The 990,860-nt window shown below is 39.3% G+C and overlaps 51 protein-coding genes, 2 long non-coding RNA genes and 1 other non-coding gene across 110 annotated transcripts; 32 read left to right on the top strand and 22 right to left on the bottom strand.

Moving 5' to 3' along the window:
• The first annotated feature begins 2,607 nt into the window (after positions 1 to 2,607).
• On the top strand, positions 2,608 to 13,353 carry Ncc69 (sodium chloride cotransporter 69). The gene is made up of 18 exons (XM_066738928.1): positions 2,608 to 3,137; positions 4,404 to 4,773; positions 8,578 to 8,737; positions 8,822 to 8,917; positions 9,091 to 9,282; positions 9,358 to 9,534; positions 9,607 to 9,746; positions 9,844 to 10,152; positions 10,229 to 10,454; positions 10,539 to 10,660; positions 10,741 to 10,876; positions 10,946 to 11,157; positions 11,219 to 11,460; positions 11,534 to 11,682; positions 11,762 to 12,089; positions 12,165 to 12,316; positions 12,406 to 12,514; positions 12,588 to 13,353. The coding sequence occupies exons 2-18, from the start codon at positions 4,501 to 4,503 to the stop codon at positions 12,721 to 12,723; spliced, it is 3,159 nt and encodes a 1,052-aa protein (XP_066595025.1). The 5' UTR covers positions 2,608 to 3,137; positions 4,404 to 4,500; the 3' UTR covers positions 12,724 to 13,353.
• A 69-nt stretch (positions 13,354 to 13,422) lies between these two features.
• On the bottom strand, positions 13,423 to 16,614 carry LOC136780515 (N(G),N(G)-dimethylarginine dimethylaminohydrolase 1). 2 transcript variants are annotated; one of them, XM_066738929.1, is made up of 6 exons: positions 16,177 to 16,614; positions 15,907 to 16,009; positions 15,739 to 15,836; positions 15,209 to 15,265; positions 14,647 to 14,742; positions 13,423 to 14,540 (listed from the first exon to the last, which is right to left on the bottom strand). In XM_066738929.1, exons 1-6 carry the CDS (start codon positions 16,432 to 16,434, stop codon positions 14,286 to 14,288), a joined length of 867 nt encoding a protein of 288 aa, XP_066595026.1. In that variant the 5' UTR covers positions 16,435 to 16,614; the 3' UTR covers positions 13,423 to 14,285. The 2 variants fall into 2 exon arrangements, with proteins under 2 accessions (XP_066595026.1, XP_066595027.1); XM_066738930.1 differs by lacking the exon at positions 15,209 to 15,265 and having other exon boundaries at positions 13,428 to 14,540.
• A 245-nt stretch (positions 16,615 to 16,859) lies between these two features.
• LOC136780537 (ribitol 5-phosphate transferase FKRP) lies at positions 16,860 to 19,323 on the top strand. Its single transcript, XM_066738965.1, has 3 exons — positions 16,860 to 17,681; positions 17,767 to 18,024; positions 18,157 to 19,323. The coding sequence occupies exons 1-3, from the start codon at positions 17,217 to 17,219 to the stop codon at positions 18,925 to 18,927; spliced, it is 1,494 nt and encodes a 497-aa protein (XP_066595062.1). The 5' UTR covers positions 16,860 to 17,216; the 3' UTR covers positions 18,928 to 19,323.
• A 900-nt stretch (positions 19,324 to 20,223) lies between these two features.
• Positions 20,224 to 23,753, bottom strand: LOC136780536 (dynein intermediate chain 2, ciliary). Of its 2 annotated transcripts, XM_066738963.1 has the most exons (14): positions 23,620 to 23,753; positions 23,430 to 23,543; positions 23,115 to 23,316; positions 22,945 to 23,022; positions 22,724 to 22,869; positions 22,570 to 22,653; positions 22,058 to 22,244; positions 21,804 to 21,965; positions 21,594 to 21,737; positions 21,394 to 21,500; positions 21,137 to 21,314; positions 20,832 to 21,063; positions 20,530 to 20,763; positions 20,224 to 20,449 (listed from the first exon to the last, which is right to left on the bottom strand). In XM_066738963.1, the coding sequence occupies exons 1-14, from the start codon at positions 23,665 to 23,667 to the stop codon at positions 20,272 to 20,274; spliced, it is 2,094 nt and encodes a 697-aa protein (XP_066595060.1). In that variant the 5' UTR covers positions 23,668 to 23,753; the 3' UTR covers positions 20,224 to 20,271. The 2 variants fall into 2 exon arrangements, with proteins under 2 accessions (XP_066595060.1, XP_066595061.1); XM_066738964.1 differs by lacking the exon at positions 23,620 to 23,753 and having other exon boundaries at positions 23,426 to 23,543.
• Positions 23,754 to 23,864: 111 nt separating this feature from the next.
• LOC136780538 (uncharacterized) lies at positions 23,865 to 25,915 on the top strand. 4 transcript variants are annotated; one of them, XM_066738966.1, is made up of 5 exons: positions 23,865 to 24,458; positions 24,543 to 24,864; positions 25,053 to 25,131; positions 25,216 to 25,402; positions 25,469 to 25,915. In XM_066738966.1, the coding sequence occupies exons 2-5, from the start codon at positions 24,796 to 24,798 to the stop codon at positions 25,671 to 25,673; spliced, it is 540 nt and encodes a 179-aa protein (XP_066595063.1). In that variant the 5' UTR covers positions 23,865 to 24,458; positions 24,543 to 24,795; the 3' UTR covers positions 25,674 to 25,915. The 4 variants fall into 4 exon arrangements, with proteins under 4 accessions (XP_066595063.1, XP_066595064.1, XP_066595066.1 ...); XM_066738967.1 differs by having other exon boundaries at positions 23,865 to 24,437; XM_066738968.1 differs by having other exon boundaries at positions 23,929 to 24,001.
• A 613-nt stretch (positions 25,916 to 26,528) lies between these two features.
• On the top strand, positions 26,529 to 188,268 carry LOC136780568 (uncharacterized). The gene is made up of 8 exons (XM_066739022.1): positions 26,529 to 27,107; positions 166,841 to 170,766; positions 173,762 to 173,887; positions 174,295 to 174,405; positions 174,845 to 175,031; positions 179,361 to 179,542; positions 185,014 to 185,254; positions 186,170 to 188,268. Exons 1-8 carry the CDS (start codon positions 26,888 to 26,890, stop codon positions 186,415 to 186,417), a joined length of 5,241 nt encoding a protein of 1,746 aa, XP_066595119.1. The 5' UTR covers positions 26,529 to 26,887; the 3' UTR covers positions 186,418 to 188,268.
• Positions 188,269 to 197,710: 9,442 nt separating this feature from the next.
• Positions 197,711 to 201,284, top strand: NT1 (Neurotrophin 1). Its single transcript, XM_066738849.1, has 11 exons — positions 197,711 to 197,764; positions 197,898 to 198,065; positions 198,133 to 198,171; positions 198,275 to 198,436; positions 199,143 to 199,248; positions 199,326 to 199,449; positions 199,580 to 199,765; positions 199,843 to 200,007; positions 200,102 to 200,427; positions 200,503 to 200,794; positions 200,885 to 201,284. Exons 1-11 carry the CDS (start codon positions 197,711 to 197,713, stop codon positions 201,117 to 201,119), a joined length of 1,857 nt encoding a protein of 618 aa, XP_066594946.1. The 3' UTR covers positions 201,120 to 201,284.
• Positions 201,285 to 210,757: 9,473 nt separating this feature from the next.
• Positions 210,758 to 212,650, top strand: LOC136780542 (uncharacterized). Its single transcript, XM_066738975.1, has 3 exons — positions 210,758 to 210,798; positions 211,544 to 211,640; positions 212,140 to 212,650. The coding sequence occupies exons 1-3, from the start codon at positions 210,784 to 210,786 to the stop codon at positions 212,379 to 212,381; spliced, it is 354 nt and encodes a 117-aa protein (XP_066595072.1). The 5' UTR covers positions 210,758 to 210,783; the 3' UTR covers positions 212,382 to 212,650.
• Positions 212,651 to 214,115: 1,465 nt separating this feature from the next.
• On the top strand, positions 214,116 to 216,766 carry LOC136780476 (AAC-rich mRNA clone AAC11 protein-like). Its single transcript, XM_066738850.1, has 4 exons — positions 214,116 to 214,122; positions 214,242 to 214,294; positions 214,623 to 214,689; positions 214,803 to 216,766. The coding sequence occupies exons 1-4, from the start codon at positions 214,116 to 214,118 to the stop codon at positions 216,764 to 216,766; spliced, it is 2,091 nt and encodes a 696-aa protein (XP_066594947.1).
• A 1,486-nt stretch (positions 216,767 to 218,252) lies between these two features.
• LOC136780492 (uncharacterized) lies at positions 218,253 to 219,901 on the top strand. Its single transcript, XM_066738877.1, has 3 exons — positions 218,253 to 218,370; positions 219,085 to 219,232; positions 219,478 to 219,901. Exons 1-3 carry the CDS (start codon positions 218,353 to 218,355, stop codon positions 219,537 to 219,539), a joined length of 228 nt encoding a protein of 75 aa, XP_066594974.1. The 5' UTR covers positions 218,253 to 218,352; the 3' UTR covers positions 219,540 to 219,901.
• Positions 219,902 to 229,373: 9,472 nt separating this feature from the next.
• LOC136780477 (basic proline-rich protein-like) lies at positions 229,374 to 233,393 on the top strand. The gene is made up of 6 exons (XM_066738851.1): positions 229,374 to 229,468; positions 229,561 to 229,678; positions 229,789 to 229,922; positions 230,036 to 230,045; positions 230,193 to 230,350; positions 230,444 to 233,393. Exons 1-6 carry the CDS (start codon positions 229,374 to 229,376, stop codon positions 233,388 to 233,390), a joined length of 3,462 nt encoding a protein of 1,153 aa, XP_066594948.1. The 3' UTR covers positions 233,391 to 233,393.
• Positions 233,394 to 234,432: 1,039 nt separating this feature from the next.
• LOC136780478 (uncharacterized) lies at positions 234,433 to 238,708 on the top strand. The gene is made up of 5 exons (XM_066738852.1): positions 234,433 to 234,579; positions 235,654 to 236,084; positions 236,201 to 236,608; positions 236,713 to 237,138; positions 238,261 to 238,708. The coding sequence occupies exons 1-5, from the start codon at positions 234,433 to 234,435 to the stop codon at positions 238,706 to 238,708; spliced, it is 1,860 nt and encodes a 619-aa protein (XP_066594949.1).
• A 1,046-nt stretch (positions 238,709 to 239,754) lies between these two features.
• On the bottom strand, positions 239,755 to 252,415 carry Cad74A (cadherin-74A). Its single transcript, XM_066738747.1, has 14 exons — positions 252,311 to 252,415; positions 247,935 to 248,238; positions 247,200 to 247,471; positions 246,962 to 247,126; positions 246,318 to 246,756; positions 245,981 to 246,222; positions 245,384 to 245,905; positions 244,946 to 245,298; positions 244,654 to 244,868; positions 244,012 to 244,571; positions 243,595 to 243,903; positions 243,213 to 243,507; positions 241,493 to 243,137; positions 239,755 to 241,003 (listed from the first exon to the last, which is right to left on the bottom strand). Exons 2-14 carry the CDS (start codon positions 248,230 to 248,232, stop codon positions 240,796 to 240,798), a joined length of 5,523 nt encoding a protein of 1,840 aa, XP_066594844.1. The 5' UTR covers positions 248,233 to 248,238; positions 252,311 to 252,415; the 3' UTR covers positions 239,755 to 240,795.
• Positions 252,416 to 258,023: 5,608 nt separating this feature from the next.
• Positions 258,024 to 259,470, top strand: tap (Basic helix-loop-helix neural transcription factor tap). Its single transcript, XM_066738970.1, has 3 exons — positions 258,024 to 258,092; positions 258,325 to 258,528; positions 258,927 to 259,470. Exons 2-3 carry the CDS (start codon positions 258,343 to 258,345, stop codon positions 259,443 to 259,445), a joined length of 705 nt encoding a protein of 234 aa, XP_066595067.1. The 5' UTR covers positions 258,024 to 258,092; positions 258,325 to 258,342; the 3' UTR covers positions 259,446 to 259,470.
• Positions 259,471 to 276,075: 16,605 nt separating this feature from the next.
• Positions 276,076 to 280,149, top strand: GC (gamma-glutamyl carboxylase). The gene is made up of 10 exons (XM_066738815.1): positions 276,076 to 276,415; positions 276,758 to 277,015; positions 277,102 to 277,423; positions 277,490 to 277,672; positions 277,759 to 277,922; positions 277,987 to 278,375; positions 278,449 to 278,649; positions 278,901 to 279,145; positions 279,213 to 279,527; positions 279,618 to 280,149. Exons 2-10 carry the CDS (start codon positions 276,760 to 276,762, stop codon positions 279,772 to 279,774), a joined length of 2,232 nt encoding a protein of 743 aa, XP_066594912.1. The 5' UTR covers positions 276,076 to 276,415; positions 276,758 to 276,759; the 3' UTR covers positions 279,775 to 280,149.
• A 421-nt stretch (positions 280,150 to 280,570) lies between these two features.
• On the top strand, positions 280,571 to 284,468 carry LOC136780446 (organic cation transporter protein). Its single transcript, XM_066738807.1, has 7 exons — positions 280,571 to 281,120; positions 281,196 to 281,435; positions 281,569 to 281,824; positions 281,945 to 282,113; positions 282,343 to 282,653; positions 282,755 to 283,038; positions 283,191 to 284,468. Exons 1-7 carry the CDS (start codon positions 280,944 to 280,946, stop codon positions 283,449 to 283,451), a joined length of 1,698 nt encoding a protein of 565 aa, XP_066594904.1. The 5' UTR covers positions 280,571 to 280,943; the 3' UTR covers positions 283,452 to 284,468.
• A 3,215-nt stretch (positions 284,469 to 287,683) lies between these two features.
• On the top strand, positions 287,684 to 291,723 carry LOC136780360 (scavenger receptor class B member 1-like). The gene is made up of 4 exons (XM_066738664.1): positions 287,684 to 288,578; positions 288,673 to 288,947; positions 289,225 to 289,468; positions 289,845 to 291,723. The coding sequence occupies exons 1-4, from the start codon at positions 287,892 to 287,894 to the stop codon at positions 290,187 to 290,189; spliced, it is 1,551 nt and encodes a 516-aa protein (XP_066594761.1). The 5' UTR covers positions 287,684 to 287,891; the 3' UTR covers positions 290,190 to 291,723.
• A 768-nt stretch (positions 291,724 to 292,491) lies between these two features.
• Positions 292,492 to 325,007, bottom strand: emp (epithelial membrane protein). 2 transcript variants are annotated; one of them, XM_066738875.1, is made up of 7 exons: positions 324,670 to 325,007; positions 324,054 to 324,521; positions 303,492 to 303,829; positions 300,894 to 301,391; positions 298,960 to 299,158; positions 297,400 to 297,608; positions 292,492 to 295,459 (listed from the first exon to the last, which is right to left on the bottom strand). In XM_066738875.1, the coding sequence occupies exons 2-7, from the start codon at positions 324,109 to 324,111 to the stop codon at positions 295,211 to 295,213; spliced, it is 1,551 nt and encodes a 516-aa protein (XP_066594972.1). In that variant the 5' UTR covers positions 324,112 to 324,521; positions 324,670 to 325,007; the 3' UTR covers positions 292,492 to 295,210. The 2 variants fall into 2 exon arrangements, with proteins under 2 accessions (XP_066594972.1, XP_066594971.1); XM_066738874.1 differs by having other exon boundaries at positions 324,054 to 325,007.
• Positions 325,008 to 330,817: 5,810 nt separating this feature from the next.
• Positions 330,818 to 333,074, bottom strand: LOC136780675 (NADH-ubiquinone oxidoreductase 49 kDa subunit-like). Its single transcript, XM_066739207.1, has 4 exons — positions 332,849 to 333,074; positions 332,230 to 332,708; positions 331,620 to 332,091; positions 330,818 to 331,517 (listed from the first exon to the last, which is right to left on the bottom strand). Exons 1-4 carry the CDS (start codon positions 332,956 to 332,958, stop codon positions 331,112 to 331,114), a joined length of 1,467 nt encoding a protein of 488 aa, XP_066595304.1. The 5' UTR covers positions 332,959 to 333,074; the 3' UTR covers positions 330,818 to 331,111.
• Positions 333,075 to 333,483: 409 nt separating this feature from the next.
• Positions 333,484 to 338,388, top strand: Uck (Uridine-cytidine kinase). 3 transcript variants are annotated; one of them, XM_066739222.1, is made up of 5 exons: positions 333,484 to 334,199; positions 334,642 to 334,898; positions 334,996 to 335,141; positions 335,206 to 335,352; positions 335,663 to 335,835. In XM_066739222.1, exons 1-5 carry the CDS (start codon positions 334,071 to 334,073, stop codon positions 335,683 to 335,685), a joined length of 702 nt encoding a protein of 233 aa, XP_066595319.1. In that variant the 5' UTR covers positions 333,484 to 334,070; the 3' UTR covers positions 335,686 to 335,835. The 3 variants fall into 3 exon arrangements, with proteins under 3 accessions (XP_066595319.1, XP_066595318.1, XP_066595321.1); XM_066739221.1 differs by lacking the exon at positions 335,663 to 335,835 and adding an exon at positions 336,768 to 338,388 and having other exon boundaries at positions 333,493 to 334,199; XM_066739224.1 differs by lacking the exon at positions 335,663 to 335,835 and adding an exon at positions 335,842 to 336,710 and having other exon boundaries at positions 334,065 to 334,199.
• Positions 338,389 to 338,689: 301 nt separating this feature from the next.
• Positions 338,690 to 342,060, top strand: LOC136780681 (mitochondrial glycine transporter-like). 2 transcript variants are annotated; one of them, XM_066739220.1, is made up of 7 exons: positions 338,690 to 340,084; positions 340,557 to 340,675; positions 340,749 to 340,830; positions 340,920 to 341,099; positions 341,185 to 341,356; positions 341,437 to 341,696; positions 341,772 to 342,060. In XM_066739220.1, exons 1-7 carry the CDS (start codon positions 340,067 to 340,069, stop codon positions 341,796 to 341,798), a joined length of 858 nt encoding a protein of 285 aa, XP_066595317.1. In that variant the 5' UTR covers positions 338,690 to 340,066; the 3' UTR covers positions 341,799 to 342,060. The 2 variants fall into 2 exon arrangements, with proteins under 2 accessions (XP_066595317.1, XP_066595316.1); XM_066739219.1 differs by having other exon boundaries at positions 338,690 to 339,921.
• A 41-nt stretch (positions 342,061 to 342,101) lies between these two features.
• Positions 342,102 to 346,701, bottom strand: LOC136780677 (luc7-like protein 3). Of its 7 annotated transcripts, none has more exons than XM_066739213.1 (8): positions 346,118 to 346,699; positions 345,735 to 345,983; positions 345,453 to 345,659; positions 345,218 to 345,379; positions 344,935 to 345,140; positions 344,746 to 344,837; positions 344,557 to 344,667; positions 342,102 to 344,442 (listed from the first exon to the last, which is right to left on the bottom strand). In XM_066739213.1, the coding sequence occupies exons 1-7, from the start codon at positions 346,220 to 346,222 to the stop codon at positions 344,594 to 344,596; spliced, it is 1,095 nt and encodes a 364-aa protein (XP_066595310.1). In that variant the 5' UTR covers positions 346,223 to 346,699; the 3' UTR covers positions 342,102 to 344,442; positions 344,557 to 344,593. The 7 variants fall into 7 exon arrangements, 5 of the variants coding, with proteins under 5 accessions (XP_066595310.1, XP_066595309.1, XP_066595311.1 ...); XR_010823786.1 differs by having other exon boundaries at positions 342,103 to 342,430; positions 344,257 to 344,667; positions 346,118 to 346,698; XR_010823785.1 differs by having other exon boundaries at positions 342,103 to 342,430; positions 343,986 to 344,667; positions 346,118 to 346,698.
• A 132-nt stretch (positions 346,702 to 346,833) lies between these two features.
• Positions 346,834 to 348,514, top strand: LOC136780684 (uncharacterized). 4 transcript variants are annotated; one of them, XM_066739227.1, is made up of 4 exons: positions 346,834 to 347,410; positions 347,530 to 347,671; positions 347,762 to 348,144; positions 348,207 to 348,514. In XM_066739227.1, exons 2-4 carry the CDS (start codon positions 347,560 to 347,562, stop codon positions 348,450 to 348,452), a joined length of 741 nt encoding a protein of 246 aa, XP_066595324.1. In that variant the 5' UTR covers positions 346,834 to 347,410; positions 347,530 to 347,559; the 3' UTR covers positions 348,453 to 348,514. The 4 variants fall into 4 exon arrangements, with proteins under 4 accessions (XP_066595324.1, XP_066595325.1, XP_066595326.1 ...); XM_066739228.1 differs by having other exon boundaries at positions 347,558 to 347,671; XM_066739229.1 differs by having other exon boundaries at positions 346,834 to 347,067; positions 347,558 to 347,671.
• LOC136780683 (transcription factor A, mitochondrial-like) lies at positions 348,391 to 351,147 on the bottom strand. Of its 9 annotated transcripts, none has more exons than XR_010823791.1 (7): positions 350,642 to 351,147; positions 350,403 to 350,537; positions 349,966 to 350,323; positions 349,775 to 349,879; positions 349,128 to 349,684; positions 348,617 to 348,651; positions 348,391 to 348,490 (listed from the first exon to the last, which is right to left on the bottom strand). XR_010823791.1 is itself a non-coding variant. In XM_066739225.1 (6 exons), exons 3-6 carry the CDS (start codon positions 350,453 to 350,455, stop codon positions 349,451 to 349,453), a joined length of 750 nt encoding a protein of 249 aa, XP_066595322.1. In that variant the 5' UTR covers positions 350,456 to 350,537; positions 350,642 to 350,807; positions 350,991 to 351,137; the 3' UTR covers positions 348,665 to 349,450. The 9 variants fall into 9 exon arrangements, 2 of the variants coding, with proteins under 2 accessions (XP_066595322.1, XP_066595323.1); XR_010823790.1 differs by having other exon boundaries at positions 348,393 to 348,490; positions 349,112 to 349,684; XR_010823792.1 differs by having other exon boundaries at positions 348,407 to 348,545; positions 349,306 to 349,684.
• Positions 351,148 to 351,500: 353 nt separating this feature from the next.
• LOC136780678 (E3 ubiquitin-protein ligase SIAH1B-like) lies at positions 351,501 to 354,113 on the top strand. 2 transcript variants are annotated; one of them, XM_066739215.1, is made up of 6 exons: positions 351,501 to 351,655; positions 351,795 to 351,924; positions 352,089 to 352,298; positions 352,363 to 352,656; positions 352,718 to 352,960; positions 353,057 to 354,113. In XM_066739215.1, exons 2-6 carry the CDS (start codon positions 351,901 to 351,903, stop codon positions 353,261 to 353,263), a joined length of 978 nt encoding a protein of 325 aa, XP_066595312.1. In that variant the 5' UTR covers positions 351,501 to 351,655; positions 351,795 to 351,900; the 3' UTR covers positions 353,264 to 354,113. The 2 variants fall into 2 exon arrangements, with proteins under 2 accessions (XP_066595312.1, XP_066595313.1); XM_066739216.1 differs by having other exon boundaries at positions 351,507 to 351,660.
• An 811-nt stretch (positions 354,114 to 354,924) lies between these two features.
• LOC136780671 (uncharacterized) lies at positions 354,925 to 361,084 on the bottom strand. Of its 2 annotated transcripts, XM_066739202.1 has the most exons (9): positions 360,991 to 361,008; positions 360,730 to 360,771; positions 360,470 to 360,543; positions 360,060 to 360,398; positions 359,238 to 359,977; positions 358,885 to 359,028; positions 358,426 to 358,818; positions 356,778 to 358,306; positions 354,925 to 356,585 (listed from the first exon to the last, which is right to left on the bottom strand). In XM_066739202.1, exons 3-9 carry the CDS (start codon positions 360,499 to 360,501, stop codon positions 356,376 to 356,378), a joined length of 3,387 nt encoding a protein of 1,128 aa, XP_066595299.1. In that variant the 5' UTR covers positions 360,502 to 360,543; positions 360,730 to 360,771; positions 360,991 to 361,008; the 3' UTR covers positions 354,925 to 356,375. The 2 variants fall into 2 exon arrangements, with proteins under 2 accessions (XP_066595299.1, XP_066595298.1); XM_066739201.1 differs by lacking the exon at positions 360,730 to 360,771 and having other exon boundaries at positions 354,926 to 356,585; positions 360,991 to 361,084.
• A 39-nt stretch (positions 361,085 to 361,123) lies between these two features.
• Positions 361,124 to 362,780, top strand: Nubpl (NUBP iron-sulfur cluster assembly factor, mitochondrial). Of its 2 annotated transcripts, none has more exons than XM_066739218.1 (4): positions 361,124 to 361,515; positions 361,587 to 361,918; positions 362,025 to 362,398; positions 362,483 to 362,780. In XM_066739218.1, exons 2-4 carry the CDS (start codon positions 361,653 to 361,655, stop codon positions 362,650 to 362,652), a joined length of 810 nt encoding a protein of 269 aa, XP_066595315.1. In that variant the 5' UTR covers positions 361,124 to 361,515; positions 361,587 to 361,652; the 3' UTR covers positions 362,653 to 362,780. The 2 variants fall into 2 exon arrangements, with proteins under 2 accessions (XP_066595315.1, XP_066595314.1); XM_066739217.1 differs by having other exon boundaries at positions 361,124 to 361,496.
• Positions 362,781 to 362,816: 36 nt separating this feature from the next.
• Positions 362,817 to 363,575, top strand: Srx (Sulfiredoxin). Its single transcript, XM_066739231.1, has 3 exons — positions 362,817 to 362,968; positions 363,068 to 363,271; positions 363,424 to 363,575. The coding sequence occupies exons 1-3, from the start codon at positions 362,908 to 362,910 to the stop codon at positions 363,570 to 363,572; spliced, it is 414 nt and encodes a 137-aa protein (XP_066595328.1). The 5' UTR covers positions 362,817 to 362,907; the 3' UTR covers positions 363,573 to 363,575.
• Positions 363,576 to 364,615: 1,040 nt separating this feature from the next.
• Positions 364,616 to 370,138, bottom strand: Atf6 (bZIP_ATF6 domain-containing protein ATf6). The gene is given in 8 exon segments (XM_066739203.1): positions 364,616 to 365,025; positions 365,106 to 365,701; positions 365,781 to 365,938; positions 366,008 to 366,617; positions 366,666 to 366,856; positions 366,939 to 367,096; positions 367,261 to 367,452; positions 369,358 to 370,138. Coding segments are annotated over 8 exon segments (2,397 nt in total). The 5' UTR covers positions 369,440 to 370,138.
• A 442-nt stretch (positions 370,139 to 370,580) lies between these two features.
• Positions 370,581 to 377,560, bottom strand: Mys45A (SDA1 domain containing protein Mys45A). Of its 3 annotated transcripts, none has more exons than XM_066739204.1 (10): positions 376,038 to 377,560; positions 375,056 to 375,151; positions 374,880 to 374,984; positions 373,017 to 373,115; positions 372,436 to 372,951; positions 372,120 to 372,354; positions 371,906 to 372,041; positions 371,502 to 371,820; positions 370,966 to 371,436; positions 370,581 to 370,909 (listed from the first exon to the last, which is right to left on the bottom strand). In XM_066739204.1, exons 2-10 carry the CDS (start codon positions 375,140 to 375,142, stop codon positions 370,709 to 370,711), a joined length of 2,169 nt encoding a protein of 722 aa, XP_066595301.1. In that variant the 5' UTR covers positions 375,143 to 375,151; positions 376,038 to 377,560; the 3' UTR covers positions 370,581 to 370,708. The 3 variants fall into 3 exon arrangements, with proteins under 3 accessions (XP_066595301.1, XP_066595302.1, XP_066595303.1); XM_066739205.1 differs by lacking the exon at positions 376,038 to 377,560 and adding an exon at positions 375,417 to 375,553; XM_066739206.1 differs by lacking the exon at positions 376,038 to 377,560 and adding an exon at positions 375,315 to 375,401.
• A 1,624-nt stretch (positions 377,561 to 379,184) lies between these two features.
• Positions 379,185 to 621,985, top strand: stet (stem cell tumor). Its single transcript, XM_066739208.1, has 10 exons — positions 379,185 to 379,297; positions 381,678 to 381,920; positions 382,008 to 382,031; positions 382,134 to 382,298; positions 540,579 to 540,691; positions 571,723 to 571,840; positions 603,959 to 604,116; positions 609,849 to 609,961; positions 618,526 to 618,681; positions 621,553 to 621,985. Exons 2-10 carry the CDS (start codon positions 381,738 to 381,740, stop codon positions 621,795 to 621,797), a joined length of 1,275 nt encoding a protein of 424 aa, XP_066595305.1. The 5' UTR covers positions 379,185 to 379,297; positions 381,678 to 381,737; the 3' UTR covers positions 621,798 to 621,985.
• Positions 621,986 to 630,018: 8,033 nt separating this feature from the next.
• LOC136780371 (uncharacterized) lies at positions 630,019 to 648,059 on the bottom strand. 2 transcript variants are annotated; one of them, XM_066738682.1, is made up of 6 exons: positions 647,730 to 648,059; positions 645,013 to 645,931; positions 641,468 to 641,868; positions 635,336 to 635,499; positions 631,640 to 631,824; positions 630,019 to 631,482 (listed from the first exon to the last, which is right to left on the bottom strand). In XM_066738682.1, the coding sequence occupies exons 2-6, from the start codon at positions 645,109 to 645,111 to the stop codon at positions 631,186 to 631,188; spliced, it is 1,146 nt and encodes a 381-aa protein (XP_066594779.1). In that variant the 5' UTR covers positions 645,112 to 645,931; positions 647,730 to 648,059; the 3' UTR covers positions 630,019 to 631,185. The 2 variants fall into 2 exon arrangements, with proteins under 2 accessions (XP_066594779.1, XP_066594778.1); XM_066738681.1 differs by having other exon boundaries at positions 641,468 to 641,871.
• A 3,087-nt stretch (positions 648,060 to 651,146) lies between these two features.
• ckn (CRK like proto-oncogene, adaptor protein) lies at positions 651,147 to 683,194 on the bottom strand. Of its 2 annotated transcripts, none has more exons than XM_066739005.1 (7): positions 682,678 to 683,194; positions 654,943 to 655,221; positions 654,539 to 654,862; positions 653,990 to 654,327; positions 653,473 to 653,898; positions 652,879 to 653,322; positions 651,147 to 652,796 (listed from the first exon to the last, which is right to left on the bottom strand). In XM_066739005.1, exons 1-7 carry the CDS (start codon positions 682,691 to 682,693, stop codon positions 652,536 to 652,538), a joined length of 2,088 nt encoding a protein of 695 aa, XP_066595102.1. In that variant the 5' UTR covers positions 682,694 to 683,194; the 3' UTR covers positions 651,147 to 652,535. The 2 variants fall into 2 exon arrangements, with proteins under 2 accessions (XP_066595102.1, XP_066595103.1); XM_066739006.1 differs by lacking the exon at positions 682,678 to 683,194 and adding an exon at positions 656,710 to 656,758.
• A 1,972-nt stretch (positions 683,195 to 685,166) lies between these two features.
• Positions 685,167 to 686,129, top strand: LOC136780375 (uncharacterized). Its single transcript, XR_010823752.1, has 3 exons — positions 685,167 to 685,227; positions 685,295 to 685,659; positions 685,998 to 686,129. It is a non-coding gene; the product is annotated as an uncharacterized lncRNA (long non-coding RNA).
• A 601-nt stretch (positions 686,130 to 686,730) lies between these two features.
• Positions 686,731 to 693,292, bottom strand: Sirt7 (sirtuin 7). Of its 4 annotated transcripts, none has more exons than XM_066738686.1 (6): positions 693,215 to 693,292; positions 692,444 to 692,520; positions 689,964 to 690,781; positions 689,727 to 689,824; positions 689,372 to 689,587; positions 686,731 to 689,292 (listed from the first exon to the last, which is right to left on the bottom strand). In XM_066738686.1, exons 3-6 carry the CDS (start codon positions 690,060 to 690,062, stop codon positions 687,990 to 687,992), a joined length of 1,716 nt encoding a protein of 571 aa, XP_066594783.1. In that variant the 5' UTR covers positions 690,063 to 690,781; positions 692,444 to 692,520; positions 693,215 to 693,292; the 3' UTR covers positions 686,731 to 687,989. The 4 variants fall into 4 exon arrangements, with proteins under 4 accessions (XP_066594783.1, XP_066594784.1, XP_066594782.1 ...); XM_066738687.1 differs by lacking the exon at positions 693,215 to 693,292 and adding an exon at positions 692,700 to 692,822; XM_066738685.1 differs by lacking the exon at positions 693,215 to 693,292 and adding an exon at positions 692,579 to 692,822.
• Nedd4 (E3 ubiquitin-protein ligase Nedd4) lies at positions 692,035 to 701,508 on the top strand. Its single transcript, XM_066738683.1, has 15 exons — positions 692,035 to 692,525; positions 694,049 to 694,249; positions 694,337 to 694,497; positions 694,767 to 694,932; positions 694,993 to 695,114; positions 695,184 to 695,307; positions 695,456 to 695,596; positions 695,999 to 696,049; positions 696,134 to 696,416; positions 696,498 to 696,556; positions 696,632 to 696,697; positions 696,762 to 696,991; positions 697,065 to 697,186; positions 697,265 to 697,904; positions 698,084 to 701,508. The coding sequence occupies exons 1-15, from the start codon at positions 692,373 to 692,375 to the stop codon at positions 698,184 to 698,186; spliced, it is 2,622 nt and encodes an 873-aa protein (XP_066594780.1). The 5' UTR covers positions 692,035 to 692,372; the 3' UTR covers positions 698,187 to 701,508.
• Positions 701,509 to 701,698: 190 nt separating this feature from the next.
• LOC136780441 (semaphorin-1A-like) lies at positions 701,699 to 832,647 on the top strand. Of its 3 annotated transcripts, none has more exons than XM_066738801.1 (10): positions 701,699 to 701,996; positions 732,077 to 733,773; positions 818,012 to 818,108; positions 819,668 to 820,077; positions 820,906 to 820,994; positions 821,080 to 821,221; positions 821,622 to 821,970; positions 822,098 to 822,714; positions 822,806 to 823,016; positions 823,097 to 832,647. In XM_066738801.1, the coding sequence occupies exons 2-10, from the start codon at positions 733,647 to 733,649 to the stop codon at positions 823,386 to 823,388; spliced, it is 2,334 nt and encodes a 777-aa protein (XP_066594898.1). In that variant the 5' UTR covers positions 701,699 to 701,996; positions 732,077 to 733,646; the 3' UTR covers positions 823,389 to 832,647. The 3 variants fall into 3 exon arrangements, with proteins under 3 accessions (XP_066594898.1, XP_066594900.1, XP_066594899.1); XM_066738803.1 differs by having other exon boundaries at positions 823,118 to 832,647; XM_066738802.1 differs by lacking the exon at positions 701,699 to 701,996 and adding an exon at positions 708,515 to 708,638.
• Positions 832,648 to 832,822: 175 nt separating this feature from the next.
• LOC136780382 (tyrosine-protein kinase-like otk) lies at positions 832,823 to 854,164 on the bottom strand. Of its 3 annotated transcripts, XR_010823754.1 has the most exons (10): positions 853,979 to 854,164; positions 849,352 to 849,651; positions 838,431 to 838,554; positions 837,906 to 838,339; positions 837,471 to 837,767; positions 836,814 to 837,386; positions 836,457 to 836,732; positions 836,195 to 836,380; positions 834,501 to 836,109; positions 832,823 to 834,301 (listed from the first exon to the last, which is right to left on the bottom strand). XR_010823754.1 is itself a non-coding variant. In XM_066738695.1 (9 exons), the coding sequence occupies exons 1-9, from the start codon at positions 854,079 to 854,081 to the stop codon at positions 835,061 to 835,063; spliced, it is 3,336 nt and encodes a 1,111-aa protein (XP_066594792.1). In that variant the 5' UTR covers positions 854,082 to 854,164; the 3' UTR covers positions 832,823 to 835,060. The 3 variants fall into 3 exon arrangements, 2 of the variants coding, with proteins under 2 accessions (XP_066594792.1, XP_066594791.1); XM_066738695.1 differs by having other exon boundaries at positions 832,823 to 836,109; positions 836,201 to 836,380; XM_066738694.1 differs by having other exon boundaries at positions 832,823 to 836,109.
• Positions 854,165 to 854,720: 556 nt separating this feature from the next.
• Positions 854,721 to 857,007, top strand: RfC3 (replication factor C subunit RfC3). The gene is made up of 8 exons (XM_066738817.1): positions 854,721 to 854,865; positions 854,952 to 855,016; positions 855,087 to 855,214; positions 855,282 to 855,444; positions 855,510 to 855,669; positions 855,727 to 855,938; positions 856,013 to 856,090; positions 856,163 to 857,007. Exons 1-8 carry the CDS (start codon positions 854,828 to 854,830, stop codon positions 856,309 to 856,311), a joined length of 993 nt encoding a protein of 330 aa, XP_066594914.1. The 5' UTR covers positions 854,721 to 854,827; the 3' UTR covers positions 856,312 to 857,007.
• Positions 857,008 to 864,052: 7,045 nt separating this feature from the next.
• LOC136780555 (uncharacterized) lies at positions 864,053 to 899,268 on the top strand. Of its 3 annotated transcripts, none has more exons than XM_066739002.1 (11): positions 864,053 to 864,508; positions 864,817 to 865,152; positions 891,841 to 892,143; positions 892,311 to 892,447; positions 893,029 to 893,229; positions 893,404 to 893,747; positions 894,574 to 894,793; positions 894,872 to 895,174; positions 895,369 to 895,941; positions 896,011 to 896,756; positions 896,829 to 899,268. In XM_066739002.1, the coding sequence occupies exons 3-11, from the start codon at positions 891,852 to 891,854 to the stop codon at positions 897,205 to 897,207; spliced, it is 3,195 nt and encodes a 1,064-aa protein (XP_066595099.1). In that variant the 5' UTR covers positions 864,053 to 864,508; positions 864,817 to 865,152; positions 891,841 to 891,851; the 3' UTR covers positions 897,208 to 899,268. The 3 variants fall into 3 exon arrangements, with proteins under 3 accessions (XP_066595099.1, XP_066595100.1, XP_066595101.1); XM_066739003.1 differs by having other exon boundaries at positions 864,053 to 864,418; positions 864,834 to 865,152; XM_066739004.1 differs by having other exon boundaries at positions 864,053 to 864,418; positions 864,921 to 865,152.
• Positions 893,945 to 894,017, bottom strand: TRNAR-UCG (transfer RNA arginine (anticodon UCG)). Its single transcript has one exon. It is a non-coding gene; the product is annotated as a tRNA-Arg (tRNA).
• Positions 899,269 to 902,014: 2,746 nt separating the features above from the next.
• On the bottom strand, positions 902,015 to 907,646 carry swi2 (Protein singed wings 2). 2 transcript variants are annotated; one of them, XR_010823766.1, is made up of 11 exons: positions 907,458 to 907,646; positions 905,924 to 906,094; positions 905,336 to 905,498; positions 905,081 to 905,237; positions 904,753 to 904,901; positions 903,967 to 904,155; positions 903,473 to 903,631; positions 902,688 to 902,798; positions 902,508 to 902,597; positions 902,170 to 902,449; positions 902,015 to 902,090 (listed from the first exon to the last, which is right to left on the bottom strand). XR_010823766.1 is itself a non-coding variant. In XM_066738876.1 (10 exons), the coding sequence occupies exons 1-10, from the start codon at positions 907,487 to 907,489 to the stop codon at positions 902,264 to 902,266; spliced, it is 1,407 nt and encodes a 468-aa protein (XP_066594973.1). In that variant the 5' UTR covers positions 907,490 to 907,646; the 3' UTR covers positions 902,021 to 902,263. The 2 variants fall into 2 exon arrangements, 1 of the variants encoding a protein (XP_066594973.1); XM_066738876.1 differs by having other exon boundaries at positions 902,021 to 902,449.
• A 610-nt stretch (positions 907,647 to 908,256) lies between these two features.
• On the top strand, positions 908,257 to 909,981 carry lwr (lesswright). The gene is made up of 4 exons (XM_066739108.1): positions 908,257 to 908,554; positions 908,849 to 908,932; positions 908,997 to 909,259; positions 909,330 to 909,981. The coding sequence occupies exons 1-4, from the start codon at positions 908,489 to 908,491 to the stop codon at positions 909,394 to 909,396; spliced, it is 480 nt and encodes a 159-aa protein (XP_066595205.1). The 5' UTR covers positions 908,257 to 908,488; the 3' UTR covers positions 909,397 to 909,981.
• A 497-nt stretch (positions 909,982 to 910,478) lies between these two features.
• On the top strand, positions 910,479 to 912,104 carry Vkor (Vitamin-K epoxide reductase). The gene is made up of 3 exons (XM_066739107.1): positions 910,479 to 910,789; positions 911,208 to 911,305; positions 911,384 to 912,104. Exons 1-3 carry the CDS (start codon positions 910,611 to 910,613, stop codon positions 911,599 to 911,601), a joined length of 495 nt encoding a protein of 164 aa, XP_066595204.1. The 5' UTR covers positions 910,479 to 910,610; the 3' UTR covers positions 911,602 to 912,104.
• On the bottom strand, positions 912,016 to 927,979 carry chas (chascon). 5 transcript variants are annotated; one of them, XM_066739105.1, is made up of 13 exons: positions 927,420 to 927,979; positions 924,324 to 924,465; positions 924,089 to 924,125; positions 923,593 to 923,762; positions 922,772 to 922,954; positions 917,531 to 917,746; positions 916,872 to 917,112; positions 916,272 to 916,598; positions 915,752 to 915,951; positions 914,882 to 915,125; positions 914,138 to 914,570; positions 913,406 to 913,869; positions 913,160 to 913,334 (listed from the first exon to the last, which is right to left on the bottom strand). In XM_066739105.1, the coding sequence occupies exons 2-13, from the start codon at positions 924,384 to 924,386 to the stop codon at positions 913,306 to 913,308; spliced, it is 2,607 nt and encodes an 868-aa protein (XP_066595202.1). In that variant the 5' UTR covers positions 924,387 to 924,465; positions 927,420 to 927,979; the 3' UTR covers positions 913,160 to 913,305. The 5 variants fall into 5 exon arrangements, with proteins under 5 accessions (XP_066595201.1, XP_066595198.1, XP_066595199.1 ...); XM_066739104.1 differs by having other exon boundaries at positions 912,016 to 913,869; positions 914,138 to 914,567; XM_066739101.1 differs by having other exon boundaries at positions 912,016 to 913,869.
• A 1,936-nt stretch (positions 927,980 to 929,915) lies between these two features.
• LOC136780610 (autism susceptibility gene 2 protein-like) lies at positions 929,916 to 954,923 on the top strand. Of its 5 annotated transcripts, none has more exons than XM_066739098.1 (16): positions 929,916 to 931,498; positions 946,899 to 947,081; positions 947,160 to 947,273; positions 947,360 to 947,395; positions 948,020 to 948,046; positions 948,130 to 948,190; positions 948,287 to 948,489; positions 948,615 to 948,986; positions 949,194 to 949,429; positions 949,579 to 949,692; positions 949,789 to 950,012; positions 950,091 to 950,335; positions 950,400 to 950,597; positions 950,738 to 951,017; positions 951,107 to 951,245; positions 951,330 to 954,923. In XM_066739098.1, exons 1-16 carry the CDS (start codon positions 931,133 to 931,135, stop codon positions 952,300 to 952,302), a joined length of 3,771 nt encoding a protein of 1,256 aa, XP_066595195.1. In that variant the 5' UTR covers positions 929,916 to 931,132; the 3' UTR covers positions 952,303 to 954,923. The 5 variants fall into 5 exon arrangements, with proteins under 5 accessions (XP_066595195.1, XP_066595193.1, XP_066595192.1 ...); XM_066739096.1 differs by having other exon boundaries at positions 929,917 to 931,498; positions 949,582 to 949,692; positions 950,085 to 950,335; XM_066739095.1 differs by having other exon boundaries at positions 929,918 to 931,498; positions 950,085 to 950,335.
• Positions 954,924 to 955,074: 151 nt separating this feature from the next.
• On the bottom strand, positions 955,075 to 957,454 carry LOC136780612 (RNA-binding protein with serine-rich domain 1-A-like). Its single transcript, XM_066739106.1, has 5 exons — positions 957,039 to 957,454; positions 956,816 to 956,953; positions 956,440 to 956,745; positions 956,120 to 956,367; positions 955,075 to 955,849 (listed from the first exon to the last, which is right to left on the bottom strand). Coding segments are annotated over exons 1-5 (984 nt in total). The 5' UTR covers positions 957,041 to 957,454; the 3' UTR covers positions 955,075 to 955,559.
• A 1,743-nt stretch (positions 957,455 to 959,197) lies between these two features.
• Positions 959,198 to 967,818, bottom strand: Zdhhc8 (zinc finger DHHC-type containing 8). 2 transcript variants are annotated; one of them, XM_066738950.1, is made up of 9 exons: positions 967,442 to 967,818; positions 967,128 to 967,249; positions 966,903 to 967,060; positions 966,624 to 966,796; positions 966,331 to 966,525; positions 966,005 to 966,149; positions 965,223 to 965,437; positions 964,544 to 964,738; positions 959,198 to 963,056 (listed from the first exon to the last, which is right to left on the bottom strand). In XM_066738950.1, exons 1-9 carry the CDS (start codon positions 967,531 to 967,533, stop codon positions 962,378 to 962,380), a joined length of 1,974 nt encoding a protein of 657 aa, XP_066595047.1. In that variant the 5' UTR covers positions 967,534 to 967,818; the 3' UTR covers positions 959,198 to 962,377. The 2 variants fall into 2 exon arrangements, with proteins under 2 accessions (XP_066595047.1, XP_066595048.1); XM_066738951.1 differs by having other exon boundaries at positions 959,202 to 963,056; positions 964,544 to 964,714; positions 967,442 to 967,817.
• A 2,043-nt stretch (positions 967,819 to 969,861) lies between these two features.
• LOC136780511 (uncharacterized) lies at positions 969,862 to 972,747 on the bottom strand. Its single transcript, XR_010823767.1, has 3 exons — positions 972,270 to 972,747; positions 971,754 to 972,152; positions 969,862 to 970,001 (listed from the first exon to the last, which is right to left on the bottom strand). It is a non-coding gene; the product is annotated as an uncharacterized lncRNA (long non-coding RNA).
• An 841-nt stretch (positions 972,748 to 973,588) lies between these two features.
• Positions 973,589 to 974,960, top strand: TpnC25D (Troponin C at 25D). 2 transcript variants are annotated; one of them, XM_066739194.1, is made up of 3 exons: positions 973,589 to 973,740; positions 974,033 to 974,453; positions 974,722 to 974,960. In XM_066739194.1, the coding sequence occupies exons 1-3, from the start codon at positions 973,738 to 973,740 to the stop codon at positions 974,748 to 974,750; spliced, it is 453 nt and encodes a 150-aa protein (XP_066595291.1). In that variant the 5' UTR covers positions 973,589 to 973,737; the 3' UTR covers positions 974,751 to 974,960. The 2 variants fall into 2 exon arrangements, with proteins under 2 accessions (XP_066595291.1, XP_066595292.1); XM_066739195.1 differs by lacking the exon at positions 973,589 to 973,740 and adding an exon at positions 973,764 to 973,948.
• Positions 974,961 to 975,074: 114 nt separating this feature from the next.
• LOC136780510 (hexamerin-like) lies at positions 975,075 to 978,498 on the bottom strand. Its single transcript, XM_066738920.1, has 4 exons — positions 978,417 to 978,498; positions 976,508 to 978,061; positions 976,018 to 976,428; positions 975,075 to 975,935 (listed from the first exon to the last, which is right to left on the bottom strand). The coding sequence occupies exons 1-4, from the start codon at positions 978,496 to 978,498 to the stop codon at positions 975,169 to 975,171; spliced, it is 2,814 nt and encodes a 937-aa protein (XP_066595017.1). The 3' UTR covers positions 975,075 to 975,168.
• A 1,897-nt stretch (positions 978,499 to 980,395) lies between these two features.
• LOC136780547 (mitochondrial Rho GTPase-like) lies at positions 980,396 to 985,575 on the top strand. 2 transcript variants are annotated; one of them, XM_066738983.1, is made up of 12 exons: positions 980,399 to 980,679; positions 981,337 to 981,536; positions 981,605 to 981,810; positions 981,875 to 981,925; positions 981,988 to 982,089; positions 982,167 to 982,374; positions 982,432 to 982,552; positions 982,620 to 982,812; positions 982,891 to 983,370; positions 983,467 to 983,663; positions 983,909 to 983,947; positions 984,654 to 985,575. In XM_066738983.1, exons 1-12 carry the CDS (start codon positions 980,609 to 980,611, stop codon positions 984,778 to 984,780), a joined length of 1,995 nt encoding a protein of 664 aa, XP_066595080.1. In that variant the 5' UTR covers positions 980,399 to 980,608; the 3' UTR covers positions 984,781 to 985,575. The 2 variants fall into 2 exon arrangements, with proteins under 2 accessions (XP_066595081.1, XP_066595080.1); XM_066738984.1 differs by lacking the exon at positions 983,909 to 983,947 and having other exon boundaries at positions 980,396 to 980,679.
• A 197-nt stretch (positions 985,576 to 985,772) lies between these two features.
• Positions 985,773 to 986,717, bottom strand: LOC136780548 (coiled-coil-helix-coiled-coil-helix domain-containing protein 10, mitochondrial-like). Its single transcript, XM_066738985.1, has 3 exons — positions 986,549 to 986,717; positions 985,930 to 986,327; positions 985,773 to 985,848 (listed from the first exon to the last, which is right to left on the bottom strand). The coding sequence occupies exons 1-3, from the start codon at positions 986,587 to 986,589 to the stop codon at positions 985,838 to 985,840; spliced, it is 450 nt and encodes a 149-aa protein (XP_066595082.1). The 5' UTR covers positions 986,590 to 986,717; the 3' UTR covers positions 985,773 to 985,837.
• Positions 986,718 to 987,765: 1,048 nt separating this feature from the next.
• Positions 987,766 to 988,968, top strand: LOC136780489 (mitochondrial import inner membrane translocase subunit Tim10-like). Of its 3 annotated transcripts, none has more exons than XM_066738872.1 (4): positions 987,794 to 987,824; positions 987,907 to 988,003; positions 988,073 to 988,205; positions 988,330 to 988,968. In XM_066738872.1, exon 4 carries the CDS (start codon positions 988,509 to 988,511, stop codon positions 988,794 to 988,796), a length of 288 nt encoding a protein of 95 aa, XP_066594969.1. In that variant the 5' UTR covers positions 987,794 to 987,824; positions 987,907 to 988,003; positions 988,073 to 988,205; positions 988,330 to 988,508; the 3' UTR covers positions 988,797 to 988,968. The 3 variants fall into 3 exon arrangements, with proteins under 3 accessions (XP_066594970.1, XP_066594969.1, XP_066594968.1); XM_066738871.1 differs by having other exon boundaries at positions 987,806 to 987,824; positions 987,907 to 988,007; XM_066738873.1 differs by having other exon boundaries at positions 987,766 to 988,007; positions 988,073 to 988,201.
• Positions 988,969 to 990,860: the final 1,892 nt, after the last annotated feature.

Here is a 990,860-nt window from a genome sequence, read left to right on the forward strand (position 1 = left end):
TACATAATATATGTAATTTTAGCAGTCTTAGCAGTCACTAATTCTGTACAATATCATAATAATATTAATAGAGTGATCAGAGTGTCTATATGGCGCATGAAAGCGCATGCGTCTTACATTACACTCTGATGACGATCTTCAGGTACGGCTCAATTTTTAGCGTTACCTTTTGCATTTTAATTCTTAGTCTCGGCTATTGTAATGACGCATGATAACTCGACACATTTTAAAATAATTATAAAATATAAAATAAATAATACCAATAAAAATTATAAATATATAAAACTCCGCTTCCAGAGGAACACTTCCTCACTCTTCAACTCAGTCAACCCAGTTTTCCAGACCGTCATTTTCGACAGCGTCATCTCTCGGAAAGATCGGTGATGTAACATGAAAACTTTTATTTTACATGGTAAACGCACATGGTAATATGTTTCCTGTACTACACTAAAAACGTATTATTTAATCTAATTCAAATAAAAGCATTTTGTAAAGGATTTAAACGTTTAATCAATTAATAAAAATAATTATAAAATATAAATCTAGTGAATGTGTGACAGATTTTATTATCCTTCCTCAAATTCAGTACATGTACCATCATAAATAAATAAAAAAAAAATCGTTAAGCGCACGGTGTTCTCCCTATGGTGAGCCCCATAGTTTTACTAACCGCGCCCACTGATGCTTAACTTCGGTATCGTAAACGATAACGTGTGAATCCATCAACAAGGACAGATCACACAAGGTTTATAATATTCAGTCAATTTAAGTGACATTTTATCCGTAGTAACCAAACTAATATCGCAATTTTAAAATGAACCGATTCGAGATTGATATTTATCCAATTGATAGGCGTTTAATAAATAAATGAAAATAATTATAAAATATAAATCTAGTGAATGTGTGACAGATTTTATTATCCTTCCTCAAATTCAGTACATGTACCATCATAAATAAATAAAAAAAAAATAGTTAAGCACACGGTATTCATCCTATGGTTACCCATGGTTTATACTAACCGCGCCCACTGATGCTTAACTTCGGTAGCAAAGCGGTAACAGTTGAATCCATCAAGCAAGGATGGATCACACAAGCTTTATAATATTCAGTCAACTTAAGTGACATTTTATCCGTAGTAACGAAACTAACGTCGCAATTTTAAAATGGACCGGTCCGAGACTGAAATTTATCCAACGTCATCCTTCATACAAAAATCATGAATCTTGAAAATAGTTGGACGGAAAGGTAGATTAAGGAGCGGAGCTTCAAGGCTCCGAGTTTTATAAAGATTTATATATGTATAATATATGAGGCAGAGATTTGGTCGTTCCTTCTTCGCCTAAGACATACATTGTCAAAATCCTGGATATTTCTACAGCTTTTTTTCGACAGTAGAGTATAGGAGTTGATTTCGCATATCTTATACTTGATTACAGCACTCAGTATTTTATATGTCGTTTACTTTAGTAATGAATATATATTGACCGAGATTAGTTAAAAGAAAATGACAGTTATATTGAGGTATATACATATAGGCTATTACATTAAAATGTAGGAAATCAGGAATTTCAGATTTTATTAAACGTGATAGCTAGTAGAAAGTACTTTAGTTAAATAACTCGAAGATTATATTTCGCAATTGAAAGAAACCCCTATACATATAGGTAAAGGCACGAGCACTCGATGGGCTAGTTATTGAGAATATTAAATATAAAAAATCCTTAATTTTTACTGTGCATCTTCTGATTAATATTTAAATTGGGCTTCTTTTTAAAAAAATTACTCGAATTCCTTTGTCGATTCCTATTCATATTATTTCTTTGTTTAGGGAGGTATTTGGGGGTAGGAAAACTTTTTCACGCACAGTGTGATCACAGTGCAAAAATTAAAGTCCCTCTCCGAGCCCCAATGTTTTCCTCGATGAGTTGGTAATTTTACACTATTATGTTAAATCTTACGAGTCCAAACATAAAATATTTACACACTTTAAGTGCTTTTTACCATTCAAAGAAACAGAACTATAGACATTAGCGAGTTAACACTTGCTGTACATCGGTATCTTACCGATAGTATAAAGTAGGGGTCGCTATCGAACGGTAGTATTTTTCCCAACCAAAATTCCGTTAGAAATTTGTCGTTGGTGCTAACTGGGAAATGTGGTCTGCTATACTGCATTACCAGGAGTACTCCGATTAAAATAAATTCAATTTTAACCAAACTCAAAGGTTTTTATTAATTTATAATCAAATAAATTGGAATAAAAAATCTACAAAAACTCCTGACATGACAATGGTTTCTAATTATTACAATTAATTCAACATTTAACATAGACGTGAAATAAATATTACAGTTAACAAATTTCTAATTAAAACTCTAATATAATTATACATGAAAATTGCAAAATTGAATAATTAACGTTTGACTGTTAAAATTTGGCACATGTTGAATTCTAAGCAGAATTTTTGTAAAATTTGTTTTTGACTTCTATATCGTATTTTGAAAAATAGTCTGCTAGGGTTAGTTCCGTTTACTTCAGCGAGCATCGTTGAGGTCGTACGCTTGTGCAGGAGACACCAGTTGGGTCATTGGGTAGCCCGGCTCCCCAGACCAGCTGAGCACGTGTCGATTTTCCAAACGGCTATGGTTGTGTGGTACAAAGCTACGGATTACGATACGCCACGCGTTATAAGTAAAGAAGAATTGTGTTGCGCGTCGTCAGTAGTAAGCGGATTTTTGCGAAGCTCGGTGCTCCGATGTTTTATGTTGTGTCATGCCGTCCCGTGTCGCGATTACCGGCGTGAATGTATTGACAAGAGTAACACGTGCTCGCAAACGCATCGTAGATTCTTCGTAATAATAAGCGAGCCGAATAACATCGAACCAACATATGTGAGAAAACTCTTTCCAAAAATAAAAAGTCAACGTAGAACAGTCTTGGGATGAAGACGTTCCGCAAAGGTTTTTCACAAAGGCTGGAAAATTGAGCCGGCGAGTTATACACATGTCAGCTGCGTACCTAGAATCCTGAAGACCCTTCAATTCCAAACCTCCCTTGATATTGGCGAGATTTTTTCCACTGCCTCATAAAAAGTTACGCCGTAGCATATTCGAAGCTTATACCTGATATAATCTGAAAGGTATTTTTTAGTACTTAAATTTATTTTTATTAGTGCTTTATTGATACCGAAGAATAAAATTATTGCTTATTGGACAGTTTTTCATTGTCGAATTTTATTGATGTTATACGTAAAGTGGATTACATAGGTAAAACATTAGTTACATCAGCACATTTTATGGTATTTTTAGTCGAAAGGATTATTAAATTTTTTCCAATATTTTCATTAATATTATGAGCTAATGTTTGCAGTGGCCATGCGAGTTATACCCTATATGGCGGCCCGATATCGACATAATATTCCTAGGCTCTACAAGTTTTTGCTAACCGCTCAGATCCTGCGGGCTTTACAGAGTAAACGCGTTAAAAATAATACAACGTTCCATGAAACTGGTCACAGCTACTTTCAATTTCAATAACTCAAATGGCGCTGTTTCTAATGCAAAGACTTGTGTAACGAGCAACAATCAAATTGGACAATTTTGTAAATATTTAGAATTAACCGCGTTTAGGGCTTATCTTTAAAACGATGAGAATAAATCTAAATTTCACTCAAATATATTTTGTCAAAGGTATTTAATTTCTTTTTTACTTAGTCATTCGTTAAAAATTTTTAATGACTAATTGTTTCTATCAGGATTGGACTTTGCGTAATTTCTAATCAATTTAATTAATATATATTTTATTTAGATAATTCAGATTTTTTTTAAACCGTCATTTTAAGAATTGAAGTCACGTGTTCGACACGTGGGAAGAACATTACCTAGAAATAAACCTACTCAAAATTGTAATAGACCTTTAAACTATTCGATATTTATTTATCGATTGGAGAATTGTGCGTCTTTAAAATCATACCTATATACAAAAATTTGACGAAATCAATTTTAAAATTAGATTTTCTCGAATTTATTGCTAATTCGAAGCGTGTAATTATAAGCATGGCGTTGTAAACAAGAGTAATTTCATAATTGAAAGCCCACGCAAATGTAATTAACTAATTGTAAGCACGAGCCAAGGGCAGTAAGCCCCAATTATAATGGAACAAAAAATTTCAATTGAAATTTCGACATCCTTCGTGTAATATTTATTATAACTTTAAAAATTTACCACTTTTTCTCGGTACCTTATCTGTAATATATTTGAGTCATATTTACTATTTAATCATATTACTCATTTTGTAGATAAGAGTAATGTAACTATTTAATGAGAAATCCGGTACAAATTACGATAATTCTAATTTAATTAAAAAAAATACAATCTCTCGATTTATGTTATTTGTTAATTGCAGATACTTCGCAGAGCCAGCGAGGAATCGGATCGACGGAGGAGCGTGGAAGAGAAATTTAAATTTCGAAAGAAGAAGCTGAGAAACATTTGGAGAAATTATGGCGCATGAAAACGGAATAAATAGGAACACCGAGGACGAATCCGAGACGGTGGAATTAAATGTTTTGAGAAGGACAAGGTTTCACGTTAATCGAGTGGACAGCATGGAAGGGAGACAGAGCCTTCTGGGCGAACAGGAGACTAGAAAGTCCCTCAGACACATGACTAGGGAGGCCCTTCCAAGGCTTGATAATTATAGAAATATAATGAGCATTCAGGCAGCACACAGACCTTCGCTTGACGAATTGCACAACCCTACTCTTCTCCATAAAGTAAGAAATATCGACATCTCTGTAGAACTATATAATTAATTAAGTTATTTTCTTTGTGAATATTACATAATTGTCATTCTCACGAATAAACTTTCAGTTTGCCTCAAGGATTATTGGAAATTGGCGCCATTCGATGGCACTCTTCCAATTGGTCTCGTGTACCATACGCGATAAGTTTTATGCATTTGTTTGTATTTTCCAAGGCATATCGTCGTCGTAGCGTCTCGCCAATAAATTATTTAATTATTGGCTGATTAGATTAAGCAGTCTTCATTTTTCTCTAGATTTATTTCTAAGTCTCTTCGATCTAACATGATGCATGTACTCGGTTGCGTGACTTTCACATATATTGTTAAACTAATGAGTAATTTTATCTCGTTTTTTGACTCCCTTTAAATATTTTATTATCTCGGCTGGTACACGAGGATGCTTAATATAAACGCGCGGATTAATTATCTCTTCTATTTCTCTCTAATCTCGTATCACCCGGAAATGATCAATGTTTGTATCGTTTGCAGTTGTAGATCTGTAGTTTTTCAATTAGCATAATTGCATTAGGTAGTTTAGTGTTAACAAGTTTATAGTTTATATTTTAAGTACATTCCTTAATCGTAAAGAATAAACATTCACAATATTTATTTACTTACGTCAAAGCTGAAAAAGCTTGAATTCAGAATGACTTACTCAGGAAGAAACTTTTTAAGATTTTAGTCTGTTTTAGTTAAGTGCCTCTCCCTCTCTCTCTCTCTCTCTCTCTCTCTTTAAGTATTTGACAAAAGATTAAGTTTCACTCAATGACTAAGAAATCGAATAGCCGCTGAGGTATTATTATGAATTTATCTCTTATTTAGGTATAACGTTTATTACTGACACTAAAACTTGAATATCAGGTCTTGTTTATTCAGCAGCACATCTTGCAAACATTTGCATTTTGCCGCGACTTTTTCACGAGAGTTCTCGACGGAAAATTTCATTGAATTTTCGAGGCCAATACATTGATAAGTTTTCTGATCAGTGTTAATAAGAAGCTTTTTGATACACGTCAAGTTTTTCATACAATTTGTTATTAATTTTAATTTAAGTATCACACAGATATTTTAAGACATTCTCGAGATCAATGTCGAAGTAATTGAAGGATAAATAGCTTTAGCGTCAGACGTTGTTTGGATAATCTTTCAACGCATATATAGAAATGAATTGTCGCATAGTGTTTGGGATTCGAATAAAGTGCGTTTGAACACATGGAACCTTTATCGCACAAGAACGTTTAATTAAAATCTATTAAAAGTCGTTGATTCGGAAGAATAAAGATTTAATATGGGCTTTGGGAGCATATATTCAAAAGCCTCACTGCTCTTCTCCTATTAGCTCTTTGGATATGGACTAAAAAAGGGTCGTTGAAACAACCATGGGCACCATTAATCATGATTGATGTAGATTTGTTTATACGCGAGAAAAGTGCAAAAGGGATATTTAAGGGACATTTTACTGGAGTGAGAAGGTCGATTAGAGAGACGAGCTATAAAATAAAAATGAGCTACCGAATGCCAATCACTTCGATAAATTAAAATTCAATTAGCGAATTGGAGATTTTATCGATGAATAGTGGCGGAATGCCAATAATCAAACTATTCTTTGCACGATTACCACGTAAACCCCAATTGAGCAATTTCTAATTTGCAATGAAATATCGACTCTTTAAAAAGATTCATTGACAAATCATTACAGTATTTTGTAGAAGCTGAAGAAAATGAGTTATTTCGCATCGTAAAAACGTACAATTTATAAGTATTGTTGAGTATTTTTGACAGGGTTGAAATTAACATTGGTAAGAAGTTAAGAGTTACGTTACGTCCAACAGCTTGAAAATGAAATGAAGGAGAAAAATAATAAATCTGACATGTCGTTATATTTAAATATATTTCTAAATAAGGTATCTGGCTAGTCCGTTTGACTTTTCGCTACTGTAAAATAAAAAAGTGGGTTATCTTTGTGCTACTACTGTGATCGCTCATAAAATTAAAAAAATCTATTGCTGACATACTTTTTTTTATTACAAGTCGCGAGAAGAGGCCACATTGGTAATTAACGACCCTCGTATATGATTCGTGATTCTCAGGTCAAAGAATAGACCCTCACGTTTGCCCGAATAATTAAAGCTTCATCTGGAACGATGACAAATTCACGACTATGTGTCATTCATTAAATGCTCGGGGCTGACGTTTGTAAAACTTCAATCCGACACGTAGTACATGTACACCTATTAATATATGCACAACTCGATTTGTTCGTTTCCTCTCTTTTTGATAAATCGAGAATTTTGTGGATTTTAAAAATTTTATTAAAAATGTCAATGTCACCTCTTAAAAAAAAATTGGTTAATGTCGTCCAACAAATGCTTACAAAAAAATATTGTTTATATGCTTGTTACACATTTTAGTCGAGATTAGCATTATTGACATTAAATAGATATAGATATAACTAATAATGAAGTTGTCAATTGAAAAGATTGCACATAAGGCAGTGAAAAATTTAAATATATCTCGTTGAATCAAACATACATATATCTTAATAGTGCTATCAGAAATAGCACAATGTTTGTCTTCTACCTATTAATTCAGTTGAGCGAGCTGTGTACACTGGCATATACACATCTTAATTTTCTCTCTTTTCCTTTTCATAGCACTATGAAGACACCTGAATTTCCATTGTATTGCTGATGTGTCATATCTATTATTATTAAAACTTATCTTTTCCCTTTAATTTCCATTTATAAGAATTAATTGCTTCAACGATTGTCTAGACAGAATGAGAAAATTTGGAGTTGTAATAATCTAGTCATTTTTAGAACATTAAAAAATACTTGTTTATCAGGATTTGTTTATTAAGTCTATCGGAAAACTGACTTGGGATAAACAAACATAAGAAATGCAGAATGATTTCTCCTTGACTGTAATAATAGAAACCCATCAATAACACAATAAAACGAACTTGATATATAATTTTTCTATATATACCATCGAGACTCAATTATTTAACTATAGTAATGATACATAACTATTTTTCTCCAAACATCGTGTTTCACAAATAACTTCATTCATTAATAAATTTGTCTGTTAAATTCCCTTCTGCATTATACATTCATAGCTATTTTATATTTTGTGCATTCAATGTAGCAGCTTCTGATATTAATTTACAATAAAAATAAGTATTTAAGCAACAGATACTGTTAATTTCTTATCGATTCTGAACCGGATATTTCGAAAGAGCTATACGTAAGGTCTGTAGTAATATCTAATAGCTATATAATATCAGACAGCTAATGGCCTGAAAAAATGATTATTGTCTATTTACTGTCGTAGAAAAAAAATTGCATCTTTGAAATCAATTATCCAATTTGTCATTAAAAATTAGTTGTTTGACGCTTAGAACTTTTGCAAAAGCGATATTTGGCTAGTGTTTTTATTGGACTGAGACAAAAATACCAAAAACATTGCAGAAATAATGACGTTTCTCATATTTGTCATATTATGTGTTAAATTCAACAAAAATAAAATAGATATATTTTGATAATCTTACTGTTAAAGATTATTTTCGAATGAATAGAATGTTATGTGATACACGAAGTTTTATTGTTACATAAATCGTTAGTTTTTATTACTTAACTAGGAAAAGAATTCAAATGAATTGCCTTCTATACCGATGACAGCCTCATAACTAATAGTTTTTATTTACCCAGCACTGAATTCAATCTCTTATAAATTTGTTGGATAACTTTACTAAAAAATTAATAAATTTTTGTAGAGCTCTGGATCGCACATTTTACCAATCTCCCACGTAAAGTCTGTAAGCTCAGCTTTTAAATTCGGATGGATTCAAGGGGTTTTAATGAGATGTCTTCTAAACATATGGGGTGTTATGCTATTCTTGCGCCTTTCATGGGTCGTGGCACAAGCTGGCATTGGTAATTTTGGAAGATTTATTTCAATATTTCTTGATGATCAAACAGTTGAAATAATTGAACTATGTTAATCGTATCTTTTTCCAGGACAATCAGTTTTCTTGATTCTCACGACAACAGTAGTAACTACTATCACAGCACTATCAATGTCAGCTATCAGCACTAATGGACTTATTAAGGGAGGTAAATATGAAATGTGTTTTACTATATTAATGAGACACATTTATTTGTGTAATAATGCTATTGTCCAGTTGCAATTTTTTACTACAATAAAAAAATTATATTACATGTAACGACTACCGACTACTTGACTACAAGAGTATTGAAGTAAATGGTCTTCACCTGTTTAATCGCAGGTGGAACATATTATATGATTTCTAGATCGTTGGGGCCTGAATTTGGAGGCTCGATAGGATTAATATTTTCATTGGCGAATGCGGTTGCCTGTTCAATGTATGTAATAGGATTCTGCGAAAGCGTTCGCGATTGTTTGAAGGCATATGAAATTTGTATCATCGATTGTGGAATCACGGATATTAGAATTATAGGTCAGTTGACGAATGGATTGATGAAAAGGACAAATAAATTGATTTGCTAAATAAATACTATCTATTTTCTGATAGGTTGCGTGACATTGGTTTTGCTTTTGTTGATTGTGGTCATTGGCTTAGAGTGGGAAGCGAAAGCACAAATAGGCCTTCTCATAATACTTCTGGTAGCAATTGCAGATTTTATGATAGGTACTTTTATAGGACCCAAAAGTGACGTTGAAAAAGCCAAAGGTTTTATAGGATACAGGAGTAAGAATATCTGTTTTTCCTTAATCTCTTATTCCATCGTTTATCAAATATTTATTAAGTTTCTTCCTCCAGGCAAATTATTTCAAGAGAATTTTTACTCGGACTACAGATACAGCGAAGGCGTAGAACACAATTTTTTTTCTGTTCTGGCAATTTTTTTCCCTGCAGCAACTGGAATTTTGGCAGGCGCGAATATATCTGGTGATTTAAAGGTGACTTACTATTCTTCAATAATTAAGTAATAAGACGTATTGGATTTTTTTGAAATATTTTTTCTACAAGTAGACATAATTTCCCTATTATTTTTAGGATCCGCAAACAGCTATTCCAAAAGGAACGCTATTGGCAATTTTTATCACGACAATGTCTTATCTTCTTATGGCTTTAATGGTCGGAAGTACTACCTTGAGGGATGCCACTGGCGACTTAAATGATTTAAGGACGACATTCAACAATGCTTCTGAAATTGCGTTATCCATTTTAAATATAAACAATGACACCGCGGAAGGAAATCTGACCGTTGCGAATAACTTCACTGAAAAAGTCTGGAGTCAATACGGTACCAGTTTTAACTGCACGACTGGAACGTGCAAATATGGAAGCCATAATAGTTTTCAGGTTGATCTTGCAGCATTATTTATCATAACATTCGTGGATTTGTGGAGACAATAATTATTTTAATATTACAATTTAGGTAATCGAGCTAGTCTCTGCCTTTGGCCCTTTCATATACGCTGGTTGTTTCGCAGCTACATTATCGAGTGCCTTAGCATCTTTGGTCTCTGCGCCAAAGGTATTTCAAGCGCTTTGTTTAGATAAATTGTACCCTGGTATTGCTTGGTTCAGTGGAAAACCCGACAAAGAGCCAATTCGTGGCTATTTTCTTACGTTTATTATCGCCATTGCCTTTATTTTAATTGGTAACTTTTCCAAAAAAACCTTTTTTTTATAAATCTTGTTTATACGTTTTCTACCTTGATAGACATTATTTTATTCTTTTGCAGGAGAATTGAACGCAATTGCACCGTTGATATCCAATTTCTTCTTAGCCGCTTACACTCTTATCAATTTTAGCACCTTCCACGCTTCTCTAGCGAAACCAATCGGCTGGCGACCAACCTTCAAGGTAAATCAATTTGTAACAGAATTTTCAATGTTGTTCTAAGGCCTCTTATATTTTGCTTTAAAATAAATTTTTTGCTACAGTATTACAATATGTGGCTCAGTCTTGCTGGGTCCATACTTTGCGTGTCTGTGATGTTTCTGATCTCATGGTGGACAGCTTTAATTACCTTAAGTGTAGTTTTAGGGCTCTATTTAATAGTCTCTTATAGAAAACCTGGTAAGTATGAAGATACAAAATTGGTAGTATAATAATTGAATCGGTAAAATCTGATAATTACATTTTTAGATGTTAATTGGGGCTCGACGACTCAAGCTCAATCGTACAAAAGTGCCCTTACAGCAGTGCAGCTCTTAGACAGAGTAGAGGAGCACGTTAAAAATTATCGGCCTCAACTTTTAGTGCTCACTGGATTGCCAATCGCTAGATCATCGCTTGTGGATTTTGCTCATATTATTACGAAAAATCAAAGCTTATTTATCTGTGGACACATTTTAGAAGTAAGCCTTATTTGCTCCTTTATTGACTCGCTAGTTAACTAATCACGATTCACAATTTCAGACGCCTATATCGTACAAAACACGAAATGGTATGATAGAAAAATGTACTTCCTGGTTTAGAACCAATAAAATCAAAGCTTTTTATTCTCTCGTGGACGGATCTAGCTTTCAAGACGGTGCTACGACACTCTTACAGGCTGCTGGTCTTGGTAAAATGAGACCGAATATTTTATTAATGGGATATAAGAGAGATTGGTCTAATTGTCCACGTGAAAACTTGAATATGTACTTTAACGTCATGCAGTAAGATTTATTATTTCTTATATATTGTATAATAATTTTATTTTAGTACGCGTCATTCGTATTGTTTTTGTAGCAAAGCGTTAGACATGCACATAGCTGTAGTGCTTTTACGCATTAGGGAGGGTTTGGACTATGGTACCATAATGGAAGATGCGGATGATTCAAAGCGACTCGCGCCATCTTCGATACCGGGAAATCAAAGCTCTTCTCAACTTAGTCAAGGTATCATTATAGCATACTTGTGTTGAATATACTTCTTTATTGTTGTGTCTTGATTTCTGAATGGAAGTATAACTTTTAGCCAGCAGTACGTCAGATATTTCTATTCCTGGAAGCCCCGCACCTAGACGATCCAAAATGATCAATGAATATCCGAACGCATCGTCCGAAGATCAACGTGAAAATCGACAAAATATTACACCCATAGCGGAAGATATATTTACCACAGTGACAAAGTTTCAAAGAAAGCAAAAAAATGGTACTATCGACGTATGGTGGTTGTATGATGATGGTGGCTTAACACTTTTATTACCATATATTGTAAGTACGAGACGTAATTGGTCTAACAGTAAACTGAGAGTGTTTGCCCTCGCCAATAAGCACTCGGAATTGGAATATGAGCAGCAGGGGTAAGTTTAATCTAATAAGCAATTAGTTGGGATAAGACTGTTATGCTCTCTTATTCCAATTTTTTTTTTTATTAGAATGGCAAGTCTCTTATCAAAGTTCCGTATTGACTATTCTGCATTAAAAGTCATCCCGGATATCTCAAAGGCTGCTCAACAATCTACAAAGAACTTTTTTGATTCACTCATTGTAGATTTTCGTGAAACGGAACAGAATAAAAATAACGAAGGTATTATTTTGTATCTCAAAATTTTTGTACTCTGTTTAATTTAATAATATATACAATAGTGTACGTAATTAATTATTTATTTTTTGCAGAAATAATTACAGATTCTGAGTTACTGGCAATGAAAGAAAAGACTAATAGACACTTACGTTTACGTGAATTGCTTCTTGAAAACTCCATGGAAGCAAATTTAGTTGTAATGTGAGTTTATTTTTATTTACTGCAATGTAGTTTTGAATGCAATAATTATTTTTCTTTTTCCATATAAATAAAGGACTCTACCTATGCCAAGGAAAGGTGCAGTTTCAGCGCCCCTTTATATGGCATGGCTGGAAACTCTCACGCGGGACATGCCGCCCTTCTTACTTGTTCGAGGAAATCATACGTCAGTTCTTACATTTTATTCTTAAAATCAAACTTTTAAAGAAAGGAGCTTGTTAAATTCAAATCAAATTTAACAGGGTATTTACAGATATTTACATTATTTTATAATATTATTTAATTATGCATACCATTCGTCGTATTTGCTTTTTAATTATAGGGACAATGTACAAATTAATAATTTAGCATTATAGTAGATTTTTGTAGACTCGATATAGTAAATATTAATAATGTAAGTTTTATCTAATAGACTCGACGACTTTAATCGATGCGAAGCGTTTTTATCCATTATAATATTGTTAGCGGAGAAGCCGGTGACTGTATAGAAAATAACATTTTTTAGACGAGATTTTTGAAATTTTTACAAAAATGATCTATGTGAAATAAAAAATTAACAGTATATTTTTAGAAGACTTTTAACCAATAAGTTTAAGTAGGCCTAATAATGATTCCATGTGTACATTTCAATAAATAATAACGAATAATAATGGAGCTTTTTGTAAACTGCGAAAAGGAGTTACCATATTTATAAAAACTACACTTATTAAATTTCCATGCATTATTAATAATAACCCAGATAAAATCGTATGTTTAAAAATTTTAATAATTGGTGAAAGTACAATATAAAATATAAAAACGGCAAGTTATTCGTATAAAACGATTATAAATTTCAAAAAATGTTATAGTAATTATTACAATATTTATAAAATAGTACAAAAAGAAATTACCTCAAAAAGTATGTCTCTTAAATATTACAAAATTTAAATACTTAAAACTAATAGTTTAACTAATCTGTCCATTATCTAATAAATTAAAATAATTGTAATTCAACTATTGACATTACATTATATACTGTTGAATATTATTATATATTACATTATCTTCTTTGCAGAGTTGAACTTTGCAAGCTTTGTGTTATATAATTTTTGTAAAGTTGGCAATAACTTTTAGCTATTAGCATTTTATGTTTTAATATACTAGTATAGTATTATAATTATTACATGATAATACTAATTGAATCTGTGAACACGTTTATAAGACTAGCAGCAAATGCATTAGAGGGATATTGACATATATACGTCATTATTGGAAATATTATGAACTTTGACAACTCTACTTTATAGAGATTATTTCTTATAATTTGGAAGTCTCAAATTGAATTGTGCTACATAATTTTAATAATAGTAATCGATAAACATTTTAATCCCTATTTTATATAAAAATCTGTGCGATGTTTATAACAGGGGACGACCTTTTTACATATACATCATAAATAAAAAATGCTACAATACTTGGAGATTAATGAATAGTGATTTGTGCGTAAAAATATATTTTTTTAAATAAATGGAAAAAAACATTAGGCAAGAATATTAAAAATTGCTTAACAAAACAAATTAATTCAAATTATTATTAAAAATGAAATATATTAAAAGTTTTTACTAATATGAGAAATCATAAAATATATTAATCAGCAATTATATAGTAATAATATTATACTTTAATATATAGTATATTTTTTAAAGCATTTTAAAATTTTTGCATAATTGGTTGCATAAACAAAATGTGAAATAATTAAATATATATTATTGATTTAAATGCTGCGAATATGCTTAGGTCGTCGAACTAACAGACAACACGATGATAAACCTGAGCTAACTTTTGCTAATTCAGATAAACAAAGTGACCTTGTGGGAAATTCAACCTTTTCAGCGAAAACTTTACTCGATAATGGAATTTCATCTTCATCACGATGAATTAGAGTACCATTAACATGCAGAACATTAGCAGCTACATCCTCTGGTACTGTAAGTGTCTGGTAATTGTATGTTGCTTCCCTTTCTATCCTCTGATAAAAAATCGACATTTTAAAATATATACTTCCTTAACTGTTTGTAGAATATATATTTAATATATATACAATAATAGATAGTACAAAAAAATAATAAGATTACCTTCAGAACTTCTTGACATTCCTTCCCTGCTCCAACACATATAACATCTGGACCAGCCATAGTGACTAATGCCTTTAAACGTTTTGATTCTGCAACCTAAAATGGTATATTATTCAGTTTTAGAAATAAATCTCATTAATTACTAGGACCAAAAACAAATTTTGCTTGTGAATAAAAATCTATTCCATTATTAAATAAAATGTACAAAAATGTAATGTAAGCTTCAAATTATAACTTATATATAATCCTAACACATAAATATGAAAGATGTGCATTAAATTGAAGATTGGCATATTTTTGCAAGTAATTAGCTTTTTTTTTCATGTGCAATAAAAATTAAGAATGCCTAATATAGGTAAATTTACTTGCTTTGGTATAATAAATGCATATATTGTAGTTTAAGTAAATGTATATATATATATATAAATCTTATTTCACTTATTGTTGTCCATTATTAAATACTAAATAATTTATTATTAATGTGCAAATATCTGTGATTATTACAGTGAAATATAATTTTTTAATAAATTATATTATCAAAATCAGTTGTATTGAATCAAACCTGAAGTGGAGCTGAAGTAAGATTTTCCACTATTAATTCTTCACCACCATCACCCACCTTAAATGGATATTCTCATATAAGTTAAATAATCTTCAATTTATTAAAATTTAAAGCCACAAAATTTGATCAGTCATAACTGTTAATGATTGTGTTAATAACTATTTGAACTTTTTACATATACACATTAATTAATGCTTTTTAATGATATTGTTCCTTTGGGATGAAACTCCAATTGTTTAGGTTTTTACAACTCAACCTTTACAATGCTGAAAACCCACTTCTTTATATTGATAAACATATATATTTTTAGTTAATATTTATTTAAAAAATACTTAATTTAATTATAAAAGAAATATTAAAACAAAAAAATTGAAATAAAAAACAAAATATGATATGAATGTATGTTGAAAATCACATAAAGTTTTTTTATATCATAAGTATATTATTTTTAACCAAATAGACATGTTTTAATGAAGAAAATTGTTTAAATTCTCAGGATATATATATTTAGTAAATTAATTTTAACAAACCTTGATTGGTACACATGGATATTCAGGGAATGCTGCTGCTACTGCACGTGCTCCTGCTTCATTAGTAAAGTGGGACAGTCCAACAAAAAATTCTCTTCCTGTAATAAAGTAGCTTATAAGCGTTAATGAAAAAAATAAACTATATGTTAGTTGGGTAATTTCTCTTACCAGTAAAAAGAACATCTCCCCCATCAAGTCTTGCATCTTTATCAGCAATCTCTATGAGAGGTATTTCTAATTCCTTTTTTATCACAGTTTTAATTGTATCGATCTGAAATAAATTACTTTTACAATTAAAACATAAATACTGTGCATCTAAATTCTTATATAATGCTCAATTGCCTTATGCTGGAGTAGGAGTCAATGATTAAACCAGATTAATTAATACAATTGCTGGCTTGAAAAAGGCGTGATTTGGTGAAACAATGGAAAATATACCTCCTTAAGACGAGATGGCTCGGTAGGCCGAGCAATAAGTGCAATACCATTGCACACCACTGCTAGGTCCTCAACAAAAACACAGAGAGGCGCATTTTCATCTGGTGGCATCTCGACTACATCAATATCTAGATCTCTTAAAAGCTGCGCTAAAGCCAAATGTTGCTTTCTAGCTTCGTCCAACGTGACCTCACCTCTAGTACGCAACGAAAGAGGAATTCTGCACAAAATTGCATGTGTATAACGATGTAACGGCATAGTGAATAAAACTTCTGTTTTTTTATTGCTTTTGGAAAAATATATACGATAATTATCATTCGCGCCCTTCAATACTAGCTTAATATTCCACTTTTGACATCTAGCAGCGCGATTTAACGGAACACAACAACACAACGAAATCAACGAATTGCCATTTGCCGCAGATGAATGACAGGGTAAGCATTGGATAGTTGATGTGTAGAGGGTACAGTACAGAGAGTAGAGTGCAGCGATGACTCGATTTCTTAGCATGGTTCTCAGTTAAACATATAGAGGTCTAGCTGGAGTAGCTAGTGGCCGGCCGAGTCAAGTAAAGGGTCGTTGCCCGCGTTGCCCGCCGCGCGGCGAGAGGTGCGTGTTGGTTTGTTTGGGATTGGGTAAATATTGGGTTGGGAGTTTGGGAGTATTTGGGAGTTGGGCAGTTGGGCACTTGGTTCTTCGGAAGGAGTTGGGGGTTATCTCCGTCTCTACTCTTTGTGTTACTTGTGGGTCACATTTTAGAGTTGAAACTTTCTATACTCGTAGGTTAAATGTCACGAATAGTATATTAATACACAGACATTATAACCCACGATATTCCTATAAAAAAATTAAAGATTTACTTTTGTTAGAACTTGTTGTTCTACAAACAATATTTTGCGAGCAATGGAGAGGATACGTTGGATCATTGTTGAATGAAAGAGCATTCACTTTTGGAGCAACGACGCTGATCTGTCGAATAATGGAGCTAAGATTTGTTTAATCTTTTAAAGTACAATGACATTGCAATACATAAAATAAAAATGCGCCTACGATTCATAAGGGCCCTGCTAGTGCTTGCATTATTAGGGAATATAATAGTTTGGCATAGGATATGGAAGCTTTTTGCAGCACAAAATTCTTCACACCTTTTGGTGTCAAATGTTGTAACATCGGATTCACCTCAAAAGCTTCATCGCAGAATTGCACGACTAGTTACAGTTGTCATTAGACAATTTGAAACTTTTGAAAATGATGTTGCTGCAACTGTAGAATCAGTATTAAATTCTTTTCCTACTATTCCAACTTTAGTAATATGTGATGGAATACCATACCCTCCATTAGAATTAGATTTTACTAATGATAGTATGAGAAATGTTAAACTAGTAAATGTGCAGCCAGAGTTTAACAAATCATATGATGAAAGAAATCCTCTATATTACATACGTACTAAATATGTATTGTTTCTTCCTGATGCTACTCGATTATCAACAAAACAGACTATGCAAGTATGTTTATGAATAATAGAAATGAAAGAATATTTTAATTTTATTTTACTCTTTTTTACTTTTTTTTATTTTCAAATACTTGTAGGAATCTATATCACAAGTGGCCAAATTAGGAATAGTATCAGTGCCAGTTGGTAAAGTAACTTTGACTTGCCTTAATTTGGGCTTGAAGATAAAAGAATGGAGTTTGCAATTTGTACAAGTAGAAGGCACAGAATGCGATAGTGTGACTGGGAAACATGTAACTATACTTGAAACCAAAATCTTAAAGAGATTATCAGATCCGTTTTTATTACCTTTTACAGAGGCACTATATATTCAGACAGCTGCAATAGGTACAAAGGTATGTAAATTTCGTTTTTTATTATTATAATCTACTATGCAGTAAATACTAAGCTAAAATTGATTTTAATGAAAATAAAAATATTTTATAAAATAAAAGCATTAGCTGTAAATAATAATTTTCTTATTTAAGGTTCATATATTAAAAAATTACCAATTCAATAAAGGCAAGCCTTTATTTAGGAGTCAACAAGCTCAGTGGAAAATTCAGCAATTGCACCAAGACAGAGAGCAAATTATGTTCAAAAAATTAGGCATTAAAAAAGTTATCAGAGCTTCTAGTTCGGTTGAGTGGTATGGTTGTTCCAGGGATACTGCTAGATGCTTTGGATCAGTTATAAATGGAATACCTTCGTATCTTTATTTGAAACGATATACTCCTCCATGCTGTTTAGCTGGTCTGAGAAAAGTTGCTCACTACGTTTTTGATAAGCTAGAAGAGGTTGGTATTCGCTTTTGGTTAGAAGGTGGTTCTCTCTTAGGTGCCATGAGAAGTGGTGATATATTACCATGGGATCATGATGTACAAATAGGAATAAATAGAGATGATCTTGAAAGATCACAGTGGCTGGTCAAAGCAAAACGTAAGTCTGTAACAGATAATTTGGGATTTGTGTGGGAAAAGGCAACAGAAGGAGAATTTTTTAAAGTGCAATATTCAAAAACAAATCATTTACATGTAACTTTGCTTCCATTTTATGCAAAAAATGGGTCTATGACTAAGGACTCTTGGTTCTTAAATAATTGTGATTTTCCAGAACAATTTCTGCATCCAATGTCTAGTATAGAATTTGCTGGTAGGCAAGTGCCCTGTCCAAATAACATAAGAGACTTTTTAGAATACAAATATTTTAAAGGAGTAATAGAGAACCCAGTAATACCTGGTAAACTTTCATTTGATTAGAGTTTTACATTCAATAACTTAAATTTTAATAACTTATTAATGCACCAATATATTAATAATACTTAGTAACTCTAACTACAATAAAAGTAATTGTCCTTTACTGCTTGACACATAAGCAAAGATACATTTGAAGACTGGTATAGTCAGTCATGTCCAATCTATTTATATAATGTTAAATTTTTATCTAATAATGTTAATAGTTGTAATTTTTTTTAGAATATATAACTAGAAAACTGACCATTATTCTTAGAGAACTTAATAGTTGAACTTATCAAGTTATTTTGTATTTAAGCTTTAAATGATCAAACTTGTCAATGTATTGATAATATATATTAATATATATATTATACTTATATTTTAATTTTTACATTTTTAAATTTTACGTCTTTAATTTACTGAGCAGTATTAATTTTTTATTTAATTTAAACAATCATATATATATATATATATATGTGTGATTAAATATCATATTTTAATTGAAATTAGTAAATGTTGTCCTTGTTAAGTTGTTACTTTAATACTAGAGGTAATTTTAAAACACTGTGATAGATAGTGATATATATGGTGCCAGATAATTTTAGTAAAAGTTTACAAACCCTTTATATATTATACATAAATTATTACTTATCATTATTTCTGAGTTTTTAAACAATACAAATATTAAAAAGAACGTCTTAAAAACCTAGCTTAAAGATGTTTTATTACATTGAACTGTTTACATATTTCAAATAACAGAACACACTTTAATAAACATTCAGAAAAGCATACATTTATGTAAGATTTAACCTATTATTTAAGTAACAGCATGTTAAAATAATTGTTATAATACTTAAGATAAAAATATTAATATTTATGCGCAAATTTAAATAGTAGAGAATTTCTCAAACATAAAGCTTATATCATAATATAATCTAAAAAAAAATATTTAAATATATATATATGCATATATATACACACATGATGGGACACTTAAGATGCCCCAGAGCATAGACATAAGAGTACGTTTATCTTCGTAACCATAATACATATCAATTTTTTTATAGGACCTTTTATAAATTCCTTTGTATCTGTATTTAGACATCCCTTATCAAAAAATTGATATTTCTTGTAATTATGGAGATAAATGAATTTTTTTTATTATAACTCTGGTGCGCTTAAATGCCTTACTCTATGTCTATGTATTTCCATATATAAATATGTTTTGTAGCGTTTTGTTAACAAGTGTATTAATAAACTATTGTTATTTCTTAAATACACATTTTATTTAATAACACATTAAATATTACGATATTTTATTAAATGGGTTGCTTTTATTCTTAATTAAATTTAAGATATTACAGAGGCTTAAGAAGATATTTTTATATCTTTCGGAGGTGTTAAAGTTGGTGGTTCTCTTATAAAACTTAGTAATTTGTCTAATTTCAAAATTTCGAGCTCCCTTTGGGACAGATGAATCTGTTTTTTTGTTGGTTTTACTTGTATTCTAAGATTTGGCGATAATTTTAAGGTATGGATGGTACCTCTGTAACAGTTATTAGAAAAATTATATTTGGCCTATTAAATAAAATGCAAAGTTTGTATCATATACAAAATTAAACGTACTTATCATCACCAGCAATGATAAAGGGCAAAACCTCATTGAACGCTAATCGTGTCAGCTTGCTTTTTCGTTTACTAACAATAAATTGGCTACATATTGGCTTGTATTTATTAACATTCAAATCAAAAACTGTAACTTTTCCATCATTTGATACACAAGCCAATACTGTTGAGCTATATGGAGCCCACTGAACATCTCCAATTGGTACTCCCAAATCAAAGATAAATAAAGGATCCCTGCTTGTACAATGAATAAATGTTAAATAATTGATCAAATTCTTTAGCATGACAGATAACAAACTTACGGCCTATCATCCTCCCATATTTTTATTCTCCAATCACCCGAGCAGCTTGCAAATATATTTGAGTTATATTTATTAAATACTATACGATAAATAGGCATATTATGGGCTTCATCGTACGTTTTCATATATATACTGCTATAAGCTGTATTACACTTATATATTGTTCCCTCTTCTGTCCCTACTAGAAAAATATGTTTGCTTTCTGGATAAAAAGCAAGACATGTTCCACATCCTATATTAGCACAAAAAGATTTAGAATATGAAATTACAGATTATGAAATAGTAGATTACATTTTTTTTGTTACCTTTAAGTGTAATCATTGTACCATCTGGTCCAGGTATAGGTGCCTGATTTAAATATAATGTCATTACCGTAGTAAGACCAAGATCATTTTGGTTTAATATCCAGTAATTTATTTTGCCATCAATGCTAACACTATAAAAAGCTAAATTCCCTTCTTCTGTATCAGGAGCCCATTGAACCTTTAAGAGAGAGAACTTATGATGCACAAAATATTCTTATTTTTATTTCTGCAATTGTTTTAATAATTATAAGACAAACCTCCCATACAGTTCCACCATGTTTTTGAGTAATGTCATTGCTTCTGTATTGAGGTTTTTTTGAAGATAACATGACATTGTGAACTTCGACTGATCCATCTGTTGTACCTTTATATTTTTTCAATTAATGTTAATCTAATAATTTTTAACAAGCATGGTTATGTTAAAATACAACGACTTCATACACAATCAATTGTCTACCTAATATTAAAAGATGAGGATGCTCTATATTAAAATCTACACACATGGCTGGAGATTCTGTGTGACATATCCATTCTGGGTAAGATGGATTTTTTAAAGTGAAAAGACACACTGCACCATTTGTCACAGAGGAATTGAATGACACTAAAATATTAAATCAAATAAATTGACAATAAAGCAAAAACCTGTTTTGAAATATTTTATACTTACTAGAACCAAATGATACAGCAAATAAATCATAATATCTTTTATTAAAACACATATCAGTTATATCATGCCTTTTAGTTTCTTCAAAATTAAACTTCCACAATGGTAGTAAAGATCCCTCTCCATCTTTAAATTCATCACTTGGATCATTCCAATACCTATAATCTATATATTACAATTGAATATTTGCTACAATAATTAAATATAATATAAAATATTACATTACATGCAAAGCCATACTTTTAATAAAAATATACCTTGTGATATTTCATCAAATATATTTTGGTTTACCATTCTCTCTAAAGTTTTTGCTGCTTGCAGCATTCTTTGTGTAATTTCAGATTCAACAATCTCTTTTTTTTTAATATCTTCTTTTTTGACTAATTGCGACGATGGTAGTTTTTTTTCTTTTTCTTTTTCTCTCTGTTGCTGTGCATAATCTTCCTACAACAATGCATTATAAAACTATGCAAAATGAATAAGAAAAGGTCGAGCCTCAGGATTTCTGGAAAAATAAAGCTTGCATTACTGTATTGACTGATTCAAATATTTAAAGTCACAACTACATCAGCAAACTGCTTAAACAAATAAAAGATTGTAATAAGTAGGTCCTTGAACAGCATATTCTAAATTGTTCAATTTTCGAGTTATCTAGAGGGTCTGACCTTTTTTATACAAAATAGATGTATAAAATATAGATACATATTAGTAACACAAAAATTTTTGTTGAACACTAGTATATATCTATTCAGTTAATATACATAAATACCTGGTAATCATCAAAAATAGCCCATTGAAAAACATGGGAAACAAATGTAGCAGTTGGAGGAGGTATGGTTTGTGTACTCATATCCTATTAAAAAGTATTATTCTACATTTAATGTAGTATTATTTTATAAGAGTAAAAGATGGGTTTTACTTACTCTCACAGGATATGTATATGTTAATGCTGCTCTTTCACAAAAATTAAATTGATTTGGTAACTTTTTTGATTTTGGTTTTTTAATTTCTTCTATATCTGGCTCTGGCTCCCCTTCTAGCTCTATATCCTGTTCTCCTTCATATTCACCTTTTTATGTTATTTTTTAAAATATTAAAATTTATTATACTAAAATAAAACTTTTATTATTATCTTTTTACTTACCCTCTCCTTGATCATCCAAATCAGCTTGTGGTTTATCAGAAATTGACGCATCTTCCACTTCAGCTTGAGTATCATCAACTAATCGACACAGAACATAAATATTAAGTTTACAATTTTCAAGTTTTACAAAATTAAGAATGTAAAATAGACTTCAATATTTTTTTTAGTACCTATTACTGGAGCAGCAAAATGGGGTTTGGTCTCTTCAATCTCCTTATACAGTACAGTACCCGAGATATCAAAAACTGTAATTAAATTAGGTGGTGGAGGTACTTTGATATACTCTCTTAATTTCCAAGACCATTCAACTAATGAATCTGGTAATCTTGTATTACATACTTTTAAAACCCTAGCAATTTCTTCTTGCAACTCCTATATCATATAAATAAAAAAATAATTCAATAATAAACAAAGTATAACCATAATTATAAAATTGAAATAGTATTTTTAAAAATGTAAGTATAAGGATAAGAGGACATACATACAACATCTGTTAATACTAGCTGATCATCCGGTTTTAATAATGTTTTTGCACGCATCCATTCTGCATCATTTGATATTAAATCAGAACGTGATACAGTACTTTTCATATTAAATAGCTAAATTTGTAATGTAAATTATACAAATAATTATTTTTGAAATTTTTTTAAATAAGGCTAATATATTAGAATTTACCTCATTTGATGTTTTCGAAGGCTGCTTTTTAGGTAATATTGGTGCCATAATTGATTTTCAAGAATAATTAAGTGATTTTGAAAAGGTTATATGGTATGGTAAACATGAAGAGTTTACATACGTTGCCATAGAAACACTAGCAATCAGAAATTTCTCCTCTTTCTCCCACTCTCTTCTCCATCTGTCACTTTTATCAATTTTCATATTTCACTTTTAGCAACACTTTCTACACTTTTCACGAAGACTGTAAGTTCTTTTGAAATAAAAGATAATTTTTTTTTAAGTGTAAAAAATACAGATAAAAAGATGGAAAGATAAAGAAATCCTTTATATACGTATCTCCCTTGTATGACACCTTAAAAAGTGTAAAAAGTGTAAAAAGGTAAACAGTGTAGCGAATCTATATGATACAATTTTTTGGAATAAAATTTGAATTATAGACAAAAATAATATTGAAGGTATCAATAAGGGTATAGGTTACAAATATATTACGTAAAAGACCACCCCAGTCTGGCATTTGTGCGTTGTTACTACTGCAGGTTATTACTGCTGTCACACACAGTGCTGTCTCCTCTCTTACCATACTTGCTAGTTGCTTTTGCTAAATAGTCTCATACTCATTTCATTCGTTTCTTCACTGTGTATATAGTATATATCCTTCGTATCAGTGTAAATTAAAAATATAGCACTATCCTTTTACTTGAAATGCTATAATTTAAAGTTAAAGAAGTTTCGTCATTATATTGAATATAAAATTCGTATTATAAAAGCCTGATTTAGCTGTGGATAAACGAGTTTCATCATTAATTGTACATATTGTAAATAATTTAATCATTTGTGTAAGATAGTGTAAAATATTTCTTAATAAGATGATTATGAAATTAGATAAAGTAGTTTTAAAATGCAACTATTATCTATTGTAGAAAATATTTTGTGGTTATTTCAAAAGACATGCAGTATTGTATGAGACAAAAAATCAATATTGTAGAGGACCATAATCAGAGTTCTTTCATTAAATAGACAAGTTTGTCAATTAAATTGAGTGATTTGTTTCTCTAATTTAGAAAATGAAGAAATATAATTTTATATTTCCTGAAAAATTGTCAAATGTTTTACAAAGTAATACAGTCTCATAGTAAAACTTTATTTATAAAGCTTTTTCAAAATTAAATTAAAATGGAAGACAGTGGAATTGATAGCGATCCCAAATTTAGCAGTCATGTTGATGAAGAAAGAGTATTTTTGGTAAGAATGAAAGATTTTTTTATCATTCTATTATTTATTCATTAGTTTCATTATGTTTTCTTATAATTTATAGGAGGGTTTAAAATTTTTATTTTGAGAAAATCATGTTAAGACATTATATGTTCAAGCAATTTTTATTTATTTTGTGCAAAAGAAAAAAATACCCAGAATGAATATAATTTCTTTAGGGCAGCGATAGTAGTTGTTCCAGCAATAATGTACAAATGTTACAATCACATTCCATTAGACAGTGCCAAAGAATATTAGGTATTTATACAAGAAATTATAATTGTGATGCCTATAATATTATATTTAATTATAGTATATTAATTGAATATCAATATTCAACAGATTCACATATTGAACAAGTTAAATGTGTTCAGCATAACAAGAAGTATATGAAGTTACCAAAATATGATAAAGAAAGTACCAACATCAGTAGTACAGCTGGATTAATTGCTATTCAAAGACTGCCGATCCCTCATAAAGCCAAAGAAAATGTTCCGCTTGTAGAGTATTGGCATAGCGAAAATGAAAGGTAAGGTAAAACTTTCTCTAAAAATTAAGGGATGAATGAAAAATACTATTATATATTTTTTTTTAGCGAGGATGAAACAACGCTTTTTCCTATATCAAATATTAGAGACTCTACCAAATATAAGCAGGATCTGACAGATACATTTAGCATCGAGGAGTTAAGCAATGAAAGTGAGGATTCTTTACACTTAGGAACCCCTCAGTACTCCCACCCTCTTATAGAAACTTATAAACCTACTGGTTGTTTTAGTTGCCAATGTCATATATTATAATATTAAACATAAGCAAAATATGTAAATACAACAAAAATATATTGTAATTACGTATGACCTGAGATTCATTGCATATTACATTAATTCCTTGTGTATTTATATGTTATAACATTATAAACTAGCAAAAGCCTCTTAAGTGTTTATTTTATATCTGATCCATGTTTAATTTGTAAAATATATAATATAAAAAATAAAAATATTTTAGCATTAGTTTAATAGAGCTATTGTTGGGTAAAGGATGTATAGATAAACGTCGGGTGTGTTGAGAAAGTGAAGGTGTACGACGCTTTGTAAGGTATACATGAATGAAATCTTTGCAGCTAGTATACTATCTAAAGAGAAGGAGAAACTACATTTCTAGGCAAGGAAAGAATTCACGAGCTGTTTCTTGGCTAGCTAGGTTGCTATTAGCTATAAGCCAAGCAAGTTGGCAGCTATAAGTGCTGTGTGCTGGTGCTGGAAGAGAAGCACGTGTGAAAGGTTTGCGCGCCGAAGGATTCAGTGATTGGACGGCAGGCGTCGCGATAGTCGTGTGGCGGCTGCTTGAAACACCTGACTATACTTGTAACAGTGCAGCATGGACTGGTGCGCCAAGCGCATACTTCTTTTAAAACAGGTAGCACGCGTAAGTTTTGGAAAAAGTTTCCTTAAGCAGTGTACCCTTCAATTCACACCCTGCAAATTCGAGAGAAGTGCGTCGATAAGTGCTCTACTTACCAGGAACTGTACACTTCCGATCTATCAGGGACCTCTCGCAGGATAGCTCACCACCATTACTCAACTTCCCAATTCTCTGCTTAATCCACATTGTTTGCATTGTTTCGCGGTTCTTACTAAGCACGTCTGAAATTTTCTTCCCACGTTTTCATTATTCCTCTGTGAACAAATAAGCAGCGTGTGTCGTTCGCCAAACCATTCGAAGCTGTCAACTTCCGGTCTGTCATCAGGACTTGGTCTCTCTCTCTCTCTTTCTCAGAGAGTTTTCCAATAAAGCTACCGCGCGTCGATCTCACGTTTTAGTGGAAATGTTGGCTTACAGATGACATTGTTAGACGACCGAATAGCAGAAATAACCTGAGTGTACGATGCGAGGTGAGAAACGGGAGCATCCGCAAAATTCAAAAATCCCGCGTGCCGAGAGCGTTTGATTATAATCGGTCCTGCGGCAAGGCGCAAATTGAACTCGGTTCATCGAGAAAATGTGATCGCACGGCATGTCGTCCGGTGCGCGACTACAATTCTTCGGTCGAATGCGAAAGTGGAGTTTAATCGTCAAAATGAGGATCCATCGACCGGTTGTGGTAGTGGTAACGATGTTGGTGATACTGGTGAACACTATGATCTTGCCCATCCACGCTGAGGGCGCCACGCCATTAAAACTCCAGGACTTCAGCCCTTCCACGATGGTCAGTTCTAAACAACACGACGATAAAGGTATAATTCTTGCATTTCTCCATTCTTATGCATAGAATCCTTCGTACTATTTAATATAATCCATAGGAGAGCCGGTTACACAAAAATATTTTATCCCTACAACGAAAGTTCACTGTTAATTGATATTGCAAACCACATTCATTTATGTCAGTAGCAAAATTATAATTGACACACGTCGCCTTCCAGCAGTATTCGTCTCGCAATGTTTGCATTCGTTAATTGTACTCCTCGACATAAGGCGCGCGTTTGTTTGATATTCTGCTCGCGCGAAAGCTACGTCAAGGTTGTAGAAAATTAACTATCGTCGTGTATTAAAATTGAGTGCCTATAACGCTTTATTAATAAGTTTGGGAAGGGCCACGAATTCCATTAGATTTCGGTGGGTTTTCCAGACTCTTATTTTTACCAAGCAAAGGAAAGTCTGTGCGACGACTGCGCACTCGGTTATAGAAATATTACAACGGTCGTTGGAGCTGGTGCCTGCCTGAACTTTGTTACTCGTCTCTCCTCTATAGCTTTCCGCTAAGAAGCAAGCGACCTTTGGTCCGATGCTTCTGTGAAAGTAACGTTGAACGAGGCCTTGCGTCTATTTGAAGTTTCTTCTACACGTTAAATTGATTGCGCTTCGTATATTTCCCTCCGACTTTTACATTAACGAATAATAATTTCTCGCGTTCAATTTTTGTCCTATCATTTTATCGAGACGATGCTGCTGTACCTCAGCTGCTAATTTCATCGATCTTCTGTTTTTTTTTTCAATACATTTTTTTCTATATTATAAAAATATATCTATATACAAAACTTTCGCGGAAAAGAGTCGAACGTCAAACTTGTTTGAAAATTAAACATTTTACAATTGCGCTCTTATAGGGTATGTAATTTCTGGATGTAACTGCAGAACGGTGCGTGATCAACGTTGGAGGAACTTTTATCCAACGATACGATATTTACGGTCCTCTAATGTTATTTACGAGTCGTAGCATAATCGCTAATGAATCACGCAAACCTAATTTGCCGCGGGTTCTCCACCATATTATACTTGGCTCCGGCATTCGTAAAATTTAACGACTACACCATAATTGCTTCTCTTCGTGATCAGTGAAGATCGCTGAACAAATCACGTCCTCTTAGAATTAGAAAATGATTAACGTTCCGGTAACGGTTGGATGATTTTTCCTCTAAAGCTGCAGCGATTCGTCGTCTAAATGGAAGATTTATCATTTTGGGAAAATCTACAAGATTTCTTGGCTTACATATATATATATATATATATATATATATTATCAGAATTGTATTTTTGAAAAGTTGGACAGTTTAGAAAGTAATAATTATTGGTCGCGCACTGCTATTATCTGGATGTGGTTTACGCAGCTCGTAGTTTAAGAGGCCATTCGAGTCGAATGATTGGTAAATCAGAATGCACTAGGTGGCTTATTCGACAGGAATTGGGCTAAAAAAATTCGGCGAGCAAAGTACTACGCCTGTGTTATTAGAATATAAGTTTGCTTACAAATAGGACTAGGAAAGCTTGTAGCCTAATAAGCCGTATAGAAGCATCTCGTACAAAGTTTTTATCAGCATGCTATAAACTGTCATCGTGTGCCAGTAATTATAGGGCTCTCACAACTCTCTACCTTATTGTATGCATTGCGCGCATACGATTATCGTGAGCAGAATCGTCTCATACTTCCCACCATATTAAACCTCCTATAGTGTATTTTTCTAGCTGCTTATAAAACGAAACGTTATGCGGGATCTCAGCTAAGACTTTCCAGACTCGAAATATTTTGCAAAACCATGAACGAGACAAAAAATAAATCAAAATGTCTATAAAACTATATATATACTTTAATTGTGATCATTAACAATTTATTTAAAAAACATATAAAAATACATGAACGAGAAGAGATTTGAAGCATCTGTTACTTTACGTTAAATATTTATAAAGTTGTTGACGTTTTAATGAAATACTACGAAAAACTGGTAGCTGCTCGTCTTTAAAATTTTCCATTCCTTTAGTAATTAGTCTGTGTGGCAAGAACTACATTTTCCAAAATGAATTGGTTAACTTGTATGATATACTGCCACTCGTGTTAGGTGGAAGCTTTGAATTCCATGGGTGAATTCCAAACCAAGCAAGTAATTCGTTAAACATTGTACGCGTGTGTGTATATATATATATATATATATATATATATAATAAAGAGGGGATGTAAGAAAAGAAAGAGAAATATTTTGCTAGTCCCACGACACGTTAGTCCTTCCGAAGGCGTAATACATACACTTATGTCTATTACGTGAGTTAGATCGCGGCATTCTTTTTTCGTGGCTCGGGTGGAGAAACTGGTTCCACGATTTCTTAGCGCAACGTCGAATTCTCTCAGCTAACGTAGAACACGCATTATCTCCTAGCGGCCGTTTCTTTTTCGTAATTCTTTTTTTTCGCCTCTCGCGCCATTCCTCGAGCTCCCGCTCCACTTGCTTATATATACATATACTATATATATAGGAATAGCACACGGATAATCACACCGACTACCATCTTCGTTCCTGCCCTGCGCTATAATAGCAAGCGCAGCTCACGTGCACCGAAATACTTCAACAAAATTTTCGCGCCATTCTTTCGCTCGATTTCTCTCAAAAAACATTCGAAGTTCTTCAAACTCATTCTCGCGTTTATATATAATTAATTATTTTGAGAAATTGTAATATTGTTAAAAAATCACGTCGATGTTCTAGCAAAGGTAAGAAGAAAAGAATAAAATAAGGGGGAAAGAGGGGTGGGTGGATTGGCACGAGCCGCAATCCAATCTAATCGAATTCTCGTATGGCAATGGTAGAATGAAGAGCGATCGGGAAATCGAAACCGCATTTTAGCTCGCAGCAGCAGGCCAATGCCTCATTCTCTCGTAATCGGTGCAAGTATCGGGCCAGCAATTTCCGGCCATTGATTGCCAGTGGTGCGGCCGCTCATAATAGGAGCCAGTTCCGAACAAGTTCTCGGCTGAGAGTGAAAAATTCTAGCGACACGATCTCAAGAACGCGACCCGAAGTTAACGCGAAAACTTGTCTTTTCTATATATCTCGACGGATCAACTGGTTCAGGCTCGAACGCGAGCAAATTGAAACTTAACCGATGGTGGTCGGGCAAATTTTCGCGACGGTGCAAAATATTTCATGTCGCACTTCTTATTATTTTTATTCATTGTCCAGAAATATGAAAGAAACATTATTCGCAATTTCGAGAATAGCCTTGCATATATATATATATATATATAGTATAATAGAGACGACAAACGTTGGCCTCGACAGTTGAATCCTTGGAACGAATGCAGCACACAAGCAAAAAGCAGAAAGTTGTCTAAATCGATCGCAGAACCGCAGCCTCTCACGCGGATCTTTCAATATTGCGATACGAAAAACCGCGAAAACACCTCGTGGAGGCCTTACCAGCTTACAGAATGCACTTTAAAAGGGTTGGGCTTATTAGCAAAACGAGATCTGCATTTTATGCGTTCACCAGTCACAATAATTTCGATCCTTGAAAAAGATTTACATAAACGCAGTTTCGTTTTCCAATCGTATCAGCCGCAGCAGCCCCCTTAGGAGAGCGAAAGCGCGCGAAAATAAAGAAGAATAAGTGGAGAAGGCTGAAGGAGATAAGTGTCAGCAGCAATGTGTTGTGTATATAGAATCGTTTTGGGATAGTTTCTATAGTAGAGCCGGAGGCGATGCTCGGCCTGACGTATATAATACAGTACGTTATAGATGAACAGATATATATATATATATATGTACACACTGTGTGGTACGCACGCACACATCGGCACCAAAATAGGTGAGTGCGGATGAGCGTGATGAGCATAGGTGAGCGCAACTCCGCCAATTAGAAAGTCCTATCCGTTTTCTTGCATCCTCGGAAGGAACGGTATATATATATTATACAGCAGACTATACTATAGACAATATAGTACGACTCGGCGTTTATTCGCGTATCTTCCATGCCTGAAACAATATTTCTTTTTTCGCGCCCATTTTATTGTTTTATCACGGAGTTTCGCGCCAATGCGGAACATGCCCCGCGTTCCCACGATGCTGCAGCTTTGGCGATCGGCAAAAATCGCCATTAAACGTTGGAACGCACCGCAATTTCGCGTTGTTTCACTTGTGAATATCCGCGCTAAAATTGCACCGGTTTCATTGCGATGCGTATCACCGTGCAATAATATATATATATATATATATATATATAGGAATAGAAATTTCCAGTTTATCACGCTGGTCAGATCCTTCCATTTGGCGGAAAGGGCATAAATCAAATCGTGTTAAGTGAAAGCAATGTCCGTTTTCGTAATTATTCCAGCATTGCCATAATTGGAGGCTTGCTGCAGTTGTGGATGAGTTTCTATTACAGCGGTTTTATCGCCGCTTCTTTCCCTTGATTTAGTGTACGACTTCATTTAGACTCCCCGCTGCTTTCGACCAATTTTTTAGTATTTACGAGCTTGTCTATATAAGTTATTACGCAAGGACTCTGCTATTATTGATTCTACCACGGGTTGAAAGTAGGGGGGGGGGGGGGGGATGGATCCTTTTGTTTTCTTGCGGCATCGCGCTCCCGATGGACTGTACCGCTCCGCTGTGATCTCGTTTCTCAACTTTTCGATACAACCTCTGTATCGGAGAAGCTCGTTTCGTCACCCCCGGGTCTCGCGCTAATGCAAGTTAAGCCTCGTGTTTGCTATTATTTCACGCGAGCCCCGCGAGTTTTTTCAGCGTGAAGTATTGCCAAGCAGCACGTACTGTTTACGAGCACTGTTGGAACGGGCTTAAAGTGAGCACAAAATGGCTATTTACGCAACGCGAAAATACTCCTGTAGCATCTTATTATCATTCTCAGCCGCAAAGACATTTAGGCGTCTTTATATAGACCTAGGCTCTCTGTTCTCTATGCACCGAGCATAGAAATCTTTCAATTTTTTCCCAGGTTCGTCTACGATTTATTCGTATTAAACTTTTCTATTGTTTACGCAAGTAACTTTGAAGTATTTACGTAATTGATAATCCACGCTCGTGTATTTTAATATTACGTCGGTAAAGTCTTTCCTTTTATTCGACGATTAATTTAACTGTCGCAGGTGTCACCTAAATTGTAACCGCAACCACCCATTTCAACCTCCATTTCACGAAAGTTATTTTGACAAAATATTCCTCCGACAAATTCTTGAAGCTACCAGACAAAACGACCATTCGATACAAATGATAAGCGCTACTACTGTATTCAGTTTCTCTGTAGTTGACGTATACTCGTAAAAATTCTATGCACGTGACGAAGATGTTATTTTATAACTTTCTCGTGTATAGATAACTTTAAAAATCCCAGACTTTGCCTAGGTTCACGTAATTCTTCGCAATAACACTGCAGCTTCTTCGAAATAGACAATATTGTAGAAATCCTATACGTACGTGACCGAGATGTTACGTTTTGAAATTTCTCCAGAAGAAATTGAAAAAGTAAACTTTACCCAGACTAACGTAATTTTTCTCATTGTCAGAGAAATAAAATATGCATGATTCATGGAGTTATCTCAGGATGCATCGTTTATTAAATAGCTTTTTTTCTCGAGTCAGGTTTAAGCGTAAGTGATAAAAGCTGTCTCTTTTGGCATTCGTACGATCGTCCTATTTTTGTATCGTTATTATCAATCTCTCTCACAGTTAAAAATATCATTGGACTTTTACAGTCGAGGAATTTACTGGTTTCGCTGAAAAAGCGACATATCCGGATAAACTTAATTCTGCCAGTTTGAAATCTATCAACGTTCAGCTCACGTAGGATCAGGATGGTAACATTGAAAGCATCGATGAAAGGACACAGGCTTCTTGCACGCAAAAACGTGTATAAGGCTATAGTATAAAAACTGAGTCTATCGAGTATTCATAGGTAATACTTGTTTCGCAGGATCGATGACCTGTAGTTGAAACGAATAAAGTTTTTGCAATTACTCGGTGACACTCGTTGGGCGTACGACCATGATTCCCTCGACTCGATTCATGGACAACAATAAGGAACGAGGAGTGTAACGATAGTCGAGCTAATAAAGCAAAAGACCGATTTGCCACAAGTCGTTGAAACCGTGTCACGTCACGCTTGGCACGTCGCCAGCCCCTTATAGGTTACCACCCCGTAACCTTTGGGAATGGCAATAACCCTTGCTGTAATTCGCATTAATAATCGATTGACTTTCTCACGATCATTCCTAGTTTCAGCCTGTGGGGAATCCGATAAAAAATGAAAAAAAAAACATTGTTCCACACTTCGACCTTGATAGTTTTAAATATTATAATTATGATTAAAATGATAATGAAAATTGGTGGATTGAAACTTTGATCAAAGTTATATATATATATATATATATAGGTTTCACGATTTATAAAGGCAGAGTTATTGTCGGAGATAGGGAGAAGATTGAAATAAGGGGAGGGATGAGAGGCCGGAAGAAGAAGAAGAAGAAAGAAGATGAAGCTTTGGGTGAGGGCAGCTGGCATCGAAATGGATGCACGGGTGTGCGTAGGTGGCTGGTGCATAATTACGTAAGGCCTATTAAACGAAATCGTTAATGGAAATCTAATAGAGGAAATGACCTCGCACCGGCGTGGCGGCATATCCACGTGGTGTATTGGCACAAGGCTCTCCTATATAGCGTGGGCTATCTCTTATTGCGAAATTAAATGGCATGGAACTGGCCGTTGCCGCTGCCAAGCTCTATCGCCGCTACCGTGCCGGTCCAGATGTCCGATACGGCCTTTGAAACGCTTATTACTCGCCTCGCGCTTAACTATTATACACTCCTTACTGGCTTGTTCAGCTTTATCTTAACGATTGCTTCCATCCTAAACTCCATTTCATCCGAGATAACAAACTCCTTTGCCAATTTTCACATTAAATCAACTCGCTCTTTGGCATTTTCCAAGCTTAATTGATTTTCTCGCAGCTCCAAAGTTCAAAGGGTGCTTTCAACGAACGATTAGAGCACCTTTAAGCATTTTTCTAGTCGCCTTTTAACCACGCTACAGTTAAATCAAGATCCAACGTTTATGTTAGAGGCTTTGATTGGCTTTGAAGGATATCGAAGCTTGCAAGATTCTTTCGTCATAGATTAGGCAAGTTGAATTCCTTCGGATAATAAACCAATAAATATAGGAGAATCTTAAATTACGTTGCGTTGTGCTGCTTGTGGGCGTCGTGCAGCCGTTACTCCACACTCGACTTGCACTTTACTGCCACGTGCTTCCTCCATCTTCGCCATCAGCAATTACCAGTGAAACCTCCCTGCTTGGAAATAAATCTCTCGAATACAGCTGGGAAAAGCGTTAAATGCGTGGACGTTATGAAAATATCCTGCTAACGAAACAAATACCTTCATCAAGTATCATTAAACAATCCTCAATTTTTGCGCCATTAAACACGCTGTGTATAGTTATATAGTCACCTGTGCGTAGATTGGTTGTCCAGCTGTACGGATCGTTGTCAAGAACATCCTGTCTCCTGCGGCTGTAAGTTTCAGCAATCCGAATGGGGGGAATTGTAATAAACTGCGATAGTAAATGTACTCACTAATAAAATCCTAATGAAACGGAAGTATTTGCTCTTACGTAAGAATTAGTTGTTTCGCATTGTGTTGTAATAACGACTATTATTATCATTCATGTAAAATAATAGTTGAAAGTCGTCCGACTTATTTTCGACATTACGCAGTAGGCTCGATTTTCCTTAAACAATTGTCCAACTTGTGCGGAATTTCAGGTAATTCTTTAAGGATTAGGCTAATAAGTGAAGATAATTTTATGGTGCCTTGCTGGTTTTTTATTATGAAATCACTCTATTGACTGACTACTTTGAGAGATTGTGTTTGAAATCTTCGATATACTTGTTTATCTTCCAATTGTCCAGTGCATCTTACGATAGTGGGCGTTTGGTTCTTGTTTATCCAGTCTCTCTCTTTCTCTCTATAAAAACGTGCTCTGTCGCCTGTTTCCTTATACAGATATCGTTAATGCAACCTCGTTCAATGGTCATCAGTCAATTGTATAATATTATCCTGAAAGACAGCATTATTAGTATAGTTGGATCTCGAGGAAACGTTTCTTTCAGAGAAGTCTAGAATCGTCGTCCCTCTTCGATACCTACGCATAATTCGCATATAAGCCTTCTAACTTAACGCAAAGTTTATTCGTGATTTATAACAAAACTACGATTAGCTTTCGTATGGATCGCTCTCTGCATTTCAAGAATTCTATCATTTTTACTTTATATGAATTTAATTTTATCAACATGTATAGAAGATGTGAGAATGGTTAATAATGCTGATTCAGCTATGCTGTATTGATCTTAAATTGTTTAATTGCGGTATTTTCACTGACAAATTTTCACATAAGTAATATCAAATATGAAGTTAAATGTACGTAGTTCATAAATTGTTGTTACTCATTCAGTGGATAGTATTAGATTGTTAACTCTATGATGATGAGCTGGGAAAAGTTGATTGACTATTTTCTGCAAAACACTTTTATACTGGCTTTCCGATTAAGTAATTATTATGCAAGTTTAAATAAATGAAGAAATTAAATCTAAATAGTATATCGAATATTAAAACTAATCAAGCACACTTTCGAACAAATTTAATTGCAGATGGTAATAAGAGGTGAAATGAAAGTTCGTTAGGTATATGGTCGTATATTTTTAAATAATACTATTTACAGTGTTAGAACATCATGTTTATTACCTTTACTCTAAAAATAAAAGATTATTTTTACACAGTCTTATTTTTATTACTTGGTGCGAAACTATCAGTCGAGTTTGCTGATTTTTTTTTAGTTTACAATTTCCTGTTTTCCATAATAAAGTCGTAATGATAAGATACTCTGCTGTATATATAAGGATCGCTACAATCATATGGGAAGTGACCAGAAAAACGAATACCAACTTGTTTTCCTTGTACGTCAAAAAATGGGCTGCAATGATCACTTTAAAATCGGATCAATTGCAAATATAATTTTACATTTGAAGCTGTCGTAAAAATATAAAAATAATGAATGCTGTGATGCTTACGTGACAAGCACACCTTTGCCTTGCTCTGTCACAGTACAAATGTAGCTTTTATTTATTGTTGAATGAGCTGCTATTATTGATATTCATTTATGTGGTACACGGAGTTTAGATACTTGCCAAAAGTGCAAAGTGCTAGTTCTGCAAAAAATGAAGTGGTTGATATTTACATATATTTTTCAACCAACCTCACACATCTGAATACTTCAGACTTATCTATCCGAACCTGAGGTTTTATCAGTATGAACAGAACCTTTATGTCATTATGATTTTGATAACATGAAAATGTGATAGCGTCCATTGATACGTGCATTTGCTTCGATTAAACGCATACGTTAAATACTATACTGCAATATTATTTTCTACTATCAGCCGGTTCCTCTTACTTGATACTTCGCGCGTGCTTTCGTCACAGTATCAATTATGTGGGATCTGGAGCACACTCTTACCACTGCTGCTCGAGGTGGGAGGCGGACTGAGAAAGATGAGAAAATTCTTCGGAAGTGTCTGGCGATTAAAAGAATGGAGATAAAGAGAAATCATGAGAACATCTGAAATGCCGGACAAAGAACGTAGCTCTTTGCACATCTAGCTGTAAAGTGCCATTCTCTCCCCCCCCCCCCCCCCCTTATTATTTATCTTCTCGTTTCTCTTCCTATCCCCCTCTAACCGCACCGCAAATCGATACTTATAAATCGAGCTTTGCTTCACGCAGGACTCGAAGCAAAAGTTAATTCGATTCAGAGCGAAACAAGAGTAACCCGAGACTGACTTACAATTAGACGTCCGTGAGCATCGGGTAACGCGTCGCTGGTAGACAGAAGGAAGAGGATTGGACGGGTTTGACCGTGCGAGCAGCAAGAACAGGGAACAGGGAAGGAGAAATTCCTAGGAGAGAAGAGATAAGATCTCGTTATAGACTAGCCTAGCCAGCTTGGATGCCTGTGATCCGCTGCTTCTTGCCAGCTCTTGCTCTACGCTTCGGATTGATCATCTATATACGTATGTACATACGCATGTTGCACGTACACGTCCTTTCAAGTTCGACGAAACGCGCTTCGTTCCCTTATATACACAGCGCTCTTTGCAAATTCGCCGCTTTCGTGGGAAAACCAAATACCTCGCGAGTAGCTCGTTGCGAAACGCTTCAGCGATTCGCCCGATAGGAGAACCAAGTTCTAATTTAGACTTCGTTCTTCATGCAGGGTTTGAAGAAGCACAAGTTTGTTTTGGCAAATTTTTTTCAGGATCCTCTTATTGTTCCGAAGATTCTTACTCGGTATAACTATATTTTTCTCACTAATATATATATATATAAGACTTTTGACGTCTCCTAGCAACGAGGGGAAAATTATCTAGTTTTTGGCGTTTAATTTCAAAGCTTCAGGAACGAGATTGAGCGTTCGGAATGCTCGGAGGCTTAACAGTGCAGACGGTACGCTGGTAGTTAATTAAGATCCGCAGGGAATTTATGACAGCACACGGCGTAAATCGGGCGGATGGATGAAGGGTGCGTTACGAAGGTGCATAGCACTGATTTATGGTCCAGTCTGGTAGAACACGAAATGGCGATGTAAGACACGGGGATGTCCAAATTACCGTTTCTTCTCCTGCTACCATCCTTCACCACGCTTGTAACCTCGGCGCCTCTTTGTCTCGTTATCCTGCGTTTACAATACTTGTAAAAAGTAACTTGTAAAATCTTTGGACTCTGAATCGATCGTCGTTATGTTCGTCTGGATGAGAGATACGTTGAATCCGCAATTTTAATTTGTACGCAGTTGTTCTTTGATCCTCTTTATGCACAGGGTTATACTTACTGCTGGTGTGGAAAAATTGTGCATTTGCTGAAATGAATTTTTGTGGAATATGTGTAAAAGTTCGACATGCTCAAAGAGTCAACGTGGTTATCGTTTCTAGGCCGTAAACTTGATAGTTTCGCGATGATTTAACGCTGTAGTGGTACGGACTACAACGTAGCGTTGCATTTCGAAATATGTATATCAGGGCTGCCGAGTGTAATGATGGATTGGTCGCGATGCCAATGATAGTTGGAAACTCTCCACGAGTTATTAGCATTCCGCTCCGCAAATTCCGGCCACCTGGCGATGATAACGTGAGATTTACATTGCCGCGTGATGTAAGACTCGCCACTGTTTCATTTATGACACAGACAAACGCCTACCGAAGCGCGTCGGTATCAAATACCTCAGCCATTAGACGCATTTCTAATGCAGTTTATTACACAGAAACCCTGTTACATACAAATTATGCGGTGCACTATGTTCGAACCGATTCCAACCTGGCTTCCTAGATCAGTAGGATTATAAGCCTTTATAAAAGACCATTTCTTGCACTATATGCATATAATGGGTGCTTGAAAATCATAACGATCCTTGACGCACTTTGGCTGAATACTAATCCGGGATACGGCGTTCGGTATTTAAAGTGATTTGTAAGTTGAGAATACATTTTAAACCTTTGCTTTATTTATTCCTACTGTGTCGTTTAAGAGTCTCGTGTCCGAGTAATAAAAAATACATTAATTCATAGAATTGTATAGAAATGACAAATGATTAATAAAAATTGCAATTTTGACACATGCTCTTCTGTATGATCAGGGGGGGGGGGGGGTAGTTGGATAATGGTCAAAGATGGAGCGTAGTTGTGTTTTATAGAAAATGTACGGGCAAAGTCGACGAGGGTCTTGGACAGTTTAGGCCAGAGTATACCGAAGGCTGTTCATCGAATCCAATTTACGGAACACAACGCACCGATTACATCGGTACACGTACCACTAGCCTTAGCCGGCTCTTGTTAAGGTTTGAGGTCACGGGTTATGTCTATCACATTGTTGTTCAAGCTTTGAGACTGTGGCTGTTGCATACTACTTGGACTGGCTTGAATGTAGATTGCGCCGCCGCGCCATCTACCAATAAAAACATTAAAAACACCGAGAGTACCGTGTCTACGTCTGGGACTCTTCTTCTCTTCTTCAAGATAACGCAACGCCGCACCGGCCGACCGACCGACCACCTATACCTAACCAAATAAAGGGTAGAGGCGTTGCGAGAAAAAGGAACAAATCTCATCCCTTCCGAGGGCATCTATTCCGAGGGCTCTTGCAATAATCAATTAATCTCTTTCTTCTCATCTCTCGACCTATCGACCCCCTTGGAAACGCCTTCCTCCGTCTCTGTTGAAATTATATAGAGTTAACAACGTCTACTTACGATGATGCATCTTATGTTTACCTCGCTTCGGAAGGGATTGAATTTCTTTTATTTTATTATCGATCGAAATACTGCAGATATTCCTACTGTTGTAAACCAGGCACTATGTCCCAACTAAAATTTGCACCCTCTGTAATCTGTGGTGTCGTCAACAACTGGAAAATACTGAAAAAGAGGTCAATTTTAATCCTTGCGTGCCATGCTATTCGAGTAAAACGTAAATGGCATACTTGGGTCTCTGTAGACTCTGATGAAAATAAGTAATCACCGAAGAAAAAATACAAAGTTGGACTCGTTGAATAAATTCTCGAGTACTTTTCAGAATATAAAATTAAGAGTGAAATAGTTGCTTCTTACAAAATTGAAAAACTTATCTCTTTCAGTACTTTTCCTAAGCTTGAACGAAACCTGAGATTAAAGGGGGTGCAAATTTTAGTTGGAATATACCGTACGTGCATTTGTGCCCGTTAAATTAGCGTCAAGGATCGAAAAGTGGCACGTGGTCGGTTAGAGGCCGAAAGTGAGCCGGGTCGAGGGGGAAAGCACGTGATTTTGAGACCGGAGAAAGCCGTTGACCCACGATTCTCAAGACGAGGTTCAAGTGCAACTCACGAGACCAGTCCGGAATGTCTCGATTGTCGAATTTCGACTCGGATTTCTAAAGCCCCGCAAATACAGGGAATGAGAAACGCGGTACGTGGCTTCACTCTTACGAAATCCTAACAAACCTTTTGCAATCGCGAGCGTCAATTAAGAACGCAACGGGACACTCCAATCAAGAAAAATATACTCGGAGTCTTCACTCATGCGTGGCTTAAAAATTATATATAATAATACTTGGCACGAGACTCTATCCAGCTGCTCGAATCTTAGCAAAATGCATTGAGACGATCACCTCTCGAATTTTGCTGAGTAAACTGATCGTCTGATGCAAAACAGCGCGTCCCACTCATTTTTACTAGAAAATTTATCACGATTAACATTACAAGTCATTGCGTGCTACTGGTGTAATTAAAAAACTCGCATGATGAAAATCTAACGGGACTCTTCTACCCGACCAGTATATGCAATAATTGACCACCACAATGCGAGTCTACATTAAGATTCTCTTCCTCACGCATTGACGCTATTCATTAACAGATTGGGATCTATTATTTCGCAAGTGGAGGCACGAACGCTGCAGCATTCTCCTATTATATTATAGCTGAGAAATTTTCAGCCGAAGGCAGAGAATCGAGGGATTATTTTTCATTCGGACAAGTTGTTTTAGTTATTACTCGCTAAAAATACCTGCTATTGCGGGAATGACAGAGATTCCGAGAAGAGGAGCTTCGCAGAAAAGTGTCTTTATAGAGTCTCTCGCGAGGAACAACAAGATCCACTCTAATGTAAGAAAAGCAACGTTCACAGGCAGCAATCATACCGAAGGTTACGTCCTTTTGCACCGAGAGAGTAGAAAAAGAGGATCGCGGCTGCGGAGAAGAAGCATCCGAAAGAGAGAAAGAGTCGAGGAGAGAAGAAAACATAGAGAGAGAGAGAGAGTGAGTGCGGTGAGGAGAGAGGATGGTGGGGGTAAGATTCTCTGTGAACTCAGCCATTCTCGAGTGCGATTCTTGGCAAAGCAGAACTGCCGCCGAGTATACTATCGAGCCTCATCACAAAACCCTAGCTAGCTAGCAGCGAGCTTGGTACGGCCGAACAGGTTGCAATCCAGCTTTTTGCAGGTGGCCTATAGTGCAACAACTGGACTCCCGGGACTTCTAGGTACGCACTATCTGACGATCTCCTCGGACGCTCTGGAAACGCGTTTCTCGCGGCGAGCTGCACAACGATCTACAGCCATAGCTTCCAGGTTTATCGTAATATCCTTGGGGAAACCATTACGATCAACCAACGCCTCTTTCTTATTACAACGGAAATTCTTCTATCATCGTTTGACCAAAGTCACGTGACGAGCGCCTTTGGTCCGATATAGCGTAGAAATAAACACACGAGCTCTCTCTCTCTCTCTTCTCTCTCTCTCTCTCTCTCTCTCTCTCTCTCTCTAAACAGTGTTGCTGATCGTGCATTGTAGTCCGAGTTTCTATGCACGAGACGAAAAATTGTAAAAGTGAAATTTTAACTACTTCTGAGAATTCAAAGTTGCTTTATAGCGAATTCACTCGTTGCTTGTAGCGTGTGGATAGACTAAAAATAACTTTGGTGCAGGATATAAGCGATTCTGCAGATTATCCTGGCTACTATATACCGCAGTATAGGTGTACGTTGATTAGATTCAAGTGACGTGTGGCGAGCGTAGTTTCCTGCTATGTTAAGTGCGAAGACGCAGCTCCTGCGAGCACCTGCGCCGTCAACCTCGGCCAATAAATGTCTTCCTGCGCAAATGCAACTGGGAATACACGCGCTTCCATACCAGCGACGCTATTTCTCCCAAGATCCTCCCAAGTGATTTCTTTGTCCCACCAAACGGAACCACTATTTCCCATTCTAGCCAGTCTAACGCATGTGTATATATATCGAATGACATAATTCTCCCTCGAATTTCGTCATTCTGGACTCATTAACCCAGCGACCAGCACTTGATTCTCCTTCGAATTGAAGCTTGGCAATAAATAATAATTTACTACTTCGTTTCCGAACACGCGTAATTTGAATTTAATTCGTTTCCTTTCCATGTTTCCCACTTTACTCCCGATAGTATATAGTATACGTATATATATATATATATACTATGGCCAACAGTCTTACGTTACGATTTTACTATCCAAGTAATTATCTTGAGCCTTGTTAAGAAACGATTTAAGGTGGAAGATTGTGTAAAATGGTTAATATCTTCTTTTGGCTACTGACCATTTGCATACTTCGTGTACGCGAACATCTAAAGAGATCAGGCCGTTTAACGAGGCTTTAATAGCCCTGTTGTGCGTGTTTACTATATATGTACATATAGGAACCGGCATAAAACCGTGAATAATGTTTAAGGGTGATTTCACATAGGTGCCGTATTATACAGAAACGCGCGAGAGAGCCGCACAATTATTGCAAACCCGGAAATTACACATGGAAAAGATGATTTGAAGAAAGTAACTTTCCTGTAAAATTATTAATTACAGCCCTTAATTAAAAACCCATAAACCATTGAAATTTTTCTATTAGCCAAGCAACGTCGGAATGAAAAATGTCATAATATTATTAACTTTTTGTAATACCATTTTTCTCTTATTCTTTTTATCTGAAATTTCCGGCTTGGCTATAAAACGCAATGACCACTATACAACACACTTCACTTTTTAACGAGAATATTTTCACCATGAGTTCAGAGTCTCTCGTAGCTAAATGAATTTGTTTGATTATCACGTACGATTTTAGTTAAGTATCGAATCAATCCATCGTGAATAAGCAAATTTAGCAAAAAATTCGAGTCGTGTGTATAGATCGAACTTGAAGACTCGGAGAGTACAGAGATGAAAAAAGGTAAAATCATGCGTAAGGGGGCTGATATGATACTAAAAGATTCCTTCGGCGTTTGCAAAAAATAGCACGCGGTTGGCCTAAGAAAATAAGGTCGATTGTTATATGTCCAAGTAAAATAATTCATGCCATAAAAGAGCAGAGGCTATTATGCCGGATAGCAGTAATTTGATGCGTAAAAAGGGAACAAGATAATGGAAGCTCGAAACACGAAAGGGCTCGCAGGAATTGGCTTGTCAGAATCCCTTTGGATGATTCCACTGCCGTTCCGGATACAGCGGATATCTCGTGGTCAGATCATTGCGCAAAGCCGGAGAACTAGATCCTGGGGCCGGATATCCTGCACATACAGGACACGTATGAGAGAAGATAATAGAGCCTGCAAATAGAAACAAGGTCGAAAATGGCTTGGCGAGTGAGTGCAGGACGATATCACTGCTGTACCATGCTGGAGAGAGGAGGAGGTCCTGAAGAGGAGAGAGAGTGGGCCTTGTTCAACCTGGAAGGACTAGATTCTTTGACCGGATATCCCGGCTAACCTAGTCGTAAAAACAAGGAAAAACGATATCGTCTAATCTAAAGCTATACTTTTTTCACCACTTCCTAGATCTTCTATGGGACAAATAGCCTAATGCGAATATTCTCCTGTAAACTTGAATCTCGTTTGCTTCAAATAAATAAATGCAAGTTGCAGGAAAGAGCCAATACGAAAAAGCTTAATTTATAATCCATGCTTTATTATAATTCTCTGTGTGAAATTGAAGATATTACAAAAATCAGCTGTTGATTTTGAGGGATGAATACTGTGGTCACGCATGAGATATTCCGGAACGGTGTATCAGCAAAGTTGCCGCATCGTTCCTGTAAGTTTTAATTCTTTTTTCGCACAAGTCTCATTGAGGTTACTTGCACAAGGAAACGAAGTACAACGGGTTTCGTTGAATTCCAGTAGGAGGCCAAGAAGAAACCAAATTCTGCGAAGCTGCGATATCGTTGCCTGTTTATGGCGATCTTCCCGAGTGCGTGGCTATCCCGGCTAAGGATCTAGACCCGGTAGTGGCTGTCCTCTCGGTACTCCGTGCAGGAATTTAGCCTTAATGAGTAAAATGTAGGTACTCCACCGCCCTTAGAGAATTTTTTTGCTTCTTCCAAGTACAAAAATTGGCTAATTACACCCAAGACTACACTTTTCCCTCTATATTTGCCTCTATTCGGCGTTATGATCATCGCGTGGCTGTTGACAAGAACCCATAGGCTTATACCATTGTTATTGGTACCAGTTTGGACTGGATGGTAAACTATGAGCCTCTTTCTTAGTCTAGTCGGAGAATTTATCCTTAATGAACTTTAAAGTCTTTGAGAAGGTTTAATGTTTCCGGTGCTCGGGTAGGTGTAAAAAGGAGCTTGAACAGGGCACAGCTAGCCTTTTCCTAGACTGAATAAGGATCCTTCGTTGTACCACAGTACGTGGTACGTTGTTCTTGCGCTTCTCGGAATTACGGTGCTGTCCAGAGCGTTAGTCCTGAGAACAGGAATAAGCGCTTAAGGCTTTAGGACTTCTAGCTTTTATTGCTCACATATGCTTATAGTTCCTGATTAATAGTTTCTTACGCTATCTTTGACCCTTCGCTCATCCCCGTGAAAAAATTTATATCCACAAAAATTCCCTTTTTCCAGACGTCTTATGCCCATCGAATTCAATATTCCGCCTTCGCTCCTTCGTTATTCAAAGAGGCCTTGAAATTGATTCGATACTAATCGTGGTTAAATTTTATACTATTATTGGCAATTCACGCTGAGTTATTACAAATCGAGATGGACTATCCATCAAGAGGCATCAGACTCATCCTTTCTCCGGATTGAAGACAGCTAGACAAATGTCTAAAGATCCTGCGAGTAGATTACGAACGCTTCTTTTTTGTCGATGCTCGGGTACTCGTGATTCTTTACGTTTGTGCCCGCAGTGACTCTTCACGCGCGTGAAAGTCGATTGGTAATCTCTCTATAGGTGAATGGTTTTAGTCGCATTTTTACCAGACACGCTATAGGCATATCTTATTAGTTCTGGAAGATAATTGAACGTGAAAAGTCATAAACGCTGCAGGAATATTTCACGAGTAGATTGGCTCTTTTGAAATAATATTTTTGCTCCATTCGTAGTTCTCACATCAGCATATTGTGCCTAATAAACTTTGCGCGTTGATCGAAGGATTTTAAGGCCTTCCGTTGAAAGGGATATCTATAAAACACTTATATTGCATATTCGAATAGAAATCATCCTATCGGGATAGCGCCAAGTGAAAGATGATTAATGCCAAGATGAATCATAACTTGTAATGAGCTTTTAAAGGATCTTAGGCAGCAAAGAGTAAGTGTCGTGGTCAATTTATGGCTTATACTATTAAATGGCGAGACATTTCATCCCGGAAAAGACTTTCTAGCCTTGTAGACTTTGGTGTCGAGCGCCCGTATGACGACTTTGTTCGATTTACAAGAAGAACCAACAAGTGAGAGAGAGAGAGAAAATATTTCAAGATGAATCAAGCTTACAACCCGTTTGACGTTTATCCCACGCGGAGCGTCAGCTCTGGTGAAAGTACAAGGTGCACTTGCCAAATTGCAGAAGGCAAAATGCAGCGATGAAACAGACAGGAAGAGAAATTTATAATTCCACTGTGTAAAAGTGGTTTTATATGTGGAAAATAATATTTCGATTTAATTATGTAGAGTTTGATAAAAATACACTTACATACACGTTTGTTTCATGGGCAAGGTCATTTACGTATGTGAATGTAATAAGGTTCGTTATAATTTTAAGATTATTATTACAGGATGACAAGGGAAAATTCTTGCGAATGTTGATTGCCATTGACTGTCACTGAAATATGTGAGAGGCGCGCATGGACGAGCCTGCGGAGCATGATAATCAAGCAGCTCGCCGATGCTGCACTTACTTTCTTCATACTTTCATTATTCGCTGGCACTGACCCGAGCTTTATAATCCGCACCGCAAGAAAATAAAAGAAATAATAGGACAGTCTTCATCCGTGACGCACGATACACGTTTTCCCGTGGCGTAGCGTGGCATGACGTGGTGACACGACTCTCCAACTAACTCGTCAGTGAAAGTATCCGATTCCTTAGCCTATTAGCGATCTGCATTACCCTTGCAGTCCATTTGCCTCCTGTTAATTACTTACTCGAGATAACTGACTTGCCTATGATCCTCTGATAAATGTATATACTTATAGTATATATTCCTTGGCTTATCTCACCGATTGCTTCCAATACTTTCATTCCTCCTGCTTATAATTATAAACAGTCGCTGAAATTCTACTTACTTTCATTTCTTAATGAAACGGAAAGTTTAGATCTGTCAAAATCAGACGTTCAGGAAGAGTATTTACGTTTTTTTGTTTCTAATCAAGCAAATTAATTTGTAATTTACATGCAAGGTTTCGTAGAAATTTATTGTTTTTTCTAACAATAAAATGCGGAAGATCTTTCCCGTAGTTTTTCATAGCACAGACGCGTGTATAGTCGTCGATGACTCAAAGTGTGCGAATAGTGCACGCGCAGGAAGCTGCTATTTCTACCAACTTAAATTCTCTGTGTATTTTTAGCTTGGGTTTCTTTGATAAAAGGTCAATTTACATTCTCAATTTCAGAGCACACATTGTTACGAGAACCTTTTTGTTCCGCTCTGCCGAAATTTCAACATTGAGTCGCAACCTTCTGGGGTCTATCTGTGCATCAGACTTGAATAATTTATTTCACAGACGATGAAAGGTGCTCGAGATGTATCTCTGCTCATTCAATTCGTTTATATGTGAATCATACATCGTTGCCTTCTTATGGATGGAAATGTAAATCCTCAGGATGCAGTGTGCGTTTCTGGCGAATAAAAATAATATAAAAAAAAAAAAACAAACAAAAAACAATAAAGAACCATTAATTCGTTTAAAATATTTCCTTGTGGCAAAACGACGTTCGATTATCTCTGTGTCGAATCGGTCGATTGAAATCGTGCGAGGGTAATAATAATATATGTTTGAGATGTATCAGAGAAATGGACAAATTAGTAAAAGAAATACAAGTCAATCATAAACTACGTCTCTCCTACGTGCACCAAGACAATTAAAATCTTTCGCTCTTGTATCAATTTTGTCGATCCACTCTAGCAAGTGAAAAATGAATATCTCTGCATCCATTAGGCTAGAAAAAATTAGGAGTCATTACAAGAGTTTGATTTTAAGACGGTATCATCGCGAATGTGTGGCATAAGCGATGAGTTCGGTTTCGTGTTAAAAAGATGCAGAGTGGTTTTAAAGGACTATAGCGTGGCAAAGTCTGGTGGAAGTTTTGATGGGTATGGCGAGTGCACTCGGGAATCTTATCTGACGGGTGGACTCGATTGCGACACTAGAGAGCAGGCTGCTCGATCCTCGACGGTCCCCGGCAGACTCGTTTTCCATCGGTCATTCACGTGGCCGGTTAATACACGTCGCTGGACCATTAATGTTGTTTCAAAACACGTGAGTGCGAACTGGTTTGGCGTCGGCCTGGGGGCCAGCAGCCGAGCCCTGACACTGACATCCTTCAAGGTTCTGGGATGCTGCTGCCCCCCGGGCTACGTGACATTGACTCCGAGATGGAAGCCTCGTGAATATGGTAATAAACCATCCACTCTCTTCCCGCGTTCCAGTCCTTCCTTCTGTCCCTGACTAGAGGATGCAACTATATAGAGGAAATCTAGTAGTATTTGCTAGCTTGTATCTGACAATGCTGATAATCTATTGCAACGTCCTATGACCCTGCACAAATTGTTCCCATCCTTCATTCTATTATATCCCATATTATAATACTATACACCTTTATTGATCTTGGTGATTCTACGAGCGATAAATGTAATATACCAATAATAGCTCGCTTATATCTTTATGTACACACTGTTATACAAAATTCTACAAACATCCTTATTATAAGAGTGCATGTATTTATACGGGTTATCCCAAAGTGTTCATTAATAACGTCCTCGTGATCCGTCGCTATATAACGCCAATGCTACCACCGTATCGCGTTATTTGGAAAATTTGCAGTAGCTAATCTGGTCAGCTCCCATTGGTCTCACCAAGCGTGATAGATGATGCAGTCTTCCAGGATCATTTTTATCGTTCTCACTTTCCAGCAGGCTCATCTATTCCAGCTGCAACTTTGGCTTTGACTCGGCTATGATTGGATCGGTAATATATAAAAACCACCACTGATTATCCAAGGACTGCACCCTCGTCTCTTTTCAATCCAGATGAAGACTAATAGCGGTAGACCTTTGAAAATTTGTCATTCTTTGTTTATAAAAAGGTATATAAGAGCGGAGATCGATTAATCATGACTGGTTTATATCCTTCAAACTATATATACGCGTTATCTTCGAGTCGCCTGTCAAGCACAACTGGTCCCGTAATTAAGCCTGGAGGAGTGGAGGACGCTTATGGGAACATTGGCGGCTCTCGTAGAACACATGTGCGTTACAAGGCGTGATTCCCAATTGACATTTGACCTATTAGCGATGTCGAATCGTGTCGCATAGGCTAGGTCGAGCTCTGCCAGGGTTTCGCTGTGCAAAAACTCGAATAAGCATCTCGTAGGGCTCGAGGAGAGGAAAAGGACGAGGCATCCTAGAAAATAAGCGACGTGCTACATGGGAGCTCGTTACCGCGAGAAAGACGCACATGCAGTCCACAAACCGCTTGCTTCCCCTTCCTCAATCTGCAACAGAATCCAGGATCACTCGCAAACCAGAATAAGGAACTGCCGCGAAAGCTGTTCTCCTCGATCCCACGTTTAGATTTATTGGCATGCTGAAAACCAATGGTAACGCTTCTCTAGAGTTCCTCTCTAGATCCTCTATATATATTCCGCGTTTCTATTTTATAAAAATTCTCCTTGCAGTATATACACCGATCTCGACCGTTAAACCGTAGCCTTAATTCTGCTTTCGAATAATACTCTTAATGAACAAACTTTTTAAATTATAAACATGTTATATTTTTGCATAATAAGAAGCTTCGTTCTCTGTATACTAAATTCAATCATCAATAATACAGTTTTCAAACTCTTTCTAAACTCCATAATTATAATTCTCAACGATTTTCCACGACTCGCACGATTCTCCCCTCAATATTTTTCCTCGAAGAGTAGAGTATTTCTAATCGCAAAGTGCATGTATAATTTCATTATCATTGAATTCCTTTGAAGATAATAATAAGAAGGCAAAGAGGCAGTTGAAAGTGGTTTGAAAGTTGGACGATCCTCTCACCGTTTCTTGCAGTTTGGTTGCAGGTTCTTTGAAATAATTAAGGATAATGGTGATGCCGGAGGGAAGGCACGAATGGGTGTTGCGTTGTTGCCGAGTGATGGAATATTATGAATGGCACTTCGGACAATTCCGCGCGTATATTATCGATGCCCGACAAACTGTTTCTAACGATAAGATCGCTAATATCCGAGGTTCTCCGGGAACCAATAGTTTCCCGCGAATTCCAGAGCAGCTAGAATACATTTTGATTGGCTTAATTTATTGCTGGCAATCGGAGGATACGATTTCCTCTTGGCGATGGAGGGAAATCGCGGGAATAACGCAATTCGTGCGCGGGACAATGGTGCGTCTAACGATCGGGCTCCATCCGCGCGCACTACCGCAACTTTCCGGGCTGCATGGCGCACGATTTATGAATTTGACAGCTGGGAGGAGGCAAGGAAGATGAAAATTGATTACGTGCGGTTAGAAACAATTACCTATTGCCACAGCGTGGGTGTCGGGCTTTCTCACGCAAATCGTTAGACTTACTTATCTGCTATTTGTGCACACGTTGTACTATAAATAATCGAATCGAGACATTACCGATAATTTATATCGCCAGCTAGCAATGCTGTTTGGTTAATACGTTTGTCGAATGGTTGCGCTCTAATCGCACAATTTCCACTGGATAGGTACAAATTGCGTAGTCCATTTAAGACGTTTACTTATTACCACTTGTTACAAAATATTATTCGCGGATTACCGCTGAATAGGTCAAGCATTCTTTGCTATGGAAACCGCTCCGAATCTTCGCAGCTTTGTGCAAATTTTTACATCGATCTCATATCAATCGTTGTCTAAATCTCTTGTACAGTTTTTCAGTTGCGCATGCAGGTATATCGAGTTTTCAAATAAATTATCACGTGTGTGCTGGGTTTGATTCGTGACGTAGTTTGAAATAATTCTGGCTGGGAGGAGGAGGTGGCACCCATATCCGGCCGAATGCTTTCATCGTTGTCCACAATGCATCCGAAAGCGTGCGTTAAAAGTGTGTAATCCATTGTGTCGCGTCCTCGTTTCGAAGAACACGCTCTTTCCGGTACCAACGCTCATATATATATATATATATATATATATATATATACATACATCGCTACGTTTCCGAATCACGGTAAGCGATTCGGTAAAGTTTCGCTCGTTAAAACTCGGCTCTTCGAGTTTAAAATGAAAAGGCGTATCGCGGCTACGAATATAGTATGGCAATTATGAAAATGGCTTTTTAATTGACCTGCACACGCCTTTGATTCCAGCAATTTTGGCTCCGAGCGAATTTTGCATGTACCATTAAACTTCTATTTTTGTGTTTTTTTTTATATAGTTGCTTAATTAATGATAACAGCTTTCTCATTGTGGAAATAATCGATTAAAAATAAAAATTGGAGTGTCTCTGGTCGAGGTATGACGACAAATGATCGGTAATACAGCGAACTGCATTATCTAGCATCTAAACGAGAGGCACACTTCGCAATGGTATTCAAAATTGCTCTAGGTAATCTCTTATAAATCATTTGTGCGCTGCTACACTTTGTCACGCAGTTACAGTTGGCGTACTCCACGCATTAAAGTCTCCGGAAAATCTATTGCCAGCGGGCTGCTATGCGGAAGAAATATGAAATAACAATTTATTTGATTTGTGACCGACTGAGTCTAATCGATTTTCCTATCAAACGAATGATATCACTCTATATTTATTTTTTCCCTTCTTTAAACGTCCAGAAATAGAAGAAATATGAAATGTCAACTTTTTATTAATATTATGTCTCCGTCCTGGAGTATTTATTAATAGGATTGCTATTGTTTATCAACGAGCAAATCTCATTTAAGCGTTGCATTATTAATCCGTGCTAATTCAATAACTGCTTCGTCTGAAAAAGATTGGAATGCTCTTTTGGATCGGTATTGATGTACTATTTTTATAACGTAACGGTATGACCTTGATGAAAAACATAATTAAAAAGTACCGTCGGTCGTTTAAAGAATCTATAGAATTCGAACAAGAAAATTAGACAGTAGTAGAAATTGTGACACTTTGGTGACTTTGCTGTTATGTCACAATGTTATGGTTTGTCGGCCGCAATGATGACCGAGTGTTTACAATCATTATTTATCTGTGACATCATCGATGCTTCAAAGTCTTTAATAAAAAATCTTATTGTTAAGCAACTATAAATTTCAGGATAATTCCACTGGATGAATTGTTTTTTATAAGATTACATAACCTTTTTACGATTAGATGAGTGCATGTTAAAGTATTGGTATGTTAAATATTTATCGGTACTATGCTGGCTGATGATGATTCTTTATGACCCTGAGTGAAACAGAATTATATCTGTGTTAAGTTTTTAAGATTCGACTCGATAATTTATAATTGATGAAGGATATAAAACGTTTCCTTGGCTCAATAAATGGTCCAACAAAAATCCATTCAAGTGCAATCTCGAATGAAAAATTACTTGAAAGCGTTAATAAAATATATGCATCTACAATGCAAATGTACGAGTCTAACAGGATCCTCGACAATTTCCAGGGAATACGTGACACTACGTAATAGGACAATTAAATGTGACATCACCCCTTCACCATGACAATGAGTAATTGTAAATGTGCACGGAACGAAGTTTTACAATGTACGTCTTGTTCAATTTTGATCTGGACATAAGAGAACAATATGTGGCGCGATAAACAGGCTGACCATACGAGCGAACAGGAGGGCTACATACGAGCATAAAAATATAATCAGCCATCGAAAGTATTTCTTCATGTATCCAGTTGCTGTACTTTTCTTTCTTGGAATAAATCGAATTGTAAAACAATTACGAATAGTTACAGCCGTTGGACAATGTAAGCCGATTGATTAACATCGCAGAGATTGTCATTAATGATGGTAATTCTAGTAATTCTGGATCGTTATCTCGCTGGCTGCTGGCACGAATAAGCCAAGCTAGCTATACAAGAAGAACAATAATAATCATCGTTTACCTTCAACATCCATGTTTGTAATTAATGGACCAGAAACAATTCAATTTGATTCAGCCCGATTGGCTCGGTTGATCAATGCTCCAACTCACCCAGAATGACCTGGGAATATAATTGTTAAAAGCAATTGAATTAACCTTGACCTCTCTTATAGCGAGCTTGCCCTTTAGAGTGAAGATATTGACAAAAATTCAAAATCATACATTTTAAATCGTTCTTATTAATTTATTGTGATTTTTCTCTCTCACAGGTATGTCTTACGATCTTTAAATCAGAAAAGCAAAGTGGAAAGAAGTAGCAGGGGTTTTACGCGATCTTTGTATGTGAGTAAAATTTATGCTTCAAACACTTTATATTGGCTATGCTTTATAGAGTTGGAATTTCCACCTTACACTCGTACCATGCGACCTTCCGACCTTAACACCTCTCTTAAACATTTCCACTTCGTTATCTACGCAATGTTATATTAAGCTACGATCTTTGTATTGGGAAACTTGTTCGTATCAAAATATTTTCCTGTTCTGTCTTTATTCGCTCCCTTTTCTTCTTTTATTAGAGCTCTATGCTTAGGAGAGTTCCACAGGCTTTTTTCGTAATAGCTTTGGGCAAGAATACGATTAAAACCTTGCGGAATTTTTGATTAATGATCCTGGGGTTGGATGAGTGCCATTATTCATTGTTTTTGATGCACCTTCGAAATGCCACAAAAATGTTGCGATTCACCGATTAAGCAAGTTTAATATATCTCATGGTCGAGCATTGGTGACCTCGCTCTCTGATTTTTTAATATTATTTACCTCGTTGCGTCGATAAAAAGTATTTACATAATAGGAAACTGAAAAATCCACAATAATTATGTTAATTAATAATGCATTCCTCCATTGCTCTTCTCTCATTCCATTTCGCAATATATATGCATTATATAGGAATTAAATTAACTTAAAATCATCGATTGTATAATGTTTTTTAGTTTATAAGAAATCATAGTTCAAATATTTGTAGTTTCATTCCGTTACTATCTAGCTTTATGATGCAGTCTGTTATAAGTGATAGATATCTTTTTTGCGTGACGTAAGCATTTTGATGAACAGTCCCTAATGCATGTTACAAATTTCAGATTAACCTTTTGAAGAATAGATTTATGCACTTTTTTTAGATTCTTAACGATACGCGCGAGTTCGGAGAAAGATACGGCGTTCACGATGACGTGCAAATAGCGGTGAGAAGATGATTGCTGAAATTCTGACGCAGGCCAAGTTTTTTCTCTCTTCCAATTAAATGGAGAAGGTATACAGGATGGAAAAGAAGTTTATTTAATTAAACAGATCGAGTCCCAGCTTAATCATCTCACATTCTGTATAACGTTTAAAGAGTTGCCGCATCAACTTTGTATTTAAACCGAAGAATTGCTTTTTACTTCTCCCCCTGTATTTTAGCAACGCACTAATTTCTTTTCATACAAATGCATGCTGTACGTTTTATACTGCTGCAAATTGTCAAATTAAGATGATCATCCCAAGGTTGGCAAACTAATTACAAGTTGGTCGCTTTACGAGAAATGAATTATTACATTCATGTGCATCTTTATATAGTTTTGCAAAGGTATAGGAGAATCCCCTCGACACAAATAAATTAAATATTTTTGTATACTCGATAACTCTAAACACAATTCTCTATAGCTTCTCCATTACATCGAAGAGAATTATTTTCTAATTAAATCAAATGTTCTCATAAATTAAAAAAATAATGTACAACATTTATCACTTATCGCAATTAGCGACATTGTTATATGTCCTTCGAACGTTTAATATCTTCGCCACGTATAGCTTCAGAATAAACTCCACAGCTTCTTGCTTATCTGAATATTTTTAGTATTGAAAATAATAGAAAAGATTGATTATTGTACAGCTTTGCATTGAAGATTTGTACTGGGAAACGTTATCGGTGAATCTTGATTCATTAGACAGATTAATTACTAGTACTGGGTGAAACTGTTATTAATAACTGAAGGTCACACCGAAGGATAGAATTTTACTTGTATATATTTGCAATGTAGCAATCACTGGGATTATCAGTATCTGAAGAATTCTTATCCGGAACCACGGTCCAGTACAGGACACGAGTCGTTGCACGGAGACGTTGCTCTTCAAGGTCCGCTAATTATCCTGACTTCGAACAATAGTCGAACGTCCGAAGAGAAACGACTGACTTCATCGAAGGTTAGGTCCAATAATCATATTTACTGATTATATTTCGTATAGATCCTCACGGAAAGCCTACTTATTGTCTAGTTCGGAACAGTCGATCCATAAATAGTCGTGTACTTGGTGGAACGTTCTATTCAAAAGATCCGCACAGGTGGGTTTTTGTCGTTCCACCTAATTGCCATTACAAATTGGATTGGTTAAGAAAGAACTTTGCTTTGACGAGTGATTACTTTGGCTCTCGTCTCACGTTATTCGACCTATCGCGCCAAATGAGATATGATAGAAACTTCGTCTTGAAGGCTACACTAATGCAATTGCAGAGGACTCAAGAGTGGTATTTCGCATTCGCTGCTTAAAGTATCCTACCAGTTAGAAGCAAGTACGGTAATGGACAGGTAACCACTTCAAGTGCAGGTCATTGCATTTCAGAGTTGGCTACGACCGATCTTCAAGTTTTTTTTTACAAAGCGTACAAGCTGGATGTGTATTTAAGTACTATATACATCTATGTGTACCTTTAAAATTCCCCGACTCAATGTTTTTCGACGTGTGATAATGTTCTAGCTGCGAAATAGCAGTTACGAGTCCCTGTTAATAATTCAAAGGAATGATTTTCCTTAACGCAACTCTATAGTTTAATATGGAGGATTTTAATTACAACTGAACGATTCGTTCTATAAATAGAAAATCTTTAAACGGAATCAATGGTAATAATATTTTGCAATTCGTCAAAATTTACATATACCTGGTGCATTGGTTTCATATAAAGAAAAAGGTCAATGACCTTTTCGGTACAAATGAGTTAGTCCAGAGATTTCGTGTCCGGCACAAAGTGGAAAAAGAAAGTTTTGACCGGAGCTAAAGTGCCCATCAATGTGAAACTAAATACTCTCGACGTTCAGCGCTTAGTTAGGATCTTTTGGTGGTTGATTTTCTTCGCGATCAACTAAAAGACAGCTTCCGTTCCAAGAGCTCCGATATCATTCGGTCGTTCGCTGAATGCTCGTATACTTACGTAGGATCATCCTCACTTTGCAACTATTTTTTCAATTTTCCATCGTGCTTGGTAAAAGACTACACTTTAGCCCTCCATTCCACGAGTCACTCAAGAGAAAAACCGAACAAAATGTATTCGAACATTGTGAAATGCGTATCAAAAGCTATTCGACTCGATGTCCAAAATTGTTTCGTTTAAACGCGTCTTCGAGCATGAAGAGCACTTGCACACTGTATACATATACACATAATGTGTATACAGGGTTCATCGACTTTCGATCAGATAATCTCGAGAACTCATTTGCAAGGTAGTAGCTCCGAGTTTCTTTGACACGTCGGATAAATCTCTTAAATTGTAGCACTATATATAAAACGAAGCTTATAATAATAATAATTAAAAGCAATTACAATTATTATCAATTAAATTTTATAATTACTGTTCTTTTATCCTTCTGCAAAATATATCGTACGAGTTTCTAGAAGAACGAACAGTGTATATTTTTGGTCAAGCGCGTGGTTTCGTTATTTTTGAAGATGCATACACGGTACCCATTAAGGAGCCGCGTCTTATCCCTATACGATTTTAACTCCTCGTACAACATGTGGATGTGAGTACGTACAGCAGGTCTCAGCAAGGAAGAAGCTCGTACAAATCGCTAAAGCTAAGCCAGGATTAATGTCCCCATCCAGCAGCCAGCATTGTGACGTTTAAGAAGAAGGTCCATGGGAATACCAGGAGAGCAGCGTGCTATGCATCACTCTCGATACAGGGTGTACGCGTGCATGTGCAATTGCACCTAACCGAACCCTAAGCCTCGGCAAAGTTATATTAATAGCGCCGCCATTAGTTTCTCTACGGGACACTTGTATACCCAGGCAAAAAGACTGTCTCTGGCCAGCCCCTCTTTACTCTCTCCTCTTCTTCTTCTTCTTCTTCCTGTTCGAGCTTTCTATTTATTTCTCGCTTTTTCACTCGGATCAAACCCATCCGGGAGAATTCTCCTCGCGCTCTCATTTATTAACTTCGAGAGGAACCACTTTCCTTCGTCCAGGTGAAAGAAGTTCGACCACTTTGCCGCCAAAGATCCAATCTTACACTGATACTCGTACATCTCGATCGACCGATGAGCTGGGCTGTGCCGGAAAGAATTTCACCCGACTCCAATCGTGAAAGTAATATCATCGTCAGTGGGCAATAGTTTTTAAAGTGATCATTAATGGTGGCCTGGAAATATGTGCTTATCGCGTGGCTGATTCTCTCTGAAATTGACGAAAACGCCCTCGGTGAAGGTAAAAGTCAAATTAAATCTAAAACTCGTCGTTATTGCGCTTGAAATAATATCATGGTTATAGGCCTTGTACAATCTTTTGGAGATTTCTCCGATACGAGATAGCGTTTTCTACACTATATATATATATATATATATGTACAATTAGAGCAATTATATAGCATTGGTGATTTTGCTTCCTTCTTTTTAAAAACACTGATAGTGTTCGAGTAATTAATGTTTATTGTTGACGGTGGATTAAGCAAAGATATAATTTAAACTATTGGTTCCGATAGTTTCAAAGTTATTATATATAGCTATATACACAGAGTGAAAATAAAGCAATTTTAAAAAGGAAAAGAGAGATTTCCTACGTTGGAGAAGCAAGCTTAAATTAAGTTTCACTTTAGATCTGGAAAAGATAAATCGTACTTTTCCCCATTGAGTTGGGTATTAAATTTAAAGAGACATATTTTTCTATTATAACGAATGACAAGACGACGTTTCTACTACTACCCTTATATGACTCTACGATAAACACAATTTCGTGCGGTATCTGAAATATTACACCGCGGTTGGTCGTGGAGATAAACCGAAGGAGTTGACATTTCACTCCGGTTGGCTGGCTCAACTTGAAAAATAATTGTGGTCTGCTATCTCTCGGACACCGTAATATTCCTCCGATTCTCCCAGAACAGGGTTCTTGCGTTAGAAATGAGATCTGGGCATTAGAAAACCAAATTACACGAAAGAGTGAAAAATCAATTTGGAAAACGTCCTCTCTCAGGGAAAAATGAGCGTTTTGGCGTAATTCGAGATTCGTGCTTGGTAAAGCAACCGTGTTGCGCGTTCGCCAGTCCTGTCGTAACGATTAATAAATGATTTTCGTTTGATGCAATACAAGTAGACGTTCCTCTTCGGGTTAGGATCTTGGCAAATAGCAGGTGTATCGCAGTTATTTCTAAATTATGGAGACAACTGAGCTATCGATACTTGAGCAATGTTTCATTATTACTGCTTACCGTTGATATTACAGCACTCGTATTATCCTTGGGAAGAAGTACCTTCGTTTAGAATATAGCAGGCGAATGCTCGGTGGAGTCATCGAGCTTCGGCAAAAGGAGAGTTTTAAAATTTCATACTCAAGGATCGAGATTCGCTCGTAGGTATTACCGTCGACGATGATCACCCATGGTGCCAGTAATCGTTAAAGTGAAATGCATGGAAGCGCCTTATTGTCGCGTCATCGGGGTAAACGATACTCGGCCACGATTATCTTGGTCTCGCCACTGAAATTTTAAGCAATCATTTGCCGCGAAGTTGTCACAATAAATTGCACTGAGATTTGCTCTAACTTGGTAAGCGAGTACCGCTTAAGGACTATTTTATCACGACTCTGTTCTCCTCCTCGTCATAGCTCTTAGTCGTGACTCAATCGAACACTGCATGCAGTGTTTGATCCTTGCCGATCGGTCCGATTTTTCATAGACGATCAACGCTGTTAAAATAATAAATAGGTCGTCCAATGTTCTAATCGAGTATCAACGGGTGGTCCAGCTTCCCTGAAGGGACCAGTGAAAACCTGGCGAAATCAATTCAGGCTCGAAAGACGCGTCAATCATTTTGACAAAGGACGCGGGTGGTACGTCGAGTGGTTGCGAGAGAAATGCTACTTAATGACGCGAAGGGATTCAAGATTGATGGTAATTTTGGATGTTTAATTCGAGAAGAGTTATTTCTGAGAAAATTAATAAAACACGAAGTAGCTGTAAAATCAGGCGAGATATTTATGACGTTGGTTGTCTGTTTGGCTTGGGGGTGATGTGGTGGTCCTTTGGTGAATCTGGTGTCTGTGTATTTTCGTAGTGTGTGTGCGTGCATCAACACGATTAAGAAGAATAGATTTTTCGGGGTACCACGAGGGTGTACAGTCACAACTCGCGAAACTGACAGCTCCTCCACGAGCTGGCCAATCTAATCTAACGCGCATTCCAGACGTCAGCGTATCTGGGAAGACTAGCCACCACCTAGGCACTCGACTCTCGTAATATGCAGATGAGAGTATAAATATGAAACATGAGATCACTGAGCCACCTACAAGCCAACAAGACTGTCGTGAGATTCCCCTAGCGCTGCATGCATCGATGCATTCAATATATGCGCGGGAAGTCTCTCATCTTTTTGTCCGTAAACGTGTCTTGAGAAGGGACTAAAATTTGTACAATTTCAAGTCCGAAAAGACAGTTTGCACGAATGATAAAGGAAAAACTGTGTACTCAGACATAAAATTATTCTAATTTCTCTGTTTTAATTTATTATTGATTATATCGATTCATATAGATAATAACAATCATGTTGAGGGATCACTGCAAGACCCAGATGAATATAAACATGCAGTGATGAGTGAAACGAGTATATTTCAATAAGCATCGAATGAAACTTAGCGAAAGATAAGTGGCGTATCTAGTAGTGAAAACATCGAGGTTTGCGCGTCTTATTCGATTTATAGTTGGCGATCTATCGGCATTACTATCGTTGTTGCTGTTGCCGTTCCATTGCCGTATCGTCGTTGCTACATCTTCGGGGAATCAATAGCGAGTATTAAATTCCGACGAGTGTGTTACGCGTACGAGGATGGCGAGTGCGAGCTTCACTAGTGAAACATAAGTCACGATCAGATTCTGCGAGTTAGCAAAGCTGCTCCGTATAAAAGATTTCGCATGGCATGAATTGTAACAGTATCTTCCTTCAACTTGAGTTTTTTGGATCGTAATAAAAATAAAATGGAAATTTAATCGAAGCTACCATATAATTGGTGAAGGAGAATGGTGATGAAAGATATGGTATTGCGTTATTAATGAGCTTTGATTAATGATCGAAGAGTGCTCGAGGAGATATTGCTGCTCATTGTTGTATTCTGATAATTGGAGCAGGTATGGTGAAAGAAAGAAATAGATAGAACGCGTATAGTTCTCATAAGCCTTCCCCTCCTCCTTTCTACTCGTCCTGCCGCTCCTTTTTTTAGTCCCCACAAGCTTTTAGCACACACGATCCACCCTCGCAGTGCAAAACGTGACGCAAGGGCATTCCTTGTTAAAAGCACCAGAGACGTTCATTATCATATGTAAATTTTATTATCTCTGTACTTGAGAAATGCGCAAATAACAATTATTCCTTTCCATGAAACATTCTACATGTTCGTCAAAGTTTGTCTACAAATTCGCATTATCTCGTAAAATTCTCATTTTGCTCTCTCTCTCTTTCTTAAAATTTTTCATTTTTCTCTGTATTCCAGAAAATAACGAAATTTGCTCAGTGCACTATATTGTGAAAAATTTACATATTAATTATGAAGAATAATACTTGAAGTTTGAATCATTAATTCAATTTGTTTAAAAAAAGGGAAGCTAATTCTAATTATTCTGACTAATTAAAAGAGGCACTCTATAGTCTGTCCTTAACATTGAACGCTAAAAGATCTGTCTGCAATCTGTACTCTGATCTGTAATATTTTGTACTAGTCTGTAAGCACTAATCTGTAATTTGCTTGTAATTTGAATAAAATGTTTAGAATTAAATAATCGATTGTATTTGAAATGTATTAAAAATTATGTGTATTCATTTGATTAAAAACAATAAATTTGTCTTTACAATATAGTACATATAACATAAGACACAAAGCATGTAAGGACTGTTTAGTCAATTCGTATTAAATCTCGGATACTGCAAAACGTGTTTATTTTTTAAATTATTGTCTTCCTCGCTATAAATGCATGTATAGTCATAGATGTAATTACGGTTTTTCGCGGGGCGAATCTATCATTGTTTCCTACATTGTAGCTTGTAGCGTACACGCATTTGCGTGAAGTAACCGTGCCAAAACGAGCTGAAGCGTTTCTAGTCTCACGGCTGCTGGTTCGTGTCATCTGTGAAGTAATTTAAGATTTTTTCGCTAGCAACACCACTTCGTGTGAAATCGTAAATTGCTTAAGCCGTGCACTTAGTTAACTTAAATTTCTTAGGCGAGGTTAGGTTAAGCAAAGAGACACTTTAATGTAGGTGGACAGGTGTCCTGGAAAGATTTTTCAACCAATTATAATGTCAGGTTGAAAACTTTAGAACGGTGACTCTATACGAGCCAAAAGGAATTATTTCGTCGCTATGTTATTTATACGGGGTGAAGTTTTTGCGCGTAGGAGTAAACGATATTTCAGAATAGTCGCGAGTCTTAAGCTGTTCGTGGTGAAAATGCAATATGTTTACACTAGTCTTCGTGTGCGCTTTAAGTAGGTGGACAGCCATAAAATAGAGACAGTGTTCGGTAAAGTTTTTGCTCTGACCTGAATGAACAATAATATCCAATTGAATAGATCGTTCAATTCTATTTAAATTACTGCGAATCGATGGAGAACCATCGAAAAATAGATAAGTCACACTATATCTGATTTGATTTCAATCAAGCCTTCGCGCAAATAATGCTTCAATTTATTTCAGTTAGATCCATGCACCGCGATACCTCACGTTGATGTATTTCTAAAAATTTATGTTTCCCTCTAAGACAGTTATAAAAATGAAAATTGAATTTTCCATCCGTTAGTATATAGTTGTCCATTTGCTGAAGAGAACGACGAAATCAAGTAGACCGCACTGCGGTCTCCACTGCATTACTTTCGATAATAATTGAATAAGATAAACAACTTCCTTAATTCAACTTTTTATTAATTCTATATTTCCGGCTTATTAGCCGTAACCACCGCAGATAATCGCTTTGAGAACGTTTCATCGAGTGAAATCAGCTGACATAATAAGCCCGATACTGTATAAATTTAACGAAGAGCATCAGTAATGGTTTTGAATCGGCGAAAGTCATTATTTTGATCCGCAGGTCATGATCGTACGATAATTCTGCCATTCACTCTAAAGAGCCTCTGATTGCTGAAAAAACAACCAGATTCTATCCGATTTGTAAAAATCTTTTTGCAAATGATTTTTTGCTGCATGAAAAATGAAAAAAGAGTATTATTAGAGGGGGGTTGGTATCGGTTGCAATCAGAGATTGCACGGCTTCGAGTGGCTCGAGGCGAGAGCGATTCTTCTTGCTGCGCATCGACGTCTCGCATGCAGACCGATTAATGCAAAAAAGGGAGTTTTGTATAGGAAAAAGAAGCAAAAAAAAAATTTGAGTGCAGTGCAAAAAGAACAAGATTAATGCGAGCGCGAGAAGTTGAAGAGTGCGTAACCTAAAAGAGATGCGAAGAAAGGACTATAAGTCCGGGAAAGAAAGGAAAGCGAAGATGACGTTTGTCACATGCAAGATTATGCATTCCCGTCCAAAGGTTTCCGGCTGCGATTGTGAATAGCGCCGTACGGCTGAAAGTTGGCCAAGTCGCCGTAGACTTTCGAGCCTTTCGAGTCTGCCCGGCTGCCATCTTATGAATATAATGTCGTCATGATTCCATGGCTGATTGTGAAACCGAGCGCGGCTCTGCCTGCACGCACTAAACAATGGCTGCCGTTTTCTTAACTATCACCCGTGCTACTCGCGTGCCGCTGCAAACAGTTCACAGCCTACCTGTGCGGCTGAGCCGCTTGTGCCGTGCTTGGAGAAACGTCAGAAAGGCCGTTCCACACTGACATCCACATACGCGTATACGCAAGCGCAAACACACGGATACGCGTAAAACAGTATAGATATTGCACGAAGCAGAGGTATTCAGACACCCACGCAACTTTTACAATTTTTCGCTAAAACTCACCGATGTTGCCGCAGCATTGCTAAATGCGCGTGTCGAAGTGTCAGCTCGATTGATTTAAGCCTCGCTATCCCTTATCTCCCTTGGAGACTTTGCACGAGCTCTCGCACGGTAGTGCAGAGACGATAATAAAATAGACGCTTCATTTGACGATAATTCAAAACGGTCGTCTGCCATTTTCCCCTTATAATAATAATAATGATATACAAAAATATGGAGAGAAAAAGGCATGAAATAGTTTGGAGTTTGCTCGATCGTCAGGAGGATTCTTAGGAACTCGAGGCTTCTCCAATCTTCTCACGCTTAAAGCTGTTTTTACGCGGTGGCGACAACGATCCTGGAACTAGTTTCGAGGTACGGTTGTTGTAAGGGATCAGGAAGAGCAGCGATGCATCGCTACTACCACGAAGAACAACGCCACCAGCACCAAACTCGTTGGAATGAAATTGAGAATCCTTGATGTATAATGTCTTCGTGCAGTGTGACACGCTCGGCGCATACAAATGTAGCGAATCTAGCATCTGGTAAGATCGTATACAATGCCAGGAAGACGCGGAGCGTTTATGCCCATGTTAGGTGCGGAGGGGAACGAACCCGGGCCTCTTCAACATCTGTGTGTCTCTCTGGCAGCTCTTACGATAAATTCTCCACGTTGCTTGATCCGTGGATGCAGAGACTGCGCTCTGCAGACCGCCTCGTGGTGGTACGTGTGTACACCAGACTGTGTTATTTGTCTATAGGCGGAATCGCCCGAACCATAAAATTATCCGAGGTGTACTACCTGCGCGTCGATGAACCTGACCGTCGATCCTTCCCTCGAACGTCCAAATAACAAGCTGCACTCTACTTTCTCTCTCTCTCTCTCTCTCTTTACTCTTTCTCTTTTACCTCGACGCACCGTCCGATACCTTCATTCGCCCCAACCCCTCGGCTCTCTCACCAAACCAATTCCACGTTTCGTCACGCCAGAATCTGCGTTTTAATATCGAGGGCTTTGTAAAAAAAGGTGTATCAGCCGATATACGAACAGATTGAAATTATTACTTGTTTTACAAAGTCACGCGTATATAATAAGTCTGTTGCAAGATTCGAGTTACTGATTTTTGTCGTTCCGGTAATGTTGAAGATATAGATGTTTAGTCTTGCGAAGATTCTCTGTCTACTAGGTGGGCTCGAAGGTCAAGAAAGATTTTTATCGAATACGTAATTATGGGTAATTGAATATTTTAATTGCACCAGATGTTAATTGAATATCCGAATGGAAACGAGGCGAATTGATTGTTCAGGTTGAGATTTTTTATCGACCCTGAAGAAGTTTAAATTGTTGCCTGTAATTACTTGCGTGCGGCAAGAGGTATTCGGGATGCGAGATTATGAGCAAACTCATTGATAGTCCTCGTTCGTTCTACCACCTTACATATGAACATGCGTCGACGAAACTTTCACGGACGTCGCTTCTGTATATGAAAAGAATAAAAAGCGACAGCAACGCCAGTTGCGTTCATCCGTACATGGTGTCGAATAACGCTTTACAGCAACACCTTATATTTTCTTATAATTACTGCTGCTACTGATTCGAATAATGATTTTTCTACGGGAGCTTTCATTTCGCGTCTTCTATTCTCTTCACTCATTTGATTTTTGTCTCGTTAAATATTTAACGTCCTTTCTAATATGTCGCGATAACATATTTTATTCATCGCGTAGTATCACTGACATTCCATTTAATGTAGCTATCAATAACTTTGATCAATGACGTTCTGTCAAAAAGAGGAATTCATCGATGACGAAATATATAAATTTTCTCTTTGAAGAAAGTGCCTCTAATATTACTCTCTTGCAGGGATTCTCTTCATTATGCAGTGGTATTTGGTATACGTGATTTAGGGGCACATCAAACAATCCTTTAAATTATAAATTGAACTTTGATCAGCATATGCCAGTCCACGATTCACTTTTCTCACGCTATAAGCACAAACTTTCCCGTAGTTATCTAATTTTCTTATTAACTGAATTTCTTCAGATATCTGTGAAATTTTCCTAGATTTCTTCTTCCCTTTTTACTTGCTCATAAATCATTATTGACAGCAGCATCGCGAATAGAATACACGTATCTGCGGTTCAATGACCCTTAATGAAATGCTTATAGCAATAATTACAAGAATATTATACTTACAAGGATGCATTTTTACGAGTGTTTTTATTACAACCTACCAGCTGACACTTGGCCATATAAATCGCGGCAGTTTTTGCGAGATTAATCGTCGGAGTATCTTTTTTCTTTTAGAGGGATAAGAAAAAACAGCAGGAATCCAGTTAGCAGCATGCATTCAATAAACGAAAAGTGCATCGCTACGTGCATCTCGGCTATTGGCCGTACTTTTTCTTTGTTGCGCTTTTGAATCACGAAAAGGATACACTAATTAATCGAGTCGAGGCACGCCGCGGCAGCTCGGGTACCGAGATCATCTTCATAGTCTCTTGGAAGCCATAATGAAGATTCGCACGACGTTTCTTCGAAACTCACCGACTGAAATATCGAGGCCTCGGAAGATTGCATTGGAAATGTCACAATATATACTCGTTTCGTCAGGTTCTCTCGGCATATTTTCCTAGCCCTCTTCTTCTTTCTCCTCATCCCCCTCCACCACGCTTGATTAAAGATATAATTAAGACGTGGCAGAGGTACGTAATATTTCAAGAACGCCCTTTTCGTGTATCTCCCTTTCACCGCTCAATCCCTTCCAATTACCTCCATTCCTGATCATGTAAAACTTTGAGCAAATAGAGAGAAAAGGGTTGGATGATCGAGCTTTCCCTTACCCGATATTTCGACTGGTGTGTTTCTGGGAGCCTCCCCGCAGGAACCTCTATAAATTCGACTAATAGGCCAGCCGAATCTTGCCACCTGATAAAAATTATGAGAGCGTCCCTAATAGCAAGAGAAGGAAGCAAGGCGATGAAGACGTGATATTCCCACTTGTTCCCTTTGCCATTGCGTTCCTCGTAGTATTTCTATACCTCGGGGGCGAGATCTTCATTCTGCCCGGCTATTAGTTTGCCGGACTAACGAATGAGGGATACCGAGAATTCGTTCGATTCATTAAACTGCCGCGAGACATATACCATTCGCTTTCCGACCCTGTAGCTTCTTTACGAAATAATTGCTTATTAGTTACGAACAGGGATTGAAGTAGTTTCGTCCCGAGTTGCTAGGTGAATGCTGTTATAGACAACTGCCTGTCGGCGCGAACAAGCTTTGTCATGCCTAACCGGAAAGTAGTCGGTTATTCTTTTTTCTCCGAGCGTCACGCGAATGTCTCTCTGCATACCGATATACTGGTTATAAGCGTAGATATTAAAATGAGATTGTTCGCGCGCAGCCTTGAGAGTCGCGCGTATAGTTTTATCCACGCAGCGAATAGAAAGGGTGCGTAAGAAGCAAATTCATTGGTTGGCTAAATATTCCTTAATGCCTCGTCTGAATCGCCAGCGTTAAAAACATTCGAATGCCATAATTGACGACGCAGTCAGGCATCGGATGCTTCAGCATCGTTAATGGCGTTTGCACTTTCGACCATCGAAATTACCCTCGCTATATGGTTTATCACGGGTAGCGGGTGATTTTGTTTCCAGTATATACTGTAATGTACATTAGACGCTTGTCACTTTAATGCCGACCATCATTTCCACACAATGACACTGCCTCCTTCCTCTCTCTTCGGGCATCCGTTTGGCTAATCTCCGGAAAGGAAATGTCATCGATGCATTTTTACGTAAGCTCCCGCATCGGCCAGTCGATAATTACACACACGAGGGTACATATACGTGCGACGTTTAATAAGCGAATTTTTAAACTTTCTCTGTCTTCTCCTCCGCTGCATCGCTCGCGTCCATCTCATTTTGGTATCGGTCGGTGTATATCTCGGAAGAGAAGTCGAAGAAAAAGTTGCGTGTTCGGGTTCCGGTCTTTCTAAAAGCTTTTTATCCTCTCTGTGTATGGCAGTGGTAGTGGTAGAAGATGAATATTTCTTTCTTTTCACGAAGAATTATTATCCTTACGAACGATGAAACGGAGAAGTCGCGTCTTTGTGAAGGTGGACTCTAATCTCAAGCGCGCTGCACGAGACCCATTTAAGGATCTTTCGGATGGGATAATACACGACAAATCGTTTTGATCTAATCATCTTGAACGTGTCAAATGTTGTCGTACATAAATCATGGCTATAGGGACACGAAGTTAATGACCTGAAGCAGTGACACACACGAGTGAACGGCCCACGCATTGGAAAGTACGCATTCCGTGGTTTTACTGTGCAGGGCCTCCCTTCGAGACAACTTGGCTCGCGCTAATTAAGCAGAGAAAGTTAGGTAACTGCTGCAACAATGACAATTGACATAACTTGTTTTTGTCATTGTTGTCGCTCCTGTCATCATCCCTCCAGACCAGACGTATTACTACACAACACATTCCCATGTTAATCTCAAGCTTCAAACTCACGCCAAGTTGTGACAGCCAAATTTCCAATCGACTAATGACTGTCAGTTTTTTCTTCTCGGCACACGTTCGACTCTCAACGAGAAATCTACGATTCCTAACGGTTGATCACTTCGATTGTGCTTACAGTGTACAAACCACATGAATTTTTAGCACGCAAACGTTCATTGACCTGTTACGTAGTATTTCGACGACACGTCGGAAGACTATTGTATATCTAGGCTGGCCACTTTCTAAATTTATACCGAAGACTAATTCGTTCGTCACAGCTGAATGCAACAAAGTTTGTCAGTTTTTGCCAACGAGAGAAAAGCTATCATCATAGGTTACACAGTATATGCATATATCTATGTGGAGAATTTATTGTTTCGTTCGGCTATATTACGACTCTGTTATATGATTTGTGGAATATTATTTTCTCGTTATTAACTTTATTAGTATATTAAAAAAAAAAAAAAAAAAAAAGATAGTTGGTCGATAATAGATATAGTTGGATTAGAAAACTTTAAAATATTTTTTACATCGTTTTAATCCATTGAGAAGCACAAATTGAGTGTTTGGCATAACAGTTAAATCCCCCTACTAGCGTTAATAAAGCGAGTTGGATGGTTATTCGGGTCACTTTAGCGGTACCTTGGACTAACCGAAGCCAATAGTCAAGTTTTTCCACAAATCACGAGCTCTCAACCGATTGACCGAATTATCCAATGTCAGCTCTATCCGTGAGCTCTTTGTGGTAACATCGTTGAGTTTTATGATTTGTTTAGACCATGACACACTGCGATACAACCTTCAAAGGATCTATAAATCACGAACCTGTTAACGTGGAAGCTACAAATTATATCTGCAAAGATGACAGAAATAAAAATCAGAAATGATCGTTTCCCTTTTCCAAGAATGTATCGTAGAATTTAACGTCCTACATTTCAAAGAAGTCGATCCTTCATTCTCCCGGTCGGCTCATCCGTCGTTGGAATAAATTTGGGTTTTACTTCTCCCGGGGCATTCAAAGAAACTATACTCCGATCGCTCGGTATAGTCTTTGGAAGGTCAAAACTCGTTTTGTGAGCAGGTTACCCAGATAAAAGTTTATAACCACTGCTATACATATCTTTCCACTATTTTGCCACGTAATTCTTTATCGTCTGCCAGATAGATCGAAGGTCTCGCTCGATCATCGTCGATCCTCTCGGGTCTCGTTTGAGTTTTTAACGATGGAGATAGCAGACCTTTGACAATTTTTGCAACCGAAGATGCCACTTTTGAGATTTTCATCGTCCTGATGATCGATCGAGTGCATCTCAGCTCGCTGGGAAAAAGTAAAACGCGCTCCCGCAGTTTCTAATGAGCGGTTCGAGCGAACGCGATGAGTCGTTTGATACTATATGCATGTCGGGAGAGGAGAACGGAAGTAGAAATTGGCGAATGGTAGTTTCCTGCTGGTCGAAGAGACGCCCCGCTCAAATACGGTCCACGCACACACGCATACGGACAGCAGGATCTACAGAAGGGCGAAACGAGTTTCTGGGACCGGGTTACCTACATTGGATTCGTGCTGTCCACCGTTGCAGCTACCTACTTATTCCGATTGCATATACACTGTCGTTCAGTGTATATACAGCCTGGCAAAGTCCGTTGCTCGTTCTGTCTCGTCCGGCTGCCGTTTCCTTTTCTTCCTCGTCTTGTCCTCTCACTTATTCCACCGCCTACAAACACGCAAATGAAGATATCCTCCGTATTTACACTCGTGCTCGCGAGGCCAACGTCTCGTAAGTATGTCGCCCAATGAAAAACGATTGGTCTCGTGCAGCGACCTTGCCGCCCGTTCTTCAACTTCGTCAAATCCACTCAGCTTCCCTCGCTACGCAAACAAACGCTAAACTCATTTACCATTTTCTCAGATTTTCTTTTCCCATCCTAACGTCACGAGTTCCATCTGGAATTTGTAATTGCCAGATATTTCTTAATGGATTTTCACTTTACTCGTAATAAGAATGGGGCAACCTTGGCGTTCGTTCTCCAAGCTTATCAGACTGATCCCTATTGTGCCTTCCACCACACGGTCACTGTGTTAATTGTCCAGATGCGCTGCGTTGCCGATGATTCACTAAGACAAATGCAAATAAGTGGACCGTGTATGTCGGTCACGTTGCTATACAGCTGTATATACATGCAGCCTTTTCGCCGCACTGTGCGAAAGGCGTGGGTGCCTCGCGAGAAATTATGTGTCACGTTTTGACTCTCTTGCTCCAACCAGTTATCATATTTTCCAGATTCTCAGACAGATTTACGATCCTTGCACTTTCTCCTCGATGACCTAGCGTCTCTAACGGTGAAAACTTTCAAACCTTCATTTATCATTAATAATATCTATTTATGTTTATACGTACGTTGAGAAAAAAATTTCATGAAATCAATGAAATATTTCTTTGGTCTGTCGCGAACAAAAAATTTGAAGGTTTAATTATACATTTCTTACAACAGGATTTGTTTAATTCTACCGAATCTTTATTTGCGACAGACCAAAGAAATATTTAATTGACTTCACGAAAGTTATGTGTCTCAGTGTAAAGAATAAAAAGTGTACTATGAAAAAAATTCTTCCTTTGGTCCAGATTTAAAACATCTATACCGTTGTATCTGTAAGAAATTAAAGTAAAATATCTATAGTTTGAGAAAAGTTGCGTGAGAAGGATATAGGTCGACGCAACATTAACAATTACCTGTAAACGTAACCTGCTGATTCTTTAGGAGCGATAAAGGCACTAGCTATGACATTTATGATTTTACATTTGAAGCGTTGCTTGCTTAGCCACGCCTTAAATATGGAATAGGATTCTGTAAAGTTTGCAAAATCATAGCGAAGGAAGAAAGAGAACCACTCCCCGTTGGAAACACTCACTTCCTGCGTGCAGAGACCAATCAGACGAGGCATTCCGCGAAAATCACTATGCAAACTGATGAACGCTAATTTCTACGCGTTCTCGCACTGAATAATTCAGCAAACGCTATGATTTCTACCATGTTTGCCCAGCGAGTCCTAGATATAATTCGCGAGAGGGAACAAAGCCCGGATAAAAATAGACGCATCGATCCTGTCCGGGAGAAGACGAAGCGTTTCCTGTTAGCCAGCAGGAATCAACAGGCATGCACCTGTTGGTCGTGAACAATGAGGACCATGGTGGCACGCGCGACAAATCTTTAATCATCCTCGCTTACCGAAGAATAAGGAACGGTCACGTTCCCAAGAACCTCCGGATTAAATCGTTCGCCGAATTTCAAATAGACTATATATAGCAAGAATGAGTTCCGCCAAGAGCTGTTGGCGTTATTTGCAGCAAGTTTAAGGCGATTGGGAGTCGGTTGGAAGCAACGTTCGTAATAGGACGGAAAGGGAAAAGGATATGTAGAGGAGACAAAGATAGCAGTATAGATCGGCGAGTTTCACAAATCACTCGAATCGTCGAGGTCTAACCATCCACCACCACGTTACGTAGATACGCGAATCTCTTTTGCATCCTGCCGTTCCTCTTGCTCTTGCCTTTCTTCTTTCGTTCCAGACGTTTTATCTCTTCTAGACGATTTATGAGCGGTGCTGCCCTCTCTAGCGCAGCGTCTCCTAGCACGAGTCCCCAAGTTGCGGTGGTCACGGCAATAACAACAACATAGCGACGTACCGCGCTGCGCGGCTTCTCAAAGCAACCGAATTCACCATCCTCGACACTTTACGAGCCGAACCTTCATGTTAGAATTATACTATATACAGGTATAACGCTCTTGCTCGTGTGCCTCCTCGACCTTGTCGTTTCCTCAAACTCTCGCAAAAGTCACTCATCCCTTTTATCAAGGTCATCTCTGATGTATCCAATCGAGGGAAAATATCGCTCGATTTAATATATATACATTGAAATTTATGGATCTCGAGAATAAAATCTGACAGTCGAAGTCGTTGAATATTTAACGCAAAGCGGTGGAATAGTTGTATACATGGATAAACCAATTTTAGTCGATGAGTCATCGGGAAATCTTTCTCGTCGATTAAAGTCCACACAGTTTCCTTATTAACTCATAATTAGGCTCCGTCGAGAGAGGGAAACAGGAAAACAGTGTAAAAAAAAGAGAATTGAATAAATTATGGTGACTGTGTAGCATAACGGTTGTATTTTAACGAGACCAATTGCCGGACTTATTTTTGGAATAGCGTGATGGTCGGATTGGAAATTATGGACGATCTTCGGTGCGCTATAAAATTACCACAATTTACAGTGTCTTTGCAGTTCTGTATATATTTTAGTAAACTTTTAACAAGGAGCTGAGGCTGGATCTCGTCGTTTGTGAAATAACGGGAACGACCGGTGTTTCTTCTCGCACCTTCTAATAGTCACGCGACAGTCATCGCAATGACCTTTATATATATCATTTGAATAAATTAAAGTCGCAGTCGCTATCGATCTTGCATGCTAGACAATTTATCCCATAGTCGACGGCTGATAACGACTTGCTTATACTTGGATTATATATATTCACGCTAGATCGGAGATCGCATACTTGGAAAAGTGCAAGGCTGCTACCGGGTAAAGTCAAGCGTGTATATCTATCATTAACGCCGATCTTAAGCATTACGCTTGCGCACGTCCGAAGGATCTCTCGATCGTGAGAACCGGATAATCTAAACCGATCGAGCTTTTATTTGGATCACCTGACTTCGGAAAGTCATAATACGTAATGCTACATCTATATATAAAATTCATATTTAACCAGGGTGCTATTTTCAGTCTTCCTTCGCGAAGTTCAATATTCACCCGGGAAGCTGTATTCTCGTTATACCGAGAAACAATATTTTGCGTCAGAAACTTCCCTTAACGATGCTTCGATGAAGTTCGAAATTTGTTATTTATCGAAGCAGTTTCTCAGTGTAGTTTCTAATAGGCACATTTATCGTCGAGGCTGCGACTGAAGAAACGATATACGTTGCTATCTGATCGATGGACCGATGCGTGGAAAAAAAGCAGCGACGGTGAGGTAGGCGTTTTACGATTGGCTGTGGCGAAGGGCATCTTTGACATCTATCCGAGATACGAGAGGATTTCTGTCGTTAATCAAAACGTGGCTGCCATTAAATTAACCTGCGATATTTCCGATGCCACCCCACGTGTGTCCACTTTCACTCTCATTCCTCTGCAAACTTCACTGTCCATATATATATATATATATATATATACGTTTCCAGGTGTCCATGATCAGTTTTTGCATTAATATTCCAAGTGTCTTTGGTCCGATCCAGCATCGACTATAGCTTCGCGCATCTGATACTCGCTGCTTATTTCAAGTACGAACCTAGACTGTTTTACGTGCGAGCATCAATTACTTTGCTTCGCAGTCTCTTAGTCGGCTCATTGCAGCTACGCTCAACCGCGGATCATCAATATTGTACTTATACATCGGTTTCTTTAAACTCTGCCTTCGCGTTACGAGGCACCACTTTATTAATATTCATAAATCAGAATATACTGTATTATATTGGACCTTTGACTGCTTCGTTCTATCAACATTTCATACGCTGCTCGATGCACGATTATAGAAGTATAAACAGTTTCATCCAAGATTAATGTTTATATTGAAGTTGCAGCAACTCTTTATGCAAAAGCTGTTGGAGTTGCGCTGCAGGACACGAATTACTTTGTTGCTTGGACTGGTAACCCGATATCTCAGGCCCAGACTTCTTGATTATTGACGCTTATAAAAAACTGACGCTTTAGAAGCGTATACATGGGCGAGACAGCAATATTGCGCTCGTAAAACGATTCTTGCAGGCCCTAAGCGCCTATTGGCTCGCTTCAATTACTTAGCTAGGCTCGTTACAGGATCTATTCTTTATCCTATTCCTTAACAACCTGTCTTGTATATACTATATCTTCGAATCCTTGAATTAAGCCTCGGCTCCACTCTAACTATAGAGACTAACAGCGACCACAGTTCACGCTTAATTTATTTTATTGTAATTATTAATAAAGTAATTAATATTTCTATTCTCTTTTGTTTCAGGTAAGAATTTCTCTACATTTTACCAGATTTCAATATAGTGCAAAATCGCTATCAATACACCACTCGTAAGTGCAATTTTTGAAAATTGTAAAAATTCTTTTTTTTTTACAAAATAAATAGAAGAGCTTCTACCTTACGTAGCTAAAAGCGTTTAGTCTGCATTTAGCAAGTATTGGCATTATGAATTCATAGGGACTTTCATTTACCGCTAAACGATCGTATAAACGAGTTGACCTCGTTGAATTTCGAGTTCACATTGAGCTACCTGCTGGCGCGTTGCGAGAAAGAAGAAAAAGCTGAGATATCATTAGCGCCTACCTGCTTACGCCCAACGTAACTTTACACGCAACGTAGCTGTGTAACAGCGCACGCTGGCCTACAATAATCATGTCCAAACAAGTCGCTGCGCCTCTCGAATACCGAAGGTTCAATTTCCAATAGCGGCAATCGATTTTTTTCAACAATTTTCAACCTAAGATTTTCCAGTTCTGCTCATCTTTTTCAGTAAGCCGGCGAATATTCGAATTTTAAACGCAGACAATTCGAAAATGCGACGAAAAAAAAAGTATTTTTCTTAAACCTTTTATTTATCTACTTAAAATTATTAATTACCATTTGCTACCAACAATGTTATAAAAATAACGTTGAAAATATTTGATTAATCACACAAAATTATTCGCAAAGCTATTTATAAATTTTAGCATATGACAACAATTATATTTCTCAAGTATATATTTACTGTAATCTTTTAAGATGCAATGAATCTTTCATTTTCGTTCGTTTAATCTTAAACCTGTACAAAGTTGCACTTGTGCTTTAATCTCCCTGCAATATTTTCCTTCTTATCTGGGATCCCGTGTTACGAGAATTTTTCTTGGCTTTAAAAGTGCATTCGCGTGGCTTTATCAATCCTCCGGAGGATCTAATTTCTCCGGATTTTTTCACAGGGCATATTTTCACTCTCCCTTTCTTTTCTGGCTTCTTTTTGCACGGTGCCGTATAAAGCTGCTGGCAAGGCTACGGGTCCGAGCGAATGACGACACGAGCCTTGTCACTTTTGCCTCGGAGAGCCGAAAATGGCCGTCATTTACGTCTTCGAAGGCGCGAAGCGCATTCGGGACGAGCAACTTTTCGCCATGTAGAGAAAATGGGAGACCTTGCGTAAATCGAATGGCCGATCGACCAGTGGTACCGGGATTTAACGAGATATTATCACGAATGGCTTATGATCGGGACCATCTTTGCGCCATTCGGTCATTATTGCTTTATGAATGACGAGGTCGGAGCTGCATGCTCATATTTCGTCTCGGTTCTCCAGCACGAAGATGCGAGGCTGTAACCTCTCTTTGTCCTCTTGTCCGAGACCGAATTTAATATTAATATTTGCCAATGTAAAACTCTGCCCGTAAGCTTGCAATAACGAGCTACCTTCATTTTCGTACGTCATGTACGGTTCGCATCTCCACTGAATCACGTTACTCCGGCGATTACCGATGATCGTTTCTCGCGGGACGACCTTAAATTCGATTGCTCATAACGCGATACGCTTGATTAGCATTCTGTGCAAACACCAATCTAGTTCGAGTCTCCTGGATTCTTACACGCAGCTCTCTCAAGGATCCTCGTTCTTCGAAGACGCGTAAAAGGTCAAACTGCGTGCTTTTGTAGGAGAATGTATTTATTTTATCGGATTTTCGTTTCGTCATCCCTTGTACGACATTTTTCTTTACGAGGCCCTCCAAGGAGTTACCGAGCTCTGGTACCACCTGTATAAAGTGTAATGTATGGAATTCCCTTAAGGATGAGTCCCTCTCTTCAAGCTCGTCCAACTCAAACGAGCACCTTGGCATGATTACTTTAGCAATCTGAGTTTCTAGCAAGCGTTAAAATGACCTGTAAACATATCGAGGTGCGAAGCTTGCGAGATACATCACTCGTGTGACATAATCCGACGACGAGCTGCATCCTAGAAACCCTAATGTCTTCCTTGCGACATATTCCATTAGATTTCTCACATCCTTGTTGAGTTTGATCAAGAATCCAGAAGAAACGCATTTTTATTCATTAAACTTGAAGCTTTGAAGCATTTATCCTCCTCTAAAAGTAATGCGGTGCATGAAAAAGATAATTCATTAAATTTTACTTGCGTGGAAGTCTTACATTTTTCAAGTGCGTTAATAATTGATGGTTAATTAAAATTTGATGGAGATGTATATGTACCAGAGGATTGTTCCTTTCTACGTCTCTTAATGTATAGCTTATCTGACGTAGCAAAGAAGTTTTCAGTCGAGGTCAACCGGGTCTTCTCAAACGAATGAAAAATCTTTAATATTCCCTAAAAAAAGTTTTAAGTAAAAATAATTGTTAGCAATTACGTTAGGTCTCAGCTGGCTTAAATCCATGTTTTTATTTCTAGCAAAGAGCAAAGTAATAACTCTTGGTGTACGCAGAATGTGTAGAATAAATTTTTTAGCACAACGCTTGCTCAATTTCGCATTCTAGTCCTATACGTGAAAGTGTTAAACTTTGTACAGCCATTAGTAATAATTTTTATTCCATGCATGACGTACCATTGGTAATTGAAATTTAATGAAGATAATGGACGCCTTTTGTTATCTCGGCTGATGAGTCGGAGGATTTTTTTTGTTCGGTAATCGACGACAAAGATTTGGCTAGCCAGATGTGATCTTTGGATTATGACATTGACGGTGGTACACCAAGCGAGAAATTTTATCTTCACATGACACGATGCATTTGCTATGGACTACGCCAGCTACAGACTCGTACATACCGTGACGACCTTGCGTGATTCGTGCTCCTTAGCGGTCGTCCATTTGTCTTTGCATTAATCTGCTCCCAACCTCTCCCCCCTCCTCCCCCCCCCCCCTAGTGCAACTCTATTTACCACAAAATCACTGAAAATATTCCACCAACTCCTCTTCCATAATGACATTTTTTACACATCCATCCTGCAAAAAAATACATTTCTTATTTGTATAGAATCAACTTCATTAAAGGAATGTATTCAATAAAAACTCGCTGAAAATATATCACGGATATTAAATCTTTTATTGTTGATATCGCGGGCATTAAGTCTTTTATCGCGAAGACGCATAATAGAATAAAAAGTTGGCGAGTGTTGCGAGGATTTATCGGAGCCCATTAATTCTCGTCAAACTTGCATTCGCTTTTAGAGTTCCGCTTATAAAATTCTGAAAAATAGGCCGTTTATTGATATAACGAAGGAATTAAGAGGAGGGAGAGATTATTCAAGCACATGATCCGCGAATAGGAATAGCAATTTTTGCAGGTGTCTGCATTGCACCTTGCCATGTTTCGCAAACGATATCCACACATTCATTGTAAATCTTAACGAGACACACGTTAGTCACGATTATATTCCTTAACAATTATGCACACGAGCAGCAACAATACTCCCCTTGTTTATAACCTCAGCGCGTGACTATTACACAAGCTATCGATAGTCAGGTCGATCATATCATGATTATCATCTGTACGGTCATCGCAATAATCATGATTTTTTACCAGCAGTCTTAAATGCTAAAGTTTTTATACTATCATCTTCTCCCATTCTAAATTTGCAGTAAAAGAGACGCTGTTACTTGTACGAATAATTCCTATTCGTTAATTTATAATTAAATCGATAAATTCTGACTTTATTCGCCGCAGTCTCGACATGATTTTGCAACGAGACTGTCAGTCCAGGGGAAGATGGATTTGATTTTGAGGTATCTATGTGGAACTTGCGTATCACGACTAGTAACGATGGTGACCTTGAAATACATGTATAGAGAGAGCGTCCCCTCGGTCAGGGTCAAAGAGCGCGTTATCCTGGTAACATGTTAATCTCGCACATGCGGTGCAGCAGCCATTTGCAAGGTGGTCAATCAGTCCGAGTGCCAAGAAATTGCACCTCCCATAGTTTACTACTTCCAGAGAGCGTAAATCTCTTTCTAACAATGAGTTCCCTGCAGCCCTTTGCTTGTCGCAACTCCTTCGCCTTGATGCTTCACTCCTCAACAGTCTTATACAAATTGTGCGCTCGGACAAATTTTACGACGTATCACGTCAAATGTATATTTGGAAAAATATTACATCGCAATTAAATGCTACGTTAAATATATTTACCTCGCGTATTGACTCATTAATACGTAATACAACGTTGCAGGAACAATTTACCTAGCTATTTTAGAAACGCTTATGATTTAATCGAGGTAAAAGTATCTATTAGACGTGAAAAGGCCAAATCAGATTTTTCATTAGATTGAACCTCGCGGAACGATGACGAAAGGTACGTATTTAATCTTTGGGAGGACAGTGGAGGTATAAATTAAATGAAATAATTATTGCCTTATAATGAGAGGTCGATAAACCTTTGGCTCTCAGCACAATAGGCTAACATCAGAGGCTCGCTTGAATCTTAAAGAGGCTCTGCGATTTTGCTGGGGCCTTGTAATAAGAGACCTTTTCAACTAATTTCATCTTTCTACTCGTAAGATTCTCCAAAGCTGTAACTAACCCCTTCTGTAATATCTAGTATAACCTTACCTCTAGTGCCTATATCTGCCTCTCCTTCCTTCTCTCTCCAACTTTCTTCCAATTAGATGTTTTCGTTCTTCGCTAATTTTGAACGCTATCAATTACAGCTGTGAAACCATAATTATCTTTTGTTTCGTCTGTTCAAGATAATTTTTTCCATTTGAAAATTGCCACGTTCGATTGTGTCTTCGACGGAGTACTGCGCGTAGAAAGCGCGTTTGTTCATAATTTTTTTCTTGGATCCATCTCGATGGCATAACTTTATAACGGGGCTGTTTGCGTTGTTTTGCTTTTTTTTTCATATGAAAGTGAAGGCGCTTAGTCCGTAGTTGTATGCTGGGCACGAAAGCCACATTCGAGTAAAAGGAGGTAGATTTAAATTGTTGTGAAGAACGAAAGATGTTCGTAGATATACTATATATGTAGAAAGCGAAAGAAGAGAGTGCATCGAGACAAGAGCCGCGGGCAGAGAGAGGCTACGACCTGCTTCTCCCATCGTAGAATTCACTTTCCTCCATCTAACTCAATTCTGCACAATTTTACTTTTTATTTTCCCAACACACTCCATTTTCGTTGCACTTGTGTGAATCAGCTGTCTCTGCCACATTAGACGAACGTTTTTATATACATGACAATTGTAATTATACTTTCTGATGTTTCATATTTTTATTTTCAATCGAATTTCCATAACTATTATAATAGAGTTACAAAAGTACCGTTTGATTGACGGTGGAAAGACAGGGCATAGGAAGTTGATTATTTAATAAAAGGTCAATGCTATCGATATCATCTATTACGAAAGCAGTTTTCGCGTTAAGATCTAACGCGAGTAATTGCTTCATTCGCTATACACGGCGTGCTTCATTTCTCAATTTCTCTAATTTCAGCTTAGAAGTTTCTTTCAATTCCAGTATAATAGTTCAACGTCTTTTTTACCATCCATCATTATATACTCTTCGCGAAAATTCAACAGGACGCAAAGTTCGTTGCACCTGTGCCCTTGAAACGTGTTTCTAAGGTACTAATGTTCCTCATTACACCCTTCGAAAAAACTATAAAAAGAGATTTTAGCTGTGGTTTTTACGTGGGGTATTTTTACACTGATAAAGAAAACATTTAAAAAAAGATATGAGCAGTCGTTAATGTGCTTTTATGAGATTCATCTTGGGCGTTTTTATCTTTATTAGAGAATCTTAGAATTGTAAAGCTTGATGGTATTCGGATTACTGTTCCATAAAAATTCCCTACTAAGAAAAGTTAACTAGCTTGAAAGTATATAAATTTAACAAGAAGGAAAATCGTTCAATTACACTTGCCCGGAGGATTACAAGCTGTCGTAAGAAATTGGATCTTTTCACAATTTGTTGCTTAACCGAGGGCACGATCGTAGCAGTGGTATAGGAGGCAAGGTTTCCCAGACTCCTGTCGTCGTCTCGTTGTTCGACGATGAACGATTATTCATTTATGATCGCGCTCAATCGGCGAAAACTGCAATCGCAGAAAGGATTCTCAAATGCTAGCCAAATAACCGTGCTTTGTCGATGTAAGCCAAAGATCGGATCACTTTGTATGCTAATGCGAAGACAGCCTATATATATAAGTACGCTTTGCGGATTCCTCCTGGATGGTACCATCCGATTATTCAAAAGCTCGCAATTATACTGGCTATATAGGTACACAACTCGAGCCAACCAGACCAAGACCTTCTCACGAAACTATATTAGTCACTCTTAATAGGCAAACTTCTTAACCTTTCGACCCGACAGAATTTAACGAAGCAGACAAATCATTTGGTACTTTTCTCCAACATTGCGAAGCTGCCTCGATTATTAATTACTCGTCGCCAGTCCTTTTCCATTGGTTTTACAGCAACGTTGAGCAACAAAGCTAACCAGCTGACTATAAAAGTAAACATAAAATGTATATTCCTGTCCAATCGTTTCATTCGGAGACTCGCATAATAACGGGGATGACTAATAATTCACCTTGCTAATTGTAACAAGAACACGAGCATCATGACGGAGGTCGCAATAAATATGCAGATAAATCTTGTATTCAACTAGTCGAGATTTTACGAAACAAGAGCAGTGTCAGTCCCACGAGCAACTAGATGGATTTAGTTATCCCTGGGGGGACGATGTCCAGGATCCAAGTGAGATGCGTGTCATTCGCATCGCTAATGACTGGAATTTGTTGCAGAAAGTCACGAGAGTACCCACGCACAGCCATTAGTCTAATAGAATCATCTCAAGCTGGCTATACCGTAACCGTGAGCGATTTTCTCACGGCCAATAAGCACGCTACCAATACACACACGCGAATTTAAACCAACTCTAATATACATAATACATCATACCATTCATATTATATACACGCTAACGAGTCGAATACCAGCACGCTATCGGATACGTTCATGCTGCGTACGCAATGCACACACACACACACACACACACACGTACATTTCGTAGCAAGCATTTTGCAACATATTTACGATATATGCATCACGTACACACGCGCAATATAAATCTGTAAGGAGCGTGCTGCTTGGAAAAACAGTCGGTGGTTCGCAGCTCGAGTAAAACGCTTACTTGGGAAAGTAAATCTATATCTATACCTACGTGTACTCGCATCACTGCTGCACCGTATATGTGACCAGCGCATGGTACACTCTGCACAGTACGTACTCTCTGTATATACCAGAAGAAGATCCATTGCGCCATCCTTTTTTACATAATGTTGCAACGTACGTTTCCATATACACGCACTTTATATACATATATGTATAAGAATCTAATCGACATTTTCCTATCGAAGCAGAATTACACGCGCTTTACCAAGTTCTTCTTACGCAATTCATCGATTTGTTCAGTTTCTCCGCTCTTTGCTGGAAACCTCCGTTGATCTCCCTCGGTATAATGCAGAAAGTCCATTGTCGTGGTACAAACGCAAATTGTTCGAGAATCGATGGAACAATATCTCTGTAAGAGAGTTTAGTCCTATCGTCGTTGTTAAGAGAAGCGATCGCCCCATACCATTAATTATGCTACGTTTGCTAATTCGTTCGAGGAAGAGAAATAATCAATAATATCGCAGTACTGTTCCCACAATCCGGTTGTAAAGCTTTCTCAAAGGCAGTTGGAGCGATTTTCCGCCCCCGATTTCTCAAAAGGAATATTCGCCGGGAATCTCTCGCCCATTAGTCTTACGTCGTGGATCATGCTTGTAAATTTGATGCTTACGTTTACGGCTCAATGATCCCGGCTGTATTAGTAGCGTACATCGTCAAGAAGCGGGGATTGCGTTTCGTATCGAGGCTTTCTCAGCGCCATCGGGCGATATCATTAAATCGCAGCTCGGAGCACATTCATCTACCGAGGCTATTATATCCTCTCCCATTGTGCGAAAGCAAACATCGCGAATCCGACTGAAAAAATCTTGTGTTTCCTTGCTCGGCTAACTCCACTCATTCGGCTCCACTCGGGATACGCGTTAATCATTCGAGCACCATGCGCTTGATATAGTACGGCGTGTGGTAATAACGGAGGGTGGTGTCCGAATTTATTTCACAATTGACAGTTTAATTGAACGAGGAGAACAATGAACGCGTATATACAGGAAATGATGATGTAGACGCGGATAACTCGTTATAATATCTTATTGTTTCCCGGTTTCTGCGCTGAACAATAATACAATTAATAGGTTAACGCGAGAGCATTCGGTGATATATATATATAGTTTTCTCGGTGAATGACAATTTCTGGGTGTTTATTGAAATTTTGTTGCAGAGGATAATTTCCAATAAAGAAATCTTCAAAGTTTGTCACGAGGAATAAGTTGAGCGCGGAGAAACATTTAAAGTGCAGAGCGTCGTAAACCTTGATTTCTCCGGCGAATGGTGAATGGAGCTACTAACTATTCCCGTTGGTCGGCAGGCAAGTGGAGCACGTCTATAAAATAAATAGCGTCGAACCTTGCTATAGCTGTAACGCTTGCTATTGAACTTTAAAAGCCTCCCGTGAGCCTTTTAGGCCTCCTCTTCGATTCCTTTCGCCGATCGTCGCGATCGCTCTCGTTGCCACACGATCGAATCGTCCTCTCTCGATAAAATACCGTTCCTCTTAAATTAATTATACGCTAACTTAACCAATGATTTGTGAGGGATAAATTTATACCGCTACCCAATTTCAATCAACCAGGTTTTTTTCATTCTTTATGTAAATTTCGTTCCCCTTTAATTATATTCTCTCTGGTATTTAATTTCTGTAATTATCTCTCTTCTCTAGTTTGTGGGTCTCCACTTCATAACTCAGTGAACCCTTTTCCAATAAAAAGAATCTAATGTTTTGCTCGTAATTCTATTATTACTGTATCAACGTTCGAAGATCGTTATCGAGTCGATAAGAAAGTTATTAGAATTTATTTTGCCCTGGCATTTTATGGAGAGTGCGAATAATTCTATCTCACGTAAACATCTGACATGAGTAACTGAAAGCGAAATCGTGACGTGGAATAATTCTATGAATTCGGCGTTATCTGGAATTTATCGTGTTTCTAATTGTGTTTGAAATTATCATTTCATCAGCATTTTATTTTAGTCCGAGGGTGCCTTAGGTGAACGAGAGATGGCGCTGCCTATTGTTGCTGTGCTTCAAAAATGCACGCGATCTGAATAATGCTTAAATTAAGGAGAAAATGTGTTTGGCATTCGATGCTAATTTTGAGAAACAGACCGCGAAGAAGTGCGTTAATACGAGAAAATGCTTGTATAAAATTTAATTGAGTTGTTAGGTACAGAAGAACATGAAGAACCGATAATTCTATTTCATATAATTTTTCATAAATTTATAAACAATTTAAGAGAGTACGTAGTGAATAAATGTAATCACTTATCGTTTCGCAACAAGATCAATTTATTATTATACATAAGGGAGGGTACTCGTTTTCTGCTTTACATTTTAATTAACGAGGACAAGCTCGTCTGATTAATAAAGCAAATACTGCAGCAAAATGAAAGAGATCGCGAGGATGCAGTGTACACACGAGGTGAGTTTTTTCACAAAGAAGTAAGAGTAAGTGCGGAGAGCAAGTGGTACGCAATCAAGGCCAAATCGTTTAATTAGATCGTGCATAATAATAATATCCGCGCTTCCACTGCTGACTCATCGTTTGAACTTCCTTTTTAGAATCTTGGTACATTGGGAAAGACGCGCGTGTATGTACTTAGGGGGATAAATAAAACCGTAGACGATACATTTTTGCGGTGTAAGCTAGAATTGATTATCTGCCAAAGACCATCCGTGAATCGTGGCGTTTACAGAAATTGGCTCGTTGCATGATCGATCGATCGGTAGATGGATCGATGGATCGATCGAAATCGCAAAGCCATTATCATACCATTGCGGTCAACCCACGGCAATTACTGCTGCACAGCTGGGCCGGCTCATTGCTGGCCTGCCACAGAGCTGTATTGTACTGCCCTCTACATACAAGGAGAATCGATTCTTTAACATTTTAATGAGTAATCAGTCGTGATCGTCGACCTCATCGTATACAGATTCAATTTTTTTATATACAGGGTGTACCATTGAAGGAGTATCGTATGTAAGAACTGAATTATCCCCGAAACTATAACACATATTGATTTTTGGCTAGATTTAATTTAAATTTAAAATAAAGGGAGGAATGAAAAAGGATATATTGAAAAATTTATAGCTACTATAGTTGCGAAAATAAATGGCGTTATCAATCCGAAATGCTTGATAGTTTAATTTATTATTCAAAGCAGAACTGAATTTATAGAGAAAATTGCTTAGACGCAATTTGTAGTTTTTAGCAAATGAAAATTCAAGCGTTTTCTCTGGTGATTTATGATTTTTAGAGTTCCTTGAAAAGAATGAGACTGCGCGATAAATAAATGTGAATGTGTATCGAGTTCGAGGAGACAGATGTGAAAAAGAATCGGGCCTTACGTTGCTACAAAAGCCGATAATCAAGAGCCATTTGTATGTATAACCACGAAGTACACACGAATATTTATGTGCTTACTCATACATTCCCAGACAATACTTAAATACACACATGCGTATATATCTGATCTCTTCACTTTTTGCTTTCTGATGCCATAGAAAGGGATTTCGACGCAGAGTTTTCAGCAACTTTTATCATTTTTATCATCGCTCGTGTTATTCGTTGATCGTACGTCGTATCATATTTTATTTCATTTACTTTCTTCTTTATGATTGGATAATATCTAATATAAGTGTTAGCCCCACGTGTAACGGGTATAACTCGTATTTATTTCGTTTGGTTAAAATTGAGTTTCAACCGTAGCAAGTTTAAAGAGAGAAAAGGAGACAGAGAGCCTTATCGAAGGGATTTTCGTCATATCTATAATGGAACGGCTTTTGATAATCGCGCTCCTTCGGTGTAAGCAAGGAGGTTCGAGGTTGGCTGTGTGATCTTAATTTAGCGAAAAGAAGGCTATAGGCCGCCCACACAGCCCGAGGGAGGGATTCTCTTTCATTGTCAGAGTGCAGAAAGCAGAGTGCGCGCACAAAGTCGATATATTTTCAACTCGCGTTGCCCCGAAGCTTGGCACGACGCGGAAAATATACTTGCCTCTTGCGGGAATATTGTACCGTATCTACGTAATTTACGATCGCGAAAAGAGGAATACGGTTCGATGGACATTTTTCACCAGCTCAGGATTATAATTACAGGTCGAGGTGTTGCTGAGAGAAAATGCACGTGAGGAATGTTTCTTCCTTCGTCGAGGAACGTATCGATAAGAGGATACATGAAATAGTAGTTGATTGTACGACTGGAGCTTTACAAATTAACTTTTCTACACGTCCTGAAATTTTATCGATAATCCTTGTTGTACCATCAGCCTCACCTCGATCGTCAATAAAACTCGCTTCTCATTTTAAATCGCACTAGAATCTTGCATGATTCTTGAATTACGTCGTCGTAAATTCTCTTAATCCTCCTGGTTAGCCGCTGCAACTTAGCTGTGTTAGTGGTATTCTCGCTCCAATTCAGATAAATAAATTTCGGGGCGACGGTACACGATATTAGCGAGGAGCCTTATCACTTACAGCGTGTCATTTGTATGCGCGAGTAGCTAATAAACACAAAAAACAAGCTTCGTCTGTGATAAAAGGCGGCAAGTACATAAATCGTCCAGCGTAAAAAGGGGAGAGGTGTGTCAATGGTAACGGAAGAATGATTGTTATAAAGGTAATACACAGCGCCATGCATAAGTATATTTAGTGACAAATATTTATAGATGACGCTGCATTACTTTTTTCACAATTCATTTCACTGCAACTATTCACACAAACGACCCCCTCCCCCCCAATTAAAGTAAAATAAAATATTTCAGTAATTCTTTCATCTGGAATATTTTATTTTATTATATTATTTACGCTAGACACGATTTATGTACTTGCTGCCTTTTTTATAGCTGGAGCTTGTTTTTGTGGATTTTTTAATTGTAAATGAAGAAAAGTGCGAATTCCAGCGAAAAACTGGAGGAAAAGTGGTGAAATAGCACTGGCGCGCGAAAAAAGCGAGAAAAACCCAAAAATCCGGTCACCCGCGGTTGAAGATTTCAAAAGGAAGAACGTCACGGCCGCCATGTTGGACGTCATCTTGAATTTTTCTATTTGGCCTTGACTTAACTTTAAAGTAAATATTTATATGCTGCCCGCGCGCGTTTCTAAATTTCAATACGAAACAAACCGTAATTTTCAAACTGAAATTACAGCTGATTAAAAAATAATATGAAAATTTTGACATTTTACAAAATTTAAACATTGATAAAATATAATGAGATAAAGAATAATAACATAATCTAAAGCAGTACACTTTAAAACAGTAGGTGCATATACGACAAAAAGGTTTGTCTATGTTTTCCATCACTTCCAGTAATCCAAAAAGAAGATAAAATTTATGTTGTTTTGTACCGAAACGGGTTAATTGGATAGTTTGTTAAGATTTAAAATAAAATCAATAAAATTTAAAGCCTATGAGAGTCCTTGACACTTTTGCCTTCGGCCGCTGTATGTTTACAAATACACAACACAAAAGAATGAATAAAGGGATTTTCCGCTAATAATAACATTCACTATAATTTTAATTGTCATATGAATTTTTACGAATATGAATGCTTTTTTTATTTCACCATACACTTGATTTATCGGGAACAACGTCCAGCAAAAGATCGTATTTTTTTATCTATATTTAGATAAGTTGCTATCATAAAGAGGGATTTATGGTTAGTATATAGCAAAAGCAGAGCCCATTGGTGAAGATATTTGGCATGAAAACTTTGCAAAGGAGTTTTAGAATGGGAAATGCATCGGCGTGAATCAATGAGGAGATTGCGCATCAGCAACCACGTGGTAGCCTTGAGCCGACCACCTGTTCTTGCAGAACGTTACGCTTGGTTTATCAGATCGTAATAACGGGACGACCACGCCAATCGACTACGAGCTTAATTGAAGTCACTCGTACATCTCTCCTCTCCTTGGCCTCTCATAAAATCCTACGCTAATACACAAACTCCCACGCGAATAAGGCAGATAATCCGTCATTAAAAATTCATCCTTTGTCTCGTTCAATTGCCATTTCTCCAGTTGTTCCAGTTGAATGGGCAATTTTTGCCAACATTTGAGAAATCGAAGCGATACTCAGGCTTTCACTACAAGAAGAAAGAATGGCAGCAATAGTTGAAGTAGGGATAACGATGCAACAAAGGATTACACCAATTTACATTGGAATTACATTGGACGATATGCTTGGGTGTAAATTTTTATGTCAGGAAATGGTCTTATTAAAGAGAAGTGGGCAAATAACGATGATTGAAAGCTCCTATTATAATTTCCAGGAGCATTAAACCACGTGTATATATGTATATATATACTAATAACAAGACCTGAAAAAGAGAACGATTTAGTAAGGACAACGCTGTCTGCAATTGGCTTTTTCTTCTGATCGAAATTACAGCACATCATTAACATTATTTACTGTCAAACCTAAAGGTGATCTATCGAACTTTTAGAGCTATATCAACTAGAATAGTAGACAGTTGCTTGACTCTTTTACTGCCATCTTGGAAACTGCAATTTGTCCCTATTTCCACGTGACGAGTAACGCATACGTATATACGGATATACGTGACAAATAAATCATTTGGAGTAATGGCTCAAAGTGATTATACATTTATGTTAGTACAGATACAATTTAAGAAACTTGTGATTTCTCCCCGATTACGAATACCACTTATTTCCTCCTTTAACTGCTACGCGTAATAAGCAACGTAAGAGATTTAAAAAGCCAAACATTTTTATAACGCAATATATTCATCACAATCTCCCATCTAGCTAAATTTACTGTTTCATTGAAACGAGCTACAAACTATGAATCATCTCTGTAATTGTTTCCAATGAAAATGAGATGCCTCGATTTATTAATTACGTAAATTTCATTGGCTTTTGAAAATGGATTCTTTCGCAGTACGTAGTGGTTAGCCTACATCGCGTGTCTATCGAATTTCTAGCTGAATTCTCGTAATCAATTTTGTTCAATTAGTATAGCATATATATGTTGTTTAGGATCGAAGCAGCATTTCTCCCACTGAATCACAAATATAGTTGAGAGTTGCGAGTATGTGAAATCAGCGTCTTACTTCCTTCGGTTTTTTCGAGAATCGTGCATAATATGCCATCTCCTGTCGTTGCATTATTAAGCAGTGTTATTATGGGCTCGTAAAAAAAATCCTTGTGACACGTTTGCCATTTTTGTTTCACCGAAGATTCAAACGGATACGGCATAAGAGATGCGTGATTATGAGTAATTGCAGGTCTCTATCGTATCTATCAGCCGGGGCCCATTGTCTCTTCGTGACATCTGCAGGAACTAGACGCGCGTTCAGCAGGAAAGCTGCAATTAACTCTACCTCTGACTCTACCCGCCACGAAGATGCGAAGGAAAGAATGACCCCGTGTGACTCCGCATTTTTTCCCTCCTCGTCGTCCTTTCGGTATCAGCGAAACAACAGCCGAGGAATAATACTACCTACTTCCGTTTTTATCGCAAATGGCAAAGCCACCGAGGAGACCTTCCATTGTTAATAATCATGAAATGCAAATGGCCCGTCTTAACGAACGGAACGAAAGGAAAGCGTTGCACTGTTAATTTTCTTAAAGGCCATTCAACAGAATTGTAAAAAAAGCACAATTGAATTTCAGTCTAAATTGGCTGTAACTCTCTGGTATGTGCTTTAATTATCATGAGTGTAATAATTATAACGATGAGGGTGTAGGTTGAGTTTGATTTGTTAAAATTAGATTTTATAATTACCAAAGACCACGATTCAAAGGTCCCTTGTAATTTGCTAGTGTTCACTGGCGAACGGGCAAGTCAGGCAGGCAGGCGGCAATTCAAAGCGATGGACAAACTACAGCCTGGAAGTTCTATTTCACTTTGCACCTTAGTCAATTTTCTTTCGGGCTTGAGAGATTAGCCTGGCTCGTGTGTCTATATATAAAGTATACAGCAGGCTGGGATTTAGGGCGTGCAACTATTTCCCTGGTAATTACCTAGTTACGGAGGATAATTAACATAGTATTAAGAGTTATCTCGGTAGATCCATCGGAATCCCTACGAAACGCCTCTTCGGCCAACCCGATATATTGGCCTAACGTAAATTACGAGCTTCTCTCACGCTACTTCTCGTTTCTGGCTTCTCGGATAAAAAAAGAACAGCATTTCGTTCAGGAAAGCACACACATGTCTCTTGAAATCCCTTAACTGACCTGACCAAATTTTGCTTCGCTTTATTCATTATAGCATTTGATATTGATAAGTTCGATTGCTGGCATAGTAAAATTAGCAATACTTTTTATACATTTAACGTTGGATATACACGAACTCGGAGAAATTATTGATGAGAAATCTTTGAATCGTACAAAGAAAAAGGTTAATTTATGAAAATCTGGTAATTTTATAGGATATGTTTCAATTCACAGTTTTTCCTGATTTGATTTAGTGTGCTGTTATTATAGAATAACGATCTTAATTCATTTGGAACAAGTTTAGTTGTGAACCAACCATGGGTGTTTTTACTATTCGCAACATAAATTACTTTCGTTATTTTGCAACTGGCACACTTTCCTGAATGCATCTATTACTTGCATAGTGTCAGGGATAATAAATCATCGGTCGAAAAGCGTAATAGGTGAGTGAGTGTCTTGAGTCTTTGAGTTTGCTTATCGCACTCTGGCCGCAAGGCGTAGTGCGGTTATTATAATATGAACGATTGTGACGATACAGCTCTTATCCCGTCAGATCATTATGCGAAGAAAATTGTTTACCGTGCACGATAAAAATCACGATGACACGTCTCACAGTGATACGATCCCCCACCAAAATAAGATTTCTCAAAACTCTCATCTTTTATGCAACCATTATATCTGCATGTTAGCAATTTTCTTAAAACTTACGCAAAGATCAATCTAAATTAAGATCAGCTTGAAAGACAATTGCAAAAAAACTTAAAAATCATTCGCGATTCTGGATGATAATACTTTCTCTCATCAAGTACTCACCACGAGTGTATATCAGCTATAAAAATATTTTCTCAAACGATATCTTTTTATGAATAAAAGTACACAACGCCTTTCTATTCGGTAAAAGGAGGAAGAGTTTACTGCTAAAAAAAAGCATCCAAGGTAAAAACTACGTAAAAACTTCCATGCTCGTAAACTCGTATCAAGACAAAAATGATCATAATCGTTCTTCGGTATATCGAGTTTCAACTGGCTCTCTTTGTGTTGGACAATGGTTGATGAAGTTAAAGATCACTCGCGAATTCAACAGGGATGAGTGGCCATAAAGTAACGGAAGACATTCGTGCTTTACAAGTACCTTATACTTATATATCATTGGTTACTTTTATTGACGATATTGCGTAGTTTCACAAGACTAAACTTATCGAACGAACGAGGGATAGGTTTTCATCCGGTAAATCCATCGTGTAAATTGCACTTACGCGTTGTCAATTGTCATCACGCACACCACTATATATACACCATATTTGCTCCCATCTTCCAACGATGGGTTCATCATCAATTACAGCGTCCCAGGCAGTACTTCAATCTCCTTTCCTCAGGGATTGGGTTACAAAATTTGTTAGTCTACCATGCGATTTATCCAAGCTCCTCATCGATCTCTGATAGGTTGGAATATCGAGAAATTATTTCATTGGAATTTCAGAGAGTTTGCAAGATGCTTACACATAGTACACACACGTGCAAGCAAAGCATACACAAGCGTAATGGATTAACGCTTCGTTCTACTGGAGCAAAATTTCCAAGTCCTCTCAAGACAGGTCTTACCAAGCTCCTCATCGACTACTAATAGGCTCGAGTATCGAGAAATTGTTTCGTCGGAATTTCAGAGTTGGCGAGATCCTTGCCCACACACACGTACACATATATAAAGGTACGAGCATGTACGAGTGTAATGGATTAACGCCTCGTAAGTGTATATTATACTATATATCGAAATCTACTTTTCTCTCATGGAATAGCAAATGCGTATTACACACATATACAGAATATCTCTCTCCTTCTCCGTAAGTCTGTCTTAGTGGACTCCCTCCTTCGAATTTCGTAAGCTCTTAAATCCCATCGAGGAAGCAATACAGGCACATTCATCTGCAGTGGTCAATTATTACCACTAGCTTCTTTGTTCCATTGTCGCGCATCATTGCTAATATTGCGAAATGGCGATTCTTCCGATCAGGAATTGTTTATTCAGTTATGTAAAAAGAAATTGGTTTACACGACACGCGGTAGCTGCAACATTGCCAAACGATTCGTGTAATTCCTCTTGTCCCAGCGAATTACCAATCATCATTTTCTTCGATCTTTATCAGCTCTCTTGCCAGTTTCGTCACAAATATTCCCTCCATTAGATCGACAATCTTCTTGCACAAAACTATATTATTGCAAATTCACGCAACGAAAATCAGTATCGAGATTCGTGGAATATCCCGGATAATACCGACACGACCAACCGTGCCGAACGAAACGTACAATTTTGACAGTCACGTAACATTATCGCACGTTTCCAGCTGAAATTGCAAGTTCGTGCATCCACGATTCCTATATTCGGTGTCGGGATAGCTTCGTTTTAAAAAACAAACGTACACCTTGCTTGGTGTATCATTTCCTTAATTTCTAAACGAGATTGCCATTAGGGACGAGATTGATGCATGTTATTAAACGAAGACTAAAATTTGGAAGGTTTGCAAGAGTTTTGAAAAAAATTATATATATATATACATATATTGCATATGTATTGGATGTGATGCGTGGATGCTGCACCTTGAAGAATTGCGAGATTGCGATATAGTGCATAAGGGGAGATGCCCCTGCGGTTGAATTTAGGCACGTTCGACAAGGCAGACGGATCGTCGGGGTCAAAGGTTCCTGATAGATGAACCAAGATAAGGGCGTCTATCTCGATTTCACCGTATCCCATTGCACTAGCTCCACGCTATGCGCACGCGCGGTACTATACTGCATTGAAATCTAATATTGTGTTGCACCCGGAAACCAGAAGATTCCTTTCCCGATGCCGCCACTCACTCCCGTTCAATAATCCGCTCTTTGATATTGATGAAATACGACACGACTGCTTTAAGGACGCTTTTAAACGTCATGAATTTTTTCCTACAGGAGATCGGAACACCAATCGACTATAAGATATCCTCCACGCGATGGAAAAGCTTTCTTACCCCTATCAGGTCCGTCGAGTTTTCTTTTCTTTTTCCTTCGAGTCGAAAGAAAGCAGCTGTGGAAAAGAATAAGGAAGAAACGCTGTAAGACTTAAAATCTCATTTCTAGGCATATAACGTTTACTATACACGATTCTAGAGATTCGTCTTTTGATACGGCATTATTTATCTTACGTAAGCAAAGCGAGAGGAATTTTTTAAAAGATCTGCCCCGAGCAGACGCTCTCGGTATCCATTACGATTGGGATAACAATTCGTCGAATAACGTTTCCTTGAGAGAGAAAAGCTCGATCCACCTAAGACAATTTACGATAGAAACAAAACGGCGGCATTTGGACCGTTTCCATCCGACGTAATGCCATGGTTCACGTATCTCTGCCACTTCCTCGAGAGTTACTCGCGTGCAAACGTTTCTCCTTATGCTTCGCGTACTTCTATATACACTATAAATTACGTTATAACATCGGCAATTCCATTCCCTCTTCGCACTCCCCTATATATGCGTACCCGCAGCTATGGAGTGGTCTGAACCTACGCCAATTCCCTCTTTTAAATTTCAAACGTTGCACCTTTCCCACGAATTTACCAATATATATGCAATTTTGTCAGAAAGTTCGGAAGTCATCCTATAATAATGATTATTTCATAGTTATATATAGGAATTCTATAAATTCGAGCTGCTTCTGTTCGTCCGTCACAAAGATCACTGGTATATCTTCCAGTAAGTGACTGCTGACAGTCGAGCACCAATTACCAGTCGTGTTCTTCTATAAGCAACCGAATGGCATTGTGCCAGAAAATGGGTCGAGAATCGGTGCTTGGGCGTCTAACTTCTAGCCAACAGACAGACGTTGAATCGTTGGTTTGCGTGAGAAAGTTCTATGCAAATAATTCAAGCTTCCGTTTTACGACCAATCACACAAGCACCAATGGAAAATCGTCTGTTAACACACAGGGAGAGAATAGGGTGACGCGTGAGAGTAATGTACCTCATGGATGCACCTGTAGATCGAACCAATGGTTTCCCATAGAATTTTTTAGCTAGTCCTTCATTCGGACATCTCGTTAACGGTTCCCCATTACTCACTTAACGTTCGACTCTTCACCCAATCTCTAATACTCCTCGGCCCTCGCATAATGCGCGTTCTGGAAGCTAAATATAATTAACGACTGTACAAGAGCGAAGAGACACGACGTTTGCTCGAAAATTCATAGCATCGTTCGACAATAGCAAAAATTCATCACGAATGACCTTTAATTATACCTACAGGTATATAACACCGAGCGGGGTGTGAAAGTACCGCTCCTTTCTACCAAGCCTTTCTCACCTTGATAAAAATCATATAGGATTATTGAAAAGAACGAGTCGGAACTCTTCGCGCGGTATAGTTGTAACTAATTGTTCTTAATAGTAAATACAGTTTAATTGAGGTGTAATTGGGGAGTACTAGACGGAAGGATCGAGGCTTCTCACGGCTTCTTGCAATTTATCATCCTGATTTACCGTAAAAGGTCTAAGGAACAGAGCGTGAAACATTAGAATTTGAAGCTGGGCATACCGATTTCTACAAGTGTAATAATCGTAACGTGTGTGTTATTCCTGTAATCATCATTGATGACTCCCTGCACACACATACACACACACACACACAAAGAAATTGAGTGACGCAGCAATTTGAGCATAGAAACAATATTACATTGGTATCGAATATTACCAATATCCATTTATGTGTGCGAAACATAACAATCGAATCAAAGCGAAACTGCATTTTGCACGTGTGAAAACACCTCGAAACATTGTGCCATTTATTATTACCTACGATTACTTCCAATTCTTCGCGTAAACTCACTCTTGATATTATTATACATACGCAGTTTGAGTGGCCTTTCAGCGCCTATCTCAGTGCGGTTGCAGAACTTGAATCAATATCAAATACCCTCAAATCTAGCCGAGTAGAAATAAGTCTGTCGTAACACCAACGAGATTCACCGATAGTGGATATCTATTGCACGGAATAACTGAAAATGATTATAGTTTATATATAGGAAGCTAATAAAGGAATTCTGTGCGTGTAATTATTATAACAAGGTGTTTAATTAATAATCACGAAATCCAATTAAAACGTAGTTAAGTTGCAACGATACACGAGTCAAGCGTCTCTCTATCTGCTTCAAATTGAAATTAGACTATTTCAATATTGCCAATTGACCATTGTCGAGAGATCCCAGAGAGAAAGTTTACATTAACTCGGAGAGTAATCTATTTTCCAATTTTAAATCAAGGCAACTGCATATATCGCTATATATACGCTATGATCGATTATTTCTATAAAGCCTAAATGAATTTAGTAGTTTTGCTACACGTACGAGCAATATATAATTAGTATCGATCACCATATCGCCATCTGATTTATCGTAGAGTTTGTTAATGTGCTTCAGCTCTGGGGTCGATCTCCTTTGGATACAATAAAATTTGCAAAGCGTTGCTTTAGGAGAGATTGGCAGGGAAACTTTGCAAACGAGCCGTATTAGGACTTCATCGAAGCGAGGATCGATTTAGGAAAGAAACGAACGATAATGAGAGCAAGACGTATAGTGTGATAATCTACTGTTAATCGACGAGAATTGCAGTCCCGACCTCCTTACTATAACTCTCCTCAGGATAGAAGCAAATGTCGGCTAATCGCTCGTTAGCAATGACTGAACTCGACTAGATATCCTTAACGAGCCTAGACTGAGATTTTTCACCGTCTCTACAGACCACCAGCCGTTTCGTCCAATCATAATCCTGAATGATTTTTTTATTCCCCACCTCCACCACTGAATCACTCAAGATTCGTACAAATTCTTGCGAAATTTGCCTCGTTGATTCAACGCCAACTTGGAAAATCTCTTATTTTTCCATGCACTCTTTCGAAAGCAAGCGCGATTTTGCGTGATTTCAGTGATTTCTGATACACACTGTGCGACCAGGGGGTACGCGTGGCAATTAAGTTTTTGCCAAGTCAAATTAAAAGGTAATTAAGCTGGAAATCTATTTGCTTGATTTCGTTAGGATGTTCGGCGTATGTATCGCTACTATTATTCTTGTGCAAGAGCCATTAGCGTCCTTATTAATCCGGGGTGTACGAACGCAAGCTTCGTAAGGAATGCATTTAAGATTATAGATAAAGCGGAATACTCACTGCGCACTTCTTGCTCGGAGCTGGCTCGCGACCAGATTGTGTCATAGAGGTAAAGAATGATCGGATTCTTTCCTCATAGGACCCGGACAAGCTCTCTATGAGCCAAGGATTTAGAGATACCACCTAGCGCAAGTTGTAGCCAAGGTTCAATGACCTCTCATAGAGCATATAATCCAATAGAATAGCGTTGAAAATATCGTTAATTCAGGGTGATCGTACCATTTATCACAATTATCGGTTAAAGCATCGCTAAATAGCTTCCCGTTACCTCCTTTGACCCTGAACGGAGGTCTTGCCAGCGGTCAATCTAAGATCAGACTGATAACTTAGTCGCAAATCCGATAAAGTCTCTGCTCGTCCTTTAAACTTTCTCGGCTATTAAGTTATTTTCGACCATTCAAAGTGCTTGATTGTCACTACTAATTTCACAAAATATCGCTTTGAAAATCTTATTGCGCCAACTGCCACCTTATTCTCTTGACACGCTGGATTACCCGAAACGCTTTTATAATTTATCTCATCATCGTCGATCAACTTGTTCTTCTTTTCAGGGAAAAATACTCATTCGTGTCGTAAAGCATATTTTTGACTTTTAATTGGCACGTTTCGTTATACTCTTTCATTTATATCTGACATCAGATAACATCTCGGTGAACCGTGACAAATTATTAACGACACAACTTTCCTAGAAGTCGAATCTACTTGGTACTAATAAAGATCCTTTGGGTTAAGTTTGATAATTACTTAGTTCAAATTTTTAATCTCTTTGACAGTATTATTTTTAACAAAATTGAGAAAAAGCGTAGATTTGTGAGATTGGGAGTTGGATGATCTATTGCTGTAAACGAGCAATAATCTAGCTATTATGTATACATCTCAACGTAACGTATATATTTCTCACTGGCTGCAAAAGTGGGAATACTCAAAAATATATAAATTTAAGTTAAACCTCTGTTTCAATCTTATATCATATATTCTACTGTTAAACAGCATCAATAATTGTTAAATTTGTCAGTATGTCAAAATATTGAAATCTTTGTTGTGTCATTATTGCAGTCAGTGAATGATGTAATAAGCTAATGAACTTTTTTAATTCCAAGATGAAGATGATAGCAAGGGAACAATATTGGTCATTCATGAGAGACTATTGGACAGCCACGAGATGTAAATTGGAAGCATCAAAGGATATACGATGTCTTGTAAGAATATAATTTTTTCCATTAATAGGAATTCTATAGGACGAGGTAACCATGACTGGTAGTTTTCACGAGATGTTGTTGTTGTGTGCGTTCTCGCAGCTGCGTTTTGCAAGAAATCTCGGAAAGCGAGAGAGGCTAGAAGAAGCATAACGCGCACGAATAATTCACTGCTCCTCCGGCCTGCGAGTGTATCTCGAGTCTCGCTTTCCTTCCACTTCCGTTAGACTTTCTGCCGCTGGTCACCAATAATTTACCAACTGACCATTTACAGCATACTTGCGCCAGTCATTGGACGAAAAAACTTCAAATCTTTCGCGTCTCGTGCCTCCTTCCACGGAGGAAAAAAATTCTAAATAATTGCCCAAGCCTTATGTCTGTATAGAAATCATGTTGCAATGCTTATTCATTGTACGTGGATAGAAAGAGAGAGCTGAGCTGACTTTTCAAAGTATATTCTATGCGTATATATACTCGAATAATATATGGAAATTGTTCGAATAACCTAGCAACATCCATCCATTATCTTTCCAACTGGCAATGCAATGATTTCCCAAAAAATCAAACTCAGTATTTCGAGCGTAAGAAAATCAATACTGACAATTTAATCATACTCTCATGCGCTTTGTCGCGTTTCAAGCAATTTTTCGACAACCCCTTTAGAAAAGTCTGGTGAAAAGTTTCTTTTGTCAAATGTCACATTGCTGAAGAAAGAATCGTTTAGACAAAAAAAAATTTTAAAACCCGGATGGACGTTTCTCAAGTGTTACAATGTAAGCAGAATTCCACGAAAAGTTCTTTTAACGAAAAATACAAGAATTCTTTTTATAAACAAAGCGAGAGCGATGTCGTAGCATGTATATGAGAAAGTTCCTGCATTTGATGTTACGTCGATTTACGAAGATTACACGGGATATGGACGATGCAGGTCGAGAGCATTGCACACTACGTCCTGAATATACCGAGACGCAACCGTGCATTCTATCTACTTTTGTAATTCTCGCACTTCTGAAATCCTTGATGATTTTTTTCTCCGTACTTTTCCAACCAAGCTAACGACCCGCGAGAATAATTGGCGTGTGCAAGCCCTTGCTGATCTTCATCGATAGAGCTGATTTATCGTCTTTCCTCGAAACGCGTGATTGTAAGGAGTCGTGGAAAATGTGGAAAAGAGTGGACTGATGAATCTTTGGATTTAATTTTTTGCGAAATTGTTTTTCTTGCCAATGAGCATCGGAAGATTTACGTCTACGCGTAAATCGAAATTATTGCTAAGCGCGTGGCTGGCAATTTATTTGAAAGCACCTCCGAGCAACGCTCTTTAGCCATAATTCTATCGCGACACCCGCGAGACATTGCACGAGGTCCGTAAGCAAGATTGAGGGAGAGAGAGAGAGAGAGAGAGAGAGAGAAACCGCGACTAGACGACTATATGGCAACACGTACGCAAATACACGCGGATATTAATGTAGAAGCGCACGTGCGTGTCTTAGGCGTACGTCCTTGCCACATGCGTCGATAATTTAACGCTAAATTTTTCCCTCATTTCACCTGGCCAAGTCGACTGCTCTGTGCACAATCTTCTGCTCGGGCTCAAAAACTAATAGCAGCGTTAATAAAGCAGGTGCACGCATATTTGCGTGTACACTCTTATAAACTGTGCGTCTGTGTGTGCGTTGGTTGGACGGTGACCAGCCAGCAATGGCTTCGTCGTTCTGCTTTAATGTACTATATGAATGATTACAGCAATCGTACAAGCTCGCGAACTCCGCTATATGCATTCAGCAGCGTCAACTTTTCGTATATGCAACCTGGATGCATGTTTCGTTCGTTAAGCTGGTTCACTCGCCCGAGGCTCTCATTGAAATCTCTTATCTAAAGAGATTTCAACATTTCGAGGTTGGTGCTCGTTTATCCATTATTCCGATTATATGGGAAACATAATAAAGTCTCGTGTTTTCTTATGGTCCATTTTTTTCGATCACTTTTCTTCGCACGAATCGAGCATTATTCTCTCACGTTATACAAACCTTTCGACGCGTGTGTTTCATGTTTGTTGAAAATAAAGAGCTCGCAGTAGGGTTTTCTCCTACCTGCAAACGTAAAAATCGTCAGGGATAAAAACTTAATGTAAAAGGTTCATGAAAGCATTTTAATTTTTTACGTCGTTTCTCGTCATGAGATAAGTTGGATTATTACAGTATATGTATATGTGTACGCGTGTGTTATAGTTTACGTGTAATAAAGGTGCATGAACTTTCTTGCTCTTCGACCATCTATTTATTTATAGCTCATGGCTATATTCTAATAGCCGTGAAAGTTGGAGCAAGTCTTTTTTTATTCGGTAATTATATATCCTTGGTATATATATAGGTATATGGACTTTCTTAATGAATCCCGAAGGCATCGCGAAATTTGCGCCTGTCCGTACTGGCTAATGCGTTGCTTGATAGTAATTCATTTCGTAAGCGTGAATTCCACGCGAACTCACGCGAATGGATTTTCACGGTGGAATTTTTTTGGTGGATATATTTTTTATTTCTCATCCGTACACTCTGATTGCTTCAATTTTTCCATCGCCACCCTGTAGAGGTCTGGTTTCGCCAAACGCGATAATATAACGCGCATTTAGTCACAGGGCACAATGATCGATATTGCTAAATTATTTTTGCAATTTTATTTGCCGTCATAAATCTTTTCTCCCGCATGCATGATTTGCAGCAACCCGTGCGTTTGATCGATATGCTAATTTTACACGCTTTGACAAAAGTATTACGCAGTGGATTTCGGTACTGAAATCTCATACGGGTAAGCATATGCCGAGCATAAAACTCGAAATATTATAGTCGTAAATCTGAAACGGGAGCTCGAGCCTCTCATTAAAACGACTTCGCGAGATGCCTAACAGCCACGAGATCTCCGTAATAAGTAATAAAGAATGGCCAATAAAAGTCGCACGAGTTTCTCGGAAGTGTCCTCGTCTTTTAGGCCCCATTCGATTTAAAAATCATGGCATTACCATGCAAATTGTTATCTCCACCAAACTGCTCCTGACCCACTGTTTCTTTTTTCGCGCATCAATTTCAGAAAAGATAACGAAAAAAATAAATAAATAAATAAAACGATTTCAATAAATTTCAATTTTGTAGGATCGAGTTTATGTCGAATTTACTCCGATTGTGTGTGGTTGGTGGTCTTGTCGATGCGAGAAACGAAGACTTGGATTAATTATCGGACAATGCTGAGATTATACAGATATTTCATTTGTTCTCAACAACCTTATTTTGTGCGAGGCAGGATTGCGTTGAAAGATCTCCGGTGGGCCATATCGATCAATGTTATTGAAAATACAATTGCAATCATTATTGATAGTTATTGTTTCGCTCAAACTCCTTTCACCTTTTCTAATCCTCTATACGTCTTGCAATTTCAATGTAAAAAAAATACTCATGTACGCGTCTTTCCAGGAAAGTCATTAGGGTCATATCAAGGATTTTTACAATTCTTTTCTCGATTATCTCGGTTTTAAGCATCGAGCATAAATACCACTGTGTCGATGACGATTCGTGTATGTAAGATGCCAATTACACGCATGTCCCTCATTAGATTGTAAGATCCCTATTGTGTCAGAGTTAAGACTGTATATGGTATCTATAACTATAGAAATGGTATTATACATATATATATATATAGTATCATGATCGTAAGTATGTACGCGTATATAGCGATATCGTCGCTATTAATAATAAATAACGAGTCAGAGAGCCTCGATCATTGATCCCAACGAGAGAAATTCAAGTGCTCGATATTTATAGTGATAATCACGAAGAGTGAGGGAATCTTTTGATTAAATCGATCCACGCAGGGACAGCGGTCGATTGCGATTACGATTGCTACGTGACTCATACTAGTGGTGCTTATTTACAATCATTTAATATCAAACGCCGAGATTAATCGTCGTAATCCACGCTAGGGTCAAACGCAGAACTGTTATTAGCGTCATTTAACTATCGAGCCCTCCCATCTGCGCTGATCTTTGCCCCTTCCCCACTTCATCCTCCATTTTCCAAATTTACCTCTGCGAGTGATTAGCATAATTGCCTGGGAAAGGCTTGCCTATCTACGCGCGTCTTTTATCTTTCATAATGCTCCTCAATTTGTATTTGAAGAGATTTGACAGAGATCCGCGGCTCTCGGGGTAATAATGAGTCACGCGAGTGAACGCCAGATGCAAATTTACGGCGTTGCGTCGCGTCTCTCTTCAATTTTCTTATCTCCCATCCGAAAAAGTACCGACTTATTCTTTGCCGGAAAAATTAGCCATTATAATCACGCGGCGATAAATTACAAAACAATTGAATGACTCGAGTGACTCTAAGAGGCAGAGATTTGTTAATTAATTTCGCGATAATTTCTCGTATTAAATTTTATGGACGAGCGTTTCTAGTGCGCGAAGAATATACATTAGTTGGTGTCGATGCGAGTAGTTTGGAACGTTGCGAGTGAGATTATTCTGGCTCGTGTCTATAAATTATTGTTTAACAGATTTTATTAAGGATCCTCCTCGCGGAAAGGGTTAATTCTGCTATCATCCGCAGAAGCGATCGAGTCTAGTACATAAAACGTTGGGAGTATAAAGTCGGAGATTATAAAGCTGAAAAGGGTGCATAAAAGTCGTCGTTAAATTAGAAAAGCGCGGGAATAGAAAGCGTAGCTAAGAGGAATCCGGAAAATTCATAGTACGATTACCATGCATGCAACTTTTATCGTATCATCTTAGGGGCATATCGGGACAAGAAAGGAGAAGGATTATAATAACTTATACTGTCTTTTACCGTTTCCGTCGTGCGTTTAGCATAAGAAAAAACACATTCATGCATGACCCATATGGCGCGTGCGTTTTCACATAAACGATCCGAGACGTAGCGTCTAAGCAACTCGAGCGATGGAAAAATGGCTTTAAAGTTCATGGTAAGTTTTCACATTTTTCAGTCACCAAAGGGCGTAGAGCTTGTACGATCTGGCTTATTTATCTCGCTGGGATAAAATAAAGAACGATCGACATAAATTATCCCTGTTACTTTCGATCGAAGGTGTGCACACTTGCATATACTATATCCGTCGCTGAATTGCGAGACAACATTTCGCCAATGGGATATAAAGGGAATCTCTGGCGAAAGCCCAGCTATTTCCTTGATTTTCTATGATGGAGCAGCGATTCCCTTTCACCGTGATCGTAAATATGTAAAAACTGACGAGATATCGTGGCGAGAGGTATAAAGAAAATCGTGTGCATGCCTTTTTCATTTTATTCAAGAAAGATTGCAATAAAAATAGACTCTATTGGCAAAATCTAATTTGCAATAATCTACGAGGCTCGTCTCACGTTCGAGTTTTATGCTAACGATAAACGTGACTAGCTTCGTGATACCACAATCACACTTTGCTATATGATAAATCTAACACAAGTGTCATAAATGGGACAGTGCACTAGCGAATTAAAAGGTTGGAGGAAACTACACTTGGTTCGATCGTTTACCATACACTCACGGCTAATTAATGTAAGAATGTATTTACTACCACATATATATTAGAGTAAGCATGGAGTGAAGTAAGATAGAAAAGGAGAAACAAAGGAATCGTTAATCGTAGAGTCAAAAAATTTGTTTAATCAATAAGCAACACGACGTCGAATTAGTTGTACATTCTTAAAAAATAATAAAGATTTCGTACATAAATTGTGTTTCATCTGCATTAAATATACACGTAACATTTGCCATTAAATTTCCATTATTACCCCGCGTTGCTTTTACTCTCGAGCCTTTTTAATTCTGCCTCGTTTATATTTATCGTTAATCGACAGAGATAGGAGAAAACGATAAGCGGACTGGTATTAGGCTGAGGGATTTGCTCGAAAGTAAATCTCGATGAGGACATTTGTGTCTAAAACAATCAGTAGCGGGCTAGCAGGTCTTGGAATTTCTCGTGTGTGTGTGTGATTTACAATTATCGCCAGGAGCGTTATCACTTGTACCATTCAGCCGTATCTGCTACTGCCTGCGTTTGTCCGTCTCTGGTAAAGCTGCATTTACAATGCGGCGCGATTACAAGTTGTAACCGGCTATCGAAAGTACGAGTGTATTCGCTTTCGTCTAGTATATGTATATTGCAGTGATATATACACTGCAGCCGCTCTAATCCTTTCTGCCCGCTGCGCTTAGCCACAATTGCGCTTCGCCCCTGAAATCCCAATCCGCCCACGTCATCCCCTTTCAGTACCACGGACTCTAGCCTTGTATATCCCCAACAACTACACTACCATCATTTCGGATCACTTGGAAAAGAAGTAAAACATTTTGTCAATCGTATATGGATTAAATCGGAGAGAGTGGGTAATATACGGTTATCGAGTATAAACTTACAAGGTGTAAAGATTTCACGCTTGGAGTGTATTCGCAAAAATCGGTGATGAGTTATCGATACTTTATACAGTGGTGCAGTAACATTGTAAAGTTTGTAACGCATGGTGGATCTACTGAGAATCGCGTCATGTAAAAATCGTTGTATTTTTGGTGTATTATTTTTATTGGTCGACTCGTTTACACTTTGCGCGTGCTTGCAAGCACACGTATGTGCGACGTGGTGTGAGGCGTGACTTGGTAAGTGCATGGTCGTGTACAGAAAATTGGATTTTGTAGAGCGGTGGAAAATGTGAATTTTAGGGAGGGCCTAGGCTAACGTGGTTTGCGAAGTAGTTAAATATAAAGTTGTAAAGGGAATTTCCAAAGAGCGTCATTGTACAGTTTACCAGTTTAAAATAATATAGAGTTTATTAATGAAATTTAGATTTCTCTGCAATTTTTCAGGTATGAGAATTGAGAATGATAAAACGATTTCTCGTAATGTGGATTCGGCCTAGACGTGTGCGACTATTCGATAGAGTCACGTAGAAATTTGTGATGTGCGGGATGAGGTCTATATAGTTAGTCTGGAGGCTTGTAGAATGGACGGAAGCTTGACAACTCGAGTGACCTTGAAGGTTAGGAGTTTAATTTTGTTAAAAAAATAGCTAAGCCATTGCTAGGATTAGGAATGACTCAAATCATCGAGTCTGGTGCGAAAATTAAAGAGAAAAAAGCTCTGATCTTAGGGAGGGGGGATTTAATATCGTGTTTTGCCAGAGTGTTTAGACTTGGTAAGCTTTGGGATGTGCTTGCAGGGACACTCTAAAGAAAAAGTGAAATAGAAGTGGAAATCTTCGAAAGCTGTGAATAGTTGTATATAGGAATTGGTAGAAATTTTCTTTCATTTGAAGCAATTTCGTTCAAGTTTTTACGGTGCAAAACGTCATGCAGTAAATCTTGCCTTGCAACAAAAATCCATATCACATTGCAAGGTGACTAGGTTTCAGCGTGCAATTCTAATTCCTTCTTAACTCTCTTGAACGAAAAAGCAGACTGACACGTTTACGAAGTCGCATGCCACAATCCGCCCACTAGAGATCGGCCCTCGTGCAACTTCTGTGAGGTCCGTAGTGTCCTTACTGATCGAGTTCTCTCGCGAGCAATTCATTAACTCCGCTCCCACCACTCCCCAGTTTCTCTTTCGACTAAAACCTGCTGATACAAATCCATTAGCACTAGAATCGGCAGGGACTACATAACTATTATTTATTACCTTTCCAATGAAATAAACAAAACAATGTTAACTCGTGCGAGTTCCATTTCCTTATAAAATGTTAAGCAAGACTCCTTGGTAAATCCATACAGCATCGATAATTTGCGTTTAAGTGGAACCATAAACCAAGAGAAAAATATGAAACGCTTGTGTTTATATGGTTTATAAATATGACTTGTCCGTATAAATAAATTCAATGTAAATAATGTATGCACACATTAAGACTATTAAGAATCATTGAAAGGTTGGCAGGTAGCCTTAAGGAGAATATAAATTTTATCGACAATTCAGATACGTTGGACGTTTGTCTCGTGTCATGAAATATATGTTATGCAGCTGAATCGAAGTTGTTGCGAACAAAAGTCGTTAAACGGTACCAAAGATAGGCAAGCGGGCTCGGGTTAAGGTAGCTCGAGAGAGAATCGCATTCGATGAGTCCTGGCGATATATGCTAGGTGAAAGTTGAGATGGGCAGTTCGCGGAAGCCCGTCAAGGCGGTAAAATGCTCCGTCGATTTCCCGGCAGTCGACTTTGAGTGGCTGAAAAATCCTTATGACGCAGTTGCAGGGTGAAGCTATAACGCACAGGTGCAGATAGGTACCACACCGACTCGACCACCGTTCACCATGTAACCACTCGTACTATCGCGATTCCTTAGATTCCTAACTGTTTTCGCATTCCTACTGCGGCAAATCTCGACCTGACGGATCCCTACCCTGGCATATAAGTCTCTACCTACACCCATTATTAACGATCCTTCCTCTCCACTCGCGGAGCTCACTTCCCAACGATAAAGCAGCGCGCAAGATTTTATGACCAATTTCTGGAACCCTTATCAGCCGCTGCTAAGATCATCGCGATAATTGAAAAATTCCTCTTCATTTAATGGTAAGGTAGCTGACGTCATTGATAAAATCAAAGATAACCCTTTGCAAGAATCGCTCTCGCCGAGGCGTCTCTCCCCGAGAATCGGCATAATTTTTCCTGCATTTCTCGATTTATATTCGCATAATTACACCGTCGCTCATGCGGGACCGCCGTATATGCGAGAACATTACAATTTCTTTCTCGCGTGAAAAAATTGGCTTTTCTCGTTAAATCATATGGGTGAACGATTTTGCATCCATAGAGCGAACCATCGTGGGATCGTAAAGGACGAGCAAAGTGCAGGCTATTTGCACTGACATTGCGAGCGCAAACGCACTCTTCCCAAGGATCTCTTCGTGGCTTTTAACACTCGGGATCGTGCTTCATCTTAATGTGGTATGCTCGTAAATATCGATGGGATCGGTGTGTTACACGTTTGCACCACGCCAGGTGTGTCCACTTATCTGTGAGAGAGTGCTCTATAATGACGATAGCGGCAAATTGTCCAGCGGAAAAAATGCTGAAGCTATAGATGTGCCCGAGTTGTTGAGGAGGACGAGCCAATATATACATATATACATGGGGTTTGATGAAACTGTTGAGTTTTATCTCTGGTAAAGAAGGTAGCCTTATTAGGTGTTCTCTGATTACAAAAGGGCTTCTAGTAATTGCGTGGCGTGTCTGTCGTAGCCAAATGGGGGGAGGGGGGAAGCCGCGCACGAGATGTGGAAGTCAGAGATCGAGGATGAGGTGGGCGAGGAGGTGGGGGGGGGGGGGGGTGAATAGGAGAGGGGTGGAAAGGGTCATATAACAAGCAGGTAGGTCGAAGAAATACGCGGTACATGCCGCAAACGGGATGCTGCGGTACTAACGCTGTAATCCATTTGCATGTGAGTTCTCGCATGCTGCGCTGCTGCTATTTTTTACTATTATTATAAAGTGCGCGTAGCCGGGCTCTGGCCTTGCGTGCGCCCTGGACAAGCCTTCCTATGGCCAGCCAGCCAGCCCTCTGTCTGTGCTTTATAAGCTCCCTTCTTACGTTTTATCGAAAACCGAGCGGTCTCCGCTCTTTACCTTTTCTGCATGCCTTCTTATTCGATGCTGCCGCTCGTAAATTTTATTGGCCGATCTCCCGTAACGTTTCGTTCGACGGACCAATCTCTCGCCAATTCTTACACGCAACCCATTAAGCTAATTTTATTTACTGTGCCACGCTGCTCGATCGCCAGCTAAATGTGATAAGTCGCCAGCGATATTCGACCCCCTTCTATATAGCAATCTATTATACTATACTTTCGTTGACTGGCTTTTAATTAACTTTACTTACCGACGTCGCGGATAAACACACTCCGTATACCAATATTTATAAGTGTTAAACGCGCGAATGGAACAGGTAAGGTTAAACAATAACGGATATTTATCGATGAAGGTCGCTCAGCAAACTTGCAATATCAAACGTGGTTGGGGAAGAATTTACTTATTTATCGTCCATTCGCACGAATTTAAGACTCGATTAATTTAACGCGTACGGAAAAAGTAGAGATTTTTGTTTTCCAGTCAAATCACTTGCAACGTGTGCAGTATGATTTTTGGATTCCTCATGCTCGCATTTTATATTTGTATTTGAGCGCGTACTATTTGTGTGTCAGCCAAAGTGTACAGTGCGTAAAAACCTTTATTTATGTTCATACGATTAAGTTTAATTGAAAATAAATGTTAAGGTAATTATATAAGGTGAAGTTGTTGCTCGCTGACCATGAATACTATCTTCCACGACGAAGTTCAGTATTAAAGGTTTCCAACCTCCATAATCGTAAGTAAGAGGAGAATATGTGTACGCGAAACTGAAATGATTATTAAATCTCTCTTGATTTCCTCAATAATGTTAACTTTAAACGAGTTTAGCATCGATTCGTGCAGACACCCGAGTTTAGGTGATTTATTTCTCTGCGATTCAACGTACGACTCGTTTTGCGTTTAATCATAAGTTTTCATACGCAGCGAGTAATGATGCTTATCGCTTATTAATCAAAGGCTCTTATTTCCGATGTTTATTGAATTTTCGTGCAAACATATTGCGAAGCTTCGGCATGTGGGACCAACGCCATCCTGCAGAGTTTTCTCACGAATTGTCGACTATATTTTTTTATAATTTATATATACAATATAACTCTCGCATTACCTTGCTAGATTGTACTGGGTGAAAGCTCTGTCACACCCACGTAAACTCTGCGCATTGGTGATGGTGTGTAATAATTAGCCTTCCTCATTCAATGCAAATACCAAATAATTTCACTGGAAGAAAGGAAAGTGGAAGCTAAAAAAATTGCAATGATAAACAATATGATTTCGGCTAATATGATATAATCATATAGTGAAAGATTCAAGTGCAATGACTTGGCAGTGAAGCTTTCTCCATTTGCATAGTCTAACTAGCAAGACCATTAAAAAATACCTAAAGTCCCGTTGAACGGTCGAACACAAGAGCGTACCGTTGCTCATCTACGATGTACAAGCGAAACGTGCTTTCAAATTTAGTTCAACAAGCCAGCCGTGTTGGATCACGCGCGAACCTATAGGCTAATGTTGCGTTAAAGAGCTGACCGGAAATGGATAGGAGGGGCCAGACTATATATATATATATATATATATATAAAGCTCCATAAAATATTTCTCTACATATGTATTGGAGATACAACGATAAAATCAACCAGTACCAAAGAAAAAAATTATACAAATAGTAACTTGTATCATTGTGGTAGTACGCGAAAAGTTCAAATGCCGAAGGCGTTTATACGCCCGGAAAATACGTAGCTTGGTCGCATAAAACCGGAGAGAAGTATTTTCAAAGGTAGTCAGAAACGTTTAATGAGGTGCTAGTAAATGTAACTGCATACAATAAGCGCAGTGAGTGAATGTAGTCGCACACGTGGAAGGAGGAGAGTCTATGGAGGTAGTCCCATCTCACACACACAAAGATGAAGCTTGCGAAGGTGGTCGCATGCGAAAGGAACACTCAGGCCAAGTAACTGTACTTGGAGTTCGCGACTGTAAGGCGTAGTCTAGAAGAGGAGCCAGCAAGTTCGTCTCTAAAACCTGCTTTTATCAGTTTTGCCGGAGTTTACGGTACAAGCAACGACGTCTGCACCAAAGTGGGTCGCCGGACCTGCGAGGTCGTCTCTTCCTTCACGAAGGTGGAATCTTATCTTTTACTGATGGAGAATACTTGTTTTGGTCTAACTCCTCGCTAAAGCACTATTTCCCCATTTTATCCCAACTTAGTTCCTTGTCCACTACACACCTATACATAGTTTAGTTAAATAAAAAGTCTATACATGCGCATATGGAGAATAACTAATATCAATCATGGACCAAGTTTCTAAATTTTGTCAAGCAGTGTCGTGCAAATGGTGGATTTCACCGATTTAAAAGGACTGCACGGTATCATAAAGCCTGGGATTTTCTCAGCGAGATCGAGTTATTTTGCAAGAATTCATTTGGCACAGGTCACACATGGAGCGTGCACGGAGTGTATAGCTGCGCGCATAAATCGCTTCCCTCGGTGTACACAGGCTGTAAACACGCGTGACAGAAGAGTATTGGCTAAAATACAAGCTACTCGGTAAAGTGGGTCGAGTTTGGTTTTGCTGAAACATCGTTTATGTCAACGAGAAAGGAAGTCTTGTTCCGTTATTGCTTATCCATAGAAATAGCTAATATATATAGTTGCGCGAAGCACTCCACTACCCATCGTAAAGTTACATCAGAGGTAACCTATACCGACTGCCTCCGTATCGACAACGTACGTTTCCACTGCGATTTGCGAAGCCAAATTGCAAACTGTAGATGCATTTGTCATAAATTTTAATCCCTGGGGCAGGGTATCGCCGGCAATTATAATCGAGACGTTTGACGCGTCGGTAGTTTATGCGATGGACTCTTCAAGCTTCTGCCAGGTGAAACTGCACGCCAACCAACCAATGCGTCACATCGTCCATTACGTGACGGAGGAATAGAAAGCGTGAGTTATATGTTTTGTTCTCCCGTTGTTCCTCGCCGAGTCTTTCTCGCTTTGACGAGTGGCATGGCGTGGTGTGGCGTGGCGTGGTCTGGTGCAGTGCGACGCTCAACGTTGTATTTGAACGAGAAGGAAGAAAATCGAATGGACGCGTGTATATATTTCTTCACTTCACGCCCACGTGGGTCTCACCCGATCAAAGACAAACTCGGTGGAAAGTCGAACGGTATCTTCATAAATCGTTCCAATGCTACGTTCTGTCATTCCCTTTTCATCCACTAATTAACGTCTGACAACAAGCAGCATCTCTCATCAGCTTCGATAAACTGATAACGTTGACCTCTTTTCAGTTTCGTCAAAAGTATAATATTTTCTTTTTATGTTTACTATCTCGAAAATATTTCATTTATTTCGTTCTAGATTTTTTTATTCTTTATTGCATGGTATATAGATTGATTTAATAGATAGATGAATAGTGCAAATGAAGAGAGATAAAGTGGGAAATATGAAAGGGGGGAGGGAGACGAGAAAGCACTTGAAAAATCAATCGAAGGCAGCTGCGGCAGTTCGTACAGCACCTACAATAATTATTATGTATCAACACGTGGGTAGATATTATTTCATAAATTCAATATTACGCTACTCAAACCGCCATTAATTTAAGCCATGCTTGAGGAAATGCAAATGTTTCTTCAGCATGATAGTCTCGTCCTCCTGATTACTTTTCATGTAGTATCAAAAAAAATAAAGTTGAAGGAAAAATAAAAGTAATCTTGGAAAGCAAGCAACCTTAATTCAGAGCCTGTTCGTAAAAGGTGGACACCGTTATCTTCATGCGACTGTAATGAAACGGGCTCGATTTTTCTTGTATTCTAATAGCGAAACAGCACAGCGCATTAGGATAACCACGAGCCTACTGAATTGCTGCTTTTAACGTTCGAATGTAAACGACGTATGGAAAGGAAAGTGGCGATAGTTTGTATCGATGTAGCGTAGCATTAACGCCCAATGCGTCGTTAAGCCTCTTACACTGCGGATTTGCTGAGACTCAGGATTTCCAAGATTTAAAGCTTCATACGTGGACGGTACAATGACCAGACGAAGAACTTGGATAACCTTCGCAGAAACAAATGTTCGAAAATTACAACAATTTTGAGAAATTAGTCATTCATAGTTCTGGCATGTAACCCCTGAAGCTTTTACATTATATATATATCTCAATTGGAAAGATTTTTATCCAATGAAACAAATACTATAATACCATCCAGCATTTAGTCGTTATTACTTGTAATTACGTAATAGCAAATATATCATAGCTTCATTTTCAGCAAGCTCAGATGAATGTGATCAATTAGGATTCGTGGTGAGAACTGTTGGAAAAATCAGCGTCTCAGTGGTCAGCGTGAAATGAGTTCGCTAGATTGCAATATTAATAATTGCAGCATTGAGGTCTTACAGAATACAGGTGCATCATGAAAGTTCACGACCCAGCAATGTTTTAGATTGAATGCTCGTGCAGGCAATTCGAGTTGAGAGAAATAAAAATTGACGATGTAAATGAACGGGAGAAATATATGTAACGAGTATCATAGATCACAGAGAATGGAGAAAGATGGCGATGAGAATTGTGGAAAATAAGAGAAGCCCTCCTGCATGGTACTGGGCTGCAAGAATTTATTTGCGATCGCGTATATAGATACACCGGGCCATTGCAATAGCACTTCTTCTAACAGGTTCCCCTGGCTTCGATAAAATCATCGCGACTCGCGTTATTCTTTTTGTAACGCCTTGCACACACCTGCGTGTCACGGCGCCTTCCCCAGGATACTCTTAATAATGCAATTGATGATTTCCAATATTAGACCACCTTTTCCATTTAATCAAAGACCACACTTTTGTCCCAATCTCAGAAAATACTAGAGAAACTCCTTAAATTATGAGTTACAGTGATTCCTGTAGCATATATATATATTGCTGAAAGTGTATGTGTTGCAGTGGTTTGTGCGTGCACCGGTATGTTCCATGGAGATTGGAGAACTATCAGCTTTCACTGATTACCGGTTGCACTGCAAATAATAGAAGTGAATAGTACGTTGCCAGTAAGCAAGGTATTCATCGTTAGGGAGGCAAAAGCGCTGCTTACGTAGCAAGGATAATTCTGGACCCAAAGAAGTTCAAGGTTACGGCACGTTGCTGCAAATTCCCATCCATTCCATGCAATCATTCTAGCCCACCTCCTGCTTCGGGTTAGACTTCGTTTCGCATCGGAACCTTTGATTCTTCGGAGGATCTTTTAACTCTTCTTCCTATCTCTTTCTCTCTCTCTACCTCCCTCACTCTACTCATCTTCCTCCTCCCTTCCACCTCATCTTTTTCTTCGAAGATCCTCGCTAAAGGTAATTTGCAATCGCGCTGTTCACCCCATTTTTTCGAGCCTCTTTGGATTCCCGACTTAGCCGTCCTTCGACGTGAGGCGACGTATAATTGCTATCTTCCCTTTTCACTTCACTTTAATCACTCAAGATATTCACGCAACCTTGCGAATACAGCTCGGAGAGAGATTCCCCGAATAAATCCTACTCACCCCGTCTCAGCATCTGCATTTAACTATAGATCCACTGGACAGCTTAAATATTTGAAGAAATCCTATTAGTGCTATATATGATTTCTTTTTTTTTTTACATTTTTAAACGTTGAAACACTAATTTGGTGCAAGCTGATGACTGATTCTTCAAAATTGGGGCATTCGTCTATAATGAATGCAACGAAATTTAAATTAATTTTATATTCCACTAAATTAAAAAGTATTGCATATTTATATTCTCAGCTCCTCCTGTTTCTTTGAAACAGCGGATGCTGCCATTCAAGGTGGTCGAGGTTCTGCTCAAACCACATGTTGATTTGGAAAGTAAATAAAGATATTATAGTCAAGGATTGATATAATTTTATTTCTCTGGAGCTATAAAATCGGCCCCCGCTTAATTATACTTAAAAACGATAATAAAATTAAGCCTACGAACATTGTCGTATATAGGGTGTGTCACATAAAACGTCCCAGGCTATTGAGTAAGAAAACGTTTATCTCCGTGACTATAAAAAACTTCTGTTTTTTGTATAAGATTTCCTTTCTTCCAATGAAATGAGTTTCAGGATGTTACTACGCAAAAAATGCGAATTTCCAATAGCTATACAGCAAAAACATTTTCTTTCGTTCATGCTCTACAGCTTTTATTAAAATGACGCACACTGTATATTATAATTACTTTGAAAGTTGAAAAAATAATATTTCATTGCCAGGCACTTTGGCATTAGCGAATTAGCAACCGATGAAAGCATTCAACAAAGCTGACTACGTAACTCTAATTAGCAGCACATTATCATTTTTTTCTTTCTGATTACCTGCCAATTAGACATCTGCAGATCCTATAATTATTCCCATTCATCCCACTAGCTGTTTTCTTTGGAAAAACAATTCTTGCTTACAATAAGTCTTTCCCGATGCAGTTCCGAAGTCTCCAAGTGCCGGAAAGTCATAGGCCAATTCCAGTCACATTGTCGTCTCAACTTTTATCGCGCGCACCATAATAATTATATCGATTGCTATCGAATGAAAGCATAGTTGACTTTTGTCTTCTGTAATACAGGAAAACGATCATTTGCAAAGGTCAAAGCAAAGGCCTCAGAAACTCTTACGTAAAAAATGTATAATATCCGATAAATAATAGCTGATAATTTCAATAAAAAAGACTAATCCATTTTTTATCCGGTTAACGTTTCAACGAGATTTATTATACGTTTATAATTCCATCCAGACACAGTTTATTATTCAACAATCTGAAAACTTTTTTAACTCTTTTCCAGATTTTCTTTCCTTTCGCTTCCTATTATTGTTATTATTATTATTAGATATTTTTCTCCCTATACCAACATTATCCGTGAAATCGATAAACACAAGGATCGTTATGCGAGAACCGTTGAAACGTGATAGGGTATCTATAAAGTGGGCGTGATCGTTGAATATCGTATGGTTAATTCTCTAAGCATGCTATATTTTAACGAAAATTTAGTATCCACTGCTGACACGCGCAAATAAATTTAACTTGGGCTACTTTAACATATTTCTCAGATGCATATATAGGTCCTCCGCGGCTCCTTTATGGTTGTCCAGATAATTTTAATTATATAGATCTAGTGAGCTGACCGGGAGATCTCAAGAATAATAAGAGTGGTCGACAGTGAAAAAAAGAAAAATCTCCCAGCCCGGAAGAGACGATTCCTCCAGATCACTCTTCGGTGTATATAGGCAAGCACAGCGTAATATATTGCTGGTTTTACACAGAACCTCGGCAAAATTTCTCGCGGTGCATCCATCGTAAAACGTTACGCGAGAAGAAACACCAAGGGGAAATTGTGAACTTAGTTGCCTTTCAAAGAAAGCTATATTTATATTTCGAATAAACATCCGGTTTGCCACGGTTACAAAACACGCGGATTTACTTCCGCCGTTTCTTCACGAACGGTGTTGTTCTAAATTCTAATAAGAGCTCGCGAGATATGATAATTTTGCTAATGATATCCATGGATTTGCGAAAGGAGGGAAAAATGAATCGTGCGTTGGACTACGATGTAGGATTATGTTGGAAATAAGTGAATGAATTTTTTTCTCGCTCAGCGAAGTCATGTGCAGAAGCACGTGTTGCCATACTGGTCAGTGCACGCGTGTCCACTACAGGCACGTGACTTTTCCGAGGCATGATAGAAATGCGTTCTGATCGCAAACGCGTGGATAAACCACATTGAATTTCTAGATTTTTGCTCAATCGAGTCTGTCTACATCAACGAGAAATCAATTAAGAGCGGAGATTGCAGATATTGCAATGACAATTGGTGATTGGCTAGTTTCCGAAAGATCCTGCCTACTTTATGGCATTTCAACGTGTGTAGCATATATTTCAATTAGGTTTACATTCGAAATAATACTGCAGAGCAAATTAAACATAGTTTTTGACTAATAAAATATTTATCGCTACGATAAATCTTCGTCGTGAATAGCTCGATGCTAACACAATGGGATGTGGTAAAGCTATTGATAGAAAATTCATAGCTGTTCAATCTTGAATGCAAAAAAGTTGGAAAATTAATTATCCTGTGTGTGTTTCTTCTTCTCCTTCTCAGCATTACAATTCGTGGTGAAGTATTGCGTTGCGTTGTTGAGAATGAGATACGTTTCCCTTGAAAATATTTGAACTCTTTCCTTCTTTTTTTTACTAATCTCTAAATGTTCAATGAATATTTCTTCATCCAAGAAAAAAGTATTTTTTACTATAAATACATTATTTGTTAATAAATAGTACGCAAAATTAAAACGCTATTATTTAACGTTAAATGCATTTTCAGTGCGTACAATAAAAGTAAAATGTAGAAAAAAGTATTTTTAACATTAATTCATAATTTAAATTCAGCCATAAATTTTACAATAAAATATAAAAAAAAGGGTACGGAAAAGATATTTGAACAATTTTATTTACGACTACATATAATTATTGTATATTGATGTAGTAACAATACTTTCATTGTGATTTTTAGTTATACGTACGTATACATACTGGAATTCGCAATCAAAGTTGATTAATAACTGTATTACCTTTGGGTATTAACTTTTAATGAATGATGCATTTGCGGTAAAGAAATCTTTCTCTCAGCGTATAATACCCAAAAGCGTGCTCTCTGTTTTAAGTCTCATAATATGAATTACGCAAAAAGAGTTTGACTCCTGCAAAAATCATTGCTCAATTTATTGAGAACTTTTGCTGTATATACATCTTTTAATTAAGCTGATTAATTATACACTATGATCGATCAATGTCTCGAACGGTACAAACACCGACGTGGGAAAGTTGAAAACAATTGTTGTTTAAAGATTGCTATGGCTAAAAATGGGCATTCCCAACTTAAGGTACGGTTGTTAATAAGCATTACGTAGCCCTATAGTGATTAATAGCCACTTATTCTTGTAATAATCGAGGCGTTATCTGAGGAAAAAATTATCTGGCTAAAGTCTTATCTGACTGAAAGGTTATCTGGAAATCCAATCCTATTACTTTCTTTTACTATATATATATATATAACTAAATGTGAAACGTAGTTTCAGAGATACTCCCAAGATGCACTACGCCTACACGACTCTTAAAGAAGCTTTTGCAATACAATAGTTTAGAGACCAGAACGTGGATCTTTTCATGGGACAATCGACTTTCATTTGATTTATAGCAAAGCAGAAGAAAGTTTAACCGCTCTAACCATCCTTTCTATCTATTCGCGTAATAGACCCGGATCCTTTCTCTCGATAAATGCAATATTATTTTTATAGTCCGTCGAATGATAAAATCACACAGTTTATCACAATATTTGTGCATTTTATTCGTTGCTAATTAAGAAACTATAAATCGTAAATTACTAAACTGGCAGAAAATATTTCTCTTTCGGCTCACGAAACTTGAGAGATATTTTTGTAATAATCGGCAAAACATTGGAAGAGCGGCCCCATATAGACGTTCCGACATAAGACGCACATAACCTGGTCTCTATTAAACGAGCGGGAGCGTAAAAGTACCAGACCGAAGAATCCGCTTGCCTCCGTGTTGCACCATAAAGGTACAGGAGGTCCGCAGTAAAATATATTCAAGTCAGCATCTCTGCGTACGCTGGAACTCATTTTCACTTCTTCTTCAAAAACAAATTATAAGAGATTAGCTATTCCCCGTAAGATACCGGCGTCTCCCAGAAAGCCTTGCAGCCAACAAAAGCTAATTGAGAAAAAAATGCTGCTGATGTATAACTCTTGAGAGAGGATTATAGGTGGTTCGAGAAGAAAACCAGTAGCGAATGAAAAGAAAAGGAGGACGGGGTACGATTAATATGACACGAGCGCCACTGAATGCTACTAGGAAATTAGAAGATGTATATATATACTTATCCAAACGATTCTAGCTTTTACTCGAGTGATTTTACATTGCACGGAACAAGAGGTCGGTGGTTGTAAGGAGCACCAGGAAGTTGCTGCCCGCCAGGGAGGCATAATCATTTTTTCGAGAAGAGCAAAAACCACAGGAGCAAGGATGATTCATGGCTGTTGAGTTTTGCGCATAGAGACGAAGTAGAGTTAGTGGTTGGTGGCGGTTTGGGGGAAGGGGAGTTAGCTAGCTAGGTGATGCGTAACGGAGGTCGTTCGCATCAACTATGTTAACTCCCAAAAAACATATTTTCTTTGTAAAAAATTGCAAGTGCATTGTTACCCTACTCAATCATATCTTAATAAAACATTATTTTAATCCTGTTAAAGTACATCCTACAAAAAATGTAATATTCATCTTACAAAATATATCCTATTAAAAACGTGGCCATTAAACCCTGTCGTATAAAAAATATTATCCTACTAAATATAGACTAAAAAAAATTCTTTCACAAAATAATTTAAGAATCATGTAATGTAACTGATTAAAGCATTTTAATTAAAAAAAGTAGTAAAATCAATATTTTAGACAAGCACCTTTAATGCTTATATAGATGGTAGAAAAAAATAATATGAATAAAAAAATATCTGAAATTCTTACTGGGAAGCAAACACTTCAAGTTATTCAAATAAAGAATGCTTCACAAAAATCTTATTAAACACGAAAAACGTTCAGCTACTTCAGCTGTAAATCTCACAGTTATTCTATGGTCGGTACTAGTTGGAGAACGAGAGGAGTAAGAAAGAGTAGAGGCAAATAGACTTGGCCTATACTGTCAACAATGCGTTAGAGTCGTGTAGCAATAGGACTGGAAGAATTTCGGTCGGAAAATAAATTGAGTGGAGAAACTTTTCACATAATGAAAATAGCGATTTTTACCACATATCTGAGAATTGCACAAACCAATTTGAATGTTTGTGGTCTCGTTCCAAATCTAATCCCAACGTATTACAATAAAAGATTTATTATACAGATTCTTAACCAATCCTAAAATACATCCATCGAGAACAAAATAATTATTTACAGATTAGTCACAAATTCTCATAAAATATTGCGCAAAGAATGCTGCAGTGTTACAGTTTTCAAAATCACTCGGCATTGAGACACTATACCATGTTTCTTGATACATAGTCATAGTTTTAGCTGAAAACTTTTGCTCTTCCTCAACTATATAGTGAAGAATAGCGGTAGTGCAAGTAGAAGAAGCCAAGAAGAAGAAGAAGAAGAAGAAGAAGACGAAGGAGCGAGCTTAATAGCCGTGCCCCTTCGGTATTATCGGGTCCAGTGGACCTTTATCGCGGGAATCGATCGAGGAGCAAGCGAGTTTCAGTTGCTAAACGTAGTTTCAGTTGCACGTGCGCACGATTCCGCAAGCAGCGAGCAGAGCGCGCTCCTTGCCGGAGGCCCCGGCAATTAGCTGCCTCCCCGGGACACGGTAATGAGTCCCGAGCATCGCCAACGATGGATCGGACCCGCTGATTTTAGGTACTTGTTAGCCCTCGCCGAACCTACCTGCCCATCGTCATTGAAAATTACACCGGTACTCACAATCACACACTTTGATCGATACTCGTTATTCCATCCGTCTCTTTTCTTCCACTGTATATTCTTACCACTGTCAAACTACCAGCAGGATTTCCATTTTTTCCTCTCGAATTACACGATTGTCCTTCTTTAGCCACCCATGAGAGTTTCTACACGAAAATAATTGAATAAAAATATTCTTAAGGGTCTATATATCGTTTGTTGGTTTTAACGATCGGAGGGCTGTTTCTTTATATATATATATATATATTTATCCAGATTGTATTGCATGCACATAACGAGGACACGACATTGCCAGCTATCGAATAGCTTCGATCTATCATGTCCGGCGTATACCAATTGTTCATATACTATGCATCGGGTTGTTTCGTGTGTGGCATGGTACGCGAAGAGGAAACGGCCATTCTTCATCCGAGAGTCGTCTCAAGCGACATTGGCGAGCTGTACGGTGGCCTTCGGCTCCGCTAACAAATCGGAGCATAGTTCTGTATATCGGGATGAGGCTGACAAAAATCCGCCAAGCCCATGACTCTTTAATCGTACCGCCTTATGCCCCCCGATTCTCAAACATGAACAATGCACGATCCATCATAATCAACGAAATATCGATCGATGGTAGGAAAATTCATTGTGTTGTACAGAGGGGTTCCTTCTTTTCGTTGCAGGGTCATTAACCTCCCTAATGTATATCTTATGTATATAAACGCTTGTCAATTGTTTCGTCAAGGTTTTTAAACTCGAAGGAGAATAGTCGACGAAACGGAGCAAAACAGGGCGTCACGGATCGGTGAAAAAAAGAATCTATGTGCTTGGCGGTATCCGCTCATCTTCTTAATCATGCTAAGGCCGGGGAGGCTGGATTCGCATTGCGAGAGAGAGAGAGAGAGAGAGAGAGGAGAGCCAAGTAAATAAGCTTGGTAAATCCCTGCACAATGCAACGCCATTTGTCTTCGCGGTTCCGTTTGTTTGGTGCTTATTAATTTCAACAACGAAGAAGCAGCCAGCGTGCATGATAAAGTGGCCCGTCCCCCGGAGAACCACCGCCCAAATTGCCACAAGAGCTTTTATAATATTTTTCACCTCCACCTCCACCTCCAGTCAACGATCACATTAATTTTTTTTATTTCTCCAATTGTAGTCTGTGTTCTTTTTATCGATTCCTCGATAAAGTCTCGATTTTTCCATCGATCACTGGAATTGAAATTTTCTGTAGAGATCCGAGAGAAAATATAGCCAAGAGAAATTTAAATCATCCGAAAAAGCCAGTGGGTTTTGTAATCTGTAATCCTGTAAAATTTTGTTATGTTTATTTTGACCCGTGTGTCCTTCATGTTTATTTCAGTGGATACTTATGTGCCGAGGCTTCGGACCCTCCACACCGGATAACTCGGTAGCCCGCTGCTGCTGTTTGCGTATATCTGCTGCAGGAGTCCGAATTATATGGTATATTCCCATTCAGCATTCTTTCATACGCAGGACCCACGCTTTGCTCGGATCGTAACAGGTTGCAGCGGACTGTAACAACGACGGGCACATCTTTTATACCTAATATTTGTGAACTTCTGCCCAGGCTACTTCTTTTCTCCCTCCTTTTATTTATCTGCAGAGATTCTTATACGCGACACCATTTTTCCACCCCAGCTAACGTCTCTCGCTATATTTCTGCTATTCACTCGCGCTACCAGAATAACCGTGTGATTTATACTCGACTGTCCAGCAAGAATGATTTGTAATTTGTATCATAGCAATGGATCTTATTCCTCGTTAATGCGATCGAGGCCTCCGAGCCTCAAACGAACGGATAAATTTACTGTTCCTCATTAGTCATTTTACTAAATATCCTGCCATTCGTTCCGATTCTCCCAAGACTCGAAGGCCAAGGTTATATGAATTCATCTTGTAGACTCCTGCAGCAATTATAATTAGGATTATTATAGTATTTAAAATTAATTATTTGCTTCGTTAAAGTATTTCGATCGAAGCAATTTCAACCTTAGTTTGATAAATTAACACGAGACAGAACTCGCGTTTCTATAGAAAAGTGTGATTATTATCTGGTGGCAACGAAGAGATCGATCACAGAAATATTTCTCTGGTGGAAAAAGAGTCAAGGTGAAGTTTACGCGGAACGAATGGCCAAACGTTTTCTGATCGATCTTGGAATCTTTTGAGCTTTTAATTGAGCCGCAAGAAAGGTAAGATTCGATCGTTTCTCTCGTTAAGATACCTTTGTGTAAAAGCAAGAGTTAACTGTGGCATTCTGGCGTAATTTAATTATACACGGGCTATAAAAATGCTAAAGGACCGTGTATAAGCTTGTCAAACGATTTACTTGATATACCGCGGAATAGAAAGGAGGCTCCCGAAAAAATCTGCTAAAAAATTGGCGACAAGATTTTAAGGACGAGTGAAACGTTAAGGAAACAGTCGTGGAAAGGGGGGAGTCTTTCGAGTGAATCACTGCGGCGTTAACAATAATATATTAAAAGCTTGCTGCAAGATATATATATATATATATATATAGTCGAGTTTTGTGAATATGTTCACATTATTGCACCTGTGGAACCGAGTAGGATTTAGAAGAGCGTTCTCGAGGTGGGAGGGTTGCCATAATCCATAAGGAACTGGCGTGGTGCCATTTTCACCTGCATTGACACATTCGCCCATTGAGTGGACAGGAAGACTGCTATATATGGCCCGTAATCCGCTGACGCATGGACGATCCTAGCTTGAATTCTACTCTCCTCGCAATATCCTTTTCCAGCTACTACTCCTCCTGCGAATCCTTCGGCCGAGCATTCGCGGTGCCGCAACAGCGGACACCGCGCACAAACTGTACATATATCACTGAATTATTCTCCATTTCCCTCGGGAACGAGGCGGTAAACTTTTATTGTTGCCACGCATGGCCGCGCGCAGCTATCCATTGCCAAGCGGCGTTATCGTGGATTATTATAATCCCTGCCGGCGCAGCAGATACCTCTCTAACGGCTTACATTGCACTTGCACTTGTGCATCCCCGAGCAATCACAAATCTCACAGCGTCTCTCTTTATACACCAGTCCCATTCGTTTGAGCAGTAGCGATGATTCTATAGACACACACATATATATATATATATATATATATACTATGTGGTACATTATATGGATTCAAGTTTCTATTTTATCTACAAAAAATATATATACAGTGTTCTTGTAAAATTTCGTAATTATAAAGTAGTCCTTGGCATATCGTTTAAATTGTACTCGATACACCAGTCGGATCTGTAAATCCTGACGAGTTGTTGTACCAATTAAGTGTAATGGGAGAAGGAGGAACATATGAATATTTATGAAAGTTTTTAGCGGAATATCGATAATGTAGGTCAATGTATCTAGATCGAAGGTGTAGGCGCCAGTTTTTACGCGTGCTCATTTGAAATTCGGTTGGCAAAAAACGGTACAACGAATAACGACCATAATGGCGAAGGAAAAGAAGGATCGCACTGAAAACCGGATACCGATCGTGAGCATGCAAATATCTTCGGACGACCGACTGTGTAACGGTTTGCCTTTCGCTTCTCGTGGATTTTTTTTCTTCCCATTCAGCTTCTCGCGCACCGATCGAGGGTCGCTGCTGCCGAGACGAATCGGTGCATTCAGCGAAAAGTATTTCTATAATTGCACCGCTTAAAATAGATTCCACACTGAGTCTAATAAAAGCCCTCGTTTTACTAATTCTGTAATACAGCTTATAAAGTTTGCAGGAATTTTTATACTCGATCATTTTCCTATTTCATGAATGATATAACGTTACGTCGAATTATTTCGCGAATGTCGTTCGTGGCTTTTGTCGAAAATAATTATATAGGAGCGTTTTAATTCAGCAAAGTGGGAAAATCGTTGGAATTCAGTGGTGGAATTTTTAGTTCGTGTTTCCGCGGTTGTACGTCACGGGAAAGTCGTGAAGCGAGCGTCTGGAGAAATGCAAGTAGCTGCTACATCTGGTACCGGGGAACAACGTCCAGTTTTATGAGGCTGTAATATTGGTATTTAAAGCCATGCAACGGATTGCAACGAGCGTTCAGATATCCGGATGACCTGGGTACGTGTAACGGTCCACGAAACTTCCCGGTTCTTCTTTTTCTCCTTTTAAATCTCGGAGACCTTGACTCCGGGTATGCCCCGATTATTCGGGACCGATCCAGAATCTCTTTCGAGCAAAAACTCGTCTCACTCGTGCACGCTTTATTCGTGTTGGATTACCGGCTATCGGAATGTCCCGCTGAACAACACGAGGTGCTTTTTGTTCAGCAATCCTATTTCGAGGAGAAAAACAAAGCAGCCTAAATTGTTGAGACCTACCTGTCGGTCTTCCTCTACAAAAGATCGAGCAAGGTATCGAAGCCGTTTCGAAGACTCGAAATTCATTTTACGATACCCACGTTTCTTTCAAAGTGCAAAACAGATACAAGAGAAGCACGCTTCTTTGTATACCGGGTGATTTAAAGGTAAAGGATTAAAAACAAAGGAGTGTGTTATGCACGTGAGAATATTGTTAACTTGTAGCGAGTTTCCTGCACGGTTTTGAATACTCACAAGTTTATAATTACATTGTAGTATCGTGAAAAGTATTTCTATATAATTATGACCTCTCGTTATTTTTATATTAATTGGACTTTGCTCGTTCCATAAATGTCACAATCTCATAAGATCTTTTGTGCGCAACTGGCAAATCGCGATACTTATCGAAGGCACGTGGATTTGTGTTACTGTCCTACGCTTGTTAGAGACTTTTTTTTCTTCGCGTTAGGAACAATTTATGGGCCTCGTGCGTGTCGAGAAAGCGAGTGTTAGATCGAGAATCTAATGCATGGCAATTCCTTCGTGAAATTGCTTCATATTGGAGGTTAATTGATTGTTTTCACGGCGAAACTAATAGTTATACCGCATAGTGCTGTGAATAATTGGCGCATTTAGCACTAATTATTTATTTCCTTAAACCAATTACTTTTAAAAAATCTATAAATATTATAATATGCAGGGCGAGGCACTTAACATGCCGTACAGCATAAAGGCGTAGACGTAAGAAAATGTTATCTCGCGTTAACATTATTACTCTAAGAAATGCAATTTTTTCATAGCACGTTTTCGAAGTTCCTTTCTATTTGCATTTAAAGAGATCTTACGCAAAAAATTAATACCTCTTGGAGGAACGAGGATAAATGAATTTTTACGTTCTATAGCTCTGGGGCGTCGTAATAATAAGGCCTTCACCTTATTGTACGATTCAACGTAAAGGTATTTGATTTAATTGTTCATTAATAAATGAATTTAATTATGCTGTGTGAGAGGAGGAACAAGAAATAGGCACGCGAGTTTTCGGAAAAAGTTGCGAACAATAGCAGCAGAGCTACGTTCTAGTTTTGTGAAAAGCACTGATTATTAAGATAATTGAGCAGCAATAGAATTAGCGGCAGCTTCTTTACTGTGCCATGCTTTTATTAGTTTCTAATCTCACGTTGCGTGAAAAACATGTAGGTGCTGTAATTTACTGTTTTAGTTCTTGAAATTCCGTGACGTGCCGCCTCATCGACGCGATAGTGGAAATCTGGCACGCCTTGTTCATTAATTCCTCGCTAATACACTTAACTGATTAATGAGCTGCTCTGTTTTCACCGAACGTTCGACGAAGAACATTTTCATGAGATTTGTTCCAGCATTGAAAATTGCTTTTTTTTTTGTCAATTTTACTATTAAAAAAAAATAATTTTTCAAATGAACTGAAAATGAAAATTGATTAACCACTGATAACATTTTTTTCTGTATAGAAAATATTAACTGCATATCAATTTAATTATTTGCCTAATTGACAAAATGTATAACTTCTTAATTTATTAGATACGCGGTAATCAATAGGGAGGAATAAACTACGCCGTAAGGGAATCAACATTTCAGCCATTAATAATGATATAGGGTAGATTGAACAACGAGACCGGTCGTCGACTGCCAAATTGTTTGAGATAGGTACAACTCCTCGCTGTTGGTTCTTAATCTTAAATCTTGGTGTATCAGAACATAATTGTAGGGTTGAAAAACGTGGCCCTTCATCCAAGGCGCGTGCATCCACTACAAAATTTTACCATCCAATAGGGAACATCCTATCATTATACTTCATTGCTGGGTGTATAGCAAAGTGGCACTCATAATGCAAATTTTCTTCTATCGTCTCCTATAGAGATTATCCTATCATATTTTACGGATTTGTTTTTACTTTGGTATATATTTTTCCAAAAAACGAGGAAGCGGAAGCTCTTCGATTGTTTATTAAGAATTTTTCCATTTTTCACGAGCACTTCAATCAAGAAGCAAATAAGTCTATTTTTTAGGAATTGTTACGTCCTGAGGGATAAACAGTTTCATTGGCTTCGGACACAACTTTGCTCGCGTAAAGATAACGGGGTCCCCTAAAAGAAAAGCGGCCATTCGATACTGTCAGTCATGTGTAGCCGGATGAAGTTAGAAAAATGCTGCTCGGAATCGCGCGTAAAAAGTTGTTCCACTGCAGACTAGATTACAGACAAGACACAAAATATCAGACTCATTGTACAGTTTTTTTTAGCACAAGCCTGTGACGTGCCATAAAGTTTAATATTCATCGTACGTTAGGAGTATATTGCTATCCACTGTATAATTACGTTAAGATATTGTCAAAGGGGAGTCGTTGTAACCGTGAAAAATATTAGCTGGATCTAAAGTGGCAATCTTCCGAGTGAATTTCGGGTTGATCGACCTAACGATTATTATCATTATAACCAGCCGGTAAATATATATACAGGGTGCATATATTACAGAGAGACTCATGCGGGTATTAAAGTAACTGAGAGCCTCGTTCAATTAAGTCAAATTAAGTCGCTCTCGTCTGGCGGTTTTTTGTATCGGGATTTTGGCTCGATTGTTTGAACCATCTCAAGCGTGACGTCTTCATTTCTTCCTATTTTATTTTCGTCTTCCTCTTGGTGCGCAAAGCCCTCGCAGACGTGCGTTGAACCTAGGAAGTTTCAAGTATCCTTGTTGAATTTAATTACCGTAAACGAATTGACGGAAATTATTATATCTGCACCCTGGTTCGAGATAATCAAGATTGTAATGTAACTCCGAGACCGATTATCTCGGGAGCTGATTTTTTTATTCTTAGCATTATTTTCGTACCTGTGTCAATATTGCATAAAAGTAAATGTTTTTCTTCAGCTGTATTCATTAAATCCTTATAAAATCCAGCGGTTTAATAATTCTGCGTTTTTTTCTTATCGCGTAACTTAATCGCGAATAGTTGTCTGGCGACCGAATAGGCAAAAATTTGCACGTTAGCCGATGGGTGGTCGAGACTGAGGAACTTGACTAACGCGCGGCTGGACTAAACTCTGGTGAGGACCGTTAAGTGGATTTGTCCGATCAGTTTGACGTCTTTCGACCAAATCCTGTACAGCCGTTATTCAGAATTAAAAACGCTTTACCACCTACTTTCTCAATTTCTCTAGATATCCTCGAATACGTTAATTTAACCACAGTGGAAAAAGTTGAAGAACGTAGGTGATTCTTGGAATTCCGTGAAAATCCCCGAAAAAAATCCGTTTTTACTTGGAACGTCAATTGCTTCCGTTCACGCAATCTTACCAAATCGATTATTTAACACTCGCAATATTTGCCTGCCTATTACGTGTCGAGGTAAGTTTCGTTGAAAATCCATGTGCGAAAGAGATTTCTTCTTTCATTTGCATAGCGCTGTGACGTAGTCGTATATATAACTGGTTCAGAATTATTCAATACCTCGGATACAGCAGTTCTCGTGACAATTGAGAATGTACAAATTATAATTAGTTGTGCACAGAGATTTTGTTATCAATGAAGCATAAAAGATGGTGGTTGTAACCGTTATCTAAACTTGTATACAACGAAAGTGTCGGATGACCATACCTCTTTGTGCGAAGAACAAACTTTAGAAGTAAGAGATTACTGTACATAAAAAAAAATAATGAGATAAAATAAATTTGTGTAATGTGAGGTAAAGAAAATGTTAAAATTATTTTTTGTATTTTGTAAGAATGAGAAACAGTAATAAAACAAAAGAAAATTGTACTTTAGCAGTGTTAAAGTATTAAATCCAGGAAACACGCGTGGATGTACTTTCCGTGTCCTTTAGGAAAGTGTTTCTTTGCCGACTGCTGTATTTACGAAGTGCCATTAACTCCACTACTAGCCATTGTCATTAGCGAGAAAGTCCCCTTCCGCTTTTAGAATTTACCGCTATTTTCCATTAATCGTCAAGCTCTGCGCCTTCATTAAAATTCTAAGTGATAAATTCATTTCCCCTTTCCTCGGGTCGTTACCAGACCATAGGCGCGCTATTAATTCCCATCCTCTAATGTTACATGTAACTGTGAATGACCATGGAAATACCGAAACTTCCGGATGAGTCTTGAAACGCGAGCTTCTCTAAGCATCGGTCCAATAACAACGACCCTAATAAAATATTGTCTTACATTTCCAGAGAAAAAATTACTATATGAATCTTTTAAACAAGGAACTTTAATTAGGAAAAAGTAAAAGTAGTTTTATAACAGTCATGGTCTACGTAAGAAATGCAAAAAAGAATAAGCGAATTAATTAATAAAACGTGTAAACTAATCATAATGCTAATTAATATGCATCGATTCCTGAATTAATGATTAATTAGCATATACGCAATATTGTTGTATAGTTACACGATTCATAATTGGACAAAGTTACAAGATGCGAAATTTATGTCACGGAGTGACACTGGCCTAAGGTCAGAACAACTTGCCATAGAAGGTACGTGTTTTATCGTTTCGCCCGTTTATTTCTCGCGGCTACACCAGGTTTAACTTTCACGCCCAGCTGCCAATGAGGGATATGAAAACTTCACTCTTAACCGATAAAAAATGAGTGGCCGCATGTACAGGATTAATAAAATCGCATTCCTTCCAATAAATAGACTATAAAAACATGTGCGTGCTACTTTGGCCACGAGAAAAATTGCTTTACCAATTATTACGCGCTTTATTGAGCTTACAGTAGTCGGTTAACGAGCCTAAGATTATAATTATAAATTTTATGAATTATTCGAATATTATTGTAATTTCACCGACAAGTTCAAGATTCGCTTATCAAAGCTGCATACACCGGTACAGATTATCATATACCGTATCGAATTTCATAGAATGGCAAAAGACTTATGAACGAGAGGCAAGTGCGAAAGCTTGCTTCGGATATTAATTCTAGTAAAAATTGAGTCAAGGTCTAACTTCTTATTTCCTGTACATATATCTTTATAATCTCCGAACAGTACTTTCTAATCAGTATAAATTTAACGCCTCGATTATAATATCTGGTAATAAATCCGTGGATTCCAGAAATATATTTGTTTCTTCCCTTTTTCTCGCTTCCCACCAAGTTCAAGCTGTACTCTCTTATCCGAGGAGAATTGCAGAGCGTTCTTTATCAAAGTCCTCGGTTTAACGAGTTTCTAATCGGAGCAAATTTTATTATTATATGCACAGGACGTATCTAAGAGGAGTGAAATAAATAGTCTGGTTTCTGGCTCGTTAGGGGTTCGGGTAGTATTTTTGCTTGGATCCGGTCTGGGGGCCTTTAGCAGCATTCGCATCAAGCCGAGAGCCGAGATACGCGCCGCTCGTAATCACGAAGCATGCACTGATTTTTATTCGAGTCAGCCTGGCAATCCACTCTCCCCGAGACAAGTCCTTTCATCTTTGCGAATTCACCGCGATCCTGCAGGCCAAGTGGAAAAAGCGCGGCAGCACGTGAAACACCGGTATGACAACTAGCTCTCCCGACCCGGGATCAGGCCTGAAAATCCTGCCACGCAAATGCACTTGCCATGCCTTGCCAGCAGTGCACATACACGATACACGCACTCGCGTTTGCTCCCCAGCTGCTACGCTCCACTAGAATGCTATGTAGATTGCGTAGCTCCGATTACAACATACCTTAAACTCATGGTAAAACTTATCCTTTGCTTTTTCTAAATATATATACTCTTTCAAACAGCAACACCATCTATTATTTTATCCTTCGTCTCACATTATTCTATATTTTCCATTTCGACCAGATGCTTCTTCGATTAAACTGAAAATTCCTGAATTTTATTATATTTTTTATATAGCTCTTTTCGAAGCTCTCCTATTTATTTCGCGACAAGAAATTTAATGAGGATAACGGAAATGACTGAAAAATTGAAACTCGTCATCCATGAACGTCTTAAGAGTGTCACTGAATTCATTGGCATGGTTCGTGAGTGATGTTGGCAGCGATCGCTTTTCGATTACCAGCAGCAGGCTAATTTCTCGGCGAGGAAAACCTGGCACATAACCGGCTTTGAGGAATTTGCATGATTAGTAGCTGATGCACACTCGGTGACGTAGCTAGTGCAACGCGAGTACCTTATAGCATTAAGTAACTTTGCACCGTTTGCGCACGTATTTCTGTAACTGGAGAACTCTCTGGTAACAAGCATATATAGCCAGAAGTTCTTTATCTCTCTGAACCACTCAACAATGGAAACTAGTCTGCTAGCAGAAATAACAAAAACAATTTACACTTTTTCTCAAAATCTAATTAAGAGGCATAAAATGCGTATATTTCTGGATTAGAGGTGGAGACTTTAAACTCTTACATTTAATGGGTTTTAAAGTGAAATATCTTTATGAGGAATATCGTGAAATATAAAGTTCTCCATAAATCACTTTTTTTCAATATTCTTATCAAAGCCAATGTTAATGAGGGGATTGAGGCCGCGATGTAAAGTTACGATGTTAAAGTAAGATCATAAATTAACGGGGCGCACGTAAAATACATATCTATGCTCCGGGATAAGTTTAATCCTTATACTCGCTAGAAGAGCATCCGTAATACGCTTTACTTTCGTAGAAAGATATAAAGATGTTGCTCGTAGCAAAGTTTTTTACGTTGTATTTGTAACTACAGGATTTTACTCTTGCATCTTGAACACGATCAACCGGGACGAGCTGTAATTATACGCAAAAGTTACCCTGCTCTAATTAATGCTTCTGTCTTTTCCTTTTTCAGGTAAGATAAGCAGAGCCAGTTTGCTGCGTGAGAATATCGAGCTTGGCCGGAAGTGCGGTATGAAGCATTTTATGATTATAATTTTAATTCATTTTTGCTCACCACACATTTTATCCTTAATCACGGTAAATCGCGCTAAAATATTTAATTATTCTCCTCATTTCTGCACTTCTCTCTTGCACTCTCATTTTTGAGTCAAGGAAAAAGGTTTTCGGAACAATCATTTTTTTCTCGGTAAATATTTTTTCTTATTCCTACAGTTAATTAGGCGCTTCAAGCATTGACAAGCTTTACAAATCATTCGGTTTCCATGGAAGTCATTATATTCTAATGTACATCGATTGAATCTTCGGAAGATTATAGGCCGCGAAGAAGATATTCATAATAGAGGCTTTATAATTATCTAGCAACATCTCGTATAATGGATTATAAGAGATCCAAGGTCACTAGAAGGATGTCTTTAGTTATGCAAATCAACTTTTTTCTCCGATTGCTCGTAGCAATCACAATGGAATAAAATAAAGGGAAAATCAAAGGTTCCGACCAAGGATAAACGTTCTTGTATTTGCTCGGCTAAAGTACCTTTAAAATTAGTATAAACTTTCTAATACCGTGATAATATTTGTAAAGCTTTGAAGCAAAACTGAATAAATCCATTTTTATGAAATTGAGCTGAAGTACATCGTATAACCTGAAGTAGTTTCGAGCAAAACGGTACACATAAAATTTAATTGTAATAAATAAAATACAATTATCAGTTTCACTCGAGAATACTATACGCACTTAATTATTCGTATAATGTATTATAGCACCAAGTAAAAATGAAGAAATTCATTTGCTCGAAAATCTGTGCCTTAATAAAAAAAGGAAGAAAAAATCTAATTACTTATCGCACCTTTGTGTAGCCTATAATTATAACGGACTACTTATGATGACTGTTGATATCGCAAAAATCTCCCGCTTAATGAAAATTACTATTCACTCTTAACCTCGATAGTCACTACGAAAAATCGCAATGTCCAGTAATGCAAAACCTGTTATGAAAACTATAATTGCAGAATCTTAAGGTTGTTCATTACGGAACTATTACCCCTTGTGACTTCTCGTTCCCCTAGTTTGATTGATACTTAATAAGTTATTTAAAAAAATGATCATCGTTCAATTTAAAATACACAGGAATGCTTACAAGAAAACATCTAATAATTATGATTTATGCTTCTAACTTCGTTAGCTTCCTTTCTTCTAGAGAAGCATGATGGAGAAGCTGGGCCACGTTGTTTTCTCGCGAAAGCATCGATGACGCCTGACAAATAAAAATACATAACTAGGTTATGAGATAGAAGCTGCGTAATGAAACTTCTGGGAATGAAAGAAAATTGCATGGCATTAGCACAATACCGTCAATTTTATTGCCCAAGTTATCCGCTGCTTTAGAGTCTAAGTGATATAGGAAACGAGAGCGGAAAAAATAAGGTTTAAAGTGGAATAATCGATAATTCATAATCGAAAGTGTTTTTATTTGAGCGAAAACTTCAGAATTCTCGGTACTGCACTATTCGTACAATTTCTCCGCGCTTTTCTCAGAGTTCTCGAGCTACACTCCCCTCCAGCCAGTTTGCGTTCGAACGTCGAAGCTTCTTCGTGGCTTTCACCAGTTCGCACAGGGTTCCTCCGTTAACTCTCGCATTACCACGAGCCGATGACGTATCAAAGGCCCGGAAATCTCGCAGGTTCACTCGCACGGAGTCAAACCTATCAAGTTAAACGATTTTACGCGAGGAGAATTTCAATTCCCATTGTGTCCAACTGGCTTTAACGAGTTGGACAATTTGATTCGGTAAATTACTGCTTTAAAATTATGACGTATATAGAGGGTTACAATAGGTTGAGAGCTCTCGAGGGATTATTCGCTTCGGGAATAGAAAAGTGAATAGCGAATGCATGTAATTTTTGCGGATAGATCGACAAGGATCGGATAAGGAAAGATGGATAGGCGTAAGGTGTGTGTGTGTGTGTGTGTGTGGTGTGAGAGATGGTCGGTGGTGAGAAAGAGTATGCAGGATGAGGAGGTGGAGATGCTGGAAGTAGGAGGAGGGGGAGGGGGGGGGGGAGGGTTCTGGGTGCTTTCACCGAGAATCGATGATGCATCGATACGCATCGAAAAAGAGACGCCTGCGGCGTTGTGACGCGGTGATCTTGCGGATACGTCGCACGTTCACATGCATTTTGTCCCGCGAACGTCCAATGCCCGGCCGGTTTAACGAACCGATCGAAGGTCGCTTGATTTTCACACGATCCCTATTCCAGCACCGATCATCCGGTCCTATCACCTCCCCCCTCTTGCATCCTTTGTCTTTGCTGCTGCTTATTCAAAAGACTTCCCCGCCTGCCACTCGACGTCTCCCACCTCCATAACGCCCATAGAAATTTTAATAGTCTATAAATTATATTCATCGCCGGAAGTCGGTCCACTATAATACTCGCTTACCCTAAGAAATTCCTGTTCTCCACGAAAATATCGCTTCCTTCCTTCGCCTCCACCCTATTATCTTGCACTGCAACCTTCAATCATTCCGCGCGCAACTGGCAGCTGTGCAAAAATTGGACTTTCGACGATTCACTCTCGATCGCTCCCACATTCTTATTTTTGCGTATTCTGTTTTCTTCTCCAAAACTATATCATTTATCGCTTTATACCCCAATGCTCCATCATAGTCCAGTAGCAATGATATCTATACACCGAGATCTGTTCTAGAGAGACGTAGGATCTGAATAAAATAAAAATTATGTTTTCTCATTACAAACCCATGAATTGACCATGAATTTCGAAGAAAATTTATACATATATACAGGGCGTTACGTTTCGCCAGCGCCAGGATCACCGTGACGCGTCGCATTCTCTTGGCAACTATCATTTATACTGTAAGGTTTACCGGAGAGGGGCGTCGAGATACCCTGAAAACTTTGCGATGAATGCAGATATAACGCCGAGAGTAGCGAGCCAGCACGCAAACGCCTAATAAAAGCATCTTCTCCACGACTACTCTCCCTTGCGCGCGCTCCCTCATCAGGATATCGGTAATGCGTTTATCGTCTCAATCCAAGAGATTAAATTTTTAACCTTTCTTACGGAAAAAGTTTTGCAAAAATACACGGGTAATTTACTCGCGATTTCACTGATGATAATAGCGGACTGTATCAAGTTTGGGTGCTTCGAATTTTTACAGAGAGAAGAATGCAAAGGTAGGACGAATTTGCGGGGAAATATTTTTTGGTTTTTATATATAGCGATGGTGGCGTGGTCTTGGCCAAATATTTATCTATTTGCATAGGTAGTTTCTCTGATGGGAGCGATCTAAGCAGCAGCGTCTCGAGAGAGGAGGAGATGGCAAAAGGAGGTAAGGAAGAGATAAGGGATGGTGAGGAGGGGGGTGGGGTGGGGTGGGATAAGGGGTGTGCGTTTGAACGCATAAACGGTGAGCATGGGTACGCAGATGCACTCGCGATAAAACGACCTGGAAAATATAGCTTTGTGGTGGTGCTTGGGCACCCCGAGGTTATCACCGTTTGATAACTCGCCCAAGGCGCGAACACACAAGCCTCTACACGAGAATCCGCAGCGGCTGCTTTCGAATCAGACCTTGTCGACAAAGCTTTGCTATCCGACTACATCACAACTCCCAAGACAAAGTTTCCTGCCTAGCTCGCCTGTCAGACTGCCTGCCAGCATGCTTACCTATACCTACCTGACTCTCCCAACCTCTCCACATTTTCCACTGCCCACATTTTATCCTGCCAGCTGTACACGGTAAAAATCGATTCCTCCATAATTACGTAAAAACATCTGGTTGTTGGGATAACAGCGGAGAAAGAAAAAAATTCAAGTTCGAACGAGAATCAGCTGGAGCATAGTTTTATTGATACACGAGGTCACTGATCGATTAAAATTAACTTTCGTCGCTATATCGAATTTTATCGAGATGTACGACGAATGAAAATGAGGGAAAACGAGTAAGACGGGGGTTGATTCGTCGATTCTCGCTCGGTTCACCGGTAACACCTTTATAGGTGAGGAAGGTTTTCTGCTCTCAAGGTCGCTCGATCTTCATGGATCATTGGCCGTAATCGGGAGCGTCGCTAAAATTGCCGTGCAAAAACTTCTCGTATTCCGCAGAAAGTTCTTGGCTCGCCTATATAGTTACCAAAGCATCTCGTGGCTCGATCGCAATGCGATCTTCGTGGATTTTTTGCGCTACGCATTCGCACATGGCAAAAACTCATCGGCGTCTTGAAAGAAATATCGCACTATCGGGTTATTCGCGCGCCGCGCCGTAACAGTCTCGTCCTCTCTAGCTACCAGTCATGTATAAGGCATAAGTCGCCTCTCCAGACGCAATGAATAAATGTAAATTCTGCCCCGTAATAATTGCTTTACGGGAGAGTACCACCACTGTAATCACTTTAATAGCCGCGTCTGTCATGGAGAGCAGAGGCCATCTAGTCTGCACGGCCTGACGAGCAAGCCGTTGCATTAATGCCGCATTTTACGAGAGAGTATGTGTATCCTTCCAGCCCCCCTCCCCCTCCACTCCATTTTTATCTCTTTTTCTCTCCATAGAAAAAATCAAATAGCGTGATCCCTCTAGGGAATATAGTCCGCGTTTTCTTGCCTCGCCTTTAATTTACTACCAGCTCCCACGTAAAAGTACCGAGACATCTCGAGCGAATCATATACGCTATTTTACGACAATCTCCAAGAAGGACTGTCTCCATTGTTGCGTACATCAAACTTCGGCCCATATTTCAAGGAAAATACCGATGACTCACTTTCCACATTTACCAATCCCGAAATGCATTAGCAAAGATTTTATTCGCGTTACGTATAGATTTTACTGCTAGCAAAGTGGCGACTTATATGTTCCTGCCGTAATCGCGTTGCTCCTTTTAAGATTCCTGCTTCTTTTTCGCTTTAGCGATTCGGTAGCCGCGTACGGAGAACCGGCGAGGATTTTCGGAGAAGGCGCAAAGGGGTAATAAAATTTCCAGCAAAATTGTTCTTGGGTAGGTGGAATCCGGCGAATCTTTTGTTGGTGCCAATTTGGCTAAATTTTTGCCGAGGTGGATCGCATGTAAGGGGCCATTCGTCTCGGGCGTCGCACTTACAATGAATCCTTAAATTATCCTCAACGGACGCGAAGAAAAGGAAGAAGGAAGGAGGGGAGAGGGAAGAAGGAGAGGAAGATGAAAGGAGGAGAAGACAGAAGAAGCTCGCGTCCTTGCTGCACGGCAGCCACGCGTACTATACTCAACTCCGCAAGATTCCAATTAAAATGAACGCGTCTGCCTCTTCTTTTCTTATTGTTTACCTATATATAGTATAACCTCCTCTCCTCATCTTTTTCTATCCAGCTTGTACATCCGATCATCCATATTTCTATTATCGCAAATTCGACCCATTTTCACGATCAATAACAATTTTCAAAAATTTACGTCCACCACGAATATGACAACGAAACTGATTTTACACTCCTGTAAATTTCCTCCTTCGTGACTCGTTTGCTGAAGCTATAAACATTACAGCATATTGTAATGGAATTATGTGTTTTGTAATGCGATATTAACCGCGATTTATGCTTGACGATACTGCGTAGCTGCGATATAAAGGGGATAAATCCTGTTAATCCGACGATGCAAAATAATAGAATCTTTGCGTAACCGCCATAGACGGATGTAGTGTAAACACGATGTAGGAATATTCGTGATAAAGCTGATTAGTCTTTCGCGCAGGATATGCTTTATTACACGATTGCACGTGGTAGATGGTTTTCTCTTCGAGATAGGAGAAGGCACGGAGTTTCTTCTAGTCTGTATGACTGTCTCTCACCAATACACAGAAATAATATACACATAGATAAGATCGATTAAAATTCCAAAAATCAAGTTGCGATTTTCCAACGACCGTTCCAGTTTCCTCGACCAGTCCCTCGCTTGTCTTTTTCAACTTCTTTCTACCAGATCCTCATTCTTCAATTTAGCCGGATGTTTTCCAGCCATTGGCCGGTAAACGTCTATTCTCTCTCGCACTAACCATTTACCTGCCGGTAGCCCATTATGCTTACTGAACTTTCTCATTAAACTCGCTTAGCATAATAAGCAACCAGATATCCACTGTCACGTAAGAATGCAGCCTAGCAACTACCCATGATTTACATTTGACATCTCAATTTCACTTTTATCGAACAATCCTGGATTGTTAATTCGACTCTTGGTTTCTTCGAATTTCTTGCAGCAGTCATTTTTGTCGTTTCTTTTATCGATTCTAGTATACAGGTACCATATAATATATAGATATCAGTAATTTGGAATTTCCTCGATAAGAACTTTTCTCATTGTGGTAGTACACGTATAATTGTGAATTATTCGTCGCTGCAATCGACACTGAGATAGCCGCAATTATACTTCATTAGCGAGGGTGGTTAAGGTTGGAATTGGTCCCCCTTATCTCCAACTTATCGTGTACAGGTCGAAGAATAAAAATAGTGTACAGTATCAGAGCCTCGTATTTCCAATGATTTATATCTTATAAGGACAGTTCCAAAGGTTTTCTCTCATCGATATGGTTACATCACCGCCGAAATAAAGCGCGACAATCGTTTCAGGATAATGGAGCTTTATGGTCGAGATACGTCATACGAGTTTTACGTAATTGAAAATTATTGTCCGGTTAAAGCTCGCAAGTGCGAGTTACTGTAAGTCTTCGTTAGCGTTGGTGAAAAAATATTGCGGATTCCTGCCGCGGAATTCTCGTTGACGGCTATCGTAGTTGGCTGAGCCGAGTGAATTCCAATTAAAATGAACGCGTTTGCCGCTTTTCTTGTCACGGTTCCAGGTTGCCGCGGCCAGTTCTCCTCGCTCGTTCGGGCGTCGTCCTCTGCTCCGGCACTCTTCCTTCTTCTTCGATAAATAAATTTTCTCCCTCTCTCGGCCTGTCTCTTCGAGCAACGCGCGTTCTTGCGCTAGTTAAGCGCCAGGATCATCTGTCCAGGTACCAAGCAAAATTCTCCACTCTTCCATCCTCGTCCCTTCTTTCTTCTTACGTCGTTTCTCTCTTAACATCTTTCTCCACGATTGATTTTTCTTCCCCTCCTATCTTCTTTACGAGTACAACAATCGACCCTTTCCTCTTATTAACATTTACTTTTTTTCCTGCTTCCACCCCTTCTCCTCCCATCTGTTTCTTCTTCTATATACCACAACTCCCTTCTCCCCCCCACCCTGTCTTCCCTCTTCCATCCGCAGCTCGTCATGGCACCATATGTCTCGGGCGCCTCAGGTGAACGACTCCCGTCCACTTCTTTCCTCGGCCATTCTAGAAACCGGTGCTGCAACCTCCTTAGATATCTTGACCTACGATACATTTTTATATTTGCGAATCCATTAGCACAATCCTTCCATGGAATGCTCCCTCGAATTGCTCCGTAAAACTAAAATATCTTAGCAGTGCTGAGGTGCTTGGAAATGAGAGTAAGAGTAATTTCTATATTTCGAATTAAAGTGAAAGGGAATGAGAGGAAAAAGGTAAGAAAGGTGCTTTTTCGTAACGTTCTTCTCTCGAAGCTGAGAAACCGCTCTGCACGTTATTATTTATCCTGTTCGTCTTGTTGCCTGGTGCGTGTCGACGGTGGTTACAGGGGTTAACGACTCGCAGAACCGAGTTCTGGCACCGCGAAACACGCCGAGCTGCTTCTGATCCACCATGACTGATCTAAAAGCCGACAATCGCAAAAAAAACTGCGCTACTGACCACTTCTGCACACACTAATCGAGCTTCGTCTCTACACAACACATTTTCCATTACCTTCGTCAACTTTACCCGTTAGATCCAGACACATCCCTGTATAATTTCAACCAGAGAACAAAGACTTGCTCGATGAAACCTCAGAAAAATTCATTCAAACAAAACAAAATCTACAATCTTCAATATTTCTTCAACTCGTTAAAAGTCAATCCCTGCTAGGAAAAATAGAACATCGTTGGAACGTTCCGAGGATATCCATAGGATGATGATTCAGGAGTAGTCGTGTCACGGTTGAGTCGTGATCCATAAGAGCAAAGCGAGGAAGATTTCCGTGAACCAGGGGTAAAAGTGCGATGACTACCGAAGATAAGTTGTTAAAGCTGAATAACGCGATCGCTTCATTAAAGTCCAGGGCAACAATTTGTAAAGTAATCACGACGCTTCAGCTGCGAAAACTTGTAGTTCAGGGAAGGCTGCGCGACGACTTCTAGCTGCTGCAGTCGTGTGTGCACCAGAGACGAGTCGAATTTCATGGAAATACTCGGGTACTAGCGCCTCTGAATGTTGATGACTCTTGCAACGACACATCTGGCCAAACGATATCAAGATACAGCGCACACATCCGCGGTAAATATTTGTCAAGCTTATGCCGGTGTAAAATACTGGTAAATGCGAGCAAAAGGAACATTGTTTCGAAAAAAGAGGTTGATATGAGAGATAAATGGCTCGAGTGTGAGGAATTGCGAACAGGTGGCAGTGTCCACGTGATTGGCACGTATTCAGGATCCACGAATCGAGTGGTCAAAAGAACTGTCGTTTAAATATACATGAACCTGAGTAAGAGATGGCCTTTACGGGTGTCACTATCACGATGGTCGTACAAATACTCGAATTAGGAAGATTCACCCTCCAAGCTTCCCTTCTCCTGAGAATTTCTTCATGTAGACTGTTAGTCCTCCTCCAGAAATAGGAAGGATGAGTAAAAATCCATGGAGGAAAGTTGTCGCGAGGGACACTACTTGAATGTTCAATCGAAGCATGAGGAGTTTTATTCAAAGTCGAGGATATAGGAATAGAAATGGAACGAGTATAACATTTTCAATTTTATTTCTTGCAAACACGCTATTGGCTATGATATGGTGCATCTTGATATAAATTGCTTGAACAAATGCACGATACTAAATTTTCAACGAAATAATAGGCAAACGTGATGAATAACCGGTTAAATATGCTTGTTTTTAGCGAATACATTTGGAAAAGACTAAAACACATCTCGATTTGCATAGATTTCGAAACGTGGAATAAATCGAGCGGCAGAGACCATTTGTGTCAAATTAACGTGAAAAATTGCGCACAAATTCGGCGTATCTTTAACAACCGGCGATGATTTATTCGTCAAAGTATAATATTTAAATTTTCGAGGGTTTTGCGCAAACCCCATCAAGTCAGTCATCCAAACAGGACTGATAAGATCATAAATAAAACGTCTGGCGAACAATCTGATATAAAAGTCAAGCACGAATCCTGATTGGCCGTCCGCTGGACAAAGCAACGCTGTTTAATCTGCAGTTTTGATAGCGCATAAATTTAAACGTCGCGCAAACCAGCAAAAAGGAAACGTCTAATTAAGAGTGTTTGATTGATGTTAGCTGTTGACACGAAAGTCGTGCTTAGCCCACTAATACTATCGTCGTAAAGCTGACCAAGAACCACCTTAGGGTAATATAAACACGCAGCTTTTGCGCAAGGTAAGCATCAGCCATGGTGAGATTCCTAGACGCAATGGCCTTGAATTAAGTGGATTTCGTCAGGATGCACGGTAGGGCGCTGGATGGAGGCAGCGGAAAACGTTACGGTGAATATGAAGGATCTAACTGGACAGGTTTCACTCGTTGGTAATTAGTGAGTCGTCGATTTTTCTTCCGAGGCGCAACTCGTGATCCGCGAGCATTTACTAGTCGAGTAGAGGCGAGCATAGGTCGTGAAAGAGACGAGGAGCTTTTTGATGGGCTCGCACCGCATGACGTATACGTACGAGCAACCGCGGCTAAGTACTGCATCACCGTAAGTCGACCGTTTACTTTTATTCTCCGCTTTATGGCAGGAAGTCATTACTGCATGCAGATTCGCATCGCAAGGCCGAAGGGCTGCCAGTAGGAAAAGGGCCTTGGTCTCTGACTGATGCACGCTACAAATATCGCACCGTGAAGGCCACGTGGGAAGCAACAGGACAAAGTAGATTCAATCTACTCCAGTAATGGAAAACTTGTTAAATAAACCTCGCAGTGCAATGGTGACCTTATGACCCGAGAACATCTGCGCAAAATGAACGTGAAAACGAATTTCGAAGGGTATGATTTGTAACTGAGAGGTTTTGGAATTTCTATTCGAAATTCTGTGATAAAACTGAATAACGATTGTACGGTGAGATGGAGGAAAGATTTTTCAGATGTATCAGTCAAGACTGAGGTATTCCAAAGAGAAGATGATAATATCATCATCCCTACACTGTATGTTATCCTATATAGTTACACTCTTACTCTTCCTTATCACAGAAGCTACTGATGCTAGAAGATTTCTAGGAAACGATGAGAAGCTCTAGATTTTATCAAAGATTATATTTAGATAGAATAATATTGTAAATATTCAGATAGCAGGAAGCTGGGAAAAGAGAAGGTTCAACGTGTAATTATTATTCGCTGAGAGTGGAACAAAGCTCACAGGCAAGGGCCGTTGCATTCTAGACAGTCCTTATACGATCGAAGCTACAGCGCGGCATTGTCTAAGAATTTTTCTAGCCAGGAGGAGCCTCCTCGCGTGCAAGTTATATAACAAAATGGCTGTTCACTTCTTTCGAAGTACAGAGTTGCTCCTGGCTGTATAGTTGTGTGCGTGCTGCTCCCCCTGAAAGTAAGGAAGAAGGGTTTTATGGTATTTTACGTTAGGCTAGGTTCAGCTCGCTGGTCTATAGGCGAGAGAATACCAGAGAACCAGGCAACCATGGAAACCAGTAGTGACTCAAATGAATCGTAGGTGAATCCATGCTATAATTCCAACAGTTTTACACTTTTCTTTTCGTGTCTCTTAGAACGTCCTGTCCAAAAGTAAAAGATCTTCGTTCTTCGAGTTAATTCAGATATTTTCCCATTTTTAAAACTAAATTTGTACCACTTTATAAAGGAAAATTGTATGTCATTAAAAATTGACTACTGCAACAATCATCGAATCCTCTGTTTGATTTTTTTAATTTTGAAGCAGCGAGGGTATTACTCTCGTCCTGAAAGATAAGGTCATAATTGTGCGGATAATAAAACTCTGATGAGAAGGTTTCAGCAGGTTTGCGAGAATAGCCGCAGGCTTTAAAAGCACCTGACTTCGTTTCAAAGAATCCGATCCTCTTCCTAACCGAGTCTTCCTGAAAGGAATCTCATTTCACACTAATTTTATCCAATAACAATATTCCAACTTTTTTATGCTCAGTTATATCACATTTTTAAGAACTTTTTTTCTCACAAAATCATACTTTACTATTATTAGAAAGAGTCTTGGACTTCCAAGCTAATAAAGTTTTGAAATATCGAATAGTTTCTTTCCTCCTGATGGTCACGTTCATTAAATCTTTGCTATTGTTCGGCAATAGACTTTCGAAGCTGTATAAAGACGTCTGGAAATAGTTATCGTGCAAGTTAATATCTCCACATCGGTGGATTTTCTAGAATAAACAATTGCCTTATTACTGTTGCTACAATGTAGCTTGCGGCAAATGATCTATTTTCTGATGGAACGTGCGTCGGCTATTATATAACTCAATCAACGCGTGACGTAAGAAACGCGAAGATGCAAATTGGCAAATGGTCTTGGACAATCTAAAAGTCATGAGGTGACGTTTTGCTTTCTTCGTACAGCAGCGAGTCTGGTGATTGCCTTTGGCAAAAGGATAAGTGCGATTAGCTCGTCGTATAGTCACTTGGTACAATTAAACGCAATTAGATTTGACTGAGCTCTATCTCGCTTGCGAATATGCAAACTATTAATGACCAAGTGCCCCTGCTTTCATGACTTAATTTTACCTTAATCTCGAGTTGATACTATTATTAAGCAACGTCAGAATTGCGTTAAATTTGGAACTACAATTTCTGCAGCCATTATATTAAAACGTACATTGCATCCGAGGCCAATCTGCCAAACTCATTACCAATAATATAATGAAAATGCACTATAAATTCTTAAACAATGTTTACAAGTTGAATATAATCATTCTCGTTGATTATCAGCTTTTATCCAAGTTTAATTTTGGATACGAAATTTTTCACGTGTGAATAAATGCTATATAGTACAAAGGTGAGAAGGATGGAAAGCAGACGAGGCGTGGGCTTAGCAATTTCCGAGAGTCACTTGTGTCGGAGAGCTCTCTCGTGGCAGAATTTCTCGAGCATCTCCTTCTTCTATACATCGTGCTGGCAAGCATTCGCTGCACGTCCGTCTATGATTCCTCAGCAACACATTCTTCCAGGCTGGCAATATTACCGTAGCGAGAGAGCGTTCGGAGCGTAGCAGCCGATGTTCTTAAGTGTGAGCAGCGAGCGTCGGGGTCTGTGTCGGTCGAAGCGAGAGAATCGGAAGGAAGAAGGGAAAGGGAGAAAAGGACGAGCTGTGTGCCTTTGGAGTAAGAAATAAACACTGACTTGGGTGGAGCTCTCGAGAAAGAGAGTCAAGAAAGGAAGGAGAAACGTAGGAAGATTAAGTGTAATAAGAAAGAAGATAATAAAAGAAGGAATACATGGAGTGGAAAAAATGCAAATGAGAAAATTATAGGAAAAACGAGAAAGGGTGAAGGAGAGGTTGAAGGTTTTGGTGGAAAGAAAAAAGTTTGCTACGGAGCGGAATGAAAAGCTTAATTATAAGAATTAGCAGATCAAGAATGATTCTGCATCTTTGCATCCTTTCTTGATTTTTCGCAATCCTTTCCCCCTCCTCGTCCAGTTCTCGTTCTCGTGCGTTCCTCGGACAGAACTCGCAGTAAATCATGCGAAGCGACGTTTTCCTGGTGGAACGTCGTAGCTTCCTCCTGTGATGTAGCGTGGCTGCAGTCTGTACCCCGTGATTTCCTGTCGTCGATTTTGATTTATTAGTTCCATAGATTATCCGTTATCTCGCGGAATCGCTACACCACGGATACCATTGATTGTTCTCTGCTTTCGTTCTCTATACAACCAGACCGCGCCATGGCCGAATGATTTACAAATTTTTCCAGTGCTATTCGCGTAAATCAAAGAAAACGTGATCGAACAAATGGTCTTTTCCAGCGTTTGTTTTACTTGGCATTGATCGGTAAAAATGACACGAGTTTGGATAGTACCACGAGCATTGTTCGAACGTAACCAGAAGTCCGTAGGCTTCCTCGTGCGCTGCGACGCGTGTGTCAAGTTAAGAGCGTTTCACCTGGCGAAGTCTGAAAGCTGACGGTGGATTTCTTTTAAGCCGGGACTGTTCAATTATGACCGTCCGCAAGCGTAGCGAGACCGCACCGTACATATTTTGCTATATGTATTCTAGCAAGGGTTTCTCTTCGTGCTTTTTCTTTTATACCTGAGCAGCCGCTGCCGCCACCACCGTTACAACCACCAATGGCATAAATCAAGTATCGCTGACACCTCAAGAGGACACTTTCTTGCGGTGCTTTCTGGGAGTTCTTGCTCTACGTTGCTGCAGAACTACGCACAGATCCCTTGTTCTCCCCCCGACTCCCCCTCGCTATCGACGAGTTTCAATTTGTTGTATCAGATAACAAAGGACATTTGTACAATACGTGAACAATGCTAAGCTTTCCCTCTGACATCTGCTTTATGCTTCTCGTAGGACAGCCAACTCGTGCTGACGCACTTTATTTATATTATTATATTATATATATTATATGAGTTATAGCGTTAAGAGTCGCGTTAAAACGTTTTTATCAATGGTAAGAATTGTACGATTATAAACAATCGTTTAAAGATCGTAACGTTTATCAAGTAGAAAGTTCGGAATGTATTGCAACAACGGATTATCATTGTGGGCAATGTTGCGGAACAACGGAGTAAGCTAGACGGTAAAAGGACACAAAGAAGAAACGATGCAACGTCGGGGATGTCCTCTGTGGTCTGGCCGGGCGTAGTGTGCAACACGCGCGATATTAACCGCAATATGCAGCAACAAAAGAGTCACGATGTCATGGAACGAATGAATGATTCAGACTCGACAGAAAGCAGTTCATCCCACTATGTCTGCTGCTTGCTAAATAATTCATATAAATCTCTTAAGATAAATCTTGTTCTCGTATGCAAAAAGCCTTGACTGACGGCGAAATGTTCAAACATAATAGCGTAATAAACCAATTTTATATTTGTTGTTACTTACAAAACCTACTAATAATAAGCCGTAAAATGATGGAGATTTATAACACCATGAATATCAGATTCACGTACATTGGACTGATAAAAAGATTTAACGTTCTTTATTAGTGTAAAAAGTATTTTATGTTAAAATTGGGAATTTTTTATATAAAAAACTTACAATGGCTGATGGAGTAACAAATTTGAAACCAGGATCACGTATCAAACACATTTCCTTTCTCATTCATCCACCCACCAGCTATTATTCTCTGCTCTTCTCCACCTGACCTTGATGGTTTGCTTCTATAGATTTCAGAGCATTTCCGAACTTCCCCACTCGTAAAAAGTCGTTTCCCCTTCTCTACTTCCGTTTAGATTTTATCCCCCCCCCCCCCTCCCCCACTTTACATAAAAACTTACATTAAATATTAAAACCACAAGGGAAGTGAATGAAACATTGCTGTTCCGCGGTTTCAACAGAAACATTCCTACGTCTGTGAAAAGAAAAAACTGAAGCCAGTGTTTACTAATGTATGAATCAGATGGAATAAAAGAAATCTTAATGGCATATCAAGCTCACATCTTTGTTTGGCACAATAATATTGTAATAGAATACTCATTCGTTGAGATTTACGTTACACTGAAATCATTATCCATGGTCTGCTTACTATAATACATACCAATAAGGTAAATATGGTTAGCAAATGTGAAAACTGCCACCTGTAGTTCAAAAGCTAGAACGCGATATCACGTGAATTAAGTATCATTAAAAAAGTTGGCTCGTCATGCACGACCAAGAAGAGACGTTGAAACTTGTAGACACGTTTGTTTATTAGAAAAACTATATATACGAAGAAGCGTCTGCTAAACTGGCCAAGGTAAGATTTCGAAAGAGAAAAATACTTAATATCGTATTTATATCACTTAGAAGCCACAAATAGAGTCTACACGTCCGATTTATACCGTTTATGAGAAACGATGTCTCAACCGTACAACGATTTCATGTAGATCTTATCTAATGTAAGCTGAATAATAATAGCGTAGAGCGAGGATTCAGTGTAGTTGAAAAATTGAGATAAATCGCTAAGTCATTGGGGAGAATCAACTGGTGCTTTAGAATTAGAATTAGAGATTTCCTGAGATGAGAGCGAAGCTTAATATAAATCTTGGATTTTCGTGAAATTGTGTAAAGAGAGCCAACGAGGGAAGAAAGCGTGGAAGTCAAGTGTCAAGAATGCTCATCAACCGAGATCATATATATGTGTATAAGCAGTTTAAATCAGCAAGGTCGAATGAAGAAATGTAACGCTACACTCTCGATAAGGAAGTTGAGGCACAAGCAAAGCGAGATCCGTACAATGCTGGTCTTACAAGGCTATCGACATCTGCTGATCAACTTGATCCACCGAACGTTGCGCAATCGTACATTTACCCCGTTCCTAGTCGCGTTATGAGTTCTGACGGACAACGCTCTCGACTTGACCAATCGAGATAATACTATTTAACATTTTCATTTTTTACACAAACCAAAGGTGTTAAAAGCACGGTAAATAGTTCCAATTGACAAATGTTTAATAAGCGTTAAAAAAAAAGATATTTACACGGATCTAATGGTATATGTTAGTGGAGACCAGAAAAAGGCTCCGTGGCCGGTGCTTATTTACATATTTTCAGAATTCTCAGAGATCGCGCGGGGCAAACGAAGAACTACCAGAGATGCCGGTTGAATTTATAGCTTCACCTAGGAATGCGGCTGTACGCGGAACGGGAGAAACTTATTGTTCCCCACGCTCGCTTTTTCCCCTTGTCCAATGTGCAGTCCGTTGTATATATATGTATATATATATTGCCAGGACTGCAGCAATTATTTATACTTTTCGAGATCTCGCCGAAAGATATAAACAATATTCTATTATACTATTATTATTCCTGTTTGCAATTTTGCAATTCTCCTTTAATTTTTCTAATTTGCGAGACGGAAAGCGTTAAGACGATATACTATATCTTGCACACTGTATCGCCAGCCAAGATAGATCCTTGTTATTAAATTTAGATAAGCACTTTTGTGAAATCGGTCGTTGCGTGCTCGCAGCAAGGACGAAGAAGACGGATATTCGGTAGTCGAGACAATCCTGTATACACGTTAGTTATAAAGTATTGATATTTTCTCGGTGCAACAAATTTTGTTAGTTCCGAAATTGTATCTTCATAACTCTTCTTAATCCCGGTACAATGAAAGTGGACAGCGTGTGGGCCGGAGATGTATACGAGTGCAGGAACGCGTGCACTTGGTCCATAGAAGGATGTTAACTCCATCCAAAATGTTCTGGAAAAAACGTGTCCCTGTAAATGCAAATTCGCGTACAACGATAATTTATTTTGGGCATGGGGAACTGGGAAGTGCGCTGGTCCTGATCCTTCCTGCCACGGCATAAAAACTGGCTGCGGAACAGAGCGTGCAAAAGGTGTGGGCCGAGCAAATGTACTTGGCTAAAAAACCTGAAGTGAAATTTTCTTCGGCGTCTTTTTTCATTTCTTCGTACCATCCGAATTTGCGAAGACGACAGCTTAACGGGGCTAATATATCACCCGATTCTCTCTAATGCACGTTATTAATACATACCTGGCCCGTAATACTCGCCCCGGCCAAAAAACACCAAACTCTTTTTTTCCTGCGAAAGAGCAAGAAACCGATTTATTAATGATGCACGGGCAAATGATATATACTGTTTGTTTGCATTCTTTCTAAAGTCAAGTAAGGCGTAATTTCTTTTTGATTAAGTGTATGCTGCACATAAATTACTCTGGGTTAAGCATTTCATTTTGGCAACACGGCTCTCGTTATAGTCTTTGTACTTATTATATTTCAAACGTCCATCTTTCGCGATCAGAGCAAATATCAACTCATCCAGCAATAATTCACTATTGCTTTCCTCGACGTGTTTTACTGATTCGTGCGAATTTTGAGGAAAAGTGGATTTTTCAAGTTAAAATATACTATTTATTAGTTAACCAGTCGTCCAGTCAAACATGATTTCAAACAATAGTGATTTAGCTGAACATAAAGTATGAAGGAAGAGTCGTGAAAACGTTAAGCAAGCAGTCGCTGGTAATAGTAATCGTGGGTTGTGTTTGAGTGTCTGGATAGCGGCTCGTTGGATCCTTTGAGCTTCCGCGCTCGCAGTAGATGGTTTTGACGTGGCGTTGCTGGAAAAGTCGAAATGGTGGATCGTTAAGACACGCAGTAGTTTACAAATACCTACATTATGATGTTATGCTTTATAATTCGCGATGGAATTAGCATGCAGCTGGCGGTGAATGACCAGTAGTATAAAGATTTGGGTAATTGCACTAATTAATATTTTTCTGATTCACTGACATAAGTAATAAATATTCCTTAGAGGAAAATACTTAGTGTAAGAATAAAACACAAACTTTGTAAAATATAAAGTCCTTGAGTATATAATGCTAGCTTTGTATTGGAAGCTTTTCAACAGTTACCCCTGGATGCATTAATTAAGTTCCCTGATATGGATATTCTGAGACTGAAGTATATCAGTCACGCCAGATTAAACAATATCATACAAGATAATAGACTAATTTCTAATATCTATAGGCCATGGGGAAACTTATATCTCATATACAAATCTTTAAAGAGGTGCGTTTATTAAATTTTATTAAACCTTCGACACCATCGATATATTTATGCATTTTATTTATCGAATAAAGATTAAAATTTATTATTACTTGAAAATTTATTTTAAGTATCTGATTTTTTTTTAATTCAAAAAAAAGATAATTCTGATAATATTGTAACAATAACAATATGACTTTAAAGCTTGGACATTTAATACAAAAGTAAACATACTGCTGATGTTTGCTACATCTTTATCGTACGTAGAATTTTAAGTCATTTGCATTTGGAAGAATGGCTTCGGGTTTCTGGCAGTAATTCAAATCGACAGTAGCATCCATTTGGCTAAAGAGAGCTTACCACGATACGAATCAGTGATTTATAACTAGCTGCCGGAATGCGTACGAACATTCCACTGTCTTCCACAGTATCGTCGATATTCGTTTAATCCGTTATTGAACTTTGCTTCGCTGCAACTATAGAAGCTACCGCGCGCGGTATCATTGACATCCGTTATGGAGCTTCCTCGAGTGTCCCGTGCGCCTCGTGAACCTGCTTAGTGATTCATGGGCTCGCTTCTCGAACTATGTACCCGAAGGTTCCTGCTTGGTCCTATATGCATATTTAAAAGAATATTATACTTATCAACTAATAATAACTGAAAGAAACTTACCCCAGTTTTCTATAAATATAATAACACTGTCTACAGTCACTTCATCTGATTTTTTAAGTAAATTTTCGAATTATAATTCTGAATTGATTCTTGTTTAAGATATTTACCACTCAACTATTCCGATTGAGTTTTTCACGTTAATAATAACGCACGACCTTGGATAAATTGCCACACCTGTTGCTCGGTACAAAGGACAAGCGCTATAAGGGCTTTGTGTATATATTTCCAGAGAGAGACTGGTGTAGACTGGCGAAGAAAAACATCAAACTTGGCATGACGTTAACGTCAGCTGTAAATCTACCAGTTCGCGTATGCAATAACTTGGCGGGGTGCATAGATAATAAAGTACCTAACGAGCTAATATCAGTTTACCCAGTGGCTAATTACGAAGGGATAAGGGGCTTTTTGTAGGCTGTCATTATCGACGATGAGACTCGCAGAAAATATTTTTCTAGAATAGCGAGAAAAACTCTGTGGTACATCGCAAGGAAAAATTTGAAGAGCGAAATATTTGAGAAACGTTCTGGCATCGCCTCGTCGATCTTTCGGACGCGTATACAATATTTAACGCAGTGTAGAAAATTGTTTTGTTTTTCGAGAAGTAGAAACTCGTTTCTGGGGATTCGTGGAAAAGAAAACACAATGGGAGGCGCGCGTGGACGCCTTTCGACGTCGCTTGTCCAGGTGCACAAAGCAAGTGCTGTTAATGCGCCGACGTACACATGTCGATGGCCCTACGAGTGCACGTGTACAGGATACATGCACAAGGCATCTATACATACAGAAACGGAACCACGCCACAACGGAACGATAACCGAGCACTCCGAGCGAGCAGTGGCCTCAGGCTTGTCCGGTCCCTCTTGTGACATCCGCTCGCTCGCCAGCTCGCTGCTTGACTCTCCGTTTCCTTGCTCCATGGAAAATCACGACCAAGAAAAACACATAAATAACCAAGGGGTTAATACACTCGGAAAGGATCAACGAAACTCTAAAACTTCTCTTCTTCGAGCCTCTGTTATGACATTTTCTTATTTATAGGAAAAGCGTCTTCTTCATGGAACTGTGGTATAAATTAGAAATTGTGATTGGAAATATTCATTTCGTTGGTTCGAGCGAATAATTAATTTATTCTAATTGAGAATTTTTGAAGGAAACATAACGGGAAGATATTGTACACGAGTGATGTATTCAAGCCGAACGTTCGGTGCATAAAAATTGTTAATATACCAACGTTACACATGTCGATGTTGCTAATGTATAATGCACTGGCACGCTTTTTACATATTTAATTTTAAGGCGAGTGTGGTAGTTTTGGGTCGTCTTGTCATCCTGCAGGTATTTCTTTATTCGATTGCATAAGCCGACTCTCCGGGCACACTGGCCCGGTCGGAATACAAACTTTGCTCTCGGAATTCATTAGCCAGACCCCTTGGAGCGTCTCGTTGGTAAGAAACGGAAGAACCTAAGAATCACATCGCTCAACTTTGTTCTTCGAATTATACTACTATGATTGTGATGAACATTTCAGCAAAAATCCTCATTAATCGTACAACGAAACTCGTTAACACCTGTTTACACCTTTCCAGGGCCTTCATTCTTGAAATGCCTATCATTTTTCTTAACACAAACGTTTCGTTTAATGTCAAATTGTCCAAAAACACTGGTGTCAGCTTGAAATTTAGCTTTAGCCAAGGAGCCAAGGATCTTCTTTGCCTTAAGGTTAATTACTCACGAGGTTACTCCTGACTTTATAAATGACGTACTGTTTCATACATTGCAGAGGCGTATTAGCATATTAGAAATTAAGGAGATATTCGAGATACACAAAGTATAAAGGAAGGTTCGTTGGTGAAGGTGAACCTTGGAGGTGAGAATGTGTACAAACGTTATTAGAAACGTTGTATTTTTCATTACTGTAAAAGAATTCGAGCGAAGCTTTATAATGTAAAATATCCATGATAGCTTTATCTAGATGCTTCGCAACATATGTGTGATGAAAAGAGCAGTTTTTTCAAGTAAGAAAGTTCTAGTCTAAGTCGATGACAAGCCTTAGCAAAGTCTTTGATTCCAATGATAAAACGTTCGTTGTTAGAGGATTCGTTGGATTGTTGGGGTCGTGAGAAGCTCCGATCGTTACGTAAAAATCTCGCGCCAAACAATATGACCAGTCACACCGCCTCGGCATCTTCAGCGTATCAATCTTTTGTAATACTGACAAATTGAAGGTGACGTACGTATTAATAAATCAAAGCGTTCCAACTCTCATCTTTAATTATCTTCTTCCAAAATGGAGGACTATGGTTTAAAGTCGAGTTTGGATCTCGTTGCTGAGATTAGTCAGGTGGAACATCGCTGGGTTTAAGCGATGAATGTTGTAAAAGGTGGTGGTTGTGTTCTTGAAGAGTGGTAGACAAGCTTTGAAAGACTTCGAGGGTAAAAGGAAAGAAAAGAAAAATCCTCGAAGTCTTTTAGACTTATATCATCATCACGTAGGTGAAATACAGACGCATGTTGAACTTCACGAGGGCCGTACTGCTTTTGTTTGGTCAGGCCAGTTTTCTAAGGACCTTTGGGTCGTTTCCACTTTGACCTTGGATAGTATCGCGGCCAAGCTCGCGGACCCTTTTCGTATCCACATCCACGTGCAGCTTGTTTATTCGTCCAAGAAGAAATTACTTTGTCGAAACCGCGAAACTGGTTACTTGAACTCTCTATAAAGCATGTCTTATCTATCCTTGACATTGACCGCACAACTAAGAAGCATTCCCACGTATAAATTTACACCACGGATTCAATTGCTGCACTCGTTGAATTCATAAGTAAATGATAGAAATAAAAAATTATGGTAGCCAATAAATGGCCTGTGCGTACAATATTAAAAAAGTATGCATTTTTTTGCTAATTATATATATGTCTGTTTACACGTTGTAATTTTTGGGCTGTAATTGGCTAGGCGTTGAATTTTTAAAATTAATGACCGACAAATTATAGTACGAGGAAGTTAAAGGCCACTTTTGGCTTAATCGATCAAGATACTTAAATTAAAAGGAAATTAATGTTCCAGCCACACCGTTGTTGGCGCAGAACTTAAATTGAATGGCGTACGGATATCTATAATCGTTGTTCATTTATGATCCATCAACAGCTAGAAAAGACGAGAGAATTATCACGCAGCTATCATCATAGTTATAGTGGTATCCTTTCATCGTAAATTGGGTCCTAAAACAGAGCCGAAAGGATTCGAGTCGTTCTACTCATTCTTCCCTACATAAATCCGGATGGCGAGAAAAAACGCTGAATCCATTAGCTGGAAACAGCGAATCCTTAGCATCGATCATGTCCCACCCTGCAAGATTGTTTATTGGCCCGTGAAAGGATACCTGCTATTGTCGAAGACATTAGGAATATAACAGAGATAAGAATTTCTGGGAGGTCCATTTTTTAAGAAGCGTCCCTTTCGCACTTTACGAGGGACACGATACAAGAATACATCTTCGAAAACTTATTCATAAACCTTCGTTTCTAAATTTTTATTTAGGCTCCGCGTGTCCCTAGCGGGTGCTTTTTATGTCGTAAGAAAGCTAGATAATCAGGTATAAAATACTGAACCAGGGAATGACATTTTTATGCTCGTTCCTCTGGTAGGTTTTTACTCGGCATCCTCGGCTGATCTTTCGCAAAATACAATATGCACAATGGGGACCAACACTGACCTTAGTCAATTTCCGAAGAAGGAAAGTGAATTCATCTGATTTGCATTCATAAATCACGATGAGGCTCCGTATGTATGAGTATGTGCGGGGCCAAACTAATTTTACCTCGGCGATCTTTCTCATAATGGTATAAATAAGGGACGAGTACTTGCTGGTAATTGTAGTGGTAGTAGCCGTGGTAGTAGTAGTAATAGACAGTAATAGTAGTAGAGAAACTAGTTCGTGGTTAAAGTCACGTCAAACGTGATGTTTGGCGTGGCGCTGTTGACCTCGCGATTTTCAAACTGACCCCAAAGGGCAACTCATAGCTTGTGCATTGTAACAATGCATCATCTTGTCGCGCTGGGAGGTTCGGTGCTTCAAGGTTGCTTAAGGTCTGCGCGACTCTGGCTCTGGAATACAATGGACGGTTCAGGCATCGCGTAGGGCTTCGATGCTTACATTATGGCCATCCCCGCAGCTTGGCACATGTAACGATACTTATCCCGATATTCTTACAGGCTTTGTCTCACATCCCCAGGAATCGCTGGTGCGATGTAACCGCTCGAAAAAATCCACTATCAGCACTACTTTGCTGCAGCTCATTTTTCCAGCTCACCCTATCTCCCCCAAACTTTTTCCATCCTTTCCATTCCATCTCCACAATTTTTCAAACATTTCGAGATAAATTTGAGATATTTCGTTTTGTATTTTGAGGATGCGATTATTCGATGTAGCTGCTCATAATTTTACAATCTCATCGTACGATGTTTTGACCGTCAATTCCAACACCCACACACACGTATACTTCTTTTTCAGAAACTCCACTCGACGTTGCGACAAAGTTAATTATTCATCCTACATTTTCACCGGATTAATATTGTAAATCTTCATGAACGTCTTAGGAGAACATATTCCTATATCTTCATATAAGCGTGCTATAGCTTCGGTTGTTATATAATCCTTTGCAATTATTCATGTTTATCGACGGATATAATCTTTTGAGGAATTTTCAAGAGACCCGACTAAGTGCAACATTATACCGAGCTACTGGCAATTACTTCATAGGTAATGCTAGGTAATGTCTTTGCAAAACAGCTTTAATCTGCATGAAAATTAAGGGGAGGAAAAGACACTTTTCTCTCTGCATACCAGACATATCACGGTACATCGCGATTAGTTTGTTATGAAGCAGTTTGTCGTGTAGGAAAGTGGAGTGCAAGAAGAGAGGACTTTGCCTTTTCGCCGAGAGAGAAAAAAGAGGATGATGTCGCAATTCGTTTGAACCCAATGACCCGGGGGAGAGGTGTATAGTTATCGGTGCAAAACATGAAAAGCAGCCCGGCAATGGGCTTCATTGTACTGTTACGTTCATCTTCCGAGGGGCGCGTGACTCGAAGATCGAGCAGCGCAGTATCCGTGTATCTTAAAGCGCATCCACGCCTTTATGTAACGCGCAGGACCGAGACACGTGAGCTCATTAGCCGTACTATTACACGCCGGAAGACGATTGCGTGTAAATTATCGGCGTACACTCGCCGATCTGTCCGCGATCGACTCTTCCTCTAAGATTCAATCTCTTTCGTGTCCCACAAGGCCTTTCCCATCTTCCCACTTGAAAATGCTTTCTATCGCCAAGCGAACTTGAGTCATCATCGATAAATAATTTGGCCGTATAATTTTCTCCATTGATGTGCGATTTAATATATGTAATCAAATGTGTTTGTTAAACGCGCAAATTCTTCAAGATTCGGTGAGGCTGATTTGCAAATGCATCGAGAGGCTGAAAGTATCGTTTGGTAACCGATGACGACTAGCTAGTATACGCGACGTGGCCGTGATCTTGAGAATGGCCTTGAACGCTTGTTTTAGCATATCCCATCGCGGCTTGGGGCAGAAAGTCATTCTTCCTTTCTCCCGTGCGATAGTAAACTATATCTATACGTTGTAGCAAGCTATAGCAACACATTTGTCTTAACGACTTATATCCAGAATTTATGCTTGAAAATGCATGCGTATCGAAAGGAGAATCTCGGATGCGTTTGGCTATACCGTATAGTGACTATTAATCCTTACTTTATGCCGTACACTTGTACTTGGACAGTTTTTCTCTGGATAATTGATGCGAGCATACAAATTAGACTGCCATACCTATATTGAGGCATTGATCAATTGTCCCTTATGTGCCTATAAATAATCTCCCCAGCCAATTGCTTATTCCAGGGAAATTAAGAACTATATGTGGCCCATCCGTCCGTGCTTCATTTGCATGTTTGGTAATACAGTATTTGTCTTACGAGAGATGCTTTGTTCGTGGCTAGAAGACCTTATCGAGCTAATGACCGGATGAGCTACGCGCGAATGTGAACTCGTTTGAACCAGGAAGACTATTATCTACTGTAATGGAACCTACTTATTCATGGGCATCTTGTTTGAATCAATATAACACTGGACTCTTGCATGCTTTTCGTGAATCTTCCAAGTGCACGTTCTTCTACACGAACTTTAACAAAAATTCTAACTAAATGCATACCAAAAATTGCATAATCGTTAGTCTCGTTAAAATTGTGTGTATATCACTGTAATATATGCAAATTCGAGATGTAATAATGAATTTAGAAAATTATAAAATAAAGCATAGAATTTGTATGTGTGTATGTGTATGGGAGAGAGAGAGAGTGTCCAGAGAGAGAGAGAGAGAGAGAGAGAGAGAGAGAGAGAGAGTCCCAATAGATGGAACAATGCTGGTCGAAATGCCAGCTGATTTTCTGAACTGGAGATTATTTCATCTGTGCAATAATCCGGCTCGCGGGTATAAAAAATATTGTCTCGCGCTGGAAAACAAATTCGATGCAGGGGAATCGTGACGTCGCGCAGATGCACGACTATGATAATATCGTCCTTTCTTCGTGTCTACGTGATATCCGGATGAAAGATCGTAGCGTCCGTACGGAGGCTTTGAGTGGATCGCTTTACATTCGTGAGAAGTCAATGATCTTGATCGTGATCCCAGGAACGCCCGTTCACGTCCTGCCAGAGAGCAATAGAGGAGAGAGTAGTTGAAGCGGTGGAGCAGGGGGAGGGGGGTGGATACCAGTTCACCGCATTGATACGCAAAAGTATATATGTCTTATAGACTGAATTCACTCACTCCTTCGGGGAATAAGACATGAAAGAGAAACCGCGGTTCAAAACAAACTATATCTTTCCCTTGCTATCCTTCCCTCAAACGCGGAAGTCCAGCCACTTTGCGGTTACTAGAATCCGTTCATTATTAATCGTCAGTTATACCATTGCGAATTTGTACATCAACGGATCCCATTTATATATATCTCCTATATATATCTGCTTCTTTTTTTCCATCAGAAATATTTCCTTAATCGATTACTGGCAATATTTGTATATATCCCATGATGAAAAATGTCTGAAGATTAATGATCGTTCGAGGTTAGGAAATGGATAAGATTTTTTGCATTTTCTCGTTTCGCTGTTTACGAGTCTTGGATCACTTGCGGCACACAGGAAGTGTTACGGATGAAGGATGCTACTGGCTTTTCAGGAACGTTGATCCGGTGGTTCGCGCGTGCCATTGTTCCAGAAGAATCTGCATACGATTCACTTGAATATCTGTAGCCCATTGTGCGTCTCCGATGCCTTATGTAACGGCCCACCATTGGTGATACCATCTTCGACACGTAATCGCACACGTAAGTTTATCGATGCAAACGGGAAACGGCCGGACGAACATCAATGGACTCACATTTTCTACTCGGGCATCCACTGTAAACCTGTTTTTTATACAATGTATGATTTCTCGATTATTCGTTCATTTCGTTCCTATTTCAACTCGCATTTCTTATCCACGTATTTCTTATAGCTGCTTTGTTTCGGTTAAAAAAAATCTTGAACAGGGCAAGTTGCTCTTCCAATCTTCGCTATTGTATCTGATTGCGTCTGTATAGAAGCTAGGAATCTAAATTAGATGTTTTTTTTCGAGTATTTCTTAAATGCGTGGTCAGTTGGTGTTAGATTTTCCATCGGGTCACATTATAACCATGACCCTTCTTTGAAAAGAGCTCGTCATTCGAAAAGAAATTATGAGCCAACATGAAAATTTTTATATACAAATACTCTTGACGGCTATGGACGGTTCTTTTGCGTCAATCAAACAAAGTTAGTCATGTAATTATTTTTCATGGCCATATCAATCGATTTTTAAGATACCAGCTCGATGACGATGATTTCGTCTCGGTAGGAAACCATATTAGGTAAACTATTTTTCTTCTAACAAAGAAAATTCAACATTATTAATTTAATGTAAACCATATCAATAAAGTAAATGTCATTATGCATATTAATAATAATTTTGTTTATCTACTGATCAAACCGTGGATGCCAATTAATCATAATATATACATTAACTTATCCCTCAACTACCTGCTCTCCATCGAGTAGTACACCATGAATAATGAAAAATTTATTTTGCAAATTCTGAAGGCTCGTGTATCCATTAATTCTAACAAATTTCCATTTCAATAGATTTAATCGAATTTAGTTTTTCCAAAATTATATAATTTTTGTTAATCTAATATAAATTGAATGAATCAATTTGTTACGATCAAATCCTCAATGATCTTAAATATGGATATTTCAATTAATTATCGAAAGTTCTGAAGATTATCATTGTCCTCAACAGTGCTATGGGTATAGAAATGACATTCCACCTTGTCTTTTGATTTATCTGTTTAATGCGAAGGAAAAGGCTGTGATTGTTAAGTGTTTGCAAAGTTTGCCAAGGCGTCTTCGCGCAAAACAGGTATCGATTCATTTGAATAATCCTTTCGCTTCATTAATATCCCACTGCCGTTCGTTATAAAAGGTCCACGTGCGACTTTCGATGACTTCTGACACTTCATCGATCAGCGATAAATGATTTATAGCGAAGAAGACCTTTTATAGATCGTGAAGCGAGCAGATCAAGCATAAAAAAGACCTCGTTATGCAAAGCTTTGATCCAATTATTCCACAAGCTAAGTGCAAAACCTCATTAGGCCGTCATCTTGGCCTAATTTCTACCCAAGAATATCCGATATCTATATACAAGAATATTAATGAGCGAAATTGCGAAAAGGTAATGACAAGTAATGGGAAATCGGGATTGTAGGATTGAAATATTCGCGCAGGCGCTTATCAACTAAGCTGCAATTGTATATATGAAAGTGGTATCAACTTAATTACGAGCTATAGCTGGAGTTCTGAAAGGATCGAGCTGATGCGTCAACGTGGCAATGACTAATGAGTAGCAAGTTATAATTTCAATTAATCTCCATTCCCTTGAAAAGTGGTGTCATTCTATTATCGTAGCTGCGAGGATGATCCAGTACGACTCTTTGTGTGCCATTCGCGAGGTTTGACGCATCGACGATGATACTCATCCCGAGTTGATCCGTCGAATGATTGGTACTCCCTTCACTTTATTAGAATCGCGCGCGAGACCGAGGCAAATCTCGACACTCGTACAATCATCGATGGAGCTTCGATGATGGATTTTTTTCTAGCAATACCGTTAAAATAAATTGTCCGATAGTAAAATAAAATTTCGCAAGCCCCTCTCTAAAGGCATCAGGTTCTGTGCGAGCCTGAGCAATGCGGATGTTGTGGAACGTGTTGGATGAAGTTTCGCACTTAGCATCGTGAAAGTCCACGGAAGTTTATAAAATAACAAATTGGCGCGGTGGATTGTGAGCATGCATGGCCAATGCGGTAACGGTAGCCAGCAAATTGTTCGACTGGATTCATGCGGAAATATAGCTTGGTGCGAATGAGCCACACCTTTTTTCCGTAGATTTCGAGCAATTGCGCAAAAAAATTATTTAAGCGAAAATCGTGGTTTTACGATCATCGCGTATTATCACCATAATGGTGTACCGCTAATGCATATGTATTACCAAACTAATGGCACTGACATGATTTTCTATTAACCGGTAATACTTCCTAACAGTTAATATTCACGTACGAACAATTACACTCTCCAATATTATATACCTGTTACTGACTCGAGCCTGTGGTTTATGTCATGGCTATAATTCTTTTTCACTATAGAAAATAAAATATGCTCCATAGAAACTTTATTAGTCATCCGGAGAACACCTATTTCTGTTCGTTCTGTTAAGATTTCTATCGTTTAAATAAAATGCTGTAATTCACGATAAGAAATCTTGTATTACACACTACAACAGGATAACCTTGATCGTTTTTAGTGATTTTATGCCTTTTAGCTATAGCTGTCTGTTAGATTGGAAATTAATGGTGCAAAATTAAAGCTTAATGGTGCAGAACTGCCTGAAGTTTACGAATGTTACTAAAATTTCAATGGCTTGCATAACTATCGCTAGATTACGTCTGCCCACTGACCGGAGTGTCCTCTGTGAGCCAGAACGGAAGCGGATGCACGCTTCGCAAAAGACCAACGCAATTGCATCGTTTTACACGTACACGCTCACAATCACCCAAGGGTTTGCGTCTGTCTGAGTGAGAGAGAATAGCCAGTCGTGGATCTCCTGGCTTTCCGAGCTACCGTGGTAACGCGAGACTCTCCACGGCCTTTGCTTTCTTCTCCAACTTCTTATTACGGATCTTATCGATTCACCCATAGAAAGTGAATTTACAATCAGGGAAGCTCGCGATCGATCGATCGATATTACTCTAGTACACCATACTCGTGTTTATAGTTTACCACTGACCCTAACCTATCCACAGGAAAATCACGATTACGTATACCGTGGAATAAAAAACATCAGATTGCTATATATAATAAAGGACTTTTTTTAAACAAATTTCTAAAAATATGATTTAATATTTAATAACATTTATACATATATAATTATTACAAAATATTAATGTAACAGCTTGCTTTATCAATACGTAAATTTATAAAACAGGGCCCACGAAATTTATTGTAATATCAAATCCTTACAATGATAAATTATTGCACATTTAAAGAAAGAAGCAACAAGATAAGGGTATCGCTTGCAACTGTTTTTCAGCCACTTGTAATAAAATTTCTACAATTGTCGAATCGATTGTGCAGCAGCAATTGTGTTTTTAGCACCATGAGAAAATTTCACGACTGAGTCGAAGAAAAGGGATCGAGGGTGCAATGAGGCGAGATGTGTCGAGGCATCAACCTGCCAGCAAAGATTACGCAAGGACGTTTGGATCGGATCAGTGGACAGATCGATGGCAGATATTGTTTACATTTTGAGCGTACCAATTACCACCCGGTTTACGAGGCTCATTACTCCTGTGCCGGCTGTGCTCGTACTGTTGCGGTGCAATTTGCAGTCGCGTACAAAGTATGCAGGAAGAGTTTCTCGACACGCCCGAAGCTCTCGCGGATCGAGCGATCGCCCGTGTAGATCGTCGATCAAGCAGGATTACAGGGATTTGTCGTCGTAGTAGCGGAAGCGTGGGCAGAGCATAGGATCCTTTTCACGAACTAAGTCGCCAACAGGATCCTCCGAGAAAACTACTTCCTTTGCTTTTCTCGCCAACAATTTGTATCTCGCACGATTATCATCGTGAATCAATTTATTCCTTACCACTTGTAGCATACCATTATATCAAAGGATAAATTTCTAATTTTATGAAGATTAGATAAATTCCTAAGGAACCTTGTTGCATGAAAAATTGACTGGTATAAACTAAAACTGTGTTGAATCTTATAAAAAGTTTTAGTTGAAAGATCCTTTTCAGGCACGAAAGTTCAGTTTGCGCACGTAGTATAAGTGGATTTGCAATTTAAAGCTGTCCCGTTTATCGGTATAATGCGGAACGATTAAACGGATGCTTGATTGTGACAAATTGCCGGAACGCTGATTCCACCGATTTACGCTTGCATAATTGTGCAGTGGGAAAATTCCTGCCTGACTCTGTTACTTCGATCTGACGTTTGAGCTTTGACAAAAATTTTACGATCCCGTCTCCCAGTCACTTTGTTTCGTGAATGCTTCGCGTGTTCCAATTTTTTACCGGTGCAACGTCTCGTTCTAATTATTTTACCGGTGAAAATATACGTGAGTGAGTCATCGCCGGTTTACCGATGAAACTCACCCAACTATTACAGTTTAGCGAATATTGTATTTCCTCATCATACTCGTACTTCCCCAAGTAAGATTGCCAAAACCATGAGTTATTTTTAGATTTAAAGAACCTATATTTCGCGTGAAAATTGCATAATGATAGCAATGTTAGTTATGAGAAAATTTCCTAAATAACGTAAGTCTGTATTTTTACCAAACTCAGAGAAAAGAGGGGTAGCTCGCTTGATATTTAAGATGTGTATACATACGCGTGGAATTTCAGAGGCTCAGGTGCACAATAATATTGAGCCATTGCACGATATCTTCGTCACATCGGGACCAGCATAGAGGCCAAGGTCCCAAGCATAAAACCTAAGATAATATTCATAGATACGACATAACCTGTAGGATTATCTTCAGCACGAAGGACTAGAACAATGCTAAAACTGTGTTGGTATAGAAAGAATCCAACTCGTAAGGGACTGCATAAATTACAAAACCGTGGACTGTCCCATTGTCGAGCTGGTAAACTCGAGGTCAGAAATTATCTAGATCGCTCTGTTTTGCCTCTGCGAAAAGGGACGAATACTTTTCTTATGTCGGACAAGCTTTAAAAATTTTATTACCAGCGCATTTGGGTCCTAATGAAATTACTGGAACTTCAGAGAGGACCAACGTGAAATAAACCTACACCACGTTTACATTTTATCAAATTAAGTGGCTCCGTCGTGCTACCAGAATTTTTCTACCGTACCGAGATGCAAAGATAACGATAAAACTTATTCAAAAATTAACTTTACAAATTTTCAGCGCAAGTATAACGTGTCCCAGTGGTAAGGTGTTAGCATAATGCATCCAGAACGTAATAAACGTGTAAATAACCTTGAACAATTGTTTAAACTTACAATTTTTCAACGTTTCAAACTCACATGAGAACCACCCACGACAGCCACGAAGTATCCTTTTCACCTCTGCGATCGACCAGAATTGTGTAATGGTAATTGGTCAATGCACAGTCTGGAGTTTCTATAACACAGTTGCAGCGTTAACTATTCCATCAAATCGATTAATAAAATTCGCTATCGGGGATAATGCAGATTGGGCGAAAAGGAGGACGAGTGTGTTAAAAAGAGATATAACGAAGACAATTCGGTAAAAATTACGAAAGTCTGGCAACAGTGACTTTAACGGAGTCGCATAAATTAATCCGTTGGATTTACGAGACCGCACGTTTAATTAACACTCGTGTAGCCGAGGACTCGGCGCAATTTGTACATTTGTCTGTAGTGCGCGACGAGGGCAGCAGCCGCTATCTCGCACGGATCTCGCGACTCATTTATAACTTGCGCGCGGCAACTTACGGTTACATATATATATGTATATATATATACATCTCGTGCAGCAAAGTACGAGGGCTCCGTCTACAGCATATATGTGCCAGCACGTGCTCACCCAGCCCAATGCCACAAAGTTCCTCCGAAATTCCACGGACATACCTCCGTACATCCCGTGTAAAGGGAACACAATCTCTAACGCCCGATCTCCAGTTTGGCCCAGTCTCTTCTACCCCAACTTAAATTGCTACGGACTACCCTTTGACTATCACTATCATGGTTTGCACTCCTCACATTACATAAACATTCTGCTCTCAGAATTGTACCGATAAATGTGTGTGTGATTATGATTAGACTAGAAAAAATAAGATCTATCTTTTAGCTGCCATTTTATTGTTGATTATGACTTTTTGTAGACATTTTTATACTCGTTTTTGTAACTTTCCCAAAAATACCCTTTCATTCTGGAAATCATTTAAGTGAAAGTATACTGGATTGGAAAAGGCATAAGTATTGCAAAGTGCTCGCTCAGACTTGTATAGATGAACGTATACAATTAGATTCGACGAACAATATATAAGATCAAAGATAAGACTCATCCTTCGTTTATCCTTCGTAGTTGCTAACGATAATTTTTTATAGGATTTTGCAGATATTTCGACTTAATTTTAGAGTATCGAGAAATCGGTAATAGGAGGACGACATGCTCCGAATCTAGGAAAGCACGTAATAATACCAGAGACTCATTAACCTTGTAGCAAACATGGTCAGGGAATCTTGAGAATAAGGTCGATTACGAATATAAAAAAAGTCGTAGCGCGTAGGTAATTGGTACAGGCATTAAGTTAACTTTATTAGTAGAATCTGGTTCAACGATAAGTCCGTTGTCCTTGCGGCGTGTAGTATGGTGTGTCTGGAGAAGACGCGCTCTGTTCAATTGCGCATTTTAGAGTCAAGGCACGCACCTTCCATTTGAGTCGACTCGTGCTGCTAACGTGCATGCTTGTCGCTGAACGAGCAAAGAGTAGGGGTGGCACTGACCTTCCTCATACGCGTGTTCGCATAAAATATTACGATCCTTTATGCGGTCACGCTGTACGCGATAAGCCAAGACTCGCAAACTCCGTTTCCACCCCCACCTAATTTCTCTTCCGTTGCCATCTCCTCGATCATGCCAGAAACATCCTTTTTCCCGTGACCCCCCCCCCCCCCCATCGTCCGACTAGAACTTGGTGAATTTCCCTGCAGGATTGAACACTTCAACCTGGGAAAGGTCAGATGATGACTCTTGATCCTGGACGAGGATAATAGGTGGTCTGCATTATTCATCAGGACCTCGCGCCAAGTGCAACGGTGTCAGTTTCGATCCAAGTTATCCTTGATCCTGTCTGTGCTAGACCCTAAGAATGACCTTTTCTGCTACTACATCCGAACCTTCATTTTCACAACGACAAATATTATCATCGATTATTCCGGAATCGATAAGAGGGTTCATAAAACGTAAGAAAAACGTTCTCCTCCGAGCAAGCTATAATTCATCACCGTTAATATTACCATACGTCGAGCCTAAAAACTCTGAAACCAATGATAGTAATTTTATTCCAAAGCTGACGTTTTTTAGGTTGTCGTTGAGCGAATGTTTAAAACGCTATTAGTGAGAGATTTGTAGGACTTTTGTAATTTGGGTACGCTTGAATTATCCTCGCGTTAGCGAAATTCCGAGTGTAAAAGGCAAAGCTGGTAGGTCGAACGACGGCGAGTCGTACATTACCAGAGGTCCCGCGAGAACAGAGAGCTCCGAGTAGGTATTAGAAGCCACCGAAAATACTTGTTATATGTGACACTGCATAGACGAGTTACACTCGCTTAACGAGTTGACAAGTGGAACTTTTATGCAGCTGTAAATTTTACTCGTTACAGCGAAATCGCTTCTATTTGCTCTTTTTCTCTACGTCCTCTTTTTATTTGCCTCACTCGGTTGCGTTGCGCGCGACTAATTTATGCCTAAGCATGCCGCATAAGTCAATATTCTCCAAACAGATTTTTTGCCGGTCCTCATCCTCGCGAGTCGAACGTGCCTTAAAACGGAGGAGAAACTCAGTAAACTCCGATAGAATTGCAGGGTCCAAAGGTTATATCGAGGAGATATGAAAGAGCAAAGTGGAGCACTTCGCAGATAGGGAAATACATATTGGTACCTGAAACGAAGAGGGTTGCGAGTGCGACCGGATTGGTGGACCGGTTATCCGCGAACGTGCAATCGTTCGTGCAAACGAGGCCCGATGATCCCCATGCACGGTGCCTCTAACCCACGGGTTCGTGTTGCCCGGGCGTCCCGTAGGTACGTGTACAACCTGGGAATCATTTTTCGAAGAGAAACAAAACAACGCACGCCCATTAACTGCACGATAGGGTGGAGGATAGGCGATGTTGGTGTAGCATCGCGTGTAAACCAGCCAGGAGGGTCATCCTTGAATCTCATTTTTTTTTCTGTGCCTGCCAATATGGCGTAGCGTTTGGCACTGACTCCTTTTTTCCAGACTTCTAAAACACTCAACGTATATACTTTCTCATAGCTGGAATTCTAAACATTCTATTCTTATAAGTGTATATATATACGAAGTGCTGCAACGATTTTCAACTTCCTCCTGTAATAAGAAAAATCTCTCATTCGTCGTAACATCCTTTTGCTTTTAAGCCACTGCCCCTGCAATGTTTATAAAGCATGTCCCAGTGATGTAAAAAATTTGTTTTACATTGGCGCAATGACCAGAAGAACATCGAACAGGAACGGTACAATATAGATAAGAGGAAGTTGCGTTAGCTATTTATTGATTACGTATCGTACATTACGTTTAAATGAAATGGATGAAAAAATCAACCTTCTCCCATTTACTGCCACTTCATCCTGCCCACGTTTCCTGCACCAAGCGTGCTTACCGCTCTCTGCGTAGGCTTACTACATTTTCGATATTACAACGTCGACGCGAACATCAACCAAATAGGTGGATCGTCGGTCAAAAATGACCTCGATAAACAATTCCTCGACAGCCCCTTATATCGTCGTGTCATCGACGTTATTGAACCTTTACGGTACAACATTATCACTTTCTTCGCCAACAACTCATCACCCGTTATACTCGCCACGCCTGCAGGTATGATCATACTGAAATAATATTTGCGATTGAATATTTCATAACCCCCTGAATGGGATACGATTCTTTACGATTTTAGCTTGAAATTCCAAGAATTAGAAATTTGTTAGTTTAATCCGATATGTTTACGATAGAGTGATGAGTATTAGAATTTCTTGCGAGCAATATCGACTTTACGCGTGTAGGTGGGAAATTTGGTAAGGTGTGGTGGTGTGGAAATGGACGTGCAAAGTGATTTTGGTTCATTCAGCTGTAAGGCGGATAATAGCGTCGCTAAATACTCGATTCGCCCCTGTCGAGGCTCTCGCGGACGATGATTTACAGAGGGAACGAGCAACGTGTCTGAGAGGCCGATGCCAGGTGTCCTAGACGCGTAACTTATGTTCGCATATGGAGACATAGGTGCGTACCTGACGCAGGTATTCCCACCTAAGTACATCCCCACAGTTAACGACCTAGCGGGAGACCACTGCTCGTTTCTTCCAACGCCTCTCCATTTCCACAACTCTTCCTTCTAACCCTCTCTCACTCCTATAAATAAATCCATCTCTGTTTCTCCCACTTTTCACACTCGATAAATAAACCTCCCTCCTTTTTTCTTCTTTAATACTCTTGATAGACCAATCAGTTTTCAACCTACCTTCTCTCTCGCATCTTCGTTCGATGACGACCAAGATTAATTTACTACCATCCGATCTTCAAAATTGCTTTCATAATAATATTTCAATGTCCAATATTCTACATTAAATTTCCCAGATACCTATTATAAATATAACAAAGTCGGATGATTTTCGAGGATCAGAAATTATAATCTAGTAAACATATACCTCTGATAGATGCGGAAATAGGAAATTTTTAAGTACCTCGTGCTAATTGAGTAGAAATAAATTATGCCAATAAAATCAAGCTTGTTTAGGTGGAGGGATGAATGGTTTATGTTTTTTCGTGGAAATTAAAAATTTTCCCACGAATACTGCGGGGCATGATGAACACGTATGTAAAAGAACTTATCTGTTGGCAATTACTGAGGCTAGCACGAAGAACTCGATATAGGTCCTTGATAGTCGACTGTGTCGAACGTGACTTAGGAATTTCTCGGACGGTGAGCAATTAAAGAGCCACATTGTCGAGCATCTGCAGCAAAGTTTTTCCTTTGAAGATGAAATCGACGTTTTCGTGCTCCCTCGACGCAATCGCGAGAGTTATATACACGGCATTGTTCGCTACGTAATATTTGCAATGTACATAGAGTATATTCGAGCTATGGCGTAATTAAATGAAGTAGTCGTACACAACACTCAACGATGTATTTTGCAGCAACGCTGATCGAAACAGGTATTATATTATTGTCCAGCAAGCTGCGTCGCAAAACTCTATAGGCGTGGCCAGAAATATTTATGCATACGTACCTTTACACCCAAGATGTGCACATGGAATCAGATAATTTAATTTATGACTCTGCCCTCGAGCCATCAGGTTAACCACCGTATCATTTTGATATTTTGAGAAAAGAACAGCTCACTGTGGAGATATTAATCATATAAAATCGTCAGATTTGTTGTTCATTTCAGCTCCGTTTAACCTGTACTGTACGTGTCAAATTTGGCCCCTCGCGAGACTAATTGATTTCTCTTGACGATTCCAGACATTAGCTATCTCTGAATGAATATTAATGAAGTCTCGTATAGACACGTAGACGCCAGGCCCAGTTGAATCCTATATTCACGCATATTTTCTACAATTTTTTTGCTCGCACACCGGAATTTTGGGAGTTAACGGAAAACTTGCGAGCAAATCCCGTAAATGTTATACAGCGGTATAGCAATACTAAACATACAGATGTATCATTAATTTCTCGTAATTCGTAAAGCTGCCACTCTTCGACGTAACGAGAAGCATGGTCCACTGGGAAAATACGCGTTGAAATCACACCGATAATTTTTCGTAAACATTTCCAAGCAAATATTATCGCACAACTCGTTAGGACTCGCGAAGTAACTGCACGTGTAACTTCTTTTCACAGCTGAAATAACCGTAGATAAAAAATAGACATGCAAATCTGATTTGAGAAGAGGCTGAAGAAAAAAGAAAATATTCAAGATGGTAAAGAATTTATTTAAAGGAAGCTGAGAAGAAGGCTGTACCATATTTAGACATTATCCATATTTATTGGACAACCAGAGTGAAGCGTGAATGAAAGAGGATATAGCGAGAATTCGACTTATTCTCGATGGGGATGTCGAGAGGAACGTGTTCAATGGGTTTTTGAATGCTTACAAGAAGAAAAGCAGTGCCGTGTAATTAGTCGGATACCGCTGGTGCATTATCGAGTTGGCAGATACGACAAAGGGGAAAGCACGAGCATGATAGAGATCTCCTCCTCTCTGTCTTTATAAAGTGGCTTGACCCAAGGCCTTGACACTCGGGTCGTACCTTTCCTCATTGATGCAGACCGTTACACTCGTAAACCTTCGAAAGGGCGGACATTGCTGCAGCGTGAGTATCGTTACATCCATAGGAATCTTCTTCTATTGATACAACGAGCCACGCTTGCCATATACCAAGCTCCTCGTGTAAAATTAAGATCTTAAAGCTGCTAGCTACAAATAATCCCAGCACCACAAAACCGTATTCACTAATTTGACAAACGTGAGTCTGCCTTAACCATATTTGGCCCGCAATGTATTGTACATTGTTCATTCGATAAATGTTTCAACGTCATTATAGTATGATATAAAAGGTGGGCCTATATCCGATTGACCGAAGGTTGCAAAAGACAAAAGTCGTTAGAAAAGATAAAGTGTCAAAGCCAATCGTAAAAGAATAATGAGGCAATTGTACCTAGTTTGGTACTGTCAGAATTGTATAGTCGGTATTTCCTTCAAAAATTTATACAGATGTTTTCTCACGACGAGGCACTATACAGGATGATCCATGAAATAATGTGGTATTGATTCGGGATCCATTGGTACATTGTCAGAGTAACCTCTCGAGCAGCAATTTGGCAGGTTTAATTACTCGCTTGTGTGGCTCTTATAACGGTCAAAGTTCTTGTATTTCAGAGAAGTGTTATGGGCCAGCGTGCAATGCCAAACCAATCGTGACCGCGAGCAATTTCTTCTGCGCCATGAAGAAACGTGAGAAACAAATGCCCATTGTGCACTTCGAACCGTGAATTAACGGTACCAGGTCGCTCGTGCCCCAAACTTGCCCAGCCATCCGCGACCCTGAAGACGCTTCCGTTGTCCCGAAGAAATTCTTCAACGTGACCTCTGCGTCACGCTTCTTTATACGGAAATGATCCTATTATTTTTTTTTTTGTGAAATTTATATATAACCCTTGCATTAAATTTCACTTCGTGATCCCAACTGGAATATCTTGATCTTTTCTTCCCCGGCGAGCCTCAAGTTGGATAATAACGCCATTTTCTACGATTCTCGATTGTTTACTTAAGTTTGACTTGGCAATTTTCTTCATGCACTATATGTAAAGCTTGTTAGACTTATGTAAATTATGCGCATAACTGATAGTAATCGCCCTATTGTCTCGCAAGGTATACTTTTCTAAAGTTCTTAGTGTGGACTATCGCGAATCAATATAGTATAAACTGATTTTGAATGAAAACTAGTCTGGAAATGCTGTTCGTTTGCCAGATCGATTTCTGCAATAGCCCTCAATGATGTCTATCGAGATTATCTCACATTGGTATCTGAAATGTCAGTTCGCACAAGCGTGTGGCACCATGTATAGCTGTCGTCCCTTTGATTTCTTGCTTGATAAAGCAATGCTGACTCCAAGGGAGCGGATCAATTGAACTTTTCTTTTCGTCGTCCGCGTCGCGTCTCGTCGTATCGGTGCCGCAGTGAAACCAAACCACGTGACGCGACAATTCTTCGACATTGCCGATGATCAAAGCTTTTGCAATCATGCCACCATTAAGGATCATTGAAAAACACGTATCCAATGTTGCGCTGTAATTCTGCAGCACTGTAAAAAAAAATAAAACTCTCAATACATATGTCTACTTTCCTGATTATATTCTGACTCTCTTTCAATATAGCAAATTGGGAATTAACGAATAAATATTGTCTTTTTCAGATGCCAGTGATCATCGTCAAGGTAGGACACTGCAAGCCGAGTTGCCATCTTTAAAGGCTAAGAGGGAGCAGACTCTGCGCAACATTCTCGCTGTAAGAAGACGCCAGGCACTGAACAAACGACCAACGCCAGCGATGCGTATTTGGTCCAATCACACGCTCCGGCCTCCAGATTTATCCACTGCAAAAGGAGACACCTCTGATATGTTGGAGGCTCAAGAAACTAGACAAGGAGCTTACGCGACAGCTCCCTCTGATTCGAGAACCGATGTTGCAGAAAAAGAACCTGACGATTCGCAGATCCAGGAAAAATTGATCGCTGAGGCGAAAAGCGAAGGAAAGAATGACGCGAAAGAAGAGGAATCATCGAAATTATCCGACAGCAAATTAATGGAACAGTCGCTAATAGGATTAGAGCCTAATACGACTAATTCTTTAACGAACGCGAATAAATCAAATACAAACACGACGAGAATTAACGCGATTAATCAGAAAAATCTGAGCTCGACGCCAGCGTCAATCGTGCCCAGCGTTCAAAAGACAGTCGAGACAGAAATTCGTAAAAAGAATACCGTAGTCATGCCAGTGTCGCTGTACAATCATTTCCAGCCAGTCGAAAGTAATATTCCAGTCGAAGATATGACCCAGTTTTTATATTTTGGACAAAAACTCCATCCGGAGGTTCAAAACACGACATCGAACAATTCTGTAGACGCTAGCTCAACGGTCTCCTCGAGCATGCTGAATTCCAGGAGGAGGTATTCCAGTAAGAGGTACAGCCCGACAGCGACCACAACAAAAATAACGACGACGAAAACATCAGGATCCGCTATTCTGGGATTGGAGGAGATCATGAACGAAGAGATGAACATTGCAGTGGAGCGGCAAACCGTGGAAAAGAACAGGGTTTCCAAGATCAAGAACATTTTCAGGAGCCCCGGGACGAGCATCTATTACAGGAAACCGAAACCGACGGACTCGACAATAGCGTCCAACGTTATACTAAGCGAAACCACCAGGAATTCCAGCAGCTCGGTGAAAAGCGAGACAGAGTCCAGAGAAGAAAAACCTCGCGTCTTTAACCAGTCCGCTCACGCTTCTGTCGAGGAGCAGCAGTTGCTGAACAGAGACGGAGGAAGTGCTGCCCACGTGACAACAACAGATGTAGCCAGGAATTCCAGCGAAATGACCCAGATACCCGTGACCGGAGCAACTTCTAGCAACACGAACTTCTCGAAAGATTCGAACCAGACAACGTCCACGTCCAGCGAGAAACTCGAGAAGGCAGAAACTGCAAAACCATCCAGGGAGGCGTACCAACGTAGCAAAAAGAACGACGACTCGTCCCCCTCGGTGGATTCCAATTCGCAGAAAAAAATGGATTCCGCCCCTGGCGTTATTTCTACCAGAGGATTGATTTCGTCTCGCGAGAGCAACAACATAGAGAGCTCGATGTCGCGCGAGAAAAGCCTGCAGGATTTCGCAACTCGGGTCACTTCGGTCGAGGAAACGTCAACCCTGAGGATAGTCGTGACGGAGGGGAATATCGAGCACGATTTTGCTATGGAATTAGCGTCGCGGGAAAGGAACACGGTGAAGCCGATGGATTATAAGGAGGAAAGTCCTCGTATAGTTTCGTTGAAGGATTTTAAGGGAAAATCGAGTTTGTCGGAGGATGGGTCCGGTGGTCAGGGATCGAGGGAGTATACCGAAGAGGGGGAAGAAGTTGAGGATGAGGAGGAGGGGGACGAGGAGGAACATCAGCAGCAACAACACGTGTACGCGTACACGATAACTAACGTGACGCGGCTATTGCGCAACTACACCGGACCTGGGCTAAGTAAAGAGGAGCAAGAAGGAGGTCCACGGAGTACCGGTGCCAGGGAGATAACGACCGAAGCGCCACTGTCCTCGGAGCTTCCTTCTGTTGCTGCTGGTGCTGGTGCTGCGGCTGCCGCTGCTGTTGGTGACGGTGATGACGTTGCCGTTGGTATTGGTAGTGGCGTTGGTAGTGCTGGTGGTGCTGGTAAAGCCGGTATAGAGGCCGAGCGGCCGCCAGCGAAACTCAGTACCGGCACGACCGTCCAACCAGACGCAGCAGCAGCTGGAGTGGCTGAGCTCAATTTGGTGGGGGAAAGACACGCTAAAGTCGCCACCGTCGAGCCGCACTCGCAACGTGCGATCGGCCGTGCGACCACGTCCACGATCTTATCCAGCGCCAGCAACAGAACTGTCTCGACTCGCAGCAGGCAGGAAGTCACCACCAGGGGATCCATACGTTGGAACCACTCGAAGAGCAAAAGCTTTGAACTCGATGGTGTCACCGAACGCAGACTTCTCCGAAAATCTGCCAGCGCCGTTTTGAACCAGAGATCCGGCCTGAGCGTGGACGAAGAGAGTGGTGGTAAAAGGCGAAGGATACCTTCGAGTCTCAGGAGAATAAAGGAGCAAATTCTCTTCAGGAACGAAGATCGATTCTCCAACGGCTCGACGAGTCTCAATGAGACTGCCAATAGTGAGAGGAATTCTGTGAGTGATAGGAGAACGGTGAACGAGAGCGTTTCTGCTCAAGTGAACAAGCCAGTCGTGATTGGTGCGAGTCAAACGGAATTGTCTGGGAATTTTAATAATTCCAGTATGGTTAGGAACACGAACGTCGTGGAACAAACGGCGAACGGTACCGAGCTACCGTCGATCTATGACACGACGGTGAAACAGATGGAACGCAAAGTCGATACCAAAGATGACGATTCCAGAGAATTAACTCCGTTGGAAGAAACTGATAGTAGTAACGGAGTGTCGACGGAAAGTGCCATGAATGCCGTCGTCCATTCCTCGGACCTGACAGTAACCGAGGCTGTAGCCACTGATTCCCCCGAAGAGAGAGCGGGGACCACGATGACAGCCGCCACACCATCCACGATCAAATCAATGACATCCACGTCGAGTCTCCCGAAAATAATGACGGAATCTAGCGAGGAGACTCTTACCTCGAATCCTACGAGAGAAACACCCAATCAGCCTACCGTAACCAAATCACCGGAAGAGAATCGACCCTTCGGCATGTCGGAGGACCTCGATCCATCGGAGATCCAAAAACTCTACAGGTCCAAGGACACTGCAAAAACCGAGTCTCCGATGGTGACAACGAGCGGCACGACAAAATTAACGACGAAGGATGGCAAGCAGCGTCCAACGGTCGATACGAGGACGCCACCGGAAGTAGCTGAGAAAGGGGATAGCGAGAGATCACCGGAAGTGAGGGGCAGGAATCTGTCGGACGAAACGAAGGACAAGGACGACGTTTTGCCCATAATGCAATTGTACAATACTTCGGAGATATTCAACGGAAGCAAGTCAACCGAGGGCAAGCCTAATATGGTTGGTGATCCTCGAGTGGAGCTTCCCGTGGAAGAGGATGAATCGGAGGCTTCGGGAACGAGCACGGGCGCGGGGACAGTGAACCCTGCGGGAAAAAAGTCAACGTCCACTTCTGATACGTCAAGTACGAGTCGATTGCCTTCTCTTCCCGAAGCCAAGGAACCTGTCAAGAAAGACAAGCACGTGGATAGGGAGGAATCGATCAGTGCTTCGACTCCTCCGAGGAGTTACAACGTATCGAGCGGTAGCTCGGTCAATAGAACCAGGCACAGGACTCCGTATCATCACGCGATCCTACCAGAGTTCAACAACTCCGTCTACCCTAGCGAAATGAACAGGACGTTCTTTGATAGCGGGATGATCGCTGTGAGTCCTCGTGAATCAGTGAACATCAGTGAAGTGATATCGAAGAGGCACGATGGAGATACGATAGCCTCGCAGGAGACTGTCGCGGTTGTCAGCTACATTCTGGCCACTCTGGTCGTTTTTCCTATTGCCGTTGGTGTTGGCCTTATACTCAGAAGACTGATCCTCAGGAATCGTAAGGTGGGTTCACGGGGGGAATCTGGGTTACTGTGCGAGAAAGTGAAAGAGCGCGACGGGAAAGGGCCCGGTGCTAGGGAAAGCTACCTACATCGGTTTCGTTCGCCTTTGTGCCTGACCCACTCAGCCTATATTTTCCTCCCCAAAAAAATCTACGATATGGAATAACGCGATTAAAATTTTAATCGAAACATTTGTATCGTACTTTTCCTATATACACAGATATGAGAAATAATAATAAGAATAATTATAAAATGACGGAAAGTAATCCAAGCTGAACGAGGTTAGCTAAGCAGAGCAAATCTGTTAAACCTTGAATCAGAGGTAAACTACTTGGTATTGAATTAAAAATCTGTTGATGGTATAAATTAGACTACACTGTACGGACGTGTGTCTGCTCCAACCGTGCGGAATAATTCCATTAATAAAGCAAAGAGGTTTACATTGATTTAATCGCGCAGGAAGTGGAGAGGTCTCTTGGAAAAAGATTGAATTATTAGTTTCCGGTGTGTGCAGTCTTATCAAGTGTAGTTGATGCGCGTAGATTGGTCGGGACACAAATCATCGTTCGCACGGTGGTACCACTTAAGTCCCGTTAGACTTGCTGAGAATTATCGCCAGGTGTGGTAAGGCAACGCGGCCATGTTCGCATTTATCATCTGTTCATTAACCGTGAAGAGTGGTATCGAGAGTGGAAAAAGAACTCTTCGGGTACACACACATACACACGAACGAGCGTTAACAATTCGCTAATTAAGCAAACTCCTGGCAAGGGGAAGGAAGCTCTAGCTCCGTGTAAAACCTATCGAATCCAGCAAAGTCACCGAGGATTCTTTTCGATCGCGTACACGAGAATTACAGAGTCCAGCATAATATCGGATGTACTCCGTCGTGCCTACGTGATCCCAGCAACGTATAATTAGGGACGATAAATTTGTTAAGGGTCTACGTACCGAGGAATTTTCTAATTAGATTTTATAGTTCGTAATTTGCCGCGTTCGATTCTAATGAAGGTATCTTAAAAATTGTCCATTGCAGCATCTTATATTGTAAAAAGAATATCGATGCTCCAGCTTTCAGCTGTTGCGCCAACTTTCAGGAATTCTATTAATCGTTAACAACAACTCATCGATTATGAGGGTTTCAAAATCTATTTCATAGAGTACCTCATCCCTTGTGTTCCATGAAATTATTTTGCAACGGTTCTTTCACACGAGAGCACATTGAGATTCAATTGCAATGTTTATTAATTCATTGATTCGACGTTTGGCCATGAACGCTGGCTCGGCGAATGAAAAACTAACGCGGTCGTCGTGGATCGAAGTTATTCTGCTGGCTGATCTACCAAAATACATGGATGATGATTCACCAGAAACGTTGGTTATCCATCGTGGCGCAATTAACACGATCGCCAAGTTCATTGTGCGGGTAATTACGCGCGGTCTCTGTATAGCATACATTTTCATAGTAAATAATTATCTATCGGATATTCCAGTAGTGGGATACGTGGCGAATAGACGAACGTGCATAAATAACGAGGGAAGAAGAAGCGAGTGTCTATTGGATAACGGAAGAATACCTCGTTTTATTCTTCGGGTTAAATATTTCTCAACGCGAGTGCTCATAAGCATTTAGCGGATACGTCAATCACGTAGAGTCAAGGACTCGCGATTATCACTGCTTACCTTCTCATAAGTATCGGCAATAAACTTTGCCACAAACATGCTCCTCCGTATTGTCAAAACAGTTATGTCATCGAAGAGAAAAAAAGAATACGCCCATATTTGAGACGGCAAAATTGGAATGAAGGTATAATGGATAAATTAAAAGGCAGCGCGAGGCTGAAATCGAGATAATTCTAGCTGCGTGCACCTGAGAATGTCTTGATTCGAAATTATGGTTTATCGGAATGGAAGTAAGGTAATGTTTCGCGTTGGAATTGGCCAATAACGTTCCTTGGGAAATGGCTAGATTGATAAAAACATATCGGTCTTTAGCGGCTGCAGGGTGAAAAAATATAATTTAGGGAGCGAAATAAGTGAAGCCCTTTGGTACGAAAGGAATACGATCGTAAAATGGCGGAGGGCATAAATTTAAATTTAACCGGACAGGCATGGGAATAAACGTGAATGGCGGAACAAAGGGCTGTGCAAGGATGTAAAAAAAAGGAAGGCGAGGGAGGTGGAAAATGAGAGTTAAAAAGATTCAGAGTAGCCAAATAAATAGGGTATAGGATGAAGGAGGGAGGAGGAAGGGGGGGGGGGGTGAGAAAGGTAAAGCAGTCAAAAGGATTGGTATACGTACGGTTGTCGCCAGGGGCAAATACGGTGTCCATTTCCGTTCGATTGAATCTTCACTGCTAAAAGACGCAACGATCGCATCTTAGTGACGTAAAATGAATTTCTATTACAGAGTCGCGGCTCTGTATTTATTATCTGACCAGGCAGAGAGGCAAGTTCGACTCGGTGAGCTGAATGCGTGAATACACCCGATCCAGTGGTAGACGCACCGCAGCATCCAATCCAGTCCTTCGACTCTCCTCACCCAATATCCCTTTCAACCAAACCGGAATTTGCCAAATTATGCAATTCCTTCCTGCCGTGCCCTCCCTTAATTGAACTATTCCACTATTCAATAGCTCCTCCTCTCCCTCTCAATGATAAACACCAATAATTCTATGGTTCTTTTTAATTCGCAAATCATCGGGTTGTACACATAATTACCGCACTGGCACAAAACGTCTATTGTCCTTGTATTGTCAGTGCAGTCGTGTAACTATATACAATTTAATAATATTTTCGCTACCACTCCGCTGTTACGAGAATGTGCAACGTCGAGTGTAGAAAAGGCTCCGGCGCTCCCTTTTTTCTTTCCAACGACGAATCGCAAATTGAATCTTCCTACGAAGCACGGTAACCCTAGAACACGGTTTGCACAGTAGGTGTAATCACACGCTACGTATAACATATCGCACATTGACGTTGATTTGCTTGCGCAGGTTCTCGAAGAATCGGACACGTCATCGGAGATAAGTTGCAGAAAAGACGCGCTCAATCTGGAAAACGGAGACTTCAAGACGTCAATCGAGAAGGCAATTACCAAGTTACCCAGGATACAGCATCTGGTAAGACCCTTTGTTGTTGGTGCATGCTTAAGAATTACGCAATTTTTTAGCCGATACCTATACCAAGCTGCTTGTACGGTAAATACTCGCTGTTTTCACATTCGTGCGAGGAATCATCGAGTAGCACTGTAACGGCGCAATGGAATGATAATGCTTCGAGTGAGCTCGGTAAAGATCGAATCTCTCATTTTTTCCATACTTTTCACTCTTCGTTATTTCATTATTAATCGTTCGAGTTGAGTAATCGATTCGTTTGTTTTGTTCGCGCATCGCGCTCTTTTGTGAATGGACAAACGATGTAGCCGGGGGATTGATGATCGTTTCTCTTCGAAATCTCGAAATTTATCTTCTCTATTGAAATTGTTGGATGCAACTTAATACCTATAGTGTTACTTTTTTGCGTGCAGTGTCACGAAGCAGAGAAGCCCCCACCTCCACCGGCGCAAGAATCCAGATGGGAGTTTCCTAGAGATAAGCTTAGGTTACAGACGGTCCTTGGCCAAGGAAACTTCGGCCAGGTAAGAAATCAATTTATCCCGCTCAAGGTGTACGATAATAAATCGCCGCCTGTATAACGTGGAATTTGCTACGCGGTCTACGATAAAAGCCGCCGGAACGTCACTGTACAATAAAATTCTACCGCAAACTCTTGCAAAATGAAAGAATTCCATCAGCGATACACAGGAATACACCTGATAAGCGTCACTTGGACGTACGTCTAATTAATTTCGACTCTTCGAGTTTTCCCGAATCCACGATACACCTCTCGTGCGATTCGTTGAAGAAGAGGAGAAAAATTCGCGTTTAAAATGAAATTGATGAGACGAGCGATGTTTGGCGCGTGTATACACAGTTTACGACGACTTTTATCGCGAGGCACGTAGCAATGCGAAGTTTAGCCGAATGACAAACCGGTCGATAAACGGTTTTTAATATTTCGGAATTTCGTTTTCTCAGGTCTGGAAAGCTGAAGCCGATGATCTAACCGGTCATCAAGGTACTACGCGGTTGGTAGCCGTTAAAACGGTGAAGGAAGGTGCTGCGGATCGGGAAAAAGAGGACTTGGTCCGTGAACTGGAGATAATGCAGCAACTGGGCAGTCATCCTAACGTTGTGACGCTTTTAGGCTGCTGTACGGAAGAAGGTAAATATACTTCACTGCGCAGCGACTCTTTTTTAGGAGCTCGACCTTCCGATCGAGTTCGTTAATAACGATAAAAAATCGACAAATAAAATTGAAAAATAGAAACAGTGGCTGATGAAGCTCGGTAAGTCGAAAGCTGGCGAGATAAGATTCGTCGAAGTTTCCATTTTAAGCTCGCAGTTGTAAATTAGCAATGGTAATTTCACTTTATATCGTTCCACTGCAACTCGAACTTCTTTCTCGACCGATGCGTTTCTGCATCAAGTTTCTCGATGCTGCACTTATCGTTGACCTTGTACGTTTCGATTGGAAGTCTGTCACCTGAAATTTATACCGTCGAATCAAATTCTGCTATCGAATCGATACGAGAATTATATTCATTCATAAATCACAATATTATCATCGTCCGATAACGTTTTATCGCCACACGCTCTCTCTCTCTCTCTCTCTCTCTCTCTGTTTTTCTTCCTCTGTTCCTCTTTCTCGCTTACGGATCGTCGTTGATAGATCAAAATAACGTTACTGTAGACGAATGAATTAAAAAACATGATACATCTGCAAAAACCAACAGAGAAGATACGGAATCTTCCAGCAAAATAACCTCAACCAAAACTATTGCACAAAACTCGTTTGACATATGAATAATTAATCGTTCAATGCGTGGAATTTATATGGAAATATCGATATTCATCATCCAGTCGTTCAGAATACTCGTTGAATTTTTAAAAGTGGAACAAGACGATAAAAATTGTTTTTAGAATTTTGCGAGCTGTGCGAATTCTGGTTGGGGATAAATCCTGCAGGGTTGATTATTCCACCGTTCGCGTGGCGAGGGATGAATTTATGCTTGAGTTGTCAAAATTGCTGGACCAAATCAAATGCAACACGGGAGAGTATAAGGGCATTGCGCGTTTCCTTCTACGCCGCGTATCGCCGCTCTCATCGGTCGTATAAATTTCCATATGTGTCGACGCAGCGGCCATCTCGAGCGGCACAATACGTCTATTAAGTCGGCATCCTCTCTCAAGGATCGTCCTTTCTGCAATGGAGAAAAACCTTCGCCATACCAAACAGGCCATTCGTCAGAACGCAGCGGATCCCGTTGCTCGAGAAACGACGTAAAAATTTCGCCAGCGCGGTATATAGCAGCTCATTATTACATAAATTCTCAAATCTCTGAAATTGTCCGCATATCTCCTTTTAGTGCATCGTGTTTTTCTTTATGCCGACTAAGCCAATTGATAGATATTTAAGCGCCGGCCTATAGCGTCGTGTGAAGAGTGATGGCCTATAAAAGGTAATTCTTAAGAGGACTGCGGTACTTGTGTTTTTGGCGTGATGGCTGCAATAAAAATGCTCACGAGCGGTAAGAATCTGCAGTCGGTGGCGCGTCTGCCTCTGCGGAGGCAATTTTTGGCGTTGCTTTGGGACCCTTAAGGGACCTTGGAAGTCCCAACACAATAGGCAGCCCTCGAGAGGAGGTTTCTGCTCACTCGCGAACCGCCGCATAAAATTTACGACATTTAAATTTCGGGTCCTCCGTATTTATCGTTTCGTCCCGGTGGGCGCTCTCGGATCCTTCTTAGGACCCTCTCTGCTCCTTTCATCCTTCCCCCACCCCTCCTCCTCTTTCTCCACATCACTTTTCCGTCTAGCCCCCTTCCGACGATTTGACGCGCGTCATATCCGTGCAGCTTCTGCAGACTTCTCCCTTCGGACCATTTCGCCTTCCTCGCAATAATGCAAACCAAATTTATCGATTTGCCCAACAACGAAAACATTTCCCGGAACCTAAATCTTAACAAATAAAAAACAGGTATTTCAAACTTGACGCGCGCTTCCGAGCTGAGAGATAAAATCCCTGGTAAATGATTCCGATGAAAATTTTACGGGCCTTGCTAAATTCTTTCACGTCGTAGAGTCAGCCACGCAGGTACCTTTTATTCCTAATTTTATTAAGTTCTATCCGAGATGTATCTTTGAATTACCAGTTTGGAATATTCAATAGGCACTTGTCGCGCTGCTCTTCGTTTTATATTTCGAATTGAACGAACGCAGTAGCATTCGTGTCTTTCTCGAGACTCATCGTGCATTCTTATCAATCGGTTTATCGCGAAAATTTCGACTGGGTCAAATTGAATGCTCGCGTGACAAGGTGAAATTAATAGCGATCATCGGCTTCTTGATATTTGCCGTGGCAAGTTTCGGCATCGGTCCATCGTTTTGCATTATGTCTGGGCCTTATTTGGGAAGTCCGAGATACCCCGTGATAAATTTCAGGGACCAGCTTTATCGTCTTAGTTCACGCGTCGCTCGATCAACAGGTTTTTATCAGACTTCTTTACTCCTTCCTTCTATTTTTTCTTTCGCCACATACACCTGCGGAGCTCGTTTGAAGTTTTACCACGGCACAATATGCCGTGAACTATAGCTGATATAGCTCTTAATCAATCCCAGGCATAAAGAAAACAACACGTTATATGGTTTTCTATATTTATACTCACCTCGGACTCGGATAAAAAGATACCTGAAAGTAATTCCACATTTTTAGTGGCCAAAATGTTATTGTAAAATGAATAATATTTCTAGCTAAAATATCAATACAAACAGCACGATACGTTATTTACGATGACTTTCGCATAGGGTGATGAGTCGTGAATTCGGCGAAACATTGTTTATCGAATCACGTAATTCTTAATAATAATGCAAACGATTTTTTTTAATCATTGAAACATGATTGATTTTCCGGGAAATTTGTTAAGCCCAGTCGCTTGTCGACACGTGTAACAACATTCGCTGCTTTAATGCGCAACAAACATATACGCGTATTGCACAATTATCACCGTGCACAGGTATATAAACTTGCATAATTGAAACATTGATATCGCTCAACCGATACAAATTTGTCACTATTTGGAGAGCTATAGGTATGATAATTTCTACGATTCATTGGCGACGACAAGTAGGTATGATAATCGAATAGTGTGCTCCATTACTAATGTATATATATATATATATATATATATATTGTTTTGCATCCACCGTGGCCATTGTTTCACGTCGTACGTGCCATATCGGAGAAACGGCGCGAGGAATTCTTCCTCGAGTGTGAGAAAAATTCAAGTCTTTTATCGACGAATTACACGACTTGAAACAAAAATGCAAAGACTTCTTGCATGACTAACTTCTCGTCATTCACTGATTTATATGCATCGTCCTTTTGAAAGAAATTAGAAGAAATAAATATTCGCTCTATTTCAACACAAATTTATCAAAAATAAACTTCTGGCAAAATCGAAACTTCGGCGTTTAGCTGCGTCATTTATTTATAAAATATCGGAATATTTTACAAAAGTATGTTGAAAATTGATTACTCGTAGAATCGCAATAAAAAGTTGTGTAGCTTCGCGGCAATCGCGTTTCGCTCGAAACATTATCATATACGGTCGGAGAATAAGCCTGCAGAGGAAAGACGACGGAAGTTCTTAAGAACCGGAAATTATTGTATGCCGGTAATATTGACCTAATGCGAAAGTTATGACAGTGAGGCGTCGAGAAAAGTAGATCCATAAGTTGCAATCAGCCGCAGTACTGCCCACGGGACCCCAAACAGTGCGCCGTTTAAATTATTTTAACTGCCAAGTTCTTGCACGTTCCAGTTTGCGCTACCTTGTGCCCCCTTGTCTTTCGCTCCCCTTCGGACTTTCACTTCTTTATCACGAGCCTTCCGCACGCAAATTCCCAACAAATCCACCATACGTTTTCCTCGCCCTTGCCGACTAAGCAAAACCAGTCGCACAACTTATGTATATAGAGCGTTATTAGTATTATACGAGCAACGATTTCAAATTTACTCGTCAAACTACTCCTCGCCGGAGGAAGTATTTAAATTCTAGCTTCGCGTCATAAGTTCTCCAGCTCTTTGTTTTCTTCCGGAAAAACTAAAACGCACTATAAACGATCATTGGTACCGTTTGGTTACTGACGCAAAAGAGACTCTTTAATATGGGCAATATTATTCCACGTGAAAACAGAAAAATGTTCAAGCTCCTTCTGTTGCTTGAATCTCGCTGCATTTATTTTATGTGTTCTAGAGGACAGGTGGAAAGAGAGCAGTTTCGATGAACGCTGTGTAATTCGATTCAATTAATTGGAATAAACGAGGATGTCGCGAGAAATCAGCGAAACGCTAAAACATTTTCGATAAAAGCATCGGTCGATAAAATTCTTTATGATATAGATATTTCACACATAAAACGATACGATATTCTGCTAAATCGCAAAATTTATGTGTATCATTCGTAACTCATATTACTGTTTTGCACACAGAGCCACATTATTTAATACTGGAGTACGTCATGTACGGAAAGCTGTTGGCATATCTACGCGATCATCGCACCAGGCAAGACTTTTATAACTTCAGCGAGGATTCTGCAGCACTCACGTCCAGGGATCTCACCGTTTTTGGATACTGCGTCGCCAGGGGAATGGAATATCTCGCCTCGAAGAAGGTATATTCTACAGAGTTTCTCATTCTACAATTTAGTCACTTTCAGTCATATCCAATTTTATTATTTCATATCTCTCTACCTTTACACGTGATTGTTTGATTTCTTTATTTCGTCATTTTACATTCCACTTTTACCTACCACAACAGTCATCTCAATAATGTAACGCTTCCCTCGGTACATTTGTATAAAGTGAAAACAGTAATTGCTTTTTTCGCATGACATTTATACATTAATTAATACATTATCTTCCCATCTGTAACAGTCATAGAATTAATGAATACTTCAAAATCTCTTTTAAAGAAGTCTTATATTTGAAGTCGTGGATCATGCAGGGAATAGTATATAAATATATCTTTGGAACGTTTCGAAGATATCCACACATTCAGTAGACATATTGAGGATGTCCCTTGAATATCGTGTGCTATCAGGAGTTCGTGAACAATAAATAAGGTGCCCATAAAATATTTTGGCCTACGTGATGTAGAATTTATCGTTAGTTGTTAGATAAAATGTTTTAAGTATTACTCGATATTAGTCATCATACGTGGTAGGTATTTAATAAAATTCGATGACAGAAACTTTCAGATAAAATGTTATATAGCTTAGGAATTTTTCGCTTAATACGTGATTTCGTTTCGTAAATGTCTGGCATAGCGAATTTGTTAATAAGGGTCAAGTAAAAAAATCGCGATAAATTTTGATACGATTCCTGAATGATCGATACTCTTGTTATGCATCTTCATTGCAAGTATTTCAGCAAAATGAAAAGCCTCGTGTAAGCAATTTATTCTCCTCGTCAGCAGCAGAACTTATATATGTTATCAAACATAAAAAAAATCGCTGCAAAATCGCTGTACAAAATTTTCTTTTAATTGCAAATCCGGTGAAAACTTCGATCAAAAGGTTTCAATATTGAACGCGTTTCTATTTTTCGCTCATTCCTCGAAGAAAAAAAGTTGAGCTCATCGGCAGAAAGCAAAAACTAGATTAACCTGTAGCTATATAGCTAGTCATTCAACGATTGGCAGACTTTCTTTTAATTAAATTCGCTCGATAAATTTCATCAGAGTATATCCCTTATTGGTTTCTTTTCTTCGCTCAAAATAGCTTTGTTTTTAATAAAGTGCTGTACTGGGAACTCGTTATGAGAAAATTATTAGCGAAAAATAGGACTCCCAGAAGCTGGTTCTTTCATCCCAGTTTACAAGGTGCTCTGACATGTGTGCATACCAATGATAAAAATGGTAATTGGATGCTGTAAACTAAAGACTGACTGAGATAGTATCTTTTAATTGACACGAAAGATTCCATAGGAATTCTTTCTATTATCGAAGCAAAAAAGCGTAGAATTCAGCAAACGAAAAGAGCATTGATACCACGTCTGTGTGCGGGATTATATATACAGTTGTAAAAGAGAAAATGAGAGAGTGGAAAAAACGAGAAAAGAAAAAATGGAAGTGGTTTTATTAGAAATATATAGTGGGACTATACGCATATAAGAAACAGGAATCGGTTGAAAAGGAAAGTTTGCGGCGTTTGCCAAAATCTGTGTCGAATTTTGTGGGTAACGAATCCATGCCGCAAAGCCGTGTCGAGAGCCAGGCAATACGCCCGAATTAGCATCGACGCGCTAAAATCCTTGTAAACTCGTAAAAATTTGCCCACGTAAAGTCGTAACGAAAGCAAAATAGCTGCCAATTATCACGCATCTTCCTTTCGAAAGTGCATTCCTCCCTGAAATAACGAAAAATATTGCTGAAGGGGAAAAACGTGAGTAGAAGGTAAACCAACGGATCGCGCAGCGTTGAAATGGACTTTATGCGAAAAATTCTGTCCTTGGTGGTTTTTCTCTCCGAGTTATTCCGGTTAGTATTTCTGCAGAAGTCTGACTTTGCCAATCTGTCGAGGAGTTTGAGTTCCTCAAATAAAGTTATAGAAGTATTTTCACTGCGAGTGGACGATGGTCATTTGGCGAAGGATTTCGCGGCGTTGCGTGTGTTTTACCTTGGCAGTTTGCAGTAAAGTCGGATACCGCAGGGATTTTCGCACGATATGGCCAGGGGGCGCTTACACACGTATATATATATATATATATATATATGCAAGAGTTCGTCAACCCGAAGCCTGTCAAGCGCGAAAAAGATGTGTGTCAGCGCGAGGAAATTCCGAGCTTCGGCGTTTCTCGCTCGTAGTTCTCAAGGTCGACCGTTGACGGCCCGGCGTAATGCTGCTGCAGACGCGCTACATGGGAATCTAGTATATCCAAGGGGAAAAAGCCTCGGGCTGATCGTAACGATGATGATTGCGCGTCCTCCACTGCACGAGACTCCCATTATCCTTGCAATGACCAAAGCCAGTCCCTCATTCCGATTAAAACGATTGAATCTTCATCTCTCCGGAATGCACCAGCCTCCCTTTTCCACCCTGCAATAATCGCGCGAGCAGTTCTCCAACGCATCGAGCGATTAATGCAAAGAGTACATGAGCGAAGATGAGAGTACCGGTGCAAAAAAAGCCTTTCACGTAGCAAGTAGAATAATTGGTTCCTTATACTCCAACGACTACAGAACCACTTTCATCGACGACTAGAGCTTTCACGGTTGATCGAGTCATTACACGATGACCGGCTGGCACTGAAAGTTTCGCAGAGACGCCAATTTATCCTGCAATAATTTTTGTCGCGAGACAAACGCGCCATTTTCTAAATTTTAATATAAATAGAGAGAGAGAGAGAGAGAGCATGAGATAAACGTTATTCCTATAACAGTTTCGCAAAATCATGATGGAAAGAACTTTTTTGTAATACAGTTGACAGGCGCGAGTATTATATCGTCATCGACACGCGTGCCAATTTCTTTTGTTTGCGGGACAATGCACGTTACGAGCTATGCATCGGCATCTCGACCTAAATAATTTAATTGGCTTGCAAACACAAGCATTGATGGGTAATTGGTAGCATTAGCGCTTCGCGTAATGTCCCTGCGCGTCCTTCTGTATTGCACGTTCATCTCCATAAATAGTTGACATCATTCGCGCACTTTTCGACTTTATCTCGCGTCTCTAATCGCTTATTTGAACGATAGGACGCTTGTGCTCGATTCTATGTCCCATTATAATACCTGTATATATAAGTACGACACGTGCATACTGGAATTCATCATCCTTCCAAGTTACCGCGTCATGGTATATACATAACAGTACAATATATTTATATTTATACTCAGATCCAAAGTCCACGTAAGATTACATCGATAGTTTTATTGCACGAGCGATTTACATCGGCACCGTTTAAGCTGAGAAGCCTCGGAGGGGTCTCAGTCAGCGGCATCCGATTAGAATCGTCCGATTGATTGTATTCAAATGCAGAAAATAATCTCCTTCGTTACGGGACAATATAGCGATGTATCCTAGCACGAATCTTCCGGCAAACAATCGGACCACCGGACGATTTCGATCATACCGATAGAGATCTCAATTAGAAACTTCCCTGCGTCATCCTCATCCTCATAATCCCAGCAGCGGGAGAAGTCGATCTCCTCTGACAATTTAGGACTTTTATCGCGAAATCTGATCCGTCACGAGCCTTCCGACATCCTTCGCCTTCCAACGGATATTTCGATTATCATCGAAACTCCGAGTCAAGGTTGAGACCAAAATTCACACTGGGGAGGATCGAAGCTCGCATGCATGGCGTTACAAGGAGCATAAAGGACCGAGAGATTCGATTATTGACAGGGAGATCGAAAGCTGGAGGATCCGCCGATTGAAGCGATTGTCCTCGCCATCCTTCCGAGGGTTTAGATGTGCACGAGACAACCGGAGGTCGTTGCTGCTGAAGATTATGCGAGCTCACGAATGCCACTGACTCTCACCTGCGCTTATACAGAGACACGTGCAGCCACGGAGGATATTATACGATTATATACCCGAATGCTTAGTGACTCAATTCTAATCTCCATCTTCTCGCGCAATTCCAGACGGATGTGTAATCTGATAGTTTTTGCCTTGGCCAACCAAGAAAATCTCACTCGACCAGTGTTGCTTCTTCTTTGCCGGTCATCCTCCCGCAGACGACTATACGATTTCTTGATGGAAAAATCGAGATTATGGATCATTAAAGTCTCCAGTATTACTTGGTTAATCTACGCGCGAAAGATTCTAATGTTCGCGTTAATCGCGTTTATTTATTACGACGTTTCGATTGTTCGCAGCCTCTTCTTTATAGTATCAGATTGCTCGGGGCTTTCGTCATTAAAACGTTTAACGTAATCGTGAATAGCTTTCGCTGGATATATATTTTTAATGAATGCAACACAGTTTCCACAAGTTTAATTAATTCGCGACACACTTTAGCGTTTTTGCGTGTCAGCAACGGGTGTAATAAGCGACCGTTTAATTGCTGTTAAAAGGAAGAAAACGTGGACTACGCGGCATTACGTTTGTCCAACCGGTATTTTAAAAGATGAGAGGTTTTCGGGGTAATGGATAGGACTTCTGCAAGACGCTGCATTGCTGCTAATTAACGAAATACCTAAAAAGTCTCATTCTAATTGCAAGGGTGCGTTTATTGGCACTTATTTTCACGTATATCTCTTATTGAAATAAAATCTTAAGACTTTCATTCCTAACAAACGATATTGCATGCCAAAGACGAAATTGCTTTTGACAATAATAATGAAACCTGCTGTATCGAGGAAAAACAGAATTTTCGCGGTGAATCAACCAAAATTGGACGTCATTTTTTTGTCAAGCTCAACGTCAACGGACATATTAGATGATTATTGCGTCTAGTTCTTTCGGGAGTCATGTAAAAGAAAAAATCAACATTCTTTGAAGAGGAAGATTTTGATTTAAAAATAGTTTGACTGTAAAATTGTGTACCCGTCGTTAAAAAGTTCACCTTCGGTCTACCATTGTGCCAGGACGTTAAGAGAGAATGATAAATGTCCATCGAGTCATCACTGGACTCTGCGTTACAAGGAATAATCGTGCCGTGAGACAATCGATTGATCATTCGCATATAAATATTTTAAAATGTTTTATATTCAAATTATTGGCAAGCCAAAAGCCTCTGGCATAATTTATACAGTAGCATTTGATTTGCTGAAATTTGAGAATAAACCTTTGCTCGAGGGCGATGCTCTTTGAGTAACAGGTACAACATACGTGTATTTGATAGAATATAGGTACATAAGTATGTATATACCTACACATCTACTTAGTTCATATTAACTTGGGCCGAGCTAACTCTCAAGATGAGATATATAGCTTGAAGACACAGAAGTGAGTGAATCACTGGTGTCCGTATAGAGACCGTTGTCAAGGACAAAGAGAGGTGAGAAAATAAGTTACGTCTCGAGCCAATTTCACACAAATGTCACGCACGTTGATTCATTACATAAGAGGACGTCCACCTATTTAATGGTTAATCTGTGGAATGGTGTCACTCACGTTTCGCTCATTTCTTGCAGATCATTCACAGGGACCTGGCTGCCAGGAACGTCTTGGTGGACCACAACAAACTCTGCAAGATTGCAGATTTCGGAATGTCGAGGTTCGCCAATTCGGATGGCGAGGTTATCGAGACTCGTCACGGTAGGAACGCTCTGCCAATCAGGTGGATGGCACCGGAGTCATTAATGTATTCCTTGTTCACCACCAAGACTGACGTTTGGAGCTTTGGCATTCTCATGTGGGAGATTGTAACCCTTGGTAAATGTTATTATTATTATTAGAATAATCATCCTGCACCATTTAATACACGAGAGAGCCTTGGCTCTCTTTACCAAATAAGACTACATGAATTCAGCTGATAGATTGCAGTTTTATCACGCGCTTATATGCAAATGAACGCGACGTTAAAGTATTATATGCAGATGAGAGTAATTATGCACGTGAAAGTTTAATGGTCCTTCTACACGCTTGAAATAATCTCGCCTGGTAATTGATCGATACGAATTAGAGGAAAGTTAAATGTCATATGGCGGCTCGGTGAAAGTTTTAACTGGAGACAATCGTTTTCGCGATCGACGGTAGCTCGTTAGACTTGTTTTGTCCTGGTGAGAAAAATTGCTCAACTTCCAAGGTGGCTACTTCCTTGAAATTAACGTGTAAAAAGCTATCCTAAAGTTGCGCGGGAATATTTTCCTAATTACACGTGTAATTGAGCGTACGATAATTCGCCAATATCCGCAGACGGGCAAGCTGTGTAAACTCAAGAGGCTGCGTACAGGCGGCTTTTCTTTCTCCTTTTTAATGGCGCCATTTGGCTTCAGCTTGTTTTTAACGCGAAACGCTGCTACGAGTATAGTCATGACGTTATCAGCCAATTCAAGTTACAATCGTAAACATTAAATCGACGCTCAATCAAACACAGTATTGACAGTCCAAAACAGTTTGAGCCGACAACGCTATAAGGGTCCGGTGCAATGATCATAAATACACCGATTGCCGTCAACGCGTTTCAACGGTTAAGGAGAAATCAAAATATTGAACTGTGCGAGAAAAAAAGTAAATCCTGCACGGATTAATTCGCAGTTTAATTGGCGTAATGGAAAATTGTTTCGCTGCTAATTTTTTGTCGATATTAATTTATTTCTTTGATAACGAGCTGGTTCTTTTGCTCAGGTTCAACACCGTACCCGGATATGACGGCTCGGGAAGTTATGCGGAACGTACAAAGTGGTTACAGACTGGAGAGGCCCTCGCACTGTCGAAGCGAGCTCTTCAGGGTGATAGCCAGATGCTGGCACGCTGATCCAGATCGCCGGCCAGAATTCCAGACGCTCAGGAGGGACCTGGCCCAATTACTCGAGGACAACATGAACGGGCACTACGTCGACCTTGAAAGCTTCGCTTCCGAGTGTACAGACTGACATCAGGAGGATTCCTCGACGTAATAACGCGTCGTGGAATATTCTCGAAATTTTCTGGAGGAAAATTCGCATCGGCGTCTTCCATCGTTATTCCCCTCGCTTGATCGTGGATGAGTGGGAGATGGGTGAGCTATACGATGCGAGGAGTGAGGGAAAGGTTGATATGCAAAGGCCCCTGGAAACACTTGGAGGGTTAATGCCCATAGAGTTTTCCAAAGGGCCTATTACGTTCGACTTTGCATCAACATAAATCGTCGGAGAGTCTCTCTGGCATTGAGAATGGCTTTTTGCTCAAGAATTGAGAAATTGCATGCGCGTGGGCGCGACAATGCGAATGGGAACCTGTTTGTAGGAAATCGAAAAGCGAAAGTGTACTTATCTCTGTAATTCTAGACTTTAGACGTTAAAATCGCAAAATGCACTACTAAATTAACGATTCTTCGCTTCGGTGCAATGAAATCGAAATGATTCTCGAGGCGCTCCAAGTATGGTAATAGAGTTGTGCAATTCCTCATTTTTATTATCACCGCAATCTCTCGAAACCTTACTGCTTCCAATATCCACCCGAGCCATTAAAAGTTCTTCCATGTACAAAGAATACTCGTCGACGAAGATAAATGTAAAAAAAACCAACTAAGATAAGAATAATTATTGTAAACATTCGGAATATTTATTTATTATGTTATTAATCTGTGTTTTATATGTATTAAGAAACAGTTAATGTCGACAATCGTTGAGACCTTTTAATGTAATTATGCCCCAATTCTAATGGCTGCTCGGTGCTTCCAACGATCGAGGTCAATTGAACGAGACAAAAAGTCCATAAAATTATACAAGTATTTTTCGTAGTATTATTATGTAATTATCGCTAGTGATATAAAACGCCATTCGACAAGCGCCGGTCATTTTCGCCGCTGTTAAATCATAATTTTTTTAAACGAAAAGATAAGAACCAGGAAAGTACAACGTTGACATTTGTAAGCACAACTGGTGGCTTCTACGAATCTACAGTATTGTATTGCGTTAGAACGAGGAACGTCGATTTGACCTGGCGCTTGGCCAATGCGAATTCAATTAGAGTGACCTTTTTTTCATTGTTCAAGCGAGCAAAAATTCCTTTTTTTCCCCCTCTTGCATTTTCGATTTCGCGAAACGCCAATAACAAGCGTGAATGCCCCACACGAAGCTTGTACATGTACATATACCGCAATTGCAATAATATATTATATATATTATACATAAATGTAGAAATTTATAAATACTATTTTATATATTTGCCGCCAATCAAAAAAAGTTCTTCATGAATCGCATTAATATTATTTTATTGTATTACATTATTAATAGTTATTCGTTGTTAATCATAGATACGCATAAGTTTTAATCGCATGCGTTTAATCTTAATCATTCTAGTCTCTTGACACAAATGAGGTGGCAATTGGGCGTTGTTAAAAGAAATTATTATCCGGGCGCAATGCATTAAATTATTTGACTTTAATTGTGATAATGCTCTTTTATGACAATTTTTTCGAGTCTCGAGAAACTGGAATTTTACCCTACTCAACGCTGAATTGATATCCCACTATTGTCAGTTGATACTTTTTAAGTCCCTCTCTTCTTAAATTAAACCATGTTATCAACACTTTCCGTTTTGATCTTCAAAACGATAAAATGAGTCACTGCATGAAGTTCTCAGGTAGTCGGCTCAAAGTCGTACTGACAGATTGAATTTCTTCCTTATTATCGTCCAAAAAACAAAATAAAAAAAAATATACGAACGTTGCATGTACTTATATAGACTCAACTATTGTATTAAGAACTTTTTTTGTCAGTAAACGTTATTTTACTTTTGAATTGTTTCAATGACGTTTTAATTACCCGCAGCTTTCAAGTATCATCCGATAAGCAGAAAATCGGTAAGACTTCACAAAATGTACGATACATCTTCATGCAACAGATGGCTTGAACGTTAACGCTTCGTTGTGTAGTGATATAAAAAAAATATAGTCAAACACTGATAGGTTCGAGAAAAAGGACAAAAAGTACCCACGAATGAGTAACGGAGACGGATTGATATGCGGTTAGGACTATGCAAATGTCGAATGTTTTATCAAAGGCTGCTCGAAAAAAAATTTATTCTCAAAGACCTCAAGGACAATCGGAATGGGAATTCTGGGCTCTGCTTGGAATGCCGAACGTGATTGCCATCTTTCTTTTTCTTTCTCTCTTTCCTCCTTCATTCTTTTTCCCCTCTTTATGAATGTGCAATGCCGCCAACGCTCGACCACTGCCTAACGTGTTAATTAAATTAATTAAAAAGGCACACATAGGCTCAACACTATAATTATGAAAACGTAGCAAAGTGCGTTTAAGCACCACCGCCTCGAACCTCTCCCGCGGTGCTTTCCTCATTTTATTATTCTTATTTACTCGCTATTTCACCAAATAATTTTAGCTTAATGAATCCATAATATTGCCTTTGCTACCTTGCAAATTGTTGTCCGTCTCGAAATCGCTCCTAATGACATTGTTAAGCTACCATTTTCACTTCGGTATTCGTTAGCTATGCTGTAGGTATAAAGTCTTGTTTTACCATTTAACGTTATACATATTTTGACACGGTTTTTTCAGACCTACCAATTACCACCACTTAAATAAACGATTATCTTGCTTTCGCAGTTTCAAAACCTGCACACGGTACCGAAAAATCCTATTTTTCTTCGTCTTATTCTCCAACATACAAGTATTTTATAGATTTCCTATCTCATTACTGATCGAAAGTGAGACTCCAATGGAATTTACGACAGGGAACCGTTACTTTACGATTTCGTTAAATCTAATTAATGTGGCACGTGTATAATTTGACAATACCCGTCTGTTTTTCTCGGAAAATATATTGGTCGCGTTTTCAAACGTAGGTGGAGATTGCGTATTGAATGACGATGACGCCGGGAACGAAAGTTTGAGTATTAGCTTCGGACTACGGATAATATATTAAGGATAATTCTGAAAAATACATCGACTTGATTAAACGCGATAGGAACATGGTCAATTTACGATTGGGATAGTACATAGGGAATGAGCTTGGCAGTAAAGCAGCGTGAGACCGTTGATATTAGTATGATAATATTTGATATATTTGTAACGATTACACATTGACATTTACTGCGACCATAAAAGATCCGGTACACTTACTTGATTGTTTACACGGACAGTCTAGGAAATATTTTTCTTTCTTCCCTTGCCATAAAAATACGAGCAGACTATCATCACTTCCAGGTGCCTATTCGCAAGGTTTAATAGAGAAGTGTGATAAGCACAGTATATATGTATATATATATATATAAATTCTTTATTATGAGATTCGTCGAATCTGTATAAGAATAAGCTACGCGATGAAATAGAAGTTAACACACGAAGAGGAGTCTGTAGGGACAACCTCGAGGCACACGGATAGACACGAGGCAGAATATACATACACACACATACGTGCTTCGTTAAAAATGGAAAAATCGATTTACCAGGCAACAAGAGAGGCTAGATGCACAACGGGCAGCGTGTGTCGGCCACGGATCGTTATCGTAAATTGGATCGCATTCCAGAAATCTGGAAATAACCGTAAAACCAGCGCTGACTCGGAATTATATCTGCTGCGGCTGGATGCGTTTGCACGCGTCGCATAACGAAACCGGAACGAATGGCATTAAAGCCATGCCGCAATTGCCGGCAAACGCAATTTCGCACTGGAGGCCGAATTCTCTTGCATTAGTCTTCCAAGAGTCTCGCAGTCGCAACCCTCCCTCTTGTATCTCCTCCACGTATGTACACTGCACGAGCGTTGTACAGCACCCTCCCCCCTCCAAATTCCTCCTCCCCCCTTCCCACTCGCTCTTTCTTCCTGCCAAATTATAGCCTGTTTACACGCGTAGGTGGGTAACATTAACACGCGCAATTCTCTCGTTCCAGATCTCTTACGCGGATGAAACTATCCGATAAGGAACCACTTAACTCAGCTCAATTAGCCCAAACCAACGCTTTTATCTTTTATCTCGACGAGTTACAGCATTAGCGATGCATTCGGCGTGTTTTTCGAGCAACGCGCGATAATCAATTTTATAAGAAAACGACACACTGTCCCACAAGCGTGTACAACAGTTGTATTTACAGGACGGATGAAAAGTGCAGATTTCAGGCACTTTGCGGTGCACTGCATCGGAGTATCGATCGTATCGGACCCGCAGACTGGGCGTGATCCAAGCGATTGTTATAATAACAAGGCATAACGTATGGAACGAGCTTTCCTTTAATATTTTGCGCCGGTGCGATAATCCTGCTTACTTTATGTTACGGATTTGCAGAACTCGATCTGTGCATTTCGACTGGTCGATTATCACGTTCGACGCTTTAGCGCGAGACCACCGAGATTATTCGCGAGCTACCCGATCAGGACCGGGAGAAGCCGAAAGACTTTTTTTATTTACACAGCGAAAGTCTTTCCGTCGAAATGACGCCGGGGCAATGATAGCGGTATCCTTTCTAACTCGTGGTCCACGCTCGAATATGCTTATAAAAATCCAGTTGTTCCACTTTCGTTGGCCGGGGGTGTGGAGGGGCAGCGGCCATTGGCGGGAGCCTATAGGACCCGACTGATTCTCACTTTTTTTTCATACTCGATTCGTGACCCAGATACTTCCGACACTCGGAGGAATTCTCCAACGGAACCACGTTTCACTCGTGACACGGACGATCGACCAGCTTGTGTATACACACGACCCGATGCGAACAGCACGTGCTCCTACAAGTTTAATCGAAAGTGACATTAATACACGAGTAAGAAACGCTCACTACCCCCCCCCCCCCCTCCTCCCTCCCATCACACCTTCAGTACACTTGCAACTTGACTTTAGAAAACACTCCGCGAGAGTTCAATTTCCACGCGTTAATTTCTACAAACACAGCTCTTAATTCATCGTGCTTCGCCATATTTTTCTAGCGTCATTTTTTCTCTTTTCTTCTCCCAATGATCCATCATTATGTTGAATTTTAAATTCCTACGCGACCACTTTCCACGGCTGCGCTACACCCTAGTGAGATGCTGGATGAAGTTATGGACTTCCAAACGAAAGTGAAGTCCGTGAATATGAATGATTAAATCCATAATCATGCGTATTACTGAAACTTGCATGCGTTCCTAGTTCACACGCTACTTTCACATAAATATATATGCATTTGATCAGACCTTCCATTAAATTTAACCTGTCGGTTTTAAAAGCGCTACAATATTCTAAATTGAATCATAAATCAAGATTGATTTACCAGTTTTCGATTCGATATCCCTCTGCAGCTACGAATTAAATTATTATAAAATAAATATGGAAATTTTGAGATAGCGCCGGGAATCGCTCTTTCTTTCGCTCTTCCGTGCAATTACCACTCGTATGAAGACATTAAATTAGCGACCGTTGTAATTCATCCGCTATATATTATTCCAAGTTTCATTATTCCTTTCTACGGTAGGCTAATTGATGCCTTGATACTCAGCCGTATAATCAGGACATTTCGTAAATGGATAAGAGTCAATAATGGGAGTCCCACGCGATTTAAAGCCCGTCCCCGATTAAGAGCGTAAACCTCTAAACTGTCATTAGACCTTTGAAAAAAAATCTCTGCTTCCAAAATATTAGTCGAAGCTTGTGGAGCATAGTTTTTTTTCTGATAAGGTAATGGATCCGTGAAATATTCTAATCGACCGTATTATGGTAGGACTTTTCAATTTGCATGTGTATACGTGTGTCACATCATTAGTTTATTGACCTTAGCTTAATCCAGTTCTTCACCATTACAAGTCCATTACTCTTGAACATGATAAAAATGTATAACTTGCAGCTGTGCGAAGATACTAAAAGATTTTTTTTCTGCTCAGCATGTCGATCGAGCGATCGAGCCTCATCAATCGTTACTCTTTCTATTTTACAGCCGCTGCTGCAAGCTGGCAGATATCGCGAGGAATCATTGCGTGTACCGTACGGCTAGTTGCGATCGTTAGTACTGACCGGAACACCTTGCGGCACATCCGCTCCGACTTTTTACTACAGCTGCAGATGTTGTATGTATAGTATATAAATACTTGTATGGGAAATACGATTTACAATGTCCAGTCGCCCTATCAGTACATCCCACTCTCCTGTTCAAAGTATAGCTATATATTATAATTCTAGCTGATACTGATGTAAATTACTCGCAATAATCTTCCATAACAGCGAATAATGCAGGGAGTATTTTTATTTTGCTATAGTTTAATAATTAATAGAGTTGAAACATTGCAAGGCTCATGTTTTTTTGTAACTTATTGGTATACAATATTCAATTGTTTCTTGCTTTTAGCCACAAGTGAAAACCATCATTTAAATCACATCTGAAATATTTAATTATCATAGATATATATGTAATCAAACAACGGAAATGTAGATCCGTTAATGTAAGTTTGTGGACAGTGAAATTTCGAGAGTTAATTAAAGAACTCTCGATGTCACGCCAAATATTGTTAATCCAAATAAATAATTGTTAAAAAATTTGTTTCCCATTCTATATCTAAGCATGCAATAAGTCCTTAGATCAAAGTTAATTGAAATAAGGAGAAGCAAGTATTCATAAATCTCGAAAGAATAATGATTAAAATATGATATTGTTGGCAGGTAAAAATAGACACAGGGAATTACTAGTGAGAATCGTTTAAGAATACTCTTTATTTCTGCTGCATATGAAAATCAATTATCTAGTCAACGCTGTCAAGAATAATTTTTTTCTATTTAAAAAGTGTCGAGATAGTAAAATGGATTTTTTTTAACAATGTTTCTGTCTCACTCGATTTTTATCTTCTCTGATAGTCAATAAGTGACTCGGCATGACGTACCGCAGGCTTGAGTTCCATAAGGCAGAGATAACGAGCTAGAAGAAAATCGAATAGGTCTCCGTTAGCTCCTAATGTACCGGACGCGTGAAAATCGTATATCAGAGTCGTTTCATTGGAATCCATTCCGACGTTACTGCTTTCACCCTCCGCTTCATCAGCCACCTGCCATTAGAAACCAAAGTACGGCACGAGAAAAGACTATATACTACGCTGGAGAAACGAAGACCGCCTTCGAGAATTCTGTGGACCCGTGATCTTCGCGAGAAGAAAGTTATACCACCTTAGAACGCGTTACGTCTTTCTTCAAGATAAAAAGCCGATCCAAGATAACGATGATTCAAGAGACACGAATGCAATTCTTTTATACTGCTGCTTTCGTTTTCCTTCAACGTCTCATTTTCCATTTTTAAGCCAATCGTGAAAACGTAGAAAGTCCCTCCGTATTTGGAATTTAACAATTGTCACTGATAACTTGACTGTCGTAAAAACTTTTATCTTCGAAAAAAAATTATAATTGCTTATAATTAAGATGAAATCGCATATAAGTATCCGTGCAGTGGATAGAAAGTATCGGTAAATTCATGTTAACATGGAGAGTTGAATCTAACTGACAAGGCATAATAGGCTCTAGTTAAAATTATAGTATATGTACACTAGTACCTACCATTCATTTTCTTTTTCGGAGAGTTCGGCTATTGGAGCAGAAAAGAAGATTATTATTCGCCTGGTGTTCCATTGACTCTCTTATAGGCTTCTTTAACAGATTTTAAGATAAAAAAACATGTACAATAAGTTAATCGAATCCGACTTTCAAATAAACAAAACTTTCTCTTATATAGAGGAAGAGTGATAAGTGGAGTTTATGATGTTGATATTGTAAATGGTAAACGATTGAAAGTACAATATTGTTAGGGTGATCGAGTGCTTTACTATTCAGTGGTGCTCACCTTGACAATGAGTACGATACGGCATTATTTAAAGTGATTTGTCAATCTAGCGAGGAATTAAAATTAGAAAGGAGGTTGCTAAAGGTTGTGTTGCCATACTGAAATGCCAGATAGTTTTCAATGGCAAAATCATTTAATACCGAATGTACTTGTTACATTTAAAATTATTCAATTCATCTAATCATTTGCTGCCAACAGCTTGACTATTATGAATAAATTGATATATTTATAATTCCATGTAATCTTTGCATAATTATTAATTACAAATTAATCAAAAATTTAGCGCCAAAGTGGAATTCGTATATGGAAAGTAGGAAAGCAATGGAAATCTAGAACAACAATCAGGCTGTAAACCATTCTAGTGTTGCTTCTTCGCACCGTTGTATTTTTTCACTTCGTCCAGTCATTAATATCTGTTTTAATCACATGCCAAATGTTTAATTGAATCGTCGAAAGTTTTCCACTATGAGAACGAAAATGGGGCATAACTAAATTATATGAAGTTTAAAGTAGTACAAGTTTATAAATTGCATTACAACCTTCATTATACACAGAGTTCACGTTACTTTTTCTGCTGAATTTTAACATTGTAGAAAGTAAAATAAAAAAGTCCATTTTTGAACAGAAGCTCTTAAAAGTTTCTAATAGCTGCTGATGAAATTTAACTTTTTCTTTCTTTTAATAAGAACTACGAGGTATCTTTATAAATGAGTATTCGTTTTTTGGTATGATGCTCAATGTTAATGTTTTTTTTTTTTGGAGAATAAAGACGCACTCTCACGGATAGATAGGAGAGAATCGGAGAGAAGAGTAGTGGCCGACTTCATCCTCCTCCAAACTCGCGCGCCCCGATTTCTCGGTCATGGCTACCTTCCTGCCTGGTTCCACGCCAAATCATACAATAAACGCCAACGACCTTACAATTATAGACCGACTAACTATTTCTATCTCCTCTATTTTTTTTTTTTTTTTTGCAGAATTAGTCTTTAATTACGTTAAACTGAACAATTTTGAAAAATAACCCTCGCAGTTAAGATAAACTCGTTAAAGATATTTTTCTCGTAAGTCAATTACGTCTGTACTCGAATAAATTGCTTTTGTGTATATGAGACGAAAAAAGACTCGCATAATGTTACGAGCTCTTGCACTGCCGGAATATTTATTAATGTATAAACACATCAATTTATGACTTATGCATTTACAAATTCAATTACACAGAGAAAGTCTCGTAATAATAAAAAAATCCTCTGGTCCCATAATTGAATGTTAAATGAACTTCCTTTTCCGGTAATGCAATAAGTTTCGTCGAAATTTCTCCGTAAGTGTTAATTGTTTATTAATTTAATTTTTGTGGGGGTAAATTAATACAGTTAAAGTCAGAAATGTATACGTACGAATCAGAGATTTCTATTTAGCTGTGTGGATAATTCAATTATTTTTTCTTGTCCCTTTTATACACAGAGTGCCCCCACTGCCTCGTGCAACGAAATGAAGACGATAGATGATCACTCTTTGGAGTCCGGATGATTTTTGACCTACAAAAAGCGAACGTCGGCGATCGGGACTGTCCTCGCAGAATCTTCCGCGAGAGAGCCGAGAATCGTTCTCTCGTTCGTTCATTCGTCTCTCCGGCAGGACTTTAACGCAGTCTGAACTTGCCACGCTCAACGGTAGCAAGGGGCCTTCTTAGTCTCTCTCGCGCTCGCTCCAATCGTCTCATTACGTATATTCCTTGCATCGAGCTCTCCGGTTACCGGTATACAAACACAAATTACAAAATAATACACTAAAACGAAAGAAAATATCTGGCAAGTTTATCGAAAAAGTTAAAAATTTTAATAGAGTGATTTAAAAAATCGATTAATCGGTATTGAAAAATTTAAAGTTTGGTAAAGTGATCGATATACGAAGGTAGACAAAATATTCCATAGTTTAAGAACAATTGACGTGTTTAAGGATAATAAAGCATTCGACAAAAGAATCCTTGAATTTTGGAGCTAAGGAATAGGCAATGATTGTGATTTTGGGGAATTAAACGTTTTCTCCTTTAAAATCCAAGTGAGACAAAACGAAGATGAGAGCTTCATTTTTTATTGTGCTGGTAAGAATTCGTTGTGAAGATTATAAACTAATAGTTTTGTGAAAAGGAATAAGATTTTTTTATGATTTCTTTTAGTGTGATAATTCAACAGTGAAATTTTATCTTTAATTATAAAAATATTACTCGTAGTAATATTCGAGAATTTATAGAGGTTCGAACGCTTGAATGAAACTATTTCAGTGGTTTTATTATTCGTGTAGTGAATGGTTGTAACACTGGTGATAGTTCGATCATTGTTATTAATATCAAAAATAATGTCTGAAAAATTATATTCAATTTATGGCACGATAAAAATTTATATAAGGGGGTTAAACGGTATTTTGTTAGGCTACTCATTTTTTCTTAAGCTTCCTGCTTGAAATTGATGGATGATACAACATTCGTCAACTTTGCGCACGACTTTCATCCGGTAAAGTGGAACGGTCTGCACCGTGGCCTTGATCTGTACGGAAGGAGGAAAAGTAACCAAACTCTTCTCTGAAGTCAGAATCTCGTGTTCGCTCTCTTCGTCAAGGAACTCGTGAAAGGTGTATTTGTACAGCAATACATCTATACAGTTTTACACGTCGATCGAATTAAGGCGTTCAGCATGATGCCTTTAATTAATGAATGAAATCGGTATAAAACTTGATTCAAACGTAGATAAAATTTAATTAGTTCTTTTAATTGATAGGACATTGAGCAAATACTAGAATAACATGTTTATAGTGTGTGAATCCTAGTGTAAAAATTTCTCTTCGAATAGTTGATTATTAGGTCAACGACGGTTTAAACATTATACGAGTAGGATAAGGCCACGTTATATAGATTTAAGTTTCCTCTTTCACGCTGGTTTCACGAATAGCGATTGGTTAGGACTGTTAGGAGTCACGTGCACAAAACATCATTTGCAATGTTCCTCTACGTTACACAACGATAATTAATCCCAACAATCGAGTTTCAAATCTGTTTTCTTTTATAATTAAAAAAGCTCATTTATGACGATCTTCTTTGTAATGTGATTTTCTGTTACTCCAAAAACTCATCAACCATACTACTATGCATTCGTGATTTGATTAATAAATTTGCATTCGATCAATTACTTTAAGAAAATAAATACCAAAATAAACATACAAATGTGATATTTAAGGGAACAGTGATACAATAGTTTTTTTTTTAATTGCGAAAAGATTTAACTCGTGATAAGTAGTGTTTGTTCTTAGTAAGTACAATGCAACGATACAGCTCCGCTTTCAATTGTTACGCACAGTTCTCGTTCAAAGATCTTAACTCACGTTTGCTTATCTTTCTCGTTCACTGTATCGCTGTAGAAACAATTTGTGGAAACTGAATGAAATGCATGCACTTGACGGATCAGAAACTGCACAGTTTTCCAAACACACCGGAAACGTAATGGGTTCCCACCTAATTAGCTACGAATGATAATAAATTAGAAATTTTAAGATTGTACGCATGATACATAAATGTTCAACCGACGTATTATTACAAGTGCCGTTAATTGCTTAAAACGCTTATTTATCAGGTGTTCGGATTACTATCCGCAATCGTTACCAATGGAGAGGAAGAGGACTTTGACGATCCGGACTATGAGGACAGCCAACGGTCCAACCCAAAGATCTCCACATCGTTGAAGATCGGAAGTAACGATACGAGGAATCGCACGGAGAAAGTACGAGAAGCCGTGCTACCTGTAAGCAACCGATCTTGTAGCTCGAAAACACTGTGTTTACTTTATTAACATTTTCTTGTATATTCAGTCGACGAGGAGTACGAACGTGCGAGATAAAGTCGAAGAGGTAATACCAATAATTCGTAATAATATTGTTACACTAGCTATATATCCGGTGCTTTAATGTCAAAGGATTATGAAATAATAAAAAAATTTATGCAACATTTGAGGAAGTACGATCGGTGTATGACCTGGAAAACCAGGGGAATGGAACTTCAGCAGAGTTGACACTGCCATTTGGCACGGATATCGCCAAAATCATTACGGATGACAGTGACTCGGGTGGGGAGGAAGATGACGAAAATGGAGAAGCCCCTGAAGAATTACCTGAGGTGATTTGATCATTTTCTATCTTATTTATTTATATAAGTTTCAGAGCTCTTGGGAAATATTTGCACTGTACCTAATACTAGATGACCAGACCATGATCAACACCAAAACTCCTGGCTTATGCCAGTAGCCCATTTTTTAAGGACAAAAGTGTCGTTCTCTCGAGATATGTGTTTAAAAAATTACTAGGAGACTTTACAGTAAATACCACTTAACAAAAAGGTTTTTCGAGGAAAAAAAGGCATTATTTGGCAATTTTGTGGTCATGGTCAGGCCTTCATTGGAATAACATATCAAACGAGTAGCGGCACAATTTTTCCTTTTGATGATTAAATTCTTTTCACTTGTTAGACCGACGAGTCTTTTCCTAGAAGAATCGTAGCACTTTTTAATTTACCAGTGACATTTATTCACTCTCATATCCCATCTGCTTGTAACACTCGACCTTTCTTATCCGAATCGCTTTCGCACATCTGTGCCGATCTCTCAGCTATAGCATTTTTTTCTCGATATTTGTAGGAAAGGAGACTTTCCAATTTTATCATTATAAACGCGTAATGAGCATTCGGTTGGAAAGGCTCGGGATTAATGCAGGATACTTGTAGTATGAGTTTATTGATTACAAAAATTCACGCGAGGTCTAACTAACTTAATACAATGCAAAGTTATATTAATTTATTAATTTTCATAAAATTGGTGTGATTTAAGGCACAAGAACTGCGTTTAGTCAGGACAGGCGCAAGAAGGCGACCTATTTATCGTCCACCCCCGAGAAGGCCACCAGTTTCTCTCAACAGGAGAAATGTTTATTCGGGTAAATTTGATAAAAATGCTGTTATCAATAGAATTTTTTCCACTCGAATTATATTAAAAATGTATTGTGTTCATCAGATGCTTCGAGAACACATTCAGCAAGACCCTCTAGACGACCAACGGATCATAAGAGGGGCCCTAGTGAAAAAGAATGTACTTTCTTCACCAAAACCGTCTGTCTTACTGCTGAAAATTATCCACAGTAAATTTACAAAGTTTTCCTTCATTTTAATATATTATTACAACACCACTAAATGTGCAATAGATTTTATATATAACTTATCTGCACTCGAATACTTATTAAGTGTGAATTTAATGATTTTCTATTAAAGAGAGGCAATAATGAGAAGTTTACGAAGCAATAAAGAAATGGTTGCAGCCTTATTAACTGACTATAAAGTACAGGATAGTCGAGGATTGGATGAAAAAATTCCACGTCCACTGCCATTAGAAAATCAATACGAGAATCATTATGAAAATTCGTACGAATCTCAATACGAAAGTAATGAAATTAGAAGGTAAGTTAAATTTTACTATCTTCTTTTTTTGAAGTATTTAGTTTACTTTGAGTTTGTTTTATTTCATGGTATATTAGGAGATCTGATATTAATTTTCCTTATGAAAATGTGGAAGAAGGATACACGTGTCCTTCCATAATCAAATATGCCAGACCACAATTGGCACGAGCAGCTTCTGGTAATTGGAAATATATTATCAATATTGGCGAACATACACAAACCTTACGTTTAGAAAAATGCTTGTAAGTAGAACGAAAAGTATAAGAAAAATTTATAAATCGTGTGAAAGAAATTTAGTGCACAATAATTAAACATATGAAAAAAATTTATTTAAAGGCACGCAGGTTCTTCATGTTCATTTATATCGGAGAACTACCGATCATCTTGCAGTCAACTTTATAATTATCATCGATTATTGTCATGGGATTCCAAGCTGGGTCTTCACATGGATATTTTTAAATTGCCAAGCTGCTGCAGCTGTCACGTGCATGGTTATTCCGACTTATTCCCACCACATCAAAAGGATCCACCTCCAAAACCAAAAGAGAATTTTCCAGGAGCAGATTTCGCTACTAGTGATCAAACAGAAGACTTTCAGGATTTGAACAGACCAAGCTACACTAACAACTATAAGCCAGCAACAAATTTCGACTCCAACCTTGGTACTATAATTGTAAATTACTCGATGCCTCCAATACACCCTTATGAATATGGTAAAACGGAGAATTTTTCCTCAGTATCCAGTAACAAGAATCCAGTTTTGGAAGTGGTGAGCCCAACTAGTAGGCCTCCGTTCGGGTTGCCTGGTAGAAATAGGCTGAAAAAACCTACGATCAATTCATCCTCCATACCAAGGCCATTTGACAAGTTGCCTCAACAACATGCACCCAATACTAGGGCCCCAGGTTACAAAGGTCCACTGAGTAGCAGACCCGGTAGACCAAATCGTCCACCATTCCGCAGGGAATCCACATCTTCAACCGAACAGGAATCCACAGAAAGCTCCAGCAATACATCCGGAGGAAAACGGTATATTTCAATACGTATATTATATCTGCAATTTATAACCAAGTTTTAATAATCTATGAAAGGTATTTAACTACTTATTGTATTTTACAGATACAATCAGCTTTACGATCAAGACGTGGATGCATCAAGCAGACTTCAAAACGGCGGATTCGATGATGAATACCAAGAGCCTCAAAGGAGGATAAATTATAATTATCATCCCATCATAGATTTTTTCAAACCAGAAGCATCTATGCTACAATCTTCCAATCCTCATTCAACGGCACAGATTAACTCTGCTCAAAGTGATTCTTCAAATTCGTGGAAACCTATGATATCTCCTTGAATCAAATTAGATTTTTTATCTGACGTACCTGACTTGTCCTCTTTTCGACGTTTAAGCCATTAGTACATGTTATTTTCAATCGTTAATCATTCATTCGTTTTAGTTAAATATCAATATTACAAAATTGTTGGATAAAAACTATAACCAACTGAATTGCAAAGTTTACTTCGCCCAACCTAACAAAAATTAGATTAAACATTGATGTAGTCTTTAGTCAGGATAGTACATTGTTAAAAAAAGTATTAATGGCCACAAAGGAGAGATGCAATTATTGATTTTTCAATTTGCGTTATTTTACGTATGATTTTTACAACGTTTTTTATATTTATTAATTATTTTTTATATTGCGATTATTTATAATAAATGACATGTAAGACAATGAACGCTTTCGGTACATTGTCAAAAATAAAGTTTCTGTTTAATTTGCAGTGATCCATGCAAATTATTACATGCATTTTTTTCAAAAAGATATGACGTTTCATTACTTCTATAATTAAGTATCTTCCTTTATCAATATTTCTTTAAAGTATAAACAGATTTTTATTTTTAAATATTTATTTTAATCAATCGTCTGTAAATATTTTTGTTGCTGCGTGTATTATTATACATTTCTAGTGTAATTGTGTGGAATCTTTCCGCATTGATTCACGAAGCGTGTCGACCGAGCTTTCTTGTCTCTTTTGCTCTACCTTACCTAAACAGAAGGAAATGCTTTTAGAATTCTGTTCCACAAGGTTTACAATCCGCACCTCGTAGTTACCAACAAGTCCGGTCTAAAAGACGGTAACTTTTTTAGCCGAATCTACTCCGCTTCATTTATCGAATATTGACGAGTGAAAGTATTTTTCGTATTTCAATAATGCATAATATATGGACAATACGATATATTCATAACCATTGTTACGTGTATGATGCAATTCGCTAGTTAAATTTAATAGTTTGATTTTAATAATACGCTCTGTCATTGTAAGCATTTTATAATAATTTTATCTGTTAACAACAAGTTAATGTTAACTTTATTAATGAGAGAAAAACATAATAATATTAATTACACGAGAAAAAAATGATTGAATAAAGAATGAAGAGTAATGAGAGCATAAAGAGCAGATTTATAATTAAAATTGTAGAGATTAAGAGTGTATTTTGAAATAATGGCTAGATTTATGTTAGAAAAAATCTTAATAATTCTCAGCTGCACTTCAGCAGAGCGAAACGATCAATTACAGCGTCAATTTAGAAGTGGTAGAGAGACAAGCATTACCGTGATTTGCACGCTTTACGGTATCTCCAGCCTGCCCCAATGTTTTTAACCCTACCTCCTCTTCCTTTCAAGTAGCTAGAAAATATAAATTAGGCCGGTACAACGGTACCGAAAGCAGTTTGTCGCAACTTCTCGATTGACAATGACTCTAAGGCACTGAGTTTCCAACAAAATTAGAAAACAGTTACTTCTTAAAATCGCCTCCCGTTGAAGCATAACGAATTTAGACCATCTGTGATTACCGTTGGAATATCATTTCGTTTAAAGTGTATTTTAGAGCAAATGTGTGTCCCAGAGAGTGATTGCTAATAGGTCCAATTAAAGCTTTGACGTAGAGACTTTCATTCGACATAATTGAGAATGTAAGAGTTATTATTAATTAGAGATGGATCGACAATTAAAGAATTTGCGTTTTCTGCTGATTCTGTTGATAAATCTAAAAATTTGTTATTGTACGTCATTACAGAATAAGATTTATGTAGTAAAATCACCGAGGTTTGTTAAGTCTGGTAGTAATTCTCAGAATGAATCTTTCGGTGCAGAACCAGATAGGTCTGACTCCTCGTATGCTGAAAGTCAATCGGTAGAAGATATAATTGCTCTCGATACGATCGTATACAATAGATTCGCTAAAAAGCCGAACAGCACAGAGGAGTCATCCAGTGAAGAACCGGAGGGTCCACCGGATCATTCTATCCCTTACACGGTACACGAGGAGGAGCCAGATATTTTTACGAAACCAAAGTATGTAGCCACAGGAGAATGGGCCAAACCATCACCGGAGAAAAATATTCCTTTGGATTTTGTACCAACAAAGGTTTATGCACAAGTAAGAGGAACGAACACCTTGCAGAGATTGCCTCAAGAGGAAGCTGTAAATAGTGCTGATACGTCAGAGGAAAAAGAAAATGCAGCCAGATTGAGGAAAGTAGTAAAAAATACAAAAGTCAACACTGTGTACACCGAAGAGGGTTATGAAGATTCCGCCTATGACCATGGGGGACAGATACGTGACGCAGATTTCCACGAGGGATATGCGAGAAAATTGCACGACCAGAAAATTGGAGAGAAATTCGGAAATTACAAGAATACGAAGAAAAACAGAGGGAGGAAACCAATGAAAATGTTTACTTCCGAGGAATTCAAAAATTTCAATGATGATTACAGTGATCACTTGAGAGAATCTGCCAGTGTGGACAACACTCAAAGACCTTTGAAATATACGAGTGTTGAACGTGACAAAGAAAAGAGCTCTGTTTATTCTAGCAAAGAAGACGATATAGATCCGAAACGACTTGCTGAAAAAGGGTTGAAGATTCTTCAGGAGGACTTGACCCGAGACGCTGAAGAAACGGAGAAAAGTTCAGATTCTGGTATGGAGCATCGATCAGAATCTAAGAATATTGATGATAATAATTCAGATTTATGGAAATTCGACCAGAGGAACTCAAACGAGCAGACAACGACAGTTGGAACAAAAAAAAGGAGAAAGTTGTGGCCCCGAATAAAAATTCCCACTGGAAGTTATAACAAGGATTCTGCGAGAAAGAAAACTAAATCATCCCAGACGTTGCAAGAAAGCGGAAAATACAGTGAGGAAAATCCTGAGACCACAACAATTTCTTTTAATCGTCAGAAGAGCAGTGAACGTGAAGCCTACCCTAATCAATTAACTCTATCTTCGAATAATAATCTAGCTACTCTGAATACCATTAAACCAGTATATCAATTGTCCCAAGAAGAAGGTGCAGATAACACTGACTATGGTCAGATATTTAGAGAGTTTTATAAAAATAATAAAAATGCTCCTACATCAGAGTCTATTCCTGTTCAGGGAACAGCCCCTACGAGTTATGAGGAAAACAGAACACCTGTTGCTCTAGCCACGTTCGACAATCGCGGTCCCTATCTACTGATGTCTAACGACCAAGTAACAACAACTTTACCTTCAACATTACTCGATTTACAGACATATTATCCTGAGACTGTAAATTTCGATTATTTCAAAAAAATAAACACTCCAATTAGCCCCACAGTCGCAAATGATCAATCTTGGACAACTCCACTTCACCCTACTTTGCTCACCGACGATATCCCCACTTCTTTAGATAGTATTAACATCGAGGACGATTCGAGATCGCTTAACGACTTAGCTGGCAAATCCGAATTCAAAAAGAATCCATTCCTCGGCCCTCTATTACAAAACTCTCCTTTGATCAAACCCCTCCGACCAAAATACAAAGTGATAGTGCGAGATCCATCAGATTTGCAATATTCTTCCGAAGAATCTAAGAATCCGCATGGTAAACATAACGCTTTGGAGAATATGGATCCAAAATATTTGAAAATGTTGGAGTACATTATACAGCAGCAAGGTCAACGATACCCGGGATATTCATCAAGTTTCGAGCAGATTGTTAATTCTGGTAGTGGCAGCAATGAAGGTTCCGTGGAAAATTTGTCTATTATGAGACCACCATTAATGCGACAGTCCGAGGAGGGCATGTATTCCGACTTTCTGCCTTATCATTCACGCGGTAAATTGGAGAATGCTGACTATTCGAGCGTGTCCACTGAAAGCGAATCGTCAGACGAGGATGGGGAGCAATTGGAACAGTATCAACCGCATAATAACGCGGTACCCGGAGGCAGGCCGTACGGACCTCCGCCATCCTATCATCCAGGTCGTCCAAATTTGCGTCCTCCACCAAACCAAAGAAAACCACCAAATCATTATCAGCAAAAACCTCGTGGGATGTCTAACTTTCCTTTCTCAAAGTTTCCTCCCTTTAGATTTGGCAAACCTCCACCTAAAAACAATTACAGACCGGTTATCCTGAAAATAAGGCAGAGCATCGACAACGATAGACGCAGAAGAAGATTCGTTGATAATGAAAGTAATGACAAACCGTCCAATAAACCAGCCAGAAGAAATTGGCATGGAAAATTTTTTGATGGTAGTTTAAAACGTAAGAGACATAAGTATGAGGCTCCATTGAAGAAAAAATATATTAATCTTTCAAGGTTAAAGAGAAGTGCCAAAAACCACGAAGAATTATTGGAGGAATCCCCAAAGATTAGTGGGGATGTTATTGACAAAGAAATCGATGCGCGTTTTAACAGTAACGAGGATGATAATGATACTAATGATAAATCTGTGGAGGCCGAGGTACCAGATTTTGATTATGTGGAAGAGTTTAACGATGGTAATGAAATCAAAATATTTTCAAAATCTGAACCGTCTTTAGACTACGAGAAATATCCTTATTATAATAATAGTCAGTTACCAAATATGTCAGTTTTAAGATATATCGTAGATCCTCGTAGAATTCCAAGAAAAACAGGAGGTAGAATGGTATTTTACGAATCAAGAGATGCTTATAAGAAATGCGAAGAAGTGGAGCCAAATCTCGATAAGGTTTTACCAGACAAGGAAGAACCAGATCCTGAACGAGGCCCCATTGGAGATTCGCCAAGGTTGAAAGGGCTAGGAGATAGGTTGGACTGCTTCAAGGCCAAATATTTCGATGAAAATCCCCTGGATAATCCTTTATTTTTGGAAAAAACGATAGAAACACCTAATATGCCGGTAGAAACATATGCGAAAGGTTTTTCCAAAAGGATATTAAGATTTCCGAAAGAGAAGGATGAATATATTGTACAGAAATCTTTGAGACTACCGGAAATACCGAAGAACAAAAGACGAGCGTATACCAAAAATTCTGAAGAGTCACCTAGACCACGAAAGCTTGTTATCGTGAGAAAACCATCTAGAAGAAGACCGAGCAAATTTGTACGGAGACCCAATCGTGGTTTAGGAGATAGACAAAAATACCGCAGAGGAAAGGGCCAAAAGACAAACTCTTTGAATAGTTCAAAAACCCAGTATACGGATGCCAATAATATGTATGCTACTCCTTATGAAAGACAAGTCTACGAAGATGTGATGGGCAACATTCAACTTTTAGCGAATGATCAGGAATTTTATGGGACTGCAACAACCACTTCAGTCGTGCGTAAACCAAAAGCAACACAAGTAGCTTCTGATGTTGAAAATAAAGATTCAGTTTCGAAATTTGAAAGGGAAAAGGACACTGGTTTCCCTATAGTACATATCACTGAAAATCCTGACAGTGTAGAAAGTATTCAAGAATTATCACCACCCCCTTATCCAACCACAAGATTGAAAAGAAGACCTTATTATAGGCAGCAGCATGTGCCAAAAGATAATAAACAGAGGCATCCGGCCAATAGCAGATTTGTCAGACATTATCGACCGATCCACTTGAACAAAAGAAGTGCGAGTAGACCTGTAACTCGAAATTCTATTTTTAAAAGCAAAATTGCTAGAGATAGACATATCTTGAGAAAACGTTCCTTAAGTATTGATAATGGACGAAGCTCAGCTCAAAGAAATACAGAAATTGAAAAAATGGCTGTAGTGACTGAGGCCACTGACCTATTAGCAGAAGAAACTAGACAAGATTTGATTAAAATAGCTCCTACAAAGTCCACAGACATAAATAACATGTTCGGACTGACAAATAATGTAACAAAGGTTAACGATCAAGGTCCTGCGCATACTTCCGAACAAATTATTTACACGATAAAAGATAGAATTAGACATTCTAAACCAAAGGACAGTGATGGGAAGATTGGAAAATTTTCTAACGATGAGGTAACGAGTAATACGAATAAAAGAAACGAACCCGGGTACAAACAGATTAGAAGAAGAAAGGCTCCTACTAAGGGAACAAATGAAACTCCAGCTTCGACGCAAAAACCGAGAAATCAGGAACAATTGTATGAAAATCAGCACATTCCATTTGCTTTAAAAACAAGTAGTAAGAAAGATTCTGGTGCTGAGGTAGAAAGCGTGAGTGTTACAACGGAACAGCCATACGAGCCAGTAACCTCGGCAGAGTATGCAAGAATAAAAACATTCCTTGCGTCAGATCCTCCAGGATATGCGGAAGCGTTTCCTGAAGAGACCAGAAAATCATCATCCGAGGTTGACGCAACGCCCCAAGAAACTTCCAAATCATTGGAACAAGAAGAAGAAGAAGAATCTCAAGAGGACAGTAGGTCATCCGAGTCTTTGGAAAAGAGAGACGAATTTTTCAATGATTCTGATAGACCTTATTCTCCACCCGAATATTACGAAGACCCGAAATATGCTGACCTGGGACCACGAGTCAATAAACCAGCATTTTATCATCCCCCATTTTCTCTTTCGGATCATAAACAATTGGAAGATAGATATTCTCACGGTGATTCCAACGAAAACGATTCTTCCGAAGATGAAGATGAGTTTGCTGAATCAACGCTTCATAGGCTTTCTTTGGACCGCTATGAATATCCTTGGGAGAAGAGAGAACGCTTGGAGAGAGAGCGTCGACAGAAAGAGAAGGAAAAAAAATACGATCGATTGAAGAGACTCTTTGAATCTCAGGAAGATGAGTACAGTTTGGAAGACGAAGAAGCTACCTCGTCAAATAGTAATGGAAAATATAAATATCCTTGGGAAAAATATAACGTACCATCGAAACGTTATACAAGGCAGAAGCATCCTGCTTGGGATCACAGTTTTCACGATAATGATGAAGAAGGTTCTGAAAATCATCCTGTTGCTAAGTATAGTAGTCAATACAAAAGTATAGAGTTGAAAAATCCATCCGGAGAAGAGTTATCCTCTTCTAAATCAGTAGAAGAAAACTCAAACGAGGACTCTATCAAAAGAAATCCAGTTGAAGGTGTGAAAAATCAGAAAAGACAAACTAACACAGTAAAATCTATGAAAATCCTGGCACCAACGAATGAGTTTAAGAAAGTTAAAAACAACCAAACAGGATCTCACTTGTTTGACACCAATTTGAGCCCAATGGGAAAATTAAATCAGAAAAACTTAAGCGCCCGAAACAAACGGAAAGAAATAAACGATTCGAGAAAAACGACTATTAACAGCTCGGAAAACCAAAGAACTCGATTTGTTCCGGTAAAAACGATCGATAGTGACCAAAGTACTGTTCGACCAAATAAATCTAACCTTGGCAGAAAGATACACAAAGATTTTAGAAATAATCATAGCTATAGCACCACTGAAAAGACAGTAACAAATTCTAATAAACGAAATACGCGCAGAAGAATGAAACCTGTCATAACGACCACTACAAATGCTCCTGTATTTTCATCAGCAATAAATACAAGAAGAAGAAAGGTTGATGATAAAGAAGTTTCCAGGAATGTCAAGATATCATCATCTTCAGAACGTGAAAGACTAAATTCAAAGCCTTCTACACAAGTCACTAACAACCGCTCTAATTTTAAAACATCGAGAGAAAGAATTAATACAAAGACTTCCTATCCTTCCAGTGAAAAATCTTCGTTTGAAGTTCAACAAAAAGATTTGGATAAGCAATCAGAAGAGTTCATGGTACCTGTTAGAATAATACATCAAAATACATCGCGTATAAATCAGTACAACGAATATGAAGATCTGAGTGAAGAGAATACCCAGCCAACAATTTCTACAGAGAACATCAAGGAGGATCTTCGAAATTTTCCAATGCTAGATGTAAGTGAATCAACTTAAATGTTATAATACATTTTTTTTTACTAAATTAAATATATGATTTTAGACACTCGTCCTAGCTGCAAAAATGCAAAGTTTAACAACTGCAGAATTAGATCAAAATAAAAGGAACAACCAGAAGAAAGAAAAGCAAGAAGAATTAGAAGGAGAGAGTCCTGAGGAAACAGCAGAAGAAAGAAAGAGAAAAAAGGATCTACTTGCTAAAGTAAAAGATCCCGGTAATCGATTATATTATTATATCGAAGATCGCCGTAAATAGTTTTTACAAATTTATAAATAATCTCATCATTTTATAATTATTTCATCACACGTTTCAGTATTTATATTATTGTATATAAAATATAGACACAATCTTGTTATAAATAAATGACAGTTATCAGTTCTCTGCACTATAAACATTTTCCGCATTAAAGCTTCGAGTAGCTTGAACAAAAATTAAATGCAAAAATATTTGGATCCGTCAACTTTCTTGACCAAGTCACCTATACATATAAATAACAAGCGTTATTAGCTTTAACTGTCGTTTAAGAAAGTCTATTACGGACGGAATATCTCCTCGTCACAGCTGATTAAAAATTAGTAACGAAGAAAGGGAAGGATATTCTATACATTTTGCGCGAAAAATTAAAATATAATGCTTTCGAAATCAGTCGTCACGCTTTTGCCTCATTAATCACAAGGAAGCTTACAGAACCTGCTAATGACGAAACATAACTAACTCACAATGTATACTAATTTTTAACGACTGTATTCACTGTATTAACTAAAGATTTTTGATAGTCAGATGCTCGTGCGTTTGATTGTGTATAATGTCGGACATATATATACGCCCGTATAGACCCGAACATGTAGTATCATGAACTATGTTGCGCAATTGCATTCTAGTTTGACAGGCAGATACCCTTGATCTATTTTTGGTAGAAGCCAACAATAATGAGCGCTGTACATTGTTCTATTAATAATTCTTAGGTAGCAGAAGTACACAGGAGCATTGTCATTGAGCGTCACTGCTTGAGAATCAGCATAGATAACTGGTTATCATCGGCGTGGCATCAGTGTGCAGCGAGCAATAAGCTGGTTGCTGTAAATAACCGGCAATTATATGTAAAATTCTCTTGATTATCGAAAGAGAGGCCGGAGAGCACGCGCGGCGCAGAATCGCACGATAAGCGTAATTAACGCTTTGTACTGGGCTCACGCGCGCACGTTCAAAGAAGCTCTAGCCGCAGAAGGAGGCAAGCGTAACTCGTTCCCGTCCAAGAAAGCTGATAGACGTCGTCGATTTACTTTTAAGGACCCCACGTGTTCATTTATCCAAAGAAAGGACCAGGAACCATTATTCACGCTTCCGGCTTAGGATTGCTTTGTTATCAATTTCGTTCCTTCGTCTTTGCTTAAGCTTCGTTTTAGAACGAAATTCTTTAATGGTCGTTACTAAAAAAAACTGTTAAGGGGACTGTTTCGAAAATAGGTTTTATTTTAGATTGGCAATACGAAGAATAGGATATGTTTAGAGCGTAAGAAGATGTAAGTATAGTTACAAGAGTCGAGCCTTGGTCAAGAAACGACGATGTGAGAGGCGGCAGCAGCAACTACCCCAAGGTTAAGGTGTCAGAAGGTAGAAGATATCCTACGCGTATATATTATGCGCTGATAAAATCCTAGAAACGATGAATAACGCCCGGTCTTGAAAGGGAATACGGGTATTTGATTGGCTGGCTGTAACGCCACACCGTCTCTATATAATTCGTTCTTTGCGTATACGCATTAGCTGTATCACTAGAGTACACGGTACCTCTCTAAACGTAACCATGTTTTCCTTCAGGGTAAGTCCTGTGTGCTATTTGCTTCGACAATTAGTCCAATTTTTCATTAATAATAAAGGGTTAACGACATCCACTTTTCGTAAGAATACTGTGCATATCGTGTAGTTTCGCTTACCAGTGTTTTATACAATAGTTTCCTTTGTCGAAGGAAATTTCAAACGTTTCGAATCTATATTCTTAACGCTTATTGAATATTTCTTATACGTAAATTCGTAATGTCATTGAACTACATTTTAATTATGCAATGGAATATTGAAATAATGCTTCACGGACTATAATACTACGAGAGCTAATTTTTTACTAACTTCAATTTTGTAATCGTCTAAAGTGTGAAATTTATAAAAATTCACGTTCTTTAATCGTATAAAGAACATTACATGCAAGTTCATGCATAGAAACTTTCTACTGTCAAATATTGCTTATTTTTATCATCTAAGCTCATTCTTGCAATTTTGTTCTAGAGTTTTCTCTTATGATTCACATTTCAGTGTTTCCCTTGCTAGCGGTTAATTAGATAGCGTTAGTGTTTGTATATTCAAATCAGCTTGCAATCATTAAAGTAGTTTAGAGCTATAACTAATAAATATGTAGTTATAAGATAAGTCTGAAGAAAAATATGTTTCAACTATATTTTTTTCCTTACTATGTAACGTGTGAACGTTACATGTATTTTATTGTGTACTTTTAATGGTATCCGGTATGCAATATAAAACTGAAATATTTAAACATTTTTACACTTATTTAGACCTTTGTTTTCGTTGGTTTACTTGGATTATTGAAGCTATCAACAGCAGCGCCCGATAGCGCTGGAATTGTGGAGATGAAAAATGGATTGGCTTATGGTAAGATAGTTCACTACTTTTATTTCTACAAATATATATTTTCGATAAATAAAAACAAATTAAATACTTTATATCGCTATATATATAACGTTAATTATTCTCTTTTGCATAGCAATGTTTTTTTAGTCAATAATTTTCGGTTGAATTATTGAAATAGTATAAGCTACAAAGTAGAAAAAGTTTCAAGATTATTCCCATAGAATGCAGCACATGTTCGAGTTGGACCATTCGGCACTCGCTTCTCTTACATTTGGTGTCAAACTAACTTTCACTTTCGTTTGTTGCTACCGAGTTTTAACAGAGTCTACATTTATATTAATAATTATATTATATTTAAATTAATATTTTTCCACGAATTTTTTTAATATAATTTCTGACACAGTTTTAACCAAAATTCAGTAATAAAATTTTCGATATTTAAAATCGTATAATTATTTTGCTATTAATATTAAAAGTGTTGTGTAAGAAATTATTCTTATAAAATGTATATTTAAAACAGGTGGTATTCCGTATGGAAGCGTAAGCGGCATGCTTACGAAATACCCAGGATTTACGTCTGACCAAGCGAATCCTTTCCAAGGTACGCAATGGCTACCTTCGCAAACTATTCGACCAATAGTCATCACGCCAAATTTTCGAGCAACCAGATTATTGGGTCGGGTACCACCGTTACAGATTCGCAATTCTCTAGGTGTAATTGCTCCAGGAGTAGTTGGTACAATAACACGCATCGGCTATTAAAAAATATTACTGATATTCCACTATCCACCATCACAAAAATCAACTTAAAAATTATGAAGAACAGCGTACAACACAAAGAGTTTATTTTCCTAGTAAATCACGAATTGATTATCCACATTGCTCATTTTCTGTAAAGTTTGTTTAAAATAAGTATCCGACTGTGTAATTTGTAATGATTCTGTATAGTACAATCATAATTTTAATTTATTTATCCTATAAGTAAGAATTCAAGACACCTGTCAAGAGTACGTGATCTGTATTATAATAAAAACTTATTTATACCCTCATTCTCAAAAAATCTCCTACGTTTATCCAAAAGGATATTGCAAAAAATGTTAATTTATTCGCATACTATAATGCGTTATTTTTCAAGGTAACAAGACATATCAAATCGCTTCTCCGCTTTCGAATTGTTTCTTTCGCCAAAATCCTTTTTCGTGCATCAAACAATCAGTCGCTTGTAAAAAATAAATCGACTCGATATAAGAGAGTAAGGATAAATAGGAGGACACAGATCGATAGGTTAAAAACAATTACAAGGACTCCCGCGCTAAGGTCAAAAGGATACCTACGCACGCGTTCTTATAGCAGCATGCGAATCTCTCGAAGGAGGGAAAAGGACGCGAATGTTAAATTAAAAATAGCATGCGCGCACAAGGACTCGCTCGGTTAATTGCGAGCGGTTCGATCTCTCGCGATCTTGAGGCGAGCGCCGAAAAATCTCATTACGTATATAGCCGTGTGTGCATCAAGCGAATTTTTCCTTGCTTGCTTTGGCACGATTGTGCAAGCAAAGTGCAGCGATCAATTTCAGGCGGAGTTCCAGCGTGAAGCTGCAATTTTCGTTTTCCTTGAGCGACAAAGCTGAGCTTCCTGCATGCACAGCCAGGTGCACGCCAGGAATTTTTCGACATATCGGAAAGTTGGATCAATTAGACTAGGACGAAGACGTTTATGGAGAGAAAGTATAAATGGCATCGAGGAGCTACGGAACCCCTTAGTTGTTTCGAGTCGCATGCACGATGCATTACGCTCTGCACGTGAGTATATGCATACACGACACGCACACACGCGTTCAAACCACGACTCGAGGTAACAATAAAATCTCGCGAGTGCGGCTATAAGATAGGCAAACTACCAGCCATTGCGACCCATGAGATATCTCAAATTCGTCGATAAATCGTATTTAATACCGATCGTTTAAAAATAATTTATCAACTCTGCCCTCGGTAGTTTTCAGCGATTCGGTCGTAAATTTTTGACCCCTCGATATTTTCCTCCCTCTTCGAGTATTACCTCAATTTTAAATCCTTTTTCGACATCTTAATCATCGTGCGTTCGTTGGTCAATAAATATACCGAGACGTTTTTTCCTCTTTACACTCGAATGCCGTGAAAAGAAGCATTTACGTAAACAATGTAGCGTATACATAAATTCTGTGGATACTCCACTTCATTCTATGTTTATTTCATGAAATCTGCTTTTAGGAAATACTGAAAAATAGATCGAATAAAAAGTTTGCATTACTCTTAATGGATTTCTATTATACTTTCGAACTTGAGTAGCTAAATAAAACATGAGCAGAAATAAAATTAGCATTGCAGAGGGAAAGAGAGAGTGTGAAATTCCGGTATTGTCCTGCGTATTAATGCAGTAACATGGACCATTTCTCTTGTTGTACATTTAATTACGGTTATTCAAAGTCGTCTGGATGAACATGACCCACATAGTGAAATGAATAGTTCGTGACTGAATTCAATAAAACACTAAGCCCATAATTTCAATCATCGAGATATTCGGTCCATAATAAATATTATGCATTGCTTGGTTTTAAAAATATTTGCATTCTTTGCTTCTCAGTGGTGTGTGCAAGAGTTGGTTGGTGCAACATAAAACTTGGTTATGTCTATAATGTCCGTGTCAAAGCGTTTGCTAAACAGAAGCTTTAATGCTTATAATCTTGAAATCTTGAATTTTTACAATCATTTAATCGAATGATGAATAAAAATAAAGGCTGTATGTAAAACAGACCGTTGATCCCAGTGTTTATGAGGATACGCACATCGCGTTACGCAATGGCAAATAAAACGTCACATTGAAGAAAATTGCCGGTCACGCTATCTCGAGAATTCTTTATACTTGCTGCGTATTACGCAGCCTCAGAATGAATCGAGAATTTTCTCTAAAAATACTTTGCGTTTTGCTAATATATATTCAGCTATTCATTATGTTCCGTTACAGATATTGCTGCACTGCTTTGCACTGTGGAGCACTATACACAATGGGCATGCAGCGAAAAATCTGAATAGTAGGTATCAAAGTGGTCCTCAGGTTAACAACTAGCTTAGCAGTAATATGATAATCCAGTTACCGATGTCTTTTCTTATTTTCAAGGGTAATTGTACTTCTTATAATTCACAGATCCAGCAGTATTGACCAATTTTGCCAAAGATATTGTATCAGCCCTAACACCTACTTTGTTGGACAATTTATCCAACACTCGAGTAAACAGATCCGTAAGAAATTTTGTATTACCAGTATCTGCAATCAAAGAGATCAACGATAATCAAATTTCATCATCCACAACCGTGAATGAGGACAGCGAAGCTAAGGCCCAGCAAAATTACGTTAATCAAGTTCAACCCTATCAGTTTCAACGGAGCATACAATACTCACTTTCACCGTATACCGAGCAAGGTGCTCCGGAATACTACAACGGACAAAACGAGCGAGAAACGCCACCCCAGATTTACGCGGACTACTATAATCCGCAAAATGTAAGAAGTCAATTTACAACAACGAATAATGGACTGGTTAGGATAAACGATCCAGCAAACACCGGTGATAATTTTGCTAATGGTGCTAATGCTGGTATAAATATCGCCAACGGCCCAAACAATAATGCACCTGTTCAACAGCAACAATATCCTGCGCGTCCGTTTGGTCAAGGTCAACCAGAAGTCTCACCATCTCCATTTGCACGACCCACTTTAAATGCTGACTTAAATCCTCAATACCAAAGATTCGCTAACAATGGTTATCAAAGAGTTAGGGATAACATACAAGTTCCTTTAAGCAATGCAAGAGATTACTACGGTCCACCTAATCTTCCTGGCCCTCTTGGATATAATCCAAACACTGCTTACCAAACACCTTATCAAAACGCAAATCAGCCTGGTTATTATTATCCTGATCCAAACGGACCCTATCCAAGAGGACAATCCTTTGGACCACCTGGAGGGATAGATAATCGACCAAATATAGACAATGGACCTTACCCAATTGGACAGCAATTTGATCAGTCTAATGGTGGAAATGGTCAGGCAAATCCAAATAGACCTCCACAAGGAAATGTGCCTCCCATAGCTAACGATCCATTTAATGGACCTAGAATAGAATCAACCAGTGGTCCATACGATGCACCTGGTATCAGTCCCAGTTACGGGCCTCCCATAATTAATGGTCCTTTTGAACATGGACCTGGTTTCGCGTACAATAACGAACCATTTGTAGAACCTGGTTATGGACCTCCATTGAATCATGGCACTTTCGATGCTGGTCCTTACAACAACGGACCCATCGATGGGCAAAATAACAGGCCCAACAATTCACCAAATAATGAACCTACTTCAGGTAACGGTGTCAATATTGGAGGTCAATCTAGTCAACCACCGTCACAACCAATAAATGGAAATCCTAAGCTAGAAAATAATTCACCAGACAGACCACCACTAAACGAGCCAAATAATAATCAGCAACCATTAGGAGAAAGACTGTCGAGTCCTCTAGTTGGATCTTTTCGTTTAGAAAGCTTTCCTCCATCCTCGTATCGTTTGATTCAATCTGATCAGCTCTCTAATATATTCGTTGAGAATTTTAATAACACTTCTTCCGCTAGCCGATCTGGTAATCTTCGTGGATCTGGTGCAAATACTTACCTGCCTCCTTCACAGTTAGGACCTTCTACTGGAACCTTTAGACCTTCTCCTGAAGCCAGGCCAGGATCAGCTTTACCCACAACTAGAAATGGACCAATACCTGAGACATCCTCACCATCAGCTGTACCAGAATCTGCTCCTACTCCAGAATCTGCGCCATTGAACAGTTATGGGACACCTGCTGCACCATCACCCTCGCCCTCACCTCCATCTGCACTCGAAGGTACAGCCAAAGGAAACAGCAATGTTGCATCTGGAGCTGCTGCTACAGATGGAGTCTCGCCTGTAAAAGACGAAGTAGAAACAGTTGCTCCAATTGATAATGATTCCTCTCGGGCATCTAGCACTTTGAAACTTAAGCTATTCCTCCCCTCTCGCGAATTCTACGAAAATAGTAAAAAAATTGTCGGAAGAATACTTCTTACTGGATCAACAGATAAAAACTGACAAACAAATCATTGCTAAACTTTCCTAAACCAGTAGAAATAATAAAACGTAAGAAACAAAATATTGAACTTTTATAAAAATAATTTGAACCAAAAATTATATAACGCACGCCAAATATTATCAGTATTATGACCACATTGTTACATGTATCATCAGATCAATAAATATTATAGTTTGTTAAACTTTCTTTTGTTTCATCGATTTTTTTCATTATCCCTTATTTGTTTTTCTGTAAGTTATTAGGGACACAAGGAGAACTTCGTGAAAAGAAACGAAAGAACTAAGGCGAGAGGCTCATCATTTGCAATTTAGTACGATAGGGAATCTAATTGTCACGCGTATTACAAGTTGACATTGGTAGCCATAACGGCATTTCCCATTATTGAAATAGCCAAAAAATTCTCATAGTTAGAAGAAAAACTAGCTTATCTCGCAATTATCTTCGATTCAACAATGCTTGCTTCGTACGGTCTGGTAATTTTTGCGACCTCTGTGGGATTTGCATATCCGTCAGATCTCTTAACGTAGATCAGCATGCACTAGAACGATTATGCAAACAGGGACACGCGATCGGTTTTAATCAAAGAAAAGTTTAACCTCTAGAAAATGCGTCGACGTTCCGCCACTCGTGTTTTTACCTATCTCTGGCAGAATGGCAAAAACCCTAAAAAAAAATTGTTCCATAGCTGTCAAGGAGTAATTGTATGTAGAGTCAGCGACATAAGAAGTACAAGGAAGTCAATTATGACGAAGGACTGAAGTTCGTATAGCAGAATCCTTGCGGAATGATCAATCCCCGCTCCTCAGGATGCATGATCCATGAATTGCATTATTATATGCGACGAGAGATAAAAGTTCTCACGAGTGATCGGATTATTCTCACGTATAGATTTTCCGTATGCAATTGCATTGAATTGAAAATGAATGAGTGGAGAGTGCTAGGTCAATCACGGGGGTTCGTGGGTAGGGGCGAGTAACTTGCTTCATTACAGAGGCAGAAATATCCCTATAATCTTTTGGTCCCCACGTTTTGTAACGGCAGAATGACCGTTTGCGTAAGTCAGCTGACTTCTTTCGGCTCTTTCTATTTCGATTACGATACTCGCTGCAACCTTTTGTCATTCTCGATTCGGAAGAGTGCGCATACATTGTCTTGCAAAGGAATCCCAGCAATTATGCGTAAGATTAACAGTATGACGAGCAACGGTAGCTTGTAATTTTCTTTATAATAAACTACTGTCAACCTGTGGGCAAGAAAATTTGGATGTCAAGGCACTCACGCTGTCAATCAGTACCTACTTTAGGTGTGTCCATGCGTCCCTGTGCTTCCATGTGACCTAGCATATGCGACACTGCATCATATTCTTTCATAATGTGACGCATAATGCGTCGCTAACTTTGCTATTAGCGTTAAGACTGGCCAATGGTGTTGCAGGAAAAATCTCCGTGGGGGACAACTGCGAACCCCGCCTTTCTTATAAAAGAAGTTTCGTTCACCGAACAATAGACAGTGCAATTTACGACGATATATGGAACCTAATTGTTCACCTGCCGAACCTTAATCTCATACGCAAATCTGCTTTACGATGGCTTACTCGAGAGTGGTAAGTATTGGCAATCCTAGATCCACGTGAAATTTTTCATTATTCATCCAATTCCAAATACTCATACACATAGAATTTTGTTTTATCGTTTTTCAAAAAAGTTCTCTTTAGGATAGATACATCTTCATAGATGATCAATTTTTTTCTTAAATGTAGAATCAGTCATTTTTTTCTGAATAGAAGGTTAAAAAGTGAGGGTTCCTTGGAACAAAATTTAACACGATTAATCGTTGCGAGTAACATGACTGTGAACCGATACGGCTCTCAACATTAGACAGCCAATAATAATAAAGGACTGTTAGAGCTTTTGCATAATACTTGTATCAGTATACTCGAAAATGATTCTCAAGCATCAAAGTCATTAAACTGATTAGTCCCGGGACGATATCTGTCTTAAAATCATTCACGCTCATAAATAATGTCATCGGGATGAAGCGAGAACATTAGATTGCTAATTATATGGCCACGAGCTAAGGTATTAGTTAACTTTACAAATTTAATAATGCGTATTATGTTAGATCTACGGAAGTATGTGGATGAATCATCCGACCAATAAATCTCGGGATTTATAATGGATCTATAAATTTTCCTTTCAATTAAACCCATGTCATTCAATATACTAATCCAGCTTGTAATTAATCAAATCAAAAACTTCTTTTAAAGCATCTCCTACGTTTGTACCAATATTGAATTAAGTATAATGTTTGTTCAAAGTTCACAGTCCTGCTGCTGGCTGTCATCATTTCCGTGGCTGTTGCAAAACCAGGTTACTTAGGCGGTTACAGATACGGTGGCTACTATCCATACTCTTATAGTATCGGCTATCCCTTCTACGGCTACGGGCACGGACATGGATTGTATGGTAAATAGTTATCTATACAATTTAATAATACACGCTTTGTTACTTTAGCAAAAATTTCGTCAAGAAGACAAATTACTCGAACATATTTTATGATGCCAGAAAATTAATCAGCCCTATAAAAAATTCATGTTTATTAATTTCTCCATTTAATTGAATTTTGAACACATCTGAGTATAAGAGAATAGTTTTTTGTTCTGAAATATCGATTAGCTTTATGCATTAACTAGCTACACGATTTTTTTAAGGCTATGGATATGGTCATGGTTTTGGACATGGATTAGGAGGATATTATGGACACTACTATTAACCAAGCTACACGATGACAACTTTCTGAAATATATTTGATTTCCGACTCCTGGGATCGTAAAAGGACCTTACTCCGAGTAATCCAAAAGTTTGTACATTTTCCAAGGATTTCTGTAAATTATCACGTTTAAACAAAGCTTTAAATGTAAAAGCAATATTTTGCTTTCGTAGTGAAGTAGTCTTTTATAGCTTCTCTTCTAAAGCAACAAAATGTTCTTGCGATAAAAACATACTCATTTTTCTACTATATCGATTGTAGCGACTGTACTTAAATAGATTAAAAGTTTAGGTGCTGATTGCTGTATTAATAAATTCTTTCACGACATCACACCAATAAATCATTAACATAGATAGAATTTCTGACTTTGGACCAAGACTCTTTCACAACTCGTATTACCTAGCTGGTAATCTAATCACCTTATATTATTAGGACGTTAATTCGATGAACACGAGTCTTAATTTTAACTACAGTAAATTGTCAAATATAGTATATTTCATTCTACGGAGAAGTTTATAATATCTGCGAAATGATTGCAGAGCAGCGTCGCATTACATAAGATTGAGATATGTATCATTAGAGAAAAATAGGAAAATAATCAAACGAATTCATTCAGGGTCGTTCTTTGTATTTAGCATATTTAGCAATTTTTTGCAATCTTAGCAGTTTTACCTATCAGTTTGAAAATTATTGATTTGCTCTGATAAGCTAATTAAATGACGAGGAATAGAACTTGATAAGTCCCTCCCTACATATCGAATAATGTTTAGATTTCGTTAACACATTATTTATCAGCTAGTAAAACAAACACGTGTTTTTCGCAATAATAGCTATTATAAATTAATTATTCCATGTAATGTGTCAATCATAAATATTATTAAAATAATAATCGAATTACACATATAATTCTCCATTACCGATAATGGCTTTTCAAGGTCCCTTAAGCCCGAGTCGAAAAGAAGTACTGATCAGCCAAAGATGATAAAAAGTTAAAATACTACTGTTAAAATAGCAGACCGTAGGAACATCTTTGATTTCACGACCCACATCAATGGCCTTCTATAAAGTGAATGTGGTTAAGGCATATTATTTTTAACGACCTTTTGATTCGGAGAAGTTTTCTCTGCGTCTATATAACAAGTGGTCACTATCAAAACTGCCATACCACACTAGCATCAATAAAAATGAAGATTTATCAAGGAAATCGAACAAACGTTTCCGGATAATATGGCTGAATTTCTTCAGGCAATATCCAAATACAGAAATTGCCCAGATTTATTTTCGCTACAGATTCTATCGTTAACGCAATCCAATTTTGTATTCCACGCACGACAAGAAATGATATATCCGAAATTCAATATTCGATAATAAATCTTGAAAACTGCTAAAGTAAACGACATGTACCCATCTCGATTATCACATAATTTTCCGGTGACAGAGAAATTAATCAAATAACCATATAATCGAAGCTTAAGTATTTGCATTAAACAATAAACCTTTCATAAACCAGTGATTTCCAAACGCATAAATCGGGTAGAAGCAGGTGGTAATTCTCGCTAATGCCGAACCTTCGATAAATATACAACTTACGAGTTTCAAAGGAAATGTTATTTTTAGTTTCTAAATCTACCTGAAAAGCCACCAGATTAATTATGCACGTTATAGAATCAACAAGAATCGATAAGTAATGGTGCTAAAATGTTATCTTATTTTCTATAATTTTATATTAGATTTGCAATTAATTAATATTTTCGACAACGAAACGATTTCATTATTAATCATAAGAAGATAAAAATTAATCATTAATGTTTTTAACATTGTATAGCAACACTATTCGATACTTCGTGCACGACAATTTAGAGCTATGCAGTTTCTTTTAGAAAGCATTTACTGCTTCTCCCGTGAGAAATACCTATATATTCATTCATTGTTTTACTAAGAAAGTAGAAGTGCTAAGTTTGAGTGCTATAACAGTCTCGAGCAAACATCGGTTGGATTCGAGTTGTGATAAAGATGGAAGTGAGAGGGGACCAATGGAAGATGCAACAGGGCAATCAGAAATTGGGCAACGTTTGCTTTGCAGAGATCAGCGGAGGTCAAATCAAGAAGTACAGGGGTCCCGATCGCCACCGTCGTGTCTTTTCAGGTCAAGTCTCGGAGACGAAGAAGAAGCTATATTCTGAATCACGTAAATTTTCACGCTATCACGCTTCTTCTACTCCTTTTTCCCCTCCAAATTAAAGAAACACGCACGATCAAAGGTGGCGTATAATTTTCCAGACAACCTTCGATGACCCTTTTCTATCAGGTATTTTAAACACGTACAATTGCACAAGTTCGATTTATTAGATGCCTGAGAATTTCTGGTGAAACTGGAAGACTGGCAAGTGTGATTAGAAACTGATGAAGAGTGTATTTAGGATCGTGTTCACCTTGGCTGGGCGGTCTTCATCTGGTCCGTGTATAGTCTCTACTAAAGTTCAAAGCAGATCTTACCCCAAGGTCGTGCACGTTTCATCATCAGTCACACATAATTACGCTATCAGTAAAATTCCCTTGTACCAGAATATGCCCAATCGTTCACTTGTTTCTCATTTACCGAAACAATTTTACGATGATAACTCATTTACCGTAAAAGACTCGAAAAAGTCGACTTTATTATTCAGCAAGAAAATTATATTCCAAAATGTACTGTTTTATAAGAATAATAACAAGGTTCGGTTTCAAAGAGTTTGTAGTAACGAAAAGATAATAAAATGTTAATGGTTATATCATTAAATTATTCGATTGACTTGGATACATCTTTTATGTCCAGCTGAAGATGTAAAGTTCGAACGTCATTCTGGCTGTGATTACGACCTTTACGGTTACCCCTTCATTCAGTGCAAGCTAGCGAGTGCCAATATCGCAAACGGCAAGAGAGAAAGGCTTGCATCAATATCTGCACGTGTTGGAAAAGTACTTCATTCATGAGCAATTAACATATTGTAGTAACGCATTGTAACCTTGAAGTACCGTGAATATAAAGTAGGGCATTCAAGAGTATATTTTAGACCGAGAAACATCTTTGGATATGAAACATTTGGTAACTACTATTAATGATACAGTTAAGGATCCCGAAGGACGAGCAAAGCATGATCTCGACCTTTCGCGCAGTCCTTAGACGCCCCTCCCCTGTAAGACTTATCACCTCTTATCCAGTATTATAACGGACCCGTCTGTCAAAGGCTAGAAAGAAAACGATTATTCCTTCACAACAGTCACTGTCACTAATCCATAATCCCCTTTATAATGCTACATAAAAATAGTTTGACTTTCAATTACAAAACCACGTTTACGATAGATTTTATAATTTAATAATGGTTATTTTCCTCATTTGTAAGACCAATGCGGGATCGATGACAAAAGTTAAATGGTTTACCAGCAATTGAGCAAACATTGTATTCTTATTTATCTACTATTAAAAAATTATTCAACATTTCATATTATTTATCATCATGAAATATTCTGAAAAAAAATGCTTCTATAATGACTGTCTACCAAGATTTGTAGAAACAAAAGTTAAATTTTAGAAATAAATAGGAAGAAAACATTTGTAAATCTGTTAAGTTAGCAATGCTTTATTGATACTAATTAGTTAGTGACGTAATGGACATAACATATCGTGTTTTATTGGAATTTACAGTAGCAAGCATTGGTAATCGAAAAATACAAGTGCAACGGTGATCTGATATGCATATGAGGGCAAATGGCAAATGTTACAAGCTCGTGTATGTTTGAACCATTGAGCATCACAAGAAAGCAATTTACCTTCTTTGTTTTATTTTATCGAGAAACTACATGGAAAATTCTGTAGGACAAGTGAAAGAATAAATTGATATGTTCATGTTTTATGAGTCGATACTTGTCAGGTTTGCCTGCTTTAAAGATTCCATAATTTGCAATGACAGGAATCTGCTTTCATCTATCTGCGCTGGCTAAATGTTACACAACATCCATTTGTCAATTAAGTTTACCTCCCTTGAATTCTACGCGTTTCTTGATCACGTGACTATCTCCCCATTTGACTAAATGAGCCTAATCACATTAACATAGAAATAGGTAAATATATATGATATCCAAATTATATCTGACCCACCAAATACCATGCAAATAAAGACAGTGATTTGATTGCAAATTTGTATCAAATTATATAATCCTTAGACATTTTAAAATTGTCAGGAGTTTTTGTTTTAAAACACAAAAAATGTGTCATACAAAGATAGATCAATTATTTCATTATCAATATTACAATAATAATCTTTATTGAGAAAATATTTCAGATTTACCAATTTAATTTTGTATGCATATACAAATTGGTTATCGATCAGTCAGCTCGTTGACCACTGATATTTAAATACCCCAATATATAAAATTCCTATCCACTTTAACCAAGAGGCTTCAATTTCACGTAGCACGATGCACTTTCTGGCGACCAAATTTAGTCCTGAACGAAATTCGTAATTTCTCCTATTTCTATAACATTATCTCTAGTCTGGTAGGTAGACGTTCTAAATGAGTAATGAGGGTAGTATTAAAAGAACGATTACTCATGTTGCATATTGAATTGGTTGATTTTCTGGAATCCTGTCTGATAAGAGCGGTGCACAAGAGGTTTTCTTCTCTCAGCACGGACCTTTTGAACAGAGTTCGCGGTATATCTGTGCGTCCTTCTCCGTCCACCCAGAGCTGGAGCGCTCACTCTCACTTTCTCGCTCTTATCCACCTTTCATTGGCATGCAAAACGCTCGCCGTTTGCCTCCCACTCACCCATAGAAGAGGATGAAGATGAAGAAGAAGAAGAAGAAGAAGAGGAATTACAGCATCCTCTCGGACGTCGTCGTTCGCAATAATCGCAATGACTGAACGAACGCTTCTCCCCCACCAACCGATCAGGTAAATCCTATAAATGCTCTCCCCGTTGCCCGAAGATGAAGAAGTCACCTCACGGGACGCGAGAGCTCCTGCGAGATATGTGTTCGTTTTAGAGTGTGCTCGTGTTGCTTCTCCTCCGACAACGTACTAAAGTAGCAAAAAAACTAGATTTAGTGAGAGGATGGTAAGTACCAGTGAACCGGAAATACCAACTTTTTAAAGTGACCACTAACATCCCTCATTCAACCTAGTGTTAAATTCAGCCAATTTCCCTCCATCCTAATTCACTCGGTTATAACCGATTTCAATTAAAGATACTATCATTTACTACAAATTCGTTATGATTTATTCGTGTTTGGATCATTGAAAGCAGTATCGTCTAATCAGAGTGAACGTCGGGGGTGAAAATTTAATAGTAGCGTGTGGCATAGTACAAAAGTGGACTTTGTAGTTTTTCTCCACTCTTTGCCAACAGAAATTCTTATGGCGTTACAAGTGTCGAAAATGTGTTCGTACGATTTTCAAAATTGACTATCAGTGCTAGATGTGAATTAAAAACGGGTGCTATTTGCTCCTCGTTAAGGAGAGAATCTTTTAAGCGCGATCTCGCTAAATGCCAACTGGTCGATGGCAATGGATGTAATTCTGTGAAAAACTTGGTGGATTTCATCGACTTGAATAAAGTTTTGTAACGGACACCCAACCTAGCCTTAAATCGATGACGAAATTGATTTGTGACCGATTTGCTGCTTATGTTAACATTTACCCCCGTGTGTACACGGGTTGATATTACGATCGTAATTAACAATCAGAGAAAAGCATCTGAATTACCGGCTGATCGTTCACGTGGACCAACTTTATGATTCTGCTTTTGCCGTGCAATTATCAACAAGATTTTCATTCTCGGAATCATCCACTTTCACATTCCGAATTTTCATATAGAATAACTTTTTCGTTTAGTACTTATAAATCGGAATATATTAATTTATAGCACGATTTCTCCAATTGTTAGCGAAAAAATATCAAAGGTCATCATGGTTTTGCTTACTTATAAAATTTTCCAGCGGCATTTAAAAAAAAATTGAAGGCGCTAAATATCAAAGATAACATAATTCTATGATATCCCTTCGATTGAAAATGTTAAGAAGTAACTTCATTTGCATTCGCTACTCTATTCTGCTTAATAGTGTAGAATGTTGAAAATATTTTTTATTAATGGAAACAAGCGATATCTGCACTATTCGTGCCAAGGCTTATGGGTGTACTAAAATTTTAATTAAAGATAGATCTATCGAAGAGATAAAATCCTACGTAACGCAAGATCTCGCTACATTGAAGAAATGTCATGAAATCATACTCGTCAATGTCTTTCTCTCTCTCTCTCTCTTTCTCTCCCTTATTATCATAAGAATTGATTCAAGTTGCCATTTGGGTTAATAAATGTTTATTTTAATATGGTTCAACATCTTTAATAAAATTATATCATTATTAAAGTAGCTAAAACTATTAAAGAGAGAAAAGTTTGATTAGTTAAAATATTTATGTAAAAAAAAATGTAAATTTTAAAATCACTTGATGGAGTAGATCCGTAGGACACTTGCATCCTTAAAACTTATCTAAGAATTAACCTATTCAGATTTTGCATGCTGAAGGTTCATAAAAGTTTGGTGCCACTAACTATTCAATACTAATTTTATGTGAAAATTGCATAATAATGTGTAAAGAGATCGTGACATAAGCAAATTATTAGTATAATATTAGCATTTGTTTTTTGACCAAATTATTCTAATCTAACTGGCTATACCAAACTAATGTATTATGTATTTCCATCTATCTGAATTTAAAGGGGAGAAGAAAAGTATTCGGTACAACAACTTCTTGCCAAGATTGCTTTATAATTGTTTAATTTTGTTCGATGTCCATTTTCACTTTTATCAGACGATTAATTGTGAACGACCAGTCCACCGACACCTATATTTATTAAGAGCGATGAACAATAACTTGCGGAAGATATTGCTTCGGCACTAATACATTTGACATTTCGCAGGGATCATTAGTGTATTTCAATGTTTATCCTCCATAAACAGCTGGAAATCTTGCTGCAATGTTTATTGTATATTTCTTGCTGTTCGTCGCAGAAGAATACCATAAGAGTAAAATAATCCTACATCGATTATACAAAGATCGAGATTTAAAATTTTCATGAAAAAAATGACTAAGTATAGTTAATGAGATATCCACGGTTTTATGTCTCACGAATCATATATTAAACACGGAATTTATATTATTTTTACCCCAATATTTTTTCTGAAAAAGTTAAAGTTTCGTTGGTTAGAAAAGGCAGACGCAATAAAATATACGAGAGATCTACGGTAATTCAGGTAACAAAATTCAATCTGGGCTTCCAACTGACATAATTATTGATTTCATTAAAATAAATTTTAATATCAATGATATAGTATATCTGCGAGGCAGCAATGACCGAAAGCATTATTACTGCTTATGACAGACATACGACTTTTTAAATAATTAATATTTATTCAAAATTCTAATTGACCTGAGATTTCACGTTGCACAGAACTGTTTGCATTTCGTTATTGCGTATAAAGAATAAATATTGGTCTTGCAATTTTTCTCGTTTGTTCTCGTAGCTCTATTACAACAGCAACGACTTAAAGTTTATTAACTTCTACAATATTTCAGTGGTTTGTGCATCTTTGTCAAGCTATAATGCAACCGTGCTGGTAAGAACTATGTGCTCGCGGCTTAAATTCCTGCCATTCTTTTTACCTGATCTTGACACGCCGTTTATTCAAAAGGTATTTTAATCCCCAAAAAAGTAACAAAAAATCGAATAATTAAATAGTAAGCAAGTTGCGAATGAATCAACGCAGAGATCTCGAGGAGACACCAAAATTAAGATATGCCTAAGGATGATGAGAGTGGACAATTATGAGGTGAATTCAATGAATTTAAAATTCAAGGTGACTGAGAATTTGGTGGAAAGGTATAACACGTGTGTGAATCACGATCGATCTAGCTAGAGGTAATCCCATTGACGTGAGCAGACTTCATAGTAAGCGCCATAGTCGAAATAGTATTGGTGAGAAATAATGGGAAATTAGCATCAAATATAAGCGTCGTCCGCAGCATTAAAATGATGCAACCAGTGAATCCGAATTGGTAAATTTCAGGATGACCCGCATCCTTTCGCAATAATGATAAATACCTGGCTGTCCTCCGGGTCTCGTCTACTCTTCTTCGTGTTGCTCCTCTCAGATCGCTTACGCAATTCTCGCGCCCCTTCACGAACTTTTGCCTTTCGGCAAAAAACCAGTCCCTCCTTTCCCTCTCTCACCCCCGTGACCGTCGTCTCTCTTAATTCGCCATATCGCGTGAAACTGACAAAATTTAAAAAAGGAGTAATCAACTCCCCTTTTTGCATTGCTTGTCCATGACTCGAATACAATTACAGGCACACATTTCATTGGAATAAACCTAAAGTAGCCCTTTCTCCTTCTCATTTTATGGATACCATTTGTTCTTCTCTACTCTCAAGGTCGAATTAAATTTTTAGGAAAATCCATGAGTAGATCAATTTTTCTATTTCATATAACATTAGATATATTGTACGAATAGATATTAAGTATTTTAAGGGCTTTCCTGTATTTTTATCGAGACCTTTATCAAATAAGATATTACTGCTGAAAGGCTATATACTTATTGCGAGAAAGTAAAGGAACAATACTGCTACTGGCATTAATTATTGAGTGATAAAACGCTAAGCGAATGGGGACCGTTCTCATGCATAATAGTAAAAGTGTCATCTATACATAGTCGGAGCAACGTACCATGCTATAGAAAATGTACGTGTGCCTTAGACCCGCTTCATTAACATATAGACGTGACATGTTATGCAGAAGCTAATTAAAAAGTGATGGAGCGCGATGAGCTGCTGACAATTTGGCTCAAAACTTTCTCCTTTTCGATACGGTGTCTTTTCGTCTGCACCGTATTTAATAAGTATTCGCGTCACTCTTTTCTCTATATTTATTTTTAATTTGACAAGGCTCTCATCGGCGAAACAAATCACCGTCACTTCTCGGTTATCGCACGCGTTATTTGACGGTCACGCGCAAAACAGTGCTTTCAATTAGACAGTATTACTTTTCGCAATAATCACTCATAAATATCATTGCCAGTATGAAGTAAGACAATTAGAAAGTACGCGTCGAAGATGCAACTTACCTGTTTTTTGCCTCGTTGCTTTATTAGTGCCAAACCTGTAATAAGTGACTGCTGCTCGCACTTTAATTATGCAAGACGTTATTTTTAGGACGTATACATTTTCTGTAGCATTTTCTCATGTATAATTTCAGAGAGGATGAGGAATCTCATGATTATTGATTATGCTTTAATTTATATATAATTCTGTAGGAATGTTGTGTAACATTTTTCACGCCTGTCAAAAAATGAGTGTATATATATTTGTACCCTAATTAGAGGAAAGAAGTTGTTTCGTTGAAAGAATCCAGCTAGTAGATCCAGTTCATAAACAGACTTTGACCTTAAATGTATGAAACGAATAGATCTTTTCTGTTTTGGTCATTAATCGGTGTCTTACGCGTTCATTAACTCTTTGTCTTCTCTCTTCCGCATTTCATCAGTGCAAAGTACGTAAAGTAAGATCTTCACTCTGGACCCTCTGACGCAAGATTGGATCCTTGTATGATCGCACTAACCACTGACCCATCAGATAAGAGCTACCGTCATATTGGCTAGCCATTATCGCAAAACTTGTGAAAGCTTTCCGTCACTTTCTCTAGATGCAAATACGATATTAAATGCAGTACACACTTTATCACGAAAAGGGTAACCATTAGTCAAAGAATTTGCTACGTAAACGATGATTCAATCCATAAAATGCCCCAAACATTTATTGACCATAAATTTTCTCTTATTATAAAACCATTGCCGAAAGTATATCAATCAATGCAACGAATTTATGCAGCAGACTTGTTCACGCACCGACGATAAGTACTGACAAACTTTTTATATGCTAAAGGTCACTGGACGACTCGTCAAGCTGGAATCATTATTCATTGTGCAGAATGTGGCAAAACACGTTGATTGCATTAAACTTTCAAGTAGAGACACCTGAAACAGGAAATATTTTTGAAAAATCCATCCTTGAAATTTTTTACAGCAACGAAATGTTGAAAAAAAGCGTAAACTTCTATTAAAGAAAATAGTTTCGTAACTACTAACAAAAATGATAAACTGAATAAATGAATAGATGAATAATGTGCTGCAATTAATAATTAATTTATTCAATTAGTGCGATTTCATCAATGAAAGCTCTGCTATATTTAGAGTTAGATTATACAGAGTAGACCTTTCACAAATACCAACGTATACATCAAACGACAGGATAGATGTATCCAGCATAGCAGTATTATGTAATTATAGTGGGTGAGGCATCAGATTATCCCACGAAGACGATATTTTATTACACTATATCAACGTACTTATGAGAAGAATTATTGCTTATCATAAATGTTACTGGTATACTAATTCTGATTCAGTAATTCCCTGGTGTGAGAAATAAGAACTTTCATAGATATATTGTAGAAAGAAGAACGTAATTATACATATAGGAGCAAGAATATTCCATGACGAAATTACCAAATTTTTTTAATTAATTTTGATGAAATTAATTTAATCTTTATTCAATTTTTGCAGAGAGGTCTGTTGCGGACCGCCACATTGGTGGCGGTGCTCGCCGTATGCTATGCACACGAGCGCAGCGAAAGGGCGATACAAGACAGTCCTAATTCAAACCAACCGTTCGATGGTTATATCTATGAGCCACCAAGCAAACCATTTACTTTCCCGCCTCCGTAAGTGATTTTTATCAACATACAAAGAATTTCAATAAACTCTATAAATACTATTCATAAAATTTATCGATAAATTTTTATTATTAATCGTAGACAACCTCAAACGAGACCACCACCAGTACAAACTGCTGTACCACCACGAACACCACTGCCAACGAGGAGGCCTCCACCAGTGCAAACTGCTGTAGTACCAAATCCAGTAACTCGGCCTCCTCGTCCACAACCACCAGTGCAAACTGCTGTACCACCACGGACTCCTCCGCCAACGCCGAGGCCTCCACCAGTACAAACAGCCGTACCACCAGGTCCAGTAACTCGGCCTCCCCGTCCGCGTCCACCAGTACAAACAGCTAGACCACCGACAAAGAGACCCGTGGTTACACAGCCACCATACGTGTATCCAACACCAGAAAAGCCTTTGATTGTGCCACCACGCACACCTCCACCACAACCTCAACCTCCAATAACTACAGCTGCTCCAGTCACAAGACGACCTGTAACTGGACGACCACCAGTGACACTAAATCCAAAAATCCCAGAGCCAGTCACCGGGTATGACTACACGAGACCAAAGAATCCGATAACTTTTCCGCCAACGACTAAATCTCCTTATGTACCCCCGCCAACAACTCGGCCTCCTATAATTACAGCTGCTCCAGTCACACGACCACCTGTAACTGGACGACCGCCAGTGACACCAAATCCAAAAATCCCAGAGCCAGTCACCGGGTATGACTACACGAGACCAAAGAATCCGATAACTTTTCCGCCAACGACTAAATCTCCTTATGTACCCCCGCCAACAACTCGGCCTCCAATAATTACAGCTGCTCCAGTCACACGACCACCTGTAACTGGACGACCACCAGTGACACCAAATCCAAAAATCCCAGAGCCAGTCACCGGATATGACTACACGAGACCAAAGAATCCGATAACTTTTCCGCCAACGACTAAATCTCCTTATGTACCCCCGCCAACAACTCGGCCTCCAATAATTACAGCTGCTCCAGTCACACGACCACCTGTAACTGGACGACCGCCAGTGACACCAAATCCAAAAATCCCAGAGCCAGTCACTGGATACGAATACTCGACACCAAAGATACCATTTCCTTTCCCACCTCCGTCTACCAGGGGCCCTTTGCCAATATCACCCGTAACTAAACCTCCATACGTACCTCCGCCACCGCCGGCAAGGCCTCCCTACGTTCCTCCATCACTACCACAGCCTCCAACTAGACCTCCTTATGTGCCTCCCCCACCTCCACCACCACCTACAAGGCCTCCTTACGTACCTCCACCACCGCCAACAAGACCACCATATGTACCTCCACCACAGCCACCTACAAGACCACCATACGTACCACCTCCCCCGCCAACAAGGCCTCCATACGTACCACCTCCTCCACCACAACCACCTACCAGACCACCCTATGTACCTCCGCCACCGCCAACGAGACCGCCATATGTACCGCCTCCACCTCCACAACCACCCACAAGGCCACCCTACGTGCCTCCGCCACCTCCAACCAAGCCTCCATATGTGCCTCCTCCCCCACCACAACCACCTACAAGACCACCCTATGTACCTCCGCCACCGCCAACAAGACCTCCATATGTACCGCCTCCACCTCCACAACCACCCACAAGACCACCCTACGTGCCTCCGCCACCTCCAACCAAACCTCCATATGTACCTCCTCCCCCACCACAGCCACCTACAAGACCACCCTATGTACCTCCGCCACCGCCAACGAGACCTCCATATGTACCGCCTCCACCTCCACAACCACCCACAAGACCACCCTACGTGCCTCCGCCACCTCCAACCAAACCTCCATATGTGCCTCCTCCCCCACCACAGCCACCTACAAGACCACCCTATGTACCTCCGCCACCGCCAACGAGACCTCCATATGTACCGCCTCCACCTCCACAACCACCCACAAGACCACCTTACGTACCGCCACCACCGCCAACAAGACCTCCCTACGTTCCACCTCCTCCGCCCCAACCTCAAACAAAAGCACCTTATGTGCCCCCGACAAGGCCTCCATACGTTCCACCAACACCTACACCTATAAGGCCAACAGCAAATGAACCTTACTTACCACCAAATCCACCAACTAGGCCTCCTTACGTCCCTCCGCCAACTCAGCCTCCATATGTGCCTCCAACTTATAGACCTTCCCCTAATAAAGTCACAAAACCACCTGGTCCTACTCCACCTCCAGTAAAAAAACCAACTCCAACTAGACCTACCTATCTTCCACCTCCAGAGCCAACTAAGCCACCAGTGAGGACACCACCACCACCTCCACCACCTACAAGGCCTCCGTATGTACCTCCTCCTCCTCCACAACCTCCTACAAAACCACCCTATGTACCTCCACCACCGCCAACAAGACCTCCATATGTACCTCCTCCTCCTCCACAACCTCCTACAAAACCACCCTATGTACCTCCACCACCGCCAACAAGACCTCCATATGTGCCTCCTCCACCACCACAGCCACCTACAAGGCCTCCCTATGTGCCTCCTCCCCCGCCAACAAGACCTCCATATGTACCTCCTCCTCCACCACAACCTCCTACAAAACCACCCTACGTGCCACCACCACCGCCAACAAGACCTCCATATGTACCTCCACCCCCACCGCAACCACCTACAAAGCCTCCATATTTACCACCACCACCTCCAGAAACACCAACCAGTCCACCCTATTTACCTCCTCCACCACAACCACCAACTGATGGACCACCAATTACTCCTAGTATTCCAACATTTCCACCTAATCCACCAATAACACGGCCTCCACCCTACTTGCCACCATCTTCTCCCAGGCCAACTTATATAACTGTAACGGCACCTCCTTATCCAACGCCACTGTACAGCATTACACCCAGTACAACGACAGAGCTACCACCAACAGGAAGACCAGCATCACCCCCCACTATTCCTCCTTCTACTGTGAGACCCAACATAGGCTACAATTATCCAATTCCTGAGATATCTTTTGATTTTCGTAAACGTTAAAAACAAATATTTTTAACTAATGACTCAGCTCGTAACTGCCCGTAAAGAGTATCTCTTGAGATTAAATGTGTTATAGCTCAATTATCATAATTTATATAATCGCGATAGATAGTAATTTTTGCTAATTCACCAGTCGAGCTATCAAAGTATAATTTTGAACTATTACAATTAGGAAAGTGAATCTAGAGTAACATTAAATATTGTAGTGTTTTTGTATAAGATATGCGAAAAACAAATAAAAGTTTTTCAAAAAATATAATAACATTGTTATAAATTATCTCCTTTTACCATTTTAGCAATTATTATTAAATTGATGGTAATTAATTTTGTAAGTGTTAAAGAAGATTAGTAAAAATTGAGGTTGAAGCTAAAGGAGAAAATTATAAGTGTAACAGGATAAATTGCTTGAAATGAAGTGATAAATAAGGATGCAATATTAATCCGAATAATGAAATCTCGGTAATGATAGAGCATTTAGTTGCTCAAGCAGCGAAACAATGAAGATTCAACGTTTTCTGCACGTATTCGTGCAGGTCTACTCGACTTTTGCTGTATGTGAGGTAAGTAGCCCATAACTGCCTAACTTCTCCTACCATAACGAGCCTCCCCCACGAAACAAGAAAATTTCTACGTTTCTCAGATAGAATCGCGAGTGAAAACTTTACGGCGAGAAATATGCAGTCGTTAGTCGCATGTAAAGCAGTGAAAGAATAGTACCAGCTAAAATTAAGAAAGCAGCTAGCTAGCTCAGTGACGAAAATCTCCTTCGAGCACGAGTCCTTTCTAAACGAACGAATCAATATTGGCATTGCATTTCTGCTTAAACCAAATAATCGTATAGTGATATTTTGTTAACGCGTGTATATATAGTAATATAATTAGTGCCTTTCTTAAGAGGATCACACACACACATACACCATTTGTTATGGAAATTACGGAACAGACAACGGTAAGCTGGTTAATTTATCGGTTTATTCAAGTATCCAAATATCGTCAATAAATAATCTTAAAGGAAACAAGCCAGCAGATTTCGCGGAAGGAAATGTTTGAAACTGGACGGAGATCTGCTATAAGTTCATCAGAGCTTGGATTATATTCTGATCGTACTGTTAGTTATCAAAGAAACAGATATAATCATATTATCAGAAAAACTGCAATTGGAGTGATGGTAATCGTAGCAATAGTTTTGGTAAGTCAATATGAAGTAATGCTTTCTTATATTTTAATTTTAATCTCACTACACTTGATTTTTCTTATAATAACTTCAGAAACCCGTCGCAATAACGAGAAGATCATTTCTAATTATAAATATGATAAAAAACATTAAAAAGTGATCCTATACAAATAACAAGAATCACGTAAATTTTTAAATATATATAGTTTAATTATACTTAACTAGCACACATCTTGAGAGAAGCCGAGCTAATTAATTCTTGATTAAGAAGGTGAACCACATTCGCTATTCTTGTTAATTCCGCTATCCAAGAGATGCCCCATATTCTACTGAGAAGGAATGCACAATATAAAGCCATCCTGGGAAATAAAAATTTATATAATAGTATTGCATTCTAGCATTATAATTAATGATGCATTACATGCACGATTTACTTTCGAAATAAGAACAATTTTCAGCGTTTATAAGTGTAGTAATAAAAAACAAAGTATTTCAGCAAGTTTTCTGGTTTATTTTCTCAACAGTTCACAGTTTATACTATAAAGTAAAAGTGATGAAGGTATGATTGATTAAATGCATGCAAGTAGATTAAAGAGGATATAAATATGTATCAGCAGACGAATCAGTCTACTGAGCGGTGTTAACACTGAAAAAATCTGCAACGATTACCGTGACGTACAATAAGCATAATTGCATCTTGCGCGTTTTCTCCGATTAATCTAAGAAGCTCTTCTGGAAAAAGATTACAATTTCTCCACAAATCTCAAAGTATCCCCTGCATGCATGGCTCGCCATGCGTCAAGCTGATTTCTGCATGCTTCACATATAGGGCGTTAACTGTGTTCTGACACGGACTAAAATTTACTTTGGATATCGAAACAAGGTTAACGATTTTTTAATTAATTTGATAATAGGTATATATCTCCATTTATGATTTTGAAATACAAGTCGGTTTACTTTCTTCGAAAGAAATCGGGATCTTCCTCCTTTACTTTCGTTACATTAAATAGTAAGGCTATAAAAAATTTCCTTTTGTACTGAGGTATAATAGCTTAATTCAATAAGAAACTTTTCTTATGTGATTTTCAGGTGGCAATATTCCTATATGACTTTACGTCAGCCACTTCAGCAAACAGTAAAATGAGCCAAGAAACAAAACACATTTATATTTTACAAAATGCATTGAAAAAGTCAAGCAACGGTCCGACGAAATTATTAAATTCTACAAGCTTTGCGGAAGCTCGCATAAACGGAAGTGGTAGTTCGATTTTTATGCAAGATCGATCAGATGATGAAAAGGAAACAGAATCAAGCTTATACATTAAACGCGAAGAGCGTGCAGAGGCACGTTCCGATACCATTTATCAAGAGCCCGAGACAAAGTCCCAAAATTTACATAATTTTAAGTTGCGGAAAAGAGTTCTTAAATCCATAGAAAATGTTAAAGATGAAGAGGAGGAAGTACCGGAAGGAAAGCAATTCCTTAATAATCATGCTATGGTATACAGGTTAAGGCAAAGGTAGAGATTTTAGATATTTTAGTCAAAATACCTAATATACTGTGCAAATAAAATATTATCAGTTAGCAACGTTAAAGAGTTGTACTTATAAAGGAATCATTTTATTGTTTTCTCAGGTACAAAAGGCCGGACTCCGAAGAGGACGCTGAAGATACCGAAGACGACCGTCCAACGCCTTTTCACTGGGAGTTTCAAACGCCCCATCCGACGTCCTTCAAGCGATACAAATATCCACAATTATCTCAATACCGATATCCGCATTCTTCCCGAAATATCCAAGACATCATAAAATATCTTACGCACAGCGTAGAGATGCCAAATAGAGGAATAAAATTCACTGGAGTCTACGTAAGCCCAAAGAAACACGATCTTTATCCAGAATTGGAAGAAATGATGTCAAACAGTGATAGGTCCGAAGAGGAGGAACAATCCCCTTATTCGATTGGTTTTGCCGGTGATCCATTTTACCAATACAAACCGCAACACCCCGCTGATGTGAATCTTTTAGCCACGTCAAATGTCAGGTATGCAAAATTAATAAGTGGAGCTTTTTTTATATTTGATAAATTTAAGATGATCATTCGGTTAAATCATATTTATTTCTGATTGATGAATCTCATTCTTACAGATTTTCCCCAACTGGCATCCACAGATACAATCCATATCATGATTCATTTTATAACCGACCGCCTATTCATCCAAATAACAAACCTTCAGCTTCGGAGACTTCATACGAAAGTCTGAATCCTTATGCAAGTCTTCAGAAGAAAAGGAAACCAAGACCTTTTAGCGTGATGCTTGACATATATCCAATAACCGATGTTGGTGAACCAACTAAGAGAGTTCCTAAACAAAAGCTTCCTGCTGCCCTAGAGGACTATGAATTAAGACGACCAATTTCTTTTAATAGGAATAACAAATACTACCATTCCTCAGCATCATCACCTCCGATCGTGTCTTTGCCGCATCAACAGCCTCTCACCGAAGAGGAAGAGAGACAGCAAATGATATTTCACTTAAATCTCTATCCCAGACGAAGAAATAAATTTACCAGGTAAGAAAATAGTAATCTTTAGCTTTTTTAAAGCGTAAATTTGAGTTTAAAAAACCTTTACGATATAATAACTTTTTGCTTGTTTTGACTGTATCCTAGACGAGAAAAACAGGATTGGAATAAACTGTCGTTATTAATTCAAGTTCAAACTTTATCGATCGCTCCTTCGTTTCAGCATTCAAATACCTATTAATTAATGAACTTTTTTATGTTATGTCGTTTATGGTAAAATACATTTGGCAAAGATTTGAAATCGACTAGGAATTTTGACTTATCAATTAGTTTGTTTCTTCTGCCGAAGAGAATGATTGTATGGGATTGCGTAAAAATGTTACTTTCTCGACTCAAACAATTTATCATTTTGCGATGAATTGCCTTCTGAAAGTTGCATCATAGGCAACTAATGTTAACGACAGGTCATTAAAGTAGAATATTCCGTGCGTTTCGGCTGTTACATCTCGAGAATAATTGTTAAGACTAGTAGCACTCTAGAGGAAAGAACTTTCACTCATATACTTATTTGCATCTTTTATGATTTATCTAAACTCCCCCTCCCTCTACTGCAAATATTAAAATACTATTTGAGTTACTCAAGCAGTAAACTCAAAGTAGATGGATTAAATCAATAAAAATTTAACAAGGTATTGGTTAAATCGTCAATTTGTAAAAAAAGAAATACTTTCCAGCATTATATTATATGTATTAAGTACAATTGAACAAAACACAACTGGTATCAATATTACAATTATACCAGATTAATTTGATTGATAAAATTATGTTATTAAGACATAGATTAGTATCCAGTGATGAATGAAAGAATGATATACGTTGAGAAGAGATGAATGTTACGTTTGAATCTTATGTCATATCTGAACAACATGTCAAAACAAATTGTAAGATTTAATTTCTCCATTTACTTTTGGAATAATAGCACCCGTCAATGTCAATGTAACTGAACTTTCACTGGCGAGCGAAAAAGTAAAAGTCAGGTCATGCTTTATGTCCCGATTTAGCAGATTAGAGAAAGACACGGTTCATTTACCATCCTTTAATTTCAATAATATTATGTCAGAAAAATGCTTTTAAATTCTGATGCTCTAAAACAAAATTTTCCAATTTCAGGAAGGATATCATACAGAAATCGGAAAATATGATGCCAGAAGAGCGCCAACAACTTATGGATAAAATCATGTCGCCGATTGACTCGATTGCAAAACACCTGAGAGACCAAGCAAACATAGAAGAGAGTAAACAGGATGAGCCAGAGACGAACACTGAAGCTCTTACTCGTTATCAAGAATCTCCTATTGACGAGAGAACAATTAAAACTGACACAAATAACTCTGAAGAAGCAATTGTACCGTTAAATCACAGACGCACCGACGAGGAATACAAACACGAGTCTCAAAAAATGACAACCGAAGAAAATTGTTTGGACTGTGACGAGCCCATAACAGCATCTAATGATTCCCAAATGAATATCAATGAAAAAACAAGTATCGATGCAAAAGACATCGACACCATCGAAGGCTTCGATAGATTCAGCGATAGTCTTCTAGCCACCGATTAGCTAATCGTTCACAAATGTATTTTACAGCGAAGCTAGGCAATATTGACACGTTAATTTTGAACCTTTTTCAGTATTTAACGATCAAATGTGTATAGTAGTAAAATGCTTTAACCAGTTTTACAACTTTCGCAAATGTTTACTTCTAATCCGAATGGTATAGTAGAAGAATAGTTTCCTTGTATCGGTATACCGGGTCTAAGATGAGCAGTTGGTGAATTTTGAAGTTTGGCGAGCCTTTAATTAGCGAGAGAAATTTTTTATTAGCGCGTTGTCAGTCTATTAGACGATCACAGCTCTAGAGTTCCTTGCCTTGACATTTCCGTCGAGGGCATTCGGAGTCTCTCGAGATCTTGCGTGTAATCCGAAGATTCGTTGGCTGCACGATTGCTTCATAGGCCACGAGGCTGCCGGCCGCTAAAGCGTTTCCCCTCTGACAGGCCTTATACGCTTCGAAGTTGTTGCTAATCTAAACCGAAAATCGCTCCAGCACCATCCTGTTGAGTTTCTGCGCGTTGACGCAGTATTGCTGAGAAAATAAACCGTATCCTGCACGACGATCAACCAGATGTAGCAATTATGCATCACCGACCGATTAATTAACACGTTATCACTTCATTATAACAATGTGCTACTGTATGATTATTATCTATCTTCTTATACACATATTATTATTTGAAACCATCATTAATTTATGGAAAGAATCATTTGCCACACCATTTCACCTTTAATTCACGTTACTCTCCCTTTATTAATTTTATGTACTTTGGTTAACAAATATTGAATTAATTGATTTCACTGCCAGGGTCATGCTTTAATAGAGTTAATGAAATAATTTATTTTTGTATAATTGGAAAGCTAGGAGGCAAGAAATAAATGGTATGATCATTTAGACTATTTAAATCGCATACGTGTAGGTGGGAAGACATTATAATGTTGAGCATTGAATATTATATTTTTATACGCTCACGATTTATTTAATTGACATTCAATATTTCTACAAATATATAATGAAATATACAAAATTTATTTTGTTTTTATTCCTTAAATATATTACAATAGAGTAGACGGTATCCAACGTCATTGTAAATTCTGTAAGTATAAAATGTGTACAACTTACAAACAAGGTAATATACAATATAATTCGTATGTACTTAAGAAGACGGAATAGACTTTAGAAAATTATATATTTTGGCACCCTTATTACAGCAACGCGCATTCAATTCATTAATCTCATAAAGCTGAGCTCTATATAGCACCATGGTCCTTTTCTGTATTATAGCATAGCATAAAAAACTGTTATCGCAAATATCAACAAAAAATATTTATAATATATTACAGTACCATTATTAAAGAATTTGTCGTGCTAATAACTATTGTTGTATTGCAAAAATACGAGTACCAGCTTAAAATCTAGTTCCCTCGTCTATAATGTATCCAATGGAGACGTCCATCTTTAATTAATAGTCAGCGTGTCCACGAGGAAGAAATGAACCATCCATAAGTAAAATATTATGGTGATACATGTAAACACTATGCCTCTCAAAGAATCTTCATTAATATTATTTGTAGTTTAACATAATCATAACATTTATATATCTTTTCTGTATTCTGTAAATGAATATCGGTTTGACCGTTTCATTCCAGTAAGTTGGATAATCTTCATCGCGATAATCTGTGAATTATAGAATCCTTACTAAATATATCAATCATTACTGGAGCTGCATTACAATTTATCTACGATCATAGATACGTCTCCAACAAATTGTAATCACCATAGTCTTATAAATAATCTCGAACTAGTTTATCAATGGCAATCTCAATCTTCTAAACGGAAGATGGGATCGTACAAATACATAATCGTAGATTTATCAATACGAACGGTTCCTTCGTTCACACTGATTCGACGGTATAAAAGGAAGGATCGACTTAAAGAATATCAATGCTTATGAACCTTGGACCTTGATAACGTAAAATGTTTCTGCATTTTACGCCCAAGAACCTTCGTTTAGTTCTAAGAACACAATGGTATCTAAGCTACCTTCGATGCTCACGATCCTTGACATTACTTTAATTAACTTTTAATAATTTTAGTGCCTCGATAATGTGCTAGGGTGGTAAAGCGTCGTGTCTGCTCCCCATTCGTAGGATCCTTCATGGGGCCCCAAGGATACCATGGTACCGGGACCGAGAGTAGTGTGGGAGGCAGTACTGATCATTCCCTGCCCAGAAGATACATAACTCAATGGAGGACGTGGCTGATCACGTAAACGAGCGTGCTTCACTTGCTTCTTATATCTGAAAATAATTATAGAAGAAAATGTATTCACGAAATTCATCATTCTCTTGCAATAACGTCTCTCGATTAATCCATAAATAACTTACGATATTCAACATTTCCCAAATTATCATTGAATGTTAATTTATAGAATCCGTGCGATACTGGTGCACCGTACAAAATGCTAATCGATAATATTTAGTTGAAACGTTTTGCAATCATGAATAAATCACTGAATATTATCATTGAACAAGCTATAAAACTTTGTATAAATTTAATTTTCTCAGAAATAAAAAAAGGCAGATAAAACGGAGATTTCTATAAAAACTGGTTCTCCAGACAGGTTTTTTGTTTCCTTACGAATGATAACTAGATTTACGAGCTGTTGATCTAATCTAACAGATTGAACAATCTAAATAATAATAATCTTTAGCTGCTAATGTCTTTTGCGAGGTAGGTTCTCAAAGGTGTCGATAATATGTCTTTCAACGATAATTAATTTGACTTACTTGGAATGCATGCAGCAAAGTGCGCAGCTGGAAGTTATTGCTGCTACACCCACCATGGCAGCTATCGCAAGAACCCACATTTGAGTCATCGAAGCATCGGCACGTGCCACTATTGCAGCGCAATGTTGAACTTTCTCTACGTGAAAAGCTTTGTAAACTTTCTTAAGCTCCTCATTCTTCGGATCTGTCAGCAATGATTTCATTTCATCAAGGTCGTAAACTTCCTTGCCGACCATTTGGAAACAAGAACTGGTGGAGGAAAAGTCTAAAGAGTTATCGTCTTTCGAATAAAACTGGGTGTCATAAACGTTGACACTGATTGGTAAGGACAAAGCAGATTGAACAGCTTTTTCAAAGTTCTCCAGAGTCTTCCTGACTTCTACTGGAGGTTTGGAAAAAACGAATTTCAGCATATCCCTGTCCCTCAGTAGAAATATCCTCAAAGTGGCATTTGTCTCTAAGCCAGAAATTGCAGAATTATTGGCTGTTATTGGTATTTCCAAGTACCCATCTGCATACCCTGCCATGGATCCAGTGGTTCTCAATTCACCAGTTTTCGGGTTTAATGAAAGCTGGGAAGGAATTTCTTGCTTAGACATGGATGGTTCGACTAATGAAACAAAAGACACATTTCCCATGATATAGTTGATGGGCAATGCATCCGAGTCAGCGTCGTAAGCCTCTAGGGTAATTAAACTGGTATCGATAGGTACATTCAATCGTACACCTAACGTAATATTTTCTTTACTAAATCTTGGTTTGTTATCATCAATATCCAGAACTGAAATTAAAAATTGTCTCTCCGAAGGATCTTGTCGATTATATGGTTTCGGAACTATATCGGGTTTCATCGGAGTGTACTTGAAACATTTTATGGTGAGTAAATGACGATCCAGCACTTCGCGATCCAATCTGGCAGCGGATTTAATGATTGCAGAGTTATTATCCAAACGTTCAACGGTGAATAATCCTGCCTCGTTTCCATATATGATTGCATAGTCTATTTTTCCATTCTCACTAATGTCTTCATCAATAGCCTCAATGATTCCCACTTTCGTACCAGCTGAAACTTCTTCAAAAACTCTTAATTCAATGGGAGGACTATCCAATCCTCTTTTAAAATGAGGCTTATGATCATCAATGTCATTTACAATTACTTGGAGAACCCTCGTGGCTTGCTGGGGTGGATTACCTAGATCCTGAGCAACCAAAATCAAAGTATAACTGTCTTTTGCTTCACGATCCAGTAGCTTTCTGGTGGTAATCAATCCTGTTTCACTGTTTATTCTAAACGCACTCGCATCCTTTCCAAAATTTCCATCTTCCAAGAATCTAAATGTTATCTTCCCATTGGGTAAGTTAGGATCGTCAGGGTCCGAAGCAACTACTTGAAAGACTGGACTGCCTATTGTTGAGTTTTCTGAGATATATGCCACTTCTTCGAGAGTTGGTCGAATAAATAATGGAACGCCATCGTTGCTAACCACATCTCCAATGTACAGAATTAATTCAACGTCGCTGTAGAGTACTGGGTCACCACTGTCCTGAGCTCTCACACGCATGTTGTACGGTTCGGTTCTTCCTTTTCCAGTTAGCGGACGAGCGGACAAAATTTCACCATTTGTATGATTGATCCTAAACAATCCTGCAAATAGAAACCTCACTTTGAAGACTAATCATATTTTTATAAAATTAAACCAAACTTATAGTTAATCCATACCATTAGCTTCTCCTTCATCGATGATATCAAAGTAGATCACTCCTCCCTTTCCTTCATCAGGGTCAGTAGCTGTCATATTGACCACACTGGTACCAGTTGGTGCATTTTCTGGAATAACAGCGGTGTACGATTCTTGTGGGAATGCTGGTGCGTTATCATTCACATCCAAAATATCGACAGTGACCAGTGCTCTAGTACTTCTTTGTTCAGCCCCACCTTGTGGCATGTCAGATGCCACAACGAAAAATCGTAGTACCGATTGTCTCTCTCTGTCCAGAGTGGTATTGGTAGCAATCTGTTCGTGAGAAGATACGTACTAGGTTATTAAAAGTAAACTAATCTTTTAATTCATTTTGTTTAGTAAAATCCATAAATTAATTACTTGTATATTTCCATTAATAGGATCGATCTCAAACAAATTAGCATTTTCTCCTGTCAACGAATATCGAACGTCGCCATATCCCCGCTTCATTTCTTGCTCCGTGGTTAAACTGTCCATATCGTTGGCCCTCACATTCAAAACAATTTTGGATGGTTTCGAGGATTCCATGACGGATATCTTGTAATCCTTCTTGTCGAAAATCGGTTCATTGTCATTCGTGTCTTGTACTTCAACAATCACGTTTGCCTCTGACATCCTGCGAGTAATCTCGTAGTCTCTAGCAAGTGCTCGTACTTTAAATCGAATGAACTGAAAAAATAATTCAAATGATATACTTCTTAGGATTCATTTTTGTTAAATTATTATAAATACAAAAAGAAATGAAATAGAAAATTTATTTCCTAGCTTAAACAATACCTTTTCATTCAAAGCTTCGTAATCCAATCGTTTACTGAGCACTACGTTTCCGCTTTGAACACCAACATTTACATATTCTTCTTCATTGTCCTCACGAACTAGTTCAAATCTCTGAACGGGATAACCAGTCATTGGTTCTTTCGCTGCTAGCATTATCAGAGTAGTTCCCAAGGGCTGCTCCTCAGGAATGGTAATTCGAATGGTCGGATTATTCGGGGACCAACCATAGTTCGTGAATGTTGGATTATCATCGCTATAGGCTTGAACGTAAATTGTCACTTCAGTTTGTGCAATTTGTTTTTCCTTGTCAACAACAGCGTTTAAATCTCGCACTTGAACTGTTAAAATAATAACTGCAGCCACTTGATAATCGAGTACCCGATTAACCGTTATCAAACCAGTTGTTGAATTAATTTTAAATGCCGATTTGAAGTCGTAGGATGCTGTGCTCTTTAGTGCTACACCAGTTTTGTCCACTGCCCTGATTGGCTCAATTATAGAATATTGTAGAGAAGCATCTGAATCAGTATCCTTTGCTGTCACTTTAAGTACAGCTTCACCTATGATTAAAAATAAAAGGGTATAGAATGTAATAGAAATGAATTATTTTTCATTACGTGAAATATTATCACGTTTCCTTACCAATATTGGCTCTTTCCGATACATAAACCAAGTGAGTAGAGTCCTCGAATACCGGGGGTTTATTATTAACGTCAATAATATTCACCGTGACAGTGGTACTTGCAGTTTCCCTAACTGGTGTTCCAGAATCTACTGCATAAACGATAACTTCGTATTTCTCATCTCCAGAGTCCAAATCTAAACGAGCATCTGGTGAAACTGTGATCACTCCGGAACTGTTTAAGTTCAGAACATTTAGAATTATTTATGACTATTATAGCGTTTTATTTTATATTTAAAAAATATTAATTACCTTGAATTTATGACAAAATTATCTTTGGCACCAGAGGCAATGTGATATTGGAGCAAATTATCTCTTCCATCAGGGTCATTAGCAATAACTCTTATTACTTCCGTTCCAGGAGCAGCATTTTCCAGGAGCCTCGCTCTGTAACTACTTGGTCCGGGTGTGCTCGATTTATAATTTCCTCGGAAAATTGGCTTTTGATTTCCCGGCACCCCAACTCGTACCGAAAGTCTTGCCTCCGAGTACAAAGGTGGCTTTCCTGCGTCCGTAGCACGAATAGTCAATTCGTAAATTCCCCTTTCCGTGTCGCCTGATCTCGTTGGCTTTAGCATCGTCACCTCGCCAGTTTCTTCGTTTACCTGCAAAGCCGTTTTCCATTTCAATTCAAAATACGTATAATTTGAATGTTTATTCTCTTTTTACCAAATATGTAAATTTAGCTACCTTGAATACGTTATCAGTCATACTATTATGGTGACTTATGGAATAAGTCACTTTTCCATTTCCTTGCATTGGGCCATCGATATCCGTAGCTCTGACAAACATTTGAGGATCGAAACTAGTCGCACCTTCTCGAACTGTTCTTGCGTATTCACTTTGCTCAAAAATTGGCTCATTGTCATTCACGTCTTCGAGTTCTATCAGAATGTTGACCGCAGTAACTCTACCTCCGCCATCCTTAGCCTCCATAGTAAGGGAATACGATTTCTGCACCTCGTAATCTAAGCTCTTCGCTACTGATACTCCGCCGTCCTTGAAATCAGTTTGAAATTTATCTGTTCCAAAACCACGCAAAGTGTAGCTTAACTCTCCGAAAGCTCCACTATCGTAATCGACCGCGAAAACTTCGAACCGAGCTCCCGGTTTGGCATCCTCGCGAATAAACAGCTTGTAAACTGATTGTGTGAATTCTGGACTATGATCATTAGCGTCCAATAATTTCACATGCACTCGAGATTTAGCTACCTGTGAAATATAATAATTTAAATATTCATCCCTATGATAAAAAATTATTACAATTATAAATAATTTTCAACCAACTATTCGGCTGTCAACAATGGCGACAACTTCAAACTCCAAGTCTCTCTTGGCTGGATCGTCCACGTCATAATCTAAAACGTCAACGTCTTTTGCTCTAATAACTACAGGCACCCTTCCTTGAGCCTCTACAGGGCTTACGGAGAAAGCTCGACTTATTCCTGGGTATTCACGAACATCCCTCAAAGCCAGTTTGTATTTCGCGTTATCACCCACGTCACCATCGCTAACGATCATATTTAGACCTTAGGAAAATAAAATAAAAATATCGATGGTTAAAGAATTAAAATTCACGTCATATATTATAAATGAATAAAAGCTTACAAGTTGGAATATTTACCTGGTAGTGGTGTATCAGGTTGAATATCTTCAGAAATTTTTATATCAAATCGTTCCTGATTGAATACAGGGATAAGATCATCCACATCTGTAACTACGATTGTTACTATTGAGATCGCAGTATCAGCCGGTATTTCATTGTTGATCAACTCAGTGGCTTTGACTTGGAACGAGTAAATTCCGCCATTCTGAAGAATCCTGGGGTTCTCTCGATCGAGAGAAACGTTCGTCGTCACGAGCTTTCCCAGTGTGACGTCACCATTGCGAAAAGTTTCCAATGTGAAGTGGTCGTAGTCCTCGTTTTCCAAGGTCAGTAGCAATGACCTTGACTGACCGGTATCACCGTCACGAGCTCTAATCGTCAGGACCGTGTGACTAGCTGCAGTGTTTTCTGGTAAAGCTGCACTGAACGGTGCATTAAGAAAAACGGGTGGCTGGTCCTGTCAGAGAACACGACCATTATAAAAATTTGCCTTTCTTATCTCTATAGAAATAAAAGACTAGAATAACGAAATAGTCTAGTTCTTGCAGTGAATAAGCTAACCATGAACATATTAAACCAGTAGATGCCTTATAGAACTTCCTGATATGATAGAAAAGCCTTAAAAATTAATATTCCCTCTAATGCGGTAGCATTCATGTTACCTGAACGTCAAGAACATCGACAGCGACTGTTGCCCTAGCTTGCAATCGCTTGGACGGTCCACTGGCACCGTCAGTTGCCAGGAGATTTATTAAATACGAATTTCTCCTTTCATAGTCCAATGATTTGATCAGAGTAATTTGAACGTCATACTTTCCTTCCGTCACCTAATCAAAGTAAGAATTGAGTAAGAGTACAAATTTACGAGGTAAATTGAGTGAAATTTCTTAAATGAAATACCTTTTCGGTGGTGACGTTGAATACTTCACAAACATCGTCATCTCTGGATGTTGGGACGCATTGTACATTAACATCTGCATTGACTCCACCGTCGCGATCAGTGACCGTGATCGTTCCAGTAGGAAGTAACAGCCCACCTACTTGTGCACTCTCCGGCACTCTTGCTGCATAAGGTCGACCATGATACACCGGACGATTATCGTTCTCATCGAGAACCGCTATCTCACGACGAAGGGACACTGTGTTCGGTTCTGACCCTGCGACACCTTCATCTGAAATTTTCATCTTATTACAGTACATCAAATATACCAACAAACATCAATTACGAGCAAAATATTTATATAGGTACACACAAATGTATTTTTAGAAGCTTGAATCTTCCCATGCCCCATGAGACAGATTAATTAAAGATCTATTTAGATTTATCGCCAATACTTATTTGTGTACAGCATAAACTTGAAGAAGATCTTGTACCAGTTTGCCATGAATGTTCCGTACATCATTCATGACCGCATTCAAGTTTCCCAGTTGAGAGTAGAATTACATCTAGTACCGTAGCACAGTTAAAAAGAAGTATTCTTTTCCGTTATAATACTGAGTGCTCGACCAGTAAGTCTCATATTCAACATTTCTTTTATTAACATTCTTACCAATAATTAAAAATCTATTTTTAAGATGATAATTCCATAAATTTGTAAAGAGATGTAAAATTTATAAAAGAAAAATCTTGTTTACCCGTTATATTGATGATTACTTCAATCAAGTCTTGTTCCTCCCTGTCCAAGGGTTTTCTAAGAATTACAACACCGGTCTCTCTGTCAACGGTGAAGTACTCTCCACTAATGGAGTAATGAAGTTTGGAGCCTTCAGGATCCTCTCCCTTCAGTGTGTAGACTGGTGCACCAGGTGGCGTCCCTTCGGAAACGGCCAACCTGGCCATGTCTCCTCCTTGCACAAAGTGTGGTGCCCTGTTGATCACTTGACCCCATGACGTTGTCCATGTAGTCAACAAGAGAAATAGTATAGGCCACATCGTCACCTAAAGTATTTAAATTCAGATTCAAATAACTTTCAGAAAACTTTAATAAGTTATTTATTCTTAAATGTGTGCTCTTGGGCTATCACATTTTATATAAGAGTTGATTTCAGAAGAAATTCAAGTATTCCTTAAGCTATTTTAAAGAAAAGGAAACTGACGAAACCTATTTTCCTTTGATTCATTACTTTCCATGTCGTTACAGCAGGATGAGTATTACGTGAAGTAGTATTATAATTGAAAAAAGGTAGGTACGTTTTCTGTTGCGTGACAAAGAACTTCTTCCTACTGTGCAGTCTGCCGAGAATCCGTTCACTTCCGGCCGACGAGACTGCGTGCATTTGAATGAAGAAGATGGAACAGAGTGTGATGAGTAAGTATAAGGAATTGCTTCTGTATAGTAAATCTATGCTTTCATAATTAGTTTCTGGCAAGTTCCTCTTCTTTATTTTTTATCACATATAAAATTTAACCTATTATTAGATATAAGTAACAACAAACAAATTAAAAAGCACAGCTTGAGCGAAAAAATGAGAATTTTTACAATTTTGATGATTACAACTACAGACTGTGGAACAGAAATCTCAAGTGTTCTGTGCGAGAATTTATTCTCTTCAGCTTTCACGTATATGCAATCTAGTAACCCAATGTTTTGCAGGGATGAAAAATGTTTGAGGTTAACCGCAACTGGTACCAATACAGAAACTATATTTGGTACTTAAATGAGCCATATTATGTACGTGTGGCAAATAAAACCTGTTACGAATCATATTCCATTTCTGGTTTCTGTGAAAATATTTGAAATTCACAAATTGGACGATTTAATATATTTTTCGGACGGTAAATCGAAAATTGTATCCGTAGTGGAGAAAATTATAGAACGCCGGCTTCACACGGGAGATTGCGAAGCAAAACACGGAAAGATTTCTTGCAGCATAAGTTGATGACGTTTCATAGTGATCTGCGTGGTAGCTTTCTAGTGAGAGGGCCTTCGAACGCAGTTGAGGAAATACGTTGCACAATTCCATTGTGGGGGATTAATATAAAATACGCTTATTGTTAGCAGAGACTGCATCTATCTAATATATGCAAAAGCCATTCAAAATTTAACAGGTCTAATATGCCAATAGTCTATCAAGTACTTGATTTCCTCCATAAAGTTTAAAACAAAATAAAATCAAGAGGAAACGATACCAAAAGTCATTGACGTTGAACCGTACAACGACTAAAAAGAGTTTCATTCTCATAAATATATTTAAATATATTTTACATTGTTGTTGTTTATTGGAAAAGGTTGATTATAATTATAACCTACTGTTTAAAAGTTCATTAAATGCGTTGAAAGTTATTTTAATGAGTGAAAATAAATTCTATTTCAAGTATCAATGTGACACATTTCCGCGTTCTAAAGACTTTTATCTTGAATAATTGCGGCTAAAACTGCAATGAAAAATGTCAATTGCAACTCTTCCCTATATTAAAAATCATTGAAGCAATTATAGTTTGTACAGTTGAGTGCAGTGAATGTTTCCCCTAGAAGTACCCCTACCTACACTGCTTTTGTAACCTTCTGTTTTTGCTAGACACATATACTCAAATAATTAACATATTTTTTAAATAAAATGTTTAATTTTTATTAAATAAAAGTATCAAAATATGTGTGTATAACAAATATGGAAAGGAAAACTGATGGCTATATGAAAATGGTGGGGGCATTTGTATGGGAAACATTCGCTGCGCCCGACTGTACATATCACACTGTTTATAATTAGGCCTTATTACACAAACAAAATTAATGATCTGAGTTTCTACAGGTAATCTTTAGAAATTGCTTACGTATAATAACAGTATCTAAAAAATAGTTACATCTTTTTCATCGTAATTATATAACCAGGATTGTAAATAGTTTTTAAATTATACAATAGAAAAATAATGAATTATTAAATTACTACATTAATTATATTTTTGATAAAAACTAAAGAATAATAATATGTTATACAAAATATTTCCCAAGTAAGGCCTCAGTCTGTTTAATATTAAATTGTAGAAAGAAATTAGGAAAAGTAAACGCCTGGCTAAAAGCAATTATGAATTATCGTAAAAACGCGTGCCTACGCTCTTAATGAAAATAATAATACAAAGCAAGCATTACTGAGTATATAATTAAATATATTTTCTTTTAGATTTATTTAGTACAAAAATGTGCAAGACATGAGAATAAAAAAAAGTTAAAAATAATAAACAGAACAAAAGGTAATAAGCACGTATAGTCGCAGACTACTAGATAAATCGTAGATAAACTATCCATTACGTTAAACGAAGACGATTTTAGTCATAAAATAATATCAGGAAATTAAATGATGAATTGAAGCGATGGCAATCAGATAGGTCTGGCTATTAATGCATTCTTGCATTGAAATACATTTCAAAAAACCAATCAAATAGAATATTCAAATCTTTTGGACAACCAATGTACCTATTTTAGCTGATGACCAATCCTAGACCTTTATGCGAAACGAAATTCCGTTAAGCGTGCGTGCTTTATCTGAAAGTGACATTAGTCCGTTTACTCAATTATAAATAAAATAAAATTCAGCTGATACTAATAAAGATTGTTGGAATAAAAGGAACATGAGAAGTCAATTCCTTTACTCATCTCTTTTTCCAATAGAAAAATATTTCTTCAATGACGACTGATAATCGAGTAAAAACGTTTAATAAAAGATACAGTATATGTTAGAATACAGATACAACATTTCAAGGAGAACGTAGTTAATATAGTAAGACTATATAATAAAAAATTCTCAAAATATCACACAGGATTACAAATTCGTCTTTGCTTTCAAAGATACACCTACGAATAACTGTTTCGTAGCGGAGGGTGTCCTAGACTCGTTAATCGAAACAAGTGAAAGAGTAAAGGAGATAGCGAAAAAAAACCGTTAGGATCGTTCTTTCTTGCCCCTCCGTTACGTTACGCACTTGGCATCCTGACACTGCATGACCAGGTAATGCTAAGATGAATGGCTAAGAAAGAGGCCATCTTACCGTACATTATCCTGAAACCTCTTCCTCCTATAACCATTATCCCTTTAAGTTTTAACCATTCATAAAATAGTATTATGTTGAAAAAAAAAACTAAGAATACACTTATACAGTCATATTTTCCAAATTATGCTTTCCATTCACGTATACAGGATGAGTTTCATTTCAGAAGTTAACCCTGCATGAAAAATCAGAAGCCACTCAATATCAGTCACCTTTTCCTGTTTTACGAACTTGACACCAGTTATCCGACACCCAGAACTTAACTTTGCCGTTAAACTGGTTTCCCTTAAATTTTACAAAAGGAATGCTACATACCAAGGGTCATGGAAAGATATAAATTTTTCCTGAGATTGATTTAAGCTTTGACTGAAGGAATCTGTAAATCGAGATAACTTAGTTTTATTAGAAATACTTAATCCACGTAGATTTACGTTCCATGTGACGTAATTCGATCAGGATATCCTGATAACACCTGACCTAAATTTTCATCAGCAAGAAGCCTTGCACATATTGTCGTTGACATTTTTCGAGTGGTCCAAAGTGGCACACGCTCCACTCCAAACTCTTCAAGACTCTCGTGTATTACGAAGACCAGATACGTGGGCGTCGTAACGAAAAAATTACTTACAGGTAATCGAATTGGTGGCATTCCAAGACAAACTTACCCTATACGAATCTTGATCGACAGATCGACTTTCATTTATCGTTAAACACGTACACTCACAAACATTGATTCATTTCACTGACAAATATGAAACACATATACTTCAGGAAGAAATGAAGAGAAAACGAGTTAAATAAATAGAAATTGGTCATTTTCAAGAACACATTGATGCATAAAACATAGCTGAGCAAAAATAGTGTAGATTTGATGGAGCACTAGAGGTGAAGGATTGGAGTGGAGCCCGGTAACTTTGGAGCGCACATGGTTGAGGTTGAAGCGTGGACGAAGAAATGTCGCAACACACACGTTGGGCTCCAATATGGAGGACAGCAAGTTTTTTGAGAGTGGTCTGGCGTTTCGTACCTCATAAACCGTTCGAAGATCCGTTTGCAGAAGAGTGAGACTGTTCACCTCATCGTCAAGAGAGCCACGTGGTTTTAATTTCCTTTGCTAAGAGATTGTTCGTAGGAGATATTGTAGTCATGCGAAGGATCCGCATGACTCAGAGGACGATTTCAAGTTGATGTCTGTTGTTGGCTCTTCTCTCGGTTTCATGAGTCCTCGACGTTTCGAAAAAGAACCGGTGTCTGCCAGCCAATGGACAGGCCTACACTGCATCCTAAGGAGGTATGCGGCCTCCGCAGTCCGCTTCGCTATGGGAGTGGAAGGAACGGAGAGAGAAAAAGAGAGGGAGATAGAGAGAGTGTGTGAGTGAGTGAGAGAGATAGAGAGAAAGAGAAAGAAAAGCGCAGCAGAATAAGGAGAGTCTATAGTCCGTGCCTGGTAACTACCTTCTGCTTGCTTGCCTGCAGGCACCTCTCTACCTACCTGAACCACCAATTTTTACCAACTCACCACCAGGTGACGACTCTTGAACCTCCATCTCCCCCCTTTACCAAATCATATTTTTCTACCCTTCATGTTCTTTCCCTTTTTGCATTTCAGCCTCACACTCTTCAAGTCCCTCCATACTGTTTATTTTTTCTCATTAAGTAAATATTTAGTGGAGGATGTGCTTGTAAAAAGAGTTATAATATTTCAGAAAACATTGGAAAAAAATACTTCCAAGGATTATACAGAATTTCTTGCATGGCATCTTTAGAGCTGAACATGAAAGAGTTAGAGTGCACATTTCATATTCGATTTGCTATAATATAATCTACGATTATCTCAAAGAAACAAGAGTATCTAAGATATTATAGTCTAAAGTGAACAATGCTATAAATAAATTTATTTATTCATCCATCAAATACTTGATATCCCTATCCCTCGTAGTGAGCTTCACAAAGTATGTATCTTTCTCTGTAGCAATTTTAAAGATTTTATGCGTTATTTGTATGATTATATTAAATTTTATGTTTTCTCAAATAACGATGTGATTGAGAAAATCACGTAGCGAAACGATACTCGGCAAAGGCTGTAATTGCATATCATTATTTTAAAAATAATCAGCGCCAATGAAATAAATGACAATTTCGAATTCTGCAAATACCTTGCTAGTTTCTAAAAAGTGGTACAGTTAGCTCATAAAAGATGGGAATTCTTGCTAATGAAACTGGAAAGAAAGTCGCTTCGACCAGTATTGAGATAAAAGAGAGTTGTTTTGAAAAAGAAAACACAACTTCATGAAAATTTAGATTTTTAAAACTTTTATTAAGTTAAGGTTAGTACTTTCTTTCAGTTTCAAGATAAAAAAAGGAACTTGTAACAAATAAGAGTAATTGCAATATATTTTTCCTTTGTCTTTATATTTTTAAACGAAATAACAAAGGTTGTTGTATGGATTCGAAGATTTAATGGTAAAGATCTAACAGCTTGGTGAAGCAGAATCGGTTCAAAAGGTCTCCAGTTGGCCTACCAATGCCGCGAAGGTGAGTACCAGTGAGTACTTCAGGTTTTAGCGTGCAAGGCGAGTAAACCGAACGTCCGCCGATGCTCTCCCTTATCCCCCTGCCTCCTACACAGCAGTCTTTATTTCTTTTCTCTGCCGGAGTGGGGATGAAAGACGCGGAAAAGGGGATCTGTAAATCGTGCTGGTAGATTCCAAGGAGGGGGGATAAGAGTCCGCGTACACAACGTACAACTACACAAGGGGGAGAGAGGCTGGGTACAGTTACCGAGGTTGAAGAGGCTCCACCTTTAATGGATACAGCAAATTTCAATTGATCCTATACTATGTAATATTGTTTCAATAATTTCAATATTATATATTGAAATATTACACGAGATTGCACGATCAACAATTAATAAGATAAAATATTACCTTTAATCAACAGTTCTCACTTTTTATTTTTAGAAAGCCACAATTATTTTCCAAGACTTCAAGTTTCTTGCCTGTAATAGAAATGACTTATTACTGAACGTTACTTCCGGTATTTATTTATTTTCATACATCCATAATATGTTTCGTATAAACATCCTATAGGTTCATCGTTGGTCTCGCGTGCCGTGTCAATTACTCCATCCTGCATTACCCGATGCAGCAGTATTATACGAAGTATGAAGCGTGAACGTCGATGCAGCAAACAAGAAATGCTACATCCTTGATAATTAGGTACAAAAATTCATATTGGCCTATAAAATCCTATATCAATTTTCGTTAATAACACACCGCACACGTGCTTATTATAGCTAATGTATTCCACGTCTATTAAACAAAACACACTGTAGCTTTAAACACGTGTGATTGCAAGTGCAAAAATTATAACGACTAAATCGTCTCTGTGTCATTTAATAACAATTAACTAAAAAAAATCTCCTGACTTACTACGCTAATTTATGAATTAAGATGATCGCGTGGTAATAATCACGTGGTGTTGAGGGATCATTGATCTCCGGGAACTTTCCGCATAGACACATTTTGCGTCATTGCCTGTCGTAATGATTATGGGAAAAATCTCGCACGTTCTCTACCAGTACATAATACTACAGTTTATTGTATGTGTACACAGGACATGAACCAAGCGAGTCGACTCACTGTCTGTTAGCCAACCCACTTCTCACGCTATGTGCATTTTATCCGGCAAGCGACCACCCGCACATTAACACTACATCGCAATCAAGTCAAGCAAACTTAATTAACACAGTTTCTCGTTGGACGCTGCTGCAAATTATGCCAAAGAACTTCCCTGTTAACGGAAGCTACTATACCGTTCCAGATTTCGTTTTCCTTCAATTCCCCACGTGTCCCTCGACTATGGCTGCTATTACTATAACTGCGCGATCCCCGGAAGACACTCGCATGCTTCGTAATTATTACTCCCCGAAGGAATAAAATTTCACAGGAATGTGGTAACTTCTAGTTTGCTACTCGCTGGAACACCACCCGTCAGTTTTCTCTGCTCGAAAATTGTTAAAATCTGTACAGCATTGGAAAAATTGGATTCGGTATGGAATTAATTCTCGGTGTTTCCGGTTGATTGAAAAAATCCGTGACACAAGCAGCTGATCATCTGTTAGAGTTCGGTTTATCGGTGTCGTCGATAAATTACCCAATTAGAGCGGGACTGCTTCGGCTCATTTTTTTATTCATGAATTCCAACCCTTTTCTGGAGGCGCGCCATTGTGCCGTGGAAAGAGCGCCCCTTTTTTATTTGATTTTCAATTCGGCACGCCTCGCAGGTCAAATCTTTCGTGTAACTAGCGATATTTCCGTATGGCGCTTTCCTTGCGCGGGACATGTGTCTGGAACGTTGTCGATTTCACGGAGACCTTTTATCGAAATGGCAAAATGGTACGAATTTTCGAAGTGTGAAAGGGGTCGTTAGGTAGCTCGTGCTATCGTTTTCAAGAGAGAAGTTAAATCGCGCGCTGCTATATATATACTAAAGTACAATGACAAACCCGATAATACTGCGAAGGGACCAATCCCACTCTCAAAACGACCAAAGCCTTCCACTAAAATATAGCAATCTTCTAAATGGAACTTTTCTATATATGTAATTGAATTCACCAACAGCTTCGAACATTTCATGGATAAATTTAAATCACCGCGAAAATACATTCGAAGAATATTTTTAAATTTTTGCATAATTGAAATTAGCAAAAGTTTCCTTTCGATACTTAATCATCCCTGTGCATTTTCTGATTAAAAAATTTACGATTAATAAAATAATGCATGATATAAGCTTTTTTAATATGGATGAGCACGAGCCATTCATTTTCACGAATGACGCGTGTATGCAAAACTGCATTATTCACGCCTTTCCTGTATCATCACACAAGTCCGATCGAATATAATGCATTATGCAAATGCTAAAGTATCCTCTCGATGCCTGAGGGTACCGATAAATAAATGCCATGGTGAATCTGATTTTTAAGAAAAGAATTGTAACAGGTATCGATATTTTTCCTATATATACGAAAGCTATATTTACAGAGAGTCCTATTATTCATTTCAGCTCTTTGCACATCCTACGTAAAGCGAAAATTTCTTTTACACTCTTTTTTTTGACATATATATACTCTGAATTGTAATAATCTTATCTGTATATTTTTTAAATTTGGCGAAAATACAGCAGGTGAGAAAATTCAAACTATAGGGGTAGAGCAATTTGCACACTGAATCAAATAGAGAAACCTGTTTGTTTTCATTGGACAAATTATTTACAGTACACTCAGAAAATATGAATACGTATCGATAGCAAATCGTTAAGCAAACATGCAACACGTGCTTTTCGTATTTTTATTCTCATGCATTTCCGCTGGTTTGATTTAACCTTCTCCATAGAGAATCCTGAGGCAAGACAAGGCAGGTAGCTGAAGAATACTGAACACCAATTATCGCGATCGCGTTATATTGCTATGAACTTTTTTTTATAAAATTTTACAAATAGCTTGAATGATATAACTGTTACTTTTCGCTCCTGGTTAGAAGATTAATTTTTATATCCACTAATTTATATTTTTCAATCAGATATATCATTGAATCAGCGATAAAGTGAGGACACCTTGATTATTGTTTAATTCAATTCCATTGTAAATAGTTGACAAAAAAAATTCTAATATAAATGCACGATAAGTATTGTACTGAAAAATTTTAGGTTTTGCTGCATTCTTCAGTGGAATAATGATATAATTTGTATAAAAATAGTAGAAGCTTCTCAATCTTATATACAGATACTATCACTGATTAATTATAGATAGAAAATCAAAAATTAAATGTGCAAATCCAAATTAGTTTCAAATTATAAGCTTCATCCCCAAGATTTTGTTAATTAAATTATTCGCACATAAATTAACAGTAATATAAAGAATCCAGATATGTGTTTTAAAGTAATTTTGTTCGTATGAGAGCTTAAATGAAATTAATAAAAGAAAAGATTCCTGTATTGTCATAGGTAAGCTTTAATATAGAATGAGCTCATTTCACCTGATTTCAAATATCTACAGGTTTCTATAGCAATATGCCATATATTATCAGTTGATTAGCAAAAGTGACATATGGGCAACGTTAGCTTTATTAGATTATCGTCCACTTATTTTCTATCATACCCAGTTCACCATTACGCTTTCAAAGCGAAATAAGGTCACTGGAAAAATCTTATTACTAGTAAGTAATCTACGTTTATAAAACTATTATCACTTATAAAAATTGCACAGTATAATTTCTTCTAAAATCTATACGTGGTTAGAATTTTCGTTTATTATTTAGAAATAAATTTAGAATAACTGGTTATTTAAAGGTATATACAGCATTAACTATAGCTAGTATGTAAAAATCCTAAAGCGGTGTAATCACCCTAAAAACCTCTAATCTTCTAACAAGACTACATTTCCATGGCACGCGTCTAATGCATACGGAGAGAAGGAGTGGGGGAAGCGGTTGGTGCCCCTTATAGTGGTGATTATGGGGTGCAGTCCTGGCATGGTGCCCCATAGACGGTGGTTGGTTAGAATGGAGGGGGCAAAATACCCCCGGGACGGTATATATGCTCTAAGAGCCCCTTCCTATATGCACAGTACCAAATTGTACCCAGCCTAGGCCAGTTGTTCAATTCTTATTTCTCCGCTTCCCTTCCTGGCTCTACTATGTTGTGAAAATTGTAAATTGATAAAAGCGTCGTTGTAATAAGCGAATTGGTGCAGTGGTGTATCTGTGACTTATTTCGTGTTGGATAATTATTCCTATTTCTATTCGCATCAGGTAAAATTAAATTCAAAACTTTGAAACTTCCCGTCGGTAGTTATCACGACTTCGTCAATCTTGTAATTTCTGAGGAACAAAATTGTTCCACGTTTTTTATTGTTCAATAAAAATTAATAAAAAGACTGATGACTTTGATTATATTTAAATAAGAATATTGCGTAGTTGGATAAACTATTTTAATTATATACACAGATTAATGTTTAATTTAAATGTTGGTTTCTTTTTTTAGAGAAGATATTCGTGAAGAATGTCATCGGATTACTCTTTCTGTAGCGAAGGAAATTTTGACGAGCTTTCGAGCTCTTCAGATTCCGGTTTCGACGTGAGCTACGAATCCCCGAAACACGAGCTACCGAGAGACACCCTCTTTCCACCGGTCAAAGAGGAGAAACGCAAAAAGACTAGAAACACCCGTTGCAAAAGCCCAACTCAGGTAAATACAAGCACTGATTTCTTTATCTCTTGAATTTCTCTTGCGTTTCTTGATATGAAAATCATATTTTAAACACGCGCACAAATCATGAAAGTATCCTATAAAAATTGATGGATCTGGTTAGCGAAGCTGTCGAGTGTAAGCTCTACCTGGCTAATCTCTGGGGAGAACAATTTTTAAGTGCTTTTCGATCTTATATTCATATAGTTTTTATACACGAGCAAAACATAACACTGCGTCCCGGGCGGTACTCCTGAGGGAGAGTAATGGGTATTGAAAGTTTTCCCGTGAACGCCTCCGCGGGATAAGAAAAGGCGCTTGCCCAGGACGGAAGTGTTCGGGATAAAGGCTTCGAGATCGAATTGGAGAAAATAAGATGAGCTCTTTATTGTACGCAGGTGCTTAGGCTGAAAAGGAATCGTCGTATAAAGGCTAACGACCGGGAACGACACAGGATGCACACTTTGAACGATGCCCTTGAGCGTCTGAGGATGGCCCTGCCCACCTTTCCGGAAGACACGAAGCTCACGAAGATCGAGACCTTGAGATTCGCACACAACTACATCTGGGCCCTCTCCCAGACATTGGGCAACGCTGAAAGTGGTGAAATCACGGTGAACGTTGGCAATGTGACTGTGAGCATTGGCGAGAATGGAAACATGATCACTTCATCTACGGGAAGCTGCGCGGTGGCTGCCCAGAAGAGGCTTGGTCCGGTTCACACGAATTTCCCTTATCCTCAGGAAAGATTCGTTCCAGAATGGCAGGAGTACGATTGCTACAGTGACCAAAGTATCAGTCCACCCATCCAATATCAGGCTTGTTACGATCAGAGAATTTATCCTCAGCATCAACATCAGCTTCAGCAACCGATTCATCATATGCCTCATCACAGCTCCATGTACCAGTGTCTTTAAAGATAGTTACTCGCGTAGAGTTTTAAGTCGAAGAAGCTAAATGAATAAATGTGTTATCTCGATCACGTTTTGAGTGTACCAGTGTCTTTTAAGGCGAATTTATATAGTTACGCGGACGTTGCGCAATTATACAACAGTCAATATTTTCATGACGTAATGCACTGTAAAATTCGCGAGCTCGATTAGAGTTTCCTCGAAAGACGATTTAGTGCCTGAGAAACGTATAAATTTTCCTGATAGCCTTGAACGGATAATATCAATTGCAGTGTAAGATTGTGCAGGTAACGCCTCAGTACAAAATCTAAACTATTTTCTTAAGCCTGGTTTTGCCAATTGTATAGTGCAGGATATACAGGGCAATATAATGTTTTATCGCGCTTCATCGAATTTGTAAAGACAAGCTAAAGATTTATATTTAATACTAAAAATGATCGTTATCTACTTTGTAAGGAAATATTCTATTTATAATTATTCGAGGTAATTACTAGGATAGAGATACATTACCAAATCCGTCTAGATGGTAACTTATTTTAATATGTGCCCTATTGTGACGTAAGAAGACTTATTATACTTAGAAAATTATTTTCTAAGTATTTTACTTGTGTATCAACAGCGTTCCTTTTATTCTAGTCACCGATGATTCGTTTCATCTCGAACGCTCGATCTCATCTTTGTTTCTAAAAAGTTTCATTTGTCTTTTCCTCTCTTTATAATCTAGGAAAAATATATCATCCAACAGTGCTCTTGCTGTAACTCGGTTTTACCGATTCAGGGAATAAATTGTACAGAATTTATACTTTATTAATAAAGCATATTTTACCTACTTTTCGTGTTTCTCATTCGTGTGTATACTGTCAAAAAGCACGCGCTAATTTATTCCCATAAAATCGAGTAATAAAAATGCACAAGCATTCTTATTCTTCGTCGATATGGTCTACTGGAGGTGCTGATAGAGGGCTGAATATTATAAAATGATGGAGAGACAGATGATTGGGAGAAACTTCTGGCGCGCGACTTCCGGAAATGGTACGTTAGCCACTTTGCAGGAATGAGAGAGGTTTGCTTAAGAATGAATAAGCACGTGCCAGGTCACGTGGCCTTTGTAGGAATCAGTATGGGGCAGATGTATCACAAATCGTGCTTAAAATTACACCTATCGTTCTAATCCTAAGGATTACGTCTGCGGCATGACTTTGACCACTGTCGGAATTTAAAAAAAAAATAAGAGCAGCTGAAAAAAACTACCATAGATAGCGTAATAAAATATTAAAATTATGAGAATGTAACCTGTAATCGAGGGAGAATAAGAGAGATAATTTGGTTGAAATTCGTAGATAGTATGGGATTCTCATGAAATACGTTCGATCAATCAATCGAATTCGTCATGTTTCGTGAACCTTGATCAATAATTTCGAATACAAGGCCTATTTGCAAACAACACGCAAGCTGCGTCGAATCCGTTAGCACGCTCGATCGTTTCCCTAAATCTTACCAATAATGGTAATGCTTCAATAGAACTATTATGTCGACAATATATCACTGTGTGCGTAGCATGGCAGACGGTCAGATTCATAAAGGTGTCGGATTTTGGGGGTTTCAATCAGTTTTTGCCACTGCTTGCACCCCGATGTCAATAAATTTTTCCTACCGAATGGAATACAGCAAAGTACAGAAATCCCTACTGCTTGTTCGACTTAAAAAAACGAAGAAAAAACTCGTTTTAAACCGCACTAGATACATACCTACTTCATATAAAGTTTACTAACCACGAAATCTTTGCTACAGTGTCTCTTCGAACTTTTAAAAGATAAATGTGCATTTGTCTATTCAAATTACAAACATTATTTCAATCCTTCTCTTTGTACATTTGTGAATAAATTACTATAAAAGATTTTCAATAGTGGAAGCTGAGTGTAGCAATTGAATATTGTTGTTGCGAGTGAAGAGGCTCTGAATACGAATGGGTAAATATTTTATAAAAATCAGCATAAAAATTATAGTGTAGAGAGGCGAGCACAGTGATTTCATTTTGATCGACCTTTCGCTGGGTCGTTTCTGTCGAGTGCACATATCGATCGTGTGCGCACTCTTTATTGTGTTGGGGTGCTGGTGTGTACGGTGACATACTGGTGACCGTTCCCCGTAGGACGTAGAACACACCGCTTTAGCAAGGGGATTCGACGAAATTCGAATTTGGAAAGGGGAGCCTTTTCCTAATTCAGGAAAATTCGTAAAATTACCTTGACCGGTCGCTGAGCACTTAATCGAAGATTAATGACCGTAGCTTGGAATCATCCGTCATCTCAACTAGAATTGTTCAACTTTATGCAGATGCAGCTCTCACACGTGTCTGCAAACTTCTCCATCCCCTACCCATAAGGAAATCTATTCGTGTAGAGTTAACACTTAACACCAAAAATGATTTTAAATAATTAGAGATCTATCGACCAATATAACAAAACATAAACGAGGAAATAATAATTCCAAGAAAATCGTGTTAAATATGAGCGAATTTGATTGGCATTAAATTTTAACGAGCAATCGTGTTGAGAATCAACATTTTCGTGGTTGAGTGTTTGGTGAAAAAGACTATGGGTATAACCGTCCAGCGTAAAAAGAAGATTCGACAAGCATCTTTTCGTATCATATTTCGGCATCTGTTTACATGTTGCTCCGAGTGCTTTGGGGTAGCAGCTTCTCATTGTAACTTGGCATTTGCAGGCTTTTGTGGTAAATACAGGACAATACTCGTTAGACCACTGAATCATTGTGCAAGGTTCCGGATCAATCAGAGCTCATCCTCCTTTAGTTTATTTCTCCCTTATTACTATCGAGAAAAAACGATGTAACGAGCTAATAATTATTTTACGGTTTATCAGAAGAAATAACAAGCCATGTCCATCACTGTATAATAGCGATTGCAATGTTTTAAAGGGGATAATTATGGAATTTTATTAAAACTCGAACGAAGAGGAAGCGATGCTCGTCAGAATGGAAAAAGGTGGAAGGAAAATTGATAGAGGACAAAGTCGCGCTGGCAGGAACTTGACAATGACTATATAGCGCTACCGGGGATACACGCATGGCAAGCATATACAGAAGTTTGACTCGCGCGGTGGAAGTATATGTAGGGGGACAGATGTCTACGGGGGGCAGGTGTAGCCCTCTGCGCGCGTGCCAACCAACCCCCCACTGCGTTGCCATTCAAGACTATAATTTACTTGAAGAATGCCCGCTCTAACCGGGTATTCAATCGGGATGACGTGGGTCCAGGGTGCAGTGAGTGAGTATTCCTCACTGGATCCAGGATTGCCAGTCATAAACGATAATGACAGAGTCGACGATAAAGCTCGATACGGAATTGCTCGAAATGCAATAAAACAACCTCCAGTCGAGGTTAGAAACATCGCACTCCTCTCCCTAAAACTATAAACATGAAACGTTAAAGTATAAACCGTCTCTCCCCTCTCCCTCCTCTCGCCCTCTTTATTTCTCTAACTGTAACCATCAACCCCCTCGGTCTTTCCGTGTTTTCGTTCGATTTACCCGTAGCAAAAACAATACTTCCATCATCCTAGATGAACATGAACCAAGTGTAGTGGAATATTTAAAAAACAAACACTGCATGTTATAATACACACGTGGAAACTCTTTTTACTAGTGTTTTTCTAGTATTTTCAATTATTACAAGGTCACGTGCATATAACTTAAATAATTAAATTTGGATAATATCCACGCTTCGACACTTTAAAATCACTCGTTAATCATACGTAGAATCGGGATTAAAGTCTGCTAGAAAGTTTGAGTGAACAAATCATTGATTTAACTGCAATGGCAGCGAACATTCGTAGTGGCTGGCACATTTTATTTGACCTGTAGGGGTGAGCTTAGGCAGGATTACATTCGCGCTCCTAGTATGGTAGTACAGTATTTGATCTCCAATGGCGTCCTGCGCTGGATTTATTCGAATTGAAAGGACTTACGGGGTAGTACATTTATTTCTCGATAAAAAATACCCCAAGCCTTGCCAAATGAAAATTAATCCCATACGATCGTATTTCTTGCTCCCTCAATAGACACCAAAGACGAGGCTAAATTAAAACGAATATATTCGTCAAGTTTATCAGTTTTTTTATCATTCAAATATATCGATTATAAAAATTCTGAAGAATTACTCTAGCGGCAACTCGTAGGCATAGTATAGAGAGAATTTTCTTCACGTTTAATTTCACTTCTGCCTATTGAAACACTATCCAATTCTGGGGATAACAGAGAGGATATAGAATTTCGCTCGTTATTATCATGCCATTACCGTCAGAATTTGTGCTTTTCCTAATTTCCAAAGTTAAAGTATATAAATAGAAATTCAATATAGCGATTAACTTGCTCGTTTCGCTATTGATAGATTAGCTATTAACGTAGTAACATAATATCATCTGTACTTTTTCTTCGAGTGGCTTCAATGGAAAAAGGCACACTTAAATCACAATAGCCTTATCCCAAGATGAGGGGGGGTCGATGGTCAGTGGTAGCGATCAGTTGCGCGGAAAATTTTCATGGTAAAGATGACGTGCCACGTTTTACGAAGAATAACCTGAACGGTTCTGATATTTTACGTGGAATATAATCCAAATTCAATGTTCCGAAGAAAATGGACGGAAAATTAAAGAAACCAACCAACAATATTGCAGCTATCTATTTCTTCGTTCGGAATTATCAAGCTGTGCTCACACTTGTTTTTCGTTGATTACTCTGCCCGAAACGAGATATTAGCAACATGTTTTATCCAGTTAATTAAAACTGTCTGATAACAAAAAACCAAAGCATTATCATGGATTTGATATTATGGCTGAATTAACTTTTACGACGAATCAGATTTGAAGAAAAAATCGTAAAACGTGGTTCAATCGGGTTTTCATATAAATTCACTGCACGCAATCGCTAATATAATAAGGAAACAGGTGTGCGTTGTTGGCTGCACGAATCTTCGTGGACAAACTCAAGCGGACTTTGAATATATATATGCAATGTTATTCGTACACTTTACACGGGTTCGCATGCAGTCAAGTGCTGGCACAGCTCGTGCCCCAGACATTTTCTGTCTTTGTCGCTCTTGGGCTTTCCACACCCCTCCCTTTTCTTTCAGCCGACTGACTGGCAGCTCATTAAACACCCACAGCACCCCTTGACCGTCCCTACCCTGATTTAACTATTGTTTACCACGCCTGTGTGCGTGGCCCTTCACAACTTCGAATCCACACACCCACACACACACGAAATTTTGTCCGATGGAGCTGACAGCTCATTGGTCGTTTTCAAAGAAGACTCGCGAGCCAACCAATAGCGTCCCAGCGAAACACGGCCTGTTTTGGCTGATCGAGGCGAATTCTTTTTCTCCCTCTGCACCTATACGTATATACAGTACACGCGAGCACGAGCCTGCGTGTGCGTGCACAAACGCAACGGGGACAAACAAAACAAGTACGGAGAAGTCGTGTGCACTCACACATACGAATTTATGGGGTTTGCACGTTTGCAGTATAAGCCCGAAGCGCCCTAGAGCCAGGCCATCTGTCCGTATTTTCGTCGACGTACGACTCGCAGTGGTTCTTACTTTGATGCACTTCAGCATCGATCTATCGCAGCAGTAGTTCATATCTACGGGCTTGTTACGGATTGGGAGGGTAAGGAAACGAGATTTGCCGCGGACTAACGCGGGCGGAAGCTCCTAACAAGCCTAACTTTCAATGAACTCTCTTGTCCATACAGCGAATAATCCTCGTGCTCGCCAATACAAACCTTTCGAGAGAGAAAAGTATTTTCGTATTCCCAGCAAATTCCATTATCTTCCATCGTTGCGGCTTTGATTAGAAAAATTCGAAAAGGGACGAAAGGGGAAGGTTTATTTGGCAGGAAGTATCGTGGAATACTCGCGGAACATTTTTCCTTTTTTACTTTCAACACCAGCGGAAGCGAAAAAAAGAAATGACGTGTCTCACCACGTATACGTACCGGCGACACCGATTTTGATTGTGATCTTTTTCAAGCCCTCCCCTCCCCCACTCGCTCTTTTACTTGCCTCGCACGAACCGACACTGCATTATTATTTCATAACAATCGTATCTCGCTTGGGGTAATACCGGCGTATAGACTCTCTCCATCCTCATATTTCTTCGTCAAACTATATAACGAAAGGTTGAACAAAAAAATTTATCCTACACCCCAGACAACCATTTTCACCCCTTCACCTTTCATAGAAAATATTCCAGGAACAAAGTACATAGTTTAGTGTTAAAAATGTTGAGAGATTTCTAACAATTAAACCACAAGTTTACACGCTTTCGTTGGTTTAATTGAAAGGAGAACCATGATTCAATTTTAATTTTTTTTTTAGTTGTAATTCGAGAAGATAGAGTTCTTTATTGAATCAACTGTTGGAAGCAAAGTGGTGAGAGCATTCGACCATCGATCATATAATTTTGAATTTATCTTTTCGTGATAGTGGTCCCGCTCCTCAGGGGTAAGTCTTTAGGATTGAATCACCGATAGTCATTATTCATTCTTGAATTTCTTGGATCGATGTAACCAGAGCCTCGCAGTTTCACTATTAGCTCGGCAATTTTCAGGAAAAAGCTGTATTTCTCACGTTGGCGTATCTTCAGGGTTCAGGGACCACCCTGAATTGCTTGTGAAGCGTGTGGCTGTTTCACGGTCACTTAGCGGCTGAGGCGGCCAGCCGGCTCCTTTGAAATCTGCCACGTCGCGGCAAACATCTGAGCCGGGCAAGGATTTTCGCGCTCTTGAACCCTTAAAGGGCCCACTCGAGGTGATCCTGCCTCTAGTAAAAATTCCAAACGATCCTTCCACAATCTATACCGAAAATGCTACTGTTAAGAAAACGATCCGCGGCTCCACAGCATTGATTTCTGCGTCCAACTTTAAGAAAGCTGCGGAAATTCGAGCGTATCCAACCTTTCATCCTAGCCGATTTGTTAATCTAACCGTAAGATTCTCGAGAATCTACTTCCTCATTTATATAATGTAATTTCTTGAATTTTTTCATAGTTCCTCATATCTTTTTTTTTTCATTCAGTAACCATCGGGCGTTTCTTCTTTTAAACGCCACAAGAAAAAACAATTTTTTTGAGGGAGAAGATTTCTAAAGAATAATAATAATGTAACTATATTCTAGGTATCAAGCTGTATTTTTTAATTAATTTTGCTGAATAAAAAACCGTTACATATTCAACGGAAGGAAATGGAAGCCGGGATTTTGATGGGTATGAAAAAATAAGATGAATATATAACTGTGTTTTTTGTTGGCATCGGTCCCTTGGTTCAGGTCGATCAGGGTGCAGATAATCGATTGAAGGCTCTTCTGAAAACTGGGACACCGGGCGGATATTCATATTTACCGTTTATAATATTACGGAAGCGATCCATGAAAATTGAAGAATATTCGAAGCGATTCATTTGCGGAAGTAATACCCATCAAAATTAAAAAATAATTTCCATGCATGGAATACGAGGAAAAGGAAATCGGAATTTGATAAAAAATAAAACTGGTAGATTTCATGCGGTAATTGAGCAGTAGCCGCCATTAGCTTTTCTCGTACCGTATATAGTAGCGTACTATAGGGGTGGGAAGAAAAAGCAAACAACCCAGTCCTCTCGGAAAGCCCGTGGCGAATCGATCTTCAGCCTGGATGGAACGCGGTTTTGGGGGTGCGTGCCACCTTTGTAAGCCGCCGATCCTCTAATTTCAAGGTATTTAACCCGATTAACGAGACACGCTCTCAAATTTCCCTTCCGAAAACTAGGAACAGTTTCAAGCTCATTAACAGATATTTATTGCTAATTTTCAAAATTATATCAAGTCAATTTATAATTCTTCAAACTGTACCACGTGCAAAAGCACAATTAAATCTTCAATAATGCTTTTCTTTAAAAAATACAAATTTTAAATAATTCTCAAGCGCAAAATTAGTGTAAAATTTACAGCTACGGCTTCAGAAACCTGCACAATCTTTAATGAGATAATAACTCCATTCAACCGCTTACCCCTTTAGCACGCGCGAAAACTTGAACCTCGTCATAAGCCAATTTGGTATGTTTAGGTTAAAATAAAAGTTTAATTAAATGATGCTATTGGATGAAAGTATTAAATACAAAAATATTATTATTAAAAATTTCCTCAACTATAGTTAAATCGTTAGATTATACGAGCTTCTTTTTCACGTTAAACCACTATTCGATAGTGAAAAAAAAATGAGATTGTAATACGACTATAAAAAGATTTTACGGAGTGGTGTTTTAATTGTGTGAAATTGGCACGGTTAATCGGCTTATAGCTATATCGCTTTCCAGACAATTACTCGGATGCGCAATCCAGCCATGGATTCCCAACTCGAACATTCGCCACGTGACCGGCACGTGACTCAAGGACATGCGTTTACGCTAAAGCGACCATCCTCCAAGCGTGACGCATGTGCACACTTGCGTGCAAGGTGGGTGTCAATTCGACGAAAGGTTACTCACGTACAGCCAACAATTATAATCATAAAAAATGCTTAAGTACGATCGAAATGGAATAATAGCACACCATCTTTTCCGGCGTCGCGTGCCACTTTGAGTAGCTTACGTTACCTTTGCACAATAAAGTGCCTAATGCATAGAATTTTCTCAAAGAGCTTTAGTTTAATATCATCTGTCGATTTCTCGACTGTATCGATTCAACCTTTTTAATTCGTCAAAAATTCACATTACACAATCGAGTATATCTATCTATCTATATATATATACAAATTAATAATACCCTACTTAATTACTGAAATATTTTCAATAATATTCACAGAGAAAATAAAACAGGCTACATAACAGTCAACATTTACATAGAGATGATAATTTCTGGGAAAACTTCCTGTCTGAAACAAGACATCACGCTTATCGAAGAGTCACAATGATGATTTTACGGTTAGCTTTTCCCACAGGCACCGTAATCTTTTGGCATCCTTCGCTTTTCTATCTTTTTAGGCCAGCGAGAATTAACGTATCACAGTAGGTCACGTGCAGAATTCGCGCTGCACGTGGCATCGGTGCTATCCTGCCCGAGGGTGCACGTGGCGCGAATCTACGTGCATACGTGAAATTGATAGTGGCCAACTTCACACCACCGCCACGTGGCATTGGTACTAGTGGTAGGCGTACGAGCACCCGTAATTGAGATATCATAGCCAGCTTCACGCCTGCCAGCCCAAACCAGGCTAATTCTCATTGTTTCCCATTGGATTCTGCACACGTGACTGCGGGTCATCCTGTTGTTACTCCTGCGACGCACCAGAAACGAATAGCTTCGCCCAACCAGAAAATTTGCAACTGCAAATATTATTCGTATCATTAATACGCGATTCTCACAATTTTTTCTCGTTCTGTCATACCATTCCCCACGTAATTCGTCATGCTACCGAATCCTTAAATTGTGGAAAAAAAGTTGTATCGTGCAATTAAATCAGGGTAGTATGTGAGAAATAGTGAATGTCTTCTGGATTGTTAAATAAAACCTGGATCTTTCAGTTTTTTATTTGTAAGAAATAATCTTGTTTGATTATATACACGTTAAAATTTGTAAGGAAAGCAAACGTAAAGGGTCACTCTGGACTGTTTTAAGCCTAGCCTGAAGTCGTTTGAGTTTGGCAAGTATAATGTAGAGTGTTTGCGCCACGTGAAACGCCCGTAGCCGTTTGCAGAACTTCTCAATTAAGACACGCTTTATTCGAAACCGTTTGCCCCAATTATTTACGGAAAGCCAAAGACAAATATGTACTGCTGTTAAACGATCTCTTTCAATTCGTTATTTACAGCTGTATACTTTACGTTACTATCAAACTTATTGCAAAAGTCGATTTAATTTGCAATGTTCAATTGGATATTCATATAAGATTCAATTAGATAAGGCCAAATCACCAGGTTGATTGGAGGTTTTTAGCATTGCAAATTTCTTCTTTGTAGAACGAACCTCTCAATCTGCTAATTTCAGCATCGATTTGTACCTACTCCCTGCATCCCTTGTGACCCTTGTACGGGCGATCACAGTCAGCCACACTTAAGTCTCATCCAGATAACGAATCTACCACCTAAATACAGGCTAGAGAGGGACTTTCAATAGGAAGCGGAATAATTTCTTGCTTTTCACGATCCTGACCCTCTCTACAAAATCGCAATATCCATCCTACATCAAACGACAACATTCGTTGGTCCTTCACAAATAAGCACGTGCACACCACGCAAAATGACTTTAGCACATCATTTTCTTTTTATTAAAACCATCGATACATTAAATTTAGCACCAAATTAAAATCAAAATACTTATTTTAAATAGTTATATATTGAAACATTAGAGGTTTCACCTAAAATCTGAAAATCAGATTTTCGTAAAATTGCTCGAACATTTTATTATATAAAATTTTTACTAGTAAATCTTAGACGTTATCGTGTTCACCAGATTTTATTCTGATACTTTAGCTTCGTGATGTTAAAGAACTGAAATTTATAACCTTTGAAAACTTACATTCGAGTGTGCATTCGAAGCTAGTGGGGGAAGAGAAACAAAGAGAGTACATTAAAATCTACTATAAGTCTCGTCGGAGTAGAAAAAATATCAGATAGGCTAGTGGCTGCCAGGTGAGGCAGTTGAAGCGAATAACGCCTTTTGACGTTAACGCCAAGCCTCTTGTATGTGCGTGCACCATAAACGCGATCGGCAACAATAAAACAGATCTTAATCTCCCTTTCTTCTCTCTCACTCTCTTCGTCCCTGCTTACCGAGGCCTATTACCATTATGTTTGTACTCGAGCTATCACTCCATTGTCTCACTTATCTTATATGGATTATCGGAAGAAGCGTCTGACGGTATACTTTCTCGACTAGAGCACACGGATTCACCACGATATACAGAATTGTTAATAAACTTCCTACAGCATCTTGAATTTTAAATTTCTTTCAACGCTGTTCAAAAATTTGACTAAAATCATAAATAAACTTTTGCTTTAAAAAATTGCACAATGGAGCGGGAATACCAATTAAAATTAGTTTCAGGGGATGATTTTTATTTTATTTTCTCAAATAGGGGAAGGATCGAATAAAGAGTGTAAAAGATGCTAATGTACTTAGACGATCTAGCAGTATCGAGTTGCTCTCGAATGAAATTGATAGAGAATTGAATTGGTAGTTGGAGATGAAGAATGGTAATGCGATTATCGTGAAAAGCTGGCCTCGAGATCTGGGCAGATTCTACGTACAGTACTTGGCGAATCGACGGTTCGCTTTAGATGAGTCCCTGAGCTGCGGCAGGAAAGATCCTTTGTTCCTAACACGGCAACATCCTAACTCCCGCGTCCCGAGGGATCATTTCGTATTATATTCCAGGTTACCCTTCGTAGAAACGATCGTTATCTCTTTGAAAAACTGGGACATAAAATGCGCTCCAAATAGCACAAGTATTATCCTTGTAATCAGACGGACCTCCCTAAACATTTTTGCATTCAACGATCGTTTCATTTATCTGAAATTGTATAATTACAAAGATACCAGATAATTATATATGCTGCATTTTGCACGTAATGGCGTAGAGATCCACAGATGTTTATCATACCCTGCTGGCCACTCGAGGAAGAAGTGGACCGATGTAGTAGCCCGGTAGTAACGGACAAGTAAAACAGTTGCTACTGCGGTAAAATAATATGGAGGAAGGAGTAAGCATGCGTCATTGCTTCCTCATGAACCCCATCAACCGAAGAAAAACTGCCAAAAGTGCTCTTGGCTAAAAAAATCCTTTCATCTAAATAAATAAATAGAAAAGTGTGTCTGTAATATTTTTATTTCGCTTTTTTTTTTATTACAGATGGATAATGCAAATGAGAATATCTTGATAGAGAATTATGGAATAAGCTTTAGCTTTGTATTTAGATTTTAATTCGTGAAAAACGATGTAAGATCGAATTTTTATATGCTTTGCTGCAAGGACATGGGTGTAAAATAGTAGCAAAATAAAATCCCTCGAGACTCGGAGGTTTCGATGGGGCGAGGGTAAAAATTGCAACATTTTTCGTGAAAACAAACTTGGATGCAGTTAGAAGGTACCAGTGACCCTTTTCGAAGTGCACCAGCACCCTCGGCCAATGACAATCGTTGCTTTTTTCTATTTCCAGCCGGGACGGTTGGGGTACCTGCCCCCAAAGCGTTGTCCCCTGAAAACGTCCTTCCATTTGAACGCGCGCGCAGAATGGATATCCGCTCGCACGTGAGGATGCTTCTCTGTCAATTCTCGAACTGTCAACTGTTGCCAAGATGAATGCTAATTGGATTATAATATGCAGAGCAATATCGCTCTAGGCTGTAATGAGCACAAAGCTGCTAATTCTTGTGTAATGAATCCACTTACACTACGAAAAGCAACATTTATCCTGCAATATTCCCCGTAATCAATTTTGATTCGTTTAATTTATGTACCGAACAGATACGAAGCAAACATGCAGACTGCGAAATTTCCACTCTAATAGTTGCGCCATAGAGAATTGTTTGCAAGCTCGAGTGTTGGTCAAAAATTGAAGCAATAGGAGGGCTACTTTGTTGCGTGATACCCGATCAATCTATCGGGCAAAAAAAAGTGTGAAAGTCCCCACTGCTATAGACCCAAGCGAAAACAGGCTAAAAAAATCTTTTCTCTTTATAAATGGGAAAAATTTAAGCACTTTCTAGGAGATTGTACTGGCAGCTGGACCAAGTCGAGTGGAAGTGCAGCTCGAGATTAGAGTCCAGTTTCTGGAAGACTGCTCTAAGTTATGGTAATTCCACGGAATATTGATCAGGTGTTTACCTCTTAACTCCAAATTGAGTTTCTGCCTTCCAATTGCTTCTCAACGTCTATACGCACGCCTATGCATTTTAATGAACCACTTAGGTCATTCGAGTCTTATGACTATAATTGCTACGAGTAAACTCGAATGAATAACGATGCTTTCTAATAGTCGTATCATGCATTCCCACCGCGGACTAAACCAACTGACCACCCGTTGCCGATTTTCGCTCGTTCTCCACGGGTTGTCACGGTTTTAGCGGATTACACGTCGATTACAAGGCTCAATTTAAAATTCTCTCCTTCTCTCTTTCTGGCACGAGGCACGGCAACCCTTTGTGGCCTACTCCATGGTTTTACAATCAGTCATCCGTGCTGTGACACGTCCAAGGGGGTTGCCAAGGGGTTGCCTCGTCCCGAAAAGCGGATTATGCACCTCTGCTTTTCTCTTTTCTTCATTTTGCATCCTAGTTGCCTGAAATGACAACGAGATCTACTTTGATCGATTATTCTCGCTCTAAACGATCGGCTTTCAACTCCGACCACGAGTATCGGGATTTCATCCAGAAGCACTTTCCATTCAACTTTATTTCCAAACGCAGCGATGCAGTTCTGCAAGTCACTGTTTAACATAAATGAAACACCTACTCTTCAATATTAGGCGGAGATATTCCATACTTCAAAAATGGTTGAATGCTTTCTTCCCAATTGGCCCACTTGCCAAAGAAGAGAAATTATTCTGAAAATGACCATTATCGTATACAATCTTTTTCACGCGAACTGTAATTTTTTAACTTTTATTTTCTCTTAGCAACTTTTACTTCCCATATAATGCTCTATGTATAGGATCGATTCTAACGACCCCAGCATCACTCTATTTTGTTTAAATATTTTATATTGATACAAATAAATATAGGACTGGTTTTTGTCAACATATCGTAAAAGGAGCGTGATTGTTCACTAATGTTATTATTCTCCGGCGTAAAAACTGCAAGAGAAGAATAGTTGATACAGAAACATGGATAAAAATATTAAGAAGTACTTGGTGCATTCTCGACGCGTACTTGGGATGCTGGTGAAAACCCCTCCAACGTACGGTAAAAAGGTGCCCCCAGGTTTTTTCCAGTATGAATGATGATGTATGGATGTTGGCTGTGAGCTAGGGGCTCGGTAAAGGGTTCCATTGTTGCACCCCCCCCCCCCCTCCCCCTGCAGAAGGAACCTACTCTCCCCGCAGGGGAGACCTTCGTGAAATATTACCACCAAGCAGCAAACTACATTCTGCACACTGTATACTGTTAATTTTATGCCCGATTTTTTATCCACTTCAACCCCCCTCGTACCCCCATCACTTTATAGCCTTCGAGATACGTCAACTTCTACGCTAGTGCCCCCTTCCAGTTTGTCTTTCTTCCATTCGTTTATTTTTTGCCTCAATTTACATATCGCTATTAACGTACATAATTCAACAAACAGGACGAAGCAATTTCCTCCACTTTTCCCCAATACTGCAGAGTAAACCTATATTGAGTTGAATAGTGAAATATTTAAATCAGGATTTTCTTAGTTAGGAACACAATGGTAGGGTACAATTAATAGTACTTGTAATCGAACTCCGGTACGCGATACAGCATGCAAATTCAACGGACACGGTTTTAGAAATTTGCCCTACTCGTCCGCCAACAATGCGTGACTCTGCCAACAATGAAAAATAATAAACCGTGATAAATAGCCGAGCAAATACGAATGAGGATCGACTACTATCCCCCTCCCCCTCTCTACGCTTTCTCTCTTTCTTCGCTTTTATCATTCGTGTCACTCGCTCGATGCTTTTTCTCTTTACTTTACGATCTCGTTTTAAAGCCACCCCTTCCGTCAACAATATTTCTGTCCTTGTTCATTCTTCATGCTCCCCCTTTATATCTTTCCATTTTTCCGACGAGTGTCATCTCGCTCCCCCCCCCCCCCTGTTTTCTCTCTCTCACTTTTCCAATCTCTTTCCTAAATTCACCCCTTTCCGATGGCTCCAGTCCGTCTAGCACTTTCCAGGTGTATCGCTTGAATTTCCGAATAAATAAGCTCGGCAAATAGCGAGGGCCTGACAAAGTCCCTTGCGCGAATAAACATTGCTATTATAGCATTAAACGAGCCGTTGCGTATTCAACTGGCATTAATTTGCTGGCAAAAGTGTTTACTGTGTTAAATGGTACGGTCCACTCCAGAAGATTTTATTCAAAAATATCATCATGATTGACGTATTCGTCGCAAATCAGTTTCACTATCACTCTCTTCGTGGTTTTACATTTGTTTCAAGGAAAGTCGATCCTTCATTGCAGTCTCAAGAAGGTATAGAATAACTCTGAGCGACTCTGCATCGAAATCCATCAAAAGGAGAAATCATTTCAGGGGGAGTGAATTTTGAAGAGGCAGCACTAATCAAAAGTGGTCCTCGGAGACAGATTGAGGGGCGTACAGAAATAAATCAGTCTTTTGTTTTACAGCCCTAAATCGGCCGTTGGGGGATTTTCAGCGCGAAGTGACGTGCATTCATTAGAACACCCCAGCTGCGATAACGAAAAGACCGAATAGGTGCATGGCTGCTTTAAAACCTATAATCGACGAGCAGTTTCAGATAAATTATTGAAAAATTATACCATTTACAAATCCAAAGTGCACAAATTATATTTCATTCAATTTTGTGAATCCTTATATGCAGAACGTATACAAATTGTGTATGCATCATTTTAAGCTTACATTTTTAATTTCTTCCAGATTTAAAGAAAATCATTAAAAATATAAAATTATATTCATAGGACACTATTATTATTTATTTTTTCCTTTATCAAATCTGATTAAAGAATAATATTATCATTTTATCGAATTTAATTATTCGACATTCTTAGAGAGAAAGGGATAAGGGTTAACCAGTGTATTCCAATGGAAATAATTCGAATTAATGAGTCTGGAGACAACAAGCTTTGTATTTTCGTATCCCCAAGGATTTTCTTGGCGAGAGGGAAGGATTTAACACGTCAGTCAGTGTTCTTCAGAGAGAGAGAGAGTGATTATGGTACCCCTAGCTTCACCTATATTCATCACGTGATGAGTAATTCAGTAAATTACTTTACCAGAATACTGATTTCTCTACCAGAATGACTTGAATTAATCGAATCGCGAAGCTTAAAAAAGTAACTCGATATTACTTCAAATATTGGCACCGATAATTTAGTTTATCTTATAAAAAGGCATAAAATGCAATTTCAAAATAAAATAGCAATTTAATTCCATTGCGCTTAATTCTAAAGCAGCGTTGGATGCTGCATATTCTCGATCCTCTGATTGGTTGATCGTTTAACTAAACCAACTTCATCATGGTCAATCGCTATAGTGTGCAGACACGAAACTGATCAAGTACCGCGCTCACACGATCACACGGAATTATACTCACACACACGCACGGTGTGTAGGATGCCACATACGCGTCTACTCGATTTCTCGAACGAAAAACGGCTCTTGCCATGTGAAAGCCAGATAGTCCATATCACCGTCCGTACCAGTCCTGAAATCAAGGAAAATAAGCTGCTAAAATTAGGTTTGCTCGCAAAAGCCATTAATCAATAATAATGCTGCCACCGCCAGACGCGATAATAGCTGGAAAGAAAGTTAACGCTCAATTAATAAAAGATTGCAACTATTCATACAACGCTATTATCAATTTAACGAGAAAATAGCTCCGAGAGAACGTGACGTGACGCGATGGTTTGGTCCACGAGTGTTAGTCACAATGTTTGGAACGAAGTATTTTTTGAAAATGAGAGACGAGAGGGTGGGAGGGGAGAGAAATTACTAATGATCCAGAGGATTTAGTTCCAAGTGAATTTTTAAAATACGAGGAGTAGAAGGGCATGCGCTGGAGGGATAAAATAATTATTGCGCTGGCGCGGGTCAATAGTTGCCACGTTGCCTGGCGACGGTATTCCTACTCGCACGAGCTTCGAGACTAACCGGCGCAAAGTCCTCTTCATCTTCCTCCGAGTTTACTCAGAACGTGGCCGGCCTTCACTACGTCACCATCAAGGCCGAGCATCTCCTCGAATCTCTGGTTGAAACCCTCAGGTAATTCTCATCCTCCCTCCTATTCTTCTGTCCTAAAACTCTACTTTGCTCACCTCTCTTTTAACATCAACTGTAATACCCGCGCTTCGAAATCAACTCCAGGAGTTCATTTTAATTGCCCGAGGAATTTCACTTCTCATTTGTCTCTCATACAAATAATGATTATTATAGTATTATGTTGCTTGTAGAATTGTACCATAATAGTTTCTTCTGTAATGCTTCAACTAAAATCAACGGATTGTTTCTAGCAAGCTTCTGTAGCAATTTAGTAACTGCGATCGTTATTCTTCGCGCTCTTTAAAATTTTGGCGGGAATAGACTCACGTGTGTGGAATGTTGCAGGAATGTTGAAGGACGGACAAAATATCGAAGCAACTGATAAAAAGTACGAGGGACAGGATAAAATTAAGAATGGAATTAGAGGACAAAATTTATTGGAGCGATGGAGATCGAGTTTACCCTCCAAAGAATCGATCGATCAGAAGATCGAAAGTACTTGTGGATTTAGGCTGGAGGATATATCAAGTTTTGAAAAAATTACCCAATTTCTCTATCGACCCACCGATCCAGCCAGTTTGGGTGTAGCTCGTGCTTTGTTTGGTAATAAAATGGAAACAGTGCTTGTTAGTAAAACTAAGAAAATTTATATGTAAATTAGGATTTAATAGATATGATCATATTTTAAGGGTTATGCATGGTGATCGATGTAGTGGAGGAAAGAGGATTCGCCGATATCGATATAAAATGGGGCGATCCTAACGAGTGCCACTTTCCTTTAATTCATGGAATGAAGCCACCCGCATTGCCGTGGATGATCGTCATCTACACAATTATGTGGTTTGGTGCCTTTGGAATTATGCTCGGCTATCGTCTCAAGCTAACTTGCGCCTGCTTCGTTATACCCTATTGGTACATCTTCCTACTTGACAAAAGTTACTGGAACAATCATACTTACCTCTATGGACTGGTCGCCACACTTTTCTGGGGCACACAAGCAGACAAATACTTGTAAGACCACTTTTACTTAATCAACATGAGAATTAAACTTCATTATTAATGATTTTATTCTTCCAGTGCTCTAAATTTAAACAGGACTGAAACAAAAGAACCCAGTGTTCCATTTTGGAATTATTTCATAATAAAATTTCAATTTTTTATATTGTATTTTTTGGCTGGTTTGAAAAAGTCGAGCAGAGAATGGTTGGAAGGCTACTCAATGACTAATTTATCCAAACACTGGGTCTTTGATCCCTTCAAGTAAGACTGTTTTGTTAAAAGATTATCTATTCATTATGATTTTTGGTTTGTCATTTTTTTAAACACACATAATTATGGGATTTCAGGATATTTCTAACCACCGAGCAAACAGATTTCTTTATTGTTCATTGGTTTGGTTTCATCTTCGATTTAACTGTTGGATTTTGGATGCTCTTTGATAAAACGAGAATCCCTGCTATGGTTTTTTGTACAGCCTTTCATTTAATGAACTCAAGACTATTTAGCATAGGTAACTTTTAATTTCTCACTTGTACAAACCGGTTCTGATGATTGATCAAATTTTATTTTTTCAGGAATGTTTCCATTTGTGTGCCTTGCAACGATGCCTCTATTTTGTCACGTAGATTGGCCACGAAACTTATTAAGATTCCTCACATCAAAATGTGTTAGAATTAATGAAAAGATTGCTGAACAAAGTTGTCCAGTAAAGGAAGAAACGTTAAAGAATCATGATGATTCAAAGAAAAGTGAAAAGTCCAATGATAAAGTTACCAATAGTGTGCCTAAAGAAAATTGTGGAGACCTTGTTGAAACATCGAGAGAATTGAATAAGAAAGAGAAACTGATGAAGGGACTAAAAAATACTTCCTCCACGACAAAAAAACAAAAATTCGTCGTGTCTCTATTATTCGTTCATGCATTTTTACAATTCTTTCTACCTTACTCACATTTCCTTACAAAGGTACTTTATAAAAACTAAATTCTCAATCTTATCGCCAGTCCCTTTGAAATTTTATCGATCATTTTTTTTACAGGGCTACAACAATTGGACACCAGGTTTGTATGGATATTCTTGGGATATGATGGTTTATGCCTGGGAAACTGTGCACGTTGTAATTAATGTTCGAGATAACGTTCACAATCGCGATAATTTCCTTGGGTCTGATGTTTGGGTGCAAACAGATCGGTGGATGAAGCACGGGGACATGGCTCGTCAGTATACTTTCTGCTTAAAGGTATTTCATTGATTTTTCAAAATACTAAGAGCCTTTTTAACAGTAAAAGTTCTAACTATTAAATCTTAATTAAAAATTATAATTAACGTGCATGATGTAATTTAAATTTTGCATTAATTGCTTTTCTTATCACTATAGTAAAATTTTTATTTAATACTATTTAATATTTTTTTACGAAACGTTCTGAATTAGCAGCAATTTTTAAACGTTTGTTTGTATAAAAAGTTCCTTATAGAAAATGTATAACCTAGGACAATTTAATGCGTGAAAAACATGAAGTATTATCCAGCAATGATGTCAGCAACAATGAGAAAATGGAATTTTATCGACAACTATCTACCAATATCAGTATTTACATGGATGTGTGGACTTCTCTTAACGGAAGATTTCAACAGAGATTATTTAATCCATACGTAGATATGCTGACAGTGGAATGGAGCCCTTTAAAACCAGTAACCTTTTTACTGCCATTACTAACTCAGTACAACTCTTACAGGTAATTTCATCATTTTTAACCAGATTAAACGAGTCAATTTATAAATCTAAAATGAATAATCTTTCAGATACAAACTTGAAGAGATTCAGCAACACGTTTACTCTTGGTCAAATTACACTGACGTTCTATTCATAGCTGATTTTCCTGGAATGCACCTGGAGAATTATATAATAGCGGATTTAACAAATGTCAGCTTAACAGTTTTAGAAGGAGACGTGGTGTACAGCGAAAAAGGACAATCTAACACAATAGCGTTATCTAAAGGGCAATCAGTGCCGGTAAAAACGGAAATCTTCCATACCATAAGTACAGTCAGCCTATATCCAGCTTGTTATATGTACACTTACACAAATCAAACAAGAGAGCAACAAAATACCAATGGGTTTGTACAGTTTTTGTTTAAGAAAAAAATATTTTTTTACTAAAGTCTTTTTCTCTAAGAAAATTTAATATCTAATATGTTATTTCCTAGAATTACTGAGATTCGTAAAGCAAAAGATCCTTTACCAATCATGAAAGAACTTAAGTACAAGGCAAAAGCTTGGATTCGAACTTTCAGCCACATAACGAACGCCTTTTTTAACTTAGTATATAATGTCCCAATGGTACGCCGAGTACGCGTCAACTAGCTGTAACCAATTCTTTTTTATTTAACTCTAGGTAACAAGTTTTATTTTATGCGTAAGATAGTATATCTAGTTACTTACTATAAAGATTATTTGACTGTGATTTTTAAAAATTATTTATATCTGAATTCTATCTTTCTCGTGATGAGAGTTAACAATTACAAAACAGTGTCTATTATTAATGTGTGATATACTTTAGAGAATAATACATGTAAATAATTAATTATGTATTGCATAAGGCAGCATCCTTGTCATATTAATGTGAAAACTGATTACTATCCTAGAGACTGAGATTGAACATAATACAATTTTAATAGATGTATTTTATGATATATTGTTAACATTTATTTATAATCGATCATTTATAAATATTATAAACTGAATTTATAAATTAAACTAAATGAATGGTGCAATTTACTGAAACCTTCGAGTTTATTCTACATCATCCAGAAATGCTACTTAGCAAAAACAAATTTGGATCATCAGATTGGCTCTCGTGCTCATCTAAGGCTACCAGGAAAAATGTAATGCAAAACTAAAGTCGAACCGAAGTTAAAAGGGTCGATACTAGGTCTAAAGGGTTGATGCTAAAGCTTGGTACACACATACAGTTCTCTGCGCAGAGGCACGCAGCTGCGTCCCCAAGCAGACTATTTGTCATATTGGGTTGGATGCTGCAGTTTCTCGTCGAGATTAATCTCGCTTCCATCGGCACTAGCCACACCGTGAAATTTGCACATGTGTACCAGACTTAAAGCACTGCGCATGGTCACTAACGTCGTCTACCCGAAACCAAAATACCGGCCGCTTTATTGGGCTCATCAGAAAACACTGTATAGCCTCGCAAGTTAGTTACACGTGATCATTTATATCCCTGCCAGCCACATCAGTCTTCTAATACATGATGATATGTGTAAAATAGTGTAATAGTGAATATGTTATTTAGACAAATGAATATTTATATATTCTTATTATAATCAATGGAATTGTTGCATATGTTCTGTTTGATAGACTACTGATACAAGAATAAATCGCTTTCTGTTGAATCACATTGATATGCAGTCATTAAAAAAAAATTGCGACTGCAGATAGTTGGAGAAAAATTGACAGAATAATAGTGAGTTAAGAGAATATTTCAAGGTGACAAGTTTTGATAGTCCTATCAATTAAACATGAAGAAGTTGGAAGGAACCAATGAAGAACTTGAAGAGAAGCCAAAGGACCATCTTCTGGAGGCTCTGCAGAAATTGGGAAAAGGATCTGGCTTCCTATACATGATATTCTTTTTTACCGTAACTCCATTGTTATTGAATGGAATGACCACAATGTCACAAATTTTTATCGCTGCGGTTAGTGAAGTTCGTCGAGTTTAAATTTCCGCAGAATTGTACAACAAATGTAAATCAATTTTCATTCATCAACAGGTTCCCGGTCACTGGTGCTCGGTACCGGAACTGAGGAAAGCGAACTGGACCGATGAGCAAATTAGAAACATTTCGTCCGTAGGATCTTGCTCAAAATACAATTACGACTACGAGTATTTAGCACGAATTGGTTTTGAGGCAGCAGTCGAGTTTAAGAGAACTCACGAATTACCAGCGACCTCCAATTGCCCCGTTCGGGATTTTGCCAATGACATTGATGGAACCTCGTACGTGAAAGAAGTAAGTCTTCATTCTTAAAAAGATCGAGCGTTTGATTTTCGCGAGAGAAACAAACCCCGTAATGATAAATATTTTTTACACGTGGTATGCTAGATAAAACATAAATTTAATATATGGAAATCTTGTGATACAGTGGGACCTTGTATGCGACAAAATCGCTTATCGTTCGAATGTCCAAATGGCTTTGTCATTGGGAAAGCTGATCGGTAGCTTTTTCGGAGCGTTCGGTGATAAATATGGTCGTAAGATAATGTATAGAATTGGTCTAGTATTATTGCTAGTTTCCGGGCCCACGAGCTCAATTGTACCTTGGTACTGGGGATTCATGCTGTTAAGACTAATCGCCGGTATTAGCTACATGGTCGTTGGATATTCAGCATTCACTATACGTGAGTAGAATTATTTAATAGCAAATCTAAATATAGCCAAAAGTGTATGGCATGAGGAGGTCTATAGAGCACATTCTCCGATTAATAAAATCTGATCATTATCCATGACTATGTTCACAGTTACCGAAGTAGCTGAAGAGAGATACAGACAATGGTTAGGAATCGCATTCAACGCAGGGTACGCTTTGGGCATTGCTATTTTGGGTGGAGTGGCGTACGCTCTAAGAGACTGGCGGTATATTGTAGCATCCACCACGGTACCAGCTGTATTCTTAATATTGAACGTATGGTAAGAACTTCCAAACATTCTTCGGCAAAAATAATGTTGAATGTACTTTAAATAAAGTCTGGAGGGGGAGGGGGGACTATTATACGCCGTTTAAAGTTATTCGTGACTGTTATAAATTATCTCGAAAGTCCATTTTGGTTCTAACATCTATCAACAAACATTGCTAACCAGCCGTGTTGTAAAAATTATGAAAGAAAATTTTATACATGATACAAATTTAATTATCCAGGTTGATGCCAGAGTCGCCACGTTGGCTCATATCTCAGAATCGTAGGAAGGAAGCTCGAAAAATTATCGAGCAATTTTATGGCCCAATTACCGAAGACGAAGTAGGCAAACAGCCGATATCGACCAATGGAGAATCAAATGCAGAGGGCCAATACGATTTATCTAAGAACAAAGAAATCGATCCTATAAAGAATAGGTTTCGTGAAAATTGGAAAAACTTTAAATCTCTCTACACTCATTCTGAGTTGTTCAAGAGGATTCTCATTGTATATTTCTTATGGATGACCACATCATTTTCCTACTATGCTTTAGGTACATTACAACACTATTTAGGGTTTATGATAAATCCTGGCAAAAATCTAGCAATAATACTTTAATCGCAAGCATTAAATACTTGCATTATCTATTTTTAGCTTTGAACGTTCAAAATTTCTCTACGAATCGTTATTACTACGTGGTGATAATGGGGCTCACTGAAATACCAGCATATCTCTTGGCAACACCACTGCTGATGGTAATGGGACGTCGGCAAGCTACCACGATGCTCTATTCGATCGGAGCTCTTTGCCTACTCGGTATTTTAGCCTTGCCATCGACAAAAACCCTTGCGATAGTGTCGATCTGTCTGATTGGGCGTTTTGCACTATCCATAGTATTTGGGATCATTATTTTGTACACTTCGGAACTATTTCCTACGGTACGTTGTTCACCATTTAATTAACTCAGTCGATAACCTAGCTCATCGGTATACCGAAGAGCAGATCTCTGAGACTCTAAAAATCATTCATCGATAAAGCATGATTTTCATTATTAGTTAAACTATTTTATCGACTTGTTCAATTATTATAGGTGGCCAGAAGTTCAGCAATAGGTACAAGTTCGTCGATAGCCCATACAGGAAGCATTCTTGCACCATACGTTGCCGATCTTTTGGGAGCCATTGCATGGTACAGCACAACCACCGTTTGTGGTATAATGGCCTTTCTCGCGGGTATTTTATGCCTCCTCTTACCGGAAACACGTGGCAGAGCTTTAGCCGATAGCATAGAAGAGGCAGTCACCAAAAAACGTGGGCGTGTCTCGCTGCGCAATTGCTATAGTTGCAATTAACACGATTAGGAAGATTTCTATGAAAATTCCATAATCTCTTATTGAAAAAAAAACACTCGAGATTAGTCTTTATCTCGACTAGACTCATTATTTTCTATACTTTTATTTTATAATCGAATAGACTAATAAAGCGCATACAATTAGTCAAGGACCAACCAATTAATTGAGATAACAGAACTGTTCTTCCAATTTTCTACAATCATTAATATTTTTTCATGATAATTGTATACTGAGAGGTATCCGTAAGATAACGATACTTCTAAGCCGTCATGTTTATAGAAGAAGGATGTTAAAAAACATTGCCCAAGCAATGACGCGACTAACAAATATTTATTATTAACAAAGGCAGGCGATTGATTGACACGAGGTAAAAAAAAATGTCTAAAGTGCCTGGATCATTTGATTAATAGTCTAGTAACGACTTGATATGGATACCTTTGAACGCTGATTTTCGAAAATATCAGCATTTTGTATAATTGGTCTTTATCAAATTTATGGTATGCAATTAAGATATCCCCCAGACACAGATAGATTTTTTATAAGCATATATAATATATAAGATTCATCCTGCCGTGGGAGTCGTGCTATAACTATAGCTTATACAGACACAGATATGTATACGTATATACATGTCCATCTTTAGGCGTTATATGTTTTTCTCTGTTTTTGTTTGCATAAAAATATAACTACGTGCACGACCCCATTGATAATTGCCAAGGCCTCACGCCACTTCAATTATCTCGAAACTATAAAATAAGAGAAAAAATCACATTCGCATGCATATCATTACTGACTATATGATTTTTTTTTATTTATTAACTTTTTTGTTTCAAATTAAACAATTAACAAAGAAACTTCATTATAAACTATCTCGTAATTTTTTTCTGTGTAATTTCGAGATTAATAAACTTTGGTAACCCTGTAAATTATAAATAATTGTATTAACAGTTTTCTTTTTTCAATGAGTTAGCATAGCTATATGTGTGTGTGAAAAGATATAAATAAATATAAATGACATTAAAAAACTATGCTTGCTTAGGTAATGTTGAAGCTAATTCCTTTTACTATCTGTCCTATATAATATATATATATATATATATATATAAACGCGAATATCACCGGAAACTTCTAGCTGCTTATAGATCCGACTTCTTTGAATATCAACGGTATCTCCTCTTTTAGCAGCATAGACAAAATATTTAGTGTAAGTATTGGCTACCGTAATTTTTAATGTCGTTTTAAATTTCTGATAAGATTTCTTCCAATTTCCTAGTGTCAATGACAATTTATGATTAGTGCACGTGAAGCACGTGGCCGTCATTTTCGTAATCAAAGGTCATTATCTCTCTTCTATCCGTCTATACATTTGCATCACTTTCCTCAAGACTTACAGATCTCCACATTTAACAATGTAAAGCTTGCAAAATATTGATCCAAGGGAGTGCAAAATGATTATATTTTTTTTCAGACTTATCTTAATGTGTCTCCAACTTTTTCGGGCAATTTCCCCATTACCACCAGGATATTGGATCGATTATAGTCTATCCCAATTAAGACTGACAATTTGCTACTCGTTGACCTTCTATTTTTTTCTCCCAAGATCACACGTGTAATTTACATATTATATAATTTACATATCTTTACGAGAGACTGCGTCCAAATAGCGCATAAATTATTCTGGATATTTTGGGCCAAGCCTCTTGATTCGTTCAAATCCGATATTGGCCAATCTCCAGTGATAGATAAATTTGCATCTGGCAAATTGTTGCAATGTTGTTCGTTGTTGGGCTTAGGAAGAGATTTTTGGTGGAATCGCATTATCTCTCTTTATCCGATGGATTTCTGCGGCAGAGTCAGGCGACTCGAAGGATTGCTTGCGTAAATGTACGGAGACTCGGCATTGGTTAAGATGCGTGTATTACACGTATCTTTATGACAGACATGCGTTCAAATGGATCATAAAAACATCGAAACACAGGGATGCGCGGGTGAAAAGGCCATCTGCCAGTCAAAACACTACAATACTTAATGATAGGGTGGATTTGCCACCATATTTCTTATTCGTATTATATATATGTATATATGTATGTATGTATAGGAAAACTATTGAATACAATTTAATCCCTTATCCAGATACTCCATTGTAAGTCATGCACGGTCCCTATATCATCCAGATAAGCATTAATTCCAATAAACTAATTGTCAAGGAAAATGATGCTTAAAAATCAAATTAACTCTTAAAAGTACTTGAAAAATTGAAAATATCGGTAAAGAATTTTGTTCAATCATTAAATTGGCATGTCAAAGAAAAATGTACATGCAGAATAACAAGGAACGAATCGATTTGGTGTTATTTTTCATTTTTGATTGCACCACCAATCAATAGGAATATTTGTCTCTTGGAAATGGTTGAAAAATAGCAGATAATATTTGTGCAGTCATAGCGAAAAATCACACGTTATACTATTTTAATAAAACGCGTGTTCCCACTTTAATTCACTGTAGAAACGCGTGACCACATTGCATAAATGAAGTGTCATATCATTATCAGGATTCGACGAGAATGTCAACCCGATCTATAATTGTCAGGCAATCTGAATATAGGAGCAGCTACATTATTTTTGCCGCCATCATTATTATCAGACACACGTATTTCTTCAATGCAACTTATCTTTAAACGTATGTCGTAAATCATCGAAAGGTTTACGTCTGATGTGCACAATCTCTGCATTGCTGTTACGCGCAAACAGATTCTATGACGCTAAAACAGATCGATATCATAGAATTTTTATGAAATTTAGTTTACAAAGTAGTCAATCAAACTTCCCTTAACGCGGAGATTTTGAATGAACTTCGCTAATGGGATTTTCTATTACGTTGTTTCACTTGTGTAAACAAATCTCCGTAGACTATACATGGACCGAACAAAAAATTGGGAGAAAAAACTCATACGTAAAATGTATAACGCGTGTAGAAATTTGGTGCGTCAGTTTGTTAAAAGAACAGATAAATTAGTTGTTTTTCTTTCGAGTGCCGAATGATTGCAACAAAACGTAATTAGACTTGGCATCGATTCTGTTTTCAGCTGATTGTACGTCATGCAAAACAATATAAATATTTTTTTGAACAATGTATTAAACATAACAAGAGAAACATATCTGAGTTTCTTGTTCGTACTGTTTCATTGTAGTATATGTACATATATAGTGCATTTATCTATTTAACTTGAAATTTTTGGGTTAGATAACTTTCTCGGCTCTTCGTTTATCTGTTACATGATTTGTCTGAGAAAAAAAACGTGGGAAGTCCGATTGTACGGAGACATGTAGCACGCTCTACGTTGACTGTATTGGTGTAGAACCGAACTATCAGAAGTCAGCCTTTTTCTCGTCTGCGATTGATAAGTTTCATTGCTCCAGCCAAACCTTTTACCAATGATATCGGATAAAACTTGCTGCTTGATCAAGTGTCGTGCAACATTAAAAACAACTTTTATCGTTTAACTATTATAGAAAAGGAGAATAGTCCGGTTCACAGATCCATCGTATCTCGTCGTTGATGATCGTTGCCAATGACCTTAATAATAAAAGAACCCACAATTAGTAATCTCATCCTTAGACTATTCTTCTTTCAATAATTGTCAACTTCCATTGGCGTAGGTTACCAGGGTCCACAGATTTATCTTCCATTTTCCATTTGAGAAAATAGAAGGTAGCATATATATATATATATAGAAATTAAAACTCGAATATGTTAATTTTCATTGATCGAGAATTTCGGTCGTGGCCTCTGATTCCAATTTGGAGAAGATTTTTGGTAAACAAGCACCCGCCTTAGCAGTGTTAGATAATTGCTCTTCCACTATCGTGGTAAAAGAGGGAGTGACAGCAGGAGATTACGAGGGGCTAGAAAATCAGGGACGGGAAAATTATACATGAATGAAAGTGTAGGACTCCCCTGTCTTTCACGGCGCCTGGAGATGCACTTTATTGATAAATCCGAGGCTTTAAGGATAAACAAGCTCGGCTGATGCCAGCACGTTGCCAGTAAATCCAATCCATCTCCTAAGACCATATCGGAGGTGTTAGCAGGCCGCCGCGGGTCATCATCGTTGAAAGGTTATCGAAAGATTATAAAAAAATTTTAAACTCTAGCAATTTTTGTTGGTCGCTAAGTTACTTAGCAGTCAGTCGAGCGGGAAACTTATTGAATGTTTCGTCTCCGTGGTTTTCGGTTCGGATACTTATTAAGCCACAACCGAAACCAACCCCCGTAGTGTTACTCGAGCAACTATCGAAGTCGACTCGTGCTGCTTCGCAAATCTCAATCATCTTGACTCAACATAAAGCCAAAGGCAGCGATCGTTGAATTTTCCGGTGAATTATAGACAGTTTCCATATACATAGAACCTCGTGTCCAGTGAAGAAAGTGAGAATCACCATGACCGGAAATCCTATAATGGGAGTAATGCAGGAGGTGCAGAAGGAGGTTTTGGAGAAGCGAGGAAAATTGAAATTTCCTCGCAATTGGTTCGTATATTCGTGCAGCGCGGTAGCTTTGTTGAGCGGCGTCGTGATGATCATATTTTGGTTCACGAATATTTTCCGAGACGCCATCCTGTCGGAGATGCAATTGATAAATGGAAGCTCTGCTTTCGCATGGTGGCAGCGACCACCCGTTAGAGTAATGTACAAGATGTATTTATTCAATTACACGAATGTGGACGAATTTAATAGTGGCGCGGCAAAGAAGTTGAAAGTCGAGGAACTGGGCCCTTACATCTACCGGGAGACGCTGAGTAAAACGAACGTTCAACTGAACGATGATAATACGGTCAGCTTTCGGGAGAAGAGGAGCTATCAGTGGGAAGGTGGAAGACCGGACGATGAAAACGTTGTAGTTCCTAACATCCCTCTCATAGCCGCCGTTGCATTTTCACGCGACATTAATTTTATGGCCCAGGTGGGCTTGACTGCTGTACTCACCACTCTACAAGCGAAAACATTCGTTAATCTGCCAGTTGGCCAATTTCTCTGGGGATACGACGATAATCTCTTCGAAATGGCCAAACCCTTTATGGACCTTCAGAAAAGGATTCCTTTCGACAAATTTGGACTGCTCGCCATTGTACGTAAAATTCTTTATTAATATTATTACCGTTTCAATTTAATAGATAGTCTCCTTTTTAACTGCTTCCTCATATCTTGAATATTTATTGCAGAAAAATGGTGTCTCTGGCGACGTAGTGACAATGGGTACCGGCGTAGGTAATCTGGAGGAGCTTGGCCTTATTAAACGGTTGAATGGTCGAGAAAGTAACAACGTATGGGGCGACGAACGATGCGATAAGTTGGAGGGAACCGATGGAACCATTTTTCCACCCAGCTGGATTCGAGATACCAACAAGACTATCCTTGTATACTCCAAAGAAATGTGCAGGTCTCTGCCTTTGAGGTATCAAGGTCACGGAGAGGCTCATGGAATACCTAGTCTCAGGTATGTAACACAGTTTTCTCAAACCTTACAGTTTCCAAAATAACATATTTGTAATATCACAAATATCATACAATCCCTAACTACAATACGATTTAACAAAATTTTCAATTATATCTATATATTATCACCGGAATTGCAATAAATATTGCAAACTATGATCAAGCAGAAACTAATCAAATTTAAAACGACGATCAGTCTGATATTCAGCCATTCGAAACCTAAGCACAAATCTAATCGGAAACTTCTGTAATTAATGAAATTTATTCTTCTATTCTAGATACACGCTACCAGATGACGCTTTTACTTCTACACCAACCAAAGATTCCTGTTTCTGCGCACGTTCCTCCAATGGTGTAGTTTGTCCTCCCAAAGGCCTTTACAACGTATCTCAATGTAACTTTGGTACCCCGACCTTGATCTCCTTCCCACATTTCTATGCCGCTGACGAGAGTCTTCTCGAAGAAATCGACGGATTGAAGCCACAAAAGGATTTGCATCAAAGTGTCGTACATTTTCATCAGGTGAGTTTTGAATCACAGAGATATAATTATAGAACGATGTTTAATGAATCCTCCAAAGAAGCATCAATCGCACGGTGACACGCGAACCTTTCATACCTACTCTAACGTGTCAAATGATAAGTGGTAGCAATAGAAAAATTGACAAATGACAAATCACGACGTTAAATATGTAGTATCGTGTATTGCAAGTATACATTACGGATGCTTGCATATTGGAGCTATCGAGGCTGAATGTCTATGAAAATGTTATCACTGTCTGTGACGTCATAGAACTTATCTCTATAAATATCAGAGAATATTCGTGAATACAGCGGAATATCAATTAGTACAATTAAGTGTGAAAAATGAAGATTGATTATAGGGATTAATTTTGCAGAAACTCGGAGTGCCATTCGGAGGAAGCACCAGGATACAGATTAATCTGGAAGTTAGAAAAGCAATTGGAGTTCCTTTCATAGGAAAACTCAAGGACGGAACGATTCTTCCATTGGTTTGGATCGAGACTGGCATCGACAAGCTTCCCGAACCATTCTTCAACGCTTTTTACCACGCGCATTTCACTGCCAATGCGGCTGAAGCCATCGCTCAATGGGGAAGCCTGATCCTGCTGATCCTCTCGACAGGCGCGCTCCTCTATATCTCCTGGAAAGATCGAAAACAGCAACACGCGCTTCTAAAACGAAACGCGTCAGGAGAAAATAGACTAATCAATGAGGTTTGATTGCTGGTAGCAATTAACAGAATGAAAAACTAAAAGTTATTAATTTTTCGACTGAACAACGTTCGGGTATTAATTTGCTGTTTCTGAAGAATTTCAAAGTATCTTTATAGAAAATGCGTCAGAGACGATATCGAGAGGTAGCATTTGTATGTATTATAGTATAACTGTCGTATTGTAGAAACTGATGTTGAATTTCTTCAGAAATGCAGATTGTACGGGTTTGAAGGCTGGACTCTTGTTGAAGAGGAAGAATCAGAAATTGTGCCAGGCACCGCGTTAATTCAGTCAATTTATCGAACTTAGGCAGAAGACAGCTAAGATTGTAACGAGAAATGCTAGTGTTTGTTCGAAGAGTGAGAGAGACATTGTTTTTATTAATATTTTTTGCTGTTTCTTTTTAAACGCGGAATTCAAGGAAAACCAGTTGCTCACTAGCATTAAGAGATTCATTAACAAAAACATAATGCCTTCTTGCCTAAAATTGCAGGAGACTGGCCTTTTTAGTGGGTTCAACAGCTTGTTTATTATGCGTAAAGAACACTGGGGTGATTCATAAGTAAATTATTCCGTTTAAAAAATTCATTTAGCAATTCATACCACAGCATCCCGCTACGAACCAAAGATGCTAGGCATTAGTACTAGTATTATTAGCAATTCTAATTCCTAAAGTATATATGGATCTTGAAAGTGAATTAAGATATTCCTTCTTTACTCATACTTAAATGGTTGAATCAAGAAGGTTATGTAATTCAATTGGTGATACAAGATAATGAAGAGTAATCATAATTGAGTTACATCTTATCCGTAAAATTACAAAAATGATTGCCTATTTATTAGAGTTCCATTGGAATTGATCTTTTCACGATGTGCGATAATGTAAAGTAACTTCAAGATCAAGCGATGCTGATATAGTATATCAATCTGAATAAGTGCATACGGTTAATCTATACGTAATTCATAAGACACTTCATACACGATCGTTAAGTTGAATGATAATTTTTGTACAAGTCACTGTAATCAAGCATAACCTAGCGCGTATTCCATGACTTAAGGATTTGAAGAAACAAACAATCCACTCTAACTAACTTTTGTGATTTTAGTCGCGTGAGGTTCAAAGAGTGTCGACTAATTAAACAGCGGTTCATCATTATCGTGATGTAAATTGTATGTTCAGAGGCATACCATTATTCTATATAAGCTTTGTTCGTTACCTCCAACTATACTCATTCGAAACGCAAATACCCATTGCAAGTAGAGTTAACTCAAGAGTAAACCAAACATTTTTGTTAATTAAGAATAAGGAATTGTCAAAAACTCATTATTTTAATAAGATTTCATAGTATTAGTGTTGGTTAAAATATTTGTTAGTTCCTGCCGGGGTATAGCATAAGAACTAGATATAATGGAGAAGATAAATAATTGACTCAAAGAAGTCCAATTAGCTGATCTCAATTAAGTTTTATATTCAAAGCGCTAACTTTGTAACTTTGTAAATATCAATGACGTATATACATAAATTAATTTTTAATAAGAAGTCTTATTTCATTAGTCCCAGAAAATCCATGTAATTCTAGTGGCATTCTACCTAAAATTCTAGTATAATAATGAAGTTTTTTTAATTGTAAATTCTATTTAAAAAAATGAAATATTTCTCATATTTATGAAAACGATGAAATTAGTAAACCCAATCGAGTTATTCATAGAGTTTATACATCTGGTTTATGTTTATTTTCAGAAGAATGTTAAAACTACAAGAATATAATTAAATTATAAAGTACTCATTTTGATGGAATATGCATATTACGTATTAACATTGCATTATGAATATTTAGTACAATTTTAGTTTATAGTTTAAGCACAAAAGAGTACTAGAATATTCAATTCATGCAGTTAAGTCACTGCTCAACCGTATAAAAATAATCCATTGCATCAGTTATCACATTCGTTAATACCAAGAACTGACAAAATCACAAACGTATGTATATTAAATATTTTTCGTTTAGTCCCACAGCTCGAGAAGATAACCTTTACTTTTTGAAGTGAAATCTTCCAAGAAATGAGATAAATTCATTTCATTTTTTATACTAAATTTGTTAGCGTCATGAAATTATGAAAATAAATGTGCATCTTAATGATCCAGACGACTGGTTTTCATGAAAGACAATTTGTTATTGATTTTTTTTTCAGATTGTGTGCAGAAACATTGTGTTAATTTGTGTCTAAATGATATAGTTTTCAAAAACAGATGATTTTACAAGGCGCAGACACAATATGGTGGTTTAAAAATTGAATGCAACTATAGTTCTGATTACCTTCAATTTATTTATATATTTTTTAGTGTTTTTATACTTGTTCATTTTGTTCTTTTTTTTCTTGATTACAATCATACCCGCATATACTCGTTGCTACTCTCATTCCCTCCCCCTCCCCATACACACGTATAAAACAAACACACAGCATACAAACATCATCATCATCTTGTGTCGACTTGGTTATCAAAAAACCAGTTGAACACGAAGTTTAGAGCCGCGTGTTATAGATAGCTATTTGGCATGTCTCGATATTATAAAAAAGACAGGAAATTTACTCAAAAACTAACGAGCTTAAATCTAAACAATATTATTAATAAAATAATTATATTAAAACATATACAAAGATATAGTGTGGATCGGTGTTTTTTCAATAATTACAATTAACGGACAATAGCATTAATCAAGTTTTATCAATACGAATAAACGATTTTAAACTCTGGAAGTTTTTAGATATTTAAAATTTGTACAGCTTTAGGCACTTTAATAAATGTGCTTCCATATCAATTGAGCTTCCCTGAAGAAATAATAAAGCAATACAATTGATACATTTAAAATTTCACTTATGATAATTCCTGGACGGATGGGTTTTATTGTTTTGTAAAAATATTAATCCCCGGGGTATTACAATAACACAGTATACATAGTGTAAAAGTATTTGCAGATTCATTTCATCCTAGTTTATAAAATTAAAATTTCCTTACCCCCTGATATATGTGAATTTTCGAGTCCTATTTCTAATTAATAATCATAAAACAGCGCCAAATTGCACATTTTTAAAAGTCAATAAGATGAATGCTAAAAAAAATAATAATAATACGTCATTCAATCATAAGTCAACGAATTTTCTCAAGTGTTACATTTACAAATCTAATCTATAGAATATACTTAACGCCACATCAAGAGATCTATGTACACCAAAATTCATTATTTCCGTTCGTAGCACACAGTATGCGCGAAATAATCTAATTACAAACGTCATTATAAACGCGTCGAGGGCTTAATATTCTCGTGTACTATATATCCATTTTAATATTCACTCCTCTAGCGCTCCCATTTCACATATCAAAATACAAAATCTGTCTTTTAAAACAGTGTGTATAGCATCAGGAGTACAAAAATTACAGAAAATATTAATTTCTTTTTCTCAACGAGTTGAGCATAAAAAACTATGCGTTTTATATAGAAAATATTTCAAGAGTACCGAAGTACTATGGCATATGTAAGTTTGGATTTTATGATAGCTCGTGCAACTAAAGGAAAAACCTTTCATCGCATAATAACTTAATAATCTTACATGATTCTTACATGATTTTGAATCAAGATTAGCTGTACTCTCGAAGCTTGCCGATCTATTTTTTACAAACAAAATCTATTTAGTCATGGATCGCAGTAGAGAACAGAAACAATCGACCGTTTGCGAGAGATTCGTTAATTGTTAAAAGCTTAAAAAAATAATAACTAACCACTAACAACAATGGAATAAGTAAAAGATCTAAAAGATGAAACAATTCCAATAACCTGCTCTTAAGTAGCTTGAATATTGCCAGGGACAGATGTGTACTACAGCGCGGTTGCACCAGCACCAAAAGTATGTCATATACACGTATATGTAATAGACTGGAAATGTGGGTGGAATAAATATCTCAAAAACCGGATGATGAAAATCTATCGATTTCGCGGACGGCCGTAATGAGGCTGTTCGATGACACCTGCGTGAAAAACTAAAAACACGAAGAAAAAAGAGAGTAGAAAAACAGAATTGGCGCGTTAGGTGCTTGAATCGCAATCGACGCTTTCACCGAGTCACCAGCGATTCTGGGGACGACCATCGAGTGAGTGAGTCGCGGCTGCAGATCCATCTCAGGTTGCAACGTGAATTTATGTTACGCGTAAAGACGTTGTCTAGCAGGAGCGGAAAGAGGATTTTCTACCGTCTTACGTTTAACTTCCTATAAACGACGTAAGGAGAGAGTAAACATTTCGTAATGCAGTAACAGAGTTGCCTCGCCTTAACGACCATTATACTCGAAGCATTCAATGCGAAACACATATTCAGTTATCGAACATCTCCCAATAGCCCAGTTTCTCTTCCATTGTCACTTTCGGGCTTCCATCCCTTAACGTCATCGTTCGTAATAGAAATAAATATCACGTCCTACGTCACATCTCGTTCCTTCCTTTCACTCCACGTCGTCGTCGTCTTTCGCTTCGAGTCTCGCCGTTACCGGCCAACATGGTTCTCTTTTCTTCATTAAATTCTACGATTTAACGATAAAAAAAGTCGGTCGATCGCTCGCTCACCAGCGATCGCTCTGGTGCGATCGCCGATCGTCGTTCGACAAACTCGCAGTTTCGCGTAATATTCCGAACTGCGGCGCTCGTAAAATGTGGATCGCAAGATATTTTAAAATTATGATAAAACAAAGAAACCTCGCAGGGTACACGATTGAACTAGCTCGGATATGATAAGCTTTACTTTTCCAGCTGCCAGGTTGATCTTTGGAAAAGCGCGAAGCTCTGGAAGCTACGGGATGCAGGAGTCTTGTAGGAAATTGATTGGAGAAATATTTACACGGACGATTGGCGCACAAAGCGCGTAGCTTCCGACTGGGAGAATATTCGATGCGAGGTTGGTCATTCGTGTTGGAGGCTGAGAGCGTCGAGCGCCGAGTGCCGGAAAATTGTCGCTAGAAAAATCGCGGATCCTTTTTACTTGGAGTGCTGAAACGCAGGATTGAGTTGGCCAGTTTTGCTGCTCGTGGCGCCAGGTGGTAATGGATTGCTCAGGTGGAGCTTCTCCTGACGTTTTGCGGCTCGTGCCAGACACATCAAAGCTCCCACCAGGATAATTGCACCGATCGCCGCCATCGCACCGGAAACCGCAGCTCGCGCCACAGGTGGCAGTTCCACGGCCATCTTCAGCAGTGATCTCATCTCCGGTGGCAGTGCGTCAACGCTCTACGAATAAAATTCAATGATTATAACAATGAGTCTCGCGTAGGTAGATATACGAATTTTTTTTTAGCAAATTGCATTTAGATTTTCTCGCCAACAACAAACAAATTTTTCAAGCCACCTTCTGTCATTGCAGCATGTATACCTACTACCTTCCGCATTTCTCTCTCTATCTCTCTATATTCACCGATAATTTTATTAGAAGTTTTTACAACATAAAAAAAACCGGTCATATTAATACTAGAGAATCGAGTCTTCTTAAACCGGTTTCAAATCTTGTTGTGTCTCTCTCTCTCTCTCTCTCTCTCTCTTGGAGCTCCAGTGAATGTTATAGCTTTTTACGAGTGATGCAAAATCATGTGGCAATTATCGTTAATGAATCGTTGTTTTAACAAAACGCGGTTGTTTCGAGAAAAATCCTTAATGTTCCTACATGCAAAAAGCAGACTAGTTTGTTCCGTTGGCATCTTCAAGGATCAATAGTATACAAGCTGCGATAAAAAAACTCGAAAGGGAGAAAGATGCAGACAGAATCCGCGTTTTCTGATTTATTAATATTTTTTTATTCTTTTTTAAAGATCGTCCATGCGAAGCTGCACTTCGTTTAATAAAAATTTCATTATAATTACACTGGTGTCCGCGTGTAAAAAGCCAAACCCGCATATTTATGTAAGTTTTGATTGATTGCCTCGCGCACGTGCAAGCAATTATTAGTATCGCTTCTACTAATTTTCCATACACACAAGATTGTGACAGGTTGATAAATAAAAAAGAGAGAACGGAATGCAAATATTTATCTCGATAAACAAACCTTTTGAGCATTTTGAAAAGGAAGAGACGATAAGAGAAAAACGAAAATTTCTTTTAATTAGCCAACACGCATTAGCATCGTGGAGAGGTTGGGATTCCATTAAAATGAATCAGGCGTTAATGCACAAGCTGCGTCGATGCACGAGACGCACACATCCTGAAGAATCATTCATAAGAGCAAGAAACATCGAGGTTCTTGAGACAAACCGAGAGAAGGAGACGAATAATCGTATACATATTAATTTTCAATGCGTCGTGACTCTGACGCAAAAACTCTGCCTAGAATTTGTATGCAGCTATTTTACCTGCGTATACCACATAAAAAATACACACAGACACACACACACGTATCACGAAGATAATGCAAATTTCTCTCACGCATCATTAGTGGGCCGGAGAAGAGCCTATTGACTTTATACAATAATTTCTTTCAAATTCACCGACAAAGAAAATGTGCACAGCATTTTTCTGGTGACACCAGACCAAAGAGAGAAAAAGAGGAACAAGTAGGAAAATGCAAATTTCACGTAGTGAGGCGTTATGGGTGTGGCATCCTCGATACAGCTCGCGACAGACCAAATGCTATTATCATCGAGACGACAGTTTTCGTGTGACACAAATGTGCCGTTACATCACGTTGAACGTGCAGATTTCATTATATTCCGATCAGATTATGGCCCTGTAACCTCGAGCCGCTTAAAGCTTCATATTATTTGAAATTAATCCACGGATAAACGAGTTCTGCCACGAGTGAAAGTTGATTATTTCCTCGAGTAAAGATCGGTGAGTTCCTCGATAATTTAATCTTCGTACTCGATGCGTGATACAAATCTGTGGACAGTTTGTCCTCGATCCGGTACCACTGCAACCTCGCATCGAGATGACTAAATTAAATCAATCGACACACCGGATGTCAACGATTTCGAGACCTTTATTTCACATCTTAATGAACCGAAGGAAGTGGATTAAATCTTCTTTAGCGAAGCGATGTTTGTATTAAGAAATATAGTGTCATTGATTATTTTTATAGGCTCGTTCGGTAAGAAGGAAATAATTATCATCGATCGAGGCTTTTTCGTCGTCGTTTAAAAAATAATCAGAGCTCGAAAATTGACAGAATGATAGATACTTACGTCTTCGAACCACATAATGGGGAAAACGATGTCGGGGAACGAGGCAACTTGCTTGATGTCTCGCACCTGGCTCACGGCGAGATTTATCTGAATCCTGGCTTTCGCCCTTAACGCAGTACCCATTTGTGGCTGCACATCGATGAAAAGTTGATGTTTCTCGGCTACAGGTGGAGATATTCCAGTCACGGCTTCTCTCAAAGCAGGATCGGCTGGATAAAATGAAACATTTTTTACTCAATTATCTAAATTACCTCCAAGTACAAAGTATAAGCTAAATATCCTCAAGAAATATTTTTATCTTTTTGTAAATAAATAGTCTGACGAGATAACAACGATGCACTTGCCATTCTCTTTCACGAGATGCTATCGAGAGCCTGTGGTAAAAATGCATAATCGTCAAGTTTGCATTCAGGTTTAATCCAAGTTGCGAATAGACGATAATGAAGGTGAAACATCAAAGGTTGCAGTAATTAAGAATGATGGAGAATAAATTTTTTATGCGATCATCAAGAGTCAAGAATTTTTAGATTTTTTACCGGTTTTAGAATTATTCCCATGTTTTATACATATAGCAATGACGAATTATATTCCACTTTAACGAATTAGCTGATGCTTTATGCTTCAAATGCGTAACATCGAGTGTCAAGTGTAAGCGGCTCTCGATGAGAAAGTAAAATGCTGAGTCGATGAATCAGACAACTTCATTGATAATTCTCCGACTTGCTCGGTTGTCCTTTAAATCTTCGAATATGCGTATATATATTATGCTAATAATATATTTACACTTTTCTTCGGCATAACTTGAATAAAATAAGTCATATACAATATTAGCAAGTTCGAGTGGATTGATCAAAAGGTTTGAAAAAATTGAAAATTACCAGTGAAACGTAATGATAAACAATCCATAAAAGCGATATGCTATAGTCGACCGAGTTTATATGCACGAGTGTATGCGTGTGAATGCCGACTACCACACAACTGGCGCATGTAGTAGTATAGTGGCGCGAGTGTAATAAGCCGATTTCTCCTACGTTGTCGGCCGTCGAGGGGACGAAAGTAAAAGCAACAAGTTATTCAAAGCTCGCAAAAAGTTCTCACAACAAATGCGGACCCCGTAATTCGTGAGAGAATCGTGCCCGCCGGCCAGAGCGAGAGATTGTTTGCAAAAATGGGTCCTTCCACGGAGGTTTCTCGTGGCGAACAACGGTGAATTCTCGCGGCAAAACCGGAAGTACGATGACACCGGCCTTACGAAATCGCGAGGAGCGAGCACGCCTTTTCTTTGTCGGAAGAAAATAGTTGATTGTCTAGTTTCACGAACTCCGAATCGAAATTTCTACCAGCGGCCATTTTCAACAGAATTAAATGATGCGAGGAAATCCAGCTGAACCGAAACAAGCGAATAAAATTCGGTTTGAACGAAAACGAAATTTTCTGGATCAGAGAGTGAACGAAATTTAAAATAATACAAATTGCTTTTGCTCGTTACAAATTTTTTGTTCGTGGGGGGTTGACTATATGAGGAAAAATAGAAATTCGTAGATATCAAGAAAAACTCACCGAGGTAGAAATGCGGGAAGCTGAGGAGAACCGGGGAATCGTACTGGCACGCAGACACGTTGAAAGTTCCCTCGGGTGCGCAAGGTGGTCCAGATGGACAATAACATTTGTTCGCCTCGTTCTTATCAATCGTCGAAAAAACGTCCAATGGAGGTGAAAATCTGTATCCAGGAATTCCGCCCTCTGTGGTTACCTCTTTCTACAAAATAACACAGAATGCAATTTTTTAGCTTTCCTTCGAATTGCGTAATCTACACGTACACGCATTAAAACTAATTAAACGACTTTTAAGCAATTTAATAAAAATACCAGTCAAATTAACCCGTTGGCTCCTTTTTTGCTATATAGTTGTCTGAATAATAAGCACGTTAATAACGAGGTACTTTTCTTATTTTACCAATAAAAAGACACACTATGACATTGAATAATACCGCAAGTACGTAATATTATAGCATCGATAATTTATTATGTAAGAGTTCGTGCGTTTATACACCTTATACGTACGTAACGCGTGACATTAAAATTACTTTAAGGATTAAACCATGCTCTAAAGTCATAACATCAAATATATGATATAATTACACGACCACTGAACCTCAGACATATAAGTATCCAAGCCTGAATTCGAAATAATAATACTAGACAATGATTGTTCGGATAACAGTTACTTTTAAAATTATTGTCTTATCTCCAAGAATTTTTAACAAGTCTAATAACCCTGACGATTTACAAAATATGTTTCTTGCCAGACGTTTACTAATGAACTATTAATTAAGCTTTGCTGATAGCACTTTTCTAAAACGGTAGATTACTGAAATTCTATCAAGATATAAGCTATAGAATTTTGTATGTAGAAGCTTGTGCAAGAAAAACTGCATATTATCATTAAATAGGAGTTCATTGCTGCAAGAAAAACGAAAGCATTGCACAATCGTTTATGATATAACGCTGGTACGAGAAAAATCCTTGAGATTCCTTTCTATGCAAAAATACACCATCAATTTTCTTCCCTCAAGAAAGTAGGTATAGTTGGTGCAGAAATAATAATATTTTATGCTAAATGAGTATCATTTCAGCACCTGAGGCCTTGAATCCTTGGCTGATCGAGGCAGTAGGACAAAATTTTCTAAACAAACGACCTTCACTGGTCTATATGCAGGTATATGTGAATATGAATGTATGTGTGTACAGTAAAAACAATCTAAAAGCAATATTACTTGTCGTCTATTTTTTAAATGAAACGTTGTAAGAGATTTTACGATTTAAACGAAAGAAAATTATGATTGGTGGATTAACATTAGGAAATTCGTGAAGCAAGAAGTTTAAGTGGAAAAGCAAAAGTTTGGGTGGTTTCTTGCGGTATTTCTACGGATTCTTCATAGCGAAACTTTGGAATTACCGCAAAGAGACTGACGCGACGCCCTGATTGCGTAATTGCTGTAAAATCCCAGTCTATGGATATGGAGCCTGTTATCTTGACCTCACTAATTAGAATAATAAAAACAAATTTCACGCCAGTTAATTAGATACCTGGAACAGGAAAATTATGCCCTTTCCATGATTAGTGCTAATGGTAAGGTGAGTGGATTACCAAGCATTATATACGAAACGTCTATTGCGAAAGTCAAAGGAACAAAGAATCTTGAGATGAATCTTAACGAAGTAGATAAAATACAGACAATGTTCGTTACGTGCACCATCAACTAGATAAAACTACGCGATGTTCGTAATCAAATCAATGTATATCCTCCTGTAGATCCTACAAACGACCAAATTTGGCTTGAGAACTCTTTGCAAAATAACATTTATATTATTCAGACAGACTTGTCTCGTTTTAGCAGAAAATATATTATCATCATAGCTAATCTGTGGAGATTAGTGAGTTCGTAATTGTACTTAGAATTACTTTTAAAAAATTAGGATATTGAGCTTACCTGGAAGACGAGAGGCAAAGTTCTGCAGAGATCCTTGTCGAAGATTTTCAGAACGGTTTCTTTGTTGATGTGGGGTGGGAAGATGCTACCATCACCACCCATGACACTGTCACATTCGGGTGTGGTCCAGTGACCCAGGCCTTTCTTTCCATTCCATTTATCCAGCATTCCATACTTGGTAATGTCACCAGCTCCTGTGAATATGGTGTACCAATCGGGCATCGTGCTATTCTTTCCATAGAGGAGACCAAACTGATCATAAGGAAGCTTCTGCTCCTTAGGAACTACATCCTTGGCTAATTTTAGCAAAGGATCCTCGTAACCCCAGAGCAGCTGCTCGATCGACACTTCGACGAATGGTTTAATCTTCAAGATGTCCATGATGGAAGCCATCGCCAGTCGTAAAAATCTTGCTGCGTGCTTCGATTGACTCGTTGCTGATAACATCGGCACGTTAGGAACTACCACCAGATCATCCACGGAACCAGACGATAATTCCTTTAAAAGAATCAATCTCGTATCAATATAACTCTCTTGATTTCCATGCTATCTTATAAATATGTTTATAATATGTGCATTGTACATATACGTAAATGCACATACTATATCTCGATCCAGTGTTTGAAAAGTGGAGTGCACAGGTGAGTCGTTCGAAAGGAGGCTTTAAAATTGCTTGCATAATGAATGTCAACCGTAGGAACTAATGATACAGAATTCAAGATTGACCCGACATATTTTGCTGTTTGACAGATCAAATGAAAATAGTTGTTTACGCTGTTCGCGACTTGCACGTCATATGTCAGATCCAGGACAAAGCAGACATCAGAGAGTGACTGTATCCTTAGTTGATTTGCGGAAATGACCAAAGTGGCTATTATTGTTCTAGATGTGCAATCAAATACGTAACATCGAATAAATATAAACTCAAATATCTTGCGGAAAAGTGAGATTGGATTAGGTAACTAGGTTCTTTCTTTGCAGAGAATTACGTCGCAGAGGAAAATCGTATGAGAATCAATCGAAACAAGATTTTTTCATTTGGAATATTGTTATAATTATAACTACAATTCCAGATCCCAGTTGAGACTGACACGTCGAGAGAAACGTCAGGATCACCGGGTTAACTATATTCTCGACCTTTACTTTTAATAGTCCTTCCTTTTTTTCAAACTACGATAAACTTAAAGACTACGCTATTAATTTTTGCATGATTGAATAATGTATCGAGTCGTGACTAGCTCGTAATAAATTATTTTCATTGATTCTAATGCTCTTTTTCGATTAAACTATTTTTTCATGGAACAAATGACTACTGTACCATTCATAGTTTAACTCTTCTTAATTAGCAGCTATTATTTTTTTTTCTAAACCAGTTCGTAATAATACATATTATTACCAATATTGATAAATGAAAAGTCTAGCGAGATTTAGACCACGCGTGTAGGTGAAAAAAGTTAACACGTGTAAGAAAATTGTATCTCACAAAAAGACAGCATCTCAATGCTCCAATAAATTTATATCTTTCCACGTGGAGAATTCTTCCTGATTCGATCACTAGTCCATTAGTTACTTTGCGACCTTTGGGCCTGAACTTTTATGATATGCCATATAATAATCAAGTAGAATATATTAACAGTCGCATAATGCGAATTAGACGGAAAGCGTCTAGCCGACAATAAATTTTTTCTCGCGAAAGAAATCAATGAAACTCGAGGATATCCACAAGCTAACGAATCCAAAAATAACGAAATGACAATTCAAAAATTTTTTCACATTCTCTACATTCGATGCGAATAAGGAAATTAAATTTTAACGACGAATTGCAAATGCTTAATAAGAGTTTTTCTTGTAGAAAGTCAAGGATATTAAACTGTTATGGATAATAATAGCATATTTTCTTGACAGAAAAAGTAATTGATTATTAAGAACCGTGAGCACAAGCCATATTTAATTTAATAACGATTGCTACCAAAGCCAGCAGATATTGCATAAATGTTCATTGTGCTTATGGAAAATGCAAAAATATGATTATTCTTGTCGATATACACGTAACATCCCGTGGGGAAAAATTGAAATCGATATGAATGCACAATGATCGAATAGCAAACAGATATAATCTTCTTAATGTAACAACGTGAGAATACAACTGGTACGTTGAGTAGCGTGCTAAGTAATCAAATATATAGAAAAAGGAGGCACGTCAAATAGGAATGACAGTATAGGTGAAGGTTTCTCATTAATATTTAATCTGGTGGACTTTCGGCTCTTGACTTGTAATACTTCTCAGGTCACATTACATAATACCAGAATTCGAGGTCTTCCAAAATTTAGCATTTGCTGATCTCAGTCTAAAAGAAAACTTCCACAACTCGCTCGTCTGAACATACAATTTAACATTTTCTTAATTACTATGAACTCGACTAATTTAATTATGCGACGGTAAAAAGAAACAGTTGAAGAATAAACTATATAGTTCTGGCATTGAATATTGCAAGAGGATTCTGACAATAAACGACAGTTAGTAATAAAAAATGAAGGCTAGAAATTGACCAATGTCGAAAACCTGAAATAGCTCGGTTTAACGATGCTTGATCTTACCGGAGTAAAGACAAACTCCTTCTTGACCCTGTAGCTAACAGTGTCATTGTCATTAAACTTTACATCAGCTTTGGACCAGCGTTGCGTGTAAACGTAAGGACCAAGCTCTTGCAGAGCTGGCTTCTCGCCATTGTTTAGGAATTCGTCGGCATTCGTAACGTTGTAGATGTAGATGTGCATTCTCGGTACCACCGGTGGTTCCCTCCACCATTTGTAAGTGCGTCCACCGTCCCTCAAAGCAACTTCTTTATCTACGATAAGGTTGATGAGTTGCGGGAACATGGCTGCCAAAATAGCAGCGAAGATGATCAGCAAAACTCCGGCCGCTACTGCTGCCCCTGTAACAACAACAACGCAACGTTAACAATTAATTATTATCAGTCGATATAAGCTTATCGAACAAACGATCATCAATCGCAAGCTACTCTTCCACATCATTTGTATACTTATCAACTGGAATTCTCATTCCTCCTATGCGCTCTTCAATTAACTTTTTTTGCACTTGGAGCTTGCGGAATGAATAATTGAGCAATCAAATTTACATGGGTAATGTTTATAGCTGTAGACTCGAGATATCGTTAGAAGAATATTATTAATTATTACTTTATACGGTAGTCTATTAAAAATAATTACAATAACAAGACGCAAATTTTGTCCGCAGTGTTATCCAATCTCAATTGGTCCGTGACGAGCGGAATTTAAGCGCAAACACCGAATCGAGTGGTGGTGGAGAGGACGAGAGAAAGGACAGGAAAGAAAAATCTCTACATAATATAGTAACACGAAGCGTGGAGTGGCTGATTGACCTTAAATAAAGCCCTGGCCCTCAGCCTCGATTCTTCGTTCGTAATTGATGAAGGATTATTTCTAAGTGAGTTTACGAGACGCGGAAGAACGTTAAAGCTTGATTAATCCTCTAGGTCATCGGACCTTCGTGCTCATTCGAGTTCCTCTAATCGACGAGGCAAAAGGCAATTACCATTCATGAAATGAAATAATCACGTTTGAAGTTCTTTTTAAAAGCAAGTGGGAGTTCGATATCAAAAGGAATATATTCGTGAAATCTCGGAGAAAAAAAAACACTGAAGATAATTAATCCCAGGTCGTTGTTCCCTCCAGCGAAGAGACAAAGTGACATAACGATCGTGACAGGGTACAGCGAAGAGGTCACGCGTGTAACATCACTGAAGTTTTAAGGTCAGTCCGAATTGCCCGGAGCTGCGAGTTAATCAAGGCGACACCAATGGAGTCTGGTGTGTGCCGCGGCTTTGGGCGAACCGGTCGTTTTCCCGAACAAGTTGCAATGCCAAGGTCGTTCACACGTGTTGGAGATACCAGTATGCGGCTTCCATTAGCATAATCTTCCAATTCCCGAGAAGTTTTGAATTCAACGATTTTCATCGATTCCTGCAACAACCGAGTGGAAAAAGGACATCGACGGGATGCGCGGTGAGCAAGGACATCCGGACAAGCTCGACTTGGACTTGGATTGGACGGATTTCTCGAAGGATTAATCTCTATAAAAATGCCGCTTCGATAATCAACCTTGCTCAACCATATTCCCCGATGCAGCGGCAAAACTCGCGTCTCCTTTCACCAGAAAATACCCTCGGAGCCTCGATTACGAGGATATCCCCATTTCGTTGCAATGCGGTATATCTTTTCTTCTCTTTTTCTCCGCAGTATAATTAACATCTGCCCCAAGCTGCCTCTACTACCAAGGTCGAAGTTGACCGACTGGTTTTCGTCGCTATCAACCAGCTCTTTCCTCCAAATGCATATAATATCATTTTCTTCGGTTACAACTATCGGCGTTGATCGAACATCTTGATTTTCCATTAATTAATCATTAATTAGCGAGCTTACGTTGCGCAGATTGGGGAAAATTGATCGTGAGATATGGAGGTCATTGTATAAAAATAGAAAAGTTTGGCCTTAAATTTATTTTTAAGGTAAACGAATGAGAATGAAAACAGTGGCAATGGCTGTATTGATAAATATCAAGGAAAACTGTATCGTATCCGGCGGCGGTGTTAAGTAAATGTTTCTTTATGCAGCCTTAAACCACCACGCACATCTCGAATAAATTCACATAATCTTAATTATGAGGAGGCAAGGATAACTGGTTTCACTTATTTTTCTTCTCTATACCACTTTTTACCAACTATATACTCTTTTTTCAAACTGACTAAATTGAGTGACATTTTTTATTAGTAATTTGCAGCACCATTGAGTTTTGCTTGATCGATACAACAAATTGTTTCTTTCGGAAAATACACCAGTGAAAACGAGCTGCGAGAACGTTTTATGTACTACTTACTGCACACGATTCTTATTGGCGATGGATAACTATACGTATTATCGTTTCCGCGTTTACTACTTGTAATCAAGCCGCGCGTAATGCATGTATGACGCTTTTTGCCGGAATTTCGATTGATTAAAAGAAAATAGACTCGAGCAATTATTGCTAAAGAAGTTTTTGAACGAATTCGCTGACACTGTGAACGGATTATGCAAGGAAATGCAAAGGGTTTGCAATTCAAACTAATTTTTATGACTTCGTCAATCAGCCGTGTGTAATTTTTCATGCAATTATGTTACTATACATGGGCACGTTATAAGAGAGAAATTATTGTGCAAACAAGAAGTCTAAAATTACCAACAATCATTAAGTAGTTTGTACAAATCATACTGAAATTGTTTAAGCGTACTACTAAAAATTTCACAACATTTCATTCAGGCATTTTGGCGCTTCCTGTTTGCTTTCGCTATGACGTCAAAAGTACTTGAAGTCATCGGATGACCCGATCGAAGAACTCAAGCATCACGCCCCCGAAAGACAGCATGCAAACGGAAGAGAAGTAAATTCTTATTTTCGATAAAAAGGCTTTCTTCCTACGGAAGGAAGTCTATCTCACCTTCTTTTCTTTCTCACCATTCTTACGAGACAAAGGCAAGAAACGTTGAAAATTATAGGTAACGATTTGTAGAAAGTCAAAAAGAGAGCAAAATACAATGAGTCGACGGAGAACTGACAAATTATATTGTTCAATTTTAAAGTGAAAAATTAATAGATAGTTTTTAATTATAAGGTCAGGATTGGGTCAGGATTACACCTGAATTTATTCTTTGATATTTTAATACAAGATTACAAAATATTAAAACAATTTCTTTAGTTTTAATAGCGAAAACGAGACTGAACACACTTTTACAATTACGGACAGATACAGATATATAAATAGACACAGATAAATTGATAAAACGAGAGAGAAAGGAAGCACGAACCGAGAGTATTCTCGCAATTCATAAACGCATAAGAAAGTTTTCGTTTCTACAAAGGTGTAGGTAAACTGGTGGAAACAATTTTTCCGGGGGGACCTGTATTTATTTCACGCTCTCATAGGGCCTGTGGTTTTTCATGCCGGAAACAAATTAGCAGCAGTGTGTTAGTAGAAATCTCGCCTAACGATCCACCGATGACCAGACGTAAAAGTAGGAAGAGCCATCGATTACGCTAAGGTAATAAAGCGTGCTCCAAGTAATTATAAGGTCTCGGCTTCGAGCACGAGTTACGTGAATTCGATTCTATGAGTCTCAACTATAGCCAGACTTCTCGCATTTATAATTGGCGGAAATTCCATTTCACCTCCCCATTCGATCAATTCACCGGAAGAATGAAATCTTACACACCGCTATTTCCGATCCAACCATTCAACTTTTGGCCCTCCCCCCCCCCCCCCCCCCAATTCCTCGCAATTTATCTGAGAAAATCAAAATTTTAATTCATCGAGATAACGCGAATCTGAAAATTATACTTTGATAAAAAGATACACAAGACTCGCAAAGAACTTTCATTTCACTATCCTCGTGGAATTTTCATTTACTTACTTATAATTGCATCTACTCATTAGCGTTAAACGTTAAATTTCAGAATTCCAGCGTCTACTTTTTATTTGTCGTTATTTTATTCCGCGCCATTGCGGTATACTTTGCTCACGCAATTCTCATCACCGCGTGTTTAACCGTAAAAACTAGTATATGATAAATAAAGTGGGACAAAATACATATCGTATACGTACAACGTGTATTTATGTACCGTCCATTGAAAATGCAATAATAAAATATGACTTAAAGAATAATTATAATTGTTACAATGTGTAATTAAACTTTGACATTTAGGTAATTACAAGAAACAATTGAACGTGCTAGTGTATATATACAGGTAAAGGAAATTGCCTACTGAATTGATAACAGTGACTAAACGATGTATATACCATTTTCTCGTTATAAAAAATGATATATTAGTGATACGACGAGATAAACAAAAAAATTGTATCGCATTGAGTGAAGTATGAGTATATAGATACTGAAAAGTAAAGAGGGAGGAGTTCGGATACCATCGGAAATGTTCGGTAGCAAAGTAAAGACCTGATTGAAACTCGAGACGAGTAAATCAAGAATACCATGGGATGAGTGAGAAAGAAAGAGTTTGCTTAGTTTAAGTAAGGTCTTGGTATTTACTCGGATTTCTACTGTATAAAGCAAACACATTTTCTTTTAAATAAATTAAAATTTTTAAACCACGAGTATACCGAGTATAAACACTAATATTTCTTATACGTATAATTTTAATTTTTAACATAAACGAAGCAAAATATATACGAGTTACAACAGTTGGTAGTATTAAATGTAGATAGAATTTTTCATAAAATCCAAGCACATTTTCAACGTTCAATAACGTCATATTCTTAAATATGTGCATTATGAAAGAGATTATTAATTGACTGGAAAATATTTATCCAACTAAGAAAACATTTCTCGTTGTAAGCTATATAGGTTAGACAAAATTTCGCGTACTTGACCTCCATTCTCCATGCTCTGCTAGCTTCTTCTTGACTTTTCAAATGGCATCGCACGTTCGCGCATATCTATGTGCGCTTCGTAGCCAAACACGAATCTCTCCGTTCAACTTGTGTAATATTTGTCAAGGCGGCATTGCAACACGTTTACTGTTACAGCTGCGCCACAATTTTGCCAGCCATGTGTAACTGTTTTTCTTTCACTTCTCTTGTTTACATAAAATGTTAATACTGATATTAATTACGCATCACAGCCATTGATCCAAAATCAGTTTAAATGAACCAAAATTTTATTAATTTCTTTAAATAGGTGAAAGAAAGCCATGGACTGAACCACTTTCAGGTTTATTTTATTCTGAAATTGGCGTATTAAAAATTGCAAGATCTATGCGGATCTTAGTGAGGGTATGCAGACACACTGGATAATAGTTTTTAATCGCGATGCATTTCTGACTTTCCATGTGGTAAGACTACTTGAGTTTTCTGTCACGTAGCTCAGGACTCTACCAGCCTTTCGATAAGACGACTAGAATATGTATATTTCATGAAAGAAACTATACTAACTATTATACTATAGGAATAGTGCAATTTTATACACGCATAGAGAATTTGATTTAGTTCAACTATATATAATAAGGATTATGACGAAAATTTTCATTTCCACGGTGCATGAGTAGAAGTTATCTAAAAGCGTTGATTAGATTTTTTCTCCAAGATAATTTAGCGCGGATATCAATACGTTAAAGATCATTCCAAAAGAGCGGAAAACCAACGAGCAAAGTTAATTACTTCTTGACAGAAGCAACCTCGCGAAGTTCCATATAGCATATATATAGAACATAATAACTCGCATAATGCTTCTCAATCATAACCACGTTTTTTTTTTACATACAGTCAATACACCAAACTGAAATAAAACAATATATTACCACGGATGAACGAGTCTTTGCTGTAAAGTTTTATTTAGGAAAAATTAAAAATATAAAAAAGTGTAGCAAAAAGTAATGTTGGCACTTAGGAAAATACTGTAAAAAATAGAATTACGATTGGCAACTTTGTAGTCTTCGTTAAACTGTTCAAAATACGCTCTCGTGGTTGTCTGTAATTACCATTTCCTTGTATCCTGCTTTCTACGCAAATACCATACAAGCTTAGATTATCCTAAGTGGATGAGAAACAACAAAAATCTACCACAACGAGCACGTAACTTTTTCTTCTAATTCAGGAAATACTATACCGGCAGAATGTTAAGTGTTAAGGGTGTCGTCTTGGTATGCATTAACACGCCAGTCTTGTGTTTTTAAAGTTGGCTGCGTTCTTTATAAACATTTTACTACCTTACCACTTTAAAGAGGCTGCATTTATTATTAAAATTATTCCTTTATTTACATTACAAACGAGATTTCACTAATCTCTATATTCTTAATATTCATGAATAAGTGTTTCTCTTTTTCAATTTTACAAACTTTAAGACTCAAATAGTTTGATCTTGACTTTTGTTTAAATTAGTAAGTTAGCAATCACATATTTTAGTCAAACAATCCCTAATGGTTTTTCAAAACTATTTTATTTGGATAGTCAGACCACGTGTGGTAAAAGATTATCGTATTACGTACAATAAACATTAGTGTACATCTTCAACGAGTTCGCGAAGCATGAAGCATGCAGAATTATTGTTGCTTAAAGCAATTTAACCAGGCGAAAACACGATTGTCTTTTTTTTTTAAGGAAACGGCAATGATCTTCAAACGCACGAGTTTTGCCTTAGAAAAACGATTAGAACACCGTTGCATTACCATTATTGTTTCGTAAAGCTTCTTTCTTAAGAACGGAGCTCACATTGATTATTATTTACCGATACACGGAAACCTTTCAATTAAATTCATGCGTTTGTACTTGTTAATCATTAACTAATTAATTATATTTTTTTCTTTTTTCGTACAATATTAACAAATTACATATTGCTTCAACAATAGTTTGAAACTATCGATCAATGAAATACTAATAGAGAAGACTCTTCGTGCATCCGAATATTGTAATAATGTTGGTATTGTAAAAGTTTTTTGGTAATTTATTGGTCAATCTATCAAATACAATTCCATCATTGATCACGAAAGGGAATAATAAATTGCAAACGGAAAGGATGTGTCGCAAAAGTTTTCAAGGATCCCATGCCAAAATTAGCGCGCAAGGAATGTGATGAATGAAAATGATATACTGTAACTAAATAGTTATTTCCTAAATAAATGGTAAAGCTATCGTGATTGAAACATTATACGCTATATAATAAACATTGTTGATTAAATAAAATTAGCTAATAAGGTTAACGAATCAACTAATATTTAGCTTTAATTAAAATGTAGGAGATTGAAAAATTTGCCAAAGTTATGAATTATACTTTCCGAGCAAAGGAAAAAATACTTCGACTCGATCCCTTTAACAAAAATGAATGGAAAAATGTACAAGACGTTTGGCTCAGGGATACGTAAGACTCTGTTCTTTCGTTCTTGCTTTACAGCTCATTGAACCACAGGCGATTTCAGGTTTTTCTCTTAACTTACTTTTTATCTGCAAGATTGAGCCGCTGTTACTCTCCAAGCTAAGCAGTGTTTCTCCCTATAGTTTTTTTTACAGTGTTTGGTACGCTGTGCATAACAGGCACCAAAATGCTACTAATTACTTAATCATTGACAGCAATTAATGCCGCAAACAGTTTAAACAATTATCATAAATATTTACCGCGTATTTTTCACACGAACCGAAGGATTAGAATTATTCGGAGAAAAATATCGTTTTACAAAGCGCAGTGAAATAACTTTCATCACGCGTATGCATTTATTGCATGCCATTACAAAAATACTTGAATATTTTGCACGCTTTGCGAAACACAGCTTCAACTCTTGCGAAATCTTTCCGAAATTTGGGCCAATGTGAATTGCTATTTCTCAATATATTTCGATGACTTTATTATCAGTCCATGACGACGTACAGTCTCGTAAGGCCATAATTAACCCGAGTGTAAGATAACAACACCCCCCCCCCCCAGACATCTCGATCAAATATAACCTTATATATACTTTAACATCCCAATTATACATATAGCATGAAATTGTGTTGAAAATAATAATAAAATTTACTTCAAGCGGTCAAGAAAAGGGGGAAAACAATGTGCAGTTACGTGAATAGAAGGCCAATGGCAAGAAACGCATATGCAGTCCATGTCGAGCACGTTTAACTCGAAAGGTCAAGGATTTTTATTGTCATTTTATGCTCGATGGAAAAATTTATTTTCTTTCGTATATTCCATGAATCGCGAGGGTTTTATCATTCGCGACAGAGGCGCAAACAAAGTGCAATGTACCTTTGCAAACTTTGAGGTACGATGAACTTTCACGAGGAAAGAAACGCGAAGGGGAGAAGCAAGCACCTCCTGCAAAATTCGTCATTCGCGCTTTCGAACTTTACGACTGCTGTCGGAACGGTCGAATCGAGAAAAGAAACAAAGGCTTTGGAGTATTCAATTGACGCGGATCTATCCCAGAATTTCCATTGAATTATCGCCAATTATCACGGTGAAAGGTGTTTAAAGTGTAAACATGCGTAAAATACTGTTAATTTTGCACTAATAATTCAAAATACAGTGCAAACATCGCGCTAATTTCATTCGGCGAGCTGCGATAAAATTTAGGGGAAGCTCGGAGCAAATTTCACAATGGCAGAGTGTACATTTTCGAAGCGCGGCGCTCAAGTATTCCATGTGGCGTAATCGCGAATTAATTATGCGAGGCACAAACGGGCTCTGAGCGTCACTCGACCTTACGAATTCCTCCGGACGACATTAAGACTTCGAAATATGGAAGCGTTAAATGATCGAACGTCGAACGCTAAAATCGACCTTGATGCTAAAAAGTCGCTGGCCCCGCAAAATCGTCGTCCCCGTTGAGAACGCATAGATTCAAGGAAAAATTCTATCAGTGTCACGGTCATAGCACTCCTTTTCGAAAATGTCCTCCTCCTCTAACATATTAATCACCCTCGTCCCAGATGTCAACACCCCAAATTATTCCCCTTCGCCGAAATTTCAACCTGATTTGCAATTTTTCAGGATCTTTATATCCCAGACTAGTCCAATCCTAGGTCAGTCCTTTTTTTTCTTCATTTCTATGCTTATAATGTATTATATTGTACCATATACAGTTTTAAACTATCTCATGATGCAATAATTAAATAATAAGACAGGTTATGCATTTACACGTAATTAAAACTGGGCTTCTGTGACAGTAGTAACTCTCGACAACGACCAGTTGGATAACGTTCTAGTTATGAATTTGTCTAAATGATGTAACGTATAAGACAGGTAATATACATGTAACATACGTCCTACGTAAACTAATATTGTACACGTAACAGTGGTAAGAGCTGTAACGTATACACTCTTGAAATTCCAGTCTTTTTTCCAGCAAGAAAAGATCAGTCCATTTCCAATGGACAAAATATTTTAGAGCGAGGTTGAAACTTTCTTGAATGAAGACTACCCACGGGCGTTAAATTTAAATAAAATCTGGAAGGTATAATTAATAAGCACGCGTGAGGGATTGGCCAAGCGTCATTATCTTCCGTTTAAAGCGCCGTCAGGGTAAATACGTTAGTCATGCGTAGCATGTGCAACCGCATGCGTATATAAACGGAGTTAAGAAAGCGCTGGGCTGAGAAAACTGCTTAATGAAGCATTTCGCCAATTTATCTATTCATCGATGTGTCGCGTATGAGAACACATGGACAATCATTCATCGTGCTGATTGTCAGCGCCGATCCTGAAGAGCGGAATAGGCATTGCACCGCTCGTGAAAGCTTCGACCCGTAGTATCGATCCGCTTCGGCTGGACTAGTTTTCTCCCCTTGTGAAAACCAAATATCAATTTAGAGGCAAACGACGCAGGTTACACGGAAAAACCGATGAAAAATTCTGAAAAAGCATAATAAAAATACGGAACATGGGAAATGTTCGAAGAACAAAAAGTCTGGTCTAAAGTGTGGTTTGATGAAGAATTCTATATATACGTAATTGCGAACTGTGTATTCATTAGATCGGCTTTATAATCATATCGCGAAGTTTGCATCAGTATAGCGTTACATCTATCGCGAATGCTAGATGGAAAGGCACTTTTCAGTCGCGATGTAACGATAATATTTAATTCGCACTGCAATGTGCTCGATGCGACGAAACTTTGTATCGTAGAATGGAAAATTTTCCACAACGTTAAAAATTAAACCTGCCAATCTAGAAGAATCATCAAAAGTGAATCGCGTATTATATCGAGAAGCGTTTTAATACAGGAGAAGATCCATTCTGATCGCAATTGTATAACTTCCTGTTGAACTTTGCAACCATGCGAAAAAATTACATTCGATAAAAGCCGCACACCTACTGCAGAATGTATATATGTATTATTTATTTAAATATTTCTATGATAAGAAATGCAACTTTTGATATGAAAACTTCGAGCCTTCAGAGGCAATTTTGGCGATCACTACAGCAAATTTCTAAAGTCTATTGCAAAATAGATCTTGCACACACCTGAAAAAGAGCGTGAACGCATTCCTTCTGTCTCGTACTCCCCTTTGACTAACGAAATGCCTCGAAGACGTCGAAAGACTAAAGCCGATCGTTCTCCACGCATGACTTATCACACTTTAAGCGAATTCAATCAGCTTATTCTAAATGGCAACGTTGCAAGCACCTCTATTGCCCAACGATATAGTAAATATTTAAATAAAAAAGAGCCTTCCTTATTCGATTAAAAATAAATCAAAATAAAAAAAGACTCGCAGACGACTAAAATGACTTATTAGCTGCATGAAACTTTAAGCAGATTCTTGTATTTTTTAAGCGATATTTAAAACTTATTTAAAGGTTCGTTTGATCAAAAACGTCTATGTAATGTTTGCTAAATATCATTTAAATTATAGTGTTATTTCGAATGTAGGTCATCCTCTGGTGAATGGGAAGATTTTTTCATTGCAAAAAGGATGAATATAAGAAACTATAAATGTGTGTATGTATGCGTTTGCCAGTTTACGAACAAGAGCTCTGTGCAGCGGAAATTGAGCATTGTTGTTTCTCGTCGTAAAGAAAACGCTAAATATCGTAAAACAATTATTACTGGTATGCTCTGTTCCATATATATATAGAGACGGGCGCGAGATCTCGATACCTCGTAGATAGAATCGGTGCGTTAACCCGATGCAAAGCGTCAATGAGAGAGCCAAGCAGTTTAAACAAATCTCCATAGCCACTGTGCGTTCTAGTCGTGAGAAAAGAATCCTATATATTCTATGACTATATACACTTATTACTCCATCGTGGTTACGCAATAGTTTCGCACTTGTCGAGCGTAAGAAAATATAAAGGCGTAATTAAGAAATACAAGTTTAATAATACAAATAATGTGCCTCTAAATTCGTTATGGGACTGTCCACTGTGCAGCACACAAATTTTTATTCTATAAAAACGAACAAAGCTTCGTTATAGGTTTTCTCCAACTTTCCCTATAAGAGGATATATATATATATGTATATATATATATATAGGTTTCGCGTTTTATTATTGCCTTGCATCTGTATCGATGCGAATCGAAATCTCTCCGTAAAATGTGATTACGTTCGATCGTACGATAATCCGTGTAATAAAGAAGCGTGTACGCATTGAATCCAGGCAAACCGCTGTTCGCCGTTCCCCCTTTTTCGAATATAAAAAACAGTGCTTTCGATGTTCCCATTCTCAGCGTGATAATCTATTCTCACGCGGGTTTCCGATATTATCATCGGATTTGACAATGTGAAAAATCTTACGTGGGATTTCGTAAAGAGTTCTTTGCTCTACGCAGTCGTTCCATGGATAAACGCTGGGTGGCACTTTCTAAAATGCTTTCCGGCACTGTTAGTAAGAAAATCCTACTGCCCAAATCACGTGGAAACAAATGACGACTCGGGGTTTCTCTCCCATCTAAAATGCACATTATCGAGAATTGAAAAACTGTTCTGTGTTTCACACTCGCGCTGTGGATAAGCGATGGTGGCACTTTCTACAGTACTTTCCGATAAAATAAGAAAATCGTGCTGTCCAAATCGCGTGGAAACGAATGACGATAGTCTTTTTCCATTTAAAGTGCATTTGACGAGAAACGAAATTTTAAGAAATAAATTCATGCATCGATTCTTTTTTTGTTCGCCAATACGTCAATTAATCAGACCACGTTCTATAGAAGGTATCTGATTTTTTATGGATTACATGAATTTGAATTCAATGATCCTGGAAAGGACCCTGATTTCATATCATAAAGAAAGGCGAGTAAATGGAAGAATAATTTTTTTGTAGGGTCACTGCTATTTTGATCACGCTTGAGCAGAACTGAGCGAAGCAAAGGTAGAATTGAGTAAAATGCTTGTTTTAAGCGAGTTGTTGCAGGTATGCGGAACAATGCAGTTGCCTTGAAAGTACGCAGGTAGAAAATCGTAGTGTGCAGTCAGGTTATTCGCGGAACTTGGCGACTCTTAGCGATCTAACGAAATAATTAGTATGTATCGAAGCTTCGATCCACGTTCAACACGATTTCCACGCGCTTATGCATTACCCTCTTCACGTACCATTTGAAAACACTTTGCGTGCGATCTGCTTAGGTGCAAAAAAACCGCAGCTTTCAGGCTAAATCAACCAAAATCAAGTTTATTTAAAAAAAAAATAATGAATGAATAAAATAAGGAAACTTTGGACGGGAAAGAAATGGTAATTTCGCTACGAATATAATATTAGTGAAATTTTATCGAATTTAAAAACAATCTTCCACATTGTTACATATAGGTAGACTTTAACTGGATTGCATATGAATTTTACTTTTACTTTTACTCGTTAACTTAATACAATAGCCGGACGACTATATACCGAATGTAAAAGTATTTGGACCGTTTGGTGAAAGTCTAATTTTATATATAGCATATACTATGGAAAGACAATCTATGATAATTTTGATTTATTTCCCCATAATGATGCTTTCAATGCCATCTTATTGTTACAATAATTCATTTCCAAAACATCAGCGTTACATAAATTTATTATATAAGAAGAAAGGCTATGTGAAAAATTATATTCCAATTTATACAAGATATACAAAATTGTTCAAGATATATCCGGTACGATATAGGACAATATGGGTTTTGATTTAGAAATCTCTCGAACATGTCTCTCAATATAGAGCTTGAAATTTTAAGGTATGCAGCTAACGTGTGGTACGTATAATTTACATATAATTTCAGACAAACGTTTTTCATGCTTAAGAAAAACCTGATTTCATATGTATGAACAATATGTGGCGAAGAATGAGTGAAAGGTTGCCTAGCAAAAAAAGAAAACCGGAATGCAGGGTTACTCAAATCGAGATGAATTATATTATGCATATCCTACGAAACCAGAGTTGTCAGTTTAGATTTAGTTAAGAGATCAAGAAATCTCGATACGCCTCTCATTTTTTAAATCAAATTTACAAAAGAAAAATGGAAAAAAAATGAAAAAAATTCTCACAAGTCATTTTTTCTCGTATTTTTTCTCTTCGTTACAATTTTCATAATGGTACACGTATATATATATATATATATATATATATATATATATATATATCGTATACGTTAGCACTTTTGGCGAAATTTTAACGGCCGTTTAGAAACGATCGTGTGTGAAAATGAACGTAATGTATTTGTGTAATGCGTTATAACACGGAGTCGAAGCTCACAGCTGAGATGGCAACACGACAATTCATCGTAAGGCTAATGCTCGTTACAAAAGCGGTCATTAAGGATAAAGCTAAGACCCAGTGACATCAAGAGAAAGTATACAAAAGTACTCTCTTCTCTCCCCTCGCGGAGCTTCGAATAACGTCGTGCAACAGTGACGTGGCATCTTCTACATTACTATTTTCATTCTACACACTCCCGTAAAAATTGATACAATTTTTCGCCGGTACTTAAAACACGCTCTCGTAATAACATTTCATTGAGTCACTTTGCAATTTCTCTCCACAAATTCAATGATATTGCAAATGGTCGATTAATGACAGCTCTCGAAAATAGTAGCTCTTAAGTAACTATAATATAAGATATTGCGTAACGCGAAACTTTAGTCATTCTCTCGAGTACTTAAACAAGGCGCTGATTAATAATCCAACGAGAAGCGTTAATAAGTTTCGTGTGTGCGTTATGAATCGATCCTTATATCGACGAAGCTCGAAACGATTAAAAAAACGTCCAAAAGAGTTCTCGCGATTGAAAAATTGATCGATAATGAAATTTCTGACACTGCGGTATTCGGCCAGATAATTATTTGATAAATGAAATTTGTTTTCAATTATCGCAACAACAAAAAAGTCCATAAACGTCGTTTTCCGATTTATTAAAATACATGGAATCGCTGACGAGTCACAATAGAACGCGATTAATTTCCTTGAATGCATTCGTGAATCACCATAGGTACGTATGAATAATAAATTTTGCAAATCAATACTAATCGTCTTCCATTGAGCCGTATAATTCCGATTATCTATTCTTGACTGCTAATAAGTGTTAAAATTCAAATTGAAACCTTAAAGAGTGTTAAAAATCAAATTCTAGTGTACGTTGGTATTACTGCTGGGTGATAAGGAAAAGGAGGGTAACCAGGTGTGCGGAAAGAATGAAAGAAATTACCACTGTGGAACAAAAGAGGTATAACTATTTAGCCGGTATAATGCGTGTACGTGTGTAAGAGAGAGAGAGAGAGAGAGAGAGAGAGAGAAGAGGAAAAAAGATTGATTGTACAAATATCACATGGAAGGTTCGGCAGAATAAAGCATATATATTATATTATAATTTTCGAGCGAAGCACTTTAACGTACAGTGTATAGCACACCGAGGACTTTTGTTCCATAAGACGGACTCGTCGTTCGCAATTCGACCGAACGGGTAACAGCGAGGAATCGGGATCGCTATTGGACAGTGCCACTTAGGTCGTCGACGTCGAATAACTGTGTGAGTGCCTGAGTCCAACACCGCCAGAGTGCTGCTCTCCGGCGACTCCAGTCCAACCCATGAGGAATGCTACATTCTCTCGATTCTCGATTCCTGAACGACTAGCTTGATCGGAAAACTTGCACCAGACGCCATCCAACCTTCTCCGCTTTTCAGTCCAGAATCATTTTTGTTAAACGTCACTTTCCTAACAGATCGCACACGGACACATAATTAACCAAGCTCATTAACCGCATTTCCTCGACATATTCAATGCAAACGACTCAATTGTTGCAAACGTCCACTCGAAACTTTAATTAAATGCGGTAAGTGTCTCGACACAATTCGCATTAATAGTCTGAAACACCGTCTTGTTATTACGCTCTTGATTCAGTCCAACTGTATGTATACACTATATACTTACATTTTTCTCCACCATCTTTCACAGAACACTATAGCTTCAGCTGTATATACTTAACGAGAGTCTACCTTAACGTTTAAAACGCAATTTAGGAATAAACGCGAGCCGCGTTGAAACGTTTAAGGGCTGAAGGGAAGCTTGATGCAATATTTTGTGTTTTTCACCGGAGAGTGTACCAAGCATAAAATAGACATAAGAATTCACATCGATTAACTTTATTGTAAATAAATTTCAAGTGTTTTATGGCGAAGAGATTTGTTTCACGATTCGCTGCTTGGGCTATTAAATATCGTTTTATGGAAAATCGGTGTGCGAATACGTAAGTTACTCGAGAGAGCTGCGCTGATGTGGAATTCTACAGTAGTAGAGGAGTATAAGGAGTGTATATAGTGTAGACTACTGTACTGCTGGAACGCGGTGAGATCTTAGCTAAACTACAAAGTCCAAGCGCGTACAGTAGTCATGTTATATGTATAGCTATACTGTAGCTGTGTCAAGTATACTTGAAACAGCCGCCACTCGCTGAAATTATATAACTTTGAACTTCCTACTATTTTACCGATCGCTTTACGGTAAGCAAATTCTAAGGAATTAGTTCTCAGCGCAGTACTTGTCCCTTGCAATGTGTTCCTACGCTCGAAAAATAATTACGAATTACTTTTATGCCGATTTCTCTTTATTGTGCGGAAAGAGAGTGAGCTCGTGCAGGTGGAAGATAGGTTTTCCAGTGTACAACGCGCTCTAACCAGTGTATTATGTTATATATATATATACTCGGCTATTGGACTCTGGTTAAAAGTATACCGAACATGCTACTCGTCAAGGCAACGGTACGTTTTAAAGAATTCTGATTTTATTTATTTATGTCAAGCTCCCCAATCGACGAACCTCGATATTCGCGAGAATACCTTGGCAAACGTTTCAAATTGAGTGAGGGGAGATTTGCAAGTTTGAGAAAGAAAGTCGATGTGACACTGTTGAACCAATCACGATTTTCAGTAAAATGTCAATTACAATGCGAGTCCGAGTATCGAGTAATCAGTTGGATATAAATGTATCATTGTCGATAGCAACGAAGAATTAAAAGAATGAAGAGTTTCAGGAAAAAGATTGGAGAAGAAAGATTTTCCTAACAATTATAGACGTGTCCTTGACCAAATGTCATTTAGATAAAATAAACAAAGCGAAAGACAAAGATTCTTTGAAATTCGATACAACTCATCTTGTAACAAGGTGCAACGTGATATCGAATCTGCAAGTAATTTCTACTAATACAAAAACAGTGAATACAAAACGTAGAATTCGAATAATTTGGACAAATTTTAATGTTCTAGGAAAGATAATAAATTCGAGGCTCCCCATTAGCCGAACATAATAGAATCTCTGATAACTTATTAATTATAAATTTCTATGCCTTACAATGAAAGTATTAGACCAATGAAAATTATTTTTCGTTCATACAGTTTTCGGTGCCTTTTCCACATGAAAAAAACACTAGATTCTTGGTAGCACAAAGTTGTAGGACAGCAATGGCGAAAAAGCAAGGTTGGATGGTTGAATTACGAGTTTACTCGCGACGTAGCGGGTTCTAGTATGACAGTAGACAATTTGCGATGGTTCTCTAAGGTTGGTTCGGTGTCTATCTAGGGAAACGAACGAGTGGCCAAGTGCTACCTGGCGAAAAAACACGCGTGTGCGTGACACCGCTCTGCAAGGTGAGCAGCCACGTTTACAGTTAGGCCTCCTTCGTTGTACGAATGTATTCGTCGAGCGTGTGTTTTGTGTGTGTGTGGGACCTTTCCACTCCCAACTCTCAACTCAACTGTTCCAACTCGTCGTTCCAATAACGGAGTTGAACGCAGTAACCGTCGTCCCAGGCAACGATATATCCCATGCACGAAACTCTCTCAATTCTCATTGTCAGCTGTTCCTTCGAACTTTCTTCCCCCCCCCCCCGCCCCCTTTCCTCGTGCTTTCCAATTCTTGTAAATTTGCATTTTAAAGCACGCGTTTAAAAGGATGCTTCCTGACAATAATTAAGCGTGCTCGCACATTATCGATGATACCCTTTGCTGTTTCTATCAAAACACATCTCTCACAGTCCCTTTCTCCTAGTTTTATACCACATTAGCATTAGCACGATTATAACCTTCTTGTAAATTGCTTTTCTACTATAACGAGGTCAATAATGCGATGGGAGCTCATCCACATTCACCGGAGCAATCCTACATTTCAAGCTTGAAGAAACTCATAACGAGGAATGCAATTTGATCGATCAACCACGTGGGGCCTGCATGTATTCTTCCAATAATCACTTTTCCCAGTGTTGTTTTGCCTTCGAGCTCCCGATTTCTGATTTCCAGAAACTATCGTCTTGCGAATAAATTGCTTTCCTGCGTAATAAGGCCAACTGTGTCTGTGTGCAAGAAAACAATTAATTTTGCAATAACAGTTTTTTTTTACAACAAAATGCCATTAAACGTTTAACGGGAAAGGCATTTTTAGCAACCGCAGATTTTCCATAAAGAAGAAAGTTCTCGGACTATTGAAAAGAAGTAAGAAACAATTAGTAGACATACGCCTCTTTTTCACCTTGAGTTTGAAGTTTAGAGGCAAGAGGATGAAGCAGCGCTAGTATTGCCAATAGAGGTCGACGTAGTTTCTTCAAATACTTATGGTTAGAACTTGGAATGACTATGAGGGGAAGAAAAATAAGATGATAATTCTTGGAAATTGTCGTAAGAATTTTTCGAGCGTTTATACTCTCGAATAATAAATGGAAAGAAGCCTGACTGATAAAAAAAAGTATGACGCTTTATAAGCGGGCCGATTCTTCTCAACGAACATCGCACTGAGCATTAGAGAAAGTAGGTACTAAATATGGAACCGTAACGAAGCTCGTTTTGGTCGACCGAGCCGCGAAGGCGCGAATAGTCAACGCAGCAACCAACTGTCAGCTTTGATATCACAAAAATTCATTCTTTTCTTCTTTACTCTTCAACCTTGTTACAATCCTGCGTATACTCATCAGGCGAGATCAATTAAACTCTTTTCTTGTGTAACTCTTGCCTATGTTGGGCCTGCATGCACAACATTGACATTTTCACGACGAGTAAGGACACGTGGTTGCAACAAATCATTACAAAAACAATGACCTATACTTATTTTAAGCTGTTAATACACCTGCCATAACCTTCGTATTTAATTTTCGCGACAAAAATAATTTTAACTTAACCTGCTGTTTAGCTCGTGACACTAACATTGGCAACAAAGCATTGTGTGATTATAAGTGTATAAAAAACTGAACATTTTAGAATCGTATAATCGATAAAGGAAAGTTAGAAGGATCAAATGTTTTGAAACAGTTTATTCGATAATAGTATACCTATAGATGCAAGAAATTTGGAGCATTTCTATAATTATCAACAACAAGCTTAAAAAATTTTATCGTCTCTTCTCTATACACATAAGAGTTTTCGTCTTGACACGAATTAAACGAACACCCTATACTTACATATTACTATAACATTTAACAGTCAAGATCCAACGTATTATTTAGTTCACGCATTGCTCGATGAGAGGAAATTTTTTCTGCACGAATAAATAAGTGACACGAGAGACCACTTATTCATTCTTGACGTCACTCCAAGTCTCCCATTATTCCTCTTCTTCTTCAAAAAAAGATTATAAAAAACTTGAAAGTGTAAAGTCTGTAGAGACAAAAGTGCGATGCAGTATCGAAAAAAGCAATCGATATTAGTGTATAAAAACGTGTACATCAGGAACCGTAACGAAGGTCGTTTCGCACTAGGGTACCTCGTGGTTATGACCCATGCGTATCCGGTGGATGTAAACAATTGTGAAACGAACGAGACGCGTGAAAAATCCACCTGGCAATGAAAATGCACTTTGATAGATCATCAAAAATTTAATAAGATTTTAAAAACTCGCTCTCTTCTGTACGTTTGCTTAACCAAACGCACAAGAGTCATTGGTCATCATCATCCTGTATCTGCAGTTGTCCTTGAAGAATTCATTCGAAGACCCTCGTGATCAAAGAGTACCAGCGGATTCAACTCTGGTGGCAAGACGGGAGCGAATCTTACACGAAGAAAACGAGTTTTCATGCTGCGTTCCGATGGAGACCCGGGGACCATCGGCGGGTGAAAGTGAGCGCGGGATTCTTGCGATTCTGCATTTTCGTCGCAAACGAATGTCACGGGACGAAAGAAAATTCTGCTGGCCGTTGATGATTCAGATGGTCATTCTAAGCGCACGCATGCAGAGTGACACACGTCGAGCCGCGATTAAATCGAATTACGTTCCGTCCGTTCGAGTCTGACCCCGTCACATTCCCCCTAACCCATACACTGACGAGCTAACGAACCACTGACGTACAAATACCATTAAATACTACTTCGTCTCTTCAACAGTCACTGAAAACGGTCTCGCTCGCTTCTTAGCATTATCGCGTATTATTCTTCCAACAAATATTTTAAACTTTATCAGTTTTACACGTGGAGATTCGATTAAAATTCCCAGGTATTCGAGACGGATCAACGAAACGCGGTAGTGTTTTGTGTCTTGAGAAAAGATCGACCGTTTCAAAAGACTCTGAATGAAAATAAATTAAACGCTTAATATAGGCAGTGGAGAAGAAATAACATAATTTGTCACGTGGCGTTAAGCTGCAAGAGAGCAGAACATACCCAAACGCAGGAAACTATATACAGCATGGTTGGAGCGAAGAAAACTGGCTCATAATAGAGAAGCATAAGATTTTTAGTAAGAATACATCATTATCACCTTGCTAATGATAAATATTAAACGAGACAAATTTCTCCGTTTCGTTTTATCCATATACTTATGATATTAAACTATCAGGATCTATTGTCCAAAAACGATTAATCATCGATGCTTTGTCATCTCTGTTGGAACAAAGCCTAGCAGATATTATCTAAAGAAACGTTATCTTTTTTAATCACTACAAATTTGACTCAGTCAGTTTAGATCAAAGGTGAGTAAGTGCTGGATAATTTTAAACACAGCTCGATCAGTTTTGTCCGTAACCTCCAGAGTCCCGTTAGGTCAAAATTTTCGTCGATCACCTACCGCTATAGTCTACAGTGTGTTGTGTTTTGACAAAAGCATACCCAGTAAATTAAACAGGAGTATAAACACAGTTCCAGAAGTTTTACGTAAAAAAAAAAACAAACATTGGAGTGAATTAAAAATATAAATACTCACACCACCGCCTGAGGAATCCTCCCTGCAGTTTTGCGCAGATTCCACGATGAACCCTCATTCTGACTCGGCACTTGTAAACCAAGAGGTAGATCTCCAAGAGTTTTGACGCTTAAATATCTCTGGACGAGTGGTGCACTTTGCGAAGACCCGAAAGAATCGAATCTCGACTTTGAAGTTTTCTTCGCGTTTCGAAGATTTTCGAGACGAGCCGGGTATTCGCGTGGTATCGTTGTGATTCACGATGGGAGGATAAAGGGGAGAAAGAGGAGGAGGAGATGGAGAAAGTCGTTGGGAGTTTTTCACTCCGTAGCGAAGCGACGCAAGTGTGCCGGCACTCGATGCAAACCAACACTGCAAATCTGTAGGACCTCCTCTTCTTCTCTTTTACGGTGAATCACTCGAAAATTTCTTCAGGTCCATCCCAGTCCCCTCGATCCTTTGAAAGACCTATGGACCAAGTCCTGTACTCTGTAGATCCACAAAAAGAGGCTTAAGAGATCTTCGTTAAGTCTTTAACGATTTACGAAAAGTCCACGAGATGAAGAACCCTCGATAAAAATTCACAAAGATTTATCGAGGATCTACGGTGGAAAATTAACTCCGGACGATCTTATACCTATGTAGATCCACGAGTTTCCTGAGTCGTCTGCTCCTGCTCAGCTTTCTCATCAACAGATTTTTCCTTCTATTATGATTTCTCTCTCTCTCTCTCTCTCTCTCTTATTCGTTCTCACTCCCTAGGAATCCAATTTGTGATTTTCTTTTTCAAGACCTTCGATGATAATTAAATGTCTTTAAGTAGCACAATTTAGCGCGCGATCTTGACACGCGTTGATTGAATTTGTCGTAAGGGAGCGACGAAGCGACCGCAACGATGTCGACCGGGACACTGCGAGACGGTGAAAGAACGAGCGCTACTTCTCTTCTCTCGTTCTCACTCGCGTCGCACTCGCGGGCCTACCATGCCATGCCATGCCGCTCAGGTGAACGATTTATTATTACCCCCACCACCTGGTCCCCTTCTATACTTACCTGACACTCGCAACTTTGCAACCTGCAACTTGTGCCCACTCGCTTCATCTCACGACAATCCCCCCCCCCCCCCCCTACTTTATCTCGTCACTCCCTGCAAAAATCTCTCTTATTTTTCCCAAATCGGCTTATTCTCCTTTTATCGAAAGGCCCATTCCATATGCTATCCTTCGTCCCTTCACCCATGCAGTAAATGATATCCCACGACCTTGCCTTTTAGCCTCAATATTTCTCCTCAGACTCTCTCGATTCCTTTGCTTTATTCTCTTTCCCTCATATTTTTTTTCTGCTGCACTTCCCCGTCAATCAACATCAAAAATGGTTGATTTCTTCTGTTTCTTTCTTCCCCTTATTGGCAGACTCTGTTACACTCGAGAAAAAGGATCAAGGCTCTCTTGAACGATAAAAAGCCAAATGACCATTAACATTTAATTAATCTTTAAAACTCTTAACGATTGATTTGCATATGGCAGTTGCGAGAATCTCCGGTGATATCGATGCGAGGTCAGAGCCATAAAAAAAGGTTCTTCTTTACACTATTTGCTTCTTTTGATCAGTCCATGGAACTGGCTGTGTAAAAATAACAGAATAAACATTTTTCACTTATCGCCAATAGAAAAATTCGACGAAATGCACTTGTGAATTTTACGGATTTATTGCGTGATTGGCAGCTCCTTCTGCGGCTATAGCCATCAAACCTCACTTTTATATCGCCTACCTGAAATCTTTTATCACTCGATTAAAATTTAATTTTTCCACGTTGAAAACTTCCACGTGTGTGTCTGATGTTTTATCGGTAATGGTTAATCGATAATGAAGATCCCTTATCTGATGTTTTTGTAGCGAGCACTCTTGATGCAAGGGTTGCTTTCAAGGTTGCGAATTGCAGAACTGCGACACAAATAATTTAAATATCGAAGCTTTAATATTTTACTCGTTTTCCAATGCTCGATGCTTTATAAGATGCCAGAGTGCTTTTGCATCGTGTAAAGTATCAAAGCTTAAGAATGAGATTTCGCGTAAAGTACTGGCGAGCTACTCGGATAAATTCGTTTAACTAGTCACATCCGCATTCGTAAAAGAGGTTCCTTGCATCACAATGATCCAACAGATCGTATCTGCAACAAAATGGAGTCATCGAGGACACCATCTTTTAATCTGGGTTACATACTTACAGAGGAATAAGAGCAACATATATATAAATAACAAGTAAGCAAACAGGAGTAAATCTTTTATTGGTAATTGTATAACTTAAAAATAACTCGTCTCTTACTATTTTGTAATTAGCACGAGCGAAATATATATCCTTTCTTACAAAATTTATAGGTATACTCAAAATTAAATTTAGATATTATCTTGTTAATAAAGTTTTCTTATTCTCAGCCATCTCTTATGAAGATTTAACTATTCAAATAACTGACTTGTAGTTTTATTTTACTCACATCTTTCCAGTAAAACTAGTTCGATGTTTAAGTGGAACAAACTCTTATAGTCAAAAAACAAAAATTTAATTTCTATCCAGTGTAAAGTGAGCAAAGTACCTACACCAGTAATAATTTGACTACTGTATTGACTGTATTAACTTTCAAGTGAAACATTTAATCGGATATTTCAGCACGAATGATCGTTCACGTCATGTAACTGTTAATAATTTATTTGTAGCAATTCGTAAATATTCGAAATTTCGTTTAAAATAAAAGAAATTTAACGTGGTGCAATTTAATACACCGTGTTAATACGCTACTGTAATTGCATAACACACATATTATATATATATATATATATATATATACAATATAAAACTGTACTTGCATAATACAGATGTATTATGAATTAAATTATCGTGGCCTACGATATGCATTTAAAACGAAGAGGTCTACGGTAAAGTCCGTCAAATAGAATATCATCAGCAAACATTACATATTTCTATTTCAAATATTATGGAAAATAGACAATAACAAAAAAAACAGATTTCAAGCAAAACGTGAAACTTGCAACGTAGCTCTGCGAGTACACGAGTATTATGATTATAAACATGCTATTTTCAAACTACTCGCACCTGCGGGTATCATCTTTTATGTATATAGCATATTTAAATGAAAAAGGCAATACAGCTTATAATTGGTTTTTGTCCATTTTACGCATACTTTGTTACGATCAGGATCAATTATTTACAAACTTTATACGAATTCTTCGGTGGGATCCAGCCTTGTCGTGAGCATATGACTGTCTCGGTCGACATTTATGTTATTACCTATTAACTTTCATCGGTGACGTAACTTCCGCATTATCCGCCTGAGAAAGACTCTCACCTCGCTCCACGCTCATCTTTAATCGTTTTCAAAGCAACAAACATTCGACCATTCGCGTGATATTGCAGGACAGAAGTTGCTCCAATATTGCGTCAATGCTGCTTCCGTTGCAATATTTCCATAAAATATTCTAGCAAGGATGAATCTTATGTAAGGAAGGAAAGAGATGGGAAATCTCGTTTCGTTGGTAGCTGAAAAAGAAACTGAACAACCTTCACCTTGCACCATGACTAACGTTATAAAATATCTTTACAAAAGTATATAACAATGGTATATGTAAGAAGTTTGGAGCAATCAGTGTTAGATTTTTGATTGGCACAGAAGTATGCGAAGTATAGCATTAACAGAGTGACCTTTGCACGCCTCTGATTACATCTCAGTGAGAAATAGCAAAGTAGACTGCACGAGGACCCCTTTTGCGTCATAGCTCTCGTATCCTTCCGACAACCTGCCGAGCAATGGAATACGGGAAAAGCTATTTATGGTAATTAACCGAGTACGTCAAAGTAAATACTTGGCCGGCAAATAAACAAAGAATCACGTACGATCCCGTCAAACGAGTCCCTCGGTCTCAAATTTTTACTTGGCTTTATCCAAAGCTGAACACGTGATACAAACTTTTACGGGTCAAGTAAACAATGTCACTATAATACAGGCTTCCTCGAATCAGCCTGAAAACATCTTTGCAGAGATCTTCAACGGAGTATCTCTGACTTCTTTTTCCCCTTATTTCTTCATCGCTCTTCAAAATGCCATAAACGAATTTTCCACGCGTATTTTTGAAAGCTGACCGCGGTCTTAATATTAATTCGCAAGAACGTTGGGCATTACGCTAACGGTATATGCTAATAAGTAGTGTATCTATATAGTTGATGCTTTTGAAGGGTTTTTCAAACGTTCAAAGCAAACCGATGGTCGCGACGATACTCGGACTCACCGAGTTGTCCTTGGTTAATTCTTACTCGAAGTAAAGAGTAGAATAGAAAGCCACAATTTTGACATTTCGTTGTGCTTCAAATAAATTTAACATGCTACGATTCCATCTATAATTTAAAGCAGAGCCGAAATTGAGGGATATTATTGGTGATAAGGCCTGAGTATTTTTAATACAGAGTTCCTGGAATTCTAACGCATAACAGCCAAGTATACACACGGTGTTTTCTACAAAAAATCCTCGTTCGACCATTTTCATCAAACTCGTTTGACAATCATCTACTTTTAACTCAAAATTTGCATTCAAAACTTCAGTTTTACGATATTTTCTAAAATATTTTGTCATAATATATTTATATTCTTTTTGAGATATATCTTTTTTTTATATTGAATAACTATAAAAAATTACAAAGATTTTACAGTATAAAATATTTAAGAACACGAGACTCGGCTAGAATGTGAATGATGCTCGATGCTTTTTTCAATGCATTCGATCGGTAGGCCTATGCATGAACCGGATTACTAAAATAAAGTGGCTTTATCGAGGCCGACCAGTATCCGGTGCCTTGCCGGTTTCCTCCGTAACTTTGCCATAGAGATATACGATATACTATACTTATAATATTTACACACACTGCTACGACCGACGACGGTTTATAATAATTAAACTAGAAAATTAGAAAAACTTTAATGGAACAACGAAATCAATGAAAGATTTCAATAATTCTGTTTTTCAGGAAAACTGAAGAAATCGATAGAGCAAACCTCCGTATACTTAGAATCTTTTATACTTGGCAATTTAAACAACTTCTTATCTCTTGCGTCATTATAAGAAACTTCCGGTTTTTGTTACGTACGTGAATAGTTCGGCAATATCAGCATATTCAAGCAATAGTAGAAAGCCTGTATGCACGGACTCTTCAAAGCTGTACGTACTACAAACGTAAAAACTGATTTTCTCACGATTGCAAATTGCTTATCATTTATTGATTCTTTTCAATATCGAGCAATAATATATTACGCAAATAATATTACCTTAAATCCTACTTTTTTTGAAGCTAAAGTTTCAAAACACTAATTTGGTTTCAGTAAAGAAAAAAAATGTAAACGAGAGATTATAGTTTTAATAGAGCTAAACGATAGTGAGTATAATATAATTATTTAAAAATTCTAATTCTATTGAAGGAGAATTATGTACGATACACATATAATGTACAACTTTACACAAATTCCGCACCTAATTAATTAAGCCAAGCAGACTTTTTTCCTTTTTATATTTAGCTTTAGAAAGTTAAGAAAAATTAAATAAATAAAAAGATATGATATTGTGTGCCTAAAGAAGTTGACATACATAAAACAAATAAATAAATAACTACTATCTTATACTGCCTGATCGTAAAAATGATAATGCGTTTAACTGGTTAAATCCTGCACGTGGATCTCAAAATTACGTCAGCATTCTCAGAGGCATGCGTCAAAACAAAAAAAATCATGAAATTATGGTTTACAAAAATTAAATTATTATAAAGAGCCAAAAATAGTGTAAATTAAATAAATTTTTCTATTTTGAGATAAGTATAATACGTATGTGTTATAAATTGTTTAAAAACTAAAATTATGGAGAGGGCTAAATTCGATGCATCTTTTTCACTCTTTTTACAATTTAAGCGATTATAAACCTATATAAAATGTATATATGTATATAGATAAGAAAAAGAATGTCAATTCTAAAATTAGTTTTTTTTTTTTGGTTTTTAATAGATAATAATATAGCTTCTGTGTATTCAATATTTATAGATATGAGATTATAATTTAAATTAGTCAGCGAGAGAGTTTACCCTTATCCATAGGGTAGGGTGATCCTTTTATAAGATTTCCTGTAAATTGATTACTACCAGGCATCTTTAACAATTTAAATTTGTCGACCACGTAGAAATGCAGAATTATATATAATCTTCCTTACATCCAGTTTTTGCTATGTTAAAATCTTTAATAGCGTCATTATGATGAGGTTTTCCTTAGAGGGATCATTTTACCTCATTCTTTCTACCTGTATATTTCACTAAAATTTAAAATGATGTTAAAACTTTTGTTGGTAATTGTAGCACTATATCAGAATGTCAATGTGTGTGTGATACAGTGAATAATAAGAAAATTTTATGATGCTGAACACGCCTAGTAAATTGACCAATGTCGTACGTACTTATTCTACGGTCACTCACTCTTGCTCAGGTGATGTGTACACTGATTTTATCATAAAAATAAAAAAAGAAGATATAAATCATTTGTTTAAAGGTTAGTCTGAAATTCTAAGCAAAGAAACTTTCACATAGCATTTTTATTGGTATAAAAACAATCGTCCATATACGACAGCATCAATAGGAATATTGCGGAGCTGCCCCTATATTAACTGTGTAATAGTATTATATATTATTATATTAATCCTCATATAAAGTAGAGAGAAAACTTGAATAACGATCATTGATGTTCTTGGCATAATTTTTATTGCAATCACCTACAAAAATCTCAAGAAACATATAAACAAAATGATTTATGACATTGAAGAAAAAAATTTATGAAATCAGGCGTTGATTTGTTATTTTATACAACAAGCAGTAATGTACAATTGTCTGACAATAGTATCTAATTTCAACTGAAATTTTGTCCAAATGTTTGAAAATAAGAAAAGATAGAATATTTTACAATTATTTATTGAATAAAGTTAGCAATAGCTTATAAATATAATACAATCTAGCTGCAATTACTAACTTGACGGTAAAATTAACGATCAATCTCACCGAAAACAACGTCTAACGTACCAATAATCGCTACAATATCGGCTAACATGTGGCCTGGTCCTATGTGCTTCAGCGAAGCCAAATGTGAAAAGCCAGGAGCCTTTATTTTGCATCTGTATGGTTTGCTGCTACCATCGCTTACAAGGTACACGCCAAATTCACCCTTTGGCGCCTCTACAGCTGTATAAGTAGCACCAGCTGGTACTTGGAAACCTTGGGAAAATAATTTGAAGTGATGAATCAATGCCTCCATACTCGTTTTCATATCTCTTCTGCTTGGTGGACATATCTTAGCATCATCAATCCGTACTTCTCCGTGCGGCATTTGATTCAGGCATTGTATTATTATTTTTAGAGACTGTCTCATTTCTTCTAAACGAAGGAGATATCTATTGAAAATATAATAAACAAATTAAATATTAATTCATTGGTACTTATATAAAGTCAAAAGCCTAAAAAATTATATTTTTATTAATTTAAACTTTTCTTACCTATCGTAACAATCTCCATTCATACCTATTGGTATGTCAAAATCAACTAAATCATAGGCATCATATGGCTCAACTTTCCTTAAATCCCATTTAATACCAGATCCTCTTAGCATGACTCCACTAAATCCTAGATCCAAAGCTGCGTCTGCCGAAACTTTACCGATATCAATCAAACGATGTTTCCAAATTGGGGTGTCTGTCAACATCTCCTCAACATCAGATAATACTCTTGGATAATTTTCTGACCATGCGTATATATCATCCATAAGACCAAGAGGTATATCCCATGCCACACCACCAGGGCGAACATATGCAGCATGCATACGAGCACCGCTCACTCGCTCATAAAATTCCATTAGCTTTTCTCTCTCCTCAAAAAGCCAGAAAAAAGGTGTCATTGCACCTACATCAAGTGCATGTGTTCCAATTCCCATAATATGATTTAAAATTCTTGTAATTTCAGCGAACAGAGCTGCAATAGAACAAAATTAAAATTACAGCTTGGGATAATCAGAATTAGTGTTTAAAAATTAAATTAGTACAAATATTTATAACCTGAATAAATTAATAGCATTAAGTAGTTTTTATATAATGGAAAAAATGTACTAACTTCTAATGTATTTTGCTCTTAAAGGTATATCAATGTTTAATAATTTTTCTATAGCAAGAGAAAAACACTGTTCGTTACACATCATTGAAACATAATCAAGACGATCAAAATATGGTAAGGCTTGCATATAAGTTTTATATTCAATAAGTTTTTCTGTTCCTCTGTGCAGTAAACCAATATGAGAATCTGCTTCAACACATTCTTCTCCTCTAAGCCTCAATATTAATCGTAAAACTCCATGGGCAGCAGGATGTTGAGGCCCAAAATTGACTTTTAAAGATGATACAAATGGAGCATATTCATGATGATCGTTAAGAAGAATTACTCTGTTCATTGTCTCTGGTTTAGAAGATCCCAAAGTATTAGTATAAGGAATCAAATATTTATATTTAGAATAATCAATTTTTGGATCAACTGGAAACTGCTCCTGGTGAGCCAAAACATCTGTCATTATTCCTTCGGTAAAATAATTTCGGGACCTATAATATAACAAGATTACTAGAAACATGAAAATATCATTCTCTCATATTGTATTTCTGACAAGATAAATAACATTTATTATGATTATATAACCTAATTGTTTCTAAAATGTATTTCTGAAAGTTAGCCAAATGCTTACCTATTTAAACTTAAGGAAGTAACACCCATAAAAGATTTTTCATTATTTAATCTGTATGCCTGTGGCAAAATTAATCTAAATTTTTCAGATAATGCTGCTTTTAACGCCATGACGTTTTCTTATAAATACAATGTTAAGTATTTTACTAATTTAACAAATTTTAGCTTTATACTACATAATCCTACTACAGCTGATTAAAAGCATTGAGTATGATGAAGTCTGATGACCTAGAGAAGAGAAAATATATGTAGGAGCGTAGATTGCCGTAGATAGCGTAGTGTATGTAGTCCGTCGTGCCCGGTCGTGCCGTGCAGTTCACACTTCACAGGACTGCACTGCACAGTGCAGTACTGTAGGACAGTAGGAAACTTATACATATGTCAAACAATAAAATATCCGAGATAATCCAAAAATTTGTCTCGTAAGCTAGTAATTACACATAAATATTTTCAAACTATAATTGTTTAACAAATTAGTTGACAAGAAACAATCATTTTTTTATTAATTATAGTTTAATTTACTTAGGCCCGGTTCCACAAGCCTTTTTTGATCTGGATTAAGTTAATTTTGCTATATTTTATGTCACATAGAATATAGCATAATTAACTTAATCCAGTTTAAACAAGGCTTATGGAACCGGTCCTTAATTATAGTTCCTCTGGTATGTAGTATACATATCTATTCTATTTCCCTTGCCTTCAGTGGTCAGGGTAGGAAACTTTACTATACCATCACACCTTTCATCATCTTCATCTTCCATTCCAACATTTCCGATATCTAATTTTCAACTATTCCAAGTTCCATAGATAGAATAGAACAACAATTGCGATTTGTGGCACAATACAATACTTACAGAATATCATAGAATAATAGAACCATAATGGAACAGAATAGAATAACAATTGCAGTATATAAATTATAATTCGTCATTGACGTTTGGCGGGATAACAATTAAGAAAAAAAAAAATATTCCCTAATAATATTTTTACATATGTTCTTTATATTATTAATATTAAATGTCACTGAAATAGCTTATGATTTTTATTGTAAGGGCAATTTTAACCTGACAATATTGTAACAAATAATCTTAATTCTAATCTCTCTTTAATCTAATTCTAACAATTCCAATCAGTTTTAATATATTACATGATCAGCTGATTGTATACTGTGTGTAAACGGCAATACTTTAGACTTTTTAGAGGATTGATTTGTTAATATTAAAATGGCAGATAGTACAATGAATTTGAGTACAACTCGTAAAATGTCATTTGGAATTAATGGAAAATTTAATGGTTTAGAGGGTAAAACACCTTTTCTAATTGGTGTTTCAGGAGGTACAGCAAGTGGCAAGGTAAATAACAATTTTTTTTAATTATTGCACATTTACAATAGAATTTCATAGTTAACTGTCAGCTACAGCACTATAATCCAGTTATGGTTTTGCTGCACAATATTTAGCCAGCTTAGCATTTTTAAATGCGTACATCTCTTAATGAAATCTATCAATTTTTAAGTCCTTTTTGTAATTTTCATACACTAGATTGTATAAAAAGAGAAAACATGAAAACTTTCTAATTTTATAGGTACTTGAAATACTTTAGTAAGAATTAAATTACAAAAATTCGAAGCCTTAATTTCTATAAACTTGCTGGATTATTCTAACTCAGTATTATAGCTGAAGGTTAATATTAAATGTTCTAATATTGAACATATATTGCTCTTTTTGTAAGAGTGAAATTAACATATAAAATATATGTTGAGCTTATTTGTATTTATATATATTGCTTTTTAAGTCCACGGTTTGTAAACGAATAATGGAGAAATTGGGACAAGTTGATATGGATCATATGCAAAGACAAGTAGTTTGCATATCACAAGACAGTTTTTACCGGGACTTAACACCAGCTGAAAAACTTAAAGCAGAAAAAGGCCAATATAATTTTGATCATCCAGATGCATTCGACAATGACTTAATTTTACAAACATTGCAGGATATCTTAGCTGGTATTAAATGTGAAATACCAGCTTATGATTATAGAACAAATAGCTTGTAATTGATTTTATTATTTATATGAAAGTTATCCTTGATGCTTGATATTATAGTAGTCATAGATTATAAAAATACTAATAAATTTTTAATTGCATAGGATGAAAAATCAAGTAACAACAATATATCCAGCAGATGTAGTTTTATTTGAAGGAATTCTTGTTTTTTATTTTCCTAAAATACGTGATCTTTTTCATATGAAACTATTTGTGGATACTGATTCAGATACCAGATTAGCACGAAGAGGTAACAAAAGTATATATTTTATAAAAATTTCTTAAGAAATGTTTCTAATTTTCTTTACTCTTAGTACCGAGAGATATCAAAGAGAAAGGTAGAGATTTAGACTATGTCCTAAATCAATATATGAACTTTGTAAAGCCTGCCTTTGAAGAATTTTGTTTACCTACAAAGAAATTTGCAGATGTAATTATACCTAGAGGAGCTGATAATACAGGTAAGTTTTAATTTAATCATTCTTTAATAAATGTTTTAAAGGTATTCTCATTCCAATAGTAACTTATGTTATTTTGGTTTTTAATGTTTTGCTAGAAATCTTATAGTTACTTAAAATTAGATATATTTTAATCTTAATAGGCTAAGACTAAAAGTGTATGTATATAAATGTATACATTACTATTTATTACATATTTAATCTGCATTTATCATTTTTAATCATAATATTTTACTAACAGAATAAGCTTTTTACTTTATTGTGGGCATTAATGTGAAACAAATTGAATAGCATTTTTCTTATTTGGGTGCAGATATACTTTTGGATGGCAGTTGAACTATACAGATTTTTAATAAAACACAGCTATTCTATGGTTGCTGCCTGGCAATAAAAACGAACGGTTACCCTTTATCTAAACAGTTAAATAATTTAACTTAGAAATTGAAGACAATTTCTAAAGACATACATGGTTTGGTTGTTGTATGTTTGCAGTGGCAATAGACCTTATAGTGCACCACATCTGGGACATTTTGCGTTTGAAAAAGGCTGAAAATGCATCCGGGCAGCATCCATATATCTACCACCGTAGATGTACTTCAGCTTCATCAGACTCTCTCAGCAGATGATCTAAACATATTTTGCATGGCTAAATCATTTATATATACTACATTTCAAAACCTTATACTTTGATGTGTCTGAATTCATTATAACCTAGCATTTTTTATTACTGCAAAATAGGATTTCTATATTTTTTAAAAATGTCTTGATATTTTAAAGATTTATTTAATCATAATATTTTTGAATAAAACATTTTACATTTGTTATTATTGCGCACGTATTATTCAACATACACCGCATATTTGCAAATTAAAATTCAAATAGGATGTACATAAGTAGCTGTAATTATTAAAACGTGGAAGAGTCAATTACCCAAAATAACAAATTTCTCGCACATCACAACTTAAGTAGCGTGAACAGAATCGTTGTGAAATTTACTAGTTAATTATATATTATTATAGTAAAGCTTACCATAATGAAGCATAATGTAAACCATAAGATGATAATTGCATAGTTACTTATAATTACCCCAATATACTGATTGAGTTTAAAACTGCATATTTTATTAAATTTCATAAAACATTGTGCAATTAACAAATACATTTTTGTCTTTTTTTGTTTTTAAGCATTCTGCGCAGTGAATAATTAAGAATCTGCTTTGTTCAATAAAACAAATTAATATCTGTACCTTCATTGATTAATTTTTTTTTATAAAACAATTAGTATCTACTTCTTATTTCTATTTTTAATGTATACTTCATCTGTAAAATGAAGTAACAATAAAGAATCTACAAGTGTGGGCTTAAAATTATTTTGTAAGATACCTTTGGCTACATATTAAATATCCTGCTTTGTTACAGTGGCAATTGATTTGATTGTGCAACACATAAGAGATTTCTTAAGCAACCGAGGTAAAATAAATGAAGAACCGGAATGTGCGATGGCAAGATCTAAAGGAATGTTTAAACGCCCACATTAATATTTTGTAGATATAGTTGCTTTTAAATAATACTTGATATATTCTTTATTAATACTCATTTATCGAAAAAATGATCATGCTATAATAATGGAAGAATAACATGAAGAGTAATCTAGAGTATTTAACTCACCCTGAAATTGTAATTTCTGCTTCTCTTTCTTATACATGCATCAAATATTTAAACAGGATATTGTATTCCTAATGTATAAAAAAATTAATTGTTTATAAGATTCTAGAAGAATCGTGTGAAAGGTTTTCAAACATAGTTTTTTATATCTTATATAGGTATAAAAATTTATTAGAAGAATTAAAAATAGACAAAACAGAATTGGTGGTATTCACAATAGCTTAACTCTAGAGTTATAATAACATAGTACATAGTTAGAAATATATTTCAATTTTAGATAATGCAATTTGCATTTGCTTTGTGATATCACTTTTAATGTAATTTAGTAATCTATACTCAATGAATAGAAAATGCAAATCTGCAGGCAGATAACAATAAGTTGAACTTTTAAAATTCATATAAATTAACTTAGATTAAATACTTATTAATGGTATTCTCCAAAAATGTTTAATAAGTTGAATGAAAAAACTTTTGTTCACAAATAGACACTGCATAGAGCTAGACAGTTAAAAAATAAAAATTTTGGTCTTTTTTATAATTTTGTATTTATAAGAGGAGCAACTGATTTATATAATTTTATATTTGAGATTTAAACTTATAAATTGTTAAAATTAAATTTTTATGAATTTATATTTATTTATAGTAAGGGGTTCACTAATTTTTATATAAAAGAAATGAATAGAATTTCATTGAATAAGATAATTGGGTTCTAGTAAAAAAATAAGTCTTTTCCATTGAATGGTATATTTCGAAAATATAAAAATTAATAATAATTCTAACATTTGAGATATACATTTTTAATTACATTCTAAAAAAGTATAATTAGTCACCTTATCCTTTAATTAAGTTTATTTAAAGTATTGAGCTTAAAAATCATTGAATAGAAATCAGTGTTAGAAATGTCTAGTGAAAAAATTTGTAACTTCATCAAATAGCACAATGAAACACAGTTTACAAATATTGAATTGGAAACATTGTAGCAAGAGTTTTTAAGAAATGATTTAATCATAAAATTGTAATGAATGTTGTGTGTTAACAAATTTTAAACCAATTATTAACATAAAATATTGTAACAATTAATTTTACTTTCAAAAGCATATGTAAATCTAGTAAACAGATTCAATGAATTTACTTAAAAAAATATGAGCTAATTGTAACTTAAGACACAGGAAAAGAATCGATTGATTTAATAATAATAAGCATTTTTTCAAAAGTGAAATCATTGAATCTTACAGCATACTTATTTCATTTGAGATAAAAAATCTGTAATCTGCAATAAAAAAGTAATTATTTTTAATATTTATTTTTAACTTTTATTTATTTTTTAAGTAAAATGACCATCCTCTTAATTAAGAAATAATAATTGTGCAACATATTACTGATAATAGAGCTCCAAATTCATTCCATCGTGTATTTCATCTAAAGTTTCAATATTAAAGAAAGTATTTGATTAAATGTTCACACTTATAGTAAAGTTAACTTCAATTTATAATAAAGGATACAATCTTGTAACTTTATGTGGTCTTTAAATATTGTATACCATTTTTTTAAAACAATTTTTTCCCAATGTGTTCCTGTTTGGGCCGCTATTAATTTTTTCAGGTCTCCTATTGTATCATCAGGATTACACTTCACTCTAACTTTTTTACCAAGCCTGTCATTGCACGTAATTTCTAGCATTTTTAATATTTATGCTGCGATATTTAACAAACGAGGTTAGTTTTGCTGTTCCAAACTTCCAATGGTCTCAAGACTCTCAAGTGAGACGAATGAGATGAGTTGAGACCGGAGACGTGCGTTGTGTTAAAAGTCTTGTAATGGTTGTTTGTATTTGTAATTGTGTAACATCTGTGAAATGTGAAATAATCTATGAACTGTTGTGAATGTCTAGTCTATTGAGTGATGAAGAGCGAAAAAGAACAACAAGGCGGGAAAAACAATAATTGAAAGAATCGTGTCTTTTTTAATCAATATATTTATTAACTTACGTCTGTGCTACGTAGCACAGTACATTGTAGATATAACAATAATAAATTAATTAATTGCATTAATTTAAAATATTTGACTTTCAGATATAAAAATAATTAATAATAATTAATGCTTGTAAGAGCGAGTTTTAAATATTCGAGTTTACGTTAATTGTAAAAGTATACATCCAATTGTGTACACAATATATATGTCATTCTTGTTTAAAGTTGCTATTATGCAAATATCTGCTAGTTAGATATTTTTATACATTTATAATTTCACAATTGAAATAGTGATCAATTAAGTACAAGAGTAAACAATGCGTCATCAGTCGAATAAATCACGCGAGCTTGAAATATATATATATATACATATACTCAGCTCAGCTGTAAAGATAACCTAATCAGTAATTTTCAACCTTCCTAATAACATAATTATAGAACGTTTTTTTCCTTTTTTTAATTTACCTATAAATTATATACAAAATGTATTCAAACTAGTTGAATTTTATCTTTAAAACTGTTGAAAGCTAAATAATTTTTGTGTATTTTACTCATTCTCCATATTTTTCTGAATAAAAAAAGTTTCTATTTATATACATGTATATGTGTGAATTTTACAAATTTAATATATAACTTGATAAATGATTTTGTAAGTTTTATAAATCTTTGAATGGCAAACTTAATAGAATTTACAAATTCAATATTTTTCTTGAAAAAGAAAAGATGTTTTATAATATTTAAATATATATATCAAGAAGAGGAGGTGTGCGTTTCATTATTAAGTTCCAATAAAGTTTATGAAAACGTGAAGCATCACGTTTAAATTAAGTCACGTTTAAATCACGTTTAGTTAGATAGTCTCCATTTTTTTTTCAATGTATGATACACAGGGTCACCTAAGCGACCCAGAAAGTGGAGAAACCAAGATAAATGGAGATGTAAGTACGAATAACACTTTAAATGTGTTCAGAGCCTCAGGCAAATTGAAAGGAGTACTCATTGTTGGTACCGATCCTTGTAGTTTCTTTAAATAATAAAATATCCAAAATAGTATATTTACTCTTACTGTGTAAAATTTCTATTATGGAAGTAGTAACAACGGTATGTAAATAAATTATATATTTGCTATCTTTAGTATTATTGGATCTTGACTTGAAAATTGATTTCCTTTGTTGTTTTACCACAACATAACTTATTCAAACATTTTTTATTTAATCTTTAGAAGAAGAGTTTCGTATACATGAATAATTTATAACTATTTCAATTAAAGTAAAGATTTTAATTTAAAAATTAATTTTACACATATAAAGGTATTATGACCTAAATAAGTATAATAATTCACGTGAGGAAACTCGTGCATGATATTTTATGTGAACTCATAAATTTATCTATTTTATCAGCCTGATTGTAATAGCTGAATTGACATATTTATCATTCATTCTTACACAATGATTTTCATCCAGTATATCAGTTTAATAACTAATGAGTTTCTTGCTATCAAGTTATTTTCTTTTTGTTATATTAAGAAGTAAAATTTCCACTAATATTTCATTGTCTATAATTAATCTCTTAGTATCCAATATTGAAGTCTTTCCTGGCTGGGTCATTTTCTGGTACATTTTCTACTATTTTATTTCAACCGTTAGACCTTGTAAAAACAAGACTTCAAAGTACAGTGAAAGCCAATGTTGGGTGAGTTGCTTAAGCTAGTTTATTTTATATATCATAAAATGCATGATAACAACTATTATTTGTTCTCTAATAGGTCAAGAAAGGGGATGTTTTCAACATTTGTATTTATTGTTCAAAAAGAAAATGTTTTTGGACTCTGGAAGGGCATGACCCCGGTAAATATATTAGATAAATTGTGCAATGTTAAATATGCAAAATATTATGCAGAAAATGAATATAAAAAGAACATTTATATTGTATACAGTCTATAACAAGAGTTATTCCTGGAGTTGGGCTTTATTTTTCATCTTTACATTGGCTGAGGCTTGCATGTCATCTTGAGGATCCACTTACGCCTATTCAAGCTATAACGTTAGGAGTAACCGCACGATCAATGTGCGGAGCCCTTTTAATACCAATAACTGTTGTAAAAACACGATATGAGGTAAACTATTATTACACTTTTGTATTTAATATATTTCTATTAAATTAATTTTTTTATCACCACCCCTATTTTTGTTTCTTTATAGAGTGGTGTTTATAAATATAACGGAATTAGTGATGCTTTAAAAATAATTTATAAACAAGAAGGGGTTAGAGGGCTTTCTAGTGGACTTTTGCCTACATTACTTCGGGATGCACCATTTAGTGGAATTTATCTTATGTTCTATACTCAATTAAAAATTGTAGCCAACCCACATGGTAATTTAAATTAAAACTTTATTTTGTAATATTATGTAAAATAGGTTTTATATTAATTATAAAAGTACTTTTTTGTTCAGAAATTCCATATAACAAATCATCGCCTACAATACACTTTATTTGCGGAATACTAGCTGGCATTCTCGCCTCAGTCGTAACCCAGCCTGCTGACGTTATCAAAACCAAAATGCAACTGTACCCAAGTGAATACAAACATTTCTACAATGCTACTCTTTTTATTTACAAAAAATATGGAATTTTCGGCTATTTTAAAGGCATTGTTCCAAGACTGTTAAGAAGAACTTTGATGACCACTATGGCATGGACTGTATATGAAGAGGTAAACATTTCAAACAAATTTATTTTTTCTATTCTTATAATAGATGAAATTTAACATATTTGTTTGGAACTTTAGCTTACAAGAAACATTGGACTCAAGTAAATTTTGATTTTGACGTATAAAAAAATGGACACTACTCACAGTATTAAAGAAGAATAAAACATCAAACGATGTATTATAACTGCTACTGTAGACATAAATCTATATTTATTTAATAAATAATATATTTTTACTTATATAGTCATATTATACATAGAATCATAAATACAATAATATTGTATACTGTTCTCATGTAAAAAATAGTTGATTGCAGAAGGGAGTGTTTGTAAATATCATTGTTACAATTGCCATACAATTTTAATAAATTATCGTTGTTTAAGATAATGTATTTTATTGCGGTATTGTTTTATTTATCTCAATTTAACAATTTTTTGTGTATTACAATAAAATTTATTAGCATGATTTATCATATATTCTGCCTAGAGTTACTGCAATTATTATAATTAAATTCATTATAGTAAAATAACATAGACCAGATAAATTAAATGTATAATAATTGATCATTACTCGAACTTTTGTTAAATTGCGGAATAAATTTCAAATATAACTTCCGTTTTTGTATAAAACTGACAATACTTTTTTAATTATCCAAAAATTTACCTTAACAATACATTAAGCAGTGTGCAATTGGGAGGCTTTCGCATCGGCTATATTCTCCGCTGCTTCTCTTGATTCTGAAAATAGACGATTAAAGTTTCAGATATTAAGAATTTACAAGTTTATTATTGATATCTCTTTTAAAGACTTTAAGAAAAGTCATTTAACATATTACTCATAGAGTATAATAATCTTGTCCAGTTACATTAAGTACACGTTCATGTTATCTCTGTCAATTGTATACACGTATCAAAATATTTACGAAAATATGACAAAAATTAAGTTTGACGTCTTCAGGAACAATATTTTGTTAGTCAAATATGGAATAATTTGACGTTGTAAACTTAATCATTCTTTTAACAACCCTATTTCTACGATCTAAAAACTGTTATATAAACGACTCTAAATGCGATTATTACACCATTAAAATTTTCTATCGATTAATTAAAATACTTTTGCCGATGTTGCTTACTTCAATCAGTTAGCTATTCAATAGAGTGTAGTCATAATGCGTATGCCTATATCGTATTAATATTATTTGACAAATGTTATTATTCCTTTAATTATATACTATGATAATGCATGAAAAACAGAGTTAGAGCTTAAGTATCGAGAACATCTTACTCTAATTATTACTGCAATTAATTATCTTAGATTATTAATAACTAGTATTCTGTTCACCATGCATCCCTTATTACTTTTTATGGTGTGTGCTAAAAAAAATGTTTATTTTATCAAATAAATAAAATATTCCTGTACCATTAATATCAATCCAAAATAGATATTTGCATTGTTATAATGGAAGTCGATAGTGGTAGAGAATAGAAAATGGACTGAAACAAAATTGTTTCCAGTACGACTTAAGTTTTCGCTTGCGAAATATCGTAATTTAACGCCATAGCAATTAAATTTTTTTATCTGGATAGTAAGAAGTCTATGAATTATAAACTGGTAAAAAGGAACAATTTTGAAATTGAATTTAATTGAATCCACACGTACACTATCAGTTTAATTTGTAATAGGGATCCCCATTTTTACCAACTCAGTTTAACAATTAAACGGTGTTTAAAGAACTAAACTGTCATACCGATAGTTTGAAGCTGTTTAAACTCAGAGTAATCTTGTTAAGACGGGTAGGTAGAACTAGGGTTTAACACTGTATAGTTTAAGCCGAGTAAAATAACTGAGAGTAAATGATCGCGTTTTCTGAATAAAACAACGGTATCATGCATTATTGAGAAAAAAAACATATAACAGGTTATTCTATTGACTGTAGAACAACTTTTCATCGAAAAGAGTAGTAGTAAATTATATTACTGTTATATTTATCTGCATTCTCCTTTCAATCGTTTCTTTCCTATATTTACTAAATTACCTATTATAGCTACAATTAATTCCAATTTATACAAAAAATCGAGGATATCTTAAATCGTTTTTAGATAATGAATAGTAAAGGCTATCTTTACTTATTTATCGGGTTTCTGCTAATGAAGAAATATGATATATAGGCGAGCATAGTTTTATCTTTATCAGTATTCAAGCGTTTCTTTCAAACATAAAGATCGCCAATTTGATAGCTCTTTTCCTCCTAATAAAGGCACAAGTTAGGTATTATCATTCCGATATAAATACCTCAGAAATGCGTAGTAGAAGCTAGGATTGTATAGTCACAGTCACGCAGGGCACTGACGTGGTAGGTCTACGGGAGTAGGCACTGTTTCCTTCACTAAATCACTAATTCATTTTCGACAAAAAAAAAAGAACTATGGCATCGTTGATATGACATAATTATTTACGGCATTTGACCTATGAAGACATTATACCGATCAAAGCAAGCATAGGTATACCTTCTCCTATCTTGCTCTGCAGACAATATCTATAGAGTACTACATGATAAAAATACCTTAAACTTTACTACTCCTCGCTCGATATTACCTCGATGCACCTTTCTCAGTAATACGTTAGATAGAGTAAGCTCGTCGCGTTGAAAAATAAATGATGTACAATCAGGTCCCGTATCAAATTTAGTACGAACATTTCTCCGAATAATAGGCAGGACCATAGACTGGCACGCTGTGACTATGCGACTCTTTAAAATCACAGATAATTATCATGTATATATAATGTGCATCTAATGAGAAACTCACCTGATGAAAACCTGTACAGTAACTGAGATGAATAAAATTTATTATCTAATGCATACCTGGCTTACTTGTCACTCACTAACCAATCAAGAGTAGTTACTTGTGACTTCGACTTCTAGATCTGTGACGGCGACGATTGTGATGACTGGAATTACGGTAATCGCGATTTCCTTAAAATTACAAAAGGAAAACAAACCTTTATATAGCTCTTCAAAGTACATTGACAATTTTTTATCATTTCTTCGTACCTTTATCTCTGTTATGACGACGATGATTGTCATCGTCCCTATGTCGGTCATATTTATCTCTTGACCTACTCCTACTCCTGTGTCCAGAATTTCTATAAACACGGATAATGATTAAAATTGTACCAAATTAAAGTACTAAAGCATTAGCACACAAGAAGGATGTTTTAAACAAATTTTATTTTGCATTACCTATGCCCTCCGGAATCATGTCTATTTTTATCGTCATCTGTGCGTCTACGTCGCTTATCTCTTTCCCTATCCCTATCCCTATCCCTATCTCTATCTCTGTCCCCATCTCTCCTTCGTCTCTCAATATCTTCATTTGCCCGTGCTCTTTGCTTTCTATCTTCCTCTCTCTTCTGTTCTTTTTCATCACGAGCTTTTTCCCTTTTATTCTATGAAAATAATCATAATGAATTAGGTCTATAGAATAAATATTATTATTATCACCAATGTAGAAATATTGACAAACCATAATCTCTTGGAGAGCACTTTTTAGTCTTGCATATCCAACATGCTGTTTCCCCATTAAATGATCATCAATTCGCTGCTGTGCATCCCCAACAATCAGAAATGCACCACAAACATCACAAACTTCCATTTGTTTCTCTTGAGCAGCAGCTAACTCTGCAGTCTAAGAAAAATAGATTTTTTTAATAAATAGCTGATTAAATTTCAATTATATTTTCTTGCAATATTATTGATACCTGATTATAATGGCTATTGTCATTAGATTTTCGCAGAGTTTCCCTTTCTTCTTTCAATTGATCGCAAAGACGCATCAGGCCTTGAGCTTGTTCAACATTTCCCTGTATTCCACTTTGCTCAGCTTCTTCAACTAGCTTATTGATTTTTTCTGTTAACAAAGCTATTTGCTCTTCATTTCTCTGTGTTTGTGCTGGCGTAAGTGTTGGCTAAATAAGATCAGTAATAACACAAAGTTAGACAATATCATTATTAAGTAAAATAAGAATCATTAATCTACTTACTGCTTCAGTTCTTCCTATGAGGGCTAATCTTTGCTTTCCTTTAATAATCTTTCGCTCTACTTCGTTTAACATACTTTGACAGAAACGAATAAATTCATCTTCATATTGCTGTTTCCGATATGAATATGGTGCTTTTTCAAATAATTCTCTAGCTTCGTCGTCGTGTACACGGGAGCAAGCTCCTAGATCTGCTCTAGTATTGACAAATAAGTCATGAGGACAGAATTTGACAAGGTACAATTTGCAAAACTGAAATAAAATATAAATTAGTATGAGTCACAATTAAATAGTATGTCTTGTTACATTGAAAACATGAACTCTCTAATTTTTTACGAATAATAGATTGCGGAAAGAATCAGAACAAAAAGTCACCCAATACCTACCTCTGGATCTTCCCAATTCAGTTCTTTAGGTTTCTCATTGGGAAGAACATTTCGATTTCTGCCCATTAATTCATCGAGCAAAGCAGCTGCAGCAGCAGCAGCCATGTTTTCTATTTAACTGGTTTGCACTTTGCTGGATAAGCTGAGGCTGATGCTGAACTCGTCAACTTTTCCACACTTTCACACAATTCAATAAAGCGGCCTTCAGGAAGAATCAGAGGTAAAATTAGCAAAAAAAAGACAAATGGCAGCCCTGTCAAGTTGTCGACTACCTGCTTCACAAAGCTACTTAGCGCTTACTAAGCGCTAAAACAAACTGACTGAATTGACCAATAATAATACGAAATTTACTCAGCGCTACTAAACGCTTGGTTGACAGAATGCTAATACTTATATTTAAATATCAATAATGCTAGAACAAATGAAGATTTTCCAAATTCCAATTGCATATATTACATTTATCGATGACACAGACAATGGGAGCTTTTCAGTAATTCCATTATTTCAGTTAGCTTAAGGGCCTGGACGGCCTGGACTAGCCTGGACCAGAGATGAAACGGGAGATTGCTCATGCGAGCCGATGGACGGGATGGATGGACCTGAGACGCGTTTGCCAACACCAGCGCCGCCTACCGGTAGGGATTGCCTCGGGACCTCGCAATTCGCATGAGCAATCTCCCGTTTCATCTCTGCCTGGACCAACTAAGGCCCGGTTCCACAAGCCTTGTTTAAACTGGATTAAGTTAATTTTGCTATATTTTATGTCACATAGAATATAGCATAATTAACTTAATCTAGTTTAAACAAGTCTTGTGGAATCGGGCCTAAATTCACTTCACTGGCCTTCCTTCTGTATTCACTGCCTTCAGTAGCTGTCAGGGCTGTCCAGCCCAGTCCAGCCGTCCAGGGCTGTCAAGTGTCAGTAGCTTGGGTTGAATTCTCGGCCAGCGGTCAGTCATTCGCGCTGTTTTTTTTTCGGTTAACTTAACTCTGATTTTTAATTTACATTTTAATTCTCAAAATTATTGATTAACAAACGATTTTATTAATGTAACAGAGTCTACAAACTACAGATACCTATCAAACTATTCCAATAATTTTTTTCCTATTATTCCATATTTGTTCGGCCGACTTGACAGGAAAACGTCATCTTATATTATTTAATAGTAGCTAGGGTTAATTATTTAATCGGCTAACAGGAATTTAAAATTATTCGAGGGATAGTATTGGGAGAGTACATTTTTATAGAGATAAATAGTATTTAGAACTGTGAAAGTGTCAAACGATTTAAAAGTAATAACCTCGTTAACATATGCTTAAAATTTTTGAATGTATTAAGTAAATATTAGATTTAAATCATAAATACAAGCACAATTAATGACTTACTTTTTTATGATTTTTTATAAAAAAAGAGATTTATAAAGACCTTTCACTCAATAGAAATGACTGACTTAGATGCTAGAAGACAATTAAGAAGGAACAGAATTTTGCAGAATTCTGAAAACCGTTTGAGAAAAATTCTTGGCAATGATAGTAATGATTGTACAAATGAAAGTAATTATCATGTAAAATATTACAATTATAGCTACATATATTTTGTTATGATTAATTCTTATGAGTAAACAATATAATTGTTAATTTTAGATAAATCCATTAAAAATTGGGAGAATCCTATAAACACTCAGAATGAGTTTAAAAATAACTTCTATGATATGACCTATGATAATGGTTTTCCATCAGAGCTTGAAGATGATAGGGATGTCAGTGATGAAAATGAGTTATTATCGTGCACACTTATTAGAAAAAAATCTCTTGAAAAGGAAAATAAAAATGAATGTAAGCTACAAACAATTCAGGATGATATTGCAAGATCAGACAATTATAATACAACTTATCAAAGTAAAGTTGATTCATCTCATCCATTAATGATGCCAGCTTGGCTCTTATCAAATCGTATAATTTTTATAATATTGGCTGCTATTGTAAATACATTGTTTGCTATAAATTATGAACATCTCTTGGGAAAGGTAAAATTATTGATGTATAACTTCATGTATGAAAACCTATATTTCATTATCTTTATTTTCAGACAATTATTATACCTTGCATAACAGTGACAATGTTACGCATATATTATTTCAAGATGCTACAAAAATCAGAGGAAAGCAGTTTTTTAATCACAGCTTGTTTTCTATGCAATATTAGGCCTGAACTAACTAGTAAAATTAAACTGTTAGTTCTGACCACTCTTATGATCTGTAATGACTTGGCTGTTTATATATTTTGTTTTACTTTAATGCATTATATTGGCTCTCTTTTCAAAACTCCAATTTAGTTTTAATTTACTGAGAATTCTTTAACTTTGTACAATTTCTATATAAAAATCATGAAAATACAGCCTTTAAAAATAATTTACTTTACAAATCACCTTAAATATATTATAGATATCAATTTTTGTTCAATTCAAAGTGAAACTAATCTGTAAACTTAAATGCTTACCTGTTTATATTTTCCCCACAATAGGTATAGGAATACTATAAAAGAAAAGTTTCTTTTATCAATTCTGGTGATTGTTACTAGTATACTTTATATTTTAAAAAAAACATGGAAATTATAATCTATTATTGAAATATTGAGTGCAAAAGTAGATTGATCTACAAATGTAGTAACTTGTTTGATGAAATAATTCAAGTATCAAAAATTACTGAAAATATTTCAGTTTAGATTTTCTGTTTTGAATGTTTGTCCACTTTTGCTCTCAGTTTCTTAATTAATATATCAATTATTATTAGCAGAAATAAAAATTTAAAAACTACTTATAAATGTATATGATATTATAGAATAATTATAAAGATCTAAAAAAAGGTATTTCACAACTTCTTAATAATTCAATGTAAATTAAAAATCCAGCAATTTTCTAAGTAAATTTTAACAAAAGCTCATTCAAAATAAAATCTTAGGTAACAAAAGATAAACTAATATTATAGGACATACTCCAATGGTTATGTACCGTCCAATTTGAAAAATATTCAATTTCTTGATTTTAATCCTATCATTACAAATGGGTGCTTCTTGATCAGCTAACTTATTAATTTCGAAAGAGTTATCATTGGGTTTTTCACTTCCTAATGATTTATTTTTAATCACATTTATTTTACTACCAGCATCTTTAAAGTTAGGGATTTTACCATCATTCAATATATCTTTGTTAGCTTTAAATGTAGTTTTAGAAATGGCAGCTTTTGAAACTTCTGTGCCCCAACCAATATATTCTTCTGAAGATTCCTTTGACAGATTAACTGTTTCATGTGATTGATTGGGACACTCATAATCCTATTCTTTTTTACTAATGTCTACATTATCCTTAGCCTTTAATTTTATGTTTTGTTTTGAAATTTTAGGCTGTTTTTCATCTGAAGCTGCTAATTTTGCTTCTGCATTTTTTTTATTCCATTGGTCAAGAGCCTTTTTATATTCAACTTGAGATTGATCAAATCGATTTCTATAAACTTTTACACTTTCTTCTGATAAATTTTTATATTCTTTACAAGTTTCGATAAGCCATTCCTGGAATATTAAAATTAAATATCAAGCTTATTCTATTGTTGTCAAGAAATTGACCACTATTTAATGATATAAATAATTTGTCTCACTCACTTTGTAAGGTTTAGATTTGTCTCGAGTTTTATTTTTCTCAGACAAAAATAAAATCATACTACTTGGGGGCTTAATTGGCTTTCCATCTAATTTTTTTTGTTTCTTCTACAAGAACATTAGTGTTACATTACATAATTTTATTTGGTGTCTTATTTATTAAAAATATGAAATTTTGAAATATATTTTCTTACCTTCTCTGCCAAAAGAGGCTTTAATTCTTTCTTCATCAACATAACATTATTTTCATTGATACAATTATTATATTTAGCTAATTCAATTTTAAAGTCTTCTGTTAAATCTTGATATTTTTTTTTAAACTGCTCCTTAATTGTACTATCAAGCGTTTTCCATTTTTGACCAATTTTCAATGATAATTCAGGTACTTTAAGATTTGGCTCTTCTTTTAAAATATTTTCTCTTTCACTTTCAGCAAATAACAAATATGGATTCTTAGGTCTCTTTGGCTTTTGAGGAATATTATACTTCTTTTCTAGTTTTTTCTTAAATGTATTTATTGTTATAGATTGTGATATATTAAATGATGCATTTCTATTTTTTAATAACAAATATTTCTTTTGTAATTGTGACAAATATTGTTAATAAACTTATTTAACATAAGCTATCTTACCCTGGATTAAGGATCCTTTTAGCTCCTATAAACAATAGCCCATTTATAGTCATTTTTAATTGAGAAATATTTTTTTTACCCTTATTGTTTTCGTTTATAGCGATTTTGTGTTTTTTGTAAAATTATAAAGAATTGCTAGAAATTTTTTAAATATTAAAGATGTTCTTTCAATACATTGTGATAAGACATTCAGATATAATTTTTATAATGTTAATATGTATTTTAGAATACAAACTTACCTTTCCCTGAAGACTTATAGTAATTAAAGTACGTATATTTTTATACTTATAAGAAAACATCCACGAATTTCATGAGGCATGGCATGTGCATCCACTTCCACTAATATCCACCTCGTTTGCACAGAGTTAAGAGTTAGATTTCACCTAACTTTGCTTTACCTTACCTCTAAGCCAAAGATATATGTATAGGGGGTATAGGGTAAGGTAAACAGTAAACTTGAGGTCTGTTCTCGTTGGCCTACACTTTTAACACTTTCTACACTTTCCGTATTTCTGTCTTTGTCCATTGTATAAGTTGACACCCTAAAAAGTGCATAAAGTGTAAAAAGTGTAGGCAACGAGAACAGACCTTTGTTACTATGTAATGATAAATTTACAACTTTTCGACCCTTTACACAACAAGCTGATATTCGTTTTTATAATTAAAGTACATGGGATATTATAAATGCACTTGAAAATCGAAAGTGGAATCTAGTGAAATTTCCGTATTCGCTGTCGCACGCAAAGGTCAGCGCCAACTGGTGGTGAATTCAGAACTGACTTAGAAAGGAAAACATTGAACAAATTTTTCACAGAAATTAATATTTAGTGTGTCGAACATATTGCAAAAGTAATTCCATTAATGGTGACCTAATAATTATATTTATTCTATTTTTTATAACTTGCACTATCTCTTTTTCTCTAGTGTTTTCCTTTTTAAGCGGCCATTTTTATCACGATTCGATGCGCCACCTAGTGAGTGTTGCAATGGCGAATTAGAATAGAAGATATATTTTTTTTTTTTTCAAAAATTTTTTTTATAAGGTGGTATTGGTGGTTGGTGATTTACCGTATTGTATGGTAATTGATGTCTCTTTTGTGCGGTTGAAATTTTAACTTCAAGTTTCAAGATTCAACGGCTCCGGACTCCGGGGCCCGGGCCGGGCTCACTAGTCACTACGCACAACTGCACAAGTCGCACAACCGGCACAACTACGCATTACGCACTTCTTAGGTTTAGGCGGCTCAGTCTCAGTACAGTAACTCACTTAACATTGTCAATTTATTTTATTCAAAAAACCAGGAAGAATTAACTGATTTGCTGATATATTACATCATGCACATAAGGCAAAATCATTGAATCAGTCCAAATTAATATATATATATATTACAGAGACAAAATATTTGGGGGCTAAGAAAGAGAAGTCCAGGATTAACTTAATTTAAATTATAAGTTCAATTAATTTTAAAAACTCATTGTGTGTGCATATTACACAAAAATGGTAGAAGAATTACGTTATAAGGTATAAGTATATATATGAATGTTTATCCACACAAAATTAATTAAAAGTATTATTTATGTATATATTTAATATATACAGTTATAAATCATCTTATTAGAGAAAATTTGTATAGCCTTTGTAAGTAATATTTTGCATAGTTTTCACTTTGCTTAAATATATTTTAGTGGTGTGATATAATAGAAGAGCTATTGCAATGTCCAGTATGTCTTGAACTACCACAAAATCAAAAAATTATTTTCCAATGCGTAAATGGACATCATGTATGCAATTTTTGTACACAAGAGCTTGAGAGATGTCCAATTTGTCAAGGGCAACTACTTTCAACACGAAATATTATTGCGGAACAATTATGCAGCAAATTTGAAGACATAAAAGTACTGAATGTGTTTGTAGGTATAATTTTATGAAGGAAATGCATTAATAAGTTTTTCTGCACAGGTTTCTTTGATGGAGCCATATCATAGAATAAACCGAAATGTGCTACAAAATAAAGTTAATGTTTCCATACAGACTGCTCCTACAGTTACTAGTAAGGATGCTAAAGGCACGCAAACAGAGCCCCAGACTAATTCCCTTATATCTAATAGTATAAGCATGTGTCAAACAAACACAAAGCCTCCAATAATTGGAAAAGGCAATTACCCCTGTAGAATAGGGTCATGTACAGCGGAGTTACCATATGGCAGAATTAAGAATCACTTACAACAAAATCATAAATTTGCATATGTGGAGGTAACAGACAATTATATCACTAAAAAAAATTATATAAATATTGTAAAATTTTAAATTTTAGTTTACAGATACAGTCTTAGGTTTATTTCAGCAGCACTGGAGTTTAAGCTATAATGTCCCAAAAAATTTAGATTTAGCATTTTTTGTTAAAAACTTGGGTTTATTCTTTTTGAATATTGTAATCCTTGAAACTGGTGATACTTATGCTGGTATACAAATAGTAAATAGTGCTACTGCTGCTAAGAGCTTTCTGTACTCTATAAAAATTGGAACAGAGCAAATTTACTCTGTTTTTTCAGGCAGTGTAAGAAGTTATATTATTTTAAATAATTTTTCATTTCATTTATGGCTTAACACATTTGTTTAAAGTCTCTAAGTGTAATTATATTTTTCAAAACAGCTAAGGTCATGTCGTATCACAAGAGATCATTTGTCAAAGGAGTGCCTTTATGTGCAGAGTAAAACCATGCAACAAATTACATGTAAAACTGGATCATTCGATTGCACTTTCTCGATAACTCTACTTCCAAAATTTGAAAAAAAAGTTTACCCGAAAATAGGTAAAAAGTTAGAACATACTAAACAACATCCAAAAGTGTCAAATTAAAGCTTTAAAGCCACTTTCAAATTTTATGTTTTTCAATAATTTCATCTGTTTAATATAATTCTGTTATTGTTATGATGTTATTGATAGTTTATGTTAACATTATAATTAGATGTATAAATTAAAAAAAATGGCATAAGCTTGCCATGCATTATTCATTTAAGAAATTTGCATATTGCTTCACACTTTATTTGTAACCTTGTCAAAAATATTTGAATACAAAATATAACTATTTGATTTATGTCCTATATTTTTTGATTTAGTATAGATATCTTGTGGGTGTGCCAAGCTTTTTCATGCATCTTAAATAAATTTAATGAAAAAAAAAAAAATAACTTTACTTACATTATATTCTAATAAGAATGTTCCATTGTAATGAATGATGTTCTTACTGTATAAATTCAGTACTTTAAGAGATAGACCAATGTCAATCTATAAAAAAATGTATTTTCTAATGTAACAATTAAGCATTTCCTAATAATCATAGAAAAATGTTAATTAGTGCCTAAATGTGTTAAAATACTAAGCTTTAATTAAGTTAGATGTAGTTTCATAAAAGAATAATCTATCAGTAATTAAGGGTTTAATTGTTTTAAGATTTTTAAACTCATGTATTCAAAAAAAAGGAATTTAATAACAAATATGTATCATATGTATTTCATTAGCATTATTTAAGTTAGACGTAGCTTCATAAAAAAGAACCAACTGGCAATTAAGGGTTTGTTCCTTTTAAGATTTTTAAAACCACGTATTTAAAAAGGAGGAATTTGATAACAAATATGTATCACATATATCTCGTTAAAATGATTGTACTTAGCAATTATCATACAAAAATAAAATATTTTTTATTCTACTCCATAATGTTTAATACTAATAAGACATTTTCATTAAATTAAGTATTAGTTTTGTTTGGTTATAGTTATGCTCAATTTAATCTTTTCACTATCCCAAATATGCATGTTTATTAATGCAATTATTCTGTGCTAAGTTATATTTGCAATTCATAAAAGAAGTTATTCCGAAATTTGCATTATTTACTTTTTCATTTCACGTATCAACATTTATAGTTTTATTATAGTAACAAACAGATCTGTGCACTTAATATACATAAAAGTTAAAACTCAATCTCGAGCAGTGATCATCTATGTCTTGTAAATTAGCAGTGAAATAGTTACAAATGTGATACATTATTTTTAATATGAATTTACATATGACAACAAAATAATATAAGTACAATAAAGCTTAATTTGCAAAGATAAAACTTGTAAATATTGTTACTAAATCAGAAGCTCTGTTACTATGACTGTTTTAAGAGACATTATATCAAAATGAACAAATAATTATAGATAACATGTCTGTTTCGAAAGTAGCTAACTTACTATGTAAATAGAATTTGATGCTATATCTTATTGAATGTATATTGTGCATTATTTAATCCTCCCAGCATGGATGTAATTTAATTACTATTCATAAATTAGACAGATTACTCTTTGATATAAGACCTGGGTTAATATAATAGAACAGGTTTAAAAAAAATATATGCAAAATATTAATACCACTAATAATTACAAACATAAACGTATTCTAACGCCCACGCAATATGTCGTGAACGTTTAAAGTAATGTCTCTTGTATAATTAAAAGAATATTAGAAATTAAAAAATTTTATTTTAGGAAGGTAAATTAAGACTATTTATATATTTATCTTCAATTTTAATAAGAATTTTTTTAATATTGTTAACCAAATATTCAAATCATTGATCAATACAGAATTAAATATAATGCTGATATTTCAAGGAATAAATTTCAATCGCAGCTATTTCAATAATTCACTACATAATTAATAAGTCAAAATCTGTAAAACCTATACTGGGACAACATATGATTAAATTATAAAACAATGGTGTCATGTTCCTACATTGTTAAAATAGTGTAGCTCATATTGCAACAGGAATGAAAGGACCGTGGGGCATAATCGATCCAAAATTTTAGTTATTAACTCGAAATATTTTAAATTTACAAAACGATAGACTTCATTTAGTTTATATTATATAATTGAGTACACGTGAAATGATGATGGTTTAATTACCAACATCCTAGATGCTTTATATATATCCTCATATCTGATCAAATAAGATACAAAAAATAATTAACGAAGCTTAAATATTTCGCCAAATTTTGTGCGACGGCAACAGATAGGTTTTCAATGATATTCCATAGAATATATCCCCTTTTAAATAATATTTATATTGTCAGCCAGATTGGTATAATCGTGTCAATAAATAAACGATCACAGTTACAAACCAAAATTATTTTACTATTAGTAATTTGTTGCTTAAAAAAAATAAGAGAAAACTAAATACAGAGCAAAAGTCAATGGACATTTTCTTCAACATTTTGTTCAGCGCCTTAATTTTGCTTCATTGCATTAAAATAAAATAGTTGTTATTCTTTAAGAATATTTCATAATTCATAATAGCACGTACTTCTGTCATTAATGACTATCAGCTTTAAAATAAAAACATGCTAATCTATAAATGTACTTGGGCTCTGTATAACGTTCTACAATTAGCAATATGTTGTGTGTTTGTGTATGTGTAAGTGTGTGTAGTTACATAAGTGTATTGTATTTTTTTTACTTTTCTATGTACTGATTAATATGCGATAACAATTCAAAAACTGATGTTTAGCTAACATCTTGGTGATTTGTTGCTTTCTCTAACGTTGATCAAAATCACTAATGCTCAACCCAAACGATACCTTCATAATAATTTGATTAGCTTTAATTTCCCACTTTTTTAAAATTTAACTCGCAGTGGATATTTTTTTGTTTGTCTTCTGAGCTTTCATACTCTATTCCAAACGCGTAATCCTTTCTTTATTTTTAAGGGAAAGAAATTTTTAATGCTTTGGACGTTTTCATTGCGTATAACTTTGTATTTTTTTTATATATATATATATATATATATATATATATATATTTCTTACGAATTTAACGCATTTTGTATTGAATAGTTAATAACTGTATCATAGTAACCAGTAGTTGCTGAGTTACTTAGCCTACACTTGTAGGACAAAATCCGGTTCCTCGTATATTTTTTCAAGAGCGTTTATTTTCAAGTACCTCCCTCTCGCAGTGACTTTTGTTGCTCCAATAGTCGTTCCAAAGGTGAGGGTCCAGGGCCTGACCACAGAGATTGTTGATTTAATCTTGTTTTTATATGATCTTGCGACGAGGAATTATTGTGTGCCCCTATTACCCATGTATTGCCACTAAATAAGGAATACGTGTTTGACACGTTGGGAGACTGTATAGGTTGTTGTTCCTGCAAACAAAGTAATGCCTTTTTATGAGTATGTTATAGTTTTTAATCTTAAAATCTCTTAAACAAAAAATATGTTTCGCAAAGATTGGATTTCAATTAATTTTGTTATATTTTATAATTTTTATATTACTAGATGAATTAATTTATATCAAGAAATTAAAACAGCCGATTCTTATACTTTAAAATATTTACCTCGAATGTTCCTGTTGTATCATCGAAATTGTTCCTTGTACACATCTGTCTGCCGGATACAGAGCTTTGTTGAAATTGATTTTCTGTAGTTAGTGACATTCCACCGTTCAGCATACTTCCCATATTCGGAGAATTCGGCCAATTTTGAAAAACATCCGAAGAAGCATCTTTGCTGGATGTCTGCACTCCTCCACTAGAAGAGCCCCACCAAGTTACGGGTGGTTGAGTATCTTTCCATAGACCAAACTCTGTTGTTTCATAATTATTGAATATTGGAAAGTTTATTGAGGACTGCTGTGGACTTTTAGCAGTATTAGTTTGTGCTGAAGGTGAAAAATCCACATTAGAGTTCTTATTATATAACGCTTTTGGGGACAATTGTTTCTGTGAAACTTGATTAAAAGCAGTTTGTTCCGAGCTCTGACTGAAGTTAAGTGGAAAGGTTGATATGGTGCTTGAGCTCAAAGAGGTGTTTGTAGCTTTGATTTGCTGCAGATTTTTTTGATAAGCAGTCATCGCCGGCAAGACAGTTGTAGTATTTACTATATTTGTTCCACTCACAATTTGACCTTGCATTGAGAGGCCATTTGTTCCAAGATTGCTTTGCACCATACCTTGTTGCTGTTGTATGTTTAAATTTTGGTGTAGCATTAAACTTCCTGGCTGGTGTAGGTTAACAGTTCCTGAAGAATTAGCAATTGAATGGCGATTTTGAAGAGGAGAGGATGCGGTGCCTAGATTTTGCGGATACATAGAATTCGGTTGCAGTGGCTGCCCGACTCCTCTTTGATGCAACATTCTACTTTGGTTTAGATTAGGTTGCGATAAAATATTTCCCGGCAAAGGGTGCGAAGCGTTATTGAATTGTGCGGGCATTTGATACTGGTGTAAATTTGGTAAATGACCGGTCATAAAATTCTTAGCAAATTGTGGGTTTTGCACATTAAAATTTTGATTTGAATAAACAATAGGTGTTACGTTTTCAGTTACTTGATTAAATTGAGTAATCTGTGAAGGTTTGTTAATATTTGAAATTAAATCTTTGGTCGTAGTCGATGTGACCTGTATGGATTGAGGTACAGCAGCGTTTAATATTTTAGGTTTTGTAGGTTCTTGAACGGCAGTAGATTGACTGGAAGTCGTAACTCCGATGTGTGGCATTAGTGGTGGGCGATTTTTAACAACAATTTGTGGCTTTTGACTCGTAACGCCGTTCGTATTTGATGCTTCTGCAACTACTGGCAAACTAGATTTAACAGCTGGAGCCTTAATAGGAGGCACAGATACAGCTTTTATTTTCTTATCATTTGACTCTTCCACTATTATGGGAGAAATATTTTTAAATGTAACTTGTTTCTGTTCATTTTCTGCCCTTCTCATAATAGCCTGCATGGCAATATTTTGCCTAGGTCTCCGGACTGATAGATGTGAGCCTGGTTCGATATTTGTATTTTCAATATTTGCGTTAACCGAATCTTTGCTTCGGTCCGAAGAAACTTGTGCTTTTAGTATACCAATCCTTTTGTCCACTATAACAAAAAATTATAGCACAATTATATGTTTTTTAGATATTCCTAAAGAAGTAGTTTGGAATTCTCTTTTTATACTTAGTATGGAAAATGAATTAGAATATAAAATATATACTCACAAGCCGTATCAGAAATGTCTGTTTCCATCGAACCTTTACTGCTAGTTGACTCAGATGGAACAGGACTAGTTGCAACTACTGGTTGCCGTTCTTTGTTTAAACTTAATTCTTCGAGCTCCTTCATTAGTTCGTTACTCAGGCCTGCACTTTCCCGAGTAGAAGAAAACTTAACACCTTTCATTTCTTCAGATGTTATGGAAATCAGCATTGATCCATTTATCTGATACTGCGCAAGACATCGACCCAAATTAAGAATACGTGCTGCGCGTAATTTGTTTAACGATGGGATGTCACCTTCGAGATCAGTATTCGTAAATCTTAAATTTTCAAACACCTTTTCTAAAGGTAAAAAACCTTGAAGATCACGGTCTTCAGGCAGTGGTACTTTACTATCTGCAACATCAGAAATATATCCAGTGAATATATTGTTGACTATTTAAAATACTTACTTTAACTTACATTGATCATGATTGAAATCAATAACATAATTCTGTAAAGCATTTAACAGTACACAGAGACTGGGCCAAATTTGAAGTCTGGTTGCAAAAGCAGTTTCTTCTAAAACTGCTGGTTTAATACAGATCCAGTCAAGGCACAGTTTTACTAAAGATAGAAGAAAAAAAGAATAAGGAATAATTACAAATAAAGATATTCTATTAAGTATTTCTTGCTTTTAACAGGCCAGGTCCAGTTTCTACATATAATATCTAATGCAATTATTAATAAAAGAATACAGGACTTCAAATCACCATATTCATAACAGTTCTAATAACCTGATCTGTTAAAAAAATATATATAAGATAGATACATACTAGAAGGCAAAGCAAAGTACTCAACAATAGAATTCTTGATTGTATAGACAGGTAACAACAATGCAGACAAGCTGCCTGCAATAAGGTCCAAAATGCAGTCACGAGCAATCCTTTCATCGGTACTTAGCTGTTCATTACTTAATAGTTCTGTAGATTCAGTTATAGCTCCTGCTACATGTTGTAAGGCATATAAATTGATCATCAACATTTGTACAAGTCTCCAAGAGTTGAAACTCTCTGTTGCTACTAATGCTGTTAGTGTCTCTGTTAATAACTTAACATATGAAGATGCTAATTTTAAATTTCCAAGATTATGTATGATTCCATGAAGTTTCAAGAAGACAACAAGGTATTCTTGAGATGTTAACTTGGTCTTTTCATCCAAATTGTATGAATTATCATTTAGAGCTGATGATAACGTTTTTGCAAGGTTTGCAGTTGCCACAGGAAATGGATGCTTTACAGCGACTGAACGCACATAATGGAATACTGTTCCTAATTTATCACCACGTGACGCTTCTAGGAGAGCAAGCTGATTATATGGCTGCCCACTACAAGGTGAAAGAGAAACTGCATGCCTATAAAATAATTCTGCCTGCTTATTTTCATTTCTGTATCTAGCAATATCTCCTAAATGTACAAGGCAATATTGGCATGCATAAAAACAAGATGACTTGTGAGGAACAGACAATCTTTCAATGGCTTTCCATGGTGAGGTACAGCCATATACGTAACCCTTCCTATAATAAATTACAGTATATAAATACATTTTTCAATGAGAATATCTATTATTTATTATTAATGTAATTTGCATTAGCTTACCTTCGAAAAGGTAAGTCTAGATCAAAAGCTGTACAAATTTCTTGCAGTAATGTCAAGTAAAACCCACTTGCTGCTTCCAAGCACCAGCTCAATAAAGCTTGAGATTCTCCCCGTTTTGGATTCTTCTTATCTTTTGCCTGAGATTGTAATGTAGCTATGTAATTCTTAAAACCCAAATTCCAAAGCTCTTGCTCCACTTTTCTGTCCAAAGCATATTCCAAGTCCAATATGAGTACTTGTTGGTAAATCTTTTGTAATTGTTGCTGGCATGCCCAAGCATCATTATCATTCAAAAGGTCCTTGCACTGTTGAACTTTATCCTTTAAAGGTTTAGCTTTCCTGTAAAATAAGAATTCAATTAATTTAATAAAATATTTTATTAAAAGAATAGTTAAATAGCAAATATTTACTTCAGAGCTTGGACTGCTGCTTTTAGTCCCATATTATGCGCACCCCACTCTTAGGTTTGATATGTTCCACCTGTCTTAGAATTTCAAAATTATTGTATATTATTAATGTATATTTTAAATGTATTGCTGAAAAAAGATTTTACTAAAAACATATTTAATTTATTTATAGGACGACTGATTTTTATTGAACTGAATCAGCAATAATACTTAATGTATAATTGTATGATATTCTATGCAAAATATTCAGTATAAATGCTAACCTTTTAAAATAGCGAATAAAATACTGTGATAATTTAAGGCAGCTGAACAGAATAAAATAAAAAATATGTAAAAATCTACAATATATTGCTATTAAAGTTTATTTATTATATTACAACATATTTAGGTTAGTTTGAAATGTGGTAGATTGGTGGAGCTGTAATAGAATAGGCAAATGTTTATGAAGCTAGACAAAAATTGTTACACTGGTAAAATAAAGGTAAAATGCAAAACGAACATTGAGAAATATGGAAATAACTTACTCTCACATATTTACTTCAAATTGAAATGTTACAAAATACACCAAATGACGGATGGCTGCTGCCCCGCAATGCCCCGCAATCTACTCTGCCGGTGCCCTCGCGTGGCAGACTTTTAAATTACTTAACAACAAGAAAAACAGAGAAAGAGAATTTCAAAAGTCGTAAAAGAGAGAGGTACAAAAGCGAGAAAATAAGTATCTAAATCCAATATATTTAATATCATATATTATTGGATACAGTATCATTTCTATAAATACAATAAGACCTACAAACAAATTTTCATATTTAATTTTTAACGAATTTAAATTTTCGTATGACAATTATGAATTCACGTTTTTTAAAGATCCAGTGGTTTAAAATTTAAGGTTAATAATGTGGCCTGTGGGCGCTGTGGACTGTGTGGTTGCCTAATTATTTACAGATATGTAAACATGATTTTTAAAACAACAATGTATGAAAGATCATTAAAATTAATTCAAAGAATAGGATTATCAAAAAATTTTATAGTAATGTCTAGAGTGACAAGTATCATAATCTTTTTCTTTAATAGTATATTGTAGCTTAAAAAATATTAATTTATATTAATAATATTTTAGTGCTTTCGTTTCTATAATAATAATGATGCAAAACAGAGAAATATAGAAGAAAAACGCCAAACTATAATGGCCCGTGGTCTTCCAAAAAAAAAACCAATCAAGGGGGTTAAGCAAATTGTTCTTGTGGCTTCAGGAAAAGGAGGTGTTGGCAAGTCTACAACTTCGGTCAATTTAGCTACAGCATTAAAATTGTTAGAGCCACAAAAACAAGTAGGATTATTAGATGCAGATGTATTTGGGCCTAGTATTCCTTTAATGATGAATTTAAATGAATCACCTATATTAAATGAAGAAAATCTAATGGAGCCTCTTATAAATTATGGTGTAAAATGGTAAATATAGATAAATAAGGTTTTAACTAGATTAATTTTGGTTGACAGTAGTTGGTAATAGTATCAGTGTTTTTATTATTATGTCATAAAAGTATCTAAAATATAGTATGTCCATGGGATTTTTAATTGATAAAAAATCACCAGTGATATGGAGAGGGTTGATGGTGATGAGTGCATTAGATAAATTACTGAGACAAGTAGCATGGGGACCATTAGATTATCTTATAGTGGATACTCCTCCTGGAACAGGAGACACGCATTTATCTCTAATACAAAATATTCCAATAACTGGAGCACTATTAGTAACAACACCACAAAAAGCATCTCTTGATGTTACCAGAAGAGGAGCCATTATGTTTAAAAAATTAGAAGTTCCAATTATTGGAATTTTAGAAAATATGAGTAGTATAACATGTCCAAAGTGTGATAATAATATATCAATTTTTGGTCATGATATAGATAAATTAGCAGAGGAATTAGGTAAATGCTATTATATGTCAGTATTTTTTTTCATGTATAGCTGATATAGATTTAGTAAATTTGATTTGTTCATTAATATTTCAGATATTCCAATATTACGAAAAATACCACTATATGAAGAAATAACAGAAAGTTCAAATTCTGGAAAACCATTGGTGCTGTCAGTATCTAAAAATCAGTACAGTGATATATATACAGAGTTGGCAAAAGATATTATAGTTTTTTTAACCAAACAACCAATTAATACTAATTAATACAAAAGAAGTAAAGCAAATGAACCATTTATGTTATTTATGTAATTTATATGTATTAGAATTTTGTTAATAAATTTAATAGTAATGAATGTTAAATAAGAATATCATATCCCCACTTTTTTCTTCCCTTTCTACTAGCTTCATATGTATATATGTAAAAGCATAGAGAGGGGATTGTGTTAATTGAAGAAAAGTTCTTGGACAGTTGTACACCACAAAGAGGCAAATGTTTTAAGGTTTAGCATCCCTCATGTAATGCTTTTCCATCAAATAGTGAAATACTGCAATCAGTGCAATCACACATTAACAAGATCTTGTAAGTATAATAAATTTTTAATTAAGTTTAGATAAGTCAAAAGTAAAGATTAAGATACTAAATTTGCTGTTTCTTAAATTTTATTTATATATGTGTCAGATTATAAAATGAAAGACAGCTTTACAAGTATACATTCAAGGTGTGATGCTGAAATATATGACATTCCTATAACAGTTATTATTCGTCCTTTGCCTCCAGAAGTGAATGAAGAAAAGGTGAAAAGTATTATGCATACTTTAGCTGATCCCCAAACAGAAGTATTAGTTCCACCAATTGATGTATTATGGATTAAAGGCAGCGAAGGTAATGTTTTACCTCTACATTTTGAATAGAAAATTCAAATCAATTTACATTAACTGCTTATTGTTATGTAATATAATAATTCTAATAAATTATATAATGTATTATTACACTTGATTTTAATAAGAAATTTGATCGAATTAACTTAAATATAGGTGGTGATTATTACTATTCCTTTGGCGGATGCCACCGTTTTACTGCTTATCAAAGACTTGGTAAAGAATTTATAAAAGCTAAATTGGTAAGATCAACAATAACTGATTTAAGGACATATTTAGGGAATTCTACACCTAATTTAAAATGATATTTAAGCAAATCTAAATCTGTTTTCTGTAATGTATGCAGTTACTCTAAATATAAACTGATTTAAAGCTGCATTAATAATTGAAAATGTTTATGTAAGCCAGTTGCAGCTTAAGTAGCTATACACAGCTACTACTTTGAATCAATTGTATGCAAATATGAATTGTTGTTCAAAACAAAAATATTCATTATTATAAAACTTTTTTGAATAGTATAATAATTGTATCAATATAAAAACTTTTATTATTATTACAATAATCTTTATAAATATATTTGATTATATCAAATTGATATCAAATTACTTATTATTATGCGCAAAGCCCTTTTAAACTAGTAATATTGCACCCAGACATTATGACTTATGCATTTCTCAAATTTAGGATAAATAATTATGTAAGTTAATAGAAATTATTTTATGAAAATATTTTGCTGCAGAAAACTAAATTATTATTGTAAATATAAGCTATTCAAATACTGAATTAATTAGTCAATTTATATGATTTGGGTAAAGATAAAATTAATTATATTATAATTTTATTTACAAAAATAAAATCGTCGCAAAGAATAATCGGTATTTATGCAAGAAAAAGATTACTATTAATATTTAGGCTATTTTACAATAAACATTGTGCATTACAATACTACAATTAAAAGATAAATCTTAGTCGAGTTAGATCTCCTGAAATAAAAAGATCCTACTGTGTATAAAGTAATGCACCGTTTTTGATTTTAATGAATGGTTATAACGCGTACTATATTCTATCCTTAAAAAGTATTTTGTATTTTGTACAGCCGAGTGCGAAAGGTAATAATAGTAAAGAATAATTTAGTTTGCCTTTTCTCCTTATCTTTACATCATTATACCTATTATTACTTCTGTAGACTCCAATAAAAATTCCAAAATTTAATTTAAATACAGGTGAAAACTTTAATTTTAAATGTTTCTTGGATTAATTTACTTGTTTTTAAAGCATTAACAGTGATCAACACGGATGTACCAATAGGAACTACAGTTACTATAATCATATTATAATTTTTAATATATCAGTGGGCGCTGATATTTAATCGGTTACTGGTATCGAGCCTTGCTCTATTTGTGTTTTTGATATTTTCTAAACGAGGTTCAGGTACCAATTTTTCTTTGACTTGATAAGTAGACATCTTATTAGAATAATGCTCGTTGTCCTTTACTCCATGAAATCCTTTGAAATTTTTGGTATTAATGGAGTTAATGTCGGTTTGTTTTATAAAATATGGTTTATAATTCCTTGTAGAATTAGCGGCAGTAGAATCTTCCACATCTTTATCCATTTGACTCCTTTCGTTCTTAGCACTATTACTGTTCCGCAAATGCTCTGGTATAACGGACTGTTGTAAGTGTAATAATTGCGTATTTGTTACTTCACAATCTATTTGCATCATTGTAATATGATTTGCAGGTGTTGAATACGTCCCTATAAGCACAATAATATTTTTCGATTAAATTTACTTAAAAAATTAGCAATACATTAATAATTGTCAGTAATCCATTTACCATTTAAAGGTAGAGCTGGAAAAACTAATGACATTTTCGGTCGTACAGTATTATTTTGTCTCATAGCAGATAAAAGCAAATGTTCCCCGCTAAACCATACAACATAAAAAGTATCATCACGTCGTCCTAAAGCTTCGAAAAGTGATGCATGCTCTCTTAGCATAGGAGAAAAAAGTTCAACTGCATTGGTATTTGCAGAAGGAACATAGCTTTGCTTTTGATTATTATCCTTTTCCGATACTTTAAATCGATTTTTTGTCTTTTTCCGTATCAGTGGTTTTGGTACTAAAAGTTCACCAAGCGATTTTATTTCAACTTTTGGCTTTGTTAAAGTGGTCCAGTTATCAGCATCCGAGTCGCTACCAATCCAGCGTCGTAACTCCGAATCCAAACGAATCGATTCACTTTGATTTATATACATTGGACACATGGCTTGGTGTACAGGTATTGTTTTGTTGAAATCATTATTATTAAGATCTTCCTCAGCATTGCCATCGGTTGCCCACAATAATGTTCTTCCATGCCTCGTATTTAAGGATGATTCTGAGATACCTACAGTAGGTAAAGATCCTAATTTTTTATTGTCCGATCCAAAGCTTTAAATAAAAATTAGAATCAATAAAAAATCATTTAAATAAGACAAATTGATGCGACATAAATGGGAATAATAATTACCCGAAATTTCCAATATTTAGAGATACCATAAAAACCATTGCTAGTAGAATGGCAGTATTTTTTCTATTCACATTGAGATTCAAATTACTAATTTTATTAGTGGTGCTGTTCGTCATATCCTCGAAAGCGGACAGTCTCTGCTTCAACATTGAATTTTCCTGTATAAATAGATTTTTATCAAAAGAGTGCTAAAGTTTACTAAAAAAGAAAAGAAATTTGAACCTTACATTTTTCAACTGCTGATTTTCTTCTTGCAATTCGGATACTTGCTTCTCTAACGATGTCACATACTCTTTTTTCTTTTTGCGCGATAAACAGGCTGATTCTCTATTCTTGATCATTCTCTGCTGTCGTTTCAACGCTTTTAATTCGCACTCTTGTTTACCAGAAAGTTTAAGTACTAATTCAGGTGCCTCTGACTTAATTACAATAGGAGTATGCGTAGTTTCTGCATTCGCTATAACTATAGACTCATTCTTAACAACGATAGACGCACAAGATGAAGTCTCATTTGGTAGGACAACGGGCATTTTAGGCACGTTGATAATAGACTCTGTTCCTGGTATCTGAACACTTGAAATTGGGCTGAAAAATTTTACTTGATTCTGTTGAGGGAACTGTATTCTGCTGCTACTGCTCTCTGTTTGTAAATGTCCCGGTCTTATGTTTATCGGATTTTGTATCGTGATCTGTCTGTTGACTGGTAAAGATTGAATTTTCACGGCATGCTGCATCTGATTTTGCTTCATTTTTTGCGTGAGAGCTGCAAAATCCTCTGCGCTTAAAACGATAGTTTTGCGCGGTTGTTCTGTGAAACAAACAGCGATTAAAGATCACCTTTCAAATTATTTACAAGGATTTTCATCCAATTGTTATTAAATATACAATTTACCCTTTGGTTGAATACATAGTCGCTTTGCCGGATTCCCATTAGGAGGGATTTGTATATTAGCATCATCCGAGCATGTCGATAAGAATTGAATTTGCGGTGGAGCTGCAGTAACTGAAATTGGTTGCGGTGATATTGGTGGCGATGCATTTTGTGGTGGTGAAATTGGAGGTGTGTCAAGAGTAAACTGAAAAGTAGAAATAATTGAATAAATATGTGTTTTCATTAAACAAACGATAAATATGCACACATGTGTAGACCATATGTACCTTGATATCCGTAGATAAGAAATTTGGAGTTTCTTGTTGCCACTCGGACCCGCTAGATTCGGAGTGGCTTGGACTAGGAGATAAGGGTAGGCGTGTACGTGGACTTGTCGGCTCTACTTTGATTATATCCGTTCTGATCTCATCTATTAATTCTGCCTCTAGAAATTTCGTTCCATAAGTTATAACATTAAGTCTTAAAAAGTATGTGGCAAACAAAGTTACAGTTCATACAGCCAAAACAAAAATAATAATATCAACAACGTAGTACTAATACTAACATAATCCATAACACTGAACATAAATATATTGGAGTAATACAAACCTGAATTTGTTCCTGTATGAAAATGAAAATCTTCGAAACTCGTTAAAGGTGATTTTAGCGCTGCTCCTTTAATTATTTCATCCGCCGTTTCATCATAAGCAGAAGAGACTTCGCCATCCAGTAGCAGTGGAATTTCTAATTCTGAGCTCAATGCTTGCAACAAATCGTCGGGCAGAAGTGAACAATCATTTTCTGAAAAAATAAGAAAAAACTATAAAAAACGTTTTTAACTCTATTATTTAAATCGTATATCAAACAAAATGTATAAATAGGAATATCGAAGTGAAAAAAAGAACCTATAAGCCGACCATCGTCGAAAAAATCGGCATGCAAATATCTCATATCCACTACGCAATCGCTTTGGTTAATTTTCATATTCGAAGAAACGCTCTCTTAAAAAAAACTACTTTATATATAAACTGCTTGAGTTTTACCGCAAAATGACAAAAACCATTTAAATAACGCGTAATTTTCGCTACACGACTAAAATCTGTCTGAATTGAAAATTGTTTGGGAACGCATATTTTAAAAAGAGGGTGGGAAAGAGCAGATTGCGTGTGACTCACACAAGGTATAATAAATAAATATGATATGGAGTACGACTAAGGTTTGAAAAGTGAGTAAAAATTGAATAATTCGGAATATAAGACAGTGAGATAGAACGTAGGAAAATATTGAAAGAGGAGGGAGGGGGAAAAAGGGATGAGTTAATTGAATATATATGACATATTTGGAATTTCGGTCGGTGGACTACTGATTCAGACTGATGATCGTGAGCATGGTGAATCGTGAGGTAAGACTGAAAGCCGGTAGGCGTTGTAGAGGTGGTTGGATTGAAACCTGTGCTGTGCCATAAGCCAATGACACCGGACGGAGCCGGCTGGTACGAGGATGGTGATTGGAGAAGAGAGAACTGAACAGACAGCAAAGGCATTTGTGAAGAGAAATAGAGAAGAAGGTAAACATGTAAGAGCGAGAGGTCTATATATATATATATATACATATATAGTGGGTAGAAGAGAGAGAGAGAGAGAGAGAGAGAGAGAGAGGAGGGTGGAGAATGAGGGTACCGTAAAAGACTGTACTACAGTGTGTTAAGTTGACCACTCGCCGTGAACTCGTCTCTCTACCTTCCAAAATTACGTCATAGGCAAGGTCAGAGAAGAGGTATCGTTATTATGGCGTCCTCCAAACGATAGCTGAAAATTATTATGCTGTAAAAGTATGCTGTATCGCTTTCGTTATCATTCACTTGTCGCCAAACACACTGTTTCCTCTGCATCGACTCTTTACGAGCAGAAATATTCAGAATATTATATATAATATTATGTCGAGGATGTTATGAATATCACACAACATTCTATTATCTTCATTTCTCTTTTTTTTCGGATTTCGCATCTTTTTGCTTTTATTTTCTCGCCAGATACGTGCATATCGTTAGTCGCTATTCAGTATTTTCACGTTTTTAAAGTTTCGCAACTTTGAAGGACAGCAAATTAGGATTTTTGTGTGTTATCCTTACGCTTGAAGAGTCGGCGAGAGGTCGGTGCCCTCCCAAACTCACAAATTGCTTATCCTTCACTCTCACCGGTTAAGTCTAGGTTACTAAACTGTTCAATATATTAATATAATCTTCCCTCTTTGGATTGTATTTTAATATAAATTGTAATGCATTAATTCTTGTGACTTCTAGAAATGAGCATTTTATCGAATTTGATGAAAAGAGACTGATAAGACTCTCTCTCTATAAAATATTTATTTTCTACGTTTTTTTTTATTTGTACTTTCGTTTATCTTCTATGAAACTTTCGATCGATAATCTGATTACCACAGATAAGAATACCGATTGAATTTTATAATAAGAGAGCATATTCCATGAACATACAAGTTTTTCAAGCATTTAATTCTAAAAATATTGAAGTCGAAAGATAAACAGAATTGTCGGGTCGAGTGTTTTTAACGATTAGACCACGCCAGCGATAATTTCTCATAGCAAGACTTTTTTTGTTGCTCACAAATAAATAATTGCGTGATAATAGGAGTAGATGTACAATATGAAAGATTGTGTAAATGCATATATATGCAAATGTCCCTTACCTAAATTATCGAGGTCTGCAAATATTTGACAGTCCGTTTCGGTTTTTGTTGTATTCCATAGTGAGTCTGGATCGATTAACATGCTGAGTTGCTATCCTTATAGTTTTTGAATGATATTTGTAAAAGAAGATGAAAAGTATGTTGGAAAACCAACCTACGCTAACACTGTGTACAAATTCCGGTATATTCACTATAACGTTAGTTATCCAGAAAATCAGTATTAGCTTATTCTTTTTCCGTTAATGACGTTGGTTATCTATCAGTTTCTTACTATATTATCGAAATACTTGGTTAATTTTATTACACCACATATGGGCTATTCAAACACATGTCAGTCGTTCAAACAATACCACGAGCACAACTCTTTTTAACATTTCCTCGTGCTTTAATCACACTTATGACTGACTGTTCTGTATTTGTTGGTTGAACGCTTGGGACGCATGCAAGATGTATTGAAATGTGTATTAATGCAATATACATACAGTACAGTATAGTGAGGTTGCGTGGGTGAGGCGAGTAGTGTCATGGACTATGCTGTGTAGAAGCAAAACTGAGAAGGGAAACCTTCTCGTACTTCCCTGTTCATTGACTACCGGTATGTATGTACCGTATGTACATACCACCGGTACCGGTTAAGCCAGTGGCGACGCACAGCATACGCTGGTGTGTTTCGTGTTGCTGCTCGATCGGCATGTTAGATTTGTTAGAATCCCAATAACTTTATGTCGTTTATTCCTATTCATACTTAATTTACACCTACATCCTGATTGAAGATTGCTCCAATTTATCAAGCGATCCGCGTATAGATTTAAATACGTATTTTAATTTGCAATATTGTAGCCTATTCGAGTCCTTGATGGATCAACCCCAATTTCAAAATCAAACCATGAGTTTACGACTTTTTCAGACTTTTCGTTTTTATACCAAGTGTCACAGACATTTAAAAAGAAGCTCTCAATAGATTTAAGGACTCATAAAAATGTATGCAATTTTAAGATTTTTTTTTAACAAAATAGGTTTTGCGATATTTGACCACTTTCCCGACTTTTTAGATATCTTTTATGATATATTTTCACTTTATAATTAATGTAATATATTTATTAATTACACCTAAATTTTCTATTGGAAAAAACAACAAATAATTCACGCAAACCAAAAGTTTTCGGTCAAAATAAATATCGGCCTTTGAATATTCACCGTTTACAATAATAGAATTATCGATATCAGTTTATCAATATTTTCATACAAATCCGATTGCAAACAACATATACATAGGTATATCTATGTAAATAAAATTGTAAAAATAAAGACTGTTTACAATAAAACTATACATTGCGCAAATTATCATAAATTACTTCATTTTTTTCTGTTTTAATAAGTGATTTCTCAGAGCAATTTGCTTATCCTTAAACGATCGTTTAACTTTCGTCTTTATTTTATGCTTCATCATCTGAAAAGCTTTTGTCTTCTTCTTTTCTCTATTCGTTTTACTGCATAATGGATTTTGACGACCATCCTTGTATCCAAATCTTTCTCTTCCTTCTTGACCTTTCTGCAAAAATTATTCTTCATTAACAGAAGAACACAACAAAAGTGAATAAAACTTACCTTGATACTTTCAATGCGAGCTTGTTTATCGTGTTTGCGTTTTTTATAAATATTTTCAATGTCGCCAAGTTTCACCAACTCACTTTTTTCTGAAGCTTCATCCCGGAGCCTTTTAATTCCTTTTTTTGCAAAAGTTACCTGCTGTTTAACTAGCGCCATGTCAATCTTTTTAAAGTCTTCATCCGTTAATATTCTATCGACAGAAACCAGAGAAGCAGCTTCTTTCTTCTCTGCAGTCAATTCTTCTTTTTTCTCAACTTTGGATTTCTCATGTGCTTTTATCTTATTTCGTTTCCTTTCAAGCTTTTTCAATCTATTGACCTTACTTCTCCGCAATCTATCTAAATTACTTAATTTACTATTTTTTAATTTTTTATCCTTGTCATCTGCCTGCTCATCTCCACTATTACACTCGTCACTATCCGAATCATCCGCACCGTCTGAATCAATATCGATCCATTCATCATCGTCCTAATGAAAATTAAAAAAGATGTTTAATTATCGTAGCTTGAAAATACCCTAATTGAATTTCTTACATCACTGAGATCACTATCTATTTCTACTGTGTCATCTTTATCCTCATGGTTGAGTAAAATTTCTGCACCCGGCACATATTCCTTAGCATTGATCTCTCCATATTTTGGAGCATCCAAAGCAATTGTAGCCTCGGTAGGTCTACCTCTATCCTTCTTATGGAGTAATTCTGGTGCTGTTTGTCGAAACAGTGAAATTAATGATCGTGCGGCCATCATTACACTTCGGTCTTTGTAATGCTTATATTGCGCTAAGTCCCGCAAAAGGTCCTCGTTCATAACTAATGGACATCGTGAGCAAATTTCTCTTATAGCGTTAAGCCTGAGAACAAAATAAATTATTTGTTAAAAAAAAAAGAAGCATACTCAATAACAATAAAAAAAATTTGAAAATATATTTTTTATACCCAATGGCCATGACATCTGCTGAATTTCGTTCGGTTACAAAATTATTAACCAAAGTTTTAAGTACAGGTTCCAAAGTTTCAGGCGGCACTAGCTCATGAGATGCCTGAGCTATAAACTGAAGAAGTTTTGTAACTTCTGCAAATTTGTAATTTTATATTAACGTTCATTTCAATAAAAATTTTAATGTAATTTTAACTTGAAAATATAGAATACCCCTTTGATGTGGCTGGAGAAATCTTTGGAGATATGGATAAAAATTTAAAAGAAACAAAGTATGTAATCCAATAAGTCTAGAAATGACATCCAAAGTCATCAATTTTATTTCAAATCTATCATTATTTTTTTCCAGCTGCTTGTATAATTTTTCTGCAAAATCTTGAGGATCATGAATAAGATGCAAAGCCGAAAAATTGTATTGGGGTGCTTTTGATTTCTTCTTCTTTGATTTCTAAAAAGCAGAATATACAATGGAAAATAATGATACTTCGAAAAGTGAAATTAAATTAAAACAATACAATATTTAACTTACGACGAGTAGCTGCTTTGCTTTTTTCAACTGTTTGTCCCGTTTTTTTGTTTTTTTATTAACTTTATTGGCCATTATAACATCTTTGATATTTGGTTCATCATCGGAGTCACTATCATCGCTCTCTTTTTCATCAGGATCCGATCCCAAAAAAAACTTTAAACTGGCGACAGCTACTTTAGTAATTTTTGAAAAACATCCTGTGGCAATAACATTTACTGTTTTTCCATCATTCCACACATTTTTATTATATAACTCTACCATAATATCTATTGACATTTTAGCAGCTCTAACATTTGTATCTTTTAACATTGAATACATAAAATTTTGCAACGCTGTATTAACTTTCATATTCTTATTTTTAGCATTCACATTTTTAATATCAGTAATAATATGTGTTTGCAAAAATTGTCTTAAAATTTTGTCTTGGCACCTTAAAAGTTCAAAGAATAAACGCAAAAGAGCAGTAGGTTCTAATAAGTTTTTATTACGTAGTTGAATAAGCGCTCGGCAAAAGGTCTAAGAAAAAAAGATGACGATAAATAGTAACCTTTTTATTATTAAATTTGCATAAATTAGCTTACCATACGCATTTCATTATCTAAAATTGTATTATGGGTCTGAAGAAGAGTAATAAGCTCTTCAGGAAAAGTATTTAAGACATCTGTATAGCAATGAGCAACCTATTTAAAAATAAACCATAAACATAATTATTATTCAAATCAAAATCATTAAACTTAAGTTTATACAATTTGAGAGCTTGTTAAAATGATAACAACTTTTGCTCTATTTATTTCACTAACTTAAGTTGTACAAAAATATTATCAAAGCTTATTTATATTACTGATGAAGCAAAATAATTAAATTAAATTTAACAAAGTTTTGTATAAATGATTATTAATTTAATATAAACAAGTTTATTGTTCCACAATTTCTTATCAATGCATGTGATCATACAAATATTCTTTTAAATTGAATCCAATCATTTTTGCAATTGTACAAGCAAACTCATAACTAATACAGCATTTTAATTTTGGTTCATCTAAATTATTTTCCCCAACAAAACTAAGCAGTCCAAGCTGGCACATTGTAGGAATTTGAGCTAATAGATTTGCATTTAAATCAACTTTCTCATCAACAATAAAGCAACATATAGCCAGCATTCTTGAAACAGGAAAGTTATGAAGCACATTTTGGGTTTTTGCAGTAGTTGTTTTCCTATTTATGGTAGCTCTCTTTTTTTGTTTACTACTTTGTTTCATAAAAAGACGTTTATCTTCCTTAGCTGGATTATATGAGGCAAGATAAGCAGCAATAAGCATGTATTTGGCATAAAATGGTAATTCAAAACTTGAAGCTAATTTTGTTGTTGATTCAATTTCATTTGATAGTGTAACTGATTGCTGAAAATTATCAGCAGATACTCTCAAATAAATGACTTCTAGATTAGACTTAAAAGTGCTAGATATATTTTTCCACAATTCAGTAACATTATCAGGCATTAAAATCAATGATTCTATTGGCTCTACATATTTAGCAAAGTTAATTTTAGCCATATAGCGAAGCTCATTCAAGTCCCTACAAAACAAGAAAAACACTGATAGAAATAGATTTAAGTAATTTTTGTAAAAAGCTTCGTCATAATCATCAGGTTTGTACAGCATTAATATTTGAGCCATTTCTTCTTTAGTATACTGTGGAAAAAATAGTTTAATAGGTTCATACATATTTATTTTTCCATTATACTTTTCCCACACTATATCACTAATAAAGATTGTACAAATTTTAATTCCAGTTAACTCTTTAAGTCTTAAAAATGCTGGTAAAAAATTTGCATCAATGTCTCTAAACCTATCGCACCTATCAAAAACTATAATTAATGGCCCTTTGTAATTTTTAGCAAAGCGTCTTAATTTTAAAACAAAATCTAGCATAGAATCACACTTATAAGAAACCTCTGGTTGTTCAGCAAAATTCTGTGACTTTGACATTAAGTCACTCAATATATATTCAAACACATGCTTACCACCAGGATGCTCTACACAATTAATTATACTAGATCTATATTTTAAATAATTTAGCAAATGATTAATGATTAATGTTTTTCCTGTTGCCACATGACCATACAGAAATATGGTCTCAGGCATTTCTTCCTCATCTGCACCAATTAAGGAGTACAATTGTGTTAATACTGCATCTCTACAAGGGATAGTATTTCTAACGCTTCTTAAATAATCCTCCATGGTTATTTTAAATGAAATTAATTATCAATTATTTAAAAATAAGTTATTTGATAATATTTTTCAGCAAAGCTTTTCATTTCTTTTAAGAAACCTGCAAGAGAAACGACCCCTGCATTATAGCCACCAAATAATAAAGACCATTTACATCTGAGACTCATAGTTTGATGAATGTAAGCATGCAAAGTAAATATTATTTTTTCTAACCTGTGCTAAAAATGTAATTAATTCATCAAGACTTTTACTGAATTTGTTGGGGGTAAGATGAAAAACTTCCAAGACTGACTTGTAGTGCTGATATTGTTGTAGAAACTGTAATGAAATAAAATCAAAAAACCCACTGAAAAGTATCCAGTTAACTTATTCAAAACAATGAACCTTACCTCTTCTTTGTATGACTCTGGGTCACGTTTAATGAGATTTTGTAGTTGAGGTAGATTTGTTGGTAGCTGATTATTATGCCTTACCATTTTTACAACCTGCAAAATTATAATTTATTCGTCATCGCAACACTCACTAGGTGGCGTATCGAATCGTGATAAAAATGGCTGCTTAAAAGGGAAAACATTAGAGAAAAAGAGATAGTGCAAGTTAGAAAAAATAGAATAAATTTAATTATTAAGTCACCATTAATGGAATTACTTTTGCAATATGTTCGACACACTAAATATTAATTTCTGTGAAAAATTTTTTCAATGTTTTCCTTTCTAAGTCAGTTCTGAATTCACCACCAGTTGTGCTGACCTTCGCGTGTGATAGCGAATAATAAAATATGCTTGCCGCCTAGCAGACCCTATAGAGAAGAGACCGTGCACACCAACATAATGATAGCGAAGTGTCAATGTATAACTGTATGTATACGTATAAATAAATTACACTCAAAAACTGCGAAAATTGACCGATAGTTTGCGCTGATAGTATGCATATACACCAATATACAGTCTTATCTCACTGTCATTGTATTAGTGTGCACGGTCTCTATATAGAATGGAGTACGAAGTACCTGGAGGGAGTACTTCGTGCTTCCAGTCCATGCTGCCGAAATACTACTGTACTGTATCTCGTGATGTATTCACCCCGCGCATACCAGTGCATTATATATGAATGTATGTATTATTATAATAAACAATGAAGTGGGAATGTGTAACTGTATATACGTACACGAAACAATCCATTCGAAATGACAAAATTATCAATAGAAAGTGTAACATATGCATATGCACTGCTACACATTTGCATCTAAATATCATGTGCTCGTATTCACATTGAGCAAATAGGTTATGTGAATCACATGTTGTACAGGATTGATATGAGTATGTTGCATGTATAAATTTTAATTATTAATTTAATAGAATTTATAAATACCGTATAATTTTCTAAGAAGTAGCTGCAATGACACTTATCATATTGTTTAACACAATTTATAAGAAAGAAATATTTAAAAGAGAAATAGAATCTGTGTACAATAGTCTGTCTGTTTGAGGCTTGAGCTTGAGCAGGCTTTGAAGTTTAAAATTGAAACCTAAACTAGTTGACTGTTGAGTTGACTTGAGATTGACGCAGCTTGAAAACAATTTATATATTTTTCGACTGTAGCGCCATCTAACTATCAGTGTCAGGAAAGATATGTTTATAATTACAATTACAAGAATCTTTAGGCTATTGTGTAGTTGGAAATTGCAAAAACAAAATTACAATCACATGTAATCTACAAATAGTCCAAATCTACTGTTACATGAAAATAGTATACACAATTTTAATTTTAATTTTTTAAATTTAAATTATTATCATTGAACAGCTCTTGTAATTGTAATTGTATTTACATTTTGCTCAACACTGCTAATTGTAATAGTCGAAACTACAACGTAATTTAATAATTTCTCAAATTCTACTTTGTTCGAAAAAAGAAGTAAAATCTTTAGTTTACCACTCTCGCTACTAGATGACACCACCATCGAAATTATTACGATGAATTAAGTTTTTACATTTTCGTTGGTGTCGTCAATTAGAAGTAAAAGGTATGAGCAATAAAATACTAATAATACGTTATTTATTTTATATATATTGTTATAATATAAATAAAACTTTTAATCGCGCGCGTGCGAAGTAAATAAATAAACAAAAGCCAAAAACGCATGTGGACTATATAGTGCGATTTGAAGATCAACTCAAATTTATTATAACAGTTAGTGACATAGCGAAGTGTTCTTTGTAGTAAAATTGTCAGATTTTCGAATAAATATTTTACAATAAATTTAATTATTTAAAAGTTATTTCTTGTTTTCTTTGAAAAATGTATTCTTACAATGAAGAACGACTCGTAACGTTATTAGAATGAAATAATGAGTTTGAAATTTGTTGTTAAATAACGCCGTACGTATATCATTGACACGTATTTTCTTTTTTGTTCCATAATATCACTGTATGTGATAGAGATTCCATTAAAGCCACATATATAAACAAATAATACAATAAAACTGAAATTTTAATATCTGATCGCTATACGTTGACATAAGTTGAAAGATCAAAAATACATGTGCTACAACAAAGAAGTATATAAATGAAATTTTAGAAATTGGTAGTTTTAAGTTGATTCAAAAAAAGCCATCTATAAGCAGCGTCACCAGAATTGAACTTTTATACAGCAAACAGAGGAGTGGACGGGATTGTATACACACGCCCGTTAAACACACGTCTTCAATGGATACGTGATTGTGTTTTGATTCACAAAAGCTCCATTGTAGTTGTAGCATCACAAACTTGTAATCGACGTTTGAGCAATGTAAATAACTTTAATAAACTAATTGCTAATTTATAAAAAAATATGAGGATTACTGCAAGAAAACTTAAATGCTACAAAAAGCACACATATCCGATTATACTACCAAAATTCTCTAATGAAAATTTGTAAAATAATATAAGTATAAAATAAGATTTTATACAATAAATACACATAGCAACTATTTTGTTTAAAAATGAATATCTCATATTGTGTGTGTTGTTTGATTTATTTTACATTACTCTTCTAATACACATTAGTTAAGTACGCTGTCAGGATTCCTTGAAAAAAAGTCATTACAAAAATTATAAGAAATGATCAAAATATCTTTCTTACTTGTATTCCAACAAACCTCTTAATTAATCTTTGTTTACGACTCGCGTTTAAAGAGCGAAGCTTTCACCAAGTATGCGTAAAAATGTATATTATAGGTAAACGCCAGCTTTTCGTATTCGTTTTCGTAACTCGCCCCTTTTTCCATCAGCTGAACTTACCCTCTCACTATTACATCAGCCCCCTATATTACTGACTCTCCTCAGCTTTTTCCCAATCCCAATTCTCTACACATGCTTCCACCCTAACTTGGATGCACGGGCTGCATGCTGTGTGAGTCAGAATCCTGCGGTCGTACAGTCAGTCAACAACCTCTCTACAAAAGCAAGAAATGGAAAACCTAAGGAGTTTATTTATTTATTTCTCAATAAGGACAACGAGCAAAAATCAATAAAAATAAAATCTTCCTATATAACTAAAATTAAAACTTTGAGAATCTGTTGAACGATTGATCGAAAGCTTCATCAGAGTTGTATTGATTACCGAGATGCAAAGTGGGGAAGTAGGTTTCCATTATTTATATTTGAATAAGGTCAGCGTGTGGTAAATATAAATAGCGCGTTATCGGCGCATAAAGTGGGTCGGCTTGAGAAATTTTAGCGATTCTAGTATAGAGCAATGCAACAGATATCCTTGTGTGGTGGGATCTGGAGTTGGGGTTGCACGAGGGTGTAGGGAGAAGGAAGAGAATCGGCGGTGGTGGCGGAGACGGGGAAAATGACGGGGTCGACGAAACCGTCGTCAGTCGCGTGACGCGTTTTATACCGTAGACTTCGCTTTATATTGTCTCTGCAGTTTTCAATCATTCGACTTACTTTTCGCGTTTTAACGCCTGATTAGCCATCAGGTTTTATTTAACTCGATCATCGTCTGCCGCCTCGGGGGGAGCCCCGTGGTAACCTGTATTATCGATCGGTCTACGGTCTACTGCAGTTAGCACGGCGCCACTACACTTTCCTGCCTGTTTCTCTTCCTTTGCTTCAAAATATTTCACTTACCCCATCGCACTCTCCCTCCCTCCTTTACTTTGCATTAGACGCATCGAATGTTCGACCAATCGAAATATTTCCGGAACAATTATCATCCTCTCTGAATCTCCAAGGTACCTGAAATTTTACGGTTCTCTCCAACGCGAGGTGGAACGAGTCAATAATTACCGCTGCAAAGTTTAAAATTCTCCCTCTGTATAAATCCGATATCTTTTTTAATTACCCGTACTCTGCATCCGCACGTTATTCTCTGCATAATAGTGTTTTCTCGTACATGTCGGTAACCGAAGACTTCCGTTTCCTGTAATAATACCGGTTTTCGCGCCAAAACCTTACGGGGTCACGTGTGTTTTGACGCCGTTACAACCAAAGTGTACGCTGGTGAACAACATCTATTATCTACTGAGAAATACAAGATACTAGAAGGCTTTACAAAAGTGGATAATAACAGTGGGATTCAACGCAAAAATAATAAACAAACCGGAACAGTTACCGTTTTGCTTCGAAAAACTGTATTTAGTCGAGTGAGTATACTTGTGATTCTTCTTATATATTATTAACTAGACGTGACAATATTCTGATACACGTCGAGTTTCAAGACCCTAGAATTTTAAAACAATTTATTTACATATAACTGTAAATAAACACGGAATAAAATTGGAAAGACTGGAGGAACGTCTGTATATTAGCGTTCAAGGTTATAGACCTTAAAGGGTGATAAAGGTGAACGAACCAGGTGTCTCAAGTTGACGAGAGGGAAGATAGTTGATGCAATGATTTGTGGATCAACGTAAAAACAGTACAGGTATTATAGGATAGACTGGGGCAGGTTTTTTGTTTGAACTATGAACTTTAGGGTAATTTTTGCAAGGTCAGAATTTTCAAGAGACTTCCGAGGGGACTGAGTCCGGTGAATAGGTCCAATGTGCATGGTGAAGTTAGAAACGAGGAAGGAAGAAGAAGAAGAAGGTTGGTTGGGCGATTGAAGCAGGGCTTAGGTGTCGTAGTCATGGTCGTGGTGTATATAGATAGGGATGCTGAAGGGAGGGAGCTTGATAAACAGAGATCGAGTGCTAGGAAGAGGAGGAGGAGGGGGGGGAGGGTGGATGCAGACTGCAGGCAGCGTGGCTGTGGCACCCGCAGTAAGCAAGCTCAGTTCCCACTTCCCGGTTGCTTCATTGGATGGCTCATGGCACACAGCCATTGCCAAAGTATTGCCATGGAAACAGCGCCGCGCGCGCCTATTACACCACGCTACTCTGCCGGCATGCCATTGACGTTATGCTACTTTCAAGGCCACTGTTCTATCATGCCTTAAGAACGATCAATATCTTTGCCACCCCGATGATTGCGCGATATACAACAATTCTATCATTCGGATCCAATCTCGCCATCTCTCTTCACCTTTCAACCTTCAACAACCAAATTTCCCCCTGTCAATCTTACCTGCTTCTACGACTCGAAATTCACATATATGTATAAATATACAGGGTGAAACAATTAAGATACACTAGAGCACAGAGGTAAGAGAATGTTTATCTCTGTAACTAAAATAGATAAACATCTTTTTGGATTTTTTGAAAACAAGTTTGTTTTTTTATTTAGAGAGGTCTTATAAAAAATAGTCTTTTTTATCTTTATATAAATGAAGTTTTGTATCGTGACTCTGGGATGTTTTAAGTGTTTCGCTCTATATACAGGGGGTGAGTTTTATGTCTTGGTAGGTAAAAGTATATTGAAAAGTAAACATTTTAGAGAAAAGATTTTCAGATGAAAGGTTTTTTAATCCAAAGGAGTGATGAAATTATTTTATTAGTTTGACCTTGAGAGGTTATATGAAGGTCGCACGAAGGTCATCTTGATATTTTTAAATCGAAGCCCTCATTTTTTATTACGTATTTGTGTTGTTTATACCACACACACGAGAACATTTCAAAATACCTTTACATAAAAAAAAATTCACCCTGTATACAAGAGTTTTCTAGTTAACTTATACTAAAATGATATATTCACGTAGATTAAATTATTTTAAAAATAAAATTCTTACATCAATTTCTTACGTAGCTCTTAGTTAAAATATTATAAGAAATTGCAAATCCTTATCACTAGAACTTTCAATCAGTCCTCGGATGACTTAATAAACATAACTGACCTATAAAACAAGATCATTAAATAACCTTCCCAATAAGAAGCCTAAGAAAAAAGAATTTTTAATCCTTCTTAACTTTTTAATTAAATACTACATAAAAATAGTATGAGAATTGTAATCTTAAAATTAATGACTAAACGAATTCATTGGCTCGTGACGAATGAACCGAAGACCTTGTATTATACAGCTTCATAAACGATAGTCCGTCTGGCAGGTCTTTGCATCATGTATGAGTAGACGAAAACCTTACGCATACGCCAGACAATTCTCACTTGTACGACTTCCATATACGTTTCTCTTGTAACTCACCGTCAAAACCGGGCTAATGTATCTTATCGATTATATCCACTGAATTCGCCGTTCTCTCTGCAGTGTTCCACAAAGGCGAGTACTTTTGCAAATTGCAGGATACGGGTTTCTGGCGAGAACCTCTCTCGCAAACGAAGCTTCGATCGTGAAACCATTTTCGGAAGCTATAGTTTATCGAGTAAACGAACGATTAGCCGCCAGTCAATATCGACTGCTGCGATGGCTTAAAGTAATTAAATACACTTGTGTGTTGTGGAAATCGATCAGTTGGGTGCATGCTGAGAGTTTGGCTTATCGGATAATGTTGCATATATATATACACATATTATACATATATATACACTGTATTTTAATAGGAAGCTATCCATAGACGAGTTTAATTTGCACTTACCAGCAGGCAGTGCATACCATCGGACGCTTTACAAGGTTAAAATGTTCTGTTTTAGTTAGCGAGCTGGTGGAAAGGATGAGGAGATTCGTACGGTGACCTCGTGGCACGCGCGGTAATGCTTCTAGCAAGCGTCGCCTCGATACCGACAATTGCCGGTGCGGTCCAGGAGGAGGACGATAAATATGCTCGTAGTGAGGCCAATAGCATACACTGCGATGGTTACGTCACTGATCATACCGATCTCGGATCCGAACTTGATTTTGATGAATCCGAGTACAGACGGGAACTCCTCAACGATGTAAGTAGATCAATCTAACTTTGAATGTCAGGAACCATTTTTTATCTTAATTCTTGATACAATTATTCGACTTTCCTATTCTTTTAGAAGTGGCGGATGCTCTTCGATAAGGTAAGACTTTTTTCTTGGAAATTTTCCAACCGGAGAGAGTATTTTTAACGTATGCAGTTTGTTAGCAGTCAACGTGGGACTTGATCTTGCGATTGGTTTTAGTTTGATCCCGAGGGATTCGGCGAGATACCGGTGGAGGATTTTTTGACTGCTTTGAAGAGCCCGGAATGGAGGGCGGAAATTCCAGCGAACAAGAGGGATATTCTTCTTACGAGGGTGAAGGAGCTACGAGTGGGCGCTGTAACGTTTCAGGACTTTGTTAACGTGGTAAGTTTATAGTTTGTAGAATTAGAGTTGTAGAAAAAAATTTATTGATTTACCACTGGCGCACTAAGGAAGAGGCCGAATCTCCTTTAACAAGTTTCTGGTCGATGGTATTGCAGCCAGCTGGCTAGCCGACCGCCGCTTTTATGTTGACTCTCTCTTTTCTCTTTCTTACTTTCTCGACAGAGCAGATCTGTAATGATTCTTTAACGTTTTAATAATGCATTGCGGTGAAAAACGTATATTATTCGCGTAATCGAACGATTTTAAAAGGTGTTTAAAAAAATTTATCAATTATAAAACTATAAGAATAAAACAGAAAGGAATTATAATCTTTCATTAATTTTGTGGTTTAACAAATCGGTGTAAAAATAGTTATAAAAAAATATGATCACGGTGGATATATTGTTAAAGAAGACATTGCAAAAGTTTAAATGATAAATTGTTGATGAATCGATAACAAGAAAATTGTAAAAATGATTAAATCGAGCGAATGGAATATGTTTAAATTAGCAGGTCGCAGGAGAAAAAGTTAAAATATTTTGAGAGGCAGTGCCTAATCCCTTTCTTCGAAACTATTGCAATGGCAACGGGGAACACAGAGGTCAGGGGACGTTCGGTATACACGCAGAAAAGCGCCGAGGATTGGTTTTCACCAAAGTGGAGTTATGAAAGAGCTTTGGCAAAGAACGAGAAGCGGTTTACGGTAGTTAAATAGACTTATTCTGCTCGGTAAACCGGCCTAGCGTTCTCTTATTGTGCATCTATTTGTCAACCTGAAAAATACCGTGTACAAGAAAATTCATCGGTAATGCGAACGACAATGGAGACCACAGCTAGGAAACTTCCAGATAAATATCAGCACAATAATAATCTTGCCGTTTAAAAGCACTGGTAGTAGTAGAGGGGGTCGAAAGAAGGAGGGGGGGGGGGGGTGGAAAAAATGCCGACGAAGTATCTTTGTTCACGCTTATACGCTCGCTGACAAGTTTTTAGGGTCTCCTCGACTGTATTCCAGCTGGATCTCCAAACAGGTAAGTAAGCGGGACTGACGTTGAGTGGCGGAAAATTGTCGAACCGATCGGAATCGCGAATGAAACGACGCGTAACGCGACTCTCCAAGCACGGAATTTCTCCGGCTGGTATACACACACGCTCAACAAGGACTTTATTTCCCATTATTGGCCTCTTCTTTGTGTTGACGTCAGTTTAGTCCGGACAGTGAGCCGCGCGACACGGAAGCCAAGATGAAAGCTCTCCTACAGCATTCATGTCAGTTTCCTATCGCTAATTCCACAGAAGCATTCGCGCTTGGCTGCAGATCCAAGTAGCTCATGCATTTTCCAACTGCTGCTAAGACCCAGGATGTCGACGATTAGCAAATCTGGCTTTGCAAAATTCACCGAGGTACCGTCGTCGGTGGCTGGTGGTTTGCTTTTGGATTTTGACGGTTCACTTAACGCGGTGACAAATTCCCCACTGGTCGAACTAGGTATGCACGTTCTATCGAGGCTTAAACTACAATCTAGATGAGATAAGACCAACCATGTATACGAGTCAGCAGCGTACGTGATTCCGCGTGTTTTTTTGTGAGAAGTTTGTTTTCGTTGAGCCTATAACTGTGCGTATACCCATCGAATGTTTACATTGGACGAAGAAAGGTTCGCGGAAAGAAATGGAATACTGTGTTTTGTACGACAGACTCAAAGTTGTCTTATATATATATATATATATATATATATCTTTTTCGCCTACCCACCGTAGTCTCGACTCGTCAAAGACTAATCCGTTTATGTGGTTTTTCCTGGTTCTTCGCGTGATCCACTTGATCCACTTGAAGATTACCTGCGAATCTCTGGTCTGAAAACTCTTTCACCCTAACGTCAGACTACTTTGCAGTGCTAAGAAATCCATTCAGCGAGCAAAAAGCGTGTAGCATTCGCTGCTGCCAAAGGTGGCTCCATTTTCCTTTGTTTCATTAAGAGGGGATGAGAGGGACTCCCCAGCCAATATTGAAAGAGAGAGAGAGAGGGGGGTGAGGGGGTTAGTGTGGTTATCATAGCGCCATCTATCAAAGGGACGGAGAGTTTTTCGTGGTGCGATTATCATCGAAGCAAATCTGTGAGGTAAAAAGTTTTTGGGATGGCTTGCGAGGTCAGGGTAATAGGATTAATTCCGCAGGTGGTTGAAGAGAGAGATGTAATTATTCAGTGGCGAGGAATTGCGAGTATTCTCTACGGAGGTAGACGTATGATTTACGGTTGGCACGCTTGAACAACGAGGCAGGATTTCTACGCGTTCCAACTTATAACATCTTCGTTATCCGCATACATATATACTTATTTTCTCTGTTCGTGTCCGATTAAAAGCAGTGCCAGTTGCCAGTAATCTCGTTCTTCGTAACCTCCCCCCCCCCCCCCTCCCTTCCTCCTTCGCGCGCGCGCTTACCTTTGCCAGTGGCGCCGGATCGCTAACTCTTGCACCGGCTAAAAAGTCACTGTGCAAAACGTTACTCTACATTCTGCAAATTTTTTTATTCATTGTTACGCTTCTAACCGTAGAAACCGAGCCCTGAAATTATATTCAACGTCAGTTATCCACGACTGGCGGTTACAATTTAAACTTTGTTAGCGGTCTACTGCATCAGACAATAAAGCGTGCATTAAATATTACGCTTAACTTAAAGTTATTCGCAACTTTTCGCTATTGTTCATCTCTTCGTTTTTAGCTTGTTTAAAAATACAACAGAATTTGTTTGTCAAAAGTGGCTCTTTTCAAACTGCAGCATCCTTTGATACTTGAGATCGTAATTAACAGTTTTGCTTTTCAAATTGAAATACGCTAAATTCGTTGGTGCGCGAGAAAAAAGTTGGCGGGGTGTGTATTTCATTTTGAGAAAAATTGAGTGAGAGAAATGGATTTTGATTACCGAGTGAAACGTGGCTCGTCCGGAACGGTTGCACCGCAGGTGGTTGGCACTTTGTATTTATCTCCGCTCCTGTTAATATCGTGGTCGGTGATACATGTTGTCCGGTGAGGAGAGCTGAACGCGTCAGAAGGAGATCCGTGCTAGAGCAGCGATTAGCAATTAGTACGGATGGAAAGTGGTTGCTGGATATTTGCACAGTAGCAAACCACGTTTGTCGGAACAACATGGAGAAGATCATCTTCCTCTCTCTCTCTCTCTCTCTCTCTCTCTCTTCATAACTTCCTCAGCAGCCCCGACGCTTTGGAGAATGCGAACCAAGCGAGCGGAGAGTATCAACGCCACACTCTTGGCATTATTTGGATGCGGAGAAAGAACGCCGGTCCCTCCAAGTAAACCTCGCAGTACCCCTGAAAAAAAGATACATATATAATCACTCGTTAGGCGTGTAATGGCAAAAAATGGGATTCGTGATGTTTGGACAAGGTCCAAGCTCGATTGTTGTTTGCCGAAGGATCGGTTTTTGGGGAGAGATGAAGAAGTCAGACGTAGGATAATCGGTGTGGCGCCCTATTAATCTGAGGGAAGCCGAAGGAGCTCGCCATGTGACGAATAAGCTAGATTCTATTGATGGGCCGGGCTGGAGGGTTTAGGTGGATGTAAGGAAGGAGATTTATGCGGATAAAAGTTTGGAGGTCGTGTATGCTATAGAGGACACCTCTGTATACGTGAATCGTTGCACACATGCGCGTCTTAGCGGGTGTCGGGAAGGCATACCACCGACTTAAGGATCGAGCCTGTGTGTATACGCATGTGTGTACCATCGGTGTGTCCGAAGGTTTGTTTTGTACACGTGTGGGTTTTTCTGGTTGGTGCTTAGGTGGGCTTTGCCGAGATTCGGCAAGGTAGTGATTCTCGCACGATCGCGGTGGTCCACGTCCTTTTTCGTGCCTGGCCTGGCTGTGCGGCTGTGCGCGCGAGCGAGGCAATTTTCCCTCTCCCTCTCGCTCTCCTCTCCTCTCGAGGGAGAGCCGACTGACTTCTTTGCTCTTCCCGGATATCAATTATGTCCCGTGGGCTGCACGTTGCGACGAGGACCACCGGTGTCTCACCTCCACGAAAGGGACCTCGCCTCGTTATCCCTCGCCGTGGGCGTCGAAATCCCTCTGTAAGGTCTCTCAGGAGCTACAAAGTGCAATTTAAGGAAATTCACCTCCCTGCGCCCGGGCTACGCCCGTCCTCCTCGTTACCCCCTACCCCCCTCCACCCCTGTGCACCTCTTTGCCTTTTCGTCATCAGCCGCGCCGCAGTCCCTCGTCTCCCCCCCCCCCCCCCACCCCTCTTATTGTAACCAGCCATCAGGCGCTGTCCGCGGTACCAATAAATCGCCGCTGATGCTACCTCGTCTACCAACGGTCCACTTTTTTGACCATACAAAATACCTCAGCGACACCTTGTACGTCCCCCCCCCCCCCTCGAGACGGTAGCTTTTATCCACTCGTTCCTCACTGAACGACTAATGGAATTTCCACAGTTTCGTTAACAAGATATAGCATGTATCGTGCATGGGGGAGAGGAGGGCCTTACATCGCGGGAATGATGCGAAATATTTGACGTACGATCCGTGGGTTTGTTCGTATTGGTATCTTTGCTCTCCTCGGGGTGTCGGCTCACGCGGCTGTCGGCTATGGGAGAAGTTGTAGGCAGTGCGCGCGCGAGGCGGTCCGACCTCCGACCCGATTATGCACGGGCCCGATCCGACAGGACTCGTGACGTGATTCATAATATTAGATTCGAGCCGGGCCGAATAATGTAAACGCCAGGTTGGGCCTTACACGTGCCCGTTCGAACAAGCGCAGGGGCGTCACACTGGCGGCGAATGCAACACCGACGCCGACGGCGACGCCATGCGCGCTCTTTCACACACCCACGCACATCGCGAGAAACCTCCCTCTTCGAATCTTCTCCGGTATAATGTCCCCGGACTATAAAAGTCCCTCGAGTTAGCCCCGGCATTTTTCAAATTTACTCCATTTTATTTTCATCGTACTAGTTTGTTCTCGGTTTGTACCGCCGAAGAAAATCAAGTTTCACCTACCTTCTGCAAAATCACTCTTCGCCATTCCACGAGGAATTATTGAGAGTTTCTGCTAATGGTATTTTATCAGAGGTTCCCACGTAGATGTTTGTTGACTGTCGGAAGCTATTTGAAGAATTTGAAATACTTACTGGAAGCGGAGGATGATGAGGACCGAATAATTAATTTGCTACAAAAGCCCTTTGTCAACGCAATCTTGGAAAGGGCCTTGGTGCGATAGGTCGTTCGGTGTTTCTAAGTTAAAAGTGTTGTCAAAGTTGGCGATACCGGCTGGTGGAGTGATTCATCGGCCGCCGGTGGTTCGGGTCGCTTATCGGCAGACCTGAGAATCGATTAAGTGTTTCAGCCGAGGAGGCTGCATATATTTTCCTAAGCAAACACGGAGGATCCTCTTATCGATCTCTCCCACACACACACACATACACACACACACGCTCGTGCCTGACTTTGCTTGAATATATAAAAATAAACAAATGGAGAGGAAAATAAATTCAACAATTTGAAATTTTTCTCCTTAATTATCAAATTCCCCAGTATAAGGAGAAAGTCATCAATGACAATAAAAGTTTTTGATCGAAGGAGTTGGTAGCTTTGCTTTTTATAAATTTATTAAGGAACAGTGACTAATTATCCATCAGAAACTAAGGTACGGGGCTTAAGTTGGGTTGAGACCGAGACCTGGGTAGAAATAACGACAAGGTTCTCCTATTAGAGGCAATTGACTGCGAGGGACCCACTAAAAGCATTTCTAAATACAGAGAGCGTTATCTATGTGGATCAGTGCTTGATTCCTGAGCATGGCTTTGGTCCCGCGTGGGGGTGGTCGATCTACCTTCCCCTTCCCCCTCCCTCTCTTTCACTCTGGGAAAGGGGAATTCAGCTCGCGTGCGCATCTCGTTCTGGGTACAGAGTCGAGCGGCTGCTAAGAAATTAAACGAGTCGAGTGGACACATCGTCGTCGTCGTCGTCGTCGTCGTGGCTCCACCTCTTCCCTATCGGCGTCTACATCTCGCTCGACCAGACCGATTCGTCGCTCGAACCCCGTTCTAAACGGCTTCTAATTAGGGAACAGTGGAAACAAAACATGCCCAATCTCCGAACACTTACGATAAGCTCGCATACCTTTAACCGAACAACCTCCGATCTTGCCAGGAACTCACTCCTTCACCATTTCGCCAGATAAAACCCTCAAAGCTCCTTTTATTTCGGTAGATAAACTCCTAAAATTTTATCAAACCCGTTTAGTTCGAGCGATTATAGCTGTGAATCTTCTCTCGTTTCTCAAATCGCCGCTGATTCAGTGAGAACGAGCCAAGTTGCCTATCGAGAAATTCAAGTTTCTCTTATATTTTCATAGATAAATTTACCGAATCTTATCGGACCCGTTAACACTGGTCGATTTTTTTATTTAGCGATTTGACATAACGCCTTTGTGTCCGTTCTTGACGTTTCACTGCTCGTTAAAGGATAACCGGGGATAAGATTCACCTTTCTACATTGACTCTGGGAGAAATTATTGGACAGCCTGATGGATTTTCGTACTCTTATCAACTTTCTTCAATGTTTTCGGCTGATGTTCGCATGTTGGTGAGGTTTTTTCTTGGAAGGGACTTCTTTGGGGATACATGGATAATTCCTCGACGATGAGAACGACGACGACGAGCGAGAGTCGTTGACGTCCGACTATCTCGGTCCCGCGATCTTCCAACACGATCCTTGCCGAACTACATCGTGCGGAGTAGACAGGTCGCTCGCTTAATTACTTTTGGATATATCGTTCGCTGTCCTTTTGCTCCTAACTTGCCGAAGATCGCTATTCCGTGTCTGTCGATTCGTCTTGGCTCGTGACCTGCATTCCAATCTAAAAAAAAACAACCTTTAAAATCGAATTTAATCCTAATTACTGCTACATTATTACGTGCTACGAAGTAAATTGTTTAATTAGATTACAGTTTATTGTTCTGAAGTTTTATGCACGGAAAGAGGCACTCCTACTCTGATGAGAGTCGCCATCTATCGTGGGGATGACAAGACGATGTCTACTGCACAGTGTCGCCAGCTGACGTCGCTCAGCAAACGTCGTTGAGCAGTCAGGTCCCCCCGACCTACTTTACGTCTCCCTCCCCGAAACCGCGCATCTCTTAACCTCCCATACTCCCGCTGCGCACGACTCCACAGGTGTTCCAGCCAAGGAGTACTTGTACGCTTTTTCGTACTGCAGTACTATAAATGTTAACCATAAACTACCATTACCTATTTGCCAAACTCGTTCTCTCTACACTCTACAAATTAACTTATCGATTTTCCTAATCCCGAACGTGCTACGCCGCATTCACAGAATTGTTAACCTTTTCGAAGAATTCATTTATATGGCTCTCTGCCAAATCCATCTCCTTTAATTTGAAGAGCGGTTTCCCAGTGTTAATATCAGGTTAGGTGAAGAACTTAGTCGACCTTCCTCTACGGCACGAATGTAACTTGGAGGTTAAAACGAGAAGGGAGAGAGCGAGACTCGTAACACGGCAATGTTTGGTATAGGTTATGTTGCTGAGACGCGCGAAACTTTATATTTTAGGGTGTAGATTGGGTAAGGTCATTGTGAGGAATTCAGTCGCAGTCTCAGGTATACGATAAGAATCAGGATGAATGTAGGAGCCCATTAGGGGCGTACGATGAGACCGGTGCCGATTTTGCACATCTGACAAAATTGAATAAGGTAGAGCGTAGAGCTGGCTGGGTTCACGTGACGAGATCCAGTAAGTGGCCAGGCCATCTGTCGTCGGCGAAGACTGCGACAAAACAAACAGCTTGCCAATTACGCTGGGTGATTTTGGGTCCGTTCGACATAATTTGGACCGCCGTGGTGGACAAAGGCGGCTCGTTTTCCGTGCGCCTACCGTCGGCGTAGTCGTTAAGCTTTGCCGGCTTGGCCGGCCTCCTAGTTCTTCTCTTTTGCTCAAATACAAACACAAACATACACACATTCTTGTCCAACTTCTTCAGCTCACCACACCTTCGCCTACAGTGCTTGGTTTGGTGTCTCTATTTACGCTCACGGCCGGCAGCTACTCTTTTGTTGGACCCGACACAGAACACACGCCTCGGGCGGGATATCCGAAAATCCTTCGAATTTGACGCGTGCCACACAGCCTCTCCTCTCATACCTTTCTTACCCACCGAGGATACCCCCCACGTAAGTCGACACTCTTCTAATTGGTCCACCAAGATGCCATCTATATTCCCCTAAAAATTTCCCCAACTTATCTCTCCCTCCATCGTCATCTCTCGACTCGTGACACAGCTAACTTCTGGGCTGTGAACAATTTTTCCCCAATTTCACTCTTCGCGCTACTATGGCTCCCTCTTTTTTTCCTCAATAGAGTCGCCTTTGTAAATCATTTTCTAAAGCCTGGCTTTTTCTTAGTTTTTCTCACTTTCTCTCTCTATCTCTCAACGGCAGATGAGTCGATGGGTATCCAGTATATGAAGACGATAGTTTTTTTACTAGTAGCTTGGCTCAGTGGTAACATACAAATTCGATACACAATCAACTCTGCAGATGAAGATAATACTCGCGATGCGATTAATTTTCTTTTGTGCGGTTGTGCGTGCTTTTTTCTGAAACTGGTGGAAAGTTAATTTGTCGGAGTTTAATAATACGCCGGGTAGGTTAGATTGGGAAATATCGAACGTGACGAATCGGTGCAAAAAAGCGAGGCAGCAGAAGGGCAGTGTATTTTGGTGGCGCTTGGATTTTGTAGAAAAGCGTATCGGTTATGCCTACTCACGCGTCTCGGCGTATTTTTCTTTTGAGGAAAAATTACCGAATCGATGAGACTCGGTATTCTAGGGTCCCGCCATATTCGCGGACATGAACCTGCTGGCGTAAATAACTGAATTTTCGAGTGGCGACCATCGTAAACTTGTATCCTACCTCCATATTTGGACCACAATACCAATCTGTCGGACTGAAGGAATTCCACGACGTGGGTGTAATATTGTAAAATGAACAAACAAAACACAGAATTATTCCAATATCGCGACATTCTCCGCAAAGAAAAGCTTGTAGCTTCGACGGAGCAATGTTGTTCGTTAAGATATTTTTATAGCGATTTAGTATTATACCTTCGCCACGGAATATAATATAGATGAAGCTTTGCACTGCAATTCGAAACCTTTTCGTAAACATGAAAATGTTTTCTCTGAATGTTAATCCTGAGAGGATTTTAAAAAGGAAGGAGAGTGAATAGGAATGAAAGAACTTTAGGTTTGTCGGAGTGTTATCGTAAATTGTGCTTTAGGGAGATTGCAGTTCTTAGTGGGTGTCTTGGTTGTCAATGTGCAACTTGGGGAAAGATTTAAAGCCTGTGACAGTGTCACAGTAGAGGCACCAGCAATGGACATTGTGCCAGTCCCGGTATTGGGGGTCTCATTGTCCTTCAGCCGGTGGCGCGGTCCCACTATAGACAAGAAGACTAGGCAAGGGCCTTAGGTGCGAAATCAGTTTAACTTATTCCAAATCACGAATCGACCATTATAGCTTTATAGGCGAGTCCGTCTACGTCGTTCAGGACAATCGTATTTGCGGGGGTTTGGTGTGTAAATTTATGTTTTTAGTAGCGGGGCCCCCAAGCGGCTTGGTACCTGCCAGCTTTAGGACCTATCCGATTTTCCATTCACCTGGCACGGACGATTCGTGGCCTAGGCTAATCTATCACTAGCTGCCCTATTACACGAGTACAACCGTAGGAAACACTTTAGGTTTCATTTTTTCGCATCGTGTCGATATACTCACCACGTTCGCCGGTGAAAGTGGGGAATTCCATTCTTATACTCTTTTCAAATCTTGCAACATAATATTTTTACTATTATTCGTACTACACGTGACACGAGCAAAACTTTATTTGTCATCCTTGCAATAATCTGTGTTACTGATAACGTGTGAATAACTGACAGACTAGTTATAAGTATTCTCATTAGGCTTGTCATGCCGCCGTCCTCTTTTTCCTGATTTATGTGGATTCTAAGAAAATTTAGTTTATACGTTTGTAATATTATAAAATATTTAATAAATTATACATTTTTTGTTATTAAATTCTTTTTAATATAATATTAATCTTTATTTAAATATACCTAAAACGTCCAGAATTTTGTATGTCAACTCTGACTCTGATAGATATTCTTTATTACTTTAAGAATCTTTAGAAAACTATTGAATACGCGATCACTTGTGTAAAGCAATATTAAGTAATTAGACTTATTAGTAAATTTGAACGTTCTATTCAAAATAACTCAGGAAGTCAGGTAAGATGGGAAAAAATTTTTTTTTGGGGATATTAAGTATTTTATTTAATATTTAAACACAGTTTTTTACATTTAATTTTATTTGCTTCTGTGACGTTCTAGTTTACAGGAATTTTGGTGCTTTTAAAAAGATACTGTGCAAAGATTTTCAGAGACTCTGCAATATAGGAACCACTGAAGAGTAAGTGTATACACTTGTCCTTTTGAATTTCTCTCGTCATCAGTTACTTATTCGTCACTTTCAACTAATATTTTTTTCTTTAGCGATAATGGATCTAGAACGGAATCGGTAGGAGGGAAAAAACATATACTAGTCCGGGAAAAAAGGAGCAGACGGAGGAGGAGGCTGCGAGTCGCTTTGTTTTCTGCGCGTTTTATTCTCTTGTCTCTTCGTCTCGTGTTTTTATTGGTCGATGAGTCGTAGACCGAAGATAAAGCGGACCGAGTCGAGTCGGAATGAAACGAGGCAGGAACGTCACTTATCCTTCGGTTTCTCTTGTTCGCCGCCAATTCCCCACCTCCCCCTTCGAGCCTCATTCCCTTCCCTCTCCCTCTTTTATCCTCTTACTTTCCCACACACCAAAAGCTGTTACCTCTTTCTCGTTAGATTTTTCTCATAAATACTCACTTCGCTCTCTCATTCTTTCTCTACCTCTTTCCTCTCTGGCCAGAGCTCACTTATTTTTCTGATATAGGAATTCCTATGGAATTTTCCTTAAACACTCGCAACTTCCATTTTCCCTCCTTTGATCTCCTCGACTGACCCAACTCGTACGAATTTCCATAAGCAAATTCTATTTCTAACTTTTGCACTGTGTCGAATTCAACGAGTTCCTTATATATACACATACATTTAGGAAGTAAATCACTCTCGAGCATTCTGGCACTTGTTTAATTTTTCTTACGAGAGTAATAGTCTTTTTTTTTTTTTGTAAAAGCTCGAGTCGACGGGCTTGTTGTTTTTTCGTCGGAGAGTGGAGTCTGTAATTTTTTCCTCGGCAATCGTAAAATTGGACGGGATAGATTGGAATGGAGTTAAAGAGGAAAGTGAGAGGAGAGCACCCGAAGGCAGGGGGAAGGTAGAGGTGGCGTAGCAGGTGGATGGAAGAAGGAAGAAGTGAAGCGACGAGGAAATCGTGAGAATTGCCAGAATGCCGTGCGTGCTCGTTGTCCGCTCCCGAGGATTACTCGGGTCGAGAGAGAGAGAGAGAGAGAGAGAGAGAGAGAGAGAGCCGAGCCTGCGGGGATTCTGCAATCCATATACGCGCTGCGCTAAGTGTAAACTGTGTAGGTACATCCACCGCCCACCTTGCTCTCTCTCTCTCTCTCTTACTCCCCCCCCCCCCACCACCCCACCCATATCCCTACATCGTTACTCTCTTCTTACCACCTTGCTAACCAGCTACTTCAATTTACGTCCTCGCGCTACCACCTCTCATCGCTCATCCCCTATCACCAAACTCTCCTCAATTTTTACCAACGAAAACCCCCCATTACTCCAATGAAATACGCCGAATCACCTCAACTAAAATTCACTGTCTCGACCCCCTCCCTAATATCGCATCCAACAGAGATAAATCAAGAAATCCTCCACTCGAGACACTTTTATCACTCAGGAAAGCAGCGAATGAATTGTGTGAACGATGCAGATATCGTCGTCTGGTGTGCGTCAGCGTTTCTAAAAGTTAAACGATCATCGGCCATAGATGGCTGAGTTTAACGGCATTGAAAAGTTGTAAAATCGACAATTGCGAGCCGACAATAAATTTCCTTTAATTGTTATGCCGGCGATAATTACTCGCTTTCGGAAATTTGATTGATTCCTACTCGATTTATTTTAATCGTTCCTCTTTGAAAATCTTCTTTTTACAATGTTCGATTGAAACGCGAATGGCGAGAGATCCGAGAGGTTGTCGACGTACGGATTGTTCCGTCGGTGAATAAAGTTCTCTCTGGCCATGTGCTCCTCCTGGCAGGACACGCGTTTCTAACCAACACAACACACCTGCTTGCGGCATTTGCACCAAAGCAACCGATTTACTCCGGTTGTTTCGCTCGCAATTCTCTCTTTGCCTGATCACGCCACCTGCTCGGATTAACCTCTAAAGTTAAACGTTTATCACGATCTACCAAATTTATACTGTATCAGATTTATATCAATATACTAAGTAAAATGTATAACATATCAGAATCTTCATTTTTTTATTACCTCGAATATTCATCGTATTTTAATTCAAATTTATTTTGGCGAAAATAGATATATCGAATATTATTTTTGCCACAAATTTTCGTAATTCATTAGAAAATCTCACGATGCGCGTAGTATTTTTTATATACATATTACAGAGTGGAATACTTAAATAGAAACTATTAATATCGTGAGGTTTATAGCACGGCATTATCGTGCAGATGCAGAAAAATAAACTAGTAAAATAAAAAACTGTATACTTTGTTGCAGCTTCAATGCCGCTGGAGATTGCGCGTAACTTGGGAGAATCAGGGGTTTTCGTAAATTTCGTCTTGTAAGTTCAGGAAAAGAAAAGTTTCGTAAGTTTCCGACAAACTGCAGTTTTACGCATCCGAAATATATGAATATATATCATATACATATATATATATATATATATGACGGTAGATTTGAAAATGTTGCAATGGGAGTCACCGATAAAGCAAATAAATTGAATTCTATTTACTCGAGTTCTCGCATATGGAACTGAGCAGGATTGGATAAGAATAATAGCTATGCGGAGAGAAAATTTAACGCATTTGTTATTAGTGTGCAATAGAATTAATAGTTACTTTAAATTATGTATAATATAATTATAACATAATAGTAATATTTTATTAACAACAAACAAGGTATCAAGCTTTCTCCCTAGAGGAGCTTTTATATATAAACACTTGTAATAATACAGTAAATATGATATATATTGAATTGTGGAATAGAACTAGTGTAACGAGTTTAAAATTTGCTTTTGTAATTGGACAAAAATGATTGTTTCGTGGAAATAGTTTTTTCCACGTTAATACGAGTATGGTTCGAAACAGAGGAAATCCTGGTAAGCGTCGCGCGTGCTTCCACGAAGGAAGAAAATAGGAGGCGAGTGGGTGTTGTTGTTTTTGAAGCTGAGGCAATTTTGCCGACTTTTGCAAAGTACGGGTTTGTTTATTCCACGAATAACTTGGGAATAAAGGGAGGGTGCGGGGGAAATTCGAAGGTGGAGGTAGAACGATCGTTTCCTTTTCGAGCCGCTCGTGCACCCTTCGATGAAATTGGCAGCTCGCTCCGAACCCTTTTGTCGAGGACGCGTGGTAAACAGCTGCGAGTGCCATTTCAATAACGACTAGCGGCTAGATAGGATTTTACTGCTGATTCGTTTCACTCCCACCTCTGTAACAACTATTTTGCTTCACCCGATTCCACGAATCCTTTGAATGAAATTCACGATTCATCTTGAACGTGGCCAAAATCAATTTTCCTCGTTTCTCCCATCCATATTTTCCTCACCGCCAAAACTCATTTTTCCCTCACCCTAATTTTTTAACAAAACTAAAACAATAGCAAGCACGCGTCCTAACGAGTGCCTGATTTCCAAAACCGTTTCCAGGATATTTGATCTCAACAACCCATTATAACCGCAATCCTATCACACTATTGTTATAATTGTAAGATAATACGGTTTTGAATAATTTTGCAAGATTTGCTTGATTTTTAACCACGAGTATTATCGCAATTTTTCCTATGATTTTTGAATAATAAAATAGTGGGGAGGGAGGGAGAATTTTATATGTTAATGCGAGTTATTAGTAGCTTTGTGTAGCGAGTACGTACCACGTCCAATGGAGCGATATATCCTGCGATATGAAGCTTTTGTTTCGCGTTCAATGGCCGTGAGGTATTTTAGATTTTTTTGCGTTTTCGACGAATCCTGGACTCTGTACGCGGGCAATTTTTGCCACGACGCGAAGCGGCGGAAAGGGCAGGAAAAACGCTGAAAACTGATGAAAGGGAGCATTGTGAGTGGTTGTGTATGGTGCCTGGTGCCCCTGGCATCACGAGGGGCACCGGGGAATCCCATCTGTCGGCACTTTTGTACCGACATTGTGCGCCTGTTTATATCGAGAGCGCAGCTTTATTGCAGTATCGGCATATTGGCCGAGGCTCAGCCAGAGCCTCCGTCGCCGATTTTCCCGTTTTTCTCTGCAGAAACAGAGCCCCGCGCTTTTCCGCGCTCTGCACTCCGCGCGATATTCGACAACATTGGTAAACAAAACTCTATAGCCTCCACTGTTTAAAATGTCTCGGAGTTTAGATTCAAAATAATGTGCGTATTTGAGTAACTATGAAAATTGTCCAATTGTTTTGTAAACTTTTTTCAACGTAAATGGTAAAACGTTTCAAAAAGGTCCCATGGAAAAATTTATTATCTTTTTTAGTTATGGAGAGATACATGTTTTTTTGCATCTATATAAATAAGCTCTATTTCTCAACTGGACCCTGTACAGTTTTCTTTTCTCTCAATCGGTCCATCTCGTCGCTTAAATAATGACCTCAATTTTCACTCTTTTAAATGCTAATTCGTTTCGCGCTTGCATGTTTATGTCAAGCACTCAACTTTCTTACAGCAACGACATTTAGTCAAAACTATGAGCATTCTCCTTGACTGATTTTCTTAATTTTTTTTTAAGAAATAGAACTCCCCACAATATTCAACTTTATTCAACTTCACGAAGTTTACCAACTACGGTAAACAAACTACAAATTGAGTTCATCGGATAAAAAGTGTCCCAGAGAGCATAGATATAAGAAAATAAGTGTATATCTACACACAGCTAGTAAAATTATCAAATTTTTTGATAAAACTTTTCTGAATATAAATGTATAGTAAAACGTTTCGAAAAGTGCCACAATGGAAAATGAAGAATATCTCTTATACTAACGGAGAGATACGCGTCTTCCTTGCTCGATCAGCCGCTCGTCACTCGTATATACAATTGCATGGCTAAATTTCACAATTTCTCCATAGAAGAGCAAAGCCCCGCACTCTCCGCACTCTCTGCACTCTGTGTGCACTCTGCACGAAATTCGACACGTGGAGCTTCGCCAACTACCATAAGCAGACTATAGTTTCCCTCGCTCATTTAGTCTCTCATCCCGCTTGAAAATTGCCTTAATTTTGCACTGCTCTTCTCACATTCGTTGTATTATCACGAGAAGAACGTTTGTTTTAGGGTGCTTGTATGAAGAAACATTTTTGCTGGCGTCTATACGAAGCTAGGAAAGAGAATCGCGTTATACGGAGCGTAATTCGTGCAAAGTTTTAATGACCTGTTGAAATGATTTATGATATGTTTATACGCAGGAATATATTTCTGCCGCTGAAGTTGAGCTACTTGAAAAATGAAATAGGACGTATTGTGCGAACAATGAATATAGTAAAAGTAGTTAATGTAGCATAGAGTTGGTAGAATTTATATTTGGTAGAGATGGTAATAACTGCAGGTGCATGGGGAAGTGGAGAGTTTCGCGAGAGGAAAACCGATGATGAGGAAGCAGAACTGCTGATAAGAATGGTATGCCGAGGGGTAACGAAGCGGGTTTGCCAGGACTGGCTATATGCTAGACACTGGTTTCCGCCACTGATCCGACTGAGATTAATGTCCTTTATGAATTTCTGGCCAGTTCAGCGCCGTCACTCGACTGGCAGACCGTTATTGGATATTTCACTGGAACGCGTCCAACGGACGACGACTCTCCCTGCCCGTCGATAAAGCGATTCGCTACATGGACCTCGTCTGATTATAGCTCCCAAATCGCCAACTCGGACTCTTCGCGAACCTCATGAAACTTCATAGACCCACTAGAAACATACTACTCGTACAAAACGAACTATTGCTAATAATAATACTGATCTTAATATCAAATCTCGGTGTATAACAAACCAGCAATTCCTTTTATAAAAAATATCAAAATTTCAAGGACAGTTAATTTATCCTGAAAGCGGTAGCTATAGCGAGCAATTATAGGAGATTCGATAAAGATCTCAACGAGATGAGTGGAGATTGCCGAGGTTTGCTATAGTTAAGATTAAGGAAAGTTAAATTTTCGCGAGGTAATTTTCCATTCCTGTGGGATATTGCGCGTGTTCCAAGTATAACTGGTGTAGTGGTAGCGGGGTTGTTGGACGAGGGGGCGATAATGCGTGGGATAAGAGGAGGGGGGAGGGGGAGGAGGAGGAGACAGGAAGGAGAGGGAGGAGCACGTCAGACAGGAAGCAGCTGGACGTCGCGTGCCCTACAGGAAGCGATCCTGCGAGGCCTCCTTGTGCTGGCAGAACGACGCGAAATTCGAGTGGATGCCGACGTGTGTCTGGAGGGCTTTTATTGCTCGGAGCGTGCCACGGACCCCGTATCTTCGTTAAACGTTTGCTAACCGGACCCTTAATAGCACGCGACATCCTCCAGGTGGTCCTTTTCCCCATCGGCACAAAATAAATCTCGATAAATATCCCGGTAATCATATAAGTTCTCTCGTCGAAACAATACAACTCGATAAATCGACACGCGGGTTCTTGTATACACACACACACACACACACATTTATATATATATATAGAGGTAAACCGTCAAACATTCGATGATTGTAACCTGATATTTAAAAGCATGAAATTCTTAATAACGAGGAAGGGCCTTAACGTGGTGTATATACCAAGCGTAGCGAAACAAATAACAGACCAAGTCGAAAGTTACGTGTCGTCCAGCAGTCGCAGTTAAGCGGAACTTAACGAAGCAGCTGTTGTCGAGTATATATATATATATATATGTATGTTCACGCTGAAACACCCAAAGAGTCGGGATTGCGGATAATGCAAATTGTAATAGAATACGCTATTTCTGCTCGATTTGTGCTTCTAGGGGGGGGGGGGGTGTTGTAAAGAAGCGGAGGGTATTTTTGCTAGAGAAAAGAGGCGAGGGTGTTCGTGGCTGTGGGAGGAAACGCGCACATGTCCGGGGTAGCTATACTCGGTGAAATAAGAGACCGGAAGCATCTGGGGGGAGCGGCATTGTTTGTTCGCTCTTTTATCCAGCGTCTACGGGCGCAATCTCGAATCTCGGAAGTGGCCGAAATTTTGTCACCGAGACAAAGTGAACTTTGTTCTACTCGGCTACGTGAAAAAAGGTCGATATAATCTCGTGACGAAAAACTAGCTTGCTTGCCTTGACATTGGCACTGGTGTTGGGAGGAAGTAAGAGAGGGAGGGGGTGGGAAGAAAGCAAAGGGCCACAATGGGTCTGAAAGGGTGATTGAAAAAGTTGGGTTTGCGAATCTGCTTGGAAAACTGCATGGGCTTTCGGAAATTCCGCTGCGCGGAGGAGGAAAGTGCAGATGGCCCGGCTCTATTCAACCCTTCGTATCTGGAAACGCATCTCTAATAGAGCTGAAAACAGTCCCCGATTTGACCCTTGTCAAGGGCACTGCTAGAGCTGGTCCAACCAGAACCTACGAATATTTTCGTTGCTCAGGTCAAAATGTGGCTACTAAGGTGTTTGTCGACAACCACCGATCAGCTGGCCTCCCTCGTTTGCTCCTTCGCAACTGTATTTGCGAGTTTGGACCTCCCAACATTCGAGGTATTCGATATTTGTGAAAAGTTCTGATTCAAGGTCACGCATCTTGATCATTAAGCTGGTATTCAAGAAGAGTCTAACGAATACTTTTAATTTTTTAGTAACAATTTCGATACTCGTTTGTCGACAACCACCCGATCAGCCGACCTTCCTCGTCTTCACCTTCGCAATTCTATTTGCGAGTTCAACCACTGCAACACTACTCAAAGCCTTGAAACTCGATTAACAACGCTAGCAAAGGTCAGGCTGATTATTAACGGTGGTCAGTCCGGCAATAGGATTTCATTGGAGAGTAAAACCTTTTTAGGGAATAATGAAGCGAGATAAGTGCACGATTAGCTGGGATAGATGCAGCATCTGACGTACGGAATATATAGATACTAAATGCGGTATTTCGATCCTTCTTGAAGCGTGACGAGTGGGAACATCTGGCACGGGTAGCAGAGAGGAGGCAGGTTGCGCTCAACCGGCCACGTTGCCTCTTGCTCTGCTCTTACCTCCCGCCTACAATTTTCTCCGCTCTACTCACTCTCCCGTTCTCTCCCTCTCCCTCTTCTTACCACCCCCGTATCTAGTTACCAATAAGAGCGAAAGCACCTGGACTACAAGGGTTACGCGCAAACCGAGCCCTAACCATACATCCTCATCCCCGCAAGGATTCAGTTTACAATATATTTGTTAAACTTGTATAACCTCTATTTATAACCAATCATCTGTCAATTTCCTATATATATATATATGTTATCATACATTCATTAAAGTTTTATGTCTTAACAAGCATCGACAAATTTTAATAATCCACGACCTTGAAGATCTATTCAAGAACAAAACTAAACTCGCGAAGATGTAGTGTCAAACAAATTGAATTTTGATCCAGAAGAGGGGTGGGGGGGGGGGGGGGGGTGAGAGTCGAGTAGAGTCATTGGAACCGGAAGGTGGCGACACGAGTCCAGCACGCGTCTACGAATCTTTCCCTCAGCTTCCTTCTTGACACGTTCCAAGCACATAGACAGTTTCCAGGCGATAGCTCACGGCGAGGATGTCCCGTTGACGCGCACGCGTGACTGCAGATTCGAGTGATATCGATTCTCGTAATTAACCCGTTCGAGCCGGACACGGCACATGGTGCGTGATTCCTCGGAGCTGCCATTTCCTCTTTCGCCGCGGACACGGTCCCTGCGACCACTCACGGATCGGATAGTGTGCTATAATCCTGCGGATTATGCAATTCTTCTCTGACGATCCTACCGTTCAATTAAATTGTCCCCTTAATGCGGAGCATCTATTACTTTATTTATATAGCAGAGGGAAGTGATTCGTTGGCTCGACGCGCGCCATTAGTTCCTCTCATCCGAGTCGAAGCTATACGTATATATATATATATATATATATATATGTATTCTAGCCGAAAACTTTGCTCATCGCTCTTTTTCTCAATCGAATAAATTATATCGTTTTGCTCCTCCTTCATTTATTTCCAATTCGAAGTTATCGTGATTTCTGTTTTTAGATCGACCGGGAGGTGTGTTCCGGAGTTCTTATAGGTGAAGAGCGTTGTAGCAATTGCAGAATGAACTTGGCGAAGATATCGAGTCACGCGAGCGAGCGAATGTCTCTCGCGTGTCCTCGGGGTATATGGCGATGGCAGCTTCGGTTCAGCAACGTTTCGAATATAAAAGAATAATAGGAGCTAGCTGCGACGTCCCGGCGTCTTCCTTCTCTTTGGCAGATGCGATGCAGTAGCAAGTTTGCCCTTCTCTCGCTGATGCCTCTCCGACGCTGCTGCATACTTTGCCCCACGGCGAACACCGACAGCGCATGGAAGCTAAACTCGAGCTTTTACACGATTGCGATATTTCCTCGGAAGTCAGGAAAGTAACGGCATCGCAAACTGTTCTCCTTTGCAGAATGAAGCTTCCGCGACAGTCACCACCTTGGATAAAAGCAATCCTCCCCTATTGCGCTTCTTTTCAACTTTGCACAACGATCAAACTATTATACACCCTCTCCTTCATATATGTACATATACATATATAGCAATCCCCAACTCCTACTCGGCTCAGTTTTATCATCTGGATAACGCAGTGAGCTTAATTTAGCTGATTCCGTGATCCGCTTTGCGTATTGTCCGTTTAATTTATTCATTAGACAGCTCCATGTAAATTTCACGTTTCATCCTCGTTTCACGTGCTCGTTGTGTTTATTCAACTTTCGTGATTAAGCCGTTCGTGTCATCCTATCATCAAAACAATATTCCATGTATTTTTAGGATGACAAACGGTGGTTCCACGCGGTTACTGGGAAATCTAGCGAGTTCTTGCTCGTCTAGTCACGAGATTTTTTCATAGACGAATTTATCGCTAATGGCCGCTGCCATTAATTCCCGACATTAATACTAGTAGCGTAGCACGGGAATAAAGGCTTTTCCTAGATCGTTCGTATTATGGATTATTATTTCGCCACGGCTAATTAAACGTACGGTTCTGCTTGTGCAGAGGGCTTAATGGGCCGATGTAACGCGAAGCCGAAAGCGAGCGCTGCTAATATACATTCCAGTCGATACCTCCGATGGCAGATGTAAAGTGACATCTGTCCGCTACAGTTTATTCGGGTTTTCTGCTCACGTACGGCGTCTACGAAATTTCGGGACACGTTCTGATCGTGTCCTTTATGGCACGCTACCTCCCCGTTAAAGCCTCCTTACAAAAGCGATCCGTTATTGAGACACGCGTTACCATAAATATTGATGTCATTTTCATCGCCTAACGAGACCCGCGCGTAAAACTCTATCGTCCACTCCATCTATACGAAATTACCATTTCGACTCGAAATTCCATTTCCACGCACCACGGCGCTAATTCGATGATAAAAAATCGACTCTCGTGACGCATCAATTATAAACCGGGCTTCTTTCGTACGATCAAATTTCAATGAAATTTTTCGTTTTGAAAGCACAACAGTTGTATTTGCTCAACTTTGCGATTTTTGGAATTATCTGGGCTGGCGTTTCTTGGCAAAATTTCCAATCAGAATTATACGCTACAGCCTGCGCCCTAATCCTTATATTTAGCTAATTTATATCTACATTACGGATCTGCCGAATGTTGCTGGTACGCTGTACTCGAATTGGAGTATTAACGCGAAATTCGCGTATAGTCCGCTACTTTTACATTATTCCTGAAATGGACGGGAGTGTAATTGCTCATGCATATACGAATCCGGTGCTTGTCTGCGGTTCCCTACGAAAGAGCGCTTGCTGCTATAATCAACATAGCCGCGGTGATATACGAAATATCAAAATGGAATAAAATAATAATCATCGTGCGTTGAGTGTTTAAAACAAATATTTTGGAAAATTGTTAATTATGAAATTATTGCGCAACGAGATAATTTTTCTTGAGTTTTTAGTAAACTTTTGCACCGTTCGTTCAAAGAAAATTAAAATATTACGTCGAACAGTTTATTCCTACATAGAGAATAGAAAATAAAACCGAGCAGAGTGCGAAAGCGTGGTGTGAGAAGTTTGAGTGGAGAGGTAAGAAGGTCGATGATCGAAAGGGCAAGTGGCTTCCAGTAGACATTGTAAACGTTGCAGGGCCTCGTTGCTGGGCGCGCCGCGTCCAGCATGTCGCGTGCAGGCACATGTTCCGTAATGTATAATCTGACCTGTGGCCGGAGGCACTCTGCAACCATGGTATAAATTCGAGACCAGCTGGAAGAAGAAGCAGGAGGGGGGGGGGGAGGCTTTCGCGAAACACGATAGAGAGAGAGAGAGAGAGAGAGAGAGAGAGAGAGAGAGAAAGATATCTCTGAGACGAGTACTCGTCCGAGAGATACGATCTACTTTCTCGATGGGTGTAATATGCTGGCGAGGCGAGACGAGGCGAGACGAAGGTGCAATAGTACCGATTCCGATTTACTCCCTTTCCATTTGGCTTCACTGACGACATTTTCCTGGTCAAGTGCCCCTGAAAACTCCCCGTTCAAATGTTTTTAGCTGGCCAGCTTCCTGTCCCTCCTGCACAACTTTACGATCAACTCGATATATACCGTGGGATATATGACCAAGAGAACTGGAGGCTCGACAAATTTCACCGTCTCATCAGCTTCGTACGCTTCAGCGTCTCGACGCTCGTGAAAAAATCAAAGATTTAATACGAGAGTCTCGTCCGGTTGAAATTACAAGACAGGATAATTGAATCCGTCCAATTGTTACGCGAGTCACCCGAAGAAATTCAAGCTGAGTCGACGATTTTTCTCATTTAAACAGAGGGCCATTCGGAGTAAGGAAGCCGCTTCAAAAATTACTCTATTTTTCCGATCCAGCTCGTAAGCGGCACAAGCTCGAATCAGGGAAAGCATCGGCGTATTCCGGAATACAAACAAGCAGATTGCCAGTGCGCAAAAGGGCTGCCACGTACGTGACACAGACTTTTCTCCGTCTTGGAATTGCTTTTCCCTTCTTTCTTTACCCCCCCCCCCCCCTCCTTCCCTATTTCTTCCTTCCTTCCTTGCCTTTCCGCTCCCCTACCCCCACCAAGAACGCAAGAATACACACGTACACAATCGCACGTAGCCTGTTCTGAATTACCGGCTATACGTATTCAAATGATCGGCCGTTTGCATTTTTACAAAGGCGTGAGCGGGCCCAGAGTCCATCCCCTCCACCAGAGTTGCAACGCTCTCGTTGGATCCTTCGATTGCCTTTTAAACATGCAACTACCCCTGCTCCCTTTGCCTAGATTCCTCCTTGTTTTCTAACGTCGTTTTATGCAAACGATACACACACACACCAATCGCAATATCGTACTATATATAGTCCAAAAACCACTTTGTCTCACTCTGCTATAGATACGGACACTCTCCAAATCTTTATATTTCTTTAGCTCGTATATGATAAACCCGTAAACTCTCGAAATTTTACCAAGCACCAAATTGGAGCGAATAAAATTCACGAAAATTCATTCTTGGCCTTATTTTTTTTTTCCAAGTATCTCTCAGTGTCTTAGTTTTATTTGCTTGTGAAAACCAAGCAAACTCGATTGAATACATATATAGTCATGAAAAATTTTATCGATCGCAAAATCGTTTTAAATAAAAATCCAAGCAACACTTGCTTGTCTCGCTAATCCAGGATACATGCGTTGATCCTCCAAATCTCGTTCTCGTTCAACTCATATAATAAATACGAAATTACACCGAGAGGAAAATATCAGAGATTATCCGTGACTGATGAGAATTCGATAAAATTCAGGGAAAATCATTCCTCCCTGTAAGTACGAATGAGCCTCGGTAGTGGCCATTGGGTTTTTTACCCTGGTTTTATCGCACTCTAATACGCTAGTGCGATCTTCCCATAACTTTCACGGGAGACTCCATATGTGAGGGAATGCGTAAAAGCTTCCCTTGTTCGTGTTATTTTTCTCTACGTGTCACTACGACACGCGAGACGGCCAGAGTTTTACACGTTTACGTGTTTTGCTCCGCGAACGTATATGCTCGGCACTTTTCCCAATTATTTACTGTTATTCCCGGGGCTCCATGAATCCGCTATAACCCTGCTGAAAATTGCGAATTTTATGGAGATGCCAGTGACGTTCTTGCGCCTTTCAATTTATGGGAGAAATTTCGCTGGACGAACGACTGCCAATCGTTTACCTTAGGCTTTTCGAGTGAATTTTAGAATCCCTCTAAATACAAATAGTCCATTTTATCGGAAATTCGTAAGAATTGTAGCTTCCTCTCGTATAATTTATTGGTTGAGTATATATTGTAATATTCGATGGATCCGAGAAGGTTTCACTAACTTTTATCTCACGACTTTATCACCTGTGCGCTTACCTGTAGCTTTTCGAAGCTTATTGTTAAACCCACCGCGTATCCCTCGAGATTTCCGGTGAGCTATGAAATGAGGAATGCATCTACATATTTTAAGATCGATGGATCTTCGTAGATCAGCTGCAGGGTTCCTCGGATCTCTCGATCCTGGCCGGTTCGATGACAGCTTCTGTGATTTGTGCGGATCGTGAAAGTCCTGCAAAACTCTCGGGACATACACGTATTATAACGCTACTACTGTATACATATATATATATATATATGTACAATATAGCTATTAAAAAATCTCTCGATGCAACAATAGATATTTCACATTTTAAAAACATGCTGGTCGGTTCGCGTTTATCGGAACGAGCAAATCGATTTAATTGCAAGATTAATTGGCGTTGAAAAAAAAAATTATTGCTCGAAATTATATTTACAAAGAGAATATAGCTTGTTTGAAAAATAAAAACAAAGGTTTTTGTTGGATTTATGGTCCGGTAGAAATTTATGCGATACGGGATTATTTTCGGAGATAATTGAGGAGCCGTGAAAAAAATATCTTATCGGTGGTGCTTTGTGAGGAAGATAGCGCCATCGAGATCGAAGGGGACGAGCTGATTCCTGGACGAACAGGTCTCCTCACTTCCAGGAACGGACGGGCACTCGTCTCGGTATCACGAAACCAGATTCCACCCAAAGTACCAGCGTAAATTCTTACTTTCCTTCGACCTTGCATTTTCGACGTTCTCAAAATATGTAATTAATTCTCGAGGCATTCGGGCTCCCTCGTCGGAATAGGCAAAGGGAATTCGCTAACAAGCTCACCTGCCAGCCGACCAAACGTGTACTTCCAAAGCCTCGCATAATTTTAATCTCCAATCGATTTCACTTTCTCCCAAATATATTGTATCGTTTGGGTCGAGAGCCTCCCTCAGGAGACATCGCGATAAAAATAATACCTTGGCACAGGGAATTTAATTAAAAACCTGCTAACGTGAAATTTTCCAAGGAAAATTCGGATCAGAAATATTTTCCTTACACACACGCGCAGTAGGCTCATCTACATCGAACAAGTGTTCCTCTTTTTATGTAAACAAAAAAAAGGGTACCTATAGGAAGGGTTAGTGACTGCTCGTCCCTTCCAGGCGATTAGATAAACAGTAGCGCATTTCATCCGCACGAATTAGCAGCTGTCAGCATACCTGAGTCCAAAGTGGTTCCTGTAACAAACGTTTAACTTTACGTGTCTCGCGTAAGAACCTTCTTGCAAATGAATTTTTTATCCCTGCCTTGCGTCACTCAACTAACCTGACTACACGATTTTTTGCATTGCTCGACACGTTTTTATCTCGGTCGCATTGAATTATTCCTAGCCGAGAATTTCCCTTTAGCGTCACGAAATGGTTTCCCTTACAGTTGAACAGATTTTCTTTCCGAGCTCTCACAAACTTTTTTCTCTCCTTGATTTCTCCGTGGAGCCTCTCCCCCCCCCCTCCTCTCTATCTTTCGAGACACTGCGAATCTAATTCGATCTTGCTAAGATTTCGTTGGGACTCGGCGTCCTCCTCCGAGATCCATTTATTCGTGACTCGTACCTCCCTGCAGCCCCGATTTCATTCTCTCGCGATGGGATTATCGCAGACACATCTTTGATGCCTATATCCCTATCGAGTAACCCCTATGAATACCTGCACCGATCGAACTTGCAGGGAAAATACGATTTTCGTTACATCCTCTCTTTCTCTTTAAGTAGAATCATAAATAAAGCTTCTACCCTATTATATATGCGTGTAAGCTAAAATAAAATAGTCAACTGTGTTTTCTCTCCTATCCATCTATATGTATATACAAGATCCCATAACCATATATGCATAATACGATATGTTTTAAATCCAAATATCTCCGAGTGCGTGTTTAATTAAATCGCAGCTTTATTTACTTAGGATAAGGGATCAAAGCAAGTTCGATCGAAGAGGCCAGGAGAAATTCTCGCATGTACATCTCTGGCCAACATCGGGAACGATAAAGAAGGACCATGGGAGGGTGTTAAGAGTGGCACTGAGAGGGAAGACGAGGGGGGGGGGGGGTGAGCGGTAAACAGACAGAATTGTCAGTACTGGATTTACTGGGACGTCTTAATTAAAACCGCAGTGGGAGATTACGACATCGGCGCCAGCAGGACGAGAACTGGAATTCCGGAAGAAACACCTCTCCCGTGGTATTTGCACACTCGTGTCCCGTGGTTTAGACCGATGACATTCCTTCGTTCCAAGGTATATACACCGTAGGCTCCGCTGGTGTACCATTGGCCAGCTTGTCGCAGGCCCTCCCGCTGTTCCACGGTCCAGATGCGAGGATGACGAGACGATCGCACATCGAGACCGCCATAACGCATTCTTCCATCTCCCCGCAGATTCCTTCAATTACACGTTTTTCCAATCGTCATCCCTGCCAAACCGAACTATAATTTTCAACGAGGTTGAACGCTGATGACGTTTCAAAGAAGAAGAAGAAAGAAATTGGAAAATTCTGTTTTTTTCGGTAGAGTTTTCCTATATATATATATATATATATATATATGGACACTCTTCATCGCCAGGGGAACTAATTTTCGATGAACGCAGGCGCAGCTGATATATATTTGAAAGAAGTGGTAGGGGGGAGAAGAAGAAGAAGAAGATGGCAGAGAAAATATGGTCTGGTGCGTTGACACACGCAGGGAAGGTATTCGAGCGTGCGGATAATGGTGGACCACCAAGCATATGGACGCGCGCTGGAATCGCGGGGAGGCACGAGCTGTAATTTGCATGCGCACAGCTGATGCCTGCCGGTGCTGATTCTTCTCTATCGCATTCGGTTCGGTAGAATGTGCCGCTAATACACGAGCGTTGTGCTCGGGCCGATCGCGGTAGCTGCCGAATTGGCAGCTCGTTGCAACATGTGCAGGACGAGAGCACGCGAACCACATCGGCCTCTGCTCTGCCTGCGCGAATTACTAGCATTAATGCAACTACTCGCCTCGGGCTGCGAATCTCCTAAGCGCTCTCTTACTGTGCGAACCGAAGGACGCCGGGACCTACCCATCGACCTACTTGCGCCAAGCAAAAAATCATCGACCAATTTCAAACGCGAATTCCTCGGCGAAACTATAACACCGGGTATGTCAGTCAAGAATATTGGTTTCTACAAGGGACACTTTGGGTTTTTCATATCTTCACAAAGTGGGATATAAAAAGATGGGGATTTTCTATATTTTTTTTAATCGTCCGATAATTATTCAAGAATATCAGCTTATCTTAAAGAATTCTAATAAAAACGAGACAAGAACTTTTGGAATTGTTCCATATATTTTCTTAAAATCATCCACCAATTTCAAATAAAAATTCCTCGAGAAAACTGCCACTCTAATAGTTCTAAAAACATGTCCTACAAACGTTCCAAGAATATCCACATGTCCCGTTGATATATCTAAGTTATACTTGGAATATTTTGTAACATTAGAGATAATGTGAGCATAAACAAAGAATATTAGGTATTTCTGAGCTACGGGATTCCGCGCATTACGAATATATGGAAAAGTGGGGCTAGAAAACCTGGAGGTTTTCTATTTTCAGCTATGCAGCTGCGACAGGTTCGCGTGATATGTGGGACACGATAATCCCGTAGCTGGAACTTGAGCCCGGTCCTGGAAAGATATACAAGGTCCGAGCTAGGTTCGTGTTATATATATTGATTGAGCAATCCTGCCAGAATAACAACTCGTATAGCATCATTAATCCGCCTGTAATTTCTTCTAGTGTGCGCAGGCTGTACAAGCTCCCCGCGTATATAGATCATCGGAGAGAAATCATCCGATTTTCCAGGCAATGGAATGCTCCGGCCCCTGGGCTTCCATCAGTGACACGTGAAACACGCGAGGTCACCCAAAGCCATTTTCGACTTGAGGGATTATCGATTGGTACACACAGGCTGATGCTACCATCCCGCTACCAGAATGCAAATAAGCTGCCACCTAATTTCACCAAAATTCATTATCAATCAATCGACGTTTCGCTAATGATGTCCTTATATTATAATTAATGAAAACTCTCGAGAGAAAAGTCTCCGTTTATAAATTGGACTGTTTCATATATATTGGATGGATTAAACTGATTTAATGAGATCTGGTAAAAAGTTTCTACGGTATTCTTAACGGAGCTTTGGCCATTACCTCGACGGACAGGGTCCCTTGGAAGGAACTAAAATTCATAAGCAAATTTCAATTTGCTCAAGTGAATAGAAACTTTGAGATTGAAATGTGAATTCTTCAAGGTGTCCGTAAATAAGTTTTGCATAAATCAAGTGGGTCCTCGGCTTTGTCATTCAACGAATCATAATGGAATATATTCTGCTTTCATTCCTTTTTTTCCTCGCTTTGTCGCAAGATAGTTAGCGATAGAGCGGTCCAGCGAGTTCCAATGACTCGGCCAGAAATTCTCATTCAAGCCACTCTGATAACTGAATCATTCCGGCTCGAGGAATATCGCACTCGTTCCGTGCATTCGTCTCATTAAATCGCGTGTATCATTATTTCTGCCATCGTGTTATCACGTTCGAATAATGTTACCGTGGAACTTGTCCAATTATTCGTTTGAAACTCGAGGGGAAAAACGTGAAATTCTTTCGCCAGTACACATATATAGCAAAAAGTACAAAGTTTCGAGCGAGGAACGTCTTGGTGTATATATATAGGGACTGGGGAAGAAAATGAAAAGTTCACTGTGCGGTATTTTATATTTGTCAAGGTGGTGGCAATCGGTTGATGAGATAACTGGAGCGGATAGATCTGCTTTACACATGCACGAGTTTGCCACGACTAATAGCCCGAAGGAAAATCAGGTAGAATCGGAGTTTGGTCTGTGCAGCGTTGTCTCGTCAAAGAACCGTATCTGGCATAATCATCGACTGACTGGGAGCTCGTAATTAACCTTGGTTGTTCGTGCCACTGACAAGGGAGCACGCAAACAACAGCCTCGTTGCATCCAAGCACCATACGCGTCGACTGGCGTGGACATTGCGTAGGCTAACTTGGCCTTTGGATATATAGCAAAACGTGCACGATCCTGCAGAATACTCGCTTAGGCATTTGCGTGCAGGATTCCTTTGCGTCCTTGGATGAAACTTTGCAACTTTTTTTTCGCCTTGCCCTCCTAAACTGGTTTCTTCATTTCACCCATTGTCCACGATATCGCTTCTTGCTCATTTTCCTCTTAGGTATATATGAGTTCGCCTAGAGATATTAATATATATATATATATATATATATATTCAATGAAATCTCAAATTATTTTCTACATATATATATATATATTCGTAATTACATTTCGCTGTGATTGTCACTGGTTGAGTTTAATTAAGGACTTTTTGAGCGAGTATAAAATGAGACTGAAGTAATAGGAGGTGGAGGAGGGGGAAGGGGGGTTTCTGGTATGAATAGCCATTTGGGTATTTCAATTACGTTCTCTTATGAATCGCAGTGGCTTCTGTCTGGCTGCGGGAGTGCTGCTGCTAGACTGCCAGCTAGCTGAATACTTCGCGTTAACCTGCTTGCTTGTCTACCTGCGTCTCTCTGCTTCACCTATTATTCACGCTGAAACCTTCTGTCCGTCACTGAATTAAGGGTCAAGCTGCGCTGCGATTGTTAGCGTTCATAGTAAACACATTCCCCAGTCAAGCTGCTGTGTTTACCTTACATTTGTTATGTATATAAACACTTTGTTACATTTCCCGAGCTAAATTACTCGTAGCCTTCTTACATACGCACTCTTCTCAGTTCTACTACTTCACAATTGCCATTTTTGTCAAACAAAAATTGCTCTTACACTTATACATGTAAAGTGTGAGTGGCAAAAGTTGACAAAATAAAGTGATTTTTAAAGTCGACCATTTTTTTGGTACATAGATCGTTATGGATCGTTTGCGCGAGGAAGGGACAGGATCGTTCAAGATTGATGAAGACGAACGAAAGTGTTTCAGAGATCTTTCGATACTTATCTTCAGTATCGATTGGAAGCCCTAGGTACCCGTGGGTTCCCAGGCGTGGGCGCGACTTTATTTTGCTGGTATTGTCCGGTTTAATAAGTGGTCCCTCCCCCCTCATCGGCTTCGTTTTCTTATCTAAGGAGCCTCGGGAAGGAGAGTGGGATTAAGGCTCGTGACCGCCGACCGTGCACGCGCCTCTCGTTCGCGTTAAGTGGACGTCCGATTTAACTTAATCCAACCCCATCTCCCTCTTTTATTTTTTTATCTTCCTCCTTTACCCCCCCCCCCCATTCTCCTCTCCTTCCGTTTCTTATCTCGAAGCCCGTTTTACCTCCACCCTTACACACGGACTCTCTATTTACCTCTGGAATTTTTCCGCTCGATTACGGGGATCTCCCGTAATCGGCCCGAATTTCTGCCAGATCCTAGCCGGGCACTGTAATAACCTCGGCGAAACTATTAGGGCCTAGCCTAATTCGATCGGATCTCTCCAAGCAGCTCACTCGAGTGTGCCCAAATTGCCGGTTACTTTTCGCTAAGATTCTTAATATTTATGGAAAAGGCGATGGAAATGTCAGACCGGTTTGAGAGTTTATCGAAAGAATCTCGATAGTCTCCGTTCGCCATTCCGCGTTTATGAGATATCTAAATTGGTTTGATTATATTAATAATAGAACGCAACGAGCTTCCAAGTGAATATATAAATGACAAAAGTACTGGGTCTTAATATTTTACACGCGTTACACAGCTGCTGGTTTTGAAAAAGATTTGGCCGTATCTCATAAAGGATATTGCTGGGCCGATATGCATAATGTATAACAATCTGGGGTAAGCGAGGAAGAGGGTCTCTGATGCTGCGTAGTAAAACGTGACGCTGTTGAATCCGGCATGGACCACCCTCGCAGGAAAATCCGGCAGTAGCATGGCAGCGCGAGAGAGAGAGAGAGAGAGAGAGAGAGAGAGAGAGAGAGAGAAAATAATCTTGGACACCTGGGCTACGTGATAGTCCGGGGTCCGTCGATCCAAGCTATCGCCTATTATCGAGCGCGCGCGACTCGCACACTGTGCACGTAGGTAGAACCCTAGCAAGGATAATAGTCGACACGGTGGTCTACTAACAAAGCTCGGTAAAATCCAAATTGCCAACGCGCGGCTCATTATATGCGCGTCAGCAGCCGTGCGTGAACGACGCTACTTGCTTAAGCGAGCCCAAACAACTCGTTGGAGAACCTGACGAATTCGCCCGGCTCTTTTCGCCTCTTCGCTTCGCTCCAAATAATCCCCCAGACACGATTGGCATGCTCGGTATTCCTTGCAAGGTCAATCTTTTCTAATATATTTACTATAGATGTATATAATAGTGAGTATATGCATGTATACTCAGGGCTATTGTGCTGTACAACAACAAGTATTCTATGTACACAGTTTGGAATTCAGATTGAAGCAAAAATCATTTATTTTTTGGTAAATAAATAGGAAAATCACACTGGTTATACTTTGTTTATTCATAGCACATTTTTTGTATTTGTTTTGTTAACTTTTTGAAAGATCCACGGTGGTATTACAAAGTTATTCGAAAGGAGTTTAGATGCATAGTCGAATATAACAAAAATATTATAAGTATATCGATCAAAAGGGTTAGAGTTTGTGAAAAATAAATTAGCAATGGAATGTTCTTTTAGCAGTGCAGCGGAAGAGAATCGGTACGTGTGAAATTTGGCTTCCGAGAAAACATTAAAAGCGCGAGGATGAAAGAAGTGGCTTTGGGTTTCCCAGGTGAACGTTATAAATGAGCTCCTTCACAGGGTGGCTGCATGGTGGGTTGTGTGTGCTTGGTTTGGGAATGGGGGAGAGGGGAGAAGGGGAAAGAGGGGGTGGGTGGGGGAAGGCACACCTATGAAGTCGCCAGAAGCCCAGGCATGTTGGGAAGTGAGAGAAAAAGAGAGAAAGGAAAACGAAGGATTATAGGGCCACCGCGCTGTTGGCCTATGAAAGCGAAATTTGCGACGAGCCAGACGATGCGATGCCCTCTTCTCGAAATAATCGACCGACACCTGGGCGAGAAACGAAAACACGCAACCTCCTCCAGCAATCTCCTTGCTTTTTCATTCCTCCGTTTCATCATCCCAAATCTGCCTCCTTAAACTTGCCACGAAACTCAGATTCATTCCCACTTCTCGCATTATAATTTCCTACTCTTATAATTACTTTCGCTATTTTTGCGAGTATCAAAACTCGTCATTTATAAATAAATTATTAATTTGTCATTATTATTATCAAATATTACTGTTTGTTACACTCGAACGCCAAAACGGCGATTGCATCAGGTTATATTAATTAACATCTGCAATTTTATCACTAAAGACGCACATTGCCATTTGTATAATTGAACAACAAAATTGCCGAGTGATTGAAAACTTTGAAAGACGAAATTCTTGCGTATATATCTGGTCAATAGTTTTACTTTCTTACGCAGATAATGCATTAATTATTTTTGACCTCGCAGAGTAGCGTAGACAGGCTTGAATAGGGACTCGCGGTTACGAAGCTCGATCGTATAATGAGAGGCTCAATCATATCGAATGAGAAATGGTTGGAAAGGCCATGCAGAAGCGAAACACGTTTTTTACGAGGAAAATTGGATAAGATGGATTGCGGGAATGGCGTAGAGCGCGCCGACAAATAGTTATCTATGGAGTCAATGGATTCGACGCGGTCGTTTTGATGGTCGACGTCGATTTATGACGAGTAGTCTCGTTTTCGCTGGAATTCGCACGGCTTTCCATTCGTTCCCGCTGATTCATGCCTCGCTCTCGACGATTTGCGGAAAGTCACATAAGAGCCGCTAGAAAATAAGCTGCCACGAAATAAGAAAACGGAAGCCATTGCGATTCCTCTCCGGTGCAGCTTCGATTTAAATACCAAAGTGGATGAGGGATGATAACTTTTTAGCCAGCATCTTTCGAATGCTCCAGCGTCTAAACGCGAGCTGCTGGACTCTAGCTGCTTATCTCCAGTGGTGTGTGGACCTTGGATCTCGCAGAGCGATAAATTTCAATGACGAGGACGATAAAACCTTATCTAATGAATCAGCTGGAGGCTGCAGGTGGAATCTTTAATCAGATAGAGAAAATCTAATGATAAGCTTGTAGGCAGTTTATCAAAGGTACCCACCGTGACGTATCGAGTGGAAGTGGGAAAAGGTGGGAAGTGGGGTAAGAAGAAGGTATACATATACATAGAAGGTAACGAGGAGAGGGGGGGGGGGGGGAGCAAGAGTGGGGGTAGTTTGCTCGGATCGAATATCTGGTTATTAATATGGGACAGCATTGTGGCAAACTTGGCTTATTACTAATGGCGGAGCACGTCGTTAGTAATACGGTCTCGAACGGTTTCCTCGAGGCTGGATACGATCAGGGATGTTACGAACTGGCTACTTCCATATCGGTCAAAGATCGAAGATCCAAAAAGCATCTTCTCGCAAGCGATTTACGTAATTTCCACGAAGTCCTCCTCGACGAGTTACGGCCTCTTCCTTGCTTTGCATACAACCACGAGGGACCCATCTTGATCTATTTGAATTTCTTCATCACCTCTCCCTACCTGCTACCTTTTTTCTTCCCTCTCCTTATCCTTGCTCCATCCAAACTCCCATTCTACCATATTTACATTTATTTGCTCCCCGACGCTTGTTTCTCTTTTTACTTCCCACTCGCGTTAGCCATGTTTATATATATATATTAAAAATAATGCAAAAAGCTGTATTTCACAGAATTATTAATTACTGTCAACTTTGCATTGTTAAAACTTGAAATTTCGTTCAAAGCATCCTCAAAGTTTCTTCTTATCAAAAACTATGTAACGAGTACAGATTGACAAAATCTCAATGTGTCTTATTCTTTCGAGCCTTGTTTATCGTTGGATCGATCCAATTAGAGTTGCAAAAGTTTTCTGTTTCTATGGACTCGGGACAAAAGTTTTGCCACGGTTCTTTCCATTCTTATTTTTATTTCATTCGAAGATGTTCTCGGTTATTCTTAGCACTGGAGGTACCTCCAGAGTTGTAGTAGGACCGTTTGTAAAATTTGCAGTGTGATCCAGCATACAGGGCCCCCCGTTTGATTATGATGCTACTGCGTGTGCGATAAAATCGATGTGGCATTAGCCGCGGCTTGCGCTGATTTCAGCCTCTGCTACGTATTAACGTTCCGCTTCTAGCCGCGGGAAATATGTGCTGCGCTAGTCGGGCATCAATTACCGTGCGTTGCGCTGCTGTTCTATAGTTACAGTATACTGTGCATCTCTGATCGCCTCATTGCGTATTTCACGTTACACACACACACACACACATGCATATACACTGATTAGGGATGCACTATCAAAAAATAACAAAAACATAGTCCGTGCATCCACAGGATTTTTCTCGTTGGCGAACATCGTTCGGTGGATTTAACTAAAATCTTTATTTCTACCAGCGCGTATAACGAGACCTTAAAAAACAGCAGAATTATCCATTCTTTAGCGCAACAACCTTCACTGTTCATTACGAGGATCATTCTCCCTTAACTAAGCCCGATCAACGTTACTTGTAATTAAACAAACTATATATAGAACATCTAACCCTGTATTCCATCTCAACGTCAAGTGTCAGTATCATTGAGCACTTGAAACGATATATACATTTATAATTACACCTGGCCATATTTGTCGTTAGGACTACAGTTGTAACCAGAACCGAAACCTGTCAGTGAGAAGTTTCGGAACAGTCCTACAGAAATCTATAACGAAATACCAGAGTCCCGTCCAATATTATCCATTAAAGAAGAACCAATGGAACATCAAGTGGCGCTGAAATTCCAATGTTAATATAAGAGAAATGACATTATATATTTCTTGTTTGAAGAAAAACTTTGAATAGCGACGGATGACGTAGCATGGTTGATTTTTCGAGATGTAGGTAGAGCGCCGTTTGGCACGAGCAGCCTCGGTAACTGTTACGAGCCACCGATTCTCAACTTCACGCTCGAGAAGGTCGCGTGTCTATCCGCGCGTTAAGCTCCAACTTCCCGTCGCGTTTAGCCCCGGCCAATCTCGGACGATCCTCCGTGGCTAGTCTGCTTTATCCGGTGTGTCTTCGCTTCACCTTTGACCCTTTCCCCTTTTTATCTCCCCTCCCGCAAGAGGCAGGAGTACTCCACTCGACTCTCGAGCACACACAATGCCCGATCCGATTTACCTAAGCAGCTGCACGAGTCGAGCCACCAGCAGCACACCTTCCAATAAACGTGATATATCGTCCTGCTGAAATATTTTCATGTAAATTCCATTCATTCCGCGCGCGGCTTTTATCAGGCCATGCATGAAAATATTAGCGCTGCTATACGGGCTGAACGTAACATAGGGGAGCGATAGTGGAAATGGCACAGGGCCGAGATTGTACTATCGCGGATTTTCTCCTGCACTCGCTCGGCTGACAGGTCTCAGCTGGTCGTTCTCCTTTCCTCTCCATTACGTCATTTCTCCCAATCGATAACGATGATCCATGGAAGATTGTCCTATATATAGCTCTGTGTTTTCTCGTATACCATTATTATTCTACCATTATTGGGATGATCCGTAAAATAAATAAGCAGGAGGGAAGTTGGTTAGATGATATCTTTTAATAAGCGAGTAAAAATTGATTGGCGATGTTATATATATATCGTATAGTGCGGCAGATGACGGGATGACGTAAGTTTTGTAACAGACAAAAGGCGAGGTAAAAGAGCAGCAGCAGACTCGTTTAGGGAATGCGTCGGGGGTGTAATATCAATGATGAGCATCTAAGGTTAGCGAAGATTGATCGAGATTAAGGTAATAGAAAAAAAGGTGAAAAAGTGAAGCGTAAGAGATCATTAGACCGGAAGTGGCTCGGTGTGGAATGGCGTGGCGTGGCGTGGCGTGGCGTGGCGTGGAGTGACGTTGCGCTGTTCGTGGAGTTGCTCGATCGGGCGTGGGTCGAAGATAAATTGGATTCGATGTTGAAGTGGATCCAGCCGCGAAAGCGAGCGTTGCTTCAAGGTAAACGTCGGCCACCTGTCGACGAGGCAGCACGTGCCACCAGCTGGAGTCTTGCTCGTGCACGAGCCGCAACGGTAAACCAGCCCGAAAGCACGATCCTTCCTACTTGCCTGGCTGCCGTTACGTGCCGATACCTTCACCAAAACTTAAATAACTTTATTACGAAACTGCAAGATCCCATACACTTCGCTCCTGTCGACCCTCGCTTATATCTTTGTCTTATTTCGCAAATCGCTTCAAAAATTAAATGTTTATCGTCAATTCCTTTTATTTAGGTGTATCTACTAGTATAGCATAATAGTTTTATAATTTACTTGTTTTATTTTAATTATTTAAGAAACGTGACAAAGAAGAATCTTTATCATTTAAAAATATATGGTTATAGGAATATATTTTAAACGTTGATATTTTTCCCACAAAAAATTGAGTTATCATTCTCCTTCGTTACAATAACGCGAAGAGTATCGGTTTACTTGACTCTCGTGTCAGATTTTCGCTCGAATGCCTTGCGCATCTTCGTCTTATTTTGCAAAGTATTAATCTCAAAGGTTAAGTATGTATTACAAGTTATGTAGATGAAGGATTTCACTCGCTTTATTTTAGTCTCTTGGCAGGTGGAATGAAAAACTGCAAGTCTCGTGGTAGCAGAGTCCTCTCGTTAAAAAAAATGCCAGACTTGGACTATATTTGGAAGTTTTAGTATCTTTTTTGCAAGAATAATTAATTTATTTCAATTCATGGTATCATTAACTTACAAAGTTGGTCGTACCAGATTTTCGCTCGAACGCGCAGTAGGAATTCGACAGGATATCCTTCATTGATTAAAGTGTATAAGAAAGAGAGAGAGAGAGAGAGAGAGAGAGAGAGAAGAGGGAGGGGGGGGGGATGAGACTATCACGACCTCCCACGCTGTCACACCTTCGTCGGCAGGTGTGCCGTTACCTTTTATATCACTCGACTCGCAAAAACTTGTTTCTTCCACGCTACTGCTTATTTTTTACCCCCCCCCCCCCTTCTCCCAACGTAAGCTTTTCAAGCAGTTTTTGTTTTTTCCACAGAAGGTTTTCGTACCTTCTTCTTTTTTCTAGAACGATACTGCTTTAGCCTCGGTTATTTGCGAAGCAAGTGTCAATGTTGCAGGCCGAAGAATTGACAAAGATCCGGAGTGTGGAGAACAGTTCCCACGATAAACGCTGGCGGCGACTTTTTTCGTGCCGCGTCAATGAAGATTCTCGCTCGAACGAACATCCTCGGCAAGTTAGACCGAGAGTTCGCGATGAGATTAAGCGACGTAATTAGCGTCCGATACTCCCGTTTCCGAGCGTGAAGCTTGCCCGACTTGTTCGGAGCTGGCTGCGATCGTCCGTTCCTTCGGCCACTCGCTGCGTTCCCAGGCGAGCTTCGTCATTTTATTCACCCCGATCGCTTTACGATCCTTCTGCTTCGTATTAAGAAAAACATCAACGGCCCGACATCGTGCTTCTTCGAGAAATACGATTTTTTTTTTTGCCAAAAACTACATTTATTTCACGTACGTATATCTATATATACACGTGTGAGAGGCGAGAGTGAAAAAATGCATTAATAAAGAACGATCGTGGTTGATGGTATGTTTTTCGGATAATGCTACATATATATATATATATATATACAGGAGGGTGAAGTGCGCGAATATAGAAATGATCGATAATAGCTGTTCCCGGTTCGAAAGGGATTTGGCCGAATTTCCATACGTCGTACGTTTGTATCGAGTGGAACGGGATAAATCGGGGGGCTACGCGTAGCTGCTGTATGCATGCGACATCAGCAACGCGCATTTTCTCCTGGCAGCCTATTTTTTAGCGACTTTTACCGGCGACAGAAATTTACGCGGTCGGACGATTCGCTGGCAATTTGTCGGCTGTACCGCGCACGTGATGCTGCAAAAATTTCCATGGCAAAAATTTCCAATGAGAGTACTGCGTCAATTTGAGCTACCGATCGATCTGAATTATATATACAGCGATAAATAATACATGCATGTATGTATATATATGGTATATGTATTAGGGAATTTAAAAAGAGAGCGTGGTACGTGTATATATATACATGTATGTATAGAAATGAGGGCTAGTCGTCGCATTTTCACGGGTGTCTCTCGCTAATGTTGCTTTCAGAGTGTTTGCGGTGTAGAGTTAGCGACGAAATTGTTTAATAACGGCTGGAACTTCCGGCGTCGTTTATACTATACCGGATGATCCGTTGTCACATTTCCGTGAAACGAGCGAACGAACGTTCGGTGCAATTCGCTCGAGCGCCGACATTGTGCGGAATATTATTGTTTGGACGCGGGACAAAAAAGGGGGAAGCGTTGCTCCGGCCGTTTCCGTCGGCAACGTCCAAGCGTTGATTATTATCTAAATATCCATTATCGACCGATGCTCCATATCTCCTCCCCCTCCCAACCACCCACCAACATTACCCCGCTACCTGCCATGCCCCACACTCTGCCTGCAGAGCAAATACTACGAACCACTCGCTCGCATCAAAGAGTATCCTAAGGGTATACAAAGTTTCGATATATTTTAGCCAATTTCCAATTTCACCCTTGGCAAACTCAAAAATTCACTTTGTTGTCTCGCCAAATGAATGAATTTGCGAAATTAAGTGTGCAAATAAATTACCCCTGGCGAACATGGATTACATCCGCTTTACGAATTATGAAAATAAACCGATTAAACCATTTATATCGGCTTATGTAATGAGCTATATCCATAATTAGGGATTAATTCAATACGATACTTCCGGGAGTAATTGTAGGGGCATTACAAATCCGATAGAAAAAGAGTTATTCGTCGAATAAATTTGTTGCTGGAAGATTAATGGTGGGGCAGCTTCTATATATAGGGGTGAAGTGTATTAATCGAAAGAAATACCATAGAGTTATAGCGTATATATATATATATATATAAATAAGATGAGCCCCGGTGATGGATAAAAAGCTTGAGAAAATCGAGGAGCATCAGGCTTTCCTTCAGGTAAGGCCAATTAAAGATGGCTGCGATATGGTTTTTCGCACGAGTAGTTCTTAATTCGGTGACTCAACGTCGGGATGGCTTGGTGTGAAACGAAAGATAATGCAGCAATTTCACTGGCTGGATAGAAATAACGTGTCCTACGCTCCATCTTTCGCTGTGTGAGTGACTAGCCCCATGCTGAAGAGGATCGTGACCGGAATCCACATCGAAAGACCTGTCGACGAACTTATATACCTTCCTTTCCTGCTCCGCGAGAGAACGTTTACATCCTTCGCTACAATCGCCATTATAGCCCCCTATTATGTTTCACTATCCTCCTATAATAAAATTGAACTATAAGCATCATTTTCCCCGAACTCAATATCCTCTTGCTTCGACATGAAATTCTTCTGTATATTTTCTCAATATCTTCCGTTTATTAAAGAAAAAAGCCGGTCGGAAACTAGAGCCCTGTAGCTAAAATACTCGATAATAAAAGAGCTGATAACATAATTTCATCGAGCACAACGCTTTTTTCACTTTTGCCGAGATCAATTCAAAGGGAAGCGATTACCATGAGGAGAAGGAGGGGGAGGAAGAGGAGTAGAGAAAAAAATCATATCGAACGAATTTTTACAAAAGAATTCGAGCAGCAGCAGGACTGATCTAATATCGACGCAGGAAATTGAACTTGGCGCCCAGCTCGCTCTCTCAGCTCCGAGTGTAGGAGGAACGACGCACAGTCGACCGCGTTCCACACTCGCCCTACATTTTCCTACATTTTTCATTCGAACCTCATCGAAGCCTAAAATATTCGCTTTTGTGCAGCATACTGGCAGATGCACTTTTCTCGCCATTTCATATCGACGCAACTTTACTCTTCCGTGTCGCTCTTCCGCCAACGTTTCAACGAAAAAATGCATTTTTATCCCATTATAATCCATTCCAGCACTTATATATATCGTCTTTCGCCTCGCCCCCTCTCACTCGCTAATAATTTCCCTCCGGACTTATTTCTATCAAAGTTTGTTGGAACACTGACACCGAATCGAACGAGCCCAGGGCGTTAATTTATTCGATAATTGCAATGTTTGGTTAAAGTTATGCTGAAAAGTGTGCACTGCAGCTACTCAATAATGGAGGATAAAGTATATAAGGATTAAATTCTACGAACATTAATTCTTGTCGGAAGAAATTTCTGGTGAAAGCTTAAAGTTACGGTGCGTTCCTGGAGCGAGGAGGGGAGGGGGGATCCTAAGATGCATGGAGGCAACTTGATAAGGATCTAAGGATTCCGCCAGGAAATTTCTAGATTTAGAATGCCAGAAAGTTTGCTGACGCGCAGGTGACGATGAGGGCGATGCCGAATATCGTTTTGAGGCGTTGCAGTGGCGCCTACAAATTGCCAATTACTGCTGACTAAACACAAAGCAGGCCCTTTTGTTGCGGCCATTCGAGGGTGGAGTCATCCCTCCGCTGCTCGCTCCACGCTCCTCCAAAAACATCATTTTCTCGCCTCCTTCAAAACTGACCTGGATCCTCCCATCTCTCTGTCAGATCACCGCAAAGCACCAGCATATTCCTATCAAATCTCTCATTCCACCCTCCATATATACCTACATTATACCTGCGCAGCACTAATTTTATCCCTGCCCAATAAGAAACGGTCAATCTTTTTTCTAATCGAGTTTCACACTTTCACCAATTTTCTGCCCACGTACTATACAATATAACACAGAAAATATAATATTACCCGGGTAATTTCAAACTTGTTACTTGCCCACTCAAATTATATTCTCAGTCGAATATAATTAATTAACAAATTTCTCTTCTCATAGTTTACGAGATAATTCTGTCGTTCGATAGGAAATGTTAAAAACGACGCTCTTCCGTCCTAACAGCGTTAGCCGGGCTATCAGTTACGGTTAATTAAAAATCGTGCATCTATAAACACGGTAAAGTGAGTTTAACGACGCTAGGAAATTTTAACGAGTCGAAATTATCTAATGAACGATCCAGAAAATCATCGAAGCCATGTAACGATGAGTTGGGTTATTGGCGAGACGCGGATGCGAATAAAAACGATCGACGCAGGGCCGGAAGCAAAATTTTGAACGAACGCGCGTTCCTGGGAATTTTTTCGTGTTACCGGCGCGCATTACTATTCGGAATGCGCGCCGGATGTCCGGTGTCCGCAAACAGGAAAACGCGTCTCGACGATCGGAAAAGGTAGCGGAGAGCCGCCATTCTGTATACTGTACTATATATGTATATATATATAAACCCACTCATCAGCTGGGTACCGATGTTGTTAAAAGTGTACAACGAACGACCGTTGCTCTACGCGATAAACCGACTCTGCACCGTGCGAAGAATTACTCTCGAGGACTGGAACCACGTTTCGTTACTTCGCAGCGATAATGGAATAAATGGAGTCAGCTGTTGAATGGTGTGGAATCGATGGACGAAATTAGAGACAAATAAGGAAATTGGAAGGTCGCGTGTACGTTGGTGAAAATCGTGAGAGAGGTAATTTCCGTGAGAGGATGAGGAGGAGGAGGAGGGAGGGGGGGGGGGGTGAGAAGGATTGAGTATTTATCGAAAAGGCATCGGTTCTTTCTCGGGGCCGGCGGCGTGGCTTATCGGGCAGCTGTCGTCGAAATGGAAACGCGATACCCTCGGATAGCCGGAGCCAAGCTGGACGGCTTCGATGGCTTCGACGGCTTCGACGCCTTCCGGGGGCCGCGTAAGTAACGAGAATGCTGCGGAGAAGACTAATCGGTTTGATCGTTCGACGAATGCTCCACGTATGTGGCTGGGATCGCGAGGATTTATTCGGTGATTCATTTCCTGAGTGGGCGGCCTCGCCTGGCGGAGGCGTGCGGCGGCCCAACGAGGGGGCCCAGGCCTCAATCAATGGGGCCCGGAAGTCGTCGCTAGACCAAATTTTTCTCTTCTGGTGTGTAATGTTATATATATAATGTACATAGTATATACCATGTCGTGTACATCGAGTCTATATACCCTCCTCGATACACCAACAATAAAAATGTCTCTCTCCTCTAAAAATACTACAATTACCATAACTAATGTTGGCACAAGTCTGAAAAAAAGTTTCCCTTTCGACTCGCATGACGAAGCACAATTATCGGCAATATTTCTGCCGAGTACACTATCGAGCTTCATTAATTTTAATTCGTATTCTTTGAAACGGGAACTTTGCCGGGATTTATTTTCAAGTCGAATAGAAAACGTCACGGAAGGAATGCGAAGTGACGCCGTTAAAGTAACGAGGCGTGCGTGTTATGAGTTGGCACACGCACCGGATAATTAGCCGAAGGAAAACGCTCGACAGGTTAACGGCTATATCGGAGCTACCACAACTTCGTGCCGCACACACCCGACCTCCTCGGGGATCGATTGGCCGAGTCGTCAAACTCGCCAGTCACGAGAGTTCCAACTTCCGGTTCCGACGCGACATCTCATCCGATCAGACCCTCTACTGAAATTTACCAAATTCGTTTGGTAATTACACGGTAGAATTTTTACGATAGATTTTATATTTTAATATTAATTTTTTCCCGCACTCGTGTGACTTCCCTCAAACCAATGACACTGCTTTGGTGGATTCTAGTTTATTCGCAATTTGCAAGAATTATTTTCCATTGATAGAAAAACGATGATTTAGTAATTCAGCACCGGGGGATGAATATTTGCAAAATTCATGGCTCGACTTTCTCAGGGATTGGGAGTTTTTGCAAAAGCGGAATACACGATGATTGGATGCGAAGAAGTGGTAGTAGCAGGGTGTAGACAGAAGGGTGCTACGAGTTTTATAGGGGCGGAACTCACCCTCGAGAGACGCACGGGGTGGCAGAGTGTGTGCGATTATTGTTTTACGACGGTTCGCTTCGTGCTCTGCATACGGATAAGCCCGAAACGCCAGAAATTTGTACAGTCAACCGCAAAACACTTGTATCGATGAGATAAAATTGGTAATATTCCTAAACAATAATAATAATAATACTCCGCTAGATCGATAAACTATTACATTTGGAACGTAGAGAGTTCAATAACGCATTATTGACTTCTTTCTAAATTTATTGGTCACGGATCAGCTATTTCTAGAGTAGGTCTTTTGATGATTTTTTTTTGGCAACTGTACGAAGGAGAGGAAACGACACCAGTAACCCTTGGCTGATTTATGTACTGCCGAGAAGGCAACTACTAGCCATTTAAAAGGTTCCATATCTCCTGGAATGCTGTGTTATTGCTGTAGGATTGCGTAAAGGGAGAAGGAATGTTCATATATTCAATATATGAATTGTAGGAAACTCCCCGATTGTTTCCATTTATCTTGCATCCAATTTCTCGGCATGTCTATCCTTTCATTCGGAACCTCGAATGGCAGGATTCTTTTATTAGTTGTAACCCTTGCAAAAATATAATAACGATGTAAGGATCCCAAAATAGCTTTGTCCTTTTCTTCGGCATAAAATAATTGTTGAAGAACTCGTAGATTTTTTTTTTTACAGACTCCAGAATTCCGCCGGATTAGGATCGGGAAGCTCGAAAGAGAGAAATTAGTGGAGATTCAAATGTAGAAAATTTTGCGACAGTTCAAAATCGTTTAGAGTTTCTTAAGGTCGTTGTGGAGCACGTTTCACCGGTCAATTCGACGATTTCTTTGCGGTAGACTCCAAGGATGATCCTGGAATGGTAGAAGAAAGTCTGGGAAATAATAAAGACTGTCAGGGATTGGCAGGTTGGGGGGGGGGGGGGGGTAGAAGCGAAAAGCTTGGGAGTTGTGCAGCGTACGTGGTTGGATAGTTAAAGGTGAGTAGATAGTTAAAGGGAGTTCTCTGGTGGGGATGGATTCCAGGGCGAATCGCCTAATTGCTCTCTTCTTTTGGGAAAGCGTGAGATTTCCCAGGGGCGATCGACTTCTTCGTCCCCGGGCGTAAAACTTGCTTGATAACTGTGCAGTTTGCCCAGTCGGACGCATTACAGACACCGAGGATCTCCCATCTTTCGATTTAACGTATTTACACGGAAGATAAACCTGTCCTGTTATGGACACGTGGATTGCGAATTTAAAACTCCCCAGCTACACGTCCCGGACGGATCTCGTCCACCAGCTCCCGTTCTTGCTCTCTCTCCCCCTTAAAAATTCCATTCAAGTTTCTCAGTGAAAAAACAGAAAACTACCTCTTAACATCAATGCTTTATCCTGTCATTAAATTCACTGTTCCATATGCGACGTTAAAAATGGAACGCTTTTCCCAGGAGCCCGTTTGAAAGAAAAATATTAAATACCTAACTAAGCATAATATTACCGTGATCTTACACGCAATCGGCGAAAAGCATAATTGTACGAACGGTAGGCTTTGTGCTCTAGAGTGATTATAGTCCCGCGTGAAAATCAATCTGCTAGTGCGACCAGAATCATCACGCTCTATCTCCGTGTATAATCCTATTAATAAGCTAGTTGAAAACCGCGAATTCCAACGCTGAATTACGATATTAACTAGAGCAGCTTGAATAAAGCTAAATTCAATGTACGGGACACAGATTTGACTGAATGAAATTAGTGAGGCAAACTGGTATAAGTGGTAAAAATTCAATATTGAAATGGGAGTTGAACGAACGAAGTTAAAGCGATTAAAGAAAATTAAATTAATTTCGGACGGTGGTGAGCGAGTTATGGGGTTCGGCCGGCGAAGCCGGGAATGCTCGTATGTGAGTAATATATGGTCAAGGGATGTGTCGAGAAGGGGTGAGTTTGTCGTTGGCTGGTGCGATGCTGCGCGTATTCCACATCCATCCGTTTGGAAGGCAATTTTGAGGGATTTGGGGAGGGGGTGTAGGTTAGGTTAGAGACCGACGTGATGTGTATGCCTGTACGTGAGCGTGGGTGTGTGTGTGTATAGGTTGGGTGGGGGAGAGGAGGGGGAGAATGGAGAAGGACACAAACGCAATCCATTGGGGGTTGGCAGTGATGGCACTATGGCACTGAGCGGCGAGCATAGCACAGCCCAACATTCTCTCGCCTAACGCGAATTCTGCATGCCCAGGCCCGCAAGCATTCGACGCATCTCTATCTTGAATTCTAATTACCAGTCCGCCCGTTAATTATCACCCACGCCCTTCCTCGTCCCAATTCATCCCCTCGCTCTTTACGCCGCCAACCCATCATTCAAAACTTGCTCATCCTGTTTTACACTTCGACCTAACGCAAACACGAATTTCACCATTAACCCCTCAATACCATATACCCTTTAATACCTGTATATATATATACTTGTGAATTATGATTATACAATTAAATAATTCACTCGTGCTTATTATTTTTCAATGATTTCTGTGGAAACGCAACTTCTCTATACAATCGTTTAACGCAAACTCTGCTATACCTGCAATTTCCAGTTTATTGTTTTAATTAAATGCAGTATTTACGACATTTTTACGAAACTGTTTGGATACACGGATATATATATATATATAGGTATATTTATATATACACGAAAGTACTTGAACGCGATGTGCCCGAATTAACGGATGCTTTGCAATCAATCCGATCAACATGAGCTAACTGTACGGCTGGTTAAAAACTAAATGCGGTAATATGTACCGAGTCACTGACGCAGAATATTGTTTTCAGCGATAAAATACTGTCGGGTGATTGAAATTCAGGTATAATTGATCGATGCACGCAAAAGAGGATTTTCCGTCCCGAGATATCCGCAAATCATGCGCTGAATTGCTACCGATTGATCCGCCGATAATTCGTATACGTTTCCGATAATAGGCGTTGTATGTATATATATATATATATATATGTGCAAAGAGTCGAAGAAAGAAAAATTGATGTCTGGTGGGAAAAATAAATCTGGAAAGTGTATTTGAAAAAAAGCAGACGCGCGCGCGTTAAATGACTTTTAAAGTACGTAAAATAACGAAGGCTTTAAAGCTTTTGCTAATTATTCTGGCTACCCCGCAGCTACACTATTAGGGGTTCTTAAACTTAAATACTCCACTTTTACTCGGATCTCATCCACCTACATACGTTTTTAGCTTATTCCGGGAACTTGGTGGAATGGACGAGGCACGCTTAAGCCCTTGACTGAATCACGAGAGGAAATTAATGCAGATTAAAAATTAAGCGCAACGGAACTTGCTAAAGAAGTACGCTCCATACGCTTGCATAGAAACACGAAGAGCGTGCGGATAAGGAATGACAAATAAAGAAGGATTTTAATTAAAAGCCGTATATACACTGTTAATACAGGGGATGTTTAATTGAAATTGCAAATTCCCAGGTCAATGATAATAAATGTTAAAAATGTATACATTATACCAGAATATGGCACTTATATACATGTAGTATATATATCGAATTGAAGCGAAGCTTCGTCAGACCGGCACCGTTACATGTTTTCACAAGCTCGAGCAACTCTTCGCTGCACAAGTTTATGTTATTCCGCACATTTTCCCGTGTTTTCTCGTCTCCTCGGGACCCCCGCTCGTCTATTGTTTATTCGCGCGAGTCGACTGTTTCTCGCGAATCGAGAAATATGGCGATGAAATATAAATCATACCGTAATACACGGCGAAAGGAATTTTTTACTCAAAACACTGTTTTTCGATGGGTTTTTAAACTTCTCATGTACTATGCATGGACAAAGTTAGCATTTTGGAATCCACGTTTTGTCATGTTTTTACAAACAGCATCCATGGAGAATTTTTGAGCGAAAAATTCCTAATTTACGCGTACAAGGGTGAAATTCTGCAATCTTCGATTGTTGATTTGTGGAGAAGCGTTTGTTTCCAAGAGTCATCGCTGGGCCAAGGTTCTCTTGTTTCTCGCTCGCGGGCGTCTTCTCTCTCAATCTCAACCATCCCGACTAGGTACTTGAGTTTTTTCCGAATCTCTGTGGGAGGACAGCGGGACGCGCGAGGGCCATCCATTCGACGTCCTGCAACCTTGCAGTTTTTTGCATCCTTCACGCCATATTCTCGTGAATCTCTGGGAGCTTGCTCGGTGGGGAGGAGTACCTATAGAGGTTTTCGAGGCAGAATGGACCATCGGCCATCCGGAAAAGATGGAGCAGTCGACGAGAAGTCTTTCTCACGTAGTTGCAAAAAAAATCTCTTACACTCCGAAAGTGCGAAGCACCTGTCGCTGCCCTTAATTCTTTCCTCAAGAATTTAATCGCGCGACTTTTGGCGAGAAACTCCCCTACTCTGCTCCACACTTACACACCTACGCACACAGATCTCGTTTGTTCCTCGGTCTCCTTGTAGAATTCTACTCCTCTTTGCTCTTATTGTACCATTCTCCTCAAGATAGAAAGAGAGTGAGTTTGCAAAGCATCGTTAAACACGATTTTATCAATGTTTTTCAACAAATTTTTCTCAACCTTCTAACATTTACATGGAAGTTTGTTTAATTAAACAGAAGCCCTAATGGTACGGTGAGTTTGATCGTGGGAAAGTTATTGAGGTTAAATCAGGTGTGCGCGACTCTCTCGAAAATTACGTCGAGTGATTTATGATGGATATTAAGTTTTTGTCGTTCGATTTCTTGTCGCTGGGTGCGCGTGTCTACACGCGACCGCCTCGTATTATTTCCCGTACGATAAACTGCAACGCACATCGCGCCTTGCAATGTCACATACGGTGGCTGCGCGAGCCAAGCAGCCATGCAGCCACTCGTCAATTTATATCGCAAATAAATCTAGCCAAGCCTCGGAAACAATCCGTCAATATTTTATTTAACGGTTGTAACAAGCTATTATAAAATTCTCACTCATGCTTCGACCTCTGACCGCGAAATTCCGCTCCTTTTTATTTATCTTTCCTTTTCACCCCTTTTACACATACATATTGCACGTCAAATAATATGACGCAGTTCCGGTGACCGAAAACAATTTCTACCCAATGCAAAATCAACCTTTGTGCAAGTGGAAATATTTCTGCTGCATTTTGTTAGCCACAAAAAAAGCGATTGGTGATTGGGCTACAGCGAGTTTCAGGCCAAATTTTGATAAAATATCCATTCCCCTGGCAATTACGATTACGATAAAGTTACCCACTGATAATGGTTAGGATATTTCTGTCCTGAGCGTTATCGAATTTTACATCTCTTTATATTGGAACGCCGTTCGTTTTTCCGACTGTTCTCTTTTTTTCATATAGTATCGGGCGTTATTACTCGACTCATCGTTTTTCACCCTGTACCCAATGAAAATAAAAATAACGTTCATCAATATTTCAGCCGCAGCTCCATTTGTGTTCGAGGAACGGGTTACGTTCGACCAGATTTTCTATCGACGTTAGAAAAATCAGGTTTTATCAGGACTAATCATTTCACGCGGAGATCAGGCATTAGAATATTCTTATATAATCTGGGATATATTCTACTGTCATATAGTATATACTTATCAATTTTGATTCTTATTAATTATATTCGAACAGATTCAGTGTTATAAATTTTGCGCTCACCTATTCATAGTAATTTGACATATCAAATTGATGGATGTTTTAAACAATAATTTCGTAATTTGTATAAAATTTTCTGCTTCATGTTTCTTTTTAAACATTGTTTAAAATTATGTCCCCTGTCAAGTCAGCATGGTTATTCTGACACGTTGTGCGTATATATTTACAGTTTCTATCTAGTTTATCAATTTTTGACCAAACCTGAAGGTTTTAATCATCATCGAAGATAATTATAAATCTGTTACTATATTTAATAACTTCATTTTGCAATCTATTTTTTCGTGGGACCATACTATTAATTCAGACTTTCCTTCTCCCAACACTTGAAATAATTCCCAGGAATTTCTCGAGTGCATCAACGATACGCAAGATTACACAAAACGTTCGTTATTTAAGTTCTCTGCGTTGAATAAATAGCAAAACGGTTAAATTATTTTTTTTTAGTCTGCTGATATTTTCAGTAAGATCAGAGATTTCGCTACTCGCGCTTTGCAGCAGTTGGGAGAGAACGAAGCGGAGGGATATTTCTCTCTAGCCCCGTGGAAGTCCCGTTCTAGGCGGCTGCGTTCTAAATCCTGCGGAAAGTATTGTTTTATGCGCGAGAATGTTTAGCAAATTTGGCCTGGAAATATTTGCGAACGATTTACTGGTAAAATAAAATTCGAAATGGATGACTCGGCGACGCGCACGTGCTGTTTGCCGAGCGTAATATTCCTCTCGCAACGCCATAATTTATCGCGGCTCTGAGAGCACAGTTGCCGTATAACACCGGGTCGCATTCAAAAAAGCATTTGCGTTTGTCCTGCAATTGTTTACTTTTTTCCTCTCATCCCTACCCATCCAACTACCCGACTCCTTCTTTTCTCTCTCCACCGGCCGTAATTTTCATCGACGCTCACTTACTTTAAATGCAAAAGTAATTTGCTCCCTCTAATTTCACCTCTGCTGTGGGGATATCATTGTGCCATTGCCGCTATTTTCTTCAAATTTAATCCGTTCATATATTAACTCGACTAAAATCTACATTACTAAACGATATCACCAATTAAGCCAAGCATTTATTATGTTCATAAAGAATGACCAGATCTGTGCATTTTTCATTTTTCCCGAAATATAGGTAATAATCGCATTTTAATCATCTCTCGAACTTTTTTCGGTCCAACTTTATTATCGATATAATTATTCTTCTTTAGAATTTGACTGTACAAGAATCTATAAAATTGCGGAAGATAACTGTCTTTTTTGCTGGATCCTGAAAAATGGCAAATATGCGAGAAACTTCGAAAAGTATCCAAAAGCCGAATCCGAAGGATTTTCAACTAAAAGCTCGAATTTATCTACGGAATTATAAAGCGCCAGTGCGAACGAAATTATTTTAACAGTTCCGAACTTCGCACTTGCTTTCAAAACTTTTCACGCACCCCGGGAGGAATTATTGCTTTGCAATTAAAATGTTTCTCGGTGGATTGAAATAAATTGCATAAAATGAATGTAATTTGTGCTGCAATAATGGAGTTTTTTAATCGCACTATGTATTTTTTCTCTTTGTAACAGAATTTCTCTCGAAATCGTATAATAAGTTCAATAATAAACTTTGAAAACGTGGATTTACGCTGGATCTGGAAGGTTTTCTCTCAACGTATAACGAGAGTTGTTAGCGTGCGATGAAAAATGGTGGCATGCGTGGAATTGACGAAAAATCGCGGAGAAAGAGGGTGGGTGGGGGTATAGAAGAGGCTAAAAAAGGCAAAGAATGAGAAAGAAATAAGAGAGGTTGAAACAGTTAAGGTTCACCTTAACACGGAGGCATTCGGGCCAACGGGCAAAAGCCCCTGGCTCTTACGTTTTCCTCCGATCAAAGGCTACGAGTGTGTAACGCGTGAAAATATTCGTTCTGCTAACCTCCAACTCCTCTCTCCATCCTCAAAAGCCACGGTTTATCTCGAAACTCACTTTATATCGCTGCAAACTTCAAAAGTTCTGTCTCGCTGGAGTTTACCACGATTTTTCCCCCAAACACAGCATGATTGGTTACATTCCAGACTTGGCTGACTTTATCGAACTTGCCAGATACGATTGATCTTCGAAAATCGAACAAGATTTATTCATAAAGTCACCTTCCATTACACAATCTTCCTATTCTTGCTGTTTCCGGTCCCACTCGCATGTACAGGCTCCATCCACATATATTTCCCTATTCTTCATACTTTCCCAACTTAATCCGACGAATTTATGAATTCTGCAAGGGACATCTCCCCCTTTTTCCTCGGCCATTCTTACAAAGACAACCATCTCCCCATAAACCTTCGGTAATTCCACATGAGAAATACAGAATACTCGTGTTCGGCAAGAAACTCTCACTCCCCAGTCAAAATACTTGAGTGAAACGAACAAAATGATGGAAGCTGCGTAAAAACGGGAGAAAATAGTTATTCATCATTCTTCATCCGGCTTTTTATAATCGAAGTACCTCCACCATATTTCCACCGAGCGCTTTTATTCTGTTTGCATTTTGCTCGGCTCGGAGAATAAATATCCCGTTCGTATTAATTTCAGCTAAAAAATCATTCCGGCTGGTCGAGTGAAAAATAGAAGCTGCAGAATGCTCGTACATTGGATCAAAAAATTGAGGGGGTTGGATAATGAAGAGAGCAATATTTATTTACACCCCGACAGAGGAGGGCTAATCTAATAATCGATCTGGTTTATTCCAGTTATTAGCGGCTGATTATTCGGCAAAATTGTTTCCGCGTTGGTGTGTTCGAGGGGGAAAGGGCGAGGATATAGTCGAAGCGTGAAATTCCGGATGTTCTTGGAGCGTGTTCTTCGGGTTCCCAGCACTTTCGCGTCCCGGGGTGCGCCTGCTTGGATTTTATGGGTCCGCAGTGCGCGAGTTACTCTCCTGAGATATCTCGCGGAGGCGTAAGTTTGCACCGGTAACTTTTTGCCGGAAACTATGACGCACATGCACCGTTAGCGCCGGATAAAGTGAGTCTTTCGCCTCCGCCGGTTCTTATTCGCTTCTTCTTCTGTTCTCCCGCTATCGGCCACCGCCCAGTGTCCTTATCGCTCCTCGCGAGGCCAGAATTAACCGCGGCTCGACTATATCATCGACCATTGTTCCCGGATATCAACTTGCGCTCGTCGGCCAGCGAGACTCGCTATATATATATATATATGCTTTGCTATATAGCACACTCCACTTCCGGAATCCCCTGACGAATATCAAAGACGCGCAACGACGATTCTCTCGGATTTCTGATGAAATTCCTCGCGGTGGCTCGCCTTATTAAAATTCACTGGGAGGAGACTCTAATGAGATTTTCACAGTGGCAGAAAAGACGAGGAAGATTTATCACTGGGTGTTATCGATACAATAGACAATTATAAGATGGAACGGCGCGCGAGCCTCCTATGCAGGATGATAACGACGCCATGTTTTCATCCCCCTAATCTCCATTCTCGGTTGGCGTGCGAAAGGAGGAGACAAGTATAATCGCGGCGACAAACGCTTCGTGCCGCAGAATGCGCAGCAATTTAGCCGAACCATTACCGTTACACGTCGTCTATGTTATTGATGACCGCGGCCCTCCGAGTGGCCAATAACGCACTCGACCGTTCAAGCACGTGGCCACATACGTATGTATATATAGATACACGGAGCCACCTAAATCTAAATGGATCTGCGCTGCTCGTTCTATCATTCCAAACAATTTCAACGGTTATATAAATATTACTGAATTAATTCCATTTTTTTTATTCTGCTCCTCCCTTTCGAATTTTCTATTTCGGTGTAATATTTTTATTAGCGTTGTAAGAGGCGCGCTAACAATTCTCATTCGATTAATCATTTTTTGTGGAAAATTTATATGTTTGTAACAAAAAGTGAATTGATTGAAAATCCATGCTTCAAAATTTTCCGTAAAACCTTGTGTGTTTCGAATTGTGAAAGAATTTTTTGGGGGTGTGTGGTGTATAGAAATTTGCTGTATAAGATATTGTCTCTTAATTTTGATATATATATATATATATGGGACACCATTAGATTTAAGACTTGCGACGTTTCAGTTTTTAACCCCAGAATCAAAGATCTGTTCGAAGCCGTAATGCAGGGGAGAAACAATTATGGCGAGAGTCTTTATTACTGACTTTTTGATAAACTCGTGATTTCTGGTAAATTATGAGAACTATCAATTTTTATCTTCAAGTGAGAAAGTTGCTGGTTCTTGGTACGTGTGGCTGCTATCTTGCCACGAAGTAGGGTATTTGGGAGGCTTGGGGAGAAAAAATCAAGCGGGAGAAGAAAACTGGAAAGAGAAAAGGGATAGCTTTATTATAGCTACCCTATCCTCGCTGTTCCTTTCGGTGTCCCGCAAGAACCGTAAAAGAGCTACGAGTCGGAGAAATATTACGATTGCGATTTCACGATGGCGAACCTCTTCTCTTTCCAACTTACTATATACCAACCAAACCTACCAATGATCTCCATGACGAATCGTGCTCTCTCTCTCTCTCTCTCTCTCTCTCTCTCTCTCTCTTCGATCCTTCCCTCTTTTCTTCGTCAAATTTTCTTCCCCTTTCCCCTCCGTTATCAGCCGTTTCTTGCCAATCGAGTGTCATATTGTAAATACATTTTTATCACGATTTTCTTACATTCCGTCGATTTTTCTTCAGGGAAAAATTTCACTTGTTCTCGAATCCCATATTTTCGACGTGAAACCTAAGGCTAATACAGAGTGCAAAAATTGATGTCTTGGTACGTTATCGGTTTTTTCTCCGTTTTCCACTTTTCAGGGAACGAAAGAGGAGGGTGAGGAATAAAATATCGATAAATTTGCATCGCAGCATAAATCCGGCTGGCTAGTCGGTCCGTTTTGGTTATCCTGGCTGCAGCATCGTTTTCCATAGAGAAGGAGAGGAAAGGAGTGAAAAAGGGTGGTAGGTGAAGAGCTATTCGCAGCATTAAGGCTGGCTCGAAGCTCCCGAAGCTTTTCCTGCGGCTCCAATGCATCGATCGAACCTGCCTTGTTCTCCTCTATGAATACCTGCGCACTCTGCAAACTTTCCAAGGCGACCCACCACTACAACAATCTTTGCTATATATACTTTCAAAAATCAGATTCCACGCACACACAGCTTATCCTATACGCTCTTAATCCTTTTTTAACGATCACTCAAATTTTCCAAAATAAAAACTATTTTACATATTATATAATTAAATATATGAAACGCTCGAGAGAAAATCTATAAAATAATAAAAATAAAATTGCCCGTTTGGATAAATGACGGTCGTATCCTCTTTTTCTCCTTTTTCTATCATTTTTCTCACATTTCAAAGATAAAAAAACCTGGAACTATTGTTCCTTTAATCTGAGACGCATTGAGAAATGCGGAGAAAGGGTTTTTAGATGGAAAAAGGGGTTAGATTTGATCTTCCAGTAAACTGAAACTTTCATAAGCCGGTTTAACGTTTCTCGGCTTTAAGAAACTCACTTGTTGGTCGGTTTACTCGAATTCGCTTGTAATTCATGTAATTCGAAGCTGCAGTATAGAGGATTGGAAGGATACACAAAGCAGAGATTTTGAGGAATATAAGCCCTTCAAAGGAATTCGATGAGTCCCGGTCCAACCTTTGCTCTTTATTTTGCCCTGCTTCGCCCTCACCCCTGTTGCCCTCTCCTCGCGTCACCTCATCTCATTTTACTCACCTTTCTCATCTCGTAATTACCCCTTCAGTAATTGCCGTTAGTTATAGAAGCTTAAGGGACTGTGCTCCGCTGTAATTTAATTACAAAAGAATTCATTAAGGGAAGCAGGTAGCAGCTACCTAACGAGAACAAAAAAGCCAATTTACTTTCTTCTCAATACTGAAAAAAATGATTGATCGAAATTTTTAACATAACAAACACCACTGCCCCCCTTATTATCCCTCGAGCTCGCTATTCCCACTTGCCCCGGACCACCGCGTGACATTTTTACATTCTTCCAGCCACCATTAAACTGCGTTTCTTCGATAAATATCAGCCTTTGTGTCAAAGAGCAATATTTTATAAAAGAGCGTGTATTTTGCGAGCGAACATCCTGTATTTTCTGGCGATAAACCGCTAATAAAATGCACGACCCGACCAAAATCGCGCCACTAATAATATCGTTAATGCTAAAATATTGCTCTATCCGCAGGAAAATGATCGGATCCCTCGAAAAAGGCCCCATTCTCCCCTCATTTTCCACTATTAATTGCATATTTTCCCAATAAATTGCTCCGCGCGCGACTCGCAGCTTCGATTCTGGATTAAGCTGATTGCACTTGAAATTGGAGAATGATCTCCGAGCCTCTTGTAAATTATCAGTGACGTAATCAGCACACGTCTGGCCGATGAAAATAAATCTGCCGTTTATTCCCCGAAGATTTCCTCCACCGCGGGTCAATTAACTTGTTGTCACGCTGCTCGCAGTTTGACAAGGGCTCGCAGGGCCATTTGCAATGCTCCTCGCGAGCGAATTTAACGCGCTCGATCGCGCGGTGCTAATAATTCCTATACACACACACATAAATATATATACGTTCATACCCACCGCGCGCGCGCTTCGATAGGATTGTTCCTGGAAATAAGGGAAAGGGTGGTGGTAAAAGTTTTGTTCATTTGGGATAAGGACACGCAGGCAGGCAGGCTGACACGAACGCGTAGCGATGGGTGGTTCGTGCCATTTTTCACGGTTCTCGCGGTGTACCTCGCTATCGGCCGCTCTTTTTTTCCTGCACGAAAAACCACTGATGAAGACAGAGGGCCGTCCGCAATGCGATAGAGCGTGAAGCTGCGATAACGTCGGCCCGTTACGACTTTCGCAAACTACAAATTGCCACGACTGGCCCGGCCCTACCCTATACCTACCTACTATCCAACTCTCTCTCTCCTGCTACTACTCCCTACACTCTTTCACTCGCGAGTCAAACTCGCTTTATTGTTGCCCGCACTCTAACGACGCCGCTCTCTAACTGACTTTTCCAAAATTACCCGATCCCAATCTCCACCAGAAATTCATGTAGCGAGAATCAACTTACATCCTGCGAGATTTATCATATCACTAATTTTCTCAGACTCGCTTGTTATTATCTGGGAATGTATGTATAGTCTTCTCGATAACTGATGTACGTATATGGTATATGTACACTATATATATATATATATATATATATATATACAGCGCGGTTTCCGAGTCGGTGAGCCTGCGAGAGAGGTATAGGTAGGACGACAAGCACCTTGAGCATAGGCAAACTTTAATTGCTAGCCAAGCAAAATTAGTGTTCGAGTTGGAGTGGGGGTAGAGGCGAGGGGGGTGGTGGCTGCGATGCGATTGAAGAAGAAGGGGTGGGGTAGGGGTTGGAGGGCTCTGAAACAGAGAAACTGAGTAGGGAAGCAAAAGGGTTATGGGAGAGAGACATATATATATATATATATATATATATATATAGTGTGTGAGGAGAAGCCAAGGGGTAGGAGAGTTGCTGTAAATTTATGTCCAATTTCGCGGCGGATGCGGAAGCAGCGGCCGAGCGGAATTTTCGCACGGGGATTTTAGCCCACACGGGCAATAAACCTTCGGCCAGCCAGACGGGAGTCGAGTGAGGAGAATCCTGCGGAAGGGGAGTGGACGGGGAATAGTCGAGATGCAGTAGCACGCAAGGGAGAAAGCGAAACGTGCAAAAAGAGAACGAATCTCGAAACGGCAGATAAATGCAATTGGAATTGAATGTCGAAAAGCCCGTCGCCAGGAATTTCCGCCGATGCCCACAAAAGGTCCGCAACGTGAATTTTCCATTCTCCCTCCATTCCTATCCGAATTTTCCGCTGCAATTTATTGACAAAATCTTCAATTAACTCAGAAAAAAAATCGAACGTCGAAACTACGTTCGACCAGCCTCCGATTACGGGACCAAATTATTCTCTAGCTGTAGAAACAATTATTTTTTACGACGTCATAAATATATGGACTTTCTAATAGATTTTTCGTGATAAACAAACCTATAGGATGTCTTAATACGAAGCACAACGAAATTGTTCTATAAATATGGAAAATTATGCTTTTGAATGATCCTGATTTGAATATTCTCTAAAATTGTATTCTTTATATTTAGGTCGGAATGACTGATTCATAATAATATTGAAGACATGTCTATATGCAGATAAAGTGGACAAATTAAAAAACGTAATTTTATATTCTCAATGCTCCATTCGTGTTTGTTCTACGTGTGCAAGAAATGAAATATTCTCATGGCTGTGACGTTATGCATCTGGAGTGTTGAAAAAAACAGCTTATCTTCACCCGAAACTCATATCGCGATTCATGAATGCTCGATGAAGCGCCCGAGTTCCACTTTGTACTGAATTTAACCACTAAGCTGTTGTGACCTCTTTCGAAAATATGTATACCTAAATAATGTCCTAAAAATGAAGTTCCCTGCACACTGTGTTTTTCTTTTTATCCTTACGAATGAATTTTTGTTTTCATTTATCCATTTTAAACTGTAAACAAAATTCATTTTTATTGACATTATAATTTTTACAGTAAAAAACATGTATTGTTTTTTCGCAAAATTAATATATATTCGTTATAACTGCTTCATCGATGCTAATAAATGTATTATTTACTAATGAAAATTTACCAGTCCCTTATACACAAGTATTTTCAAACCTTCTTTTATTCATTAGCTGTTAAAAATAATGCGTTAGAATTTTGTAAAATGTAAACCATTTTATCTTATCAGAGAATTTATGCTACAATTATTTTCGTGTAACTTTTGTACATACAACAGAATTCGTATCACTTTTAATTGCCTTGTAACAGGATACCTATATAATATACTTTAATCTTCCATCCAACTGATATACTATATATACTAATGTTATTTTATACCATCGGTTCTTGAAAAAAATCTCTTATAAAGAATAGATTAGACTCGCTTGTATTTCTTGAAACGTAAGCTTTAGCTGGTTCGTTACGTGAACCAGGTGAAGTTGAAAGTAGGTAAAAAAAGCTTCTTCGTTAAGTTTGCATTATCATCGAGCCCTAACAGACGGAACTCGCCACGGGGTGAGTTCCCGTTTTATTCAGGAACTGGAGGTTTCGGTATGGCACGAAGTCCCGTTCTCGAATTACGGTTCCGCAGGGTGTTTCGAGCACACGGACTATCGAGAGCTGCTGGACTTCGTCAGCCACGAACCGCATCGAGTATAACCTTTCCAAAACTTCACTTTCATCCCTGTATAATATATCCGGTTGTCAAAAGCTTATGTAAGCAGTTGCATAAAAAGTTTCCCTTATAAAATTAAAACTTCTCTTTTCGTCAATTTATATAGAAAGGGAGAGTTCCTGCTTACAGGGGACACGTTAGATTTTTCACCAAAGTATCGTACTTTTGCATTTGAACGAATCTTCCACAATTCATAGAAAGGGAGAGTTTCAAGTGCAAGGTTCATATTTAATTTTAACCTCCAATTAATGAATTTCAAATTAAAAAAAAAAAAAAATTACAAGTCTATGAAACTACGATTGGACAAGTAGTGTATTACTTGGAAAATTCGACAAATTTCCCAAAAGTTATTAACGATAGGCTGGTGATACTTCCGATTGCTTATAGAGAGTGAGAGGGGCGCGGAAAGGGGTAGTTGTAAATTTCGCAGCGCGTAATATCTGGAGTCTCGCGAGGATTGAGTTGGCATTTATTTCGGTTGACGTTGTGCCGCGGAGTATAATACGTATGGCATAGGTTCCAAAATCCAAATGAAAGGCATTAATGGGTCCCAGTCCCAGTGTAGAGGAGTGAGGAGCGTTGCGCGAGCGAGCGCGGAATTACTTGGCGAAAGTTTTGCTGTTTCGGCGAGTTTTACGAGGGCCGTCTTGTCTCGACTCGCCAGTCACGTTTGTCGCTTATTCATCAGTGTCAGGGACGTTCCGAAATGGCAAAATTTACCTTCGACTTAGACATAGATGTACCTCCCGTTAATGTCTTAACTCGAGACTCTCTCACGTGCCAGATGCCGTTACCGTCGACACGACGCAACGCGCCCCAGGAAATCCCGCGCGATCAATGCAACTTTTGCCATCTCACTTTCAGCAACTTGTTATTACTGCCTATCACATTTCTTCCATTGTTACCATTTTCCGCTACTCGACACTCCCATCTTTCCCTTGATGACTCTCTTCTCTCGCTCGCTATTCTCTCCTCCCATTATCATTACCCAAAACAGTCGTATACCTTACGTAACGATAGCAATAATAACAAAAAAAGGAACAAAACAGTATAAATACGAGTTGAGATTAGCTCGCGATTAGGGAGACAGTAACTGGCTAGTGGAACGGGGCTGTGGATCGTCGAGATATTATTCAGCGATGAGTAGAGAGAGTACAGGTTTATACTACATATATATATATATATACACACACAAAGTTATTCGAAGAAACGTGAGCGATATATATTGCGCAGTAGCTGCATCAGCTGGGTCGTTGGTGTCGAAATTGGCAGCTGGCGTCTCGTGCGTGTCAGAACGCGTCTCGACGAGTCTCGGCTTAATGCCGGAGAGTCGAGAGCGGAGTGAGAGAGGCAGATTCATAGAGAGAGAGAGAGAGAGAGAGAAGAGGGAGAAAGAGAAGGAAGAGAAATGAGACAGGCACTAGACTGAGACTGAGACTGAGGCACACACGGGTGTTTTCAGGGCCACGTTCTCGCGTGGGACGGACCGGAACTGGCATGATTCACGTCGCGCCTGGACCGTGAGACTCGCGGAATACCATCACGGCCCGCGCACGCACGTACACACGCCTCCACCAATTCCACGAAAAGAAATCCCCATGGGATTTCCGCTAGCGCCACGCTATAACGAACCGATATCGTCGATCATCGACCCACCTTTCTCCCCCCTCCCAGCTTTTCCTATGCGTCACGCCATTGGCGAACAATCCCTAATAGAATTCTTCCTCTTCTCCTCAACCTCGCAATAAGACGAATCGCTGAAAAACCGACGACTGATCCCTGAGATCCGACCAACGTTATAACTCGCTGCATCCAACATTTTCCATCCGTGAAAATTGTTGAATCTTCTACGATTATCCATGGATCGCGAGAGGTCACTGCTTCGGATCTATATTGATCTCGAGAGCCAAGAGCCTTTATCGAAAATTATTAACAGCGGGGAATACCGATGGAACGAAAAGAAAAGTTTCGCAGAGCAAACATTGTCCATAATATTTAATACTCGCTTATTCATCCGGCCGTTCGTCGCTCGTTCAGCAATTTCGCGATAAGAATCATTGGTTAATTAAAAACTTTCGGCAAATGTTTAACTTCCGCCTGGTAATGACGTCCAGGATGGAAGTTTTCGCTGCTTTGTTCGTTGCTTGAATGGAAGAATAAGGGGGGGGGGGGGGGTAGAGACAGAAAAAGAGGCCGAACGAAAAGCCTCGGCTCAATGACGTCCCGTAATTAGTGTGAATTTCCAGTTTGACCTCGCCGGCTAATAAAGCTCGTTTTGTATATCGCATCAACGAGTTATCGCTGTTCGTTCTTCCTGTTTGTATCTCTAGTTGATCACGGACCTCCCTATTAGCATTTTCATCGATTTATATTATATTTCTTGGTGGACTTTTTGCGTTATTTCTTTGTAACTGTAAAAGCAACGTTGTCGTTTAATAAAGGCAAAGGCATATTTTCTCGATCGAGTACTTTTCCCTTACATTTCTTACACGTTACTGGCTCTTCCTTCCTCTTTCCTTGTTCATCCTGGAATTGCTCCTTTGTGCCGAGGGGCAAGATCCTAGCGCATCTATCCTTCTCTCGTTGACGTTTCATCGGACGCCGAAAGCCAGAAGACAATGGGCGCGTGGGTCGAATGTATGTCGGCGGGCGCTGGCGCTGGCGGTGCAGCACCGGCCAGCACCATCGGTGTCCAGGACACGTAGGTAGAGTGCCCGTGCGCCCTGGGCCCTGCTCCAAAGTCTCCACTACGCTGCAATTCAACGTTTCTCACGTAATGCAATCGCTGACATTGCCTCTTCGAACGATTATATATATAAATTCTTCCGGCTTAATTTCCCTATTTTGTGTAAAATTTTCTTCAAGTTCGTAAAAATAATAATCAATCAGCCTTAATTCTGTTTTACCATTTATTGATCTTTCTCGATATAGAACACTTCTTTCCAAAGAAATTTTTATATTAAAGAAAAAATGTCATTATAGATTCTATATAATAAATCTTTAAATAAATTGTTAATTATACATACATGCTTGGTGTTGATAAATAATTTGTTTAATTTATGAAAATTCTTGAATTCAATCTAATTAATTATATAAATTACTTTAATACCAAGTAAATAATTCATCCTCACTATTTTCCACAACCAAAGATAATTTTCCATCAAATCATTTTTTTCTCAATGAGATGGTAATAGGACAGTAAATAATTTCGGGAGGGAAACGAGTAATATCGGGGTGCAGGTAAATATTAGAGGTAGCGTGACTGTGTTCCAGAGTAAGGTCCTTGTTTCAATTGAGCCTTGAGTCTCCATTAGGCTTTTTCGTGCAATTTAGAAGCCCCTCCTAATGCAATTCTTGTCATCGCGCCTTCGAACCATTGCACTTCCACGTGTTTATATATCCCTTCGCCCAAAGTTCTCTCAGCATTCACGAAAATACTCAATCCAGACTGTTATCACAAAACAGCTCGATTTTGAAAAAACGAAGAATATTTATCCAATAATGGGACAAGCGAAGAATTACAGGTGCAAAACGAGCAGACGTGTAATAAATTTATAAACGCACGGGAATAAATAGATAATTAGGAATTCGCTTCTCTCTGTAACGTCGAGGACTGCACGCGAGAAACCGGATGAACAGCCTGATATCGCGTGCTTGGCCAATGACGAAAGCCGAGATTCTATCGGATGAAATCGCGCGCTCAGTCTCGAATTCATCTTCATTAAGAATTAATAATTCCTCGTGAGAAAATGCTGAAATTCTGGTCGCGCACAAGTCCGGGACACCAATCTGAATTCCTAGGCTTCAGCGTTTTACAAAGCGTCCTATTAAACAGGGTGTGTGTGTGTGTGTGAGAGAGAGAGAGAGAGGCTGCGTTGAAATTGGAACGAATTGGGTTTGAGGGAGCTCGGTTATTTTATTAGATTTTACTGAAATGCTTGATCGATTTAGAATAGCTGGAGGGCCGTAACGGGGAACAAGGGATGAAAGCGCAAGTTGAGGGAATAAATGGAGATAAAGAGGAGGAGCCGCGGCTTTATGCCGTGCACACGAGTAGCCATTGTGAAATGTTGGTTAACACTGGAATTCCTGCCGCATTCCGTGGCTCGCTCGATTTCCAATCTCCTCTCTTGCTTTTCGGACGGCTCGTTAACCTATTTATGCCCGTAATTGCAAGAACACTGCAGCCGTTCGGCATACATACATGCAACTAGGGTGCTTTCCTTTATCGCACGTCGACCGGAACTCGCATTGCTCTTCCCAGATTTGTCCTCGCTTCGTTATACCAAAGTCACGCTTCGGAGCCACCGTTCGCTAATTTCATTTCGCAAATGCCTCCTTCATACATACATATACTTATACACACAGGTAGAGGAGAATTCAACTCGGAATCAATCAGATATATTTTTTACACGAAAGTATTCCAGACTACGTCTCCTCTTTTTCCTGCAAAGCGTATAGCTTTGAAAGCGTTAATGGACGATGGGCGTAAAGTTGGCGCTTAAGCGGAAAGCCGTTCTACGTCAGAAGTGATTTCAATTGCGATTTAGCGGTACGACGGCGTTCCATCGATTCCCCAGTAGGTGTGTAACATCGCGTAACTTTCCGGATAGATCCCGACTCTTCCTCTATCCGATACGCTACACGCCCCATGAATCATCGGGGACGTACGTTCCACTCGTATCGGCTCTCGCTGCCAACGACCATTGTTGCGCGAATCTGCCCATTTATCCATACTCCAATGTTCCTTCCACCCGTTCATTTGCGTCATCGCGGCCACCTCATTTTTACCCAAACACCTCGCAGACCCTCTTAATGTTATTCTTTAATTCTCTTCGAGACCCATTATTGGAGTCTCCGGGCAATTTCCATACGTAACAAGGCTCCAATGAAGCAGAGTTAAAAAATACTCGTTATATTGCTGAAACGACTCGTTCCTGGCACATTCGAAATAATTATAATTCACCTTCGGAGCTTATTCATTTTCTTATCAGTCTATAACGGTACGTCGGAGAGTTATCTTGCTCGATTTGTCAGGTTTTTGCGTCGCGAAATTGAGATCGTGAGAAAATCCAGGGCAACGCTTGGTAAGAAAGAGGGAGAGAGATGGCTATTTGCAGAATGGAATGGAGTGGTAGGACTGGTAATTGTATTTCAGCAAAAACACGGGGATTGATTCGTCGCGAATGCTCGTTCCGCTACGCGTTTAAAAGAGAAGTGATGGAGGAGTATGTGTGTGTGTGAGTGATAGCGGATAACTAAGACATTCCCGAGTAATTCCGGAGTCGATATCCCGAACAATCGCAAACGAGAGATCGGCGAAAGTTCGTAATGCGATTTGATATCGAGGAAATACCCGTGATTCGCGGCGTGATTGGCATTCGTGCTAGTCATCTTGTTCCTCCCGATCTTACCCGACCAGCCTTATTTCTGCAGTTTCTCCCATTTTATTCGCCGGACCGGAAATCTACCCCCCCCCCCCCACCCTCACCTCTCCTTCACGTCCTTCTAATTTCTCATGCGTATACTATACTGCTGCTTCGATTCAAATGTCGTAGAAACTAACTGAGATGTTAAAATTTATTTATCTGTACGTAACTCTGACAGATATCTTCCGTTTGCTCAACACTACTTTGAACGTAGAGAGAAAAATGAGCTTCGAAAAAGTCCCTTTCAAAATATTGATATTTCTTATATTATAATTAACAAGATATAAAATTTTAAATATGTATATTTACTGATAGTGAAATTTTGCTCAAATTTATGTACAACCAGGTCGAAGAAGAAAGTATTTTTTTGAAGAAAATTTAGATCAAAACCGAAGCAAAATCCAGGGTTTTAGGCTTGGTTTTGTGCTGGTTAGAAAAAAATTGATGAAGAATAATGTTTTGGTTTCAGACTGGGGATAATTTTGTACGTCCTCTATTCTCTGGTCGCGTGTTAACTGACAGCCTTGTATATATATTATAAATTTTCCTATATAAGTATTTATGTTGGGAAAAGTGGAGAGGGGTGTAGGGGTGAAAAAAAAGGAATTCCGTAAGTTAAGCTTGAAGTTGGTCGATAGAGGTGAGCGAACGTGCCAGAAGATAGGAAGAGGGCATACGCTGACCGTCCTCGAGTTTGCTTCCGTTATCTTGCCCATCAGGCGCCGCCTTTGCTTGCCGAAGCAGACTCTTTGTTTCTCTTTTATCTACACGCCATTTCGTAAAAGGGAGCCCCCCCCCCCCCTCCTCCTCTTTTCCCTGTAGACTATCGCAATTCTCACTGCTAGGAACTCCCTGCTGAACTCAAATCGATGTGCAGTCGCTTCTGTCAATTGATCCGGTAGATTCGACAACTTTTCTGCATCAAAGCCTCCTTGGAAAACAGCTTCCCCCCCCCCCCCCTCCCTTCTATTCAAGAACTGTCCTTCCTGAACGAGATACCACGATACAACATATCAGCTGGATATCTATATGTAGTTCCTGGTTTTATTTTGTTAAAAAATAAAACAGAAGCAAATAAATTCATCAGGAATAATAAAAACTTATCGTTCGATCTATCCTCGCGTGAAATGTTTCAGACTCATTAGGATATTTGTGTCAATTATTTTTTTCTACTATTAGCATTATAGCACAGAGGAGGGGATACTTTATATCGGGGAAATCTCTTGGCACCTAGAAGTACGTACGCTAGTTTCATATATTCCAACGTGCTGAATGGACGCGATAAGGAAGCGTGAATATTAGAGTAGGAGCCACTTATGCACGCATTAAATATTTTTAATTTCTTGCAACAACAGAGGGCTCGGCGCGATAAGGCCAGCTAAAAAATTGCTTCTTTCCGAAGGGGAAAGAGGAAATTTCTGACGCTTGGTTAAATGTTGTTTTTGTTAATTTGTTGACTCAAGCCAGTCGTTATATTCCTTTTGTTTGTGATACCGATGAAGAATACGATCGCGGCTTGATGCAATATCGATTATGCCGTCTTACACCGCTGCTCTCGCTTAGATTAATTATAATCGTATGATTTGCAGTTTGAAGAGTTCCGCAGGATTGAAATTGACTCGATAATGGCTGGTTGCTAGGCAGAAGAGTGTATGGGAAATGAGAAGGAAAATGGAGAAAGCGCTGCATGGAGAAGTTAGTCTTATTGTATAGGGGCTCGCGAGGATCGTTTAGCGTCGAATTCGTTCGGAAAACGACGATGCAGGACCACAATGAGCGTCGATAGACGCCATTAACTGTTTTCATAGCCGTAAATGTTCGGGCTAATGTAGCTGGCGAAGCCCCAGATAATATTTGCCGCCCGTTACACTGACAATTAACGAGACTACCTTATCTCGAAACGGCGAATACTAATGTACATGAGGAATTAACGAACACCCACCCAGCCAGCCTGCACAGTGCCATTTACGGCTTATTTAGAAAAATAGCCTTAACTCGCTGGAATATTAAATACGTCACGTGCAGTCTAACAACTTAATGTAAGCTACTAAAAATATAACAGAGGATATATAACTCCTTTCTTTTAAAACGATACATGCAGTCAGTGGAAAAATGCATTATTTAGAAACTTGTCAATTTAGATCAATTTGTATAATTAAATCACTGAATTCTTTTTGTATAACCTATATGTATATATAGCTATACGAAAGCTGAACAATCCAGTCACGATTCAACTTTCGTTTTGTTTAACATTATTATACGTCAGAGTTACCGTTTCTGTCATTTTTCTTTTTGCGAAAATCTCACATTATACACGTTGGTTTTTTTGTTAAATAGGGAATGCTTGTATTTTAGTTTGCTTGCTGGCAAAGTTTAAAGTTACAGTCCCTATAACTCGCAGAGGGAAACATTTACTCTGAGCTTAGGAGTCTGCGATGTAATATATACAGATGCCTTAAGAGAAGCTAAAGCAAGTAGCGAAGTTTCCTGCTACCAAGACTCCTTCCCGCCTGTAATAAAACAGCCTTCGACAAGAGTTACTTAGAATTCCGATTTCTTGCCAGATACGAATCCGTCGCAGTTAACATGAAATATCCTCGAGATAAGATCGCCAGAGATTAGAGCTTGGAGAAATAAAAAAGAGGATGAATTGCGGAGTTTCGGGCGAAATTTCGAGATGCTTTCACTCTATGAAGGTTTTCGAAAAAACGGGTAGGAGCAATCAGCTTCCTAAAAGCATGACTACACTTTGCTCTTTCCTCAAAGTACGTTACCTGAGGTAATAAACTTGTTTCTGGCGCTCGCCTCGCCTGGACAATAAATTTTTCCAGATGTCATAAATTTCTATTATCTGATTGCGATAAGTGACAACGCTCGGAGCCTGCCTCGCCGCATACACATTCATATTCGTCAAAAACGCTGAAAGATCGCTGTCATCGAACGTTCGCCAAACGAAGAAAAATCTATACGATATCGTTTTGCTCCAGTGGAAAAACACGAAAGTCCAAAGTGTAAATGTCGACGAGGGGTCGTTGAACCCTTGGCAATTAAAAGACTCATCGAGGCCATGCGGGGACGACGACGAGGGTCGAGATACAAGGTTAGATGAAATCGCGTGCGCCGAGTTCCGAAGATGGATCTTATGGACAAATATTTAGCGCGCGAGCTGAGAGGGATGAGGGGATCCAAGTTGGAAAATGATCGATGAAAATTTGGCGGGGGAGCGCAGGGTGGTGGTTCCCGCGTATATACACACATATTCATGTAGTATGAGAGGAGGACGGATGGAAAATGGAGTGAGGGGGGGGGGGGGGGGGGAGAGAGAGAGGAGGTGGGTAGAACCGTGCGAGGTTTGGCTTACACTTTCACTGTATCGGTGTAGGGGCGAGGTTGCCCGGGGGTCGGGGGATCGGTGTGTTCGAGCGTAGACTCGTTTGAAGAGTCGTTATCGGCGCAACGTATCTTTACACTGCGCGCCGCTACGGGCTACGTTGCGACACCGAAACCACATTACGTGGCCACCTACGTTCCCACGCGAGAATCTACGGGGCCAAATATTTGTCGAGCCGTTATTGCAACTCCGTCGATGACGAATCTCTCTCTCGCACTCACACACACACACACACACACACACACACACTCCTTCGTTTCATTCCTCGACACACACACACGTCCCTTCACGTTTACACATTCCTGTCAAACCTCGTCTACATGCGAGCTTTATAAAACCGCTTGCATGGAATTTCCAAGCTGCGATTGCTCGCTCAAGACGACCACAGCTTTGACAAGCTTCTTTTGTGGTTGATGAAAAAAAAGTTGCACTTTCTTATACATATATATGTCAATGTGAAGGAGAGGAGATTTGATCAGTTCCCAATTTTTATACCATTTCGTGCCAGATCCAGCAGTTATTGTCCTCTTTTACATTGTTTCCTGTACACGAGAGACTGCTGCGAGTGTATCCTGACTCGTTATTTGGCTCGTTATATATTCCGAGGAGATTTCCGGCAGACTTTTCAGGGAAAACTCTCGGCTGCCGTGTACATAAATGGCGGCGAGTACCAAAGCGAACGCAGTTAGAGCTAATGGAGGAAGATTCTATTAAACGCAGAGCTTATTAGCAACAGGGTTTGTCCGGGGAATCTTGAAGCTATCTGGTAGCAATGTCACGTGAGATTCCAGCCAGTTAAAAATATAATGAAATCCGGAAAATAGGGGGAATTGCCAGCTCCCACTGGAAATCAGGGATGTTTCGTTTAATTCTATTTACTTCGTCCGACCAGTCGAATTAGGTTCAATCAGTATCAACGATTTTTTGCCAGACCGTAAATTCATTATTTTCATCTCTTCGCTAGTAAAATGATTGCTTCGATAAGTCGCTGGAGATTATTAGGTCCCTGTATGTACTACAGGGTGTCTCTTTTTATACCACAACTTTGTTTCTCCTTTATTAGAATAAGGATAATGATATCCTACTAAAATTCTTTTTAAATAAATGCATTTTATTTTTCTAACTATATAATTTCATTCGTGGACGTTATATTCGGATAAAAATAAATATATTAGTCAATTTATGTGCAGGGTGTCTCTCATCAATGTGATATGCTAATTCTGATACGAATAATGAACGATGTCGCACCAAACTTCATTTTAAACCAACAAATACTTTTTCCCTTAATAATTTCATCCAATGAACTTTATATTGAACCAAAAACATATTACTCCATTAGTCTCGAATAATAGTCGACAGTACCAAAACTATATCCGAGCAAACGTACGCTTCTCGCTCATGCATAATCACATTTATTTAGAGTTATTTTGATGGAAACGCGCGTATCAGTCGATAAATGTACACGGTGTCTTTAAATCGATACGACATTCGTTCTTGTTTGGAGTAACGGATAATATTGTAGCAAAAGCTTCGTTTTGAACAAACATAGATTTTTTACTCGTTGCGTAATCTCGTCTATTGAGCGTATTCGAATGACAAGACCATGTGTTAGTGGAACGTACGTGTGTTGCTTTAGCAGAGTGTAGTTTTTTCGCTCAACGCAGCAGAGGGGTTTGGTCAGTTCCTCCGCATACCCTCCAGTCCCTCGGATGCTCGACTACATCCGTGCAAACTGCTGCTATAGCCGGGCAACATTGACTATCTCACACAGAGGCAGGCGCGGACGGATGAAGATGAACCCACACACGTTTAAGGCCACCCACGAATGGCGTCTCGTTTTCACACAGCGTTTACGGCTCGCGCCTTAAGCGGTTCTCGTTCGGATTTTGACCGGCATGAAAAGCAGAAAGTACGACGCGAACACTGACTGTCCAGAAAAGACTGTGCTATATATATGCTTTGGCCATGAAAAGCGCTTCCGAATTAAGCACCACCGTGCTCATCCGCGTAAAAGCTCCCAGCCTTACTTCGATTGCTCGCGGTTCTACGTGACTCCACTGGGGGATTAAAAGACTTCCGTTTTTTTTAATAACAATTACACTTCACTGAAATAATCCGCCAGCCCCGCTCTAATCACTATTTCCCTTTTTATTCTTTTTAGTAAAAAAAAAATCTTTCTGTACACACACAGACTTGCACGTTTATTAAAACTTCTTCCAGGATATTAATTCAATTGGTTCTGCGAAATTGTCAAATTGTTTCAATGCTATTTGATTTTTAATTTTGGTTCATTTATTGATTAAATGAATTTGCGATCGTTGATAGGATTATGCTAGTGTTGGTGAAAGTGGGTGAAAAATTGTTTGGAGGGACTTTTTGCAGTAATCCTCTTGGATCGTTTGGTCCGTAACGTATGAAAATTGGTTGGTTTGGGGAAAGTGGGGAGGATGCAAGGAGACAAAGCTTGATGATTCCGGAAGGTATTATAAAGGATCGACGATAAAAATCTACGGTTTTTTACAAAGCGAATGTTCGATGGCTGCGAGTCCATTGGACGAGGCCTCGGAGTCTCTTTCTTTTTCCGTCATTGCCCCCGATCTTCCACTTTTCTCTATGCTTAGCATTTTCCACCACTGCCTCAATACCACTCTCAATCCCCCCCCCCCCCCCCCCCCCCCTCCTCTTTCTCTGTATTTCCCTCCTTCTCGTGGTAATCGCACAGCGGTCAACGAAATTCCAAAGGCTTCTTCAGGGCAGCCGACCTTTTTATACCTTTTATTATGCCTGCACTGCCTTATACGCTGGATATTTAGCGTTTTCCAATAATACGGCCAGCCTTAATACGAAGAGCTGTAATGCGCCACTCAAAATTCATTCCGAGCATTATGTGTGCGCGCGCCTTCCTGTACTCTAAATCTAATACCGCAACACGCCCCCAATCTCTCCCTACGCTTAACTCAACAACCTTCTCCTCTTCCCGACTTTCGTTCGTCTTATTTGAATCAACATGAAATACTTCGTCAGGGAGAAAATAGAGGGAAAAAAGTAATTCAAAGTATAGGAGCAGTCTATAGTCGGATAAGAGGTTTAAAATGCTCCTGTACATGTATATATATATATATATATATATATATATAATTTTATGGAGGAGCAAGACCTTTTCAATTTTAATTAAAAATAAAAATAGAAAATTTAGTTTCTCTTATATATAAATATATACAGAGAAGGAAAATAGAGGGATCAACAATTTAACCCTGTTTTTATCTCTCGATCTCTGTACAAGGAATAAGAAGGAAAAAATGAGTGCTGTTATGCAAGTAATTGATAATAATGGATTTAATGAAGAGCGAGGCTAGATAACGAAGAGGTTGCAATCCGCAGCTCGTCGGGTTGGCAATCGATTATCCCACAGGACGTTAACGAGCTCTCGATCTCCGTTTCGCGGTCTCTCTGCTCCCTTTCCCTCTCGCTCTTTCTTATGTTGGTTTGGTCGTTGCGTAAATCTTTGTCCGAGACCAAGAAGGACCGGGAGTAACACCTCTGCTCGTAGGTCGAAGCGCCAGCCATAAATATTTGTGAGTTCGAAGCGATCCTGCCCACCCGGGACGCGATGGCCTTCTCCATCCCCTCTCTTCATCTTCCTCTTCTTCTTCTTCTTCTTCTTCCTTCTCCTCCTCTTCTTTTTTCCCTCCAACTCCTTCACACATCTTTCACCTTCTCGATTCTCTCCCCCTTCATCTTTTTTCTCCTACTGCTGCTCTTATCCAGTTATCCAGTTTTCTCCCCTCGCCCTACCAATCTTCCGTCTCCCTCCTTTATCTTCCCAAAAGAATCGCATTCTCTCCTTTTGCTTACGTATATCTATTACTTCGTCCGATTCCGTTTTCTCACCATTCCTGCCCTCGCCAACATTCCCTCTTTATATTCAGATTACCCACCTCTCTCTCTCTCTCTCTCTCGCACTCTGTGCTTCTCTATAAATATATTCATAAACTTTTATTACTTTTTATTTATTCATCCAACGCTTTTTTACTCCCCTCTTTTATCCAGGAGCCTGCACACTGTTCTTCATAATTTTTTCTCCATTATATAATCTTTGCCTCGATCAGTTTTCTCTCTCACTCCCCGTATCGAATTATCTCGAAAGTTTTTTTTCCAAAGATTTTCATCATAGTTCGGTGTGTTACCCTCTCGGTCTTCGGATTGGATATTTCGCCAGGAGGAAGTTTTCGTGGTTTTTTAGCTGGCTGAAGAGGGAGACACGCGCCCAGTCTAGACCCACGCCCACGGAGCCGGATACCAAAGGCTCTTTAACTCTCTCTTCCTCTGCCCCCGGGATACGGAGGGAAGAGGCAAGGATGGAGAGAATCTTGTTGTTTTCCTGCGAGAGTGCAAGCGAGGACGCCTCTCGAAAACGATCGAGCTTGTCGTGTTTCGGCCACGCCAACCACGTAACGCCTTCATCTGGATCGACCGGACCGGACTGGACCGGCTCGCGCCAACTTTACCTCCCCCCTTCCTCCTTTTACTCGCGCGTTCCCTTCTTACCCCACCGAATATCTCAGCGGCACGGCGCCCTTCGCCGAGCCTGGGAAAACGCCCACGCACGAGCCTGACGTCAGGCCGAGTGCTGCGTTTCGCGACGTACGTAAATTATTGCCCTTCCAGCGAGAAAGAATCTGCCGAAAAAATTCCCTGCTCCGCGTTATTCTCCAATCACTGATCCCCGATCGTCCACTCCTTTTACGTTTTCCGTCCAACCACTCCATGTAATATACTCGGGACAATCTGCCACGTTTCGCTACTCGATTCGTAACTGCGCTCTTCTGTGGAAATTTACTACTGTTCAAAGAATTATTCTGCTATGCTATACGTATTTTTTTTTTAGCAATATTGGTTAATAATGACGTTATTGCGATAAGAAATTTTATTCGCGTTATACTTTGACTTTGATCACTGTTTTTTCATCGCGCAGTCTCTCTATTTTTTACATTCGCAAGAATCTGCAATATTTTCGCCACTTGCTTTGCAGCAGTTCTACGCTAATCTCGTGCTAATTCGTATGAAAAATTTAGCAGTGCTAAAAGAATTCATTAGACGGCGTTGGTGGGCGAAAATAATTTTCTCACGTTTCAGATAAAAAAAGTAGGCACAGTACAGAGTGCATAATTCTCCGCTTTATACTCCTCATTTATTCTTGGTGCCATAATGGCCCATTTTATTATCTATTTGATTTACGCGCCGTGTCTCGACGGAGGGAAATAAATTTTTTGAACTGCCGGGCGCGTACGCGATATCGAAAATATCGTTCAAGATAGCGTTTCGATGATGAATGATTATTCTTGATCGGATAAGGGGTCCATGCTAGATAAGCTGGTGTTCTGGGGATCGGCCGATCATCTTGCTGGCATATATATATATATATATATATATGTACATAGATTCGCTCATAGGTAGATTGTGACTGATGGCCAGACTTTTCCATATCAAGGTCACTGATAACGAGGCTTTTTCACAATTTGTACCTCGCACAGCAGATGAGCATAAATTAAAACAAAACATAATCACTAAAATACCACTATTTTTAATTTCATTTTAAACAGCTCTATCATTTCTCTAAACTGCATATATAATCTCATTTATTTCAATCTACAGCAACGTGTTTACATTTTCAAAACTAATCTTCATTTATACAGTATAAAGTTGGGAAGTTTTGAACGATTATTTTAATCTCTCTTGGGAGAATCCAGAAGTATATATATTTCGTACAGGGACTTCCAGGATCATCTCAATGGGGGAAAATTATTTCATGATTCTTTTCCAAGGAGGAGTTGACCGTTCTATATTCCTTCGACTATATACCTATACATATGCATATAGAGTCGTGGAGAAGCGAAGTCGTCGCGCGAAATAAGCGCAGGAACGATTCGAAATATTCGAGAGACGGAAATCAGAAACAGAGAATGGCATATGGAACGGTAGGGTGGGTTGGAGTGGTGGGGGAGGGGGTCGAAAGAAGGAGGAGAGGGGGGGGGGTGGAGCGAGAGAGAGAGAGAGACCAAAAGTTGTTCTCCGAGTGACTCGCGGAACTTTTCCAGGCTCGTCCAAGTCCCGCGGGAGCGTCCTTCCGTTGCTAAGGCGGCCGTTCTCTTCTTTCGCTGCGTCGGAGCGACTAAATTTAATCTAGAAGTTCATTTGCATTCGACGAACCGTAACGCTCGTCGCCGTTCTGGATGGGGACTCTCCGCGTCCTTCTCTTTCCAATCTCATCTGCCTTCGCTTCAGCCTCGCTCCTACCACCCCCCCTCCCCCTTCCCCCACCCTCGCCCCACCATACTGCATTCAGGACTTCCACCATTCGATTAGCGCAGAGAAAAAAGATCAACCTGCGTCACATTCAACTACAGCGCTTTCGTTCCCCTTCTTATTATAATAAATTCCTCCGCTGCAGTGAGTACCGAATAAATTATCAACGTTAGGACCAACCTCGATATAAACGTCTTTCTATTGTTTATTATTATTATTCCTCCTTTTATATTACGCTGAAAAAACTCTCATTTTATTCCCGTGCAATTGCTCTAAACGCTTCGTCAATTAGTATTTAATTATAGCGCGAGTGTATAATCGGGTAAAAAATTAATTGGCAAGTAATTCTTAATTGCGCGTCGGTCAGAAAACGGAATTACAGATTCATGCATAATCAGGTCGCTTATTCTTTCACGCTAGCCTCGCTCAACGGTATTATAGATAGCTTGTACCAGTTTACCTGGTTTGTTTTTAATTACTGTATTATTAGAATTTTTATTTCGGTTCCCCCTTCCTTTTTCATCGCTTCGTATACATATATAGTAAGATCGAGTTGAAATTTTGAGGTCTTTCTCCCTTTTTTTTTTTAGGAATAACGTGGCGATTCTTTCGCGGTATTTTCACGAACGCGAGATAGAAATTGTTAAAAAATGAGCGTTAAAAATCGAGGTGGTATATAGAGGAGCGAAGAATTAGCGAGAGAGCGATTGTTTGTTTAAAAAGCAATTTGCCTGGAAGGAAATGCAGGAGTGGCCTGGATGCTTACGGTCGCACATGGACAGGTGGCAGTGCAGGAAGACGGAGGAGGGCAAGCGTGCCTCGGGAGCTGGGACACGGGATACGGGACACGGCGGTACCAAGTAATGGAAGTGTCACGGACAAGTGCATTTGCTCTGTCGTTCGCGCGCGGAATCGATTTCCGTTACTGTCGCTTCAGCGACCCAGCAACCGCGACCAAAACCCCCTATCGCTTCCCTATCCGTTTTCCCAGAAACAAAAGTTTTTTCTCTCGGTCCCTCGCCTCTTCCCTTCCTTCAAAACTTCGCCAAACTCTCAAAAAGCGACTCGCCCTTTGTTCGTAGCTCACGTTAAAGACCCAAAATTCTTTCTTTCGTTCCATAATCTGCACGGATGTGGAAGGAACGATTTAGATCGAGGACTGCGACTTTTTGATTATTCGGGAATAAGATTATCTCGATAACAGGTCGTTCGGGCAAATTTATTCCATTCGGACACTATAAAAGTTTATAAATTGCACTCTATGTCAGAAAGCATGGATTTCTGGATTTTTTCTTGTAATCTCCATATATTTCAGAGGATATAATTCTAAGCATTCTGGTGTTTTATATTTTACTATAAATCTTTGAGATGTGTGCAGTAAAATAAATATACGATTACAGTGATGTTCCATAAAATATTAAGAATCTTTCTCAGGGTTTATCGTGAAATTGTATATAGATGGAAAAGTTCATAACTGGATGCTAATTTGAGAACGTTGAAATGTACGAAAATAAAAGTGTCTGTGTTGTATTTTGGTCTTCTGCACTTGTGTTTAGTCAGTAATGAGTGGTGGGGAGATTCAGCTGGGTCCCTTGCAAATCCCTGCAAGTTTGAGACTGAAACCAATCAGGAGCTCCCATTAAATCATAGTCGAACGCGTGCCTAATAAGCTAAAATACTTCATAGTCTACAATTTAGGAAACTGATTTGTTAACATCTCAGCCAACCTGAATCGTTACTTTTTTGATAAAATTCATATACTACCACTATAGCACGAAGAAAGGGATTCAATAGCTCACAGTATACGATACCCTACATCTCTATTTTATATAATATAGAGAAAACGTGCACACGAATCAATCCATCACAACAGAGTTCTTTGCTCTTGGGTAATACCTGGAAAAATCACTGATTATACCGAAAAGCCATTTCCATCACGAAAGAAAAGATGCCTTATTGTCTTTCACGTGCATTTAAAAAATTTCTCGAATTATCTCTAAACAATATAAACTGCACCATATATATTTCAATCTATTGTTAGTTATCAAAAGAGAAGGTTCCAAGGTATATTGCAAATTTTGTTTAAAGATAATTATCAACAAACAAAATTAAATAGCACATTCGTATAATTTTAGTCCCACGGTTTGCAGGAAAAACAAAGAGAAAGAAGCTGGGGCGTATACGTTAGGTGAGATTATTTTGGAGAGTGGAATTTCGGGGTAGATCTCGAGGGCTATTCTAGGAAAATAATTTCGATGGAGTTTTTCCAAGGGGAGTTGCGGATGCCGTCGTGCGGAAGATAAAAAAGGAGACGTCTCCATCGGCTCGTAATGGGAATGAATATCGCTGGACCGTGCATGCGGTATACATGTATGTATAGTATGTACACACGTGTATTTGTGTACCAGAAGATAGAGAAAGGTACACATATAATACATATACAATATATAGTATATTATATATCAAGCTCCCGTCCAGCTCTGGCCGGAACTCGAAAACTTTTTCACTTTATACGGCCAGTCAGCCTTGAAATCGCCTCCGATGGGACTGGGACTCCTCGGGGACGACGTTCCTCTCAGGATCCTTCTCTTCCACCACCTCCTCCACCTACGTCTCTGCGTTCTTCCACGCGACGATAATAAAGAAAACACACACACACACACACACACACACACACAATCCTGGCCTCCTTACTTCCCGGCTAAACCTGGATTCGCTTAAATCTGCCAATACTCCTGGAGAAACCTCTTCCTTCTCGTTTTTCCCACTAAATGCTTCATGAACTCATCGAACCCGAACCAGCATAATAAAATATATCCAATTCACCTATCTTTCTCTCTCTCTCTATCGTGATGCGGATAAATGAATGCGAAATGAATCGAATAAATCATTTACAATCTCTGCTCTATTTTTCTATGTACGTTACACGAGTATTACAGGACAATTTCTCTCGACTATTCCAACAGTCGAAGCTCCATGAGAATGACGGGCATGCGAGTATGTGTAACAAAGTTTTCTCCAATCGAGTTTTCTTACTGACGGGGTAAAGCTACTGAGTTACCTGAAAGTTATTTCAGATCCGTAAGTGCATTAAGAGCCGCCTTTTTACGCTTCCCTTTCCTTATACCGCACCTCTCGCCTTGCCAACTTCGAGCTGCCCGATAGTTTCCTACGTGCAAACCATCAGACAAAGTCCTATTAAAACTGCTAAAGCATGGAAAATTAAGTGTCATAGAATATATATTAAAAAAAAAAAAAAAAAAAAAAACATTATCCATGTATAATATAGCTCGCAGTCTGACGAAATCCGTTCAGCAGTTATATATATTGTAGAGGCTAAAATTGAATAAGAGGATGACGTATAAAGCAAAATGGAGTAAACAGGGGATTAATTGAGACGAAACAGGTCCTGCGTCGGGCCGAGTGAAATCTGCAAGGCATAAAATTTCAGGAATGCGCGCAGGTGAAGTACAAAGAGTGAGAGAGATAGTGGGGAGGGAGGGAAGAGTGCATCCGTAAAATTGCAGGGTAGTCAGTATATCTCGAGCAAACCTATAAAGCAGACGCATCGTCGAGTTACCGCTTGTCCGTTCTGTAGAGGCGCTACCGGTAAGATAGAAGTTAGTTCCGAGTAAGTACATTAAGAGAGTTCCTCGCACTCTCTTTCTTTCTTGCTTCTCATGGCGGACTCTCGAACGGAGAGGGAGCGAAGGAGAGAGGAAGCAGTAGAGAGAGAGAGAGAGAGAGAGAGAGAGAAAGGCACGCGCGAGTTGCAGAGGCAGCCGCCAGCAATTCCTTGGAAGCAAGAATAGAGGGAGGGGGTAAGGAAAGAAGCGAAAGACGAGGAGGAAGAGAGGAGAGGAAAGATCGTGAGGCCAAGGAGGTGGTAGTAATGCAAGAGCGGAGGGGGAGGAACTGGCGCACGGCAGGCGCGTGGCTCCCACGGGTCGCCTTTGCGCTCTCTCCCTCTTTCCCTCTCTCTCTCTCTCCCCATCGGTCCCTCTCCTTCTCTCCAATGCATCGGACAAAGAGCCCAATACGACCGAAGCCAGACGCTCGGACTCTCAGGAATCTCGATCAGAACTTGCCGCGTCCTTCTTCTTGCCTCGAACACTCGTAAAAATATCTTCTACCATGCTAATTCCAAAAGATCTTTCGTCAATCTAATTAGAGGCTCTCGAGGTAACTGTTGTATAGGGTATTTGGTAGAAAATGTAGATTTAAGAAATTATTATATTGCGTCTTTTTTTTGTGTTAATATTGAGAAAGAATTTTTTATATTTAAATATAATAAATCGAACTCGTCGCGTAGGTACATATATATATATATATATATATATATATTTCGATCGAAGAAGTTTTCTCGAGCGGTCGATAACCCAAGAGAGAGAAAGAGGATGAGGGGAAGGGGGAGGGGGTAGAGTGTGATCGCTGAGCGAACGCGTGGCTGTCGGCTTGCAGCAGGGCTGAGAAGGTAATGAGCTGGCCGATCCTATCGTGATGGGGGCGCGAGGCTAATTGCCAAATTGGCAGAGGAAGTACCGAAAGAATTCGTTAACAGCAACGAGCATCCCACTGAACTCCGACTAATTACTTTATCCCGCGTGCAGAGCCAGAACCCTGTGAAAGGTTAATGATGGCCGATATACCGAAATGAGCCCTCTCTACCGTCTAACAGCTTCTTTCACCGATTTCTTCCACGACCCCCTTTAAAACCATTAACTACTCTCGTTGTCTCAGTTTTTTTTTCTATCCTTCCACGATCAGCTGCGACCTTCGCCTGCGCACATTGCGATATCGCGTTACGATAAACGTTATCCCAAAAGCCCATCCTTTTTTTGCTTCCTTTTATCCAATCAAATCAAGTTTTACTTTCTCGAGAAACGCTCCACTGTATAACCTATATCGGTCCCTCTTTATCCATCGACTGATTATTCTTATATATTTAGCGATTATTATCAGAGCTTTGGAATTTTCTGCAGCAATAACTGTATATAACAGTTTTCCTGCTTAAGTCTATAGCTTAGGGAAGAACCGTGTGGAAATCACCTGGTCTCATCGACGAGAGTTCCGTCGGAACAAACGACCCGACAACGGGCATTGTGGAAAAGTTGTCTCTGTAATTACAGCCATCTAATGACGATAATGCCCGCATTTAGCCGAAGAAGCAGCTGTCTTGCTCCCCGCGGAGGTAGAGACAACCATAATCTTCCCAACGATATAAATTTTAGCTTTATTGCACCAGTACTATACCTGAATCGAGATCATTCTCTTTTTTTTAAGGCTTGTATAATTCATCGAAATGCTTAGGATGTTGAGAATTATTCTTCGTTTTCCCAACGTTGGGACCTTATCGACGCTAATCTCAGCAATGCGTGAAATATCTCGAACACGTAGAGGAGATTTCGTTGGTGGAATGCTCGTTGAAGGTCGACATTGAAATTCCTGATGGGCAGAAGTGAAATAAGTGCGACGAGAGAGGAGAAGGTCGAATGAAATTAAGGAAACGAATAATAAAATATAGACAGACGTCGGTGCGTTAATGAGGGGCAGCCTGCTGCATAGCTCGTTAGCAGCGCGAATCTTCCCGTGTGCAACTCACGCGACGATTTATTGGCGTCGTCCTGATATTCCAGGATACTTTATTCCCGACTAGCAGGGCGAGCGTGTGGCGATCTTACCGATTATCGTCATCTTCGTTCCTTCCTAACGTTTGCCACTCTTGTTTTTATTTATTTAACAACGTCGGAGAATATTCCTGATGAGTTTGATAAATTTTATTCGTTGATATCGAGGAGAAAGTTTTGCGAGAGAATCGCGGAGGAAAAAACTGTCAATTTGGAAAAGTTTCGTGAATGAAATTAAGGTGGGAAAATGATTCATTGGTCGTGGTGTGGTTTGGTTGGTGCACAGAAGGATGAACAGTTAGAGCGACTGTGAAGCTTCCGTAATAACGAAATACAAGCCAAAAAGATCAACTAGTAGGATTAATTTGCAGAAGCCTGGAGGTTAACTGGAAGAGGCGTGAATAGCTAAATACTGGCTTAACTGTAAAGCCGGAGAGCAAATAAATTGACAGAACTAGCCTCTTACTTTTACTATTAAGCACATGCTATCTCGTACAGCTATCTTCCAATCATTGCTCTTTTATACAGGGAAATTTTTCAACGTCCTCCCCCCCCCCTCCCCGTACCCACATTTACGAGGTTCAAAAAAATGTGGTCGCGAGAGCAATTCTTGTCGATTGAAAAATTAAGCCGTCCTATAGTCCTCCATGCATCGTGGAGTTTTCTGTTTTTTTGGCTGACGGGCTTATACTGGTTTTAGGAAGATTAAAAGCTGACAGAAGCTTGATTCGAGCTCGAAAGGGCACAATGGGAGGTCATTCGAGCTGTGACAAGCAGGATTCGCTCGAATTAAAGAAGCGGGCTATAAAATCTGGTTGAGGTAGAATGGGAAGGGAGGGGCCAAGGGGGTCAAAGTGCAATCTTGGCTGGCAAAATGGAAACGGACAGTTGGCGGCGGCCGATCATCAGAATCTCTTTCCGGAATGGTGGGTCAGGTCCGGGACTCGTATTTCAGGAGAGGCGAACAATTTCGGGCGGCCATTTCGACGTCTCGTTTTGGATTTCATTTGGCCAGTCGTAATTTTTCCCGATTCCATAAGGGCGCCCATACCCACCACAGACGCCTTATTGCCTTTGGCTGTGCGCTCACTTTTCTGGCTACCGAGGCTTTCACGGGTAACCCCACTCTGAAATCAAACCCAACTCCAAAATCCCATAAGTTAGAAAACTTTTTCACGCTCATTCACATACCTTCTTATGAAATTTCCAAAAAGTCAGAGATATAGAAGATCTCGGCTAAAAAGCGTTCTCTTCCACTCTATTTCTTCCATTGCTTTAATAACGATGCTGATCCAACGAGAGAGACGTCGCTTTTTATCTTCGGCATGAATTTATAAGGGACGAGGGGGGAGAGGGAGATTCTTTTTTATATTTATCCGAGTATAGAATCTACGTTGCCTCCGAGAAAGTTCGGAGATGTCGTAGGCGGACATCGAGGGAAGGAAACTGCGTGTGTGTGCGTGTCTTATGGTAGTTTATGGTGATCCGCAAGCCTATATAGCGTGGCAGGACTCGTCAAGTATCCGAGTGATGTCCTATAACTTACGGACTTTTGACCTTGGCCACGTATCACCCTGTCCCTCTTCGCATCGAATAAGATTAACAAGGGTGAAGGAGTCTACGCATGTATCGATCCAACCTATATATCTATATGTACATACACACACACACTATAATAAATTAAACGGTTGTGTGCTTTCATCGAGCGCCATAGATGGAATCCAATAATAATAGCAATATAAATCTGATTTTAAATTTGAGAAAATCGTCGCGGTCACTGACTGGCAAGGCTTGATCCTGGCGAAGCTGCGTTCGGCTTTTCCTTTGACCCTCTAGACGATCGCAGTACCCCGATATCGATAATTACACCCTTGGGAAGTTAGGTTCTTCCCGCCCTCCTCTCCCCACTGCCCTTTCCCTTTCTTTTCACCCATTCGTTTCCGTACTAGCACCGTTGGCTGGCGAGAAAACGACTCAACATCCCCCGGGGACGATTACCCCGAACATAATACAGACGCGAAAAATGCTCCCGATAAAATTTGCAACGCGAATGCTACTCCGCTTACGGTATTCCGTTTCCATTTAAGATTGCATTAGCAGAGGAAATTGATATTACACGATATTTATCGAATACCTTATTCCACTAAGGAATGGCCTTTTTGCGAAACGCGAGCAGCCAGACAGCTTCGGAAAAGAGCTTCATATAATTTTTACATAGCGCAATATCGATCGGCATTCTTTTCGTAGCTTCTCCTCGCTCTATCTCTTCTATGCAAGAAGAAGATGAAAAAATTCGTTGAATTTCTTCCGTCTTATAAAATGTACAGCGCGAGAGATTGGTGTTTTTCTTAACTGTAAAATGGTTTCGAGGCTTCTGTGTATATATATATAGATATATGTATGAAAGTATGGTCGTGGAAAATTAAGTAGAATGGAGGAGGAGCAGGAGGGGGGAGGAGGGGAGAAGGAGACGAGGATAGGAAATGCTTGCTTGACAATTACGAAGAGTCTAAGGGGACGGTGAGTAGTTGACTTTATCCCTAATCACGGATCCTCGATCGGACGATCCGACAAGGAGGCAAGGAGCCAAGGAGCGCATGGTATACCGTCCCGCGTAGCTGGCTTGGCTAATTGCCTCTCGTTTGTCGCTCTCTCGCTCGCTGTACGGCAACGCACGCTCCTCTCCCTTCCTATCATCCTTTTCTCATCCACTCTCGTTTACCTTCCTTTATTTTTACCGAACAAATTACAGGAGACGCTCCGCGCCACGCTTCGGGTGCAAAGCGCACGCAACGTTCATCAAATTTTTTCAAACCAGCCGCCTCTTACTTTCCCTCGCATCCTACTTTTTTCTCTCCCCCCTCGTCTATCTCTCTCCCCTTAAACCTGCTTACGAGACCATCGTAAAGCCTCATTTACTCTTCTCCACTCGATTCCTTTATCGTTACATGTATTTCGGGCATTTTGTCACGTTGCTTATGTATACAGTGTACCTCTTTCTATATATATATATATATATAGCATTCATAGGATGTACTGTCTCTGTGATTTTTGAAGTAGTCCCAGTCTCCACTGTTTTTCTACGCGACTTGGAAGCATAAATTGTCCGGTACGCAGTGGAGGAGTCTACTCGGACACTGGCAGTTTCACGACGCACTTATTGGTCGGCTGGCTTCGAGCCGTCCTGCACCTGCGATTCCCTGCCACGTGACGTCGCGTTTGCGGCTAATTTCTTTCCACGTCGTTTACCTTTCCAGCTTTATTTGCTCCTTCGTCATTAATTCGCCGCGCGCAGCTTCCCAGACGAGGCTTATTAATAATTGCCATTTTTGCTAGCTAGTTTTTTATCACCGTCCCAAAGGTCACACCGAGATAAATTCCAACCGCTCACCTTTTATTCACCGCCGGAGAAATCGCTTCGCTAAAAAATAGTATATTTGCGAGGAACTCCCTCTACTGGGAATATATAGTCTCGTTTTATACTTATTCCCGCAGAATTAAAAATAATAACGAAAACGTTCACCAGCTTCAATATTAGCATCGCGATTGGTTTGATCGATATACCCTAGCTCTTAATCGTCAATCACTGATCAAGATTCAAGTTTGTATGGATCAACGACTTGTTGTATTTCTTTTGTCATTATTATTATTAGTCTCGAAGGATTTTGATGAAGCAAGGGAATGCGCTGCTGCTACGGATCTTCTCTAGGGTCTCATTTGGTGGTTTTATTGCGTTGACGAGGGGGAATATGGGTTTTTCGCTCTATAGCTTGTCGTCTAGGAATCGAAGTGGTTCTCATAATTGTCTGGAAAGACCCTCGATCTCCGGTTAGACCCACGAAGAACGCAAAGCCATTATGCTTTATGGATTTTTATACGCGCGGCTGGCAGCTGTTCCCGTGCTTTAAGCAAATCGAACTGCTGCTCGCAGAAATAACAGCCATCCGCTCTCCGTAATTCGTTAATACTGCTTAGTTTCTCCCGAGGTACCTCATTATCCAACTGGATTAGCTACACGGAGGAGAATAAACCGAATGGAGTATGTGCGTTAAAGGGAACAAATAAAAATACGAAACGACCGTGAAGTACAAATCAAACTGATGAAATTAAATCGACCAAAGGCGCACGAAATCTTGCAACGACTGCTGGGGAACTCGTGAGAAAAGTATGTCTAATTAAAAGCTGGAGGAATAACGAAAATTTATATATATATAAGAATCACATAGAATCTCGTTTGGTGTACAGGATGAAAATTAAAAAGGAGAAAGAACAACGAGAGGACTATGCTTCCATGTATTATATAAGTATATATACATATACATATTTCAATTTGGAATAATGAAATTTTATCCTGAAGTTTTTCCACGTTTACCTTACGATAATTTTTAGGGCTGCTGGAAAAAGCAGAGGATATTTTTTGCACTAGTCTTTTGGGCAGAACTAATAAGCTAATGTAGGTGCAGAGGTAGAGGCAGAGGGATGCGGTTATCTCACGGTTGCGAGTCCCTTTATGTGTGTTTGCCTGGCAAAACTTGCCTGGCGAAACGATTGTGCGGCATCTATCCAGACGGGATATCGCGTCACGTAAGCTTGTGTGTGCGTGTGCCAAGATATCCAGTGATAGCAGGCCCTTCGAGAAGGAAACTTCGACGCTACTTTAACGGCTTTACGTGCCCTCGCCGAGCTCCCCCGCGCATTTGCTTCTATATAAACTGAACGTACCGTCGATAAGTGTACTCGCGAATTTAGTTGGACCAACTCGAAATTACGCCATTATTCCCTCCCTTAATACCCCCGTAATAATGCGTATTTCAATAACTACGTCTAATAGTTAGCCTCGTGTAAAATCATCCTGGATTATTATAATAACAGACTTGTATATAATCATATATATTTTCATGTGTTTACCAATTCATTCGATATAATTTTATTCCTCTCGTGTACACATCAGCGACTCAATAACGTGTCTCTGTTTTTCCAATTTCATCATTTTAATAGCTGGAATTATTTATTTCTCGGGAGAAATAATAATATAGCTTATTTTCTTGTGTGGTTCAATTATTTTAATTAATCGATTAGTCTAATTGTATCAATAATTAATTATCTTGCATTTCTGCCCCGGTATAACTATAAATATTATACGCGGGAGCTGGCTTCAATTTGGATAATTGCTCGGTTCTTAACAAAAGGTGCGCCAGTATGGAACGGTGGCGCAAAGCGAAAAAAATATTCTTGCATTTTCTCTTTCGCGAGAGGGCGAGTCATATAAGAGAGCATCGGGAAGCACGTGGGTGAGAAAGGTCGGGTGGTTTTGCCGAGTTTCGTCGTGAAACGCGGCGGCGAGGATGCATTTGACCGTTTGAAAAAGCATGTTTAAGCGTGGCTATTCGCTCTGTGAATTTACTCGCGGTCACGTAGCCTAATTCCTGGTCTCTGGGGGTTCGCGCGGGCCTCTGAAAGCTTTAAGAGCTTGCATCCTCAAACAGAAGTTTGTTTGTGCCCGGTGAAAGGGTGCGCTACAGAATGCTTATCGATATCTCATGCTACTCTCGCAAACAAGTGGAAAATCAACAAGACTGAGCAAACCACTCAACAATATCACGAATATATCCAACACGTTATATACACGTATCCTAAGCTATATTATATATATACACCTGTAATGCTTAAATATAAATGCAAATATAGTTTGAATTTCTGGATAAACACGAGTCTCGATGTAATAATTAATATCAAAGATTCCCCTCTGTCATTTTCCTCATATTTTTTCTACAGCTTGCAAGGTCACGCTTGCTGCCTCCCCCTTTCCTCTTCCGGCTTCTGGCGTGCCGCTTGTCTTTACCAAACTCGAATCTTTATCTTCTTCCGTGCTCATAATTATTTCAAGTAATAACCCGGCTAATTCACTGGCCTCGATCCTTCCGTCGTTCCTTTTCTTCTAGATCGATAAAGAGAGCCCTGAATTAATGATTGGAGCAACATGGGAAAACGATTGGCGTCCTCCATAAAGTATAAAGTGGGGGAGGAGGCGATTGGCACGAGACTGATCCGACAGGAACATTAGTATCATCCATTTGAAATATGAAATATGCAGTGACGAATGGTATACAGATGCCTCGTTTATTCGTACATACACAACGATCAGTTCGATCGCCCGCTATAACAGTTTTAATCCTTCCCATGCAGGCAAAATTGTATATATATATATATATATGGGGATGAATTACTTTACGAGGCGCTAAGTGAATTTTTTCGATGAAGCGACCAAAGTGGCATTGATGAGGAAAGATGAAGCTGTTGTGTTTTTAATGGAGGATTTCAGCGAGAAGCCTTGCGAAGGGAGCGAATGGTGAGTTAGGAGCGAGGAGGAGAGAGTGGAAGTTGGCGAGGGCATGGCAGGAGGAGGGGGGGGGGGGGTACTAGCCGGAAAAGGATTGAGAGGGGAGGTAGGGGCAACGAGCGTGACCCGTAAACCGACGGAAGAACTGCGGGACAGGTGTACCTTGGCTGGAGAACACCGCGAGAGTTAGCTCGGAGGTTAACGATTCGCCTTTACGACTCTCAACCTCGGTAACCACCACCACCACCACCACCACCGCCACTGCCACCACCTCCCCTTTACCACCTACTCGTTTTACCACCTTCCACTACCCCACTCCCTCAACGACCCGGTCCCAAACAACTTCTACCATTTTTGCCCTTTACGACTAATAAAAACATCCTCGGTAAATCCTTATTTAGTGCTAAAAGTCATTTCGCAAAATCTACTTCAAATTTTCTATCAGCCATCGAATAAATCGAGCGACCAACTGGCTTTTGACCGATTCTTATACTTTATCATCGAGCCTTTCGCAGCTCTCATGGGACGATATCCGATTACACGCGCGATTCCAACAAAATATGGTAGGACGAGCCTGCCTCGAAAAATCAACTTTACGACGATAGAGTTTATGGTAGCAAATTTTATTTCCAAATCAGCCGCGATCTCCGTTCCCGATAACGTACACTGGACTATCCGGTGTATTCATTCGGATCGAGCTGGATATTACGTGATATAGTTGGAATTTGGTGTATCGAAGATTTTATTAGCGATAAGATAATGCAATATGAAAGTTTGCCAGCACGAGTGTATTACTGAAAAAATGGCGTTTTACATATTTAGAGCGCAACTAGTCGACGCGTTTGCTACACCCAAGATATATTTTGGCAGTGGATATATATATATATATATATATATATATATATATGGTCGATGAATAATGTAGTTTTAACGATCGATGTAGCACGCAGCTAGCGAGGGAAATATTTTGGAGACGATCGAGATAGCAGGGGAGAAAAGAATCGATGTATTACGGCGGACTAGATGCTAAGAGTCATCGGCTCCGCTGAAGTGAGTATAAAATGGACGGGATAATGCCTAACCGATTTGGTAGGGAAGGGGGAGAAAAAAATAGAATCTGACCCGTGGGGGGGGAAGTGGCGGTGGACGGTAGGAGCGAGGAGCGCGATGGGGGAAAATAGAGAGAATCGAGCTCGAGCGGATCTTTCAAAGAGGCAATTTCGTAATTACGACAGGAACGCTCGAGGAGAGCTGCTGGCCGGAACGAGATCGTATCGCGTTTTTCTTCTTTCTGCGGCAGCGGCAGCGGCAGCGCCGGTGACCGCGTAGGCATAACCCTTCCTCGATAAGAATCGAGAGCAACCCTCGACTTTCGTCGGTACAGTGCCGATGCGAAGCTCCTGAAAAAACAAAAAATCTCCCGAGGAATCTCAGCTTCTACTTCTGCTTCCGTAAGCTACCTTCCAAAACTCCTCGAAAATCCCCGAGAAATACACTGTATCTAACCTCAACACTGCAATATTTCCTTTCTACGCAAGTTTAAATTTCATACGAATCCAATTTCTATTAATTGTTGAAATATTGTCACAAGTTTATATATTCCACAATCATATCGGCTACATTTTTCTGCTCGATGTTCAATTTGACAAACCTGTTAAAAGGAGGAAGTACCTGACGTTCTCCAAATTACGTATACAAAATAGAATCTGACATATATATGTATATAGCAGTCGGAGGGATTTTATCGATTGTCTCCCGAACGATTGGGAATTGCATTATATATTAGTGATATATGATCGTTCGGGTAAAATATATAGGATATCGAGTGGCCCAGGCATAATGATGTTCTGGAGGGAAAATCTGAGGTTGGTATAAAAATAGCAAGGACGTTGTCCAAGTCCGGGAAACGGTGCCTTCCGTAGAAGCCTGGCAGCACCCACGCTGCTGGATACTTGACACTCGAAGCCATGTTACGCTCTATAGTCATATTACGGTCTATAGAGTCCGCATCCGCCCCCTCCGCCATCATTAACCTTTGCCCAGCGACGTCGTCAGTATCGATCGCGGTATCGTGTTCTCGGTTATGCGACCTGCTCACGCGATATCATCCTTCCTTCCTTCCTTCTGCTTTTCTTCCTTTATTCCTTTCCAATCATTCCTCGTTATACCGTACCTCCCAACACTACATTATCAATTATCCTGGACGTTGATTATATAGTTAAAAAGCAAGGCACAGTTGCAACATAGTATCTCTAGGCTAATCCAGCCGAGTTCCGATGAGCCAGCTGAATTTCAAATCGAAACAACGAGGAATCACGCATACGTCAGTAGCAATTGAAGAAAGCTGTAGAGCTGCTGAAGAAGCAATTCATTAGACACAGAAATAACTAGCAATTATCTAGAATTGCGCCTCTGCATCCGCATCCTCTCTCCGATCAATCGTGATGTAACATTGTCAGGAATAACGCAGCTAGAGAATTAATAATCATTTGCGACTGATGCATCGCTCTAGTTTCTCTGAAAATTAATTGGATTTCTTTATTTCGACTAAGAGGAGCAGCGAACATTAAGAGTTATTATTTATTAATAAGAATCACGGTAGGAAGGATAATGATAGGAGTTGGTGATGGGTGAGGCAGGAATGAGGATGGGTATAGTGGAGGAGAAAGAAAAAGTGGGATGGGGGAGGGGGCAGGGAGGGGTAAGAAGGAGAGAAGAATAAAAGGAGATGCGTGAGGTGGTAGACGACAAAGAGACAGCACTGCAGGAGCATCACTGGAGAAAATAAGGAACGACCTTGCCGATGTTGGAACGAGGACGGTGGCTGATCGCCTCGGAGTCGGAGATCGTTCCCGAGGCAGGATCGCAGGTGATTATGGGAAGCTCCGACGCGGAGAACAGATCAGAAGTGCCGCCTTTTGCGATGACGGAGCGATCTTTGCGAAATAATCACCCGTACACCTCCCTCCACTCCCCCTCAAACCAGATCCACCTGCTCTGCCTTCCTCCTCAGGTTTGGTGCCACAAGTGGCCGGACGCCCTGCGAGACCGATTAATCACCTCCGAGCTATGAAAATGCCGCTGCAACTATTTGCATCCACCTTTTCAAACATACTCAAACTTTCTTATTCTCCATCTCTTTCAATAAAACATTAAAACACTTTACCCATACCTTCGTTCCCTCACTTCTTTTCCACAAAAATTACTAAATTTTTACGCCAAACTCTTTCATCATTCAATCGTCATCCGCTTATTACTCGCAATTGCCTTCGACAATTGCTGTCACTTTTAAGGCGGAATAATTATGAATCTACGCGGTATTTTCATCAAAAGAAATAATGAGCTCTGTGATATCTGGAGTGAAAGCAGATTAGGATATCGGGAAAAGTTGGCGAAAGTATAAATCACGATATCGTCAAGGACATGGATATAGCTAACGAGTCTCTTCTAAAAGGACCAAATGCACTCTCGGTCCACCTACACTTGCAATACCAACTTTGATTGCCAATCATTTCTCACCGTAGCACAAGGAGGTTATTACCCATCCACTTTTGTCGAAGCTTTTTCAACCAATGCCCTCAGGTCTCCTCCACTTCTGCCTGTTCTGCCCTTTTTTACCACCGTTCTTCAAGCCCTTTTCCGCGAACCGAGAAAAATATCCCTTCAAGTTTGTAAAAATATTGACAACATCCTTATATACTATGTACTGTATATACTTCTTCGCCTTTCATTTCTTCGACGTCTTAAGACTCCTTTAGATCTTCCACAAACGTCCACACACCGAGAGTACTATATATACTGGCTTACGTCCGTACCTGACTTTAATCCGATTGACTAGTATTTGTTTCAAAATCTACTTCAAACACTGAGTAAGCAAATACGGCCTTCAATTTTTTAACCAGAGATAAAACGTTGATAAAATCATTGATATATACACTGTCCATATTTACTCGGTAATATTTTTAATAACAAAAAAAAAACTGACGCTGAAAATAAGTGTATCGACCTGGACATTGGCTCCCATTGGATAATCGATTCGGGGGTACTGGGTAGCAACATATTGGAGAGGTTGAAGAAGGAAGGGAAGGAGCCGAAGAGTATAAATTCGCGTGGAAAGGACGCGTCGGAGCGTGGCGAACGAGCCACGCTGCTGGTAGCAACTGAAGGGATCCTGAGGTTTACTTTGGATCATCTCTCGTGATTCTTCAGCTACTTGGGCGACACGCTTTAATGGATCGCCTGGGAACCCCGAAAAGAGCCAATTCTTTACCACAGCTTCTTCATAAGTTATAATAATATTAACATTCCAAACTTTTCCAATTTGCAACACTATAGGACGATCGTGTATCTTAACGCAATCGTTGATCCAAACCTCGCAAGGATATTACATCGAAACAATTAAATCCGCGACACAAAGATAGTCAAAAGTCGATTTAAAAGCAACCTCGCGAAACGAATTGGCCCCCGATAGTTTAAAACAGCAATAACGGGAGGCTTCATCCAGTGTTCCGGAAACGCATGTCCGGCCTGGAACGAGCAACTTCAAACGGGCATTCGTGATTTCGTTAAGAGACCAATCGTTTTCCCGATAATTCTTCTTGCACCCAACGTGTCTTTTTTCCGAACGGACCATCGTTGTTCTCCAAGCGAGTGACCGAAACGCTGATGCACGATAAATCACAACGACACTATACGCACTGTATAATGAGTTGCTTGATTTAATTGTTACGCATTTCACTCGATGCAACAGCTGTAGATCGAGTCTTCTAGTATCGTAGAAGAAAATGATTGAAAGCGAGTTTTGATTTGAAAGACACGAGTGTCCGCATGTATAAACTCGAAAATCTCGTAATATCTGATTCTAACAGAGTGGTCCCCTTGAATTTCTATGGAATAGAAAAACAAGCAGCCAGTTTGTTAGCATCAACGACCACGGGATGAATCGATCGGCAGCAGTTGACCAACAATTATAGACTCACGGTCAACTCTGAACGGGATCGGCTCTGATTAACCGAGCAGATCTCGGAGTAATCTCGCGATCGGTAAACCGATCCACCGCAGAGCCCTTTCGCAGAACAAAATCCGGCGAGAATCGTCTTCGAAAAGGGACCTCCCACTTCGGCAAACCTCGCTCGTTCTTCGCCTTCACTTCACTCTACTTTACTCTACACCACTCACTCCACTTCACTCCACTTCACTCCACTCCACTTCACTTCACTTTACTCGCCGCTTTAATAGCCTCTCCCATTTTTTGCTTCCGAAGATCCTCAAAATGTGGAAAAGCCGATCTTCGCGCTCTCTGCAAAGTTAGTTCGGGGGGTGGGGTCTATCGTCACTTCCTTCATCATGGTCCTGCGATTTTACCAGATCCAATCGATTACTCTAATTAAATTCCCAACGACAGCCTCCGCGCCGTAAGTAAGTCCATGGCAAATTAGTATCGAGCGTTTCGAGCGCTGTGCCAAGAAAATACATTTATTTCATTCCAATGAAAAATTCGGATTCGTATATATATGTACGCGGGAGCCGCGGTGTAAAAGGGTTTTTGTACGACGAGGCTGGCATGTATTATAGGGGAAGTCGTATTAAATCGGTATCGTTAAAAAAGTCATATTAAATTTGATTAAAGCGGAGCTTCGTCGAACTGGCTGAAACTTTAGTCGTCTCTTCGAACTCGATCAAAGTCGTTCGGTTCGAAGCGCCGCGGAAGTTAAACTCCGACAGATTTGCGAACCTTGAGATTTGATTGGTCAGTTGGAAAGTCGAGTTTAACTTTGAAACTACGCTGGAGCAATCAAGTCTAAATGCTCGGACAAGGAGCATTGATGATGCCTGCGTTTCATAGTTTGCATTCAGGACTATCAGCACACGTCACTGATCACACCTTGGCCAACACTAGCCATTAATAGCCCAACACTGCTAAAATTACGCTGTACGTATATTCCTCGCTGATAGCGATATAATCGTACCGAGATAACCGTCGTTACTCGAGCTAACTAAATCAGGAAACCGATCGCTCCTGATAATAAAATACATTCGCTACTCGTTTATATTTCTACAAAATACAGCAAAGAATCGAAGAATAAACGCACTGATTTCTATGAAGAAAATCATGAAGAAATTGATGGCGTGCGCTTGACAGGTTGCAGTTGAATCCTCATGCCCGTATCATCATCGTGTCGAGGCATAATCGTGAAAAGAAATTGAGAAGAAAATACAAAGCATAAATGCAAGGCTGGGTATAACAAGGAGAGATTGATCAAACTCGATAAAAAGTAGTCAAGTTCTTCTCGAATATTTTCTACGTGTATATATTATACAATAATAAGCTGATTGGAGAAATCCTTCGGGCGACGTGGCTTAATAGAAAGATCTCCGCTAGACTTTCAATGTTCCCATCGAAAGAAACCTGCGCGAGTACAAGTTAAATTATCCCGAAAGGATAATCGTTGGAACTGGCCTCGCGCAAGGATCTACCCAAAGCGGCTGATTAATAGAAGAAACGACGCTCTCGGTGGAGAGGAAGAAAAGTTATTGTAATTATAGAGGCCGAAAAAGGTTGATTTTCCAGGCGAGGTTTAATCGCGAAGGGAGCGTATATACACAGCGGAGAGGCTCTACTCCCGCAGGTTTCTCGGGAGCCGTGGGAGGATCCGGTCGGGCACACCTCGTTCCCCGCGGCGAAAAGAGGATATGAAAGAAAGAGAAAAGGGAGAGGAGATAAGGGTGGGGGCTCTCTCTACGCGGGTGGTGGGTCCTGTCGAGGAGGTGGTCGGCAAGAGGTAATCGGCATCGGCGCTCTTTTATTCAGCTTGTTATTTTATTTCAAGCGTCGCCGTCGTTAATTTGCGGTCGCCGAAACAAACCCACCCCCTTCTCCCCCACCCCTTCCCCTATCCGTTCCCTCGGTGATTCTAATCGCTCCCAACAAGCTTAAAACTTGAAATAACCAACTATGCTATATATATATATATATATATATATATCATATTCCGAGCAACATTTACCAAACCAATATATATGCTCGAGGTAAACAAATGAAAACGTTTTGTTCGTGAAATTTCTGTCGGAAAAATAGCATTAGTAGAAATTACCGGTTCCCTTTATATCGTGTGTGTATATATACATTATTAGTGTATGGTATAGGCGAAAAGAGGAAACTACAGCTAATAAAAATGATGTTGGGCACCGGAAACTTTTTAAAGGTTGTAAAATATTCATGGATTGGCTATGAAGATAATTTAAGTATTTCTTAGTTATCTTTGCATGGAGTAAGGTCGAGTCGTAGTGGGTATTACTAGGTGGTATTGGAATATCTTGGCGAAGGAAACCTACGGAATTACGAGTGGTGTCTTGCCGTGGAAAGACCTTTCTGTTGGGTAGTAGGTTTTTCGGTGGCATTCGAAGTACAACGAGGTGCCATTCGAGCGGCTTTTACGCGGCCATAACTGTAACGTTTGCAGCATGTTTCGCAGAAGAGAGAAGGAGCGAGTGTAAGGGAGCGCAATGGCACACGGATGCACCTGGAAAACCTGCTGTCCCCAAGCGCCACTATCGACCCGGACCAGCCTATAACCGTACGGACTCTCCCTTATATATATATATATACTACATCTCTTACTATTTCTTACCATTTCCCAGCATACTCTGTCCTTCGATATACCATTAACTCCTCTTCTTTTTTATACCTCTTCTTGGTCTGTTTTGACTTTTCTAAAACATATCTTCTTGTATATATAAAATTTACCAAATCTTGATGTACCAACTGCAGCATCTGCTTAACGACCAAACTATTCAATTGTCCAATTCACCACTACAAGAATAATACATACGTTTCAATCGACGATTGCTCTTATTTGTTTTTCTCTCCTGTGGAAATAAACGACAAGGTGAGAAAATCGAAACGAGCAATAAAGTTTATCGATACCTGAAATTATCGATGAAGTGACCATTGGTCCATAGGGTAATCCGAAACGAGAATGAACCGTATACTCGGTTGATACAACAATTGTAGAGAATCCGAGGAGTCGAAGCAAAGTGTTAATTTTTCTTTCAAGCAATTTTCCATGATTTTGTGGTAGATACTAAAAATTCGCCAAGAAGAATCGTCACTGATAAAGAAGTAGGAAGGCCTGCAAGACTAATTACGTTATTTATAAGCGACGTAGGTGCAACTACGCGTGTCTAGGAGCATCAAGTGGATAGAGGCAAGGGGGAGGGCATCAGGGGAGAAATACCGCTTCTTAATGGATACCCCCGGATTATTCTCAAGAAGCTACACCGACCAACTCGCTTATATACACGCTGCTTGCGTATATCTAAATGACTTTGGCCAGGTAATTGCGTTTATTAAAATGTTACGCGTTCTAGTTTTCGCGTGTGCCTGTAGAAAACGTGGCCAGTCTACCGTGCGAAACAACCTAAAGCCGTTGTAGAGACTCCTCGCCGCATACTATATTCGTAATAATAAACAAATTCTCGATGATTTTAATTCTCCATTCAAATGACCGCTTCATTTTTAAATGTCTAAAATATTCAATCGCCGAGAAGAAGTCGACGTCCGTTAACTCGGGGAATGGAAATCGCTCGATTAAATCACTGACCCGCGCGTCGTCGTGATTCAATTAGCGTCAAAGCCTTCGTGCTAAGACAGTGCGCGTGCCTTCAGGTTCACCGATTGAGTAGTCTTTTGTTTTTTTCTTCTCTTATTTCTCTTTTTTAACAAAAGGTCAGTCTTGACTTTAATTAAGGTAGGACAAATTGAACGTAGCGGTATCCAAGCTGTCTCCCTTCGATTACTATATCCTCTGCTTTCGGGAATGCTGGAAAAACCACTGGCAATAATCCCCGTGGATTAATCTCCAACGTAATTATCTCGAGAATCGAAGAATTAATCCCATCGGTTCCCCGACATCGATAATTTTGCCCGAGAGCTCGATAAGAATTTTTCAAGGAAACTCCAGCATATACCACACGTTATTATGCGATTGTTTGCGAAATGTGCGCTAGAGTAATTCTTGCAGGGGAAAAAAAGTCTTGGCAGCGACTGAAGGATAACGCGCTCTTTCGGATCGGCTGAGCGTGTCGCGAGTTTTTGCATCACGTGCCTCTTGCCGCGTTATGCCGTTATGCTTGGCCGTTCCGCGTGCGGGCCCCGATGCATGGACGCTTCTCTTCACCTATGGAAAACCAGAAGAACGAGTGCACATCGCGAGTACCACCTGATATTCCCCATTATGTGGCTGAACCTATACGAATCTTTTCGACAACAACACGACATAGTCCTCTGAATCCCTTTAGAAATTCGACTCTGCGACAAATTCACCTTATTCCTCCCGTATCGCAGTCTTCCATCACGGAGACACCGGCCGAAGAAATAATTTGAATAAAACGAGTTTTCTGCAAATATTCTGCTATTGTCGTGGAAGAAAGTACGATAAGTATACGCGAAGCTATAAACTAGGATTAGTGATATATATATATGTACAGAATAGAGGGCAGTTGGAGGAGAGCAGAAAGGGTGAGGAGTATTAAGGTAAAAAGTAGAAGAGGGGTAAAGAACAAGAGGTGTAGGGATAGGTCCGCGTGTCCTGGCGAAATCCTGGGCCATTATTTCGGCTGGTCGTCCTCTGTGTACGCCCGCCAGAAATGAATATGCAAGAACCCGCGGGCGAATATTTACGGCTGCACCTACGCCGGCTTTTAAAAGAAGAAGCCGACCATAACGCTGCACACTATTTCCTCTCTCTCTCGCTCTCTCTCTCTCTCTCTCTCTCTCTCTCTTCCTGCCCCTCTGCTTCTCTCTTGCCCCATACCTCTTCTCCTACATATTCTCGCGAATAGAGCCCGGGAGCCTGTCCACGAATAAAGGATGGATACTTTATAATTGGATTACTCGCATTCGAAAAAATTTGGGATGCGCATTCCTGTTTATGTATACTAGTCGCGGTTATTGTTATGCTTATGGCCGGAAGAGAAAGTTTAATGCGCTGCCAGAGTGAAGTAGCATAATACGTACTAACGCGAAATATACAGCGGCTACGATAATCCTGATTGTTCGTTAACTACGTGTTACTGGGTTATCCTAAAAACTGTAAAACAATTACCACTCCGGTTTCTCTCATTTTTTCTCTTTAATAATGATAAAACTGGAGCATATACCAGTGTTTTGCTCGAATATTTACACTGAACAATTCTTTTATGGCGTGATGAATATATAATTCTTTCAATTTCTATAATATACATTGAAAGAATTTATATTGAAAGGACGGACAATGTTGCTGAGGATATCTACGATCAGGGGAAGTGATTCCTCACGTGGCATTTTTCTGCAGTTTGCACCTTCGCATTTGTTGCTCGAGTTGGTATAGGTCGAGTCCCGTAAGCTTTACGCGATAGTGGAAATTGCAGTGCGTGCAAGCGTACGTATACGCGGGAATCGTGTATCGCATGGTAATGTGAGTAAGGGGAGGGGAGGGGGGGGGGTTGGAGAACGGCACAGTCGAGTTCCTTATCAGCGTGAAAGCTAGTAAAGCTTGGAACGACTAATTAGCTAGTCGTCAAAGTGGCAGTCCGAGAGAGAGAATACCTGGCTCATTAAGCATTATTTCGGTAACCGGAAGTCCTCGTGCAGGAAGGACCTCGTTGCTAACGAGAATGACCCTCCGGCAACTACTGGATAAGACTCGGGCTATAGTCTTGTCCTCCAGTGGATGCCACTCTTCGTGCTCATGAGAGTTTTACCTGAAAAACTCTCCTCCTAAGAGTTCCTGCAAGATTGCCCTGGAATTCCTAATTTCACCTTCGCTCCGTACTTCATCCTATATATACGACTCTCCATGAAATTCGCACAACTGAAAGAAAGCTCTTCCATCTGTTAAATACCTTCAGTTTTTATTTTTCTAATGGTATATGGTTTTTTTTATCGACTCCTCGCGTTACGACTATAGAGCCATTGAATATAAAGCGAAAATTATATTCCATCTAAATATTTCAATGTACTATTTCAACGCAAAGCAACCGTGTGGCTGCACGGGTCATTCGAGAGCCAATAAGAATCTTAAGAGTCGCTAATTCTAGCGGGAGCCAATAGATTTTTTCAGCGTACGTGGGAGGGATGGGGCCTCCGAGGCTGCGAGGGAAAGCGGAAAAAGGGAAAATATATACGGTGAGTGATAAACCGTGTTAATGCGACACGAGGGGTAATTTTCCGAATCACGATTATTTAAAATGACCACGCGAGCGCCCAGAGATAGTGACTGCGATTGGCGTCAAGTAGTCACGTGATGTATAGTCACGTGAATCATGACTACTATTATGTTATAGTTGCGTGCTCCAAGGGACTTGGATTGCACTTATGCAACCCGGAATGAATGGTAACTTGAACATTTTATTGCACTTCGATCCATCATTTGCTACATGCTCTCGCAAAAATTTCCCATGTTTTTTCTTCTCCATCTTTTATTTATAATCCATGTCAATGTAGCCACAATATATGCAAATCTCCTTTTTACACTGCCATTCAAATATTGATTACGCGAGGATGTAATAAATGGATTGGTTTTATGCAAGAATACGTTTGAAGAGACTCGTCAAAAGATAGCAATGCTTAAAATGGTCGTCCGATTGAAATTTATGTGGTGCAAAAGCATGAGCGAAGGTTTTACTCCAATCTCCACTCTCCAGCTGCTTCGCCGATGAAGAACAAAAATAAGTACTTTCTCTCGCTTTTCTATCCATCTTTCGTCTATCCTCTTTGCATCGCATCATTTTCTCTGTCTCGCATATTTCTTCTACCATAACATCCCATGCACACACACACTGGCAAAATAAAGCATAACGACTGATAATTACAGCTCAATTATTTCACGTATTTACTATTGAAGCATCAATTACATTTATACAATTGAACAAACATTGCCCTTTCAAAATTGCTTTATAAAATAATCCATCGATGGGTAATTACTATTGATCCACGTTTCCATAAGCTGGCGCTTATGTGACAAAAATTCGTAAAGGTTCTGCGAGCATCTGGTATACTGCACTCAGTGAAAAAGGGACGTGGCGTTAATAACAGACTTGTTTATTAAAATCCAGCGAGTTATCAGTTTTATGGATAAATACTCGCATAATAATTATTATTCGACAAATCGATTTCATGTTTTTTTAAATTGCTGATCATTGTTTGTAATAAAGTAAACTTAATTTGTAGCTATATACAAATAACAATACTTATTTAATTGATGTGTATTCGCTACACCTTATTAATGAAGGTAAGGACATCTTTATATCAACCTTTAACTTTACCGAAGCATCTTCTACAGGACGATACATATAGTTAAGATTTAAATTTTACTCGAGTCAAAACCAAACGATATTCTCAATATTTCTCAATTTTTTCTGGTCATAAATAATTGAAAACCTGCAGCGGTTTAAAGGTTAAATATATAACATGATTAATTATCTCTATAAATTGTCTAACATGATCAATGTATCCCATTTATTTACACAATAAGCTTTACTTTATTGCGTTGATAAAACAAATCATGAAATAACTACAAACCTTCCACAATATTTGCGAAAATGTTTACATCTGTAATCAAGTGTTCTTAGTCATTGCCATTAATCAATATTACGATTGATATTTATTTAAGTATTGTTGCTTTTTGGCGAAGAGGCAAAAAAGTTTCTTCCACAGGGAGAGACTGGTTGCAAACAGTAATCTGCACGACGCTTATGTTATCACTCGGATTACATTCCCGAGGGAACACGGAGCAACAAGAATATAATTAGCGAAGCGAGTTGTGGATGCTTCTATTTATATACTTTGTACAACTATCGCGATTTATTCCACCGAGATTCTCGCAGGGACTCTCAATCCTCGAACGATGGTAAAACGCCAATAGAATTCAATTAAAACCATCCAGCCTTCATTTTCCCTCTAAAAGAAGACAATTTTACCTGGTCCGCTATAATTAATAACACGTTGATATCAGAGAAGCTATTAATTAATGGAGAACCTTTAAAGATTTACTGCAAGTGGACTATGGAGAAACACTGATGGACGCGAGTCAATATTAACAGAACGACGTAACGTAATTTCAACGCGTATCAAGATTGGACTGCACTGTATAACTACCCTGTAACATAATAATAATAAATAATTTGATCAGTGACCAATGAAGCTCAACATAGTTACGTTACACTAATTTTTTTGCATATCCAGATCCAACCTTATAGTTAAGTTAGATGGAACGTACACTATATAGAAAACTACAGTCGATAAAATTAAGTTAATTCAGGAAGCAAAATATAGTTTCATTCTTCGTAACAATTTCATCACTCGCCAAATATATAACACACACAACTACAAAAACTGTTTCACCGGATACATCAACGCACCAACAAAAAAAAACATAATTTTGAATTACCACACGTGCGATAATGAAAACCACTGCTATACTGCAATCGAGTCTGAAATGATAAAAACGTTTCCAAACTGTATGGATTCTCGCGGGATACGATCGGAATCGCAAAATTTCCACGCCGATTTCACCGTGCAGCAGCAGCAGCAGCAGCAGGTCCAGTGAGAGACGAGCTCCCTTGTTTCGCCGACAAAATTACGAGCTAGCCTTTCAGACGGAGTCCCATGGGACTAAAACTCGTTGGTGTTCGTTATCTCACGCATCCCGAACGCACACACATCGAACGTGACAACCATCGTAAACTGGAGGATCAGCGCCATTGTCTTATTCCTCCTATATAGAAAGCTACCAAGAGCAAGCTAAGAAATAGACTTAACCACTATATACATATATATACATATAAAACAGTATTTTCTAACCAGAATATTTTGCATAATCCTACAAAAATTAGTACAAAATACTCGTGTTTCGTTTAGGACGACAAATGTAATATTTATATGATAAGCTCGTAAATTGAACTGTAGTATATATATATATAGCACAGGAGATAACGAGAGACAAGTGTAAACTTCGTTAATAGGAAATCAAGCCAGGATTGAATTACGGCATCTTAGACGGTGTGCAGAGCATTAGGTTTTCCAGGGAACAGACAGCATGTGTTAATAGCTGATTCGGGTAAAGAGGGAGAGAGAGAGAGAGAGGTGGTAGTTTCCATTTTATATCCAAGGAAAGTTGCTCTCGTCTCCTTTCGTGTCATGTTTCGAAAGAAGTTTTAGAGAGATAAAAAGGGTTAGCAGTTAGAGAGCGCATCGCGCAGCAGTCTCCCCCCCCCTTCTCCATCGAGAGGAGACACGTCATATTTACGCGTTGTGTTTGCTCCTGCTGATTACTGTTTGACGTGCTTCGCTGGCCTCGTTGCTACCTTCTATCTTTTGCCTCCCAAGGAGCTCCGCGAACGTAAATACCTGCTGCTGCTACACCGCTGCTGCAGAAGAGACTGGCTCGTCCACAATCGGATTCGCCAATGAGCCGCCGATCACCGCGGTCGCTCTCTCAACTGCCAATTAATCACGCGCGCGTAAATTTCACTAAGAAATGTCTGTCCCTTATTATTCGACGGTGAAAAAATGCGAAATTTTATCTCGTTACAAGGCTCGCTCTCCGAAGGCTGAAAGGCCCGACGAAAAGCAGAAAAAGGAGATGGAAAACATTTGGGTTATCTTCTCGTTGATGTCACAAGGTTTCACGGGCAAGGAGCATTGGCACTTTAATCTCCCCAGCGCCTTATAATCAGTTCTAGCTGGAGCTCGGCAATACCTGTTATCAGGCAAGAACGCGAAAAATTTCGATTCAGCAGCCTATTAATATTCTCTTCACGAATGGCGCATGAAATATTTCTGGCCGGAGCTTTGATGGATGGGAGAGCTGGGGCCAGGCGAAAACGCGGTGTTAATTTTACAGGCATTCTTTTGAGGCAGGGTCTTAATTACCGCTGACGTACAAGCGTCTGAATGGGTAATCAGCGGTCTGAGGACGATCAGGGCCAGCTCCCGAGTACGAGAGAGAGAGAGAGAGAGAGAGAGAGAGAGAGAGGTGTGTACGTGTGGGCACGGATGTGAGAGAGGACATGGTTCAACGAGCAGAGAGCTGGGAGGCACGAGTCGCAGACTGATCCAAATACGATATGCAGAGGCCCTGAAAAGACTCGGAAAAGAAGAAGACCTGAAAGGAATCTGCGGACGCGCGGTTCCAGTGGGTCTCGAGTGCTCGCATTCCTACCTTTCAACCACCACCCCCTCCCTCCCCCTTGCCCTGAGATAAGAACTCGAGGGCCATCTCATCCCCCGAGCCCCCCATACGTGTGCGTCGATACGCGCCCCTTTTCACCCTCCTAACGAGTTACTTGACCCTACGTACGCCATCTTCCCCTATACGCATGCATAAAAAACGCTTCTATTCCGACTCTTGCCAACCACTCTGTGGTCTACATTTGAAAAATATTCACTTTTCCTTGCCGCTGTCTTCCCCTTATTTCTCTCAAAAATTCACCCTCTCGGCTCGTTTCTACCCCTTTGATACTCTTCTCGCGTGATTTCAAATTACAGCTTCGTATAAAGTAATAATAATAATAATAGTGCTGGACAATGGAGCGAGGCTTTTTTCAAGGGTTTTTCGTATAACGTGTTTTCTGATACGCGAAGATAGGTAGAGAGTGAGAGAGAGAGAGAGAGAGAGAGAGACATGCAAGTGGGGTAATTGCGAAGCGAGCGTGTGCGCCGTTGATGGAAGCATTGAGGGAGCGAACTGCCGAAGAGCAATGGGAAATAATTGATGCTCTTACTCTAAGATCCAACCAATCCAAACGGATTGTTGTTGGAGAGATCCGCGTGAATACAACCGATCAACAAGAACAGCCAACGCTGATTGAACTTTAAGTACCGTCGGAGCAATAAATTGCAATTAAAGTTCTCCCATCGAACAATCCACGAACGCTTCCTCGCTGCTAAATGAAACAGGCGGAAAAATTGACAAACAAATTTATTATCCAATTCCATCCCTTTATAGTCAGCCACGGATCCGTGAAAACTCTCCGTCAATTTCAACCATTATATTTCCCCAAACCTTATTGCATTATGTTAATTGGCCATAATAATTCACTCGTTCCATTTCTGTTTCAGGTGAGTGCCTCCAATTTATCCAATCAAACGATGCGCTTAGGGGAAAAATTGGCGCGAGGTCCGATGGGTGATTGGGCTGGAGAGAAGTAAGTAATCGATGATTTTTACCGCGGAGTAAATTTTCACGGTCGAGCTGAATGCTGAGAGAGCAGCAGAAAATTTGGATTCCACGAGCGGTGACAGGAAGTCGATCGATCGAAGTTTCGCGCGGTGTACCGACGGTGAATTTCGACGAGGGATTTATTCCACCCCGGCCCGCAGTAGCTGAGGCTTTGCTGAATAGCGCGCTGTGCAGTCCCATTGCACCCCCCCCCCCCCTCCCCCCACATTTATACCTCCTACCTCTTCTCGTTTTCACATACACACCAAACCCACCTCCTCGTAAATATTTACGCACTACCGCTATATCGAATTTGCATGGCCGAATCGCGCCGCGACTGGGAAAGAGGGGGGGGGGGGAGTTCAACCTTCGTCTCTCTCTCTCTCTCTCTCTCTCTCTCTCTCTCTCTGTCGCGTTACGTTGTTTTGCATCACTGCGCAGTTAGACAAGCTAGCGAACGTTTCTTCTATTCGACCATTGCAATCCTCTAACGATCACATTTCAAATTATTACGATTTGTACACCAACATTCATGATTCTTTACTGCCTACCTATCACCACGTTAAAGCAACAGTTTTCAATCTTCAGTAAATTTTTCATTTTCTCGTTGATGGAAATTTTCAGTATCAAAGGATGAAAATATTTGTAAGAAATTGTTATCAGTTACGTAATCATTTATTTTCTTTCACTTGCTATATACAAATAGTAATTAAACGTAGGGGAAAGTGGGATAATATGACGAATTTTAACATTGAGCATTCTCTTTAAATCTCGTATAACGTAATAATTTTACTATTATTCTAGAGCACTATTCATGACAAGAGCGAAACTTTGTTTATTATCCTTTTAACGATCCGTGCATTATTAACAATACGTAAATTGACAAACTGGATGGAAGATTTGTTCTTCGTTGAAGATGAAATAGTCTTCTGGTAAGTGTCTATCATTTTTATCTTTATTAATCCTTAAAAGAAGCTGTAAAATATTTTCAAAGCCCTAAAAATGTTACTCAAGGCTTCGCCGTCGACTTTTCATAAATATATAAATCTTGTTTAAAATTTACAAATATATTCTTTGAAATTTAAATTTGTGTGAAATCCCTAAAAAATTTAATATCATTGAGAAAGAGGGTTTAAAAAATATTACTTTTGATATGTATCCTTATGGGAAAATTATGAAATTACATCGTATTTGAATATAAAAATACAGAATGTTATAAAAAAAAGATGGTTTGAATTTACTTTACATATATAAATGTTTGCACAAAAGAATTAGAAAATTATCGAATAAATGAAAAAGAAAGTGAATATAAAAGAATGAAAAATATTATTTAGTTTCGTTAGTGAATATTTCTGGCCACATTCACCAGCTAAGCACATTTCAAAAGATTTATCAAAATAAATTGTAACTGCCCCCTACAGGACTTTCGCTTGATACAATATCATATAACGAAGCCACCTTAATAACTTGATCTGTCTCCAGTCGATTTTTTATATTTTGAAACGTGTCAAACCTTACTAACACTGACATAATTCAATTTCATTTTGCGATCAACCATATGAATAGGGATCGTTTGCAATTATCTCGAAAATATACCAATCAGCTTGCACATTTTATTAATATGAATGCTGAGTTTGATGATTATCCGCTTAATTTGTATGATTTATGACGTCCGGAAGAACAACAGTTATATCGATCTGGTGTTATATTCCCACACTCATAATTTAATGAAAAAAAAAAACAATTAATAAGATTAATTTCGTTCTCATAGAAAATCTATTTATATAATAACATCAAGAAATACAATTTAAGCTTACTTATGTATATAAGTACTATACAGAGCGTTTATTGAATAGGTGTAAGTAGATAATGTATCCACGAGAACCAAATATTATAGCAGAAATATAGAAGAGACATTCGATCCCCTCAAGTAATGTTCCATTTTTTAATTTTCATGACTAAGTCGAATGCTGGATTTCAAACACTATAAACCTTACGCTTCGATCGATATTTTTACAATAAAATATCAACGTTGTATCGTCTTATTCACTAAAAAAATCTGACACTATAATTAATCGCCTAAGATGGGACGAGCTTCGAGATTGGTTTCCGTAAGAAAAAAATCACGTAGTTAGCACAAAGCGTTGTGTAGAAGAGGATAATTTTTGAGGGAAAATGCAGTTGTCGGTTAGTCGTAAAAATAAAGTTAGTTTATTTCGGCTGGCACGAGCTTCGTCGTGGATTTTCCAGTTGCATAGCACGTAGTATAAGCGGAGGCCAAATTGCTGCAACCACAACTCTTTTTTGCATTGCTGAATAAACTTGCAAGTTCAGACCTGAAACCAGCTACTTGTCAGACAAGTTTCACGTTCTCCCGGAACTCAACCGTCCTCTGTCGATTTTCACGAGCATTCTAGAACCGCCAACGTACCTCGTGAAATTCTCTCTGCAAATTAAAATGAAAATTACTCGCAGCCTTTATAATAGGTACAATAATTACAACAAATAGAAGAAATTTTAATAAAAGCAGAGTCGCGTTAATGCTAGCAATAGATAAATCGATATTCTAATAAGTTTGAGATAATAATGTAGCATATTCCAGATCGATAATATAGTATAGCAACAAAGTCTCGAAGGCTCGTAATCTGCAAGTGATCGAGAGTAGCTTAGCAAAATGAATAGAGCCATAAATGTAGACACCCAGGAGTATTTCCGAAGCAGAGTCCCAGCATACCAGCACCACCTGCTACGTGCTGATCATAAACGGCTGTTCGATATACCCAACAGATAATTTCACTATTCTATAGACGCATAAATTAACGCTTATCCTGAAATTAATGCCGAAAGGAATCTGATTTATGAATAATTTTAACGAAGCGGATCGTTGTTGATGCAGTCTTTATGGTGCTAAAAAAAAGTTAAGAAAATCGTCGGAGTTTCGGCTATCGTGTGCAAGTTGGGATATTTGAGAAAGCGCGTAAAACCACATTCGGTATGATTGTATATATATATATATCCTTCGACTAAAATTCTTGGGTGAAAAAATTCGTTGATCAAAGAAGATCCTTATTGCTATATCGCTCGATGGGAAGATCCTAATCTATCTGTTCCGAGCATGCTGGAATTTTGGTCTGCGCTTCCGCGGAAAGTGACTCATCGGCTGCACGCATATATGCACGCCCGATGCGCGACGCACGCCGAATTTTAAACGCGAGCACACACACCGAGTCTCCGCGCGCCGCGTACAGCCACCGCAGGTACTCGCACGAAATTTTTTTATCGCTTTTATACGACTCTACCGACGGCTCTCATTCGCGGCGGCGAGCTAAAATGTTAACATTCGCTACTAGGTTGAATTAAAAAGATATACGAAGCTCATCGCCGCGGCCCATGATACCCGTTAGCGTATATAGCACATACGGCGTGAATAAAACGAGGGACGAAAAGCGCAATAACGTATGAAACGGAGGGAAAAGGACGAAAACGCGGAGGGTCGAATAAATTTCGTATGAGGGAATTGAAAAAATATCGACTGTACAAATATAAATGCGTAAACAAACGGTTGAATCTGAGCTGTGAAATATTAAAGGTGGAATAAAAGAGCAGCCGGGCTCTGCGCGAGTCGTGAAACGCGTGCAAAAGCAAGCAAGCATGCGGCCACAGTCGGGCATTAGTAGAGTGTAAAAAATTCTGAGGTCGAGAATTAAAATAGAGCGATAAATTATTTCGGGATAGATGGTGGATGTAAGGTCAGTGTTTATTCTGGAACACGCAGGTTGAACATCGCGTTGGATTGGATTTCCGCAGGATCGCCTCCTGCGAGAGGAGCACGAGAAGGGACAAGGATAGCATATTCGTATACAGCGAGAGTCACGTGGTTATAATAGCACGCGTACGACTCGAAATAAGGACCGAGGGAACGGCTTGGCGATGCCTGGATCCGGCCGTACCGCACTGCTAGCACGAGTTATGGCTTTACGGTTGGTTACACTTTGGATTTATGAACCGGAGGATCCGAGAGAAAAGGTGGCACGAGCCAGAACGCGATGCAATAGCAACAGCAATAACAACAATGACCTCTTCCGATCATCTCGTTAGGAGTGGTCGAGAGGAGGGGGGGGGGGGGAGGTCCACCCCCATCCTATTTTTTCCTCCTTTTTCATCCAGCAGCCGCAAAAAGAATTTTCATCGTTTCTATGTACTATATTATACATACACACACACATATATATACTATATATCACCACAACACAATGTAGTGCCGCCCTTTCATTCTCCTGTCTCTCCCCTCGCTCCATTCCACTGGATTTTATCATATTCGCCATCCCAACGACTTCTCGGAAGTCAAATTTATCCCCTCCCATCCGCTCCTTAACATTTTCCTTTTTTAGACTCTCCTCTCGTCTCTCTCTTTTTTTTTATAGCAGTCGCGTTATTCGTATTGTTGCATGGCCGAGGCTACTCGATGAATCGAGATCTCTTGCCTGGGCTTTGATAAAAAATTATTGACGCGCTTTGTGTTTTTAGAAGAAGCGAAATAAAAAAAAAAGACGTCATTTTTCCATTACACGAATATATGCGAGAAGTAGAAAACGGCTGGTGCGATAGTACAGTACAAAGCGGGAAAAAGCCAGTCCGTGCGGGTAGACACGTTTCGAACGAGATTTTAAAGCGAGAATTTTCATACAGTAATTCAAGCTTCGAATACTTTGACATCCCTATTTGCTGGAAATACACGAAGCAGGCTTACGCATACCAGGAGCTTCCATGGATTCGTCGGAATATTACAAGCAGCCGCGCGCGTCTTGAAAGGAATTTGTTTCGGCTGTTATTCCTGCCCAAGCCGTGAATTTCTCCAACTCGACCATTTTACGGTACGCATTATTCCACAAACAAGCCAAAAATCCCACTATATCGATGGGGAAGCGTTTAAAGAATTTTTCAACATTTGCAGGAGCATCCGAAACAGTTCGATCGACGACACGTTGTTATATCTATGATCTCATTGTGCAATATATATTGATTATTATTATTTCTCACGGCACAGCGCATAATTCCTCTCAAAAATCGATAAGCAAATAGGCGTGAGTACAAAGCGACTAGAGGGGCACAGAGCGACGCTCGGTCATAGTGATAGTCATAAATAACGATTAGCGACCAGCCAGACGCTCAAAGACCAACGAAATTGGTCTTCGTTGCCTCCCGCAGCAACGCAAAATCCTATGTATCTTCGTTTGGCCCGGAATCCCCACCCTTTCCCCTTCGTCCCATGGTAGCCCCTCCCCTATAGGCTCCAAAATCCCCTGGCTGCTCTGCGGAATCCCTCACTGCCCTGCAAAATCCTCCGCAAACACCGCACCATCTCTCTTTCCATGCCAAATTCTAAAACAGTCAACGAAACTTTTGCCAAAAATATCCGACTTACATTTTGCAAAATCTTTCGTCCCTACCACATTTGAACGTTGCGAAAAATTGCCAAACCACAATCTTTTTTTTTCTTCTGAAAATATATATATAAATTAATAGAGCGCCATATCTTACTGAATACAGTCAATGATTGTATGTATTTTCGTCATAATATTGTAGAAACAACTTGCATTAGTGAGATATTATAGAAATTGATTAACAAATTACATAATTTCATTTTTAAACGGGTATGTATACTATATAATTTTGTTATTCCCTTTGCTCACTTTTCCCACTTTATACCAGAGCCCATTCATTTCCGTGATTTTCTGTTACGGTTTGGAATAGGAGAAATTTATGCTTACCCTGGCAATTTTTAACTGACCGATCTGGTGCTTAAACATAAGGTATTTTCATTCGTCGAGTTAGCAACATTTGCAAAAGGAATAAATTGACAAGAGTATACACACCATATAAATGGCCATTTCAGTTTACGTTTTCGCGCTTCAGTTTTACTTCATACACGTACAGTATACATCCGTGCCTTCTTAACGACTACCGTTAAATTGACGACCTCTTGTAATTGGACAGAGCGAAATTGTCCTCTCACGCGAGATCGGTTTCATCGGAAATTAACAAATTGAGTTGCACTTGTGAAAATTGTCTACTTTTGTATAAGATATAGCCACTGTGATAAAGGGTTATTATTATAGTGGAGGAAAAAGAATAGGTATGTGCCACTGAGAGCGGGCACCAAGACTCATGATAATAATAAGTGGAAATGGAAAGTTTTTGGAGATGATATTTGCTAATTTTTCAGTGCCAAATATCGTCGCTTTACTTTATGAGTATTATTCCGTGGAGCATTACTCTAAATCATCCCTGCCATTTCACACCTTACTTAGTGGCCAAAGCGAGTAGGTATAGCTGTCTGTGCGCGCATCTATGTCGGTGTTTGTGTTTGCGTGTGTGTGCGTGCGTACTCGAGGGTAAAGAAGAGAGGGAGCGAGACGATTCAAGAGGTAGATATTACTTGAAAAGAGAAGGAAAGCGTGCTTTAATTAAACGGGATACGTTAGACGGTGTAACCACCGCAAGCCGCCACGGTATGCACGCTTATTAAGATAAAACAAGCAATTACCGGTTAAAAGGTCAATTCACCCCACTTCCTCAAGGTTTTATGCAAGAAAAGTGGAAAATCCAGCACGCCAAAATTCTATTATGCTTCTGCAGGAATTGGAAATCTTTTATTAAGAAAAAAAGCCAACGGTCTTGTCTCGCCAAGTGAAAGGAACTGAAATTGCGAAAAGAATTTGCTGGAATTTCAATGTTTAAGCGTACCTCACAATGGGCTTCACTGCGACCTTTCGAGTTTTCCATTTGGTCAAACATATCCCATCTCGCTATACAGCTTATTTCTATCACAGCTGGACATTTATCGTGCGATACTTGTCCACGGCTAATCCATCCATCCCCGCTACATTCCTCTCGAGCAGTTTCAATCCTCGTTGAAAATGTCTCGTGAACAATCGTTGATAATAACACGTCTAACATATTTATACTTCTCCGATACCAAAGTAAAAGAAAAATGTAGTTGTATAGCTTCAAAAAAAAAAAGCCACTATTATAATTACAAACATAAATGAATGGAAGAGTGCGCGAGAAGAAAGTTTAATACGAAAATTAAGAGTAGTGGTATATTTTTCAACGAGTGAGTGGCGCCGAGTGTAGTTTTGCTTCCTGGAAGCCTGCAAACCCACCTACGCACTTCCGGTTCTCGTTCGAGACTCTTTCTCTCTCTCTCTCTCAGTGGCACTCGCCTCTGAGCGATTGTCAGTAGACATAATTGAATGACATCAGGCGGCCTAATGACGGAGCGGCTGCTTCTAGATTACTTCTTGACCCCTTTCGATATTACGACACGTCCTGTCAAAGAGTGAGCTGGGAAAATATCCTCTTCCCTTGTTTGCCTATATATTTACTGTCCAACAATTATCTCAAAGACGAATAACCAGCGCGATCCTTGCAAACACCAGCCGAATATCTATTATTGCAAGGTTACAAAAGAATTAATTTATATCGTACCTTAGGCTGATTTCATTTGGTTATGATTGAAGCGCAAACTTGGCTTTATTTAATAACGAAGCACAAGTGAAGTTTTACTGTTGGAATAAAATTCTTTCATTATGCTAGATCGGCCTCCCATTAGAATTGAAACGTAAAATTTGCATAGCTACTATCCGAGGATAGTTTGACGGAATGCTGAGCTTTCTGTGGAAATTACAGGAAATTCTTCTTTTTCACGAGAGTTCAAGAAAATGATGACAGCTCATGGCACACTGAAATTCATGGAAATTCAAGGAAACCGAGCAGCTTGCCGGAAGTGCTGTCCTCTCTGTGACTATCGGAATTATAGCAATCTGTGATTCCAACTTTCCACGAGTTACTTACAGTTACGTAACTCGACTGTGTTGAGCATAAACCGTGAATAACAATAACGGGCTCGTTGCCAATTTTCCGTTTGAAGACAAAAATAACACCTCCCGAGTGTCATTTCGTTTCACGAATCATCTTGATAAAATAAATTAAAAATAGAATAAGAAAGAAAAAGTTGGGATACTCCATATAAGAGAGAAAACTTTCTTCGCTCGGTACAAACGTTGTAAATAAGCCGGAGCAAAGTTGAATTATATTCGACTAACAACGCTTGCTTCATTTATCAATTTGTCGTTGAATAAATGCCACGTGTTGTACCTCGCATTCTATGGCGTAAGCTCAAAAGCGTGGAACGCGAAATTCTTTCCACCACGTAGAACTCTATCGTGTCACGCTCTGACGTAAAAATGCATTGACGCAATTGATCAAAATCTTCGCAAAGTCACTCTGACCGCTTCAACCGTATACCCACTCGGTTAATCGATACAAATTTTCAAGTAAAAAAACCAAGTTTCCTCGACGCTTTGTTAACCCTCTATCTACATCATTCTATTTGAGAAACGATTTTACAAAACGCAGGGATTATCCATGCAAGTATTTTAAATCTCTCGTTCTAATACACATCAATTTTCACTGTCTTTTTATAAATGCACTCGTCAGACAATAACAAAAAACGAAGAGAAATATAGGCATTTAAAATGTTTTAATTACACAAGTGTGTGTTCTTATATATATATATATATATATATATTTTAACAAACATTAAAGAAAAATGTGCAAATTTTCAATTATATAAACACACGTTTACATTAAGCGAGCCTAAGCTGTAACCAATGATGATTACAATGATCGATGCAATATTTTTCTGGAATTCCTTCGAAAGATTCGAAAAGTATTTAGCCATACGAAGGAATTTAATTATACATATGAATTCCCCTGGGAAAGATACGTATGGACCTATACGGATAGAATTTTGAGAATTGTGCATATATGAAGGGATATAGAGAGACGAGAATACTGATGGAGAGGAGGAGAGGAGAGGTGTTACGAGAATGCCAGGCGTCGTGATGTCGGAAACCGCACGCAGCGCACAACTACAAAGTCAAGCGTCCGTGTGAGAACGCGTATTTACCAAAAAGGGTGGGTGTGGAGCGTTTAATGCAATGCGGAGAACTCTAGAAATTTCGTAGAACGTCGGAATTCTCTGATTCGCATTGCATATTACCAAGGCCAGAGACAATGATAGCAACGATCCTGTAGCGGCCATAGAGACTAAGTTTCTCACTAATTCCGTATAATTATTTTCTTGTCCTCTCGTGCTCGTGCAAGTTGCACCAGCGAGCCGCCCATTGCAGCTCCCTCGCATTAACGCGTGCAAGGACACAAAGCCTCGCAAGTAGGACGTTCATTTCGCGATACTACACTTATGATCCTGTCTGCCAGAGCGAAATCTGCGTTGGCCCGCTATACGTGAATCGAAAGACGGGAATCAATTGTCTGGAAACGAACTTGCACGTGAAACTATATGCGAGGACAATATATTTACTGCACACTGAGAAAAAATTGCATTATTATTCAAATAAATGTTACGTGTGAATATATATACGTTCATTGAGATATATATGTACTTTATCCCAAAATGAATATATTTATTTAATATCGATGAGTTTAATTCAACGAATTAAATTTGATTTGATTTAATTCATAATTTGTTTATTCATTCAGCTACTTATTATAATATTATAAATACGTATCCCAAAATGGATGTATATTCGCAGCATTTCAATCGAAAAATTTCTTTTCTCAATGCATATATCTGTATATAGTAGGATATAGAAATGTGCGGGGGAGGTACATATGTATATAGCACACGTATATACAATTGCAGTTCCACGTAGAGAATAAAATACGCGTCGCTTGATCATTAGGAATAGCTGGCATCGCAGATGCGGCTCGGCGTTCCTTGATCGCGTCGCCCGCCGACGCTGCACGCGCGAGGAAATTGCCTCCCGTCACGTGCCTTCCATTTCCGCATCCGGAAATTCTGGACTCGCCCATTCTCGCCTACGCTACCGTTCACTCCCCTATACTCCTGGGAAGCGCGATCGCGTCTACGTGTGTCATTTTCAATGTATCGATAAATGCATTCTTTCGCGAGAACAAAGTGACATTCCACCACCTGAATACTAAGCCTCGCAGCAATTTTACCTATACTCGCCAATTCACTCGTGTACGTGTGTATCGAGCGCAGCGAGCTCCACGGACAAATACGACTATAAATTTATTTATAAACCGTCCTAATGATGAAGAGTAACATCCATATTTGCGCACGACGCTGAAGAGTGACGCGAGAGAAACGAAGAGATACGCACGCACGCGCGTTTCGTTAAGATTCATGCGATTGATGCAAAATTTTGCCAATTTTCCTGCAAATTTCAAATTCTGCTCGCACGCGAGATATTATTTTTCAATTATTTTTCCTATTCCGAGCGCAGTGATATACATATACCTCGCTTGAATTTTCTTCCGCTTCGATTGGTTTTTCGCGACGGAAATCTGCATATGAAGATCCGCGCGGAGCGTGTGCAGCTTTGCTTTAAATTTCATTGATGAAGAAACGCGATAGATATGAATGCGCGACGCGTCGACGTAACTCATTCATTGCGAGCCACATGTGCACACTCGACGTCTTCCACACTCTCTCGTTCAAAAATAGCGAAGAAGAACAAAGAGGCAGACGGCGCTCTGATATCTTCCTAGAAAAACTAACTGTCTTTCCCGTTCTATATACCAGAAACATATATTCCGACGTAACGTCATTCTTTCCGCGTTTATTAGCAATACCGAGGTTAATTATACACCCTCGAAATTCGTTTTGCATTAATTTTTCGGAATAAAAGAAAGGAGGGGAGGGGGGGGGGATAAGGAGTAGAATAATATTTGACGTTTCTCGATACAAAATATTATACTAATTTTATGAGGACATGTGGGAAATTACGGGGTCTGTGGCATACCATCGTTGGAATGCGGGAAAGGTTTTGTAACTCGCGATTAACATTGGACAATATTTGTAGGAGACATTTTTTCGGTCTGACAAACACACACGGGCATCCTGTTACAAGCGAGCTGGATCCAATGGCACTTTTCGTAATTGGACCATTTCTCTCGATTGTAATATATTGACAGGTGTTTTTTTTTTCTTCGGAAGATCCAGGTGAATTATTTACGCCATCCATCCCTATTGGTTTAACAGCGTGAAAGAATTCGATGGGACACTGGGCCATTGACGCTTCCTACGTTTTTCGGTAAGTTTTCCAATCACATAACGCACGCTACTCGGTGCAGACAGGTGTACACCACGTGTGTCGGCGTGCGTGTCGCAATGCGGGACTTTATTGGAATGACAAACGTTGCCTCGGTTCATGTTGCGTCGCGCTCCTCCTAATCTTCCCATCCCGTGCAATACTCCCATCCAAACATTTCATTTTCTATATACCTGCGGAGACTCACACAAACCTGACAGTGTCTCTCCTTATCTCTCTTTTCATCGCTTCGAGCTTAATTCCAAAGTAATTTCAGACTATAAAAAATGAAATTCCATCACACCACGGCGGAGGAATTTTAGAACTGGAAAACAGATGAAGTTTAGGTGTTACGGGCCTGGATGGTTGTTGGGATAGAAAAAAGCTGCGAATTGGTCGGCGTGGATGGAGAAAGAATGGCTTCGTTAGTATCTGGAGCGAGTTTTCTGCGATTTATTAACGCGCCACGAGGCTCGCGGCAGCAAAAAAGGGAAAACGAAGGGAGGGAAGAGTGAATAAAAAAAACGTGTCATTGAGTCTCTTCATGGTGGGTGTGCGGGAAGGAGGTGGAGAGGGGAGAGAAGGGTCAAGGGGACAGTGGATGTATTTTTACTCCGCGCACTTTACCAGAGACACAGCACAGTCTAGCCGTCAAAATTTTTATTTATATCGCTCCTCATTTAGCGGTTTCCAGAAAAATCAACCAGATTTATCTGTTAGCAATGTCTGCTACTCTTCATCCTGACTGACGTTGTTACAAAATTTGAAATACGATATGCCGTAAATTATCATGAGAATCGTTCTCCTTTTCTCTCAAGCGCGGCGTACGTATGGGTTCGAGTTAATGAATTTTTCAAGTGGAATAAGATTCGACTGGATGAATACATACATTTAAACGAGATCGCTTGGACCTTTGGTAGCGAATAACCGGGGATAACTCATCGGAAGCGCACATAAGTGCCATTTTGCCAGAGGGATCGACTCTCAACAGGGCAAAATTCGATATTCCTGCATATTGCTGCTCGCCTAGCTCTCCCGAGGTCCTCGATGTTCCTCGTCGTACAGTTCTCAGCTTAGGTATTTCCCCGAAAAGACTCGATTGTCTATATATTCGCCTCTCTCCCGTAATCTCTCTTCCTTGGATTCCATTATTTCAACTCAGTAATCGACATTGATTATATTATAATATATATATATATATATATATATATATAGTACATTAACGTCTCTTCGTGCGAGGATTAAAAGCAATTGTACGAAATGTATGCGCGACCATATTAAAAGTAGACTATTCGACCGCATAAATTCGTTCTCTCTGTATCCCAGCCGAGGAAGAAAGTTTTGCGAAAGAGAATAATCCGCTCGAAGAATCGCCAACTGAAATTTATTCGTGCGAAATCTCGGTCCGGCTTGCGAGAATTTCTCCAGCGACCGAAGCTCTCTCGAAGGATTCTCGTGCTCGCGTATACGACTTTCACACAGCTATCATTTTAGTTTGTCTTGCAATAAAATATTTATTAGTTGTTTCCTCCGTGTTTCCTATATTACATTTTTATTTGTATATTCGGCATATATTTATATTAATCGAACAAAAACATGCACTGAACAGTATAAATTAAAAAGAGACATAAATATAAATAGTGGAAAACAGCAGCTATACCAAGTTTTAATTTTGTTATTCCCCTGCAGGACGCGTATATTGGTCGTGTGACTTTTTTCAGGGATATTTGGGAAAACTGGATATCGAATAAACTGCACGTTATACTATTTCCAAGCTCGGTAGTCGAATTCCGTGGTTTGTGCTTTCGCGAGTTTTGCAGAGGTTTGGCTTTCTAGAGCGGCAAGAATACTCGATGCAGGACCAATAAAGCGTTGGCTATTCTGTATTCTTTCGGCGCTCTTAAAAAGGCCGATTTTCAGAAGAATACCGCACACCCTCGAGCGATGCGCAACGTAAACGAAGCAGCTGAACTATCCAAGGATGATACGATCCAGACTGGGAAAGGATTCTTCCTTAAAAACTAGTATAATTCGTCCATGAGTCCTCGTTCTTCGATATATGTCGATCCAAACAACGAATTCCTCCTATTAACATAATATATGCATATATTCTATCGTTGTATGACTAATATACAGCCAAGATAAAATCGCAGATCGTTATTTAGGAAATTTTTGAAACAAATAATCGAATATAAATAAATAATGTCGATTATCCACGTGAGCTCTGGAGTTGGTGTCTGTCTTCGCGGAAGAAAGGTCAACTTGTGTAGATTCACGATATCAGTATACTTTCAGACTTAGTCCTCGTGGAGAGGTCCGGAGGAGGGGGAAGGGGTGGATAAAAGATTTTCAGAAAGTAATATTAATAGCTCAATATAAAGGGATAATCCCTATGCGCGGGCTTTAACGAGAGATCCAGCGAGCTTCATCCTTGCTATTTGTAACGATCAATATACCGTCGAGTCATCCGGACGATCGTTTTTCAACCACCCACTGCTATTCTACTCTCACATTTTTCCTTCCACGTTATCGTTTTAACCAATCCATGAAAAATCCAATAGCCTTAAAGAAATTAGCTCCTGTAAAGCTTCTGGCAAACAAATTACACTATGCAGCATCGACCAAACATGTTGAATGCTCGAGGAATTGCGCTGCTGCAATGGAAAAATAAAATAAAAATCTGCATTAACCTGCTAGCGGTAGGGAAATTGTAAAGTTTGAAATAGAGGCGAAAGGAGAGGTGTGTATTATAAGTTTCATGATAAAAATTGATCGTAATACGTAATGCAGGCACGACATCGTAAAAGATGATGGTGGAGAACTGACGTTCCGGAGTTAATTGCCAAATTAATGCCAGTCTTAGGATAGCTTCGCGAGGCGCGTAAACCTTGGCAATCTCGTCAAGGTAGAAAAAGATGGGTAGAGGGTTAGGAAGGTGAGTGGGAAAGAGTGCGAAGAAGAGGATCGTATAGATGAGATCGATCGATATATCGGTCGAAGCTGAGCCACGAGTCCTCTCTCTCTCTCTCGACGGTTAATAATACTTTTTACAATTTTGAATGGAAGTGGGGAGCCTCGCTATTATAATAAAGTAACGGAGTAATAACGGAGTCAGTCGTAAAACAAAGTAGCACGTAAACGAACCGACGTCGGCATATTACCACGTAACTAACTCGTTTCTTCATGCTCACGCGAAAATGACACCTTAGCGTTAAGACGTTTCCTCCATCATCTCGGCCTAATAAACCTCACCTCCCTGATATCGATCTAGATCTCAGAGGCCTCTCGCTATTTTCATCGATATAACAAAACACTTCTCAGCCAGTTTGACGCAAAATCGATATGAGACCTCCATTTGAAGCTATTCAATTATTCGGACTACCGACTATCAGGCTTTTATTTATTATTGGAAAGAAACGCCAACGGCTGAAATTAATGACTCAGGACAGAAATTGGCAAAATCGCGTTTAATCACTCCTGCGACAGACGATCGGACGCTCGTTTTTGTTGTCGATCGTCCTCGCATTTCGCCCACTCCCTCACCCCCCGCACTCCAATCTGACAGCTGCTGCTCGAAAATCGCGTCGCACCCTCAAAATCTGTCGACTCGTTTATCCAGAAACCTTCCACTTTATTATTGTACAGCCAACACTACTCTGGAGAATTTTTTTCTCATCAGTCACACCAGGCAGCATTATTAAAAATTGATAATGAAATTCTGAGTAGTACCTCTCCCCTGGAAATCTTTTAATTTTCTGTGCAAAAAAAATGGTAATTTTCTTTCTAATATTGATCAAGTTTACTATAAAGATAGAAAACTTTTTACGTCTCAATTATTTTTGATACAACGAAGTATGGTGGAGTACCGAGAGAATAAATGAGTGAAAAGTACCCACTTTATATTAATCTCCTAATTTTATTCATATACGGAAATGGACAAAAATTGTAGGTTCAATGGCAGAGGGATGAACGGGTGTTAAATTGAAGAAAAAGAAGAAGAAGAGATGGAGGAAGGTAGAAACATTTGGCTACCCTCTTAGCCTTCTCAAAGTGTTTTTGAGCTTTTCTCACGTTGGCATCTGAGAATGGCCGTTCGCGTCCCGTTGGGGCTTTCGTCGAGTTCGCCGAATGTCACGTGGTCACGGCTTGCGCGGCCTTCTCTTTATAATTCCATTAAAAGGAAACTTGGAAATTTCCCTGGGGACTCGTCACTCTCGGTAACTTTCCGTTTCGAGCGCGAGCACCGTGAGGACACACGAGCATCCCCCCACTCCACCTACCCATCACCACCCTTTCGCCATTGTGACGTCGCGTACTGCGAGCTTTCATGCAATTTCATGTTCGTGGCTTTTCGATTCGCACGTTTCAGTGAAAACTTAGCCTCGCTGGAGAAAGACGGCACACGCTGCAGCGATCCCTCGGGCTCGCTAAGTACAGCTACGTGTTAAAAAAAAGAAAAAATAACATCCCCCTCTTCCCCCCCACCCCGCGATCAAACTCCCCCTTTCCCATACTCCTCGCAGCCTCGTTACATCCGAGGCCGAGTGGATCGTTACATTGATACAGGCTGATTAAAATTGAATGATTTTTCGGGTTGATAAAAATATCCAATAATCGTGGAAGTGCGTGTTATGGTAGGATTGCTCGAAAATGTATATAAGTGCGCGCCGAGTGGATTTAACGAGCGGATAACTTTGCACTATAAATGCTAATGGGTTCGGGCCGCAGTTAGTTAAGCAGGTGGGCTCTCGTGTAGTTCGACGTGTCTTTTTGCAGCGGAGAAGACTTGTTCTCGGCTTAGGTTAGGCAAACTTGAGAATCCAAGCTGTCTCTGGCTTGGCAGAATACGACACTACACTCGGCGCCCACCCGCCTGCGAAAACCAGGATTTGCTTGCAGGAATTCGCGCGGCGTGGATGCAAAAGCTATGCTTGCCACTTGAGCTTTCAGAATTAACCCGCCTCGTCGCGACCCCGTTGCTCTTCATACAAACCCCAACACCTTCCTAAGATCCCTGTTCTTATCTCTGCAGTTACTCTCACTCCTTGCTCCAGCCTCCACTCCCCCCCCCCCCCTACCACCTCTCTCACATCCTCAGTGTCTCTTCTTATCTCAGCAGACCTCCCACCACCTTCCCCAGTCCAATTCCTCTTCTCGCTGTTCCTCCATCTCACCCCTTTCGTTCCCTTATCTCCCAGAACACCCCCCCCCCCTCGCATCCCTGCGCACCCCCACGCCGGTAAGATAACTTCCAAATGCGCTTTACTCATAAATCTGGCGAATCCTCGCGCGTTTCTCCCCATCTCCCCCGGCCGGATCGATCAATTATTGATTGTTTGACAAATGAAGATGCGAATTATGTGCTTGCTACCATTCTCCAATTGTTCGGATAAAGCTATATTTGCCGAAGTAGCGCGACGGTATGGTATATCCGGCTCACGGACAGCTCGCAGTGGTAGTATAGGTTATTGTACACCATACGCCTAAATCTCTGGAATAACACTCGAGCAATAATTACGGCAAGCTCGCCAGATGCAGCTCGGATTAGATTCGTCGGTACACTTAAGTGACGTTGGCTTACTCTTAGCGTTCTATCTAGACAGCAGCAACTGTCTCGAAGCTTGAGATTCTACCGTTTATCAAACTAGTCGGATGTAACGTTGTCTTGCTTCTTTTACAGCTGAATTCCAGAAGTTTACGTCGGTTCTGCTAATTTCCGAGTCTGCATTTGATAGATTTATTGTGCGAGATGAAAAATACTGGTCGATGACGAGTCGAGGCCATTAGGGGACTCTTTTATTAGGTTGCTGGAGTTTTGACAGGTACAGCTATATAGCAGTGGAAGCTCCTTATGACCGGTGCGCATCGCCGCTGGCTTAACGGAGCTTTACCCCAGCCGCATTGCGGACGCGTCGTCGAGTGGACGACTTAAGCCGACGAAAAGTAAAGAGCGGAAGAAATTGCCAAGGCTTCAAACTCGCGCGAAACCTATTAAAGCCTCTCTACTTTCATCTCTCGCCTCATTGCCAGGAGCTTATCATTCCTTATCAAGACTAGGAACGTGCCTGACAAGACGTTTATCGAGAAAAATCCACTGACGAGTGACGACTCTCTCCTCTTCCTTCATATATATATATATATATATATATAGCTAGCCTACACCGAAATTCTTCGCTTCGCTGAAACTCTTCATTACAGGTTTATACCGTTCCTACTCCTCCGCGAGAGAGAGAGAGAGAGAGCCTATACAGGAGCCCCTGTTAAATCTAACGCCTGACTAAAAGCTCATCGAAGAAAAACAAACCTAATGCACGGGTCTTTGCAAGATAAAATATGAGAATTCCCGATAGCGAAACGTTGAAACAATTCCCATTGGAGCCGCGCAATAATAATGGCACATCGGTTAATAAAGGGGTCGATCAGAGATCCGACAGGGCGCTCGTTGATGAAAAGTGGAAATGAGCGATTGCGAGGGGAGGATTATAGAAGCTCGTTCCAGCAGAATATCCTTCATCATTGCTGGATGATATCGACTGGCCGAAAAGTTATATATACGAGAGCTAATTACGATGTATCACGAGAACTAATGGATATCGATGAATGGGTTTGAAAAGACGCGTTTCATTATTATTAAGTAAGTGGAGCATTGTGGTGAGGTGGAGAGGAGGGGTAGGGGGTGGGGAATGTATATATAGGTTGACGCGGTGGTGGGGGTTTTAATACAATGGTAACGGCACTCAACCGACAATGAGCGTAAGTGGATGCGCGATCCCATTGGGCCTTCCTCACGCAGACATCGCGCGGATGGTGGATAGGTTAATGCGCCATTGTCCTCCGTGGAGGATTACACGCATTCAGACACCTTATTCCACGTCTAGGTAAAGCGCTCGGGTAATATATATGCTCGTAGCAGTAGCACAGATCCTACCCATGCAGCGTCATACGGTATCCTCGCAGCTCGCAGCAGCCCCTTCAAAATTTATTCAAGCTCGCACAGCAGCTACTACTACCACTACTACCTCCTCCATGAGCCTCCATCCTGCACCACCAGCCTGACATTCCTCTTAACCAGTAAATTTATAATGCGATTCTCCGTCAACATCCCTATATCCTAGCTTTCTCTCCTCCAAACCACTCGATCAATAATCAAGCATTTCGAACGAAAGTAATAATTGCGTTGGATTCCTTCGATCCATTTTCTCCTCCGGGAAAGTTTGAGCAAGGGTTACAAAGGTAAAGTAGATTTTGCTGATGGATCGGGTAAGATTGCAAGATAAGAGATATTGCCAAGTTAAGAAGATGACGTTGAGCGAGTGTTTGCAAGGAGTGTCATTGGACTAAAAGGATGGGACGAGACAGACTGCTGGGTGCATGTGCCTCGGGGTGTCCTAATTATCGGTTCTGATCGACCAACTCTATTAAGCTGACTTCGATTATAAGTTGGGGCCGCCAAGTTGAGCAAAGTTCGCGCCACAGGTCGCTTCACTGGTTATTCAAGCTGGGCTTGGGGCTGGTCACGTGCCACAAACTTCTCTCTGTTCCCGACCGCTTTGACCAATGATATCCATCGGATCCCCTTAATAAAACCATCCCCGACCTATCTACTCTCTGCCCATTCATCACGCTTGCCCACAGATTTCTCTCTTCCTCTCCCTCTCTCTCTCGTCTCCTAAATTCCAATATCGAATTCTAGCAGATTCGAAAAATTTGTGCCAATGAATTTCTCCCATTCGAGGGAAAGCTTTATAGGGTTCAAAGTAAGCTCCAGGCTGAGAAAAGTCTTGTAGAAATTTCATAGAGAAGACTCGAGGAAGCGTGAAGGATTAATAAAATAGTTGGAGATAATAATCCCTCTCTCTTTCTCTCTCTCAGTATGAAAAATGGTGAACGAAGAATACTATGAGTATAAAAGTAGAAAGTAGTAAGAATCGAGATAGTATAGTATGTGTATTAAATATTTCAATAGAAAAATGGCTCGAGGTGAGGTGGGGATGGAAAAAGCAAGCAGCGAGAATGAGATTGCGGGGGTGAGAGTGAAAAATGCGAAAGGGCTTTGAGGGTCGATGGTACCAGGTAAATTTTCAGCATTATAAATGTCGAGCATTTAAGAGGAAAGAGTAGCAGCTAGCAGGACGCGCGTAAAGCGGCTTCATTCTACCTATATATATATATATATATTTGTACATATGTAGGTCTGACTCCTACACGTATATGTGTAATATAGACTGAAGCTGCGGTTTGCGGTGCTGCTTGAATTAGGTGCTCGACTTTGATATGGGCTTTTGGTGGCCCACGACGAAAACCTTTCACTCTGGATTTGTTATCATGAAAGCTCGTTATCTTCCCTGTCACCTTAAAATATCCCCGTTTATCCCTTAATATTATCCACCCATTAGAAATGTCAATAATATTATATCAAACTCACCCAAATAATCGTTAGCTCGTATTAAATCGTTTTCAAGTTTTTATATAAAATGGTATATTTACCTCTCCTCTCGTCCAAATTTTATTAATATCTTCGTACTATTCACATCTCGTTCGTTCCAGTCATTTCAACGGAAATTACATGGATTACACGGGAGCAATTTTGTATAGATTCATCTAATAATTGGCAAAAAGCAGGAAGAAAGGTAGAGGAAAAAGGAATAAAGGAATTTACCGAACGTGATGTAGAAAAATGTTGGCGAACGGGTCGTCAGGATTCGCCCTATAGTCAGAGACTTTATTAAAACTTATCGACATTATTATCCATTACCTTTTCATTACTGTTGGATACTCTCGCCAGGGGCGAGATAGCCACTGCTGGCGTGTAATTCGAGTCGCCCTATTTCTACGTTTCGAAACAAATACGTGGCGAAATATTCACCTCTCGGAATTAAATTGTACGATATAGAATGGAAAATCCACGTGGGTTGAAACACAGAAGCTTGCGTGCAGATTCGAAGGGAGTTTTCTTAAAAAGCGGAATTAAGTTACCGCGAAAACATTAAATTAATCATTTCGTTGAAAATCTTACTGGTTCGAGTGATCGATAATTGTTATTAATCATATCGGTTAAGGTTGAAGGGACAATTAAAAATGAAAATCCATCTTGAAACGTATTAAGAACTTACTTTCAGATGTGGCCTTAAATATTTCCCGGGCACGGATGTCTGCGGGAATCCGCGGAAAAGAGGATTGACGTGGCAGGGAAAGCGGAAGAAGAATTGAAAATACTAACGCTTTCGGAGGTCGAGATAAAATCACGGTAAAGGAGCAGTACAGTTTGTAATATTCATACGCGCTAGAAGGTATTAAGGATATCCTCGTAGAGCATTTATGAAGAGAAGAAAAACTCACTGGGGCGAGCCCAAAGAAGAAATTGTTGAATCATCACCCGATCTTCCAGAGGAAAATCTCTCATAATTAAACAACAGGATGAATTAAAGTAAATTGATACTGCGCGATTAAAAAATTTCATTTAGACGAGATATAACATGGAAAAGACTGTATTATATTGTCGAGAAATATTTTGGCCAATTTTTAAGGATGATTTAAAAGGCTTGTCCGCATAAAATTGACTTTAAGTGAATAAAGCGGGTGATATGAAATATTTGTCATAAAAGGAGACTGCTGGCTTGAGAATAAGCTAAATTTATGTCATCCTTCGTGATTTTCTCGCGACACGAAAACTTCCTTCGCCTGAGATGCTTTTCTAGAATTTTAATATACGACCAACGCTAATCTAAAATAATTGCTACTTATTAAGTGCCGGCTCAGCGACTATGCACTTCACCCTTACCCTCAACCCTTCCCACCCCATTTCTTCCTTTTTCCTCTCTATCTCGCTCTCGTTTTTTCGCACGAAACTCTCAAACACAGCGCTCAATCAAAAAATTTATTCGCTTAAAACTTCGCGAAGCGTAACGGCTAAACTATTATTACTTTCAATTAATTTGGCTTACGCCATTGTTGTTGGCAAAACAAAAAACTCAATGAGCCATGACTTCTAATGCTAAACCACGGAAAGGATAAAACCGGATTAAACTTTTACAACTGAAAATCGAATGAATCGAGTAGTGCTGTGGTAATATAGTCTTATCTTGCCAATGACGTATTTTGACGTAGACATAATTTTAATTACTTGCAGCAATAATGTTGAGAAGTAATTAAGCTACCTGTATAGGTTAGTAATTTGTAATCAAAGGACGATTTGGAGATATCTGTATGGGAACCAACGCAATATGTTTGCAGAAACGGATCTTCGGAATATAAAGGAAGTTTGGCAAGAAGCTGATTTTCGTGTAATGGCGATTTATGGGCTATAAGAAGTAGGAAGTGGGCGTAGTTTTCGATGGAGTTAGCAGATGGTTTCGAAGGGAAGTCGCTTTGTCGTCGGAGAATTGGCAGTCTCGTCGTGTCGTCGCTGGGTCTATAAGCGAATTAAGCAACGAAAGGCGAGAGCTGCCATCGACCACCCACCAGTTACGTAATCCCTTGTCAAAGAAGACCCTCTCGTGCACTCCAACCCTTCGTCGTCCATCCCTCTTTATCATTTATTATTGTTAAATTGCAAACTTTTCATTAAGCGCAAATTTTCCACTGCAAAATACGAAACGCTGAAAACCGACGGATTTCTCCGTTTGGAAAATATCGGAATTTTGCAAAGGATGCGGAGAGTGGTATTATATAGCAGTAGTTTTTATTTTTGCTTTTGACGGTGTAACTCGACTCGCTAGTTTTCGTGGTCCTCGATGCATAAAGAGGGCATGGCGGTGCGATGGTCCGGATATTCCAGTTCCGCACGCGTGCTGCTTTGGCGTCGGAATGCTCCCCGTCGGGAAAACGTGCCATGAGATTCAAACAATCGGCCACGTAGAATCATCGACATTCATCGCGGCAACTTTGAAACACTCGAGAAAAAAAGCCGAGGGGCTGAGAAAGGAGAGGAGCTGTGAATAAAGGAGATACGGTGGAAAAATAGTAAATTATTGGGGAAGGAAGGAGCGGAAGGGGTGCGGAGGAAGTGACGGGGGGGGGGGGGGGGGTCAGGGGGAAGGAGAGAAAAAAGAAAATGGCGTTCCAGGGCAGATGGAGGAGGAGGGGGGTGGGGAGGCGAGGGGAGGTTTATAGGTTCGTCCGCACGGACTTTGAATGCAGGGAATTGGTGATAGGAAAGAGAGAGAGAGAGAGAGAGAGGGACGAAAGAAGAGATAAAGGGGAGGGGTTGAGGTGGTTGCTCGCTTTGAATAATCGAACGGATCCTATACATTTATTTCGCTGACTGCTGCGACGGCAATGGTACATCTCTGCAGAAAAATAATAGAGCCACCCAATACAAGCAAATGCCATTGCGCCTGTGAGCCGCTTCTCGCCCGAATAACGCCATACCTATCCTGAACGTGCGTCGTGATTTTCGATTGATAAACCCCTCTATCACCCTTCCCCCTTTCTATTTCATCGACATCTATCTGCCCTTCCAGCTCTCAAAAACAGTAAATTTTCTATCATTTATTACGAGTACTAAAAATATATATATTACAATATAACAGCAAGTTTACTCTATCCTCCAATTTTCAAGTCTTATTTTGCGCAGCGTTTACACGTCCATCAATATTAGCTCAGCTAAAAATCGGTAGCGCACGATATTCCATTTATCCGAAGCGTGTAAAGTTTTGCGATTTTAGCTTAGAAAAACGTCTGTATACACGGGCAGGTAAGGTTGGAAAAGCTTGAAAATTAATATCAGTTTAACGATCAGCTCAATGAGTTTTCCATTTAAGAAACCGTGGGAAATGTATTAGTTGCCTAAAGCTATAAGCTCGCGAAACTCCTTGGAGAAATAGTGGGAAGGGGTGAAGGTGGTGGATATATATATAAGAACGATAGTATAAGCTCCGATTTATCCCCAATTTTTACGAGAAGAAAACTCGGTATCTTTTGTTGACTGGTCTTCCCTGGATCGGCAAATAAGAATAGATGGATGAAAATAATCTGATGGGAAATAGCTGGAGGAAAGCTTTGCCTTAAACACAGTGCACAGTATCATTATGACGTCAGCTATATTGCCAATCGAGCTTTTCCCCCTTTTTCGAGCAAACCTGTGAAATGAGAATCCAGCTATCTCGTCCCATCGCTCTTCATTAGGCAACTCGCTCATTTCATTTCTTTTCGTTCTTTTTATTTTATTCATTGAAACTAGCTTTATTACTGCAGCGTATCTTCCACATTCAATTATATGTTGCACGACCGATGCAAAACATTCATAATCATTTCATGTAGTACAGTCTCTTGTTTTTCCATCGATATACCAATGACGTCAGTTGTTTTGCAATTTGAGCTTTTCCATTAAAGGATGAGATTGTGAAACGACCTACCCACCATTAGGCTTTTATTAATTATCTCTCCTTCATAACAGTATTAAGACTACCTAGCTGACATACAGGACAAAGCTTATATTTTTCTATTAGCGAACAATACTGACTTATTCCTATGTGATAACTTTTTTTCTACTGCAAACAGATTTTGGGCTTTTAATCATGCACGCACACCCACTCTACCATGGACGTGCAGTTTTTATTACAAAAATAGTTTTTGTTTTTTTTTAATCCGATCTGAACGTTCAGGACCCTCGAACAACACGTTGTATCATTTACAAAAGCTTTTATCACTCTCCCGTTACGTAACTGACAATTTTAATTCTCCAGAGTATTGGAAATTTTCTCTACTTCAACTCCAATGCATCAACGTAGACTGCAAGTCGTTAACAGACATGCTCAGGAGTCCTTTACAAATAACAACGCATCGAGTATAATTTTGTTCGATATAAATTATATTGTATATATAAATACTGTTGACGAAACGGACGAATAATGTTGAAATTGTTGTAATATTTTTGCTGTATTTTTTTTGTCAGAAGCACACATTCCGGTGGTAATTATCAGTGGAGCATGACTTTCTTTATTTCGATGGCGACAGCTTGGAAGACAAACGACGAGTGGCTATGAGACTGGCCAAAAGAATCCTCGCGGAAATGAGAAAACGTCTGTTACAACCCTCTCAACTCAGTTTTCACTACGTGATTCGAAAGTGTAACAAAAAATCTTGTAAATAGAACTTTCATTCAATCGATAGCACCAATGACCCGCTGAATGTTTAATTGACCAGCCACGCTGGGATTTTCAGCCAATGGTTGTGCACTCGTGCGAAGTAATAATTGATGACCGCACTGACAAATATTTACTTCCTCAACCTTCGCTTTAATTCATTCAATTAATATCACCTGCTATACGAACCACCCCCACTGTCAACCCTGGCTGCAAAGCTCAAACAATAATCTTTTTTATTCTAATTTCACACCAATATTTGTGAATAAAAACAGTCAGGAAGAATTATCACTCGAATGGTCGTGTAATAAAATGAAAAGCACGTTTCTTGTTTAGAATTTTACTCCAAAAACTAATCATTATTTATAATATACTCATTTGAGACAATAAATGCGGGATTGATCGGGCCAGAAGTTGTGCGAGAAGCAAACTCGAAAGCGATATTGTGGGAAGAGTTGCAACGCTCCCTCTAACAAGATGCATTTGTACGTTGGCAGTGAGAAGCAGCATCCATGATGTAAGTCGAGGGCGAAGGGGGATCGAAAAAGGAAGAAAAAGGGGAGACATTTGGTGGAGCTGGAGGAACGGATCGGCTGCCGTTTATCAGGAGCGTACTCGGTGCGGCTGACAAGCTATTACTGCTTGCGTGGGATCACCCCTGCATCGAGATTGAATCTTTCCTGAAGATCCCAGGAAATGGACAACCGGAATCGAGGCATGATCGGCCGAATAGGTCAACCGCTCGAGAATTCCTACTAATCTCATTCGTGTACCTTTCCAACGCAAATAGGCTCGACCAAAATTCATGCACAGATGTAGAATATAAATACAGATCTTTAAATCTATCGACGAAGGATTACATAGGAATAAGGTTGAAGAGAGAAATCGCGATATGGGGAAGATCGGTAAAAATTGAAATGTAAAATGAAAATTGAGCTAAGAAGGAGGACAAGTTAAGGAGAGAGTTGGAAAAGGGCTGGCAGGGCACAGGCAGGCCGAGGGTGGGGCATGAAACACTGGCGCCGAAATACTTTATGCTAAACTTTGTTTATGCCTGGGGCGTTATTGAAACTCGGTGTGGGATTACGCGCACTGGAGATACAGGCCCGCCCTTTAAGGTCAGAGGTAAAACACAATATTTGCAGACTTATTTATCACTCCCCAAACCAACAGTCTCCGCTACTCGCCTCGCGCCAAGCTTTTCATCCCGAAACTCTCTCCGAGCTCTCAGGAATTTTCCATTTTAATCCAATTTTCCAGCATGCTTCGATCCCACCGAATTAACGACCTCGCCACATTTAACCTTCAAACACTTTCAACCGTAAAATTTCCATACTTTTTCATTCTCGCGCGTTTTTATCAAAATCCTTAGCGCACGCGCAAGGCGTAATAAGCTGCTTTCGTTGGTAAAAATTGTTTTAAGCTTAAACTGACCGCAGTGCAGAAGAGAGAAAAAAAATCATCAGCTGTTTACCACGTGTTCGAGTATGAGTCTTAATTTCATCGAGGAAGGAAAATGTCAGGCGATGGACAACGATTTACGAGAGTATATCGAGAGGGGCTCGGAGCTTTAAAGCTCGATGGAGAAAGCGAGTTCTTTTAGCAATCCGAACGCATTGTCATTTCGTTTGCCTCGACCCTCGTAACGTCCTCTCTCAGCTCGTTCCCGAGGACTATCTCGCATTCCACCTGCAAGCTCCACCAGCCGGAGCTTTCGAGGCAAGCCGAGCACGTGCCGCCGGTTTACGAGCCGGCAGCCGCACGTTGTTCCGTGCTTTACAGCCGTTAGTTACTCACGGTTCGTTACTTACCTTCCATCTACGAGAGAACTAGCGGCAAGCGGAGAGGGTCAAACCGGAAATGCGACCTGCGCGCTTCTTCCAACCGCACGTGACGCTATCCGAGCAAATAAACCGCTAAAAACACGATGAGGGTAAGTCGAATTTTTCTGTAAATTAGCAACAAAAAAAACAACTATATACCGACACCTATAATCTAGTAGAGCTGCAACGATCTAACGCGAATTACGGTCTGATTCACGAATTATTGGCGCGGTTGAAGAATTTTTATTTCTGCAGAATTTCGTATAAGATTGCACGCAGGCTTCTTTGGATTCCTGAAAATTTCTAAATTCTCGTTGGCCTCTTTTGTATATATGTGTAGTTTTTCGAGGTGAGCTCGTCTGGGTTTCTTTCGCGTTCGGATGCAACGTTCCAGAGTCACGCGCCGAATTTATTTGCTCGACGGGTCCGTTATCGTTAAGCCGGACGGAAACGGACGATCGAAAGGGTGAGCGAGACTGAAAGAAACGATAGGAAAAGAAGGAAGGAAAACACGATTGGAACTGGTGGACTCGTATTCTTCCTTGGCAACGAAATAAAGCGTAATTAAGAGGCAACGAACCGTTCGTTGGGTTTATCGATGCCTCCGAATCCGACCCGGCCCCTAAATCCCTTAACGGCATCCCGCAGGATCCGACGGTCGTCTGCGGAATACGATATTTCGGGATCAAATACGATAATCGAAATTAGAAAGTAACTATAGGCTAAGCTTTCGTTGCTTCGCGTTAATTTAATTACTCTTCGCTATATATATATATATATCTACTGTATACAATTTTCTCGCTCTTTCTACGAATCACGAGAGAATTTATTGAATGCGTTAGGGAAAATTTTACTACATTTGCTAAATATTGATTGGAGGGTGGTGTTCCAGCTGCGGAGGAATAAGCTTGCAGGTGCTTCTGGAATTGCAAGAAAAAATATCATAGATGGCGGAATATCGATAGGTATGTATTGGAATGGGATGATAAAAAGGGGTAGTAGAATGTTGAATAAGGTGGAGGGAGAGTGGAGAAATGCGTACGCTTCGGAGGGCGTCTCGACGCGTCCCTCGCACATTTCGCACGACTGAACATTCGTTTTTCTCGTATCGATGCTTTGGCATTTTTCACACACAGCTCTCAGCTTGGCTCTCCTGTATTATGCGAATATCTCCGCTTTCCCAACTTGTTCCACGAAGACTTGGATGCTCTAGAAATCTCAGTGGCTTTTGCGTTCCGGAAATTACCATTCTCCGGCATTTTACGTCCTAACGCATCAGCCACGATATCTTATCGATGCGCTGATAAACTCGCCAAAATTTCTCTCCCACCAAGCAACCCTCCTCCCCTCCCTCTCATGTCTTTTTGATGGTTCTGTGTAACACCCCAGTCTTCACCGCATACGATCTCTCTCATGGAAATTCCACCTTTTATCCCTTTATGCTCCTATCCTGCTTGTGCAAAGACCGATCAAACTTTTCATTGTCATTGCTAAGAATATATATCAACATTTTTACCGTAGAAATAAAATTTTACCTCGAAAGTCTATCAGCGATGATTCAGTGAAAATTTATCATGCAACACGAGAAAATTAAAATGGTTTGTTGGAGGTGCAGTGGTTCGAAGTTTCCACAGTGAGATCGAGAAGAAGATGGTTAAGTAGGAATAGTTAAATAGGAATAGGAACTATTTGCAGAATGTTCGAGCACCTATCAGAGAATTCAAATCACCCAGTCTTAATGGTTTTAATCCCCATTTGGCAAGTTCTAAAATCGACACTTTCTCAACTAATTCTCAGAACGTAATTGCACTGCGGCGTCAGCTAAATGGCCATTCGCATCTTAATCCTCGAACGAACGGGTCACTGAACTATGGTCGACTATAGGTGCGGGTTATATAAAAGCTTTTTAGCTTATACTGCAGAAACAGTGGAAAAATGAAAACAAACTCGGTGCCAGCCGAAAAACTCTTTTGATCTGGCGGAAAATCGCTTGAAAATTTGTCGCTCCAATGAGAGACGAGAAAACGAAATATTTTCTTTAGGGATTACGGTTGAATATTTACAAAATATTTGCCTAAGTAGGTGGGATAGGGATAGAAATGAAGCGGATTGGAGTGAGCAAGAAGGAGAGGAGATGAGAGGAAAAATGATTTTTGGCGCAGCAAACAGGCGGGAATGGTTTGTATAGGAAGGAGAAAAGAGGAATGTGAGGGAGCTCAGAGCTTTTACAGCGTGAAATAAAAAGTCGCTTCCTTCCGGCCGCTGGCTATTAAAACCATTCCATTACGGAATATAGTGTGTATCCTCGTCGACGCTTTTATTTCATTACGTCGTTTACAAGGCTAACGAAATTACCGCAATTTTGCGGCGTGCCATGGTCACTGCAAGCTTCACCGAGCTTTTTCAACCTCGTCGCTCCAAATCTTCCCGCTATCCTGCTGCTCTTTTTTCAAACAAGACCCAGGAGGAGGAGGTGTGTCAATATAAAGGGGAAGAAGCAGGCTTATCGAAGAAAATTGCTGGCTGCAAAAAGTGGTTGTTATTCGGGAATTCGCGTGTTGGGAGGATCGTGGCTCGCGAGAGGAAGAGTCGCTGAGGAAGAAGAGACATTTTCCAAATACTTTTGCAGGTGGACTGCAGACGAGAACAATATATAGAAAAGCTCGTGCAGTGTGGAGAGAGAGACGAGCAGGGACGCTTAATAATCTTTCTAAATTGCACCCTCCGCTTATTGAATCGGAGCTTCGCCAAGTTCGATAAGAAGCGCACGGCGAATGATTAATGACGAGTGGCTCTCCCTTTCGTCCTGGCGTTTCTCCCCGAGAAAAGATTAACGGGCTTTCGACGATCGTTCATTTTTGATTTTCGCGCTCCATCCCCTCCTGCGAGCCCTGCGTCCGTCACGGCCAGATTACTAGCAGGAACCAGATCGATCCAATGCTTCGGGCCAAATGCGCTTTTTCTTCCTATACTCTTTGCCGTTTGCTCCGCTTAAGCCCTTTTCCCTTTATTCGTTCGCTCGCAAATTTCCTGCTTCATATTAAAGATATTTCAATGATATACGAACGGTGTATCAAATACTCCGACCATTCCCAGGTTTAATATAATGTATCGTGCTATGTAGGATCAAAGAGATAGGTCCCTTTATTTTTTTTTGTTTTTTATAAATACTTTATTATATCCCAATATTAAAATACACCGATACGTTTGCAAACTTTCTTCGACTGACTGATCATCGGAATAACGGAGGATATGATTTTGTCCAAACGATGTGGAAATATATATTGGGAGAGAAATTAATAAGTTGCGTGCATATAGAAGAGTGTAATCTTAAAGGTTGGTGCAGTGTTGAATTGTACTTTGCGCGATTCTTCATTCGGGGTAGCTGAATATGTAAGAGCGTATATAAATTATACCACACTATACGTCGTGCCAGCCAGAACGAATCACCGAAATGGTTTAGCCGAGTCTGCCGGCCCTGGGAGCTTTTAATGCGACACGAACGCGTCTTGCTTCCCCGTACTCTTTTGCGCCTTGAGAAATTATTAGTTTTTCTCACTTTTGTCACCCCCCACCCCCCTATAAAGGGCCACGTTTACCTATCGCAAAAAACATACACCTCCTCGACATAATATTTCACGCCTCGTGTACTTTATCCGAAATTATATATCCACCCTATATAACTTCTGCCCCACTTTTTTTACAATTAACAATCGCAATTCCCTATCGCCTATCAATCTCCCTCTCCCCTTGTCCCGTTCCTCACTTCATCGCGCATAATTCAAGCTTTATCGCGCCTATTTTAAAAGGGAAACAGCATTACCGCGCGTCTCTAAGAACGTTAATACTTTTTCACGCATGCCGTAAAAGCGATTGAACGGGAAATCCTTTAAAGTATAATAGGTAATTTGAATTGAATTGTGAAGCTACTCGTGGATGGATCCCAAGGGTGGTGGGTAATTTCCAGCTAGCAAGAAAAATACGGGAATGGATCGTGCAATATTGAGAATATTGCATAATAACTAAGTACTTTATACGATGAGAATTGAATTATTCACTCGGCTCGTATTTTCAATAAGAAAAAAACTTTTCTACGTGGAATCTTTGAAAATTCATCGATCGAGAATTCAAGTGCATCGTATATATAGGTATATACACGCTGGAGGCTAGCCGATAATGAAAAATGGCAGTGGGGTCAGGAAGAAATGCGGTCGACGATAGCGCGATTCCGTTCTATTCGCGTGGAAAATGCGGCAGGAAATAGCCGAGACAAACTGGCTCGCTGCACAGCAATGCAAATCGAGGAAAACGGCGTGAAAGTGGAGGGGGTGGGGTGGGGGAAAGTGGATAAGAAGTCGCGTTTTAGCACCGACGTCGAGACGAGCCAGACGCGTGCGAGGGCCAATGCCAAATCCCGGAGAAGCGGTTGTCAACCCTGGGCTAAGCCGAGCCGATTCAAGATCAGTCGAGAAGCGGCGAATGTCACGACCCCCCTCCCCACCCTCCTCCCTCCTCTTCCCCTCTACAAACTCTCCCAGTCTGAACAAACCAAAAAAAAACTCTCCACTTTTCCACGAAAACAGTTGAACCCTTCTCTATCGAACAACTCGTTTCGCGCTCGATTAATCCGACATTAAATCAAGTTCAACCAATTAATCTGTGTTTAATTAGTCCGGCAAACTTTGGCCGTTTGTCAAAACGGTCCATTGCACAGGCTGATGATTTTTTTACGAAGAAATGCCCGGACGATAAAACAGAAGGAGCGATCAAAAAGGCGAGTATGTATAAGAGCTTTAAAATATTTCCCCAAACTTTTCGAGAGGCGGGCTTTCAAATTTCGATAATTGATACGGAAGGAAATAAGGAATATTGGTGAGAGTTGGAATGATATCTTTGTGCGAGGAGAAAGAAGGAATGGAGCTAAAGTCTCGTGATGTTTTTCGAGCTTACAGGCGTTTGAAGTCTGGATAAAAAGGAGATTGGGCCGCGGGGTGGGGGTAAAAATGCTTTTTCTCCAGGTCGAGGCGGTATTGTCGGCCATTTCGCTCTAAAAATGGCCGGAATTGGAAAAGTTTAATGCGCCGGTTAAGCGCTCGCTGAAATCGCCGGGAGAGACTCTTCTTTCCTCCTCGCTATCGGAGACAAATTTCCGAATTGGGCCACCACCCCCTGATACTTTCCGTTTACCACTCTATTTACCGATCCTCGTATTGCCACCCCTACAACTTTCCCCCTTCCAAACCTGCGCAACTTCTACAAACAGCTCAATAAAATATTCACATAAATTGATTCAGGAAAAGCTACGTGCATATATTCGCCCCACAACCGGATACGAACGAACGCATCGTAATATTCCAACGTGCAAAGATAACATCTTCCAATTGAGCAAAAAATTTGTGCATTATAATAAATAAAGTATTATATTTTCATTGGCTTATCGCCCCTGGGGATCCGCATTCTTCTTTTCGCTAATATTATTCCTACAAAATTTTCGTTTATTTTGCCCATGACCACGACGATGGCAGAATGGTTTTTTTTCCTGATTGTAATTCGATCGGGTTTTTGGTCTGCCGAAAGAAATTTGATATAAAAGAATCTTTGAAGCTGCGGCGCGACTGTGAAAAGCGAGAGTTCGTGGGGGTCCACGTTTCTGTCTGCCAAGAATAGAAACCGATGCTTGTACTGTTCGGTCTCGGCTTCTGTCTCGCGCTTCTTTTGTTTCTTTCCTCGCTCTCTCCCTCTTTCTTTTACTTCTCACCGTGTTCTTTGTGCCCCTTAATTATCTCACCCGCTGTGAACTTTTTCTTTCGCCCAAGCACTTCCAACGAATTAACAGGATTATTCACAACGCTTGACTCCATTATTTCATTGATAAAACAAATAGCTGTGTGTGGCACGATATTGCAAATTTTTGCAAGAGACTCTTATCGTGCGATTTCAAACGTCAAATTATTTTATTAACGTTCGAGAAAATTTTCTCTCTCTCTCTCTCTCTCTATATATATATATATATACTTTCTCCGTGTTACGTCGTTTCTATTATTGCCAGTACGAATATTAGTCTATATAGAGCTTCTGTAATTGGTTCGAAAGAAGCAGCGATGCGATTGGTTGACTTCGGTTTGAGTATGATTGATGACGTGTATTGAAAATCGAAAAACAGTTATGTACGGTTCTCCAATCATCGAACACCAGAGTCGAGTGGCTCCTTCTGCAGACTCGAAGCTTCTTGAAACTAGCGATGCAGCCGGCTGCGCTGATTTCATATCAGGCTAGCCACTTCAGTACCTTTGAATGTTCAAATAAAAATTTTTCAAAAAGAATAAGCCACTGGTATAATATTTGCATTGAAAACTTTTTACATGTGAATTTTTCAACGAAAACTGTAACTTTATTCGTTATATATATATATATATTACATGGAGTAATTAATTGTTTAGTTACAGCACTAGTATAGTTTTAGATTTTACAACAGATTTAACGAGACGTTCTGGTTTAATGTTCGAGCTTAATGGAATGAAAGTCGTTCGATTAACCTATAGAGAGGGATAGGGTTTTTCTTCTTTTGTCGAGCTCGCTAGCTCTACCTGTGAGAATTGCAATGGGTTTTATTCGGAAGCATTCGAGTCGAGAACGCGACTTAACATCCACTCGCCCGTTTATTTTTAACGGAATTCTTTATGCCCGATCGTGGCTGACTTCCGGTGAACTCTCAAAGCGCCTTGCCTCGTCTTTTCGCTTTTATCAGCCCCGCGCCAAACGAAAATGCGTTGGAAAGAAAATCTTCCAGTACGTATCGAGTATTTGATCAAGCCATTTTCATATCGAAAATAGATACGGATTATTCGCTAAGTGCACCGTGTGCTCCTTTCTCCTACTGTTTTCCAGCTTGGTATATATAATGGTATATGTATCGGTAATAGGAAGACTCCCGATAGCTCTGGTGACAAATATTTTCCACGTACGAGTGTGAAAATTCACTTACGATTATAAAACACTGGCTTGGGGTATAACCCAGCATTTTCTGTACTTCTAAATTACAGCATTTTTTTTAGAATCTCCTTCAAAGCGTTTCCAGCCACTCTTTCTCTTTTTCTCACCATCTGGCCTCCAATTTAGGCTAAACCATGCATGTTCTATAAGATCATAACTCGTGTGTATTACAGCGACTGAAAAAATTCTCAATTCAATGATCAAATTAAGGTATAATTTCGATGAGACTTGGGAGATTGAAAATTCATGAAGTATAAACTTGGGATACTGGAATGATGATTAGGACGAGTTTCAGGAGGATCGCGAGATTATTTTGATTTGCCGTTAACTGGATTTGCAAAAGTAGTAGTGATTATGGTAAGATACTTCGGCGTTAGTTTTTAAAGCTTTGATGAGGGTGAGGGAGAGGTGTGGAGAGCGAGGATGCGGTGGCATTGGACGGCTGGGAGTGAAAATGGGAAGCGAATATATTTCTGAGCCGATTACTTTCTGTTCGAGGGGTGGCTGGCTTCTTACGAGGATTCGCATTAATTTCCCTCGAAGAACAAAGGACGCCGGAACGTAAGCACATTTTTCCTCGAGCGTGTTTGTTTCTGAGTCGGCTGAAGGCGGTGGGCCTTGGCTTCCAGCGCGTGCAGAACTAAAGTGGCGAGTCATCGCTTTGGCTGCATCAAGTGGCTGAACAAGCCAGAGGGATCGCCAGCCACTCGACTCGCCTCACTTTCTTATATTGTTTAACACAATTTCCCTCTTAATTCGTTTCTATTATTAATCCGTTAAGCATCCCCTCGATAAACAAGCTAAATATATTTGCTTGCGTAAGTACAGAAGCTTCCTGGGATCAAATGGAATTAAGAGAAATTAACGAGTTTGCATCAATGATAGAAAAGTATGGAGCAATATATCGAAGGAGAAAATCTTGAAATCGTTCAATTTTATTTTGAAGAAAATACTTGAGACGTCTATTATCGTTTCGTCGGGAGGGTTACCGTGAAAAAGGATTCCGAATTCATTCTTCCGTATATAAGTCGTCCTTTTTCACCTCAGAGGAGGAGATTGGAGTGGGGATGGAGAGCAAAAGTAATCGGAGATTATTGGAATCGCGAGGACGCTCTTGAAAAGCCACGACTGGGCTCGAGTGGGACGAAAATACGTCCAACTGAATAAGGATGGGGATGTTAGCCTCAAGGTCACGAGTCGAATTAGGGTCGAAAAAAGATGGCGTCGCTATAACTATAAACATTAGCTTTTACCCAAGATATCCAATTTACCTCCTCCTTACCTTCTTCGGCCCTCTAAGTGGTGCTCGTATAAAGAAATTACTTTCTCCTTTTACGCAACTCAGCCGTTAGACAAGCAGACAAGATCATTAACTCGTTCCTGGATTGCCATATAGCCGTTGCATCCATTCCAGAACTCACCCTTATTGATTTGACTCCTGTGATCCTCCATTTACTTCTTGGACGAGACGAGGATCGTTAACGGAGAATATCCTTTGAGCTCCCCTCCCCTTAACCTTTCTCCAATCCGACCTCTCTATATAGTATACCATCCTCTGTTTTAAACTACACAGTTCAAGAAAATTTTCTATGCTCCAGTGGTATCTGCATTTATTAAACGAGATTATCCAATATATTCCTTTTTGTTCCAAAAAGCTTCGCTACATTCTGTTAAAAACGATATTATTAGTCCGAAGGAAATTGAATATAAGAGAAAAGAAATTTTTTGTGCTAAATAATTCCAACAAAGGATCTTGTTGTTCGGCGAACACTTCAATTTACTGAAATTCTACTTAAGTTTTATAAAGAAACTTTAATTTTGAAGCTGCCGGTACATTGATAACGAGGAAACCTGATAATTGGGTCAAAGCAACATTGCAGAAAGAAAAGGTTAATTTTTCTTTGCTTCCTTAAAAGAAGAAAGTGCGAAGCTATAAAGGAGCTACTTCATCGTTTAGGTTGACCCAAATACTCACTGAAATTGGTATCAATCACCTCAACTTTATGATGTGGTAAAATCGATATTTATTTTATAATTTAGTTTTCTTATATACTTCGACGTAATGGAGCTATTTTTTAATGGAGCATTTCTTTCTTACACTCTCTTTGTTATATTTTACTTTTATCCTTAAATCGTTTTTTATTTAGTTACACGAAATAGCTATGCCAATTTAACGAGTCTTTTTCTGCAATTTATTATCTTGACTTGTTCCAACGAGTTCAGTGTTGTACGCTCGAAGGTATACCTATGCCATTGATTCGCGTCGAAGTTTAGCAGCCATTGTAGGAATAAAATTGATAGAAAAAAGTTACTTCTTTGCTATCTTCTATTTCCAACACCAAAATAATACTATTTATACGGAATTGGAATTTTCACATTATTCAATCATAACATATATATAGAGATTCATTTTATTAAATTGACTGTTAACACAAATGTAAGATAGTGTTTATCTCTTCATAACTGCAAAAGATATTACTCTTTTGCATCAAACCTGTCTGGATGCTAATCCGAGAGAATTTTAAGAAGGTTCTATGTAAATATTGATGTCTCTTGTAATTACGTGGAAAAATGATTTCTTTCTCTATTCTTTGGGTCATATTTAATGATTAACAGTTTTATTATAACATATTATTTTCACTTTATTAATTATAATAGTAAATTTATTGTTTTTAAATCTATACAACGCAGTGCAATTGAACTTTCCTTCAGTCCTCCTAATAACAGTTCGCATTTCGAAAATTGAAGTAGATATTCATGAAATTTTTTATTTATGAATCATTATATATCTTCAATAGCAATAAATATTACAAGAAGCAATAAATCTCTCACCATCAAGGATAATACGACCTAAAACCCTCGCGTTTATTAATTCGAGTCTTGGGAGAAAATTTTTATCTAGAGCGTGTTTAATTTCTCCGTTCAAGTGTCTTGGTCCTTGAATTTCCCGGAGAGAGTCCTTACCATCGAGAGGTCGATGTAGGAAATTTCGTCTTTAATAACTATGTTGAGGGGTAGCTGTTAACTGTAGAGGTAGGAAGGGACAGGTAGGGCGAAAAGTGTGTGGTGGGGGCAGTCGCTTAATCCGAATAAATCAGGCTGAAGTGGATCGAGAGGAACGATGAGGTTACGTCGGAAGGTACAAGATACGAGAGGGGGGAGGCGTCAAGGGTAGCACCTCAAATTTCACGGAGGATGACTTCTCGAGTGGCTACGAGAATTATTCTGGCCCCGACGGTTTCGACATTCGATCGTTTGCAAAAAAAAATTGCCACCTTCGTCTACCATCAAGCAGAGAGCCACCCTTTCCAAATTTTCGTTCCTTCCCACTGGCGAACCACACGAAACTACGACCAGCTTCCTTATAGGTTACTCAAAAACCTATTAAAAAAATTAATCAAATTAGCATAATAAATTATATAGATAATATTTATACATAATTCCAACACCTTCATAATAGCTATATACACCGGGTCCTTTAACGACCCTATAAAGCTCAAAATAAAACACTTTCCCTCGTCGAATAAATCAATTTTGCTCCTCGCTAAAATATACAGAGATTTAACATTTTCTTCAATGTTACATTCCATTTTTGTTTCGAAATACCAATTACAACAGCGTATACACGCAAAGCCTGGTTGAATTTAATTTTGATTTTCGTTATTAAAACAATGGAATAGTTCCATTTCCCTCTTTTTCAGTTCTGCTAACGCGTATTTGTATATCTTTATCGCTTCCAGTAAACAGTGGCACGTGCTTGCACACTGTAGTCGGTAATTACCAGCTTTAATAACGATTATAAAATCAGTTAGTGTGATTTACCGAGATTAAAAGCAAACCTACCCTCTGCACACGGTATTTTCTACGTTGGTCTACACGGGAGCTTACGCTTTTATCGCCCACCCCTTTAGCTGCGGCCCTTACACTCCCTTTCCACTCTCGCTTGATTCTCGTCGTCGTCGACCTGGCCTAGCTTCCAGCCTTAAAGCGCGTCGACCCCGATTAATTCAGATGCAGGTAGCCCCGCATGGTCGACAAGAGCGCGAGGGCTACTTTATAATTTGATTATCGCCCGATCGTAATGAGGTATTAATTGCACGTGCAGGTGTAGGCAAGCATCGTAAACTGAGCTCGTACATTTTTACCCCCCCCCCCCCCCCCCCTTATAAAACTTTTTCTTAATCGACAGCTTTTCAAAATCCCATACCTTCGATGGATTATCTTGACTCGTAACAAAAACAATGTTTCTAACTTTTCTGAGATTTAAGCTGTGGACGTGGCATAATTCTCTCGAAAAATTTAACATATATGAGCTGAATGAAATAAAAAGAATTTTTATATCAGGCAAATAGAGAGGCTAAGATACTTCGGGTTAAGCGATGGATTTGCACGCAGCCGACTGAAATGCGAACGGACTAACACACGAACGGGTGAAACAGGATGAAACGATGGTATACTTCTGAACAAAACTCGCTCATTTACGTAATACATAGGCATATGTGTACAGAGCGCGACTTCCCAGTGTTTACCGAAGCTTCGTCGTTTGAGCAGGCTGTTAATTAATTCTGCGGAGACCCGTGGCGTTCCTCGCGGCAACGTTTCTCTCTGAATCCCTCCCCACCCCCAACCCCCTCTCCTCTTCTCATTCTACTTCATCCCTTCCCGTCGACCGCTCAAGTCCCTGTCAAACGGCCGGAGAAACGCACCTTAACCCGCAACTATCCTATTATAAAGAAAATATTTTTCCCCACTTGTGTCACCCACGAATACTCTCAAATTCCAATTTCATCTTTTTCTCTTTTTAAATTGATTTGCTAATTTTACACGAGCGAATGAACATTTTTGCAGTGGTTTTTGCAGTTCGTGAATACTTGCTGCGATTTTTCGCATAGCAGGCTAATTTTTCTCTCGAGAGTTCTGTAAGAAATGGTGATTCTTTTTGGCGGCTGCGAATATTCGTTGCTGGTGTATAGACCCTATAGCTTGGCAAATCTTCTCCAACTTGTCTTGTGATATCTGTTATAACTATACGCGAACGGGCGAGACAGTCGGGCTGAGAAAAAGTAGCAACGTCACGACTCATACTCCAAGCTTGATATTCACCTAAGGACTGAAAGAGCTACTGGCTATCTTCTCCATACTCCTCAGCAACGTCACTGGGCTTTCAAAACTTTCCAGATCGCTTCGCAAATACATTCGTACAAGCTTTCTTTAATGAAAAATATGTGAAACAAGAGACGTTCGATCATTTATCATTTTTCAATCTATCTTTGAGATATACTATTTGCATTATTCATTGTAATTTAGAAAGGAATTTAGTGCATGAATCATAAAAGCGAATACTATACTTTGCTGTAAATGAAGGGGAAATTCTTGAGGGAGAGTGGCCTATGGAGGAATTTGGCCCTAAATATGTGCTCATCCTGTTTCCTCACTGGCCTGCACATCGTGCAGAAAAATATCGAGATAAAGTGCAGTGTTTGTTTCCTTTTCGACAACGAAATATGCTATGTGCATCCTGTTCGTCGGGCCAATAAAAACAAGACGATCCGAGCTGTGTTAGTGTGCCGCTACAATTTTCAATACACCGCAAATATTGCAAGATCGCTTTTTGCCTCGCTATATATCGAGGTCTAAATAATTCAGAGCCAAGAGTATTTTGGATATTTTATCCAAGAGTAGCATTATCTGTATCTTGCTCTCAAGAATATGAAAGATGCTACAATGTCGCGTTAGAAATGGGGTTTCCTGGTAAAAAAATGAAAGAAGAACGTATATGAGGAACGACAGCTGGTATGAAGCTAAAAATAGGAAAGATTTATAATTGGGGATGAGAGTTTTTAGCGAGTATTAGCAAGAAGTTGAGAGTAAGGGTTGGGAGGAGGGGACAGAAGGGAGAATCGCGTTGAGAGAGTCGACTGGTAAGATTTGGGTTAGCGCCAGGATTTTCTCGTTTGTCCATGGCCACGAATGACCACCCACGAAAGCCCCGAATCACGTCAATCCCTTTAACTTTCGTTCTCCGTCTCGTATCCGTGCTTTTGCATCTCATGCATATGCACCGTCCAAATTTCTGTCGAACGTTTTCCCTACCTCCTATCACTCTATTATCAACTTCGTGTCACTGAATAATCAGTAAATCCCAATCAGTCGATAAACTCTGCGGGAAATTCCTACGTGTGGTGTACCTTTAGGCACACTCGAAAAATCATCATTTCTTTTATGATTTGTCAACCTGCTACAAAAAACCTCTTACGTAAGGTTTTTAAATAGATAACTCTCTCTCTCTCTCTCTCTCTCTCTCTCTCTCTCTTTCTGGAATAGGGTGATATTTCCACGTTTTATTTTTTCATTTAGCACGAGAGATTATTTATTACGTTTCTTGAAGATTTTGTAAGATTCAAAGATGAAGGAGTTAAATTCATGTGAAGATTAAGTTTTTATTCAAGCCAAGAAGTTATCGTATATAGTACAACATACTACATAGCAGAGTATGGGACGATATCTATTTATAAGTTTCATCATCAGTTAAATCGATAGATGAAACTCAAATTAATCCATAGTAAAAAAAATATACAGCGATGGTAAAAACTGTAATAATTATATAATATTAAAATTAATTAATTTCTAGATATGTTAAGTTTTAAAATTATAAGGAAGAACAATTTTTTAGAGAAATTTGGGAGATGCTGTCGCAGGACTTTTATTACAAAGTCGAAATATCCGTCTGACGGAAAATGGGGGGGGGGGGGGGGGGGTAGAGAAGAGTCTAGGGTTGGTTAGGTAGAATCTACCGCTGGGTGTGTGACAAATGTACTCCTTATATGAGTTCGAGCTTCCCGTCGATCCCTGGGGAGTCGTGACCAAGAGATATCGTACCCACCGACTCGATAAGATCTGGCATGGATATTCGCACTTACGTCCTCTTACCATTTTCCAACGACCAAGGCCGAATTTACTTTACACATCCGCTGGGACGTCGAACGCCGGACTCCTAACGACGACTTACGTCCCAAACGTATCCTCCGAAGCTTGGTCTTAAATATGCACATCCGGAACTTGCCACGTGGTTCTACATCGAATAAAAATTTCCTCCCAAAGATACACGTTCCGCAACCAATGCAATAACGCTATATCTATAGGATACACGATTGAGTTATCTACTCGAAAACTCAAGGACGCGTCTTACATTAGCAAGATTTCGTCTGATTTAGTAGAAAAATGTATGAACGATGAAGAGGCTGCGTACTCTAAACAGAATGAAAGTATTGGAAATATCACGAGTCGCGATAAATAAAAGTGGCTAGTGGTGGATGGATTGATGTGCTGGTATATAGTTGGACAAGTGACGTTGGGCAGGGGGATAGGCTGATAGGAAAAAAACGCGTGCCCATGATTTTTAGTCTCCACCGGCGTCGTTTACCAAACAATTCCCAATTGCCTTGTCAAAAAGTTCCAGCCAAAAATGGCCGCTGATTTATTACAGGCCGCGAATTTACAGCTCGCTATAGCGAGAATGGAGAAGCTACACTGGTTGAAATCCATGAAATTCACGGAATAGGGGGGATGTAGAAAAATAATAATAGGAGATGCTAGGGAAGAATATCATGAACACCAATGAGAGAACTGGAACACCTCTGGGATAAAACATTAGAAAAGCCTGTAAATGTTGAAGGATTTCATGAAAATCCAAGCATAAATTTATAAGTCATAATCCCCAAATTTCCTTTGTCCATTTCTACAAGATATAACGAAAGACGTGCTGATAAAGTATTACGCGGTGTAATAACAAGTGTGGTAAGCGATCGCGTGGTTTTTGGCAAGCATTTTAACTGACTCGGTCCGGTCATTAATACACATCTCGCTCGTCGTTGGTTGGACCACCTGGACTACGTGTACTGGGGCAAATCTCTACGTGCGCGCAACACTGAGAATTAATTATCACAACGGAACATCACGAAAACCAAAGCTGCTTTCAGTTTCATCCTCCTCTCTTTGTTCTCGGCCATATCTCTTTGCTTCTGGTATATATATATATATATAACGAAGAAAGAGAGAATTTCTCACAGTAATTAAGCGAGGAACAACAGCAACAATTAAACGACAAAAATTACGTCTCCGCATAAAACTAAGCGCGTACAAATATTTTCTACTCTCTGATTACATCCATCGCACTTTCAACGCGTCTGAAACGAATTTAAATGACAATAGGTGTGATATTGGCGTATCGGTGAGATGCAGGCGATTGACAGAGTGGTATTTTATAATTGAATCGTCGATGGTTTAGAGGGTAGTGGAGACTCGTGGAAGAAATGAAATGTAGTTGCTATATATATAGATGGATAATTAATATGTCAAGATAGTTAAGGTTTAATGTGGAATTTGAGAGACAGCGAGAGTTTCAGTGGCAGGAAAACTGGTGTCGACAAGCGGTTAATGAGCGGCCAAAGGTTTAACGGGCTTGGGAAATGGAGTTGCAAGACAGTCGAGTGGATAGCGGCTGCAATGACGAGGGTGACGAAAACGCAGCTAGAGCCAACGGCCCTCCGGACATCCTCCCGGCTGAGTATTGAGCGGACAAGCTTGAGCTTCAGGGTGCGGATAATTTATGCGTGCAATTAGGCGCCGACGAAGGCCCTTGTAAATTAATTGGGAAGATGGTAGTAAAAGTTAATTTGGTAGCCAGCCAGGCCAGTCGTTTGGCTCAGGTGGTGCTCCAGAGAGCGGACCTCGCGGCGCGCCTGTCTGGGAGAGAAAACGCTTCCGAAGAAATAGACGGAGGGAGGGCTTGAAAAACTAGAGAGAGGGAGAGAGGGAGAGTTTAGTAAAAAGGCCCAATCTCGATAAACGAGAAGCCAAAGAGCAAAGGGTCGAATTATACCGTCCAGGAACTGATCCGATAAGTACGACGATTAACCATCATATACCTCGATTGCTCTACGTGCCAAATTTTCTTCCACCCATCGATGTAATCCTAATTAACAAATTTTTTATTCATAATAGTGTGTATTATGTATATAAATTATTCGCTTTAATGAAAAACTCGTTGGAGATATTTTATTCGGTAATTATCACATAAAGAGTGATATATGGTATGCACGTCTATTTAAGGAGCCAACGATTTAAAGAAGAAAAGCCAATAACTGCTAAAGTAATGCGCGATCATTGAAGTGGAAAAGCGATGATCCAGAAAATGATATATCTAGCGTGCCTAAGCTTAATCTTTCCCGAAGATAGGACGATCGTTCGATAGCGAAGCCCATCCGGTGTCTTAAACTAGATCCTTCTTTCGTCAGCGCATTTTTCATCCAAATGCGAATTTGATGGACACGAGCAGAACCAAAACCGATCATCGCTCTAACTCAGAAGGAATGATATGAAAAATTCTGGAAAAATTACCGAGTGCTTTAAAACGTTTGTTTCTTTCTATAACGTTTTTTAAAGAAATATTAATGCAGTTTGCAGTGTGTTTTTTGGAGTAATGTTGGTGTAATGTTTGTGTGTAGCTGTTATATATATATGGATAATAAAAAGTCGATTGGCGCGGAGGAGAAGAATGAAGACGGAAACTTCAGTGATGGTTACCGATCGAGTTAGATTGGCTTAACGTGATCCGGCTGCGGGCCGAGTTCGACCCGACGGTAGAATTTCCGGCGCAAACCAGCATCCGTTCGACCACCTGAGGCCAAAAGCCTTACTAAAAATCGAACGTGCTATTTTCCAGATGCCACTTCAGTCTCGATGGACTCACTGCGATTCATCTCATTCAAACACACGGGAAAAGTTAATTTTAAAACTTTTCCGATTTCCGACAATTATTAAATTTTACATGAACTAATAAAAGTACCCATCCTGTGTATACGTACGTGATTTTTAAACGGAAAAAAATTTACACGAGCCAATAAAAGTTTCCGAAAATCTGAAAAAGGATAAATTTTTCTAAATCCTTGGGAATATTTCACGATTCAATATGGAATTTTGCGCTTGGGCTTTGCAATGTTTTTGGTTGTGGAAGACTTGGAAGATCAATGTAGATTTTTCGCAGGAGGCAAAGACTGTGGACGAAAATTGAAAAAGTAGGGGGTCACGAATGCCAGAGTTGGGTGCAGGGAGCAGGAAGTTATTTCTCATTCGCATTACGTTCTTTTTCCGAACTCGGGCGGTGGCGTTGGCGACGGGGGTGAACAAAAGACTTTTCATGCGTGTCCCCCTGATACACCCCTTCTGGTCCCTGCGTTTCTTCCTTCTGGAGGGGGGCCCAAAGAGAAAAGAACCTGGCTGAAGTACTCGTCGTTTCGCGGTGCACCGAGAACGAATGGGAAAAGTTCGGCAAGAACGTTGACGACAGGGGTTGGAGTGAGAAGGAATGGGGAGGAGGGGGGAGGGGACTCGGAGGATGAGAAAAATTTACGGGCCGGATTCGTTCCATTGAAAGCCCAGCCTGAAAAGCCGCGAAATCGCTGAAATAACGTCGCTGAAATTCCCCCGCCGACCGACCGGAAGTCTCGAGAGCAGATTCGATATCCAACGGTCATAAAGAAGCATGGACGTAACCGAAAATTACCGCCCCTCACCCTTCTCGCCGTACGAATCCGCGTGAATTTACGACTCGTGCTCTTGTCGATCCGATTTTTATTCTCACCGCTGTCTACTTATATTCGCAGCAAACCAACTCTATATAGTGACTTTTGTTGTATTTAGTTTTACCGTCTGTTCATATTTAGTTCTTGTACTCACCTTCTGACCACTTTTTTCTCTGTTCCTTCGCGTGTTATCTTCTATTATTATACATAAAAGAGAAAGATATTTGATAACAGACTCGTTGTTATATAAAATGTTTCATACTTCCGCGGTCAAAAACCGATTTCAGAGTCGAGAAAGTGCAGATGGCAGATTATCATTTATCGACACAGTGGCATATCTTAATTAGCCTCCTTTCCCCCTTATTCCACATTCTCACTTCCGGATTTTGCACGAAAACTACGTGAGAGCCCTTCAAGCCCCATTTACACACGCTTTTACTCAATTTTTTCCAGATAACTAGCATAGAGTAATCTTTGCTATCTTTTGTAGCTCCCAGCTCGAAATCTTTGAAATATCTTCAATTTTGTATTATAGTCTAATTAACTTAATTTATAAAAACAATTAATATTATTTATATTTTCACAATCAAACCTACAACAATGGTTTTTGTGCTTCTCCAAGATTTCAGTAGGTTCTAAATTAGCTTTCTCGCTATCTTTAGATGTGTAGGCATCATCGGTTAAACGATAACGATAATTACATTTTCAAAAGAAATTACTTTTCTGGAAAGAAAAAGAGAAAGGTATCTCGCGTACGCAACACGGAAGATTACATCGTTTATTTTCACCATACATCTCACTAACTGGCAAGATTTTTCAAAAATAGCGCAAAATTTTTTTTCAGTACGCTGGGATCATAAATGTTTTATAAAAAAAAGAAAGAAAAATTATGATAGAATAAATTTATTTTTATGATAGCAGTGAAAACAGTAAAGCGCGGTAAAAAACAATTGAATCAAAAATATACGACAGAGTCGTGAAATAAAATAGGATTTTCTTGTTTTAAAAGAGGAGAAACGTCATTTTTTCATTCGGAATGGTTTTGGTTTTGAGCGAAAGAAAATAGATGAGAGGTATTGGAACGAAAATATAAGATGAAAATTTTTTGGTTTATAAAGCTGCAGTTCTTTCGCTTCGAAGCTAAAGGTCGTAAGAAAAGGTGGATGAGGTGAAGGAGGAGCAAGTGCTCGTCCTGGCAGGTTTCTTCGCATCCCAAGGCCACGAGAGGGAAAACTTTAATTTATTATTTCCAACGAGCCAGATCGTATAATAAAATGATCAGTGACGAATGAGGATTTGAACGAGCGCTCCTGCTGAAAAAGGGACCTTACATTGAAGCGCGTTCGTTCGTTTAATTGGTCCAATTTCTAGATAAGATTACGTGTTTTTCTCAGTCGAATCGCTCGAATTCCGTTAATTACCTCCCGAATTAGAGCGAGCTGGCGAAATGCCTTTGCAAGAATTTCTCCATAAAATATCGCAACTAGGTTTTCTACTGTGCCAAAAAAGGAATCAATTGTCAAATTACTTGATGCACGGAAAGTGTTTTTGTCAAATATAATACTATAATGCAGTGGGAAGAATTTCAATCTCGTCTGTTTATCTTTTAATTGAGGAAGAGTCAATGATAACACACCGTGCATGGATTTGTAGAGTGATATGGAAAGAAAAGTTGAGATGTTCGGGGGAGAGGTTGGTGTTTACACGGTTGAATATATTTTGGTTAGCTGGAGGCTCGAGATGGATATTCTGCACGACTAACTACATGCATAAACGTTCCGTGACGAATACATATGTCTTACGTGCCGACTACGCTGATATCGGGCCGACGTTGAAACTCGGCAAACTTCTCCGTCGGTGTGTCGCTAACTTTGCACCAAGTCTGGCTAAAGTTCGAAGGGGTTGACTTCGACCCCGACTGCGCATTTACCTCCTCCCACCTTCCAGCCCCCAAGGCAAGCTGTAATACGGCTAAACGAATGTAAACTCAACCCTTTAAGGCAACTTAGATGTACCCTCGACCAAAAAATCACGACAAAAAGCTCGGCAACGAGTTATTTGAGATTACGCGAGGTTCTCGACAACTTTCCGAGCCAATTGCGAATTAATAAGGAAGAAAAGTAGGTATAATATAATTTCGACATGATGGGAAGATAGAGGGTATACACATATATAGAAGTAATATTGCAATTAATTTAAAAGGCAAACGTAAAAAGCGTGATCGATCGGGTACTCGGGGCGGCGCAGCGGCTCCGGGGCGAATTGAGAAACATAACACGAGAAGCTATTCCACACCCACCCCCACCCCACCTCTTGTCCCTCTTCGACATGATCCGCGGCTGCCCAATTTCATTATTCGGACAAAGTTACTGTCGGCCGATCCTTCTCACCGAAATTACTGATATCCGGCAGCGTACAAGGATTACCTACCGTCCAATCAATTTGCCGCCTGGCGTCTTTAGCCGGATTGAAATATTCCGCTGTACCATCCCCCCTCCTCCTCTCCTTCCCCGAGGATTTACGCCGGATCCTCTTTCTGCACAGGATTTTTTATCCCTCATCTTTTTTTCCATCCATCCCCTCCATACTCCCGCCTCTCTGCGGGATACAAAGAAAAAGAGAGCGGATTTATGTCCGCTAAATCACGCTTCAAGATCTGTTATAATTAATAAAAGAGAGTCTTTTTAAGTTATTCATCAATTTTGCAGAATCATTGTAGAACTTTTCCTTTACTTTTACAATCGACCAGTTTTCCTTTCTGCTGCTCAGTCAACGGAACGGAGCGACTTTTGAATAATCAAAAGAGAGGACGCATAGCAGGGGATAAAAGATGAGATTTCCACGTTTTAGAAGGTTGAGATTAATAAGTTATTAGGGATGCGTAATCGTAAATGAAATCTGAAGGATGATGCTGCAAGAGGGTGAATGTTCAGGGTGTACGACGTAAAGGAGGACTAAAAGTAAGATAGAGTAGGAGGATAGTAAAGTTTCTTGCAAAGGTGAATTAAGTCGTAATGAAGTACGGAGTACGCGGGAGAGACGGCTGGGGCGAGAGGAGAGTGGGGTGGGTGGTGGGGAAAGGAGAAGAAACGAAGATGACGGAATGAAAGGCTGCCGGACGACGGAAGGACTTATTGCCAGCGGTAAGAAAATATAAAAAGGCAAAAAGAGTAAAAGACCACACTCGAGAAGGATTAGTCGTCTCATATTTACCGAGCTGGTCCAACCTTTCGAAACAATTTTCTTCTCGATGCTTCTTATTCAATTAAGATCTCCTCCGTCTAATTGGGTTGCCGCTCTTGCGCGTTTACGCAGTATCTGTCTCAAGAATAAAATTACAATTCTTCAACTTTTTTCCCACTCTTCAACTTTACAACTTTCTTTCCTTTTGCCAAGAGTTTTTTTCTTTCACACTCCATCAGGTTATTTATTCGCAACCTACTCGACATTGCTTTCTTTTTTATTATATATACTCCTAATCAGATCAATTTCTTTCGCTCTATACTTTGCCATTTTGCGCTTCAAACTTTTCTATTAACTTAATCTCATCGTTTCATCGTCTACGTTTTGAATTTTAAAAGCCTCGCCCTCCAATTTGTCAAAATCAGTTGTTTCTGGCAAACGCTATATATATATATACCTTCTAACAGATTTCATAAACTTTATCCGGTTTACCTTTACTTTGATCATGTTCGACTAGTTTCGAAATAGTTTATAACTTTATCCTAGCCGTACGTATAGATTCTGCACTTTTCTGCAATCAAACAACTGCTCGATTTGGAATTTAAATAACGATGTCTCTACGGATAAATCAGTTTTCATAGCTCCGTCCAGATACACGAGTGTTTTTCTGAACTTTCTCAAAACTCTATAATTTATTTCTAAATTTGCCCCAATAAATCCAACTATAAACATTAATTTAAGTTTGAACCAAAGGGTGGCTGAAAATGGTATAATAATTTACGAGGAGTCTGAATTTTCGGGCTGGAATTTGCCGGAGAGTCGCCAATTATTGGACCAAGAAATTCCATCATCTTGAATTCCTCAGCCAAATTCCACAAATATTTTTTCTCCCAGCTTCTTTCCGACTTTCATACCTGATAATTTCATCGCCAGCGTAATATTAGTTGAATGCGAATACGTAAAATCTATTAAATTGTTCGTCATACAAAAATCTATAAATGAAACTCGTTGTCCCCTCTCCACTTTGGATGGAAGATCGATTGGATTACCGTCGTAATCGAAACTCGAATAGCTACTTGCTTGCTTGGCAAAATGCAACTGTCGATTGTTGACGAAAGAAAAATAAAGCTGTGACATGGTGGCCTGCGGAGAGTTTGCAATTAGGAAAGTCGAGACAGAGCAACAAGCCCTCGTTAGCAGGGATTATGGCAAGTAGTTTGATGCAAGTATAAGCCCAACAAATGGACGAGAGCTTATGTGTCTAACGAATACGTAATAAATAGTCAAAGTGTCGAAGTTCCAATCTAATTGGCCAACACTGTGTCAAGGCCTCGTCTAATTAGCTTTCAGGTCCAGTTCTCTGTGGTTTATGTTACTCCCTATAAGTTTTCTCAACTTGTTAAAGTGTTGACAAATTTCTCCACACACTGCTGGTGAAATATCTTGTAATTTCTAAACTCCTTGATATAAATTAATTGTCATTTAAGGCTCTTGAAAAATGTGTTCAAAACTTTAAATTCATATAATTTCCAAAGCTAAAACAACGTACGCAATGGAATTTCTCAGAAATCAAGAAGTTTGATACGTTTGACAAAAAATTGATAGACCTTTTTTTCTTGCGAAACGTCGAAGCAGTGTGCTGCTTTTCAATTTTCAGATCCGTGCAAGTAAACCCTTGTTTGCCAGCCGACAAAGAAAGCAAATATTGATAAAGTCCATCCGGCAGTTAGTAGAACTGACCATCCAAAGCAGACTGATAATAGCTTGGTGGTTTTGTAATTGCCAATGTAATTAGAGGGTGAAACGAGAGTAAAGGGAGCCGATCGTTATTTTATTTTTGTCGTTCCGCTTGGTTGCACTAATGTTTCTTATTGCTTTACACGAGTAAAGCTATATTACGAAAACAACAAGTTTTTTCTTTAAAAGCGGCTCGTGGTAAATCGACAATTTTAATTAGGTTTTTTTCAATTAGGCAAGCGGTACCCTTTATCAAAATGTATTGTTTTCACGAATCATACTGTTTCAGCTCTATCTCCATTAGTTCTGTTTCATTGCAACGAAGTTTACCAGGTTTTACATACGTGTCTGTTCTCCATGCTTGAATTTCGTTTAATGCATTTGTAAATGGATCCGAAAAAAAGGAGGCAAAAGTGAGAGGGCTTTCTCCGAGGAACAAATGAAGTTTACGCACCGCACAACAGGATATCCGCTGTAATTAAATTAGTTCGAATTGAATTACAGGTTTTATTCACCGAATGCACTCAGCTCAAATAGCGGCTAATTTATTTATCTTCAAGGCTTTTAGCGTTACATCTACACTTTGTTAACCTCTACTCGAGTACCTGCATCGTTTGGAGGCATGTAAAATTGTTTGCAAATAAAACGAGCCTTTTAAAGCAAACACGTTGCTTATTCGTTAAATACGGATTAAGAGAACAAAAACACAATGTAGGATCCACAGACTTTGTCTTTAAATACGAGTGAATTATTTTAAAATTCTATAGAGATTTACTTGTCCTGAAATGTGCAGCCAGACCTTAAAGTCCCCTCTATATATAACTATGTCGATCGAACGAGTCGGTAGATTCGGACTGTGCTAAGTTTTCCCCAGGGTGAGTGACATTCCAAGACTTCCGGTTGCTGGACGCCTGACAGTAGGGGCTTTCTTGGTTACCCATGAACAATTACCTCGCAACGCGTCCAACGCAACTTGTCGGAGGAAATTGCGCGGCACATCGTAGCACGCAGCTTCGCTTATCATTGCGTTGACTCGCAGCATCTTCTCGCAGGCCCCATCCAAAATCCATCAACAGGTCCCTCCCTCCCATTTCTCCGGGTCACTCTTCTTCCACCGAGCCCTACCTTTATTGCCACTACCATTTTTCTCCCGCCGGAACTCATCCTAGGTGGGATACGAATAAAGTGTCTCTCTCTCTCTCTATATATATATATAGTACATGTTTGACAATAAGAAAGACACGATCCAATCCCAACCTTGCTATCAAAAACCTTCCTTCTAGAGTCACGACATATTCACTATACGCACACATTTATATATATATATATATAGCAGCTATATATTTATCGAATTGTCTTGGGTTCCTCCAAACCATTGCCATTTCCCGAGTCTTCCGCGACGGATTAATATTCTCGCATGAATTTATTCATTGAATCTGTTATTCATCGTCAATATTTGTGTCAGTGGAATGCTGCTCGCGCAGAAGGCGGCTGTTAAGCACTGAAATTTCGTGAGATAAACTAGACAAGGTTCTATAGCGATTCGATGCATTGTCACGCTTAGCTCGGTGGGTATAAGGAAGCTCCACTTAACGCTGCCATGGTTGCCGCAGCTATTCCAGAATAGCGAGAAGTAATTAGGATCCGGCTCGGCGCCGACCGCGGAAAGGTTCGTTTACGCTTCGCGAATATCCTGAGATTCTATCTTGCAGCTACGCCCCCGCAACGCGTGACCAGAAACCGAATGGAACCGTTAAAACCACTGCATTCTACCAGCCTTTCAAATACTCACCAGAAACTCCACGACTCTCACATCTGATCGGTCGAACCAAAACCACCAACGGGCGCAAATAATCGAAAAAAAAATGCAAGAGTGCAGATTCGTGACTTATTCTTTGATTATCAATGTCAGCCAAATCCTTCAATTTTATTTTTTATTATTTTTTTCAGTCGACACTGGTCCATTACTGAGATGTATAATAATTGTTGAGGGGAAGCATCAGGTTTGCGATAATTGTCATTATAGTCGAGAGTTCCCAGACTCGTGCGAGATCTGTTAATCGCTATTCCTGAATATATACATTCCCCTCGCACTTTGAAGATTCCTGGTGTATAGGCTGACTTTGAAATCCTGCTATTGTCCAATCAAGTTTCATGAATATTTTACCTCGCGTTCGAAGATTGGAGAACAGGAGGGCCCTAATATCAACCTGACAATAATTAATAAGTCGAATTAAGCCGAGGCTGTGAGTATCAGAATCGTTGGTAATTACACACTCGCTGCAATATCGCCTCGCGAGTGGCACGTACCTGCTAATTTTCTAAAATAGATAATCCTCCAGAGTTGCAGGGTGCAGGCTGAGGGGAGAATTCACCCTTGCCCACTCTAAATCTTTCTCAGTCAATTCTGTTTCCCCGTTACAGAGTGGACTTGTTCCTTTGCATATATCCAGCTTCCAACTAAAACACACTCATACACAAACACACACATTAATCGCCCTAGCTTCCTTCGCACTCCTCGAAATCACAGAACTTCTACTTCCGTCAGCGATACGCCGAATATATCTCGTCCAGCTTTGACTCTTCCCCAGAGTGACACTTCCTAATTTCCTCACTTTGCTACACGCTCCCCTAAAACTTTCCACCCTCCGTGTTGTCATTCTCTGATAGTGTTATCGCATTGTACCCGTACCACGATCCTCGTTATTCCCAAACTTCGTGAAATAACCTCCCATATCCAATGCGATCCAATCTTCCATTAATATATAATATCGAAAATCATGTATTTTGATCACGCATTATTCAATATTATTCGTTGCGTTGTTATTGGCAAATTTGATACCGAGTAATTTCTCCATATATATATATATATACGTATTACATCAACGACGAGACGAGGAGAATGGGAAGCGAGATTCAAATCGATAGGACGAAGACCTGCAGATGCTGTTCCATTGTACGGTGGAATTGATCGGATATTTCGGCTGGATCTTGATGATGCGATGGGAATAGGACATATATTGTATTTGGGAGTGCGGAAGTACGCGAGAGACGGAAACAAAGAATGGAATGGCACAAAGGCGAGAAAGCTGGTCAGAAGTAATTCACAGAGCCCGGGAGCCGCTCCGTTATCTGATTTCAAGGATTCGCGCGATGCATACGGTATACTCGCGTTTCCTACGACTGCCTAACGATCCACAGTCCCGTTAACGACCCTTTGTAACAGCAGCAACGAGAACAACAAGATCCTGAAGGACCAATCCCGCTGGGAACCGTCCATACTTGGTGGTCCACAACCCTAACCCATCCTACATATATACATATACCCTATGGCTGCCTCATCGCGAATATTAACGGCAAGTTCGACGGCTACGATCGATAAACGATAATATTCCACCATATTAGAGATATTATCTAGCGCCATATTCCTGCCCCGATGCTACGACACCTAAACGCGTTACATAGACGACGAAATCCTGTTTTGGACCCACTGCAACCTGGCCCATTTAATTCCACCCCATTTCCTCGTCGTAAACATCACTTCGTACGAGTCATCCCTTATTATACCATCTCCGAGAAATTCCTTAAATGCCATTTCAAAGCCTCGCTTAGCAATGCTTATATAAATCAGCCGTAACGTAGATCACTCGCTATCGTATTAAAACGATCTATATACATATTGACCCGTAGAAATAAGATTTTTGCAAAGATTCCGCTCAACGCTGATTGGTGGATGCTCGTGTGCTTCGGGAGAAGGAATGCGAAGGTTGAGAGCGAGAGGAGGAGGGATGGGATCAGTGGGCAGGTCCTTTGTCATCTATATTAATTCGTAATTTTTAATTAAGCACCTCGGAGCCGCAGCCCAAGGCGAATTAGCGATCGATATCGGTCGCTCGCGTGCATCGGGGCTCTCGATCGCTTTAAAATTACAATTACCGCCTGAAAACGGATCCGCTAGCCCGCGGGCTTTAGTCAAACTCGTACTTTGCTCAAGATCGGCCCCGCTGGGTCCTTACCAGCTGCTTCCTCCACCTCCTCCCTCCCCCTCCTCCTCATCCTACCAACTGCCCCTTCTTCCCCATTTAATCGCTCGCCAATTACCAAACTGCTGCTCGTTTCTTCTCCTCTTATACCCAAAGTCCCAAAAGTGAATTTATCCGCCTGAGAGCAACGAACTGTTTGCCTCCCCCACCCTTACCCCTTTTTCGTGTCCCACAGCATTCACACCATCTCCGTTCCAAACAATTTTCATTCCACCGCTCTTCGCTTGCTCACCGTCCAATTTCAATATTATATTTAACTTTTAATTGCATCAACCGGCAAATCGTTCATTATCGCGCTACGCTTAATTCATCAAGCGAGTAATTCGTGCTTGATACTGTACTTCAATTATTTGTTCAAAGCTAATTATTGACTTAATGAATGAGATTGAGATGCCGTTGCGAGTAGTGGAAACTCCGTTGCTTTTATCAGATCTTGGAAGAAGATCGCTGTGCGAGGGGAAAGTTTCCGACTGCAGTTTCGGCATGTCAGAGAGTTGTGTCGCGTGGTTTCCTCGTGTACGGATGGGCTTCCGCGTGTCTCTGTGTCTGTGTGTGTGAGGAATAGAAGCATTGGATTTGTGGATTAATCCTGGCGCGAAAGGTCTCCTTCCAATGGACGAGATCGGGCAAGTTATTCAGGTTCATGCTTATTGGTGAACGCGTGCATTATCGCGCTAACGCAGCAAATCCAAATCGACCAGTCAACCAGCAACCCTCCGTAAATACACCAACGGTCGCTTAATTCGATTAAGCTGCGATCATCGAATTGCTTGATGTCGCGCCCTCCAAATCGTCCTCCGACACAAATATCCCTGCGCTCACCTATGACCCTTTCATTATTGATATATCCTGCTTCGGTATAGCGGGTATATATACCAAACTTCTCAGGAAATCAGCCTGAAACCGCATTTAATCATTGCGGATCTATAGTAACGAGTCCTGTACTCTCTGCCCGATAAAAATAAACAAATGTTAACGAATCAGCTGGGATGAGATAAAATCAAGCGGTTTTCGTCCGTGGAATAAAAATTACTGAGAAAATCGAGTAACGAATTGAAATGAATTAATCAATCTTTTTTTTTTTTAAGGGAATCTTGGCTAACGTTAATGATGAAGTTGAATAATGAAAGAAATGGAGGTCTTTCGGTGTCTCTATATGGTTTTGCAAACTGGTAATAGAGAAGGAGGAAGATATAATTAATTAATTAGCGGTGATGGGAAGTGATTTGATAAAAATGGGATAACTTTGGGTAGGCTGGCAAACAATGTAGCAGCGTTTAATTCGATTTGGCCGCGATGATCGGATGACTGGATCGTACAGAGGCCAGGAATTCCAGGCTACCCCTACAAAGCTGCCTCCCCTCGCTATCGCGCATTTCATATACTGACCGGCCTATAGGTTATTCTCTCCGCTCGTATGCGTGTGTGTGTGCGCGAATGTAGCGCCAAATTTTCCGGCGCATTGTTGAAGAGCGGTCGCGAAATTCTATTCGAATCGGGCGTGCCGAACGAGCCGGAAACCGACGAATTTCCAGCGGGCGCAGCCTAATGGCACGGATTTAATTATGCCGCGTTTGCACGGCAACGTCACTGAACACACGCGCAAACACAAAATACGCCCCACCCCTTTACACGCGACGTTCAACCTGCGGCTATCCGGAAATTCATTTATTTCCTACACTATAATAGCTTTGCTTACGAAATACTCCCAAAAATGATCAATGGTTTGTTCCTGTTTGTAAGATACCTCAGGCATTTAATTGTTTTGTTAATTGTGCAATAAAAATTATGTGCATGGAGAAAATATTAAAGCAAATTTTACCGTGTACCAGTTAGTTGTATTGTCATATTTTTTTAGTCACAGGAAAAATGATTGAATTTAGATTTAATATTATACTGTGTGATCATTAAAATGCACCTGAAAATCAATCATTTTTCCTGGGAACGGAAAGATATGATAATACCAACGAGGGTAAACAGTAAAATTTTCTTTAATATTTTCTTCGTGTATTATATTTTTAGAGAAACTATTTTTAATACAGGATGTATCAGAGTAATAGTTGTGAAAAATGGAATGCTTTGCAAAAATGGAAGTCATTTTCAGTAACTTCTGTTATAATAAATAATCGACTGCTGGAGTACTAATAATTTATTATAAAAAATGAAAACTTTTTGATTTTTGGTGTGGTGGAGTCTTAATCAAAATCAAACCAACATGCATAGGTGTCTGTACTGTTGAGTTAACGATTATTAAATTTTCTGTGCATACATATATACACACACACACACAAGGTGCTTATTAGAGCTCCGTCACGCCATAAACGCAAAATTTTCAAAATTCCATGAAAAACTTTTTTTTTAGGCCAGCGACCCATGGTTTATTTGAAGCAACCGCTGCAGAAAAATTAACCCCATTGCAACCCTTGAAAGTTTTCACATGTGTCTCTGGTACAACTTGTATAGTTTAATCCACTTTGCATTCTAAAATATGAAAAGGGAAATAAGAATAAGGTATATATTTGCGAAGTGGATAATACAAAGTCCAGACAAAAATCCAGACATTTGTGTTTATGGAATTCTTAGTTGGTATATCTTGGAGGACGCCAGGGTAATTTTCTGTGCCAGTTTGCGCGGAAACTTTATTTTCTCTCGCGAGTAGCTGTAATCCTGGTGTAGCCTGTTACCAACATGGAGCTTCCACTTGGCATACACGCGCGCGCGTGTGTGTGTGTGGGTTGCGAGTATGCGCGAGCGCAGGAAGGACCCGATTAAAGGTGCGCTAGTTTGCGGTGCGCCGATAAACTTGGGACAAACGATCGAGATTAATAGGAACCGAGACCCTTCCACGATACTATCGATCGTGCTTGCAAGCTCTCCTTACCCCCTGGGCACGCCAGCTTTTCTCCGTGATCGTAAATCCACTCGCCGGATTCTGCTCTAAACTACGCTGTATCTTTCCACTCGGTCTCTGTCCAATGAAAGACGCCAAAATTCAGCAGTAATTTTCTCAGCCTCCTATCTTTCACAGCAGATATATATGACACAAATAAGAAACTCTTACTTATATCTGATCAGTGTAATAATTTTATAGTGAATTATAAAAGACCACAAATTTCAGTGGTAATTTTGCCAGCCAAGAATCTTTTACGGCAGATGTATGACACGGAGAAGAAGATCCAACTTATATATATCAAATCAGTGTCTTATAATTTTACATTAAAACCATAAATAGCGAATGATAAAAATTATTGTCAGTTATCGAATCTTGAAGATGGCAAGGTTTCACGTGTAGCTATCGTGAGAACCAATAAAGAGCAGCGAGAAGTAGCAGCTGCCTACGCAATTACTCGGTGAGGTCGAGATCCTTTCTCATCTCGTTACTGTAAACAATGCGCACAAGAGAGAGAGAGAGAGAGAGAGTCCTCCGAAAGCAATAGTTTCGCCTTGCAGGATCCAATCTCGATTCTCGTTAGCGGCCCGTGGCAATTTACGCGGCCACCGACGTAAAAATCGCTTTTCCCGCGCGAGAAAATCCCTCCAGGACAAGATTATGCTGCGGTGGTGGCCGCGATTGCTAAGTGCCGCTCCAAACCAATTCGCCAAGGCACACTCGCCATGGTGCGAAAACCATCCGCAAAGACCTTTTACCCTGGTCCCCGCCTCTTTCCCCTCAAAACCCTATAACACCGCAATCTTATTCCCCTTATATTCGGAAACCCTCAAACTCTGTACCTTTATATATATATATATATACCTTATTCCCTCCCGCGCCGATCAATCATTCCTCGAGTATCGTTGAACTTTGGCGAAATTTCATTTCGACGATAAAATATACAAGATAAAAATGGGAGGAGATTCGTAGTGTTCCTGCAGGCGCGTATGATTCTCCGCATGTGTATATATATATACACGTATACAGAGAATTTTCTGTGTAGTATTAGTGTTGCTGCTCCAAAGGAGAACCGCGTGTGTTTTCGATATTCGCGAACCGTAACAGTTTCACGGTCCCTATTTTAATCCACGACTGCGGCATTCCAGGCCGCCTCCCGCAAACCGCAGCGACCGAAACTTCTCGTTTGCCGGTATAGCAACCTATTTTCCTGAGGGAGGAAAAGAGACACACGTAACAGACAGATATAGTGTAGTGATTCGGTAGACTATGTATATATATATATATACTCCCGTTGCTTATATACGAAATATACTCACCTGCAACTTACCTCCGGTAGTTCGCAGCGTTCTTCCGCTTACATTTGCCTAACCACGTTAACGGATCTTGATCGAAATATCAGCGTTGCCATCGGGAAACGAACCCAAGACGCTTTTAAATATTTTAAGCGGGTAAACCAGTGTTTGCTTCCTCGTGGAGAAAATTCAACCGCTCGCCGAATGTCCGCCCTGCAACCAACTCGTGTCAGTCAACACATTAGCACGCTGAAAAACATTGCCTTGACTCCCTGTGAAACAATTAAAGGCTTTTGCCGGCCCTAAGCTGAAACTCGCCCTTCCACGTTTCCTCGCGTGCTTCTTATCTCCCTCTCGTACTTTACACGCGGTTGAATTAATCATTGAAATTCATTTTCTACTTTCTTGTCACTTTGCCTCAAAAAGTTCACGTCTGATTAAAAATTTCATTTCCTCGTGCATCGATTGCAATCTTTGACCATTATTTTTTCTTTTTTGGTTTTGCGCACAGTTTTTAAGGGGGAATAATATTACCAAGTTGATAGTACAAGTGATAATGAGAGTGGAGGGGGAATTAACTGGTGTTTTTTGTGTGTTTCAGATGAGTGGGAAACGTACGAGGAGTTTTAAATGCGCGGTTCATCATCGAGACCGCGAGGTCTGCTCGGAGAATGACTTCCACCTGCTGGTTCGAGAGCCTACGCTATTTCGCAAGTACGTTTCGAAATATTTGCTCCTGTTCGTCTTCCAGCGAGAAACGCGATCGATACGCCATAACACGTATACATGGAAGCTCTGTTTCAAGAATAGAATCCATATATTTTTACGAGAAAAATGCTGGCAAAGGAAATTGTGTAATTAGAATTCAATGAAATCCTTAAAAATACAGCGAAGCGGAGAGAAGAAAAGATAAACCGATCGGGTTGGAACACGGGAAATAGGGTTGAGGGGGAAAGATGGAGGGACTGCATTTTATTTTATTATTCCAATGGAATAAGCGATGCGTATACGAGGACTACGGGAATAGCGCGGACTTTTCTCTCGCGTTGCATTTTATACTCCACGCGACTTGGAAAAGTAGCGAAACATCAATGTCAACCTACATTCACCATTTTCTTTCCACAGTCTCTTTTTTCGAGTCTCTTGCATTTTATAGATTCTCAACTCGCTCGAAAAATTCTAATCGCTATCGATGTCACCTGAAAAGTGTCTATTTGCACCTTTAGTACATATACACCCATATATATATATATATATATATGTAGCTATGTTAATTCGTTTGACGAAAAAATTGTACAAAGCTATTAGAGGGTTAGGTATAGAGGAAGCGTTTGCCAATGCAGTCAGCGGTGAATTGGAGATTTTGCTAGTTTTCCAAGACTCGCGAAGGCTGCTAGGTTGAAAATAAACGAGGCAGGGAAGATGACTCGATTGAATTGTTGAAATGGAACTACTTTGAAAATAGGACTTAGCGAGAGCTGGCGAATTCCCTTACTTCTCTCGAGTGTTGTAAAATGCAACAGTTAGTTCTTTCAAAGGCTTTTAACATAAACATCTTAGCCACTTCGAAAGATTGTTTTTCTTTCTCCCTGGCTGGATTACTATTGTCCGGAAAAACGAGGTTGCATAGAAATGCGATGGATACGAGCAACAAGTGCTGCTTATTAGATCGTCCTATCGTACATTAAAACGTTCCATCGTGACAATAATATTGACTCTCTCTCTCTCTCTCTCACTCTTTATATATATATATATGTATATAGCAGCACGTCTCGCCAATTGAAAATTCTATATGAGAAAATTCGTGGTAATCGGAACATATGACAAGGGAGCCAGTACAGGATACCTGGGTGCTTTTAATAAAATAAGATGCAGTGTACTATATATACACGTGATACGTGAATGGCGAGGGTCCATGGTGAATACGTTGAAGAAGAGTGGAGAGTGGTGAACGGATGGAGTGGGTCCATTTTGTGGCGGGGAAAAGTCTTGAAATGAGGTAAGGAGTGGGTTTCTCGGCATGAAATCTCGGTGCCAGGGAGAAATTCCTGTGCACACAAGATAAGAGAAGCGGCAACCTGCAGGCAGGCTCTTTGCAAATAAAATATCGCCCTGTGTCAACCAGGTCTTACGACGGAAATATGACGAGACGATATTCCGAGCAGGTACCCGGCGCATGCTTGGAATTCTAGCTGCGACCCTTAAGTCTTGGCGCCCACCACCACTCCCCTTTACCTCGCTAGCTTCTTTCCTTGCCAGCAGCACCCCTCTTGGCGTGTGCGTTAACGCGACTCCATGCAAATTTTTCGCTAGTCACGGAAATGGCCACGTGCCACTCCCGTGGGATAGCCTCGCCACTCCATAGAGAAACAAGGCTATACCTGAGTGTCCTGGATACACCTCGTGTTTTCCTATATAAAACAGTCGAACGCTCTTTAATCATGACACTGTAGAAAATTTCTTCGTCGTGTTATTGGTTGATGCACCGTTAATTGGTATATCTCATTAACGCGTGTTTATATATAGATATACTAATTATGTGTATTTTATACTCAGCGGCAGGCTCGGCTAATCCCCCCACTATTTTATCTCTCTTATCTCGATTTTTCGAACCGAGAGACGTGTATCGAGAAACGTTGAAAAAATATTATATTTTCCTTGAATAAAGAAGCCGGCGAACGTGCGTTGAATTTTCTTCGGCTCCTTCTGGCCCGCTTCCGCCCTACACCGGAAGAGCTTTCACGTATTTTCCCGCAGCCAGCCGAGCTCCCGTATTTTGACACGCGATCCTTTTCGAATAACTGTTAACGATCCTCGGAAATTGTTGATCAAAGAGGATTACGACTGAATGGCAGCTAGAATCAACAAAATAGGAAATTTATTGCGAGCAAAAGTAAAATCGAGGAGCAGAGGATGTTGTCGTCAGCTGACGTTACGGAAACGGATAACGGTATCCTCGATGATTTTACTCGTCAATTATAAAATCCAGATTAAAAAATCAGAAAAATTGCAGTACCCAGAGCTCGTTACTGACATCATACACGTACTATAATATTCGTCGCCAGTGTGAAACAATGATTTCACACCCTCCACGGAATTACTAACTTCTGGAGCCAGTAAATTTCGTCGCAACGATCCTAGAGTGAAGACGCAGTTTTCTGCGTGCTATCTCCATCCATCTCACCCAATCCACTCGAATATCATCCCCTTTTCCTCCTGCGAGAAACGCAACTGGTTTTATGTCTCCTGAAATTTCCGCCATAGAACAGGAATTGCCAGATTCTTACGTGCGATCTTCTGCTTTGTTCCCTCGACTATATATATGCATATGTGTGACACACGCACAGTGCAAACAGGCGCTACACGCACGGTAAATGCATTACAAATTTCGAATGTTTATTATTAGTACGACCCAGTATGTAGTATTTTGAATGGAATAGAAGATAGCGCTGAATACGAATGATTATTTAGTTGGTCCCTATTGCTGGCGCAATTTTCCAGTTGCCTTGAAAGCCTTGTGTCGTACAATGCTGGGCGGAATCGATTTCCAGCGTAATTTCAGGCGAGCGTTCGGCCACTTTGTGCCGTGTTGCGAGGTCAGGAGTGGGACACAGAGAAATAGAGGAGAAAAGGGGCGACTGGTAATACAGCGACTGACTGGAAAAATATTTGTTCGTGCACGTCGATTCTTAGAGAAAAAGCCGCTTTTGCCGAGAAACTTCAGCGACTTTGTGCCCCCCCCCCCCCCACCTCCACCGCCACTCTCTGCCTCCTTCTCCTCTCTCGCACTTGCCCCATTCCCATCTCCCTCTCTTTTTCCGCTCGACCACATTGTGTCGCATGCGTTATTGTGAATCTCTCAAAGACCTCCGGAGAACATCAAAGATGAAGAAACGGGAAAGAAAGAGGCAAATTGGAGGCCTGCGAGATTCCTCTGCAGCCTCTGCAAGCTCGTGGACTTCCTGCCAAGACTAAGAATGAATTCGCAGAAGCTGCTTTTTCTCTCACCGTCCTCCCCCTCCCCCCTCTTCCCTCTCAACTATACTATATCGTTGCCAGTTCTGATAGGACTGTCTTTGAGAGAAAAAAACGTGCATTCTCAAGTGGATCGCTTCCTGCTAAGCATCGAAATTCTATCCCAAGTGCTCTGCCTCTTTCTTTGTAGACTCCCACATGCCATTTTATTCTTTCCCTCTTTTTTCCTACTGTCTTCCTGCTTGCTGCATTGCTTCGGCCGTCATCTCAAGAGGAACGACTATAGTCCTCGTGCATTGGGAATCACTGCTAGAATTTCCTCGATCAAGGTGCAATCTTAAACTATGGAATATTTGACAAATTCATTTTTTGAGGAAATTATACGGTTTTTAGGATCTTCTAACGGATTTTCAGCCACATTGGGATTATTCCAGGAGTCGACAGGGAGGATCGAGGGGATGAAAGGAACCGAACTGCACGAATGTCACGCAGCGATACGTTGCGTGATTCCGCTTACGGAGGGCTGACAATTTAAATCCGCCTAGCCGTAATGTCGACACGAATTGGTGAATTTGGAAGTTAATAGGGGATATAAAGGCAGCGTGGCAAACTGGCCTAGTCTCTTGTGAAAAACACACTTGGCCGCCGGCACAAAAGGGGGTCCTGCCCGAGTCCGCAGCACCTGGCGTAATGGCAGCCCCCCGGAGAAAAACGCCTCAAGGTTTCATCGGCACGAACTCCCCTGCTAAGCTCGGCAGGTACAAGGCTACCGATTTCGTTTCCGGATCATCCGACGTCTTCGGGAACCTGTCGGTACCTGTGCTTCTCTTGCATTTCGACAAATTCCAAATCCCCCCCCCCCCCCCTCCTCTTTATAAAAACCTCTAAAAACCCTAATTTATACAAGCGTCCTTTTTTTCTTATTTAATTAAACGTCGAGAACCACTGATTCGAGTCGCTCGATGAAAATAAGAAGATACTCGTTATTCATCGATATAATTATCTCGCGTAAATCCAAGTTCATTGTGCGCTTACAGCGTACGATTCTTACTCGAACGTCTGGACTATACAACGTTAAGCTCTTTGAGGCAGACGCGTTCCGAAGTTCACAAGCTCCGCACTTGATTCTCCAAATGAAATACAACATCACTTGATTCAAAATGAAATACAGCCAGGTTCAGTGATCCGGTATGGTCTTTTGTGTTAAATTATTCTCACAATCTATCACTATTTTCACCAGGAGCACACGAACAATGGTACAAAGCGCGGCCTAATCTAGTTCCACTAAAGTGCTTAAATTAACTTGGTCGGAGATTCGCCTAGCTTTACGCTTCAACTAGATTAATTCTCTGGCTCTGCCAGAAGCGACGAAAATTTCATGGAGAATTTTCGCGCAGCTTCCAGCTCATACATCGCTCCAAAAATGACCAATAAAACCCCTTTTAGCCCTATCGCCTTTTCAAACTGAATTTTTGTACGAAAGAAGCGTAAACTACAAATTAAAAAGAGATCGACTCTATTCTTTCCTCGAATTACAGAAGAGAAAAACAATGACACATTTATCGTGCAGCAATCGAGAATCACTGCCCGTTGCAGCAAAGTTCGAAGGAAAATCATTGCGAAGGAGAGATGGAAAAATTGATTTGCGCAAAGAAGGAGAGAGAACTTTTCACTGAAACACTAATGGCCAAGAAACGACTGGATGAAAATAACTTCACTCTAATCCAGCGAGCTAGGGAGCGAGAGGAGATCGTTCGACAAGCTTTTGATAAGACGCAACGAAGAAAATTAATCCATGTGTAGCACAAAAAGATCTACGCTAGTTTCGGGAGAGGGCAAAAAGCGCTGGTGACGGTGGTACGAGAATTAGGATGAGAAGAAATCGTGGATCCTGGAAGAGTGGAGTAACTACGTGGAAGTAGTCGAAGAGAAGAAGAAAGACGAGCGTTGTTAGCTGAGAGAATATCGAAGAGAACGCGAAAGAGAAACGAAACGTAGCGCGCGACGGTTCGCGGCAGAGTGGCTTGAGAATTCTCTGGCGAGGTGGCGCAGCAAGGACTGAGAGGCGATTGGCCGGTGGGTCCCCCCACTCTCCGGCGGTGCAGAGTGGAGCCAATGGGGCCCGGAGGATCCCCGTCGGGTGGCTAGACCGCGTGTGCACCCACGCAGGGCGGCTCGTGGCAGAGGTTCTCGCCAGTCACTCAGTCACTAACTCACTCAGTAGGTCCGCGTCGTGCACGGAAGAGGGGTCTATGTCGCTATTTTTCACGAGACAAATCCGAAACTATCTCTCCGAGACCGTGCTCACCTATTCATCCCTTCGGAATTCGGTCGAACGAGCGATCCGCGAGCTACTTGATCAGCGTCGACCCAGAAAATACGCCGAAAGACGCGCGAGTGATTTTCCTGGTCGATCTCCTTGCCTCGGATATCCATGGTAGGAGTAGTGGTCGGTAGTTGTGTCTTGTGACCCTGGGATATTGCCCGATTGGATTTGACAAGTGTCAAGATGTGCGTGACAGCGATGCCGCTGAGCGCGACCAAAACTCTAAAGGATAACGCTCGGCAGCCTCCAAGGACTACCATTGCCACCAGTGCACAGGTGCAAGGATTTAACACCGGCAACGTTAATGCCGCGGGGCCTGACCCTGACAGACCGCAGCACACGTCGATCATGTAAATATTTATATACCTTCATCTTCCAGGGATTACGTGCTTCTCCCCAATGCTTACTCGATCCTTTCGCGCAATATATAACTATATTTGTTTACTTCTCGTCTCAACGCGAGTTGTACGATTATTATTTAATATCGTACAGGTGCCATCTCTTTTAAACATGATTTTATTCGCGTATTTATTTCCCCTTATCGTACACGTGTGCTCGTTACAGTGTACAAGTTATTCTACTGGATTTAATTCCTTCGCAATTATTAACGCGATCACGGTAACCTAATTAATCTGGAAATGATAAAAACAGAGGCATGTAAATCGTACAAAATGAATCTGAATTTTGAATAAGACTTTGCAAGTTGATTAAATTTGAAATTTTAAGTTGCCACTGGAGTGAAATCGTAAAACATGAATTTTCGCGTTGTAGCGCAATATACCGCAATGCCGTTGCAAGTGCGTGAGCTTTCTCTGCCTTTCTCGCGTTGAATTTTTTCCTCGTGCAGTCAATTTTGAGCCAAAACTCTGAATTCTAATGGACGTAATAATACCAAAGCCGTACGTGTACAATCGCTTGTACAGATACGCGAGATCTGCTTTTATATCAACATATATCGAATTACGCGAGAAATGAAAAAATCCTCGGAAGGACGAGAAATTCGATGGAAAGCAAAAATTCGTTCGACCAAAAAGGTTTCATTCGTTTGATCGTCGAATTAATTTCATTTCAGGAACTTTCCAAAGAAACTGAAATGGAAGTTCGCGTGAGTGAAACCGTTTCGGGAGAACAAGTAGGCAAAAAAATTATTTCCGCTGAAAAAAGTAACACTCGAATTTGTCTATAATGGGAAATAGCAAAGGCGCCCGTTGTTGTAATACAGTTTTAGAGGCAAACGTAACACGTGCGAGGAAACTCTGCGCATATACACAAACACACATACACACACAGCTTTTCTATTTTTTACGTAAAATTTAGCTCTGCAGGAAAATAATAGCATTGTTTGTGCTTATATCGTGTTTACACGACTTCTTTTTTATACGCTACGTGTTTGGTGAAAATATATTATTATTTTCTAGAAATTTGCGTGCTTCTCGCTACTCCACCGATTACACTAATAATATTACAATACTGCACACAGTATACACATTGCCCCACGATGTTACGCCTGATAGGCTCGTCATGTTTGTTTAAATAATTATGAAAATATATATATATATATATATATATATATCGTACCATCGCGATGCGTGTATGAAACGGAGTATTTGATATGATAATAATTATTACAATCTTTTTCTCAACAAATTCAAAGTTCGATACACACACACATATATATATATATATAGCTACATTAATACGTAAAATGTGTTTAAATAGTGCGTATTATAGCATGAAAATATAGAGTTCTCTGTATATATAGTAATAAAATTATTGCCCAAGGAAATTTGATGAATGTATTATTTACATTTAATCATCGTACGATACGTCCAGCTGCATTTTCATTATCCACGATTGTTAAAAACAAGCTAAAACCGTTCCATTCTCTCATTCGAGCGCACAACTTTTTTTTTCCAATTATTAAATGGCTTTGCACGCATCAGCACTGATATTTCAGGATATTTTTGTTGTCCATCAAAGTGCGTTCGACGTAGGTTTGGAATACACGTAAAGCTTTCTCATTGGCCGGAGAGTTTTCAGCTCGTTCGTCAGTGACGTTTTCCGTCGGTAGCTTCGTTGTTTTTTCCTATTCGATTGAAAAGTTAGATGCGCAAAAAAGTGTAGTAGCCATTACTGTTCCTCTCATTGTGCACGCTTTTTACATTTCAGATCTGACCATTAGCGCGCCGGTAGAACAACGCGCGGCATAAATTTGAAACGGGCGTCCGATAAAAATCGTATTTCACGTTTACGCATAGTTTCCAGCAATTTTTCCCCCATTGCCCTATTTTCCATTCTCGATACTCCTGAAACTCGTGTATTAGGAACTGTACGACCACGAAACTTTCTGCGTCAAAACAAGAAAAATCTCGATAACTGTATGTATAGTTAACGAAGCATTGTTATATATATATATGTATGGTTCGTGAAATCTCAATGTAGTGCAAATTCGCGAAATACATTTTTTTGTTTATTTATTCACTCGTGACAAATTATACAATAAGAGAAACGGGTTAATCGTACAAAGCTTTGTATATATGATTATACCTGTCTCATTCATAAATTGCCGTTCTCTTACGTGAAATTTGGTCTTTTGTAATTGTAAATAGGGGATAGACGCTTATTGGATAGTTGTATTGCTGTTATTGGTGAGGCTTATCTAGAAAGATTGCATGGCTCGACCTTAGGATTCGGAGATGGAAAATATGGTGGTCTAGTCGTCATCCGGGCAATCGCCGACCGCGAAACAAAGGTAGATCAAGATGGTAGAGTAAACCTCTCTATTATACCGACCGTGAATAGGCGTGTTTTTCGGTGGTTTTCGTGCGTGCTCGCCGATGCTGCCGAGGATAACGAGCGACTTTTTGTCTCGCGTGTTTTCGTTTCGTCCTGGTCGAGACAAATAGGCAAGCCAACTCGTCCTTCGACGCCATCCGAGGTCGCAAAGGCGTCTTCACACCCCCCTCCCTCCCTATCTTTCTCCACTACCTTAAACCCATCACCCCCCCCCCCCTAAAACATTTTATTTATTTTACATTCGGACAATACTCGTGTAACGAACTCGCTATCTGCATCTTTCCTGCGCGAAAAAATCATCCTATACGTTTCTCCCTATTAAAAGTTAAAAACACGAATGTATACCATGTTTCTTCTACATTAAACTTATATTTAGTTGTTTATGCTAAATTTGTTTATTAATGTCATTCGATGGATAAACCATCGTTGTTAAATATTGATTATGTTTTATGCACGTGCTCTGCTGTTCTGTATTTACTATAGTTCCTTGTTGATAATTGCTTGATATTTATAATTCTGGAATTTTGGTAATAATAGTTGTTTGATAAAATAATAATATTATAAACAAATTTTCTCTATTGAAATATAGTAAAAATTTAGAAGCATTTTTTCTAAAATAAATTTACAATATATATAATAAATAGAATATATATTGTTGTGATGAAAAAATTACAATGAAACCAGAAAGAACGTAATATAAATTTTTATGAACAGTATTTGATATTTGAAACGGAAATGTTTATATGCAAAAGTGCATGATTACACGTAGAAAAATTGCTTTAATATAATAACATGAAACTTATGAATTTAAGAGATTTATTTAATAAGTTTTATTTAAAACAACTAGCACATGCTGTGCATACATTATTTTTTAATATTAAAGTACTTTCAAAACAGATTTTACAAAAGTTGCAGTTATTTACATTATTTAATTTTTGTTTAACGATGAATCCCAATAAAGAGATTATGATTTGAAAAAGGATACCTGTCGGGTTGGTACTTTATGAATTTGAACGAAATACCTAAATCTATAATCTCTCATAAACAATTTTCTCGTTTGATCGTTGCATTACAATTTCTTATAAAAAAATACGTTAAATTATGGGACCAATATCCATAATTGTAAACTATCGGTAATAGATACATATATTTTTGTTCTTCAAAGGGCCCAGACTAATTTAGATACTTTAAACGGTTTAAAATCATTAAAAATCAGGCTTCTAAGGTAAAAGAGACTCTGTATCTCGCTCACGCGAAAATTCACATCATGGCTCATATTATATTTATTACTTTTGCTAGATTATTATTACTTTTACATGGTACACAGCTTACTTTTACTACTCAGCGCGAGAGAGTCTACCGAGTTTTCTGATTTAGTCTCCGTGAACGCAGCGTCGTAAAAAAAAAAATACTCTGATCCATCATTGCAATGCGGCTAAAAGCTCTATTAAAGGTATAAACATATTAAAAGAGCGAAATAAAACGTATATAAGCTGCAGAAGGTTTAAAATTTTTCACGATTTAACGTGTCAATAATTTCACTCGTAAAAATCATTTCGAAATACGTCGATATAACGCTTTTACGTAATTTCCAGCGTAAATCTGTATTTTTTGCTAATTTCATATTGCAGCTCACTGCATTTTTTCCCCCACTCTTCATTAATACCGATGAATATTTACTCGGTTAATTTGAGCCCTTATGCGAAGCTCGGGATACACATTATCGTGTAATTCCGTAAACCTCGATATATTGTCGTATAAATATTTTAGAAAGTCAAATGCGTTTTTTAAAGTATCGTTCGTCAATTAACCAGGGGCCTTTTCGGTAAGTTAATTCGATATTTAAAGGATTCGCGTGGTATGAATCGGTCGTATGGTTGTACATTTAGAACATTGCGCCACATTATTGAATCGGATCCGAATGGTGATACGTTTGTAATCGAAAGAGCAGAATATATATAGATATATATATATTTAGTGGTGTAACTGTAAACTTCTCGTGTCGTTGGCTCCTGTGAACGAACCGTGGACCTACGTAGGATTACATTGATAAATCACGGGAGTGTATATCCGGCGTGAACGGCTGTGAAGCCAGCAATTTGTCGTTATCGCGTGGCATAATAGAAATGGCGATGGACTCATCGGTGACATTAATGATAATCGAATTTCTAGAAAATGTGTGTACAGATTATCCATATACGCTAATTATTATTTATATGGAAAAATGATTAAGAGACTCTCGTATTTACATAATTTATAGTTTCTTCGACACCCGAGCGAAGCTCCATTCCTCAAATCCACTTGGATTGAACAAGTCTAAGCGGGAGCAATTAACCCAGCACCGTGCAGCAGCGCGATGATGATCAATCGTACGAGGGAACCAATTATTGATCGAATTAAGCATTAAAATAACTTTAATTAATTGGTCCAGTAAATTGATCGTAGAAAACAATTGGGATGTTGGTTTGACGAATTTCGTCGGTTTAATTGGAAGAATCGTCTCGATCGACGAAATAACTAAACGAAATGATTATGAGAGAAGCAGTAGGAGTCACTTTGATTTTATCGAGTGACGATTTTTATTAATTTTTAGGTTGTATGAAGAGTTGCAGTAAAACAGTTTTCTAACATTTTTAAATCTAGCCTATATATATAGTATTTTCCTTAATTTATTTTATAAAGATTTTTAAAATTGCTTCATCAAAGACTTCTTATTGATCCGACGAGTATTTTGGTGCAGTGTGAATTTCATAGAAGAATAATATTTGTGAGATTTCTGTGTCAATAAGAACTGTGTCGAATCTTGATTATCTCTTAATCGGGGACGAGATTTAAAATTGTACAGGGACCTGTAACTTGCAATTAACCATACTATTTAAGAGTATACTTTTGGATATAAAAACCACTTGGTAGTTATCACGAACAAAGATCGTGATTTGGTTCAAACATTTCATAAAATCTGAATTCATTCTCTTATTTTGGTATATACCTAATCGTTTCTTCTTCTGGAAAATCAAGTTAAAAATTTACGATCGATACAACTCCTCTCTCCCTTATAATCAGTCAATATATAAATTACTAATCATCGATTTAAATTGCCACCTCCCATTATTATTCTTCCCCTAGAGCAGGCGTAAGTGTTAGGAAGAACTAATTTAATAGCATAGGGAGCCGCGAATTATCCGTTTTTCGGTCGAGCCCTGTATTATACAAAGGTTTTTTTGGATTATTGAAATTGCTCACACCAGTCGCTTGTTTTGCCTCCTTTTTCCTCTCCTCTCGCTTCTTTTATTATCCAACAAGGAGAGAATTCTTTCATCGAGCCAAAGCAGCTGCAATCATAGCCAGTGCTTAATCACGAAATAGCGCTTCTAGCAGTAGATGGGTAATATCGATAAAAAATCACAATGGATAAAGGCTGCAATAATAATCATAGATAAAAGTCGATATAGCTTTAATAATGGATATAGGCGAGGCATGCGGGTGGAGAAATTTGAGGGGAGGGGTTGAAAGTATCCAGAGAGAGTTTTATCGTCAACATGGAAATACATATCGCACGGCTGAATAGATAATTAAATGCAACCGAGGCTTAACGGGTTTGCGTAACGAGGCGAATTATCGTGCCGATTAACCGGTCGGTCAACAAATCGCAAACAAAGTGGACCTGTACATCCGCTATGTGACTCTCCACCACTCAAATTTATTCTCACCAAGCAAATTTTATCCCGGATTACCGACTCCTCTCGCACGCGTTCAGCTTTTCAACTGTTTTCCTAACGCTTAACCTGTCGTCCGACAAATTTGTACGTTTATCAGACCTAGTTAAATTCTCACCAGGAGCAATCAGGATTTTCATGCTATTTTTTTCTTTCTCCTTTCTTCTCACCCTCTCTCCCTGGTATAAATGCGTGTTTGTACACATGCAGAGTCCTTGTAAATTCTCTCCTTCGTTTAGTTTGGAAAATGTGCGATTTTTATAAAAAAATAGAAGTATTTTTTGCTCTGTTCTACATTTTATTATTATGGTGCTCGTTTTACCTTGGAAGGTCGTGTGAAGGTTGAGCTGATTTTGTTAAATCGACCATTCTGTTTTTATTGCATATTCTTGTAGTTCACCTCGAGAGCTTTCGAAAATACCAGTGAATTTGTCATTCCTCCAGTCGTTTACGAGATATTTCGATTTGAAATTGCTTATAGATATATAGTTTCGATGAAGTAGCGTGCCTGTGAGCACTGCCCATACACGCGTATGTTGCTCATTTAGTTATAAATTCAAATTGAAATATTTAGTGAACGACTGGGTGAAACGATAAATTCATATAATGATTTGGAAAGTTGTTCAGATAAGCTACAAAAGCGAATATGCGATATTAAAGCAGAACTTGCAAATTAAAAAGAATGGCTTAACCTTCGTATGACTTTTCAATCAAGGTCAAATGAATGTCAACATAATAATATTTGGAAAGATAAGCAAGAAAACCGTGGTGTTTTATTTTTTTTTGAAAGGCAAATATTTTTCTGAATAGTAGTAGGTGGAGGCAGAGGAAGGGGGGGGGGCTTTACGTACACCCTGCATCTACATCAAGCATTTATGTCTAAAGAACGGAAACACACAAAATAAGCGCTTTAATTCATTGGCTGATGCTACCGATTTTTATTTCATTAATTTTACCTCATAAATACGAATATTTAAATTTGTAGGTCATGTATTTTATTAACGAACAAGTGTATTTTTTCACCCCTATCTTTTGACTCGATCGCCGAGTATTTTGACAGACCAATGAAAATGATTTATATTCAGCTTTCCCAGATACTTCCCAATGGAACGAAGTCAAAGATTTGCGTCTGCGCGTATAGTCTGAATTATTAATCGTTGGTCAACGAGCAGTGGCTCTTCACGGGAATCTCGAAAGTTTCGGCCGATTCGCCACGGCGCATTCGCAAATTTAATATATTCCAACCGCGTATTTACTTAAGCGTGCTCGAGTATTTTACTTGTGCGAGAGACTCGTTTCGGTCAAAGTAGGAAAATGCAAAACTTTATTCCAACTTGCCACCATCCCCTTGTAGTACCTAACCTTTACCCAGCCCCTAGAAGCTTGCAGGAATTTAATATATACGCGCATTCATATCCCGATACAAGTATTTGCATATGAACGTACTTGTTTGTATGTTTTCCCAAATTTTCCGCCATACCATTGATTCCCTTGAAAATGTATCGAATGCATCCGGAACGTCTGTTCTTTTTCCACTAGAAATTTCCTCCAACGTCTGTCGCGAAATATTTTTCATTAAACAATATCAATTTACTAGAAAATTCGGAATTTTTTGCTCTTCGCCGCGACAAAGAAACAACCATCAGAATTCGAGTCTTGCAGAGATCGATCGGAAACGAAGCTTCCCTTAGCATCGATCGTCCCCGACGTTCCGACTTTTCCCCACGAATTTTCCACCTCTGGAAAATTTTTCTTAAATAAAATTACGCTAGTGTCTATGACGCAAATTAAAACCAGAATGCTATATAGATGAGCTTGAAAAAGCTAACAGCTTCTGTTAGTAATTGGTAGTAGTCGACATGGTATACAGGCGCGCTCTTTAAGAGATTACGATAGAGCGTGCAGTGTTTACACGTACGTGTATGCAGTGGAGAGTCTGTAGCGCGGAAAGTGCACGGTGGAGAGAGCAACTGCACACGTGTCGAGGAAAATCGCGCGAAGCCGACGAAACTGGACAAACAGAGGTCGGCGTTTTACGAGAACAAGTGGCTCCGGGCGACGTCACTCGGCCCGTTTGCTCGCTTTGCCCGCTTTGCCTAGCCTCTCGCATTATTTTCACGAGCCCTCTAGCTAATACCTTTTGCCCATGACAGCCTATCCACGGTGTTCCACTCACCCCCACCCACCCCCTCTCATCTTCTCTCCGCTCCGTCAATCTCTCCACTGCTGCTGCGCTTTTTGCTACCTCTCCTTTCGATTGATGCCACCAGACACAATGTTATTTTTAAACAATCGCTCCTGCACTGCTTTTCGCTCCAAAATATACCATCGAATTCCTCCAAGAGCGAATTTCCATCGTTGAACGTAAATCCATCGTGTTTTCTTGCCGCTCGTAAAACACAATCTGTCTTTCCCCGTTTTTGCCAGCTCCCTTTTTTTTCGTCTAATGAAAGCCATCTATACGTGTGTATTCAAAAAATACTTTCAGCCTGATCGCTATATAGGTATATATATATACTAGGACAACGGCACCGTTCATTGAAAAATACACGGGGAGTGTTATTATTATATAGGGGAGAGAAGTGGGAAATATTTATTAACGATAAATTTGTCGGTGTAACGTCGGCAATTTAGCGTAGAGACCGGCGATAAATTAAAAGTTTCACACGGGGCAAATTAATCGCGCTTGAAGGAGGTGCGATATTGTTAACGCGGTGGTGGTGGTGGTGCAGCCGGAGCTTTTGGGAAAAATTGGTGGTACCGAAGGGGGTGTGGAAATGCTGTGTTATAGGGAAGAAGGGTGGGTAGGGGGGGGGGAGACGAGAGGAAATAGAAGGACTCGTCGACAAGGGCCGAGCTTTTGGCGGTGGAGTGCTTTCGAAAAAGCTCTTGGTTGTACCGTGGGCTTTTCGAGGGCTTCATCCTCGATCCTAGGGGTGCAGGGAGATAAGGGAGGGGGAGTAGGTAACAAGTGACAATTACCGGCGCTAACGAGCACCGGGACTCGACGCTGCTGTATAACCAGTTTCGTAGCGGCTTGCCCTACCGTATCCTGCTTTACCGTACCGCGACGTGGCTGCAATGGTTCGAGCATCCTCCACTTTGCTTCCGTCCGGCCTCGTCAAACGTCCAAATGTCCTAAACAAGACCAACAGTTTATTACGACCTCTGACCTCGGATCACTCCTCTTAATACAGCTTTTGTGTATATATATATATTATGCTGGAAATGCGTGCAATCATAATTCCCTAAACACAAGGTTGTGTGATTTTCCAGAGAAAATCTGAGAATTCTGTCGATAAGCAAATAGAAAGCCACCGAGTGGATTATTGGTGTTAAGATGGTAGATCGTCGATTTTGCACGGCACCGAGTTTACCTTTGAACCAGTTGGCCATTAAACATTTACCCTGAGAGCAGCGACTCGTCAGATCGTGCAGGTTCTGCATTAGCACTCCAACGTGTCCGATGAATTATTAGGATGGAGGTTAACTCTCAAATAGGATTAGAATTCTACGCGTATTTTAACAATGCACAGGTCTAATCTACGACCAGTCCGACGGAAAGCCCATTTAATTCAAGCTTGGATTAGAAAATGTGCTAATGCCTGATAAAGCTTGAATATTACATCTAATCACGGCAGGGTCCAACGTATGCACGTTTCTATATCTATATATATATATACTAAAATCAGATACGAAAAACCTGTGTATCGAACAATGGAAATTTTAATTTCGACCAATACGAATAATGTTTGCATTGTAATCGAAGAATTAATCAAGCTCCCTTTATGTATATCCATGCCTATTGACTATATATATGCTGTTAAAGGATTTTTTCATTTCAATCGATACGATATTCACCCACGACGTCTACCAGCGAAACAGTCTCTGAAATTTCATAAGCGTTAATTAGGAAAATTGCTTTAATTACGCTGTAAGGACGTCTCTGTCGAGCTTTCGGTGTTATCGCGGTGAATGCAAATCTCAACATGGCCACACCACCTCGTTTTCAATTCCCAGCCAGCTCGAAAACCGCTGTTTAGTGTCTCGTCGGTTTCGCGAGGGTCCGTTTTCCCCCTGGCACTCGGAGGAGTAGTCTGCGTGCTGCACTGTCAATTTAGAGGAGGGGGGATTAGAGGCTTGGATGATGATAACGATTAAAATAATAATAATAATATCAACAACATATATTGAAATAGGAGCAATAGAGACGAGACTACGAAATAAATGTGTTTCGGTTGAACACGTGGCAAGTTGGACGACGAAACTCCGCAATATACGTATAGCATCGATACGCATGCACGAATATATAGGCAGATAACGTCTGAAGCATCAAGGGAATATCGTGCACATCCGTGAATATCTGTGATTCCTTATTCCACGCACGAGTTGGCTTTTCCCGTTGACTAAGCCTATCCGGTTTAGAGATCTGCAGGGATGAACAGATTCGGCGGATTAATTAGGCAGGCTGTAGCTAATACGCGACAGCAGCCACTTACACACTCGTGTCAGAGAAGATCCTGACGACAGGCGTATCCTGGCACATCCTGCCGTATCCTGGCAATGGCGCGGTGCAAGGATATTGGGCTATACGTCATAGCTTCCCTGACGCTAGCTCGCTCGCGACCTGAAACCTTCCATTGTCCTTATCCATCCCATTATCTTCCTCTCCCATCCCACATCTTAATACATTCCAGCTTCTCTGTCGCTGCATCGAGTTTTATGCACATGAATTATCGCCAACGATCCTAATCTTATTCAAGAACTTAGCTACCCTGGCAAATAATTCGCTGCTTTTGTCAAAACTTTCGGAAAATAAGCTGCTACTGCATGAGTAACCAGGTATAATAATACGTACTCGCACATATACGTACATGTTTATATGTATATGGTATATAATAAGGAGCTCTCTCTATGATATTTTCCAATAATTAATTAAATTACTCGAAACAAATTGAAACGTACGTATCTCTCTCTCTCTCTCGTGACGAAAACGAAAAGCTTTTATAGCTGATTATAATTTGTTGGGAGATTAGCTCTCGGGTAGGGCAATTGTGGGAGGGGGGGTGACAAAGCGTATGCAGAACGACAATGAATTAATGGAACCGCATTTGATTAGAGTGTTCGCGGTTAGTCGTATACTTGAAACTCGATTGGAACTTTGAGAGATTCGAAAACGATATCAAAGGTTAGTCGGCTCTATTGAACTTTTTAGCCAGTCACTGCTCGTTCAACATCCACGCGCGATTTGCACTACGTGTTGATAAATGCTGATTAACCGATGCATCGATTCATTAATTATCCCATTGGCAGTCGGCTATCGGCTCTCGCACTTGGCTAAGTCCAGAAAATCATTCGCCATACATCAATGGCCCCTGCAGCACAACAGATTCCTCTGCAGCAACTTGGCTGTTATTGAAATTTTATGAAACATTATCAAAAAGCTTTTACACGATGCATTTTCCCTATGAAAAGATTATCGCTCGTAAACGAGCAGCGAGAAAAAAATATCAAACTGATTTTTCAATGTGCCGATCGAAGGTTTATGAGCTATGACAAATGGTGGTTGTCGAAACATGCAAATTACGGTAATATGTATTGCAAATGTAGGCGAGGCAGTATGATTCGATATTGGGTATAGCGCTTCGCATCGCATCGAGCCGGTAACATCAATTGGCTGATCAAAGTCAGTGGCAAGAGCTAGGCAGTAGTAACGCCAGCACACACACACACGGACAAAATGGAACGCGTTTTAACTTCCGATCAAAAGGCCGATTCGCTTATATATATGAAGTGCATAATCGTGCTTCTATTTTCTAACGATACAACAGTGGCCCCCGTTGTGTTGCTGGATTGGTCCTATCTCCTCTCTATCAGAAATAACTGGTAAGCTACTAACCAATTGTCCCCCCCCCCCCCCCCGCCAATTAACCGACTACACCACTCACTCTACACTACCACCCGCGAGTAATGCCTAACGATCGCGCTTCAATTCACGAATATATATACAGACTTGCCCAAACTAACTCGATAGCCTCCCCTCCCATTCAATTACGCGTAAGCCTAAGATCACTTACAAGCCTGCTGATTGCAACCTAATTGCACAAACAAAACAAGCCTCCCAGTGCGAGAAGCTCGTTCAATTAATTTTACCGCTGTAATTTTCTTAATCGGGCCACCACGCTGCGGGGATTTAGACTCTACTCGGACATAAACTTTTTTACTTGCTTCTCTATATAAAAACCTGTCTTTTTTCCAACAGTCTACGCTTTAATTGTTACACGTCGCGTTATAGCAAAGAAAATTGGATTTTTTTGAAATTGCACAAAATAGCGGTGGATCATGACTCTCTCGAACGTCACTTGCTACCGGTGGATAATTGCTACCCTGTTAATTCACGCCAGCATCCGGTAAGTTTGGAATCAGCGGTATCATCGTGACTCGCACAGTAACCGGACACTAATCGTTCCAACGTTAAATACTTCTGTCTAATCGTTCCCTGCGAACCTGCGCTAATTGGATGTGGAATCGACTGGAATCTTTTTCGCGATAAGATGGAGTATAGGCGGAACGGTAGAGACACGCGGAAAAGATGACATTGCGCAATCGATTTCATATTCCGCTGCAGAGTATTACGGGGTCGAATGGGGAAGAGTTTGTTATTATTATGCAGCAGCCAAGTCCAAATGACAAAATAACAACCAGCGTGATTTTCCTGTGATTTTTAAGGAGAAAAATCGTTGAAAATCTGGAGACTCTGTTTTACCGATTGGATCTTCCAGCACCTCCACGATGGTCTCAAGGTAGCAGTAGCCTTCGTTGTGTATTTCGCGGTTGAGCAATCTTCCTATAGTAACGTTTGCGTTAGATTTAGTGCAGAGCCTTTGATACGATCCTGGTCAGAGGCTCGGTTGTAAACCGGTTGAGTCTGACGACTACTGCAGTGGTAATAGAATTATGTAGAGACTGCTTTGGACAGATATGAATACTCTATCTCCATACAAGGATAGGCGCTTTTAAGTTGATTGCTCTCTCATCTAGCTGAACCCGCGATAGCAATTGTTAACTCATTACGAGGCAATTATCAAGATTAGCAGAAACAAACAAGCTCGTTCGTCGCGCTAATAAAATTATGCTTATTGTTTTTGCGAAAACAAAAGTTCTTTATCTACCACTATATTTATCTCTGCTAGGAACAATTCATTCTCCCTATATCGATACACCGTACTTTTTTCCGTACGCCACGGAAATAAAGTTTCGGAGCTCCGCGAGCGAACAATGGTAATAAAGTTCCAAAACTGTGTGGTGCAGGTAGTTTCTGCAAAAGCAAAATTGAGTGGAGGGGGATTAGCATAAATTAGGCAAGTTTTGTAAAATTGCGGAATAGGGTCAGAGAGAGGCACTGCAATTAATTGCTGTGTCGGCGTTGGAAAAGAAAATGGGTACACAGGATTGGCGGGATGATACAGGTGCGGCTGATGTTCAGTTTGGTGGCAATTAGTATGGATTAGGGGTGAAAGTGGATGGGCAGACGGACACGGGGACGCAGGTACAGTTCATGCACACGTGGTTTACCATTGGGTCGTACATCATAGCCTGGTTGCACTGCCGGTTTAGCCGATTGTCCAGCCAGTAGCCAATGGCCAAGGTGATATTCAGCCAACGGTAAACGCCGACTCCCATGTGTCTCCTGCACCACCATCTCAGCTTAACAAAACCTTCCTGCTTATACCTATATGAGCCTACCAGCTGCGCTCCCTTCACGCAAATCACTCGTCGAACCAGCCAGCAAATCTTCGGTAACGAGTATCTTTCGCATCGTTAAACAATTTCTAATTAACCTCGGAGAACTCATTATGGGAATACGCGACTCGTAGCTAGGAGTAGGTAAATATACGGAAAAACTGTTGGATTATTTGGAAAGTATCGGGTACGTAACGCGGGTGGCAATAATCGTGTAATGTATACATATATATATGTACATTTGTATATATATATATATATTGTATAACCCAGAGGCAGCGTAGCGTAGGAATATCGAAAACAGGAAGACGCAGGGTCGTGAATGTTCCCGTTGGAGGATGGATCGGAATTTTTGTACATGGCAGAGGAGAAGGGTGATTGGATGGTTGCAGTCGTTCCTCAAAGGCGTCCTTCGGGATTTCATCCAGCCCTCGCACGGTCTACTGCACCCTCGTGTCCAAAAAGCATCTGAATATTCCGATATTCTCAGGATGAGAAGTGGATTGGACAAACGAGAAGGAATTCGGATATGTATATAGAGAAGAAAGGGGGGGGGGGAGAAGGAGAGAGAAATAGAGGGAACGATAGGCTGGCACACTGGACTCTTTGATCGGCTTCTTTTCCTATTTACTGGGAAACTATAGGCCGCTTTGCCCATCTAGAAATACAATTTCAACCTCCCCCAACCCCCCCCCCCCCCTGCCCCCCGTACTATCATACCTTTTCTCGCTTCATCTCTATATTTCTGGCAACGTCGAGCTCGATGTTCCTTATCGATACGTGACGTATGTTACCTCCTCCCATTTCCAAACGCCCTGTAACACCGTGCCAGAAACTCGTATTTTCGCGGTGTCGGTAAATAAGCTCGCTTATATTACCGATCGATACGAAAGTGTGCATCTTGTGAAAATTGCGTACCACCTGCTCTACGAACATCAGATATTTCGCGCTTTTCTCAGGACTTACTACTCGTGTATGGGATCTTGCCAACGCATGGGGAATTTTATGGCCTCGTATATTCCGCGGTGATAGTAATTTCTTACCGAACATTCCTGAAGGATCCCCTTAATGTCGCGCTAACGTATTACAGCGGTTGCTATTTTATCGAGTATTAAATGCTAATTAGCGTACAGATCGGATCCGATTTCTGGTTTTATACGTGCATTCAAACTACCAAATTCCATTAATATTCGGTGGGCAAATAAATTGTCTCGTTTGAAGCACAGTCGAAATGAGAAGGTAGAATAAAAGTCTCCTGAAAACTGAAATAATATTTGATTGTGTATAAACAAACAATCCGACTTGACTGGATTGGCTTTCGACTGTTGATCAATTTTGTCGCGATATCGAGAATCTCGTGTGTGGAGACGCGTTTATTTGAATATCATTTGTTCTATCCTCCTACGTAGATATACGTGTTTGCATACGTGCCAACAGTCCCAATGCGTGTCCTCCTCTCTGCCAAAACAGTCAATTTTCCTTTCGATCAGGAATTTCTATTTATTTCTTCATTTCCCCTGTAAAAAAAGAAAACAAATAATTCTTTCTCAAGAAATCATTTTTTTTTAGTCAGTACATCCATTGGTAAAAGATTTGTAAATCTTGATTGGGATTTCATCTCGAGTTAACAGAAACTCAAAACGCTTCTATTCCCCTGCATCGAAGATATTTCTCGATGAAATTGAAAAATAGCTTGATTTATATTTAGCATTCGATTAATACTCCCGTTATTCATGCTGAATCATGCATTTTGAGAATTTCAAACAATTCCATAAATAAAATATTGAATATTCTGGTAAGAGAGAAATTTAAAATATAAGCTATTTTGCAAGATCCAGTTGAGGGAGTGCAAGGATGAGAGCGGGGGTGTAAGAAGTGAAATTACACACGTAGGAGGTTTTGGGTTTGCGAACAATCGCCAGAGATGATATCGTGGCATCAGGGCGAGAGAGAAAGGGAGGGAGAGAGCTCATAACGAGTATCGAGGGGCACGCGTTGAAAAGTGTGAAAATTGCGTCGATTCTAGATTAGGCACGCAGATAGGAGGTTTGGAGAACAGAAGGGTGGAGCTTTCTTTTACGAGTGGGAGTAACTTGGGCGAGTAGGTTTACTAGCTCGTGTCACGACGCTCGGTAAGCAGCAAACGGCTGGATGTAGTCCGGGCACGTGTCCTTACCTGTCAGAAGTAAATTTCCTGCATCGGAAAAGTCCTTCCTTCCTCCCTCGCTGTTTCACCTCTGCAACGTGGAACTCGTTGCCGTGTTTCAGCTTTTCTTCAGAAATCTCGCGTTTCCAGCCAGCAAAGCCTTATGCTTCCTTTCAACGCTAACATTTCCACTCACGCTAAGTACGAGTTACCTCGACTTGTAACAATTGCAGTCTGTCCCTTCGACGATGATAATAATTTTCGTTCACCTTACATTTTCTAATAAAATTATTCTTCCATTGATAAATTCATCGTGTTTCACCATTAACAAAATAATTTATTCGTTCATACCAGATTCATTAGACTGGGATAATGCGGATCGTTGTTGTGAAAATTGACTATAATATATATATAAATATATATATATATATATCTATATGGACTAGAGAGCCTTACATTTATCGAACAATGTGGAAAGGATGTAAAGAGGCTGGGAACGAGTGAACGCGCTCGGTAGCATTTTCTCTTTTGCCATTCTTTTAATGACAACAGCCCTTAATGACAGATGCTCGTTCTCTCTTACACACACACACACACACAAACATATATACCGGTGCATTTGCGATGCATCGTTTGCACGCAAAGCTGCGTAGGGCTAGCGTGCACGGCTTCATTTCCAATTTTATGCTTCATCGGGATGAAAGCTAGTCTTTTCTTGCCTTAATGCGGACTAATCGACGAACTTGTACCATTTACCGATTACTATTCTCCCCCTTACCACCCCCTCCCCCTCCTTCTCACTCGTTGCAAAACTGCTTTGTGGTTGGAAAGCTTGCACCGCCGCTTTTGTGCTTAGTACTCGACTGCTCCGGGCCCTTCAGACCCCAATTGCTTCGTACCATGAAACTCTTGGTATAATTGCATCTCGTTATTTTTTACTAATGCTAAAATATTCTCTCCCTAGTTTTTTCCACTGCGTCCTATCGAATCGGTCCACGACTACCTGTTAGAGCGCCTCTCGCAATTATAAAACGTACCACAATCGTGCCTCTACGCGACTTTCATTTGTTATTTCGAAATAATCGCGTGGAAAAATAAATAAAAGTCGCGTGCAACTTTCGTCGGAACGAAATTACTCGATTCTGTATGGGTTCGGCCAGAGTATCATTTGATTTGGAGCTTTGGGATGGCTTGATTATTTGAAGAATGGCTCCCTTAAGGTTCAACGTTGAACAGCGGGATGTTTTGAGTAAGATATGGAATAAGTGAGAATTGTGAAAATGCTCGCGAGTGTGTGTGTGTGTGTGTGTGTCCCGTGCACGTGCCCGGGAAAGCATGAAATTGGGCTCGGATCGCACGATATTAGATTATTAGGACTCCACGCGCGTACTCGGCCGACTAGCGCTTCCCCCAGGAATACACGGAATTTCATGACAAACCAAACGTGCCGAAGGAGATCGACCATCGGCGAACGACCAGTTTCGCCAACGACTTCAACCTCCGTAAAGACCTTTCCACGCAAATGCAATTGTTTTTCCTCCATTGCCGCCATTACTTTTATCCAATATCATCCGAAAACCCTTAAAACTGCAACTTTATTAAATTCAATTTTCCCCACATACTACTTTCCCACTGCGAAAATAGTCGTGATTTAAGGTAATTGTTTTTCTTTGCATCCAACCGGTTAATTTACATAATCGCAGCAAGTGCATTTACGTTTCGAAATATGGTGCATTAAAAATAATGGATTACCTCTGCGTAGCGAGAGAGACGACGACGTGAAAGAATCACTTAATGACTTGGGTGGTAGTACATATATATACGGTATATGCAGTATTATCGAGTGGAATACTTGTAAACCCGAGAATGCAACTGCAATGTTAATTCACAGCTCGCGTAGCACGATATTCTCGATTATCCAAACGCAACCGCCCTTCAAACGTCTTACGTCAGATTATCAGATGGCGCACAGAGTATACAGCAAAACTCACGTGCAGCTCATGATTAGCGTGCTACCACCTGCCATACGCTTATATGACAGATAGCATTTTTCCAGTAAATATCCGTATATATAACAAACGCAAATGAAAATTTCATATTTAAAAATGCAAGAATATATACACATCAATATGCCATTGCTTTTTTTACAAATTTCACTTCATCTTATATCGAGAGAAGAGGAGAGAAAAAAAGAAGTTTCTGATTTTATTTCAAACAGCGAATTTTAGTCGAAAGTAGAATCTCTTTTGGGGGAAAATTAAATGCTGAAAATCTTTTGGAGAATTTCCCAAGTTCTGAAGCATTTTTTCTTCTACTTATATATATATGGGGAGAACTGGCTGGCCCTCGAATAATACACGTAAAAGAGGTAAAGCAGTTAGGGAGACTTTTGAAAAAAGCGTATCGTCGAATATAAAAGTTTGACCGTGTGGTACTGCATAGCCCATCGAGATTTCAGATACAAGCAGAGCATCCCCCTCGCGCGTTCCTTTCACCCTGGATCTCGAGCCTTGTCAAATCCCAGGATAAGAAGTTCTTAAACCCGATTTCACCTAGCGGCGATCAAAAGCTGCCGAGGAATCGAATTTATCCTCGATCGACTGGCTCGCGTGCAGATTGGGTATCGACTAGTGGAATGGAATATGTGCAGCTTATCTATTCGCAAATACGTTAGCCAAAATCCGATTGAATAAAACGAGCCCGTATTACACCTGATTGTTTAACGATCAGCCCAAGCTTTTCTCCTCCCGTCAGCATAATTCCGATATCTCGGATCACGGTGCCCCCTCATAAAGTATAAATCAATTGTGCCCTACGTAATCTTACCTCGTACTCCCCCCCCCTCCCTCCCCCCCCCCTCAACCTATATTCTCTAATTTCATCCAAAAGTCACTCGATTCGAAGCACCCCAACGCCCATCCACACGACCAACGAAAATAACCATCCATAAGCGTGCTTCGATGAAAGTTTATTCATTTACAAGTTTGGAGATATGGTAATTTGGAAAAGACATTTGCACTGAATATATATTGCGATCCTTGAAAGGTCTGATCAAAGTTCAGTAAATGCTGCCAGCATTTACGAGTAAAATGACTTAATGTGACTCGAATGCCTGTAACGCCTAGCCTCGGGAATGCATTTGCCAGCACACAGCAACATAAATGTTAATTCTATAGGCTTTTACCAGCGAGATGAATACTAGCCTAGCGCAAGTGCCTTGTCAGTCTCTTAAACGCGAGCTTGTCAGCCAACGCTCCTCGACGCGAGTCTCGTAACGTTATAGTGTAATCCAACCCCTCGAATCAACCTTACAACAACAACAAAAAAGACAATAACGATAATTATTAAAGCTTCGACGAAGGAACGATTATTTAGAGTAAGAATCGATTTTACATCGAAGAGCAATTAACCATAGCGTCGGGAGAGAGTCGATCGAGAGTTGACTCGGTGCTCGATAAGTAATTAGAGCGCGATAGCTCTATAGGCAGGCTAGTTAAAGTCATTGGAAGCTTACTTAACAGCCATCCGCCTGGTTCCAATTCTTCTTCAGGGTCTCCCCTTCGGTAGCCAACAGGCAGGTCCTGGAAAATGCGGAGATCCAATTTGATAACATCGCGACTCCTCGCTCCCATTTGTCCTCGAGAGCGGAAGAAGACGCACAGCAAACTTCTCCGGGGAACAATGGAATTATTGAGCGCGCACGCACACAAACACGCACACGTACACACACACACACACGTGGACGTGCGAGGACAGGTACACGTAAAGTGTATATTTTGCCGTGCGACTGGGACCAGCAACCATTGTCTCCAGACGTTTCAACATTTTCTCCTTTCCATGCTCCACCCCTTATTTCGCTACGGAAATAGAGAATTCCGAGTCATTTTATCATTTAGAATATTGCTACCGCGTGACGATGTACTCTATTTGTGTGTATGTATGTACATATGGATGTATCTCTGCGTACAGGTGTCTCCGGAACTTTTTGAGCTACTTGACCATCCCTAAGTTTTTTTTAATTTTTTTTTTTCGTTCGAACATAAGCTCATCGTTATTTCAAACTAATCCTGTTCGATTCGACTTAAAGGCATTTTTTTTATTTTTATCTACCGTTTTATCGATAAAAGGTGACGGGTTATTGCAACAACAAGCACTTTGCTGTAGCAGCATTTCGTTTTACGCGCTTCTGCACGGCTAAAAGGTGTAACTAAGTTGCACGAGGCAGAAGAGCAGCAATTAATCAACGTCCTTGAGAACGGTCCTTCGAGTTTAAGAGTACGCCAGACAGCCGCCGGCTGCTTGTGCAAAGCTTTGCATACAAGAACCTGAAAGAGCTCCAAAAAAGCCCCAAGAACCTGACTGACGCACAAAAACTCTTTCAACTATGCAAAACTAACAATAAAGATCCTTGCAAACTTTTCAATCTAAATTATTTCCTTGCAAAATTTATCGATTCTTTCTTTTTGTAACGCACATTGTTAGAAAATCGTTATTTCTACCGGATTCTATTTATTCGACGATTAGCTCCTGCTAAAGAAATTGCGATACACTGGAAGAGTCATTATTATTGTTATTAGTGGGGAATGGATGTATCGTCGAATAATTAAATTTCAAAAGCGTCGCATTCCTCGATTTTAAATATATTATGTTATAATGGTAAATGGCGAGAAATCTGTAGTGTATGAACTTGTAGCTTGGAGTTTCAGGTCGCTTTATTGACACATTTTATACTGTACTCGCATTTGGAATAGCTGTCCGATTCGGTTCCGTGACTATTAACCAATGAAATGATAGTTATCGTCCGTATATCTGCCGACGTATGACTAGCTATATATGTAGGCAATCAATTATTCGCAGACATACCCACCCACGTGACTACATAAGCGAATATGTACTTGACTATGCAGATTCGCTAATTCTTCAGCTCCCACTATTTGCAGCACTAACATTTTACCTCGACTCCGCCATCAATTTTTCAGTTTATTCCATTCACCCCTTTTATTCGATTCAACGAACCCGATACTTTTTTTTCTTCCTCCCCGAAAAATCACTCCAACCTACATGTATATATTATATATATATATATATATATATATATCTTCTTATCGTTCCCGAGCTTCCAGCAATTCTCCCTTACAAAGTTTCTTCACTTATCGATTAAACATGTAATTGCCAAGGTATTTTATTGAATTTTCGATCGAATTACAGAAATAGAGATGATGAATTTTGCTCGTTAACTTGGCACAAATTGAATATGCCAACGTATAGTTATACCGATGATAAATTATTCACAAAGCATGCGAATTTATGCTGGCCTGTGCATGCTCGCTATTTCTTTTGGTTTTACTTACTACAAACATCGCACATACATGCATGCATATAGACTATACTAAATAATCTCGCAGGTATAGAAATAGCGTAAAAGTGAATTTCAGCGGATTCAAATAATCACGAGAATTAAACAGAGATGATATTTACTGTTCCCATACGTGAATGGACCGAGGAAATTGCGCGCACCAATGAAAGCACCCATGAAGGATTAATTGCTTAAATATAGCAATGAATATAGGTACTCTCTCTCTCTCTCTCTCTCTCTCTCTCTCTCTCTCTGCTGTGATATTTCACTACAACCGTTAATATACCATCCATTACACTATAAAACCTTTGCGATATCTAGTGTTATTTTAAAATCCCCATTGAAATTATGGAAAACATCACGATGAGTGAAAGTGTATATCACTCCACTAGACGCCAATAGATGCATATCAATAATTTATTTCTACGTAATATCCATAACAGGTATCACACATTGAAACCTATTAAGAGCTTACGACTGGATTTCATTTTGGATATGCGCGTGTACCTGCTCGATTTAGCTACTCAAATAGTAAAATAAAATAACGAGAACGGAGTGGAAGCAAAATGTGTTGAATGGGATTTAACTATGTGTATCTTTGTGACTGAGTAGAGAACAGTGTTAAGTGGAGCTAATATTGAGTAGTATTGAAGACTCGTAAAATGTAAGAGAGGGGCGAAATGAGAAAATAGAGTTTTGTGGGAAAACGAGGCAAAGCAGGGAATTCTGGCAAACGGAAGCAGAGCAAGCAGAGACTAACCCTTCAAAGCAATATTGGCGTTGATTTCTTTGATCCCCTGACATGGTATATTAAACAGTGACATTGTTAAATGAAAACAGCTTTTTGATCTCTTTGTTTCTCCATATACCTTTTCAAATAAAAGCTATCACTGAAAATCTAGAGATATTCGATTTTTGCTTCCTCAAAGTATGTTTAATTAATAAGCAGCAAAAATTCATTCTTAGAAGCAAAAACATTATGAAATTTATGCTTCAACCCAGCCGTTGTTCGGTATTAGCAACTGGCACAACTGCTTGCAGTGTTAGAGCCCATTAAGTTGTGGCGTAAATAAATCTTCGAGAACAGCGCAATCGTGTATTCGCGAAACTAGAATGAGAGTGAGAGAGATATATAGGGGAAAAGTTTGAAAAATTTTAGAAACTAATTAAATTGGGTGATGAGTAAATTTCGAGATTAGAATCGTTAATTTTGCATCAGTGGAACAATATTTCGTGACTTAAAAAAGGGTTAAAGCGATGAGGAATTGGTAAATCGAGACAGAAAATAATATTTTGGTAAGAGTAGAAGCAGCGCCGCGACCTCTTATACTTGCTGGTGTTTCTCGCAGTGGAACCAAAACGAAGCCCGAACCGAACTAAGAGAGATAGTTTATCTACGGAACCATAAACGTGCAAGATATTATGGATAGTGGGCTGAGTTACGGGCCAATATTTCTTCGTAATTATTCTACCTGGCACGTGATACCATCGTCTTCTACCTAAGCGCTCCCCTTTTCCACCCTTTAAAGGCACACCAAGTTCCATTTACTTTCTCGAGTCTCCCAACTGAAACTGATGCGGTTGCACTTTTCTTACTCTTACCTGAAAGAAACTCAAACAATTCGAACAATTAATTATCAAATCCTTGATTAAAAGCAATTCTCTAATTGCACTTTTTGCTTAAATCTCACGCTTCAACTTTTATCTCGAGAAACTTTAAATATTCGAGCAAGCCGTTCGAGGCTATCTTCGATATTTCTCTGAAAACCTTTTAACCAACGGTATATCATCGTATCGGTGTTTGTCGAAATGATTAATTTGGAGGAATAAAACCACCGTTGTTTGTTTCGTGTCCGTAGGAAAATTGGAATAAATCGTTTTCGCGAGAGCACCTGCCAACAAATTGATTTGCGCCAAAACAATATCCCCTCCATTTAGCCACACACGTGTATAGATATATACATGCGTATATACATAGGCACGCACTTGGATGCGTGTGTCCCTTGGCCTTCGAGCTACATATATTATACTCGAAGCGATAATAGGCTTTTGACAACACGAAGAGTGGTTCGATATTAGATGCACTGGCTGAACCAGAGTGTTTCGCAAGCACTGCCCCTTTCCTCGCCTAGCTCTCACAAAACACAGAATGTGCGTCGATCAATATGGAACACATGACGATTGAGAGCACGATGTGTTCTCGTCAACGTTTCTGGGTCTCTGCCAGTACTCGGATATATCGATACCAAATTGCCGATGACAAATATTTAGCAACCTCCTCCACCCCCTCTCTATTTACTCTTTATAAATTCCACTTTTGACAAATTCACTTAAAATCGTCACGCCTGCCACGACCTGATTCTCAATTCTGTCAAAATAGAGATACTCGGAAAAAATCTGTCAATTTACTCGAACCATCAGCGGAGATCAGTATACGAGTTGCGATTTGCTCCTCCGCGTCCCAAGCAAATTGCTGAAACAGCTGAATCGATCCATCCGGCCAGAAAAAACAATTTAATTAGACTGCAATACTTTTGTTTAATAAAATAGATGAGGGTGAAAGTTTGAGAATTAATTAGCGAATCCAATTAGTTGATTGCTGAAAGTAGAGTTTGCATCAGATGACGTGCAGCTTTCTGCTTTCGCGTCTATAATTCAGAGCTCCTCTTTGACAAGACATTCGAGTTTGGACATCAGAAGACCTCTTTCACTACACTTATCTTTCTTACAATATCTCCTGCACTCTTTCGATGATACTTCGTCCTCAAGACCCATCTCAAACCCATTTTCCCTTCTCTCTTCGCTACCAGTACCCCATGCATAACCCATATATACGCACACAACTAGAGCCTCGCAGATGTACCAAAACACAGGATCATTTTCCTCGATCGCAAATTATAGCTTCTCCCCATCCCAAACGCTCCAATATTTCCAACACTCCCTATACATACATGCCTTAATTCCCCTTTAATTCACCGAGTTCTTGCAACCCTCTTCCACCAGCTTTACCTATAATATTTTTTTAAACTTTCCGTTCGAACGTATCTCCAGCATTTTCTTCGGGCTTTTCTTATCCAGCATCTTCCGTTACGTACTCGGTATCATAAGGTTTTCTCTCGGACCTCCAATTTCGCTCCTTTCTCAGCCCGGGGAAAAGTCATGAATCAGATGGCGCAGGAGAGAGACTTCGGGGTATAGGTTCGGGGAGTAAAATAGCTGGTGGCAGGGGGAGGAGGAAGGTCGAGGAGGAGGGGGAAGAAAACTGGACGCTGCAAACGATCGGTTCGAAGCTGCCGAGGAGGTTATTAGCGCGAATGTTTCCTTTCTTCGAGCATCGTACAACCGACAAAGTTAATTCCTCGTTATTTCGTCACCTCGGGCGACGATTAACGAGTGAAACTCGCCTCCAGCGAGAATTATCGGGACCGGAGTGGAATTAGTTCCGAATCCCCGGTGTGATCGACGGATTAATTATGACGCTCGAGCCTCTTTTACCCTCTCGTTACGAAGAGAGTCCCACGCTAATGAATTCTAACTCTTACATTGCAAGCAGAAGAGTATCGTTATCGTAATATAATAGTAATCTTAAGATAAATACGTTGACGGTAATGATATTCCGTTTAATGAATTAACTTATTGTAAGAATGTACTTACCGTACCTAATTGGGAACTTTCTTTCTTCCGCAGGATGGTTCGCATGATCGGCGATGAATTTCTGACAGAGGAGCGTGACAGGAAGTATTATGCGGATCACTATACCTGTTGCCCCCCACCACTATTCATTATCCTCATCACACTCGTGGAGGTGAGTACTTTTCTTACGCTTTAATTATTGAGTAAGTATAGGCTTGTACTATACTACTTATAAAGAAATCTGTTTGCTAAAAGGATTAGTTAAACCTAAAGAGTATAAGCAACGTTTTTTCCACCTTTTACAATAGAAAAAGTGTCATTACTGACTTCAATTTCTACTACTTATAAGGTGTATGCTGTGCGCAGTGTGGATACATCTTTAATTCACTGTATAACTTCTTCGCTTTTTATAACAAAGGGAATGGTTTATGGTGAATACTTGAAATTTGAAACAAAAATAGTAAAGATAATATTTTTAGAACCTGAAATGTGAAAAAAATGTAATAAATATTGCTTATTGTTACTTAAGGTTCAATAACATTTTTTCTGATTAATAAACATTTCTGTAATATAATAGGAATATTTTATGATATATAAAAAACAGGGGATTGGTATATAAAGTTTTGGTTAAAAATTTCTAATACCAGTTATTTTTCTTATCATAATAATACTATTTTTTTTTTTGCTAAATTAAAAATAGTTGTCTGAAATTTTTATTTCACTACTTCTTTTGGGTGGAATATTTTTCATAACGTTTAAATTAAAAATCGAATGACGAGGAGATGACGAGTTTTCAAGAAAATCTTGTTCAAGGATGACACTCACCTGAACGGGTTTCGGTCGACCAGTCTCTGGTAGTTACTACTGGCAGTTATGGCCGACCCACGGCAATATCCGCAACCGTTGCCGGTATCCTATCCTATCGAAGTTGGTAACTTTTAATCGGATGCTGCGTTGTGAGCTGTAGCTACCTATCAGCCCGCCCCTCTCGCAAAGTAATCATGGACATCATTAATTTTAGCCATGCTCGACGATACTCGCTCGTCAAATTGCATAATATTGCAGCCCGCACTCTTTTTACATTAACTTATATCTGTAAAGTCTACGTTCATTAAGAATACTCTATATCGTTCGTATTACATTATTTGTTAGAATACTCATGAAACCAATTTTTGCTTTCGAATTAAATAATGTTCAAAAATGGCAATATTATAACACATAAAATATAATAATATTTCGATAAAAATAATCACGCAGTTTAGGTTAAATTGTATTCTTTTTTATTTTGAGCCCTTGGCATATATGCTAATACTTTTCGAGGGGTGAGGTAAAAGCTGTCTGCTCATTGTCACGAAACATGAATCGTGGAAGGGGAGGGGAGAGGTGGTTCTAGTTATCATATAAACAATATATCGTGCGGAAAGCAAAAAACAACAGAGTTAAATTGCGTGATAAAAGTTTATTTTCAAAGATTTAGCGCTACGCAGAAATTGAAAGATAAATGAAACTCGAATCACTTCCAAGTTCACCGAAAACTTTTATATGCATACATAAAATAGTGCTCCAGTTAGTTTTCGATATCGTTTGAACAAAAATTAATTCTGTAAGGGAATACCTTTTCCATACGAGATAAAGCATTTTGGCTTCCAATTACTTTTTCAAATTCAATCTCAATGTTGATTTCAGCCAAGTTCTTCAGGCTTCTCAATTGTTTATTAAATATAGCTGTTAATTAAAAGCTTCTATGGATTTAAGCACTGATTAAACGCAGGCTTGAGTCGTTGATAATGTAGACTTTCTAAAATATACCTAATTATTCGTGTAATTTTATTGTGACTGTGAAAAACTAAACATCATTTTATAGGTAAACCTATTCTTTCCTCATGAAATGTGAAATTCAGTAAGAGTGAATATGAATTATAGAAAGATAACATACGGTAAGTTACTAGTGTGTAACAAAAAAATTGAGCCAATCCATAAAGAGTCTGGGAGATAATGGTGCGAACAAAATGGATGGTAAGGAAAAGCAAAAAAATCGCGAAGAGTATGAACTAGTGGTGACGATACAGTATCGATTTTTTTACAAGTATCGATATCTGTCTTGGTCACATATCGATGCAGACTATCAATGCTAAATTTTCTGAATACCGAGCTCTATATATTATTCATCTTTATTTTAATATTTTGGTTCCGAAAAGTGATACATGAGATGATAATAAGTACCAGTTCGAAAATAAAAAAATGGGGACATTGATTTAATAAAATCCTTGAAAACCTTAAATAATAAACTACTAATGAATAAAATTCTTTAATTTACGGTAATTATCTAAATACCTAAAGTATTGTATTGGATATCTTTTCTTACATCAATTATAATGTCTATATTATTATTGGATGGCCTATTTTAACTCGTATAGGAAAGAATATATATATAGCTTACTTTAAGCTATTGCTTTAATAGGACCGTCAACCTAATTTTATAATAAAGTATATATTTATCAAGTATAGTTTAACAATTTTAAAGCAGAATGTTATTTATTAAAATGGGTTATCCTATACAATAGCTTTCGATGGATAGCGAAACTATACTGACGTTTAACAAACACGTTACTCTCAGTTCGGTATATTTATCACGACTTGATATTTTTCTTACAATGGTATAATATCGACTAGACTCGGTGCGAACAGAAAGAGAGAGAGAGAGAGAGAAAGAGAGGTGGAAGGGGGGAAGTAGGAGAGATAAAAGGAAGAATCCTTGCGAGACGAGATGACGTCATCGTCTGGCGCCGTGCGGTTTTCAGGTGGCGGCGTAATTCTTCTGCCAGACTTACGAGTGTCTGGCGAATATAAAATGGTGGCCGCGCGCGGCACGTGCGGAACACGAGCACACAAGTATAAATATATTCCAAACACGCTCACATATACATAAGAGAAGAGTGCACACGGCGAGGGGTCATTGTGGCTAGTGGGTGGCAGTGGTGAAGGGTAGTGGAAAGTACAACAGGGTAGCCTGGAAGATGTATTGGTCGATAAAGCCTCGCGGTTATTTAGATAACCGTAGACCGTAGAACCGCACGACATCCACAGGGTCGAGGAGTGGGGGTATAGGAGGATCGAGATTATCGATTCCCAACGCGCGGGCCTGCAAGAAGGACTAGGCGACGACGCTACGCCACGCCACGCCACAGCAGGCAACATCAGAAATAAGGGCCGTTTCCCTATATACAGGAAAGATCACCAGCAGCTCTCTCCGATATTATATGCATACGACTCGCACGAGGCCTTCCATCTCCCCCCCCCCCTCCTAACCTCCTCCCCTCCTTTCCTTTTTTCCTCACCAACCCCATTCCTCCCCCTCAACGCTCTCCCAGCTTTCCATCTTTTGCCATTTTCCACACTTGTTTAATCTACCAAATGGCTGCCCGTCGTATCGCAACAAGCCATAAAAATGAAAAATTTATCGCGCTAAATTTTGATTTATATCTTCAAAAACATTATACAGTTTCTTATACTCTCTTCCGAGATATTTTGTAGCTTCGCGTTGTTCTCTGCTTCTGCCTGAAGCAGAGGGTAGAGAGCATACTAATTAATGTTATGGAAAATGAAGTGAAAAGTTGGAAGGGCCATTTGGGTTGAAAAGATGTTGTTAAAGTAATAAAATCAAGTGGAATGAGTTCACTGATGGGCTTGTGATATTCGCAAACACCATAGCCGGCCATCCCGGTAATACCTGTGCGTAATGGGATACACGATATGGAGCACGTTGGCGTAATAACGTCGAAACGTAACGAGGTTAGTTCGGTCGAGGCAGGTTGAGTTAGACACGGAAAGGGTTAGGGCGTTTCTAGGAGGGTCGGTAAGGTAGATGACTGCCCTGGCAAAGGGAGGGCCAAAGGCCTCTGCCGTTTACCAAACCTTCACCCTTCGCCCCCTCTCGCTCTCTTCCTAATATCCGGCATCCTTATCTCAAGGTCGAACGCCCCTAACCTTCCCCATCGATTTCGTTCGTTTTCGCCAATGCGTTTCGCCCCCCCCCCCCTCTCAACCCCTTCAAATATCCTCTCATCTCTCGAAGACTCGCAATATATTTTTTAATAAACCATCACCTTTAATCATCATTTTTCACGCTGAAGAGAAAAAAAAGAACACGAAACTTAACTTTTATCCTCATCGTTTAAATACTTTCAACCTGTACATAGATGCTGCAGATTAAAAACTTGGCCATTTTAGTAATATTCGGTCTCCGTAAATCCATCCACGGCGCATTACATTAATTAAGCTTCTCTAAAGTACCAGTTAATTAATAATCCATCATCTCGACTTACACGATGGAAGATACCGTACAGCTCCTTGTGTATAAAGCACAGTCTCTTTGTTGAAGCTGGAAATTTAACTAGACGGTAGCACTTGAAAAATTGTCCATTAACATAAGGAAACTCTCTCTCTCTCTCTCTATATATATATATATATATACACACAGCAAATAGCTTAATTCGATGCTTCAGAAATTGCTTAACCTTGTAAACTCTGTTATAGTAAAATAATAATAATAATAATCGTTGGTGCAATCGCATGTCTGGACGGGACGAGAGAGAGAGAGAGAGTCGAGTTTCGTATTCGTGGTTGTCGAAGCATGCTTGGCTGTCGCAAAGCATGATCGGAGATCCCATGAAACATCACGCGCGGTAGCGGACAATGGAATAGCCGTGTCCGCGAGGGATTGTCGAGGATTTCCGGCCTGAACGGGAGCCTAGACAGGATCATTCAAGATGGCCGCCCAGGATATACGCCGACGGAATCTCGAATCGTCGTTATTGCCTCGAGGGGGTGGGACTTTCTTCCATCCTCTTGCTCCAGCCAACACCAGCAGCAGCCAGCAACTCCCTTCATCCCACGTACGTCGTCTCATCCCCCAAGTTTCGCCGGAGGAAAAAGAGGGCTGACGGAACTTTCGGCGATAAGTCTGTCGCGTGTCGCGAAATCCTCCACACTTCGCTTAGCCTGCCATTCTTGCAAATTCTCCGGAGATCCGCGAGAAAGAAACTTGCCTTTCTACCCTTTCATTCTCTTTCCCAACTCCCACACCTCTGCTCCTCTTTTTTTACTCTTATAAAGACTCGCTAGCTTTTCAATTTTCACTATATAGATTCGATTTCCTTTTATCTGAATTAATAAGGAATTTCGAAAGGAGAGTGGAGGAGGAATTTCAACGTCGGCCAATCTTTTGTTTATGAAGGAAGAGATTTTGTTGGTGAGACTTAGCCGGTAGCCGGAGGGCCTCTCCGTCTTTCTCTCCCGGGCGCGCGATCCGGAAGAATAAAGGATGCTGAAGGGAAATCTGTCAAGATGGAATATTGGCATGAAAGCTTCGGCGGCTTTCGATACGAAACTATTTCGCTTCCATTTTCGTTAGCGCTTTATAATAATGCGCTACCGCGAAAGATGATGCCGGATTCTTCTTCTTCTTCTTCTTCTCCCTTTGGCTCTTCATCGTGATCCCCTCATCCAATCCACCCCTCCTCCTTCTTTTCCTTTATACTCATAGACGCACAAGATTTCGCTTTCAACCTAATGTTATCGTTCTTTGTAAAAGGAGACGCGCTCGTATCGACGGGAAAATATGCTCTCGATGATAAGCGAATCCCAGTTCTTCGCACCCTATATCCTACCCCACCCTACATTTCTCTTCCGCCCTTTTCTCTGCCATTGGACAATTTTTTAAGAAATTTGCATCGTGGTGGTATTTTTGTCGACTCCTACCAATCTACTGGTTGAGAAATAATTCCAACGTTGGTGCATGGACAAATTGTGGTTCGAAACGACAGGAGGACATTAACGCCTGGAACGAATCGATCGTTTCTGCTATTATCCGATGTAAAGCTATTGGGGCGAGTGGAAAATTGGAGTAAATGAGGAATGTTTTGATAATAAATTAGAGAGTGCAGTGGGGTGGGAGGAAGAAAAACATGGAGGGGGGAGGAAGAAGTGGAAAATGGCGAGCATGGGAAAGACAAACAGCGTTGAATACGGGTTATTTTGCAAAGCTGTCAATGGGGTGGAGTCGGTCATCATTTATGCCATAGCCACTTGAGTAAACATCAATATTTGATGTCGTCGTTGGATACTGTCATTTGCGCATTTGCTTCTTGTTTGTATAAATACAACGACTTGCACGCAAATGCAACTGCGACTGGAACCAACTGCAGGGAGCTTCCGTGCTTGTCTCTCGAACCTCTATAAAATATGCTGCAGAAACGGCTGTGATGATAAAGGACACGTATGGGATATCGAATAGCCCACCAATGTCTCGCTATACTTTTACACCGATCGAATAAAACCATAGCGACAAGAATTTACCTGCGAACGTCGAAATTGAATACTTGGCGAGTTCATGATTCGCCTCGTCCACGATTAATTCGCGAAACATAAAATAATACTTATACCGATAACTGATATCAGAACTCGATTTAAAACCGCGAGACTGAAAATTGTAATTATTCGCTGGCTTTGGCAGAAAAGCTTTTGGTTCATAAACTATATGTAGCTCTGCACCAAATTGGCAAATAATTAATTGCTCGTCTCTGCAGAGGTTTTTCTCTCATATTTCTCCATCTTGAGGTAAATTCATCCGCCGTGCTTTCTATGTGCAGATTTAAGTGAGAAATATGAAAGGAAGGCCGATAAGCTGATGCTTGAGAGGTTATTTTCCGAGTGTTCATTAATTAACGATATCGTGAGTGTGACGGAGATTAACACGTTGAAAACTAATTTGGCGCAATTAGAGAAAATTTTGAGAGTCATCGGATCGGATATTGGAGCACTACCGGTCACGGGTATATAGGTGGTGTACGGGGCTTGCTTTTGCTTTTTGGCGTCTTTCCAATTTCGATAATCTCGTCGCGGCGATCATTATTATGCCCATTATTGGCCTCGTTATTTAGTGCCCGGTAAATCCCTGGAAAGCGCATATCCGGAAGCACGCGGCATGCCACTACTAGTACGACGTACGTTCCGCGGTCCGACAAGTTTATTGTTCGAGCTACATAGGACCAAACCGAAAAATTTTATTCGCTCCTTTTTTCCCTCTTCAACTCTCCATATATTTTTCCTTTCGTCCAAACTCGCGTTGCACACTCGAGCAAAAGCCCACCACCACCACCAAATATCCCCATCAACGATCGCGCGCATATACATACTTTATTTCTATTACCGCTAAAATTTATTTCATTCAAAATATTTTCCACCTTCACCCAGTTTTAACGGCTGTGAATTTTCTTGATGAAATTTTTATCAATTTCCAGGGAGCTTTTTCACACGCCATAAGTTTGGTCAAAATATGACAGGTAGGCGAGAATTTATACGCCAAGGAATTTCCAAAGTTTTCCTTATAATTTTGACGCATGATCACTTACCTACCAGGTGTAATATAAGCACAAACGATGAAAGCTCCCCTAATGCTCGCAAGCTCGAAGATGCTCTCGTGGAAATGGACTCGCCATGAGCGAGAATGGGGAGACTCGTTCGACGGAAATACAAGCTTTCTTTGACTCTTAAGCGCGCACTTTCACGCCTCATTAGGTCGCGTGCCTCAAAAGAGGATCGCAAAAATTCTCACCTCTTCTCCCACAGGCAAATAATAATACAACCTGCTTTGAAAAATTGTGCAATTATCAAGATGAAGTTTGGAAATTGGAAAATCTTGTTGTTTTCTGACAGTCGTTAGGTAACGATTTCGGACAATATATATAGACCATAATAATTGCGTTTATTCTTTTGTAAGGGATTTACTTTGTAAGTATATAGAAGGAATAACACGTGGAACGCTTTATTACGCGAGGCATTCGTGGCGCAAAAAGGTCGCTTTTGGTCGGCTGCCAATTACGTTTGCGTTTGATATCCATTTGTGGCACGGGATTGTAAAATAAATTACGCGACGCGATACCGACAAAAGAGTGTTTCGGCCTTCCCTTTTACGAGTGTCGCGTAAAGATATCGCATAAAAACCGCTGCCCGCCATTCATTCCGATCGTACTTCCAAATTGGGTCCTTCAATCACTGGGAAAAAATCCCGTTTGTTACGCGTCCGCACTGCTCTCCTTGATCATTATGAAAAATCTCGATGGAAAAAACCGACTTTCGGTCGAAGAATGTACGTACGCCCACGCCTCTTTGTCATTCGTTATGTCTTTATACCGCACGGTTCTGTTTTAAACTCGTATAAATCTGCTCTCTCCTGGGTATAATTATATACTTATATGTACTTTGATTTCTCTATTTAGCTTATAAAAATGTTCACGCGTCTCTTATTTACTATCAGACGCGCTTGATTTACTTGAAAAGCGAAGAACAGCTTATAAGTTTGCCAATTTCTCGAGTTTCAATTGAAAATTTGTAATTAATTATGCAAAGTCTTCTTGGAAATTTGACTCTAAAGCGGAGCAGAAGGCATTTCAGCGTGCTTCAAGTTTTCACGTGTGTTCGCGTTCATTTAGTCGTGGAATTCAATGGCTGTACGATTTATTTTCAGACGTAGGTATTTAAGAGCGAATCTTTGGAATCTTAATAATTCTGAATAAATGTATATACGGTAGAGAGAGGTGGATATATTTATCTCACTCACTCAATTATTATGATAAGCGTGTAGAACGTATGTTAATGGGCATGCTCCGGTCTCTCCCGTCGAATGGAAAATTAATGGAGTGTGTTTGATGAAGGCCTTAAAATTATTATAGCCTGGACGGATCTTGATTTGATAAAGCCATGTTGCGAAAAACTTTATATGACAAGCTTTACGAGAATATTTGCCGGTATATGTGTTTATTCAAAATTAAACGCAAATGCACAGAAATGATGACGGTTTATGCGAGATTTTCAAAGATTTAGACCTCTAGGTATATATATATATATATATATACACACGCTTAATAGCTATAAGGAGACGACGCTATGGATTTATCGAACAATCTTGTCTATTTACGAGGGTGCAGAATTACGAGGAAGTCGATGAAAACTTTCATCAATCGTATTAATAAAAATGAGACGTCGAGGAAACTTTCCAAAGAGATACAGTAAATCTGATAGATTTAACGGGCTTTAACTGACGGAGCTCGAAGCATGATTCAATAATTAATTCAGAAAAAATCTCCAGAAGGATAACTGAGATTTTTCCCGGAGAGAAAGAGGACGCTCGTGAAAAATTCACAAGGTGCATGGCCATCAGAGTCGTTGGTCTCTCGCATCCCATTTGGCTCTTCGTTGCACTTCGCGAATTTTACAGCACGCGCCTTACGCCAGATTCTTTTCTTATAATTTTTCTATAAATCTCCCCTCGTTTTTTCCATTCGATCCTTCTCTGTACCGGGACTTATTTTTCCACGTCTCGAATGTTATTCAGCAAAAGAATCCTAAATAAATTCCTGCAGCTTCGTCTCTCGTTCTCTCGTCGGATCTACTCCGAGCATAAAATAATTCTAGCTAAAAATTTTTAATCGCAAATCCCTCATCCACCTAATTACATATTCGTCATTCACAGAACGTTACGATAATTGTTTCCAGTTAAATTCACCGATCGGACTTTTGCATTTGACACTATTCTTGTAAAATGATAAAAACATTTTGTTCCTGTCAGACCTTTCCACTGAATGTCTAGCCACTAATTCCACGCCAGTGCTGTGTCAACTCCTCTCTAATTTATCATTTTGCACGACATTGCGTGATACGAAATGCGCTTTTAATTAATATCATTCATTACGAGAAACGAGATTTGGAATGAAATTAATGAGAGATACAGATTAAATCGGCAAATTGATTCGCTGCAGATTAATAATATTTTTACAAGGTCATGGATGAGCGCAAGAGCAAACGAGGAATCGTGAAAGGGAGATTAGGCGTTTCGTCGAATTCGCGGAATATGCCGTAACGAAACAATAATTAAAGTTTGTGATTAGAGAAGACCGTTTCGTTGATTATTGACCGTAACGTAATATCAAGGGAGTAGTGTTCCCTAAACAATTCCCACTTAGTTGTCGCAGGAACTCGGCGCGTAATTCATAGGCAACGTAACGCAATATCCAATAATGTAGCCGTTATATATACGTAGGAAATAATTAGTTATATTGGCGCTGGATGAATATCTGCAAAGCATTGCTGGTCATATTGAATTAATATCTAGTGAACGTATTTGTACACGCGCCTTAATAGGAAACCGTAACTTTCTATCATTACCATCGATTTATTTCGTCGGCATCACTAAAAGCGCAGCTGCTCTGGCTAATTATAAAATGCGCCATTCACGGCTTATTGATAAATTTATAATATCGTCGCTCGTCGCTTTAAGAAGATAGTTTACTAGCGCGAAAACAATTTGCGCCAAATAGCCCGGCTTAAATTCTACCACTTTCCAATGGTGCTCGTTTATTTTCTTTGTTTACCAATTGTTTAGCGATACGTGCGCGCGTGTAATGCGACACTCGGGCTTTATTGGCAAAATCAATAGCGATAGAAGCCCATTTATGAGAGATGACCCCCCCCCCCCCTCTCTCCCATACACACACACAACTTTATTCCATACATTTTCAGCTTTTCCAACTCTCTTCCCACTTTGACAAGCGCTTTAGTCCCGAGGATCACCAATCTTCCCTTCTTCTCACGCGAAATGACGTATGGAGGGGCCACTGCTACATTCCAACGACCAGAAGTAATTTTGCGATTTTTCTGGATAGCTCGTATTATTACTTGTTTCTCTCCGTATGGAGAAAGAAAGAGAGAGATAGAGAGAGAATGTATGTGTGTGTGTGTGTTATTTCGATTTTCTAATACGAAACGAGTAAAATGATGGAGGACAGCGAAGGGGTGAGGATCAAAGTTGAGGACTACGAACTAAGAAGTTGGGATCCCCTGGGAAATTGAACGGCCACCTAAATATGATGGCTGATTCGGCTGTGTTCATCATCGCGAAGTGTTCATCCACGCCAATTATTGACAACCTGCTTCGCTCACGTCTGTCTTCGCTTAGTTCCAATCCCATGTCTCGCGTCTTTCACGCTACAGAACGCGCTCGCAAGTTTTTCGCAGTGGAAAAAGAAAGTTTGCAAAAAAAAGTTGACGTTGAAGCTTATAGGAAAGAGCGAAAGACACGATTCGTTGAAAATTTTCAATCGCAGCAAACGGTACACGAGTTTTTTTTAGGGATTAGCGAAAATATTGATAAAGTTGGTGTGGTTGGCGAATATTTGTCAAGGTCGTTAAACGCGAATCTTATAATTGTATCCTAAGGTCTTCCATCGACGAGAGTCTCGCGTTTGCGAATTATTGACATGCGCCACTTGACTCCCGCGCGCTAACATTTATAGTCTCCGTCCGAGGATCCTGCTAGACATATATATTATAGCTCCATGCATGTAGCGCATGTAGGAAAAGTTTGACCCCTCTCTCGCTGAATTCTCAGCACCAACAGCAGCAGCAGACACTTGTGACATTCGACGGGGCCCAGATGGCTCCTAAAACCTTAAAACTTGATCCGCCTTGCTCGCTGTTTACTTCCCAGCTGGGAAATGGAAAATATTTACACGCATGCCACTTCGCACGCGCGTGCATGCCTACGTGCACGCACGCATACCTTATTCCTGTAAATTACGGCCTCCTGCTTGTCTTGCAGTACAATCGTGTTTCCGGCAATTCCATTCTAGGAACAATACAGCGCTGCGCACATTGTAAATGTCCAATTTGCAATATTGCTATGTCCGTTTTCCGCTGGAGAATCCGTTGTCTGATAATCGCATCTTTTAACAATTAGTTATGCAGCGAACGAAAACGCATTGCACTCGACGAATAGAATTAAAGAGACTCGGAAAGAGCTGAAAGGCGTGCGAATGTGCTTGAATGTCGTCATTTTCGGAACAGGTAAAGTTTACGTAGAAAGAGTGAAAGGGAGAGACCGAGAGACCGAGAGAGAGAGAGAGAGAGAGAGAGATTCTTATTATTCAATATGTGTAAGCCACGAGAGTCAATTCAGAAATTAATTAGGACACGTTTAGTAAGCTTTAAGACGGACACAGGTGTATTTGAAGGTACATTATAGAACGTGTAGTACCTGTGTAAGCGCGTGAATGTGGAACGCTTTGTACGCCAGCGCGTCTGAAACCACGATAGGACGATATGTTTGTAACGCGTGACAGGAGCAGGCTCTATATAGTTGGCGCGTGGATGGTCACCAATATCTCTCTCTCTCTCTCTCTCTCTCCCTCTTGTTTCGTCTTTATTTATTATACTGCTAATGAATTAATCAGTGCTACTCTGTAACTAAACAATCACGCGATTCGTGGATTACAAATTAAAAATAAATATTTTCGCATTTCCTTGACTTTTTTGCAACAAATTAACGTTAATTAACGTTTGCACTAGAAACAAGATTACGCGGATGCATTACTGATTAACAAAACTGATAGGAATTGATTAGAAAATTATGAACTATTCTCTGCCCATAAAGGCGTCGCGATAATTCTTATTTTAGAATTTTTTTAAATTTCGTCATTCATCAGAACACAGCGTATTGTCCAGCGTCCAATGCAGCTGTCCAAAATCAGGCTAGTACCGCCTATACGTGCGTGCTTCCTGGTACACTCGAATCCTCGAAAACTACCCCCCGGGCATTAGCATTTTCTCTATTTATCATAAGCCTTGCCGGACATTTATTCACGGAAAATTCCTCTCCATACAGCCAGGATACCATTTCTCGTATAAACATTAATCTCAATGCGTTTAACCAGGGGTTTATTGCGAAGTTTTTAGCGTTCTCCAGCTTTTGTACCTCGAGGTCCGCCATTTTTCTCGTTTAATGATTGATCAGGGCAAGGCGGAACGGATTCGAAAGGTACGAGGGACTCGAGCGAATTTTTGCCTATAGCATGTCCAGACCGGTGCCGTGTCCTGCGCTGGCGTCGCGACGCTCTCGTGCGTGACGTGACGTACATACATACATACGTAGCTCGGGGAGGCTCGACGGTGGCTGGTTGGTTGCCCGAGGAATCGATGTCGCCTTTATCGAGCGAATTCTCCGCACTACTCGCTCATGCCTCGGCTTCGGATAGTTTCCTCGAATTCTTTTTTCTCTTTCATCTTTGAAATCCCTCCCCCCCCCCCCCCCTCTTGCTTTCCACCCTTTTCGTCCGTCCGTTCGTCTAATTAAGGCTCCGCAAGCTTGGCACCCTTCCCTTCCACCACGCATTACAGGGTCGCTGCTCTTTCAGTTTTCCTCAGACTGGCTCGTTGGCTCCCTCCTCCTCCCCACTCTTTCCCCTCTTCATACTCTTCAGCAAAGGTCAACTATTCATCCCTTTCTCTTTCACCCCCTTCTCGTTTCCTTCTCCATCCCTTTCACCCGCCTTATTCCGAATCCCACCACACGAACCACTTGGCCCTTTTCAAAGAACATTCTGTCCCACTCACTTTTACCACTATTTCTCCACCCCCAAACGTCCTCTGCTCTTTTCCCCATTCCATCCACGTTTCTATACTCGTCGTAATCTTTCAAAATTTATCCTTATTTACCCTTTCTTTCCTCCGAGTTCCGCCTCTTCCCACACGGGGTATATACTTGCCCTTTTTCAACGCTATCCTTTTTTATCTCTTCAGTTATACCCTCTGCTCTCTCGCTTGTTCTTTTTTTTATGTTCTGCCAGTGCTTTTTGCCAGGTAGGCCGTAGTTCTTTTTTTTCCAGAGAGACTTCTCTGTTTCCCATTCTCTCTTCTTTCCAACGTACATGACTTTTTGTCCGTCGGTGGTGTGTATGGAGATAGTCAAATTTACTTTGGAGAGTTAGGGTAGTCTCGTTCTTCTCGTTCAGTCGTATACCAGCGTCCCCTTTTGGTCACTCACATTTTTCTCCGTCGGCGAGTGTACGTACGAGAGTACACACACTACTTTATCGAGGAGGGTGTTCTCGTTCTATCTAACCTCATAGCCAACCTACTACCTCGGCACTCAATTATACATGACTCTGGCAAGTTAATTTCAGCGCCTTGACTACTCGACCCATCCTACCTACGACATTCGGTTTTTACTTGCTACCCCCCCCCCCCCATCTCCTTCCTCCAACCTCTCTGTCTTTCCTTCACCTGGCAGTGTACACACACACACACACGAGCGCACACTCGTATAACTGAAAGAAGAATTAATAAGGCAACGCCCAGACTCCCAGTCGTTTCAGGGAATGAAAGGTCCCTCGGGAGTTGCCCCGGAAGGATTACGCTCGTTTCCCGTTTCTTTAATATCGTCTCGCCGCGTGGACCCGAACGATAGCGACCGTTTAATTGCAATGATAAACACGTAGTAGGAGAGCTTCTTGCGGTCGTACACCATACGAAACACTACCACTTGAAGCTATACTCTGAAAATCCCATTCCCAAGGAGTATAGGTCCTTACATTTACCGACTTAACGAATTCTCCAAGAGCATACTTATTAATTTGAAAGTTTCATTAATCTCTCCGACAAACGGGCTTTTAAGGGACGCATATATATATATATATATATATATATATATATATTTCGGGTGAATTAATTTCTGACGCGAAGCTCTCTCTGGAAACAAGAAATGCACTTCTTGAAAAGCAGTTCTGGTAGATGTAGCACGTGTTTCCCAAGGTAGTTTCCTCGTTTAAAGGGTAGTGATCTTTTTACCGAAGGCAGCACGTACCGATCTAAACTTTTTCAGCAAGATAAACGACTAAATTCGATCGGAAATAGGAACCGTGGTCGCGGAAATTTTTTTGCTCCTGCACCTCGAGAAAAGAGTATATCGGTGGTGGCGATCGGGAAAAGGCCAGAGAAACTCAGCCCAGTAACGGACTCTTCCAGTCGTCGTCGTGCCGAGGATTCTTCCTCTTCTACAATTCGATCTATTGATCTTGTACCGCTCTATCTATACACGCTACCTTTTTATTCCCTACCGTCCTCATTCGTTTTTCTCCTCCATTACCAGAATTTTACATCTCACTCTTCCCAACAATCACTCTTCCTCTTTTTCTCCCTCATTTATCGTATCTATATAATTTCTCTCTTTTTTTTTCAACTTTCTTCTCGAACCTTTGCCCTCTCTTCGAGGAAGATTTAAAAATTCTCTAACTCTTGCTTGATTCGCGTATATATTCCTAGACTCGCAACTATACCCTCCTCAATATCTTCAGACTTTACACACCTTGACCTTTTTTATTTCGACTATCCTACCGAGTTTCCATCTCCGGTTTGAATTTAAACTTCCGGAATTTCACTGTTATGTTGCCTATCAAAGTTCAAGTTTATCTTAGGAGAGATATTAGCAATAACTGTAGATCTTCCAAAACAGTCGATCGATTCTCTCGTTCTCTCGAATATGCTGGATTTGTAGGAAATTATTAATTGATATTGTCAATTTTTGTTGCTGCTTCAATATATCTATATATCGAAGCTTCTAGTCCAATAGGTATTAAGGTTGTTTAGACTCGGCAAGTTGGGTTATAACTGCCAATAAGCCGGCGGAGGAGCAGTCGGACCATTCCAATATATACAGTTTTGGCAACTGCAGAAGGTTGCCTCTGTGTGCTTGAAGATCCTGCCGGAACCGCAGTGAGAATACGGAAGGCTCACTTCCGGGTTCGCTTGGCAACTTGGCTGGCGCCACGTGTACAGAGGAAGCGTAGTCAAGTTTCGCAGATTAAGCGTGGTTAAGCTTTCACCAGTGTTGTCTAGAGATCAATTGTGGTTTGACCAATCAGCAACACCTATTTATAGAAGTATCTGCGTATAATGTTTCACTGATCGATTTTCAATACCATTTTGTCATTATCACCCTTATTTTCGAAGAATTATTATAACGCATCGAAAAGATTGTGTTATATACTATATAGTAAATCGAAGGGAAAGAGAAGAAATAGAGGAAATGAATTAATTTTGCGAAAGTTGATCGTGCTTTTGCTCGCAATATTTACGATGGAGCGTCTTTTACGAGGCCTCGGGTGTCTTGGTAATCCGTTGAAATATGCACGCATCCCCGGGACAGGGCTGGGTCGCCAAGAAAATTATGCCCGTGCGTTAAGCGTTTAGGAGACTCCTCTTTAGGTCGTAAAAAATTTTTAGAGCTCGTTAAAGTTAGTACACATTTGCGCTGTGTGCGTTTGTGTGTATCGGCCTTCACCTGCCCCGACTAAGTAAATCCCTCCGGAGCGAAAGATGGTACGAGCTAACCGGGTAAGAAAAGGGTCCCGGAGAAAAAGATCAGAGCTTGAGGAAAATCAGCAAAACAAGATTTCACAGTTCAACGGCTCTCAGCGGAGGAAAATTGCACGGAATGAAAATCGAAGAAGGAGGAAATAAGGAGGAACGGCATAGCAGGTGTAGTATCGAGAGACAAAGGAGCCAAGGAGGAATAAAAGATGGCTAAGCGATAACTAAAACGGAGAAAGGGTTCCGAGTGTCGATCTTGAGGAGAAATCAGAAAGATACCGCTCGAGCTGCTCCTTCCAAGAGAAAGACGGTGGTCCGTTTGACCTTGACATTTCGGGAAGGAACATCGACGTGGAGGAAAATTACTGGAGGACCAAAGAGGAAAACTAGACGCTAGGAGGATTTGTCTGGAGGAAATGAGAGATGTAATGGTACGCAAGGACTTTTGTTGAAACGGGAAGATTCCAATGGTGAAGAGCGAGAAGAGAAATATGAAGAAAATCGAGTTTGGCGATGGAAAATGTGCAGAGGGTTGAGTTAAGTGGTGAACTGGTTAAAGGGGCGGAGGAATACGCGCGGGACGTTCTCCAATCTCGTGGCCTTTCTCCTTTACGCGGTGGTCTCCATTCTCGGGGTAGCCATGGTCTTAGAAGTCTGTCCGGAGCTTAGCGGACCCTGCGGTATTTCCTGGTTTGCTGAAAACGGGCCGCAGTAAATTCACGAAGCTCAAGGGATGAAGAGGGTGAGAGATAAGGAGGGAATGGCGAATGCAGGTGGAGAAAGGAGGATAAGGGGAGGGGGTAGGGGGTAGTAAGTGAAGTAGGTTGGGGAAGGTGGAAGGTTGGGAAGAGGTCAAACGAGCCGACGTCTGTTGAACGGCCCACCAAATGGAGCCAGCCTCCCCGTGAATCCTCGTTAAGGCAACTTACGAATTCGACCTTGGACCACCTCTGACATCGAGCCCCCCCCCCCCCCCCCCCGCCCCCAATGGGATGGACCACCGCCAAATCGGAATTGCCTTTCTCCGATCTGATTGCGGAAGACGAGTTTCATCTGATACACTCTCGATACTAGCTCCACTTTTTCCTCCTCGGACCTTGACTGTGGCCCGTTACCTTCTCATTTCCAGTTCTATCACCCTTCGTAATCCTCCTCCAACCATCCACTCGATAAAAGCTTTCTCTCGCGTAAAACTTCATTTGCTACGTCCTTTCTCCTCAACCCACCTACAACGTCTCAACATCTGCTCGCACTCCACATTTCGCATTAAAGTCCAAAAATTTCAATGCGAGTGCAGCCTCCGTTCCTCACCGAAGGATTTTATTTTTATTTCCTCCTTTTTACCGTGGCTGCGCAAAAATGATCGGTGCTCGTGTGATTTTTAAATTTGCATTTGCGGCTTGCCATGAAAATGAGGTGACCGGAAATGGCGAGTATTTGGTGGAAAGCCCTCTCGAGTCATATCGGGCGTTATCGATTAACCCTTTTTAACCACGTTCAGTACAATCGCAGGTGGGATTTCCCGGTGCAATCACGTTTTTCAGCTCTAACGAGATCTAGGATTGGCATAAATTTTTATCGGTAACCCTCGTACAGATTCGACTACCCCGACTTCTATTCTTTTCACGCAACTAAAAATCGATACGCACGGATTATAATCACGAGTGAAATTATTTTTCTTCTCATTTTAATCATCGTATATATATGCTCTCTAATTAATTGGGACGCGCTTATATACTTTTTGTGCTGAATTGTTTGACAGGAATCTTTGGATATCGACGGCAACATGGCTTTTCCGAATTAACGAGGATTCTAGCTTGCAAAAGCTTTATAACGCTGCGGTCAATCCTACGCTCGCTGGTTTTACATTCGTTCGCCAAAAAGCTTCGCTGAGCAAGCCGCAAAATTGTATATTTCGTGTAGCTTTCAAACTTTTCTTTTGCACTGTTATATATAATATTATACATGATTGCTTTGTGCGTTTATCAGATTTTAAATGACAAAATATTGTAAGAGCTATTATACGGTCGAAATGGAAAAATAATTAACTGATTTCTTCCACTTGGGGAAGAGAGAAATTTTCATAATTGGTCAGGATGGAATAAAAGCTCGATGGAGTATAGTCTTCGTGTAAGCTGACTCGTTTGATCGTAATAATTTGTTCATAGAAGATCCTATTAAAGTATTTTTTTTTCATTCCTCCATTGGATCTTCGTATACAGAGAGCGAAGATTAGATGGAAAATGTGAAATGCGAGGAGAGAAATTTTCATGCAGGAAACGACGGAGCGAGTCACAGGAATTTCCTCTTAAATCCTGCTGGGGTTCGGTGGACAATTTTGGGCACGCGCCCAGCCGCACGAGTCTCGAATTAGACGCGGCACGCGTCAGTAGACACTCGAAGGCTACTACTCGCTTTAACCTTTTAGCCTGGCGCCCCATAGCTCCCTTCTTCGACGCTCACCATATGGCTCGCGACACCCAAATAATCCTCAACCTACTCATCGTTTCCTCATTTACTCCTACACGCTCTCCTCTACAAACATCACTTTTCTCTTCATCCTCCCCATACATAAATCCACCACCGAGACTCTCGAATTCAGCGGCAGCTCACAAAAAATCCTAAAATAATTATCTCTAAGACGGTGCGTAACATATTTCACGAAAAGCTGTTAAAAAACTGTAGATCGTGTTGGTTTGTGCGTGTGCGTGCTTTGGAGTTTGTCGATACGGGCCAGTGAAAATGGCGAATGAAGATGTATAGTTTAAATGACGAACAAAAATGAAACGGGCGTTTTCCGACCCACCGTACGTCACAAGTTCTCATTATATTGCAATGTGTCATTGTTACAGAAATTTGAAACCTACCCGACAAGCGGTATGTGTAATTTCCAACGCTTTATTATAGTTTCAGCGACAATGGCTCGCATACAATTTACTGCGATTCATTTACCGCGATCAAACATTTCAGCTTTTACGACGGTAATGGCACTTTAATTAACCATACCGATAAGCAAAGCTTAATATTAATTCTTGCATTGGCCCGCAGTATGCATGAAAAATTTCCGGCTTCCGCCGTAACGCAAGTTTTTCGATGAACGAAACAGCGAAATTCTTCCCCGAGCCAATTATCGATATTAAAGTATTATCGGTGCATTTTCCGATCGGTCAATGAAAAATATTTGACATTGTTGGAATTTGCGGAAATGAACTAATTCTCGTCGTTGATGATCTTGTGTTTGGATCATGCACACTCCCCAGGAACAAGGCAGTACAATTTACGTATAATTTAGTGGATTTCATTGACGCAATCAAACATCCGAGTCTCCACTAATGGAACGATAGTTGGATGTAACGATAATGCGGTTACTTGCACGTTACATCGTCGATTTAACAGAGCCGTAAATCTTCCTCCTCGCGACGGAGTTGCACCGACAAGCACCGATGGTATCAAGAACAAAAGACAGAAGAGAGCAGCGAAAAGCCTGATATTCCGGTCACTTGCTTCTTCCACTGTTCATTAATGCGCATTTTACCCAGTTCCAGACCTGCTTCCTACCATATTAATTCCAAAAGCAGTATAATGCTCGTATTTACCTCGCTTGGTACCAACATGCACACGCACGCACACACACGAACACACAGCTTTCACTCCTGCTTTTTATCATTTATCTCATCCCTTTTATTCATTTCCCCCATTTTTGCTATTCTCCTCTCGTATTTTCCATCATCCGGTATCGCATGTGTACGCAAGAATAGAGATTCATCTCGTAGCTCAGGCGTGATATGCACGCTTTCGAATATCGAACGTTAAATCGCCACGTGCTGAATGAATTATCGTCCACGACAATTACTACTACTCTCGGCGAAATTCACTCACCTTTTCGCTTTTTTGTTTTTATCGAATAGCAAACATTCAAACATTTTTCCGTCCAGTTATTAATTTTCTCCCAAAAAGTAAACACACACACACATACAAATCTCTATATATGCTTCCTTTTGTTTCAACACTCGAATCTTTTATTAAAATCCTTGCAACTCTAATTCGAACATCAATTCGGTTATACTCCAAATGCTTGGAGCTTTTACGAAAATTGATTAAAAAAAACTTTTACTTTGCCAGAAGCTTTTTACTAAAGTTTCTCACCCCCCCCCCCCCCCGCAGCCTCTCTTCCAGCTCATCCGTCCATTCCTCGAATTGAATTGCGAGTAAAAAAAAGAAGGACGCATAAATTTGCGAACTGCCTGTTTTGAACGGTTTCGAAGAAAATGATTTGCTCGATGGGAAGACAAGGATAGTTGGAGAGAATGAGCTGGGTGAAATTGAGAGGAGCTTGAAAGATTTCAAGGTAAGAAGGATCGGGCAAATGGAAAAACGGAATGTGCAGTACAGGTCAATGACGATCGATAGGTAAAAGTTTCGAGAGTTAATTCTTCTTTCCCATCGACTCTGGCCTCGGGGGTGAGGGTAAGGATGTATGGGAAAGGGATGAAAATAAAGGAGAGCATTGGCTAAGCGAGGGAAAAAAAGATCGGGAGGAGAAAATAGGTTAGAGCACTTTTCGTCGATCGTCTAAAATCTGGAAAACACTTTCCGGGAAACACGGAGACTTTATTTTACGTTGAATTAAGTGCACTACGTTCTCTCTTTCCTACGGGAATCAACGAACTTTGTCACGTAGCGTGCTAATGTGACTGCGACGTTGTGCCATCGCTCGCAGAATTTCGGCTGCAGGAGCAGCTAGCTGCTAGCAGGATTTTACCTCGTCTCGATTATCGCTAGATTTTGCTCCAAGTAATTATAAGAGGTGTAATAAGCCACGATATGCTTTTCGAAGCTGGATTTTTATCGAGCCTCGTTCACGGCCACGAAAACTTGTGGACAATAATTTATAATTAAAGAAGGAGGAATGTTTCAGTTTTCACGAACACATTTACAGATAACAATGATAGTTGAAAAAATATATAAATATAGGCATTTTGTGTGCATTGGCTTAACCTTTGATCCTAGAAGACTTATTTGTCAGTGGCATAAAAAGAACAATGCTTCGTCTACCTGAGACATATATATATATATATATATATATATCAGAGGAAAGAAGTGGAGTTCGCAACTTTAGGGATGATTACTTTCTGGCAAAACAGATGTGCCAGCAAAATCGAATAATGAAAGACGGAGCAGTTCATCTTCGTGTTGTAATTGTGGGATAATCGCCGTCTTGCGGCCATTATCGTTACCGTTAATGAGAATCGACGTGCTCGTCTACCTTTTAGCCGCCGCTTGTCTCTCTTTGACCGAGAAAAAACCACCATTCGCGCGCGCGGCCATAACTCCCCAGCTCATAGATTCACCCCTATTCTTTCCGAGAGTCGCGCGTTTACCAGCCAACTTCTCCCTCCAAAGACCCTACTACCTCCAACATTTTTAATTCTCTCTCTTCGTTTACGAAAGCTTCGCTACGCCGGTTATTGGCCATCAGAGTTTGCGGATAATTCAGAGATTTTGGCACAATTAAATACAGGAATTCCAGCTAGGAGCAGAAAACTTTATCGGAGGTTGGCGCTGCTATTCGAATTCCGCCAGCTCAGTTTTATCACTGGAACTTATTCAGACTCCGGGTCGTCAGCGAGGTTAAATGCTGAGATAAGACAAGGATGACGGGAGGGAGGGGGATCGCCGAAAATTATGCAAAACCAGGGAGTCAGACCCGTGTCAGCAAGACGAGTGCTTCTAATGTTGGCATTTCCACTTTCGCCCCAAAACCGCTGGAATAACGTGTGTTTTAAAGCTCCCTCCTCCGCTCTCTATATTTTCTCCCCATTTTTCAACACTCGTCATATCGTTTACCGAATAATCCGGGAGGTTTGAAATATTTTCCTGATCGTTATACCGATACTTAGAGCGGAAAGAAATGAGCAGTCTTTGCAAAAGACCGAGGAAGAAGCGCAATCATCGTTAAATGAAAACGATGGCGTCGTAATTATATAATCCCATGGATCCTAGCGTCTCATAAAGGCCGGACTCATAATAATTTCGTAATCCCTAGCATAGATCTCCCAGCCTCTAATCTCACGCGGGAGCCATTTTGCGAGATAAGAACGGCCACTCGACGCCGTTTACTTCCCTCGCACCCCCCACTGCACATGCTTTTTCCGTCTACCCGAATTTAGCCAAATAATCCACTTTTTTCCCTCGGTTCAAACACTGCAAGGTCAAACTGCATTGGGTTTATTCTCGTCGTATTAATAATAAGCTTCCGTTATCCCCGCATGCACGCGAACGAGAAATTCTTTTCATAATTGTTTTCAGTTCCCCTCTTATAACTTTGCTACGATATATTATCTATTTAGACGTAAAGCTGGCTGCCTTCATTTTTTCCCACAGGAATCTCTTCTGTCTTGATTTTATTTATCATTATCCAAAGCCTCGCAGGTATATGATAAACGGTTCGCGATAAATGTTTAATGATAAACGACCTGGCTTCTTTATCGTCCTCGATCCATCTAAATGAAAATTTGTGTTGTGTTTCAGAAATGTACTTTTCTCTCGGCTCTTCTAATTTTTGAGAAAGCTTTTCTTTGAATTTATTTTGGTATTCTTATCGTTAAGTGAATCCTGCAAGTAATGCGCCAATTTCCCATGGCTAATGCCAGTGGAATCTCCCAGAAACCGAACTTGACATTGCAGTTTGGTACCTTTAGCCAGTGCCATCTTGGCAGGTTTTCTTTTAACGAGAGGGACGATAATAATTTCGTAAGCTCCCGTAGGTATTTGGGTAATTCCCTTGCATTTCTTTTTCCAGATAACGCTGCTAGAATACTACTTTTTTCCTTCTACAGCCACTTCTCTGTTACCTATTTCGAAAATAAATTCCTTCCGATAGCTATCTACCCTTACTGTTTTTCACCTTCTCAAAACTTTTTACTGTTAACGCCTAGCCCCTTTCCCCTTTTCCCTTTCTCGCTGTCCAGGAAAGCTAAACGCAAAGAGAAATAGATTAGTTAATATGTATTAATCACGCGAAAAAAGGTGTATATATATATATATATATATATAAATTAATAAAATCTAGAAATTATTTGACACTATAAGTTAATATCTGATTGCAAATAATAAGTGGTGATTAAAGGTATCTTGATTCACCTATTTCAAGAACGTTATAAATAAAATAAAAAACTAATTATCGTTTAAAATTGATAAAGAATACATTTTTTATCTCTGATATATTAAGAAAATTCTTTTCTTAATAATATCTCAATAATTCTGAACGTGATGAAGCTAATTTGAGAAAGGAAATCGAATAACTCGACTTCAGCCATATCCAATATACCAATCTATTTCTCTATTATCAGAGATAAACCTCTCGAAAGTTATATACAATTTTTATTTTTCATACTTATTGTATATTGAAAAGATTATAAAGAAACATTGTGTTGTAAAAAAAAGAACTGATCTGTATTAGTTGGTTTAGCTTTGCCTCTTTCTCTCTGACTGAAATGCACTGTTGACCTGTTTTGCGAGTGTCGCTTCTAGAAAACGACATTGTTTAATTAATGAATTGAGGCAGTGCATATATACGTGTTTATTCTGCTCGTGTGCGTAGTTGTGAACGCAGGCAGAGAGATGATAACGAAGGAAAACGATAGGCCGACATATATTAAATTTATGGGAAGGGATTAACGGTATGTAAATAATTAATTAAGCTGGATAATTGAGCGATAAGAGAAAAATGGCAAGTAGCATCTGTACAAAGGGGTAATAAAGTAACGATAATAATTTCGCGAGGTTAATTAATGTAGGTGTTTTGTATAACTATACAGGCGCTCATTTTTCCTGATAGGGCGAATACACGAGTTCCATCCCATTTCGGGTGGCTTCTGTCTGTCTGAAATAAATGCCGCGAGATAACCATCTGCTCCGACTTTCCCCTACCAGCAGTCCCGAACAAATTCCCCCATCCCCCTCCAGTTCAACCCCGTATCTCGAGCCAGAGTTTTTTCTTTCGTTTATCGGAGATCCCGGTATACTCCGTGGGATATCGTAGGAAGACCTTAGCAAAAAGAGCAATTCGCGTAATCTTGGCTTTTTGCAGGCTTACAGGAAGCTTTTATTGGCCGGTCGAAGGGAAAACTATGCGAAGGGCTCGAAACGACACGCAAACATCGCATCGGTGCGTGTCACCCTGCTGTTTTTTCCGCGCTGTACTCGAGTAACTCCTTCTCGTACAATTAAAACGCTCCAGGCTACTGCTAAATGTATCCAAATGGATTTGGTCGGGTTGCGAACTGAAACTATAGCCATGGATTGCTAAACTGATCAAACGGGTATAATTTTAGAACGAACGTTTTGGTGGAGAGTGCAAAAAAATAAATGCAAATGTAATTCAACAGGGCTGGTTATTATATGTTTAAATGACGTTCATGGCCAGTTTTTTTCTGTAGTGGCGTGGAGGCTCGGGGTGGATGGCTTGTATGGAGAGAAGGAAGAGGGGTGAGAGTGGAGTAAGGCAAACAACCCTCTTTCACCTTTATATCAGCCTTTTACGGCAGAAGCCGCATTCGCCGCGTCTGACGAGGTGAAAACGGACCGCAATAAAACGACACGAATGGCTTTTCCATTTTTTCCTACGCTTTTTCCTAATCCCCTTCCCACTCAGGCGCCTCCTTATATTTGTCTTTCGTACTTTTTATGCTTACTCTCTTCTCTCTCGTGTAATGTGAAACACGCATTGTTAAGAGCGGAAAATTTTTGCAACTGCATTACACAAGGGTCTTCCCTGATTTTAGAAATTCTTTTTTTGCCGCACGTGGAGTACGCAAAGTTTCCGAACCTTTGTACTTTCACTGGACAGCCTTTTTTCTTACAGTCCTTTATCCAGACAGCCTTTCTTCCCTCTTTATATTTACTTTTATCCTCGGTACACCATTATTTATCCTCCATCCCTTTACGTCATCTTTCATTTTTATTTTCCCTAATTCCCAGAAAACCCTCCCCACAATTTACATCGCGGAATAAAGCCATGTGACTTGGCTTCTTAAAATATTTTATTTAATACAATGGTTCAGCTTGTGTATCTTATATAAGGTATTAAGGGGAAAGGGGTACCACACATCGCGAACCGAATTTCTATATACATGTATACGAATAAGCACAAATATTACTTATATTGCGTTTGGATAGTTTTACTTTAGTGATGGTGTATTACGGGAAATGGTAGAAAGCTGACTCATCGTTAATGGCAATTACCGCGAATAACCATCGTAACTATATATAAAGCATCAATGTAATTGACCATAGATCGAACCGTTCAACATATCAAATTATATCGCTCTCGATGCAATAACATTGTAGAATTATCGTAGATCTCTTTTTATTCGCCAGCGCTTTTATTTCGCGAGGAATATCGCGTGCGAAACGTCGGATCGAGTTTCCTCTTTCTCCCCCCTGGCTTCGATACTTGGGTGGGCTTTGTCGGACCAATCGTAGACCCTTACCACTGAAACTCGACTGCAATTTCCCTATAACCACTCAATTCAACCGTGCTGTGCCTCGTAATATTATTATTCCACCTCCCTTTTTCCAACCACTATTAATTACACTTACACCGCGCCATTTGTAACACTTATGCGACAATGCGATAGCTCATTGTTAGCAGCATAATATGCCGCCGTTGCGCGGCGGAGCTATCGTTTCACGCAAACGACCAATTATTGCACAATAAACTATTATTGATGCATTGATCATTCTGCCTGTGCCTGGGCTATAGGAAAAAAATAGACCACCGCCATATTGTTTATCGAACTATATCTGCGCTCCACGGAACGTTCATTCATTTATCAGCCGAACTATCCAAATGTCGGTCCTTTGGTCGCACGAGGCAATAAACATGACGTCACTGCTACTCGATATTAGCATCTGGATACATTTCTATGATTTAGGGAGGGGAGAATTTCGGTACTCCGGGGACAAAGTGGAAGCTAAGCTGTAACGTGTGGATCGGAGAGTCAGCAGGAAAGGAAAGAGGGTTTGCGAGGGAGTGGGAGAGCAGTGAAGAGTGGAGAGGGGGGTGGAGGCAGAGGTAGGAGATCAGGTGTGTCGTTGCAGGGTTGCGAAATGGCTCGGGATCTCCAGGGAGGACGCGGTTGCCGCAACGTGTGGATTCTCTGAAACTTCCGGTGAATACAGCGACGGTCACCACTCGTTAAACTAACGTGACATTCGTGCCCGGGAAATTTAAACTTTCCATTGCTTTTCACAAAATTTTACCAAGCTCCCGGCTGATTAATATTGCTCTCGCACTACTCTGACATTTCTTTATTATCGGCCATGTGCACAGATGGGGTTTGAATAAAACTGTGCGCGAAGGATATATATATATGGATAAGCCTAAAATTTCAAGGGGCAGGTGGAGGGGGAGAAGATTTTGTTCTCGGAACGAACGCAATGGCGGATGTTCAAAAATAATGAGTAATTTGCATGAACAAGTTTCCTCACGTGGGTAACATTGTTCGTTTTGAAGCGACAGCAAAGCACTGTCAGGGCATTAATGAAATTTGTCGAGGGCGCGCCCGCTACGTGTCCGGCGATTTGCCGATTAGCGAGTAGTGGGGGAAGGGAGGGGGGATAAGGGATGGCGGAATGGATTCACCGCAAACCGGGCCGTGAATAGCTTTTGTGGGAGTGGACGCTTCCACATGGCGTAGTCTGTACGGTTTAACGCGATCCCGTGTAAATTTGTATGCGGCCAAGTTTATATGGTCCCCCGACCAATCGTTACTGACCCTCTCTGCACCCCCCTCATCCACCCCCGCCTCACCCTTCACTCGTTTGTTCCTCTTTCCAGCTGCAGCTCACGCACGTTTTCCCTACACCTCGCGATTAAAGTCAACAAGCTACCGTCCGATACTATACTGTGTTTATGTATATATATATATATATATACACACACAGCGCTTCCAGCTCAGCAGATTTGCCTGCTTATTAGCCTGAGCAGACTGACCTCTAAATCTTCTCACACCAGTCATTTTCCACTCACCCTAATTCTGAACCGACGTGCCACAGCTGAAACACCCCCACGAAAAGTCTCTAAACACATAGTCTATGACACACTGCGGAGACTACCCAGATTCAACTTTATCTCGAAACACAGCTACGCGAGAAAACTAACCTTCATACTTATGCACGAATGTTAGTATTGCTCGGCTTGGTACTTTAATAACGTTATGCAAATTTATCGAGGCTCGAAGTATCGATATTAATTTGTATCATAATTATTTGAAAGTTGAATAAATTTTAAACTTAAATTTCACGTCTGACCAATGATCGACCAATACTACTTGGAACGTAAATTTTTCCACCCTCTCTTATCTTTACCCTCGATTGATACCGGTTGAACAATATATACTGTTATTGCTGTTGTTTTAGGGAAAAGTGAGGATACAAATAAAGCGGAAAGATTGAAAACTTCTGTAGGGGTTGTGAAATTATCTTACAGGGTCAGTTTTGCAGTTAATTTGATTTAGTAATAAAGAAGTGGGGAGAGTTAAAAGGTTACTCGTGCGAGAAACGGTAGCTTCGAGCCAAGGGACGTTCCGGTTGTTTTACGGGGTTGTGAATATCTGCGGAAGGTTAGAAAACGGCGAAAGGAAATGTAAGGAGGGGTGAGAGAAGAGGATCGGGTATAATTTTCATTCCCGAGAGCTTAAGCCGCGCGAATAGGTGAATGTAACGGGAGAGAAAGCTCCGGGTCGAATCGAACTCGTTGTATATTCCTCCGGGCCCATAACCTAGGGATTTTCTGGACGATATAACGCAACCCGACAAGCATCGCGCGAAGTCGGCGCCAACTAGTTAGTGCTTAGGCAGCCGCACAAATTTTATGCCACCCCCCACTACCCTTCCACCACTTCTACCTCCATCATCCCTTTTCAATCATCATTCTACCTGCGCTTCGAATCAACCATTCCTCGATTCTTCTCCATTTGCATTAATTGCTTTTTATACCTGTAATTTTCTCATCTTTATTTATCTTAGTCAAGTTTAATTTATGACTTTTTTTCATCACCGTCTTTCCAGAATTTTACGAACCGATATTGTTCTCGGAGCTTATTATCAGATTTTATTCTTTATCATTTACATGGAAAAAAGGGAGGAGAAAAAAGATTGTCTAGCTCGGTAGGAAGCTTGGCCTTTCAGGGAAGTTGGGAGTTTGCTGGCTGCGTCTCGCTTTTAACCAGCACATTTTTGGTCGAAGGTGGATAAAACTTGGCCCTGTGCTTTTTCGTTCCCCTTCCTCCCCCTTAGTGGCGCACGAGCTTTTCTCTTTTTCAAGCACACCAGAGCTTCCGGAAGTTCATCAGAGCCTTTGAATGGTTTAATTTGCATACCTAACAATATTACACTGCGCACTCACCGATAGCTTTCCTCTTTTCCTGTCTTGCCAAGGGGAAGGGTGCTGCAGGAGCCAGCTTTCCAAAGCACGGATAAGGAAAAAAATGTCTACCAACACCAATAACCTTATAAGGCTTGCTCGTCCAGCGTGACAAACTTCTCTCTTGTTGCACGCGAAAATTCGCCAAACTTCCCTGTTTGCTGTAATGCTACCACCTGAATTCTTCATTACATCATTTCACGGTTAAACCCGGTGTCAGTTAGCGAGAGTCTAGCTAAACAAACATTTTAATACAGCAAAGTAACAAGTTTTTTCGTCGAGGAGAAATTTACATTTTGTTCTCCCTACGGAGGGGGGAGAGGGAGCACATTGACAAAAAGCTGCAGCGAAATTTTCGAGCCACGCCACACGCTCGTTTAACCGGTCAAGCGCTACTTAAATAAAATAAACGTTTACAGCTTTTTAATAGCACAATGAGGATTATTTGAAGTTGGCGAATAAATAGGAGAGATAAACGGTAATGTAAACATAAACAGCGAAATTACATTGGAAAAGCTTTTAAGCAAAAGGGGAGTAAAAAACAGTGGAAGTTTTTTATTTGAGAAGAAATCAATGGATTTTAAAGTGGTTGGAGGGTGAAAGGGGTTCCCGAGGGAGTCCTTAGGGCTTAGCCTCTCTCGTTTTGGAAACCCTCGCGCATTATCGGAGTCCGTTCGTTTTCTGAGCTCGCAAAAAGCTCCTCGTTCAACAAAGATGGCGCTGCTGGTGCGTGAAAGAAGCTTTTTGCCTCTTTCAGTCACCGATGGTAGCCCCCCCCCCCCCCCACCCCCTCCCTTGTCACTCACTCCTCCATGATACACACGAGGGGATTAAATTGTCACTTATGCGATCTGTCAGCTCGTATTATCTTCTACAGCATTCATAAAACCTCTTTCATTTTCTCCCGTATATACATATACCCCACCGATCCTTATATATTACATACAATTTTTATTTTATTTATTCCTCTAGAAATTTCTAATTTAAGTCACTACTACGAGTTGCGAAGACATTGCGTTCCTATCGCATCAAACGTACAGCATTTAAGGCTCGCAAAGACACGCAATAATTCCTGAAATGCATGAAACTTTTCAGCACAGAATTATGCATGTTTTTACAAAGAGTCGCCGCTAGGAATTCGAAGCAGCGAGCGATTCTCTTATTTCCCAAAGTGGCGATTAAAAAGAGAAAGCGGGGAAAGAAGCTAAATCAGCAGGCGTTTGAAGATTCCGTAGGTGCATTCGACGTTCCCGACGGTTTTCCCAGCGGACATTTTTCGCTGCTGGGTGGATACCGAGAGAGAGAGAGAGAGAGCGAGGGGGGGGGGAGGGCGTCGGTAGCGAAAAAAAAGGGCGCAGAGAGCGACTTTGAGGACAAAGACTCTGCGTCCTCGTCCTTTTAAGCAAGCAACCCCTTCCACTCCACGCTTCCCTTAAAACTATTTCAGGCCGCCGACGTAAATACATCGCGCTGAGAAGGGCGACTTGAAGTCGCGGTGCGAGACAAACGACAAAAGAGGGTGAAAATACTGTAAGTGGTGAAGAGGAGGAGGGGGGGGGGGGAGGGTGCACTGTGAAGGAGGGAAGCGGAACTAATTTATTAGAGACCCAGAGGGCTACGAATGAAACAAAACGATTATGCGAGGCCCGCCAAGCTGGATTATCGGACGGAGCAGTGAAAAAAGCCAGTGGATAACGGCCATAGGATTTATAAGCAGAATTAATTAATTACACCCTTGGCCCTTTCATGGCTATTATACCGCCGATGGAGCAGCGGGATGCAAGTTTCACCCGGTAGAACGGACAAAGAAACGAAGTTTCTCTCCACGAAATCCTTATAATTTCTATCTTTATTGTAAAACAAAGACTGGGGAATGGAGGAAGAGTGGTGGATTTTTTTATAAACATGGAATAATCTTACAAAGTTGTATATATATATATATACGCTCTTTAATAAAAAAAATAGCAATATAAGAGTGAGAAGAAACGTCGAGATTAATTTTCCAAATAAGACTTTCGCCGGTGATTGGCATAAAAAGGATAAGGAAGGTGAAAATCTCTCGATTGGTATAAAATTGTACATCGATTGCATTTCGGCCCAATTTCTCGTTGAATTTGAAATTCCTCGGAGGAATGCTGGATCCAGTATCGTTTTATGCATTTATGTTCCTCCGTGGCATACAAATATTCCCGCTTACCGTGTACACACGGAGAATTCCCGCGTTGCGCGATATTTGCCTGTGTGCATTTCAACCCGCGCGGTAATCTTCTGATAATCGTGAAATGGCAGAGGAAAAGAATGATCTTGAAAGTTGTCAAGAAAATGGCACGCCGGGGCTCATCAGGAAAATTCTGTGGCTGGGAACCGCGGTAAAGCGAGACTTGACAGAGAAAATGTTAGGAGAAAAATTAATATACAAGCAGCAGCGTTAGCCGAGCAAAACTGCGAGAGAATTCTTTGTGAAGTGTGTTGGTGAAAAAATTAATTTTCTTTTTTCCTGCGCAGTTGGAGGATTTTGGGGGTGCTAGGTGCGAAAAGGAGAAGCTAGCTTGGCCCTCTGTTGATGTACGAAAATCGAAAGCTGGTGTGTGTGTGTGAGTGTATGCGAGAGAGAGAGAGAGAGAGAGAAAAGGGGAAGGGAGGAAAGAGCTTTTCGGTGCGAATTGCATTTCTTCGCTGAGACGTACTTAGGTCGGAACGAGATCGCGAGGAGGTAAGGTAAAAGCTCGAGGATCTTTGTGCCGAAAATGACTCGTTCCGTGCATTTTTTCCCTTTGTGCCGAATTGCGACTCGTAAACTTGAAAGCTCACATAATCAGTGGCTACCTCCCAGCCGCCCCCTCTCCCATCTCCAGCTCTAACAATATAGCTCGAGCCGCTGAATAAAAGCATTCTCAAAGGAAACTCTCGAGTAGCCGGTTGCTTACTGAAATTTTATTCTCACCGCTACTGGCGCGAAAAGTAATTTCTTGTAATAACCGCGACACACACGCCAAACACCACTACGACCATGAAACCAAAGAAATCAAATACCTCCTAAATTATTACATTTAAACGAGTAGCACTCTAACCGCAGTCCTTCCTTTACCTTTTTCTAGAAGAAGCTTTTCAATTCGAACCATTCAATTGCTTCGCGTGGATGTAGAAAGAAAAAAATTCTGCTGTAATTATTTTCGCGAAAAATGAAACGATTTAAATGAGGGAAAACTTTAGCTTCTCTCTCTCTCTCTCTCTCCGTCGATTTTATCGCGACGTAGCTGCTACATCAATAAGGCGAAACCACGTTTCTGTAAAGAAAAAAATCCGCTCAAAACGCACTCCCCGAGAGCCTTCCCGAAGCACGCGCGTCCCTACCCGCACAGTTTGCCCTCCGTTCTTCACCACCAATCATATTTATACGAGCACTTATATAAGCCGCCGGGGTTAAACCCGTAAACATGGAAAACAACTTGACTCTCGATCTCCCCGCGTAAAACCCAATATCAATCGTGGCTTCCTTCGAGTCTCCCTTATCCTCGAGTTATCCACTGGAGCTGAAAATGAATGAAAAAATGAAAGAGTGTCTGTCGTGGATATTATATATATATATATATATATATATATGTGGAGAAAATGTAGGAGTGGCGATTAATCGTGTGTTTTCTGTCTTTCTCGTTGCAGCTGGGCTTCTTCACGTATTATACGGTAGCGATGGGTGAGGTGAATCCCTCGGGACCTGTTGCCATCGACAGTGTCTTCATCTACAGGGTCTTCGTCTACAGGCCAGACAAGCGCCTCGAACTCTGGAGGTTCGCCTTCTACATGTTCCTTCACGCCGGGTAAGTCTATTCTATACTCGCTTCCGCTTGTATATACCCATACTTACACGCATACTTCTTCATCTTTCCAATTTCAACCCTTTTTCTTCCTTACCGTTCTCGCCTCAGGATGAAGAACCGATACGTCAAAAATCCAGCGCGCAAATGCCGCCAGAAACTTTTTTCTTCCAAACTTTTCCCTGCAAAAGAATATCCAGAATTTCCTGAAAAATTTCGCTCGACTGGATGTGGATCAACTGTGGCAAAACTTTCGCTTATAACGAAAACACGTTACAAAATGTGTTTTCAGCTTATGAGGGAAAAGCTGAAAGTTTTCCGATCTTGGTACAAAGTTAGTGATAATTAATGAGGGCCAGAGAAACGAGTTGATTGATCAATGACGCATGTACATCGATCAATTGGAAAAGAAATATATATTTGGAGAACATGCACGGTGGTGATTGAAATTTCGCAAGTCCAGGCGTACAGCTTGCATTAGCTCTTACAAAATTATACGAAATCTAAATAGAATACATTTATGTATAGCGAGATGAATCCCCATCTAATTATACAAACGCTGCGAGATACAGCGGACGCCGGAAGCGCTCTGAATAATTCAGGATGGACGTATTTACCGTGGCCATATTTTGCTTGACCCCCCACACCCTACCCTCCATCCAAGCGTCCTCAAGTTCGGTAACCACGCGACATCAGGACCTTCTTCTTCGAAACTTACTCCTCCGAGCATTATCGAGTTACATAATTCGACTTCTTTCTCCCCTCGACTCATGTTTTTTCACTAATGCAGTTTCTCCTGAAAACTTATCCTTGTCCCCGCGAAAAGATACGATTGGACTTTGTAGAGACATATTTTTTTATCATTTCACGCATTGTATAACTAACGATGGAAAGATGGAAAAACAGAGAGGAGGCCTTTTGTCAAATTCTGTGAAAATCTTTGAAGATTGATGACGCGATATCCACACGCGCGAGAACGACTGCGTTTCTTATGTATTCTTCTTCCTCTTCTCCTTCTTCTTCTTCTTCTGGAGCGTTTATAGGAACTCTGCGAGTTTCTCGAACAATGCCAGCTTACGCAATTCGAGCAGGTTTTTTCCTCCGAGGAGAACCATAATTCTCCGTGGAATATAATGCAGTTATATAACGCGATACGGTTCCTGATGGTGTCCTTCCTCTAGGTGTTGCAGGATATAGGATGGCCTTAATAGGGAAGGGGTTGTTTTCCAGAAGGGAGGGTCGGTCACTCTTATCGCAGCTTCCATACGCACGCGGGAAAAACGGTCGCCTTATCTGGCGTTTCCATGAATAATTTAGAGAGCTTCGCGCGTTGAAAACTTTCCCCACCTTTTGGCCGTTTGCCCTCTTCGCTTGCAGACCAACGCGTGCTGCTGCAAATAAAGAAAAAGAATTGAAGCCATTCGTAACTGCACAGCCCAGAGTACCTGGAACACGAATTATTCCTAGGTTTATATAAACACTCGTACGAGGTATAAGAATGTTCGGGACTCGTCAATGAAACACTATTCATTTTTCCATTAATCTTGCAATTTAAAGTTCTTCAAAAATTATATTAGTTAATATTCAATAGTGCGTGGGAGTTCATTTTTTCTATAAAAATTTTAATTTGTATCCTTCATCGTTCACGAATGAATGAAATTACAGTTTTAACATAAGCTATTATGAGGAATCTAAAAATGGTATATTTCATCAATTATTTTTCATGAATAATGTATTGAAAATGTACGGGAAAAAATGCAGTATTTTAATTTTTAGAATATAATATTAGCTAATTTAAATACCATTGATTTCTGACTAATTTAGAATTTCTTACCAACGTCCTTAAACAATAGAATATATAGTTTTATCGCGCTGCAAATTGAAGAGAAAAAGAGAGAGAGAGCATGACGCACTATTTCGCACGAGATAGCAACAATTCCCGTACTATAATAATAAAAGCAAGAAATAAAAATTGTGCAAACGGCAATTAAGCGTTGCTTCAGTGAAATTCGTGAGTATTCCGCGTGTTTATTATTTGTGCCCAATGTCCATCAGATTTTGAGAGTCGAGTATTAGCAGCACACCACCATCGCAGTATATATGTATACTGCAGAGAGACGTCCAGCATCAGCAGTGTAGCAGCCTTTTCATGGTTCCCTCTGTAACATCCTCGACAGCTTTTGTCTATTCGTGGACAGCGCGAGCGCGTCTCGGAGACTTCCTGCAATTACGCCAATTGTCTCGATTTTTCAGCCTTCCCGTCTCGTTTCTCTCACGAGCAACTCCACTCACAGGCGAGAATTCGCGACACTCCTCTCCCGCCATACTCTACATAATCCCATAAAAACTCTCAATTAACAACTGTTTTTTGTCCTCTTCTCTAATTGCAAATTCAATTAAAGCCGACTGAGCAGAGCAATAAATTTTATTTAATGAAACGAAGGGAAGAATATTATCAGCCAACGAGAGAGAGAGAGAGAGAGAGAGAAGGTGGTGATATGAGGTAGCTTAATGAATAGCTGAGGATTTCTCCATGGCAAGCCATGTTTTTGGAAGGTATATAACGCGTCGTGAAGGCTAGAAGCTTTCATCCGAATGTCGTAAATTAGAGGGAAAAATGCGAGTTCGATAAATATAAACAAGCCTCAGTGAGGTACTTAAGGGGAGTTGTTGCAAAGAAATGAGAGTAATAAGAAAATTTTGCCGCGTCAGCTGCTATCAAGCTCGGGGAAGTTTTGCGAAAAGGAACAAGTGGCGAGACGACGGCCGTGTCGCGACGGCGGCGGAGAGAGATATTAAGGAGGACGTACGCGGGGGCCTCTTCCATTTATGCGACATTAGACTCTCGCATAATGGGCCGACTCCTCGCGTATGCATAATGTCCCATCGCGCGCGCGGCTTGCAGCGAAATTCCAAACGAAGGAAGAAGCCCCGCGTTCGATGGACAGAATCGTTAAAACCGAAAACAGCATTAAGATGAGCTACCTTCTCGATATTCCAATCTCATCCAATCGGAATTCCATTCTCTAATATGCTTTTAATGTCCAATACTGCTCGAATGATCGATCGGACGATCCAGAGGAGAGCCATTAAAATCTTTGTTTTATTGATTAGATTCATCGAGAGCTTTCCGTGTGCTGGTATTTTCTCTAGAGGCTAGGAATTACGCAAGTCAAAGTAACGCGAGAGAGAGAGTGAGAGAGAGAGAGAGTCTTGGAGAGTTGGTTCGGTGGTCGAGAAGAGAGTCGGTGAATCATAATGCGAATAGCAGGAAGAAACGTTCGGGTATATGGGCGAAGAAGCTGAGGAGAGGAGGAAGATGAGGAGAAAGAATCGGGAGATTCGGATTCTCGTCACGAAGAGCACCGATCGACCGGCCTCGCTTAATTGGATACCAATTAGACGGACGGCGTTCTCATTGTTCCCGCGCGACAAATTACACCGGATCTTCGTTTCACTCGGGAGCGATCCACGTCGAATAGACGCCAGTCTCTTGCCGCGATTTATTTCCATTCCGCGTCCAACCGAATGACAAATCGTCCACCTCTGTTTCAGCCGGGTTCAAAGCAGCCTATATATATATATATATATATACAACTCTTTCGTTCCTCAAAGGCCGATACTGCGAGTCTCGCATAGCATTGTTATTATTATTATATGTGACGTAAAAAAGAGAAGCGTGAAAGTGATTAGGAGGGATACATGGGTGAAATTAAAATTTTGCAAGGGTTTGCTTACCATCAGCCGAGTGGCTTCTCTCGGTAAACATTGTTCGAGCCATGTTTTCATAAGGTCGCGATATAGCATGACATGGACAGAGGAAGCCTCGTGGAACGACGCGAGTAAGTTGAGCCAGCGTGGCCCGCAAATCGTCTCTTAACTAGTCGCGCGTGCTGCAATAAACTTTAATTATAGGCCTTCGTGTTTGTTTTTTCTAGAAAATTAATGTCCCCTTGCTCGCCCATGAATTATCACTTCCATTGTGTCCTTCACCCTCTGCTTCCCTCGCAACTCTCTCCCTCTCTCTCTCTCTCTCTCTTGCCCCAGAAAAATAATGATCTCTCTATAAAACCTAGACAAATTGCTTCAACAATAATAAGCTCACAGTCGTGTAATTAATTCGTAACGAATGCATCCTTCTTATGCTTGTTTTATCAAGGGAAATTTGGTTTTTTTTGTGAGAATGGAAAATAAGGAAAGGGAAGATGTATTGAAAATAGAAGAAATGGGATTAATTTCGAGGGATTTCCAGACTTGAATGAGGGATTCCATACGTTTAATCACCGTAAAACAAACTATCGAATGTATCGACAATATCTTCGTGTTTTGGAAGCGAACAATTTTCCAATATTTGGTCCATTTCGACAATTGCTTACTTATGCCCAATCGATAGCTGTCGATAACCGTTTTCAGAAGGCTCCGACAGAGACTGGCAGCTTTCTGTCCCTGATAAATACAAGCACGTCCCCCATTTTTTATCCCTTTCCCTTTTCCTCCTTCTTCTTTCTTTACTCCCACTTTTCTTTCAGTAATACCAGATTATTCTTCCCACTTTGCGCAATCTTCCCATTTTTCGTTACAATTTCAATACTCACTTCACCCATTTTTCCAATATCCAAACGTTTCTCTCTCTCTCTCTTTCTCACACATACACACACGCACTCACACACCCACTCACTCTCTCATTTTCTACTTGGCAATTTTTTCCCCTCTTTTAGGAATTCAGAGCTTTTATCAACATCCATTGAACACGATTTCTCCGAGATTGAGTTTCGACATTTTCCCCCTGAAATTCTCAGGATTTGCTCTAATAATCGTTTGAGAGGAAGTTGCACGAAATGTGTAACTTCTTTAATTTGGTCAAATCTTCTCGTCGCCTTTTTTCCCAAGCTCCGACCCTTTGGCGAGCTATAATGATCTAGGATCTTTAAAGAAATGTTAGAACAATAAAGACGAATGTATCTTACAGTGAAAGTTCACGAATACGCAGCGAGATTGCAATAAAATAAAAGTGTTAATTCGAATTCATTGAATTCCCGAAATATTTACAAATTAAAACCTAAACTTCGAACAATTTAACGTTTATACCTTCAGAAAAGTAGAATCATTATCGAATAAGAAATTATCCTCCAAACTGTATATTTTCTTACCTTAATTTCCTCCGATAACAATTAAAGACAAATTCATTTAATTAACTCGATTTTCTTACAAACGGTTTTTGATTAGCTCTATAGTTTATCCCCAATCGATCACTACGTTTTATCCAATGCCACTTATTTTTTTATTCGTCGACGATTAGTCTTTCATGATATAACGAGTCTCTAGTAGGTCTTTTGCGAAAAGAAAGTCTTCGTTTATGATGAAAATCTAGTTATTCGTCGATCGAATTACTCCACGATGGAAATCATCTGTAAATCTAATTGTGGAGCAGCAAAAATACTCGATCTAGCTTCGCATAATTGCCGATGAACAACATAAAATAGTCGTTCTAATTAAATAACCTAAGGTCAACCAACGATTGACAGTTTATCGAAATATTCTTCGAAAATTTCGTACAATATTGAAGAAAAAGCGTTGCTAAGTTTGTTTCGATAACTCCAATAGAACTTTAGATTGGAGAAAATCAATAAGAGAATCTGTTAATAGCAGCTACGACCATAAATTATTACGAACTCAGAGAAAATAATAAATCGTTAAAAGTGAAAAAGTCACTATAATAGTAAATTTATTTTCAGGTGGCTACACTTGCTCTTTAATCTAGCAGTGCAGGTGGTTGTGGGACTTCCCTTGGAGATGGTGCACGGAAGTTTAAGAATCGCCACTGTCTACATGGCCGGAGTGCTAGCTGGTGAGTAATCTCATTTTTTTACGCTTCATAATCCTTTTTTACGTAGAATCCTGAAGGAGCAAACAATTCATCAAGGAGTGCTCCTTCCGCTTTTCAGCGCAGGATTATTAATCGGTCTCTTTGACTAGTATATATATATATATATAAAACAACCGGTGAGTCGGAGTGAAATGTATCTGTTTATGAAACAAAGCGAAACAGACATTATCAAATATTTAATTTAAACAAAAGCAAAAACAACGAATCCTGGGTAGGATTTGATGAAATATTGCCGTAATTTTCGACAGTTGTCATCTGTGTGGAGCTTTAATGACGGCTGGATAGTAATTTTGGGAGGACCTTGGTTTATTGCATATATATATATATATATATATATATAAGGGAGGAAAATAAAAACACAAGAAAGGATGAGAGTGAATGTGCGAATTTAGTTTGTAGGGACGAGGAGAGTATTATGCGCATCTGGTACCAGCCGTCGCGACGTTGCCAACAATTCGGTGTCGTCTCCGATTCGGATTTTCTCATTCTGGCGACTGCCGGGGGCGTCGGAAGGGAGAGTGAGAGGGGGGCGGCGGAGGAGGAGAGGGGGAGAGGGTGGAAGACCCAAGGGAAGCGCCCGGGCGTATCCGTGTACACCTAATTGCCATTTGCATAAATTCGATTAGACGCGGATCCCAGGTTATTAGCAGTCATGAAAGTAAAACGTTGCAAATACAGCGCGCATGAATAATAAAGCTTTGGGAAGGACCGGGCGAAAGGGAATTTCGCAATGATGAAGCTCCAAGAGCTGCCGAAGGTGACGAAAACAGAATTCGAGAATGTCGATTAATGAGTGCACTGAAACGTCGAAGGAATTGCCAGAACACCCTATCCCCCCCCCCCCCCTCATAATTCATTTCCTCGCCCGTATACATATAGCACGTACTGCTGACTCAAATGAAAATAACGAAAAAATCCCATTGATATTCCGAAAGTCAGTAATACATTACGTATATCGAGCAGCAACGAGCATATTCAAATTTATTTCTTTGGAAACGAGAGCGATGCAGTACTGGAAAATAGGATTTATGGCGCGGAGGAGCTCGGAGAATCCGGCAATGCGAATGATAATCAGGATTAATGGCGAGGGATTTTTCGCGGTAACAAACTAATTAACTGTTCATTTGAAAAGAGCTTGAGTCGCGCGCAAAATGGCGACGGGAGGATACTCACGGCCTCCTTCGGTATACTTCTCAGTAGCAGTGATTTATCTTTCCTACCACGCGCGTTAACGTCCCACCGGTACAATCATTTTTCTTCTTTCACTCTCATCGGAATCTCTCTATCCTTTTCAGTTTCCCCCCGTTTCTTGCCACTTTCCCAATGTACCATTCGAGCAAGTCAAATTTCAAGGTCGAATTTCAAATTAGTTTGATACTGTTTTCAAATTTATATATATATATATATATATATATATATATAATCAATTACCCTGTAATTCCTGCTCTTTGCTCTCCATTATACCCTATACACACTCTCATCCACCCCCCGATCCGTATACTCCAGTTTCGTACACTTTTTCTCAAACCAAACTTTTTTCTCGGCTCCTCTAAAAGCCCTCACTCTTCATTTTCTATCCCTCCCCGACTCGGATGTTGTTTAAAAGCAGCCCCCTTCCTTTCCCCTACCTATATACTACCTGCACCATGAACGCGCAACTGGTCGGGCCTTCGTCTATTCTCGCTAATGGAAACGCTGGAGATTTCGAATTGCGTTGTTCCTCATTGATGTCCAATGCTGTTTCACCCCCTCCATTCTGTCCAATTCAATCTCACGTGGCAGATCATGAGGAAAAGGAGCAAGCTCAAGGACGTAAAGTGTAAATGGCACGGAGGAAAAAACGTGGGGTGAGTCGGAGCGAGAGAGAATGTTGGGAGTGCAAGGAAGAGGGAGGGGGGGGGGGGGGGAGTAATGCGATTGCAAATGCTATCTATAGTAACGGTATGTACCACGACATATACGTATTACATCCAAGCTATACACAAGAGACACACGTAGGCATTTTTGCATCCCGTGTCGTTGTTCGCGGTTGAATTCCCATTTTCTTCATCCTAACCTCCCCAGCGCGTCTTACCACCCCTCACCCTTCTGCAATATTCACCTTAGTAGAGGCTCAGCCCAGCCTGGCTGTCTGACAGCGCATCCACTTCCGATTCAACTCCATCAACTCTCTACCCCCCTACCCCTCCCCCTCTTACTTCCCACTCTCCCCCGAACACTCGGTTCAGAGACCCATCATCCAATCCACCCTGTCTCCAAGAGTACTCGCAACTTCTCTAAATCGCTCCCAAAAACATTCGCCTTCTTCCAAATACTTCACATATATATATATATATATACTCCATTTTCTCACGAGAATTTCCAAGAGTTTTGGAATTTTTATTCCTTTTAAATAAATTTACCCCAGAGAGGACACTAGATACAAGAGGATAGTCTTTTCACCTATTTATATATACATATATATATATATATATATATAGATGGTAAAATTACAAACAATGTTGGTTCGAAGGGTCGAGGTTGGTAGTGGTGGGTAACGCGTTGTCCGTTGGTTATCGTTGTCGAGTTAACGTCGTTGCTCGACGAAGGTGGATACGGCATGCAAATGGCGATGTATAATTGTCGTGGCTGTCACGCAATCGACTCGGCCAGTTTCGCATAGTCTGCGAGCAGCAGCACGAAGCCTTAACGAGTGAGACAGCCCTAACCAGCCGAGACACACTCACAAATACACTGCACACAAACACCATTGGTCCCTTACCTCCTCGCACCGGAAGTCTACCCTTCCTCAACCCTGTTTTGTCAGACTTCTCCCTCGTCCGCATTATTGGTACTCTTGCGATACACCGCACTAAAGAGAAACTCATTATTATCCTTTGTAATTACCAGCCGGAATTTGTCTTCTTCTCGTAGTACAATAGCTATATTGGCGATTGGCACTCGCTTTGTCGGTCGCGGTCGGGCTGGATAATTTTCCAGAGTGAAAGGGAGAAATCGAGGGTGCAGGTGGGGTTGGCTGACTCGTCACGATGCAGCAAAGGAAGAGGAGAAAATTGAGGCTGCAGCTATATATATATATATATTTACAGTCGACCGATGCAAGTACGCCGATGCATTCGTAACGATTTAACCCTCGCCAGTGTGGAGGAGGTTCCAACCGGTCACCCCATTCCTCGAGGTTTCCCAAGGTGAATCTATATATATAGAAGGGCTGCTGCCCGTTTCCTCTCGTTGAACCGCTAATACGCCCAAGCCAGACTACACGCAAAATTCGAAACTTTCCGTTCTTCATCGTACGAGATACCGCAGCTCCGTTACGTCGTTTTACGTTGTTTTACTCCGTTAACCCGCTACCTTGGAGCGTACAGCAGCACGCTGGACTCGGATCCTCGTGCTCCGGAAGATTCAAGCTGGACTGACGTCGGAGGAACGCCACGCGAATACGACGCCGCTTAGCACGTTCGCCTTTCACGATCGTGCACCTTCCTACCTTCCTTATGTTATACCGTAATACCTCCACATTCCACTCCTCGTTTTACAACTTTCCGAAGATTGAAATTCGCCACTTGCCACCCCCTTTCTCTTCCACTCACCCCCTTTGCTGTTTTTAACGCCCCAATCTCTAATGCGGTTTACCTATATTTCTTATTATAATCGTAAATCACCCATAAAGCTGTGTAATCGTTTAAAAGAAACTGGATTTTCTTTATATATATAGTATATAAATTTGACGTGGAAAACTCGTTTGAAATTTTTAGCCTTTGAAGCGACGTACGCTTCGTAATTTGATTGAAACGTAAAAACGGACGAATTAAAAACTGCGTGAGAGCAATTAGGAGTCGTTTAACGCACTGCGCGAGAAAAAGGCTTGATGCGTTTGGGAGGGGAAATGACCGAGGAGGTTAAAAGGGGAAGAGGACGTGTTGCAGAGGGTTGGTTGCACGGGGGAGGGAAGAGGCTTTGGAAATTCATAGTTGGCGTGAAATCGTGAAAAACACGAATGAATTCCTTTAGGCTGCTGGTGGGGATTTTCAAGGGGGTTTGCACAAGAATGTTGAAGGGTAACAGTAGGTCACCGAGACATTAATCCGCATCGCTGCTTGTCGAGTCACTCGAGCCGCGACCTACTTTCCCTTTACTAACCTCTTTTCATCCCCTTTTCATCCCTTTCTCGCTCCTTCCCTCATTCTTTCTGTCCCTTCTCCCCGTCTATCCATCCCTCAATCCTTTCCAACCAAAGGCAAAGGTGACTAACGAGGATTCAAATGAATTTCATAACCTCGAGAAAACCATAAACCTCTCTGGTCTATTGATCCAATTCGACCATCAGCTTCTTCTCGCAGTCAGATATATTTAACAGTAACACCGAATTTATCCTGTATAAGGAGGATTTAAATAAATTTTCTAATTTCAAGAAAGCCATAAACCTCTGATTTATTGGTCCAATTATACGAGCGTGTCTTCTTCTTCTTCTCACGAATGAACATGTTTAAACCGTAACACTGGAATTACTATCGTAGAATGTGATTTCATGTTGGAAAATGTTATATAGAGCTTAGAAAAAACTGCCAATGCTGACACGCATTATTTACGAGTACATTATGAAATTGAAGGAACTTTTCTGGATCAGGCTGAAATTTATCGTCGATGTCAAGCTTGGATATAAAGTCAAGCCATTCTCTATGTACATTTGTGATAATCGATGCTTTACGGTCGTAGTAAGCGAGGAATGGCAGTGCGTATAAAGAGTCCAAGCTTCGTTGTCTTAATTGCAGCACGCGAAGGAACCATTGTGCCTGGGCGTGACGACCACGTTTCCGTACTTAAGTAATTGACTCCGAGTAATGAATGTACCTCGTAACAGTCCCCCCCCCCCTCCCCCTCTTCCCAACCCCATTGCCCGTTCCACCACTTCCGCCCCATTTAACAGGACGACAAGCATCTACTACCACGTTTGTCTTTCTCATCCAGAATCCGAATCCAGCAATTCAATAACTTCGATAAGCCACTTAACCTCAACAATAATTAACACTGATAAATTTTTGCAAATAAAATACATGGGTCAGGTTATTTCGAGAAATAATTATTTCTTTGAATCGAGTGTAATACACACCGTAGCTTATTTCACGAAGAAACGTAATTAAGAAATTTTTTCACGCAAAAAGATACTTTAACTGCAAGCCTATACAATTACAGATACTCGACGCTAGGAATGCAAATCGTAAAGCAATCGGTACGCTACGTCGCGCCGGCGAAAAAAGACTTACGGATGCATCGCCTCCGCCAATTTCTTTGAACGCTACCCGGAATTTTATTCGCTACACGCGAGTGCATTAAATGCTATTCTATGCTCTTGTCTTTCCTCTCTTTCTCTTTTCCTCTTCACTATGCAAGACTTTCAACCAACTATTAAATTCCATGAAGTCAATGCGAATTCGCTACTAGAATATTCTTCATACAAGCAATTGATTAGAAACGTAGACATTTTTTATTGGTATTAGTTCATCTTTTGATCGTGATTAAAATTAGAACTTCTGACGTGTATTTTTTAATTAGTTTATTTGTATATTAATAATGAAAGATAAATTATTGAATATACCATTAAGCCATTTACAATTCACTATACTGAACTATTCCATTGCAATAGATCGATTATAATTGTGTAAATTTTTTCTTAAAATTAGATCGTCTTCTTGTCGCCATTAATATGATAAAATTTTTGGTCGATATATTGCAATTTTGATATTTGTTTAATAGTGATTTATAGGAGGATGGATGATTGAAGTTTAGTTGAAAAATATGAAAATTATGGAGAAATTTGGAAGAACAGGGGATGGAGAAAGTGGTCATCGGTCAATTCCTCGGATGACAGGTGGTACCTGCTGGCTGCTCGGTCATCGCTTCCATTTCGATTTAGGAAACTATCCAACTCTCTCCCTCCCTCGTACCATACACCCTCTCAGTTTCTCTTCCGTTTCCCACGGTGCGTGCCCATTTCCGCATCCGCCCACACACCAAACGCGATTCTCTGCAGTTTCGATCTTCCATTCTGCACACATCGAATTCGTATTATATACACAAAGTACTCGAGTTTATTATTGCACTTTAATCATTTCTTTGCGATTATAAGAAGATAATATATAGGTATATATACCTTATCCACATAAAAAAAAACCGGAAGCGTGAAATATTGCGCTTTATATATTTCACCGACGACTGATTTTTCCATTTATTTTGTTGGATCCGAGCCTTTATTTTGTCACGCATTTTTACGTTGCGTCCCAAACCCCTCTCCCATCAAACCGCATCGTTCTGCATTTATTAAACAATTTTCACTAAAAACTGACAGTCCGTTCAATTTAATTCTTTAAAATATATTTCCCGTCGTTCGTATCAACGAGATCTCCTTTCTCGACCAGTGATGTACGAGCATATGAAAAAATAATTTCTCCTAAATAAATTAAGAAATATATTATGGAAACAGAGATACATAGTTTCGTTTGGCACGAGATCCGGCTACGTGGAAAAGTTATAACGCTATGTCAAACTAGTGAATCTCGGAGTAAAATGAATTATTAATTAGCAAATGGCACGAAATAAGCAAGTGACTTTCTTTTTTAAAAAAGAGAAAGGAAGGGGGGGGGAACGAGGAAATCTACACCCGAGCGAATTTTTTTCCCAGACATCTGTTGCTTGGCCAAAGGGCACCCGACTGAAAATAAAAAAAAACCTCATACATACAAATATAAAAATTGAAAATATTTTCGCCAAGTTACATCGCGCTGCTATAATTGAGAGATGTCGCTTAATGGCAAAGTGACAGAAGCAGAAATTTAATGGAATACGGGAGAAGTTAGAGACTCGGGAGGTGGGTCATGGGTAGACGGCAGCTGTCAGACGGGGAATTGAGCGATGGTCAGCAGCGATGTAAGCTTCTCTCCCTATAGTTGGGTAACGAGAGTGAACCCAGCACTTATACATGGAAAGTAAAACAGTGTACTATATACATATATATAAAGCAAGCGAATAGCGTCGCGTGTTACCATCAGCGGTCAAGCGATATTTACACGTAGCCACCATCTTTGGGCCCCGATAGCATCGACTCGCTTAACTCGCTCACCTTTTTTCTTTTTCCCTTTTTTCTCAGAATACGCGACACACTGGCCACTACGGCCGATTCTTATCTTTATTTACGCGCTGCTTTGCCTTACGGCAATCCCGATCGTAAAAAGCCCGGTAATTGTGGCCACTACGCTTTATCGGATAATAAATAGAGGCCTCCGAAAGCGAGAGTGAAGCCAGCCAAGCGATTCTTCTCCTAAAAGCTGACGTTTGCCATATTTTATTACCCCCCTCTACACCCCTTTAATACTCCCAAACGGTTCATTCTCAGCTTCATCTCTCGAGAATCATCCTGTACTCTATATACGTATAGCTGTATATATGTGCGGAGAAAATCTACCCCCCCCCCCCCTCCCCCTCCATCCCTCCATCATCCAATAATACGACGAAACAAGATAAAATTGATCGATTACAATTTTCCATAAAACTGTGCGATAATCGAACCAAAATGAAAATTTCTGTGTTTTTTTTTCTATCGAAAATTTTGTCGAGCTCCAGTAAGTGGTACGATTTGTAGGAATTTTTATCGACAGTTCCAGTGAAAGCTTCGAATAGAATCTATATATACAAATGAAAAGTGTGAACGTTATGTAAGCAATTTATCGAGGCATTTGATTTACGAAACTGTCGAGTGCAAACTTTAAACGCAGTTATGAGACAATCTGCAATCAGCAGAGACTTTATCGAGTTGGCGCGTGTATTATCTTAATATGCAACTCTGCGTGGAAAATATTCATGTGTTTTCAACCGTGCAGTTTTTCATTCGCCGAATATACACGCTGCCTCTTGCCTCCTTTGTTCGACATATTTCCTCGGTGATCGATTCAAAGCGAGATTTTCTTTCGGACATTCGGCACCGATCCATCGAAATTTTCCCCAGGCGCGCGGAATGACAAATCGTCTGCACTGTTAACCAACTCTCAATTACCCATAGAAGTTTAATTTCAACCGTCGCATTATAATCAACGAGCGACGAACGTATACTTTAATTCACCTCGGAGCACGCGAACGTAAAAATTCATTAGTTCCTACATATTCAACTGCAGAAATAACAATTTCTTTCGCTACTTTTTAAAGCTTTTTCCAATTACATAAAAATGTGTAATAAGCAAGGAAAATATAAACTTTGAGTCACATATTGAAATAAACACCCTGTATGTGTAAGGAGTATAATGGAGAAAGTACGTTTCGCATTATTCGTTTATCATCTCGTTAATTAGTTAATTAAATCTTTTTCTGTCGCCTGTGTCATTTGCCAGGAGAAAAACTGAGTGGTTTAATCGTCTCCGCTTAAACACGTGGTTATTAATATTAGAATATTGTGACGAGAGGATGAAATATTAAATTGAAATGTGAAAAATTGCAGCGTTAATTAAAATTCTTTATTTTGTCTTTGCTTTCAGGTTCGTTGGGAACATCGGTGTTCGACACGGATGTGTATTTGGTGGGCGCCAGCGGCGGAGTCTACGCGTTACTGGCGGCTCACCTAGCGAACGTTCTCCTCAACTACAACAACATGGAATTCGGCATAGTCAGGCTCATCGGTATCTTCGTCATCGGTAAGCTGCGGCGAGAACGGCGAGAAGGAGCGGCGGAGGAAGGAGAAGAACTTCCCTCCTCGAGAGCGTCACTTCCTGCACACCCATCGAATCGTGGGTGTTTCTCCAAACGCCCCCCGCCGAGACCCCCTTCGCCTACATCTCCTCTTTTAAACGGCCGGGTCAAAGGTCACTCTGGATCCACGCATTCCTCCCGCGTCTCGCGCGTAAACATTCTCCCCTGTCGACGCTCCTTCGATAAGGAAAGATTCGCTCGCGGTATTTTCAGCGTTTTTAACGCGAAACCAGAAGAGATGAGAAATAGCCGCTGGAATCGGGAAGTTTTAATTAAAAGATAGCCGTTGACGGTGGCGCTTAATCGTGCAAAATTTCCGCCGTGTCTCTGGGAGCGATAGATGTTTCTGGGTGGGAAGTGGCGAGAAACCAGAATGAGAGATTATCAAACGGCCACGTATAGGAAGCATGGGAGGAGAGATATCTCTGCACCCATCTACCACTATTGGTGCATTCACCTTATCCAGCATTGCACGCTTGCTTTTAAACGTGTCCTATATAGTATACGTATGTATGTATAACCTACTCCAATATACTGCTGTGTGTGTGCCTCGTGCAAAATACTCCGAAATAAAAATAAAACTGCAAAATAGAACTCTCCGAGCAAAGCCCTTCATTTATTTGTATAAATGACAAAATTTCAGACGTTCGAACGAGTTTAAATGCACATGGCTGGAACGGTACAAATTAGGGGAATAAACAAAGAAGCGTGTATGGAGTATCATCGATGTTTGCATAAAAGTGTGAAATGGGGAAAAATGTAGTTAGGACGTTTCCCGAAAGAACGTCGCATAACAGGAACTCGCAATATTGTTTCGTATAGAGCAGTTTCCAACTCACGTTCATATACCAGTGTCTTTCTTCCAACTCCAACTCATTCCGCAATACCAACACTGATACTATTTTTCCAGCTATAGAAATTTATTCCACCACCACCACTACGCAAGACCAACAACAACAACAACAACGCAAACACCTACCAGTTTTAACGTATGCACCCAACAACTACTACGCCTCCGAACATTGCTCGCACCAACACGATAGACCCACTCGTTTCGTGTTTCCAGAGACTGTATACGTGTATTCGTGTGCGTGCACGTGTGCGAACACAATAGAAAAATAAGATACAAATCTGACCGGCTAGCGAAGGCGTTAAACGCGAAATGTGCCAACGCACGTCCGCCTTCTAATAATACAGTATTCGAATGAACCATTCCAACAAACATAGTAGTGAAGTTAGCATGGTTTAATCTGTTGTAATTCTTTCCTTTCTCTCTCTCTCTCTCTCTCTCTCGCTCTCGCTCTTTCTTTCTTTCTTTCTTTACTGCGTATTCTGCACTAATCGATTGATCCTACGGCCACTTTGAAAGTACGAAAGATTTGCGTCACGACAAACGTACAGGAAAAGGAAATTTTTAAGGATGGGAAATGCGAGGGAAAGGAGGAAGAATCCACGTGGAGAATCATAAATAATAAAAGAACAGGTGAGATGAGATGTGTACGTAAGAGGTGGATGGTAAATTCACCGATTAGAATCTCGCAATTTCGGCCACGTTTTCGTCAAGTATCATCACGACACAGTTATCAAGTGTAAACTACCACTGGTAAACCGGAAAAGTCTTTCTAACACACACACACACACATACACACGAGTATAGATTTGAAAGCTTTGGGCTTTCAGTAGCCAACAGTGTTAGTTTCCTCTCGACCCCTAGGGTAGTTTTCGGTAAAAGAGCCATGAAGCAGGAATGGAAGGGTTAGCTCGAGCTGAGATAACGAATATACAGAGTGGAGATAACAAAAAAAACACTCGACTAACGTTAGCTTCCAATTGTCCATAGAATGAAAAAAACTGTGAACGAATATCAGACGGATGTTCGGAGTGTACCGAGAGAAATTTGGAATTATCCGTGCAATAAAAAAAAGGAAAATGGAAGAAAAAAGAGGGATTTGAGGGAAAAGATCGCTGGTGGTCGTGCAGGGATTGAGTAAGAATTTGTTTTCGTCCAATAGGATGAAAGGGTTTTGGGGGGATTTTTTCGGGCGGCTTGTGACGTTCCCACGCAAAAGCACCGCAGATTGTTCATAGTCGTGGCTTACCCGGCATTCAGCGTTTAAGCGGTGGCGGCGGTAAAGCGTAGGCTGCCTGCACGCGCCACAGATGCAATCCACTCTGGTCGTTGGAAAATTCATGCTCTAATGCGCCACGACGAGCCTGTATACTTCAATCCAAGTGGGTTATCGCGTCAGATTTCGCGTGAAATGGAATGCTATATACACCGACTTTTCCCTTGCTTCTTTTCGCTCTCCTCGGCAAAAGCAACCCGCTCGCTTCACCGCTTTGTCGCGGATTCATCAGAATGCAGGACGTGCTTCTCGGAAACTAATGCACTTTAGTTTGGTCGCTCGCTCCAATTTCAATGCACGCAAGTCCCCCCCCCCCCCCCCCCCCGTTAAAAGCTACAGAAATCTCTCTTCCTTTCGATACCCGCTGCATCCCTCTCACTTTTTTTCACCGTGCTTTTCAATTACCGATATTTATCCTGGGCTCATATCCTCTTCCTGTCTATACCGTGCTATATATAACAGAGTGTAACAAATTCTTTTTGTGAAATTACAACGGCGGTCGTTGGCTATTTTACTACTCTTTGTTGTGTAATATGTATGTGGTATATTTCTGCAAGAATTTAATAACAATAATGGTTAAATCGTCCTCTGGCAGGACGATGTAAATGTATAATAACAATCGTTGTAATTTCACAAATAGTTTCTAAAGTTTATATATACAATAAAATACGATACTGTATTTCGTTTCAGCGAGCGCAGATGTGGGTTTCGCCATCTATGACAGATACGCAGCGGAGCAAATGGTAGGGCCTCCAGTGTCCTACGTGGCCCACCTGACGGGAGCCCTGGCAGGATTGACCATCGGTTTGCTGGTGCTGAAGAACTTCGAGCAAAGGTTGCACGAGCAGTTGCTCTGGTGGGTGGCCTTGGGCGTATACGCAGCCTGCACCATCTTCGCGGTCATGTACAACCTGATGCACCCTGATTATCCCTGACGCGAGGTCAGCTTCGCGTACGGTCAGCCTAGAAGCGCGTAACGCGAAGCTGAGGGCCAGCTCCTGTGGAGCCGAGCCCGGAGGCGGAGGAAACCATCGAGGGCGGCCTTCGGGACGCCCAGCTGGGGCCCGAAGCTCGGCCAAGGACGCTGGAGAACCGTCCCCGACGCCGCGGACTTGCCAGCAACAGCAGGATCAGTCAACCGTAATAAATCGCCGAGCGAAGATCCGAGGCCCGATGACGCACTCTCGGTGAGAGGAGTCTCCGCGAATGGAGAAGAACACTGGATCGGGCCGGGTCAACCAAAGACTGCTGGAGAACGAGGGGGGAAGGAGCGGGTGTTGGAGAACGAAGGGTCGACATTGTGGAGAAAGCCGAGGAAGTTTCGGGCGACTGGCGGAAGGAATAGGAAGAAGAGGAGTGCTGACGAGGTTGGTGGAGGACTTCGGGAAGAATTGGATTGGAGGGGTAGGAGCTCCGAAGGTGGAGGAGGTAGGGTCGAATCTGGAACGAGGGGGAGGAGGAAGGGTAGGAGCTTGAAGAAGGTCCGGGAGGTTGACAAGAGGAGTCTGGCTGATAAGGGATCCAGCGGTGGCAAGAGATCGAACGAGGATCGAGAAAAGTGGAGAACTCTTGGCTACGAGGGTCAATGCAGAAGAAAATTGCTGTGGCGAGGCTCCAGCCGTTTGGAACGCGAGGACCCAATGCTCGCATTTCTTCCACCATCCATCCCTTCGAGCTTCAGCTTTTCGACCTCCGATCACGCGGATACTTTTATACCAAAGACTTGTACTCGACAGATGTATCTGTTGGACGGGGGTGCGCGTCAACTCCTGGGCGTTCTACGGTAGCAGTTGCCAATGATTCTCGACTGGTCCTCGGACTGACAAAAGCGAGGAAGATCCGCACCCCACATGCCTACCGTGCGTTAAAATCGAAGAGAGAGCTATATATTATATTCTCCATATACCGTGTAAAGCTGTAAAGTGAAGCTAAATGGTTATATTCTTTGGATTAGGACGCCCGCTTTTGGAGAACGTTGTCCTTCCGCTCCAAAGCGTAAAATTAGCGACGAGCCCTCGAGCGGGTCTTTGCCCGCGCACATCAAAGCTCTAGATACCACTGTATAACTTTGTAAATAATTTGTAAATATTAGTAGCACGCGAAAAGAGAATGTATGAGGGAAAGCGAACGCGAGAGAGACAGAAATGTATGAGAGAGTTTGCACCAGCTGTATTCAGGTATTCAGATAAGAAAATTGCTGGACTATCGCGAGTACTATAGCTCTTTGATAGATTTCAGCTAATACTGCCTGAAATTACATTTTTTTATATTCTACGTTAATAGCGTTTTCTTATCTAGAAAAGTGCATTTTCTTTCCCTTTAATCGAGGGAAAACTCCCTCTTATTAAGGGAAATGGGGGGAGTTCTATTTTCTCCCCTCTAGCCCAACCGTTTTTTCCTCCTATTTTGTATTATACTATACTTGTTTTGTACAGTGCTTTTGCAAAGCGAAACCAGTTTACTTCGCGTTACTTTGTCCTCAGTTTTGTTCGTTTTCCAAGCGTTGAATCAAGAACTGCAATTGTGATTGGCAATAATTTACTTTGACATTCCAGAAGAGATTTTCAACAAGACCGAATCTCACGTGTTTCCGGTTCAGTTAAAGTCCAGCCGCACGCGCAGCTATATCTCGTTAACATTCCATGACAGTTTTTCTGATATTTTCAACAAACGCCACTTCCTCTTTTCATTCTTGATTCAACAACCTTAAGCGTGTCGTCTCTATGATATATGTATATGCGAGGATACCCCAGTACCAAGAAGCGTCAACAAACGCGCTCACATGTGTTCTTATCTTATTTATGTTGTCATATTTATTAAACGTTCGACAGTGCGTAGCATTGCAATCAGATTCAAGGATATTTCTACTTCTCAGGGTTAGCTTAAAAACTCTCAAACTCTTCGTCAGAGTCCAGCTCCCTCCTGGATAATTTTGTCTCCTTACTCATTTATTGCTTTTGAAGAAAGAAAGGAATTCCAAGTTCAAGCGATTCATTCGACACGATTGAAAGTAAATCGATCAAGCTCCAAGCTCAAATCAGCGCCCTGTCTCCCGAGTTGATCGAGTTAAGTTTCATGAATTTCAATGATTATTTGCTCTTGGTAATCCGGTTTAATTACCCGTTACAATTGAGGCATTCCGTTTATTATCAGCGTCCTAAATCGATTTACAGAACAACCGCGAGACAAGTACGGAATCGGATTGGTTAAATGAAACGATTTGTCAGCGAGTTTCGATAAATCTGAAAATCGTTCGCTCGTATCGCCGTTACTCCATGATCATTCGCACTAGTGCTCTCGATTAAAGAATCTCGCCATTTTATATCAAACGTGCAACGATTGCCCGTCTTTTCTCCGCGTCCGTACCATCGGATATTAAATCCTTAATTAAGAACGGATAAGAATTGAAAAAAAAAATCCTGTGATACACGCGTACCCGAAGATTTCGTGGGATCGAAGCGAAGCAACGAGAATCGAGAGGACTATCCCTGGGATATGACACTGGATAAAATTCGAGAGAAAGAAACGAATCGATGATAGGAACGAATGGTTTTAAATAAAGAATGAAAAAGAATATGAAACGAGAGTGATGAACGATGCTAGTCAATTAGTAGCCAGGGGGCAGAGGTAGAATGGTAGAAAGATAAAAAGAGAGGAGGAGGGCGAGGTTGAGTGAGGGGGATCTAGTTTAAGGTATCGTATAGGGTAACCCATTGAAAGTCTCAGGTATAGGAGGGGGGAGGTGGTCGCAGTTAATTTTAAGCACGCCGATAGCACATCTCTCATTCGTGCTCCTTCCTTCGGTAACTAGTTTCCTGTGGGACGAGCAATTACGCGCGAACAATTAAATTCGAGAAAGCCCCTAGCCAAGAATCCGACAGCAGATCCCCTCGGGTGTAGCTTTTGCGTTTCTGGCTTTGTCGGGAATCAAAGTGGCTCGGGTAGCGACCTCTGCAGCTTAGCTTTCCGTCAGCTTCTCCGCTTTTACGTCACTGGATTCCCGTATACTCGTCAAATTATAGTCTTGTTACCTTTGAGAGACGCCCTTGATCCACCGTGTTGCTAAATCATCCGCCCTCCCCCACCCCCCACCAAAAAACCAATCTCTACCTTAAATCCTTTTTTACCGAAACGCGTTTAATCCTGTGTACACTATATATATATATATATATATGATATTATTTCGCTTTTTTTTCAATATCCTCTAATCAACACTGTGCATCCGCGATGGATTGCATTCCGCCAAATCATGATTATAACGATTTTACATGATAATTTGGCGAATTGCGCAATCTGTGCGCGAGGCTAACTTTTTTAACGGGGCTTTTTGGATCAAGCGTTGATTGAGATATGTTGAAATTTTTCGCTATTACACGAGACGCGACGTGGCTCTACCACTCCGATATCCAAGGATTTTCCTGTTTGCTAAAACTTTCGCTCGCGCGATGCTACGAACCGTCGGCGTATTTTGTTATATTTATGCGTGCGATTTTCAATATATTATACGCGGAAGGAATCTCGCCGGTGAATTTTTAATCCAGAGGCATTTGCTTACGACATGTGTTCTTTGTGGATAAATACTTTAAAATGGCAGCTAGCTAGCTATCCAACTATCGTATATCGTCGTCATATTTAACGTAAGGATATTTATTTGCAGAAAGGTGCAGGGCACGAAAAGCTATGAACCGTTTTTATATTATTATTATTATTATTATTATTATTATTATAAATCGAAATATTACGTTCTTTCTGTTGTTAGTGTCTAGCGTTTATTTAATTGCGAAGCAGGTGCGAAGAGACCAACCTGCTTAAAAGACTGGGCCACTCCTCGAACATCGATCGATCGATCGATCGAGTCAAGGCGTGCGCGTGAAAAACCGTGAAGATTACTATAAATAAAATGGAAAAATGGATCGCTCGGAGAGCGACGATTTTCATCTTCGTGTAAATACGAATTGATATTGAAAGCGTGTGTCGCGAGTGAGAAGGCTGAGAAAGCACAGTGACGTCGAATCTGTGCCTCGTAATGCCACGTGATTCTTCGCGCAATTTAGAATCTCACGCGCTCCTCCGCAAACTATACTTGCAAATATCATTCTTTCTTATAGCTTTCTTCGGGAAACCATCGATACTCGCTGTGAGATTCTAAAGCGTGCGACAATGCGTTGGTGACACAAAAAAAACCGTAGGAAAAGTGCGAGAGCATGCACTGAGAATAGAGAAACATAAGAGAATACATATTTAATTATTTATATAACGTACCATCAGTCACAATTGTCCACAAGCCAAAGAGCTGGAGCTAGTATGAGAATTTTGCGCGATAACTATTATTATTATTATTATTATTATTATATTAATATTATTCTCATTATCATAGTCATCTTTATCAGTCTCGTCATCGCCAAAATGTCATTGTAATCGCTTTCTTCGTTGTTCATCTTCATCCTTATCGTCGATTTGAGAATTCTTATCAGAAACATTGCACATTACACACACATACATACATGCGCATACACTATTACACATTTTAACTTACCAAACGTGATAAAATCCTCGTTTAAATGTTTCGCGTTGAAAAATTGCATCTACTGCTGCAACTGAAAATGCAAGAACTGTACGGTGAAGGAAATAATTCTTTGGTAAAGAAAGGAAATGTAAACCTGGGAATTATTTTTGCATACTGTGTTAAAGGGATAAGAGTTCGCTAATCGCCTAGTTTCGACAGCGAGCTGTGTAATATTTATTGCTCTTTGCTGAATCTTCAGCGCGCCTATACAAATAGAAGTTGAATTTTGTATTGCGTATGTCCGGCTCGAACAGCGTTCGAACTACGTCAATGTCGCATAGGCGTCGCATTCTACTTAATTTGTTAAACTGCGGCTGAGAAGAGAAAGAGTTTTAGGAGATGATTATTAGAATAACAATGAAAATCTTCAATCTGGTCATTAAAAGGATTAATTACAAAGAATCTCTCGTATTTATTTCATCAAATACCCCGTCATGCTTAGTTTTGAGTCTTCAGGGTGGACACTAGCGTGGAATGGAAGCGAAGCCAAATTGTCCTAAATATACAGACAATGAAAAAATTAACCAGCACTCGGTAACTGCCGTTAATTATACATTCATAATTTAAATTTAATTACCTTAAAAAGGTTAACAATAACATTTTTTTTTCAATTTAAAACACATTAATTGATAGCAACAATGAGATTGCTTAAATTATACGTAAATGGTAATTATATCGAAACGTTAATTTCTATTATGATCGTTTTATAACTGATCAGTCTCGATTTTGCTAAGTTTTGTTCATTTTTCATGAGAATAAAATCACTTTCTTTACTCCATAAATTTTCTTAAGGGAATAGGTAAAGTACGTCATTGCCGAATTGACGCGAAAGTTGGGCACAATTGGGTGGTATGAACTGGCTGATTGAGGTGAGCAGGTGTTGTCTGGTGAAGAGACAGGTGGAAATTTTCGAGGACAAAAAATTCGTCGGTCAAGAGCTCTGAAGAAAGCATCAAACTGTCTCCAGTCCAACCTACGTTCTACATCCGGGGAGGGTCGTTATTCCTCACCGGATTCCTGAAATTCTAAAGTATTCTTTTGCGACTTGCAATATCTTCGCGAATATTCCTCGAACGTTGCAATATTAACAGGGCTGATTAAAAAAACTTTTTATAAGCATTAATCAATCCAAATCAAAGTTAGTTTTTCACTCGATCAAACTAAACTTACGAGGACTACGAAAAAAGTGAAAATTTATCGTTTGGATTGTAGCTTTAAAACAAAGGGCGAGAGAGGGAAAGGAATAAAACGCATCTGCCAAGTGCACGTTTGACGTAACGCCGATATCGTATCACGTCAATGTAAAAAAAAAAATAAATAAATCGAAATAAAAGCTTTTAATTAATTTGCAATCTCTGTGCTCCATCCACTCTGGGGTATTTCGGAAACGAATATATAATGCGAAACTAAATAAATCAAGATTGGATGGGGCACAAAGGAAAACAATGCAACGAGTAATAACTTCTCCATATCGCATTGTATATTCACAAAAATCTAATTCAGTTTGCAACAAACTTATATGGAATAAAGATTGAACAATTTGGGTAAGAAATTTTTTAATAATGGAAGTAGGAAGGTATTCTGAAAACTTAATGTTGACTAATCTGGAAAGTGAAATAATTAGAATTTTAATGATTTAAGCGGAGAAAGAGGAAGTGGGAGTGGCGAGAGGAGTTTCCGCGTGTTTCAAAGTTTCCCGCTTCTCAAACGACACTTACCAAGTTTTGTGAGTGCGGCCAGCCGGCCGCGAAGATTTGAATGGTCGAAATTGACACGAGTTAAACTGCAGAAGTTCGATTTCCGTTTTCCAAGTGGGACTTTCGTAACGGGTCTCGAGTCCGAACTGCTTTTGGGAAGCGCTTATGCAGAGAGGAATGGAGAAACCGGAAACTTTCCGCAGCCAACTAATCCTGTCCTCTTCCGTCTAACGAACCACGCGCATTTTTATTTTACCCTTTATTCTTTTTTCGTTCGCTTGTGCCCTGAAACTAAAGCTGTGCATTAAATCAATTCCCGAGTTCTGCTAAAAATGAGTTTCCACGAAACTTGGTTGTTATATATATATATATATATATATAGATACATAAACTTGTAAAATAATAGAAAGAGTTTCGTCCCGTAATTAAACGATTTATTTTCTTTACAATTCTTACAACTTATAATTGCGTAATTTTAAAATATTCTACCTACATTGAAAAGACGTAACGCATGCTTAAAATGAATAGAGTAATTCGTTAAGCTTATTCACTTACATCGGTAAAACGTCAATATATACTGTACAATATCTTCTTGGTATGCAGCATATATGCAATAGAATTATTAGCAGTTTAATTACAAAAATTTTCATGAGCTTTTTAACCCTTAAGCAAGCTTTGTTACAGATTTCCACTGCAATGCCGCTTAATCGAGTACTCTAGCTATTGATATATTGCACGCAAGTGTGGAAAAGTACTGTATCGCGAATCAAAAATTTCAATGTTCTTTTATAGTCGCTATCGAGAGCTCCGTAGTAGTAGTAGAGCGAGGCAGCTCGAAATATCGTGTCCCCTTCTCTAAAAATTTATTGTTTTCCACACTAAAATCATTTCTTGGTCCTCGAAGCCCGGCATGGAAGCAGAGGTTCGCAATCTAACATCTAAACAGTCAAAAGAGAAAATTCATTTCGTGCTTTCTTTCTCTCCTCTTTTTATACATATCATTGCAAGCTTCTCCCACACACATACCAGTTTTTTTTTCCACTTATCATCACGGTTAACGGTTTTTATAAGACACATATACTCTCGAATAAGGTTAAATAAGAGTATCACAGTAATCAAACTTTGCTAATCTTACAATAAATAATAATTCGATAAGATTCAGCTTTTCTTTTTGCATACGTCACGAATTCCTGTAAAATATGACCTGGCGTCACGGAAAGCGTCTAATTCATTCGAATAATTAGCCAGTGATTAAGAGATCCACATATATGTATGTATATTGTTAATAATATAGGGATAAACCAGTTACGAAGAACCTCAAACGTGTAATGCACATTCCCTTAATTTACAATTTGGATCAAGAAAACATAAATAATGGTGTATTGTTATTCAGGCTTCTTATAACTCGGTGAAGCCCCTTTGCCCGAGTTAATCAGATAAATATCATAATTATATTAATCATTATAATATATATATTGTTTTCTATTTTCTTTCTCATTAATGTACAAATTGGCCTATATAATATTATGTAAGGAACAACAGAATTACTCGATCGATGACTTTTAGTTAACGATTACATTGCTCTTTCGTATCACGAATCATTGCGATTTTGGTTAGCAAGTGTCAAGGCCGCAATATCAAAATGTTTTGCACTCGTGTTAACCGTACTATTTTTATCTACAACTACGAATGTTATCAGCATCAGATGCGTCAAAGTACACGAAAAAAAGAAGCAATTATAAGTATTCTTATCGAGAAATTGCGAGAAAGCTCATTTTTTTCAAGCTCGACTGAAAATTTTTGTTTTTATTATTGATTGAAAGAAAATGGAAATTTTATCAAAGTGAGATTTTTTCGTCTAAAGAAATTCTAAACTGATCGGGAAATGGTGAGAAAATGGACGGTCATAGATAATAATAAGCACATCGGAACTGGTAACGTTACGACAAAACGCAGTCGAAGATGATATTGATCTTTCACTGGTAATTAGTTATAAAAATATTCATATGTTAATTTACAAATTTATACCGTTCTCTAGCTATTCTTTGCAAGTCTTGGAGACAAAATTGCAAAATATCGGACTAAGTATAGATTCCTAATGAACAAATACCAATTTAAAAAGAAAATTGTAAGGACGCGAACATTTTTAAGTCTAATTATCCATCGATTCTCGTTAAATCGCAAAAATGTTATTTGGCACTTTAGAGTAGTTACGTTTTCCGAGTAGATTTATAATTTTTATGATATTAGAGCAATGATATCGTGAATGATACCTTTCTCGTACATTTATTTTTTCAATTTCATAAACAAAACATTTTCCACGTTTTCACTTCTGTCAATTTAAATTTCGTTTAGTCATGTCTTATAGCAGACAATAAGAAATATTCGACATCTCTTTTGGCCTATGATAAAAATCCATTTTTTCCGCAGAAGCTTCTATTATGGCCGCATATCGAATTATGGAGTACATTCTGCATTTTGCAGTATGTGTATTAATACAATGGTTTAATATACAAATATATATCGGGTATCGCAAAAACAAATTTATGATCTAAATTGACTCATAGGCAGTGAAATTGCATTGAGTTTTATAAATAACAGTTGCAAATATTGATCATGAGCACTGCTGCTAATAACGATTATCGTATTAGCTTACACCAATGAAAATGATACGAGCTAGGATCAATCGAGCTTTCTCCATTTTGAAAATTGTCACAATTTCACTAGTTAATCAACAAATGTACATTTCGTCAAATATCAATCGTAAATATTGATAGATAAATATTGTATAAATAATATTTTACATTCGAACAATTTTCCTTATCGCTGATTAAATTACTTGTATTTTCTCTTTCTATCTCTCTCTCTCTCTCTAGACTGCATTACCGACATCCGGTAAAATGATACAGAGCTGTTTGACCAACAGCAGACAAACCTTGTAACTGACTGACGCAAATTTAGAGATCTATGAAAAATAGATTCGTCAGTGTATGTGCATGTGTGTGTGTTTAGCCGATATTGCAGAAATCTTATCGAAAGAGAAATTAGGAGTTTGTATGGCTAGAGATGGGCCAGAACTTCAACGGCAGCCACTGGCGGTGTCTGATCACCGCTGAGGATCACAGGTTCCGACTCGGTCTGAACGATTCTCACAAGATTCGCATCCTTCTTGGACGAAGCGGCCGTGGCATTCGCCGCAGCATTCGTCCTGGAACTATAACTCGGTGGTCTGCTTTCTCTCGTCGTGCCAGGAGCTACCAGACTTCCGGCATTTGACCTATAGGTCGGCGGCGGAGAGGAAGTTGGTTGCAGACGATCCAGCAAGAGATACCGCAACCTGTATTCCTGCATACTAGCCTATAAATGGGAATCGCATTACGTTAGCTGTATTATAATTAATAGGAAAGAATATTTATTTCTTAGCTAACAATGCAGATATAAAAATAAATCGTACGAATGGCAGGATTCACAACCCTTGCAAGTGTCGGTAAAACAGTTTTTGGAGAGCACCCACCTGGTAACTGGGCGGTGGCGTCCTGAACTGAAACTCGGGATAAATCATGGCAGCATAGGGATGCATCGGCCTAGACGGAGGAATCCCACTGGAGAAACCAGTGAAGCCAAAGAAGGTGCCACAATTTTCTCGGTTGGTCACCCTCCATGCCACGGCACTAACCGTTACCAGGACTACTCCTATGCCTGTAACAAAGAGAAGCCTTTTCTTAGAACGCTGGATCGGCTTGCATGAACTTTCACCAACGATAAAAATCTACGCTGGATGTGCAGCGATTTACAGCTCTCGAGTATTGTCATTGGTCCTTTCTCTCTCCCTCTCTCTCCCTCTCCCTCCCTCCCTTTCTCTCTTATATAGCTTCTCGACACTTCAAGCCAACTGGAAAATCTAATCCAATCGATCGAAATTTCCGCCACGATTGGCTCGTGCGAAAATTGGGTAGTAGACTCGATAAAGCACAGTGTCAGATAAATCCAGAATGGAAACTCGAGTTAAAAATATATCGCAAAATAAAGAATTTTTCTTTGATTTCCCTAAAGCGTGTCCCAATTCGCCCTACAGATATATATATATATAACAGTAGAAGAGTAACTTTTCGCGGATTTTTCGCTAAAGTTGGAATACACGAGGGATCTAAAGTCACGTAAAATTTTATCAAGTCAAATCGATCCCGTATTTATTGGAGAACTCGACGAATTTCAACGAGGATCAAATTTTATCGGTATAATTTGAGCATAAATCGTTAAAAATAATAAAATTTCTAGAACGTCCTTGATAGTATATGGGTGCACGACTAAATCTCCGAAACAAATTGATTTAGCAGAATACGATTTCTCAGCGTGTAACAAAGAAAGAAACGAGATTAAGCTGATCCCCGACTCGTATGCAAACGAAACACCATATTCCTTTCTCCCTTTTTTTACTCCTACTAATCTTTTTTGCTTCGGGCTTCTTTTTTTTCATCTCCCTCTCGGGTCCCCTTCAGCGTCACTCCTCCAACACTCGCATTCGCTCGGTCGATAATCGGTGTTTTAGCAGCTCCAATATCGTAAATCAGAAAATCTCCGAAACAGCCCAGAGCCACATCGCGCGCCACGAGTTTTCAGGTCGAGGCTGAAATAGCCTTATGGTGTTTTTTCGATTGAAAAAGTAAATTCAAGATTGCGTCTTATCGAACGGAAGACACGAGACCGAGGAGAGTTGGATTTTCCTCGGTATTTCTTCAGGTTTCTCAATGTCATTCGGAAACGCTGATGGATCCGCGCAAATGCGAGCGTAACGGAAACTTCAGCAGCGTTCTAGCTCTTCGAGCGAACTGACATACGACGTACACAAACCCAAACACACATACACGCGACCACACACGCATCGAAAGATAGGAATCATGGGAATAAGCTTGCTTGGTGCTACGTACACGGTACAGTTACGAAAGCGCGCAAAATCGATCAGCAATATTCCAAATTAAATTGCTAGGAACATTCTAAAGTCTGCTAAGTTACTGTGCAACGAATTTGCAAAGTTAGTATTTATAGAAAATACACCGAATTCAGAGGGCAGAGTTATTTGGTAAGGTGGAATGAGAAACCAGCCGTGCGTGTCAGGTTTCTTTATTCGATAGTCGTACTAGAGTTTAACATTGGTGAATAGAGAGAGAGTACTCTATATTTAACGTAACGAATATTTTCTTAGGATTAAACTCTATTTATACATTCGATATTCCGAGAGAGAGAGAGAGAGAGAGAGAGAGAGAGAAAGGAATAATTTGGGGAGATTGGTATTAGGACGCCAGATTATTACAGTGTTTCAAGAGGTAGCTGCGAACAAAGTCATTAATGAGGACCGTTAACGCGGTCCAGAGCATTGGGATAAGTCGGAGGGGGGATTCGGAGGAGGTGGATGAGGAGAAGGAGCAAAAAGAGCGGAATAAAGTCGAGGATCGAAAACCGCAGGAGCGACCGAGGCCTGGCCTGGCCTGCTCTGGCACGGTCTGGTCGCTTACGCGAGATCGTAAAAGAAGGAGCGAAGGAAAGAACGAGCAAATGCTCGCAACAGTTACTTTCTAAACGTGGGCTTATAACCTGCGACCCGCTCAGAATGCCGTTCACAATGGGGAACGCTCTAACCTACAGAGAGATCGATGTCGCACACCCACATCCAAGCAACGCATCGGCCAGACAAGGACGGAATCTCTCTCTCCCATACACACACACACACACACACACCGATCAACGCGCCTCTGTGGACACGATGAAAAGATACCCGCAGGAGGGCTCCGGTAAAAAGAGGAGCACAACGGTCCTCTACTCTCTCGCTGTATTTTGTTTCGTTTGCATATACATGCACGGAAAGACTCTACTCAGCCTTAATCTCGTTTTTCACTCGCTTGCAGCTGGTGTCATTCGGAAAAACCACTCGCCTCTCTTTCCCCTGATTAATGTCCTCGATATAAATCTGCCACCTCATTTTCTTAGCCAACCACGCTTTTCGGCCTTTTTAAACCACTCTCCGGGACCCTTTGGAAACTTAAAAGTCTCCGATATCCTTGCAGCCTTCTCCTCCAGACGAGACCAACCACGCGTTAATTCTTTCCTGGCTGTATAATAAATAACTGCACCGATATTCCACAGATTTTATCATGGTTTTAGAGATTTCGTCACCGAGTTACGAAAGAGTAGGAAATTCATTTTCTTGAGTTATTCAAGTAAAACAAATGTAATAAGAAAACAAAAGAAAACTTCTTTCGTTATTATATAACAAATATCCACACCAAGATTCAGCGGATTGAACAAAGTTTTGAAAATATCGTCAAGGAGTTGTGGGACGATGGGAAGTTTATTTTCTTGGATTGTTCAATTAAAAAAAAAATGAATGAAGAATAAAAATTCTTTCATAGTTACGTAACAAATAACTGCACCAAGATTTAACCAAGTTCAAACGTATTTCTTTACTGCCTCGATATTCAAGGTCAAGATCATTAACTTTAATTAAACCATTACAAAAAAAAAAAAAGAAATAGCAAAATGTCCACCGATGCACATCCTGGGAAATTTTCAGGAAAGGATGTACAGGATCAGACAGGATATTAAAATTCTTAGAGTTTCGAGGTGTGCGAGCGAGAGTAGTTTGATCGAGAGTGGTTCGGCAGTGGTGGATGTTGGAAGTAGGAATTTTCGGGTCGGCAATAATTGAAGGGCAGCAGCGATGGAACGTTTCAATGATATCTCAGTTAGCCTGGTATAGAAAATCTGGTTCGCGGCCTAGCCTCGCGCAGATTCGTGCGAAAGAAGCGGTAGATGCTCCATGAAACCTGTTTCATGGTCTCTCCCTTCTTCGCTCGGTTCTTCCTTATAACCTCTCCTCCTCCTTCTTCACCGGTCTTTCCGCGGGCGTATATGTTCCCTCTCGCACTTAGTATTTTCTCTCTTAGCGAAATAATAACGGAATATCTTTTCAGTCAAAGGCAGCATTGGCGCGATGAACCGAGCACCAACCTAGCATTCGTTTAATCGAATTTCACGGATTTTCCGTCCGTATCTACGCTGCACCTCCAATCCTTTTATCGGATTCGATCGGACGCCTCTCGATTTAGTTGGTGGAGAAATCTATATCTTCGGGGAAGATTATTGAAGAGTAAAAAAAATAATAGAGAGGAAAAATAGAGAGAGAGAGAGAGAGAGGAGAGAATGAGGTTCTTACCGATCATGAGTAGGGCGACTGCAATGTGATCACGGCCAGTGGCTCTTAAGGCACCTAAGAGGGCGCCCGCGCCAGCGCAGACGAGGCCCACGACGCCGACGCCCAAAATGGACCAGCGCACCGGCGGAGAACCGAGGCCACAGCATTGCTTTGGTACTGCGTCCCTGCAACACAAGAAAGACTTCAGTCAACCTGACCCACTGACATACACTCGGCAAGACTCCGACTGTGCTATGCTATCTCCGGTGCACGTGCACTCAGAGTACAGAGCGAGGAGAGGGGCCAAATCGACGCCGATCCAGACGTCGACGCCTTCCTCCGACGCCAGGCGTTCATCGCCAATCCCCCCCCCCCCCCCCCGTATCGCTCTCACTCGATAATTCCACATTTTGCTCATCGTGGGGTTAATTTAATTTTTATAGGCTAGTATATATATATATATATAATATTAGTTGGAATCCAAGTCACACAAGGACTGACGCGCATGGCAAAATTAGCCAACCCAGCTAATTCTTCCCCTCGTTGTATAATATAATTGCCTCCTGTCCCATATGTCATCTTAATATCCCCTTTCCCCAAGGACACCCCCCAGTTAATTCTTAATGGAAAACTCTAGTCGAGCTTTAATATCCTAACGCTAAATAACGCGTGAAATATTTTGCAGCACGTTGTGTGTATATACTTTATTGTTATTGCAGCTGTCAGCTGGTGTAAGAATGTCAAGGCCCGACTGAAATGGACACACTGCTAATGGCGAGCATTCCCTCTGAGAAAGAATGAAACTGTTTGGATAATTTCAGGTGTGTGTATATATGCTGCACCGATTGAAAAAGAGTCATATCGAGTGTCAAATAAAAGGATCGATTCTTCCCCGAGTTTTATTCGAGTTTGATGGAGAGCAAAGTTTGCTTGATCGTGCGAAAATTTAAATATGCCTTGTTTCTCATGTTTTATTGAACTCGGGAAACTTTTCTTCGCCTATGTTTCCATTGCTCGTTCTCACTGAAAATCAGATTAAAGAGGGAAATGGCTTTCTAGAGAAATTTGTACGAGACCGTTTGCGACGCTTGGTTAATCAAATGTATTTTATCACCAGAAATAATTCTTTATAATTCATACATTTCAATCTCTACTGGGAATAATCGAGAGAAATAAGAGAGTTCTCAAGTTTAATTGGTTCTTGGACTTGTTAATTGTGTGCTTACGCCTGCAACTTCAGGCGACTCCAATTACACTTAAAAATGTTTGCTTTCGCGATCCTTGCTTTGATCCTTTAGGAAACGAATAGCTTTCAGTCTCTTATAACTCCGTAAAAGTGGAGCAAGTTTCAGAAAGATTTGATATAAAATGCGAAACTTTGTACGTCGAGCTATATTTCTGTAGCACTCTAACATAAATTTTTATATCCCACTGACCAACAGTCCTCTCTTACTATATACATATATACCAAGCAGCAAAAAGTATCCTCTTATCCGAATTGTATTAGCCTTTCTCGTTAGGAAATTTCATTAGAAAAGGAGATTTCTGCTGAAGAAATTTTCAGTTTTTTCTTTCCATAGCAATTGGAAGTCTCAGGGTGCACTGCACAGTTTCTCAATTGGATCAGCGGCCTTATTGGATAATTTGATAATTGCGTAAAAGAAAGGTAAGGAAAGTTGTAGCAATTCTGTCATATTTCTTATTTCTTCTGTAATTTTTCAGCGTTTGCCAGGGTTAATTCTAAGAAAATAGATGGTATTATTATTGAACGAGGAGAAAAATAAAGAGAGGGAGAGAGAGAGAGAGAGAGGGGTGAAGATTGATAAGAGCAGGAGAAATATAATTGCGAGATCAGTCGCGGAGTCGAGTCGTTGAAAGAGTGGCTCTTTTGGCTCGGCGACGGACGAGCCAGTGCGCGAGAATCGCCAGTCAGCAGCGAAACTATAGTAAAAGTGGAGTCGAGATATACGTACGGCGTTTTTCAGTCGAGCGACAGAGTCTCTCCCGGCTACGTTGCCCTTTACCCAGCTGGATAATCGTCGGTGCGGCACGGCTGAACACGCGGATTTAGCGTTTCACTCCACGATTATCCCTCCAATCCTCCTCCTTAACTACCATCACTGCTGGTTTCCGCGTTCGAACACAGACAGAAACACAACGTTTCTTTCTTTATTGCCCTCCTATATATATATATATATATATATATATAGCGATTTCCTTCTATTCATTTTATAAATCCTTTATTGACCATTCTTATTGAACGCTTTCTATTAATATCCTTGAACCGTCGGTATTTTCATTGATCGTTACGCACCCTACCTTATTTTTTTTTATATCTCTATCCCAATTCCTCTGCTCGACAAATCGATTCATTTTTATTAATAATCGAGATTTTTCCTATATTTATAGCAATTACGACTCGACTGATCGAGGCTGATATAAACGAAGATGCCTTCTAGGCAGAAATAATATTGTCAAGGCGAAGAATATTAGCGAAGGTTTACGAGCGAGGTCAAGAATTAAGATTTCCCAGTTGGTCTTGGCGAAATTGGAAATTTCCTATTTTTATTCAATTCTGCTATTCGCGACGACTCAATTAATTTTTATCGATATTCAAGATTTTTCGCTATATTTACGACTCGATGGGTCGAGGCTGCTGTAGAAAGGATGCCTTCCAGGCAGGAATAATATTGTCAAGGGAAAGGATATTAGCGAAGGACCGTGGGTGAGATGAAAAATTAAGATTCCCCAGCAAGTCTTCGCGGACCTGGAAATTTTCTATTTACATTAAAATTCTGCTGTTCGACATATCAATTAATTTTTATCATAACTGGAGAATTTTTTTTCTATATTCAGACCGAGGAATTAAGATAAAATTGGAGATGTCTTCCGAGCAGAAATAACATTATCAAGGGTACGAATATTAGCAGAGGATCATGAGTGAGATAAAAAATTAAAATTCCTCTGTAAGTATTCACGAAAAACTGACAAATTATCAATTTACATTAAAACTCTATTACTCGCGTATCAACATAGGACAATTATTATCCTATATCCAAATCGAGGAATCTATAATTATTGATGTCTTTCGAGCAGAAATAAAATTGTCAAGGACGAGAGAGGACATTATCGAAGGATCGTGGATGAGATGAAAAATTAAGATTCCCCAGCAAGTCTCGCGAAGCTGAAAATGTTCTATTTACATTAAAATTCTGTTGTTCGACGGATCAATTAATTTCGATCAATATCGGAGAATTTTTCCATCTAGATCCAAGAAGATATAAAAGGGGGAGTCTTCCGAGCAGAAATAATATTGTCAAGGGGAAGAATATTAGCGAAGGATCGTGGACGAGGGCAAGAATGAAGCTTTCCCAGTAGGTTTTCATGAAACGGGGGCCCCTTGTGGCGATCGATAATCGCATAATGCGCTTACCAATAATTCGGAGCTATTTTCCCTGCCACCCTAATGCTGTGGGTAGCCTTTTTTAGAACGAGTCGTCGCATCGATCCGGAATCGCGACGATTCCAGGCCGGCCGCCGGGAGAACTCGTAAACATGAAAACTGGTCTGCGACGCCGCAGATAGGCGTGAGGATTTTACCGCGAGACCCCTTTAACGAGATTGACCCCGCTTGCTCGTTAAATACTTCACGAGCAACGAAATTTACCGGAGAAAACCAACCAGTTTTTCCAGACGAACAAACATCACGTGTGCATGGATATAATAAATTTATACGAAAAGGGATGCTCTGCTTTCGAAAAATCAAACTAGCTCTAAAATTGCATTTACGTCGGTTGATACATATATGTATAAATACACAATTAAAAAAATCAATATTTATCATTTTAAATTAGAAGATTCACCGCTTGACGAGAGTGGCGAAAGTTAGCTCGTAGCTCGGCATTATAATCACACACGAAGAATCAAACTAAATGTACAATTTTTTATAGTATATCTATATATATATATACTATATACTACATTTATATTATTCCATCGGGTTCGCGAGTTGGAGAACTTTCTTAATATCTCCGGAGCTTTTCATTTCTGGAATGGAGCTTAGCCAGTGGCAAGTTTTTCATTAAGAGAGCGTTCTCGCTCGAAATTTATCGAGGAAATATTACCGCTATCCCGTGTAAGTGGAGGATCGTCCGTTCGAGTTATCGCGCTGCTACATAAATATCTTTTGAACTCGAGGAGGAGGAAGAGAAGAAGTAGAGGAAGATGCAGCGGCAAATGCGAGGGCGAGGAGAGAAAAGAGAAAGGAGCTTCTCTCTCTCTGGTATATACTTGCCGTTTTCTCGCCAATAAAATTTACTTGGATGAAACTGCGCAGTATAATTGGAGTGCGGATATAATCGGATATATTAGCACAATGGAGAAAAGTTTCTCGTGATTTTTGTAAGATAACAACGGGACTAGATTTCCATTTTATCCTACAGCTTGCTATCCGCGCGTATAGCTATATATATACAGCAATTATACACTATACACACGCAACGCAACCTGGCGAGGAGCTCATTGAAATTGCGATTGAATTATCGATCGATTCGCGCGTTAGCAGGAAATCGAAAGTAGAAAACATTAACCGAGCGAAAAAGGCTTTCCTCTTCCTCTTATCCAACTGCAGTGTTTATACTGGCTATAACCGAGTTCGCATTTTTATTGTCCTCCGATTGGAAAGAAACGCGACGTTGGCTGGAATTTCCCGCGCGAGCGAGAAATGAAAACGATAAAAGGCGAGAATCTCACGCGAGTTACGCGATGGGCGGTCTTTGCTTATAATGCGTAATGTTTCGGCTTTGTGAGAATCCCAGCGCGCACACGGCCACTTGTGAAACTGCGTGGTGCTTCATGAGAACGTGAGCGTAATCCTAAATGTAGCAACCGGTTAAAAGAATTTAGGTGGGCATATGCAACTTAGCCGCAGTCATTATTGTATACTCGCGGCATTAAAGTATTAAGCGTAGCTGGTCTTTGTTTTATTACTTTATTTTGCAACTGACAGTAGCAGCCATTTATACAGGGTGAGGCACTTGACACACCCCGGAGCACAGAATATGTTACGTAGACGAGTAAGAAAATATTTTTTTCCTTTATTCTACAGGGGATTTTTTTTTTTTTTCAATTTTTAGCGCAGAATATTTTTTGAATTTATTTCATATTTATTTTCAAAGAGGTCTTACGGAAAATTCGTGTCTTTTGGGGTCACGTCGATAAATGCATTTTTATTTTCCAGCTCTCTGAACCGTCTTTTAAGTGCGTCGCACCCTGTTATTTTACTCAAAAGTCGAGAAATTTATTTCGAGAAACCGAGTTAAATTTTCTAATTCATATTTTCAATATATTTTACTGCTCTCAGCCGACTAGATAGTCGATTCGTTGAGCGTAAAAATTTGTTTCTTCAACTAGCATTAAAAGACACTTTGTTCTTTTATGAAAGTGATATTACTGTTCTGCTCGCGAATGGTTCTTGTTTTTTCTGTTCAATGAACTCTACTGACTCTTAATAAGTGGCCCGGACGTCAAGTATAAGTGTATAGATTTTACCTTTCCTCATTAACAGTTTGCTTATATACAGTAACTACATATATGGGAATTTTTTTGCCGGAGAAAGTATCGAATAATTTATGTACAGAACTACCATAACACTGAGCTAGTATAAAAACAAATTATTTCCTATGTGGTAAATTTTCCACGTTATACACCACCACCAAAAAGTAACTAAAACAATATTGTTAAAATACTGTGAAAAAAAGGGACAAGAGAAAAGTACCAGAACAGAGGAAACGAATTAAAAAATAAATAGACTTCATTTTCATTAAAAAAATAAGAAAATTAGTCGAAAGATTGAAAACAAAGAACAAGGTCGTTGGGGTTTTCACGAATGCTTATGAATACTCGACTATAAAACAAAAATGGAATAACGAGTGTCACGCGTTGATCTTGATTACGCAAGAGTTTTGTCGCTTTAATTGGATCGTTACGCGGAAAAAAGTGGAGGCATTAAAGTTGTATGAATTATTAATTAACATGTAAAGTCACACTGGTAGATTGAATTCCGTGGGAATATTCGTGCGGCAGGAATGAAATTCTTTCGACAACAATATACATACATATATATAAAAAGAAGAGAAAACAAGGTTTACTGACCTTCCAAAGGCTGAGACGCTGGCAGGAACCGGGAAGGGTAAGCCTAGGTGGGGTGGAAGGCCCCTGGCTGCAGTGGGCACGAGGGGTGACTGGGGTGGTTGGACACTGGTGAACCAGGGTGCGATAGAGGGATAAGTGGGGCCGATGCAGGATCCAAACACTCGTCTGTATTGTCTCAACATTCGACGCTCCCTTCTCCTGGCGTCCCGGTGCCGGACCCCAGCGGCTGCCGCCGCCGCTGCGGCCGCGGCTGCAGCGGCCACGTCCTCGGGGGCCTCGACCGGTGACACCACCGCCAGGGGCGCCGCCCGTGCAGCTTCCACTCCTCCGACGACGCTACTCGCCAACGCCAGCTCCGTCTGTGCCTCCGTCGAGGTAAACGACCGCGCTGGGTCCCGCTCCTCCTGCAACACACCCGTCCTTTCCTCTGAATACTGCTTCATCGCACAGATCGAATAAACTGGAATTATATATTTCTCTTTAATAACACCCCCACCAGCTCCTCCGCCTGTCTCTCCGGAGCAAAAACTTCCCTTCGTTATTCGACGTATCCACCACGTGGCCCGCGAACCGTAATATCAGCTCAAACTTCACCCGTATTACTTTCCAATAGTCCGCATTTTTTGTCCTTATTTATTTCGCACGGATCAATGAGGAAACGCGGATCCCTCGGAATTTCCAAAGCCCGTTAATCCAGGTATTTTAATGACGCGTGATTCGATCGGAGAATACAAAGTGAAAGTATGAAAGGAGCCGCGGGACTGTAAACTGATATTTCAGCATTAAATATAGGCCATTAATGGCTGCAACCGTATACGATCTAATGTCAAGCTCGTAAAAGATTTAATCAAGATTGACTAATTTATGGAATTACAATGTGCATTGTGCAAAGCGTTTAATTACGATTAAATGCATCGATTCGAGGGTGGATTCTATCTAAAGTATGCAAGAGAGAAACGCTTTCTTAGGATAGAGACATTTCGCAAATGGTGAAAAATCGTGGGATTAGTGTGAAAATGGTACGAATTGGTGCGAGTTTCGAGGCGCGGAGGAAAGCGAGAGAGTCGACTGCTGCTGGATGACTAAACGAACATATCATGGGAATAAACAAGAGTTGCTTATCAGTGAATCGTCATCAAGGTAAATGCACTTTTGACTCTTGAAAATTTATAAGCACGCCTCTATACAGGGTGTACCACTTGCATCGCCCCAAAGCTTGAGATAAAAAATGTTTATCAATGTAAGTAAAAGAGATATCATTTTTTATCACAGAGCCTGCTTAAAGACCCTCCCCAGTTGCATGAGATAAGTGATTTCTTATACACGTCCATGTGCTCTGGGTTGATTTAAGTGGTAAATCTTACGTTTAGAAAATATATCTTTCGAAATATTGTCAAAAAATGTTTATTAAGAAGATTTTAATGTAACAATAAATATATGTTTATTAATGCTATAAATAATTTGTTGATTATTCAATAATTTGTTGAATAAATAAACGTATTACGTTAATTAATGTTAATGAATTGATTGAAAGGAATGTCTATTAATAATTTACGTAAACATACAAATTTGAGGAAAAATAATAATCGAATACATAAATGATAATTAATATAATCATTTTATTTTTACCATTAATAAATATATGTAATTTCATGGTTTCACTTTGACTAAACAAATATATTAGTATAGGAATAATAACAATTATAATTGTTTATTGAATTTTAAAAATAAGATTAAATGTTTCAATGAAAATTTTTGTAATTATTACGTTCGTTTTAATTGTTTATAAAGATATTTTATAAATTAATACAAACATGTAGCAATGTGCTGGAACTTGTAAAAACCTAAATGCATGCGTGTGGAGACAAGGATGAAAGTGAAAAACTCAATTGGTGCCCGATGACTGGCGGTTGTGGTGATATTATCAGGAAAAATAATAGTTGCTTATCAGCGACTTGTCATGGAGGGTAATGCACTTTTGATATTCGGCAATTTACAAGCGAACGTATAAATATTGACGCGTGCAAACACGAGCCATTGGGACACAAAAATCGTGAGATTTGTTAAAAGGGAATGAATGCGTTTAGAGACGAGGAAGAAAGTAAGATAAATGACTGGTACTCTCGATGACTGGAGTTAGTACAGGAGAAATTAGTATAAGAAAAATAATTGTAAAACGCACGTGTAAATAAAATCGGGCACAATTGCTACGGTAAGTGGGACACAAACATTTTCAGAGATTTATAAAAAGGAAATAAACGAATAAAAATATTATTAGACACGAGTAAGAAAATAAAAGACTCAATTGGTACTTGCTATTACTAAAGTTAGTGGAGAAATTATCAGTAAAAAATGATGAAACTCACGTGTAGATAATAACATGCAAAAACCTATGACTTTTGGGAGATAAAAAGATTTGAGAATTTATCAAAGGGAACGAACGAATAAAAATATTATTATAGACACGAGCAATAAAACAAAAGACTCGATTGGTATTTGCGACGACTAAATTTATTCGAGAGATTATTAACAAAAGATAACAAAGCTTGCATGTAGATAGAAACGTGCAAAATCCACATTTGGAACACATAAAAGTATTTTAGCATTTATTAAAAGACAATGATCGAACACGTTTAAAGAAAAGTATATAAAATGTAAGAGACTCGACCGGTACTCGATGACTGCAGTTAATGGAAGAGTTACCAGGAAAAATATACTGGTAAACCGCACATCTAAACAAGAACGAGCGCAAACACACGGCACACAATTGGGACACGAAAATGTTGGTATTTACAAGAAGCGAATGAATGAATGAAACTGCGTTCAGCGACGAGTAAGAAAATATTAAAGAGACTCGACCTGTACCGGATGAGTAGCAAAAGTGGAGGGATTATCAGAAAAAAATAATAATTGCTTATCAGGGAGTCTCGAACGAGGGAAAGGCGCGTATAAAACTCGGCAATTTTGAAAGACGCGTGTACAATAGACAGGAAACAATCGAGCAAGTTGTTATTTAGTCGTCCCAAAGGTCGCCGAGTCATTCGACTTCTCGCCCGTATGGAAAACGGCCGTTGCGTTGCTTTCGCAGAACTTGACGAAGATCTCCAGAGAATTCCACATTATCGCAACTCCGGATTCACGCGAAAAACTTTCACTGTAATGCAGCGTATCCAATTTGCAGGAATTAGCGGAATGGACACGTGAAATTGAGAGAACTCGGTAATGACCCAAAAAAGAAAAACGCAATGAGTGTTGGTTGAAAAAAAAAAACAGGCCACAGGTACGCACGACGTGCATTAAAAGTTAATACGATCGGTAAAAGCACAAGGGAGACTTTATTATTATTATTGCAAATTGTCCATATTAATTATTAAAAATTCCAAGAATAATTTTTCGTTCATGCGGGTGATGGGACGTGCATGCACGGGTATAACATATCCTATAGGGGTCCAATTACATTCAGGAGCGTATCGATAATTGCGAGGTTAATAAGGGGGTTAATAGGATGTGAAAAAAAGATGAAAGAGAGAAAGAGTCACGGGTACCTGGACAGGATCGGTGTTCCTGACATTTTCCACAGTTCCACCGTCGACAGCGACGACGCTTATGGGCCTCGGGGCATTCTCAGACAGGGCCCCGGCCATTGTACGGCCCTGAACATTGGTTTCCACGGTAACCTCCTCCCCCTTGTCTCTCACCCCAACTAACAGACTCACGCAGTCACCGTCGATCGTTTTCCTCGAGCAGCTTCCTCGCTGGCTCGCTACCTCCTATCAAACCTCTCCCCCTCCTCCCCCTCCACCACTTTTTCTTTTTCTACCGCTGCTCCTTCCCCTTTTCACTCTCTATCGCACTTTTTCCACTCTTAATTCACTATCTCTATCTTATTCCATTTTTCACATCCATTCTCCTCTTTCTCCGTTTTTCTCTTTTACTCTCTCAGGTCTCTCGCTCGCAGTGACACCCCCCACTCCTCTCCCCACCGTTTAAACCCGACTCTTCGACTATCCTTCTTCGCTCATAGGGCACACACTGCGCACATCCTCCTTCAATCGCGATTCACTCCAGGGACCTCCCCTTTCCTCGCGCCCCTTTGTTCAGGGATCTCCCCGGAAAAGGATGGACGTCCACAGGATGTTCCTAGCCTATCCCCTTAACGAGCGAGATAATTCAACGCGGAATCACGCTGGTCGCTCGGTTTAACCCCTGAAAATCGAGTGTGCTCGTCTTCCTCTCGTTCTTATATCAACAACGATTCACTCGAATTTCCCTAACGAGGCATTTTTCATCCAACTGCTTTCAGCCTGCTTTTCTTCAGCTTCCCCCACTACCGAAGCTCTCAAACGAACACTTTCTTCTCATAATCGGCGATGAACGCTCGAGCGAACTGATTCTAGGACCTCGTCCTCGTTCTAGCCCCGACCACCTTTTCGAGACTCCTTCCTGGTACCATCACAAGGACGTCTGAAAATTATTACAATTATTATTCATTGCATTCTAGGAGAAAATATTTCATTTATCGTAACGAGAAATCATATTGTAAAAGTGGAACGACGAATCTCGATTGAAATCATTTTATATACATTTGCAATACCGAGTGAGGCATTTGCTGCTTATAAATATATAAAAATAATTGATAATCCTCTTAATTATAGAAGATTAAAATTTTGTGCACAGGTGCTTTCCAAACCTCCTGTATATTTTTGTTCAAAGAGATTTTACGTAAAAAATGGTTATCTCCCAGAATTACGTGGATAAACGGATGTTTACATCGTGGCTCTAATTCGTTCTCAATGCCTCACCCTGTATATATAGCAACGCGAAGAGCGTTCGGTCGAATTGTTTAATTATTTATGCGCCTCGAGTGTTTCTCCTGGCGAAACAACAGCACGACAAAACGATGGTCCACAAGAGCGCAAAGCTGACCATTCTTGCGGAACGACGTTAAACAGTTCGATTTCTGTTTTGCTGGGCGTTTAATACGTGCGCGAGATCGATTTGCTTGGTCGCACAAGTCGGGGAAAGTAGATTAGAAGGAGCGCTTCCCATCTCCCATCTATCGTTATCCCGTTGCGATCGGGAACAATTAAAAATCGAACCACGCTGTATATATACATATATATATATATGTATCAAATATTTACCCAATAAAAGCTATAAATAATAGATCGATTCAACTTTACCACGAAGAAGTCACGAGAACCGGATGGAATATTTCCCAATCAAATCTCGAACGTTTATACTCCAGCTGCAATAAAAAACACGTATAGTTGCTACAGTTATTAATCTCCGGTTATTCGCGATAATGTAAACATAAGCGAGAGCAATTATTTTTCGCATTATAGCGCGCAGATCGGTCGATAGATTAATTTAATATTTCCGGCGTAGCGACTAGCGATGGTTAATGGCCGATGATCGACAGCGATATAAATGTGTATATATATATATATATATATATATATACATCCATCCCCACCACCTTTCAATAATTTATTACACACGACGAGTACATATGTGACTCCGTGACAGGTCGGGTCTAACTGTACGAAAGATACACGTTTACGTTGCAAATTACTGGCGAACGTCTCTCGAAACGGTACTTTTCTGCGCCTCGCAGTTGCGACTTCCGATCTTCGAGATTCGGAGCCCTGCACATGCAAATTTTCATAATATTCTCATAAATCGCGTATTACGTGATAGTTTAAGGCAGGTGGGGGGAGTTGAGGAAGAACGTGCTTGCAACATTTAATTATCCCGATTGCCTTTCGAAGCCTCCCACACGTGGTGGAAGAATCATAATGAAGCACTTTTTTACCGATCTGGAGCACAAGGGAAGGCCGACCGGGACCATTAATAACACGATACGCAAATCCGTCAGGTAAACAAGCATGCGAGCGAGTAATGAGTCTCGAAGGAGTAGCAAAAAGTTCCAGCAGATCGACTGGAAAGAAAAACTTGGTTTATTATATATACGTCGAGCAGAGGGAAAACTTGATTCGGATAGAAAATTCTGTAGGAATAGAAGCGCGAGTTTTGATGGTTGAGCGACTAGCAGACTCTCGAGAATAAAGCAGAGCTGATGGTCTCCCGTGTTCCTTGGTGCAATTAGCACTTTCACGTAGAGTCCGCGTTTCTGCCAGGAGACAATGGCACACAAAGCAGCCCTTAACCTGGTTCCGATTGCTCTTCGCAGCCAGAAAAATTCCGTGGGAGTCGCGCACGTAGTATAGAGTGTAGGATTTTGGCTCAATGCGATACTCACACAGAGACTGACGGACAGATGGACAACAGACACTTCCTGGATCTAAATTATACGTGTATATATAACATAAAGGTGCACAAACTCACGGGAAGGTACAGAAAGATACACACGCGTTGATATACAGTGTGCTATATATATTACAAAGGATGTACATATACTATATATATATATATATAATTGCACAGGAAACGCACAGCAGGTTTCACAGGTCGCTTATCGATCGCGAGCGATTCTCGCGAGGTCACATTATCAATTCACAACACTCCGTGCTTCGACAATTTACATTATTTCGGGATGTCTCCTGATGGCCAAGCGCGGCCAAACGCGATCCTTGCCAAGATAGCGGGTCGACTGGTGGATACAGAGCGCTCGCAACGGACACGAGCGCTCACAGACACACGGGGAAAGGCTGGCACATGGACAGGAGCGGAGGACCAATCGGATTCTCGCTCACCTACTCCATACCACACACTCAGCTGTATGCAACGAGGACGCACACGCGTGTCCGCACAAAGCAACGAGTGACGGGAGTTTCAGGGTGGGAGAAAGATGGGGCACTACGGGATGGAACAAGGATGGACTGAGAATAATTGCCTGGGAAGGAAAAGGACCACTGGGGAAGCGTGGCAGAGAGAGAGAGAGAGTGGGAGCGCAGGCTAGAGAGAGACGAATTTTCCAAGGAAAAAGGACGCCTTGCTCCTCTGGAAGGGAGAAAGAAGAGCTGACAGTGTCCTGACGGGGAACAGAGAAAAAGCGAGAGGCTGCCTTTCAAGTGGAAACGGGACAAAGAGTTTCTGGAGGAAATTCAAAAGATTTTTTCAAAACCTATTTTTCCTGCGAGAATGGATTTATAGCATTTCTGAAAGAAATGTTGCTTTTTTTAGGGGGTATGGGGTGGTAGAGAAATTGGAGTTGGAATGTTTTGGAGAATTAATGTGGAAAGTTTGTTTTGTTGGATTTTCGAAAGGAAGAGTTTTTTTTTTAGAAGGAATAGGACTCGTGACAAAGAGAGTCCTGTGGGGGGGGGGGGGGTGGTAGAGATGGAAGACCGAGAGAGGGCAGATTGAAGTGGAGAAAGGAGGGAAAGCAAAGATGGTCAGATATTATACTATATATGTATATATATATAAACAGAGGAGTTTACCTAATTTTCCACTGTTCTTAACATGGAACTCGTCCACGAACAATTTCTCTAAATTTTTGTTTTCTTTTATTACATCTTACCGCACGCAAAATTTACTTGCTCGCCAATGCTGTTTACCGTAACTGGCCACTGGCAGAGAACGATGCGGCTGCATTACAAACATCGATCGTCCGACGGAAAGTTTAGTTTCTCTCTCACAATATTCACCCAACGACTCTTTGATGGGGGCTACGCTCCCACACAGCATCTGCTTCAACATTTATCCGTGTGTTTCCTTCCCTCGTAAATGCTGGGGAGGCTTCAACACTAAAATTATCAAGAGAACATATGTACCTCCACCATTTACCCTCTCTCTCTCTCTCTCTCTCTCTCTCTTTCTATTTCCGGCAATGCCTTTTAGTGGAATATTAAAAAAATAAAATATACGTGAAAAAGTCAACGTTCTTTCACCCTCAATTACCTCTTTGTGTCTGGCAAAACGTTAAAAATTAATTACGAACAAAAAGTGTAGCAGAATTTCAATAAAAGCAACTTGTATCGATACAAAATATTCAATTTATTGTAATTTAAATGCAATTACTTAAATTAAATGAAAACATTTCATTACATAGAATCGAGTTTTTTGTTGAATTAAAAGTAATATTTAAATTATTTGAGTAAAATAATCTTAAAAAATACAATTTTTCATCGGGATTTACATTAATCTTCGTATGTCTAGGGGCTCTCTTCGAGATAGAGATCTACAATAATTGAAATATAATCTGAAACACCGGTTAATAAATGCGTTAAACGGCATTACTTAAAGTTAATCATCATCTTCATAATATTTCTTGAATCTAATAATGTACAAAATTTAATGGTTATCGGAACCAATATGGAAGGGAAGTAGGAAGGGTGTACAACACAGTTTAGGCGGGCGTTGGGCTCGCTTCGCGAAGCTTTAGCGACGCATACGTTTGTACAAAATCTATCACTAATTTAATATATATATATATTTATATATATATTTATTTATATATGTATAATATGTATACACCATGCAGAAGCAATGCCTTCGGGCGTTTACCGTTAGATGCCCAAGGACCAGAAAGGCTTTTCCGGTTGTGCCTGTTTGATGGTAAAACTTGAAAATAATCGAAATTCTAACATTTCGCATAAAAAACTTTAACAAAGTGTAGCATAGAAATCATCTGTGTAAGACTATACGTGGAAGCTTGATTATTGGTTTCCCATCAACGTAATATACTCAGTACTATCGCTAAAACGAACCGTGAGGCTCTTACATGAAAATAAATATAACAAAAATATCGTTAAGATCGAAGTAGACGTTTTTCCGGAGTCATCAAATTTTTTATACACTCAATTGGGTGCATCATCATGACATTTTGTGAGAACAAAAGTCTCTCTTTTCTCTTACTTATAACGTCGTAAGAGGAAGAAGCCAATATAGTCGAGATATTTGATTAAAAACTGTAATTAAGTTTAGTCGGCGACTTTTAGCGTTAAATGTGCTTTTTTTACAATACAACAAAAAATTGTATAAAAGCTTAGAATTTTATCTGGTATAAGTAGCACCGTAAAACATGTTTCCCAAATACACTGCTCGCTCATGGTATCTATATATAATATATAATATGCATGTATGTGTGTATACTATAAATGTATACATACTTGTGTATAAAGGTATATATACATGTATATTATAACAATACACCTACAATAGTTAACAAGACAAATCTGCAGCCTGAGTAGCCTCAATTTTTTTCGGTTACGTCTAAGTTTAATGTACCAGAAGTTCGTCTAGTGTTCTATTACGTGTTTTCCGCCAAGTCGCACGAGTCTTGCTGGATTTCGTATTATATATATATATAGTATAAGTAGTATATTGGTGTTTGACCCAGCTCGGGCCGAAAATAATCGAAGGAGTGGGGTCATAATTACGCACACTCTAAAAATCACGCATTCTGTTCAGTCGCTAATAGCCAGCTTGTGTAAAGACTTCTAAAACTTTCAAGTGTAAAAGATCTTGCTGTTTCGTTAAAAATGGACATTTTTTTTTTTTATAAAAACGCAAAATTTGTCCCTTATCAATTTTCTAGGAGGTTATAGCAAAAGAGGTGAGAATGACTTGGTGTAAAAGTTTGTGTAAAGATTTGTATAAACTGCTAGCGTAAAAGATAAATGCCGGATGTATGTTGAACGATGATTGGGAGCCGGTAAAGAGGTGTAAAGGATAAGGACATGCTGGAATGTCCAGGATGTACTGTCATCAAGTAGGCGGTAGGACTTGTTAAGTTATTAGCTAATCAATATTAGCCTAGTCTTTCGATTCTTATAAGCAGAAACTCTCGTTATACACCAGATTAGATACGAAGCACCTGGAAATCGATGATTCGCTTGATTAATTTGATTTGATACGCAAGGATGCTAACCAGATGCAGTGCACATCCGGATGTACCAGGTTGCAAACAGTAGTTATTACGTATATCACTATGTTTATTATTACAGATAATATAAAACGTTAATTGGCATACAATATGTTTCTCAAACGAATCACTTGCCATCAATTTCTTTTGGCAAGTGTCCATTGGCCTCTTCTACCATTTCCTAAAGGCGCGGAACATATCCGTCTCAAAGAGAAACGATTGCGAGTCTTCATTAATTACATTCTTCAAGAGATATCAAAATCAAAGTATATGTTTTGATTGGAAAGTTATTTCTGACGCTATAAAATGTTATGCCGTTACATGAATAAAATCCTGTTCTATAGTGCTAATGTTCTACGAAAGGACGGAGATAAAAATAGAAAATGGAAAAAATACTACCTGGAATGTGTACGCGTGTCTTACACGAATGACAATTTCAAAAATACTTTTGCGCTTAAGTCGTCAATAAATCTACAGAAACAATTGTAAGTCTCATATAAGTCGTCCGATGTAAATAACAGATCTGTAAGCTCTCGGTAAAAATGTAATACTAATTGGAACGAGTAAAGTAACCATTGTGCAAATCTTGACGTAGAAATTTAAAGAATTGATAAAACACATATGTATATATAAAAATAAAGGATTTCTTTTGTTGAAATACTTCAAGTACAAATGGGAAAACAGTAATTCTCTGCTGCGATCGTTAAATGATCAACAATAATTCAACCTTGGCAATACCAAGATTATATTCTCATCGAGAGGAATCATGGTTAGTAACGTTTCAATTCACATTATTAATAGAACAAAATCGTCCTCAAAACAGTTTCTTTTTAGTTTCGTACAAGGATTTACGATAAGCCCTGCATTTTCATAAAACACAAATATAAACCTATACATAAAAAATCTTGGTATTGTCAGGATCAGCCCACTGGAATAATCCAGCGGTCATGTAAGTCGATGTGTAGCAAAACGTAATGGAGCGTTTTTAGCAAAATCCGTAATAAAACTGGGCACGATATAATCCGCATATTTTATCCATGCCTCTCGAAGTACACTCGTTACATCGGTTTCCATTGGCATTAGGAAGCGCGAATAATAATTGCAATCCATCCGTTTTTTCCGAGACGCTTGGGGTTATCTTCGAGAAGAAACGCGTCTTAGCGGTTTCAACCGCTGCCCTGATTTCCTTTATGGCAACGTTAGCAAGTGGAAAAGTGTAAAGAAAGGCAGTGATCATTATGAATTTAAACCCTGACGTTTCTCCTCTTCCAGCATTGCATCCAGCTCGTCTGTGAGATTGGCAAGCATATTTCCGATGTCATTCAATACATCGGCTGGTTCTCCCCCGGCTGAACGATGAACGGTGACTACATGGTTTACTATGGTGCCGCCGGAACTACCTGACGCATATTCTTGGGCTCGGGCAGCCCTTTGTTTTATAGTTCCGGCGTTCTCATTCGCGAATGGCAGTGAATCCGACTCGGTGCTTGAGCTCGACTGAAACATAGAAGCGCATAAATATACAAACGGTGTCTCGGGGCTCTGCACATGCAGCAGGTTAATCAAGCAGTCAGCTAACCTTAAAGCTAGCATCGGAGCCATTACGATGCTGCAAAGCAAGGGAAGCGATAAGTTCGTGTTCTTCGTTGACGTTAACACTAACGCTGCCCCAAGAACGAGACATGGATGAGGGCGGTCGGCTTAATTGCTGGGGCGTGGAAGGAGCTTGAAGACCGGATGGGGCCGGAGGCGGAGGCGTTGAATGGTGCATATGATGATGCTGATGATGATGATGAAGATGGTGCTCCTCGCAGGAAGCTGTAGGCACTGGGCCACTACAGTCTATCACAACATCGCCCGTTCCTCCTATAATCGACGTTCCACCTGTCGAGCTTTGACGCCTCGGAGGCGATGGCGGACAACGTTTTGGCAAATGCGGACTGCTTTCCAGTCCATACGTTAATTGATACTTGTTATCAAAATCCCGAGGCAACGATTTAAACTGTCCAGGCGTTGCTGTTACCTAAAAGCATAAGAGTTCAGTAAGGAGACTATACAAAATGATCGTTTATAATTATAGGACAGATTTTACCAGCCTCATTCAGAATATTGGCAAAAATTAGTCTATAATTTATGATTGGCGATATTAATTGAATAAAATTTTAGGACCTACCGGTCCTCTAGGGGCTATAGAATAGCACTGAAGTCCTAGTACCTTGGCAATAGGCCTTGGGCGTACCAAGCAATGTCTGGGACGTGGTAGAGTACCACCACCACTGGTCTCAATGATCAAGGCGTCATTTGTAGGCGTGATGTCGCCATCTTCGAAGCTTCTTGGACGCCAATCCAGCGGCTGTGCATTGGACTGCGGGGCTGGAGAAGGTGGATATACGAGAGGTGCATCCTCCAGGCTTTCCAGTGACTTTCCTCTGGAACTTCCTCTTCCAACCGTGTTGTAATCTGCTGGCAGTGCAGCATACATACTTCGCCAGCCAATACTGTTTTCATTACCAGCTCGCTGAAATGACCTCAGAACTGGCGAGGAACAATCTTCGTCTGGCGATGGTAAGTCCGGGGCACCTCTCTGAATAACGACGTCCTAAAATAAAAATTTATATAACAATGTAACCCATAGCTCGAAAAAATATTACATTTTTACTCCCATCCACATTTTTCAGTGATATAATTACCTGCGTTTGTCCGGGATGCGGAGGAAGTCGTGCCAAATCCAAAGGCTGAATCCTCTTACCAGCTCGTATGTCCTTAACTCTCTTAATAGCTAGCAGTAATTTCTTTTGGTGACCAAGGCGAACAATTCCGATATCCTCAAGGTCTTCCCAAGTGAGGGTTGTCACGTCCTCGACGGAACGCATACCCTGCTGATGAAGCGCACCGAGGTATTCCTCTAATCTCAACAATCGCAACCATTCCTCCAACGAGCCCGGAATGTGTTCCGGTAAACCATCTCCTATGTTCAAATTGTCTATTTCTGCCTTCAGCCGCTTCCTGTGGTTTGGCTTCTTAATACCTGGTAAAATAAAGAATGTCATAAGCTTTCCGCTCTCGAAGCCCAGTTCCCTGACAGAAATTTAATGCTCCCGTGGGATCCAATAAAACAAACTGCCAGTTCGCGTCACCTAATTTATTTCTCTTGTCTATATACTGTTATACGACCAAATAAAACTTTCTAAAAATATCCGAGAATGAGACATTCGCCGAAGAAAAATCGTATTATTCACCTATAGCAGTCAAATCCTCGGGTGTCATCCGAGTGATGGTTGCGAGATCGTAACCAGCAGCGACGAAGAGGGGGAAGTACTCTTCGAATTGCAGTTCTGTCAGCCATGCATGAACAACATCGAGATCAGCTGGCCTGTCAGGGTGGCTACCGAGGGAGCTGATGGAGCACCTCGGCGAGGATGTGAGGACTCCAGGGCCCCTCGGGCCCAAATGGTAACCCGATGCTCTGCCAGAGTCTAACGAAGCCGTTGAATGCCTCGAACCGGACCCTGAACCTGAACTTCCTGGACTATCCCTGCCAGGACTCTGGGTCATATCAATACCTACAAAAAATTAACACATTAACAAATTTACTCAATTTCCATGAACTCGTATAATTTCAACAATGACTCCCTATACGAACCTTGGTCTTCCGCATGGGCATATTTGCCGACCATAGGTGGAAACGAAAATCCAGGATGTGTGAAAATGGGTCCTGGACTTTTACCGGCTGGCATTCCGTAAGATCCATCATCCCCCGTGTTACTTCCGCCGTTTCCGGGGAGGAAGCAGCCATCTTCGCTGCTCGCATAACCCGCCGAGCCGAATGACGATCCGGAGTGACGAAAAACATCGGGAACGGCAGGTGGCGCCACTTTCTTCGCCTGGGTCACGGCTTTGGATGGCCGGCTCATACCGCCAACTGAAAATGATAAACAGAAACTCGTTAATCCACAAAGTACGTGTAAGTCGATCCACAATAACAATTACATTTGCTTATACACAACTTTCACTTAAATCTATACAACTTAACTTATTCAAGCCGAAACACAAATCAATAGAAATCTACATCGAAAGTTGGGGAGTGTTGCTGGAACGTTGGAAATGAGGAAGCTAGAGGCTCGTGTCACGGTTGAAAGGTTAGTGTTCAGGGAGGAAATTTGCGTATCGAAGAGCAGTGTGAACGGTAGTGTTTCGTGTTGAAAGCAAGTTTACTGGTCTGCCAGACGGTGCGACAGCCGTCTGACAGGGCCGCATCGCTTCCGGTATGGTAGAAGCAAAACGGAACAGCTAATTCGCGAAGACACCGAAACGCCAGCTAAGAAATCCGGCAACAGCGTGGTCTGGCTTGCCACGAGTCGGTAAGGAGATGAAGGAAAGGGCGAACAGTGGCTTTTGAGGGCTCTGCATACTTGACTTCTCTAGACCTACGCGAGTGCCTTGTCTTGCCTCGATTCGAGTGGAGTCTGTTCAAAATTAAAATCAACTCGAGCCCTTTCCGACAACATCTGTACGGACACATTTTACCCATAAATCTTCTACATGTTTATATGTATATATGCTGCATCTCAATATTTAGAGTGCATTTATTATTTCATTGAAAAACTCTATCGAACGATTATTTTATTTTTTCTTCCGTGTATTATGTAGCTGAAGGATTTATGAGTTGAAAAGATACAAATTTATTATGGAATATAGTAAAAGTTAATGTAATAGATGTATTATAGAATGGTCGAGGGGCGTGAAGATATTTCTGCTGCACGTGCAATATTTTCGCGTCTGGGGAAAGAGCGAGTGTATATATGTGTATATGTATGAGAGACAACGCAAAAGAAAATCCGTTGCGAGGAAAATATCGCTGACTGAAGTATTTTCCGTAGGAGGCATTGATATACGAGGACCATCGCGCGAAAGTGCCGTGGAAGAGTGTCCCCCTGTTTATTATCGCTGACATAAGATCAATTTGGCGGTCAAGCTGGGAACGCTGGGGGAGCAATAAACTTAAAGATTTCCAAATTCGCCCTGGGCGAATCTTCACCCTCGACCAAACCAAATTTCGTCTTATCAATTATCTGAAAAATCTCAAATTTATTCTCTGTCTATTTCCAAGTCATTTATAATCATAATCTTTTGTAATTTAATTTATTATAAACAATAACATCATTGATCCCAATTTGCTATGTGTGATTTACAACGCAAATGTCAATTTGGATTTTTGTTCTATTTTCTTCGAAAACTGATAGTTAAAATTCACATAATAAGTTAATATTTATCTACTATGTACACAAATTGTGTCTTATCAATTATCAGACAAATCTCAAATTCATCCTCCCTGTATCTTCACTTTCATTTCACTTATAAACATTCTTCTCCGAGACTCGACTCAACTCAATGATTTCCTTAAATTTACCTCGGGCACTTGAAAAAACCAATTTGAATTTCTACACTTGTCGTATTCTTTATTGAGAAAAAACTTGATCAACTGTCCAAGCGAGTCGTTGGAAAATCTTTCGTTTGGTTAGTCGCGTCGGCCGCCGGACAAACAAGGCCTGATTTAACCGAAATTACGCAATTCGACACGCGCAGCCTTTCGAGACTGACGAAACTTCTCTTCGCCGAGATAATTCGAAGCGTGTCGTAAATCAGTAAGCACAGGGTCGTATCACGGATGAATTGGAAAATTTAAATTTAGTCGCTATTCTGTGGGGTGTATTAGTGTTGTGTATATAACGTGTCGCAAGCGATTCCCGATGCATCGTTCGTCGACGAAGGCTAAGTGCTTTTCCGGGCACCGGAAATGGGGTTGCTGGAAGGGAAAAAAGCACACCAGACGCCCGTCTAAATTCAGTCTTGCCCAGTCTCATCTGTTGACGGGCAATCCGGAAATCTCGCAGTTTATTGCCCCGTATCAGCAATTAACTTATCCCTACCAATCGCCAAATCTCATTAACAAAACGTGAGGCCAATTTACACGTATGAACTAACCAAGCTGTATATAGGAATTCGCCATAAAGGCGACAGCAAAAAACCAAACGCCAACTTTGCTCAATAATATACTGTATTATATATGAATATACATATATATATATATAATATAAAGTTTCTGAAAGGAAAGATACAGAAGGGCTTTGGGGGGAGGGGGGGGGGGGTAAATCATGAAGATACTCGCTACGTTTATCGTATATTTTTCCGCGATAAACTTTTCGAATAAGGCGGCTTTTATTGAGGCGAGGGCCTCTTTGAGCGAAGAGCGCTGCACACGATTGCTATATCTCAAACGTTCTACGACGCTGCCGTTGCTTTAATTTCCGTCGTTATCGGCTCGTCGTGCAGCACGCCGCTTTTCTCGATCGTTTTGCGCCACTCGAATCGTGCCAGCTAACTTCTTCTCCCTTTTTATTGCCCTCCACAACCACGAAACAAGATTTTCCTTGCAGAAGCCAAAACACACCCGACTCCTCGTTCCACAAACATAACCTCTCTGGCTTCGTCGCTGTTTTACCGACGGTGCTCGAAGCTCGCAGCTCCCTCTTTCCGCAAAGCACGGGAAAAGAAAGAAGACTGGAGGGAAGAGACAAGAGTGACGAAAAGGAATAAAAAGCGTTTTGTGATCGGTGAAGGAAAAAGTTGCGTTGTTCGGTTGATTAACGACATTCTTTGTGCGAAGGTACAGGAGAGTTTTGTGGGTGGATGGACGGTAAGAGTGACGTAGGTGTGAAAGGAAGAGAGAATGAGAAGAAGAAGAAGGCCCTCTGGTAGTTTGGCCTGAAAATTTGTTGAGGGGGGGGGGGAGGAGCAACCGTTATAGCGTTGAAGCGAGATGGCGCGAGGATGGACAGAGGGGGTCAAAGTCAATGGGCTGTGTCAATTGGTTGCGCAAACACATGAAAAAAGTCCAAGTGCGCGCGAGAGACAAAGCAGCGAAGAGCATTCTGGAAGTTGAAGTAGACGTCCTCATCTCTCTCGAAGAACGCCGCGTACTTCCCAGAAGAATCTCCTCTTGTAACGCACCACGGGGAATATGTACAGCACTCGTATTGTGCGTCAATGTTCCTCTTTACCTCGCACAGGTACGCGCTTACATTCGAGCACTCATGGACGGACATACGTATACTATATATATATATATACACGTATAGAGAATAAAGTAAACGCTTGAACGTGTGCGAATACGTGTACGGAGAATCGACGGTGGCAATGAACGATAAGAGTGGCTGACAGAGGATTCTCAAGGTTTCCCTTTGCACCAGCCAGTCGTATTTCCTTTGCATCTCCCTTCGTTACGTCACACACGTCATTAGAAAAAGAATCCTTTGCTGAAATCGATAGACTTAATAGTAATATCAATTACGGACAAACAACTCGAGGAATCCTCCTGAGATAATTGTGATTTTTGTTTCCACGAGGAAATTAATGAAACGATTCGGTGCTTTCTCGCTGTTTACAACGATGAAAAGATGCTTCGTTAATTATTCGGTTTTATGAGAGTAGACGTGCTGTGTGGAAAGAGACAGAGAATAGGGGATAAATAGAGAGCGAGAGATAGCAAAGGCCTCTGTCGACATACGATCTGTATACGTATAGTTCTCGTGAACTCAACTGACGCTCTGCCAGACTGCCACTGCCTCTCTCGTTAAAGTAACCAGTCAGTTTCCATATTGCTTCTACGAAGCTCCCTCTCTTTCCCTTTACGCGCGAGCCACCGCTTACAATGCCAGGATTGTGCTCGATCTATTCAACGTTACGTGCTTCTCTTGCTAAGCCTTATAATTCTCCGAGCAGGAGCAACCTATGAAAGGACCTCCGTTCTCATTCATAATCACTAAACTCGACTAGAAAATTAAACCTACCGTCTATATATATATATCGCGACACGAGAATGGAACAGAAAATCAATAGATCTGACAATTGGAAATCAAAATAATGTTTTTATACTGATGCTATTATGCACAGCTATTTAAGCGGATGAATAGAGGCAAACATAAGTGGATCGATCGTTCTAAAAACAATACGAGTTACAATAACTCGCGAATTCTACAAAATTTACTGTTTATCGCTATAGACTCAACTAGAAAGTTAAACTTGTACCAGCTTTGCAAGTATTACTACACGAGAATGGAACAGAAAATCAAAATAAAGTTTTTACACTGATGCTATTATGCACAGCTGGTTAAGTGGATGAATAGAGGTAAACATAAGTTGATCGGCTATTCTAAAAACAGCACGAGCCACAATAACTCGCAAATTCTAGAAAATTTTCTGTTTATTTTTGCGTTAGAGTGTACGATTGTGGTTCCGTTTGTTTATCGGATATCCAAAACATATATTGTAATGTAAATCGATTAAACATTATTTCACAGAATACGTAATCGTTTGGAAATAATAATAAGTAATTTAATTTTGATTCAACGACCAATTAAAGTTTTCGTATAATTGGATATAAAAAAGTGGATGAATTTATTAAACACGATTTTCGTATTCGCATCGTTTAGCGACTTTGACAGGACGTTAAACTCGAATCACAAAAAGGTTTAATTGTCCATAAAAACTATATTTCCCATAAGAGAAGAACTTTGAAGATACTTTGCGTCAAGGTTGGTTTAAAGTTTGTACAGATTTTTTTAATTAAGTCCCTGCTACTATTAATCACGCTCGTCATGGAAATTTCTTGTCCAAAGCGCTCAATATTAATTGCTTTATTACTTTCGACTTTCGCGAACTCGCGTTTTCCCTTCTTTAATATGGATACACGAGCATTTTCTTGCCTTATTTCTATACTAGCCGAAAGAAATTCCTTATCGCACGGGGATAGAAATTTTTAATTACGCTTCGGAAAAACGCCAATGACTTTTCCCGTTAGCGCGAGATCACATTTTTTCCGCTTGCTCTCGACGCCGAGGAATTTCGCCGCGACTGGCGAACAACGCCAAGAAAACTCTCGCCCCGCGTTCGACTCGCAATAACGATTCCCCGTAACGCACACACTCGCTGGAAAAGCGTCTAAAAAAATCGCATTCCGATAAATATTCACCATAAGCAATAAATATATATCTATCTAAAAACTATGTTGGAATCTCACTGAAGAAAACATTGCGGACTCTCAGGCCCGTTACAACTTTTTAAACATTCACCCGGAGTATCTTTTAATCGGCGTCGGATCAATCGAAGAACATTCGCATCGGCCACGCGTCATTCGAGATTTATGAGCGAGCGGCTTTGGGGTATTTTTTAATTTTCCAGCGAGAAAACTTTGGAAAGTCGCGAGGAATATAGCGAGAAAAATATGAGATTGGAGCGGTGATGCGTCAGTGGCCGTAGAGATTTTCACTCGAGCGACTTTTACGAGGAACTTTACGCCTTCGCAGTGAAACTGGAAGTCGACGAGTCTCCGGAGACGAACGGAAAGAATTTTCGCCCAATTCCGATGCTTCGCTCCTGCAGTCCTGCCCCGCCCGGCTCCACCAGTTTTTATGGAGCCGCTCGTTTCGAGTAAAAAAATCTCGCGGCGTCGTCGCTACAATTTTCCTCCGCTGTATAAAAGAGGGAGAAAAATCTGCTCGATCGCTTCGTCGTGCATCGCGTCGCGCGGCTTTTCGCAACAAGTTCTTCGGGGGAAAGAGCGGTAAATTCCCGTGGAAAATAATTCGATCCAAGTGGGTAAGTATCTTTCGAATTATTTCCAATGTTTTGCAAGGCTGCGATTTATTCATGAGACGCGAGGTGGCGAGATTTATTTTCCTATATGAAAATCGGAGCGAGAATCGAAATATTTCAAGCGTTTGCATCGAGCCTCCCACATGTTTTCGATGCTGTAACACCTCGCGACACGCGTAACAGTTGTAAATCAAACGGGACACATTTTTCTCGTCCACTGGAAGTTTTGCTGCGTGCGTGTTCCCTCCCAACGTGCCCACTACGCTCTTCGTTAAAAATATACGATAGCAGCGCTAATTCCTTTCTCAGCCTTCGGAGCGTTGAGTGACCTAATTTCGGACGTTAATTGATTAATCCTCCGACTTTTATGAGTCTCTCTCTCTCTCTCTCTCTCTCTCTCTCTCTATTACATCCTAGCTATATAAACAAATCCTGGTGGAAGGTTCTGATTCCATTAGCAATTGGGTGAACAGCGATTTGCATCGAACTACAAACCAAAAACATTTTCATGTTGAATAAATAACGATCCACGGATAAGAAACTTTTAATTACCTACGGAAATCCGAAGAAGCTTTCTTTCCAACTCCTTTCTCTTCGGACCCTTCGTCGTGTTCGGTGTTTCGCTCGGATGGATGTACGAAGCAAGAGATTTTTTTCAAAGTAGAGGCGGAAAAAAAAAAGATTTACAGCGTGCAGCGTGGTAATTAATAACGCCTTGTAATCCGTTGACTAAATTAATTTCGAAATAACCTATGGAGCGCGTTGTTTGAGCGCTCATAATTCACAGGCTGGAAAAAATCAGCTTTCCGTGCGTCGAAGAGTATCTTCCAGCAGCGGAAAATTTGTACAGTGGCTGGCGACATTTTTATTGCGCCATTTGCAAAGCAATGAAAACTCTTCCAATTAAATGAAACTGGGCTGAAATTAAGTTTTCCATCTTTGGTAATTTATCGAAGTGAAACAAGTAAATTTATTAACTTGACAAAAAATTGTAAAAAAGAGAAAAAAACGGAAGAAAAATTTTATCAATGATTAAAACCAAGTTCCGTGATTCAAGCTTGATTAAATTTTTAAAAATTATTCCTAACAATGTTTGTGCAAATGATTGTGTAAATACGAGTATAATGAGAATGTATCAAGTGCAAGATTATTATTTTACATAATAATAGTAATAGCGTATTCAAGCATGAATGTACTCTTTTAATACAATTGAAGAGCGGAGTAAACTACACACACGCACACACACACATCCACCACGACTCGTTTCTATTAGTGATTGGTAAGTCGGCAATTAATTCAATTGATGGGAATGAGCAACGTGAGACACTTTGTTAGCTCGCAGAAAGAGAGCAGACGATTGACTCTATGCTCTTATTTATTTATACGACTATTTGTCGTGAAATTCAATCCAGCACACGTATCCGAGTACCAAAGGACCCCATCTCGCTCGGTTTACTTATTTATTAATTGGTCTTTGATTAGTTCAATCAGTCAACATTCGTAATAGCCCGGTTCTGCTCTTTCACCGTTAAGTATCTCTGAATTATTTAAGATGCGACGAGGTAAGTTTGCGGTTAAATGGTTTCTCTCTCTCTCTCCCTCTATGAATTCGTTAATAACTTTGCAAGATCAAAGTTTCGTAGCAAAATTCGTTACGCTGTTACTCGAATGAAATTACTGCGATAGAGAAATTTTTACATAGAGAGAGGAAGCGAGAGAGAGGGAGAGACTCTAAAAGTCGTATAACCTGCAACATGGCGAGGCCTGCTATATAGAATAACAAATAAAAAAAAAGTCGATCATAGAGCGATAATCGACGCCAGCTCTCTCTACTGTAGGGAAACTGCGCCTTATCGAATAATACTAATGTAGCTCTAGCTTTGGCTTCTTGGACTTGAACGTGCCAGAACGCCAGAAGCGGACGGTTTTGCTATATACACAAGACCAAGCCAGCTCTCTCGCTTCGGGGAAACGGGGAAGTGCACTGTATACGGTTCACGGGAGGGAGGAGGAGGTCGGAGTGGGGGGAGGGGGAAGGCCAAGCTCCCCGAGAGATCTTTCCACACTCCCTCGGCTCCTGGCCCCGACCGGGACCAACCGAGTACCGTCCGATCTCCGAAGGCGACTATCGTAAATCGCTAACGCTGCAACTCTGTCACGCCGTAACGTTACTCGCGATTCCATTCTACCCAATAGCATCCTGGGAAATTTTCTCCGAGAAAGTTCCTCCTGCCCCCCGCCAATCTCCGCACTGACAATCCCTGTTTTCTTGCAACGTCTACCGCTTTCATAGCAATGTCTGGATTCGATAAGAATGCACCTCAATCGCCAGATACGCTTAATTGAACCTCGATCCTACAGAAACCGAGCTAACCAGCCCAACCCGACGATATAACGAGCTGCCAACTTTAAAATCTCGCCGAGTTTTCGCTCGTTTGGCCAACGACGTATCACGTGATCAGCCAACGCTAGTGTTTCTCGCCTGGTAAATTTCATTGGTTTACAGTTGGAAGCTTTTACGGAAGGTAAAGTAGAACCGTAGACCGTTTTCCAGGATATAGACAATGGAACTTTCGGACAACGATGTAATTTGTAGAATCGAGTTGAGAGAAAGTATACACAGTGGACGGTCGCTTTATTTGGAATCGATGTGCACTTAAATTCAGGACATTTTTCGAGCACGTACTACCTTCAGGCCTGAATAATGAATGAGAAGGTCGTGCGTTTGGTTGTCTAAAATTTAAGCGTGACTGGTTTCGTTCGCGATAAGAGGAAAGGAATTCACATCGGCGCAGAGGTAATCTCTAATAAAATATCTTTGCCGAACGTTTATGCATGTGCTTCTTATAGCAATAAGCACGGTCAGACGTGACTGTGCGCACGCCGCCGAATGGTCTGGTGCAACGTTGCGTCACGTCTATCGTGACGTACCATTGGCAACACTGCTCTCGTCACATTCGCGACAAATTTTCCCGCCAGCAACGCGCTTGTCCTTGTCATTGTTTTATTACATACGCAACTTTTAAAAGCAACTCATTGACCATTTGCAAGAAAAACATCAGGTATCGACGTACATTATATATACAAGCCTGAGATTTTTAAGCGTACGTATATAATTGGAAGGAATGTTTCGTTAATGGGAGTACAGAAAATAAGAGTCATTATTTTTTAATGAACGATTATTAGCGAATTTCTCCGAGACACCTACGCAAAAATTGCCGACAGTCAATCTACATAGTTAACACCCAGCCACGCACTGGAGGTGTCTAAGTAAGCTTGCACTGCTTTCGTAATAATTAACGTGTAAGGCGAGCGGCAAACGTAACTGGGATCGCCTTAAAAGCGCCATCGTAGTCAACGGCGCGTATAATTACTATAAACGGCTAGGAGTTGCCTTCTTTGATTTTGCCAAGGCACGCGCTGCTAGGCATTTACGGTGCACGAGATTTTTTCCCAAGCTACCGTAGGTCGCCTCGATACACCTGTTTGCAGTATAGTTTACCGAAGAAGAAAAGGAAGAAGAAAGGAGGCTCGCAATTAAGCGTACCCATTGGCCATCCTTACCAATGTCATAAAGATTGACCCAAAGATGACATGTAAGGAGAGTACGACCAATAAGCTACGAACAGTGGGAGAAAGAAGAAACCTCGAGTCCCTCCGAAGCTCCCGATAGCCCTAAACGGCCTGGGATTCAATTAGTACCAACCAATGCTTTCTCCGAGTGTGCAAACGTGACGAAAGAGCCGAAATAACGCACGGATCCCGTTATCAGAGACACGACGCGTAAAACTTTTCAAAGCAAGTGATAAATGAGGCAAAAGTTTCGATTTGGAGGTTAGAACGGTATTTCTGTCCGATTGCTCATGGCACTTACGCTGCACGAGATTTTTCCAGCTACCATAGATGGCGTTAATGCACTTGTCCAATGGGCTTGCGGATAGGGGGGGTTTGCCACCGCGCCTGCCATCTAGGTTGCCATTGAGGTTACCCTCCGATTGGCTCCTGAAGAGACTCTTGACGAAAATGGCGGACGTCCCAATTTTCCCGCAGTCTTCGTATCTCGAGGGTATCCAACAGGACTCCTCCGCAGGATCGCGGAAGCTTCTGTAAGTCGAGGATAGCTTCCTACTGTGCAATGGCTTGTTCGGGAGTCTTCTGCCAGGGGGCAGTGGCGGGGGTCCCAGACAGCTCGTCACGGCGGTGATTGCCATCTTGACTCGGACGTGGAGTGTAAGGGGAACCCTCGAACAGTGAGCGGACCGAGTGCGTCGTCTCTTCTCGATCATCCACAGCCACCGTTCGATTCTCCAAAGATCTTTTAGCTGTCGCTGTATGCTCTCTCGCCTCGGCTTCCTTCGGAAGCTACTCGGGGACCCCGATAGTTTCGCGAAGGTTAGGTTATACACTCTCCGCGCCGAATATGGTATCATCCGAAGCCGTAGCTCGGGGGCGTGCCTTTCTTCGAGCTATCGCCTCTTTATAACCGTCATTATTCCCGATCAGTCTTTAACTGGGAGTCGATTATTGGTTTTCGATCGTGCACTCTGCCACGCTTAACCTGACTCGCTCAGCTGCTGCTGCTATCGATGAAAGAACCTTCCTAGCTTTACGATGATTAGTCCTGAACTAAAACTAGGTTGAACTTTGCTTCCTACCGACGTTCGCCACCAATAGCAGCTCTCTGCCTATCCGTTCCATAAAAGTCCACTATTAATCCTCATTCCACAATCTCTCTTGCTCCACGTTTCGTGATTAGATCAAAACTGTCGCTTTATTTATCGACAACCAATAACGCTACGGGTTATTTTATAGTCGGAATGGTTTGTTTCAGCTTCCTTTTATGGACGCGATTCACCGTAGAATGGATACACCGTGGTCAATCATGTCCAGAAGCGATTTTAGCAATGCACAATTCTATTGTTGACGCGTTGCGAAAATACAAAACAATTCATATACACTTTGCAATTCCCGCTAAAACACACTTGACAATATTCTCGTTGAAGCTAGCAAACCCCTAGCTAGAAAAACAATAAACAAACACTTGCACGTCCTATTATAAGTTTGAAAATTTTAATAGGGTTCTCTCTAAATCCCGCATCTTACTTCGTCAAGAAAAAGTAGACGAAATTCAATGGAAGAAGAAGAGAAGAAGTTTGTTTTTATGTCGGTTGAGATTCGAGAATAAAAGTTGGTATAGAGTTTTCTCAAATGGAGATTCGCGAAAGTGTTGAGCAGTGAAAAGTGATATAACGTGGTGACCAGACCGGACTGTCAGAAATGGCCGGTCCTGCAGGTTAGCAGCGATAAGATTGGTCGTTGATGATGGTGGTGGTGGTGGTGGATGGCAAATGCAAGGGGACGAGGTCGAAGGTGGGTGAACGGGTTTTTGACGGCGTGGGTCGTCGGCGTAGGACTCGAAAAGTCCGAGACAAGCGAGAGTCTACTGTATGCTAATGGAAATGGCGATGGCAACGCCAGCATCAGCCCACTTGGAGAACACTGTTCCTGGCCTATCTTTGTCCATTGGGTGGGGGCTGTGGGGGCGGAATAGCAATATATCTAATCCCATCGTGGGTGTACCAACGACCATCAAAGTTTCATTCATACAACACCGATGGAAGTGTGTCAGCACTGAGAAATTTCTAAGTTTTTTTGCACCTGGGAAGGTCGCGTTACACCTTGAGACGGTCATTGCTGACTGTGCAATTTCAAAGCTCGGTAATTAACGAAGCTGTAGCAGCAATATCAGCTCCTCGGGCTGATTCAGCCATGGCCTATGATCGTAATCCGTTTATTATTCCCCACCCTGGTTCCAGTATACCATCGATGATTTTATCGCCGCGTATTTACCATAAAACGGTATACTTAACTGCCGGTTGTGCGATTCGCGATGCGCTCGCTCGCTAAATTTCTGGCTCGAGGGGAAGAAGAGAAAAATAAACACACGAACGTTTCGTCGATAGGCTCTGGCATCCCGAGGCGTGTACCAAGCCACACCAGGCGGTGTCGAGGTCTCCACACTGTGCTTCGTAATTACTAATTAGTATATGGTAAAATTCTATCGACGAAATAGCTCCTGTTGCTTATTTGTTCATAAGCAACGTGAAACAGCTAAATTTTCTAGATATTTTCATTCGATTTTACAAAGAGTATCTATTTATGGAAATTGTTTCTTTTAAACTATATAGACATTCTATCATGTAATATAAATCTATATATTTTTCATCACCATAGATGCAGCAAGCTCGGAAAATTAATCGAGTTAAAATTTTGTCGAACGACAGCAGACGAAAAGCGTGATCCAATTGAAAGAGAACCTCGATTACTTTTAATTCCAGGTAGTGCGTCGTCGTCATCAAAGTTGCTTCACCGAAACATGCACATTTGCGTTGCTTTGTCGTTTTCGCAATTCGCCGTGTGACTATACGATGTTTTTGTTATTTCCCTCTCTCAATTTTGCATAACAAAACTGTCTCCCTGCTTTTTATTTTCTTTTTTTACCGGATCCCTTGCAACATGCACAGGGAATACAGTACGTGTGGGTGAGGGTGCATTGAAGAAGGAGAGTGTGGAAATCTCGAGAGATAATTAGTAGACGGCGGAATTCTATTGGAGACACACGGTTGTCGCTGGTTGGCGGTTGTGCTTAGAAAGCACCGTGTATACATACCATAGGATAAAAGAGGCGGAGGGTATATATATAGCGGAAAATGGTGGTAAGACTGCATTTGGAAATTTCATTTTCATAGACCAATCAGCAATAATAAACTGCTTTATTGTCTTTCTAATGAAAAATCTGCAGGAAAAACCACAACGAAGACTATATAACGTAGGAAATATTCTTTGACTAATAATACCTATAACCTTTGCTTGAAATGTGTGCACCTGGCCATCAGTAATCTACGTGTTCAGAAATTGAAGCCTGTATCGACATTAGATACATATATATATATATATATACATATATATATATATATATATATATATATATATATTACGGTAAGTGAGAACGAACAGTGCTATAAATATATGCAGAGTAGTAGTAACATGAATTGGTTACAGCTAGTATTTACTGCATAACTTTACAACGATTCAGTATTTTGCGTTAAATGTTTTCCGATATCTTGGAAAATTATGCGATAGGTGTCTTTGGATAAGGGATTCGATTATGCGAAGAGTTTTGCTCGGTTGAGTCTCGCTCAGAAAATATTCGATGAGCCGCAAATAATGCATTAAGCCACTAAGGGACAAGCGTGTGTTAGGCTGGCCAGGTCGTTTTACGGGATTAGGAGTATATATAACCAATCGTTTGACTGCATATTGCTGGATAGAAAGGCAAATGCGGATTTATGGCTGAAGCGGTTAACCACGCGACTTTGCGTCGCGACGTGTGAGCCAAATGAACTCGAAACTCGAATAAAATATCTCGGAGAACGAGCTGTTATTGCAATTCCTTACGGCCTCTTCCCATTTATAGCTTCATCTGAAAATGCTCGTTCCACACTCGTATATCCGGCAAAATGATCTTCTTCCCGAAGATCGTTCGCCGTTATCCGAGATTGTTCTCGGATTAATCAGGAAATGTGATGCGATGCGACGTTCACGAGGGACGAACAAAAGAGAGCGGAAGAATTTCGCATGGAAATATTTAGGCTCTTCGTCGTCGTATCCTCTTGGAGAAATATCACTGGGGAATCAATATAGTATATATATATATGTCTTTCGTCAAATACTCCGGGATCCCAGTGCATTGACTTTGATCGACTAGCCCACATAAAGCTAATCGTAACATGGGCGTTCACGGTTATGTGGGCATTCCAGTCAGTGAGCTTATTTTTACGAGTCCCTACTCTCTTTTACGAGTCCTTTTTCCCCTCTATAACTTTCCACTCGCACTTGCCAATTATTCCACCGGTCATGTTCCAATTATTACCGAAACTCTGCGCGCACTTTCGCCATCTACATCGCGTTCCCGTCAACTGATTTTTTCGAATCTATCGGCCCGAGTTTCGCGGAGCATCCGCCAGGTGTCCGCAGCGCCACTCCCGCCCCCTACGACCAGACGCTAACCTCAAAATCCCGTGCGTCGATCTAATCTATCCGAAACGTCGTTGTTGATCTACCGTGAATCCGCGATAAGCATTTTACGGCTCGAGATACTTCGTGCTATGGTTCTGTGACATGAATTACTCGCGATGTGTTTGTGCAGGAGAGCAATTAGGAGATTGTGCGTAACGAAAATGGCCGTCCTCTCTTTGAAGCGAGTCGACCTTGTTTGTATCCTTGACAAAAAGTGGAAGCATTTTACTTTCTAAACTGTCAAGTGCCGAGGAAGAAGAGGCCTTTTTCATATGCTAATTTTTCAGTTCTGATTCTTCATCAGAAAGGAGTAAGTAGCGCAACGGGGTACTTCATCAGGGAAAAACGAGCGTCGATAGCTCGTTTATTGCCAGAGAGAACTTTTGAAGAACGAGGAACCGAATGAAACGTTGAAAAGGACGAGGAGTGCGGGAGAGGACCCCCTCTTAAGGGTTTCCCCGCTCGATATGCATTGTCTGCACCGCCCCCTCCTCCCTCCCCCTTTACCCACCACCTTAAGCTTCCACTCCTTTTCCGCCACTCGCGCCAATTCTCATCCCCTCCCTAACCGAGACTCGCCTGTTGAAATTCTAGCAGAGCTCCTATAGTAATGATCCCGGTCTATTTGTACACGCTATGCATGAACAGAATGAAAAAATAACAGAGTAAATGTGTTCAGGAGGAATACCAAAGGAAATCCCACGTAAAACTTTTGATTTGAATATCGTTGACTCGAGAATGACCGAGATCAAAGTTCTAGGCGAAAGAGTACAGTGAAAAGAGGAAGAAGAACCGTGCGAAAGAAGTAGTACACGAGAGTCCAAGGTACGAGTCTACCGTACGGAGAACGAGGAGTGTGTTGTTCCCCGAAGAGCTAGACAAAGGCACTAGTATACTACGCCTAACCTCGACTCATCAATTCTGGCCAAAAGATTTAGGCCCCGGACCGAGAAAAGAAGCTGTGTAAAGGGGAAATCAAGCTAGACGATCGAAACGTCAGTTCCAGATAAAAGATTAGACACGGGTCGTAAACAATGATGGAGATTAAAGATCTAGATACAGGGCTAAAACGACCGAATTATTTGTTCAATGATTTCAGCCAGTACTTTGAAGAACAGATTTATATATATTACAGCGAAGACGCGTTGAAAAGGTTTCGGACGTTAAACATAAATTTCTAAAGGGTGAAGAGCAAGCGCAGAATGGACCAATAAGGATTTCTAGACTCTCCGTCTCATTTCCTACCTAAGACTCGCCTCCTTCGCAACTCTACGTGTACGTTTGCTCGGAGTTACACCGTTACACGCGATTGCCCCCTGGCTCCTCTGTATATATAGATATGACGTTGCGGCCTTTGTTTTCTCACATGCAACTCACGGGCAATACTACGAACCGATATAGTACACGGTAATGTCCGCCTGCCAGAGCTTTAGATATCACTCAGATTGATGCCTCGAGTTCCTCAAATTTCGCGATAACCAATCGGATTTTTCAATCTTTGAAGGAAATTGTCGGTCAACCGATTGGATTTCGATTAGAATCATTCGTTAAATCATTTGGATCGAATTACGTTATAATACACGGAAGACTCGCTTTGTAATTTATATCAGAAACCGTATTTATCAAACACGAAACATCCAGATTCTCGTTAAACCAACATCAAACGTACACTATACAAAACTGGATATTAAATTTTGCATCTCTACGAGGTTATTAATTACAAAATAGCAAGATATTATATTTCGGTCCTTGAAAAATGTCTGCACGCATTGTCAAAGTATTGATTTCATAAAATCCCCTTGGTTGCAATTGGCAGGTTTCCTTTGTGTTCTGGGATCTCTCTACACCCAGTCCGCGACTGCGGAAGATCTGCATGAGAAAATTGAAACGGTCTCACTTGTACTTTTCCTCCTCGCTGGTCGTTTTTTTGTCGTAGACTCGCGTGCACGACAGACATTCGTGTGCTTCGAGCGAAATTAATAACATCGGGAGTAGTAACCCCCCCCCCTTCACAGGCTCACATCCAATCCCCATCCTGCTCGACCAAAGAGAACATTTCCAGCTGATCCACTCGGTTGAAGGACAACGTGAAATTTTTCACTCTTATTGCCGGACGTAATTAGACACGCGAGACTCGATGAAATAAAATCTGCAGGAAGCCGTGCAAAAAACCATTAAGGATTCCTCGTGATCGCTTGGTCAGATATTTCGTGCATTAAGCAACGATTGATTTGTGTTAATCGAGGATAACTTTAATTTCGTTGGCTAATTGATTTTGCGTGTAGCGGTGTATACATAATCCGACGGAGGAGATAAATGCGGAACTAGGTTGATATTTGTAAGCGAGCCAAACTGTTATTACTATTGATCGTTCCCGTTTAAATATTGGCGTAGCAGGAGCTTTTAGTCAAAGAGCATGGGAGAAACAAGAAGAAAGTCGAACAATACGTGCCTTATCCTGTGTGTAACACGATGTGTGCGCTTGGCTTCTTTGCCGGTCACGCACGGAAAGAAAAACATAATCGGCCTGAAACTCGCAAAGGCGTAAAAAGTCCTAGCGAGGTTTATTCATTAGCGACTGACAATGTTTTCGAGATTGCACGCAGGGAAGAACGTAAATTTTATTCCTAAAAGACACGTGAATTTTTTGTACTTTTAATTACCATCTCTTCCGATTTCTCTTTTCTTCGCATCGATGTCACTCGTCGCGCGACCACAAAGTGCACGCGATAAAGGAGGATAGTTCCTTGATGCTTTATTATACTTTTATATAGTCACGGTTACCTTTGAACGGTCATTAATTGAAATACGGATAAAAGAAGCAAAGCGTTCAATTGGATTTAATCCGATGTTATCAGCAGCGCGCTCGAGTTAAATCGGATTAAGCAAGAGTCTATTGAAAATAGATGTGTACATAATTCCGAATATCAATAGCAATGAATTATCCGCCGAGAAAAATCTCGGGGAGTATTTTTAACGTATTTTAGTGGTTAAGAGTGGATCCTCGAGACTTCCGTGGCACAGTTTTCTCCAAGAGTATATTTTCTACGTGCAGGATGGGTTACGTTCAATTAAGCCTGCTTCTATTTCTAGTTACCCGAGTGGAGTTCTCTCGAGTACCTCGAGATAGGTGCTTGTAAAGAGAACCAGAAAATAGAAAAAAAAAATGAAAAAGTCTCGTCCTTTCGTTGAAAGAACCGCAGCTTCTTTTTCTTCTTAGTAGCTAGAAAAAATATTCATGGTAGAATAACTATTGCATAATAATGAATGAACGAGTGTATACATAAGGACAGATATTATTTTTAAACTAAAGTAATTACTGGATGAGCAAAGTTATAATTAACGCAGGAAAAAATTTAATTGCATAGAATATATAGATGATATCTGAATAAGTTGAGACTCGTAACAAATCGATCACTGTTTTATTGGAAAATGTAGAATATTTATTCTCTCTCGTAGATTCTGGGGGATTGGAAAAATCGAAGGAAACATGAACGCGAGGCAGACGGGGGAAAAATTTTACATAATGGTACATGGACGAACCGGCCAAGTGGCCTTAGCAGGACTCGTCCTGCTCGACAATTATGATCGATGATTCCGTATAGACTGGCAAGTTTCATTTTTACAAAAAATAATAATAACAACAAGATAAAGACATAAATACCGAAGGAAAATAAACTAACACTCTTATGGTGTAATACACGGTTTCTTTAGCCATACGTTTTATTTCGAAAATATGTAAACAACAAAGTTTTCTACTCTATTAATATAAACAAGCGTTTAAAAGCCCTTAATAACGGCCTAGAAAAGGGTTTTATCGATCTATGAGTTATTAAGTAAATTAGGTGTTATCGGGAAAAGGCCATGATAGAAAATATTTATCGACTACCGAGAATCCTACCGCGATAATATAGCAATCGTTAGATCGATAATGTCGTACGATAACAAAGTGTGCGTTTCGTTAAAAACTTTTCCATTTATTACAAGTTCGGAATTATCCACATCCCGTTGAAATACGAAACGACTCACGGGCTCGAGCAAGTTTATTTGAATGGCACACGGACAAGGAGAAAGAAATAAACACTGTTAGGGAGAGGAGAAAATTCAATGTCTTGGTGAATAAAATGCGACGATATTACAGGCCTTTTTTTAGCGCATTTTTCGGTATTTTTGTTTCCACGCTGTGTCTCATTTATTTCTTCTTTCCCGATACACACGTTCGCCTTACGAGACTCCAGAAGGAAAGCTGCGTTTCTACGTAAACCCCATAAAGGAGATTGCACACCGCGCTTGTTTTTATCTACCCACGTATATAGCCATAGAATCACCCGGGCGTTTCCAAAGTCATTGTACCGATAAGAAGAATTAAGTAACGTTAAAACCACTTTGTACTCTCATTTTTGTAAATCTGTGTCAACAAGATTGCCTTGAAAATAAAAAAGAGGCTGGGAGAGCGATTGTTAAATTACAAAGATAAAGCATTTATTGTAAACTCGTAATAAACGATTGGAATAATAAGTTTAACACGAGTTTCACGTATCGCGCGTAAAGTCATAAATAACACCGTGTATATACATATCTCGCTTCCTCGTTTGGTAATTTATTCGTAGAGTGAGAATAAGGAGAGATTTAAGGGAAAAGAAAGGAGAGGAGAATAAAAGAAAAAGAGAGTAGGAGGGGGGGGGGGGATTTTCGTATATATCCTGTGTAAAGGGGCAGGCCCGCGAATTATTATTCAACCAGGAGACTCGAGGATCTTGCCATCTGCCGGATAAGAGTCACGTTCGTCGAGCATTGTTTTACTACGCGGCCAACAAATGGAGACAAAGGTAAATGTCCCGGTGCACATCGATTTCTTAATTTATGATATAATGATCGCCCGTTTCGAGGCAGAGTCTTTCCGTGAGCTGTATTATAATTGTCTTTAGACCTTCGACGACGTCCTGATCGATCGGGAAGCAAATGGACGAACGTGGCGTTCGGATGCAAAACACTGAGAGTAACGGTGTAAGTATATATATATATATATATATATAAGTAGAAGGAAACGAGATGAGGTTTACCAAACGGACCGACTCGGGTCGTAATAATAATTCCTGCAAAAATATTCCAGCGAGAAAAACCCACGCGCGAGATCAAGTTGAAAATTCGAGGCAAAAATTCTAATTAAAAATAGGAGGCCCACGCGAGGGGCCGTATCAAAGATGGCGATGGGAGTTAAGTAGGTGATTCCGAAGGAGGAGGTGGATGAGGAAACGGATAGGTGAAAGATGCAAAATATCACGAGAGTAGACAATGGGCCATTTTTTCTTCTTTTTCAGGAAGGAGAGAATTATGGGTCTGCAGGGAGGGTGATTTGTAATATATATATATATATACAGAGACGAAAGAGAAGAAGGACGGATCTTGGGCTGGCTTGTTCCGAGAGGAAGCTGCGAGTCGCATTATAATTGCCAGTTGATGCCTGATCGATCGGGAAAGCGAATACGCGACCGTATCGACGTACGTTCGTCGACTTCCACAGGGAATACAGCGGTATAAAGGCAGGAACGTCGAGTAACGGAGTAAAGGGAGTCCAAGAGCTCATAAAGGGACTGTGTCCCACTCTCAGGGTCCCTTTCCATCTTTCTTTCGCTTCCTCGATATCTCCCCTTCTCTTTGATTCATTGTAAAACTCACCCCCTCCACCCCATACTCCCCCCTTCGTTCCCTACCCAACCAGCTCACGACTGTTCCACACATACACGCCTTTCTCGTCTCCTATCACAACCAGGATTCGATATGCGTAAAAATTCCGCCATTAACCGATAACAGCACAACTAGCTACATCCATTTCTCCAATGAAATAACGCGAGTTTGACTATAAAGTATCGTGATAGAAGGTGCGGATCGAAAATGAGGTTTTGTCTACGAGGTGTCCCTGATGTTATGGTTTAACAATAAATTTTAGATATATGGGTTAATTAATAGAAAAAAAGTTTTATGTAGCTTTTTAATAATGTTAATTTATATTTATCCAGTTATGTTATGTAACAATTTGTTTAGGCTAGGAGTCTAAGTAAGTTGTCACGCAGCTTGGAAAATATTAGTAATATTTAAAAGAATTGTAAGAATTTTTGTGGAAATGATAATAATGATATAAAAAGTTTAGTAATTTTTTTCGTATTGACAATATTTTTCAAGTTAGATTAAAATCTGTGTAACCATAATTTCGTTGGCCCGATAGCCTTACAGAACGTATTATGTAACTCGTTAAATATGAACAATGTTAAAAATAGAGTAGAATAATTTTTTACGGATATGATAATAAGCAAAAAAAAACTAATGAATTTTTTCCGTTTTATTGATATTTATCGAGTTGCATAACATTGTATGCAGCCTAAACATATCGTTAGGTAACTAGATAAATATGAATAGTACACACAAAATCATTAGAGGTCCTTAATACCTTTTACCATACCTAAAAAAATACTCAAAGCTCTCTCTCTCTAGTTTCAATATAGTTTATATTTAACGAATTGCATAAGTTTTCGTAAGCCATCGTCCTAACCGATTTACACCCAAACGCATTTTTATGAAACTTGAAAAGTATTTACAATATGAAAAAAGTATTAAATTTTTGTTGCCATTATTATCATATCTACACAATACTCTCATCAATTTTTTATATTTCATCAATATTTATCAAACTGCATAACAATTTATATAGATTTTTGTCCTAAATATACAATTACGCAACTGAAAATATTAACATTATTAAAAAATCGTATAAAAATTATTTTCTTGCAATCCATCCTTTTACCTACAATTTGTCACTTAACCATAAATTCTTAGGCCCCCTGTGTGTACATTAAACTAATAAAAAATCTCTCCTTCTTCAAAATGATACAAAATCCCATCGTTCCCTCGCAACCTGTTAATTTTCAATTAAACAGCGAGAAACTTAGAGAATTCGTTAAATTATCGAGAATAAATACATACCAGCAGAGTGGTAAAGTGCAAATTTGAAGAAAGACGAGAGAGAATATCTCGAAGCAAGACAGGAGATTAAAATCGTGCACGAGCGAAACGAGGCTGAGAAGAAGAGATTCGGTGGAAGATGTAGCATTAAGCTAAATAAGCAAACGAGGAGGAGCTGTAAGGCAGAGGAGAGCAGAGGAACAGCAGGCGTTTATTAGAGTAACGAGAGGGGTCGAATGGCCATCGTCGGGAGGAGAGACAGTGAACTAGTCTAAATTAAAAGATGACGTTGGACGGATGGGAAGGCGGGATGTCACAACTAATTAATCATAAACGAGCGTAATCGATGTGCAGGCTGGAGGAAAAGAGGCGTCGGAGGCACAGCCGGGGTAATCTGGCGAAAATCTCGTTACGAGAAACGGGGCAGATAGGAAGGTTGGATAAAGCTAATAGATATAGACACACACAGGTATCCACTGTAGGGAGAGGAGGGTTCCAGAAGTGGAAGCCGGAGGAAAGCTGAGGGACTGCGCGTTCTTCCACGGTCTACCTATACAAGCGCGATCCACAACACACAACAACACGTATTATATATGGTGGATGTTTTTAGGACGGCTCTGTTATGGGGAACGGATAGGACGAGGGTGAGGGCGAGGACAGGCTCGACTGGGGCCGATCAACGTTGCCGCGTGTATTCAGGCCAGCTACCATGTAAACAACCGATGCTCCGGCAACGTTGTACTTTTGGCTAACGTGCCATGCTCTCCGATTACCTGCCTCTACTCCCCTTCCACTCCTTCTACCACGGTGCATAGCTATACTTATATATATGTAGAGACTTTGACAGGCCCTGGGCCCGTACTGCACTCGGACCCAAAACCCTACACCCTCCTTCAAAAACAGTCCTGCGGACAATGGTTCTCCTGCTCTTGTATGCTTTTTCATAAGAGTGTATTTATGTCCGTAACTGTGCGAGAGGGATATCAAATTTTTGCAAGACGCGAGAAACTCTCGGTTCAAAACTCGCGAGCAAAAATTCATATTCTTGTAGTTGCAAGGGTAAAAGAAGTTTTTTTTATGCTGTAATTTTCTGGATAGATTTTACTCTGTATTTTTATTGTAACGAGTAGAGAGAGGTGGTAGTTTTTAATTCTATTCGTTTTTAGGTAGAATTAGGAACTCGCACGTGTTTAAATAAGTCGGAGGAGTGCTTTACATTCTATTCCCTCTTTTTACGTGATGGACGAACCGATGGAAGCCCAGATACCAAGATGTAGATTACGCTGCGCGTCTCTCCCTCTTGTACTTTTCTGCTTTTATATTTACTTATTTTTTTATAGATAACCAACGAAGACCCGCAAGAATCCGTCGAGCTACTTGCGTCGGACTGTACGTACATTGAGACGTTGGTCTTCTTCTTTCAATTTCGTCCAGTCTAACGCAAAAGATATATAATAATACATGTACATAAATTATATCACGATCTTGTTCCCCGGCTCTCGTTCTCTTTTGTTTTTTTCTTCTTACAAAAAGCTGCAAGAATTTGAAGAAATTTTCCGCTACACTCGTTTTTCACCGCTTTGATCAAAGTTTCGGCTTAAACCGTATATAAGGGCCTCTCAGCTCCGTCGCCGTGTATTTATGAAAATGACGTGCTGAAAGAGCATTTTACTTATAGCGCTACGTGTTTAGTTCTTGGCAAATGCAACAGGTGCTTTTCCTTAAACTTTTGCAACGGCTCTATCGATTTTACCTTCGCGTCACCACTGGCAAATTTCAGCCTTACTTTATAGAATATATGAATCCATTTAGACTCGCGCGACGCTTTTCCTTCCCGCAGCTTCGCATCCATTTTCTCACGACAAATATATACGCCATTATAAATTTCCTTCTTCATTTTTCTCTCATTTCTAGCAAACAAAGGACTAGGTCGGTTCAAGGACGTCCGTACGGGGGAGGGAGGGGGAGGGGGGACAAGAGAGGTCTCGGTTCGGAGAATTCCTCGAAGGGACGAAATAAAAATCGAACGCGTCGAGTAACCCTTCTATTCGGCCACCCCCCACCCCTCCTCTCTTGCAAATAACAGTATTTATATCCTGCCAATAATTATCGCTAGACATAAATAACGTCTGAAACGTATTCCATTAAAATCTCATCCAGTCCATCGGAAGACGCCAATAATTATGCTGTTTGAAAATATAGCTTAAAATCAATAACGAGGACGAATGCGCGTAACGCGTCCTGTGTGTGTCTATATACAGTGTACTTGTATATGCTACACAGGATATTTTTTTTTTCAAAAGGCGGTGTATACAGGATTCGAGTTGTTTGACTATAGCATTTTCCATCTTTTTAGGTCAATGACCTTTACCGTTTATTACAAGTATCATTTTCCTTTGATTAATCAAGATCGCTTGGTTCGATACTTAATTAAACAGGATATTAAATTCCGAATGCCTCTTATGAAATAATTACGCGAATTTAATTACTATATTTTGATTGAAAAAAAAAAGCTTATGTATATAAAAGGGAAAAATGTTTGAAGAAATTCCACGAAGAAGCGCGTAGAAAGTTTTTGGTTTTACATTGTGTCCGGGGAAAAAGGTCGTTGACCGAAATTCGAAATCCTTTGGGACAAGTGAAACGTCGGTGATAAAGAAAAAAAGGAGTGGCTTGCGCCTTAAATTGACGGAAAAAATTCTTTGTCGATGCCTATCTTAGGCTTAAACGAACGAATTTCCTTTAATAAGATTTTCCCTCGTAATAAAATCCCTAACTGAATGAGATGAGGGAGTGCGGGTCTGTCTTAAGTAGATATCCTGCTCCGTTCCGTCCTTTCGGGGATCCCGTAGGATGTCTTCCCACTGTATCAAGTAAATCACGTTTATTTGGCCGATGGTGATAGAGATATGAGAAAAAGAAACGTGGGGCTAATGAGACTGTACTATGCAGCTTCGTTGTAAAAAATATTTGTTAAATTATAACGATAATCGTGAATGATCCATTTTGTAACCTACAAACCTTCTCGTAATTTTACAATAAATATTTTACAGTCTTCGCGCGCGCGTTGTTTGTACCGTCTATTAATAAATATGCGATAACCAGTGAGAAACCTTTCATCCTAGCGAATTTTATTGTTTTATAAATCTTGTAGGAAAAATTTGTAACACAAACTTTGTGGTACATACCGAATTTTATTGATTGTATGTGGGAATAACAGTTTTACGTTGCTTTGATGAAATAGGTGTACGATATCGAATGAAAACATCGGAAAATGTGTTAATTATACTGGTTACAGGAGCGCACGTAACGGGCTGGTGAAAATATCGTGTATTTATGTTTATTTAGCCGATGGTGACAAAGATACGAGAAAAAGAGACGCGGGGTTGATGTGACCATGGTTTATTTATACTATTTATTAACAAAAATGCGATAATCAGTGGAAAACATTTCATCCTGGTGAATTTTATAGCGCTATAAATCTTGTTCCAGAAACTTTTAACTAACTTTTGGTACTACACGATTTTTATCGATTGTATGTAGAAATAATGGTTACGTTATTACTTTGGAGAAATAGGCGTGCGATATCGAATTAAAATGTGTTAATTGTAGTGGTTGCAGGAGTACACGTAACAGGCTTGTGAGAAAATCGTGGATTTCAAAAGACTCGAGCGTTTAGGAATGTATCAAGCAGGGGCACTTTGGGTGTCTGAGTTTTTTTAAGATTAGATTATTATATTATAATTTAATTTGTAATACTTTGTATTATTAAATGCAATATAATATATTGGAAATTATATTGATAGATATAGAAATCTTTTTCTTGATTATTCTATCGATTACTAGATAATATTTTTCACGAGTTCTGGACAATTACTTAATTATTTATTTGGTAACGCATAATTATCAATAATTCTTTTTATTCTGTATCAAGAGACACGGTAGTTTCTCGACAGCAAGTATCTCTTTTTTACAGGCGAAGTCTGTTTTTTGTGGGATATCAAATTCTATGATATCTGCAATTTTAACCGAATTCTATAATTTTACATGCAAACGGGAGTATAAAATTTATCAATTGATATAAGCAGACACACACACACATGATAAGCTTTTTTTTATTAATATTATTTTTTACAATATTTTCATCGGTTGCTCCAATTTTCCAACGTACCGTTCGATTTGTCAAAGTTTCGAATAAAATCCTTTTAAATTTCGAATCAGTCTAAATTTGTATAAAAAAAAACGCTCGGCCAGCTTTAAGTTTATTTGGCTGTAAAAAAGACGAAGATATGAGCAAAACTTGCAAATCTAATGAAATTACACTATGTAGTAATTGCATTATACTGAATGTATTAACAAAAAAGCGAAAATTAGTGGAAAATATTTTATTTTAATTTTTGTATATGTTTATAAAACTTGTGTTGCTAAAACACGTAACTAGTTCTTAATATAAACCAATTTTTATTGATCGTGTACGAATAACGGTTTTGTGTCACTTTGAAGAAATACGTGTGCGATATCGAGTGAAAATGTGTCAATTATAGTACTTGGAGGAGCACACGTAACAGGCTGGCGAAAAAATCGTGTATTGGAGTACACTTAAGGGGGTACGTGAGCTGGAAACTAGTCCAGTTCATCAGCGAATTTCATCCAATTGAATGCTGGGACCGATCCAAGAGCACTCCTGCGTCCGAAGCTGCTGATTTTGCACCCTACGTGCGGTAAAAAGAAGAGAGAAACAGAAAAAACAACACACACACACACATACAAGTGAAAAGTTTCACGAAGCCTAACAAAGCGTGATTCGCGGAAAATTAGTACACACGACTATCGCGCTTTATCGGGAGAAATTACACAGGCGAAACTCATCTTTTATTCCGTTTAACGGCCACCGTCGCTTTTTTCGCTTTTTTGTTTGCTGACCCTTCTATAGAGAGGTTTTGTGGCCTCCCGAAAAAGGGGATTTTGTTTCAACGATTAATCATGTTTAAAGCTATCGCTACAATCAATCATAAAATTTATCCCGTTTCGCTAGACTCTCGTTTTTTCTTCATTTTTGTCTTCGCACAATATTGCACGTTTTAACAAATCCCTTTCGACTTCCTATGTACTCGGGAATGGGGGAATAAGGCGAGAGTGTCGAAAGAAGAACGAAGAGGATTAATTTATAGCTGTTGGAGAGACTAATTTAAAGTTTATTAATCGAGTCAAGTTTTTAGCAGGATTTTTCGGGACCAATGGAGTTATTATGTTTGTGGAAATCTGGGCAAAACGGTGCGACCGATAGAGGGAAGGAAGGATGTTCCTTTTCTGAGTTATGACGGCTGGCGCACACAAGGCAGCACTTACCACATCCCAGAGATCTGGCCTTAATTTACGACGATGACGTTAAAAAGTTTACGAGCAAACGCGAGACAGCTAAGAATTTCGCACAGCTGCGAATACCTATTGTAATTGAAGGGAAACGGAATTAAGTAGCCTGCCGAGCGAGATTCTCATAATGGAACGGGTTCTCAAGGTTACTATGTATACTCATTGAATTTCTATCTGCATCTCTCTCTCTCTCTCTTTCTACAACGTCATTGCCCCGCACGTGCATTTGGACCATTGGTATTATCTTAGGAAACAGTGCTAGGTTATTATGATACGTTGTACACGCCACCGTAATGCGTTAATGACTAACCGATTCCCTAGACTATAATAATCGAACGAGAAACACTCGTGATATATGCAACATCCCAAAGTGTATGCTAAAAGTCCATTGTTTCTCTTCCGATGCTTTTATTCCAGTATTTTCCATCAATACAAATTTCTCCGATAAGATCTTAGACGGAGCCTATTTACACTACGACACCGTTTCTTAATGTTTACTCAATTGATTCTTCCGAATATACATTTAATTCACAAATTTTCCCCTTCACCTTGACAACTCGAGTGTGCTGATCATTGTTATCTCTAATTTCAGCAGAGTGCGAGTATTTTTTGTCAAGCTTCGAAATTTTCAGTAATGTAAAAGTTGTTTGACTTTTTAAGACGAAGGAAAATATTTATGGTTAGATTTAGAGATAATTTTTTATATACGTCTGACTACCTTTGGAAAATTATAACAAGTTAACTCTGATATGAAAAGTCGACGTGGAAAAGTCGCTCGACGGCCGTTCGCGTCCTTCCCGTTCGTTCGTTTCTTCCTACTCGAAGCACAGCTTACCACAAGTCACTTTCTAAATTGTATATTAATGGCCGGGTACGAGATATCAGCAGGCACATCCTTGCGCGCTTTGTTTACACCTGGTGGAACCTTGGAACGCATGTGTGCATTTATTTGCACTGTTTGCAGAACGATTAGATGCGTTCTTGGAATAAACGATACGATCTGGCGTTATATTCATAAGGAGCGCGAGCTGCACAAATAAAGCCAGTTTTGCCGCTCCAGCCAAACGTCACAAAGAAATTCTGGTGCAAACCACGCTTGGAAAGGTTCGACTATAAAAACGGATCGTTTCTGCGCCAAATAGTTAAAACGAAGAAATGCTAAATGTGTTACCCTCTAGCGAACCCGAAAAATATTATGAAATAGGGCGTAAAAACTTGACAGAAGTTTAATCTGACACATTGGAACGTTTTAGAAACGTTTTTGACACTATGTAGTGCAGACGATTCTGAAGGAAAATATAAAAATTCTTACCGCTGATGCGTCTCATGGCGGTTCACGACACGGCAGAAATCCAAAAAGCTGGCTGACTTTTCCAGCGATGGTTGTAAGTCTTCACGTTTGATATAAACAACATGCCACACGTACGATCACCGATATCACCTACTTGCACAATGCGGGGCTCGCGCCATTGCCGAGATCGTTCTCTCTCTCTCTCTCTCTCTCTCTCTCTCACACAATCTCTCTTTCTCTTTTCGTGCACCTAATAAGTTTTCTTTTGCCCTTTATTCACAAAACGATAAATGCAGCCCGATGGTATTATTTAAGGGGTCGAAGAACAGTTCTGGAGTTTTGATCGCGACATTTCGCCGTTTTTCCGGGATGATGGCGAAGGAACCGTTCACTTGGCAAAAGGAAACTGGCCTGGCAGCGACAGCAGCAGGGCCAGTAAACGCTGCTCCGTCGTCTGTCCGTGCCCTGTGCAATGCTCTCAGCTCTGCGGGCTCTGCCTGTTCCTTTGGCCGTAAAGCGGCGGCGTATACACAGACGCGACTCGATCTACGCTTTTTCGGTCCCCCCTTCCGTAGTATTCCACGCTCTCGCCGTAAAGCTCGCTTCGCCGTTCAACCGCCAGATGTCCCAACCTTCCAGTGACGCGATCTCCCTCTCGCGTCGCACGTTTTACCCTCATCCTCTCAATCGTGAGTTTCGTTACAAAGTAGCACAAAACGCTTCATAAAACGTGCTTCTCACCGTCAAATCCCTTTTAGAAATGTCTCTTTAAAATACAAATACTCCAGGTTGGCGTTTCTTTATTAACATCATACTTTTACACAGCGTTTGAATAAACGCCGAGCTTCCTACAATATTAATTCCTGAATACGTTAAACTTGTGTGAGAAATGAAGACTCTTTAAGCTTTCTGTTTAACATTAATCTTCAGTTTTTTTCTTTCTCTTTACAGAATAATGCGAACCATCGGATACCGTGGCCTAGAACGTAAAGAAAATAAACGTACGAAATTGAGGCTAATACTGCGAAATTGTGTGATTCATGCTGTTTTCCTTCGAAAGTATGGTAGGCGATTACTTACTTTCAAATCCTTCGGAAAAAGCATTCTGTTTTGGGCTGAAAAATATTTGGCTGCGTGTCTCGCAGAAATTACACGGTATATAATTTTCTGGTGCATTACTGCAGATTATTCGTTTGGTAGGATTAGAATATTGCTCCTAAGCATGATTTACGGATTCGTATAACCTATCATGGATTTACGTCGCTTTCCACTTTAACTCGTAGAATTTGCATTTTGTGGAAATTGAACTTGTACATACGTACCGGCATATGTACGTATGGGATGAGCGATGGTTATTTTAATGACAGTCGAACGAACCGATTTTTGATAGATACCATACATTTTAATGCCTGCAAAGAAGTTTCGAGTAAATCTCTCAACATTCACCTTTTCATTTGGTCTTTGTGAGAATCGTTTACAGCTCGATATTTCGAGGAATGGTACGATATCGAAATCAAACAATAGGATTAGATAGCAGGTTCTCTCCCCTTTTTTGTTACCCCATTCACAAATATCAGCTACGGTTTTTAAACTGATTAATTTTATAGCCAACTGTATATTGTTATTGGCGTGATCGATTGCATTGGAGAGATTTTACGGTGGGCAGAAATTGCACGTAAAACGGAGTGGAATACAGATGCCGTTTCGGCCATCTGCACAGTTGCTTACAGTTTATTCGTCGAAATATTTCCAGATGTTGTGTATAGGGCAGATGGAGCGTTGTCTATTGACTGCAATAGATGCGATATGTTTGACGATAAAGTAGCCTATATTTAGAGCTTTATCTCTTGGCCGCAATGAAATGATCGTTGCATGATTTTGCGGCGCTATTACGGTGATAGGCACGCGTAACGCGTTGCGTGCCCACGTAGTACTACATGTACGCACATTTGTAAATTGCACTCCATAACACTCGTTGACGCTCATATAAGAGCAACTACTAAATCTCGCGGCTCGAAAAACGAATAAAGTGCGCCAGATAAAAAGGTTAATTTAAACGAGTAACGGAGTACTCAAGCCTCCAGTTAGATGCAACAGGCTTCGAGGGAACAATGGGATTAATTGTCATCAATTATCCCGTAGCATCCTACTATAATTTCTCCAATGTACAAACGCAATGATACTCTATAGTGCTAATGTCATTAATCGCCGATTGCCAACAATAATTATTTAGCTGATTCCATTTTGCAGTGCAAACTGGTTCTTCCAGTGGAAAATAGTATAATTAATATTCTCTATTACTCTCCATCTACATGCAGCTACTGAAACGAATGTTGATTTACGTTCTAACGTTTAACACGGTAATAACTGCTACCCAAACAGCACGCATAGTGTCAAAAACGTTTATGAAACGTAGGAACGTGTCTAATTGGGTCCACCAACGTTTTAGGAACGTTTCTGACACTTTGTGCGCGCGATATAAGGTTAGGCTCTACTAGGTACAAATACAATTCGTGTCATTACGAGCTACTTAGGATTTACATCCCATTAAGAGCACATAGTTTCAGAAAGGTTAGTGAAATGTTGCAAAGTACCAAATTGAGTCAGCAAACATTTCTGACGCTATGTGTGATTTCAGGAAACTGAGGTGTTTTGAGGAAACAGCGGGAATTCGATGTTACATTTTCGTGAAAAAGGTGCGAAAATGATGAATAGTGCAGTATTTGTATAGTTGCATTGGATACAAAGGGAAATTTTGGGTATAAGTCTTAGGCAGTAGAAGCTGTCTGATTCAGGGATCAATACGATAGCGTGTGTTATATATGTACGTCTAAAATCTAAGAGGTAGAAGATCTAGGTCTGGGTACTTTTAATGTCCTATACCTTTCTTACGGATCCCTAGCTCATGACAGAGCCACGTGTTACGTGACAAATCGATGCAGAATCCTGGTGCGTGCGGATTCAAGGAGCAGTCGGCAAATATTAGGGAATTGGAAGTATAAGGTTCGTACTGGTAATATAGGCTAGGGTGATGCTGCAGGGGGTCACTATAGCAACGGACCGTCACGCCCCCCCCCCCCTCTCTCTCTCTCTCTCTCACTCTTCCTCTCTCTTTCTCCCTCTAGTGACTTTAGCCACTTTGTTCGACGATTGCCTTCTCTCTCACCTCCATCCCCACCCTTTGGTCGTTCCTTGCTCTCCCCCTTCCCCCTCTCTTTCTTCCAGTTCTCCTCCTCCACGGTACGGTCCCCGTGCGTCGCCCCGAGTCAATTCAACTGCCTTTAAAACACCATAACACTATGTCGCTACAACCGCTTCAACATCACTGCCTGTTTCCACAGTACTTCGAAAACCAGCTTCAACTTCTTCGCAGATATGATCCGTCCCACCCGACCTTTAGGTCGAATTCTTACCACGACTTCACACCACGAAACACAGACAGACAAGTAACTGCAGAGTACAGGAGGTTTCTGGCCAGTGAAGAGATACGATAGAATCGAAAATTACGACTAGCTTTGAGGTGAGATTACCAACGAGGGAGCACGATACAATAGAAAAGTCGCGTGAGCACCTAGATGGGTGCGAACCGGCAACAAACGTAGAGAAATAATACTTATTAATGTTCATGCGTAAGCGTTATTTATCTCTTTTCATCCGACTTTGTTTCCTACTTTCCCGCTTTCACTCGCCTCTTTCTGTTTTCCTTGCACTACACCGCACCCCACCTCACAGCCGCCCTCTGCACCACCGCCCTCGTCCCTTTAACCCCTCTCCAATCTCTATCTACCCACACAGCACTCTAAAAGTTATCGATTGCATTCCCCTGTCAGGACCGTCATCGACATGCGGGACCTCTATTTTCTTTATTATCACGAATCACCTTTTCCTTTATCCACCACCGTTTTGCATCTCTATATTTAAGTCATTATTCTATTTTTACCCTCTTTCTTCGCTCCTTGAGTTATTAAAGAAACAATTTTTTAGGGATAAAAAAGAGGCAAATTTATCTTAGCAGGCTTATATTTTCGTATCTATGTCGCATGGAACGTGTACCTTACTATTTAGCTAACTCGCGGCTTCTTCGTATTTATAAAACGTTCCGTCTAAGTAATTCTTTTTTGACGAAGGATCTCACTTGGGTTAATTGAGGTGTTCATGTATTAAAAACGACTTGTATGAAAAATCAATGGGATTAAAAACTGTATTAATGACATAGTAATAAAATAAATCACACAGTTCTAATAAAATAAATATTTACAATAAACCGAATAAATATCCTTTCGTGATTTCCCATCCAGTTTATCGGATAAAATCAATTTATAAACAACAATAATGCACATAAATCAACTACTTTAATAAATTAAGTTAAAAAGCATTAAAAAAATCAGATATAAACAGACTGAGGTGCAATCACCTACCGACATCTCATAGAGATCATGGTAATGGACTGCTGAGAAACAAAATAAACTATTCTCATATCTATACATACTTCATACAACGAAGTGTTCGCATTAAAATTATTTGACAATCTCTAGTCTTACATATAAATATAAAAAAAGAAACAATACAGTTTTATTTTTATCACTGTCGGCAGTTGGCAAGTTGTCGACGATTATAGTTTACATACAGGTTAATCAAACGTTGAAACTAATACTTTTCATAAATTAGCATTGAATTTTCTCAGTATTATATACGGAGTATTGAATGTCTCAAGCTATTTGCACCGATTTTATCATATCATAAAATAATTTTAAAATCGTTTGGCTCACTTAAATAACACATTGCTGTCATTATCACTTTACAAACATTCCGATTATATCGAACAATACATATATTTAATTTCTTTGAATATTAATTAAACTGATCAGGTTTAGTTTCTATAGATCGGTATTTACTTTTTATGGAAGTAGTTTACTGGTATTGTTAATTTCGACAACGGAGCTGCACTTTCATTAAACTTCCTCGGATTCATAGATTTAAAAAAATAGTATTAATTGACAATTAAATTTCAAAGATTTCTGATTGCCTTAATCATTAATCAAAATAATCGACTGATCGTTTCCTTGTGATATTGTTGAACAAATTAATCAAATCGTCAAGTGTCAATTTTGTAAAATACAATCCTCAAAAATGATCAGCAAATGACTTTCTAGACATAATAATTAAACTAGGTAAACGATATAATGGGCCATTATAACGTTGTTTTCTAGGTTTAAGCGATTACATGAATTTATATGTTATGTGAACAGAGATATGATATGGAGGCTTCAAACGATTGTTACCATTGCTATTAAATACATTAAAATATTCCTTCTCCATGGAAAGAGCGGATGCTACCGTTTTCTCTTTAATCCTTTTCTGTACCCTTTGCCGAACCAGCCAGGATTCTTAGCAGATGCAATCGAAGTTGTGGCGTCCATTTCCAAATTCTCCGTTTCTTGATTATCGCTTTCTAGCATTTTTACATTTTCAGTCATATTTTCAGTCACATTTTCAGTCATATTTTCAGTTACATTTTCAGTTACATTTTCAATCACATTTTCGGTTTCTAACGTCTCAAGATTATCCGTGTCTCTTTGATAGTACAGACAGGTAAGGGAACCCTCGTTTTCCATACAAAATGAGCATGCTGCTTTTGGTTTCGGCGGTTCTGTCGTGACATTTGGAACTTGAATAAATGGGTAATAAAATAGAGGGGTTAGGTGGGGATACATGTACATAGGAGGGAATGGCAAGCCCATGGCGAGGAAAGGTAAAGCTGCAAAAAATGGAGCTGGATAAGTAGTCATTGGTTCAGCTACTATCTCGGAGGCACATATTTCATTAGATTTTTCTTCTTTGACTTCTTCTTCTTCTTCCCCATCCTTCCTATCTTCATCTACATTTTCTGGTAATGCTATCGTCAAAGATTCGCTGTCGACTTGTTCTGGAGTGACTTCATCTATCGGTAGGACAGGTTCTTCTAAACATGGCTGACTTGTTGTAGATTGCTCAAAACTCTGTAGTCTTATTGCGTGAAAAAATATGGGATCTTTAGCTCGATTATATTTTGGTATTTCAATACCAAGATTAGTCATTATTCTTTTCATTACATCATCGCATCTACCATTTATCTTTAGAGTTGCACTGTCATCCTTTGGAGTCCATTGTAAATTGACAATATATAAAGAAGCTCGCTTATGGACAGGCCTATCCATTTGCCATAGCCATGGATATTTTTTTAAAACTTTTAAGCTTGAACCTAAACACAAGATGACATCCGCTTGTTTTGCTGCGCGCGTGGCACCATTCCAATTAATTGGCCATGGTAAATTACCCCTCTCACCAAAGTGGACAATAGAGTCATGAAGTACAGAATTACATTTGTGGCAATACCTGCCAGTACTATGTTGATATCTTGCAGTTCTTTCTGTAACATCAAATATCCTCCAGTATTCCCGAAAAGGTTTGCATGCCTTACAAACTTCCACGTACATGTTGCCATGAACCTCTGAGAGAAATGACCGAGGAATACCACTTCGTAAATGCAAGCCATCACAATTTTGAGAAACTATGTATTTTAAAACTCGGGCTTTGTATAAGGCATACAGAGCCATATGTGTCAATGTTGGTTCTGCCAAGCTAAGATCATGTTTCCTATGAAGAATAAGATTTTACAATAATTGAATTACTATGGATTTAAAGATAATTAAGAATTACACTGATGCTTTCTTACCCAATGTCTTTTCCTTGTTGCATTCTTGTCCATACCCCGTTAGTTCCTCTATAATCAGGAATAGAAGCTGCCGTACTAATACCTGCACCTGTATACACAGCAAGTGAAGTTGCCCTACTTATAGCTGCTGCTAATCGCATACACTTTTCTTCCAAAATTTCTGGAGCATCTTCTACTTCTTCTAATCTTGCTTTAACCTTATTTCTTTTTTCTTGCCTACAAAATATTTGTCATAATAATATTTGCTAAACCTTAAAACTTTTAGGTTTTAAATATTCTTTTAAGAAATAAAGTGGTACAATAAAATAAGAATATTTTCAATATTATCAATTACGATCGACAAAATGGCCAATACCTTAAATTAACCTCTTTCACTACGTCACTACAAGATACGAGAAAGTCAACTTCTTCCGATGTCCGATTTGTTTCCGATTTTTGTAAAATAGCAGCCACCTGAAAAAGACAAAGGCTTTCTGATTTGTTTGTTTACAGCTTTGTTGTGACTCGAATGAAAACCGGTCAATATCGTAAAAAAAAATAGAAAAATTTATTAAAACACTGACAGATTTATTTACGCTAGTGGTGAATATACCTTCTTATATGTGGCAAGACGTTCATCTTTAATCGCAAAGGCCTTGATAGCAGCGGATCTTCTTCGAGATAGCAATTTTTCATTACCTGTCTCCTCCATCTTTAATCAAAACGGACTTGGACTTGCTGCTAGCAGTGAAGCCAGATTGCAGACCCTGCTACATAACGTTCAATAGTGGTGGGGGAATTTAGTAAACAGTAAGCAGCCATGCAGACGATGCAGCACTCTGCAGCAGACTCATAATAAGCCAGTTGTAACTTGTAACCAGTTGAGTTGAGTTGAGTACTACATACAGCACACTGACAATGCACAGTGCACAAGCTCATGCACTCACGCGGTCAGGCATCAAGCGAGTTCCTGACACTTCCTGACTCCCGTCATCCCGTGTCCCTTATTTTATTGGCGAGACTACGACGAGTATAGACCTGAGTACTACGACTAGTATGTATGATACGATGGAGTGAACATTAGGAGGGGGTCCTTTCGTTCGCAGATCGACTTCACTTTGGAAATTAGTGTAGATATTATTTTTAATAAAAATAAACTAATGTATCATGTAAGGTATAATAAATATGTTGATTTATAATTTATAAAAGAATATTTTTTATTCTCAATTGAATCCATTTAAATTTTGAAACTAGTTGGTCTTAATAGGTGATCATATGTGCGGACTGCGAAGGCTTTTCTTTTGTTGCGTGAACGTCATTTTCTTTTTAGCCATTTTTATCCATCTTTTTGATCATTTTAGCGTTTTATCCATGTAGAATGTAGAGAATGGTCGTTCTAAATTTCCCTGCTACTACCTAGTAACCTGCGGACTATGGAACGGATTTTTGTCAATGGTGGTGTTCGGATACCTTAGCACTAAGGTCAACAGGTCAAGGTAGTGTTATGTAAAAGAGGTATAATGATTAGTCAAACTGATTAAATTGACCAATTATAATATAGCGCTACCGATGCTATCTTAGCGCTACTTTAGCGCTAAGGTGTCTGAACACCACTATGTAATTAAATGATTAAAAGGAGTAAAGGAGATAGTTAATGACATCTGTAGTAACGATAGTAAATTCTGAAACACGGCCAGTTTTTCAGCTGTTGAGTAACTCATTTTGAAAAATGACTACCATTGGATAATATTGTAGGATCTAAGAGTAATAGCCAATAGTAACGCCAAATAGCGATAATAACGTTTCCGTGAACATACACCGATAAGGCAGATGTTCTTCATCTCGACTCTCTTCTCTTCCTTCAGCTGCTTCATCATCTCTGACGACTCTGACCGAAACAAACCAATCGATTGTTAAAAAGCGACTAATTTCACTTTATCGTAATCTAGCGGCAATTTTGAATTAATTAAAGTTATCTAACAATTACAAAACTTGGAAAAATCTTAAAATTTAAATCAGTTGTATGCAATAATTAAACTTTAGTTTAAATTATATTAATGTTCTAACGCTGTAAATTGCATCATGATCTAATGATGGCATATATATTTTTTCTTCTGCTATTATAATCTGTAAGAGATATCTTGAAAGTAAATTTGTATTGGTACAGCAGTACAATAGATGTATACTTATGCTTCTACTGGAAAGTAATAGTATGCGTTATCATCTGATGATTTAAAACACCTTATCTTTTTGCATTTTTACATTTAGCGAACATATTACAAAGTACTTCTTTAAAATCACTATGTTCATTGCTTTAAGTTGTATTCCTATTTACTTTGTTGTGAAATGTATAAATTTTACTTTTTCAACTATTATTATTAATTATTTCCTGTGTTTCCTTTAAGCTAATCTAAACATTGATTCTTATTTTATAGACCAGACTACTAAACAATTTCTGTAAATGAGTAAGTGCTCTCATTGATAACACATTAAAATTTGCATATATTATAATCATATATGATTATTTTATCTATTCCATGTATAGCTATCACCTTTTATAGTGAAAAACTAGATTGTTACATAACAGCTGATAGATAGTATAACCATCTCTTCATAATAAATGTGTCTTCTTTACTACATTTATAATATTAATAGTTATTGGTAAATAAAGTATTTGTTAAACATATAAATGTTATTGTATTCATGTTTTAAAAAATATGAAATATTCTTGTAATAATCATTCAAAACACACAAGTAAAAAATTTATCAATTCAATTAGGAAAGTGTATAGAAGTAATTTTGCTTAATATAATGGATGTGTCTCTTGAAATTTAAACCTAAGCATATCCTGCAACAAATTTGATGAAAACAAGTTCTTTTAGATAAGATAGTAAGCTAAAAAATTTTTTCTTTGTGCAGTCATAAGTAACACTGATCGTTGCAAGACAAATGTGGTAATGAATAAAGTGATTCATCTTACAATCTCCACCTCGAAGCAGCTTCAAGAACCAAGTTCTAGAAAATGCCAGATACATTGACGTATCCAGTATATGCTGGAACTGAAACAAATCAGGAAAGAAGAAGGGCATATACCTGGAATTCCCAACATCGTTCCACAAACTGTTCTTCACAGAATAATACACGAGCTGGCAGATATTCTCTTTCAGCACCTGTGGTAAGTAACAAGTCGTTACACAAATTATTAAGAAGAAAACTTTCACAACCTACAAGACTCCAAATATTTAAAATGATCTCTAATGAAAGTCATTTTACTAGAAAATACGTGATAGTTTTGAAGTTCAAAAGAACAAAGGGATTGTGATATTTTTGTGTTTAACGAATTGTGTACCGGTGCACGTGTCAGGTTTCTTAATCCCCGAATAATATAATTTCACATCTGACATTTGGCCACTTTTAAACTAAATTATGCGCAATAATGGTTACAAAAAAAGTTATCATCAACTTCGTCGTGGCTCACGCCGTCCTAGAGACGATCAACCATAGCATAAATAAATCGAAGTATATATACCCGTTTCTAATAATTTAATTTACAGTGTATCATATATAATTTCTTAATGTGATAAATATTTTTATCTATATATACTACAAACTAATAAAATAAAAAATTTGAACAGATGCAATTTAGAACGGGAAAAAATTATATATTAAATAGAATTCAGATATAGACCTAATAAAAATATAAATAGTCTGTTAAGTTAAACGCGATTATACTCATTTCACAAAAACGATTATTAGGAATCGAAACTGCAAAAAATTATAATTTAATTCTTAATTGCTAGCTTATTAAATATTATTGGCAAATTATAATTCTATTAACAAAATTTACATATATAGTCACAATACCTAAAAGTAGACGAATTTTGTGGTTTATTTTTGTAGATAATGGCTAATAAAATAAATTAATGGTTGGGTTGTGCATGGACTGAAAAAAACAAATATGTTGTAAATTTTATCCTTTTAAAATATTTAAAAGGAAGTTGGCCATCTTTAAACGGAAATATGTCACATCCGTCTCCCTCATGCAATAGTGACGGAGAGAGAGGGGTTAAGACAAAATAGGTTTCTTGATGGCACATAAGAAATACTGATTCTCCTTAATTCGTATAACGAGTAGCCGACAATTAAAATCAAATTGTTTTCAAGTAACGTTAATGGCAGAGGAACATGTTTACGGATATAATCCGACACCCGGGGCCGATGGAGAACCAGTACGTAACTTTTTTGACAGTTTGACAAGTACAGGTTGGGTTTTCATTGATAAAAGTATTCCAAAGAAACTAACAGAAGGTTATTTATTTTTTAATTAACGCCTTATCAAGAGATCAGCCTTCTTTATACCTGTTGTCTAACATGTCTTTCTTTAATATGCTCCAAATCATATCTGTTTTTTCATTAATTTATATTTTTTCCAAATTCCTGTCATTTTCATAAAAATTTATAAGGCTTAAATCAAAAATATTAATCTTTCTGTCAATTGGTTTTCATATATTTATTTATTTTTTTCTTTGCTTTAGTCAAACTATTATTTATATATCCAATCGATTATTAATAACATTAATTTAATTTACTTGAATATCAAAGTTAATCCTTTATGATATTGCTTCTCGTACAACAAGGAGATCTTTGAAAAATATGATAATTGGTAGTATTGAAAATGTGTTATCCTTTTATTTATAGAGAGATGAGACAACAAGCAAGCTACGGTTAAAAGTCGTTGCTGGCCATCAGCTGGCAAAAAAAGATATATTTGGTGCAAGTGATCCATATGTACGTGTGGACTTAAATACAATTAATGGAGATGTAACAGTGGATTCAGCCCTTACAAAAACAAAAAAGAAAACTTTAAATCCAGTATGGGAAGAGGAATTTATTTTCATGGTAAATTAATTCATTCTTATTGTTCTAAAATAAGTATTAGCTAAAGTAATTAATATGAAATGTTAAAATGATTCACCTAATTAACAGGTTAAACCAGTTGATCATAAATTAGTGCTTCAAGTTTTTGATGAGAATAGATTAACAAGGGACGATTTTCTTGGGATGGTGGAGCTAACATTACTTAATTTACCAAAGGAACAGGAGGGTCGGATTATTCCAGCTAGACGTTATGTATTACGACCTCGTAGGTAAATATCGTCTCAGAGTTTGCTTAAAAGCTATGTACTTTTACTACTTCTAATTTTCTTAGTTTTTTTAGAGCAATGTGATATTTTTATTAATTCAGTTCAATTTTTTGTCTAAAACTTATTTTCCATGCACCATTTGTATAAATATTGACCATGTATTTACAGTTTTTATTCATACGTGTATATGTCTATTCACTTCATTATATATTTTTATTTTGTCTACTTCTTTTGCAACTGCATACTGAGTAACTTATGAGGATATGGCATAGTAATCATTCCAGTCAGCGATCCAGAGTTAAAGGAACATTGGAAGTGTATCATGCATATATTTCGGATTCATCAAGTGTAAATAATGAGGACACCGACATAACCCCTGATTCAGGTTGGGAGTTAGTTCAACCTACTGCTGAAAGTCCTCTAAATGAATCAGCTGACGTATGTATCCTAAGAAAAGACAACGTTAGAGCAATAGAATAATAAAATAATTACTTTAAGATTCATGCAATAGCCAATGGTCCATTGCCACCAGGATGGGAAGAAAGACAGGATGCTAATGGAAGGACTTATTATGTTAATCATATAGCTAGATTCACACAATGGGAACGGCCAACTGCAATGTATGTAAAGATAACATACAGTATAAAAAGATATAATTTTAAAACAATTTTAGGGTTTATTATTTTTAGGAACACAGCTTCTACAGGAGGAATAAGTAATGAGCAACGAAATTTAGACACAGCTGCAACAGAGTTTCAGCGACGTTTCCATATCGATGATGAAAGCAGTCACCGAAGTTCAGTTAGTAATCAGGTAAAACTGTGAAAGAAAGAATAAAGCTATTACTTAAGAAAAATAGGAAAATAACTTACTTTTATTTGATTTAAAAAAATCCTTTATGTAAATTATGATTGGTACAATTAGCATGTAGTATGTAGCAATTTGTGCATGTGTGTATAAGGATGATGAAGTTCTACAAGAAGAAGATTTGGAGGCAAGAGGTGAGGGTGGGGAACATAGAGTAGGGGTAATTGGGGATACGTCTTCAGAGTCCGGACGATCTGTCGATCAGCAGGGATACCTAAGTGAAAATGAAGATCAGGTACTCATAATTATAAAGCCTTCGTGACCCTTATAATTTCGTAAAATTGTTTACTTTATGCTTCTCAAAGATTTCAGTTTAGTTAAGATTATGTCTTGAATAGGATCCTAATTTCTTTTCATGATTTTTGTCATGAAGACATACATGCACAATTCTTGGTGATACATTTTTTTTGCGAAATATGTTTATTATTGTAAAATAGTTTTGTTTGCACAATAATTGTATTTATAAATATTGAGTATTGTGACATCTATTAGGTCCTCATTATGCATAAAAACGATTTTTGAAGCTTATAGAAGCTTAAAGGATATATAGTTGACATATTAGCAATAATTATTTATTAATCATTTTCAATAAGATACCTTTGTTGAAAAATTTTATATTCTTTATCTTTATTTACAGAGTGACGACAATGTAGATAGCCCAGCTGGTTCTAGGCGTTCATCAGAACAAGTACATTTTTTAAATTGACTTGTATCTTAAACTGTTTTAATTGTAGTTTAAATAATTACGAAAACAAAAAATATTTAATTCTAGATCGAAGCTCCAAAGCCGGTAATACATTATCCCATTTCAAATGGAGAATGTTTACCACCGGGTTGGGGAATGCAAGTAGCACCAAATGGCAGAGTTTTCTTCATAGATCATAATGAAAGGGCAACAACATGGATAGATCCAAGAACAGGAAGACCAAGTTCAATACCAAATAATATCGCCCCATCTGCCACACCCAGAAGTGACTTAGACCAGCTTGGTCCACTACCAGAGGGATGGGAAGAACGAGTTCATACTGATGGACGAATCTTTTTCATTGATCACAGTATGTCATTATCAATTAATTTCAATAATCTATACTAGTTCATAATTAATAATAATAAAATGATCTCTTGTCTCGCTTCAGATACTAGAACAACACAATGGGAGGATCCGCGGATGTCCAATCCACAAATTGCAGGACCGGTTAGTTACGTTTTTGAGAAACTTTTCTTAATTAAAATAATACTAAAATATATATATATATATATACATTTTTAGGCTGTCCCGTATTCCAGGGATTATAAACGGAAATACGAATATTTAAAATCACAACTTAGAAAGCCTGTATGTATTTAAAGAAAATGTTAAATTTTTTAGCAATTTTTATAACATAATGTCCTTTTTTTAGAATAACGTTCCTAATAAGTTTGAGATAAAAGTTGGTCGAAATAATATATTAGAGGATTCTTATCGAATCATAAGTTCAGTAAATAGGGTGGAAGTTTTGAAGACAAAACTATGGGTTGAGTTTGAGGGTGAAGTAGGTTTAGATTATGGTGGCCTTGCAAGAGAATGGTTTTTCCTTTTGTCAAAAGAAATGTTCAACCCGTACTACGGTCTTTTTGAATATTCTGCCACGTAAGTATATAAAAGAATTTTACACGTCTACATTGTATTATAAAAAATGTACAATAATATACTTTTGGTTTAGTGACAATTACACTTTACAAATTAACCCTTTCTCCGGTGTGTGCAATGAAGAGCACTTAAACTACTTTAAATTTATTGGTCGTATCGCTGGTATGGCGGTTTATCATGGCAAGCTATTGGATGGTATGTGTGAAAATATTCTACTTAAAGAAAAAATTAATTGGAAAATATCTTAATATTTTATTTAAATAATTTATCCAGCATTCTTCATTCGACCATTTTACAAAATGATGTTGGGGAAGGCGATCGATCTAAAAGATATGGAGAGCGTGGACTCGGAATATTACAATTCCCTGCTTTGGATAAAGGAGAATGATCCCAGCGAGTTGGAGTTGACGTTTTGTGTCGATGAAGAGAGTTTTGGTCACACATCGCAGAGGGAATTAAAACCGGATGGTGCAAATGTTCCATTAACGGATGAAAACAAGGATGAATATATAAGTCTTGTGATTCAGTGGAGATTTGTATCCAGAGTCCAGGAGCAAATGAACGCATTTCTGGAAGGTTTTAATGCTCTCATTCCACCGACATTGGTAAAAATCTTTGATGAACACGAATTGGAGTTGCTGATGTGTGGAATACAACATATCGATGTTAAAGACTGGAAACAGAACACTCTGTACAAAGGGGATTATCATGCGAATCACATAGTGGTTCAATGGTTCTGGAGAGTCGTTCTTTCATTCAGCAACGAAATGCGATCTAGACTTTTACAATTTGTCACAGGAACATCTCGAGTACCTATGAACGGCTTTAAAGAACTTTATGGAAGTAACGGACCCCAGTTGTTTACCATTGAAAAATGGGGCACGCCTGATAACTATCCAAGAGCTCATACATGGTAAGCTTTTTCCGCAATTTTACAATTGGAACTATTGCATTTTTTTCATTTAAGTTTTAAATAATTTTCCTATTTTTGTTCTTATGACTATAAATTTCTCGGAAAGAGATTGATTTTGATGGATTAAGAAATATTACTAATTTCGTGTTTTGATAAATTAAAACAAATTTTTCTTTCAGTTTTAATCGCATTGACCTTCCACCGTACGAAAATTATCAGCAGCTTAGGGATAAGCTAGTAAAAGCAATTGAAGGCTCTCAAGGCTTTGCTGGAGTTGATTAGCACGACATACCCCTTTTTATGATGATATCTGTAATATAATGTATATAAACATATACATATATATATTTCAATACCCGCTGCATGATACACAGTAGGGTATGCTATCCTAAATATGTTTAGCTCTTTAACATTATTAATATTTTCCTGCACTGCGGTATAACTTTGCTGTCATCTATCCATTTGGCAACAATAGTTTCGCCTTATAAAATATCCTATAAATTTCACTTTTTGCATTAACTTTCAGATTTATCGAGTACATATACATATATATCTATATATATTACGATTTTGAAATTTTATTGTATCTTTAATAATATGCTATGAATTCACGTGCAGGAGAACGATACCAGTTCAGTAATATTGCACCTATTGATTCTTGACTGCTGAATTACAATTTGTAAAGGCTAACTTTGGGACAAGAGACTTCTTTGTTGCATATACTAAATGAGAAGTGTAGATGGAAAAAATGAGAAAAAAATTGTAAATAATTTCGTAATAACGCAACGATATTTCTTAGTTGACTACTACTGTGTTAATAGTATAAAATACGTATTGATTTTGATGAAAAATAGTAAAATAGCTATGTAGCATTGATATATTACTTTCTAAAATATTACTCAGTTTTTCCAAAGAATAAAGGATTACGTTCGAAAGAAAAGAATTAATAGAGAGAGAAGATATTGGAATTTTTAATTTATTACGGAATGCTATAAGAAATTGGAAATAGTGAGAAGGTGTCTTTTAAGAGGTATATTTGATAAATTCTTTTACCGCCATCAAATACCATCGAGAATTTTAATTTATAGAGTCTGACAATTAAAACGTTCCAAATCATAAATGCAAAAATATGTTTATTTACATAACTATAAGAGATATTAACTTATGTACGAGACCTATTCGAAATATTTAACTATTTTAATTTAAATGTCTTATGCAAAATTTAACTTTGATATTTCTGATAGGTATACAGAACAACGTTTTCTTACCTGCATATTTTGGGGCATTTTAAATGATGGGCCCTATGTAATGTCTCACAAACTTTTTATGTAACATGAAAGTCTAGTTTGTCGCTACTTGATAAATTGTGCAATGAGCATTCAAAACAAATTTATATTTGTTTCTGTTTTGTAAGATTGTTTGTGTGTGTGAATATTCTATTATTATTTTATATATTATTCCGTATACCCTCGTTTAATCTATTATCGATCTCTTGTGCTAGAGTAAACCTTATACATCGTACATAATTTCTGAGAGATAAATTTTTCGTAAAAAAAAAATAACAAAAAATGAAAACAAAAAAATATTCTTTGATCATTTTCTTTACTTCTAATGTAATCGTTTAATGTCTTATTGCTTCTTCCACAATTTTTATCATTTGCTCACCATTTAAAACATTGTATTTCTAAATTAATTGGAAAATTTATGTCGAGATGGAATTTAGAGATACACATGAAGGAAAATGCATGCGCTGATGAATTAAAAACTAAGTGGAAAATTTATGATTTGTTATCAGAAGAAAGCATAAGAAGATTCCAAAATAATTTGAAACATACGTACCTTTTATTGACAATTTTCAATGAGTATATAATTGTAAAATATGATTTACATTCCAACAGGGATAAAAATTGATTCGTCTTGATCTTTCTTCTGATTGTAAAAAGAAAGAAAAAACATGAATTTGTTTAGCTAACTTATTGTAAATAACCATTTAGCTTGAAATCAAAGATATAAATTACTTTGAAACATTTGACCATTTGTGCGCTTTGACAATACCTAGGAGAAAAAGGAAAAAAAATGTTGAACTCCGGTAGGTCTTTCAAAACTATGATAATGAAAAGAAGAGTTTTAGGCTAATATCGATAAGCTCTTGAGGGTAATAATGCCTACTTTCAATAACGCGAATTCGGCGTCCTGTAAGGTACTTGGAGGTTTAAAGCATTCCATCCTGTTTGTACAGCTTATTTTATGTAAACAGATACGTCCCATTAGATAATAAATACCATTATACTACTACAAACATTTTGTGGCCTTATATTTCGAGTACGTTTATTTGTTTCTCTCGATCTGATCAAATATTTTTTAATGGAGAGAATTTGCTGCTTTTGTGAATTAAAGTTTACCGTGTATAACTTCGCATGAAAAATTAAAAAATTGCGTTAAAGTGTGAAACCATAACTGGCAGCTAACAGTATGAAATATCTGAGAGCCGAAAAATTATGCTTTTAATAAGAGTTTGTATATTTTCTTTTTTTAAAGACGTTCAGCTCTGTGTTTACTAATATATGTATTGCAATACTGTTAACAGAAGACACCAGTGTTCTCTGAATTTAAGTAGTATTTTATATGAAAAACCACTCGTGGTAGGATGTCTCTCAATTTCGGAAACATTAAGTCGTTAAAAATTAAAGGTATTGCAAACTTTGATTTTTCATTAAAGTTCAAAGAGAGAGAGAGAGAGAGAGAGAGAGAGAGAGAGAGAGAGAGAAGCACTACTATAAATAATTTCAAGGGTTTCCGAAATAATGTATAGCACTATTCACGAAGAAAATTATTTACATCATTTTATATAATTAATTTTTATTATTCTATTTTTAGGCTCATTAGGCTTTAACAATTTTAGCGTAATGAAGAATATATCCAAAATTATAAAAAACATCAATTAAGCTATGTAATATTATATAATGGTGTACATTAATTTTGGAAAATACTTTTATTTTCTTGCGTAAATAAGAAGAAATAGTATTTTTCTCCTTATATTAAATTGGATTTTAGAATAAACTCTATATATTTATTATCGAATGAATACATATATTAGATAGTCTTTATTTTGTTATTATACTTCTCACTTATGATATTTTTAAAAGAAAAAATTCAGAGACTTAACGTATGGTTATAAGATAAAAATGGCATTTACTATTTTCATTCATCTCCATGTACCGATCATTATTACGCAGTTAACAGCATTAATAGCTAATCGGTATATGAAAAATTACAAAGGAGCGCTCTAACGGCGCGCTTGACTTAAAAGTCAACTGAAAGTAAAGGGTGCTGTTAAAGTGCTTTATTATTGTATATACAATATGCTATATCCTGTAACATATATAATTGCGATTAATTAGATGCAAGAAGTACGATATATCGTATAATGGTAAGATTTCTCACGATTGTTAATTAATATTACGATGGAGTTTGAAAAAGTATAAAGTTATAATACATTAATATAACTAATGAAGTAAGAGTGAAAGGAAAATTATGTTCTTGTAGAGAATGATATGGAAAAAAAAAATTTGAATATATACAATAAATTATATTATAAAATTGTCTCAGAATTATTTATTTCAATGAACTTTTGGTATTTATGGATTGAAAAACTATATCATAAGAATTGAAGGGAATAGCGACGGTGCAATTTTTCGATTTTGGCGCGGCAGAATTGTTACGTGGTTATGGGGGATGAAAGAAGATGGCGCTAGTCGAGGTTACATCCGCAGAATCAAAAAAGACAGCTGGGAAGTGTATAACATCACACATCGATTCGGTGGTTCTTTTAGTCGAAAATACTCGAAAAACTGAACGTTTTTAAGAAAATACGCGTGTTATCACTGAAAGATTGTGACTTTATTATCATCGTTTAGGAAGAGAACCTTTGTGTGTTGTGATAAGGGTAAAAACATCGAGGACCGATGAGATGATAGAAACGTGATTGCGTTGGGGCTATATGGTGCTCCTTGTCAGTTCAACCCCTGTTTCATGGCTTCAAGCAACCGAGAAAAGAAGCTGCTTTGAAAATGGCATTATAACTTACTTCCGGTTAGTATATCAACTTAATTATGCTTGAATCAATTCTTTATAATATCTCTGTTGATTCTCAGCAGTATCGTATAACAACATATACAGAGTTCATTAAACTCTGTGACCGTGATGTACGTGTAGGTTGAAACGGGTCTGTGAAATCGAATAAACCAATTCCTACATGCTTCTTTTGTTTACACATTTTCGTTATTTTCATTTTAGTGTAGAGGTCTGTCACGTACTATTAAATTTTCCAAACTCGAAGAGACGACGAAAATACTGGTATTCATCACATTGAAATAAATATTTCATTGATAACTGTTTTTGTTTGAAATTTGTTCAATAAATAACAAAAATTTTGTACTTTATTTATAACCTAACAAACAAAGTAATGTAATACTTATACCCAAGGTTTGTTAACCCTTGCGTTTGGGCTTGACTCTAATGACTTTTCTCTCTCCTTGATTATAAAGCCTTTTTATTACCTTTGCTATAATTGGAATGATTTATGTCTCGAATTGAAGGATATCGAGGCACCTTATGTTTTTGGGAAGGACCGATAATCCCCACCTTATTTGTTGGCTGAACACGTCTAGCAGATATTGTTGTCTAGTTTTCTGGCCATTGTGTATGTACAAGCTGCGCCCCAGACCAACTTTCATTCATTCTTTCACGTCACGCGTTACATCCGTCTCCAGAGTTTTAATGTATATTATTATTCCTCCCTTTCGCCTATTCCTACCTGCGCCCTCGTCTTCGCAGTAGGCGAGAATAGCTTGTAAGCCATGTTGACATTCTGCTCGTTCAATCCTTACATCATTTTTCACCTGCGATTCTTGATCTGATAAAGATTCCCATAAATGTTCCTATACTAGAATAAAACATGACGAATTTACTCATCAATCTAACTTACAAATCTTCAAAAGGCAATTTTGCTAAAATACAGCCTTGAATGTAATTTTAACGTAAATATTTGTTTACCAGAGAACCTTGTCAATAGTCTGATACCTTTTAATTTTCAATTGCATTTGAGAAACATTAACTGTCTGATTTTTTGTAATGTCCTCAAATAGGATGCGACAATTAGAGTCGAAAATGCTTAAATGGAGTTTTAAATTAATTTCACTTTAATTTATTTTTGATTGATCCATATAGGTATATTTAAAGGTTAAACATTTTTTATTTAAGTATCAGATAAAATAAAAATTAATGTATAACGTTGTACTTTCTACACTATTTTGTACTATTGTCTTTAATAAGAAGATAAACAGAGAAAAATCTCTTAACCACACAAAATCTAACACTAATCTTGACCGAATTTGACTCACATTGTAAAATTGCTTTTATTTCACTCCCATATTCGCGTAGCAAGTTGAATTTGTAAAATTCACAAATTATCTCGTATAATTAACGTGGGGGATTTCAGGCCGAGATAGATCGACGTAACTAATTTGTAGCCTTAATCTTCATGATTACATCAGCAGCTAGACTGTAAGAGATTCGAGGACTAGCTTGGAATCTTGAGAATTGTGCAGGTAAGTTCGCGTTGAAAGAAGCTGAAGATAATATGCTCTCGCGTCGGTAGAACGGCAATTAATTATTCCGCGAGTGAAGAAAATTGATATAGCGTAGGTTGATCGATCGCGGTCGTAAACTCAGTCTTCACCGGGTGGCTTTAAAATCCGTGGCTGTTTTATCCTGGAATTAATCACACCAGTATGTGGCACGAAAGGGGAACAGGTGGTAGTCGGTTTTCTCGGTCGACATTAGTAACTGGCTCACGATAGACTCCGTGAGTGTAAATCCGAATGCAAAAGGCAACGGACGCGTCTTTCCATTAATCTCCATTGGCACGGCTTGGAAACTGCTGCGGGCCGCAGCACCTTACGCCAAAAATCAATACGGTCCTAGATTCGTGTTGCTCAAGCCACCAAAGATACGTAGAACTTACAGAAACACTCCATTCTTCGCTTTCTAAACATCGCACCCAATGTTCTCGTATTTCAACGTTTCTCGCTGTACCACTTAACGAACGTAGCACGTTGGTTTCAGCAATTTATAATTTTGAGGTTATGAGAAAAATATTTTGGCGCTATGATCTCTCGTGCAGAGCATGCGAAGCAATTGAATATTTTGAAAAATTGCGAGAAAAGCATACGATAAGGTTGTCTTCCAATTGGAAGAGTTTGGGAACACGTAGTAAATATCAATTAAAGTCGTGAGATAAAGAGACCGCAGTGCAAAAGTTTTCAATAGATAAGAGAATAGCAGAGCTTCGTTATTTATACTGGAATATTGTGCCAGTCGTTGTATGCGCCAGCGAATGTCTTTAGCGGCCAATTGTTATCGATTTCCTTTCGCTGAGGCTCCTTTGTGGGTCGGAGCTGTCGGGTTTTGACATGGTTGATTCAGTATGGTCAACGACACACTATAACGATATTGCGACGATCGATAAAGCGATCTAACGACAAAGGCGCCATGTTGCTCCTACCTGCTTCGAATTTATTGGCAAAAATTCAATCCTAACCTAACCCTACTTCCACCTGCCAATCTCTGTAAATTTTAATACTCTCGTCTCCCTCCAGTTTCTTTGTTCCCCTTTTTCCATCTCGCAACTTGCAAATCGACCAAATCTCTATCCGTACCTCCTATCATAAATTTATACACGAAACTTTGAGGTTATATCGCCACACTGCTATACGTAATAACAGTGTCACGCTGTTTTTCACGTTATACGTAATTTATGTTTGTTGTTTCAATTATGCACTTGGTGGAGGAACTTGTACGGACTCGCTATTCGTCCGCTAATAGAAGTTACAGGGGATGTGAGATAGGCAAGCTCAGGTATTAAAGTCGCGTATAAATAGTTGCAGTGTCGTAAACCTGCTTGCTTTATCCTGCCGCGCGATGCAACTTGAGGGCTCGAAGACAGCCGCCGAGTCTCGCGAAGCTGTTTCTCAAAGAATCCTAAGTCACTTTGAATTTTAAATCGCGCGTATATAGGTTACGCAGCGTAAGCTGTGGATTAAAGCCAACTTCGCGTTACTCAGTTAAGTAAGGTCGCTTGGTGAAACTTTGAAATTTTCAGCCATCTTAAATTTTTCACAGCGCTAGTAGCGTCCTCTTTGGCCAATCTTGACAAACACACACACGTAAGTTTGTAATTAGTCCGTTAGGAGACCTGTGGCATACGGATTCAGTTATTGTCCTCCGACGAAGTGATATTAAACAAAGCGAAGTTTTTATATTCATTTCTCAGTTTAGTCCTGAATGACACATTGCTACAGAGGGTAAGTATACGCCTTTAAATGTCCCGGACAAGCTCCCTCGACTCTCTAAAATATAAGCTCGCAGCTTTTGCAATCCATTTTGTTTCTTGATTCTCCCCGACATTCTCAAGCTCCCTCTTCCTCTTTCTCAACATTAAAATAAACATGCTACAAAAGATTTAATTTGTCTCTTGATTATTCCTCATAGAGCTTCCTCGGCATTAAGCAAAACTCATCTTGTCGTTTATTCTGTATTTATTTATTTATTCGGACGTTACTCGTGTCGGCAAACTAATAGCGCTATTTGCAATTCCCTCAGTTGCAAAAATACGAAACTTTATCAATACCTAACGCGGAGGACTGATAAATTAAAATAGCGCATCGAGGAAGTTTATACGTAGGAATTAAGTTCTAATTTCAAAGGAGTGTACAGGGACGTTTGAAAAATTAATTTGCAATAAGAATTCATGAAGTGGATTTTAAAGAATCATGGACAAGATTTGAAGCGTCTACCATGTACGTATCTCGTCGAGGTAAAAATGGGAATGTTTGAAGGAAAATGAGGGGCCGTTAGTGTGGATATTAGGTTTGGTTACAAGAGCACGTCTGCACTATTCCAGAAGCGAACGGAACGCACGGTGTACGCCCTTTGGAATTGCATCAATTTTCCACGCTGTGCGAGCGAGATCGAATTCACAAACGAGAGAGAGAGAGAGAGAGAGAAAGAGAAAAAGAAGAGGGAGGTATCCCTCCTGTAATAAGCTAGCGCGTGCACGCAGCCAGCGGGTCTAGTTAGGAGGTAAGAGGTGAGATATCAAACCCGCATTCGTAGGACGAGCTTACAACTCGACTCGAAAGCTCTATCTCCTCCCCCCCCTCCCCTCCCCTTCCTCCCACTCCCCTTGGAGGATTCTCCAGAGCGGAAACGTTTTTGATTGCCAAAACGAAGAAGCTAGCGTTTCCCCACCGAAATAAACTTTGCTTGCGAGTTGTCTGTGTTTTCATTACCCAAAGCCTGGAAGAAATCGCTAACCTGTAGAATGTCAGGTTTTTTTGTAAACGAACATTAAAGGTGACCAAAAGAAAAGTTCTCCCGAGACTTTGGATCTCTTTCACTATGTTAATCGTAAGAATAGTAAGAGTAAAATCGAACGTCATTGGTAAGTTTGCCAGTACAGTTGGAGAAGCAAAGATTTGCTGCATTAAAGGATTTTTCGAGAGTGGAAATAGCGAGTTCAGTGCATTAACGTGTTATTCCATATTTCATCCAAGATAAACCTGGAAAAGCTATTATCGCTGATTAAATCGAAAATGGAACGCTCTAATTCACAGGGACAGGGCGGAAATAAAAATGTAATTCTATGAATTACACTTTACAGGTACGTCGATATGTTATCCCCATTTACATTTTATACGGCGAAATACAGTATTTGGAGGGCTGTTGGCGAAAGTGAATAATTTCCAAAATTAAATATCCATTCGTTCCTTGCATTTATTCATTTATCTTGGCGTTTATTTTTCGATAGAGCATAACTTTTTCAGTCGCGGCCACTTAGAAACGTAGTTTATTGATTGGTAAATCACTGGGTAATTGACGATGAAAATTTCAGGGCGAGATTGCCATGAAATTATCATTTGCGTTGCCATAAAAGTAATTGGATCTCCGCGTAATCTCGCGCGTGGTCCGTTACGACAAACATTTTACAAGTAATTGGCCTCGATAAATATGCCCCATGCCGGGACATTTTGCCATTGCTTATCGAAATTCCCCGTCTAAAAGCCCACTTTCCTCACCGCAGCAATTTTTACCATATTAATTTCCGGATCTTATCTTATAAATTAACGATGTAATGTACACTCGCTGATATCCCTCGTCGTGTTTCGATGAATCAATACTCCAGAGTTTTGAAGTTACGCCAAGTTATGCCGCTCGGCAACATGCCCAGCCTTATATATTAGATCTTGAAATTGGAATTTTGTTCCTTTTAATTTTAATATAAGGCAATGACACTGGAGGCCTCGTAAACAAAATTATGCTACAATTGGAAAAGTACGGCTATTCACTCTTAAATTCACCAACGCTGTAACAACAAAACTTTCAGCTTAATCCTCTGTATACGAACACCAGATAACAACTCCGCTTATTTCTCTGTTAAAAGCATTATAATTCTGACCCAGAAAACTTGCTTACAAGCGAACTCTTTTAAACTTTCTGAAAGATTCATTTGAAAATTAATCTTGCCACGAATCGATCTTGTGGGTACTACCGATCGATTTGTCGGATTTTATCGTGTTCTACATATATATATATATATATATATATATATACACAGGGTATTCCTGTATTCCTTTCTATATATTACAGCTTGATAATATAAACACAAGTAGTATGCTCATTTCATTTATCAATCGACGAGCTGGTGCAGTAGTAGTGTCAGAGAGAGAAAGAGCGAGTTACTTGTTTTCATATCTCTTTGTCTACTGTCGACCAATCACATATATACTTATCCATACATTTATCCCTTCCACCTCGACTCAGCGATTTCATTTTTTGAGGTGAGATTCGAGTGCTGGACCCCGTATACCCAAACAAGATCAATTATCACGTACAATAGATTACGCGAATTAATCACAGTTCGTTAAATGTACAAAAATAATTGAGACGTTCGTTCGAGGATATCGAATGGGTTGAATTTATCTATAAGAGGCGAACTGACGATTCTTAAAGGGTTTTTTTTTGTCGGAGGGGATGGTGCAGAAAGAAGTCTAAAGCGATGGGAAGCGAAGGTGGAGGACACGGGAAGGGCAGATCGGCGCGTGCGTGGCGTTAAAAAGGGCGCGTAACCGCAATGCGGATATTCCGTGTCGAGATTAATTCGTCGGGGCTTCGACTTCTGGCCGGACGACATTTTTTCATCCCTCCTTCCACGGTACTTCGCCATTCCGTCCATCCCTCTACAGAGTTCTCGACCGACGTTGTTCACGCTCCCCCCCCCCCCCCCTCCCCTTCCGCACCATCCTGCCAAGAGCCCCGTGCAAAATAGGAGTTTGATTGAGACACGCGGAATTTCAATCAAAGTCCCGCCACACGAACACCTAAACGTTTTCTGTCTAGGAAAAGACTCGTTAAAGATTCCAGGAATATCCTCGGGAGATCCCAAAAAAACCACAACAAAGACCTCGAAATAAACATGTACTCATAAAGCTGTTTCGGTGAAGCGAAACGCAAGATTGTATAAATCAATTTTGCGGTTAAGTGGAGCCTCGCGGGAATTGCAGAGAGGAGAGAACGCGCGAGATAAATTTGTGAGGTGAAATTAAAAATATTCCGTCGAGCGTGTGCGTAGCCTAAGAAACGAGGTGTCCAATACTCGAATAATGGATGAGCGAGGTTAGTTTACAGTTTGTAGGTTATAAAAGCGACTGGAGGATGGATGGGAGTGGGGGGTGGGGAAAAATTCATGCGAAGGGTAAAAGCACGTACCCCTGGCACTTTCCCTTTCTTGAATGACTGCAGGGATGAGGGGTACGAGTGGGATTATCGATTTTTCAATTGAATACAGCCGTATCGGTATGCCGACGAGTGTTTCTGCGTAGCGTGTGGCGCGCACGCAGCCACGCCACGCTACGCTCACGAGGAGAATTACTCTGCTCGTCACGCGTGCACTTCCTTATCGATTGAGGAAAGGCCCGTGGTAGGGGGCAGAACTTCTCGTAACTGGCTTCGTGCGCGCGAACAGGCAATGTTATTTGCGAGTCCTTTTCGTTCTTTCTCGTCTTCCAATCCTTCTCCCTTCTCACCTCTCCACTTTTTTTTTCTCCTTTCCCGATGCTAGAACTACTGCACGCGCTGCTAGGACTCCGATTGAAATTCTCCGTGCCCCAATCAAAATCCTATTCCCCCCTCCTGCTCTCCCAGCCTCCGAAAAGTACCTAGAATTCGTATCAAGAATTTTGTCCAGACTAATTTCTTTTTCACTCATATAGGCTTCGCGTGGTAAATCCCTCTGTCGGAAAATTCAGATTTCCTCCGTTCGATTTATCATTGTATCTGTCCAATCGCATGATAACTCGTCAATCTTTTGTTTCTTCTAGAACAATGGTTGAATTTTAATCTAGTTTTAATGGCGAGAGAATTAGTTCGCTCGAGTAAATAAATATTTACGGATGGGTATAAAGATAGATATAGAGGAGACGGCGGAGGAGAAGGGGTGAATCTTATCCCCGGAGGTTGACGAGGGAAAAAGGAAGGAGATAATAGAGTCAGACGTGGTAAGGGACGGCGCTGCTCTGGTAGGGGGTCGAGGGAGGGAGGGGGGGGGGGGGGGGAGAGCGAGAAACAAGAGAGCAGGAAGGCAAAGAGAGAGGAGCGTTTTCAGCATTACGCAGGGCACGGACTTCCGTCGATATTTCGGTTTCCCCATTTTGGTTTCCCCTCTGTGTAGAAAAGCCTACACAGGCAACGCCTATGCCTCCTCCGAATATTCCTCTCACTGTACTCCCTCTCTTCTTATATACCCCAACGCCTTATCCGAATGAATACAATTCTTCCACACTGTTTTGCCTAACCTCTCGCACAATTATTGTCCTGCCTACTATCATCACGCGCAATTCACTTTACCAATTTCACGCGAAAACCTCAAGGATCCACAAACATTCGTTTACACACAAATTTCTCGATCGAATTATAATTCTTCACCTTCGACCGGTCCGAATCCGGCTGATCGCGATGGGAATTTACGGGATTTTTTAACCCCCCCCCCCCCCGCCTTCCCTATCATATATAGGGGGTAGAAATTGGGTGGAAATTGAAGCAACGCGAAATTAGCAGCGGTTTACTCTAATGACCAGGGGCGAGCAATCAACGATAAGTAGTCGAGCAAACAAGGAAAGCTGGCGGACTACGTTGAAAATTCTAATTTGTGCCCGCGGTTTTATACCGGACTCTCTCTCTCTCTCTCTCTCTCTCTCTGTTTCGTGAGATGAGCGGCAGATGGTGGGAGGGGAGAGGGAGAGGCAACACGAGTGGAGAACATACGCGGTCCTTTTTTAAAATTTTTTATCCTTTACCATTTCTCTCTATCATTCTCTCTTTCTTTCTCACGCCTTTGACTCATTATCCCTGCGCAAGTATGTTAATCCTAACGCATTCCAATCTCCAAAGGACTGGAATGCGAGCGACGGTCTCCCAAATGTATCCTAACATTTCAATCGAATTCTTTCGAAGTGGCTATTTTTTCGCCGATCGACCATTCAAAATTAATCCGCCTCATTTGGATGATTTCGATCAATCGCACACGAATTCGTGAAAAGAGCGTCGGTCGAGGTTTAATCGGCTCACCGATCGATCACTGAAAAATTTGGTTGACTGCTGCGTCGGGCCGAAGAATCGCGTCGAAGCGTCAGACTCGACGAAAAATGACAAACAATTTATTATCTCTGAGTGCTTGTAAAAATTGTAGCGATTTCTCGCAAATAAACATTTCCTCCAGACAGGAATTATTTTATTCATTCGAAATAAAAATTTTACCGGTCAGAGATAAACGAATAAAAAATATTCTACCTGACCGAGTTTTCAGGGATAAAAATTTCCTTTTCACTTTTTTTCTTTTTCGTTTTTACTGCGATCGTTATTATGTTTATTACGAAGGAGGTTATTATTATTACTATTATTTTTATTGCGGTGGAACAAAATTTGTAGGAATAAATGGGACAGGTTAAGGGTTGAAGAGGGTAAATTAAGGGAGGGAATGAAAATGGTGTTTAGCTCATTATCTTGGGCAAGTGTGGTGCTTTCCCAATTGGACGCTGAGAATAAAATTATCTCTTTTTTTCTCGCCATCCCATTCTGACGTCAAATTTCATCCCCGCCACCCCTGGCGAGCAGCTTTCCTCGCGTAATTATCTCGGCACACGCGTCACGCTTCGCTTATTTATCGCTTCCGGAAAAGCTGCTGGTGCTGTCGTATCCAGAAAAGTTTACTTAGATGGTAATAATGTTGCGAATGTGAATCACTTGTTTAGCAAAAAATAACTCACGGATTCCCTCTCGTGTCTTTTTTCTCTTTCTCTCAAAGCTCTTCTTATTGCAGCTTCAATTAGTCGTCTATCGAAAAATTCACTGGAAAGTTCTTATATTCTTTTTTGTACGCTATTAAGTACTTTTTTAAAATAAATATAAAAAGGTGAGTTTGGGTTAGGGTAAAATTTCAACAGGTATTTAAAATTTGATTAAACGAAACGAGAAAATTAAAAGTAAAAAAGTTTAGTCGAAAAAATAAATGAGCGCTGACTGATTGTTTTGTTTGAGAAAGAAATATTAATAATTTGATAGGAAAAAGTCTTTGGTATGTTTATACGCGATTTCGCGCGCGCGCGCGCTTTCAGGCCGACGCAAAGATGGGGTTTCCCGCAAGAAAACAATCCTTATTAGCATTTTTCAGGTCACCCAGTTCCACCTAATGGAGGCTTTTCCATCACTCTTATACGTTTTTTCCTTACTTCGACCTGAGAGAAAACTGGCGAAAGAAGCAAATTTCTTGATTAATCGAATTTTGCAGCACTGCGTAAAACGGTATACGGACTTTTATTAGCTTCTCGGAAAAATGGCTTTTAATTAGTATTCTTTGAATTTTCCTTTGTGGATTTAAGGGAGAGACATATTTAATTCCATCTCAGGGCTCGGGAAAAGTGGGTACCGTCGTTGGAGTGCTTGTGGAAGGAGCCTACAGACGTGATAGGGGAGGATGAAAAAACAGCTTCGCGGCATTTCAACGAGCTCTTTTTTAATTAGCTTTGTTTTTACTTAGCCCCAGATCAATAATTTCATTATCTTATATCGAAACATACGTAATAACCCATCAGGAAATATTATAGTTTCTCTTTGTCGAAAAAAATAAAAATTTCATTTTAAGGATGATTCGAGGAGTTGAAAGTTGAGTATTGCGAGGTCAACGAATGAAACTGGAAATATCCAGGGAATACGTGTGAGCAGAATGATAAAATATAAGTACTTTTCTGGTAATAGCATATTTATAAAGCTTGATTTGATACTTCAATTACATTTTTTTCTCGTATTACTGAAATCTAACTTCCCGACTATAATAGTAATAATCATATGTACTTATTAAAATTTTCATTCCACCATAAGCCAGATTTAAAAAAAAAAAAACCCGTTCAATCTCCAGATTCGAAATTTGTTAAAATTTCTCATTCTTTTTTTGCCAGTAGCTGAAGGTATACCGAATTGATTAAATTCGCGAGATTAGTTTCTCGAAACGTGATCTAATGCATAATCAAAATTCGTAAAATTGGATACCAGCACAAGTTTACGGAATTAGTTTCGAAGGGAGGATTTGAGAAAGTTTATAGGATTCGCGAAATAAGTTTTAGCGTTAAGTTGTATTGGTGTATTTGGTGAAGAAATTTCGCGCATTAGCGGTACGATGGCGAATAAAATTTGGCATAATTACTGGTTGGAAAAATCTGGAAATCTCTGAGAGAGAGAGCATCTTGAAGAATGTTCGAAAGACTGCATTGAGGGCAAATTAATAGAGCACGTTGGGGAAAAATGATTTTTAGAAAAGAAGGACATAAATAAGGAGCATGAAATGAGAGAGGAAAGTTTATAACGAGGCATGTTCGAAGTTTGATGCAGGGTGATGTGGGAGGTTAAACGTCGGGAGGGGGAGGGGGAACAGATGGCGTGGGTTTTTGTATGAAAAAATTCCAGACGATAAGGATGAGGAGGGCACAAAGGCGAAGGGGTTCCTGAAGGAGAAGGATTCGCACGATCGAGAGCACAATGAAAACGAAATGAAACGAAATGAAATGCAGCGAAAGTGGGCAGACAGAGGGAATAATGGCGATTGAGGCTTGGCTCGGTTAGGACTGTGGGTGGCACGAGGGTGGGCTTGAAGGTTTGTGGATGACAAAGAAAGAGAGAGAGAGAGAGAGGCCCACGATGGACCCCTGAGTAGTTAAGAAAGAACGTTTTAAGAGGGTGAACAATCTCACTGATACGAGACACAAGGATGTGAAGAAGCACTCCTTGGTGAAAGATAAAAGAAGGAAAACTCGACGGGAAAATATTGACTAAGTACCTGTTATCTTCGACCAATTTATATCGAAAATAACAAAAAAGGGAGCAAGCAATGAAAATGAGGAGAAATCAGAAGAGTATGATTCTTTAAGTAAACAAATGATGCGATTGAAATTAGTCCATTAATTAATTATGTTGGCTCCCAGTTTCTTTCTCAGTGTGCAAAATAAATTCTTTTTTCTCAGGCCTGTTCTTTTCATTAGTGAATTTAGGTCGAGGTCCTCCATCTATTTCACATGCTGGGTAGGTCAGCGGAGGGAATGTTCGGTTAAGAAGTTCCACCGGTTGGCAAGAAACATTGAACTGCACTTTTCTTATATAAGGAGTCTTGGATGGAGTAGAGGGGGGGGGGGGGAGGGGGAGAGACTACGATGCAATTTTCTCCAGTATAAAACAAGATGGTGCAGGTGCTTCGTCGTTTAGTGAACAGCGTATATCTTTGACCGAATCCGCCTATTGGACCAACTACCGACATTAACCGAATTCCAAGATGGTCTCCCTCCTATCGACGCATTACTACAGATTTTTATCCTCCTGCAGGATACCGTTTTCTTATCAATTCATTTTTTCTCGTGTTAAAAATTCCAGGAATTTCCAGTAAATTGGAGAACATGCGAAAAGGACTCTCCGAGCGTTTCTCGAGATTAAATCAGAAGGTCGTTAACCTGAATTTTCACACTGGTTTTTCCATCATATTTTCATCCTTCCACAAGGATCACTATTTTCCAATCGATGAATTTTGTTTAATAAGGAGCCTCCGAGCTTTTCGTGATTAAGTCGGAAGGTCATTAACCTGGATTTTCACACTGGTTTTTCTACGATATTTTTATCCTTCTACAAGATTCAGTTTTTTTCGATCGATGAATTTTGTTTAGTAATACTATAATTATAAAAATTAAAACATTAATACACACAACATTTTTTTCAACCAGATAAACATTTTGATTACAATAATGAATAAATTTAGTGATATAATGAACAAATTTATTAATGCAATAACTAATTCGTTATAATAATGAAATTATCCATGATTCATTATATTAATAAATTTCTATACTATACGTCAAAGAACTTTGTTTATTATAGTAATATAATTGTTCACTGGTTAACGAATTTTTGAGAGTATAAACTATGCAAGGAGTCTATGAGTATTTTATGATTAAGTCAGAAGGTCGCCAAGCTGCATTTTTACAATACTTTTTCCACGACATTTTTATCCTCTTACATAGGTCACTATTTTCCAATCGATGAATTTGTTTAATAAGAAATTTGTGAACATTTCGTGATTAAGTCGGAAGGTCATTAACCTGAGTTTTTGTGCCATTTTTTTATGATATTTTTATCCTCTTACATAGATCACCATTTTCCAATCGATGGATTTGTCTAATAAGAAATTCGTGAGCGTTTCGTGATTAACTCAAAAGGTCATTAACCTGAATTTCCACGTTCATATTTTTATCCTCCTACAAGGGTCACTATTTTCCTATCGAAGAATTATTTCCATGTAAAAAATTGCAAAAATTTCAAGAAAATTATGGAACATGCAAAGAGGACTTTGGGAGTGTTTCGTGATTAACTCAGAAGGTCATTAAACTGATATATAGCGCTAGTTTTCACGGTACGGCCAGGGAAAAAGTGGGCAGCTTGCAGCTAGCATGGTGGATTGTTGACGACTGAAAGTTTCAAGGAGATTAGGCTGCTTCGAAGGTTTTTCTTTTCTTCTTCGTCACACCCGTCGTCTGCTGGCCACGTGTTCTGCCTAGGAAACCGTCCTTGGGCGCCACGTGTTTCCGCCAACGCTACTTTCCGTCCCTTTTTACCAAGGATTGCTTATTTTACCCACGACTCTCCACTTTCACATAATGATATTTCATCCTTAATTTTTGCTCTACGCTCAAATCTACTTTACGCTAAATTATACAAATATATCAAATTCCTTTCTTTTCCACTGTAAATTTTATTTTACACAACCTGCACTGAATATGACAAATTTGGATAATGAAAATATCCATTTAAACTCCGGTTCTATCGAGTGGCTTGAAAAGGGGCTGAAATTTTCGCGCAGTTTGTAATTCGTATCGAGGTTCGTTTGAGCCGGACGATTTCTCGCAGGCGTTTAGTACCCGATGACGCGGAAGTTTCTATTCTAGCCCGAAAGTGAAACGACACGTGGAGAGATATGGAGGTGTTATTGGTAAAAAAACAAGTTATTGGCCAGATATCAGTTTCCATGGCAACAATAATATCTCACTCGAAACTTTTTCACTTTCGTAAACCTTGCTGCATAACTTGGTTTTTATCATTATACCGAAATAGAGCAAAAATGATAAAATTATAAATTGAGACATATTTTTATTTCATTCTTCATGGTAATTCCATATCAGTCTGTAGAGTCAAACCTAACCTCATTTTGCTCGAGTGCACCTTTAAAACACATCAGCCCATTTTATCGGTTCTATTGAACGAGCCCAGGGAGTCATCGACGAGATGGGAGGCAGGATGATTAGAGAAATAAAAAATAAAAGTGAAAAGATTAGGAATAGAAATGCTATTAGAGCGAAGGAACAATAATTAATTGATAAAATGACATTAGAGATGCAAATGGTGAATTATTGTTTCAATAAGCATAATTCCAGTGTGAAATTCGGTCGTTCATTTGTTGAAACAGCCTGTTATATATGGCGGAATCAAAAATAAAACTTCCGGATGGGAACTTTCCGGCGACTCTCCGTTTTCAATAAATTTGCATACACACTTGCGCGGTGCGAACGAAATTTTTGCATCGGTGAATCCCCGGCCTGTAAAGCTCGGTCGTGGAGAGAGTTTTACGCCTGTATAAAACAAACCAGTCGATATCCCCTCCACTCCTTCCTCCCCCTCCCCCTCTTTGATCTATTTTCGTTTTACCACTGGGACTTCATCTTCTGTTTAGAAAAATTTCCAAAATCCCCGTTGGCCTTTCAGCAGCGAACAGACTTTTATCCTTAAAAATAAAATCCCTAGAGCTTCTTACGTGCCACGATAAAAGCACGAAAGAACGCTAAAAGTGATCGCGGAGCCGTATCCGTAGATGGAAAATGATTAAGCTGACCTAAAAATTATATAGTAAGTGGTAAATGGAAGAGATAAAATCAGTATGAAGATAGGACTATTCCGTGGGTGAAATTCAGTTTAAACGAGTGGCCTGTAAGTTTTCGTATAAATTTGAAATATTTGTGCGGTCGGGGGGGAGGAGAGTGAAGAGTTTCGGGATTTTTTCCCGGTATGACAGGGGTTATATTTCGCGGTTGGACGCTTAAGTTTCGCATTTGGAGTTTTCTCGCTTCTTTATCGTCGAATGCCGGTTGGTAGATTCTGGCGTTGAAATTCTCGGCGTGCTCCATTTTCGTTCTCCCGCGGTGCCGGAGAAAGTTTCTTGTTTTTCCGACTAGCTCGGGAGGCACGGACCTTTTCGCAACAGACAGGAAGTGGCCGTAACTCCGGGCCTCGACGCAGCGGAAGTCGAAGGAAATCCTCCAGTAATCTAGTTATAAGTCCTTTTCCTCCATTACTGCCTGCCTTCAACCCTTTTCCCTTCACAATGAAAATGTTTGCGCGAAGAATCTTCTCTACTACCCCCCCCCCCCCTCCTCTCCCCACTCCCTCATCTTAAAAAGAATCTACCTATATCCGCACGATCATCGAAATAGAACATTTTCCAAAACAAATCGATTACATGTGATTTTATCAATCATTCGGTAAAGCGTGTGAAAACATGTTACTGCAGCTGAATAAAAATCAATTTTCAATATTTAAAAGCAGCGATACAATATGTATTTTTGCAAAATCAGATTTCGTTAAAGCAATGAAGCTTCGCTGAAAATAAACTGAAAATAATGAATTTAACGAGCTGACATTTTAATAAGTCAAAAGGGAATAATAAACTCGTGAAAATAATCTTGCAGAGTTAACAAACAAAAAACACACGTGATGAACAGGAGAAGTAATTACTGAATAATTTCATTTCAACTTCGATGCGAGACCGACTTCATTTAAAAATCACTCACGGCTCTCCTTCAAATACAATATCTCAATAAAGTTGTTTAACTCTATTTTCAGCGACGACAAAACTATAGAGTCTCTCTTATAATGACTTCGCAGAGCTTTTTCGTGCGTTCAATTTTACTGATATTTCAGAAATGATTTTGAGGGAATTTTTCTAATAAACTCAGCTTCAGCAGCAGTGTGCTGGAAAAGTCTCAAACTAGAGATAGATATCGCAGAGATTTTCGAGCAACTTCAGTCACATATCGGCTTGTCCCAGTGACTCTCTTACGTCATGCCCGGAGGGATGGTCGCGACGGGCAAGAGGATGATGAAAGTAGACCCCGTCTCTCGGAAATTTCAATTCACCCACGCGAGTGACGAGAATGATCGCGACTAGATATTCCGGTATCTCGCAGCGAGATTCAAGAAAGATTAGCCGATCCTTCGCGAGCCTGCAGCAGTAACCCCTCAGAGTACTACGACGGAATTAAGTTTAGGGTATGCCTAGTCGAGGGAGAAAATCGATAAACAACGAATTTCACTCGATTGGATCATTCGCCAAGCGAATTTTGCTCGACTTTAAGCAAGGACGTGGAGTTGGTTTGGAAAAGAAAAGTTAGAGAGAAAAAAAAAGAAGAAGCAGAGCGAGAAGTGAGTCGTGAAGAGGGGAAAAGTAATTATATGGCTCCCACCCCCCTCTCTCTCTCTCTCTCTCTCTCTCTCTAGAAGTGCGGTGAAAGAAAATTGGGTCTATGGAAATGGGGGGAGGGTAACCGGAATTGGCGTAATACGCCATTAACGAGGAGCGTGGGGGTGGGGGTAGTTAAAATAGGGAGGCCTGCGGCATGCCGAGGTCCGCACACGCATACGTGCGTACACACAGATGTGTTTAGTGCCAAATATCGGCATGTACATGCGTATATAATCGTTCTGGCTGTAACTTCAAAGTAAGCCGGTAGCGCAGGTATGGCTAATGTGGTACGCGTTTTAGGCGCGCATATATGCATAAGCTGCATTGTGTTTGCCGTACGCACATTTCCTCCCACATACATGCATACGCTCACAGGTGCGCTAGAGGACGCCAACTAATGTCAACTTACACATATTATACATATGCAATATATACATATGTGTAAGGAATAGTTGGCCATGCCTTTTCTCTATATAGTATAATATATGTGTGCATACACATAACTATATAGATTCAAGGTTCTCAGGATCATAGGGACCATAGGGAAACATTAAAAATTCCACCTACCTGCTGAATTCGTTCTACGTGTCATCTATACAAATGCAAATGCAAATGGGTTTCACTTGCAGCATACATGCCCACATTTATGCATAGATAAGGCTCCCACACTCGCTCGCCACTATCGCTTGCACACAAACGAGCAATTTTACACCAATATGCGCGTAAACCACGCCACAGCACGTATATAGCGCGATACGTGTAGAAGCATGTGTAGGTATTCAACAGAATCCGTGCATTGGGGAAAATCAAGGAATTTGCGAACCGTTTCGGTCGACTGCGCGTGCGCGCATCGAAATTTATTTATTTTAAGCCGGGACAAACACAAGCGAGCATACCCCGGCCGCCCCCCCTTCCTGGTCTTTTACCCACCCACACACCGATAGATATTCCATACATAAAATTACCTCGACCATAGTCCCCGTTCGCGCTAAATGGCTGAATTATTTATGAAGTTCCCGGCACTGTGCCATACATCCAATTGAATTAAATAATAACGCGCATTAATTGGATCCCGATGGTGAAAGAGTGAAAGGGGGGAGCTGGCGGGGAAGCGAGAGGGTGTGTTAATTATTCGCTTACCTGTCGGGGATTGAACCGCAATTGCTCGGATCTAGTAAACGTTCCGATTGGCGATATTAATTTTAGCCGCGTCATTTGCGGCCAGGACGAACACTTGTCAAAGTTGCAGAGACCCTCGATTATCTCGAAAGGGAATCCCCGATCCTGGCGACTAGCTCATTGCCAGATTTTCTTCAAAGTTTCGCCAAGATTTCACGAGCAATGGTACGATGAGAACCACTGGTGGACGATGCGTCGAACCAAAATGGTGAGTCAAGGTTAGGTCCAAAAAAACGAGTCTGGTAGAGAGATTATTCTCTTACCCTTTCTCCCTCGTGTCACTCTCTCCGCTGGGTAATAATGGAGAAACGCCCTCTACCTTGAACTCGTATCCAGTGAGTTTGACAAATTTGAAAAAGGGCGGGAAAAGAGAAAAAGGCATCCGCGAAGAATCGAATTAGGAACGTCGGAAATGATTTATATTCCGCGGATTCGTGAAGCTTCCTTAACCCATTTCTAGGGATTTCCACCCCTGTCATTTTCCTTTTTCCCCCTGCAAAACCCCTGTTACTTCCCACCCCCTCCAAGCGATTTCTGTCTATTCGTCGCGCAAAACTTCGTCGCGCGTTACAGGTTTCCGCGAACGGAAATTGTCCTGTCTCGCAAATCATGTCTCTCTCTCTCTCTTTCTCGCTCTTCCTTTTCTGTCAGCCACTCTCCCATCTCGCCACACCAATTTTTCCCCTTTCCAGACGAATCCGCCTGTATCCACTCTTTCTTTATAACTCGAGTGTGTTTCGCAACTTCACCGAAGTTTCTAACTCGAAATCGCCGCTTTTCCTCCTGCAGTAAAATCTCGCTAAACTGATTGGTCGGTTCTTTTATTTGCCGATATAGTTGATGCTTCGTACGGAGAAGTTTCTTCCGACGAATAAAATTTTCATCGATAAATCCCTTTTTCACCTCCATTTTGTTTAATCGAATCACTTGCCTCGTTTGAATCTTTCTATTTATCGAGATCCTAACAAGTTTTATGGGATTTGACGTTCCTCTTTTGTGTAATGAGTGATGTTTTCTTTTTCTTGTGATTTTAATGGGTAGACAGTGAAATACCTAGTGAAAAGACTGGAAATCGCGGGATAACATAAACTATTTGGTATAAGATGACTCAACATAAATATTAATTAAATATAAGTATCTTGTTATAGTTTTACAAAACTACATTGGATAGATTTACGGATATTTCTGTAGAAAACAACTTAAAAAAGTGCTACTCGGATCAACACGGCAGTATAAGCAGCGAAAATGATACATTTTTTATTTTCTAGAAACAGAGACACGTGACCTCCCTTACTCCTCTCACCCTGTCGCATACAATATTCGCATGCAGTCATTTCGAGTAACTTAACGGAGAATAAACAGGAGTAAACTGTAATAAGGTCAGCACTTTTCGAAGAAAATCCAAATCTTGGAAAAACATCTCCTAGCGAAGTCCCGGTATCTCGCTATAAACATGCTTTGATTACCAATCTAGGATAACTAAGGGATTTGATTAAATTCCGTCATTCTCGACTTATCAAGCTATAACCGAAAGAAGTTTTCAACTTTAGTGCTAGATGAAGATTTTTTATAAGAAAAAAAAAAAGAATCAATAATAAACGCTACCCAGTTAATACGAGTTTAACGCAAACTTTTCTCAAACACGACGGCAACATAACCTATAAGATAAAGTATACGTTGAAAATGGAGTAAACCGACTTGCGAATAAATATTAAACGCTCGTAAGATTGTGGGAAATTTCGAATAATAAGCAGAGCTTGTTCGGCAGTTGTCGGAGCTGTAGGGCAAGTGTAACACATAACCTATAAAGGACTTAAGAAACTCTGTGGAAACGGCATCGCTATCTTGGCCTCTGCGGCATTTACGACTTTCGGGGCTCTTCTATTTACTATAAGCTATGTATTCACTATTTATGTATAATATAGAGCCGATTCTAAAGTTTCTCGGTGATAACTGAGCCTAGTCGCGTACAAAGATCGATCGAACTCGGAGTTTACGTAACGTGCCTTAATGTACACGTGGAACTTCAATAGAAACGCGACTAGCAACGAGCAGAATGAAGAAGGCAGAATATCTGCCAAGCGCATTCCGCTTTTAAGCGAATTTTAACGATCCCCCCTATACACTATAGTATAGCGTCGGATGAATACCTTTCGCAACTAACGATTGCCAAAGCCACCATCTCCCCACTACCACTTTTCTCAAAGCTACGATTCACTGAAACTTGAATAAAGATCTCCCCTGGATTACGTGAGATTTTTCGATACTCCTATTTAATATATGCTTTATCAATCTCGTTTTCTCATTTCGTGCTTTTCCCTCGAACGAGAAAATTGCCACGATAATTATTATAGGTTAGGAGAAAACGAATACGAGATTCAATTTCGAGCACGGTAAAAAACGTTGTACTAGCAAACGAAACACGACTGCTTACTTATTCTGGAGAAGCTTTGCTGATCTGGTGAATTTCAGCTGTCGAGTAGAGAGGAGCAGTGGCTTTGAGGGAGTGACTTTACGCCAGATGCCCAGATATGTTTCTCTGCCTGTGAAGCGGACGAACAGTGAAAGAAGATATTCCGAGTGCGTCCGTCGTTGCAGCAAGGGCGCTGGAGTCACGTGTACACTTGCGGTATCAAAGACAAAAGCTGAAACTTCCTGTCCCATCGCTTTTCGCTATTCGAAATTTCCTGATGAAAGTCAGGCCAGCTTTTGTCCCAATATTTCAAATACCGGAAAACAAATGTCACGTCGCCTGTTTTACTGCCCGATCGTTTTTTTTATCTCCAATGTTTTTATTTACCTCTAATCTTTCAGCTTCTTTTTCACGGAACAGAAATAACCTATTACTCCGTAAATCTGATATTGCAGCTTGTAACAATGAATTCTTATCAACGAAGCTTCGGATTTTTCGCCATTGAACCGGATGGACGTAAAACAGTAATCGGTGTAATTGGCGAAGGAGGGAGAAGGCGGGGAAGATATCGATGTGTGCGTTTCGGTGCATAAAAACTGCGGTAGTCGCGGTGTAGAGAAGGTCCTTTTCGCAGGAGTGGAGGAGTAATCTGCCCTGTCACCTGTCGCTTTCTGCTAAAATACTTGACGAATCCTCGCGGAGGCGTTTTTATCGCCGTTATCCTCCGGGGACGTTCACCACTTTTTACATCATACAAGCCAAACCCCTACTACCCCCCGCTCTCCCATATTCTCCCCTGGAGGGATGCTTTCGATTAAACGCCGCTTGGGCCCGATATGGCGAAATCAGGTCAACAGCAAAAAAAAAACTTCACTGCAAAGCGAAAAAATTTTCCGACATCAGTAAATCAAAGTTAGGCTAGTTTAAGATAGGTTAGACTCCCATCACGCAACAACCCCTGATATCGATAGTTCAAAGTGACTTGGCAATAGAGCGCCGCGCGCAATGACACTATAGGAAAGTAATTAAAAATGAAGATGATCCGGAAATTTATTTTCCGGCTCAAATCGTCTGATAAGCTCCGCTGATATAAGAGTATAAAAATGGGGTTAAGGTTTCAGATGAAAAAAACTGAATCGGCATTATTCAGAGCGGCATTATCGAGGGTCCGAACCGTATTAGATTTTCAATAGAATCCGGATTTTTCGAGCAAAAATTCAATTTGATATTGACTGAAACTTCACCCTGTATATTTTGACCATTTTCCGGCTACGCGTATCAATCTTTGTCGCTTTAGAGGTGATTATCGGTAAAATTCCATTGCTGTTTTTCAGCAAAGTTTTTGTTGCGGAAAGCATTTAATGTTATCATCCATTGGCAAAAGGAAGGAAAAGGGAATTTCGTAAACTTCTGAAAGGTTTCTTCGTTTTTTCCTCCTGCTTTCGTGATGGATACTGAGTTAGTTTTTTTTTGTTTCCTTCTTCTTTTTCTTTGTCAGTCAAGCTTTCTCTCACTCTACCCCCCTCTGCAGCTTTTTCTCTATTTCTATCTTTGTCTTTGTCTGTCCGACTACCTCTCTTCTCCATTTCTTTCGACTGTTCTGATTGTCTGTCTGCTTCTCCATCTCTGTTTCTGTTTATTATTCTCTGTCACCCTTTCCTACGAGCCAGTGTTCTCGCGATTTATTCTTTCTCGAATAACCGAGCGCGATTCATACTCATTAATCTCGAGATATTGCAACGTCTAATAAGAATGTAATAAATAGAGGCAACGTGCCTTCTCGTTACTTCCAATTAAGACGCGCCTGTTAATATTTCTCCTCTGTCACGTGGTACGCAGCACGCCGTTTAACCTATTGAAAAAAATATAAATACATTTCGCGACTGTAGCTGAGGAAAATACTTACGCACTCCATACATTCGCGATGAAAATTTGAGAAGCTTTGGACGGAAAAATGAACGCGAAGGATGGACTCGATAACCTAGAAAAAATGGCGGGGAAATTTTGGCGGGAAAAATCAGTGGAGTTTTTTAGGAACGAGGGTGGGGGAGCGGTTTGGTAATTTTGTGGAGAAAATTACGTGAAAGTTATGTTTCTGAGACTCGAGTCTGGAATTATGTAGAAGTTTTGAATCGTCCAACGTATAAATTGCGCTCATCATTGGTTGAAGAGAGGGGGGGGGGGGGGGGGGGGGAGGGTTAGAGACAAATCCGTGGGGACTCGACCTACATTCTCTTCGACAAAATCGCTCGATTCTTGGCCCACGCGACACGAGATCGGGATTGAGAAAGCTGACTAACGCACGGGAAAGCTCGAGGTAGCGAATGAAACTCGCAGCGAATTTTCATATCGACGAATCTCCAGATTCTGCGCCATTTAACGCCACTTGGCCCGTGATATGCGCAAGCACGAGCAAACGCACACGTACACAGACGTGACGATCCTCGAAACGCCGAGCGAAGAAAGTCACCGGAATAAAAATCCAGCCAACGATACTCCGTAACAGTTCAGCTCGTAACGGATGAAACTTTCAAGTAGGAATTTCCCTCTTACGTTAGAGCCAAATTTGAAAAAAACAAGTAATGGAATTTTTTTGAGCCGGAATGAGAAATCCGATGAATTTAAATTCTATTTAAAGTTTATTTGACGTAATTGAGAAGAATCTAACAGTTATTACCACGTAATGCTAAATGTGGTAACGTGCAAAATTTCTATTTAAGGGAGGGCAAACTAATTTAGACAGTTGTTTAATTAGACCATCGATATTATATCACCGTTAGAAGATATTTGTAGTTTTAAACAGCTGAAATGTGCGATGCATAAATATAGTAGCCTATATAGGCTTTAAATAACAAAATTATTATTATTGCAACTTGGAAAAACAAGTCTATTAAAATAGAAATAGCTATGATGCATTTATTATCCAAAGTTTAAAATGTGTATATTTTTAAACTTTTAAACTAGGTTCTTAATTTGGACCGTGCCATATTACGCGCAGTTCTTGAAAAAAACAAATAGTTCAGAAAGCTGCCATCATTACATGCTCTATTAAAAAATTATTAGAACAAGCAAGGAGTAAAAAGGTACAAAATAAAATCGAGTTTACTTGATTTTATTTAATATGTGAAGAAAGAAAGAGTAAAAAAAGATAATGCAGCGTCCAAATGTGTAGCACATGATCTCACACAAAAGTAGCTCCTACAAAAAACTAATATTATTACATCAATTATACTTCTTCTTTTAATTAATGGTCCAGTTTGGGAATCTATTGGTCTAAATAAGTAGATGGCCTCTTTAATAAAATCGCAGCGAGTAATTTCATTTGTTACTAACAATAAATAAATTTGCTTATATTCTAAGTTTAAATAGAAATTTTAACGACCCTTATTTTGTCCCTATTTAAACTATTTCTATCTCTCTATATTCCATAAATTACTTAGGTGATCCAAATTCAGCTATACTTTCCCCTCTTTTAATTTTCGCTATTTGTGAGTTCAAAATAGGCTCTCTTAAATAATTTTATAATCGGCTCAGTATTAGACTAATTTTAGTATACGTCATAATAGTATAACGTGGTTCGATCTTGGCAGCGAGTGTTGTATCTATGTTTTAAGTTTTTTAAATATAAATTTCAACATAGGATTGGTTAAAAATGATATGAGGAATCGAGCAAATAAAAATTGAAAAAAGGAGCGACGTTGAATGAACTGTGATGAAAAATTAGTTATTAATAACATTTCATGGAAAACGAGGATTTTTTTGACGAATTGATGTTTCAGTTGAATGGAGCTTTTGTTGGATAAAAAGGAATTTGTAAAAATGTTGCAGCTGGAATTGTTGAGGCGCAGATCCTTTGGTGCTAACCTTTAAATGGCCAAGCCAGTTTCAGGCGGAAAATGTTTTCCGTGTTACGCGCCACGAGGACTTTGCCGGACTTAATTGGGTTTTGTTTCACGCCCTTCGATTTTCACCCCTCTCGACACCACATGAAAACCCTCCCTCTCATGAGCTTCCAGCAGCTTTTGGTGCCATTGCAGTTATCGTTTGCCAATTGCTCGTATAACATTTGCACTGCTGCACTACCATCATCATCTCGCCCCCCCCCCTTCCTCCCCACCCTACCGAAATACTTCGTTCTCTAGCACATTTCTTTTCCGTACGAATCTTCTACCCTTCTTTCTTCGTTCCTTCATTTCTCATCTTTTTATCTCAAATCCCATATGGATCTCGTGTATTTACAATTTCACTGCCATTATTCTCCAGCAAATCTACCCTCAAAATACCTCGTTCCCTTTAATTTTGTTGAATCCTAATCCACTCTCTTGCTTTACTCTTTTATTCAATCCTCCCCTCGTTCCTTTATTCCTCATCCTTTTATTTCAAGTTCCAAATGCATCTCTTGTATCCAGAATCTCACTGCCACGGTTCTCCACCAAAACTACCCCCAAAATATCTCGTCCTCTTAAATTTCGTCCATTCCTAACCCACTCTTGCGCTTTACTCTTTTATTCGATCCTTTCTTCCTTCCTTCATTTTTCATTCTTTTATCTCAAGTTCCAAATGCATCTCGTGTATCTGCAGAGTTTTCTTTCCACCCCCTCTCCTCTCCCTCTTACAACGACGGTTCGAAAGAAGAAAAAACTCAAGCGGTTGGACGAGATTTAAAAAATTGTACAAACTTTGCAATTATACCGGGCTGGACTTTAGGATTAATAGAAAGCTAGAATGTTAACGAATTTAATTCAGGTAAATGGGAATACAAAGCAGCTGAAAGAGCGAGTGCTTTTCTCTATAATGTGCTTTCAAGGAATCACTCGTTTCACTTGCTTATTTTCATTATGCAAGCGGAGAATGAGTAGGAAGGAGGGGGGAGGGGTCGGATCGAGCTAAATAAAAGGGGAGGTATAGAAAAACGTATGCACCTGTCGAATAATTAAAATAAATTAGAATGCAAAGGCTTTGGCCTCGTGTAATCTCATTGCGTCCTATCTTTTTGTAGAAAAAGCAAAAGGATGAATACTAATAACAGAGTCGGAAGGAAAAAATCCGTCCCGGTGCTACTATCTCACTATTTTAATCCCTCCTACCTACCTAGGAGTACCCAGGGTGCTCCGTTTCCATTTTCTTTCATTAAATGTTATTAATGAATCTCTATATCCTATAGGGAATTCGAATAAGCCAGTATTCTTCGCAAATGTTTATATGTATGATACACGAAGTACAGTAGAACAGAAACAAATATATAATACACACATACGATAAACTATGGACTATCGGGGGTGATATTTCGACAAATGTAACGCAAGAGCAGGAGAAACAGGGGGGGGGGGGGAGGGGGAGAAAAGGAGTTTGATGAACAAATTAAATAACAGAAAATAACGAGCTAATTAAGAAGAGGCATTATTGTTATGTCGCCGGGAAGTGGATGAATCGCGATATTTATTGGGTTAATTTAGGAAGGTGGTGTATGACGAGGTGGCTTTATTTATGAGGCAACAATTTATTTGCGCGATAGGATATAACTAATAACGAAGAGTTAATTGGGTTTTATCACGTGCTTTTCGATCGAGCCAGCTTCTGGCCATTTCCCCTTCATCGACCACCGTCCATCCCCACCACACTCCCCTTTTCCAACGCAGCTCTGCATTTTCCCTCTTCCTTTCTCTTTCCGTCTCCTCCATCCTGCCATCTCGCTGTATCCGCATTTTCCAGCGTTGTCCACCGAGGATTTTACTCGTAGCACGGTCTATCGATCCCAGCAGCCCTGCAGACAACTGCCTGCCGCTTACAATGCTAAAACTCTTCAGCCACGATATAACCTTTCACCAAAAAATTTCTTTAACGATCCAATGACTCCCCTCCCCCACTCCCCCTCTCATCTCTCTTTCACTTAAATTAATTTCTGACTGAACTGTCAAAAATACGGCGATGCCTTCATGAAACTACGAGGGGCTTATAGCCTGACAGTTTTTTAGCCGTTCGCCAATGCGTCAGGTTTTTTGTGCTCCACTGTGCAAATGATATTTCGCAATCCGAGGAAAACCGACCATAGCAGCAGGATGGAAACGATATAATCCAGAAGGCAAAGTCAAGTTTAATTCGTCCATCGATAATCGCTGCTTAATTATTCGTCGCCGATGCCTGCGAGCTCGCATTAAGAATTCCATTGCGAATCAATGTTGCTGTTATTAATTCTGTCTCGGCGACTAATTAGCTTAGTCTTTGTGGATGATTAAACATTCGCGAGAATCGCTAATGAGCTTTCCTTGCCTTGAAAATTCTGTCTGATATTTCAACATTCAATGGCTCTCGCAGCTCCTAAAAATCTCGCAAAAAACGTCATATTGTTATATCGTTTTACTCATTGCTAATGAAAATAAACAATTTACTTACCTTGCGAAAACTTCTCGCGTTTTTCACGCACTTTCCAAATTTATATACCAACACTGTGCTTGAAGAAACCCTGCTGAAATCATATTTTTGGCAAATTAAAATTTTTCTCCATAAAACTAATTAGTATAATTACTGTTTACTATATGAACTTTTGAAATTAGCAAACAAACTTCTTCCATTTTTTGCGTTTTCTTTAGGAAACTAGGGACTTTTTTTTAAATCGATTTCTCTGTGTGTGAGTGCGATGAACGTATGCGTCTATTGTAATAGTTTACGTCGGTGAGTTTGATCAAACGTGCGAGTGTGCTGAGTTTGCACGTGTAGGTGCGTGTCTGTAGGAGGGAGAGGGTGTTTTGAGGCGTACGGAGCCTTTACGCTCGCTTCTTTAAACGTTATTCGGCCGGAATGGGCAGCGATGCGAAAGAATAATGGACGACGCGACAAATGGAATATTAATAAAAAAAAAGCAAAGACACCCGGAGATAAATGTAATTACATACATATATATATATATATATATATATAGTCTACTCTGGATAAAAGCGAACTAGCTATTTTTCGTTAACGTGTGTTTGCATTCTCTTCTCATCCACCCTCGCTAATTACATCAATGTAATCACTACTAATTAGCAAAGACTCTTTTAACTCATCCGAATTGCTCAATTCTATGTTTCTTTCTCTCTCTCCCTCCATTTCCATTTTATCATTCCTCCTAAACTTTTTCACTCCACTGCTTTTATTCTGATAATATTTCTAATACTTCCTCCGCGACCAATAAATTTTCAAGTGACAATTTTGGTCCTTAGTAACATATTTTTCTAAATTTTCCTGCAATAGGACCTTTACAAATGATAAATAATTTTGGCAAATTTTGAGATTCAAAAATCCAGACGAACCTTTTCATCTCGCTGCATTGTTCCATTCTATCGACTACAGAGAGTCATCGCAGGCATTTCAAAAGCAAGGACCGTGAGGTAAAAAGAAATATTTGTTCTACGTATTTAAAGAGAGGGAAGTAGTGGGAGGTTACAAGATTAATATTCAGTGTAGGCTTTTGGAGGAACGGCGAGGAGCGTGTAGCGTGCGAAAAATCGGGTTGGACATGAAGCAGGGCTCCCGCGGGATGATTTTGCGGCCTCGAACCCTCCGGATGAGACACCCCCACCCCCGCCTCCTCGCCACACACCACCACTCCACCCAGCAAACGAGCTGTATCTCTGTTCAAAGCACGAGGAACGCCGTCAGGCCCGTTTTGCACCCCTCCCAAGCTTCTTTTCAACCCCCTTTAACCATACTTTGCCTCCCACGTCCCACCCCCTCCTTCCCCTCTGCTGCCTTCAAACGCTACCCCATGGATCCCTTTTGATCATCCCTCGTGCGCTCTTGCTTCCTATACTCTACGTACCATGCGTGTGCTTCTATTCGCTTGTATACACATGTACACGCTCACACACGGACGACATACTCGGAATGCAAAAGTGGAAACCCCTTCGGAGCCGATACCAAAGGTAAAGTGCCGCTCCCTCTTTGCCGACTGATCCACTGACACGCTCAAAACTTTCCTTCGGGGAAAACAAATGGAATTTCACGATTTTATAAAACCCCCCTCCCCTTCTACCTATCTCTTTCTTGTTTAAGAGCTACAGAGGGGTAAGAGAATTAAGTATACTCTTTGACGTACGAGAAACAATAATCGTTCTGGCATTATAAAATTTAATTTTATAGAGTCTTGTATAACTGATTAGAGTAATGACTTCTGTTACAGTTTACGAATAATTTTGGCGGGGATTACTGCTAGACACGCGTTGCGTTAATCGAAGCAAACGTTGAACAATAAAATATTAATTTTACGTGGAAGGGTGAACTTTTCATGTATACAATCGATTAAAGTTGAAGTAAAGAGACTCGCGTTTATACTCTTTGGTGTACGATAAATAATAATTGTTCTGGAATTATAAAATTTAATTTTATAGTCATGTATATCTGATTAAAATAATGAATTCTGTTTCTGTTCGAATTTCGTTAATGATTACTGTTAGGCACACGTTACGTTGAAGTATATATACGTTGAACAATAAAATATTAATTTTCGGTGGAAGGGTGAGCTTTTCATGTACAATCGATTAAAATAAAGACTTGTGTTAGAGTTAGAGTTTGATTAATGGTGGGGGAACTGCTGGACACCCGTTACGCTAAAGTACGAGTGGAACGATGGGGATAGATGTGTTAATGAATGACAAACAATAATCGTTTTGGGCAAAATATAATTGTATTTCTTTATGGAAGAAACAATTTTTCATGCACGATCAAAGAAAAAGTTTATATTTTAGTGGGGAATTTATTAATCCCTTAATTGTGTAATTGTCCTTTACAAAAAAGTTATTTTAACTGCATATATATAATAATTAATATATCAATTTATTATAATTCTTCAAATAATCGGAATAAAACCTGTTATTTTATATAAATAAAAATTGTATTGTTGAAAAATATTTAGAAAAGGAAAACATAATATAGGTTAACAATATGAGAAACTCACGGATACCCGTTACATTGAAAACAATGTGAAATTGACTAATAAATATTAACTTCCGTTGAACAATAAGCGTTTGATACAAAAAAAAAATTAATTTTAGGAGGGGAGGAAATTTTGATATAAAATTGAAGTAAGGTTAGATTTTGGATAATAGTGGGGGAAAGTGGAGGACACCCGTTAGACTGAAATGCGATCGGAAATTCGGGGATAGATGTGGGTAGTAGGAGAGGACAATGGCGACTTCGAATTCCCTCGTGCACGTATGCCCGCATGTCCAATCATTGGCGTAGAAATTAGGGGCTCGATACTCTCTCCCTTCACTCCTCTGCCCTCACTGTTAGCCAAATTAATGAACATCGCCGACGTCTGCGTCGCGACGTCCGACGCATACCCAACGCACAAAATTCCCCGGCCAATCAGCTTGCATTTAGATGATCTCGTTACGTCACGGAACTTTTAAATCCTCCACTCGTCCCCCACCTCTTAACGCTCTTCGCATGCACGACACTTTCGAGACTGCAATCTCGAATATCTCCAAGACGTTAAATATTATGAAAGGGAGGATAAAATTTTCCAAACTTTTTTTTTAAAATGACATAACACGAGGCATAATAAATTTACAACGCAAGGTCGTCGAAGATAATGTTTGCAGAAACGTGTTTAAACGTTGGTATTTTATTTTTATTAATTTACTTTGATGTAACTCTGACAACAAATGCAGAACGAATTTACTGTTGGAAATAGGTTGGAACACATGTAATTAGCGCTAGTATTGCTTTTTATGCTTATTAATGAGTACCACCATGCATGTTGGAAAATTTAGAATTAATCTGGTTCTCTGGCAAGAGTTATTAGCAGTAAAACAGCTGCTGGTTATTTTCTAGTGGGTGTTATACGTTATTCAAGCTTTGTGCTTTGAAATTCATCACTCTATTAGTGCCCCCGTATAGCTTACGAAATACTAAAAGCCTGTGCGAGAGATTTAAGTGTTTTATGAAAATAAAATTGACTTCGACTTTAATGTAAAATTACAGGAGTAGGCGATTTTCCCCATCAGAACCAAACGCTTTGTGACAAAATATTTGTCATAATTACAATATTTCTTATGGCCACAAAAACGTATAATAATAGTATGTACGTGAAACCTAATTAATTCGACTGATACGATCAAAGGTAAATTTATAATTATACAGGACTGACCCAATATTGCAGCGTTCGACTATTGCAGTACAATTTGTACAATATATCAGAATAACGAAGCGAAATCAATTAAACTTACTATGGTTATAATACGTTGACGCAGGTGATTCTTTAATGTCATTAAATTCAACGATCAAGCTTTGGCCCAACCCGCCAACGTCCAACAAACGTTTTAGCTTCCACTCGAAGTCAGACTTTGACCGAATACCCCATGAAATTTCTGTTACTACACTAGTCAAACTTTACCTGGTCAGGGACGAATGAATAGTTGTAAATCTATCGTGTTGCAGGTAAAACCGAGCTGAGCTGAGGTCGCAGCGTCCAATCGAGGATTGGCTCGATCCCATTTTGAGAATCGAACATCCCCTCCACATCTCGAACGAGCCAGGCAGGGCCATCTGGGGGCCAAAAGTCCTCTATCTCGAGCACGTGGCCTCAAGACTCGAGAAGAAAAATCTCCGTGAAACGCCATTTCACGGTGAGAAGTAGCGATAGGTAAAAGGGAGGCTGAAGCAGAGAAGTATATAGAGTAAAATCTTAAAGAGAAAATCGAGAAAGAGAGAGAGAGAGAGAGAGAGAGAGAGAGAGAGAGAGTTTTGAAGAGCGAGGAGGATCGACGGAGCGGGGAAGATAACGGTAGAGAGCGTTGCACTATTGAGCAGAGAGAAAGAAGGAGAAGAGGGAGAGAAAGAGAGAGAGGAGGAGAGGGAGAAAGAGAGAGAATGTCGCAGAGAAGTAACAAGGGAGGTCGTTGGTGAAAGCGAGAGGAAACAAGGAACAACTCGGGTGCGTTGCACTATTGAAGAGAAGGACGGAAAAACACGAATGGCAGCTACGACGCTCGTAGGGGAAGATCGACTGCCGTTAGCAGGACAAAGACATTGCTAATAGCTGCGCGCGCAGTTTCGTCGACTTGGTGGGGATTACGCGCGCCACCTGCCGCCGAGAACTTCAGTCGATCGGCGATCGTCGCCCAGTGCGGGTCGTTTTTAAAATCTTTTTCTTTCTAATTTCCCGTACTGCTATTCCGAGCCGGAACAAAAGCTGCTCGGTCTCCACTTCCGGTTGATTCGATTATCGCTGCAGCAATTATCCCGCGAGTCCACTATTTCATCGAAATTCACGCTCGCTTAGCGTCAATATTTCATTATTGAATAATCGAAAGGTTTGTTTTGATCATGAAATAACTCGGTCGATTCGTTGAGATTACGAAAGAGATACTCCGGTCCCTTTAAAACTGATTGGGTTGATTTTAATTACGATCGTCGAGCGAATCCGGCCTATTGGAAGATTTTGAGGGTGGCAAAGTGTGTTCCATCGCAGGCGATTCCAGAGGGATTGAGGAATATTTATGTTGCTGGCGATAGTGGAGGAGGATTGAAGGTGCGTGGAGAAGCAGCTGGATATTGGTGAGGGAATATATGGTGGTGGTGGTAGCGGTGGAGGAGGAGGAGGTGATTCGGGATTGAAGGTGTTCGCGTTCGGGGAACAGCTGGGCATGCACGATGCTCACCGGGGGACGCCGCCGAATAGCGCCGCGCCGCCTGGAGCACGCTTTTCAAGAAGCGACGTCATCACGCACGTGACTACGCGCCGTTGAGCGAGCCACCAGGATTCTCTGCCGTCGAGCACGGCCCTCTCTCTCCCTCCCCATCCCTACAAGCTGTTGCGTCACAGGTGTGCCTGCTAAAGTGATACGTCCACCCTTGCCCCATCCCCCAACCTCCCCCCATCTATTTGCCAGTGATCCAAAGTGATTTTGGTGATTCTGTGCAAGTGTTGCTCTGTGTGTATTTGTGTGTGTGCGCCCTTGTGTGTGCCCGACCAAAGTTTTTGGCTTATCAGTGGATTCTCGCCAAGATGACGAGGTCGTCGAGGTTTTTCAAGGCGAATCTTGCGGCGACTTGCTGGCTGCTGGTCGCCATGACTACGGTGGCCCTAGCTGCATGGCAGGAGAACGTCAGGCCCAAGATGTACGTCCAACTAGGTGAGTCATCGACCCCACTCTTCTTCTTTGTTTTTATCTCAATGGTTCTTCAGCTTCCGCCCTGTCGGACCATTCCAATAATCAATGCAGCCAGCTTGAATTTCTTTGATCACAATGAGTCGCACTGTTTAACATCCAATTTCAATACTTTACCATAATTATGCTAATCGTAATATCGTCGCTCTCAGCAACGGGAAGGTTTCGGAATAAATATTTTAGAAGCGACAGAAATTATAATGCACCGTGTAATCTCGTTCCTCGGAATACTTTTGCCTCGAACAAATGCACCTAACTTTAAAAAACATCATCGATCCAAAATCTTTGGAATATTTGTTCATTATTCAGGCTGGCTCCAATTTTTTTCCACCTTTTTCTGAAGTTTAAATTTTGATGGAGTGCACTTCGATCAATAAGATATCGACCCATTTCACGTTTGACTGAACGTTTGAAAGTTTGCCAATCGCCAAAAACAAAGTAAAAATGGTTACATTTATTCAGATGTAACGGACCTGGCACGAGTTGTTATTCAAGTTTGATCCGATTTTCTACCACGTATCTCGCACGGCATTTCAAGCGGAAGGGTTCAAACTTTGAAGAAAAGCTTTATTCTAGTTTCTTTGTTCGCCTCTTAACGAGCTTAATTTTATTTAGTTTTTCAGCTACGTAATAGTTGACGTCTTGGGAGATATTATTGAAGAATTTTTGCAAAATTGGACGATACGAATTAAGTAATAAATTCGTTTACGCGAAGAAGCGGCCGGGTAACACAGTTTCCAAGTGATTTTCGAGACAACAGCTTCTCCGCCGACATTGAAAGATGAATTTACACTTGAGACTCACCGCACGGAGCTCGCGTGAGGCACATCTGTCACTTCGAAGCTTCCACGTTTGAGGCGTGCAACGGAGAGGAGCGTCTATTACTCTGGCAACCTCTTACCATCAAATCATGTTAGCTCATATTTTTCATAGCTACAGTATACTCGCTTGAGCACTCTATCTCGAGCTAAAAATTCAGCTCAAATATTACCATCTCAATTGCTTTTCGTGATAAACCTCTTCCATAAATTAATTTATAAAATTACAAAAACACATTTTGTCGATCAATTTTAAATGCTAATAAAAATTTTACAATCTTATCCAAGTTATAAATTTACCCATATTTATCGTTCTTTAGGCAATGATTCTTTATAAATATTCAAGAAACACTGTAGTTTCTCAACAGCAAGTATATGACAAAAATTTTATTTTTAAACGTAAGTACCCCTTTTTATTTTCTCCATAAAAATGAATAAATGTTTGAAGTTACATTTCATTTGGTTCGCTCGAAAAATTGTTAAATCAATTTTATTCGATAAATTAAACTAATCGGATGAATTTATTTAACGCGTTTCATATACATTTGTATTTGACGTTTACAGTTTGAGTGAATTCCTAGTAACGAATAGGGTGGCAAACGAGGTCGAAATCAATTTTCTTGTGCTGCTAGAGTGCAGTATTTAGGACTGGAAAATTGTATCCTCGATGAAAATATGAGGAGGTTAGCGATAGCAAGGGTCGAAAGGGAGATTACGCTGAGGGAACCGAACTATGAGTCATAGGCCATAAGATAATCGAGGGAGGCTCTGCTGAAAACGAAACTAGCAGTTGCACTGCATTATCCATTGCCACTATCCGAGTACTCGACGAAAATAATATGATGAGACACGAGGAACTTTGAATAAATTTATTTCCTATAAAAATAAAAACATTTTACAAAACAATAGTTACATAAGCTTTCTATTCCAAATATTAATTAATTTGATATATAGGCTTATGTATATCAAAAGAGACTATTTTCTAGTTGTATCCAAACACAGCTGTCGGACCCAAATCTGTTCCATTTTTAAAAATTTGCAAGAATTGCAAAACATAAACAAAAACTGATGATAGCCATGTGGTAGAACTTAAAGTCATCAACAAAAATAAACATAAAGAAATAAATAATGTAATATCCCGTTTTGATAAAGACAAATAAATAGTTTCATTGTGTATATCCATAATTGTTCTAAATCTTTTCAGAAAATGATACTTTGAAAAATTTAGAATATTCCCAATTGCTTCCCTTAATTTGAAAACATTGATTTGCTAGTATAATCTAAATTCAAGTTGAAATTGATTGAAAACCAGTTTAAGGGATATTGGATTATTTGGTGATTGATTTTCTGGTAGGAACTGCTTGAATGTAGCCAAAGGCGAACGACTTTTGCACTGGAAGCGTTAGTTTTGAGTTTCCATTTATGTGAAACTAATTGGTTGGTTGTAATTCGTCAGGGGGCTGACATTGGTTGTCGATCGACACTGTTCCCGCTAATTTCAGGCGGTGGTTAGTCAGGGATCTATCTATATAGATATATATATATCTATATGACATAGTTGGTGCTAGATGCGGTATACTGGGACTAATCATACTGTATCCTCATCAGTATGGGCCGCATCGTGATTGGTCCGTTGCGGTATTCCTAGCTGGCGGATAAAGTTACCGTAATTTGGATTAACTGGCCGCCATAGCCCATATTCCAATCCAACGTCCACGGTCGACTCTCCGATGCAGTAATGAACTCGTAACTCCCGCCATTATCAACCGCAGGCGCGCCCGCACTGCCCTCTGTGCGGATTAACCGGCCTCAAGCATCTTTTAATACGATATTCACGCAAATTCCACGCAAGCTTCTCTCCACTGGAGTTAAAAACACGCGAGAATTAAATGTTGCCACACTAGGAAAGATATTTGCGCGAATGATCGCATAATAAATAGCGAAATTCTTTCTTCGACAGCAACTTTTTCAACCTGCTCTAAAACGAAGAAAATTAGGGGTCACGAATAACCGTATAAAGATCTGCGATACCATGCAGAAATTAGCAGATAGCAGTGGTAGGCTGGAAATGATTGATCCAGGCGAATAGGGGGAGCCACTCGTTCTTTTGAAGAACACTTTGGAGAAGGCGGAGGGACGCGCGTGTACATACACCGTCCCCGCATCACTTTTTGCCCACCTCGAGTGTGTACTCGAGGCAGAATAAGTAGCGCGCTGCCATTGCAGAGAGCTTCATAAATCTTTTGTCGAGAAAAGCCCCTTCCCCGAGTCACTATCTGACCGAAGCAAAGGTCACAAGCGACCTAGCCGTAGATACAGAGAAATCTCCTAAATAAGAAAGCACGTCGATATCTTTCACGAGATTGGCAGGAAATCTTTCCAAATGCGATTTGGAAAATATTTTCAAGATTCTCCTTTACAACTTTGAGTACAGCTAAATGTGCACCGCGTTAAAAGTAGTTTGGCACAATTTTCGATCCACTTACCGTGAGTAGCGGGATGGGGTTACGGGGTCGTAGAGGGCGCCACACGTGCGCGCGGTTTTCGAATTGCGGAGCCACTTGGGTTTAACGCAGTCCATGTTTCGCATCCTGTATATGGAGACCCCGAACATCCATCACTCTTTCTGCGGCAGAGCTGAAACGAGAGGGATATTTCGGCGGTAAGAGAGACGAGAAATAAATTGCTTCCCAGCGACTCTATCGTTCCTCCACCGAGTTTACTGCCATGATCTTTCGTTTCCTCAGATATTACGAATTAGGCGAAATTTAACGAACGCGCTTCCAACGAATTCAAAAGGATACCATCTATCTCACGGCTCTTATTTTAATAGCAAGTTCAAGAGTAAATTTATTTATGTTTATTTCCAAGTACATTTTTTTCAGATTCGAGTGATACCAAGAATTCCCGATGCGGAGAAGCAACACGGTATAGTTCGTGCAAGAGATATTCAATTCTTCATGAATTTCGGGGAAGGCTTGTGATATATGTGCCAACGAGCGATTCATTTTTAGCGAGGCGTTTTAACGAGCGTAGCTCAGTGAAAAATTACGGCCTATTGACATTACTTTCAAACCACTCTGGATACGACTCTTTATTACCCAACAATGAGCGCTGTCAAATGGCCAAGAGCTCTGCTAACTTCTGTTATTGTTATTGCTTTCTCCTTCCAACTTCTCACGAAACGCAGGCTAATCGACAACGAGTAAGTTTTATGGATTTTCGAGTGTGTATACATTATAGGTAAACAAAGCTGGGCTTGAAAAAGTTACGAGGGAAGGAAAGAGAAAAGTAGGAGGGGAAGCCCCCTAAACGAGGAATATGCATGCGTGTGCACAATATGGGTTTGTTCGGTGATTACAATTTCGGTTGTGCCGTGCGCGGTTTTCGTTCGTTGTAGAATTAGCAGAAATTCTGGCTCAGCGAGCAAAACAGTATCATAGCCGTGCCGCCGCAACGGTGTTGGCGAATTAATAACGAAGCATCGTGTAATTTCTGTGCTGCGCTCGTGTCTCGTGACGCGCGGTGGGCTCGCCTACCCCCACTCGAACAGACACTGCAGATCATTTCCAATTATCGACCGACCCAACATTTGCTAGGAATTTTAAGTAAACAAATAATCGCGAAAAAACTCCTATTACTGGTTAAACTATTCAAGCTGGGAGAGTGAGACGCGGTTGAGGTTTTCTTGGAAAATGACAAAGGAATTCCGGGGGATTCTGTGTATTGTACTTTTTTAGGCTTGAGCCAAGCACTTACCGATGGTCGATAAATCCAACGAGTTATTTCACTATGAAAGCGTGTCTCGCGCATCAGTGGCCCGCGTGACGAGATTAAACCACACACATACACATGTACATACCTACGTTCCATGATCTTCTGGCTGCAGGTTAACTGACCTCCGGTTTTTCTCCCCCTCCCCCTCGTTCCTTTAACAATAAGTTGCGAGATTAAGCGATTTCCTCGGTAATTTCGAGACCTTCGGATTGAATTGTTTTTGGTCTATTTGTGTTTTTCCAAGCTAGTCTTTGTTTTTTGATTTTCTTGACTGTCGGACCTTGCGAGGCTTAGGGTCAAGTGACCTGCAGCTCCCTCGCAGTACCCTCCTGACCTTTACGTTACTCCCCGTGGAAACTCGCCGTCGATCCTTTCTTCGTTGATTTCGACGGGAGCCCTTCGAAATTGGTTTATCGCGGGGCAAAGTATGAATAATTCAGGCCGACTGATTCGAAGCGCAATCAATTTGCCACTCGGAATGGCCGTTGAGGCGGCTCCGACGACTCGGGGGCCCGAGTAAAAGCCAGCAGATGGGGAGACGATCGGCATTAGCGAAATGAAGAAGCTTAACGCGATCTCGTATACCTAAATTACTGGTAATTACAGTTCGTCACTTTTCTACGACCATACGGTCGGTATAAGTAAAGCCAAAGCGAGTATCGATTAACCAAAGCATTCTCTCTCTCGCCTTAAAGTAATTCCGAAATTAAACGATTCGCTATTACAATCTTCTTACCTTTATTGCCATCTACGAGAGAAAGTACAATTTTCTCTTCCAAACTAGTCGAGGTTCTCGCACAGAACTTTATTTTTCACCGAAAGATTCAATTTTCCTCAATTCAGCGTGATGAAAACCATGGAAAATCTGGCTGTGGCTGACCCGCAGGCTGGCTCTTCATTTTCAGGGCTGCGAATAAACAAGAGACTCCTTCAAAAGTCAGTTCCATAAACAGACGTAGCTCTGTTTGCTGTGCGTATACACTCGGCACCCTTCACACGTGTATAACCATATGCGCGTTAGCCAGCAGCGGCCAACTTTGAGTAAAGCCAACTGTCGGAATCCATCAGCCACGACACCTCGCTCGCTTTCGCTATTTTCTAAATATCAAGCTAAAAATAATCGACTTCCGCTTTCGGACAAAGAACATTATTTCCGTCCCTTCTTCCCTTTTACGGAAGCTTAAGGGGGGAAAAGTATATTTTTCAAGGTGGAATATTGCTGGAAAGAGAATTTTCGTGCAAAGCGAGCGAATTGCGGAAAATGTTAGATTCGTTTTTGCGCTAATCTGGAGAGAGAGTTGGATTAATTATATGTCGTTATGGCCGAAGGGAAGGGGGGGGGGGGGGGATCTCGATGCTCGCTTCGGAAAGCTCCGAAATGCTCGTCTTGACGTGACGACCTAATGCGATTTGGAAAGTTCAAGATTGTTCCCGCGATAATCGAGAGAGATACGATAGGACGCATCGGCGATATAGCTAAATTATTACCGATCGTTGAACAATAATAGTGAAGTAGAATAGCAAACAGAGGACAAACTGGTAAACTAAAAATATTATCCACAATAACACTGCATGCGAGAAATTCAGAGCAAATCAGCGGAAAGACTCGAAAGAATCAAACGATAACAAAAACAAACTTTCTGACAAGGACACGAGATTTTATTTTGAAAAACTTGAAAATCCTTTGGATATGGACGCGCGAAATATAATGACTAAAAATATATAGTGCGTATCGCAAAATATCAATATGAAAAGACTCGCGGAAGAGGTTAATAACGTTATTAAGAATAAATAATGGAGCTCGGGCATTATGCACATGAAGTGCATGAAACGCGCGTCTGTATAGCGGATACGAAGCGAAATTTGATTTGTTTGGAAACTAGCGTTTGGGGCGGAGCGTGGAATAAACATAAATATGGGACTGATAAGATTGAATTTTCGAGCCCCTGGGAGGCAAATATTGAAGAAGCCCAATTAGATTTGTCTGGGTAAATAATCGCGCGGCTTTTCCAGGAAAACGTACACACGGAGTGATCGAGTTAAGGCGAAAGTTTGGCGAAAAGTATCCGCAGCCAGGTTTCAGCATCCCCTTGAAAGAGAGCCTAATTTCGGGTCCGCTTGATCGCACAAACGCGTTAACCTTGAAAAATGGGAGGGGAAGGCACGAGGCCTGCGTTAAAGCCGACGTTAGAGGAATGGAAGGGAAAAGCGTTATGGAAAAATGTTGGTTCAATTGTTTGGAAGGGTTGTTGGTTTTTTGCGAAGGAGGGGGGATGAAAGCTGGCGGCTAATGGCGAACAGAAACAGATCGGAGCTTTTCAGCGGTCATTGGCATAGCACAGAGACCCCTCTCCCCTCCCCGCTCCTCGCGACTCCTCTATATACCGGTGGGCAGGTCCTGCAGGATCGATCGCGCTCTGGAGCATCCTGCAGGATGCGTCACTCGCTGTGCGAGAGAACGCGCGACACATCTAATGTCAACTCAAATATTTAACCTGCTCTTTCCTATTTTCTTCCACCTTTAACCCTACCCCCACCCCTATATTCACCCCAGCCTTTATTTATCGACTTTAATCTTCAGTAAATTTCCAACTCGCCCGTGCGTTTCGCAAATTTTCGGTCCACCTCTCCTCCGCATTTATTTATCTCACCCTCCCACCCCCTCCCCTTCCTCCACCCTCCACGCACCATCTTCCTACCCAAAGAACCAAACAGAAAAAAACCTCCACCGAATGTTTCTGACACGAACAATAACCGAGTGAAAAATACTGGCCAAAGAAGCGTCGATCATTTTTCCACGAGATTCAGGGAGATTTTTGGATAGAAGCGAAGGGACAATTTGTTCCCGGCTGCCGTGGCAACAATTTATCCGAGCAAATATACCGAGCTATTTTCGCACGAACATATCTATTTCCGATAAACTTATCTATTCCAGTGCACTCGTGAAAGCTCACTCGTCGATTCTCGTTGAATCATCGCACCAATGACATTATTTTCGGCCGAGCGCTAGTCCTATGCATCCATCATCCCATTATTGCCCCCACCACCGCTGTGCTACCACCGTCGTCGTCGTTGTCGCGCAAAATACCATTGAAAATAACCGTGGAATGACAAACACTCGAGCATGGTAGGGTAATGGCCGTAATAAACGTTGGGAGCAGTCGGTGGGAAGGGTTTTAAAAGTACCGACCAGGTGGAGTGGTGTGGGTGGTGGGTGAGGAGGAGGGAGGGGGGAGGGGTAGATACACGAGAGACTCGAGAGGGAAGAGACAACACCCACCCACGCACCACTGGCCTGCGGTGATAAAAGAAAGGGCGCCTGTGGACAGCCATGAACGTCGGAGAAAGCTCGGAGACTACTCGTTCGGGCAAAGCATCAGCGACACAATGCTGAAGAGACGGGGGGGGGGGGGGAGGTATTGATCCGAGAGCCCCATGCTCGATTAGACGCGAATTGCGCCAGGATTGATGCAACTCGCTACCTCCTGGCCGCACAGTCCACTGTACCACGCGGTTAACCACGATGCGTCGTCAATTTTCAAGATTCCGCACGATACTCGCATGCTCGTTTGAGCGAACATTTCCGGACCTTGCCTCAACGCGTTCTAGATAAGCTTGCTTTCGATATTCCTCCAATATAGCCTCAATATTGGAACAATGCCGCGCTGAAGTATAGGGAATTCAATATCACGCTGTATAGACAACGTTTTTATTTGGTTGCTAATTTTGCTTATGGGATTGGTTTTAAGAAAATTCTCAGAAAGGATTATTTCGAGGTATACTTTTAAGGTGTTTTGGCTGCTGATGGAATAAAGATTAGTAATCTGTGTTTTATTTTGCAAGGAATAAACTTTTGGATGGCTGATCTTGAACCGAGTGACCTTAGGATTTCGAGGGTGAGAGTTGGGATTGAATTTTGAGAGTGTGAATTTTTTCGGATTAGGAGTCGTGGTTCTCCGATGAAGCTTCGGGTGAAATCTGGTATATGTATTTGTCAGATCCTGAGATAGTTGTAAGGATTGAGAAGGGCAGGGAGAAAAAGAGAGAAAGTGATTGCGACTTGTAAGAATCCGTAGGAACTTGGCAAGTTTCCTCTGGGATGGAGCAGTGCATCCTGGGGAAGGACGTGAATGGGACGCGGGGTAAGTTGGGCAGTTGGCGCCTCTTCGCGGCCTTCCGGTCCCTTAATTGACGCAGGGAAGCTCCTCGAGAGCAGCACACGCCGAGAGATCTCCCCAACGAACTTTAAAGTCGTCCAGAGGAGAGAGCGTGTAATCTGTTCCTAGCCAAGTTCCACAAGATCCTCTATCCTGACCCCACCAATCCCATTCTCTTTACTCGAGAAGAATGTCCCGGCTAGTTTCTCGTTTTCTCCACCTACCTCCCACCAAAATCTCTTTCATTCCCAACGAATGGCTCGTCCAAGTGAAAAAAATGGCTCCAACTACCAGAGTTTAACATTGCCACCACCTAAATCAATATTGCTGCTGAGGCAAGATAAATCTCATGATTGTCATTAAAAGATGCTCTCTTTTGTCCGGACTCTTTTTAAACGAGGGATTAGGTAAAATGAGAAGAATCGAAAATTAAATTCGGAAAGAAGATTGTCCGGCTGGATATTTTCTACCTTCTTATTGCTGCTGATGGTGAGTCGAGGGAGTTGGAAAAACGTGGAAAGGGCGGTGCTGGACATATTTGCCCCTGTCGTTGGACGAAAATTATGGCTCGGCACGAATTTAGAGGTTAAATAAAGAGGGAGATTTATATATATATATAGATAGATAGAGAAGGAGAAGAAGAGGATCGAAAGACATGGTAGAGAGTCGGGATGGATTGGCTGATGGTGTTGCTCGGTCGAGTGAACGGGTTCAAAGTCAAGAAGGTACCATAATGGTTGAGGTAAACATTCCTCGAGTCAAAGGGACGTATATTGGTAGTGACCTATCCCTCAGGATGCTTAGATGCAATATGTACACCAATACAGCCGGAATCCTATAGAGAAATCTGTTCCTATCTTGGTCAGACCTTGCGGAACCGGCCTCTGTCCTTCGAAGGTATCCCACAGGATCCAGGGAGAGATAGGGGACCGACCGATCGGACGTGCATCGGATGTCGTAAGCCGCGATATTAGGACCAACGACGGGAACTGAACAACTTTGAAACCTACGTCAAAATGCCCTCAGGAACCTCATCGTTCAACATAGTCCTTTGGCAGGAAACATCTAATGAACAATTTTGCACTCGGACCCTGCGCCCTACAAATTCGCTCTACGCTCATTATATATACCAAAATTTATAATTTACATTTTATATACCTAAATATTCCTACCTGTAAATCCTTAAAAAATATCTATCCAATTTTTTCTGTTAATTCTTATCACAAGACTCTACATTCATGACAGATTTATATTACGGGTCTACTCCCGAAAATGCTTTAACCAGAAACCGATTATTTCAACCGAAATTTTATCCTCGCGAAGATGTCGCATTTGCAAGGCTGACTGTAACTTTTCTGATGAATAAAAGAACAATAATTTCATCGAGAGAGACTACCTCCCGCTTTGATCATTTTAGCCACCATCGATCTTTCGACTTTGTCACGCGAGTTTGTCTTGAAGGATTCCTCGAGAAGGTGCAGGGGATGCTTCTTTGCTTCTTTCCCCCTTCCTTCTCTGTATTCAACAATTGTTCCATTTTATTCGTCGCTGGGTTATGGAAGGAATCCACGGCCGGTTTTCAATACTCCCAGTAAAAGGATATTCCGCGTGATCGATCCATCGAATCTCCATAAAAGTAATATTTCGATGTTACCCTTACAAGAGAAACACGCTGTTTGCTTCTTTTTCTACAGAATCACTTTAGCCGATCCATGTGCAATTTTAGATTTATACCTCGTCGTTTTCGTCGCAGTTTCCATCGGTTTGACCTAACCTCCTGATGATAATGATGATGATGATGATGACGGTGATGGGAGCAGCGATTACGAGTTTTCGTACAACGGGTATAGCAGCACCCGAAATATTCCAATGTTATACTTCCCAATATCCCTTTCACATATTTTTTTCCTTCTTTCTCCGTTAATTCTGGTCTCGTCTGCCAGCTGAGATCGTATGGTAACCACCTGGCGCTTGCTTCGATATATATACACAAAATTATGTATCGTAAAGAAATTGAAGTATACTGGGCTTTGCCGCACACACACCCGCAAAACGTAACGTGTATATTTCGATCCCATTAACGATTTTCTTGTGATTTAGTTCCTTTTATTTCTCTGGATCCTTTTCACTCGCTCGCTCAAGCGTGTAGTATTATTTAGTTCTGTTGGTACACTTCGATAGCTTTGTTATGTAGCACAAAGATGGCGTCTTAAATATTGCAGGAACAGGATGAAAGCCGTGCGCCGGATATTATTCCATTGCGGCCGGTTTCCCAAACAACTGCAGCAAAGTCAGCAGTGGCGTTTTATTATTGGCCCTTTGATCAAAGGTAGGAGAGTCGTGCGGCCGCCATTAAATTATTCACAGTCTGGCTTTTCTTACGGCCACAGCAGGAAGCGAACAAAGGGTCACGAAGGTTTCATCGTTAAAAAATTCTAGCTCTTGTCACACTAAATCATATCCTACGTCTCCACAAACACACCAAAAACACGTAACCTCCATCATCCTTGGAGTGTCCCAGGACGATGAACCTTAAATCTCTTCCGGAACAAGAGACTTTGCTCGCAAAATACCTTACTTATTCAGTACAATATTCCATTTTGCTATATATATATTAAAAATCCGATCATTGTTTAAGCTGCACGATATTAACGAGTAAATCCAATTTAGAAATATAAATCTCAATTACATCGTAGGAGAGCCAGACGTTTGTGTCATTTTAAAGGAGAAAAGTTGTTGTTTCTTCAATTGTATCGAGCTAAAATTAGTATTTCCCCTATACTATACGGTCTATTGGGTATCTAGTTGTAATAATACATCTGCTATATGCTAAAACGTGTAATCCTACACACAATCACATTCTGTCAGGACGATGAACCCTAAGCCCACACCGTGCAGACCGATACCTCCTAAAGCTATCCATCCAGAATTCACTGGATACACAAGGGCTGCATACATACGGGAATAAACAGATTTCGCCTTTTGACCATCACAGAAAATCCCTGCGTCAGTCTCCATTCAATATCCATTAAGATGAGTTCTCTTCCAAAAAAAAGTAATAAAATGGAAGAGGGGAGGGGGGCAGCAAAAAGATTTTACAGATAATCCTTTTGAATTTGCCAACAATATACGATATCAGAATATTTCTCTTTACCGCATTGGCACGGTGAAAAAAGCACCGAAAAAATTGAGATTTGGCACGAAGCAATGCTAAAAATAGTGATTGTTCGAGCGTCATGTTCGGCACGCGTCACGGTGGATCTCGATACTCGGACGTTAGAGAGGTTCGCTCAGAGGTTCGACTTAAGAATCCTGCTGGGGAAAATTCATAGCGTTTCGGATCTCTGATACGCGTTGGTAGAAAATTCCACGTGATATCAGTGCACAGGGCCGTGCAAATATTTAAGCTGGTTTCTGGGAAGGGTGGTGGTGGTGGTGGCTGAACGAGAGAGAGGAGAGAGGTGTGCGAGAGAAAATAGAAGAATATAAAAGGGGAGAGAGAAAGAGAGATGTGTGTATATAATATATATATATATATACACACAAAAAGAGAGAGAGAGAGAGAGAGAGAGAGAGAGACTGCACGATATATCCCTTGCGGTGGTTTCATGCACGAGGCAGCAGTAGGCATTTGTATTGGTGCGCTGTGGTCTGGGGTAGCCACGTGACCGTTCGCCATGTTAGCCGAGGGTTGCAGGGGGTGGCCGAGGCGCGTCGGAGACGCTCGGAAAAAGCCGAAGCCGAGTCGCCATGTGGTCCTTCCGGCCGATCAATACCTTTACTTGCCGGCTGCTGCCAACAGAACTAACTTATACAGAGAGTGTGTGAGAGAGAGAGAGAGAGAGAGAGAGACCAACGTGTTGGCATTTCCAAATTCACCCCCCTCCACTCCTCCCCCACATCTCGAAACCCCATCAGATGATACTCTTTGAGAACCAGCAGTCTATTTGCCACCCCCAATTAGCTACCAACACAAATCAATCCAAGCTTTTGGCCAAACGCGTCGTCCTTCGCCACGGAAATCCAAAGAAGAAATTTTTACTCTCCGGAGAGATTACACTCGTCTCGTCGAGTATATATAAGTAATTATCCGGGAAAATTAAGTGGGAAGAGTAGCAGGTGAAACAGTCGAATTGGAGAATGGATGGCTCAATGGGGTGGCGTTGCTCTTATTGGGATTTATGGATGTCGAAGTGAAACTGTTAATTAGGAGGTGTGGATCGTCAGAGACGTTCGATGATTTCTTCCCATTCTGCGAGTTTTATCAGGAACGAAACGAGAAGCCTGTGGAAACATTTTAAACTCTGATCATGGATAAACATTTATTTTTCTTTTGAAATTCTTCGCCATTGATAAGCGAAAGGATGATTAAGGGCCTTTCTATCTAAAATTGATCTAAAATCATCGATACAGATTGGTTCCATTTATTGGATGTGAGAAAATGGAGAGAGGGGCCTGTGGGGAGGGCTACCGTGGATGGAAATAATAAACAACGATCAATCTCTCGAGTGAGCCCGTCTGTCAAGAAGTAATTCTATTGCGGAGAACCACTGACGGCTCGCCAACGGTCAATCATTTTCGATGGGATCAATTGACTAAACTCACCCAGGTGAAAACCTCGCGTTAAACGTGAAAAGGCTAATACGATCCGAGTGACGGGACTTCGTTTCCCCATAAAACTAAAAATCTCGTCCATGAATTATATTTGTATCAACAACGTAACTTTATATTTTATCGCCATCCATTGTCCTTCGCGAGAGCAGCCATTCTGACAGTCGACTCTAATTTCTCTACAGCGCACGTTTTGCAGAATAGTTATACATATAAATGTGAAAATCAAGTTTCTGATATTTTTTCCATTGGAAAAAGTAAACAAAAATAATTCCAAGTTTTCAGAGAATCACACACACACACACATACGCGTAAATATACAACGCGTAACGAAACGCGAGGAAAGGAGCTGCTAAGCAAATCCGTTTATGGGATTCGAGGTAAACCAGGGCCAAGCCTATTTCGTTCTGCCTGATACGTTTTTTTCTCTTCTTTTTTTCTGTAAAAGTGCAGAAGGGATGATCGACGGTAAAAAGAGGCTACGTTAGGTTACACTGGAAATCTGGCAGGCTCGAATAGCAGTGGAAAAATGGCCAATTTTCATTAGCGGATTACTTGGACGGGATCTCGACAGGGAGAGGGATCCGGCTGAAAGTGGCTTTCGCGTTTACTGGAATTCGAGAATCCACGTGGCCAATCATCATTTGGCATTGTTCAATTTGCGATGGAGCGAGCGAGAGGACCAATCGGAATTCTCTGTCCTCGTTCGTCTTTCATTCGCTTCAGTTTCGCTTTTTTATTCGGCTGGGAGCCGGAAGTGGATAAAAGCTGGTCTTTGGTGGCGAAGCTGGAGGCTCGGGGGTGAGGAGGGGCTTCCAGTTGGATCGGTCCTAGCTCGGTCAACATCGCATGATCCCGCAGTGGTTGCATTGTGACTTCCAACTTGTGTCCTTGTTGCGCGCAAACCGCCCACAACTTTCTATACTATATATATAAGCTTTTTCTATACTTTCGACACACCGGTGGTCGTAACTCCTCCATGGCAATCTCCAAGCAATATTTTTATCCTCCTCCGCTTCTCTTTTCCCGCCTTCACCCAAGGGACGAAACTTGCGCTGGACCATCCACCAAGCGATTAGGCACTTTTCGTAAAACTCTTATATATTTATATATATATTACAGTGGTAAGAGTTTATTTTCTAAAAACTATTAACATTTATCAACCAATTTCTCCTTCTTTGTTTACACAAATTTTTGCTATTGATAATCCAAGGGAGGGAGCAAGAACAAAAAAACAAAAGAGAGAAAAGTTGAACTGAAACGAAATAAAAGGAGAGAAAGATGGTGCAACATTTAGCAGATGGAACTAAGTGCATTGAAGGGATGAAAAAGCAAAAGGCACGCTAGGGGAGCAAAAATCTTTGAACGATCCAACGTAACAGGATCTCTGTGTGTGTGTGTGTGCGAGAGAGAGAGAGAGAGAGTCATATATGTGGAGGAGGGTGGGTATTGGAAACGGCAATCGAGCATCTCGTCACGAACTGTCACACCCATGTGGTCCCCTAGAGACACTTGCATTAGTTACTTACGATAGGGTCAGCCAGCCCAATCGACGAATTTGGATCGGAAGAATTTCCACACCTAACCAAATCCATTCCACCTAATCTCATTCTACTTATCCCAAAGCCATCATTTATACTCGCCACGGTATAAACCGTATCAGTTTCATTAATTTCTCACTTTTCCACCGTCCTCTCTCTTTTATTTACACAGAATTTGATGACTTTATTCTCCGTACAATTAGAAATATTTACGAACCGTCACACCCATATGGTCCCCCAGAGACATTTGCATTAGTTACTTGGGATAGGGTCGACCCATCGCTGAATTTGGCTCGGAAGAATTTTAACACCTAAGCAAATTCATTCTACCTAATCTCGTTATCTACTTAGCCCAAAGTCATTAGGTATAATTCCCACCTTACAAACCGTATCGTTTCATCTATTTTCCAGAATTTTATCGCTGCTTCTACATATTTCATCATCGAATTTCTTTTACAATTATGCTTGTCGATGACTTATGAAAATGATGTCAATTAGTGGACAGAGAAAAGCGGCGTTATTTTTCTTCAGGTATATTAGAGCCTTGATAGCTGAGAGAGTGTGAAATTTCTAGATAAGTCTTGGGTACTCGGGTGCTTTAGCCGCCGCCATTTTTTCTCATCCCTTATCTCCTCGTATCCTCCAGCCACCCTTGGCCGTATCTTTTTACGCTGCTTTTCCTTGCTTTTGCCTAGCACGGACACGCATCGTTCTGTATCTTTTTTCGTTGCTGCTGGCAGCAACGACAGTTACGTGACACTAATAAAGGGTGGCTATCGTGAAAGAGGGGTGGGGAGGAGGACGACAGTCGGAAGTAGATAGAGAGCAACGGAGCGGAAGAACAGAGAGCTCAGAGGGATGCAGAGCAGACGGGGAAAACGACTACTTTTACCCTCGTCCTCCCCATTGGTCCCTGCAACCCCCACCCTGTTTCACTCTCCCATCAAAAAATTTATATCTTCCACCCTTCGCATTAATGATCTCTAAAAATCGATTACCCGGCGTACCAACCAATCATGTAAATTGTTTCGAGAGAACTAAACGCATTCTTAAAAACCCACAAAAATGCATTCGTTACGTAATTTACTCGTCTTCCTCATTTTCCCCCTCAATTAACAAATTTTTCCCAAGAGGGTGAAACCTCCCTCGTGCCGATTTCTCGGTTTTCAGAACTTGCTGTTTTTTTTTTACTTACCGGTATCGTTTCGCAATGCACAGTAGCTTCCAGCTTGACCTTTATCCTTGCATAACACCATGTATATTATTCGCAGTTTGGGGTGAGGGAGGAAATTCCGCGGGAATTCCACACCACCTCGCAATTTGCGCCGAAATGGCCAGCCAGCGTGACTTTCCGCTCGCCTTTTTCCACTCGCGCGTTTCCTGGTTCTCGTCATTAGCACCCCTTTCAACCCCAGGAGCCCCCTGCAATTTCTTCGAATCCTCCGCGACTCTCTACAATTCGTTTTTAACCTGCTTCGACTACCTTCTTCGTTTCACGCTATCTATCTTTTTCACTCCATCTCTCTCTCTCTCTCTCTCTCTCTCTCTCTCTCTTTTACTCACTCGATTCTCTCTTTGCCTATTCGCATTATTTCACCCACCAACACTTTCCACCTTTTTGCCTCCCTCAACAATTTTCAACCCTCGCGTGATTGCACGCTTCTAGTCGCATCTCGAAATTATGCCGTAAGTGACTCCGATTTACTCGTGCTTCGATTGATCGAACGAGAAATTCGTTTTTCGCTCAGCAATATTTTAACTTTTTTTTTATCTAACGCAATTCCACATTGAATGAATTTTTTCTCCCCTCGTGAGAATGCTGAATCGCGAGATAGTTTTTAGGTATACGTGCGCATGTGTGCGACAGGAGGAGAGAGAGAGAGAGAGGATTGGGAGTGACAGGCTCGACTTCATTTTTTATCGAGGACGTCAGGGAAGTAATGGAAGGATCGATGAACCTAAAAGTCGTAAACGTCGAGACGTAAAAGGACGCGCGTGGCGTCCATATGGAACGCTCTTGGAGAGCTACACACGCTTCGAGACATTGTTTTTTTACCAGTGTGAAGTTAGCACCCCAAATTTTAAAAATGAAAAAAAAAACAAATAGTTCTGGTAGCACCCGAACAACTTCTACAGTTCCTTGCTATTTTGCAAAAAAGTTTCCACAGATTGAACTCGAAAGACTAGAAAAAGATGATGTGCGGTGCCAAGTTCACATTCTCTAATATTCAAACGCTAATATCCTTTAAACTAAAAGTCCTATCGATAAAAACTATTAGACATATTTATAGAACTTTTTGGGGTGCCATCAGAATTCTAGTTAAAAATGGAAAATTAGGAAAAAAATTATTTTTTTAATTTACGATTTTTAACTGGAGTTCTGATGGCACCCCAAAAAGTTCTATAACTATGTATAATAGATTTTATCGATAGGACTTTTAGTTTAAAGGATATTAGCGTTTGAATATTAGAGAATGTGAACTTGGCACCCCAAATAATTTTTTTATAGTTTTTCGAGTTCAATCTGTAGAACTTTTTTGAAAAATAACAAGGAACTGTAGAACTTGTCCGGGTTCTACCAGAACTGTTTGGTTTTTTTCCATTTTTAAAATTTGGGGTGCTATAACTTCACACTAGTTGTTTTTCTCATGGATTAAAAGTGGCGGAAGAATTTTAAAAAAGCAGCGTAATAAAAAAAAGGTGAAAAAGCGAGGAATGAGAGGAACGAGCGAATGATACTGAAAAATTGACGAGAGAATAATATGGAGGGTGGGGAAAACTTGAATCCGAAAGCTCGTTATTCTGAGAAATTAAAAGTCGCTGCGAAAATCGTGGACGACGGTACAAGGAAAATGAGACAATCAGGAAGAAGAGTTGGAAAATGGTTGGAAAGTGACAAATAAGGAGAATGAGCGAATCATATTGAAAATGACGAGAAAACATGGAGGAAGTGAAAGGACTGAGGCCAAATGCTTAAGGGAGAATATGCGAGCTGTTCAGGAAAGCTCGTTAACGTTGCGCAAAGCTTTAAACGGAAATGCCACTATTAACCTTAACAAGAATTCGCGTAATTATGGTTGAGAATAATAGTTGACTCAAGGATCCTTCAAATGAAAGGTATTAGCTTCGGCAAAAATGCAATTTTACGCTTATACTTCTTCTTCCTCCTCCTTTCCGTTGTTCTGCAAAATTTCGGAAAATCGGCCAAACTCGTCGCTGCTCTAGAGATTCTACATATTGGCAAAATTCAGCCTTTTTTTTGTATCAATTTCTACACAAATTGATACGAGTGAAGGATACACTATTGATTGTTTACAATTCGTGCTATGTTGCTATATTTGACAAGGTTTGGAATTTGCAACTTAGATTAAAAGGATGGAAATCTAAAGTGGCGAGGATTAGGGGGAAAATTGTGAAAATGAAAAATTTGAGAATTGGATGAAAGAGTGGTAGTTGAGAATTTTACAACTGGGTAAAAAGTGGAGTTTTCAAGATGAAGCGTGGGAGAGGGAGCGCGTGGTGAGAGATGCTATTTTTTCGCTAGTCTGGAGTCAGAGAGAGAGAGAGAGAGAGAGATAGATGGAAAGGGAAAAAGAGACAGGGAAAGAAAGAGGGAGGGGGGGGAGGGGATTTAGTGAAAAAGTGCAGTGGAGTATTTCGATTAGCGCACTACTACCCCTCTAATTTCGCGAGGTAACGGGGTCTCGTAACTTCCCGTGGAGACTCGGTCGTTTTAAAGAGGCCCCGGAGATGGTTAGGAAAGGGGGGAGGGAGTACTTGGAAAGGGCAAAGTGGGTTAGAAACGTCACGAACTTGCGAGGAATTCGCATGAAATGTCCTGAGCCAACTGCGAATTGCCCAGGTGAGTCCGATTAATGACGGAAGTGCACGGCCAGCTCACAGTCATTTAATGACTGCTACGAGTCCCTGCTCCTACATTTCCGCTCATACTCGTAAAACGGAAACCCCCGACGTGCTGTATTAGTTCACATCCAGCCCAGCCTCTTCTTACTCCGAGCTAATTATCCTGCCTTCGTCCCTTCCTTACCTTTTTCTAAACTTTTCCATTCCAATTTACGAATCCATCATTTTGTCAATTTTAATCATCATCAACGTTTCTTCTCCCGATGGCTTTCACCCTGAACGAGTGCCTCGACCAGGGTTTCTTCATCCAGCAATTTCTGTGTTTATTACGACAAAGCAGAGTCAAAGTTTTCGGCACTGGAGTAGGTGGGGTAAAAATGCTCTTTTTCATTCGCCATTTTTCATACAGTTTTATGTATACGTATATATATATATATATATATATATATATATGTATATGTATATATACGAAGAGTGTTCTTTCTGCCGAGCAGACAATAGAACGGCCCCTGGCAAAGACTCGCAAAATTTCATCGCGAGTTTGCATACAACGGGCTTTCGGTATATTACATATACATCTTGCATTTGCAAAGCTCCAATTGCCGTCACTGACGACGAAAAACTACCCCGATAAACAGTCTCTGGTGCTTCAGCGGTGGCAATAGGAATATATATATAGAATCTCGCGCGTTATACTTTTATCTACTTTATTATAATATCAATATTAGACAAATTGAACGTGCCAACGTTTTCTTATCAGAAGTCGTATCTTTCCTGCTAGACTGTCGCGACTAAGAATTCGCCAAGAAATACGAGAATAAAGGCGGAAAATTCGTGAAAATATTGAATGTAACCAATGTCCGAAGTCGACAGATTTCATCAGATCGCGTTTTCGAGGTTTTACGAGGACTTTCAGCTTTTATGTGAGTTTAACATGAAAATTGTGTCGATCCTGTGCAATGAAAAGGTTGGGGTCCGGCTGGAAATTTCACGTTAGAATTTAGATTGGCGCCGGTCTCTTCGGGGGATAAGTAAATTCGCGTGGTACGAGTAAAAGTGAAACTCTATTAAAAGCAGCCGCTAATCCCTTGGAAGGGACCGCAATGCGGATGTAGTACAAATGTTGGATAACCGGGCATTTAATGTGTTATGTTCTGGACGAGGTAACGAGAAAACTGACGAGAAAAAATTGTTTGGTTAGCAATCTAATTAAAGAGTCGAGGAGAGGGGGTGGGGGAGGGGGATGAAATTTCTATATTAAAAGAAGAAAGAGGAAAGTTGGAGTTATCGATGGGAAATAAGTGAGCAAGATGTGCGTGAAAGAAGACGTTTCAGGAATTGGAGTTTGGCGAGGATTGAGAGGGTGAAGGGGTGAGAGGGGGCGGGGGGGGGGGGTGAAACGGGTTTTCTCGGAGTTAGCTAGTGGATCTGGTGCAATAAGTCAGTGAGCGTACGAGGGTGGCAGCAAAGTGAAACCCGTGTCCTCGCTTTGGGGCAAAAAGATGAAGAAAAAGCTCTGTAGATTGGGGTGGGGGTTGAGGTAAAAGCGTTTGGTGGGAAAAGCCTCGTTTGTTCTTCTTTGTTTGTATCGAGAGGCGCGAGGAAAATAAACGATTTACTACGTACGGGCCTCGGACGCAATTCTGAAAATTGCATATAAAACAGACGTCTTGTCGATTCCAGATAGCTCGCATAAATATCACTTTTACGTGTTCCTCTACGCGTATCCGTGTGGAAGAACATACACATCACAGGAAGCCAGCGAAAGCTTGCTGAAACTATTGACAATCATTTTATGATTTGGCGAGAGAGAAACTCTGTCACCCGATAAATGCAATAAAATATGACCAGTGGTTACGAGAATGAAAAAACAGAAATCTTTTTGATCAACGAAGATTTGCTGCGCGTTATTTCCTTATTGAAACTTTATTCCTCGAGGAAGATGAATAGTGCAGCGAGATGAAAGAATAAAGGAGAAAGTATTTTTATTATTCGTTTAATGAAGCACAAAATTGAATGTGTGTGGGTTCAGAATGGAAAGTTTTATTTTTTGATTGCGTCTTTTTCTATTTCAAGGATATTGTATCAAGAAAAGAGGGTGAAGAGGTAGTTAGAGGGCACGGGTAGACTGAGTGGGGGTAAGAGGAACCAATGGGGCGTCCACTATTCGCATAATTATCATCGGACCGAGCACTCGGAGCGCTAATTACAGACTGGGGTATTAGTTCACAGCGTCGTCACAATTCTGATGGACGTTGTAAATATTTGCCAAGGGTCTCTCTTGGCAGCCCTGCACCACCCATTCCACCTTTTTTTAACCCTTTTTGCTATTAACTCCGATACGCTGCCTATTAACGTGATTTAAACGCTGTCAGCATCAGCTGTCATTACAGCTCGAGCATCCTCAGCTTTCACTAGTTTTTTCTCCTTAAAAACTCGTTTTCTTTCCCATTTTCACATTCTTCCTAGCTGGTTTTATAATTATTATATTTTTCCTATTAAAAATTATTGAATTCCTCGCGTTTGTCCATTTGGCATACCGATGCGTGGTCCTTCTGATATCTCGTGTTGTTGAATGCAATTTCAACGAAGGAAAAAAGAGAATGTTCTGTAATCAGTGTAGGATAAGAACGATAATGGAATGATATATTGGGACCAGTGGTGAGGATAACAATTTTCAAAAAATAAATATCCACCGAAGAGCTGTAATAATAATTAATTAACAAAGAATACAAGCCTAAAATTACATATGTACCTGTATATTTACAGTATAAATATAACTCCGAGATAAACCGTACGAACGCGGTAAAAATTGTGCTAGGAACATACAGAATTATCCCATTCATCTTTTAAACTACCTTTTAAAATCGCAGAATTCTGCTTACTCCTCTCCAAATCCAATTATTCCGCATTCTTCGCCGAAAGCTGCGAAAGGGTTCGGAAGTAAAGAACGAATGGAAAGAATGTTCAGTAGGGTGAGAAAATGAAGTTCATCAATATTAACCCGATGGGCCATTAACATGTAATGAAAATGGGATTCACCGCTTTAGGCTCGATATTCATGGAAGCTCACGAAGGTTTTTACTTTTTCGTCGAAATCGAAGCGAAAATTGTTGGGTTCGAAGCGAGCTTAACAAGGAAATAAGCGAGGGATGGTAACACAGCGAAGTTTACCAAGAGGAAGGTGATAGTATTGGTGTTGGGACGGGGAGAGGACGTTGGAATAATTGGTGGGATGTGGAAAGAGTTAGTCGGTGGTAAGAAGATTGAATAACGTGGAGAAATAGAGTGGTGTTGGAAATAGCTAAGGGCAGCCAATCACAAAGCCTAGTGGAAAGCTTTCGCATTCATCTTCGCGTCGAAAGCTTTGAAGTCCCAGGCTGATATTCCGATATTACTGGGGGGTCACAATGCTACATCGGTATCTGAAGTATTGGAGGATGGAGAGGGGGAGGTAGGGGGAGGGGGAGGTGGAAGATGTGGCAGTGATGGAGGGTGGGGGGTTAGGGGATCATCGATCGCATCTGCAGTGCAACGTTGGATTCGCGTTGGTACCCTCAGAAGCAGTTGCTCGTCGGCCGGGATCCGTTTAGTGCATGTTGCAACATCCTCCAGATAGGCCAACCGCAATCTCCCGAGATCAAAAGTGAATATTCTCCCACCCCTCCTCCAATCCTTCTCCTCATCCTTCTGCTCCTCCTCTGTCTTCCTCTCCTCTTACTCTTCATTACTCTTCATCTCCTCGCCACATCCTTGAAACATCCACTCCACCTCCTCTCTTTGTACAATAAACTCCTGACCCCTCCTCTGCTCCCTTGTGTCTCTGATTGCACTTCTTAATTATACCAATTCACTCTATACATCCTGCTCTCTCTCTCTCTCTCTCGCTCTGTGTCTCGCTCTTTAAAACCCTTCACCTTGCCTTAAATAAAAATATTCCTTCTCGCATTCCTCCAGTTTTCTCCTTGGCTCGTTTCATGACAGTTTCATGGCTGCTTCTTACATCCTCCCGTATTTATTGCTTAGGGATTTTTTCCTCTTCTTAGTCTTCTTTGAGATCGCTCTTACAAATCCTCCTCTCAAAGCATTCTCCCGACCTCTCTAGGATTGTTTTTAGAAATCTCTTTCCAGCTCCTTAATCAAATCCGCCTTCGTCTTTGGCGCTTTTCAATGATCCTCTCGTTTTAAGATATACCTTTTCAAAACATTGCATTCGGGTGGGTTCTCTCGTGCCACAGGTTTTCTCCTCCGAATTCCTCGTACATAACTGTATTGTTTTGTCGCTTCGGTTTAATAAATTCTAAAACATTAGTCTATCACGGGAAATATTCTGCCATCCCGTTTCGAAAAAAGTTTAACAATATTTCTCGCAATTCTCAGTCTTAGTTGCGTCCTCTCGAAGATCCTCCAGCTTTCTTCCTACTTTCGCGCAACTTATTATTTGGATCCTGTCCAAACACTTTGCGAAAGTAGTAAATCCTTTTTTTTAAGCAGTTTTCGATTCTTTCCCAGTGCAGCCAGCCTCGCTAAGAAAGATCGAGTTACTTCAGTTTCGGGTCTGGAAGTTAACTGGAATCAGAGTTTTGCAACGGCACATCTTAAAATTAGAGTGGCTAACTTGGGCTTCTACCACACTGAGACTGCGAGCTCCAAGTCGAATAATTGGACGATATACTCGGGGAAGTTGCTGGGCGTTTTTTTATACCTTGCCGTTGTTACGTAACCTTAACAAGGTTGAAAGCCCCGGAACATGCCAGGAATACGTCCATAATTCGCGTGGAACGTGTCAGCAGCCGAGATTCCAACGAAAAGCCTTCCTCTTTCCGGATGAAAACCGGAAACGGAACTGCGCTCGTTCATTAGACTCGCGCACCAATCCCAGAAGCTTTATACAAACCAAACCAATGTTATCGCAAAAATAAAATTAACCTCAAAAGAATACGTGAACATTTCTTTTCGTCCAATTCATTCGAACGCTCTACCACCCCCCCCCCCCTCATTCTTCCTGCATTCGTAAATCTCTTCCACCATTCCGTTGCCTTTGTCTTATTACGGACGCACTTTTTTCAGAGGGACGTGCAATTTCGACGAATATTTCAAAATTTTCGATTTATATCCTTGCTGCTGCTCCTCGCTTAATCGATCCTTGACAAAGTACTTTGTTCGCATTAAAGCACGAGTTGTTGTGCTTTTCCATGATTCACGTGGAAGGAATCGTCGCTTCCAATGAAAGAAATTCTTATCCGGGGAAAGGCTGCTGCTGCGGTGGTTCCGCGGTTTATTTTCCTGGATGTGTAGGTGAGCGAGTGAATGGACCCTTATCCATCCAGGAATGAAAAAAAAAACTGATACAAATAGCAATCGTTTGTTACTCGCTGTAACTCCGCTCGTTCTCCGCTATCAAAGCCAAGCTGGCCCACTTTTTCTAAGAATAATGTTTCGAGCGGACGCATTCCCTGCTAACCGTCGAGATGGGATCCCTTTGTGTCCTGGAAAATTCAATATTTCCGAGACGCCAGCGATAACCGCCGTCCCTCCACCTAAAAAACACCGCTGTGAAAAATCTGTCCCAAAATAAATCGATCCTATCAATTCTCTCCGAGAAAATTCCGATTTTAATCACTCTCTCTCTCTCTCTCTCTCTCTCTCTCTCTGCAAGTAGAGGAAATCGAATCGTGAAAACTCTCTCAGTTGACCCATTATTATTGATATTTTAATTAAATAACAGATGAAAAAAGTGTAAGGTTTGAAAATTTTAGTATTCAATAAGTTTTATACAAATAACATATCGAGAGTGTCGATTTTGTATTGTACTAGAGATAAATCTATTTTATCTTAATTTTTCAGGAAAAAGCTTTGATCTTGATCTTTGATTGGAGCCAAGAAAATAGATTCGTTAAAATTATCCCAATTCACCAAATATTTATGCCTCGTCCGAATAAATTAAAAGTCTCAGAATATTGCAATTTAATCGTTCGTAATGTTTCGTCTTGCTATATATAAGACAAGACAAATAAATCAATATTTCGATTCAGTATTTTACCAGAAATAGATCTATCCTATAAATTGTCAAAGAGGAAATTTTCAAATTTGATATCACATTGAAAATCTAGTAAAGAGAACGTACGGTGTAAACTCTGAATTTACCACTTATTAATACCTATCTTAAATAAATATAGTAAAAAAGAAATATTGCAATTCAATGGATTGTATCGTTGGATATTTTGATAATATAGGAGGATGGAATAAAAAGTTGGGAGAGACATCGCTGGAATTTTTGGTTTTACGAGAATCATATTTTTTCGAACGAAACAGTGATGTTTGGATGCGCATTTGGAGGAGACGAGCGAGCGACGAGTATTTATTAGGCGGTGGTGTAAAGTGGGGAAGCAACAAATCCGATAAGTCGGATGGGTTTCGGTGGTTTTGCATGGTCGGATAAATCATAGAAACGGATAGGAGAGGCGCTGGAAGGATTTTCACGCGAGAGCCGCGTGCGATTCGAGCTGCCGTGCTCTGTATACACGCGTGTCTACACTCCACACGGGAGAGGCTGTGCCACGCCCAAAGCAGTGTGTGGATTTTCGTTAGAAAGGCCAGCCTGCAACGGAAAAGGGACACCAGGATGGATAGAGATGGATGGCCTCTGGATGCCTCCACTATACAGCGCGTTTACCTTTACCCTGCGACCAACCAAAACCAACCAGCAAACTGCCAAGATCCATATATAGTTTCGCTTTTCCAAAGATAACAACTTCTCGATTGATTAACGAGACTCCGAGGGCTCCTGAAAACTCTCCAAATTATTCCCACCCCCTCCCCCTAATTATTACATCACGCTCCGCGTCGAACAATATTCCCAATTTTTTTCTCATCTCTCGCAAAACTCCGGGACGAAATTAAGTGCAATTTGGAGTATTGAGGAACCAGCGATGAAATCGGATGAACTCTGTATCGATAATGGTGGGCTAGGTTGGAGATTCTGTGAAAAGAGTAAAGGTTGGTGGTGGTGAACGGGGAAGGATGTCCATTAGAAGAAAGAATTCAGTCGGAATTCAGGCAGAGACCGACCAATGGGGTGGAGGGGTACATAAAGGAGGGAGGAGGGGGAGGGGGAGGGCCAGGAAGAGGGATGGAAATGAAGAAGTCGATAAATGAGGGACGGATGAAAGAGAAATGAAAGTGGTTGTGGATTCACGTGAAAAGGGCAGAGGGTGAATGAAAACTTTGCGGCGAAGGCGAGCTAGAGCTTGCTGTTTAGCATTTATCGAGAGAGGAATATACGAAATTCATCCGTCGTGACCGCGTAGATCGATGGAATACGAAATAGTATACGCTAATATTAAAATAGTTGGTCGAATTAATCGAAATGTCAAAAGTTCCAGTTCTCTTGTTTATTGTACGTTGTTGAAAAACTTTGGAGCTGATCTTCTACGTGAGGAAAATAACGTTTGTTGTTACTATATATATATATGTGTGTGTGTGTGTGGATAAATTTGAAAATTCTATGTGAAAAAGGGCCGGATTTTCGAAGGACTGGAAAGAACGCGTCACTAGGGTTGATTCATTCGGAGCTTCGATAAAACAAAAATATCGCCATTTACGCAACAAACGCGAGGCGATCGATGATTGCTAATCGGTGAATGACGTTCGATCGGTCGGATAAAGCATTCCCATTGGCTGCCTGACTCCACACTGCTCCACTTTCACGCAATCGGCTTCCAAAATCTTCCATTCGGTTTGTCATAATATCTCGTTTTCTCCCCTGTGAAAAATTCCCCTTCCCAATCATGTTATTCGTTCTCCAATAAAATACGAAAACTTTTTTACACAACACACAGTAGTATAACCGAAACAAAAAAGTAGTAAAAATTCGATGGATATGCACCTGTAATTACTCGAATTGGCTGGGATATATACGAAAAAATCGTAAATCTTTTTTTAATGGAACGATTTTATGGTGTATAAAGAATAGGAAATGTGTTATGAAGATTTTTTTTTGTTCGTGAGAAATTCTAGCAAAGTCTGTTCTTAGTCAGGCGCTCGAGGCATTTCCAGCTGACATATCCAGGCTTGGTGTCGTTACACTCGTGGGATTCCTGGGAGAAGTTACGCGAATGGTAAAAGGAGGGAGGGGGTGGGGGGCTGGTATAGCCAGAAACCCCATAAGATATTTTATCGTTGCTATAACCCGTTTAATAAAGACTGAGATAGACTTTATTACTGCTCGCGGATTAATGCTTGAGTCACGTATAAATTGTAAACACCCGTAAACGCAGGGTAAATAATGTGTTGGTGCGGTCACGTAGTAATAATTTGGCAACCCACTTTACTAGGAAACTCGCCCATCCCACCAACGCCCGACCTTCTCCTATCCCCAGTCCAATTTCGTCCTATTCGCTTGTTTCAAGCTGCGACGAACGAATAAAACAATCCATTAAAAAAATATAAAGATTAACAATCTTCTCGATCATTCAACGTCGAGCAATAATAAAAATTGAGGAAAAAACGATAAAATAAACTGAATTTTCAGTGAATTTTTATTATTTCACTTGCGCAATTTATTTCTCCCGTCCACTGGGAGGAACATTGTTGAGTGCTTTATTAATGTATTATAACCGGCATTGTAGTGGATAAAGTTGAGAGGCACTGCTCTAAATAATTACATTATACTTCAGCCATGATTTCTTGCGCTGGGCAGATTTATGGCGGGCCGCTTCCTACTTCACTCTGCATGCCTGTACTTACAGGCCGGTCTTGTTAACACTGCAGACCCTCCACAGCCAAGGATCCAAAGAACAACCGCCCTTTCTACCCTTCAAAGTACTGTCAACTGTGCGATTACGTCGCAACCTCTGCAACTTACCACCGCTCTGTTTGTATTTTTACCCTACTAAATCTCCCTGCAATTAATGGAAACGCCTAACGAGTTAGTCTCGTTAATTTCATCCTGCAAATCTGCCGATCCAATAATTTCTGCAAAATTAAACTGTCTCAGCGAAATGGGGAAATTGGAATAGCGCGATCGAGCAATAAAATTGGGGAAGGTTTTATTTAATGGGGAATCGCAGGTGAGATAAATCTGGCGAGTAGGTGGTGTCGTTACATTATACTATATATAGGTTGTCGCCCTAGGTGTCTTCTTAATGCGATGGCTGCTGGCCGTACTTGGCACGCGTAATTGCATTCCCGATGATGTTATCAGTTTTATTGGTGGAGGACCAACCACCCCCAGCTCGACATCTACTAGGAAATTTGACTTTCAGATTGGGGGTTGCCAGCGGACACGCAGGGGTCGCCTCCCTAGTCGTACGATCTCTCCGAAGGGCCGAGGTGGGGGTAGCACCGAAAAAGAGACGGAGATGCAATAAAAAAAGCTAAAGAAGATTCCAGTTAGGGTTGGAGAGGAGGAGGGGAGGGTTGTAGGGGATACGGAGGAGGTACAGAGATGTGTGTGCGAGGGTGATTCAGCGTGGACGGGAGTGCACTCGGGTCGTTAAAGCTCCTAATGAGACCTTCTCCTACCCCTTCCATCTTCAACCCCTTCCTCCCCCTCCCCACCCTCCTCCTCCTCCACCGTCCTACTCCACTCTCACCGTTCCTCCTCTCTCAACACCCCTCCCTTTAATCTCTTCCTCCTCTCCACTGCATTTTTATTCCCTCTCTCTCTACTTCCCGCACCATCATTCGTACAGAGACACTCATCGCTATACTTTTTTATTTCTCCTCCGGAACAAAGCTTCCTCCCAAAACACATTGACATCGATTATCGTCGAATCTTACGTTCATTTGCGAAATCAGCTGGGAAGTATATATATATATATATATATAGCTGGAAACTTTCACGAATTTCCCAGAGTAATCTTTTGCACGAAATTGTGTAGTCGCGATAACTTTTACTGATAAATATTTGAATCAAGGCTGGAATATTTAGTTTGCGGAAGGCGAATTTGCTGGTATATCCTACGCATAAATAGCATTTAGAGTTTAATGGGATTCGCGTGGTGGGTCTCTCGTTGGTAGGGAGATAACGAATCATTAGTAAAAATCGTAAAGAATGTTAATAATAAAGTGCATATATATATATTTATATATATATAGAATAGAGGAGGGGAGGTCGTTATGTGCGGATGTAGGTGAAATGAGGGGAAAAAGGTTATGTAGGTAGAGAGGGGGGTGAGTTGAATGGTGGAGATGTTTCATCCAGCAGCTGGTTTGAGTTTGGTCGGGACATTTCTGTAAGTCGAGGAGGGCTAAAGTACGGCTGGCCCGCTTTCCACTGTTGCAATTGAGGCAATTACAAGAAATTAGCCAAATTGGCCGTGCAGTTGTGCAGCCGGCGTGTTACGCGGCAAATGAAGATCCCCTGCCTATACCTAACAATTACGAATCGAGCTCGCAGTGCTCCCAGACGAGAATTGCCTCTTATAGATCAAAGAAGCTGCCACCTATTCTCACACACTGACAGACACCGCATACACATATCTAAATCCTCGAATATCGATACTCCCATTGCTCCCGGCTAGACACGAAGTTCATAGTCCACCCACACATACTGCCCAAAACTATTCTAATAACTCCCAGGTGACTCGTCAGGCATCAATATCAACGTCCAGAATCTATCAGTTTTACGACAATTTAACATAATCCAATTTTGAATAATCGATCTATGAATAAAGTCTCGTGCATAATAATACTCGGTTGAAAATTGCAACGCGAAGAATAACGTTGGAGAAGAATATTCAGGTGAATTAGATAGATGGTAAAGAACAATATTGATTGTGGAATATATCTGACGAAACCTCGTCTAGTTTGCCTGGCTGACTTGCAATTTTCCGGCGGATTGGTTCGAGTCGTTATCAGTTTTAGCTCCTCTTGTTTTATCCGACCTATCTGGCAATACTATGACGCGGAGGAATTTAAAAATTATCATTTAAATAATCTTTAGGATTTTCGAGTATGCAAGAGGATGGCATTGTTGTTGTTAAAAATTTTGTTTTCCCAAGGAATTGTAATTGGATGGAATGTGGTGATGGAGAACTGACAAGGTAGAATAGAATTTTCCACGTGATATTGATCGAGAAGCTGGCTGAGAGGGTTAGAGTGGGTGGTTTTCTCCATGGGGACCGAGAGAGCTTCTACAAAAAAACTGAGATACACTAATACACCTTGAAGGGACCATCGCGCGAAAAAAAGATCGATTGATATACTCCCCTTGACGAACTCTTATCTATCCAGCCCTTTCCCTATACAGACTTTAATTCAGGAAAATCTTCCATCGATTTTCTCTGGAAGAGTCCAAAACCCACTTTTACCGATAAACGCTAGAGGAATTATCGATTTTACAGCATTTTCAAATTATCGTCAAATGTAACGGGGGTCAAGATTAACTCCTAGGGTGAATTAAGTATAACTACGATAGAGGATATATATGTAAATGCATCTCATTCGAAATACAGCACTGATATCGAATTCTGCTTCCCGTGAAGTTGTTCATTTGTTTCTCTATTCCTGATTCGGAGCGTATTAAGCTTCAGTCGCTGGAACGTTGGCTCAGACAAAGCGCTAAAGCGAGTCCAATGTGTGAAACTTATCCTAAATATAACGCTGGAAATGTTTAGTTTAAGTTCCGGCCGCTTTTGTCCAGCTGAACAAGCAAGTCGAACCGGAAATGAAAAGAACTCTCGACAATAAGCGTTGAGTGTTACGCCGGATATATTCTGGTCAAGTTGGTTTTTTTAACAGCCACGCGAAAATAACTTTTCTTCGATAATTTCAATGACTGTTTGGACGAATCAAAACTAGGTCAGAAGTAAGTCATATTTTCAAATGTGTCGAGCTTGTCCAGGCCAATAGCGTATCGCCAATGGGGATTAATGCAATTTCCAAATGTCAAGCGAAATATTTGATGGTTCTTGTTGGACATATCGGTAACAGGTACAAAGCGCGCGTTAGATTAATCGGTGAATAATATATAGCATATCTGTAATTCATAGAAAATTGACTCGTTTCTCCCGCACGCGCGTATGTGACAAGCTTTAGTGGCACTTTGCGCGTTGCGAAATGGTTATCGGCGATCGACCTGATAACTGCCGCATATGAAAGCCGTGACTGTCGACCCACAATGCACGCTTGCCAGATAAACAATGCACGCCATTTGCGGCAAACTCCGAAATCAAATAATTATTATATCCCGTTCCATAACCTATCGCACGGCGCCAATTCTCCAATTTCTGACTGCTCTTTCCCACGTTTCTCCTACGTACGTGCTCGAATCTAACGCATAAACGCGGGAGAATTGATAAAATCCACCTACGATCCCAAAACAAAGAAATATTTATTTTTTATCGATCGATGGTAATGCAGATTCGCTCAGAGATCGTCTTAAGGTGGAAGATTTTCGGTTTTAATAGAAAATTAGCACTTCTTCGCTGTTATAAGCATAATGATTTGTGAATGGTGGGATTAGTTATATACGATTGACTCGAAAAATTAGGTTCTGGATGGAAAAATACCAGTTTTAATCGGAATCAAAATTTGATCCGATGCATCACGCTTCCACCACACGTAGGAGTTTACAGAAGCGGAAAAAATGGATTTGTGGACAAAATGAGTTTATCCTGCATTTGGCAGTGTATTTAAAGGGCGATTTCAATGCGAGTCACGACTGCGATTCGTTACCGACTATCGATATGGTAGTGTTTTTGAAAATGGCCTTAAACAATAGCGCGCGAGAGCGTTGTAGAGTGACGGGGATGAAAAGAGGGAGGCAGCAGGGAGACAACAATTCAAGCTGGCAGTAAGAGTGGACAAGCGGAAATTGTTGGCATACGTGACTACGAGACATTATGCGACGCACAAACGTTAACAGAGATTAAATTTCTCTGCAGCTGCGAGCAAATATCAAAGCACCGAACAGCGGCTGAAAAGAGGAGAAAAAACATTCATAATAAAATCCCATCCGTTGGTCACGCGTCCAAATTTTGGTTCTTTCCGATTTATCAATGTTCGATTTTTTTTGCACTACGATAAGACTCGATTGGCAAGCTCATTTCGGTCATTTCATATGATAGTATATTAATTTTTACAATGTAAAGTAAATGAAACTTACAGGATGCGAGAGTCTTTGAGATTTTTTCCTTCGTCCGCTGCAAGCAGAGGTCACAACGCGACACAAACAAAGGAGGCGCGCTTGCCACTGGCACCATTCGCTACAGTATTTCAACTCGTTACACAAATTTTTTGGAATACGAAAGCTTTGAATCTCACGCCACTCACTTAATTCACCTCAACGTTGCACCGTTCTATGAAAGTTTTTCGAACTGTTATATAATTAAGCAAAAACCGGAATTTCGATAGAATTGATGAAAAATAATGAGGAGATTGCACTCGAGCGCGAGAAAAGTGAAGAATCGATCCACTTTCACTCGCCGGTACGGATTTAGAAAGAACTGTCGCAATGGCGGATTCGAAAGAAGATAAACAAGATGGCGGAGGGATATCCGGGGCGGGAGAACGTGCCCGGGTAAATCCGAAAACGGAACTTTTCAACTCCACTGCACACTTCAAGTCTATATTCCATCGAATTTTTACAGATACAATTTTTTAACCACACTGTACATATTGCACTGCAGTATGATGTCAGAGTCTTGGAGAATCGAACGCTTCCGGTACCTCTTGACACTTCACTTGGACATTTTATCGTATTTTGAGCGATTTTCTTAATTAAAAGTGAAGAAAAGTGCGAATTCCGGCGAAATAATGGAGGAGAAGGGAGGAATTCGCACTTTTCTTCACTTTTAATTAAGAAAATCGCTCAAAATACAATAAAATGTCCAAGTGAAGTGCCAAGTGGTACCGGAAGCGTTCGATTCTCCAAGACTCTGACATCATACTGCAGTGCAATGTGTATAGTGTAATAGTTAAAAAATTATATCTGTAAAAATTCGATGGAATATAGACTTGAAGTGTGCAGTAGAGTTGAAAAGTTCCGTTTTCGGATTTACCCGGGCACGTTCTCCCGCTCCAGATATCCCTCCGCCATTTTGTTTATCTTCTTTCGAATCCGCCATTGCGACAGTTCTTTTTAAATCCGTACCGGCGAGTGAAAGTGGATCGATTCTTCACTTTTCTCGCGCTCGTGTGCAATCTCCTCATTATTTTTCATCAATTCTATCGAAATTCCGGTTTTTGCTTAATTATTTAACAGTCGAAGAACTTTCATAGAACGGTGCAACGTTGAGGTGAATTAAGTGAGTGGCGTGAGATTCAAAGCTTTCGTATGCGATAAAATTCGTGTAACGAGTGAAATACTGTAGCGAATGGTGCCAGTGGCAAGCGCACCTCCTTTGTTTGTGTCGCGTTGTGACCTCTGCTTGCAGCGAACGAAGGAAAAAATCTCAAAGACTCTCGCATCCTGTAAGTTTCATTCACATTATATTGTAAAAATTAATATACTATCATATTAATTGGTTTCGGGCTTACGTACGAATATCATTTGGCTAGTTTATACACGACGTACCTGGCAACAAACGAGTTTTGTTTACTACGTGTCACGTGACCGCTGTTGTTTGTTTCTCGTCTCAGCCGAAAGCGATAATTAATGAATCGAGCGTTCTTTTTCGAGGTCCTCAAAGAAACTCGCTAAGGCAATTACAAATGAGTCTTTTGTGAGACGAGAGATGGAAAACTAGCTTTTCACCGGGTCAGTCGATAATCTTAGTTTATCCTTGTTAATCGAGTTCCAATTATAGCAGCGCGCACCAAACGTCGACCTTTCGTCCAATCTTTCAGCGAGCCAGATTTTCCTTTCTGCTGAAGAATATGACGTTCCATTTTTTCCTCTCCAATTAATATCGCACCAATCCAATCCACCTATCTCGATTCCCGATTCATTAAGACTTCTCGTCTCTTTTTTCTAGATACTAATTGAGTTAACGAACCGTTCCTAATCCCGATTGATATTTTTCCATAACCAATCTTGCCCATTCAATTGTCCTCTGGAAAATTTAATCGAGAGCCCAGGGATAATGTTCTCCCTGATTAAAGAATCAACGAATAAAAGCTGAAAGCAGATTTTTTAAATTGTATAACCAAGTGAATAGTTTGGAAGAGGGTGGACAGCAGGTTTTCATCGAATGCAAAGTTCGATAAATTTGACAGAGGTTTATGCACAGGTGGGACGTGATTGGGAGAATTCGATAATAACGTAAAGGGAGGAAGAGCAACCGGACGAGCTACAGTCATAGTTCTGTCGAAATTGGTTGTGGTCGCGATGCTATCTTAACGGTTATTATACCGAACCTGCGGCCCACGCTACTTATCCAACAACAAAATCGGATTTCGTTTGGGGATACACCGTACGCGTCGTGATGTCGTTCTCCATAGGAAATTAATCGAACGTTCTCCACATCGGACATTATAACGTCCCCCGGTGGTACCACACGGTCAGATTTTATGACCAACGCGACAGGTCCTCCACTTACGTTTCCATTCATCCACCAAACCATTGACTGCATTTTCATCAGCAAGAAACAGCCACCGTTTCTTTTATTCTTATATATGCTCTCATTTCAACTTCCGCCCCAACCTCGTTTCCCTCCAGGCATTCTATTTTTAGGTTAACCCGATTCGGACGAGAGAAACGGACACCACTGATTTCAAATTTTTAGGTTAATACCCCTGGCATCGTTGTCTTTTGGTTGAATCGGATTAACTCAGCTTAAATCGTGAAATAGCTTTTTTAGCTTAGGTTTTTTCTCTCTCTCTCTCTTTTTCTCGGAGATTAGCCTCGTGTCCCTATTAATTAAAATTTTTAACTCGTGGGAATTTTCGGACGAAAGCAGTTCTTAATCTCTTCCTCGTGTCTCGTGTATTGTGTATATAGCATCACGTAGTTTTTCCTTATCTTAAGCACGGATTCTCCTTAATCTTGCCGCTTGCTGACACAAAACGCCATAACAGTTGCGAGTAATGCCGCAAGCTTGCACATTCGTCTCGGTCCGAACGGCAATAAAGCGGTGCTTGCAAGCCCGCACAATAATTCAAAGCATCGCACGCTAACTCGTTTTTAAGTTCCACCAAGCCCGTCCGGATTGCAACCTTTAACATCCGCCGGCACGAAGGACATTTCACTTTTTAATCGCGTCGTTTTGTTGAATTAATTCTTCGTCGATTCCCTCTCTACTTTACCTACAGTAGATAAATTGAAAATTACCAACGTTAAGGCGATTCATCAGCGGACCAAAATTTTCCCTCGACATTAAAATCTTCTCTTTCTCACGATTTCAGTCTCGTTCCTAGTTTATAATCCCTATCATTTCCCTCACGCATTCCCTTGTTTCAGAAGTTTACAGATTTACCGAGAAGCAACCTCCGTTACGTTTCAGGAGTCATCAGAGGCACATTCCGGACACGTTCCAGCTAATCATAATTTTTCTCGAGAAAATTCGCGTCTCGTCGGAATTACCCGGACGAGATCATCTTTTTCTACATTATCGTCAGTTACGACTAATATTTTTCTCAAAATCTAAAGAATCCCGTTAATCCTGGCGCGTCTCAGGCGAATAATCATAATATAAAATCCATTATTACGTCGTGATAGCGCATTCTTGGTAAATCGAAAATGATAAAAGCGACCGAGCGTTTTTCTCGGGTTACTTTGAAGCTGATTTTTTTCGAGGCGCATAAAGGTGTGTGGGAAACGTTCTAGGGGAGGGGAGGGGGTGAAGAGGGAGCGAAGAGAGGAGCGAGATGCATGAATGGAGGATGAAGTATATATATTGAGAGGGGGGGAGTAAGAGGGAGGCTGCGTATAAGGATGGTGGATTGGGGTTGGAGCTGCGGGAGGAAGGGGAAGTGTATACATTATATTCGCATCGAAGGAACCGGATATAGGAACAGGTCATGCACGTTGAACAGTAGCTGCACTGATGGCGCTGCTCGTATTCAGCTTTCCTACCGCCATGGTAGCTTCGATTTGGATGCCTTCGTTCCTTGATTGTTAGCTCGCTTTACCTCCAAGCATACTCGCCCGAAGCTCAACCATCCAGCAACTCCGATCCATAATTTCCAACACCAACTCCTGTCATCTTGCTTTCCAGCAACCCCCTTAACACTTATCCCCCCTCTTGGTTCACTCGACGCAACAACCTCTAATACCCCCAGCGTTTTAAAATTTTTTCTACTCTTTTTTACAACTTGTGTCCCATTTTCTGGCTCGGTTCATTGGTTAATGGGATTGAAATATTGCGAAAGAACTGAGCATGTTGCCGATAACGAAGCTACCATTGTGTATGTTGTTGGGGAGTATTGAATGGATACAAACGATATTATATTTAATATTCAACGCAATGCTTGCGTAAATAATTTTCACGATAGATGGAATATGTAATGCATTACAGGTGCTAGCAAATGTAGAATTTAAACTTTGATGAAAAATTCATTTGGACTGGGAATGACGATGAAACGAGAAATTTGCAGTATCGACAAAAAGTTATTTGTACGTTGTTGCTTCGGGGAATTATTAACATCAGCCGCTTATCGAGATAGTGCGAGGCAACTTCCTGGACATAATCTCCTGATTTATATTGGTCACCACTTTCTATGCTAATACAGTTTTGTTCTGTTCGGCTTTAAAAGTGTGTAAGCCTGGCCCTGGGACTTAACTGGCGCGTATTAAACTTTTACAATAAGTGGCTAATAAATTCTGTCGGGCGATATTGGACCCGCGAAACTTGTAGCAACTGACAAATTGCCGAACAAATTAAAACCACGGGGACGCGCAGTATTTTTATACCCGTCAAACAAGGCTATTTTCAACGTTCAACTTTTCACAATAAACTTTCTTCCGAATTTGCCAAATTTTCATTTGGCAACTTCCCCTCAAAAAAATTATAGTTTTGCCACACGAACTTGGTGCAAATCGAGAAACGTATAGTAATAATAAGCGACATGAGTTACGAGAGGAATAGGAATAAATTTTCAATCTAATAGAAAAATTTTAATATATAATTCAATATTGGAGAAGCTCGGTGGCTACATCTTGGCAAATCGTGCCTGAAAATTGAATTTCCGTTCGGTGGAAATTCATCCACGCGTGATCACGCGCGAGGGTACCTTGCAGGATATATTAAGCTCCATTCTTTATTATCCCGCAAGGCCGTAATCGTTGCTCAGCGGAGTCGGTGGACCTGATAATTGGGTGTCGCCCATTTCCCTGCAAATTTTCAGCCAGAATCCGCTAGTCGAAGCTGCAAGCTTGCAACCTCGGCGAAACGTCGCTGGCCGGATGTTAATTCGGGTTAGAATTTCCAGCTGACGAATGTTTACTGAGGAGAGCAAAATTACGGTGGCGAACCATCTTCGACTCGCCCGTCTCCCTCATCAGCCATTTCTTACAATCTGTATATATATATTTATATATTTAAACTGTTATTCGATCCTACAAAAACTTGAATCAATAGAATAAAAAATATCAGCCTCTACACGTCGAGTCGTGCTCAAAGATAGCCTTAAGGATTCGAGCGCCATCTGGACGAAATTGAGTTTGTTTCGTCTCAATTGCAATATTATTAGGTAATTATTATATTTAACCGTTCGAACGTGTCACCTCGGGCTACCGAGATCTCGCCTGGAGTAAACAGAGACATCTTGCTCGGTGTAAATCATTTTTGCGAACCCGCCTTATACCTCGACCGAGCAGAAACATCTCAGACGTTAAAGCAATAACTTCGCAAGAACCCACGGATGAAAGTAGCGTTTATTACCTTCATGGAACAAACGGCTATTGCACCGGCTCGCGGGTAGCGACGTTTAATAAAATTAATTCTCCCTTGGTACCCCCCCCCCCCCCTCCCCCTACTAGCTGCACCTTTATCTCCAGCCACGTTTTCACCACCCACAGCAACTTTTCTTACTCCCACTTTATCCTGGTCTTCGTCTCGCCAGAACTAGCTTCCCACAATACTTCTTTTCCTCGCGTCTAGCCCAACAGTGACTCTCAACTTGACCTCCCCTCAAACCATCCCTACATTAACACCCTTTTAAATTATTCTCAACTTTTTCCCTCCGAGCATATCAAACTCTCTCTTTCTCTTCTGATTTCGCGAGATCCCTCCAGAAATTCTTTCGCTACGAATAATTCCTCCGCGAGTAAATTTAAAAGAAGATACTCGGTGCAACGATGTTGGGGGAGCGCCACCTTTCATTCTCGAGCTTCATTTTGCGCGGTATTTTTCGCAAGGTCTCGTCCTAACACAGGGAATTCGTTTAGTTAGGTTATGCGCCATGTTGCACAGGCAACGCGGCAGTAATGGCGGCACCGACTTTATCGCCGGGCTCGTTAGTACAAATGGCGTAGGGCGTCGTTACGAGCGGTAACGTATTCTTTGCGAGCCTTCGTTACATCGAGCCGAACTTATCGCGAGAACTCAAATCTACCGGGAAATTAGGATCTCGGTGAAAAAAAATTGCCTGCTGCGAGATGGCCTTAAGGCCAGTGCTTCTCAACCTCGCTCCTCCTCGTTAAATATATGATTTCAAGATGATTTTAAAGCTTACTCGGTGGATCGTTATATGCTCGCGGTAATAATTGAGTAGGTGCGAGGAGGATTCGATCGATTTTGGATTGTTATTCGGGGAGGGTATTGCTCGCTGTGTGTACAGAGCTTACTCGGGATTCCACGGACAAGTGTCGAAATAGCGGCGAGTGAACATTGAACAATTCCGGTGACGTTTTGCTGGCTCCCCAGGGACGCTGCAGTTGCATGCCAGCGGGACTCGACCTGCTTAGAATGCAGACGCGGTTTACGCGAATCCCCGGTGCGCGCGCACGCATCCCCCTCCCCCTCCCACTCTCTTTGATAGTTGGCCCTATGTGTTAATTGATTGGCGTGTCTAGCCTAGAGATGCCTCTTACCGACAAATACATATTTAGAGAACGTCAGTGACTATCAATCTTGTCGCCCCGAAACACGGTTCATTTTTTACCACCTTATCATACTCCTTATCAAGCGCAATTATTCTCGTTTTCACACCACTCGGATGGAAAATCAATTATGCGCCAAGAGTTATTTTCATAACGGGTATAAAATTTATTGGATGATGACGATATTTAAATAAAAATGAGAGGGGGGGGGGGGGAGGAAGAGGTATTGGAACGTCGGTGTTTGAATTTGCGTGTGCACGTTCTATGAAGTACCTTGTACGGAACTACTCAACTCGAGTATCCAACTCGAGATCGATTTTCCCCATGGCGCGCTCACCTCTTTTTTCTGCCTTTTAATTTTCTTTTAACTTACTTCCCTCAGCCGCGGCGTTTTATCACGACCAACAGCCAGAGTCACCCTTTGTATAAGCGGCGCTGTCTAGAAAATTTACTATTCGGCCCCTCGATCGTGTCTACCCTTCATCGCTCATCTTTGTGCGCTTCGCTCGGAATTACCCAGCTCCGATAATCCCTGGCACAAGGTTGTTTGGCAATTTTAGCTTTAGATTAAACATTGGATCTATTATTCCGTCCATTCTGTACTCGCGCACGATCCTCCATCGTACGAGAGTATCCCCTCTCAACTTTTATTTACGCCGCGCATCGTCCGATCCTACGATTTTTGTTTTTTCCCGCAACGCCGGCACGGCAGGTTTCTAACTTACCGACCGAGCGCTCGAGAGGGGATTCCCACGTACAAGCAGCGCGCTGGCAAAACCGATAAATCTATATACAGAGAATGAACCCCCCCCGAGGAAGATGGTATAGCCTGGGCGAATCTTGCAGTGAAAAATAGTGGCACACGTCGAAAGGTCCAAATCGGCCAGCTATGATAATTTATTCGATCTTATTAGACTTGCCGTAACTTAGGTGGAACTTATTACAGTTCCTGCGTCAACGTCAAACTTGCCGCGATAAGCTATCCGATCTTATTAGAGTCCTTCCGATAACTTATTACATTATAATGGCATTATGATAGCTAGGATTTATGGCAATGCGTCTCGAAACCAATTTAGAATTTTTCTTTCCTCGCTAATAATCTCATTTTTCCACGAAATTTTCTCATTTCCCTCGTTCGATCATTTCCCTCGTATTTATGTGCCAAAATCTACGACTGTATCACCGAAAAGGTCATCAATTATACATAAATAATGGAGTAATGCAATAAAATATAATATATACGTTAAACATTATTACGTTTGAGTATGGTCTTCCTCTATATATATATTCGTTTCCATAATTGATCAAGTTTTATCAGAATTAAACGATTCGGTGTAATTATTTAACGGCTAAGTAGATATTTGGTTATGAATAAATAGACGGTATAGCTTCTCTGATCGATATAAAGAGCGATTATTTAACGATGGAATTAGCGTGGAACGGGGGAAGAGGGGGGGGGGGAGGGTAAAAGAGAAGAGGGTGGTTAGCGAAATACGTATATAAAAGGGGAAAAGGTGCTATTCCAACTGAATGTAGCAAAGTGCAGCAGCCATAATGGCGGACGCACAAAGCTGAATTGAATTCGAATCCCTTTTGGCCTTGCACCTTCGACGCGTTTCCACGGGAGCCGAGAAAAATGACACCGCTACAGTGGAGTGGCTGCTGTGCAACGCGAGACCCAGCAATATCTGAAATTGTAATTTTCTCCGCTCCCGCGCGCAAATGGAAACGGAAAAGACACTCCAACCCCCTTCCTCACTGGCTCTCCTCTTTATCCCGCGGTGTTCATCCGCTACCTACAACTCTTCTGCACTCCGCTATACATTTTTTAGCCCGATGTTCCCCCAATTTTTTTCTCCCCTTTTTCCCACCATTTCCCAAAATTTCCAAGCGCCAGCCGCGGTACACTCTTGCGAGTTTCCTCCGGCGACGCGTCCCCTACGAGTCCCCGAAGTCCTCAGCCATCACCTCGGGACTCCTCGCCGTCTCCTGACATCCCTGAAATATCCCCGCCAAGTCCTTGCTATCTCCTCGTACTCTTCGAGCCCTCCAAACTTTCTCCCCATCCCCGTCCACCCCCTTTTACCATTATTTCTTCGCGGTATATCGGATATTCTCGCGAATCTCTCCGGTGACTTCCGGAACTTTGCGAAATGGAACTGAAACACGAATATCGAGAATGCCAAGCGAAATTGCGGGGGAGTAATGCTCCCCCGACTCTCTCTACCATTCTATCGGCCAATGGCGTCGCCATCATTTTTCTCCTATCGTCAACCCAAATCGCCAATTTCCCAATGATATCGCTCCCGTAATTTTTCTTAATCACCAGAAGCCATTGGAATCACCGAATTTCTGTTACTCCAATGATAACGGATCTTAATGCTTTCACGATTATTCGTTTGAGTTCGTTACGTTTAATCGTTTTAAAGGGATTCGGAGTAACGGTAATTTCACTAAATTCTTTTTTCTTGTTTCAGGTAAGCTGCGATATTCGTTTTCTAATTTGCCCTATGGCTACGAGATTTTCTTCGCCTCGGTAAGTATTTATTCTTATATAATGTGACTGCACCGAGTCTTAACTGGCGGGAATAAATTCTCTAAAAATTTATATACAAAATAGATTTGGTAGGAAAAATCACCATTGCGAAGCTAGCACCCCAATTTTTAAAACTGGGAAAAAAGCAAAGAGTTCTAGTAGCACCCGGAAAAGTTCTACACTTCCTTGATATTTTTCAAAAAAGTTCTGCAGATTGAACTCGAAAAACTATAAAAAGATTATTTGGGGTGCCACAACTTCACTTTCTCTAATATTCAAACGCTTGTATCCTTTAAACTAAAAGTCCTATCGATAAAAACTAATAGACATAGTTATAGATCTCTTTGGGGTGCCATCAGAACTCTATAGTTAAAAATCCAAAAATAAATTTTTTTTTTTTACATTTAAAGACCTTTTAAAGATATTTTTATTTAATCAATTGACTGTCAGTATGCGTATATAAAAATATATCTATAATTATTGCTATCAAATGAAAATCTTATTTATTTTCAAATTAATTTTTATATTTCATTTTCATTTTAATTGACAAATGTCCTGTGGAGATATAATATATTGTCTTATTTATAGTTTATATCATCTTAGATATCCATGCCAATCAATTGACCCACTTCTTTATAATAACATTAGAAAGTTATTCTCGCTGAAACTATTTATGAAAAAAATAAATATCATATAGAATAAATACATATAATAGAACATCTATTTTTACCATTATTATATAGGGTAATACGTAGCTTCTAAGAAAGGCTTGCTTATGAAGTCAGATTCAGAATTCTTATTTAACAGAAAAAGTATAAAACAATTTCATAGAATCCTCAACAAAGCGATATCGCGTTACGATTCCGAACGAAATCCGATATTACGGTTTTGTAACGTTTATGGGTCATTGAGAGACGAAAGATGGCGTTAGATATTTTTCGTCAAAGAGGAACAACTTGAGAGAGTCGAAACGAGGATTGATATGTTTTGAGCGGCTTGCCGCGATTTCCGGTTGGCAGTGCAGAAAAGGTCGGCCACTCGAATGTAAAAGGAGACGGGGAGACGCTCGATCGGCTCTCACGATCCACCGAAGTTCGACGAAACGTCGCATTATGCCCAAACTCGTCCACCCACGCGCAAGCCCCTCCCCCCTCCTCCTCCTCCTCCCACATCCCATACAGACAGCTATCAAACGCTCAAACGTTCCGCCCGACCTTAATAATAAAGTACCGAATAAAATAATCCAACTTACGTATATCCCTCACTCATCTCATACTCGATTTTATTCCCTACGTCTAATTTCATATCTCCCATCTTGGCCTTCCTCCCTATCTTTACATTTTACCATCCATATAATTTTATAGTGCTTTCATCGTTTGTTCATTGCTCCATACGTTGGTATGCGTGGATAAAAACTCTGTACACAGATATATATACTATATATATTAATATGTATAACTCGCTTCGTAATTGGATAATTTCTTCCCGTCACTGTAATTCTTCATTTAGCTTTTTTCTTGTTTTTTAAGAAGAGACAAAAAATGTAATAGCGGTGAAAAAATTTATTCGGTCTGCGTTATTAAAACAAATGTGGACTCCCCCGTATGTTACTCCGCAGGCCAGTGCGCCTCCGCAATATTTAGCCACCCGCGAAAACTTTGGAATGGTCGGGATACGCGATAATTTAATTAATTCGTTCGTTTTTATATATAAGGTCGGATCGAGCACCCAGACTGCGCAGCTTTCGGTAATTCATGCACTTCTTTTTCATCTTTCTGGATTATAGGAGTCCGCGTTGATTTATGGACCGAGGATTGAAAAATTTCGTCGCTCCTTTTGATAAAAGAAATGTGATCTTTTAGGCGAGGCGTCGGGTAATTTTTAATAAAAACTGTAGAGCTATATATATGTATATAAGGTGAAACGAGTGTTATATTAAGTTAAAAATTGAAAAGTCAGATGATAAGGTTACGGGGATACCGGAGAGAGAGAGAGAGAGTAGGGTCGAGGCTCGATAATTTTTTATTGGAGGACCGAGCGGTAATATTTCACGAAGCGTCATTTGGGGAAACTCGATCCGGTGGGTCGGCAGGGCCCGCGGGGAGGGAAGGAGTGGGGATGATGCAGGACAGGAAAATTTCTGCTTTCGAGGCGATTTTCAGTCGCAGATGTCGAGTTGATAATCAGCAATTCGAGGGGTCGCTTGTGGAAACATGAAATTCAGGAAGGAGGACCGATAAATCAAAGGGTCATCGAGGGAATCCCGCGTCGCAACGCGCTGGATCCATTTAAGGATCAGTGGAGTTGCCCTCCGGCAACTTCCGGTTTGCCAAATAAAAGGAGAGATTCGCATTTAAATCAGTTTATTATGCAGTATTATGTTTTCTCTCCGGGGAGAATCGATCATCGTTAGCCGGCTTGTTTCCACGTTATGAAAAACCTAGCGCCAACCGGGCCAAATTTATGGCACTTCCGTTTCCAGCGGACACCATGAAAAATAATGATAATAATACACGAGAGCGTTAAAAGGAATCGCGAGTGCCAGGCCGAAACTCCCGCTGCGAGTTGCTATATATATAAGAGGCGATAGATAAAGTATGGAAATTACAAAGGCGCGAAAATTTATACGAGAATGCCACGCGCTCATTTCCCGTAATATTCCCTCCGCGTCCGTCCAACCTCTATCGACGTTCCCGAAAAAACAATTTTCGCGCATTACGCAATCCCACATTTTTCGCTCGCGTTGCTTCCATTTTTGCATGCCTTTAATATTTCACGTCACTACGGGCATTTTGTCCCTTTGCCATTCGAATCGAACGCTAATCGAGACTTTGGATAAACTATTTTGCGCAGAGTCCAACTTTTTCCTTCCACCGGTGCTGGAAAGCGAGCGAGTACATGGTATGCACATACAGCGCGTCCATATTCCCGAACAATGCCAGAATCCACCATGGCGCCAATCCAATACAGGTCCACGGGCTACTGCAGCAATGATCAGTCTCGTTTTAACGAATATTTTCTGGAAACCGAAAACGAATAAAATCGCTTGGATGTTCGTCTAAATAATATATGAAACGTCGATATATAAATACAGGCTTGCTAATAATGTCAATCTAGAGTTTGAATCAAGATTTTATCTCGATACGTCGCGCATCAATTAATCGAAATATTCCCGGACAACCGTAACGATCTGTTTGATCACGAACGTGAGCTCTTTATTCGCGACAGAATTTTATTTAACCAGCAAATGGAGAAGTTTCGAGCGATGATTTTACAATCGACGTGATTTGCTGATTTTATAGAATTAATTATGGTCGGTAGACTCATTAGCCGGGGCAAATTTGATTAACCAATCGGAATTCTTCGTACGGTAATTTTGCCAATGAGTTACATCGGTGATTTTGACGAATCGACGATAATTTTCTGAAATTGCTAATGCCAATTGGCAAAACAACGATTTACATGGTCCCCCAATATGCGATGAGTTCCGCGTGCATCGGGTACCAACCAGTCGTTCCGTTCGTTGCGCGCTGCATGAATTATGCTGGACAATTTTAACCGGAAGTCGCGTGCGTCACGTGACGCATTAAGACACGTAAACGCGAGCTTGCAAGCTCGTTAAGCCGTCCCGATTGATTCACGGATTCGTGCCTTGCTTCGTTATTGTTCGAGAGCCAGTATCGCGATAAAATAAAGCCCCTGCATATATCGCATGCAAGTCGCGCGCTCTCGGAAAGGCCGATAAAAAGGTTTTTTCGCGCCTCGACTCGTATGGTAAAACAGTGCGGCTGTGATGGAACATCCCCTTAACCTTAAGTTTTTTCGATAATTTCGAGCAAACTCGGGCGAGTTCCGAGAAAGTATTTCTCGGATTAGTTTTTAAGAGTCGCGAAAAGTCGTGAGAAATATCCAATGAAATTTCGATCATCCTTCCCGACTCCCAGGATACAACAGAGTACGGAAGGCACGAACTTTAAGATATACTTTGTGCGTGACGACTTGTGCAAGTTCCCTGATGGATATGGAATCGATTTTTTACGTGCTCGCCGTAAGCTTCCGGCCATCTTTAAATTGAACTTTTCCTCCTTCGTTCTGCCGAGCTGGTGACACGACACTTTTACAAGCTTCTACGTGCGCGCGCGACTCTCGCCAACTTCCACTTCTACAGTCCCTCCCCAATGATTTTTCATGTAAAGTAACGGGACGCCGCGTCGCCTCGAAAGGCAGGCAGGCAAATGGCTATCGTAAATGGCCCGGGCGGGCGATCCCCACTGGCAGGAACAGGAGGGATCGATCTTCCGCTCTGTTTTACCGACCGAGCCAACCGTCCTCGCCCTCCCCAATCTATAGACGCACACACGGGGCTGCGATTTTTTGCAATTTTACCAACGACCGAAAAACGCCAACGTGCCAATTATCGAAAGTGCGCGAGGCTCGTTCTCGCGTTATCTCGCTTGAAAAAACCCGAAATGGCTTTTAACCTCTTTTTGAAATTCCCATCAACAAGGTGTACGTACGAGGCGCCAACGGGAAAATAACTGCTGCCGAGCGATCGTAGGCGTTTTGGTGCAAAAAAAGGAGATCATCGATCTTCGCCATTCATCCTCTCCATCGACTCGACTTCCGGTGCTCGATTTTCAAGAACCGGAAAGAAGAGTGCGAAACTTATTGCGCGACTCGACTCGTTCGCTTTTTCGAGCCATTTTAATCGCGCGCGTGGACTCGCGATAACCTATACGACCCCCGTTGCACTTGTTATTGCACATAAGTTATTAAAGTTTTTATGCTCCCGACAATAAAGTGCCTTGTCGCGACCAGATTTTTTTTCCACCGTTTCTTCCACCTTTCTTCTGAAATTTTTATTAAAGCTAGATCTACGCGCGGATCCGTGTCAATCGTTGAACAATATTGTTCTATTAATATTGAGCAATATTGCTTATGGGTTTTGCACCGTGACACGCTTTATGGAGTGGAACTTTTTACGAGGAAGATAAGGCTTATTTATGGCGAGCCTTGATCGGGAACACTGTATCAATGTTGGCACGCGTTGCTGTAAAAAAAAAATTGCTTCTTTCATCGGGCAAACAAGCAAAAACGCCCCGGTGTATCCCTGTATCCAAACCTTGTATATATATAGTATTCAGAACGGTCTCGTTTATATGGAGCAAACTTCTGACGTTACTCATAAATTTTCGAGCATTCGACAGTTTTTCTTCGATCAACGGGAATTTCTGTAAACACCGAGCGGATCTGCATAAAATTTGACACGGTCACCATAATTTCCTTTCGCACCTGCATGGTTACCGTTCAACTGTTCGCTAATTCTCGAGCTGATATATTTACCGAAGGTATTTTCTGCAATAAACTTTTCAATGGCGTGGGACAAAATTATAGTACTCTCGACCATTAATGTTTAGAAATGTGGTCACGCGACGAGGATGCTCGCTGCCACTCTTCCCCCCCCCCCCCCCCCCCCCCGTGATCGTATATCACTGTTTAACGTTCGCGTAGTAAATAACAATAAATAAATAAAAGTCATCGGGCACTTAATTAAACCAATTTGTTTCTTCTATCGGAGCTAGATCGTTCTATAAATAAATGATATACGAATAAAGGACAGGATTAAAGCGCGATGAATTGATGTATAGAAAAATCATAAGGGTCTATTTTTATATACATTTAATTGGCCTGTATCGACAAATTGAGTGGGTTTAATAATTGAACAATCGGGGGAAAATTCTTTACGTGTCTCTGAAAAGGTGTTTGATCCTCTCGAGCTTTTTCAAGCAGCGAAAACCTCCAAGCTCAACTTTTATGCTTGTACGTTCCGAAAGGGCGGTCGTCGGGGAAGGATGTTGGGGGAGGGGGAAGGGGGTGGGTTTTTCTTTCACGAGACTCGTGAATGCAGTTATTAACGCTCTTCTTTTGGCTGAATTGGAGATTTACAGCGATATAAAAATGTCGTAAACGTCGATAAGCTTTCTATTATAGCCTCGTGTAGCCCCCTTTACCGTTTTCCTACCATGCTAACCTCCCATCCCTCCCATCATCAACCTCCGCAAGCTTTTTAAGACTGGGGCATTAAGCTCTCGATAACATTATCCTTTCCGAGAAAAATTCTTCAACAATTTCATGCTTTTAAAGGATCTGATATTTTACAATGAACGTGTTTTAAACTTATCTAGTTCATTTCGTTAGTGAACAATCGGACATTCCCCACCCACTTGGCTAGAAATCGATGATGAAACGGGAGGATGCGCCTTTCCCCTATAATTATCTGTTATATTTGAAATTTTCATCTTGGATTGCTTTCGATTGATTTCAACAAATTTTTATCCAGCCCCGTTAAGTCATCATTATCCTCTCGCTATCCCAGCAATAAGCTTCCCTTGCTTTTTCAAACTCCGACAGTGGAAGTTTTTCTCGAGTTTCGCGTGCCGATATCCAGCACGATCTTTATTTATCGTGCGCTAAATTACTCCGTTACTGCTTATCTTTCGATACTTCGTTAACACGATTACTTTCCAACTCTAAATTTCTCCTAAATCTTATATTCGGCCACTAATTGATCTGTTTTCTGCGAAAGCTCCGCGCAGCCAGTGCGATCAATATTTATCTGATTTAGATCAAGATGTGTCCTGAAAAGTCTCGAACGAAAGAAAATATCGAAGATTAATAGTTCTAAAATAAAATTTCCTCGGGACATATTCTTGGTAGTTTTAAAAATCCATTGGACTTTGATATTAGTTTGTTTATCTTGGGTGGAGTTTTGAAGGGCATTTGAGGGTTATCTAGCCTTGTTTAGAGCGATATGACACATATTGTTTATTACAAACTTTCCTGGATTATTGCAATATTGTTAATAAATATATACCCAAATCGTCTTGTAATCAGAATAAATATTTGATAATAAGTTTATAAGAAAAAATCCAAACGTCCAAATATCAGAACTTTCCTATTTACCCTACATTGATACAGTATTTAGATTTAAACTGCAAAAATACACATTAAAATATAATGCGTTGTATTAAAATAGAGAATTCTGCTTATGTTTTTTCGCTTGAGACTTATATGCAAACTACTGTTTAACGTTCTATAAAAGTATTTTAATAATGATAAAAATTCGTTCTAACAGATATATTTCCAGAAAGAATAATTTCTTTTTAATACACTTTGTACAAATCCCTGGATAATAGCAAAGTGAGAATAGACGAGAGTAGAGCAGTGATATTTGCGTCTCGGAATAATCGTTAAAGCCATCCGAGGAAAGTTACTGTTTCATCAAGAATTCAGAAAAGGAACCAATTTGGAACGATATTCCTCATTCTCCAGCTCCTGGAATAATGTACCGATCGAGTTAGTCGAGAGAACGATGGTATTCATTATTGAAACATTATCGCTTTATCAATTTTAGTGAAATGTTGTCCAACGCGAGAATCTGTTGGATATAACCAAAGAAAATAAAATATTAACTCGTACTACGATAACTATCTGAAGTTTTATAACGTATAATGGTATAATTGCAGGTGTGGATGAAAAATCTTATGCTCGATAAGAGAAAAAGGCAGATAAGGGGATTTATGACCAAGTGGAAAAAGCTGATGATTAAAAAAAGTGAGAAGGGAAGACAAGGGGAGGATTTATGGTATTTTAAGGATAACTCGATAAGAAAGGATGGTTAAGGAAGATTGGGCATGGTATAAATTTATGAAAGCTACAGTGGAGAGGGGATAGAGGGGGGGGGGTTGGAGTAGTTTATAGTTTGCCGCTTTGCGCTTTCGCAGCTGCAAGGTTGATTCGGAAGAAATAATTAAATCCGAGCGAGCTGGCAAATGAACAGCCGAGCTGAGAAATCAACGAATTCGCGGGAAACTCTGCGGTGGGGTAGGTAGCCGGGGCGTTTTTCTTCGTGGCTCGTTAGATGGCGCTTAGGCGTTTATTCGACAGCCACACGTTTAATCCAATCAGAACGACTAACTTTATAATCGAATTAGAGCCTGCATTCGATTACAAATGGAGCTACTCTTCCCTGTCCAATGTTGCCATCGTCCCGCAGGTGTATTACGCTCGTGTGGAAAAAAAAACTTGAGATTTATAAAAAAACAAAATTCAATTTAGAAACCAATTAAAAATAAAAATATATAGAGTCCCTCGGGCAAATATGATTAAATAGGAATATCACACAGGGGGGGGGGGGGGGGATCCGTGATCGCGCAAATGATCGTAATGACGCTCAAGTCTGGTTGGTGGGGTAAGGGTGGTGGGGGTGTAAGTATACGGCACGCGTTGAAATCCAGTATAAGCGGTGGTCGTTAGCGGCTGACTATCACTAAACTCGTTTATGCATAACGCCATCGTTACCACAAGTGCCAAATAATTGCGATCGTAATTAGCAGATTCACCCTGCTGCCGCTCGTGTGTGAGATATTCATATACATGTATATATATATATATATATGCGCGCTACCGGCGTCGATATTTCAATATTTCCTCGAAATTCTAACGAAATTGGAGAAATATCCATGTTCGTCTACAAATTTCGCGCTCCGCGCCGTCTAAAAGTTCATTAACAGTTTATTCCGATTCTTTTTTTACATTGTATTAACGCCGACAAAATAATCGGGTTTGCAATTAGCGGATACGGCGAGGAGAGGTTTGGGACGTTGAAAAACACTCGAGCGACACCTGTTCTCGCTCTTTGCCCATTCCAAAGTAACTGGGACGGCTAATTAGCGAGCGCGGAGCTGCCCGAGCGCAAACTCGCTGAAAGCCTTTCGGGGACAAACGATCGTTCTGCATGCGCGATTATTCGAAAAAGCCGGCAAACACTGGCACTTCCTTTATGCACACAAAGAAGCACCCCTTTAACGCACTTACAACGGGATCATCTCGAAATTATTACGCTTTACCACGCCTTGCCTAATTAATGCCAACTCGTCCGAATCTTCCACCTTTCTCTCTCTCTCTCGAAACACAATTTTATTTTCACAGAATTTAACCGTTGATAATAATACGTGAGCAAAATATAGCAACGTTTTGAGAGACTGGTGGAAATAATTTTTTACGACGCTTCGAGAGAAAATGAAAATGTAGGTCGAGGAAAAGGAAGGCGCTCCCCATTCGGAGTATAAATTAATTTTCGATTGATGAATTTTCCGGGAAATCTTCGTGATATTTTAAGCCGCGCGCAGCCTCCTCGCTCGATCTTAATTCGATGCTCCATTATTCAAGGCGCGGCAGACAACTTTGTTGGTGAATTTAAGAGAGAGAGAGAGAGAGTGAGAAGGGAGGAGGGGAGATAGAGGGGATGGGGTAGGACAAGTTGGGTCCGGGGGATGAAAGGGGTGGACAGCTTAGCCGGAGGGATTATTAATTTCATAGTTACCAAACAATCGGAGCAAACTAATATCGGTATGGAGGGGGGAGGGGGGGATCTGGCAGGGGGAATGTCGTATTGATTTTGGTAACCATTAAGATTATTGAGTGATGCCCAACCTCTCTGGACGTAATTAGCAACCGAGTGTAATAATGGACGAAGGAATTGTGTCTCGTACAATATCCAGCCTGCTTGACAACCCTCACCTACAAATTGATCTTCTCGCGTCGCATGCCAATCGAATCCATTATCATTAGCCAAACACGTTTCTCCGACAAATAACTATCGAGAAAAAAGAGCTTCGAGCTTACCTCCAATGAAAATTAAACATTTATCCTTCTACGATTCAACGTTTGGTTCTATTAACGAAATAAAAGGAGGAAAAAAAATGAATAAATTTTTAATGTCAAAGATAGAATGTATATATATATATAGTTTTTAATCCACAGTGGTGTCTGCTATCGCCAAATTTCCAAGCTACGTCGATTATGTCGCGGAAAGAGTCAGGGAGACAAAGAATATCGCTAGGATTTCATAAATCAACGATCTTTCAAATTCAATGTACCGGTTCAGTGGATTTCCAAACGAGCTTCGGCGAATTCCGGGCGAAAATCGAGAAACTTCGTGTTCGACACAATCGGAACGTTAACGGAAGCGCTCCGGGGGTGGTAGCCAGCCATCCTCTTTCATCCCTTACTCCCACCCCCTCCGCAAACCTCCTGCCACCCCTCTGTGTGGCCTTTTGTATACCAATGTGTGCACGTGCGAATGTGTACGCCAGTGCTAAAAGTCGATTGGACGTTTCGCTTCTGTGGAATCGCAGCTGCGGCTCGATGGAACCGAACGTTATTTAATCCCGCACGAAAATAACGACCATTACCAACAACCATCATAAATTATTCATCAATTTCCTTCGGATTTCGAGAACGAGCTTCGAACATGCCCACTGACTAAACTTTTTCAATTTTCCCGTATCTTTTAATATTCTTTTCGGTTAAATATCGTCATTTGTCTGATTATTCTGATTCAATATACCTATATAAGGGTTCCTTTTAATTCCTGCAGAGAGAAAGGCAAGTTTCCGTTACAGCCTCTTCCTCCTGTCTCTTGTTTTCAATCGGTTATATAGGAATGACGATTTGAGTTTAGAGGCGAAATAAACCCGAGTCACGAGTGAGAAATTCAAGAAGTAGGAATTTGTAGTTGGGATCCATCCGGTGACCGATTCGTATATCGAGTTTTTCGATTTTCCTCTCGGTGTTCGTTTAGGAATTCATCGAACGGCGCGCGGATTCCGGTTTTCTCGGCTCCTCTTATAGCACACACAAGTATCCCACGGGAGTCCCCCCTTCTTCCTGCATTATCCAGCCGCGATAGGAACGATCGTTACCTGCTCCTACGATCCAACCCCCCTCTCCAAAAATTTTCCAGCCGAGTCTGAAATTTCCTCGTGAAAAATTTAACCCGGAACATGTCCCCACTCCTTTCCCATCCAAGCCGAAATTCAATCAACGAATCAAATGGCACGATTCTGCCAAGGCGTCCTGCCAAAACAAAAAATACTTGCAAAATTAACTCCCCTGAATTATTGAATTCAAATTCCGCTGGTCCCGTGCAGAAATTGCATTTCAAGAATCCAGATGGTTTCTTTGTGCTCTTTCAAGAGTGTAATAACTATTGAAAAGCATTATCGGGCCGAGAGAGGCCGATTCTTCTCGGTTGATGGCGAGTGGAGGGGGTAGTATGAAAGGTCGTACGGTCACTGGACACCCATTGTCAGTGACTGATAACAACAACTCGCGCGAGCTTCTGGCTATAAATAAACGCCATGACAAAACAAATCGTGAAATAATGCTGTGTACCCAGTAATCTGTCGGTTTAGCTTGAAACTTAACTTACAGTTTGTTGAAATTTCATAAATTTTGCCATGCAGCAGCGACCAATGAAATCTCGCGATTCGCGAATCAGTGAATCTGATTGGGATATGAAACGGGAATAAACAGATAGACAAACTAGAAAAAGTTTTGCCGATCCTGATGGATAAGGGGTTAAGTGATAGAACTGATGGGATTAGTGCGAAGAAAGTCGGCGAGTTTCGACAAGTTAACGGGAACGGCGAAGATCTGCAACGAACGTGAAGAGCAACCATAAAGGTGCATTCAGAGAACATTTAGTTTCCCTTCGGGTACAAATGTAGAGAGTCCGCGGTACTACACAGACGCGGCAAGAATTTAGTCGATTCGACTCTACACTGATTTTACTAGAAAAAATCTAGTTACTGTTCTTACCTCTTCGAGTTTATTTTAACAAAAATCTTTTTTCAATGTTTTCCTTCTCTGCAATATTTTATTTATACATCAACGTTCTAAATACTGAAAAAAAAAACTCAGTTCTAAAAATATATAATAAAGAATTCTCAAGGCACTCATTCGTTTAATGATTAATCTTGAGTGATCTTATCAAACGTCATCCTAAAATAGCCCTAGAGTATCAAGAGGTGTTCTATCGTTTTTATTTACGTTCCTTCGAGTGTGTACCGAGCTTAAGGTTATTTTCTCGGCCAGTCATGCGATTCTCGCGATAATTTTATCCAGCCATGCAAGCTTTTTTTTCTCGCTCACCTTTCTTCTCCTTTCTTCGATTTTTCGTCCCTCTCCATCTTCCCAGTTTTCCCCACTCTGGCCAAAACCCTGAACCTAAACTGCATCATCGAAAGATAAAATCGCGTAGTTGCACTCGATTATCACGCTATTTATGTCAAAGTATTTTCAACCTTTTCTTCATTCACCTATTCCACTCTGCTTCTCCAAACTCTAACAAGCCGATTACATTCCTTCGATCCATGAATTTGTTAAACCTTTTTTTTGCATGAAATAATCCTGACATTCAATCACATCTAGAAATGTGGAATTCCAGAATCGCGTAGAAAATAGTCAAAACACGAAATATACAAATAAAATATAAAATCACCCAATAAAAAAAGGTCAGGAAATTATTTTTCTGCTTTATGACAAGAACTCAATTTTTTTTTAATTTTTCACGCTGGCAGCATTTTTGTTAAGCGTGCGAAGGCTGATTGGCGAGATGATTGGTTCGTGCCGGTGAAAATTCCAGTGGTTTCCGGAGGGTGCGTAGCGTTCGGTATTAGAGCTTGATTTCCAATGTTTTTCACGCGTTCCGTACAAACTTAATCCAGACATTTTTTTTCCTGACACGCGTACATAATATACGTCCACGAGTTTGAAACGTCAAAATATCGCGGGAGCGAGATGACGTCACGATGCTAAAATAGACGATCGTATACGCAAAGTCTTGAAGCGAGTAGAGAAACTTTGATACTGTTCTCCAGTGACGTCACTCGTGTAAAGGGGTCGATAAAAACTGATTAATATACGACGAACATTACTAAAAGTTAATCAGGGCTGATTGCACTTCCGGGATAGCGAGGGTTAGTGCGTGCATATATATATATATATATATATATAAGGATTAAAAGTTTGTAGAAAAACTTGGCTAAAGGTATTTCGCAGTAATTAGGTTAGTTCGAGGGTAGAAATTTTCGTGTCTGCGTTGATATGGGCAATGTGAGAATGCGACTGTAGCCCATGTGACGTGCATGGCTTGGTCGTTAGTATTGGTGCGGATGCAAAGGTTACGTCATAACAGCAAATCGATATCGCAATCAACGACCAATTACTCGTGTGTCTTTGGAGGAGGCGCGCTATTTGGGTTATAGAAAATAGCTGCTGGATTTTCGACAAATTCCAAATGTTCGTTACCCCCCCCCCCCCCCTCCCCCTCCCTTCCAACACCGAAAGTCGATCATTGGATAACTCTTGGAGTCGATGGGAATTATTTTTAGCAAATGTCTTAATTAACGAATCGACAAGTTTGTTCGAAGGACACGCGAGCGGATAGTGATAAAATATAGAACGGATGGTTTAAGAACATCGATTATTATTTTAGCAAAGATAAAAATGAAAAATTAAGCTGGAAAATTCCTCGGCTTCTTTTCAATCCAAGCAAAAATTCAATCAACGTGCAAAATGGCACAATTCTGTCAAGGCATCCTGCCAAAAGAAATAAAAAGTTGGAAAATTAACGCTTGGACTGGACGAGAATTATTTTTAAGGAATGTTGTAATCGACGAGTCGTCGATCGGAGGAGATGCGGGTCAGTGGATGGTATATAAGGTTGTCGAATATTATTTCTATGTGGATAAAAGTTGCCTCGGGTTCTCGAATCGTTTCTTCTTTGAAGTGCACCCAAGGAGAGAAGGTCGCGTCGCTTTATTTCTTTTCTTGTCCGGAAATCCAAATCGTCGGGGGACCTAATTTAAGGCATATCCACTTGCCGGAAGGACCCATGAGCTATACAGTATACATATAGACGTATACGCTGGAAACATACACAAATATTTCCTCGAAAACAGACACGTTCGTGGTGGAATAATGGAGAGTGGATGTGGCAGCGTGTATAACTGTGCAAACTCATACATACGAGAAGATGTACACTGGCGAAAACGTATATAGTGATAGAATAATGGATATACTATATACACACATATTTATACTCTTACAGCGAGCAGGTTCATTGAAATATAACTATACATATTATTTCAAGCTCACGTATGCATTGTAAAATATAAAATAATTTTCCGCACAAAGCATATACCGGTGCATGCTCAAATAATGGGAAATAAATACAAAAAATAAATGTATTACACTGTACGATGTATGGTCTTTATTAAAAATTAAGGTTAAATACATCCAGACTAAATATGCATCGTGCACATAATGCAAGCTATGTTTTCCTGCAGTAACGATATAGTATACCATAAGAAACTCTAGCATGTAAATTTACTTGGCTAGTAAGGAAAGCTTTATCAAGCACACGCGATGTGAAAACGGCATGTAAGAAATCGTGTTAAAGCTAAATAGTTTCAATGAAAAAGCTTATTGGCAAATTTCATGCGGAGAGTTTTTTTAAAAGCGCATTTCGTTTAGACGGCCGACCTTTGCTCGAATACTTTGCTGCCCCCACCCTCGGGACTCTCCTTGAAACAAACGTGGAGTCCCGGTAAAGTAAATTGGAGCATCCGCGTGCGCGATCCTTTAAAAAGGACGAGTTCTCCGTGCTTTCTAATTAAAGAAATCTGCTTTTTTCATTCCGCAGCCTTGATCGTGTAATTCGTCGTGACAGAAAAAGGAGATAAAAATAAAAGTCGACCAACCCTCTCTTACCGGAAAATCACATTTTTCCATTTACTTTTTTTCTGAAATTTTTGGCCCGGCAACGGGTCACCGCTCTTCGTCAGATTTTTTGCACGGATTGTACAGCTGTTGCGAAATATATGGGTAATATAGTATATATTTAAATAACGTGGAATAGTTTTGGTTCTTTTTTCTTCTTTTTTTTCGCGAATCGATCCAACGACCTGTAGGTATATATAACATCAAAATGCTACGTTGAAGATACCCTCGACGTATACCGTGTTTTTGCGAGAGAATTTTATTCCTCTAATTTAGGAGAGGGTGATGTTTGAAATAAAACTCACGATTAGGTGAATGAGACCTGGAAAAGGGGCAAAGATTGCTACACGTGGCATAAAATGCTGTGAAATCTTTTTAGGATTTCAACAGCATTTTCCTCCACGAATTGATCCAACGACTTGTTTATAACCTAAATGTGATACTCGGAAGATTCTCTCGAAGAACAATGGCTGGGGGAGAATTTTATCTCTGCAATTTAAGCGAGTGGCTGGATGAAATAAAATTCACGATTAGGCGAGCGAGTGTTGGGGAAAAAGAAGGTCGAGAAATGATACGTGTGGAATTAAAATGACGTGAAACCTTTTTTGGGATTTAAATGGCAATTTTTCTCGAATTGATCCAACGACCTGTAAACCATAACACGAATATGACGCATCGAAGATTATCCGGACGAACAATGGTCAGGGGATTTCTTTCGTTAATTCGTGCAAAAAGTGGTGTGGTGGAAATAAAACTCACAATTAGACGAATGAAAGCTGGGAAAGGGGGAGAATGACCCCGCGTAAAATCAAAGTGACATGAAATAGTTTCGGGATTTCCGTGGCATTGTTACATGGTTCGAACCAGCGTGCTGTATGGTAATCGGGATATATAGCGTGTAAAAGATTCCCTTAATGAACAATGGTGAGGGAGATTTTTCTTGTATTTTTGTTGCTTGTAATTTAGGTAGAATCGAAGTGAAACGCACGGTTTCGCGAATGAAAGGTGGAAAAAGCGCAACAAAGCTTTTGGCAAGCTTTGCGTTCGCTACCCGGATGCAAGAAAGATTGAGTTATTGAAATAAAAGCGGGACAAATGGGTTTCCATCGGAAAAATGAATCCTCCGTGATTTTTCTAGACTTTTCAATCAGCGAGAGAAAGGGGTAGGGGTAGTTTCGCATTGAATTAATTAAAAGCAACGGGGCTGCTGGTGGGATTAAAAAATGCTCGCGTTATTTCGTGGGGTGATTTAGGAGCGACGTCGGCGTGATTGATGGAGAAACGTAATTGCATCGTACGGGCAACGTGGCCAAAGCATAAACGTTTCTGGCACATCCACGAATTTCGTGCTTGCAGCAACCGTCTCGACCAGTTATTGACTCGTCTTGGAAAGGAAAGCCGGAAGCCCGCGGAATGAACTAACCAGCTTTCCCTATTAGCCACCCCCACAATCCGCCCACTATCCCGCACGCAATTTATTTATAATTAAAAATTTCTAAAAAATACAATAAAATTGTTAACAGCATTCATTTACTGAAAACCCCAAAAGGTTAATTATTAAAAAAAAAAAAAAAAAAGTACCGGATAGTTCCTCCCCTAAAGCAATTCATTTATAAAACTGTGAAAAATATAATGCAGAATTAGTAACTTTATTCGCGTTTGAACCAATCGGGAGGGTCAAACACTTGCAAATAAAGAGAATCCTAGAAGAGGAAGAAGAAAAAAAATAGGGAAACCTGTAAGGAATTTTTGTGGAAATCGCAAAGGCTTTTGGCCACGTGGGGTGGGTTAGTGGGGATAGTAGGTCTGTCTGGTTTTCGATTTGCGCGCCACCTGGGGAATTATATCCAATCCGGATCGAGCCCGATGAACCCGTTTCCGTCGCCTCGAGTACGTCCTATGCGCTACAGAGACCCTAGAAATTCATGCTACCCCCAGGACACGCCGCGGTTGCCTCCAGGATCACGTCGGGGAAAGGATAATTCGGCAGGGAAATCGGCTGACTCCAATGTGCATTTTGTGTTCGCCTTTCTTTCATTCTACTCTGACTCCCCCACCCCCTCTCCCACCCTTATCTTTCCTTTATCTCTTTATATTTTCTAAACTTCATTTTGCATCTCTCTCTCTCTTTCTTTTCTTGTATCTCCGTGACTCTCTATATATTTTTATACTACTATCCCTCCCCCCTCCCTTTTTCACCAACTCCCTTGTCTCATTTCTTCTATATATACAACTCTTACATATATAAATCCTATTTTCCTTCCTCTCTCTCTCTCTATAACCAACGCTATCTATCTTTATCACCAGCCTACCTGTCTCCCTCTCTCTTCCTATTTTACAAAACTCCATTCCTACCACACGCTCCAGCTCTCTCACTCTCTCCCCTGAAGAAGCACGAAGAAGAAGACTTGGCACGTTCATGTATGCAAATTCAGAAATAACAGAGTTCCGGTATAATATACATCAAAACATATCCTTCCGAGAATTATGGGAAAATTGTTGTATAGAAAATTATGCATGCGCGCAAATATCGCCGCTTCTTCGCGCAGATTATTATAGCCGAAATTATACGAATTTTGCATGATAAATTATACGTACTATATATTCCACTTATTCCGTTATGTATCATAAAGTTTTTAACTAAAAACTAATATAAATATTATGATTGGGGAAATGAACTATCAAAATTGGTTCTAAAAATCTGCTGTTCAGAAAAATGCGAATGTGTTGCTGCTACACCAATGCGATTCCTTTGTAAAAACCCACACGTTTCCGTTTATACGCGAATCATTATTTGGCGTTGACCCAGAAAGATGTCAAGTGCTTCTTTCGGAATTTTATCCCGCGGGATACACCCGTCCGCGCCTGTAATCAGAATACAAATTTCGATTTACATAATATCGTATTTTGTATAGTTCAGCGTTTATGGCTCTCCGCTGAAGCAACGAAAATGTTCAGAAAAATTCATTTTCCCGGCCCAACGCCACACACTCGTCGTTCGTTACAATCTTACGGATCAATTTCGGAGGAAAGAATTGCTGTAAAAAGATGCAAGACCGAATGGCAATTGGGATTGATGGAATAAGTGGGAAAGTGTGTGTAACGCGCGTTAAAATTGAAATGGCGCAGGGAAGGAGCGAAACAATGCTGCCAATGGCAGATTCTACCCAAACAAAACTGTCATTAAAGCGAGTTTGAGAAATTCTCGAATGGCCGCCATATTTCAGTGTCGTAAACGCATCCGGAGTTGCCGGAACTCACCAAGCTAAGTTTGGCCGGTTGTCCTTAGAACTGACATTCCTGGCCAATCACGTTCCCCAACGATGGTGTTAAGGGATAGGGAGGGGATAGGAATCGCGCGATAACTACTATAAAGACTAAACGAGGTTCTCGGCATATTGCTTAACCAGGAGATTTCAATGGGAGCCTGTAAACATGTCAGTTTAAACACCACCTACTAAGGAGAACCTTTGCAGACATCCCATACCCTAGCTGTGCCTCTTCATCAAATATTTCCAAACGGAACAAATCGCGTTGAAAAAAAGAAGAAAAAAGCAAAATATTTCATTTCCAACCATCCCACTCAATTATTTTTATTATTTACTCAAATTTCAACAATTCGACTCCCTTATTTTTAGTAATATCGCTGTACTCGTTTATTACTGCCAGTAAAAGTATCAGTTACCGGAAGCTCATACAAATTTTATAGAGTTTCAGTACTTGCAGCAGTTGGGAGTAATAAACGAACGCAGCCTAAATAATCATTAATATGAGGAATTTGAAGAAGCTCCAACGGCTTCATTGGCTTCGTTAATTTAATCACAGAGTGAATGGTTTCATTGTTTTCATTGAGTTCATACTCTCCATTGATTTCATTGACTTGATTAAATTCTTAGTGTGGATTCATCGGAATTCCGCTGGCAGCCAAGTGGATTTGTCGATTTGCTTTTTTTTTGCAGTGGAGCGTGCAGTAGAAGGGGTTGAAGATTGTAGGTAATCAGTATTCGTTCGGGGTGTGCATGGGAATAGGGGTGATGGTTGGAGGCGTAATTTTCTAGTTTCCAACGGAGGCTACGTCATTGTCAGGTTCTCGCAAGGCTGTAAACGGCTGCGTGCAACTCGCGGCGTGCCACTGACAGAATCACCCGGTAGTTACATTATGTGCGAGGGTAACCTGCAAATTCTACCCCCTCCTCCCTCCTCCTTTTCTCCCGCAACACCAACAACCCAGGGAGCATCGTCAAACCATATCCTCCAAGGCAACGCGTTCCCAGCAATAATTGCACCGTGGCGGTTACACCACTTTCAACATTAACTTACGAATTTATTTTCCCACCAGCTATCTCCTGAATATTCACGCGAGTCATTTAATAAAATACACCGCTCTATTCCCCCAGATCCTATAAACACCAACCGGCACCAAATATATTACGGGCGACTCTCTGGATTTTTCCCAAAAAATCCTTCCTCCCACTCGACCAAATCTCGAAATTCCTTCCATTCCTACCGTAATTGAATCATGGAATTTCGTTTGTAATAATCCAAGTCTGATAGCGCTTATCACGATTGCACCTTGTTCTCTTGATCCATCCGGATGGTTTGTTTTCCTCTCAATTGTATCGAACGATATAAAGGGCTATCTCGAGGGTCGGATTTCTTTCATACTTTGGCGAGTGGATTCGATGGAGTCTCTTTGGGGTGGCCAGTGAGACGAGGTTGTAGGTGGAGGGGGGAGGGGATTAAAGAATAAAGGAAGGGAAAAGAAGATAGCGGGAGAGTGAGAGTGAGAGAGGGAGAGAGAGAGAGAGAGAGAGAAGAGAGAAAAGTCCGAGACACTGGGCTTTCATCGGCCCTTAAAAATTTCGGAGCTTCCAGCGAAGAAAAGCGAGTTGCTTAAACAGTCGAGGCTTTAAAACAAGCCTGGAAAACCCAGCTGCATACGAATCTCTATCATTTACGCATCCCAGACTCGACGGAACTTTATTCGCCTCCGACTCCCTGTCGACGCCAACAGTTTTTTCTTCCAAGAGCTTTCGCAACGACTTACCATTCAGTCCTCCCCCTCCTCGATATACAAAACCACGAGATACACCGAGTAATGGCGTGTCTCTGTTTCACAATTACCCGAGCGCGAGCTACCGAAAATATCCTCGTCTACGGGTTAATACGAACTGAAATAAAAGTAGAAAAAATATAGTAATAAAGAGTTTAGAAGAATTCTCTGGAGAACCTGTAGGACATAATTTATTTCACGCACTGGCCGCAAAGTTTGCAAAGAAATCCCAAGGGAGGGGGACTGAGTCGAATTGATAAGTTTCGTGGAAGAAAGGGAGGGGGGTAGGAGAGGGGTCGGGCATTTAGAAAATTAATGCTCGACGATTTGCCGGAATCGAGGCGAAAAATTGCAGAGAGTGCTGCGCGAGGTTTATATATATATAGTGCTGGTGGCTTTTGAGCGGGTTGTGGAGAGGGGGGTAGGGGAGGGGGGGGAGCAGATATACATAGTCGAGGACGGTGGCGCCACTCCGCGGCGTATTATTGATCGTCACCCCATTCGACCTCCGCCACCCCGCAACGTTGTTTCTTCCACCCTTGCCACTCTCAGGGACGCCGAAGACTCGCCTGACCCCCTGACACAGCCCGACCAAATCGCCAAACCAACTCTCCGCCACCCTCAGTCAACCTGACGATCCAATTTGCAAATTCGACCCACTTCACGAAGGATTATTACGATCTCGATGCGGCAGGAGTTACCTCGAGACTGAAACGTTTACGGTAAACGAGAGAAAAACAGGCTTTAACGAGGATTCTGCTGCTTGGAACGATTGAGCAACCTTGAATAGCCTTCAGATATTTGATTAAATCCGCTATAGTGTTGCCGAGGTGAGCACCTTTTGTGCGTTTTGACTCTCTTGCTAATTCCATTGGTACAATGTATGTACGCTGGCTGAGAACCCCTGGCCTAATGGACGCGAATGTTGACCCATTCTCTGGAAAACGCAGGCTTGTTTCTAATTGAAAGAACAATGGCGTCTGCCATAATTAGTAATGGAGTCTATGATATCGCGTATGCTCATTGTTCGCTTATATTTAGAGGCTGAACAGCCTTGCTATTCTCTCACTCTCTCTCTCTCTCTTTCTTTCTACTTTGCTATATATATATATATATATATATATATGTATTCTCACTCTTAGTCTTTCTTCCCCCCCCCCCCCCCCTCTTCTATCCACCATCCTACCTCGATTCCTTTCTCACGTACAATCCCTCTACTCGTTAATTATCCTCATCTCAGTCAATATAACACACAATTAGTCAATAAATCCAGGAAATTGCACGTTGTATAATATAAATGTGCGCGTGTGAAAACGTCAAAAACCTATTTATTTGACACATTATTTTTATGAAAGAAAGAAGTGTTTAAAAAATACAGAGCAGGGTAGGTCGAAGCAGAAAAATTTACGCATCAGGGAAGAGAAAAATTAGAGAAGCAAGGTAACATTTTGAAAAAGAAAGGTGGAATGTTTCATTTGCAAATACGAGAAGGTTGGCAAGCGAGTTTGATAATAATGGTAAGGGCGAGATTAATTAAAGGAGCAGCGGGATAATTGAATTAAAGAGCGCTGACAAGTTTTATCAGTCAAACGAAATACCAAGATATAATGCATATAATACAAACACGCACACGCACAATTTTATCTCGTCTCATTAAAATGGAAGACAAATGATCGTTGAGTTATTTTCGTCCTAATTGCTCGAGCCACGAAGGTTACTCGTCAGACGTGCATTTTCGCATTTTGCGTGCGATTTAATTATTCCTCTCCCCTGCTCCTAGCCCTCCACCCCCTCTCCACCCCCCACTGATACTTCGCTACCACCATAGGAGCTAGTTGTTCTTGAAACCTCGATCGTCCCGCCTAACAAGGGGAAATATCCAGACCGTTTTAACGTTTTAAGACTGACGTTTTGACGTTATCGTCGGAAAAACGTGCTTCAGGCAGTCTAGCATTCCAAGCTTCCCAACCTTTGCCAGTTGCGCGTGGAATTGCTGTATTTAATTTGCTCTTGTCCATCATTTACACCCTTTCGTTCATTTCCCACTCTTAATCGTTTCTCCCTTCTTCAGTTTTTCCGCTAAATCAGCCACTGCTCCTCCTTGTCCAAAATATGGCATTTCGATTTCTTCATTGGCTTTTGGATCAGTGCCATCTGGTTTTTTCTTTTCTTTTTTTCTCGCACTCACTCACCCATTCCGAGGATTACGAAAGGTTCGGTGGCTCCGATTCTTTTTCACGGAGCTTTACAAACGCTCAAATTATTTTACCCGAGTTCATTATTCATGATAGATTGATCAGAAATTTATTTTCCAAACTCTCTTCTCTCTCTCTTTTTTTTTTTGTAGGTTATGTTCGCGTTTTTATTCGTTTTTCGGTCGATTCGATACCAGTATTTTATACTCGTCCCCTCATAATTTTGCCATATTTCGCTAACGAGTTGTATATTTTTTTTTCTGCATTCAGGTGAGTGTGCATCGACCAGCTCGATTTTTATTTCATTTTGCTTATCCAACGGAACGCATAAATTCGCCATCGCGCCACAGCCGTGGTCCCGGTAAGTTTTGCGAGCGCGCGCGTCAGACAAAATGGCGGACTTGGCGAAATTCGTATTGGCTGGGAACAAAAATCAATAACGCCATATATTTATTAATATCCGTTATTACACAGTTTCGACCGTGTGAATAATTTTTTTTTACGTTGCGATCAGTTTATTTTGCTCGCTCCTCCTCCGTTATTCCGTTCATTTTTGTATTTCTGTCGACGAGTGGCGGGGATGGCCGCGCATATTTAGTGCAAAAAAAGGGCCAAGCCTCGGGCGACAAATTTCTATCTCGTTTTCTGCTTTTTCGATCTCGGTTATTTATATATATATATATATATATATATATCTATCTATGTATTTTTTTTGGTTGGAGTGGTAAATTTTAATGGACCACTGCGCGGTTTTTAACAAACAAAGTCCAGCGAGCATAATGCAACGCAGCCCCGGGTTTAGGAAGCCATAACCACCAATCCTAATTCGCGCATTCGTGATAATTGATAAACTGGCAGGAAAAAAGACAAACGATTCGGATGCATCACTGCTGTAAAGTCATCCCCTTAAGCGGTGCAAATAGGATGAAATCCATTTATGAGGATTTATCGGCGGGCAAGAAGCAACCGGCGAACAAATAGCAAGGGACAATTCATTTGTTAAAATGCAACAACGAATTAATCGATTATCTGTGTGTGTATATATATATAACGGTTTAATTTCGCCGGTGCAGCGGAGACTGAGCGTAATTAACTGAAATTCACACTGCATAAAACATCAAGTGCCGTTTCGGAAAGTAGGCCGGTGTAAACCGTAATGCTATTATTATATTTAATATCGCCAATCTTGGATATTTCAGTGCGCCGCCGAATAATATTCCAATCCAAACCGGCGTACGGTCAATAATGTAACAAAAGGGAAACGATAGACTAATAACGAAAGCAGCCTCATGCTGTAATATGGGAAATATGGAAAGCATCGTAAAAAAAAAGTTAGCCGTATTGAAATATAAATGTTAATCCGAATAATGAAAAACGCAGGCATGGCGAATTTTCATTTTGTTCGTTTTGCAAATCTAAGTTTGATGAGAGTTTAACGATCGAGCCGTTTGCGCATTGTACAAGAAAAGCGCTATTTATTTACGTGACGTGGCGTGGCGTGGCGTTGCGTAGCGTCGAGTCACATGGAGCAGACTAGAGTATCGTCCTGCATCAGGAGGGAATATCAAAGTGTGACGTAACAAAGAGCGGCGTTGTGTATCGTAGCGTGGCGTGGTGTATCGTAGCGTGATGAGACGTCGGGTGGCGTGGCGTAGCGTGGCGTGGCGTGGCGTGGGATAGTGTGGAGTTTCATGGTATATATAGCGGGAGGGGTGAATTATATTATAACGTGGTAAGGATTTTCTCAAGTTATGTCGTATTGCGTTGCATCGCGTGGGGTGGCGTCACGTCGCGTCACGTCGCGTCGCCTAACGCATTTTCGCGTTTCGGATGGCCGTTTTTATTCACCGAAAAGTATAAGGACGCGGGATAAGAGAAAGCGACTTGCAAACAGTGGAAGACCGCTAACCAAACGACTTTCCTGCTCTCCCACGCATCAAACAAACGAGCCGTGCCTTATCATCCTGCGACTGCATTTTATTATCCAAATGGCCTTTTGCGAGTTGCCGTCTCTTAGTTTCGCAAAAGTTACGCCAGATCCTCTTGGAGATTCCCTGCAACTCCACTCCCCCCTCTCCTTCCCTTTCCTGACTTTCGACTTCCACCCCCACCCCCCGTCTTCTTCGAAGCTCTTTATCGGTTCCTTTTATCGCTCACCATAAACAGATTTTGCAACGCCACTACTTTTCCATTTGCTCAAAACTTATTTCATCCATACGAATGTTTCTATATATATATATATATATATACATACTTTCCACCCACTCCCTTCCCCCAGCTACTACTGTAAATGAGCGATTGGATCCAGCTGAATTTGTCGACGGCCCTTTTTTTCGGTGACTCGATCCGATATAGGAAATTGGGAGCTGTATTTCCTAACCTCTCGATATCCCACGACAAAAAAACTCTGTCTCCACCCTCCTATACCACTCCCCGGTCCCATCAAGTGCAGCTACGTGTTTTACCTACAAATGTAAATCCAACGTCGAAGGAATTAAAGGGAAAATCGATTTTCGACAAGAAACCCGAGAGTTTACCATTCATTTTTCTCCATGGTCGATCAATCATCCGGCCATCTCCCTCCTTCCCCGCCCCATGAATGCCCATTAATTGAAAAGATGAAATTGCCATGATTGAATTATCATTCCTTGTTCCGCAGTTACTGATAGTGAGAGTGGAGGGGAAGGCCTGGCAAAACTAATTTATCTCGCGTTTCAAAATTACGGCTCTGACAGTGAAACGTCGACGAATCATTGGGACCCTGATGAGGATGACGTAGAAAAATGGCGGAGCCATCCAGTGAAAGATAAATTTCGTTCTAATAGTTTTTATACTCTCCTTTCATATTTTGTAAAAAAAAAAACAAAGGAACGAAATACACGAATTAAGCCCTGATTCGATCTTCTTCCTCCATTCTCAGTTTCTTCCTTTTATTCTCTATCGTAATTTGTATTCGTATTTTTTGCCATTCCTTTTTGGTCGTTTCGGTTTCGTGCAATCTGTAATTCTAACTTTAATTAAAAGCGATGACTGTTTAAACAGCATTTTCCACCAGACTTTAATGTTTTTCGCCTTATCAACAGCTTTCAATGGGATTTCCCGTCCGATTTTATTAATTGGATGACAGTGGGGCCGCTGAAATCGGAGTTGGGAAAAAATTATGTTTTTAGAGGAGTCGCTGGAGAATATAAGGCGAATTGGGGCTGGGGGTGGGGGTAAATTAAAGTGAAAGCGAGTGATGCTTTTGTTGATAGAAAAAGCTCGTTATAAATGGTGGATAAAGCTGCTTAACGAGGCGGCTTACTGTGCCGTCGTTTCGACTGCTTTGATCGATGCGAGAATTTTTAATTAGTAGTGTCGAATCGGTTTCATTGAAACGATTCGATCTATTTGAACAGGACGGGATAGCGAAGTAGCGAGTTGGGAGAGCGAGGGAATTCACTTTACTCATTACACGACGTTTCATCTCATCTGACCAGTCGTAACATTTAAATTTATTTCTGTACGACCCTTGGAACGGGACCGGAAATGGCTCGACGGAGTTCCTTCGCGGTCGGTAAGGCAGATCCCCCTACCCCCACTCGAGTTTCTGTCGAACGCCAAAGGGAGTGACACGTGACTCCAAAGCTACATTTTAAAACGGATGAGCTCGTGAAAGTAAAATCTTGTACTAGCACTGCTAAATTTAGCTCGATACCTGACTGAAATATCTGAACCGGCTCGTGAAAGCTTTTAATAAGCTTTTATCAAAGCCGTCGCACAAAATGGAGTCTAGGAAATGATTTTCAAAATGGCGCTTGTGGCTGATCCCATCTCGGATTTTAAATCGTGTCAGTATCCCACTGGGTGAATTAATTTACATGCTTCGTATCTAGAATTATTTCTGTCGAGTGAGAATTTTAGAATTCACGACAGCAATTTTATTCGAAATTCTAAGACGATCTATCATAGGTTATTATGTCGCCTTTAACGTTATAAATTAGTTTTTAACAAATAGAAATTTAATTGGAAGTGCAAGAAGGAAATAGAGCGTTTATTTTCGATGACTGTGAGAATTCAACGGAGAGGAAGATCAGAGTTATCTTTTATAGGTAGGAGGAATAATTATAAATGAAAATTATCGCTGAGAAGCGTTCGCAGATAGACTGACACAGTTGAAGGAGCTTGAAATTTCTCGCGTGCAACTCGCGTTTTAGCTAGCGGGCGCGGCCCATCGAGCTAATTAAAAGCCTTTGACTTGCCGTCATTAAGATTTCGCGTTGAAACGTGTTATTATTCATGTGAGTAATTTACCAAGTGGGCTTCTTCTACCAGATACTCCGAGTACATTGGATTTGCTCTCGGGCGACTAATCTCGGTCAGACGGAATCCTTCGTTTGTGCTGGTCGCGATTCGCGGACCAGGTAGACTTTTCTATTGTTTTTGGACTCAATGTTATATACACAGTGGAACATATTTCTGCAAAATAAAATCTTTTCTTTATCAGAAGATTATACTTCAAAGCATGAAAAATTTTATTATGCAGTAAATTGTATCAAAGAATAAAAAAAACTTGTTTTATTTCAAGCTGGATGTTTCAGTATCAGTGTAACCAGTTTCCATTTTATTAGCAAGGTATTTCTGTGCGTAGATCTAAAACGTCATGGTTATATGGTTCAAGATACGTCGTTTTGACAGCCTAGAGGAATATGACAAATAGGTACATCGATAAAAATCCAAGCACAAGCAAGTGTTTTTTTAACGACAGACATTTATGCGAGAATCGTTTTTGGGATTAGAACCCGCGCTCCAATCTGATCAGACCTAAATGGAGAATCGAGTGAGCGTGAAAAAATTTGCTAATGCAATTTTCCAGGTTCTGGTCTTAATTCGTCAATCGCGCACCTTCGAACGCTTCGTAATTATTCTTTATTTAGATTAGAATATTTTTCATTACGAGGATGTTCCTGCGGTGCATAAAAACGCAATCGACTGTACGACGATGAAGCCAAGGGGGCTGAATATTCGAAAAGGAGTAGGAGGTGGGGCTGAGGGGGGGGGGCAGTTCTTGCAATTTACGAGCAGGTGGCCCCGTAAGGAGGAAAAAACGCGAGATCGATCGTCGTAAATCCAACCATTCGCGTCAGTAACACGTGTTACAGGGGTTCGTGGTAACGCCGAGCGATTACGTGGCGCCCTCTACCTCCTCCAACAACCGCATCGCGGGCCGATTTTACGATTTCGCCGTCTCCCGCCTCGTCTCTCACGCCAACCGACCACAGCAAAACCGAGCTTGACTTCCATTACCAACGCTGCTTTCCCAGCCAACGTGTATAAAATCCCCTAATCCCGCGATGATCGCCCCTTATCATAGGAAGGTAGTTCGAGTTGGGTTATGTTCGGCAAAAATTCACCGGCAGCGCTGCGAGCGAGTTTTACGTACAGCATTCGGGGCAGATTTGTGTAAAAAACGATAGATTTCGAGGATCCTAGCGTAACCCCAAGCTTGAATTTCGAGTAAAACACATGTGGAGGATCCGATTATGCGGTTAATACAAGAAAAAACGCTTGTGTGTCGGTTCCGGCTGGTGGATCGTAGTCTCGCTCTGCGGGAGTTCCCCTCGCTCGCCCCACTCCAACTACCACCCCCCCCCCCCTTTCCCCACTACGAGAGAACAGGCATAGAAATTGCCCAGCGCGCATGTCACTTGGAAATCAGAGCCAGGAGAACATCCACTTCCGCTCTGCGACCAAATGGGAGGGGACAGGATCAAGATGGAAGAACAGATACAGGAACACACAGAGGAGACGTGGAGGGGAGAGGGGAGGGGGTCTCAAGATGAAGGAACACAAAAACGAGTAACAGAAACTCGATGGCAAAGCTGGGGGGGGGGGGGAGAGGGAGGGAGGGGGGGTGGTAGAGCCGAGGGATATAAGATGAAAGAACACGGACAAACAGAAAATGTAAACAGACGAGAGGAGCACGACGGTGGAGAACGGAGAAAGACGAAAACACCAAATAGGGAGCTTAGTTGGACAATCGCGATAAGAAGTTTTGCAGTCTAAATTGCCAGACTACAATAAATTATGTAATCAAACTTTGGACAAAATTCCTCGGTGAAAATTGCATTTTCCGCCTTTCTTATTCATCCACCTTTCCACTTTTCGTCATTATTTCACCTTAAAAATTGTCCGTCCTCGGTCCAAAATTTATACCAAACACTATATTCAACGTAAAATAGTGCAGTCCACTCTTGGAACTCGTTATTGCTGCATCGGGGCGAGGAGTTAAATATCGAGCAGGAAATATATCGACGATCTGTATAGAGGTAATTAACCAATTCAGTTTCACGTTTATATTAGTCATCGCTATATCGATGGATACGGGCGCCGACGGTTCTTAGGTGGATTCGATAGCCTATTTCAGGACATCTTCATAATATGCGCCAGGAGCTAAAATAGCATTAAAATTAATAAGCGTAATTGAATGAGCAAAGCAATATATTTCAGCGTACTAATAATATGCTGCATATGAAGAGCTTCCTGGGGTCCGTGCTATAATTACTATTCGCAATAGTATATTTACAAATGTATATCGGTATAAATAACAAATTACATCAATTATTACAAATTGCACCCATTGTACCGAATCCAATTATTGAAATGTACCAGTTAATATATTTATGTGATTAATTGTCTATGGTTTCGTGGTTAATAACGAAGCTTGACGTAAGTGAGTCGAAGCGAACCGCTGCAGTAGCGAAGATAAAAAGCTCGATTAGCGCGCAGTGTCTCCATATTTTTATCCGTTATCCTAGGTTATTCCGCTTGAATTTAATGGGAGCAAGGCACAAAGGGGATTTTGCTCGACTGACTGTTGCTTTATTTTTGCAAGATTCGTCGAAAGCGCTTAACGACTCATGGCATTTCCGATCGTTAACGCTGGGCCCTTTGTGCATCAATTTAAAGCGTCAAACGGGACTAAAAGGGACTTAAATAGCCGTCTCGACTTTGACAATTAAATCGAATTGACAAGCGGAATTCAAGTGTAAAGGAATTACAAAGCATCGGACATAAGCTATAAAAACTTAAAACACGCGCGGAGGGAACACATGTGCTCTGCAGAATTCGTCTAATTTATAACTATTATGTGAATTAAAGCGCAATTATTTCGGCTGATAATGCAAGAGACGGGAGATTTTGTTACTTTTTTTATTTATGCAGATTCATTTCGCGAAATTTAATTGGCAGATTTAAAGGGAGATTCTTTGTAACGCGATAAAGCGCGTATAACGTCACTAACGGGAAACTTGGCGAAGTATATAAAAATATGTTTGCCCGAACGCAATGAGGAGGGGAGAAAAGGCTCTCTCGCGAAAAAGACCGCTGCCCCCGGCTACGGGCAAGTTTATCGCGAGAAACTTCCATCCTACTCGTGGAATATTCCACCGGTTCATCTCCTGTTTAGCACAAAATGACAAGAAATTTCATGCAACTCCTTTTACACGAAGAACGTCCTTAAAGTTCATGAATATTTAATGCGAATAATAAAAAAATTAGATTTGCATGCTCGACAATTTCACACCCTCCACCCCTTTCATGGATTTCACCTACGTCTAATTAATGGAAAAAGTGAAGAGGAAGAATTAAAAAAATTCTAAACTTTTCCGGCTAATGGAGTTTCGAGCGTTAAAGGTTAAGTTCGAATTCAACGAGCTTGCACATTTTTTCTTTCTTATACACCATATACACTTGCGATGCACTGCGAGGGCGATTAGCGTTTTTAACTATTATTAATTAATCGAGCTATTGGGATAAGACTTGGTTTTACCCTTGGAATCTAACGGGCGTTACGATGGGTCCGACGAAATCATATATATGCAGCGTTTCAATTAATTCCCTCGATAATTCATACTTACGATCAATGGGTGCATTAAAGTTTTCGAGGATTAATTAAACGTCTAGATTCCACGTTATTAATGTTAAGCGGGTTATGCGGGTGTTTCGCGAAAACTCTACAGGTTCATTACCGAGTCCCTCCGTTATGACAGGAAGCCTCCTTTGAAGTCCTGCGCCCAGTCCGCGCAGCACGATAAAAACTTAACCCGATTTAAGAGCTCTACGACACAAAAATTATATTAATTTTTATATCCCAAACCATTCTACAATAACTCTCGAGGAAATTAAATTTATATCACTTCATTTTAACACGAAATTCTGTTATTCGCGTTTCTTAAGAGGATCTCGTGGCTCGGTCGGTAAAGAAGATTCGCAGTTTTTTGATATTCTCTCGAACCACCGACGAGGATACAGTTTTTGTTACAATATTCGGGCAATTTCTGCTCGATTGCATACGCCCTTCGGGACTGCACGTCTATTGCTTACAACAGTAATTTGAGCCAATGAACGTCTGGCAAGGTGGTCACGTGACAGAGTGTATCAATTATATGGCAGTGCTAATCAGACTGGCAAGGAAATGCATGGAGAAGCAGCCGCACGATCCTGAATCAGCTTAGTGGCAGGGGGTGGGGTTGGAGGGTGGAAGGAGGATCAAATTGAAATTCAGCGTCGGAGATGGCCGAGGTAGGCTATCAAGACTGGCATTCACGTGCCGGAATACCTTGTGCACAGGCTGCGCTCACCAAATGGATACGATAATCGCGTACAACGCCGAAGGTCACGCAATATCTCCCTTCTATTGACATGCATACCCTCTCCTTCCCATCATCCCACCCCCACCCCACCCGACACCAGCTCCTCCACCATCTCAAATGAAACGGGATCATGCATGTCTACCGCCAGATGCTGCGAAATTCAAGCCAGCTCTCACGCTATAACCTAAACCCCCTATTAAGTTTCTCTCGGATCGCTTTATTAATACCAAACAACTGATCCAGAAAAACACTCTCAGTTTTTACCTCACGCTTCTTATACGCCAAATCTTTCAAGATTCGCTTCTGGCAACCTTAAAACTCGCCAAAAACCAAATTTCTTTTAACAGTTTCATAACATTTGTGTCGTCTAACAATAATTCACCGAACCATCGTAACTCATACTATATAAATACGTACGAAGTATCATTGGACATCAAGTAGAATCCACTCGACGATAAAATTGGGCTCCTATTTATTCTGCTGTCGAGTGACACGACCGATCCATCCATGTGTTTTATTGTACAAATTTATCGGTGATCGGTTTTCGTCGACCCAACTACACAATTTTCCGCGTTTCGAGTGAGTTCCCTCGACAGGAGAATTTTGGCGGGAAAATGAAGCCCGGTCGGTAAAACAGGATCCCTCTCTGAGGGCATTGGTCGACTATTGACGAATGAAGATAATCGGGCGAATTGCATTGCATTATGTACGACAGGAATAATAGGATCCAGTTTAACGAAATAAGCGTTTTATTGCGGCGTAATGTAAATTGAACGAGATCAACAGCTTGATTCTTCGCGATGGGAGTGAGTTGGGAAGGGGAAGATGTTAAAGCAGTAAATATAAGTCAGGACCATAAGAGAGTTCAGTACAGTGGACAAGATTTGTTTTATGTTTCATATTCTCCGATGTTTTATAAACGCCAGACTCGAGTGATGATATAAAACTGTCGCATAAAGCTAAACCCAATTGCAGTAACGTACGTGAAAAAGAAAGTCTCAATTTGTGGATAGAAGAGTGGTGGTGGTAGTGCAGGATGTATTTTTCCTTGGCAAAGATTCCAGCCGCAATTATTCCTCTTTCTAATGGGATTCGGATTTAATGAGCAGCCTCCTCTTCCTCCTTCAGTCCCCCTATCTCTCCCCTACTTTTCCTGACCTTTCACCAAACTGGTATAAAGTTCACTTCCGAATTTCGGGCACGGAAGTACTCTCATATTTTTCCACCAATATTTTTCTCTAGAAGCATGATTTTTATTCCTTAACGTTGTATCCTAACAAGACGTTTGATCACACAAAAATATATCATTACGTAATATAAATTGAGAAGAATTCAGTATCAAAGTTCTTTCACTTCGCAAGGGCAAAGATGAAATTTGAAGAGTAGAGGTCACAGTGACCTTTGGCTAAATGAACTGAAATGAACCACTCAGATGCAGGCGACGAAGGTATCCACTTAAAGGATCGATAGAGCGTGAGATCGGTAATTGTTAGTGTGCGTGGCCACCTATCCAAGGCTGGATTGGCCGATAGGCGTGACAATAGGGTCAGGAGCGAAGGTCGTGGCAGGTCCCACCATTGTCCGGCTGCTCATTGACAGCCGTGCCCTGTTTAATTGCTACCTACCACCTGCGCGTGTTACTTGCCCACCTTAACCGCTCTATCTACTCCTGACGCGTTTCATTAACCCCATCCATCAAGCCTAATCGCTCGACCAACTTTTTCACCATACCTCCAAGGTCAGGACCAACTTAGACCTGTCGCTGCTGAAAAAAATATACAGCTGAATTTTTTGCAATTATACTAAAGGCTGTTTAATTATTTCGCTATGTTCTTATTACGCTACAGCTTGTTCCAGGGTATCTCCGGTAAAAGCCATTTGGCTAATCAGTTGTGTTCATAAAAATTTCCGTCATAGCTCTACTTTCTGTCAAGCAAATATAGTATCACATTCTAATAGCTGACCATAGAGCTCTTATCGAAATGGGACTTTATTTGCAATTCCAGGAGATTTTATTATAGGATTGTATCGATCTCCTCCTACATTTCCAGAAAGTATCAGCTTAGAACGACCGTCGATGTAGTTATCACCAGTGCTCACTCGGTGAATGAGCCAAGAGTCAAACCCACTCTCATTATTTATTCACTGCTGTCATTCCGAATAATCGCATTTGTCATGCGGTTCCCAACTGCGGAGAGTCCCAGCAAATAACCTGGTCGATAGCCAGCATTATCCACGTTTAGTTTTAGAATTTCTCGCTTCGCTCAATGCGAATTTCTACTCTAAAGATTAAATGAATAATAAAATACTTTATTTATACAGCTATATACATATATATATATATATATATCATAGCGTATTTTTTAATAATTTAGCTTATTTCTAAAATTATCGGGATCAGAAAGGATGTGTTGTTTAACCTTTGGAGGACTAATAGGAGTTAAAAGCTAAAAATAGACGTTAGCAAAAAAGAGGCTTTATGTTCATAAATTTAAGTGTTTTCTAGGTGCTATACTGTGAATAATTCCAAATAATTGCCGTGGTGACCCAAATAGCTGGCTCTTTAAAGGTTAAGAATCATTCGAAATGCTTTACGAAAGGAATAATCATGCTGGATAATGTGGATACTGGGATGAAAAGATATTGAAATAAAAAGTTTATGGCAGGGAGAGTAGAAATAAATGAGGAAACGATGATACACTTGAAAATGCGTACAACGGCCTTTAACCCTCCCAACAACCGGTCAATGAGATATAGGGTTGCTTGTCGTGGAAATATCGGAGTGGGGGTTAGAGTGGTGGAAGAGTGGGCTGGGGGGTCACGTGACAATCGATCCGACAAATGATAATGCAGCCTAATGCACGCTAATGCACAACGTACTCCGCGAATTAAGGAGGTGATAAGCCTTATCGAGCAACCGACACAAACAAACACGCACGGCAACACATCGTAAACAAACACACATGCGCTTCTATATACACATTTCAGAATGTACGAAAAGCTGCATATGTGCGAATTAAGAAAAAAGTAAACACGTGGATTCGTGCTTTCAAAAAGACGCACGTAAGCTCCGAGTTTGGAATTATCAGCTGGTTTCGAGTTGCTCGCACTGGAAGAATTTTTATGCACCACGCGAATGCCTTAACGCTATATGTGTAGGCCGAGTTTTGCTTGTTTCTATCTGGTGCGACCCGTGCGGTGAATCCTCTCACCATTTTGCTGGAGATACCATCTAAAAAGGCGTCCGCACCTTGGAAATAAACTCGCACACAGACGCACCTGTAGAGGGCGAGGAAAGTCTATTCACCGATGCCATCGAATCCAACCATCAGCCTTTTTGCACAAAGCTACTCGTTTTGCTTATTTCTCACCCAACTCAAATTGTCCAAATGATTCTCGTTTCTAAACATTTGCCCCATTTCCCCAGAATTTAAATGTTCGCTTCCGTCGTTAGGGGAATCGAGGTTAGGTTTTTTCACTCACAGCTTTTTTCATCCTATACCATTGGAGAATTTCAAGCTAAGTCTTTTTCGCTCGAGCTTGCAATTTTTTAGCCCGAAAACGTGAAAAGATTCTCCATTGCTGTGTTTAAAGTCACTCGTGTTCTCGGAACTGCGTGTTTGCTTATATTTCTTTTTCCACTATCTGCCTGCTTTTTGCTGCGATTTCCACCATGTTCCACGAATACTCAATTATGTATAGTATTGTATAGAGACGCTTTCGCGAAACCACTTATTGTCGTTTCATCTTTCAATATTTAACGACGAATCTTTCTTCGAATTAACTCGTTGAATTTATCGATAACCATTCAATTATGCATTCGAAAAAGCTATTTCGGTGTTGTGTACCTCGTTTTTCAATATATATCTGGCGATTATTTTTGCCGCTGAGATCCAAGAAAGAGCCGAACAAAAATATATTCAAGCGATTATACCGAGAAAAAATTCTTAAAGTCAATTAAATATTCGTTTACTCTGTTGCAAACAAATATTTAATTGGTTTCAAGATATTTTTTTCTCCATCTACAATTCACTTGTGTATTTCAATCCTTAACGATAAATTTAGATAATCAATTCCAAGAAATTATTGATCCAACTCTGTGTGACTTATTTGATTATCAAGTATTGTAAGACAATGGATAAAAAAGGCTTCCCACGTAACACTGATATGCATACAATGAAAATGCAGCTTTGCTCGCGAGCACAAAAACTAATTTTAGAATTAATCTTCTTTTGTTTATTCTTTGTTTGACCCACCCTTTTATTTGCCTTCAGCAGATTTTCGACCTTTTTCTCTTTCTTTATTTTCCACTGTTTTTTTTCTTTTTCATCCAGGCTGCAGACACTGGGAAAAACCTCCGGCTTTAGCTGAGACCCATGTGCACAATGCTCGGTCTTCTCTGATATGTCAATTTTAACTCTGTTAGCTACCAATTACTAGATTATTCATGCCGTCTGCCGCGTTAAGCATACAATGATCTCAATATTTCAACTAGCATGGTTTATACAAAATCAATAATTACGCGATTAATCCCATATCGGTTATTCATTATTAGCTAATAAGACTGGAATAGCAGTCGATAGATCAACAATAATTTTGTTTGTTCAGGATATTTTCGGTACAGCTGAATAATTATTCCATTAGTTTTCCGTATAATCGAGATAAAAATGAATAATGCTGGTAGTGTTCTAAAATAAACTAAAGGGAATTTTCATGAAAAAAAAAATATCTCTATTCAAACAATTCGTCTAAAATGTTTTGATACTTGATAAAAAATGTACGTTTCTGTGTTTAATGTTTGCTTTTTTTTCTTGCTGGTATATTGTCAGCGAGGATTCCGTGTCCTTGTTAGCTTCCCTCCCGACCACCCGTTGAACTATTTCGCGAAAGTACACGGTACTCGTAAATCATTTTTATGGACTCATCTAGCTAGATATCAAAGATAAAAATTAAATAAAAATCCTGTGTGTACCATAGAACGACGTTCCGTAATAAATAACGATCGGTCGATGAACCGTTCAGTCATCCTTAATGGGATCAAAAATGATTTTCCCTACATGGAAACATTTTTCAAAATGCATTTCGTGTCAGGTATTTGCTGATTTGAAAAGACATTGAGATTCTGCCAAGGATAAATAAAGTTGTTTCTACAAAACTATTTCAATTCTAAAGAAAAAAGAACTATTTTCTTTCATAACTAAAAACAGTAGGTACAGCAAACAGTTTTTCTACGAGAGTTTGTATTCTTATAATAATTTTAGACATTGCAAATTTATTCACAAACACTTTAGAAAAGGATAGATCTTTTGTTAATATCCTTAAGTCGGAGAGGATTTGCAAGGATTAAAATTTACAAAAGGACAAAGTTAGGAGAATTGGATCGATTATTCAAGTTTAACGAGGTGAATTTCTGAGCTGGCATTCTTTAGCGCAGGGAGGGAAAGGGGGAGGAAGGGTTTCGGAGTTTTTAGCATTTTTGTTTAAAGGAAAAGAGGGAAATCGTGTTCGTAGCGAGCTGCAACGGAGAATAAGTCGGGCTGCATAAATCTCAGGACCCTGGCAGCTCGCCCGAAATAAACAAATGTGAAACGGCTGGCCCGATGGATTTATACTCGATCCGATGAGAAATATATTTTTCTCGTCACACGGATAATCAGTCTACGAGAATTCACTGAGAAAATTGGCAGGAGTTATGTCAGTATGGCCGATTAAACGGTGAATTATTAGTCTGGAAAGAGGGAGGGAGGAAAAGGGAGAAAAAAGTTGAGGAAAACTAAGAAGAGAAAATTGCGATTGGCGCTGAGGTGTTGCTCGATAAGAAGGAATCTGTTTTGTTACGAGGATCCATGGGCGTTCCAGCGTGAAATTAAGATCGACAGGAGCGTTGAAAAGTGGCAGCCGTGAATTTCGGTATCAAAAGAGTGTTAAAGGCAGGTGTCAAGTGGCGAGGAATACCGTCGGGGGTTCCCAGTATCGATTGCAGCGCGATAAAATATTGCCGTTGCGTGCTCCGCTACTAAAGAAGAAAGCTCCACTCTTCCACCGCCCCAAAACTTTTTATTCATCCTCCATCTTTTATTTAGCCCCCGCAAAAGACTTTTCTCGCATCCACCATCTTTTATCTCACTCCCATAAATCACCGTGATCTCTCGATCCCATAACAAATCAGTATCCTCAAAATGTTGAAGCACCTCTGGCAGAAATTCGGACAAAATTTTATTGAAAAGTTCTGCTTCTTTACATCCCTCCCCCAAAGTCCGATCAATCCAGGCTTTTTTCACTGGGAGTTAATGGACGATGCACGGTGGATTTGTGGAACGAATCAGATGAGATGATGGTTGATGAATTTTTGCACGAGAGTTTCCGTGCAGTTTGCGAGAAGAGGGGTGGGGGTGGGGGTGGGGGAGAGGAGCACCTGACATGGGGTGTGCGTGTCCCCGGCAGTCCCGCCCCTTTTGATCCCTTTGGCGATTGTTGGCATCAACAAGTGGCAGCCACTCGACTCTTTCACAAAGAGAACCGCCGATCGCTGCCGATACTTTGATCACTGAAACCTACTCTCTTCCTTTGCCTCCCACCCCCTCCTTCATCACTTACAAGAGTCAGGCACTTACACGCACGCACACCTTCTCTCAACTTTGCACGACACCCCCTCAAACCTTCATCCATTTCCCGATAGCCTTTTCGCAACGTGCAACTCCTTCTGCCAATTTTATCTCCTCCCCCCCCCCCCCCCACCCTCGACTCTCTCTCTCTCTCTCATACACATTCGCATTACCTACAGAAAATTACGCTTATCAACTCTTTTCCAACTCCCTCCAAGCTTTCTCCCTTAATTTTTTTATCCATTTTTCTAAATTTTTGGTTTATTAGGTCATTTTACCAATTTTATCCAATCTTACTCCCCCCTCCACACCTCTCGATCTCTCTGGCTTGCCCTTAATTCTCTGTTTCTCCAGCGTCAATTTTTTCCTCCAGTTCCGACCTTTTTCCAACTCGTTCAGCAAACTCTGCCACTTTTTCCCCACTTCTTTTCCCTCTCTGTTTTACTCTCGATTTATCTCTTCAACGTATTCTTCGTTTTTCGCAAATTTTTTGCTTTCACTTTCTCTTCAGCTTTAGCTCCGTCCTCTGCTACTTCGGGTGCCCTCCTGTTTCGTTTGCGATGAGTCAAGAGACACTGCGGTGTCTCGACTCTGACTACGAGGAAAAGCGGGATTGCCATCGAGCATTATTCTCTTATTACATCAAAGTTTCTTATCTCGGTCTGGGCAATAATTTCCAATTAATTGTTTCGACTAATTAATTTTCCACCCAAAATCCAGTCTAGATTACCGTACGTACCGTGTCAATGCAAGCTTTCGAAAGAAAATGATCAACATCAATTTACCCTACTCTATTTCTATTTTCTGTTTCAATCTAATTTTTTCAATTTGATCAACTTGAGCCAAGCAGGAAAATATATTCGCTTTAGAACAGTTTGTTTACTAATATTTTCGCATGGTAGCTGTGAAACGTTGATGTTAAAAGTTCATCCAGCAAACTCTGAGCTGCAGTCAATCTTTCTCCCCAATAAAGAACTCCATCCTCCTCCCTTCGTCTCTCGTCTTTGTCGTCTTCCATTAATGTTTTAATATTCAGGAATACATCCTGCGACCAATCTTGCCAAAGTTTTTGACAGATACTTGCTTAACATCGTATGATGCTTTAGTATATATATATATATATGTATAACGTGCAAGTTCACGTAACATGTTCACTGTATAAGTAACTTCTAAAGTATGGGTTGCAGGACATTTTTGGTTATAGGAAAGTTATCTAGTTAGGTTATGCATTTTATTTATGAATTGTGTAAGTGGAATCCCTTGGGATTTTTGATGGTCAAAATTTGGTAAATTTTCGTTAAGTTAGAAATTATTCAGGGTGAACAAGATACGTGGACCACCCTGTATATATAACAATGTAAAAACACAGTTTGCGGGATGTTGCTGAAACGGAACATTGCACGCTAAAAGTTACAACATTAGCAATACCGATACCGCAAGTAATTCCAGCAGGTTTCGAGTTCCTCTCAGCAATAACGATGAGGAAATTCGATAGGCCATACTAATTTGATATCTGATTGAATTACCGTAAAAGAAAAATGTAAAAGAAGCACGGGAAGACCGGTCAAAACTGACAAGGATCTGTGAGAATAATTAGAAGCTGCTGATAGCTCCCCAATGATTAATGAAATCTGAGAACCGAAACTCCCACTGGAATTTCATCAATGAATTCCTAACGCTGGAAGCCACAAAATTAAATTCTGGTAATTAATTCCATCGGATTTCATTGAATTTTAATTTTTCCCCCTTTTTCTACCAATTTTTTAAATCCACGATTAAAGATCGAATAATAAATTTTTTGACATTAATAAATTCACGTAACGAGGAGCTCAGCTGCAGAAGGAATTCAAGAAGAAAATTTGGTGCTTTTGTGTTACAATTTAATGAACTCGGAATTGGAAGGTGGTAGATGAGATAAATTAGGAAGGATATCAAACATGCCGAGAGAATTTCATTTGCACCGCACGATTTGGAGGATACATACCTAGATTTATCTCAATTAACAATTTGGCCTAGTTACAAAATCTCTAATTATTCAAGGGAAAGGACTTGTCGTGCGAATTTCGAATACCTCAGGAAAGTACTACCACGTATTCGTTTAATCATATGAGCACACTGACAAGTCCCATATATGCATGTCAAGCGGAATAATTCTTTCGTCCAATCGCACTTGGCGATGATCAAAACGAATTGCTCGTTTCGCGAATGAATTCTCTCGCGTGTCGAAGGAATTCTACGAAAATAACGAGTCTAGGTGATCCCGAAAAGGAATTCCTTGTGATTCGTTTGTAAATTCTCAGGAAGAGAGGAACTTTTTTGCGATTATGAGAATGAATTTCATTGGATTCGCTTGTGAATTCCGGAAAGGAGCTGGTGTGTTTCACAAGGGGATCGCTCGTATGGGGCTTTACGAGGGGATTGCGGACTACAAAGTGGCGTAGCGTAAAATCGAGAAAGTTTGGCTGGCATTTATCGAGTCGCTGCACAATGTAGCCTGTCCACGGCTGGCGGAACGTGGCGAGAAACGCTGGAAGTCGCTAGGATTGCGTGCCGAGAATTCGCAGCACTCCCGAGACTCGTACGTTTTAATGCCGAGTATCCATTTTCCATGCAGCGACTCGCAAATATTCAGAGACCCAACAAAAATTTCACGCGATCCGTCTCACGTAATTTCAATAATTAAACTTATCGATCATTTTGCACCTTCCAATTTGTTCACTCGAGAGCTTCCATTCTCGTCTATTCACGATCGATTATGTTAATTTTTCAGAGATCTACAGAGCTTCAAAACCCTGAAGTGGAGGTGGCCGTCGCGTGAGTTAGGTTATGTTAACTCGGTATATTCCAACTCGAGCCAAAACAAACTTTAAAGCGTTTTGTCGATGGAAAGTGTAAACACAATCAAGAACTTATATCGATTTGTGGAACGTGTGATTTAAAAAAAAAATTGGAAAATATTTCAATCTCGAAGATTCAGGAAATAGAGTTTTGCTTATCGCTAGAGAATTTCTGAAGATTTGCCGATGGCAACGGTCGTTAGAGTGCGGCGTGAAACAGGAAAAAAGGTTAAAGGCGACCGTGCCGAGGTCCTTCGCCCTTTTGCCAAGGACACTCGAGAAACTCCTCGAGATGGGGCAGGCCAGCATCGTTAAGGCTTCCCCGATAATGCTTGTTCCGAGAGGATTTCATGCTCGCTGAACTGACAACTGTACTTTCCCTTCCAAACAGTTTCGTCCATGAATTCACCCAATAAAATTATTCCATGACTTCAGAAACTATCGTTTCGCTAATAAAAATTCAGTAATCACCTGAGAAGTTTACTGGAAAAGAAACTTTCAGTTTTCTCCGCAGAGTCTTATTAGGAAAAGGTTGAATTCTCTTAGAAGGGACAGTGTGAGAAAAATAGAAGAAATTCTAATGCACCAACCAATGTTCCGAGGAGGGAAAATTGCGTGAAGAAACTTAGCGACACGTGCCAGCCATTCTTTTCAGCTGGAGTGGAGAGGAGAAAGAGAGGTAGAGGAGGGGGGGGGCAGGGTGATTCCCCGGATGGCTCAATTTGCCGAGCTCTTTCGCGAACGAACTCACACATGGGGGAGTGCAATGCTATGTAACGCGAATGTATCGACGCGAGAAATCCACTTACCCAGCCCGATACGCAATTTAAGCTATCCTCCTTTTCTCCATCCCTTCTTTATTTTCCTACCATCGACTATACCACTCTCCGAACCCTCCAAAATCACACAGAAAAATACCGTCATCCACCAAAACATACGTCGCAAGAAATTTTGCCTAAGAATGCCGATAAACACTACCCCTGTTTCACTCAACATTTTTTTAGAGGTTAAGGTTCTGTACAATTTCAAAAAAAGTATGTACAACGCGATCGTTGAATTATTTATTCTCCATAGATTTAAAACTACAATTATTCATAGCGATACAAAAATATGATTAATATTTATCAATATTGAAATCCGCAGTGTAAATGTAAATGTCGAAATTTTCGTTTGATCGAGGTCGTCAGTGCTTTAATTAAAATGCTTTACATGCCTTGTGAGCTCGTGTTGATGCGATATCGGGAGAAAAAGCTTCCCGTCCAACAATATTTTCGCAACACCGGCTCTATTATCGACCGAGAAAAGTGATAGTAGTGGCCCGGTCGGTATAATTGGAAAACTTGACGAGCGAACGGATGATTGAAAAAGTTTGTTCCTTTTTTGGCTTTTTTATATAATTTCATTAGAATCTACCAGATATGAACAAATTTTTCACTCATGATATCTAATATTACACGATCGCTAGAAATAACAATGCGAGTAGTATTCAAAGAACAGAAGCTTCTGGAAAAAGAGCTGGTAAAATGCAGGGTTTGTTGATAAACTGGAGGCTTCCCAGAAGTCGATTGTGTATTAATAGGGCAAAGAATTTCCCCGAACTCGTTCGAATAGTTCATTCCTAACGATCCAGCGAGATATTCTCACGAGATCTCGCTGGAATTATTTGTAGGTATGAAATTTCCGAGCGAGCTCTTCGTAAGGGTAAGAGAGGTTAGGTTGGATTGTTGGGGTCTCGGTAGCTGATATTTCGGTAAAGTGAACGAGATTGTTCATGAGTTACGAGAAGGAGGAGGTGGAGATGGTATGGGTTGTGAAAAAACGTTAAAAAATAATGTTCGGGGTCGTGCACCGGCGGCACGTGCAAACTTTAATGACGGCGGGCAAACGCGTGCAGAAGAAAAACCGCTGCTAGCCAACAAAACACGCCCCCAACCTGTCTGACCTGCCCATTGTCCCGTGTAACCGACGGTTACCCAACACATTTATGACAGTCTTAACGAGCCTCGCCCATTCTCCTTCGTAGAAAATTTTGTCTTCCCCCTCCTTTCCCCCCGTAAACAAAGCGAACAATAAAACAGCAAAAACCAAAAGTATCACGCATCGTAAAGAGTCTTCGTGGAATTAACGATACTTTGTACATGGCGGAGTGCTCTGACAAAAACGTAAGCACACGAGAGGATTAAAGTCGGTTGTTTGTATCGAATCGTGGAATAGGCTTTCAAGGTGCCTTCTCACGGCACGTGGCGTGAGAAGACAGAACCCATCAAAACATTCCTCGTAATTCGTAGAATTGACGGGAGCTTTTTGCGTTTCTCCAATAAAAATGAATCAAAGAACAGTTTCGCGAGAAGACAACTCGAAGAACGTTCTTTTCCATTACCTCTGCATGCCAATCAATAACCGCACTCAAGGTCAACTCTGACTTTAGAAAAGGATACAGGAAACTCGATAGACTTCAAACGTGACAGTGGTGCACGCAACGAACTTGATCAGATTTCGTGCTAAAATTTGACAGGAATCAGTTTTACCGATCGATTTCACTCAATTTTTTTTTTACATGACCGATCCACTAGAAATACTAACACACCGAGGATGATTCTGTTGCTCATCCATCGGATTATGTTTCTTCCTACTTATTTATACCGAATACTGAATTTCAGCGTCACTGGCGTTTTGTTATATTGTTAAAGTTTTTTGTTTTCACTGAATAAATTTATATAGCATTGTTCATAGGATTGCGCTGGTTTTATTTCTCTGAGAAAGGAACAAGTTCGGTGCTCAAGGGAATAATTAAGTGCATTAAATTGGCTTCCATCGACTTTATTGAAACGACAAGCGGAGCTGGAGATTTTCCAGCTTCAGAAGTCGGCTCGGTTTCTTCTCAAAAGAACTTTGTATCCTCAGCCCCTTACCTCCCCCACCATCATCATCCGGTGCAGCCATCCCGTTAGCGGCTAATTAGATGAATAAGTAATTCTACTTTTGAAGATGATGAACAAAGGACTGGTTTTCTTTTTCAGGCGCAGAGGATGTGTTCAGGTTTACCGGAAATGAGACGCACACAGACTACTTCCGGTTGGTGCTCAGGGACGGAAACTATCTTCTGGTCGGCGGAAGGTAAATACAGGATTCATTTTGGGTAGAGTACTTTAATTAAAGTGTATCTTCTCCGCTTCTTGTATACTTTCAGCCCCCACCTCAATCCTCGCTTTACTTCCGCCCCCCCCCCCCCCCTCCCATCAGCACGATTTTTGCTCTTTCCTCAGTCTCACCAGCATTACTTCAATGCATATATTGTACCATTTAATTTTTGATTCCGCTATTTTTCTACAAAAGACTCTTTATAAAGTAAATAATTCACTTATTTTTCCTTACTGAATTAAAATTTTAAACTGGAACATTTTCCACATTTCCTTCGTAATAATCTTCCGCCAGAAATTCCTCCTTGTTGAGCGATCGATTAATCTGCTCGTAATTAAAAAACTATCTAAAGATAAATCAGCGTTACACGGTAAAGAGCTATAAATTCCTAAGCGGAAAATTCAAGATTTTTCAAGTACAAAGAAAATTGTACTCTATTTTCCTGACTGGCTTAAATCTGCGCAGACTTTTTTTCAATTCGAGTAGTTTAAAGAACGAAGAAATAAGCGTGGAAAAAAATGCAGAAATAGTATTATCCAGACGTGGTAAGATTTTTAAGGATGACTCTGCGCTAAAATAACAGATCAATGCTTGTTCAGGAATCTGCTATCGTCCGTTCGAGAAACTACTCTCATCGCTGGTATTTAGATACGTAACTTCCTGCAGAATAAACGCCAGCTATAATTGGTGTAGAATGATATTTGCTTAACGACTGACGCGTTTCTCTGGAAAGCGACAGCGCGAAGATAGGAAAATTCTCTCCTTCGATTCGAATAATTCGCCCATTAGGGGAATCCCGTGGTTAAATACTGCAGGGTAGTTCGTCTGACAAACTCTCGCTCCCTCGGCCGAAGCGGGCAAAACAACTATTAACGCTTTGGAAAAAAATGCATAAATTCACGGAAGAGCGACGCTTGAAAGTTGCTCCGCGGTTAATTGATATTTGCGTAAATAGGGCGCGGAAAGGATCTCTCGTTGAATTAATTAGCTCTTTGACAGTGCTGCCACTATACGGAGCAGTGTTCTCGAAAAAGGAACATAATAGACAGAGGCGCTCGGTCGGTAAAGAAGATTCAGCATTCCGCACTCGTGCTAATGCGCGCCCCGAGATTATTTAACTTAATAATCGCGTGTTTTAGCCAATGTCGAGTTACAAATCCGCGGAGGCGCATTACGTGGTTGAATGTAATTTATTGTTACGGTTAACCCAGTTGTTGTTGTTGTTCGTGTCGCGCGCCACTATTCTCGGGTAATGACCGGGCTTAACGATGCGAACTGTAATCACAATTAGAGTTATGTCAACTCCCAGGCGTTATCGGCTCAAAAAATCTTGCATCGCGCGACGCTTTACCGTCGAGTGATACGAGTACTCATAATTAAGTCACATAAATTATCCGAAGCCTGTGTGCTCGAAGCGCCATTACGAGGGGATTTCCCGCCAAAACTCACGAATGCGCCGTTTCGGCTTAAAAATTGCAGGATATCAATTTTTACCATCGCGTGATTGTTGAATAAGGTTTTCCTTTTTCTTGCAGAAATCGAGTTCACAATTTGAGCCTGACAGATTTGACGGAGCAGCAGAGGCTTACGTGGTATTCCATAGAGAACGACGTGAAGATGTGCGTGATGAAGGGCAAGGATGAAGAGAATTGCCAAAATTATATTCGGATACTGGTTAAAACGGGCCAGAACTCGCTTCTGGTATGCGCGACGAACGCTTTCAAGCCCTTGTGCAGGGACTACGTCGTCAACACTGGCAATTATAGTGTCAGTAAGGAAAAAGCTGGCCAGGCACTTTGTCCTTACGACCCGCAACACAACAGCACCTTTGTTTACGTCGACGGTGAACTGTACACTGGCACCGTTGCCGATTTCTCCGGAATGGACCCAATCATTTACAGGGAACCACTTCAAACCGAGCAATTCGACTCGATGAGTTTGAACGGTGAGTCTATTTTACTTCTCCATTCTCCCACTGATCATTTTTACGACGAGTAAAAATCTATGACTATATGTATATATATATATATATATATATATATATATTCTATTAAAAGCAAGTCAAGTTTTAAAGTTGTCGGAAGGAGTAGGAACTTTGAAAATTTATAATGCGCAATGCGCACAAGATTAATAATACTTTACAAATCCTAAGAGGCTTACAGACACACCGTCGAGTTAATAAATCGATAAAGTTTGCTGTCATTAAGGGGTCGTCGTACCCGTTTTCCGCAAGTTTCTACTACTTGCCAGTAAAACTTACCGGTCTTAACACTGTTATGCACGCCAGTGCTTTTCAGTCAATGTGGACTCTCCACCCCCAGGGACGCGAAAACTTTTCTCCCTTGACGCCGCCGTTGCGAATGAGAACCACTGCAGCGCCGCAGTATTCCCGTCTGTTTTTATTTCAATCTCTCGGATAAGGGAGAAAAAAATTATTTAACAAGCACAATCTACCATCCGCTATTATTCTTTCAGTTTGAGAGGAGTTTCGACCAATCGATGAAACATTTTTTTAATATTCTCTCGTAATAAGGCTCGGACATTTTCTTTAAGCTTTCCTAGCAAGAATCGCGCAAACTTCTTCCTTAGAGGAAGCCCCAAGATATTCAATTAGCGAGAGTACATTAACTGGCAGCCACCGCGGGCTAATTTTAAACGTGAAACGACCCCTATCGATTACCATTGTTTCATTTTTTTTCACGAGACTAGAAAACTCGGAGGACGTTTCATCGAATTTTTATAAAGTCATTGATTAACCGTTTCTTTTTTGCAGCGCCGAATTTCGTGAATTCCATGACGCAAGGAGATTTCGTTTATTTCTTCTTCCGGGAGACGGCAGTGGAGTATATCAATTGTGGAAAGGTAATTATTGTAATTAAATAGTCTCTCTCTCTAAATTGAGCCTGAAAATGAGAAACTTTATCTTGTAATATTTTTTCTCTCTCAGACCGTATACTCTCGTGTAGCGAGGGTATGCAAATCGGACCGCGGCGGTCCCCATCGTTTCCGGAACCGGTGGACTTCGTTCCTCAAGTCTCGCTTGAATTGCTCGGTGACCGGAGATTTTCCATTCTATTTTAATGAAATCCGTAAGTATTTCTCTCAAATAATGCAATCCAAGCGCTTATTAAAATTATTTCGCAAATTTAAGGCAGTAAATATTGCTTCCAACCAGACCTGAGCACGTTGCTTTCGAGTATTAAACTGCAAAGAGTCCTTGCGAGACTCTTGGAAAAGTTTTTACATTTGCAGCAAGGAACCGATTATTAGAAAGCTTTTGTGGCCACCATTAGAAAAGCAAAGTTTTAGTTTGTTCAGGTGCCGGAGAACGTGAATACTCCAACCAAGAGAATCTGGGCTGTCTTAATAGCAAATAGTGTTAATTATAATTAATTAAAAGAATTTTTGAGACTAAAATTTACTTTATGATCGCCTTAAGGGTCGATAATGAGAAAACCTAACTTACCGACGCTTAAATTTTTTTTACAGAATCCACAACGGAGTTGATTTCCGGTCAATACGGAAACGTGTCTGCGCAACTCATCTACGGAACGTTCACGACTCCTGTAAATAGCATAAGCGGCTCCGCAGTCTGCGCGTTTTCCCTTCAAAACATCACAAACAGCTTTGACGGCAGCTTCAAGGAACAGATAAACCGCAATTCCAATTGGCTGCCGGTGCCAGGCAACAAAGTTCCGGAGATCAGGCCGGGTCAGTGCACGAACAACTCGCGCTCCTTGCCAGATACGACCTTGAGTTTCCTCAATAGCCACTCGCTCATGGACGAGTCCGTACCGGCCTTCTTCGGACAGCCAATTGTTATCAGGACCAGCTTTCAGTAAGCATTCTACTGTATACAGTTTTTATATACTGATTTTCCAATAATTTACAATGTATCCCGTTTATCGTGGAAATAAATAAAAGAGAAACGCCAGAAAAATAATCGATCATATTTATATGAACAGTTACAGATTCACGCACATAGCTGTGGATCCTCAGGTGAAGACACCTGGAGGTAAGACGTACGACGTCTTGTTCATCGGTACGGACAATGGCAAGGTGATCAAAGCCATCAACGCCGATTCTGCGGATTCTCATGAGAAAGTGAGTCCCGTTGTGATCGAGGAGATCCAGGCATTCCCATCTAACGTTCCCGTAAGGGGAATCAAGGTGGTCCGAGCTTCGCAGGCTGGTGATGGCCTCGAAGATGGGCGATTGGTCGTTGTAGCGGACAGCCAGGTGCAGGCATTGCGACTGCACCGTTGTTACAGCGACAGGATACTGTCCTGCGGTGAATGTGTAGCTCTTCAGGATCCCTATTGCGCCTGGGATAAATTCGAGGGCAAATGCAGGGCCCTCGTAGGACCAGCAGCCACGGACGCCAGCAGGTTCCTTCAGAGCGTTGCTACTGGCGTTCATTCGTCCTGTCCACCCAGTAAATCCTTGAACAAGGACGCAGGAAGCGTCGGTGCTATATCCGCCAACCAGAACAAGTTCCCGCAGGACTCCATGATGCCCAACAAGGAGAGTCAGGGCGGAGAAATTATCAATATCATGCAGGACGAGGAGCAGGATAACTCAGGTAATCTTCATTCAGTGGGACAAAGTCCTTTGTCATACGCGTTTCATTCTTTGGTTAAATGATCTTCATCATTATTCTATCGATTTCTCAGGTCCCGAAATATCAGCCGCGGACTCGCCGGTTCCACAATATTCGGTGGAGACGCTGGTTATGGCGGTGGTGGCCGGAGCCCTGGCAGCATTGCTTGTAGGATTCGTAGCTGGCTACTTGTGTGGCAGGAAATGCAGAAAAGACGAAGATGACAATTTACCATATCCAGACACGGAGTACGAGTACTTTGAACAACGTCAAAACGTGAACAGGTAATTGTACTATAGAATTAAATAGAATCAGACTGAAGGATGGAGAGAGTTTCGAGATATATCAATAATCTTTATGGCAGGTCTTCCTCCTGTGCTTTCAGATTAGCACCAGAGCCAAAGCTACTGCCACAGGAGGAAGTGACGTACGCGGAGCCAGTACTGGTTCCTCAGCCGCCAAAGTTACACTCGCCAAAGGGCACCATGAGGAAACCACCGCCAACGCCAACGGAAACCTTGTTCCAGTTCTCGGACGGTTACGGTTTCCGGGGAGCTCGCGACAACTTCGGAACACTTCGGAGTCACCAGGGCGACGCCTATAGAAGGAACGACGGCTTTGCGACCACGCGTAGTATGAAGAAGGTTTATCTCTGAGAAACGAGCGAGGAGGGAGGTGGTCGTCACCGAAGCTTAGGACGACCAGCACGAAATCGCCATAATGCGAACTCGGCGGGCAGAAGCAGCCGCGCAGTGGCGTCGTCCGGGGGACAGTCGAACCGCGAGCTGAGCGGCCCGAGGGCGCTGGAGTCGCCATCGCCGACCAGCGGATCCTCAAGTTCCCCCTCACCTCCCTCCTCGTCGCCCTCGCCAACCCTCGTGCCCATTCCTATGAACGGGAATTCACCGCCACCACCAACACCCCCATGCAGCTTCATCTATCGCTCATAGTCGAAGCCCCAAGCTCTGCCTGTCTCTAAAACCAAAACGGTACTTCTCAATCTCTGGAAACGACCCTTCTTATAGCGTCGGTCCTTGCCCTGCTGCGTTCACGCTTGCGAAGCCCGAGCGGTCTCGTTTTTTAGCTTAGGACACTGTTAGATTCCTATGGAAATACTGCCTGCTTTGCGACGACGATTATCCAAGCTTTTGCTTATAATATTCATTTTTAAACGACTTAGGAGAGCGAAGGGCTTGAGAAGTACTCTCGTTTTGGGAGATTTTTTTTTTTTTTTTTTTTTTTTTGGGCGTGCTCGGTGCCCCATTGGGCGTTCCTTGAATGTATAAAGTGTACAGGGACGTACACGTGGTGGTGATAGTGGTGCGGTGTTACAGTGGACGCGTGGTTTGGCTTTCACTCGACAGTGATTCTCAACGAGAGTTAATTAGCCCTTTTTAAGATTTTCCGTTGCGTGTACTATATATGATTTTGCTAGATCCGGTTTGCGTACAGTATTCTCGCATGTTGTAGAAAATGTAGTTGTTTGTTTTGATTGTAGATGATCTTTAGTCTTATGCCAGGTGCACTGTCGTTCGAGTTGAGAAGCACTGATCACAGAAAGCTTCACTCAGCTTATCGCTGCCAATATGAGAGGAAAGCTCACTGCGTCAGCGAGGACTGAGCAATGTAATGCGAATCGGAAGTCGCTGGTGAGTCGAATCTTCGATTTGCAAATGGCGTCCAAGAAGGCGTCGCGGAAACCTCTCCACAAGCTTACCACCTGAGCAATTTATCTCGCAAGTGTTCAGCGTTAAAAGAGTTATTGCTTACGAGATTGGACAGCTTAGTGAGGAGATTTGAAGAAATTTCGTGGACTTTCTTGCGAAAAAGTGAGGCTAGGAGTAGGCGATCAGGCTCGATTGACAAAATAGTGCTAATCGCTGGCGACTCAATGTCGTAATCTCCACTATTTTATTAATTGACAAAACACACACGAGTCAGCCCCCTCGAGCGGTGTGCGCCATAGTATTACGACAAGGCTTTTTTCTTAAAGTCAATTAAACGAGAGACTATCTTCAATGTCGAACCTGCAATTTTCTAATGTTGTAATATTGAATGCAAGTGATTAAATAGTGCCATTATAGTTCACGTAATACTACTGCGTGCCTCGAAATTCAACAAAAATAGGATCGTTGCTGCTGAAAGTTTTCCGTATATGGCTAAATGGGAGACGCTGTTTATATTCGCTAGAGACTCTATCCTAAATGTTTTTCAAAAACACAATTTTTTCCTTGCTTCGCCTCTGACATATATTGCCCATACAGCACCAAATGACTTAAAGGTATCTTTTAGACGTATTATAGTCAATTGGATGACTAAAAGATGTCTAGAAGAGAACTTTTAGTCAAGTGCGCTGTATGGGTGGTTTACTTTCTTTATTATTACACTTAGCGTGTTAATTGCCAAATACGACCCTTGCGATTTTAATTGCCAGGGCGAAATTGCAACTCAACCAAAGTTATTCTAATGAAAAATCAATACGACTGAACAAAGCATTTAAACGTACTAGTACCGACGCGCTTAAAACTTATCTTTTTATTAGGTTTCAGAATTTCTATACACGTATACTATATTATACATATATACATATATATATAATTATATTTTTAACGACCTCCTGTAAACACACCGTGTTCTCATATTGTTTATATAAGTTCTAATCTTTGTATTTATTTCTCAAGCGACACTTATTAGTCAATACTACGGAGTATATTGTTTCATAAAATCGTGGAGATTGCTATATCGCATTAATCATATGTTACAAGTTTTACCAGACCGACGACTTGTTCCGGTACAATTGTTGAGGTATGGTAGGATTGTTTTGATGAAAGAAGAGAAAAAAGAGAAACATACATCTTGTTACATTCGGAGATTAATCCCTAGTTTTATATACGTTTCGAAAACGCGCGTTTCAACACCTGCACATATACGTAATAGAGCGCTGAAAGAAAGATAGAGAGGAAGAAAATAAGGGGTGAAAGGAAGAAGGAATACACAGAGTTTGAGAGAGGGGATGAATAAGCAAGAGGCACGAGTCTTGCATGTACATAACATATATACAAAAAAATACCTATACAGCAGTTAAGAGTTATATGAGCGACAAAGAAATTGAGAATCAGTCTATCTAGCCTGGGCCCGATGGTGTATGTAGACATCTATCTTAAAGTGCTTCTTATTTCAGTGTGTTTAGAGATAACGCGTATGTGATATATTCTATATGACAAGATGTTTTCTAGGCATTGAGGGAAAGAGTGTGTGTGTGTGTGAGAGAAAGAGAGAGAGAGAAAGGGAATGCGAAATAAAGATAAATGGAAGAAGGTAATTCGAGAGTCTATTGGATAGAACGCTCTCGTAACGACGAGTTACACACATGACTCGTTATGGGATTCCCCGTTTTCATCGAGAACTCAGTTCGGTCGGTAATGCAGTTTCGTTGATAACGTAGAGATCTCCTCCGTTGCCTTTAGCCAATCACGCTTGTGCTTCTGTAGAAAGTCGATGGAGGGGGAAATCCCGTAACGAGCTACAAACTCATACGCACACGAAACACATACACGGGATAAAATCGACTCCTCAAAACTTTTTCGCGATGTTTTTATTACTCCAATGTCTGCCAAGGAAGGCTCGGCCGGCATCCCTTCAACAGTAAGACTGAAAATCCCCCTTTTCAGGACGAGCCTTCGTCGGTCACCACACCCGTGCGACCCCCCTTTTTTACTTTCTTTTGAACAGTACAAATTCTCGTTATATATATATATATATATATACACACACACACATATATATTTCATTTCCGATCAAAATGCATTTCACGTCAAGCTCGCGTACACTCACGAGAAAGTTTCGTTTTGACGATAATTGGATTTTTTCTTATTGGAATGCATATAGGTTAGAATCGAGATTGATGAGGTTATGTAGTACGATATTCGAGCTTGAAGTAGGCCTGCGTGTATCGCGAAAGAACCGCACGAAACGGTCCAATACTGCCATAAAGTCGATATACGACATGTTTATCGTTACAGAAATGTCATTATTGCCCAAAATGCGGGTACTACGGATATCGTTTGTTAACGCTAATTTCGCTAAGTTATATAACAAGTATAAACAGAGAGTCTTATCCTAACGGAGCTTATTAATCTATTGTTTAGCGATTGTTTCTTGAATGGAAGACTCAGGCAAAATACCAAAGATATTACACTTGTAAAATAAGCACCATTGGTAATTGTGATGGTTATCGTCAGTGGCGCACAAAATGATATTCATTAAATGATAAGGTGGCTCCTTGCACAGAACGAAATTTCTCTATAAATAATTTACATTTTTACGACCAAACACAAACAGAAGGTCGAACGTAAGATGTGAAAAACATAAACCTGATAAGAATGAAAATGAAGAAAATAAGAGTATTTTAAGTTTATCGAACAATTATAACCCAGTTGTTAAACGAGTTATGTGGTTTTAAGCACTGTCGTCAATAAATCAATTAAATGTGATAGGGAGGCTACACCTTATTAACGAATTTTAGTACTCGCGTTGAGAAACATTGCAGTCAGGGGACACTCGCGATTAGAACGATCGCAATTGCCAATAGAAACGCAACGATGCAAGATTGGAGGAGGGAGCCCCAGATGGCGCTGTGTTAAGAAAATATTTTTCGATGTACCTACGCGTTGTTAGGTAGACTACCATTTCAATGTTTCGACAGAAGGAGAAAATTAAGACAATGATGTGTTATCTATCGTTACCAGTCGATGCTGATACGTGCAAAACATTAGGAAAAAAGGAAAATACTTGTACAAATCGTGTTTAATCACTTTATTCGTGCTCGTACGTTCACGTTGTTTAAGCCAATAAGGAACGGATTCCATCCAGGACTATGAGTCACGACGATTGAGTGGAAGGAGGAAGCGAAACGATTTCACAAAGAGGCCCATGAATGCGCAATAAACACAATCAATAGAACACACGCACCAAGTACCAACGGCAAATGTCCATTTCACTTTTACCGCACGATTCTTCGACCAAAAAAAAAACATAACCTATGGTAACATGGCAGCTTGGCACGAATATCTCGTGCGAAACTACCAATCATTGTCGAATGAGTTTATGTTTCGGAAAAGCTCCATTGTTTCCAAGAGTCAACAGTTCGTTCCGGAAACATCGACGGAATTGTGATATTTCACGTACATTCCTCGGTAGCGTGGATGACGGTGTTTATTGGGCCGTGCTAACGATGATTAATTAAGTGGAGGCTTTAAATGATGCACTTTCCGCAACGTAACCTGGGCTTCGATCGGCTCCACGACCTTTCCTGCACCGTTCCGTTTCTCTTTGGTAACTCGGGCCACTTTATACAGTTAACGAGTTATTTACAAATTATGTATTTACGTAAACACACCGAAAACACATGAAACACACATGCAAACCAGCAAGGACACGAGTGTCTCCTCCGAACGAGGATCAGGTAGAGGTTGCAGTATGTAAGATTGACGATGGACACGTAGTTTAAGTAGAGGTTTAGTAACAGTACATATACAATATACATATATATGTATATATGAATATAATAAAGTATATAATATATACATATATATATAGAACGCTTGAAACGTATATTATAATAATAATATTATAACTTTTTATAAATATATTTTTCCGTCGAAGTCTAGCCTAGTTGGATACATACACGATTATGACTATTAATTTATCCGATTTGATTAATATATCGAAGGATCTAGCGTTAATTCGAAGTAAATAAACAGAAAACATCTTAGACGTATTAGTTATTATACGATATAAGGGAAGAAAAGTTGTACGAATTGTAAGTCACTTAAGCAGAAAAATTTGAGAAATGATTAGTACCTAAAGTTAAAGATTACTAATTAAATAACGTTGAGTAATGTGGCCGCCAGGTGGCCGGGGGTTCACCACGAAAATTTATCGGGCGGGGAAGTCTCTGTGTGGCTTTTGTACTGTCCTGCAAACCAGCCTCGCCGAATCTGGGCAACGTTGCTGGCTATTTTAGCCGGTACGATTATCTCGTTATATCACAGTGTAGAAAGAGTGGATCTAGTGGAAGACAGAGAGAGAGAGAGAGAGAGAGAGAGAGAAGGAGAGGGGGGAGCAGGAATAGCGCCGCGTTGCTGCAGATTTCTAGCGATTGAGGTAACCAGCCCGGCCACCCCTGGGCACGCTTTGTAATTAAGAGTGAGAAAGTCAGAATGAGTGAGGCGAGTGAGAAAGAATGAGAGAGCATTCCGTCGATCAGCGACGTTTTTTTCGAGGGTCTAGAACCCTTCAATTCAGCCCTCTCCCTCTGAAACCTGATCCCTAAAAAAGTTGCGCGTTGTAATATGGGCGAATCCCTAATGATAATACTAATAATAATAATCATAATTATAATTACGATTAATTACTAATTAATAACGACATTGCGATATTAGAAGATTTTTGAAGGGAAAATGAAAAGATACTACACACTATAGCATTTATCAACGATAAAAATAATGAGAATGTAACATGTATTTTGCTTCTTCCTAATACAGTGCCGTTTACGCTATTTTTTACTGTAACTACTAGATACGGCTGGACGGCCATGTTTTCGCAGGTATCGCCCGGTAATCACCGGGATTGTTACCGACTCATTTCGGCGCCGGGTACTTAGCCCATTGATGTCCTTCGTTAACTCTGTCGGCAATATCACTCCTGTACTTAACGCTACGGGGATTCCCCCTTCAAAAGTTTCCTTTTCATTACTGAGAGAGAGAGAGAGAGAGAGAGTGAGAGAAAACTAGAGTGAAAGAGAGAGAAAAGTAAAATTGGTAATATAAAACAGTTCTCATCGTTCCATAAAACTCAATGTATTTCGTACTTTTTTTATTAGCTCAACTTGAAAGTAAATGACAAATATATATCGTCAAATCACAGGTGAAAATAAATCAAAATATATTCAATATCGGAATAAGTTGAATCACTTACTTTAGAGCGGGGTTAACATGGGAGTTATATTTTCGATAACTTTGGACGTAATATTTGAGCACGGTCGCATGCAACTCGTAATTTTGAAAAGAATAAAAGAGAAAAGTGGAAAATTGTAACAAAATTTTGATCGCTCAGAAGTATAGCTTGATGCTTTCCCAAATAATTTCTCGACTTGTATAAAATTAAATAAGGCGAGAGGGAGAGAAAGAGAGAGCTAACGAGAGGGGGGGGAGGTCGAGAGAGTAAGAGCTACGGAATAAAAAAAGAGAAATTCATTAAGTAATTATAAGGATGCGATAATTTTTTATCTATACTATTTTATTAAATATGCTAGTAACTTTTACTTTTTGATCGACGGGCGAGCCAAAGACTTCTTTACATCGTACAAGGTCCTTCCCGACTAATTCTTAAGATTTAAACTAATCCAGACAGTTCCTCTAACAAGAGTCACACTCACTATAAGACCGTACAATAGATGAAAAACAGCTCGCTCATCGAAGATATTATTTGGGGAAAATAATTTTTTTCGTATCTAGATATGAAGGAGTGAATAAATATGGAAAGGAGGGCCAAAAATAATCGAGTTGTGGTTGCTGAGCTTTCGTGCGAGTGAAATTAACCGGATAAAGAGGAAGTAATGCATTATAATTACATTGATAACGAAGGTATATTATTGCCGATAATTATATTGTAACGATACGAGAACGATATTATACAATACTATTTATAAACACGAGAATATGGGATGAACGCAAAAATTCTGGTGGCAGAAAAAGTCAGTTTGAGTGGGTGTGTATGTCCGTGCGTGTTTCGTAGAATGCACGTGAGCCTGTGCGAAAAGGTGAAAGTGCAAAAAAGTAAATGCAAAAAGGGTGGGAGAGAGAGAGAGAGAGAGAGAGAGAGAGAGAGAGAAGATGGTAGGGCTCGTCTCATATTGGATAAAAAAATTTGTAAGCGAAAATAGCGAAAATTTTGACGTGAATTCTACATGTGTTTATGAATGAAATTTTCCGTGGCTTTATTTATAATTTTTTCCGGTTTATCCCGTACATATAATCTAAATTGCAATCGAGGATGCTGCTTAGGCTTAGGATTTTTGCGACTTTGGAATCTTATGTATATGCAATCATATAATATATTTATTCATTTCAATATTTTTCCAACTTTGGAAGCTTTCTCGATTGTTGTGAAATATCAGATAATATGGTAATAACGTTTTCTCGACCCCGAGTGACCTCAAAAGCCATGAACTTTTGAGGTTATGCGAAGAAGCGAAACCAGCGCCGTCTGTCGTCAAGATTTTAAAGGAAGAAGATGCAAAACAAATAGACGAATATGTCGAAAATCTTAAAACGTCGTTGTTCATTTGATTCTGCACGAAGCACAAAAATTTCAGGAAAACTCACTTTACGTTTCTTTGTCATCCGTATTACGAATTCATTTATGTTGCCCGTGCTTTTAGCACTCTTCACGCACTTTTGTTTACCTTTCTTTATGTTTCGCAATAATTCGATACATACAAAGTATAAAAAACTAAAAAGTGTAAGTAACGCGAAACGACCAGGCAATGTATAAACGTTTTGGATCATTTCTTTTTCTTCAAAATTTCGACTGAGACATCAATTTTCTCTCACTAATTTGCAATTGTTAATTTCTCGCTCGTCAAAATATGCTGGAAAGTGATCGACGCTTGAGATAAATGGATGTCGATAAATCAAATTTCAGAAATTCGTTCGATAAGGAATCGTTTTTACTCATGATTTTTAGTTTAGAATCACGAACAAAACATTCGCTTGGAGGAGCTAGCAACGCCAACTTCCGGTCGACGTCCACTTTTCTCAGCTGAGATAGAAACAAGAATTTTGTACTGGCTTTAAACAGAGTGTTGGCGTGCCTGGATATTGAGAGACAAAGATAGGAGTGGAATGGAAAAGATGGAGACAAGGGAGAGTGGTGAAAATGGAAGTGAAAAATTTATGTAGAAACGAGAGAGAGAAAGAGAGAGAGAGAGAGAAATGGAGTATGATTGTAGATTTGGAAAGTCACTTAGCCAGCAGACTGCTGTTCATAGTGCCCTGTTATAGTGGGTTTCCTAGGCAGAGTGGCAGAGACGCGTTAAAAACCTTAGAAACAGCAAATAAACCAGTCTACTACATTCTTTCTTTCCTGTACTTACTCGTTATCAACAAAATAATTGGAACTTTTCGAAAGGATTTGTGAGAAAGTTAAAGCTAAATAAATTTGAGTACTTGATCGAGACTCTTAATGAAAATCACTGATATAGATCTTAGACACTGAAATTCTGAAGTTGCTCCGCTCTCTGCCCATGGGACCCTGATCTATTTTTCAGAATACGCTATTGTGATTATTACTATATGATATAAACATTGAAAAAACTAAAACCACAAAAATACCTTGTATCTATTGTTTATTATACGATTCCGACGACTATTAATTTATAATGTTAATAATCTATATTAACGATAATTACCGCACATTATACCATTATTATATTTAGTACTATTAGAGAGTGAGGCTGCTACCATATTAATGAATTAAGTACTAAGTAATGGATTAATTAAGTAATTCATTAGAACTTTATATATAAATACATAAATATTACTAAACAAAATACTCTCACGTTACTGCGTTGATTATTTTGTATTTTCTGTTTTTATTCATTACTCTTCATCTTCTATACTTCTTCTTCAACTCAGTGTCAGTGAAAGATTTTCTCTTGATGATCTTGATTTTCCGCATTTTTTCTTGCAAGATCATCAAGTGCTGACTGCATTTTCATTGCATACTTTTCTTGGGCGATACTCAGTCGGTCTTTCGTTCTCAATTTCTCCCCCATTTTTCATTCGATAATTATGTTATTTTATAATATCATAATAGGTATAGACTGTACCATGAAATATTAAGTAAAAATAAATTTGATTAGGTAATCATTACTTGTGTTTTGCTCCTGTCCCATCATCCTTACATTTAAATTAACAATAGAACTTCGGAAAAAAAAGTTTCTTAGAATATAGGATAAGGAAAAAAACTGTTATATTTTTCAAAGTTTTATTTCATTGTAACACATACTATTTCAAAGATCCGTAATACAATGTTGATACAAAATTATAAATATTTACAAAATATTGTTTAAAAAAAGTTTTTGTCCAAACAGAAATCGAAGTGCTTGGGAAAACATGGAACTAGCACTCGCATAGATTGCTGGTCAATTATTTCTTCTCCGTGATTACATCGCATATGACTAGATAGAGAATTGTTTATTTAATTATTGTTATGCCTTTTGTTCCTTCATTCTTTGAGGTTTGCAACGTTTTAGTATACATGGTAAGTATATCTGAGCGAATGATATGAGCACATTAGGACTCCGATTGTTTAATGACTTCTCCACTAATTAAAATCCCCTTACGAAATCTGAGCATCTTAACATACTTTTATCTTACAAGAATATTCCTTGGCTGATAAGGAAGCATCTCAATGATTTCCATTCATTATTTATCGTTTGTATAAAACTCAGGGCTACTATGTCGACTCTACAATATCTTGAAAAGGAATGGATAAAGAAATAGTTTATCAAAATACTGAATAGAAATAGTTATTGATCGGCAAGGTAATTTTTTTGATTAACTAATAGATACGAATAAAATTGTTTTAAATAGCTTCTTACGATTATGAATCGTTATTTCTTTCTCGATTTATGCATATACTTATCAGTAGAATATAATTATATGAGTACCGCTATAACATTATTTATTATTGCGTTAATAATAATCCAGTAAATAAACTACAGATGAAATTCGTCCTCGTGAATGAGTATTTTCGTTGTTGATCTTGAGCTAAAAATTAACTTAAATGCAAAATCGAAAGAAAATTAATACGATCATTAATGTTAGCTATCCGACGATTTGCAATGGCTTTACACTTAATCTAAGCTTACATGTAAAAATATCTTCTAAATAAATTTTTAATTTTCATTAGGCAGCATCATTAATTCCTGCTACACAATTTTGCACGAGCTAATCATTAACTTAATCAACTAATTCCTAGTTCTCATGAAGCTTATAACTATTATATTATATACAATTATGTCTATTTCCTATAATCGGCAGAACATGAATATATTCATATAAATGTAATAATCTTAGAATTTATATCAATATATTTATGTAAAATTGTATTTATATTATGCTTTATATAAATATAGACGTATCGATATAAAGCCACTGTATAATAAAGATATTTATAAATATTTCGATTTTTGACGCTATAAATAATTCTTAAGCATTTAAGTCCTTAAGTAACATGTAGAAATAAGGGAGGAGGTAAAATATTTTGTTTATTTGTAGCTTTGATATGGTTTGTGATACTTTCGTAAAAACTTTGAAGTGGTCTTAGGGATCAAAAAATTTGATCGGGTTAGTAAAAAATTCGATAGTTCGTTAATTGTCACGCGCTCTTAATGAATAGTATTGCAAAAATGGATCGGAATTCTTGGCTTTACCTTCATCTGTATACTGGACGCGATTTAATATTAGCATAGAAGAGCAATCGTAAAATCGACTGCAAAGGCCTGCAATTATAGTAGAAAAACACGTTAAAGTATATCTCAAACTGTTCGAAGGCATAATTAATTACAGGAAGAAATTGATGGAGCAGTTCAAGGATTTTTTGTTACATTAAAAAATTATCCTTGCAGGGGAATTGTTAAAATATCTGACAATTTTTTTCAGATAGAAAACTTGGTTCTCGTTAAAAATGTTTTGAAATACCTGAAGCGATTTCCCTTGCTGTCCAATGTGGTCGAACCTTCAACAAAATCATTCACTCCTTTCAACATACGGTGAAAAATACGAATAGCATTCCTACGCACATTGAGATACAAATTTTCATCATTATTTTCACAATAGCACACATTTCGCAAAGCATTTTGTCCCCCTACGATCTTAACATGCATACGATTTCAAGCTTTACATTTATTCAATAATTAATAATCGCTGTAACAAGTAATATTGACGTTATGGATGCTGGTGAGATCCGGCATAGCTATCATTAAAATGAACAGCAGTGCCAACAGCATTGATGACACTATTGAAGTTTTTCAGCAATTGTTGACAACCTTAAGATTAATATTACTAGCACAGCGTTGATTGGCAGTATCCTAAATGTGAGGAGCGGGTCAGGCTCCTCATAAGTATAATAACCATAATACCTATTCACGCAATTCGACCCATAACGGCAGTGTATACTGGTCGTGACCTTGCAAAAGCAAGGGATCCTTAATATTATAATGTCCCAAGACCTTTAAAAGGTCGACAAAATCATGGCAAATTTACATGCAACTGTTGACGACAATTTCTCCTAGTTTCGAAACCACATCATCGAAAGTTGGCCTTTCTCTGGGGTCATGAGCCCAGCATTGGTTTTGAAGTTCTTGAAGAGCAGGCGGAGAAGCCTTATGAGGCTTCCACGTTAAACTCTGAGCCTTAAGCTGAGTGAGAACCGATTCATCGTTTAATTTGTTGAACGGTAGTTCTCCCTGATGAAACATTTCCCAAACGAGGCAGGAAAACGAGTAGACGTCACTCTTGGTGGAATACTCGTCTTCGTAAACTGCTTCATATGGCATCCATCTCAAAGGAATCACTTGATTTCTATGCTTTGTATATTCTTGCTGATAAGGTTCTTTTGTCATGCAAGGCATGGATATTTTTATCGTCAGATTACTAGCAATCAAGCAGTTTCTCGCTGCTATATCTTTGTGAACCAATCGTTTGTCCGCTATGTGTTTTAATCCTTTGGCAGCTTGACAGGATAAGGAAAGAATTTGTGCAACTGAAAGTTGAGGAGCTCGTGCCGTTTTCTCGTGTGTTGGACTAGCGTTTTCCTTTTTTGAAGCTACTAAGAACTGTTTCAAATCGCCCCAATCCGTGAATTCCAAAATCATGTAATCCGGTTCCTGCTCCCTACAGAGTCCTACCAGTTTCACCACGTTCTCGTGATTTAATTTATGCACAAGGTCCAAATGGCGTTTGAATTCATGAAGAGATGCCTCGTCTTTAGTGTTGATTAAACTTTTCACCATTACTGTAATCTCTTTTTCACCATCCTGTTGGAACTTTGTTGAATAAATCTCGCCAAACTCTCCACGCCCCAGTGGCTTCAACTCCTTTAAACAGCTCCTGGAAACCGCTAACTTGTCGTAATTAGATTTTGATTTCTTGGATTGATTGCTGCTTTGACTCTGAGCAGTATCTGCACCGTCACTTTTGTTATGAGAATCTCGATTTTCCTTTTTCTTATGATGATTAGAATTAACATTGTTCCCAGTTTCCTTCAGTTCCGTTTGTTCTTCATGAACGTCACCGTTTTCCAATTTTTCTGCAAAGTACAAGTAAAGTTGAAAAATAACAGCTTTGAAATTATTTTTACAGACTCGTAGTTTTTACGCATATTTTATTCTCACCATCACCTTGCTCCTGAAGATATCTCTGTTTCCTCCTACGCCTCCTATAGCGACAATAGAGCATTAAACCTACTACGAGAACCATGTAAGCTGCAGCAGCGCTCAAGGTTATTGTAACTGTTTTAGTCATCATCGAGCCATCGTCGGCAGCATCCATATCCAAGTCAGACCTATAGCTATCGCCAGCTAAAACATTTCATTTTATCCATGAACAATCTGAAGATCAAGTAAATTGTCTAATTAAATGATAGCTCTAAAATACCTTTAACATTCAATTGGACTTCTTCTCTCTTAAATCCAGCACTATTGCCGGCCGTACAACCGTATTTGCCCTCGTCACTCAAATACACTTCCCTGATGTAAAGACTTCCATTGGGAAACACCTCGAATCTTGGACTTTCAAGATTGTTCAATCTGGAATTCTTGTCCCATTGAATAGTTGGCTTTGGATCTCCCTCAGCCGCACAGTGCAGAATCACTGGATATCCTTCAACTGCCTCTGTTGGGTTCTGAGGTTGCACGATAAATTTAGGTCCAACTGAAATACAAAATATTCATTTCATAACATAACTTTTAAAAAAATCATGAACTCAAGAATTTTCCAATGAGTGATACTCACTGACTACATCTATATTAATTGTATGGTTGATGGATCCTTGTGTATTAGTAGCGATACAGGTATATCTTCCTTTATCATCCTCGAGGACACCATTGAAATGAAGCGTGCCATTGATGTCATTCACGTGCTTGGGAAATCCCTCGTCATCAACCTTTCCTTCCTTTATCCACTTAACGCTCGGTATGGTCGAGCCTTGAGCTTTGCAAGAAACCCTAGCAGTGGAATTCAACTCTAGCTTCTTGTCAATCGGTCTTGGAGAGAATTTCAATTTCTCCTCCACCATCAATGTGGCCGATTGGGAGTAAATCGCTGGAAATCCTTTGGTCTCAATTTTGCACACATAGTTTCCTTTATCGGTAAGCTCGATGCTTTTGAAATGCAGAGTGACGTTTCCATGATAGTCTGAAATTCTGTGTCTGGTGGGCCCTCCTGTTTCTTTCAAAGATTCTCCATCTTTCAACCATCCCACGTGAGTTATCGGAGGTTCCATACCAGAATAAGAACACATCATCATTACAGCTTCCCCTTCCAAGGCTGTTTGAGATTCCGGTGAAGCTTGCAACGTCGGTGGAGCTACAAATTAAACGAGACTCATTAACCCACCCCGCAAGCTCTTTATGGAAGAAATTTATAAAATAGGAAAACACAAGTACTTACAGGAAACTACAACCTGAACGAGAATGTCAGTTTGCCCAGCCAAGTTCTCAGCCTGGCAGGTATAATTACCATCGTTCTCACCAGTTTTGGCCTTGTCAATGATAAGAGTATTGTCTTGAACTCTCACAGATCCCGAGTCGCTTATTATATGCCTCTTTGGGTCTAGCCAGTATACCTTAGGGGAGGGTAATCCTGAGGGCTCTAAACAGCTCACCTGTAATTCCTGACCCTCACCAACCACAGCTACCTGATTTGGTAAAGCTGGCTCTAATGACGCCATTGAGAAATTTCTTATGTCTGTAAAATACCATAAAAGTATACATTAGGAAGTTTTATTACAATTAAGTGTACAAAATTGATGGTGATTCTAGTCAGATAATAAAAATACCAATTTCAACTACTGATTCAGATAAGAAGAAATTGAGGGTAGCTTACAAGCAATTTGTAATTCGACCGTATAAGTTTGTGCAGTTTCCCCTTTCTGTCCAACACAAGAGTAAAGTCCTTGGTCCCTGTGCTCAGCAGACAGTACGAGCAGGGTTCCATTTTCGAAAATGACTTTCTCCTCGTCAGTCTCGAGTGGGCCAATTTTCTCGAAGAACCACTGAACAACGTCGGCGTCCTCGAATAAACAATGCAATGCAGCTGGTTCGCCCCGCTTCACTATTAAGCCCTGTGGTACCATTTTGATCGTAGCTGTCTCGTTCCCTGAAATGATCAATGGGAAGCTTTTCGTCATTGGGGACGAGCCCGCCTCGTTTCTCGCCAGACACGAGTACATTCCACTGTCTTCAGCTTTAGCCTCGTGTATGTGTAGCTTCTTTTTCTTTATTTCTATTCGATCGCTCCTCACTATTGTATCCATGTTCCTGATAAAAAGAAGGAGCAAAAATTGTAAAATCCACGATTAATGGTATATCACTAAGCTCATACTAAATACAGAAAAAATATAATAATCACCTGAACCATTCGTATTTCATCTCTCCCGAGCCATCCACGTGACATCGCAGCTCCACTTCATCTCCAACATGAATAGGCGAGGTTGATTTTGGCAATTGCAACTGTACCTCGGCCTCGCTGATCCCTACAATCAAAATTTAGATTATTACTCGATATGACAAAATAAAAAAAATTACACAATTTCAATTGAAAACGAAAATAACAAAATAGCAAATAACAATAATATTCTTTTATTCGCTTCTACCCTTCGTTTCCTCAAATATTTGACGAAAACGGATCTGGGGTTTTTTGCAGAGAAATTTATGCAGCCATTGATTGGATCTAGATTCCAGAGTGAAGGGCCTCCCTAAACAGGACAATGGCAGCCAGTTCTGGCCAAGTAGTCTCAGCCGAGCCTTTTTGTCCCTCCCCGAAACGGATTCAATCGAATCGAAACGTTTCTCGAAACAAACTCCCTTTCTCCCTCGCATTCGACAAAGAGATACCGCTCGTAAGAAGAGCTCTAGAAGAAACCCAATTCTCGTATTTTTTGTCACCACTTGAAAGAAGGATCGATCAAAATCGTCAGCGTTCCGAGGAATATCCGATCTGGTCCGGCCCCGGCTCGTGGTAAAAAATCCGCTCTTATCTCATTATCGATTGATATCCTCTCTATTACAGCGACGAATCATCGACCCCCCATCATGAATGGCAATTTATTCGCCAAATCCGAAGAGCCTGTTCAGCGTTGGATACTCGAATTTCATTCTAGCCCTTGCCCATTTCGCTCCGACTACCTCGTTGTCGCTCTTTACAAATTTCTAGCGCGGCTCCTTTGATCTTTCGCTTCATTTATGCGCTTAAACTCGTTCGCGAGCCTCGATGGCGGAAAAATCGAGCAAGGGTCGCGAGGAGAGAGTTGCAAGAAAGGAAAAATCCTGAATATTGTAATAAAATGGTACAAATAAATAACTGATAAAAAATCCTAAACAATGTGCGATGTTGAGGTATAAAAAAATGAAAACTTGGAGTTGTATAATTTCAAGGAGTGTCGAATTAATCGTTCGTTGGATCAGGAGGAACGAGGGCAGGGAGTGGATGGGGGTTAACGATGAAAATATTGCCGGGTCACGCGGTGGATCAGGATGAAAGGGTCACGAGAGCCAGTGCTTCTTGGGGGCCAGGGTCATTTTTTGGGCAAGGTTACGGCGATCCTGGGAGGCGCCGGTCGGCCTAGCGACGTCGTGACGCATGCGTCGGCCGGCTTCTTCCGCGAAAAGTTCGTCTCTACCGAGCGACCCGGCAAAAGCAGATGGCAAGATCGAACGAACAAACTTGTGCGTGTATTACATATAATATATATATATAAAGTTGCCTTTATCCAGGTGAGCAGGAAAATCACTGGTACCACCAGAGGAAACTCTGTTTATCGACGAATCAACAAATTCGTACCAACCCTTCGTTTACATTCTTACTGAAATTTACGTTTATCGTACTTAAGCACGACATAGAATACATATAAAATAAATATAGAAAACTTAGAAATATTCAAATATAAAAATACAGAATTTAACGAAGAAGAGAGAAGTCGACAGGAATATTATTTTCTATATTGTAGTAGAAATATTGGAAGCGGAATGAGAGTAAGGCAAATGGAAAGAGGGTTGAAGGGGGGGGGGATACAATGAGTCGTCGGCTAGACAGGAAAAATTTCTGTTATTTTTTGCAGAAAAGTGAGAAAGCGTTTCGGGATATATAGAAATAGGTGGATAAGGGGGGAGGAGGTGGGGCGGAAGTACCGATTAATATCGAGCAAGAGAGTTGTAAGGAGAGAAAAGGACGAGGCTAAAGGGGAAGCGGGGTGGTTTTGTGTACTGGGTGCTATTGGTAGAGGGGAAGTTTGCTAGATGGTGATGTGGGGGAGGAGGGGGCCGAGGTAAAGGGGGAAGCGTGGCTGATGGAGAGTGGGGAGATGCAGGACGTCTGCTCGAGGGTCGGTGGTTGCCATGGGGACGATAGGAGAGGGGTTGGAGGGGTGTGTGCTCGGTCGATGCAAACGCACCATAAAGTTTTATGGCTCTCCAGAACTGTACCTATCCGCCCTCGCCTAACGTCTGCTCTATTCTCAATTCTCCGCTCTGCTCTCTGCTTCTACACTCGCAAAGGCCTTCCATTTCTCTTGCCTTTCTCTCTCTCTCTCTCTCTCTCTCTCTATCTCTCTTTGTCTTTATTTCATGCTATAATCGCAGCAACATTATCAAAAATCCTATAAAAACTTCTTATTCATCCTCCCAGTCTTCTTAAAATTTCTTTTTCTTTTCTCTATATCTCACTCTCCCGGTATTCTCCCTTTATTTCGTCCTATAATCGTAGCAACGTTATCAAAAATGTTAGAAAAACTTCTTATTCATCGTACTTCCTCTTCTTGAAATTTCTTTTTCTTCCCTGCTTTTATGTACACTCGCAAAAGCTCCTTTTTTCTCTACTTCTTCGTAATCTCTATTTTTATTTTACCTTTCAATGCTCTCAGGGGAATTACAAAAATTTTTAATTTTGTTTGCCACTTTTTTCCCTCGATATTCCGTTCCTCATTTTTCCAGCGCTTCAGAATTCATATCCGTCCGCGCTTATAAGGTCTGCTTCATTCTCTATTCTTGACACTATAGCGCTAGATCCCGTCTGCGAGATTACATAAAAATCTATGCTTCACCTGTATACGTTTTATAGATTTTTCACTCTCTCGCGTAAAAAATCCGTGGCGACAATTTTGAAAAGAAGCATCTTTGCTTCCGCACTCGCATAAAACTTTCTTTCCCTTATACTTTCCTCATACTCTCCTTTTATTATATCCTGCAATCGTTGCAACAATATCAAAAATCCACTCGAAACTTTTTCCCCGTCTTCTTTTCTTCATTTTCAAACTTTTTCTAAATTTTTATTTCGCAGTGCAGAACTTCGCCAGCGTCCATACGATTCTAATGACGGATAAAATGCTTCAACTTCCGGTACTCTTTAAATTTAACGTTTCGCGAGTTCTCTTAGTAAATCTCCATAGCTTTTTCGAGTTTCCCATTCGACTAGGTGGATTATTATACGGATGAGCAAGAATCACATTAGATTCTGACACGAGAAAATTGCGGAGGGCCCTAATCGAGGTGACGCATTACGATTAATTAATTCAACGAGTTTTTTATTCAATGCAAAATACTATGATAAGGAGGGGGGATAAATTACAGAGTGCAAATTGGTGCGAATTCAAGGGGTAGTCAGGGGGTGGGTTGGGTGGTAACCGATTAACGCTTTAATCGACTGCGTGAGTCGTGGTACAGATTAAGTACGAGGTGAAAATTGGTTTCGAGGCGATTGACTCGGCAAGTACATCTTGGTATTGGTTTCTCGCGAGCTTTAATTGTCTTCCTATGAGACGAGCTCGGTCACTGATTGGAATAAAGCACCGCTTATTATTACTCTCTCCAACAATGGCCTCTCCATCGCTACTCCAAAATAACCATTTTTCCAATCCCATCTTTGTCCCAGGCAAACATCCTCGGGACATCCTTAATCATCCATGAGGCGTACCGCGTTTTCCTATCAATATTTTCACAATTACCCATTGACCGTTTCGGCCCGGAGAGTAATTGGAGGCGGTGAAAGGAAACGTGAAATTTTGAGAAGAAAGCTCGGAGCCCTCGGTAGACCGAAGTTAGCCGCTGGCAAATATTTGACGACTCTCAACTTGACGAAAACCCTCGCGCATAAGGCTATAAATATTAACACCGGATTCTCCATGCATCTTTCGTAATTTTATTTCCACCAGTTTTCTTCTTACATTTTTTCTCGGAATCTATTCGACTATGTGTGTATATATATATATGTGCATATATATGCTTTCAGCAGTCTTTTTTCGACTTTTCCAAGTATAAGGAAAGAGAGGGCCAAGGTTGGAGATAAAGCAGGAAAACAAGAAGGGATGAGAGATAGGAGGAGGGTGAAATAGAGAATGTTTGAATAGTTGAAAAGCTTTTGTTGACAGATAGAGAAAAGACATTATGTATAGTTGGAAGAAGCAAAATAGGGGAGGAAAAGCTATCGCGAACAGACAGGGAAGCCAACTACAAAAGTTTTAAAACCGGACTTGCGCTCTGTAGGATTTCTAGTGCAAAACTGGATATTCCGTGTGACGAGTGGAAAACGCTAGACCGAACGTGCTCGACGAAGGAATGAAAAAAAGGTTACGTTGAAGGATTGAAGGCCGAGCAGAGGTACGTGAGGGGGGAGGGGGAGGGGGAGGACTCGAAAAAGAAGAAGTATAATGGAGAAATGTAGGGGGGGGGGGGGGAATTTAAAACGAGGAAGAATAAGAAAACAAGCGAGAAGAGAGTCTAAGAGATTCGAAAGAAGCAAAGTAAAAAAATAGCGGCAGGACAAAGAAGAGCAAAAAGAAATAAAAGGACTTGCTCCATTCAATTTTAATGCAGCGAAAAACTACGAACCATGCTTTCCATCGTTCCTTCGTTTGAATTTTGATTTTTGTATAATAACCCCGCCCCCCCCCCCCCCCCTACTCACATGCTCCTTCCAATTCGACTGGAGAAATCTTTTGGCACGATTGATGTTTCACTCCTGAAAAGCTACGATCTCATCAGGGTGGATCTTTTATTCCTTTCGGAGTAAACGGGATATTCTTGCACAAGTGGAGAGACAAGGAAGGAAAAGCGTGTTGAGGAGTGGCGACGCGTACAATCTTTTCGCTTTTTCCTCGCGAGTTTCGGACAGACTCGTTAAAATGCTTCATGCGACCGTACATGTAAGAATCCACGCTCTCTTTATTACTCCTTACGCCCTGTAAACTCCACTCTCGTCCTGGATAGAAAATCCTCACACGTTTCTCCCATTATGTATTTCATGAAATATTACAACTCTATCTCTTTCTCTCTCTCTCTCTCTCTCACTCTCTTTCTTTCTCTCTTTCACTGATTCACTCGCTAATACCTGAAATATTTTGTACAAATGGGGTCTAGTCCTTGTAAAATAATAAAATATCTCTTTCTTGAAATCCTCTAAGAAGCTACGCAATTCTACGTGAAAATCTTGCTCTTCAAGAACATACGATACCAAGAAACCTTACTCCTGTACTGTATCAGTTATTAACGTGTATATTTGATACAAAAACATACTGCAAGGATCAGCAAGAAAAGCGTAATAAGAAAATTGAATATATTCGTGAACGAAACTACCGATTTTCTTGCTAATTGGTCTCGTAAGAACGTGCAGGAGATAGCAATAATTGCGAGTCTAATTGGTACATTGTGGAGCTTGCGATTGGAATTGATTTGTTTGAAACAGGGCCGCGATTCTGGCACCGTTATTCGGAGTTACGGTTGACGAGCTTGAAATATGAAAGGGCGCTTAGAGGGACTATTTCCTCGAACGATCGAATAATTGGTGCATGAAACACACGATGGAATGATAAATATCGAAGCAGCAGACATTGTCCGCTTAATATTCCCTTGCCCGCATAGATCGACCTATGACAACGTTGATAATCCCCCACCTGCGGAGGAATTTGCGGAAATTATCGCTAATTGGAAGAAGGGAAGAGAAAAAGAGGAAAAAATTGGAGAGTTTAGATTTTAGACAGTGGTATATCCCCTTTAAATTGAGAAAATCCACGAGACACTAGAAAGTCTGCTGACGGGGACTCATTTGGTTGCACTTTAACCCTTGGCAAATGGAGAGAAGTTTCTGATACAATTTTGCAACTATTATTCGATGTCACGGTTAAGAAGCTTGTTGATCATCGCTGGATTCATTTACATTTACTTTTCTCGAACGATCAATCGCAATGCAGATAATCCTCCACCCACAATTAGGAATCTGTTGAGATTCTCGTTAATTGGAAAGAATACAAAATTGGAATTTTAAGGGTGTATAGAGAGCAGATCCGCTTTAAATTGAGAAAATACAAGGAGGCACCTTGGGAAGTCTGGTGACTATGTCTCATTTGGTTGCACTTTAATCTTTAATAAGTGACGAAGTTCGTGATACAATTTTGCAACCATTATTCCATGTCACCGCTTTGAGAAGTTTATTAATTACTGCTAGTTTGAATTATATATTTACTCCACTCGATCGACCAAACGCGATGCAAATAATCCCTACCATAATAAGGAATCTGTTGAGATTCTCGTCAATTGGAAAGAATAAAAAGTTGGAATTTTAGGGGTATATAGAGGGCAGATCCCCTTTAAATTGAGAAAATCCACGGAGGCACCGCAGGGAGTCTGGTGGCTGGGCCCCATTTGGCTGCACCCTCGCCCTTAGCAGGTGGAGAAGTCAATTCACGAGAGGGTTTGCTTGCACTCTCATTGTCTCGCCTGGCTGCGCGAAGCTGCTGGCTGCGGTGACGTCGAAACGTCGTCGACAGCCTCCCAGGAGGAACGCCAAGTGTACGAGCCTCGAGTGGACGGGGTCAAGGGAAGTAAAGAGGGGACTACGAAAGGGTGGCTAATCGTTCGTCAGCCAACTCGCACTTACGAATATTCCACCTTACTTCCTCTCTTACTACTCTCCCCCTCCCTCCCTTAGCTTCCTCCTTCCAATCCCACGAGAGAAACAAACCATTTCAATAATTGCCACAAAACATCCAAACTCTCCTATTCAAACTTCCCAACTACCAAGTTGTTCGGTTATAAAGTAGATGCTGGTAATAATTCTGCACTTGTGAATACTTTACACGCGTACACTCTATTAATCATGAATATACAGCAACAAGAAATACATTTTAAGAATTATTAATATAATTAAATGCTTGATTTAAAAATTGAGGAACGTCGAGTAGACTATTGAACAGGTTCTAATAATTCTCTAGGTGACCCTCTATGAATACTACGTTCTTTCAAACTTTTTCTCTTTTCTCAATCTTCAATTCCTAGAGTGAAAATAAACTTTTTCAAAACTTTTCAGAAATCGTCATTCCAATTGGGCTTTGGACCTAAACTTATGTTTGCAAACGTCAAGTGGTCTGCTCACTTATGAATACTCGACGCCTCGCTACTCCGACTTGATCTTCCACTTTCATAGAAAAAACAATTTTAGAACTAGCATCTTCCCTTGCGAGTCTTATGATATAAAATAATTATAAAGCCAGTCAACAAATAATACACTCGTGTTTCCAAAAAAAAAATCAATAAAGAGAGTGTAAGATTAGGAATTTTCACGCGAAGGAGCATCTCTCGATGTTATTTTTATTTGAACAAAGGATGCGCTTGGCGTGTTATTGCCCCCTCTTAGCACAGGGGTTGAAAATTAAAAGAGGGAGGTGAGAGGGATGCGATTCTCCCCGTGCAGAATATCCGCGCTCGTCATACAACACGCGAATTTACGAGCCGTTGCTCTACTTGCGTCGTGCCCTTCCATCTCCATCTCCCTCTTCTTCTTCACCCCCCCCCCCTCCTTCCATTCCGCTGTTATTGTTATTGTTATCGTCTCGCCACTCTTAATCCTTCGCAGAAAAATTCCACCAAAATAGACTTTTTCACGTTCCGAGAATCCTCGTTCGCATTGTCCTTCTCGTCACAGCAGTAAACAGCGTTATTATTATGACGTTGAATGTTCCCAGACTAATTTAAAATTAGTGGAGAAGGGAGAAAACACAGAGAAAGATGATTTATATTACTATAGCCAACTTCGAACCTCGTATATACTGTTATGGTTCGTTCGCAGATTCACGACAAACTTAAGAAATTTTTGTATAATAAAGATTTATTATGAATTATTACAATGTCTCTTTCTATACAATTCGTTATCCAAGAGCTATGAGCTAGTTAATAGTGTACTTAAGAGGCAAATGATTGCCTAGAAAAGTCTAAGAGGTAAGAGGACTGAAGGTCCTAAAAGATTCGACTGGTTCCTCTTAGCTGTAGACTCGAACTGATTTTTGGGGCTGCACGTTTGGGGCTCTTACCCTCAAAGTGCAGCGTCAAACATTACCTTATATGGTAACATTTGCGGGTCCCAATGGTCAAATGCGTCATTGTTCTAGAACATTCGACTGCCGTCGAAGTGCATTTGCCACGTGTCGGGACTTAGCCTTGGCGACAGTGTGAACGAGCTGCGTCTGGTGCTTCGTATTACACTTAGGAATTTGTCGCTTTTAGGAGTATTTCTCCTTTACAATGAGGCTATTGATATTTTAATTTAATTATGATAGATTTAGATTTATTAATTATGTCTTCAAATGATAATAATATTAATAATATTAATTATATAATGCTTATTGTAGCAATGAGTTATGTATGTTTATTCTATGTACATAACAATGCACAAACCTTGAGTAATTTTCTGAAAATGATATTAAACTCGTAGCAGAGTCTGAGTAAAATAATATAACGAATCGTAGAGAGGAAAAGAAAAGTAGGGAACGCAGCGTTCTCGGAGGAAGAGACTCAGGGTAAGCTTTCCAATTAATTACATTAATGAATCGAGGGAGAAGGGTGATTTCGCCGGAAATGACGTTAATGCGAACGCGCAGAATTTGAGATTTCCGGTGTACTCGAGGTCTACGCGTAATAATAATTATGCGAAAGCGATACATGATAATGAGGCAGCGCTCGCTAACGATGCCTTCGCTGCAACTTTCCGCGCCCTTAACTGTATAGCCACCCCGATCCGCGTGCCTCTACATTGCAGTTCAGATTATGCGCGTTGCGCACGTATATATAAATGCATGTATGGATACGACTTAATAATACGTGAGCTTTTATTTCGACCAAATTCTCATCCAGCCCAAAGCCATTGAAACCTTCACCTTCCACCAGTTATTATATTGCTAAATATGAAAAAAAATCCGAGACTCCTTCATCGGAAGAGCAAAGTATCATCCGATAATTGAGATGACTCGTGTTTCTATGTTTTTTCCGTGCTCCCCCTCCCCCATTTCATTCACTTCTAAAGATCTGAATGGAACAAAGGGAGTCGTGGAGAAAATCAAATGAGACTCGAGGGTCGGGAATATGCACAGCTTACAAATGATTAATGGCCAAATACACCACGTGGAAGATAATCAAATATTCAAAATAACGAATATAGCGTGTGGGTGATGCTTGCTTGATCGATTGAGCGAAGCTGGACTATTTATTTGAAATCTTCGCGAATGGCGAGTGGAAAAAGCTTCTTGCTTGAAAAAAGCGATTGCCCGGAGGCTTTATTGGTTTTGGTTGATTGGACCAAGTTAAAATTCCCAAAGTAAGCGGTAAGTATAGACGAGATGTAATTATTTTCAATTGTGGAAGACGAGGGGGAGAGTTAATTGTTGCTAATTAAATATTTTTCTCGCCCTGAAACTGTGTTAAAGAATTTATACAGTGCGTCACACGGGTGGCTCGGTAATTTTATTAAAATTATATTCTAGTTGGGTGGGGGGAGTAACAAGAATGAAAGGCGTGCTTTTACCACGCTTTCAATTACCGCAATTTTATTAATTGGGAGCTCAATTTGCTGGATTAATCGGAACTGAAAATTACCGTGGCATTTTTTCTAAATAAATCTTGCAGCGATTTCAAAACGAATATACGAGATGTTACACGTTTGTATATAAAATTAACTAATTCGTATGTTACGTCACGAGGAAGCGTCGCGCATGTGGAATTAGAAATATAAATACGACTCTGGAGAATCTGGAGATGCGCAAGAACGGCAAAATTTGGTCGCGGAGGAAAAGAAATTTGTTTTATAGAAAAATTGCAGCACCGGGCAGCCATGCAGAAAATATCGTTCTACGGAAGGGGAAGGGGTGTGTATTTCCCTTACCGCGAGCATATACGGAATAGCGGCGTAAACTCGCTCATTATTTTCTTTTCCTCGCAGTCCTTCCGTTCGTGAAACGAGCTCGTTTCAACCAGTTAAAAAAAGCTTGTACGTATAGTGTCATCGCACCAGCCAAGTTCATTAACACTGAACCAGCGCTAAAATATCTCCCGGTGCACGAATAAACCCCACTACCCAATATATAATCGGTCCTTGACAAAATTATAACGTATGAAAAATTTGCAATTTTTCATACTGCAAAATTACACATTTTACAGGATTAATTTGGAACAAAGGAAAAAGGTGAAAGTTACCGGGATGAGAATAGCGGTGAATAATGTTAAATTAATTTGAAAGAAGATTTACGAGTGGATGTTGAAAGGGTAGAAACACGGGCGAGTTTGATGGTTGGCGATGAATCGGAGCTCAGAAGAAAAAGCCTGACTGTAAAGCAGTACCAGCTAGAGAAGTAAAGTGGATGATGCTTCTTTTTACAGGGGCCATAATTCCGAGCTTTTTCAGCAGAATACGTCGGAGGTTTCGACCAGCTTTCATCTGTCCAGAGAAACGACGTAATCGTCCCGCGGGACTCGCAGCATCGCGAGGGGGGTTCCCGTAGGAAAGGCTAATGTGACTCTCGCAGTGGTCGCGACAGAAGCTTAAAAGCTGCAAGCTCCGAAAAAGGGATTTAATTACTAGCTACTTCTCGCAGATAAACGGCCAAAATGGAAATCTACGGTTTAAAAAGATCCACCGACTTTGCATCTTTGTCATCCTCAACCCTACAAGCTTTTAATCCTAAATCCCTTTCTACCAGCTTAAGCAGCCATTGTCTACCCCTCCACCTACCTTCGCGTTAATCAATCAACAATTTCTTCTCGTTTTAACTCTTCGATGTAATAATTTATGCATATACCTTCGTACTATTAGCATAGAATTTAACTCCTATTCATAGTTTTCTTAGATACAGACTTGGTCCATCTTACCTTTAAATTAAATTAATTATAAGATGTATATTCCATAAAATTGTATCTATTTCAGACGAAATGTTAAATTGTGAATAAATGCTTCATAATGAGTAACTATAGGATATAAGAGGGCAGATTATATAATAAAATATTAAAAAATAACTCACATTGAACATCGATTTTGGCAGGTGAGCTCTCGATGAATTCATTAGTTTTTACGTGAGTTGCGACGCAGACAAAATTTCCACTGTCAAGGATGCGATTTGCCCTGGTGATATAGAGATCCCCTCCGACCTGGTGCCTCCGTGGGCTCGGAGCCAGTGGTTTATTATCGAGTTTCCAGCTGTACCTCACGCTCGAAGCTGGCTGAGCCTCGCATCTCAGTCTCACCGGTTGATCCTTCACCACGGAGTGCTTCTCAGGGCTCACCGAAAAAAACAACTCATTTTCCCCCGAAACCATGCACACTGAAACAAATTATAACATCAACTTTAATAAAAACTCAGCAATGCTTTAAAACTTCCTCGCATTTCGCATAAAAAACAATAAACCAGAGTTTCAGACATTCGCATACATAAGCGCAGACATCAGTTGTGGATCATGGGGACGCGTGACTACATTTAGGAAACCTAACCAAATATCCAGGAGTAATTAGGCTCGATGCATCTATTGTAATTACAGCAGCAACCAGATTGAATCTGCCCACACGAGGATCTCCCTCTGCCAGCCTATACCGTAGTACACCTTTTAATCTAATTAACCCTTCACTGATCCCCCCTCTATCTCTCCTCTCTCCAATCCCTCCCCCCTCCTACCTTATCCAACTATTCATCTCAATCCCATTAAAATTCCCTACGTTTTTATTTGTCCGATAATTTATCGACTCGTCCACTTAATTGTTCAAAATTAAAGTTTTTCGGTGAAGAAAGTTGAGAGTTATTTCTAAGAAGTGAGATGAGAAGAAACGATGTGACGTTGATTCGCTCAATTCATGCGAGAAATGCCTAAAATTTAATGCTTTATATAAGTATTTATATGTATAGCTTTGTTATTTTTTCGACAAGAGGGCGTTTTACGACGAGAGCGCCAGTTGAATTGACGGGCTCGTGTTTACAGGTCGCGAATTGCTGGGGAATAATAATATAAAGGGAACTGTGCTGGTTGCGTCGAGTCAGAGGAGGGGGAAATTGTATTAGCCCTTTGATCCTAGCCGGCCGCCGCCATTGCTGGAAATGCAAAGGTTCCGCATAATACGGCTAGTTAAGGCCAAGAAAACCTTGCTGCTTTCCCCCCGCGTGTTTTTACTCGCGCTCGCGTGTCTTCCAGTTCAAGGAGTCCCACTTCCAGGCATCTGAACTCCCCCTCCCCTCCATTGCTTCCTTCTGCCCCTCTTCGCAACATCATCGTCATCATCACTATAATCCTCGTGCTTCTTCTCCTCGCTGTGGGAATGCCAAGCAAAATTACCCCGATTCATGTTCAGCCACTCTGGTGTACCAGCCACCGCAGCCAAGCAACTAACGCCATCTACTTGATTTCAAACATCAAGCTGATTTGCTGCATCGACCATGAATCGTCTCGAAAGACTCACGGGGAGGAAACCGTTATTTAGTGATTCGGATTATTTCGTGTACAAAATAGCTATACAGTGGTACGAAGAAGCTTATTTAGTACAATAATTTAGATAGTGATAATTCTTATGAACGGAGGTTATGTTACAAGTTGCCGGAGTTTAGGCCAATCACGTTTTGGGCGAACTTCAAACGAGTTTTGAGATAAAAGGGAGTCCGCCGAGTTATCCGAAAAAAGATGAAAAATATATACTTTGCTCATCGGCGGGCATAGCTGCCGGTCGTGAAAGCTTCCCGAGGGATAAACAGGACCGCCTTTACGACCTACTCCCAAGATTGCCTTAAATCCAAACTGAGATTCCTTTCTTCGAACATATGCAACCGTCCCCACCATACTTCCTACCCCCCCCCCCCCTCCCCCCTACCCACTTCCAGTCTACAGACGTTATTCTGCCCTTTTGAACATTTTTCAAGCAGCTGCACAACTGCGAGTCTTCGAGACGTAAACACCAAAAGGATCACGTGCGTTTTGAAATTTGTTTACGTTCTTCTCCATCGCAGATCCAGAAACTTACACTCCACTCCAAACATCTTCGAATTTTCTTAAACTTTTTATCTAATTTCGAGAAGATTGGCGTCTATATTCAAGCATTCTGGAAAGACTTAATTGCCGAATGAGAGAAGGCTAAACGAGGCTGGTTTTTTTCGTAAATGAAACTGTAGCGTATAGAATGAAATTAATAAACTTGAGCGTGTGCAAAATAGGCGAGCGGGAACAAAGGGGCTTCAGTGCTTGAGGCTGAAAGAGCAAAAAAAGGTAAGAGAGGAGTGCAAGGGTGAAGTGGAAGGGGGAGCGTATAAAAAGTGCGTGGAGAGAGAAGGGGGTGGAGGGGACAGTAGTACCCTTTTCAGGTTTTCATTCGTAATCCAAGACGTGTAATTAGGAGCAGCGGGCCGGGATGAATACTAAAGTGCTGGCCTGTCAATATACGTAGCCATGGAGCGATAGAGTTTAGTATATACTCTGGGTTCTCGAAAATTCTTCCAACGATAAAATATCTCGAAAACGATAAGTTTTTCTTAAAAATTGTTCTTACATAAATTGCAGAATTTTAATTATTCTATTTAACAGGCTAATGAACTATTAGCTTTGTATATTTGAAGGTCACCTTAAATTTTTTAAATGGAATTATGCATCTTTTGTTCAGTGGTTTTGGAGCTAGTCTCAAAACTTTTCCAAAATTTATAAGATTTAATCGAAGCGTGTATGAGATATTTCGAAGGATAAAGCTAATTAGAAACAGGCGAATGACATGCGTGTATGCGCGTAGTGGTGATGTATAGTACACACCACTTCAGCTAATTTCACACGCATATTTACAACTTCTAATCGAAACATCTTGCAAAAATGATTGAATCAAATGGTATATTTGCAATGTTTTGGAAATCTCTTGAGATTATCTAACTGAGAATGTGTAACAACAATGGTAGGCTCCATTTAAAGATTAAAAATGGCTTTTACATTTTATTCAAAATACACAAGATCAAAATTATGTGGCTGGTAAGTATAATTAATTGGAGTCCTATAACTTTTATGTGAACATTTTTTTGCAGAAGCTTATCAATTCCCATATATTTAAACAATCAAAGAGGTTTTGAAAACTCCGTATATTGCTACTTTCCCCCACTGCCAACACCACTCGTGCCAAAGGAAGCCAAAAGGAGCCCACTTTGTACCTCGGACGATGCAACCCGAGCTAAGACTTACAAGTTCCTCGAAACATGGGTCAACAAGCTTTTATACCAATAAAAACTGTCTGCCTACCTACTCTAATCCTATACCTCAAATACCCTTTTCGATTCTCTCTCGAAATACAATTGAGATCTTAGAAAAGAACCTAAACACAACTTCGAACTAATCAGGTTAGTTTCTAAACGATATTCTCACGAATTTATTAGCAATAATAAATTCTAGGTTAGAAATTCGTAGGGCGAATTATTAGCGATAGAGGCGCTAACTGTCTGACGAGAAGCAGACATCTGCAGGCATAAAAGGATAGTTAAATGGTCCTAATATATTAGGTAGATGAATACGGGCCCCTTTTTTCGCAGAGTTCGCGTATATTCTGCGAGGGGCTATCGAACCGGTTCTCTTTGAGAGGAGCACCAACACACTTACGATAAAGGGCAAGTACACGTATGGGTAAAATAGCAATACCCAGCACACAAAAGCAAAGCAGCAACCGCAGCCAACAACCGCGAAGACAGCTCACATAAATCAGCTCAAATATCTTTTGCCATCTGTGTTTGTGCCGTGCCTCAACGTGCAAGTGTGTTTCTGTGTTCCGGATTAAATCGGTCGATTTGCTCGCGAACAAATTATACTTTTTCAGCATTAAAACCGACCAGACCCATACGGCCAAGAATGAGAAAAATTCGGAATACAAAATTCCTAACTAATGTTCCAATTTCAAGTCCCATGAAATTCCTCTGTAGTCAGATAAGTAGCGTGAATATGAGATCTAAGATTCCCCTTTTCATACTACATTCATGTTTATATTCGTCGAATTTTAATTTTGTACTTTAAATAAGTGTTAGATAAAGTGGTAAACATTGTTGATGTAGGGGAAATTAATGTTAGAGTTAAATATTCCTTGGAAACACATCCTTAATTCCAAGGATTTTCTCTTTTTGAATATTGAAGGAAAAAATTACTCTGACACGTAGAATATAATTTAAATTGCTGGTAAGCATTTATTTTAAGGAAGCACAAATTTGAAAGGACAGAAAAGGAGCATTTTTAAAAACTGGCAGGTTCACTGTATTATATATAGACATGTCTTTATCAACTTTTATATGTACTTGCCGTCAAGACACTACCGTGTCTCTTGATATTGTAGTAAATTTTGAGTTTTACTTTTACAATCAATCCAAAATGAGATTTTGTGAATTAATTTAATTGCTTTATGCTGCAGTAACGTGAAGTAAGCTATGAATAATATATACCGGTACAATCCAAAGTATGAGCTTCAGGCCTCTATTTTCAAAATTAGTCTAAATAGATTTTGCAAACACATTAGTTTTCCCCGTGAAAGAAAATTATATATGTCTAGGGGAGAATCAGCCTTTGCCCTATACTATACGTAGCTACCCTAGGTGCCGGCTGGTCATAAAAAGAGGGAATCCTGTGGGGTAAGGAAGATAATGTGTAATTCGTTCTCACCCAGTAAGGACAGAAGGCAAAATCCGTTTAGAGCTCGCATGCTGGCCAGTTTTGCAGTGAACGAAAACTTCGTTTTTACAAATGCACGAACACAATCTCCCATACGGTCAAACGAAGCCGTTTAAATTTTCACGTAGCTGTCATCTTTCCAGCTCTCGAAATGACAGCAACGAACTTGACAACCGAATTGCCCGATGCGACGCGCGATACTGCGCCAAAGACGCCAGGAAAAGCGACATCTGCTTCTTTCTTTCGGATAGCAACTAAAACCCGCCATTTCACTTATCCACGAGTGCCACATTTTTCGAATTTCAAGGGGGCGCTGCGTGCTTTCAACAAACTTTAAGTTAATTCTTTTTTCAACATTCAAATTTTTCAGAAAATTTTCTATTTTAAAGTTGATTTGTACCTACACGTTCAAGTTTGTCAATACAATGAATTCATTTATTTGGAATAAACTGAATTTGTTCCTAATATTAAAAGATTTTTTTTTGCACAGTATATTCGAAGGATTCGAACCTTTTGACAGATGATAAGCTATATTAATTTAATATTAAATCTTTGTTTAATGAATTCTATTTCAAATTAAATGAGGAGAAACAATATTTTAAGAAACCGACATCATTTTTGCCAAACGTCAGATAATTCAGCTTTCTGTTTTATCTAAAACTGATAAAAAAATAATTATCCAATCTCTTGGAAGTTCCATGTATACTGTGTACAACGATGGTATGGCGTGATCGGCGTGATATTAGTCAAACTCAAACCTCCTTTTGCCGGCTTTGGCGGTTTTTTCCTTATTTTCATAGTGTAAATCAAATCTCTAAAGAGATTTAAATAAATTAAGTAATGAGTTCTAGTAGTAATAAACAAACAAATTTACCATGGTAATTTATCCTGGATTTAAAATTTATGAATAGGTTAAGTAACAAGCTGCTCGTTTAGGTTATTAACTTACATTAATTGTTTGTAGGGTAGAAAAATATCGACCGAAGGTTCTGACAGATCTTATTTCTCATGAAGAGATTATTCAAACAAGTAAGTATACCTATTTCATATTTTATACTTGTATATTTTATTAAAAGTAACTTTTATTTTCATCTATTAGTTAGCAGATTTATAGATGAAAATCAACTACCACATTTACTGCTGTATGGGCCACCTGGTACTGGAAAAACTAGTACAATTTTAGCATGTGCTCGTAAATTATATACACCAGCTCAATTTAATTCAATGGTTTGAATCAGTTTTTATTCCTTTAGAATTTTGACTTTCTCTTAATTATGTTAATGATTTGGTACAGGTATTAGAGATGAATGCATCTGATGATAGAGGTATAGGAATAGTAAGGGGTCAAATTTTGAGTTTCGCAAGTACAGGCACCATGTACAGATCTGGATATAAATTAATCATTCTTGATGAAGCCGATGCTATGACAAACGATGCTCAAAATGCCCTTAGAAGAAGTAGGTGTATTAATTTAGACACAGCTGTGTTTTGTAGAATTAAACAAAATATATTTTATTTTTAGTCATTGAAAAGTATACAGATAATGTTAGATTCTGTATCATATGCAATTATCTGAGTAAAATAATTCCTGCCCTTCAATCTCGCTGTACTAAATTCAGATTTGGCCCATTGGCACGAGATCAAATTTTACCAAGATTGAATTATGTCATAGAGGAAGAAAAGTGAGTATTTAAACCTTAGGAGGGATATACAAAAATAAACAACAAAATTTTATGTAGCATAAAGGTGTCTGACGATGGAAAAGAAGCCTTGATAACACTGAGCGGAGGAGACATGAGGAAAGTTATAAATGTTCTACAAAGTACTTGGCTTGCGTTTGGCTATGTCACAGAAGAAAATGTTTATACTTGTGTAGGTCATCCTTTGCCAGTTGATATTACAAATATTGCAAATTGGCTTCTGAATGAACCATATCAATCCTGCTATAGCAGTATCCTTTAAAATAAGACAAATTGCAATTATTACAATAAATCTTTCAATTAGTTTTCCTCAATCAACAAACAGAAATTAAAGAATTGAAGATGGAAAAAGGTCTGGCCTTACAGGATATACTAACAGAGCTCCATGTGTGTATAAATAAAAGTAAGTATACTCAACAAAAATAATTAAGAAAGTATATGTAAATGAAAATTGGGACGGAAATTTCCTTTTCAGTCGAATTTCCAAATGCCACTCTCATCGAACTGATAACAAAAATGGCTGAGATCGAAGTGAGAGTTGCGGCAGGCAGTAGCGAAAATGTACAATTGAATGCGCTAGTGGCGGCATTTTACAAAGCTCGCGATATTGAAACTCCAGCGTGAAAAAGATATATATAAAAAGTCTCAGCAGCATATATTTTTATACTATAATTACGTAATAAGTGATTCAAACAGAAATATAAAATTTTTATTCTCATAAAATTGATCTTTCTATGAGTAAAATCAACAAAACAAAAATTGCCATAATATTTAAACGAGGTAATCAGAATGAGTTAGTAGAGATGTAATTCAATTTAAAATTTCGAGCAATGTAGCTAACATTTTTCAAACTGAAAAATAAAGCAATTAGAATGGACGACCGATTTCATGGATATAGAGTTTTTGATTTGTTGATGGAGATATGATAGGTCGTGTCACGTCGGACTGGAATCGTTGGCAGATAAAATAAAATGTGACGTGGAGAATTCTGCTTCGTCGGTAAAGAGCAAGATGAGCTTATACACGTTTCTTCGTGTGTGAGTTGCCGTGCACGGACACCTTCGCATTTTATTCCTCACCCATATAGTCCTCACAACCCATAGCATACTCGACTGAATCAGCACGCAATTGTCCAAACGTCTGTTGCGTGGAGCTCAATCTTCAGGTATGCGATTTATTTATTTTCCCGAAAAATTCTCTCCCGACTCACACGTGAATTCTTTTCGCTTTCCTGCCCGAGTATAAACAGTGAGAAACTCGCTGAAAAGTTAAATTAATTCCTGTCACGACATTTTCTTCAACGGTCCTCCCTTTTTTTAACAATAAAAACAAAAGCACTGACTTTACTTTTTCATTTTTTCCATCATAAAGCAGGACTCCCATTTATCCCATAGAATTTATCCTCTTTAATAAATAACATGGAAAAACTCTGCAAAATTTGCATATGGCTGCGTGCATTTTTGGCATTTTATTTCTTGTTTTGTTTTTTTTCCTTTTTTTTTATTTAAAATAATTATTTGGTCTGGAACAAATAATTTATGCTACCGACACAATTTGGGGATTTATTTTTCTTTCGGCGAATCAATACCGACTAAAGAGAGCGGATTTATTTGTTCTGCTTTTGACGCGCGATCAGAAATGGTTTACATAAACATAAAAGCAAGCTGAAAAGACCGTAATGGTGTATAAATCTCAGTTTGATAAAAAGGATCGATGCACCAACAATGAGAATCAGGGGTTTTCAGAGTTTAAATCCAAATGCAAAAATGCATTCGAATGAATACTTATCAAAAGTTTATTAATTTATGGAATTCCAAATTCGGACTACCCAAGATTAGTTCTAGCTTTGTTATATGTTTAATATATATATATATATGTATACTGTCCACTTAGAGCATCAGTCCACAATTAATTTATTCAAGAGGAAAAGTAAAGATTCATTTCACAATCATGAGAAAACGTGGAATATTGATAAATAACATAATTACCGAGTCTTTCATCGCGTGGAAAACTTTGGTTGTGTCGACTGAGGGAAATGGTAACAAAAGTAAAACTATGGTCTTGGGAAGTCCGATGCTGAATAAGATTGCTAAAAAATGTATCGTTGTTGGAGAAGCGTGTCGCCCGGCCCAAATTAGTAATTAAATAACGCCACGGTTTACACTCAGAGGCGGTATTGAGCCAAAGTTTGTGTTAACAAGAACTTTTGGACTTCGTATCGATTCTGCTCTCTCTATTTCTGCCTGCAAAACTTACAGTATACGTACCTTCCACTTTCCGCTTCGAAATAACTAATTCAATTAGTATATCACTACAAGACATCCCGCCTTAACTACATCGCCGCGAGTGACTATAATCTTCGTTATAACCTTAACTTCAACATGGCAATCCTCTTACCAACTTCCCCTTTTGACCGAATATCGCTCAGCCGTAAAATGACCGTGTACCGATTACCATAAATTTTCTTTCTAAGCCTTAATCAAATTTTCATTCGAGCGAACTTACCAAATAGAGCCTCCTGCCTTGTGTGATCTAATTGCAGTCCTAATCAAAGCGCCATCTTCACTATTTTAAATTCAAACAGCACCCGTTAATCCTTTCAATCTCATAATCCGTTACGTACAGGTCACGTGGTACATTCGAATGTGATATTGCGTGAATTTCGCATTGACTCCGATCTTGTATAAACTTGGAAGCATTTATTGGGAGAGAAACGTATACGCTGTAATCATATACCAGTCAATCCGTTAAAATGCACAAGCAAACAGAAGAGAAAATATTGAAAATATCGTGTAAACCGACCGATGCACGTGTTATTTGTTATCGAAATCATATCTCGCTTTATGATATTTTAATATTAGCCACAATTATGAAAATCCACGCAAAAATACACTCTCGTGTCCCAAATAGCCTTTATTTAATTACATTTTATGATTTTACTGTGTAGATTCTGCACAATGTCATAACCTAACTTCATAAATTTCGTCTCGTGGAGATTATTACCCCATGTGTCAGTTGTGTTGCGTTAAAGTTCGGTAGATTCGAGTGTTTTTTTTCGTTGTTCCTTTTTTTGTCAATTTAGGAAGTGGATGTAATGGAAGTCGTTAAAAGTCTTTGAAAAAAGGGTAAACCAATAGGCAGAGTGAAATTCTGTGATCGCGGGTGCGGGGATTATCGGAATTTGGAGACCACCATTAAAAGATCGGATCAGAAAAAACAGATCAATCGACAATGGTCCGAGTTGGGCAGCGGGTAGAGGCGGCCACAAAGGGGATCACATCGAATTTTCCAAGCGCGTGTGTGCAGAGAGGTGAGAAGCTCACGGCCGATTAGCTATATCTCACTTTTCGACAGTTCGCGATTGAAATGCCAGTGGCGTGGGGAGTAAAAAGGGCGGGAACCTAGACGAGAAGGAGTTGAATTCGTTTGGACTTTGCTTTCTCTCTTGTTTCCATCTTCCATCCCCTCCACTCGTTCCGACCGCCCCCACCTAAGTCTACTTGGCCTGACACAAACTTGGAAAATATCAAAGTCCAAAGCCAACCAGCGTCATTCGTCTGGCTTAAACAATTTTTTGTGCATACATATCGTACCGTAAAAACTTCACCTTTCTTGGCATGGAATTATATATTTTTTCTCCCACAGAAATCCGCCAACTTTTCCTTTTCCCGAAATAGCAACCTCGGCAAATCTTAACCTTTTACTCGAGCTTCGTATATATATATGTATGAACAAAAGATCGTGTAGTAGCTGAAAAATTACTCGTTGTGAAAAAATAAATATTATTTTACATCTTGAAATGACAGTTTATTGTACATATATATATATATATATATATGTTTAGAACGATTTGGGAAGCTTTAATTTACAAGCGATTTTAGTTGGAGAGGAACTTCATGCCGAAGCACTCAGAACCAGCGGTATGGCGCCATTTACATGGATTTATCCAGCATATAATCGTCATCTGCACTCCCCTGACGAGACATCCGTGTATTAGTTGCACGTATAGGTGGGAACTTGATGTATTTCGCTGGCAACACGTTTAGCATCACTGTGGATCTATCAGGACTTGAATAAATTAGATTCTTGGGGTCAATTGATTCGTACAAACTCATTAGTAGACCGAATAGAAGTATCGGCAGCTTTCATTCACCGAAACTACCAAGCTTCGATCAAGGCGAATCGCGATATCGAAATTTATTTTACCTTTTACAGGACTTCCAGGCTAGGCGAGAATTTTTCCCGAGAAATCGGATTTTCATTCAAAAATCCAGCCGGAATTAGGAGCTTGAATGGCATCGCTGTGTTAGGTTAAACGAGTGGGTCTGAATAATCGCGGACCACTTCCACTGTGATCCGATTTATCCTTCTCTTGGATCATTTACGATTGATAATATAGTGGTAAGCGGACTCTCGGTCGAAACTCAATCTGTATCGTATATTCTACCAGAAGTTTTAGTAAATCAGTACTAATTATAAATCAGAATCGATGATCAATTAACATCGCTTAATAAAAACCCATTGAGCACCAAATGACTTAAATACATCTTTTAGGTGTCTTTTAATCAATTGGATGACTAAACAATGTCTATAAGATAACTTTTAGTCAAGTGTGCTGTTTGGGAATGTTCTCGTTTATTACTAATAAAAAATATAATTATAGCTATGACGTTTGCATCCGAATTATACGTATTTTGTATGTATCCTTTGATATTTGGTGTTTACCAATTAAATAATCAACTGCTTTAGTTGCACAGTTCGTCTGATTTATTTCAGAAGTACCCACTTGGCGCACGACTCTACACCTAGTCATCTGATTTCACTATATACATTATTAGTCGCATTTACTAACAGTAGCAACGATTTTTCCTTTGTACACCCGAGATTCTCGTCTCGTTCCGGATTTCCGTAGAACCCTCTATGGGAAGATCAGTTTCGTACGACGTGAATGGAGCTGAATAGCTAATTCCAACGGTCCGAAACTCGGTCCAGCCGGATCACTATCAATTTAAACGCTAGAAAACGTATTCTTCTTTCGTCCATTGTTACATATCAGCATTTATGCTATATTCCATAATAAGATTTCTCTCAGGTGTAAAGTGTAACCCTTGGCACAATCCAGATACAGGTACCGTTGATTGATGTAATTTTTTTTCCACCTAAGCAAAAGTTTCACGATCAATCATTCGTTCCAGCAGCGATTCCTTGGGAGACCGATTCAAGAGGCTGATAAACCAGAATTCGATGGCCGCAGTAAACGTTCTTATTTTACTCCTTTTCAGACGGGCAGTCGTGGGAAAAAAGGGGCCAGATATAAGCCAGTCGATGGAAAATCCATGCTATTTGCATCAATCTTCCAGTAACTCCTCGTTTATCCTCCACCTGTGTCCATCACGTACTTGCCCGGCGCGAGTTTCTCCGACTGCTACAAAGAGACGAACGGCCCCCGCGAAAATCAGACTCAAAGGATCGATCGAATGGAAAAAAGCTAACCTCTCTTTTCCACGCACGTAGCGCCTTCTCTCGATAATTCCGCTTGTTGCCGCTCCGTGGCGCTGCTTGTCACTTGGAGTCTTCCGATCTTACCCGTCGTCGTGAGAGCAGCGTATTCCGGCATAAAAAGCACAAATGTGCCAAGCCACACTTTGGACAGCGCCAGAATTGATAGTGTGGGAATTTCATAGACGCGCAATTACAGGCATAATCGATACTGTTGGAAATTCGTCACTTAAAATAGATTCGGGCCAATGCGGGCAAGTAGAGGTGGATTAATGCCTTAGAGGTATCGATCATTTTTGGCTTTGGGAAATTTTCGTGTTAGAACGAGACAGTCCTATGCTGATGGCAGCGGCAGGTTGACCCGGAGTTGTCTCTCCGTAGTTGAACGGCCAGTGGACGGACGGACCAGGATGGACCTCGCCAGGTGGGGGTAACAGGGCTGTAATCTGCAAACTCTGGCACCCTGACCCATCTCAAGTTTCCATCAATCATCCATTTCGCATTTTACGACTCTCGGATTAATTCCCTATTCCACTATCCGGCTTGACGGCTGTTGAACCAACGCCATATTAAAGTACCGACCAGTCTTGCTTATCATAGACGCGTTAGATTTTATCAATTATCGATTTTACCAGCTTTGCTTCAATTAACTGTTCACCGCTGGCGCAAGTTTCTAAACTATACTTGGCCGAATTAATTGAGTAATTTTCAGTAATACCGAGGCTTTCTAGGATTTAAAGAGAATGACTTTTTTCACAGGGATTTGCAGAACATAGTTACTTCGACCATGGTTGGTCGTGCAGACTTGTATTATCCAGCATACGGAGAAAATGGTGAGAGGAAGCTTTTAGAAATAATGTTTCTGTATTGTCAGGGAAAGCTGGGGCGTTAGTCTGATATTCACTGTCATTATGCTTCTCATCCGTTGTCTGGAGGAGGGTGGACCATTTCGCGGCTGGCCGTCAATGAAACTATGCACGTCCTTACAGAATATGCTCCGTGACTCGTAAGAACTGGCTTAAATTACGAAAAGCTCGACGGCTGGTTGCATACTTTCCACCGTCGACTCGTATAGATGTCTTTAACAGGGACTCGTGCTTAAAATAAATTCAAGAAAATATCGGAATAAATTCAAGGAACGAAATGAATTTCAGAATTCCATTAAATTGAGGAGAAAAAATTCCTTGAGATACCGGTAAATGGTAAATTTGAGGTTAGCTCGAATATGGCTCGTGGATGTAAAGAAACTTTCCGAGTAGTTATGATTCCAATGCAATATTTCTGAAGTAAATTACTGCTGGTCGGTGCAAGGAGCTCCACTAAAAGCTCGCAAAGCTGCTTCGTGCATTTGATCCTATCTACTGACATTCGATTCCAACTTTGGAATAATCGCACTAACTCTCCAACCATTTTTACCGGGGCCATTTTAATCGCCAGCCATTAGGTTAACCGGAATTTATGCTAATATTCAATACGAATATTTAAGCATCGTCGCTGGCGATTCGAGCACTCCCCAAAATTTTTGACAATGCATGGCCGATTAACCGGGATTTTTCCTGGATATACACGTGTCCGGCAAATTGGATTCTTCATAAAATTTTAAGTTGGAAAGAGCCAAATGTGCTTTTATATGTATTTGATTGCAGGGCAATTTAAGCAAACCGTTCGCATAGGGGTAGAACGGGAGTGGTTCCGCCGGCAAGAAACTGGGACAAGTTATGTCCCTTTTACTTTTTTTTATTACGCCACCCTCGCGTATAGCTTTCCGCTGGAACGTAAAGAGTGCTTTCGACATATCCGAAACAAAGGTCCCTAGCATCGAGACTGTATTCGATGTCTATGCTAGAAAACAACAGAAGTATATGGCTAAAGGAGTATTCCTTGGTCCTTACATAAGATATCAAAAAATATTTCGTGAAAATAAGCACAGCTCCCCGTGCTATAAACTGCGAAATATAAATAAAGTCCAGCTAATTCGGAAAAAAAAGCCAAGTCCAATCGAACCAGCAAAATCATTTTATAGCCTCGAGCCATTTTCTCGAAAGAAAAAGAAAATGAACAAATTTACGGGGAAGAGTATAAAAGGCGGATATAGCCTTTATTTTCTAACATTAGGTTATCATAACTCTGGCGAATGATCCATAATATGGTAACCCAGATGCCCATGAAGAAACGTACGGGACTGACCTCTAAGCCAGTCCTATTAACTACTAAATACTCCTCCACAACATTTACGACACTACCTCTCGTGCCATGATATCCCGGTATTATCCGAAAAATCAGTAGGGTCTGTTATATCCCAGGGCTTGTAACCCCATTATCTCATCGGCCATAACGAGCCTGTGTTGGTTTCAAGAGTTGCACGATGGTAGGTAGGCTATGATGCCAAAAAAACCTGTCGTCGATCTGTCGACAACAGTGGCCGAGGAGTCCTCGAAATCGCCTCTCGCGTGTCCCGGTGGTATCCAGGAACGCCTGAACGAGCTTCCACAATTCAGCAATTCGTGCTTTCCTTTCTGGCAATTCGGAAAATTCATTATCGAGTTTGGTTCGGCGCGGGTTCGCGAAAATTTGTTGGCGGGGTGGCCACCCTTTAAAGGAGGAGGCCGTGGTGGCGGTGGTGGGGGGAAGAGGTAGACGATGTGGGGCGAGGGAGGCGATGGGGGTTGGCTGGGGTGGCTGGAGCTCGAGGGTGCCCGCCGGTGGTGGTAGAGAGCTGGGTTTGGCCGGGTCGTGCTGCGCAGCCGAGGAGGAGGCGAGTGGAAGCCAGCAGGCGCGCACCCACCCGGCTGCGGAGCCCCCCCCACCCCCTACTCCAGCGCCCCCAGCCAGTGTCTGGCGCCCAGTTCGCTCGCTTCCCTCGATCGGACGCGTCTCCCACTGGGAACGCCGACTCCTGGTGATTCCACGAGCTCCCAAATCGCTATCGACTCCCTCCGAGACCATTTTCCGTGTCACCAAACACACTGACATAACCTCGCGCCAACCACTCGAAGCTTTCTCGCGCTGCTACGAATACGCTAAAAAGCGAACTGCACGAAAATTAACGACACCTGGTGAGCGCAATATCGTCCGCATCTTCTTGTACGTTCTCGGTTAGTGGGGTACGAGTGAGGCTCCTTCCGTAACTCGCCTATTTCGACGAGTCGAAACTTGTTCGTAACCAGCACCGGCGACACTGCGGGGTCCGTTCTCAAACGCGTTTTTCTCAGCGCAAAAACAAGAATGTATGGTACGTGATGAGTGTCTTCAATGATATTTCATTTCGGTGTGAGCGAACGGTTTTTCTTGCCTCGAATCCGACACGCCTGAAACACGTTCGGTACTGTCCGTTGCTGCTTTTATATCTATGCAAAAATTCATGATTTACTCTTGATGAAAGGTTGTTCCACGATTCATAACCACCGGCCAATGATCCTAGCCGTTTGGGAAAAACTCAGCGACAAGTTCAAGCGAGAGTCGGAATGAGTGGGATGATTGGTCAAGTGGCTGGCTCATCACGTGATTTGTCAAATTAACCAATCAGACTAATTTTACGTTAAACATTAACGGACTAATTGAATGATAGCCTATCGGGTCTCGAGATGCCAGATTAACCAATCGCTTATAACCTCTTATTTTCGACCGCAGAAATTTCTGTATCGCAGAATGCGTTTGACCGGTGATGCGTGGGGTTCCCCTTGGTAAATCGAAGGAGTTTCTTGCTCACGTTTTGTGTGCTGTCGACGAATTAGATGATTATTGAGCGTAAAGTGAGGATCGTGCATCCTTCGGTTCGTGAAATCCAGTCTCATCCAGTGCTGTGCCCGGGAAGTTGCAGGGGTGAACTCGAAATGTGGCGGTGAAGCGGAGACGAGACAGAAACGACGGAAATTGCACACACAAATCCTAACCTAAACACGGAGATTGGACGCAGTAGCCTTCAGTGCCTAAGCGAGTCGTTCAACGTGGCGGATCCTTGGACATGTAAGTATTACGTCAATATTAATAATAGGTCAGTTTGATCTGCAGACTATACCTTAACTATATTAAATTTTCAGATATATTCCAGTAACATTGCTAAATTATTACAAAGGAACAGATATATTTTAGCTATATTTTTGATACATTATACCAAATGCTCTACTGTCAGGGCAATTAAGTTAATTTAGTTTGAAAGAGAAAAAAAATGAAATAAACGGATTTATTTAGACTAAACTTTACCTAATAACATGTTTGACTACAAATTGACTGAATACGTATTTCAAGGGTATTTCAAGGGTAATTTTGGTTACTTCTGTCCTCGCCAATCATCGTTATTGTATTATCGGAAACTGGCAAACCAACTTGAGATATTTGTTGAGCTTTTATTTACATTTGTGTCATCGATTAAATTATCGGACAAAAACCCGTAAAAAAACTACATGAAGTTGGTATGGGAAAGCATTGCGAAAATATAGTATTAAATTTAAAAAAATAATTTTCTATGGTACTAATCTTGAATGGCATTTTACAAGCACACGAATATCAAAGAGAATTCTTAAGGAACTATGTCTAGATTATTTTCATAGAATAAACTTGCAAGGTGTTGGTATTCCCATGCAGAATTCCGCGAGGCCGTCGATGAATGTTTTGGTTGCTGGGGAAACCATACTCGGGCGAGAAAATGGGTGGGCATTATATACATATATATTGTATACTATCGGAAGTCCTTAAAAACAGAACGATTGATGCAAGCCACGAGAAGCAAGTGGAAGATTTATAACATGAGACCCGAGGGACTCACGGGATTTGCATTAACATATTTGTAAGATCAATAAACTAACCAGCTTTGCAATATCCGTGATGCCTTGACATATCGTTCCGTGGAACGTTCGATTTTCCAACGGTGCGATTGAAAATAAAACCTCGACTAGTGCATTTCTCGTTGCGAGCCCCGTCGTTTGCGATTTTTGCTAAGGTTTGCTCGAGGGAGGGCTTCACAGTGGAACTGTACATGGAAGTAGTTTGAAGTAGACGTGCTCGACATAAGGTTCCGTGGTGAGTGTCAAGTGTAAACGTAACTTTAGGCAGGAGACATATTATACTACGTCTCTGGCCGACAGTTCTCTCTCCCCGAGTGTAAACAGGCTTGACTATCGCGACCAGGCCATTCCCCCGTAACTTCCCATTTCGAGTTCGGTCTCCGACAGCAGCTCTCGTTATCTAGCCACGACCCATACACGTTAACAGCTTTACAAGTGGGACGTAAGTCAATATTTGTCTCACTCGCGACTGCCGATACTAAACAACGATTAGCTCCCTCCAATTTTTACCACCAAGATAGTTTTTAGATTTATATTTACCTCTTCATTCCCCTCCCCCTCCACTTTCTAGGAGTCTGCACTGTAGCACGGAATCGCGCAAGTATTACCCATTCGTGGTGCACCGTAAAACCTCAATTACACTTGACATTTATGGCAAGACTTTGCATGCTGGGATTTCTGAGAACGCTTACCTTGAGTTATATAATAACGGGATTCTGAGAATCTCACGGAGCTCGCGTAAACTAAACAGGACTTGGGTTTTCTCGGAGAAAAGGGGGGAAATAAACTGTTTTGGTAAAGACAGTCGAGGTTGGGGCCATAGAGGGCAGCACCGGAGGTAAAAATGATCCATCCAAATGCTTCTCTCTCTCGGTGGTTGAATTAATAATCCGACGTTTGGGAGATTAGTTTTACAACTGTTTTACATATCAATGGCAAAGGGACGTTTCTCAATAGAAATCGTTCGAACACATTAATCCGGGACGATTCCCTTACCGTGGAATAGGAGAAGTTCAAAATGCAATGAAATAGTTATACCCACCATGGACTTATATAGTTGTGCCAACTATTGGATTTCTCTCTATAGCCAGTGTTATATACGTGCGTCAGTTGATTTGCATAAGAAGGAAGCCTGACACTTTATTTCAAATTTCAAACCATCGGGCGAGTGACCCTGCCTCCAACCCATTCCCTCAGCAGCCACGACTCGCTCGCTGCAAGATGGAGGATGGGGAATTTACAAAAGTCTATTGTGCCGCAAATGAGCTTAACGAATCCACCCTATAAATACTCGCTGGGAAGAGTAAATCAGAGATTATTCTGGTTGAGAGTGATCGGTGGCGGTGAACTTTGATGGAAGGAGCTTGAACGCCGTCAAGCTGCTAACCTATGAGTATCGGCGGCGCCATCTTGGAAGAGCATCAAAAGCGGAAGTTGACTTATTTGAAGGAAGAGAGAAGTTTCCCAACGATAAAGACGACATATTGGCTGAGAATGACGGTTTTTGATGGCTCGTACGTTTTGCTTTTGTGAAGTTTCGCGAGGAGGCTGAAGTGAGCAGTGGTTTGGATGACTTGGCATCGTGGAGCTATTAGCGCTCGTCAGCCGGCAGCGTTACCACTCTGACGCGGCATAATTCTTGTTTATAGCAGGCAACAAAGATCGATCGGACCACGGAGCACGCGAATAAACACTCGACGACGGCTCCGAAATAATCCGGTTAGTTAGCTCGCGCGAATGAACACGGTGTAATCGGCTGCTGCCTCTTCGCCATGAAACTACCTTCGAGCATGTAATTGGGACTACACAGACCACGTACCTCTCCCGTGTATAGTCGTCATTCTTCCAGTCGAGCCTACGATCTTCCTTCCAGCGGTCTTGCCCGTCTCCAGCAAAAACACATTATTTCGATCACTCGAGATGGATGAAATTTACATATTTGCTTCTTTTTCAGCCAACTGTTTCTCCATCAGCTCCTTTCAATTCTTATACGTGAAGCGAGTTTAAAAATAAGCTCCTGACTTCCAATTTATCTAGTTTTAGGGTGGAGGCTCGATGCTTAAAAATTGATAGACAGAAGGGCTGCGGCAGGAAACGAGTCACGTCGAGCCGGAAGAGCATTCGTAACCGAGGAAGCTGCGAAGTTAAGGAGCCTGCTGGACCGGATGTTACTACTGGACGCCATCCAAACTGGGTGTAAACGCTACAAGATGCCAGACACCTGGTTTCGTAAATTACGTTGGTCCATCTGTAATTTTGGCTACTCCCTGTCATCCTGGATCAACATTACGCGATAAAACTGCCTCCTGAAATTACCTAGATAAATTTATACCCCGACTTATGCGAGTTATGACAAAATTCCACAAATAACTTCGTGTCTACCTTGCGGCAAACGTTCTTTTTTTCTCGAAGAGATTTTAAGGTTATATCTTTTTTTTCTTCACTCTACTTTTCTCCATTGAATATTTTATATTTATTTTACATATATATATATATATATGTGCTAGACTTTGTATCGACTTTTATTTGATCTTTTTTTTTGCCAGAATGGAGGAGGAATTTGCTGGATGTTTAAGAAGAAATACAGAGGAAAAGTGTTGTTTCTAGGTTATGATAAGCTGGGGGCTCTTTCCCTGCCTTTTGACCTATAGCTTCTTGTGTGACGAGCTTTAACGGTGGAAACTGCATAAGCTTTGTAACTTCGTCAGCAAGTTGCAGCAACCGCACACGCATACTTGAAGACAAACTCTCAAGTGCTATCATGGGCGAATCTGGGAGAGGGCATTAAAAACGCATTCGGGCTACTCATTTCAAGAAATTCCTAACTGACGAGGAGAAGCCAGGAAACTTGAGCGATTAGGCACGCTATGGATAACCGCCTGTCGATGATTTAATGCTCGGTGACATTTATAGAACTGCCTCCACTTTGTTATGTCAAATAAATCATTAAAACTGTATTTAACTTCTTTATCATCATCGAGAAATTTGAAAACTCGAACAACTGGCATATTGAAAACTGAATAATTCCCGGAATAAATTACGAATAAGTGGGAAATTGATCAGCAGGATTTTCCGGATGATTTTTTGTGTACGAGCAAAGTGCATAAACGTGCGAACGTCGAGTTTTCAAGGGTTGTGTCGCAATTGATCTTTGGAAATCGATGGATTTTTCCAGATTTAATGAACGCTACGGATGAACACGGTGAATAAACGATGAATTGTGACGAATGAGTTGTCCGAGGATAAATGATAGGACATTACAGGAGTATTCCAGTGGATCAGGTCGATTTTGTATTCGCAAGTTTTTCCTAATGGTCGACACCGGCGAGTTTGCGGCGACTCCTTAATTAAGGCTCGGATTAACGCGTGGTCCGCGGTACAGTTTTACCCTGGTTATCTCCAAGTGTCACGTTTCCAATGCCATTTATCTTCCCCTGGAAGGACTCGCATTTGAAACGTTCGATAGTCCATGTTCATTTGGAGCCCATCCAAGATTTATGGCGCAATTACTAATAACACTTTCTTAGAAATTTATCAAGTAGAAAAACACGAATTATACCCGACAAACTCTTCACTCGCAAAGTGAAAACGACCAGACCTTAAATTAAAATGTTTCGACCCATCCACGCTACAGGAATTCGATTAAAAATTGCGTGAATCGATGGATGACTCAAATTCATACTTGAATTTTGCAAATAACAATGATGCAAAACCGAACGATGAAATCGTACGAATTGTTTCCATGAATGGACCTTGTGAATAATTTGAAGAATAAAAGGACGATGTAGCTTCGCAAATTGTTTTGGCGAATGAAATTTTTGCGTCCGATGATTAATACGATTGGGGCACGTATCTGAATTAGTTCAGATTGTGTTTTAATGAACTGGGCGTTGACAAAGAATTCAGATGGAAGCTGCCGAGTAATCCGAGCAATAATTAATCAATATTTAACGACTCCATTCGCCATTCCATAAACAGCTCGGCGTTACAGAATGGGAAGTTTGATATTCATCAATATCCCTCGGCAGGTTTTCATCGATCCTCCGATATAGGTACACATCGTGATAAAAATCTAATTCGGTTCATTCACGTTAGTCGAAGCGTGATGAAAATCAAAACACTGAAAAGCTAGGCGTCAAATAACCCGAATACTTCAGGGAAACCTGTGTCTCCCTTAATTCCAATAAACCTCAAGAATATTTTCCAGCCTCTAATATCCACTGGCTTGAAATAAAAATTCCAAGAAAAATATTCGACTACATCGCTATGTATACATTCCTTTGCTCAAAAATATTCCGAAGAATCAACAATTTACAAAAAGTTTATTTAATCGCTCTTCGATTTCCCCTTTGATTCCAATTTTTAAAGGCAATTTTGCATATAATTAAAAATTGAGATGCTGCACACGCTGCAAGTGAAAAATCAGGGGGAAAGGTTGATACTCTTAGGGCATGGTAGAATAAAATTCCTTCAAGATGAAAGCTGGATAATTTTTGCTGATTAACGGGATGTTTGTCAGAGACGCCCGCTTCTTCAGCCATCACGTTCCGGGGGTGCCTAGTATCGATTGATTTAATACTTGATACTTCCGCTCTGCAATTATGTGGGATGTTTGCTCGTGACTTCAGCCCCGATGCTTCTTCCATTCCAACCTTCCTTCCTCCCTATCCACCTCTCCTTAGCCACTCCCACCACGTTTCCTTCAGGAATCGTGTTAAACACAGCAAGTTTTCCCGTGACACGAAATCCCGACGAATTTTCGGTTTCGTGCTGCGACACGACAAATTATTCATTTTAAGCTCGTTAAACTCCGCATTACCCAAGACTGCATTCTCGTCAGAAAGCAACGCCGGTAATTCGATCGAAAATACTTTAACGAGCAATCCCACCAGTGAATCTCTCCAATGAATCTTATCAGAGTCCTCCGATCTAATTATCAGTGGCCAATTTCTGCAATTCGTTCTCTTCTATTTTCTTCTCGCTGATATCCTTGTTTTTCATTTTTTTTAGGTTAGGTTTCTCAAGCCTCGCTCTCCCCTTCTTTACCGTTATATATATATATATGTGTGTGTGTGTAGGAACCAGCATCTGTACAAATTTATCGTCCATTTCTTATTCAAGGCTTCCCCTAGGATTTTGAGAAAAAACTCGATGAAAATTATTAACCTAGTTTTTGCACGGAAAAAGAGTTATAAATAATTTCTTGGTGAGAATAAACGACGTGTTAAAGGGGGTGGGAAGAGGAAATCGTGATAAAGTGTGAGTGACCTAGATATATATATCGAGAGGTAAGTGGTAATTCATGAGTTATTTATGGGTAAGGATTTTTAAAAATTTAGGGAAAAAGGAAGAGGGGGGGGGGTGCGTTAACGAAAGTAACCCTTGCAACGTAGCTATGAATTGGGGGATGAAACAGATTGGCCGATCGTATTCTTAATTAAGGGAGTCGATCGAACCGGGCTGGCTCGTTGGCAGATCCATCGGAATTATGTTCGGTTTCGAATTTAAGCAACTCTGACGGCTGGATGGTAAGCTCAGCAACAGCGGGGAACCAGCTCATTCGGGCCAATTGACGCGTAATCACTGATAAGCGTGCACTGTACTATCATTACTCGGCTTGATCGTAAGGAATAATTACAGGGGATCTAACACACGGATTTGCCGCTAATTAAAAATTCAATTGATTTCGATGAATCACTTCCATTGGTAAATTCTAATAGTTATATATATATATAATTCCACAGTATTCTAGTATCTGCTTAAAAGCTGTGCTTCCAGGATTAATCGAGCAATTATATAAACAGCAAAGATTATTTTATATCGATACCGCGAAGTATATTTGACATTTCACTTGTAAGTACGAAATACCGACTGGAGTAATTTCGTGGAATAATAATTTCAACGAAAGTGTGTCAGAGGTTGATTGAAAAATATTTGGCGAGAGGAAAAAAGCAAAGTGGTAGAGCGAATATGGGAGGTTGAGGTAGGATGGAGAGGTTATAAATATTGGTTAGAAGCGAGGTTGAAATCAATATAAACACCATAAAGCGAGCTATCAAACGCAATCTCGCGTTTCTAATTTCAACGACTTCCAGGTCAGGGGCTTAACTCTGTTTTTATCGTGGCGCAGCCACGTTGGAGGCGCTGGATATGCTAGTGTCGAGGCGCCGGCACCGAGAAAGAAGTTGCTGCAACGAATTCACCGAGCAGAAAGGACCAGATCGATCTTCTGGCCGTTTACAACACTCCTGACCCCCCCCCCCCCCCCGCACCTTCTGCAACCATCCATTTTAGGCCAAAAAGACGGCTCGATTCTGTCGCATGAAAAATTAATTTCCTAACCTCATTTTCCATATTCTACATTCAGATTTTCTTCTCTCGAATATTAATTTTCGAATCGGAATGAGATAAAGATAATTTTTGAATTTTTACTCGTCAAAAGTAAAATTTGTTTCGTTATGCGACCCTTTTAATGATCGAATTCAACACACCTTCGAGCATCCATAAATTTTCTATGGTTAATTTGTCGGATTACGATATTACAAATTCAGTTTTCACTTAAGAAGACTAAAAGTAAAATTTTTTATATTTCATTGGAAATTTCTCCTTTTTCCCTATTTTTTCAGCCTTGATAGACGACGCCCAAAGCGAATCTCCCTCCTCTCCGTCACTCTCGATCCTCTCTCTCACTTTTTTTTCAAGCATTAGATAATGCACTCAGCGGAAATACACTTTTATATTTATGTACATATAAACTCGGCTGAAATTAGCATTTCAAAGTTTTACTGCACTTACCTAAATAACTCTCGCCTCTTTCCTGCTGGATCCCCCTCCCCCTTCTCTCTCTTTCACTCTCTCACACTCACTCTGATTCCCTCCCCCACTCCAAACGTGCCCCCACTTTTCGGCTCAGGAAAAATTACCATGCTCAATTTCAGTAATTGATCGTGTAAGAGGTTATCCCGAACGTACTGCAGGATAGGCGATGGGAGAAAAAATTAGTGCTCTTTGGATGGAGGGGCAAGGGGATAAAGAATTAATTGAATTTGCCAAAGGTCCAACGGTATGAACGACCAAATCATAATTCCATTCGCTAACTTATACCTTTTAATCATCTCGAGGTAAAACCGTAAACGACGAGATCGATTAAAATGAAACAGTCACCGTATTATGCGCTCGTTCAATTTGCTAATTAAACACACTTCCTTAATTAATCATTCTGACTTGCTTGAACTACATCATTATACGAGGTGCGTTGAATCATTAACTTCTACCACTCGCTGGAAGAGATTTGTATCCAACGACCAGCTTTCTTATTTTTCTCTAACGAGAATAGTTAACGATAAGGATTCCGAGGACCATTCAAAAATATTAGTATAATTTGAAAGGCCTACTTCCCAAGTTTAATTACTCCTGGAGAATTCAGAAATTGCATTCCTCACCTTTAGGGTTGGCTGAATGTTTAATTGGCAGCTGTGCACTATTACTTGTCGTATTTCAAATATGCAAATGTCCTGGACCATCGATCTTCTTTCCTATAAAAGAGAAAAAGAAATAAGAAATTCACCGTTTGAATTTTTTCATACACCATACAGAAATCTTCTAAACCATGCACGACCTGTTTCATACGGCGAGGTTTCCGTTTCTGTGGAAAAAAAAACGAAAATAACACATGATAGTTATTCGACTCTTCTTTTATTTGCTCGGTCCTTGATCAAACATAACCTATATATAAGCGTGTACCACAAAATTTTGAAATGGAAATCGTTGTTATTCCCCCCACCCCCCCCCCCCCTGTACACCGTACACCTATCGTTGTTTTTTTTACATCACTGTTTGTTTGCCTCGGCAAAACCTAACTTGCTCTAACAACGTGTTGCGGGTTATTCCAATCGATGGCTATTGAGTGACGCACCTAACCTATTTCGTCGAGATGTAAAAAGTTGTTAGTAGTTATTACGGATGCTTATGAAACTCTCCCTCCCTCTCTGAAATTTTACATTATAACTCCTCCATCGAATAATTTTATAGAGCGACGTTTCCCAATCGTTGCTTATTTATTTGTTCCGTTTGCAGGAAGTATAAGGAAAATTGGCAGGGAAATGGAGGGAAAAAGAAGTAGGAAGATCGCAATTCGTTTAGCTCGTTTGCTCGTTTACACTTTGAATTTGTACACTTTCATCGGTCGCTGTAGTACTTATTATGTAAACGAGCTGTAGCATCCAGCCGCATGGAAACCGGAAGTAGATAGCATTCATTTCCAGCTTCCGGCGTTTAAGCCGGCCCCGCGATGTGCCACTGGTGATTACGAAAAAATTCATTCCGCTGGATTAGCTCGGAGTCTCTGTGTGCACAAGCTCAGTCCTCTAACCCACTGGGAGACGTTCGGATAAATCGGCAAATTCCTTTCTACTTAACCTTGCCTTCCATTTTGTTTTCCTCCCCCCCCCCCTGTTCTTTCTCTGGAAAATTCTTCTCCAACTCGTATAGCGGACTTTATTAAACTCTTTCGGGTCTAATACCTAAAACCACCCTTTTTTAATTAATCTATATATATATATATATATACAACCATTATTATTATACTTGCCCCTACCCACACATTAATACATCCACTCACATTCCAGACGAGAAACGTATTTAATAATAGTCACCCGTTCCATCAGTATTTTATATGGATAAATATTTATTGAAAATATACTGGCTCCAGGAAATTGCTATTTAATCATATTTCACAAATTGACCGGATACGAATATTTCCCAGATATTATGATCCTTCAAAAAGACGTGATTACATTTAAAAGCGACGCATTATAATTAGCATGACCTAATTTCTCCAGTTATGATAAATTGGATTTCAATGTTATCCGCGCAAGCGCCATGATACACATAGAGGTGCTGATAAGTCAGTGTGTTAATCGAGTTATTCAAAGTTTATAAACAGAAACTCGAATTGGAAAGTTCATAACAATTATATGCCGGGCACCATTCGTGTCCACCGAGATTTGAACGTTGAGGGCCCGAATTTCCACGTTTTCTTTGGCGATTTAATTGAAATCCCCAGCGAGGAAAAATTGTTTAAACTTTTGCAAGCTACTATCTGATTTTGCTGATTCTAAATGATACACGCGAGTATCGAGCCAAGGACCCGTTATTTTGTACAGCTGAATCAACCGTGAGAGAGATAATTATTTTTATTCCATCGTACCTAATCTCACTTTTCTAACCTACAAACGAAATGTCTGCGAAAAAGAATAAATGAAATTGTTATTGAAAATAATGAGTATCGTCGTTAGAAGAAAAGTTTACCTCTGTTTTTCGCAGGAAAACCTGAAACTGATTTATTTCTCGGTTATGGCGAGTGAATTTTCCGATGAATAATTATTAAGTGAGGTTGGGATATTCCCGATTCGACATGGAGTCCACTCACGTTGCAGGGCGTGATGTCGAAGTTGGTAAAACTCTGTTGGAAATATATTCTCTATTAAATTACAGGCACGAGGCGTAAATCTTCAGCGACCGCTAAGAACTTTTGCAGTTTTTAACTTGGCCCTTCTGCCTCGTGTAAAAGTATCCTTGGAAAAATATTATATCTTTCGCTTATCGCTATCCTTGTCTTCCCTTCCCGTGACAAACTTTGCGACCACTGCTTATTAATTTCTTCCCGATCGCTATCGAACTTTCGTAAAATTCACTTGAATATATTCACTCGGTTCTTTCATAATTTTCTTTTTTTCTCCACTGCCCACCCCATTATCCGTTTTCTCTCCCTCTATTTTTAAACATCTGCCCTTAAATTATTCATCCCGTTTGCTCCATTTAATTACACTCGTTCAAGTTGCTCCTTTAATTTATTCGTTCGACACACCTTTATTATTATATATACATGCTCAAATCGCCCGTCTAATTAATAGATTACAGTCGCTCTTTCGTTTGCTCCAATTAATTATTCAGCGAATTGAATAGATTGATCAACCTCGCGCTTTTATCTCTATTTTACCAATAGCTTCTAAAGAAATAACAAAAGAAACAATGGACTTTTCTACATCTATGTGGAAACATTATTTTTAAATCTGTTTTAAAGCATCTCGTGGAATATTATCAATTAGTAAATATCTCGAATTAATTAACTAATTGCCAACAAATGTCCATGACTTTGTTCGAACAAATTCAAATCCTTAAATCGTAAATGAATGAGATATTTCTGCCCGTCGAAAAAACTTTTATTCAGCGTTTCAACATTTTACAAGGATTCGATAATTTTAATTTGTTTTTCAAACTGACTTGCTTCAACACTTTGGCCATTGTTTCAACTTCATCCTTTATAAATATAAATACAATTCATTAATATCGAAGAATGACAACAATACGTCGAATGGTTTGAATGTGTAGATATTATACAAATTGAATAGAGTGTAAACTATTGGACAGATATAAATTTCAGTATGGATGTTAATTAATTTCAGATATTAATTAGCCAATCGATAAAACGATACAATATACGTTGACAATATCTATATGATGAATTTTATTCGGTAGATTTAATTAGAGTGGATATTTCCCCATAGATTAAGGAAGGCGGTGGGGATAGACCAGTGAATATTGTTGCTAGAATAATAAATCTTATGATAAAAGTCCAGAATATAGAAGAGTCGATCGACCGATGAATATTCCAGTGAGAACAGGAAATATATGCGCGACTCTCGCCGTAATAATTGATTTGCCGGCGAATGTAAATCATACGACAAGCTTTTCCTACCTTAATTAAAATATTATCATTCCCTTTAAAGGCATGAGAAGTCGGCCACGAATAAGTTTCCCGCTAATTGTGCCTCGATCGCCAGGGATAATTCCCCTTGGTAATTGCCCCAAGGATCTTTTCATCTTTCCCGGACCCCTCCCACCACAAAGCCAGGCCCGTCGGAATATTGCATAAGAAATTACGAATTTTTCTAAGAAAATTTCACTTCAATCTCCCTCTTTTAATAAATCCCATTTAGCCATTCGCTTTATTAACTCGTTTTTCCCCAAATCCCATAATTGATTTCAATTTATTTCCTACTATATTCTTTCTCTTCCTCGAATTTGTCCCATTTATTGCTCCATTGACAAGGTGAAAAAAACAGTGTCGCCAGTCAGTTACCCTTGATCGCTGTCTGTTTACGGAGCTGCCAACTCGACATTCGTAAGCTAAAAGATTGATCTCTCCCAAGAAGGGACGGAGTGATGTCTTAAAGAAATGTAAACAATACAGAATAGCATTCCAGGAATCGTCCAATCGACTCGACTATTTTCCGGAAGCCGTCGATGCTCGTTTGAATAGCCCAACACTGGTTGACTCGAGAAAATATAAAAGCTATACTCGATACTGAACAAATTATTAATCAGTTTTCAAACGTTGCAAATTTATTCGCTTTATTGCCTCGGTTTAATCTCTGTTTATATACGAATGTAATTCTTCTTGAATTTATCGTTGGCTTATTAAGAGCGGCTGTGTTGTTAGGCAGAGGTGGATGGACTCGCGCGCGCGTGTGGAATGGAGAATAGGGGTGAGGGAGGGGGAATGGGTTCTATGAATATCGAGATACGTGGTGGGGAGAGAGGCTGCAAGTCTGGCACTTGCGGGTCGCAATTAGCGAAACAAACAATAGTTTTGCGTGCTCGTTGTCCGTGCGCGAGTTTATTCGTTCGCCAGCGAGAGCAGGAGGGGTGCGCAAGCTCGAATTATGACGTGGATAAGCACGTATTCCCATTCGTATGCAAGCTCCCCCTACTCCCTCTCCTCTCGTCCCTTTTACCAGTTTCCCCTCTCTCGGTAAGCCCGGCAGATTTCAAGCCGCGCGCCAAAAATTTACGGCACGCGCGAAATTGGATCACGTTTGGCCCAAAAGGAACTAAAGATATCGCTCCTCGACCCCTATCCTACCCCTTTCATCCCCCCTCCCCACTCCACCCCCCATCTAACAAAATGATAAGTTCCACCAGCCGAAACTACGGCGGAACTAATTTACCGGATCAGCCAGCAATTTTTCCCGAATTAAAAACTTTTCCCTCTCCTCTCCTATCTGTCCCACCCCCACCCCCCTTCACCCTCACCATATTCTTCGCTCTTTCCTCATTTTCTCTCTTTCGATGGAAAACTACTTTTGATATCACGATTTTGCGCCAGCTGTAATTTTCCCCCTCGCTCACTATCCATCATAATTTCATGCTCCATATTTTCGAGGATCGCCATTCGTAACCTTGAGAATTTTATGCGTGAGTCACACGTAATCCCCTCGTTAGGAATCGCGCCGGCCCTGATAAGAATCCCGGCGTGCATTTTTATTGCTGACATAACCTCGAAAAAAGAGATAAAGGGTAAAAAATAAATAACGCTCGGTCCCGTTAATTAAGAACTACTTTAATTATTTTTAACGCGTGTTATTTTATCACGGGGTGCAGATTAGATTTACGAAAAGAAAATTACATTGTAATTTCGCATTTAATCCGGCTAATCCGAAATTTTCACCGAACTCGAGAAGAAGCCCGGACGGGTCTCCTTCCGCTTCCGGTATCCAGCGAAGCGAGAAACTCGACGGTTTTAAGATAGCGTGATATTGAAAGACATATATATATATATATATAATATCCGTACTTTCGTGGCATTTATTGCAAACGTCAAGTTGTATTTTCCTAATGAATAAAATTTAATTCCAATTGAAACGTTTTATACGGTATATTCGAATTGAAGTGGTATTTTATGATTTACACGTTTACCAAAAGCTGTATTACATTTTAGGCTTAAGATTACTACTCACAGAGGGAAATCTGCAAAATAATCGGGCATTGGTAGAAAGACGCGAAGTAGAAGATTAATTGGAGCAACGCGGGAAAATCCGGAAGCGGGCTAAGTAACCGGATTAAGGGTGGAAAATGGCTTTCTTCTTGCAATTAGTAAACGCGAGAGCGAATGGAAGACACTGGGAGAGCCGACGATTTCTCATTAATTTGTTAATGAAATTTCCCTCTCCCCTTTCATCTCCCATAATTGACCCCCTTTACACTCCCCCCTCCAACGACCTGATTGAAGCTCGCGGAAGAAAAAAGCGTAAGAAATAATGATAATAATAATAATAGCATGACATTAATAAAAGAATACGAATGCACAGCGCGAGTAAGCATGTTGCAATTTTTTTCACACAAAGAGCACTCTTCGACGGTAGATGGTCTAAAAATTTGCCATTTAATTGCAACAGATCCGTTACCCGTCGAGTTATGACTAAATTCGTTTTCCTCGTGTTATCCATTTTCGCGATTAAAAATAAATATTCATTTTCTTTTTTTCGTCGGCAGTAAAAAGCTGTACTAAAATAATAATGCTTAGAGTCGCGATGGATTTCTCGGTAATAGAATTGGCTCTGGTCGTATAATTATAGCGACAAATGTGGGATGTTGCTGATAAATATTTTTATTTTCACTCGTAAGTAAACCAATCGATTGGTTTAGCTGGTGCGGCCGCAACTTCGTAGGAATTCCTGGTGTTGGGAAAACGTCAGGTGGAGTGGAACTCGCGAAAAACAAGATGGCGCGCGGGTGGAATTTGGAAAGTCGAGGGGACACGTGTTTATGCTCGTGCTATAACGCGTCCAATTAATTAGGGTGAAAAAAAGGGGGCGGCAGTACCGAAACATTAAGTGCCAGAGCCGTGCGAAGTTAGCCAATTAAATTATACGCGGTAAGAACGTCTAATTAAATAATTCCAAAGTTCCCATGCGAAAATTGCCAATCTCCATAAAGTGCTCGCTTTATTTTCTCGCATTTTCTTCGTCGGCTCTGCCGCGCCACCTCAGCGTTATGCGCATTTCTTTTTTCTTTATCAACGAATCAAATTACGTCCCGGCATTCGAATAAAAGTCGATATTTTTTTATCCTCGCAATACTTTTTTCACGCCCCCTTTTCTTTTGTCTCAGGGGCTCCGCTGCGTGCGATTATGGTTCAATTTCAATCTAGGTTAGGTTGCTCGCGGAAACCGTTGAGTGCCTCTTGACCGACGAATATTTTTGATAATGGTATGGAAGTTTTAACGTGGAAGGAAAATAAATTGAATGCGGCGCATGAGACGATTTTTGCTATTAACTTTTATTCAACGTGAATTTTTTTATTTACAATTGACTGTATCGTTGACTATGCTTTCCCGAAAATTCCGAGGAATCGATCCAGTCAAATTTCACATGATGGATTTCCCACTTATGCGGGAATTGATTGTTTCCGGTAAGTGTCGCGGAGTTTTAATTAAAGCAATTATGAGAACAGGGACAATTAGGACAATTAAAAAAAATCGTTCTAACGGGCTCAATTTTTCCCTCCAATCAAACTGCCGATTAATCGTCCATCCGACTCTTCCTGCCACTTCCTGCTTGCTTGTGTGACTACGTTATTTTTTTTGTTTCGCTTGCTAGCGACTCGCGACCGAGGCGTTCAAACTCGAATTCCTTTCCATGTTCAACGCGAAATTAAATCACTTTCACCAAATTAGTCAAAATCCATAAATTAAATCGAGTATGGACTACACACTGGGGAAAAAATCTCGTTGATCAATTTATTCAATTTTGATACATACAAATGTGTTTGTACAATTAAACAAAAAGCGCCGATGGAAAGTAGATGAACCATCATAAAGAATGAATGTTTGTAAATAAAATCAAATAGTTATCAACAATAAAATTGGCATTGGTAATCCTGGATAAAATTTATTCTAGGCCCTGTATATGTTCCAGAGTTCATTGGAATTATTGAGTGAAGTGGCGGGGAGTGTCGTGAATGCGAAAAACAAGCGGATTATATTTAGAGCAATATTTACTCAATTTTCAAGCCTGTCCGCTGATCGTATTAAAATAACGACGGCCTCCAACTCGTATATTAATCCCTTCGCGTTTATCAACGCTATGGAAATTGTGAAAATTGCTAAAGTTCCCGCGTGCTTCTCTCGTTTATTCAGTAAAATCTTCCCTCCCCTCCACAAACCCCTCTTCATCTCACACTGAAAATTAATTGATTCGCGAAAGAGGGAAATTAGTCTACAAAAATGAATACTTCGATTTAATTTTCCTTATTTCATAGCACCGACGTTATTAAAAGGATGAAAAGTTTATTGTGCGACGATTAATTGAATCGCCGCCAGTGTCGAACTTTCGAGAATTTGTTTTATCAACTTTTAAAGCGATTTCTTCTCATTATTGATTGCTCGCTACATCTACTTCAATAATAATTTGCCTAAATTTCAATAATCGAACATTTATTTTTCCTCGATAATATCTTGATAAATTATTAAAAACTTAATTTTTCGAGAAATTATTCCAACATTCAATTGGTATATTAAATATTAATACCATGAACCTAGTAAGATGATGCTCAAAGGAGCAATTTCCGTGTTTAAATTTACGGTGAGAGTCTTTGGATTAATTTGTACTGAAGAAAAAAATTAATAAATTGCTTTATGCAAAAAAGAGATTGCGGTGACTTTCTGAAGGAGCAATTTATTCAAGTAGTTTGGTAGGAACTGAAGAATTTAGTCACACGCCGGACTCTTTTAAAGGGTTTGGAAAAGAGGGGTGGGGGAAGAGATAGTGAGAGTTGGGAGTAGTGGAGTAGAGGGCAGCACTTGAGTAGAGCGTGTAATAAAAATGGCGGTCCAGTTTACGCTTCCGTTTGTTTGCCTAGTAAAGCAGAATGCGAGGGGCGTAACGAACTTGACGATTCCTGTTTTTGTGCAGCTGCAGACACACACGCTCATAAACATTCGTAAGCAAATACAGTGGTAGTGGTATCGCGCGTGGCTTTTCTCGATTTGCATAGCACAACGTAAAAACAGGCTTTTTATAGTTCGCCGAGGACCTTTGCTGCAACTTTCCCATAGCCATAAAAACAAACCGGAATCTCACTTATTTTCACGTGTCCTTTCTGTTTTTCCAATCAACGAATTTCTCGATTCACTATAATCCCAGCCACACACTTACTCATCACCAACCACTAGCTTCCGGCTCGCCAGCCACTTTTCTCGAAATAAATTCTATTCCTTCCCTAGATTTTATTTATTTTCACCCATCTTTTCTCTTTCTTCGTTTTTACTCTTCTCCCATTTAACGTAGAAGCGAATTTTATTCCCAGATTTTATTGTAAATTCTTTCCACGCTCTCCTCGTTCCATTCGCTCTCTTGTGAGGTTAGAAATACATTCACTCGAATATGAACATTATCCACGTATCTTTTCTTCTTACTCTTTTTCCTCGTGTTATCGATTATGTCACACGCGTTTCCAGTAAAGCAGTCGTTTACCGACGATCATTACGATAAATGATACGTTACTTGCTACTCTTTGGTAAATACGATAATTTGAGGTGTCTGTGAAACTCGTTACTACGCGTCTCCAACAAGAGAGCCACCTAGCAAGTTATTTTGGAAACCGCAGGACTCCCAGCATAAAGTGGACAGTTTCCATTAACACTGAACGAGTTTTTCGCAAGAAATTTAATTAACTTCAATTAATTTTTTAGGCAATGACAAATATCGAACTTTCATGTTTTTAGTGGTGGGAAAGAAATTAACGGAATAGTTTGTAGAAATCTTAATCATTATATGGAAAATGATGCAGCTGTTATTTTTCATCTCGCAGCGGTTCCCCCCCCCCCTCCCCCCTATCTCCACCCCTTCCACCTCGTTTCTACTCCACGTCCGCCAACTTCTTTTGTAATGCCAGCTTTACTGCGCCATTAGCATTTTCCATGCTGCAAGCTTATTGTTCATTCAGATAATACTTCGTTGGTCAAAGTGCACGACCCCGTTTTTCTTCTTTTCCCTTGAAGACACATAGCCAAGTATGCTTCTCACTGGTAAAAAGCAACGTAACTGTTTTTCCCTTTACCCCCATCCTTTCCTACCCTTTTTACTCCGAATGCATCCGCCATCTTACCAACGAAAATAATTAAATACCTAAGATACTTGCCGTTTTTATTACTGCAATTGTGTATTTCAATATAATAGTTCAAATACTCTCATGCTTTAAGAAGACAGTAATTTTCTTGTTTTCCCTCCAAAATATCTGCCAAGAAAAATAAGTAACTCTCACGAGCACTGGTTATGGCACTGGTTATGGCACTACTTGGCCACTACATACGTCAGAACTGTGTAATTAAATTGTTCTTATTTCTGTGTATATAACTAAAATCCCAGAATCCGTCGACGTAAAAACAGTTATGGTTTTAACGTTGGCTTATAAATTACGTGAGATTTGATTAGCAAGAAAGATAATTAGAGGATAAATAAAAGGAATCGCATTAAGTGACTGTTATTAGCAGGATAAAGGATGTATCTCAGTCAGTTAAACATGATTCGCCATTTGCGAAGAGTCGAGTAATCAAATCACGAAACTCGCAATTAAGATAATAACAATCTTGGCTGGTTAAAAACTATTTATTCACCGACACCGGGTTTCTGAATGGGCTTGATGAAATAAAAGTTGGGTCATGGACTATATTAAGTTAAGGATGAAGCAAGATTTCCTGCAACCCACTCTACCTCTTCTGGTAATATGACTAAACACTGAAATGAAATAATCACGATTTTAATTGAAACACAGCGAAGTGGTATGCCTCCAGCGAGTATTCCCTGCAATAAGAAGGAGTACTTGCCCGAATCGAACAAACCTACCCACCAACAACATTCAATTTCGCGAACTTAATGCGACTGATCGAACCTATTGAGGTATCTTCCTCTCATCTGGAGGAAAACTTTCAAAGAACAGGCTTCTCGTTCCAGGTTGGTTTAAGCAGAAATTGGCTCTGTTAATTTATTTTCTTAAATTGACAGGACTGAGCCGAGCCTACGACAATGGAGAGGAGAAAAAAAAGAGAATAGGAAGAGGATTAGGTGGATAGGACGAGATTGTTTCAGGACGCAGAGTTGGGGAAAAAGTGAGGAAGAGAAAAAATGTTAGAGTGTACATAAAATAGGAAGGGGATAGAGGGGGAGAGATAGTGCGAGAGGAAAAAGTGGCTGGGAAATCTGAAAGGGTGTTTGCGGGCAAATAAAATGAATTCTAACGTGTTCCGACAGGACGTTAGGGCACAGCTGGTGGTTTTAGAGGTTCGGCTGGGTGGTCGAGTAGAAATGGCATAGTCCGGGAAGACCCATTTCTTTCAACGGCGCAAATGAAAAACGCACAGCTGCAATTTGTCCTGCAACAAAGGACTGTGGTCCTTGTACTTGCTTGCATGAGCCGCGGATCGATATTTCTCGTTATTTCGGCCGCCGGCGGGTCCTTCCCGCGGTGTCCTGTCGGCTGGGTCAGCCTCTCTCTCTTTCTATCTCGCGCGAGCGAGCACTTCTTCACCCGCCGACGTCTCTCAGGAATAATTAAAACGTCCCTGACTCTCCCATGGATCCCCAGACCCTCCGACACTTTACACTCCCGAATACTGCAGCCACTATATTTCTCCTTCTCCATAAAACAAACTTGAACAGTACCTGGAAAATGAGAACCACTGGCCAGTCTTTTTCCCCTTAAAGAACATTTTCCTCGAATTTCATTTTGCTCTTTTGCCATTCCTTCGATTCTTGCCTCTTGCTGGTTCTCCCTCTACTCCTGCATTCCCATTGTTCTCGGGTTTCACACACAGTACCAGGATGCTCGGGTGTAATGCGAAAATTACAATTTTCGAACGGCCAATTCATCATTGATAATGGAATAATGACAATAGCTGGGAGTTTCCATGCAAGTCCTCGTATCAGAGAGTAAATCAGTTGGAGTGGATCTCGAAACACCTCAGCAAATCCATTTCTTTCCCGAGATCTTTGAAAGGATCTTGAAGAGGGGAAGTGGAGGATAAGGTTTGCGAGAGAAGGGCGTTTGTTGAAGAATGAAGAGTTTGGAGGGGGAGGGGGGGGGTATTTTGTAGAAGGAGAAAAGGGAGTTATCCGAGCAGCCCCCTATGGTGCGACGTTGCATCATGCGGATCTTATCGGCGTCGTAATCTGTCGTGGGCAGCCACGCGAGATACGTCAAGCGGCTAAAGCGTTATGGATGTGGCTCCCGGGGTGCGGCCAACTTTTTCCCGGACGTCAGCATGCAACCAGGATACGTTCGATTTGCCAGGACTCTCTCTCTCTCTCTTTCTCTCTCCGACTGCCAGGACTCTACATTATTTACCCCTACTACTTCCCCACATCCCATTCTTCTTCATACCACGTTAAATTATTTCAACCCCCTCCCTGCCACCCTCGCAACCAACCCACTCTACAAACCACCATTCCCAATCGAATCTCTTGGAGAAATTAAATTACACAAACCAATTTGCCTCGTACCTCCATTACATCGCATGTACCTAATTTATTTTTAGTATTACCTACCAACTCGTGCACCATCATTTCTAATTTTGCCTGTTTATTTTTCTGCATTTCCATTTCTATTCGCGTGAAAGGAAATCCAGGTTTTCCTCTAAGAACTTTGAATTTCAGGCTATCAATGTTATTTGAAGTATTTATATTTACAACTTTTTTCTCTGTTCTTTTTTTTTTTCTTTTTGGAGATTCCTTAAAGATTAATTAATCATTGCATGGAGCTGAAAGTGCCATTTTCTTGGCAGAGAAACTGCAAGGCTCGTGCAGAAATTTTGATAGGACTTTGCTGATTTCCAATGTGAGAAAGAGATCCCAGTGCTGCGCCTGACCAAATCTATCCATAACCCCTTAGAATCCCCTTTCTGGCTCACCGGCTTGGCGTGGCTCTCAAATTCCTTCCTCGTTGACTTTTTGCCTCAACTTTTTGGCCCTCAGCGGCAACTCTGAAATCGAGTTACGCGGAAAAAGCAGCTTTTATAGCGAGCTTTGCGAATTATTACTTAATTTACTGCCGGAAAATCCACTGAAGACCCACTCCATCCTACCCGCTGCTATGAAATCCCCCACTGAACAATCGGATTTCAGCTTTCCTTGTTTATTCAACAAATAATTCCCTAATTATTGTAAATCCTACTTGAATTGATTCAATCGAATACCCCTGCGAGATTCTATACTGGAAAACGTCAAATTTTATTATCGACAATTTAGAGATTTAGTGAATAAAGTTCCTATTACTTTTCCAAATTCAATTGGATCTCGAATTTAGGATATAATTTTGGAAAATCCATTGAAATCTAAAAGTTGTATTTAACAAATCGTTCATAGGGTTATATATATATATACATTGTTGGAATTCAGTATATATATATATATATACAAGGATGTGCATCGGCGCTGGTGGAGTATCGATGTTAGAATTTCGTCCTCGACCAAGAGTCAATCGAGGTCCCACGAGTAATAATGCATATTTGATTATCGGCTGTATTAGATTGTGGCGGTGCTCGAATAGAAGTGCTAAGACGCTCTGGCCCCATTCTGAATACAAAGGAGCCGAAACATAGCGTATCCAACATAGCCAAAAGGTCAAATTTACCCGTTAAACGAACTTTCGGCCAAATCTTATTTGAAAATTCACGAGACACTTATTTTTCTCAACCATGTAGAAAATATTTTGAGCCTTCTTGCTGTACAGACCAAGAGAAGATTCCCCGTCGCCTGTGAATTTTCCGCTTTACGCGTATCTCCAGGAAATGAGGCGTCACTTTTATATAAAATGTAAAATCAAACTTTGACTCGATCGCTCGACCGAATATATCAAACGACGAGAATGGGCCTGAATTCGATTTCTCCATCTAAGCTTAATGATATACATATTTGACTCTAACCGACTAGAATCTCTCGTGGTAACGCGAAGATTCCATTTTCCCGGAAGTTCCCTGATTGCCAGGATTTTTACCGAACCGGGACAGCCCTGGCAAAGCTGCTTTTCGAATTCCCGGTGCTCGCGACCGGGGCGTCTCATAGGCTTTAAAGGAGCTACTACCGTAAGGATCCTCCACTTTTGCGATATATTTAACGCGCGAGATAAATACACGTTAAACAAAAATAAGATATATGCACGCTATGATTTTTCGAAAGGAATCGCGGAAAAATATGGAAAGAAAATATAGGTTGTACGTCGATTCTTACGAATAGAAATAGAACGTAATGCGGCGATGCATATACGAAACGTCGGAGAATAAAACGTATAAGAAAAGTATAGGGATTCGATGAATTTCAAAAAGTAGAACAATGCGTGAAAAACTGCTTAACCTAGAAAAAAATAAACACATAAATAATTCATAACGCGCGAAGCTTTGTATTTGGAAAAGCATGCATTGTATATGTAGATAGCAGGGAGAAGAATCATTAAAGCATAACAATTAAAAAAAGTTAGCGAGCAGCGCGAGCTCAAAAGATTGTCTGGCCTGTTTTGTTCTCTCTCTACTTATCCTCCTACACTTTTCTTTTTTCTCTATTCCGACCCCTTCACTATCCCTACCACTCATGAAAACATTAAAACTCTGGCGAATTTTATTTAACGCCGAAGCATTACGTGCTCCCTGTGTGGTACTAAAATTATTTTATCCTTGGTAAAAAAAATTTTTTTTTGTTTCATAAAATTAGTTTTTATAAATGATTATTAAAACCTGAATTTTAGTTAAAGGTGATAAAGGCATTTATTTGGTTATTTAGTAGACAGAGCAGTCGGTGCATGAGTATTTTCGCATCAGAAGGATAAGAAAAGTTCTAGGTTGAAAGGGACAAAAGCAGGAGGGAATTCATGAGGGAGGTGAAAATATAGGTTAGTTTTTTCGTGGGTGATAATCAATGTGGGCTCCTAATTCATCTGGTGGAAGAGGCAAAGGTGAGAATGGCCGGGAGGGTGGGTGAAAGGAAGAGACGGAAGTGAAAAGGTCGTATTCTGACGTAGTCCATGAGAATTGTAAAAAAGAAGACTTCCATAGAGAAGCTTTTATGCGACTGAGGCTTCTGCGCTTGCGCGACATTTTTACTCTCGTGCCCCGTGGCCATGTTTCCCTAATGAACATATTTCTTTGCTCACCGAACTGAAGTGGCTGCGAGAAAAATGGCGCGTTTACGTCAAAATAGCCATTTAACCGACTTATAATGCTGGCTTCACGTTCCGACCAACGCTTATTAATTCGTTACGTTAATACCAATATTTAAAATCAAACCCTCAAAGTGAAATCGTTAAAATCTTTAGACGAACATAAATCACCTTACCCATACAACACACTTAACTGAAAGTTGTCTCATAAATATCTTTTAGTTATCCAATTGACTGAATGACGCCTAAAAGATGTCTTTAAGTCACTTGGCGCTATATAAGTAGCGAAATAAACTATCTCTCAAGTTTCAGTTCCCATGGTTGAAATTCAATGGTAAAGTAGGGAGTGAAACTCTGTATTAGCTAGCAGATTTACCTAACCTCAAATTTAACACTCCAACGGCATTATTTAATTTCTATGTTAAAATTGTCCAATCCCCTGCTTACCTTCAATCCCTACGCATTTATTCTACCATAACTCTGCTAGGTTTTTCCTTTACGCTCGCTTGACAGGACTTGTTCGCATATATTGGATACGTTGAATTCGGCGTGCTCAGTGGCGAAAGGAAGAAACAAGATGGCTGACGTTTCTATCAGAAGTTTAATAAACGTAGGCAAGAAAGATGAAGATCCAGCAACCTCTGTTTATTGCGAGAGAGTCTATACGTACCTACGGGTGAATCTGGGCCAAAGCCGGGGAGTCCTGGCGTTGCAGGTGTGAGTATGAGGTTAGGTTAGGCTAGGTCTGCACTGGCTTGGCACCATCACGCAAGGCCGGAACGGAATATGGTAATGCAGGAAAGCTGCAATTGCTGCGCTCCGCAAATATACGCACGCCATATACGAATGTCCCCCGGAATTGCGCGTATAACGAACTACATGCACACTCAATTAAATTCGTTGAGACGCCCAGTGTTTTCCCCATGCCTTTCTCTTCTGTCCCTACCAGCTCCCCCACTCCACACAAATCTCCCTAACCTCACCATCACGACCATCACCACCGGGAGCAGCATTCACCAGCAACCGCCCGAATCGAAACTAGATTTATCAATTTACACTCCTCGCAGAGATCGCTTTTTGAAATCATAGGCCGATCGTGATTCTGTCAAGTTTGCTTGTTTTCAGTATATTCTGCGTAGAGCGTAGAGTGCAACCCCCACTCTCCCGCGTCACTCCAACCAGTTTGCTTTATAGCTTAATTCAATTCGCGGAATTTATAGGTTAGGCCAGTGGTTTTGTGTACTCGACACACGGGTGCTTGTTTGCACAATTATTTATTTATTTATTTATTTGCCCGTATACTACTACCCATCCGATTTATCTTTTAATTCTCGTGTCGAGTTAGCATAGATGTCAGATAGGTTAGGGTTACTCGATAAACTTTCAAAACTGTGCTCGTCGTTCCATTCTTCGTTTTACCTCTTTCATTTCCGCATTTCAATTCGACGCATTCTATCGCTTTTAATCATTTTATTAATTAGCGTTTATAATAATATTATTATATGTTAGCTTTGTGACTTTCGTTATTAAATTTTGGGGTCAGAAGCTAATTCATTTCAACTAATTAAGGATGAACAGTGTTTTCGAATTACATTTACCATTAGCATTAATTATTCAATGCATCGGATGTCTTTTAATACTAATTCCTTGCAAATTTCAGAGGGTTTAGATAACTTTTTGGCGTAGGATATGGCAGTTTAGTTACGGCCCATTGTCCCTCGGGAAAAGTATTTCGTATTTTATTTGGTCGCCGTTAAGGCCCGGACAGAAAGCAGAACGCGAGTTGCCGGACGATTTAAGATTGGCTGGAATCGACTTAAGCATTCGGCTGTTACGGGGAATTGCCCGGGCCCGAATTTCCCAGCCGCCAAACTTCTTCAGTAATGGTCTCGGATAATTTCGATTCACGACAAAAACAACCGCAGAAGGTTCCTCGGTAACTCCCCCTCCCCCACCTCCTCCCACCAAATCCAACTTTTTCTCCCTGTCCTAACCTCTTTTCACGCATCCTTGGCAGCGCGGAATCGACTGCCTGGCTAGGATCATTCCAGCCCCCAGGGTAGAAAACTTTCCTCCGTACACCCCGCGAATCGATGCGAACGAAATCAGGGCGAAATAATCGATTAGCGTTCAGCAATTTAACCTAAAACGAGCGCGAGTCATTACGCAGCGAAGTTGGGTGAGAATCGCCCATCTTAATTCCCACCCAAATGAGAAACGGCGGGAAAAATAGAATGACGAATCACCCCAGCTCCCATCCCTCATTATACTGCCACAAAACATTCGCAAAAAACCATTCGACCTTAAACTTTTTGCACTGCGAGATAGCTTTGTAAAAAGTTTTATTCGGCCAGGAATTAGGGTATAATGATCTTCGCCAGCAAACAAGGTAAAATGAGAAATTAAAACATTTATAAGGTCTTATAGAATTACAAAGAAATATCGTTTTAAATTATAATTTTGGTGTAAGAGAATGGGAATAAGAAAAATGCTTTTATTTCGGGGGCAAGCAGTTATACTGTCTATTGGGGTGTATGTCATCGTGACACAGTTATCCTGTACGATTATTCACGAAAAAGCCATTCGGCCTTGAACTTTACATACAGCAATAAAGCGTTGTAAAAAAAGGTTTATTCTATCATGATAGAAGCTATATATACACTGCACAATCTAGTGAATCGTGTAACAGGCTAAACAACAACTAACGACACTGAAAATAGTCATATTTACGTCGAGTTTAAACTTTTCTTACATATAAAAATACGTATATTTCATATGTAATAATTACAAACTTTTCAAGCCTCATTTTTTACAAGCTTATAATTTACTTATTGTATATCGTTCACGTATCTCAGTGCATCGGTTATGTTTATAGCCTAACTGCTGACACGTCGAACGCTGGCCTTTAATTACTAACACAAACTGAGGGATGTGTTTACTAATTCCATACTTGGCATCAAAGTTTAAATGTGACAATCCACTGAATCCTCCTACTGATTATCAGACAATCTAAAGCTTGCCTATTAAGAAATTTTAATGAATGATTATTCCTAAATTATATAGGGGATGGGAAAATATTCTGTTAGAACTTTTATTTTAAAATCGTTTCTCCTTTCTCAATTTTTCTGGTTGCCACCCTTGGATCACAAGCCCTATATATATTAATTAGGCTATTTGTGTTAATCGAATATTTCTCTGAATTGTAAATCAATCAATTGCTTAGTTAATTTAAAATTATTTAAGTAATCGTCTCTTCAGCATATGGTGAAACGAATTTCTTTGAACACATTTTGCTACAGCAATTCAATAATATTTCAAGTAAAATAGTTCTTATTTCCGTCGCTAGGCGTAAAAGACCTTAAACGTTTCCGAAATTTCTCGCAAGTGCTCTTCGCACCATAGGTTTGACTATATATAGAGACCTGACTAAATTTGACTTTGTCAAACGCAGCGGAGCAATGCAGAGCAGCTTCGCATTGACAAATTCCATATTCGCACGATGTAATTATTCGTAATTTATTTTAGGTTTATTTATACGAACTATATAAATTCTATAAGTATATGGATTAATGTACTTAACTTAAGCGTATCAAACAAAACTACTAAGAAATGACATACCTTAATGTGTCAAGTAGCCCGTTTAGAATTTGTGGTATAATAATCTTAAGATGTATGAGGCGTAAAATGAGAAATAAGAAATTTTGATATATTCCCGATGATTAGGGTCAATATAATAAATAACATAAGTATAATTAAAAGTTTTTTATTCTTTCATTAGTATCAATAGACACCGCAATCAATATATTTTGATTAAAACGTTAAAATGTTAAATCCACCACAAGAATGGAAATATGGAAATGAGAAAATAAGTGTGGTTTCCAGGGTGAGGGGGCATGTTGGTGTGCCGGCGGTTGCTGCTGATCGCAGCCGCGATCGCGGCATGCATCGTGGCTGGTGGCGCTAGCCATCCTGCCGGCACCAGCACGGACATCCTCTCCTCGGAGGGTCACAACCCCAACTCCACCTCCGAGCAGCCACCATTCATCAAAACTTCCGTCAGCGACCTTCCTGGCTGTCGACCTTCCGAATTCCACTGCGCTGATGGCCCCTGCATCACCCAGGATAAGTTCTGCGACGGCGAAAATGACTGCGACGACAAATCCGATGAGCCTCTTTATTGCACACGTAAGTCACAAATCTTCTTAATAAAAATCCAACTTTTATATTATACAATCTCACCACGAATCCCAAAGAAAATTTCGGCATTAGGCGTCATCTTCCGCTTGCATTATCTTCCCTTCTTGATGTATTTTCATGACCGTCCAATTTTTAACGTCGCATTTCCTCTTCAGCCTGCAACCGAACGCTTTACGGAGACGTCGGGAGAACTTACAGGGTGGAGGTGCGTCGTCCGCAGGAGGATCGGCTGCCATTTCTGTGTCACCTCAACTTCACTGCAGCCGGCTCCGACCTCGGGGACCTAGTTCAGGTTAGCATTAATACCAACTCCCAGAACGTACAGTGCAGGCAAAGGAAAAAGGGGGGAAAAGGCAGTAAAACGTTTGGGCAAATTCACCAATCCCTCTGCGGCCGCAGTTTTTCGATAAAGAAAATATTTGCGTATATTCCCATTCGCTCAACTTAGATGAGACATATTTATCGAGAGTCTTTGCTCCGACTGTGTACTGTTGTAAGGATGAATTGCTGAATCCGGAAGGATTTTTTTTTTATCAATCCTTGATGTTTCCGGAACCGACGGCTCAGCTGAAATAATGCTGAGTCCTTGGAAACATCTTCAGCGCCATTCTTCAAGTTCCGCCCCATTCCTAGCCCTGCTTTACACTAATTTAGCCAATAAACGCCACTTTGCTTTTATCGATAACGGATAAGCGCGCAATGACCTGGAACGTACTTTTCAAGTCGGTACGAATAGAATGTATAGTGAGAGTACTTACCAGACTCATAACGATGAGGGACGAGTGCAATATCCCGATGGATAAAGCACCAAGAGAGTCAACGAAGCGAGTAAGCATGTTGTGGAAGGAGTAACGAAAACATGATTCGTTTTAGCTAACTTTCGACACGTTTACCGTGGGCCGCTTTCTCTCGTTTACCTCCGAAGGATGTCCGGATGGATTTATGAGTATTCGGGAGGAAGGTCTACCTCCGACAGGGGGTCAATGGTGCGGTAGCGCATGGGGGTACACAGTTTACTACAGCGAGACTCCGTCTATCAATTTAACGCTCTTCCTCTTGCGACTATCGGAACAGGTAATTAAGCCAACGAACATGCAAGACTTAATTTCCATTTTTTCCGTTCGTATAATTTATCTTTTATATTCGACGATATTTCTTCTCTTTAAGTTTCTTGTCGTTGGAACATAATCGTGTTTCTCGATTCGTTTTGAAATTGTCTTTGAGAAACTTCATGACGTTATATTATAGGGAATCGGTTACAACTTCGACTTTAAGCTTTCGTACAAGTTCCTGAAAAAGAGCGAGGCACACTTGCGTTATGGGAACAGCAGTTTGACAACGTGGCGCGGGGAACTAGTGAACGGAACGTACTGCGATCGTGTGCTGACGCGTTGCGACACACGATCATGCCGTTTGCAGTCGCCAAACTACCCTGGCGTCTACCCCAGGAACGTCACTTGCTATTACCGAATCGAGCAGACTCGCTCACCCCCTGGCCACCGCGCCCTTCTGGCCGTGAGTCAACGCAACAGTCACAAGATTCACATCAAGGATCAGATCGTCAAGTATGACAGGAGCCAACGTGTTCTCAGGTATTAATCCTTCTTTTTTATTAATTATCCCTTAATAATGATATATCGTACTTTCACGAAAGTCTGAATTTGATCGATGAATTTTTTCCTCTGAAATAACAAATTTTATTCATTAATATACTATATTTCATGAATATCATAAAGTTCATCGATGAATTTATGGATGAATATTGTGAAAAAATGAACTTGATTCAGTTCGACCGTGACAGGATTCGAACCTGCAATCTTCGGATCCGAAGTCCGACGCCTTATCCGTTAGGCCACACGGCCACCCTATAAAGGGTAACATTTTTTCTAAAGACGCCCAGATAGAAGCTTTAGTAAACTTACGATAATACAGCTTAATTACATGAATTCATATCGAATTTCATCCGATGAATGATTTTAGTTGGAGATAAATTCCATTCAATAAGATTTTTTACCCTCGAGTGAACATGGCCGATGATTATGATAATTGAAACTGTTAACGTCGTGTTAAATAGCTCGTACGTAGGCGTAATCGATAATCTGCACTTATGTACACGTGTGCCTGTATATTCATCCACTCTATACTGAAACATAGTGCACAATCACGTTTATCACTCACCTGTCCTGCCGTCGCAATTGCAATTAGGCTATTCCTAGAGCAACAACCAAAGCCCATTTGCAATATTCAAATAGATTCGATCTTACGGTGACGGGACCAATATTACATTGAAAATTAATAGCCTCTCGTCCTTGCCACGAATCCATTAAGGGGATCCTACTTTTGGAAAATAAGGGAAAAATCTTATTGTATTTAGTGAATGTATTGTTATGACATAGTTATTATCACTTTCGAAATTAGGGTTTGGGATGAATGCAACATCGTTCAGGATTATCTGACGGTTTACGATGGAGGCTCCACATCTGACAGAGTACTGGTCAGACTCTGCGGAGGGGATACTGTGCCGGATATTGTTAGTAGTCATAACACGATGCTATTGGAATTTCACACTTCACCCTACGACAATCCGTTTCATCCCGTCCCGTTGTCGTTTTTACCAGGATTTGAGTTGGAGGTTCAGGCAAGTCGATTCCCCTGCAATACCTGCGGAATAAATCCTTCAAGATATGAAATTGTAATGAGTTTATGGTATTTGTAGGTTATATTTGTGGACGAAAAATCCCGTACCTTCGTAAAAGAGAACGAGAACTGTGACTTTTATATATCGAGCGACGATAGTCCTTCGGGAATCTTGGAGAACCCGAAGCACTCGCTGCCACCAAACACAACGTGCCGCTATCGTTTCCATGGAAAACCCAACGAGATCGTTTGGCTGTCCTTCGTAAAGTATTACTCGGCAAGCGTCGATCCGGCTACCAGTATCGACACAGCTGGTGATTGCAATGCGAAGCTTTTGATATGGGACGGAGATCAATCCACGGAAAAGCTTAATTCAAGAAAAGTAAGATAACAAAATAATTTAAACAATCACTCAAACCGATTGGTTCCGTCCTTGTTCACTTTGAGTGCTTAAGATCGTTCGATCATAATGGAAGAAAAAGATGTCTGCTTTAAGAGATTGCATTTAAAATTTTTGAGGTGGTTGACTGTTTTATCGACCGAGCTGAGGAATATTTGTGCATTTCTTTGTTACAGAATATCAGCTTGATCGGGCAATTCTGCAAGGATGACGTTCCCAGGTTGTGCGACCACAGTTTACTTCGAAACAGTAGCCGCCACACCCGACCTTGCAGTTTGGCCGAGAGTTATGTATCAAGCGGCCGGGAGCTTACATTGGAACACATTTTACGTCAGGGCAGCGCCCTCTATCCAATCAGCTTCGTGCTTCGCTACGAATTCGTGCACGAGGCCGTTTCCTGCAACCAAATATTCGCTTCCTCTTCGGCGCCTGTCGCCGCCACGTCTTCCACGCCCCAATCACTTTCTGGAAACACCCAGAGGACTGGCACATTCTCCTCGCCCAAAAGCGTTTTCTTCTACGGTCGCGGTGGTGCTCAGAATTTAAGCTGCGTCTATAGATTCGAAGCTGAACCCGAGCAGAGGGTGGAAATTTCCATACTGAGAGCCACTTTCGGCGACAAATCCTGCGCTTCTTATCCGGATCCTCTGGTGAATCGATGGACCTGCGATAGAAGGCACGTTCAAACCAAGAAACATGGCTTTGCCGAAATTGTTGTGGTTGAGCACCCTTGGCAAGGAGTAGAACTGGTAAGTACAGCGTCAAAAGCCCCGCCAATATTTTCATTTATTGGAATTTAATCATGGCGTCTGTTTTAGGTACGCGATTGCCTCTGTTCTAACCTTACCGACCGTGTCGTACTGAAGACTCTAACCTCCAACACGGTAGAGCTTCGCTTCGTGGTTTCATTGATGAATGTGACGCAAGACTACCGGGACTTCTTCTTCGAGGGAGAATATCGATTTATCGATGTATCCGAAGAGAATTCCGAGTGCTCAACTAGATTCGAGGAAAGAAGATTGCGTGGTACTAGCGGAGAAATATCGTTAAGAAGTCCATTACCACGTTTGGTGCCAGCTGTAGCGGCTGTCGAAGAATTGTTGACCAATACAGAAGACCTAACCTCGACTCAGTGTGTAAACGAGCCATGGCTGATCGAGCCTGAAGATGCTCGCGTAAATTTTCTCTATTTGAGAACCGCTGGTTATGCCATCAGCCTCGATAACGTCGAACAATGTCCCACTTTGAACAGGATCGTTGTATATTCAGCAGCAAACACCAAGGATCGTACCGTAGTTTGTCCCGAAACTGGCCCTAGCAGCGCTGGGCCTGGACTGGATGTCGGAAAAACCGTTGATTTTTTCTCCGGTGGCTGGAATTACAGTGCATTAAACGCTACAGTGACGATGACCCAGCACGCCAGAAGCTTCGTCGTTGAATTCCTACAGAGGGAGCCAGGCTTTTACGCCGTAACTTGGATCGCAATTTCTAGAAGAATGCCATCGGTTTCCGGTGTTGGCTCCAACGTTTTTGCGTTGTTGCCAGACGACGAATGCCCCTATAGGTGAAAATTGCATATTTATTAAGAGCGTTAAGAAATATATATATATATATTATAATTTTACTTTCTTTAAAGGTGTCCGGAAATTCAAGCCTGTATAAATTCCGTTCTATGGTGCGATGGAGTTCGTCATTGTCCGTCAGGATTCGACGAGGAAGAAGCGAATTGCTCGTACCGTTTTAGCGTAACCCTGCTGTATGTTGCGGTAGGTGCTGGAGCACTCGGAATATTCTTGATTCTGCTTCTAGCGACGGGATGTTTGAAGTACTGCCTCTACCGTCACAAGACGCGGAAAAAAAAGAAAAACGTCGCACTGAACGTGAATAATCTTCAAGTAAACCACTCGCAGCACAACAACGGACTCACCGGGAGCCGCCTGGGTAGCGGTAGATACAATATGACCGCTCCACAAGAAATGTACCTCGATAATTACGGCAAGGACAGCATTTGTTGACAATACGCCATCGCCAACATCGAGACTACCGTGTGAATATTTCAGTTTTGCAATACTTCCAACGTGCTCGTGAAAAGCGACCCGTTATTAAACTATACAATATACTACCGTAGAAATATTTATATACGGCAACAACGGATTTTTATCGATTTGTTTGGACTTCGCATGAAAATGTGGTTCTCTCAAATTTTATTGATTTTTTATTGAAATCTTTTACACTATCGTTGCGTTCGAGATACTCGAGAAAATGGAGGGGATGGATCTTCAGAATGTATCCAAAGAAAACGAGAACCAGCAGTGGCTCGGCTGCAACTGTTGCAAGCAGAAGTGTTTCAGACTCTATTGACTATACTGAAATCACTGCAGCATAACGTTTACCCGTGTACGATGCTGAATCTCCATCGTCTTTCCCCCAAGAAGCTCGCCGAGCCAATTTTCTAAACACGACTGAAACCTAACCTCTCCAATCTATACACTTCGATGAATATGAAGTTGGCAGAGATAAAAAATTTATCGCTGTATCCGCGCTAAATGTCCTGATTTTTGACTCCGTGCCAATTAATTACCGTAAAGTAGAGTAAAATCTGTAATTAGGACATTTGGCAAATTTCGAAATCTTTTGAGTCTTTCCCGGAAGCAAGTTTTGTTCCACATAAGAAAGTACTCGTTATTGTAATATCACGCAGTCAACTTCACATTCATGGCCTCTTAGGTATCTTTCAAGGAATTATAAGAAATAAGTAAATAAATCGGACATATATTCTAGGTTTGATAATGATGCGAGAGATATGAGTGGAATTCAATGAATACCAAGTTTTCTGGATAATTGCCATGCTTAGCAACAAGTACCACCGTTATGCAATGTGCATAGAATTGAATGTACAGGTGAGAATTGAGGAGTGTAAGACTGGTGTGAATAATCCGCGATATGTTAAAATAACGTTAATCGTTCTGTTAATAAGTATTATGTTAATTATTAAGGACAGCGTTGTCACATTTCGAGTGATCGTTAACGCAACTTAGAGATTCCCCGTTAAGAATGATTCTGGGAAAGCTCAATTGGTAATTAAAAAATGTGAAGCTTCGTACAGTACTAACCTATATAAGAAAACAGTCGGTCCTACCGATCCTAGCAATATTATTAAGATTTAAGTAGAAAGAGAAATGGCATCGTATAACATAATTTAAATGATAAATATTGTGACGAAGGAACACACACCATTTAATCGAATCAATGCGAGTGTATTAATTACCGATCGGGCTTTCTATCGGAAGTAATCTCTGTGTTGATAAAAGTTGATTGAAAACAAGGTAGCACTGCCTGAAACGCTGTCCACATACGTCTGCATTCTGTGATAGAAGTAAGCGTATCAACAATCTGACAGAATTTCGAAAACCATCATAGAAGGATAGGTCACAAAAGCCTGGATTTACGGTAAAAAAAAGGAGAGTTCCCTCTACCTTATCGACGGAGCAGCCTTCGATCTCCCATTTTTCCGCCTTCCGAGCATCTCGAAACGTTCGCTCACGAATACTGCCATGCCAGATACTACATCTAATTTACAAGATTTTTATAACCTTCCTTCCGCGACCAATGAGATTTTAAAAGCCACTATAAGTCTGTTGGCGTTTTTTAGCATTCTCTAATTCGTTTCACCCATAAATTTAATCGATAATCGAACGAATGTAAAGTACTGAAAGAGGTAATTGGAGCTTCCGGGGATGAAGAATATACATCTCCGGTAGAAGCCGAACCAGGGCGACTATCATAGCAAAGGTATAAACACATGCATGTATGTAAGTACGTACACAAAAAGTAGCACCAAAAATGAGCTCGCACGTAGTTATGTGGATGGGCGAGGAACTTGAATCAAAGAGGCCTTGATTCAACGATGTTTCTAAGTGAGTATTACACGATGTATTGTAACCCCGTGTTTATAATTTTAATAAAATACCACCGCGTTAAAGAAACCCACTCCAGTCCCGTCGCACGTTTCTTTATAGTTATAAACGATTTTACTTCCACCTGCACCACCGGCGGTTGGTAAAATCGCAATACTCAACTGAATTTTATGATTGTTAGGGGGGGGGGGAGGGGATTTGCGAAAGCCCCACATCATTATGAGATAACTCGATTATTTAAACATTTAGCGTATAAATATAACGAATACGACTTTGTATATAAATTATTGTATCTTTTAGAAGAATTAATATGAAAAACTTTCTTTAACACGAACTGCCTTTTTGCTATTTTACTTTCACGAGGTAAACGTTATTCCCTAGATTTTTGTTATTACAAAGCCAAATCTCGAATTACTCATCGTTTCGTTTTGAGCTTAATTAATCAACATATTCGACGTTAATTTGTTTTTCAATCCTCTAATCGATTTTTCGTTTTAAGGTTAAGTCTCAAGTATTATAGTCGAAACATGTAGAACACAGTTTGGACATTCGTGCAGGTTCTAAAGTAGGTTATAAATCTTTTCTCATAACTCATTGATCTTACGAATTTTATTTCTCCTTCAAATACAGTTTCGCTGAAGTGCAGAGTAAAAGAATAGAAAGGTTATGTGTTTAATGGGTTAAGCTACAGTTGTTGCGATTGGTTGATTTTATGATGCATTTGGTTAAATTTAGTAGATATTTGAGAGAGTTGGTTCGACAGGATACATTTATGGAGGGGGAAGGCCAGGAGACGTTACAGGCGTTGAAATGGCGCCATATTGGCCCACCAAAATCGCTCCAGGGTATGGAAAATATTGATCAGGTTTGGCAAATGATCACAAGAAGGTTCCCCAATGCTGCTCCGTTGCTCTGTGAAATGGAATCCGTCATCGATCAGACTCAGGATCTTCTAAAGCGCCTCAGGGACTCTCAGAATCGAGAGGGGTCCCCCAGGACTCGCCGGAAAAATCTTGCAAACGATTCTTTGTCCTGCCACAGTCAGGATTCCTTACCGCGATACAGAAATGTGGTAGAATCTGTTGAGACTTTTCACCATTTTTCTTTTATTTCTTCTACCCTATTATCTCATAACGTCAAAGTTCTGTTATATTAACATTTTTTTGTTCCTTTTGATTACAAATTCAACCAATTTATCCTCTGAAATTTGATGCAATTTATTTAAAATTTTTCATGAATTTAGTTGAATAATTATGGGAGGCTTCATGATAGCAAGGAGAATGTAATGGACGTCACGGATTCGCAAAGTTCCTTGGAATCAAAATTAACAAAATTCACCGATTCCAGCGACTCTATTGACATTCCGAAAGATTACAGCGACCAAAGTTTTTCTGGCAAAAGTAGCGATAACTCGAAAGAAGAAGCCAGAAGTAATATATTAAGCCTACTATTCAGAGATAATGAATATAATTTTATAGATGCTTAAACTTTTCCCACATAGCAAATATAAAGAAGGTAAACCAAATTTCGAATGGAACTTCTACGACCGATTTTCCACAGGAATCTGTTACCACGAGTATGTTTTTAAGCGACACTTTAATTTAAAAACATCACCACATCTCTAATTTTTAAAATAAATATTCTTGGAAAAATTTCAGATTCAAAAAATAAAAGAAAAAGTTTGCAAAGGGATCCAATGAGTGATATTGAAAAAATTCAAATACTGCACATGAAAAGCTCAGAATCAAAGTTGCAAAATTTGCAGGATGCTGTGAATTTAGTGGAGAAAAGGAAAACACTTGAAGCAGATAAAAACCCCGATTCCCCAAGAGATCCGAAAGGAAAATCACTAAAATGTATATCAGTTTCGTATATTAAGTAATTTTTATCGTTAATTAATCGATACATTGTCTTACTCAAATGACAGCTAGAATCCCAATGAAAAGTAAGAATGAAAAGACTCCTGTTTTATCCGATCGAACGAACAAAAAAGGACACACAAACTTCGAAACAGAAAAAAAAGTTACATGAACAACGATAATCTCCCAATTTTCCTTTATTTTTATTCATTATTCTTTTTCATAAAATAGAACGAACTTCCTGAAGAAATGTTTTCAAACTTAAGAAATCCTCTGTATATTTTGGGAAATTACGCAATTCGTTGTCATGAAAAAGTAAATTTTCAAAGTTCGCCTGCCAAACGATCCAATAGATTCGAAGTTACTTGCAAATGTTTTGGATGTACTGGTAAAATTGTTCAGTGTTAAATACAAATGTCTTTGATCAGAAATGGTTTAAATGTTGTCTTCTTAGAAACGTCCATCCAAGAGACCGAAGAAGCTGGTAAGAATAAAGTGTCTTCGGAAATCCTAAAATTTTTAGCCATTCGTCAAATGGAGGAAACGAAAGATCCGAAATTACCTGATCTTTCCAAGCAAGAGTAATTATACGATAATATAAAGCTTGTATCTTAAGTTTTGAAGTTGTAACAAAATATGTAAACGGATGCACGCATTCATAGAATGCTGGCAATAATGGAATTTGGCTTGACCGATTTCGAGAAGCATGGACAATGGAAATTGTACAAAACTTGTTTGGAAAGGAACCTTGCTACGCCAACTTACGAAATCAAAAAACCGAAATCGCCCAATTATTCGTACGTTGCAAAATGTTCTGCCTTAGGTATTGTTGGAGAAGGTAAATCTACCGATAAATATGCCAGACAAGAAATCGTATTAATATTAACAAAGCATCGCAAAAATTTCACAGGAAATGGAATAAGGAAGTCGGTAGCTTTACAAATAGCGGCGGAGGATGCATACAGAAAATACGAGAATTCGTTAAAATCGACGAATTGAAGGGGAAGCTTGAAGGTTATTTTACACAGTTTTCATAGACCTCTTTACTCCACTTTATAAATCTTTATTTCGTTCAATAAAATACTTCTATACTATAACAAACCTTAAAAGTACATCCACAGCCTGTATAGAAAAATGACTAAGCTTTGATTCTCTCTGACATATTATATAAAAGATAATAAAAAAACGTGATAAAACGTACAATATTTGATCTTTTATGATGGTGGGGGAGAGAAGGCGTCGTTGGATTTCATTTTTATTTGCCTTCAGGTTGGTTTTAGCGGGTTCAATTTAATTTATGGTATTTTGGCCACTATCCAAGGCAGCTTTCCAGTTTTCTTGAAAGACCAATAGTCGTACAGGAGTTTGCCAAGGATCAGGAATATCAGCAGGGCTAAAATGACGTTCAGTACATCCAAAGGATAAATCGAGTGCTCGTTGTCCGGCGAAATGCAAATTTCTGTTCTCGTTAGATCGCGAATCTAGAAATCCCCGGAAATTAAGAAAATCTAGCAAAAAATAATAATTAATTAAAATTACCTCTTTATTCGAGTTTTCGTCACCTTCGACCAATGCACATTTGATGTCGTGAATATCTTTCATCAAATTGCTGTATCTTATCAATAGTTCCTGCAATTGGTAGGAGACTCTCGTTTCAATATATCTTTCATAAAATTCACTTTTAATTCCTAAAGTTATTTAATCATCGAATAAGTATACCTGGAAGCCTGGAGTGAATAAACAATCGCATCTCCAAGGATTATTCCCAAGATAAATGCCAGCTACTCCTCCACTATGCAAGAGGACATTTTCCAGAACATAAGTTGGTATCTGAAAAAGTTGCGTTAAAGGGGGAAACGTTTCTTGTGTATGTATGCAATATATATGTATATACAGGGTCCAACTAATTAATCGCACATTATGTAGTATTATTATTCTTCATTGCTACCCGATTACAACGCTTCGGATCCCATTGAAATCGATGCAGTGGTTATCGAGTTACAACCTTTTAAATATAGCATTCTTATCAAATTTTAACGCTGTAACGTCGCGCAAGTATGCATTGTTATATCGGTCATCCGCATTGATTTTAATTCGTCCAGGGTCTTCCGAGTTGTATCGCAGGAGTAATATTATATTAAATACGATGAATTTGTTGGACTCTGTATAATAACACTAGAAAAGGAAAGAATCTAAGCCCGAGCGTTGTCTGACTACAGTGGGGAGTAGAGTATCTCACTCAATTCCACCGCGTTTCCAATGTGTTTACACTCTGATAGAATTGTTTCAGCTGTATTATCTATAATCCCTGGATTACACCTGACTGGATGTACGAAAATCCTCTTAAAGCGGCGGATGGGAACAGCCGACGAGAGAATAATGGGGTAATTGAGAGGAAGGAAAGACACGTAGGGAAAATCGGCCCATAAATTCCACAAAATCAATTGGGATTGGGAAAATTTTGTCGTTGCTGGATTAATGAGAATCATAAAAAACGTACGAACATCTGTCAATTTGTTGCCCCGGAGACTTATGGCGCGAAAATGTTCCAGCCAATAGGAGCCTTCCAGTTCAACGATCGATTCTATCTCATTGTCCTCCACGTACAAATCCAAAACTGATCTGTATACCGGATTCGCTGCCAGGGGCTTCAAGTCCTTTATCTGTTGCAGACGAAAATTAATCTGATTAATCACTATGTTCAGGAATAGCATTGAACTGTAGAAAATTAAGCCAGATGAAGTGTAAATAGTTAAAAAGAAAGTTTTTTCAACAATTGCATAAATAATTGTCGGAGGAGGAAAAGAGTTAAAGGAAAGTTTGGTAGTTTATGTACTTAATTATTAAACAATATAACAAATTTGAGATTTAAAGGAATAGTTGATCGTGATAAACGAGGTAGACGAAAAATGTATTAAAAAAGGTATTGTTTCGTAGCAGATTATTGGAAAGCGAATGAATATAATTGAGGAAGTAATATTAATGAATAATTGTTTACCTGATTGCCAGTGAGGCGAAGTGTGGTAGTGTTGGCCGGCAAAAATTCTGGCATTTCAGTCAAACCCCGATGGCTGCAGTTTACCGAATTGAATGCAATCAGTTGTTTCTGCGCTTGCTTGCCCGATCTACCAAACACATACACCAATTCGCATGTGCACACGGTTCGTTTGCATTCCCCCTTCAGTGCCTGCAAATATTTTTATCCCACTTTTTCTCCCCTTTCTTCTTCCACTCCTTTTTCTCTCCTTTTTGCACGCAAGAGCAAAGAAACTTTACGAAAAGAAAAATCACTTCGCTCCCTTCGAAGAAACTTTTACATTTTATTCCAGCCTTCATCCTCCCTTTTTCTTTCCTTCCAACCCGCTTCCCTCTCTCCTTCTTACCTTACTCCCCCCCCCCTCCTCACTCTCTCTCTCTCTCTCTCCCTCTCCCTCTTTTATCTCCACTTCGAGAAAATCCATCAAACGCACATTGCTGGCCAGAACTCAACGATTTTCGAGTTAAATAAAGGAATCCGCAAATATTAAACACATTTTCTACTTTGCAATATTCTCTCTCCAATTTTCAATGATTTTATTCATTTCACGGATAATTATTCCGTCGAGTGAAATCATTTTAATAATCAAATTACTCGATTGTCATCATTCATTCGATTGGATTATTCTTGATTGATAATGAAAATGATTAAAATTGTTAAATTACTTGTTATTGTATTATTTATAAGATGTGGACGTAGAATGGAAATTCTCTATGTACCATATATAATACCTCGTATAATAATTACCAGAATAATTTCCATAACGGGCACGAGTAGCCTTCCTTCGTAAGGCGAGCTACAGCGAAGTTTATCTCTGTCAGAAATTTTACTCCCCGGAGACCCTTTACCCGTGTCAAGAATCCAACTGGCGTTCTCCGTGCATTTCAGGGGATTACCTGAGAGGAGAGAAAAAAAAACCAGGAGAATTAAAGCGAGAAGTTTAGTGGCGGCGGAAGGAGATAGGAAAAGGTGGAAAAATAAAAGAAGTTAGAGGGAGAGAGACAGAGAGAGATTGATATTAAGATGAAAGAGAGAGAGAGAGAGAGAGAGAGGGAGGGAGAGAAGAAAAACCAACCGGAAAGATAAATATGGTGAAGCGTCTCTGTATTAAAAGCCTTGAGGTTTATTTCCGCAAGGGCGTTATTTCTTAAATCTATGTTTCTCAGTGCTGAAAGACTCGAAAGCACACCATCCGGAAGCCCCTGAAGTTTCGTTCCGAAAATATTGATTTTCTAAACATAAAAGACGGAATTCAGTAATTTAGCAGAATTTTCTCTTTTCGTAAAATAGGACGTCATATTGGAAATGTATTATCAGTATGAAAATTAACCTCCAATAAACGAACTTCCGGTGGAAATGCACTTGTGAACTTCGTCAGGTTGCTGTTAGCTATCATAAATTTTCTCAAGGAGGTGAAGTTGGATAATACTTCCTCGGGGTCAAAGCTCACTTCCGGCCACTCGCAAAGGATCAAAGTACGCACGTTTTCAGCCCTGAAAAATTGTTGCAAAAGCTTATTGAATATGTTTCGGCGATTTTACATTTTGACCGTGGACATTTTTTTTAAATAAAATTATTAACTGAAAACTTAATCTTTAAAAATAATCTATAAAGTATAATCCATTAGTTTTTAAATTATTATATAGTTCCGAAAAATTCATTGATTGAAAGGACGAGTCATTGACTTTCGGCGAGAGTCCTCGTAGCTCAGTTATTGGACCAATAACAGTAAACGTGTTGAAAATTTGTTAAAAACGTTGGTTGTTACTCGCATAGCAAGAATGCTTCAGAAACGTTCATCAAACTTTTCCGGATTCAACTTGATTAATTGCCATGTTTTAGGAACGTTTCTGACACTATGTGTGTTACTTAGATAATAGATTTTTTAGTTCTATTTACGAGTAAATACTTGCTTTACCCCAGTTTCCAATTTTCGTGAAGCCCACCAAAACAGACGAGTCGATGGTCGATCTCCTTGAATTGGCATTCCGGATATTCGATTTTCGATTTTAATTGGTGCCAATCGCAGGCGTCGCTGTCCTTAGTGAAGCTATGTGTGCACATCCCGCAAGGAAGAAAAATACCTGACCTAAATCCAAAGACCGTCATTATCGGGGACTTGTCAAATATAGAACTTCCGGTCACTGTTGAAATTAACGGAAGACGGTGGCGTTTCCGGTAGAGATACGATGGAATAGTTTTTACGAATTTTTTCTTAAACATTAAGGCGACGCCTGTTCTCTCAGATTACACAAAAGGAGTTTTTTAATGAAAAATCATGTTTCGGCGAAGAAAATTTTGAAAATTAAAATGCAAGAGGTTGTAGGGGGGTTGGTGGTACTCTTTTATTTTTACAAACCTTTAGTCTTTTAGATAATTTATATCAAAAAATACAAAAGTAGAACAGAGTATTTATTGATTTCTTCTTTTTCATAAATGATCTGAAAAATGTTTCGTTGATTACTTGTAGACACAAATAATCTACAACTTTCGGCTTAACATGGACTAAGCTGCAGCAGCGGATACTCATTAAACCATGAATAATTAAGACACTAACGATGCTATCTAATCTAGTCTGCGAACATTCTGAAAAATCTCAACAAACGAACATGAAAAGCACGGTTGCTGCATAAAATATATTCTATGGAAAATTTACTTGAATCTGAATATATTCGATTTTTCAAACTTATTTTATCTACTATCCGATATCGAAAAATTATAATTATACTAGTTTAGGTCGGATTCTGAACAAAGATATTTTTAGTAGAACAAAATGTAACGATGCATGATTTTCAGCTACTAAAAGAATTGATTATTGTACTTGCAATTAAGAAAGATGATGAACTGAGTTAAAATCTAATCTTTTAGAATAGGGTATTCATTGAATTTGGAATGTTTTTCAATGACCTGCTGTAGCAAATCTATGCATCAGGAAGATTATTAATCTTGACTGTTTTGTACTTGGTATCGTCACGAAAAGTTACCAGGCCGGTTCTAAAATTTGTTCAAACAGAAGCCGCGTGTTATCTCGACTAACAACCATACAAGGTCTCGGCTGTCACTCACGAAATACACTTGCGCATCTCGCGCTGTACATTAATCCCACATCTGTTCTCCAAAATTAATTATGTCAATTTGCCATTAATAAACTGGGTAAACTAAGGTGACAAAAATATTTTTCTTTAAATTGTAAATGACATATATTTGATCACTGCACCGAGTCCTTACATCAATTTCTCGATCGATTGCTGCCCGTTGTACCTCAGAAATCTTCCGACAAATCATCCCCGTTGGAAGATTATAATTGTTTACTAAGTTTATTGCAAAGTACAAATCACTGATCGTGTCTGTGTGAGAGATGACAGTTTGCTTATTCTAATAAATTATTTTCGTAAGAATAGGAGATTTCTCTTCTTCTTCAGGAAAAGCATAAATAAAAATTCAAAACTTACAAGAAAATAAGCGCTGATAACAATTGATTCATTTTTCTTATAACGCAAAACACTAGATTCTTGATGAAATTTTTTATTCAGCTTAAAGATGAGAATTTAACGTTTAGAATAAAATAATAGACAGGGTTAGCGATTGTTTTTTTTTTTTACGGGGAACTGTATAGATGATATTATTGATAAAGGATCTTTGTCAAGTGAGTACAGGTGAGCGACTGAACGAATACGTCGAATTTCTAACATCTACGGCATCTGATAACGCGTATGGAATCACGAGAACAATTTTTTTAAACTCGTGATATTATTCTATCAATTATTATCAAAACTTTTGAAAAGGTCGTCTGATTAAAAAAGTTCTACTGTCATCATAAACATGAGTCTAAATATAATCAGTACAGAAATATCCTTTTTCGATTACATTATAAAATTTTATAACAAAATATTTTATAACATTGAACATCTACCGAAAGACTTAAAAAAATAACGAAGCATTAAAAAATAACATTTTTTCTAATAAAAAATCAATAAGTAAAGAGTAGGACAATTTTAAAAATATTTTCTAAACCGGAAATGAAAAAAAAAACTAGAAAATTACTATCCTTATCGTGCTAAAACGCGGCTTAACCAAATTAGCCAATAAAGAAGCTGGACAAGTTTGACTTGGATTCCGATTGGCTCTTGACTTCTTCACTGATCGAATCGAATATTCTATATTACCGATCAAGCAAACGGTTCCCCCGCCCGGCTTTATAAAAACATTAAGAAGAAAGCCGAACGAAGGTAAATCGATCACTTTTGCGAACACCGAAATTGCGTTTACCAGTTAATGGGGATTCGAGGCTTGAGGAAAGCTTTTGCAAAGTATTGCATGAAGGTCTTTTCCTACTGTTTGGTTCAACATTAAGGAGAAAAAATATCGAAGAACGAGATCGACTCAGACAAATAAAGTGTTTTGCTGTGAATAGGACGGAAAATCGTGCGTTTTTCGCAGATTTTATTGTTGAATGAAAATAGCGCGACGTTGTCACAGATAAATGTCAGGCATCGCTATTGCCAGGCTCGCCGAAGAGCGAAAAGCATGGAGGAAAGATCACCCATTTGTAAGTTTTCGATTTCTTTAAATACTCTTTCACGCTTTGTTTTTGCCTACCCAAAATCTGGCGCGAACTTTATCCCTCCCCCTCTCCCCCGACAAATGATGAACAATTTTCGGTTTTCGTCATCTCAGCGTCCTTGACCACTAATGAATTCTCGAGAATTACACATTTTTAAATTCTACGAATTCCTCTAATTTTATTTATGCCTAACCTCACTTTACAAAAATTTTTGTTAAAAAACTTTGATAATGCTTAATGTCCTATATACTTGTACTAATAGGTGATTTTTTTTACTAGGGTTTTGTAGCTCGTCCAACCAGAAATCCAGATGGTTCCCTTAATTTAATGAGTTGGGAGTGCGCAATACCAGGAAAAAAATCTGTGAGTGTTTATTTAATTTTTTAACTGTTTCGTAGACCTTTAAGATATCATTTGAATATTGCAGACACCATGGGAAGGCGGTTTGTACAAACTACGAATGATTTTCAAAGATGATTATCCCTCCAGTCCTCCAAAATGCAAATTTGAACCTCCGCTCTTTCATCCAAATGTATATCCATCTGGTACGGTCTGTTTATCCCTTTTAGATGAAGAAAAAGATTGGCGACCTGCTATAACCATCAAACAAATTCTTCTTGGCATCCAAGATTTACTTAATGAACCAAATGTAAAAGATCCTGCACAAGCTGAAGCATACACAATATACTGGTAAATATTTGGCAACTTTATTTAGTTTATTTTTTTTATATAAATAACTTTGCACTCTTGAAAATTTCAGTCAAAATCGTTTGGAATACGAAAAACGTGTTCGTGCCCAAGCAAGAGCTATGGCTCCTCAAGAATAGAAATTCTCATTGCCTCAACGAGAGATCTATTCCAGCTAAGTTAACTACATATTAAAGCATAGTCAAATCGAATAATCATCCCTACCATTCTTTTTTACTTGCAAAAATTAGTGTATGATAAGTTTATGTAGCATAGTGTCTTTAAATCGACCTATCACATGTGAAATTATACGCGCACATTTATCGAAGTTGGACAACAGCTTTCATAAACTGACAAAAGAATATCATTAAAGGTAGAAAAATAAGAAGGAAGAGCAAAAAAATTTAATCCATAAAATCGAAAAATGTGTCCAGTCCTGTATGTTTTATTTTTAATTAAAACAAGAATTGTTAGGTCTATAACACTATTGACCTGAATTAATAATTTCTTTTTATATTATATATCACTACATAGGTAGCTATTATATGGTTCTATATTATAATAAATACTGGTCTCGATGAACCGAGTCCCGACAGCAAATGTGAAAATAAAATAATTCGCTAGACATTAATGAGTCAGAACTCTAATATTCGTTTTAAATTTGAAATGCTCGTATTTTTAGAAAACTTAAGTAAGGATCTGTTAAGTAATGTACAAATCGGAAAAAATAAAATATTCCAATCCAAGTAATGCATCTTACAAATACGCTTACACGAAAAATAATACAAGCTAATTTCCTTAACAGTTGTAGAGTTACCGACGGTAGTCTAATTTTTTTAAGCAACTAAATCTGATTTTCCACAAAACGAAGGAATTTGAAAAACCTAGTTATTCGTTTAATTCGTATATACTTTTGATAAGAACTTATAATTCATTGCAGTAGTACCATAAATGTTATTCAGTAATTCAAGACTAAAAAACTTTTAACAGTCAAATTTGTTGGTTCCGTAATTCTAATTTAGAAATTACATGTTTTTAAGATCATTATAATGAAAATTGATTGGAATGAAATGACTCTAAGCAGCTTTATTAATATTTATGAGCAGAAGTACGTCATGTAAATGAAGTTTCAGTTTAAATATTTAGAAATTATTGAAGCGGGAAGAAGTACTATGCATCGATTATTTCCACGGCGGATTATTGTTATGTGTCGCTGGTACACGCATGCGCACAGCGACATAATTCCAGTACGTACTCTGGAAGGGATCTGAAACTGAAAGAGAAATAAACAGGAATTGGTGGTTGGTCTGTAGTTGTAGTGGCGCAGTTTTCAGTCGGCGGCCGAACATTAAAAATGTCAGCTCGCGACTCCACACGGCGAATAACCGCCGAATTGTTTTTCGCCTGCATAGCTGGATTTTTTATATCCTATTATGCGTACACCGTGGAGAACGCTAAGGAGAAGGATGAGAACTATGAGGCTTTGTGCGATATCAACGAGGCCATCAGCTGCACCAAAGCCTTCCAGTCTGAGTAAGTTCTGAAAACCACACTGTTGACGGACCCCTTCACCCCCACTCCGCTCACCATCCACTATTTCCCCAACAGTCGCTTCCCAAACCTTCTATACGCTGGAATTTGAATTTTCACATCCAACCGTCTATCTGCTATTCGAATTATTAGAAGAAATTCTACTCCGATGACTGATAATTGCATCTGGTAACGTAAACAACATGACTTGTACGTTGGATACGATTTACTGTACTGTCACTTACCGATTAGATAATCTTAATGCATGTGATATATATACATATACACGCATATATATATATATATATATATATATGATTTCAAATAAAACACTGGTAAATTGTTTGTACATAAAATAATAAATGTTATCGATCGATATTTATTCTTATCTAATTGTTTGTTTTTCTTTTTCAATTTTCAGATATGGAAAAGGATTTGGTTTAATACCACCAAGCTCGCCATTATATTATCAAAATCCGATTTACGGGTTGATCTTTTATACACTGCTTTCTATGATATGTGGGTATTTGTGCTGCGGCAATGAATTTAACGATTTAACACTGCTCAATGATGTAACGTGACATTTCTCTTTTTTAGGTCTCTTTGACAACTTTACGAGCTCGATAACCGTAATAAGCATGGGAGTCGCATCGAACATTGCTTCGATTTATTTGGCTTATATCTTATATTTGTTAAAGACTATTTGTTTGGTGTGCGTTACCACTTACATTGTAAATATTTTAATTACAGTGTTGGCTATCAAAAAACACAAGTCACTCTTTTCCAAAGACTTACACAAAAAGAAGATAAAATAGATTAAACCACCAACTCTCCAACAGCAAAACCAGTAAAAATTCTCACTATTTATAAAACTATAGAATTTAAGAATTCTTGCAACTTTTCAGTCAATTAGAGCCGTAGAATCAACCAATTATACACTCGTTAAAAAATAATTTATTTATTAATAATTTATTTTTTTCTACAAGAAGCTACAGTAGTATTTTTTCATTATTGTTTTATAAATATTTTATCTATTTTTTTACCAATTTTGTTCCAAGTTGGAAAATATGATAGCGACGCGGTTAAAAGAATAAATTTAACAAGGAAAAATATTTAATAATAAAAACTACTTACTCTTTTATCATTGAAAACATATGTGGGGTCATCGAAATAACAAAATTAAACAAAGCTAAAGACAGAATTTTACAAATAAATGAATCGCCTAACATAAACAAGATTATTTTTTATATTTATTCGTCGATATACATAGATATATATATAATATATTATATATACAGTGTAACATAATATAAAACGTAACAATAAAACATACATATATAATTTATGAGTTCTACTTTCCACCCGGCAAGTTGTTGATCAGGTGTAAGTGTCAATTACGTAAAAACACGGATTTGGAATGGTTAGCACGTGTTGAATGATCTAAAATTACGATAGACACGCTTGCACATGTTACGGACCGGATCGTCGGTAGTTAAAAATTAGCATTATTCATTTGTTAATCGGGGATATCAATGTTAATCTGGAGAAAGCGCGCGCCATTAAAAAAACGATGAAAACTCCACGAGGAGTTACATTGTTCTGGATGAAAATGTTAAATCTTATAGAGCCCATCGAGGTGGTTTGTTTCATCATAATAATTGCCAGCAAGGACGATGCTGATAGTAATTGCTGGATGGACATATTGGGAACACGAAAAATATCTGGAACAGGTTTATGAAGGATTCGCGACTTGTTTGTTATAAACTGGTTCTCGTTAAGCCGAGGAATGATCAGGAATCCGCTGGACTTTCCGGGCACTCAATGACTGCTAGAACTGGTTCGTAAAATCTCTCTTATCCTTGAACCAAGCACGGGAGTACCGGGAATCACGAGGCATCCAGGTTTTTCCTGTGACTGGTACATCGGGATTCTTGGTTTTCGCAGAACTTTATTGGACAAGGATTGCCATTACGCGGTTGCAATGATGACAGGACTGGTTCATAAAATTCTAAGTATTTGGTAGCCTTGAATGAGTCCCTTGAACTAATCAAAATCTACAACTGACGTTACCCCGGAATCTTCAGTGATGCTTAATGGTTCGTAAAAGGACCCATAAAACATCTACAGGAATTACACTCATTATTTTCTTCTTTACGCTAATCATTTGATATCCTTGAAGAAGTGAATGGGTCAAAAAAGCTAAATAATGGACTTTTAGTACAAAAGAATTTTGTTCGTTTCTGTAAAATATCAAAAGTAAGAAGTATTGGATTCCTTGCTGAAATCCTTAATTAGAAAGGATTACAAAGTTCTCCCAAGCAAAAGTTTTAGTTATTTAATATTCGTGTCTGCTATCTTTGAATAAATCCCGATTGCTCCTGCTGATACTGGCAAGAATGCCAGGGCTCTTCAGGGGTGGTGTTTCGTCGAGTCTGTTCAACTGAAGATTGGAAGTGTATGGAATCTTAACCGGAGTTCTCTCCTCTTCAACGCTAAAACTCTTGCTTCTTGACAATGATTTATTGGTCCTTTCTGGTTTCACAGGGCCCTGAAGATTCGCATGATATATCGGACTTTGAGACGGCGACGTTATGTTCTTAATTGAAATATTGATCATACTTCCATATTTCTTGCTCTGATTGGTAGTTATTGGCGAGGATTCCCAGTATCCACCATTTGGTTTCATAGCAGGTGAAGATTCTCTGTACTTTCCATTTTGTTTCAAAGCAGGCGAGGTTTCCCTGTACCTGCCATTCTGCTTTATACCAGGCGAGGATTCCCTGTACCTACCATTTTGTTTTACACCAGGTGAATTTTCCCTGTACCTTCCATTTTGTTTTACATTAGTCGAGGATTCTCTGAATCTCCCCTTTTCACCAAGAATTGGTGACTCCTGAACAACTGTGATGGTTCTCACGTTAGGTTGATAAGCCTGTCGTCTGGATGCATGTGACTTTGAGTCTCCTGAAGAATGATGATTCCTTGGTAAGGTCTGAGTGGTCCTGTGATATTCCTCCCTCTCGTACTCGGTAGCCAGCCTACTAGTGGACTTGCTGAACCGGCCCAATGAATTTGAAGACACACTGAAAGCCGTTTGATCCATCAAGCTAAACTGCCAATTTTCACGCTCCTCGACCTTCGCAAACCTTTCCATCCCAAGTCGTATATGGTCAAGCAAAAGTGCAAACTTCCACCAATTTCAAACTCATCCACTATTCTTCAAGCTCCCTCTCTCCGCAAGTCGTTCTTTGCAAATCTTTTCGACTCTAATTCTCCTTTGGTCCCAAGTATCATGCAGCCTTCACCATCCAAGCACCCAGATCCTCCAACAAACAAACGCAAAAGCCTTACCTATACTCGTTCTCCAAAATTGACCTTGAGGATCGTTGTCTGACGGGTTTTTTGGCGTCTTTGTAGCCCTTTTCCCTGCCATAGATGCTACCACCGAACGGGTCCTCGCCTAGGTAATACCTGTGAACTGGCGGTGTTGATTCGCTTCGTTGCAACTGCTCGTGGTGCTCGTTTCTCATTGGCTTGGCGCTTTTGATCCTTGGGGAACGCGGTGGACGCTCCGGTGGTTTCTCCTTAGACCCCTCCACGTCGCACACCAATGGTATGTTCCGGTCTATTACATTATACTGCAAATAAGTCGGTCCATTGTCATCCGTCTGGGTCAATTGCGACGTGGAGCTAGACTTCTTGTTCTTTCGTTCTGAACTCGCCGATCGCAGTTTGCCTACCAATTTCCGGAAGGACTCGCCTATCTTGTACTTTGATTGACCTGCTGCAACATAATTTACAAATACGCTCAATGTTTTGAATTCTCGCCTTTTTATTTTTAATCTTATATAATCAATTCAGAAAATTTACACATCGTAGTCATTTGTCCTTTGTAGTAAAGCAGAGTACTGTAAACTATATTAACTAGCTTACAAGTTGATATGGAATGAAAAGTAAAATTAAATATTTCTTAGTATCAAAAGTTAATCGATTAGTATGGTATTTAAGTGCAACATTGAACTGGCCCGCAATCAAATATATTATTTTTTAAAAATTAAAAGTGAAGAGTTTATAACGAATTAAACTGCCATTTACCCTTGGAGGGTCTGGGTAGACTAGTGGTTTCATGGGATTTCTTCTCCTCGACGATGATCGGTACAATCCTGGGTGAAACTGATCTAGATCTCGGCAAAGATTTCTTTTTATGATTGTCGTAATCGTAGCCATTTTGACCTTGTACGTCCTTGCTTCTGGTCTCCCATGTCCTTTGGATGACGTGAACCGGACTTGCTGTTCTTCCCGTCTCATTTGTTGTACGACGCTCTTCCGACCTTGAAAACTGCAAGAAACACATGTGAATAGCGGAACAATAAAATTTTACTGGTAGAAGTGAGTGAACGACCTTATAACCCGTGACCCGGTAATAAAAAAGATTTCGTTCTTCTATCTCTTGCGTGGGAATAGCGAACAGTTACTGTTAACGCAAGAATCGACTAATTATGCACTGAGTCACGGAAAACCAATTGTTTTTAACCTGGTATTCGGAAGATTCGGACTCATCGTGATATCACATTCCAATTAATTCAAAGAATACACCTTTCCTACTTCAAGGTTCTGGGTAAACGCGAGTAACGAGAAATTCGGTCTCACCGTGGAATCACAATATAGTTGGTCCGAAGAATGCTATATAGCTTTTTTTACTACAAGGCCTCCAGCTGACACGAGTAATCACTCGAGACATTCAAATTCGTCAAGGTTTCGCGCTCAAATTGATTCGAGGAGAACGCCTTTTCTATTTCAAGGTCATGGGTCTTGAGGATCATCACAGTTTATGTACTATATAATAAAACAACGAATCGTAAAAAAAAATGGAAGATTCTGTTCTTTTCGTGGAAACGATTCAGAAACTATCTGGAATAATTTGATCATTTTTGAACAACATATTGAATTGGTTAAACTATTAACCTGCTCTCGAGCTTTCCGGCGAATCGGCGGAGAGGGTGTTCTAGGACGTTCCTGAACCTCTTGCCGTCTTACATGTTCATAAGTTCTTGAATACGAACTATCCGTCTGGTTTCTGTTTTTTTCAATATGTCCATTGGTACGTGGTGCAGCATCCACATAACGAGGCGGAGAACTTGCTTTCGTGTAATTATCTCGCTTATCTGTAAGACAGGTATGCTAATTAATTATAAATCAAGTAATGAGATCCTTCAAAACGAATGAATCAAACGAGTACTATATTTAGATGAGTTATAAACTAAAAGCTATAATTATATCAGGGGAAAAGTTGAAAGAAATGTTAAACGAGTGCTACATTGAAGCCGAGATAGTTAAATATGGAAATAAATAGGATGGATAATTAATTAATTGGAAGAGATAATGAATAATTATTAGAAAAATATAAATATATGTAACCGAAATTAATTGGCATAGATTTATAAAATGAATAAATGTCTTCATGAACAGGGGATGATGAGGATACCTTTAGTCTGGTGTCTCTCGGACCATTCGCTGATTCCATGAAAAAATCCAGAAGGGGAGGAGACTTCGCGAGATTCCCCATTAGTAGTTCGTTTTTGACGTTCTTTACCGGGATAAGATTTCATGGTAACGTTTATATAACTGGTGTTCGTCGCAGTTGGTACAGGAGAATCATCGGTGTCTATGGAACCGTGAGACGATCTAGATTCGCTACCAAAATGGCTCTCAAGCCACTTGGATGTCTCGAATTTTCTCGCTTCATCCTCCTCTTCAAGGTCCAGCGGCTTCTTCGTTAATGCGTCCTTTCTGCTACCCGGTGCACCTTCGCCTAGACCGCAGCAGCAATAATAAGAAAGAAGAATTTTAAATTCAACCGTGAACAGATCAACGAGCTCCAAGCTTCGATAATTATTAGTCGAGCAGAAGAAACAACGGCGTGAGAAGAAAACAGAATCTTCTTTGGAACTTGAGTAATTGACAAAAGAAAATATAGAAAACTTATAGCAAAATTATTTTCCACTTGGATGACCAAATGTGTAGTGATTGTGGAAAGAAGGAAAATAGAAAAATATTGGGCTCTTGGAAAAAATGGGAAAGTTACCAGAGTGTTTTCTGAGACGAGTGGGTCTCATAGCGTTCGGTGGTGGGGACCAATCACCGATGCGTTCGCCTTCGGTAGTCTCGGCGACGTATCTCATCTCCCGGGCGACCCTCTCGCCGCCCGAGATGTAATCCACCACGTCCTCGTCCCTCTTCTTCAGAAACCTCTGCGTGCCTTCCTTTCTCACCTCTGTAGCTTCGTCTTTTCCACTTCCGTCGTCTGGAACTTCGTCGTCTTTTATCTGAAATATACCGTTCTATTAATCCATCAATTCTGAACTACAACTTTTCTTTTATCTTCACCACCCCATTTTCTTAATAATACTTTCTTGATCAGGAGGAATATAGCATCTCGACAGTAAATAGTTAAAAAAAAAAGAAATACAAACCAAGAGATACTATCTACTTTTACACTAAGTTATGTCTCTGTGATTAATATCTGATATCATAAAATAGTGTGGTTTTGCTTATCTTTTTCTTGATAATGCATGTCTCAACGACAAATAATTAAAGAGTGAGCTTATCAACAACGCTATGAGAGAAACTAACAATTTTTAAGTCAAGTCAGAATGCTCCAATTAAAATGTTGTACTTCATTAATATTTGTTCTATATATAACAATAAAATTCTAAACGAGAGAGGTTGCTTCATAAATACTACCTCTTCGTGCTCGACCGTCTTTTTGGTCTCGGTGACGATGAGACCGTCAGCTTTCAGCTCCTTTTTCTCCAGTGTCTTCTCGGTATCCACGACCTTGTTCGACCTTGTCGTATGCTGTACGACTCTGGGACCAGTCTGGCTCGTTATCTGCTTTGAGGACTCAGCTAAAGCAACTCTTAGATCTCCTCGGTTGTTTCTCACTGCCCTTTGGTACAGCTAAAATCCAAACAAAAAGATTCACTTTCACATACAAAAAGAACAAAGCTAATTTTACAGAACAGAACCAAATTTCTTAGTAATAAATTCTTGATAATTCCAATCATCGGTATTGACTTAAACGCAAACAAAAAACCACACAAAAAGCACGTGACAATTTCGGTCCAGCCTCACGAATAGTAAAATCCTGACAATAATTAGGTCCACATTGAAAAATCCAGGAAAATGAAGCGAGCCCTACAAATCTCGAATATAAAGATCGTTTGTTGGAGCGACGAATGAAAATCACAAAAGAGAGCACGTGACGATTTTTATCCAGACCCACTGGGCATTCGAAGTTGAGACCAATGGCAATTCGGTTTCCGGAAACTGCACCGAACCAAACGTAGAATGAATTGAATCGTGTACCAAAGACCATTTGATCTGACCTTGAGGTGGAATCCGTCAGAAAACGATGAACGACGATTTTAGGATAAGTTCCTGTTGAAGAATGGAGATGCGTGGACGGAGGCTGACGGGTCTCTCGGAGTGGCTGTTGCGACTGCTTTGCCAAGGTATCCCGGCGGAGTAGCCGCCATTGGGTGAAGGGAGTGCAAAATCGAGAGATCATCGACTTCCATTGGCCCCCGCTCCTCTGCTGTTGCCCATCTCCTTTCATATCTGCCGAGTTGCTCCTTCCATCTCTTCTTTCTTTTTCTCTTCCCCCTCCTTCTCTCTCTTTCTCTTTCTAGCTATCTCTAACTACATTTCATCCTTTCTTTATCCTTCTCCCATTATCTCTTTCTCGCTCTTTCATCCTCTCTCGTTGTCTGTACCTGTCTCTTATAACCAAGTATTTCTAAGCCTCTCACTTTACGTTCCCACTCCAACTCATACACCTATTAGAGTCTTGCTTCTCCTGTAATAGGTACATCTCCTTCTAGTCTCCTCATTTTCTGTCTGTCTCTCTATCTCTCGCTGTGTGTCTTTTGCACTCGCTCTCTTGCTCGCTCCTTCTTTCCTCCTCTTACCTGCCCTTCTTCCAAGCTTGACCCTCTCCCCATACTATTCTCATTTTTCCCACCTCTCTACCTCCCTCTCCTTCTCTCTCCTTGTTTCTCACTCTCGATTGCAACCGAGCTCGTCTTCCTTTTCTACCTGGAATCATCTTCATCTCTGTTTTTTTTTTTATAAACGACTGATTTGCCCATGCAATAGCCTGTAATGCGTCACGTAGGAGGAATCATTTGACAGGGCGAGGAGAAGGGTACGGTGGAACGTGGATAAAATGGAAAATGCTAATAAATGCTCATTCCTCAGGTAATGTAGAGAAAACAACGATGATCGACGGTTAATGGAAATTGCAGATTTTTGACTAATGTCTGGTATGAGCAAAAAGTAGTGAAAAGAGAAGGGGAAAATACAGGTGTGTCGTAGTCGACTGATAAAGGTACCGAGGGTAACTGTGAAGGACACGAGGATTATGGGGTATGCGGAAGCTGGTCCTGAACGCTGAGAATATTAAAGGAGAATGCCTGGGATTGTTAGTGGAGTTAATCTCGGTTGTATCTCGTGGTGAGGAAAGAAAACCGAGTGGAAGGTACGATGAAGAGGATGAGGAAGTGGGGAATAGGAAGGTGAGAAAAGATGAAAAAAGACGAAAACATTGGAAAATAGAGGGGGGGGAAGGCGAACTAAAATGTAATAAAAAGTGAGAAGGTGGAAGTATAAAAGTTGGAGCTTAAAAACATAAGTGAGGATGGGGGAAAGAACGAGGAAGTCGGAGAAGAAAATTAGAGATAGGTACAGAACAGCGAAGAAAGAGAAGTACAAATGAAAATGAGATAATATGAAAGGAGATGGAGGTAAAATCTTAAACAATATACGTGAAGAAAAGATGGGAGAAGAAGTTGAGGGAGTATAAATAAGAAAGAGAGAGCGAGGATATATATAATATGAGAAAAAGGGACATAAACAGAGAACAAAGGGAATTATGGACGAAAATGCAATAAAATGTGAGAAGATAAGAGTAAAAGAAAAGAAGTTTGAAAAATATAAGTGTGTTAGAGAAAAAATGGAAAGGATGAGGGAGAAGGAGGAAATGAGAGAGGGTGATGAGAATATAAGGTAGAAATAGAAAAGAGAGAGAAGCACGAGCAAAAATGAGATAAAATGCTAGGAGATGGAAGTAAAAGAGGGGAGTTTAAAGAATATAATTGAAGATGAGAAAAGATGGGAGGAGTAGCTGGAGAATATAAGTGAGGATGAGTCGGGATGAAATACCGCAGCTTCTGAATTGCCAATCGTGAGAGGTTTTCTCGCGACGCTGCTTGGGGAGCCCCCATTTAGGGGAGCGTTGAACGAAAACGAATAATAAAGAAAATATAAAAGACCATGAAGAATGGAAGTCGCTGATTGGGAAAGAAGATGATACTGCCAATCATTAAACATCCTGAAGAACACTGTGTACTAAAAAGCAGAAGCATTCCTTAAGTTTTACGCTCATTTACTTCCTTCATTCTCATTTTTATCTTCTTCGCTTCTTCGAATCGCCAGTTTAGTTTCTTCGGCCAGTTCGTTATGCTTCTTCATTCCTACTATTCAATTTTCTTCGCTGCTTCATTTATCCATTTCTCTCTCCCATCCTTTTTCCTCATTTGTCTAAAAAAAAAAAAAAACACTTAATTACCGAGACCTTCATCCCTCGTTATTTACCAGTTTCATTAAAACACAATTATTTTTGCGCGTGGTAAACAAATATTCCCGTGAATAGCCAGTAATAATGACGTCATGGACGTCACAAGTATTTTAATTTGTAACAATTTTACCACAATTATAATGGAATGTTTATTAAGAACATTGGTCCAATAATACTTTGCAGACTAATTTTTGTTTAGTGCATTTATCTAAGTAGGACCATTAATGATGATGATAGACTTTACAGTGTAGTCGAGGAATAAGTTGTCGAGGTGGTATTTAACGGAGAATCCGTAGAAGCGAGGATAGCTATTGGCTATCCATGCGAAGCCGCATTGATAGTTGGCAGTCGACACGTCCCTTTCTCTCCGGGAGTTTGCATTACGTCTTCTCTGCGTCGGCAATAAAGGTCGCGGCGATTTAAGAGCGCCGTTAGCCTTCGGCAATAATTCACCTGGATAGAAAAGCGATCGCTAGACAAGCCAGTGAGCGTTGCGATATATATGCACTTGTCCAGCATCATGTGTGCGCATGTGCGTGTATGAGTGTGGCCACGTGCAAATATGCGCCGTGGCGGTTCCGGGACTGTCTCGAATGTTCACCTGTTCTCACTGAGAAAACTCGGTGAGCCGTTGGGACGACCATCTCGAATACCCAAGCAGTCCTTTCACAAACACCATTTTTTCCAGCTTTTCCTTCTTTTCCCAAGGAAATGACGTAACTCAGCCGCGAACGTCCCTGAAACTTGCAATTCAATCGGAATTCTTCCCCAAGTCCACTGCTATCCTCGTTTTCCTAATTCATCCATTTATCCACTTTATTTTGTCCCCTGTTCTCTCGTGTATCACTTTGATGGAGTAAAATCCAGTGAGTCGCTGGACGATCATCTAGGATGTCTTCGCGCACAAACATCATTTTCTATTCCTTTTCCCAAAGAAGTGACGTAACTCACCCACTGACGTCCCTGGAACTTACAATTCATTCTAAATCCTTTCCTACGACTACTACCAATTTTATTTTCTTAATTCACTCACTCGCTTATTTTTGGTATTAATTTTTCCGGTTTTTTCAGCAAACGTTTTCAACTTAGTATGACCTTATCATAAATTATGAATCTCACGGTCTGCATGAAGTGGATAAAGGGAGTGTAATGACGAGGAGGAATGACAGGATGAAATTCCTGAATACCTTGAGCAACAAAGCAAGGATAGTTTCGTAACAAGGTCTATTAGGCTTACGTTGAGGGGTCATACACGTCTCTCTCGGTCATTTCAAAAAAGCTACTCCCGAAAGAGCGAAACTCTCGGCATACTTGCGTGTCATACTGTATTCCGGTGAACCCGTGCGTTCTTGATTTCCAACGGGCAACCAATAAATATGTAGGTAAACAAGATTCCATCTAGGCTTTCTCGTCGAGAAAAAATGAAAAATTCCTTTATGCTCTCTTACAATGAAGAAAGCTGCATACTTCCTCGTTCAATGATCCTCGAATGGATCTCCAAAACCAGCTGCATTGGTTTGCCAAATCGACTGTTTTCTAATCCCAAAATGCAGTGCTACAAATTCCTTCCTTCCAGGACAATCAAAACTTCGGTGTGACCATTGTAAATCTTGAATAAAAAATGGAATATGATGGTGGACCAAATTGTATCAACTGGCCAAACTCGATGCTTTACAATCTTAAACTGCAATAATCCAAACTCCTTTTCTCCAGTAAAACAGTAATTGTAGCAAGATCGCTATAAATTGGTAAAAAGAAATATAACGCAATTTTCTAGAAAATTGCATCCATTTACCATTTACAGTTTGAATAATTCCATATATCAGAATACGGTACTGAACATTCATCGAGAAGCTGAAAAATATTATAGAACGTTTTGAATTGGAAACAGAATCATTATTCAAGGCTGGAGAGCAGTAATTATGATCGTAAAATCTGAGTGACAAAGGGCCTTTCAGATCTTCTCACTGGGAGAAGACAAAAGATTCCAAGAGGACAAAGATAATCTCCGACGTGGCGGTGAAGGAATAATGAAAGAACGGTAAAGAAAAGATGGGAAGGAATTTTTTCAAATAATCCCAGACACCTTTTTAAACCCAATTGGAATCCCTTTAAATACTCTGAAGTTACTCAATGAGGTATATCTACTGTTCAAGGCGAAAGAATTAGTGGAAAAATCGTTAAAACTGAAAACATCGTAATAGCAAAGATAATACTGCAATGTTTATTGGTTTAAAAGATACGAGGAGGAAGGGAGGGGAGATATGGAAGAAGATTTAGTTTGAGATAAAGAAGTAGGGAGTGGGGGGAGGCAGGTGGAATTTAGATGTGGGTGTGTCGCGTGTTACCTCGTCAGAGATATCGCCAAGCTGCTGCCGATCCTCCGTTTCCAAGCGTTCCTCGATCTCCTCCCTACTACGGACCACCGTCTCGTTTAACTCCTTCTGCACGACAGTCCCGTCGCTCAAACTTCCTGCATTCCTCGTCGACGGCCACTCCACTTCTTGCGGCTGGTCCCCGTTCGTCCGCCTCTGCAAACCATCAAATCCTCAATAACTCCTTTCCACCGTCTCCCATTTTATTCAAAACTCTCTTCTCTTTATGCAAACTCATTCCAATCAACTCTTATTTCTCACAGAGAATTCAACTTCTCCAATATCATTTAAATGCTTATAATAAAAAACTCAAGTTTAAGAAATATATAATTCTCCATTAAACTACACTCAACAAACTATTAAAATCCAATTATCCAATAGATAATGATTCCATCTAAATTTTTGTCTCTAAAAATTTGAAATGATGTAGTCTAAATAGTTCCAAAAGTAGTATTGATTAAAAAACTTTGTTTGTTATACATCTTCATTGATAAATCTACACTGAATTTTTGTCAGCCGAGCATGGAACGCTGCGATCCCAGTAAAATCATGCAAGTTGCGGAACAGACCACTCGAGGTCAAAGGAAAACCGATATTTGCATTCCATGTTGGCTTTGGATAAGTGAGAGGTGTATTTGTTTCAATGGGCTTGGCCATAATATAATAAAATGTCACGCGACATTTCTGAGAAAATAATTTTAATGCAAAATCTGTTTTGCATAGTTGAGTGATGTTTGATTAATATTCATAATCTGATAAGCGATTATGATCAACGATTAGGTTGCATTCGCTACCTCTTGAGTAGTGTGTTCTTGTTGTTCAACATCTTCTGTGGTATTGGTAGTGACGAAGGGTCCAGAATCCTCGACGACTTCGCCATCCTCGAGGACCACCTGACGCTTCACTCTGGTCTCGATTTGTCTGGTGGTTGTAATCTCTTTTTTCTTCCTGGTCTCCCATTCCTCTGCAAAACGGAAATGGTTTTAGGCGCCATTTTGGTAGCAGCTCGGGTGCGGCGTAAAGCTAATTTGCCGAACAAACGAACGTAAAAGCAAAGCCCGAGGTGAGGCGAGTGATTAAAAATATTTTTAGACTCGCGGCCTCCACGCCTTTGCGACGCTCGAAAGTCCCCCCTCCCCCCTTTCCCTCTTTCTCGCGCATCACTTGACCTGCGTGCAGGCGCGGACTCATCTTGCAAAATCCATTATATTCCTTTACTTTTGCTCCTTCCGTTCCCATTCTACTTCCTGAATTCCCAATTATACACTCTATTTAACTAAAAACAGTTACCTTCTTTCACCAAGGCCACGGAATTTTCTGGATCAATCTGGAAAGCGAAATTGTATTATTAAATAAATGCTCGACCACGTTAAGAGTGAAAATAGTCAAGATAATAATATAATGGACTATAAGCAGATTTATTGTTTGGTATATGAATTCCAAATTTGAAGTATGAAGTTTAATGTAATATGCCATATTTAATTGTATTCTAGTAAAATAGAGGGAGCTGAGGTGGCGTACTTACCAGAAGTGCTGGATGATTGCTCGGTGGTCGAGCCTCGTATCGGCGTGTCGAGATCACCTCCATCGTCTGTTCATGCCTGCCAATGGGTCTTCGTGTTCCTGACGACCCAACTTATCAGTACTTTCCCCCTCTGACGTCAAATCTAAACAAAAGAGACCCCTCAGTGTCATCGGTAGAGTATTAAAAAGGAAAGCAGCGCGAATAAAATAATCCCGCCAAATACACTTTTCAAGCTAACCTAACCTTACCAAATCAAGCCTATTTTCACATATCTTACACTTTCCGTTCTTCTCATTGTAAATGTAAACCTTGTGTTACGTTGCAGGCAACGAAAACAGATTTTTGCATTCCCACGTGTAAAGTTAAGAATCCCATGTTTATGTTGTGGAGGTTAGTGTGAATAGTATAAGAGCGCATACCAGACGAGAAATAACGAAACAGGTGAGGTGGTTAGATAACTCATTGACCCGGGAAAAATCTTCGATTGGAGAATGAGATTTAACCACCGGTTGTCGATCGGCTGTACGTGCCGTGTTATTTATCCGGCACGTGCATTGAGAATTATGCATTCTGCTAATCCCAGGTATTGCGAGACACCGTCGTGATAGTAAGGTAAATACAGTAATGAATACTTTTTATCACTCTAGTTCCTTGTAATTAACCAAATGGTTTATTTACCGTTATAAATTAGCTTATCGATCGGCTTATCGAATTAAACCATTAACTGAATTATTCCAGTTGGAAGCTGCGAAAATCGACTATTGGTAACCCTGGAACTGCCCTAAAAAAGGACATTTGCTGGATCGAGTGGGGGAAATGATGAAGTTCTCGCTGGTTTTGACGAAACCTGCTTATCGAGGGAGAGAAAATGGTTGACGGGTCGTATATGGTTGTCCATGACGAAAAAGAACAACTTATATGGTGAACGTGGTACGGTTGATTCGGCTACGAAGGACACCTCGCATCGGCACAGTTGCTTCTTTGGCAGTCGACACCACGACAACCTTATTGGTTATTCGTCTGACGTCATGAACTTATGCGTCATCAGCAAGCCAAATAACCAGCTTCGATAACGCCTTCGCAACGACCGATGATTTCCGATGATACAATTAAATATGGCGGCTGCTCTCCAATGACAATAAACAATCTCCTAATCTAGCCTCATTCTACACAAGTTCAGCTCTCTACTTCATAAGCGATCGCATTCGCTTCTTTGTCTACTTATTTATTTCCATAGTTAAGAGGATAGGTGACTCGTATATACGATAAATTAATTTTAATGATTATCCGCCATTGAATACTGGGTGCAGCCAGGAGTAGCGTGTTTCACAGAAATGGTGCCTGAATCACCGCTGAACGCATCGTGTAATTTGAATGCTCGTTGAAACGGAAGAAAAGCTTCGTGGAATAAATATGGAGTGAGGCAGGTGGCGATTCGTGGGGGGCGTGGGTGCAACTGGAGCGAGCACGTGCCCTCTTCAAGGACGTCGCCATTTTTAGTGAATTTTCTCACGAATTCCTCAACTCTCCCTCAACGACGCATGAAAAAAACATGAAATGCTTTACCCGAAATACAAGGAACGCACTGTGTACTTCAAGCTTTGCAGGTAAAATCAATTACGCAAGCAGCGAATTAGCAAGGATATTCTAACGTAAAAATTCAAAAAATCGAGCCATGGTGACTGTGGACAAGGATTCGCTGCTAACCAAAAGTGAAATTTTAGTGTAAATATGTATGGTCAAATTAAGATGCACGGTAGAATTTCTAAGGCAAATAATGTAAACAAAACTCGATACGTTACTATTTTTTACTTGAAAATGAATACTTCATTTTTATTTAAAAACGGCTCATCTACCTGGAAATCCAATATTATCATCTTTATTGAATTATTATTTCGAAGAATGGATATTCGTGTTTAGTAATGAACAAGTTTTTTTGGTCGACTCTATTTTAAAATTGAATAGAAACCAAAGCGAATCCATTTCAGTTTTCATTGACGGCTCGGAACAAACTGCGGTCGCGTTTATTCCAGTTTTTGCAACAATGTCGGCAATTTCTCTAATTCCCATGTCCGGCATCCCATTAACCGGTTTCTTGTTTCGTCGAATATCATTAAACGATGTCCGTAATGACAGTTCGCCTTCGCTCGGGGATTTTTCCGGCCTCCGGCATTTACGCTTGCATAGCCAATTAAGTATCACCTGAATTCACAGGTGCATGCCTTTGGACTACAGCGACATTAGCGACATACCTTGTGTTCCTACATGAATTATTTTCAACGGTTTTGATCATTTACAAACCAAGTTCGTATAATTTCTCCGATCAAAACTACAATCCGACTAATTTATGGAAATTTTATTCAAAACACGTTTTTATATGGGTGATCAAAAGATACTAAGAAACTGTGTTTCGTCAAAACGGCAGCATAGAGAACAAAATATGCAACAGTCGTCTAATCTAACGCCGAAAATTTGTTTTCCACTTTTTCCGTATAGCTGTTATGAGAGTAGCATTGTAGCTTCGTTACGTAACCAAAACACGAGGAACGATGGGAATCTTCTCACTAGAGCCAGGCACGAGTACCGAGAGTGAAATTGATGAATTTTCCATATTAAATTCCAGGAAGATTCTGCGCGAATAAACACGGTCTTTAGAACTAGCGATTGCTGTACACTCTCTTCCTTTTCCTCGCGTCATTCACGAACTCGGTAAAAGTTTCCTTTCGTCTCCAGAGTACATTCTCGGCATTATTATTTTCCAGGGGGGCAACGTACATTTACAATCTTTTGATCATTTGACCTTTATGTCATTCACGATCTCTGCAAATGTTTCTTCTCCAATGCGACCTCCCAATAGTACTGTATAATGACACTATATAGGAGAAGAATGAAAAATCATTGTAAAAAAAATATGCACCCATATATCGACAACACTCAAAGCAGTAAAATGAAGAGGTCCTACTATATTTTAACATCGAAAATAATATCTTTTTCAGATAAAATTTACATCTTTCTTTCTAAAATCAACATTGTTAGACTATCTGCATTTATTCTGTTTTAAGGGCAAAAAATGAGGAGAAACAAACAATGACTTACTGTTTGTTACGGCCAATTGTTTGGTCCAGCAGTTTCCGTTTCAATCAACAATGCCACTTTAACACGCCAATTCCCTTCCTTTCTATGGAATTGCCACTTGAAACACTCGCACTCCTCTCGTAAAGTTTCAAAATCAAAAAATCAATAGAAACTTATAGTATTATTATGCTAAATATTTTTCACTCTAGGTAAGTTTAAAACTAGAAAAAACTTGAACAATTTTTATTCGATTCTATAAGTAGAACGAATATGCGTTCATTGGTTCACAATTATATTTGACGTTTACAATCATTGTTTTTTTTATCATTCATTATTTATATTACATTTTTTTGCCAAGCTGATTATTATTATTAAATCTGCTTGAATTTCAATTACGTTTATTTAATCACCAAGTTATGGATGCGGAATTTGATAATTCGGTAAAAATTACTCTCTTTCTCTCTTCAATTGAATGTATTGCGCTTAAAGCACGAGTTGACAGGTGTGTATTGCGTTACTGGCGCAGATGATTTTAACCTGTGCACCGCCGGCGAGTGCCAGGAACTTTCTGACTTGGTCAGAATCAGACAGACTCTGAAAGCGAAATAGCGGCAGCGATCTCAGTCAGTGTCCGTGTCCGATGCGAGCGAAGATCGCCGAACCTTCACGACTCGACCCGAACCATAGTCTGGAACGCCTCGCATCGCACGTGCTTCCCTTGTGTTTGTTTGTGTGCATACCATAAACATTCGCGATTCTAGCCTCGATCGGCAATGTGCAAATCAGACTGCGATATTTCACAAATAATACTCGATATATGCTACATAATTTTTCGGATATGACGGGCTTTCACCCATGTTCTACATACATTACACGATATACCGTTACCGGTAACAATTATTTACATTGATCCTTAAAGTTAACGCTTAGGATCCTACTTAAATTGGCTCAATTTTTGTTAATAGAAACCGAAGGAAAGATCAGTGTAAAATTTGTTATTTTAAAAGATCGGCGTTGTGAACCGGTGTTCAAGTAACCGATCTATTATGTAGCATGAATTTTTGTCATTGACGCAAATCAATCGATGACGGAAAGGAACCAGGGAAGCCTTATATGCCGATATAAATCGGCAAAAAATCGGTCACAGGAGACGAGAGGCACGCGACATAATCCTCGCGCCGGGAGAAGGACGTTTGACCAATCATGGACAAGGAACCAAGGAGAAGTCAAAGCCGAAGGCTTGTTGCGAGGACGTTCGAATGGCCACGATGTTGAATCGGCCAAATCGGTCAGGGGGTCATAGTCGTTTGCAGGTTCCAGTGAACATTTTGATCTACTTCCTTAAATGGATCGACTAAAATGCATTAATTTTTTTGAAAATTATGGTAAACTATTCGAAATTTGATCGTCATATTACAAGAAAATTCCGAAGGATTTATATTGTAACTATCAAATTTCGAACAGTATGCATGTACAATAAACGATATCTCTCCTTGTTCTAATGCGTAAGACTCCCGTTTGCCTTGACAGTAATCCGACCCGCCGGCATAGTTGCGGTAAATAGCACAAGTCGTTTCGAATTGTCGAAGGCTCGCGGAGCATTAAATATGCGTGTGGATGCTGACGATCTGGCAACTGTGTCAATGTCAATATCGATCATCGGAATACTGTTATACGAAAGCGGTACGAATATGGCGAATGCTAATAATGGGATGCCAGAATCAGCGTGGGCTTCGATTCTGTTGATAGAATCTCAAGCAATGATCCCGATAAACAGCCACTTGCTATGTATGTAGGTTGGTACTGTAAAACACTTAACTACCAATTGAGAAATTTACGCGTCCCACGCATAATTGCAAAAAACCTTCCAACAATTAAGATTTAACCCATATTGCTAAAAACCAAATATCACAAAAGGAGCAACAAAACAATCGAAATTCAATCTATATTAAATTCTAATTTTAGCAAAACTTGAGCCTTTTAAAAATAATAATTTTTGCACACACATTCTCTTGGTTATAGATGAATTCTATAAAGGAAATTTAAAAAATCGAACAACGATTATCGACTGTACACAAGAGTAGAGATGAAAGTGGAAGATGGCTCCCACTGGTGGCAAAGTTTGCAACTTCCTACCCAAGGAGCCGGTAGGGGTCACCATTGAAGAAACAACAAAATAACTAGGACTGATAAACGGAAAATATAAAATTTGGTCAACAGCAATGTGATTTGATTAATTAAAAATGAATAGAAAAAGAAATTACTAGTTATAGATAGCAAGCTATATTTTCCTTGGGTAAAATATGGAAGAAGAAATTGGTGGTGTGTCTAGTGTAAATTTTCTAAAATTGTCACATTGCTGGACCAATCTGGTGAAATATCAGGTAAGGTAGGGTCAGGGGCTGTCACCTGGCAACACTGCTCCGTTTCCAGAGCGTACCTACGCCATGTTTTCATGGTAGGGGAGAGTGAGATGATAGGAGAACCGCTGCGAGAGGGAAGGATAGAGCGAGAGAGAGGTGGATGACAGAAATGCATACAGCCGTGAGACTAGCGGCGCATAGTATACCATTAATAGCGCGTCTCGTCCGGTGATTCGGGGCGTGTACGGGCAGCTGTGGAGCAAAGGAACCTCGTAAGGGCTCCCGATTATCCAGCCGAGGACCAACTAACAGGAGCTGAACGTTAACATGGCGGTGGGTAAACGTTCAAGTGAGTGAGGTTCGTGGACAGGTCGCCATTTTTCCTGTACGATGCGGCAACAGTGCTTTCGATCCGCCATTCCAAACAATCGGTGCGCTACGTGCCCTCGTAGGGTGGCCGTGGAACATCGATAGGAGCTGCCGGAGTGCCAGCTTAGCGTCTTCGGCGCTCATCCACCAGGAAGTGGCCTTCGCGAAGGTGCCGGAGCTCGGAAAATGACCAAGAAGAAGCGGCCCGTACGCCGTTTCCGGCACAGTGCTGCTTCCTCGTGATCCCCGCTGATCATAGTGAATGCTCTGGCCCTTCCTCAGCTTCTCATCTCGATCGATCCTACGTGCTCTTTGTGTATGTGTGCGCCTGTTTGTGTGCGTGTGTATGTGTGTATCTATCTGTCCATCCATCTGTCTCTTTCGCTCTCCCTTCCTCCTCCTATATATCTCAATTATTTTCACCCCAAAACTGATTCGCAAACTGTACGATTTTCCTCGAACCTCGTTACGACAGACACAAACTTTTGTGACCTCGACGTGCAAGTGTCTTTCTCTCTGTGCTCGCAGTGTCTGCTGCTACGTGCGTCAGTGTTTTCTTCTGTCTCTATCTATTTATCTATCTTCGTAGAGCAATGTGCATTTCGACAAGCACCGGGTTTCCGGACTTCAAGCACTAGCGGTAAATAATATTAGTAAATTTGAAATAAGGGAGTCCGACCCTTGCTCCAGGTAATTCTGAGCCGATTGAAAGTGATATTTTCCTTCTTGGACTGGGTGAAAATCGAATTTTCGGTGATTAGAGTGCGCAACGTGTAGGGAAGGATACTGGGGGGGAGAGGACCTGGTGATGCCGTGGATTGCGTGGATGATAGAGATTTAGGATTTTCGTTGGAAAAAGAGAGACTTCCGGTGTAAGGGGAGATACGAGGACTCGCATCCGGTCCGGCTCGCGTGAAATGCTCAGCGATGCGTTGGTGATCAGGGTTAACGTGAATCTGGAGGAGATTTGGAGGCGAGATCGGTTACCGGAGGCGGGTCGAAATGGAGATCGAGGCAAAGCAGAGGAATCGGAAGAACCGGCGACGGGAGCGGGCACAGCGGATGCTGGCGCAAAGGGAGAGTCTGACGAGCGCGAAACAGCAACAACAGCAACAGCAATTGGTGAGGAACGATGAGGAAGATAGCCATAGCGGGGAGGACGAGGATCACCCAGGAGTTTTGGGATTGGGTGGTTTGAGAACGGGACACCCTCGGGACGGGCATTCAAGGCCGCCGAGGCCACCCCGACCACCGAGGCCTCGCAAGAAATCCTCCCTTAACAGCTCAGGACAGAAGGAACCACCCTTCGAAGAAGACATTATCGACGGCTTTGCCATACTCGCCTTTCGCACCTACGAGGAGCTCGAGGTCAGTTCTCTACGAAAAAAAGAACCAAATGTTAGGTTAATGCCATCAATCTTCTGGTAAAAAACAGTGTTTTACGCAACATTTGTGCATTTTTTAAATTACTTTTCGTCTGGACACCACTAGAATTCATAGGCGCACTTTTATCCTTTCTTCTCTCTTTTACTTACAACTTGGATATCATCTTGTTTACAACAGTACTGTTTTTTCTTCTATGGCTTTTGTATCACAAACTTGCATTTTGCTTATTTCTTTCACGTGGTAAAGTATCTTTCAAGTAGCAAATGTATGATTTTAACCTATTTGCGAACATCCACGTAAATCTGTTCGCATATAGTTTTGTCTTCAATTGAAATAATGGGAAAAGGAATTCAGTCAGTGTTACTACGGACTTGTTAGAAAAGCAAGGTCTAAATATTAATAGCGTGTTAAAAATATATTCTCCGTGGTCGATAGCTTCCTTTTATTTTTCAACAACAAGCTAAAGGTCAGCTTTTCCATATCTCCTGTATATTTTTTATTTCAGTGTTGAGGTTAGTTTTTGAGGTTAGTTTTGTGACGAGCCAACGTTCCGGCGTCTCTTTAGCATATTTGTTTCTCCAACTTTTGCATCTTCTCCGTGACTTATGTGTTTTTCCTTTCTTTCTTATCGTTTTCTTAGAAGAAGAGACTTTACCGTCGGCTTTCTCACCTTCCAGAAGTTCCAATTCAACACCTTCCGTTTTTCCACAGCTTCTTCGTTCGACCAAATGTTCTTCTCCCACGTTTCATTTTCTCCAACAACCCTTTACTCTTACGTCATCAGCCTCTTACCTGACTAAAATTCCGTCAAGCACCGGATGCTCCGCTGAAATTGAACTAATTTGTGGCAAAATAACGATTAACCATTATTCACTAGCTAAATTACGAAACAATTTTGTGACGACGAAGCAGTGCGATACACACAACGGATTACGAACTTCCTAGTAGTCACATTATAATTGTATTATTTATGGCTCGCTTAACGAGCTTCAAACTTTGAGATTTTTCGTATCTCGCTATCTCTGTAAGGACTAATTATCTGATTATTTCTCCTTTGCTTACATTGGAAACTGCGATTAGCCTTCCGATTACATTCCCTTTAAACGCGCTCGTATTTCTGCTTTACTCTCGAAGATTACGATGCTCCTGAGTTTATTTTCAACAAGTCCTATCTTTATTTACACGGGATAATCTTCTTTACCTGCGCCCCTCGCTATTTTTCACAATCTTTTGTTCCCTTCGCGGAACTATTTACCCTCATGAAAGAAAAAGACAACGCCATACCGTCCCGGGGCTATAAGTTTGAATAGCTAATTATTATTTTCCAGACCCATATTTTCGTTTGAAAGAGACAAAAACTGATGGATTGGCAACAATAGCGCAAGCGCCAACGACAAACAAAGACAAAATTTGCTAATTCCTTTACTAGGAAAAATATGTTTTGCTTGGAATGTTTTCCCTCTCAAACATGTTCGGATTCGTGGAAATTTCTATCTCGAGACGTTCGGCTTTTTCCTTCCAAATTGAATATCACCATTTTTCGCGTGTTTTCGCACGTTATTAATATTGTATGCGTATACGTGTGCTCGTGTCGTTAGTGCTTTATGATACAATGCGTGAAAGCTGGCAGAATGTTCACGGATGTGGCTAGAGCTCGTTTGCGGTATTTAGGGTTTTATGACTCGGGTACATTATAGGCGGCTTTTAACTTTTAATGGAGCCGTGTAAGAGCCAGGCACTGCAAAAGTTTCAAATTCCCCTGCGGCGGTAGCGCCAAGTGCATCAAATCCATGCAAATCGAATTTTTTCGACGGGAAACTCTTTATTCGAGAAATATTTACTCGTTCCAACTCGATGGATCATCGACTTTGCTCTTGTTTCAAAAAGCTTTTTCATTTTAGGGAACAATAGGGATACCTTTATAGGTAGGAGGAAATCCAAATAAAACTTTACACCAATCGGACTTTAGCCGTTGACACTTTTTAACGATCAACCTTCGCACAAAATTATGAATAATTATTTGCAAAAAATTATTCCTCGCAAATTGCCGGTAAAGAAACGTTCGTAAAGTACACTAGGCGGAATTCATAGGTGATTTGAAGCATTATTAGGATTTCACGGGACGGTTAGTTTATAGGTTAGGATCGGTATAATCGATCCAGTCCAACTTCCGGTAAGATGAACCATCGTGGCGCGCCAATACCGTCGAAAATAAAACAGCAACGTGAATTTAACAGCGCAATTACTCGAGTGAGAAAAATGCAATCAGCTTTCTCAAGTACCAATTCTACGACGGCCATTAATTACGCCGTTATCTCGCGTTAATTTCGAATCCGCGCGAGTGATTCATCGATGGCCCATCTTAACTAATTGTTCGAGTATCCCACGACTTGTCGAGAAATAGCTACGGATTATATTAATTACTATTAATAAAATCAACACAATGGATTACACTCCTACCTCTCTTCCTTCCATTCATCAACAATATCTTCATCTCCTCTTTTTTTTTTTTTTTTTTTTTTTTTTTTTTGAGAATTTCACTGAATTTCTCAAAGACGAAAAATATATATATAAAGATTTTATGTCCATTCTCAGACTATTATTCTTCAAATTAAACAAAATATTCTCATTAAAACAAGTAACGAACTCACAGATTTAATCAGTCACTAAAAATAGCGCAGAATTACATAAAATAAATGTTTATTCGACATATTACGACAAGTACTTGCCTAGCTCGTGGTTCATGATATTGCATAAAGCAGCTATTGGATGTTTAAAAAATGTTCTTTTGAAAATTCCAAATTTGACGTAATCATTGTAGCTTTATTTTATCGTCCATCGTTGCTTCGTTTTGTTTCACTTTTATTCTTTTGTTCAGACGTCACCCTGTATAAAGCGTACATAAAATTTAATAATTTTACCGATATTTTCAAAGTAACGTCGGCTATTAGGTTTTATGATTTATTTCCACTCGTTGGGGTTGTTCGTTGAGGAGGGCGAAGGGGAGGGGAAAGCTTATTTATCGGCTAATTTTGCGACTACACTGAAGGCACCAAGTATCGTTATCACTCCGAATACTTTGAAAACCGCTTAAACCGGTCCGTGGACTTTGCAGCCATGAGAGAATCGGAAAATCGCCGAGTCCTCGACTCTAAAACCGCGGGATGTCCTTCCTCGACAATACGGTGGCCACACAACACCAACAATTTTATTTACTCAATTAACAACTGACAAAGCACGAATTACCGCGGCTTTCTTATCCTTGCGAAAGATATTTCGCGCGTACAGTTATGCCCGGTTAAACCAAATCTTTTTATACAGACATTCATTCAAAACAAATCCCTCGTTATCCTGGAAAAAGTGTCACTCTCCTGCACTCGTTTAGCGTTCAAAGAATTTTTCGTTGGTACGCGACTTTGTACAGATAGCTTCTTGAAGACGTCGATCTGGCTTCTTTGATTGAAAGATTTTTCTTCCCAAAGAAAATAAAACGCGCTTTGCTGCGTCAGTTTTGTTTTGTTTTGTTTTTTTTTTTTTTTTAACTGACTGCAGATCGGTAATCAATCAATTTGCTCGATGGTGAAGCTTTGTTGAACGGTAATTTCCCATAACTGCATTGTATCTGGTATCGTCAGTCAGGACAAACAAATAATTATATTAATCACATCGCAATCAACTTGTACCCTTTCGTATAATTAATTCTGCATTCATGAATTCATATTGCTTTTTTGTCCATCTGTAATCGGATTGATTTAATAGCCAGTAAATACTCGTGTAATGTGTTTACTTGTCTATCGCTATCTCGGTCACTCGCACGGACAAGCGATTCAATTGCACGAAAAGCCAGCAAGAAGAATGCGACGATGAGATAATAAACTCCGATCCACGGTTTTTTTCATAGTCACTATTTAGTGGGGGAACAGCTGATTCATTCGGTTGTTAAAGACGAGATACGAAAAGCGAAAAATATGAGTCGGTATATCAGTTAATTTATTGAATTCGATTTCAATCGAAAAATTAATAACACTGAGAGCCAACGTTATGATAAATTATACGAATCGAAGTTTATCCTAATTATATATTAATTCTGTGATAGAGTTTTAAGACTAGCAACATTATACACGAACAATTTTCACATAAATAAACAAGTGTGAGTGATTGGAGAATATTAGTTGGATATTTAATTTTGATTTGCAGTAATATTTTAATGATAAGAAAAAAAAAAAATTCACATTTGGAGCTAGCGAGATAATTAATTCCGAAGATTGCAAACGACACAGTGTCTGAAAAATTACGGAAACGGTGCGATCAATTAAAATTTGGAGTAACTGGAAAACATTTGTTATACAAGTAGCAGGGTTATAAATGAAATCTCCAAAGAACAATTTTGCATTCAGAGCCAAGAAAATACTTATCTGTCGAACATGAACGTGTCGTGAGGCTGGGAAAAATTGTAAAAGTGATAAGATTAATAAAAATCTCGAGAAAAGGAGAACACCGGTTCGAGATGTAACAACGTTAGAAATAAATATTTCAAACGACTAATTTTGCATTTAGAGCGAAGAAAATACTTATTGGTCGAACATGGACGTGTCGAAGGGGCTGAGAGACTCGAGTCTCGACAGGAAACGAAAAGGCAACGCAGCGCCACGGTGCGGCTTGGCGATCTTGCGGGGTGATTGTCCTTAAGCACGGCGGATCCCATCTTGAGAGACCGGCTCTCCTCTCTCGCGTGTCTTCGCATTCTTCCAGCGCCACTGGCTGCTCGGGAAAAAAGTGGACTGCCATCCTCCCCACCCCACCGATCTAGCTTGTTCCCCATCCCCTCCCTTTCTCGGAATTTTCGCGATCCCCCCACCCCATTTCGAGAATTCCCCGAATTTTCAAATTTCCCGGGCCAAAACGTTCTTACGCCCCTTTGAAATGGGGGGGGGGGGGGGGGAGCACATTCGGAAACACATTGCGAGCGATTTTGTTTCTCCGGCTGATTTACAGTGAACCACTAAGGAGCCGTAAGAACGCTTTATCAGTAGCTGGCGTGCGTGTCGGTCGTAGGTGGCCGTGTACGACGAATAATTGATGGTCGTTGTGGATGAAGAGGTGGCGGGGGAAGCTTATGGGGGGAAAAACGAAAAGTGCTGCAAGAGCAGAGGCCGAAGCGAGTCGGGAGCGTCGTGGGGTAAAGGACAGGAGGAGAACTCGAGGGGCCGAGAGGGCTCGTGGCGTGTAAACTGTTTGACGTCGGGTAATCTGTAGGCGAGACAAACTGGCAAGGAGGAAGTAAATTTGCGGCCTGCAACGCTAAATGAGGAAGCGAGCCACTGACCTGTGCAGCAGGTGAATACAAACCAAAGGACTGCTGCGCGCTTTGCTAGGAAGGTCGCTTATTTATAACGAACGTTTGCTATAAACGGAACGCGAGCCTGCGGATCACAAACGTGGCAGGCTTGGGTCTCTCATATCGATCTGTGGAAATCTCTCACTTTGCGCAATTAAAATTCTGTTGAAAACATTTCTGTTTGTTTCGTTTTTTCTTCAAATCCATTTGTAACGTATCTACTTGCGAGAGAAGACTGGTTAACTCGTATCGGTAAAAGGAATTTTTCTAATCTGCGCAATCGAAGTAGTCATTTTATTATCTTAACGCGCTTCCAATCGATTTCCGGTGAATCAAAGCGTTGAGTAAGGAAAACTGCGAACAACAAATTTCTAAAACTCAACGCTTATTGACACTTGGTGAGTTAGCAGGTGTTTAAAGTTTAAACAGTGGATTGAGCGACAACTTGAGATTATCAATTACACGTATTTCATAATCTAAACCACTACATTTTCACGCTTGACACCGACATGACTCGAGCGACATTTCCGTCTTAATTTATTTTCTTCTGTCGCTTATAGTCATTCCCCGCTATCGGGTGGAAAGTGAAAAGTATGGTTGGGGGGAGAGAGAGAGAGAGAGAGAGAGAGTAGTAGTAGTAGTCTGAGCGAGAAAGCACACGAATGTTGATAAGCGTTTCTTGCGAATTCTGCTCGAGGCAAACTCGATGTATAAATCACTTTTGTTGCTGTTACTCTTTTTTTCTTCGTTGCCATGCCTACGCCTTTCTTACACGTGTAAACCTTTTTAAACGTTGACCATGCATTCAATTATTTGTCATTATTCGTCTGCTCTTTTCGACCTTGCAATAAAATTTCTCTCCCAAATCATTGAATAAGTCTCTTTGTATTACCTGATCAAAATTTTGGTCGTAACATGCTACGAGTTGAGTAAGAATTTTATTACACTGTCTTACATGGTCCTTGCAAAAAAATGTTGCATTGTTACATAACGTGTATATATATATATATATTATTACTAAAAAAAATCACTCGTCATCACGAAAGACCCTGATAAATTTAAGCAGTCGTTAGGTCTGATTGGCTCGTAATTCTATAGTCAAGTGGCATCTCTTCTGTATAAATGAAATTACACCTTGAACTGTATCGGATTATACCGATATGGTAAGGAGTACGGACGATTGTTGAATGTTAATCGAGAGGTCTTTCTAATTTTACAGCGAATACTTAAAATGAAATATATAACTGCAATGCAATAAATACATCATAACGTTTTGCATGAAAACGTATCGCAATAAGTTTTTTCTGCAAAACCTATATAACTCAATTTATTAGGCTTTCCTTCCAAGGTTATTTTGTAAGATCCATATAAACTACAGCCTTATCAGGATCTCGCGTAAACACGCGTGACGATCCTAATCAGGGCCCTCGCTTGATTCGCCCCATCAGAGTCTGGCGCCGTTTTCTAGCTGTGACATTGAAAAAATTTGTTAATCGATTTTATTATAAGGACTAAAACTTATGTTCGCCTCTCGGTGAATTATCGTTCCATCTCGTTCAGGTCCATTGTACCCAGCCTCCTTTTTAGGGAGACCCGACGCTTTGCTCGCCAGCGATCGAGCGATTGAAGCGATTTTCAAGAGATTATTTCGCTGCTACTTCAGCAAAGAAAAACAAATCGGTGTGTAATCGATGGGACAAGTGTTGCCACTTCTAAACGGCGATCAGCTATTGGTGGATATATATCTATATCTCGGTTAAGAATCTTGGTCTATTTGTACATAATCCTTTTTCTCTCCCCCAACGATACCGATCCGGGCCCTCGAGCTGCAATTTAATTGGCTGTAGCCGCGAATTGTTCAACGCCCGAAGCAAGAGGCTCTAAGAGAAAATAAAATTAATCCAGATGAACATTTTATGCCGCGCTAATTAGAGCCAGATTTTTTCTCTTTTCGAGTTTGCCTCACGCTCGATCCTATCTCTTCGCACGCCATGCATTATAATTCTCGCTGTCTGCCATTCACGAATATACGCGTCCGTTGCGCAATCAGAGATTATCCAACGAGAAGTACTCGGCTTCGATTTCACATTCGACTAATTGCAACGTCACAGATGAGAAAGTCTCACGCAAAATTTCACTCGACGAACAATAAATCGTTCTATACTTTGACGCAGCATCTATTTTTTTCTTTCTTATTGCGAAGATGCACTGACCACCGAACGGGGAGGTTCTTAAGAGTTTCAGTGATATTTACGTTATCTGACTCATACACTTGACACTGAACATTTATGTCACACAAATCTGGCCAGTAACGTTAATTCTGCTGCGCCACGCACACACAGAACCAGGCATAAATGTTTTGATACGACCTGTCGACTGTAAACAGACTTTTATGTTCTTTTTATGCTTAACGAGCCTCTATTCTCCATCGAAATTATTTTTCAAAAATTAAATGGCTGAAAAACAAAGGCCTCCAGATGGCTTCTAAGGGATTTTTTTTTTTTTTTCAAGTTTCGCAAAAGGAAAGAGCTTCGTCGTTAAAATTGTCGTAAGGATAAGAAATAAATATGGTTTGTGCCAGGGTATTTTTCATAGAGGAGGGGAGAAAGTTTTTTCTTTCAAGGCTCGAGTTGAAAATTATTTTTCAAAAGCTAAAATGGCCGAAGAGCAAAGACTTTGGGTGGTTTCTAAGGAATCTTTTGAAAGTTTCGGAGGAGGAAAGAGCTTGCGTCGTTAAAATAGTCGTAAGGATCAAAAATAAACGTGGTTTTGCCGGAATAGTTTTGATAGAAGAGGAGGGGAGAAAGTTTGTTCTTTCGAGACTCGAGTTAAAAAAGTGTGATGTAAATTGGGAAAAAGTTGTTGGGAAGTGTGGAGGATTTCCGGGGCGGGGAGGGGGTGGATGGAAAGCCGAGCTTTTCTCATTTGGCCGGTGGTTCATTAAGCACGGCTGCTCCCGAGGAAATCAGTATAGGTTGGGATAATAACGGACATCTGCTGACGAAAATCTCGGGCGAGCTGCCAGTGCCAGATTGACGTGGCGAGAAGCCGCTGTTGGCGGTCGTTCAAAAATTATCCGTGAGTAAACACGCGTTGTACGCGTCACATTTAACGAGACTGAATCGATACTCGAGTGAATAACTTACGGCTGATAAACCGTGTTCTGAAAATCCGTACCGTTCTCTTCCTTCTCTCGGGGAATCCCTCCTAATTATTATTATTCTGTTTGAAAAATGAAGCGCACGTTTAATCGACAAGAAAAAGAATCACTTTAGCAATTGTTTTCAATATTTGTTCACACCAGCGACAAACTCTGTTACGAAAATCCTTATATATATGTATATAGAAATTCCCTCGAAGAATCGTTAGTTTATCAGAAGCGAGGAGAAAATCTTGCATCGATTTTGAAGGAATATATAATTTTACGACGATCCCTGAAGGAGGTTTGATCGCTGATGAAAAGAATATGTTTGTCACAATCCGTTTCATTGGATTGCAGGAGAATAGCAAGCGAACGTTGAAAAGTGATACGGATGATCGAAGGAAGTAGTCGGACGCAGGTTTCCTGATATTGATCGTGGCCATAACTATGAAAAAGGGGTGACTATAACAAGTGCCATTGAACGGGACTCGACGAGTCGCTGATAATCCGGTTTTATTCTCGAAATCGACATAATGGAAGCCACTTGATGGCACTTTGCCACTTTGCTGATTTTACGCCTGGATATTACCATACCGGAGAAGATTTTTCTTTGTTTTGTATTGGCACAAGTGATTGGCCAACTGCGGGATTGCTAAATTTTTCTATAAGAACGCGATGACGCTCGACCTAGAAAGGCCCGGAATCAGCTCGGATACGTTTGATTTTGGATTCGAGAGGGAAATATCCGAAGGAGTGTGCGGGGAGAAGAAAAGCGAGGAAATTGCTGGAATACTCTGAAGGAGTGGCGAGAGGAGGAAGAAGTAATGACGAGGAACCGTTTGGACGCCTCCAATGGCGATCGAGTTTCATTCATAAAATGACGCAAATAAAAGCAACGATTGACACGTATAACCCGGGGCAGAATCTGACAGTTGAATGAAATTTATTGACAGCCCCCGAATGCGAAATCAAACACTTCTGAATAATCGGTAATTTTTCATTCCATTTCGCCCCAGGTTCGACGAAACCTTTCTCTCGACTGGGCTGGGAAAAATTGATATTATGGAGTGAAAATTAAGACGAGATTTAGGACACTTGAAAACGCTATATTCGCTACATTGAAATAAATTACTGGCCAAGTGCCATGCGATGAAAGTGAAGTCGTACATTGAAGCACGAACATTAAAGTTTTCACAGTGGTAAATGCATGGCTGTGACCGATTTATCGAGGAGGAGTCTTCGATGTTTTCTCGTATAATATTTGTCTCTCGCTTGGCTGATAAACAATTCGCCAAAAAGTGGAGATCGCTCGATAATGGACGTAGCTGTAATAATTGCGCTATTAAATACTGCGTTTAACGCGTATAATAATTTGAAATATTAACGATAATCGAGTCACGTTGATTCACAGTGTATTTTGTTAATAGGAAATATCGAATTAACAGTAATTCCCAAGTTAGCGAGATAACACGACTGAAAGCATACTTGAACAGCGTCGATTAGATATACACCCGTATTTTTTACTTTTATGTTCAATCATATCCGGGGCTCGACTAAATATTATGTAAACATTGTTAGCCTAACAAGCGTGATAATGTCAATGAAAGTCGTTAATTAATTTTGAGGCAGGCAATTTGTCTTACGTAAGGCTGCGATACTCGACTTGTTCATCTTCTTCGATGTTACTTTGCGTATTTTTCGCTTCTGAACTTGGAGCTTTTCGGACGAGCGTGAAGAAAGTCGAAGAAGCGATGACTGAATCAAACGTGGCTTCTCGGTATCAGAGGGAGAGAGAGAGAGAGAGAGAGAGAAACGTTGACTCGCGAGTGTGGTGAAAAGAAGAGCTTATTGAAACAGAAGACAGAGAGAAAACAAACAGCAGTTAAAATAGAAATAAAATCGAGGAGAGTCCCTTGTATTTCGCCAGGCACGATAGAAAAAGGAGAACTGCTAAACGTGCGTGTGTATGCGTGTTTACGCGCGTACGCGTGTGAGGTGTAACTCAACGCGAAAGGAAAACAAGTTAACCGCTTCTGTTGTATTTATTCGATAACGAAAGCTCGTGTTAAATCATCTTGGATTATTAATACGTTCCAGGAAATCCTCGGACCGAGTCGACTGACAAATATTTGTCGTTCCTACAAGCAACGGATAAAAAGACGCATGGGACAGCATCGAGCAATAGTGGAGAAATTATTGACGCGACTCGCCGGTTTGGCAAAGCTCGACATTAGTGGAATTCTTTTGTCGCTGCTCGATTTAATTAAATACAAATTGTCGAGGAGAGCGTCGGTTATGCATTTTACGATTAACGATAATGGACTTTTTGCGATAACAAAGCTAGGAGTTGGCGGAATTGGTGAAGGATTTGCACATAAAGTGGCGCGCGCGGTGGAAATGGCGATGGGCTTTATGTCCAGGCGGGTTGCTGGAGGGGAATGGGAGGGGGGGGGGGCAGTACACGAGAAGCAATAAAACTGTACGACGATCGAAAGTGATGTCCGTGTCGTGCCGTTTCGTTATAACTCGTTTTATTCGCGAAATTGGTATAAATAAAACACCGGGCGAGGCGCTTAAACGGCTTAAATGGCGCTTGTAATAACTAATAAAAATGCGGAATAAATTAGAGGGTTCGGAGACGAGAGGAACATAAGTGTGTCACGAAGCCGGTAATTAATATTTATCAATCGACGTGTTGAGTGAAGAAACCTTCGAGAGCTATATATATATATACTATATGCATACTCTATTTGTTTACAAACGTCCACTCAACGTGTAATTTATTTATCTCGGTGACTTGGTGTTATCGCCACCGTATTTGCGCAGTCGCGCCTCAATTAAATACTTTATTTCGATAGACTTAATTATCTCGACGATGGATATTCGACGGATTTTCAGCGTTTCCATGTGTCGGTAAAAGGGGTGAGAGAGAGAGAGAGAGAGAGAGAGAGAGAGAGAGAGAGAGAGAGAGCGTACCTCAGCTGTATATGTATACGGGGCCCCGAAAATACATTTGGTCAAAAATTGCCACACCTGGCAGCGTACCAAAAGGCCAGCACAGAGATGCGATGGATAATTATAAACTCCAGCCGCTACATTTTTGCCATTCTCAGCTTTTAACGCTTACACGTGTAAATGCTAATGCTAACAAGCTCCTACGTATATTGTTACGGAAGTGTGTTTATTTAGACGCGACCTCTACCGCATATTAACCTAAACATGGTTTCTCCTCAAACTTTGTTCTTGCGTGTTTCAAAGAGTAACGCAATTCTTCTTCGCTAACTTCAAGCAGCAGTGCGCCCCACGCTGCTTCATTTCCGAGCTAAAATATTTTACGCTTTAATCCAGACTTGTTTTTATACACCTTGACCCCTTACCCATATTTCCTCTTCTCCCCCCTCGAGCGTAAATTAATTCGACGAACGAATATTTTTCCAATTACTTTCGTTGCATTCTTTTCTTCGCGCATATATATCGAGACTACTTTTTTCTACTTTACTCTTTTCCGACCAGTGATTCCGCTGTGTTTGTCTCGTGTGGTGTGTTCCTGTGTTGGTGGATGTTAATGCACACACATATACGTTCCCACATACATGCTAATGCGCACGAATTTGTAGGCTGGTAGTCGACAAATCGTCTGCACCCCGGCATTATGTCATCCAGCACGCTCGACTTTCCAGCGTAAAACGCCGTGCACGCGACACACAACTTGCTCGTATTCCAATTAAATTCCCAGGAAGCGTTTTAGTTCTCCCAGGCCAATTCCCCGTAGCACGAAATCTGCCGCTACCGCCGAAATTCGCGTAGCCAATGTTTTCCGTCCGCCATTAGACCTCGCTTAACCTAAAAATTGAATTCTCCTCTTTCGTACAATTCGCGAAAAAGCCCGGGAAACGCGTTGTAATTTCAGAAAATAATATGTTTATTAGAATGCGTAATCAGGTACTGAAGAGGAAAAAGAGAGGTTATACAGAGAGGATTTGAGGGAAAATGCGATATGAGATTTTTGTATACCGTGCTCTTCGTGTCGAAGTTTCCAATTAGGAATGGCAGAAAGGGTCGTAGAAAACAACGGTATTTTATTTGGGGTAGGGGGGTGGGTATTTGTACACACCGCCAGTGTTGCCACGTCTTTCGTGTTTTGGCCCTCGGTGCTTATTGTTGACACGATTGGCCCCTAATCACAGGCAACACTCGCAGTCCCTCTGCATGACATTTATAATCTTGAAACAAAAACAAGGCTGGTGGGGTGAAAAGGGGAATGCGTGTAAGCTCGTTAATGTGAGAACATGTTTAACGGGCCATTGTATTATTAACTGCCTTAATTAAGAGATGTTGAATCAATGTATTTTAATGGGCTCGCATGTTTCTCATTATCCGTGTAAAATATCGCATTACACTTTTCATATTATTCCCGTGCACAATAATTATCCTACTTCATTCCCATTATTCGCCTCAACGGCTTTCCTTCAATCTCTCGCGCAATTCCAAAGCGATTTTTCTCCCGACTAGGAACTCTGCAAAAAGCTAAAATTCGAGAACAAAATAATTACGTTATCGCAAACGAGTTCTTGCCAGCGATTTCCTTGAAAGTCCATCGACAATGGCTGTCGCAACAAACCAGAAAGCGCGCCAGTTTTTGCAAAGACATTGCGGTGGTTTATTCAATTAATTCACGTCACTAACTACCACGTAATCCTCCAAACAAGTAGCTGTTTTAAAGGATTTAGGAATGTACCGCGCGCAGGCCGAAAACACCTTTTCGACAACTATCTGTTTCTCGGAAAAACAAAGAAAGCACAAACAATCAAAATATTTTATTCGCTCTGTCGAAATCCAGTTGGTTAGAGCGTGTGATTTTTGTAATGAAAAGTAAGGTTAGGTTTTGGGTGCTGGGGTTAGTGAGATTTTTGGAGCAGCAGAAATGAACAAAAGTAACGTCGTCGGGGAATTCACAAGTTATTCAGTACGGGAGCGCCACTGGCGGTGCTTGGGGTGGGGGAAAGAATAAGGTAGTGCGTGAGATAGAGAAAGAAGGATGGAGAGGAGGGGAAGAGGAGAAAGAGAAGACATTGACCGAACAAGCAGCGCGACAAGGCCTGTGCTAGGCCAGCTGGAAGAAACGAACCCCGATATTCCACTCTCTTCCACTATCATCGACACACATACTATATCCCTCTGCTCCTTCCCTTTTTTCCTCTCCTTCCACCAGCCAGCCATTGTAATTCGGAAATCGAGCTGTTGTGCTCTCCTGCCTCCTGCCGCCTGCACCGTAAATTCTCTCAGCAAATTTCTCCGGTACGCCTAAAACCGCTTAGAAACTTGACCAGCCATGAAAAGATTCCTTGCATTTTCTCTCCACCTACACTTTGTCTAAGAAACAAATTTTCGGAACTATTTTAGTTTCTTTCATTACAGGCATAATTAGTTGTCTCTTTTCGCTAAATAATAAATTTAAAAAATCTATACTTTCAAAAATAGATCACTACTTATTATTCCAGTATCGAGTTTTTACCACGAAACATAATTCTAAGAGGCTTGCATTAAATATTTGCATGAAACGGATTTGAGTCGTGATTTATTTTCAGTATCAAAAGAAAATTCTAAGAGGCTTATTCGCGATGCATTTATGCATATATGTATACTTGAGGAGGCTATTTTACGAAACAAAGATTTCCTCATATACCAAGAATAAATATACGGGACATTGATGTCCAATACAGGAAACTAAATGGTTGATTAAATTGCAAATATTCTATCTATGGAGTTGATGTTCCTACTTCTAACAACCTTTCAAGCATGTCTCTTAATCATACGTGCTTTTACGAGCAAACTATAAGTACAAGACAGCTTCTGAAATCCATGCCTGTATCCATTAATATTTCTCATTTACAATTTATTTAATTTCAGGCACGTGAAAAAAAATACTTATGGAATGTCTTTTTTTAGCTTTGTCGATTGCTCTTTTGTAATAAGCTTATAACTAAAATAGAATAATCTGCAATCTTTTACTCATTTTTGATTGCCCTCTCGTTAAACATGAGAACAGATTAAAAATCGATATACCTATGGTAGAAACTCGTGGATGTTACAATATCGATTAGGGAAATATGACAGACGGGTGATAACGGAGTAGCAGCGGTGTTGCCGCTCCATTTCCCTAAATTATTTAATTTCCCTAATTTTTGGAAAATTGGGAGAGTCGAACATCTATGGTGGAGTTGCGGATGTCGAGCATCGAGCGAAGTAGGGAGATTTGACAAGAAGAAACGGGTGATATTGGGGGAGTGGTGGTGCTGCCACCTGACAATGGTTTCCGGAGGCGCGAGAACTTTGCGGTTTAAAATCGTTCGAATCTCGAAGGGAAAGACGTGTGTGCTGGTGCAGCTCGCGCCACTTTTTCTGCGCAACAGCGCGAAACTTGCCTCCTCCTCGACCCCTTCAGCCTCCCTTCTCCCCCCTTCTCCTATCCATCGGAATCCTCGGAGGACGCTCGCCTTTGCTGCAAACCGACCGAATTTTCATCATGCTACTCCGCCTTTTGCGCCCACCCCCGGAACAATTTCGCGCAAAATTTACTCCCGACGTTCTCGAAAACCATCGTTGACCAACAGACCCGCCATTGGTTAAAATGGGTTCGCTCAATTTTTCGTGTTCCTAAAATTTCCGGGGCCTCGTAAACAGTTCGGATTTTTCTCAATGGTCGCTACCGGCATGCACCTCTGTGACAGATCAGTCGAAAACATAAGGTCTTCTTATATTTTATTTTCTGCTCTTTCTTTGTCTCTAATTCAATTACTTCCCATATTCCTGATTTCTATTGTGAAATTTTATTGTTTTCAAATTTTTTTAAATATTTTTTTTCAAAAGTCTATTAATTATTTTATTATTTTTAATTACAGAGTGCAATAAAACTTGCTGGTAAAAATAATGTGAAGAAGCTCCATAGCTTGCTGTCGATAGCTGATGAGAAGCCAAAAGTGGACACTGGGCAGAATAATAGGCATAGCGAGCATCACATCAAAAATCATTTTAAACACAACCATTATTCTCATAATTCCATACTGACACCAACACTCAACCAGGTAATAAGATTCTTTGAATATCTTGATGACTCAAAAATATGTTTACATGGAAATTAATGACAAATGATTTTTTTAAAGGCCCTAGATGCAGGGACAAGTGACGACAGTGGAAGAGCGTCTGAACAATTGCATGGCCCTGGTGTACCTAGGGATTGCCAGGACGCAGACAGTTCCAGGGACCATCTCAGCGATGTCAGTTTATTTATTAGTTAGAAAAGTTATTCTGCAAAGAAAGCAAGAAAAATCATAAATTCATAAACTTATGTATCTGATTTCAGGCTAGCAGTCATTGCAGCTCGGGTAAAGGTTATATCGTAAGTATCACAATCAGAAAAAAGTCTTCTAGAAACCTTATGGAAAATAGATTTTAGGGAATATTGATGAAAGTTTTTAAAAAGATTCAGTTTGTAAATATATTATTTAAACAAAACATTTAAGTTACTAATTGGTGATTTCGTAATACATTAATAAAGTATTTTAGAAAGCTCACAATTCAAGAACATTATAAAAACATGTAGATTCATTTTGAATATTAAACTTGACCTTCATGTTTCCTTCAGGTATCCATCCATAATAACATATATATTTAAATTTTTTAGGATTTTACAATCACTAAATATAATTAGTGTAAAGTTTTACTTTTTAATTTCTTAAATTTCTAGGTCTTGTTGTTTCTCTCAATAAAATCCAATTAACATGTCTTCTCTTTGTGAAGCTTTAGAAAGTAACTGTTACTTAAAATGAAATTAGCCTTACGGTAATGTTTAATGAGAATGTTATATTCAATGTTCTATCAAAATTTCATTCAAACTAACAAGTAATTCATAATATGTATATGGTGTCCTTTACAATTATTCTAAAATTCAATACTGTTAAGATAAATAATAGTAGTTTCCTTTAAACATTGAAATGTTCTAATTGTCTTAAATCTCTTTCAGTGTGATAGCGAAGGAGAAGACGATAAGGTAAGATAGAGTTTCATAAAACTATAGAGTTCTTTAAAAATGTATCTTTGCTATTCTTATATTAACCACAACATTTTTTACAGGGCTCGGATGCCGAATCGATACTCTTTGAATCGTCTACCCCACCGCCCCTTGCACGAAAATGTAAGTAAATTTAAGACTAAGCAAGAATGATTAAGCTTACTTAAACTTATTTATTAGCTAATAAATTAAATTATGAATAACTTTTGTTTATTGCAGACGAATTGCCATCTTCCTCTCCGCACGTGTTGCCTCCAGCGAACGGTGCAGGAGGGTCCCCTCCGGACACAGGTGGACAAATTTCTAATCCAGCAACGGATGCGCCGGCACCTATTCCTCCACCAGTGCCAGCTTCAGCGCCAGTTCCAACAGCACCAAGTCCTCCAAGCCCTACGTTACCTCCACACATATCCCAGCCACCCGTAAGTTGAAATCCTATGAAACAAATGTTAAGAAATTTGACTTTCTTAGTACGTTTGTTTAGTATAAACTAGACAGAATTTTGGAAGGAACAAAAGTGATAAAAACTTGAAACGTAATTTTTTAGATGACTAGTCCGCTGGCAGCAAATCCACGTGCAATAGCTCCACAGCAGCGACCAGCATCCCCCACGCTGCCACAGCCGTTGTCCCAGCAGCCACACACAACAATCCCAGCGCTGCATCCTCCGAACGCACCTCACGTCTCGTCGAGCCATACAACTAGTCCGGCAGTGGCGAGTTTAGGCGTAACGCCGGCGGCGCCGTCCAATGGAGCCGCAGCCACAAGTTATCCGCCACCCTTACCCATGGCAGCTTATCCTCAAACCCAGCCATCCTATCCACCTTTGTACACTCCGTACACTGCCCTTAATCACAGTCCGTACCTACCACCCGCCGTACCCTCACCATCGCATTCTGCATCTTCCAGAACAGAGGTGGTGAGTCTACCTTTACAACTTAATAAAAAGCCAACATACTAATCGGTTTCTCAATAGAGGAGTCCAACTATCTTATTCATGTCATGAGTCACATAAACAAGCACAAAAAATATTTAAAACATACATTTTTTAGAATGAACTTTAAATTTCCTTATGGATTTCTGGTAACTTATGAGGGTAAATAACAGCTTTAATTGAAATTTTCAGAGAGGTAGCAGGGCTTCCCCGTGCACGAATATTAACAAGCAGAATATCGGGAGCACAAATCACAATAATACTCCATTGAGCGCAGCAACGACCACGTGTGTCTCTACTATAACGAATACAGTTACCACCGCAAACACAATCGCCCATCGGGACATGGTGGCTTGCAGCTTGTCCGCTAGGAATAACAATAATTCTCCACGTGGACATAGCCCGAATAGGGAGAGAGACAGCTATAGGTAAACCATAATAATAATAAAATTAATAAAAAAATGATTTAAGTAACAAATCTTTTGGAACAAGGAATCCAATGAAATGCTGTATTGATTTATTATCAGTCAGATTTTTGAAAGTCTTCTTGAAGAATTGGCGTTAATTATTGTTATAGCAGCAACGTGAGTAGCTTAAGTCGAGGCAGTATAACTCCTGTCAGTGTGCCAAACACATCCTCCCCAGCTAATTCTAGTCTACCTGCATACTCCAAGCCACAAGGATGGATTGGGTAAGGCATATTGTTAATTTCTTGATTAACTAAAAGATACAGAAAAAAAAAATATATATATATATATGGTTATTAATGTTTATATATCTTTTATAGCAGCAGCAGCAATTCCCAGTTATCGCCAGCAACAGCTACATCCGTGCCGAGGCCGACGCCTCCACCAGTTCCTCCTCTGGGGATCCATACGTTCCCACCGCCGATGTTCGCAACTCCATTACCGCCACCCGTATCCAGCGCGAGCCCACACACGTCGTTGCCTTCTCTACCACCCCCGACCACCAATCCCAACCCCTTCTCCGCGGAATCTCTCTTTCAAACAAGTAAGTTGAGCATTACCATTGATATCCACGACAATTTCTTCTGGACGGAATGAGTGAGATTTTTCTAATAAGGTGCAGGTGCTAACCGCAAAGCAGGGGTGAATCATGTCGCAGGTCAAGCAGATCTCTTGAGGCGAGAGCTTGACAATAGATTCCTCGCGTCTCAGGATAGAAATGTAGCTGTTGGCGTTGGAAATCTACCACCACCACCTTATCTAAGGACCGAAATGCATCATCACCAACATCAGCACACACATGTGCACCAACACACTACACCACTGCTGCCACCTGCGGCGGCCACTACTTTATTTCCCGCCCCTATTGTAAGCTATAATTCTGTTCTTTAAAAACATGAATGAAAATACTATGAATTATATCAATATACAGGAGACCAATTCATCTTTTCGTCCGCGTTTACAGTTTAAGGACATTCCAAAGCTCGGAGGAGTTGATTCTCCATTTTTTCGTGGGAGTCTCAATCTTTCCGGGTACTCCGGTTTTAATACGGGCCTTTTGCATCCTGGTATTGGTCCACCCTCTACGCCTTTCGTACCGCCTAATCATCTAACTTCTTTTGCACCAAAGGTAATTAAACATTTGCATTCTATAACGCGTATACCATAAATAACAGTTAAATTTGTAGCCACTAAAAAATGGATTCATTTTTAGTAAAATAAATCATTGACGAACTATTAAACTTATTTCAAATGCTTTTGGAATTACAGAAAAGTGGAAAATGGAATGCGATGCATGTGCGCATTGCCTGGGAAATTTATCAGCACCAACAAAAACAACAGGCGGAAGCCAAAGCTGGTGGTGTGGTTAATGCCAAAACGGAGTTACTGAGGCCACCGGGTCATCTTTACGCTGGTGGACCCGGAAGTGGCCTTGGACTTGGTGCTCCACCAATGACATCACCGTTTCCTTCCAATATGCCTCCTTCACACCCTGCTCCACCTCCGCCGCATCCTGTTGGATTCTTATCATCACCAGCTTCACATTTAGGTAAGCATATAGTGTTGTGTTTAAGTGAATAGAAATAATGAACCACCTCAGTATAAAATTTGAATAATTAAATATTCATAAAATTACAGGGGCCGGAATGTCGCCTTTTGGAAGATACCCTTCGACGTTTGGAGCGCCGAATCCAAACTTCACGGGTCTCTCAGGGTTTCCACCTAGAGAAATGCCTCCTTTGGGCGGCCTAGGTTCGGTTCATGATCCTTGGAGAGGGTAAGTACATAAAAGTACCATCGAGTAATGTTAACGATAATATGGAATTCTTAAATATAATTAAAAATTCATTGTATTTTTAAGGTTGCAACGAGCTACGAGTGGGTTTCCTCCGACAACGGTATCATGGGGCTTAAAACCAGATCCATCAGCGATAGATCGTCGTACAGAGATGGAGGAGAGGGAAAGGGAGCGCGAAAGGGAGCGGGAAAGGGAACGGGAACGCGAAAGAGAACGAGAAAGGGAAAGAGAACGGATCCGAAGAGAAAGGGAACGAGAACGAGAAGAGCAGCGAGAACGGGAGAGACGCGAGAGGGAGAAAGAAGAGAAACGGAAGCAAGAAGCAGCTGAGCGAGAGAGAGAACGGAGAGACAAGGAGCGTAGGGAAATGGAGAGAAGGGAAATGGAAAGAGAAAGGATGTTACATCAGAATAGGCAGCACGCGATAATGAGAGAAAGATCACCAATGAGAAACGGATCGGTACTAGATGGAGAAGTTAGAGTGAAAGAAGAACCGAGAAGTAAGGATGACGAAGTTGTGATGCTTTCAAGGCCACCGGGACCTGGAGGACCCCAACAGGGCCCTCCTGGACCGATGCCGGATCCCAGGTACCATCCGCATCCTCCACCGCATTATTTGACAAGGCACCCACATTCAATGCCTCAGCATTCCATGTCAAGGAGTATCTTGCCAGGTTTGGGACATCCTATGCAACATTTTCCTCCGCCTACTGGCCCAGGAACGCAGCCTGGTGGACCCTGGTCGACTGATCCTTTCAGAGATTATAGATATGATCCTCTTCAACAATTAAGGTATAACCCTTTGATGGCAGCTGCTGCGTTTAGGGCAGAAGAAGAAGAGAGAGCCAAACTTTATGCTGGATATCCCCCGCCACCGGTAAACTCGCTCAGAGCTAAGGATCCAAGTCCAGGACCTCTCAGTAATCTTCATATGCACCACAGAGCTGGACCTGGTCCTGGGGTACCACAGAGACCCATGGAGCCTGCGCTAATGCACGATATACACAAAAAGGAGGACGCCTCTCAGTCTCGATGATACATCCTGCCAGCCAACACGGCTAACAAGATCCTCGATGGAGCTTCCCAATCCTAACAGGAATTCTCTACTAATTTATTATTTTAGTTATCAACAAAGCTCCACTGCGTCTCATGAAAATCTTCGGTAAATCTTCTTACTCCAAAATTAAGCTTTGGTTTAAAAAGCAATTGATAGGTAGAAACTTCTCAAGAAAGTAGCTTTTTGTTTGGATCAATTGAATGTTTAAGGTCATTAGCTTCCTAGGAACGAAGCTTTCTACAGTCTGGACAAAGCGAATTTTTAATGTTAGAAGATTTCTGAAAATCCTAAGCCTTCTGTGTCCTAAAATAAGCCAATCTTTCTTTATGGAAACTTCCTAGAAACAAATCGATTTGTTAATATTGGTAGCCTTTCAAGAATGATGCTCATATCCAGGGCGAAACTCTTCATTCTTTTAAGCAAACTCGGTGGATCTTAAAAGCTTTGGAACGCAAGAAAGAGGTTTACAAGGTCGACACTTCCTGTTTATCTTTTTTTGCACTTGGAGGGATCTAAGCTGGATTAAACTTCGCAGCCACTAAGGCCTACAAACTCTTGGTGCTGGAATCTTCAGGCGTATGTGGCGTTGTCAAAGAGATTGTACATAAATTATATATGATATTTATAGTGAGCGATACGGGAGAAATGCGAGTGTTGGAACGTGTTGTGAGTCTTTCCGCGGGATCTGTAATTTACACATTTTCCCAAGGATAAAAACTTTAAAAGAAAAAACGACGAAGCGTTCTTCTACGAGCAAACTCCGCCCTGCACCTTCCTCATGAGATAGTCGCGAATCTCCAAGGTCCAAGCTTGCGTATCCAATCCTGCTTTGCTCTTTAGAGATAAATTCCTCTCCTTTTGTACAAAAGTAACTTTAGATATAGCTATGTTATGCGATACCCGCAGTTTTCGGGGGTCTGACTGTCTATAAACAATATAAACTCTAATTATTTACGATAAATATGCGTACAGTTTAATGAAACAAAAAAATCCAAGTATCGTGTGTAATATTATAATTATAGTAGAGTGCGCGACGATACTATATAAACGAGAAAGGGAAAACCTAAGAATAGGTGAGAGGACGAAAAAGAAAGTGAGTGAAGAGAACGGAAGAGGAGCGGATCTCTAGCGTTACTCAAAAAAAGTTATTTAATTATTTATTTATTGCAATGTGTAACTTGAATCTCTATTTCCCAATGCGACGAAGGAGTCCTATTTTAATCAGTGTTTATAGGAGAAAAAATATGAGTGAAAATTTACTTTCATTTTAATATGAATTTTATAAGTAAATAACAAATGAATGTGAAAGTATCTGGTTGCTCTTAACACTCATTGGCATTAATCACGTGCAAGCACAAATTTCATATCCATTAAACGTCTTGTATTACAATAAATCGCTTATGCGAGTTTGTGTTTAGCAACGTCGAGATTACTGTTAATGATTGGCCAAAATTTTAGGCTCTTAAACGGCGAATGCTTAGGTAAAGTTTGATTTGCTAACCGTTTAGAACGGCACTCTGGTGCTTTTCCTGTGATATAGAAAATGATTCGAGAATAGTCAGATCCAATCATTTCCTAAATGTAATTTACAGCGACCAGAGTAATAATCATCAAATGTCGATCAAACACTCGGATGATAGAGGAAATTCTGTGAGTTTAATCAATACTTTCAATCCTACAATGCATATAAATCATTTGTTTAAATTGTTAATTATAGGATTCAAGTCTATTATTAAAGATTTGTATTTTAATTGCATCCTATCGATCTATTTGTAGAATGATTGAAAGTAACTCAGTTGCTTAGTAGTGATTTTAGTCTAAATTAGTTTAATATAATATTGGTCAATAAAAATCGTTTAATTTGATCCAAGCACCGAGCGATTTAAGGCCAATTCTGCCAAATTGAATTCGATATTGTGATCGACATAAAATTGTTTAAAACATCGTTTATACACAAAACAAGTTTGGTAGAGTTAGACTTATGTTCGTTGATTGGCAGATGCACGATTTTATCTTTAGCAATATTTTGTTATGGGATACCATTTGACCGTGCCAAAGTATTTGAAGAACAGTTTTAATATTCTTACTAAATTCTCGACTGGATCGCTCTTTATTTACTTGGTTGAATTGTCCTCGATTGTTTTTGCGTAGATCATTAATCCATCCGACCAGAAAGCATCTTTTACACGAGCCGTTATAAGAGCAAGGGGCTTGGAAAAAGCTTAAGAAAGCAAATTTTCCTGTGCCATGGGATCAAGAGATAGTTTTTACCACCTTCCCCTCGACCCTGGTACCGTAAATATTTTTACTCTTCCTAATCAATTCAGACTCTCGAACGTACTTTCGTTTATACAATGTAAAGTCGAATACGATGAAATTGTATATTATTATATAATTAATATGACCATATGCAATTACAAAATTGTAGATATTTTTCATCGATGCAAATTGCAATAAGAATGCAATTTTTTTGTTCTTGTAGATATCGCGAAGTATAAAAGAGAATTTTGTGTGAATAGGTTTTTTCTAAAATTGATTCTTTGTAAAAGGGTCTAATAATCATAGTTTCTATCAAACCTCGAGTATTCTCTATTTTAAGATACTTAATTCCTAGTTCCCCATCCTTCAGAAAATACAAGTATAAATGAATTGTTTGGAACAAAAATTAATGTTCAAGGAGTAACAAGGGTTTTCATAAGCTTTTGACATTTCATAGAAATAGTATAGGAAAAGCTAATACAAGTAGTAAAATATCGTGTGAACTTTGTTTATTTCGAAAGTAGACAAATTCATCTCTGATTGTGTTCTGGGCAAAATCCGCGAAGCAATCATTATAAGATCAACAAGGTTTGTCATCACGGATAATTCATCCCCCGTCAATGGTCGACGATAACTCGTCCATCAGGCAACAAAAAATGTTGCCCTTCCCTTATTTATATCTCACACTCTAAAGAAAAAATCCTTGATTATCCACAAATTTTAAACTATTTGTTGCATATCATGCCTTAAGAACGTGATTAAAAATATTCTTAAGCTAATTTGTTTAATTCAAGTTATTTGTCCGAGTTTCCTTCCGATTCATCTGGCAATAATTCAACTTACAAATTGTAAAAGTGTATTAATTTGTTTCATTTTTTTTTCTCCTTTTATTTGACTCTTTATGACTTCTGGACTGAGACTCGTAAGACGTGTAGTTGTTGAGTAGATACGGAGATTAAATTATTGTCGTGTGATTGTTATCGGGAGGAACTGGAACTGGACCTGGTGTATCGACGATGCCGGTGTCGGGGATTATTCACAGGGCTGCGTGAGCGAGATCTCTGCCTGCGACGTGGTGGCCGTGGACTACGTCTACGATTCATCATCGGAGAACGTCGTCGATAGCGTGGAGGAGTATTTCTACCTCCTCCACCCCATCTTGGTGGCGGCCTTCGTCCCATTATAGGTGACATTCTTCGCATTGGCATCGGCCGAGGTTTTGGCAATAAAACCGGAGCCGCTGTGATCTCTTGGCCATCAATTTGACCTGAAATAAAAATTTAATTTATCAAGAGAAACATAGTGTTTCGACGATAAATATATGAAAAAATGGATATGCTTATACACCTAAACCTTAAAACTAACTTTCAATATGAAATACAATAAGTCTGTTTCTTATTTCTCCACTATATTGATGCAAAAAACCAAATTTGATATTTGCCAGTATCTTGATTGAAATATCGTTCTCATAACCAATTTATTATCCCTCTTTGTTAAGTTATTTTGTAAACTTTTTATTAATTTTAAAATGACTTGCCTCCATCCATATGCTTCATGGCATTCTCTGCTTCGTCAGCTGTCTCAAACTCTACATATGCAAAACCCCTTCCTTGATTAGGATGTAACTTGTCCATTTGAAAATCTACCATCTTTATATTTCCATATGCTGAAAATATTTCTATTATATGTTCCCTGGTTACATTTCTAGTTAAGTGACCAATATGTATCTTTGTTGGTCTTGGTATCGGAGATCTTTCCCTTCTCTTTCTACGTGGTGAAGGAGATCTGTTAAAAAATATAGATGCATGAAATTTAGAAAATTATTGATCAATTTAATTGTTACAAAGCAGTCCTTACCTTGAACGTGCTTTCGGTTTTGGCTTATCTGCTACTGAATTATTTTTCTTCTTATCCTTGTCTCTATCACGATCCCTCTCCCTATCTCTGTCTCTTTCCCTTTCTCTCTCCCTTTCTTTCTCCTTTTCTTTATTATCGTGTTTGCGAGAAGCATCTGCACTTTTGCTACGGCTATGTTTACGAGCTCTATCCCTAGAACTTGCAGTGGAACTACCAGAGCTACTGGAGGAACTACTAGACGATGAACTTGATCTGGAGCTGCTCCCACTACTGGAACTTGAAGAGCCAGAACTACTGTCCGAAGAACTAAGCAAACATTTTAATAATAAATAATAAATTTAGTTTAGAATAAGAAAAATTGATGAGTTGTAAGTACCTGCTTCCACTGCTAGACGAAGAAGCTGCTCGTTTTTTTCTGCTCGCCCTATCTCTATCTCTACCCTTTTCTTTCTTATTTTCCTTATCCGTCGCTTCAGAATCGCTTTTACCTGTACTATCCTTACGACTACGTGCCCTATAGTAAACAGATGCCAGATTAGGTTAAACTTTTAATTTTCAATCACAAAACAAATCACCAAAATTAATCGGGTCAGACTTACATTGCAATTATATAATAAGTTTTACAATATTCTTTTTAAAATCAAATTTAATTACACAGAAAACTTTATGTTAGCGGCGTATCAATGCCAACAATGGCGGAGGCGGCACGATCAGGCAAATTCGCCTACCATTGGCATCATACTCTAATCGATACCTCAATAATCGATATTTTTCTTATTATTGTTGTATATTATTACAAATTTACTATTATTATTATTATTTAATTAAAATTTTCTTTCATTTACAAAGTTATTTTTGTACCGCACATTTTACACAACTTTTCTTCAATTGCATAACTTTCTGTTACTAATTTTGTTTATAGATTATAGTTTAGAGTTTGTAATATATAACTTTAATATTTATATTTATTTATAACTTATTCTGTGTATAGTTATCGAGTAGTAAAAGAAATCTGCTCAACAGTTCACTATTTTAGTTTTTTTAGTTAAAGTTAGTAAAATCAACAAGATCGATAACGGAATGTTTTAAGGTGAATTTTCACATAAATTTGTCCACCAAAGTCTTTAATTAAGATAAAGTAAATTCGTGCTATTTTTTATTACAATAAAATATACAATAACCAAGATAATATATATTTTTGCAATTAAAGCTTCATATTATTGACAAGAAGATTTAAAAATTATGTTGTGAGAATTAACTCACTTTTGTGCTCATTTACTTTCAAAAATTTTTGAAAGCATTTAGGAACGTTACCTCCATTAGTCAATTTTTGCACGCTTGACTGATGGCTCTACTGGGCTCTCCGGCACTCTCCGCTCTACTCACTCAGGAGCAGGAGTCAGGCCCTAGGTTGCTAGTACTTAGCGACGCTAAGTTAGCGTACTTAGTAGCCCTACCGGTACCGACCGGCTCTACGCCTCTATTAAGTCGTGAAACTCAGTGAAACTCCTGCAAGGAAAGCAGGACCAACACTGAAATTATAAAAATGACTTTCCTTTTACTTTTAGATGCGATACGTCTGAAAATAAAAATTAATGTCATATATATATAAGTACCACCTACCAAACATACAGGTATAATTATTTACATATATCCCTTTTTTATATTAATAATAGGATATTTGTTACTTCAAGACAAATTATTCAAGCAAAAGAAGTAGAAGTTTTAAAACAAAGAGTATTGAATTCTTCTATTATAATATTAACAAAAAGAAAAAATTTTCTATTTAAATTTCCTCCTTTTAAATTTTCTAGATTAGCCAGAATGAATGTTGGATATTTGATTATATTAATTCTTGGTCATTAATTTATAAACTCTGACTCTGAAAATATTTCATTGACTAATATGCTAATTTATTAATTGAAAATGAAAACACGAGATACTAACGCATTTGAATCTAATAAAAAATATAAACATTCATTTACCTTTAAGAAGCTATAAGAAATATCGAAATTGATATCTTATAGTTACGGAAATAAACGCTTCCTTACGTCACTGCTTTGAGATACTATGCGCCTTATTTTGTATGAGTAAATTTATTATTATTCCTTTCAATATTTTCAGATATATTCGATATGTCAGTTACGATTATACTTTTTTAATCCACCCGTGAAAAATTTCTATAAAATTCATCCTATTATTTAAATGCAACTTAATCAGCTATAGGAGTTATATCAACTGAATCATGTATGTTAAACCCTGCAGATATACCGTGATACGCACATTAAGAAAAAGATAAACATATAGGATGAAATAAAAATAATTGTACCTATTCGATTGAATAAACGCACCATTTTATGTATGAATAATATTTTAGAAATTCCTTGTAAAGTTTTAAGGGTAATTGGTTTGTGAACAAAAATGATTGTGCGCCTTACAAATTCAAGGATACTTCTATTACTGTACTGTGTTATTCTAACATAAAAAGTTAAAATGAAAAAAAAAATATACTTGTCTTCGAATCACTGCATTAGCTTAACAGTGTTGAAATATAGAAGGAAATCTTAAAATCCGTTGCCTTTCCTTTAAACTGAGATTCAATGAATTTTATTATTAGCAAAAAAAAGATACAATTTGCAATTGGAAAGAGAGAGTAGTTATTTAACGGAAATGGATATTCGGTCTCTTTTGTGTATTTACAAACAAACTCACTATTTGTTTATCAAGCAAAAAATCGTAGAACCTCAATTTGATTAAGAGCAAGAAAATAATAAACGTGGAGTCAAATTTTGTCGGGAGACAAAATACGTGTCCATTTGTATTTAATGAAGTTTATTCTATAGAATTACTGTTAGCGATACGTGTAAGTATCGAAATGTATATACGTATGTACATTGAAATGTGATATTAACGATCAATAATTTATGTACAAGTACATTAAGTTATAAACACTAAACATTCGTCACATCTTATACACATTATTCTCTAAGCCTCGGTTCGTAAATTTTCACCTGTTGGAATAAATTATTTGGCTCAATAAATGAACATGAAACACAATTAAAAGAGATATATAAATACACCAAGATTGTACATACAAAGTTTTGCCTCTTTCTCTCCGTCATTTTAGAAAATAGTTAGCATTTGCTTACTCAATAAAAAATCGTCAACCCTTCAAATGGATTACCAATTTTAATTAAGAAATAAAAGTTAAATACGATTAATGAGATACAAGAGATTCAGCAATATTATAAATATATGTCTATATCTCATCATAAAAGTGATCAAATTTGTTTATCGAGCATGTATTGAATCCCAAAATACCATTGTTATTTTCACTAATAATTCATTGATTGGGCACGATAATAATCGAGCAGGAATTCTTACGTACGGTAATGGATTTTCTTTTGGCACAATTAGTAGGGTTTAATAAAAAAGCGGATACAATATCAAACATGATTTAAGGTTCGATCTTGCATACAGACATATTCTATATAAATATATATATATTATAATTAATAAATATACCGGGTTCGGCGAGTCTTCAGACGATGGAATATCTTCAAAACTATGCATTTAAAACAAATATAACAGACTTCCAACAAGTACTTTTATAAATCTATCAAATTCTGTTATTGAATTATACTTGGCTGGAATGTTAAATGCATGTGAAGATTCCCTTGAGGTTTTTAAATAGGAATTCTCATTAGTAATATACATACTCATGTAGCTTATTTCAGGAGTTTTCCAAAACACTAAATGAATATAGAATTTAATCAAGGCGTTTATGAATTATTTGGATTTAAAATTGCATATAAGTAATTTCCGCTGAACTAGTGTGCGCAATCGTTATACATATTCACATAATGATTCGAAAACCTAAAATAAGCTTCAGGAATACATAATAAAAATAGAAATTCTTATTAAAAAAATTCATAGTGATTTTTATATGACTTTCAATATTATATTGAAAAATAATTAAAGGACACGATCTGACAGACTTATAAGTGTTTATTAGAATCCTGTCATATTTTTGTTCGAAATGTCTAGTTTTCATGATATTCGAACGTTTTCGTATTTTTGCCGAGCCCAGTATAACACATATATTATATGTATATTTATACATGTGATTGTGTTGAATAGGTCCTAAACGAATTAAAATAACCAGTATTCGATGAGTATAGCAATTGGATTTATGCAATGCATTATATTACAAAATTATTTAACAAAGACTGAAGAAAATATGTTTTCATATTTTCTACAAATTGATCAATGAATATATATATATATATAGCATATGCCATCATTGAGCAGGTCCTGAACAAATTAAAATAATATAGCATTTAATGAGTATAGCAATTGGATTGTTGCAAAGCGTTATAATCCGTTATATTACAAAATTGATTAACAAAGACTCAAGAGAAATCCCTATCTCTCATTTTCTAAAACTCATGCACACAATCAATAACACACATAAACACACAAAATGAACAGCACTCGCGCCTTCTCTTTTATTTCTCAGTCTCTGCAAATTCTCTCACACTCTTATTCTATTCAGTTTCACTCTTCATTATACTCCCCACAAAAAACAAGTATTTATTCCTGATATCTGTTAGTGGGCACATCGATAAAATTATCGTTCATAACAAACTTTAGAAATCATAAAGTCTTATATTTATATCAGTTTACGTATAAATATTGTTAAATATATGTATATGAAAAATTTTTACTACACATTTCACGATTATTTTACACAAAATTTGTTATTCTATCCTGATATTCACTTAAAACGATTAAGTAACTCTTGTTAAAAGGGGTGCGCACTCGTTTTACTAGCATCTTTCTCTAATCATTTTATTAGGGGTTTAGTTGATTGATTGATGGAAAGTGGGGGAGGGTCTAACATGGTGTTAGTAAAATTATTTCTGTACACAGATTGATAAATAATAGAGTTGATAAATGAAAAATGTAGGAAACGACATTGTGAACGAATCACGTCTGCTTAGGTACCCGAATAAGGATACTGGTGTCACTGTATAAAAATCTAAACTGACCTTAAACCGTACTAAAAAATATAGTTGTTCCTGACGGGGAGACACCGAATTCCCGCGGGTTCGGGATAAAAAGGGAGAAGGAGAGGACGTTTTCAGCAGTTTTACTACACTCCACTGAGACAATACTTTCGTTGACTTCGACGATTCGTGCCAAGGGAAGTCAACAGTAGACATTTCCCGCGAAATCTGTTAATGAGATGAAAAAACAGAGAAAATATTTTCTCGTAATTTAGCGTAGCGCTTGCCTTTCGTAGGAAGAGACGAGAGTTCTTCCGTTCGGTGATACGAAAAATTGTTTTCTTTTCAGACAAGAAATATGTACACCGAGCACGTAGTTTGGAATGAATTTTGGCTTTTCCTTGGATTCGTTATAACCTCAACTATATTGGCCGGAAGAACCAGCGCTTTTCGCGCCAAAAATTTGCAATTTCCTATTTCATCTCTAAACTACTGCTTTTTCGGAACTCGTTTTCTTTTCCTTAAGTTTTGTTCATTAACTTCTCATAACTCATTGCTTCCCATTAAGTATCGTCCTTTAACCTCCCTATGAATTCTCTTCCCAAAAATTGTAAAGCTTTTGTCTCTCAAATATTTTTAACTCCCTGCCTTTTTTTGATTTAATTGAACAAATTTCTTCTAAGTGTTTGTCGAATTCTTCAAGATTTTTAACAGGAAGTTTCGTCGATTAAGCTTGAGACATGGTCCTGGAGCGGATAGAGAAGAGAATTGCATAATTGAAGATATTGGAGTTTTGTTCAGACGGAGATTTCGTACTTCATGATATAACAGTCATCAGGCGTATGGGACATACAGGGAGTGGCCTCGGGCTTCCGGTTGACGATCTCCGGCCAATCAAGGAAGGACGGTCCGGAGACGGACCCGTAGGGCTATACAGATATCTCGTAATTCATATCATAGACACTAGCTCGATCAGGGGTTGGTGTCGTTGGTCTTTGATTCCTATTATCGCTGGGCGCAGATACCATTTCCATGGAATCCGTCATTTCCAAGGCCCTTACGAAGGACATCGGTCTACGTCGGTTGTCGCCGGAAGTTGGCGTGGTTGGTGTAGCCATGGAGGCTTTCCTCTTGCCCTGAGGGGACTGATGATGCGGCGGGAAGACCGGAACGCCGCCCCTCAGTGCCGGATGATAAGGTCTGGGTGCATTGTACGTCTGCTGCGTAGGGCTTGTCGGGTTAGACCTATAATAATCGTAAGGTGGTGGTCGCTGAGATGGCGATTGGTGCATTTGTCCTCCTGGAACTGGTGGTGGATAACTTCCCGGTGAATTGTCTTTCCACATATATACACCGCGCTGCGGCGACCTTGCCAGCTCCCGAATGTTGTCCACTGTATTATTGGTGCGAGAGTACGGATGTTCCGTACCCTGGCGCACCAACTCACTCTCCGACAGGAATCTCCGCTGAGGACTGTAACCAGGTACCATTCCCGGTGGCACGTTCATCATAGAGTTGTTGGTTTGCTGCACCTCGTAGTACGTCGGTGCTTCCGTCACGCCTATAAAATCCGGCCGACGAACCTGCGTCGGTGTTCCCGGATTCGATCTGCAACAGACGCTATGACTTATTATCTATAGTACATCTCTTTTGCACAAGCTATTTAACAAGGCCTTTTAAAAGACTGACAAATGTACAGTGAACCAAGATGTATCGAGTGCTGAGAGCATTAGCCATACGAAGACATACATAGGGTATAGAAAGAAAGGCAGACAGTCAAGAAAAGAGAAAGCGCATCGTCATTCATTGATGAAATTAGCAACTACGGAAGGAACGTAAAAATTTAGCCAACCTAAGAAGTGTGCCGTAACGAACGATGAAAGCTTTTTAACCCCCTCCCCCCACCCCATCATTACCGAAAGCTTTCATCTTTCGCAGAAGCTTGTGTTCCATTACAAAGTTCTCCGCGAGGAATGAAAGCTCTCAATGTTGCTTCCAATCAAAAGCTTTCATCTCTCGTACGAACCGAGACTGTATGGGTGGTCGTGATCTACGTCACCGCGAGAGCAATGAAGGCTTATTAAGGGCTCTTCCTTTCCCCCCATCAAAGCTTTCATCTCTCGTGAATGTTATGTGTCATCTATCAATCTGTAATCTGTGCACTTCGTACTCGTGGTACGTCATCTGGCATAGAATACAAGTGTATTTATTTGTCCGCTACGTGTCCGTGAGTACTTGTACGTTTACTTGTCTCTGTGTTTATCCTATTTGTTTAACTCCGTTAATCCGTGTGTCTGCTTTGGTTGGTTGTTTGGTGTGTGTGTGTGTGTGTGTGTGTGTGTGAGAGAGAGAGAGAGAGAGAGTGTGTTTCTGTTCTAATACATTGTGTAATGCGATAAAGCATAATTGTTAACTACGATACGTCCTCGTAGGATGGAAGTTCGTGTTTACCTGCAGTAGGTCGCAACGATGGCATAGAGAGCAGCTCCTTGCAGTTACCACCCCCTGCAGTGGGACACAAACTTATCTATATACCATATATCTTGTAATATGTACATGCAAAGAGGCTAACTCACTACGATCTCTCTTATCGTGAGCTACGCGTGACTTTCTGTTACACGTTCCTTACGTCTTCTCCGGAAGGTGAGAAAGAGAGAGAGAGATAGATAGATAGAGACAGATAGAAAAGAGATAAAAAAGTGAGAGAAAGAATGGAGGAGGAGAGGTAAAGATTTAAATAAAAAGAGAGACAAGATTATCAGAGACGGTAGGGAAAAATTTGAATGAAATGTAAAATGGATTGTTCGGGTGGAATATTAATCAGGAGTTTAATTTGTATTGGTAGCGTGCTCGGAAGATGCAATGGACTACCTAGTGTGGCACTTCTCTTTTGCTATCTACATACAATTCTTTTTGTGCAACCTGACATGTAGATTTCGGTTAAAAGTGCCACGTGGGATTAGTTTACGTTTAAGGATATCTCCTGTACCGATGCCACACGATTACTAAGTAATTCTTTGAGCTCCTTTCACGGGACAGACACTTAATTATTTGAGTCTCAAGAATTCTACGCTGGATAAGCAGCGATGACGAACCTGCGAATTGGACTGGAGATGGTTAAGGGTGTTGGTACCCCAATGGCCTTGATACGTTGTTGCATCGTCGGGCTGGCGCTACCCTGGCCACGCTGGCCCATCGTTGCCGGTGATCCCGTGGCTTCAGGAGACAGTGGATCTGGGGTGTGGCTCCTTGATCCGTTCATTCCTCTGCGAAGTTTATTAGAATCGTTCCTAATTCAAATATGCCCTCGTATTAATCAGTGGTAGGCAACAAATTTTAATATTATACAACGATATAATTTTAATCGCTTTCATTAATTCAATTTTTTAGTCAAATTCCCAACTACTTAAAATTTTTCTGCTAAAAGTCTACTACTTAGTTAACAATTTGTAATAATCCTTATTTATAATTATTACAATAAAACGTGTAATTAGTAGAAATTAAACCATGGAAGATTATGATTCTTCCATTGAAAATAAGCGTAACTTAGCCGAACAGAGAAGGAATAAGCAGATATATGTAGGATAGAATTGCTAATTATAGGACTTTTGGAGTAGAGTGAGTCAGATAATTTTATCAGACGGGCCACTTGAGAAGGTTCGAGTGCTTTAAAGATGTAGCAGTGAGAGTAGGTGAGTTAGAAGACACAAAAACTAAGTGCTAGGTGGAAAGTTGCCGACCTCTGATCTATTTCTAATCTTTAATGCTATTCACCTTGGCCTCGGATGAGGACTGCCTCGTGGATAATGAATGGATTGGCAATATTGCGTCGGTGGGGGATGCCTGGGAGAATCATTATTCTCCATAGGTGGCAGGAAGAGATTACTTTTAGAGCCGTGTCTTTGCAACGGTGGTGTCGGTTCACAATCCGCTGACTGAGAAGCTGTCGGCTCCATATCCGTGTCAGATCCATCTCGACCCGGTGATAACTACAGAAAAATACATAAGCTAAAGTAAACAATATTAAACATAATAAAATATTCATCATACTTGCAGAGAACGAACATCAAATTCGTAAAAGAAACTTGTAGAAGGATTGGGTGGGAGTCACAAAGGTTTAACAGAATAATACGATTTTGAAAAGAGTCTTCTCATGATTATACTCTATGGCAAAAATTGAAAATGTAATGAATTATTAAATTATAACAAAAGAATATAAATACCAATAAATTTCCCGAGGCATAGACAGGGCTGTAGGTGATAAAAATTATTCAAAGGATATTTCTAGTTCTCAAAAGTGTCTTCACTTGAAAATGAACTCTAAGAAAACAACATTATTTTAATTTGATTTAAAAAAAATAATGATCATTCTCTAAAAAGCAGCTCTAAAATGGACAGTTTCATATGCTTTAATCAAGTGCTTCTGGATTTAGAGCTATAAGAATTGGAATTTATTTAGGGAATTTCAGTTACTATTCTATGTTTATGTTTGTTTTTAATGCAGGCAGGCTGGATAGACTTTTACATACATGAAGCAGAATTGCACTAGCTCTTACCTTATTATAAGCATTTGAACTGGCATTTCTAACACCATTGCTGCTATCCATGTAGGTTTTTACCTGGTTCTCACTGCCTATTGTAGATATCTCAGATGTACATGCTCCACGTCGTTTCCCTGAATATTTTTCAGGTTTAATTAAGCTGTAAAATTTAACACAAGTCAATTGCATTGTAAAGAACTGATGCACAGTAAATGTCAGATATTATAAAATTGTTTGTATAATTGATTAATAAAATTCTTTATAATTTCTTTCTTAAGTAATCAGTGCAGCGTTGATTGTTCAATTATTACTTAGAATGGGCAGGAAATGACTCTTTATACCTTGGATATTGCGGCCCAAAGTGCGTATAACAGCAGTTGTGTAAACATCCTCGAGAAAATGGGTTGTAAGCTCCATTAAACTTTCCTGTTACTTGTTCGTTGGTCGTTCGTCCTCTGGATACCAGCACAATGTGAAAACCTGTCAATCCTAGGATTGGAATGAATAAAAATACTACCACTCCTATTAATACAAGTCTGTATAAATATTAAGGAAACATGTTTTGTCATAATTTTAAATGAAATTGGTTAATCTATAAGCTTGCCTCAGCTATGTAATAGATTTGAAAGGATACGCAACAATTGTATCAACTTCTCCCAACTGCTGCTTGTGCTGTAGCACAAAATAAAGGCAGAGTCCAAAAATACTGAGCATATGGAAACTGAGTGATAAAAGAAAGAAAAAGAAAAATCTATAGTTTCTCCTTCCGATACAATTATTCACCCAGGGGCAGTGATGATCAAAAGTCTAAAATTAAAAATTTTACATTACTATAAATTTGTCAATAAATAATTTAACTAGTAATAACTAGTAACTAGTACTTAAATTAACTAGTATTAAAGATCTCCCTTACCTCTATGCAGTGATTACACACACTGCAGTGAGAACATCGAGGAGGTCTGTAAAATTTACACGTAACACACCACTTCATACGAACCGTGATACCATTAATCTCTACATTTTTATATAGAGGAGCTCTGTAGTCATCTTCCCTATCCTCGTCAGGAGGGGCTACGATACAATGAAAGAGTTAGCATTGAAATCATTAATAGTTAGGTTGATTCAAAAACCTAAATACCTTTTGGTATGAAACCTGGATCCATAAATGTGGCCAGTGTAAAATTGGCCAACACAAAAAATGTGATGACCCCTTGTAACGCTGGTACCCAGGTTCCCCATCGAAACACATAATATTGGCAACTGCAACAGCGAATAAGAAATTAGGGAGAGCTCAAAGTAACATAGAAATCATACAAAAGCCTGTAAAACTGAAAGAATAAATGGTGGGGAATTGAAATAAGATAAAGTATGTTGTATATTGCTAGAGATGAGATCTAAGAAGTGAAGCAGCAGCTGATAAAGTGGGAATGTAGAGGGCTAGTCAAAACTTACGGGAAGCAAAAGAAAAGGGTCGTGCTGCCCAAGAGGACTGTCCAGGCGAACGTTGCCGGTAAAAACCTCGTTTTCACATCGCATTTCGGCATTCTGTATGGTCTAGATGTCTCCAAATTAGAAATGGGCAAGATTTCTGCTAGCAGAAAACATGGCCGCGTCCATCGACTCTTATTTGCAAGTTGTGCGAGTGGTTCTTAGCTTGTGCTGTCATTCTTGGTCATCTGTGACACGTCGTTGATCAACTCGTCCATCACACAGGCGTCATTCGGGCAAAAACATGGCAAAAACATTCATGCCTTATAATTAACACTAAGGACCTTGCATACACGATCCGCGAACACACCACACACCACGGAACTGACATACATATATATCACACATCGTAATAGAAACACACCACTTCTCCAATCACTCCTCGACTTCTACTCCCTCTACTTCAATCTACCCCCACCACTAACTCCACTCTGTGTTCTGCAACATAATCAATTCTCACCCAAGAAACCAACCGTGCGTTCGCAAACACTCTTATCGATTCAAACTTTAATCCAAATTAACTAATTCGATTTTTTTTGTAAGTTTTCTTGAAAAACGTACTTATTTCTACCTCTTAGAATAATTACCTTTTTAATTTGTTTATTTACGCGCTCACGAAAAAGCCAGTAAAACAGGGTAGGTATATCAGTGTCACCGTTTCGGTCGTCAAATACGTTCTTCGATTTCAATTTCGATTACGCCAGTTGTGCTGATTCATCCTAAAGTCATAATTTTAATAAGAACATTTGAATATTATTTTCCGGTTTAATCTTGTGTAATTATGAGGTTTTATTCCTAGGAAGAATTTTAGATGCTGTGTTTCTTATCTATGGAAAATCGGTAAAAACAACTGAGAAGATTTATGAATAAAAAATTGATGATTTCTGCGTGTACTCAAAGTTAATCGACCGATTCTTGGGGTTTAATCATTAAGCATTTTCCCGGAAATACTATAATTACATCCGTTCAGGGTAATATTTCGAATTCCACGGCATTTCAGTCAATCCATGCGTGAAAATTAATGAAGCCCGTAGCATAACCATCGTCCAATTTTCCTAAGTATCTATTTTAGCTAAATCTATATTTAAGGCGACCGCACGAAAATCTCTCAATAAAAAAACAACTCAAAATGAAGAGAATTTTTTTTAGCAACCACATGAAAACACACCATATTAACGAAAATTGGTCTTATTTATTTTAGAAATTACAAATACATAAACGATAATCATAGATCCGCGAAAAAATAGTTGGAAAGTGAAACCGTTTCTTCTAGTAAAATCAGAAATAAATGTCATAAGAGAGGTTTATTTTGGGGGCAATAATTAAAAATAAGAAAATTATATTAATTCGATATATTAAATAATTAAAACAATGAATTTCATATAAATGGAATATAATAACAAAACAGAGAAACACCATAATTTTACTGTATATATAGTTAAATTATTTGAAGCTTAAAGTGATTGGGTTATTTATGAGTTATGATAAAATACTTATGAAACAAGAGTGTGCGTGTATAATTTCGTGATTTATTCGTATTTCGATGACGATGGCTGTTGGCAATATAGCATAGATTTAATTTAACAGAAGGCTGGACCGCCCGAAACATTTGATCAATTATGGGTGTAGATGAGATACCATTCTAACAACGAAGTATTAAAATTAAGTTATAAATATAAAAGCATACGTAATACACGTGCGCCCACCAGATACTTTTAGCATCAATTGAAACAGGCGGCTAGTATATTTAGCTGACATGTAGTGTATTACAAGGATTTTCATTCACAAGGGGGTGTTGAAATATTGACCACCGCGGTGGTCAGTAATTCACTTAGCATAATTTAATTAAAACATTACAAATTATGTTAGTTCTTCAATGGGAACAAAAACTGCCGAGATATTTAATAAAAGAGCGATGGCAGATATACACGTTTATCGAATTTTATAATTAGGATAATCATATCGTTACTACTATATATGACTGTACGTAACACGAAGTTTCCCCTATTCCCAGAATTTTACGAGTCATGAAGAGATATCACATTACAGAGTAAATCCTAGTAAATTTGAAAATAAGAATGTATTTTTTTTTTATAACTTTGGAAATTTGCATTTAATTTAATATTTTATTTCCTCGGCACATTGCAAAATTTTGAATTTATCAAAATAATTAAATTTGGAATGTTGACTATATATCTTTATTGGTTTTGATTTTAGATAAAAGGTTTGAAAGATATTGTGGCCACCAGAAGCCACAAGAAAAAATGCGTTCTAAGAAGGAAACAATACTTTAATTTTCATTCGATCTTCATTTATTTAAAAAATTATACAATTGTTTTAAAGTATAGAGTAATAGATAATATATTTTATTACAAAAGATAAGTGTTTATATATATATTAATGTAGCTTAAAAATAATTTAAAAAGAATTATTTTTACCGAATCCAATCTGGTGCAACCTATTCATGATGATCCGCAGCGTCGAATGATGCAGCTTAGAATCAACCGTAGATGAAACTGAAAAACTTTAGTCCAAAATATATTTTTACAAATTAAATAGACTTTCAAGATTTCAGCAATTTCCGCAAAATTGACGCTTCGCCACATTGTAGACTAATCTTATATTTGGCAAAACTTCATCCGGTCATTACTCACGAGCATGGTGGAAATTTGTGTGTTTGTGTTTGTTATTACACAAAGAGCAATCGCAAGGAACATCGGCGTAGGACTCGTTGACGATGGCAAATTATTTCTCATAAATCTCGCATATCGAGCGAAATTTATAAATGCCAAAATGCGCGAGGGCTAATCAGTTTCCTTTCTGCTAACCACACTCTGGTGCGGGGCCGTTTGATCTTTAAGCATTGCCAATCAAGATATGTCACTCCCATCTGACTATCTCGTATACAAAACCACGCAAAAAGCTGTGAAAATAATTTGTACGAGGAATAAGTCCACCGATAGGTTAAGTATTTTCTAACCGCCTATTGTACGATTATTCTTATCAGTCTGAGAGTAAACATTCCTTTATCCCCCCCCCCCTCTCGTTATGTTGTTTTTTCTCTTGTGGTTTTCTAGGGGATTACGTTCTCTTCCTTGAGCTCGAACCTCAAGGTTGGAATTCCGTCCTCTGGCTAAAACTTGTTGGTTAGTTACGCGTCATCGCGAAAAGTTCAAAATAACCGGAATGCGAGTGACAGAAAGAACCCCACCCCTTCAGAAGCGTCTTCGTCAGTTTCATGACTCATCGCTTCAACTTCCATGACATTTTTATTACTTAATACAAAATTTCCCGTTGTTTTATCTGATAACGGCTTTGAGAAATAGCTCGTTTACTTCGGCATATCGATACGAGAATAGATTAGATCTTGAGATATTTAAGGTTAACGGCATGCTCTATTAATAAGTCGATAAATTCTCCCTTAATATTTCGCGTCAACAAAACTGTCGAATAATACACAACGCTAGCTTTCAATAAATTATTAATCGCGATTGATTGTTGTTAGATCGAACGATATTGATGAGTACAGTCAGCTGACCCAACTACTGAACTAACTCGTATGTTTTCATTGAAAATTGAGTTTTATATTTATCTACCAAATTCCTTCAAAATTTAATATATACATGATCAGAGTCGATTATTTGTTTTACTCACTTTTTAGAGTGCAATTACGCAAATTTGTTTACTTGTGTAGCTTCGATGACTCTATCTGTCGCGGACAATTTTCTTAATATCTAAATATGTTTCGCCCAATTAACCGCATGCTGACACTAGACTTAGCGCTGCAGTTTGTCGTCGTTTCATTCGAAATGGATGTTACATAAAGCATGGTATAAATGAAGACACGTGCGATAAAAGTGAAGGACTCTAATGCTGCGTCTTGCATAAAGCAATTTAATTTATGGAACTTACCTATCGGAAAGTTCATATCCGTAGGAAAATTTAGAGGACTCTTTTCATAATGACTTTATCCAGTTACAGATTCGAAGTTTATAGATAGATAAGAATTGCACACAACATATTTCACTAAAAAAAATGTCAGCTTTTAATTTTTGTAGATTTTGCATAATACAATTTAATTTTAGTCTCAAAATTCGTTAAATTCTAACTTCTAACCGATGTCTATTTATAAAATTATTGCTATTATAATAGTAAACAGCAATATTTTCTTATAGCTTAAAAGTTAATAGGATGAGCCGAGCTCACATTTCGAATGAAAGAAAATCAATTAACGTTCACGATAACCTAATAATAAAATTATTGTTATTGATTGTACCTGATTAGCAGCGAAGCCACTATAACCTGCAAAGGTTAACCTTGTCCTTGAAATCACGTTTGTATCACTCTTGACCAACTTTTTGTCCAGACGAAATAACCTAAAGAATTCTAACCTTCAAATATACCAGTTCTATTAAATTTCTTTTTTTAGGCTTACTTTGAATTTGAGAGATAATCAGAATTTATTCTAATATGTATATAGCTGACATTATAAATAATTGTGGGCAAACGCTACTTTGTCGTGAGGCTGTTTTGGTGGTAGACTCAGGTAGAATATGGAGGTGGTAGATCGAGTGAGACTTGAGACTGACGCGTGCCAAGTTTCGAAAAGCTCAGAACGCTACTTGCCAAGCAGTGATCACGTCTTCCGGATGCGACTCGTTAGACGCGAAGACACCTGCAATCCGCCCACGAACATTTTAGAAACAATTGGGACTTTTACTGAAAATCACACTGATCTACAACAATTAAAACCAGATAAGAAGCAATAGAAAACAATTGTACGACTACCCACTCTGGACACTTCGCAACATCGACCCACTCCAAAACTGATGCACAACTGTGATCTCTTAAATTTCACAATTTTTGACAATTTTATTCAAGCTTTTTTTATTTTATGAGCAAGACACGTCGATTATCGCTTGTTTTGCTTGTGCTCAATATTGTCTTTTTTCTTCAAGTTTAGTCGCGACTTTTCGCACTGATTAACCATAATTTGTGAAATCTAACCTAAAAAAAAAGAAGCACGTTTAGGTCGCGCAGTTTGCGCGCTCTAGCGTATACATAAATAAGGTTGGGTAAATATAACGTCGGTTTTGGACACCATTCATTTTACCCCCATTTTCAATGCTGCACCCGGTTTGAAGAATTGGATACGGATAGAAAACACGTGCTACGTCTTGCGAAATTAAAGCTTGAGGAATTGAAAGCGTTCGTTTTAAATTTTCGCGTTTCTGAATACGCTGGGTTAGCCGCCGCTCCATATTCGCATCTTGGCCCATTGACCGTGAAGTTGCAGCGGCTCGTAATGAAAAACGCGGGAAACAGTGCTCAGAAGCCTTGGCGATTTATTAACAATATTAATTTAGGATTATTCCTTATCTATCCTTCCCGCATTAATAGTACTTAATTAATAACAATTATATTAGCAACTCATTATTTTACATTTTAGACACAAACGTATATATTAATACAACAATAAATAGAAAAGTTTAATTTAATAAAAACCCTTTCAATGCTTGAAGTCTGGTTGAATGTAGTTTCTAATATGTTAATTTTTCTTAAAAAATAACTGCAGCTAGCATAAATGTATGATGAGACAAAAATAAAGATGTCAAGCGGTTTAAAAAAGATTTCCATCCAACAATTCGAGGACTTTTAGGTTTCGGTAACTTTTAAATGTTGGCATATCGAGCAGACAGTGTTGACGGGCCTGTTGAAATGTCTGTTTACTTGTTAACGAGACCGTATTATTATTCTTAGGCCTCGGACCGGCACCCACGCACCTGAAAATCATTAGAGCGCAATGTTTTACCTGACGCAGAGGTAGAAATGCTTCGGCAGCTTATCATCTTGCAGGTCCGAAAATTGGGTCGCTGATTCAATTATTGTGTACTTCATTTAGGGATTTCCACCAAAGATCAAAATTCATTTAGAGAAATCTGTATATTGAAAATGATCAAATGAGTTTCGCGGCTTATCGGGAATTCGAGAGTTTTCAAATTGTGTAAATTGCGGAAGGCGTTTGCAAGAAGTGTGTTACGTAAGAAAGTCTTCCCTGTGGCCACGAGACATCTCCCCACCCCCAACGTGGACACACAGCACTTATAACATATTTCATTTTTCGGCGTACTCTATTTTTGCTCGTTTAGCTTTCTAGCTGGTTTACGCAAAGATGTCTTTATACCGGGATGAAATGGACGCGGATCCTCAGGTAATCGCCGTCCGTCGAGACCGAGTCATCATCCCCTATATACGCAACCATGGTAAGGACCGTCGTCCACAGGAACCTCAAATTGTTCTTTATCTTTGCTACTATATTTATTCGAATCTTTCCATTTTTTTCTTCAATAGTGGAAAAGTGAAGTTTGTTAGCAGTGTTTTCTACTATATTTTTTTATAAATAATAAAATAGTGTGGAAAAATATATTTCTGAAAATAAAAATCAATGTTATTATACTAAGGATTTTTGGGGTAATTTTGAAATAGGAAGACGATTTTAGTAGTATTGATGAGTGTGGAAGTAAATAATATTGATGATGAATTTTGTTAAAAAAGGAGGAAGACGAGCAGAAGGTAGCCGTGATGCGCAAGGCGTTCCAGATGTTCGATACAACGAAAAGTGGCTTCATCGACACCTTGAAGATTTCCACGATTTTGAACACCATGGGTCAATTGTTCGATGACGCTGAGTTGAACTCGATAATCGAGGAAAATGATCCTGAGAGAACGGGGAAAGTTAATTTTGACGGATTCTGTAAGATAGCTGGAAGATTTTTGGAGGAGGAAGATGCTGAGGCCATGCAAGAGGAGCTGAAAGAGGCCTTCCGGTTGTATGACAGGGAGGGTAATGGCTACATTACAACTGCCACACTTAAAGAGATTTTGGCTGCCCTGGATGACAAATTAACCAGTTCTGACTTGGATGGCATCATTGCGGAAATTGACACTGACGGCTCCGGGACAGTTGACTTTGATGGTTCGTTAAAAATATTTCCCATAGACCAAGAAAAATATGTATACTATTTCAATCGTTCAAATTTAAACTTTTTTACAAAAGAGTTCATTTTCAATTATACACGATTATTTCTTTATATTAAATTATTTAATTTCACTTTCCAAAATGAATTGACTCGTTTTGTTCTTTTTCGCGGAAACTTATCATTGGCAAACAACTTGCGTACTTTCCAATCCAACCGTCTTAATTTCTCGATCAAAGTTTAAAATAACCTTTTCCACTTTTACAGAATTCATGGAGATGATGACAGGAGAGTGATTGCATTTAATCAAGAGAAGATTATTCTGCGTTAAATTCATTGAGCGAAACTTCTTGGGAGCTTTCGAAAAGTTTATCGAGCTGGATAGATAGAATATCATTCGCTCGCCAATCACAATCACAAAACACCGCAGTACAATATCAATTTTTTAGTCCTAGGAACCATATGTCGATCGTCATTGCCAATAAAGTATATGTTTATTAACAAAACGTTTACCCAAAAACCTGACTCCTTATCAAAATTAGTTTGTTCAAGCGGAAAATGAGGAAAAGGAGAAAGAATAAGCTTGCAAATATGGAGGAAAATTGCTTTAATAAAATTTATTAATTGTTGCAGCGACGTGGTCGCAAATTCCTATCTGATTTACAGTATGAAAAATTATAAATACCGCAGGAGCGGTGGTCTGTTAGGAACAATTTACACGTAGATTTGGTCGATAGGTTGTTCCTCGTGGTAGACATATACGTCCTTAACGTAGATGTTGGGTACGTAGAGGGCGCTGACAGCAAGTGGCCTGTCCAAGGGGAATCCCAAGGGTTTACCGTCGAGTGAAATGGCACCACCAATAATGTGGGAGACTGGTTTATCTTCGTAGTACTGGCTCACGTATGATTGCTGCTGTTTCTGGTCTTGGTAACCGTAGATACCTTGGAAGCCTCCCTGATGGTATGGTCCACTTCCGGTGTATTCGTGACCCTGGCTCTGACCTTGGTATGTACCCTGGTAAGTTGAGTGGTATCCGTGAGTTATTCCTTGGACTCCCTGTGTCAGCTGGTCGTAGTATCCTTGGCCTACGTGTCCCTGCTGGTACTGTCCTTGCTGTTGTTTGTACTGTTGTCCTTGGTACTGCTGTCCTTGGTACTGTTGTCCGTAGACTCCCTGTTGACCTTGGCCATATTGTTGGTGTATTCCACCAACGACTCCTTGTTGTCCTACATGGTGAACTCCACCAACATTGTGACCTTGGATGTACTGTCCATGAGCTACAGATTCCTGGTTGACCTGTTCTTGTCCAATGGGAACGTGTCCAACAATTCCATGTCCAACCTGTCCATGGACTCCGCCAGTGTAGCCTTGTTGGAAGTATCCTTGCTGGATGTAAGACTGTGGCTGCTGGTATACACCGAAGACTCCGTTGATGCCCAAAGGTTTGCAGTAGAAGTTAGCAGCATGGTGGTGAACATCTAAAGATGGGAAATTAAAGAGATTATAATAAATAGAGCTGTCAAATATTGCCTCTAACAGATTTGATCCAATTACACTTACTCATTCCAATCATTTCTCCATTTTCGTAGAGGGGAAGGACATCAACAGTCTGTTGTACACCCTGTACGCTGACACCCTGTCCAGTGTATTCCTGAGGAGTAACAACCTGGAAGTGCTGGGATTGGTAGGTCTGGATTTCTGGCTCTATAACTGGTCCATATTGCATGTTCTGCTGGCCTTGACCAGTGATTACGACGAGGAGTTGAAGAGGATGGCCTCCAACGGTACCCTTGGGGAGGGCCAACCTAGCTGGGTAACCAAAGATTTGCCATGGCTCAGTAACGTAGAATGGTTCTTGGGCTTGGACTGCAGCATGGACACGGTTGTAGATCTCCTGAACAGATGGGTAGTCGTAGCTGAAGTTAGGTGACTGCTGGGAGTTCCTGGAGATGATGTTCTGGCCTTCCTGAACTGTAAGCAATAATAAAATTGAATAATTTTCACAATTAATCTATAATATAAAATTACTGAGAAGTAATGGGCTACTTACGGGTATGGATGAACTGATCAAGTTCAACAAAGTAATGCCTGTGAGTGCTGATACTGATGGGGTGTCCAGCATGATCGTATTTGGGTCCAAGGTATACACGAACAACAACGTTGGGGATGGCCTTCTGGCTGTTAACAACGATCTGGTAAGAGTATGGTTTGTGGTCCAATCTCTGGAGCTGAGCCTTAATATGTCCTTGGTTTTGGTGTTGGCTTTGCTGTCCATGTTGTACAGTTACAGTGTCCAAGTCTACAAAGTAGTCATCAATGTAGGTGACAAGTTTGCTGACATCAACTTTCTGGATGGTGACACCAGGAAGGTGAAGGTCGTTGTACTGATAGGCTGGCAGGGAGTTCTGGTATTTTTGGAAGAGTCCAATAACTTCTTGGTAAAGCTGGTAGAAAGCTGGGTCGCTAACTGTGGTGTGTCCAAGTTCCAATACAGATGGAGTGTATTCGTAGATGTTGTTTACAATGGGAGTGTTGCCCAAAAGCTGGTGGAAGGCAGCTTGCAGGGATCCATAGTATCTGGGGTTGATGCTACGTCCAGTTCCTTCAATAAGGTTGGCCAAAATGTCCAAACCTTGTGGCTGGTAGATGTTCAAGAATGCACCCTGTGGTGTGATTACGTGACCAGCATCAATGGCATCGATCAATCTCTGTTCCAAAGTCTGGACAATCTGGACCAGTTGGTTCTTGTATGGGTGAAGGTAGAGAGATTCGGGACGTCCAGGAACAGCAAGACCGTTCAAGTAGGTAAGATGAGGGTTGTATGGGATTTGAACGTGTTCGTAGTCTACGTGGGGAATGGGACCAACACCAGCGGTGAGACGTTCAAGGTAGTAGTGAGCCAAGAGCTGTTGGTGGATGTAGTAGTAATGGGAGCCATGACCAATATGGTGACCCTGATGTTCTCCATGTTGGTAGGTGTCGTCGAGGATGTATCCACTCAACTGAACGTAGTAGTAGTAAGCCTGAAGACCAATATCGTGGGTGTAATGGACCAGCTTCTGCTCTTCATGGGGCATGTAGACAGTGTGGTTGACGGGGATCACAATGTTCTGGCCTCCAACGGTGCTGATACCTTCGGCTCCAATTTGCTGAGCATGGTGGATGATCTGAGAGTTGATGTAGTGGCTGGGAAGAACCTCATAGGGGGGAGGTAAGATGATGCCCTGGGTTTGTGGGTGCTGAAGAACAGCGATGCTCAAGGCCTGAACGAACTGGTATTCGTTCACGTGAACGCGGGCCCATGCAGCGGTTTGTAAGAAGGTCGTGTAGTCTTGAGCGCCCAGAAGGATCTGAGTCAAAAGGGCTACTTCTTTGCGCAAGCTGGTCACAGAGTTGGCGAACACCGTTCCTTTGGGTTGCACCAATCCTGCTTGTACGGCTCCAGCGTAGTACTGCACAATAATTGGATTCTGGTAGTTCTGGGCATTCTCCACTATGTTGTAGTTCACTCCCAACTGGTACAGTTTCTCATTCTGAATGTCTTGACCGATGTGCTGGAGAAGGTGGATTATATCCTGTTGTTTTTGCAGAAATTCTTGATCCGCTGAAAAATTCACAAAATTTCATCATCACTCAAATCCCTTTTACTAGACCTCGTCAAAAAAATTCAAATTTTCGCCAATTTGAAACTGACTTTTTAATTGATCAAATTATTTTTTAAATATTAATTTTTCAATTAGTAATTTACGAAAGATTTATGAAAACTTTGGAGCTGTTATCAAAGTGGGATTTGGAGTTCCATGAGAGGAATCGGAGATTCTGGAGTTTCAATTGAGTTGCGATGTGATGGGATTTCGTCCTCCTACTATGACTCCCAGATGTTCGCCAGTATATTGTCCGGAACTCATAGCGGGGGGATGAAATTCCCACGACATTGCAACTTTGATTTCAATACTCACCGGCCTTTTGTTTCTGCGTGTATGGCAGGACTGTGGCAGCCCCGAGGGCCAAAATAGCCAGGAAGACAAAACTGCACTTCATTGTTGTGATACAATGTTGTGTGTATGCTTTTTGACCAGAAACTGCAGCCTTTTATACCAAAACCGTATCGTCGGGTGGTTCTATCGTACGACCTGGTGACCTCAAACATCTCTACATGATTTCGCCCGCTTTACACCCGCGATACCCCCTTGCTATTTCGAATTCGCACAAAATGATCGAAGGTTACCGCAAGATAATTGCAAATTCTTGCTACTCCCGGTAGCAAAACGAGCTTCGAAAGATTGGAACTACCAGTCGTCCACTAATGCGCATTTTGCTGAAACGCAAATTTTGTTTATAATTACGTTTTCGAATCACAGATAAATTAATCCTTTATCAATCTTTTTGTACCCTTTTTTAATTTGTTAAGTGATTTTAATTTATTTATTATTGGAGCGAATATTTATAAAACTTATAAATAAAAAAGTGCGGATGAATTGATTTTTGTAATTTTCAAGAAATAGTCTAAGCAATTATATTAAGGGTTGTTATCACACTATTTATTACATTTAGCTAAGTTTTCAACATAAACTTTGCATTTGAGAAGGCTATTACTAATTTCTGCTAATCTTTAGCACAGGTATCTTTAGAAATGTCCTATTCCTTACATTCCTAATGTCGTAAATTTTAATTTAAAACCAATAAACAGTAATGACTAATATAACTTGAATTATTATTTGTTACTTAAATTTTTCCAAGCAATTTTATGTCGTTTAAAGTCATTCATATTTTTAAACTTATATCGAACAAAAAAAGTATATGCCTTTACGTATAAATTTAGATTTCTCTTTTATTCATGAATAAGTATTTTACGCGCACCAGTACGTGCACGAGTATTGTTTTTATCCCTTAATCGAATAGAAGCGCCGACAAATTTGTATTTTTACTCCACAGTCATAATATGAAGATTAAAATACAACTTTATAAATATCCTATTGACAATGTTATTACTATCCGTTATTTAAGAAAATTTTAGATAAAAATGGAAAGCTTTTTTATTCGTTTAAGAAGATACCACTGCTGCTTATCAGTAATACAATTAAATACCTGATAAATCCGTATAAATAATATTAACAAATAATACTGAAAAATGTATGTCTCTTATAAATTTATTAATACAAATAATACATACATTTGTAAATAAATAATTATTTTTTACTTTTCTAGATTAATCGGTAAAATCATTCTAGAACCTGACTTACCAACCTATCGGTAAGTGTTATCTGCAATTGATAAACTTGTGAATGCAGCATATCTGACCTTGGAGAATTATGCACACAATCCGAAGCTGGATCGCTAGATTCCTCTTTAGCCAAATAAATCTTTCGCCCTACAAACTATTCTAGGCTTTCCTATTTACCAACATATCAGATTTCCAAACTTCTCGAGATAGAAATTCTCTGACCAACGGGCTACAATATAATTGCAGTTCGTTGGTCGAACAGTAAAATGAAAATTAAATTGGGTTAATAAATATAATAATTTATTACCAGCCGTAATTTATTTCGGCCTCATCTATTTGGACATAAGGAATCAAAAAGCAATAAACAATCGTTAAGCAAATTGTTTTTGCACAAAACTGTTAATGATTATAGCTGAACAGCGACTTTTGACCTTTGGTCAATCTCTGCAGGTGGGGTCGCATGATAAAAAATATCATGTATTTTCCTAGATATAAGTATAACTGGTCTGGTTGACTAATAGTACAAACATTAAACATTAAATGATGTTAAGAATTAATTCGTTGTTCAAACGTAAGAGTACTATTAATAATAATTATGCAGTGATTTTTGACCCTTGGTCGGCTCAACCACACAAGTAGGGTGGTCACGTGACCAGAAACACTAAATCTATCCAAACAGAAATAATTCCACCTACGATTCATCGTGCCAGAAACAAATATTCCAGACTTGTCTGTACATATTTATTAGCATATCACATTTCATGAGCATTAAGCAGCAATTATCGGGGTGATAAAAACGGAAGGCACTAATTTTGTGAATCGGGTTGAGTGGCGACACGTATCACGTGACTGAGACATTGATGCTTAGGATGGCCTTGAAAACATAGACGAACAGTAGCCAGTAGGAGAGAAAAATAAACAAATGGCATGGCCAAAACGCGTCTTGGCGCAATAACGGCCAACGACAGATCGATAGTTAATCTTCCCACATTGACTTTGTAAGGTATTATACAATAAATATTTTTTCTCACGTTTATGAGGAGAAATCTAACAAAAACATTAGAGATGAGAGGATGATAATAACAATAATGTTCCGGCCGGATCAAATAGAGCTTGACCTTCACGCAAATTCTCTCCTCTCTTTCATTTTATCGAACCACTCTCTTTACCGAGTTTCCAACCCGCTTTCTCTCTCTTTCTCCCTTTCTTATTATAATACATTCTCTCTCTCTCCCTCTCTCTCTTTCCCGTCCGTGAGTTGAAGTCTCGGGGACCTCGGGGTAGGAGAATTCCTGGCTACATGCATATAGGCATACAGCCGCACACCAACTCACAAGTCACAATTACAAAACTGTATACAACATCTACAGTAACAAGCGTATAACCTTGAAAAAGCTACCCTCGACTGCCCTCAAGCGCAAGTACAATAGCAGCGGATGTAGTTTGGTTTTTGTCGGCAAGCGTGCGTGTATATCAGCTAAGGATAGCTCAGATGAGAATGTTGATAAGATATTCGAATAATTTCCTATAAACGAGGAAGTCAGAATTTGATACAGTTTCAGAGGTTAAGTCGATTAAGTGTGATTCCTCAGAGATAGGGATGATGCTAAGTCAGGATTAAGAGGTCGGGGTGGTTGGAATTTATATTTTGACAGGATGGTCCAACGTCCGGTAGTGCCACGACGTAATGTCAGGATTCTTCTTGTTGGAGATCGTGGAGTTGGCAAGACCTCCCTCATTCTGTCACTGGTCAGCGAGGAATATACTGAAGAAGTTCCCAGTAAAGCTGAAGAAATCACTATTCCAGCTGATGTCACTCCTGAACAAGTACCTACTTATATTGTAGATTTCTCAGGTATGCATAGTTTTCTTATATCAAACTCTAGTTTGATTATTGATTTTACTGTGGGTTTGAATTTGTAGCTGCAGAACAAACAGATGATCAATTGGCAGAAGAGATTCAGAAGGCACATGTTATTTGTGTGGTTTATTCTGTGGAGGATGAGGATACATTGGACAGAGCTACCAGTTATTGGCTACCACTCATAAGAAGATGTTCATCCTCCAACCGGTGCCCTGTTGTCCTTGTAGGAAATAAAATTGACATGGTTGATTATTCTACTATAGAGGTATGTATGAAAAAGCTTCACTCTTGGAAAATTAATTCAGTAGCTGAATTTTATTTTGTCTTAGGCTGTTTATCCCATAATGAAAGAATTTACTGAAATCGAAAGCTGTATAGAGGTGAGATATACAGTTAGAAAATTGTAACAAATGATTTTTTAACTAATAATATTAATTCTTAGTGCTCAGCCAAAACACTACAAAATGTTTCCGAAACATTTTATTATGCACAAAAAGCTGTCTTACACCCCACAACTCCTCTTTATAATTATGATACTCAAGAAGTAAGTTTTAGTTTTGTTTTCAAGTAGTATGTTATTTATTATATTTATATTCAATTTTTACAATAAATATTTTTTAGCTTACCACGGATTGTAGAGCTGCACTTCAAAGAATATTTAAAATATGTGATTTAGATAATGATGGGCTTTTAAACGATATGGAATTAAATGCATTTCAGCAATGGTGCTTTAATACACCTTTGCAGCCTCAAGTTCTAGAAGATGTAAAGATTGTGTTATGCAAAAACATTCAGGATGGAATATGCAATGGTTGCGTCACTATGAAAGGTAAATAATAGATTTATTCATTATTAAAGGTTCTTAGCTTAAAATTTTTTATTTTAGGGTTCATGTACCTTCAATGTTTATTTATTCAAAGGGGAAGAAATGAGACTACATGGGCTGTTTTAAGAAAATTTGGCTATGACAATGAACTACAAATGTCTAAAGACTATCTGTTTCCTGGGTAAATATTGATAAAATTACCTAAATCAGAAACAACTGTGGTAACAATAAAATAATGCTTTTTCTAGGTTAAAAGTTCCACAAGGTTGCTCAACTGAACTATCACATAAAGGACAAGAATTTTTAACAATTTTATTTATGCAACATGATAGAGATAGAGATGGTGCTTTATCGCCATCAGAATTGGAAGCTTTATTTTCCAGGTGTCCATCTCCTCCTTTTGGGGAAGAATACAGATACACTGTTCCGACAAATGAAAAAGTAATTGAAAAAAATATTAATTATTGTTACTCTGATCATATAAATTTTTTTCTAAACTTAGATATGATTCTTTCACAGGGATGGTTAACGTTTCAAGGATATATGTGTCAGTGGGCTTTGCTCACTCACACCAATGTACGGAAAACCATGGAATATATGGCTTACTTGGGGTACAATATGTACAATAACGAAAGTCAGATAAACGCGATTGTTGTGACACGAGAAAAAAAAGTTGATCTAGCCAAAAAACAAACTAGCCGAAATGTATATTGCTGTCACGTAATAGGTCCTAAGAGCAGCGGTAAAACTACCCTATGCCGAACCTTCATTGATCCTAAGCTTGAGAAATTGACTGATGCAGCAGTACCATCAAATTCGCATATAGCTGTAAATACTGCTCACGTTTATGGTCAAGAGAAGACAATAATTTTAAGGGACATCAATATTTACAACGTTCAGGATGCTTTGACTCCCGCACAAATCCAATGTGACGCGGCTGCTCTCGTTTACGACGCGAGTAATCCTAAGTCATTCGAATACATCGCACGAATATACATTGTAAGTGACAACGAAAATTGGTTTTTCAATTGAAAGATTAACTATATATTATATTAATTATAACGTTCATTACTAGAAAACCATTTTTTTCCACAGAAATACTTTGCGGACAGTAAGATACCGGTTCTGATTATAGCCAATAAGACCGACCTTTCTGAAGTGAAACAAGAATACTTACTCCAACCAGTAAGCTTTTGCAATAAGTACAAACTCATGTCCCCTCAACCCTACAGTATATCACGTACAGTGAGACGTGAGATTTTCGTGAAACTCGCAACAATGGCAGCTTTCCCGTAAGTATTGACAAGCATCTCTGTCTATTCTATTTCACACTTTACACAAATAGCATAGAAATGGTGGGAAACAAGATTTATTAAGGTAGTTAGTAACTCACCAGATTCAACAGAATTTCTTTGCTTCTTACAATCTTCTTTTTTAAATGTTTAATTGTTATTGAATTTATTCCCCAAAATTATATTCAAAATGCTCCATGAATGAAAAATCGTTCGGTACTAACAAAAAGAAATTTCATGTTTAGCCGCTTTCAAGCAGCGTGGGTATTATTTTACAAAAACAGGTTGGTCCCAATTTTCAATGTACAAAATTTTAATAAAAGCAGCTTGAGCAAATCATAAACGCCATTAAATATAATTCGTCTTGCACGCGCCTCGTAAAAAGATAATTCATCGTCATCATCATTGATTTATTTTTCTTGGGTAAATGTTTGAAAGTATAATACTCTGTAACGTAATTTAAACTGTTTTCCCTCCTTTACAGTGTATGTTTTTGGATTTCTTAATCACTGAGCTGTTTTATTATTTGAAAAGTTTCTAATTTTAAATTCTTTTTTTTAGGTGTAATCAATATTTTCAGACAAATCAGGTCTTTTATTGTTGTGGTTCTCATTAAATTTTTTAAATCTTTTGCTTTCCTTAGTATAATAAAATTAATTTTTAAATTTATTACACTTTGACTTATACTGTTCTTAATTATAAATATTTTTTTGCTACTTCATATTTATTTTTACTAGCAACCTTATTAATATTATTTACTTTTAATTTTTTCCCTCTTGTTTATGATTTGCTTAAATTTCAACAATGCATGCAATAGTAGAACATTTTGGTTTAGCATACTAGGCTGTCATATCTTCAATAAAAGTAATAATTTCTTTACATGAACAAAATTTGCTATATTGCATTTGTAATAAGAGTGCAGAATCAATTTATCAATGTGAATTAGTATTAAAATAAAAAAAAATTGCTTATTTTTTTTTGCTATTTTAGGCACATGAACCACTTTGGATTGATCCAGGATGAGTCTGTGGTATGGTGGAAGGCTGGTTTGGGTCTTGCAGCTGCCACTGTTGCTGGGTTTATGGTGATGCGCGTTTTGAACACTGAGAAAAGATAGTCTACCATATTTTTCTGCACCCTTAACTGCCCTCCTAGCATCAATCTAAAACTATTTCCATAATTAAAGTTGAAATTATAAATTTTTTGAAGAAGCAATTGTTCGAATAATTAGACTTAGATAATTATGCTTTAAGATAAATTATTATCTACAATATTTTAGATTTCTTTTTTATTTCATTATGCCTTTTTTCCTATCCTTTTTTTATAACACTAACTTCATTCATTTCTTTTCATTTTTCATAACATCTATATTTCTTGGATAATCTTATTGCGAATCTTTTGAAGTATACTTTTCTTGGCACTCCAAAAGATTTTTATATAACTTGGTACAAGAATTCAAATTTTCGTTAGTTGATGCACATTCAAAGAATAATCGAGCTTCCCGTTTGCATGACTCTTCCTGCTGTTTTGAATCTGTACTTGAAACATTGGTTTGATGTTCCTTTTTATCACTTGAAATTATTTGACCAGTGACTAAACCCTAATTATTAAAAAAAAAAGGTTTAACAATACAAAATCAGAAAGCTCATGGAAGGCTACATTCCATACATAAGCTTACTATCATTGATCCTGCAGCAGCCCCAATTACACTTGCTAATGGTGAAACCCGTTCAGATTTCTTAGAGTTAAGTCTGAAAATAATATATCAACAAATTTTAAGAAATTGATAAAGCAGTAATAAACTAGTAAAGGTCTATGTTACCTAAATTTGGCAATATTACTTCATTCTCAGATTAATCAATATTTTAACACATGTATTTATGTATATAATAAAAAAACTATGTATAATAGATATCACCTTTTGATTTATTTTGATGTCGTAAATCTTTGTCTTATAACTATTATTTATATAACTTGGGGATTTTGTTATGAAAATTATTTATTCTACACAATGACTAAACTGTTTATTCAATTATTTATGGTACAGACCTAAGGTGGAAATAAAAAAAAGTTATTTGATCCTCAGAGTGGTAAATAAAAAAAATTAAAAACTTTTCTAAATTTTTTTATTAATATAATTGATACTGCTTCCTCTTTCAAGTTTTACTAATAGCTTATGCAACATCTGAAAAAAGATTATTTTGGTTAATTTATGAAATGTATTAAGAAGTTCATGGGAAATTTCTTAATTGCTAAGATGACTTACGGTTGGCAAGTTTGCATTGACGCAGAGCTTCATTAAATCCCTCACACAAAGTCAGATCAGATTGATTTGAGGCGCATTCTAAGAATTGCTTAATCTCCCATGCACAAGGACCAGTTCCAGGGGCAGCAGGTCCAGATTGTACAGGAGCAGGAGCTGCTGATACAGGTGCAGCTGCAGTTTCACTGGATCCTCCACTGAACATCCCAGTCATAGCATGTCCAATGGTATGTCCTACTGCTGATCCGATAGCAACACCACCAGCAGTAGCTGCCATTTGTCCCATGAGGGATGGCTGCTGGGGTTGTGCCATCATTGGTGCTGATGGTGCTGCATGTGCTGGTGGGTGGGCAGCAGGTGCTGGTGCTGGAGCCCTTGCGGGAGCAGCGGCTGGCCTAACTCTATAAAATTGGAAAATATTAACTAATTTTTTCTTTATAAATTATTAAATTACAAAATGAATTTAAATCATTTTTTATAAAACATCATTTGTTTTTAAGTTTGACGTAAGCAACAATTTTTTTACTACGTCACGTTGGACCTTGTGACCGCATCACAAAAAAATCTATTAATTAATTGCACAATTGTATGTAACAACAACTAAAAATTTAAATTTACTTACGTCCTTGGTGGAGGACCGGATGCACGTCCACGTCGAGGCATTTTTCAATATTTTCTTGAAGTAAAAGTTTGATTAATAAATAATACACGTCTATTCACTTGAAACGTTTCTCTTCAACTAATTTTCTACACGTTATGCAACCTTATAAAGGTAGGGGAAATAGGGAAATTGTTCTAGACGATCGGGTGCTAGCAATATCGATTCTTCGTAGATTCCAGAAACTACTTGAAGTTGTCTCTTTACTGCATTGACCAATAGTTAATAGACAAAAGAGCGGAAAACTCGAAATGAATATAACGTCCACTTTTACGTCTTCTTTTATATGCGATATATATAGTATTTGGTAGATGACGCATTATAAGCTATACGTGAATTGCAAATTTCGTTGTTCGCTATTGAATTCTCCCAATGTATAAATATATTTTTATAAATGACCAATTTATGATGAAATTGTTCTTCGTACGAATGCAATATTTCACTCTAATTACGACAGATTCTCACTTATTAGAGCAATAACTTGAATCTATATTTAATTTATTTTTCGATGCATGTATTATTGCGTGTTTAAATTATAATATATTTTTATCCATGCGTATATTTATATAATAAACATCAATATGATAAAATTTCTTAACGATTACTGTAATATCTTTCAGTGATTTACATATTGTATAAATTTAAAAAAAATATATATTTAATCTTAAAATATAAATTACTTTTTGTTTGTGTCTCCCTTTTTTCGCTGCATTTATAATATATAATTGATTGTAATACGGTAATTCAATAATTTTTAATAATTTACAAACGTTAGAATTCTGAATCGTTAGAATATTTAGTACGAGAATTTTGACTGCTATTTCACTATCTTGTCAAAACGCTTTTCAAATTTTCAATCTTTCAAATATTTTTTTGTTATTGGTTACATTATCGACAGGGACAAATGAGATTATCGATAGTTGGTTATTTTTTAAAAATAATTTATATATGTATGTATAGAGACCGTGCACACCAACACAATGATAGCGAAGTGTCAATGTATAACTGTATACGTATAAATAAATTACACACAAAAACTGCGAAAATTGACCGATAGTTTGCGCTGATAGTATGCATATACACCAATATACATTCTTATCTCACTGTCATTTTGCTAGTGTGCACCATTGTGCACTGGTGTGCACAGTCTCTACTATATTCCCGCAGCGATAGCATAGCACAGATGTCAACGTTAGGAGCTTTCCAATTAGCTTAAAAATCGACACAATCGGATACAAATGTATAGTTTGTGTGACATGCAATATACCATTTGTGTCCGATTGTGTCGATTTTTAAGCTAATTGGAAAGCATCCGTTAATAGTTGATTTCAGAACACAGAAGTTTCGCTGCCGAGCTGATTTCATGCTGAATGCTGATCTCATTTATCGATCATAATTCACATGTGTGCTGTGGCCGCTGTGGGTGAGCTTTTAGGTTATAACAGTGTGGAAAACCCGCAATAATCTTTATTACTATTATAATTCTAGTCTAAAGTGGTCTAAAGAGCTATCGTTCATTGTAACAAAGATCAATCCAGAGGAATAAGAAGAAAAATCTTTCTCTCATCAGTGCAATATAATGGCATTGGGGGAACCAGGAAAAATATTAATTGGATGGTAGGTATGTACAATTATAATTCTATATTGAAAATTTTGTTAATATTTCTGACAACACGATTTGTTATTTAAAATTAAGTAGTAATATTTGTTAATTATTAAAGTAATTTAGTTCAAAAATATTTCAGGGCAATAATTTCAGTTGTTGGAATCTATTCATTCACGTTATCAAAAAAAAGTGTAGAAAAGAGAAGGTTTGAGGATATGAAAGTAAGAGAACGTATGAAATTATCAGCAGCTGAAAGAGATAAATTGAACGAAAAAAATTCAGAGTTGCAGCAATTGTAAAGATATAAGCCCTTGAAGCATGGCAGCTCTACAGCAACTGGACGAAGAGAAGTTGAAGCTGATGCAGGATTTGGAGATAGAAATGATGTCAGATATGTATAATCGAATGACATCTGCTTGCCATAGAAAGTGCATACCTCCAAAATATACAGAACCAGAATTAGGAAAAGGCGAATCTGTCTGTATAGATCGTTGTATAGCAAAATATCTAGAAATTCATGAAAGAATTGGCAAGAAACTTACACAAATTTCAATTCAGGAAGATAGTATATTAAAGGGAAAAGCACCAGAGCAACCAAAAAGTTAACTTTAACAATAACAGACGAATTAATTCTATAAATAATGTATTAGACTATTGAAATATATGTTGTTATTGTAGTTAAGAAAACTAGCATTTACTGTCTCCAAAACTATATCATACTCCTGTAGAGCTACCAATAAATTAAAGTTTACAAAGCTGTAACTAATTTTTATTAAGAAATGTGAAAGAACAGGGCTATACTAATTATATTGCGTGTCTGTGTGTGTTTGAAGTAAATCTCTATTTGTTGTTTTTAAGAAACACTTGTAATGCTCATTATTTTGTTTTTAAGAATCAGATGATTGAAATGGATTTTAAAGTATAAAGTAGTATGAGCAAGAAGGAACAAGAGGATAAGTAGAGGAAGGGAGTTTCAGGGACATGAGGAGAGGGGAGTAGTCTGGTGGTTGTTGGGTGGATGGGGTGCCAGCCGGTTATCACAAGGGATGAAAACGCGTAAGCGCGCCAGTCGTTGGCGAGACTTCGCTCGCGCCGCTTCTCTCTTTCTTTACTCACGTTTTCCATCCATTCACATCTCATTTCACCCTCGTGTTTGTCCGATCCAAAGTTGAAAAATAAATTTCGTGGAAAAAAAAATTTCGTAACATTCAATTATCTTTCGTGGATGGGTGAAAAATAAAGGAATTTTGAAATTGAATCTATTAAAAAGTTTTTCATGTAGAAGAATCTGGGAATCACGATGGACGCACGCTGCCGGTTCTTCCTGTTACAGCTCCTCTTAGGTGGTAAGTCATATTTTTTATTATAACATATACATCATTTATTTGTTCTATATTTTATTTGAATACTGTTAAACAATATAGATTTGCATTAAATTAATTTTTTTCCATGGCATTAGAAAAGGTCAATTAAAAAAAACTAGTTTAATTAAAAATTCATATATTTTTCCGTCCAATCTTGCAAGTGTGGACACTTTTTTTCTTCAAAATCACATTTACGTCTCACATGTGGCGGTTGCATCAAGGACGTGGAATATCATTTGGGTGGAAAGCGATAAGCACAGTGAGACATCCGCTTTTGCATAATGAGAAAATCGATTTCCGATACATTTTGTATCGCAATCTTGAGGAATCTCGACGGGTTTCTTAAAATGCGTGGAACTCGTTGAGTTACCTTTTTGCTGGACCGACCCATTTCCAATACCGAATGAAAGGAATGTTTACACGTTCGATTTGCGATATCACCGATCGCAATCTGCTTGATTTGTGCGACACCTATTTATTTTTTTTGCGTGGATCCTAAAAACAGATAAAAACAATTTAAACATCCCCTATATAAACTCCGAAGTAATTTTTCTTCTTGACTAAAATAAAAATAAAAGCACAAGAATCATAGTAATCAAAATGAATTGCTACAAGAAAAAAACATTTACTAAATCCCCTTCGTTTCCGGTATCGGAGGAGATGTAACGGATGTTTACATGTCTGATTTGATTTATGTTTCATTCTTTTTCTTGAATTAAAAAAATATACTTACCACAACAAAAAGCATATAATAAGAGATAATTTTGCGTATAAAATAATTATGTAAACAACCCATAAAATAGAGCATTAACGAAATATAAATTTTAGTGTAAAACGTTTTCTGATTTCTGCATGATATATTTGCTTCTATAAAGACATATATAAATAATAAGTGAAAAAAGTAAACTGGATGATCAAATATCAGCGAGTAAATGTATTTTCTTGTTATCAATCACGACTTCCTGCTTTGGTAGCGAATCGATGAAAATCTCGTTGATGAGCATTCCGGAAAGAAGACCCATATATCTAAATCAAAAGCAAATAGAGGTTTTTGATATTTTTTTAGCTCCATGCATATCAGCACGAAACAAATGAAGTGAGACTGTGTAAGTGTATATGTATACAAAAATATCCAGGAAGATGACAAATTCCCCTACAGATAGAATTGATTGTACGCATTTGCACCATTACAAGTTCTTATACCGATGTCACTGTGCTGGTATGCATGCAGCGATTATCAAAAAGGCAAAATGTCGATAGATTCGAAGGATTACAGGCCAGGGTTGAATACAGAAGGTGACAAATC

The sequence above is a fragment of the Prorops nasuta genome, unplaced genomic scaffold (genome assembly GCF_024137725.1).
Source record: "Prorops nasuta isolate Cenicafe-Biocafe unplaced genomic scaffold, Cenicafe_Pnas_1.2 PNAS00019, whole genome shotgun sequence".
NCBI classification, from domain to species: Eukaryota; Metazoa; Arthropoda; class Insecta; order Hymenoptera; family Bethylidae; genus Prorops; species Prorops nasuta.

Bases quoted from the DNA above. Each gene is read 5' to 3' on its own strand.
- Ncc69 (XM_066738928.1), top strand. From the start codon at position 4,501: ATGGCGCATGAAAACGGAATAAATAGGAACACCGAGGACGAATCCGAG. The intron at 8,918-9,090 runs GTAAATATGAAA...GTTTAATCGCAG, and splicing joins TAATGGACTTATTAAGGGAG to GTGGAACATATTATATGATT. The intron at 12,090-12,164 runs GTAAGTTTAATC...TTTTTTTATTAG, and splicing joins TTGGAATATGAGCAGCAGGG to AATGGCAAGTCTCTTATCAA.
- LOC136780515 (XM_066738929.1), bottom strand. From the start codon at position 16,434: ATGCCGTTACATCGTTATACACATGCAATTTTGTGCAGAATTCCTCTT. The intron at 16,010-16,176 runs GTATATTTTCCA...AATTTATTTCAG, and splicing joins AGCCATCTCGTCTTAAGGAG to ATCGATACAATTAAAACTGT. The intron at 14,541-14,646 runs GTAATCTTATTA...ATTTTTTATCAG, and splicing joins AATGTCAAGAAGTTCTGAAG to AGGATAGAAAGGGAAGCAAC.
- LOC136780537 (XM_066738965.1), top strand. From the start codon at position 17,217: ATGCGCCTACGATTCATAAGGGCCCTGCTAGTGCTTGCATTATTAGGG. The intron at 17,682-17,766 runs GTATGTTTATGA...AAATACTTGTAG, and splicing joins CAACAAAACAGACTATGCAA to GAATCTATATCACAAGTGGC. The intron at 18,025-18,156 runs GTATGTAAATTT...TTCTTATTTAAG, and splicing joins CAGCTGCAATAGGTACAAAG to GTTCATATATTAAAAAATTA.
- LOC136780536 (XM_066738963.1), bottom strand. From the start codon at position 23,667: ATGGCACCAATATTACCTAAAAAGCAGCCTTCGAAAACATCAAATGAG. The intron at 22,870-22,944 runs GTAAGTAAAAAG...TAACATAAAAAG, and splicing joins TTTGGATGATCAAGGAGAGG to GTGAATATGAAGGAGAACAG. The intron at 22,654-22,723 runs GTAAGTAAAACC...ACTTTTTAATAG, and splicing joins CATATACATATCCTGTGAGA to GATATGAGTACACAAACCAT.
- LOC136780538 (XM_066738966.1), top strand. From the start codon at position 24,796: ATGGAAGACAGTGGAATTGATAGCGATCCCAAATTTAGCAGTCATGTT. The intron at 24,865-25,052 runs GTAAGAATGAAA...TAATTTCTTTAG, and splicing joins ATGAAGAAAGAGTATTTTTG to GGCAGCGATAGTAGTTGTTC. The intron at 25,132-25,215 runs GTATTTATACAA...AATATTCAACAG, and splicing joins ACAGTGCCAAAGAATATTAG to ATTCACATATTGAACAAGTT.
- LOC136780568 (XM_066739022.1), top strand. From the start codon at position 26,888: ATGTCGTCCGGTGCGCGACTACAATTCTTCGGTCGAATGCGAAAGTGG. The intron at 170,767-173,761 runs GTGGGTTCACGG...TTGCTTGCGCAG, and splicing joins TGATCCTCAGGAATCGTAAG to GTTCTCGAAGAATCGGACAC. The intron at 179,543-185,013 runs GTATATTCTACA...CATTTCTTGCAG, and splicing joins AATATCTCGCCTCGAAGAAG to ATCATTCACAGGGACCTGGC.
- NT1 (XM_066738849.1), top strand. From the start codon at position 197,711: ATGCATGCACTTGACGGATCAGAAACTGCACAGTTTTCCAAACACACC. The intron at 198,172-198,274 runs GTAATACCAATA...GCAACATTTGAG, and splicing joins TGCGAGATAAAGTCGAAGAG to GAAGTACGATCGGTGTATGA. The intron at 199,249-199,325 runs GTAAATTTGATA...TGTGTTCATCAG, and splicing joins CAGGAGAAATGTTTATTCGG to ATGCTTCGAGAACACATTCA.
- LOC136780542 (XM_066738975.1), top strand. The intron at 211,641-212,139 runs GTAAGATAGTTC...TATTTAAAACAG, and splicing joins GAAAAATGGATTGGCTTATG to GTGGTATTCCGTATGGAAGC.
- LOC136780476 (XM_066738850.1), top strand. The intron at 214,295-214,622 runs GTCCGTGTCAAA...GTTCCGTTACAG, and splicing joins AACTTGGTTATGTCTATAAT to ATATTGCTGCACTGCTTTGC. The intron at 214,690-214,802 runs GTAGGTATCAAA...TATAATTCACAG, and splicing joins TGCAGCGAAAAATCTGAATA to ATCCAGCAGTATTGACCAAT.
- LOC136780492 (XM_066738877.1), top strand. The intron at 219,233-219,477 runs GTAAATAGTTAT...GATTTTTTTAAG, and splicing joins GCACGGACATGGATTGTATG to GCTATGGATATGGTCATGGT.
- LOC136780477 (XM_066738851.1), top strand. From the start codon at position 229,374: ATGCCCCAAACATTTATTGACCATAAATTTTCTCTTATTATAAAACCA. The intron at 229,469-229,560 runs GTTCACGCACCG...TTCATTGTGCAG, and splicing joins CGAATTTATGCAGCAGACTT to AATGTGGCAAAACACGTTGA. The intron at 230,351-230,443 runs GTAAGTGATTTT...TATTAATCGTAG, and splicing joins CCATTTACTTTCCCGCCTCC to ACAACCTCAAACGAGACCAC.
- LOC136780478 (XM_066738852.1), top strand. From the start codon at position 234,433: ATGTTTGAAACTGGACGGAGATCTGCTATAAGTTCATCAGAGCTTGGA. The intron at 234,580-235,653 runs GTAAGTCAATAT...TGTGATTTTCAG, and splicing joins TAATCGTAGCAATAGTTTTG to GTGGCAATATTCCTATATGA. The intron at 236,085-236,200 runs GTAGAGATTTTA...TTGTTTTCTCAG, and splicing joins GTATACAGGTTAAGGCAAAG to GTACAAAAGGCCGGACTCCG.
- Cad74A (XM_066738747.1), bottom strand. From the start codon at position 248,232: ATGTGGCCTATACTATTTCTCTTGTTGACTACATGGACAACGTCATGG. The intron at 246,223-246,317 runs GTAAATATTCCA...TATTTTCCTAAG, and splicing joins ACCTGATACACCACTACCAG to GTCTAAATATGATCGTTAGC. The intron at 244,572-244,653 runs GTAAGGAAACGT...TTTTAATCATAG, and splicing joins ATCGGAAAGAGCCAATATTG to GTGAAGCTGTACTTAAAGTG.
- tap (XM_066738970.1), top strand. From the start codon at position 258,343: ATGTCATCGGATTACTCTTTCTGTAGCGAAGGAAATTTTGACGAGCTT. The intron at 258,529-258,926 runs GTAAATACAAGC...TATTGTACGCAG, and splicing joins GTTGCAAAAGCCCAACTCAG to GTGCTTAGGCTGAAAAGGAA.
- GC (XM_066738815.1), top strand. From the start codon at position 276,760: ATGTTGAAGGACGGACAAAATATCGAAGCAACTGATAAAAAGTACGAG. The intron at 277,923-277,986 runs GTAACTTTTAAT...TTATTTTTTCAG, and splicing joins CTCAAGACTATTTAGCATAG to GAATGTTTCCATTTGTGTGC. The intron at 279,146-279,212 runs GTAATTTCATCA...ATAATCTTTCAG, and splicing joins ACTCAGTACAACTCTTACAG to ATACAAACTTGAAGAGATTC.
- LOC136780446 (XM_066738807.1), top strand. From the start codon at position 280,944: ATGAAGAAGTTGGAAGGAACCAATGAAGAACTTGAAGAGAAGCCAAAG. The intron at 281,436-281,568 runs GTAAGTCTTCAT...CTTGTGATACAG, and splicing joins GAACCTCGTACGTGAAAGAA to TGGGACCTTGTATGCGACAA. The intron at 282,114-282,342 runs GTAAGAACTTCC...TTAATTATCCAG, and splicing joins TTCTTAATATTGAACGTATG to GTTGATGCCAGAGTCGCCAC.
- LOC136780360 (XM_066738664.1), top strand. From the start codon at position 287,892: ATGACCGGAAATCCTATAATGGGAGTAATGCAGGAGGTGCAGAAGGAG. The intron at 288,579-288,672 runs GTACGTAAAATT...TATTTATTGCAG, and splicing joins AATTTGGACTGCTCGCCATT to AAAAATGGTGTCTCTGGCGA. The intron at 288,948-289,224 runs GTATGTAACACA...CTTCTATTCTAG, and splicing joins CATGGAATACCTAGTCTCAG to ATACACGCTACCAGATGACG.
- emp (XM_066738875.1), bottom strand. From the start codon at position 324,111: ATGAGGGTTCATCGTGGAATCTGCGCAAAACTGCAGGGAGGATTCCTC. The intron at 303,830-324,053 runs GTGAGTATTTAT...TTGTTGTTACAG, and splicing joins AGGATTCCTCAGGCGGTGGT to GGGCAGCAGTAGCGGCCGGA. The intron at 297,609-298,959 runs GTGAGTTTTTCT...CATTTTATCCAG, and splicing joins CTTCCCGCATTTCTACCTCG to CCGATCCTGCTTTGAGAGAA.
- LOC136780675 (XM_066739207.1), bottom strand. From the start codon at position 332,958: ATGGCGTTAAAAGCAGCATTATCTGAAAAATTTAGATTAATTTTGCCA. The intron at 332,709-332,848 runs GTAAGCATTTGG...GTTATATTATAG, and splicing joins ACTTCCTTAAGTTTAAATAG to GTCCCGAAATTATTTTACCG. The intron at 331,518-331,619 runs GTAAGAAAAGTT...TATTTTCAATAG, and splicing joins AATGGAGATTGTTACGATAG to ATATCTCCTTCGTTTAGAAG.
- Uck (XM_066739224.1), top strand. From the start codon at position 334,071: ATGGCAGATAGTACAATGAATTTGAGTACAACTCGTAAAATGTCATTT. The intron at 334,899-334,995 runs GTAATTGATTTT...TTAATTGCATAG, and splicing joins GATTATAGAACAAATAGCTT to GATGAAAAATCAAGTAACAA. The intron at 335,142-335,205 runs GTAACAAAAGTA...CTTTACTCTTAG, and splicing joins TACCAGATTAGCACGAAGAG to TACCGAGAGATATCAAAGAG.
- LOC136780681 (XM_066739219.1), top strand. From the start codon at position 339,859: ATGTATGATACACAGGGTCACCTAAGCGACCCAGAAAGTGGAGAAACC. The intron at 340,676-340,748 runs GTGAGTTGCTTA...GTTCTCTAATAG, and splicing joins ACAGTGAAAGCCAATGTTGG to GTCAAGAAAGGGGATGTTTT. The intron at 340,831-340,919 runs GTAAATATATTA...TATTGTATACAG, and splicing joins TCTGGAAGGGCATGACCCCG to TCTATAACAAGAGTTATTCC.
- LOC136780677 (XM_066739213.1), bottom strand. From the start codon at position 346,222: ATGGCTGCTGCTGCTGCAGCTGCTTTGCTCGATGAATTAATGGGCAGA. The intron at 345,660-345,734 runs GTAAGTAGATTA...GATCTTATTTAG, and splicing joins TCATAGGAAGAACTGAAGCA to CCAACACTTACGCCAGCACA. The intron at 345,380-345,452 runs GTATCAATAATA...TATTTTTCTTAG, and splicing joins ACAATAGCCATTATAATCAG to ACTGCAGAGTTAGCTGCTGC.
- LOC136780684 (XM_066739227.1), top strand. From the start codon at position 347,560: ATGACTGACTTAGATGCTAGAAGACAATTAAGAAGGAACAGAATTTTG. The intron at 347,672-347,761 runs GTAATTATCATG...TGTTAATTTTAG, and splicing joins TAATGATTGTACAAATGAAA to ATAAATCCATTAAAAATTGG. The intron at 348,145-348,206 runs GTAAAATTATTG...CTTTATTTTCAG, and splicing joins ATGAACATCTCTTGGGAAAG to ACAATTATTATACCTTGCAT.
- LOC136780683 (XM_066739225.1), bottom strand. From the start codon at position 350,455: ATGACTATAAATGGGCTATTGTTTATAGGAGCTAAAAGGATCCTTAAT. The intron at 349,880-349,965 runs GTAAGAAAATAT...ATGTTCTTGTAG, and splicing joins AGCCTCTTTTGGCAGAGAAG to AAGAAACAAAAAAAATTAGA. The intron at 349,685-349,774 runs GTGAGTGAGACA...TTAATATTCCAG, and splicing joins ACAAATCTAAACCTTACAAA to GAATGGCTTATCGAAACTTG.
- LOC136780678 (XM_066739215.1), top strand. From the start codon at position 351,901: ATGGTAGAAGAATTACGTTATAAG. The intron at 351,925-352,088 runs GTATAAGTATAT...AATATATTTTAG, and splicing joins TAGAAGAATTACGTTATAAG to TGGTGTGATATAATAGAAGA. The intron at 352,299-352,362 runs GTACTGAATGTG...TTTTCTGCACAG, and splicing joins GCAAATTTGAAGACATAAAA to GTTTCTTTGATGGAGCCATA.
- LOC136780671 (XM_066739202.1), bottom strand. From the start codon at position 360,501: ATGGGACTAAAAGCAGCAGTCCAAGCTCTGAA. The intron at 360,399-360,469 runs GTAAATATTTGC...CTTATTTTACAG, and splicing joins GCAGCAGTCCAAGCTCTGAA to GAAAGCTAAACCTTTAAAGG. The intron at 359,029-359,237 runs GTATGTATCTAT...TTCTATCTTTAG, and splicing joins GTACTTTGCTTTGCCTTCTA to TAAAACTGTGCCTTGACTGG.
- Nubpl (XM_066739217.1), top strand. From the start codon at position 361,422: ATGATTTTTAAAACAACAATGTATGAAAGATCATTAAAATTAATTCAA. The intron at 361,497-361,586 runs GTAATGTCTAGA...ATAATATTTTAG, and splicing joins GATTATCAAAAAATTTTATA to TGCTTTCGTTTCTATAATAA. The intron at 362,399-362,482 runs GTAAATGCTATT...TTAATATTTCAG, and splicing joins TAAATTAGCAGAGGAATTAG to ATATTCCAATATTACGAAAA.
- Srx (XM_066739231.1), top strand. From the start codon at position 362,908: ATGCTTTTCCATCAAATAGTGAAATACTGCAATCAGTGCAATCACACA. The intron at 362,969-363,067 runs GTAAGTATAATA...TATATGTGTCAG, and splicing joins TCACACATTAACAAGATCTT to ATTATAAAATGAAAGACAGC. The intron at 363,272-363,423 runs GTAATGTTTTAC...ACTTAAATATAG, and splicing joins ATGGATTAAAGGCAGCGAAG to GTGGTGATTATTACTATTCC.
- Mys45A (XM_066739204.1), bottom strand. From the start codon at position 375,142: ATGGTAAGGCATAATAATCAGCTACCAACAAATCTACCTCAACTACAA. The intron at 372,952-373,016 runs GTAAGCTAATTT...TTTTTTTCTTAG, and splicing joins TAGATAATGAAATGCGTATG to ACCTTTTGCCGAGCGCTTAT. The intron at 370,910-370,965 runs GTAAGTTTTATT...TAATTTTTGCAG, and splicing joins CTCGCATTGAAAGTATCAAG to AAAGGTCAAGAAGGAAGAGA.
- stet (XM_066739208.1), top strand. From the start codon at position 381,738: ATGCTTCTAGCAAGCGTCGCCTCGATACCGACAATTGCCGGTGCGGTC. The intron at 571,841-603,958 runs GTGAGTACTTTT...TTCTCGTTGCAG, and splicing joins TCCTCATCACACTCGTGGAG to CTGGGCTTCTTCACGTATTA. The intron at 618,682-621,552 runs GTAAGCTGCGGC...ATTTCGTTTCAG, and splicing joins CATCGGTATCTTCGTCATCG to CGAGCGCAGATGTGGGTTTC.
- LOC136780371 (XM_066738681.1), bottom strand. From the start codon at position 645,111: ATGGCCGGGGCCCTGTCTGAGAATGCCCCGAGGCCCATAAGCGTCGTC. The intron at 641,872-645,012 runs GTACCCGTGACT...GGTGTGTTGCAG, and splicing joins GGAACACCGATCCTGTCCAG to GAGGAGCGGGACCCAGCGCG. The intron at 635,500-641,467 runs GTCAGTAAACCT...CTTGTGTTGCAG, and splicing joins AGCGTCTCAGCCTTTGGAAG to GGACGCAGTACCAAAGCAAT.
- ckn (XM_066739005.1), bottom strand. The intron at 654,328-654,538 runs GTGAATAATACG...TTATTTTACCAG, and splicing joins CGAGGATTTGACTGCTATAG to GTATTAAGAAGCCAAACCAC. The intron at 653,899-653,989 runs GTAATTATATCA...TTTTTATTTTAG, and splicing joins CGCATCCCGGACAAACGCAG to GACGTCGTTATTCAGAGAGG.
- Sirt7 (XM_066738686.1), bottom strand. From the start codon at position 690,062: ATGGAGGAGACAGGTAATGAAAAATTGCTATCTCGAAGAAGATCCGCT. The intron at 689,588-689,726 runs GTATTGGCCATT...AATATTTTGTAG, and splicing joins GTGAAAGAGGTTAATTTAAG to GCAAGAAAAAAGAAATAAGG. The intron at 689,293-689,371 runs GTAAGAAAGCAT...TATTCTTCATAG, and splicing joins CAACAAGGAAAAGACATTGG to GAAACATGATCTTAGCTTGG.
- Nedd4 (XM_066738683.1), top strand. From the start codon at position 692,373: ATGCCAGATACATTGACGTATCCAGTATATGCTGGAACTGAAACAAAT. The intron at 692,526-694,048 runs GTAAGTAACAAG...TTTTATTTATAG, and splicing joins ATTCTCTTTCAGCACCTGTG to AGAGATGAGACAACAAGCAA. The intron at 694,250-694,336 runs GTAAATTAATTC...CCTAATTAACAG, and splicing joins AAGAGGAATTTATTTTCATG to GTTAAACCAGTTGATCATAA.
- LOC136780441 (XM_066738801.1), top strand. From the start codon at position 733,647: ATGACGAGGTCGTCGAGGTTTTTCAAGGCGAATCTTGCGGCGACTTGC. The intron at 821,222-821,621 runs GTAAGTATTTCT...TTTTTTTTACAG, and splicing joins ATTCTATTTTAATGAAATCC to AATCCACAACGGAGTTGATT. The intron at 821,971-822,097 runs GTAAGCATTCTA...TTATATGAACAG, and splicing joins GTTATCAGGACCAGCTTTCA to TTACAGATTCACGCACATAG.
- LOC136780382 (XM_066738694.1), bottom strand. From the start codon at position 854,081: ATGGGAGATTGTGTTCGTGCATTTGTAAAAACGAAGTTTTCGTTCACT. The intron at 837,387-837,470 runs GTAAGTACTTGT...TTTAATTTGTAG, and splicing joins CGTTCAGGTTGTAGTTTCCT to CTCCACCGACGTTGCAAGCT. The intron at 836,381-836,456 runs GTATTTTAGAGC...GAAATGTTTTAG, and splicing joins AGTCCAATTGAATGTTAAAG to CTGGCGATAGCTATAGGTCT.
- RfC3 (XM_066738817.1), top strand. From the start codon at position 854,828: ATGAGTTCTAGTAGTAATAAACAAACAAATTTACCATG. The intron at 855,445-855,509 runs GTAGGTGTATTA...TTTTATTTTTAG, and splicing joins TCAAAATGCCCTTAGAAGAA to TCATTGAAAAGTATACAGAT. The intron at 856,091-856,162 runs GTAAGTATACTC...TTTCCTTTTCAG, and splicing joins CCATGTGTGTATAAATAAAA to TCGAATTTCCAAATGCCACT.
- LOC136780555 (XM_066739002.1), top strand. From the start codon at position 891,852: ATGTTGGTGTGCCGGCGGTTGCTGCTGATCGCAGCCGCGATCGCGGCA. The intron at 892,448-893,028 runs GTTAGCATTAAT...GATTCGTTTTAG, and splicing joins ACCTCGGGGACCTAGTTCAG to CTAACTTTCGACACGTTTAC. The intron at 895,175-895,368 runs GTAAGATAACAA...TCTTTGTTACAG, and splicing joins AAAAGCTTAATTCAAGAAAA to AATATCAGCTTGATCGGGCA.
- swi2 (XM_066738876.1), bottom strand. From the start codon at position 907,489: ATGAATCAATTGTTATCAGCGCTTATTTTCTT. The intron at 905,499-905,923 runs GTAAAGCAAGTA...ACAATTTTTCAG, and splicing joins CACGAAAATTGGAAACTGGG to GGCTGAAAACGTGCGTACTT. The intron at 902,799-903,472 runs GTTCGTACGTTT...CAACTTTTTCAG, and splicing joins GGGGCAACAAATTGACAGAT to ATACCAACTTATGTTCTGGA.
- lwr (XM_066739108.1), top strand. From the start codon at position 908,489: ATGTCAGGCATCGCTATTGCCAGGCTCGCCGAAGAGCGAAAAGCATGG. The intron at 908,555-908,848 runs GTAAGTTTTCGA...TTTTTTTACTAG, and splicing joins GGAGGAAAGATCACCCATTT to GGTTTTGTAGCTCGTCCAAC. The intron at 908,933-908,996 runs GTGAGTGTTTAT...TGAATATTGCAG, and splicing joins CAATACCAGGAAAAAAATCT to ACACCATGGGAAGGCGGTTT.
- Vkor (XM_066739107.1), top strand. From the start codon at position 910,611: ATGTCAGCTCGCGACTCCACACGGCGAATAACCGCCGAATTGTTTTTC. The intron at 910,790-911,207 runs GTAAGTTCTGAA...TTCAATTTTCAG, and splicing joins ACCAAAGCCTTCCAGTCTGA to ATATGGAAAAGGATTTGGTT. The intron at 911,306-911,383 runs GTGGGTATTTGT...TCTCTTTTTTAG, and splicing joins TACACTGCTTTCTATGATAT to GTCTCTTTGACAACTTTACG.
- chas (XM_066739101.1), bottom strand. From the start codon at position 924,386: ATGGAGGTGATCTCGACACGCCGATACGAGGCTCGACCACCGAGCAAT. The intron at 915,952-916,271 runs GTATCCTCATCA...CCTGTCTTACAG, and splicing joins CGAGAGACACCAGACTAAAG to ATAAGCGAGATAATTACACG. The intron at 914,571-914,881 runs GTAAATGGCAGT...ATTATGTTGCAG, and splicing joins TCTACCCAGACCCTCCAAGG to CAGGTCAATCAAAGTACAAG.
- LOC136780610 (XM_066739095.1), top strand. From the start codon at position 931,133: ATGGAGATCGAGGCAAAGCAGAGGAATCGGAAGAACCGGCGACGGGAG. The intron at 947,274-947,359 runs GTCAGTTTATTT...ATCTGATTTCAG, and splicing joins CCAGGGACCATCTCAGCGAT to GCTAGCAGTCATTGCAGCTC. The intron at 948,191-948,286 runs GTAAGTAAATTT...TGTTTATTGCAG, and splicing joins ACCGCCCCTTGCACGAAAAT to ACGAATTGCCATCTTCCTCT.
- LOC136780612 (XM_066739106.1), bottom strand. The intron at 956,368-956,439 runs GTAAGGACTGCT...ATTTTTTAACAG, and splicing joins AAACCGAAAGCACGTTCAAG to ATCTCCTTCACCACGTAGAA. The intron at 955,850-956,119 runs GCAAGTCATTTT...TTTTTATTTCAG, and splicing joins CATGAAGCATATGGATGGAG to GTCAAATTGATGGCCAAGAG.
- Zdhhc8 (XM_066738950.1), bottom strand. From the start codon at position 967,533: ATGCCGAAATGCGATGTGAAAACGAGGTTTTTACCGGCAACGTTCGCC. The intron at 967,061-967,127 runs GTATTTAGGTTT...ATTGTATCGTAG, and splicing joins TCCAGGTTTCATACCAAAAG to CCCCTCCTGACGAGGATAGG. The intron at 965,438-966,004 runs GTAAGAGCTAGT...ATTTTTCTGTAG, and splicing joins GTTCAAATGCTTATAATAAG to TTATCACCGGGTCGAGATGG.
- TpnC25D (XM_066739194.1), top strand. The intron at 974,454-974,721 runs GTTCGTTAAAAA...CCACTTTTACAG, and splicing joins CGGGACAGTTGACTTTGATG to AATTCATGGAGATGATGACA.
- LOC136780510 (XM_066738920.1), bottom strand. From the start codon at position 978,498: ATGAAGTGCAGTTTTGTCTTCCTGGCTATTTTGGCCCTCGGGGCTGCC. The intron at 978,062-978,416 runs GTGAGTATTGAA...TGAATTTTTCAG, and splicing joins CACGCAGAAACAAAAGGCCG to CGGATCAAGAATTTCTGCAA. The intron at 976,429-976,507 runs GTAAGTAGCCCA...TATTGCTTACAG, and splicing joins TGATCAGTTCATCCATACCC to TTCAGGAAGGCCAGAACATC.
- LOC136780547 (XM_066738983.1), top strand. From the start codon at position 980,609: ATGGCCAAAACGCGTCTTGGCGCAATAACGGCCAACGACAGATCGATA. The intron at 981,537-981,604 runs GTATGCATAGTT...TTGAATTTGTAG, and splicing joins TTATATTGTAGATTTCTCAG to CTGCAGAACAAACAGATGAT. The intron at 982,553-982,619 runs GTAAATATTGAT...TGCTTTTTCTAG, and splicing joins AAAGACTATCTGTTTCCTGG to GTTAAAAGTTCCACAAGGTT.
- LOC136780548 (XM_066738985.1), bottom strand. From the start codon at position 986,589: ATGCCTCGACGTGGACGTGCATCCGGTCCTCCACCAAGGAC. The intron at 986,328-986,548 runs GTAAGTAAATTT...CCAATTTTATAG, and splicing joins TCCGGTCCTCCACCAAGGAC to AGTTAGGCCAGCCGCTGCTC.
- LOC136780489 (XM_066738873.1), top strand. From the start codon at position 988,509: ATGGCAGCTCTACAGCAACTGGACGAAGAGAAGTTGAAGCTGATGCAG.